The sequence below is a fragment of the Ranitomeya variabilis genome, chromosome 8 (assembly GCF_051348905.1).
Source record: "Ranitomeya variabilis isolate aRanVar5 chromosome 8, aRanVar5.hap1, whole genome shotgun sequence".
Lineage (NCBI taxonomy): Eukaryota > Metazoa > Chordata > Amphibia > Anura > Dendrobatidae > Ranitomeya > Ranitomeya variabilis.
In genome coordinates this window covers 157,203,113-158,286,963 of record NC_135239.1, presented here as the reverse complement: position 1 = coordinate 158,286,963, position 1,083,851 = coordinate 157,203,113, and the positions used below count along the sequence as shown (strand labels likewise).

Below are 1,083,851 nucleotides of genomic sequence, written 5' to 3'. Positions count from 1 at the left end.
TCATCCAATTTTAATGTGGATACCCTCAAATGAAAGCTGAAAGTCTAAACTTCAACTGCATCTGAATTGTTTTGTTTAAAATTCATTGTGGTAATGTCTATAACCAAAATTAGAAAAATTTTGTCTCTGTCCAAATATATATGGACCTAACTGTATATATATATATATATATATATATATATATATACTGTATATATACTAGATGGTGGCCCGATTCTAATGCATCGGGTGTTCTAGAATATGTATGTATGTATGTATGTCTGTATGTATATAGAACAGGTCACGTAGTATATAGCAGCCACACAGTATATAACACAGCCACATAGTATATAACACAGCCACGTAGTATATAACATAGGCCACGCAGTATATAACACAGCCCACGCAGTATATAACACGGCCCACGCAGTATATAAAATGGCCCACGCAGTATATAACATAGGGCACGCAGTATATAATACAGGCCATGCAGTATATAATACAGGACACGCAGTATTTAATACAGGCCACGCAGTATATAACATAGGCCACGCAGTATATAACAGTGGCCACGCAGTATATAACAGCCCACGTAGTATATAACACTGCCCACTTAGTATATAGCAGCCACGCAGTATATAACATAGCGCACGTAATATGTAGCACAGCCCACGCAGTATTTAACACAGCCCACGTAGTATATAACACTGCCCACGTAATATATAGCAGCCACGCAGTATATAACACAGCCCACGTAGTATATAGCAGTGTGGGCACCATATCCGTTAAAAAAAAATTTAAATAAAAAATAGTTATATATTCACCCTCCGGTGTCCAGCGAAGCGAGACCGCTAAGTCTTGTGGGTAATTTCGCAATGCATCTCTGGGAACGGAGGCTGGCGGCAGCCGCGCGCACATCGGTGGACGACGGAAGGTGAGAATAGCAGGTTTTTTGTTTTTTTATTATTTTTAACATTAGATTTTTTTTTTACTATTGATGCTGCATAGGCAGCATCAATAGTAAAAAGTTGGTCACACAGGGTTAATAGCGTTAACGGAGTGCGTTACACAGCGGCATAACGCGGTCCGTTAACGCTGCCATTAACCCTGTGTGAGCGCTGACTGGAGGGGAGTATGGAGCGGGCGCCGGGCACTGACTGGACGGAAGTAGGGAGGGACTAATTCTCGGCCGGACTGTGCCCGTCACTGATTGGTCGCGGCCTAGTGGCCGTGACCAGTCAGTGACGCGGGATTTCCGTGACAAATAGATGGAAGTGCCCCTTAGACAATTATATACTGTATATATATATATATATATATATATATATATATATATATATATATATATATATATATATATATATATATATATATATATATATACACTCACCGGCCACTTTATTAGGTACACCATGCTAGTAACGGATTGGACTCCCTTTTGCCTTCAGAACTGCCTCAATTCTTTGTGGCATAGATTCAACAAGGTGCTGGAAGCATTCCTCAGAGATTTTGGTCCATATTGACATGATGGCATCACACAGTTGCCGCAGATTTGTCGGCTGCACATCCCAAAGATGCTCCATACAAGGCAGGATGGATCCATGCTTTCATGTTGTTTACGCCAAATTCTGACCCTACAATCCGAATGTCGCAGCAGAAATCGAGACTCATCAGACCAAGCAACGTTTTTCCAATCTTCTACTGTCCAATTTCGATGAGCTTGTACAAATTGTAGCCTCAGTTTCCTGTTCTTAGCTGAAAGGAGTGGTACCCGGTGTGGTCTTCTGCTGCTGTAGCCCATCTGCCTCAAAGTTCGACGCACTGTGCGTTCAGAGATGCTCTTAGGCCTACCTTGGTTGTAACGGGTGGCGATTTGAGTCACTGTTGCCTTTCTATCAGCTCGAACCAGTCTGCCCTGGTTGCCCGGCTTGTCATTGTTTATAACTTGGCCTTCATCACACCCTTTAGGTGGTTTTACCGGGCTGCCCACACATACATTGGGTTTCTCATACCTTTTGTATTGCGCTGTCCTGCCTCCAGGTAATTCACAAAAACTTTTGTATTGGGGATCTTAATGCCATTTTACATTATTAGCACCCGCGCTTGGGAATGCCATAACCTTATGGAGTGTGTGCCATATATATGGTGTTGCCCTTATACAGGGTGGGCGGACATATATTGCTGGAGCTCTCCCTGCTCTTCTCGCTTCATTACTGTTTATTCACTATGTCACATTTTCATTATAGGTGTTCACTCTGCACTCGTGTCCCTAGTGCCACAGTCAGACACCCTGCAGCACTGCCCTCACAGTATCCTTCTGGGCATCAGCTCAATTTGTGTTGAATCTCAGCATCTAGGGTATACAACTGCTTGTTTTCCTTATCCACGATCACAGCTTCTTATAGCCTAGCCTAGGAATTCTACGACTCACGGATCACCAGTCTGGATTATCCCTGACCGTCACGGTTGTCACTGGTTATTTATTATTTATTTTTTGTTCATCATGTACTGATCTTGTTTGTATATCCATTATAATTTGACCTGTTCTCTTCTTGTGTATAAATTTGTCAACTAATTGTATATCAGATGCCATTTACAACTTTGTAATTGTTGTTTGCATATTTTTTCAGCTTTATGAGAGATGTTTCTGATGAAGGTCTTATGACCGAAAACATTTAGACACTCTCGAACTGGTCGCACAAATAAACAAAACTCTTACGTTTTTTGCAAATGAATCTCTGAGTGCCAAGTGCTTTATTGTCTATATACGGGTTGGATACCCTACTTGTGCACCACCCAGGAACCTTGAGTGCCGTGAACTCTTGACATATCTGGATACTTCCTTACACGGGCACCCTGGACGATGTCTAATGAGACTTTTTCCTTCAATGCAACGGAAGTGGCGGAAATTCTTTCTAAAGTTACTGCCCCTAGTGATTTTCTTCAGATTCCCACCCAGGAACTCAAGAATCGAGATCTGGAACGTGAGTCCAGAAGAGCTATTAATTTGGAGCTCCATATCATTACATTGGCTGAATACCTTCGGGTCCAACGGATCCCGAGAGGCCTACGGGTTTCTTTACAACCTACATTTTTTAGGGAAGACAAGGACTATTGCACAAAATTTGAACATATCTTAAACAAATGTTCGGCAGATCTGATGACGTTAACCCTCTCCTACCTGCAGAAAAATCTAGACACAGTGAATGCCCAGATAAATGCAATCGAAAACCAATTATCCAGTACCCTACCTCAGGAGGAGTTTCAAGAACTCAAATCAAAGAATCAAGACATGCTGCGAACACACAGGTCGGAACTGGAGAAAAAGAAAAGATCAAAATTTCTGAGGGATACAGAAGACTATTTACAAAACCGCGTATATCAGTGGCGAGATACTCGGCATTTCACCAGACGACACAGCTCCCTCAGCTCTTCTGGTTCCACCGAGAGCAGACCCGGCACCTCAAATACTTCTACCTCCCATTCTTTTTTAGGACACGGCCGCAGCCGCCAGAAAGGAAGACGAGGCGGGGGGGCCAATGTCGCAGGGGAGTCCAGAAGCCAGATGTCAACACGCTCTCAGGTAAGGACCTCCCACTGGTGATTAATATCTCCTCCAAGAACCTGGATCCACATCAACTATCCCTACTTCAAAAGGGCCTATCTTTTTGCCCTATGTACAAATTCAACTCTTTTGAATTGAACATGGACCTACAGAGATTTTTCCGGAATCTCCGGCTACGGGTCCATTTTTCTGATAAACCACCTACATTGGCTTCATCATCCCAGGGAAGTACCCCTCTCCTTGAACTCCGGGGGCTGGGACTACGGACTTCCAGCTCCTTTATGCCTCCACGTGATAATCCACCAGTGGAGACTTTTGTTTCCTTAGTAGAAAAAGACATTCATGTGTTTACTCGGGGGGTTGAACAAGGGCATTTTCACTGTCATACCAATCTGTCACAGTCCGAGAAATTGTCTCTGGACCAATTATCAGCAGATAATTCACTTGTAATTAAACCAGCAGATAAGGGGGGTGCCACCGTGATTATGGATAAATCTGACTACCTGGAGGAAGTATTTAGGCAACTAAATGATACTTCAGTATATAAAAAAATAGCACAGAATCCATTAAACCAACTAGTCCAAAAAATTAAACCTATTGTAGAGTACCATCTCCAGGCGGGTACAATTGACACTAAAATAAGGGACTTCCTCATCAAGACAGACCCTATCACGCCCATATTCTATATTTTGCCGAAAATCCACAAGAGATTGGTAAAACCCCCAGGACGACCAATTGTGGCACTAACGGACTCCGTATTATCACCTCTGGCCATTGTATTGGAAAAAATCATAACCCCATTGGTCAAAACCACTCGATCTTTCCTACTCGACACTAACGATTTCATCAAAGTCATCAGGTCCCTGGGCCCCCTCTCCCCCACCTGTCTATTGATCACGTGGGATGTTAATAGCCTTTATACATCTATCATCCATGAAAAAGGTTTGGCAGCCACAGATAGACTCTTGAGCGAGGCTGGGGTAGACATGAAAATTCGACATCTCTGTGCTGACCTTCTGGAATTGGTACTTAAAGAGAACTACTTTATGTTCCAAGATTCCTTCTACATCCAGCAACAAGGCACAGCAATGGGCTCTAACGTAGCGCCCCCATATGCTGTTGCATATATGGCAGCCTTTGAGAACGATTTTGTCTATGGTCATCCCCTGTTCTTAGCTCATTGCACCATTTGGCGGAGGTATATTGATGATATTTTTTGCATCTGGGATGGGCCCGTGGAGTCACTTGTAGCCTTTGATAATCACCTTAACAACATCTGGCCCGAACTCAAATTTTCTATACAGCATGATACAAACAAAATCAGTTTCTTGGACACCTTGATTTTTCGAGAGAGGGGGGGGGACGCTCGGCATAGACCTATTCACCAAGCCCACAGATAGGAATGGCCTGTTACATTTCAGCAGTTGTCACCCCCCATCCATAAAAAACTCTATTCCTAAATCACAGTTCCAGAGGGTTGACAGGATTGTCTCCGATAGGGATACTAAACAAGCAAGATTAACTGAAATGGAAAATAAATTTTCGGCCAGGGGTTATCCACAGGGGGTCCTCACAAAGGCCAAACTTGACATGACATCCAGGAAATCTACTGAGGGGGGTAAAAGAATTCCCTTTGTCACCACCTTTCATCCGTTCTCAGGTCTGGTACAATCCACCATCAGGAGGCACTGGGGCATACTTATGAAAAGCTACCCACATATCCCTGAATTTAAGGTACCTTTCATGCCCTGCTTTAGACGGGCCAGAAACCTTAAAGATAGATTAGTCAAAGCAGATGTGGGTTCAGGCACGATGCTTTCAAGACAGTCCTTTTTGCAGACCCAAAGACGAGGCACTTTTCCCTGCCTCAACTGCCTCCAGTGCAGTAATGTACAAAAGGGCCCCTCAGTATTTCATCCTCACACAGGCAGAGCCATACCAATCAAAGGCTTTTACACATGTGAGTCTTCATTTGTAGTGTACTTGATCAAATGCCCATGTGGTCTGGCCTATGTGGGAGAGACCACTCAAACAGTCCGGGACAGGGTGTCCCAGCACAAGTCCACCATTCGTTGTAAAAAAAACCACCTTCCCCTCCCGTCCCATTTTCTTGAGAAGAATCACAATATCTCTCAACTTAGGTTTCAGGTCTTAGAACAAATAGACCCCCTAAGGAGAGGCCAGAATCGCACTAAAATACTCAAAAGGAGGGAGGCCTTCTGGATTTTCACACTTCAGACCCTGGAACCCAAGGGGTTAAATAGAGACTATGATAGCTCAGCCTTTCTACAATAATGTTATCCTTGTCTATTGGAGCTCCTAGATATTTTATTGTTTTATTGCTGTTGTCGTTTTGCATTAGTGTTCAAGCATGTAACCTAACACTATTTTCTTTTACTGTCTTTTAGAATCGTTAAAATATGTCACGCACTGGGCACTGGTGACACCACGTATGGTAGAGTATACATGTGTTGTGTTTCTTTTTCCTTTTTTATCCAAGGGTCACCACACACACACACACATACTGTGTAATCACCCTCTTAATGCCTAATTTATTGCTTCAGTCTTAACTATAGAATACCCCTTTAAATCTTATACCATCAGCGATACTGCCAGCATTATAGATTATTCTACTTTTCAGCGCTCCCCCATGATTACACAGCGCTTATTTACTACACTTCGTTTCCCTGATTCATTCCACGCAGGTGCAGGGCCCCCAATACAGCGCTCTGTCCCTGCTTGCGGCAGTTCCTCACTCTGCGCAGGCGCGGCCCTGATTACCGCGATCAGATGTTCTATGACAGGGCGGGTCACATGACCCACTCTCAGGGCGCTCTTATACCCGGAAGTACCGCTGACACACAGCGGCTTCTGGCTACACCGGCCCCTCAGTACCTCGGCTCCCCGGACCCGGATTATTCGGTAAATATACAGAATTCATTTACTGGTAGCTCTCCCCGCTCTGCACGATCTTTAGGGATATTTATCCCACTGTGCATTTATCTTATCTTTTTAGCGCCATCTCCTGCAGCGGCCTTTTTGCCCTCCCAAGAGCGCTCTACCTCCCTCACAACCTTCAGAACCTCCGAGGTAATTATGAGATTTATGTATATCACTACTCAGAGAACACTTTCTCTGGTTGCCCTGGTTGCCCGGCTTGTCATTGTTTATAACTTGGCCTTCATCACACCCTTTAGGTGGTTTTACCGGGCTGCCACACATACATTGGGTTTCTCATACCTTTTGTATTGCGCTGTCCTGCCTCCAGGTAATTCACAAAAACTTTTGTATTGGGGATCTTAATGCCATTTTACATTATTAGCACCCGCGCTTGGGAATGCCATAACCTTATGGAGTGTGTGCCATATATATGGTGTTGCCCTTATACAGGGTGGGCGGACATATATTGCTGGAGCTCTCCCTGCTCTTCTCGCTTCATTACTGTTTATTCACTATGTCACATTTTCATTATAGGTGTTCACTCTGCACTCGTGTCCCTAGTGCCACAGTCAGACACCCTGCAGCACTGCCCTCACAGTATCCTTCTGGGCATCAGCTCAATTTGTGTTGAATCTCAGCATCTAGGGTATACAACTGCTTGTTTTCCTTATCCACGATCACAGCTTCTTATAGCCTAGCCTAGGAATTCTACGACTCACGGATCACCAGTCTGGATTATCCCTGACCGTCACGGTTGTCACTGGTTATTTATTATTTATTTTTTGTTCATCATGTACTGATCTTGTTTGTATATCCATTATAATTTGACCTGTTCTCTTCTTGTGTATAAATTTGTCAACTAATTGTATATCAGATGCCATTTACAACTTTGTAATTGTTGTTTGCATATTTTTTCAGCTTTATGAGAGATGTTTCTGATGAAGGTCTTATGACCGAAAACGTTTAGACACTCTCGAACTGGTCGCACAAATAAACAAAACTCTTACGTTTTTTGCAAATGAATCTCTGAGTGCCAAGTGCTTTATTGTCTATATACGGGTTGGATACCCTACTTGTGCACCACCCAGGAACCTTGAGTGCCGTGAACTCTTGACATATCTGATCAGAGGCGTAGCTAGGGTTTTGGTTTCGTTTTGGGAAGGGGCCAAACTGCTGAGTGGGCCCCTTACAACTGGGTGACGCACCCTAATAGCCTCAGCAGATGACCGCGCTGTTGCTGAAAATCTCTATACAAAGACCAACATTGATATTACCGCCATATGGTCAGTGGTTGATACCAGTCCTATAGAACATATAAGTGATTACAGTACAGCAGGGGTGGGGTACCGCAGGCCCCCAGGCCATCTACGTCCCTTGATGACCTTTTATCAGGCCCCTGAGCAGATTCTCAGGGACCACATTCTTTGGCAAGGAGCTGTATTTTGATTGCCACAGGCTCAATTTCTTCTTGCTCTGTTAGCACACACACGCAGTGTTCACTACAGAAAACTGAAGGGCATGCAATGAAAGATTACGTCCTGACACCAGTGCCAGAGTCAGGATGCACTTTGTGGGTGGAGTTTGTACGGCCCCCGAAGGATGTTATAAATATCCAAATGGCCCTTGGTAGAAAAACAGATTTCCCACCCCTGCTATAGAGTCTACCTATGGAGGATGCATTATACTATAGAATCTGCCTATGGGGAAGTGCATTAGACTATAGAGTCTGCCTATGGGGGGGCGTTATTAAATGTAAAATGGGCACTTATTGTTATAGGGGAACTCAGGTTACTGTGACTGTGAAAGGTGCACACACAGGGCATTATTACAGTCATATGAAAAAGTTTGGGCACCCCTATTAATCTTAAGCTTAATGTTTTATAAAAATTGTTTTTTTTTGCAACAGCTATTTCAGTTTCATATATCTAATAACTGTTGGACACAGTAATGTTTCTGCCTTGAAATGAGGTTTATTGTACTAACAGAAAATGTGCAATCTGCATTCAAACAAAATTTGACAGGTGCATAAGTATGGGCACCCTTATCATTTTCTTGTTTTAAATATTCCTACCTACTTTTTACTGACTTACTAAAGCACTTTTTTTGGTTTTGTAACCTCATTGAGAAGAAGAATGGTGAGATCAGTCAAGGACAATCCTCAGACCATCTCCAGAGAGCTGCAGCATCAACTTGCTGCAGATGGTGTCACTGTGCATCGGTCAACTATACAACGCACTGTGTTTTTATGCCGCCATGCATAACTCCTTTTTGTATTACCAAACAACTCAATCTTGGTTTCATCAGTCCACAGGACCTTCTTCCAAAAAGAAATGGGCTTCTCCAAATGTGCTTTTGCATACCTCAGCCGACTCTGTTTGTGGCGTGCTTGCAGAAACGGCTTCTTTTGCATCACTCTCCCATACAGCTTCTTCTTGTGCAAAGTGCGTTGTATAGTTGACCGATGCACAGTGACACCATCTGCAGCAAGTTGATGCTGCAGATCTCTGGAGGTGGTCTGAGGATTGTCCTTGACTGATCTCACCATTCTTCTTCTCTGCCTTTCTGATGTTTTTCTTGGCCTGCCACTTCTGGCCTTAACAAGAACTGTACCTGTGTTCTTCCATTTCCTTACTATGTTAATCACAGTGGAAATTGACAGGTTAAATCTCTGAGACAGCTTTTTGTATCCTTCCCCTGAACAACTATGTTGAATAATCTTTGTTTTCAGATCATTTGACAGTTGTTTTGAGGAGCCCATGATGCCACTCTTCGGAGGAGATTCAAACAGGAGAACAACTTGCAATTGGCCACTTTAAGTAGCTTTTCTCATGATTGCATACACCTAGCTATGAAGTTCAAAGCTCAATGAGGTTACAAAACCAAAAAAAGTGCTTTAGTAAGTCAGTAAAAAGTAGGTAGGAGTATTTAAAACAAGAAAATTATAAGGGTGCCCATACTTATGCACCTGTCAAATTTTGTTTGAATGCAGATTGCACATTTTCTGTTCGTACAATAAATCTAATTTCAAGGCAGAAACATTACTGTGTCCAACAGTTATTAGATATATGAAACTGAAATAGCTGTTGCAAAAATAATTTTTTTTATAAAACATTAAGCTTAAGATTAATAGGGGTGCCCAAACTTTTTCATGACTGTATTTTCTAGGGGTCAAAATGTGGGCACTGTTTTCTAGGGCACTTGCACACAGCATTACTATATTCTAGTGGTTTGTTTCACCAGCCAAAGGCACACAGTACCACACAGTAGGTGCAGTAACAGGGACACATATGGCAGCAGTATTGGGGTATCAGCAAGATAAGGAGTTTGAGCAGGTTGGGAAGGAATAGATGGGGATGGTGCTGAAAATATGAGACTTGAAATGTGTCTTTGTTGTAATCTCTGCATCCGAGTCCTGGGTGGAAGAAGTCGTCATGTCGGTCTGGGCCAGATGGAAAGGACGGGAAAAGTGAGCGATTCTATCAGAAAGATCATCAGCTGTAAGTTACCATCTATAACTTTACTGCAGGGGTGGGGAATCTTTTTTCTACATCTACCAATGGATATTTATACCATCCTTCGGGGGCCGTACAAACTCCGCCTATAAAGTGCATCCTGACTCTGGCACTGGTTTCAGGACGTAATCGCTCATTGCATGCCCTTCAGTGTTCAGTAGTTTAGTCTGCGTGCTAACAGAGCAAGAAGAAATTAATGAGCTGGTGGCAACAAAAATACAGCTCCCTGCCCAAGAATGCGGTCCCTGAGAATCTGCCCAGGGGCCTGATAAAAGTTCATCAAAGTTATGGCCCTGGGGCCTGAGGTTTCCCACCCCTGCCCTAAATAAATGTTTATATTGTCATTTGGAGGGTGACATACTCCCTTTAAATATCATCCTTCTTGGCAGCACATTGTCCTGTGAACGCATACTGCCAAGAACAGTGCTGTTCTATGTACACAGGACAATCATGTAAAGATTGTCCTGTGCACATGTAAGTGCGGTCACAGACTGCCTAAACAGGTTATTAAATGACTGACAATCTGCTTGATATACAGTAGCAGATCAGTGGTCATTTAAAACTGCACTTAGCTAATGTAATGTAGCCATTTTTAGATCTAGGTACCTCACAGGTCCTGGAGTCATGATGACTTGTGCCATCTACAGCTCATCTCTGCAGACTTCCATCTTCTCCACTCTTTCGCAGTACATCTCCACTCTTTCGCAGTACATCGCCACACGATGCCTTGAAAAATAACAGTGTTGTTATAATGCTTCTGAATAAAAAGAACCAGCCATGTTGTGCCCTGAATAAGCATAACTCTGTGAACCCAAATAAATTAATTGCTCCTCGCTGTGATCCCTGCACAAAAAATGGCCTCACACTGTCCCTCTGATGGTACATGGCATCCACACTGTTCTTTCATATAAAATACTTCCACTATACTGCCCCATTATATACTACGACTACCACACCATCTCCCCTTATACACTATGGGCACCACACCGTCCCCCTTATATATTATGAGAACCGCGCCGTCCCCCCTTATGAATTATGCCCATTACACTCACCCCACTTATGAACTACGATCTCCACACTGTCCCCACCAAATGCTGCCCCCCTTTCTATAGTAATCTGATGCTGCCCTTCTTCCATAGTAATCCCACCCCACGCTACACCCTTTTCAATAGTGGTCCCACCCTTCGCTGCTCCCTTTTTACTAGTAATCCCACCCAACTCTACTCCTTTTCCATAGTAATCCCACCCTACGCTGCCCCTTTTCCACAGTCATCCCACCCCAGGCTGCCCTCTCTCCATAGTGATACCAACCCACGCGGCTCCCTGTTCTATAGTGGTCTCTCTCCATGCTGCCCCTTCTCCACAATTCCCCTTTGTCCACAATGAACGCACCCACACTGAACCCCTTTCCATGGTGATCCCATCCCATGCTGCCCCTTTTCCATATTCTTCCCACCCCACACTGCCCCTTTTTCTAGTGATCCCACCCCATGCTGCCCATTTTCTATAGTGATGACACGCTGCCCTTTTCCATAGTCATCCCACATTGCCCCCTTTTCCATAGATATCCCACCCTATGCAGTCCCCTTTTTCATAGACATCCCAACCCATACAGCCCCCTTTTTAATATACAGTGGGTACGGAAAGACCCCTTTACATTTTTCACTATGTTTCATTGCAGCCATTTGGTAAATTCAAAACAGTTCATTTTTTCACATTAATGTATACGCTGCACTCCATCTTGACTGAAAAAAAATATAGAAATTTTTGCAAATTTAATAAAAAGAAAAACTGAAATATAACATGGTCATAAGTATTCAGACCCTTTGCTCAGACACTCATATTTAAATCACATACTGTCCATTTCCTTGTGATCCTCCTTGAGATGGTTCTACTCCTTCATTGGAGTCCAACTGTGTTTAATTAAATAGATAGGACTTGATTTGGAGGCACACACCTGTCTATATAAGACCTCACAGCTCAAAGTGCATGTCAGACCAAATGAGAATCATGAGGTCAAAGGAACTGGCCAACGAGCTCAGAGATAGAATTGTGGCAAGGCACAGATCTGGCCAAGGGTACAACATAATTTCTGCAGTACTCAAGGTTTCTAAGAGCACAGTGGCCTCCATAATCCTTAAATGGAAGACGTTTGGGACCACCAGAAGTCTTCCTAGACCTGGCCGTCCAGCCATACTGAGCAGTGGTGGGAGAAGAGCCTTGGTGAGAGAGGTAAAGAAGAACCCCAAGATCACTGTGGCTGAGCTCCAGAGATGCAATAGGGAGATGGGAGAAAGTCCCAAAGTCAACTATCACTGCAGCCCTCCACCAGTCAAGCCTTTATGGCAGAGTGGCCAGACAGAAGCCTCTCCTCAGTGCAAGACATATGAAAGCCCGCATAGAGTTTGCTAAAAAACACATGAAGGACTCCCAGACTTTGAGGAATAAGATTCTCTGGTCTGATGAGATGAAGATAGACCTTTTTGGTGATAATTGTAAGCGGTATGTGTAGAGAAAACCAGGCACTGCTCATCACCTGCCCAATACAATCCCAACAATGAAACATGGTGGTGGCAGCATCATGCTATTGGGGTGTTTTTCAGCTGCAGAGACAGGACAACTGATTGCCATTGAAGGAAACATGAATGCGACAAAGAACAGATATCCTGGATGAAAACCTCTTCCACAGTGCTCTGCACCTTAGACTTGGCTGAAGGTTCACCTTCCAACAAGACAATAACCCTAAGCACACAGCTAAAATAACAAAGGAGTGGCTTCAGGACAACACTGTGACCATTCTTGACTGGCCCAGCCAGAGCCCTGACCTAAACCCAATTGAGCATCTCTGGAGAGACCTGAAAATGGCTGTACACCAACGTTCACCATCCAACCTGATGGAACTGGAGAGGATCTGCAAGGAAGATGGCAGAGGATCCCCAAATCCAGGTGTGAAAAACTTGTTGCATCATTCCCAAGAAGACTCATGGCTGTACTAGCTCAAAAAGGTGCTTCTACTCAATACTAAGAAAAGGGTCTGAATACTTATGATCATGTGATATTTCAGTTTTTCTTTTTCAATAAATTTGCAAAAGTTACTACATTTCTGTTTTTTTTAGTCAAGATGGGGAGCAGAATGTACATTAATGAGAAAAAAAAGTGAACTTTTTTGAATTTAACAAATGGCAGCAATGAAACGGAGTGAAAAGTTTAAAGGGGTCTGAATACTTTCCATACCCACTGTACATCTCACTCCATGCGGCTCCCTTGTTTATAGACATTCCATCCCATGCAAACCCCTTTTTTATATAATATCCCACCCCATACGGCCCTCTTTTTGATATAGCCAACCACATGTGGACCCCGTTTTCATAGACCACCCCACCCAGCCTTTTTCACAGATATCCCACCCCATTCTGACCATTTTCATAGATTCCCACCCCATGCTGCAGCCTTTTTCAAAGACATTTTTTAAATCCTGAGGCTGCCCCCATGACCCATTGCCCAAAGGCTCTGGACCTCCGATGCCTAGTGGCAAATTCAGGCCTGACTATTAAGGCACTTTAACACTGCACTGTCGCTTTATAGTCATCATCACTATCACATACTGTATCTGTAGAATGCTCGCAGGTGTGTAGGATGTAGTGACACACAGGAGGCAGAACAAAGGTTAACAGGTTCTTTATGTATAGGAACAGTAATGGTACAAGCAGGGGGTAAGGAATGTGATTGGAGGATAGGGGGAAAGTCAAATGCACTAGAATATAACAGGTTATCTTATCAGTCTCTGTGCGCTGGAGGAAGGTGGCTGGAAGATCCCACGGCGTCGCCTCAGGCGGCGCGAGATGTCTCCGATCCGGTCCCGCAGATGAGCGATGCACTTTCTCCTGGCGATGACAAATCCTCCGGGTTCTTCGGCATGTGATCTCCTGATCCGTGCACACAGTGAGGCAGAGGTTATGGTCGGCGGCACAGAAGAAAAAGCAGAAAGCTCAGTAGGCAAGGCAGCAGGAGCACACAGTCCAGCAGACACAGCCACAGGCCGGTCCTAAGCAGGCACTGCAAAAATGGAACTAAGCGGTGCCTCCGTGGTGGTGAGCAGAGCAAAGGTCAGCACTACCCGGTGTAGTAGTAGGTAGTAGGGTAGGATGTGTCAGCAGTCTGGCTAGCTTGAGGTATAGACACAGCTAGCGGGCGTGGATCCATGAAGAGGGAGTTAACCGTCTCACTACTCAAAAGCTCGTTCCCCACCAAGTGTCCCGTCTTCCCACTCAAACTGCTATTTATGTCGGACTCGTCTCCACTAGTCAGGTGTCCTGTACTGCTCCAGTCAGCAATCTCTTCCTCCTGGACCACTGGTGACTGACCCGACGGGCCGGAAGCACGAGCACCGCTGACCCCGTCACGTGATCAGGGGTCATTGGTGCGTTGCCGTCACAACCAGTGGTCTCCTCAAGACCTCTATGGTTGTGGATGGCAGATTGCTATGAGTGTCACCCCGTGGTCGGCGCTCATAGCAATGCTGTAATTCAGCTTCACACAGGTGATCTGTGCATCATCTCTATGTAGCAGAGGCGATCGAGTAGTGGATGCTTCTAGCCTCCCATGGAGACTATTGAAGCATGCCAACATAAAAAAAAAAGTGTTTAAAAATATAAAAAAATATAAAAGTTCAAATCACCCCCCTTTTGCCCCAATCAAAATAAAAAAATAAAAAAATCAAACCTACACCTAGTATCGCCGCGTTCAGAATCGCCCGATCTATCAATAAAAACAAAGATTAACCTTATCACTAAAGGGCGTAGCGAGAAAAAATTTCAAAACGCCAAAATTACGTTTTTTTGGTCACCCTGGCATTGCATTAAAATGCAATAACGGGCGATCAAAGAACGTATCTGCACCAAAATGGTATCATTAAAAACGTCAGCTCGGCCCGCAAAAGCCCACAGCCAACCCCAGATCACAAAAATGGAGACGCTACGGGTATCGGAAAATTGCGCAATTTTTTTTTTTTTAAGCAAACTCTGGATTTTTTTCCCACCATTTAGATAAAAGAGAACCGAGACATGTTTGGTGTCTATGAACTCGTAATGACCTGGAGAATCACTGTGGCAGGTCAGATTAAGCATTTAGTGAACCTAGCACAAACGACAAACAAAAAACAAGTGTGGGATTGCACTTTTTTTGCAATTTCATCGCACAATTAATTTTTTTCCAGTTTTCTGTTACACGACATAGTAAAACCAATGGTGTCGTTCAAAAGTACACAAAACAAGCCCTCACATGGCCATATTGACGGAAAAATAAAAAAGTTATGGCTCTGGGAAGAAGGGGAGCGAAAAACGAAAAAAGCTCCGAGGGTTAACAATGCATCATTATTGTTATACACTATTATAGCCCTTTTTTATTGCAATCATTTTGGCGCTATTTGTCTTCAGGATTGCAGTTTGTAGTCGTGCTGATATCTAGCAGTACTATGATATATTTCTGCAATACTGTCATGATGTAGATGGCTTGCCCCTAGCAGCATGTTATTTGCCGCTTTGACATAGTCATTTTCCTCAGATACTAATGGAAGTAGCGCCTCATTTATACTGTTATGCAGTCATATGGCCACACAAGTCTTCACTTCAATAATACATCACTTCTGTCTGCATTATTTGGCTGCTTAGGTGCCTATGCTGGGTGCGCGCATGCGCCTTCCATTCCATACTCCTGACCTCGGAAGTTCTGTTGTTGCTGACACACACCGTCACCCAGGCGACACCTCAAGCGTGCGTTCCACCAGCCGAAAACCGGAAGTCACATGACTTCATGAGGGCGGAGTTGGGTCAGACACCCAGCGCAACACAATACCCTTTTACACGCATGTCTCGCCTGTACCATGTGATCGTATTGTCCGCTTCTTATTGGCCACCTCTTAGTAGTTAGTAGACAAGCATCCCCTTGCTGGAAGAAGCGGGGCAAACTGCACAGCGGGGTAGGAGGGACTCGGAGCAGCCATAGAGGTTTGCCCCAGGATAGGCTGTGCATGTAGGTATTTATGGTCTTCCAATGATAATATGCTGGGATGTGTGACTGCTCAGTAATAGCACCTCAGTAATTGTGCGATGCCGAGCGCTTCACATGGCTATCAGCACGTATATGGCCGGCACAGCACAGCCTGGGCTATAGTGGATGTGGCCAGCTGGGCCCCTCAGTGTGCGCCTCCTTTAGCTTTATTTATGGATTTTGTGCATTTTATTTAATGAACTGTGATCTCTTAAATAGGTTTTGAATATTCCCTTTGTGTGCCTGACATCTAATTACTTAGATTTAATATACTGTAACTCAAAGTGATACAATAACAATCTAAAAAAAAAAAAAAAAAAAAAAATATATATATATATATATATATATATATATATATATATACACACTAGATGGTGGCCCGATTCTAACACATCGGGTATTCTAGAATATGCATGTCCACGTAGTATATTGCCCAGTGACGTAGTATACAGCACAGAGCCACGTAGTATATTGCCCAGCCACGTATGTCACAGGTTAAAAAATAAACATATACTCACCTTCCGAGGGGCCCCTTGTAGTTCTGTCGCCTGTGTGCGGTGCAGGCGGCAGCTTCCAGTCCCAGGGTGTGATGACGTCGCGGTCACATGACCGTGACGTCATAGCAGGTCCTTGTCGCATACCATCCTTAGCACCGGAACCTGCCGCTTGCATGGAGCGGTCACCGGAGCGTCGCGAGGAGCGGGAAAGGCGGCGGAAGGTGAGTATATAATGATTTTTTTATTATTTTTAACATTAGATGTTTTTACTATTGAGGCTGCATAGGCAGCATCAATAGTAAAAACTTGGTCACACAGGGTTAATAGCGGCGGTAACGGAGTGAGTTACCCGCGGCATAACGCGGTCTGTTACTGCTGGCATTAAGCGTGTGTGAGCCGTGACTGCGGGGATTATGGAGCTGGCGCCGGGCACTGACTACAGGGGAGTAGGTAGGGACTAATCGGACTGTGGCCGTCGCTGATTGGTCGCGGCAGCCATGACAGGCAGCTGGCAAGACCAATCAGCGACTTGGATGCCATGACAGACAGAGGCCGCGACCAATGAATATCCGTGACAGAAAGACAGAAGTGACCCTTAGACAATTATATATATATATATGTATATTTATTTTTTTTCTTTTGTGGCAATGATTATTAATAATAATAATCTTTATATAGCGCTAACATTCCGCAGCGCTTTACAGTTTAACAGTTTCAAACACAACAGTCATAGGTAACAACGTTAATAAAATAGTTAAAGCACAATAAGACGACCCTGCTCGTGAGAGCTTACAATCTACAGTGAGGTGGGGGAGATACAAAGTACAGGAGCGAATGGGGGACTCTCTCCCTCTCCCTGATAGGCCGCTCTGAAGAAATGTGTTTTGAGGGAGCGCTTAGAACTATGCAAGTTGTGGATGGTCTTAATTTCTTGGGGTAGAGCAATCCAGAGGATTGGCGCAGCATGGGAGAAGTCTTGGAGTCGGGAGTTGGAGGTACGGATTAGTGCAGAGGTTAGTCAGTCATTTGCAGAGGTCGGTTAGGCCGATAGACAGAAATGAGGGAGGAGATGTAACGGGGTGCCGCACTGTGGAGAGCTTTGTGGGTGAGAACAAGTACTTTGAATTGGATTCCATAATGAATGGGCAGCCAGTGTAACGACTGTCGAAGAGCAGACATGTCTGAATACTGTGGTATGGCGACTGGTCATGTAATTAATGGGCGGTATGTATCGCAGAGGTGGGTGGCCCTGTGATGAAAGCCTGGGCGTGTTTTGGTCAGCAGATCTACTGCTGAGGGATTTGTTTTACATTGTTAAGGCTTCCGGGTGATTGGAGAGATGGGTGGGTCCAGTCACTTACAAACCCACCCAAAGGGATGTGTCTGAATACCCAAGATGAAGCCTGTTTGTGATTTTGTGTTTGGGGACCTGTGGTGATGTCACGATCACCTGACTAGCCTTGTGATAGGTACCTGGGTGTGGTTACACCTATGTAATGGAGGTGTGTTTGGCACATGGGAGTGAGTGCTGGCTAGTCTGAGCCAGAGCAAGGAGGTCTGTGAGATACCTCCTTAGTGGACGGTCTGATAACTGTGAGCGATACTGACCGGGGTCAGTGAGAGACGTCTGTGGATAAGAGGCATCCGGGGACCTGTGAGATGGTCGCCAACAGGTAACGGACTGTAATCCGTGTTATGCTGACCGGGGTCAGAGAAGGACTGTGGTTCCACTGTAAAGCCCAATGTGTACAGATGGTGTTCAGGCTGTTGCATACTACAAAGTTCCTGAGGGTGCGGTTTATGCAAATCGAAATAAACCAAATAGACTGTTTTTGTAAGAAAATTGTGCCTGTGTACGTTTATCTCTTTGCCAAGCGAGTGTTCCCCAAGACACGCAGTAAGCGCTATCTTACAATACTGATTAGCTAGATGAACAACCCTGGTTGCTGCATTAAGGATGGACTGGAGAGGTGAAGTTTAGCGAGGGGGAGGCCAACTAATAGAGTATTGCAGTAGTCCAGGCGGGAGTGGATCAGGGCGACAGTGAGGGTTTTTGTTTTGTTTCCATGGTGAGAAAAGGGCGGATTCTAGAGATGTTCTTTGGGATTTCTAGAAACGCCATCCACCCCTATGTCCACAGACTCCCCCCGCGGAGACGGACATGCGGCACGTCTTTCAGGACCTCAGCATGTCTATTTCTCTTGCAGAGACGTGAACCTCCGCAACAGAAATTACATCCATACAATGCACTGAATGCAGTAAATCCGCACGGTTCAGTGATCACATGCGGAATTACCTGTGTTCAATAGACGGCAGCGCTTTGGACACAGCGAACATGTGCTGTGTCCAGAGCGCTGCTCGTTCTGGCTCGTGGGCACATAGCCTAAAGCTAGCACTGGTACTATATATAAAGTGATCCACATGTTGGTGTGGTGGTCACCCTGATGTGCGTTTCAGCAGCAGCCTTCTTCCATGTTTGGTGTCATGTCAGTGAGACTTCTCCTTAGAACTGTCTCCACAACGAGAATGATAATTACTGGTCATGTGGTGCATAGAATAATCCCAGCAGGTGATGTGATGGTCCTGGTCATGGGTAGAGCCACATGAGCAGGACTCAGCTGTATGACCTGAGGCCCTGCCTGCCCAAGGTACATCGGTCGTCTGCACAATCCAGCATCGTTAGAAGATGAGCATATATTGGGGGGGGGGGGGGGGAGTATAATAACGTTTTTTGTGATTTTGTTTTGAGGCATATTGCATTTATAAGAATTAACTTGTGGCTGTTGTATGAGTGATGTTAAAATGAAAAAATTGCGTAGATGAAATCTGAAAAACATGAGGTCCAGCACATGTTTCTGCGGCAAAAGCCCTAGGGGAAAAAAGGGATCCTGTGTCACATAACATGCACTATTAAATAATAATAATACTATTTTTTATTTATATAGCGCCAACATATTCCGCAGCACTTTACAATTAAGCGGGGACAAGTACAAACAATACATTCAGTACGAGTTAAGACAATTTAAACAGTGACATTAGGAGTGAGGTCCCTGCTCGCAAGCTTACAATCTACAAGGAAATGGGGGGACACAATAGGTGAAAAGTGCTTGTTATTTCAGGTCTGGCAATTATAATACATAGGGATTTTCATACAAAGCTGCATGATCCGGTCATCAGCCCGTGTGTTTAAGTGCAATAGTCAAGTATCAAGTGCAGTTATCATGTGCATGGAGGGTGTGGAGACAGATGAATAGTAGGGTGCAGATTCAGAGTAATATTTGGAAGGAGGGAACAGGGCAAAGTTAGTTTACTGAGTAGTTGGTGTGGTAGGCTTGTTTGAAGAGATGGGTTTTTAGAGTGCGCTTGAATAGGTCGGGGCTAGGTATCAGTCTGATCGTCTGGGGAAGTGCATTCCAGAGAGCTGGCGCAGCACGAGAGAAGTCTTGGAGACGGAGGTGTGAGGTTCGGATTACAGGGGATGTTAGTCTTAGGTCATTTGTAGAATGGAGGGCACGTGTAGGGCGATAGACAGAGATGAGAGAGGAGATATAAGGCGGTGCAGAACTGTGGAGAGCTTTGTGGGTGAGAGAGATGAGTTTATACTGGACCCTGTAGCGAATGGGTAGCCAGTGTAATGACTGGCACAAGATGGAGGCATCGGTGAAGCGGCTGGACAGAAATGTGACTCTGGCTGCAGCATTCAAGATGGATTGGAGAGGAGAAAGTTTGGTAAGAGGGAGACCGATTAGAAGAGAGTTGCAGTAGTCCAGACGAGAATGAATAAGAGCGACAGTAAGAGTCTTAGCAGTTTCAACAGTGAGAAAAGGTCGGATTCTGGAGATGTTTTTAAGATGCAGGTGACAAGAGCGAGTGAGTGATCGGATATAGGGAGTAAAGGAAAGTTCGGAGTCGAATATGACCCCAAGACGGCGGGCATGCTGCTTGGGAGTTATGGTTGAACCCTCCAGGGTAATTTTGATGTTGGGTAGAGTGAGGTTAGTAGAAGGGAGAAACACAAGAAGTTCCATTTTGGAGATATTTAGTTTCAGGTAGAGGGAGGACATGATGTTAGAGACAGCAGACAGACAATCCTTGGTATTTTGAATTAAGGTAGGGGTGATGTCGGGGGAAGAAGTGTATAATTGGGTGTCGTCAGCATAGAGATGGTACTGGAATCCAAATCTGCTGATTGTTTGTCCAATAGGGGCCGTGTAAAGAGAGAAGAGGAGGGGGCCTAGGACTGAGCCCTGCAGAACCCCGATAGTAAGGGGGAGAGGAAGAGGAGCCAGCAAAAGATACAGTGAAGGACGGTCAGAGAGGTAGGAGGAGAACCAGGAGAGGGCTGTGTCCTTGAGGCCTATGGAGCGGAGCATAGTGAGAAGGAACTGGTGATCCACAGTGTCGAATGCGGCAGATAGATCCAGGAGATCATATAACATCTGTTCAGAAGGGAACCTGTCAGCAGGATTGTGCACCATAACCTACAGACAGTGTCAGGTTGGTGCAGTTATACTGATTACAATGATGCCTGGTGATGAAATCTGTCTTGTGGTTGTTCAATCTTTTTTCTTTTTTTTTTCTCTTCGCCACGACAGCACCCACTTAAGAGAGGGGATCCGCCCCTAGGAACAGGAAACCCTATGGAGAGATAAAAGGGGCGGTCCCCCTCGCTCCCACAGTTGGTTTCCTGTTCCTACGGGAAGCGCTTGGAGAGAAGAGGATACCCAGCCTGGATGCCGCTTGCGCAGTTTACCTTTATGGGACGGCAAGGGCTCCAGAAGCTGTAAGCAGCGTCGGGGGTCCTATGGCAGCTTCCCCCCTCTGCTGGCAGGTACCGTGAGGCCAGGTCCGGGGAGTCGCCTGGCTCACGAAGATCCACCCAGTGGACCTGCGGGGACCGAATCGCTGGGGTAAGGAGATCCTGCGGCGCCATCTCCGATGGTGCGCAGGCAGCGTGGGTCCGGTGTACTGTCCCCCGGAAGCATTATCGCAACTTCCAGGGTGAGTTAGGAGGAGGACGGCGCCTGCGCTAACGCTGGTGGGTGCGCAGGCGCATACAGCATGGCCGCGACCCGGATGTAGCGGTCACTTCCGGGTGCGGCAGGAAGAAGATGGCGGCCCCCAATAGAAAAGGATGCCGACACTGATCCTCCGGCGTCCATCATGGCATCTCCCCAGGACCCGGCGATGGCTTCATCCGAAGTCACCGCTATTACGCCTGGTAGCCGGACAAGCAGCAGTCGCAGATCTTCTTCTTCTAAAAGCACCAGAGATAAAAAATCAGGCCGATCGGCTCCTCCATCTGTACCTCCGTCTCCTCCTCATCAGCCGGTATTGTAACAACAACTTCACTGGGTGAGTGTGTGTGTGTGTACCCTCTTGGGCTGATTATACTCCCCCCTCTTTGTCTATATTCCTTAGGCAAAAAGAACAGGGAAAACCAAACACAAGCAATGTGCTTTATGTTCTCAGCCGCTCCCGGATAGTTATTTAAAGAAGCTGTGCCAGTCTTGCATCGAATCCACCTTACGTGAGGAATCTTCAGTAAGGTCGGAAGATATAAGGAGTATGATTAGAGAAGAATTACGGGCCTTCCGAAGCTCGGAAAAAATTCCTGAGGGTAGGAAAAAATATAATTCCCCCAGGTCTGAGCAGTCTTCTGATATTGAAGATAAGGATTCGGATGGTTCCCCAAGGATCATTTCCTCAGATGATGAGCGGGATACATGCTTTCCCACAGACAGTATTGATAATTTAGTCAAGTCAGTTTGTAACACCATGGGCATTGAGGATACGAAAATCCCTAAAACACCACAGGATGTGATGTTTGCTGGCCTGTCAGAAAGGAAAAAACCTTCTTTTCCTGTAATTCCAGCGATAAAAAATTTAGTAAAAAAAGGAGTGGGAAAGCCAGGGGCAAAGAGGATTGCCGTCTTTGTCAAAAAGACGCTATTACTTTAATGACGAAGATTTCTCCATATGGTCAAAAGCCCCGAAGGTAGATGCAGCAGTGGCATCCACTTCTAGGAAATCTTTACTACCCGTTGAAGATTCCGGTTCCTTGCAAGACCCGCTGGACCGGAAAGCTGATTCCCTCTTAAAAAGAGCATGGGAATCCTGTACAGGAGCTTTCAGGCCAGCTATATCGGCAACATACACTGCCAGGTCCATGTTAGTCTGGTTAAATGATTTAGAAGAAGGATTAAAAAGTGGCCTTTCCCGGGATAAACTGATCTCTTCCATGCCGTTAATCAGAGGAGCTACAGCCTTTTAAGCGGATTCCTCAGCTGATTCTATACGGTTAGCAGGCAAATCGGCAGGTCTGACTAACGCGGCTCGTCGAGCCTTATGGCTAAAGGGGTGGAAAGGAGATCCCCAAACGAAGTCTAAATTATGTGGTCTTCCATGCCAGGGTGAGTACCTATTTGGTACTAAGTTAGATGAAATACTAACTAAAGCGGGTGAGAGGAAGAAGGGGTTCCCCAATAATACTTATCTCCCATCCTATAGGAGAGCGTTCCGAAAGCCCGTGTTTAATAGAAGAAAGGACTATAAAAACCAAGACCGCTGGGCTAATAAAGACTTTAAACAGAAAGGAGCTTTTTTTCGGAAAACGTCCATTCAAACCTGAGGATAAACCCCGTTAGGACAGATCTACCCGTTGGTGGTAGGTTGTCTTTCTTCTATTCACAATGGCTGACAATGACTTCCAATCCGTGGGCAACTAGCCTTATATCTACGGGTCTAAAATTAAAATTTGTTTAAATCAATAAAAAAATTTGAAATAAAATTAAAATTTGCCCGAGTCCCTCCGGACTCATTTTTATTGACTTCCTTAAGGTCCCAATCACAACAAGAGGCCTTAGAACAGGAAATAATAAATCTCCTGTCCAAAGGGGTTCTAGTGGAAGTCCCTTTTCATCAAAAAGGAAGAGGTTTTTATTCCCCTTTATTTTTGATTCCGAAACCAGACGGATCATTCAGAACAATAATTAACCTGAAAAGACTAAACGTCTTCTTAGAGAACCAAACTTTTAAAATGGAGTCTATACGATCAACTATAAAGCTTCTGTTTCCCCATTGATTTATGGCAGTACTTGACCTTAAAGATGCGTATTACCATCTACCAATCTTCATCGAACATCAGCAATATCTACGGGTGGCAGTTATGATGGAAGGTCAAATAAGGCATTTTCAATATACAGCAATGCCCTTTGGACTGTCGATAGCTCCTAGAGTCTTCACAAAATTAATGTCAGAAGTAATGTCATTTTTGAGATTAAAAGACACACTTGTAATACCATATTTAGATGACCTTTTGATAGTGGGTAACTCCCTTTCCCAATGCCATCAACGTTTACTTGATACAATTTCGTCCCTGCAGGAATTGGGGTGGTTAGTAAACTGGGAAAAATCCAAATTGTCCCCCACAACTCGACAAACATTCCTAGGGCTTATTCTAGATTCTATAAATCAAAGGTGCTTTCTTCCCGACTCTAAACAATTAGCAATTATAAACAAGGTACAATCGGTGATTAATAACCCCTAATAACCCCCTAATTTCCCTAAGAGAAGGTATGTCCCTTCTTGGTTCTTTCACATCATGTATTCCGGCTGTCCCATGGGCTCAATTCCATAGTAGAAAATTACAGTATACAATTCTACAAGAAGAAGAGAGATTACAGGGCCAATTAGATAGTCGGTTATCCTTACCAACAGACGTGTTAAAATCTCTTACCTGGTGGTTAGATCAGAGTCATTTTACCAGTGGGGTTCCCTGGGTGGTTAAACCTTCTAAAACAATCTTCACCGATGCCAGTCCTAGTGGTTGGGGAGCACACTTAGGAGATCAAATAGTTCAAGGTCTGTGGTCTCTTAGAGAATCGAACGATTCTTCTAATAAAAAAGAACTGAAGGCTATCTATCATGCCCTATGTAAATTTCTTCCACAGCTACACCGAACGCATACAAGAATCTTTTCAGACAACATGACAGCGGTGGCATACATAAACCACCAAGGGGGAACAAGATCAGAAGCTCTGTCTATAGCCGGCGACATTCTAACCATAGCAGAGGAGCACCTCCTATCCTTATCAGCACTGCATGTGAGAGGAGTCGACAATCCAAAAGCGGATTTCCTCAGCCGCCACACTCTCCGCCAAGGAGAGTGGGTTCTCAACCGTCGTATCTTTTTAATGATAGTCAAAAAATGGGGCACTCCCGAGATAGACCTTTTTGCGACGAGGCACAACAGACAAGTCAAAAAGTTCACTTCATTGTTCCGATCCAACAATCCAGATATCTTCGATGCTCTGCAAGTCCCATGGACATTCCAGAAAGCATATGCCTTCCCTCCGTTAATTCTTCTTCCAACTGTGATCAGAAAGATAAGGGAGGACAGAGCAAACGTGATCTTAATAGCTCCGTTTTGGCCCAAGAGGCCATGGTTTTCCTGGCTGAGAGCCATGTCAATCTCAGACCCGTGGATCCTTCCGGAGGATCAGGATCTTCTCTTCCAGGGCCCCTTCAACCACCCTCATGTGAAGGGTCTACGGTTGACAGCCTGGAATTTGAGAGGCAGCTGCTAAGGATGAGAGGGTTTTCTAACAAAGTAATTGACACTCTGCTACTAAGTAGGAAAAAATCCACCACATCTATTTATGTAAGAGTGTGGAAAAAATTTCTAAACCGCTACCCGACAGCCCTATCAAACGAAATTCATATTCCTATGATTCTAGAATTTCTTCAAAAAGGGCGCGATTTGGGTCTGGCAGTCAGTACCTTAAAAGTACACATTTCTGCGCTTGGTGCTTTATATGCTCACGATATTGCAGGTAACAAGTGGGTAGCCAGGTTTATCGCAGCTTGCCAAAGGTCAGAGACAGTTCAAATTCCCCATGTACCACCTTGGGATGTTAATTTAGTCCTCGAAGCTCTGACAGACCACCCCTTTGAGCCACTACATTCAGCTCACATAAAACACGTCTCCATCAAGACAGCTCTTCTTGTCGCGTTGGTATCGGCTAGAAGAGTAAGTGACATACAGGCATTATCGATAGATCCACCGTTTATGTCTATATTTCCAGATAGAATTGTCCTAAAAACGGACCCTTCCTACTTACCCAAAGTATGCACTAAATTTCATAGATCACAAGAAATTTTCCTTCCCTCCTTCTATGATAACCCTACGAATCAGGAAGAACAAAAATACCACACATTAGATGTGACGAGAGCCATATTAGCCTATTTAGATAGAACTAGCGCCTGGAGGAAGAGCAGGGCTCTTTGTTTCCTTCCAGGGTCATAGAAAAGGAGATGGAATCACGAAGGGTACTTTATCTCGGTGGATTCGGGATGCAATATGTCTGGCCTATTCATCCAAAGGGGAGAACCCGCCTGAGACCGTAAAAGCACATTCCACTCGGGCGATAGCATCATCCTGGGCCGATCGAGCGGAAGTTCCAATAGAACTAATATGTAAGGCCGCAACCTGGGCTTCTCCTACTACCTTCTATAATCACTATAGATTGGATTTATCTACTTCATCTGACCTGTCCTTTGGTAGATCAGTTCTTAACACTGTGATCCCTCCCAAATGACTATCTCTGAAAGTCTCTCAAGTGGGTGCTGTCGTGGCGAAGAGAAAACACCGGATTACTCACCGGTAATGCTCTTTTATAGAGCCACGACAGCACCCCTTTACTTCCCACCCTAATAAGTTATTTTTATATAGGAGCACGATTAAGGGTGTTTTGGTTCTTGTAGTTAGCCATACTTAAGTTAACTAATGATAAATGATGAAATCAAATTGCCTACTAAAACTGGTGGGCGGTTCCTCGCAATCTCTGTAACCCAACTGTGGGAGCGAGGGGGACCGCCCCTTTTATCTCTCCATAGGGTTTCCTGTTCCTAGGGGCGGATCCCCTCTCAAGTGGGTGCTGTCGTGGCTCTATAAAAGAGCATTACCGGTGAGTAATCCGGTGTTTTTTTTTTTTTTATATAACTCAAATAGGTTTTTATTAAGAAGAACATCAACATCCCATCAACAACCCCCAACATTACAAACTCAAAACCCCGTTTTGACAGCTCACACTCTTCCATTAACATGACCTGTACAAGTATATAGATTTGTATTATACATTATCACCTACTGTAGCAGTGTAGACCAGGATCCCTACAGATAATTACCCCAGAGACTGTTACCCCACCTATCCACCTCCTAACCCGTTTCCAGCCAAGGCACCAACAGTTTGTCATACATCCCCAGTTTCCCCCTTTTCCAGAGTAATAACATGCTTCACATAGTTGAGGTATTCTCTTGAAGGTAGATCCTCCTTTATCCAGTTCCTTGCTATTACCTTTCGAGTTATATTTAGTAATCTAGCAATTGCCACATTCAGGTTGTTATCCACTATTATTATTATTATTATTATTATTATTTATTTAGCACCATTAATTCCATGGTACTGTACCTGAGAAAGGGGTTACATACAGCGTTAAAGATATCGTTTACAGTAAACAAGTTTACAATGACAGACTGGTACGGAGGGGAGAGGACCCTGTCCTTGCGGACTTACATTCTGTTGGATAGTGGGGAAGAGACAGAAGGTAGGGGGCGGCTCTGTCGATGGCGAGGCGGCGGCTCTGGCGATGGCGAGGCGGCAGAATGGTTATTGCAGGCTGTAGGCTTTCCTGAAGAGATAGGTTCCGTCTGAAGGATCTGAGGGTGGTGGATAATCGGACGTGTTGAGGCATGGAATTCCAGAGGATGGGGGATATTCGGGAAAAATCTTGGAGGCGGTTGTGTGAGGAACGAATAAGTGTGGAGGAGAGTAGGGGTCTTGGGAGGATTGGAGATTACGTGAGGGAAGATATTGGGAGATTAGTTCAGAGATATAGGGAGGGGACAGGTTGTGGATGGCTTTGTAGATCAGTGTTAGTAGTTTGAACTGGATTCGTTGGGGAATTGGGAGCCAGTGGAGGGATTTGCAGAGGGGAGAAGCAGGGGAGTAACGAGGAGAGAGGTGGATTAGCCGGGCAGCAGAGTTGAGGACAGACTGGAGCGGTGAAAGAGAGTTGCAGTAGTCGAGGTGGGAGATGATGAGGGCATGCACAAGAGTTTTGGTAGATTGTGGGCTGAGGAAGGAACGGATTCTGGCAATGTTTTTGAGTTGGAGGCGACAGGAGGTGGCAAGAGTTTAGACGTGCGGTTTGAAGGACAGGGCAGAGTCGAGAGTTACCCCGAGGCAGCGGATTTCAGGTGCGGGAGAGAGCGTGATGCCGTTTACCATAATAGACAGATCAGGTAGGGGGGATACGGGAGATGGGGAAAGATGATGAGTTCGGTTTTGTCTACATTGAGTTTTAGGAAGCGAGAGGTGAAGAAGGTGGATATGGCTGACAGACACTTCGGGATTCTGGACAGCAGAGAGGTGACATCTGGGCCAGAGAGGTAGATCTGAGTGTCGTCCGCATACAGGTGGTACTGGAAGCCATGGGACTTTATGAGTTGTCCTAGGCCAAGGGTATAGATGGAAAAAAAGTAGGGGCCCTAGGACAGAGCCTTGAGGGACTCCAACAGAGAGAGGATGGGATGAGGAGGTGGTGAGGGAGTGGGAAACGCTAAATGTGCGGTCAGAAAGGTTTGAGGCAATCCAGGACAGGGCAAGGTCTTTGATGCCAAGGGAAGAAAGAATCTGTAGCAGTAGGCAGTGATCGACTGTGTCGAAAGCAGAGGACAGGTCAAGAAGGAGGAGGATGGAGAACTGTCTGTTAGCTTTGTTTGTGAGTAAGTCATTAGTAATTTTTGTCAGGGCCGTTTCGGTGGAGTGGTGGGGGCGGAAGCCAGATTGGAAGTTGTCAAGGAGAGAGTTAGATGAGAGGTGGGAGGAAATTTGAGCATGGACATGCTGCTCAAGGAGTTTTGAAGCAAACTAGCAGTGATATGGGGCAGTAGCTGGGCATAGCAGTTGGGTCAAGGTTAGTTTTTTTGAGGATGGGTGTGATGGTGGCATGTTTGAAGGCAGAGGGTAAGGTACCAGAAGATAGCGATAGGTTGAAGAGATGGGTTAGGGCTGGAATGAGCATGTTAGTGAGGTTGGGGAGCAGGTGGGAGGGGATGGGGTCAAGTGCACAGGTGGTGAGGTGTGATTTGGAAAAGAGGCGAGTAAGCTCTCCTTCAGTGATGTTGGAGAGGGAGGTTATTAGGGAAGGGCAGAGGTCTGGTATATGGAGTGGTTTGGGGTGGTGGAACAGTTAGGGTTTGCCTTGTTTGGTTGATCTTGTTTTTGAAGTAGATGGCAAAGTCCTTGGAGGTGGCAGTGGTGGGCGGAGGAGGGAGTTAAATGTGCTGAACAGTTGTTTTGGGTTGTAGGATAGTGAAGATACAAGGTTAGTGAAATAGGTCTGTTTAGCAGAGGTGAGGGCTAATTTGAAGTCAAATGTAGCTTGTGTGTAAGCAGTGAAGTCATCTGGCAGGCGTGTTTTCTTCCAATGCCGCTCCGCAACCCTGGATGCTTGTCGAAGTTTTTTTTTTGTGAGAAGGTTATGCCAAGGTTGCCTATTGGTTCGTCGCACTGTGCCATGCATGAGAGGGGCGACTGAGTCTATGGCTGATGTGAGAGTGGCGTTATAGAACGCGGTGGCGCTGTCCGTGTCATGGAGTGAAGATATGGAGGACAGGGGTATAAGAGTCTGTGAATGTCTAGATGTGCGAGGTTTCTGCGTGGATGTGGTAATGGCTGGACATGGGCCGGGGGGGCAGGTGAGGAGGACAGGGATGAGAAGGTGAGTAGATGGTGGTCAGATAGGGGGAAGGGAGAGGTTGTGAGATTAGATAAGGAATAGAGGTGGGTGAAGATGAGGTCTAGCGTATGTCCATCTGTGTGGGTGGCTGTGGAGGACCACTGAGTGAGTCCAAAGGATGAAGTAAGGGCCAGTAGCTTGGAGGCTGGTGGGTGTCAGTAGGGATATTAAAGTCTCCAGGTGGAGAATTGGTCGATGAAGGCAGTGGCTGAGCCTGGTGGTCGGTATATGACAGCCATTTGGAGATTGGAGGGAGCATAGATACGGACAGAGTGAACCTCGAAAGAAGGGAGGATAAGGGAGGGTGGGGTTTGGATAGGGTTGAAAAAGCAGTTTTTAGAAAGGATACCCACTCCTCCACCATGTCTGTTGCCAGAGTGAGGAGTGTGGGTAAATTGGAGGCCACCGTAACTCGTAACAACGTAGTGCAGCAGGGGAGGCCGTGTCAGGGTGGGTCAGCCAGGTCTCAGTGAGGGTATGTGCACACGCTGCGGATTTTGCTGCGGATCCGCAGCGGTTTCCCATGAGTTTACAGTACAATTTAAACCTATGGGAAACCAAATCCGCAGTGCACATGCTGCGGAAAAAAAATGCGCGGAAACGCAGCGGTTTATTTTCCCAGCATGTTAATTCTTTGTGTGGATTCCGCTGCGGGTTTGCACCTGCTCCAATAGAAATCTGCAGGTGAAAACCCGCAAAAGAAGCCGCGATAAATCCACAGTAAAAACCGCAGTGATTTTTCACTGCGGATTTTGCAAATCCGCTGCGGAAAATTCTGCAATGGAATCCGCAGCGTGTGCACATGGCCTTAGCGCCAGGAAGGAAAGGTTGTGGGAAGTAAAGAGATCGTGGATCATGTGGAGATTGTTGCATATAGAGCGGGCATTCCAAAGTGCCCCAGAGAGAGGAAGCAGGGGGGTGGGGGTCATTGGCACAGATTTTAAGTGTGAGGTGTTGCGATAGTTTCTCATAGTGTGAGAAGGATAGGGTGAGGATTAGTGATGAATGAGGCGGGGGGGAGGGGGGGGAAACAGGGTTGGGGGATGTCGCCAGCAGTGAAAATAAGCAGAGAAAGAGAAGCAGGTGGGTGAAGGAGAGTGATTGGCTTATATTATATTTTGGTATTAGAGGTCTGAGGTTAAAGAGCAGGTCTGCAGATGAAGCGAGGTGGGGGGATAAGAGAGGGGAGATAGTTATGTGGTTTGAGGGTGCGAGGGTATGGGGTTAGTGGAGGAGAGTGAGGATTAGTGGAGCAAACACGGTGCGGGAAATGTGAGCATGGTTAAAGAGCCAGGGAGAAAAAGAAAGGCAAGTAAATTTAGAAGGCAGTGATTAGTCTTACCGTCAGGTCAATTTCTGGTATATTTCAGATGATACACTTAAAATATGTCACTTGGAATTATGTCACAATTCTGACTAAAGTCAAATCTGACCCGCTCCATGCAACTTATACCATTCGAATGACCAAGAAATGAAGCCAGGTGAGAGAGGGAGGGGAGGAAGGAGGTGGAGAACAGTCCACAACAGGGGACAATTAGCAGATTGCAGTTAATACAACATTTGACTACCAAAGATGGAGACAGAGGCAGGATAAGATCAAAAGATGGGGCTAGGTGTGAGGAGCACAGACATGTTAATATGCAGTCAGAAAAATTTTCAGAATGATACAGGAATTAGTCAGGGAAAAAGAAGCAGCGTACCACTTAGAACAGAGGGAGAGAAGTACCGTATTTTTCGGACTATAAGACGCACCAGACCATAAGGCGCACCCCAAATTTGGGGTGAAAATTGCAGAAAAAAAGATTTATTATTTAGTTCGCATCTCGGCTTCAGGAAAATGGCCGCCGGGATCCCCATCTGCGCACGCGCGGCATCCCGCGGCCATTTTCCTGAAGCCCCGGGCAGCAGAGCGCTCCATCTGCGCACGCGCAGCCTCAGGAAGATGGCCGCCACCACCGATAACAGGATTCACCCGACTCTGCTGCATTACCGGGCTGCTGTATCACCTCACCGGGGAAAGGGACCCCGCTCACTGCGCCTCCTCATCCCCACACCTCTGCCGCCGCACCTCTGCCGCCACAGTAAGCCTGCATTGCGACTATTAGACGCACCCCCCATTTTACCCCCTTTTTTTGGGGGGAAAAAGTGCGTCTTGTAGTCCAAAAAATAAGGTATGTGGGATTCAGGGGTGCAGTGGCTATTCCAGAGTAGGAGATAGTTCAGACGTACCTCTTAGAACCACCTTTATCGCCTCTATATATCCCAGCAAGCAAACCACCGGTTCCCTTGGGACCACACATCTATAAGCCCCCTCCACACGGCTCAGGGCCACCAACCAAAAAACAGCCAATCTTGGACACTTCCACATCGTGAAATAATCCAGCATTTTCATTCTTACACCTAGGGCATTCAGAGTTAGATCGCAGTACGGCCTTATACAAAACATCCAGAGACTTATATACTTGTATATGTAAAATATAAAGCTGAGACAGCCCATACGGTTCATTCAATGACAATTTTGGTATCCACTCCAGCACAGATTCCCGCGTTTCATCCTGCAAGTGACCAGCTCTCATTCCCACTTAGCCCTCGCATTGATCGGAAATCCCAGTAAACGAGAATGTAATAGGCAGGGGCGTAACAACTGCGGTCGCAGGAGTCACAGCTGCGACCGGGCCCGGAGTGCTTAGGGGCCCGCCCAGTCCAGCAGAAAAGTAGCCGGGAAACTCCGCAGACAAGTCATGCACCCTGCTGGCCACGCCCACAACAGCCTGCTTCCCCAGACTTCCAGCGGTGTGAGGCGAGTGGGCGTGTCCCTGAAGAACATGTGACCTTGATCGCTGTGATAGGTTCTATTATTTATTTATAGTAAATAAACCCCCCCCCCCTTTATCACCCCCATAGGTAGGGAACATAAAAAAATTAAGAAAATATATTTATTTTTATTTTTCCACTAGGGCTGCACTTAGGGCTAGGGTTGCACTTAGGGCTAGGGTTGCACTTAGGGCTAGGGTTGCACTTAGGGCTAGCATTAGGCTATGTGCACACAGTGCGGATTTGGCTGGGGATCCGCAGCGGATTGGTCGCTGTGGATTCGTAGCAGTTTTCCATCATGTTTACAGTACCACGTAAACCTATGGAAAACCAAATCCGCAGTGCCCATGGTGCGGAAAATACCACGCAGAAACGCTGCGTTGTATTTTCCGCAGCATGTCAATTCTTTGTGCGGATTCCACAGCGTTTTACACCTGCTCCATAATAGGAATCCGCACAAAAAACACTGTAAATCCGCAGGTTAAGCGCAGTTCGTTTTACCTGCGGATTTTTCAAAATCGGTGCGGAAAAATCCGCATACAAATCCGCAACGTGGGCACATAGCCTTAGGGTTGGAATTAGAGTTAGGGTTAGGCATGTGGTTAGGGTTGGGATTAGGGTTAGGGGTGTGTTGTGGTTAGGGTTGGGATTAGGGGTGTGTTGGGGTTAGGGTTGGAATTGGGGTTAAGATTAGGGTTAGGCTTGTGGTTAGGGGTGTGTTGGGGTTAGGGTTGTGATTAGGGTCATGGTTAGAGTTTGGATTAGGGTTAGGGGTGTGTTGGTTAGTGTTGGAGTTAGAATTGAGGGGTTTCCACTGTTTAGGCACATCAGGGGGTCCACCATTGATTCCAGCCAATCTTGCATTGAAAAAGTCAAATGGTGCTCTCTCCCTTCTGCGCCCCGACGTGTGCCCAAACAGTGGTTTACCCCCACATATGGGGTACCAGCATACTCAGGACAAACTGAACAACAACTTTCGGGGTCCAGTTTCTCCTTTTACCCATGGGAAAATAAAAAATTGTTGCTAAAAGATCATTTTTGTGACTAAAAATGTAAATGTTCATTTTTTCCTTCCATGTTGCTTCTGCTGCTGTGAAACACCTGAAGGGTTAATAAACTTCTTAAATGTGGTTTTGAGCACCTTGAGGGGTGCAGTTTTTAGAATGGTGTCACTTTTGGGTATTTTCAGCCATATAGACCCCTCAAACTGACTTCAAATGTGAGGTGGTCCCTAAAAAAAAAAAAAAAGTTTTGTAAATTTTGTTGTAAAAATGAGAAATCATTGGTCAAATTTTAACCCTTATAACTTCCTAGCTAAAAAAAATGTTGTTTCCAAAATTGTGCTTATGTAAAGTAGACATGTGGGAAATGTTGTCTATTAACTATTTTGTGTCACGTAACTCTCTGGTTTAACAGAATAAAAATAAATTTGAAAATTGCGAAATTTTCGCCAAATTTCCGTTTTTTTCACAAATGAGAAAATTATCGACCTAAATTTACCACTAACATGAAGCCCAATATGTCACGAAAAAACAATCTCAGAATCGCTAGGATCCGTTGAAGCGTTCCTGAGTTATTACCTCATAAAGGGACACTGGTCAGAATTGCAAAAAACGGCCAGGTCATTAAGGCCAAAATAGGCTGGGTCATGAAGGGGTTAATGATACCATTTTGGTGCAGATCCGCTCTTTTGATCGCCCGTTATTGCATTTTAATGCAATGTTGCGGCGACCAAAAAAACGTAATTTTGGCGTTTTGATTTTTTTCTCGCTATGCCATTTAGCGAACAGGTTAATCATTTGTTTTTATTGATAGATCGGGCGATTCTGAACGCGGCGATACCAAATATGTGTTTTTTTTTAATTATTATTTTATTTTGATTGGGGCGAAAGGGGGGTGAACTTTTATATAATTTTTAAACACACTTTTTTTTTTTTTTTTTTTTTTTAAATTTTGGCATGCTTCCATAGCCACCTCTATAGGAGGCTAGAAGCATGCACTACACGATCGCCTCTGCCACATAGAGGTGAAGCACAGATCACCTCTATGTAGCAGAAATGCAGGGTTGCTTTGAACGCCGACCACAGGGTGGCGCTCAAAGCAATTGGCCGTCAACAACCATAGAGGTCTCAAGGAGACCTCTGGTTGTTATGGCAATGCACCGATGACCTCCGATCATGTGACGGGGTCAGCGGTGCGAGCACTTCTGGCCGGGAGCGCTAGTTAAATGCCACTGTCAGCGTTTGACGGCGGCATTTAACCCCTTCATGACCTTGGGATTTTTCCGTGTTCGTTTTTTGCTCCCCCTCCTTCCCAGAGCCATAACTTTTTTATTTTTCCGTTAATATGGCCATGAGAGGGCTTATTTTTTGTGGGACGAGTTGTACTTTTGAACGACATCATTGGTTTTACCATGTCGTGTACTAGAAATTGGGAAAAAAATTCCAAGTGCGGTGAAATTGCAAAAAAAGTGCAATCCCACACTTGTTTTTTGCTTGGCTTTTTTGCTAGGTTCACTAAATGCTAAAACTGACCTGCCATTATGATTCTCCAGGTCAGTACGAGTTCATAGACACCTAACATGTCTAGGTTATTTTTTATCTAAGTGGTGAAAAAAAATTTCCAAACTTTCTGATACCCGTAGCGGCTCCATTTTTCATGATCTGGGGTCAGTTGAGGGCTTATTTTCTGCGTGCCGAGCTGGCGTTTTTAACCATACCATTTTGGTGCAAATACGTTCTTTTGATCGCTCGTTATTGCATTTTAATGCAATGTCGTGGTGACCAAAAAAACAATTCTGGCGTTTCAATTTTTTTTTTCTCGCTACGCCGTGTAGCGATCAGGTTAATCCTTTTTTTTTTTTTTTTTTTTTTTTTATTGGGCGATTCTGAACGCGGCAATACCAAATATTTGTAGGTTTGATTTTTTTTTTTTTTTTTAAATTTATTTTGAATGGGTGAAAGGGGGGTGATTTAAACTTTTTTTTTTTTTTTTCACTTTTGCCATGCTTCAATAGCCTCCATGGGAGGCTAGAAGCTGGCACAACGCTGTCGGCTCTGCTACATAGTGGCGATCATCAGATCGCTGCTATGCAGCAGAAATGCAGGTGTGCAGTGAGCGCCGACCACAGGGTGGCGCTCACAGCTACCGGGGATCAGTAACCATAGAGGTCTCAAGGACCTCTATGGTTACACTGCAGAAGCTTCGCTGACCCCTAATCATGTGACGGGGGTCAGCGATGCGCTCATTTCCGGCCGGAAGCGCCGGTTAAGCCGCGGTCTGCGTTTGACAGCGGCATTTAACTAGTTAATAGTGGCGGGTGAATCGCGATTTCACCTGCCGCTATTGCAGGCACATGTCAGCTGTTTAAAACAGCTGACATGTCCCGGCTTTGATGCGGGCTCACCGCCGGAGCCCACCTCAAAGCAGGGGGATCTGCCAGCTGACGTACTATTCAGTCAGCTGGCAGAAAGGGGGTTAAACAAAATTGATCTATTCCAGTTTATCACCAACCCCGATTAAAGATCCAAATCTCTCAGTAAGCCGAATGGCATTTCCCAAAGAAGTATGTCGATCACCCAAGAACAGCAGTATATTAGCGCTATATGCAGACATCTTTTCTTCTGTTGACCCATACTTGAACACAGACACTTTGGCAGACTGTCGAATTTTGGCGGCCAACGGTTCCACAGCCAAATCAAACAAAGAGAGGAGAGTGGGCATCCCTGTCTCGTCCCTCTATGTAACTTTATAGTGTGAGAGAGCTCTCTATTCACCCTAATTCTAGCCAATGGTTGCGCATACAGAAGTTGAAACCACAACATAAATTGTGGACCAAAGCCTAAACAGTGTAAGACCTGCCACAAATATCCCCATTCTACACGGTCAAATGCCTTGTGGGCATCTAAGGATGCGATAACTCTCTGACCACAGTTGTCGGGCCGCAGCTCAATTCATAAAAAAGCCTTCTCAAATTAACTGCCGTAGATCTGTCGGGCATAAAGCCAGACTGGACTGATCTGGATGTATCAGCTTGGTTATAACACCCGTCAGCTGGGTCGCTAACACCTTGGCCAGAAGCTTGACATCCGTTGTGAGCAAAGAAATTGGGCGGTATGACCCAGACTGCCGCAGATCTTTATCCTCCTTCGGAATTTCCACTATTATGGCTTCTCTCATGGAAGCTGGCGAAGTCCCTCTACTCTTGGCCTCCTCCAAAACCACTCTTAATCTAGGCACTAACACTTCATCCATACCTTTTATAAATTCCACCTGGTCTACTCCTGGCGCCTTCCCCCTTGCCATTGCCCCTAATGCCTGACACAACTCCTCATCCGTAATAGGGAAAGTTTGGAGGCAATCATCCTCACCATCATCAATCTCCATCATCATCATCCATCCATCCATCCATCGCAGCCCAAGTCCCTGTAAGAATGTCAGTGTCTTCCACCGATGCACCCACCCGAGAGGAGTATAAATCTGCATAAAGACTTTTAAAATCTCTGAAGTCTCCGACACCTTTGTGCCATTTCCTGAAACCAATGAATGCACAAACGAGGGACTCCTCTGGGCAGAAGCCACCAGCGACAGCATGTGATCCACCGTTTCCCCCTCCTGGTAATAAGCCAATCTCTGAAATTCCCTCTTCCTCTCCACCCTTTCCAAAAGAATTTTATCCATATTTTTCTGAGCTTCTTTTAACCGTTTCCCAGCCTTAGGGGTACCAATTATAGCCATCTCATCTTCCGCTGCTCTCAGCTTTTCCACCGCTGCTTTCTCTGCCTGTTTTACCCACCGCTTACATCTGCTGATATCCCTAAACAGCAAACCTCTCAAATACGCCTTCATAGCCTCCCATATAGTGGATATATCTGCACTCCCATCATTAAAATAAAAAAAAATCCTTTATCTCCCGCTGTATGTTCTCTAGATCCACACTATGCAACCAGTTAGGGTGAATTTTCCACTCTCCCCTGCACATGGCTTGTGTTCCCGTCAGTCGTAACTCTACTTCAGTCGGACTGTGATCTGAAAATGCCCGTGGCAGGTACCTCACGTCCCCTACCATTGTGTCTTAACATTCCATTACCAAGAGCCATATCTATTTTAGATAGGGTATCATAAGCTGATGAGTAGCAAGAATACCCCCTCTCCCCAACATGTATTCTCCATAGATCAATCATGCCAATTTCCCGAACATATGTACCAAACGCAGTATTGTGACCTTTGGACCTATTCTGAATGTTTTTATTCCTGTCACAGAAATCATCAGCTATATTATTAAGGTCCCCAATAATTAAAAGCAGTATCGAGCCCCACGTCCAACCAACTCCAACACTTCACTAATTTTCTTGCTGGAATTGGGAGGTGGAATGTACGTAGCCACTAAACACAGCAACACCCCAAACACTTTACATTTCACCATCACATATTGACCATCCGCATCAACATACACCTCCACCTCATAGCGCACACCCGCGGAGACCAGTACTGATACTCCCCTCGAGTATGTAGAAAAAGTAGAATGATATATGCTTTTTGTATCCAGCGCCTACATAAAGCATCAACCTTCTCACGTACCAAGTGTGTCTCAAGCAGGCATATTATTGAGGCCCTTTGATCTCTAGCATACTGTAAAAGCGCTGCCCGTCTGGTCTTATCTGCTAGGCCTCTTACGTTCCAACTCAAAATTTTAATATGGTCCCCCATCATACCACTCCTCATTCTTCAGAGTATCATCTCTCCCTAATACGAGCTGTCTAATCCCAGCCCTGTCCCCCACAACTAAAGCTTCTTCCTCTCATCGAGTACGGGGCTCCTCTGCCCATTGCAAACACTCTCCCTTAGTTTACCTTCCCCTCCTGCCTCCCTCTACCATTAAAACCACAACTGTTTACACTTGCCTAAAACGTTCCAGAACATGCAACAAGGTAAAGAAATTACAATACACATTCCCAGTACACCATTTGAAGCCCTCCTCCCTCCATATTTATTGCTGCACCGTCTGGCCAAGCAAACAAAATGGCCAAACTCAACACTTCCAAAGTTGAAACCGGCACAAGCATTAAACAGGTATATAATATACACAATTCTGCTCTTCCAGAAATAAACAAATATCACGTATCCAGATCTCCGCGGAATTTGTCTCCTTTAGCTTGTATTTTCTTAGCATTAATGTCAATCCACTGGGTAGCGTCCTCTGGTGTCAGGAAAAAAAAAATGGATTCTTTGAAAAGCCACCACCCTTAGCCTTGCAGGAAACAACTTAGAATATTGCACCACCATCTCCCTCACCAGTAAACTTCATTCTCTGTTTCTCAACCGCGGCTGAATAATCCGGGTAAATGGCAATCCTCTGTCCGCCAACCGTTAGATCCGCCATTTCTCTGGCCATCCTGAGAACAATGTCAATGTGTGTATAGAGTACATTATTTTGGCCAGCATAGTACGGGGGTTAGCTCCAGGGGCAGGGGGCTGCGGTGGGACACTATGAGCTCTTTCAACAGCAAAAACTTGTCAGTGCCTTGACCCCAATTTTCTCCCTCAGCCAGCTTTCAATAAACTTAGTAGGATTTCTCCCCTCAGTGTTTTTTTTTTTTTTTTTTTTTTTTTTTTTTTCTTTTTTCAGGCAGACCCACTATATGGAGATTGTTTCTTCTGGATCTAGTTTCCAGATCCTCATTTTTTTGCAGCCAGTTCTGATATCACTTGAGCAAACTTTTTCTCCGCCTTTTTCAACTTTACTACATGCTCACCCTCTCCTCCACTACACCCATGCGTTTGTCCCCCTTCTGTAGGGCAGCATTTATGCGTACCATTTCCCCTTTAACCTCCTGCACCTGGAGGGTTAAGGCATTTAGGGATTGCTTACATGAGGAAACAAGTGTAAAGCGTCCCTCAGGGTTGGCTCTCCTCCCGGTATCACTTCTTCTAGAGCCCCTGTTACCACAGCCATGCTGCCTCGCCCTGCCCCCTTCTGTACCTCGCCTCCTCCACCACCTGCGCAGGCTTATAGCAATAATAGCAGGAGCGCTCTCCTATGCGTCCGCTCACATGGCCAGCCAGGACATGCCCCCATGGTTGTTTAATCTTTATTGAGTTAAAGGGGTTGTCCACTACTTTCAATTAACCCCCCCAATGTATCCCCTGGGGCCCCTAATGAATTTTGTAAATACTTTATGTTGCCGATACTGCCTGTGAGCGGCGCTTTGCCGGCGGCTGAGTCCGGGTCACGTGACCCAAGCTGCAGCTGCCGCTAATTTCCGCCGACGTCACGTCAATTTCCAGAGTCTGGAAATTGACGTGATGTCATCAGCAGGCGTGACCCAGCCTCCACAGACAGCGGTCACTCATCAAGAGTGGGCGGGGCTGTGCTGGGATCTGCGGGCGGTCTGCTGGCTGTGCTGGGATGTGCGGCCGGTGCCGGGATCTACGTGGGGGGGGGGTCTGTGCGGTGGGTCTGCGGGTGGCGCTGGGACCTGCTGGTGGTACTGGGGTGTGCGGGGGGAGGTCTATGGAGCTGCGCTGTGGGGTCATTGGTGTGTATCTCTGTGTGCAGGCGTCGTCCGATGGGACTAAAAGTCCCATCGGGCTATGTCTGCTACAGTGACAGTGAGTGACACATTAGCCAATGATGTCTGCTACAGTGACAGTGAGTGACTTTTTAGCCAATGATGGGACAGTAGTAGTCCCATCATCCGGCTAATGTGTTGAATGTAAAAAAAACAACACATAAACAGTACATACATACAACATACATTCACACATACAGCGTGCACCACGCGAAATAGAGTACATACCATCACCTTGTCACCTTGATCCCCCGAAGCCAGTGTCACCTGTAAAAAAATTTTTAAAAAAATAAAATTGTAAACAAACGCTATACTCCCTGATCCGCAGAAATCCAATTAAAACGAGTGTCCCATGATGATCTCCCGTGGAGAGCAGCAGCATCAGCTGATGCGACTGCTCTCCAGGAATACAATGAAGGAAGATATCCTTCCACACTGTATTCGTCACAATGTATTCCTCCGCCCCTATGTATTCCTCCGCCCCTGTGAGAAAATAGTCCCTACTCTCACTTGTGGCACTGCTGTGTGGGAAAATTCTCAAAATCTGCATCTCCTGGCAGAAAACGCAGCTGTGTTTTTGCACGGTTTTGATGCGTTTTTGGTGCGGGTTTGAAGTTTTTGGTGCTGTTTTTGCACGGTTTTGATTCAGGATTAGGTGCAGTTTTGATGCGTTTTTGGTGCGTTTTTTGCAATGTTTTGATGCAGTTTTTGGAGCGGTTTTTGCACGTTTTTTTAATGCGTTTTTGTATGCGTTTTTGAAAGCTAAATAAAGTATTCTTGAACAAAAAAAAGATTTGATGTCATTATTGTCCAACCTCTTTTACATTTGTCCAACCCACACTCCATTACACACACAGATAGATGATAGATGAGATAGATAGATCTACATATAGATAGATCTATAGGTGCATACATCTATCTATTCATATATCTATCTATAGATATATCTGCATAGATATATCTATTGATAGATGTATGGATAGTGTAGGGTGTGTGTCCACTTTCCAGATTACATCCGGATTAGCTGCAGATTGGATGCTGCGTACTTGTAGTCCCATCGGATGATGCCTACACACACACACACACACACACACACACACACACACACACACACACACACACACACACACACACACACACACACACACACTCACGCACACACCCTGACAGTGCCGCACATATCCGAACAGCCCGCAGACCCCGCCCCTGCACGCACACAGTCACCGCCCACACACTTCCCACCTCCCGAACTGCAGCGTTTCTCGGACCCACATCCGCATCTAACCTGCAGATCTTTTTTACATCTGCGGTATTGCTGCGGATGTGCCCGACTCAATGAAAGTCTAAGGGTGCAGAAACGCTGCAGTTCCGCACAAAATAAGTGATATGCTGCGGGAAAAAAAGCTGCGTTTCGGTGCGGCTTTTTTCGCAGCATGTGTGCACAAGTGTGCGGCTCCCATAGACTTACATTGGTTGTGCACTACACTGCGGATTTGATGCAATTCCGTGCGGCAAAAAACCCTGCGGATCTGCAATCAAATCCCCAACGTGTGCACGCAGCCTTAGCATTTAGGGAACCTAGCAAAAAAGCCAAGCAAAAACAAGTGTGGGATTGCACTTATTTTGGGACTTCATCGTACAAATTTTTTTCACATTTTCTGTTACACGACGTGGTAAAACCAATGGTGTCGTTCAAAAGTAGAACTTGTCCCGCAAAAGATAAGCCCTCACATGGCCATATTGACGGAAAAATTATGGCTCTGGAAAGAAGGGGAGCGATAAACGAAAAACCAAAAAAGCTCCAGGGGTGAAGGGGTTTAGAAACGTGGATATGGACATATCTATGGAAATAGTGATATAGATATATCTCTGTATGTATCTATCTGTGCATCCCATATCCATCCATCTGTGTGTAATGGAGTGTGGGTTGGACAAATGTAAAAGAGGAGGTTGGACAGAAATGACATCACAAATCTTTTTGAAGATAGAGGAGGGAGGGGTTTGGGTGTGTTTTGGAGTGGGTGTGCTAGGTTCAGGCTTAGAGGCCAGTGCAATGCATCATGGAACTTGTAGTATTAGAGCACAATAAGTCAGAAGAAAGGAAGTTGTCGATTAACCCCATGAGAGCTGGATCCAGCACTAAAGATGTGCTGCTACAGCATGATAAAAGGTAATATTGCTAAAATAAACACAGTGGATGTTTTCAGTGGCCCATAATAGCAAAATTTATGAAGAAAAAAAGGTATAGTAGTGGACAACTTCTTTAATGATATTCTCGTGCTCCGGGGTAGCCTGTGGGGGTCTTCATATGGTGCTCTGCTTATGTATTCATCTGTATGGCTTCTGTCAGGTCACTGATCCCTCACTGACCTGCCCCCTAGTTTACACAATGAATATTATATACATGTTGAGGGGAGGGAGAACCCTTCTGCAGGCACCTGCGCTGCAACTTGATCGCATATGTACTGTTTATAATTAATTTCTTAGCTGTTTGTTCTGTTGATATTCATAAAAAAAAAAAGTTTGAAAATGGCGCAGTAGCAGCTATCGGTGAGAGCTGCTATTGTGCAGGTGGCACCATCCTGGAGGAGGATTTTTTTTTTTTTTTCACTCTAGCAAGATGGCGCCACCGCAGCTATCAGATCACTGGCTGCTACTGCGCAGGCACAGCCGTCGCTAATTTCAATCTTTTTTTTTTTTTTCCGGAATATTAAGAGAACAGCAAAGAAATTTAATTATAAACACAGTACATATATGATCATGCTGCAGTGCAGGAGCCACCGCCGGCACAGCCTGCAGAAGGAGTTTTCCCACCCCTAAGATATATAATCATCATGTAACCTAGGGGGCAGTGACCTGTCAGAAGCCATACTCATGAAAACCTAATCAGAGCGCCACATAAAGACCCCCCCCCCCCCCCCAAAAAAAAAATAAAATAAATAAAAATAAAAGGCCGCCCTGGAGCATGAGCATATCATTAACTCAAAACTGAAAATGAAGATTAAACAGCAACCACAAGATGGATTTATCAACATTTATGTCTGGATTGAACCCTAATGACTCCCAACATTAGGCTCACTTATACTTACCATCCGAGGGAAATTGCCTTCTTAGACATTGTTACAAGTCCAGGATAATGGTTTGATCTATGCAGATGTATTTAGAAAGAAAACTGCAGCAAACGCTTTGCTTCATGCCTCATCGGCACATCTTAATGCAACCATCAAGACAGTACCTATTGGACAGTTTCTTTGCATGAGGCGAATTTGTACAGCTAATGAATTATTTGAGACAGGCAATGGACCTCGGGGAGTGGGTGGGTGATTTTTGGAACGTGGGTACAGCAGGAGAAGTATCAGGAAGGGTTACCTTAGAGCAAGAGAAACAAAAAAACAGTGATGATAGAGTTCGATTTATATCGACCTACAATCATCGCTGGGATCTGATGAGGAAAATCCTCTGTAAGCATTGGTCAATACTAAGAACTGAACCTACGCTTGCAAAATATATGACCGAATTTTCCCCTCATGACAGCACGTAGGAGTAGAAATCTAAAGCACATTCTGGTTGACAGCCACTATGTCGCAAAACCTTCGAATCCATTTAGAGCTGGAAAACCAAAAGTGAGATGTTACCCCTGTGGTGACTGCCTGGGCTGTAAGAATCTTGTACATGCCACATCGTTCACGTCTGCTGATGGCAATAAAGAATTCAAAATTCTGGAATATATAACCTGTAATACCACACATGTTGTCTACGATGCAAAGTGTACATGCAACCTTTATATATGTAGGTTTGACAACTCACGAATTACGTGTAAGAACTAGAGAACATGTACAGGACATTTTGGCCGCAAAAGATGTGGATGATGTGAGCAGTTTAAAAACCATACCAAAACACTTCAGGAGACACCACAAGTGTAATCCCAATGATCTAAAGATTTGTGGCATTGATAGGATCAGGGTGGTGGGGATAGTCAGCAATTGTAGGTACAACGTGATTGCAGATGGCTTAAGGTACCTTCACACGAAGCGACGCTGCAGCGATAGCGACAACGATGTCGATCGCTGCAGCGTCGCTGTTTGGTCGCTGGAGAGCTGTCACACAGACCGCTCTCCAGCGATCAACTATGCCGAGGTCCCCTGGTAACCAGGGTAAACATCGGGTAACTAAGCGCAGGGCCGCGCTTAGTAACCCGATGTTTACCCTGGTTACCAGCGTAAAATCTAAAAAAAACAAACAGCACATACTTACATTCACGTCCCCCTGCGTCCACTTCCTGACTGACTGAGCGCCGTACAGTGAGAGCAGAGCGGTGACGTCACCGCTGTGCTGCTTTCACTTTCACTTTGCGGCGCTGAGTCAGAGGAGGAAGCAGACTGCAGGGGACGCAATGTGAGTATGTGCTGTTTGTTTTTTTTTACATTTTACGCTAGTAACCAGGGTAAACATCGGGTAACTAAGCGCGGCCCTGCGCTTAGTAACCCGATGTTTACCCTGGTTACCAGTGTAAAATATCGCTGGTATCGTTGCTTTTGCTTTCAAACACAACGATACACGGCGATCGGACGACCAAATAAAGTTCTGGACTTTATTCAGCGACCAGCGACATCACAGCAGGATCCTGATCGCTGCTGCGTGTCAAACGAAACGATATCGCTAGCGAGGACGCTGCAACGTCACGGATTGCTAGCGATATCGTTATAATGTCGTTTCGTGTGAAGGTACCTTTAGTTTTGGAGGTCGGGTGAAAGGGTTAACTGAAATTTCACCCAACCCACAGAAACAGGGGGACTTGTACTTGATTCCGGGGGGGTTGCTTTGCCCCCCCGTGGCTACGATTGCTCTGGTGACCACTTTGTCACCGCCCCCCCCCAGATCTGATTGGAGCTAGCGTCCATGTGACGCTATCTCTCCATTCAGATGTTGAGGGGCAGAGTAAACCATGGCTGCCTCGCTGTCCAGCTTCATGCCGTCTGTGGGAGCTGAACAGCGAGGTTCCTGCGTGCTGCCCTGCCACCTACTCACCGCGATCACCACAATCATCGCCGCCGCCAGGTACTCCCCTCTGCTGCCCTCCGCTCCCTTCCCCCTGCTCCTGTGATCACCCCCCGTTGCTGCATCTCCTCAGCCGCCCCTGCGCCTGACAGCCCCCTCCTACCCCCGCTGATCTCCCCTCCCGCCCCAGATTTCCCGTTAGGGTTGGGCTAAAGTGGGTTGGCCCTAAAGTGGGTGGGGTTAGGGGTAGGACTGGGATTAGGGGTGTGTTGGAGTTAGAATTGGGGGGGTTTCCACTGTTAGGCACATCAGGGGCTCTGCTGTTAGGGTTGGTGGAATGCACCGAGTAAATAAGTTAAATAGGTGCGTTCGCAACCCGGGGTCCACCGTGCAGGAGAGAAACCTGCTGCTAGCAAATGGCGGTATAAGCTAACTCTGTTACTTCACAGAATCGCGAAGATATGAAAACGCTGTGCCCTGTTAACCTCACAGAAGATCACATCTACCTAATTGAGCAAGAGTGGTCATGCAGTCAGCCTCGCACACGAACAACTCCTCTCCGGTGGAGCCAGAATTCTAGTGGCTATACGCCAGCCCTGAATCCACACACACAACTCCTCACCAGAGGTGCCGGTATTCTAGGGGCTTATTTCAGCCAACCCTGACCACATGCATACATGACCACAAGATGGCAAAGCTCATAACCAGGGTTGATACTAGCGCATGGCCGTGTGGCCATGCAAACCTTTTATAGCTGCAGCAGACAAGGACCTTACTAGTGGTCCAATAGGAGCTGCTACAGGACCTGAGCGTGTGACACCCCCCCCCCCCCGACCTCCAATGAGGTTCTCCCGTGGGCATGCTCAGTGTGTGCAAAGCAGGACTTAGTCCCAGAAAAGCCTGCTCGCCGCTGACCTGTGCTGGCTACAAAAGCAGAGCCTGGAAAGGCAGCAGTAACCATTTGCACAGTATCAGGCTGAGCGAGACGCCGGGACCGACGTCTCCGCTGAGCAGGTTCCACTGCGGCTGGTGCAGAATGGGAGGCCGCAGTGGAGATGGTTCGAGATTCCCCCTGTGCAGAGGCAGGAACTCGACACCCTACACTGCAAACATAACATGACAGCCGCAGACCATTCCATCAGTCTGCATTTCAAAACGTCACTACTTCCTTTCTGAGCCCCGACGTGTGCCCAAACAGTGGTTCCCCCCCCCCCCCCACATATGGGGTACCATCGTACTCAGGACAAACTGGCCAACAACTTTTGGGGTCCAATTTCTCCTGTTACCCTTGTGAAAAGAGAAAATTGCGGGCTAACATGTCATTTTTAGGAAAAAAAAATGATTTTTTTATTTTCACGGCTCTGCGTTATAAACTTTTGTGAAGCACTTGGGGGTTCAAAGTGCTCGCCACACATCTGGATTAGTTCCTTGGGAGGTCTAGTTTCCAAAATGGGGTCACTTGTGGGGGAGCTCCAATGTTTAGGCACACAGGGGCTCTCCAAATGCAACGCGACATGGTGTCCGCTAACGATTGGAGCTAATTTTCCAACCAAAAAGTCAAATGGCGTGCCTTCCCTTCCAAGCCCTGCCGTGTGCCCAAACAGTGGTTTACCCCAACATGTGAGGTATCGGTGCACTCAGGAGAAATTGCCCAACACATTTTAGGATCCACTTTATCCTGTTGCCCATGTGAAAATGAAAAAAAAGTTGAGGCTAAAAAGTTAAATGTTCATTTTTTTATTTTTTATTTTTTTTTCCTTCCATGTTGGTTCTGCTGCTGTGAAACACCTGATTGAATGTGGTTTTGAGCACCTTGAGGGGTGCAGTTTTTAGAATGGTGTCACTTTTGGGTATTTTCAGCCATATAGACCCCTCAAACTGACTTCAAATCTGATGTGGTCCCTTAAAAAAAAAAAAAAAAAAGTTTTGTAAATTTTGTTGTAAAAATGAGAAAATCGCTGGTCAACTTTTTAACCCTTAACTTCCTAGCAAAAAAAAAAAAAGTTTCCAAAATTGTTGATGTAAAGTAGACATGTGGGAAATGTTATTTATTAACTATTTTGTATCACATAACTCTCTGGTTTAAAGGGAACCTGTCACCTGAATTTGGCGGGTCCTTTTTTGGGTCATGGGCAGTGTTTTTGGGTCTTTTATTAACCCCTTTCTTTCCCGCTGGTCGCACGCTGGTATCGAAATTGACTTGACGTTGATTCGCTTTCCTCCCTAGTTAACGCGTGCGCATGCGCACTAATGGTTTTCGGCTTTGCCCGCAGTTGGGCAAAGCATACTGCGCAAGGCAAGATTGCTTTGCGCACGCGTTAACTAGGGAGGAAAGCGAATCAACGTCAAGTCAATTTCGATACCAGCGTGCGACCAGCGGGAAAGAAAGGGGTTAATAAAAGACCCAAAAACACCGCCCATGGGACCCAAAAAAGGACCCGCCAAATTCAGGTAACAGGTTCCCTTTAACAGAATAAAAATTCAAAATGTGAAAATTGGAAATTTGGCGAAAAGTTTGAAAATGTCGCAATTTTTTTCACAAATAACGCAAAAATTATCGACCTAAATTTACCACTAACATGAAGCTTAATATCTCACGAAAAAACAATCTCAGAATCACTAGTATCCGTTGAAGCGTTCTGAATTATTACCTCATAAAGGGACACTGGTCAGAACTGCAAAAAATGGCCAGGTCATTAAGGTCAAAATAGGCTGGGTCATGAAGGGGTTACATTTGGTCACTCTGGATACATTATTTTTATTTATCTATGCCTTTTTGTTGTATTTTAGTTTTTAATGGTCTTAATGACTTTGGCATGGATGTCCTTTATCCCATTTTTAATCTATCTGCTATACATTCAACTACATTGAATGAATATGAGATGGGCCTTCATGAAAAAGCTTTACTAACCCTATATGGACTGAGAATCGCTCAACTGACCGGCTGGCAATAGTGGCCTCTCTCCCATTTTTCTACATGGTTTTTGTATTTTTCTGTTTATTCTAATGCATTTATAATATGTATATTAATGACTATATATGTGTGTGTTACTTTAAGCACTTTACACTTATTACTTCTATGTATTGTAGATTCTTTTTTTATATGTAAATTTATATACTTATTATATTGTGTAATAAGTTTCATATCTATTATACAATCCTCTATGTTTTTACATATGTTTGCACTTCGGCACTTTATTTTAGGATTAATTATGCGAGAGTTGGACTGTTCATCTTTTTATTATAGGTGTAGCTATTAGCTTTTGTCTGTTTCTTCTAGGGTTCTTATTTTGGTATTGGCAAAGGTTTAGATCTAGATCTTCCTATTGTCCCCGCGATAGTTACCAGCTATTGTTTCCATGGTGATATTAAGTGACCTGTGCATGTCTGTGATGTAATGAGAATCGCCGGCGCCCAGGATGTGATGCTTGCGGGTCAGGGATGTCACGGGGGATTTGCCCCTACCCGTGGTGTCACATGGTACGCCAGAAGCAACGCAGAGGGCTATTCCTGCCTCAGTAACAAGCACAATTGCTAGCCAGCTGGTTTTCCCACTCTGAAGAGTTCATTTTAGTTCAGGTCGCCAGGGAGCGCAGCTTCAGTGATGTCACCGCTATTCACCGAAGCTCCGTTCCCAGCATTTCATTCATTCACCAGTAGTTTACAACCGGGAGCGGTCGCATTAGCAGTTCTCCCAGTTGTAAACTGTAAATTCCCCTAGATAAGGATTACAGCGTGGGACTGACTGTATGTCGGACAGGTATGGTATGTTGTTTATTTATTATTTTGACTTTTTTTTTTTTTCCAAGAGATCGAGGGATTCGCTTGGAATGGCAGAGTAATAAAGATGGGAAAAAAATGTGTATATTATTTTATTTCATTAAAATACTTTTTTTCTGACTGTGTGGTGTTTGATTAACCCTTTAACTACTCTAGGATTAGTAATGGAGGTGTCTTACTAACACCTCCATTACTAAGCTGGCTTAATGTCACCTTACAATAGGAAGGTGACATTAGCCCCTCAATACCCCACTTGTCAATGCTTCAGGGCAAGTGGGAAGAACCGGGCAAAGCTCCAGAACTGGCGCATCTATTATATGCGCCTTTACTGGGCAGCTGCGGGCTGCTTTTTTAAGGGAGGGGGGGGTCATATTCATGGCCCCTTACCAGCTTGAGAATAGCAGAACACACCTGTGCATTTTGCTGGGTTGTTGTAAAATATAGGGGGACCCCACGTTTTTTTTTTTTCTTTCATTCATTGTCCCATGCTCGCGCTGCTCGGCGGCGCAGCAGGGGACAATTGATGATAGCCAGGTTCAGCACCACAAGCAGGGGAATAGTGGCTCACAGTAGCGCTGCTTCCCGTGCAGCCATCCGTGCGCACGGAGGACTGTACACTGTTCTCAGTGTGCAGGCCGTGTGTCCAGACAAAAACGGACATGTCTGCGTGTTTTGCACACGATCCATCAAAACGCGCTGACATTTGCATAGACCCATTCATTTGAATGGGCCTACGTGTGTCGTGTCTCCAGTACGTGAGAAAACTGTCACTACATGTACCGGAGGAACTGACGTATGAGTGTCCCTCCTATTGGGCCAGTCTAGACATTTTGTCTTAGTGGTGTTCCCAATTATATGGTTGCTGTACTATGTTTTCTGCTTTAGTATTATTGTTTTTGATAAACTCTATGGCATGTGCATGTAGCCTAATCACCGCACATGATGCTTCTCGATTTCTGAAGTGACTAAAGATGATTTTATGTCAAGCAAAGTTTGGAAGCAAAGTTTTTTGCTGTTTTGCACTGGCCCACAATCAAGTCAAGCTTTCACCTATGCAAAGGAAGATGCTACCAATGGGCTTTCTCCATAAGCCTCAAGTGTTATTTCATGAAGAAACTGCTGCTCGCATGCAATGCTGTTTAAATGCTTCTTTATATATCTTTAACCATGTCCAGAATTGTAAGCATGTAGTACAAGAATATAATTGACATGATGCATGCCCATAAAGATTATCATTTCCACTCCTATCACGAGTTCACAAGCTAGCAGAGGTGCTGAAGTGGAGTATAAGCATCCACAACTATTGCAGCAAAAATCCCAAATGCTTTCCATATCTTTTTACATAGTCCTCTGGTACTCCATAAATTCTCTTCCACTGTTCAGACAACTTCTCCTGATCCTAACCTGGAATATGAGATCAACCAACTTCTGTACTGTAAAAAGATTTGTGGTAACAAACAGTCGATTTCATACAGCGATGCTGGGTCCCCAAAAAGATTCTCCAGTCTTCCTAAGCATTCATCTCAATCAATAGTTCTACGGTTTCCATGTGTTGGATACAAAAATGGAAAAAGTTGAATAAAGTGTCACGGGACACCACTCCGCTGCCACCAATTGTCAGGACAATTACGCAATCGACTGACGAGTGATGGACGAGGCCACGACTGCTTCCTCCTACTAGACCGATTATTGGGGATCTTGTGAGCATATGGTATACAACTGATTCCAACCCATGGAATATATTCAGTCATTGCTGAAAGTATTGATACCCTTGAAATTGTTCCAGAAAATTTGGTATTTTCTCCCAGAAAACTTTTCAATTGCACATGTTTATTTCCCTTTGTGTGTATTGGAACAACGACGCAATAAAAAAAATAAAATAACAAAAAACAGTGGAGAGGGGGGAAGCAAATTGGGCCAGCCAAACATGTTGGCACCTTTCTAGTTGATGAGCGAATATACTCGTTGTTCGAGATTGCTCGGGTGACTTCCGAGTATATTTTTTTAGTGCTCGGAGATTTAGTTTTCATCGCCGCAGCTGAATGATTCACATCTGTTAGCCAGCATAAGTACATGTGGGGGTTGCCTGGTTACATGTGGGGATTCCCTAGCAATCAAGCTGGCTAAGAGATGTAAATCATTCAGCTGCAGCGATGAAAACTAAATCTCCGAGCACTAAAAAATACTCGGAGGTCACCCGAGCGTGCTCGAGAAATCTCGAACAACGAGTATATTGGCTCATCACTACACCTTTCCAAAATTGTGGGTTAACAAATTTAACGTATGTAATGGTCGTTCAAACTCACCTGTAGCAGGTCCATATGTGGGCAATATGAAAATTGCACTTGAAACCAGATAGTGGCGCTCGTGATTCGTGGACCCACTGTGTGACAGGGGAGGTTGGTGCTGTTATATACTGTGACAGGGGAGAGTCTGGAGCGGCTATATACTGGGGAACAGGGGAGGCTGGAGCTGCCATATACTGGGGAACAGGGGAGGCTGGTGCTGCTATATACTGGGGAGGCTGGAGCTGCTATATTACTGGGGAACAGGGGAGGCTGGTGCTGCTATATACTGGGGAGGCTGGAGCTGTTTTATACTGAGAAACGGGAGGCTGGCAGTGGCAGGCTGGGCCGGGTGGCAGGGATGCATTTTCCCCCTGGGCCGGTCCCCAGGCAGCTGTTCAGGGCTGCCGGAGGATCGGCACTGTACTTTTGATTGCGGATGCCAAAACTTAATTTGCAGCCTGGCTGGCAGACTCCTTCCTGATCTTGCATGATGCATCCACATGTATTCGCCTCTTTGAGATGCGAATACATTTGAATGCATGATATCTGGCAGAGCAGAGCATCACTGTTGTTCCCGTGCCGTGGCCTAGCGTGCAGCAGAGTGATGAGGTCATCATGCTGCGACCTCATCACTCGGAGCGGGGCAGAAGAGGCGGGGACGCAGCGGCTGGCGTGAAGAATGGTGAGCAGGGCTCCGATGAGGAGCAGAAGCTGAGCTGCTCAAGATTAGAGATCTGTCATTTGCTGTGTATAGGGAATGGGCCATGGTGTTAGTAATCCACAAGGGCAACCACATGGCATTGTGTGTGTGTCTATGAGTGTGTGTGTGTGTGTGTGTGTAAGGGCTCATACTAACATGCGAGAAACTCGGACAAGTCTCAGCCCTAAGAGTGTATGTGTATGAGAGTGTGTGGGTACGTTCCCACGTTCAGTACCCACTGCATGTTGAATGCTACGTACACCCACTGCATCCAGATATTACAGCATAGTGGATGGGATTTCATGAAATCCCATCTCCACTATGCATGCAATGACGCCTCCGGCTTTCCTGCGGAGACACATGTGCGGCTCGTCTTTTACGGACTGCAGCATGTCTATTTATTTTGTGAAGACGCTTTGTCTCCCCAAGATAAATGTCACCCGTACAATATATTGGACTCAGTGATTCCGCACAGTTCAATCAACACATGAGGAATCACCTACGTTCAAAAGCCGGCAGCGCTTTAGACGGAGCAGACATGTGACCGTCATGCATTCATGAAGGGATCACCATAAAAAATATCAAAATTTATTAGACTATATGTAAACCACACAAAAATATTAAAAACATTTAAAAAACACACAAAAATACAAAATCATGCCCTGTGAGGACAGGGGCTGCGGATCACTGGCCAACACCCAAAAAGTTTAGCCCCAATGGGCTTGGTATATCTCATAAGTAGGTGAGGTTCCTGTATGGTCCACAGTCTGCTGATGAAGGTAACAGCAACTCCCAGTATCTCCTTACCATAGTTAAGGACATACTGGAAGGTACATGTTCATGTCATACAAGTGTATCATGGGGCTGATCTAACACTGAAATTGACCACCATAATAAGCGTGGTGCTGCATTCATCTACTGATGGTGGTTCTGACCCTGCATTCATCTACTGATGGTGGTTCTGACCCTGCATTCATCTACTGATGGTGGTTCTGACCCTGCATTCATCTACTGATGGTGGTTCTGACCCTGCATTCATCTACAGTACTGATGGTGGTTCTGACCCTGCATTCATCTACTGATGGTGGTTGTATCGCTGCATTCATCTACTGATGGTGGTTCTGACCCTGTATTCATCTACAGTACTGGTGGTGGTTCTGTCCCTGCATCACATAACTGCCCGATCCCAGCACCAGAGAATCCTCACAGCGCACAGTGCACATGATGTGAGGATTCACATATAGTGACTTTAGACTTGAAGCTTAAGATCGGACAACCTTTTTAACGATGGGCCGCTACTCATGGGCCACTGCTGTGCTTGCCCCCAAGGCTAAAATTTGCCAGCCAGCGCCTGGAGACTGGGGCTATGCAGGCTGGCGATTTGGGGGTGGCTGACACTTTAGAATAGGGATTGGGGGGCATATTCCTATAGATGACTTTGAAAAGCTGAAGGTGTTAAAAAAACGCTCAAAAGACTGAACCTGTGTACAGCAAGTGCAGGCGTTCATTCTTTTAGTGTTTGTTTAGCGCTTTTTAAAGCGTTTTACAGAGTGCATCTGCCTTAAATAGATGTTGTGTGCACAGACTCAGTGTGTGACGTAAGTAAGGGGCACAACCACGAAAAGTGCCTAGGGCAGCATGAAGGCCAAATACGGCCCTGCTAATGACATCAAAACCCTATATAAGGTGTGCTTAATTATTAGGCAACTTCCTTTCCTTTGGCAAAAATGGGTCAGAAGAGAGATTTGACAGGCTCTGAAAAGTCCAAAATTGTGAGATGTCTTGCAGAGGGATGCAGCAGTCTTGAAATTGCCAAACTTTTGAAGCGTGATCACCGAACAATCAAGCGTTTCATGGCAAATAGCCAACAGGGTCGCAAGAAGCGTGTTGGGCAAAAAAGGCGCAAAATAACTGCCCATGAATTGAGGAAAATCAAGCGTAACATGGCCAAGGTAAGGAAGGCTGAAAAACGACCAGCTTTGAACAATAAACATAAGATAAAACGTCAAGACTGGACCAAGAAATATCTTAAGCCTGACTTTTCAAAGGTTTTATGGACGGATGAAATGAATGACTCTTGATGGGCCAGATGGATGGGCCAGAGGCTGGATCAGTAAAGGGCAGAGAGCTCCACTCCGACTCAGACGCCAGCAAGGTGGAGATGGGGTACTGGTATGGGCTGGTATCATCAAAGATGAACTTGTGGGACCTTTTTGGGTTGAGGATGGAGTGAAGCTCAACTCCCAGACCTACTGCCAGTTTCTGGAAGACAACGTCTTCAAGCAGTGGTACAGGAAGAAGTCGGTATCGTTCAAGAACAGCATGATTTTCATGCAGGACAATGCTCCATCAGATGCCTCCAACTACTCAACAGCGTGGCTGGCCAGTAAAGGTCTCAAGGAAGAAAAAAATAATGACATGGCCCCCTTGTTCACCTGATCTGAGCCCCATAGAGAACCTGTGGTCCCTCATAAAATGTGAGATCTACAGGGAGGGAAAACAGTCCACCTCTCGGAACAGTGTCAGGGAGGCTGTGGTGGCTGCTGCACCCAATATTGATCGTAAACAGATCAAGCCACTGACAGAATCTATGAATGGAAGGCTGCTGAGTGTCATCATAAAGAAAGGTGGCTATATTGGTCACTATTTTTGGGGGGTTTGTTTTTGCATGTCAGAAATGTTTATTTCTAAATTATGTGCAGTGATATTGGTTTACCTGGTGAAAAATAACAAGTGAGATGGGAATATATTTGTTTTTTATTAAGTTGCCTAATAATTCTGCACAGTAATAGTTACCTGCACAAACGGATATCCTCCTAAGATGGTAATTGATATTTGAGTCTTTTGGGTTGATTGACAGCATAGTTGTTGATCAATAATAAAAATAATCCTCTAAAATACAACTTGCCTAATAATTCTGCACACAGTGTGTGTGTGTGTGTGCATATGTATATGTGTGTGTGGAAAAAAAATAAAATTAAAATAAATATATATATATATATATATATATATATTATGTATATAAACGATATCTAAAAGGAAATTGCTAAACCTGATGTTGCAGGAATGGCTCTTTATGGAGAGAAGCACTTCAGTTTAGAAAATGGACACCCTCACAGCGAAATACATCTTCCAGAATGAGCCACAGACCCAAACTTAATTCTTATTAGGTCAAGGTTATGCCCAAAACTCTCCTTGGTGAACTCATATGGAGACTGATTGTGGAATGTGCTAGATCTTTCAGAATTTTTAGTTTTATCCCTTTTACAGGATATAGTCAACCCCTCCCCCTGGAGATCCCAGGTAGTAGATTCTGTTGCCATGGTTCTGATTTGTGATTTTTACCTTTCTATAGAACTGAAACGTGGCCTGGATAGCCTCATACATCAGCCTGTTATTAAGTTGGAGAGTTTAGAATGGCCTTGTGGTGATGTGAATGTGTTATGTTCGTTCCTTCTCTACAATGCCAAAAATATATCTCCCATAAATATCAGATCAATGCAAATCCCCCTAATATTTATCACTGACCACTTCTGCAAGTGTCTCAAAGATTATTTGATCAGAGAAGGATCTATCCCTGGGAAGGGTACTTTTCTGTCTCTGCCTAAACTAATCTTAGCTGTTTTCTTCCCAGCATATCTCCCTGCTGTAATTGCCTGATCACTGCAGGATGTCCCTACTTCAATGGAGGGGGAATGTCAGATCTCGCTCACTTAATCTGTTCTCATTGATATGTCTTGACTCTGGAGATGTATGTGTGGGGTAGTGTTTTGTTTTTTTGTTCCTCTCCCCTGACAAAGTACAATGGGTCCTAAAAGTCCTATGGATTTCCTAGTACTCCCTGGAGGCTGACCCTTGTGTACCCTGTAAGTCCCTATCATAGACCAGATACAAGAACTTATACCCCAGACTATTTAATAGAAATATAGTGCATCAAGCCATAATCCATATTGACTAATGGTCAGATGACCCTATAAGTAACCATTTAGAATATATGGACACAACCTATGTCCCAATGTGTTAGAGCCTGCATTCTATCGAGTGCTTTTCTCAAATGCAAGATAAACATGCACAGTGTTCACAAAGCTGCTAATCAGTGATGTGTATGGAGTTATACAGGGCTTACCAGTCAGCAAACTGATAGATATGCAGCTGATAAAATAGGTTTTAATCTAATCTGCATCACCCAATAATAAATTAAGTGACTTGTCACTGAAATCGGGGTCTACCGTTACATTATGCTCCTCTCAGATGGGGTACTTATTGATGTATTACCTTTAATTCATGAATACAGGCTCCTTTTTTAGATGTTTAGTATCAGTACAGAGAACACAGAAAATACAAACACATAATATAGTGGGAAAACATGGACAGGAATGTACAGTACATCCTGCAATTTCAATGTCTCCCAGAAGATGGCAGTATATAAACACAGAACTAATGTTTGTTAGCTGTTAAAAAGGAAACAATATAGCAAATAAAATAAAGCCAATGTCAGAAGGCACTAGTCCACTCCGAGTGTAGGGTCCCAAAATTCCTTCTAGGAAAGGCTGCTCTGCAAAATCACGGGGATACGTCTGATATTGATCCCAAGTATCGCGTCATACTTGGCAATAAAGTCTGACCATGAAAAGCTAATGTGACCGCAGTCAGCTGCTATCTGTGTGCTGTCGGTTTCTGCAGGAACATTTTTTTTTTTTGTGTTGTCATGCTGATTAAGGGAAAATGTAAATACCTGTCTATTTTTCAAACTTTTTATCTTGCAAATGACCACAAAGGACTGCTTAAAACATTCCTCCCCATCTCAGTTCTTGGTGTGTGTTTTTTTTTTTTTTTTTTTTTCATATTATATAAACACACTACCCCCAGAAGACCTTTTTTTGGATGACTTTTTACAAGTCAGTTAACTATTTTTATTGCTGATCTTCCCTGTGGCTGGGACTGGCTGGTGTATTAGCCCCAGTTACAGGGAAAATTCGCCTACTGCCTGCATTGCTGAGCTTACTGGGTCTGCGTCACCTCTGGCGCCATTCCAATGATGTCTGTGCTGGGTCTTCCAAACTTACATGACTTATGCTAGGTGAGCACTGAAGCCAAGCAGCGGCCATTAGTGGACGGCTTTGCTCACACTTCTTTTCACAAATCTCTGCTGTCTGAAGGAATTGTAGGAGCTGGGGCCATTACCAGTCACTGATGGGAGACCCGGCGAAGACATCTGTGGAACGGCGTTGATGTGAGTGGTTTTTATTTTACACAGGAGTATATAGTATTTAAGAAGGGGGTTTTCTTAGTGGACCACTCCCTTTCATTATTTGGTTGCAATTATTGCATCTAAAGATGACCCCTTTAATATAACTGAAGAAAAGTCTTTGACCGTAAAGCTAAGGTTAGTGGACCATATAGTCTACATGATCTTTGATTGGGCAACAAAGGCGGTTTTTCATTTAGACAGTCCTGGTAAAGTCCACAGTTGCTTCATTTATCAAAGCTGCCAACTTCTCCTGTGGAAAATGGAAGCTGAGCTCCGAGTCTTGGCACGTGGCAGTTTTGATAAATTGGGTCCAGTTAAATCTGCCCACAGAGACTAGCCGAGAATCTACAGTTCATTTAGGACTTCACAAAATCCCAAGATAAATCCATATAAACTACAGCTACTAGATGTTTAATAAGACCAGATAGTTATAACTCCCCAACAAAAAGGAGTTGGCCGAAACTGTAGTAGCAAGGCTGAAAGCTCTACTATGTAGTAAGCAGTGTTGCTGGACACATTGTCCGATCAGAGCTGGGTAATGTGGATCGGGGTTTCTCTATGGTTGTGATTGGCTACTGCACAATTGTTCCCTGAAAACGGTGAGAGATATTAATTTTACTGCAGCAATAGTAAACTGATTTCAGTCCTCTCAAAAATGCCAGAAGAAGTAGGTGAGCCACTCAGAATATAGGTCTGCCTACCTCTACACCAGGGGGTGGGCAGATAATGTCCCCTAGGGGCCACATGAGACACGGCAGAACAAAACATCCGAAAATGTATTTCTGCTCATCTCTTGTTCTTTATTAATTGTCACTTAATATTGAGCAGAATGAAGTCTGACTCTGCTACTGCCAATACGTGTTGTGATGGGGCTTATTGTAACCTGTATTCTTACCTGTAGCAGAGAATGCAAACCATGTCATTGTCTCCTCATCAATAGATCCCGCACACGGTAGGATGTCCCCACAGAGCCCCTCAAACAGTATATCCATTCACACAGTATGTCGCCACACACCCTGACATAGGAAAATGTCCTGACAAAGCCCCCTACAGTTTAATGTTCACATAAGGCCCCCCGATACACAGAATGATGTCTCCAGAAAGGCCCCCTTACAAAGTACAATATCTCCAAACAGTCCCCCCATGCAGTATAATGCCCCCATGCACTGTATTATATCCCCCCAGCCTCGCTGCACAGTATTCTGTCCCCCACAGTTTCCCCACATTGTTCAATCAATTAAAAAGAAAAGCAAATACAGCTTCTCCACTCCTCGCCATATACTGAGCCTCAGGCCCAGCTGGTGTGATGTATTGGCATCTTCATGCCTACTGGGCTCTGACACACAGGCTCAGAGGAAGCTGAAGTCTCTGTTCCTTCATTTTCACCGGTATCTGTATCCGGAGTATGAAACTGAGATACCGGTGGGAAGGAGGATGGCGCGTAGTACGGGACGCCACTGTATCCAGCCCTTTGGCTGTCACGGGCCCTGCTCTACACTAATCTATTGAGTTGGAGAGATGCCCCAGTCAGATGTCCGCTTTGAGACATACATGTTCTATACATGGTTTTACAGATGGGACACCCACTCTTTTATAGCACATACAGCTCTTCACATGTCCCCTTTTTTTTTCTTTTTTTTTTTGTCAAGTCCACAAAAAAAACTTTTATCTGCTACATGGATCAAATCTCCCATACATGTTGACTGATCTGTGAAAATCAAAGCTGGCACATCAGTTCCTTTGCTGTCTGTTTAACATGGTAATGCGTAGTGAGGAGAAGCCTCACAATTCTCTCCTCTGAGAATCACTGCTGAAACTTTGACATTCGGCCCATTTTTACATGACTGAAATCGCTGACATCTGGGGCTTGTCCAGGATAACCAACAGCTCTGTCCCGGCAATCCAAGTCAGACGAGCACAATCTGCATTGTTCCACTGAGCTCCTGGGCCCAGGGCTATATTGTGGGCACTAGGGAGGGTCTGCACTAATGGCAAATCTCCTCATAAACTGCAGCCAAGAAGAACACCATTTCTCCAGACTAGCGAAAAATACCAAAGTGATGGCTAGAAGTGTCTTTTTAATTGTTGTGAAGTGACATTACCAGTTGTTGTTATTGCATACACTTTTAAGCAGGAGTGAAACCCGTGGCTCTAAGCCCCAATAATACCCTCTTTGGCAAAAAAAAATGCTTGTCGCATATGGTATCTCAACTTGATATAGATCTGAGATTTGACTTTATTTCTTCCTTCAGCCGTTCCTTGATGCATTTACTTGTATGTTTAGGGTCATTGTCTTGTTGCAAGGTGGATTTTCTAATAAGCTTTAATCTCTTGACAGATGGTCTTGCGTTATCCTCAAGCACCCTCTTGTACAACGGAGCATCCAACGTGGCTTCAGTGATGGTGAGCTGCTCATACTCTATGCATGCCCTGAATCCAAACAAGTTGCCATTTTCCCCCCAAAAGTGTGATTACTTCAGTCAAATGAGGTGTTTTTTTGTTGTTGTTTTTTTGCATATTGAAAAAAAAAATTCAGTTTATATATGAATACCATTTTTATAGATTTTTGTTTACACTTTTGTTTTGCATCCACTGCAGGCCAGTGTCCTCTATACATAACCAAGCTCCAGCCTCGAATGAAGCCTATGCTGCACCACACTATAGTGTAGCTGTCCTTGCACTTAAATTTGGGAGGAAATGATGGTCTTCCTGCCCCCCCCATGCTAACATTTGTTTTACACTTACCAGTAATATTTTGACTGGATACTTGCTCTTCATCTGCGATTTGCCTGCACTGTAGTTGCTGGAACTTTCTGTCCCTCACATTGCAGCATGCATTTTGTCTCATTTTCCAATGTCCAAGTGGGCAACTAAGGCTACTTTCACACTAGCGTCGGGCTCGGCCCGTCGCAGTGCGTCGGGCCGACGTTCCCGACGCTAGCGTTGTCTCCGCCGTACAACGGGGGCAGCGGATGCATTTTTCCAGCGCATCCGCTGCCCCATTGTGAGGTGCGGGGAGGTGGGGGCGGAGTTCCGGCCGCGCATGTGCGGTCGGAAAAAGCGGACCATCGTGAGCAAAAAACTTTACATGTAGCGTTTTTTGCTCCCGACGGTCCGCCACAACACGGCGCATCCGTCGCACGACGGGTGCGACGTGTGGCAATCCGTCACAATGCGTCGCTTAATGTTAATCAATGGTGAAAAAACGCATCCTGCAAACACTTTTGCAGGATGCGTTTTTTCGGCAAAACGACGCATTGTGACGGAATGCAGTTAACGCTAGTGTGAAAGTAGCCTAAAGTGTCGCATGGAGACAATTTTTGTAGGTTGCGACATGATATGTGCGGTGCTGGCTTCTGAGGAGCACATGGTGCTAAGCAATCAACCAGAAGGTACCATGGCAAGTATTTATAAGTGAGCTGGAATAATGCAAAGCTATCAATTATAAAGGCTTAGCTCTGGGCTACTGTACATATAAAAAGGTGCAAAAAATGGTTTCCAGTACATAACCTATGTTCCTCGTAATATACATTTTACAGCTGGTCTTCACCCTGGTTGTGCTAAAATGTATGTATGTGTGTGTATATATATAAAATACACGTGTGTGTGTGTGTGTGTGTGTGTGTGTGTGTGTGTGTGTGTGTGTGTGTGTGTGTAAAAAAAAAATAATAAATAAATATATATATATATATATATATATATATATATATATATATATATATATATACATATATACATATATACATATATACATACATACATACATACATACATACATACATACATACATACGCGCACACACTCACATAAATATACACACACACACTCACATATATACACACACACACTCACATATATACACACACACACTCACATATATACACACATTTTATATATATATATATATATATATATATATATATATATATATATATATATATATATATATATATATATATATATATATATATATAATGTTTTCCTGCAGCTTCTATAGCTTAGTATACATATTTATTTTTTAATTTTATTTATTTTTTAGAATGTGATCAAATCCTCGGTCCCGGCAGGAATGCCACATATGAGCGACTTTGAAACGTCCAAACTGATCAGCAGTGGAAGTTTTGGGTGAGATTTCTGTTAACACGATCCACATTTCTCAGAGTCCCTTATGACATTGCTTTTACCTCTGTGCTCTGCCATTCAGTGTTATCATGGGTAAATGGGTTTCTAGTGACAGCCTGACTTCTAGAATTAAACGTTGGTACATAACCTCATATAGACTTGTATAGATGAACTGTTAGTAAGGATTTATCTTATACCATGGATTCTCTCTCTCCAGCGCCATCTACTTAGTTCGCCATAAAGACTCGCAACAGATCTTTGCTATGAAGAAAATAGCTAAGCTGAACCTGGATACTTCACAGATGGTGGAACGGGCCTATCTGGAGAGGGACATCTTAATATTTGCAGAATGTCCCTTTGTGGTCTCCATGTTCTGCTCCTTTCCAACTAAATCTCATCTGTGTATGGTCATGGAGTATGTAGGAGGTAGGACACGTACATTGTAGATCAGCTCATGTCTGCTGACATCTTATTACCTCTTATCATTAAGACTTGTCCACATGAATGGTTACATCCCCCATAACGTATAGTAAATGATCTATTACCAAGATGCCCGGAAAGTCATTGATCTGTGTGATCTCCTCTGTAGGTCCACACTGAGCATGTGGATATCTCCATCTGTAGACAAGATGTGGCATCACTTAGTTACACGGACGACATTTCCCCATGACTTCAGACTAATGTGCACTACATATATCTGTATATCTTCTCTCCTGCCCCAAAGTCTCCGCTCACTTCTCATTATACATCATGGTGATCTGTATAAACCCCTCACCAGTCATATTTCCCTTCTTTTGTAGGTGGAGATTGTGGGACCCTTCTAAGCACCAGGGGTCCTTTATCTGTTCCCTTGGCCCGTTTGTTCTTTGCAGAAGCGGTGGTTGCTCTAGAATATCTGCATAGTTACGGTGTGGTGCACAGAGACCTGAGGCCGAAGAAGTAAGCGCCCCCTGTAGTTTAAAAACAGGGGAATGTTATGATTTATTTTCACACAGCTGGTGAGGCTAAACCATCTTCTCTCACAGCCTCCTGATAACCTCTGCTGGACACATTAAAGTCACCAATTTTGGGCTTTCAAAAATTGGTATTATGATGCCAAAAACCAACACCTACAAGGAAAAACCAGAGGACATCTGCAGAGAGTTCCAGGATAGTGAGGTCAGCGTTATTTAAAAACTCGCCTTGATCTTTACAAATCTCATCACAGTATTGTCTCCTCTATGTTCTTCATTTATAGAGATCTTTTCCATTGATTTGATCTTCTTTCATTGCGAGAACTTGTCAGAACTATGGTTTCACCAATCTCATAGTTGTTCGTTTTTGTTTTTTTCTGTTGATTTGCAGGTCTGTGGCACCCTGCATTATATAGCCCCAGAGGTCATCCTGAAGAAAGGCTATGGAAGACCTGTTGACTGGTGGTCAATGGGGATAATTCTACATGAATTCCTTGTGGGATGTGTACCTTTTGATGAGGATACCCTAAATAATCTTCATAAAAATGTTATTGGTAAGTAGAATAATTTGATCATTGTTTTCACTGGTTACAATGGTTGCATTCTTTTGCTTTATATTACAGTTCATTAAAGGTTTTATTTTCTACACAACAGGAGACATAATTTGGGACGGTTATCGCACTCCTCCCCCAGATGCTCAGGACCTAATCACTATGCTGCTGAGAACAAATCCTATACATAGGCTTGGGACGGGTAACAGATTCTAGTATTAATATTTACTTCTGACACCAAAGACATATCACTAATGTTCATAAGGCACTTCTCTATCAGCTCGTCCTTTTCTTCTTCTCCATACTATGATTTTGTCTTATCTCATTCATACTAATGAAGTTATATATATAAAATAAGATATGGATCAGTCTCTGACAATATCCACTTCATCACTTTTTTTTGTATTTCTTTTTGCAGGAGGAGCATTCGAGATCAAGGATCATCCGTTCCTGAGTGACTTAGATTTTGACAACCTTCTTAGTCAGAAGCCGGAGTACATTCCTCCACCTGTGTCAGACGTGGACACCAGCTTATTTATCAGTGAGTTGAATGAGATGTCATTTAGACTAAGCCACTGTCTTTTGTCTCCTTTAATATGTCAATATCGGTTTACATTAATATTAGTGATAAATGGTGACTGTTATACTGACAACCTCTAATAATAATTAATTACCGATGTCTTCTAAATCACTCGGATATACTCAACCATCTGGTCTCAGAGGATGAGGAGGGCACAAGTGAGGACAGTGAGAGCCTTGACTTCCTAAATTTTTCATCCTCTTCTGAAAGGCATGCTAAAGTAAGTATGTAATAAAAAAAAAATCCAAAATATGTAAAAAAAAAAACAAAGAAAAAAACCTCATAACTTATTGTCTGCATTTAGCTCTGTGCCACTGCTGCCAGGATCAAAAATGAGGATCACAAGTCTCCTCCAGACTGTACTCCAGCATCCACCCCAAACCTCTCAGAAATGTGAGTAGATTATGGGATCTTTTCTGGGAGCTCCAGGCTGATATTTGTGCATAATATCAAATGCAGCATCCACTGCCCCATGTTTAGTGGTCATTGTGTTTTTGGCTTTAGAAACCACCGGTGATGGTGGCCCATTATTGTGGCCGGTCATTACATTTTAGTGCTGCCCACAGTGTAGGAGACATTGTAGTATTGCATGCCAGATATTCTTGGTAGTTTTCAGCTCTGCTCTATAAATGGTAGTATTAAGATGTTCTTCTAGTTAGACAACCCCTTCTGTACTGCATTTACTTGTGATTTACATGTTTTTCTACCTCCAAACAGGCAGAAAGAATCTGTTCCTGTATCTAATAGAGACAGTGCTACTAGCAGCTTGCCGTCCTCGTCCCCATTGTCAGGTATGTACAGGTCTCAAATCTTTCCACATGGGTTTTCTGCAATGGGTCTCTTATGTTATCGATGTGTCATGGATGCCAATTATGTTGACCATGGGCCCATACTGTATCCCTATTTTCATTATCCATTTTATGGCAAAGCTGATATATAAGAATATATTGTTACTGAGATGTGTTTTTTTTAATTTTTTTATGATCAGAATTTTCAGCTCAGGAAGAAAAAAAATCTGTAATCTGAGTGAGAGCCGGAAAATGACAAGGTAAATGTGAGAATCGGATCCATGTTGTGTGATGCCAGTCAGTGAGAATACTTCTTATGGAGCAGATGTCATCCATCAGTGATGGGATTGTCACATGTATGATAACTGACAATGATCCTGACCTCTGTATGATGAGATTCCTCTGCCGTCCAGCCACAGTGACCGCACAGTGGTATCATGTCATATGGAGCCCCTGCTCATTATATTTACTTCCTCTCATAGGTTCAAACTTATCCTGCCAGAGTGGATTATCCAGGGCTGCTCCTGTATTTGCAGGTTCCCCCTAGAATCATCTAAAAGAGAAACCTCCATCTAGCGCCCTGAAGTATAGCAGATCCGCCATCACTGCTGGAGCTGTATGGAAGGACCTTCGCCATCTTCCTGGGGCTTCTGTTACATCTGTACGTGGACATGTTTAACACTTGTCATCAGGCTACGTAGTAGTCATACTGCTTGCCTGATTTGACTTCTGCTGATCACCTGGTATATGACCCTCATCCTTCTATCCTATTCTATTTTTTTATTTTTTTTTATTTATACAAAAAATTTTACATTATCATTATTTGACATTTGCAAGCCGTCACTTACAGCATTGAAATAAAGTATCCTATTAACTTCTGGATATGGCATGGACCCTCTTTTATTAGCACATGAACCAAACTACATAGCCCAATAAAATTAAAATACACAATACGTGTTTTTGTTTTTATTTTTTATTTTGTCAAAAAAGTCGACCACTTGAGTCAGACAGTGTGAGATGCAGGAGCTGCCTGCCATACAGCAATCAGCAGGCAGCGATTCAGGGGCTCTGACTTGCCATAGTAGCAATGTCAGTCTTCAAAGAATCTACCAAAGATCCTCATTCCTGTGCCTACCGGCTACGCCACCCCCTGGATGACGTTACCATTATCTTATCCTTAGGCTAGTCACCAAATCTCGGCCTATTCACCACCATTATGTAATAACAGCTTTTTCTAATTTAATAGAAGTCCACCATAACTTGCCAGCCATTTCCACCTGACTCCCCAACTGCAATATCACAGATATGACAGCAATATGACAATGTGATTCAATATAACTCTCCTTTCAGTCTGAATTTTAATTTACCTTTATCATCACTAGGGTTGAGCGAAACGGATCGTTCATTTTCAAAAGTCGCCGACTTTTGGCAAAGTCGGGTTTCGTGAAACCCGACCCGACTCCAGCGTGGGATCGGCCACGTGGTCGGCGATCTTGGCGCCAAAGTCGCGTTTTGTATGACGCCTTCCCCGCCATTTTTTCAGCCAATTAAAGGAGTGTGGGCAGCGTGATGACATAGGTTCCGGTCTGGTTTTTGCGGCGTCATAGAGCCATATTACCGTTTGGGCTGCAGTGATTTCCGCAGTCAAACACAACATATGCTTTGCACGGAGGAGAGAGAGAGAGAGAGAAGAAAAAAAATATATATATATAAATATAATCCACATTGACTTGTATTGGGTTTCGTGTTCCGGTCCGGAACCCGACTTTACAGTAGAATCGGCCGATTTCACGCGATCCGACTTTCGAGAAGGTCGGGTTTCACAAAACCCAACTCGATCCTAAAAAAGCAAAAGTCGCTCAACCCTAATCATCACCCATGACAGCATCACAAGAGAGGGGACAAAAAACCTTCAGACTATAAAGGCGGCACCTCTCACTCACATCAGTTGGTATCCTGTCCTTGATGTAACCTGGTCAGGCTTACCTGTGTTCTTGGAAGAAAGGATGAAGACAGAGGTTTCCTTCCAAGACCTAGCTAAGGCTTGAAGGTAGGGTATCCAGGGCAGTCACTTGCAGACGCCTGACGATCCCAGAGCCCTCCATCACCAGTCAGGGCATGTCACTTGCCTTGCGTCCGCATAGACGTGAAAGCCCCCATGGTCCCATCGTGGCACCTCCAGGAATCCTGCAGCGGCAGAGAAGGGAACCCTGCGCAATTAAGCATAGCCGAAACTGGGAGTACCGTGCTCCTGGATGTCGGAGGACAGGAGGTGGCCGTGACGACGAGGTGACGCGACCGGGGGTGCGAAAGATGACTTGGTCAAGAACTCACCCAGTGATGCGCCGGGGGGCGAATGCACCGGAAATGCACACCGGAGGGTGTGTGGATGATGTGGGGAGCTGCTCCTTGCCAAAAGGGCGTGTGGTGTTGACAACGCCAGGAGGCATGTCTGGAACTGATGCAGGAGCCACTTGATCCAGAAACGCTGGGGAGCACCAGGACCAGTATAAAGGTAAACTGGCACCTCTAGTCAGGTGCTTCCTACCTCACCTGTCCTCATAGTAATATGGAGACCGATTTGAAGCAGCAGCCACAGTGGGAAGTCCCAGGAGCGAGTGGAGCATCATCCCCGTGTCAGTGGAGGGGGCAGCCAGACCACGGAGAGACGGGGGTCTACAATAGACAGCAGATCTAGTCAGCGAAACTCCAGCAAAGTGGACTGTCACATACCTTCTTCTCAGCACGTGACTGGGGGTTGCACCTGCAAGGGTTAGTATCATCTCTCACTCAGTCCAGTGTTCACCCTCTGTCATATGCTGCAATGGGAGCATAAATCACACCCCGACACAGACCACGCACCCCGTTTCATACACGCTGCCACTACTCACCGAATACACAGGTGATCAGTCCTGGAAATATTACTACTATATGCCAATCACCAGGATCACACACTAAGGCCATGGATTCTTTTAGAGCCTACAAGGTTCAGGCTTATTAAAGTTTTAAGCTTTAATAGAAAAGGGTACAGTGCTTACAATAAAAGGATATAAAAATGGGAATAAAAAGTGACACACAAATATGCAAAACAGTTATAAAAATAAAGGGAGAACACTTACAGAAATATCTAAACTTTGCAGTTCGCCATTCTGCTCCCTGAGGGGGGAGATGAATATGGAATGGCTCACATCAGCTTGGCTGCCCCTCAATCTGTGAATGTCTTTCTATGTGTAAAGGCCTAATTTATGAAGTTAACCCTGGGGTCAGATTTCTAGACCAGCCTCTCAGGTTAATATTCTAATCCTTGGTTTGTGACTGGATCCTGGCTATTTTACCAATGAATACATTATTTTTCTCTGAACATTCTTCGTGTAATCTTTCTATCTCAGAGTAAATATACAGTGTCAGGCCGGAGTCACACTAGAGTCTTAGGGTACCGTCACACAGTGGCATTTTCATCGCTACGACGGCACGATTTGTGACGTAGCAGCGTCGTATAATTATCGCTCCAGCGTCGTAGACTGCGGTCACACGGTACAATACACAGCGCTGGAGCGATAATTTCATGACGTATTTGCGATGTAGAAGCCGTTGGTTACTGTGCGCACATCGTATACAACCTGTGTCACACGATGCAATCATGCCGCCACAGCGGGACACTAGACGACGAAAGAAAGTTTCAAACGATCTGCTACGACGTACGATTCTCAGCGGGGATCCGGATCGCAGTAGCGTGTCAGACACAACGATATCGTAAATGCATCGCTGGAACGTCACAAATCGTGCCGTCGTAGCGATGAAAATGCCACTGTGTGACGGTACCCTTACGAACGTATGAGAGGCGTACAGTAAAATCACAGTGACAGGTTAGAATAGAACAGATAGCATAAATGTCTACACATAGTATACATATGTGTGTGTGTGTGTGTGTGTGTGTATATATATATATATATGTGTGTATATATATATATATATATATATATATATATATATATATAATGTACATTGAGATATATAATACAATTCAGCGCTAGATAGCAGAAAAGCCCGTAATTCAATTGCCGGCTTTTGCTATCTCCTTCCCAAACCCGACAGGATATGAGTCATGGTTTACATATAGTAAGCCATTTCATATCCCCTTTTTTTTGTACATATTCCTCACTACTAATGTTAGAAGTGTATGTGTGCAAAACTTTGTGGCTCTAGCTGTTAAAATAAAGGGTTAAATCACGGAAAAAATTGGCGTGGGCTCCCGCGCAATTTTCTTCGCCAGAGTGGGAAAGCCAGTGACTGAGGGCAGATATTAATAGCCTAGAGAGGGATCATGGACATTGCCCCCCCCCCCCCCCTGGCTAAAAACACCTGTAAGATGCGCCTATTCTGGCACTTAGCCTCTCCTCCCACTCCCCTGTAGTGGTGAGATATGGGGTAATAAAGGGTTAATGTCACCTTGCTGTTGTAAGGTGATATTAAGCCTGGTTAATAATGGAGAGGTGTCAATAAGCCCCCTATTCATTATTAACCCCTTCATGACCCAGCCTATTTTGGCCTTAATGACCTTGCCGTTTTTTGCAATTCTGACCAGTGTCCCTTTATGAGGTAATAACTCAGGTACGCTTCAACGGATCCTAGCGATTCTGAGATTGTTTTTTCGTGACATATTGGGCTACATGTTAGTGGTAAATTTAGGTCAATAATTTCTGAGTTTATTTGTGAAAAAAACAGAAATTTGGCAAAAATTTTGAAAATTTCGCAATTTTCACATTTTGAATTTTTATTCTGTTAAACCAGAGAGTTATGTGACACAAAATAGTTAATAAATAACATTTCCCACATGTCTACTTTACATCAGCACCATTTTGGAAACAAATTTTTTTTTTGCTAGGAAGTTATAAGGGTTAAAATTTGACCAGCGATTTCTCATTTTTACAACAAAATTTACAAAACCATTTTTTTTAGGGACCACCTCACATTTGAAGTCAGTTTGAGGGTTCTATATGGCTGAAAATACCCAAAAGTGACACCATTCTAAAAACTGCACCCCTCAAGGTGCGCAAAACCACATTCAAGAAGTTTATTAACCCTTCAGGTGTTTAACAGCAGCAGAAGCAACATGGAAGAAAAAATGAACATTTAACTTTTTTGTCACAAAAATGATCTTTTAGCGAAGATTTTTTTATTTTCCCAAGGGTAAAAGGAGAAACTGGACCACGAACGTTGTTGTCCAATTTGTCCTGAGTACGCTGATACCTCATATGTGGGGGTAAACCACTGTTTGGGCGCACGGCAGGGCTCGGAAGGGAAGGAGCGCCATTTGACTTTTTCAATGAAAAATTGGCTCCAATCTTTAGCGGACACCATGTCGCGTTTGGAGAGCCCCCGTGTGCCTAAACATTGGAGCTCCCCCACAAGTGACCCCATTTTGGAAACTAGACCCCCCAAGGAACTTATCTAGAAGAATAGTGAGCACTTTAAACCCCCAGGTGCTTCACAAATTGATCCGTAAAAATGAAACGAAACAGTACTTTTTTTTTTCACAAAAAAATTATTTTAGCCTCAATTTTTTCATTTTCACATGGGCAACAGGATAAAATGGATCCTAAAATTTGTTGGACAATTTCTCCTGAGTACACCGATACCTCACATGTGGGGGTAAACCACTGTTTGGGCACATGGTAAGGCTCGGAAGGGAAGGAGCGCCATTTGACTTTTTGAATGAAAAATTATCTCCATCGCTAGCAGACACCATGTCACGTTTGGAGAGCCCCTGTGTGCCTAAACATTGGAGCTCCCCCACAAGTGACCCCATTTTGGAAACTAGACCCCCCAAGGAACTTATCTAGAAGCATAGTGAGCACTTTAAACTCTCAGGTGCTTCACAAATTGATCCGTAAAAATGAAAAAGTACTTTTTATTCACACAAAATTTCTTTTAGCCTCAATTTTTTCATTTTCACATGGGCAACAGGATAAAATGGATCCTAAAATTTGTTGGGCAATTTCTCCTGAGTACGCCGATACCTCATATGTGGGGGTAAACCACTGTTTGGGTGCACGGCAAGGCTCGGAAGGGGAGGCGTGCCATTTGACTTTTTGAATGGAAAATTAGCTCCAATCGTTAGCGGACACCATGTCGCGTTTGGAGAGCCCCTGTGTGCCTAAACATTGGAGCTCCCCTACAAGTGACCCCATTTTGGAAACTAGACCCCCCAAGGAACTTATCTAGATGCATAGTGAGCACTTATAACCCCCAGGTGCTTCACAGAAGTTTATAACGCAGAGCCGTCAAAATAAAAAATAATTTTTCTTTCCTCAAAAATGATTTTTAGCCCAGAATTTTTTATTTTCCCAAGGGTAATAGGAGAAATTGGACCCCAAATGTTGTTGTCCAGTTTGTCCTGAGTACAATGATACCCCATATGTGGGGGTAAACCACTGTTTGGACGCACCGCAGGGCTCGGAAGGGAAGGCACACCATTTGGCTTTTTGAATGGAAAATTAGCTCCAATCATTAGCGGACACCATGTCGCGTTTGGAGAGCCCCTGTGTGCCTAAACATTGGAGCTCCCGCACAAGTGACCCCATTTTGGAAACTAGACCTCCCAAGGAACTAATCTAGATGTGTGGTGAGCACTTTGAACCCCCAAGTGCTTCACAGAAGTTTATAACGCAGAGCCATGAAAATAAAAAATAATTTTTCTTTTCTCAAAAATGATATTTTAGCCCACAATTTTTTATTTTCCCAAGGGTAACAGTAGAAATTGGACCCCAAAAGTTGTTGTCCAGTTTCTCCTGAGTACGCTGATACCCCATATGTGGGGGTAAACCACTGTTTTGGCACATGTCGGGGTTTGGAAGGGAAGTAGTGACGTTTTGAAATGCAGACTTTGATGGAATGCTCTGCGGGCGTCAGGTTGCGTTTGCAGAGCCCCTGATGTGCCTAAACAGTAGGAACTCCCCAAAAGTGACTCCATTTTGGAAACTAGACCCCCAAGGGAACTTATCTAGATGTGTGGTGAGCACTTTGAACCCCCAAGTGCTTCACAGAAGTTTATAACGCAGAGCCGTGAAAATAATAAATGTGTTTCCTTTCCTCAAAAATATTTTTTTAGCCCAGAATTTTTTATTTTTGCAAGGGTAACAGGAGAAATTTGACCTCAACAGTTGTTGTCCAGTTTCTCCTGAGTACGCTGATACCCCATATGTGGGGATAAACCACTGTTTGGGCACATACCGGGGCTCGGAAGGGAAGTAGTGACGTTTTGGAATGCCGACTTTGATGGAATGGTCTGCGGGCATCATGTTACGTTTGCAGAGCCCCTGATATGCCTAAACAGTAGAAACCCCCCACAAGTGACCCCATTTTGGAAACTAGACCCCCCAAGGAACGTATCTAGATGTGTGGTGAGCACGTTCAACCCCCAAGAGCTTCACAGAAGTTTACAACGCAGAGCCGTGAAAATAAAAAATCATTTTTCTTAATTGTTCTTTCCTCAAAAATTGTTTTAGCAAGTAATTTTTTATTTTTGCAAGGGTAACAGGAGAAATTGGACCGCAACAGTTGTTGCCCAGTTTGTCCTGAGTACGCTGGTACCCCAAATGTGGGGGTACACCACTGTTTGGGCGCACGTCGGGGCTTGGAAGGGAGGGAGCACCATTTGACTTTTTGAACGCAAGATTGGCTGGAATCAATGGTGGCGCCATGTTGCGTTTGGAGACCCCTGATGTGCCTAAACAGTGGAAACCCCTCAATTCTAACTTCAACACTAACCCCAACACACCCCTAATCCTAATCCCAACTGTAGCCATAACCCTAATCACAACCCTAACCCCAACACACCCCTAACCACAACCCTAACCCCAACACACCCGTAACTCTAATTCCAACCCTAATCCTAACCCTAATCCCAACCCTAACCCTAATCCCAACCCTAACCACAACTGTAACCCCAACACACCCCTAACCCTCTCCGTAACCCTAACCACAAGCCTAATCTTAACCCTATTTCCAACCCTAGCCCTAATTCCAACCCTAACTCTAATTCCAACCCTAACCCTAAGGCTATGTTCACACGGTGCGGTTTTTGCTGCGGATCCGCAGCGGATTTGCAGCTCAGCTGCGGATCCGCAGACGTTTTCCATGCAGGGTACAGTACAATGTTACCCTATGGAAAACAAAATCCGCTGTGCCGACGATCCTTTTTTCCGCTCGAAAATCCGCGCTGATTTTCTGCGGAAAAAAAGAAGTAGCATGTCAATTCTTTCTGCGGATTCCGCTGCCGGTTTCCACCTGCCCCAATAGGAAAGTGCAGTTGGAAACCCGCAGTGGAATCCGCAGTAGAAACAGGACAAAAAACCGCAGTGGAAAACCACCGCGGATTTGCACTGCGGGTTCTCCAAATCAGGACCTGAAAAATCCGCAGGCAAAAAAGGATCGTGTGAACAAGCCCTAAGGCTATGTGCCCACGTTGCGGATTCGTGTGAGATTTTTCCACATGATTTTTGAAAAATCTGCAGGTAAAAGGCACTGCGTTTTACCTGCGGATTTACAGCAGATTTCCAGTGTTTTTTTGTGCGGATTTCACCTGCGGATTCCTATTGAGGAACAGGTGTAAAACGCTGCGGAATCCGCACAAAGAATTGACATGCTGCGGAAAATACAATGCAGCGTTTCTGCACGGAATTTTCCGCACCATGGGCACAGCGGATTTGGTTTTCCATTGGTGTACATGGTACTGTAAACCTGATGGAAAACTGCTACGAATCCGCTGCGGATCCGCAGCCAATCCGCTGCGGATCCGCGGCCAATCCGCTGCGGATCCGCGGTGGATCCGCGGCCAATCCGCTGCGGATCCGCGGCCAAATCCGCACTGTGTGCACATGCCATAACCCTAACCCTACCCCTAACCCTACCCGTAACCCTAACCCTACCCCTAACTCTAACTCTAACCCTAGTTCTAACCCTAACCCTAGTGGAAAAAGAAAAAATATATATTTTCTTTATTTTATTATTGTCCCTACCTATGGGGGTGATAAAGGGGGGGGGTTATTTATAATTTTTTTATTTTGATCGCTGTGATAGAACCTACCACAGCGATCAAAATGTACTTTGTAATGAATCTGCCGGCCGGCAGATTCGGCGGGCGCAGTGCGCATGCGCCCACCATTTTGGAAGACGGCGGCGCCCAGGGAGAAGACGGACCGACTTTGGGAGGCTTGGTAAGTATGAGGGGGAGGTGGGGGGGTGGATCGGAGGACGGGGGGAGCGGACAGGAGCACGGGGGAGCGGACAGGGGGACGGAGGGGGGTACCGGACAGAACGGAGGACTGGGGAGGAGATCGGGGGCGGTGGGGGGGGCAGAACATGATTTCCAGCCATGGCAGATGCTATTGCAGCATCGGCCATGGCTGGATTGCAATATTTCACCATTTTCATAGGTGAAATATTGCAAATTGCTCTGATTGGCTGTTGCACTTTCAACAGCCAATCAGAGCGATCGTAGCCACGTGGGGGCAAAGCCACCCCCCCTGGGCTGAAGTACAACTCCCCCTCTCCCTACAGATCGGGTGAAATAGGAGTTAACCCTTTCACCCGATCTGCAGGGACGCGATCATTCCATGACGCCACATAGCCGTCATGGGTCGGATTGGCACCGACTTTCATGACGCCTACGTGGCGTCAAAGGTCGGGAAGGGGTTAATCCAATATTAATAAAGGGTTAAAAAACCACACATTTGGAAAAAGTATTTTAATAAAATAAATACACATGGTGTTGTAAAATCTTTATTATACGCACAATCCAATTGAAGACCCTTGTCAACTGAAACAAAGTTAAAATAAAAAAACAACAATATCCCATACCTTTCCGGCAACCAGTCATGTCCCACGCTGTAAATCCATCTGAAGGGGTTAAATAATTTTACAAGCAGGAGCCTGCTAATGCAGCTGTTGCCCCTGCCTGTAAAAACGGGAATGAATGGAAAGCAGGGGACCGTAGCTACCTAGACTTGCGGTGCTGCGCCCCCTGCTGGTATAAACTCATATGAGCTCTAGCGTGGGAATTTTTCTGAATATTTTCTCACGCTAGAGTTCATATGAGGTGATGCCAGCAGGGGGCGCAGCCCCGCAAGTCTAGGTAGCTACATTCCCCTGCATTCCATTTCCCAGTTTTTACAGGCAGGGGCAACAGCTGCATTAGCAGGCTCCTGCTTGTAAAATTATTTAACCCCTTCTGATGGATTTACAGCATGGAACATGACTGTAATGCCGGAGAGGTATGGGATATTGTTGATTTTTTTATTTTAACTTTGTTTCAGGTGACAAGGGTCTTCAATTGGATTGTGCGTATAATAAAGATTTTACAACACCATGTGTATTTATTTTATTAAAATACTTTTTCCAAATGTGTGGTTTTTTAACCCTTTATTAATATTGGATTAATAATGGAGAGGTGTCTTAATGACACCTCTCCATTATTAACCAGGCTTAATGTCACCTTACAACAGCAAGGTGACATTAACCCTTTATTACCCCATATCCCACCGCTACAGGGGAGTGGGAAGAGTGGCTAATACAGATGTGCCTTTTCTGGGGTGGCTGGGGGCAGATGTTTTTAGCCTTTAATATCCATGGTCCCTCTCTAGGCTATTAATATCTGCCCTCAGTCATTGGCTTTCCCACTCTGGTGGAGAAAATTGCGTGGGAGCCCACGCCAATTTTTTCTGTGATTTAACCCTTTATTTTAACAGCTACAGCCATAAAATTTTGCACACACACTTCTAACACTAGTAGTGAGGAATATGTAAAAAAAAAGTGATATGAAATGGTTTACTGCATGTAAACCATGTCTCATATCCTGTCGGGTTTGGGAAGGAGATAGCAAAAGCCTGCTAACTAGCGCTGTATTAAATAGATATACATAGACTAGATGGTAGCCCGATTCTAACGCATCGGGTATTCTAGAATATGTATGTAGTTTATTTATGAAGATTTTAGAATAATACATTGAATACACAGGATTCAACCGGCCGTGACCAATTAGCGAAGCGTGGTTAATTCGCGGCCGGACAGCGCCTGTCGCTGATTGTTCGTGCTGGCCACGTAGTATATAACTGCCCACGTAGTAAATAGCACAGCCACGTAGTATATAGCACAGCCCACGGAGTGTATAGCACAGCCACGTAGTATATAACAGCCCATGTAGTAAATAGCACAGCCTGCGGAGTATATAGCACAGCCATGTAGTATATAACAGCCCATGCACGTAGTATATAACAGCCCACGTAGTGTATAAGACAGGCCACGTAGTATATAACAGCCCACATAGTGTATAACTCAGCCCACGTAGTATATTGCACAGCCCACGTAGTATATAGCAATGTGGGCATCAAATCCCTATAACTATTTTTTTTAATTATTTTTAACATTAGATCTTTTTACTATTGATGCTGCATAGGCAGCATCAATAGTAAAAAGTTGGTCACACAGGGTTAATAGCAGCGTTAACGGAGTGCGATATAACGCGGTCCGTTAACGCTGCCATTAACCCTGTGTGAGCGCTGACTGGAGGGGAGTAAGGAGCGGCCATTTTGCCTCCGGACTGTGCCCGTCGCTGATTGGTCGTGGCTGTTTTGCCGTGACCAATCAGCGACTTGGGATTTCCATGACAGACAGAAGGACAGACAGAAAGACGGAAGTGACCCTTAGACAATTATATAGTAGATACTAGATGGTGGCCCGATTTTAACGCATCGGGTATTCTAGAATATGTATGTAGTTTATTTATGAAGTTTTTAGTGTAATGCAATTTATACACAGGATTCTGCCGGCCGGGCGCTACCAATTAGCGAAGCGTGTTTCAAATTCCGCGCCAATTCGGACGGACTGCGCCTGTCGCTGATTGTTCGCAGGCCGGCCAGGCGTGACCAATCAGTGAAGCCAGGGCCGGCTCCAGGTTTTTGAGGGCCCCGAGCGAAAGAGTCTCAGTGGGCCCCCCTCTTTAACACATACCACGATTCATGATGCACAGATACAGCAGAGAAATATAACACAGCCCACGTAGCATATAGCACAGGCCACGTAGTATATAACAGCCCACGTAGCATATAACACAGCCCACGTAGCATATAGCACAGGCCACGTAGTATACAACACAGCCCACGTAGTACATAGCACAGCCCGCGTAGTATATAACACTGCCCACGTAGCATATAACACAGCCACGTAGTATATTGCCCAGCCATGTATATTGCACAGCTACGTAGTGTATGGCACAGCCCACGTAGTATATAACAGCCACGTAGTATATTGCCCAGCCACGTAATATATTGCACAGCCCACGTAGTATATAGCACAGAGACGCAGTATATAACACAGCCCACGTAGTATATAGCACAGCGATGTAGTATATAGCACAGCCTACGTAGTATATAACACTGCCCACATAGTATATAACACGGCCCACATAATATATAGCAATGTGGGCACCATATCCCTGTAAAAAAAAAAAAAAAAGAATTACAATAAAAAATAGTTATATACTCCCCTTCCGTCGGCCCCCGGATCCAGGCGAGGCGTTTAGCAATGCTCCGGTCCCAAGAATGCATTGCGGTCTCGCGAGATGATGACGTAGTGGTCTTGCCAGACCGCTATGTCATCATCTCGCGAGACCGCAATGCGTGGCCCGGAGCGTCGCGAAGAGCGGGAAAGGCGCCAGAAGGTGAGTATATAATGATTTTTTATTTTTTTTAAATTATTTTTAACATTAGATCTTTTTACTATTGATGCTGCATAGGCAGCATCAATAGTAAAAAGTTGGTCACACAGGGTTAATAGCAGCGTTAACGCACTGCGTTACACCGTGGCATAACGCGGTGTAACGCAGCCATTAACCCTGTGTGAGAGCTGACTGGAGGGGGCACTGAAAGAGTAGGAAGGGGCGAATTCGCGGCCGCGACCAATCAGTGACGCGGGATTGCCGTGACAAACAGACGGAAATGACCCTTAGACGATTATATAGATATATATATCATGTTTTCACAAATATTTGAGCCCATGGATCCATTCTATGTCCATTTTGCAAGCCGGCGAGAAAATCTCGCCATACGGATGACACACGGATAATTTTTGGAGAGAAAATCGCATCCTCACATTGAATACGGATCAATGTTCAGGAGCTTTTCTGTCTATTACGGCCATAAAAAAACGGACCGTATTTCCCTACGCTAAGTGTGACGCCGGCCTCAGGCTGCAATTTGGCGTCTTCCCATCAAAGGTACTAGGAGGTGTGAAGTGTTTCCAATTCTGTATGTGTTCTCAGGACATTCCCCCTGGGGGTGACTGGAGACCAGGAGACGGCCTGCTCAGGATAACATAGGTCATGACCTTTGTGAGAGCTGCAGTCTAGAACAGATGCAAGTTACTGCTGGTCATACAGCCATACATATACATATTCCACTACATGGGAGAATATGCTGCCTCCAGGGATGATATCCCGGCTGAGAGATGTCCTTCCTTTTAAACTAGTACCATTCGATTGCATCAAGGTGGTAAGTGAGCTTTGTGAAAGTAATTGGGTTTCCTCTTGTCATTTATTGCCAGGGAAAGAAGTGTCTAAGGCCGGTTTCACACATCCTGATATTTTCGGTACCAGAGATGTCCGTGTGTGTGTAATATTTGCACATGTGTGCCACATCAGTATCACACGTATCGGTGCCTGGGAAACAGCGGTACTGTTAGTGCTGTTCTCTGGCGCTGGGTGCTAAAGACGTCTCTCCTCCATTCTCCCCTGATCGGTGTGAGCAAGGGAGACTGTTGAGAGTACTATTCAACTGATATCAGCGAGAGCAGGCGGCGGCTGATGGGACTACTCCCATCAGCCTACATCTGCTGCCGCTAATAAGTGAGAGCAGGTGGCGGCTGATGGGACTATTCATCAGCCGCCGCCTGTGCTATAAATAAGAAAAAACTGAGTGTGTTCCCATGTATTTTTGATAGCCAGACATAACTGACGTATATGGGCTGCAACCCTCCACTGTCAGCTTCTTCAAGAGAGGTTGTCAAGAATAGAGGGTTGTTGGGTTTTTTTTTATTTAAAAAAAAAAGTGGGGTCCCCCATCCATTTTTTTTTTTAAACAACCCGCCTTGCTAAAGCAGAGAGCAGTGGGCTGGTATTCTCAGGCTGGTACTGGGCTATGGTTATTGCCCCAGCCTAAAAATAGCCATCCTGAAAAGGTACATCTATTAGGCCGGCCTCACACTAGCGAGTCTTACGGACGTATGAGCGCATAAACTACGTCCGTAAAATACGCATTACACACGGCCCAATGATTCTCTATGGCCCAGCTCCTATCTGCCGTATATTACGCATCCGTAATATACGGTCTTGTACGGCCGTAGAAAATCGCAGCATGCTGCGTTTGTCACCGTATTGCGCAAAAAAATCGCCAATGAAAGTCTATGGGGGCGAGAAAAATACGTATTCCACACGGACCAGCAGTGTGACTTGCGAGAAATGCGCAGCGGTGTTAGTGAAAAGCCGGTAATTCAATTGCCAGCTTTTCATTTCTCCTTCCCAAACCCGACATGATATGAGACATGGTTTACATACAGTAAACCATCTCATATCCCCTTTTTTTTTTGCATATTCCCCACTACTAATGTTAGTAGTGTGTATGTGCAAAATTTGGGCGCTGTAGCTGCTAAAATAAAGGGTTAAATGGCGGAAAAAATTGGTGTGGGCTCCCGCGCAATTTTCTCCGCCAGAGTGGTAAAGCCAGTGACTGAGCACAGATATAAATAGCCTAGAGAGGGTCCATGGTTATTGGCCCCCCCTGGCTACAAACATCTGCCCCCAGCCACCCCAGAAAAGGCACATCTGGAAGATGCGCCTATTCTGGCACTTGACCTCTCTCTTCCCATTCCCGTGTAGCGGTGGGATATGGGGTAATGAAGGGTTAATGTCACCTTGCTATTGTAAGGTGACATTAAGCCAGGTTAATAATGGAGAGGCGTCAATTATGACACCTATCCATTATTAATCCAATTGTATGAAAGGGTTAAAAAAACACATATTATTAAAAAGTATTTTAATGAAATAAACACACAGGTTGTTTTAATATTTTATTGCTCTCTCAATCCACCTGAAGACCCTCGCTCTGAAAAATAATAAACCAACAATATACATACCTTCAGATGATCTGTCACATCCCACGAAGTAAATCCATCTGAAGGGGTTAAATCATTTTACAGCCAGGAGCTGTGCTAAAGCACTCGCTCGTGCCTGTAAACCCCCGGGTCCTGAAAGGAAAGCAGGATGATCTGTACTTACATTGAGTTGCGGTGATGCGCCCTCTGCTGGATGTCCTCATATGAACTCGAGCGTAGGAACTTTTCCAAGGCTCCAATTTCTCCTGAATGCGCCGATACCTCATATGTGGGGGTAAACCACTGTTTGGGCACACTGCAGAGCTTGTTTGACTTTTTCAATGTAGAATTGGCTGGAATTGAGATCGGACGCCATGTCGCGTATGGAGAGCCCCTGATGTGCCTAAACAGTGGAAACCCCCCACAAGTGACACCATTTTGGAAACTGGACCCCTTAAGGAACTTATCTAGATGTGTGATGAGCACTTTAAACCCCCAGGTGCTTCACAGAAGTTTATAACGTAGAGCCGTGAAAATAAAAAATTGCATTTTTTCTACTAAAATGATATTTTTGCCCCCAAATTTTTATTTTCACAAGGGTAACAGGAGAAATTAGACCACAACAGTTGTTGTGCAATTTGTCCTGAGTATGTCGATACCCCATATGTGGGGGTAAACCACTGTTTGGGCGCACCGCAGAGCTTGGAAGAGAAGGAGTGCCATTTGACTTTTTCATTGTAGAATTGGCTGGAATTGAGATCGGACACCATGTTGCGTTTGGAGAGCCCCTGATGTGCCTAAACAGTGGAAACCCCCGACAAGTGACACCATTTTGGAAACTAGACCCATTAAGGAACTTATCTAGATGTGTGGTGAGCACTTTGAGCCCCCAAGTGCTTCACAGAAATTTATAAAGTAGAGCCGTGAAAATAAAAAAATCCTTATTTTTCCCTCAAAAATTATTTTTTAGCCTGCAATTTTTTATTTTCTCAAGGGTAACAGGAGACATTGGACCCCAAAACTTGTTGACCAGTTTGTCCTGAGTATGCTGATACCCCATATGTGGGGGGGCACTGTTTGGGCACACATCGGGGCTCGGAAGGGAAGGAACGCCGCTTGGAATGCAGACTTTGAAGGGATGGTCTGCGGTCGTCATGTAGCATTTGCAGAGCTCCTGATGTACCTAAACAGTAGAAACCCCCCACAAGTGACCCCATTTTGGAAACTAGACCCCCCCAAAGAGCTTATCTAGATGTGTGGTGAGCACTATGAACCCCCAACTGCTTCACAGAAGTTTATAATGTAGAACCAGGAAAATAAAAAAAATCATATTTTTTCCACAAAAATGATCTTTCACCCCCAAATTTGTACTTTCACAAAGGTAACAGGAGAAATTGGACCCCAAAAGTTGTTGTCCAATTTGTCCTGAGTACACTGATACCCCATGTGTGGGGGGGACACTGTTTTGGCACACGGCAGAGCTCGGAAGGGAAGGAGCGCCATTTTGGAATGCAGACTTTGATAGAATGGTCTGCGGGCGTTATGTTGCGTTTGCAGAGCCCCTGATGTACCTAAACAGTAGAAACCCCCCACAAGTCACCCCATTTTGGAAACTAGACCCCCCAAGGAACTTATCTAGATGAGAGGTGAGAACTTTGAATGCCCAAGTGCTTCACAGAAGTTTATAATGCAGAATCGTGAGAATAAAAAATATTTTTATTTCCACAAAAAATATTTTTTAGCCCCCAAGTTTTTATTTTCATTTTCACAAGGGTAACAGGAGAAATTGGACCCCAAAAGTTGTCCAATTTAGCCCTGGTACACTGATGCCCCATATGTGGGGGTAAACCACTGTTTGGGCGCACGGCAGAGCTCAGAAGGGAGGGAGCACCATTTGACTTTTTGAGTGCAAAATTGGCTGTCGCGTTTGGAGACCCCCTGGTGTACCTAAACAGTGGAAACCCCCAATTCTAACTCCAACCCTAACCCCAACACACCCATAACCCTAATCCCAACCCGATCCATAATCCTAATCACAACCCTAACGATAATCACAACCCTAACCCCAAAACAACCCTAATCCCAACCCCAATCAAAACCCTGAATCAAACACACCCTGTTGTGAATTCCGTTCTCGGGCTCCCTCCTGTGGTCATGAATGGTACTTTGGTGAGTTCTGTCCTTGGGCACCCTCTGGTGGCTTTGAGTGGAACTGCTGATCTTTGAGGTTGGCTTTCTCAGCTGCCCTCGTTTATTGCTGCTTCTGGCTTCCCTATTTAACTCTGCCCAGGTCGTTAGTTCATGCCAGCTGTCAATGTCTCAGTACTGGTTCTGATCTCTCTTGGATTTCTCAGATGACCTGTCTACTCCAGCAGAAGCTAAGTCCTTGCTAGTCATTTGCTGTTCATTGGTTTTTGAATATATTTTTCAGTACATGCTATGTTTCAGTCTAGCCTGCTATTATGATATTTCCTTGCTAGCTGGAAGCCCTGGGGGTGCAGAGCTGCACCTCCACACCGTGAGTCGGTGTGGAGGTCCTTTTGCACACTCTGCGTGGTTTTTGTAGTTTTTAATACTGACCGCATAGTTCCCTTTCCTATCCTCTGTCTATCTAGTTAAGATTCGGCCTCCTTTGCTAAAATCTGTTTCATTCCTGTGTTTGTCACTTCCCTCTTAACTCACAGTTAATATTTGTGGGGGGCTACCTTTACTTTGGGGAATTTCTCTGAGGCAAGGTAGGCTGCTATTTCTATCTTTAGGGGTAGTTAGCTCTTAGGCTGTGAAGAGGCGTCTAGGGAGAGTTAGGTACGCTCCACGGCTATTTCTAGTGTGTGTGATAGGATTAGGGATTGCGGTCAGTAGAGTTACCACCTCCTCAGAGCTTGTCCCAGGTTTTCTGTTTTAACCATCAGGTCACTTCGGGTGCTCCTAACCACCAGGTCCATAACAGTACAGCTGGCCCGTAAAGTGTTAATGCATCTCAATAGAGGGATAAGAGAAGTTGTGAGTCAATTTTTTTTTCTTTGCAGCTTGTTTTGTCTTTCTTTTCCCCTTAACCTCTGGGTGGTTCAGGACTCAGGTGTAGATATGGATATTCAAGGTTTGTCCTCTTGTGTGGATCAACTCACTGCTAGGGTACAGAGTATTCAAGATTATGTAGTTCAGAATCCGATGTTAGAGCCTAGAATTCCAATTCCTGATTTGTTTTCTGGGGATAGATCTAAATTTTTGAATTTCAAAAATAATTGCAGACTGTTTCTTGCTCTGAAACCCCGCTCCTCTGGTGATCCCATTCAGCAAGTAAAGATTATTATTTCTTTGTTGCGTGGTGACCCGCAAGACTGGGCATTCTCCCTTGAGCCAGGAAATCCTGCATTGCTTAATGTGGATGCATTTTTTCTAGCGCTTGGATTGCTTTATGATGAACCTAATTCTGTGGATCAGGCAGAAAAGATCTTGCTGACTCTATGTCAGGGTCAGGATGAGGCAGAAGTATATTGCCAGAAGTTTAGAAAGTGGTCTGTGCTTACTCAATGGAATGAGTGTGCCCTGGCAGCAATTTTCAGAAAGGGTCTTTCTGAAGCCCTTAAGGATGTTATGGTGGGGTTCCCCACGCCTGCTGGTCTGAATGAGTCAATGTCTTTGGCCATTCAGATTGATCGGCGTTTGCGCGAGCGCAAAGTTGTGCACCATTTGGCGGTGTCCTCTGAGCGGAGGCCTGAGCCTATGCAATGTGATAGGACTTTGACCAGAGCTGAACGGCAAGAACACAGACGTCAGAATGGGCTGTGTATTTACTGTGGTGACTCCTCTCATGCTATCTCTGATTGCCCTAAGCGCACTAAGAGGTTCGCTAGGCCTGTCACCATTAGTACTTTGCAGCCTAAATTTCTCTTATCTGTTACTCTGATTTGTTCACTGTCGTCCTACTCTGTTATGGCATTTGTGGATTCGGGCGCTGCCCTGAACTTGATGGACTTGGAGTTTGCCAGGCGCTGCGGTTTTTCCTTGGAGCCTTTGCAGAGTCCTATTCCCTTAAGGGGAATTGATGCTACGCCATTGGCCAAGAATAAACCTCAGTACTGGACTCAGCTGACCATGTACATGGCTCCCGCACATCAGGAAAATATTCGCTTTTTGGTGTTGCATAATTTGCATGATGTTGTCGTGTTGGGTTTGCCATGGTTACAGGTTCATAATCCAGTACTGGATTGGAAATCAATGTCAGTGTCTAGTTGGGGTTGCCAAGGGATACATGGTGATGTTCCTTTGATGTCAATTTCTTCTTCCACTCCTTCTGAAGTCCCTGAGTTTTTGTCGGATTACCAGGATGTATTTGATGAGCCCAAGTCCAGTGCCCTACCTCCTCATAGGGACTGTGATTGCGCTATTAATTTGATTCCTGGTAGTAAGTTCCCTAAGGGCCGACTGTTCAATTTATCTGTGCCAGAACATGCCGCTATGCGGAGTTATGTAAAGGAGTCCTTGGAGAAAGGGCATATTCGCCCGTCTTCGTCGCCGTTGGGAGCAGGGTTCTTTTTTGTGGCCAAGAAGGATGGCTCTCTGAGACCCTGTATAGATTATCGCCTTCTTAATAAAATCACGGTCAAATTTCAGTACCCTTTGCCTCTGTTGTCTGATTTGTTTGCTCGGATTAAGGGGGCTAGTTGGTTTACCAAGATTGACCTTCGAGGGGCGTATAATCTTGTGCGTATTAAACAGGGCGATGAATGGAAAACAGCATTTAATACGCCCGAGGGCCATTTTGAGTACCTGGTGATGCCATTCGGGCTTTCTAATGCTCCATCTGTGTTTCAGTCCTTTATGCACGACATCTTCCGGAGGTATCTGGATAGGTTCATGATCGTATATTTGGATGATATTTTGGTCTTTTCGGATGATTGGGAGTCTCATGTAAGGCAGGTCAGGATGGTGTTCCAGGTCCTTCGTGCTAATGCATTGTTTGTGAAGGGCTCTAAATGCCTCTTTGGAGTTCAGAAGGTTTCCTTTTTGGGCTTCATTTTTTCCCCTTCTACTATCGAGATGGATCCTGTTAAAGTTCAGGCCATTTATGATTGGCCTCAACCTACATCTGTGAAGAGTCTTCAGAAGTTCCTGGGCTTTGCTAATTTTTACCGTCGCTTCATCGCTAATTTTTCTAGTGTGGTTAAGCCTTTGACTGATTTGACGAAGAAAGGCACTGATGTGGTGAATTGGTCCCCTGCGGCCGTTGAGGCCTTTCAGGAGCTTAAACGTCGTTTTACTTCGGCCCCTGTGTTGCGTCAGCCAGATGTTTTGCTCCCTTTTCAGGTCGAGGTTGATGCTTCTGAAATTGGGGCAGGGGCTGTTTTGTCTCAGAGAAGTTCTGATGGCTCCTTGAGGAAGCCGTGTGCTTTCTTTTCTAGAAAGTTTTCGCCTGCCGAGCGTAATTATGATGTCGGCAATCGGGAGTTGTTGGCTATGAAGTGGGCATTTGAGGAGTGGCGACATTGGCTTGAGGGAGCCAAACATCGCGTGGTGGTCCTGACTGATCATAAGAATCTGACTTACCTCGAGTCCGCCAAGCGGTTGAACCCTAGACAGGCTCGATGGTCACTGTTTTTCTCCCGTTTCGATTTTGTGGTCTCATACCTTCCGGGATCTAAGAATGTGAAGGCTGATGCCCTTTCTAGGAGTTTTTTGCCTGATTCTCCGGGAGTTCCTGAGCCGGCTGGTATTCTTAAAGAGGGGGTGATTCTGTCTGCCATCTCCCCTGATTTGCGGCGGGTGCTGCAGGAGTTTCAGGCTGATAGACCTGACCGCTGCCCAGTGGAGAAACTGTTTGTCCCTGATAGATGGACTAGTAGGGTTATTTCTGAGGTTCATTGTTCGGTGTTGGCTGGTCATCCTGGGATTTTTGGTACCAGAGATTTGGTTGCCAGGTCCTTTTGGTGGCCTTCCTTGTCACGGGATGTGCGTTCTTTTGTGCAGTCCTGTGGGACTTGTGCTCGGGCCAAACCTTGCTGTTCTCGTGCCAGTGGGTTGCTTTTGCCTTTGCCTGTCCCGAAGAGGCCCTGGACACATATTTCCATGGATTTTATTTCTGATCTTCCTGTCTCTCAAAGGATGTCTGTCATCTGGGTGGTTTGTGATCGGTTTTCTAAGATGGTCCATTTGGTACCCTTGCCTAAATTGCCTTCCTCCTCTGATTTGGTTCTATTATTTTTTCAGCATGTGGTTCGTTTGCATCGCATTCCGGAGAACATTGTGTCGGACAGAGGTTCCCAGTTTGTTTCTAGGTTTTGGCGGTCCTTTTGTGCTAAGATGGGCATTGATTTGTCTTTTTCTTCAGCGTTCCATCCTCAGACAAATGGCCAAACCGAACGAACCAATCAGACCTTGTAAACCTATCTGAGATGCTTTGTTTCTGCTGATCAGGATGATTGGGTGACCTTCTTGGCATTGGCCGAGTTCGCCCTTAATAATCGGGCTAGTTCTGCTACTTTGGTTTCACCTTTTTTTTGTAATTCTGGTTTTCATCCTCGTTTTTCTTCAGGGCAGGTTGAGCCTTCTGACTGTCCTGGTGTGGATTCTGTGGTGGACAGGTTGCAACAAATTTGGACTCACGTGGTGGACAATTTGACGTTGTCTCAGGAGAAGGCGCAACGTTTTGCTAACCGCCGTCGCTGTGTTGGTCCCCGACTTCGTGTTGGGGATTTGGTTTGGTTGTCTTCTCGTTATGTTCCTATGAAGGTTTCTTCTCCTAAGTTCAAGCCTCGTTTCATTGGTCCTTATAAGATTTCCGAAATTATCAATCCTGTGTCGTTTCGTTTGGCCCTTCCAGCTTCTTTTGCCATCCATAATGTGTTCCATAGGTCGTTGTTGCGGAGATATGTGGCGCCTATGGTTCCTTCCGTTGATCCTCCTGCTCCGGTGTTGGTTGAGGGGGAGTTGGAGTATGTGGTGGAGAAGATTTTAGATTCTCGTATTTCGAGACGGAAGCTTCAGTACCTGGTTAAGTGGAAGGGCTATGGTCAGGAGGATAATTCCTGGGTTGTTGCCTCCGATGTCCATGCCGCCGATTTGGTTCGTGCCTTTCATTTGGCTTGTCCTGATCGGCCTGGGGGCTCTGGTGAGGGTTCGGTGACCCCTCCTCAATGGAGGGGTACTGTTGTGAATTCCGTTCTCGGGCTCCCTCCTGTGGTCGTGAATGGTACTTTGGTGAGTTCTGTCCTTGGGCACCCTCTGGTGGCTTTGAGTAGAACTGCTGATCTTTGAGGTTGGCTTTCTCAGCTGCCCTCGTTTATTGCTGCTTCTGGCTTCCCTATTTAACTCTGCCCAGGTCGTTAGTTCATGCCAGCTGTCAATGTCTCAGTACTGGTTCTGATCTCTCTTGGATTTCTCAGATGACCTGTCTACTCCAGCAGAAGCTAAGTCCTTGCTAGTCATTTGCTGTTCATTGGTTTTTGAATATATTTTTCAGTACATGCTATGTTTCAGTCCAGCCTGCTATTATGATATTTCCTTGCTAGCTGGAAGCCCTGGGGGTGCAGAGCTGCACCTCCACACCGTGAGTCGGTGTGGAGGTCCTTTTGCACACTCTGCGTGGTTTTTGTCGTTTTTAATACTGACCGCATAGTTCCCTTTCCTATCCTCTGTCTATCTAGTTAAGATTCGGCCTCCTTTGCTAAAATCTGTTTCATTCCTGTGTTTGTCACTTCCCTCTTAACTCACAGTTAATATTTGTGGGGGGCTACCTTTACTTTGGGGAATTTCTCTGAGGCAAGGTAGGCTGCTATTTCTATCTTTAGGGGTAGTTAGCTCTTAGGCTGTGAAGAGGAGTCTAGGGAGAGTTAGGTACGCTCCACGGCTTTTTCTAGTGTGTGTGATAGGATTAGGGATTGCGGTCAGTAGAGTTACCACCTTCTCAGAGCTTGTCCCAGGTTTTCTGTTTTAACCATCAGGTCACTTCGGGTGCTCCTAACCACCAGGTCCATAACAACACCCTAATCCTACTCTCAACCCTAACCTCAAACCTAACCCTAATCCCAATCCCAAACGTAACCCTAATGCCAACCCTAATACCAACCCTAATCCAAACCCTAACTTTAGCTGCAACCCTAGCCCTAACTTTAGCCCCAACCCTAATTTTAGCCCCAACCCTAACCCTAACTTTAGCCCCAACCCTGACCCTAACTTTAGCCCAACTCCTCTAGCTGCCGGCCGGCAGATCATGGCGGGCGCACTTCGCATGCGCCCGCCATTTTCTTACCGGATGAAGAAGCTAACAGCCAGGAGGGGACGCAGGAGGACCCAGGGACACCGGTAAGTATAACAGGGTCCCTGAATCCCCCTATTTCTCTGTCCTCTGATGTGCGATCACATCAGAGGACAGAGAATGACACATCGCTTTTTTTTTGCGGCCGCCGGTAAAGTTAATTACTGGCGATTGCAAAACAGGGGTCGGTAAAAAACTACCCCGATCATGTTCTTTGGGGTCTCGGCTACCCCCGGCAGGCGAGACCCCAAAGATGTTCCGGGTGCCGGGCGGCGGACTGCGCATGCACCCGCCATTTTTTGGCTGGAACAAGATGGTGGTGCCCATCGGGAGCCACGAGGAGCACCGGGGGAGACAAGTGAGTATCGGAGGGCGATCGGGGACCCCATTTCTCTGTCCTCTGATGTGCGATCACATTGGAGAACAGAGAAATTAAATGGGAAATCGCGTTTTTGGTTTTTTTTGCCTCCGCCGGTAAACAGTTAATTACCGGTGATCGCAACCCTGGGGTCGGTAAAAAAAAACCCGAATCATGTTCTCTGGGGTCTCGGCTACCCCCGGCAATCGAGAACCCAGAGAAAATCCGACTCTGGGGGGCGTTATTCACTTTTTTCGCTTTGGTTTAAGTACCCTTAACTGCCGCTGTTAAAAGGCGTATCTGCGGTTGTTAAGGGGTTAAGAATGACAGTGTGTTTTGTTTTCAAATAAAGGACTTTATTCTGGCTTTGTCTTTATTTACAATACAACTATAGGATTAGTAATGGATAGGTGTCTAGACACCTCTCCATTACTAACCCATGGGCTTTATGTCACCAGACAATACAAAGGTAACATCAACCCCACAAATATGAACCCCACTTGCCACCACTACAGGGCAAATGGGAAGAACCGGGCAAAGTGCCAGAATTGGCGTATCTAATAAATGTGCCTCTTCTGGGTGGCTGCGGGCTGCTATTTTTAGGCTGGGGAGTCAAGATCCTCGGCCCTTACCAGACTGAGAATATCAGCCCCCAGCTGTGTGCTGTTAAAAAAAAACGGACATGTCAGCATATTTTTCCCACGAATACACTGTCTGTGGAAACACATGTGCACAGACCCATTCACTAAATGGGTCTATGTGTGTAAGTGTCTCTGGTTCAGAATCAAAAAAAATGCTGTGCTAATGGTGCGGAAAAATCCAATGGAGAGGGGACATGGGGCCAAGGACCAGGTTCATGGGGGATCAAAGACCAGGGATATGGAGATCGAGGACCAGGGGGCCAAGAACCAGGGACATGGGGCTGGGTACCAGGGACCAAGAACCAGCGACATGGGGCTAGGGACCAGATACATGGGGGCCAAGGACAATCCTCCCACTTTTTTAACAGTGTTTCATCTTCCAATGGAAAAGAGGAAAATACCTGTATCCGCAGGCCTCGAGGGATCAAATTCCATTGCAAATATTGTTCCAATGAATTTTAGTTCCACTAGGATTTAGTCCTTTTAAATAATGAATCTTTCAGAAGTATTTTGTCCTCCTGGCCGCTGGCATTACTTTCATTGGTCCCATTAAGTCCAGCGTCTTTAAACATGGTAGATAATTGTGACAACCAATTCGTATCACAGTTTTTATAATCCATATTACTGGTCTTTTCCAAAAAAAATAAAGCAAACTCCTATATAGAAAAGAAATTCCAGAAATAATACTCTCAAAAATACATAGTCAATGAACACAACCAAAATATATAACCCTCAAAAAATATTCATCAGACCAAATTAAATAATAAATAATATTTTATTTAAACAACTAATTCATACAACGTAATAAATAGTAGTGCATACTAATGTGGATGATAATAAGTTGGTGCAAAAAAACAATATAATTTGTACAATATATCAATAAAAACTAAGTGCCTAGGAAAAGTAACCACAATACCAACCGGTATCAGGACGCCACTGCCCCGCACACACCACTCCAACGCACCTTTCGCTTACCGCTTCGTCAGGGAGTGATGTGAGCAGGGTACAGAGGCATTATGTAGCAAGAACGCAGCTGCAAATTATCTAAATCAGGAGACGCCATAAGTATATGGCGCTGCGATTGCCCACGCTGCCGCCATCACTGAGATCGGGACTCGGAAGTGCGGCCATATACTAATGGCGTCTCCTGATTTAGATAATTTGCAGCTGCGTTCTTGCTGTATAATGCCTCTGTACCCTGCTCACATCACTCCCTGACTAAGGCCGCCGTCACACTAGCGAGTTTTACAGACGTAAGAGCGCATAAAATACGTCCGTAAAACACACCTAACAAACGGCCCAATTCTTTCCAATGGGTCAGGTCCTATCAGTCGTATATAACGCATCCGTATTATACGGCTTTCCATGGCTGTACAAAATCGCAGCATGCTGCGTTTGTCAGTGTATTGCGCAAAAAATACGCCAATGCAAGTCTATGGGGGAGCGTAAAATACTGAATGCATACGGACCATGCGTGTGACTTGCGAGAAATACGCTACTCACTGGCAGATGTCCTGAAATGTCCAAAGGCCTCAATCAGGCAGGTGAGACATGTTAATTAGCTCAAAAAGCCAGACAGTGAACCCGGAAGTCTGCTGCACGCCTCCACGGAGTGAGATTCACCATGTCTCACATTATCAATGTGGACATGCTTATAATTTTGGTCCAAGAAAGGCCTGTAATTTGGGACCAAAGAGATCCAAACTACGCCAACAGGGCCCAAAAAGAGGCAGCATGGAGGAGTGTGTGTGGGTCCCTGTTCCCACATTATGAGCAGCAGCCACGTGAGGCACAGAGACAAATAAGTAAGTACACTCATGTTTGTAATGTAATTTTCTTGTGAAACAGCAGTACCTTACTACTTTGAATTTATAAACATGAATTTATTAATTAATACAGAACTTAATTGAAAGCACACCAGCACGTACATGGTGCTGTACGTGATAAACGGATTACAATAATGGTTTTAACATTTGACCCTTAACAATGTTTTTCAAAAATTTATCTTTCGGGGATAGAGGGTAGCGGACTCTGTCCTTGTGGCCTTACATTAAAATTGTCTTATTTGAACAAAGTTCCTAATAAATGTATTCGTATGCTACACTAAAATCTCTGTAGGCAATTACACCTTGTGTGACCACTGTGCCTAATGGGCTAATCAATTTATTTAATGTTTTTTTTTTCCAGTGGGTGATGTTACAACAAGATGGGGGAGCATCCGCGATCAGTATAGGAGGGAGAGGCAGCAGCGTGAGAGGAGTGGGGCAGGCGCACCTCCGAAAAAAAAAATATATATCTATTTTGATAGATTAACTTTCTTGAACCCCAGCATGGACCTCAGGCCGTAAGTACAAACCTCACAACACATTTTCTACCTTTTTTTTTTTTTTTTTTAAACTTTCATAAAAAACAATTTTGTACTCAAAATCTTTTTAAATTACAGAACACAGTCTAACCTCACTGATGGGGAGACAGGGTCAGATTCGGAGTTGGTCATAGACACAGTTGGGGAAGGAGAAGAGGTGGCTGGACCATCTTCTGATCCCTCAGGCTCAATCCCTCCAGGATCCTCCTCATCTGCCCAGCCAGCTACAGAAGCACCAGCCCAAGAAGAAGAGGCACCACCGTCTACATCAGCAGCAGCAGCACCACCTAGCCAGGATGAGCATGCAAACAGCAGCAGCCCTACTGTTGCCCTGGAGCGCTCACCACAGGCTGCATTGTTTTCACAGCGTGCTCGCCGCAGGAGAGAGCTACTCCAAAGTAGGAGAAATGTCGATGCTGGGGTGTTGAACTACCTGGCAAGGGTTCGTGAGGATGATGGTGAGGAGGGCTTTACAAGGAGCCTGGCACGGTATTTAAGGCCCATAGAGCGTGAGTTGAGGCTTCGTGTGAGAGGGTGCTTTCAGATCCTTATTGATGCATGCACCCCCCCAAATAACCCATACCAGCTTATGGAGATGATTGAACAGTGGCAGATGTCACCACAAAATATCCTGCGGCCTCAAAGATTGCAACAGGTGCATGCTCAACAGGGATCTGAAGCACCCCCTCCACGTGAGCCGACACCTCAACCACAACCCACCATGGCAAATTCAGTACCATATGGCCGGATATCATCAACCATCCCAATATGGCCACTTGTCCACACCCAGTGCTGGAGGCTGGTCCCAACCTGGGTTTGGACAACATGGCCATTTTGGTTTGGGGTATGATTCCAGGCCATATGTTCGTGAACATCAGGGGTTGCCTCAAAATCCATTTGCAAATTTGCCAACTGCCCATCATCGTACCAGGCCCAATGTTCCTCCAGCCAATACCACATCCTCACAGGGTGAAGGACAATTGGGCCTACAAAGGCCACCTGATGAGGACCCTGACCTACCCACATCTCCACCACCTACCTATCAAGATTTGTGATTTTTTTCTTTTTTTTTTTTTTAGTTTTTAAAATTTTGTTTATAAATTTTGCTTATTTTTTTGGTTAGGTTCTTGTAAAGCACTTTGTTATGCTGATCTTGTTTGTAGCTTATATTGCCAATTCAAAATTTTGCTCTAAAAGAGTTTTTCAAAAAAAGGAGATTATAAAAAAGTAACATCCAAAAAAATAAAAAATAAAAACTACGCTTTAAAAAACAAAATTATGGATGTCGAACAATCATTATTACATCACACACACATGCTAGGCTCATAACCATATGTAAATTTATTAAATACAACAGACAGATTTTTTGTACTTAAAAAAAAAACATTTATAATTAATCAAAATTACACATGCAAAATTGCATATTCTTGCCAGGGAGTCCCACCTTGAGGAGTCAAAAAATAATTGGTGAATACATCACGAACTTTTAGCCCAGAAAGGGGACGCCGCGGAGGAGGGACATATGGGGTAGGCCTAACCACATTGTTCATCAGGTGATCACCAATATTAGCTGAGGAACAATCATGTATGCGGGTAAAATTGTGCAAAATAACACAGGCTTTGATTACTTCATTGATTGTAGCCTCACTGAGCTGAATGGCAGACTGGAGAACACGCCATTTGGCAACAAGAATCCCAAAGGCGCACTCCACCAGTCTCCGCGCCCTGGAAAGTCTCAGATTAAAGACCCTCCGCCGGTGGTCCAGGTTGCGCCTGGGATAAGGCCTCATGACGTGCCTCGTCAGTTGGAAAGCCTCATCTCCAACCAAAACAAAAGGCACTGCTTACGCATTGGAGCCTGGGAGTTGTTGTGGTGGTGGGATGTGTAACTGGTTGTCAGGTAGCCGACGACCCATTATGGACGAATTGAAGACCCTAGAGTCTCCAGTTCGCCCATAGGCCCCAATGTCTACAATTACAAACCTGTAGTTACTGTCAGCAACAGCTAACAGAACTACAGAGAAAAACTGCTTATAATTGTAGAATTGGGAAACCAGAGTTCGGCGGCTTACGCACCCTGATATGTTTCCCATCCACAGCTCCAATGCAGTTAGGGAAGTCACAAGTGTTCTGGAATCCACTGGCGATTTTGAGCCAATCATCCTGTTTGGGCTCAGGCATAACAAGTTCATGAAGTTTCGCCCATATTTGAAAACAGGTTGAACGAACAATGCCAGAAATTGTGGACCGCCCAAGCAGAAACTCAAGGTGTAGTCCCGCATAGGACAAGCCTGTGGACAGGAAGCTGAAAGACAAAATAAAGATCATATTAGTTTTTTAAAATGAGGACAAAGAAAACATGAAGCACAAGTGCATAGTATATTTACATTGACATTATTTACAATCTAAAATTTTCCATTTCCCTTGGTTACTTTACTTGAACATTAAGCACAGTTTTGTTGATGTGCTTGTGCCATAATGTCCACCTATACTTTCAAAAACATGCTAGAACACAACACATAAAAAAAAATATCATCAACATACAGTATGTGAGAATGTATAATACATACCGTAAGGTTAGGAGAAGACTATCCTCAGCAGATATGGCTTTTCGCATCCTTGTGTCCTGATACGTGATACCTGGACGTATGATCTCCAACAACATGTCAAAAGTCCTGATGGTCATGCGACTATACAGATAGAACTTGTCAGGATGTGACCTCAAAGCTGTATAGAGCCTCTGAAAATGTCCTTTACTCAGGCGTTGGGTCAATAGAGGGTGCACCCACAATCTTCGTCTCCTCCTTCGCGGATCAACATTCACCGGATATGGCTGACCAAAGCAACGCGACAACAGCCAGTGAAACAACACCCGCTGAGTTGTGCTTAAAGACACATGGTCAGACATGTTTGGAAGGTAAAACCAACACAGCCAAAATAAGCTCCACAAATAAATGGGCAGATGGGAGGGTTCCACCTGTTGTAGAGGGCTTAAATAGTGTTGTTAATGATGATTTAAATGGTTTGCAGGCCTGAAAACCGTTAAATGTCCATTTTGTCATGGTGCGTAAAAAAAAAAAAACGCCATACGGATCACATACGGATTACACACGCAGCAGTACATGCGCAAAATACGCGACCACACCTAGGCAACGCATTAACTACGGAACTAGATTTCCGGGACATTTTGGCGTATTACGCACGTATTACGGCCGTAAAAAACGGACCGTATTGTCTTACGCCTAGTGTGACGGCGGCCTAAGCGGAAAGCGAAACGTGCATTAGAGTGGTGTGTGCGGGGCAGTGGCGTCCTGATACTGGTTGGTATTGTGGTTACTTTTCCTAGGCACTTAGTTTTTATTGATATATTGTACAAATTATATTGTTTTGTTGCACCAACTTATCATCCACATAAGTATGCACTATTATTTATTACGTTGTATGTATTAGTTGGTTTTATATTAGCACTTTATTGATTATGGTTATTAACCCCTTAGTGACAGAGCCAATTTGGTACTTAATGACCGAGCCAATTTTTACAATTCTGACCACTGTCACTTTATGAGGTTATAACTCTGGAACGCTTTAACGGATCCTGCTGATTCTGAGATTGTTTTTTCGTGACATGTTGTACTTCATGCTAGTGGTAACATTTCTTCGATATTACTTGCAATTATTTATGAAAAAAATGAAAATATGGTGAAAATTTTTAAAATTTTGCAATTTTCAAATTTTGTATTTTTATGCCCTTAAATCAGAGAGATATGTCACACAAAATAGTTAATAAATAACATTTCCGACATGTCTACTTTACATCAGCACAATTTTGGAAACAAAATTTTTTTTTGTTAGGGAGTTATAAGGGTTAAAATTTGACCAGCAATTTCTCATTTTTACAACACCATTTTTTTTTAGGGACCACATCACATTTGAAGTCATTTTGAGAAGTCTATATGATAGAAAATAACCAAGTGTGACACCATTCTAAAAACTGCACCCCTCAAGGTACTTAAAACCACATTCAAGAAGTTTATTAACCCTTTACGTGCTTCACAGGAACTCAAACAATGTGGAAGGAAAAAATGAACATTTAACTTTTTTTGCAAACACTTTAATTCAGAACCATATTTTTTTATTTTCACAAGTGTAAAAACAGGAATTTAACCATACATTTTGTTGTGCAATTTCTCCTGAATACGCTGATATCCCATATGTGGGGGTAAACCACTGTTTGGGCGCACCGCAGAGCTTGGAAGAGAAGGAGCGCCGTTTGACTTTTTCAATGCAGAATTGGCTGGAATTGAGATCGGATGCCATGTCACGTTTGGAGAGCCCCTGATGTGCCTAAACAGTGGAAACGCTCCACAAGTGACACCATTTTGGAAACTAGACCCCTTAAGGAACTTAACTAGATGTGTGGTGAGCACTTTGAGCCCCCAAGTGCTTCATAGAAGTTTATAACGTAGAGCAGTGAAAATAAAAAATCGCATTTGTTTACACAAAAATGATATTTTCGCCCACAAATTCTTATTTTCACAAGGGTAACAGGAGAAATTAGACCACAAAAGTTGTTGTGCAATTTCTCCTGAGTACGTTGATACCCCATATGTGGGGGTAAACCACTGTTTGAGCTCACTGCAGAGCTTGGAAGAGAAGGAGCGCCGTTTTACTTTTTCAATGTAGAATTAGCTGGAATTGAGATCGGATGCCATGTCGCGTTTGGAGAGCCACTGATGTGCCTAAACAGTTTAAACCCCCCACAAATGACACCATTTTGGAAACTAGACCCCTTAAGGAACTTATCTAGATGTGTGGTGAGCACTTTAAACCCCCAGGTGCTTCCCGGAAGTTTATAACGTAGAGCCGTGAAAATAAAAAAGTCGCATTTTTTCTACAAAAATGATCTTTTTGCCCCAAAATTTTTATTTTCACAAGGGTAACAGGAGAAATTAGACAACAAATGTTGTTGTGCAACCTCTCCTGAGTACGTCGATACCCCATATGTGGGGGTAAACCACTGTTTGGGCGCACTGCAGAGCTTGGAAGAAAAGGAGTGCCGTTTTACTTTTTCAATGTAGAATTGGCTGGAATTGAGATCGGATGCCATGTCGCGTTTGGAGAGCCCCTGATGTGCCTAAACAGTGGAAACCCCCCACAAATGACACCATTTTGGAAACTAGACCCCTTAAGGAACTTATCTAGATGTGTGGTGAGCACTTTAAACCCCCAGGTGCTTCCCGGAAGTTTATAACGTAGAGCCGTGAAAATAAAAAATCCTTTTTTTTCACTCAAAAATGATTTTTTAGCCTGCAATTTTTTATTTTATCAAGGGTAACAGGAGACATTGGACCACAAAATCTGTTGACCAGTTTGTCCTGAGTACGCTGATACCCCATATGTGGGGGGAGGGCACTGTTTGGGCACCCATCAGGGCTCGGAAGGGAAGGAGCGCCGCTTGGAATGCAGACTTTGATGGGATGGTCTGCAGGTGTCATGTTACATTTGCAGAGATCCTGATGTACCTAAACAGTAGAAACCCCCCACAAGTGACTCCATTTTGGAAACTAGACCCCCCAAAGAGCTTATCTAGATGTGTGGTGAGCACTAGGAACCCCCAACTGCTTCACAGAAGTTTATAATGTAGAGCCATGAAAATAAAAAAAATCATATTTTTTCCACAAAAATGATCTTTTCACCCCCAAATTTTTACTTTCACAAGGGTAACAGGAGAAATTGGACCCCAAAATTTATTGTGCAATTTATGCTGAGTAGACTGATACCCCAATGTGGGGGATAAACCACTGTTTGGGCGCATGGCAGAGCTTGGAAGGGAAGGAGCGCCGTTTTGGAATGCAGACTTTGATAGAATGGTCTGCAGGCGTTATGTTGCGTTTGCAGAGCCCCCGATGTACCTAAACAGTAGAAACCCCGCACAAGTGACCTCATTTTGGAAACTAGACCCCCCAAGGAACTTATCTAGATGTGTTGTGAGAACTTTGAATGCCCAAGTGCTTCACAGAAGTTTATAATGCAGAGTCGTGAAAACAAAAAAAAATATTTTTTTCACAAAAAAGATTTTTTTAGCCCCCCAATTTTTATTTTCACAAAGGTAACAAGAGAAATTGGACCCCAAAAGTTGTTGTCCAATTTGTCCTGAGTACACTGATACCCCATGTGTGGGGGGGACCACTGTTTAGGTGCATGGCTGAGCTCGGAAGGGAAGGAGTGCCATTTTGGAATGCAGACTTTGATAGAATGGTCTGCGGGCGTTATGTTGCATTTGCAGAGCCCCAGATATACCTAAACAGTAGAGACCCCCCAGAAGTGACCCCATTTTGGAAACTAGACCCCCCAAGGAACTTATCTAGATGTGTGGTGAGAACTTTGAATGCCCAAGTGCTTCACAGAAGTTTATAATGCAGAGTCGTGAAAATAAAAAATATATTTTTTTTTCCACAAAAAAAGATTTTTTAGCCCCCAAGTTTTTATTTTCACAAGGGTATCAGGAGAAATTGGACCCCAAAAGTTGTCCAATTTATCCCGAGTACGCTGATGCCCCATATGTGGGGGTAAACCACTGTTTGGGCGCACGGCAGAGCTCAGAAGGTAGGGATCACCATTTTACTTTTTGAGCACAAAATTGGCTGTGGCGTTTAGAGACCCCCTGATGTACCTAAACAGTGGAAACCCCCCAATTCTAACTCCAACCCTAACCCCAACACACCCCTAACCCTAATCCCAACCCGATCCATAATCCTAATCACAACCCTAACCCCCAAAACACCCCTAACCCTAATCCCAAAGCTAACCATAACCCTAATCAAAACCCTAAACCCAACACCCCCCTAATCCTAATCTCAACCCTAACCTCAAAACCTAACCCTAATCCCAATACACCCCTATCCTTAATCCCAACCCTAGCCTTAACCCTAATCCCAAACCTAAACCTAATCCCAAATGTAACCCTAATGCCAACCCTAATCCAAATCCTAATCCCAACTCTAACTTTAGCCCCAACCCTAACTTTAGCCCTAAACCTAGCCCCAACCCTAACCCTAACTTTAGCCCCAACCCTAGCCCTAACCCTAATCCTAGCTCTAACCCAAGCCCTAACCCTAAGGCTATGTGCACATGTTGCAGATTTTGCTGCGGATCCGCAGCTGTGGGTCCGCAGCAGTTTCCCATGAGTTTACAGTACAATGTAAACCTATGGGAAACATAAAACGCTGTGCCCATGCTGCGGAAAAAACCACACGGAAACGCAGCGGTTTACATTCCGCAGCATGTCAATTCTTTCTGCTGATTCCGCAGCGGTTTTACACCTGCTCCATAATAGAAAACCGCAGGTGTAAAACCGCAGTGGAATCCGCACAAAAACCGCGGTATATCCGCGATAAATCTGCAGGAAAAACGCGTTTTGGTCCTGCGGATTTATCAAATCCGCTGCGGAAAAATCCGCAGAGAACCATTCTATGTGTGCACATATCCTAACCCTACCCCTCCCCCTCCCATTTGGAAAATAGAAATTCATACATTTTTTTTATTTTATTATTTTTTTCTTACTAAGGGGGTGATAAAGGGGGGGTTATTTACTATTTTTTTTATTTTGATCACTGTGATAGGATCTCACAGTGACCAAAATAAAAAAAGAGGAATTTTCTTCTGCCGGCCGGCAGATCATGGCGGGCGCACTGCGCATGCGCCCACCATTTTCTTACCGGAGCAAGAAGCCGGCGGCCAGCAGAAGAAGCAGGAGGGCCCAGGGACACCGGTAAGTATAACAGGGTCCCCGAATCCCCCTATTTCTCTGTCCTCTGATGTGCGATCACATCAGAGGACAGAGAATGACATCGCTTTTTTTTTTTTGCGGTCGCCGGTAAACAGTTAATTACCGGCGATCGCAAAACAGGGGTCGGTAAAAACCGACCCCGATCATGTTCTTTGGGGTCTCGGCTACCCCCGGCAGCCGAGACCCCAAAGAACATCCGGGTGCCGGGCGCACTGCGCATGCGCCCGCCATTATTTCCCCGGAAAAAGATGGCGGCGCCCATCGGGAGCCACGAGGAGCACCGGGGGAGGTAGGTGAGTATTGGGGGGCTATCGGGGACCACATTTCTCTGTCCTCCGATGTGCGATCACATCGGAGGACAGAGAAATTAAATGGCAAATCGCGTGTTTTTTTTTTTGTTGCGACCGCCGGTAAACGGTTAATTACCGGCGATCGCAACTCGGGGGTCGGTAAAATACCCCCGAATCATGTTCTCTGGGGTCTCGGCTACCCCCGGCAACCGAGACCCCAGAGAAAATCCGACTCTGGGGGGCGCTAGTCACTTTTTCCACAGCGCCGTTAATTAAGTTTAAGTACCCTTAGCGGCCGCCGTTAAAAGGCGTATCGGCGGTCGTTAAGGGGTTAAATAAATTGGGTTAAAATGCTTATTTATGTAAATCACATATTATAATTTGCTTACATATATATTATACACATATATTAGGTCTATGGATTACCATTAATTTTATTTTTGTGCCAGTTTCAGTATGCCCTGTGCACACATAGTTCTTAATTGATTTACTGACCCCCACACTTCGCTTATATTTTTTAATTATTTAAAAAAATATTTTTAGTATTTTTAGTATTATCAATATCACTAAAAATTCCATCTTTGTATTATTATGGTGATATACAGTATTTGTGATTATGTTTAAATAAAATATTATTTATTTTATCTGGTGACTATTTTTTGAGGGTTATATATTTTGGTTGTGTTCATTGACTATGTATTTTTGAGAGTATTATTTCTGGAATTTCTTTTCTAGGAGTTTGTTTTTTCCCAGCAGTTTGTGTCCTGCACGGTAGACTAACACCGAGAGCTTGTGACTGTTACTTCAGACGTTCAGTCAGAAGCTGGGGAACAAAATGGCGGAGCAGTGTCGGGAAGGGCTGAAGACGGCGGCTGGGGAGTATAAGGCTATGTGCACACGTTTCGGATTTTTTGCGTTTTTTTTGCGGTTTTCCCCTGCAAAAATGCTTACATGAAGCATCCCATCAATTTTAATACATTCTGCAATTTCTGTGCCCATGTTACGTTTTTTTTTCCCGCAAAAAAAAAATGCATTGTGAAAAAAACAGCATGTTCATTAAAACGCGAGCGGATTTCCTGCGAAAGTAGTCTGGATTTGCTCAGGAAAATTCTGCAAACTTTCCTGAACGTGTGCACATAGCCTAAGGCTACTTTCACACTAGTCCGTCAGTACGGGCCGTCGCAAACCATCGGCCCGACGGACGGTGTGTTAATGTAGCACGAGGGCAGCGGATGCAGTCTTACGACGCATCCGCTGCCCCATTGTAATGTCTGGGGAAGAGGGGGCGGAGTTTCATTTGCACATGCGCGGTCGGAAATGGCGGACACGACGCACAAAAAAAGTTACATGGAACGTTTTTTTGTGCCGACGGTCCGCCACAATACATCCGTTGCACGACGGATGCGACGTGTGGCAATCCGTCGCTAATGCAAGTGTATGGAGAAAAAACGCATCCTGCGCGCAACTTTGCAGGATGCGTTTTTTCTCCAAAACAACGCATTGCGACGGAGGCCAAACGACGCTAGTGTGAAAGTAGCCTAAGACTAGGAGCAGAGACTGGTCAGAAAGGACAGACACAAGGGAAATAGTAATAATAATAATAATTTTATTTATATAGCGCCAACATATTCCACAGCGCTTTACAACTTATAGAGGGGATTTGTACAGACAATAGACATTACAGCATAACGGAAATCACAGTTCAAAACAGATACCAGGAGGAGTGAGGGCCCTGCTCGCAAGCTTACAAACTATGAGGAAAAGGGGAGACACGAGAGGTGGCCCCATAGTCTTCTCCCCAGAAATCAAACAGGGGAACCATGGCGGCGCTGCCTTCCTAATAACAATGAGCCTCAGAGAGATTTTTTTTATTGCAATGAAAACACTTCCCATCGCCAAAATCTACAAAAAAACAAATCTCAAAGAGCATCCGAGAATAGCCATAATAGAGAGCCATAATAGAGAGCCATAATAGAGAGCTTGTGGTGAAGATGAGATCACCCAGCACAACATGACACTGAGCGGAGACACAAAAGGGCGGGAGAGAAACCACAAAGAGACCGCACAGAGGCGGGAGGAGCCGGGGCCGCACTCCATGACAGGAAGACGCGCCTCTCCGGCAGCAGCCGCGGAATGTGCACACAGCGCACACTGTTCACCCTCCGTCCTCGGCTACAGACACACGCCGTCTGCTAATACCGGCGGCAGACAGCCAAGCACAAGGCCAGCCTTTTCCTGCAGAGGCCGCGTCTTCACTCTGCCCTTTCCCTGCCCGTTTAAACCCACCAATAAGGAGGGCGCTGCGGTGTTGAGTGACAGGCGGGCCGGCCATCCAGCGGGCTGCGGGAGGGGATCGCGGACAGCTGCATCCTCGGATGACAGCAGTGTGTGTTTGTGTCGCTGTCACCTGCGCGCACACGGGCAGCACCGCGGCTCCTGCTTTGTACACTTCTGTCTCCCTTTGTTCTGTGCGGCCGGTGAGTGGAGGAGCCTCTGTGCTCCTGACTAGTCACTTGTCCTGTGGCGCTGCCCACTTCTGGCGTTTCTTTGTGATGTTGTGACTGACTCGCTCACATTGTGCGTGTGTCATGGTCCTCACATGTCTCTAATACCATTTTTTCCCCTGCAGATCGCTGTCCACCGTAGTGAACAAAGTGACCAGGAACTTGCTGCATATTGACGGGGCGAGCTGGGCGTCTGGAAGACTGTTGGGGCGAGATCCTGGGCTGCGGTCGTTGTGGGACAGGACCAGGTACGGGCTTGTGGGGTGACTTATTGGCACAGTGCCGTCATACAGCCACCCCGGACCGGCTGATGTGTCCGCTCTCAGGCCGTGTTCACACGCGCACGTTTCAGTCTGTATACGGTACACAATGTCCGCTCCGGCAGCGGGTCTCCCGGCTCACCCTTATAACCACGTGTCTCTCTGAGGCTGCCGTCACACTAGCAGTATTTGGTCAGTATTTCACATCAGTATTTATAAGCCAAAACCAGGAGTGGGTGATAAATACAGAAGTGGTGATGTGTTTCTATTATACTTTTCCTCTATTTGTTCCACTCCTGGTTTTGGCTGACAAATTCTGAGGTAAAATACTGACCAAATACTGCTAGTGTGACGACAGCCTGAGGCTGTAAGATGGAGTCTCGAGGCCGGCGGCCATTGCTGTCCGTCTACAGACCGTAAGATACGCTTGTGTGAACCCGGCCATAACCGCAGACCTGTCTGCAGAACCCCTCGTCCATTATGTCCTGCCGCGGCTGACGATGGGCCGCATGGGTGGGCCAGAACCTCCACAGCTGCTCATTGTTCCTTCCCCACAGTTTTATAGAGGGAAGTTATGGGTCTGAAAACCAGCCCCGTATTTGAGCTCCACTTTTTTTTTTTTTTAGGCTGTGTTCACATGCTGCTTTTTTTTTTTTTTGCTGTGGTTTTCTGAAGTTGCAGCAAAAATGTATGTTTTATTACTGCAGTGTTCATATTGGTGGAAATAACACAATGTGGGGACGCAGCGTCTAACTGAAAGAGGTACCGGTGTCACAGTTGTGGGATATTATTTGCGTGCACTGTTTTTGGCACAATGTTTATCCCGTCACTGCCTACTTCAGATGTTGTAATTCCTACTTCACAACAATATCCGCAGCCACAAATACCGCTGCATATGTCACTGCAGCACAGATGCGACATGGGAACATGCCCTTCTGGTCCAGTTAGAAGAGGCGTTCCCACTATCGGCCTCATCATCTACAAGGTATGGGAAAAAAAATCATCTGTATTGGCAGCAGATTGTCCTGTGTGCACAGAAGTTGTGCTGCCAATCACGTGAAATTCTACGCTTACAGAATGATCATTTTCTTGATCGTTCTGTGTGTAGAGTGTGTGCTGGCCTCTGTAAAGACTGGATCATCTCGTATAAAATAGCTATGAACTGGCAGCTCAAATGCGATCACCTCTATACTGTGTGTATGACCGCCACACGTGTGATTGTAAGCAGATCTTTCTCAATTTAGCTGTCTCTGCCAATGGTCTGCAGTAGTGACGAGTGAGTTTGCTCGTTACTCGAGTTTTCCGAGCATGCTCAAGTCTCAACCAAGTGTTGCCGGTGCTCGGATGCGATGCTCAGATCCATGCCCTGCATGTTGTGTGGCTTAAAGAAAGATGAAGGGATTTCCTGCCACACACGGTTAAACGGTCCTCGACCTGTCGGCTGCCTTTCACACAGTGGACCATTCCTTATTATTACAGACCCTCTCATCCCTTGGCATCACAGACTTGGCCCTATTCTGGATCTCATCATACCTGGATCTCATCATACCTAACAGACCGGACATTTCGCGTCTCCCACTCACACACCACCTCCTCACCTCGCCCCCTATCTGTCGGAGTCTCACAAGGTTCAGTCCTTGGGCCCCTGCTCTTCTCCATTTACACCTTTGGCCTGGGACAGCTCATAGAATCTCACGGTTTTCAGTATCACCTGTATGCTGATGACATACAGATCTACATCTCTGGACCAGATATCACCTCCCTGCTAACCAGAATCCCTCAATGTTTGTCCACTATTTCGTCCTTCTTCTCCGCTAGATTTCTGAAACTTAACATGGACAAAACAAAATTCATCATCTTTCCCCCATCTCACGCGACCCCCCCAACGAACCTATCCATTACAGTGCATGGCTGCCAACTCTCCCCAGTCCCACAAGCTCGCTGCCTCGCGGTAATCCTTGACGCTGATCTCTCCTTCAAACCACATATCCAAGCCCTTTCCACTTCCTGCCGACTTCAACTCAAAAATATTTCACAAATCCGTACATTCCTCAACCAAGAATCTGCAAAAACCCTAGTCCATGCCCTCATCATCTCTCGCCTTGACTACTGCAACCTCCTGCTCTGTGGCCTCCCCTCTAACACTCTCGCACCCCTCCAATCTATTCTACACTCTGCTGCCCGACTAATCCACCTGTCCCCCCGCTATTCCCCGGCCTCTCCCCTCTGTCAATCCCTTCACTGGCTCCCCATTGCCCAGAGACTCCAGTACAAAACCCTAACCATGACATACAAAGCCATCCACAACCTGTCTCCTCCATACATCTGTGACGTGACCTCGTCTCCCGGTACTTACCTACACGCAACCTCCGATCCTCACAAGATCTCCTTCTCTACTCCCCTCTTATCTCCTCTTCCCACAATCGTATACAAGATTTCTCTCGCATATCACCCCTACCCTGGAACCCTCTACCACAACACATCAGACTCTCGCCTACCATCGAAACCTTCAAAAAGAGCCTGAAGACCCACCTCTTCCGACAAGCCTACAACCTGCAGTAACCACCGATCCACCAAACCACTGCACGACCAGCTCTATCCTCACCTACTGTATTCTCACCCATCCCTTGTAGATTCTGAGCCTTCGCGGGCAGGGTCCTCTCTCCTACTGTACCAGTTATGACTTGTATTGTCTAAGAATATTGTACTTGTTTTTATTATGCATACCCCTCCTCACATGTAAAGTGCCATGGAATAAATGGCTCTATAACAATAAATAATAATAATAATAAACTGTAGCCATATTTATTGGCTGTATTACAGCCACGAAACATGCGGGGCAGGGATCAGAGCATCGGCAATACTCGGGTGAGACTCGAGCATGCTTGGAAAACTCGAGTAACGAGCACACTCGCTCATCACTAGTCTGCAGATAAATATCCCATGTGTATGGCCGGCTTTAAGCTGTGTTCATGGGTCATTGTACAGTCTGAGGGAAAAGCGGACAGCACTAGGACGTGTCGTGTGAATGCAGCCTTAATCTCAGAGAGCAACAAACCACAAAAAGATAGGTGCAACAAATGTCCAAAAATAGACACAATCTTTATTAAATATATGCATAACAAAACAAGGAATACAAGAGCAGTGGGTTAAAATTCGCAGATATCATGTATAAAACGCATGGGGCATGACTACAGACCCACACAAAGGACATCTCCGAAACGCGCGTTGGGGTGGGTTTGGAGCAGACACTCTCCCCTCATCAGCAGCTGGTAAGATACCCTCTGTATTTGGTTTATTCTTATTTATTGGCATACTTCTTTTGCCGGTACGAGCTCCTATGTGAGATATGTGATATATGTAGTACGCTCTGAGATTTCTAAATATGGAGCATATAATTATCAGTGAGCTCTGTGATCTCCCATATGGAACATGTATAAATTAGGGAGTACCTGGTAATTTTCATTGAGTTTTTGCCAGTCTGCTGATTTGTGTGGGTCTGTAGTCATGCCCCATGCGTTTTATACATGATATCTGCTAATTTTAACCCACTGCTCTTGTATTCCTTGTTTTGTTATGCATATATTTAATAAAGATTGTGTCTATTTTTGGACATTTGTTGCACCTATCTTTTTGTGGTTTGTTGCTTTGGCTATTTTAGGTGTGTCCTGTGACATTCCGTATACAGGCGTTAGTTACCCCTCACATACATTACATTTGGACATTATGTATAGAGGGGACATTGGACTTTGCCTGGTTTGTATTCCGTGTCTTCACTTAATCTCAGAGAGCTCTGGACACACAGCATTAATTCATGTAAAAAATTTCAGTGTATTCTGTGATTTTTGCCCTAGAGAATAATATAAACATTGGCTGGCTTTTAGTAATGCAGAAGTAAGTCACAGTTTGGTAATGATTTGCTTACAGAGATAATGCCTGTTTTTGATCCACAATGATGGCCATGTTGCAACAGTAACAACAAAAAAGGTGACCACATTGATTACCTTTTTACGTAACTTTATCATAGAAGAAACTGATAAAATGACAATTTGTTGTCAGTTTCGTGCATATTTACATAACTTTCTTGTAAAACAATAATATCAGGAAATGCGTATGTAAAAAAACCAAGCACATTTGTTTTGCTGCCCATTTTGTGTTGGTGATGAGTTGATTGTTTGTCACGTGTATGTGTATACAAAAACCCATTCACAGGACAGAGAACACTGTCCTCACAGGCCGCAGTTACATAAATGTACTGCAGATATGTCCTTTTTGCACATTATGTTCATATATACCTGTCTTTTATTTGTTGCATAATAAACTTTTTTTCTATTTTATTTTTTTTTTTTCTTTACTAGTCAGTCCCAAAGTTTGTTACATATCTGGTAGTTATCACCAATGTTGTGCTGTTGCCCTGTCCTGAATAGGCTCATCGTGAAGCAGTGGGATGGCTCTAACGTTATTTTTTTAATAAAAATTGTTAACTAAATCCCCTATGTTATTTTAATGCACTATGGCTACAAGTGCTTCTCACTAAATTAGAATATCATCAAAAAGTTTGTTTCTTTCAGTTCTTCAATACAATAAGTCAAACTTATAGATTACATAGAGTCATTACAAAGTGATCTATTTCAAGTGTTAATGTTGATGATTATGGCTTACAGAAAATGAAAACCTAAAAGTCATTATCTCAGTAAATTAGAATACTTTATCACACCAGCTTGAAAATTGATACTAAAATCCAAAATATTGGTCTGCTGAAATGTACGTTCAGTAAATGCACTCAATACTTGGTCGGGGCTCCTTTTGCATCAATTACTGCATCAATGTGGCGTGTCATGGAGGTGATCAGCTTGTGGCGCTGTTGAGGTGTTATGGAAGCCCAGGTTCTTTGATAGCAGCCTTCAGCATTGTTGGGTCTGGTGTCTCATCTTCCTCTTGACAATACTCCATAGATTCTCTATGGGGTTAAGGTCAGGCAAGTTTGCTTGCCAATCAAGCACAGTGATATTGTTGTTTTTTTAAACCAGGTATTGGTACTTTTGGCAGTGTGGACAGGTGCCAAGTCCTGCTGGAGAATGAAATTTCCATCTCCAAAATGCTTGTCGGCAGTGGGAAGCATGAAGTGCTCTAAAATTGCCTGGTAGACGGCTGTGCTGACTTTGGTCTTGCTAAAAGACAGTGGACCTACACCAGCAGATGACATGGCTCCCCAAACCATCACTGATTGTGGAAACTTCAGACTAGACCTCAAGGAGCTTGGATTGTGTGGCCTCTCCACTCTGCCTCCAGACTCTGGAACCTTGATTTCCATCTGAAAGCAACACCTTGGACCGCTGAGCAACAGTCCAGTTATTTTTCTGTGGCCCAGGTAAGACGCTTCTGGCATTGTCTATTGGTCATGAGTGGCTTGACGCTAGGAATGCATCACTTGTAGCCCATGTCCTGGATATGTCTGTGTGTGGTGGCTCTTGAAGCAATGACTCCAGTAGCAGTCCGCTCCTTGTGAATCTCCCACAAATGTTTGAATGGCCTTTTCTTAACAGTCCTTTCAAGACTGCGGTTATCCCGGTTGCTTGTGCACCTTTTTCTACCACACTTTTTCCTTCCACTCAACTGAACATTAATATGCTTGGATACAGCACTCTGTGAACAGCCAGCTTCTTTAGCAATGACCTTGTGTGGCTTACCCTCATGTAGTGTGTCAATGACTGCCTTCTGGACATCTGTCAAGGCAGCAGTCTTCCTATGATTGTGAAGCCCACTCAGACTAAGGGACCTTTTTAAATGCTTAGGAACACTTTGCAGGCATTTTTTGTTAATCTAATTTACTGAGATAATGACTTTTGGGTTTTCATTGGCTGTAAGCCATAATCATAAACACAAACAAATAAACACTTGAAATAGATCACTCTGTAATGACTCCATTTCACTTTTTGTATTGAAGAGCTGAAATAAATTACGGTAACTTTTTGATGGTATTCTAATTTACTGAGAAGCACTTGTATTTATCTACTTACTGCAGGGTATTTGCTCAATTTGTTTTTTTTATCGTAGGTTTTCTTTTACCTATTTAAGGAAAAGGTGTATAACAAAAATCTGATTGGGATTTGTGCATTGAGTAGTCTGGGACTCACTAGTAATTATTGGATAATTTATGTTTTCATAATTACAGCCTTACCCTTTAAATGTTTTTATAGTTGTCTAACTTTATGCAGCAAGTTACAAAACGCTCTTTGGTGCAGACTAGAAAGGTGAATTGATGGATTTATTAGGTTTCTTTGTTTTCCGGATCTAGGATATAATGACCCTCCCAAACGGCAGCCAAAACAAACTGTTGCAAGCGTGAAGAAAAGTAACCCGTTTGTTGCCAATACATAGATCGCTGATGAGATATACCGTATTTTTCTGACCATAAGACACACTTTTTTTCCTCACGGTCACTAGTCTGGTTCTCGCAAACAGCTGATTAGCTGTTTGCGAGAACGCTGTAGTGTAGGTGATCGCTGGAGAGTTATCTCCGGCGATCATCTACCGGCTCTGCTACATCTAGATGTTAGGCATCCAGATGTAGCAGAGCCGGATTCGTCTACACTGTGTGCACGTACACCATACAACATACACCATGCGACATGCTGCAACATGCGATGACATGCGGCAAGCTGTGACAACATGCGACAGCATGCAACATGCGATAACATGCAACATGCAGCAGCATGCGACAACATGCGACAGCATGCAACATGCGATAACATGCAACATGCAGCAGCATGCGACAGCATGCGACATGCAACATACCACATGCACCATACAACATACAACACATACATACTGTACATACAGACATACAATACATTAAACATAGATTACATACTCACCATCACTTGTCACTTTGATCCCCGAAGCCAGTGTCACCTGTAAAAAATATTAAAATAATAAACAAACACTATACTCCCTGATTCGCAGAAATCCAATTAAAACGAGTGTCCCACGACGATCTCCCGTGGAGAGCAGGAGCATCAGCTGATGCGACCGCTCCCCAGGGGCCCCCGGAATACAATGAAGGAAGGTATCCTTCCGCACTGTATTCCTCCGCCACTGTAAAAAATAGTCCCTAGTCTCACTTGTGGCACTGCTGTGTGAGAAAGTTCCCACGCAGCAATGCCATAAAGTGAGACCCTGAACTGAGGTAACCTCAGTGATACACTGCAGTAGCCATTGTCTCCTGTCAGTGTCACTGGAGGGCCTATAGAGCAGTGACATCACCAGATGTCACTGTTCTATAGGGGAGATCGTCGTGGGACACTCGTTATTAATTGGACTACGGCGGACAGATAGTATACGGTTTATTATTTTTAATTTTTTGCAGGTGATCGAGTATGGTTAAATTAAGAATAATATAATACTTTTTTTCTGGCTGTGTCTTTATTTTGTTTTTTTAACTCTTTCACTACTCTAGGATTAATAATGGATAGGTGTCTTATTGACACCTCTCCATTATTAACCAGGCTTAATGTCACGTTACAATAGCAAGGTGACATTAACCCTTTATTACCCCATATCCCACCGCTACACGGGAGTGGGAAGAGAGGGACTAAGTGCCGGAATTGGCGCATCTTACAGATGCGCCATTTCTGGGGTGGCTGGAGGCTGGTATTTGTAGCCGGGGGGGGGGGGGGCAATATCCATGGGCCCTCTCTAGGCTATGAATATCAGCCCGCAGCTGTCTGCGTAGCCTTTCTGGCTATAAAATATAGGGGGACCCGACATCTTTTTTTGGGGGGAGGGGGGTCCCCCTATCTTTATAGCCAGTAAAGGCTATGCAGACAGCTGTGGGCTGATATTCATAGCCTAGAGAGGGACCATGGGTATTACCCCCTTCCCAGGCTACAAATTTTGGCCCCGGCCGTCGGCTTTCCCCCTCTGGCGCAGGTTTTTTTCCCCCATTTTTTTATAGCTATATATCTAGCTATCTATAGATATATCTATCGATAGATATATTTATAGATAGATAATAGATACGATAGATCTATCTATTATCTATTTATCTATCCCATATCTATCTATCTAGCTATTATCTATCTATCTGTTATCTATCATCTATCTCTGTGTGTGTAAACATTATTCTTTGAGTATGTAAATGAAGAGGTTGGACAAGAAATGACATCACCCCTTTTTTTGGTATATCTTTATTGAGCTTACAAAAACACACACATCCGCATGAAAAAATGTGTCAAAAACGCAGATTTTACCTGCGTCAAATCCTGATGCAATCCTGAACGTGGACACCTACCCTTATGGTCAGAATGTAGCACGTGGGGAGGGGGCAGCAGCGAGTGGGATCGCACTGTCATCCCACTTGCAGGAGGCAGAAAAATGTCCCAGCTGCCCAGAATCCAGAGCTGGGGAAACCACATGGCCCTCATGATTAAAGTGCAGTGAATATTCATTAGCCGCTTCCCCGCCCACCTATCGGGGAGCAGCAAATGAATACTCCTTCACTGAAACACACATGGTTTCCCCAGTGCTGGATTCCTGAAGCAGCTGGGGAGATCTGTGTGTGGAGTGGAGGAGGCAGCAGCAGGGGCCAGAGGGGACAAGATCGCTGCATACCTTCCTGCCTGTGCTGGATGCTGAGGCATAAGGACCTGTGTGATGTCATGAAGAGGGCTGGCTGGAGCATCACATGGCAGCACAGAGCCCTCCCTCTTCTGATGTCATCACAGGTCCTTCAGACTCCAGACTAGAATCTGCTGGCTTCCTCTTATGACCTGTGCTGTGGAAAGGCAACAAGAGGGAGGGCTCTGTGCGGTCATGGGATGCTCCAGCTTTTCACCTCACCACAGTGGCTGGCTGCCACAATTAAAAGGTTAGTCTTTACAACACACAATAAAGCATTCTGCCACTCCCGTGGTGAACTATAACTCCCAGCACGTCATAGGATCTGCAGGACAGGCTGGGAGTTATAGTTCTCCTATGGGATTTTAAAGCTGCACTTCAGTGTTATTTTTCAGTGCTGGAGTGGTGCTTTAAATATAAGCCCTGTGCCCCCATTCTTATTCTCACCCTCCAGCATCTTCATATAGTACTTTACAGACACCACACTGGTCCCGCAGCTCCATCTTCTACCCGCAGCTTCTAACATAATAACATACTATTCTATATAACAACACCACATATAATAGTACGTTATTAAATTTTACCACTTTTTTTTTTTTTTGCTTTAAATATTTTTTTCCCTATTTTCCACCTCTAAAACCTGTGTGCATCTTATAGTCCGAAAAATACGGTAGATATAAGAAAACTTCTGTTTTGCCAGCATCACTAATATTCCCGTCAAATATAATGGCATTTATGACCGGGGCAGCTGATGTGCACATGGCTTCAATTCTATTTTGCAGTGTACACCGCTTAATCAAGACTGGCACACAAAACGCAGGTCTTGATAAAGAAGCAAGCCTACACTGGAGTAAGATGCACCAAATTAATTAATAATCGCAGGTCTCTTAATGAATTTAGTGCATCTTCCAGCTGCTGTGCACGACCGCAAGAAATGTACTCCAGTCAAAGATTGGAGTACATTGCAGCTGTAATCTACTCCACTTTTGTTGCATAAATTATGATGAATTTGTCAGCAGTGTCAGGCCATGTTCCCTCCTGGTTAAACTTCTCTTGCGTTTGGACATCTTGGCTCAGCTGTCTGGGACTAATATGAAAATGTCAAAAGTTGCAAAATTTTGGCACAACAACTGAAACAGCTTTATGCCAGAACCCAAACTAAAACTGATGAATCGAGGTCTAAATGTTTTCATACTGGGTGGTGTATATAATTAGTTTTTCTTATATTTACATAAATAAACAGAGAAGAAAGGTACTTTGTGTGCAGGATCATAAGGCTAATCCTATTCCCTGACTTGTGCTAGGTAATTCTGTCACCTGTATTGATTGCGCTGTTCCCTATTGTTTCTTTGATCACTCTCTCGGTGTTCACCCTTCTAAACTGAAGTGCTTTAAAATTCTCCTTTTTTTTAGTTTAAAAAAACAAAACAAAAAAAACAAATAAAAAAACTGCTGTCAAACTTAGAACTACATGCTCATCCTCTCAAATCCTTATACTAGTGGACCATTGATACTTTTTAAGGCCACGTTTTCACCTTCAGTATTTGGTCAGTATTTTAGCTGATTGTTGACGTTTTATGCCATTTTTGCCAAACTCTGACAAAGTGGACAGAGCTTGGGCAGGACGAGCTGTGGAGTCCATCCCCGCACATGTCAAATTCATGACGAGCTGTGACGTTCCTTATGCTACAAATCTTATTCCAGTCTATAACTGGAGGAAGATTTGTGGAGAGGCGCATGCCATAGTTCACGCCTCGCCTGATTCATTAAGAGACGTGCACCTCTTAGGCCATGTTCAGTATTTGGTCAGTATTTCACATCAGTATCTGTAAGCCAAAACCAGGAGTGGGTGATAAATACAGAAGTGGTGCATATGTTTGTATTATACTTTTCTTCTGATTGCTCCACTCCTGGTTTTGCCTTACAAATGCTGATGTAAAATACTGACCAAATACTGAATGTGGGAACATGGCCTAATGCAAAGTTTATTCCCCACGCTAACAATTACTATTGTCCAACGTTCGCCAACTGTGAGTACATTCCCAACATTGTTGCTTCAGAGCTATGGCTGTTCCTCCTCCCCCACGGATATCCCAGTCATTTATTTAGGAGTTGCATTGATAGTGTTTTTATGGTGTTTTTATCTTACCTTTATATTAATTACATTACTGGTCTGCATGTAGAGAAGTGGAAACCAGATGGTATAAAAGTTATTTTTTAGCTGCTATATATTTGAAGAAAAAGCTTAATGACACATAAGTAGGGTCCTGAGATTGTGCTACTCTACAGTTATTAATACTCTGGGGTTGATTAATTCAGGTTTGGTGTCAGAAACCCCAAGTGATCAACTGATACTTACCTTAGCCGCTCCCAAGGAAAATGTAGTGTTTTGACACTAAATAGGTGTTTCACTACTATGACACTGATTAGTATCTTTGGAATGGGTCATCAGTCTCAGATTAGCGGGAGTCGGACACTTGGCATCCCCACCGATCAGCTGTTCTGAGCTTTGGCGGCAGCCATGTGTAAACTGGCTGCCGCCAAAGGTAACTGCACTTGGCCTACAGTTTGTCCTGCGCTGGCTGAAAATCTAAAACCTGTATGGATCAGAAGCTGTTGTACCCGGCAGCGGCAACAAGAGAGTTGACACAGCTGTAATGCTAATGCCCCATCTGTACACTGTTTACATCCGGCTAGAGTTGACAACAGCTGATCAGTGGGGTGCTGGGTGTCATGCCACCAGTGATCTAATGTTGACGCGTTATAAAGATATGTGGTCAATATCATAGTGATGAAACTCTAAATTGATTGGCTGTGGTAATACATGGATTTACCAGGTCCGTCAAAGCAAGAGCCACTCTTTGTGAGCAGTTCAACAGTCAGGTTCTTGGGGTACATTCACACTGCGCTTGGCACCCGTTCGTTGGCTTACATCCAAACCTCCTGCAAAACGGGATTCAGGCATAAGCCCTGACAGGGCCATAAATAATAATTTTATTTGTGTAGCTCCAATATGTTCCATAGCACTTTTTATAATTCAGCAGGGACATATACAGACAATAAAGGCAATACAAAGTAACACATGGCTCAACAGTTACAGGAGGAGTGAGGGTCCTACTCGCTAGCCTACAATCTGTAATAGCCATAGACTATTATGGTGCCGGCAGAGTGAATGTGCGCCCTGTCCTGCATCATTTTCGGGCATATGCGCCTATTGCAGGTGAACACATAGACATAGTAAACTGCGTCTCTGTGTCCATCTCCAGTAGGCATACATGCCCGAAAATGATGCACGACAGAGCACATGCTCACTCTGTCGGCACCATAATAGTCTATGACCCCGTCGGATGTAAGCCCCGACAGGACCAATGAACGAGTGCCTAAACGCAGTGCGTAAGAACTCTTAGAAGGAAGTGACATTCCATTGTATGTTGTCTTAGAGCTTTAATGACATTTGGTAATGATGCGGGTTAGTGAGACACTATTACACAAAGACCATACGCTGTGTGCACTATTATTAGGCAAGTATTTTCACCATATCACAATTTTTATACATATTTTCCAACCCCAAGCTGTATAAACTTTAATGTTTATTGGATGAAGCAGATCAGTTGATGTGTATTTATGTATTGAAGTAGGGTGAGGCCTAAGAATACAACACCCTTTATCACGATGTGCAGAATTATTAGGCAGCTTGTTGTCCTTAGGCAAAATGGGACAAAAAAAGAGATTTAACTGGCTCTGAAAAGTAGTAAATTGTTATAAGTCTTACAGAGGGATGCAGCACTCTTGAAATTGCTGAGACATTTCAGTGTGATCACAGATCCATCAAATGTTTTGTGCAAATAGTCAACAGGGTCTCAAAAAATGTGTTGAGAAAAAAAAGATACGCATTAACTGCCAAAGATTTGAGAAGCATCAAAGTGAAGCGACCAGACAGCCATTATCCTCCAGTGCTGTCATATTCCAGAACTGCACAGAACTACAACCTCCTACCTGGAGAGACCAGAAGTACGCAAGATGACCAGTGCTCAGACACATGGCCGAGGTAAGGAAGGCTGAATCCCGACCACCACTGAGCAAGATACAGAAGGGCAGACATCAGGACTGGGCCAGGAAATATCTGAAGACAGATTGTTCAGAGGTTTTATTGACTGATGAGATGAGTGACTATTGATGTACCAGACACATGGGTGGATCAGTTATGGGTACAGCCCTCCAATCCCACTCAGATACCAGCCAGTTGGAGGTGGAGCGCTGCTTTGGGCTGGTATTATCAAAGTTGAGCCAGTTGGAACTGTTCAGGTTGAAGATGGACTTGAAATCAACTCTCAAACCTATTGCCAGTTTTTAGAGGACATGTTCTTCAACCAGTGATGCAGGAAAAAGTCTGTAACTTTCAAGAACCATAATTTTTATGTAGGACTACACTCCATCTCATGCCTCGAAGTCTCCACTGCTCGGATGCCAGTAAAAGCTTTAAAGATGGAAAATGTTGATATGGCCCCTTGCTCACCTGATCTAAACCCTATTGAGAACTTGTGAGTCCTTCTTAACCAGAAGATTTATGGTGAATGAAAAACGGTACACTCCCTCTGAACAATGCCTGGGAGGATGTGGTGGTTGTTGTACAAAAAGTTGATCATCAACAGATTATGAAACTGACAGACTCCATGGTTGGAAGGGTTATGGCTGTTATTGAGCAGGGCAGCTATATTAGTCACTAATTTTTTTTTCATTTTTTTTCTTTCTGTATTTTTGTACCTTTTTGATTATTATTCTCACTTTAATAGATGAAAATAAGCAATTTAGAAGGGAACCTTTTTACATTTTTTTTATTTAGTTGCATAATAATTCTGTGCACACAGATATTCTCTTATGAAAGACAAAACCTCACTTTTACTTTCCTAAATTTTCAGATATTCAGATATTAGTCTTTTGGATTGACCAACAACACTGTAGTTGTTCAATAATAAAATTAATCATCAAATACTAATTGCCTAATTGTGCACACTGCATATAAAGCAGTCATTTTCAGGTTTTCTCGTCAGATTAGTACTTAAAGATGGATGCAGTGGTGGAAACATTAGTAAAATTAGTACTTATGTATTAACACACTGGCATGAAAAGCTGGCTTCATACTTTGTAAGCTTCCTCTGAGCAGAGCTCATCACACCTCACAACACAAGGAACTGTGTGTCAATAAGATGTAATTATTTGCTCCACTGACTGCTCTCTGTACTTCTATACTGCCAGGTGAACATGTCAAGACGCAGCAAACGCCTCGGTGCCATTGATCTGGAGGATGATCGGATCAGCACCAGCAGCTTGGAGAGTCAGCACTTGTACAGAGACAGCCCTGTCAGGTCAGTATGTACGTCAGTCGGAAGCACCTTGCTGACAGTGTGTGATGTAGGCTCATGGTAAGTTTCTCTATACTTTACAGAACAACTCCAGGAAATGTGTTGGTTTTTTTTTTGTCCCCAGAACAACAGATTCTATATTTTATGCACATGTTGGGAATATTGAAAATGTCCAGCCTCATAAAGGAAACTTATCATCCAGTCTGTACACGGTTTACATCCGACTGCTGACAGAGGTTATACCTGATCGCTGGGGGTGCCAGGTGTCCTCCCCACACAGATCTGATGATGATAATAATGATAGTTCATCAATATCGATGTAGTGGAAAACCCAATTATATGGGTACTGGCACCAGGTTCTTGCCACATAATCTGAGAGTGTCATAATGTAAAGGCAGATTTAGGAAACCACTATAATCTCCTTTAAATAACAAATCTAAAGCAGATTTTCTTAGAACTTTTTTGTGCTTTTCGTCTGTTATTCCTTCTAGACATTTGTGACTAAAGTGTTTCATCATTTGGGTGTGCGTCCCTATATACTCTGGCTCTGTCCAATCAGTGCCACCATTACCAGACTGCAGGAACACACCCCTTTGATAAAAGAATAGTAACACCCAATTGTCAATGTATTCTTAAATTTCATGGAGAACTAACCGCACTAAACAGAGTCGTAAAAAACAAAAAACAAAAGAGTTGCTCCTGAATTGTAGCTTAATGGAGAATTTAAGTTCCGAACTGACCGTCCCCTATATACTCTTACGAGTCTGTACAACAGTGCACAAAAATAATACGAGCACAACATAGATTTGAAGCTTTGTTCAGTATCACGTGCCCTTGCCCACAGTGTATAGTGAGTGTTTTGCTGTCTTTTGCCGTGTATGAGTAACATGGTACTAATAGACTTGGTATCTACATAGCTGACTGCTTTTAGCCAGTGAGTCAGTCTGTAAGTGAGAAGCACCAAGCTGATATTGTCACATCCTGTGGTGTGCGGAGGGGAAACAGAAATGATACAGGAAGCCATACCTTCTGTTACTGACAGCTCCTTGCTGAAGTGTGCAAAATGTCTCAATGTCTCTTACCGTTCAGCTGGTGCAAATGTATCACGTAAAAGTGTATAAATATTTGGTAATTTAGACCCATTCGGCCCATGCAGTAGTATCTGGACACCAGCTCTAGCTCACATACAATCACTTTGTTACTACAAATATTGATATTTTTTGTGTCACCTGGATAGACAACCGATCAGCTTCAGAATAAAGATGTTGGTGACCTAAGGAGATTACATGTAAAGCGCTGGTGCTTAAATAATAAAATAAAATGAATATATGTAATCTATACAACCAAACCAAATATTATCACTTGATAATGTATCCTGGTAATAAAATGTAATTTATTTCAGTTATGAATGACTGACAATAGTACAAACGTATGTATTGCAGAGAATGGGCGGAATACTGCAGCCTTCTTGCACTAGCTGTCTCATAATTTATAGATGACACCTCAGGTTATGTTCTTCGTACAGCTGTAGAAGTGTTATGTACACACTTACAGATTGCCGAGAAATCGCAATAAGATCTCTCACACTTTGCACACATTGGTTTTAGAGATACGCGTGCATGGACTACGTATGCTGCTATGATATACATATTCAGAGAAGGTATTTTTTGATATGTTAGAAAGGTGAATTAGAAATGAAAGTCTAACCATGCCTGAGTTTTCTGCAAGACTTTTTTAAAGCGTTGTAAACTAAGTTCTCTTACTGCAACCTACCTTTCCCACAATGCCTCTGTCTTGGTAGAGGACATGAAGCCTCATAAGATAGTGCATGATCAGTGACATAAAACTGCTGTCCCCTCATGTACAGTGCAGAGTCTCGGTGCATTCTATGTGATGCAGTTTCAGACTGTTTCCTCTGCCTTTTGCTTGTGATAGGAACCTTCCTGTCAGCTGTTGGGTCCTATTCACAGTGCATTTGCTTTGTGCGTTTGACTGTGCAGCGGGTTCAAAACGGAGTTCAAATGGACTTTGTTCTTTTACACATCTGAAAAGGCGTGAACTGTCATTTACAAAAAAACAAACAACACATAAACAAAGTTAATGCAGTATGAACAGCTACAGTCAAAGCCATGCGAAGCTATATGTCATAGTAATAGATGGAGCTTCTGCACACACCACTTATAGATGTGGACAGGCAGTGTGAGTCAGGAACATTTTGTAGCTGAAGGTAATCATTTTATGAAGTCACTTACTGTAAAACGTCTGTCTTGTATAAAGCAAAATGATATCTTCAGCTGCATGTGGACATAGAGAGCCGTAATAAGGGCAGATCTAGGGGGAGAGGTGATGTTGGAGAGTGACCTCCTTTCTACACAGTATTTCATGTACTGGACTGGTAATCAGACTGGAGATGACATGACACAGCAGCTCATTATTATTATTATTTAGGTAGGGGTGAGGCGGCGGCGGCTCTGGCGGTGGTGAGGCAGCGGCTTGGTTATTATAGGCTGTAGGCTTTCCTGAAGAGATGGGTTTTCAGGTTCCGTCTGAAGGATCCGAGGGTGGTGGATAATCGGACATGTTGAGGCATGGAATTCCAGAGGATGGGGGATATTCGGGAGAAATCTTGGAGGCGATTGTGTGAGGAACGAATAAGTGTGGAGGAGAGTAGGAGGTCTTGAGATGAACGAAGATTACGTGAAGGAAGATATTGGGAGATTAGTTCAGAGATATAGGGAGGGGATAGGTTGTGGATGGCTTTGTAGATCAGTGTTAGTAGTTTGAACTGGATTCGTTGGGGGATTGGGAGCCAGTGGTGGGATTTGCAGAGGGGAGAAGCAGGGGAGTAGCGAGGAGAGAGGTGGATTAGGCGGGCAGCAGAGTTGAGGACAGACTGGAGTGGTGCAAGAGAGTTAGCGGGGAGGCCACAGAGGAGGGTGTTGCAGTAATCGAGGTGGGAGATGATGAGAGCATGTACAAGAGTTTTGGTAGATTGTGGGCTGAGGAAGGGACGGATTCTGGCAATATTTTTGAGTTGGAGGCGACAGGAGGTGGCAAGAGCTTGGACGTGAGGTTTGAAGGACAGGGCAGAGTCAAGAGTTAACCCGAGGCAACGGATTTCAGGAGCGGGAGAGAGCGTGATGCCATTTACCATAATAGATAGATTGGGTAGGTGGGATACGTGAGGTGGGGGAAAGATGATGAGTTCGGTTTTGTCTACATTGAGTTTTAGGAAGCGAGAGGTGAAGAAGGAGGATATGGCTGACAGACACTTCGGATTCTGGACAGCAGGGAGGTGACATCTGGGCCAGAGAGATAGATCTGAGTGTCGTCTGCATACAGGTGGTACTGGAAGCCATGGGACTTTATGAGTTGTCCTAGGCCAAGGGTATAGATGGAAAAAAGTAGGGGTCCTAGGACAGAGCCTTGAGGGACTCCAACAGAGAGAGGGCGGGATGAGGAGGTAGTGTGGGAGTGGGAAACGCTAAATGTGCGGTTGGATAGGTATGAGGCAATCCAGGACAGGGCGAGGTCTTTGATGCCAAGGGAAGAAAGAATCTGTAGCAGTAGGCAGTGATCGACTGTGTCGAAAGCAGAGGACAGGTCAAGAAGGAGGAGGATGGAGAACTGTCTGTTAGCTTTGGCTGTGACTAGGTCATTAGTAATTTTTGTCAGGGCAGTTTCGGTGGAGTGGTGGGGGCGGAAGCCAGATTGGAGGTTGTCAAGGAGAGAGTTAGATGAGAGGTGGGAGGAAAGTTGACCATGGACATGCTGCTCAAGGAGTTTTGAAGCAAACGGGAGCAGCGATATGGGGCGATAGCTGGGCATAGCAGTTGGGTCAAGGTTAGTTTTTTTGAGGATAGGTGTGATGGTGGCATGTTTGAAGGCAGAGGGGAAGGTACCAGAGGAGAGCGATAGGTTGAAGAGATGGGTTAGGGCTGGAATAAGCGTGTTAGTGAGGTTGGGGAGCAGGTGGGAAGGCATGGGGTCAAGTGCACAGGTGGTGAGGTGTGATTTGGAAAAAAGGGCGAGTAAGCTCTCCTTCAGTGATGTTGGAGAGGGAGGTATTAGGGAAGGGCAGAGGTCTGGTGTATGGAGTGGTTGGGGTGGTGGACAAGTAAAGGTTTGCCTTGTTTGGTCGATCTTGTTTTTGAAGTAGGTGGCAAAGTCCTCGGAAGAGATGAAGGGAGTTGGAGGTGGCAGTGGTGGGCGGAGGAGAGAGTTAAATGTGCAGAACAGTTGTTTTGGGTTGTAGGATAGTGAAGATACAAGGTTAGTGAAATAGGTCTGTTTAGCAGAGGTGAGGGCAGATTTGAAGTCAAATGTAGCTTGTTTGAAGGCAGTGAAGTCGTCTGGCAGGCGTGTTTTCTTCCATCGCCGCTCCGCAACCCTGGATGCTTGTCGAAGTTTTTTTGTGACATTGTTATGCCAAGGTTGCCTATTGGTTTGTCGCACTGTGCCATGCATGAGAGGGGCGACTGAGTCTATGGCTGATGTGAGGGTCGAGTTATAGAAAGCGGTGGCGCTGTCCGTGTCGTGCAGTGAAGATATGGAGGACAGGGGTAGGAGAGAGTCTGAGAGTCTGTGAGTGTCTACAGGTCCTTCTCAAAAAATTAGCATATAGTGTTAAATTTCATTATTTACCATAATGTAATGATTACAATTAAACTTTCATATATTATAGATTCATTATCCACCAACTGAAATTTGTCAGGTCTTTTATTGTTTTAATACTGATGATTTTGGCCTACAACTCCTGATAACCCAAAAAACCTGTCTCAATAAATTAGCATATTTCAACCGTCCAATCAAATAAAAGTGTTTTTTAATAACAAACAAAAAAACCATCAAATAATAATGTTCAGTTATGCACTCAATACTTGGTCGGGAATCCTTTGGCAGAAATGACTGCTTCAATGCGGCGTGGCATGGAGGCAATCAGCCTGTGACACTGCTGAGATGTTATGGAGGCCCAGGATGCTTCAATAGCGGCCTTAAGCTCATCCAGAGTGTTGGGTCTTGCGTCTCTCAACTTTCTCTTCACAATATCCCACAGATTCTCTATGGGGTTCAGGTCAGGAGAGTTGGCAGGCCAATTGAGCACAGTAATACCATGGTCAGTAAACCATTTACCAGTGGTTTTGGCACTGTGACCAGGTGCCAGGAAGCATGAAGTGCTCCAAAATCTCCTGATAGCTAGCTGCATTGACCCTGCCCTTGATGAAACACAGTGGACCAACACCAGCAGCTGACATGGCACCCCACACCATCACTGACTGGGTACTTGACACTGGACTTCAGGCATTTTGGCATTTCCTTCTCCCCAGTCTTCCTCCAGACTCTGGCACCTTGATTTCCGAATGACATGCAAAATTTGCTTTCATCAGAAAAAAGTACTTGGGACCACTTAGCAACAGTCCAGTGCTGCTTCTCTGTAGCCCAGGTCAGGCGCTTCTGCCGCTGTTTATGGTTCAAAAGTGGCTTTACCTGGGGAATGCGGCACCTGTAGCCCATTTCCTGCACACGCCTGTGCACGGTGGCTCTGGATGTTTCCACACCAGACTCAGTCCCCTGCTTCCTCAGGTTCCCCAAGGTCTGGAAATCGGTCCTTCTCCACAATCTTCCTCAGGGTCCGGTCACCTCTTCTCGTTGTACAGCGTTTTCTGCCACATTGTTTCCTTCCAACAGACTTACCATTGAGGTGCCTTGATACAGCACTCTGGGAACAGCCTATTTGTTGAGAAATTTCTTTCTGGGTCTTACCCTCTTGCTTGAGGGTTTCAATGATGGCCTTCTTGACATCTGTCAGGTCGCTAGTCTTACCCATGATGGGGGTTTTGAGTAATGAACCAGGCAGGGAGTTTTTAAAAGCCTCAGGTATCTTTTGCATGTGTTTAGAGTTAATTAGTTGATTCAGAAGATTAGGGTAATAGGTCGTTTAGAGAACCTTTTCTTGATATGCTAATTTATTGAGACAGGTTTTTTGGGTTATCAGGAGTTGTAGGCCAAAATCATCAGTATTAAAACAATAAAAGACCTGACAAATTTCAGTTGGTGGATAATGAATCTATAATATATGAAAGTTTAATTGTAATCATTACATTATGGTAAATAATGAAATTTAACACTATATGCTAATTTTTTGAGAAGGACCTGTATATGTCCGAGGATGTGGTAATGGCTGGACATGGGGGGCAGGTGAGGAGGACAAGGATGAGAAGGTGAGTAGATGGTGGTCAGATAGGGGGAAGGGAGAGGTTGTGAGGTTAGATAAGGAACAGAGGCGGGTGAAGATGAGGTCTAGTGTATGTCCGTCTGTGTGGGTGGCTGTGGAGGACCACTGGGTGAGTCCAAAGGATGAAGTAAGGGCCAGTAGTTTGGAGGCTGCTGGCTGGTGGGTGTCAGTAGGGATATTAAAGTCGCCCATGATGATGGTGGGGATGTTGGCAGAGAGAAAGTGAAGGAGCCAGGTGGAGAATTGGTCGATGAAGGCAGTGGCTGAGCCCGGTGGTCGGTATATGACAGCCATTTGGAGATTGGAGGGAGCGTAGATACGGACAGAGTGAACCTCGAAAGAAGGGAGGATAAGGGAGGGTGGGGGTTGGATAGGGTTGAAGGAGCAGTTTTTAGAAAGAAGGATACCCACTCCTCCACCATGTCTGTTGCCAGAGCGAGGAGTATGGGTAAATTGGAGGCCACCGTAACTCGGTGCTGCAGGCGAGGCCGTGTCAGGGGGCGTCAGCCAGGTCTCAGTGAGGGCCAGGAAGAAAAGGTTGTGAGAAGTGAAGAGATCATGGACCATGTGGAGCTTGTTGCAGACAGAGCGGGCATTCCAAAGTGCCCCAAAGAGGGGAAGCAGGGTGGTGGGGGTCAGTGGCACAGGTTTTAAGTGTGAGCGGTTGCGGTGGTTTCTCATAGTGTGAGAAGGATAGGGTAAGGGGCAGTAATGTATGAGGCGGGGGGCAGGATTGGGGGATGTGTCACCAGCAGTGAGAATAAGCGGAGAAAGGGAAACAGGTGGGTGAATGAAAGTGAGGATTAGTGGAGCAAATATGGTGGGGAAAATGTAAGCATGGTTAAAAAGCAGGGGAGGAAAAGAAAGGCAAGTAAATTTAGAAGATAGTGATTAGTCTTACCGTCTGGCCGATTTCTGGACTATTTCTGATGACACTTTAAATATGTCACTTCAAATGATGTCACATCTGAGCAAGGCCATATCTGACCAGTACCATGCAACTTATACCATTTGAAGAGTCCATGAAATGAAGCCAGGTAAGAGAGGAAGAGGGAGGAGAAAGGAGGTGGGGGATAGTTCACAGCAGGGAGCAATTCACAGATTGCAGTTAATAGTACATTTGATTAGCATCAAGGTTGGTGAAGGATAGGATAAAGGCCCCGTCATACATAGCGAGATCGCTAGCGAGATCGCTGCTGAGTCACAAGTTTTGTGACGCAACAGCGACCTCAGTAGCGATCTCGCTATGTGTGACACGTACCAGCGACCAGGCCCCTGCTGCGAGATCGCTGGTCGTGTCAGAATGGCCTGGACCTTTTTTTGGTCGTTGAGGTCCCGCTGACATCGCTGAATCGGTGTGTGTGACACCGATCCAGCGATGTCTTCACTGGTAACCAGGGTAAACATCGGGTTACTAAGCGCAGGGCCGCGCTTAGTAACCCGATGTTTACCCTGGTTACCAGCGTAAATGTAAAAAAAAACAAACAGTACATACTCACCATCTGATGTCCGTCAGGTCCCTTGCCGTCCGCTTCCTGCTCTGACTGAGTGCCGCCGTACAGTGAGAGCACAGCACAGCAGTGACGTTACCGCTGCGCTCTGCTCTCACTGTACGGCGGCACTCAGTCAGAGCAGGAAGCGGACGGCAAGGGACCTGACGGACATCAGATGGTGAGTATGTACTGTTTGTTTTTTTTTGTAACCAGGGTAAACATCGGGTTACTAAGCGCGGCCCTGCGCTTAGTAACCCGATGTTTACCCTGGTTACCTGGGTGCTGCAGGGGGACTTCGGCATCGTTGAAGACAGTTTCAACGATGCCGAAGTCGTTCCCCTGATTGTTGGTCGCTGGAGAGAGCTGTCTGTGTGACAGCTCCCCAGCGACCACACAACGACTTACCAACGATCACGGCCAGGTCGTATCGCTGGTCGTGATCGTTGGTAAATCGCTATGTGTGACGGGGCCTTAAGATGGGTGGATAGAGCTAGGTGTGAGGAACATGTGCATATCAATATGCATTCAGCAAGCTTGAAGTATGAAACATGGAATTAAAGTCAGGGGAAAAAGCAGCAACATACCAGCAGTTAGAAGAGGGATAGATGCACAAGGGATTCAGAGGGTGCAGTGGCTAGTTCAGATTGATAAGCTCATAATGATAGGGTGCAAACTGTGTGGCTATGAAACAAATAACACTGCTAGAATATCTGTAGTTGTTTTTGCCCATGAAATGCTTACCAATGTGCACGTAGTCATTATCACATACTAGCATGGTGTTTGAAGTGTATGATCATCTCTTGTTACAGGAGTACTAGAAGGAAAGTGACCACTGTTCGACAAGCTCCCACCTCCCATCAGACCATAGAGCACAGGTACTACAGTGAAACGTCAAGCTATGGCGGCCAAAGCAGAAGCGGCTTGTCTGCAGCTCTAGAAGACACAGGCTATGGAGGAACCGCATGGGGTAAGACAAATGGAGAATCTATTGTTACTATGAAATCAAGTGGGAGGCGCTGGACGTCATCCGTTATGTCTCTCCACATATACTCCAAGGTGCTAATGGACATAAAGGGAAGCTGTCAAGAGTCTTGTGCTGCTCGAACCTTGGGCAGCCTGAATCGGACACTGGCTGGGTTATTGCAACCGTGTTTTATTCTGGAACATTGCGGCAGTTCATAGAGAAGATGCCTTGCAAAGCTGGCAAAGAAGTATGCGTCTTTGACTAGTATGAGGCAGGACTCTCAGTTATGGGTAGTGGCGCTGCAGCGTTTTTCAGAGTAAAATCTACATAACTGCAGTAACGCAGCCAGTGTCTGACTCGTGGATCAGGCAGCATGAATGTGCAGATGGGTTCTTTTTATATGGCCAGAAGTGTGTCCTTCAGTAAACATTTTGCAATTATACGATGGAACATCGCAGCACCAAATGTATAGAAAAACTGTCTGCACTTCTATTTACAGTATGACATTTATTGTAAAGCAAGTGTGAAATCCACAGCTAGACAAAGAGCAGAAGTAAGGCCATGTAAGATGGAACATAAATGCCCTCTCCACTGTAGTCTGCACCTAATGCACAAAAGACCACGGCTCTCCTTGGTTGCAATGAAGGCATTTTTTATTGATCTGTCAGCATGTCATCTTCAAGGGTACCACACATTACAAAATGGACAACGTTTCTGTCCTCCCAGATCTTGTTCAGCCTTTCTGCTGAGCACCCACCATACAATGCTCCTAACAGGCACTGATCAAGGCCTGGGAGGACCAAACATTAGCCATCTTGTAAATGATGGTACCCCTGAACATGACATGCTGATGGATCAATAACATATTCTCCACTGGAGCTCAGCAGTGGTATTTTGTGCATTGTTGTCTGGGTGCATCCTACTACTCACCACCATCATGCACCCTGAGTGCCAGTTATAACTTTACTTCTGTTGTCTGCAACTGTTTCTCCATTGCATGACCTGGGCAGATTTGTGTCTAGACCACCGGGAGTGTTATCATTAGCCCCTCATTAACCTTACTGATTGTAACCTCTGGAATGCAAAGTATTAATCTCAAAACCACGATAGGACAAATATTCTATCAATAAACAACTTGGAGCACTGTCAATCGACCATGGGTCTCAAACTCAGCCGGGTAAATGGGCTGAACATAGAAACAAATTTGAGTATGAAAAGCCGTGTATTTTTTGCAGGAGAAGATTACGTTTTTCAGTGACACCATTGTTTTTCTATATGGCTTTTTGATCATTTTTATTTTTTAATGGTGTTTAGCATATGGGTTATGATGCAAGATTTCTGTTTTACTTCAGTTTTTACAGCATTGTAGGTGGCCAATATTTTTTTTTCTTTTTTTTTAATTTTTCTTTTTCCCTTGTCCCCAAGGTAATATTGTTTTACAATTAGCCACTTATAGTAATTCTGCCCCCTCCCCCTCCATTCTGTAATATGGTCCCCATCCTGGTCACGATACTGTAATAACATTCTCTATCAAGTAATAATGTCCCCTGTCCTGTAATAATAGTTCTTATATTATTGCCCTGTCCTGGTTACCTTCTTGTAGTAAGGTCCTCATCTCACTCTCTCACACACACACACACACACACACACACACACACACACACACACACACACACACACACACACACACACACACACACACACACCCACACCCTGGAGGCTATTGTCTCAGGACCCGAGGGCTGCACAGTGGAGCCTCAGGGGCCACATGCGGTCTCTGTGTTTGAGACCAGTGCTCTGGACTCATGATAATTCAAAGTAAAAAAAAAATAGAAGCTCACATGGCACTATGGTCAGTCCTATTTAGATTCATGGGTCATCTCTAGCAGGCATGATATTGATCCATGTCACTTGTATACATATCGGAAGGTGCTTCCACAACAGATAAAGTTATTCAAACAGTTAATGAAGAAAAAAGAATTGGGCGCCACTCGCTATATACAATACCTTCTACGTTGTGTTGTGAGAAGTGACGCATAGTGACCATTAACATGCAGTGCATCTTGTAAAACTCTCCTTCCATGATTTTACCGTTTTTATGCATTTATAAAAATAAGAATGACTGTAGTATTGTATATGATGGGTGCTGCCCGTTTCTTTCTTTGAAAGAAGTTTGAATAACTTCATGTATTGTGATAAATCCCTATGTTGATAAGTCACCTTACGTAAGTGTATAGTTTATGTATTTAAACCACTGGGATCGGGTACATCAGCCACTCTCTCTTTGGTACACACAGAGCTGAAGAATCCATTTAGTATTTCTGCCTTCATTAATTCTCAGATACCAACTTCACATTTTATCTCTGTTTTGTCAACGAGTCCTTGACAAAGCTGAGGCGAAACACACTTCAGGGTGGGAGGGTTTCCTTCCCATGATAGGTTACTATCTAATGTCATCACACTACTTCATTCTAATATGGCAAGTGTGGTGATTGGTGGTGGTCTTCTAGTTCACGGGAACATCCAATCATCCTAACTTGATTATTAATTTGGTGTGCTATTAATTAGTTACTCTGATGTATTAATTGTACTCCTCTGCATATCCACTTTTTTTATACTGATGATATTCATACTATTTGCATATTTATTTATGCATGAGCTCGTTCGTTGATTCATTCATTAGTCCTTGTTATTAGGCCACGTTCACCCACTTCGTATTTGGTCAGTATTTTACCTCAGTATGTGTTAAGGTACCTTCACATGAAACGACTTTACAACGAGAACGACAACGATCCGTGACGTTGCAGCGTCCTGGATAGCGATATCGTTGTGTTTGACACGCAGCAGCGATCAGGATCCTGCTGTGATATCGCTGGTCGTTGATTAAAGTTCAGAACTTTATTTGGTCGTCAGATCGGCGTGTATCGTCGTGTTTGACAGCAAAAGCAACGATGCCAGCGATGTTAAACATGGAGCTAACGACCTGTGAGAACGATAAGTGCGTGCGCTGTGTTTGACATCTCTACAGCGATGTAAACAGCGACGCTGCAGCGATCGGATCGTTGTCGTTCTCGTTGTAAAGTCGTTTCGTGTGAAGGTACCTTAAGCCAAAACCAGCAGTGGGTGATAAATACAGAAGTGGTGACGTGTTTCTATTAGACTTTTCCTCTGATTGTTCCACTATTGGTTTTGGTTTACAAATACTGAGGTAAAATACTGACCAAATACTGAGCGTGTGAATGTGGTCTTAAAGAATGTAACAGCTTAAACATATACCATGGGACCTTAAGGGTAAGTGCCCATGATCAGGAATAGCAGAATTATGGACGCAGCTCACCTGCGCTGCATCCAAACTGCTGCGTCCTACATTAAAACGTGATTATAACACCGCGAAAATATGCCATGTCCAAAGCACTGCTATATCCTGATCGTGGGGATGTGGCCTAAATATGGTCATTAATATTTGTTGCTAATGAAATATTGTGTACACATGCTATGAGATGTGAGTACCCTCATATCTGACTTTTTTTTTATTTTTTTTATTTATTTCTTTGCTATATTTTTGTTATCAAATAAATCTTTCTGCTTTTATAGATACACTAGATGGCAGCCCGATTCTAAAGAATCGGGAGTCTAGAATCCATATGTACTTTATTTATTCAAATGTAAGAATAATACAATTAATAAATAATAGTAAGAAAGAACAAAAAATGGCTGCACTCACCAGCTCTTGACAATTCTTGACAGTACGGCACATTTCTGATTGGTCGCTCGCGGCAGGCGGCAACCAATCAGAAAAGTGCAGCGCACCACGAAGGCATATATCTTTGTCCACCCTGAGCGGGTGTAGGACACTGGTGACGTCACTTATCTCCGGACATTATCTCCGGACAAAGCCACGGAAGTTGGCACAAATTGCCGGAAGTAGTATTCTAGGCAATTATATATTAGATTTTAATGTTATCAGTGTTTACCTTTGAACGTTTATATTGTATTGTCCTGTCACCAGCCATGTGTACGATTATCGGCCGAAAGCCTCTCTGGAACCAATAATCACCCCATGTAAAGGTATCTTTATAAGTTAAAGATTCAGAATACTATGACTTTTATCATATCCTGAACAGTCAAGTTTTTTATGAACCGTTAAGGTTTTCTGGTTGAAGTAAAAAAAACTCTGAGTGTTTACAGTTTGAAACCATAAAATGTTGAAAAATTATGTCATTCTTGAGTATATCACTCAATGGTGCTCATAAACGTGTCAAATTTGATCTATAATATACTTTAATATACGTTACTTTAATCTTTAATATACTTAAGAACAGGGCCCCAGACATCACACAGGGGGTCTGAAACACCGCACAGTGGTCCAAAATATCACTGTGCTCTGCCTGGGGCCCCATATGCTGCCTGGGGCCCCTGTGCTCTGCCTGGGGCCCCATATGCTGCCTGGGGCCCCTGTGCTCTGCCTGGGGCCCCATGTTCTGCCTGGGGCCCCATGTTCTGCCTGGGGCCCCTGTGCTCTGCCTGGGGCCACTGTGCTCTGCCTGGGGCCCCATGTTCTGCCTGGGGCCACTGTGCTCTGCCTGGGGCCCCATAAGCTGCCTGGGGCCCCTGTGCTCTGCCTGGGACCACTGTGCTCTGCCTGGGGCCCCATATGCTGCCTGGGGCCACTGTGCTCTGCCTGGGTCCCCATATGCTGCCTGGGGCCCCTGTGCTCTGCCTGGGGCCCCATATGCTGCCTGGGGCCCCTGTGCTCTGCCTGGGGCCCCATATGCTGCCTGGGGCCCCTGTGCTCTGCCTGGGGCCCCTGTGCTCTGCCTGGGGCCCCATGTTCTGCCTGGGGCCCCTGTGCTCTGCCTGGGGCCCCATATGCTGCCTGGGGCCCCTGTGCTCTGCCTGGGGCCCCTGTGCTCTGCCTGGGGCCCCATGTTCTGCCTGGGGCCCCTGTGCTCTGCCTGGGGCCACTGTGCTCTGCCTGGGGCTCCATATGCTGCCTGGGGCCCCTGTGCTCTGCCTGGGGCCCCATATGCTGCCTGGGGCCCCTGTGCTCTGCCTGGGGCCACTGTGCTCTGCCTGGGGCCCCATAGGCTGCCTGGGGCCACTGTGCTCTGCCTGGGGCCCCATATGCTGCCTGGGGCCCCTGTGCTCTGCCTGGGTGTAGGACACTGGTGACGTCACTTAGCTCCGGACATTAGCTCCGGACATTATCTCCGGACATTAGCTCCGGACATTATCTCCGGACATTAGCTCCGGACAAAGCCACGGAAGTTGGCACAAATTGCAGGAAGTAGTATTCTAGGCAATTATATATTAGATAAGAAAGTTTGCTTGTTTTGTTTATTTATTCAGCATTGGCTCTCTGCTTTGTAATTGGTATAGTTCGTATTCTAGGTTGAAAGTACAATATATACAACCATATAACATCATGTTATAGGCATGATGTTGCCGACTGCTTCCTCTGTTTGTTTGTTGTTTTTTTGCTATGGATAGAATCAGTCATTAAGATATGTAACAAGATTTATTGTGTAACTTCATTATATAAAACTTGTGTAATGCAGTCCTTGTGATTATGCATTCCTTTATTAGTATATGTGCAATTCAATATAAAGTGATTAGTACTTTGCAGTAAAAAAAATTGTACTTCACTTTACCTAGCTATCATTCCATCTGCTTCAAAGTCTTCCTTTTAGACTGTGTCTGTCCGTCCGTCCGTCTACAACAAGCATACTTCCTGCACAGAGCCTTCTCTGTACTGCTTGACTTCATTAAAGGGGTATTTTTTCAATGCTTTAGTTAGACAGCACAGGTATGCAGTTGACTTGTTTTTTCTATCTGCTGTCCGTTTTGCTGCTGTGAGATATTTTATCTTGCATAGTATACAGCTTATTTCCAAGAAGCTCTGTCATTAGAGTAGCTCAATGCCTGGCCCAGTGTGGGTAGTAGGAGAGGAGTTGCCTCCTAACATACCAGTCAGCTTGCTCCAGTCCATTGATTTTTATACAGCAGTTAGCAGTTCACCTCCCTTCCCCTCCCTCTTTGCTCTCTTATCAGTTCTGCATAATCACAATCCTCGGGCACCCAGCATTGGCAATTTCCAGAGCAGTTTACAGCGCTCATTTTCTTGAGCCACTTGCTTGCTCAAATGCACTATCGCAATAGGTAAGTACAATGTAGACTCAGAACAAATACTGACAGACTGACTGTTCATGTGCTGTAGTAAGATACTACGATCAGAACTGTCACTCAAGGAGGAGTGCCCCCCAGCAACCAGGAAGTGAAGAAACTGCAGAGCTCAGAGTTGCTCAAGAGACAGCTTGAGAATACCCCTTTAAAGACTGCTCTGACTGAAAATAACACTCCTTGCTTTGTAAGCCAGACTTTTAGGTAAAACCAATGCTGAACCATTGGGTTCAGCTTCTTCCCAGCCTGATATTTTTGCTTAAAAGAGGTTGAGTGCAGATTTTCTTTCAAAATCTAGACACTCTGTGACTGCAGACTTCTGAATCCTTACAATATGCATGTTCTTAGGATTGTCTAACGCCAGCAGAAAGAGCGGGTAACCAAGTGGCTGCAAGTATGTGAGTTGTATACTCGCGGCCACTTTTCGACTAGACGTACATGGCCTCACTCAATGCAAGTGAATAAAGCGTGGCTACACACGACTAGTCAGCACATGACCGCATGTATGTAAATGGCTTACTTGAGGTCACTTGACTACCTGCTGTCACCGCTGACACTTGAATATTGTTGGCTTGCGGTGCACACTCTGTAAGGATTCAGAAGTCTACATAGAGTAACTGTAGATAGTCATCCCAAACCTGGACAATGCCTTTAACCAGTACTACAACGTTAATGATGAATCTGTCTTGCAGGAGAAAGTGATTTGGTACGTAAAAGACTGGGAACCGATACTTCGTATAACAGCAACAACAAGAATGGCTTCTCTGAAATGCAGACGACGTATGACAAATCTACCTCATCTTCTGGATATTCCTCAGAGGAGGACTACACCAGTGAGGACCTCTTTTTTTCCTCCATTTTATTCCTGCACTGAGATGTACATACAGAGAACCTAACCTTTCCAATGACCTGATTTCTTTAGTAAATACATGTATTCCCCATGAAATAACATTTCTGAAGGATCTCTGGATTATATAATTGTAGAATAGTTTACCTCAGACGTGGCAGAGTGGTGTCCCCACACCCGACTCACGTTTCGCCCCTGGTTTCTCCCGGATTGCACTCAGTCCAGTGTTATACTATGGGGCAGTGCTGATCCGAGATTATTTTCTCATGCTGATTTGGCATAAGAGAACAATTGCAGCATTCTGCTAGTGCATCCGATAATCTGATCACGTGCACCCATACAAGTCTATTGATGCTTGTGAGACATCGGACTGCACTCAGCTGTCATCCCAGTGCAGCCCAATGTACGCGCACAGACACCATGGAGAAGATGGAGAAATTAAGTTCTCCGTCTTCTCCGCACCTCATGCGAGAGAATCTGATCAAAGTAAGAAGACACTTGGATCAAACTCTGGCAGAGTTTGATCCGAGTGACATTGGCATAATCATCCCGAACCTCTTGTATGAGACAATATACGTCCGTGTGAGCGAGCCCTAAAAGTTCTCCTTTATCCCTTTGTACAAGAGCTATCTTTTAAACTTAAAGGGAACCTGTCACCCCGTTTTTTGAAGATGAGCTAAAAATAGCGTTAAATAGGGGCAGAGCTGGGCGTTACATTAGTGTCTTTGTGTGCCTTTATAACCTACCTATGCTGCCGAAATACCTTTGTAAAGTCGCCGTTTTCTGCTGTCACTCACGCTGGTCTGGTCATATGGGTGTGGTGACAGCGCTGTTTCTCCCCCAGAATCCTGCTCATCATTACGTTGGTGGCGTAGTGGTGTGCGCATGTCCAAAGCGAAGATCCACTGCCCAGGAGATTCAAAACAGCGCGGTCTTCGCTATTCGCCGTTTACCGGTGGGCGCGGCCATCTTTCCTGTGTGCGCAGATGGAGCGCTCTGCTGCCCGGGGCTTCAGGAAAATGGCCGCGGGATTCCGCGCGTGCGCAGATGGAGATCGCGGCGGCCATTTTCCTGAAGCCCCGGGCAGCAGAGCGCTCCATCTGCGCACGCGCGGCCCCAGGAAAGATGGCCGCGCCCACCGGTAACCTGCGAATAGCGAAGACCGCGCTGTTTTGAATCTCCTGGGCAGTGGATCTTCGCTTTGGACATGCGCACACCACTACGCCACCAACGTAATGATGAGCAGGATTCTGGGGGAGAAACAGCGCTGTCACCACCCATATGACCAGACCAGCGTGAGTGACAGCAGAAAACGGCGACTTTACAAAGGTATTTCGGCAGCATAGGTGGGTTATAAAGGCACACAAAGACACTAATGTAACGCCCAGCTCTGCCCCTATTTAACGGTATTTTTAGCTCATCTTCAAAAAACGGGGTGACAGGTGCCCTTTAAAAACAGGGTTGTGGAGTCGGTGTGCGGCATGGAAAGAGAGGAGTCGGAGGTTTGGCTTACCAACTCCACAGCCCTGGCATGGCTGTGGAGAAGGAGTCAGAGTTGGAGTCGGAGCCCATTTTGGTGGAGTCGGTGTCATGGAAATTGAGGCGTCTGAGTTGGTGGTTTGGCTTACCGACTCCACAGCGCTGCTTAAGAACACCCCTTTAACTGTTCCAATCTAACCTAGCCCTGTTTTTTTTCACTTTGAGACCTGGCCTGCATTTTATTAACTTAGGAAATAAAGCCGTGTTAAGTCATTAGCATCTGCACTTTTTCAAAACCAGCAGTGTCTGAGGTGTGAATGGGGTGTGAAATTACAAGGCCGAGGCTCCCCTGTCTGTAACATGGCAGATGAGCAACTTCCTGTTGGTGAACTAGAAATTACAGGACTGCAGCACAAATGGCTGAGCTTTGTGGGGAAAAGCTCCAGATGAGGATCTAAGAACACAATGAAGTTTTTATTTTTCCCTTGAGGTATGCCAAGCTAATAGTGATGTCATGTTCCTAGGATGCAGCGCTAAAGGTACCTTCACATTAAGCGACGCTGCAGCGATAGCGACAACGATGCCGATCGCTGCAGCGTCGCTGTTTGATCGCTGGAGAGCTGTCACACAGACCGCTCTCCAGCGACCAACGATGCCGAGGTCCCCGGGTAACCAGGGTAAACATCGGGTTACTAAGCGCAGGGCCGCGCTTAGTAACCCGATGTTTACCCTGGTTACCAGCGTAAAATGTAAAAAAAACAAACAGTACATACTTACATTCGCGTCCCCCGGCGTCCGCTTCCTTCACTGACTGAGCGCCGGCGCTAACAGCAGAGCGGTGACGTCACCGCTGTGCTGTACTTTCACTTTCACTTTACAGCGCTCAGTCAGTGCAGGAAGTGGACGCCGGGGGACGCGAAGGTGAGTATGTACTGTTTTTTTTTTTTACATTTTACACTGGTAACCAGGGTAAACATCGGGTTACTAAGAGCGGCCCTGCGCTTAGTAACACGATGTTTACCCTGGTTACCAGTGTAAAACATCGCTGGTATCGTTGCTTTTGGTGTCAAACACGACGATACACGGCGGTCTGACGACCAAATAAAGTTCTGAACTTTAATCAACGACCAGCGATATCACAGCAGGATCCTGATCGCTGCTGCGTGTCAAACACAACAATATCGCTATCCAGGACGCTGCAACTTCACGGATCGCTAGCGATATCAATTAGTGTGAAGGTACCTTAAGCCAGCACTGCGGACCCTTTATTTTCTGTTCGGTGGGATATGAGAGGACAGGTCTTAAAAATTATTATGCAGTGCATCCTCGGTGTAACCACTAGGGCCAAAATTATTATATATTAATAATACAAAAATAATTATTTTTATTATTCTAGTTACAGTATTTAAAATCGTAGTTCAGCTTGTCATGATCCGTTTCTAGCAGAGGTATAGCAGTGACAATCTTTTCTCTTCCTCTAGGTCATTCTCATCCCCACAAAGGTCATACAGCCTTCTCTCACTGGAGAAAATGGATGCAGCAGCTGTTTTCCTATCCAGGTGGAGAAACTTTTATGTACAGTGATATTAAAGGGGTTTAACACTACTACAATATTAGGATCAGTCACTAATAGCAAATCGGTGGTCTGACACCCAACACCCCTTTTGATCAAATAAATAGGAGTTGATCTGCAGCACCTGGGAGCGGCCACTACCTGGTATACAAAGCTTTGGTGTTCCTCTCTGTACAGCGTTTAGATCTGGACGCTACTGCAGCTGGTAACGGGTGATCCTGGCTGTAGGACACCCGTCGATTTATTATTTATTACCAATCCAAAGTCATAGTGGACAACCCGTATAATGGCTTGTTACTGCAGCTGTCCATAAATAACATGAATGGGCTATTCAATGCCTACTAAATAAAGTTTCAAATGTCCCTAACGTTATATTCTCCTGCTCAGGTGGAGAGGCATAAGGATCATGATGGGCGTACAGTTGCAAAAACAATGTTACAATACCCACCGAGTTTCTTACATGGCTACTTTTCTATATAATCTGAGCTGTGCCCAAGATTCTTCAGGTGTTTCTTGGTTTACTTAGGAACTGTAGCACCCAGATTGCGCCCTGATCTTCTCTATTCCTGATCTCCGCTCCAGCAAAGAAGAATACGATAGAGACACTATACAGACAGGCTTAGATGGCAACTAACATTCTAATTAAAAGTGTATTAAAATAAACTGTTAAAACTGTTGCAGCTGCAATGGAACAAGAATCTTTTTAGCCAAGGGAATAATTGAAGGTTCATCACATTAGCAAAGGCTTTCTGTTTTGACCTTGCCTCTTTTTCAGCTTTACGTCAAAGTGCTTGGTACACTGACCATACACCAATAAAGTCTAACTGGCAGTAATCTGAGAGCCACATAATGTAGGGACAGAGAACCTGATTCCAGTAATGTATCACTTACTGGACTGCTTTGTGCAGTTTTGATACAATCCATTTTTTTTCTCTGCTGCAGATCTAGCAGTGCTATGAATACTGAGCTCTGTATAACCCCGCCCACACCACTGGCAGTTTCCTGTGTACACTGTGGTGTGGGTGTGGTTACACAGATTAGCTGGACTGGACTGCATGTGAGGCCTAGTCCAACAGTGATAATTTCCTGCTGATAAAATACTGATTGTATTGAAACTGCAACACACAGTCTGAGTGGCACATCCCTGAAATCAGGGTATCTCCTCCATCATGCTTATTTCACATTAAATAGCAAAAACATGTTGACAGATTCCCTTTGACAAGTGATGGCTTTTCCTTCATGTGCCTTAATAGATATGAGTACAGATAGCTGCAAGCTTTGATTATAAGCATCCAAAAGAGGTTAGGTCTTAGATGATGTTAAATATTTTGCATAAAAAAACTATTTTTAATGGTTTACTTTTGCAGGCCGTGTGTTTGGGCTTTTGTACTGGTGGATTGGTACTACGTGGTATCGTCTTACAACCTCTGCTTCCTTGCTGGATGTCTTTATCTTAACCAGGTTAGGCAAGCAAAATACATTCAAAGTTGGCAGATAATATTTGCATTTTCAGAAAATTAATGTACTTTTTATTTTTCTCTAACAAATGTGTTGAAGAAGGCTAATCTAAATTACAGGCTGTATTAAATATTCCCCCAGTAAAATGGTTGCCATGATTCACCCATGGTAGTAACAAAGAAATGTATGGTACATAATTTTTGTAACCTTAATATGTTGCACTATAATGTTTTCTCTTCATCACGGGTCTACTTGCCCCTAACCATGCTGTGGGAATTTATTTTTTTTTTTAATTCTGTACATGATTTTGGGTGCAGCTATCTTGCCTAAACTGTCAGAGATCTGCTTTACAGCAACAACATAGACCAAATCCAATAGCCAGCCATAGTCTGGAGATGACTTATTCATGTCCATAAAAGACACTTGGCTTGTGGGCATCTCAGTAACATGTGACGAGGTCGTTATGTCGGGTGGAGGTGGATTTGAGCTGTGACCCTTTACCTATAGTGATTGGTGTGATTATTATTTATTTTTTAGAGCAACATTGATATCATGATGTGTACATGTAAAAAGGGGTTTACATACAAAACAAACAAAGTAAAATGAACAAACTAGTGATGGCAGACTGGTGCGGAAAGAGAGGGTCCTGCCCTTGTGGGCTTACAGTCTACAGGATAATGGGGAAGGAGACAGTAGATGAGGGGCTTGCAGCATCTCCGGTGGTGGTGAGGTGGCTGCGGGGTCATTGCCGGCTGTGGTGAGGTGGCTGCGGGGTCATTGCCGGCTGTGGTGAGGTGGAAACGGGGTCATTGCAGGCTGTGGTGAGGTGGAAGCGGGGTCATTGCAGGCTGTGGTGAGGTGGAAGCAGGGTCATTGCAGGCTGTGGTGAGGTGGAAGCAGGGTCATTGCAGGCTGTGGTGAGGTGGAAACGGGGTCATTGCAGGCTGTGGTGAGGTGGTAGCAGGGTCATTGCAGGCTGTGGTGAGGTGGCAGCGGGGTCATTTCAGGCTGTGGTGAGGTGGCCACGTGCTTATTGAAGGCTGTAAGCTTTCCTGAAGAGATGGGTTTTCAGGTTCCGTTTGAACGTTTTGAAAGTAGTGTATAATCGGACATGTTGAGACACAAAATTCCAGAGGATGGGAGATACCATGGAGAAGTCTTGAAGGCAATGGGGTGAGGAACATATGAGTGTGAAGGAGAGAAGAAGGTCCTGTGAAGACCAGAGATTGCATGTGGGGAGATGTCGGAAGATTAGTTTGGAGATATATGGAGGAGACAGATTATGGACGGCTTTGTAGCTCATTGTTAATAGTTTGAACAGGATTCGTTGGGAAATTGGAAGCCAGTGAAGGGGTTTGTAGAGGGGAGAAGAGGAGGCGTAGCGATGATAGAGGTGGATTAATTGGGCATCCTGTGTACTTCTAAAGTGGAGCTGAAAAAAAACGTAGTTTAAAGGAATATATCTTTATTGTATCCTAAGAAATTGTAGTACCAAAAAAAAAAAGCAAATATAGTGTAGCAAACCTACGCAATTCAACATTACACCTTACTCCTGGTCTCCACTAATTAAATGGTTACTCAGGGGAGATAAAAAATTATTCTAATGGCCATGCCTTCATAAACAATAAAGTTAACATGAACAGTTCTGGTTTCCACCCTCAAAGTACCTGTAATTCAGTGTGACGCTAGAGCTGCTCCTCACTTCTCCCCCTCCCTTCTGGGACATTATATAAGGGGGTATAGCCTGCTACCGGGTGCTACTAGCAGCCAGCCCCCTGATGTCTCCTTCAGTGTTTAAAGAGCTTGTCATGTTGACACTGAAAAATATATGGACACGTGGGACATGTACAACTTAGGCCCCTTTCACACATCAATTTTTTGCCATCAGTCGCAATCCATCGAATTTTGGAAAAAAAAAACGGATCCGTCAACTGATGCCGCCGGATTCGTTTTTTTCTCATGGACTTGTATTAGCGACGGATGGCCTCACGTTTCATCCGTCGTTTGCCAGATCCGTCGAAAATTTTTTGCCCGGCAGCCGGAGACAACGGACAAAGTAACGTTTTTTGTGTACGTCGAAAAAACGGATGGTGACGGATTCGTCGCCGTCCGTCGTTTGCTAGAATGGAAGCCTATGGCGCCGGATCCGTCAAATGACGGAATCCGGCGACGGATTCCGTTTTTTTTAACTGAGCATGCTCCGATCTAATTAGCCAGATTCGCTAGTCTGATCAGTCCAAAAAACGGATTTGTCGCTTCAGTTTTTCTCAATGTGAGACGGATCCGTCGAGCCAACGGATTGTGACTGACGGCAAAAATACTGATGTGTGAAAGGGGCCTTACCTGGTCACCCCTTCATGCTGACTGTTGTTAAGTTTTCTCCGTTCTGAAGCCATGTTCTCTGATTCAGAAAATACTTGTCTGCCACTGTCTTAGATGCTGGATGAAACAAGAAGGGCACCAGGTAGGTTGGTTTCAACTGGAGGATTTCACTGGAAGTTACATTACAGCAACCTATTTAGTTTACACAGTAGGTCAATTTTTTTCCGAGGATATGTCCTTTAAAGGTAACCTCTCACATCATTGTTAGCTATTAAACTGCCCCCGTGTGTTATTAGTAATGTGATGTGCTTTACTAACCTGTTTTAGTCAGAGAAAAGCTCCCAGTATTATGTTTAAAAAAAACACTTTTATATCATTAGGGGATTCCCTCACAGGCCTTTTCTTTCAGTCATAGGGGTGTCAATTTTATCTTTTTACTCATGGATCAGTCAGTGTGTTTTTGAAATTAAGTACACCCACAGGATTGCAATTGTCGTGACTGGCCCAAAGTCACGGCAACCACGTATCAAATCCTGCTCGTGCACACTGCCCATCCGCTCCCCGGGCATGCGCACTGACTCTAGGTGTACATCCCCAGCTTCATACCAGATGTGCGCATGCTCCGGAGCGCAGAGTGGAGGGTACACAGCGGCGTGCATAGCGTGCGCACCTCTAACGCAAGCGCGCATCTGATATAAAGCTGGGGATGTACGCCAGAGTCAGTGCGCATGCCCGGGGAGCGGATGGGCAGTGCGCACACGTGGGATTTGATACATGCTTGCCGTGACATCGGGCCAGTCATGACAAGCAATCGCAATATTGTGGGCGTGCATAATTTCAAAACCACACTGACAGATCCATGACTGAAAAGATAGTCACCTCCTCTATGTCTGAAAGAAAAGGTCTGTGAGGGAGCCCCCTAATGATATGAAGCGTTTTTTAAACCTAATGCTGAGATCTTTTCTTTGACCATAAGATGTTGTGATGCACATTGCATCCCTAACAACGCACGGGGGCAGTATAATAGGTAAAAACCAGGTGACAGGTTCCCTTTAACCCCTTTCTGACATTAGATGTACTATCCCGTCGAGGTGATATGGGCCCGTATGACCACCGATGGGATAGTACGTCTAACGCAATCAGCCGCGCTCACGGGGGGAGCGTGGCCGGGTGTCAGCTGACTATCGCAGCTGACATCCGGCACTATGTGCCAGGAGCGGTCACGGACCGCACCTGGCACATTAACCCCCGGCACACTGCGATTAAAGATGATCGCAGCGTTCCTGCGGCAAAGGGAAGCATCGCGCAGGGAGGGGGCTCCCTGCGTGCTTCCCTGAGACCCTCGGAGCAACGCGATCTGATCGCGTTGCTCCAAGAGTCTCCTCCTCCCTGCAGGCCCGGATCCAAAATGGCCGCGCGGGGGCCTTTCGGGTCCTGCAGGGAGGTGGCTTTCAAGCACCTGCTCAGAGCAGGCGCCGGGAAGCCTCCCTGCAGTGCCTGTCAGATCGCTGATCTGATACAGTGCACTGCAAAGTGTCAGATCAGCGACTTTACTGTGATGTCCCCCCCCCCCTTCCCGGGGCAATATTAAAAAAATATATATATATTTACAAGTGTAAAAAAAAAAAACCATAATAAAATTCCTAAATAAAGAGAAAAAAAAAATATTGATCCAATAAATACATTTCGTTATCTAAATAACAAAAAACAATAATAAAAGTACACGTATTTAGTATCGCCGTGTCCGTAACGACCCGACCTATAAAACTGTCCCACTAGTTAACCCCTTCAGTGAACACCGTAAAAAAAAGAAGCAAAAAACGACACTTTATTATCATACCGCCAAACAAAAAGTGGAATAACACGCGATCAAAAAGACGGATCTAAATAACATGGTACCGCTGAAAACGTCATCTTGTCCCACAAAAAACGAGCCGCCATACAGCATCAACGAAAAAATCAAAAAGTTATAGTCCTCAGAATAAAGCGATGCAAAAATAAAAACTATTTCATATAAAAAATAATTATCGTGTAAAAGCACCAAAACATAAAAAATTGCATAAATGAGGTATCGCTGTAATCGTACTGACCCGAAGAATAAAACTGCTTTATCAATTTTACCAAACGTGGAACGCCCCAAAAGAAATTCATGAATAGCTGGTTTTTGTTCATTCTACCTCACAAAAATCGGAATAAAAAGCGATCAAAAAAATGTCACGTGCCTGAAAATGGTACCAATAAAAACGTCAACTCGTCCCGCAAAAAACAAGACCTCACATGACTCTGTGGGCCAAAATATGGAAAAATTATAGCTCTCAAAATGTGGAGACGCAAAAACTAGTTTTTGCAATAAAAAGTGTCTTTTAGTGTGTGACGGCTGTTAATCCTAAAAATCCACTAAAAAACCCGCTATAAAAGTAAATTAAACCCCCCTTCATCACCCCCTTAGTTAGGGAAAAATAATAAAATTTTTAAAAATATATTTATTTCCATTTTCCCATTAGGGTTAGGGTTGGGGCTAAAGTTAGGGTTAGAGTTGGTGTTAGGGTTGGGGCTAAAGTTAGGGTTTGGATTACATTTACGGTTGGGGTTAGGGTTATGGTTGGGGTTAGGGTTGTGTTTGAATTAGGGTTTCAGTTAGAATTGGGGGGTTTCCACTGTTTAGGCACATCAGGGGCTCTCCAAACGCGACATGGCGTCTGATCTCAATTCCAGCCAATTCTGCATTGAAAAAGTAAAACCGTGCTCCTTCCCTTCCGAGCTCTCCCGTGAGCCCAAACAGGGGTTTACCCCAACATATGGGGTATCAGCGTACTCGGGACGAATTGTACAATATCTTTTGGGGTCAAATTTCTCCGGTTACCCTTGGGAAAATACAAAACTGGGGCCTAAAAAATAATTTGTGTGGAAAAAAAAATGTTTTTATATTTTCACGGCTCTGCGTTATAAACTGTAGTGAAACACTTGGGGGTTCAAAGTTCTCACAACACATCTAGATAAGTTCCTTGGGGGATCTAGTTTCCAATATGGGGTCATTTGTGGGGGGTTCCTACTGTTTAGGTACATCAGGGGCTCTGCAAACGCAATGTGATGCCTGCAGACCATTCTATCTAAGTCTGCATTCCAAACAGAGCTCCTTCCCTTCCGAGCGCTGCCACGTGCCCAAACAGTGGTTTACCCCCACATATGGGGTATCAGCTTACTCAGGTTAAATTGCACAACAGCTTTTGGGGTCCAGTTTCTTCTGTTACCCTTGAGAAAATAAAAAATTTGGGGCGAAAAGATCATTTTTGTGAAAAAATATTATTTTTTTATTTTTACGGCTCTGCATTATAAACTTCTGTGAAGCACTTGGTGGGTCAAAGTGCTCACCACACATCTAGATAGGTTCCTTAGGGGGTCTGGTTTCCAAAATGGTGTCACTTGTGGGGGGTTTCAATGTTTAGGCACATCAGGGGCTCTCCAAACGCAACATGGCGTCCTATCTCAATTCCAGTCAATTTTGCATTGAAAAGTCAAACGGCGCTCCTTCCCTTCCGAGCTCTGCCATGCACCCAAACAGTGGTTTACCCCCACATATGGTCTATCAGCGTACTCGAGACAAATTTTACAACAACTTTTGGGGTCCAATTTCTCCTGTTACCCTTGGTAAAATAAAACAAATTGGAGCTGAAGTAAATTGTTTGTGAAAAAAAAGTTAAACGTTCATTTTTTTTTTTTTTTAAACATTCCAAAAATTCCTGTGAAACACCTGAAGGGTTAATAAACTTCTTGAATGTGGTTTTGAGCACCTTGAGATGTGCAGTTTTTAGAAAATACTCAAGTGTGACACCATTCTATCATATAGACCCCTCAAAATGACTTCAAATGTGATGTGGTCCCTAAAAAAAAATGGTGTTGTAAAAATGAGAAATTGCTGGTCAACTTTTAACCCTTATAACTCCCTAACAAAAAAAAAATGTTGGTTCCAAAATTGTGCTGATGTAAAGTAGACATGTGGGAAATGTTACCTATTAAGTATTTTGTGTGACGTATCTCTGTGATTTAAGGGCATAAAAATTCAAAGTTGGAAAAATGCGAAATTTTCAAAATTTTTGCCAAATTTCCATTTTTTTTCACAAATAAACGCAGGTAAGATCAAAGAAATTTTACTACTATCATGAAGTAGGATGTCACGAGAAAACAAGGGGTTAAGCTAAGTGTTCTGTTATCTATACTATATATATATATATATATATATATATATATTACTAATATCTGTTAGTATGCGGGTCAGCAGCGATTTCTGCCTGTACAATCATCATCACTTATTTAGCTGCTGTCACTCTTTAATCACATCCATTTGCTCCTAGTTTATGCTATCACTGATGAGACCGCTCATATTTTCAGTATTTACGATACTGTAGCTTTTAGTACAAAGCATATGAATTAGATGTCCGGTAAATGTTTTTCAGGCATTACAGTATTTTGAAGAAAGCGTTGCAGATTCTTTTGCTCCTACTATTATTGGCATTAATAGCAACAGGTAAGTAATGTGGGCACATTTTCTATTTTTCTTTTGTGAGTATTTTTAAAGTGCCATAAAAAACTAACTATAAAAAAATAGGAAAAACAAACTACACCACATAAAAATTAAAAGGGGACAGATAGTGAATATATTGATAAGTAATGCTTACAGGATATTTCTAGTTGGTACCTCTACATAAACAGTATTCATCACATAATAATTTACGGCATCCATATTAGAGATCTACTATTTGTTTATATATGTGTATATATAATACTAGATGGTGGCCCGATTCTAACGCATCGGGTATTCTAGAATATCTATCTATGTATGTATGTATATAGCAGGCACATAGTATATAGCACAGGCCATGTAGTATATAGCAGACAAATACGTGGCCTGTGCTATATACTATGTGGCTGCTATATAGATACCTACATATTGTAGAATACCCGATACGTTAATACAGGCCACGCAGTATATAACTGTGGCAACGCAGTATATAACACAGCCCGCGTACTATATAACACAGCTCACGCAGTATATAGCACCCACTTAGTATATAACACAGGCCACGTAGTATATAACACAGGCCAAACAGTATATAACACAGCATACGTAGTATATAACACTGGCCACGTAATATATAGCACAGCCCACGCAGTATATAACACAGCCCACGCAGTATATAACACTGGCCAGGTAGTATATAGCTGCCACGCAGTATATAACACAGCCCACGTAGTATTTAGCAGTGTGGGCACCATATCCCTGTTAAAAAAAAAATGTAAAATAAAAAAGTTATATACTCACCCACCGGGATCCAGCGAAGCTGTGCCGAGATGCGCGCGGCTGCCGCCATCTTCCGTTCCCAGGATGCATTGCGAAATTACCCAGATGACTTAGCGGTCTCGCGAGATCGCTAAGTCTTCTGGGTAATTTCGCAATGCATCTCTGGGAACGGAAGATGGCGGAGGCCGCGCGCTTACTACGGAAGGTGAGAATAGCAGGTTTTTTTTATTATTTTTAACATTACATATTTTTACTACTAATGCTGCATAGGCAGCATCAATAGTAAAAAGTTGGGGACACACAGGGTTAATGCCAGCATTAACGGAGTGCGTTACACGCAGCATAACGCGCTCCGTTAATGCTGGCATTAACCCTGTGTGAGCGCTGACTGGGGGGCACTCGGGAGTATGGAGTGGGTGCCGGGCATTGACTGGAGGGGAGTAGGGAGGGACTAATCAGACTATGCCCGTCGCTGATTGGTTGCGGCAGCCAGGACAGGCAGCTGGCGAGACCGATCAGCGACGTGGGATTTTCGGGACAGACAGACAGGCGGAAGTACCCCTTAGACAATTATATAGTAGATATATAAACGTGTTTAATTCCTTCCACTGCATGTTATTCACTAACTACATTTGCTTCTTATATTAGGGCTATGGTATTTCTTTCCATTTGGACTCAAGAACTTGGTAATTTTTCCAAAGGCATCTTTTTCTGAGACCGAAAAGACCGCAAAAGATCATTTTCTAAAGAAAGTCGACCCAGGTCCGCAAAACCTACCTCTGTTGTTCCAGGTCTGTGACATAACCGTGCACTGTATATTATTTTCTAGCATCCCAAGAAAGACTGCTTCTCTTCTTAATGCTCCTGTATTTATTTTCTTTTTCAGAACGTTTTAAAGGTTGATCAGTAGGATCAGCCGCCCCTAAGCCATCTATATGGGCATGTAGGTCATAGGAAACTGAATAACATGATACTCTGATGTCTGTGATACGATGTCTTATTCTGGAGATATCCATGTTTTTCTGATATATAAATGAGCTGTTAAGATCTGTGGGCCGGATATAGATCTGCACTGGGTAACTGCCTCCAGAGATTATTTTAAAGCGCCACTCCAGTGTTTTTTTTTTTTTTTTGTGTGTGTGTGTGTGTGTGATGGAGTGGTGCTTCTAAGGTCCCTGCACCCGATCTTATATTGTCACCAGCTGCCGTCTTCACATTTTTATCGGCGCCTCTCTGGTCCCGTGTTGTCATCTTATGGCAGCAACTTCTAACTGACCGGAAGTCAGAAGTTATGTCACAAGCTCTCAATGTAAGTCTATAAGAGCCAGAATGAGGATCTCCTAGACGAACAGTGAAAAGTGACCTCCGATTCAGCCAGCAAACACCTGGAGCAATCCGGCAGGTCACAAACTGCTGAGAATGACGGAACTGGCAGAGATAGGTGAAGATGGCAGCGGCTAAGTATAAGACCAGAGGCAGAGGACCTAAATTAGAAGCACCACTCCAGCGGTAGAATAAAAAAAATATGCTGGAGTGGTTCTTTAAGTAAAAAGGAGAGTTACCAGTGTGATGGCCGCTCTCTGCTCCCCTGATCCCCCTGCAGAGCTGTGTGTGATTATACCGGACAGATCTGCAGGTTCCTCTCGGCTTCCAGCTCACAGGCAGAGAGGGCTGTAATATTGTTACAATACAGCAGAGCTCAAGAGCTGCAAAAAGGGCAGCACGGTGGCTCAGTGGATAGCACTGCAGCCTTACAGCGCTGGGGTCCTGGGTTTGAATCCCACCAAGGACAACATCTGCAAGGAGTTTGTATGTTCTTCCCGTGTTTGCGTGAGTTTCCTCCGGGTTCTCCGGTTTCCTCCCACATTCCAAAGATATACTGATTGGGAATTTAGATTGTGAGCCCCATCGGGACAGCGATGATATGTGTGCAAACTGTAAAGCGCTGCGGAATATGTTAGCGCTATATGAAAATAAAGATTATTATTATTTATTATTGTTTGTAAGAAGACAAGGTTGATTTCTCCTGTTCCGTGTTAGTTACATGTCTCACACTGGTAACTCCCCTTCATGTAATCTAATCACTGGATGCAGATTCTTGTGCAGATCTACATCCAGCCCATAGATCTTAACAGCTCATTTATATAAAAGAAAAGCATGGATTTTTCAGGAATAAGACATCAGATCACAGATATGAAGATATCATTTTATTAATCTTTTTATGACCTACATGTCCAAATAGATGGCTTTGGGGGGTTTGATTCTACTGACAGATTACTGTACTTTTAAAGGTTCTATTATGCAAATTGTCTCTTCAGAGAGGAAGAGGACTAGAACTCTAGTGCCACCTATTGGAAGGTAGCAATCCTACAAGTCACTGTTGACCCTTTAACGAGCCTTGTCACTTGACTTAGGATAATAGCCAAACCAGAATCTCAATTTGCAGACACTGTGTTTCGGGGTACTGCCCCTTATCCGTGCAAAGCGGAGATCTGGTTTGGCTGTGTGAGAGGCGTCAGACCGTTATCCAAGAAGTATCGTTTCTCCTTGCGGATATCGACATGCTAAGCATGCTGAGATGAGGAGACTTAGAGCCACAATGCTCCTCTGGGTAATATGCTAATTATGCAAATTGACTCTTCAGAGAGGAAGAGATCTAGAGCTTGACTTGTGGTAGGATTGCTACCTTCCAATAGGTGGCACTAGAGTTCTAGCTCTCTTCCTCTCTGAAGAGACAATTTGCATAATTAGCATATTACCCAGAGGAGCATTGCGGCCTTAAGTCTCCTCATCTCGGCATGCTTAGCATGTCGATCTCCGCAAGGAGAAATGATACTTCTTGTTCAAAGGCTCTCATACACATTAGACTAAAGTCTGCTAATACCTACGTGATTGGTCAACAGTCAAATGTGCATGGGGTTCTGGTGACTTTTCCGTTCTCACCTTTGAAAACATATGAAAGATCAGACTGTTCATGTGCATGGGGAAATCTGCTCTCGTGGGACAGGTATTATTTGTGTATGACCAGCTAAATGCTAGGACACATGTCATCTTTGTCGAAGATGAGAATATTGCTGCAGTACAGAACAGCAACATTATAGTGCATGTGCTGCAAAGAATCTGTGTCTCTAGACTCTAGTCTATAGTGTATACAGTACTATTTTCCCAAAAACATTTTTCTCATCTCACAAGACTGAATTCGATCCTGTGCTTGCCAGTAAATGTGTTGGCCTGTAGGTGTTTTCCAATACTTTTGTATTGATGTCCTGACGACAGGAGAGGTCATTGGAGGTCTGACACTTGGCACCCCCACCAACCAGCTGTTTCTGCATCTGATGGCAGCCAGATGGAAATAGTATATGAAGTGGAATATCACCGCTTTGTCACGTGGTTTCGTTGCTGCCCAGTAATGCGCATCTGCTATTTTTTTTTTTTCAACAGGAGTTGATTCGCAGCAGCCACTAAACAATGTATTCTGCTGCGGTGTTCGGCTCTGTACACTATCAGCGTCCTCTGTAGCAGCTGAGTGTGGGGTGATGGATGTCTGATTGTGAAGCGGAAGGAAATAGACCTAGAATACTTTTATTTCTGCCAATTCACACTCTGCACCTTTTAGACATGTTTTCATCATGTGCGCCTATTGGAAAGTGGGTGGAGATGGGAGGTGCGGTGGTGTAAATCACGATCCCATGGGCCAAATTTGTTGTAACTTTTTGGACAAAAGTAACATGCGCTCAGAAGCAAAAGCACATGAAAAGAACTTAAACATTTTGAAAACATAGCAGAAAAAAAGGTAGGCGTCTTTTACTAACACAAGTAACAAAACGAATGCTCTACAGAATGCATCAGGCCTACATGGTAAAGGCGATGGCACCACTGGTGCAAAACACTGGTGAAACCACCTGCATCCTGCAGTGCATTGGTTTTGTGACCTGTGTTGGTAGTTCGGCCTTTTTTCTGTAATTTTTTTTGGAACATGCACTCAGACTAAACAATCTAAGGCTGCACCAGATTTATCAGCATGCATCAGACACTGAAAATCTTTAGCATTTTTAGACTATCTAGTCTGTTTTGCACTGTCTAAAAATTACACCACTTTTAGTAAAACAGGCCCCGCTCTTATGGCAGAGTGAGATCTTCCTGATGCGCATGTCTCCTTGCTCCTACTAAGGCTCTAAAACATTAACCCTTAAAGGAAGCAGCCATTTTTCTTTTTAGTTTGTGCTTTCATTTTTTTATCTCCTTTAATCCAAAAGCTATATCTTTTATTTAATTTTTTTTTATTTGGGGGAGGGGTGTCTGTTTTTAGTGTTCACCGTGCAGTAAAATTGGCCTAACAACCTTATTCTACAGGTCAGTATGATTATGACAATACTGAATTTATACAGGTGTTTGTTGTTTTTTTTAATATACAGTGTATTGACTTTTCCTTATTGCATTTTTTGGGGGAAATCGGTGGCCAAAAAAAGTTGTTTTGGTTATTTTCTTCACGTTGTTTACGGTATGGGCTAATTAATTGTTTAACTTAATGGATACAGCAATGGACCAAGTATTATTTATATTTACAATTTATGTATTTAGTTTTGAATTGGGACAGGGGGTTATTGAAACTTTTATATTAGTCCCTCGAAGCAGCCAAAGGCAGGGCGTCATAGGAGCACAGGCCAATTGCAAGCATTTACGGTAAATGCCACTGTCCCATATTATCAGTGACCTGTGAATAATTAAGCAGCAGGGTTTGACTCTAGCTTCACTTGCTTGTGTTGGAGGCAGGTGCCTGTTATATGTTACATGTCATTAAGGGTGTTAAATGTTATTCTTAGTTCTTTTATTCTAACAAAGCATAATTTGAATAGGAATGTTTAATGTGTGTGTTTTTTTTTTTTTTGTTTGTTTTTGTTATTGTTGTTTTAAAGAATGAAATAGTATCTCGCATGGAATCTCTAGAAAAGAGGTTTCAGGGTCTAGAAAATGAGCAAAAATTTCTGAAGCACAGTGAAACAAGTCCAAAAGCAGTGGGTGGCCTAAGTCGTGATGAGGTTGTCCAGGTCTTCAGAGACCTGTCTACCTCTAAAGAGGCTGCTTTGACAGAAGACATCTTGCAAGAAAGTGCAGCCAGAACAAGGGTAAGGCATACAATCGGGACTTATGTTGGTCGATACACAGCCGCAGCAGGATGCCGTAATCTGAATGTATTTCTTACTCTGTATGCCCTAGATTGAGTTGACAGCAATAAAACAAGAGCAACAGCACAGTCATCAGGACATCCAGCAGAAAATAAACCACATGTCCCAGGTAAGGAATTCTCCATATTAGAGTGACGTCCTCGTGTAGTGAAATCCCTTGAAATCTAATGGTGCACAAATCCTACTAAAATATATAGCAAGAATCGTGTAACCCTGGATGAATCGGAAGGAGATCAGACCTTGAAAGCTGAAGTTTGATGGTCCATCCTGAGGATAAGCCAGCAGCTTTCAAGTCCCAATACACCCATTTGCTTTAGGATATGTGTACGATGGCTTCTATAGAAAATACTCATCATGTTACACGTGATAAATGTATTTGAGGCGTAAAATATATATGATTTGGATTGTTTTATAAAATAATTAATAGATAATACATAATCCTGGAGGTTTGTGAATTAATATGTAAATATGAATGGCTTGCTATTTTTTCTTTTCCATAGGATATAGAAGGACAGATTTTGCAGCTTAGAACAGAAGTCAAAAAGTAAGTTTGCAATAAGACGGTCCTACTCCTAAAGGGTACTCCACTAATAACAAGTTATCACCTGTCTGCTGAATAGATAACTGCTAGATCTGTAAGGGTCTGACCGCTGAGGCCATCACTGATCGCCAGAGTGGGCTTCCCTGACCCCCATTTGAATGGAGTGATGGTCACACGTGTGCTGCCACTCCATTCCTTCTCCACGGGCCCGGTGGAGATGCCGAATGCTTCTTTCAGCTGTCTGCACTGGTCCCATAGGCTTTGCGTGGATCGGTAGCATCTAGTTTTCTTTTTCAGACATCATTTATAATTTTGTCTGGAATTCAGACTGGTATTAAATAGCACTCCGGGGTCTTTTGTCTTTGTAGTTCTCCTCAGGCTACGAGAGAAATCTTTGCCCATGATTTTGGAAAGCTGGAAACAAAGCTTTTGAGTCTCCAGCAAGAATTGGAAAATGTGAAGAAAACTCAAGCTGAACTTTCCCTGCAAATGGACACTGTCCCGGGACAAATAAGAGGAGTGAAGGATGAAGTGAGTTTCCTTATGATTTGATCTGGTGTCTGTATGAAAGGGTCATCAGTACATTACGATATCAAAATAAGTCCCTAGCCGTCTGGCCACTGACCAGACCTCCCATCCCGCGCCCTAGCCGTCCAGGCTCATAGCCGATTGACCAGCACCTGGAAACGAGACACTTATAATATCCTGATGGTGACTTCCACAGACCAGGAGTGGACACAGAGATAGGGGGCCTCTGTGCCAGAAGAATACATGGGCCCTTTAGGCTATGTGCACACGTAGGAAATGTGGTGCAGAATTTTCTGCACTAAATCTGCATCTCCTGGCAGAATCCGCAGCTGCGTTTTTGATGCGTTTTTTGCGTGGTTTTTATGCAGTTTTTACCACTGCGGATTTCTATTAATGGAGGGGTGCAGAAACGATGCAGAAACGCACAAAAGAAGTGACATGCACTTCTTTGAAATCTGCAGCGTTTCTGCGCGGATTTTTCTGCACCATGTGCACAGCTTTTTTATTTTTACATTGATTTACATTGTACTGTAAATCACAGTGCAGTTCTGCAGCAGAAAAAAACGCTGCAGAACTGCACTAAATCTGCATCGTGTGCACACAGCCTTACAGTGGCTCTTCAGAATGATCAATTTCACTTTGGGGTAGTAGTGGCCCTCTTACTCTTGGGCCTGTGTCTACCTCTGCCACAGATTGGGTACAGCTTGTCATAGACTGGAAACTTAATAGAACTTATTAAATACATGTGTTTGAGGCTAAAAACCATTTTTTGCTATTTGGTTTCATTAAAATGTTTGCACCGTTCGGCTTTGACAAGCTGTTGTTTTCCCACATTCAACTTTAAAGTGGTCTGTGATTATAAATTAGCTGGAAGCAGTTAAAAAAGGACAGATATTAATTGTAAACTCTCTCAATGGATTGTCAAAAAGAGCTCACTGATGGATATTTGGTTAACTCATTCTGCAGCCTGCAGTAGACGTGCAGTACACAGGCTACGGAAAGAAAAGTGTGAAACATTTTTAGTAAAACCTGAAAAATACCCAGCTGAAATCATAGATCCGTGCAGTGTGAGCCTTTCCCTGCCTCCTTGTTTTATGCCAAATCCATGTCAGAGTAAGGTCTCTTTTACCCTTCGCCACGACAGCACCCCACATGAGAGGGATCCGCCCCATAGGAACAGGAAACCTACAGAATAAAAGGAGGCGGTCCCCTCTCCTCCTCAGTTTAGGTTTCCTGTTCCTACAGGGACCCGGCTTACCTACAGATGAAGAGGATCCCTGGGCCATGCACCCGCCTGCGTCGGTATCTATGGGAACGGCAGGGGCTGCGGTTCCAGAAGCAGCGGCGGGGGAGCCCCTGCTTGCAGCCTCCCCCCTCGTCTGGCCATACATCCACGGTCCGGGTCCGGTCACCGTGGGTCCGCCCGGCACCGTGAGGACGCGCGCGCTGCTGCGGCCGGCTTAATATCCCCAGCCGCCGCATGGTGAGTGAGAGCGGCGCGTCTAACCCGGAAGTCGCTGGAGCACTTCCGGGTTGGTCCGGGGAGGCAGGAGAATGGGCGGCAGTTTTAAAAATGCAGCGCTAGCGTCGGGCCGGTGTGTGTAAGATGGCTTCACCGGCCGACGATGCGCACTTGCCCGCGGTGCAACAGCGTTCTCCTAGCAAGGAGAGGAGCGCTAGGAGCAGCACAAAAAGTGGTGATCGACCTCCAGGGAAGGGTTCTACCACCAAACGAAATCCGCCTCCAGAACCGGTACCTGTCAGCTTCACTGGGTGAGTTTTTGAAAGAGTCTCTACCTATATGCTGATATATGTTCCTCCTGTATCCTTCCTCTAGACTAAGAAAAGGACACACAAGTCCAAGCACAAGGAATGTGCTTTATGTACACAGCCCCTCCCGGATGATTATGTCAAAAAACTGTGTTCGGAATGTATCGTGCAAACCTTACGACAGGAAAACATAATGACTCCGTCAGATGTCCGAGCTATAATCCGGGAAGAAATGCAGGGGTTGGCACAGGCTAGTACCACCAGTACCCGTCAGCCTAGTAGGTCCAAATCTCCGGTCAGCTCACAGTCAGAGGACGTATGTATATCCTCAGGCGAAGCGGAATCCCAGCCGAGCTCATCCGAGGCTGAAGGGGGACTTTGTCTTCCCAACAGCAGTGTGGACAATTTGATAAAATCCGTCAGAAGCACGATGGGGTGCTCAGACGAGAAAGAAAGTAAAACGGCTCAGGACATCATGTTCGCGGGGTTAGGACAGAAAAAACGTAGGTCCTTCCCCGTCATAAAAACTATTAAAGAAATAGTAAAAAAAGAGTGGGATAAGCAAAATAGAGGTTTTCTACCATCATCCTCTAAAAGACGCTATCCCTTCAGTGACGAGGAACTAAATATCTGGTCAAAGGTGCCGAAGGTGGATGCCGCTGTAGCCTCCACAACCAAACAGTCGGTCTTACCGGTGGAAGATTCAGGAGTCCTGACAGACCCGCTGGATCGTAAAGCGGAGGCTTTACTAAAAAGGTCGTGGGAAGCCAACACGGGGGCGTTCAGACCCGCCATATCTAGCACCTGCACTGCGAGGTCACTGCTAGTATGGATGGAGCAACTGGAGGAACAGATTAGAGGTAGAACTTCGAGAGAGTCAATCCTGCCGAAATTCCCTCTAATCAAAGAAGCAGTAGCATTCCTGGCTGATGCCTCTGTGGACTCGCTACGCCTAGCAGCCAGGTCAGCCGGCCTAGTGAACACAGCCCGGCGAGCACTCTGGCTAAAGAACTGGAAAGGGGACGCACAGGCCAAAGCAAAACTTTGTGCGATCCCCTGCCAGGGTGAGTTTCTTTTCGGAAAAGCACTGGATGAGCTCCTAAGTAAAGCAGGTGAAAGGAAAAAAGGCTTCCCTAACCAGTATCTTCCATCCTACAGGAGAGCCTTCAAAAGACGTCCCTTTACCAGGAACAAGCCGTTCGAACAAAGGGAGCGATGGGAGTCGAAGGACCCGAAGCAAAAAGGTGCCTTTTTTAGCGGGTCCCATAACCCGAAACGTAAATACCGCTAACCAGGAGGTAGGCGGCAGATTGAAATTCTTCTTCCCCAGATGGGAACAAATTACATCCAGCCAGTGGATTCTGGACATTGTACAATACGGCCTAAAATTGGAATTTGATCGAATCCCTTGGGATTCCTTTATAGTAACATCTCCAAAAGGTCAAGACCAACAAAGGGCTCTGGAATCAGAGATCCTATCTCTTCTGTCTAAAAAAGTCCTGATAGAAGTTCCCCGAGATCAAGAAGGGAAGGGGTTCTATTCCCCTTTATTCTTGATCAATAAGCCTGATGGTTCATTTAGAACCATCATAAACCTCAAGAGGTTAAATGCCTTCCTGCGTAATCATACCTTCAAAATGGAATCTATTAGTTCAACCATAAAACTCTTGTTTCCTAGGTGTGTCATGGCCGGAATAGACTTAAAGGATGCTTATTATCATCTTCCCATACATCCGGAACATCAAAAGTATCTAAGGGTAGCAGTCATCCTGGGAGGACAGGTTCGTCACTTTCAGTATGTTGCAATGCCATTTGGGCTTTCTATGGCTCCCCGCATCTTCACTAAAGTGATATTAGAAGTAATGGCTCATCTACGTCAACAAGATACCTTGATAATACCCTACCTAGATGACTTTCTAGTGGTGGGAAATTCCATGCTTCAGTGTAAAACTCGTCTATCTAATACGATCTCGTCCCTACAGGAGTTAGGTTGGATCATCAACTTCGAAAAATCCCGGCTGAATCCAGAAACCGTCCAGACATTTCTAGGAATCCAGCTAGACTCCGTAAGTCAGAGATGCTTCCTCCCCCAGGCAAAGAAACTGATTATACAATCAAGGGTATCAGACGCAATACGCAACCCCTACATGACACTAAGGAAGAGCATGTCCTTACTGGGGTCATTATCATCATGTATCCCTGCTGTACCATGGGCACAATTTCATACTCGTCAATTACAGTATGAGGTATTGTCGGCTCAGGATAAAGACGGACATCTAGAAAGCAAAATAACTCTTTCCAAAGATGTCTTAGAATCGCTATCCTGGTGGCTAGACATGGACCACCTCTCAGAGGGTGTGCCATGGATAATAGACCCGTCTAAAATAATTACCACTGACGCCAGCCCTATTGGGTGGGGAGCACATATGAAAAACAGTCTGGCCCAAGATACTTGGGACCAGGCAGAATTGTCATGTTCCTCCAATTGGAAGGAGTTAAAAGCGGTAGAGTATGCCTTAAATCACTTTCTTCCGCAGATTCAAGGAGCAGATGTAAGAATTTACTCGGACAATTCCACCACAGTGGCATATGTGAACCGTCAGGGTGGTACAAGATCAGGAAGTCTAATGACCATAGCTGCAGACATCTTTCAGCTGGCAGAGACTCATCTAACATCCCTAACAGCCCTGCATATCAGAGGTGTAGAAAACATCAGGGCAGACTATCTCAGTCGAAACGAGCTACGTCAAGGGGAATGGACCTTAAACAGATCCATATTCAGTATGATAACAGAGTCATGGGGGATACCACAAATCGACCTATTTGCCACAAGAGACAACCGGCAAGTAAAAAGGTTCGCTTCCCTGAACGTCATGGATCACCCAGATATGTTGGACTCTCTCCACCATCCTTGGAGATTCCAGCTGGCATATGCCTTTCCTCCAATGTCTCTGATTCCTCTAGTGATCAGAAAAATCAGGAGGGAACAAGCAAGAGTGATCCTCATTGCACCATTCTGGCCGAAAAGACCATGGTTCTCTTGTCTCCAGACCATGTGCCTATGCGATCCATGGATCCTCCCATCAGACAAGGAACTGCTGTTCCAAGGCCCCTTTTTCCACCCGCAAGTGAAAGGTCTTCACTTGACGGCGTGGAATTTGAGAGGCAACTACTAAGATCAAGAGGGTTCTCAGCAGAACTAGTTAACACCCTCTTATTGAGCAGAAAAAGATCTACCACCCTAATATATAGTAGGGTATGGAATAAATTTTTAGACTTTCACACGGTACCGTTCACTAAGCAAGTTCCAATCACACCTATTTTAGAGTTCTTGCAGAAAGGCCGAGAGTTAGGATTATCTGTAAATACCTTGAGAGTTCAGGTCTCGGCATTAGGAGCCCTATATGGATGCAATATAGCAGCTAATAGGTGGATCTCCAGATTCATAAAATCTTGTGAACGTAGTAAACCGGTCCATATTCCCCGTCTACCTCCGTGGGATTTAAATCTAGTGCTAGAGGCCTTAACCAGCTCCCCATTTGAGCCATTAGATTCAATACCTTTAAAAGTCCTGACATATAAAGTAGCCCTCTTGGTAGCCCTAACCTCAGCTAGACGGGTTAGCGACATCCAGGCCCTATCAGTAGACCCACCCTTCTTACTGATATTCCAGGATCGGATAGTCCTAAAACCAGACCCCTCATACCTCCCTAAGGTAGCGTCCACCTACCACAGGTCCCAAGAGATATTTCTCCCTTCCTTTTTTGATTCACCTGTAACTCCAGAACAGCATAAATTCCACACCTTAGATGTCAGAAGAGCCATCCTGACCTATATAGAAAGGTGTCACACATGGAGGGAGAGTAGGGCTCTGTTTATCTCCTTTCAGGGCCACAAGAAAGGACATGGGGTCACGAGAGCTACCATATCTCGGTGGATCAGAGATGCTATCTGCTTGGCCTATACATCGAAAGGCGAGATTCCTCCAGTGGGTATTAAAGCGCACTCAACACGAGCCATGGCTTCCTCCTGGGCGGAACAAGCGGATGTCCCGATCCATCTAATATGTAAGGCCGCAACTTGGTCTACACCTTCTACCTTTTACAACCATTATAGACTTGATCTATCTGCATCTTCGGATCTGACCTTTGGTAGAGCTGTTCTAAATACAGTAATCCCACCCAAATAATGAATCTCTGAAAATCTCTCATGTGGGGTGCTGTCGTGGCGAAGGGTAAAAAGCCGGATTACTCACCGGTAATGCTCTTTTAATGAGTCCACGACAGCACCCATTTACTACCCTCCCTAAGTTATGCACAGCTCTTCCTTTTAAATTCACAAATAATGGTTGTATAGAGTTTAAGATATTTTGCTGAATAAGAATTAATACTAAAGCTTTTGCGGTTCCCTTTTTGTACTCTGTAAACTAAACTGAGGAGGAGAGGGGACCGCCTCCTTTTATTCTGTAGGTTTCCTGTTCCTATGGGGCGGATCCCTCTCATGTGGGGTGCTGTCGTGGACTCATTAAAAGAGCATTACCGGTGAGTAATCCGGCTTTTTTCTGCTGGACACAATTCTGCCTCCAGTTTCCTGTAGTGCTACTAAGCAATATGGATGCCAGGATGCCTGTTTTCCACCCTTACGAGAGGACCCGACTGGTGAACTGTTCTCAGAATTGTGTCCTATGTTTGTCAGGTTCAGTCGCTTTTCCCAACTTGGCTCCAAAGAAGCATAGAAAAGGAGAATGAAGGGTCGGCATCTCTTTCTGATCTTTTCCTGCGTCGTGATGAATTGGAGAAGTATTTGGTGGACTTGGAGAGGAAGATCCTCTCAGGAATCACTGCAGACAGAAATCTGTGGGCGTCTCAGGCACATGTGAACATAGACCGAGAACTGCAGGAAAGTGGACTGTCTGGAGTGTCCCGGGAGGTATGTGATCACTTTCTTTGTATTTTTTCCAGGATCTGTGTTCTTAGGTGTTTTCAAATAACATTCTGGTTTTCTTTGTAAGATATATAAAAGTGGATTGTGAAAGTATTCACCCCCGTGGCATTTTCCGTGTTTTGCTACCTCACAAGCTCAAATTTCAGTATTTTTTTTGTTTGAGGGTTTACACCCGTTCATGTAAAGAACATGCCTACAACTTTGAACATTTAGTTTTCTTTTTCTGTGTGAAGAAAAAAACAAATAGGTCAAAATAACTGAAAACTTTAGTGTTCATAACTATTCACTACCCTAAAGTCAGAGCTTTGTAGAGTCTCCTTTTGCTGCAATTACAGCTGCAAGTCATTTTGGATAAGTCTCTGAGATTTCCACATCTTGCCATTGAGATTTTTGCCCACTCCTTAAGGCAAAACTGCTCCAGATCCTTCAAATTAGATGGTTTCCTCTGGTGAACAGCAATCTTCAAGTCTGTCCACAGATTATCAGTTGGATGAAATGGGGTTGTCCACTACTAGGGCAACCCCTTCTTGAACTAAATGTTTGTCCCTGATAAAATAATAAAGCCTATACTCTCCTCCTGTACCTCATCACAGCCCTGGGACCGTGAGTGCCGGCATCACTGGAACGGAGCCGGCACGGGAGAGGAGTATGATGCTGCCACCACCATGTTTCACTGTGGGGATGGTGTTCTTGTGGTGATGAGCTGTGTTGGTTTGGCACCAGACATGGCTTTTACTTTAGTGGCTAAAAAGTTCAATCTTGCTCTCTTCTGACCACAGCACCGTCCTCCATGCATTTGAGGAGTCTCCCACATGTCTTTTGGCAAACTCAAAGTGAGCCTTACAATTTTTGTATGTAAGTAAAAACGTTTTTCTGCCCACTCTTCCATAAAGGCCATCTCTATGGAGTGTTAGGCGTATTGTGGACAGATACTCCAATCTCTTCTTCTGAACTCTTTAGCTCCTTCAGGGTTATCTTTGGCCTTTGTGCTTCCTCTCTGATTAATGTCCTCCTTGCTCGGGCTGAGAGTTTTGGTGGACAGCCCTCTCTTGGCAGGCTTGTTGTGGTATCATGTTCTTTCCATTTAATAATGGATTTGATGGTGCTCTGGGGCATTGGAGATTGGGATATATATATATTTTTTTATAACCCAACCCTGACATGTATTTCTCAACAACTGTGTCCCTGACTTGTTTGGAGATCTCCTTGATCTTCATGGTGTTTGGTTAGTGGTACCTCCTGTTAATGGTGTTGCAGCCTCTGTGGCTTTTCAGACAAGATAAAGTGTATATACTGACAGCCGTGTGACACTTAGATTGCACACAGGTGGACTTCCTTTCACTAAGCATGGGACTTATGACGGTAATAGCTTGCACCAGAATCTTTTAGGGACCTCATAGCAAAAGGGGTGAATACATATGCACATGCCAATTTTTTGTTATTTGATCATTAGTCACTATTTGAGCCCATCAATTTAATTTTTGCCTGTGTTTTTCTGACTTCACTTCACCAACGTGAACTATTTAGTGTTGATGCATTACACACAAGTCGGATTACAAAAATACTTAACCACAGGTTATAATGTAACAAAATAGGTAAAAAGGCCAAAGGGGTGAATACGTTTTCAAGACACTGTGTACGTGTAATATAATATGCGTGTAGATCTGATAAACACGTGTAGGCCTGTATACACCGTTACACTAATTTATTAATTATTTTGCTAATTACAAAATTAAATGACTTTTCCTAATAGATTTCACTAAAGCGATCTGTTGGCTCCATGCTGATGGATGTAAGGGCAACATACTGCAGCTCATTGTCCATACTTCTAGTGGCTGGGTACACATTTATATCCTGCAGCCAATGCTGTCCCAATTAGTGATGATGGAGAGTGCTCGTTACTCACTCAAGCATCTGTGTGCTCGGGATGCTCGTTACTTTGTGACTATTTTTTGCATGCTCAAGCTGGAGCTCGAGGTCTCGCATGTTTGGCGCTTTTTATACAGCCAATAAACATGCAAAGCTTGCCTGATGGTCACTGTAATGCTGTAGCCATCTTAGTTGTGACATTACTGGGATTGGCTGGCCGCATAGCGTCATCAGGTCTATAGAAGACACGTGACTCCATGCTCTGTAACTCGGAAACAGGGAGAGGTACTGGTGAATTAGGGAGAGAATTTTGGCTGCATACAGGCAGAGATTACACAACAGTTACATTTCTTTCAACTGCAACAACAGCAGAGGTCACAGTTCCTTGGACAACCAAGGAGTGGAGACTAAGGAGACCCACACCAGATGCATCAGAGGCAGGGGAACACTATAAAAGGTCTGGGACAGTTCTGTTAGACCCTCCCATCACCCAGGCCCTGAGGCGCGGGGTACTCTGACAAGGAGGGAAAGTTTTGGAAGATGCTGAAGGAGTACCATGCCAAGCGCACCAGCGTCCTCCATGGTTCCACACTGCTTTACAACTATTAGGTATCCAAGCTAGACATGTGGCATGAACTGACTCTCTATGCCTTGGAGGTCCTGGCCTGCTTTGCTGCTAGCGTTTTGTCAGCGTGGGTTTATAGTGCCACCATGGGTATTATAACCAATAAGCACATATACCTGTTGGCTAACAATGTAGATAGACCAAGGCTATTGTAAAGTTCACAATGGAAAAAAAACCCTTTTATAAAATCTAACTTTTAATGGAAAATTAAAAAAAAACAAAAAACAAAGGAGGGTGAGAAAAGTGCTAGTAAATACATAGGAGGGAGTTGGAGGGGGGAATTTATATGACCTCACGCTCCTAAACAAGACTAATTACTAGGATCAGCACCCCCAAAACTATAAAATACAGGATTCGTGCTATAGATGATCCCACAATTACCCCAAAGGGGATAGTACCTTTTTGGGGGAAAGAAAAATAGGGGGACTGTCTCCCTCAAAAACACCCCATTGACTTCTAGCATGAATAGACTGGTATGTGCATCATAGTTAAGAAAATAACTTGATGATGATTATTATTATTATTTGTATTATTATTTATTTATATAGCACCATTAATTCCATGGTGCTGTACATGAGAACGTACAGAGTTATAGATATCGTTAACACTAAACAAATTTACAATGACAGACTGGTACAGAGGGGAGAGGACCCTGTCCTTGCGGACTTGCATTCTATGGGATAATGGGGAAGGTGGTGAGGGGGCAGCTCGGGTGGTGGTGAGGGGGCAGCTCTGGTGGTGGTGAGGCGGCAACTCGGGTGGTGGTGAGGCGGCAGCTCGGGTGGTGGTGAGGCGGCAGCTCGGGTGGTGGGTGACAATGGCAGTGGCTCTAGTGGTGGTGAGGTGGCAGCTCTGGTGGTGGTGAGGCGGCAGCTCGGGTGGTGGGTGACATGGCAGTGGCTCTAGTGGTGGTGAGGTGGCAGCTCTGGTGGTGGTGAGGCGGCAGCTCGGGTGGTTGGTGAGGCGGCAGAATGGTTATTGCAGGCTGTAGGCTTTCCTGAAGAGATGGGTTTTCAGGTTCCATCTGAAGGAATAATCGGATGTGTTGAGGCGTGGCATTCCAGAGGATGGGGGATATTCGGGAGAAATCTTGGAGGCGGTTGTGTGAGGAACGAGTAAGTGTGGAGGAGAGTAGGAGGTCTTGGGAGGATCGAATATTATGTGAGGGAAGATATTGGGAGATTAGTTCAGAGATATTACTATACTATGCAACACTTTTGCATTTCATTCTTTTGTTTGACTATATCTTTTTGTATGCATGGGACTGTCTCTTATTGCGTGGGCTCTCTACATAATAGCTTACTTTATCCATTTTTTTGTATGTACACCTCACCGGTCACTATATCTGAGGTGGCATTAGAAGCTATCCCTTCCTTTGCATTTCATGCACTATATACTGATACATATGGATTTAACTGTATATATACATCTTTTCTCTATAAGTCTTCTGGTAAGGCCTGATAGGGACCTTAAGGAGAGTTGACACACAAGCGGGGCCCCATCTCTCAACATCTTAGGATGCCAACCTCCGCAAGTAGGAAGATCTTCATCAGGTTATAGGTTAGGGGTTTCTATCACCCCTCCTCACACAGTACCTTTGTGTGTGTGCTGCACCTATTTTGTTTGTGTGACACAGGTCTGTTTTTATTCCAATATTTTTTGTACAGTAGTGTACATTACCCCTCGGCTGTTACCTTTCAGCTTTGGAGCGTTTGCAAATTATTTCTATTTTTGCACATTCCTCATCTTTACTTTTGGCCCTCAGTTGAGGTGTTTTTTTTTGAGGGAGAACGTCCCCTCTTGTTCTTTCCCCAAAAAAGGTACTATCCCCTTTGGGGTAATTGAAGGATTGTCTATAGCGCTGAATCCTGAGTTTTATAGTTTTGGGGGCGCTGATCCTAGTAATTAGTCTTGTTTAGGAGCGTGAGGTCATATAATTTCCCCTTCCAACTCCCTCCTATTTATTTACTAGCACTTTATCACTTTTCTCACCCTCTTTTTTTTTTTTTTTTTTTTAAATTTTTCATTAAAAGTTTTATATTTTATATGAGGGTTTTTACGTATACTTGTCAGCTGAAAATGCTGACTCTTATAAAAAATGGACAAGGGCTGGATTGGGCCCGACTTCTGTACACCACCGGATGACATCAGCGGAACATAAACTCAAACTCAAATCCAGTGTTTTTTTGTTTTGCCTTTTTTTTTTCTGGTCTATTCCCATGCACCCTTTCCCACCCAAACATGGGTATTTGCTTCAGGATTTCGTATATTTTTTTTATGTCGTCCTCTACCTCTATATCAACAGAGGGATCATGCTACCCTCGCTTTAAATTTACGTCAGTGAGTAAACAACTTTAATAATCTTCATAGCAAGGAAAAAAAGGGGAGAAAGCTATATATATCTCAAAAAAATAAAGGGAACACTAAAATCCCACATTCCAGATATCACTGAATGAAATATTCGAGTTGTAAATCTTTATTCATTATATAGTGGAATGTGTTGAAAACAATAAAACCTAAAAATTATCAATGTCAATCACAACTAATATCCCACGGAGGTCTGGAGTTGGAATGATGCTCAAAATCAAAGTGGAAAATGAAGTTACAGGCTGATCCGAATTCAGTGGAAATGCCTCAAGACAAGGAAATGATGTTCAGTTGTGTGTGTGTTGCCTCCATGTGCCTGTATGACCTCCCTCCAACGCCTGGGTATGCTCCTGATGAGGCGGCGGATGGTCTGCTGAGGGATCTCCTTCCAGACCTGGACTAAAGCATCTGCCAACTCCTGGACAGTCTGTGGTACAACGTGATGTTGGTGGATGGTGCGAAACATGATGTCCCAGATGTGTTCAATCTGTTTCGGGTCTGGGGAATGGGCGGGCCAGTCCATAGCTTCAATGCCTTCATCTTGCAGGAACTGCTGACACACTTCAGCCACATGAGGTCTGCCATTGTCCTGCATTAGGAGGAACCCAGGGCCAACTGCACCAGCATATGGTCTCGCAAAAGGGGTCTGAGGATCTCATCTCGGCACCTACTGGCAGTCAGGCTACCTCTGGCGAGCACATGGAGGGCTGTGCAACCCTCCAAAGAAATGCCACCCCACACCATTATGGACCCACTGCCAAACCGGTCATGCTGAAGGATGTTGCAGGCAGGAAATCGCTCTTCACGGCATCTCCAGACTCTCACCTCTGTCACATGTGCTCAGTGTGAACCTGCTTTCATCTGTGAAGAGCACAGGGCGCCAGTGGCGAATTTGCCAATCTTGGTCTTTTGTGTCAAATGCCAAGTGTCCTGCAGGGTGTTGGGCTGTGAGCACAACCCCCATCGGTGGACGTCGGGCACTCAGACCATCCTCATGGAGTCGGTTTCTAACCATTTGTGCAGACACATGCACATTTGTGGCCTGCTGGAGGTCATTTTTGCAGGGCTCTGGCAGTGCTCCTCCTGTTCCTCCTTGCACAAAGGCTGAGGTAGTGGTCCTGCTGCTGGGTTGTTGCCCTCCTACGGCCCCCTCCACGTCTCCTGGTGTACTGGCCTGTCTCCTGGTAGTGCCTCCAGCCTCTGGACACTACGCTGACAGACAGCACGGCTTCTTGCCACAGCTCGCATTGATGTGCCATCCTGGATGAGCTGCACTACATGAGCCACTTTTGTGGGTTGTAGAGTCCGTCTCATGCTACCACGAGTGTGAAAGCACAACCAACATTCAAAAGTGAGTTAAACATCAGCTAGAAAGCATTGGTACTGAGATGTGGTCTGTGGTCCCCACCTGCAGATCCACTCCTTTATTGAGTGTGTCTTGATAATTGCCAATAATTTCCATCTGTTGTCTATTCCATTTGCACAACAGCGCGTGAAATTGATTGTTAAACAGTGTTGCTTCCTAATTGGACAGTTTGATTTCACAGAAGTCTGATTTACTTGGAGTTATATTCTGTTGTTTAAGTATTCCCTTTATTTTTTTGAGCAGTGTAGATTGCAGACCGTAATTGGTTTACTACTCATAGATGCTTCTAGAACTACATATCTCCTCCCCCACCACCGATCGAAAGATTCATTGGTCACTTGCAATGGGCGATTTGAAGATAGCAGAATAACCACACCTCCTTTCTTTACATCATTAAAAGCCAAGAAAGATGTAGGGTAGGAATTAAGAGCGAACTTAAATGTGCCAGTTTTATTGTAGTGAGTCTACTGTAAAAAGACTATATCGGCCTTTTGGGATTTTAATTCCTGAAGGGTGAGCCTCCTCTTTCTAGGGGAATTGAGGCCCCTAACATTAAGTGACACTATATAAGTCATGTTGATGAAATGTGTTACTCCCTTTACTCACTGGTGCAGAGGACCCCAGGCTTGTCTCCCTTCTGAAACTCCTGGGTCGGAAATGGCTCCCATCATCTCCTGTCCAGAAAGCCGTGCCAGAGTAGAGGTAAAGGGAGGGAACTAAAGGAAAAGGGGAAGACATGGACATAATGAAAAAAGAGAAAAAAAAGTACAAACCATAATGAATTATGAACCATAATTCCCAGGAAAAATTTCCTGGTTTGGGGTTATTCCAGTTGAACAAGCTGATAACACTGGGAGTATAGAACACGTAACCCCAAAAACCTTAGCAAGGGGGTGGAGCCCGAAATCTAGCCTGCTCTAAGGTGGGAGGAAACTTTGGGGATAGAAAAAAACCAGGGCCCCTCCAGGGAAATAACGCTCATACATTGCGGATATGTCCACAAATGACTGAGCCAATTTTTACAATTCTGACCACTTTGAGGTTATAACTCTGGAACTCTTTAACGGATCCCGCTGATTCTGAGATTGTTTTTTCGTGACATGTTGTACTCCATGCTAGTGGTAACATTTCTTCAATATTACTTGTGATTATTTATGAAAAAAACGGAAATATGGTGATAATTTTTAAAATTTAGCAATTTTCAAACTTTGAATTTTTATGCCCTTAAATCAGACATATGTCACACAAAATAGTTAGTTAATAACATTTCCCACATGTCTACTTTACATCGGCACAATTTTGGAAACAACATTTTTTTTTTTAGGAAGTTATAAGGGTTAAAAGTTGACCAGCAGTTTCTCATTTTTACAACAAAATTTACAAAACCATTTTTTTAGGGACCATCTCTCATTTAAAGGGAACCTGTCACCCCCAAAATCGAAGATGAGCTAAGCCCACCAGCATCAGGGGCTTATCTACAGCATTCTGTAATGCTGTAGATAAGCCCCCGATGTATCCTGAAAGATGAGAAAGAGGTTATAATTATACTCACCCAGGGGCGGTTCCGCTGCGGTACGGTCCGATGGGCGTCGCGGTACGGTCCGGGGCCTTCCATCTTCTTACAATGACAATGACGTCCTCTTCTTGTCTTCGCTGCGGCCCAGACGCAGGCGTACTTTGTCTGCCCTGTTGAGGGCAGAGTAAAGTACTGCAGTGCGCAGGCGCCAGAAAAGGTCAGCGTGAAGACAAGAAGAGGACGTCATCCTTTGAAGATAGAAGGCCCCGGACCGCGATGCCCACCGCAGCGGGACCGCCCCTGGGTGATTATAATCTAACCTCTTTTTCTCATCTTTCAGGATACATCGGGGCGGGGCTTATCTACAGCATTACAGAATGCTGTAGATAAGCCTCTGATGCTGGTGGGCTTAGCTCATCTTCGATTTTGGGGGTGACAGGTTCCCTTTAAAGTCACTTTGGAGGGGTGTACATGACAGAAAATACCCTAACTTGACACCATTCTAAAAACTACACCCCTCAGGGTGCTCAAAACCACATTCAGGAAGTTTATTAACCCTTTACGTGCTTCACAGGAACTGAAACAATGTGAAAGGAAAAAATGAACATTTTACTTTTTTTGCAAACATTTTACTTCAGAACCAATTTTTTTTATTTTCACAAGTGTAAAAACAGAAAAAGAACCACAAAATTTGTTGTGCAATTTGTGACACCATTTTGGAAACTAGACCCTCTAAGGAACTTGTCTAGATGTGTGGGTGAGCACTTTGAACCCCCAAGTGCTTCACAGAAGTTTATAACGTAGAACCGTGAAAATAACAAAATCTTATTTTTTACGCCAAAATGATATTGTCGCCCACAAATTCTTATTTTTACAATTGTAACAGGAGAAATTAGACCACGAAAGTTGTTGTGCGATTTGTCCTGAGTACGCCGATACCCCATATGTGGGGGTAAACCACTGCTTGGGCGCACAGCAGAGCTTGGAAGAGAAGGAGTTCCGTTTGACTTTTTCAATGCAGAATTGGCTGGAATTGAGATCGGACGCCATGTCGCGTTTGGAGAGCCCCTGATGTGCCTAAACAGTGGAAACCCCCCACAAGTGACCCCATTTTGGAAACTAGACCCATTAAGGAACTTATCTAGATGTGTGGTGAGCACTTTGAACCCATAAGTGCATCACAGAAATTTATAACACAGAGCCGTGAAAATAAAAAATCCTTTTTTTTCCTCAAAAATTATTTTTTAGCCCGCAATTTTTTATTTCTTTATCGCCTCTCATTGGGGGACACAGGAACCATGGGTGTATGCTGCTGCCACTAGGAGGCTGACACTATGCAAATAAAAAGTTAGCTCCTCCTCTGCAGTGTACACCCCACCGACTGGCATTGAACTCTTCAGTTTAGCTTAGTGTCAGTAGGAGGTGGACACGGGTCTTTCATTAGACCCTTATCTACCTCAATGTGCGTCGTTTTCTTGCAGGTTTCCTCGGAGGGATACAGGGTGAACAGTCACACCTGTATTCCCACAAGCGGACTATGAGTACGGTGTGTACTGCCACCCCGTATCCTCATTGATCCCTCACCAGGACCAAGATCCTGGCACACCAGCGTGCTCAGAAGTCCGGTCCTGGCTCCGTCCCCCACCCACTCGCCCACCAGAGCCTGTCGGTTGGAGGAGACGAGGACGTCCATCAGCCCTGGACGTTTCACCCCTTTTTTTAAGGTTAGTACGGCGTGGGATGTTTTTAGGTGAGTATGTCCCCTATCCCATCTCAGATCCTTGTTAGGGGGGGGGATTCTTGTTAAGGGTTCCCAGACGGTGACCCTCTCTTACCCGGTCATCGCCTGTATCCTTGCGGCGCGGTCTATATTTTATCGGTGAGGTGGCCGATTTAACATCCTGGAGTTCCAGCATTTTTCCCTATTCTGCGGTTTTTTTTTTTTTGTTTTTTTTTTCCCTGGGCACAGTCCTCAGCGCAGCAGCCCTGCAGTCTATAGCGCTGCTTATCGCTGCAGCGCATTGCTCCGGCGCCGCAGGAGGTGGACTGCGGCGCCCTTCAGTGGCGCAGCCTAGCAGGCTGCGGCGCCTGTGCCGCCAGCCTCCCGTCGCGGCGCATCGCTCTGGCGCTCTATACCGGCGCCGCGGCTCGTTTCCCGGCCGCCGGTTCCTAATTTAGGCCCCGGCTTCGGCCGGGGCCTACTTCCGGTCTTCGGATCTGTCACTTCCGCTTCTGCGGGCGGGCTTTTTCCCGCCCGACATACTAGGACCTGCCCACCGGCGCCTCTGCGTCTAGCTCCGCCCCCTTCCTCGTGGGACACTCGTCTGGTGTTAGCATTGCTTCACACCACAGCAGCAGCCCTTGCAGTGCCTCCCGCAGCGCGCCACGCTCCTTCGCCCGCATCTTCTGTGAGCTCAGCACAGGGGATTTCTCCACCAAGGACAAGTGGGACATCTTCCAGGACCGGGTCCGTGAGTAGCTGCACTGCAGTCTGACACCCCCCTCTGCCCACTGTCCCCTAACCAACTGGCATCTTCAGGGTCCCTCAAAATGTCTTCCTCTAAAGGGGGCCGCTCTCGCCCCCCTACTTCTTCTTCATCTACTGCCTTAGTCACGTACTTTGCATGTTCGTCCTGTAACAGCAAACTTCCCTCAGGTCAGTCCTCCCCGTTGTGTCAGTCCTGCAGCAACCCGATTGTTCCCACCGCCCAGGATCCCCCGGCTGTTCCGCCCGAGAGTGATCCCCCCATCCCAGGCTGGGCCTCCACTCTGTCTCAATCGGTGGCCGATTTAACTCGGGTGTCTCAAACCCTGGTGTCCGCGCTGGATCGGTTTCCCCTGCAGACCCCTGCAGTGGCCAGCGGGTCGCAGGAACCGCCGCCCGAGCCCTCCTTGATTAGCCACAAAAGGTCCAGACAGGAACGTCGGTCTGAGTCCTCTTCGCGTTCCATCTCGCCGCACGGCCCTCCCCCGCGGTTGGTGTCGCACCGTTCCTCCTCCCCTGAGTCAGGCGAGGCTTTATCTGATGCGCCCTCAGACGAATTTTCGGAGCTGGATCCTAGGCAAATCGCCACCATGAGTGAGTCGGTCCAGAACCTCATTCGGGCTATAAACCAAACCTGTGGCATCAAGGATCCCTCTACGGAACCCGCAGATCAGGCGGTTTCGTTTAGACGGGCCAAACCACCTTCAAAATTTTTTGCTCCTCATCCTGAATTCGAGGAAATCCTGGCCAGAGAGAGAGAGAATCCGACCAGACGTTTTCAGAGGGGAAAACGTCTGGGGGTGTTATATCCTTTTTCACCAGATCTTACCGCCAATTGGACGGTCTCTCCCTCGGTGGATCCCCCTGTTTCCAGGCTGTCCGCCAACACGGTGCTTCCACTGTCCGGCGGAGCGTCTCTGAAGGATTCTAACGACAGAGTTATAGAATCTTTTGCGAAATCTGTCTTTGAAGCGGCTTCAGCAGCGCTATGCCCAGCCTTTGCTTCCACTTGGGCTTCAAAATCCATCTCAATATGGGCCAAGGATCTACGGCGAGGTATCCTGGACGGGGCTCCTCCCGCGCAATTAGCGGAACTTGCCAACCAGATTTCCCACGCTGGTGAATACCTGGTTTCCGCCTCCCTGGATGTCGCCTCTTGTGCTGCTCAGGCTTCCAGCAATGCCGTTGCCATCCGCCGGACCGTTTGGCTCAAGGCCTGGCAGGCGGACTTGTCCTCCAAAAAGTCCCTCACTAGTCTGCCCTTCCAGGGCTCTCGTCTCTTTGGTTCCCAGCTGGACCAGATCATTAAGGATGCCACTGGGGGCACAAGTTCCCTTCTCCCCCAGGCTAAACCTCGTCGCCCTCCTCCTAGACGGCAGTTTCGCTCGTTTCGGCCTTTTCGTCGCTTCGCTGCATCAAACTCCCTTTCCCAGCAGCAACAGAGGCCACAGGCACGTCAAGAGAAGAAGGCGGTGTCCTTCAGGCCCACTCCGTCCTGGCGTCCTCGCTATTCCCAGGGTAGATCGTCCAGGCCCAGGACTGGAAGATCCACTTCCGCATGACTCTCGGCAAGACTCCAGCCCAACTCCCAGGTTGGGGGGCCGTCTTCTCCGTTTCAGGGACGTCTGGATTTCCGCAGTAGAGGATGCATGGGTCAGGGAAGTTGTATCCTCGGGATACAAGATAGAGTTCGCCTCCCGACCCAGGGATCGTTTCTTCCAATCTCGTCCTCCAAAAGATCCAGCTTTGGTTCCGGGCTTCTTCGCAGCCATCGCTTCTCTGCTAAAATCCGGGGTGATTGTTCCCGTTCCAGAAAGGGAACGGTACACGGGTTTCTACTCGAACCTCTTTGTGGTACCGAAAAAAGACGGCAAGGTTCGTCCCATTCTGGACCTCAAATTGCTGAACAGGAGGGTTCGCCTGAAACACTTCAGGATGGAATCCCTTCGTTCAGTAATTGCTTCCATGGAGGCTCAGGAATTTCTATGCTCTATAGATATCCAGGACGCCTACCTACATGTTCCAATATTTCCCGGTCATCACCGTTTCCTGCGCTTTGCAGTGCAACAAGATCATTTTCAGTTCGTCGCCCTGCCGTTCGGTCTCGCAACCGCGCCAAGGGTGTTCACGAAAATCATGGCGGCGCTGATGGCCGTTTTGAGAGTCAGAGGCTTGGTCCTGTTTCCATACCTCGACGACATCCTCATCAAGGCTCCGTCCTTTGCTCAGGCCCACGAAAGCTTGTCCATTGTTCTCGACGCCTTATCCCGTTTCGGATGGCTGGTCAACCGGAAGAAGTCCTGCCTTATTCCTTCTCAGCGCATCATCTTTTTGGGCATGCTTTTCGACACTCGTCAGTCCAGAGTCTTCCTTCCCAAGGAGAAGAGATCCACCCTTTGTCGGGACATACTCTTGCTCCAGGGACCTCGGCCTCCCTCACTCCGATCGGCCATGAAGGTTCTGGGGAGGATGGTAGCTACCTTGGAAGCGATTCCCTTCGCCCAATTCCATTCTCGACCCCTTCAGCAAGCCATTCTGTCTCAGTGGGACAGATCGGTCTTCTCCCTGGATCGGCCGATCAGACTCTCCTTTCGGGTCAAGCGGTCTCTCAACTGGTGGCTGACGTCTCCTCTCATCTCCCAGGGCAGGTCCTTCCTTCCGGTTCACTGGCAGGTGGTGACAACGGATGCCAGCCTGATCGGCTGGGGTGCGGTTTTTCGCCACCTGACGGTTCAGGGCCGTTGGTCGCCGCAGGAGTCTGCGCTGCCGATCAACGTCCTCGAAATTCGGGCCATCTTTCTGTCCCTCCGCCATTGGGAAAGGATCCTCAGGGGCCTTCCAGTCCGGATCCAGACGGACAACGCCACGGCTGTGGCATATGTCAACCATCAGGGGGGGACTCGGAGCTCCTTGGCCCTTGCCGAGGTATCCAAGATCCTCCTTTGGGCAGAGGCAACGGTTCCGGTGATATCCGCGGTGCATATCCCCGGCGTAGAAAACTGGGCCGCCGACTTCCTCAGCCGCGAGGGTCTCGCGGCAGGGGAATGGTCCCTGCATCCGGAGGTCTTCCATCAGATTTGCCTTCGATGGGGAACTCCGGATGTGGATCTCACGGCGTCTCGAATCAACAGGAAGGTTCCGCAATTCGTCTCCAGGTCACGCGATCCTCTCGCAGTGGGCGTCGATGCCCTGGCCATTCCTTGGTCACAGTTCAAGCTGCCCTACCTGTTCCCACCCCTTCCATTACTTCCCAAACTGTTGAAGAAGATCAAAGCGGAAGGGGTGCCGGTCATCCTGATCGCCCCGGATTGGCCCAGGAGAGCTTGGTTCGCGGAGCTCGTCAACCTTCTCGCGGACGCTCCCTGGCACCTTCCAGACAGGCCCGATCTGCTGTCCCAGGGTCCGATCTGCCACCCGAATTCTCGGTCGCTCAGTTTAACGGCGTGGCTGTTGAGACCGCGGTTCTAAGAGCGTCCGGCCTTTCAGACCGTGTGATTCACACCATGATTCAGGCTCGGAAGCCTTCGTCTTCCAGGATCTACTACCGCACCTGGAAGGCCTACTTCCGTTGGTGCGAGTCCAACCGCGTGCCGCCTATGGTTTTTTCCCTGCCTTCTCTTTTGGCCTTCCTTCAGGCAGGACTGGATTCGGGCCTGGCTCTTAGTTCCCTGAAGGGTCAGGTCTCTGCGCTTTCCATCCTCTTTCAGAAGACCTTGGCCTCTCGGCCACAGGTTAAGACCTTCTTTCAGGGGGTAGCCCACGCGGTCCCGCCGTTCAGGGCCCCTGTGGAGGCTTGGGACTTAAACCTGGTACTGGACGTTTTGAAGGTTTCTCCCTTTGAACCTCTTAGGGAGATTCCTCTATCAGTTTTATCTTGGAAGGTGGCCTTTCTTGTGGCCATCACGTCCATTCGCCGCGTTTCCGAGCTGGCGGCACTGTCTTGCCGCCCTCCGTTTTTGGTCATTCACCAGGACAAGGTGGTCTTTCGACCTCCACCTTCTTTTCTTCCTAAGGTGGTTTCCACCTTCCACCTCAACGAGGACATCGTTCTACCTTCCTTTTGTCCAGCTCCGACTCATCCTCTGGAGCGATCGTTGAACAAGCTAGACCTAGTCAGGGCAGTGAGGATTTATCTGGATAGAACATCCTCTTTCCGGAAGACGGATTCTTTTTTCGTCATTCCTAATGGCACGCGCAGAGGCCAGCCGGCTTCTAAAGCGACTATTGCTCGCTGGATCAGAACGGCAATTTTGGAGGCTTACCGGGTCAAGAACAGAGTGCCCCCTCCTGGGATTAAGGCTCACTCTACCCGGGCAGTCGGCGCCTCCTGGGCGGTGCACCACAGGGCTTCCGCCCTACAGCTTTGCAAAGCGGCAACTTGGTCTTCCATCCACACGTTCGCCAAATTTTACAAGGTCCATACCTACGCATCGGCGGACGCCAGCCTAGGCAGAAGGATCCTGCAGGCGGCAGTGGTGAGTCCTCTGACCTGATGGAAGTCTGTTCTCCCGCCCTTGGGACTGCTTTGGGACGTCCCATGGTTCCTGTGTCCCCCAATGAGAGGCGATAAAGAAAACAGGATTTTTGGTTGCTTACCGTAAAATCTGTTTCTTGAAGCCTCCATTGGGGGACACAGCACCCTCCCAATGTTTTCTGTTATCTGTTCTATGACTGTTCTCACGTTACAGTTCTCAAGTTTGTGGTTATGGTTTTTCAACCTTGTTTCTTATCTCCTACTGCTTTCTCACTAACTGAAGAGTTCAATGCCAGTCGGTGGGGTGTACACTGCAGAGGAGGAGCTAACTTTTTATTTGCATAGTGTCAGCCTCCTAGTGGCAGCAGCATACACCCATGGTTCCTGTGTCCCCCAATGGAGGCTTCAAGAAACAGATTTTACGGTAAGCAACCAAAAATCCTGTTTTTCTCAAGGGTAACAGGAGAACTTGGACCCCAAAATTTGTTGTCCAGATTGTCCTGAGTACGCTGATACCCCATATGTGGGGGGGGGGGGGGGGAACCACTGTTTGGGCACACATCGGGGATCGGAAGGGAAGTAGTGACGTTTTAAAATGCAGACTTTGATGAAATGGTCTGCGGGCGTCATGTTGCATTTGCAGAGCTCCTGATGTACCTAAACAGTAGAAACCCCCCACAAGTGACCCCATTTTGGAAACTAGACCCCCCAAAGAGCTTATCTAGATGTGTGGTGAGCACTAATAATCCCCAACTGCTTCACAGAAGTTAATAATGTAGAGCCATGAAAATAAAAAATAATTTTTTCCACAAAAATGATTTTTCACCCCCAAATTTTTACTTTCACAAGGGTAACAGGAGAAATTGGACCTCAAAATTTGTTGTGCAATTTGTCCTGAGTACGCTGATATCCTATATGTGGGGGTAAACCACTGTTTGGGCGCATAGCAGAGCTCGGAAGGGAAGGAGCGCCATTTGACTTTCCAATGCAAAATTGACTGGAATTGAGATGGGACGCCATGTCGCGTTTGGAGAGCCCCTGATGTGCCTAAGCATTGAAACCCCCCACAAGTGACACCATTTTGGAAAGTAGACCCCCTAAGGAACTTATCTAGATGTGTGGTGAGCACTTTGAACCCCCAAGTGCTTCATAGAAATTTATAATGCAGAGTCGTGAAAATAAAAAATATTTTTTTTCCCACAAAAATGATTATTTTTAGCCCCCAATTTTTTATTTTCCCAAGGGTAACAGGAGAAATTGGACCCCAAAAGCTGTTGTCCAAATTTTCCTGAGTACGCTGATACCCCGTGTGTTGGGGGGGGGACCACTGTTTGGGAACACATCGGGGCTCGGAAGGGAAGTAGTGACGTTTTAAAATGCAGACTTTGATGGAATGGTCTGCGGCTGTGATGTTGCATTTCCAGAGCCCCTGATGTACCTAAACAGTAGAAACCCCCCCACAAGTGACCCCATTTTGGAAACTAGACCACCCAAGGAACTTATCTAGATATGTGGTGAGAATTTTGAACGCCCAAGTGCTTCACAGAAGTTAGACGCAGAGCTGTGAAAATAAAAAAAATCATTTTTTCCCACAAAAATGATTTTTTAGCCCCCATTTTTTTTTTATTTTTGCAAGGGTAACAGGAGAAATTGGAGCCCAAAAGTTGTTGTCCAATTAGTCCTGAGTACGTTGAAGCCCCATATGTGGGGATAAACCACTGTTTGGGCGCACGGCAGAGCTCAGAAGGGAGGGAGCACCATTTGACTTTTTGAGCGCAAAATTGCCTGTCGCGTTTGGAGACCCCCTGATGTACCTAAACAGTGGAAACCCCCCAATTCTAACTCCAACCCTAATCCCAACCCGATCCTTAATCCTAATTACAACCATAACCCTAATCACAACCCTAACCCCAAAACACCCCTAACCCTAATTCCAACCCTAACCATAACCCTAATCAAAACCCTAAGCCCAACACACTCCTAATCTCAACCCTAACCTCAAACCTAACCCTAATCCCAATACGCCCCTAATCCCAACCCTAGCCCTAATGCCAACCCTTACCCTAATGCCAACCTTCGCCCTAATCCAAACCCTAATCCCAAACCTAACCCTAATCTCAACTTTAGCCCCAACCCTAACTTTAGCCCTAGCCCCAACCCTAACCCTAACTTTAGCCCCAACCCTATCCCAAACTTTAGCCCTAACCCTAGCCCCAACCCTAACCCTAACTTTAGACCAACTCAGTTTAGCCCATCTGTAACCCTAATTGGAAAACGGAAATACATACATTTTTTTTATTATTATTATTTTTTCCTAACAAAGGGGGGGGGGGGGTTTATTTACTATTTTTTTTATTTTGATCACTGTGATAGGATCTATCACAGTGACCAGGATCTATCACAGTGACCAAAATTAAACAGGAAGAAGAATCTTCCTTTGCCGGCCAGAGGACCACGGTGGGTGGCCAGGAAGGGACGCAGGAGGACCCAGGGACACCGGTATGTATGACACTGTCCCCGATCCCCTATTTCTCTGTCTTCTGATGTGCGATCACATCAGAGGACAGAGAATGACAGACACATCGCTTTTTTTTTGCGGTCGCTGGTAAAAGCCTGATTACCGGCGATCGCAAAACAGGGGTTGGTAAAAACCAACCCCAATCATGTTCTTTAGGGTCTCGCCTACCCCCAGCAGCCGAGACCCCAAAGATCTGCCGGAAGAAGATGGCGGCGCCCATAGGGAACCACGAGGAGCACCGGGGGACACGGGTAAGTATCGGGGGGTGATCGGGGACCCCTTTTCTCTGTCCTCTGATGTGTGATCACATCAGAGGACAGAGAAATTAAATGGCAAATCGCGTGGTTTTTTTTTCCGGTAGCCGGTAAACGGTTAATTACTGGCGATCGCAACCTAGGGGTGGTAAAAACCGACCCGAATCATGTTCTCTCGGGTCTCGGCTACCCCTGGCAACTGAGACCCCAGAGAAAATCCTTTACGCTTTTTCCACAGCGCCGTTAATTAACGGCGCTGTGGTTTAAGTACCCTTAACTACTGCCGTTAAAAGGTGTATCGGCGGTCATCAAGGGGTTAAGCAGCATTGTAAGTAACATTATAAAAGTGTGCCTGCACCGGCCAGTACTTATGGCGAGTAATAGATGGGCACAGTAACCACCTACCCACAAGATAGAAGATACAAAACATAGGTATAAAAGAATGTTTAAAGAATGTTTCAACAAGGATTAGTAGAGGACAGTCCCCTTGTATCATCTTTATCACTCGGCTTTCTCCGATCTCTTCCACAGGGGTGTCCCAGTCCTCAATCTTGGGAAACTTTAGCCCCAGGGCATCACAGAAAGCTAGTAAATCCTCGAGATTGAAATGTTGCAGAATTCCTTCCCGGCGAGCTGTTGGGGGAAAGGGGAAACCCCATCTATACGGGATACGGAGATCTTTCAGAATGTTTTAATAGGGGTGTGAGGGATCATCTTTTCTGCAAAGTGAGGCGAGACAGATCTGGAAACAACTGGACTGCTGTTCCCGAGTACAGTATCTCTTTCTGTGACTTGGCCATTGTCATGATCTTTTATTTGATTTCAGAATTGTGAAGACAACAGATAATGTCACGTTTGTATGGTGGCGATCCTTTAGGTTGTAGAGCATGGTGGGCTCTGTAAAATTTAATATGCGTGGAAGGTGGGTCACTGAGGACGGAATTAAAGATCTCTTGGAGAATTAATTTAGGATTTTCCTGGTCCTTTGCTTAAAATTTGTTAAAAAGTATTTATGTTGTCTGCATTAACATATTTTAGAGGCCTACCTCTAACATTCTTTGATATATATGTATACCCCCCATGGGTAAATGGTTTTCAGCTCATGCACTTATTGCATGCGCATTACCAGTCTAGGATTCCCACTCCTTAATAATGGGGGGAAAATGGGTTTTGTGAGGCCCTTCACTATGTCTCTTCAAAGGGGAATTGGAGTGCCTCCTTCTAATTTTTGGCATCCCTTGCACTCTCACAGTGGCACTTTGGTCGCTACGACGGCACGATCCGTGACGTTCCAGCGATATACATACTATCTCGCTGTGTCTGATGCGCTACTGCGATCAGGAACCCCGCTGAGAATCGTACGTCGTAGCAGATCGTTTGAAACTTTATTTCGTCGCTGGATCACCCGCTGGCATCGCTGGATCGGTGTGTGTGACACCGATCCAGCGATGTGTTCGCTTGTAACCAGGGTAAACATCGGGTTACTAAGCGCAGGGCCGCGCTTCGTAACCCGATGTTTACCCTGGTTACCATTGTAAATGTAAAAAAAAAAAAAACACTACATACTCACCTTCTGATGTCTGTCACGTCCCTCGCCGTCAGCTTCCCGCACTGACTGTGAGCGCCGGCCGTAAAGTAAAAGCAGAGCACAGCGGTGACGTCACCGCTGTGCTGTGCTTTACGGCCGGCACTGACACAGTCAGTGCGGGAAGCTGACGGCGAGGGACGTGACAGTCACCGGAATGTGAGTATGTAGTGTTTTTGTTTTTTTTACATTTACAATGGTAACCAGGGTAAACATCGGGTTACTAAGCGCGGCCCTGCGCTTAGTAACCCGATGTTTACCCTGGTTACCTGGGGACTTCGGCATCGTTGGTCGCTGGAGAGCTGTCTGTGTGACAGCTCTCCAGCGACCACACAACGACTTACCAACGATCACGGCCAGGTCGTATCGCTGGTCGTGATCGTTGGTAAATCGTTTAGTGTAACGGTACCCTTAGTGCTTACCCTTTGCGAGTGTAGGAGACTCACTCTTTAGTAATGGGAAACATACTTTTCTGAGGCTCCAACTTCTAGTTGAGGGAATATTTCTGGAAACCCAAAGAGCCGATGGTTTCTATTAGTAATATATGATATGAGGCAGGAAAAGAACCCCAAAACATCTTTGAACCTCCACCATATTTGACTGTGTTCTTTTAAGTGTATCCCTCATTACATTTAAAATAAACAGTAGAATTATGCGCTTTACCATAAAGCTCTATCTTGGTCTCATCTGTGCACAAGATGCCTGCTGGCCCTTTAAAAATAGTGAGAGCTGCCTGCTGGCCCTCCAAGTATCAAACTGTACAGTATTAATATGAAAAAGAAAATTTGCCCACCTCAGATGGATAAATTATACTGCAGTAGCAGTATACGGCTATGCAAAGCTCTCTAAAACCTTTGAGTGGCCCTCTACAAATAGTGAGGTCCGGGCCTCCTGATGGCCCTGAAATTTTTTTTTTTTTGTGACTTTTGAGTCCTTCCTTCATAAATTAAACAGGATGCGTCTGATCATGTCTCAAGACACCACATGGCCAGAGAAGGTAGTAAAATGTTAATATTATGATTTGCTTGGTTCGAGTAACAACTACCTGAACATTTTAGTACTCACTCATCACTAGTCTCTATGACTCAATGTGTCAGATGTAGTCTCTTAGTGATTCAAGTAGCCAAATGGAAGAACATTTTTTCTGCTGTTTAGGTTACTAGGAGTGTAGACCTGTAGCTGTAATATGCTCTTACACAGGGCAGTGTATTAAGGCAACACATCTGCTTTAAAAAATCCTATCATTTTTTTTAGTTATAGAGTCTTGCACAACTTCCGTACTTAGCTAGTTGTGCTGCTGCTTGTGCCCTAGATATAATGGTACCCTGCTCATGGCTGCTATCTGCTCTCCCCTGTCACAGCTGTCCAGGATTAGAGATAGTGCCCAAGTCTCTAGGAAAGTTGAGAAACTAAAGAGATCACCCACCTGAAACAGCTCCCAGTACCAAACAAAAGTTACAAAACAGTAAAAAAACAGAAAAACATACAAATATTGAGAACCGCGCAACCGATCCACAGGGCACAAAACTTTCCTGATTTGATAAAATTTCAAAAATAGTCAGGAGGGTAAAGCTTATTTTGAAAAACCTATTCACATGGCTGTATAATCGATCCATGCTGGTCACACAGTGACCCCCTGAGTGGTTGTGTCTTTATAATGCAGAATATATGGTCTTCATGTCTCGCTATATAGGGTTATGACGCTATTATAAACTTCTCCTTCTGAAATCAACACACGTTCCCAGAATATTGAACACTTTGTAGGAACTACATTATATAAATTGTCCTTTATTTTTCTTTTTGTAGGAGGTGTATGAAATTGTTAACCGTGCCCTGCAGAGATACAGCGAGGACCGGATAGGGCTTGTAGATTATGCCCTGGAGTCCTCAGGTTGGTTCTTCTTTCCTCAGTTTACTCATAAATGTAATGCTACATTGTGATGAGTTTCTAATTACATTTATGTGTTTAGGTGCCAGTGTCTTAAACACAAGATGTTCTGAAACGTATGAGACAAAGACCGCTTTAATCAGCCTGTTTGGGGTCCCCCTTTGGTACCAGTCCCAGTCACCTCGTGTAATACTTCAGGTAGAAGTTCCAGTCTTATGAATGTATCATGTTTCACACAAATGTCTCTGCTATAATTTAGCTACATCCCCTCTGTAATGCTGTGACCACTTTGTTAGAAAATCATTGGTGAAGCTATAAAAGCAAAAAAACTCACAAAATCCTCCCACAGCTACATGTTGTGACTGTTATATGCCAGATTTTTGGCATTTAGTGTTTGGCAAATATCTCTCTAATTTTTTTTCACACACTGTCAAACATCTAGTATTTTCTTATTTCAGCCGGATTCAAACCCTGGAAACTGCTGGGCATTTAGGGGCTCTCAGGGCTACGCCATTATCCGTCTCTCCAGTCGTATCAAGCCTACATCCGTCACACTGGATCATATTCCTCGATCCTTGTCACCAAAGTCCACAATTGCAAGCGCACCTAAGGAATTCTCTGTTTATGTAAGTAAGGTCCTAACTGCTATTACTATGTTGCTATGTAACATTGGTTCTGGCTACTATTGGGCATATACAGTGGGGGAAATAAGTATTTGATCCCTTGCTGATTTTGTAAGTTTGCCCACTGACAAAGACATGAACAGTCTGTAATTTTAATGATAGGTTAATTTTAACATTGAGAGATAGAATATCAAAAATAAAATACAGAAAATCACATTGTATAAATTATATACATTTATTTGCATTTTGCAGTGAGAAATAAGTATTTGATTACCTACCAACCATTAAGAGTTCTGGCTCCTACAGACCAAGTTAGAGTCCCAGTGTTTCCCAATCTCCAGTCCTCACGGACCCCAACAGGTCATGTTTTCAGGATTTCCTTAGTATTGCACATGTGAGGGAAGTATCAGGAGTTCTCTCACTTGTGAAGCACTATGGAAATCCTGAAAACATGACCTGTTGGGGTCCGTGAGGACTGGAGTTTGGGAAATACTGAGTTAGACGTTCCTAATCAACTTGTTACCTGCATTAAAGACAGCTGTCTTACATACTAAAAGAAAGAACCTGGCACTCAACTTAATGCTTGTGAGATTTTAATCGTAGTAGCCAAAACGTTTCGGTCCTATATCTGGACCTTCATCAGTTACGTACTATGATGAAAAAAGTAAATGACTGTAGTGTCATATAAGGCACAGCATGGTCTGCGTCTGTTATTTGCGCAGATAGGTTTAGGCACACAGAATGGACTTATTCACGCTGATAGGTGCTGTGCTTGTGTCCAGACACGGTATCCCCGCTTGTCCCGCGGGGGCATCCGTCCACCATAGTAAGCCATGTAAAAATGTATACAACATGCTATACTTAATTTTTGTGATGGCCCTTTGTATATGAAAGCACTATCCCCAGGCTTCCCTATACGGTTAACTAAACATTATGGAAGCTCAATCCAGACAAATGTTGGGACAAAAATATTCTCTTTGGCTTCTTCCTGATGAATTAAGGTCTGCGATTAATTATGAAGAAAACTTTTTTTTTTCTTAATAGAGCACTTAATTTGTTTGTTTTCATGTCTTGTGTGTGTGTGTGTGTGTTTTTATACAATATCACTATGGGGTTAGTCATGGGGGTGTCTTATAGATGCCTTTTTCTGGGGCGGCTGAGAGCTGATGTTTTTAGCCTGCGGTGTGGTGTAGGGGGGGGGGGGAGGGGGCAATATCCATGGCCCCTTCCTAGGCTATTAACATACAATGTGTGTATATAATATATGCCTGTTTGGTAGACAATCCCTGCATGTGTTGCGGTTGTTGAACAGCAGTGAGACATGTAGCCGCGGGGACTCGAACATATTATGTGAGAACGCCGAAGACACTCGGAGTGAGCATGCTCATGTGCTAATTAATGTGTGTATGTATATTTTTTATATATATGTGTGTTATACATATTTATTTATTTCTTTAACAGAAGCATAGATTAAATAGTGATGATTAGCAAGAGGCCTTAGCTGTTTTCTGCACTTCTCTCTGTATTGTTTTCTGCTGGATTTCTCTGCCATGCCAAAACAGAATACTAAATTTTTCTTTCTACATTGTGTTCCAAATTATTATGCAAATAATATTTCCTCATATTTTCTCTAAATTACCTATCTGAATTGCAGTCATTGTTATTTTCCAGTCATCTACTATTCTAGTATAATTGCAATGTTTTGGAACAAACTGCCTATGAAAACAGTATCTTTGAAAAAAAAAAAAAACACTCAAAATGCATGTTCCAAATTATTATGCACAGCAGAGATTTCAACCGTTTTTTATTATTTTGAACAAAAAAATGGTCAATTGTGAAGTTATAAGCATTATCAGCTTATTACAAAATGAAATCAGTTTTCAAGTGAAAACTTTATTCTAGGTGATGTTACATTTGCACATAGGACCCCTTGTTCGAAAGAAGCTTCTGAACTCTCTCTCGTCCATTGAATTTGTCAGTTTTTGGATGGTTTCTGCTTCAATTGCTTTGCATGTGGACAGAATACCCTCCCAGAGCTGTTGCTTAGATGTGAACTGCCTCCCGCCATCATAGACACTCCTTTTGATGATGCTCCAGAGGTTCTCAATGGGGTTGAGGTCAGGGGAAGATGGTGGCCACACCATAAGTTTGTCCTCTTTTATGCCCATAGCAGCCAGAGATGCAGATGTGTTTTTTGCAGCATGAGATGGTGCATTATCATGCATGAAAATGATCTTGCTGCAGAAAGCACGGTTCTTCCTCTTGAACCATGGCAGGAAGTGTTTTTAGAAACTCCACATAGATTATGGAGTTCATCTTTACCCCTTCAGGGATCATAAAGAAGCCGACAATCTCTCTCCCCATGATTCCAGCCCAAAACATTACTCCACCTCCTCCTTGTTGGCGCCTTAGCCGTGTTTTCATGGGGTGTCCATCAACCAGCCATTCTCCACTCCATCCATCTGGACCATCAAGTGTTGCACGGCACTCATCGATGAACAAAACAGTTTGGAAGTCAGTCTTCATGTATCGTTGGCCCACTGGAGCCGTTTCTGCTTGTGTGCAGTGGACAGAGGTGGTCGACAGGATGGCTTACGCACAGCTGCAAACCTCTGAAGGACCCTGCATCTTGTTGTTCTGGGGACGTTGGAGGCACCAGCAGCTTCAAAAACTTGTCTGCTGCTATGACAAGGCATTTTTGCAGCTGCTCTTTTAACGCAATTGCCTGTTGGAAAGAGTCCTCAATTTTTCCTTGTCAGCACGCACACGTGTGTGCTGGGAATCAGCTACATACTTCTTGATTGTGCGAAGATCACGATGAAGTGTCTTGGCAATGTTGATTGTAGTCATGCCTTGACCTAATTACTCCACAATTTGTTGCTTCTCAGCAGCCGACACATCCTTTTGCTTTCCCATTTTGGCAAAAAATGTAGGCTGCTTAATAATGTGGAACAGCCTTCTTAAGTAGTCTTGCCTTTATTTGGACACACCGGCCAAACTAATTTGCACAGGTATCTGCAATTGCTTTCAGTGATATAAAGAGCCCTGACACACATCACCATCAATCAGTTTAAATGACAAACAAAAAAATTCTAACCTTATCACTCCTAAACTTTGTGCATAATAATTTTGAACACAGTGTAGCTGTAACTTTCTGATATTACTCTGGTTTATTCATACATGGTAAATTACATTTTTTTTATTGACCACTACTGGGCTTTGTTGTGGATTTTGGTTCTGAAATGTGCCAGACATTCACCCTGTCTGAACAACTTCTCCTACGATCATTGTCATATACAAGGTCAAGATATGAATATTAAGGAGTGCTATTTTACAATGTGATTAGGAACGCGCACTCCTAGCCATTTATGTAGTATATATGATTCCTTTGGGGTTATTAACCGCTTTGGTTGCATATACCTGTTCGTCCTCGCTTGTGATGATTTCTTATTTTATCAATGAATGGTTGGAATTCTAAGAATTTAACTAATAAAAATGCTACAGGGTTTGGAAGAAGAGACACAGAAAGAAGGGTTACTCCTCGGCAACTTCACGTACAATCAGAATGGAAACCCAATACAGACTTTTCCTTTGAAGGTAATCCTTTTGTTTCTTAGCTATTTTCAATGTCCTCTTAAGATGCTTCTATAAAATATCAAGGGCTAAATGATGTGTCATCTTATTGTGATGTCACCATAATGGCACCATAATTATGGGCTATAGTGAGAGTAGTAATCCGAAGCCACCGCCAGACACTGCTGGTGTCTAATATAAACATAACTTTTAATGTGCTAATTAAGAAGAGCACTAAAACACACAACTAGACACATAAAACATACAACAAACCCCAATATATAGGGTCAGGTATTTAACCCCTTAACTCCCAAGGATGGTTTGCACGTTAATGACCGGGCCAATTTTTACAATTCTGACCACTGTCCCTTTGAGGTTATAACTCTGGAACGCTTCAACGGATCCTGGTGATTCTGACAATGTTTTCTCTTGACATATTGTGCTTCATGATAGTGGTAAAATTTCTTTGATATTACCTGCGTTTATTTGTGGAAAAAAAACGGAAATTTGGCAAAAATTTTGAAAATTTCGCAATTTTCCAACTTTGAATTTTTTATGCCCTTAAATCACAGAGATATGTCACACAAAATACTTAATAAGTAACAATTCCCATATGTCCACTTTAAATCAGCACAATTTTGGAACCAACATTTTTTTGGTTGTTAGGGAGTTGTAAGGGTTAAAAGTTGACCAGCAATTTCTCATTTTTATAACACCATTTTTTTTTAGGGACCACATCACATTTGAAGTCACTTTGAGGGGTCTATATGATAGAAAATACCCAAGTGTGACACCATTCTAAAAACTGCACCCCTCAAGGTGCTCAAAACCACATTCAAGAAGTTTATTAACCCTTCAGGTGTTTCACAGGAATTTTTGGAATGTTTTAAAAAAAATGTCTTTAGAAATACCCTGGTTCATGCCTCCCTGGTTGTTATGCTAAAATAAGGAACTTTCTGGTTTTCAGTCTTTGGCTAAGAAACCAATTTGCTGATATTTTGATGCCTAATAAGGCAGTCCCTCCACCAGTTTGACTTTCTATAGTGATTTGAATCTAACTTCTACAGTGGGCTTCTGCTGAACCACACAAAGCACTATGTGCAGGAATTATGCAGGATAAATCAAAGAATGATTCCAATGAGCAGTAACAAGGAATTAAATGGAATATGTCAGCAGAGTTTTGCTATCTCATCTGAGAGCAGCACGATGTAGGCAAAGAGACCTTGAATCCAACGATGTATCACTTAGATTACTGGGTGGAGCCGTTCTGACACAGAGTTGTAAGATTTAGCAGTGCAGCAGAGTTGAGAAAGCTAACCCCACCCACACCACAGCTAACCCCACCCACACCACAGCTAACCCCGCCCACACCAGGCTCTGTGTATCTTTGACCCTGAGCTACTTATCACAGAAGGAGTCACACTTGCAGCATGCAGCCAGCTAGTCACAGCAATGTTACTCACAATGTGATTTAAAGCTTCAATGTAAGTAAACAACAGCACACAGCCGGACATGTGACACATGGTTGCGTTCAGTGTTTTAACCCTTACCTCATGCTGTGCTCAGTATACATAGCAAAAGTCTGCTGACGGAGTCACTTTAAGTTAGTTATTGAAGATTTATTTAAATGTTATAAGTTCTCACTGATCCATATGATAATTTTCTAATCACTGAGTGTTGACCCACAGGGACCACCACCAATCATGAGAGTAGGGTTTGACCGGAGCCATGGCCATTCATTCTCTGAGATTGGCTAGATACTGTGGTGCATTACTTGGCTTTTTCCGCCAGTCAAATAGCAAAGCATGGAGCAGTTTTGCGCATTTCTGGCCAACAGTGTATTCAACCAGGACGTTTTCTGAAGGTCCTCGCCCATCATGCAGAGTAACCTTTCATACCCCAATGTTTTGCACTTTTCAGCTGCCTCTCATAGGTGTCTAATGTCATCTCTTCTTTTACATTAAAAGGTGGAAAACATCTCGGCCTTTGATTTGGTAGAACTCAGAATCCAAAGCAATTGGGGCCATCCGGAGTACACCTGTATATACCGTTTCCGGGTGCATGGTGAGGCTGAACCATAGCGGACCACTGTACGTAATCTCAGGCTGAGGCTTCTGGAGAAGGGTCCTGAGCAGTATCATAAAGCGTTCTCTCCTGCCAGACTTGGTGGTTGCAGTATTATGTATTATCGCTTTACAGCAAATAATCTGCTCAACAACAATTATGACGACATTCTGCAAAAGGATCTACCCCAAAGGGATAATTTGCTGACTTTTCTGCTATACATATGAAGTGTATTGGTAATGTTGGCACACACAGGAGAAATGGCAATATACTTATCCCACCCGTGTCCATCCGCTAATAATGTCGTCATATACAGTACATTTAGGCTAGTTCCATAAATCTCATGTTTCTGAGCACAATTGCCGTTATTGCTCTTTGATTCATAACATTATGGTAATGATCATTAAATTAATGATGTCATCCATGTATAATGGTGCATGGGAATCCGCGCTGGGAAATTCTCCTATTGATTAGTAAGACCAATAAAACTAATCTTCCATGTTCATTCTGACTGTAAATAACCCAAATATACCATTAACCCAGTAGAGAAACAAAGGATATTGTGATCATTCTCTTGTGTGTCCGTCACATAAATAAGGATCAGCTGGAAGCTAAATTTATACTCATCTGTATAGAATTGTCCTTTTTGCACTTATCTGCCTTGATTTATGCACTGTGGATGCCATCTACCTGCTTGTCTTTTTGAAAGGCAGTATTTAAAGGGAATATGTCACCGGGTTTTTGCTTTCAGTCTAAGGACAGAGTAAAATAGTGGCAGAAACCCTGATGGTCCAGTGATGTGTCACTTACTGGCCTTCTTGCTGTGGTTTTGATAAATCAGTTTCATCTGCTGCAGATTTGCTAGTTCTTTCAATGGTGAGCTCTGTATAACCCCACAAAAGTTTGATTGACAGTTTTCTGTCTTCTCTGTTTATAGAGTTCTGCCGATCGGGGGTGGGGATGGCCAGAGCTCATGAATAGCAGAACTGGAGCTGCAGGAATAAAACTGCACCAAGATGCCCAGTAGGTGACAAACACTGGAATCAGGGTCTCTGCCCATAAGTTATGCTCTTCTTGGGGCAGCAAAAAACAGTGACAGACTCCCTTTAGTTATTTTACCATTTTGATTGAACATTTAATCATTTTTTTAACAGACTGTTGGTACAGGATGCCCTGTAGTCATTGATTGTTATTTTACTGAGATCTTTTCACTGATCTCACTAGCAGTAATTAAAGGAAAATGCATTGCTTTGGTCTAAAAGGGGTTGTCCAGACTGAAAATAACAACTTTGTTTAAATGTATTTGAAATTATGTCTGAACACTGCATATATACTTTTATTTTGCTTTTATTATGGGCTTGTTTTGAGATTAAATGGGACACTTGCCTCCCTTCCTTTGTGTTGGCTCATGACATGTGACATGATTGAAGCTGGATGGTTGGCAGCCAGCCCCCTTCACTAGCCACGTGCCAACACCGAGGGGTTGGAGCTGCTGCTGTGTTGGCACAAACCCGGATGGCCAGACAGATGGTCAGCGGTAATATCGGGTCACTGGGGCTTTGATGATACAGGTATATTAGTAAAGTCGACATATTTATACTTCGAGCACATTTAATGATATATATTTTTCCAGGTGGACAACCCCTTTAAGTGCTCTATGGAGGCTGCACCAATGTCATTTTTACATATCTGTTCATTTTGACTGTATTTTCAGAGCTAATCAGCATTTTACAATGTTAAAAATGCCTAATACCTCTAAGTATTACGTACTCAGGACTGCATTTCCTGATGAACTGTTCCGTCCTCCAGCTTTTCCAATAGGTCCTGTAATAAGGACTGTTCTCTCTATGATGCGTTTTTATAAACGGGCTATTAGGGCATCCAACACCCTACTCCTTGCACTTGTGTGGTAATTGTCATGCTAGTATTATGTTGACGGATGTATACATTTTGTCAGTGAGTATTCAATTATTGTATTTAAGTACATGCTTCTATATTAATTTATCTGCGATTGCACTGGCTTTATGTAGCGGTGGAAAGCCCTGGCTTCTCCTAGAATGTAGATGGCACATTTATAATGGACTTTTCTTTCATTGTTTGAGTTATTTCAAACTTTTGCCTTGTTCCATATCTTCATACGGGGCCTGATGCACTCGTCTGGCCGGACATATTGCATTGTGTGACGTTTGATTATTCCTGGATCTACTCATATTGACACCGATCAATAGAAATCTACTTAATGTCAATTTGAAAATAAATCTCTACTTGGTTGTCTACATCCATTCTGTTAAAGACAACCTGCGGGAATACGGTTCCCCATGTAAAGACACTGGTTACTAGCGCGGCTGACGGAGGAGGACTGTGTCATAACTCGATTTTCTGCATCACCGCTCTGCAATTTGTCATACTTCTCATGAATAGGCGGAGATCCATGTACTCAGGAGAGATCTATTAGTTACTCCATCCTTTGCCTTCAGTTGACCATTTTTGTGCATTAATTCTATAGGAAGAAATCGGTCAGTGGTGGGAACCAATACATCTCATGAGTGCAAATTTGAGCCTCTGAATGGGTTAGCATTGCAATTTCATCACCCTGCTTTTTAAAACAAAAGTTTAAAGTGGATGATATCATATTAAGAATGGTACTACTGGTACCAATCCTAACAATGGCTGCCCCAGGACCGCACATATTATAATGTAACATATACATACCAAATAATAAAAAAAAGTACAGAAACCCTGTGTAGTAGAGTGATTTGCACACTCGTACGTGAAAAAAATGTATATATATTTTTTTTTTTACTTAGGAGTTTCCGACTTAGTCTAAATCTGAAAAAAATATTCTTATACAAAAGATTTCAAAAACTGCCCCATGTAATTGTTGTGGAAGGCCAACAAAATCCTTGTAATGTATCTAGCGGTTGAGCTGCTCCTTGGAGCATCCCTGAAGCATGTCGCTACTTTCCGCACCACTGCGTCCATTTTCATCATGTACGTGTGGTGGTCTCGTAAGTGCGAATCCATAGACCAGTTCCAGTCACAGCTACTGCGATCATAACTTGGATCCCAGCTGCTTAACCCCTTGGATGCTGCAGCCAGAAGTGACTATAGAATATGAAGTGTTTGACAGAGGGAGAGGACTGCTTCTGTCATCCTGTTGGTGCTGCACAATCACACAGTGAAAGTTGGTCTTGTGGAAGGCCCCCAGATCTGCCATCAGTATCTGCCGATTGGGCCATGTCAGGACAAAAACCTCACTTAGGCTTTATTCACACAACCGTGTTGCAGATGGATGGCCTCCGTATACTGTCTGAAATGTGGGCTTTATCATTAGAATGAGCCATTTTGGTCCACAATTTGGACCAAACTCTGATGTCTCCTGTTTTTTGGGAGAGTATTTGCTGATCATTAATTGAAAAAAAAAAAAAAATACATTAGTAAACCCACAAAGATTATAACTGATGGCACACATGTGAAGAGGGCCTTGTATGGATTTGGTTTATCATGGTGACATATCGCTTCATGTACGATATCTTCTTATCATTTAAAGATTTCTCTTCTCTGTGCTGTTTGGCCACAATAAAACAAGAACATATATACTCTCCTCCCCTGCCGACACCATTCCAACTTGGTTGTCACTCGCGGTCCCAGGGCTCACGTGCGGTTATGACACGAGCCTGGCACCCAATCAGCGCTGGTGTCACTGTCCCCGCTTGTGGACAAATTAAACATGAAGAGGAAGTTGGAGATCAGCTGTGGCAATTCTTGCATGTGTTGTGGCTGTCAAACAGCCGCGAGCCATGCAGCCGCGGGGACTCAAACTTTTTTGACCACACTGAAGTCACTCGGTTAGCACCCGAGCATGATCAGATAACACCTTATCCGAACACATTCGCTACTAGGCATCTATTCTGACAGTGGCCATAAATACAGTGTGTGCCTAGGCTAACCACTTACATGCCATAGTTGCTATTAATTGCACAGTATAAGCGGACATGGCATTATTGAAATCGACCGTCCCTCCTTCCTGGATATACAGTGCCTTGCGAAAGTATTCGGCCTCTTGGAACTTTTCAACCTTTTCCCACATATGCTTCAAACATAAAGATACCAAATGTACATTTTTGGTGAAGAATCAACAACAAGTGGAACACAATTTGTGAAGTTGAACGAAATTTATTGGTTATTTAAAATTTTTGTGGAAATTCAAAAACTGAAAAGTGGGGCGTGCAATATTATTCAGCCCCTTTACTTTCAGTGCAGCAAACTCACTCCAGAAGTTCATTGTGGATCTCTGAATGATCCAATGTTGTCCTAAATGCCTAATGATGATAAATATAATCCACCTGTGTGTAATCAAGTCTCCGTATAAATGCACCTGCTCTGTGATAGTCTCAAGGTTCTGTTTGAAGCACAGAGAGCATCATGAAGACCAAGGAACACAACAGGCAGGTCCTTGATACTGTTGTGGAGAAGTTTGAAGACGGATTTGGATACAAAATGATTTCCAAAACTTTAAACATCCCAAGGAGCACTGTGCAAGCGATCATATTGAAATGGAAGGTGTATCATACCACTGCAAATCTACCAAGATCCGGCCGTCCCTCTAAACTTTCATCTCAAACAAGGAGAAGACTGATCAGAGATGCAGCCAAGAGGCCCATGATCACTTTGGATGAACTGCAGAGATCTACAGCTGAGGTGGGACAGTCTGTCCATAGGACAACAATCAGTCGTACACTGCACAAATCTGGCCTTCATGGAGGAGTGGCAAGAAGAAAGCCATTTCTCAAAGATATCCATAAAAAGTGTCGTTTAAAGTTTGCAACAAGCCACCTGGGAGACACACCAAACATGTGTGCTCTGGTCAGATGAAACCAAAATCGAGTTTTTTGGCAACAATGCCAAACAATATGCTTGGCGTAAAGGCAACACGGCTCATCATCCTGAACACACCATCCCCATTGTCAAACGTGGTGGCAGCATCATGGTTTGGGCCTGATTTTTTTCAACAGGGACAGGAAGATGGTTAAAATTGATGGGAAGATGGATGGAGCCAAATACAGGACCATTCTTGAAGAAAACCTGTTGGAGTCTGCAAAAGACCTGAGACTGTGACGGAGATTTGTCTTCCAACAAGACAATGATCCCAAACATAAAGCAAAATCTACAATGGAATGGTTCACAAATAAAGGTATCCAGGTGTTAGAATGGCCAACTCAAAGTCCAGACCTCAATCCAATCGAGAATCTGTGGAAACAGCTGAAAACTGCTGTTCACAAACGATCTCCATCAAACCTCACTGAGCTCGAGCGGTTTGCCAAGGAAGAATGGGCAAGAATTTCAGTCTCTCGGTGTACAAAACTGATGAGACATCCCCCAAGCGACTTGCAGCTGTAATCGCAGCAAAAGGTGGCGCAACAAAGTATTACGTTAAAGGGGCCGAATATTATTGCACGCCCCATTTTTCAGTTTTTTTAATTTCCATAAAAATTTAAAATAACCAATAAATTTCGTTCAACTGCACAATTGTGTTCCGCTTGTTGATTTTTCACCAGAAATTTACATTGTATCTTTGTTTGAAGCATGATTTGTGGGAAAAGGTTGAAAAGTTCCAGGGGGCCGAATACTTTCGCAAGGCACTGTATCATTTTTATTCAATCATTTGACTTGGGGAACACAGTACTTTTTTTTGTTTGTTTGTTTCTTTAGATTACCAAAACCATTGGTAGAGAGAAATGACTATTAAATAATAGTAGAAACTTGGTTGAAGGTTAGTTTCTTACCATTTGCTTTGTTGACTTAAACAGCTAAGTGTGGTTACTTTGAACGCAGTTTTCTCGCTGTGACTTAATCGTCTAGTGGAAGACACGGCTTTCTGAGTAACTGGGACTACACTTTTCTAATCTTGGTGACTCTTTCTCACTTATAAGCCCAGAGTAGTGGTTTATTCATGGACATTGTGCTGCATAATGTTATTCTGACATGAGTGAAGGACAAATTGGGTTGTAATTGTAGTTCACATGGAAAATATTCCCTAAGTGAAAGGGTTGGATATATGTATATTTTTATGTACAACCGTGATACTCTTATTCGTGGACAGATATGGGAGCGATCTGGGATAAAAAAAAAAACACTTTAAATCCTGAATAACCCCTTTGAATTACAATTATTTACCCTCTGTAAAGAATGTATTACTGTAATACTCATTGTGTGCCAGTCTGTTCCTGTTAAAATTCTACGTCTTACATTGTTTCTTTCTGAGGCTTGTGCATTGTTATGTAATTTATAAATAAATTGTCCGGTTTGGTAACATGGTGTCATTGTATTTTTGTACAATATTATTGTATAATGTTTTTATATAAAAGAAAAATATTTCGGCATAGAGGCACTGGACAATAGATGGGAATGGAGCTGGTGATTCCATGCATGGAGGTCTAAACCTTAGGATCCTGTGGTCCACAGTGGCATTCTGTGTAGTCTCTGGATGTTACAAAGAAAAAGGGTTATTTGGGACTTTAGTTAATTTTTCCTATGGGACTAAGAACTTAATGGTTGTTAGTTGCCAGCTACCCACCTGTTCTACCCAGAGACTCTCAGGCAACTTTCCCCTCCTTCAATTCCACACGTCAACAGAGCAATGGCTTCTCTTGTTGCCTGTGCGTCGCTGACGGCATCATGCCGATTGAGAGCTCTGCAGTTGAGCAGCGGAGTGCCAACTGTCTGTTAAATCGGCAGAAATATCCCATCAACAGAGTGGCAAAGGAGAAGCTACTGTGCCAATGTGATGTCACCTGAAGCAGTAGAATCGCCGGCAGAGCAGCCGGTCATCGCTCTGAGCTGGTAGAGATCGTTGGCAGCTACCTGCCTGTAAGTTCTTAGGTTACTTTTTTGTATCGGGCAAGTCCTGGACAGACCCTTTCTGGCTATGTGCACACGTTGCGAATTGGTGTGTGGATTTTTCCGCACTGTTCTTGCAAAATCCGCAGGTAAACCGCACTGCGGATTACCCACGTTTTTTGTGCGGATTCCACCTGCTGGTTCCTAGGAGCAGGTGTAAACCGCTGTAGAATCCGCACAAAGAATTGACATGCTGCGGAAAAAACACCGCTGCGTTTCCGCGCGTTTTTTTTTTCAGCAGCATGTGCACTGCGGATTTTGTTTTCCATACGTTTACATGGTACTGTACAAAGCATGGAAAACAGATGCCGATCCACAGCAAAATCCGCAACGTGTGCACATAGCCTAAAAGAGAGCAATTTCCAATCATTAAATGTGGGTTGCATTTATATTTCGGTGTATTAAATTGCTAATCATACTGTATGTAATCACATAGTTTTCTAGGCTGAAAAAAAGACACCGATTCATCAAGTCCAACCTTTCTCCACCAGTTAAACACTCTTGATAATGTAGATTATGCCATTTATTGCAAGAAAATCATCCAGCCCCTTTTATAAATGCTGTTCTAGTATTTGCCATTACTACCTGTGTGGTCTTGTATATCAGTGTCTGAGAACCCTGTTTCGCTTCTGGAATTGCATTTCCTCCAAACATAATGCGTGCCCCCTGGTTCTTAGTATGGTCTTTGGAATGAATAAGTAATTTGCCGGTCCTTTGTATTGAAATCCTAAGATTGTCAATTTAGGTTCAATACTGTACAGACCTATAGTTTCTGGGCTGTTTTAGACCCCTTATTTAATGTTGGTGCCACATTTTCTGCCTGCGCACTGAATGGAGATACTGAAGAGACAACACAGGAGGCAGAACAAGCTCAGCCGACTGATGTCTTCATGGTGGTGAGTCAGTGTAATCTGCAAGTTACTAAACTGTCAAGTAGGCGGCATAAGGGGACATTGCTGTATTGAGGCAAGAGTTGAAGAATGTGAACGAGAACTACTACCTGTGGAAGGCCACCACGATGTAAGTGACATAGATTATGCCATGCTGCCATTAACAAGTGAAAGCTAGCACACAAAATGTTGCTGCATTACTATCAAACTGAATTTTAAAAATAGACTGTCAAAGTAATCTGATAAGTGTTCCTGAAAAAAATGAAGAGACAAATGCAAACACATTCTTCGAAGAAGGACTAGTGGAGATGTCTGGCAGGGATAATCTGACTCCACTCTTTGTGGAGTAAAGTGATCACAGGGTTAGGGTACTGTCACACTAAACGATTTACCAACGATCACGACCAGCGATACGACCTGGCCGTGATCGTTGGTAAGTGGTTGTGTGGTCGCTGGGGAGCTGTCACACAGTCAGCTCTCCAGCGACCAACGATGCCGAAGGCCCCGGGTAACCAGGGTAAACATCGGGTTACTAAGCGCAGGGCCGCGCTTAGTAACCCGATGTTTACCGTGGTTACCAGCGTAAAAGTAAAAAAAAAACAAACAGTACATACTCACATTCCGGTGCCTGTCCCCCTGCATTCTGCTTCTCTCCACTGTGTCTGCGCCAGCCGGAAAGCACAGCGGTGACGTCACCGCTGTGCTCGCTTTCCGGCTGGCCGGCGCTCACAGTGCAGAGAAGCAGAACGCCGGGGGACAGACACCGGAATGTAAGTATGTACTGTTTGGTTTTTTTTTACTTTTACGCTGGTAACCACGGTAAACATCGGGTTACTAAGCGCGGCCCTGCGCTTAGTAACCCGATGTTTACCCTGGTTACAAGCGAACGCATCGCTGAATCGCTGTCACACACAACGATCCAGCGATGACAGCGGGAGATCCAGCGACAAAAGAAAGTTCCAAACGATCTGCTACGACGTACGATTCTCAGCAGGATCCCTGATCGCTGCTGCGTGTCAGACACTGCGATATCGTATGGATATCCCTGGAACGTCACGAATCGTACCGTCGTAGCGACAAAAGTGCCACTGTGAGACAGTACCCTTACTTTAGGACCAGGAGTCCCTGGTAGACCACCAAGACCTGTGCTTATTAAGATCGAGACAAAGTATTAAGAATGACTAGAGTGCCAGGAGGTCTCTATCAATAGATAACATGTTGACCTTTTTCCTAGACTACTCAGAGGTGCAATTCTGGGATAGAAATCAGTGATGGAGAGCAATGAATAAACAATACTCTATCAATACAGTTAAGCTAAGAGTGGTGGCGCAAGGAAGCCAGGCTTTTATTTTTTTGCTTTGCTTTTTTAAACACCAAAGAAGGCACCGAGATGGCTAGACACAGGCGAGGGATGGAGATTGACCTTTCCAAATTTATATGATGAGGACAGGATTTTTGGACTGTCACTATTATTTTGTTTGAAAAGGACTGATAATAGCACAAGTTGAGGATCTAATGGCTAACAAAAGGCTGATACGATGGGAGCAGGGATCCTGAATGAGGAGCTCTGGTCATCAAACAACATTCTGGTGTAAATTGTGGATTTTACAATTCTGCTTCTAGTCAGGAATACCCCCACACTGCTGAAAACAGGATTTTTAGTTGCTTACTGTAAAATCTGTTTCTCAGAGCCTTCAATGGGGGACACAGGAACCATGGGTGGCTCCACTAGAGGCTGCTGCCACTAGGAGGCTGACACTATGTACAAAAAAAGTTTGCTCCTCCGCACTGTACACCCCACCGACTGGCACTAGGTTAATCAGTTAGTGAGAAAGCAGTAGAGGAAGCAACATGATAAAGAATAAACACAATCAAAACATTAACAGTAGAACACAGAAAATACAGCTGATAAACATGGGAGGGTGCTGTGTCCCCCAATGAAGGCTGCGAGAAACAGATTTTACGGTAAGAAACCAAAAATCCTGTTTTCGCTATCGCTTCATTGGGGGACACAGGAACCATGGGATGTCCCAAAGCAGTCCCTGGGGAGGGAACAGCTGAAGCTTCGTTCAGGTCGAAGAACTCACCACTGCTGCCTGCAAGATCCTTCTGCCTTGGCTGGCGCCCGCCAAGGCATAAGTATGGACCTTATAATATTTTGCAAATGTGTGGATGGAAGACCAAGTTGTCCCTTTGCAAAGTTGTAGGGTGGATGCCCTATGGTGCACCGCCCAGGAGACACCCACTGCCTGGGTAGAGTAAGCCTTTACCCCAGGGAGAGGCACTCTATTCTTGACCCGGTAAGCCTCCAAAATTGCTGTTTTGATCCAGCGAGCAATCAGCCTTGGAGGCCAGCAGGTCTCTTCGTGCACCATATAGAATGACAAAAAGGGATCCCATTTTCCTAAAGAGGGCGGCCCTAGCCAGATAGACCCTCACTGCCCTGACCAGGTCTAGCCTGTTCACTGAACGCTCCAGAGGAGGAGCAGGACAAAAAGAAGGGAGGACATTATCCACATTTAGGAGAAAGGCAGACACCATCTTGGGAAGGAAGGAGGCGGTCGTAAAACCATCTTTTTACCCTTCGCCACGACAGCACCCCACATGAGAGAGAGGGATCCACCCATAGGAACAGGAAACCTACAGAATAAAAGGAGGCAGTCCCCTCTCCTCAGTTTAGGTTTCCTGTTCCTATAGGAATCCCTGCTTACCTACAGATGAAGAGGATTCCTGGGCCATGCACCCACCTGCGTCGGTTCTGTGGGAACGGCAGGGGCTGCGATTCCAGAAGCAGCGGCGGGGGAGCCCCTGCTTGCAGCCTCCCCCTCGTCTGTCAGCCATCCATGGTCTGGTCACTGCTGGTCCGCCCGGCTCCATGAGGGCGCGCGCACTGCAGCTGCCGGCTTAATATCTCCGGCCGCCATATGGTGAGAGAGCGGCGCGTCTAACCCGGAAGTCGCCGGAGCACTTCTGGGTTAGGTGCGGGGAGGCAGGAGATTCTTGGCGCCAGATTTAAAAGCGGCGCCGACGTCGGACCGGTGTGTGTGAGTATGGCTTCACCGGCCGACCAAGCGCACCTGCCTGCAGCAGAGCAGAGTTCTCCCAGTAAAGAGAGAAGCGCTAGGAGCAGCACTAAGAGTGGTGGTCGGCCTCCAGAGAAGCGATCTACCACCAAACAGAAGGATCACTTGCCAAAAAATCCGCCTCCAGAACCGGTACCTGTCAGCTTCACTGGGTGAGTTTTTAAAAAAAGTGTCTTCCTCTATGCTGATATATGTTCCTCCTGTATCCCCTTCCTCTAGACTAAAAAAAGGACACACAAGTCGAAGCACAAGGAATGTGCCTTATGTATGCAGCCCCTTCCGGATTCTTATACCAAAAGGTTGTGCTCAGAATGTATCATGCTAACCTTATGGCAGGAGAATATAATGACTCCATCTGATGTTAGAGCCATAATCCGGGAAGAGATGCAGGGTTTGGCGCATACAAGTATCACCAGTACCCGCCAACCAAGCAGGTCCCGATCTCCAGCAAGCTCAGAATCAGAGGATGTACATAGATCCTCGGACGAATCTGGATCCCAGCCGAGTTCATCCGAGAATGAAGGGGGGCTTTGTCTACCTAACAGCAGTGTAGCAAAACCAAAAAAACCTTGTATCTTCACAGATCATAGATAAAACCAAATCTTTATTTCTCACTTTAAAACATTAGACAAACCATCAACATGCAAACAACCGTGCTAGGCTGAAAAATGTCCCTCACACTGTTAATCCTAGATTGCCCTACCTTGCAGCGGAGGTTGGCACCCTACACATATATATACGAGATAGGCGCCCCCGCTCAAGGGTGGCTATCCCTATAACTCCTGTATGTCAACTATAGATAAAGTGACGCATTTAAACCACCATTCTGACATGACAGGAAAAAAATGAAAAAATGTTTGCCAGTCAATATCTTATTCCATTAGCGGCAATCATAGGACAGTGTGAAAAGGGTGAATAACACAATGACATAAAGTGCAAAAAGTGCTGGATACACACTAGGTACCTCTCTAACTGCTCCCTGCTGATCTGCCTCCTGCCTGTCAGTGGGGGTTGGCGCCCTACTGTTAAGCGGATATGGTGCCCCCACTCAACGTCGGCTTACCCTGAAAGCAAGCCCTACAGAATGAACTGATCCCTAAAGACAGGTATCACATCAAATGGCCCCAGACATTATGGCCAAACAGCTTAGAATTCAGGCAGGCTTATATGGGTAGAGTACCATGCCATCTGTCTATCTGAGCCTCCTGATGAACCATATTTGGTGAAACGCGTAGAGGCGTTCGTCTATGAATACATCAGAAATGATAAGTACCCCGTTGATATAACTGATATATACATATCGCAGAATGGGATTACAGTTGTGTATCAGTACTGTACCCATATAAGCCTGCCTGAATTCTAAGCTGTTTGACCATAATGTCTGGGGCCATTTGATGTGATACCAGTCTTTAGGGATCAGTTCATTCTGTAGGGCTTGCTTTCAGGGTAAGCCGACGTTGAGTGGGGGTGCCATATCCACTGAACAGTAGGGCGCCAACCCCCACTGACAGGCAGGAGGCAGATCAGCAGGGAGCAGTTATAGAGAGGTACCTAGTGTGTATCAAGCACTTTTTGCACTTTATGTCATTGTGTTATTCACCCTTTTCACACTGTCCTATGATTGCAGCTAATGGAATAAGATATTGACTGGCAAACATTTTTTCATTTTTTTCCTGTCATGTCAGAATGGTGGTTTAAATGCGTCACTTTATCTATAGTTGACATACAGGAGTTATAGGGATAGCCACCCTTGAGCGGGGGCGCCTATCTCGTGTATATATATGTGTAGGGTGCCAACCTCCGCTGCAAGGTAGGGCAATCTAGGATTAACAGTGTGAGGGACATTTTTCAGCCTAGCACGGTTGTTTGCATGTTGATGGTTTGTCTAATGTTTTAAAGTGAGAAATAAAGATTTGGTTTTATCTATGATCTGTGAAGATACAAGGTTTTTTTGGTTTTGCTTAGTGTTTTGAACCTTGGTTTAGTATTCTATTTGTTTTTTTCCTAACAGCAGTATAGACAACTTAGTAAAATCTGTCAGGAGCACAATGGGGTGCCCAGACGAGAAAGGGAAAAAAATCGGCTCAAGACATCATGTTTGCGGGGTTAGGACAGAAAAAACGTAGATCCTTTCCCGTCATATCCACTATTAAGGACTTAATTAAAAAAGAATGGGATAAGCAGAATACAAGAGGTTTCCTACCATCATCCTCTAAGAGACGCTATCCCTTCAGCGATGAGGAACTAAATTCCTGGTCAAAGGTGCCAAAGGTTGATGCCGCAGTCGCTTCCACGTCTAAACAATCTGTCTTACCGGTTGAGGATTCAGGGGTCCTAACAGACCCGTTAGACCGTAAAGCAGAAGCCTTACTAATAAGATCGTGGGAAGCTAACACGGGCATTCAGGCCAGCTATATCTAGTACCTGCACCGCAAGGTCACTTCTAGTGTGGATGGAACAGCTGGAGGAACAAATTAGAGGTAGAACTTCGAAAGAATTAATCTTGCCAAAAATCCCTCTAACTAAAGAAGCGATAGCATTCCTGGCAGATGCCTCTGTGGATTCGCTACGCCTAGCAGCCAGATCAGCCGGCCTAGTGAACACAGCCCGGCGAGCACTCTGGTTAAAAAACTGGAAAGGGGACGCACAGGCAAAAGCAAAACTTTGTGCAATCCCTTGCCAGGGTGAGTTCCTTTTTGGGAAAACATTGGATGAACTCCTAAATAAAGCGGGAGAGAGAAAGAAAGGCTTCCCTAATCAATCTCTTCCATCTTACAGGAGAGCCTTCAGAAGACGCCCCTTTACCAGAAACAAACCGTTTGAGACTCAAAGGGAACGCTGGGAGACAAAGGATCCAAAACAAAAAGGTGCTCTGTTTAGCGGATCCTATAATACGCTTCGTAACAAGTACCGCTGACCATGAAGTGGGCGGCAGATTAAAATTTTTCTTTCCTAAATGGAAACAAATAACATCTAGCCAATGGATTCTGGACATTATACAATACGGTTTAAAATTGGGAGTTTGATCGAATCCCTTGGGATTCTTTTGTAGTAACATCACCAAAAGGACGGGAACAACAAAGGGCTCTGGAATCAAAGATCCTATCTCTTCTATCTAAAAGAGTCTTGAAGAAGGGAGAGGGTTCTATTCCCCTTTATTCTTGATCAATAAACCAGATGGTTCATTCAGAACCATCATAAATTTCAAAAAATTAAATTCTTTTTTGCGTAATCATACTTTTAAAATGGAATCCATTAGTTCTACCATCAAACTTTTGTTCCCTAGATGTGTCATGGCCGGGATAGACCTAAAAGATGCCTACTATCATCTTCCCATACATGCCGAACACCAGCAGTACCTAAGGGTAGCAGTCATCCTGGCGGGATAGGTTCGTCACTTTCAATACGTAGCAAATGCCCTTTGGGCTTTCTATGGCTCCCCTCATCTTCACAAAAGTGATATTAGAAGTGATGGCTCATCTACGCCAACGGGACACTTTGATAATACCCTACCTAGATGATTTTCTAGTAGTAGGAAATTCTATACCTCAATGTAAGATTTGATTATCTAATACGATCTCGTCCCTACAGGAGTTAGGTTGGATCGTCAACTTCGAAAAGTCCAGGCTGAATCCAGAAACCGTTCTAGGAATCCAGCTAGACTCCGTAAGTCAGAAATACTTCCTCCCACAGTCAAAAAGAGTGACTATACAATCAAAAGTGTCACAGGCAATGGAAAACCCACACATGACACTAAGGAAAGCTATGTCCTTATTAGGATCATTATCCTCATGTATTCCAGCTGTGCCGCGGGCTCAATTTCATACCCGTCAATTACAGTATGAAGTATTATCGGTTCAGGGAAAAGGACATCTGGAAAGTAAACTAACTCTTTCCAGGGATGTCATAGAATCCCTATCCTGGTGGCTAAATATGGAACACCTTTCAAAGGGTGTACCATGGATAATAGACCCTTCTAAGATAATTACCACCGATGCCAGCCCTATGGGGTGGGGTGCCCATATGGAGGATAGTCTGGCCCAAGATATTTGGGATCAGACAGTGTTAACATGGTCTTCTAATTGGAAAGAATTAAGAGGGGTGGAATATGCCTTAAATCATTTTCTTCCACAGATTCAAGGAGCACATGTAAGGGTTTTTTCGGACCATTCCACCACAGTGGCATATGTGAACCGTCAAGGTGGTACACGGTCAGGAAGTCTGATGACCATAGCAGCAGACATCTTCCAGCTAGCAGAGACTCATCTCGCATCCCTAACAGCCCTACACATCAGAGGTGTAGAAAACATCAAAGCAGACTACCTCACCCGAAACACGTTACGCCAAGGAGAATGGACCTTAAACAGAACCATATTCAGAATGATAACAAGAACATGGGGTATACCACAAATAGATGTTTGCCACGAGAGACAACAGACAAGTAAAAAGGTTCGCTTCCCTGAACTTCATGGATCGTCCAGACATGTTGGACTCTCTTCACCACCCTTGGAAGTTCAAATTGGCATATGCCTTTCCTCCAATGTCTCTGATTCCACTAGTGATCAGAAAAATCAGGAGGGAACGAGCAAGAGTAATCCTCATTGCACCCTTTTGGCCAAGGAGACCATGGTTCTCTTGTCTCCAGACCATGTGTCTATGCGACCCATGGATTCTTCCATCAAACAAGGAACTGCTGTTCCAGGGCCCCTTTTTCCACCCGCAAGTGAAAGGTCTTCACTTGACGGCGTGGAATTTGAGAGGCAACTATTAAGTTCAAGGGAGTTTTCAGTGGAACTAGTAAACACCCTTTTACTAAGTAGAAAAAGATCTACCACCCTAATATATAGTAGGGTATGGAATAAATTCTTAAACTTTTATACAGTACTGTTCACTAGGTAAGTTCCAGTGACACCTATTCTAGAATTCTTACAAAAGGGCCGAGAATTAGGGTTATCAGTAAACACCTTAAGAGTTCATGTCTCAGCATTAGGAGCCCTATATGGATGCAATATAGCAGCTAATAGGAGGATCTCCAGATTTATAAAGGCTTGTGAACGTAGTAACCCGGTCCATATTCCACGTCTTCCTCCGTGGGATTTAAATCTAGTACTGGAGGCCTTAACTGGCTCCCCATTTGAGCCACTAGATTCCATACCTCTAAATGTCCTAACATATAAAGTAGCCGTATTGGTAGCTCTAACCTCAGCCAGAAGGGTTAGCGACATCCAGGCCCTATCAGTAGACCCACCTTTCTTACTAATATTTCAAGATCGGGTAGTCCTAAAACCAGACCCCTCATACCTCCCTAAGGTGGCATCCGCCTACCACAGGTCACAGGAAATATTTCTCCCTTCCTTTTTTGATTCCCCTGTAACTCCAGAACAACATAAGTTCCACACCTTAGATGTCAGAAGAGCCATCCTGACCTATATAGAAAGATCTCAGACATGGAGGCAGAGAAGGGCTCTGTTTGTCTCCTTTCAGGGCCACAAGAAAGGACATGGGGTCACAAAAGCTACCATATCTCTGTGGATCAGAGAAGCTATCTGCTTGGCCTATACATCAAAAGGCGAGATTCCTCCAGTGGGTATAAAAGCACATTCAACACGAGCCATGGCTTCCTCCTGGGCGGAACAAGCAGATGTACCAATCCATTTAATATGTAAGGCCGCAACTTGGTCAACACCTTCTACTTTTTACAACCATTATAGACTTGATCTATCTACATCTTCTGACCTGACATTTGGTAGAGCTGTTCTTAGTACAGTAATCCCACCCAGATAATGACTCTCTGAAAATCTCTCATGTGGGGTGCTGTCGTGGCGAAGGGTAAAAAGCCGGATTACTTACCGGTAATGCTCTTTTAATGAGTCCACGACAGCACCCATTTACTACCCTCCCTAATTATGCACAAATTCCTTCTTTTTAAGCTCGCAAATAATGGTTGTATAGAGTTAAGACATTTGTAATTGCTGATTGAGTTAATACTAAAACTTTTGCGGTTCCCTTTATACTCTGAAAACTAAACTGAGGAGGAGAGGGGACCGCCTCCTTTTATTCTGTAGGTTTCCCGTTCCTATGGGCGGATCCTTCTCTCTCTCATGTGGGGTGCTGTCGTGGATTCATTAAAAGAGCATTACCGGTAAGTAATCCGGCTTATCCTGGTGAAGAACCAAGAAAGGAGGGTGACAGGAAAGGGCCGCCAACTGCAAAATGCACCTAATGGAGGTGATGGCCACCAGTAACGCTACCTTCCAATACAGAAAGGACAGGGAAACCTCTTGGAGCAGTTCAAAGGGAGAATTCCTCAGGGCCTCCAGAACTAGATTTAGGTGGCAGGGGGTCCACAGGAGCCGCATGCGCAACCCCCTGAAGAAAAGTTCTGACTCGAGAACGGGAGGATAGATTCTTCTGGAAAAGAATGGAAAGTGCTGACACCTGGCCCTTTAGCAAACCAAGGGCAAGACCAGTGTCAAATCCCATCTGGAGAAATGCCAAAACGGAAGGGAGAGAAAAGGACATAGGCGGGATGTGATTAGACTGACACCAGATGAAATAGGCTTTCCAGGTCCGATAATAGACCCTTTGATGACGACGGCTTCCTAGCCTGGATCATGGTCAGAATCACCTGATATGAAAAAACGAACGCTCTCAGCACCACGGTTTCAACAGCCACGCTGTTAAATTGAGCGACCGAGAATTCTGGTGGCAGATCGGTCCTTGGAACAGAAGATCTGGTCTCTCTGGGAGCCTCCAGGGGGCGTCTGTGAGAAGATTGACGGTCTGTGAACCAAGACCTTCTGGTCTGATTGAAATATGCCACCACTGTGGCGTTGTCAGTCTGAACTCGGATTGGCAGACCTCTGAGGATCCTTTCACAGTGACAGAAGAATGGCCCTGATCTCGAGAATGTTGATCGGCAGAGAGGATTCCTGTGCCGACCAACTTCCCTGGACCATCAGATGGTGAACTACAGAACCCCAGCCGAGAAGGCTGGTGTCCATCATTACAACCTGCCAGTGAACGCGAAGGAAGGACCGGCCCTGGAGGATGACAGCCACCAATTGATAGACCATTTGACTCGGGAAGCAAGTCGAGTCGGACGATCCAGGGACAGAACAGACCTGTCCCACTGCGAAAGTATGGCCAGATGAAGTGGTCTGGAATGGAATTGCGCAAAAGGGATCGGTTCCGATGCTGCCACCATCCTCCTGAGGACCTTCATTGCTGAGTGGAGGGAAGGAAGCCGAGGGCCTTGAAGAAGGCGAATTCCCTGCTGGAGGATTGCTTTCTTTGGGAAGAAAAACCCTTGTCTGACGGGTGTTGAACTGCATGCCCAAGAAAATGAGGCGCTGAGCAGGAACAAGGCAGGACCTTTTCTTGTTGACTAGCCACCCAAAACGAAACAGGGTGTTGAGGACGAAGGACATGCTCATCTGGGCCTGAGAAAAGGACGGAGCCTTGATGAGGATGTCGCCAAGGTAAGGGATGAGCACTAGGCCTCTGATCCTCAAAATGGCCATCAATGCTGCCATTTTTGTGAAAACCCTGGGAGCGGTTGCGAGTCCAAACAGCAGGGCGACAAACTGGAAATGGTCCTGCTGTACCACAAAACACAGGAATCTCTGTTGTCCGGGGAAAATCGGAACATGGAGATAGGCGTCTTGAATGTCTATGGAGCACAGGAATTCCTGCGCCTTCATGGAAGCAATCACTGAACGAAGGGACTCCATCCTGAAATGTCGCAGGCAGACCCATTTGTTCAGTAACTTTAGATCCAGGATAGGCCGAACCGCGCCGTCTTTCATCGGCACCACAAACAGGTTTGAATAGAAACCTGTGAAGCGTTCTCCTTCTGGGACAGGGGCGATTACCCCCGAACTGAGAAGAGAGGCGATGGATGCAAAGAAACCTGGAACCAAAAGAAGGATCTCTTGGAGAACGGGATTCGAAGAATCGGTCTCGGGGCCGTGAAGAGAACTCTATTTTGTATCCTGAGGATACAACCTCCCTGACCCATTAGCCCTCCACCGAGGCGAGTCAAACGTCCCTGAAAAAAAGAGATGACCGCCCAGCTTGGGAGATACGCTGGGATCTTGACACAAGTTATGCCGAGGAAGATCTGCCAGGTCTAGGCCCGGTGGATCTACCATGGGTGTTATGGGAACGCCAGGAAGGGGTGGGTTTGAAGGAAGCCTTTTTCCTAACCTGGCCAGCCTGTGGCATCTGCTGGTGGGAAACGTCCTCCGTTGCCACGAAAGGGCCGAAACTGCTGCTTCAGAGGAGGCCGGCGAGGTTTGGACTGGGGAAGGAGGGAACTCGTGCCTTCGGTGGCCTCCTTAATAATTTGGTCCAACATGGAGCCAAACAGACGGGACCCCTGGAATGGCAGGCTGGTAAGGGACTTCTTTGATGACAAGTCCACCTGCCAGGCCTTAAACCAAATAGTTTGTCGCATGGCCACAATATTGCTGGACGCCTGAGCTGCGCAAGATGTGGCATCCAGGGAGGCAGATACCATGTACTTCCCTGCATGAGAGATCTTGACACTAAGCTAAAACCAATTAACCTAGTCCCAGTCGGTGGGGTGTACACTGCGGAGGAGCTAACTTTTTTTGTGCATAGTGGCAGCAGCATACACCCATGGTTCCTGTGCTCTCCAATGAAGCTATAGAGAAAGGTTTACACTTGGATTTGGTTGGAAAGTGGTGGGGTGAGGGTTAGGTGTTTCATGTTGTAATAGAAGCTATATTCCACCACCTAAGGCCGGTGACACACTAGCGAGTTTTACGGACGTATGAGCGCAGAAAATACGTCCAGAAAATACGCATTGCACATGGCCCAATGATTCTCTATGGGGCAGCTCCTATCTGCCGTATATTACGCATCCGTAATATAGGGCATGTTACGGGCGTAGAAAATCGCAGCATGCTGCGTTTGTCAGCGTATTGCGCAAAAAATACGCCAATGAAAGTCTATGGGGTCGAGAAAATTACGGATTACACACGGACCATGCGTGTGACTTGCGAGAAATACGCACCGGTGTTCTATAGAAAAGCCGGCAATTCAGTGCGGTGTACAGTAAAATCACACTGACAGAATAGAATATGTAGAATGAATGTGTACACATAGAATAGGTATAATATATATTTAATTCAGCGCAAGATAGCATAAAAGCCGGTAATTCAATTGCCGGCTTTTGCGCTCTCCTTCACAAACCCGACAGGATATGAGACATGGTTTACATACAGTAAACCATCTCATATCCCTTTTTTATTACATATTCCTCTTTACTAATGTAACAAGTGTCTGTGTGTAAAATTTTGAAGCTCTAGTTATTAAATTAAAGGGTTAAATCCCACAAAAAAATGGCATGGGCTCCCGCGCAATTTTCTCCGCCAGAGTGGGAAAGCCAGTGACCATTTTTGGTGCTGGTGCTGTGTGGCGGCCATTGTTGCTGTGGCTTTGTGCTGGTGGGGCGGCGCGGTCTGGAGTCATGGGGGCTCAGTCTCGCAGCATGGGTGCTGTGGGGCAACAGGCCGTCCGCCCTGCTGGTGCATGGCCGCTGCGGCGGTGGTCGCCGCACGGCTCCGCTCCGTTAGGACCCACTACGAGGTTTGCCGTGAAGGGGCAGTGGGCTTCATACAGTCTGATCAGAATGTTAAACTGAAAACCTCATGTTCAGTATTTAAATTTTTGCCTAGTGGCTTTAGATCAACGTATGATTTTGGGATGTGCGGTTCATGCTCTTTTTTTTCTTTTTGCACCTAGTATATATATATATATTAGTGGTGTTCAAAAGTCCTGCATAGGATAAATTGATTTTTCAAGTTTTAAATGTTTTCTGTCGAATATCTTCGATGCTAATATGACATATTATATATGGTTTTGTTCAGAGTACAATTTTGCATTCTCTCCCTGTAATATTTTTAGCTTTTGAAGCAGTTTTGCCTGAAATTATTGCAACAATATGGGAATTGAAAGCACAACTAAATATTGTACAGCTTCAGATCCAAAATTAGCCAATCATAGATGAGGTTCTTGTGACCAATCATAACCTGGATATGGCAGTCAATCAACATTGCATCACATCTGCTGCTTTGTTTGTTTGTTTTAGCTGTTGGTCTATCTAGTGAATCATACTCTAGAGTTTTATGATGGGAGCCTTCAGATTTTTGTCAGCGGAGGATTGTGGGCATTGAAATATTTAAAATGGAGGAAGGAGGAGTGGGAAAAAGTTCTATTTAGTGATGAAAGCACTTTTTGCATTTTAGGAAATGATGGCAAGTCTTATGTGAGAAGGTTCCCACATGAAGAGTACAAGCCAGAGTGTTTGAGCTTCTCTGTGAAACATCCGATGAAAGCAATGGTCTGGGACTGTATGGCAGCCAATGGTGTTGGAAGGCTTCATATTGTGGAGGGTATGGTTAATGCAAAAAAAAATACATAGACATCCTTAATAAGAAAATGCTGCCTTCTGCTCAACACCTGTTTTCAGGGGATTATACCTTCTAGGATGATAATGCTCCTTGTCACAGAGCTAAGACAGTAACGGAATGGAAAAAAAAGAACAAGGTGGCTACTATTGACTGGCCAGCTCAGTCTCCGGACCTCAATCCAATTGAAAATTTGTGGCACAAGGTATCATTAGTGATATCTAGAAAACAGCCAAGGACCAAGAGTGAGTTGATTGAGGCTCTGATACAGGCCTGGAACCACATCATCACTCGTGAACATCTGCAGAAGCTTGTTCACTCAATGCCACAGAGATGATGCAAGCTGGTGCTCAAGAGCAAAGGCTGGCCAATAAAGTATTAGGAGCTAAAGATGCACTCAAAAGGCCCTTTTCAGGACTCAGACTTAAATTTTACTTTTTAAGATGTATTATTTTTTATTTAATTCAGTGTGAACTTGCATTGGACGTTAATGAACTTGGAACCTGTTCACCATTCAACACACTGTAATGGTGTAGGTATGGTTATGCTGTAAAAAAATTATCAAAAATGCGCATACCATAACAATTTATACACTTGGGACATTCAAAAATGAGTATGGCCTACAATGAGGGATTACAAAAACATTTATGTTCCACCAGTTTCACTGTAGAGATGCAGAAGCATGAAACATAGTTTTCTTCACGCCTATGCAGGACTTTTGAACACCATTGTATATATATATTATATATATATATATATATATATATATATATATATATATATATATATATATATATAATATTTTTGAACACCACTATATATATATATATATATATATATATATATATATATATATATATATATATATATATATATATATATATATATATATATATATATATATATATATATATATATTATATGTGATATGTGTCTCACTGATTATAGACTGTATCTATGTTTTTAGGAATATTTTAGCCGATGGATCCATGATTTGTCCATTTTGCAATCCTGCGCAAAAAAAAAAAAAATCGCCATACGGATGACACACGGATACATTTGTCCGTAAAAATCGCATCCTCGCATTGAATACGGAACAGTGTTTTGGGAAAATTACTGCGTATTACGGCCATAAAATACAGACCGTATTGTCTTACGCCTAGTGTGACGCCGGTCTAAGGCTGTAGAGACCACAAACACAGGAGCAAGACATGACCAAGGAAAATGAGTATATCTGCTATGGGAAGCTTAATAAATGTGGTGCCATGGAAAGTCTGGGGTAGGAGGAAGGCTACTAACCCTTAACTTTTTAAATACTCAAAAATAGGTGGTCTCCAGCTATAGTTGGATTACAAAAAAAAAAACCCACGTGTTGTTACAGAGTCAGGATATAATGTGGATATGATGCATTTCGTACATCTTACTCTGGGGAAGAAGCCATGACATAAATACAAGGAAGGGAGATGTCAGCATTCATTGATAAAATGTGCCATGTTAATGTATTGGTGTATGTGTCCTCCAGCAGACACTGAAATAAGTATTAGACCATTTTTCTATGTTACCAGATATACCTTTACTAAGGGATTTCAATAATGATATTAACACATATTTCCTAAGGAGGGGAGTGGAAGAGAACATAAGATCGCTAAACTTGGAATGTTTTTTATGCAACGTGTCCTGTCAGGCCTTTCCGGTGACCACAAGTATGTGATTTGCATGCCAATTAGACATGCGCAGCCTCACTCAATACAAGTGCATTGAGCGAGGCCAGACACTTCTTGTCGTAATGTTGCCAAAAGTATGCATGTTGCGTACTTGTGGTCACATGACCACTCGCTCCTGACTGCACACATGGTGAGGATACCCAAGGCTGTAGTCACACAGTGTGACTGCAAACTAGAACCCAACCCCTTTAATCCCAACTGAAAGAGAGGAACTAAACATATTATGGCAAGCAGCATGTAAAATGGTGAATGAGAGCGGTCGGGGTAGAGGGCATTCTAGTAGATAGTGCAAGCAAAAAAAAAACTTTAAAATTTCAACAAAACCACAAAATCTTGACATTCAACCAGATTGCAGCTTTGGATTTTACCAGAGCAGTGTGAGAAGTGAAAGGTGAGCTTTGATTGGTTGTTATGGGCAGGTAAGCCAGTTTTGCCATTAGTCGTTTCTTGACTATGTCCTCCATTGTGTGCACTTTTAACAAGTGAATCATAACGCGGATTTTACATGTAATGTTTTTCTTTTTGCCAGCACTGGAAGTATATAAATATGAAGAGAAGCTACTCCATCTTCGTTGTGTGAAGTAAGAATTGTAGTGATATCTTAAAAAAAAAAAAAAAAAAAAAAAAGTCCTTATTGACATCAGATATCAAGGTAAAAGTATTTGCTACGTGATCATCTAAGGTGGCATCATACATAGTGCGTACTGATCAAGTAGGATTCATGCCTGAAAAATCAACAGCAGTAACTGAGCCGATTTGTTCTCACCACTCAGGCAGTAGCAGTAACTGTGCCGATTCTTACTGTCCACTCAGGCAGTAGTAACTGTGCTGATTCTTACTGACCACTGAGGCAGTAGTAACTGTGCCGATTCTTACTGACCACTGAGGCAGTAGTAACTGTGCAGATTCTTACTGACCACTCAGGCAATAACTGTGCCGATTCTTACTGACCACTCAGGCAGTAGTAGGAACTGTGCCGATTCTTACTGACCACTCAGCCAGTAGCCGTATGTGCTGATTCTTACTGTCCACTCAGGCAGTAGTAGTAACTGTAAGACAAAAGAGCACAATGAGGTCAAAAATACTCTGTTGTAAAAAAATCACAGTAATGAGCAAGTGCTAGTCAAAAAATGGAAAAAAACGGTATTTAGTTGATACTTTTTTTTGCAAAAAAATGTATACTAAGCTGCTCCACCAATCGTCAAGGTATACCCATAATAGAGTAGTCCTAACTAATGTATATAATCCCTATCTGATGTATTTAAAAACCTGATCATCTGTATAGTACCTGTATAAGCAGGGTTCAGAGAGGGAATATCCACGTGGACCTGCTAGATGGAACAGCTTTAGTGCAAATGACCCACAAAGGAGTGGTGGACTCCCCAGTCTTGTAGAAACAAGAGAACAATTATAGAACCAGAAACACATGGGCTACTTGCACATTGAACAAGTCTGTAGGAACATGTTCACACCACCAAGAAACTTGAAGACACAAAAGAGCACAATGAGGTCAAAAATACTGTTGTAAAAAAAATCAGTTATGAGCAAGTGCTAGTCAAAAAATGGAAAAAAACGGTATTTAGTTGATAAGTTTTTTTGCAAAAAAATGTATACTAAGCTGCTTCACCAATCGTCAAGGTATACCCATAATAGAGCAGTCCTAACTAATGTATATAATCCCTGTATTTAAAAACCTGATCATCTGTATAGTACCTGTATAAGCAGGGTTCATAGAGGGAATATCCATGTGGACCTGCTAGATGGAACAGCTTTAGTGCAAATGACCCTCAAAGGAGTGGTGGACTCCCCAGTCTTGTAGAAACAAGAGAACAATTATAGAACCAGAAACACATGGGCTACTTGCACATTGAACAAGTCTGTAGGAACATGTTCCTTTGTGTCTTCCAAGTTTCTTGGTGGTGTGAACATGTTCCTACAGACTTGTTTAATGTGCAAGTAGCCCATGTGTTTCTAGTAGTAGTAACTGCCGATTCTTACTGACCACTCAAGCAGTAGTAGTAACTGTGCCGATTCTTACTGACCACTCAGGCAGTAGCAGTAACTGTGCCGATTCTTACTGACCACTCAGGCAGTAGCAGTAACTGTGCCGATTCTTACTGTCCACTCAGGCAGTAGTAGTAACTGTGCCGATTCTTACTGACCACTCAGGCAGTAGCCGTAACTTTGAGCCAATTCTTATTGACCACTCAGGCAGTAACTGTGCCGATTCTTACTGACCACTCAGGCAGTAGCAGTAACTGTGCCGATTCTTACTGTCCACTCAGGCAGTAGCCGTAACTTTGAGCCAATTCTTATTGACCACTCAGGCAGTAACTGTGCCGATTCTTACTGACCACTCAGGCAGTAGCAGTAACTGTGCCGATTCTTACTGTCCACTCAGGCAGTAGTAGTAACTGTGCCGATTCTTACTGACCACTCAGGCAGTAGTAGTAACTGTGCCGATTCTTACTGACCACTCAGGCAGTAGCCGTAACTTTGAGCCAATTCTTACTGACCACTCAGGCAGTAACTGTGCCGATTCTTACTGACCACTCAGGCAGTAGCAGTAACTGTGCCGATTTTTACTGACCACTCAGGTAGTAACAGTAACTGTGAGCCGATTCTTACTGACCACTCAGGCAGTAACTACCAATTCTTACTGACCACTCAGGCAGTAGTAGGAACTGTGCCGAATCTTACTGACCACTCAGGCAATAGCAGTAACTGTGCCGATTCTTACTGTCCACTCAGGCAGTAGCAGTAACTTTGAGCCGATTCTTACTGACCACTCAGGCAGTAGCGGTAACTGTGCCAATTATTACTGTCCACTCAGGCAGTTGTAGTAACTGTGCCGATTCTTACTGACCACTCAGGCAGTAGCAGTAACTTTAAGCCGATTCTTACTGACCACTCAGGCAGTAGCAGTAACTGTGCCAATTCTTACTGTCCACTCACAGTAGTAGTAACTCTGCCGATTCTTACTGACCACTCAGGCAGTAGCAGTAAGCTCCACACTAGAGCTTTATTGTCTCTAGATGCTGCTAAGGCATTCGATAGTGGAGTTATCTGTGGAATGTTGTGGAGAAGTTTGATTTTGGTCCAAACTTTATCCGGTGGGACAAGTTGCTATATTTAGCTCATACTGCAAAGATTTATGCATACAGGTTAACATCAGAAAGCGTTACATTGGTTATGGGAAAGTATCAGGGGTGTCTGCTTTCCCCCCATTGCCCTAGAATTCCTAGAATTAAACTAGAATAACTTAAGATACATTCGCTATGCACTAGTGTTGAGCATTCCGATACTGAAATATCGGGTATCGACCGATATTCGCGGTATCGGAGTTCCGATACTTTTAGAATATCGAATACCAGATTTGGAAGTTCCCATAATGCAATGAGCCAGTTTGATTTTATTTAGCCAATGAGGATCCTAAGAAGTGTGGGCACATCCTGTTAGGCATGTTAACTAATGGCATGGCTGTGATTGGCTGCTGAAATGATGTCATGATGCACTATGAAAGCCGCCGCCGCCATTTTGGGTTCACTCTGCTGTGAATTCAGTTAGGGACAAGACGCTGTTCTGAGGGACAGTTTGAGCTAGCGATTTGCTTTATTGTGCTTTACCCGGGCTACTTTATCAACCGCTGTGTGAGAAGCTTTCTTTTGCCTTGCAGCGCTGTTCACGGCTGTCTGCAAGGTCTGTGTGAGTGCAGCTCACGCTGTAGTGTGTTCTGCAGCCACCTCCGGTTGTAGTCCGCTCAGCTTGCATCACTGCCTCATACATTGTCCTTTTTTGCATTAGTGCTACTCATTTTTCCTGATTTCTCCTATAAGGCTACTTTCACACTAGCGTCGTTTTGAATACGTCGCAACGCGTCGTTTAGGAGAAAAAACGCATCCTGCAAAGTTGTCTGCAGGATGCGTTTTTTCCCCATAGACTAACATTAGCGACGCATTGCGACATGTAACTTTTTTTGCGCTTCGTGTCGGCCATTTTCGACCGCGCATGCGTGGTCGAAACTCCGCCCCCTCCTCCCCGGACCTTACAATGGGGCAGCAGAAGCGTCGTAAGACTGCTTCCGCTGCCCACGTCGGGCATTATTTTCACAACACGCGTCGGACTGACGCATAGCGACGGCCCCGTGCCGACGCTAGTGTGAAAGCAGCCTTAGTGTGGTTCCATCCATATCCAGCTAGATTGCTTGAAAACACTATATAGGAGTAGATAGAGGAGCCTTTCTGCAGCCTTGCAGCGCTAGTGCAGTTCTCCGCACTGTTCACGGCTGTCTGCGAGGTCTCTGTGTGAGTGCAGCTCACGCTGTAGTGTGTTCTGCAGCCACCTCCGGTTGTAGTCCGCTCAGCGTGCGTCATGGCCTCATACATTGTCATTTTTTGCATTAATGCTGCTCATTTTTCCTGATTTCTCCTATTAGTGTGGTTCCATCCATATCAAGCTAGATTGCTTGCAAAAAACTCTATAGGAGTAGATAGAGGAGCCTTTCTGCAGCCTTGTACCCTGCAGCCCCAGCCAGATTAGTATTAGCCTATTTTTTGGAGCCTCATCTATTGCATTGTAGGTTACCTTCCTACATTGTAATAGCTACAAAAAGTTTGTGATACTATCGGTTTTACATCTTTGGGCACATCCAGTATCTTTTTGTGAAAAAAAAAAATTAATAAAGTTCACCAAATACTCCACTTTACAGTTGTATAGGCCACATTAGGTCATATTAAAGTCTAGTCCACACTTAATAAAATTAGTGTTTCTTATACCTGTTAGCAGCTGTTCAGGAATAAGTACACTAAGCTCTTAGTACTTTTCTGCCTATCTTTATCAGTCTACCAAGATGAAGAAGGCAGGGAGTAAGGCACATGGTCGTGGAGTTTCTGCAGGGAGGACGTGGGGATTCTGTGCCTGCTGCGGGCACCAGTGACTCAGCATCCCCCAGTTTTACCAGGGAAGTCCTTTATGCGCAGCTTTGTAGGAGCTCGCCATACCCCACTGCTGCGGGAGGAACAAATTGAAGCAGTTGTCGGATGGATGGCAGCTAACGCATCGACTTTAATTAGTTCCAGATCCTCTCAGGTCCAGAGCACTGAAGAGTATCCATCTGTCTCTTCACCACCTGCCAAATTGCCCAGGCAGTCAGAGAGCCCTGGACAGGAGCCATCTCTACTTCTGTTCTCTGAATCTCTTGGCTTGGAATGAGGGGGCCAGCCAAGCAGCATTCTAGAATTTGAATAGGTAGTATGCAGTGATGCACAACAGCTTTGTCTCTCTGAATCTGAAGAGGCGGGTGGGCTAGTGCCTATGGTCAGCACACCTCAGTACGCATACGATGATGAGACTCAGGTGCCACTTTCTGGTGTGTACTGTGCTGTCGAGACTACCCAGGAGCAGTTGTTTGAAGAGGGTAGTGTAGATGATGAGGTCCTTGACCCATCATGGCGTGAGGTACAGGAATGTGGTGGGAGCAGCTCTGAGGAAGAGATTCCCCTGAACGGCCCAAAAAGGAGGGAGGGGGCAGAGTTGGTTGCCTGTAGCCTCCACTTCGGCACCCATTAGGAGCATGCATCTTCCAAAACCCAAAACGGGCGATCCCAAGACTTGCAGTGCCTGGTCCTTTTTTAACAGTTGCAGATGACATTTGCTTTGTCAAATGCAAGCTCTGTAATCAGAAAGTGAAAAGAGGGAAAACATGTGCGGACCAAGTACATGGTGGAGTTACAAAGACACACTGAAGACCTAGGCCACCTACCACCTCTTCAGCTTGTGTTGTAGCCTCTTCCTCCAGCTCACACACAGCTGGTTCGGCGTCCTCACAGGATCGCCATGGAAGAACCTGTGGCACTGTTGTACAGAGACACAGTGTCTTTCCACCCACAGCACCACATTCCCTGTGATCCTCACACTCCCAGGCCAGTCTACAGCCATCAGTAGCACAGGCATGGGAGAAAAGGCGCCCATACTCGGCAAACCACCCCCGAGCACAGGCTCTGAATGCTGGCATTGCAAAACTACTGTCCCTTGAAATGCTCTCATTCAGGCTGGTGGAGGCTGACACCTTCCGTAACTTCATGGCATTGGCAGTCCGACAATACGTGCCCAGCCGCTTTTATTTCAGCAGGCAACCCATCCCTGCCCTGCAAAAGCATGTGGAGGGAAAAATTAAACATGCGCTACTAAATGCCGTCAGTAACCCAAAAAACGGGGCAAACCGTGTACGAGCTCAGCCATACAAAAACTACAGGAACCCAAAAGAAAACGGACAATAGAGCTAATAAAATACACAAGAAATTTATTAGAAGGTATTCTAAAAATATATATACTGTTACAAAACAATAATTGTTACATTTTAAGTCTTTATTGCGTCTTAAAATGTAACTATTACCTTGTTATTATTGTTTTGTAACAGTATATATATTTTTAGAATATCTTCTAATAAATTTCTTGTGTATTTTATTAGCTCTATTGTCCGTTCTTCTAAATGCCGGCAGTAGCAAGGTCCACCTGACCACCAATGAATGGACCAGTAACCATGGACAGGGACGATACCTTTCCCTCACTGCCCATTGGGTAAATGTTGTAGAGCCGGGTACAGATCTTGAGTTGCGCTGTACGTGTTCTGCCAACTCCAAGGATTGCACAAATTCAGTCTGTACACATTGACTCCTCATACTCCAGTTCCTCAGAATCAGCGCTGCAGGAACTGTCACAGTCTGCCTCCACATGGACCCGTGAACGTTTACCTGTTACGACTGATATGAGCACAGCCGTGGCCAAACGTCAACAGGCCTTATTGAAATTTATTTCTTTAGGGAATCGAAGCTACACAGCGCAGGAGCTCTGGAATGCCATCAAGCAGCAGAGCGATGTGTGGTTTGTGTCAGGGAAGCTCCAGCCAGGCATGGTAGTGTGTGACAATGGCCGAAATCTGGTGGCAGCTCTGGGCCTAGGCAACCTCACTCACATCCCATGTCTGGCACATGTGCTCAACTTGGTCGTGCAGAGTTTTTTGAGCGACTATCCGGATCTTGATGCACTGCTGCACAAGGTCCGCCTAGAGTGTGCTGACTTGCGGCGTTCCAGCATGGCAAGATCGCGTTGCACCTCTGCAGCGCCGATTCTGCTTTCCGGAACATCGCATCATATGTGACCTACCCACCAGGTGGAATTCAACGTTACATATGTTGGGCAGTTGTGTGAGCAGCAGGCAGCAGTAAGGGCTTGTTCACACGATCCTTTTTTCGCTGCGGATTTTTCAGGTCCTGATTTGTGAAAACCGCAGTGCAAAACCTGCGGTGGTTTTCACTGCGGTTTTCAGTCCTTTTTCTACTGCGGATTCCACTGCGGGTTTCCAGCTGCATTTTCCTATTGGTATATAACCAAAAATCCAATCGTGGACTAGCCACCTCAGAAAACAATTGTTTATACAAAAACACCACACCAATTGTAGGTGAATAAGAGGCATAGGCAAATGCATAAAATTTACATATATACTTTATTTAAACATATATAAAACAAGACTAGGAGACTCATAAAATACCAATGGCAGACGGAGCAAGAAAATTGTATTAGCACTGTTGCAGAAAACCTGTACCATATTACTGCTGGTCGCAATACATATTCAAAAACTGCATTATGACTCATACAAGGGTCTATGAAAGCAGAATATATTGCTAGGCAGAAACTTCTTCACCATACATATATATATGTATATATATATACATATATAGGACACCAATAGGAGGATCGCCTTATTTATTGCCTGCATTTAAATACTATGTGTATGGCAAGATATGATTGAGGCATGAATTGCATTTCAGTATGGTGAAGAAGTTTCTGCCTAGCAATATATTCTGCTTTCATAGACCCTTGTATGAGTCATAATGCAGTTTTTGAATATGTATTGCGACCAGCAGTAATATGGTACAGGTTTTCTGCAACAGTGCCAATACAATTTTCTTGCTCCGTCTGCCATTGGTATTTTATGAGTCTCCTAGTCTTGTTTTATATATGTTTAAATAAAGTATATATGTAAATTTTATGCATTTGCCTATGCCTCTTATTCACCTACAATTGGTGTGGTGTTTTTGTATAAACAATTATTTTCCTATTGGTGCAGGTGGAAACCCGCTGCGGAATCCGCAGAAAGAATTGACATGGTACTTATTTTTTCCGCTGAAAATCCGCGCTGATTTTCACGCCGAAAAAAGGATAGTGGGCACAGCGGATTTCGTTTTCCATAGGGTAACATTGTACTGTACCCTGCATGGAAAACGTCTGCGGATCCGCAGCGAAAAAAGGATCGTGTGAACATAGCCTAATGGAGTACCAGCTGCATCAGGCACAAACAAGTCGCACTGCGCGCCGTTCACACTTCACCACCGAGTGGGCATCTATGAAGGACATCTGCCACGTTTTGCGTGCCTTCGATGACTCCACGCGGATGGCGAGTGCAGATGATGCACTAGTCAGCATGACTATCCCCCTTATCTGCCTGCTTGAAAAAACACTCCAAGCACTAAGGGAGGAGGTTTTGGAAGAGGTGGAGGATGAGGAGTCACAAATGCCATCTGTTTCTGGACAGTCTGCGCAATGTGGTTCCTCACAAAGGCCTAGGCAGGGGACACTTTGTGAGGAGGATGAGGAGTCAATGGAGGAGGAAGACATCTGTCCAGAGGAGGGAGGTACACAATGTTCTAGTCAGTATGTAGAGCGAGGGTGGGGTGATGCAGAGCAGGCAGAGATGACGCCTCAAGCAGGGGACAGCATTTCTTGACCATTTGGCAGTCTGCAGCACATGGTTGATTTTATGCTGCAGTGCCTGAGAAACGACCGCCGCATCGCCCACATTCTCAACACGGCTGATTATTATTGGGTGTCCACCCTCCTAGATCCTCGCTACCGGGGCAACTTACAAAGCCTCATAACACTGTTGAACCGGGAGCGTAAAATGCGGGAGTACCAAGACACACTGGTGCATTCCATCATGTTCTCCATTCCACCCGAGAGCAGTGTTGTTAGTGCTTTACAAAGCAGCTCAGTGCGTTGAGGCAGTGGAGGAAGCTCTGCACAAAGAGGGAGCAGAAGCAGCGTCTCAGCACAAGGCAAGACCAGTATGGCCCAAATGTGGCAAAATTTTGTGTCCCCGCCACAAAAGTCTGCACCATCACAGACTGCTCCAGACAGCAAGAAGCAACGTTTCCGTCAGATGGTGAGACTACATGTCTTGCCCTCTCAGTGTTCTCCCAGATGGCTCTTCCCCCTTCAAGTTTTGGGTCTCTAAGCTGGATACATGGCCAGAGCTTAGCAAGTATGCATTGGAGGTGCTGGCTTGCCCTGCTGCTAATGTATTATCGGAACGCATCTTTAGTGCCGCAGGTGGTGTACTAACAGACCGTTGCATGCGACTATCCTCCGATGACGGGCTTACTTTTCTGAAAATGAACAAGGCCTGGATCTCGCAGGAATTTGGCAGTCCTCTTCCAGATTAAATAATTCGTTGCCAACAGTATCCAGGTCTCCTGTTGTGTTCATGCTTCTACCACCTGAACTGTAATCCCTGGGCCCCAACACCGCCAGTTGCTGCTCTGAAGTGCCGTCTGCACAGTCAACACATGGTCCAGTGTTATTGGGGTTCAGTAACGTCAGCTGATCCCCTGCTGTGTGTCCGGTAATTTCTCCTGCTCTGTCCACATTCATACTACTACTGATTTGCTCCAATTAGGCCTCTGGCTACACTCTGTTTCTAGTATTTACCCTGGGCTCCAACACCGCCAGCTGTTTCCCAGCAGAGTCTTTGGCACGGGTACTCCCTCCTGCCCAGCCTGGTTCTAGCACGCCAGCTGTTTCCGGATAGTGTCGTCACTTTGCCTCCAATACATTGTCCGGTCGGGTTAGCCGACTCTATGTTGCCTGCAGTTTAGGTGCTTCCTATGTGGGCTGCGGGATCTGGCAATGAAGGCTGGTTCCATAGTGCCAATAGGACAAACACCCTCTGTAGGACTGTGGGTTTCGGTAACTCCGGCCGGCTCGCGGCCTTGCAACTTTTTTTTTCATGTGTACCTTCTGCTGCCTATCTGAGTTCCAGTACCATTAGCTGGTTTTTTGGAAGTCAATCTTGAATATGTCCCCCTGGGTTCCAGGAACATCAGCTGGTTCCAGGCAGTGCCTTTGGCTTAGGTGCCTCTTTCTCGGTATCCGAGTTCCACCAACGTCTGCTGTCCTTGGTAGTGCTTTCTGGCACAGTTACCTCCTGCTTAGTAACCGGGTTCCAGTACCATCAGCTGGTCCTCGGTAGTTCCATTGGCTCTTGTACCTTCTGCTACCCATCCAGGTTCCAGTACCATCAGCTGGTTCTCAGCAGTTCCTCAGCCTTCTTGTACCTTCTGCTACATTTCCAAGTTCAAGTTTTTTAAATGGTTTTTGGTAATCACTCTGGATCTCGAAGACGACGACTCCGAAGACCACCCCAAAGAAGACAAGAACAAGAGGACAAAGAACAAGAAGACAACCACCAAGATACAGAAGAACAAGAGACAGAAGACCAAGAAGCAGAAGAACAAGAAGTTGCAGAACAAAAAGCAGAAGAACATTAAGCATAAGGCTAAAAATCAGAGCAAAAGATATTATCTAAATTATAAGCAGAAGAAGACTAAGCATTGTATGGGGTGAGTCCGTTCCTCCTCGTGGTGCCCCATGGAAAATACCTGCTGCTGCAGGCCAAATTCTGTTGTAAATCTTTTCTGACAGGCAGAACGGAAGGTGTAATCTTCAAACTTTTATAGATAACAACTAACAGGAATGCCTGTCACAAAAAAAGAATATGATGAAGAAGAAGATGAAGTAGAATATGAAGAATAATAGTTGAGTAAGAAGAATATGAAGAACGTTAAAAAAAAAAAAAAAAAAAAAGAATAGGAAGAAGGTGAAGAAGATGATGAATAAGGTGAAGAAGTTGATGAATAAGGTGAAGAAGTTGATGAAAAAGATGCTGATGCTGAAGGGGAAAGTGTGGGAGAAGTAAAAAAGAAGGTGAAGAGCATGGAAGTAGTGAAACATAAATATCTGACAAAATATAAAAAAGCTTAACACAGTCAATATCTTTGTAACTCCGAACATCTTAAAAAAAAAAAAAAATAATAATTCCTGCTATTCCATTTCATTGAGCTAAACCTCTATGCCTTTAATGTCTCCTCCACCTCCCCCAATACATTCTTCTTAGTGGTTTTCCTTCATGTAGAATTAACCTACAAGGAAAGAAAGGGTTTATTTTCATTCCGATATTTGTGTCCCATTGACTTGCATTGGTTTCCGGTATCGGAATCGGCGATATCCGTTATTTTTTGGGTATCGATCCGATATTTCCCGATATTGGAAGGTATCGCTCAACACTACTATGCACAAATCCTCTGAAACAGATATAGTTATAGAATCATTATGCACAGTAAGTGGGGCTTAGCTTCATCTAAATCTGGGACTTTCCAACTGTTGACAAACTACAACTCCTAGCATGCCACTAAGTCAGTTGTCTGCTAGGATCTGCTTAGTTATTTTACAACCCATCCTGACAAATCTACTTTTATTTTATCCAGTAGGCAATAGTCATTATAAATACAGCGCTGTACTCTATTACAGATATAACCTTTTTACCTACTCCACACGATTTTCCATGACAAAAAAAAAGCAAAAAGTCGTCATTTGAGACATTTTTATTTACAAAAAAACAAATGGTATCAATCATGGATTTGGTGTGGGAACAAAGCTGCACTCTCAAAGCAACAAGGAGACTGCACTGGCAATAGGATTGCTACAATGTGTCATTTGTGAGCAGAGGAAAAACAAAAAACTTGACAGGAAGAAAAAAAGAAATCTTGCAAGGAAGCCCTTCACTAGTACGGATGTAACCACTCTAGTGAGAAGAACCTACCTTAAATAAAAAAAAAAAAAAAAAATAGGGTGGGGGCTCTGGAAACCCATCATCACCTGAGATTTTGGTGAATGCAGCATCTCTATGGGAGTATCGCTCCGTAAAAATAACGTGACCAAGCTAAATAGTGGGCAGCTTGGTATAGCAGGGAGATGGGTGAAAAATGGGCAAAATGTACATAATGAACTATGAAAATAGACACAGATAAATAACAGCTGAAGGAGGGGAACATATGTGCTCATATTCAGGATTGGGTACCTACCTGGAGAAAAAAAAAAAAATTAACAGGAAAAAAAAAGTTTTTTGTACAAAACCAACAAATTACTGAATGTCTCACAGATGGGAACAGATACATGGAGGTAAAGAGATGTTTTAACACGAAGCAGAAAACCAACTACCCTTATCCATGGCCATTTCCCCCCATCATAGGCCTCCATACACAAAAAAAACTGGAAAATCGTGGTCCTAAAATCATGTGAACGGTATGGAAATTGAAGGAGGTATGAGATTAAAGGTTTTTCCTCAAATTCGATTTCTTGCCGTTGACAAAACAAATCTGAACATATTCAGTTTAAAAAATAAAAGTATCTCGCAAAACAGAACTAGAATAAAAAAAAAATAAGTGAAGCAATGAACGAATCATTTTCGAGCAGGGGGCGGAGGAGGTGGGGGAGGGGGTGGGTACTGATAAGTAGCTGCTTGATTCATATAGTTCAATAACGGAGTACTGGGCGGGGCGAACTGCTGGGACATCAGCGGCTGTGGTGTTTGGCCATATGCTGCCGCACCATAGCTGCCAACTGCCCCTGCTGTAAACGCGCCCTGCCCGTAGCCGTACTGGCTGGGCTGAAAGTTGGAACTCTGGCCTCCGTAACCATAAGTCAGACGACCCTGGTCTCTTCCAGTTCCATTGCTTGTCATTCCATCACGATTATTTCGGCCGTCGCGTCTGCCACCATCTTTGCCACGCATTCTCCGGTCACATTCGTCTTGGTACATCATGTTTGGGTTATTGTTGGTTTGAATACTACGGTACCTAGATCGGCCTCCTAAAAACAACAAGGCAGTTAGAATATTTAATTTCTTTGCTTTTAAAAGTGAAAGGAATTTGTCACTAGGTTTTTGCTACTCATCTGAGAGCAGCACATTGTCAGGGCACAGACCCCCGACTCCAGTCATATATCGCTTACTGGACTTTCTGCTTTTATTTTAATCAAATCTGTTTTAAGTGTTGCAGATCTAGCAGTGCTCTGAACGCTGAGCTCTGTATAACCCCGCCATCACCACTGACTGGCAGCTTTCTACCCATATACTGTGCACACAAACCTGCCAATCAGTGGAGGACAGGGTCACACAGAGCTCATGAATATGGAGGACTACTACTAGTCCTCTAGTGATAAATCTTCTGATAAAACAGTGATTTTATCAGAACTACATTATGCAGTCCAGTAAGTGACATCGCTGGAATCAAGGTCCCTGCCTCTACATTATGCTGCTCTCCGATTAGGTGGCAGATTCCCTTTGAAGGGAATCTGGCACCAGGTTTTTGTTACAGAGCACCATAATGTAGGAGCAAAGACCCCAATTACAACAATGTATCACTTACTGGACTGTTTTTTGCTGTTTCAAGACAATCAGTGTTTGATCAGCAGGGAATCAGTACAGGAGAACTTCCCTCGTGAACCCTAGACAAACCATACCCCAGCGCTGGTTAGCAGCTCTCCTCACTATACAATGTACACAGAAAGCTGTGGTGTGGTCGCGGTTATACACAGCTCAACAACCAGGCTTTGCTAGAACCGAAGCAGAGACAACTGATTATCATGACTGCTGCACCCAGTATACTAAGTGATACATCAAGGGAATCGGGGGGCTGCAACCAGATTACATAGCAAAAACCTGTGGACAGAATACTTTTAGCCTTTTTCAATCATTATGCATTACAAGAGCTCTGTAGAACGGGTCTACTTTATCAGTACAAGAAAGGCTCACCTCCTCCACCACCACCACGTCCATGATCCACCAGCTGCATGAGTTTAGGATTGATAGTCTGATTAGCTTCCTGCAGCACCTTGACCAGCTCACGAGCTTGTTTAAGGTTTCCCGGGGTGAAGAAAGTGTACGCTGTGCCTTTATTTGTGCTGCGGGCCGTGCGTCCAATACGGTGCACATAATCCTCGGAGCTATTTGGGTAATCATAGTTAATGACGAACTTGACATCTTCCACGTCTGTTCAGCGATTAGGACAATTGATGTGTTGAGGAAAGTAATACAATTGAGGAAAGGAACAAGAAAAAAAAATACAAAATTAGGGAATTTAGGCAAGAACTTAAAAAAAAAACAAAAAAAACCCCCACACATACAATAAAGGGGGCAAAATAAAAAGATGTAGGGAAAGGGGAAAATAAATTACCAACAAATCAACAATCGGATCCCTCCACTACAACTATTCTAAGAAATGCTATGAATTTTAGGACTAGCCCCTTCTGATCAAACACCTACATGTCTAATGAGTAAACCTTATGATCGGTACTATGATTTTGACAAACGTCTACTTTAATAACAAGGGATGCTAACTATTTTCTAATAGAAAGCCATATACATTTACAAACATTAAATGTGTGAATCCACACCTGCAGAATTAAGGTTTATGCAAAGTGTTAAAATACATAATCCCGTGTATGACCAATCTTCTACACCTTTCATTAACGTCTATGCTCACACTAAATCCCTTTGAGAAATAAATAATTTAAATGCACACATTTTCACAATCATTTGGTTCCTTATTATGAAGCTGAAGTCGAGCTACTCCATGGGATTCATCCTCGGGTGAGCTTATGTCCGGACCGATGCACACTCCCTCAGTGAGGTGGGGAACCAGCTGTTGCTAATCCCATCCGTTTGGCATTTAGCGGTCCTACCGCCTTCATCCATGGACACAGGGCCACCGAAGCAGGGAGCATGCATCAATGGTCCAGGCGCAGCAAGAGGTCCCAACGCGTGCTCTGGCTTGGCTAGATGCTTCTGTGGGAGAACCACTAGCTCCAGCTCCAACTCCAGCGAGCCTGTTAATATGCGAAGAGAGAACCCATCCTCCACCACTCATCTGCTGTGAGAACCCATCCGCCACCACCACTCATCAGCTGTGGACAGTTAACACACACCTGTGAAGTGGGAGCTCCACAGTGTAGTGCGCCCACCCCACTACAGGAGAAATAACATGGTGGCCTTGTATAGGTCTGTTTCTTATTACAGGAAGATTATTTATGAATGCTGCAGGCCATTTTAGCTTTATGGAGAAATGATGTTAAAAAAAAAAAAAAAAAAAAAAAAAAAAAAAAGTGGTTAGCTTGCAGAAATTTTGGGCTTCTTCAGGGTGGGAAGATGTAAGTAGGGAAAAAGTTGATCTAAGTGGCATTATTTTCTTTTAAGGCCACCAAGATAATAGACAACGAAACATACCTTGCAGCATTCTAGCTCATTTTAAAGATAGAGAGGAGGGCTAATACATTTGGAAATGGAGGAAGTCACAGGAGTCTGTAGAAAAAAAAAAACAGCAGAAGGGGCTATTCTTCTGCTCGAAAGCCAAGTGACTTCCCAAGTCTTCCTTGGCTTGGAACTTTCCCACAGTTGCTCAGCAGATAGCATAGTGGGAAGCACCAGGTGATCTCCCTTCTAGAAAGGTGGTCCTTCTATTGAATATGGCATCATACCAGCAGCCATAAGGAAAAGGGGGTGTACACCCATCTCAGCTGTCAGGGTGGAAAGCACACATTTTTGCACCCCGATGTAGAGTGGGAAAGTTAGGGGGGTGGAGATGCAGACCCAAAAACTGCCTCTTCAGTACAAGACCTTTGCGAGGGAAGAGTGTAAGAAGCCAGTGCCCTTTTAGCGGGGCAGCTTCCAGTGTTCATCTCCCCTCTATTTTCGACAGGCAGCTGGCCCTGTACTGAGAGTGATCTGCAGCCTCTGTCAAAAACAAACAAAAAAAAGATAAGATTTAATATTACAAAACTACTTTAAAAAGTTATATTTATACCTTATATATAAAATCCCTACAGTGAGCAGAATGATTTCATTACCAATAATAAAACTTACCTGTCACCTAAGGCAAAATGTCAAGCACAGCAGCTAGCCATGCATCGAGGTATCAAATAGTAATAAAAAGAAGGCAACATAACTAATAGTGAAGGCCCTAGGGTTCCTACACAGTACCTCTGGTACATCACATTATCACACACTAGTGAACCACCTTTCCATTGGGGAGAAGGAGACCAAGAAGTTTTCGGAACATGATCATGTTTTGTCATTTAGCCAATGGTGAACTTCCGCCAGGAGCAAACTCTCCAATCCTCAGTAATACATATAGAACATGCTAAAATCAGGCTCATCCTTCCATCAAGTAGGAAAATAATGGAATAAAACTAAAGAGTAGGAAGTCTGTAAGTAACAAGAAACAGACTCATTTAGGTTTTGATTTTCTGTTAAGAGTATGGATGGGGCACTGACCAGGAAGGAAAGAAAAAAAAAATTATGGGAAGATAATATACTTCCCGCATTGTAGAAAAAGGCTAAGAAATCAATAAAACTAATATTCAAGTATAATTAATAGGCGATCCTAATTGCTCCCTAAAGATAATGGAAATGATGAAGACTGATATTATGTCAGTTTTTATTATGTGGCTATAAAGGAAGCTTCATCTTGTCTATAGCTTTATCTGTTGGGAACGTATCGGCTGCATTCACCCTGTAATGTTACAAACCTAGACCTCGCGAGGCCACATCTGTAGCGATCAGAATCGGTGCTTTGCCACTGCGAAATTCTGTAAATGTAAGAAGCAAACAGTCACAAGTGTTTCTACCTTAGTAATTCCATTCGTTTGCTTCATAGATGCACAGCTAAGCAATTTTCTAAATAGTCTTCGTTAATTTTTGGCAGTCATAAAAAAATAAATAAATAAAAAAAAAATCCATTCAAAGCTTATGTCTCTGCTCTCCTTCCCTCTCCCATCACAAGTCCTGATATTTCCAGTAATGGAACAACCAGTACAGTTGCTATCCGTGTGCCATCTGGGTGCACCGTCCCTGCACACTACTGGAATAGAAACGAGATGTTTAGACCTTAGATATGGGGAAGATGTATCTCCAGGAAATCTAACGCTCATCAGAGCCGCCAAGTATTGCTGCGAGTCCCAGCGAGGCTGATGAGCGTTGTAGTCTCTACCTGGCGCCTTTGACCAGCAGGAACTTTACTGCTATTTACACTCGCTGGAGCCAGATTTGGGGAACAGACTATGACAGAGCTTTGTGGGAACATTTTTACAAATAAATTGGCGAACGAGGGACTGACTCGTGTTTCTTTCTGTCTTTATGTTTTTCATGTCTTTATGTTTTTCAGGTCTCCATTTCTGGACTACATCGGATTCGTTGGATTACGGCTGACCTGCATGGGATTTTTTTTTTTTTTTATAAATTGTTGAACAAGGAATAGTTTGAGGAAGTCTTTATTTGAATAAAGTGTTTTTTAATTTTTTGATTACTGGGTTAGTAACAGGGGTGTCTGATAAGACACCTCTCCATTACTTACCACAGGGTTTGATGGCGGCTGTTATTTTTGACAAATCACAGCTGTCTTGAAGTCCAACTACCATTACCTCAATTGCCACCGCACCAGGGCAAGCGGGAAGAGCTGGACAAAGTGTCAGAATTGGCTCATCTAAAAATATCAGCCCACCAGCTGTAGGATGGATATTATTAGGCTGGGAAAGGCCCCATAACCATGGACCTTCCCAGCCTGATAAATCCACAGCTCTCTTTTTTACCTTTGTTGGTTATTTATAAAAAACAAATCGACGTAAATTCAGTACTTGTACAGTAAACTACACGCACAACACTAATTATATATCTCACAGATATCTTTCCATCTATAACCATATGCACCTATTATCTTTGTACATCTTTAAAAGGGGTATCCGACACTTTACAAAAAATGTACCTGAGCACAAACAGGCAGGCAATTGCATCTTACCCGTCTGTTGTGCAAAAGGCACCATTCTTTCTTTAGAGAGAAGTCACAGACGCTCCTGCCGGGGATTCAGAAGCCTTCACATTTACAGAAAGGAGGCTTCTTTTCTGCTCTGCTAGCAAGGCAGGAATTCTGGCGTCATTCTGACCAACAGCCGGATCCCGCTGCCTAACTGGGGGAGCAGGCTGTCAGTCAGAATGACGCCAGAAGGCCCGCCCTGCCGGCAGAGGCAGCTGGATCCCAGGCAGGAGCCTATAACACTGGGAGAGACACTCCCTCAAGAGAAAAATCTGAAGCTTGGATCAAACTTCAAAGTACGTATCAAGGGCCTGCAAATGAACGAAGGACTAAAAATTGCAGACTGAAACTTAGTGCAATTTTAATTACTAAAAGATAACCACTGATATGTAAAAAGCATTTAACTCTATATTGGTTGAAATATAGGGGATTTGACGCTTTTTATATTTATCCATAAACACATTTAAATACAGTATTTTAGACCCATTTGGATTAAAAAAAAAAAAAAAAAAGTACTGAAGACCCCGATTAAAAAGAATCAAGTTTTGCCACTGAAACTTGCCTAATTCTGATCACCTCCAGCCACTACAAAGAATTTCTTATTCAATCGTCCTTCTATAATTTATTAGAATTCTACTGAAAAGTCAGAAATAACCATGTTTTGGGCTAGTTTGGTGTCTAACAGTATAATGGTGCGTATGACTCCTTGACTACTATTTGTCAGAATTGCTTTAAGAAAATAGGTTACTTTGTGATGGTTAACTTACCATTCAAGACCCAGTCTCGTTCCTGTTGACTCTTGTCCCCATGAATACACATAGCGGGCCACCTATAAAGTATATGCAAGAAGTGAAACACTTTATGGGCAAAGCGGAACAATAAACCAAACAGTAGAAGAATGTTTTGTGGCTTACCCATCACGCCTCATTCTGCGGGTGAGTTCATCACAGCGACGTTTGGTTTCTACAAATATAATAGTTTTGTTTTCTTTTTCTGCCATGATTTCTTCCATCAGTTGAATAAGTCTGCAAAAAAATGCATAAACAACAACAGGTCCTCAAAACATAAAAAATATTAAAGAGTAAAAAAAAAAAAAAAACACACTGCACACTTACTTGTGATCCTTCTCATTCTCCATGCAAACATCAACGATCTGGAGGATATTATGATTGGCCGAGAGCTCCAAATTTCCTACATTGATCTGCACATAATCTCTCAAGAAGTCCTCAGCTAGTTGTCGCACCTCTTTTGGCCACGTGGCGCTCCACATTAGCGTTTGCCTGTCGGGCTAGTCAAAATAAACAGTTTCAGGATTTTGGGGCAAATCATCTACAAAAGCCAATAATAGAGTCTAATAAAGGAGGTAGAAATGTAAAATTATAAGGAAAAACAAAAACATAATATATACATATAAGTACCCTGATCTGGTCCACGATCTTGCGTATCTGTGGCTCAAAACCCATGTCAAGCATTCTGTCGGCTTCATCCAGCACAAGGTAGGTACACCGCCGCAAATTCGTTTTCCCAGCCTCCAGAAAGTCAATGAGTCTACCTGGGGTGGCAATGCAAATCTCCACACCTTGACATAAGACAAAAATGCAATTAGTTCAAGTATTGCAATAACCTCTCAGGTATAAGTAGTGGAAAATTAAAGTTACCGGAAAAGTTGTAAAATACTAAAACCACTAAAAATTGGTGTTAATCTTAATGCGACCATTATCTGAAATACAGGACACAGCCCAGAGTGGCAGTGCAGGAACGATGGCTGTCTCCAGGTTGCTTTAAAAGTGAATTTGTCATGAGACTCCTGATGCCCAAATGCTGGGTAGCATTAATCTGAGCCCGACTACATAATAGCAGCCTTGTATTTCTTGGGCTGGTGTCACACTGCTGTATTTCTCGTGCGATAATCGCATCGCACGGACTGGCCGGCACCTCTCCTGACCCGAGCATGACGGATTACTATGCAGCTGTCAAGCTCAGGTAAGGAGAGCCGTCAGCCAGTATAAGTTTTACGATGCGATTTTTGCAGGAGAAATACGGCAGTGTGACTCCAGCCTTACTCTGAGACACTGCAGTGTTTCAGAATAAACAGATTAAACAGCCATCCAGCGACTATAGGGAGCCATGAATAGTCCGACGACGTCCCCGGCAGGCTTCTCCCCAAACAGCTCCAGTTGCTTGGTAGGCCTCTCCTTACATAGACACATCGGAGACACCCGTCATTCGACCGTGGTGAGGAGAAGCCGGCCAGGGACCATATTAGACTAGTCAGGTTTCTCCCTATTGTCACCGGACAAATTTTCAAAGTAAAACATACATCACACAGCCAGGCTAATTTATGTTGCCAGTGGTTCAAGCAGCATGAATCTAATGAAAGGTTCCCTTTAATACCATTTTCCTACTACACTTTTATTATTACCTCTCTCAAGATCACGTATCTGTGGACCCTTAGGAGCGCCACCATAAATGCAGGTACTCTTCAGCCGAGATGATTTTCCATATTCATCTGCTACTTGCTGTACTTGCTGAGCCAATTCTCTGGTTGGTGCAAGGACCAAACACTGCAACACACAACGCATAGACAATGCTTAAAATAGATTTAACATTTTTTTATTAACATTTACAAATATCGTAAAGGAGCTTTTTACGTACGATTGGCCCATCCCCTCGCTCCAGATAAGGCTGATGGTTGATGTGCACCATGGCTGGCAGCAGATACTTTAGAAAAAGAAAATCAAAATAAAGAGTTAAGAAATCAGACTATAAAAGCCAGATAGATATTGGTATTTTCTCCGAATTACATAACCGCATAACTTTCCCTAAAACAGACACCCCCATTTTACTTTATTTTTTAAAGTTATTTTTAATAATAATTTTTTATTTATATAGCGCCAACACATTCCGCAACCCTTTACAATTAAGCGGGAACATGTACAGACAATAAATTCAATACAAGTTAAGAGAATTTAAACAGTGACATTAGGAGTGAGGTCCCTGCTCGCAAGCTTACAATCTACAAGGAAATGGGGGGACACAATAGGTGAAAAGTGCTTGTTATTTCAGGTCTGGCAATTATAATAAATAGGGATTTTCATATAAAGCTGCATGGTCCGGTCATCAGCCCGTGTGTTTAAGTGCAATAGTCAAGTATCAAGTGCAGTTATCGCGTGCATGGAGGGTGTGGCGACAGATGAATAGTAAGGTGCAGATTCAGAATAATATTTGGAAGGAGGGAACAGGGTAAAGTTAGTTTACTGAGTAGTTGATGTGGTAGGCTTGTTTGAAGAGATGGGTTTTTTAATGAAAATGTCAGAACATTTCTACTCTGAGTGCAAGCATGTCTTTAGAGGGATTGATGTTTTTTCAGTTGAAATATTTAGAAGGTAAAATAAATACCGCAAGTGTTTTTCCAGATCCAGTCTGGGCAATTCCCACCATGTCTCGACCACTCAATGCAAGCGGAAACCCCTGGCACTGGATAGGGGTGGGTTCCTTAAATCGCTGATCCACAAGAACATCAATAACATACTCTGCAGAATGAGAAAATAAACCAACATGAAACACTGGTAAGGCTACGTTCACATTTGCGGTCAGCGCCGCAGCGTCGGGCGCCGCAGCGTCGCCGCATGCGTCATGCGCCCCTATATTTAACATGGGGGCGCATGGACATGCGTTGTGCTGCGTTTTGCGCCGCATGGCCGCAAGCGTTGGACGCAAGAAACGCTTCAAGTTGCATTTTTTTTGCGTCCAACTTTCGGCCAAAAAGGACGCATGCGGCGCAAAACGCAGCGTTTTAGCGTGCGTTTTGCCGCGTTTTTGTTTGCGTTGTGCGCTGCGGCGCCGACGCTGCGGCGCACAACGCAAATGTGAACGTAGCCTAATACATCTTGTAAGCAGTAGTCTCATTGCCAAAGTGGTAGCAGAACTAGGGATTAGCGATGAGCGAATATACTCGTTACTCGAGATTTCCCGAGCACGCTTGGGTGTCCTCCGAGTATTTTTTAGTGTTTGGAGATTTAGTTTTCCTCAACTCAGCTGAATGGTTTACATCTGCTAGCCAGCTTGATTACATGTGGGGATTCCCTAGCAACCAGGCAACCCCCACATGTACTTGTGCTGGCTAAGGCTAGTTTCACATTTGCGTTTGTAGGAGCTGCGGACTTCCTCCGTGAAGCCCCGCCCTCGGCCGCACCTCTGCCGCTAGCTCCGCCTACTTCTGCATGCGGCCTGCCCGGATGTTTCAGCATGCGTCGTTTTGACGATGCGGGAAAAAAAAAAATGGTACAAGCTGCGTTCTACGCTGGTCGCCGCATAGTCAAAACGACGCATGCGGAAGCATCCGCATACAGCGGCACGACCTGCGTACCTAATGTTAAAGATAGGTATGCCGGCCACATGCAGAAGTAGGCGGAGCTAGCGGCGGAGGTGCGGCCGAGGCTTCACGGAGGAAGTCCGCAGCTCCTACAAACGCAAATGTGAAACCGGCCTAACAGATGTAAATCATTCAGCTGCGGCGATGAAAACTAAATCCCGAGCACTAAAAAAAGGAGATTTTTGTTTACTTACCGTAAAATCTTTTTCTCCGAGCCACTCATTGGGGGACACAGGACCATGGGTGTTATGCTGCTGCCACTAGGAGGACACTAAGTAGACAGAAAGATTAACTCCTCCTCTGCAGTATACACCCCTTCACTGGATACAATTTCAACCAGTTCGGTAGTAAAGCAGTAGGAGCATGAACAAAGACAACTATGTCAAAACCAAAGAAGTAACAACAAGCCAAAACAGGCTAACAGGGTGGGTGCTGTGTCCCCCAATGAGTGGCTCGGAGAAAAAGATTTTACGGTAAGTAAACAAAAATCTCCTTTTCTCCTACGCCTCATTGGGGGACACAGGACCATGGGACGTACAAAAGCAGTCCCTGGGTGGGGAACAATATGCTAATACCCCATGTACCACTGGCTTACGGCTTAAGGAACTGCCGCTTGCAGAATGCGCCTGCCAAGGGCGGCGTCCGCAGAAGAGATAGAATGAATGTGGTAATGCTTGGTAAAAGTGTGCAAACTGGACCACATCGCAGCCTTGCAGACCTGCTGTGCTGACGCCTGGTGCCGAATGGCCCACGAGGCGCCTACCGACCGAGTAGAATGAGCCTTGATCCCAGCTGGGATAGGAACACCTTTGACACGATAGGATTCTTGAATGGCTGACCGAATCCATTTTGCCAGAGTGGCTTTTGAAGCAGGAGAACCCTTCCTGGGCCCCTCTGGAAGTACGAACAGGACGTCTGACGTGCGGAAGGGAGCCGTCCTTGAGACGTACCGACGAAGAGCCCTCACCACATCAAGGGTGTGTAGAGCCTTTTCGATGCGATGGACCGGTGCCGGGCAGAACAATTTCCTCATTGAGGTGGAAAGAGGAGACGACCTTGGGCAAAAAAGTGGGAGAGGTCCTCAATACCGCCTTGTCCGGATGAAAAATTAGAAAGGGAGGGCGGCAGGAGAGCGCAGCCAACTCCGAGACCCTTCTGATGGACGTGACGGCTACTAGGAAGACTACCTTCCAAGAAAGGAAGGTCAAGGAAACGTCCTGTAGCGGTTCGAAGGGAGTCTCCTGAAGAGCTCCGAGCACTAAGTTGAGATCCCACGGATCCAAGGGTGACCTGTAGGGAGGCGCCACACGGGAAACTCCCTGGAAGAAAGTTTTCACCGGCAACCTATTGGCAATCTTCCGCTGGAAAAAGACTGACAATGCCGAAACCTGACCCTTTAGGGAGCGAAGGGCAAGTCCCGACTCTAGTCCGGACTGAAGAAACTCCAGTATGGAAGGAATAGAAAATACTAGAGGAGATCGTCCCTGTGCATCGCACCATGAGAAAAAAAATTCGCCAGGTACGGTGGTAACTACGCATGGAAACAGGTTTCCTAGCTCTGATCATGGTGGAGGACACCCTGGGAGAGAAACCCGCTTGGCCTAGAATCCAGGACTCAACGGCCAGGCCGTCAAAGACAGGGCCCTTGAGTTCTGGTGGTAAATCGGGCCCTGTGAAAGAAGATCCGCGCGATCTGGAAGACGCCAGGGGACGTCGGCTACCAGCTGAACCAGTTCGTCGTACCACGCCCGACGCGGCCAGTCTGGCGCGACGAGAATCACTGGTACCCCCTCTGCCCTGATCTTTTTGATGACCCTCGGTAGTAGGGGAAGAGGAGGAAAAATGTACGGGAGGCGGAATTGGCGCCAAGGCAGGACCAGGGCGTCTACTCCGAGGGCCCGTGGGTCGAGGGACCGAGTAAGGAACTGAGGAACCTTGTTGTTCATCCTGGAAGCCATGAGATCCACATCCGGGGTCCCCCAGCGATGGCAAATCTGCTGGAAGACCTCCGGGTGGAGGGACCATTCTCCGGAGGCGATGCCCTGGCGGCTGAGGAAGTCCGCCGCCCAATTTTCCACACCTGGAATGTGGATCGCCGAGATGGGCGAATGGTTCGACTCCGCCCAATGGAGGATGTGAGACACTTCGAGCATGGCCGTCCTGCTGCGAGTTCCGCCCTGACGGTTGATGTATGCCACGGCCGTGGCGTTGTCGGACTGGATTCTGACTGGATGACCTGCCAGAAGTCGGTGAAAGTGGAACAATGCTAGCCTGATAGCTCGAATCTCGAGGATATTGATGGCAAGGCGAGACTCTTGAATGGACCACCGCCCCGGGCTGTGTGATGGTTGAAGACCGCTCCCCAGCCTATGAGACTGGCATCGGTGGTCACCACCAGCCACCGTACTGGGAGAAAAGACCTTCCCTGGGTTAGGGAGGACTTCAGCGTCCACCACCTGAGGGTCTTCCTGACCCGAGGGGACAGGATGAATCGGCGGTCGAGGGAGGACGGGTTGCCGTCCCAAGCCGACAGTAGCGCATGCTGCAGGGGACGGAGGTGAAACTGCGCAAATGGGACCGCCTCCATGGCCGCTACCATCTGCCCGAGAACTCGCATGCTGGCGCGAATGGAGTGGGATACTGGACGAGAAAGACGCTGGGCTCCCTGCTGCAAGGCCAAAGCCTTGTCTTGAGGGAGTATGACCAGACCGCGGGAAGTGTCCAGTATCATCCCCAGGAAGGAGATTTGTTGAGACGGAATTGGAAAAGATTTTTCGAAGTTTATCTTCCATCCCAGGCGAGAAAGAGTATCCACCGTGAGAACGACGGACTCTTCGCACGCTGGGTAGGAAGGACCCTTTATCAGCAGGTCGTCCAAGTACGGAATTACCACCACTCCCCTGGAATGAAGAATTGCCATGGCAGCCGCCATGACCTTCGTGAAAACTCTGGGAGCGGTGGCGAGACCGAAGGGCAAGGCCACAAATTGGAAGTGTTCCCCGCAAAAGGCGAAGCGAAGGAACTGCTGATGCGGAGGGAAGATAGGTATGTGCAGGTAGGCATCCTTGATGTCTATGGATGCCAGGAATTCTCCCTTTTCCATAGACGCGACCACAGAACGGAGGGATTCCATCCTGAAGTGTCAGATTTTTATGAATCTGTTTAGTAGCTTCAGGTCTAGGATCGGACGTAGTGGTCCGTCCTTCTTTGGGACCACGAACAGATTCGAATAGAAACCCTTGAATCTTTGTTCTAGGGGGACCGGAATGATGACTCCGTCCTTTTGTAGTGCCCGTATTGCCTGGAGAAACGCTGTGGCCTTTGACATTTGAGGGCAAGACTGGAAGAAGCGTGTAGGGGGGGGGGGGGAGGAAAATTCTATTTTGTATCCGGTGGACACCAGTTCTCTGACCCACTCGTCGGAAAAGACTGAGAGCCAGGCTTGACGGAACAAGAGTAGACGTCCGCCTACTTTGTTGGAGTCCACCGGATGATGCAAGGAGTCATTGGGCGGAGGATCCATGGGATGCGGATCCCTTAGACCCGGGAGGTTTAGGCCTGGGTCTCCAGTTACGATTAGGTCTGTAAGAGACCTGGGCGCCTCGGCCACCGCGCGAACCTCGTCCTGATGCGGGGGTAGAGGATGTAGAAGACCAGTTGGTATTGGACCGAAAAGGCCGAAATGGAGGTTGCTGCTGGTACCGAAAGGACCGGGTAGACTTTTGCTGGGGGAGAAATTTACTTTTCCCTCCGGTAGCATCCGAGATCATTTGGTCCAATTTTTCTCCAAATAACCGACCGGCCTGGTAAGGCAGGGCTGTTAAACGAGAACGTTTAGAAGCCGAATCTGCTCGCCAATCCCTGAGCCACAGGGCTCTCCTGATGGAAATTGCATTGGCGGCTACCTGTGAAGCGCAATTAGCTGCGTCCATAGAGGCGTTGACTATGAAGTCTCCGGCCTGCGCTATCTGGTTAACCAGGATGCTGGCTTCTGGAGGTAAACTACTGGCTTGGATGTTAGAGGAAAGAGTCTCGGTCCAAGAGACCATAGCCTTAGCCACCCAAGAGGCGGCGAAGGATGGGAAGAGAGACGCTCCTGTGGCCTCGAAGGCGGAACGAGCCAGATAATCAATCTGGCGATCGGAGGGATTCTTAACGGAGGAACCGTCCGAAAGAGACAGGATGGTCTTGGACGCGAGGTGTGACACCGCAGGGTCCACCGAGGGAGACTGCAGCCAGTCCTTGACTAATTCCCGAGAAAAAGGGTATTTGGCCTCGATGGACTTTTGTCCCAAGAAGCGTTTATCTGGGCGATCCCTATGTTTTTGTACAATCTCCTTAAAGTGAGGGTGAGTGACAAAAACATTTTTAACACGTTTAGTTTTCTTGAAAGACACCACATGTTTGGGTTCCGAAGCAGAGTCCTCAGTCACCTTCAGGGTCTGGTTTACCGCCTCAATGAGAGAGTCGAGAGACTCTTGGGAGGAGGGAGGGTCCTGAACGTAGGAAATGTCGGACTCATATTCAGAGTCATCCGAGTATGGGGAAGGGGACCTGGAAGCAGAGCTTGCAGGTACTGAAGGGCCCGCTAGCTCATGGTCAGGGGATGAAACGTGAACACGTTTTCTAGAGCCCCGGGTAGAAAGTGACCGGGTACGCCCCCTGCTGGTAGAAGAATCCATACCGTCGTCTGTATCCTCAACGGTCCGACCTGGAGGGGGGCCCCGGAGGGAGTCAATTGCCCTGGCTAGGGAAGCCACAGATCGTGACAGAGAGGTTGCCCACTCAGGGGGGCTAGGCTCTACCGGGTCGACGGCTGCGGCATCGGCGACGGTACCGGCGTCGGCAAGGGGCGGCTGCACAGAGGGCGAGACGCAATCTGCACACAAAGGAGTAGTGTGGGCTCGGGGCAGGGCCGCATTGCAAGTGGCACATACAGTGAAAAACACTGTGTGCTTCTTGTTACCCTTTTTTGTCTCCTTGGATTGAGACATAGTGCCTTAGGGACAGAGCGGGCAGTATACGCAGAGAAAGGGTTAAGCTTTTGAAACAGCTTACCCACGGTCCTGTCTGTGTCCCCAGAGAGAGATATGGCGGTTCTTTGAGCGTGGGCTCCGTGCAGGCAGAGAGGAAATATGGCCCCCGAGATTTGGAGGGCGCTTCTCGTCCCAGACGAGAAGCGCCGATGCAGGGGGCGGAGCTACGGCCGTGGGAGGAAATTTTCCCACTGTGGCCTACTCCGGCTGAAGAAGCCGGGGACTAAATTTTTGGGGGCCTGCCGACGATGTGCGGCGGCGGCCGCGACGGAGCGCCGCCGAGCACCACCGACCCCCAGTCGGCGGTGCCTCTCCCTGGGGACCCGGACCGCATCGCTGCCGCCAAGGGGGAGCAGGGGGGATTCCCCTGGAGGTACTTACAGCCGCCATTGTCCCGGTTCTCACAGGTCTGCGGGCGCTTCTGTGAGGATGTGAATTCAATCCATGCACCCTGGATGGGGATGGAGAGGCCCCTGATGCATCACGCTGCTGTAGCAGAGGGGGGCTGCGGCACAACATCCCCTCCGGACTGCATTCTTCTCCAGATTACATTGCTGTAATGCAGAGTCCTGGAGGGGGTTGGGGGAAATCGGGACCAAAAAGGAACCGTTGCCCTGGCGCAAATCCTTTTGTGCGCCATACGTCGCAGGAGGGACGGGGAGGTATACTCGCCGTGCTCGCCTGTTGTTGGTTCGGGGGAGAGCGGACCCTATGAAAAAAAGGACCCGTCGCCCCCTTCACTCCGTTAAATAAAAAATTAAGAATTTACATAAAATTAAAAAATCAAGAATAAAGTTGGGGTCTGGAAAAAAAGACCCAAGTGCCTCCTAAGACACTAAGCAAGAACTGGTTGAAATTGTATCCAGTGAAGGGGTGTATACTGCAGAGGAGGAGTTAATCTTTCTGTCTACTTAGTGTCCTCCTAGTGGCAGCAGCATAACACCCATGGTCCTGTGTCCCCCAATGAGGCGTAGGAGAAGTACTCGACACCCGAGAGTGCTCGAGAAATCTCGAGTAACGAGTATATTCGCTCATCACTACTAGGGATACATCATCATACAACTCCTTAAAGGGAATCTGTCACCCCGGGACGCTTTTAAGCTATTACTATGGGCATACAGGTAATAGAATGGTTAAACCAGTCTTACCTGTATGCTTCATAGCGGTGGTCAAGATGTTGAGAAATTAAATGTTTTATGTTAATCATGTGTTCCAGGCTCCGGGGCGTTCAGTGCTGGAGGAAACCCCTGTCTCCTCTCTTCATTATAAGAACACCCCACTCCCATGCACATCATACTGACCAATGACGTGCAGTTGCGGCACTGTAATCCCGCACATACGCTGTGCATTCTCATGGTCATGTGTGCCTCATTCGTCCTTCTGAGGGCAGTGTCTTTATCCTGCTTCTGCGCAGGCAGAGACTCGCTGGCGCATGCGAAGAAGCATGATGAAGACCCTGCCCTCAGAAGGACGGATGAGGCTCCCATAACCCTGAAAGTGCACAGCGCTTGCGCGGGATTGCAGTGCTGCAACTCCACATCACCGGTCATCTCGGGGCGACAGACTCCCTTTAAAGTGCAGAAAAACAAAAAAGGAAAAGACTAAGTAGAACAACTTACGAGGAAAATTAGCCTGTTGGAAATCATAGACAGGTTTGGGGCAGTTTACCCCTCTGACTGTAATCTCTTTCTTTCTGCGTAGTTCTTCAACTTCATGCTGTATAATAACAGAAAATAACAGTAACTGTACGGCATTATACAAATATGCATCTATTAAAGAAAACTTCCTAAAATTTGATTTGACACTGACACCCTTTGCATAACATACTTGGCCTGACCTTACTTTCTCTTCTTTAGCTGTGCCCCAGCACTGACTGACAGCCGGGTCTAAGGCTGAGCTGCTGTCAGTCAGTCCTGGGCACGGTTTCAGCTGTCACTCTCTATACACAGAGTGGTGACTGAACAAGCGCCAGTGTGGCCCCCACGACTGAGACGCCCGAACGCTGCTGGGAGGAATAAAGTTAATTTCCTCCTGGCAGCGGGGCTCTCACTATTATCCTGCAGATTAACCTCACATCTGCAGGTTAATAGCATTTTTTCATGTGACGAGTTCCCTTTAAAGGTTTGGGACCTACTAAGATGGCCGTTGTGATGTGGCTTTAGGCTTACACATTCAAAATCAAAAGATTTATGAGGAACCTTGCTAAATTTTGCCTATCGCACATGGATGTGTATTTGGATGTGCGATTCTTGCCTTTTTTCTAGTCATGTTCAGTACTGCTGTATAATGTACTTCGTTGTTAGAGATGGGGAAATAAAAACAAGAACTGTGGGCTCACTTTGGAAATACCAGAGCAGCTAGTCTAGATCCACTATTCAGTGGTGTCAAATTAGAGCTTTTAGAGGAGGAAAAAACAAAAAAAGTTACCCAACATGCCAGGTGCGATTTAAATACCGTACATACATTGTAGGCTAAAAAGCCCATGCAACCGTACGATACCAATGACTACTGAGCGGTGTTACACACTAGTGCTAGACAGCTGGCTTTACATACCCTACTAGCTCATCTATAAGACTCTTCCTAACCTATGACATATCGCTTTCTGTTGTGCCCGCTGGACCATCACTTCTTGGTAGCCGTCACCTTCAGAGCAGTGTAAAACCAATGAAATAAAAACTATAAAGGACTCGGATGTCACAAGCTGCAGAGATCAGGATTTTCTTACCATTGCCATGTGAAGTACTTCAGGATGCTCAGTGTAAAAGTTCTTCTCAAACTTTGGAAGCTCATTCAAATCCCAGCGCTTCTTGCGAAGGCGTTCTCCTGGGTTACCAAATTTTGGAAAGCGAGAGCCACCGGCACTACATTAGTGGACAAAGAGACCATAAAAGTCATGAAGGGGACTGTCAAATATTGCTAATAAGTTTAGTGAGCCATCTTACATGAAATGTCCAACAGGGATACCTATGACCAAGATTGAGCTTGGTGTCAAGCATGTGCCCCCTGGGGCAGACCACCTGGGCTCAGATCAGCAGTATATAATTAGGGTGGGTTGGGCAAATACTGGGGTGCCAGGAACAGGATGCGGGAGGATGAGAAGACTGCTGGGCTGTCACATGGAGATCCAGCAGCCCTGTCTGAGCCGCCTCTATTGCATTTCCCCCATGAAGCCGAGCCGTCAGACTTTAGCAAATGCTCCTTCCATGGCGAGTTTTTATTTTCCTACAGCGATTTTGAACGGTTTTCTTGAAACATTTTTTGCATGCTTCTTATTGGACAATGCCTAGTTTGTAGCGCGTTCCATCATGAGACACTTTAATGTAGTGACATGCACTTATGGTCTCCAACAAGACTTTTTTTTTTCAAAACCTGAAGAAAAATGCTCAAAAATCTGAACATATGAGCAAATTGTTTTACAATAGAAATGGATATGAAGAGTCTTAGCGTTTTTTGGCGGCCCTGTGTGCACACACCTTACAGGGAATCTGTCAGTAGATTTTGGATATTTAATCTGAGATCAGCATAATATAGGGCAGAGAGCCCGATTCCTGGGATGAGTCATTTATCAGGCTTTATTCCGTAGTTTAAACAGTGTTTTATTAATAGGAGATCTTTACTGCAGGAGTTGCTGTCATGTGCAGGGCAGTCCAGCTAGTCTGTGGAACCCCACCACTGATTGGCAGCTTGCGGACATTGTACACAGGAAGCTTCCAATCAGATGTGTGGGCGGGGTTACACAGAGCAGAAGACTACATCAGACAAAAAGAAGTAGGTATTCTATCAAAAGTGCACCAAGCAGCAGCAAGTGACATCACTGGAACAAGGGTTTCTTGCCTTACATCATACTGCAATCAGATCACACTGCAAAATCCTTCTGACAGATTCCCTTTAATTCTACAGCAAACTTTTAAAAACATTTTCTGGTTACAATTTTTGCCCTTCATCAGCTGCTACAAGAACAAATGAGAAGACAAAAGAAAACTTTAACAGAGAACCAGTCAACAGGATTTGGCCTATAAACATAATAAAATAAAGACATGGCTATAATGGCGCAATAATGCCGATTAATATGATACGCCAAAATCTATATCTGCACATTCTCCACCTCCGGCGCCATTTTAAGTCCTGCACACAGGACTCCCGATTACCACTGCAGGCGACGCCCACGCAATGATGGAGGCACAGAATTTTAAAAAGGAGGCAGGTCACTGAATAATTAGTGACCTGTACAAGAAGCAGAGGGGGATGGAGCGGAGAACAAGACGACGACCCTGCCCCCATGTCTTACCCCGAATCACACAGAAGACTGTCATCTTCTGAAAACTTCATAAGGTGAATATTCAGCAGCCACTGAGTGGATGCCTTCACATCAGTATCATATTCATCAGAATCACAGCACCATTATAGCCATGTCTTTAGCTTATGGGGATAAATCCTGCTGATTATCAAAAAACCCTTCTGCTTTACCTACCCTGCCCAAGTTCATGGTACTGCAGTACAGTACAGTGGCACAGCTCTGTACACCGTGTAGTGGCCGGGAATGGTACTGCAGGCACCAGCACGGCTCTGTACACTGTGTAGAGGGTGGGAATAGTGCTGCAGTCACCAGTAGTGGCACAGCTCTGTACACCGTGTAGTGGCCGAGAACAGTACTGCAGGCACCAGCAGTGGCACAGCTCTGCACAACTTGTAGTGGCCGGGAACAGTACTGCAGGCACCAGCAGTGGCACAGCTCTGTACACCGTGTAGTGGCCGGGAACAGTACTGCAGGCACTAGCAGTGGCACAGCTCTGTACACAGTGTAGTGGCCAAGAACGGTACTGCAGGCACCAGCAGTGGCACAGCTCTGTACACCGTGTAGTGGCCGGGAATGGTACTGCAGGCACCAGCACGGCTCTGTACACTGTGTAGAGGGTGGGAATAGTGCTGCAGTCACCAGTAGTGGCACAGCTCTGTACACCGTGTAGTGGCCGAGAACAGTACTGCAGGCACCAGCAGTGGCACAGCTCTGTACACCGTGTAGTGGCCGAGAACAGTACTGCAGGCACCAGCAGTGGCACAGCTCTGTACACCATGTAGTGGCCGGGAATGGTACTGCAGGCACCAGCAGTGGCACAGCTCTGTACACCGTGTAGTGGCCGGGAATGGTACTGCAGGCACCAGCAGTGGCACAGCTCTGTACACCGTGTAGTGGCCGGGAATGGCACTGCTATACCCTGTAGTCACATCGCGAGTGGTCGGTCATGGATTCACATACAAGCAATTTGTATAACCGTGGTCATGTGACCAAAGGCACACAACAGATGAGGTCATGACTACAAACTCATTGCAAACACAGGGAATCACAGCTCAGCAGACTTCTCTTTTCAGTGGGAAAAGCCCTTTAATTCCAAAAGAGTGGCACATATCAGGAGATTTTCCGCACAGCCATCACATCTATATGGCTATGTGCACACGTTGCAGATTTGACTGTGGAATTTTCTGTGCAGATTCTGCATTTCTTGGTAGAAAACGCAGGTCAGAATCTGCGCCTTTTTTTGGTCTGTGCACACGTTGCAGATTTTTGTGCAGACTTCTTCCTTTTTTTTACCCCTGTAGATTTCTATTATGGAATGGGTGCAGAAACGCAGCAGATCTGCAAAAAGAATTGACATGGTCCTTTTTTGAATCTGCTGCGTTTTCCGTGCAGATTTTTCCGCACCGTTAGCACAGCATGTTTTTTGCCATTGATTTACATTGTACTGTAAATCACTTGCAGATGTGCAGCGTTTTTGTGCGGAAAAAAAAGCTGCAGATCTGCAACGTGTGCACATACCCTATATATTTACGGCAGTCATTGTGATTGTCCCTCATCAGGCCACGTTCACGCAACGCGGAAAATGTCACTTGTGTACGATTTGGTTGTGGATTTCAACCTGCTCCATTACGAAGCATGGAATGGGGTGAAATCCGCAGCGAAATCGCACTGCAGACAGGAGAGCGCTCCTCGCGCACAACACAATGCCGCAGCAGTGCGCATCGCCCCGAAAATGGCTGCGGATGTGCAGTGCGGACCCTGAGGTGTGAACTTGGCCGAAGGGAGGCTCCGCACACTGCCGGCCAGCACTTCTCCCCATGGCGGGAATGTGGCAGAAAACAGACACCATCTGTCCACCATTACTGCTACTCAATCACGGAGAACACGATCCTCACCCGCCCCGGTCACGATCCATAAAGCTTCCCCTCATTCTGCCGTCGCCGTAAAACGATGAAACTGTCGGAAACAGCCTGTAGCCGTATGTCACACAAATTGCAGAGCAAAGGAGGATGATTATCCTTTTCTTCTCAGGCTAAACTGCGGGAACTGAGGACGTGGACCGTTAACAGCTGTCCTCTGCAAGCGCGCCAGCATAAAATGGCCGCCGTCGTCTTCCCTTTCCACTGTCGTTAACGCGAAATGGAGCTACGCTATTTACGTAGCGTAATTTACACGGTGGATTAGTAAGAGCACCCGGCGGAATCCGTAGACAAGTTCTGGAATACGAGACAACCTCCAACGTCACGTCTTTCGTAACTATTGCTTTTGAAGTAGGCGTTTCCTATTGTCAATGACGCAGGAGTAGACGCGCCTCCTATTGTGCCTGCTGAGAGACGGCAGCGCCTCCTGCCAAGACTACAGGGTACTGCAGCGCCCCCTGCCGAGCTTGCCGAAGAATGCGGCGCCATATGCCGAGCCTGCAGGTTAATACAGCGCCCCTTGCCGAGCCTGCCAGGGAATGCAGAGCTCCCAACAGAACCTGCCAGGGACGGCAGCAACCCCCTACATGGCGATTTTTATCTTCAATTCCTCATGACGCTCAATAAATGATATATCTGTATGGCTACGTTCACATTAGCATTTAAATCCGCAGCGTTTAAAATGCATCCGCAAGTGGTGGAAAAAACGCATGTAATCGCGTACAAACGCAGAGTTTTTTAGACGCATGCGATAGCGCATGCGGTTAAAAAAAAACGCCGCGTTTGTACGCGTTTATATGCATTTTTTCCTGCGTTTGCGTTTTAAATGCGCATGATGTCAAATTTCACAAAAGAAAAATCTAGACAACCAGACACCGCCAATGGGACTACAGAGGGCGTGTATTATGGGATTTCTTTATATAGACCCCTGAATGGCTGGAATCTTCAGATTTTGCTCCTGTATCCTGTGTCATGATGGATCTTCGCATGGAGAGCTTTTATTTCAACCTGGATTTAAGCATCAAGCTGTTTCTTGCCCTGTGCTTTTGCTTGGGAGCAAGACAGAAATCGCCAAAGATGGAGAAGGAGACAACGTAGGCGTTTTTGGAGACACCCCATCAGGGCCGGACTGGCCATCGGGCAGTTCTGGCAAATGCCAGAAGGGCCGGTGGCAGTAGTGGGCCGCTCGAGTGTGCCGCTGTCGGCACACTCCCCACGCTGTCGCGGCACACTCCCGGCCCCGCATTCAACTATACCGGCGTCATAGACGCCGGTACAGTTGAATGCAATGTTGGAGGAGAGAGCGTCTGCTGACGCTTCCTCTCCCATCATTCCCCGCTCTGCCTGCCGCTGACACTGCGGGTGCGCGATGACGTCATATCATCGCGCACCTGCTGTGTGACCGGGCGGGCAGACTGCAGCTGCTGAGAGTGAGACCAGAGCCAGAGCAGCGCGGGGCAGGAGGAAAGGTGAGTAGAGTGTTTGTTTGTTTTTTTATCAATGAGTGATGACTGGATTGTGGAGCTATTGGGGGGGGGCTGTGCTGCATTCCATTCTATGGGCCTGTGCTGCATTATATTCTATGGGCCTGTGCTGCATTATATTCTATGGGGCTGTGCTGCATTCCATTCTATGGGCCTGTGCTGCATTATATTCTATGGGCCTGTGCTGCATTATATTCTATGGGGCTGTGCTGCATTCCATTCTATGGGCCTGTGCTGCATTATATTCTATGGGCCTGTGCTGCATTGTTTTCTATGGGCCTGTGCTGCATTCCATTCTATGGGCCTGTGCTGCATTGTATTCTATGGGGCTGGCTGCATTCCATTCTATGGGCCTCTGCTGCATTATATTCTATGGGGCTGGCTGCATTCCATTCTATGGGCCTCTGCTGCATTATATTCTATGGGCCTGTGCTGCATTATATTCTATGGGGCTGTGCTGCATTCCATTCTATGGGCCTGTGCTGCATTATATTCTATGGGCCTGTGCTGCATTGTTTTCTATGGGCCTGTGCTGCATTCCATTCTATGGGCCTCTGCTGCATTATATTCTATGGGGCTGGCTGCATTCCATTCTATGGGCCTCTGCTGCATTATATTCTATGGGGCTGGCTGCATTCCATTCTATAGGCCTCTGCTGCATTATATTCTATGGGCCTGTGCTGCATTATATTCTATGGGGCTGTGCTGCATTCCATTCTATGGGCCTGTGCTGCATTATATTCTATGGGCCTGTGCTGCATTGTTTTCTATGGGCCTGTGCTGCATTCCATTCTATGGGCCTCTGCTGCATTATATTCTATGGGGCTGGCTGCATTCCATTCTATGGGCCTCTGCTGCATTATATTCTATGGGGCTGGCTGCATTCCATTCTATGGGCCTCTGCTGCATTATATTCTATGGGGCTGGCTGCATTCCATTCTATGGGCCTCTGCTGCATTATATTCTATGGGGCTGGCTGCATTCCATTCTATGGGCCTCTGCTGCATTATATTCTATGGGGCTGGCTGCATTCCATTCTATGGGCCTGTGCTGCATTATATTCTATGGGCCTGTGCTGCATCCCATTCTATGGGCCTGTGCTGCATTATATTGTATGGGCCTGTGCTGCATTGTATTCTATGGGCCTGTGCTGCATTCCATTCTATGGGCCTCTGCTGCATTATATTCTATGGGGCTGGGTGCATTATATTCTATGGGGCTGTGCTGCATTATATTCTATGGGGCTGTGCTGCATTATATTCTATGGGGCTGTGCTGCATTCCATTCTATGGGCCTGTGCTGCATTATATTCTATGGGCCTGTGCTGCATTATATTCTATGGGCCTGTGCTGCATTATATTCTATGGGCCTGTGCTGCATTATTGTTATGATCCCAGTGGCTTAGGATCACAAATCTAACCAGCTAAGTCAGAGAAAATAGGACAAGCTCTGGGGATGTGGTAACTGGACTGACCGCAAAACCTGATCCTAACCAAACACACTAAAGGTAGCCGTGGAACGTTTCCTGAAATCCTAGACGTCTCTTCACGGCCTGAGAAACTGACTACCCCTAGAGATAAAGTAAGACCTCACTTGCCTCAGAGAAATAACCCCAAAGATATAGAACAGCCCCCCACAAATAATAACGGTGAGTTAAGAGGAAACGACAAACGCAGAGATGAAACAGGTTAAGCAAATGAGGCCCGCTAACACTAGATAGCAGAAAATAGCAAGGGATCTGTGCGGTCAGTAAAAAACCCTATACAAAAATATCCACGCAGAGAATGCGAGAACCCCCACACCAACCAACGATGTGGGGGGAGCAACTCAGCACCCCAGAGCTACCAGCAAGCAGAGAAATCACATATTAGCAAGCTGGACAAAACTCATAATATTCTAGGAAACATATTGAACATAGATGAGCAAGAATAAGCAAACAGAACTTAGCTTCTCATGGAGAGACTGATTACGGATGTAGACAGGAGCAATCAGAATAGCACTGAATACAATGACAGCAGGCATAGACTGAGAGTCCAAGTGAGCTTAAATAGAAAACCAGCCCACAGATAACAAGACAGCTGATGCCAGTCACAAACCTACAGAAAGACAGCACTCACACAGTACCACTTGTGACCACAAGAGGGAGCCCAGAAATAGAGTTCACAACAGTACCCCCCCCCCCTTAAGGAGGGGTCACCGAACCCTCATCAAGACCCCCAGGGCGATCAGGATGAGCCGCATGGAAGGCACGAACCAAATCGGCCGCATGAACATCAGAGGCGACAACCCAGGAATTATCCTCCTGACCATAGCCCTTCCACTTAACTAAATACTGAAGCCTCCGTCTGGAAATACGAGAATCCAAGATCTTCTCCACCACGTACTCAAATTCGCCCTCAACCAGCACCGGAGCAGGAGGCTCAACAGAAGGAACCACAGGCACCACATACCTCCGCAACAAAGACCTATGGAACACATTATGAATGGCAAACGATGCTGGGAGGTCCAAACGAAAAGACACCGGGTTAAGGATTTCCAAAATCTTATAAGGACCGTTGAAGCGAGGCTTGAATTTAGGAGAGGAAACCTTCATAGGAACATACCGAGAAGACAGCCATACCAAATCCCCAACACGAAGTCGGGGACCAACACCGCGACGGCGGTTGGCAAAGCGCTGAGCCTTCTCCTGTGACAACTTCAAATTGTCCACCACATGGTTCCAAATCTGCTGCAACCTATCCACCACAGAATCCACCCCCGGACAGTCAGAAGGCTCAACCTGACCCGAGGAAAAACGAGGATGAAAACCAGAATTGCAGAAAAAAGGCGAAACCAAAGTAGCAGAACTAGCCCGATTATTAAGGGCAAACTCGGCCAATGGCAAAAAAGTCACCCAATCATCCTGATCAGCAGAAACAAAACATCTTAAATAAGTTTCCAAGGTCTGATTAGTTCGCTCGGTTTGGCCATTCGTCTGAGGATGGAAGGCCGACGAAAAAGACAAATCAATGCCCATCTTAGCACAAAAAATCCACCAAAATCTGGACACAAACTGGGATCCTCTGTCAGACACAATATTTTCAGGGATGCCGTGCAAGCGAACCACATTCTGAAAAAATAAAGGAACCAAATCTGAGGAGGAAGGCAACTTAGGCAAGGGCACCAAATGGACCATTTTGGAAAAGCGATCACACACCACCCAGATGACAGACATTCTCTGAGATACTGGAAGATCTGAAATAAAATCCATGGAAATGTGCGTCCAAGGCCTCTTCGGGACAGGCAAAGGCAAAAGCAAACCGCTGGCACGAGAACAGCAAGGCTTAGCCCGAGCACAAATCCCACAGGACTGCACAAAGGAACGCACATCCCGCGACAAGGAAGGCCACCAGAAGGACCTAGCCACCAAATCTCTGGTACCAAAAATCCCAGGATGACCTGCCAACACCGAAGGATGAACCTCGGAAATAACTCTGCTGGTCCATCTATCTGGGACAAACAGTCTCTCTGGTGGGCAACGGTCAGGTCTCTCAGCCTGAAATTTCTGCAGCACTCGTCGCAAATCTGGGGAAATGGCAGACAAAATCACTCCCTCTTTGAGGATACCAGCCGGCTCTGAAATTCCCAGAGAGTCAGGCACAAAACTCCTAGAAAGGGCATCAGCCTTCACGTTCTTCGAACCAGGCAAGTACGAGACCACGAAATCGAAACGGGAGAAAAACAACGACCAACGAGCCTGTCTAGGATTCATACGCTTGGCAGACTCAAGATAAATCAGATTTTTGTGATCAGTCAAGACTACCACACGATGCCTAGCTCCCTCGAGCCAATGTCGCCACTCCTCAAATGCCCACTTCATAGCCAACAATTCCCGATTACCAACATCATAATTCCGCTCGGCAGGCGAAAACTTTCTTGAAAAGAAGGCACAAGGCTTCATCACAGAGCCATCAGAGCTTCTCTGCTACAAAACAGCCCCTGCTCCAATCTCAGAAGCATCCACCTCGACCTGGAAAGGAAGAGAGATATCAGGCTGACATAATACTGGAGCTGAAGAAAACCGGCGCTTCAGCTCCCGAAAGGCTTCCACTGCCGCAGGAGACCAATTAGTCACATCAGAACCTTTCTTGGTCAAATCCGTCAAGGGCTTAACCACGCCAGAAAAATTAGCGATGAAGCGACGGTAAAAATTTGCAAAACCCAAGAACTTCTGAAGACTCTTAACAGACGTGGGGTGAGTCCAGTCATGAATAGCCTGGACCTTGATTGGGTCCATCTCAATAGTAGAAGGAGAAAAAATAAAACCCAAAAAGGAAACCTTCTGTACTCCGAAGAGACATTTTGAGCCCTTCACAAATAAGGCATTAGCACGCAGGACCTGAAATACCATCCTGACCTGCTTCACATGGGACTCCCAGTCCTCAGAAAAGACCAAAATGTCATCCAGATACACAATCATAAATTTATCCAGATATTCTCGGAAGATGTCATGCATGAAGGATTGGAACACAGAAGGAGCATTAGAGAGTCCAAAAGGCATCACCAAGTACTCAAAATGGCCCTCGGGCGTATTAAATGCTGTTTTCCATTCATCCCCCTGCTTAATACGCACAAGGTTATACGCACCACGAAGATCTATCTTGGTGAACCAACTGGACCCCTTAATCCGAGCAAACAGATCAGATAATAATGGCAAAGGATACTGAAATTTGACCGTGATTTTATTTAGAAGACGATAATCTATACAAGGTCTCAGAGAACCATCCTTCTTGGCCACAAAAAAGAATCCTGCACCAAGAGGGGAGGAGGACGGGCGAATATGTCCCTTCTCTAAAGACTCCTTTATATAACTCCGCATTGAGGCATGTTCTGGTATAGACAAATTAAAAAGTCGTCCCTTAGGGAACTTACTACCAGGAATCAAATTTATAGCACAATCACAATCCCTGTGAGGAGGCAGGGCACCGGATCTGGGCTCATCAAATACATCCTGGTAGTCCGACAAAAACTCAGGGACCTCAGAAGGAGTGGAAGAAGCAATTGACACCAAAGGAGCATCGCCATGAATCCCCTGGCAACCCCAACTTGACACAGACATAGCTTTCCAATCCAGAACTGGATTATGGGCCTGCAGCCATGGCAGACCCAAAACGACAACATCATGCAGATTATGCAGCACAAGAAAGCGAATCACCTCCTGATGCACAGGAGTCATGCACATGGTCACTTAAAGTCTAATACTGAGGCTTATTCTCAGCCAATGGTGTAGCATCAATACCCCTCAGTGGAATAGGGAATTCCAAAGGCTCCAGGACAAAACCACAGCGCCTGGCAAACGACAAATCCATCAGGTTCAGGGCAGCACCTGAATCCACAAAAGCCATAACCGAGTAGGATGACAAAGAACAAATTAAAGTAACAGACAAAATGAATTTAGGCTGTATAGTACCAACAGTGACAGATTTAGCGATCTTTTTTATGCGCTTAGAGCATGCTGAGATAACATGAGTTGAATCACCACAGTAAAAGCACAACCCATTTTGACGTCTATGATTTTGCCGCTCGATTCTGGTCTGAATTCGGTCACATTGCATAGACTCAGGTCTCTGTTCAGAAAACACCGCCAGATGGTGCGCAGATTTGCGCTCCCGCAAACGCCGATCAATCTGAATGGCCAAAGCCATTGAGTCATTCAGACTTGCAGGCGTGAGGAACCCCACCATAACATTCTTAATGGCTTCCGAAAGACCTTCTCTGAAATTTGCAGCCAGGGCACATTCATTCCATTGAGTAAGCACCGACCATTTCCGAAATTTTTGACAATACACCTCAGCTTCATCCTGGCCCTGAGAGAGAGCCAGCAAGGCCTTTTCTGCCTGGTTCTCAAGATTAGGTTCCTCATAAAGCAATCCAAGCGCCAGAAAAAACGCATCCACATTCAGCAATGCAGGATCTCCCGGCGCCAGGGAGAAGGCCCAATCTTGAGGGTCGCCACGTAACAGGGAGATAACAATTCTAACTTGCTGAGCGGAATCACCAGAGGAACGAGGTCTCAAAGAAAGAAATAATTTATAATTATTCTTAAAATTCAGAAACCGAGATCTATCTCCAGAAAACAACTCAGGAATAGGTACTTTTGGCTCAGACATAGGACTGTGAACAACAAAATCCTGAATGCTTTGCACCCTTGTAGCAAGATGATCCACACTAGAAGTCAGACTCTGAATATACATGTCTGCAGCTGAACTCAAAGCCACCCAGAGATTAAGGGGATGAGAGAAGCTGGACAGACTGCAGCAAAGGGAGAGGAAAAAAAAAAAAATTGTACTCAGGGCTTCTCTTATCCCACTTCTGCGATGCATTAAACACTTTTCTGGCCTGCTGTACTGTTATGATCCCAGTGGCTTAGGATCACAAATCTAACCAGCTAAGTCAGAGAAAATAGGACAAGCTCTGGGGATGTGGTAACTGGACTGACCGCAAAACCTGATCCTAACCAAACACACTAAAGGTAGCCGTGGAACGTTTCCTGAAATCCTAGACGTCTCTTCACGGCCTGAGAAACTGACTACCCCTAGAGATAAAGTAAGACCTCACTTGCCTCAGAGAAATAACCCCAAAGATATAGAACAGCCCCCCACAAATAATAACGGTGAGTTAAGAGGAAACGACAAATGCAGAGATGAAACAGGTTAAGCAAATGAGGCCCGCTAACACTAGATAGCAGAAAATAGCAAGGGATCTGTGCGGTCAGTAAAAAACCCTATACAAAAATATCCACGCAGAGAATTCGAGAACCCCCACACCAACCAACGATGTGGGGGGAGCAACTCAGCACCCCAGAGCTACCAGCAAGCAGAGAAATCACATATTAGCAAGCTGGACAAAACTCATAATATTCTAGGAAACATATTGAACATAGATGAGCAAGAATAAGCAAACAGAACTTAGCTTCTCATGGAGAGACTGATTACGGATGTAGACAGGAGCAATCAGAATAGCACTGAATACAACGACAGCAGGCATAGACTGAGAGTCCAAGTGAGCTTAAATAGAAAACCAGCCCACAGATAACGAGACAGCTGATGCCAGTCACAAACCTGCAGAAAGACAGCACTCACACAGTACCACTTGTGACCACAAGAGGGAGCCCAGAAATAGTTCACAACACATTATATTCTATGGGCCTGTGCTGCATTATATTCTATGGGGCTGTGCTGCATTCCATTCTATGGGCCTGTGCTGCATTATATTGTATGGGGGCTGTGCTGCATTACATTCTATGGGGCTGTGCTGCATTACATTCTATGGGGCTGTGCTGCATTATATTGTATGGGGGCTGTGCTGCATTACATTCTATGGGGCTGTGCTGCATTATATTGTATGGTGGCTGGCTGCATTACATTCTATGGTGGCTGGCTGCATTACATTCTATGGTGGCTGGCTGCATTACATTCTATGGGGGCTGTGCTGCATTACATTCTATGGGGGCTGTGCTGCATTACATTCTATGGGGGCTGGCTGTATTACATTCTATGGGGTCTGGCTGTATTACATTCTATGGGGCTGTGCTGCATTACATTCTATGGGGGCTGTGCTGCATTACATTCTATGGGGGCTGTGCAGCATTACATTCTATGGGGCTGTGCTGTATTATAGTCTATGGGGGCTGGCTGTATTACATTCTATGGGGGCTGTGCTGTATTACATTCTATGGGGGCTGTGCAGCATTACATTCTATGGGGCTGTGCTGTATTATAGTCTATAGGGGCTGGCTGTATTACAGTCTATGGGGGCTGGCTGCATTACATTCTATGGGGGCTGTGCTGCATTACATTCTATGGGGGCTGTGCTGCATTACATTCTATGGGGGCTGGCTGTATTACATTCTATGGGGGCTGGCTGTATTACATTCTATGGGGCTGTGCTGCATTACATTCTATGGGGGCTGTGCTGCATTACATTCTATGGGGGCTGTGCTGCATTACATTCTATGGGGGCTGTGCTGCATTACATTCTATGGGGGCTGGCTGTATTACATTCTATGGGGGCTGGCTGTATTACATTCTATGGGGCTGTGCTGCATTACATTCTATGGGGGCTGTGCTGCATTACATTCTATGGGGGCTGTGCAGCATTACATTCTATGGGGCTGTGCTGTATTATAGTCTATGGGGGCTGGCTGTATTACATTCTATGGGGGCTGTGCAGCATTACATTCTATGGGGCTGTGCTGTATTATAGTCTATGGGGGCTGGCTGTATTACATTCTATGGGGGCTGGCTGCATTACATTCTATGGGAGCTGAGCTGTAATGCTGGATACAGCTGTAATTATATGTTATATAGTCGTGTTACACTCCCCTCACTTCTTGTACCCTACAAGTGTACAAAGATATTATACAGTCACCATGTGACAAGTGGGCCTGTGTGACTTCAAATGCCAGGGCTGAATTTTAGTCCCAGTCCGGCCCTGCACTCCATTATCGAACTACGTGAGAGCCATGGAGCCTATCACACGCTCTATGCTGAGCTTAATGCCAACCCAGAGAAATTCCAGGAATACACACGAATGTCGCAAGACTCGTTCCGGGATTTGCTTTCTCGTGTCCAAGGAGCCATACGGCGACCGGACACCCAGCTCCATAGAGCGCCGGACACCCAGCTCCATAGAGCGATTCCACCGGAGGAACGTCTGCTGGTTACATTACGGTACGTTCCAAATCTAAACCAATGACAGTCCAAATTTTGTATTTTCTGACATGTATTTTTTGGGTATTTTCCTTTCTTTAGTGTAACCACACCATTAATAGAATAGATTGCAATTTTTGTTGGGTTTGTTTTTCTTACAGATTTCTGGCAACTAGGGAGAGTTTATCATCCCTCCACTTTCAATACCGGCTTGGAATATCCACCCTGTCCGGAATAGTTGTGGACACCTGCCGGGCTTTGAGGAATGTACTCCGGGATGAGTTTATACCCCTACCCACCGTCGACATGTGGCTTGAAATTGCGGAAAAATTCTGGAGTGTGTGTGATTTCCCCAACTGTTTAGGCTATGTTCACACGCTGCGGTTTTTGCTGCGGATCCGCAGCGGATTTGCAGTTGCGGATCCGCAGCCGTTTTCCATGCAGGGTACAGTACAATGTTACCCTATGGAAAACAAAAACCGCTGTGCCCACTTTGCATTTTTCCGCTTGAAAATCAGCGCGGATTTTCTGTGGAAAAAAAGAAGTAGCATGTCAATTCTTTCTGCGGATTCCGCAGCGGTTTTTCACCTGCACCAATAGGAAAGTGCAGTTGGAAACCCGCAGTGGAATCCGCAGTAGAAACCGCACAAAAAACCGCAGTGAAAACCACCGCGGTTTTGCACTGCGGTTTTTCCAAATCCGCAGCTCAAAAATCCGCAGCAAAAAAAGGATAGTGTGAACAAACCCTTAGGAGTAGTGGATGGAAAGCACATCCGCATTATCAAACCTGCCAGAACAGGATCCGAGTACTTTAACTATAAAAAATATTTTTCTGTTGTGCTCATGGCAATAGCCGATGCGAACTGTCGCTTCATCGCCGTGGACATAGGAGCTTTTGGCCGTGGCAACAATTCCCAGACTTTCAAGAACTCGGATATGGGCCGACGTGTGTATGGCAAAAATTTCAATTTTCCCCCGCCACAACCTCTCCCCAACACTCAAGGTCCTCCGATGCCATTTGTTATGGTTGGGGATGAGGCCTTTCAGATGTGTGAAAACCTACTGAAGCCCTATTCCAGTCGGGACTTGAACCACACTAGAAGGATCTTTAACTACAGACTGACCAGGGCCCGAAGAACTGTAGAGTGTACCTTTGGCATTCTGGTCGCTAAATGGCGCATTCTTGCATCAGCCATTAATCTAAAAGTGGGAACAGTCGACGAGGTGGTCAAAGCCTGTGTGGTTCTGCACAATTATATAATGGCTAAGGAGCAACCCAACATTGAACTGGATGAACCAGTTGCACACCCACTGCCCGATTTCCAGCATCACCCGCTGCGGTCAACTGCAGCAGTTGGTCACATGCGGGACCAATTTGCTGCCTTTTTTGATTCAGATATTGGATGTGTGTCATGGCAGGACAATCTTGTGTAAATGTCCTGTTGTAATTAGATCTGTACCAGTAATTTTCTACAATGATAATAATATTTCTCATTAATAAACTTTAGTTTTGGTTGTGTTAACCGTGTCTCCTATGTTTTTCCTCTACAAACCAAGGCTGTCCTAAACTTCCAATATTTGATCTGTATTTAATATCAGTATTTGTAATCCAAAACCAGGAGTGGGTGATAAAGGCAGAGGTGATAGTTATTATATTAATATCAGAATTTACTTCTAATTGTTCCACTCCTTGATTTGGCTTACAAATACTGATATAAAACACTTGCCACATACTGCTAGTGTTATGGCAGCCATTGCGTCCTGATTCTGTTCTGCTGTATCCATTGGACACAGACTGAAGAGACAATGACTGTAGAGATCTATACTCATCAAGACAGGTGTCAGAAATAATGAATTCATGATGCACATATAACAGCCTCATGAATTCACTATTTCTGACACCTGTGCAGGTGAGCATAGGTATGCCGTGTATGACCACCATCGTCCCTTCACTTTGTGTGGAATAGATTACGTACACAGAAGAGAAAATGGTGGTTATACAAGGCATTTCTCTACTCACCAGGTCAGGTGTCCTAACTAATGAGTTTTTTGACACCTGGCCTGTTGAGTATAGTTCTGCATTGTATTTCCGCCATTTTCTCTTCAGACTGCAACCCTAGTCACAGACTAAGCAGAAAAAAGAGATTATAAAGATAATACATCTAATATTTTTGGGCCCACCTCATATCTCTATACTATAGACACACAAAGCTGCAGTCTTTTATTTGCTAACTAGTGGAGATATGATGTGGCAAAAAAATAAAGTGTGTGGCGAAGTTTATTATTTGGCGCACGGTGTGTGTTGCCGGCGGCGAAAGACACAATAAACCAAACATAATTGGGGCAATAAAAATTTTATTTATTTTTTAACAACAATAATATTTATTTAACTGCGCCGGCTTGGGGTAGAGTGATGTAAACGGGGGGGGGGGGGTGAAGAACTGAGGCCTGGCTAACCGTGGACGACGCAGAGGTGGCAGGAGAAGGGGCGATGAAACTAGTAGGGTCTGGAAGTTCGGGGATGGGGCTTGACACATGAGAGGCTTGAAACGCACTGGAAGGGTGAGACAAACCTGACATTACAGACACATTGGGAGGTGAAGGGGGAGGAATGCTAAGAGTCCTCTGGTTTGTTTTTTTGTAATTTTTTTTTGGTTTGCCTGGTTGTGGGAGGTCTTGGTGGGCTCATATGGCATGGCATGGTGGTGGCTGACCTGTCAGGGTCCGGCTGCACTGTGTCAGAGTCCATAGTGCTCGTAGAGCGTGCAGCCATGCCAGAGTCCATAGTGCTCGTAGAGCGTGCAGCCATGCCAAAGTCCATAGTGCTCATAGAGCGTGCAGCCATGCCAAAGTCCATAGTGCTCGTAGAGCGTGCAGCCATGCCAAAGTCCATAGTGCTCGTAGAGCGTGCAGCCATGCCAGAGTCCATAGTGCTCGAGCGTGCAGCCATGCCAGAGTCCATAGTGCTCTTAGATTGTGCAGCCATGTCAGAGTCCATAGCGCTTGTAGAGCGTGCAGCTATGCCAGGTCCTGCTGCATCGTGGTGGTGGCAGTACGGAAGGCCATGTCAGGGTCCTGCTGCATCGTGGTGGTGGCGGTACGGAAGGCCATGCCAGGGTCCTGCTGCATCGTGGTGTCAGTGGAGGAGGTCCAAGCAGGAGCAGCGGTTGTCATGGTGGTGGCGGTGGGATGTCCAACTGCACTTGGCATGGTGGTGGTGCTGTAGTGGTGTCCGGCTGTGGAAGGAATTGAGGTGGCCGTGCAGTGGTATGCAGCAGAGGTCGGCATTGAGGTCAATTGTGACAGTGAAGGCACAGCTGGATATGCCGACACTGTCTGCTGGAAATACTGACTCTGCTGCATAGCCTGCATGTAAGCAGCGTTGCAGGCCTGCATGACACTCAGCTGGAGATCAGGAGTAAGGTGTTCCGACATGCCCTGCTCAATTTGGTTAAAAAAATGATGTGCTGGCCTCTGGAGGTCGGCTTTCACTTGGTCAAGGCTTTTGGTGACCTCCTGGATACGTGCATTCAAGAGGCTATGGGAAACATCCATTCGGTCACCCAAAGCCTTGATTGCTTCGTGTAAAACCGAGCTCAAGTGCAAAAACTCGGGCATGAGTGACCTGTCCGAAGCCCTCTGCCGCTGCCGGGAGGAGCCCCCCAAGAAAAGGGGCAGTGGAAGAGGACTGCGAAAAGGGAAGACCTGATGGACCAGCTCCCTGGTCTCCAGTTAGTGTGGAAGGCCCACTTGCTGCTGCGCTGCTGGATGGCTGGGACGGGTCCGTGGCTGTCGGATGAAGGACCGCTCCAGAACCTGGGCCAACAGTAGTGCTGTATGTGCTGTGAAAAAAGGAAAAAGACAAATAATACCAAAAATTAACCAGACGCAAAATCCTGTGGAATATAAAAATACAGATTATGGCAATACAATACAACCAAATGCAAGGGGAAAATACTTACGTTCTCTGGGCCAGGACTGGTCTTAAAAATACACTACTACCTGAATACGGAGTAGAAAGACGAAACAGCAAAATATTATATTAAAATAATTGTAATTTTATTGAGACAATAATTAAAAACACGTAAAAAGTTATATGAACCACACAAAACAGAGCACACAAATACGGACTCCTGAAAAGTCAATGTATATATACCAAACCAGGTATGTATAGGAAATTAGTACCTTGGAAAAACATACTTCTGGACTGCTAAATATAATTAGCTGTATTGCCGATAATATATATGATACTATGTGTACATGCCACCATGGCACACTGTGTACATTAGGTACTTGCATAGAATATCCAGCATTCCATAATTATTTACTAATTAAATTACATATATATACAAATTGCACTAGTACACTTTAGATCTTTATATTTATTTATTGGCACTTTATGTAGCAATTTTTGCACATTTTTGTATATATTTGTATTAGATATTTAGTACTGGCACTTTATGTAGCAGTTTTTTGCACATATAATTTAGTATCATATATATTATCGGCAATACAGCTAATTATATTTAGCAGTCCAGAAGTATGTTTTTCCAAGGTACTAATTTCCTATACATACCTGGTTTGGTATATATACATTGACTTTTCAGGAGTCCGTATTTGTGTGCTCTGTTTTGTGTGGTTCATATAACTTTTTACGTGTTTTTAATTATTGTCTCAATAAAATTACAATTATTTTAATATAATATTTTGCTGTTTCGTCTTTCTACTCCGTATTCAGGTAGTAGTGTGTATTTATTACAGTTTTTGACGTGTTGCAAAGAAAATTTTTCTTCTAAGACTGTGTTTAATATATCTGGTCTTAAAAATGCCAGAACGCGATGGTATTTGTATTTTCGGATGCTTGCTCCTGAACCACTGGGAACACGGCTCTCTTGACGCAGGTCCTTGTTGAAGCGGTCCTTCATCAAACGCCAACGTGTTTTCACTTTGGACACTGTTAAAAAAAAAAATGGTCAGAAAAAGTACTTTTGGCCGTGCTTACACAACTGTGTGTGATGAGAGAAACTCCTGAGAGTTTCTTTCATCACACACAGTCGAGTGAGCACGGCCAAGGTCTCTGCTGCTTCACACTGCAGTGCAATACTTACCAAATGCATTTCGGACCCGTGTCGGGGCGCTGTCCCAGCCATCCCACATCTCTTTGGCCACCTCATTCCATAAGCGCTGGATCGTGACGTTGTTTGAGTGCAGTGGATCCCGGGTGTCCCACAACGGGACTCGCTCCTGGACCAGGGAGATGAGGAGGTCATTCTCAATTAGATCATCGTCCTGTTGTGAAACCTAAAAATTAAATAAAGTCATTACAGTTTGCTCAATTAACATAAGGTAAAGAAAGAAAAAAGATGCTGAGAAATGGCATGAATAGGAAAGTCAACATACAAAAGGATTCCAGAAGAAACAAGTAAAGAAATACGAATGGAAAGAAAGGAAGATTCAAGAATATTACACTGAGGATACACAGTCAGCCTTGTATACGTACCCGCTGCCGTCTTTCCACTGGACCTTGACTCCGCTGCTCCTGCCCTGTCTCTGCCGCAGTAGAAGAATAGCTCTATCAAAAAGAAAAATTCAAATTGTCACATGTGTAGATGTGACAGTGAATACTTACCAATCTGACGAGGCAAATACTCACCTCACTGACATGCTCGACTTCACACGGCCCAGGAAGAAACTCCTCATGGGAAGAATCCGAAGAAGAAGACATTCTGATACATGTAGAAAGAAAAAAATGGCAGAAATTAGGACATGTAGAGACAGAAAATAGAAAATAAAGGCATTGGCTAGGATATACTCACATTGTTCTGAGGCTTGTTTTCTCCAAGGTGCTGAGGTCTGTCTGCTCTGCTTGGCTGTCTGCTGGGTAATGACCTGCAAATGTCCACTACCTCCCTTTATCACCTTGTATGTTGGGGGGGATAAATAGTGTCTAGACATGTTTTTCTCCGGTGTAACGCATGCGTTCTCAAACGCAAGCAAACGCAGGTGCTTGTGAACGCATGCGTTTACATAGACAGCAATGCTTTTTTATGGTGCATTTCTTGCGCAATCGACCGCATGCGTTTCCAGGAGGCAAATTGACGCCTCTACATGTTGCATTTCCACGCCAAGCCGCAAACGACGAAACGACGCATGCGTCGTCAAACGCGGCAAAACGCAAAAAATCTAAAACGTCCCTAATGATAAATATAGGAATACAAAACACATGCGGATATATGCGGTACAAACGCTGCGGACACAACCGCAAATGTGAAACCAACCTATAAGGTGTGTCAGCTTCTGTCCTTGTGTTTTTACCGTAAAACACCATTCGCCAATCTTGAAAATGAGTGAGAAGCATTTAATAAGTAGGGGTAAAAGGTGAAACAGAGGGAGAATGACACGCCCACCAGGCCAATGGGGATACTCAGAGCGGGTCTGGTACTTAAAGGGGATGTCAAGGTGGCTACGACCCTGTCTGTGGCCCTGGGCAGTAAAGTAAAAGGGGAAAGGTCTTTAAAGGGTCGAAGAAAGTTTGTATCTGTGACGCCACCTGTGGTTCTCGGTCAGAGGGGACCGAGCTGCTTATAGGGGTCCTCTGGGGTGATGTTACTGCAGCATAGATGGTGACTAGTGATGAGCGAATATACTCATTACTCATTAGATTTCTCGAGCATGCTCGGGTGTCCTCCGAGTATTTTTTAGTGCTCGGAGTTTTAGTTTTTAACTTGCCACAGCTGAATGATTTGCATCTGATAGGCCGGTTTCACATTAGCGTTTTGAGGAGCTGCGGAGGGCTGCGGACTTCCTCCGTGAAGCCCCGCCCTCGGCCGCACCTATCTTTAACATTAGGTCGTGCGGCTGTATGCATCGTTTTGATGATGTGGCGACCAGCGTAGGACGCAGCTGGTTGCAATTTCTTTTTTTCTTCGCATCGTCAAAACAACGCATGCGGAAGCATCAGCATACAGTCGCACGACCTGCGTACCTAATGTTAAAGATAGGTACGCAGGCTGCATTCAGAAGTAGGCGGAGCTAGTGGCGGAGGTTCGGCTGAGGGCGGGGCTTCACGGAGGAAGACCACAGCCCTCCGCAGCTCCTCAAAATGCTAGTGTGAAACTAGCCTTAGCCAGCATAAGTATATGTGGGGATTCTCTAGCAACCAGGCAACCCACATATGCAACCCCCATATGCAGGGCCGGTTTTAGGCAAAGTGGGGCCCTAGACATAGTTTAAAATGGGGCCCCAAATGCTAACATATTGCACATCACAGAGAAGCATTTCGGTTGTATTTACATGCGCTGATCTCAGGCCGCTAAACGAGTGTGATCGACAATACTGAAGTCGTTGGACGCTTGTTTCCCGGCCTCTTTCCACCGTCTGAGAAAGAATGAAGGGGACAGAACGATCACTAATAGATCACTAACAGGTCACCATACAGTATCATGTTATCAGCAGTACATCTACAGTTTACACCGGCGATGTCCTGCTGACAACAATGATTTTTATTCTGGCATAAACAATCCAATCACCCAATGAATATGCAGCATTTTGCTTGTTTAGTATAATACACCCCATACTACTCCATTATAATGTGCACCACAGTCCTCCATATCGTAAAATGCACACCCCATAGTCCTCCATATAATATAATGTGCCCCATAGTCCTCCATATAGTATAATACACTCCTGATAGTCCTCCATATAGTATTATACACTTCCCATAGTTCTCCATATAGTATAATACACTCCTCATAGTCCTCCATATAGTAAAATATACTCCTCAGTCCTCCATATAGCATAATATACTCCTCACAGTGCTCCATATAGTATAATGCACCGCCATAGTCATCCATGTAGTACAATTCACTTCCCATAGTATAATGCACCCCATAGTTCTTCATATAGTATAATGTATTCCCCATAGTCCTCGATACAGTATAATTCAGCCCACATATAGTATAATGCAGCCACCACCCCACAGAGTATAATGTAACCCCCCACAGAGTATAATGTAACCCCCCCACAGAGTATAATGTAACCCCCCCACAGAGTATAATGCAACCTCCCCATAGAATATAATGCATTCCCCCATATAGTATAATGTAGCCCCCTCATAGAGTATGGTGCAATCACCCCTCATAGAATATAAATATAATGCAGCCCCCCATAGAATATAATGTAGCCCCGAACAGAATATAATACAGCTCACCTCCCCATAGAATATAATGTAGCCCCATCAAAGAGTATGATGCAATCATCCCTCATAAAATCTAATAAAGCCCCCCACAGAATATAATGCAGCCCCCCATAGTATATAACACAGCCTCCCCATAGAATATAATTTACCCCCATAGTATATAGCAGAGCCCACATAGTAGTATATAGCACAGCCCACATAGTAGTATATAGCACAGCCCACACAGTAGTATATAGCACAGCCCACACAGTAGTATACAGCACAAACCACACAGTAGTATACAGCACAAACCACACAGTAGTATACAGCACTGCCCACACAGTAGTTTACAGCACTGCCCACACAGTAGTATACAGCACTGCCCACACAGTAGTATACAGCACTGCCCACACAGTAGTATACAGCACTGCCCACACAGTAGTATACAGCACTGCCCACACAGTAGTATACAGCACTACCCACACAGTAGTATACAGCACTGCCCACACAGTAGCATACAGCACTGCCCACAAAGTAGTATACAGCACTGCCCACACAGAAGTATACAGCACAGCCCACAAGTAGTATCCAGCACTGCCCACACAGTAGTATACAGCACAGCCCACACAGTAGTATACAGCACTGCCCACACAGTAGTATACAGCACTGCCCACACAGTAGTATACAGCACTACCCACACAGTAGTATACAGCACTGCCCACACAGTAGCATACAGCACTGCCCACAAAGTAGTATACAGCACTGCCCACACAGAAGTATACAGCACAGCCCACACAGTAGTATCCAGCACTGCCCACACAGTAGTATACAGCACAGCCCACACTGTAGTATACAGCACTGCCAACACTGTAGTATACAGCACTGCCAACACAGTAGTATACAGCACTGTCCACACAGTAGTATACAGCACAGCCCACACAGTAGTATACAGCACAGCCCACACAGTAGTATACAGCACTGCCCACAAAGTAGTATACAGCACAGCCCACACAGTAGTATACAGCACTGACCACACAGTAGTATACAGCAAAGCCCACACAGTAGTATACAGCACTGCCGACACAGTAGTATACAGCACTGCCCACACAGTAGTATACAGCATAGCCCACACAGTAGTATACAGCACTGCCCACAAAGTAGTATACAGCACAGCCCACATCCCCCCTTCCCTCCCCTCCTCTCTCCTCCCGAGAATTGCCACACAGTCCAGTAAAAAAAAAAACAACACAAGCTCCTCACCTCTCCTCGAGCCCGCGCTGCTCCCTGCTCCTGTGTCAGTGGCTGCAGCCACACTGCCTGGCACACAGTGAGTGCGTAATTACGCGCACCCGCTGTGTCAGAGGCAGAGCGGGGAATAATGGGAGAGGGAGCATCAGGTGATGCTCTCTCCTCCATCATTGCTTTGAACGGTATAGTTCAATGCGGCGGGGAAGTCAGCGCTGGTGGCAGGCGGGCCCCCCGCCTCACAGGGGCCCCATAGCGGCTGCATGACTTGCCGCTAGCTGGGGACCCCTGGGGGAGCGGGGGCCCCAGACAGCTGCCTGGTCTGCCTGCCCCTAATGCCGGCCCTGCCCATATGTACTTATGCTGGCTATCAGATGTAAATCATTCAGCTGCGGCAAGAAAAACTAAAACTCCGAGCACTAAAAAATACTCGGAGGACACCCGAGCATGCTCGAGAAATCTTGAGTAATGAGTATATTCGCTCATCACTAATGGTGACGCTTTCCACAGGTGAAGTGGGGTCCCCAGGGCTCCCAGTGTAGTGGGCAAGGATGGTGGGTTGCCGGTATATAAACGGAGGACACAGAGTTGTAGTCTTTACCTGGTTTACTGATGGTAGCAGGCCACAGTCCAGGGTACCGGCAACAGGTGTAGATGGAAGAATGTAGAATGTAAGCCAGCAAGGGGAGGGTCCTCTTCCCTCTGTACCAGTCTGTCATTGTTAGTTTAGTTTACTGTAAGTGATATTTGTCTTTTGATGTAACCCCTTCTCATGTACAGCACCATGGAATTAATGGTGCTATATAAATAAATAAATAATAATAATAATAATGGAGTCCAGGCAGCCTGAAGACAGGTGGAAACCCCTTTGACAAGTCAGGTTGGGAGCCTTCCACTATGCGCTGGTTTCTGGTCCCTTGCTACCTGTGGTTATCTGACAAGGTACACTTCTCGCCTGTCCTGGGACAGTACCTTGTTATGGTTCTCAATGGCAAGAGAACATAGCCCAGCAAACATAAGTACTAGCTCTTGGAAGGATGGAAACTAAACTGACCATGAACTAAACCTGCCGCACAACTAACAGTAGCCGGGTAGCGTTGCCTACGTTTTTTATCCCTAGACGCCCAGCGCCGGCCGGAGGACTAACTAATCCTGGCAGAGGAAAATATAGTCCTGGCTCACCTCTAGAGAAATTTCCCCGATAGGCAGACAGAGGCCCCCACATATATTGGCGGTGATTTTAGATGAAATGACAAACGTAGTATGAAAATAGGTTTAGCAAAATTGAGGTCCGCTTACCAGATAGCAGGAAGACAGAAAGGACACTTTCATGGTCAGCTGAAAACCCTATCAAAATACCATCCTGAAATTACTTTAAGACTCTAGTATTAACTCATAACATCAGAGTGGCAATTTCAGATCACAAGAGCTTTCCAGACACAGAAACGAAACTACAGCTGTGAACTGGAACAAAATGCAAAAACAAACGAGGACATAAGTCCAACTTAGCTGGGAGTTGTCTAGCAGCAGGAACATGCACAGAAAGGCTTCTGATTACAATGTTGACCAGCAAGGAAGTGACAGAGGAGAAAGGTTAAATAGCGACTCCCACATCCTGATGGAAACAGGTGAACAGAGGGGATGATGCACACCAGTTCAATTCCACCAGTGGCCACCGGGGGAGCCCAAAATCCAATTTCACAACAGTACCCCCCCCCTCAAGGAGGGGGCACCGAACCCTCACCAGAACCACCAGGGCGATCAGGATGAGCCCTATGAAAGGCACGGACCAGATCGGAGGCATGAACATCAGAGGCAGTCACCCAAGAATTATCCTCCTGACCGTATCCCTTCCATTTGACCAGATACTGGAGTTTCCGTCTGGAAACACGGGAGTCCAAGATTTTTTCCACAACGTACTCCAACTCGCCCTCAACCAACACCGGAGCAGGAGGCTCAACGGAAGGCACAACCGGCACCTCATACCTGCGCAACAATGACCGATGAAAAACATTATGAATAGAAAAAGATGCAGGGAGGTCCAAACGGAAGGACACAGGGTTAAGAATCTCCAATATCTTGTACGGGCCGATGAACCGAGGCTTAAACTTAGGAGAAGAAACCCTCATAGGGACAAAACGAGAAGACAACCACACCAAGTCCCCAACACAAAGCCGAGGACCAACCCGACGCCGGCGGTTGGCAAAAAGCTGAGTCTTCTCCTGGGACAACTTCAAATTGTCCACTACCTGCCTCCAAATCTGATGCAACCTCTCCACCACAGCATCCACTCCAGGACAATCCGAAGATTCCACCTGACCAGAAGAAAATCGAGGATGAAACCCCGAATTACAGAAAAAAGGAGACACCAAGGTGGCAGAGCTGGCCCGATTATTGAGGGCAAACTCCGCTAAAGGCAAAAAAGCAACCCAATCATCCTGATCTGCAGACACAAAACACCTCAAATATGTCTCCAAGGTCTGATTCGTCCGCTCGGTCTGGCCATTAGTCTGAGGATGGAAAGCAGACGAGAAAGACAAATCTATGCCCATCCTAGCACAGAATGCTCGCCAAAATCTAGACACGAATTGGGTTCCTCTGTCAGAAACGATATTCTCCGGAATACCATGCAAACGGACCACATTTTGAAAAAACAGAGGAACCAACTCGGAAGAAGAAGGCAACTTAGGCAGGGGAACCAAATGGACCATCTTAGAGAAACGGTCACACACCACCCAGATGACAGACATCTTCTGAGAAACAGGAAGATCCGAAATAAAATCCATCGAGATGTGCGTCCAGGGCCTCTTCGGGATCGGCAAGGGCAACAACAATCCACTAGCCCGAGAACAACAAGGCTTGGCCCGAGCACAAACGTCACAAGACTGCACAAAGCCTCGCACATCTCGAGACAGGGAAGGCCACCAGAAAGACCTTGCCACCAAATCCCTGGTACCAAAGATTCCAGGATGACCTGTCAACGCAGAAGAATGAACCTCAGAAATGACTTTACTGGTCCAATCATCAGGAACAAACAGTCTACCAGGTGGGCAACGATCAGGTCTATCCGCCTGAAACTCCTGCAAGGCCCGCCGCAGGTCTGGAGAAACGGCAGACAATATCACTCCATCCTTAAGGATACCTGTAGGTTCAGAGTTACCAGGGGAGTCAGGCTCAAAACTCCTAGAAAGGGCATCCGCCTTAACATTCTTAGAACCCGGCAGGTAGGACACCACAAAATTAAACCGAGAGAAAAACAACGACCAGCGCGCCTGTCTAGGATTCAGGCGTCTGGCGGACTCAAGATAAATTAGATTTTTGTGGTCAGTCAATACCACCACCTGATGTCTAGCCCCCTCAAGCCAATGACGCCACTCCTCAAAAGCCCACTTCATGGCCAAAAGCTCCCGATTCCCAACATCATAATTCCGCTCGGCGGGCGAAAATTTACGCGAGAAAAAGGCGCAAGGTCTCATCACGGAACAATCGGAACTTCTCTGCGACAAAACCGCCCCAGCTCCGATTTCAGAAGCGTCGACCTCAACCTGAAAAGGAAGAGCAACATCAGGCTGACGCAACACAGGGGCGGAAGAAAAGCGGCGCTTAAGCTCCCGAAAGGCCTCCACAGCAGCAGGGGACCAATCAGCAACATCAGCACCCTTCTTAGTCAAATCAGTCAATGGCTTAACAACATCAGAAAAACCAGCAATAAATCGACGATAAAAGTTAGCAAAGCCCAAAAATTTCTGAAGACTCTTAAGAGAAGAGGGTTGCGTCCAATCACAAACAGCCTGAACCTTGACAGGATCCATCTCGATGGAAGAGGGGGAAAAAATATATCCCAAGAAGGAAATCTTTTGAACCCCAAAAACGCACTTAGAACCCTTCACACACAAGGAATTAGACCGCAAAACCTGAAAAACCCTCCTGACCTGCTGGACATGAGAGTCCCAGTCATCCGAAAAAATCAAAATATCATCCAGATACACAATCATAAATTTATCCAAATAATCACGGAAAATGTCATGCATAAAGGACTGAAAGACTGAAGGGGCATTTGAAAGACCAAAAGGCATCACCAAATACTCAAAGTGGCCCTCGGGCGTATTAAATGCGGTCTTCCACTCATCCCCCTGCTTAATTCGCACCAAATTATACGCCCCACGGAGATCTATCTTAGAGAACCACTTGGCCCCCTTTATGCGAGCAAACAAATCAGTCAGCAGTGGTAACGGATATTGATATTTAACCGTGATTTTATTCAAAAGCCGATAATCAATACACGGCGTCAAAGAGCCATCTTTCTTAGCCACAAAGAAAAAACCGGCTCCTAAGGGAGATGACGAAGGACGAATATGTCCCTTTTCCAAGGACTCCTTTATATATTCTCGCATAGCAGCATGTTCAGGCACAGACAGATTAAATAAACGACCCTTAGGGTATTTACTACCCGGAATCAAATCTATGGCACAATCGCACTCCCGGTGCGGAGGTAATGAACCAAGCTTAGGTTCTTCAAAAACGTCACGATATTCAGTCAAGAATTCAGGAATCTCAGAGGGAATAGATGATGAAATGGAAACCACAGGTACGTCCCCATGTGTCCCCTTACATCCCCAGCTTAACACAGACATAGCTTTCCAGTCAAGGACTGGGTTATGAGATTGCAGCCATGGCAATCCAAGCACCAACACATCATGTAGGTTATACAGCACAAGAAAGCGAATAATCTCCTGATGATCCGGATTAATCCGCATAGTTACTTGTGTCCAGTATTGTGGTTTATTACTAGCCAATGGGGTGGAGTCAATCCCCTTCAGGGGTATAGGAGTTTCAAGAGGCTCCAAATCATACCCACAGCGTTTGGCAAAGGACCAATCCATAAGACTTAAAGCGGCGCCAGAGTCGACATAGGCATCCGCGGTAATAGATGATAAAGAACAAATCAGGGTCACAGATAGAATAAACTTAGACTGTAAAGTGCCAATTGAAACAGACTTATCAAGCTTCTTAGTACGCTTAGAGCATGCTGATATAACATGAGTTGAATCACCGCAATAGAAGCACAACCCATTTTTTCGTCTTAAATTCTGCCGTTCACTTCTGGACAGAATTCTATCACATTGCATATTCTCTGGCGTCTTCTCAGTAGACACCGCCAAATGGTGCACAGGTTTGCGCTCCCGCAGACGCCTATCGATCTGGATAGCCATTGTCATGGACTCATTCAGACCCGCAGGCACAGGGAACCCCACCATAACATCCTTAATGGCATCAGAGAGACCCTCTCTGAAATTCGCCGCCAGGGCGCACTCATTCCACTGAGTAAGCACAGCCCATTTACGGAATTTCTGGCAGTATATTTCAGCTTCGTCTTGCCCCTGAGATAGGGACATCAAGGCCTTTTCCGCCTGAAGCTCTAACTGAGGTTCCTCAAAGAGCAACCCCAAGGCCAGAAAAAACGCATCCACATTGAGCAACGCAGGATCCCCTGGAGCCAATGCAAAAGCCCAATCCTGAGGGTCGCCCCGGAGCAAGGAAATCACAATCCTGACCTGCTGAGCAGGATCTCCAGCAGAGCGAGATTTCAGGGACAAAAACAACTTGCAATTATTTTTGAAATTTTGAAAGCAAGATCTATTCCCCGAGAAAAAATCAGGCAAAGGAATTCTAGGTTCAGATATAGGAACATGAACAACAAAATCTTGTAAATTTTGAACTTTCGTGGTGAGATTATTCAAACCTGCAGCTAAACTCTGAATATCCATTTTACACAGGTGAACACAGAGCCATTCCAGGATTAGAAGGAGAGAGAGAGAGAGAAAGGCTGCAATATAGGCAGACTTGCAAGAGATTCAATTACAAGCACACTCAGAACTGAAGGGAAGGAAAAAAAAAAAAAAAAAATCTTCAGCAGACTTCTCTTTTCTCTCCTTTCTCTGTCAATTAATTTAACCCTTTTTGGCCGGTCAAACTGTTATGGTTCTCAATGGCAAGAGAACATAGCCCAGCAAACATAAGTACTAGCTCTTGGAAGGATGGAAACTAAACTGACCATGAACTAAACCTGCCGCACAACTAACAGTAGCCGGGTAGCGTTGCCTACGTTTTTTATCCCTAGACGCCCAGCGCCGGCCGGAGGACTAACTAATCCTGGCAGAGGAAAATATAGTCCTGGCTCACCTCTAGAGAAATTTCCCCGATAGGCAGACAGAGGCCCCCACATATATTGGCGGTCATTTTAGATGAAATGACAAACGTAGTATGAAAATAGGTTTAGCAAAATTGAGGTCCGCTTACCAGATAGCAGGAAGACAGAAAGGACACTTTCATGGTCAGCTGAAAACCCTATCAAAATACCATCCTGAAATTACTTTAAGACTCTAGTATTAACTCATAACATCAGAGTGGCAATTTCAGATCACAAGAGCTTTCCAGACACAGAAACGAAACTACAGCTGTGAACTGGAACAAAATGCAAAAACAAACGAGGACATAAGTCCAACTTAGCTGGGAGTTGTCTAGCAGCAGGAACATGCACAGAAAGGCTTCTGATTACAATGTTGACCGGCAAGGAAGTGACAGAGGAGAAAGGTTAAATAGCGACTCCCACATCCTGATGGAAACAGGTGAACAGAGGGGATGATGCACACCAGTTCAATTCCACCAGTGGCCACCGGGGGAGCCCAAAATCCAATTTCACAACAGTACCTGTATGATAGCTTGAGCCGGTTCTCTGGGGTCTCTCTATACGGTGTCTCCGGGCTCTGGAATGCTGCTGTACCCCAGGTTTAAAGTAGGCAGATCACTTTAAGCTCTCTCTGCCCTCCAGTTCTGCTGTGGAACTTGCAGTTGTCCACAACCTCGGGCTCCCGGTGCCCAGTTCTTGCGCTTTAGCTTTGAGAGGCCTAATCGTAGCCCCCCTCAAGCTCTTCTGTTCTTCTCTGCTCCTTCACTGTCTCTTGTCTCACATAGACTAACTCCTCCTCCAGACCAGGATGTAAATTGAGGGAAGCTCCCCTAAAACGGGGTTTAGAGCTCCCCCTTCTGGCCTGAAGTCAGAATGTGGTGTTGTGCGTACAGCTTACCTGTCAAAGGGATCCCTTCTGTCTCTAGGCATGGCATTACCCTCCCTGAGAGGGAGGCAGCACCGCTGTGGTACCCGAACTCCTGGGGTGCCACATTTCCCCCCCCCCCACTTAATCCAGTACTCCCGGAGTGGGAAAAGAAAACATAAACAGGTTAGGAATTGTGTAAAACATTTTGAAAAACATTTAAACAGGGTTTAAACAGGTGTAAACTTTTTCTTCCCTTACGGGAGGCACTTTCAGCTTTAAACGTTGCAAACATATTTACAAAAGTGTGACTGGTCTTACACCAGGTTGTCCTTGTTCATAAACACTACTGATGCGAGGGACCCATCATAAACCCCCAACATAGGCCTTGGGCGGGCTACAAGGCGTATATCCAGAACGGTGTTCAGCCACGCCAGACGGTTTTTTGCTTCAGGTCTGCAGACAAGCAAGGCCCTACCCACGTTGGCAATGTGGGTAGAACCAGGGTGCACCTTGAGGGTGCCAACTATTTACAGTAACAGTTTTTGGGCAATTCACCGACCATTACCCTATTGTCCATTTTAAACCTGAAATAAGCATAAGCAAACATTTTTACAACGAGTAACAGCAATTATTGACAGTTTACTAGTCCCTGTAATGGGCTGGGATTTGACTTCTGGTACTACGAGTTGACCTACGCAGTTCAAGTACTTATGATGACCTAGCCTGCTCTAACATGTCTGCTGCTGTGGTTGTGAACCCACTAGTGTCTGCGCTACTTGTAGGACTGCAATGTATTGGTAAACTGGGTAAACGTCTGCGATTTCTTAGACTCAGCATTAGTGTTGAGCATTCCGATACTGCAAATATCGGGTATCGGCCGATATTCGCTGTATCGGAATTTCCGATACCGAGTTCCGATACTTTTGCGATATCGGATACCGGAATCGGAAATTCCCATAGTGCAATGATGCAGTATAATGGAGTGTGGGCGGTGCGTGGGCGGAGACTGCGTGTGTGTGCGGGCGGGGTCTGTGCGTGACCGTGTGGGGTCTGTGCAGGCCTGCCGGGGGTCTATACGGGCCTCTTGGGGGTCTGTGCGTGCCTGCCGGGGGTCTGTGCGGGCTGCCGGGGGTCTGTGCGGGCTGCCGGGGGTCTGTGCGTGCCTGCGGGGGGGCTGTGCGGGCTGCCGGGGGTCTGTGCGGGCTGCCGGGGATCTGTGCGGGCTGCCAGGGGTCTGTGCAGGCTGATGGGGGTCTGTGCGGGCCTGCCAGGGGTCTGTAGGGGCCGGCCGGGGGTCTGTGCGGCCTGCCGGGGGTCTGCGCGGGCCTGCCGGGGATCTGTGCGGGCCTGCCGGCGCTCTGTGCGGTCTACCAGGGGTCTGTGCGGGCGTGCCGGGGGTCTGTGCAGGCTGCCGGAGGTCTGTGCGGGCCTGCCGGGGGCCTGTGTGGGCCTGCCGGGGGTCTGTGCGAGCTGCCGGGGGTCTGTGCGGGCCTGTCGGGGGTCTGTGCAGCCTGCCGGGGGTCTGTGCGGCCTGCCGGGGCTCTGTGCGGGCTGCCGGGGGTCTATGCAGGCTGCCGGCTGACTACAAGTCCCATCGGACGATGCCTGCTACAGTGACAGTGATTGACACATTAGCCAATGATGGGACAGTAGTAGTCCCATCATCCGGCTAATGTGTTGAATGTAAAAAAAAAAAAAAAATACTACATACACACTACATATATGCTACATACTGTACATACTACATACATACTATATACATACTACATGCATACATACTACATGCTACATACATACATAATACATACATAATACATACAACAAACTACATACATACTACATACATACATACTACATACATACTACACACATACTACATACATACGTTATTTTCCGCCGGATCCATTTTTTTCAGCCGGATCCGTTTTTTTTCTGCCGAATTCGTTTTTTTTCTGCCGGATCCGTTTTTTTCAAAACTCGCCGGATTGTGTCTGACGGCAAAAACCTGATGTGTGAAAGCAGCCAGATATATGGATAGATACATCTATGTATCTATAGATATATCTTTCTATAAATATATCTATTTCTGCTGCCCTAGGCACTTTTAGTGCTGCCTCCCCCTTTGGTGATTATGACACTATCGGCAGTGACTTTGGCAAGAATCGCTGATGTGAAAGTCGCGTTTTGCAGCAGATCCGGCAGTTTTTCTGCATGTGCCGCGTAACGGATCACTTACGGCAACACTGTGTTCGGCCTCATTCATTCCCTATGGAATTTGCGGCATTTGCCGTGATCTGGCAAATGCGGTACCATACCTCCCAACTTTTGAAGAAGGGAAGGAGGTATAAAGTTTGCGGCGCGCATAGTGCGCTGTGGCAAATTTTAGGCCATGCCTCTGACCACACCCATTTCACAACTAGTCACACCCATATCCACGTCCCAACCACAGCCATTTAGCACTGGTGATTACACTGTTTTATATACAATAATTATAAACAAAAAAAATGTGGCCACACAGTGCTCCATACTGTATAATGGCCACACATGATGCTCAATACTGTATAACGGCCACCACACATGATGCTCCCTACTCTATAGTGGCCACACACAGTTCTCCATACTGTATAATGGCCACACATGATGCTCAATACTGTATAATGGCCACACATGATGCTCCATAGTGTATAATGGCCACACATGATGCCCCATAATGTATAATGGCCACACAGTGCTCCATACTGTATAATGGCCACACAGTGCTCCATACTGTATAATGGCCACACATAGTGCTCCATACTGTATAACGGCCACACACAGTTCTCCATACTGTATAATGATGCCACATGATGCTCAATATTGTATAATGGCCACACATGATGCTCCATACTGTATAACGGCCACACATGACGCTCAATACTGTATAATGGCCACACATGATGCTCCATACTGCATAATGGTCACACATGATGCTCCATACTGTATAATGGCCACACATGATGCTCCATACTGTATAACGGCCACACATGATGCTCCATACTGTATAACGGCCACTGTCAGGTAAACATTTTTTACCTTTTGTGCATTACTGCCCTTTTCCAACATGGCGTCTTTGGTCTCATGTGCACTTGTCTTCCTGCTATAAAACTCCACCCCAGCCTTCAGTCTGTGCTAGATTATTCTGCTTTGCATCCAGCTCCTGATTATTCCCTGGCCTTGCACCTGCACCTGCTCCTGTGCACCTGTGTTGGAGATCCTGCCACTCTGCTCTGAGTTCCTGCTGCATACACCAGTTCCAGTAATCCTCCTTCATCTGCTGCTCGTGTTACTTCCATCTGCATTTGCTGGACATGTAAGCTGTTTCTGCTCTGCAAAACCTGAGACTATTAACCAGGCCTCCCTGGTTGAGCTAAGATATGATTTGAACTGCCTAATAGCATATCTATCTGTGTCTGGAATAGTCAAGGATCTATTCTTGTCAAGTTTCCTCAAGAATAACTGTGCTTCATAGACTTTCTGTTTGTTTTCATCTACCTCTGAAGTTTCCTATTGACTGCTAAGCTGCGTTTATTATTTGCACCAAGTGTTGTGGACTTGAGTTCCTCTCTGCACCTGTTTGAATCACCGTGTGATAATATATACTTTACCACTTATAAAACTGTGTCCTGTTGTCTTGTTCCACGCAAAGAGTCTCCTGAATTATCCCCTATAATTATTACAGGATAATCTAGCCATAAAAAAAAAAAGGAGACTGTTGGAACAATGACTGCAGAGAGCAGATTAGAGCAGGTGTTTTCCATAATTTAGATCACTGCAGAAAGATGTGGAAGGTCTGCAAAAGAAGTTTGGAAGCTTTGAACACAATCAACAAGTGTTTGGACAAACTTTGCAGGACTTAAGCAATCGCATGGCAGCCCAGGAAAACAAACTTGCTGGCATAGAGTCCCAGTATGGACGGGCTTTTCAGGACATAAGCACGCAAATAGCTGCACAAGTGAATTTACCCTCTGGGCAACCGCCACCAGCTAGCCCACCTAAGTTGCCCCCATTCAGATTTAATGGTGATCGCGACAAATTTCGTGGCTTTGTGAATCAATGTATGCTATATTTTGATGTGCATGCTGACCGTTTTCCTGCTGATAGATCCAAAGTATTGTGTGTAATAATGCTACTGACCTCACGAGCGCTCGCCTGGGCGAATCCGATGACTGAGTCTCGTGACCCACGGTTAAATGACTTGGATGATTTCTTGGCCGCTATGGCATTAATGTTTGATGACCCTAATCGCCGTGCAACCTCTGAATCTGCTTTGTTGTCTTTACGCCAGGCTAAACGTTTTGTTATTGAGTATGCCACTGAATTCAGGAGATTGGCGGTAGATACCAATTGGGACAGTTATGCACAATTGCCTATTTTTAAAAGGGGTCTGTCTAGTATTATAAAAGATGAACTAGCTCGCTCGGAGTCACCACAAGAACTAGAGACATTTATACAGCATTGTGTGCGCATAGACATTCGCCTTACTGAGCGTAGGCAGGAGAAATTTGCTGCATATAACCGTATTTCTAACTTTTCCCTTCCTTCCAAAGAGCCTGCAGGTAAAACATCTCGGGAAGTGGAGGAGGTGCCCATGCAAATTGATTCCGTTCAGAGACGCGAGATCAATGAGCGCCGGGAGCATCGCCTTCGTGAAAGTCTATGTTTCTACTGCGGCCAGTCTGACCACTTCTTGATCAATTGTCCTAAGTGTCCTAGACGGCCTAACAAGGTGCTAGCAGCAATAGGGGAGTATGACAACTGTGATGATGAATCTGACATCTCTGAATGTAGCCTGCCTTTAAACACTGTATTCCATTCACTTTCTATGACTTCACCCCCCAAGGAGCTGAAGGAAAAGAACTCTCACTGTTCTCTCCCTATTAAGATCCTGTGTTCAGGACAGTGGATTTCCAGTTCAGCTATGATTGACTCTGGTGCAGGTGGCAATTTCATGGATATCGCATTTGCCAAGGAACATGGTATTAAAATTCAGCAAAGAGCCTCTCCAATTACCATGGAAACAGTGGATGGGTCACCTTTAATCTCTGGGCCTGTGGATCAGGAGACCGTACCCCTTGAAATTTTGTTGGAGCCTAATCATCAGGAGCAACTTTCTTTCTTGCTAATTTCTTCTCCTCATTTTCCTGTGATTTTAGGCTTGGCTGCGTTCTCAGAACCCAATTATCAACTGGGAGACAAAGGAGATTATCTTTCCAAAAAGGAGCAACTCAGCGTTAACAGAAGCTGTCCCTGAGTCCACGGCTACGAAACCACATGTACAGGTATTTTCTTTACCTCCAGTATATAAAGAGTTCTCTGACCTCTGTGACAAGAAGAATGCAGATCAGCTTCCTCCACACAGGCATTATGACTGTTCCATTGAGTTGCTTCCTGGGGCAGATATTCCTTTTGGTCACGTATACCCTTTGGCGGCACCTGAGCTTCAAGCCTTAAAGGAGTATATTGATGAAAATCTGGCCAAAGGCTTCATACGTCCTTCTTCCTCACCAGCAGGGGCACCCATTTTTTTGTAAAGAAGAAGGGTGGGACCCTGAGACCCTGTGTTGACTATCGGGAACTCAGTAAGGTAACCGTACGAAACCGTTACCCTTTGCCTCTGATTCCCGAATTACTGGAAAGAGTCCGCCATGCTAAGGTGTTCTCTAAGCTGGATCTTCGTGGGGCTTATAATTTGGTGCGTATTCGTCCAGGGGATGAGTGGAAGACAGCATTCAGATGCCGGTATGGACACTTTGAATCTCTTGTGATGCCCTTCGGGCTTTGTAACGCCCCTGCAGCATTTCAACACCTTATTAATGACATCTTCAGAGATTTGTTGGACCAGTTTGTGGTGATCTATTTGGACGATATACTAATCTTTTCTGACTCTCTACAGGAACATGAAGAACATGTCAAAACTGTTTTAAGACGTCTGAAAGAGAACCAACTGTATATCAAGCCAGAGAAATGCGAGTTCCATCGTTCTGAGATGCAGTTCTTGGGTTATATCATCTCTCCCCAGGGGCTGAACATGGAATCTGGTAAGATTCAGGCTATCCTTGACTGGCCGGCACCCAAGAACGTTAAGGAGGTCCAACGTTTTATTGGTTTTGCAAATTTCTACAGACGCTTCATTCGAAATTTTTCTGATATTGTCCGTCCCATTACTTCCTTGACAAAAAAGGAAAAGCCCTTTAAGTGGTCATCACAGGCTCAAGAAGCTTTTGATCGGCTGAAGATCTGTTTCACATCAGCACCGCTGTTGATACACCCAGATCCAACACATCCTTTCATTGTGGAGGTGGACACTTCTGATAATGCTTTGGGGGCTATTCTCTCCCAAAAAACTGGAGAGAAGGGTCTGCTACATCCTTGTGCTTTCTTTTCCCGTAGACTAACCTCAGCAGAGAAGAATTACGACGTGGGAGACAAGGAATTGCTGGCTATTATTGCGGCTTTCAAAGAATGGAGGCATCATCTGCAAGGAGCTGCACAACAGATCATAGTGCTAACTGACCATCGCAATCTAGACTAGTTCCTTAGATTCGCTAGATGTCTTTCTCCTCGTCAGGCTCGTTGGAACTTATTCTTAAATCAATTTAACTTTGTTATCTCGTACCGTCCAGGTTCTCGTAATGGGAAGGCTGATGCTTTATCCCGAATCCATGCTGTGGATTCCGTACCTGGAGCCCCGTCCAAGACCATTCTATCTGATGCCAATTTCATCGGAGTTATCCACGATCAGAACTTGTGGAAGGAGTGCAGGGAGGCCTATGAAGGTGATGTATTTCTGGCCAACCCACCTGTGGATATTAATCTTGTCTTTAAGAGTGGCATGTGGTTCAGAGATCGACGTATCTACGTCCCGGAGGTCGTCCGTCTGCAGATCCTCAAGTTGGTACATGACTCCAAGTTGGCTGGTCACAGGGAGGTACAGAAGACACAAGAGTTCCTGAGACGATTCTTCTGGTGGCCAACTTGCCTGAAGGATACCAAGGACTAATGTTCTCTCTTGCGAGGTATGTGCCCGTTACAAGACTCCTCATGTGGCACCTACGGGTCTTCTACAACCATTACCTGTTCCATCCCGCCCTTGGGGGTCTATATCAATGGACTTTATTGTGGAGCTGCCTACATTGGGGGGCATGAATACAATCATGGTGGTAGTTGATCGCCTGACTAAAGCTGCTCATTTTGTTCCGTGCACTGGCCTCCCCTCAGCTAAAGATACAGTGAACTTGGTTATACAGAATGTCTTTTGGTTGCATGGGGTGCTGGATGAGATCATCTCTGACCGTGGAGTACAGTTCACTTCAAGATTCTGGAAGGGGTTTTGCTCTGCACTCAATATTAATGTCTGTCTCTCTTCTGCTTACCATCCCCAGACAAATGGTCAGACTGAGCGTACCAACCAGACGCTGGAACAATGTCTAAGATGCTATGTACTGACATCTCCAGGATGATTGGTTGGAGTTGTTGCCGTTAGCCGAATTTTCATATTATAATTCTCAGAGCGCCTCCACTAAATTTACACCTTTCTTTGCCAATCTGGGTTATCATCCATGTATTTTACCTAGGCCTCCAATTAATTCTCCGGTCCCAGCAGTGGAGGAAAGGCTGACTGCGATGAGACAAAATCTGGAGGTTCTGAAGGAATCCCTGACCACGGCTCAAGAATGTTATAAGAGATCGGCTGATAGATTCCGTAAACCTGCAACCATTTTCAAGGTAGGAGATTCCGTGTGGTTAGCAACTAAGAATCTGAAGTTAAACGTTCCTTCACAAAAACTTGGACAGAAATTCATTGGCCCTTTCAAGATCAACGGTATTGTGAGCTCTGTGGCCTGCCGGCTGAAGCTACCTAGGACAATGAAGGTACACCCAGTTTTTCATGTATCTTTACTAAAGCCTGTATCTCCTAATACCTTCCAGGGACATGTTGTGCCACCTCCGCAGCCTGTGTTGATTGATGGGCAAGAACAATTTGTGCTGGAGGAAATTATTGATTCCAGGATTCGCAGGAATCGGCTCCAATATCTGATAAGATGGCAGGGATATCCCCCTGAGGAAGACTCTTGGGAACCTGTGGAAAACATCAATGCCCAACAGAAGATTTCTCGTTTTCATCAGAGATTCCCTGAGAAACCAGGTCCAGGATCGTCTTGAGGCCGCTTCTAAGGAGGGAGTAATGTCAGGACTCTGAACATTTTTTACCTTTTGTGCATTACTGCCCTTTTCTAACATGGCGTCTTTGATCTCATGTGCACTTGTCTTCCTGCTATAAAACTCCACCCCAGCCTTCAGTCTGTGCTAGACTATTCTGCTTTGCATCCAGCTCCTGATTACTCCCTGGCCTTGCACCTGCACCTGTGAACCTGTGTTGGAGATCCTGCCACTCTGCTCTGAGTTCCTGCTGCATACACCAGTGTTCAGTAATCCTCCTTCATCTGCTGCTCGTGTTACTTCCATCTGCATTTGTTGGACATATAAGCTGTTTGCTGCTCTGCAAAACCTGAGACTATTAACCAGGCCTCCCTGGTTGAGCTAAGATATGATTTGAACTGCCTTATAGCATATCTATCTGTGTCTGGACTAAGTCAAGGATCTATTCGTGTCAAGTTTTCCTCAAGAATAACTGTGCTTCATAGACTTTCTGTTTGTTTGCATCTACCTCTGAAGTTTCCTATTGACTGCTAAGCTGCGTTTATTATTTGCACCAAGTGTTGTGGACTTGAGTTTCTCTCTGCACCTGTTTGAATCACCGTGTGATAATATAAACTTTACCACTTATAAAACTGTATCCTGTTGTCTTGTTCCATGCAAAGAGTCTCCTGAATTATCCCCTATAATTAGTACAGCCACACATGATGCTCAATATTGTATAATGGCCACACATGATGCTCAATACTGTATAATGACCCCCCTCCTGTATGCATGGCTCATCTCCGTCCCATATGCATGGCTCATATTCCCCCCGTGTATACATGGCTCATATTCCCCCTGTATGCATGGCTCATATTCCCCCCTGTATGTATGGCTCATATTCCCCCTGTATGCATGGCTCATATTCCCCCCCTGTATGCATGGCTCATATTCCCCCCTGTATGCATGGCTCATATTCCCCCTCCTGTATGCATGGCTCATCTTCTACCCTGTATGCATGGCTCATATTCCCCCCTGTATGCATGGCTCATATTCCCCCCCACCGTATGCATGGCTCATATTCCCCCCCCCCCACCGTATGCATGGCTCATATCCCCCCCCCCTGTATGCATGGCTCATATTCCCCCCCTGTATGCATGGCTCATATTCCCCCCTGTATGCATGGCTCATATTCCCCCCCTGAATGCATGGCTCATATTCCCCCCCTGTATGCATGGCTCAAATTCCCCCCCCTGTATGCATGTCTCAAATTCCCCCCCCTGTATGCATGGCTCATATTCCCCACCCTGTATGCATGGCTCATATTCCCCCCTGTATGCATGGCTCATATTCCCCCCCCCCCCCCCCGTAAGCATGGCTCATATCCCCCCTGTATGTGGAGCGCCCCCAGACGCAGGGCTGTGGGGTACTCGGTACCGGGCCTCTCTGTCTCAGTTCTGGGGTTGTCACGGTGGCTAGACCCGGTCCGTGACCCTGCTAAGGGGCGTCCAATGAAAGGTGTAGTAATGGTGCGTGGTGCAGGTCGCGGTGAATAACGAGGACACAGGGTTGCAGTCTCTTTACCTCTTTACTGGAAGCTTCAGGATCAGCAATCCAGAATACTGTTAACAGGGCTGGCTGAGACCGGCCGGTCCAAAGGCACATCCAGAGTCCCCTTTACAGGTGGAAATCAGTGTCTACCTTCTAGCGCCTGTGTGTTGTAGTACTTCCCTGCTGAGCACCACGGGATAGTCCTCACAACTGTCGTGTATATTTCTGTTCTTTCTCTCTCTCTCCGTCCCCCAGATGATATGGCTAGGATGCACCCGTATGACGGGGTAGGCCTGGAGCTATTTTATAGGGACCCTAGGGACGCCCCTCTCCCACAGTTTGCCTCCGTTGTCTTCGTTAGGTGTAATGGTGAGACAGCCAACCTATGGTTAACTGCCCGTCCGTAGTTTAAAGTAATGAGTGGAGTCTCTTACTTTCTCGGCGTTCCGGCCTCCGGCTACGCGCCTCAGAAGGATGTTGCTGATCTTGAGGCACGACTCCTTCTGGTATTATCTCCTTTTTGCTGTATTTCCGTTCCTCACTTCCCCACAATAAACCTCGCTTCTTGTCCTTCCTTAGGAGTCTGCCGCTGTAAGGCACAGGCACAACTCTGTAACGATCTGTCCCCTTTCTAGGACTCTGCCAGGATCCCACCCCTGACAGGTCCTCTCTCTAGCTCTTCCCAGCTACTTTCTTCCTAACTTCCTGTCCAACCCCCAGTTTTACCAGAGCGTGAGGAGTGGCCTACTAGATAGAACCACTCCCCCTGGTGGCCGGAGTGTGAAGTGTAGTGTGTGTGGGATACCTGGTCAGGTGAATTCCTTTAGTGCCATCAGACATAACATCACTCCCCTTAGTGAAAAAAACAACAAGAAAAAGATCATGCCCATATGTAAAGGAACACCTCCAAACAATTATAAATATCAAAAATATATACTTTTTATTGACAATGAACCTCAAGGACTGCATATACATGCATGCAAAGAACGATGACACAAAACACTTAAAAACATTTAAAATAGCAAAAAATGCAGAAACAACAACATGCCTATGCTGAAATGATTATCAAATCCTATAATAGGGAAAATGACACTCCACAGAAAAAATGCTTCTCTCAATGAGAATGATCAGAAAGATCTATCCACACAGAAAAAATGCAAGAGTAAATAACCACTCAATAGTGTGGTATCAATGTTGCAATACCATAGCCACCAACATAAGGTGCATAATTCATGTGCAAAACAGCTGCAGTAATGTACACATCATGGTCATAAGATGCAGAGAGAAAGCCCTGAAAAACATGTGCCAAAGATGGAGTCTGAGATATAACTAAAAAAATGATAATTAGCAAATGAACACATGTGGCCTGCGAGGGGAAGGGAGAGGGAGAGCTACATAATACAAAAGCCCAAAAAAGGAAACCTCAATCCCATAAAAAACCCCCATCATACCAATAGTCCAAAGCTATGACCATGGACAAAAAGTCTGTGTGAAATGGAGAAGCAACCTGTGGGTGGAGCCTACCCACAGGTTGCTTCTCCATTTCACACAGACTTTTTGTCCATGGTCATAGCTTTGGACTATTGGTATGATGGGGTTTTTTTATGGGATTGAGGTTTCCTTTTTTGGGCTTTTGTATTATGTAGCTCTCCCTCTCCCGTCCCCTCGCAGGCCACATGTGTTCATTTGCTAATTATCATTTTTTGAGTTATATCTCAGACTCCATCTTTGGCACATGTTTTTCAGGGCTTTCTCTCTGCATCTTATGACCATGATGTGTACATTACTGCAGCTGTTTTGCACATGAATTATGCACCTTATGTTGGTGGCTATGGTATTGCAACATTGATACCACACTATTGAGTGGTTGTTTACTCTTGCATTTTTTCTGTGTGGATAGATCTTTCTGATCATTCTCATTGAGAGAAGCATTTTTTCTGTGGAGTGTCATTTTCCCTATTATAGGATTTGATAATCATTTCAGCATAGGCATGTTGTTGTTTCTGCATTTTTTGCTATTTTAAATGTTTTTAAGTGTTTTGTGTCATCGTTCTTTGCATGCATGTATATGCAGTCCTTGAGGTTCATTGTCAATAAAAAGTATATATTTTTGATATTTATAATTGTTTGGAGGTGTTCCTTTACATATGGGCATGATCTTTTTCTTGTTTTTTTCATGTTTTGTTACAAGCCCATAGTGAACCTTCCTCTTTCTGACATATTTTGTGGTGCCCTCCATCCATCCGTTATCACTCCCCTTAGTGGCAGAGCGACATTACTGCAACGACCAGGACTCTGGGGCGCTGCATATGCATGGCTCATATTCCCCCCCTGTATGCATGGCTCATATTCCCCCCCTGTATGCATGGCTCATATTCCCCCCCTGTATGCATGGCTCATATTCCCCCCCCCTGTATGCATGGCTCATATTCCCCCTCCTGTATGCATGGCTCATATTCCCCCCTGTATGCATGGCTCATATTCCCCCTCCTGTATGCATGGCTCATATTCCCCCTCCTGTATGCATGGCTCATATTCCCCCCCCCTGTATGCATGGCTCATATTCCCCCCCCCTGTATGCATGGCTCATATTCCCCTTCCCGTATGCATGGGTCATATTCCCCCCCCCCCCGTATTCATGGCTCACATTTCCCCCCCCCTGTATGCATGGCTCATATTCCCCCCCTGTATGCATGGCTCATATTCCCCCTGTATGCATGGCTCATATTCCCCCCTGTATGCATGGCTCATATTCCCCCTCCTGTATACATGGCTCATATTCCCCCCTGTATGCATGGCTAATATCCCCCCCCGTATGCATGGCTCATATTCCCCCCCCCCGTATGCATGGCTCATATTCCCCCCCCCCCCCGTATGCATGGCTTATACTCCCCCCTATATGCATGGCTCATATTCCCCACTGTATGCATGGCTCATATTCCCCCTCCTGTATGCATGGCTCATATTACCCCCCCCCCGTATGCATGGCCAATATTCCCCCCTGTATGCATGGCTCATATTCCCCCCTGTATGCATGGCTAATATTCCCCCCCTGTATGCATGGCTCATATTCCCCACTGTATGCATGTGTAATAATTATAGGGGATAATTCAGGAGACTCTTTGCGTGGAACAAGACAACAGGACACAGTTTTATAAGTGGTAAAGTTTATATTATCACACGGTGATTCAAGCAGGTGCAGAGAGAAACTCAAGTCCACAACACTTGGTGCAAATAATAAACGCAGCTTAGCAGTCAATAGGAAACTTCAGAGGTAGATGCAAACAAACAGAAAGTCTATGAAGCACAGTTATTCTTGAGGAAACTTAACACGAATAGATCCTTGACTAGTCCAGACACAGATAGATATGCTATTAGGCAGTTCAAATCATATCTTAGCTCAACCTGGGAGGCCTGGTTAATAGTCTCAGGTTTTGCAGAGCAGAAACAGCTTACATGTCCAGCAAATGCAGATGAAAGTAACACAAGCAGCAGATGAAGGATTACTGAACACTGGTGTATGCAGCAGGAACTCAGAGCAGAGTGGCAGGATCTCCAACACAGGTTCACAGGAGCAGGTACAGGTGCAAGGCCAGGGAGTAATCAGGAGCTGGATGCAATGCAGAATAATCTAGCACAGACTGAAGGCTGGGGTGGAGTTTTATAGCAGGAAGACAAGTGCACATGAGAACAAAGACGCCATGTTGGAAGAAGGCAGTAATGCACAAAAGGTAAAAAATGTTCAGAGTCCTGACATTACTCCCTCCTTAGAAGCGGCCTCAGGACGATCCTGGACCTGGTTTCTCAGGGAATCTCTGATGAAAACGAGAAATCTTCTGTTGGGCATTGATGTTTTCCACAGGTTCCCAAGAGTCTTCCTCAGGGTGATATCCCTGCCATCTTATCAGATATTGGAGCCGATTCCTGCGAATCCTGGAATCAATAATTTCCTCCACCACAAATTGTTCTTGCCCATCAATCACCACAGGCTGCGGAGGTGGCACAACACGTCCCTGGAAGGTATTAGGAGATACAGGCTTTAGTAAAGATACATGAAAAACTGGGTGTACCTTCATTGTCCTAGGTAGCTTCAGCCGGCAGGCCACAGAGCTCACAATACCATTGATCTTGAAAGGGCCAATGAATTTCTGTCCAAGTTTTTGTGAAGGAACATTTAACTTCAGATTCTTAGTTGCTAACCACACGGAATCTCCTACCTTGAACATGGGTGCAGGTTTACGGAATCTATCAGCCGATCTCTTATAACGTTCTTGAGCCGTGGTCAGGGATTCCTTCAGAACCTCCAGATTTTGTCTCATCGCAGTCAGCCTTTCCTCCACTGCTGAGACCGGAGAATTAATTGGAGACCTAGGTAAAATACACGGATGATAACCCAGATTGGCAAAGAAAGGTGTAAATTTAGTGGAGGCGCTCTGAGAATTATAATATGAAAATTCGGCTAACGGCAACAACTCCAACCAATCATCCTGGAGATGGCTGATATAGCATCTTAGATATTGTTCCAGCGTCTGGTTGGTACGCTCAGTCTGACCATTTGTCTGGGGATGGTAAGCAGAAGAGAGACAGACATTAATATTGAGTGCAGAGCAAAACCCCTTCCAGAATCTTGAAGTGAACTGTACTCCACGGTCAGAGATGATCTCATCCGGCACCCCATGCAATTGAAAGATATTCTGTATAACCAAGTTCACTATATCTTTAGCAGAGGGGAGGCCGGTGCACGGAACAAAATGAGCAGCTTTAGTCAGGCGATCAACTACCACCATGATTGTATTCATGCCCCCCAATGTAGGCAGCTCCACAATAAAGTCCATTGATATAGACCCCCAAGGGCGGGATGGAACAGGTAATGGTTGTAGAAGACCCGTAGGTGCCACATGAGGAGTCTTGTAACGGGCACATACCTCGCAAGAGAGAACATAGTCCTTGGTATCCTTCAGGCAAGTTGGCCACCAGAAGAATCGTCTCAGGAACTCTTGTGTCTTCTGTACCCCCCTGTGACCAGCCAACTTGGAGTCATGTACCAACTTGAGGATCTGCAGACGGATGACCTCTGGGACGTAGATACGTCGATCTCTGAACCACATGCCACCCTTAAAGACAAGATTAATATCCACAGGTGGGTTGGCCAGAAATACATCACCTTCATAGGCCTCCCTGCACTCCTTCCACAAGTCCCGATCATGGATAACTCCGATGAAATTGGCATCAGATAGAATGGTCTTGGACAGGGCTCCAGGTACGGAATCCGCAGCATGGATTCGGGATAAAGCATCAGCCTTCCCATTACGAGAACCTGGACGGTACGAGATAACAAAGTTAAATTGATTTAAAAACAAGTTCCAACGAGCCTGACGAGGAGAAAGACATCTAGCGGATCTAAGGAACTCTAGATTGCGATGGTCAGTTAGCACTATGATCTGTTGTGCAGCTCCTTGCAGATGATGCCTCCATTCTTTGAAAGCCGCAATAATAGCCAGCAATTCCTTGTCTCCCACATCGTAATTCTTCTCTGCTGAGGTTAGTCTATGGGAAAATAAACCACAAGGATGTAGCAGACCCTTCTCTCCAGTTCTTTGGGAGAGAATAGCTCCCAAAGCATTATCAGAAGCATCCACCTCCACAATGAAAAGGATGTGTTGGATCTGGGTGTATCAACAGCGGTGCTGATGTGAAACAGATCTTCAGCCGATCAAAAGCTTCTTGAGCCTGTGATGACCACTTAAAGGGCTTTTCCTTCTTTGTCAAGGAAGTAATGGGATGGACAATATCAGAAAAATTTCGAATGAAGCGTCTGTAGAAATTTGCAAAAGCAATAAAACTTTGGACCTCCTTAATGTTCTTGGGTGCCGGCCAGTCAAGGATAGCCTGAATCTTACCAGATTTCATGTTCAGCCCCTGGGGAGAGATGATATAACCCAAGAACTGTATCTCAGAACGATGGAACTCGCATTTCTCTGGCTTGATATACAGTTGGTTCTCTTTCAGATGTCTTAAAACAGTTTTGACATTTTCTTCATGTTCCTGTAGAGAGTCAGAAAAGATTAGTATATCGTCCAAATAGATCACCACAAACTGGTCCAACAAATCTCTGAAGATGTCATTAACAAGGTGTTGAAATGCTGCAGGGGCGTTACAAAGCCTGAAGGGCATCACAAGAGATTCAAAGTGTCCATACCGGCATCTGAATGCTGTCTTCCACTCATCCCCTGGACGAATACGCACCAAATTATAAGCCCCACGAAGATCCAGCTTAGAGAACACCTTAGCATGGCGGACTCTTTCCAGTAATTCAGGAATCAGAGGCAAAGGGTAACGGTTTCGTACGGTTACCTTATTGAGTTCCCGATAGTCAACACAGGGTCTCAGGGTCCCATCCTTCTTCTTTACAAAAAAAATGGGTGCCCCTGCTGGTGAGGAAGAAGGTCGTATGAAGCCTTTGGCTAGATTTTCATCAATATACTCCTTTAAGGCTTGAAGCTCAGGTGCCGCCAAAGGGTATACGTGACCAAACGGAATATCTGCCCCAGGAAGCAACTCAATGGAACAGTCATAATGCCTGTGTGGAGGAAGTTGATCTGCATTCTTCTTGTCACAGAGGTCAGAGAACTCTTCATATGCTGGAGGTAAAGAAGATACCTGTACATCTGCTTCCGTAGCCGTGGACTCAGGGACAGCTTCTGTTAACACTGAGTTGCTCCTTGTTGGAAAGATAATCTCCTTTGTCTCCTAGTTGATAATTGGGTTCTGAGAACGCAACCAAGGAATGCCTAAAATCACAGGAAAATGAGGAGAAGAAATTAGCAAGAAAGAAAGTTGCTCCTGATGATTAGGCTCCAACAAAATTTTAAGGGGTACGGTCTCCTGATCCACAGGCCCAGAAATTAAAGGTGACCCATCCACTGTTTCCATGGTAATTGGAGAGGCTCTTTGCTGAATTTTACTACCATGTTCCTTGGCAAATGCGATATCAATGAAATTGCCACCTGCACCAGAGTCAATCATAGCTGAACTGGAAATCCACTTTCCTGAACACAGGATCTTAATAGGGTGAGAACAGTGAGAGTTCTTTTCCTTCAGCTCCTTGGGGGGTGAAGTCATAGAAAGTGAATGGAATACAGCGTTTAAAGGCAGGCTACATTCAGAGATGTCAGATTCATCATCACAGTTGTCATACTCCCCTATTGCCGCTAGCACCTCGTTAGGCCGTCTAGGACACTTAGGACAATTGATCAAGAAGTGGTCAGACTGGCCGCAGTAGAAACATAGACTTTCACGAAGGCGATGCTCCCGGCGCTCATTGATCTCGCGTCTTTGAATGGAATCAATTTGCATGGGCACCTCCTCCACTTCCCGAGATGTTTTACCTGCAGGCTCTTTGGAAGGAAGGGAAAAGTTATAAATACGGTTATATGCAGCAAATTTCTCCTGCCTACGCTCAGTAAGGTGAATGTCTATGCGCACACAATGCTGTATAAAATGTCTCTAGTTCTTGTGGTGACTCTGAGCGAGCTAGTTCATCTTTTATAATACTAGACAGACCCCTTTTACAAATAGGCAATTGTGCATAACTGTCCCAATTGGTATCTACCGCCAATCTCCTGAATTCAGTGGCATACTCAATAACAGAACGTTTAGCCTGGCGTAAAGACAACAAAGCAGATTCAGCGGTTGCACGGCGATTAGGTTCATCAAACATTAATGCCATAGCGGCCAAGAAATCATCCAAGTCATTTAACCGTGGGTCACGAGACTCAATCATCGGATTCGCCCAGGCGAGCGCTCGTGAGGTCAGTAGCATTATTACACACAATACTTTGGATCTATCAGTAGGAAAACGGTTAGCATGCACATCAAAATATAGCATACATTGATTCACAAAGCCACAAAATTTGTCGCGATCACCATTAAATCTGAATGGGGCAACTTAGGTGGGCTAGCTGGTGGCGGTTGCCCAGAGGGTAAAGTCACTTGTGCAGCTATTTGCGTGCTTATGTCCTGAAAAGCCCGTCCATACTGGGACTCTATGTCAGCAAGTTTGTTTTCCTGGGCTGCCATGCGATTGCTTAAGTCCTGCAAAGTTTGTCCAAACACTTGTTGATTGTGTTCAAAGCTTCCAAACTTCTTTTGCAGACCTTCCACATCTTTCTGCAGTGATCTAATTATGGAAAAACACCTGCTCTAATCTGCTCTCTGCAGTCATTGTTCCAGCAGTCTCCTTTTTTTTATGGCTAGATTTGTTGTGGATTCTGTTTTTGGGCTCCCTCTGGTGGTTACAACTGGTACTGGGTGACTTTGGGGGGTTGCGGTCTCTGGTTTCCACCTGTCCATCAGAGGCTGGGTGTTTCCTATTTAACCTGGCTTTCCTGTCATTCCCTTGCCGGCTATCAATGTACTCAGATGTGCTCAGTTTGGTTCTGACTACCTGCTTCCAGATCTCTCAGGATAAGCTAAGTTATGCTTTTCAGTTGTTTTGTTTTTTGTCCAGCTTGCTAAATATTACTCTATGCTAGTTGGAAGCTCTAGTGGGCTGAGGTGCTCCCCATGTGCCATGAGTTGGCACATGGGTGCTTGTAATCTCAGGATGGTTTTTGATTAGGGTTTTTTGCTGACCACTCAGACCCCTTTTGTATCCTTCTGCTTTATAGTTATAGCGGGCCTCGTTTTGCTAACTCTATTTTCATATCTATGTGCGTGCCTTCCTCTCATTTTCACCGTCAATACATGTGGGGGGCAACTATACCTTTGGGGTTTATTTCTCTGGAGGCAAGCTAGGTCTTAATTTTCTCTGCAGTGCTAGTTAGCTCTTAGGCTGGCGCGAGGCATCTAGAATCAACGTAGGCACGCTCCCTGGCTATTTCTAGTTGTGTTTGTCAGGAGTAGGGCAGCGGTCAGCCCAGGTTCCATCACCCTAGAGCTCGTCCGTTATTTGAGTTATTTTTGCTTGTCCGTGCGATCCCCTAGCCATTGGGATCCATAACATAGATTATCCTGTAATAATTATAGGGGATAATTCAGGAGACTCTTTGCGTGGAACAAGACAACAGGACACAGTTTTATAAGTGGTAAAGTTTATATTATCAGACGGTGATTCAAGCAGGTGCAGAGAGAAACTCAAGTCCACAACACTTGGTGCAAATAATAAACGCAGCTTAGCAGTCAATAGGAAACTTCAGAGGTAGATGCAAACCAACAGAAAGTCTATGAAGCACAGTTATTCTTGAGGAAACTTGACACGAATAGATCCTTGACTAGTCCAGACACAGATAGATATGCTATTAGGCAGTTCAAATCATATCTTAGCTCAACCTGGGAGGCCTGGTTAATAGTCTCAGGTTTTGCAGAGCAGAAACAGCTTACATGTCCAGCAAATGCAGATGGAAGTAACACGAGCAGCAGATGAAGGAGGATTACTGGAACTGGTGTATGCAGCAGAAACTCAGAGCAGAGTAGCAGCATCTCCAACACAGGTTCACAGGAGCAGGTGCAGGTGCAAGGCCAAGGAGTAATCAGGAGCTGGATGCAAAGCAGAATAATCTAGCACAGACTGAAGGCTGGGGTGGAGTTTTATAGCAGGAAGACAAGTGCACATGAGACCAAAGACGCCATGTTGGAAAAGGGCAGTAATGCACAAAAGGCAAAAAATGTTCAGAGTCCTGACAGCATGGCTCATATTCCCCTCCTGTATGCATGGCTCATATTCCACCCCCCCTCCTGTATGCATGGCTCATATTCCCCCTCCTGTATACATGGCTCATATTCCCCCTTTATGCATCGCTCATATTCCCCCCCTGTATGCATGGCTCATATTCCCCCCCTGTATGCATGGCTCATATTCCCCCCCTGTATGCATGGCTCATATTCCCCCTCCTGTATACATGGCTCATATTCCCCCCTGTATGCATGGCTCATATTCCCCCCCTGTATGCATGGCTCATATTCCCCCCCTGTATGCATGGCTCATATTCCCCCCCGTATGCATGGCTCATATTCCCCCCCTGTATCCATGGCTCATATTCCCCCCCTGTATCCATGGCTCATATTCCCCCCCCCCCCCGTATGCATGGCTCATATTCCCCCCTGTATGCATGGCTCATATCCCCCCCCCTGTATGCATGGCTCATGTTCCCCCCCCTGTATGCCTGGCTCATATCCCCCCCCCCCCCCCGGAAGCATGGCTCATATTCCCCCCTGTATGCATGGCTCATATTCCCCCCCTGTATGCATGGCTCATATTTCCCCCCTGTATGCATGGCTCATATTTCGCCCCTATATGCATGGCTCATATTCCCCCCCCCCCCCCTGTATGCAAGGCTCATATTCCCCCTCCTGTATGCATGGCTCATATTCCCCCCTGTATGCATGGCTCATATCCCCCCCCTGTGTGCATGGCTCATATTCCCCCCCCCCCTGTATGCATGGCTCATATTTCCCCCGTATGCATGGCTCAAATTCCCCCCCCCCCCGTAAGCATGGCTTATATTCCCCCCTGTATGCATGGCTCATATTCCCCCCCCCGTATGCATGGCTCATATTCCCCCTCCTGTATGCATGGCTCATATTCCCCCCCCTGTATGCATGGCTCATATTCCCCCCCCCTGTATGCATGGCTCATATTTCCTTCTCCCTGTATGCATGGCTCATATTTCCCCCTGTATGCATGTCTCATATTCCCCCCCCCCGTATGCATGGCTCATATTCCCCCTCCTGTATACATGGCTCATATTTCCCCCTGTATGCATGTCTCATATTCCCCCCCCCCGTATGCATGGCTCATATTCCCCCCCTGTATCCATGGCTCATATTCCCCCCCTGTATCCATGGCTCATATTCCCCCCCCCGTATGCATGGATCATATTCCCCCCCTGTATGCATGGCTCATATTCCCCCCTGTGTGCATGGCTCATATTCCCCCCCCTGTATGCATGGCTCATGTTCCCCCCCCCTGTATGCATGGCTCATAACCCCCCCCCCCGAAAGCATGGCTCATATTCCCCCCTGTATGCATGGCTCATATTCCCCCCGTATGCATGGCTCATATTTCCCCCCTGTATGCATGGCTCATATTTCCCCCCTGTATGCATGGCTCATATTCCCCCCCTCCTGTATGCAAGGCTCATATTCCCCCTCCTGTATGCATGGCTCATATTCCCCCTCCTGTATGCATGGCTCATATTCCCCCCCCCTGTATGCATGGCTCATATTCCCCCCCCTGTATGCATGGCTCATATTTCCCCCTCCCTGTATGCATGGCTCATATTTCTGTTGTGAGTTTGGATTCTGGGCTCCCCCGGTGGCCGCTTGTGGAATTGGACTTGTCATCCTCTTTCCTGTTTCACCTGGTTCCATCAGTAGTGGGTGTCGCTATTTAAGCTCATTTCTCTGGTGGTTTCTTGCCGGTCAACAATGTTATCTGATGCCTCTCAGTGCTTGTTCCTGCTTCTAGACAACTACTAGATAAGTTGGACTTTTGTCCATGTTTTGTTTTGCCTATTTGTTCCAGTTCACAGCTGAAGTTTTGTTACTGTGTCTGGAAAGCTCTCGTTGATCAGGGATTGCTACTCTGGCGTTATGAGTTAATGCCAGAGTTTAAGGTAATCTCTGGATGGTGTTTTGTTAGTGTTTTTCTGCTGACCATGAAAGTATACTATCTGTCTTCTGCTATCTAGTAAGCGGACCTCAAATTTGCTAAGACTATTTTCCTGCTGCGTTTGTTGTTTCATCTGAACTCACCGTCATTATATGTGGGGGGCTACTGTCTTCTTTGGAATATTTCTCTAGAGGTGAGCCAGGTCTTATATTTCCCTCTGCTAGCTATTTAGGTCTTAGGCCAGAGCTGGGCATCTAGCGATAAATAGGAAATGCTACCTGGCTATTTCTAGTTGCGCGGCAGGCTTAGTTCATGGTCAGTATAGTTCCATCTTCCGAGAGCTTGTCCCTCTATAGGCTTGCTATGATCTCTGCCTGCAGAGATCATGACAGTTTGACCGGCCCGTAAAGTGTTTAAGACCCAGGTTGAGAAAGGAGAGTTATAAGAAGTCTGCTGGAATTTTTTTTTTTTTTTTTTTTTCCTCCAGTCTGCCTTGCTGCAGTCTTTTTTCTCTCTCTCCTCCTAATCTCTGTATGCTCTGTGTGCACCTGACAATAATGGATCTCCAGAGTGTAACTGCGGGTTTGAATAATCTCATCACGAAAGTACAAAATTTACAAAATTTTGTGGTACATGCTCCGGTATCTGAGCCGAGAATTCCTTTGCCGGAGTTCTTCACAGGGAATAGAGCTAGCTTCCAGAATTTCCGAAATAATTGTAAGCTTTATTTGTCCCTGAAGTCTCGTTCAGCTGGAGACCCTGCTCAGCAGGTTAGGATTGTGATTTCCTTGCTCAGGGGTGACCCTCAAGATTGGGCCTTCTCATTGCCAGCAGGGGATCCTGCGTTACGCGATGTGGATGCGTTTTTTCTGGCCTTGGGCTTGCTTTATGAGGAACCTCATTTGGAACTTCAGGCAGAAAAAACTTTGATGGCACTATCTCAGGGGCAAGACGAAGCTGAAGTTTTCTGCCAAAAATTCCGTAAATGGTCTGTGCTTACTCAGTGGAATGAGTGCGCCTTGGCGGCAACTTTCAGAGAAGGTCTCTCTGATGCCGTTAAGGATGTTATGGTGGGGTTCCCTTTGCCTGCAGGTCTGAATGAGTCCATGACAATGGCTATTCAGATTGATAGGCGTCTGCGGGAGCGCAAACCGGTGCACCATCTGGCGGTGTCTATGGAAAAGACGCCAGAAAGTATGCAGTGTGATAGAATTCTGTCCAGGAGCGAGCGACAGAATTTTAGACGGAAGAATGGATTGTGTTTCTATTGTGGGGATTCTACTCATGTTATATCAGCATGCTCTAGGCGTACAAAGAAGCTTGATAAGTCTGTTTCCATTGGCACCATTCAGTCTAAGTTTATTTTGTCTGTAACCCTGATTTGCTCTTTGTCATCCATTGCCACGGACGCCTATGTTGACTCTGGCGCCGCTCTGAGTCTTATGGATTGGTCCTTTGCCAATCGTTGTGGTTTTGATTTAGAGCCTTTGGAGACTCTTATTCCTCTGAAGGGGATTGACTCCACCCCATTGGCTAATAATAAACCACAATACTGGACACAAGTAACCATGCGTATCAATCCGGATCACCAGGAGATTATTCGTTTCCTGGTGCTGTATAATTTACATGACGATTTGGTACTGGGATTGCCATGGTTGCAGTCTCACAACCCAGTCTTGGACTGGAGAGCAATGTCTGTGTTGAGCTGGGGATGTAAGGGTATTCATGGGGACGTACCTTTGGTTTCTATTTCGTCGTCCATTCCCTCTGAAGTCCCTGAGTTCCTCTCTGATTATCAAGACGTCTTTGACGAACCCAAGCTTGGGTCGTTACCTCCGCACCGTGAGTGCGATTGTGCCATAGATTTGATACCGGGTTGTAAATATCCAAAGGGTCGTTTGTTTAATTTGTCTGTGCCGGAACATGCTGCTATGCGGGAATATATAAAGGAGTCTTTGGAAAAGGGACATATTCGTCCATCTTCTTCTCCCTTGGGAGCTGGGTTTTTCTTTGTCTCAAAGAAGGACGGCTCTTTGAGACCATGTATTGATTATCGGCTTCTGAATAAGATCACTGTTAAGTATCAATACCCATTGCCATTGCTTACTGATTTGTTTGCTCGTATAGAGGGTGCTAAGTGGTTCTCTAAAATTGATCTTCGTGGGGCGTATAATTTGGTGCGGATCAGGCAGGGGGATGAGTGGAAGACCGCATTTAATACGCCCGAGGGCCACTTTGAGTATTTGGTCATGCCTTTTGGTCTTTCTAATGCCCCTTCAGTTTTCCAGTCTTTTATGCATGATATTTTCCGCGATTTTCTGGATAAATTTATGATAATATATCTGGATGATATTCTGATTTTTTCTGATGACTGGGACTCTCATGTCCAGCAGGTCAGGAGAGTTTTTCAGGTTCTGCGGTCTAATTCTTTATGTGTGAAGGGGTCTAAGTGCGTTTTTGGGGTCCAGAAAATTTCCTTTTTGGGGTATATTTTTTCTCCCTCTTCCATTGAGATGGATCCCGTCAAGGTGCAAGCTATTTGTGACTGGACTCAGCCCTCCTCTCTTAAGGGTCTTCAGAGATTTTTGGGCTTTGCCAACTTTTACCGCCGATTTATTGCTGGTTTTTCGGATGTCGTTAAACCACTGACTGATTTGACCAGACAAGGCGCTGATGTTGCTAATTGGTCCCCTCATGCTGTAGAGGCCTTTCAGGAGCTTAAGCGCCGTTTTGCCTCTGCCCCTGTGTTGCGTCAGCCTGATGTGAATCTGCCTTTTCAGGTTGAGGTTGACGCTTCGGAGATCGGAGCTGGGGCAGTGTTGTCGCAGAAAGGTTCCGACTGCTCCGTCATTAGGCCTTGTGCCTTCTTTTCTCGCAAATTTTCGCCCGCAGAGCGGAATTATGATGTTGGGAATCGGGAGCTTTTGGCCATGAAGTGGGCGTTTGAGGAGTGGCGCCATTGGCTCGAGGGGGCTAGGCATCAGGTGGTGGTATTGACTGACCACAAAAATTTGATTTATCTTGAGACTGCCAGACGCCTGAATCCTAGACAGGCGCGCTGGTCTTTATTTTTTTCTCGCTTTAATTTTGTGGTGTCATACCTACCGGGTTCTAAGAATGTTAAGGCAGATGCCCTTTCTAGGAGTTTTGACCCGGACTCTCCTGGTAATTCTGAACCCACAGGTATCCTTAGGGAGGGAGTAATTTTGTCGGCCGTTTCTCCTGATCTGCGGCGGTCCTTGCAAGAGTTTCAGGCGGATAGACCGGATCGTTGTCCGCCTGATAGACTGTTTGTTCCGGATGATTGGACCAGCAGAGTCATCTCTGAGGTACATTCTTCTGCATTGGCAGGTCATCCCGGAATTTTTGGTACCAGGGATTTGGTGGCAAGATCCTTCTGGTGGCCTTTCCTGTCACGAGATGTGCGAGTCTTTGTGCAGTCATGTGACGTTTGTGCTCGGGCCAAGTCTTGTAGTTCTCGGGCTAGCGGACTGCTGTTGCCCTTGCCTATTCCTAAGAGGCCTTGGACACACATCTCGATGGATTTTATTTCAGATCTGCCTGTTTCCCAGAAGATGTCTGTCATCTGGGTGGTCTGTGACCGTTTCTCTAAAATGGTCCATTTGGTTCCTCTGCCCAAGTTGCCTTCTTCTTCTGAGTTGGTTCCTCTGTTTTTTCAGAATGTTGTCCGATTGCACGGTATTCCTGAGAATATTGTTTCTGACAGAGGTACCCAATTTGTGTCTAGATTTTGGCGGGCATTCTGTGCTAGGATGGGCATAGATTTGTCTTTTTCATCTGCTTTTCACCCTCAGACTAATGGCCAGACCGAGCGGACTAATCAGACCCTTGAGACATATCTGAGGTGTTTTGTCTCTGCTGACCAGGATGATTGGGTTGCTTTTTTGCCATTGGCAGAGTTCGCCCTCAATAATCGGGCCAGTTCTTCCACCTTGGTGTCCCCGTTTTTCTGTAATTCGGGGTTTCACCCTCGATTTTCCTCCGGTCAGGTGGAATCCTCGGATTGTCCTGGAGTGGATGCGGTGGTGGAGAGATTGCATCACATCTGGGGGCAGGTTATGGACAATTTGAAGTTGTCCCAGGAGAAGACTCAGCGTTTTGCCAACCGTCATCGTCGTGTTGGTTCTCAGCTTTGTGTTGGAGATTTAGTGTGGTTGTCTTCTCGTTTTGTCCCTATGAGGGTCTCTTCTCCTAAGTTTAAACCTCGGTTCATCGGCCCTTATAGAATATTGGAGATTCTTAATCCTGTTTCTTTCCGTTTGGACCTCCCTGCGTCCTTTTCCATTCATAACGTTTTTCATCGGTCGTTATTGCGCAGGTATGAGGTACCTGTTGTACCTTCAGTTGAGCCTCCTGCTCCGGTGTTGGTTGAGGGTGAGTTGGAGTACGTTGTGGAGAAAATTTTGGACTCTCGTGTTTCCAGACGGAAACTCCAGTATCTGGTCAACTGGAAGGGTTACGGCCAGGAGGATAATTCTTGGGTCAATGCATCTGATGTTCATGCTTCTGATCTTGTTCGTGCCTTCCATAGGGCTCATCCTGGTCGCCCTGGTGGATCTGGTGAGGGTTCGGTGCCCCCTCCTTGAGGGGGGGGTACTGTTGTGAGTTTGGATTCTGGGCTCCCCCGGTGGCCGCTTGTGGAATTGGACTTGTCATCCTCTTTCCTGTTTCACCTGGTTCCATCAGTAGTGGGTGTCGCTATTTAAGCTCATTTCTCTGGTGGTTTCTTGCCGGTCAACAATGTTATCTGATGCCTCTCAGTGCTTGTTCCTGCTTCTAGACAACTACTAGATAAGTTGGACTTTTGTCCATGTTTTGTTTTGCCTATTTGTTCCAGTTCACAGCTGAAGTTTTGTTACTGTGTCTGGAAAGCTCTCGTTGATCAGGGATTGCTACTCTGGCGTTATGAGTTAATGCCAGAGTTTAAGGTAATCTCTGGATGGTGTTTTGTTAGTGTTTTTCTGCTGACCATGAAAGTATACTATCTGTCTTCTGCTATCTAGTAAGCGGACCTCAAATTTGCTAAGACTATTTTCCTGCTGCGTTTGTTGTTTCATCTGAACTCACCGTCATTATATGTGGGGGGCTACTGTCTTCTTTGGAATATTTCTCTAGAGGTGAGCCAGGTCTTATATTTCCCTCTGCTAGCTATTTAGGTCTTAGGCCAGAGCTGGGCATCTAGCGATAAATAGGAAATGCTACCTGGCTATTTCTAGTTGCGCGGCAGGCTTAGTTCATGGTCAGTATAGTTCCATCTTCCGAGAGCTTGTCCCTCTATAGGCTTGCTATGATCTCTGCCTGCAGAGATCATGACATATTTCCCCCTGTATGCATGTCTCATATTCCCCCCCCCCCGTATGCATGGCTCATATTCCCCCTCCTGTATGCATGGCTCAAATTCCCCCCTGTATGCATGGCTCATATTCCCCCCTGTATGCATGGCTTATATTCCCTCCCCTGTATGCATGGCTCATATTACCCCCCTGTATGCATGGCTCATATTCCCCCCTGTATGCATGGCTTATATTCCCTCCCCTGTATGCATGGCTCATATTACCCCCCTGTATGCATGGCTCATATTCCCCCTCCTGTATGCATGGCTCATATTCCCCCCCTGTATGCATGGCTCATATCCCCCCCCCTGTATGAATGGCTCATATTCCCCCCCTGTATGCATGGCTCATATTCCTCTCCTGTATACATGGCTCATATTCCCCCCCTGTATGCATGGCTCATATTCCTCTCCTGTATACATGGCTCATATTCCCCCCCTGTATGCATGGCTCATACCCCCCCCCCTGTTTCCATGGCTCATATTCCCCCTCCTGCATGCATGGCTCATATTCCCCCCTGTATGCATGGCTAAAATTCCCCCCCCCCCGTAGGAATGGCTCATATTCCCCCCACTGTATGCATGGCTCGTATTCCCCTCCTGTATGCATGGCTCATATTCCACCCCCCCCTCCTGTATGCATGGCTCATATTCTCCCCCTGTATGCATGGCTCGTATTCCCCCCCTGTATGCATGGCTCATCTCTCCACCCCCCCGCTCCCATCTTGCATGGCGCGGCTTACCGTCCTCCTTCATCCCCCGTCCCCTGTCTCCCCGTCCCTCATACTCACCTGTCCCACACCACGCGGCCGCGCCGACATCCCTCTGGCTTTGTCCCGACTCCCGGCGCAGCACCTTCTTCCTGCGTGAGCAGTCATGTGATACCGCTCATTAAGGTCATGAATATGCGCATATTCATGACCTTGATGAGCGGTACCATGTGACCGCTCATTCAGGACGAGCTGCAGACGCCGAGACCAGGCATCGCTGGAGCAGGGTGAGTATTGTCTTCAAGGAGGGTGGGTGGGAGACGGGCGGGAGGCCGAGGGGGCATGGGGGGCGCGGAGGCGCAGGGGGCGGGGAGGCGGGGGGCCGGTCTGTCGAGAGGTGACACAAGACTTATGAAAAAAAAAAAAAAACCTTGCTCAGGTGCCACCCCCTGCATTGTCCCGCCCTAGGCACATGCCCTCAAGTGCCTAGTGGCAAATACGGCCCTGTCCATAGATATATAATAGAAAGGCCGATGTTTCTAAGGCTACTTTCACACTTGCGTTTTTAGCAATCCGTCGCAATCTGTCGTTTTGGAAAAAAAACGGATCCTGCAAATGTGCTCGCAGGATGCGTTTTTTACCCATAGACTTGTATTAGCAACGGATCGCGATGGATGGCCACACGTCGCGTCTGTCGTGCAATGGATCCGTCGTGTTTTGGCGGACCGTCGGCACGAAAAAAACGTTCAAGTGAACTTTTTTTGTCCATCGCGTCCGCCATTTTCTACCGCGCATGCGCGGACGAAACTCCGCCCCATCCTCCCCGGGCTTCAGAATGGGCAGCGGATGCGTTAAAAAACTGATTCCACTGCCCACATCGGGGCACAAATTTCACAACATGCGTCTGTACGTCGGCCCGACGCATAGCGACGGACCCGTACCGACGCAAGTGTGAAAGAGGCCTTAATGAGGTTTACCCCGGGGGTACCCTTAACATTGGAGTACCTCCTGAGGGACGGCCGTCTCGCTGGAGGTACGAGAGCTTTACCTTGCCGTCCCACCAGAGGGACAAAAAGGGGGCGTTCCGCTATTTCAGAGCGCGCCAAAGTCGTATTCGGCTCGCTCGCGCCATGCTTGAGCGCGCCAAATTTTTCTACGAGCACAAAACAATTTTTTCGGACGCTTGGCGACCTCCAAGTTCAAAAACGCATGGAATACAGCCACCGCGTAAAGGGTTTGGGGGCTGGATTGCACCATTTTGGAAAGTGCCAAAATTATATTTGGTTAGCTCGCACCTTAAGTGAGCGCGCCAATGTTCTTTCGGACCCATAGCGACCTCCAAATTCGAAAGCGCGCTATATACAGCCCCCGTTGAACGTTCTCAATTGATTTGCTTCGCGAAAATCACGTCACATTTTTCTTTACGACGCGCATGTCACAAATTTGAAGCGCTTTTTCCAGGGCCTGACTGCCTTCTATTTCGAAACCGACCGGGTTGCAGCCTCTTTACACACTCGGGAGATGATCTGCGTCGCAAAAAACACGACAAAATGTTTCATTTTCGTTCACCGGAGCTAGCATTCTGAGGTATTATTCACTATGCCACACCATGCATACTCAAAAATGGCCACCGGATGGTGGTGGTGATCTACTACAATAATTTTAACTGAATTAAAATAATTTACACTTGCACAATGAAAAAAAATCTACCAGGTGGCGACGTTTACAGTACGGTTCGGGTAAGAAAGCCTATATGCCCCGGGTTTCTAAGGCTACGTTCACATTTGCGTTGTGCGCCGCAGCGTCGGCGCCGCAACGCACAACGCAAACAAAAATGCAGCAAAACGCATGCACAACGCTGCGTTTTGCGCCGCATGCGTCCTTTTTTTCATTGATTTTGGACGCAGCAAAAATGCAACTTGCTGCGTCCTCTGCGCCCGGACGCGGGCGCCGCAGGGACGCATGCGGCGCAAAACGCAAGTGCGACGCATGTCCATGCGCCCCCATGTTAAATATAGGGGCGCATGACGCATGCGGTGACGCTGCGGCGCCCGACGCTGCGGCGCCGACCGCAAATGTGAACGTAGCCTTACACAGACCAGACCCTGTCATTTTCATTGAAGGGGGAGCTCATGGTCCCGGCCTTGTTTCTCCAGAACCACAAGTCACAGCGACGCGCTTTTGGTGTCTTTTTAAAGGGCAGACCCTGGGCTTTCTTCCCCGTAAAGAACTTTTGCGCAGGACTTACGACCGCAGAGCGGTGACCCCCGGAGTTTCGGCACTTTTTTTCTCATAGACATGCATTGGAAGTGTTTTGATGGGGGGATCCCTGTTTGGGGCCAATATCTCTGGAATCCCAAGTCTCAGCCGGTCGAGGGGGTCTTAACATTTGTGGGAGAGTCTGTGCTCCCAACACCTGAAATATCTAGTGCATATGTCAGTCAACCACGGAGATATAAGCATTTATCTCCCTATGAGGAATCCCATTCATTTGGGACTTTGAAATATTTTTTTCACTTGCAGAGTCCGGTCCGGGTAACAAAGCCTATATGCCCCGGGTTTCTTACACAGACCAGACCCTGTCATTTTCATTGAAGGGGGAGCTCACGGTCACGGCCTCGTTTCTCCAAACCACAAGTCCCAGCAAAGCGCTTTTGGTGTCTTTTTAAAGGGCAGACCCTGGGATTTCTTTCTTCCCCAGAAAGAACTTTTGCGCAGGACCAACGACCGTGGAGCGGTGACCCCCAGTATCCTCGTAGACATGCATTGGAAATCGATCGTATCTCCGTGGCGGTGGCACACAGCCACAAGATCTTTCAGATGGTGAGAGCACAGAGTCTCCCCAACATTTTACGACCCCCCTCTTTTCCCTGGCACATAGTTATCAGAGAATAGCATTCATTGTGCCTGAAATGAAAGAGAAATGCTGCATTGAATGGAGAACGACAAACACTATGCAGAAAACAAGCACGCCGTTGTTTTTCTGGTGAAATTCTCCATACGATTGACATATCACACGCTTGGAGAAAAAAAATTTTTATACCCCCCCCCAGTTCCCTGTCAAAATGGCCGACATTTTCATATTTTTGCTAGATAGCTCCGCAGCCTAAGCGCACAGCTACTAGCCATTGTAGGGGTTGAAAGCCAAGGAAATTCCCCAGATTTTAAGACCCGTTTCGCCCGGCTACGACTTGGAATTTCGGCATGTTTTTCTCATAGCCATTAGATATCGATCGTATCTCCGTGGCGGTGGCACGCAGCCACAAGATCTTTCAGAGGGTGAGAGCACAGAGTCTCCCCAACATTTTACGACCCCCCTCTTTTCCCTGGTACTTAGTTAGCAGAGAATAGTGTTCATTTTGCCTGAAATGAAAGCGAACAGCCCACAGCTACCCAGCAGAAGGTACCAGGCAAACAAACTTGGCAGGAATATTGTCCAGGAGGCCACCTACACACAGAGACATCACTTGTCCCCCTGCTGCCCAGGGAATTTGAATTCAGGGGGTCAGAGCATGGCTGTCCATGGATAAAAATGGTCCTGGTGGTGCAGGCTGGAGGGGGCACAAATGCCCACCAGAGCACCCCACACAGCCCCAAGAACTGTTCCCTCACCTCAGTCTGGTAATTAACTTTCAAATGACACCCCAATGGCCCCTCTGGACTTAGCAGAAGTCCCACCAGAGGCCCCAATGTCTGATTTGGACAGCAGATTTGAAAAGACATTTTGAGGCCTTGGGTCGGTTTTGAGGTTCTGAAACCCCACAACTACCCAGCAGAACGTACCAGGCAAACAAACTTGGCAGGGATATTATCCAGGATGCCACCTACACACAGAGACATCACTTGTCCCCCTGCTGCCCAGGGAATTTGAATTCAGGGGGTTAGAGCTGGCTGTCCATTGATGAAAAGGATCCTGGTGGTGCAAACTTGAGGGGGCACAAATGCCCAACAGAGCAGCACACAGCCCCAAGAACTGTTCCCTCACCTCAGTCTGGTAATTAGCTTTCAAATGACACCACAATGGCCGCTCTGGACTTACCAGAAGTCCCACCAGGGGCCTCAATATCTGATTTGGACAGCAGATTTGAAAATACATTTTCAGTCTGAGGCAGTTTTGGGGGTTCTCTAACCCCATACCTCCTCTGCAGAGTGGGTCAGGCAACCCAAACTTGGCAGGAACATCATCCAGGAGGCCACCTACACACAGCAACATCACTTGTCCCCCTGCTGCCCAGGGAATTTGAATTCAAGGGGTCAGAGCATGGCTGTCCATGGATAAAAATGGTCCTGGTGGTGCAGGCTTGAGGGGGCACAAATGCCCACCAGAGCACCCCACACAGCCCCAAGAACTGTTCCCTCACCTCACTCTGGTGATTAGCTTTCAAATGATACCCCAATGGCCCCTCTGGACTTAGCAGAAGTCCCACCAGGGGCCCCAATGTCTGATTTGGACAGCAGATTTGAAAAGACATTTTGAGGCCTTGGGTCGGTTTTGAGGTTCTGAAACCCCACAACTACCTAGCAGAATGTACTAGGCAAACAAACTTGGCAGGGATATTGTCCAGGATGCCACCTACACACAGAGACATCACTTGTCCCCCTGCTGCCCAGGGAATTTGAATTCAGGGGGTTAGAGCTGGCTGTCCATTGATGAAAAGGATCCTGGTGGTGCAGGCTTGAGGGGGCACAAATGCCCACCAGAGCACCTCACACAGCCCCAAGAACTGTTCCTTCACCTCAGTCTGGTAATTAGCTTTCAAATGACACCCCAATGGCCCCTCTGGACTTAGCAGAAGTCCCACCAGGGCCCCAATGTCTGATTTGGACAGCAGATTTGAAAAGACATTTTGAGGCCTTGGGTCGGTTTTGAGGTTCTGAAACCCCACAACTACCCAGCAGAACGTACCACGCAAACAAACTTGGCAGGGATATTGTCCAGGATGCCACCTACACACAGAGACATCACTTGTCCCCCTGCTGCCCAGGGAATTTGAATTCAGGGGGTTAGAGCTGGCTGTCCATTGATGAAAAGGATCCTGGTGGTGCAGGCTTGAGGGGGCACAAATGACCACCAGAGCACCCCACACAGCCCCAAGAACTGTTCCCTCACCTCAGTCTGGTAATTAGCTTTCAAATGACACCCCAATGGCCCCTCTGGACTTAGCAGAAGTCCCACCAGGGGCCTCAATGTCTGATTTGGACAGCAGATTTGAAAAGACATTTTCAGTCTGGGGCAGTTTTGGGGGTTCTCTAACCCCATACCTCCTCTGCAGAGTGGGTCAGGCAACCCAAACTTGGCAGGAACATCATCCAGGAGGCCACCTACACTCAGAAAAAATACATACAAGATACGGCCTTCCCAAAACCCTGTCTGATGACAAATGCACACTTAGCAGGATGCAGCAGGCCTCCACTGATAAAGGCTAGGAGCGGCACATGTGCAAACTACTTGATAAAAACAACCACCCCCACCCTCCAAACATTGCAGGGGTTGGCTGCCTAGTAAAAAAAATGCACATTGATATAACTCACATAGGACGCCAGTCACACTGATAAGTGTGGTGCACAGTGTCTGGTATGCAACCTATTAGTGACGCCCCTTGTATTAACAGGCGGGCTGCCCAGCACTATAATATGCAGCACACAGTGACAGACACCCCAGAAAAACCTAAACCTTTTTTCTGAGTTTTTTCTATGTTAGCTGGCCACCTACACTCAGCAACATCACTTATCCCCCTGCTGCCCAGGGAATTTGAATTCAGGGGTCAGAGCATGGCTGTCCATGGATAAAAATGGTCCTGGTGGTGCAGGCTTGAGGGGGCACAAATGCCCACCAGAGCACCCCACACAGCCCCAAGAACTGTTCCCTCACCTCAGTCTGGTAATTAGCTTTCAAATGACACCCCAATGGCCCCTCTGGACTTAGCAGAAGTCCCACCAGGGCCCCAATGTCTGATTTGGACAGCAGATTTGAAAAGACATTTTGAGGCCTTGGGTCGGTTTTGAGGTTCTGAAACCCCACAACTACCCAGCAGAATGTACCAGGCAAACAAACTTGGCAGGGATATTGTCCAGGATGCCACCTACACACAGAGAGATCACTTGTCCCCCTGCTGCCCACAGAATTTGAATTCAGGGGGTTAGAGCTGGCTGTCCATTGATGAAAAGGATCCTGGTGGTGCAGGCTTGAGGGGGCACAAATGCCCACCAGAGCACCTCACACAGCCCCAAGAACTGTTCCTTCACCTCAGTCTGGTAATTAGCTTTCAAATGACACCCCAATGGCCCCTCTGGACTTAGCAGAAGTCCCACCAGGGCCCCAATGTCTGATTTGGACAGCAGATTTGAAAATACATTTTGAGGCCTTGGGTCGGTTTTGAGGTTCTGAAACCCCACAACTACCCAGCAGAACGTACCACGCAAACAAACTTGGCAGGGATATTGTCCAGGATGCCACCTACACACAGAGACATCACTTGTCCCCCTGCTGCCCAGGGAATTTGAATTCAGGGGGTTAGAGCTGGCTGTCCATTGATGAAAAGGATCCTGGTGGTGCAAGCTTGAGGGGGCACAAATGCCCAACAGAGCACCCCACATAGCCCCGAGAACTGTTCCCTCACCTCAGTCTGGTAATTAGCTTTCAAATGACACCCCAATGGCCCCTCTAGACTTAGCAGAAGTCCCACCAGGGGCCCCAATGTCTGATTTGGACAGCAGATTTGAAAATACATTTTGAGGCACTGGTACTGATTTTGATTAGTATTAACATAATTTTGTAATTTTGATTGACATGAATGTAGTAGTAATTATGATCATCGTTACTATGCAAATGTGATTGACATTAATTTGATGTATTCAATAACTGATGTTTGTTATTCTGGAGATATGATATATTTCAGTGTATAAGTCCAGACATATATGATATATATGAAACACATATTTTATTTAGTAGTTAGTTATAACCTAGATTAGAAATATCTGTTTGCTACCGTGCAAAATTTCAAAGGTCGTTCTGGGCACAGTAAGTTGGATGAACATACAGTACATACAATATCTTTGTTTTATTCATTTAATGAAGGGGTCGAGAAATAAGCCACCAGAACTGTGAATCTATCACGGACCTAGTTATCTGGGACCAAATTAATCTATCTTGGACTGTTGCTTTGGACTGAGTTTACCTCTGCCAGGACTTTGGTATGATTTTCAATTTCACTTTCCCACAGTGCAGGCTGTGTCTGTGCATATGTTGCCAATGTCCAGTTGAGTGCTGCGACCGCGCCCAGATGCTGCTAAACCGAAACCAGGGTGAATACTCATAAATGCCAGCTGATGACATGCGAGGGGAGAACTAACTCTAGGAGCTTTTGCATGAATCCGAATGGTGTATAAGGTGAGACCCTGACCAGCTGCAGCAATAGAAGATGAAGATACTCTTATGTTTAGCCATGGACACCTGCACTCCCCTCACCCATTGCTTTGAAGAAACGAGGGGTTAATATCATAAAGAGCAGGGGCAGATTACTTTTATGAGTCTGTTCTTTTGCTATCCAGGGTAAGTAGTGAAGTCATCTTGGCCCTTAGGCAAGATGATGAGGGCATAATAATCCCCTTGCTTTCCCTGCACCAGAGACCAACTTAGATTTGTGGTCTAAGAAGATCCAAAGAAAAGAAGATTACTACAAAGACATTTGCTATTCCAGTACCTTATGTCCAATGCTTTTTGTGTTTGGTCCAATGTTTTTGTACCAAAGTGGCTTTCTATTGGTAGCAAATAAATAAATTAATATATAGGGAACAATGTAGTCAATGATAAAATGGTTTATGAAGAATTTGCATAGTTTAGTGGTAAGATACTTTATTAAAGTGCCCACTGCCCCTCTTAGCTGCTCACCCCTGCTCCTCCAAAACCAGCTTCTCCACCATGACAGAAGATCAGCTCTCCACCCTCCTGTCAAGATCACACCTCACCACCTGCACGCTCGACCCGCTCCCATCCCACCTCATCCCTAACCTTTCCACGGTCTTCATCCCAACCCTAACACACCTCTTCAACCTCTCACTCACAACAGGTGTCTTCCCCTCATCCTTCAAACATGCCAAGATCACACCCATCCTCAAAAAGCCCTCCCTCGACCCATCCTCTGTCTAGCTATCGCCCGATATCTCTTCTTCCTTATGCCTCCAAATTGCTGGAGCAACACATCCATCTTGAACTGTCCTCTCACCTCTCCTCCTGCTCCCTCTTTGATCGATTACAATCTGGCTTCCGTTCCCATCACTCAACTGAAACTGCCCTAACTAAAGTCACCAATGACCTACTAACTGCCAGGAACAAGCGACACTACTCTGTCCTCCTTCTCCTGGACCTGTCTTCTGCCTTTGACACTGTGGACCACTCCCTTCTGCTACAAATCCTCTCATCTCTTGGCATCACAGACTTGGCCCTTTCCTGGATCTCATCATATCTGACAGATCGGACATTCAGTGTCTCCCTCCGCCACACCACGTCCTCACCTCGCCCCTTGTCAGTCGGTGTTCCTCAAGGCTCTGTTCTAGGACCCCTCCTCTTGTCCATCTACACCTTCGGTCTGGGACAGCTCATAGAATCCCACGGTATGCAGTACCATCTCTATGCTGATGACATGCAGATCTACCTATCCGGACCTGACCTCACCTCCTTACTTACCAAAATCCCGCACTGTCTGTCTGCTATTTCAGCCTTCTTTTCTGCTCGCTTTCTACAACTGAACATGGACAAAACAGAATTCATCATCTTTCCCCCCTCTCACTCTACCCCTCCACCAGACCTATCCATCAATGTCAATGGCTGCTCACTTTCCCCAGTCCCACACGCCCGGTGCCTCAGGGTGATCCTCGACTCTGCCCTCTCTTTCAAGCCACATATCCAAGCCCTTGCCTCCTCCTGCCGCCTCAAACTCAAAAACATTTCCCGTATCCGCGCATTCCTTGACCGTGACACCACAAAAACACTAGTGCATGCCCTTATCATCTCCCGCCTCGACTACTACAACCTCCTACTCTCTGGACTCCCCTCTAGCACTCTGGCACCACTCCAATCCATCCTACACTCTGCTGCTCGACTAATCTACCTGTCTCCCCGCTATTCCCCAGCCTCTCCCCTATGCCAAGCCCTTCACTGGCTTCCTATCGCCCAGAGACTCCAGTTCAAAACCCTCACAATGACCTACAAAGCCATCCACAACCTATCTCCTCCATACATCTGTGACATGATCTCCCGGTACCTACCAACACGCAACCTCCGATCCTCTCAAGACCTCCTTCTCTACTCCCCTTATATCTCTTCTTCCCACAACCGCATCCAAGACTTCTCCCGTGCTTCCCCCATACTCTGGAACTCTCTACCCCAGCACATCAGACTCTCGCCTACCATAGAAACTTTCAAAAAGAACCTGAAGACTCACCTCTTCCGACAAGCCTACAGCCTGCAGTGATCCTGAACCTACTGAACCGCCGCACAACCAGCTCTGCCCTCTCCTAGTGTATCATCACCCATCCCCTGCAGACTGTGAGCCCTCGCGGGCAGGGTCCTCCCTCCTTATGTACCCGTGTGCCTTGTTTGTGCTCATGTTTAATGTATTTGTCTATATTTGCCCCGTATTTCACATGTAAAGCGCCATGGAATAAATGGCGCTATAAAAATGAATAATAATAATAAAAATAATAATAAAGTGGTTGAAACCAGGGGTGGAATGATGAGTAAGTTAATTTCAAATGGTTTCAACACTCCAATTAATTAATACTAATTATTGATATGTTGATATGGTTTCAATCAGTTATAATATATATATATATCTTTACTTTCATGGAGTTTGCATAAGGTCATTGAAGTTTAAATGTCCAACCAGATGACCCACCTAGCAGAAGGTCATTTGTTGTTTACTAAATGACCAGTTAGTTTTTATTAGTAAATGCACTTGTTGTCAGTAACTGACCGGTTTAAGGAGGTTTCTTCCTGACATTCCAATGACTATCAAAGTTTTTTTACTGAGATACATTGGACAGTATAAGATATAAAAGTGGACTGAACTTCTAGAGACAGACAGATGCAACAGAGATGAGGGACAGACACACACATGGAAGAGAGATGGGAAATACAGAGACAGCCTGGTGACTTCTACCATAATAATGTAATGCATGATTAATGTTACTTTATTGATTATGTGTTATTTGAGTGACTGTTTATTTATCTTTTATTAAGTAAATTCATTTTTGCTTACTCAATTTTCGTGTAAGCATTTATTATTCATCACAATCCTTGAACCCGTAACAAAAAAAGGCGCACACCAACAACAGAAACGGGGCTGTACTGAAGGCCACAGACCAACACACATGGACTGGAGTCCACACATGAATGTTGACACATGGGTTGGAGGCCACACACCAACACACACAGGCTGGGCTGGAGGTCACACACCCAGGGGCTGAAGGCCAAACACCAACAAACAGGTGCTAGGCTGAAGACCACACACACACCAACCAGGGCTGAAGTCCTCACACCAACACACAGGGGCTGGATGCCACACACCAACACACAGGGGTTAGAGGCCACACAGCAACACACAGGGGATGGGCTGGAGGCCACACACAAAGAAAGGAGCTGAAGTCCACACTGAAAAAGGAGGCAATACACCAACACACAGGACCTGGGCTGGAGGTCACACACCAACGCACAGGGGCTGAAGGCCACACAGCAAGAAAAAAAGGGACCATACACCAACATACAGGACCGGGCTGGAGGCCCCATAACAACACTCAGTGAGTGGAGGTCACACAACAATACACAGGAAACGAACTGGAGGCCACACACACAAACACACATGAACAGGAGGCCCAACACACAGGGCCTGGACTGGAAGCCACATACCAAAACATAGGGGCTGGAAGCCACACACCCAAACACAGGGGCTGGAGGCCACAAACCAACATAAAGGTGCTGGTCTGGAGGCCACAAACCAATACACAGGGTCTGGGCTGGAGGCCATACACATACACAGGGGCTGGAGGCCAGTCACAACCGCAAAAAACACAGGGGTTGAGCTGGAGGCCACACAGCAACCAACACACAGGGGCTGGAGTCCACACACCACAGGGGCTGGAGTCCACACACCACAGAGGTAATAGGGGTCACATACCAACACATATGGACAGGAGGCCCACTACACAGGGTCTGGGCTGGAAGCCACATACCAAGACACTGGGTCTGGTGGCCACAAACCAACATACAGGGGCTGGAGGCCACAAAAACAGCGACTGATCTGGAGGCCACACAGCTATGCACAGGCGATTGAGAGCACACACCAACAAACTGGGCCTGTAGGCCACATAATGGGTGCTGGAGGCCACACACCAACACCCTGGTGCTGGAGGCCACACAGCAACACCCTGGTGCTGGAGGTCACACACAACACCCTGGTGCTGAAGGCCACACACCAACACAGGGGCTGGAGGCCACACACCAACACACAAGAGCTGGAGGCCACACGCCAATACACAAGGGCTGGAGGCCACACACCAACACATAGGGACTGGGCTGGAGGCCACACACCAATTCACATGGGCTGGAGGTCACACACTAGCACTCAGGGCCTGGGGCTGGAAACCACACACCAACACACATGGACTGGCGGACCTGGAGGCAACACAGCATCACAAAAAGGCCGGGATGGAGGCCACACACCAACGCACAGGGGCTGGAAGCCAAACATCTTCACACAAGGGCTGGACTGAAGGCAACACACCTATTGGAAGCCATACACCAACACACAGGGCTTGGTGGCCACATACCAACACAAAGTGGCAAAGCTGGAGGCCACACTCCAACACACAGGGACTTGAGGCTACACATCAACACAGGGGCTCGGCTGGAGGTCACATACCAACACACAGAGCCTGGACAGGAAACCATATGCCAAAACATAGGGGCTGGAGCCCACACACCTAAACACAGAGGCTGGAGGCCACAAACCAAAACACAGGGTCTGGGCTGGAGGCCATACACACACATGGGCTGGAGGCCGGTCATAACCGCACAAAACACAGGGGTTGAGCTGGAGGCCACACAGCAACCAACACACAGAGGTTGGGCTAAAGGCCACACACCAACACACAGAGGCTGGAAGCCACACACCACCACACAGGAGCTAGAGACCACACACCAACATGGGCAGAAGGCCCAACACACAGGGCCTAGGCTGGAAGCCACATACCAACACATATGCGCAGTAGGCCACAAACCAACACACACAGGTGTTGGTCTGGAGGCCACACACCAACACACAGAGTCTGGGCCGGAGGCCATACACTCATAGAGCCTAGAGGCCAGTCACACCCGTAAAAAATACAGGGGTTGAGCTGGATACCACACAGAACCAACACTCAGGTGCTAGAGGCCACACACCAACAAACAGGTGCTGGAGGTCACACACCAACAAACACACAGGACCTGGCTGAAGGCCACACACCAACACAGCCTGGGCAGGAAGCAACATACCAAAACATCCCTGGGGCTGGAGGCCACAAACCAACACACAGGTGCTGGACTGGAGGCCACAAACCAAACACACAGGTGCTGGTCTGGAGGCCACACACCAATACACAGGGTCTGGGCTGGAGGCCATACACACACAGGAGCTGGAGGCCAGTCACACCCGCAAAAAACACAGCGGTTGAGCTGGAGGCCACACAGCAGCCAACACACAATAGCTGGAGTCAACACACAAACACACATGGGGAGGCAAAATACACAGGGCCTGGGCTGGAAACACTCACAAAAATGAACTTGTGTATTTGAAAACAACTTATATGTTCATGTTTTATCTGTTTCAGGTTTCGAAAACTGTCAAGCAATTAAAGTGACATGTCCATGCTTCTGGCGTTTTCTGCACAGAAGCCTATTATACAGCACAAATCAATAGGAATGTAAAAAAGGTGCCTGGACATTTTTGAAGCATATTGCCCTTGTTTTTGCTTAAAAAAAACATTAGTGGTTTCTTCATTATTCCATGAAGTAAAAAAAAAAAAAACAGCTGGAAAATGACAGTAAAAAAAATCACAAAAACCATGTAAAAACACTCCAAAAAATACTGGTTGCCAGAACTGTTAGAAAAAACGCACAGGAAACTACTGATAAAACTACATACAAGACACTTGATGAAAAAAGACCAGAGTTCCCTGAAGTGTCTTTTGCTTGAAAAACTTGGATTATTTATTTCTTTGAAGATGAACAGCAATCAAGCACAAAATAACAATTTCTCAATTGTTTAATTCTTGAATATCACCACTGTTTAGAGGACATAAAAGTCATCTGTACAGGCAGACCCACACATTAATGTACAAGAGATAACAAAAGAGGCGTCACTCATGATCACTTTTCTTATTTATTAATCCTTAATGCTTAAAAAGCAGTAAACAGCAAGTACTGATATTTTAAACCTTTTGTGTTAAGAAAAAGAGATTGTACTTTTGCTAAGAGCCATCTTGGTTTTTATCTTTTCTTGAAAGAGCAATTTGATGCTGAGCACCATCTTCTGCATATATAAGAAACCTGTGTTATCCTACATTGACATTGTTTAGCTGTAAGTTAGTGCCTCCAGAATACTTCTATGGACAACATATAATTATATGAATATGCATAAATAGACACATAAAATAATTACTTTAAATGACAAATAGTGATGAGGGAGCGTTCTCGGATAAGGTCCTATCCGAGCATGCTTGATTGCTAACAGAGCATCTTTGGCGTGCTCTAATACTATGTTCCAGTTGCCGTGGTAGACATGCAGCCACAGCGACTGGAACATAGTATTAGAGGATGCCGAAGATGCTCTTTTAGCAATCGAGCATGCTTGGATAGCACCTTATCCGAGAACGCTCGCTTATCACTAATGACAAATATTTTTTGCAAATTAAACCATAGAACCAATTAATAAAAATGATAAAACAAGTCTGCAGTAGATATAAAAGCAAATGACTAGAAACTGCAAGTAGATATTAAACCTTTTTTAAATAGTTTGTATAGATCAAGTATCACTCCTTTGCATCATTAATACCACCAGCGGTGATTGCAAATGTGGCTTCATTTTCTGGCATCTCAGGGCTGTCAACAAAAAAATGTAAATAATTATTATGGATTTTTTCTAATTTTTCATTTTAGGATTTAATATACTTTTCAAAATAAAAGGGGTTTTCTGTTAATATTTTTTATCCAATAGGCTCCCATGAGTTAAAAATAATAATGAGGTTCACTCACTGGCCCCTGCTCTAGTACTGACTCTCAGAGGCTGCTACCAGTGATTGTTTACAGACTGTGGCGGTGAAATGACTACAACGCACGTGAGTGCTATAGCCAATCACAGGGCTCAGTGGCTTATGCTGGCTATACAAGTTAAACATTATTTTTAAGTGAGAACATGATCAATTTCCTTGGTAGGTCGTATACTTCCTCCCTTCAATATTGGGGCCAAGGTAAGAAGCACACATATCTATCTATATAATCGTCTAAGGTCAACTTCCGTCTGTTTGTCTGTCTGTTTTTCTGTCACGGAAATCCCGCATCGCTGATTGGTCGTGGCCAGCTGGGCGCAACCAATCAGCGACAGACACAGTCCAGCCGTGAATTGGCCCCTCCCTACTCCCCTCCAGTCTGCGCCCACATAGCGTTTTAGCAGTCCGTTAAGCGGACTGCATTACACCGCGGCATAACATGGTGTAACGCTGCTATTAACCCTGAAAGTGTGACCAACTTTTTACTATTGATGCTGCATATGCAGCATCAATAGTAAAAACATATAATGTTAAAAATAATAAAACAAAAAAAAACCCCTTATATTCTCACCTTCCGGCATCCGCGCCAGCCTTTCCCGCTCCTCGCGACGCTCCGGTCCCAAGAATGCATTGCGGCAATGACCCCAGATGACGTAGCGGTCTCACGAGACCGCTACATCATCACGGGTTATTGCCGCAAGGCATTACTGGGAACGGAGCATCGTGAGCAGCATAGCTAAAGGCCAAAGGCCTGGGCTGGATCCGGGGGCCGCCGGAAGGTGAGCATATAAACTAATTTTTATTTTAATTCTTTTTCACAGGTATATGGTGCCCACATTGCTATATACTACGAGGGCTGTGTTATATACTACGTGGGCTGTGTTACATACTGCGTGGGCTGTGTTATATACTGCGTGGGCTGTGTTATATACTGTGTGGCCTGTGTTATATACTACGTGGGCTGTGTTATATACTACATGGGCTGTGTTATATACTTCATGGCTTGTGCTATATACTATGTGGCTGTGTTATATACTACGTGGGCTGTGTTATATACTGCGTGGCCTGTGCTATATATTACGTGGGCTATGTTATATACTGCGTGGCCTGTGCTATATACTAAGTGGGCTGTGCTATATACTATGTGGCTCTGCAATATACTACATGGGCTGTGCTCTATACTATGTGGGCTGTGCTATATACTAAATGGCTGTGCTATATACTACATGGGCTGTGTTATATGCTACGTGGGCTGTCAGATTCTTTCGCCCGGGGCCCTCAAAAACCTGAAGCTGGCCCTGGCTTCACTGATTGGTCGCGGCCGGCCACGAACAATCAGCGACAGACGCAGTCTGGCCTCGTATTCGCATGGGATTTAAACCACGCTTCGCTAATTGGTCGTGCCCGGCCGGACGAATCCTGGCTATGGACAACTTCATACTGCCACATTATCATCTCTCCTGATGAACCCAACTCTGGGGGAAACGCGTCGAGAGCTGTGTTTTTGACCTAATGGGGAGTCACTCTACTAGGACCCACAACTACGCAGATCTGACAGATGAGTAAAATACTATATGATGTGGATTTCTTTATTGTAAGGGCTAACCTTGTGTCTTTTGGCCGGGTGCCTGTGGTTGGGGGATGTAGTGACGGAGTATTTATATGCTAAATTGTGGCATCTATCATATATTGTTTATATACATGTTTTATTGTAACAGTACCATGGTGAATGACTTTATCTTTGGTGTTAAATTGAAGTAATTACGATGCTGTAGAATACCTAGGTTTCCCTGTATTTACGTGCATAGTACCTATGTCCCTGTACTTACATCACATTGGGGGTGGGCTTTTTTTCTTATTTGTCATGGCACATAACATGTCAATACAAGTTATTACAAGCCGCCTGGCCTTCTATTTCTGACTGTCACCTTATAGGGTGGAGATAGGAGATTAGGGACAGTCTTCGTACGAGCGGGGGCGCCATTCTCGAATTTCTTAGGGTGCCAACCTCCGCATCTAGGTAGGCACATATCTATATAGGTTCTGTGTAATATCTAGGAAATTCTCACCTATATCTGCACATCTATATAACTAAGTGCATGTCAACATTGATATATCACTGGTACTGTTACATGAGGGTGGGTTTACCTCTATTTATTTACTGAGGCTTGCTTTTTACTCGGTTAGTTTTATCGTACTGAGGTTTGCTGTTATATAGACTTATCTGGGAGTATATTTCCCGCTTTGATTTGTGACCTATCTACTACTAAGGCTATTATTCTATTTTGGTATTTTTTGGTATTTAATAAAGTATACATTTTTATGGGGTTTTTTTTCGACTCTAGAGAAGTACTAAAAACTTTCTCCAGAAAAACATGGCAAGAAGGTTTTTCGTGGCTCTGTTGTGATGTAATTTCACTTTACACGAGCATACCACATGATGTTGCCATGAGAGCCTTAGAGTTTCATCTGAATAATTATAATCTTTATTCACAGGATCTGATACAGTATATATTGCAAGTTACATTTTTCTTACTTAAGCATAATGTTTTTTCATTTAATAAGACAATTTACAGACAAAGGACTGAAGTTCCATCGCTTGCAAACCTGACTATGGCTTTTTGGGAATCTGTGTACATTTATTCTGTTGATAACCCATTTCTTGATTATTTGTTCTGGTATGGCAGATACATCGACGACACCCTCATTATTTGGGGGGGCGATCTGTCTGCCATACCGGAATTCATGGAATATGTTAATGGTAATGATTTTGGAATTAGGTTTACGTACAGGCACAACAAAAAGTGTATATCGTTTCTTGATCTGGAATTGGAGGGTGAGTGCGGTAAATCTATTCACAGTAAAACGCATATTAAACCCATGAGTGGAAATATGGTTCTACACGCCAAGAGTAGTCACCCCTCCCACACAATTAAATCCATACCGGTGGGAGAATTCACCAGACTCAAGAGAAACTGCAGCAAAGCAATAGATAAAGAGAGTTTGACAATTTGGAAATACGACTTGATAAGCGCAGATATCCTAAATGGTGTTTAAAAAGAGCCCGAAATATGGTAGATAAAAAAGATAGAGAGAATTTATTAAAATCTAATCTTAAATATAAAAAAAGTAGGGCAGTTAAACAAAATAAACCGTATGTCTGCCTTCAGTATAGTTCCCATTTTAATGAGATTAAATCCATTATCCAGAAGTGGATACCAATTTTAGAACAGGATGACATTTTGTCAAATATACTAAATGATGGCATAAATATAGTAGCCAGAAGAGCTCCAACCATAGGGGACTTAATTTCTCCAAGTCAATATACATCTAAATCTAGATCCAATACATGGTTGGAATGCAAAGGCTTCTATAAATGCGGCACTATCGCAGGTAGCACATGTGCATCAAGCCAATTAGGCAATACATTTACTAATTATGACAATTTTAACCCCTTCCCGACATGTGACGGTATAGTACGTCACATGTCGGGACCCCCGCTTTGATGTGCGCTCCGGCGGTGAGCGCACATCAAAGTCGCGACATGTCAGCTGTTTTTTACAGCTGACATGTGCGCGCAATAGCGGCAGGTGAAATCGCGATCACCCGCCGCTATTAACTAGTTAAATGCCGCTGTCAAGCGCAGACAGCGGCATTTAACTACCGCATCCGGCCGTGCGGCCGGATATGAGCGCATCGCCGACCCCCGTCACATGATCGGGGGTCGGCGATGTGTCAGGAAGGTAACCATAGAGGTCCTTGAGACCTCTATGGTTACTGATTGCCGGTGGCTGTGAGCGCCCCCCTGTGGTCGGCGCTCACAGCACACCTGCAAATCTGCTGTGTAGCAGCGATCTTATGATCACTGCTGCATAGCAGAGCCGATCGGGCTGTGCCTGCTTCTAGCCTCCCATGGAGGCTATTGAAGCATGGCAAAAGTAAAAAAAAAAAGTTTTTAAAAATGTGAAAAAAATAAAAAAAATATAAAAGTTTAAATCACCCCCCTTTCGCCCCAATCAAAATAAATCAATAAAAAAAAAAACCAACCTACACATATTTGGTATCGCCGCGTTCAGAATCGCCCGATCTATCAATAAAAAAAAAGCATTAACCTGATCGCTAAATGGCGTAATGAGAAAAAAATTCGAAACGCCAGATTTACGTTTTTTTGGTCGCCACGACATTGCATTAAAATGCAATAACGGGCGATCAAAAGAACGTATCTACACCAAAATGCTATCATTAAAAACGCCAGCTCGGCACGCAAAAAATAAGCCCTCACCTGACCCCAGATCACGAAAAATGGAGACGCTACGAGTATCGGAAAATGGCGCAATTTTGTTTTGTTTTGTTTTTTGCAAAGTTTGGAATTTTTTTTCACCACTTAGGTGAAAAATAACCTAGTCATGTTAGGTGTCTATAAACTCGTAGTGACCTGGAGAATCATAATGGCAGGTCAGTTTTAGCATTTAGTGAACCTAGCAAAATAGGCAAGCAAAAAACAAGTGTGGGATTGCACTTTTTTTGCAATTTCACTGCACTTGGAATTTTTTTCCCGTTTTCTAGTACACGACATGCTAAAACCAATGATGTCGTTCAAAAGTACAACTCGTCCCGCAAAAAATAAGCCCTCACATGGCCAAATTGACGGAAAAATAAAAAAGTTATGGCTCTGGGAAGGAGGGGAGCGAAAAACGAAAATGGAAAAACGGAAAAAGCTCCGGGGGTGAAGGGGTTAAAGCTATAAAATTAGAGACTTCATTAATTGCCACTCTAAAAACATGGTATATAAGATCAATTGTACACAGTGTAAAGTTTCATATGTGCTATGTACCACCAGAAAGCTCAAAACGAGAATCTCTGAACACATAAAAGACACGTAATTTCTATGGTGGTAATAGAAATGTATCTATGGTTGCCAAACATTTTGCTACCTGCCACGGAGGAAACATTGCAGCGATGTCTATTCAGGGCATAGAACTGGTTAAATGCTCAAATCGTGGTGGGGATATCAAAAGACGCCTTCTAACCAGGGAGGCGTATTGGATATACACTTTACAAACAAGATCACCGTTAGGTTTAAATAAGAAAAACAAAATATTATATCATTATTGTTAAATGGTTTTTATTCATCAATACTTAGTTTTATTGTTAGATGGTTATATAGTAGGATCTGCGACTTTTCAGTCATGTGATTGTGAAACTCACAGTGAGTGGTTCCTTAGTACTATGAATACTGGCAATGTTCATATGCTGTTAGACATGATTAAGATCGCATAGATCGAAACGCGTTGTCTATCCTCATGACTGCATCCACCTTTGGGCAAGGATTTTAATCACGCTATATTTATATGCACCAATAAAGAATTTCAAAATTTTAAGGAGCTGGAGTACACATCTTTTCCTCATCTTCCATGGACTGGGGATTGGCTTCTACACAAAACAGTGGAAGAAGCAGTGGTGTCACCTGCAGACAGTGCTCCTGGAGCCTGGGGTTCGGCCCACAAAGTCAGGTGCTTTGCTGCCATGTGCCTGATCATGCTGGTGGTGGTCAGCCTTGTAGGTTTGCTACCCCTGCTGATGCGGGCATGGCAGGTGCTGCAAATGGCCTGTTTGGGGTTATCGGCAGTCTTTAATAAATAACCAGACTCGGGAAGATCTAACAGTTGGAATGGCAACTTCCCTCATGCTGGTGTTATGGGGAATGGATGCACACCTCCTGTCTGTGGCCACCACACTGCTTCTTCCTGTCTGTTGGGGTGATATGCCTCCTTCTCCATGTGTGCTGCCATCGTCGCTCTGCATGTCCTCCTGCAAGGTTGGGTCTTTCACTATGTTATCCACCACCTCATCTTCCACATCTGCACCCTGCTCCTCCTCCTGACTTTCTGGCAATTGGGTCTCATCATCATCCACCTCTTGTGACACTTTCCCACCATCGCCTTCGTGTGACCATGTCTGGCCAAAGCTTTGGGCATCGCTACATGTGATCTCATCTGGCCCCACTTCAAGTTGACCGGCCGAGAGTACGGAATCTTGAAAGGGAAAACTGAACAGCTCTTCGGAGTGTCCAAGTGTGGGATCAGTTGTCTCAGGGCATGGTGGGAGGAAGGAGGATTAGGGTGAGGAATATCCAGTCCACACTCACGGCTACTTAGACTTGACCGTGTGGAAGACATGGTGGTGGTGGTGACTAAGTGACTGGAAGCATTATCCGCTATCCAACGCTATTCACACTGCTCTGGCTTCAATAGTGATGTGCTGTGATCCCCTAGAAACTGGGACAGGAAGGTCAAGTGAGAAGATGTGGGTCTTTGCTGTGGCCCACTTTCAGATTGGCAACGGCCTCTTCCTCTGCATGCACCATCAGCATCACGTCCACTTCCCTGTCCCTTGCTCCTTGCCTTGCCCATTTTAAATGGACTACTGAACTATTTCAAAAGCTCAACACAAATGTATTTATTTGGAGCAAAATTATATCTGATCAGTATGCCTTCAAAGCTACGGTTTTTCCAACACAGATACAACAGGCCTCAGCCTGACATAACAGACTGTATAATTTCTTTTGGGGGTTTTGGAGAATTGAAAAAAAAAAAAAAAAAAAAAAAAAGAGTGAAACAAGGCTAGCAGAGAGAACTATGAAACTTATGCCTGCCAAGCTACGATTTTTCCACCACAGATACAATAGGCCTCAGTCTGACATAACAGACTGTATAAAAAAATGTTGGGGTTTTTGGAGAATTTAAAAAAAAAAATAAAAAAGAGTGGAAAAAGGCTAGCAGACAGAACTATGAAACTTATGCCTGCGAAGCTACGATTTTTCTGCCACAGATACACAAAGCCTCAGCCTGACATAACAGGCTGCATAACTTTTTGGGGGGTTTTTGGAGAATTTAAAAAAAAAAAGTGCAACAAGGTTAGCAGACAGAACTATGGAACTCATGCCTGCGAAGCTATGATTTTTCAAACACAGATACACCAGGCCTCAGCCTGACATAACAGACTGTATAAAATATTTTTCTTGGGGGGTGAATTTTTGAAAAAACAAACCAAAAAAGGAGAACAAGGCTAGCACACAGAACTACGATACGAATGCCTGCGAAACAATGATTTTTTTCACCACCAATACACCAACTGTCAGACTCAGATAACAGACTGATCTAAATGTAGCCTTGATTTTTTGGGGCACAACTAAATTGTGTCAACAAGTTGGCTATGACACAACAAAAAAAAAAAAAGATTTTTTGGTGCACTCACATCTGGTGTCTGGGACAAAAAAAATGGTAGATTTGCACGTTCTTAGATTTCAATAACCTTGCTGTAGTAGGCAGCATGAACAAGCAAATAAATGTTAAAATAAGGGGGCTACGGATTGCTTTAGAATAAAAGGAGCAGATATCAGGTGAAGAAAAAAAAAAGCCACAGAAAACTGCAGCTAGATACTGTATATACAGTACTAAGGGTATGTGCACACGTTGCGGATTCTCTGCGGATCCGCAGCGCTTTTTGAGGTGCAGAAACGCTGCAGATCCGCAATTGATTTACAGTACAATGTAAATCAATGAGAAAAAAAAAATGCTGTGCACACTTTGCAGAAAATCCGCTGCGGAAACGCTGCGGTTTAAAAGAAATAGCATATCACTTCTTTTTTGTGAATCTGCAGCGTTTTTGTACCCACTCCATTATAGAAAACCGCAGGGGTAAAAACCGCAGCAAATCCGCAAGAAAACCGCAGCAAAAACGCACAAAAAAACGCTGCGGAACCGCACAAAAAACTGCAGGAACGTTTTCTGCCAGGAGAGACAGAATCCGCACCAGAAATTCCTAAGCCTAATCCGCAACGTGTCCACATACCCTAAATAAGCAGCAGCAGACAGTAATGGAGCTTTTGGAGGTATGTAGTGAGAGCTATGTACTCACATACAGTGCCTGCAGGCCTTGCACTGATGTGGATATGCGCACTTAGACTCCCCTGCCTACCTAGCGCTGCAATCTCGGGACCCCGAAATTAGCCCTAAAAAGGACTGTTGGTTTCTCAGGAGTTGTGGACTGAACAGTTGCAGCCCTACACTAACTATTAAAAGCATGATTCTGACCCTATCTCAGCAGCAGCTCTCCCTACACTCGCTAAGTGCGGAGCAGAATGCTGCGAGCAGGGCGGCGCCAGGTCTTTTATAGACCTGATGACGCTGTGCGGCCAGCCGATCACTGTAATACCACAACAAAGATGGCTGCGGAATTACAGTGCTTGGCTAACAATCCCTGCACTTTCATTGGTCCTCTAAAGAGCGCCAGAATTGCAGGGCGGAGACCCGAGCTCCCGCCGAATAATCCCCAAAATACTCGGTGCTCGCCGAGTACACTGAGCATAGTGATACTCGGGAGAGTACCGAGTAGTGGCGACCACGTTCGCTCATCACTAGCTGCAATATATTCTAATGGTACAAATTCCCTCTGCTTGCTGTCTGCTGTCTGTCATCTGCCACTTTACCATCTAGCAACATATTTTAATGTGCTTGCTAAATCATTGGTATAATTAATTTGCTGCATTGTACTTAATACTCACTGTTGCATATCCATGACCGGAATCAGTCTAGATTAGTGATGAGCGAGTGTACTCGTTGCTCGAGTTTTCCCGAGCATGCTTGGGTGGCCTCCGAGTATTTGTAACTGCTCGGAGGTTTCGTTTTTGTTGATGCAGCTGCATGATTTATGGCTGCTAGCCAGCCTGAGTACATGTGGGGTTTGCCTGGTTGCTAGGGAATCCCCACAGGTATTCAAGCTGTCTATCAGCTGTAAATCATGCAGAGGAGGCAAGGACAACTAAATCTCCAAGCAGTTACAAATACTTGGAGACAATCTGAGCAATGAGTATATTCGCTCATCACTAGTCTAGATGTTATCTGGTGGAAGGTGCTATAGCAAAGAGATGTAGCCAGGCCCAATGTCTTTGATCATCTAACCACCCCCTGGTGTGCTGGCCCCAGCTGTCAAATTATCCCAAACCAGCTCCTGCAATCCCTCTCTCCTGACCATGTATTGTGGCCTATAAAATTAGAAGCATTGTAAGGGGTGCACGCAGTGGGGGTGCATGCAGGCATCCCATAAGCAAAGCGTGCCAGAAGATAAGCATCAAGATAAAGCAGTTATTCCATGGCAGTTAGTCAGGGCAGGAGCCAGGTAACTCACACTTTACTCTCCGTTCTATCCTTGTGCTTTATTTCTAGCCTCCTGTGTTCCCTTGCCATCAAATTTACCGCACCATCCCTCCTCCATCACGACTCATACACATCAGCTCCTCTCTCCTTCCCTCTCCCATGTACAGCTCCCATGCACTCCTCATCTTCCTGAAAAACCTCAGCCCATCTTGTCCAAACACATCACACAAAAAACTTCATACAATTCCAAAAACTACTTGCTCTTTATCTGCCTACTCCTACTGATTTCAGGGGACATCTTCCCCCAACCCCTACCCTAAAGGTACCTTCACACTAAGCGACGCTGCAGCGATACAGACAACGATGCCGATCGCTGCAGCGTCGCTGTTTAGTCGCTGTGTGGTCGCTGGAGAGCTGTCACACAGACGGCTCTCCAGCGACCAACGATGCCGAAGTCCCCTGGTAACCAGGGTAAACATCGGGTTACTAAGCACAGGGCCGCGCTTAGTAACCCGATGTTTACCCTGGTTACCAGCGTTAATGTAAAAAAAAAAACACATACTCACATTCCGGTGCCCGGCGTCCGCTTCCCTGCACTCCTCCTGCATCCTGTGTCTGCACTGTGTGAGCGCCGGCAGTACAGAGCACAGCGGTGACGTCACTGCTGTGCTCTGCTTTCAGTTTATGGCCGGCGCTCACAGTCAGTGCGGGAAGCAGACGGCGAGGGACGTGTGACAGACAGCAGAAGGTGAGTATGTACTGTTTGTTTTTTTTACATTTACAATGGTAACCAGGGTAAACATCGGGTTACTAAGCTCGGCCCTGCGCTTAATAACCCGATATTTACCCTGGTTACCACTGTAAAACATAGCTGGCATCGTTGCTTTGGCTGTCAAACACGACGATACACGCCGATCTGACGACCAAATAAAGTTCTGAACTTTCAGCAACGACCAGCGATATCACAGCAGGATCCAGATCGCTGCTGCGTATCAAACACAACGATATCGCTATCCAGGACGCTGCAACGTCATGGATCGCTATCGTTATCGTTGCAAAGTCGGTTAGTGTGAAGGTACCTTAACTCACATCGAAACCTTAATAACCTTATTAATATTAGTTGAACTCCTTCATCTCTTTCTTTTAATTGTGCTCTTTGGAATCCACGGTCTGTATGTAACAAGCTTCCTTTCCTACACAATTACTTTCTGAACAACTCTCTTAATCTGTTGGCCCTCACGGAAACGTGGATTCAGAATTCAGACACTGTCTCTCCTGCTGCCATTTCCCATGGTGGCTTACAATTCCCACATTCCCCGAGACCCACAAACAGACATGGTGGTGGAGTCGGCATACTCCTGTCCCCACAATGCACTTTCCAGATCATCCCCTCAGTTCCATTACTCTCATTCCCTTCTTTTCAGGTCCACACCATCAGGCTCTTCTGTCCCCTCTCCCTCATAGTAGCGATCATATACCGCCCCTCAGGCTCACCCACCCACTTCCTGGACTGCCACACTTCATGTCCTCAGAACTACCAACCCTTATCCTGGGAGACTTCAACATCCCCATTAACAGCCACATTTCCACATCTGCATCCCAGCTTCTATCACTAACCACTTCTCTAGGCCTCTCACAGCTCTCAACCGCTGAATCATACACAGAGAGTAACACCCTTAACCTGGTCTTTGTCTGGCTCTGTTCAATCTCCTACCTAGATAACTCACCGCTTCCCCTCTCTGACCACAACATTCTCTCCTTCACACTCACAATTCCTCACCCACCACACCACACTCCTACCTACCACACATTTTGAAATCTACATGCTATTAACCCTCATACACTTTCAGACTCCCTACACTCATAATTGTCCCCAATATCCACTTTTTCCTGTCCTGATCTGTCTGTACATCACTACAACACTCTTAGAAGCACCCTTGACCAAGTACGCCCCTCACCCTCAGAACCTCCAAGCACAGAGTGAAACAGCTCTAGCTCACATCGCAAACCCAATTTCTCCAGTGATGCTCTAGGTGTGCTAAACGCTTATGGAGGAAAACTTGCACACCAGAAGACTTCATACACTTCAAATTTATGTAAAGAACCTATAACTCTGCCCTTCACCTCGCCAAACAGACCTACTTCACCACCCTGATATCCTCACTATCCAACAACCCCGAGAAACTTTTTGACATCTTTCACTCCCTCAGGCCAAAAGCACAAGCCCCTATCACAGACATTTGTGCTGATGAGCTGGCCTCCCTGTAATACTATTGTAGGAACTCGAGGATTCTGGTAGCGTGGGGCAATGAACAGACAGAGACGGGTTTCTTTAGTGCAAATAGTGTATTCGTACAACAGCAATAACACCCAAAACAATATACTGATAACCCGCAGTGACCTGCAATGAAACAAGTCCTTGAAACATATACAGCAAATCGGCAGAGTTCTTAAAGCAGAGTACTCGGCAAGGTGATCAAAAGGTGAGTGTGACAGGTGACGTGGTGCAGATCCAAAACACTGTCGGTGCAGAAAGAGTCAAATCCAGATATGTAGTAAACACAGGGAAGTCCAGAACAAGTCCACGGGTTAATCCCAGGTGTGGCATGAAAACGGGTAAGTCCAGAAACTAGTTCACAAGTTGATCTCAGTTGTGGAATAAACACGGGTAAGTCCAGAAACAAGTTCACATTAAAGTATTATATACTGGTGTTGTTTCCAAAAACTCCCAACGGGGGAGTAAATGAAGGATTAAGTAGCAAAACACAGTCCAGCAACATAGTTCAAAAACACAGTTCAGAAACAGAGTTCTTACCAGGAGGAGTGAACTGTTATGATCCGGTGACCTTGGAGCCGCAAGAGACTTTCTCAGGAGAAGGTAGAACCTGTACTGACCGCAACCCCTAAACTGTCACCGCAACTAGAAGTAGCCGTGGGGTGTACCTAACACATCCTAGACACCTCGACACAGCCGGAGGACTAAATACCCCTATAGATGGAAATGGGAATTCTATCTTGCCTCAGAGCAGAACCCCAAAGGAAAGGCAGCCCCCCACAAATATTGACTGTGAGTATTAGAGGAAAGACACACGCAGGCAGAAATCGGGATTTAGCAAAAGAGGCCACGCTAGCTAAATAGGAAAGGATAGGACAGAATACTAAGCGGTCAGTATTAAAACCCTAAAAATATCCACAGCAGATAATACAAAAATTCCACCATCTAACTAAAGACATGGAATGTATATCTGCATCTCCTGAGAATCCAACTTGACTGAAATATCCAAACACAGTCTAAGCTGGACAAGAAAAAACATTGAATAGTACTGAATTGTAAAGCACACAGCATGTGTGCTGTAGAAGCAAAACCAGACACTTAGTTTTGCTGATTTGGCAGCAGGGCTGGAGGAACCAGACAGAGATGCAAAACCTACAAGAACAATGGACAACTGGCAAGGGCTAATGAATCCTGCACACCTAAATATCCCAGTCAGAGCTGCAATCAGCAGGGACAACTGCATTACTACCAACAACCACCGGAGGGAACCCAAGAGCAGAATTCACAACAGTACCCCCCCCTTGAAGAGGGGTCACCGAACCCTCACCAGAGCCCCCAGGCCGATCAGGACGAGCCAGATGAAAGGCACGGACCAAATCAGCAGCATGGACATCTGTTGTGAACTCTATTTTTGGGCTCCCTCTAGTGGTCACAAGCGGTACTGTGTAGTGTTGTCTTTCTGCAGGTTGCAGCATCAGCTGGTTCATTATCCTTGGTTGGTTTCCTATTTAGCCCACCTGGATACTCAGTTCCTTGCCTGCTATCAATGTATTCAGTGCTCTTCAGATTCCTTGTGGCTACCTTGCTCCCAGTCTCTCCAAGACAAGCTAAGTTTTTGTTTGATCATTTTTTGATTATCAGCGTTCATTATGTTTTTAGTCCAGCTCGCTAAAATGTGATTTCCTCGCTTGCTGGTTGCTCTAGGGGACTGAGTTTCTCCCCCCACACCGTTAGTTGGTGTGGGGGTTTTGAAATCTCAGAGTGGATATTTTGTAAGGGTTTTTTACTGACCGCATAGATTCCCTTTTCTATTTTCTGCTATCTAGTATTAGTGGGCCTCATTTGCTGAATCTGCTTTCACCCCTGCGTATGTGCCTTCCTCTTACCTCACCGTTATTATTTGTTGGGGGCTTCTATATCTTTGGGGATTATTTCTCTGGAGGCAAGAGAGGTCTTTCTTTCTCTCTAGGGGTAGTTAGTTCCTCAGGCTGGCTCGAGACGTCTAGGATTTTTAGGCACGTTCACCGGCTACTTCTAGTGTGTTTGGATAGGTTCAGATTTGCGGTCAGTCCAGTTTGCCACTCCCTAGAGCTTGTCCTATGTTTGTTACTTAGCTGGAGTAATTTGTGATCCTCAACCACTAAGGATCATAACAGTATAGCAGGCCAAAAAGTGTTTAATGCATCGCAGAAGTGGGATAAAAAGAAGACCTGAGTACTTTTTTTTTTTTCCTCCCGCTTTTCCTTTGCTGCAGTCTGTTTAGCTTCTTTCATCTCCTTGAACTCTGGGTGGTTTTGAGCTCAGCTGCAGACATGAATGTTCAGACTCTGACTTCTAGTGTGGATCATCTTACTGCACGGGTGCAAAGTATTCAGGATTTTGTTATTCATAGCCCTATGTCAGAACCAAAGATACCCATTCCTGAATTGTTTTCTGGAGATAGATCTAGGTTTCTAAATTTTAAGAATAATTGTAAGTTATTTCTATCTCTGAGACCTCGTTCCTCTGGTGATTCCGCTCAGCAAGTTAAAATTGTTATCTTCTTGTTGCGTGGCGACCCTCAAGATTGGGCTTTCTCTCTGGCGCCAGGAGATCCTGCATTGCTTAATGTAGATGCATTTTTTCTGGCTCTTGGACTGCTTTATGAGGAGCCTAATCTTGAGAATCAGGCAGAAAAAGCGTTGCTGGCTATCTCTCAAGGTCAGGATGAAGCAGAGGTGTATTGTCAAAAATTTCGGAAATGGTCGGTGCTTACTCAATGGAATGAGTGTGCCCTGGCTGCAAATTTCAGAGAAGGTCTTTCTGAGGCCGTTAAGAATGTTATGGTGGGGTTTCCCACCCCTACAAGTCTGAGTGATTCTATGGCTTTAGCCATTCAGGTTGATCGGCGTTTGCGGGAGCGCAAATCTGCTCATCCTTTGGCGGTATTTTCTGGACAGAGACCTGAGCCTATGCAATGTGACCGAACTCTGACCAGAATTGAGCGACAAAGTCATAGACGTCAAAATGGGTTGTGCTTTTACTGTGGTGATTCTACTCATGTTATCTCAGCATGCTCTAAATGCTTAAAAAAAAATCGCTAAACCTGTCACCATTGGTACTATACAGCCTAAATTTATTTTGTCTGTTACTTTGATTTGTTCTTTGTCGTCCTACCCGGTTATGGCTTTTGTGGATTCGGGTGCTGCCCTGAATCCGATGGATTTGTCGTTTGCCAGGCGCTGTGGTTTTGTCCTGGAGCCTTTGGAATTTCCTATTCCTCTGAGGGGAATTGATGCTACGCCATTGGCTGAGAATAAGCCTCAGTATTGGACGCAAATGACCATGTGCATGACTCCCGTACATCAGGAGGTGATTCGCTTTCTTGTTCTGCATAATTTGCATGATGTTGTCGTTTTGGGTCTGCCATGGCTGCAAGCTCATAATCCAGTTTTAGATTGGAAAGCTATGTCTGTGTCGAGTTGGGGTTGTCAGGGAATTCATGGCGATACTCCGTTGGTGTCTATTGCTTCTTCCACTCCTTCTGAGGTCCCTGAGTTTTTGTCTGACTTCCAGGATGTATTTGATGAGCCCAGGTCCAGTGCCCTGCCCCCTCATAGGGATTGTGACTGTGCTATAAATTTAATTCCTGGTAGTAAATTCCCTAAGGGACGACTTTTTAATTTGTCTATACCAGAGCATGCCGCGATGCGGAGTTATATAAAGGAGTCTTTGGAGAAGGGACATATTCGCCCATCCTCTTCCCCTCTTGGTGCAGGATTTTTTTTTGTGGCCAAGAAGGACGGTTCTTTGAGACCTTGTATAGATTATCGTCTTCTGAATAAAATTACAGTCAAATTTCAGTATCCTTTGCCACTATTGTCTGATTTGTTTGCTCGGATTAAGGGTGCCAGTTGGTTCACCAAGATAGATCTCCGTGGTGCGTATAACCTTGTGTGCATTAAGCAGGGAGATGAATGGAAAACAGCATTTAATATGCCCGAAGGCCATTTTGAGTACTTAGTGATGCCTTTTGGACTCTCTAATGCTCCTTCTGTGTTTCAGTCCTTCATGCATGACATCTTCCGAGAATATCTGGATAAATTTATGATTGTTTATCTGGATGACATTTTGGTATTTTCTGATGATTGGGAGTCCCATGTGAAGCAGGTCAGGATGGTGTTTCAGGTCCTGCGTGCTAATGCTTTATTTGTGAAGGGCTCAAAATGCCTCTTCGGAGTACAGAAGGTCTCCTTTTTGGGTTTTATTTTTTCTCTTTCTACTGTGGAGATGGACCCAGTCAAGGTCCAGGCTATTCATGACTGGACTCAGCCCACGTCTGTTAAGAGTCTTCAGAAGTTCTTGGGTTTTGCTAATTTTTACCGTCGTTTCATCGCTAATTTTTCTAGCGTGGTTAAACCTTTGACGGATTTGACCAAGATGGGTTCTGATGTGACTAATTGGTCTCCTGCGGCCGTGGAGGCCTTTCGGGAGCTGAAGCACCGGTTTTCTTCAGCTCCAGTCTTATGTCAGCCAGATGTCTCTCTCCCCTTCCAGGTCGAGGTTGATGCTTCTGAGATTGGAGCAGGGGCTGTTTTGTCGCAGAGAAGCTCTGATTGCTCTGTGATGAAGCCATGTGCTTTCTTTTCAAGAAAGTTTTCGCCTGCCGAGCGGAATTATGATGTTGGTAATCGGGAGTTGTTGGCTATGAAGTGGGCATTTGAGGAGTGGCGACATTGGCTCGAAGGAGCTAAACATCGTGTGGTGGTCTTGACGGATCACAAAAATCTGATTTATCTTGAATCTGCCAAGTGCCTGAATCCTAGACAGGCTCGTTGGTCGTTGTTTTTCTCCCGTTTCAACTTCGTGGTCTCATACCTGCCCAGTTCGAAGAACGTGAAAGCTGATGCACTTTCTAGGAGTTTTGTGCCTGACTCTCCGGGAGTTTCTGAGCCGGCTGGTATTCTCAGAGAGGGAGTTATTTTGTCTGCCATTTCCCCAGATTTGCGACGAGTGCTGCAGAAATTTCAGGTGGATAGACCTGACCGTTGTCCACCAGAGAGACTGTTTGTCCCGGATAGATGGACCAGCAGAGTTATTTCCGAGGTTCATTCTTCGGTGTTGGCAGGTCATCCTGGGATTTTTGGTACCAGAGATTTGGTGGCTAGGTCCTTCTGGTGGCCTTCCTTGTCGCGGGATGTGCGTTCCTTTGTGCAGTCTTGTGGGATTTGTGCTCGGGCTAAGCCTTGCTGTTCTCGTGCCAGCGGTTTGCTTTTGCCTTTGCCTGTTCCGAAAAGGCCTTGGACGCACATTTCCATGGATTTTATTTCGGATCTTCCAGTATCTCAGAAAATGTCTGTCATCTGGGTGGTGTGTGATCGTTTTTCCAAGATGGTCCATTTGGTGCCCTTGCCTAAGTTGCCTTCTTCCTCCGATTTGGTTCCTCTATTTTTTCAGAATGTGGTTCGCTTGCACGGCATTCCTGAAAATATTGTGTCTGATAGAGGATCCCAGTTTGTGTCCAGGTTTTGGCGGACTTTTTGTGCTAAGATGGGCATTGATTTGTCTTTTTCGTCGGCCTTCCATCCTCAGACTAATGGCCAAACCAAGCGAACTAATCAGACGTTGGAAACTTATTTGAGATGTTTTGTTTCTGCTGATCAGGATGATTGGGTGACTTTTTTGCCTTTGGCCGAGTTTGCCCTTAATAATCGGGCTAGTTCTGCTACTTTGGTTTCGCCTTTTTTCTGCAATTCTGGTTTCCATCCTCGTTTTTCCTCGGGTCAGGTTGAGCCTTCTGACTGTCCTGGGGTGGATTCTGTGGTGGATAGGTTGCAGCAGATTTGGAACCATGTGGTGGACAATTTGAGGTTGTCACAGGAGAAGGCTCAGCGCTTTGCCAACCGCCGCCGCGGTGTGGGTCCCCGACTTCGTGTTGGGGATTTGGTGTGGCTGTCTTCTCGGTATGTTCCTATGAAGGTCTCCTCTCCTAAATTCAAGCCTCGCTTCATCGGTCCTTATAAGATCTTGGAAATCCTTAACCCGGTGTCTTTTCGTTTGGATCTCCCAGCATCGTTTGCCATTCATAATGTGTTCCATAGGTCTTTGTTGCAGAGGTATGTGGTACCTGTGGTTCCTTCTGTTGAGCCTCCTGCTCCGGTGCTGGTCGAGGGCGAATTGGAGTACGTGGTGGAGAAGATTTTGGATTCTCGTATCTCTAGACGGAGGCTGCAGTATTTGGTTAAGTGGAAGGGCTATGGTCAGGAGGATAATTCCTGGGTTGTCGCCTCTGATGTTCATGCGGCCGATTTGGTTCGTGCCTTCCACGCGGCTCATCCTGATCGCCCTGGGGGTCTTGATGAGGGTTCGGTGACCCCTCCTCAAGGGGGGGGTACTGTTGTGAACTCTATTTTTGGGCTCCCTCTAGTGGTCACAAGCGGTACTGTGTAGTGTTGTCTTTCTGCAGGTTGCAGCATCAGCTGGTTCGTTATCCTTGGTTGGTTGCCTATTTAGCCCACCTGGATACTCAGTTCCTTGCCTGCTATCAATGTATTCAGTGCTCTTCAGATTCCTTGTGGCTACCTTGCTCCCAGTCTCTCCAAGACAAGCTAAGTTTTTGTTTGATCATTTTTTGATTATCAGCGTTCATTATGTTTTTAGGCCAGCTCGCTAAAATGTGATTTCCTCGCTTGCTGGTTGCTCTAGGGGACTGAGTTTCTCCCCCCACACCGTTAGTTGGTGTGGGGGTTCTTGAAATCTCAGAGTGGATATTTTGTAAGGGTTTTTTACTGACCGCATAGATTCCCTTTTCTATTTTCTGCTATCTAGTATTAGTGCGCCTCATTTGCTGAATCTGCTTTCACCCCTGTGTATGTGCCTTCCTCTTACCTCACCGTCATTATTTGTTGGGGGCTTCTATATCTTTGGGGATTATTTCTCTGGAGGCAAGAGAGGTCTTTCTTTCTCTCTAGGGGTAGTTAGTTCCTCAGGCTGGCTCGAGACGTCTAGGATTTTTAGGCACGTTCACCGGCTACTTCTAGTGTGTTTGGATAGGTTCAGATTTGCGGTCAGTCCAGTTTGCCACTCCCTAGAGCTTGTCCTATGTTTGTTACTTAGCTGGAGTAATTTGTGATCCTCAACCACTAAGGATCATAACAGACATCAGAGGCAAAAACCCAAGAATTATCCTCCTGGCCATAACCCTTCCATTTAACAAGGTACTGAAGCCTCCGCCTCGAAAAGCGAGAATCCAAAATCTTCTCAACCACATACTCCAACTCCCCATCAACCAACACAGGGGCCGGAGGATCAACAGAGGGAACAACGGGCACCACATATTTCTGCAATAAAGATCTATGGAAGACATTATGGATAGCAAAAGAAGCCGGAAGGGCCAATCGAAAAGACACCGGATTAATAATCTCAGAAATCCTATAAGGACCAATAAAGCGAGGCTTAAACTTAGGGGAAGAAACCTTCATAGGAACATGACGGGAAGACAACCAGACCAGATCCCCAACCCGAAGCCGGGAACCAACACACCGACGACGGTTAGCAAAACGTTGAGCCTCCTCCTGAGACAATACCAAATTGTCCACCACATGAGCCCAAATCTGCTGCAACCTGTCAACCACAGAATCCACACCAGGACAGTCAGAAGGCTCAACCTGAAAAACGAGGATGAAAACCAAAATTACAAAAGAAGGGCGAAACCAAGGTAGCTGAACTAGCCCGATTATTAAGGGCAAACTCAGCCAATGGCAAGAAAGCCACCCAATCATCCTGATCAGCAGACACAAAGCATCTCAGATAAGTTTCTAAAGTCTGATTAGTTCGCTCGGTCTGGCCATTTGTCTGAGGATGAAATGAGGAAGAAAAAGACAAATCAATGCCCAGCTTAGCACAAAAGGCCCGCCAAAACCGAGAAACAAACTGGGACCCTCTGTCGGACACAATATTTTCCGGAATACCATGCAAACGAACCACATGCTGAAAAAACAACGGAACCAAATTAGAAGAGGAAGGCAATTTAGGCAAAGGCACCAAATGGACCATCTTAGAGAACCGGTCACAAACAACCCAGATGACAGACATCTTCTGGGAAACCGGAAGATCAGAAATAAAATCCATAGAAATATGCGTCCAGGGCCTCTCAGGGACCGGCAAAGGCAAAAGCAACCCACTAGCACGGGAACAACAAGGCTTGGCCCGCGCACAAGTCCCACAGGACTGCACAAAAGAACGCACATCACGTGACAAAGAAAGCCACCAAAAGGACCTACCAACCAAATCTCTGGTACCAAAAATACCAGGATGGCCAGCCAACACAGAACAATGAACCTCAGAAATCACTTTACTAGTCCATCTATCAGGAACAAACAGCTTGCCCACTGGACAGCGGTCAGGTTTTTCAGCCTGAAATTCCTGAAGAACCCGTCGTAAATCAGGGGAAATGGCAGAAAGGACCACCCCTTTTTTCAGAATGCCGACCGGTTCAAGGACCTCAGGAGAATCAGGCAAAAAACTCCTAGAGAGGGCATCAGCCTTAATATTCTTAGAACCCGGAAGATACGAGACCACAAAATCAAAACGGGAAAAAAAACAAGGACCATCGAGCCTGTCTAGGATTCAGCCGCCTGGCAGACTCGAGGTAAATCAGATTTTTATGATCGGTCAAGACCACAATACGGTGCTTAGCTCCCTCGAGCCAATGTCGCCACTCCTCAAACGCCCACTTCATAGCCAACAACTCCCGATTGCCGACATCATAATTGCGTTCAGCGGGCGAAAACTTACGGGAAAAGAAGGCACACGGTTTCATCAAGGAACCAACAGGATCCCTCTGAGACAAAACGGCCCCTGCCCCAATCTCAGAAGCATCAACCTCAACCTGAAACGGAAGAGAAACATCTGGTTGACGCAACACCGGGGCAGAAGTAAATCGGCGTTTAAGCTCCTGAAAGGCAGAGACAGCCGCAGAGGACCAATTCGTCACATCAGTGCCTTTCTTCGTCAAATCGGTCAAGGGTTTAACCACACTGGAGAAGTTAGCAATGAAACGGCGATAAAAATTAGCAAAGCCCAAAAATTTCTGAAGGCTCTTCACAGATGTGGGTTGAATCCAATCATGAATGGCCTGAACCTTAACCGGATCCATCTCTATAGATGAGGGAGAAAAAATAAAGCCCAAAAAAGAAATCTTCTGCACTCCAAAGAGACACTTAGACCCCTTCACAAACAAAGCATTATCACGAAGGATCTGAAATACCATCCTGACCTGTTTCACATGAGACTCCCAATCATCGGAAAAAATTAAAATGTCATCCAAATATACAATCATGAATTTATCAAGATAAGTCCAGAAGATATCGTGCATGAAGGACTGAAAAACAGATGGAGCATTAGAGAGCCCGAATGGCATCACAAGGTATTCAAAATGGCCTTCGGGCGTATTAAACGCAGTTTTCAATTCATCACCCTGCTTAATACGAACAAGATTATATGCCCCCCGAAGGTCAATCTTAGTAAACCAACTAGTCCCCTTAATCCTAGCAAACAAATCGGAAAGCAGAGGTAAAGGGTATTGAAACTTGACCGTGATCTTATTCAAGAGGCGATAATCAATACAGGGTCTCAAGGAGCCATCCTTCTTAGCAACAAAAAAAAATCCTGCTCCCAACGGTGAAGAAGATGGCCGAATATGTCCTTTCTCCAAAGACTCCTTAAAATAACTCCGCATGGCGGTATGTTCAGGCACAGACAGGTTGAAAAGTCAGCCCTTAGGAAACTTACAGCCTGGAATCAAGTCAATCGCACAATCACAGTCCCTATGCGGTGGAAGGGAACTGGACTTGGGCTCATCGAATACATCCTAAAAATCAGACAAAAACTCTGGAATTTCAGAAGTGGAAGAAGAGGAGATTGACATCAAAGGAACATCACTATGAACCCCCTGACATCCCCAACTAGTCACAGACATAGACTTCCAATCCAACACAGGATTATGTGCCTGCAACCACGGAAAACCCAGCACGGTAGCATCATGTAAATTATGCAACACCAGAAATCGACAATCTTCCTGATGGGCTGGCGCCATGCACATGGTCACCTGTGTCCAGAACTGGGGCTTATTTTTAGCCAAAGGTGTAGCATCAATGCCCCTTAAAGGAATAGGGTTCAGCAAAGACTGCAAGGGAAAACCACAATGCCTGGCAAACTCAAAGTCCATTAAATTCAAGGCGGCGCCTGAATCCACAAACGCCATGACAGAAAATGATGATAATGAGCAGATCAAGGATACAGATAATAAAAATGTAGGTTGTACAGTACTGATGGTAAATGAACTAGCGATCCTCTTTGTACGCCTAGGGCAGACTGAAATGACATGAGAAGCATGGCTACAATAAAAACAACACAACCTATTCTGACGTCTGAATCCCTGTTGTTCCGTTCTAGACAGAATCCTATCACACTGCATTGACTCAGGCATCTGCTCTGAGGACAACGCCACAGCGCGCACAGTTCTGCGCTCCCGCAAACGCCGATCAATCTGAATGGCCAGAGACATAGAATCACTCAGACCGAAAGGCGTGGGAAACCCCACCATAACATCTTTAATGGATTCAGAAAGACCCTTTCTGAAAATTGCCGCCAAAGCATCATCATTCCATTTAGTCAACACAGACCATTTTCTAAATTTCTGACAATACAATTCTGCCGCTTCTTGACCCTGAGACAGGACCAACAAGGTCTTCTCCGCTTGATCCACAGAATTTGGTTCATCATATAATAATCCTAAAGCCTGAAAAAAGGCGTCTTCATTAAGCAAGGCCGGATTCCCAGATTCCAGGGAAAATGCCCAATCCTGAGGATCACCACGCAGCAAGGAAATGACAATTTTAACCTGCTGAATGGAATCACCAGAGGATCGAGGTCTCAGAGCAAAAAACAGTTTACAGTTGTTTTTAAAATTCAAAAATTTGGACCTGTCCCCAAAAAACAAATCAGGAGTAGGAATATTAGGCTCTAAAACTGGAGTCTGAACAATATAATCAGAAATACCCTGTACCCTAGCAGCAAGCTGGTCTACACGAGAAGCTAATCCCTGAACATCCATGCTAGCACAAGACTCCTCAGCCACCCAGAGAAAAAGAGGGAAGAAAAGACAAAGCAGGCTACAGAAAAAAAAAGGCTCTTTCTTCCCTTCTTCTGAGATGCATTTAACTCATTGATGGCCAGTTGTACTATTGTGATCTGGTGACCTTGGAGCCGCATGAGACTTTCTCAGGAGAAGGTAGAACCTGTACTGACCGCAAACCCTAAACTGTCACCGCAACTAGAAGTAGCCGTGGGGTGAACCTAACACATCTAGAGACACCTCGACACAGCCGAAGGACTAAATACCCCTATAGATGGAAATGGGAATTCTATCTTGCCTCAGAGCAGAACCCCAAAGGATAGGCAGCCCCCCACAAATATTGACTGTGAGTATTAGAGGAAAGACACACGCAGGCAGAAATCAGGATTTAGCAAAAGAGGCCACGCTAGCTAAATAGGAAAGGATAGGACAGAATACTAAGCGGTCAGTATTAAAACCCTAAAAATATCCACAGCAGATAATACAAAAATTCCACCATCTAACTAAAGACATGGAATGTATATCTGCATCTCCTGAGAATCCAACTTGACTGAAATATCCAAACACAGTCTAAGCTGGACAAGAAAAAACATTGAATAGTACTGAATTGTAAAGCACACAGCATGTGTGCTGTAGAAACAAAACCAGACACTTATCTTTGCTGATTTGGCAGCAGGGCTGGAGGAACCAGACAGGGATGCAAAACCTACAAGAACAATGGACAACTGGCAAGGGCTAATGAATCCTGCACACCTAAATATCCCAGTCAGAGCTGCAATCAGCAGGGACACCTGCCCAGGATTGCAACCCAGGGACAACTGCATTACTACCAACAACCACCGGAGGGAACCCAAGAGCAGAATTCACAACAGTGAACCAAGGGTTAAGTTCCAAAGTCAACAGACTAAAGATAACTTAGAGAGTGTAGCTTACATGCGCAAAGAATGTCCAGAGCCACGGGTAGAATCACAGTAGAACAAGCAGCTGAGCTGAAGGGGAACGGAAGTAGAATACTCCAGCAAGGAAGCTGACACCTGAGCCGGGTTTTAAACAAACGAACAGGAAATAGGGCAGACAAAAACAGCAAACTCCATCTTAACATAGGGCAAGATCATTTACAAGGTGACTTGGAAAACCCGGAATACTGACATTTCTCCTCCCCTAGAAATGGCCTCAGGACGATCCTGGACCAGGCTTGTCTGGGTATCTACGATGAAAGTGAGCAATCTTCAGGGGAGCATTGATGTTACTTACTGGTTCCCAAGAATCGTTTTCAGGAGAGTAACCCTGCCATCTAACTAGATACTGAAGCCGGTTCCTATGAAGTCTTGAATCAATAATGTCCTGTACCACAAATTGTTCTTCGCCATCAACCAACACTGGTGGAGGAGGAGGTACGATACATGCCTGAAATGTGGTAAGAGAAACCGGTTTTGATAAAGAAACATGAAATACTGGGTGTACCTTTAGAGTTCGTGGTATCTTCAGCCGACAAGCAACAGAGCTCACAATCCCGGTGATCTTGAATGGTCCGATGAACTTCTGTCCCAATTTCTGCGAAGGAACACCCAATCTTAGATTCTTGGTGGACAACCAAACCGAGTCTCCTACCTTATACAAAGGTGCCGGTTTCCGGAATCTATCGGCCGACTTCTTGTAACGCTCCTGTGCTACGGTCAGCGAGTCTTTCAAAACTTCAAGATTACATTGCAACACCGCCACTCTGTCTTGAACTGCCGGTACCGAAAGAGCAACCGGAGACCTAGGTAAAATATTTGGATGATATCCCAGATTGGCGAAAAAAGGCGTTACCTTTGTGGAACTGCTCTGTGAGTTGTTATATGAAAATTCCGCTAACGGAAGTAGCTTCAGCCAATCATCCTGCAAATGACTGATGTAACAGCGTAGATATTGCTCCAAGGTTTGATTGGTCCGTTCGGTCTGCCCGTTGGTCTGAGGATGGTATGCAGAAGACAAGCAAACATTAATGTGGAGCGCAGAACAAAATCCTTTCCAAAACCTAGAGGTAAATTGTATTCCCCAGTCAGAAATGATCTTATCTGGTACCCCATACAGCCGGAAAACATTCTGGATAACCAGATCCACTGTCTCTGTAGCTGAGGGAAGACCGGTACAGGGAATAAAATGAACAGCCTTCGTTAAACGGTCCACTACCACCAAAATAGTATTTTTACCGCCAGAGGTGGGTAACTCCATAATAAAGTCCATCGAAATAGACCCCCAAGGGCGAGATGGTATTGGTAGCGGCTTAAGAAGGCCAGTAGGTGAAACACGAGGAACTTTGTGCCAGGCACAAATCTCACAAGAGCGGACATAGTCATTCACGTCTTTCAAGCAGGTAGGCCACCAGAAAAAAGGACTTAAAAATTCCTGCGTCTTCTGTACCTCCCGATGACCAGCCAATACGGAGTCATGGACCAATTTGAGAATTCGAAGTCTCACAGCCTCAGTGACATAAATACATCGATCTCTAAGCCATACACCATTCTGAAAGACAAGATTCACATTGTCAGGTGGGGCAGCAAGAAATACGCCACCATCATAGGCCAGCTTGATCTCCTCCCACAAGTCCTGGTCCTGAAGCACTCCTATGAAATTGGCATCAGACAAGATGGTCTTAGACGGGGTCCCAGGCACGGAGTCCATCGTGTGGATTCAGGATAATGCATCAGCTTTCCCATTATGTGAACCTGGGCGGTACGAGATAAAATCAAACTGGTTCAAGAACAAACTCCACCTAGCTTGTCGAGGAGGCATCTGGCGGACTTAAGGAATTCCAAATTACGGTGATCTGTGAGCATGAGCACTACTACTTGTTGAGTTGCTCCCTGCAAATGGTGTCTGCATTCATTAAAGGCGGAAATGATTGCCAAAAGTTCTTTATCTGCAATATTATAGTTCAGTTCAGCAGATGATAACCTGCGAGAAAAGAAGGCACACGGGTGCAGCAAACCTTTGTCTCCAGTTCGTTGTGAGAGGATTGCTCCCAGTGCACAGTCAGAAGCGTCCACCTCCACGACAAAAGGCAGTGCAGGATCCGGGTGTGTCAATATCAGAGCTGTGGTAAAACAAACCTTGAGGCGGTGAAAGGCTCCCTGGGCTTGCGAAGACCATACAAACTTCTTCCCCTTCCTAGTGAGGAGAGTGATGGGACGGACAATTTCCAAAAAATTCCAGATAAAACGTCTATAAAAGTTAGCAAAACCAATGAATCATTGTACCTCTTTAATGTTTCCTGGTTCCGGCCAATCTATGATCGCCTGGATCTTGCTGGACTCCATATTCAATCCCTGGGGAAAAATACCATAGCCTAAAAATTGAATTTTGGAGCAATGAAGTTCACACTTTTCGAGTTTGATGTACAAAGTCAGACACAGTCCAGCAACATAGTTCAAAAACACAGTTCAGAAACAGAGTTCTTACCAGGAGGAGTGAACCAAGGGTTAAGTTCCAAAGTCAACAGACTAAAGATAACTTAGAGAGTGTAGCTTACATACTCAGAGAATGTCCAGAGCCACGGGTAGAAGCACAGTAGAACAAGCAGCTGAGCTGAAGGGGAACAGAAGCAGAATACTCCAGCAAGGAAGCTGACACCTGAGCCGGGTTTTAAACAAACGAACAGGAAATAGGGCAGACAAAAACAGCAAACTCCATCTTAACAAAGGGCAAGATCATTCACAAGGTGACTTGGAAAACCTGGAATACTGACACTCCCACTTTATAGAGAAAATAGATAACAACTGTCAGGAAATCTGCTCCCAGCCAGCAAGTGCAGTGACTCCCAACCCTCCCTGCAGCTCTCCTGGCTCACTCTCCACATTCGATCCCATCACAGAAGAAGTCTCCAAGCTCCTTTCTTCTTCTCATCCGACTACATGCACTATTGACCCTCTACATTTCCCTCTCAGTGGGTGGCACCATAATAACACCCAAGCAGCAGGTACGCTTCATATGCATGTATGTTTGACTCGGATCACTCTTTCACATCCCATATACAATCTCTTTCCCGCTCTTGCTGCTTACACCTAAAGAACATCTCTAGAATCCACCCTTTTCTCACCATGGAAACAACATAAACCCTCACTGTTGCCTTGATCTACTCCAGCCTGGTCTACTGTAATGCTCTATTAATTGGCCTCCCCCTTTCTCAACTTTCCCCTCTCCAGTCCATCCTTAATGCAGCAGCCAGGGTTGTCCATCTAGCTAATCGGTATTCGGACGTGTCCGCTCTTCACCAGTTGTTATACTGGCTGCCCATTCATTATAGAAATTCAGAGTACTAGTTCTCACCCACAAAGCTCTCCACAGTGCGGCACCCCCTTACATGTCCTCCCTCATTTCTGTCTATCGGCCTTACCGACCACTGCGCTCTGCAAACAACTTTCGACTAACCTCTGCACTAATCCGTACCTCCCACTCCCGACTCCAAGACTTCTCCAGTGCTGTGGAAGACCACTCAGGAAAACAAAATATTTAGGAATCAAAAACTCAAATGTGTGCACATGTAATCCCTTAAAACTTTACTTTTATTTCTACTCAATATAAAACCCAAACCCAGTATGAAAGAGCCAAATATAGATACCATATAAAAACAAGTCACCAGATTAAACTACCTATTGTGGTCCTAGATACACCCTACTGCTCACGCCTGCCTTACTGTGGCGGTTGGCACCCTAAGAAACAATTTTTTGGCTCTCCCACTCATCGCAGGCTGTCCCTCTCTCCCCTACAATATCCCTCTCAATAAAGGTGGGAAAACAACACAGATGAGAGCAGTGGTGAAGAAAAAGACAATTCAATCAAATAGACAAACATTTAGACTTAAATAGGTACCTCCAAATAGTATAACAACGTTCACAACACAATGCATATAATGCACATATGATACCCTATACCGTCAAATGATATTCTAGTCAGGCAATAGCTGTCATAATTTTCGACCCATCATAGATATACAGTTAATTCCATAGCCAGACAACAGTTACCGGTCCACTATATGCCAAAAAAAGATTTTCTTAATCAATAAATAGGGTAACTTAGCGTGTGTCGGTGTCACCCCAATGCGTTTCCCCGTTCTCACGGTTCATCAGGAGGAAATGATGTTCATGATGCCGGATGCTCTGTAGATGTATGGCAATTCTCCAATGCTGTGCCAATCCTCTGGAATGCTCCACCCCAAGATATTAGGACCATCCACAAAGTGCATAGTTTTAGGCGCTTCCTCAAAACACATTTGTTTAGAGCGGCCTATCATGCTCCCCAATCAAAGTCATATTATGTTTGTGTGTTTGTGTGTGTAGCCCATTCACTACTTCCATCTATCTCCCACCCCCTGAAGATGGCTGGACCATCATTGTAAATACATCATTGTAAATACACACCTGTACTTTGTATCTCCCCCACCTTATTGTAGATTGTAAGCTCTCACGAGCAGAGTTGTCTTATTTTGCTTTAATTATTGTATTGTTAACATTTTTACTTATGACTGTTGTGTTTGAAACTGTTAAACTGTAAAGCGCTGCGGAATATGTTGGCACTATATAAAGATTATTATTATTATCCAGTATTGACAGGAGGAAGTATATGCCCCATCAAGACAATTTATCACCTTTTAATGAGAGATGATACAGCGAGTGGATGACATGTTAAAAAGGGTTACCAAAAACTGAATATGCATTTGTATACATCACTGAAATGAGAACGCTCACTTTTAATGTTTTAAATTAACAAAACTTAAGTTTTAGACCAGCATTATGTTAATTTATTGAAGCTGGATGTAAAATATAGCGACTCAGTAATAAACAATTTGAGACTGATTTCTAGAGGTAATAGATTATGTAATGTTAAGGTTTTAGTCCCATCCCACAAGGTGAAGACATATCAAAGCAATAAGCTATCACTTTTGTTATATTGGAAAATACCTTTCTGGGCAATACCTTAGGCATACAACTGCAAGTACTCCGTGCAATGCGATATATGTAGGCCGGTTTTAAGCAAAGTGTGGCCCTAGGCAAAAGTTTAAAATGGGGCCCAAAATGCTAACATATTGCACATCACACAGAAGTATCTTGTTGTATTTACATGTGCTAAGTCCAGGCCGCTAAACGAGCGGGATCAATAATATTGAAGTTGTTCGACGCTTATTTCCCGGCCTCTTTACACCAGCTGAGGAACAATGATGACAGAGACAGAGGACAGAACAATCACTAACAGGTCCCCATACAGTATTATGTTATCAGCAGCATATCTACAGTTTTCACTGGGAGATGTGCTGCTGAGAACAATTATTTTTGTTCTGGCATAAACAATCCAATCACTCAATGAATAGGCAGCATTTTGTTCCTTGTTTAGTGGAATACACCTCACAGTTCTCCATATAGTATAATGTTCACCACAGTCCTCCATATTGTATAATGCACACCCAATAGTCCTTCATATAATATAATGTGCCCCATAGTCCTCCATATAGTATAATACACTCTCAATAGTCCTCCATATTGTATAATACACTCTCCATAGTCCTCCATATAGTATACCGCACTCTCCATAGTCTTTCACATAGTATAATACACTCTCCATAGTCCTCCATGTAGTATAATACACTCCCCATAGTCCTCCATATAGTAAAATACACTCCCTATAGTATTCCATATAGTATAATGCACTCTCCATAGTCAATAATAAAAAGAAAAATAGCTTACCGGTCTGCGATGAAATCCCCAAACCTGCCAACGCCCAAGCACTGATCGGGGTGAGCACCCACGCCAAATGACAACAGAGGAGAAATTATCCAGCTTGAAGCGGAGGCGGCTCAAACTTTGTAAAGCTTTATTGGACAACTTAAAAAATATATAAAGTTCTTCAAAAAATCTGCATAGCAAACACCTGGTACACCAGTGAAGCTGATCAACGCGTTTCAACTAAAAAGTCTTACTCATGATCTACGTCATAGTGCATTGAGAACTATACAGAGCAGACCAAAAGTTTGGACACCCCTTCTCATTTAAAGATTTTTCTGTATTTTCATGACTATGAAAATTGTAAATTCACACTGAAGGCATCAAAACTATGAATTAGCACATGTGGAATTATATACTTAACAAAAATGTGTGAAACAACTGAAAATATGTCTTATATTCTAGGTTCTTCAAAGACAGCTTTGCACACTCTTGGCCTTCTCTTGATGAGCTTCAAGAGGTAGTCACCAGAAATAGTTTTCCCTTCACAGGTGTGCCCTGTCAGGTTTAATAAGTGGGATTTCTTGTTTTATAAATGGGGTTGAGACCATCAGTTGTGTTGTGCAGAAGTCTGGTGGATACACAGCTGATAGTCCTACTGAATAGACAGAATTTGTATTATGGCAAGAAAAAAGCAGCTAAGTAAAGAAAAGCGAGTGGCCATCATTACTTTAAGAAATGAAAGTCAGTCAGTCCGAAAAATTGGGAAAACCCAAGTGCAGTTGCAAAAACCATCAAGCGCTACAAAGAAACTGGCTCACATGAGGACCGCCCCAGGAAAGGAAGACCAAGAGTCACCTCTGCTTCTGAGGATGAGTTTATCCGAGTAACCAGCCTCAGAAATCGCAGGTTAACAGCAGCTCAGATTAGAGACCAGGTCAATGCCACACAGAGTTCTAGCAGCAGACACCTCTCTACAACAACTGTTAAGAGGAGACTTTGTGCAGAAGGCCTTCATGGTAAAATAGCTGCTAGGAAACCACTGCTAAGGACAGGCAACAAGCAGAAGAGACTTGTTTGGGCTAAAGAACACAAGGAATGGACATCAGACCAGTGGAAATCTGTGCTTTGGTCTGATGAGTCCAAAGTTGAGATATTTGGTTCCAACCACCGTGTCTTTGTGCGACACAGAAAAAGGTGAACAGATGGACTCTACATGCCTGGTTCCCACCCTGAAGCATGGAGGAGGAGGTGTGATGGTGTGGGGGTGCTTTGCTGGTGACACTGTTGGGGATTTATTCAAAATTGAAGACATACTGAACCAGCATGGCTACCACAGCATCTTGCAGTGGCATGCTATTCCATCCGGTTTGGTTTAGTTGGACCATCATTTATTTTTCAACAGGACAATGACCCCAAACACACCTCCAGGCTGTGTAAGGGCTATTTGGCCAAGACGGAGAGTGATTGGGTGCTACGCCAGATGACCTGGCCTCCACAGTCACCAGACCTGAACCCAATCGAGATGGTTTGGGATGAGCTGGACCGCAGAGTGAAGGCAAAAGGGCCAACAAGTGCTAAGCATCTCTGGGAACTCCTTCAAGATTGTTGGAAGACCATTTCCGGTGACTACCTCTTGAAGCTCATCAAGAGAATGCCAAGAGTGTGCAAAGCAGTCATCAAAGCAAAAGGTGGCTACTTTGAAGAACCTAGAATATAAGACATATTTTCAGTTGCTTTACACTTTTTTGTTAAGTATATAATTCCACATGTGTTAATTCATGGTTTTGATGCCTTCAGTGTGAATTTACAATTTTCATAGTCATGAAAATACAGAAAAATCTTTAAATGAGAAGGTGTGTCCAAACTTTTGGTCTGTACTGTATATAGTATACACGTGACATTGATTGGACAGACAATTAAAAATGCACAAAAGCATATACAAATGTAGAAAGAAGTGATTACCATTTCAAAACCATCATGGATATTAAATAAATTAAATTTGCATGATATTTTCCCTTAAGAAGTATTATTTAAACATTAATTAATATTGTTGTATTAAAGAAGTTGTCCACTACTATAACCTTTTTTTTTTTTTTCATAAATCTTGCTGTTATGTGCCACTGAAAACATCTACTGTGTTTATTTTAGCAATATTACCTTTTATCATGCTGTAGCAGCACATCTTTAGTGCTGGATTCAGCTCTCATGGGGTTAATCGACAACTTCCTTTCTCCTGAGTTATTGTGCTCAAATACTACAAGTTCCATGATGCATTGCACTGCTACTAAGCCCGAACCTACCACACCCACTCCAAAACACACCCAAACCCCTCCCTCCTCTCCCTCCTCTCCCTCATTTCTGTCCAACCTCCTCTTTTATATTTGTCCAACCCACACTCCATTACACACAGATAGAGGGATAGATAGATAGATAGATAGATAGATAGATAGATAGATAGATAGATAGATAGATAGATAGATAGATAGATAGATATATCTCTATATCTATGTCTATTTCCATAGATATGTCCATATCCATGTTTCTAAACCCCTTCACCCCTGGAGCTTTTTTGTTTTCGTTTATCGCTCCCCTTCTTTCCAGAGCCATAATTTTTCTGTCAATATGGCCATGTGAGGGCTTATCTTTTGCGGGACAAGTTCTACTTTTGAATGACATCATTGGTTTTACCATGTCGTGTAACAGAAAATGTGAAAAAAATTCAAAGTGCAATGAAATGGCAAAAAAGTGCAATCCCACACTTGTTTTTTGCTTGGCTTTTTTGCTAGGTTCACTAAATGCTAAGGCTGTGCACACGTTGCGGATCTGATTGCAGATCCGCAGCGTTTTTGCCGCACTGAATTGCATCAAATCCGCAGTGTAGTGCACAACCAATGTAAGTCTATGGGAGCCGCAGACTTGTTGTGCACATGCTGCGGAAAAAGCCGCACCAAAACCACACCAAGAACTGCATCAAAACCGCACCAAAAACTGCATGTAAACCGCACCAAAACTGCAAAACTGCAGTGCACCAGGTTTTGATGCAGTTTTTGGTGCAGTTTTGATGCTTTTTTTGGTGTGGTTTATGCGCGGTTTTAATGCCGTTTTTGGAAATAAGTAAATAAACGGAAAATGTGCATGATTTGAATGGAAACATGCATGAAAAAAACGGATTCCAAGGCCGGATTCATCATTTCACAGCTCAGTTTCATACGTTTTTTTTGCCAGATCCGTCGCTGTGCGTTTTTTCGCTGGACAGAAAAAACGTTCCTCTGTATGTGTTTTCCATCCGGCGGAAACAGCTTTTTTGACGGATCCGGCAAAAAACGGATGAAACGTGTGGCCATCAGGCGCAATCCGGGGCTAATACAACTCTATGAGAAAAAAACGGATCCTGCGGAAAAAAATGGATCAGTTTTTTTCAAAACTCGCCGGATTGTGCCTCACGGCAAAAACCTGATGTGGGAAAGCAGCCAAATATATGGATAGATATATCTATGTATCTATAGATATATCTATCTATAAATATATCTATGGATAGATATATCCATAATAATAATAATAATCTTTATTTTTATATTGCGCTAACATATTCCGCAGCGCTTTACAGTTTGCACACATTATCGTCACTGTCCCTGTTGGGACTCACAATCTAAATAGATATAATAGAAAGGCCGATGTTTCAAAGGCCTCTTTCACACTAGCGTCGTGCACTGCACGTCGCAATGCGTCGTTGTGGAGAAAAAACTCGTCCTGCAAAGTTGTCTGCAGGATGCGTTTTTTCTCCATAGACTTTTATTAGCGACGCAGCGCGACGGACCCTTACCGATGCTAGTGTGAAAGCAGCCTAAGGCTACTTTCACACTTGCGTTTTTAGCAATCCGTCTTTTTGGGAAAAAAATGGATCCTGCAAATGTGCTCGCAGGATGCGTTTTTTACCCATAGACGTGTATTAGTGAAGGATCGCGACGGATGGCCACACGTCGCGTCCTTCGTGCAACGGATGCGTCGTGTTTTGGCGGACCGTTGGCACGTCCGTCGCGTCTGCCATTTTCTACCGCGCATGCGCGGCCAAAACTCCGCCCCCTCCTCCCCGGACTTCAGAATGGGCAGCGGATGCGTTGAAAAACTTCATCCGCTGCCCACGACGTGCACAAATTTCACAACGTGCGTCGGTACGTCGTCCCGACGCATAGCGATGGACCCGTACCGACGCAAGTGTGAAACAGGCCTTAATGAGCGTTTAATAAAAAAGCGGAAAAAAACGGTGTGGGTTCCCGCACAATTTTCAGCGCCAGAGGGGGAAAGCCGACGGCCGGGGGCCAATATTTGTAGCCTGCTATGAATATCAGCCCACAGCTTTCTGCGTAGCCTTTACTGGCTATTAAAATAGGGGGACCCCCCCCAAAAAATGACGTGGGGTCCCCCTATATTTTATAGCCAGAAAGGCTACGCAGACAGCTGCGGGCTGATATTCATAGCCTAGAGAGGGGCCATGGATATTGGTCCCCCCCCGGCTACACATACCAGTCCGCAGCCGCCCCAGAAATGGCGCATCTGTAAGATGCGCCAATTCCGGCACTTAGCCCCTCCCTTCCCACTCCCGTGTAGCGGTGGGATATGGGGTAATAAGGGGTTAATGTCACCTTGCTATTGTAAGGTGACATTAAGCCGGGTTAATAACGGAGAGGCGTCAATAAGACGCCTATCCGTTATTAATCCAATACTAAAAAAGGGTTAATAAAACACGCACACATTAGGAAAAAGTATTTTAATATTCTTCATTTAACCATGCTTACCATACTTCAGCCCCTGCAAAAAACGTAAAATAATAAACCGTATACTACCTGTCCGCCGTTGTCCATTTAATAACGAGTGTCCCACGACGATCTCCCCTATAGAACAGTGACGTCGGGTGATGTCACTGCTCTATAGGAGCCTCAGTGACACACTGACAGGAGACAATGGCTCCTGCAGTGCATCACTGAGATTACTAAAGTTCACTGGTCTCACTTTATGGCAAAAAGCTGCGTGGGAACTTTCTCATACAGCAATGCCATAAAGTGAGACTAGGGACTATTTTCTCACAGGGGCGTAGGAATACATTGTGGGGAATACATTGTGGAAGGATACCTTCCTCCCCTCATTGTGTTCCTGGAGCCCCTGGAGAGTGGTCGCATCAGCAGATGCTCCTGCTCTCCACAGGAGATCGTCGAGGGACACTCGTTTTAATTGGATTTCTGCGGATCAGGTAGTATATTGGTTGTTTATTATTTTAATATTTTTTACAGATGACAATGGCTTCGGGGATCAAAGTGACAAGTGATGGTGAGTATATACTCTATGTTATATGTACTGTATGTCTGTATGTATGTTGTATGTATGTACTGTATGTCTGTATGTATGTACTGTATGCGGCATGTCGCATGTCTTCGCATGCCGCATGTCGTCGCATGCTGCATGTCGCCGCATGGCGCATGTCGTCGCATGCCGTCGCATGCCGCATGCCGTCGCATGTCGTCGCATGCCGCATGTCGTCGCATGGCGCATGTCGTCGCATGCCGTCGCATGGCGCATGTCGTCGCATGCCGCATGTCGTTGCATGCCGTCGCATGCCGCATGCCGCATGTCGTCGCATGCCGCATGTCGCCGCATGGCGCATGTCGTCGCATGCCGCATGTCGTCGCATGGCGCATGTCGTCGCATGCCGTCGCATGGCGCATGTCGTCGCATGGCGCATGTCGTCGCATGCCGCATGTCGCCGCATTTCGTCACATGGTGCATGTTCTGTATGTGTTCTATATATGTTTGTACTGTATATGTTTTTTTTTTTTTTTTTTTTTTTACATTCAACACATTAGCCGGATGATGGGACTACTACTGTCCCATCATTGGCTAATGTGTCACTCACTGTCACTGTAGCAGGCAGAGCCCGATGGGACTTGTAGTCCCATCGGACATGCCTGCACACAGAGACAACGCCGCCGCTACCACCACCGCACAGCCACCTTCAGCACCAAGCAGACCCCCGCCGTCGCACCGGCCGCCGCCGCCACGGCACCGGCCGCCGCCGCGGGACCGGCCGCCGACGCCACGGCACCGGCTGCTGCCGCGGGACCGGCCGCCGCCGCGGGACCAGCCGCCGCCGCACCGGCCGCCGCCGCGGGACCAGACGCCGACGCACCGGCCGTCACCACGGCACCGGCCAGAAGACGAATGCAGTTCAGTAACAGGATAAAAGTCCAACAATCCAGCAGAGGATAACATAGTCCATATACTCTTCTTTCTCTCTGAGATGCTGTGAACACATCATCATTCCACACCGGACTCATCTGTGTCTCACCTCCCTGACATTTTAAAAGGCTCCCTCCTCATTCAAAGGTCAGGAGGGGGAAGGTCTCAGGGGCTCGTTGTTTCAACAAACTAGGCCAACATGTCATTAGCATATTAGCAAACAATACAGTACTGTGGGGGCTGATATCAGATGGCAGCAACAGCCATTCATCAATTAGCAAATAACTCCTTCTACAAGAGAACACCATGAAAATAAGTAAAATAGAAATATACACAAAAATTATACCCACCCAGCATATCACACCATCACAGAAGGAATTGCTTTGAAAATGTTTTTTTTTGCAGAAACAGAGAAAACCTGTGAGTGTCGTTCTGAAAGAGGATATCCTAAATGGAATCTAGACAAAGCACGTAAAAAAATCTTTAAAGTAGATCGTAAAAATTTATTAACAACGAAAAATGGTAGATCTATTCATAATAATCCACAGAAACATAATAATGTGGTATTTAGTACCCCTTATAGATCACAATATAGGCAGATCGTGGATATTGTTAAAAATCATTTACCGATGTTAAAACAAGATGATAAATTAAAACGAATATTAGCACAAAATGATATTAAATTTGTTGCTAAAAGAGCTCCCACTTTGGGCTCGATCTTGTCCCTCAGCCTGTTCTCTAGTTCTTCAAGGAATACTAACCGATGTGGAGCCAATCGTTGTAAAACATGTAACTATGTCTATAAAACAAATACATTCTCATATTTCCACAATCATAAGCAATTTGACATACATGATTACATTAATTGCAACACTGAAAATGTGGTGTATCTAATAGAATGTACCACATGCAAAGTTTAGTATATAGGCTGTATTACATGTCCGCTAAAAGTGCAAGTCAGACGGCATCTATCAGATGCCGTAAATTCTAAAGGTACCGTCACACTAAACGACTTTATAACGATATCGCTAGCAATCCGTGACGTTGCAGCGTCCTCGCTAGCGATATCGTTTAGTTTGACACGCAGCAGCGATCAGGATCCTGCTGTGATGTCGCTGGTCGCTGAATAAAGTCCAGAACTTTATTTGGTCGTTTGATCGCTGTGTATCGTTGTGTTTGACACCAAATGCAACGATACCAGCGATATTTTACACTGGTAACCAGGGTAAACATCGGGTAACTAAGCGCGGGGCCGCGCTTAGTAACCCGATGTTTACCCTGGTTACCAGCGTAAAATGTAAAAAAAACAAACAGCACATACTCACATTGCGTCCCCTGCAGTCTGCTTCCTCCTCTGACTCAGCGCCGCAAAGTGAAAGTGAAAGCAGCACAGCGGTGACGTCACCGCTCTGCTCTCACTGTACGGCGCTCAGTCAGTCAGGAAGTGGACGCAGGGGGACGTGAATGTAAGTATGTGCTGTTTGTTTTTTTTACATTTTACGCTGGTAACCAGGGTAAACATCGGGTTACTAAGCGCGGCCCTGCGCTTAGTTACCCGATGTTTACCCTGGTTACCAGGGGACCTCGGCATCGTTGATCGCTGGAGAGCGGTCTGTGTGACAGCTCTCCAGCGATCAAACAGCGACGCTGCAGCGATCGGCATCGTTGTCGTTATCGCTGCAGCGTCGCTTAATGTGACGGTACCTTAAAGCCCTCTCTGCTTCAGCTGTGTCAAGACATTTTTACAATGTGCACAAAGGTAATTTAACTAGTCTTAGATTCTGTGGAATAGAAAAGGTCTATAAACCTCTGAGAGGAGGTAACATACAGCAGAAACTTTTCAGTCAAGGAACATATTGGATGTTTATGCTTGACACTCGTACCCCTCACGTTCTCAATACTAGACAAGACTTAATAAAACAATATTAATGTTTAAATAATACTTAAGGGAAAATATCAGTCACATTTAATTTAATTAATATCCATGATGGTTTTGAACTGGTAATCACTTCTTTCTACTTTTATATATGCTTTTTTGCATTTTTAATTATCTGTCCAATCAATGACACGTGTATACTATATATGTTCTCAATGCACTACGAGGTAGATCATGAGTAAAACTTTTTAGTTGAAACGCGTTGATCGGCCTCACTGGTGTGCCAGGTGTTTATTATGCCGATTTTTTGAAGAACTTTATATATTTTTTAAGTTGTCCAATAAAGCTTTACAAAGTTTGAGCCGCCTCCACTTCAAGCTGGATCATTTCTCCTCTACTCTACATAGTCCTCCACATAGTATAATGCACCCTGTAACATCCCTAGGGGGATGCCTGAGCAACATACTTTCTCAGTTAGTGTCTTGCAGCTGTTGTCGTACCTGTGTCCTGTGTCTCTCGTTTCTGCCACCCAGGGGGGTTCGTACCCTGGCCTGAATCCTTGTTTCTGTGCCTTGTCCTGTACCTTACCCTGTCTGAACTAAGTCCTATACCGTTTGTATCCCTGTCTGTAGCCTTCCCTATCTCGCTGTGTGTTTCCTTGTGTTCACTCCTGTCTAGCACCAGCGGCTCTGCCCTTTTCTCCGCAACCTGCGGCTCTGCTCTTTGCTCTGCAACCTGCAGCTCTGCTCTTTGCTCTGCGTCCTGCGGCTCTGCCCTTTGCTCCGTGTCCTGCGGCTCTGCCCTTTGATCCACATCCTGCGGCTCTGCTCTTTGCTCTGTGTCCTGCAGCTCTGCTATTGGCTGCGCACCTAGCGGCTCTGCTTTGCTACGCACCTTGCGGCTCTGCTTCGCCTCCTGCTGTTCTGCTCTGCTCCGCCTCCTGCGGTTCTGCACTGCTCTGCCTCCTGCGGTTCTGCTCTGCTCCGCCTCCTGCAGTTCTGCTTTGCTCTGCTCCCACTCCATGCCCTGTCCTTCTAGTCTGCCTCTCCAGTCTGTACTGGTTCCTACCCGCTCCCTTATCCTACTCATATCTGCCTATGTTCCCGTGTCTTCTGATGCAGTTCCTGTCCCTCCTGTCTGAACTGGTTCTTAACAGTTCCAGTCCCTCCAGTATGAACTGGTGCCAATCTGTTCCCTACTCGTACCTGCCTGTGTTCCTGCCCTACCCGTTACCATTCCGATTCCTTCAGTGTGTTCCTTGCCTGCCTGCTTGCCTAGAGTACCAGCCGTGCCCATCTGCCTGCCTAGAGTGCGAGCTGTGCCCGCCTGCTAAGAGTGCCAGCCGTGCCCGCCTGCCTACCAAGAGCGCCAGCCATGCCCACCTGCCTGCCAGAGTGCCAGCTGTGCCTGCCAGAGTACCAGTCATGCTCATCCGTACTTGCTCGCACCTGTTAATAGTGTTCAGTTCCTCAGTGGGATCAGCTGCCACAGCCAGACACCACCCTGGAGTGGTACCTGGCAGCTACCTGCCGCACAAGCCTGACCTCACCATCAGAGGCCCCAGTGAACACCAAGGTAGCTGCTTAGTTACGCCCCTTCTGGGGTAGTCTGGTTTGTGGCACAGTGGGGCCACAATCTCCAAGCTCACACCACCCAGTCAGGGGACGAGTGTAACACACCCCATAGTCCTCCATATAGTATAATATGCACCACAGTCCTCCATAAAGTATAATATACTATATAGAGGGCTATTTGGAGTGTAATACAGTCCTTTTAGACCTCCATATAGTATAATACACTCCCCCTAGTCCTCCATATAGTATAATACACTCCTAATAGTCCTCCATATGGTATAATAAACTCCTAATAGTCCTCCATCTGGTATAATACACTCCTCATAGTCATCCATATAGTATAATACACTCCTCATAGTCCTCCATATAGTATAATACACTCCTCATAGTCCTCCATATATTAAAATACACTCCTCAGTCCTCCATATAGTATAATACACTCTTCAGTCCTCCATATAGTATAATGCACCCATGATAGTCCTCCATGTAGCACACTGCACTCCCCATAGTATAATGCACCCCATAGTTCCTCATACAGCATAAAGCATTCCCCATAGTCCTCGATAAAGTTTAATGCACGTTCCATATACTACATATAGTATGCACTTACCATAGTCCTATAGAGAATAATGCCGCACCCATACAGTATAATGCAGCCCCCCTCAGAGTATAATGCAGCCACAAACAACAAGAATCCCTAAAATATAACTTTTAATAGATAAAGCTAAAATCTATTTGTTCCAAATTTGAAAACATTGGTATATAAATACAAATAAATATTAACACAGGAATCCATGTGCAAGAAAAAAAAAAAAAAAAAGAGAAGGCACTCACCGATATCAGGTGTAACCACTTTATTCCATCTTCAAAACATGATTCATGGCCGGGGGAGTAGGAATGCGTGTGAGCAGGGGAGGACGACGGCCGTTTTGCGCTGTGCTTGCGCTTCCACGGGTCAGTATGTGTGAGGGCAAGGTGACGGAAGTGATATATAGGCCATAACACACTCCCCCCACCTGAACCCCTCCCACCTACCATGAAATACACCACAATTAAAAATGCACAGATTAAAAACATAACATCTCTTCCACAATATTCAGAGAGCGAAAATTAATAGAGTATTATATACATCTAATTATAACCATAAAAATGTCAATTAGCTATTCACTATAGTTCACACTTCTATCACAAATCTACAAGCTAACAACAATTTTGCTCTATATACGGATCCAGATAAATATTACAGAAATACTTACATGTCTATCCTGTCGTTAAAACCCAACGGCCCCATTGCGCTCGTGCGCATAATCCATCTCGCTTCACATCTCAGAAGTAAGTTTCCCAAATTTCCTCCTTGCACTGATAAATTAACCTTCTCAATCCCAGCAAATGTGAGTACTCCAGGATTCCCATCAGGTTTCTCCCTGACATGGGAGATCAGACGTGGGACGCCTTTTCCCAACAGAATGGACTTACAATGTTCCCGAAAACGGACATACATGGGAAATATTGTTTTCCCTATATAAAAATATTTACACGGGCAAAAAACTACATAAACAACATGGTCCGTTTTACATGTAATGAAATCATTAACCATGTGTTCTACTGATCCCATGTGCAGCACCCGCTCTATGTTATGCTGACTACAAAAAGGGCAGTGTCCACACTTGTAGTTCCCTTTTGGAACACCCACGTTAAGCCAATTTTTATTGGATTTCAGGACACGATTTCTGACTAATTTATCTCTTAGCCTCACACTATGTCTATTGGCAATCAGAGGACCTCTCGCTGTGACATCCACTAAGTCCTTATCTCGCTCTAAGATATGCCAATTTTTTCTAATCGCTAGACGTATTTGCCGGTCCATCGTACTGTACTTGAAGCAGAAGGTAAATCGCTTTCCTTTGTCAACCCTCTGGGCAGCCATCACACCTTCATTTATCCTTTCCCCTCAGTTTTCCACTCTTTTTAAAGCTGATTGTAATAATGCCTCGGGATTAGTGTTGAGCGATACCTTCCGATACTCAAAGGTATCGGTATCGGATGGTATCGGCCGATATCCAAAAAATATCGGATATCGCCGATACCGATACCCGATACCAATGCAAGTCAATGGGACACAAGTATCGGAAGGTATCCTGGATGGTTCCCAGGGTCTGAAGGAGAGGAAACTCTCCTTCAGGCCCTGGGATCCATATTCATGTAAAAAATAAAGAATTAAAATAAAAAATATGGATATACTCACCCTCGGACGAGCCCTGGACCTTACCGATGTAACCGGCAGCCTCCGTTCCTAAGAATGAGGAGTTTAGGATCTTCGATGACATCGCGGCTTGTGATTGGTCACGTGACCGCTCATGTGACGACTCACGCGACCAATCACAAGCCGCGACGTCATCGCAGGTCCTAAACTCCTCATTCTTAGGAACGGAGGCTGCCGGTTACATCAGTAAGGTCCAGGGGCCGCCGGAGGGGTGAGTATATCCATATATTTTATTTTAATTCTTTATTTTTTACATGAATATGGATCCCAGGGCCTGAAGGAGAGTCTCCTCTCCTCCAGACCCTGGGAACCATACACTGGGAACTTCCGATTCCGATTTCCGATATCACAAAAATATCGGAACTCGGTATCGGAATTCCGATACAGCAAATATCGGCCGATACCCGATACTTGCGGTATCGGAATGCTCAACACTACTCGGGATACCCTCTCTGTCTGAACCTACCTTTCATCTCTGTCACCTGTCTTAAGTACCCCTCTTCTGTATTATTAACCCTTCTCACTCTTAAAAATTGGCTATAGGGTAACGACTGCTTGACATGTGTGGAGCGCCCCCACACCGCCGCAGGGCCGAGGGGTACCCGGAGCCGGGCCTCTGAGTCTCAGTCCTGGGGTTGTCACGGTGGCTAGGCCCGGTCCGTGGCCCTGTCTGTCAGTGGGGGACGTCCGATGCAATAAGTGGGGTTAATGGTGGTGTAGCGGTGCAGGTCGCGGCAAATAACGAGGACACCAGGTTGCAGTCTCTTTACCTCTTTACTGGAGATCTCTGAGTCCTCAGTCCAGAATACGGTTCACCAGGCTGCGCAAGTCCGACCGGTCCAATGGCACCTCCAGAGTTCTCCTCACAGGTGGAAATCAGTGCCCTCCTTCTAGCGCTGTGTGTTGTAGTCCTTCCCTGCTGTGCTCACGGAAAGTACCCCACAACGGTTGTGTCTGTTTCTTAAGTTCCCTCACAACTCGATTACTTGATGTTCTTCTCGTATTCCATCCCGCCCTGTTATTCAGGTTGGAACGGCACCCGTTTGTCAGGTAGGCCTGGAGTTCTTCCGGGACCCTAGAGACGCCCCTCTCCCGCAATTGCCCCCCAAGACTTCATAGGTGATATGTGTTAGACAGCCCGCCTTAAACTGACTGCCCTGCCGCTGTTTGGAGTATGGCTTGAAGCTGTATGCTATTCCACTCCCTCGGCGTTCCGGCCACCGGTAGTGCGCCTCAGTAGGATGTTGCTCCGGTCTTACAGCATGACCCCTACTGGTATTCTCCTTTCGCTTGATCTCGTTTCTCACTCAGCACAATCTATCTCGCTTCTAGTCCTTTCTTAGGGCACCGCCGCTATGCTGAGCAGGCACGGTCCCGTTACGTTCTTTCCAATGCCAAGCCTCTGTCAGGATCCCACCCCTGACAGAGGCCCTACTGTCTCTTCCTCCACAACACCCTCTGCCACAAGGTGTTGCTTCGTTCAATCCAGTCAGCTTTCTCCTCTAACTTCCTGCCTGACCCCCAGTTTACCCACTATGGTGGGGAGTGGCCTAATGAATAGAACCCTTAGCTCCCCCCGGAGGCCCAGCTGTGAAACATATTGGTGTCTGTGATACCTGCTCAGAGGAACTCCTTCAGTGCCATCGAACGCACCATGGCTCCCCATAGTGGCGGATCCACAGTACTGCAACGACCAGGACTCTGGGGCGCTGCACTCCCCCCTGGTTAAACACAGTACTCCGGGACTGGGAAGAAAACAACAATACAGGTTAGCAAAAAGACATACAATTTTGTTGAGTGCAAAACAATAAGTATACTTGAACAGGCTTCCCTTTATGGGAGGTGAGGACACTTTTAACGTTACAAACATAATTAAATATCATAGCAACAGGCTCCAATTAACTCTCATTACCCAACCGGGTATTCTACTAAGTGCAAATTTTGTGAACAATAATTTAACATTGCCTTTAAGGATTCACACTCTAAATCCACTAAAGACCTTCCTATAATCACATTATAAGGTATTCTAACTTTTCATTCGCCTTCTTTGGAATCTGCAGGACCGCCTGTCCTATCGGCGCCAGACCTACTGCCTCTCCTTTCTGTTACAGGACCGCCCCGTTCAGCCAGGGCCTACTGCCTTTTCAACTACTATACATAGTATAGAACATAACTTTACTTTCAATTTGAGAACACTGAGCCGGCTCTACTTGGCTCCTATAAGGACTCACTCCCTAACCCCTACGGGTTCACTCTCTGTCCTTAGTAACGAACTAACTTTCTATGGGGACTCAGGGTTTACCTTCTATCCTCACCTTCGTTATTACTTCCTTTCTTTCAACTATGCAGGACTCTAATTCTTCCCCTACAGGCTCTCTGCATCTTTCCTTTTAAAGAACATTATCTAGGCTTCACATTTCAAACAGATTAAACACACATAACTTTTCTTTATGCATAACAGTTACATTTCTTCCAGAGCATCATCATATTACGGTTCTAAAACAGTATCACTTTCAAGTTTAGGTCACACATCCCCCTTAAGAGGGGATCAAGTCTTTCTGAGGTAGCTCGTCTTCTCAGCCTACCAGTCTTTGCTCAGCAAAGGTTCCAGAACGGTATCTTCGCAAAGAGTCTTTAAGTAAAACCAGTAGAAAGCGCCTTTAAGAAGGTGCAAACTATTTACACGAAAGTTTGGATCATGCACTGTTCATGATTTCTCAGTTTGTAAAACTTATGCAAAAACTGGTAGGAAAAACAAACAATAGGGATCCCGGGTCAACTAAGGGATCCCTTTAAGAGTTAACCCAGGACGGGTTTTAGCAGCAAAACAGCAAGGAAATAAACAGTTAACTATTTACAGTTTCAGGTTTCCGAGGTTTAGTTGGACGGCTTCCAGGGCTGCACCTGGCACTTAACCCTTCTTGGCCTGGGCAAAGTGAGGTCCAGGGTTACACCCAGTGCTGGACAAACGCCGTTAATCCGTCTTGCATGTACAGTTAAATCATGCGCAGCGATGGAGGTCTGCGCAGCTTGAGTATGGACATTTGCTGCAGCAGAGGTAGCGGCTGCTGCAAGATCAGTCACTGGAACGGAGTCAGCAGCTGTGGCACTAGCAGTCACTGGAGTGGTGTCGGTCGTCAGGGCAGGGTCGTCTTTCATACCTGCTTCAGATGCGGTCCCTCCGGTGCCGGTCTGCTCTGCCTCCGCTGGGGTCTGGAACGCTGGTTGCAGGGCCTGGCGCTGCGGCGTTGTCATCTCCGTTTGCAGCATCTCGCTTTCCGGCAGAGCCTTGCTTTCTGGCTTTGGAGCGCTGTAACTTCCTTCTTGCTCCGGACCAGACGAGGCTGCCGACAGACGTCTGGCGAGGCTCCCGATGATGGTCTTCTTCCACCCGGCTTCAGTGCTCAGCTGCGTCTGCAGTAGGTCAGCGTCAACTGTGGAGGTCTGGCTGCGGTGCCTCTCCGGGTAGCTGGGGGAGTCCTCGGCTCCGACCCCACGCTCCGGGCGGCTGGCCATGGCGTCCTCCATGTCGCTGACTTCTTCTTCCTGGTCCTTTTCCCGCTCTCTCCTTCGTGGGCGGTTTCGTTTTCTTTGTCTCTGCCCACCATTGAGGATCAGGAGGCGGATCTTGGCTGCTGACGGACACGTCCTCAAGGGGCTGAGATACTTAGACTGGGCGGCCATTGTCTTTCGCGCTCTTCAGCTTGTTCACGCCCACTTCCACGCCCTTCTTCTTCTCCTGCGCTCTCCTTAGCGCTGTAATGGCGGCGGTTTTGGCGCGAACTTTTAGCGGCAAGTGACAATCCACAGTCTTTGCAATAAAGTACAGTCCAAGTACAATAAATCACAGTTCCAAGGCACACATGACCTGATTCTTCAGGCTTAAGTAGATCCTGTTCGTGACGCCAAGTTGTGGAGCGCCCCCACACCGCCGCAGGGCCGAGGGGTACCCGGAGCCGGGCCTCTGAGTCTCAGTCCTGGGGTTGTCACGGTGGCTAGGCCCGGTCCGTGGCCCTGTCTGTCAGTGGGGGACGTCCGATGCAATAAGTGGGGTTAATGGTGGTGTAGCGGTGCAGGTCGCGGCAAATAACGAGGACACCAGGTTGCAGTCTCTTTACCTCTTTACTGGAGATCTCTGAGTCCTCAGTCCAGAATACGGTTCACCAGGCTGCGCAAGTCCGACCGGTCCAATGGCACCTCCAGAGTTCTCCTCACAGGTGGAAATCAGTGCCCTCCTTCTAGCGCTGTGTGTTGTAGTCCTTCCCTGCTGTGCTCACGGAAAGTACCCCACAACGGTTGTGTCTGTTTCTTAAGTTCCCTCACAACTCGATTACTTGATGTTCTTCTCGTATTCCATCCCGCCCTGTTATTCAGGTTGGAACGGCACCCGTTTGTCAGGTAGGCCTGGAGTTCTTCCGGGACCCTAGAGACGCCCCTCTCCCGCAATTGCCCCCCAAGACTTCATAGGTGATATGTGTTAGACAGCCCGCCTTAAACTGACTGCCCTGCCGCTGTTTGGAGTATGGCTTGAAGCTGTATGCTATTCCACTCCCTCGGCGTTCCGGCCACCGGTAGTGCGCCTCAGTAGGATGTTGCTCCGGTCTTACAGCATGACCCCTACTGGTATTCTCCTTTCGCTTGATCTCGTTTCTCACTCAGCACAATCTATCTCGCTTCTAGTCCTTTCTTAGGGCACTGCCGCTATGCTGAGCAGGCACGGTCCCGTTACGTTCTTTCCAATGCCAAGCCTCTGTCAGGATCCCACCCCTGACAGAGGCCCTACTGTCTCTTCCTCCACAACACCCTCTGCCACAAGGTGTTGCTTCGTTCAATCCAGTCAGCTTTCTCCTCTAACTTCCTGCCTGACCCCCAGTTTACCCACTATGGTGGGGAGTGGCCTAATGAATAGAACCCTTAGCTCCCCCCAGAGGCCCAGCTGTGAAACATATTGGTGTCTGTGATACCTGCTCAGAGGAACTCCTTCAGTGCCATCGAACGCACCATGGCTCCCCATAGTGGCGGATCCACAGTACTGCAACGACCAGGACTCTGGGGCGCTGCACATGCATGGGGTGAAAACTATCGAAGTGCATCAAAGTATTAGTTGCTACTGTTTTTCGATATAGCGATGTACAGATATTACCCTCCTGGACCTCTACTAATACATCTAGGAATTCTAATCGTTGCCCTCCAAAAACCGACGTAAATATCATATTCATTCTATTCTCCTGGTTTAGATATGCAACAAATTCATTGAAGATATCGGCGGTTCCATCCCAGACAATCACTATATCGTCGACATATCTTGGATATAATTTGATATGCTTCTAAAACCTATTTTTTTCAGAATAAACATATTTCTCCTCAAAGGGACCCAAAGACAAATTGGCGAAAGTACATGCTACCGGAGTCCCCATCGCAGTACCAACTTCCTGGACAAACCAGTTCCCCAAAAAAGTGAACGCATTATGGGTCAAAATGAAATTTAAACCCTCGCACACAAAATTAACAAAATGCTGGCTTTTTCCTGTAGTGCCCAAGATCTGTTCAATAGCCTCTACTCCCGTTTTCTGTGGAATCCTCGTGTACAAGCTCTCACCATCTATCGATGTCAAGGCGTAATTTTGTTGCCATTCAAAATTTTGTATACTTTTCAAAAAGGCACCAGTGTCTTTTAAATAAGACGGGATGTCCTTCAATAAAGGGCGCAGCAACCAATCTATATACTGGGACAAGGGCTCAGTGAGCGACCCTATCCCAGATACGATAGGTCGCCCGGGAGGGCAATCTACAGACTTGTGCACTTTGGGTATATGATACCATTGGGGTCTGGTGGGGAACTCCGGTTGCAGCCTCTCCGCCTTGTTCTGGGAAATCACACCTAGGTCAACTTATTTCCTAAGATAGGTCCTTAAATCACTTTTATATTTCTGCACTGGATCCTTCTGCAAGGGTCTATAAACTGCACTATCCGATAATTGCCTCTTGGCCTCAGAAATGTACAGGGATTTGGGGAGCCAAACGATCTTACCCCCCTTATTAGCAGATCTCACTACTGTATCTTTCCATGCACTTATCTCCTGCATCGCCTTTTTCTCTGCAGTGGTAAGGTTAATGGGAACTTTTGGATACAAAAGGGCTTCAACATCTTTAATTACCTGTGCTTCAAATAAATCAATCAAGTTACCTGGAGAAATGAGGGGCATATAACTAGACGGTACACCTCCTGTGAATGGAGCAGTGTTCTCTATTACTCCATTATCACAATCAACCTCATTACTTTCAAGCCCCATTAGTAAACAGGCATCTTCTCTCATATCGGCCAGCGCTCCTGTACCTGCCATAAAACCCAAAGGGCCAATAGAACAAGGATTTTCTCCTTCTAATATTTTATTACTGGCCGTTTTATTAAGGAATGCCTTATGAAGGTGAATTTTCCTAATGGACTTAAAAAAATCAACTTTAAATTCAGTTAGATCAAAATCTTGTGGGATATTGTACCCCAAACCCTTAGATAACAACGACAAATGGACCGGGGTCAAAATATGTTCAGTGAGATTGATGACTGTATCCTCAGGGGGGACAGTTAATATTTCCGAGTCCAGGCGACATGCTTCCTCTTGCGCTGCCGGCCTGTGGTGTTTCTTCCTTCCACCCCTCCGTGTCATATTCTCAATGGCAAGAGAACATAGCATCAGCATATATAGGAACTAGCTCTTGGAAGATGGGAACTGAGCTGACCATGAACTAAACCTAACGCACAACTAGCAGTGGCTGGGTAGCATGCCTACGTTGATTCTAGATGCCCAGCACCAGCCGGAGGACTAAATAATGCTAGCAGAGGAAAATATTAGTCCTAGCTCACCTCTAGAGAAATACCCCGAAAGGAGACAGAGGCCCCCCACATGTATTGGCGGTGAATTAAGATGAAATAACAAACGTAGTATGAAAATAGGTTTAGCAAATTTGAGGTCCACTTACTACATAGCAGAAGACAGAAAGGACACTTTCATGGTCAGCTGAAAACCCTATCAAAACACCATCCAGGAATTACTTTAAAACTCTGGCATTAACTCATAACACCAGAGTGGCAATTCCTGTTCACAAGAGCTTTCCAGACACAGTAACGAAACTACAGCTGTGAACTGGAACAAAAATGCAAAAACAAACATGGACAAGAGTCCAACTTATCTAGTAGTTGTCTAGGAGCAGGAACAAGCACAGAGAGGCTTCTGATAACATTGTTGACCGGCAAGCAACTAACAGAGCAGCAAGGTTATATAGCGACTCCCACATCTTGATGGGAACAGGTGAACAGAGAAGATGAAAACACCAGATCAATTCCACCAGTAGCCACCGGGGGAGCCCAGAATCCAAATTCACAACAGTACCCCCCCCTCAAGGAGGGGGCACCGAACCCTCACCAGAACCACCAGGGCGATCAGGATGGGCCCTATGAAAGGCACGAACCAGATCAGAGGCATGAACATCAGATGCATTCACCCAAGAATTATCCTCCTGGCCGTATCCCTTCCACTTGACCAGATACTGGAGTCTCCGTCTGGAAACACGAGAGTCTAAGATTTTCTCCACAACGTACTCCAACTCACCCTCAACCAACACCGGAGCAGGAGGCTCAACGGAAGGCACAACCGGTACCTCATACCTGCGCAATAATGACCGATGAAAAACGTTATGAATAGAGAAGGATGCAGGGAGGTCCAAACGGAAGGAAACAGGGTTAAGAATCTCCAATATCTTATACGGGCCGATGAACCGAGGCTTAAACTTAGGAGAAGAGACCCTCATAGGGACAAAACGAGAAGACAACCACACCAAATCCCCAACACAAAGCCGAGGACCAACACGACGGTGGCGGTTGGCAAAAAGCTGATTCTTCTCCTGGGACAACCTCAAATTGTCCACCACCTGCCCCCAGATCTGATGCAATCTCTCCACCACAGCATCCACTCCAGGACAATCCGAAGATTCCACCTGACCAGAGGAAAATCGAGGATGAAACCCCGAATTACAGAAAAACGGGGACACCAAAGTGGCAGAGCTGGCCCGATTATTGAGAGCGAACTCTGCCAATGGCAAAAAAGCAACCCAATCATCCTGGTCAGCAGACACAAAACACCTCAGATATGTCTCCAGGGTCTGATTAGTCCGCTCGGTCTGGCCATTCGTCTGAGGATGGAAAGCGGACGAAAAAGATAAATCTATGCCCATCCTAGCACAGAATGCCCGCCAAAATCTAGACACGAATTGGGTCCCTCTGTCAGAAATGATATTCTCAGGAATACCATGCAAACGAACAACATTTTGAAAAAACAGAGGAACCAACTCGGAAGAAGAAGGCAACTTGGGCAGAGGAACCAAATGGACCATCTTAGAGAAACGGTCACACACCACCCAGATGACAGACATCTTCTGAGAAACAGGCAGATCTGAAATAAAATCCATCGAGATGTGCGTCCAAGGCCTCTTAGGAATGGGCAAGGGCAATAATAATCCACTAGCCCGAGAGCAACAAGGCTTGGCCCGAGCACAAACGTCACAAGACTGCACAAAGCCTCGCACATCTCGTGACAGGGAAGGCCACCAGAAGGACCTTGCCACCAAATCCCTGGTACCAAAAATGCCAGGATGACCTGCCAACGCAGAAGAATGAACCTCAGAGATGACTCTACTGGTCCAATCATCAGGAACAAACAGTTTATCAGGTGGGCAACGATCCGGTCTATCCGCCTGAAACTCCTGCAAGGCCCGCCGCAGGTCTGGAGAAACGGCTGACAATACCACTCCATCCTTAAGGATACCTGTGGGCTCAGAGTTACCAGGCGAGTCAGGCTCAAAACTCCTAGAAAGGGCATCCGCCTTAACATTCTTAGAACCCGGTAGGTATGACACCACAAAATTAAACCGAGAGAAAAATAATGACCAGCGCGCCTGTCTAGGATTCAGGCGCCTGGCGGTCTCAAGATAAATCAAGTTTTTGTGGTCAGTCAATACCACCACCTGATGTCTGGCCCCCTCAAGCCAATGGCGCCACTCCTCAAAAGCCCACTTCATGGCCAAAAGCTCCCGATTCCCAACATCATAATTCCGCTCAGCGGGCGAAAATTTACGGGAAAAGAAGGCACAAGGCCTCATCACGGAGCAGTCAGAACTTTTCTGCGACAACACTGCCCCAGCTCCGATCTCAGAAGCGTCGACCTCAACCTGAAAAGGTAGAGCAACATCAGGCTGACGCAACACAGGGGCAGAGGAAAAACGGCGCTTAAGCTCCCGAAAGGCCTCCACAGCGTCAGGGGACCAATCAGCAACATCAGCACCCTTCTTAGTCAAATCGGTCAATGGCTTAGCAATATCCGAAAAACCAGCAATAAATCGACGATAAAAGTTAGCAAAGCCCAAAAATTTCTGAAGACTCTTAAGAGAAGAGGGCTGCGTCCAATCACAAATAGCTTGAACCTTGACAGGATCCATTTCAATGGAAGAGGGAGAAAAAATATATCCCAAAAAGGAAATCCTCTGTACCCCAAAAACACACTTAGAACCCTTCACACACAAAGAATTAGACCGCAAAACCTGGAAAACCCTCCTGACTTGCTGGACATGAGAGTCCCAGTCATCCGAAAAAATCAGAATATCATCCAGATACACAATCATAAATTTATCCAAATAATCGCGAAAAATATCATGCATAAAGGACTGGAAAACTGACGGAGCATTTGAAAGACCAAAAGGCATCACTAAATACTCAAAGTGGCCCTCGGGCGTATTAAATGCGGTTTTCCACTCATCCCCCTGCCTGATTCGCACCAAATTATACGCCCCACGAAGGTCAATCTTAGAGAACCACTTGGCCCCCTTTATGCGAGCAAACAAATCAGTCAGCAACGGCAATGGGTATTGATATTTTACAGTGATTTTATTCAAAAGCCGATAATCGATACATGGTCTCAAAGAGCCGTCTTTTTTTGACACAAAGAAAAAACCGGCTCCTAAGGGAGATGACGATGGACGAATATGTCCCTTTTCCAAGGACTCCTTTATATATTCTCGCATAGCAGCATGTTCAGGCACAGACAGATTAAATAAACGACCCTTTGGGTATTTACTACCCGGGATTAAATCTATGGCACAATCGCACTCTCGGTGCGGAGGTAATGAACCAAGCTTGGATTCTTCAAAGACGTCACGATAGTCAGACAGGAACTCAGGAATTTCAGAGGGAATAGATGATGAAATGGAAACCACAGGTACATCCCCATGAGCCCCCTTACATCCCCAGCTCAACACAGACATAGCTCTCCAGTCGAGGACTGGGTTGTGAGATTGCAGCCAAGGCAATCCTAGCACCAAATCATCATGTAGATTATACAGCACCAGAAAGCGAATAATCTCCTGGTGATCCGGATTAATACGCATAGTTACTTGTGTCCAGTATTGTGGTTTATTATTAGCCAATGGGGTGGAGTCAATCCCCTTCAGAGGAATAAGAGTCTCCAAAGGCTCTAAATCATACCCACAGCGTTTGGCAAAGGACCAATCCATAAGACTCAAAGCGGCGCCAGAGTCGACATACGCGTCTGTGGTAATAGATGACAAAGAGCAAATCAAGGTCACAGATAGAATAAACTTAGACGGTAAGGTGCAAATGGAAACAGATTTATCAGGCTTTTTAGTGCGCTTAGAGCATGCTGATATAACATGAGTAGAATCACCACAATAGAAACACAACCCATTTTTCCGTCTAAAATTCTGCCGCTCGCTTCGGGACAGAATTCTATCACACTGCATACTCTCTGGCGACTTCTCAGTGGACACCGCCAGATGGTGCACTGGTTTGCGCTCCCGCAAACGCCTATCGATCTGAATAGCCATTGTCATGGACTCATTCAGACCCGCAGGCACAGGGAACCCCACCATAACATCCTTAATGGCATCAGAGAGACCCTCTCTGAAAGTCGCCGCCAGGGCGCACTCATTCCACTGAGTAAGCACAGACCATTTACGGAATCTTTGACAGTAAATTTCCGCTTCATCTTGCCCCTGAGATAGGGACATCAAAGTTTTTTCTGCCTGAAGCTCCAAATGAGGTTCGTCATAAAGCAACCCCAAGGCCAGAAAAAACGCATCCACATTGAGCAACGCAGGATCCCCTGGTGTCAATGAAAAAGCCCAGTCTTGAGGGTCGCCCCGGAGCAAGGAAATCACAATCCTGACCTGCTGTACAGGGTCTCCGGCAGAGCGAAATTTCAGGGACAAAAATAATTTGCAATTATTTCGAAAATTCTGAAACCCAGATCTATTCCCCGAGAAAAATTCCGGCCAAGGAATTCTCGGCTCAGATACAGGTGCATGACAAACAAAGTCTTGCAAATTTTGTACCTTCGTGGCGAGATTATTCAAACCTGCAGTTACACTCTGAAGATCCATTACAAACAGGTGGACACAGAGCCATTCAAGGGTTAAGAGGAGGTAAGAAGCAGCTAGACAGCAATTAAGGGCTAGGCAGCAAAACTCTGAGGGGAAAAAAAAAAAAAAAAAAATTCCCTTAAACACTTCTTTTTCTCCTGCTTCAGCCCAAACAATTAACACTTTGTGGGCCGGTCAAACTGTCATATTCTCAATGGCAAGAGAACATAGCATCAGCATATATAGGAACTAGCTCTTGGAAGATGGGAACTGAGCTGACCATGAACTAAACCTAACGCACAACTAGCAGTGGCCGGGTAGCATGCCTACGTTGATTCTAGATGCCCAGCACCAGCCGGAGGACTAAATAATGCTAGCAGAGGAAAATATTAGTCCTAGCTCACCTCTAGAGAAATACCCCGAAAGGAGACAGAGGCCCCCCACATGTATTGGCGGTGAATTAAGATGAAATAACAAACGTAGTATGAAAATAGGTTTAGCAAATTTGAGGTCCACTTACTACATAGCAGAAGACAGAAAGGACACTTTCATGGTCAGCTGAAAACCCTATCAAAACACCATCCAGGAATTACTTTAAAACTCTGGCATTAACTCATAACACCAGAGTGGCAATTCCTGTTCACAAGAGCTTTCCAGACACAGTAACGAAACTACAGCTGTGAACTGGAACAAAAATGCAAAAACAAACATGGACAAGAGTCCAACTTATCTAGTAGTTGTCTAGGAGCAGGAACAAGCACAGAGAGGCTTCTGATAACATTGTTGACCGGCAAGCAACTAACAGAGCAGCAAGGTTATATAGCGACTCCCACATCTTGATGGGAACAGGTGAACAGAGAAGATGAAAACACCAGATCAATTCCACCAGTAGCCACCGGGGGAGCCCAGAATCCAAATTCACAACACCTCCGGATCTTTCTCCTAAAGGGAATGCTGTTTTGGAACGGTGAATAGCTAATTGACATTTTTATGGTTATAATTAGATATATATAATACTCTATTAATTTTCGCTTTCTGAATATTGTGGAAGAGATGTAATGTTTTTAATCTGTGCATTTTTAATTGTGGTGTATTTCATGGTAGGTGGGAGGGGTTCAGGTGGGGGGAGTGTGTTATGGCCGGTATATCACTTCCGTCACCTTGCCCTCACACATACTGACCCGTGGAAGCGCAAGCACAGTGTGAAACGGCCGTCGTCCTCCCCTGCTCACACGCATTCCTACTTCCCCGGCTATGAATCATGTTTTGAAGATGGAATAAAGTGGTTACACATGAGATCGGTGAGTGCCTTCTCTTTTTTTCTTGCACATGGATTGAAAATATGGATATTTTTTCAGAAGAGCACCAGCGATGAGATTTAGTGGCTGCCTTATATATGTGGTTCACATAACACCCCGATCGTAATCTCAAAAGAACTTGTCAAGCTACCGGACAGTGCCGTCCTGGCTTTTTTTCTTTTTCTAAACATTACACATTGGTGTAGGACAGAGCACGTCTGAAGTGAGATAGACGGGCGTGTGTATGTTTTTCATCTGATTAAACCAAACATGGAACAGATGGATCTGACAGCCACGCAATCCAAATCAGGCTTACAAGCCGGCCAGGAGGATGTTGATAATTATTTTAAGGCATGTGAGCAGGTGGATGAAGTACACTCTTTAAGCAAAATATTTAGAATTGAGAGTCTTTAGCGGTTGATACCTTTTAATGGCTAACTGAAAAGATGGTAACAAATTGCAAGCTTTCGAGACTACATACGTCTCTTCATCAGGCAAAGACTAAAACAAATTCTGAGGAATCACATATTTATGCACAACATAGAATAGAAAAAAAAAAAAAAGGGAGAGGGGAAAAAACCATGGATAAGCCAGGAGACATGAAGCAGAATTACCATGGGTGATAAACAGTTACGTTCATAAATATTGGGCCAATTCTTAGATAAGGATTGTTTTATTGTCTGTGGCAATACATTTCTGTCTCCCAAATCATAACATTATGGACATGAAATTACTTGTATTAAAGGGTAACTTCAAATCGCAGAAAGACAGGAGAATCTGGGAATATAAACTGATGACGACCTTTGACACTCTAAATGCAGGAATGAATGTGTCACACGGATTTATGTCTTTTTACATCAACTAACTACAACTAAGGAACTTGCCCATCAGACCATGTGGGGTCATCACAACAGAGACCCTAATCACAGGACAATAAAACAATCCTTATCTAAGAATTGGCCCAATATTTATGGACGTAACTGTTTATCACCCATGGTAATTCTGCTTCATGTCACCTGGCTTATCCATGGTTTTTTTCCCCTCTCCCTTTTTTTTTTTTCTATACTATGTTGCGCATAAATATGTGATTCTTCAGAATTTGTTTTAGTCTTTGCCTGATGAAGAGACGTATGTAGTCTCGAAAGCTTGCAATTTGTTACCATCTTTTCAGTTAGCCATTAAAAGGTATCAACTACTGAGGACTCTCAATTCTAAATATTTTTCTATCTACTGGCTAACATGGTACCAAGATATATTTCTTTCCTGTACTCTTTAAGCACAAAGTCATTGGAGTACAAATTAACCAACTTGGCAGAAAGGGAAATAAGGCTTTTCTGGACAAATAAATCATTGAAGTCTTATGGCGATAGTGGAAGAGTCCCACGAGGACTTAGAGTTTGGAAACAAATATCGCAACATAATGATGATATTCCATTCCGAAAGGAATGGGAGAGTATTATGCTCAAATGTTCACAAGATCTACTACAACTTGTCTTAAAGACGAATTTGCGTAATTATGATTTGCTTGATATAGATTTGAAAAAAAAAACGCAAGAAGAACTCAAGTCAAGATTGACAGAAAATCAGTGGGTTACCTTCAATAAAAAACTGGATAGTAAATTAATACCCATTCAAGCGAACATTAAACAAAGAAAAAGAGACAAATTCATACGTGATAAGACGGATTTTGAAACAGGGCAAGTTTTTTCTTGGAACAAAAGAAACGCTCTATATGAAGATACAGGAGTAGGAAAGAGTACCTCCAAATGGAGAAGGAAGAAATGGAATAAGAAGAAAAATAAAAGCTACAGAAAAGACTATTTGACCACCGAATCGGACTCCAGTCTAAGTGAAGGGCTGGCCACTTCGGTGAGCTCTATGGAACAATTACCAGCTGAGACCGCAGACAGTTCCGAAATGGCATTCCCTTTAAGAGAAAGATCCGGAGGGGTGGAAGGAAGAAACACCACAGGCCGGCAGCGCAAGAGGAAGCATGTCGCCTGGACTCGGAAATATTAACTGTCCCCCCTGAGGATACAGTCATCAATCTCACTGAACATATTTTGACCCCGGTCCATTTGTCGTTGTTATCTAAGGGTTTGGGGTACAATATCCCACAAGATTTTGATCTAACTGAATTTAAAGTTGATTTTTTTAAGTCCATTAGGAAAATTCACCTTCATAAGGCATTCCTTAATAAAACGGCCAGTAATAAAATATTAGAAGGAGAAAATCCTTGTTCTATTGGCCCTTTGGGTTTTATGGCAGGTACAGGAGCGCTGGCCGATATGAGAGAAGATGCCTGTTTACTAATGGGGCTTGAAAGTAATGAGGTTGATTGTGGTAATGGAGTAATAGAGAACACTGCTCCATTCACAGGAGGTGTACCGTCTAGTTATATGCCCCCCATTTCTCCAGGTAACTTGATTGATTTATTTGAAGCGCAGGTAATTAAAGATGTTGAAGCCCTTTTGTATCCAAAAGTTCCCATTAACCTTACCACTGCAGAGAAAAAGGCGATGCAGGAGATAAGTGCATGGAAAGATACAGTAGTGAGATCTGCTAATAAGGGGGGTAAGATAATTTGGCTCCCCAAATCCCTGTACATTTCTGAGGCCAAGAGGCAATTATCGGATAGTGCAGTTTATAGACCCTTGCAGAAGGATCCAGTGCAGAAATATAAAAGTGATTTAAGGACCTATCTTAGGAAATACGTTGACCTAGGTGTGATTTCCCAGAACAAGGCGGAGAGGCTGCTACCAGAGTTCCCCACCAGACCCCAATGGTATCACATACCCAAAGTGCACAAGTCTGTAGATTGCCCTCCCGGGCGACCTATCGTATCTGGGATAGGGTCGCTCACTGAGCCCTTGTCCCAGTATATAGATTGGTTGCTGCGCCCTTTATTGAAGGACATCCCGTCTTATTTAAAATACACTGGTGCCTTTTTGAAAAGTATACAACATTTTGAATGGCAACAAAATTACGCCTTGACATCGATAGATGGCGAGAGCTTGTACACGAGGATTCCACAGAAAACGGGAGTAGAGGCTATTGAACAGATCTTGGGCACTACAGGAAAAAGCCAGCATTTTGTTAATTTTGTGTGCGAGGGTTTAAATTTCATTTTGACCCATAATGCGTTCACTTTTTTGGGGAACTGGTTTGTCCAGGAAGTTGGTACTGCGATGGGGACTCCGGTAGCATGTACTTTCGCCAATTTGTCTTTGGGTCTCTTTGAGGAGAAATATGTTTATTCTGAAAAAAATAGGTTTTAGAAGCATATCAAATTATATCCAAGATACGTCGACGATATAGTGATTGTCTGGGATGGAACCGCCGCTTTCTTAAATGAATTTGTTGCATATCTAAACCAGGAGAATAGAATGAATATGATATTTACGTCGGTTTTTGGAGGGCAACGATTAGAATTCCTAGATGTATTAGTAGAGGTCCAGGAGGGTAATATCTGTACATCGCTATATCGAAAAACAGTAGCAACTAATACTTTGATGCACTTCGATAGTTTTCACCCCATGCATGTCAAGCAGTCGTTACCCTATAGCCAATTTTTAAGAGTGAGAAGGGTTAATAATACAGAAGAGGGGTACTTAAGACAGGTGACAGAGATGAAAGGTAGATTCAGACAGAGAGGGTATCCCGAGGCATTATTACAATCAGCTTTAAAGAGTGAAAAACAGAGGTGAAAGGATAAATGAAGGTGTGATGACTGCCCAGAGGGATGACAAAGGAAAGCGATTTACCTTCTGCTTCAAGTACAGTACGATGGACCGGCAAATACGCCTAGCGATTAGAAAAAATTGGCATATCTTAGAGCGAGATAAGGACTTAGCGGATGTCACAGCGAGAGGTCCTCTGATTGCCAATAGACATAGTGTGAGGCTAAGAGATAAATTAGTCAGAAATCGTGTCCTGAAATCCAATAAAAATTGGCTTAACGTGGGTATTCCAAAAGGGAATTACAAGTGTGGATACTGCCCTTTTTGTAGTCAGCATAACATAGAGCGGGTGCTGCACATGGGATCAGTAGAACACATGGTTAATGATTTAATTACATGTAAAACGGACCATGTTGTTTATGTCGTTTTTTGCCCGTGTAAATATTTTTATATAGGGAAAACAATATGTCCCATGTATGTCCGTTTTCGGGAACATTGTAAGTCCATTCTGTTGGGAAAAGGCATCCCACGTCTGATCTCCCATGTCAAGGAGAAACATGATGGGAATCCTGGAGTACTCACATTTGCTGGGATTGAGAAGGTTAATTTACCAGTGCAAGGAGGAAATTTGGGAAACTTACTTCTGAGATGTGAAGCGAGATGGATTATGCGCACGAGCGCAATGGGGCCGTTGGGCTTCAACCCCTTTACCCCCAAGGGTGGTTTGCACGTTAATGACCAGGCCAATTTTTACAATTCTGACCGCTGACCCTTTATGAGGTTATAACTCTGGAACGCTTCAACGTATCTTGGCGATTCTGACATTGTTTTCTCGTGACATATTGTACTTCATGATAGTGGTAAAATTTCTTCGATATAACTTGCATTTATTTGTGAAAAAACGGAAATTTGGCAAAAATTTTGAAAATTTCACAATTTTCCAACTTTGAATTTTTATGCCCTTAAATCACAGAGATATGTCACACAAAATACTTAATAGGTAACATTTCCCACATGTCTACTTTACATCAGCACAATTTAGGAACCAACATTTTTTTTTGTTAGGGAGTTATAAGGGTTAAAAGTTGACCAGCAATTTCTCATTTTTACAACACCATTTTTTTTAGGGACCACATCTAATTTGAAGTCATTTTGAGGGGTCTATATGATAGAAAATACCCAAGTGTGACACGATTCTAAAAACTGCACCCCTCAAGGTGCTCAAAACCACATTCAGGAAGTTTATTAACCCTTCAGGTGTTTCACAGGAATTTTTGGAATGTTTAAATAAAAATTAACATTTAACTTTTTTTTACACAAAATTTATTTCAGCTCCAATTTGTTTTATTTTACCAAGGGTAACAGCAGAAAAGTTGTTGTACAATTTGTGCTGAGTACGCTGATACCCCATATGTGGGGGTAAACCACTGTTTGGGCACATGGCAGAGCTCGGAAGGGAAGGAGCGCCATTTGACTTTTCAATACAAAATTGACTGGAACTAAGATGGGACGCCATGTTGCGTTTGGAGAGCCCCTGATGTGCCTAAACATTGAAACCCCCCACAAGTGACACCATTTTGGAAAGTATACCCCTTAAGGAACTTATCTAGATGTGTGGTGAGCACTTTGACCCAACAAGTGCTTCACAGAAGTTTATAATGCAGAGCCGTAAAAATAAAAAATCATATTTTTTCACAAAAATGATCTTTTCACCCCCAATTTTTTATTTTCCCAAGGGTAAGAGAAGAAATTGGACCCCAAAAATTGTTGTGCAATTTGTCCTGAGTACGCTGAAACCCAATATGTGGGGGGGAACCACTGTTTGGGCGCATGGCAGAGCTCGGGAGGGAAGGAGCGCCATTTGGAATGCAGACTTAGATGGATTGGTTTGCAGGCGTCACGTTGCATTTGCAGAGCCCCTGATGTACCCAAACAGGAGTTAAAGACTGTTTGGGCGCATGGCAGAGCTCGGAAGGGAAGGAGCGCCGTTTGACTTTTCAATGCAAAATTGACTGGAATTGAGATGGGCCACCATGTCGCGTTTGGAGAGCCCCTGATGTGCCTAAACATTAAACTCCCCCACAAGTGACACCATTTTGGAAAGTAGACCCCCTAAGGAACTTATCTAGATGTGTTTTGAGAGCTTTGATCCCCCAAGTGTTTCACTACAGTTTATAACGCAGAGCCGTGAAAATAAAAATTTTTTTTTCCACAAAAATTATTTTTTAGCCCCCAGTTTTGTATTTTTCCAAGGGTAACAGGAGAAATTGGACCCCAAAAGTTGTTGTGCAATTTGTCCTGAGTATGCTGATACCGCAGATGTGGGGGGGAACCACTGTTTGGGTGCATGGCAGAGCTCGGAAGGGAAGAAGCGCCATTTGGAATGCAGACTTAGATGGATTGGTCTGCAGGCATCACGTTGCATTTGCAGAGCCCCTGATGTACCCAAACAGTAGAAACCCCCCACAAGTGACCCCATATGGGAAACTAGACCTCCCAAGGAACTTATCTAGATGTGTTGTGAGAACTTTGAACCCCCAAGTGTTTCACTACAGTTTACAACGCAGAGCCGTGAAAATAAAAAATCCTTTTTTTCCCACAAAAATGATTTTTAGCCCCCCAAATTTATATTTTCCCAAGGGTAACAAGAGAACTTGGACCCCAAAAGTTGTTGTCCAATGTGTCCCGGGTACGCTGATGCCCCATATATTGGGGTAAACCCCTGTTTGGGCACACGGGAAAGCTCGGAAGGGAAGGAGCACTGTTTTACTTTTTCAATGCAGAATTGGCTGGAATTGAGATCGGACGCCATGTCACGTTTGGAGAGCCCCTGATGTGCCTAAACAGTGGAAACTCCCCAATTCTACCTGAAACCCTTATCCAAACACACCCCTAACCCTAATCCCAATGGTAACCCTAACCACACCCCTAACCCTGACACACCCCTAACTCTAATTCCAACCCTAAACCCAACCGTAAATGTAATCCAAACCCTAACCCTAACTTTAGCCCCAACCCTAACTTTAGCTCCAACCCTAGCCCAAACCCGAACCCTAGCCCTAACCCTAGCCCTAACCCTAGCCCTAACCCTAACCCTAGCCCTAACCCTAGCCCTAACCCTAGCCCTGGCCCTAACCCTAACCCTAGCCCTAACCCTAGCCCTAACCCTTGCCCTAACCCTAATGGGAAAATGGAAATAAATACATATTTTTAATTGTATTATTTTTCCCTAACTAAGGGGGTGATGAAGGGGGGTTTGATTTACTTTTATAGCATTTTTTACAGCGGATTTTTATGATTGGCAGCTGTCACACACTAAAAGACGCTTTTTATAGCAAAAAAGATTTTGCGTCTCCACATTTTGAGACCTATAATTTTTCCATATTTTGTCCACAGAGTCATGTGAGGTCTTGTTTTTTGCGGGACGAGTTGACGTTTTTATTGGTAACATTTTCGGACATGTGACAGTTTTTGATCGCTTTTTATTCCGATTTTTGTGAGGCACAATGACAAAAAAACAGCTATTCATGAATTTCTTTTGGGGGAGGCGTTTATACCGTTCCACGTTTGGTAGAATTGATAAAGCAGTTTTATTCTTCGGGTCAGTACGATTACAGCGATACCTCATTTATATCTTTTTTTATGTTTTGGCACTTTTATACGATAAAAACTATTTTATAGAATAAATAATTATTTTGGCATCGCTTTATTCTGAGGACTATAACTTTTTTATTTTTTCTTTGATGATGCTGCTTCGCGGCTTGTTTTTTGCGGGACAAGATGACGTTTTCAGCGGTACCATGTTTATTTACATCGGTCTTTTTGATCGCGTGTTATTCCACTTTTTGTTCGGCGGTATGATAATAAAGCGTTGTTTTTGCCTCGTTTTTTTTTCCTACAGTGTTCACTGAAGGGGTTAACCAGTGGGACAGTTTTATAGGTTGGGTCGTTACGGACGCGGCGATACTAAATATGTGTACTTTTATTGTTTTGTTTTTTTATTTAGATAAAGAAATGTATTTATGGGAATAATTTTTTTTTTCTTTATTTAGGAATTTTTTTATTTTTTTTTACACATGTGGAATTTTTTTTTTTTTACATTTTTACTTTGTCACGGGGGGGGGGGGGACATCACAGATCGCTGATCTGACAGTTTGCACAGCACTCTGTCAGATCTGCAATCTGACTTACAGTGCTGCAGGCTTACCAAGCTCCTGCTCTGAGTAGGCATTCGGTAAGCCACCTCCCTCCCTGCAGGACCCAGATGCCGCGGCCATTTTGGATCCGGGGACTGCAAGGAGAGGAGGTAAGAGACCCTCGGAGCAACGCGATCACATCGCGTTGCTCCGGGGATCTCAGGGAAGCACGCAGGGAGCCCCCTCCCTGCGCGATGCTTCCCTGTACCGCCGGCACACCGCGATCATGTTTAATCGCGGTGTGCCGGGGGTTAATGTGCCGGGGGCGGTCCGTGACCGCTCCTGGCACATAGTGCCGGATGTCAGCTGCGATAGTCAGCTGACACCCGGCCGCGATCGGCCGCGCTCCCCCCGTGAGCGCGGCCGATCGCGCTGGACGTACTATCCCGTCGGTGGTCATACGGGCCCACCCCACCTCGATAGGATAGTACGTCCAAGGTCAGAAAGGGGTAAACAACAGGATAGACATGTCATTGTTTCTGTAATATTTGTCTGGATCCGTATATAGAGCAAAATTGTTGTTAGCTTGTAGATTTGTGATAGAAGTGTGAACTATGGTGAATAGCTAATTGACATTTTTATGGTTATAATTAGATATATATAATACTCTATTAATTTTCGCTTTCTGAATATTGTGGAAGAGATGTAATGTTTTTAATCTGTGCATTTTTAATTGTGGTGTATTTCATGGTAGGTGGGAGGGGTTCAGGTGGGGGGAGTGTGTTATGGCCGGTATATCACTTCCGTCACCTTGCCCTCACACATACTGACCCATTGAAGCACAAGCACAGCGCGAAACGGCCGTCGTCCTCCCCTGCTCACACGCATTCCTACTCCCCCGGCCATGAATCATGTTTTGAAGATGGAATAAAGTGGTTACACATGAGATCGGTGAGTGCCTTCTCTTTTTTTCTTGCACATGGATTGAAAATATGGATATTTTTTCAGAAGAGCACCAGCGATGAGCTTTAGTGGCTGCCTTATATATGTGGTTCACATAACACCCCGATTGTAATCTCAAAAGAACTTGTCAAGCTACCGGACAGTGCCGTCCTGGCTTTTTTTCTTTTTCTAATCATTAACACAGGAATGTACACGATGAGGACTAACAGACCCTGTCAGGTGCCCTAATACTGGTCCCTACCTGACAGCAGAGGTTGACACCCTAAGTTTCAGTGGTAGGCGCCCCCGCTCCACGACGGCTGGCCCTGATAGCCCTATGCCAACCCTGCGATCCCTAAAAAAAGTCACAGTGTATTCAATACCCCAAAATGAACAAAATATAAAAAATCAAAAAAAGGAAGAAAAAAATACAGAAAAAATAAAAAAAACTAAACACAGCAAAAACCCCACAAAATTTGTTATTTGCCCCAAAGATCACCCCTAATAGGGAATAGTGAAAAAATATAATAACTCATTGGGTAGAAACACAGTACCAATGTCTCGTTTATCCAAAATATACAATAGCAAAGGGCCACTCCAACTGATTCACATAATATTCAAATCAGCCCTGTGGTTACATATATCCTAGGTTCCAACTGGTCAAATAACCCCTTGGTATATGGATACTCCTAATGGAGCTGTGACCCCAAAAGGTAGAAACAATAATAGCAAAATATCCCACAAAAAGGGCCCCAGAGCATAGTGTCAAACACAGCCGTATAAATAACGCCCCATTGTAGTAACTCAATCTCATGAAATGAACAGGGCATCCTTTTACCATCTGGCACGGTCCACATCCCCTGATGAACCCCCGGGACTCCTGCAGGGGGGAAACGCGTCGGGCATAATTAGGGAGGACATTCACGTTGGAGACCCTTTGAGCTACATGGCTGAACAGATACCCACAGCGCCTGAGTTGTATCACCGGGACACAGATGAGTAGAAGCGCTGTTCATATCATGAGATTGAGTTATTACAATGTAGCGTTATTTATACGGCTGTGTTTGACACTATGCTCTGGGGCCCTTTTTGTGGGATGTTTTGCTATTATTGTTTCTACCTCTTGGGGTCACCGCTCCATTAGGAATATCCATATTACCAAGGGGTTATTTGACCAGTTGAAACGTTGGATATATGTAACCACAGGGCTGATTTGAATATTATGTGAATCAGTTGCAGTGGCCCTTTGTTATTGTATATTTTGGATAAACGAGACATTGGTACTGTGTTTCTACCCAATGAGTTATTATATTTTTTCACTATTCCCTATTAGGGGTGATCTTTGGGGTAAATAACAAATTTTGTGTTTTCTTGCTGTGTTTATTTTTTTTTATTTTTTTCTGTATTTTTTTCTTCATTTTTTATATTTTGTTCATTTTTGGGTATTGAATACACTGTGACGTTTTTTTAGGGATCGCAGGGTTGGCATAGGGCTATCACAGGGCCAGCCATCGTGGAGCGGGGGCGCCTACCGCTGAAACTTAGGGTGCCAACCTCCGCTGTCAGGTAGGGACCAGTATTAGGGCACCTGACAGGGTCTGTTAGTCCTCATCGTGTACATTCCTGTTAATATTTATTTGTATTTATATACCAATGTTTTCAAATTTGGAACAAATAGATTTTAGCTTTATCTATTAAAAGTTATATTTTAGGGATTCTTGTTGTTTTTGGTTTTTTGCTTTGGTCTAGGATCCTAATTAGAATTTGTTTTGGCGGTCTAGTATAATGCAGCCACCCCATAAAGTATAATGCAGCCTCCCCAAAGAGCATAATGCAGCCACCCCATAGAGTATAATGCAGACCCTTGTAGAGCACAATGCGGTCACCCCATAGAGTATAATACAGCCACTCAACAGAATATAATGTTGCCCCCTCATAGAGTATAATGCAGCCCCCAAAGAATATAATGTTGTCCCCATAGAGTATAATGAAGCCCCCCACAGAATATAATGTAACCCCCATAGAATATAAGGCAGCCCCCTCATATAGTATAATGCAGCTCCCCACAGAATATAAAGTAGCCCCCTCATACAGTAAAATGCAGCCCCCCATAGTATAATGTAGTCCCCTCACAGTATAATGCAGCCCCCTCATAAAATATAACGTAGCCCTATCATAGAGTATAATGCAAACCCCTCATATAGTATAATGTGGCCCCTCATAGAATATAATGCATCCCCCCAGAAAATATATTGTAGCCTCCTCAGAGTAAAATGCGGCACCCCACATAAAATATAGTACAGACCCTCCATAGAATATAATGGAGCCACCCCCACCATAGAATATAATCCAGCCCCACAGTCCTACAGTATTATGGCAACCAGTACTCACTTACTGATATATAAAAAAGACAAAAACCACAATACTCACCTCTCCTCATCGTTCACTCGGTGATCCAAGCTCTGCTCCAGTCTCAACAGCTGCACTGCCCGTCACACAGCATGGTGCATAATGAAGTAACGGCATCGCGCAACCGTTGTGTCAGAGGCAGAGGGGAATGATGGGGGAAAGAGCGTCAGCTGACGCTCTCTCCTCCATTATTGCTTTCATCTATAACGGGCCCAATAGCGGCCACATGGTGTGTCGCACACCACTGGCTGGGGGCACCTGGGGGAGCGGGGGCCCTAGGCAGCTGCCTAGTCCACCTGCCACTAACGCTGACCCTGCATATTTGCTCTATATGTTGAAAGATATTCTCATCTTGAGGGGGACGGAACATGCCATTTTTTTCTGACAAAGTTGTACAGAATATCATAAAATCTGCTAAAAGTTACTAGTTTCAGATTAGTTAAAAGAGACTGTCTCCTTAAGACATTGTTGTCTAAAAGGTTGCCAAACACCAGTGGTATCCAATTGTCCAAAGAATCTGACAGAGAATATGGTTCCCATATGTAATCAGATGTGTGTCTTTCTTGTAATCAGATGTGAGAGGATGATTAGGCTAAGTTACCACAGTGTGTATGTGTTGTGTTAATTTCACACACAAAAATGCACTGCATTCATATAAACCTCATGCCCACTGTTGTGATACATAACGCTATAGAAATGAACCTGTAGTGTGTTCTTGAAATCGGTAGCATGTTCATTTCAGTTGCAGTAAATATGTTTTAACTTCCGATTTTCCCTGTAAAGTTGAATGAGATGTGGAAAATCCACAGATAAAAATTGTATATTTGTTTTTAGTGCATTTCTCACACAAACACAATAACACATTTAATCCTTACATGAAAAACATAGAACTCGTACTAGAAAGCTTGACTTCTAAATGAGCACTTGGACACAAGGGAACGTAGATGTAAAAAAAAAATGCCATGTGGACATCTTTGACATCACCTGTCATAAATTTTAGCAATACGCAGCTCGCCTCTTCCTTTTCTTAAGCTGATTCTTGTTGTTGAAGCATGTGCAAGTATATGGCCTCCAATAGGTTTTTTGGGATCTGCTTGAAAACTAGAGCAAAACAAGTTTTTTACTAAATATGAGAAAACATTTTATATGTTAAATCATTGCTACTATTATTTCCATTCAAAACATGATCATGGTCTTTACAGTATATTGTTGTATAATATTTCACAGGATGTCATGCACATATTGTACATAGCTTGAAGGGGGCAGATTAGACACAGAAGACTCCTAATAATCTAAAAAGAATAAAGAGCCAGAACTGAAAATCTAGTGACATCTTTTCCAACAGAGTCATTGGAACATGTATCAAGTATGCAGTTCATGTAAAAGGCGCAGCCCGTAATGTAGAGTATGCACCCCATACATTTGCAGATAGTGATGACTGTCTGAAGGAATATATACAATGGGGAGAATTTATGAAGCACTTTTTCCCAAATTTTTGCTCCAAAAAATTGCAACTTTATGACGTTTTATAATGCTCTCACCACTATTCAAAATTTGGTGTGCTTATGTATGGACATGCTTCCCACGTTTCCCCTTGAAGAGACAACTTTCAATGTTGAAATGTGTTATGTGGTGTAATGTGAGATGTCATATAATAATCGTTAATGATATGTAGTCTGAATTGTAGTGTGCGTTAGATTTCTTTAGTTTCACTATAGGAACAGTTAGCGTTGTTTGGGACTAGCCCAGAATAGAACGGGCTATCTGAGAAGACAGTGGGGAACTTTCTGATAGATAATTAGATAGGGCCTGGAGTGCATAGTGAGTAGACCTGAAGGTCCAGGGTGAACAGCACCACATTCTGGGGTGACCCTAAATGAGTGGAGAATGAAGAGATGAGATGGCGAGATCCGAATGACAAGAGTCTAGGAGACAGAGTGGCCTTCCAGACACAGGTCCTTGCAGAGGAAGCCTAGCCATGAAACCCTAAGCTTATAACGCTTTAAGGTAAATGACCTAAGCAGGACTGAGTACGTACAACTAGTGAAGGGTCCCAAGCGGGAGTTTCAGGGTGCCAGTAGTGGAAAGAGGATTCCGAACCTCAGAACAAGTATATGACACTTGTTGATCAGGACTGTAGTGCTAAAGCTGAGTTGTGGTGAAGGAGGGAGAAACAGTGGACATAGAGATCCCTGGAGTAAACTACTGAGGAAGGAAACTGTGTGGAAAATGATACAAGTTGCAAAGGAAATGTTCATAAGACTGTGTACCCGCTATCACTTGTGTGTAATCCTCATCAAGTTGCCATTCAGTAAAAAGCATATTTTTTAATGTGGTCTCCCTCATTGAACTGTGAAACATCTGATCCTGCCAAACCAGCAACACCAGTCACATGCAGCCTGCACGAGCATAATGCCTGCACAGGAGGAGACCACACATGCCACCAGGACCTCCGCTTTCATGCAACATACCAAGGTATGACAGACACTAGCCCACAGCTACCGCCCCGTGCCACATTAAAGTTATCTATGCAAATGAGAGTTTAGCCAAATGTAATAACTGTGATCTTCTAAAAAGTTTAAAAAAAAGAATTGGCAAATACACTACAGTAACGGGGTGACATAAAAAGAGGAGTGACATTTGTAGAGAAAAGTTTTATTATCTGAAACGGAACCTGTCAGCAGGATTGTGCAGAGCAACCTACAGACAGTGCACCGCTGGCGCCATTTTTCTGGAGAAGAAAAGAATTGTCTCCACCAAAATGGTGCTGGTGGCAGCGGCGCAGTAGCATCCTTCCGATCACCAGTAGATGCTACTGCGCAGGTGCAGCCAACGCCATTTTGAGATATTTTTTAATGCATATTATACACGTGATCATGCCAAAGCCACCACCGCCTGCCTGCTGAATGTGATTTTTTTTTGTTCAATACATATAATATTCAGTATGTAAAATAGGGGGCAGGTCACTGAGGGATCACTGACCTGTCATAAGCCATACAGATGAATATGTAAGCAGAGCATCACATAAAGACCCCCCACAGGCCGCCCCGAAGCACAAGATTCTCTAACTGAAAACTACAAATAAAGATTTAACAACCACAAAATGGATTTCATCAACCACAGTATCATTTTAATCAGTATAGCGGCGCCGAATTGACACTGTCTGTGGGTTACTCAGCACATTACTGCGGACAAGTTTCCTTTAAGATGTTCCACGTTTATCATAGTATAACACTGAAAAATTTTGTACAAATGCAGCCATAAGCAAGACTAACTTTTAAAAAAAAACCTATGCTAAATACCCCCCAAAAACGTTTACATACTAGCACAGTTTATTGTGCTGAAATACACTATATGGACAAAAATATTGGAACACATCTCTTAACCCCTTCACCCCGAAGCCTGTTTTCACCTAAGTGACAGGGCCAATTTTTACAATTCTGACCACTGTTACTTTATGAGGTCATAACTCTGAAACGCTTCAACGGATCCTGGTGATTCTGACACTGTTTTCTCGTGACATATTGTACTTCATGATAGTGGTAAAACTTCTTCGATATGACTTGCATTTATTTGTGAAAAAAAAATTTTTTTCAAAAATTATGAAAATTTAGCAATTTTCAAACTTTTAGTTTTTATGCCCTTAAATTAGAGAGTTATATCACATAATATAGTTAATAAACAACATTTCCCACATGTCTGCTTTACATCAGCACAATTTTGGAAACATAATTTTTTTTTGTTAGGGAGTTATAAGGGTTAAAAGTTGACCAGCGATTTCTCATTTTTGCAACAAAATTTGCAAAACCATTTTTTTTAGGGACCACCTCACACTTGAAGTGACTTTGAGGGGTCTATATGACAGAAAATGCCCAAAAGTGACACCATTCTAAAAACTGCACCCCTCAAGGTACTCAAAACCACATTCAAAAAGTTTATTAACCCTTTAGGTGCTTCACAGGAATTTTTGGAATGTTTTTAAAAAATTGAACATTTAACTTTTTTTTTACAAAATGTTTACTTCAGATCCAATTTGTTTTATCTTACCAAGGGTAACAGGAGAAATTGGACCACGAAAGTCGTTGTACAATTTGTCCTGAGTACGCCGATACCCCACATGTTGGGGTAAACCAATGTTTGGGCACATGGCAGAGCTCGGAAGGGAAGGAGCGTCATTTGACTTTTCAATGCAAGATTTGCTGGAATTGAGATCGGAACCCATGTCGCGATTGGAGAGCCCCTGACGTGCCTAAACAGTGGAAACCCCCACAAGTGACACCATTTTGGAAAGTAGACCCCCTAAGGAACTTATCTAGATGTGTGGTGAGCACTTTTAACCTCCAAGTGCTTCACAGAAGTTTATAATGTAGAGCCATAAAAAAATTTCATATTAATTTTCACAAAAAATGATCTTTTCGCCCCAAATTTTTTATTTTCCCAAGGGTAACAGGATAAATTGGACCCCAAGAGTTGTTGTGCAATTTGTCCTGAGTACGCCGATACCCCACATGTTGGGGTAAACCAATGTTTGGGCACATGGCAGAGCTCGGAAGGGAAGGAGCGCCATTTGACTTTTCAATGCAAAATTGGCTGGAATTGAGATCGGAACCCATGTCGCATTTGGAGATCCCCTGACGTGCCTAAACAGTAGAAACCCCCCACAAGTGACCCCATTTTGGAAAGAAGACCCCCTAAGGAACTTATCTAGATATGTGGTGAGCACTTTTAACCCCCAGTTGTTTCACTAAAGTTTAGAATGTAGCGCCGTGAAAATTAAAAAATAATTTTTTCTTTCCACAAAATGATGTTTTAGCCCGCAATTTTTTTTTTCCCAAGGGTAACAGGAAAATTGGACCACAAAAGTTATTGTCCAATTTGTCCTGAGTACGCAGATACCCCATACATGGGGGGAAACCACTGTTTGGGCGCACGGCAGAGCTCGGAAGGGAAGGAGCGCCGTTTCAAATGCAGATTTAGATGGATTGGTCTGCAGGCGTCATGTTGCATTTGCAGAGTCCCTGATGTACCTAAACAGTAGAACCCCCCCACAAATGACCCCATATTGGAAACTAGACCCCCCAAGGAACTTATCTAGATGTGTTGTGAGAACTTTGAACCAACAAGTGTTTCACTACAGTTTATAACGCGGAGCCGTGAAAATAAAAAATATTTTTTTTTCCACGAAAATGATATTTTAGCCCCCACATTTTTATTTTCCTAAAGGTAACAGGAGAAATTGGACCCCAAAAGTTGTTGTCCAACTTGTCCTGAGAACGCTGATACCCCATATGTTGGGGGGGACCACTGTTTGGGCGCACAGAAGAACTCGGAATGGAAGGAGCACTGTTTTAGTTTTTCAAAGCAGAATTGGCTGGAATTGAGATCGGACGCCATGTTGCGTTTGGATAGCCCCTGATGTGCCTAAACAGTGGAAACCCCCAATTCTAACTGAAATTCTAACCCCAACCTTAACCCCAGCCCTAACCCTAGCCTTAACCCCAACCCTAACCCTAACCCTAGCCCTAACCCTAGCCCTAAATCTAGCCCTAACCGTAGCCCTAACCCTAACCCTAATGGTAAAATGGAAATACATACATTTTTTAAAATTTTATTATTTTTCCCTAACTAAGGGGGTGATGAAGGGGGTTTGATTTACTTTTAGCGGTTTTTTTTTTGGAGGATTTTTATGGTTGGCAGCCATCACACACTAAAAGACGCTTTTTATTACAAAAAATAGTTTTTGCATCACCACATTTTGAGAGCTATAATTTATCCATATTTTGGCCCACAGAGTCATGTGAGATCTTGTTTTTTGCGGGACGAGTTGACGTTTTTATTGGTACCATTTTCGGGCACTTGACATTTTTTGATCGCTTTTATTCCGATTTTTGGGAGGCAGAATGAACGAAAACCAGCAATTCCTGAAATTCTTTTAGGGGGGGCGTTTATACCGTTCCACGTGTGGTAAAATTGATAAAGCAGCTTTATTCTTCAGGTCAGTACGATTACAGCGATACCTCATTTATGTAATTTTTTTATGTTTTGGCGCTTTTACACAATAAAAACTATTTTATATAAAAAAATAATTGTTTTTGCATCGCTTTATTCTGAGAGCTATAACTTTTTTATTTTTCTGTTGATGATGCTGTATGGCGGCTTTTTTTTGCGGGACAAGATGATGTTTTCAACGGTACCATGGTTATTTATATCCGTCTTTTTGATTGCGTGTTATTCCACTTTTTGTTCGCCTGTATGATAAAGTGTTGTTTTTTGCCTTGTTTTTTTTTTTTTGCGGTGTTCACTGAAGGGGTTAACTAGTGGGATAGTTTTATAGAGCGGGTCGTTACGGACGCGGCGATACCAAATATGTGTACTTTTATTGTTTTTTTTTTATTTACAAAAATAAATGGAATTACTGGGAAATGTTTTTTTTTTCTTTATTTGGGGATTTTGTTATTTTATTTTTTATACATTGTATTTTTTTTTTTTTTACTTTTTACCATTGTCCCAGGGTGGGACATCACTGTTTTAGATCAGATCGTTGATCTGACAGTGTGCATAGCACTGTCAGATCAACGATCTGACAGGCACGTCACAGAGGCTTGCCGGCGCCTGCTCTCAGCAGCTCTCAGCAGGCGCCGGCAAGCCAGGTCAGTAAATGACCCGGAAGGAGTCCCGCGGCCATCTTGGATCCGGGGACTCCTTCCAGGTCACCGGAGCAGCGCGATCTCATCGCGTTGCTCCGGTGGGAGAGTGCAGGGAGCCCCCGTCCCTGCGCGATCCCCCTCTATGCCGCTGTCACTATTGACAGCGGCATCAGAGGGGTTAAATGCCCGCGATCGGCGATAGCGCCGATCGTGGGCATTGCTGCGGGGTGTCAGCTGTCATATACAGCTGACACCCGCACCCGATCACCGCGGCGCTCAGCGTGAGACCGCGGTGATCGGGGCGCCGTACTAGTACTGCTGCTGGCACAAATGCAGTGCCGGCAGCGCAGTACTAGTACGGCGCGTGGCGCGAAGGGGTTAAATAATGGGTTTAGGGTTTTCATTCAGGCCTATTGTCAGGTGTCTTTGTGACTCTTTCAAACATCAGCGCTTTCTCTTGTTTGTAAAGTGATTTGAATAAAATCAGTGTTTTGGATCCAATTTTCACCAGTGTTCTAGTACATTCACGTGAGAGTATTTTCAGTCTGAGTGCTGTCCATGTTAAAGTGGACAGCGCATGGATAGCACTAGGCCAAATGTTATGCAACTGGAGTAGGAGAAATCAGACGCTGCGGCCTTATGGCTCATCTCTGTCGCTGTAAACCCCTGACAACTAGACATGAGCATATCTCACAAGATCTGAATGTGCAGCAAATTTATTCTGCATTAAATGAATGTCTCTTATTATGCTTTAGGGTCTGGAAAGACCCCCAGGGCATAGTAAACATAAGATGTAAATGTTGCACATTGTAACCTTAAAACGTGCGTGTGCAGAGATGTGCCGGGCTTAATTCAGGCCGAAAGTCTCGGCCAAGAATGTGGGTCCTAAGGTCGCAGCATACATCGTGAACTTACAACATGCTAAGGACATGCATGCGCAGTATCAAACCAGGACTAGTCAAAACCAGAAATCTTAGCGTGAAGATGACTGGAGTTTCAGCATACATCAGTGGTAAGAAGAGTCACCAAGGATCATACGGGAAAAGCAAGCAATAGAGATTCACTATTAGGAGTACATGTCCCCCTTCTGTCTTACTTTGCGACAGGTAAGACGGGAGGTAAGTGAAACTAGTTGGTGGATGCGGCACAGTAATGGAGAACTGGACACCTGTTTTATAGATAACTTGAGAGAATGTATGAATGAGATTGTTAGAATCTGTTTAGTTTGTGACTATCTGCCATTTTCTTGTGGTGTTCTGGCTGCTTGTCTTTTCCCTCTGGTGCTGGGTTTGTGTTGGGTCAGGTGACTGTATCACTCTTTATTAACCAGCACCTGCCTTCCTGTCCTTGCTGGACAACAGTGTTATTCAGCTTTAGTTCTGGCTTGGTGCTTTGCTTTCTGTGTGTATAAATTGTGCAGTACTGAGACATCTGGTTCTGCTAGTCTTAGTTTCTGTTTTCAGTTGGTATCTGCAGCCTTCTCTGTGTTTTCTATAAGGAGGTGACCCGTTTTTGTACCCAGTCCTTAGATCTTTTAGGGAACCCCTTCCCCCTATCTATAGTTCTTCGCTTGAGATAAACCTAGGACTGTCGGTGGGTCTATTCGCAAGGAATGGGTCGCCCACTCCATCGTAGGGTATCAGCCTAGTCATAGTGCAGGGTCAGTTTTCACCCTTCTACCCTAGTCCTGTGTTGCAGTTCCGTAACAGTTTGTCCAGCCCCACATATAAAAAAAAAATCCTCTCCCGGATTCCTTCAATTTGAGCAGCGTCCAAGAACTTGCTCAACGCTTGCAAGAGTTAACTTTGGAAGTAGCCAACCTGCAACAGCACGTGAGTAATTACCCTGGAGCACGCTCTGAAGAACCAAAGGTAGGATTAGCTGAGTTTTTTTCAGGTAAACAGTAGGAATTTTTTACGTTTAAAAATGCATGTTTACTATATTTTCAGCTTAGACCTGGATCCTCAGGGAGTGAATTACAGTGTGTGGGGATTATTATGTCTTTATTGCGAAGTGAACCCCAAATCTGGGCATTTTCATTTCATCCTGATGATCCTTGTTTGACATCAGTGGAAGCATTTTTTTTACTGCTATGGGGTTGTTATATGATGATCCTGATCGGGGCACATCAGCTGAGGAAGAGCTCAGACAGCTTAAACAGGGTTCTGTTGATGCTGAGAGGTATTGCACCCAGTTCAGACAATGGTCCGCAGAGGTCAGGTGGAATGACCCAGCGCTTAAGAGTCAGTTTTTAGCAGGTTTGAGTGAAAGAGTTAAAGATTTGCTCATTGCATATCCTGCACCTGATACTTTGGAAACTGCTATGCAGTTACCTATCCATGTGGATAGAAAATTGAGAGACAGGCAGAATGAAGAGAAAGCTCTTATAATGCTGGACCCAGTCTCTCAGGATAGCTCCATTGACAGCGGGGAACCGATGCAACTTGGGGCGATGTCCTCTCGTTCCCAGGAGAGGGAGAGGAGGTTCTCACTGGGGCTATGCTTGTATTGTGGTAAGGCTGACCATTTTATTAAGCAATGCGAGGTTCGCATAAGGAAAGAAAAAAAAAAGGTCAATCAGAGTATCCCTCCCGTTCGCATTGCATTTTTACGGTCCGCAGGAGTCGATTTTTCTGGTAGTTCTACCTGTCGTGGTCATTCGATTGATTTTCAAGTGATGGTGGACTGTGGTTCTGCACTTAATTTGATTGATCAACAATTTCTAGACAAATATAAGATTGATTCCGTACCTTTAACATGCCCTTTTCCTGTAGTGGCGATTGACAACACGCCTCTAGAGCATGGGTGCGTTTCTCAAAAGGTCACCAGGTTTCCACTCACTGTGAATATGGAACACCAGGAATCTTTAGATTTTTTTGTACTTGATAAATTGCCTTTTCCAGTTGTTCTGGGGTTACCCTGGGTAAAGATGCACAATCCTAGACTGGACTGGTCTTCAAGTACGATAAGATCCTGGGGTCAGGAGTGTTATGGGAAATGTTGTGATGTACACATTGCTGCAGTGGTGACAAGTGAGCTACCTAAAGCCATTCAGGAATTCTGGAAAGTATTTTTAGAGGTGGAGTCACAAGCTCTACCACTTCATAGAGATTACGATTGCGCTACTGAATTCGTCCCAGGTGCTACTCTACCTAAGAGTTGTTTATTTAATCTGACGATTCCCGAGAGGGAGGCCTTAAAGGAATACCTGCAGACTAGTCTAGCTGCAGGTCATATAAGACCCTCTAAATCCCCTGTGGCTGTGGGATTCTTTATTGTCAAAAAAAAATATGGGGGTCTTAGGCCGTGTCTGGATTTCAGGGAAATTAATAAGATCACTGTGCGCAATCCTTACCCTTTGCCGCTAATTCCGGATTTGTTTAACCAATTAGAAGGAGCCAAATGGTTCTCTAAGATCGATCTCCGTGGGCCATATAACTTGCTGCGGTTAAAAGAAGGCGATGAATGGAAGGCAGCCTTTAATACCCCAGAAGGTCATTTTGAGTGTCTAGTAATGCCTTTTGGCCTTAGAAATGCTCCGGCGTTCTTTCAAAATTTCATTAACGACATTCTGAGGCCGTTGATCGGTAGGGGTGTTATTGTTTATTTGGATGATATTTTGATCTACTCGCCCGATCTGGAGTCGCATTGGCAGAGAGTTCGCGAGGTTCTGCAGATTCTGAGAGAAAACACACTTTGCTAAACTGGAGGAATGCGAGTTTGCGGTACAGAAAATTTGTTTTTTGGGGGTACTTTATATCCAGTGATGGTTTTGAGATGGCCCGGTGAAGGTTCAGGTGGTATTGGAGTGGCCTAGACCTGAATGCTTGAAGTCGATTCAGAGATTCTTGAGGTTTGCTAATTATTATAGAAAATTCATAAAGAATTTTTCTGTTATCGCAAAACCTCTTACTGATCTGACTAAGAAGGGTTCCAATACTGTCCAATGGTCCCCTGAGGCTGTCAAGGCTTTTGAGCATCTCAAGGAGAGGTTTAGCTCTGCTCCTGTTTTGATCCAGACAGATGAGACTAAGCCCTTTCTGGCAGAGGTGGATGCCTCATCAGTCCATCGGTTCCATTTCTCTGTCACATATATCCCTGGGAGAAAGAATGTTAAAGCTGATGCTTTGTCTCGTAGTTTCTCCTCAGCAGTTAATACTGAAAAGGAGGAATCTATTCTGCAGAGAGGGGTGGTGGTGGCAGCAGTAGGTTCTGAGTTGGAAAATAGCATTCTTAAGCCCAGGATGCGGCACCAACTAACACTCCGTATGGGAAATTATTTGTACCTAAAGCCCTGAGGAGAGTTTTGTTTAATGTCACGAGTCTCGTTTGGCAGGTCATCCATGCATTGCCGAAACAAGAAAGTCGATTGGTCGGAGTTTCTGGTGGCCGGGGTGGCTAAGAGAAATTGTCAAGTGGGTGCGTCAGTGTACCGGGTGCGCTAGGTCTAAGACTTCCCATGCTCCGGCGACAGGGTTGCTTTGTCGTTGGAGGTTCCTGGTTCTCCATGGACGCATCTTGTAATTGATTTTATCACCGACCTGCCAGTCTCTGAGGGTTTTTCTGTCATCTGAGTTGTTGTGGACCGCTTTAGTAAGATGTGTCATCTGGTCCCATTCAATAAATTACCGTGCGCTAAGACACTTGCCAGGGCATTTGTGAAAGAGATTGCCAGACTCCATGGTGTTCCCACAGTTTGTTGCTTGCTTTTGGCGTGCTTTTTGTGACAGACTTAAGGTTCATTTGTCATTTTCGTCAGGTTATCATCCGGAGTCGAATGGACAGACTGAGAGGAAGAACCAGGACATTGAGCAGTTTTTGAGATGTTTTGTAGCGGACAATCAGGAGATGTGGTCGGAATATCTATCATTAGCTGGGTTTGCTCTCAATAATCATACATCTTCTTCGGCTTGGTTTTCTTCTTTCTTTTGTTGTACTGGGAAGCATCCATCTTTCGGTCCTTTTTCTAGGATGGGGGTGGCGGTGCCTGAGGAGGAGAGTTTTTCTGGAAATTTGGAAAAGGTTTGGACCAGTGTGCGTCATAATCTGAAACATGCTAATAGGAGGTCTAAGAAATATTTTGACAAGAGAAGGGAGGCGAAGTTTGTTCTTGGGGACATGGTTTGGTTGTCCTCTAGGAATCTGCGTTTGAAGATCCCTTCTAAAAAGTTGGGGCCTAAGTTTGTAGGACCCTTCAAAGTGGTTCAGATTGTCAACTCTGCAGTGGTGAGATTAGACATTCCTTCGTCCTGGAAAATTAATTCAGTTTTTCATGTATCTTTGCTGAAGAAAGTTGACACCCCAGATAAGGTGGCTATGCCGTCTGCTCCTCCAATTCATGAGGACTGCGAGTTTGAGATTTCATGCATTCTTGATTCCAGATGGCACAGAGGAGGGTTACAGTATCTTGTGTCCTGGAAGGGTTCCGGTCCTTTCGGACAATTCCTGGGTGAAATCTGTGGACGTCTCAGCCTCAAGGTTAATTAAGGCTTTTCACAGGAGATTCCCAAATAAGGCCCGGCCTAGAGGATCTGGTGGATCCTCGTTAAAGGGGAGGTACTGTTAGAATCTAGTTTGTGACTATCCGCCATTTTCTTGCGGTGTTCTGGCTGCTGGTCTTTTCCCTCTGGTGCTGGGTTTGTCTTGGGTCAGGTGATTGTATCACTCTTTATTAACCAGCACCTGCCTCCCAGTCCTTGCTGGACTACAGCGTTAATCAGCTTTAGTTCTGGCTTGGTGCTTTGCTTTGTTTTCTGTGTGTATAATTTGTGCAGTACTGGGACATCTGGTTCTGCTAGTCTTAGTTTCTGTTTTCAGTTGGCATCTGCAGCCTTCTCTGTGTTTTCTATAAGGAGGTGACCCGTTTTTGTACCCAGTCCTTAGATCTTTTAGGGAACCCCTTCCCCCTATCTATAGGTCTTCGCTTGAGATAAACCTAGGACTGTCGGTGGGTCTATTCGCAAGGAATGGGTCGCCCACTCCATCGTAAGGTATCAGCCTAGTCATAGTGCAGGGTCAGTTTTCCCCCTTTTAACCTAGTCCTGTGTTGCATACATCATACATGTCCCATCAACTCAGAATAATAAGACTGAAGATAAGTCCTGAATTACGTGCATTGCATTAGTTTTCAATCTATAAACGCAATACCAAGCAAGCATGGCCACTAGACTGTGCAGCAGAAACTTTTTCTATGGAGTGACTGTCAGGAATCACAGGGGAGATATTTTTATCATCCCCACCGCTGACACCAATATGTCATGAACCGGGATCGTTTGGTCAGCCCCGGTTCTTAACTGAAGGGGGATTTATCTATATTCCACTTCCCAGTTCCGGTTTGGAACTTGCAGCTCTCTGGCAGCCCCCTTAACCCCAGGTCAGACAGGGTACTGCACCTAGGATAATCAGTCGCCAGAAAGGCTGCCTTACTATGTCCTGGCTAATGGGCACACTGCAGCGAGGAGCAATATAACTACTCCCACTCAGGCAGGAACAATAATTATCAATGCCGTCCGTCGCTACCAGTTTTCCCAACGGCTCAGGACATTTTCTGCTGCCACCAGCTCCTATTCCTGAATTGGTAATGGGTCAGGAGCCAACCCAACTAGTAGCATAATTTACTTCAGAGGACATGACAGTACACAATAGAGCAAAGAGAAACGAAGCTAGTAATTTTATATATTTTACTCCAAAAGGTAGGCAGTGTTTACAAAAGGGTAAAAAGATATTATAAAAGAAGACAAGTATGTACAGACAATTATAAAAATAACAGGGATTAAAGGTGAAAATCAACTTACAGTTCTTCAATATCATTCAATGGTACGCTATGTCGTGGTGGGAGGAGGCGACCTTCTTAAAATCATCAGGTCAGATTGCACAGCCTGTCGTAGCTGAATCCCCCGGCAAAAGACCCCCCCTTGTCTGGGCCTCTGAGTTTTATACCTTTGCCCAAAACTAAGGGTCTCACCCCCTGGATGACCTCATGGGGTGGGCAGAACTATGGAATGCACTCCCCTTTTCACAAGGACTGAAACCTTATTAATTCCATAACTCGGGGTGGAAGTCTCTTCGAGCGACGGAGGGACCATCATCATTCTGGTTTTGAAATTTGTTTTCTATTAAATCTAAACATGGTGTGGAAGTATGACCTGGTTAAGCAGAAATCCATTTCTGTGATTGTGCTGGTTCTGGACCCTAGAAAACTCACTGGCTGGTAGTTCTACCGAGGCACATGCCAAAGATGTATTTGTCCCACTTCTATCATTACTCGGTGCTAAGATATTTAAGTTTGCAAGGAAAAAGAAACCGTGGTTTTTCCATGTGCTTCTACTTTGTACTTTCAGTTTAGGGCCATAAACTAATCAGTGAAGGCTGCTGGCACACTGGTCTCACATTACAGCTGTATAGCAGGGGAGAGGGAGGGGGAGTGAAATCGCACACAGGCACATGCAGGCAGAGGAAACTGCAGCTCTGTATGTGTAATTTAAATAATAAGAAATTCTTCATATTTCCTAACAGTGACAAATTATCGTTTTCTATTGGACAGTCTGCTTGATGAATCTGGGCTTGGCAAACGTCTGGAGAATGTTACACACCTGCCTGCATTGTATGAACTGGAAAGTTTGATGGAGAAGGGGTAATTTTATGAGGTTGCTTTTCTGGGTAGACCTAGACCCTTTAACACTTCTGCATACCAAGACATTTTAAAGGGAATCTGTCACCACTTTTTTGTGATATCATGTAAAAATATCATTCAATTTATTTTCACCTATACATTATACCAGTACTTTTGATACCCCTCGACTCCCCATCTGTGATCCATAAATACCGTTTATATTCCTCCGGCGGTGTATGTAAGGGTGCTTTCACAGTAGTGTCGTACGACGCACGTCACAATGCGTCGTTTTGGAGAAAAAACGCATCCTGCAAAGTTGCCTGCAGGATGCGTTTTTCTCCATAGGGTTGCATTAGCGATGCATTGCGATGCATTGCCACACGTCGCATCCGTCGTGCGACGGATGCATCGTGTTTTGACGGACCGTCGGCACAAAAAAACGTTACATGTAACTTTTTTTGTACGTCGTGTCCGCCATTTCCAACTGTGCATGCTCGGCCGGAACTCCGCCCCCTCCTCCCCGGACATCACAATGGGGCAGCGGATGCGTTGAAAAACTGCATCCGCTGCCCCGTTGTGCTTTTTTTTCACAGTATGCATCGGTACGTCGGCACGACGCATTGCGTCGTACGACAATAGTGTGAAAGTAGCCTAAATCTGCACGGTTCAGTCCGATGGGCGGGACTTAATGTCCATCTCCACCCCCCCCATCGGTTTGCTGTACGTATTATTTTCTGTGAATATCACAGCTCGAGTAGAGTTACCACGTGTGCGCATTCAAATGTCCTCTTGCGCATGCGCAGTATGCTTTGCCCTACTGTGGGCAAAGCATAAAATCAGTATTGCGCATATGTTTGCATACTCCATTATGTTCTAGGGCCCCAAAGTAATGCAATGCAATTGTGTCAAAAACTGAAAGAAATGGATGTCACTCACCGGTTAAAAAAACCTTCTCTATTCCAATACTTTAAAACATCGGCGTCAGGAGGATGGGAGCAGGAGTGGAATGGACAGTGTGACCAGTAGAAGCGCCACTGCAGCGTGAAACAGCTGTCGTCCATTCCACTCCTGCTCCCATACTCCTGACGCCGATGTTTTAACCCCTTTACCCCCCAAGGGTGGTTTGCACGTTAATGACCAGGCCAATTTTTACAATTCTGACCACTGTCCCTTTATGAGGTTATAACTCTGGAACGCTTCAACGATTCCTGGTGATTCTGACACTGTTTTCTCGAGACATATTGTACTTCATGGTAGTGGTAAAATTTCTTTGATATTACCTGCATTTATTTGTGAAAAAAAAAGAAATTTGGCAAAAATTTTGAAAATTTCACAATTTTCCAAATTTGAATTTTTATGCAATTAAATCACAGAGATATGTCACACAAAATACTTAATAAGTCACATTTCCCACATGTCTACTTTACATCAGCAGAATTTTGGAACCAACATTATTTTTTGTTAGGGAGTGTAACAAAACACTCCGGGATCGCCTTTGCTGGGGTCAAAGGTCACGTGGTTTGTGCATTGAATTCTAAGGCGACAGCAGGTTTCCAAGTTGGCTGACCTTAGGTCAGGTTTATTAAAGTGAAAGCAACAAAGTAAAAAAAAAAAAAACATAAAAATAAATCCTAGCCTGTACGGCACTAACTAAACCAACACGTTGCTATCTTAACAACTGGGGGGGCTTCTCCCACCCAGCTAACAACACATAGTCCTTGAGCACAGCTCTCACTCACGATTGTCTCACACAGACAGGCAATCTGTGTGCCCCAGGCTGACGACGGAAACCTCCAGCTGGTCATCCTTTATTCCTGCACTTATTAACCCCTCGGTATCCTGAAGATACTGAGCGGCCTAATTCACATAGGACAAGTACCTGGGCGAGATATATCTGCGAACACAAATTAAGAAACAAAAAGCCAGCTCACCAGGCAGCCCCAGCAGGTGCACGGAACTTCCACGTTGATGTGCGTGGTGTTGAACAGACAAAAGAAAAAAAGATTCGTTCCAGCTCCAAATAGTAAAATTCCAATTCTTTATTGATCCATATTAAAAACATGGGCTGAATAACTCTCCATGGCACGGTAGGACATGAGCGTTTCGATCTTTGCAGATCTTTGTCAAAGCAAAATATGGATCAATAAAGAATTGGAATTTTACTATTTGGAGCTGGAACAAATCTTTTTTTCTTTTGAGATATATCTGCCCCCGACTACCAGACCGACATGACTCTTACAGGAGTTATAAGGGTTAATAGTTGACCAGCAATTTCTCATTTTTACAACACCATTTTTTTTTAGGGACCACATCTCATTTGAAGTCATTTTGAGGGGTCTATATAATAGAAAATAACAAGTGTGACACCATTCTAAAAACTGCACCCCTCAAGGTGCTCAAAACCACATTCAAGAAGTTTATTAACCCTTCAGGTGTTTCACAGTAATTTTTGGAATGTTTAAATAAAAATGAACATTTAACTTTTTTTCACAAAAAAATTACTTCAGCTCCAATTTGTTTTATTTTACCAAGGATAACAGGAGAAAATTGACCCCAAAAGTTGTTGTACAACTTGTCCTGAGTACGCCGATATCCCATATGTGGGGGTAAACCACTGTTTGGGCGCATAGCAGAGCTCGGAAGCGAAGGAGCGCCATTTGACTTTTCAATGCAAAATTGACAGGAATTGAGATGGGACGCCATGTTGCGTTTGGAGAGCCCCTGATGTGCCTAAACATTGAAACCCCCCACAAGTGACACCATTTTGGAAAGTAGACCCCCTAAGGAACTTATATAGATGTGTGGTGAGCACTTTGACCCATTAAGTGATTCACAGAAGTTTATAATGCAGAGCCGTAAAAATAAAAAATCATATTTTTTCACAAAAATGATCTTTTCGCCCCCAATTTTTAATTTTACCAAGGGTAAGAGAAGAAATTTGACCCCAAAAGTTGTTGTACAATTTGTCCTGAGTACGCTGATACCCCATATGTGGGGGTAAACCACTGTTTGGGCGCATGGGAGAGCTCGGAAGGGAAGGAGCGCCGTTTGACTTTTCAATGCAAAGAACAAGAATTGAGATGGGACGCCATGTTGCGTTTGGAGAGCCACTGATGTGCCTAAACATTGAAACCCCCAACAAGTGACACCATTTTGGAAAGTAGACCCCCTAAGGAACTCATCTACATGTGTTGTGAGAGCTTTGAACCCCCAAGTGTTTCACTACAGTTTATAACGCAGAGCCGTGAAAATAGAAATTATTTTTTAGCCCCCAGTTTTGTATTTTTCCAAGGGTAACAGTTGAAATTGGACCCCAAAAGTTGTTGTCCAATTTGTCCTGAGTACGCTGATACCCCATATGTGGGGGGGGGGACCACCGTTTGAGCGCATGGCAAAGCTCGGAAGGGAAGGAGCGTCATTTGGAATGCAGACTTAAATGGATTGGTCTGCAGGCGTCACATTGCGCTTGCAGAGCAACCCTAACCCTTGCCCTAACCCTAACCCTAGCCCTAACCCAAACCCTAACCCTAGCCCTAATGGGAAAATGGAAATAAATACATTTTTGTAATTTTTTAATTTTTCGCTAACTAAGGGGGTGATGAAGGGGGGTTTGATTTACTTTTATTGCGGGTTTTTAGTGGATTTTTATGATTGGCAGCCGTCACACTGAAAGACGCTTTTTATTGCAAAAATATTTTTTGCATTACCACATTTTGAGAGCTATAATTTTTCCATATTTTGGTCCACAGAGTCATGTGAGGTCTTGTTTTTTGCGGGACGAGTTGACGTTTTTATTGGTAACATTTTCGGGCACATTACATTTTTTGATCACTTTTTATTCCGATTTTTGTGAGGCAGAATGACCAAAAACCAGCTATTCATGAATTTCTTTTGGGGTAGGCGTTTATACCGTTCCGCGTTTGGTAAAATGGATAAAGCAGTTTTATTCTTCGGGACAGTACGATTACAGCAATACCTCATTTATATCATTTTTTTATGTTTTGGTGCTTTTATACGATAAAAACTATTTTATAGAAAAAATAATTATTTTGCATCGCTTTATTCTGAGGACTATAACTTTTTTCTGTTTTCTTTGATGACGCTGTATGGCGGCTCTTTTTTTGCGGGACAAGATGACGTTTTCAGCGGTACCATGGTTATTTATATCTGTCTTTTTGATCGTGTGTTATTCCACTTTTTGCGGTATGTGTTATGATCTGGTGGCCTAAGAGCAGCATGGGACGTACTCTGGAGAAGGTGGTACCTGTACTGACCGCAGACCCTGAACCTAACACCGCAACTAGAAGTAGCCGTGGAATGTACCTAGCGCTCCCTAGACATCTCGACACAGCCGGAGGACTAATTACCCCTAGAGATAGAAAACTATCTTGCCTCAGAGAAAATCCCCAAAGAACAGGCAGCCCCCCACAAATATGGACTGTGAGAGGAGAGGGAAAAAACATACACAGACTGAAATGAGAATTTAGCAAAGGAGGCCACTTCTAGCTAAATAGAAAGGACAGGACAGAGTACTATGCGGTCAGTATTAAAACACTAGAAAATATCCACCACAGAAAATACAAAAACTCCAGAGCTAACTAAAGACATGGAGGGTATATCTGCATCTCCAGAGATACCAGCTTGGCTAAACAAATCCTTATACAGACCAAGCTGGACAAGACAAAATATGGAAAATAACTGAACAATAAGACCACAGCATGTGGACAGCAAAATCAAGGCCAGAACTTATCTTTGTTGAAAAGAACTGCAAAGCAGAAGAGACCAGGCAGGGATGTGAATCCTCCAGGAACAATGGACAACTGGCACTGACTAAAGGGTGAAGCAAGACTAAATAGCCCTGTCCAAATTGAAAAAAGTGAAAACACCTGATAAATGCTGTGATTCAGAGACAGCAGCGCTACCACTTACAACCACCGGAGGGAGCCCAAGAGCAGAATTCACAACAGGTATGATAATAAAGCGTCGTTTTTTGGCTCGTTTTTTTTTTTTTTTTACGGTGTTCACTGAAGGGGTTAACTAGTGGGACAGTTTTATAGGTCGGGTCGTTACGGACGCGGCAAAACTAAATATGTGTACTTTTATTGTTTTTTTTTTTTATTTAGATAAAGAAATGTATTTATAGGAATAATATATATATATTTTTTATTATTATTTTGGGGAATTTTTTGGCTGTGAAGCCACCTCCCTGCAGGACCCGGATGCCGCGGCCATCTTGGATCTGGGCCTACTGCAGGGAGGAGGAGGTAAGAGACCCTCGCAGCAACGCGATCACATCGCGTTGCTCCGGGGGTCTCCGGGAAGCCCGCAGGGAGCCCCCTCCCTGCGCGATGCTTCCCTATACCGCCGGAACACTGCGATCATGTTTGATCGCAGTGTGCCGGGGGTTAATATGCTGGGGGCGGTCCGTGACCGCTCCTGGCACATAGTGCCGGATGTCAGCTGCGATAGTCAGCTGACACCCGGCCGCGATTGGCCGCGCTCCCCCCCGTGAGCGCGGCTGATCGTGCTGGACGTACTATTCCGTCCTTGGGAAGTAAGGCCCACCCCACATGGACGGAATAGTACGTCCAATGGCAGAAAGGGGTTAAAGTATTGGAATAAAGAAGTTTTTTTTAACCGGTGAGTGCCATCTATTTCTTTCAATTTTTGTATCTATTGTGGCTATTTTCTTTGGAGTGGCACCCTGGCTCACGGAGCACATAATGCTGTTTATACGCTTGCAGCATCAGCTCATGCAATTACCTGTGCACTGAGTGGGCTTTCCCGCTGTGCGGATTAACACTCTATTGGAGCAATGCAATTGTGTGTTCCCTCACGCCGGAAACCTATCAAAAGCCCTGCACGTTACACAGGAAGAATCGGAAAGTCCTCAGAGATTCGCTTTCCGATTCTTCCGGTGTAATGTGCAGGGCTTTTGACAGGTTTCCGGCGTTAGGGCACACACAATTGCATTGCATTACTTCCGGGCCATAGAACGTAATGGAGTATGTCGGCGCATGCGCAATACTGATTTTATGCTTTGCCCTACTATGAGAGGACATTTGAATGCGCACACGCAGTAACTCTACGCGAACACAGGAATTACCCCCCAAAAAATGCGTAGAGTAAGCCACGAGGTGGGGAGAGACGGACAATAAGCCCCGCCCATCGGACCGGACCTAGCAGATTTACATACACCGCGGGAGGAATATAAATGGTATTTATGGATCATAGATGGGGAGTCAAGAGATATCAAAAGTACTGGTATAATTCATAGGTGACACTGAATATTTTTATATGATATCACAAAAAAGTGGTGACAGATTCCCTTTAAACAATTGTAAGCTTCCAACTTTGAGTGAAAACTTTAGGTTTAGCCCTGTAGTTTTCTCAAATATATTTGTCTATGTAGTGTATCACAAATATCTGGTTCTTTTCATGTTACATGTAATGACACAGATTATGGCCGGCGTCACACTCAGCGTATGCCAGTGTGACGCCGGCCTATATCTGATATTTGGGGACTAGTTGTATTGCTCCAAAAAATTGTCTACTTTGTTGCAAGTGCTTTTTTTAACTTTTTCCAATTTTATGCTGCTTTTTCCACTTTTTACGTGTGGATGGAGAAGTTTTTAAAAAGTTGAAATTCAAACTAGACACAAGTGTTACATTTAAAGATGTGCCAAGTTTATCAAATATTGTAAAGCACCTCGATAAATTTGGTGCGAATAAAGGCTAAACAGCCACACGTAAAGATTATTTTTGTCAAACTGCCTTTTTGACATATCTGAAATCCATGAACAAGACAGCTGTAAAGGTGTTGTCTAGTCATATCATATTAACCGACTTATCGGTAGGTCATCAATATGATAGATTGGGCGGCTGATACCTGGCGGCCCCACCGATACATTATATGCTCTTCCGGTTGCCAGATGTAAGGACATGGAATAAAGCAACAAAGTGAAGCTCCAATCAATGTGTAGCAGTGGATTCTGGGTCTTGTGAATTGGACCACCTCTGCAGCACCCAACAGGGGCCTCTTAATCTTGTTGAATATGAGCTGTCCAGCAGCATTATTACATGTGTTTACTTCATGTGGCCACTAAAGCAAATAACAGCTGATAGGTGGGAATGCCATGTGATATGATATTCAGTAGGAAAGCAGGAAGACAATAGCACAAAATAGGTTCTTACCCGGATAGAGGATGGGATAACAGTAAGTGTAGCGATGTGGTTCCACAACGTTGCGAGGTGTGCACAACGCCATAAAAAGTTCAGAAAACTGTCTGCTGCAGATCCCAGAAAGCATACACAATATTGGTTTCCAAAAATGATGAAGAAAGGAATCCAGAAGCGATGAGTAGAGAATGCAGCTTTTAATTATCAACGTATTTCAAAGTTCACAGACTCCTTCATCAGTGGAAACCAGATTGCCTCCTGGATTTCTTTGTTCATAATTTTTGGAAACCAATATTGCTATCTTCGGCAGTGCAGAAAAGATCCATCTTCCATTTGATCCTTCTCTCTGAATGGGATATGATGTGACTGGAAAATTTGTTATTTGTACAATGCAAACTTGAATTGTAACTTACGTCATTGTTGCTCCCGGATCAGCAGTCATTTGATTTGTAATAAATACAGCAACATTGTACTCTAAAGAAATAAACGGCACAATTAGAAATGTTGTTGGATTGTAGTTTCAGATTGAATTTGTTCTCATGTGTACATAACAAAATAAATGCATGGAAGCTGTAAAGCAGTGCTTTAAGGCAGGTAGAATCGCTTTGAGGCCGAGGTCACACGAGATATGATTCTCTCATGCGAGAGAATGAGCTTGATTATTCTAATGACACTTAGCTCAAACTCTGTCAGTTTGAGCTGAGTGTCATCTTAATGTGATCTGATTCTCTCACATGCAAGAATCGGAGCACAGGTGAGAAAAAAGGTTGAGAATGTAATTTCTCCATTGTCTGTGTCCGTGGATGTCAGACTGCACTCGGATGGCATCTTAGTGCAGTCTAAAGTTTTATCTGCACCCAAAGACTTAAATGGGTGCGCTTGATCCGAATTCTGGAGACACTGGCAGCATGCACTGCCCCATAATAGAATATTGGTCCGAGTGATAAAACATCAAGTAATACTCAGCCGTGTTATACGCTCATGTGAGTGAACCCTTAGGCCTACTTTAAAAGAGGAAATTAAGAATCGTCTGATTTTCATCCATATTGTCATCCATATGCCCTTTCTGTGTCCGTTTGTTACATTTGTGTGGCATCCGTGCTTGTACATCTGTGTTTGCACATCAACAGTTTAAAATGTACATGATCAAATACAGTCTCCTATGTTAATAACACAGGTCACCAAAAAAAAATTTTTTTTCTGGTGTCCAAAATATTTTAATGAATTTGGGGTATTTTTGGGGTGCTGATTCTGAATATGCTATCAGTTTTGCCAGATTGGCTCAAGTTTTTGAGATTTTTGGTATCTTATTTATAGCACTTGTTGGTAAATGCGACGCATCATCTCATTAATTTCTTTGGATTAGTACTTGAACTGAGCAGTTCTCAATATAGTTTTGTGTTAATTAGTGTTCTAAAAGTTTGTTCATAGCTTGATTTTTGCACTAACTTTATGTTGTTGTCTGTTTTCCAGTGAAAAGCATGAACTCATCAAGAAGAAGTTGTCTTAACGATCCAGACTCATTCTGTTACTTTTGTGGTGAATACACACTGCCAAAACATAGAAGAAACATAACAGACTTCGTAAAAAAAGTGTATTTTGCCTATTTTGGGGTTATGCTTGGGGACCAAGACAAGTTTTGGGCACCACACATAGTGTGCAAAGCATGTATCGAATTATTACGAAAATGGAGCAAAGGACAAAGAAAAAGCTTCAAATTTGGTGTTCCAATGGTGTGGAGAGAGCCAAAAAATCATCATGATGACTGTTATTTCTGTGCAGTGCAAGTGCAAGAATTCAATAAGCATAAGAAACGAAAATGGGAGTAACATGGAATCTGCAAGAAGGCCTGTCCCTCATTGTGAAGATGTGCCTGTACCTGTGTTTACCATAAATAACAGTCATCATGATGATTTTTTGGCTCTCTCCACACCATTGGAACACCAAATTTGAAGCTTTTTCTTTGTCCTTTGCTCCATTTTCGTAATAATTCGATACATGCTTTGCACACTATGTGTGGTGCCCAAAACTTGTCTTGGTCCCCAAGCATAACCCCAAAATAGGCAAAATACACTTTTTTTACGAAGTCTGTTATGATTCTTCTATGTTTTGGCAGTGTGTATACACCACAAATGTAACAGAATGAGTCTGGATCGTTAAGACAACTTCTTCTTGATGAGTTCATGCTTTTCACTGGAAAACAGACAACAACATAAAGTTAGTGCAAAAATCAAGCTATGAACAAACTTTTAGAACACTAATTAACACAAAACTATATTGAGAACTGCTCAGTTCAAGTACTAATCCAAAGAAATTAATGAGATGATGCGTCGCATTTACCAACAAGTGCTATAAATAAGATACCAAAAATCTCAAAAACTTGAGCCAATCTGGCAAAACTGATGACATATTCAGAATCAGCACCCCAAAAATACCCTAAATTCGATTAAATATCTTTGGCACCAAAAATGCTGTTGACCAGTGTAATGTATGCAAAAAATTCAAATGCAATATGTATGATCCATATTGGATTCGATTTTTTTGTGCATCCATGGGCGTGAATAGGAGAGTCTAATCTCATAGGAAAGAAATTAGTGCCTGCTGCAATTTTTGTTCACACGCATACTCGGCTCGTATGAAAAAAATGCCATCTGAAGAGCCCTAATGAATAATTTTAGCTTGGATAGCGCAAGTCTATATGATATTTTTGTCTGTATGAGACCTTAAAGGGACTCTGTCAGCACAGAATGACTGTTCAAACTATGTCCAGCCGCTCGATGCATCATGGCAGGCCAATCGTTTAAATATACCTTCCAACCTTCTGGTTTTCCCTTTATCTTTTCTTTGACAGTTCTGCCTTCATAGAGTAACAGAAAGGCGGGGATAAATGGAAACCAAGCTTATCGGTGTTCGTGAAGGGGTCATAGCACAAAACTGAAGTAAAAATGTTGATATATCAGCCCCACAAAAATTGTAATAAACTCCAAGCACTGATTAGGAAAGAATGGGCTGTATATCCAGCATTCCAGAAGTCTTGAAAGGTAAGAAAACAATATAGATATTGAGTATATAAACTTGATGTATTTGTCAATAAAATTTAAAAAAACTTATGAAATGCTGAAATGCAATATCAGTAACTATAGAAACACTGGGCTAAAAGATATGAAAACATCCAAGCAGCAAGTTGTGAAAGCCAAAATTTTGTGTAAGTTTCAAAATTGTAAGTGTATACTTTATTAGAACCTGTCATCAGGATTTTATAAATTAAAAGGAAACTGTCACCCCCCCCCCCAGGCGTTTGCAACTAAAAGAGCCACCTTGTGCTGCACTAATGCTGTATTCTGACAAGGTGGTTCTTTTAGTTCCGGTCCCTGGCACTGCTGCAATAATCAGTTTTGAAGTTTGTCCCTCATACCTGTGAAATCGCCAGGGAGGCATGTCTTTCCCGACTAATCCAAACACCTCCCAGCCGTCAATCATGGCCTCCGGGCGCCGCCTCCTCTCCTTCGTTAGCGTCCCCGGCGCCTGCGCTGTAGGTTTTTTTCCGGGCAAGCGCAGTTGCGCTGCCCTTCCACCTTACAGCGCAGGCGCCGGGGACGCTAACGAAGGAGAGGAGGCGGCGCCCGGCGCGCAGAGGCCATGATTGATGGCTGGGAGGCGTTTGGATTAGTCGGGAAAGACATGCCTACCTGGCGATTTCACAGGTATGAGGGACAAATTTCAAAACCGATTATTGCAGCAGTGCCAGGGACCCGATCTAAAAGAGCCACCTTGTCAGAATGCAGCATTAGTGCAGCACAAGGTGGCTCTTTTAGTTACAAATGTCTGGGGGGGTGACAGGTTCCCTTTACGGGAATGTATATAAAGGATCTTTAATGCTAATTAAATTCTTACCTTTCTTGTACAAATCAATTTTGCTGTCTTAAGGTACCTTCACACGAAACGACTTTGTAACGATATCGCTAGCGATCTGTGACGTTGCAGCGTCCTGGCTAGCGATATCGTTTAGTTTGACACGCAGCAGCGATCAGGATCCTGCTGTGATGTCGCTGGTCGCTGAATAAAGTTCAGAACTTTATTTGGTCGTCCGATCGCCGTGTATCGTTGTGTTTGACAGCAAAAGCAACGATACCAGCGATATTTTACACTGGTAACCAGGGTAAACATCGGGTTACTAAGCGAAGGGCCGCGCTTAGTAACCCGATGTTTACCCTGGTTACCAGCGTAAAATGTAAAAAAAACAAACAGTACATACTTACATGCGTCCCCCGCCGTCCGCTTCCCACACTGACTGAGTGCCGCAAAGTGAAAGTGAAAGCACAGCACAGCGGTGACGTCACCGCTGTGCCCTGCTACTGCCGGCGCTCACACAGTGCAGGAAGCGGACGCCGGGGGACGCATGTAAGTATGTACTGTTTGTTTTTTTTACATTTTACGCTGGTAACCAGGGTAAACATCGGGTTACTAAGCGCGGCCTTGCGCTTAGCAACCCGATGTTTACCCTGGTTACCCGGGGACCTCGGCATCGTTGCTCGCTGGAGAGCGGTCTGTGTGACAGCTCTCCAGCGACCACACAGCGACGCTGCAGCGATTGGCATCGTTGTCGCTATCGCTGCAGCGTCGCTTCGTGTGAAGGTACCTTTAGATAAAGTCACAATTGAAATTGTATGCTAATGAGCTGGAAGTGCAATGAGTGTGCACTGCACCTACAGCTCTCCCGCCTTGTCTCACTATTCCTTGCCGACTTCCAGTGGAGACAGGAAGTCTCAAGGTCTTACATGTTTCAGTGACCTGTCATTCACAGACAGGAGGCACGCATCATGGAAAAGGAGGACAAGAAGGAAAGCTGTTAAGGCTACGTTCACATTTGCGTTGCGTCGGGCGCAGCCGCGGCGACGCATGCGTCATGCGCCCCTATATTTAACATGGGGGGTGCATGGTTATGCGTTGTGTTGCGTTTTGTGATGCATGCGTTTTTTGGCGCAAGCGTCAGGGCGCAGAGGACGCAGCAAGTTGCATTTTTTGTGCGTCAAAAAACATGCCAAAAAAGGACGCATGCGTCACAAAACAATGCATTTTGCATGCGTTTTGCATGCGTTGTGCGTTGCGTCACCGATGCGTCGCCGACGCAAAGCCCAACAACGCAAATGTGAACGTAGCCTAAGTGCAGGGCTTACCCACTGTATTTGCAACTCATCAGCAAACAATTTCAACTATGCATTTCTCTAAAAGAGCAAAGTGAATAAGGATTTAAATAGCATGAAAGCACCTTTTACACATTGCATACATGCCATTAGTTTCGGATATAAAATTCTGATGACAGGTTCTCTTTAAGGTACATCAAGTGTAGAAGTAATACCATGTGTATGAGGATTTGCTTATAAGTCCTGTATACTAAAGCACACAACATATGGAAAGGTGCTTGTAGAAGTGATTGCTGTCTTTTAAAATAACAAAATAATATAATGTTAATAATTTAGGAAACTCTCACCTTCTGAAATCTTCTGAAGCCTAGACAACATCTGAGCTAGTTTCTGCTGTCTTTCAGCCAACTCTCCACGCCCACTAAAATCCACTCGGAATAGAGCCATTATAGAATCAATAATCTAAGATCAAGATCAGAAATTGATCATAGCCTGAACATTTTTAACATAGTTTCCATAGCCTTTTCAAAAACTAGTGGTTAAATATTCACAATATAGTATTTCACTTCTACAGTCTGAGAAGTGTCAAATCAAATGATGCACGATGGTAAACAATGGCAATGCATGGTCTCATTCATATATAGTGACAACAGGGAAATGCTGAAACACAGACGTGGATATAGAAATTGCTTCTATATCTAAATCCGCATGTGATCGCTGAACCGTGCAGATTTACCGCATTCAATATATTCTATTAATGAAATTTCTTTTACAGAGACTAGTGATTCTGCAAGAGAAATTGACATGCTGAGGTCTGGAGTCGCCGCATGTCCATCTTCATGGGTGATCCGCAGATGACTATGGACGCAGGGCCGTATTTGCCACTAGGCACTTGAGGGCACGTGCCTAGGGCGGCGGGATGCAGGGGGGCGCACTTGAGCTAGGTTTTTCTTTTTTCTTTTTATAAAACTCCGGGGTCAAGTGCCCGCCCCCCCCTCCTCCCTCCCTCCTTCCCGCCCCCTCCCTGAAGACATAATACTCACCTTCCTCCAGCGGTGGCTGCAACTGCGTCTCAGCGCCGGCAGCGAGTCCTGTCTTCAGCGGTCACATGGTACCGCTCATTAAGGTGATGAATATGCGCATAAATGTCGCATATGAGTGAAGTATCCATGTGACGACTACTGGAACCTGCAGAGCTGAATCCTGACATTGCAGCTTCTGAATTCTCACAGCGCATGCACTGCACACTTTTAGGATTCTCCCTTGCTGGTGGACGGTCATGTCAGCACAAGTCCTGTGACACCGAGCTTCTCTTCCCGCTTCCCTCAGTTTTTCACTGAACATTGAGAGCATTAGGGAGAGGAGCTCGTGGGCACATGACTGAGTGTGCAAATCGCATATGTCCTTGGCGGAGGGGGGCACCAAAATGAATTCTTGCCCCTGGTGCCAGAAACCCTAGATACACCTCTGCTGGTATGCTACTGCGAGCGACGATTACCGGGTCTGGTGGAGGGAGGTCTGTGCACAGCGCAGCACAGGCAGTGAGGCAGGGACTGAGGGTGTGCACAGAGAGAATGGAGACCCGGAGACTGCCCGTCCCAGTCTACGCCGTAGCCTGGAGCCCTCATTATATGTCAATGGAATATGTCAGTTAATAAATTGTTTTTCTAAAGCTTTATAGTGTAGTTTTAGGTCAGGGAGGGATGGATAGGGATGAGCTAGCAAGGTGGAGGGACAGGTAGTGATGGCTACTTGCGGACATGTGCGGCAATTGCGGTTTTGCACTTACGGTGATACAAAAAACACTGCTAGCAGTGTTTTTTTCCATTGCTGCAAGTACCGCATTTGCCGGATCGCGGCAAAACCACAAGTGCCGCACATGTCTGCAAGTCCCATAGGGAATGAATGAGGCCGAGCGCAGTGTTCCCGTAAGTGATCCATTACGCCGCAGATGCGGAAAAACTGCCGGATCTGCGGCAAAAGCGACTTTCACATCAGCGATTTTTGCCAAAGTCACTGCCGATAGTGTCATACTCACCAATGGGGGAGGCAGCACTAAAAGTGCCTAGGGCAGCAGAAACTCTAAATACGGCCCTGTATGGACGCATAATGGACATGGAATTTCTAGTAATCCCATCGACTATGCGGTCACAGCTGGCTGCTGCGGGTTTGATCATGGGTACGTACCCTAATAGTCTGACATGGTTGAAAATTCAATTGCATTTTTTGCATTATGAGAATTAATTCTGCTGAAGGATTCGGTTAAAGGGAACCTGTCAGCAGGATTGTGCAGAGTAATCTACAGACAGTGTCTGGTCGGCGCCATTATACTGATTACAATGAAACCTGGGTGATAAAATCCATTTTGTTGTTGTTGTTTAATCTTTATTTTCAGTTTTGAGTTAATGATATGCCCGTAAAAAAATATTATCTTAATCAAAATGGCGCCCGCGCCTGTGCAGCAGCATCTATCGCATTTCTGGTAGAGAATTTTTTTGTTTCAAACAAAACTAAATGTCTAAATAAAACGAAAACAGGCATGTTATCAACCGTATTATGCTATAGAGCATGTGCCGCTGCCTGCCTGACGAATGTGATTTTTTTTTCCAAACCATATTGTATGCAGCATTTAAAATAGGGGGTAGGTCACTGAGGGATCACTGACCTGTTATAAGCCATACAGATGAATATGTAAGCAGAGCAACACAAAGCCCCACCCGCATCTAAGGGGTTAAACAGATATGGACGGTGCCAACTCTGATCATGGTTAATGCAACAAGTTGTCGGCTATAGTGTACAGCTGACAGCTGCTGGATTGTCACCTGTATGGGGATGCTATTCTCTTATATCTCAGGTCAGTAAAAAACATATTGGTGGTCATTAAGGCGTTAAACAACAACCTCAAAGAAGCTTACAACCTGTAATGACCAAACGGCCACCTCAACACCATCGGAGCTACTGTAACCCCCGACCTACTGTCTCCTTTCCCACAATCCTAAAAAGTACAGGGGATGTGACAGGGGAATAGCCAAAACATGGGAAAACACAGGGAGACCAGGCACCAACAGGTACATATAGTATAAATCTAGTAATATTACTCCATAGTGTGTAAGGTGATAGTATATGTAACAAGACCCAAGATATAGGCACACACCTCGGAGCAAACACACGAACAACAGAGGGGCTGTAAACCACCTCTGAGCCCACAACCAGGAGGGTATCAGAGTTTAAAATAAATCATTAATAGTGGTTACCTGTATGTGCCTGGAGCCCTGTGAAGCCCACCGTCCCCTACGTGCGTTTCGGCGCTCAAGCCTTCTTCCGGGGGAGTGGCTTGCAAGTGAAAGGAACTATCTTAAAAAGGCAGGCTAGCCAATCAGAGAGTAAGCTAATATACTGCTATTAGGCGGCGCATGGAGCGCCGATGTCACCAAGGAGTCAGCGTCATCGAGGGCGTCACCAGGCAGAGCGGACCGAGAAAGAAGAAGCCCTGCCCACGTGAGGACGTCAGCGGGGATACTGATCCCGGACGAAGCCCAGCCCAGAGAGACACCATCGGCGGCACCGATCAGCCGGGGGTCAGCCTACATGCGCGCAAGCAGATGGAAATACATCTAAAGTGGGTACCATAGCGATGAAATAAAGTGACAGTGTGTAAAAAAGGATAACAATCCTATTAATCAATTAAAACAATAAAGTGCAAATTTTATAAATATAATAAAAAGTGCAATGTGATATATCATACATGGGCACATACACTGCCAATTATACAATAGAAAACACAGAATAAATTTTAACATATGTAATACTAAAACTGAATATTATAGACGTGGAAAGTGATATATCCAAAGGAAGCACAAGTCTTCAAGTTCAGTGAAAAATGCCATGTCCAAAACGATTTGTCCCAAAACGGGCCCACTTGAGGTAAAAACGAGGACCAGCCTGATATAGCGTAAGCCTAGAGTATATATATAACATAAAACATACAATGAGTTAAAAATAACAAAAAGATAGGCAGAAAACATAACATTTGGAAGAACACAGAAACATGTAAAAAAACACGGGCTAAGGTGACATTTATAAAAAAGGGGCAAAACTTAAAATCTCATTAAGGCCATGGGGATGTACAGTGCGCAGTTTCCAAATCCAGAAAGCCTCCCTCTGTGCCAGTAGGCGGCCCAAATTACCCCCACGAGCGTTCGAAACAATGCGGTCAATGCCTTTAACCTTGAAGCCCGAAGGGTCACAGGTATGAAAGGCTTTGAAATGGCATGGAATAGTTTTAAGGGATTCCACATTATCCTCCTTTGCAGCCGCTAAGATGTCTCTGATTTGCTCACGTGTTCGAACTTTAAGGGTTCTTGTTGTAAGACCAACATATGCTTTGTTGCAAGGACATGAAGCATAGTACACTACCATACTGGTAGAGCACGTAATGGTTTGTGTGATGGTGAAATTGCGACCATCTGAGGAGGAAAAGTCCCTAGCATGAATGATATTGGGGCACGCCACACAATTGCCACAAGGTTTGCACCCCCACGGCACAATATGGGGTGGCCGACCAGAGCAAAACAAGGGAGGAGTCTGAGGTGAAAAATAGCTTCTTACCAGGTGGTCACCTAGATTACGTGATCGCCTAGCTGTAAGGGTACCGTCACACAGTACCATTTTCATCGCTACGACGGCACGATCCGTGACGTTGCAGCGTCGTACGATTATCGCTCCAGCGTCGTAGACTGCGGTCACACTTTGCAATCACGGCGCTGGAGCGATGCCGAAGTCCCCGGGTAACCAGGGTAAACATCGGGTTACTAAGCGCAGGGCCGCGCTTAGTAACCCGATGTTTACCCTGGTTACCAGCGTAAACGTAAAAAAAACAAACAGTACATACTTACATTCCGGTGTCTGTCTCCCGGCGTCTCAGCTTCTCTGCACTGTGTAAGCACAGCGGCCGGAAAGCAGAGCGGTGACGTCAGATGTCACCGCTGTGCTCGCTTTCCGGCTGGCCGGCGCTCACAGTGCAGAGAAGCTGAGACGCCGGAGGACAGACACCGGAATGTAAGTATGTACTGTTTGTTTTTTTTACGTTTACGCTGGTAACCACGGTAAACATCGGGTTACTAAGCGTGGCCCTGCGCTTAGTTACCCGATGTTTACCCTGGTTACAAGCGAACACATCGCTGGATCGCTGTCACACACAACGATCCAGCGATGTCAGCGGGTGATCAAGCGACGAAAGAAAGTTCCATACGATCTGCTACGACGTACGATTCTCAGCAGGGACCCTGATCGCTGCTGCGTGTCAGACACTGCGATATCGTAACGATATCGCTAGAACGTCACGAATCGTACCGTCGTAGCGATCAAAATGGCACTGTGTCACGGTACCCTAACTGAAGGAAGATCAGGTAAATATTGCCTCAGTACAGGGTCAGCAAGGAGTATTTGCCAATATTTGACCAACACATCCTTACACACTATGGAGTAATATTACTAGATTTATACTATATGTACCTGTTGGTGCCTGGTCTCCCTGTGTTTTCCCACGTTTTGGCTATTCCCCTGTCACATCCCCTGTACTTTTTATGTAATTTATTGTAATAAAATTCTGCACTTTTACATTCTTGGTTTCTATTGGTGCGTTATCTTTAGTTGGAGTACTATCAATTATTGCACTGAACCTTATCTGTACTTTGGTTCCACATCTATACTCTATGTGTGTATGTTGATTTTGGCCTTGTTTGTAGGCTTGATTATCTTACTGTGTATCTTTCACAGATTTTTCGAGGCCCAAATGGATTATATAATCAGGGATGCTGCCTGGCAAGTACAAGTTGCGCAGGTTTTTGACAGTGGTTCTGCCAGCACGGCAATAGGTGACAATGAGGATATTAATACTCTACAAACTCAAATCAAAAGGCTATTACATAAGCGTACCAAATTATGGTGGAACAGGGCCTTTTTGGAAAATTACCTGAAGAAAAACTTAATTCCACGTGGATTACGTATCCAGGTTTTTCCCTCATTTCCAGTAACTGATGAATTGTTTATGACTAAATGGGAGGAGATATGTACCAAGGCCTCATTTCAGTTTATGGAACTACTTATTGAGCTGAATAAGAAATCGGTTGTAACCTTGGAAACTGAAATTGATAGCCTATTTCTTGAGTTTAAGAAAGTGGCATCTATAGATATGATTACAGCTTTTAATAGCAGTTTGGATAAAACTTCGGTTGATTGGGAAACTCAAATTAAAACCAGTCAGGGAAAAAAACTTTTTCGTGACAGTACAGACTTCCAACGGAAAACTGCCTACAGGTGGAAAAGACCAGTACCGACTAATAGGAGCCAAAGATCTCCTTCTGTTTCCTCTGTGTCCTCATCTGGTGAGACTTGAGATACTTCTCATCGATCCACGCAGACCCGTTTTGGCACTTCAGGTAAAAGGAAGTGGGATCAAAAGTCCAAAGCTAACAAACGTGGCCAACCTCTCTCTCATCAAAGAGATACGCCTAAGGTAATTAACCTATCTGAGCATACTTTGAGTACTGATGCTTTCGATGTATCGGTGCTTTCTAAAGGCCTTACTTTTTCTCCTAGTATGTGGTTTGATCCGTTTGTGGCCCTTAAGGACCTTCACATGTTTGCCCGGTCCCTGATTTTCAAAAAATGGCACCACAGCGAGGAGATTAAGCAGGCCTTTCCCCTACCTGATGAACAACTCGCATTGCAGATATTTGAAGAACTTGCAATTGAGCACTCTAATCCCACCTTGGGTAGGTTACCACCATCACTCCGCCCTAGGTCCACTAAGTTCCCGCCCTTGTCACTATGTCCTAATGTAGAGATTTTTGTCAAATTGGTCTACCATAAATTTGATGGGATTCCTGTATCGACACGTCATAATAACCTGACTAGGGCTGAATCCCTGGGGCTTAGGAGGCTGAAGAGTCTCAAGGATGTTGTAATTAAACCAGCTGACAAGGGCGGGAACATTGTGATTTGGCCTTCTAAAATGTACCTTATTGAGGCATATCGTCAACTGAGGGATTCTTCCTGTTATAAGAAATTAACATTTAACCCTCTTGTCTCCTATAAGGATGAATTGTTAAAAATCATGCAAAGAGCGGTTACAGATGGTGTCATAACCCCAACAGGTACGGGATGTGCTGATCGTCAAAAATCCATGCATTGCAACACTGTACCTTCTTCCTAAGGTTCACAAGAGTGTACACAATCCTCCAGGTAGGCCAATAGTCTCTGGGGTGAGTGGGCTTACGGAGGGCATCGGCAAATATATTAATTCGTTCCTCAAGCCCCTGGTGGAGACTATTCCCTCATTTTTGAGGGATACTTCAGATTTTCTCAAAAAGATTGACTCCGTCCACATTGATGAAGATATGATCTTGGTCACGTGTGACGTTGAGTCTCTATACACTAGTATTCGCCACCAGGATGGCTTGAGGGCGGTATCTTATTTTCTGTCCATGACTAGCTTCTCCTCCAGTGACAATGAGTTTCTTCTTCTTCTTCTACAATTTTTGTTGACACACAATTTTTTTCTTTTCAATGGGTCCTTCTACCTGCAGCTCCAGGGGACTGCGATGGGCGCGGCCTTTGCGCCCGCTTACGCAAATCTCTTCCTGGGGCTGTGGGAGAGGGACCTATTCTCGTCGGATCGGGGTACATCAATGGAGCGGGTCATTTTTTGGGCCCGCTACATTGATGACATATTCCTGATCTGGCGGGGGTCTTCAGTTGATTTACAAAATTTTGTTGCAGATTTAAACAGGAATGATTTAAATATACGGTTAACATTTAAATTTGATTTGAATATGATTGATTTTTTAGATGTCACTGTGAGGAGAGGTTTGGACGGAGTTTTGGTTGCCAATGCCTTCCGTAAGGACACGGCAGTCAATTCTGTCTTACATGCGTCCTCTTTCCACCCTCCCCATGTGATTAATTCTGTTCCAACTGGCCAATTCCTTAGAATTAGAAGGATCTGCTCATCAGATGAGGACTTTGAGGCTCAGGCCAAGGATATGTCCAATCGGTTTCTGAACAGAGGCTATAGCAAAAGGTGCCTTAAAAGAGCATATAATCGGGCAAGAAACACTCGAAGACATCAGCTTCTCTAATCAACAACGAAAGCTAAGAACAATTCTCAGGTAAGATTGATTACCCAGTACCACTCTCAATGGAATAAGATGCAGGATGTGTTGGTCAAATATTGGCCAATACTTCTTGCTGACCCTGTACTGAGGCAATATTTACCTGATCGGCCTTCAGTTACAGCTAGGCGATCACGTAATCTAGGTGACCACCTGGTAAGAAGCAATTTTTCACCTCAGACTCCTCCTCCCTTGTTTTCCTCTGGTCGGCCACCCCATATTGTGCCTTGGGGGTGCAAACCTTATGGCAATTGTGTGGCGTGCCCCAATATCATTCATGCTAGGGACTTTTCCTCCTCAGATGGTCGCAATTTCACCATCACACAAACCATTACGTGTTCTACCAGTATGGTAGTGTACTATGCTTCATGTCCTTGCAACAAAGCATATGTTGGTCTTACAACAAGAACCCTTAAAGTTCGAACACGTGAGCACGTCAGAGACATCTTAGCGGCTGCAAAGGAGGATAATGTGGAATCCCTTAAAACTATTCCATGCCATTTCAAAGCCTTTCATACCTGTGACCCTTCGGGCTTCAAGGTTAAAGGCATTGACCGCATTGTTTCGAACGCTCGTGGGGGTAATTTGGGCCGCCTACTGGCACAGAGGGAGGCTTTCTGGATTTGGAAACTGCGCACTGTACATCCCCATGGCCTTAATGAGATTTTAAGTTTTGCCCCTTTTTTATAAATGTCACCTTAGCCCGTGTTTTTTTACATGTTTCTGTGTTCTTCCAAATGTTATGTTTTCTGCCTATCTTTTTGTTATTTTTAACTCATTGTATGTTTTATGTTATATATATATACTCTAGGCTTACGCTATATCAGGATGGTCCTCGTTTTTACCTCAAGTGGGCCCGTTTTGGGACAAATCGTTTTGGACATGGCATTTTTCACTGAACTTGAAGACTTGTGCTTCCTTTGGATATATCACTTTATATAATATTCAGTTTTAGTATTACATATGTTAAAATTTATTCTGTGTTTTCTATTGTCAAAATTGGCAGTGTATGTGCCCATATATGATATATCACATTGCACTTTATATTATATTTATAATATTTGCACTTTATTGTTTTAATTGATTAATAGGATTGTTATCCTTTTTTACACACTGTCACTTTATTTCATCGCTATGGTACCCACTTTAGATGTATTTCCATCTGCTTGCGCGCATGTAGGCTGACCCCCGGCTGATCGGCACCGCCGACGGTGTCTTTCTGGGCTGGGCTTCGTCCGGGATCAGTATCCCCGCTGACGTCCTCACGTGGGCGGGGCTTCTTCTTTCTCGGTCCGCCCTGCCTGGTGACGCCCTCGGTGACGCTGACTCCTTGGTGACATCGGCGCTCCATGCGCCGCCTAATAGCAGTATATTAGCTTACTCTCTGATTGGCTAGCCTGCCTTTTTAAGATAGTTCCTTTCACTTGGAAGCCACTCCACCAGAAGAAGGCTTGAGCGCCAAAACGAGCGTAGGGGACGGTGGGCTTCACAGGGCTCCAGGCACATACAGGTAACCACTATTAATGATTTATTTTAAACTCTGATACCCTCCTGGTTGTGGGCTCAGAGGTGGTTTACAGCCCCTCTGTTGTTCGTGTGTTTGCTCCGAGGTGTGTGCCTATATCTTGGGTCTTGTTACATATACTATCACCTTACACACTATGGAGTAATATTACTAGATTTATACTATATGTACCTGTTGGTGCCTGGTCTCCCTGTGTTTTCCCACGTTTTGGCTATTCCCCTGTCACATCCCCTGTACTTTTTATGTAATTTATTGTAATAAAATTCTGCACTTTTACATTCTTGGTTTCTATTGGTGCGTTGTTTTTAGTTGGAGTACTATCAATTATTGCACTGAACCATATCTGTACTTTGGTTCCACATCTATACTCTATGTGTGTATGTGGATTTTGGCCTTGTTTGTAGGCTTTCCCACAATCCTGTAGAATGTAACCCCGCAAGGGTGGGATCCTCTTCCCTCTGTATCAGTCTGTCATTGTTAGTTTTGTTTACTGTGATATTTGTATTTTGATGTAACCCCCTCTAGTGTACAGCACAATGGAATTAATGGTGCTATATAAATAAATAATAATAATAATAATAAATAATAATAATTACCAAAAGATGGATTTCATCACCAAGGTATCATTTTAATCAGTATAACGGCGCCAACCTGACACTGTCTGAAGTTTACTGAGCACAAGCCTACTGACAGATTCACTTTAAATTCTGTCTTTTACTTTTTTAGTGTATATTTTACCATTTTAAGTAAACTTTATGTTTGGTAAGTGACATATACTATCCTGTCCCCTCTCCTGTGCTGCTTCTCACTGTCAGATGCCGCTTCTCTGGCCCTGAAGCAACACTGACAATGGTTTTATAGACTCTCTCTGCAGCATGAGCATTATGAAAGGTCCTGCCAACTGGCCTAATAAAGGGTTTCCCTACTGGATTAATCCTTGGAGTGTCGAGTACTCTCTCTGCCTAAGGCCGGTTTCACACGTCAGTGGCTCCGGTACGTGTGGTGACAGTTTTCTCACGTACCGGAGACATTGACTCACGTAGACACATTAAAATCAATGTGTCTCTGCTCATGTCAACGTGTTTTCACGGACCGTGTGTCCGTTTGAAAAACACGGAGACATGTCAGTGTTCGTGGGAGCGCACGGATCACACGGACCCATTAAAGTCAATGGGTCCGTGTAAAACACGTACCGCATACGGATGCTGTCTGTGTGCAGTCCGTGTGCCATGCAGGAGACAGCGCTACAGTAAGCACTGTCCCCCCAGCTTGTGGTGCTGAAGCCGCCATTCATTTCTTCTCTCCAGCAGCGTTCGGTGGAGAGAAGGAATGAAAAATCATTGTTTTTTAATTTTTTTTGTGGTTGAAATAAAGTTCCCGGTAACCAACCCCCTCCCACCCCCTGTGTGCCCGCCCGCTGGAAATAAAATACTCACCCAGCTCCCTCGATGCTTCCTCTCAGCGCCGCAGCTTGTCCTGTATGAGCGGTCACGTGGTGCCGCTCATTACAGTGATGAATATGCGGCTCCAGCTCCCATAGGGGTGGAGCCGCATATTCATCACTGTAATGAGCGGCACCATGTGACCGCTCAGACAGGACAAACTGCGGCGCTGAGAGGAAGCATCGAGGGAGCTGGGTGAGTATTTTATTTCCAGCGGGCGGGCGCACAGGGGGTGGGAGGGGGGAGGTTACCCGGAACTTTATTTCAACCGCAAAAAAAATAAAAAAACATTGATTTTTCATTCCTTCTCTCCAGCGAACGCTGCTGGAGAGAAGGGATGAATGGCGGCTTCAGCACCCAAAGCAGGGGACAGCGCTTACTGTAGCGCTGTCTCCTGCACGGTCCGTGTGGTACCCAGTCGGCACACGGGCGGCACACGGCTGCCGCATGTGTACCACACTGATGTGCCACGTGAGCTCACGGACACACGGACACGGATAACTCCGGTACCGATTTTTCCGGTACCGGAATTATCTGGACGTGTGAGACTGGCCTAACATTACTGCCTGAAACCCTTGGACTTGAGCCAGGCTACCCTTTCTAGGTTTTCGGCATTGATTTTGTCCCTGATTATTTCTTTCTGGTTCTAACTAGCTTGTAAACAATTTTCCTCCAACTCACTCCACCAGCAGCTACTCCATTGACGCAAGTTCTGTCCATACACACCTATCCTAAGTTCATTGATTTCCTGAAAGGAGGGAGCTGTCACTGAACATATATGGCCAGATTGATAGGGCAATATGGACTAAAATGTGTAGGGCTGTGTTAGCATTACAATAATTCATTAAATGATTTTTTAACTAATATACCTTAGGCTATGTTCACAAGTTGCATTTTTGCTGCGTTTTCTTTGCAGCTTTTTCTTTAATGTAAATTAACAACTGCTTTTTACAGTACCAGCAAAAGCTATGAGATTTCAGAAATCTCATGCACATGATTGTTTTTTTCCTGACTGAATTGTAAAACTGCTGCTTTTTAAAAAATCTGCACCATATCAACTATTTCTGCATTTTTTTTCGTCCATAGAAAGCACTGAGACAGCAAAAATGCTGCTTCAGTTTTGGTGAAAAAAATGCAGGTAAAGCATGTGATGTGCGTGAGAAAACCTAAGCAGACAGGTTTTTTTTGGGTGTGCTGACATCAGTTGTTAGTTATTTCTGCAATTTTCACTTTTTTCTTGAACCATTTTTTTTACAATTTATTTTAGCATTAAAAGGATTTAACCCTTAAAAAAAATCACATTTGCCCAAAAATGCATCAAACTGAAAACTCTGCCAGAAAACTCATTTGGCAAGAGTCACATTTCATGAATCTGTCTAAAACATCTAGATAAGCAAAGTTGTTGATGATATATAAAAAAAAATGTGAAAAAGGAAGACATAAAATAATGGTGCAAAAAGTAGAGAGAAAAGGCGCATATACTTAAGCCAATAAAAAAGCTGAAAATTAGGCCGGAAAAATGGATAATTAACAATGATGAATAGGGGCCTAAGTGCATGCCTCTTGGACTAGTCCGGCTAATTATAATACCTGGTGCACAATAATAAAAAGCTGATTTTCTGACTATGCTAAGAACTTGCCTACACATCGGGATTGCTAAAAATCAGTGTGAAGTGACAAATGAAGCTCTGTAAGCAGTAAAGAGGTAAATCTTGCTGCCATGTTCACTTGAAACGGAATCTGTCAACAAATTTTTCTTCCCCATTTAAAAGCAGCATGATGTAGGTGCAGAGACCCTGATTCTAGCGATGCATCACTTATTAGGCTGTGTGGTACAGTTTTGCTAAAATCGGTTTTATCTGCTGCAGATCCAGCAGGTTTCCAAATGCTGAGCTCTGTATAACCAGCTCCCACCACTGATTGGCAGCAGTCTGTGTATTCTGTGCATAGGCCGAAAGCTACCAATCAGTGGTAGGGTGCGGTTATACGGAGCTCATGAATATCGTGGACTAGATCGTGGACTACATGGCAGCAGGTTTACTAATCCTCTAGTAATAATCTCTTACTGATAGCACAGTGATTTTCTCAAAACTACAGCAAGAAGCCATGTAAGGGACACATCTCTGGGATTAGGGTCTTTGTCTTTACTGTATATTCTGCTGCTCTTAGGTTTGGTGGCAAAAACCTGGTGATAGATTCTCTTTAAATTCAATGAAAATTAATTCTTTCAACCAAAACGATCATTCCTGAGGAAAAAACGTAAGAATGAACTATTGTTTTAACCAACCAATCACAGAGTGTCATAGTTTGAATTTTTTGCTTAATTTATTAGGCTGAAAGCTGGAAGAAAGATCGTTTGTTCAATGCAAGATCAATCATTCATGAAAGATCTTTTGTTGGAAGAATATTCTCAGAAAGGTTTTTTGTTCTGTGCCCACTGTCACTAAACATATATGGCCAAGTTGAATGGGCCTTATGGACTAAGATGTACATGGCATTGTCAGTATTATAATAGTTTGTTAAACAATTCAACCAACAGCATACTTCAATCTCTGCATGAGTGCCTTAGGGTTCACACATACCACCGTATTTTCATCCGAGTGTGATCCAACATAATATCAGGTCGTACTCGGACCAATGTTAGTCTATGGGGCTGCACACAGGTACTATTTTTTCCTCGGTCTGAGGTTGATCCGATATTTGGATTGCACTTGGCCATGCAAGTCAATGAGTGCATGGAAATCACCAGACTACACTGAAATGACATCTGATTCAGATACAGTCCAGTTTCCGAGCACTGACACAATGGAGAAGATGGAGACATTTTGTTCTCCACCTTCTCCTCACATTGTGCTCCGATTCTCTCTTGACACTATGCTGACTCTCCGATCAAACTTTGATCAGAGTTTGATGTGTCATTTGCACAATTGGCCTGATTCTCCTGGATGAAAGAATCTACGGCCGTCTGACCCTAGCCTTGAAGAAATACTCAACATTACAGAATTATAAAGCCTCACAGCTTCAGACAGTAAAAATGATATTCAAACCCCACTCTGGGATTTCAGTTCAGAGTAGAAGAGACCCAACTTTTTGGCTCTGAGGTAACTGCTTCAGAGTTTGTCACTTTCTAAAAGGTTTAATCCTCTTGAACCCTGTTGATCTACCACCTGACATGTTTGCAGCAACATCATTTATCTAATTTTATACATTCCCTACCTCAAAGAAAGCCACAACATCAAAAATTAGTTTAGTCAAAAAAGGCTAAAAAATGCTATTGCAATGTGTGAATAAGGGGTTCCTAGTGTTAATCATTAAGCTATGTGCAACCTTGATAAATCAATGTATGCTATTTTACTGAAGCTGTAGCTAGCTAAGTAGTAGTTAGAAATCTATCATTAGCACTACAAAATGTCTCAGTATAACATGTGGTCATAAAAATGACTTATTAGTGAATTTTTAAACAATTAATGGACACAGACTTGTATATAATTTTCCTCCATGTATCAGTCACCTTTCGACTGTGTGGCAACCTCTTTTTGGAACCCTACTAGATAGATTAGATAATCTTTTTAATTACCAAAAGCTTAAAAATACCAGCTTCTTCATGAAATTTAGCAGCCACATAATCCATAAGCTCCATCTGATGTTCACCTGTGAAAAAACAATGATTTCAGAAAATACAGAAAACATATCAGTTGTTGCTTAACTTAATGTTTTTTTTTCGCCATCATAGTGAACATACAGTTAGGTTAAAAAATATTTGGCCAGAGACATAAGTTTTGGCATTTTAGTTGTTTACAAAACATTTTCAAGATACAGTTATATAACCAATATGGGCTTAAAGTGCAGGCCCTCAGCTTTAATTTTGGCATTTCAATCTTTTTTCTTGTTACGCTATTGACCGAACAGATTAATTTATTTTATATTTTGATAGATAAAACATTTACAAATGCAGCAATACTAAATACCATATGTGTATTTTTTATTTTGCTTATTTTTTATGGGGTAAAAGGAGGGTGCTTTTAACTTTTGTGTTTTATTTGTTCAATATAAAAAAATATAAAAAACATTTTTTTTACTTTTTACTAAATTTAATAGTCCCCTTAGGGGACTTGAAGCTGCAATTGTCTGATCGCTTGTACTATACACAACAATACATCAGCTAGAATTTCTGTCTCCTATGAATACCAGATAGATGCTGGCTTTTACAGGAGTATCGTCATGACAGGCACGGGAGTCATCACATCAGCAGTCTCCCCTGCTGTCATGGAAAGCGATTGGTGGCCCGTGATTACGTCACGGTGCCCCGATGCTGGTGCCTGTTAACCTGCTAAATGTCTCTAACAACGGCATTTAGCAGACGCTTTTTTAGGCCTGTCCCACACGTCCAGATAATTCCAGTACCGGAAAAATCGGTACCGGAGTTATCCGTGTCCGTGTGTCCGTGTGCTCACGTGGCACATCAGTGTGGCACACGTGCGGCAGCCTTGTGCCGCCCGTGTGCAGACTGGGTACCACACGGACCGTGCAGGAGACAGCGCTTGAGATAAGCGCTGTCCCCTGCATCTGGTGCTGAAGCCGCCATTCATTTCTTCTCTCCAGCAGCGTTCGCTGGAGAGAAGATATGAAAAATCATTTTTTTTTTGTGTTTAAAATAAAGATCCCTGTCACCACCCCCCTCCCACCCCCTGTGCGCCCGCCCGCTGGAAATAAAATACTCACCCGGCTCCCTCGCTGCTTCCTCTCAGCGCCGCTGCTTCTTCCTGTATGAGCGGTCACGTGGTACCGCTCATTACAGTGATGAATATGCTGCTCCACCCCTATGGGTAACACCTGACGTACCGGAGCCACTGACGTGTGAAACCGGCCTTCTGAATGAAAATAGGATTTTTTTTGTACACTCGTGAACTTAGCCCAATAACTACACTGCTTAAAGGGAACCTGTCACCCCCCCCAGGGCCTATTAAGGTAAAAGAGCCACCTTCTGCAGCAATAAGGCTGCATTCTGTGAAGGTGGCTCTTATGTTTTTGCTCCCTAATAACACTGAAATATTCACTTTTATAAATTGCACGTCATACCTGTATTGAGTCCGGGGGGTATGTTTTTCCCCCTGACTCAACTGCTTCCCAGCCATCAATCATCCCCTCAGTGCTCCGGGTGCCACCTCCTCTGTTTCCTAATGTCACCGGCGCCTGCACTGTGCTCTCATTTTTTGGGCATGCGCCGTTCGCCCTGCCCTGGAACTCACATCAGCTGATGTACTGATATCGCACCTGCGAGCAGCGGAGGCCAGAGATCCCTCCCTGCAGTGTGCTATGATTTATTCACACTGCAGGGCTGGGAATCTGGCGCATGCGCAGTTAGTCTCTGCGGCTGTCCCCATCTCCCTCCGCCTCTTTCCTCCAGCGTTATGAGACTCGTCTGCAGCATCAGAGTGATCACAAGCTGCAGATGAGTCGTATAACGATGTAAGTATAGAAGCTTTGAAAATGTCTGTCTGTCTCTCACTGCATTCTGTACTCTGTACTTATGTTTTTTTTCTGTTGTCTAGACTGTTTGTTGCTGCCATCCTGGTGCTGCTGTCTTGGTCCCAGTGCTACTGTCTTGGTCCCAGTGCTTCCGTCTATATGTAAGTATAGTAGATGTGAAAATGTCTTTCTGTCATTGCACTCTGTACTCCGTACTCCGTACATATTTTTTTTCCATTCCTTGTAGATTAGGTGCTGTTGTCTTGGTCCCAGTACCGCCGTCTTGGTCCCAGTACCACTGTTTTGGTCCCAGTGCCTACGTCTTGGTCACAGTGCCTCTGTCTTGGTCCCAGTGCTGCCGTCTTGGTTCTTGTGCTGCCGACTATATGTAAGTTTAGAAGAGGTGAAAATATATTTCTGTCTTTGCACTCTGTACGCCGTACAGATTTTTTTCCATTCCTTGTAGATTAGGTGCTGCTGTCTTGGTCCCAGTACCGCCATCTTGGTCCCAGTACTGCCCTCTTGGTTTCAGTACAGTCATCTTGGTCCCAGTGCCACCATCTTGGTTCTTGTGCTGCCGTCTTTATGTAGGTATAGAAGATGTGAAAATGTCTTTCTGTCTTTGCACTCTGTACTCCGTACAGATTTTTTTTTCCTTTCCTTGTAGATTAGGTGCAGCTGTCTTGGTGCTGATGCTGCTCTCTTGGTCCCAGTGCTGCTCTATTGGTCCCGGTGCTGCTGTCCTGGTGCTGTTCTTCAGTCCGTCCTGGCGCTGTGCTGCGGTTCCTGTTGTCTGGTGCCTGTCTGCTGTGTGCTTGGACTACTGCCTGTAATGTAAGTATTGTTGTCCAAATTTTTAGGGTTTTTTTCTACATTGTTTTGCTTTTACCAAGTTACATTTCTTTTCTCTCTAGTGTATCACGTGACTGCTGCCTGCTCTTACAACATGTCTTCCACTGAAGGTTCCGAAAGTGGCCATGACACCGATTATGTAATCACATTTGATTTACTGTCAATACTAGACATGTGTTAAATCATGTATTTTCTTTACAGGTACCTGACACTGCAGAAGAGCAGGAGCAGTCAAGTGGAAATGATTCTTCCCAGGGTCGTCAGCCTCAAGTTGCTGAGGAGGAAAGACGGGGTTTAAGTATCCTTTATCAGAGTTTAAATTGAATATGTTGTCATTTTTCCTAACAAATTATTTTTTTGTATTTCATCTATAGGTTCCACAACGTGACATAGATAATGACCTACCGATTTAAGCTGTGCAAGAGCGAGCAGCGTTGTGGGACCCCCGTGATCTGAATCACTCCGACTCAGTCTTGATCCGACGACTCTGGGAAGAAGTGGCCAGATCGCTGATGGATGATTGGGACCATGCAACGCCAAAAGTCAGAAAGGATTTTGGTAAGTATTGCTATTTTGGCCGTCTCTGTTTTTCTTTAGACTTTGCTGTCTTTTAACAAATTTATTTTTCTTCCCCCTTCACAGAGAAGAGAGTAAAAGTTTGTTGGCGTTCGATGAAGGATCGCTTCAATAAGGACATGATAGAGGAGATTCGGGTTCGAAGTGGTGCAGCTCGAAAAATCAGAAAACACAAGTATCATAAAGAGCTTTATTTTCTGAAGCCAGCGCTTGATCAGCGAAAGTGAGTATCTTCTGTGTTGTCTTTCACTATTATTTAATTTTTTATTTTTTGTAATAATCTTTTTTATTTAATTTCCACACAAAACCTGGAGCAGCACTGTAGAACCTGGATCATCCTCTGTTGGAACGGCCCTTCATTGACCAGCCAACGAGCCGGCACCATCCCAATCATCCACCAGTGATGCAGCAGCCAGGCAGGCTTCACAGGCTGGGGAACAGGAAGTCGGTCCTTCTGGTTTCCCCTCTCCCAGCCACTACTTCCTCTCTGTCACTACTTTACTTGGGTCTGCTCGACAGCGGCAGAGGGCTTGGGAGAGGTCAGTCATGCCCGAGTTTATTCACTTAAGCTCAGTCTTCCAGGCTGGGATGAAGGCGGTTGTGGATAGGATGGAGAGGGTTCACTCATGTGAACACACTGTTCCAGGAAGTCCACAAACGCCTTGACCTCCTGGAATGCAACCTTAACAGACCGGCGCAACATTATTTTTCCACTATAGAACGGGGCGTGATGGAAAAGTTAGTCCTGATCTCCAGCTGTTTGTGATGAAGGCCTGTCAGGATGCTTATACCGAGGCCATGCAGCGGTCCCGATATCAGCAGGAGGCACAAAGTTCTTTCCCTGCAGGGCAACAAGCTGCAGGACAGCAGCTGTGGCAGAATCCGCCTGCACCGACTCGCCAAGGGACTTATCTACCACCACCACCGCTTAACATTACACTTCCAAGAATCCCAAGCTTCACCATGCAGCCGAGTCCAGAAGACCAGCAATCCACATCCACCACCACGCAGCCTACTGCAGCAGCCCAGCCATCCTGTTCCACCATCAAGCCGAGCGCAGCAGCCCACACTTCTCCTACACCAATGCAGCACCAGGGAAAAAAGCAAAAACCAAGTCCCAAAGGAGAAAAACAGGGAAAACAATATTACATGCACCCTCTCAACCCTTACCTCCTAATGTGTCTGTTTTCTAGTCTGTCCACACCTTATTGTGTTTTCTTTATCTCTTTATTTAACCGTGTGTATTGTTGAGTGAAGTATGAATGGGTGTAACAGTTAAGGTGTTTATTATACAAGTTAGATTCAAGGTGTTAATAATAGAGTCAGAAAACATTATAGGTACATAACATTACAGGTACATAACATTACAAGTACATAACATTAAAAGTACATAACAATACCGGTACATTTTATTTACAGGTTAAACCATTTCATCTTGCCATGACATAAGTCAACTATCAGAAACAAAATAGGCTACAAATGTATCCCTCATTTGGGCAACTTCGACTGTAGTCATCAGAGGGCGATGCTGGTAATCCTGCAATGTGGTATTAACAGTTTCCTCAAGTTCAAAGTGGGGTTGCTCTTTTGACAGGATGTAGTTATGCAGAACAACACATGCTTTCACAACCTCGTCAATTGTCTCTATTTTTAGATTTATGGCTGTGCCCAAAATGCGCCATTTAGATGCCAGCAAACGGAAGGCACACTCCACAGTTCTTCATGCCCTTGTCAGTCGGTAGTTGAAAATCCTTTTGTGTGACTCAAGTCCCAACTTGAGTATGGTTTTAAGATGTTGTCAGACATCTGTAAGGCCTCATCACCAACAATAACAAATGGCATTGGCAGTCCTTCGGTGTTAGGAAGAGGTTGTGGCGGGGGGAAACTAAAATTCCTATACAATCGTTGTCCCATGTCAGAGTTTTTGAAAGTCTGTGAATCATTTCCTCGTACAAATGAGCCAATGTCAACGGCGACAAAATCGACATTCAGCATCGGCAATTGCCATCAGAACAATGGAAAAGTATTTTTTATAATTGAAGTACTCAGATCCACTTCCGGCAGGTTTCAGAATCCTAATATGTTTGCCGTCCTCAGCCCCCACACAGTTAGGAAAATTACACACTTCATTGAATTTTGCTGCATTTTTCATCCAGAGTTCAGCTGTGGGTTCGGGGAGGAAGCCGGCATGCAGAACGTCATACAATGTATGGCAGAAAGAGTGGACAGTCAAATTCGAAACTGAAAATGTAGAGATTTAAGGTCTCTCCGGTAGCCAGGAATCTGCAGAACAGACAAAGGAACAAATAAATGAGTACATGGCTTTTCTAACAATAATAGTAACGACAGGTGTTTGTTGTTCAAAATTATGTACCTTATGGTCACCAACAGATGTTCCTCAGCAGAAATTGCAATACGAAGTTGGGTGTCCTGCCTGCTGATGTATCCTCAGACACGTTGCAGCAAATCATCGAAGCTGTGTTGCGATATCCTGGTGTAGTCCAAAAACTTTGCCGGGTTTTCATGACGCTCTGTGTACCATAAGTGGTAGGCTCCACGGCTCTGTCGGAGGTCAACAATGGCCAAAAACAATGGCTCTGTCGGAGGGCAAAAGCGACGACAACGTCTTCTCCGTCTTTCTCTTCTCCTTTCCTCGTCATAAGCCACAGCGAAAGCAAAAGACAATTTCAAAGATAAATCCAGATTCATATTAAAGCTCTCCACGCTCTCCATCTTGCAGTTGCATTCAGCATCCAAAGGAGTGAATATCTGCTGTGCTGTGTCTCTATATATAGAAAACCCATAAGCTACGCCCATTGGGAAATACCGTACGCATGCGCATTAACAACGCAAACGCATGCAAAACGCATACAAACGCATGCAATCACAGCTTTTTTTACATCATGCGTAAGAGCATGCAGATAAAAGAACGCTGCGTACACATGCGTTTGCATGCGTTTGCGCCTGCAGACGATACGCTGCGGACACATACGCAAATGTGAACTTAGCATTGGTCACATCTAAACAAATATATACATAATAATCAAAAGTTAATTAGCCATGAAGTAGAGACTTACAGACAAATGTCTAGTAAATAAGAATTATTCTTAATGCAATGACTCCTATTGTCATGGTATACATGTGCCACCTAGTGGTTAAGACGTCAATGAAAATCACACACATGCAGTATAATGGAATCAGTGCAAGAAAAAAACAGGACATTATCCATGATGGTGGGAACCATGTAGCTGTATAAGGCATCTAGTGCATAATAAATGTTATAACTTATGTAAGCAGGGCTATGAGGGAAACCTGTTGTGAATTCTGCTCTTGGCCTCCCTCCGGTGGTTGTTGGTGGTAGTGCAGTTGTCTTGGGGTTGTAATCCTGGGCAGGTGTTTCTGCTGATTTCAGCTCTATTAGGTATTTAGGTGTGCAGGATCCATGAGTCCTCGCCAGTTGTCCATTGTACTTGGAGGGATTGCATCTCTCTCTGGCTCCTCATGCCCTGCTGCCAATTCAGCTAAGATAAGTGTCTGTTTTTTTGTCTCTGTGCACACATGCAGTGTGCTTTGCAATTCAGTGCAATTCATTGTGTTTTTGTCCAGCTTAGACTTTGCTTGGATTTTTCAGTCATGCTGGATTCTCAGGAGATGCAGATATACGTTCTATGTCTTTAGTTAGATGTAGTATATTTGTATTATCTGCTGTGGATATTTTTAGGATTTTAATACTGACCGCTTAGAATTCTGTCCTATCCTTTTCTGTTTAGCTAGAAGTGCCTCTTTTGCTAAATCCTGTTTTTCTGCCTGCGTGTGTTTTTCCTCTTATACTCACAGTCAATATTTGTGGGGGGCTGCCTATCCTCTGGGGTTCTGCTCTGAGGCAAGATAGAATTCCCATTTCCATCTATAGGAGTATTTAGTCCTCCAGCTGTGTCGAGGTGTCTAGGACGTGTTAGGTACATCCCACGGCTACTTCTAGTTGCGGTGTTAGTTTAGGGTTTGCGGTCAGTACAGGTACCACCTACTCCTGAGAAAGTCTCTCATGCGGCTCCAAGGTCACCGGATCATAACAGTACAACTGGCCAACAATGAGTTAAATGCATCTCAGAACAAGGGAAGAAAGAGCCATTTTTTTTTCTGTAGCCTGCTTTGTCTTTTCTTCCCTCTTTTCCTCTGGGTGACTGAGGAGTCTTGTGCTAGCATGGATGTTCAGGGATTAGTTTCTCGTATAGACCAGCTTGCTGCTAGGGTACATGGTATTTCTGATTATATTGTTCAGACTCCGCTTTTAGAGCCTAGGATTCCTACTCCTGATTTGTTTTTTGGGGACAGGTCCAAATTTTTGAGTTTTAAAAACAATTGTAAACTGTTTTTTGCTCTGAAGCCTCGTTCCTCTGGTGATCCCATTCAGCAGGTTAAAATTGTCATCTCCCAGCTGCGTGGCGACCCTCAGGATTGGGTATTTTCCCTGGAATCTGGGAATCCGGCTTTGCATAATGTAGATGCCTTTTTTCAGGCTCTAGGATTATTATATGATGAACCAAATTCTGTGGATCAAGCGGAGAAGACCTTGTTGGCCCTGTCTCAGGGTCAAGAAGCGGCAGAATTGTATTGTCAGAAATTTAGAAAATGGTCTGTGCTGACTAAATGGAATGAGGATGCTTTGGCGGCAATTTTCAGAAAGGGTCTTTCTGAATCTGTTAAAGATGTTATGGTGGGGTTTCCCACGCCTGTTGGTCTGAGTGATTCTATGTCTCTGGCCATTCAGATTGATCGGCGCTTGCGGGAGCGCAGAACTGTGCGCACTGTGGCGTTGTCCTCAGAGCAGATGCCTGAGCCTATGCAGTGTGATAGGATTCTGTCTAGAACGGAACAACAAGGATTCAGACGTCAGAATAGGTTGTGTTTTTATTGTGGCGATGCTTCTCATGTCATTTCAGTCTGCCCAAAGCGTACAAAGAGAATCGCTAGTTCTGTTACCATCGGAACTGTACAACCTAAATTTCTGTTATCTGTGACCTTGATCTGCTCATCGTCGTCATTTTCTGTCATGGCGTTTGTGGACTCGGGCGCCGCTTTTAATTTAATGGACTTTGAATTTGCCAGGCGTTGTGGTTTCCCCTTGCAGTCTTTGCAGAACCCTATTCCTTTAAGGGGCATTAATGCTACACCTTTGGCTAAAAATAAACCCCAGTTTTGGACACAGGTGACCATGTGCATGGCGCCAGCCCATCAGGAAGATTGTCGTTTTCTGGTGTTGCATAATTTGCATGATGCTATTGTGCTGGGTTTTCCATGGTTGCAGATACATAATCCTGTGTTGGATTGGAAGTCTATGTCTGTGACTAGTTGGGGTTGTCAGGGGGTTCATAATGACGTTCCTGTGATGTCAATCTCCTCTTCCTCCTCTTCTGAAGTTCCAGAGTTTTTGTCTGATTTTCAGGATGTATTCGATGAGCCCAAGTCCAGTTCCCTTCCACCGCATAGGGACTGTAATTGTGCTATTGACTTGATTCCAGGCTGTAAGTTTCCTAAGGGCCGACTTTTCAACCTGTCTGTGCCGGAACATACCGCCATGCGGAGTTATGTTAAGTAGTCTTTGGAGAAAGGGCATATTCGGCCATCTTCTTCACCGTTGGGAGCGGGTTTTTTTTGTTGTTGCTAAGGATGGCTCCTTGAGACCCTGTATTGATTATCGCCTCTTGAATAAGATCACGGTCAAGTTTCAATACCCTTTACCTTTGCTTTCCGATTTGTTTGCCAGGATTAAGGGGGCTAGTTGGTTTACTAAAATTGACCTTCGGGGGGCATATAATCTTGTTCGTATTATGCAGGGTGACGAATGGAAAACTGCGTTTAATACGCCCGAAGGCCATTTTGAATACCTTGTGATGCCATTCGGGCTCTCTAATGCTCCATCTGTTTTTCAGTCCTTCATGCATGATATCTTCCGGAATTATCTTGATAAATTCATGCTTGTATATTTGGATGACATCTTAATTTTTTCCGATGATTGGGAGTCTCATGTGAAACAGGTCAGGATGGTATTTCAGATCCTTCGTGATAATGCTTTGTTTGTGAAGGGGTCTAAGTGTCTCTTTGGAGTGCAGAAGGTGTCTTTTTTGGGCTTCATTTTTTCTCCCTCATCAATAGATATGGATCCGGTTAAGGTTCAGGCCATTCATGATTGGATTCAGCCCACATCTGTGAAGAGCCTTCAGAAATTTTTGGGCTTTGCTAATTTTTATTGCCGTTTCATTGCTAACTTCTCCAGTGTGGTTAAACCCCTGACCGATTTGACGAAGAAAGGCGCTGATGTAACGAATTGGTCCCCTGTGGCTGTCTCTGCCTTTCAGGAGCTTAAACGCCGATTTACTTCTGCCCCGGTGTTGCGTCAGCCAGATGTTTCTCTTCCGTTTCAGGTTGAGGTTGACGCTTCTGAGATTGGGGCAGGGGCCGTTTTGTCTCAGAGGAATTCTGATGGTTCCTTGATGAAACCGTGTGCCTTCTTTTCCCGTAAGTATTCGCCTGCTGAACGCAATTATGATGTCAGCAATCGGGAGTTGTTGGCTATGAAGTGGGCGTTTGAGGAGTGGCGACATTGGCTTGAGGGAGCCAAGCACCGTATTGTGGTCTTGACCGATCATAAAAATCTGATTTACCTCGAATCTGCCAAACGGCTGAATCCTAGACAGGCTCGATGGTCCGTTTTTCTCCCGTTTTGATTTCGTGGTCTCGTATCTTCCGGGTTCTAAGAATGTTAAGGCTGATGCCCTCTCTAGGAGTTTTTTGCCTGATTCTCCTGAGATATTGGAGCCGGTCAGCATTCTGAAGGAAGGGGTGGTCCTTTCTGCCATTTCCCCTGATTTGCGACGGGTTCTGCAGGAATTTCAGGCTGACAAACCTGACCGCTGTCCAGTGGGGAAACTGTTTGTTCCTGATAGATGGACTAGTAGAGTGATTTCTGAGGTTCATTGTTCTGTGTTGGCTGGCCATCCTGGTATTTTTGGTACCAGAGATTTGGTTGGTAGGTCCTTTTGGTGGCCTTCTTTGTCGCGTGATGTGCGTTCTTTTGTGCAGTCCTGTGGGACTTGTGCACGGGCCAAGCCTTGTTGTTCCCGTGCTAGTGGGTTGCTTTTGCCTTTGCCGGTCCCTGAGAGGCCCTGGACGCATATTTCTATGGATTTTATTTCAGATCTTCCGGTTTCCCAGAGGATGTCGGTCATCTGGGTGGTTTGTGACCGGTTTTCTAAGATGGTTCATTTGGTGCCTTTGCCTAAATTGCCTTCCTCTTCTGATTTGGTTCCGTTGTTTTTTCAGCATGTGGTTCGTTTGCACGGTATTCCGGAGAATATTGTGTCCGACAGAGGTTCCCAGTTTGTTTCTAGGTTTTGGCGGGCCTTTTGTGCTAGGCTGGGCATTGATTTGTCTATTTCTTCCGCATTTCATTTTCAGACAAATGGCCAGACCGAGCGAACTAATCAGACTTTGGAAACTTATTTGAGATGCTTTGTGTCTGCTGATCAGGATGATTGGGTGGCTTTCTTGCCATTGGCCGAGTTTGCCCTTAATAATCGGGCTAGTTCGGCTACCTTGGTTTCTCCCTTCTTTTGTAATTTTGGTTTTCATCCTCGTTTTTCTTCGGGGCAAGTTGAACCTTCTGATTGTCCTGGTGTGGATTCTGTGGTTGACAGGTTGCAGCAGATTTGGGCTCATGTGGTGGACAATTTGGTGTTGTCTCAGGAGGAGGCTCAGCGTTTTGCTAACCGTCGTCGGTGTGTTGGTTCCCGGCTTCAGGTTGGGGATTTGGTCTGGTTGTCTTCCCGTCATGTTCCTATGAAGGTTTCTTCCCCTAAGTTTAAGCCTCGGTTTATTGGTCCTTATAGGATTTCTGAGATTATCAATCCTGTGTCCTTTCGTTTGGCCCTTCCGGCCTCTTTTGCCATCCATAATGAATTCCATAGATCTTTATTACGGAAATATGTGGTGCCCGTTGTTCCCTCGGTTGATCCTCCTGCTCCTGTGTTGGTTGATGGGGAGTTGGAGTATGTGGTTGAGAAGATTTTGGATTCTCGCTTTTCGAGGCGGAGGCTTCAGTACCTTGTCAAATGGAAGGGTTATGGCCAGGAGGATAATTCTTGGGTTTTTGCCTCTGATGTCCATGCTGCTGATTTGGTCCGTGCCTTTCATCTGGCTCGTCCTGATCGGCCTGGGGGCTCTGGTGAGGGTTCGGTGACCCCTCTTCAAGGGGGGGTACTGTTGTGAATTCTGCTCTTGGGCTCCCTCCGGTGGTTGTTGGTGGTAGTGCAGTTGTCTTGGGGTTGTAATCCTGGGCAGGTGTTTCTGCTGATTTCAGCTCTATTAGGTATTTAGGTGTGCAGGATCCATGAGTCCTCACCAGTTGTCCATTGTACTTGGAGGGATTGCATCTCTCTCTGGCTCCTCATGCCCTGCTGCCAATTCAGCTAAGATAAGTGTCTGTTTTTTTGTCTCTGTGCACACATGCAGTGTGCTTTGCAATTCAGTGCAATTCATTGTGTTTTTGTCCAGCTTAGACTTTGTTTGGATCTTTCAGTCATGCTGGATTCTCAGGAGATGCAGATATACTTTCTATGTCTTTAGTTAGATGTAGTATATTTGTATTATCTGCTGTGGATATTTTTAGGATTTTAATACTGACCGCTTAGAATTCTGTCCTATCCTTTTCTGTTTAGCTAGAAGTGCCTCTTTTGCTAAATCCTGTTTTTCTGCCTGCGTGTGTTTTTCCTCTTATACTCACAGTCAATATTTGTGGGGGGCTGCCTATCCTCTGGGGTTCTGCTCTGAGGCAAGATAGAATTCCCATTTCCATCTATAGGGGTATTTAGTCCTCCGGCTGTGTCGAGGTGTCTAGGACGTGTTAGGTACATCCCACGGCTACTTCTAGTTGCGGTGTTAGTTTAGGGTTTGTGGTCAGTACAGGTACCACCTACTCCTGAGAAAGTCTCTCATGCGGCTCCAAGGTCACCGGATCATAACACAAACCCTAGCGGCTCTATGAAGCAAGCCAAAGTGGCTAAAGAAAGAAGGATTAAGGTGCTTTATTGATCTCAGTACAGAAGGAATGGTAGCTTCCCCAATGCAGTCCGTCACCGACACTGCACATACGGCCTCACCATGTGTTTCCAGGAATCCAGTCCACTCCAGGACATTCCAACACACAGGCCATCCAGGACCTCACACTCTTGACTATTCAGGTCCATACACTCTGAACATGTGACCTAAACCCTGGTCACATTATGTACCTGTAAACACTCCCATAGATAGGTGTGTGTGGTTAGTCAGTCCCAGCCAGCTCTCCAACTAACCCTGCAAGCCTCCCTTTAAAGCTACACAAATACTTGTGGGACTACAGGTCCCAGAACAACAATACTGGCTTACAGCTCAGACTCCCTCTGCGACACATACCGACCATTTACAATCATGCCGGACCCTGTTTCACAAGCCCAGTTACGCCTCAATGCATATCCTGAGGAGCCCACACAGTGCCCCCTGGCTGCATCATGGGTCACTGCATCACATTTATGACCTAGGGATCAAATGATAGCCCTATAAACATGTATAATTAATTGACCAACCCTTAATAATTGAGTATAAAGTGCTCAGTGCTGTAATATCATAGCATTAAAGTCAGTCAACACCTAAGGACCTGATACAGAACATAAAAGACCCAAACATGCAGACCCACAGTGGTAATGTGTCATCAAATACCCCTTGATGTACGATTCGTATCATGCTTCATCAGAAGGGGTTAACTGGATGATTGGGAGGCTGATGTTAAATACCCCTCTTGTCCTATCATGTCCACAAACTTGATTAAGCACATGTGTGCGATGCCTGTGTTTTATGACCTAGAATCCGGAAGTTCCAGGTGCAGCGTTCAGTGACGTGAGAACTTGATCCTCAAAGACGCGTCATATGGACATGTGTTATAGCGTCACAACAGGGACACGTTGCTGTGGAAAGATTGTATTTAAGATATTGTTCTGTATCATTCAATAAAGGTATTAATTATGTATTCAAGTCATTTGAGGGTATTTTTCTTTTGTTTTGGATTGCTGTATATTTGACCTGCCTTATTTTCATGGCCAGTTAGGCTCCCTCAAGGAATTCATCTAAGGGTGTACTGAGCATTTTAAACCTACAGGTGATTCACAAAACTTTATAATATTTAGGTGTTAGAACAAAAACATTTTTTTTTTTCACTTAAATACCTTTTTAGCACCAAAGTTATAATTTACACTAAGAGAATGGGAGAAATTGGACCCCACAATTTGTTGTGCGATTTCTCCCAAATGTGGCAGTACCCCATATGTGGTTGTACACTACTGTTTGAGCCCACGGCAGGAATTGGATGAGAAGGAGCGCTGCTTGACTTTTAGAATGCAGATTTTGTTTGAACAGATCGTGGGCTCCATTAGCCGAGTACCTGAGGCGCCAGAACAATAGAACCGTCCCCAAGTGACGTCATATTGGAAACTTCACTGCCTAAGGAATTCATTTAGGGATGAAGTGAATATTTTGAACCCATAGGTGCTTCACAAAATTTCAAAACATAGAAATGTAGAAATATGACATTTTAGTAGTAAAAATTAGATTTTTGCATTTGCTGAAAATTTGTCAGGTACACAAGGGTTAATAGGTGATACTGGACCCCATATCTTATTGAGCAATTTCTTCCGAATGCTGTGTTGCACCACATGTCGTCAGAAATTACTGCTAGGCCACACGTCAGGGCTGAGAAGGAAGGAGCGCTATTTGGCTTTTGGAGCACAGACTTTGCTAGAATAGTTTAGGGGCGGCATTTTCAGAGCCCCAAAGTCTCCACAACCACAGAATAACCCCAAGGTGACCCCATTTTAGAAATTGCACCTCCCAGTGAATTCATCTATGGCTGTAGTGACTATTTTATAACTTCCACGCCTGTTTTTTTTCTTGAGAATTGTAAATATGCCAGTTTAGTGATTATGCATTGTGCCCCCATACAGTCAAGTGTCCCCATATATTGTAGGGCCCCCATAGACTGTGCCCAGCTTGTGCTTCTGGTGACACACTCTATAAATTTTTAAGTGCGCTCTCCCTGCTACAATAGCTAGGTACCTACTTTACCAAGACAAGACAGGTCTAGTTTTTTTTCTAACCTTATTTTTTCCCTTTTTACTATTCTTAAAATGTTGTAGCCTTTTCAATTCACATTTTGTGCACCGTTAAATCAACTGTGGTATAATTAACAAGAGACATTGAAAAAGTAAAACTCAAACACACGTAGAGTATCTTGTCTAAAATTATGAAACCAGATGGCTTCACTACACCATGCTACTACCTGTGATTTAACCCCTTAGTGACGGAGACAATTTTGACCTTAATGACCAGGCAAAATCTTTTAAATCTGACCTTTGTCACTTTATGTTTTAATAACTCTGGAAAGCTTCAACTTATTCCACTGATTCTGAGATTTCTTTTTTTACGATATATTGTACTTCATGATAGTGGTAACTATTGTTCGATGTGACTTGCGTTTATTTGTGAAAATATCAGAAATTTGGAGCAAATTTGTCAATTTTCAAGATTTTAATTCTTATGCCCTTAACCCCTTTACCCTTGAATGTGGTTTGCACGTTAATGACCAGGCCAATTTTTACAATTCTGACCACTGTCATTTTGTGAGGTAATAACTCTGGAACGCTCCAAAGGATCCCACTGATTCTGAGACTGTTTATTCGTGACATATTGTACTTCATGATAGTGGCAACATTTCTTCGGTATGATTTGTGTTTATTAGTAAAAAAAAAATAGAAATTTGGTGAAAATGTCGCAATTTTCCAACTCTGAATTTTCATGACCTTAATTCACAGAGTTATGTCACACAAAATAGTTAATAAATAACATTTCCCACATGTCTACTTTACATCAGCACAATTTTGGAACCAAATTTTTTTTGTTAGGAAGTTATAAGGGTTTAAAAGTTGACCAGCGATTTTTCATTCTAACAACAAAATTTACAAAACTATTTTTTTAGTGACCACATCACATTTGCATTGACTTTGCACTCTCCCTGCTACAATAATGCAAAACATGTGGCTGCTTACTGTGATTTAGGCACTTTGGGGCTCAGTATGGGGGCAGTTGGATTTGGGAGCACAGAATTCACTGTATTTTATTTGAAGGGGCAGGAACCATGTCTCTTTTTCAGAGCCTGTTGTACCAGTAATGTGGGAAACCCCTATATTTCCAGGGACCGATGATGCAGCTGAGTTGGGGTTGGTTTTGTGAAGGATAAATTAGGGGTTTTATTGGTAACTTTTTGGAGTTCATAATATTTTTCCATCGCTTCCAGAATAAGGCTGGGATCACATTCTTGTGTTCTACACGGAGCACTTATGACGGGATTTCCATGTAAATTCCACAAAAATGCGATTCAGACGAAACCCCCAAAGGAACCACCCACCATAATGAGGCAGATGGAAACACTTTGGAGACCATTTGGCGTCTGCTCCGGTGGTATCCATCTTTTTAGGTGTGTACAGATTTGTGGTTACCCACACTTGTGCACTAAAAATATGACTAAAATGATGGGACACCGCTGGAACAAATACCAGTTCAAAGTGACTCCATCTGCCTCATAAGTGAGTGGTTCCATTGGGGGTTTTCTCTGAATCGCGGTTTTGGGAAATTTACAGAGATCTTGATCAGTGGAGAGCCTTATTCTAATTTTTAGGAGGTAGAATGAACAAATAGACAGCAGTACAAGAATAGCTCTTATTTTTATTTTTCGGGTCGGTGCGATTACAGCGATACCAGGTATATCTAATTTTTCTTTCAGGTTTTACTGCTATCACGCAGTTAAAATTATTTTTTTTAATAAAAAAGAAGTTTTTTTTTTGTCGCCATATTCTGAGAGCTGTAACTTTTTTATATTTTGTCAAACAGAGTTGTATGAGGGCTTATTTTTTGAGGGACGAGTTGCAGATTTTTTTTTTAACCATTTTGTGTCATCTAATAATTTTTGATCGCTTTTTATTTCTGATTTTTCAAATACAGAATTAAAAAAAAACAGCAATGCAGTTATTTGTTTTTATTTTTCATGTTTTGCACCGTTCACCGCGCAGTAAAATGATAACACCAATTTGTTTGTCGGGTCAGTATGATTACATTGATATCAGATTTAGATATTTTTTTTTATGCATTGCTTTTTACAAACTAAAAACAATATTTTACAAGAATGAATTTGTTTTTGCATCGCCATATTCTGAGAGCTGTAACTTCATTACTTTTTGCCAAATGCGGAAGGGAAGGGCGCTTTAATTTCTACAATTTTTTTTACACAGGACTTTTTGATTGCTATTTATTCAATTTTTTGTGAGTCAGTATGATGAAAAAGCGACATTTTTGGCATGTTTTTATTTTTTCTTAAGGTCTTCACCATATGGAATAAATAACGTGCCAGTTTTATAGAGCAGGTCGTTCTGGACATGGCAATACTAATTATGTGTACTTATTTTGTTTATTTTTGTTCTAAGGCTGCCGTAACACTAGCAGTATTTGGTCAGTATTTTACATCAGTATTTGTAAGCCAAAACCAGGAGTGGAACAATTAGAAGAAAAGTATAATAGAAACATATGCACCACTTCTGCATTTATCACCCACTCCTGATTTTGGCTTACAAATACTGATGTAAAATACTGAACAAATACTACTAGTGTGACGGCAGCCTAACACAGAGGCTGCCGTCACACTAGCAGTATTTGGTCAGTATTTTACATCAGTATTTGTAAGCCAAAACCAGGAGTGGAACAAATAGAGGAAAAGTATAAGGCTAGGTTCACATTGCGTTAGTGGGTGATCGCTAACGGACAGCGTTGCACGGCGAAAATGTCGCAATTAACGCCGTGCAACGGGTCCGTTAGCGCACCCATTGACAGCAATGTTGTTTCAGCCTGAAGCGCATCGCTAGCGCGTGCCTTTTTCGGCTCGCGCTAGCGATGTGCTGTTCTTTTGTGGCGCGCCTTGGACGCTGCTTGCCCGAGGTCCGTTCCCCGCTCTCCGCTCCCCGCTCTTGTAGCGCGACCCCTACAAATACATTGCGTTAGCGCAATCCGCTAGCGCTAAACAGATTGCCCTAACGCAATGTGAACCTAGCCTAATAGAAACACATGCACCACTTCTGCATTTATCACCCACTCCTGGTTTTGGCTTACAAATACTAATGTAAAATAATGACCAAATACTGCTAGTGTGACGGCAGCCAAACACTGTATTTTGTGTGGCAAAACAGCTTTTAGTGATTTGTGTGCGCTTTTTTGTGCTTTTTTCACGTTTTTACATATTTTATTTTACTTTGTTTTACTTTTTCACTAAGTCCTACTGTGGGAAATATATAACATTTTATTTTGATATCTGCACAAGACTGTCAATGTCTCACTGACATCCACTGCCACCGTCCTCTTTAGTCATCACATGACCTCAGGGTACAAAGGTAACCATCGGCACCTGCAATTCTCATAGTGTGGGTCCGATGGGTACTAAGGGGGTTTTGCAACCCCCTTGTAACCAATTAAACACAGCTGTTGTGATAGCGATATTTAAGGGGTTAATCGGACCCGATCGGCTGCAAAACCATCCGGGGCCAATACCGCAGGGCGTCAGGCTTTTGGGATTCTTACTCCCATAATCCGACACCTGCTGACGCTAATAACAATGACAGCAGGAGCAGATGATCGGGGTATTCCACAGCCGCCACCTGCGATCTAACTAAACAAATGAATGAAAAACCGAACGTGGTTTCCCCCTATTTCCTTGAACCAACCAGGCAGAACTCACAGCTGGGGGCTGCAACCCACAGCTGTCAGCTTCAGCAAAGTTGGTTATCAAAAATAGAGGGGTCCCCACGCCGTTTTTTAATTATTTAAATAAATAAATAAAAAGGTCGTGAGGTTCCCCCCCATTTTTGACAACCAGCCTTGCTAAAGCTCATAGCTGGGGGCTGGTATTCTCAGGCTGGTAAGGGGCCATGGATTTTGGCCCACCCCAGCCTAAAAACAGCAGCCCGCAGCTGCCCAGAAAAGGCAGCATACATTCTTCCATATTTCGGATAAGACAAGCCCATTCAAGTCTGTGGGTGCACCCGAAAAAATCGGATAGAATAGCTCAACTGTATTGTATCTGATTTTTACGGGTAGATACCATTATTATTATTATGAGTTTTTGGTCTTTTAAATTTGATTCACTGATGATGCATAAAATTAAATGCTATACTGATGACTATACAGATAAAAAATTGTACGTTCCCTTCAGGATGAAAATCGGATTTTTTTTTATACGTTCGTGCGAATTTAGCTTCAAGCTGTATTTTTGTTACATAGATAGGTATGGTGCAAACTCGTATATTGCTTTTAAACATGTTTTGTCTCTTACTTGTATAAGCTCGGGCATATAACACATTGTCGAGCATTGCATCATGATCCACACCAAATCGATCAGCTATATCTCGAAGACGATCGGGGCGGCTACAAACATTATTAAGGAATAATTGTTTCTAAAAAAAAAAAAAAAATTGTGACAGCAAATGAAATAGTATGATAAGAATATCTATAAAATATAACGCTGGGAGCGTCACTCTGTCCGAAGCCTTTATAGACTGCGCAAGCGCAAGCGCCGGCGCAGTCTGGACCCCACAGAGTGACGCTCCCAGGAGGAGATCGCGGTATGCGTAAGCAGTGAACGCACACCGCGATCTCCAACGGAGAAGCAGGGACGAGCCAGGAGGGTGAGTATGTGATATTTACCTCTCCCCGTTCCAGTGATGCGCGCTGCTCCATCCTCCGCCTGCGACTGTTCAGTAAGAGGGCGGCGCGCATTAACGCGTCATCGCGCCCTCTGAACTGAACGGTTCAGAGGGCGCGATGACGTGCTTAATGCGCGCCGCCCTCTGACTGAACAGGCAGAGGACCCGGAAGATGGAGCGGCGCGTAGCAGTGGAACGTTGGACAGGTAAATATAGCAAGTGCCAGGGGCCTGAGCTAGCGGCGACTCCGGCACCTGACCCCCCCAGCGCGCCGGTGTCCCCGCCTGCTCAGGCCGCCAGCACTCGGCGCCCAGCACAGCCACGCACAGCCGCCCACACTCATCAGAGCCACGCACAGCCGCCCACACTCACCAGAGCCACGCACAGCCGCCCAAACTCATCAGAGCCACGCACAGCTGCCCACACTCACCAGAGCCACTCACAGCCGCCCACACTCACCAGAGCCACGCACAGCCGTCCACACTCATCAGAGCCACGCACAGCCGCCCACACTCACCAGAGCCACGCACAGCCGCCCACACTCATCAAAGCCACGCACAGCCGCCCACACTCACCAGAGCCACGCACAGCCGCCCACACTCACCAGAGCCACGCACAGCCGTCCACACTCATCAGAGCCACGCACAGCCGCCCACACTCACCAGAGCCACGCACAGCCGCCCACACTCACCAGAGCCACGCACAGCCGCCCACACTCATCAGAGCCACGCACAGCCGCCCACACTCATCAGAGCCACGCACAGCCGCCCACACTCACCAGAGCCACGCACAGCCACCCGTACTCACCACCGCCACGCACAGCCGCCCGTACTCACCACCGCCACGCACAGCCGCCCACACTCACCACCGCCACGCACAGCCGCCTGCACTCAGCACAGCCGCCCGCACTCAGCACAGCCGCCCACACTTAGCACAGCGGCCCGCACTCAGCACCGCCACGTGCAGCCGCCCGCACTCAGCACAGCCACGCGCAGCCGCCCGCACTATGCACAGCCGCCCGCACTCTGCACAGCCGCCCGCACTCTGCACAGCCGCCCGCACTCTGCACAGCCGCCCGCACTCTGCGCGCAGGATGGGAGCAGCACATGATAGGATGGGGGCGCAGGATGGAACAGCACATGACAGGATGGGGACACAGGATGGAGCACCACATGACAGGATGGGGGCGCAGGATGGGAGCACATGACAGGATGGGGACGCAGGATGGGAGCACATGACAGGATGGGGATGCAGGATGGAGCAGCACATGACAGGATGGGGGCGCAGGATGGAGCAGCACATGACAGGATGGGAGAGCAAGATGGGAGCAGCACATACCAGGATGGAGACCATATACCAATATAAATGCTCGCCACCCGGGCGTAGAACGGGTTCAATAGCTAGTAACATATATCATGACAATTGTTTAAATACTGTAATGCTTACACAGTCTATAACATGCAAGGAATCATAACGATACTAAAATTAATTTAGAACTGGGAATTTGCAGAAGACGCAAATAATATGTTTGTTTTTTTTCTTAAACCAGTATGGGGATTTCCCTATCTATATACCTACAAATCAGAACATCTCACTATTCAAAATCCCCCATAAGGACATGGAAAGAATTGAGGCAACAACCAAAATAAACATATAGTATAAAATTTTATAATTTATTTCAAATACAAAAATTAAAATAACAAAGGGAATATCACAAACACACACCTGAGGGTAGTACATTGACCAGGATTAGGGTGTAGGCAGGCATATGCAATATTAACCAGTATTCCTGCACCTGACTGCCTTAATATCTACCAACAACTCAAAATGGAAACTGTTCTATGTCAGGATCCTAGTTGTAAAGTGGCAGTGCTTTGTGCTAAGTAGGTACATATACAAGCAAAAGCCTGTTCAATAATACTATAACATACTACTTACACATGGTCATAAACCTAATCTCAAAAATGGAAACCGCTCTATGTCAGGATCCTATTTGTAAAGTGACAGTGCTTTGTGCAAAGTAGGTACATATACAAGCATGAGCCTGTTCAGTAATGCTATAACATGCTACTTACATATGGTCTTTGAACCTGGTGTGTACCGCCTCAAGTACACCGACATATCAAATGTATGTGGGCTTGGGTAATTTTATAAAAAAAATTTCACTTGGCATAGCACTTTATTTATTATTTTTTCTTTTTTTCTTTTTTATTATTTTTATTTTTGTAGGGGGATATTCATTTATTGTATTTTGTTTGCATAAATTATCGGCACTGACAATTTTATATTATTTATTATGCATTATTGTATTTTGCACATATGTACAAATGTATTTGAATTTATGGAACATATACGGTACTTGGATTCTGTTTATTGTTATATATGTATCTATTTATTTGTTTATATATTTAATTTTATTATTATGGATTGTAAGATACACTTATATTGATATAATGATTTGTTCATTATTATATTTATTATACATGATGACACCTTATATTTTTACAAGGGTACACATTTAATTATATTAGGCACTATGCATATATGTGTACATTACTAATTTTAGTCTGTTTTGATTGAATATAGCCCCCTTATGTAAGCCCCTCTGTTCCTGTTGCAAGCACACCGCACTTTGAATTGGTTTTCATGATTCTTTACACGGCTTTTTTTTGCTTTTCTCGGCGCCCGGTTGGCGCATGCACAGGTCAGGTACTTCCTCATGACTTTCTGCTTTGCTCACCATGGTTACGCGTAGCGTTCCACGCTTGCGTTCCAGATGCGACGAGCAGGAAGTCTTTTTGTTACAAGGGAGGAAGTCCAGGGACCGGCGCATGCGCAGTACATCACCGGTGATGCGGACATTGCAGACAGCTGTGTGTGTTAGTATATATAGTTCGCAGCGTTACTGATAACACACATGCCCCCTGTTGAGGAAGCTATTATGGCGAAACGGCTCTGTCGGGGTACTTGAGGCGGTACACACCAGGTTCAAAGACCATATGTAAGTAGCATGTTATAGCATTACTGAACAGGCTCATGCTTGTATATGTCCTTATGGGGGATTTTGAATAGTGCTATTTGGTTGGAGGTATTGCCTCATAGTTTGGATTTTTGATATGCATAAAATCAGAACATCTGTAATGCCTTTTTAAAGTAGTGTCCTGATCCACTTACAGGATAAATTCTAAGTAAAACTAATATTGTGCAATGTCTAGTGTAGAATGTGAGAAATTACAGGGTGTGAAACAGGGATTATGTAATGATACCGATTTCTCTCTCTCTATTTGCATTTTTTGTGTCATTTACTATCCTCTTAGATCCTGCACTAGACCTAAAACAGTATATCCATCTTTTCAGTCGGGTTCACTGAATTACATTTTGCATAGGACCTGATGGGTTTGAATCCTTGTTTAATACACCAACCCCAGGCATCAATGTATATACTCTGACTGGAATATTCCTTTAGGCTATGTGCACATGTTGCTGATTTTGCTGAGGATCCGCAGCGGATTTGACGTTGCAGATCTGCAGCGGTTTTCCATGCGTTGTAGAGTACCATGTACCGTATTTTTCTGACCATAAGATGCACTTTTTTTCCTCCACATTTGGGAGGAAAGTGTGGGTGCGTCTTATGGTAGGGATGTAGCATGTGGGGAGGGGGGCAGCAGCGAGTGGGATCGCACTGTTATCCCACTTCAGGAGGCAGAAAAATGTCCTGCTGCCCCGAATCAGCGCTGGGGAAACCAAGTGGTCCTGATGATTAAGTGCAGTGAATATTCATTAGCTGCTTCCCCGCCCACCTATCAGCTGAGCAGTGAGCTGGGAGCAGCAAATGAATACTGCACTTAAGCAGGGACACACATGGTTTCCTCAGCGCTGGATTCCTGCAGCAGCTGGGGAGATCTGTGTGTCCGGGTGAGGAGGAGGCAGCAGCAGCAGGGGAGAGGAGATCGCTGCATTCCTGCCTGGGCTGGATGCTGAGTGCTGTGCACAAGGACCTGTGTGATGTCAGAAGTGGGCGGGCTGGAGCATCACATGGCAGCTCAGATCCCTCCCTCTTCTTGACATCATCACAGGTCCTTCAGACTCCCCACTAGAATCTGCAGGCTTCCTCTTATAACCTGTGCTGTGGAGAGGCAACAAGAGGGAGGGCTCTGTGTGTGCAGTCATGGAATGCATTAACCTCACCACAGTGGCTGGCTGGCTGCCACAATTAAGAGGTTAGTCTTTACAAAACACAATAAAGCACTCTGCCACTCCTTTGGTGAACTATAACTCCCAGCATGTCATAGGATCTGCAGGACATGCTGGGAGTTATAGTTCTCCCATGGGATTTTAAAGCAGCACTCCAGTGTTATTTTGCAGTGCTGGAGTGGTGCTTTTAATATAAGCCCTGTGGCCCCATTCTTATGCTAACCCTCCAGCATCTTCATATAGTACTTCACAGACACCACACTGGTCCCGCAGCTTCCAACATAATAACATACTATTATATATAATAACACCACATATAATAGTATGTTATTTATGTTATTAAATATTTTACCACTTTTTTTGCTTCAAATATTTTTTTCCCTATTTTCCACCTCTAAAACCTGGGTGCGCCTTATAGTCCGGTGCGTCTTATAGTCTGAAAAATACGGTAAACACATGGAAAACAAAATACGCAGTGCACATGGTGCAGAAAAACCGCACAGAAACGCAGCAGTGTTTTTTCCGCAGCATGTCAATTCTTTGTGCGGCAAGCCTCCTTATCTTGACAAGCCAGCTGGTATGTCACTCTCCATAAGGAGAAACGTTACCCCTTAGACCCCAGTCCACAGCCTCTCACCTAGCCAAATCAGTTCTCATGCTTCACACTGACGAGGGCCAACAGCCCGAAACACCGTGTCTGCGAATTGAGATACTGATTTGGCTTTTATCCTAAGTCATATTGCACGACTCGTTAAAGGGTTGATTGTGACTTGTAGGATCGCTACTTCCAACAGGTGGCGTTATAGAGTTAAGTCCTCTTTTTCCCAGAAGAGGCAATTTGCATAGTTATTAACATAATAAGCTGTATATGATTTTGTAAATGTTATTAACTAATGTATAAAAACAGATGGCATATGGATGTAAAAAACAGAACATATAGATGGCATTCGGATGACAAATTGTCCTTTTTTTCTGGATAGACAATTTTTTTATATCCTCGTGTGAAGTTAGCCTAACACTTACCTAACTGGCCTAACACAGACCGCAGCATGCTGCGATTTTTTTTCTTAGCTCGGCATCACACTACCATAGAATATGGGCGAGTGCTATGCGACATTGCTCTGACATTTCCTTCTCCGTGGGTGGCACCATAATAACACCCTGGCAGCAGGCACGCTGTCTGGGTGTTATGTTTGACTCCGATCTCTCCTTCACCTCCCACATACAATCTCTTGCCCGCTCGTGCCGCTTACACCTAAAGAACATCTCTAGAATCCGCCCTTTTCTCACCATGGAGGCAACAAAAACTCTCACTGTCGCCCTAATCCACTCCCGCCTGGACTACTGCAATGCTCTACTAATTGGCCTCCCCCTCACGTGACTTTCCCCTCTCCAGTCTATCCTTAATGCGGCAGCTAGGGTCGTCCATCTGGCTAATTGTTACTCGGACGTGTCCGCTCTTCGCCAGACACTGGCTGCCCATTCATTACAGGATACAATTCAAAGTACTTGTTCTCACCCACAAAGCTCTCCACAGTGCGGCACCCCCTTACATCTCCTCCCTCATTTCTGTCTATCGGGCTAGCCGACCACTGCGCTCTGCAAACGACTTTCGACTAACCTCTGCACTAATCCGTACCTCCCACTCCCGACTCCAAGACTTCTCCCGTGCTGCGCCAATCCTCTGGAATGCTCTACCCCAAGATATTAGGACCATCCACAACTTGCATAGTTTTAGGAGCTCGCTCAAAACACATTTGTTCAGAGTGGCCTATCATGTTCCCTAATCAAAGTCATTTTATGTTTGTGTGTGTGTAGCCCATTCACTATCTCCATCTACCCCCCACCCCCTGAAGATGGCTGGACCATCATTGTAAATACATCATTGTAAATACACACCTGTACTTTGTATCTCCCCCACCTCATTGCAGACTGTAAGCTCTCACGAGCAGGGTCGTCTTATTTTGTCTTATTTTGCTTTATTACTGTATTGTTAACGTTGTTACCTATGACTGTTGTGTTTGAAACTGTTAAACTGTAAAGCGCTGCGGAATATGTTGGCGCTATATAAATAAAGATTATTATTATGCGAGAAAACATCACATAGCACTCGATCAAACGTTAATCTATTGGGCAGCTCACATCAAGGCTTATTTTCTGTGGCGTATTTGGCTTGCGTGTAAAATCGCAGCATGCTGCGATTGTCACCGAGACTCGGCTGAGACTCACCAATGCAAGCCTATGGGTGCGAGAAAAAAAAAATCACACAGGATTTGGAGAAGCAGAGGGAAAGCCAATGGCTGTGGGCCAATGTTTATAGCCTGGGAAGGGGGTAATACCCATGGAGCTTCCCAGGCTATTAATACCAGTTCACAACTGGATACTTAGCCTTTGCTGGCTATTAAAATACGGCACCCTAAAAAAAATTACGTGAGGTGGCCCTATAATTACTAACTAGCAAAGGCTACGCAGACAGCTGCAGGCTGATATTAATAGCCTAGGAAGGAGCCATCAATACTGGCCCCCAGGCTAAAAACAACAGCTCTCAGCCACCCCAGAAAAGGCGCATCTCTAAAATGCGCCAATTCTGGCACTTTGGCCGGGGTCAGACTAGCGTATGGCATCTGATGCGAGAGCATCAGATGCGATATGATAATGACCATCAGCTCCTACTCTGCTGCGAGCTTGTGCCGAGTGTCATACGTCTATGCTCCGAGCCTCTCGCTCAGAGAGGATCGGAGAATAGCTGTGGAGGAGGCGGAGAAATTAATTTCCGGGGTCAGCGTATATCGCACATCACTCGGATGATATCCGATGTTTTATCACATAGCACTCGTCAGTATTCATCGCTAGTGTGACCTCGGCCTTAGCCTTGCTCTTCCCACTTGCCTTGTAGCAGTGACAAGTGGGGTGATAGTTGGGAGGGATGATGTCCCTTTATATTGTCAGGTGACATCAAGCTCCAAGGTTAGCAATGCATAATTTTCAAAATATGCAAAAGATTATATATGTAACAATAAAATTAATATACAGCTAAAAAGGATTCAATGTGTTTTCAGTGTCCACAAATATGACCTTCCCTCCAGAGTATCCATTGTGTCCGGACAGCTGGGCAGTCACTAGGAGAATCAATATAAAACATTAGCATATCACTAAAGTGAAGGAAGTTATATTGAAAGTTCTATTACACATAGGCTTCATAGGAGTACAAACACGGTGATGACGGGGGCTGTTAGCCACTTTAAGATGCTAAACATGAACGTGCCCTCAGATTGGACTTTTTACATGGGTTTTAACTTGGTGTTTTTGTGTGCGTTCATACCTCTAATAGTCTACAAATGAAATTGCTATCTGTGAAAAACACTGATAGTACTCATCCATGAAAAACGGATGTCTGAATGAGGATGTCTTTGGCAATTAGGTTTTTACAGGTGAAACTCATTCTTATGGACAATGAGTGACAGAAAGTCCCTTTTTCCTGTGAATCCACATATCATTATTGACTGCAGCATTCAGGTGTCTAAATAGCCAAGATCAGAGTTATTGCAGCCAGGGCTGTGGAGTCGGTAAGCCAAAACTCCGACTCCTCAATTTCCATGGCACCAACTCTACGACTCCTACTCCCTCATACATGTCTCATGCTTAAGTTTAAGTGATAAATTTACTGTATAAAAATGGTAACAAGGCTTTTAGTCATTATTATGATACAATAATCAAGCCATTTAGATAGAACATAAAATATATTTATTGGAATACAACATATTTACAATTTAATATACACTATGCATTAAGTGGAAAAAAACAGTTTTCCACAAAAAAGTACTGAATAACAGTTGTGCAGTCTATGAATTTGTTCTGAGAAATAGTATCGCCTCCATCAGATCCTCCTTTTTAGATGACCTCAAATCTGACCAAATTATTTTAAGGCTAGCGAACAACCTCTCTACACTAACTTGGTAACCACATGGGCAACATCTCTAAATTTCAGGGTATAAAGGAATTACCTTGTGCACAGTCAGTTTTGATGAACGATTGAACTCTCCTACTTCTTAGAGAGTGAAAAATGTTGCTGAAATACAATCTGTTTTCTATGGGAGTGGAATCTTTTTCCCTGCGGCAACGCTTTGCCTGCTCCATGTCGTCCAAATACTTATTGAAATCAAACTTCTCATCAGATGAGGATGAAGAAATGGCAGCAGCAGCACTGGCAGGACCTGAGTCCTCTTGCTCCTGGCCGTCCTGTTACCTACTCATACTAACTGCTACCTCAATCAGATCTTCTTTTCCTTTAGTAAGCTGTTAATCATCCAGCAACACACAATGACTCAGGTCCACATAAACAGCTGCCAGAAGAATTGTATTTTCTAATAGAAGTGTCTCTCTCCGTTTCATTGAAGCAGTAATGCCATCTACAATTAAACCTACTCTTTGTGAAAGGCAAAACAACAAGTTCTTCTTCCACTCATTTATAAAAATGCCAGGAGTTAAATCCTCCGCTTGTAACTTTTTGGTCACTGTAAATGGGTGATGAAGCAATTCCTTCAATTCAGCCACCTGTGTCCATTGACCTTCATGTAGGGTTACTTGAGGGTTAGCCATATCTACAAGGAAGGATTTCAGCTCAAGCAATCACTCAATCACTAAAAAGGAGCAGTCCCACCGAGTGGCTTGATCCACAATTGCCCCTTTTCCAGCATGTCTCTTCAAGATGGAATCAATTTTAGGGGTTCTGGCAGCAATAGCCAATTTCCTCACTTTGCTAATCAGAGTTCCAGCATGTCCCTCTTGCAGACTATCTCTTGTTGCCAGCTGCAGCGTGTGCACAACACAGCGCATCTGATGAATAGGAAAGAGGTGTGAAGCAGCTTCAACAAGATCATCTAATTGTAAATAATCATTGTGTTGTTCTTCTGTAGTAATATATCTTTGCTCCTCCGTTATGGGAACAGGACTGGGGTCTTCCAGCTCCAACATTCTGAATGTGAAATGTTCTTCTAGCTGCTGTTCACCTTCATTATTCTCATTCATCAGTTTAATTGCACTTATCATGTTTGAAGCATTATCAGTTACAATAGTAAGAACCTGTTCTTTTGTGAGTTCATAATCTTGCAGAAGTTTTTCCAATAAGGTCTGGAGAAACTGGATGCTGTGATGAGATTTAGTATCTTTTACTGCCAGCGTCTTAGTAACAATTTTTTTGTTGTTACAAACATATCAAACATTAATAGCAAAATAGTTCACTCTGAGACATGTACAGGCATCCATTTTGAGAAACACAAAGCGTCTCATGACAGTCGTTTTAAGATCTTGCTTTTGGTTAAGGGCTTCTTCAATCACTAATTTTCTAATACTTTCTCTTTCCAGAGAAACACCAAGTTTGCGGGCCATTTCTCCATTAATAGCTGTAAAAGCTGGTCGTGCAAATAATGATAATGGTACACTGTCCTTCACTGCTACAGTAACTTTGTCACTTACAAAATATCTTGTAACTGATGTCTGAGACGCTCTTTCCTCCTCCTTTGCCTGGCAGGAAGTGCTGGTCTCGGGTTTCTTGGTGGTGCTGTGATCTTTTTAAATCACAGCTTTGTAAACTTCTGGGTGGCAGCGTTGTAAATGTCTTTTTAGATTGGAATCTCTTGAAGGCGCATTTATCACTGCCTGAGTATGCACTGATTTTGGCATCACAGCATTTGTTTTCATCTGGGTCACACTGACATACAAAATGTTTTTATTTTGAGTCACTATGAAATGCTCAAATACAGCTGACTTCATAAGATGTTTCTAAGAAATTTTGTAATTATGTAAATTAGTTCTCAAAATAATTTTGTCCTGTAAAAAAATAAGGTATATTGTAATTCTTGAAGAAAAAATGAAAAAAATCAGGCTCCAGGAATTAAAATAGCAAAAGATTTATTTAAACATTTTAAAATTAGACACGTGCTTGTAGATGACCAGGAAAATATTAAGGAACAGCCATGAACCACTGAACGCGTTTCGAAAAACCTCTGTGGTCTTAGTCCTAGGAGGAGCACTTGTCTAATTTTAAAATGTTTAAATAAATCTTTTGCTATTTTAATCCCTGGAGCTGGATTTTTCCATTTTTTCTTCAAGTCTTCAGCGTCTTGGCAGTGACACTATTTCTCGGATCTCTTCGTGACCACATTGATCTGATTCACATATGGGTGAGCTGAAATGTTTTTCTTTATACATATTGTAATTCATGCAAGAATAGGGAATCATGCATAATTTAAGATAGAAATAAAACAATCTTTGCATAAATCAATAATACAGACGATAAGTATAAAGTTTGTAAAATATGTTGTTAGGTAGCTTTACTCTGAACTTTCAATGTCAGGCTTGTCTCAGGGTACAGCTCACTAAATGCTTCACATCATATTTCTTCACAGTCTATGAAGATGAGAGGAGGAAGGGAGCAGGTTTGTGCTGAATCATATTCCAGAACACACACACACAAATATATATTTCTTCATCGATCCTGTTAGTGTATTTCTGAATTTGAGATGTTAGAAAACAGTTTTGCCCCTTATATTCTATGTATAGTGTATATATAAAAACAAACTAAAATAACAAGCATACAGAGACAACATATACTGGACTATTGATTTTTGCACAGTTTAATGAAAGTTTAGATATGCTTTAAGAAGTACTTACTTCTTACTTTCCTGCTCACTTCAGAAGTTCTGAGATGAATGCAGGCATTCCTTCCCTGTGTGTTTGTTATTTTTTCCCCTTATATTTAGAGGAGGAGCTTCACTACTTATCATGAACATAAACTGCAGCACAGATTCATCTCAGCTAATAGACTAGACCTTAGATCAGGAATAGGATAGACATTTATAGGACATTTCATAACTTTCCCAAATTCTTATGAAAAAAATAGTCCCCACAAACTGCATTGCATTGAACTACTGTACCCAATTTATTATATATTTTAGAAGTCGGTCTATTTTATAGCGACTCCACCAAAATGGGCTCCGACTCAACAGCCCTGATTGCAGCAGGTCTTAGATTACATATTACAGACAACATCCAATACTGTTGACTTGGACAAAACTCCCTGAGCTATCGCTGCTCTGTAAATGCATGGTAATGTGTGTTAGGCCTCATTCAGATGTCCATGTTGCAGATACAGCTCTGACAAAAATCAAGAGACCACTGCAAAATGTTAAGTTTGTCTGATTTTTCTCTTTTTAGGTATATTTTTGAGTGAAATGTAAATTGTCCTTTTAGTCTATAAACTTCTGACAACATGTTTTTTGAAATTCCAAGCAATAAATTTAGCAATTTTTATTCTGAAAAGGAGAAATGATCAAAAAAAATTTAAAAAAACAACAGTGCTTTCAGAACTCAAATAATGCAAAGAAAACAAGTTCATAATCATTTATAAACCACAATACTAAAGTTTTATCTCAGGAAGAGTTCAGAAATCAATATTTTGTGGAATGACCATGATTTTTAATCACAGCTTTCATGCATCTTGGCATGTTTTCCACCAGTCTTTCACACTGCTTCTGGCGCAAAAATGTATGCAGTTCATCTTTGTTTGATGGCTTGTGACTGACTATCTATCCATCATCCTCTTGCTTACATTCCAGAGGTTTTCAATGGGGTTCAGGTCTGGAGATTGGGCTGCCAATGACAGGGTTTTTATGTGGTGGTCTCTTAATTTTTGCCATAGCTGTATGTGTTGTATCCATTTTTTTTCACGGATATAACGTACTCATTATAGATAGGTATGCCCTCCTAAAGAAACTGTGTTAATTGTGGCTTTTATACATCAGTTATATTGTTTAATATAGATTTACATACCTTTTGAGTACATAGAAGATGCAAATACGTTTCCCGGCAGGCAAAGAGTTAGGTCCTGTGTGGGCGCACGTTGCTGTCCTCCGAACCAGTGGACGTTGTGCTGCAAATGTGTAGCTGGACGGAGGAAGACTGGGCGTGTGTAACCCAGGGGCAGTGCGATAGGCGGGATGAAAACAACCGCTGTGTGCAGAGCCAGAGACGTCCCGGCCGGTGGTGTCCCTGGTTACACGAAGAAAGAAAAAGATGGCCGCTCGGCTCAGTCACTCCTGACGTCACTGGAATACGGAGTCTGCTTTGGACCAGAAAAACCAACGTGTTTCGAAGTGTCACGCACTTCTTCGTCAGGGTTACGGCCCCCTACTGGTAGCTCCCTTTATATAGTGTGACTAGTCAAACCTCCCACCTGCCGTCCTTAAACCTACGTGTACCAAAGCTACCCGTTTGTCCTGCATGTTGGAGAAAGGCTACTTTGATGTACTTACTCAATTGGATTAAGTTCCCAAATTAGCAAATTTAAAAAATATAAAAATATAAAAAATATATACCTTTATATTATATTCAAAAATAAAAACTCTGACAAAGCTAAAATTAAATTTTAAAACCGCATTAAAATCCTATTGTCTTGGATTTCATCTACAAATGGATCCTTGTCATAATGCAACCATTCACCAAAAGAAGGGAGAGGATTGGGAGGTTTGTGTATGTGTATGTTAGATCAATTATGCATATGATTTCTTTATGGTTTGTTAGACCTTCAAGGGCACCATTATAACAGTGCTGATAGTTTGTACCCCCCCCCCCCCCCAGCACTATTTTATTCATTTATTCCACCAATTGTGCTGCCGGTCTAAGTATTGGCAAGGATCCTATTATCATTAGTCCCAACTTCCTATGTCCCAAAGTGTCAGTTGTCTGCGTCAGGGCGCACTGCGGCACGTTTCAATGTACCACAGCGCGAAGTGTTTTTTTCTTTTAAAAAGCATACAATTCTAATTCAGAATTAAGCTATCTAAAATAAAAATCCATTCAGATTCTCTTCTGGACTTTTTTTTTAATAAAATCCCCCCCTCTCCAGCTTTGATGTACCAACTGGATTCCACAAAAATGGACACCTTTAAGTGATTGTCCATGCTTCTCTTTAAAATGGCGGGAGAGAGGGTGTCCCGTGAAACCTTTCAGAATGTTCTTACAATGTTCTTTCATGAGTTCACCGAGTTGTCGTTTTGTGCGACCCACATAGAGTTTACTGCATGGGCATCGTATTCTGTAGATGACCCCCTTGGAAAAACAAGATATACGGTCCTTGATAGTAAATTCCTTGGTCCCATTCGAATCTAAAAATGCCAACTGCTTAGTTTTCTTAAAAGTAGTATGCATGCAAGCAAAACAAGCCCCACAAGGTAGGAAACCAGTTTTCGATTTATCTACTGTTCCTAAATTGTCCACTGCTCTTGTATGGGTCATCTTAGTTGTGGGGGCTATAAGGTGACCCAGCGATTGCGTTTTTCTATATACGAACCTGGGATTAATGGGAAGAAGTTCCCCTACTACTTTGTAATTTTTTAAAAATGGCCAGTGTTTACATATGATGTTAACAAATTTTTTGTGTCCTGCGTTGAACTGTGTGACAAATGGTAGCTTTGAGATTTGTTCTTGTTGATTGCCAGGCCCACCAATATCCTTCTTGTTATTACTTTCATTTTTATTCCTGTTGTTACTAGTGTTATTCACCAGAGATTCCCTTGGTAGGAGGGCTATGTCTCTCTGTGCCTTTTCCAATAATGGTCTAGAGTACCCTATATCAATAAACTGTTGTGTTAGATGGTTGGCTTCTCTATTATAATCTGCCATATTGGAGCAATTGCGTCTACCCCTCGTGAACTGACTCTTTGGTATATTGGTTAACCATATCGGAAGGTGACAGCTGGAGACGTGAATGAAGCTATTAGAATCCACTTCCTTTCGATGGCACTTGGTGTATAACTGGTTGTGTTCCACATAGATGTTTAAATCTAGGAAGTTGACGTCAGTGGTGCTAGAATTTGGGGTAAACTCTAGACCATACTGGTTGTTGTTGAGGCCAGAAAAGAAGATGTTTAAATCAGTTTGTGAACCTTCCCATATAAATAAAATGTCATCTATGAAACGACGCCACGTGACTAGGCCCGGATATAGCTGTCCTGTGGGTTGAATGTGGGATTCCTCCCATTTGGCAACATATAGATTCGCGTAACTTGGTGCGAATCGCGTCGCCACTGCGTTCCCCCATGTTTGCAGATAATATTGGTCCTCATACAGAAAATAGTTATGCTGTAATATGAATTTAATACAGTCCAAAATATACTGAATTTGTGCTGGAGTATATGTGCCTAAGACATTAAGGAAATGGCCCACTGCTTGGCATCCTTTTTCCTGATTGATGACTGTATATAGTGACTTAATATCTAATGTTCCTAATATATACCCATCCTTCCACTTGAATCCCTCCAGGATCTCTAATGTGTGGCCTGTATGTTTTAGGTATGATGGAATTAATTTCATGCATTTCTGCAAGTGTTCATCCATGTATCGGGATAAATTAGCTGTTAGGTTATTAATCCCTGATACAATGGGTCTGCCACCAGGGCAAACCTTGTCTTTATGTAGTTTTGGAATATGGTACAAAAATTGCTTTACAGGGATTTTTGTTGAAGATATAGCAAAACTCTTTTTTGTTCAAAATACCTAAAGATTTACCTTTTTGGGCTAGAATGTTTAATTTACTAATATAGTGGGATCATGGTTTAGTTTTTTATACGTAGTCTGGTCTCCCAAAAGTCTCAAGGACTCTTGGTGGTACATAGATTGGTTAAGGACCACAATACCCCCACCTTTGTCAGCTGGTCTAATGACTATATTGTGATTAGTCTGTAGGTCCTTAATAGTCTTTCTTTCCTGGGGGTTCAAATTGTGTGGTGCATACTTTCAGTTCTTTGTATTGTATTTCCTTATATCTCTAGATACCAGCATGTCAAAAGAGTGAAAGGCACTTGAATATTCCTGAATCGTATTAAGCATACAGTACAGACCAAAAGTTTGGACACACCTTCTCATTTAAAGATTTTTCTGTATTTTCATGACTATGAAAATTGTACATTCACACTGAAGGCATCAAAACTATGAATTAACGCATGTGGAATTATATACTTAACAAAAAAGTATGAAACAACTGAAATTATGTCTTATATTCTAGGTTCTTCAAAGTAGCCACCTTTTGCTTTGATGACTGCTTTGCACACTCTTGGCATTCTCTTGATGAACTTCAAGAGGTAGTCACTGGGAATGGTCTTCCAACAATCTTGAAGGAGTTTCCAGAGATGCTTAGCACTTGTTTGCCCTTTTGCCTTCACTCTGCGGTCCAGCTCACCCCAAACCATCTCGATTGGGTTCAGGTCTGGTGACTGTGGAGGCCAAGTCATCTGGTGTAGCACTCCATCACTCTCCTTCTTGGTCAAATAGCCCTTACACAGCCTGGAGGTGTGTTTGGGATCATTGTCCTGTTGAAAAATAAACGATGGTCCAACTAAACGCAAACCGGATGGAATAGCATGCCGCTGCAAGATGCTGTGGTAGCCATGTTGGTTCCGAATGCCTTCAATTTTGATTAAATCCGCAACAGTGTCACCAGCAAAGCCCCCCCTCACCATCACACCTCCTCCTCCATGTGTCACGGTTGGAACCAGGCATGTAGAATATATCCATTCACCTTTTCTGCGTCGCACAAAGACACGGTGGTTGGAACCAAAGATCTCAAATTTGGACTCATCAGACCAAAGCACAGATTTTCACTGGTCTAATGTCCATTCCTTGTGTTCTTTAGCCCAAACAAGTCTCTTCTGCTTGTTGCCTGTCCTTAGCAGTGGTTTCCTAGCAGCTATTTTACCATGAAGGCCTACTGCACAAAGTCTCCTCTTAACAGTTGTTGTAGAGATGTGTCTGCTACTAGAACTCTGTGTGGCATTGACCTGGTCTCTAATCTGAGCTGCGGTTAACCAGCGATTTCTGTGGCTGGTGACTTGGATAAACTTATCCTCAGAAACAGAGGTGACTCTTGGTCTTCCTTTCCTGAGGCGGTCCTCATGTGAGCCAGTTTCTTTGTAGCGCTTGATGGTTTTTGCCACTGCACTTGGGGACAATTTCAAAGTTTGCCCAATTTTTCTGACTGACTGACCTTCATTTCTTAAAGTAATGATGGCCACTCGTTCTTCTTTACTTAGCTGTTTTTTTCTTGCCATAATACAAATTCTAACAGTCTACTCAGTAGGACTGTGTATCCACCTGACTTCTGCACAACACAACTGATGGTCCCAACCCTGTTATGATCTGGTGGCCTAGGAGCAGCATGAGACGTACTCTGGAGAAGGTGGTACCTGCACTGACCGCAGACCCTGAACTTAACACCGCAACTAGAAGTAGCCGTGGAATGTACCTAACACTCCCTAGACATCTCGACACAGCCGGAGGACTAAATACCCCTAGAGATAGAAAAGGGAAAACTATCTTGCCTCAGAGAAAATCCCCAAAGGATAGACAGCCCTCCACAAATATTGACTGTGAGAGGAGAGGGAAATAACATACGCAGACGGAAATCAGGATTTAGCAAAGGAGGCCGCTTCTAGCTAAATAGAAAGGATAGGACAGAGTACTATGCGGTCAGTATTAAAACACTAGAAAATATCCACCACAGAAAATACAAAATCTCCACATCTAACTAAAGATATGGAGGGTATTGTTATGAACCTGGTGGTTAGGTGCACCTGGAATGACCTGATGGTTAAACTAAAAAACAGGACAAGCTATGGGAAGTGGGAACTCTGCTGACCGCAATCCTAATCCTATAACACACACACTAGAAATAGCTGTGGAGCGTACCTAACTCTCCCTAGACGCCTCTTCACAGCCTAAGAGCTAACTACCCCTAAAGATAGGAAAATAAGCCTTTCCTTGCCTCAGAGAAAATTCCCCAAAGGTAAAGGAAGCCCCCCACATATATTAACTGTGAGTTAAGAGGAAAGTCACAAACACAGGGATGAAACAGGTTTCAGCAAAGGAGGTCAGACTTACTAAATAGACTGAGGATAGGAAAGGGATCTATGCGGTCAGCACAAAAATCTACAAAAAGCCAAGCAGAGTGTGCAAAAAGACCCCCGCACCGACTCACGGTGCGGAGGTGCCACTCTGCAACCCAGAGCTTCCAGCTAGCAAGGTAATATCATGTTAGCAAGCTGGACTAGAACTTAGCAAGTACTAAGAAATATATATTCAGTACACAATGAACAACAAATGAACTAGCAGGGACTTAGCTTCTGCTGGAGTAGACAGGTCATCAGAAAGATCCGAGAGAGATCTGAACCAGTGCTAATACATTGACAGCTGGCATGGAGTAACGATCTGAGTGGAGTTAAATAGAGAAACCAGCCTAGCCGCAAACGAAGGCAGCTGAGGAAGGAACCTCAGAACCAGCAGTTCCACTCACAGCCACCAGAGGGAGTCCACGGACAGAACTCGCTGAAGTACCATTCATGACCACAGGAGGGAGTTCGAGAACGGAATTCACAACAGTACCCCCCCCCCTTGAGGAGGGGTCACCGAACCCTCACCAGAGCCCCGGGCCGATCAGGACGAGCCAAATGAAAGGCACAAACCAACTCGGCCGCATGGACATCGGAGGCAAAAACCCAGGAATTATCCTCCTGACCATAGCCCTTCCATTTGACCAGGTACTGAAGTTTCCGTCTCGAAATACGAGAATCCAAAATCTTCTCCACCACATACTCCAACTCCCCCTCGACCAACACCGGAGCAGGAGGGTCAACAGAGGGAACCATAGGCACCACATATCTCCGCAACAACGACCTATGGAACACATTATGGATGGCAAAAGAAGCTGGATGGGCCAAACGAAACGACACAGGATTGAGAATTTCAGAAATCTTATAAGGACCAATGAAACGAGGCTTAAACTTAGGAGAAGAAACCTTCATAGGGACATGACGAGACGACAACCAAACCAAAACCCCAACAAGAAGTCGGGGACCAACACAGCGACGGCGGTTGGCGAAACGTTGAGCCTTCTCCTGGGACAATGTCAAATTGTCCACTACATGAGACCAAATTTGCTGTAACCTGTCCACCACAGAATCCACACCAGGACAGTCCGAAGGCTCAACCTGCCCTGAAGAAAAACGAGGATGAAAACCAGAATTACAAAAAAAAGGCGAAACCAAAGTAGTCGAACTGGCCCGATTATTAAGGGCGAACTCAGCCAATGGCAAGAAGGTCACCCAATCATCCTGATCAGCAGAAACAAAGCATCTCAGATAGGTCTCCAAAGTCTGATTAGTTCGTTCGGTTTGGCCATTTGTCTGAGGATAGAAAGCGGAAGAGAAAGACAAATCAATGCCCATCTTAGCACAAAAGGACCGCCAAAACCTTGAAACAAACTGGGAACCTCTGTCCGACACGATGTTCTCCGGAATGCCATGCAAACGAACCACATGCTGGAAAAATAGTGGAACCAAATCAGAGGAGGAAGGCAATTTAGGCAAGGGTACCAAATGGACCATCTTAGAGAAGCGATCACAAACCACCCAGATGACCGACATCCTTTGAGAGACAGGGAGATCTGAAATAAAATCCATGGAAACATGTGTCCAAGGCCTTTTCGGGACTGGCAAGGGCAAAAGTAACCCACTGGCACGAGAACAGCAGGGCTTGGCCCGAGCACAAGTCCCACAGGACTGCACAAAAGAACGCACATTCCGTGACAAGGAAGGCCACCAAAAGGACCTAGCCACCAAATCTCTGGTACCAAAAATCCCAGGATGACCAGCCAACACCGAACAATGAATCTCAGAGATAACTCTACTAGTCCATCTATCAGGGACAAACAGTTTCTCTGCTGGACAACGGTCAGGTCTATCAGCCTGAAACTCCTGCAGCACCCGCCGCAAATCAGGTGAGATGGCAGACAGAATTACCCCCTCTTTGAGAATACCAGCCGGCTCAGGAACTCCCGGGGAATCAGGCACAAAACTCCTTGAAAGGGCATCGGCCTTTACATTCTTAGAACCCGGAAGGTATGAAACCACAAAATTGAAACGGGAGAAAAACAGCGACCATTGAGCCTGTCTAGGATTCAACCGCTTAGCAGACTCGAGATAAGTCAGATTCTTGTGATCCGTTAAGACCACTACGCGATGCTTGGCTCCCTCAAGCCAATGTCGCCACTCCTCGAACGCCCACTTCATAGCCAACAACTCCCGATTGCCAACATCATAATTACACTCAGCAGGCGAAAACTTTCTAGAAAAGAAAGCACATGGCTTCATCACAGAGCCATCAGAACATCTTTGAGACAAAACAGCACCTGCTCCAATCTCAGAAGCATCAACCTCGACCTGAAAAGAGAGCGAAACATCTGGCTGACACAACACAGGGGCCGAAGAGAAACGACGTTTCAACTCCTGAAAAGCCTCAACGGCCGCAGAGGACCAATTCACCACATCAGCACCTTTCTTGGTGAAATCAGTCAACGGTTTAACAACACTAGAAAAATTAGCGATGAAGCGACGGTAAAAATTAGCAAAGCCCAGAAATTTCTGAAGGCTCTTCACAGATGTAGGCTGAGTCCAATCATAAATGGCCTGAACTTTAACAGGATCCATCTCGATAGTAGAAGGGGAAAAAATTAAGCCCAAAAAGGAAACCTTCTGAACTCCGAAGAGACATTTAGACCCCTTCACAAACAAAGAATTAGCACGAAGGACCTGGAACACCATTCTGACCTGCTTCACATGAGATTCCCAATCATCCGAAAAGACCAAAATATCATCCAGGACACAACTGACCTATTGAATAAACTATCAGCAATTGGTCCTCTACCAGAAGGAACCATCCTGGTCACCATGGATGTGGAATCTTTGTACTCCAATATCCCACATCAGGATGGATTAAATGCCTGCAAATTCTTCCTGGAAAACACAGGGACTGATGCAAATTCTGTGGTGAAACTTATAAAATGTATCCTCACCCACAATTACTTTGAGTTTGACAAGAAGATCTATCTACAGGAGACTGGCACAGCAATGGGAAGTAAAATGGCCCCACAGTATGCAAATCTGTTCATGGCCAAGCTTGAAAGCGACTTTTTGTCCTCATGTCCCATCAGGCCTCTGGCGTACTACCGCTACATTGATGACATTTTAATCATCTGGACGGAGTCTGAGCCACAGCTAAAGTCGTTCCATGAACAGTTTAATCAATTTCATCCTACCATCAACTTGACACTCAACTACTCCTGCACTGAAATTAACTTTTTGGACACCATCATTAAGCTGCAGAACAATAAAATAGAGACATCCCTGTATCAGAAGCCAATCGACCGTCCAACATACCTTAAATGGGACAGTTTCCATCCAAAACACATAAAAAACTCCATTGTCTACAGCCAAGCCATCAGATACAATCGTATATGTTCCAACCCAATGGATAGAGATGAACACCTGGGTCGCCTCAGAAAGACCTTTTTGAATCAGGGCTACCATCCAAGAACAATTGAAAATCAGATTACAAGAGCCACCAGAATATCAAGGAATCACCTGCTACATTACAAAACTAAAGAAGAAAATAACCGGGTGCCTCTAGTGGTCACCTACAATCCAAATCTGGAGGCGCTAAGGGGAGCTGCACGGAAACTACAACCTTTACTGCAAAAAGATGCCCGCTTACAATCCATTTTTTCAGACCCCCCACTACTGTGTTTTAGGCAGCCCCCAAATCTAAGAAGCATCATTGTCAGAAGCTCCCTGTCCTCTCCAACAGCTGCAGGTACCTTTCCCTGCAATCAGAAAAAATGTAAAACCTGTCCATTTATAATGACCACGGACAAGATAAAGATCCCCAATTCACACCAGGACTACAAGATACCAGGTACATTCAGCTGCATCACTTCTAATGTGGTGTACCTAATTATTTGTACTAAATGTCCAACTGGGGGTCTGTATGTGGGGGAGACAGGGCAGAAACTGAGAACAAGGATGAACTCTCATCGCCATACAATAAAAGAAAAAAGAATGGATATACCTGTGGCAATACATTTCTGTCTCCCAAATCATAGCATTATGGACATGAAATTACTTGTATTGAAAAGTAACTTCAAAACTCAGAGAGACAGAAGAGTCTGGGAGTATAAACTGATGACGACCTTTGACACTCTAAATGCAGGAATGAATGTGTCACACGGATTTATGTCTTTTTACATCAACTAATGAACTTGCCCCTCAGACCATGTGGGGTCATCACAACAGAACGAGACCCTAATCACAGGACAATAAAACAATCCTTATCTAAGAATTGGCCCAATATTTATGGACGTAACTGTTTATCACCCATGGTAATTCTGCTTCATGTCACCTAGCTTATCCATGGTTTTTTTTCCCCTCTTTTTTTTTTTTTTTTTTTTTTCTCTATACTATGTTGTGCATAAATATGTGATTCTTCAGAATTTGTTTTAGTCTTTGCCTGATGAAGAGACGTATGTAGTCTCGAAAGCTTGCAATTTGTTACCATCTTTTCAGTTAGCCATTAAAAGGTATCAACCACTGAGGACTCTCAATTCTAAATATTTTTCTATCTACTGGCTAACACGGTACCAAGATATATTTCTTTCCTGTATCAAAATGGAGGATACCAGAATGTACCGCATCTTTATGGAACTAAAACCACTTCTGAAGAAACGTGCACAAATGGACAGCGACATTTTTTTCCTATCTACATGCAAAAAGGAGAATCTAATTCCCAAAGGACTCTGGATTACAAACCCAATCCTTCATACCTACAACACCCATTATGCACAGAACCTGTGTCACAGGACGTCTGAGAGATTAAGGAATCATCTTTTGCATGTCTGCTACAGCATAAAGAGTAAAGTCCAAGGGCAGTTTGAAACCCTGAGGAAAACACTAACAGCAGACACAGAGCAAAAATTACAACAATACTACAACAAACTACGGACCCATCTAATTCATAACAAGGAAAAGAAACTGCACAGATTGCGCCTCAATTCAGGCCTCTATGCAAACAGATACAAAACAAAGCCTAAACCTGACAACTTGGACAACCACTCCATTCCAGGCACAAATAACTGTGTCATTAATCTCTCAGATTATAAACCCAACAAAGTGGAGCTGTCCGTGCTTTCCAGAGGACTCTCATTTTGTCCTACTAAGGCCCTGGATAAAACTGAACTCTGCAGTGATATGGAACATTTTTTCAGGAGACTGCGTCTGAGGGAATATTTCAATGATACAGAAGATTCAGAAAACACTCAGACTGAAGGAAAAGGGATTCTAACAACCAAAAAGAGGTCAGACTGGACACCTCCACCGGGACGCAACCCTCATTTGGATAACTATATAGACTCCTTCAGACATTTGATAAAATCCACCATCATAGATACTAACAGGACACAAGCATTCAACATCAGTGCCCAGGAGAGAAAGGCCATACAGTCTCTGAAAACCAACAAAGAAATCATCATCAAACCTGCTGACAAGGGAGGTGCAGTAGTCATGATGAACACATCAGACTACATGAAGGAAGCAAACAGACAACTTATGGACACACGCTACTACAAAACATTGGAGTCGGATCCTACACAGGACTATTACAAGGAACTAAACAAGTTAGTATCTTGTCTGCCTGACGTATCCATAAGAGCCAATGACCTGATACCAGAAAGTCCAAGAACAGGGACATTCTACATGCTTCCCAAAATCCACAAATCTGGAAACCCAGGAAGACCAATTATTTCATGTGTGGGCACCCTTACTGAACAGGTATCTGGATGGGTAGAGGGTAGTTGCGGAGCGCCCCCACACCGCCGCAGGGCCGAGGGGTACCCGGAGCCGGGCCTCTAGGTCTCAGTCCTGGGGTTGTCACGGTGGCTAGACCCGGTCCGTGGCCCTGTCTGTCAGTGGGGGACGTCCGGTGCAATGAGTGGTGTTGTAACGGTGCAGTTGAGGGGTGCAGGTCGCAGTAAATAACGAGGACACCAGGTTGCAGTCTCTTTACCTCTTTACTGGAGATCTCTGAGTCCTCAGTCCAGAATACGGTTCACCAGGCTGCGCAAGTCCGGCCGGTCCAATGGCACTTCCAGAGTTCTCTTCACAGGTGGAAATCGGTGCCTTCCTTCTTAGCGCTATGTGTTGTAGTCCTCCCCTGCTGTGCTTACGGAAAGTACCCCACAACTGTTGTGTCTGTTTCTTAAGTTCCCTCACAACTCGATTAAATGATGTTCTTCTAATCGTCCGTCCCTCCCTGATGTTACGGTTAGAACGGCACCCGTTTGTCAGGTAGGCCTGGAGTTCTTCCGGGACCCTAGAGACGCCCCTCTCCCGCAATTGCCTCCCAAGACTTCATAGGTGATATGTGTTAGACAGCCCGCCTTAAACTGACTGTCCTGCCGCTGTTTGGAGTATTGCTTGAAGCTGAATGTTATTCTACTCCCTCGGCGTTCCGGCCACCGGTAGTGCGCCTCAGTAGGGTGTTGCTTCGGTCTTACAGCACGACCCCTACTGGAATTCTCCTATTGCTTGATCTCGTTTCTCACTCAGCACAATCTATCTCGCTTCTAGTCCTTTCTTAGGGCACCGCCGCTATTCTGAGCAGGCACGGTCCCGTTACGTTCTTTCCAATGCCAAGCCTCTGCCAGGATCCCACCCCTGGCAGAGACCCTACTGTCTCTTCCTCCACAACACCCTCTGCCACTGAGTGTTGCTTCGTCCAATCCAGTCAGCTTTCTGATCTAACTTCCTGCCTGACCCCCGGTTTACCCACTATGGTGGGGAGTGGCCTAATGAATAGCACCCTTAGCTCCCCCCGGAGGCCCTGCGGTGAAATGTATTGGTGTCTGTGATACCTGATCAGATGAACTCCTTCAGTGCCATCGAACGCACCATGGCTCCCCATAGTGGCGGAGCCACAGTACTGCAACGACCAGGACTCTGGGGCGCTGCACTCCCCCCTGGTTAAACACAGTACTCCGGGACTGGGAAGAAAACAACAATACAAGTTAGCAAAAAGACATACAATTTTGTTGAGTGCAAAACAATAAGTATACTTGAACAGGCTTCCCTTTATGGGAGGTGAGGACACTTTAACGTTACAAACATAATTAAATATCATAGCAACATGCTATAATTAGCTTTTCTTACCCAACCGGGTATTCTACTAAGTGCAAACATTATTAACCAATAATTTAACTTTGCCTTTAAGGATATACACTCTTAATCCGCTAAAGACCTTCCTATAATCACATTATAAGGTATTTTAACTTTTCATTCTCCTACTTCGAACCTGCAGGACCGCCTGTCCCTATGGCACCAGACCTACTGCCTCTCCTTTCTTTTACAGGACCGCCCCGTTCAGCCAGGGCCTACTGCCTTTCTCTACTATACATGGTATAGACATAACATTCCTTTCAATTAGAGAACATGGAGCCGGCTCTACTTGGCTCCTATTAGGACTCACTCACTAACCCCTACGGGTCCACTTTCTGTCCTTAGTAACACATTTCTAACTTTCTATGGGGACTCAGGGTTTACCTTCTATCCTCACCTTCATTATTACTTTCTTACTTTCACTTAAGCAGAACTCTAAATCTACCCCTACGGGCTTTCTGCATCTTTCTTTTTCAAAGAACATTATCTAGGTTTCACATCTTAAACAAATTGAACACACATAACTTTCCTATATGCAAAGCAGTTACATTTCTTCCAGAGCATCATCATCAGCATTTCTTCACATTTAACTAGTTAAAACACATACAACTTTTCTCATTCCAACATTACCATGGCATTACTGTTCTTAAAACAGTATCTCTCGTAAGTACGCTGTTGGACATCCCCTTAAAAGAGGATCAAGTCTTTCTGAGGTAGCTCGTCTTCTCAGCCTACCAGTCTTTGTTCAGCAAAGGTTCCAGAACAGTATCTTCGCAAAGAGTCTTTAAATAAAACCAGTAGGAAGCGCCTTTAATAAGGTGCAAACTATTTACAAGAAAGTTTGTATCACGCACAGTCCATGATTACAGCAGTTCTTTCAACTTTTGTGCAGACTTGGAAAAGATAAACAAAACAACAGGGATCCCGGGTCAACAGAGGGATCCATAAAGAGTTAACCCTGGACGGGTTTAGCAACAACAATCAGGAACAGTAACTATTTACATTTTCATGTTTCCGAGGCTTAGTTGGACGGCTTCCAGGGCTGCACCTGGCACTTAACCCTTCCTGGCCTGGGAAAAGTGAGGTCCAGGGCTACACCCAGTGCTGGACACACGCCGTTAATCCGTCTTTCATGTATGGTTAAATCATGCGCAGCGATGGAGGTCTGCGCAGCTTGAGTATGGGCATTTGCGGCAGCAAAGGTAGCGGCTGCTGCAAGATCAGTCACTGGAACGGAGTCAGCAGCTGTGGCACTAGCAGTCACCGGAGTGGTGTCGGTCGTCAGGGCAGGGTGGCTCTTCCTACCTGCTTCAGATGCGGTTCCTCCGGTGCCGGTCTGCTCCGTCTCCGCTGGGGTCTGGAACGCTGGCTGCGGGGCCTTGTGCTGCGACGCTGTCATCTCTGCTTGCAGCACCTCGCTTTCCAGCTTCGGAGCGCTGGGACTTCTTTCCTGCTCCGGACCAGATGAGGCTGCCGACAGATGTCTGGTGAGGCTCCTGATGATGGCCTTCTTCCACCCGGCCTCAGTGCTCAGCTGCGTCCGCCGGGGTCGATCGCTGAGCTCGTCCACTCCGGCCTGCAGGAATTCAGCATCAGCGGTGGAGGCCTGGTTGCGGTGCCCCTCCGGGTGGCTGGGGGAGTCCTCTGCTCCGACCCCATGCTCCGGCTCCGGGCGGCTCGCCATGGCATCCTCCATGTCGCTCACTCCTTCTTCCTGGTCCTTTTCCCGCTCTCTCCTTCGTGGGCGGTTTCGTTTTCTCTGTCTCTGCCCACCATTGAGGATCAGGAGGCGGATCTCGGCTGCTGACGGACACGTCCTCAAGGGGCCGAGATATTTAGACTGGGCGGCCATTGTCTTTTGCGCTCTTCAGCTTGTTCACACCCACTTCCACGCCCTTCTTCTTCTCCTGCGCTCTCCTCAGCGCTGTAATGGCGGCGGTTTTGGCGCGAACTTTTGGCGGTAAATGGCGCAGCACAGTCTTTGCAATAAATCACAGTCCAAGCACAATAAATCACAGTTCCAAGGCACACATGACCTGATTCTTCAGGCTTAAGTAGATCCTGTTCGTGACGCCAAGTTGCGGAGCGCCCCCACACTGCCGCAGGGCCGAGGGGTACCCGGAGCCGGGCCTCTAGGTCTCAGTCCTGGGGTTGTCACGGTGGCTAGACCCGGTCCGTGGCCCTGTCTGTCAGTGGGGGACGTCCGGTGCAATGAGTGGTGTTGTAACGGTGCAGTTGTGGGGTGCAGGTCGCGGTAAATAACGAGGACACCAGGTTGCAGTCTCTTTACCTCTTTACTGGAGATCTCTGAGTCCTCAGTCCAGAATACGGTTCACCAGGCTGCGCAAGTCCGGCCGGTCCAATGGCACTTCCAGAGTTCTCTTCACAGGTGGAAATCGGTGCCTTCCTTCTTAGCGCTATGTGTTGTAGTCCTCCCCTGCTGTGCTTACGGAAAGTACCCCACAACTGTTGTGTCTGTTTCTTAAGTTCCCTCACAACTCGATTAAATGATGTTCTTCTAATCGTCCGTCCCTCCCTGATGTTACGGTTAGAACGGCACCCGTTTGTCGGGTAGGCCTGGAGTTCTTCCGGGACCCTAGAGACGCCCCTCTCCCGCAATTGCCTCCCAAGACTTCATAGGTGATATGTGTTAGACAGCCCGCCTTAAACTGACTGTCCTGCCGCTGTTTGGAGTATTGCTTGAAGCTGAATGTTATTCTACTCCCTCGGCGTTCCGGCCACCGGTAGTGCGCCTCAGTAGGGTGTTGCTTCGGTCTTACAGCACGACCCCTACTGGAATTCTCCTATTGCTTGATCTCGTTTCTCACTCAGCACAATCTATCTCGCTTCTAGTCCTTTCTTAGGGCACCGCCGCTATTCTGAGCAGGCACGGTCCCGTTACGTTCTTTCCAATGCCAAGCCTCTGCCAGGATCCCACCCCTGGCAGAGACCCTACTGTCTCTTCCTCCACAACACCCTCTGCCACTGAGTGTTGCTTCGTCCAATCCAGTCAGCTTTCTGATCTAACTTCCTGCCTGACCCCCGGTTTACCCACTATGGTGGGGAGTGGCCTAATGAATAGCACCCTTAGCTCCCCCCGGAGGCCCTGCGGTGAAATGTATTGGTGTCTGTGATACCTGATCAGATGAACTCCTTCAGTGCCATCGAACGCACCATGGCTCCCCATAGTGGCGGAGCCACAGTACTGCAACGACCAGGACTCTGGGGCGCTGCATATTCTTAAACCCCTAGTAAAAGATACACCCAGCTACATTCAGGACACAACTGACCTATTGAATAAACTATCAGCAATTGGTCCTCTACCAGAAGGAACCATCCTGGTCACCATGGATGTGGAATCTTTGTACTCCAATATCCCACATCAGGATGGATTAAATGCCTGCAAATTCTTCCTGGAAAACACAGGGACTGATGCAAATTCTGTGGTGAAACTTATAAAATTTATCCTCACCCACAATTACTTTGAGTTTGACAAGAAGATCTATCTACAGGAGACTGGCACAGCAATGGGAAGTAAAATGGCCCCACAGTATGCAAATCTGTTCATGGCCAAGCTTGAAAGCGACTTTTTGTCCTCATGTCCCATCAGGCCTCTGGCGTACTACCGCTACATTGATGACATTTTAATCATCTGGACGGAGTCTGAGCCACAGCTAAAGTCGTTCCATGAACAGTTTAATCAATTTCATCCTACCATCAACTTGACACTCAACTACTCCTGCACTGAAATTAACTTTTTGGACACCATCATTAAGCTGCAGAACAATAAAATAGAGACATCCCTGTATCAGAAGCCAATCGACCGTCCAACATACCTTAAATGGGACAGTTTCCATCCAAAACACATAAAAAACTCCATTGTCTACAGCCAAGCCATCAGATACAATCGTATATGTTCCAACCCAATGGATAGAGATGAACACCTGGGTCGCCTCAGAAAGACCTTTTTGAATCAGGGCTACCATCCAAGAACAATTGAAAATCAGATTACAAGAGCCACCAGAATATCAAGGAATCACCTGCTACATTACAAAACTAAAGAAGAAAATAACCGGGTGCCTCTAGTGGTCACCTACAATCCAAATCTGGAGGCGCTAAGGGGAGCTGCACGGAAACTACAACCTTTACTGCAAAAAGATGCCCGCTTACAATCCATTTTTTCAGACCCCCCACTACTGTGTTTTAGGCAGCCCCCAAATCTAAGAAGCATCATTGTCAGAAGCTCCCTGTCCTCTCCAACAGCTGCAGGTACCTTTCCCTGCAATCAGAAAAAATGTAAAACCTGTCCATTTATAATGACCACGGACAAGATAAAGATCCCCAATTCACACCAGGACTACAAGATACCAGGTACATTCAGCTGCATCACTTCTAATGTGGTGTACCTAATTATTTGTACTAAATGTCCAACTGGGGGTCTGTATGTGGGGGAGACAGGGCAGAAACTGAGAACAAGGATGAACTCTCATCGCCATACAATAAAAGAAAAAAGAATGGATATACCTGTGGCAATACATTTCTGTCTCCCAAATCATAGCATTATGGACATGAAATTACTTGTATTGAAAAGTAACTTCAAAACTCAGAGAGACAGAAGAGTCTGGGAGTATAAACTGATGACGACCTTTGACACTCTAAATGCAGGAATGAATGTGTCACACGGATTTATGTCTTTTTAAATCAACTAATGAACTTGCCCCTCAGACCATGTGGGGTCATCACAACAGAACGAGACCCTAATCACAGGACAATAAAACAATCCTTATCTAAGAATTGGCCCAATATTTATGGACGTAACTGTTTATCACCCATGGTAATTCTGCTTCATGTCACCTAGCTTATCCATGGTTTTTTTTCCCCTCTTTTTTTTTTTTTTTTTTTTTTCTCTATACTATGTTGTGCATAAATATGTGATTCTTCAGAATTTGTTTTAGTCTTTGCCTGATGAAGAGACGTATGTAGTCTCGAAAGCTTGCAATTTGTTACCATCTTTTCAGTTAGCCATTAAAAGGTATCAACCACTGAGGACTCTCAATTCTAAATATTTTTCTATCTACTGGCTAACACGGTACCAAGATATATTTCTTTCCTGTATCCAAATATACAATAATTAATCTATCCAAATACTTTCGGAAGATGTCATGCATAAAGGACTGAAACACAGATGGAGCATTAGAAAGCCCGAATGGCATCACCAGGTACTCAAAATGGCCCTCGGGCGTATTAAATGCTGTTTTCCATTCATCGCCCTGTTTAATACGCACAAGATTATACGCCCCTCGAAGATCTATCTTGGTGAACCAACTAGCCCCCTTAATCCGAGCAAACAAATCAGACAGTAGAGGCAAAGGGTACTGAAATTTGACCGTGATTTTATTGAGAAGGCGGTAATCAATACAAGGTCTCAGAGAACCATCCTTCTTGGCCACAAAAAAGAACCCTGCTCCCAACGGTGACGACGACGGGCGAATATGCCCTTTCTCCAAGGACTCCTTTATATAACTCCGCATAGCGGCGTGTTCCGGCACAGATAAATTGAAAAGCTGTCCCTTAGGAAATTCACTACCAGGAATCAAATTAATAGCACAATCACAATCCCTATGAGGAGGTAGGGCACTGGATTTGGGCTCATCAAATACATCTCGGTAATCCGACAAAAACTCAGGGACTTCAGAAGGAGTAGAAGGAGAAATTGACAACAACGGAACGTCACCATGTACCCCTTGACAACCCCAACTGGACACAGACATCGATTTCCAATCCAATACTGGATTATGGACCTGTAGCCATGGCAAACCCAACACGACCACATCATGCAAATTACGCAACACCAAAAAGCGAATATCTTCCTGATGTGCAGGAGCCATGCACATGGTCAACTGAGTCCAGTACTGAGGTTTATTCTTGGCCAAAGGCGTAGCATCAATTCCCCTTAATGGAATAGGATACTGCAAGGGCTCCAAGAAAAAACCACAGCGCCTGGCAAACTCCAAGTCCATCAAATTCAGGGCAGCGCCTGAGTCCACAAATGCCATAACAGAGTAGGAAGACAAAGAGCAAATCAGAGTAACGGACAAAAGAAATTTAGGCTGTACAGTACCAATGGTGACAGACCTAGCGAACCGCTTAGTGCGCTTAGGACAATCAGAGATAGCATGAGTGGAGTCACCACAGTAAAAACACAGCCCATTCTGACGTCTGTGTTCTTGCCGTTCAGCTCTGGTCAAAGTCCTATCACATTGCATAGGCTCAGGCCTCTGCTCAGAGGATACCGCCAAATGGCGCACAACTTTGCGTTCACGCAAGCGCCGATCGATCTGAATGGCCAAGGACATTGATTCATTCAGACCAGCAGGCGTGGGAAACCCTACCATAACATCCTTAAGGGCTTCAGAAAGACCTTTTCTGAAAATTGCTGCAAGGGCACACTCATTCCATTGAGTAAGCACAGACCACTTTCTAAACTTCTGGCAATATACCTCCGCTTCATCCTGACCCTGACACAAAGCCAGCAAGATTTTCTCAGCCTGATCCACAGAGTTAGGTTCGTCATAAAGCAATCCAAGCGCCAGAAAAAACGCATCTATATTAAGCAATGCAGGATCTCCTGGCGCAAGGGAGAATGCCCAGTCTTGAGGGTCGCCACGTAACAAAGAAATAACGATTTTTACTTGCTGAATGGGGTCACCAGAGGAGCGGGGTTTCAAAGCAAGAAACAGTCTACAATTATTTTTGAAATTCAGAAATTTAGATCTATCCCCAGAAAACAAATCAGGAATTGGAATTCTAGGCTCTAACATAGGATTCTGAACTACATAATCTTGAATGTTTTGTACCCTTGCAGTGAGTTGATCAACACAAGAGGACAGACCTTGAATGTCCATATCTACAGCTGAGTCCTGAACCACCCAGAAGTCAAAGGGAAAAGAAAGACAAAACACACTGCAAAGAAAAAAAAATGGTTTCAGAACTTCTCTTATCCCTCTATTGAGATGCATTAACACTTTATCAGCCAGCTGTACTGTTATGAACCTGGTGGTTAGGTGCACCTGGAATGACCTGATGGTTAAACTAAAAAACAGGACAAGCTCTGGGAAGTGGGAACTCTGCTGACCGCAATCCTAATCCTATAACACACACACTAGAAATAGCTGTGGAGCGTACCTAACTCTCCCTAGATGCCTCTTCACAGCCTAAGAGCTAACTACCCCTAAAGATAGGAAAATAAGCCTTTCCTTGCCTTAGAGAAAATTCCCCAAAGGTAAAGGAAGCCCCCCACATATATTAACTGTGAGTTAAGAGGAAAGTCACAAACACAGGGATGAAACAGGTTTCAGCAAAGGAGGCCAGACTTACTAAATAGACTGAGGATAGGAAAGGGTTCTATGCGGTCAGCACAAAAATCTACAAAAAGCCACGCAGAGTGTGCAAAAAGACCCCCGCACCGACTCACGGTGCGGAGGTGCCACTCTGCAACCCAGAGCTTCCAGCTAGCAAGGCAATATCATGTTAGCAAGCTGGACTAGAACTTAGCAAGTACAAAGAAATATATATTCAGTACACAATGAACAACAAATGAACTAGCAGGGACTTAGCTTCTGCTGGAGTAGACAGGTCATCAGAAAGATCCGAGAGAGATCTGAACCAGTGCTAATACATTGACAGCTGGCATGGAGTAACGATCTGAGTGGAGTTAAATAGAGAAACCAGCCTAGCCACAAACGAAGGCAACTGAGGAAGGAACCTCAGAACCAGCAGTTCCACTCACAGCCACCAGAGGGAGTCCACGGACAGAACTCGCCGAAGTACCATTCATGACCACAGGAGGGAGTTCGAGAACGGAATTCACAACAGGGTATATCTGCATCTCCAGAGATACCAGCTTGGCTGAACAAATCCTTATACAGACCAAGCTGGACAAGACAAAACATGAAACAGAACTGAACAATAAGGCCCACAGCATGTGGACTGCAAAAAACAAGGCCAGAACTTATCTTTGTTGAAATAAACAGCAAAGCAGGAGAGACCAGGCAGAGATGTGAATCCTCCAGGAACAATGGACAACTGGCACTGACTAAAGGGTCAAGCAAGACTAAATAGCCCAGTCAGAATTGCAATAAGTGGACACACCTGATGAATGCTGCGATCCAAAGACAGCAGCACTACCACTTATAACCACCGGAGGGAGCCCAAGAGCAGAATACACAAAAGTACCCCCCCTTGAGGAGGGGTCACCGAACCCTCACCACAGCCCCCAGGCCAATCAGGACGAGCCAAATGAAAGGCACGAACCAAATCGTCAGCATGAACATCGGAGGCAACAACCCAAGAATTATCCTCCTGGCCATAACCCTTCCATTTGACAAGATACTGAAGCTTCCACCTCGAAAAACGGGAATCCAAAATCTTCTCAACCACATACTCCAACTCCCCATCAATCAACACCGGGGCAGGAGGATCAACAGAGGGAACAACGGGCACCACATATTTCCGCAACAAAGATCTATGAAAAACATTATGGATGGAAAAAGAGGCTGGAAGGGCCAAACGAAAAGACACTGGATTGATAATCTCCGAAATCCTATAAGGACCAATAAACCGAGGCTTGAACTTAGGGGAAGAAACCTTCATAGGAACATGACGGGAAGACAACCAGACCAAATCCCCAACCCGAAGCCGGGAACCCACACACCGACGACGGTTAGCAAAACGCTGAGCCTCCTCCTGAGACAATACCAAATTGTCCACAACATGAGCCCAAATTTGCTGCAACCTGTCAACCACAGAGTCCACCCCAGGACAATCAGAAGGCTCAACCTGCCCTGAAGAAAAACGAGGATGAAAACCAGAATTACAAAAGAAAGGTGAAACCAAGGTAGCAGAACTAGCCCGATTATTAAGGGCAAACTCGGCCAATGGCAAGAAAGCCACCCAATCATCCTGATCAGCAGACACAAAGCATCTCAAATAAGTTTCCAAAGTCTGGTTAGTTCGCTCGGTCTGGCCATTTGTCTGAGGATGAAATGCGGAAGAAAAAGACAAATCAATGCCCAGCCTAGCACAAAAGGCCCGCCAAAACCTAGAAACAAACTGGGAACCTCTATCGGACACAATATTCTCCGGAATGCCATGCAAACGAACCACATGCTGAAAAAAAAACGGAACCAAATCAGAAGAGGAAGGCAATTTAGGCAAAGGTACCAAATGAATCATCTTAGAAAACCGGTCACAAACCACCCAGATAACCGACATCCTCTGGGAAACTGGAAGATCTGAAATAAAATCCATAGAAAAATGCGTCCAAGGCCTCTCAGGGACCGGCAAAGGCAAAAAGCAACCCACTAGCGCGGGAGCAGCAAGGCTTGGCACGCGCACAAGTCCCACAGGACTGCACAAAAGAACACACATCCCGTGACAAAGAAGGCCACCAAAAGGACCTACCAACCAAATCTCTGGTACCAAAAATCCCAGGATGGCCAGCCAACACAGAACAATGAACCTCAGAAATCACTTTACTAGTCCATCTGTCAGGAACAAACAGTTTCCCCACTGGACAACGGTCAGGTTTATCAGCCTGAAACTCCTGAAGAACCCATCGCAAATCAGGGGAGATGGCAGAAAGAATCACCCCTTCCTTCAGAATGCCGACCGGCTCAAGAACCCCAGGGGAATCAGGCAAAAAGCTCCTAGAGAGGGCATCAGCCTTAACATTCTTAGAACCCGGAAGATACGAGACCACAAAATTAAAACGGGAGAATAACAGGGACCAACGGGCCTGTCTAGGATTCAGCCGTTTGGCAGCCTCGAGGTAAATCAGATTCTTATGATCGGTCAAGAAGACCACAATACGGTGCTTGGCCCCCTCAAGCCAATGTCGCCACTCCTCAAATGCCCACTTCATAGCCAACAACTCACGATTGCCGACATCATAATTGCGTTCCGCAGGCGAAAACTTTCGAGAAAAGAAGGCACACGGTTTCATCAAGGAACCATCAGAATTCCTCTGAGACAAAACGGCCCCTGCCCCAATCTCAGAAGCGTCAACCTCAACCTGAAAAGGAAGAGAAACATCCGGCTGACGCAACACAGGGGCAGAAGTAAATCGGCGTTTAAGCTCCTGAAAGGCAGCAACAGCCGCAGAGGACCAATTCGTTACATCAGCGCCTTTCTTCGTCAAATCGGTCAGGGGTTTAACCACACTGGAGAAGTTGGCAATGAAACGGCGATAAAAATTAGCAAAGCCCGAAAATTTCTGAAGGCTCTTCACGGATGTGGGCTGGATCCAATCATGAATGGCCGGAACCTTAGCCGGATCCATTTCTGTTGTGAATTTGGATTCTGGGCTCCCCCGGTGGCTACTGGTGGAATTGAACTGGTGTCTTCATCTTCTCTGTTCACCTGTTCCCATCAAGATGTGGGAGTCGCTATATAACCTTGCTGCTCTGTTAGTTGCTTGCCGGTCAACAATGTTATCAGAAGCCTCTCTGTGCTTGTTCCTGCTCCTAGACAACTACTAGATAAGTTGGACTCTTGTCCATGTTTGTTTTTGCATTTTTTGTTCCAGTTCACAGCTGTAGTTTCGTTACTGTGTCTGGAAAGCTCTTGTGAACAGGAATTGCCACTCTGGTGTTATGAGTTAATGCCAGAGTTTTAAAGTAATTTCTGGATGGTGTTTTGATAGGGTTTTCAGCTGACCATGAAAGTGTCCTTTCTGTCTTCTGCTATGTAGTAAGTGGACCTCAAATTTGCTAAACCTATTTTCATACTACGTTTGTTATTTCATCTTAATTCACCGCCAATACATGTCGGGGGCCTCTGTCTCCTTTCGGGGTATTTCTCTAGAGGTGAGCTAGGACTAATATTTTCCTCTGCTAGCATTATTTAGTCCTCCGGCTGGTGCTGGGCATCTAGAATCAACGTAGGCATGCTACCCGGCCACTGCTAGTTGTGCGTTAGGTTTAGTTCATGGTCAGCTCAGTTTCCATCTTCCAAGAGCTAGTTCCTATATATGCTGATGCTATGATCTCTTGCCATTGAGATCATGACAGTTTGACCGGCCCACTAAAGGGTTAAAATCCTTGGCTGAGAAAGGAGAGAAATAAGTAGTCTGCTGAAATTTTTTTTTTTTTTTTTTCTCTCTCCTTCTTTGAATGGCTCTGTGTCCACCTGTTTGTAATGGATCTTCAGAGTGTAACTGCAGGTTTGAATAATCTCGCCACGAAGGTACAAAATTTGCAAGATTTTGTTTGTCATGCACCTGTATCTGAGCCGAGAATTCCTTTGCCGGAATTTTTCTCGGGGAATAGATCTGGGTTTCAGAATTTTCGAAATAATTGCAAATTATTTTTGTCCCTGAAATCTCGCTCTGCCGGAGACCCTGCACAGCAGGTCAGGATTGTGATTTCCTTGCTCCGGGGCGACCCTCAAGACTGGGCTTTTTCATTGACACCAGGGGATCCTGCGTTGTTCAATGTGGATGCGTTTTTTCTGGCCTTGGGGTTGCTTTATGACGAACCTCATTTGGAGCTTCAGGCAGAAAAAACTTTGATGTCCCTATCTCAGGGGCAAGATGAAGCAGAAATTTACTGCCAAAGATTCCGTAAATGGTCTGTGCTTACTCAGTGGAATGAGTGCGCCCTGGCGGCGACTTTCAGAGAGGGTCTCTCTGATGCCATTAAGGATGTTATGGTGGGGTTCCCTGTGCCTGCGGGTCTGAATGAGTCCATGACAATGGCTATTCAGATCGATAGGCGTTTGCGGGAGCGCAAACCAGTGCACCATCTGGCGGTGTCCACTGAGAAATCGCCAGAGAGTATGCAGTGTGATAGAATTCTGTCCCGAAGCGAGCGGCAGAATTTTAGACGGAAAAATGGGTTGTGTTTCTATTGTGGTGATTCTACTCATGTTATATCAGCATGCTCTAAGCGCACTAAAAAGCTTGGTAAATCTGTTTCCATTTGCACCTTACCGTCTAAGTTTATTCTATCTGTGACCCTGATTTGCTCTTTGTCATCTATTACCACGGACGCCTATGTCGACTCTGGCGCCGCTTTGAGTCTTATGGATTGGTCCTTTGCCAAACGCTGTGGGTATGATTTAGAGCCTTTGGAGACTCCTATTCCTCTGAAGGGGATTGACTCCACCCCATTGGCTAATAATAAACCACAATACTGGACACAAGTAACTATGCGTATTAATCCGGATCACCAGGAGATTATTCGCTTTCTGGTGCTGTATAATCTACATGATGATTTGGTGCTAGGATTGCCTTGGCTGCAATCTCACAACCCAGTCCTCGACTGGAGAGCTATGTCTGTGTTGAGCTGGGGATGTAAGGGGGCTCATGGGGATGTACCTGTGGTTTCCATTTCATCATCTATTCCCTCTGAAATTCCTGAGTTCCTGTCTGACTATCGTGACGTCTTTGAAGAATCCAAGCTTGGTTCGTTACCTCCGCACCGAGAGTGCGATTGTGCCATAGATTTAATCCCGGGTAGTAAATACCCAAAGGGTCGTTTATTTAATCTGTCTGTGCCTGAACATGCTGCTATGCGAGAATATATAAAGGAGTCCTTGGAAAAGGGACATATTCGTCCATCGTCATCTCCCTTAGGAGCCGGTTTTTTCTTTGTGTCAAAAAAAGACGGCTCTTTGAGACCATGTATTGATTATCGGCTTTTGAATAAAATCACTGTTAAATATCAATACCCATTGCCGTTGCTGACTGATTTGTTTGCTCGCATAAAGGGGGCCAAGTGGTTCTCTAAGATTGACCTTCGTGGGGCGTATAATTTGGTGCGAATCAGGCAGGGGGATGAGTGGAAAACCGCATTTAATACGCCCGAGGGCCACTTTGAGTATTTAGTGATGCCTTTTGGTCTTTCTAATGCTCCGTCAGTTTTCCAGTCCTTTATGCATGATATTTTTCGCGATTATTTGGATAAATTTATGATTGTGTATCTGGATGATATTCTGATTTTTTCGGATGACTGGGACTCTCATGTCCAGCAAGTCAGGAGGGTTTTTCAGGTTTTGCGGTCTAATTCTTTGTGTGTGAAGGGTTCTAAGTGTGTTTTTGGAGTACAGAGGATTTCCTTTTTGGGATATATTTTTTCCCCCTCTTCAATTGAAATGGATCCTGTCAAGGTTCAAGCTATTTGTGATTGGACGCAGCCCTCTTCTCTTAAGAGTCTTCAGAAATTTTTGGGCTTTGCTAACTTTTATCGTCGATTTATTGCTGGTTTTTCGGATATTGCTAAGCCATTGACCGATTTGACTAAGAAGGGTGCTGATGTTGCTGATTGGTCCCCTGATGCTGTGGAGGCCTTTCGGGAGCTTAAGCGCCGTTTTTCCTCTGCCCCTGTGTTGCGTCAGCCTGATGTTGCTCTACCTTTTCAGGTTGAGGTCGACGCTTCTGAGATCGGAGCTGGGGCAGTGTTGTCGCAGAAAAGTTCTGACTGCTCCGTGATGAGGCCTTGTGCCTTCTTTTCCCGTAAATTTTCGCCCGCTGAGCGGAATTATGATGTTGGGAATCGGGAGCTTTTGGCCATGAAGTGGGCTTTTGAGGAGTGGCGCCATTGGCTTGAGGGGGCCAGACATCAGGTGGTGGTATTGACTGACCACAAAAATTTGATTTATCTTGAGACCGCCAGGCGCCTGAATCCTAGACAGGCGCGCTGGTCATTATTTTTCTCTCGGTTTAATTTTGTGGTGTCATACCTACCGGGTTCTAAGAATGTTAAGGCGTATGCCCTTTCTAGGAGTTTTGAGCCTGACTCGCCTGGTAACTCTGAGCCCACAGGTATCCTTAAGGATGGAGTGGTATTGTCAGCCGTTTCTCCAGACCTGCGGCGGGCCTTGCAGGAGTTTCAGGCGGATAGACCTGATCGTTGCCCACCTGATAAACTGTTTGTTCCTGATGATTGGACCAGTAGAGTCATCTCTGAGGTTCATTCTTCTGCGTTGGCAGGTCATCCTGGCATTTTTGGTACCAGGGATTTGGTGGCAAGGTCCTTCTGGTGGCCTTCCCTGTCACGAGATGTGCGAGGCTTTGTGCAGTCTTGTGACGTTTGTGCTCGGGCCAAGCCTTGTTGTTCTCGGGCTAGTGGATTGTTGTTGCCCTTGCCTATTCCTAAGAGGCCTTGGACGCACATCTCGATGGATTTTATTTCAGATCTGCCTGTTTCTCAGAAGATGTCTGTCATCTGGGTGGTGTGTGACCGTTTCTCTAAGATGGTCCATTTGGTTCCTCTGCCCAAGTTGCCTTCTTCTTCCGAGTTGGTTCCTCTGTTTTTTCAAAATGTTGTTCGTTTGCATGGTATTCCTGAGAATATCGTTTCTGACAGAGGGACCCAATTCGTGTCTAGATTTTGGCGGGCATTCTGTGCTAGGATGGGCATAGATTTATCTTTTTCGTCCGCTTTCCATCCTCAGACGAATGGCCAGACCGAGCGGATTAATCAGACCCTGGAGACATATCTGAGGTGTTTTGTGTCTGCTGACCAGGATGATTGGGTTGCTTTTTTGCCATTGGCGGAGTTCGCTCTCAATAATCGGGCCAGCTCTGCCACTTTGGTGTCCCCGTTTTTCTGTAATTCGGGGTTTCATCCTCGATTTTCCTCTGGTCAGGTGGAATCTTCGGATTGTCCTGGAGTGGATGCTGTGGTGGAGAGATTGCATCAGATCTGGGGGCAGGTAGTGGACAATTTGAGGTTGTCCCAGGAGAAGACTCAGCTTTTTGCCAACCGCCACCGTCGTGTTGGTCCTCGGCTTTGTGTTGGGGATTTGGTGTGGTTGTCTTCTCGTTTTGTCCCTATGAGGGTCTCTTCTCCTAAGTTTAAACCTCGGTTCATCGGCCCGTATAAGAGATTGGAGATTCTTAACCCTGTTTCCTTCCGTTTGGACCTCCCTGCATCCTTTTCTATTCATAACGTTTTTCATCGGTCTTTATTGCGCAGGTATGAGGTACCGGTTGTGCCTTCCGTTGAGCCTCCTGCTCCGGTGTTGGTTGAGGGTGAGTTGGAGTACGTTGTGGAGAAAATCTTAGACTCTCGTGTTTCTAGACGGAGACTCCAGTATCTGGTCAAGTGGAAGGGATACGGCCAGGAGGATAATTCTTGGGTGAATGCATCTGATGTTCATGCCTCTGATCTGGTTCGTGCCTTTCATAGGGCCCATCCTGATCGCCCTGGTGGTTCTGGTGAGGGTTCGGTGCCCCCTCCTTGAGGGGGGGGTACTGTTGTGAATTTGGATTCTGGGCTCCCCCGGTGGCTACTGGTGGAATTGAACTGGTGTCTTCATCTTCTCTGTTCACCTGTTCCCATCAAGATGTGGGAGTCGCTATATAACCTTGCTGCTCTGTTAGTTGCTTGCCGGTCAACAATGTTATCAGAAGCCTCTCTGTGCTTGTTCCTGCTCCTAGACAACTACTAGATAAGTTGGACTCTTGTCCATGTTTGTTTTTGCATTTTTTGTTCCAGTTCACAGCTGTAGTTTCGTTACTGTGTCTGGAAAGCTCTTGTGAACAGGAATTGCCACTCTGGTGTTATGACTATGAGTTAATGCCAGAGTTTTAAAGTAATTTCTGGATGGTGTTTTGATAGGGTTTTCAGCTGACCATGAAAGTGTCCTTTCTGTCTTCTGCTATGTAGTAAGTGGACCTCAAATTTGCTAAACCTATTTTCATACTACGTTTGTTATTTCATCTTAATTCACCGCCAATACATGTGGGGGGCCTCTGTCTCCTTTCGGGGTATTTCTCTAGAGGTGAGCTAGGACTAATATTTTCCTCTGCTAGCATTATTTAGTCCTCCGGCTGGTGCTGGGCATCTAGAATCAACGTAGGCATGCTACCCGGCCACTGCTAGTTGTGCGTTAGGTTTAGTTCATGGTCAGCTCAGTTTCCATCTTCCAAGAGCTAGTTCCTATATATGCTGATGCTATGATCTCTTGCCATTGAGATCATGACACATTTCTATAGATGAGGGAGAAAAAATGAAGCCCAAAAAAGAAACCTTCTATACTCCAAAGAGGCACTTAGACCCCTTCACAAACAAGGCATTATCACGAAGGATCTGAAATACCATCCTGACTTGTTTCACATGAGACTCCCAATCATCGGAAAAAATCAAAATATCATCCAAATATACAATCATGAATTTATCAAGATAATTCCGAAATATATCATGCATGAAGGACTGAAACACAGAAGGAGCATTAGAGAGTCCGAATGGCATCACCAGGTATTCAAAATGGCCTTCGGGCATATTAAACGCAGTTTTCCATTTGTCACCCTGCTTAATACGAACAAGATTATATGCTCCTCGAAGGTCAATCTTAGTAAACCAACTAGCCCCCTTAATCCTAGCAAACAAATCAGAAAGCAAAGGCAAAGGGTATTGGAATTTGACCGTGATCTTATTCAAGAGGCAATAATCAATACAGTGTTGTGAAATTGGATTCTGGGCTCCCCCGGTGGCCACTTGTGGAATTTAACTTGTGTGCATCATCCCCTCTGTTCACCTGCTCCTATCAGGATGTGGGAGTCGCTATATAACCTTGCTCCTCTGTCAGTTTCATGCCGGTCAACAATGTAATCAGAAGCCTTTCTGTGCATGTTCCTGCTACTAGACAACTCCCAGCTAAGTTGGACTTTTGTCCTTGTGTGTTTTTGCATTTTGTTCCTGTTCACAGCTGCTGTTTCGTTACTGTGTCTGGAAAGCTCTTGTGAGCGGAAATTGCCACTCTGGTGTTATGAGTTAATGCTAGAGTCTTAAAGTAATTTCTGGATGGTGTTTTGATAGGGTTTTCTGCTGACCATGAAAGTGCCCTTTCTGTCTTCATGCTATCTAGTAAGCGGACCTCGATTTTGCTAAACCTATTTTCATACTACGTTTGTCATTTCATCTAAAATCACCGCCAATATATGTGGGGGCCTCTGTCTGCCTTTTGGGAAAATTTCTCTAGAGGTGAGCCAGGACTGTCTTTTCCTCTGCTAGGATTAGGTAGTTCTCCGGCTGGCGCTGGGCATCTAGGGATAAAAAAACGTAGGCATGCTACCCGGCCACTTCTAGTTGTGCGGCAGGTTTAGTTCATGGTCAGTATAGTTTCCATCTTCCAAGAGCTAGTTCTCATGTATGCTGGGCTATGTTCTCTCGCCATTGAGAATCATGACAGTTTGACCGGCCCAAAAAAGGGTTAAATTACTGGCTGAGAAAGGAGAGAAAAAAGAAGTCTGCTACAATTTTTTTTTTTTTTTTCCCTCTAGTTCTGAGTGTGCTCTTAATTGAATCACTTGCTAGTCTGCCTATGCTGCAGCCTTCCTCTCTTCCTCTCCTTCTAATCCTTGAATGGCTCTGTGTTCACCTGTTTCAAATGGATCTTCAGAGTGTAGCTACAGGTTTGAATAATCTCGCCACAAAGGTACAAAATTTGCAAGATTTTGTTGTTCATGCACCTATGTCTGAGCCTAGAATTCCTTTGCCTGAATTCTTCTCGGGGAATAGATCTCACTTTCAAAATTTTAAAAATAATTGCAAATTGTTTTTGTCCCTGAAGTCTCGCTCTGCCGGAGACCCTGCACAGCAGGTCAGGATTGTAATTTCCTTGCTCCGGGGCGACCCTCAAGACTGGGCTTTTGCATTGGCACCAGGGGATCCTGCGTTGCTCAATGTGGATGCGTTTTTTCTGGCCTTGGGGTTGCTTTATGAGGAACCTCATTTAGAGCTTCAGGCGGAAAAGGCCTTGATGTCCTTGTCTCAGGGGCAAGATGAAGCTGAAATATACTGCCAAAAATTCCGCAAATGGTCTGTGCTTACTCAGTGGAATGAGTGCGCCCTGGCGGAGATTTTCAGAGAAGGTCTCTCTGATGCCATTAAGGATGTTATGGTGGGGTTCCCTGTGCCTGCGAGTCTGAATGAGTCCATGACGATGGCTATTCAGATCGATAGGCGTCTGCGGGAGCGCAAACCTGTGCACCATTTGGCGGTGTCTACTGAGAAAACGCCAGAAAATATGCAATGTGATAGAATTCTGTCCAGAAGCGAGCGGCAGAATTTTAGACGAAAAAATGGGTTGTGCTTCTATTGTGGTGATTCAACTCATGTTATATCAGCATGCTTTAAGCGTACTAAGAAGCCTGACAAGTCTGTTTCAATTAGCACTTTACAGTCTAAGTTTATTCTATCTGTGACCCTGATTTGTTCTTTGTCATCTATTACCGCGGACGCCTATGTCGACTCTGGCGCTGCTTTGAGTCTTATGGATTGGTCCTTTGCCAAACGCTGTGGGTATGATTTGGAGCCATTGGAGGCTCCGATACCTCTGAAAGGGATTGACTCCACCCCATTGGCTAGTAATAAACCACAATACTGGACACAAGTGACTATGCGTGTTAATCCGGATCACCAGGAGGTTATTCGCTTTCTGGTGCTGTATAATCTACATGATGTTTTGGTGCTGGGATTGCCATGGCTGCAATCTCATAACCCAGTCCTCGACTGGAGAGCTATGTCTGTGTTAAGCTGGGGATGTAAAGGAACTCATGGGGACGTACCTTTGGTTTCCATTTCATCATCTATTCCCTCTGAGATTCCTGAATTCTTGTCTGACTTTCGTGACGTTTTTGAAGAACCCAAGGTTGGTTCACTACCTCCGCACCGGGAGTGCGATTGTGCCATAGACTTGATCCCGGGTAGTAAATACCCTAAGGGTCGTTTATTTAATCTGTCTGTGCCTGAACACGCTGCTATGCGAGAATATATAAAGGAGTCCTTGGAAAAGGGACATATTCGTCCTTCGTCATCTCCCTTAGGAGCCGGTTTTTTCTTTGTGTCTAAGAAAGACGGCTCTTTGAGGCCGTGTATTGATTATCGACTTTTGAATAAAATCACTGTTAAATATCAATATCCGTTACCACTGCTTACTGATTTGTTTGCTCGTATAAAGGGGGCCAAGTGGTTCTCTAAGATTGATCTCCGTGGGGCGTATAATTTGGTGCGAATCAAGCAGGGGGATGAGTGGAAAACCGCATTTAATACGCCCGAGGGCCATTTTGAGTATTTGGTGATGCCTTTTGGTCTTTCAAATGCCCCTTCAGTCTTCCAGTCCTTTATGCATGACATTTTCCGCGATTATTTGGATAAATTTATGATTGTGTATCTGGATGATATTCTGATTTTTTCGGATGACTGGGACTCTCATGTCCAGCAGGTCAGGAGGGTTTTTCAGGTTTTGCGGTCTAATTCCTTGTGTGTGAAGGGTTCTAAGTGTGTTTTTGGGGTTCAGAAGATTTCCTTCTTGGGATACATTTTTTCCCCCTCTTCCATCGAGATGGATCCTGTCAAGGTTCAGGCTATTGGTGATTGGACGCAACCCTCTTCTCTTAAGAGTCTTCAGAAATTTTTGGGCTTTGCTAACTTTTATCGTCGATTTATTGCTGGTTTTTCTGATGTTGTAAAACCATTGACTGATTTGACTAAGAAGGGTGCTGATGTTGCTGATTGGTCCCCTGATGCTGTGGAGGCCTTTCGGGAGCTCAAGCGCCGCTTTTCTTCCGCCCCAGTGTTGCGTCAGCCTGATGTTGCTCTTCCTTTTCAGGTTGAGGTCGACGCTTCTGAAATCGGAGCTGGGGCGGTGTTGTCGCAGAGAAGTTCCGACTGCTCCGTGATGAGACCTTGTGCTTTTTTTTCCCGTAAATTTTCGCCCGCTGAGCGGAATTATGATATTGGGAATCGGGAGCTTTTGGCCATGAAGTGGGCTTTTGAGGAGTGGCGTCACTGGCTTGAGGGGGCCAGACATCAGGTGGTGGTATTGACTGACCACAAAAATTTAATTTACCTTGAGTCTGCCAGGCGCCTGAATCCTAGACAAGCGCGCTGGTCGTTGTTTTTCTCTCGGTTTAATTTTGTGGTGTCTTACCTACCGGGTTCTAAGAATGTTAAGGCGGATGCCCTTTCTAGGAGTTTTGAGCCTGACTCCCCTGGTAATTCTGAGCCCACAGGTATCCTTAAAGATGGAGTGATATTGTCTGCCGTTTCTCCAGACCTGCGGCGGGCCTTGCAGGAGTTTCAGGCGGATAGACCTGATCGTTGCCCACCTGGTAGACTGTTTGTTCCTGATGATTGGACCAGTAGAGTCATCTCTGAGGTTCATTCTTCTGCGTTGGCAGGTCATCCTGGAATCTTTGGTACCAGGGATTTGGTGGCAAGGTCCTTCTGGTGGCCTTCCCTGTCACGAGATGTGCGAGGCTTTGTGCAGTCTTGTGACGTTTGTGCTCGGGCCAAGCCTTGTTGTTCTCGGGCTAGTGGATTGTTGTTACCCTTGCCTATCCCGAAGAGGCCTTGGACGCACATCTCGATGGATTTTATTTCGGATCTGCCTGTTTCTCAGAAGATGTCTGTCATCTGGGTGGTGTGTGACCGTTTCTCTAAGATGGTCCATCTGGTTCCCTTGCCTAAGTTGCCTTCTTCTTCCGAGTTGGTTCCTCTGTTTTTTCAAAATGTTGTTCGTTTGCATGGTATTCCGGAGAATATCGTTTCTGACAGAGGGACCCAATTCGTGTCTAGATTTTGGCGGGCATTCTGTGCTAGGATGGGCATAGATTTGTCTTTTTCGTCTGCTTTCCATCCTCAGACTAATGGCCAGACCGAGCGGACTAATCAGACCTTGGAGACATATTTGAGGTGTTTTGTGTCTGCGGATCAGGATGATTGGGTTGCTTTTTTGCCTTTGGCGGAGTTCGCCCTCAATAATCGGGCCAGCTCTGCCACCTTGGTGTCCCCGTTTTTCTGTAATTCGGGGTTTCATCCTCGATTTTCCTCCGGTCAAGTGGAATCTTCGGATTGTCCTGGAGTGGATGCTGTGGTGGAGAGGTTGCATCAGATTTGGGGGCAGGTGGTGGACAATTTGAAGTTGTCCCAGGAGAAGACTCAGCTTTTTGCCAACCGCCGTCGTCGTGTTGGTCCTCGGCTTTGTGTTGGGGACTTGGTGTGGTTGTCTTCTCGTTTTGTCCCTATGAGGGTTTCTTCTCCTAAGTTTAAGCCTCGGTTCATCGGCCCGTACAAGATATTGGAGATTCTTAACCCTGTGTCCTTCCGTTTGGACCTCCCTGCATCCTTTTCGATTCATAATGTTTTTCATCGGTCATTGTTGCGCAGGTATGAGGTACCAGCTGTGCCTTCCGTTGAGCCTCCTGCTCCGGTGTTGGTTGAGGGTGAGTTGGAGTACGTTGTGGAAAAGATCTTGGACTCTCGTGTTTCCAGACGGAAACTCCAGTATCTGGTCAAATGGAAGGGATACGGTCAGGAGGATAATTCTTGGGTCACTGCCTCTGATGTTCATGCCTCCGATCTTGTCCGTGCCTTTCATAGGGCTCATCCTGATCGCCCTGGTGGTTCTGGTGAGGGTTCGGTGCCCCCTCCTTGAGGGGGGGGTACTGTTGTGAAATTGGATTCTGGGCTCCCCCTGTGGCCACTTGTGGAATTTAACTTGTGTGCATCATCCCCTCGGTTCACCTGCTCCTATCAGGATGTGGGAGTCGCTATATAACCTTGCTCCTCTGTCAGTTTCATGCCGGTCAACAATGTAATCAGTAGCCTTTCTGTGCATGTTCCTGCTACTAGACAACTCCCAGCTAAGTTGGACTTTTGTCCTTGTGTGTTTTTGCATTTTGTTCCTGTTCACAGCTGCTGTTTCGTTACTGTGTCTGGAAAGCTCTTGTGAACGGAAATTGCCACTCTGGTGTTATGAGTTAATGCTAGAGTCTTAAAGTAATTTCTGGATGGTGTTTTGATAGGGTTTTCTGCTGACCATGAAAGTGCCCTTTCTGTCTTCATGCTATCTAGTAAGCGGACCTCGATTTTGCTAAACCTATTTTCATACTACGTTTGTCATTTCATCTAAAATCACCGCCAATATATGTGGGGGCCTCTGTCTGCCTTTTGGGAAAATTTCTCTAGAGGTGAGCCAGGACTGTCTTTTCCTCTGCTAGGATTAGGTAGTTCTCCGGCTGGCGCTGGGCATCTAGGGATAAAAAAACGTAGGCATGCTACCCGGCCACTTCTAGTTGTGCGGCAGGTTTAGTTCATGGTCAGTATAGTTTCCATCTTCCAAGAGCTAGTTCTCATGTATGCTGGGCTATGTTCTCTCGCCATTGAGAATCATGACAATACAGGGTCTCAAAGAGCCATCCTTCTTGGCAACAAAAAAAAAACCTGCTACCAATGGTGAAGAAGATGGCCGAATATGCCCCTTCTCCAAAGACTCCTTAACATAACTCTGCATGGCGGCATGTTCTGGCACAGACAGGTTGAAAAGTCGGCCCTTAGGGAACTTACAGCCTGGAATCAAGTCAATAGCACAATCACAGTCCCTATGCGGTGGAAGGGAACTGGATTTGGGCTCATCGAATACATCCTGGAAATCTGACAAAAACTCAGGAATTTCAGAAGAGGGGGAGGAGGAAATTGACATCAAAGGAACGTCACCATGAACCCCCTGACAACCCCAACTAGTCACAGACATAGATTTCCAATCCAACACCGGATTATGCACCTGTAACCATGGGAAACCCAGCACAATAGCATCATGCAAATTATGCAAAACCAGAAAACGACAATCTTCCTGGTGAGCTGGCGCCATGCACATGGTCAGCTGTGTCCAAAACTGAGGTTTATTTTTAGCCAACGGTGTAGCATCAATGCCCCTCAAAGGAATAGGACTCTGTAAAGGCTGCAAGGGGAAACCACAACGTCTGGCAAATTCTAAGTCCATTAAGTTTAAAGCGGCGCCTGAATCCACAAATGCCATGACAGAAAATGACGATAATGAGCAGATCAGGGTCACAGATAACAGAAATTTAGGTTGTACAGTACTGATGGTAACGGAACTAGCGATTCTCTTGATACGCTTAGGGCAATCAGAAATAACATGAGCAGAATCGCTGCAGTAAAAACACAACCTATTCTGACGTCTGAACCCTTGTCGTTCAGCTCTAGACATAATCCTATCACACTGCATAGGCTCAGGGCTCCGCTCGGAAGACAACGCCATAGTGTGCACAACTCTGTGCTCGCGCAAGCGCCGATCAATCTGAATGGCCAGAGACATAGAATCACTCAGACCAGCAGGCGTGGGGAACCCCACCATAACATCTTTAACGGATTCAGAAAGACTCTTTCTGAAAATTGCTGCCAAGGCATCCTCATTCCATTTAGTCAGCACAGACCATTTTCTAAATTTCTGGCAATACGATTCTGCCGCTTCGTGACCCTGACACAGGGCCAACAAGGTCTTCTCAGCATGATCCACTGAATTAGGTTCATCATACAATAACCCAAGCGCCTGGAAAAAGGTGTCTACATTAAGCAAAGCCGGATTCCCAGGTTCCAGGGCAAATGCCCAATCCTGGGGGTCACCACGCAGCAGAGATATGACAATTTTAACCTGCTGGATGGGATCACCAGAGGAACGGGGTTTCAGAGCAAAAAACAGTTTACAGTTATTTTTAAAGCTCAAAAATTTGGACCTGTCCCCAAAAAACAAATCAGGAGTTGGAATTCTAGGCTCTAAAACCGGAGTCTGAACGATATAATCGGAAATACCCTGTACTCTAGCAGCAAGTTGATCCACACGAGAAGCCAATCCCTGAACATCCATGCCAGCGCCAAACTCCTGAGCCACCCAGAGGTAAAGAGGGAAAAAAAACCACAACAGACTACAGAAAAAAAATGGCTCAGCACTTTCCTTCCCTTCTTCTGAGATGCGATTAACTCATTGTTGGCCAGTTGTACTGTTATGATCTGGTGGCCTAGGAGCAGCATGAGATGTACTCTGGAGAAGGTGGTACCTGCACTGACCGCAGACCCTGAACTTAACACCGCAACTAGAAGTAGCCGTGGAATGTACCTAACATTCCCTAGACATCTCGACACAGCCGGAGGACTAAATACCCCTAGAGATAGAAAAGGGAAAACTATCTTGCCTCAGAGAAAATCCCCAAAGGATAGACAGCCCCCACAAATATTGACTGTGAGAGGAGAGGGAAATAACATACACAGACAGAAATCAGGATTTAGCAAAGGAGGCCGCTTCTAGCTAAATAGAAAGGATAGGACAGAGTACTATGCGGTCAGTATTAAAACACTAGAAAATATCCACCACAGAAAATACAAAATCTCCACATCTAACTAAAGATATGGAGGGTATATCTGCATCTCCAGAGATACCAGCTTGGCTGAACAAATCCTTATACAGACCAAGCTGGACAAGACAAAACATGAAACAGAACTGAACAATAAGGCCCATAGCATGCAGACTGCAAAAAACAAGGCCAGAACTTATCTTTGTTGAAATAAACAGCAAAGCAGGAGAGACCAGGCAGAGATGTGAATCCTCCAGGAACAATTGACAACTGGCACTGACTAAAGGGTCAAGCAAGACTAAATAGCCCAGCCAGAATTGCAATAAGTGGACACACCTGATGAATGCTGCGATCCAAAGACAGCAGCACTACCACTTATAACCACCGGAGGGAGCCCAAGAGCAGAATTCACAACACAACCCCATTTAAAATCCCACGTAATAAACCTGACAGGGCACACCTGTGAATTGAAAACCATTCCCGGTGACTACCTCTTGAAGCTCATCAAGAGAATGCCAAGAGTGTGCAAAGCAGTCATCAAAGCAAAAGGTGGCTACTTTGAAGAACCTAAAATATAAGACTTAATAGCCTTTCTTTCCTGGGGGTTCGAATTGTGTGGTGCATATTTTCGGTTCTTTATATTGTATTTCCTTATATCTCTAGATACCAGCATGTCAAAAGAGTGAAAGGCACTTGAATATTCCTGAATCGGATTAAACATAGATGGATTGGCCAGAGAAGTATGTACAAACCAAGATGTGTTGTATAACACATCTGGGTTTGTAAATACTTCTCTGGCCAATCCATCTACAGTACAGACCAAAAGTTTGGACACACCTTCTCATTTAAAGATTTTTCTGTATTTTCATGACTATGAAAATTGTACATTCACACTGAAGGCATCAACACTATGAATTAACACATGTGGAATTATATACTTAACAAAAAAAGTGTGAAACAACTGAAATTATGTCTTATTGTAAGGATTCCGGACTTCCCTTGTTCCTGTTCGCCCTGATCCAAGATGGAGTCTTGGATCTCACCCTGTCATGGAACTTCCTGTCTGTCCTGATTATTTAAGTCTGAGTCATGTGGTGTTCTGTGCCTGAGTATTTTGTTCTGCTGTCTCCTGAGCTTCTGCCTGTGTTCTGGAGAACTCCCTGCTTCAGCTGCTCACTACTCGGCGGTGTGCCTCACCTCTTTGAGCTGCATCTCTCCTCTGGAACTGCTGTGACTGGCAGCACACCTGTGGAAGGATTTCCCTTGTTTGCTAAACTTTTCCCAGTGTTGTGCCTCTTTGCACAACCACACCAGGTGAGCAAGATTCTAGTGTTGCTTTTCTCACCAAAAGAGTTTTGCACTCATCTACTATGCTTAGATAGCGCTTCTCCCTCTTTTTCCCTTCATCCTCTTTCACCAGGACTTCATGCTCAATGCACCACCTGCATATTATTGAACAAACAAGTGCTGTGCGCACATATGATCAAGTTTTGCTGGACTTCCTCGTTTAAATACTGTGTGCATTTCTACTTCACTTCTGCTGGAGTCCCAAGTTTAAGTACTGTGTGCATTTCCACTGATAACCTACTGGACTTCCTTGTCAAGTGTCTTGTTTACCCCATATCCTTGCTGGACTGGTTCATATTAGCGGTCGCATCCCGCTATTCACTGTGCTGTGATTACCATATTGTGCTGAGCACCTAGTTACAATTGCAGGAATATCTATGTTAGTTCTGTTTGCATTTCTGTTTTGTTTAAATACATCTTTTACTGCAGCTTTGCTCTCAGACTGGTTTTATCCCACGCTATCAGATTCCTTAGTACCTATATATTGTTACAGGATACTCAGGCCATTTAGGAATCTGAAACACATGGGCCACTTGCACATTGAACAAGTCTGTAGGAACCTGTTCACACCACCAGAAAACTTGAAGACACAAAAGAGCACACTGAGGTCAAAAATACTCTGTTGTAAAAAAAAAAAAAAAATCACAGTAATCAGCAAGTGCTAGTCAAAAGATGTAAAGAAAACAGGGTATTTAGTTGATACGTTTTTTTGCAAAAAAATGTATACTAAGCTGCTCCACCAAATCGTCAAGGTATACCCTTATAGAGCAGTCCTAACTAATGTATAAAATCCCTATCTGATGTATTTAAAACCTGATCATCTGTATAGTACCTGTATAAGCAGGGTTCAGAGAAGGACTATCCATGTGGACATGCAGGATGGAACAGCTTAAATGCAAATGACCCACAGAGGAGTGGTGGACTCCCCAGTCTTGTAGAAACAAGAGAACAATTATAGAACCAGAAACACATGGGCCACTTGCACATTGAACAAGTCTGTAGGAACCTGTTCACACCACCAGAAAACTTGAAGACACAAAAGAGCACACTGAGGTAAAAAATACTCTGTTGTAAAAAAAAAAAAAAAAAAAATCACAGTAATCAGCAAGTGCTAGTCAAAAGATGTAAAGAAAACAGGGTATTTAGTTGATACGTTTTTTTGCAAAAAAATGTATACTAAGCTGCTCCACCAAATCGTCAAGGTATACCCTTATAGAGCAGTCCTAACTAATGTATAAAATCCCTATCTGATGTATTTAAAACCTGATCATCTGTATAGTACCTGTATAAGCAGGGTTCAGAGAAGGACTATCCATGTGGACATGCAGGATGCATGTTTTTTTTTTGCAAATAAACGTATCAACTAAATACCCTGTTTTCTTTACATCTTTTGACTAGCACTTGCTGATTACTGTGATTTTTTTTTTTTTTTTTTAACAACAGAGTATTTTTGACCTCAGTGTGCTCTTTTGTGTCTTCATTTAGGAATCTGCGGGGATAATGTCGGCTGAGACAAAGTTGGATCAGTTGTTTTCTATGATTAACTCCTTACAATGGGACGTAGATGCTCTGCAAAACAAGGTGGCTCACTGGGAGACCCATTTTGGGCAGGCGCTGCAGGATTTAGGTAATCAAGTAACAGCACGGGCGCCTCCACCTCAGGGACAGTTACTGCCAACTAGTCCTCCCAAGTTACCGCCGTTTAGATTTAATGGTGAACGCTACAAATTTCGTGGGTTTATAAATCAATGCATTTTGTATTTTGATGTACATGCTGCCCACTTTCACACAGATCGATCCAAGGTTTTGTGTATAATTGTTGTGACGCCCGGGAGACCGAGGTACCCAGCACCAGATCAATGAGGTCCGTCTCTTGAGGGGGATGTCACTAGTGGCTTGACCCGGTGCTGTGGCCTCAGGCGATGCACAGTATAAGGGATATCATGAAAGAACAGACACTTACTTGATCAGCAGCAGGTCCTCTCAGCTGTGATGACCCCGATCCTGGATTGATGGCTATTGTCCAAATGAAAGACTGAGGCGCTGAAACGTTTAACCAGTTTACTTCAACAAAAAGGGATTTGTGACCAACACTGTCACCGGAGTCTGTATAAGAACTCTGAAATTACTTTGACCCTGTTAGGATTTCCACCTCTTATTATGCGCAGTTTCTGTATGGCCCTGCTGCTGTGTGTGAACTGGCTGCCGGCCCAATCTGTCTCTTCTATGCTCTGGTTCGACGGACAACCCGAGTCCTTTTTGTCGGCTTACCCCCTCTGGGAGTACCGCTAAACTCTGTGTCTGTTGCTGCGTCTTACCCTGGTGAAGCTGATATCACCTCACGTCCTTCCGGTTGCTGTATTATATATAATGAATATAGCCACGGATCCGGTATCCGTCTCTGCGCCTATTATGGGTAGTGATTATTGCTACCCGGTTCTCACAATGTCCTTTTTCTCTACTTCTCTTTTCCTACTATGGGTATTACGGGCCTATAATCCGTCATAGGGCTGTTAGGAGTTCAGTTATACGACCTCTCACTTTCAGCTCCTCAGCCCAACTGCCAGTCCTTTTCTCAGACCAGAATAGATCAAGGGGAGTCTCTGGAGCTCTCCCTTCTGGTCGGAGATGGTAGTGCAGTCTTGCTATTTTAATATTTGTATTTGGTGTCAATAACTATTTTTGTGGCAAATACCCCTAGGGGCGCCACATTTTGTTACTTACTTCCCGAGCTCTCGCGTGGGCGAATCCACTAATTGAGACTCGTGACCCTCGCTTAAAGAATCTGGATGATTTTCTTGCTGCAATGTCTATGATGTTTGATGATCCAAATCGTCGCACTACAGCTGAAACTGCATTGTTGTCTTTACGTCAGGGTAAGCGTTCCGTTGTTGAATACGCCACTGAATTTAGGCGGTTGGCAGTGGATACGGTTTGGGACTGTTATGCTCAATTACCCATTTTTAAGAAGGGACTTTCTAGTGTGATTAAGGATGAATTAGCCCATGCAGATTCTCCTCAAGAGTTAGAGGCGTTCATACAACATTGTGTGCGCATTGACATACGTGTCACTGAACGTAAACAGGAGAAAGTTGCAGCCTTTAACCGTGTTTCTAACTCTCCCCTTCCCTCCAAAGAACTTGCAGGCAAAGCATTTTGGGAAGCAGAACTAGTCCCTATGCAAGTAGATGCTTTACAGCGCTGTGAGAGTAACGAGCGCAGGGAGCATCGCTTTCGTGAGAATTTATGTTTTTATTGCGGTCAGTCTGACCATTTCCTTATAAACTGCCCTAAGCGGCCTCGCAAGATACTAGGTGCTGTAGGGGAACATGAGAATCAGGATGATGAATCTGTCATTTCTGAGTCCAGCTTTTCTGTGAATGCTGTGTTTCATTCGCTAGCAATGACTGCAGCTCCCAAGACCCATAAGAATAAGGATACACATTGTTCCCTTCCCATTAAGATATTGTTTTTGGGCCAATGGATCTCATGTGCAGCTATGGTGGATTCTGGAGCAGGGGGTAACTTTATGGACATCACATTTGCCAAGGAGCATGGCATACAGTGTCAACAGCGAGCTACTCCAGTAACCATGGAAACAGTAGATGGTTCCCCCTTAGCCTCTGGACCGGTGGATCAGGAGACGGTACCCTTGGAGATTTACATAGAGCCTAATCATCGGGAGGTGCTTTCTTTTATGCTAATTTCTTCGCCACATTTTCCTTTGATTTTAGGAAGTCCCTGGCTTCAGGCACAGAACCCAATCATCAACTGGGAAACCAAGGAGTTCACCTTCCCACCAAAGGATACACCAGTATCAGGTCAGATAAATTCTCGGGATGCAGAATGCATCACTGGAGTACCTATTTTACCACCCATTTACAGTGAATTTTCTGATATCTGTGATAAAAGGTTGGCAGATCAGCTTCCTCCTCATAGATCCTATGACTGTCCTAATGAGCTTCTTCCAGGGGCGGCTATTCCATTTAAAAATGTTTACCCACTAGCAGCTCCGGAGCTGCAGGCTTTGAAAGAATACATTGATGAAAATTTGGCTAAGGGTTTCATCCGCCCCTCTTTAACACCAGCAGGAGCACCCATCTTTTTCGTAAAGAAAAAGGATGGAACCCTGAGACCGTGCATTGGCTATCGGGAGCTCAACAAGGTAACCATTCGTAACCGATACCCTTTACCATTAATTCCCGAGTAGCTGGAAAGAGTACGACACGCCAACATTTTTTCTAAGTTGGACCTCCGAGGAGCGTATAACTTAGTTCGGATCCGTTCTGGGGATGAATGGAAGACAGTATTTAGATGTCGTTATGGGCACTTTGAGTACCTTGTGATGCCTTTTGGTCTCTGCAACGCTCCGGCCACCTTTCAACACTTGGCTAATGACATTTTTAGAGATTTGCTAGATCAGTTTGTCGTAATCTATCTGGACGATATTTTGATTTTCTCCGATTCTTTGCAGGAGCATCAAGAACATGTTAAGACCGTTTTAAGACGCCTGAAAGAGAATCATCTCTACATCAAGCCGAAGAAGTGTGAGTTCCACCGCACTGAGATTACATTTTTAGGCTATGTCATCTCGCCACAGGGGCTTAACATGGAGGCAAGTAAGATTCAGGCTATTCTTGATTGGCCTGCACCTAAGAATGTCAAGGAGGTACAACGCTTTATCGGGTTTGCTAATTTTTATAGAAGATTTATCCGAAATTTCTCTGAGATTGTCCGACCTATTACACAACTAACCAAGAAAAAGGAGACTTTCTTGTGGTCTACACTGGTTCAGGAGGCCTTTGACTGTCTTAAGTCTCGTTTTACATCTGCACCGCTGTTGATTCATCCTAACCCAGCACATCCTTTCATAGTGGAGGTGGATGCTTCGGATTGTACATTGGGGGCCACACTCTCGCAAAGAACAGGGGAGAAAGGTCTGTTACATCCATGTGCTTTTTTCTCCCGTAAACTTTCTGCTGCAGAGAAGAACTATGATGTGGGAGATAAGGAGCTCCTAGCCATCATTGCTGCATTTAAAGAATGGAGACACCATCTGCAGGGGGCAGCACAACAAGTTATTGTGCTCACGGATCATCGTAACCTAGAATTTTTGAGGTCTGCTAGATGTCTTTCTCCTTGTCATGCTCATTGGAGTTTGTTTTTGAACCAATTTAATTTTGTCATTTCATACCGCCCAGGTTCACGTAATGGGAAAGCGAATGCTTTGTTCCGAATCCATGCCACAGATTCCATACCTGGGACCCCGTCCAAGACAATTTTGTCCGATGCCAATTTTGTCGGTGTCATCCAAAATAAGGACTTATGGAAGACTATTAAGGAGGCCTATGACGCTGATCTATTCCTTGCCAACCCTACTGATGATGTGAATCTAGTTCTTAGGAACGGTATGTGGGTTTGAGATCAATGTTTATATGTTCCGGAGGTTGTAAGGCTGCAGGTTCTCAAGTTTGTCCATGATTCTAAGTTGGCTGGTCATTGGGGGGTACAGAAGACACAAGAGTTCCTAAGTCGTTTCTTCTGGTGGCCTACCTGTCTGAAGGACGTGAAGAGCTGTTCTTTCTTGTGAGGTATGTGCATGCTTTAAGACCCCTCGTGTAACACCTACGGGTTTGCTGCAACCACTACCAGTCCCCTCTCACCCTTGGGGGTCTATTTCTATGGATTTTATAGTGGAATTACCTACCTCTGGTGGAAAGAACACCATTCTAGTGGTGGTGGATCGTCTCACTAAAGCTGCTCACTTCATCCCTTGCACTGGTCTTCCCTCGGCTAAGGAGACGATTGAGCTGGTCATTCAGAATGTTTTCCGTCTGCATGGAGTTCCGGATGAGATTATTTCTGATCGGGGAGTGCAGTTTACCTCCAGATTCGGGAAGGGATTTTGTTCTGCACTTGGTATCAATGTCTGTCTGTCCTCAGCATATCATCCTCAGACCAATGGGCAAACGGAGCGGACTAATCAGATGCTGGAGCAGTATCTTCGGTGTTATATCAACCACTCGCAGGACGACTGGCTGGAGTTGCTTCCTCTAGTAGAATTCTCTTATAACAACTCGCAGAATGCATCCACTAAGGTAACACCCTTCTTTGCCAATCTGGGATTTCATCCTAGTATTCTCCCCAGATCCCCGGTTGAGTCTCCAGTGCCCGCAGTAGATGAGAGGTTGGCAAGGATGAGACAAGATCTGGAAACTCTGAAAGAATCACTATCTACCGCACAGGAAAGATACAAGAAATCTGCCGATAGGTTCCAGAGACCTGCACCTATGTTTAAGCTAGGAGACTCTGTGTGGTTATCCACTTAGAATTTAAAATTGAATGTGCCTTCACAGAAGCTGGGACAAAAATTAATCGGTCCTTTCAAGATCTCTGGGATCATAAGCTCCGTCGCCTGTCGTTTGAAGTTGCCAAGGACCTTGAAGGTACATCCTGTGTTTCATGTCTCCCTGTTAAAACCAGTGTCTCCAAATACTTTTCAGGGTCGTGTTACACCTCTTCCTCAGCCTGTGTTAGTGGACGGACAAGAACAGTTTATTGTGGAGAAGATTCTGGACTCTAGGATTTGCAGGAATCAACTGCAGTATCTCATCAAATGGCAAGGATATCCGCCTGAGGAGAACTCTTGGGAGCCAGTGGGCAATATCTGCTCCCAAAAAATTGCTCTGTTCCATCAGAAATATCCTGACAAACCTGGTCCTGGATCGTCCTGAGGCCGCTTGAGAGGTGGGAGTAATGTAAGGATTCCGGACGTCCCTTGTTCCTGTTCGCCCTGATCCAAGATGAAGTCTTGGATCTCACCCTGTCATGGAACTTCCTGTCTGTCCTGATTATTTAAGTCTGAGTCATGTGGTGTTCTGTGCCTGAGTATTTTGCTTTGCTGGCTCCTGAGCTTCTGCCTGTGTTCTGGAGAACTCCCTGCTTCAGCTGCTCACTACTCGGCGGTGTGCCTCGCCTCTTTGAGCTGCATCTCTCCTCTGGAACTGTGCTGTGTTGTGCCTCTTTGCACAACCACACCAGGTGAGCAAGATTCTAGTGTTGCTTTTCTCACCAAAAGAGTTTTGCACTCATCTACTACGCTTAGATAGCGCTTCTCCTTCTTTTTCCCTTCATCATCTTTCACCAGGACTTCATGCTCAATGCACCACCTGCATATTATTGAACAAACAAGTGCTGTGCGCACATATGATCAAGTTTTGCTGGACTTCCTCGTTTAAATACTGTGTGCATTTCTACTTCACTTCTGCTGGAGACCCAAGTTTAAGTACTGTGTGCATTTCCACTGATAACCTACTGGACTTCCTTGTCAAGTGTCTTGTTTGCCCCATATCCTTGCTGGACTGGTTCATATTAGCGGTCGCGTCCCGCTATTCACTGTGCTGTGATTACCATATTGTGCTGAGCACCTCGTTACAATTGCAGGAATATCTGTGTTAGTTCTGTTTGCTTTCCTGTTTACCATATTGTGCTGAGCACGTCGTTACAATTGCAAGAATATCTATGTTAGTTCTGTTTGCATTTCTGTTTAAATACATCTTTTACTGCAGCTTTGCTCTCAGACTGGTTTTATCCCACGCTATCAGATTCCTTAGTACCTATATATTGTTACACTTATATTCTAGGTTCTTTAAAGTAGCCACCTTTTGCTTTGATGACTGCTTTGCACACTCTTGGCATTCTCTTGATGAGCTTCAAGAGGTGGTCACCGGGAATGGTTTTCATTTCACAGATGTGCCCTGTCAGGTTTATTAAGTGGGATTTCTTGCCTTATAAATGGGGTTGGGACCATCAGTTGTGTTGTGCAGAAGTCTGGTGGATACACAGCTGATTGTCCTACTGGGTAGACTGTTAGCTGTTTTTTTCTTGCCATAAGACAAATTCTAAGTAAAGAAAAACGAGTGGCCATCATTACTTTAAGAAATGAAGATTAGTCAGTCAGAAAAATTGGGCAAACTTTGAAAGTGTCCCGAAGTGCAGTGGCAAAAACCATCAAACGCTACAAAGAAACTGGCTCACATGAGGACCGCCTCAGGAAAGGAAGACCAAGAGTCACCTCTGTTTCTGAGGATAAGTTTATCCAAGTCACCAGCCACAGAAATCGCTGGTTAACCGCAGCTCAGATTAGAGACCAGGTCAATGCCACACAGAGTTCTAGCAGCAGACACATCTCTACAACAACTGTTAAGAGGAGACTTTGTGCAGCAGGCCTTCATGGTAAAATAGATGCTAGGAAACCACTGCTAAGGACAGGCAACAAGCAGAAGAGACTTGTTTGGACTAAAAGAACACAAGGAATGGACATTAGACCAGTGGAAATCTGTGCTTTGGTATGATGAGTCCAAATTTGAGATCTTTGGTTTCAACCACCGTGTGTTTTTGCGACGCAGAAAAGGTGAACGGATATACTTTACATGCCTGGTTCCAACCGTGAAGCATGGAGGAGGAGGTGTGATGGTGAGGGGGGGCTTTGCTGGTGACACTGTTGCGGATTTAATCAAAATTGAAGGCATTCGGAACCAACATGGCTACCACAGCATCTTGCAGCGGCATGCTATTCCATCCGGTTTGCGTTTAGATGGACCATCATTTATTTTTCAACAGGACAATGACCCCAAACACACCTCCAGGCTGTGTAAGGGCTATTTGACCAAGAAGGAGAGTGATGGAGTGCTACGCCAGATGACCTGGCCTCCAATCGAGATGGTTTGGGGTGAGCTGGACCGCAGAGTGAATGCAAAAGGGCCAACAAGTGCTAAGCATCTCTGGGAACTCCTTCAAGATTGTTGGAAGACCATTCCCAGTGACTTCCTCTTGAAGTTCATCAAGAGAATGCCAAGAGTGTGCAAAGCAGTCATCAAAGCAAAAGGTGGCTACTTTGAAGAACCTAGAATATAAGACATAATTTCAGTTGTTTCATACTTTTTTGTTAAGTATATAATTCCACATGCGTTAATTCATAGTTTTGATGCCTTCAGTGTGAATGTACAATTTTCATAGTCATGAAAATACAGAATAATCTTTAAATGAGAAGGTGTGTCCAAACTTTTGGTCTGTACTGTATGCTTAAAACGATTCAGGAATATTCAAGTGCCTTTCACTCTTTTGACATGCTGGTATCTAGAGATATAAGGAAATACAATACAAAGAACTGAAAGTATGCACCACACAATTTGAACCCCCAGGAAAGAAAGACTATTAAGGACCTACAGACTAATCACAATATAGTCATTAGACCAGCTGACAAAGGTGGGGGTACTGTGGTCCTTAATCAATCTATGTACCACCAAGAGTCTTTGCGACTTTTGGGAGACCTGATTACGTATAAAAAAACTAAACCATGATCCCACTACTCACTATATTAGTAAATTAAATATTCTAGCCCAAAAAGGTAAATCTTTAGGTATTTTGAACAAAAAAGAGTTTTGCTATATCTTCAACAAAAATCCCTGTAAAGCAATTTTTGTACCATATTCGAAAACTACATAAAGACAAGGTTTGCCCTGGTGGCAGACCCATTGTATCAGGGATTAATAACCTAACAGCTAATTTATCCCGATACATGGATGAACACTTGCAGAAATGCATGAAATTAATTCCAGCATACCTAAAACATACAGGCCACACATTAGAGATCCTGGAGGGAATCAAGTGGAAAGATGGGTATATATTAGGAACATTAGATATTAAGTCACTATATACAGTCATCAATCAAGAAAAAAGATGGCAAGCAGTGGGCCATTTCCTTAGTGTCTTAGGCACATATACTCCAGCACAAATTCAGTATATTTTGGACTGTATTAAATTCATATTACAGCATAACTATTTTCTATATGAGGGCCAATATTATCTGCAAACATGGGGGACCGCAATGGGGATGCGATTCGCACCAAGTTACGCGAATCTATATGTTGCCAAATGGGAGGAATCCCACATTCAATAATAATAATAATCTTTATTTTTTATATAGCGCTAACATATTCCACAGCACTTTACAGACATTATCATCTCTGTCCCTGATGGGGCTCACAATCTAAATTCCCTATCATTATGTCTTTGGAATGTGGGAGGAAACCGGAGCGCCCGGAGGAAACCCACGCAAACACGGGGAGAACATACAAACTCTTTGCAGATGTTGTCCTTGGTGGGGTTTGAACCCAGGACTCCAGCGCTGCAAGGCTGTAGTGCTATCCATTGAGCCACTGTGCAACCCACAGGACAGCTATATCCGGGCCTAGTCATGTGGCGTTGTTTCATAGACGACATTTTATTTATATGGTGAGGCTCACAAACTGATTTAAACATCTTCATTTCTGGCCTCAACAACAACCAGTACGGTCTAGAGTTTACCCCAAATACTAGCACCACTGACGTCAACTTCTTGGATTTAAACATCTATGTGGAACACAACCAGTTATACACCAAGTGCCATCGGAAGGAAGTGGATTCTAATAGCTTCATTCACATCTCCAGCTGTCACCTTCCGATATGGTTAACCAATATACCAAAGAGTCAGTTCACGAGGGGTAGACGCAATTGCTCCAATATGGCAGATTATAATAGAGAAGCCAACCATCTAACACAACAGTTTATTGATAAAGGGTACTCAAGTCCATTATTGGAAAAAGCACAGAGAGACATAGCCTTCCTACCAAGGGAATCTCTGGTAAATAACACTAGTAAAACAGGAATAAAAATGAAAGTAGTAACAAAAAGGATATTGGTGGGCCTGGCAATCCACAAGAACAAATCTCAAAGCTACCATTTGTCACACAGTTCAACGCAGGACACAAAAAATTTGTTAACATCATATGTAAACACTGGCCAATTTTAAAAAATTACAAAGTAGTAGGGAAACTTCTTCCCATTAATCCCAGGTTCGTATATAGAAAAACGCAATCGCTGGGTCACCTTATAGCCCCCACAACTAAGATGACCCATACAAGAGCAGTGGACAATTTAGGAACAGTAGATAAATCGAAAACTGGTTTCCTACCTTGTGGGGCTTGTTTTGCTTGCATGCACACTACTTTTAAGAAAACTAAGCAGTTGGCATTTTTAAATTCAAATGGGACCAAGGAATTTACTATCAAGGACCGTATATCTTGTTATTCCAAGAGGGTCATCTACATAATACGATGCCCATGCAGTAAACTCTTTGTGGGTCGCACATAAAACGACAACTCAGTGAACGCATGAAAGGACATTGTAAGAACATTCTGAAAGGTTTCACGGGACACCCCCTCTCCCACCATTTTAAAGAGAAGCATGGACAATCACTTAAAGGTGTCCATTTTTGTGGAATCCAGTTGGTACATCAAAGCTGGAGAGGGGGGATTGTTGTGAATTTGGATTCTGGGCTCCCCCGGTGGCTACTGGTGGAATTGAACTGGTGTCTTCATCTTCTCTGTTCACCTGTTCCCATCAAGATGTGGGAGTCGCTATATAACCTTGCTGCTCTGTTAGTTGCTTGCCGGTCAACAATGTTATCAGAAGCCTCTCTGTGCTTGTTCCTGCTCCTAGACAACTACTAGATAAGTTGGACTCTTGTCCATGTTTGTTTTTGCATTTTTGTTCCAGTTCACAGCTGTAGTTTCGTTACTGTGTCTGGAAAGCTCTTGTGAACAGGAATTGCCACTCTGGTGTTATGAGTTAATGCCAGAGTTTTAAAGTAATTTCTGGATGGTGTTTTTGATAGGGTTTTCAGCTGACCATGAAAGTGTCCTTTCTGTCTTCTGCTATGTAGTAAGTGGACCTCAAATTTGCTAAACCTATTTTCATACTACGTTTGTTATTTCATCTCAACTCACCGCCAATACATGTGGGAGGCCTCTGTCTCCTTTCGGGGTATTTCTCTAGAGGTGAGCTAGGACTAATATTTTCCTCTGCTAGCTTTATTTAGTCCTCCGGCTGGTGCTGGGCATCTAGAATCAACGTAGGCATGCTACCCGGCCACTGCTAGTTGTGCGTTAGGTTTAGTTCATGGTCAGCTCAGTTCCCATCTTCCAAGAGCTAGTTCCTATATATGCTTATGCTATGTTCTCTTGCCATTGAGATCATGACAGTTTGACCGGACATCAAAGTGTTAATTGTTTGGGCTGAAGCAGGAGAAAAAGAAGTGTTGAAGGGAAAATTTTTTTTTTTTTTTTCCCCTCAGAGTTTTGCTGCCTAGCCCTTAATTGCTGTCTAGCTGCTTCTTACCTCCTCTTAACCCTTGAATGGCTCTGTGTCCACCTGTTTGTAATGGATCTTCAGAGTGTAACTGCAGGTTTGAATAATCTCGCCACGAAGGTACAAGATTTGCAAGATTTTGTTTGTCATGCACCTGTATCTGAGCCGAGAATTCCTTTGCCGGAATTTTTCTCGGGGAATAGATCCGGGTTTCAGAATTTTCGAAATAATTGCAAATTATTTTTGTCTCTGAAATTTCGCTCTGCCGGAGACCCTGCACAGCAGGTCAGGATTGTGATTTCCTTGCTCCGGGGCGACCCTCAAGACTGGGCTTTTTCATTGACACCAGGGGATCCTGCGTTGCTCAATGTGGATGCGTTTTTTCTGGCCTTGGGGTTGCTTTATGACGAACCTCATTTGGAGCTTCAGGCAGAAAAAACTTTGATGTCCCTATCTCAGGGGCAAGATGAAGCGGAAATTTACTGCCAAAGATTCCGTAAATGGTCTGTGCTTACTCAGTGGAATGAGTGCGCCCTGGCGGCGACTTTCAGAGAGGGTCTCTCTGATGCCATTAAGGATGTTATGGTGGGGTTCCCTGTGCCTGCGGGTCTGAATGAGTCCATGACAATGGCTATTCAGATCGATAGGCGTTTGCGGGAGCGCAAACCAGTGCACCATCTGGCGGTGTCCACTGAGAAGTCGCCAGAGAGTATGCAGTGTGATAGAATTCTGTCCCGAAGCGAGCGGCAGAATTTTAGACGGAAAAATGGGTTGTGTTTCTATTGTGGTGATTCTACTCATGTTATATCAGCATGCTCTAAGCGCACTAAAAAGCTTGGTAAATCTGTTTCCATTTGCACCTTACCGTCTAAATTTATTCTATCTGTGACCCTGATTTGCTCTTTGTCATCTATTACCACGGACGCCTATGTCGACTCTGGCGCCGCTTTGAGTCTTATGGATTGGTCCTTTGCCAAACGCTGTGGGTATGATTTAGAGCCTTTGGAGACTCCTATTCCTCTGAAGGGGATTGACTCCACCCCATTGGCTAATAATAATCCACAATACTGGACACAAGTAACTATGCGTATTAATCCGGATCACCAGGAGATTATTCGCTTTCTGGTGCTGTATAATCTACATGATGATTTGGTGCTAGGATTGCCTTGGCTGCAATCTCACAACCCAGTCCTCGACTGGAGAGCTATGTCTGTGTTGAGCTGGGGATGTAAGGGGGCTCATGGGGATGTACCTGTGGTTTCCATTTCATCATCCATTCCCTCTGAAATTCCTGAGTTCCTGTCTGACTATCGTGACGTCTTTGAAGAATCCAAGCTTGGTTCGTTACCTCCGCACCGAGAGTGCGATTGTGCCATAGATTTAATCCCGGGTAGTAAATACCCAAAGGGTCGTTTATTTAATCTGTCTGTGCCTGAACATGCTGCTATGCGAGAATATATAAAGGAGTCCTTGGAAAAGGGACATATTCGTCCATCGTCATCTCCCTTAGGAGCCGGTTTTTTCTTTGTGTCAAAAAAAGACGGCTCTTTGAGACCATGTATTGATTATCGGCTTTTGAATAAAATCACTGTTAAATATCAATACCCATTGCCGTTGCTGACTGATTTGTTTGCTCGCATAAAGGGGGCCAAGTGGTTCTCTAAGATTGACCTTCGTGGGGCGTATAATTTGGTGCGAATCAGGCAGGGGGATGAGTGGAAAACCGCATTTAATACGCCCGAGGGCCACTTTGAGTATTTAGTGATGCCTTTTGGTCTTTCTAATGCTCCGTCAGTTTTCCAGTCCTTTATGCATGATATTTTTCGCGATTATTTGGATAAATTTATGATTGTGTATCTGGATGATATTCTGATTTTTTCGGATGACTGGGACTCTCATGTCCAGCAAGTCAGGAGGGTTTTTCAGGTTTTGCGGTCTAATTCTTTGTGTGTGAAGGGTTCTAAGTGTGTTTTTGGGGTACAGAGGATTTCCTTTTTGGGATATATTTTTTTCCCCCTCTTCCATTGAAATGGATCCTGTCAAGGTTCAAGCTATTTGTGATTGGACGCAGCCCTCTTCTCTTAAGAGTCTTCAGAAATTTTTGGGCTTTGCTAACTTTTATCGTCGATTTATTGCTGGTTTTTCGGATATTGCTAAGCCATTGACCGATTTGACTAAGAAGGGTGCTGATGTTGCTGATTGGTCCCCTGATGCTGTGGAGGCCTTTCGGGAGCTTAAGCGCCGTTTTTCCTCTGCCCCTGTGTTGCGTCAGCCTGATGTTGCTCTACCTTTTCAGGTTGAGGTCGACGCTTCTGAGATCGGAGCTGGGGCAGTGTTGTCGCAGAAAAGTTCTGACTGCTCCGTGATGAGGCCTTGTGCCTTCTTTTCCCGTAAATTTTCGCCCGCTGAGCGGAATTATGATGTTGGGAATCGGGAGCTTTTGGCCATGAAGTGGGCTTTTGAGGAGTGGCGCCATTGGCTTGAGGGGGCCAGACATCAGGTGGTGGTATTGACTGACCACAAAAATTTGATTTATCTTGAGACCGCCAGGCGCCTGAATCCTAGACAGGCGCGCTGGTCATTATTTTTCTCTCGGTTTAATTTTGTGGTGTCATACCTACCGGGTTCTAAGAATGTTAAGGCGGATGCCCTTTCTAGGAGTTTTGAGCCTGACTCGCCTGGTAACTCTGAGCCCACAGGTATCCTTAAGGATGGAGTGGTATTGTCAGCCGTTTCTCCAGACCTGCGGCGGGCCTTGCAGGAGTTTCAGGCGGATAGACCTGATCGTTGCCCACCTGATAAACTGTTTGTTCCTGATGATTGGACCAGTAGAGTCATCTCTGAGGTTCATTCTTCTGCGTTGGCAGGTCATCCTGGCATTTTTGGTACCAGGGATTTGGTGGCAAGGTCCTTCTGGTGGCCTTCCCTGTCACGAGATGTGCGAGGCTTTGTGCAGTCTTGTGACGTTTGTGCTCGGGCCATGCCTTGTTGTTCTCGGGCTAGTGGATTATTGTTGCCCTTGCCTATTCCTAAGAGGCCTTGGACGCACATCTCGATGGATTTTATTTCAGATCTGCCCGTTTCTCAGAGGATGTCTGTCATCTGGGTGGTGTGTGACCGTTTTTCTAAGATGGTCCATTTGGTTCCTCTGCCCAAGTTACCTTCTTCTTCCGAGTTGGTTCCTCTGTTTTTTCAAAATGTTGTTCGTTTGCATGGTATTCCTGAGAATATCGTTTCTGACAGAGGGACCCAATTCGTGTCTAGATTTTGGCGGGCATTCTGTGCTAGGATGGGCATAGATTTATCTTTTTCGTCCGCTTTCCATCCTCAGACGAATGGCCAGACCGAGCGGATTAATCAGACCCTGGAGACATATCTGAGGTGTTTTGTGTCTGCTGACCAGGATGATTGGGTTGCTTTTTTGCCATTGGCGGAGTTCGCTCTCAATAATCGGGCCAGCTCTGCCACTTTGGTGTCCCCGTTTTTCTGTAATTCGGGGTTTCATCCTCGATTTTCCTCTGGTCAGGTGGAATCTTCGGATTGTCCTGGAGTGGATGCTGTGGTGGAGAGATTGCATCAGATCTGGGGGCAGGTGGTGGACAATTTGAGGTTGTCCCAGGAGAAGACTCAGCTTTTTGCCAACCGCCACCGTCGTGTTGGTCCTCGGCTTTCTGTTGGGGATTTGGTGTGGTTGTCTTCTCGTTTTGTCCCTATGAGGGTCTCTTCTCCTAAGTTTAAGCCTCGGTTTATCGGCCCGTATAAGATATTGGAGATTCTTAACCCTGTTTCCTTCCGTTTGGACCTCCCTGCATCCTTTTCTATTCATAACGTTTTTCATCGGTCATTATTGCGCAGGTATGAGGTACCGGTTGTGCCTTCCGTTGAGCCTCCTGCTCCGGTGTTGGTTGAGGGTGAGTTGGAGTACGTTGTGGAGAAAATCTTGGACTCTCGTGTTTCCAGACGGAGACTCCAGTATCTGGTCAAGTGGAAGGGATACGGCCAGGAGGATAATTCTTGGGTGAATGCATCTGATGTTCATGCCTCCGATCTGGTTCGTGCCTTTCATAGGGCCCATCCTGATCGCCCTGGTGGTTCTGGTGAGGGTTCGGTGCCCCCTCCTTGAGGGGGGGGTACTGTTGTGAATTTGGATTCTGGGCTCCCCCGGTGGCTACTGGTGGAATTGAACTGGTGTCTTCATCTTCTCTGTTCACCTGTTCCCATCAAGATGTGGGAGTCGCTATATAACCTTGCTGCTCTGTTAGTTGCTTGCCGGTCAACAATGTTATCAGAAGCCTCTCTGTGCTTGTTCCTGCTCCTAGACAACTACTAGATAAGTTGGACTCTTGTCCATGTTTGTTTTTGCATTTTTGTTCCAGTTCACAGCTGTAGTTTCGTTACTGTGTCTGGAAAGCTCTTGTGAACAGGAATTGCCACTCTGGTGTTATGAGTTAATGCCAGAGTTTTAAAGTAATTTCTGGATGGTGTTTTTGATAGGGTTTTCAGCTGACCATGAAAGTGTCCTTTCTGTCTTCTGCTATGTAGTAAGTGGACCTCAAATTTGCTAAACCTATTTTCATACTACGTTTGTTATTTCATCTCAACTCACCGCCAATACATGTGGGGGGCCTCTGTCTCCTTTCGGGGTATTTCTCTAGAGGTGAGCTAGGACTAATATTTTCCTCTGCTAGCTTTATTTAGTCCTCCGGCTGGTGCTGGGCATCTAGAATCAACGTAGGCATGCTACCCGGCCACTGCTAGTTGTGCGTTAGGTTTAGTTCATGGTCAGCTCAGTTCCCATCTTCCAAGAGCTAGTTCCTATATATGCTTATGCTATGTTCTCTTGCCATTGAGATCATGACAGGGGATTTTATTAAAAAAAGTCCAGAAGAGAATCTGAATGGATTTTTATTTTAGATAGCTTAGTCCCCAAAGGACTTAATTCTGAATTAGAATTGTATGCTTTTTAAAAGAAAAAAACACTATCTGGGACAGTGCGCGCTGTGGTACACTGAAACGTGCCGCAATGCGCCCTGACGCAGACAACTGACACTTTGGGACATAGGAAGTTGGGACTAATGATAATAGGATCTGTTGTGAAATTGGATTCTGGGCTCCCCCTGTGGCCACTTGTGGAATTTAACTTGTGTGCATCATCCCCTCGGTTCACCTGCTCCTATCAGGATGTGGGAGTCGCTATATAACCTTGCTCCTCTGTCAGTTTCATGCCGGTCAACAATGTAATCAGTAGCCTTTCTGTGCATGTTCCTGCTACTAGACAACTCCCAGCTAAGTTGGACTTTTGTCCTTGTGTGTTTTTGCATTTTGTTCCTGTTCACAGCTGCTGTTTCGTTACTGTGTCTGGAAAGCTCTTGTGAGCGGAAATTGCCACTCTGGTGTTATGAGTTAATGCTAGAGTCTTAAAGTAATTTCTGGATGGTGTTTTGATAGGGTTTTCTGCTGACCATGAAAGTGCCCTTTCTGTCTTCATGCTATCTAGTAAGCGGACCTCGATTTTGCTAAACCTATTTTCATACTACGTTTGTCATTTCATCTTAAATCACTGCCAATATATGTGGGGGCCTCTGTCTGCCTTTTGGGAAAATTTCTCTAGAGGTGATCCAGGACTGTCTTTTCCTCTGCTAGGATTAGGTAGTTCTCCGGCTGGCGCTGGGCATCTAGGGAAAAAAAAAAACGTAGGCATGCTACCCGGCCACTTCTAGTTGTGCGGCAGGTTTAGTTCATGGTCAGTATAGTTTCCATCTTCCAAGAGCTAGTTCTCATATATGCTGGGCTATGTTCTCTCGCCATTGAGAATCATGACAGTTTGACCGGCCCAAAAAAGGGTTAAATTACTGGCTGAGAAAGGAGAGAAAAAAGAAGTCTGCTACAATTTTTTTTTTTTTTTTTTTTTTCCCCTCTAGTTCTGAGTGTGCTCTTTATTGAATCACTTGCTAGTCTGCCTATACTGCAGCCTTCCTTTCTTCCTCTCCTTCTAATCCTTGAATGGCTCTGTGTTCACCTGTTTCAAATGGATCTTCAGAGTGTAGCTACAGGTTTGAATAATCTCGCCACAAAGGTACAAAATTTGCAAGATTTTGTTGTTCATGCACCTATGTCTGAGCCTAGAATTCCTTTGCCTGAATTCTTCTCGGGGAATAGATCTCACTTTCAAAATTTTAAAAATAATTGCAAATTGTTTTTGTCCCTGAAGTCTCGCTCTGCCGGAGACCCTGCACAGCAGGTCAGGATTGTAATTTCCTTGCTCCGGGGCGACCCTCAAGACTGGGCTTTTGCATTGGCACCAGGGGATCCTGCGTTGCTCAATGTGGATGCGTTTTTTCTGGCCTTGGGGTTGCTTTATGAGGAACCTCATTTAGAGCTTCAGGCGGAAAAGGCCTTGATGTCCTTGTCTCAGGGGCAAGATGAAGCTGAAATATACTGCCAAAAATTCCGCAAATGGTCTGTGCTTACTCAGTGGAATGAGTGCGCCCTGGCGGCGATTTTCAGAGAAGGTCTCTCTGATGCCATTAAGGATGTTATGGTGGGGTTCCCTGTGCCTGCGAGTCTGAATGAGTCCATGACGATGGCTATTCAGATCGATAGGCGTCTGCGGGAGCGCAAACCTGTGCACCATTTGGCGGTGTCTACTGAGAAAACGCCAGAAAATATGCAATGTGATAGAATTCTGTCCAGAAGCGAGCGGCAGAATTTTAGACGAAAAAATGGGTTGTGCTTCTATTGTGGTGATTCAACTCATGTTATATCAGCATGCTTTAAGCGTACTAAGAAGCCTGACAAGTCTGTTTCAATTAGCACTTTACAGTCTAAGTTTATTCTATCTGTGACCCTGATTTGTTCTTTGTCATCTATTACCGCGGACGCCTATGTCGACTCTGGCGCTGCTTTGAGTCTTATGGATTGGTCCTTTGCCAAACGCTGTGGGTATGATTTGGAGCCATTGGAGGCTCCGATACCTCTGAAAGGGATTGACTCCACCCCATTGGCTAGTAATAAACCACAATACTGGACACAAGTGACTATGCGTGTTAATCCGGATCACCAGGAGGTTATTCGCTTTCTGGTGCTGTATAATCTACATGATGTTTTGGTGCTGGGATTGCCATGGCTGCAATCTCATAACCCAGTCCTCGACTGGAGAGCTATGTCTGTGTTAAGCTGGGGATGTAAAGGAACTCATGGGGACGTACCTTTGGTTTCCATTTCATCATCTATTCCCTCTGAGATTCCTGAATTCTTGTCTGACTTTCGTGACGTTTTTGAAGAACCCAAGGTTGGTTCACTACCTCCGCACCGGGAGTGCGATTGTGCCATAGACTTGATCCCGGGTAGTAAATACCCTAAGGGTCGTTTATTTAATCTGTCTGTGCCTGAACACGCTGCTATGCGAGAATATATAAAGGAGTCCTTGGAAAAGGGACATATTCGTCCTTCGTCATCTCCCTTAGGAGCCGGTTTTTTCTTTGTGTCTAAGAAAGACGGCTCTTTGAGGCCGTGTATTGATTATCGACTTTTGAATAAAATCACTGTTAAATATCAATATCCGTTACCACTGCTTACTGATTTGTTTGCTCGTATAAAGGGGGCCAAGTGGTTCTCTAAGATTGATCTCCGTGGGGCGTATAATTTGGTGCGAATCAAGCAGGGGGATGAGTGGAAAACCGCATTTAATACGCCCGAGGGCCATTTTGAGTATTTGGTGATGCCTTTTGGTCTTTCAAATGCCCCTTCAGTCTTCCAGTCCTTTATGCATGACATTTTCCGCGATTATTTGGATAAATTTATGATTGTGTATCTGGATGATATTCTGATTTTTTCGGATGACTGGGACTCTCATGTCCAGCAGGTCAGGAGGGTTTTTCAGGTTTTGCGGTCTAATTCCTTGTGTGTGAAGGGTTCTAAGTGTGTTTTTGGGGTTCAGAAGATTTCCTTCTTGGGATACATTTTTTCCCCCTCTTCCATCGAGATGGATCCTGTCAAGGTTCAGGCTATTGGTGATTGGACGCAACCCTCTTCTCTTAAGAGTCTTCAGAAATTTTTGGGCTTTGCTAACTTTTATCGTCGATTTATTGCTGGTTTTTCTGATGTTGTAAAACCATTGACTGATTTGACTAAGAAGGGTGCTGATGTTGCTGATTGGTCCCCTGATGCTGTGGAGGCCTTTCGGGAGCTCAAGCGCCGCTTTTCTTCCGCCCCAGTGTTGCGTCAGCCTGATGTTGCTCTTCCTTTTCAGGTTGAGGTCGACGCTTCTGAAATCGGAGCTGGGGCGGTGTTGTCGCAGAGAAGTTCCGACTGCTCCGTGATGAGACCTTGTGCTTTTTTTTCCCGTAAATTTTCGCCCGCCGAGCGGAATTATGATATTGGGAATCGGGAGCTTTTGGCCATGAAGTGGGCTTTTGAGGAGTGGCGTCACTGGCTTGAGGGGGCCAGACATCAGGTGGTGGTATTGACTGACCACAAAAATTTAATTTACCTTGAGTCTGCCAGGCGCCTGAATCCTAGACAAGCGCGCTGGTCGTTGTTTTTCTCTCGGTTTAATTTTGTGGTGTCTTACCTACCGGGTTCTAAGAATGTTAAGGCGGATGCCCTTTCTAGGAGTTTTGAGCCTGACTCCCCTGGTAATTCTGAGCCCACAGGTATCCTTAAAGATGGAGTGATATTGTCTGCCGTTTCTCCAGACCTGCGGCGGGCCTTGCAGGAGTTTCAGGCGGATAGACCTGATCGTTGCCCACCTGGTAGACTGTTTGTTCCTGATGATTGGACCAGTAGAGTCATCTCTGAGGTTCATTCTTCTGCGTTGGCAGGTCATCCTGGAATCTTTGGTACCAGGGATTTGGTGGCAAGGTCCTTCTGGTGGCCTTCCCTGTCACGAGATGTGCGAGGCTTTGTGCAGTCTTGTGACGTTTGTGCTCGGGCCAAGCCTTGTTGTTCTCGGGCTAGTGGATTGTTGTTACCCTTGCCTATCCCGAAGAGGCCTTGGACGCACATCTCGATGGATTTTATTTCGGATCTGCCTGTTTCTCAGAAGATGTCTGTCATCTGGGTGGTGTGTGACCGTTTCTCTAAGATGGTCCATCTGGTTCCCTTGCCTAAGTTGCCTTCTTCTTCCGAGTTGGTTCCTCTGTTTTTTCAAAATGTTGTTCGTTTGCATGGTATTCCGGAGAATATCGTTTCTGACAGAGGGACCCAATTCGTGTCTAGATTTTGGCGGGCATTCTGTGCTAGGATGGGCATAGATTTGTCTTTTTCGTCTGCTTTCCATCCTCAGACTAATGGCCAGACCGAGCGGACTAATCAGACCTTGGAGACATATTTGAGGTGTTTTGTGTCTGCGGATCAGGATGATTGGGTTGCTTTTTTGCCTTTGGCGGAGTTCGCCCTCAATAATCGGGCCAGCTCTGCCACCTTGGTGTCCCCGTTTTTCTGTAATTCGGGGTTTCATCCTCGATTTTCCTCCGGTCAAGTGGAATCTTCGGATTGTCCTGGAGTGGATGCTGTGGTGGAGAGGTTGCATCAGATTTGGGGGCAGGTGGTGGACAATTTGAAGTTGTCCCAGGAGAAGACTCAGCTTTTTGCCAACCGCCGTCGTCGTGTTGGTCCTCGGCTTTGTGTTGGGGACTTGGTGTGGTTGTCTTCTCGTTTTGTCCCTATGAGGGTTTCTTCTCCTAAGTTTAAGCCTCGGTTCATCGGCCCGTACAAGATATTGGAGATTCTTAACCCTGTGTCCTTCCGTTTGGACCTCCCTGCATCCTTTTCGATTCATAATGTTTTTCATCGGTCATTGTTGCGCAGGTATGAGGTACCAGCTGTGCCTTCCGTTGAGCCTCCTGCTCCGGTGTTGGTTGAGGGTGAGTTGGAGTACGTTGTGGAAAAGATCTTGGACTCTCGTGTTTCCAGACGGAAACTCCAGTATCTGGTCAAATGGAAGGGATACGGTCAGGAGGATAATTCTTGGGTCACTGCCTCTGATGTTCATGCCTCCGATCTTGTCCGTGCCTTTCATAGGGCTCATCCTGATCGCCCTGGTGGTTCTGGTGAGGGTTCGGTGCCCCCTCCTTGAGGGGGGGGTACTGTTGTGAAATTGGATTCTGGGCTCCCCCTGTGGCCACTTGTGGAATTTAACTTGTGTGCATCATCCCCTCGGTTCACCTGCTCCTATCAGGATGTGGGAGTCGCTATATAACCTTGCTCCTCTGTCAGTTTCATGCCGGTCAACAATGTAATCAGTAGCCTTTCTGTGCATGTTCCTGCTACTAGACAACTCCCAGCTAAGTTGGACTTTTGTCCTTGTGTGTTTTTGCATTTTGTTCCTGTTCACAGCTGCTGTTTCGTTACTGTGTCTGGAAAGCTCTTGTGAGCGGAAATTGCCACTCTGGTGTTATGAGTTAATGCTAGAGTCTTAAAGTAATTTCTGGATGGTGTTTTGATAGGGTTTTCTGCTGACCATGAAAGTGCCCTTTCTGTCTTCATGCTATCTAGTAAGCGGACCTCGATTTTGCTAAACCTATTTTCATACTACGTTTGTCATTTCATCTTAAATCACCGCCAATATATGTGGGGGCCTCTGTCTGCCTTTTGGGAAAATTTCTCTAGAGGTGAGCCAGGACTGTCTTTTCCTCTGCTAGGATTAGGTAGTTCTCCGGCTGGCGCTGGGCATCTAGGGAAAAAAAAAAACGTAGGCATGCTACCCGGCCACTTCTAGTTGTGCGGCAGGTTTAGTTCATGGTCAGTATAGTTTCCATCTTCCAAGAGCTAGTTCTCATATATGCTGGGCTATGTTCTCTCGCCATTGAGAATCATGACAAGGATCCTTGCCAATACTTAGACCGGCAGCACAATTGGTGGAATAAATGAATAAAATAGTGCTGGGGGGTTACAAACTATCGGCACTGTTATAATGGTGCCCTTGAAGGTCTAACAAACCATAAAGAAATCATAGGCATAATTGATCTAACATACACATACACAAACCTCCCAATCCTCTCACTTCTTTTGGTGAATGGTTGCATTATGACAAGGATCCATTTGTAGATGAAATCCAAGACAATAGGATTTTAATGTGGTTATACTTTAAATTTTAATTTTAGCTTTGTCAGAGTTTTTATTTTTGAATATAATATAATAAAGGTATATATTTTATATTTTTTAAGTTTGCTAATTTGGGAACTTAATCCAACTGAGTACGTACATCAAAGTAGCCTTTCTCCGACATGCAGAACAAACAGGTAGCTTTGGTACACGTAGGTTTAAGGACGGCAGGCGGGAGGTTTGACTAGTCACACTATATAAAGGGAGCTACCAGTAGGGGGCTGTAACCCTGACGAAGAAGTGCGTGACACTTCGAAACACATTTTTGTTTTTGGTCCAAAGCAGACTCCGTAGTCCAGTGACGTCACGAATGACTGAGCCGCAGCGGCCATCTTTTTCTTTCCTCGTGTAACCAGGGACGCCACCGGCCGGGATGTCTCTGGCTCTGCACGCAGCGGTAGTTTTCGTCCAGCCTATCGCACTGCCCCTGGGTGACACACGCCCAGCCTTCCTCCGTCCAGCTACACATTTGCAGCACAATGTCCACTGGTTCGGAGGACAGCAAAGTGCGCCCACACAGGACCTAAGTCTTTGCCTGCCGGGAAACGTATTTGAAACTTCTATGTACTCAAAAGGTATGTAAATCTATATTAAACAATAGAACTGATGTATAAAAGCCACAACTAATACAGTTTCTTAAGGAGGGCATACCTATGTATGACGGAACTCTGAACAACTAATTAGATCCATTGGTCTTCCTATGAGTTAGTTAACCATATTGGGCAACGGTGCTTATTCTAAATTGCATTTGGAAACGTGTGCATAGATGGTTATCTGCCAATAACCATTTCTTTTAGCATGGTATTTTTTATGCATTGGGTATTATTCACTTCTATATATCTGGCAGAGGTTGGCACAGTCCCTGTCTAAATACCAGCAGCTTTTCTTTGTTCCCTTTAGAACATATAGCGCCAGCGTGATTTTTATTATACGAGTACTCATTATAACCTATGGTGCTATTCATATGTTCATGTTTTTCCACAGACCATGTGTCCATGCAAAACACCTGGAGACATGTCCATTTTCTTTCCGGCAACACACATGAAAAGGGACAATATAAGTCTCTAGGTCCACAAAAAACATGTACAATCTAAGTACTGTCTATTTTCCTAAGTATATGAGAAGCTTTTTAATCTATTTCTTTCCATATCCATCTGTGTGAACACTGATGACACACTGATGGTAAAAACGGACACATGATTAACACATTGATGGTAAAAATGGACACATGGATGATAAGATGAAGGGAAAAACGGACACATGGACCATACAATGGTGACACAATGATGCAAATCACTGATGACAACAGTACCATTTTTTCACCTACGTGTTTAAATACAGACATCTGAATGAGGCCTAAGTGTTCTAGATGTCTAGCAGTACATTTATGGCACAGGGAGGGAATAGTAAACATAGTAAACAGAGGGCTAGTAATATAATACTTTTAAAGTATGAATCTCTGCAAGTGGAGAAGAAACGCGTTGGGAGGCGCTACTTTTTAACATACTTGGTGGGGGGCGTCCAGTATAGGGCTCATCTGGGCCTGTCCTTGTAAGGACAGGAGTCAATGCTGGGGCACGACAGGGGATTAGACAACGGTTCCCCATCCCTTTACACATTGCTCCATTACGTTTTATTGCTGGACCCTCCCGGAGACCCGCATTCATCTATGTGGCACTCCAATCTGCAATTGGTGAGATCCAACCAGTTTTTTATCTGCACAGTTTTCGTCGTGAGCACCTTTGGTTATTGGGTATTGTTTGTTTGTTCAAATTTTAACTATCATTAGTAAAAGTTATGTTTTATATATAGGGGCTATACTCTTCCAGCTGATTACTACTGTTCTCCCCAAGAGTTGTGTAGACAGCCTGGTTGGTCCAGGCTGGAGCTGTACTTAAATTTTTGTACAGGATTTGTACAGAAAGCAGGTGTGCGGTGTTTATGTTTGAATAGATCAGTCTTTATAATATATAAATATATTCTGAGAGAAATGTAATGCAAAGAAACCTAAAAACCTACCACAAAGTGTATGAGACAGCTGAGTCTTCCCAGTTCGGAATTCTAAATATTAGGGAGAGAAAATATAACAATTGTATGTCTAAATATGAGTATATAATTTATTACAATAAACATTTTTTTGTTCTGTAAGTTTAAAGATGGCTAGACAAATTTTTGGGTGACAAAATAATAATTCACTGCAAGGCCAGACACATCAGCTAGATGGGGAGAGTAATGAGGACTCCATAAACATAGGGTGATGAGTTTGATTTACAAGTGCTTCTCACAAAAGTAGAATATCATCCAAAAGTTAAATTATATTAGTTCTTAACCCCTTCACCCCCAAGGGTGGTTTGCACGTTAATGACCGGGCCAATTTTTACAATTCTGACCACTGTCCCTTTATGAGGTTATAACTCTGGAACGCTTCAACGGATCTTGGCGATTCTGACATTGTTTTCTCGTGACATATTGTACTTCATGATAGTGGTAAAATTTCTTTGATATTACCTGCGTTTATTTGCAAAAAAAATGGAAATTTGGCGAAAATTTTGAAAATTTTGCAATTTTCCAACTTTTAATTTTTATGCCCTTAAATCACAGAGATATGTCACACAAAATACTTAATAAGTAACATTTCCCACATAACCACAAAAGAAAAAATGGTGTACCAGTCCTAAAGTAGAACAAAATCAATTTTATTTGAACTATAAAACATGAGACAAATCAAACAGTGACAGTAATGGGTTAAAAACGGCGTATAGGCCGTAGCTGTAACACAAGAGGAATACCACGGCACCCATCATAGAAAACATAAAGGTTCAGGCTCATATGGAGACCATCCACAAGCTAACAGTATATATATACTCCATAATCCAACTGTGGGAACGCAGGTGAACGGAACGATATAAGAGCCAGAACATACCGATGTAAGTAGAAAATAAATATGCGGCAGGTACCGTGATGTCCCCCTCCTCCCTAGGGTGCCGTGGTATTCCTCTTGTGTTGCAGCTACGGCCTATGCGCCGTTTTTAACCCATTACTGTCACTGTTTGATTTGTCTCATGTTTTATAGTTCAAATAAAATTGATTTTGTTCTACTTTAGGACTGGTACACCATTTTTTCTTTTGTGGTTATGTTATTTGGTGTGTCCTGCACACTTGTTTCCATTTAGGCTTCCCTGCATGGTACCATGTTGGTTCTATTGTTTGGGAGCCTTATATGCTTTCTACAATTTCAAACATTTCCCACATGTCTACTTTACATCAGCACAATTTTGGAACCAAAATTTTTTTTTGTTAGGGAGTTATAAGGGTTAAAAGTTGACCAGCAATTTCTCATTTTTACAACACCATTTTTTTTTAGGGACCACATCTCATTTGAAGTCATTTTGAGGGGTCTATATGATAGAAAATACCCAAGTGTGACACCATTCTAAAAACTGCACCCCTCAAGGTGCTCAGAACCACATTCAAGAAGTTTATTAACCCTTCAGGTGTTTCACAGGAATTTTTGGAATGTTTAAATAAAAATGAACATTTAACTTTTTTTCACAAAAAATTTACTTCAGCTCCAATTTGTTTTATTTTACCAAGGGTAACAGGAGAAAATGGACCCCAAAAGTTGTTGTACAATTTGTCCTGAGTACGCCGATACCCCATATGTGGGGGTAAACCACTGTTTGTGCGCATGACCGAGCTCGGAAGCGAAGGAGCGCCATTTGACTTTTCAATGCAAAATTGACTGGAATTGAGATGGGACGCCATGTTGCGTTTGGGGAGCCCCTGATGTGCCTAAACATTGAAACCCCCCACAAGTGACACCATTTTGGAAAGTAGACCCCCTAAGGAACTTATCTAGAGGTGTGGTGAGCACTTTGACCCACCAAGGGCTTCACAGAAGTTTATAATGCAGAGCCGTAAAAATAAAACTAAAATTTTTTCCCACAAAAATTATTTTTCAGCCCCCAGTTTTGTATTTTCCCGAGGGTAACAGGAGAAATTGGACCCCAAAAGTTGTTGTCCAATTTGTCCTGAGTGCGCTGATACCCCATGTGTGGGGGGAACCACCGTTTGGATGCATGGGAGGGCTCGGAAGGGAAGGAGCGCCATTTGGAATGCAGACTTAGATGGAATGGTCTGCAGGCGTCACATTGCGTTTGCAGAGCCCCTAATGTACCTAAACAGTAGAAGCCCCGCACAAGTGACCCCATTTTGGAAACTAGACCCCCCAAGGAACTTATCTAGATGTGTTGTAAGAACTTTGAACCCCCAAGTGTTTCACTACAGTTTATAACGCAGAGCCGTGAAAATAAAAAATATTTTTTTTTCCCACAAAAATTATTTTTTAGCCCCCAGTTTTGTATTTTCCCAGGGGTAACAGGAGAAATTGGACCCCAAAGGTTGTTGTCCTATTTGTCCCGAGTACGCTGCATATGTTGGGGTAAACCCCTGTTTGGGCACACGGGAAAGCTCGGAAGGGAAGGAGCACTGTTTTACTTTTTCAACGCAGAATTGGCTGGAATTGAGATCGGACGCCATGTCACGTTTGGAGAGCCCCTGATGTGCCGAAACAGTGGAAACCCCCCAATTATAACTGAAACCCTAATCCAAACACACCCCTAACCCTAATCCCAACAGTAACCCTAACCACACCTCTAACCCTGACACACCCCTAACCCTAATCCCAACCCTATTCCCAACCGTAAATGTAATCTAAACCCTAACCGTAACTTTAGCCCCAACCCTAACCCTAACTTTAGCCCCAACCCTAACTGTAGCCTTAACCCTAGCTCCAACCCTAGCCCTAATGGGAAAATGGAAATAAATACATTTTTTTTTTCCCTAACTAAGGGGGTGATGAAGGGGGGGTTTGATTTACTTTTATAGCGAGTTTTTTAGCGGATTTTTATGATTGGCAGCCGTCACACACTGAAAGACGCTTTTCATTGCAAAAAATATTTTTTGCGTTACCACATTTTGAGAGCTATAAATTTTCCATATTTTGGTCCACAGAGTCATGTGAGGTCTTGTTTTTTGCGGGACGAGTTGACGTTTTTATTGGTAACATTTTCGGACATGTGACAGTTTTTGATCGCTTTTTATTCCGATTTTTGTGAGGCAGAATGACCAAAAACCAGCTATTCATGAATTTCTTTTGGGGGAGGCGTTTATACCGTTCCACGTTTGGTAAAATTGATAAAGCAGTTTTATTCTTCGGGTCAGTACGATTACAGTGATACCTCATTTATATTATTTTTTTATGTTTTGGCGCTTTTATATGATAAAAACTATTTTATGGAAAAAATAATTATTTTTGCATCGCTTTATTCTCAGGACTATAACTTTTTTATTTTTTTGCTGATCATGCTGTATAGCGGCTCGTTATTTGCGGGACAAGATGACGCTTTCAGCGGTACCATGGTTATTTATATCTGTCTTTTTGATCGCGTGTTATTCCACTTTTTGTTCGGCGGTATGATAATAAAGCGTTGTTTTTTGCCTCGTTTTTTTTTTTTTTTTCTTACGGTGTTTACTGAAGGGGTTAACTAGTGGGCCAGTTTTATAGGTCGGGTCGTTACGGACGCGGCGATACTAAATACGTGTACTTTTATTGTTTTTTTTATTTTATTTAGATAAAGAAATGTATTTATGGGAATAATATTTTTTTTTTTTCCATTATTTTGGAATATTTTTATTTTTTTTTTTTTACACATTTGGAAATTTTTTTTTTTACTTTGCCCCAGGGGGGGACAATACAGATCGGTGATCTGCCAGTTTGCATAGCACTCTGACAGATCACCGATCTGAGAGAAGTGCAGGCTGCTTCACAGTGCCTGCTCTGAGCAGGCTTCTGTGAAGCCACCTCCCTCCCTGCAGGACCCGGATCCGCGGCCATCTTGGATCCGGGTCTGGAGCAGGCAGGGAGGGAGGTAAGACCCTCGCAGCAACGCGATCACATCGCGTTGCTGCGGGGGGCTCAGGGAAGCCCGCAGGGAGCCCCCTCCCTGCGCGATGCTTCCCTGCACCGCCGGCACATCGCGATCATGTTTGATCGCGGTGTGCCGGGGGTTAATGTGCCGGGAGCGGTCCGTGACCGCTCCTGGCACATAGTGCCGGATGTCAGCTGCGATAGGCAGCTGACACCCGGCCGCGATCGGCCGCGCTCCCCCCGTGAGCGCCGCCGATCGCGCTGGACGTACTATCCCGTCCGTGGTCATGGGGGCCCACCCCACCTCGACGGGATAGTACGTCCGATGTCAGGAAGGGGTTAAACATAAAAAGTGAAACTCATATATAGAGTCATTACAAACAGAGTGATCAATTTCAAGTGTTTATTTCTATTAATGTTGATGATTATGGCTTACAGCCAATGAAAACCCAAAAGTCATTACTTCAGTAAATTAGAATACTTTATAACACCAGCTTGAAAAATGATTTAAAATCTGAAATGTATGATCAGTAATTGCATTCAATACTTGGTCGGGGCTCCTTTTGCATCAATTACTGCATTAATGCGGCGTGACATGGAGGTGATCGGCCTGTGGCACTGCTGAGGTGTTATGGAAGCCCAGGGTGCTTTGATAACAGCCTTCAGCGCATCTGCATTGTTGGATCTGGTGTCTCTCATCTTTTATGGGGCTACGGTCAGGTGAGTTAGCTGGCCAATCAAGCACAGTGATACTGTTGTTTTTAAACCAGGTATTGGTACTTTTGGCAGTGTGGACAGGTGCAAAGTCCTGCTGGAGAATAAAACTTTCATCTCCAAAAAGCTTGCTGGCAGAGGGAAACATGAAGTGCTCGTAAAATTTCCTGGTAAACGGCTGCGCTGACTTCATAAAAAACAGTGGACCTACACCAGCAGATGACATGGCTCCCCAAACCATCACTGTGGAAACTTCACACTAGACCTCAAGCAGCTTGGATTGTGGCCTCTTCACTCTTCTTCCAGACTCTGGGACCTTGATTTCCCAATGAAATGGTGCTAAATTTACTTTAATCTGAAAACAACACATTGGACCACTGAGCAATAGTCCAGTTATTTTTCTCCTTGGCCTAGGTAAGACGCTTCTGGCGTTGTCTATTGGTCATGAGTGGCTTGACACAAGGAATGCGACACTTGTAGCCCATATCCTGGATATGTCTGTGTGGTGGCTCTTGAGAAGCAATGACTCCAGCAGCAGTCCACTCCTTGTAAATCTCCCCTAAATTTTAGAATGGCCTTTTCTTAACAATCCTTTCAAGGCTGCGGTTATCCCGGTTGCTTGTGCACCTTTTTTCTGCAACACTTTTTCCTTCCACTCAACTTTCCATTAAAATGATTAGATACAGCATTCAGTGAGCAGCCAGCTTCTTTAGCAATTACCTTTTATGGATTTCCCTCCTTGTGGAGTGTGTCAATGACTGCCTTATGGACATCTGTTAAGTCAGCAGTCTTCCCCATGATTGTGGAGCCTACTGAAATAAACTAAGGGACTTTTTTAAACACTGAAGAAGCCTTTGCAGGTAGTTTTTGTTAATTATTTTAGTTTACTGAGAATATGACTTTTGGGGTTTAATTGGGTGTAAGCCATAATCATCAACATTAACAGAAATAAACACTTGAAAAGATCATTCTGTTTGTAATGAATCTATATAATGTATGAGTTTCACGTTTTGTATTAAAGAACTTAAATAAATTAAATTTTTGATGATATTCTAATTTCTTGAGAAGCACTTGTATATCTTACTTTTTTAACCAATCCCATCCAGCGAAAATCACCAAATTAGCTTTTGTCCCCGAAGTAACATTGATTTTATGAATTTGTGTAGAAAATATACTGTATTACTTAATTTAAACAATTATCTTTTTTACATAATGGCTCATAAGCCACTAGTCATCTACACTCACTGGCCACTTTATTAGGTACACCTGTCCAACTTCTTGTTAACACTTAATTTCTAATCAGCCAATCACATGGCGGCAACTCAGTGCATTTAGGCATGTAGACATGGTCAAGACAATCTCCTGCAGTTCAAACCGAGCATCAGTATGGGGAAGAAAGGTGATTTGAGTGCCTTTGAACGTGGCATGGTTGTTGGTGCCAGAAGGGCTGGTCTGAGTATTTCAGAAACTGCTGATCTACTGGGATTTTCACGCACAACCATCTCTAGGGTTTACAGAGAATGGTCCGAAAAAGAAAAAAAATCCAGTGAGCGGCAGTTCTGTGGGCGGAAATGCCTTGTTGATGCCAGAGGTCAGAGGAGAATGGGCAGACTGGTTCGAGCTGATAGAAAGGCAACAGTGACTCAAATCGCCACCCGTTACAACCAAGGTAGGCCTAAGAGCATCTCTGAACGCACAGTGCGTCGAACTTTGAGGCAGATGGGCTACAGCAGCAGTAGACCACACCGGGTACCACTCCTTTCAGCTAAGAACAGGAAACTGAGGCTACAATTTGCACAAGCTCATCGAAATTGGACAGTAGAAGATTGGAAAAACGTTGCTTGGTCTGATGAGTCTCGATTTCTGCTGCGACATTCGGATGGTAGGGTCAGAATTTGGCGTAAACAACATGAAATCTTTGGGATGTGGTGGAACGGGAGATTCGCATCAGGGATGTGCAGCCGACAAATCTGCGGCAACTGTGTGATGCCATCATGTCAATATGGACCAAAATCTCTGAGGAATGCTTCCAGCACCTTGTTGAATCTATGCCATGAAGAATTGAGGCAGTTCTGAAGGCAAAAGGGGTCCAACCCGTTACTAGCATGGTGTACCTAATAAAGTGGCCAGTGAGTGTATGTCCGGTAAGTCTAAGTGGATAAAAAAGGAGAACAAGTTTGTCATTTTTTTTAGAGCTTGTTGTATAGGAAAGAATGGACAGAGAAACTGATCCAATAATGATGAAAAAGTTCTGGCCAAAATCCATCTAAAATGTTACCATGCTTCCAACAACAGGTGACTAGTGGGAATTTCCACCCTTATAACACATTACTTGGAGTCTCTCCTTTGATATAGTGTACCATGCTGTCAGGAGGATATATACTAAGACAGGCAATTTACTCACCTGTTTTAAGCCAGAGTAAAATGCATCAAATGTATCCAACTCTCTGGCTTGTATTATAGTAAACTTGTTGTGCTGTCAGGCCCCAGCCCTACAACTAAACTAAACCACTTTTCAGCCATAGACTTAAATTATGAAACAGAGTTAAAAAACATGCAAATATGGACTCAATTTTTTACTTTTTTCATCCGTAGCTGAATTTTGAACAGGAAACAATAGCAAATTAGACATCTCTACTGTTTCCAACTCACAGACAAATACCGGTACGTACAAAAAAAAATTCAGAGTCTAGAGTTGTAAGTTTTAAACTCTTTTTAAGAATTGAAGTCATATACTGTAGCCCCATCAGAAGTTTGTCCAAATCACATCTATTTAACACCCAATCCATTGAAGCCAATATCCTCTGTGTGAAAAATAAAACAATAAAGTAACATCATCCTCACCTGTCCCCGACATGACGATAATAATGCATTAGTCCATAGATGCGTCTATCTCTGCTACATATAAATGGCAGACTAAATTGTTGCATGCTGCGACAATACAGCTTGCCTTTCAGCAGAGACACTGAGCTGTGCGCGCTTACGCAGATCAGTGAATCGGGGTGACGTGATAAGGTTCAGCGGAATTCATATCCAATGAACCCCTTTCGCCTCACTGATGTCACCGCGAGCATGAGAAAGTTCTCATGCTCGTGGTGCTGTCTGGAAGGTCATCAGAGTTCAGAGTCAATGAACTCCTTTCATCTCAATGACATCAGTGAGAGCGCTGTTAGAACTTTTCCCAGGGCACTCGCGCTGATGTAATTGAGGTGAATAAAGCCATTTTTTTCAGAAAATAATTTATTTAGTAATAAATTACATGTACGGTAGGCTATGCACGCAAAGCACTGATTATAGATCTCAATCACATAGTTCTATCTATCTCGAAATATATATGTATAAATGCAGCTCTGGCAAAAATTAAGAGACCACTGCAAAATGTTCAGTTTGTCTGATTTTTCTCTTTATAGGTATTCGTTGGAATTACCTGCGGATGTATTTTAATGCACACCTGAAACACACTGCTTCTTTGTGTAGCATCATGGGAAAGTCTCAAGAAATCAGCCAAGATATCAGGAAGAAAATTGTGGACTTCCCTAAGTCTGGCTCATCCTTGGGTACAATTTCAAGATACCTGAAGGTGCCTCTTTCATCTGTACAAACAATTATACACAAGTACAAACAAGATGGGAATGTCTAGCCATCAAACCGCTCAGGAAGGAGACAGGTTCTGTGTCCCAGAGATGAACGTGTTTTGGTCCGACATGTACATATCAACCCAAGGACAAATGCAAAAGACCTTGTGAAGATGATGGCAAAAGCTGGTAAGATTGTGTCAATATCCACAGTGAAACGAGCACTTTATCAACATGGGCTGAAAGGCCACTCTGCCAGGAAGAAGCCAATACTCCAAAAGAAACATAAAAAGCCAGAACTTAAAGGGAATCTGTCACCTACTTTTTTGTATGTAAGCTTCGGCCACCACCATCAGGGGTTTATGTACGACATTCTGCAATGCTGTAGATAAGCCCCAGAGGTAACCTGAAAGATGAGAAAAACAATCTAGATTATACTCACCTGGGGGCGCGTTCCGGTGAGGTCCGGTCCGACGGGCGTCGTGGTCCGGGTTCGGTGCCTCCCATCTTCATGCGATGACGTCCTCTTCCTTGCTTTCCTTCGCGGCTCCTGCGCAGGCATGCTTTATCTGCCCTGCTGCAATGCGCAGGTGCCAGGAATGGTCCAAGAAGCCCAGCACCTGCGCAATGTAGTGCTCGCATGAAGATGGGAGGCGCCGGACCTGGAAAGAGACGCCCATCGGACCGGACCGCACTGGCCGCCCCCCAGGTGAGTATAATATAACTTATTTTTCTTATCTTTCAGGTTACATTGGGGCTTATCTACAGCATTACAGAATGCTGTAGATAAGCCCCTGATGGCGGTGGCCGAAGCTTATATACGAAAAAGTAGGTGACAGATTCCCTTTAATTTTTGGAGATATGTCCTGTGGTCTGATGAAGCTAAAATTGAACTTTTTGGGCTAATGACCATCGTTGCATTTGGAGGAAAAAGGGAGAAGCTTGAAAGCCTAGGAACATAATCCCAACTGTGAAACATGGGGGTGGCAGCATCATGTTGTGGGATTGTTTTGCTGCAGGAAGGAACTGGTGCACTTCACAAAATAAAGAGCATCAAGACAAAAGAAGATTATGTGGCACTACAGCAGTAACATCTCAAGACATCAGCCAGGAAGTTAAAGCTTGGGCGGAAATGGGTCTTCCAAATGGACAATGCCCTGAACCATACTGCCAAAATCGTAACAAAGTAGCTTAATGATAACAAAGTCAATGTTTTGGAGTGGCCATCACAAAGCCCTGATCTCAATCCTATTGAAAATTTATGGGCAAAGCTGAAAAGGGAGGCGCGAGCTAACTAACCTACAAACCTGGATCAGTTCACCAGTTTTGTCAGGAGGAGTGGGTCCAAGTTCTGACCAACTATTGTGAGAAGCTTGTGGAAGGATATCTCAAACGTTTGACCCAAGTCATTCAGTTTAAGGGCAATGGTACCAAATACTAATGAAATGTATGTAAACTTTTGACTTTTCAGTAAGTAATAAAAATGCCTTAAAACATTCTCTCTCTCTTGTTATTCTAGCATTTGGCAAATATTAATAATTATGGTAATCCTATTTGACCTAAAACGGGAAAGGTTTATTCTGATTACATGTCAGATATTGAGAAAAACATTCATATGTGTCTTTTTATATAGCGTATCTAAAATTCTGGTTTCAACTGTATGTGTAAATAACAGAGACTTGCTCTACGTAAAAGCTAATGTTGAAATCGCATTGCAATCAGATCGCATTCGCATGTCAATCGGATGTCATTCGGATGCTAGATGATAAAAATTGCATTGTACTTGCATGAAAATCGCATGACACTTGTATTACACTCATCCCAATTTTCTGGACCAATATCAGACCATTTTTTGCTATGGTGATGGGTATGAGCCCTAACAGTGGTTGTTTCATTAGTATTTTGTATCTGTGCTACCTCAGCCTTTATCATGGGGGCCTGCTGCATCCTGCAGTGCATTGACATTGCGACCTAGTGTTGGTAAATATAGCGGTGATGTTTTGTGAATTTTATAGTCAATGGTTCTGTCAGGGGTTTAATCTGAGTCACGTATTGCAGAGATTTAGACAGAAGCTCTGATATAGGGCAGCACGGTGGCTCAGTGGTTAGCACTGCAGCCTTGCAGAGCTGAAGTTCTGGGTTCAAATCCCACCAAGGACAACATCTGCAAGGAGTTTGTTTGTTCTGCCCTTGTTTGCGTGGGTTTCCTCCCACATTCCAAAGACATACTGATAGGGAAATTAGATTGTGAGCCCCGTCGGGGATAGCGATGATAATGTGTGCAAACTGTAAAGCGCTGCGTAATATGTTAGCGCTATTTAAAAATAAAGATTATTATTATATGACTGCTCAGTATAGATCACAGGATATTGTGAACCAAGTTTTAAAAGTGATTAAAAATGTTATTTACCCCAAAACGGTACCAATAAAAATTTACCCCACAAAATAATGCCACAAAGAATAGAGGTACAGAGAGATACATAAAGTGCATGTATACTAATGCCAGAAGCCTCGCCAACAAAATTGACGAATTAGAATTAATGTTGTTGGAGCATATTTATGACATGGTGGGGATATCTGAAACATGGCTAGATGAGAGCCATGACTGGGCTGTTAACTTACAGGGCTATAGTCTGTTCAGAAATGACCGTACAGATAAGCGAGGGGGAGGTGTGTTTCTATATGTAAAATCATCCTTAAAACTCATCCTGCGTGATAATATAGGTGAATCTAACAAAAATGTAGAGTCCCTGTGGGTGGAGATAAGGGGAGGGGGAAAAAATAATAAATTACTGATAGGGGTTAGTTATAAGTCTCCAAAAATAATGGAAGCAACGGAGAATATCCTCGTAAAGCAAATAGATGAAGCTGCGACTCAAGGAGAAGTAATTATTATGGGGGACTTCAACTACACAACTGGTTCCGTACCCAACATGAAGGGGGCACTGCTAGACCTAGTATTAACCAACAGGCCAGACCGCATATCAAATATAAGGGTTGGGGGTCACTTGGGTAATAGTGATCGCAAAATAATAAGTTTTCATGTATCCTTTAATAAGATGTGTAGTAGAGGGGTTACAAGAACACTAAACTTCAGGAAGGCAAATTTCCAACGGCTGAGAGGTGATCTTGGGGCAATTAACTGGGACGATATCCTGAGACATAAAAATACACAAAGAAAATGGGAGACGTTTATTAGCATCCTGGATAGGACCTGTGCACAGTATATACGTATGGGAATAAACATACTAGAAATAGGAGGAAACCAATATGGCTAAATAGAGCTGTAAGGGGTGCAATAAGTGAAAAAAAAAAGCATTTAGAGAATTAAAGGAAGTAGGTAGTGATGAGGCATTAAATAAATATAGAAAATTAAATAAATTCTGTAAAAAGAGAATCAAGGAAGAAAAAATTGAGACAGAGACTCATTGCCAGAGAGAGTAAAAATAACCCCAAATTATTCTTTAACTACATAAATAGTAAGAAACTAAAAAATGATAGTGCTGGCCCCCTTAACCCCTTTACCCCCAAGGGTGGTTTGCGCGTTAATAATCGGGCCAATTTGACCACTGTCCCTTTATGAGGTTACAACTTTGGAACGCTTCAACGGATCCTGATGATTTTGACATCGTTTTCTCATGACATATCGTACTTCACGATAGTGGTACAATTTCTTTGATATTACCTGCGTTTATTTGTCAAAAAAATGGAAATGTGGCAAAAATGTAGAAAATTTAGCAATTTTCCAACTTTGAATTTTTATGCCCTTAGATCACAGACATGTCACACAAAATACTTAATAAGTAACATTTCCCACATGTCTACTTTACATCAGCACAATTTTGAAACCAAAAATTTTTTGTTACAGAGTTATAAGGGTTAAAATTTGACCAGCAATTCTCATTTTTACAACACCATTTTTTAGGGACCACATCACATTTGAAGTCACTTTGAGGGGTCTATATGATAGAAAGTACCCGAGTGTGACACCATCCTAAAAACTGCACCCCTCAAGGTGCTCAAAACCACATTCAAGAAGTTTATTAACCCTTCAGGTGTTTCACAGGAATGTTTGGAATGTTTAAAAACAATTGAACATTTAACTTTTTTTCACAAAAAATTTATTCAGCTCCAATTTGTTTTATTTTTACCAAGAGTAACAGGAGAAATTGGACCCCAAAAGTTGTTGTACAATTTGTTCAGAGTATGCTGATACTCCATATGTGGGGGTAAACCACTGTTTGGGCACATGGCAGAGCTCAGAAGGGAAGGAGCACCATTTGACTTTTCAATGCAAAATTAACTGGAATTGAGATGGGACACCATGTCGCGTTTCGAGAGCCCCTGATGTGCCTAAACATTGAAACTCCCCACAAGTGACACCATTTTAGAAAGTAGACCCCTTAAGGAACTTATCTAGATGTGTGGTGAGCACTTTGACCCACCAAGTGCTTCACAGAAGTTTATAACGTAGAGCCGTAAAAATAAAAAATCATATTTTTTCACAAAAATGATATTTTCACCCCCAATTTTTTATTTTCCCAAGGATAACAGAAGAAATTGGACCCCAAAAATTGTTGTGCAATTTGTCCCGAGTACGCTGATACCCCATATGTGGGGGTAAACCACTGTTTGGGTGCATGGCAGAGCTCGGAAGGGAAGGAGCGCCATTTGACTTTCCAATGCAAAATTGACTGGAATTGAGATGGGACGCCATGTTGCGTTTGGAGAGCCCCTGATGTGCCTAAACATTGAAACCCCCCACAAGTGACACCATTTTGGAAAGTAGACCCCCTAAGGAACTTATCTAGATGTGTGGTGAGCACTTTGAACCCCCAAGTGTTTCATTACTGTTTATAATGCAGAGCCGTGAAAATAAAAATTCTTTATTTTTTAGCCCCCAGCTTTGTATTTTACCAAGGGTAACAGTAGAAATTGGACCCCAAAAGTTGTTGTCCAAGTACGTTGATACCCCATATGTGGGAGAAAAGTACTGTTTGGGCGCATGGCAGAGCTTGGAAGGGAAGGAGCGCCATTTGGAATGCAGACTTAGATGGAATGGTATGCAGGCGTCACATTGCATTTGCAGAGCCCCTGATGTACCTAAACAGTAGAAACCCCCCACAAGTGACCCCATATTGGAAACTAGACCCCCAAGGAACTTATCTAGATGTGTCGTGAGAACTTTGAACCCAAAGTGTTTCACTGCAGTTTATTATTTTTTTTAGCCCCCCCAAATTTTTATTTTCCCAAAGGTAACCAGAGAAATTGGACCCCAAAAGTTGTTGCCCAATTTGTTCTGAGTACACTGATACCCCATATGTTGGGGTAAACCCGTGTAACAACTCTGCTGGCATCACGGCATGGCCTCTCATTTCTCACACACCATCTTACCCACTGCTCCGGGTCATGTTGTGGTCCCTGTCTGCTGCTGGCTCCATGCTCTGTGTCTCTTGCTTTCTGCCTACTCTCTGCATACTTCTTGGCTGTGTGCATAGGGGGGGGGGGGGCCAGAACTCTCTGGTTCTTATAGAATCAGGGCGCACCTGTCTAATGTGTTCCTGACCAATTACCAAGAGGCCTCCAGTATTTAGGGCAGCTCCACCCTGTGAACTAGGGCTATGCAATGTCTAAACTCAGATAGTGTCTAGCTTCTGAGCTGCCAGGCCTTGCTCTGTTACTCCTTCTCTAGAGCCTCTTCTCCTTGCCTTGCCTTGATCTTGTTTGTCTGCCCTCCAGGAGGCTGTATATCCTGGTCTCAGTGTCTGTGTCCTTGCTTTGCCTTGTTTTGGTCTGTCCACCCTCCAGGAGGCAGAATATCTTGGTCCCTGTGTCTTTGTTCTAGTGCCTTGTCTCGCTCCATTACCTTGTCTGAACTTTGTCCTATCTCTGTCTCCTTGTCTGTGGCTTATTTCCCTGCTGTGTCTTTCCTTGTGTCCTCTCTGTTAGCTTATGCTCCGCACTCTTGCGGCTCTTGTGACTTTGACTGTGCTCCGCTCTCCTGCAGCTTTACCTCTGCTCTGCACTCCTGCGGTTCTGCTCCGTTCTACTCTGCTCCGCTCCTGTTGCTGCAGGAATCTCTTGCTGCAGCTCCTCTCCGCATTCCTTGCGGTTCCGCTCTACTTAGCTTCTGCTGCTGCAGAAATCTCTTGCTGCATCTCCTCTCCGCATTTCTTGCGGTTCCGCTCTGCTTAGCTTCTGTTGCTGCTCTATCTCTTGCTGCTCTACCGCTCCTATCTGCAGCCTTGCGGTTCTCTTCCTGTGTGAACAGGTCCCAACCTGTTCCTTCATACTCCTTTCCTCCCGTCTTGTTTCCGTACCTGTATCTCCTGTGTGAACAGGTCCCAACCTGTTCCTTCATACTTGATTTCTTCCTGCTTGTTTCCATACCTGCACCTCTTGTGTGAACAGGTCCCAACCTGTTACTTCATACTTCACACCAACCTGCCCTGTGTCTCAGCTGTGCCCTGCCATGCCCCAACCCTAACTTTAGCCCCAACCCTAACCCTTACTTTAGCCCCAACCCTAACCCTAACGGTAGCCCCAACCCTAACCGTAGCCCCAACCCTAACCCTAATGTTAGCCCCAACCCTAACTTTAGCCCCAACCCTAACTGTAGCCCCAACCCTAACCCTAACTGTAGCCTCAAACCCAACCCTAACTGTAGACCCAACCCTAACTGTAGACCCAACCCTAACTGTAGACCCAACCCTAACTGTAGACCCAACCCTAACTGTAGCCCCAACCCTAACTGTAGCCCTAACCCTAACTTTAGCCCCAACCCTAACCCTAACTTTAGCCCCAACTCTAGCCCTAACCCTAGCCCTAACCCTAATGGGAAAATGGAAATAAATACATTTTTAAAATGTTATTATTTTTCCCTAACTAAGAGGGTGATGAAGGGGGTTTGATTTACTTTTATAGCGAGTTTTTTAGCGGATTTTTTTGATTGGCAGCTGTCACACATTAAAAGATGCTTTTTATTGCAAAAAAATTTTTGCGTCTCCACATTTTGAGAGCTAAAATTTATCCATATTTTGGTCCACAGAGTCATGTAAGGTCTTGTTTTTTGCGGGACGAGTTGACGTTTTTACTGGTAACATTTTCGGGCATGTGAAATTTTTTGATCGCTTTTTATACCGATTTTTGTGAGGCAGAATAAACAAAAACCAGCAATTCCTGAATTTCTTTTGTGGGGGGGGCATTTATACCGTTCCACGTTTGGTAAAATAGATAAAGCAGTTTTATTCTTCGCATCAGTACGATTACAGCAATACCTCATTTATATCATTTTTTATGTTTTGGAGCTTTTATACGATAAAAGCTATTTTATATAAAAAAATAATTATTTTTGCATCGCTTTATTCTGAGGACTATAACTTTATTATTTTTTTGTTGATGACGCTGTACGGCGGCTCGTATTTTGCGAGACAAGATGACGTTTTCAGTGGTACCATGGTTATTTATATCCGTCTTTTTGATCACGTGTTATTCCACTTTATGCTTGGCAGTATGATCATTAAGAGTTGTTTTTTTAATCGTTTTTTTTTTTTACGGTGTTCACTGAAGGGGTTAACTAGTGGGACAGTTTTATAGGTCGGGTCGTTACGGACATGGCGATACTAAATATGTGTACTTTTATTGTTTTTTTTGTTTTTTTTTATTTAGACAAAGAAATTTATTTATTTGAACAATTTTTTTTTCTTACATGTGTAAATATTTTTTTTTTTACTTTGTAACATTGGCCCAGGGGGGACATCATGTTACAGTGACAGATTGCTGATCTGACACTTTCCAGTGCACTGTGTCAGATCAGCGATCACATAGGCACTGAAGGAAGCTTGCCAGCGCCTGCTCTGAGCAGGCGCTTGCAAGCCACCTCCCTGCAGGATCCGGAAAGCCCCCCGCAGCTATTTTTGATCCGGGCCTGCAGGGAGGAGGAGGTAGGAGACCCTCGGAGCAATGCAATGACATCGCGTTGCTCCGACGGTCTCAGGGAAGTACGCAGGGAGCACCCTCCCTGTGCTATGCTTCCCTATGCCGCCGGAACGCTGCGATCATCTTTGATCACAGTGTGCCGGGGGTTCATGTGCCAATAGCGGTCCGTGACCGCTCCTGGCCCATAGTGCCAGATGTCAGCTGTAATAATCAGCTGACACCCAGCGGCGATCGGCCGAGCTCCCCCCGTGAGCGCGGCCGATCGCCTATGACTTACTATTCCATCCATGGGAAGTAGGGCCCACCCTACATGGACAGAATAGTACGTCTAATGACAGAAAGGGGTTGAAAATAATCTGGGTGAAATGGTGGATGAGGATGAGGAAAAAGCCAATATGCTAAATGACAATTTTTTCAACAGTATTTACACAAGAATATCCCATGGCAGACAATATGATCAGTGATAACAAAAATTCCCCATTAAATGTCACCTGCTTAACCCAGCAGGAAGTACGGCGGCATCTAAAAATCACTAAAATTGACAAATCTCCGGGCCCCGAAGGGATACACCCCCCAGTACTGCAGGAATTAAGTACAGTCATTGATAGACCATTATTTTTAATCTTTAAAGACTCCATAATAACAGGGTCTGTACCACAGGACTGGCGTATAGCAAATGTGGTGCCAATATTCAAAAAGTGGACAAAAACTGAACTTGGAAATTATAGACCAGTAAGCTTAACCTCTACTGTGGGTAAAATCCTGGAGGGCATTCTTAGGGATGCTATGCTGGAGTATCTGAAGAGGAATAACCTCATGATCCAATATCAGCATGGGTTTATTAGGGACCGTTCCTGTCAGACTAATCTGATCAATATCTATGAAGAGGTAAGTTCCGGACTGGACCAAGGGAACACAGTGGACGTAGTGTATATGGACTTTTCAAAAGCTTTTTATACGGTGCCACACAAAAGATTGATACATAAAATGAGAATAATGGGGATAGGGGAAAACGTGTAAGTGGGTTAAGAGCTGGCTCAGGGATAGGAAACAAAGGGTGGTTATTAATAGAACACACTCGGACTGGGTCGCGGTTAGCAGTGGGGTACCACAGGGGTCAGTATTGGGCCCTCTTCTTTTTAACATATTTATTAATGACCTTGTGGGGGGGCATACAGAGCAGAATTTCAATATTTGCAGATGACACTAAACTCTGCAGGGTTATCAATACAGAGGAGGACAATTTTATATTACAGGATGATTTATGTAAACTAGAAGCTTGGGCTGATAAATGGCAAATGAGCTTTAATGGGGATAAATGTAAGGTCATGCACTTGGGTAGAAGCAATAAGGTGTATAACTATGTGCTTAATTTTAAAACACTAGGCAAAACCGTCAATGAAAAAGACCTGGGTGTATGGGTGGATGACAAACTCACATTTAGTGGCCAGTGTCAGGCAGCTGCTACAAAGGCAAATAAAATAATGGGATGCATTAAAAGAGACATAGATGCTCATGAGGAGAACATAATTTTACCTCTATACAAGTCACTATTTCGACCACATTTAGAATACTATGTACAGTTCTGGTCTCCGGTGTATAAGAAACACATAGCTGAACTAGAGCAGGTGCAGAGAAGAACGACCAAGGTTATTAGAGGACTGGGGGGTCTGCAATACCAAGATAGGTTATTACACTTGGGGCTATCTAGTTTGGAAAAACGAAGGCTAAGGGGTGATCTTATTTTAATGTATAAATATATGAGGGGACAGTACAAAGACATTTCTGATTATCTTTTTAATCCAAGACCTGAGACAGGGACAAGGGGGCATCCTCTACGTCTGGAGGAAAGTAGCTTTAAGCATAATAACAGACGTGGATTCTTTACTGTAAGAGCAGTGAAACTATGGAACTCTCTGCTGTATGACGTTGTAATGAGTGATTCATTACTAAAATTTAAGAGGGGACTGGATGCCTTTCTTGAAAAGTATAATGTTACAGGTTATATATACTAGATTTCTTGATAGGGCGTTGATCCAGGGAACTAGTCTGATTGCCGTATGTGGAGTCGGGAAAGTATTTTTTTCCCCAATGTGGAGCTTACTCTTTGCCACATGTTTTTTTTTTGCCTTCCTCTGGATCAACATGCTAGGGCATGTTAGGTTAGGCTATGGGTTGAACTAGATGGACAAAGTCTTCCTTCAACCTTAACCCCTTTCTGACATATGACGTACTATCCAGTCGAAGGAGGGTGCTCCCTGCGTGCTTCCCTGAGACCCTCGGAGCAACACGATGTGATCGCGTTGCTCCGAGGGTCTCCTACCTCCTCCTCCCTGCAGGCCCCGGATCCAAAATGGCCATGGGGCTCCTTCTGGGTCCTGCAGGGAGGCGGCTTGCAAGCGCCTGCTCAGAGCAGGCGCCAGCAAGCCTCCCTGCAGTGCTGTCAGATCGATGATCTGACACAGTGCACTGCAAAGTGTCAGATCAGCAATCTGACAATATATTGTCATGTCCCTCCCTGGGGCAATGTTCTAAAGTAAAAAAAAAAATATTAACAAGTGTTATTAACAAGAGGGATATAAAAAAACATGGTACCACTGAAAACGTCATCTTGTCCCGCAAAAAAACGAGCTGCCATATAGCGTCATCAGCGAAAAAATAAAAAAGATATAGTCCTAGAGATGCAAAAATTATTATTTTTTTATATAAAATAATTTTTTTCATATAAAAGTGCCAAAACATAAAAAAATGATATAAATGAGGTATCGCTGTAATCGTACTGACCCGAAAAATAAAACTGCCTTATCAATTTTACCAAATGTGGAATAGTATAAATGCCACCCCCCAAAAGAAATTCATGAAAAAATAAAAAAGATATAGTCCTCCGAATAAAGAGATGCAAAAATAATTATTTTTTATATAAAAGAATTTTTTTCGTATAAAAGTGCCAAAACATAAAAAAAATATAAATGAGGTATCGCTGTAATCGTACTGACCCGAAAAATAAAACTGCCTTATCAATTTTACCAAATGTGGAACAGTATAAATGCCACCCCCCAAAAGAAATTCATGAATTGCTGGTTTTTGGTCATTCTGCCTCACAAAAATCGGAATAAAAAGCGATCAAAAAATGTCACATGCACGAAAAACACACTATAAATAGTAAATCAAACCCACATTCATCACCCCCTTAGTAGAAGAAAAATAATTTAATAAAAAAAATGTATTTATTTCCATTTTCCCATTAGGGTTAGGGTTAAGGTTGGGGTTAAAGTTAGGGTTAGGGTTGGGGCTAACGTTAGGGTTAGGACTAAAGTTAGGGTTAGGGTTGGGGCTAAAGTTAGGGATGGGGTTTGGATTACATTTACGGTTGGGATTAGGGTTAGGGGTGTGTCAGGGTTAGGGGGTGTGGTTAGGGCTATGGTTGGGATTAAGGTTAGGGGTGTGTTAGAGTTAGGGGTGTGGTTAGGGTTGTGATTAGGGTTAGGAGTGTGTTGGGGTTAGGGTTATGGTTGGGATTAGGGTTAGTGGTGTGTTTGGGTTAGGATTTCCGTTAGAATTGGGGATTTTCCACAGTTGTGGGGGGTTTCAATGTTTAGGCACATCAGGGGCTCTCCAAACGCGACATGGCATCCGATCTCAATTCCAGTCAATTTTGCATTGTAAAGTCAAATGGCGCTCCTTCCCTTCCAAGCTCTGCCATGCGCCCAAACAGTGGTTTACCCCCACATATGGGGGATCAGCGTACTCAGGACAAATTGCACAACAACTTTTGGGGTCCAACTTCTTCTGTTACCCTTGGGAAAATAAAAAATTGGGGTCGAAAAGATCATTTTTGTGAAAAAATATGATTTTTTTATTTTTACGGCTCTACATTATAAACTTCTGTGAAGCACTTGGTGGGTCAAAGTGCTCACCACACATATAGATAAGTTCCTTAGGGGGTCTACGTTCCAAGATGGTGTCACTTGTGGGGGGTTTCAATGTTTAGGCACATCAGGGACTCTCCAAACGCGACATGGCGTCCTATCTCAATTCCAGTCAATTTTGCATTGAAAAGTCAAATGGCGCTCCTTCCATTCCGAGCTCTGCCATGGTGGTTTACCCCCACATATGGGGTATCTGCATACTCAGGACAAATTGTACAACAACTTTTGGGGTCCAATTTCTCCTGTTACTCTTGGTAAAATAAAACAAATTGGAGCTGAAGTAAATTTTTTGTGAAGAAAAGTTAAATATTCATTTTTTGTTAAACATTCCAAAAATTCCTGTGAAATACCTGAAGGGTTAATAAACTTCTTGAATGTGGTTTTGAGCACCTTAAGGGGTGCAGTTTTTAGGATGGTGTCACACTTGGGTATTTTCTATCATATAGACACTCAAAGTGACTTCAAAAGTGATGTGGTCCCTAAATAAATGGTGTTGTAAAAATGAGAATTGCTGGTCAAATTTTAACCCTTATAACTCCCTAACAAAAAAAAATGTTGGTTCTAAAATTGTGCTGATGTAAAGTAGACATGTGGGAAATGTTACTTTTTAAAGGGCCACTGTCACCCCCTCCAGCCGTTATAAACGAAAAGAGCCACCTTGTGCAGCAGTAATGCTGCAGTCTAACAAGGTGGCTCTTTTAGTTTTTGATTCATTTATTACCTCAATAAAGCGTTTTATAAATTGGCCACAAATACCAGATATTGTATCTGGAGGCGGTCCGAATCGTCCTCTATGAATCTCCCAACTGCCGTCACTCTTCTCTTCAGGGGCGATGGTCGCCGCCCCCTTCGCGCTGTTGCTTCTTAAATCCGGCGCCTGCGCTGTGCGTGCCTGCCTGGGGCAGGCGCAGTCTTCATTGTCAGTCACAGCTCAGACGCAGGGTGCCTGACTGCGCCTGTGCGGGCAGTGCGGCCACCCTGTTCCTGAATCCCCGCCCCGCACTGTGTTATTCATTATGCACAGTGCGGGGCTGGGGTTCCTGGGCATGCGCACTGCGCTTGTCAGACGCTCCCCCGGTCCCCCGCCTTCCAGCATTGCCGGAATATACAGGTTTCATTGCCGACGTTTTGAACAGCCGCAAAGAACAACGCTGGAAGGCGGGGGAGCGTCTGACAAGCGCAGTGCGCATGCCCAGGAACCCCAGCCCCGCACTGTGCATAATGAATAACACAGTGCGGGGCGGGGATTCAGGAACAGGGTGGCCGCACTGCCCGCACAGGCGGTCAGGCACCCTGCGTCTGAGCTGTGACTGACAATGAAGACTGCGCCTGCCCCAGGCAGGCACGCACAGCGCAGGCGCCGGATTTAAGAAGCAACAGCGCGAAGGGGGCGGCGACCATCGCCCCTGAAGAGAAGAGTGACGGCAGTTGGGAGATTCATAGAGGACGATTCGGACCGCCTCCAGATACAATATCTGGTATTTGTGGCCAATTTTTAAAACGCTTTATTGAGGTAATAAATGAATCAAAAACTAAAAGAGCCACCTTGTTAGACTGCAGCATTACTGCTGCACAAGGTGGCTCTTTTAGTTTATAACGGCTGGAGGGGGGTGACAGTGGCCCTTTAAGTATTTTGTGTGACATATCTCTGTGATTTAAGGGCATTTTTTTCATAAATAAACGCAGGTAATATCAAAGAAATGTTGCCACTATCATGAACATAGTTATTATTAAGGTTGAAGGAAGACTTTAAGTCCATCTAGTTCAACCCATAGCCTAACATGCCCTAACATGTTGATCCAGGGGAAGGCAAAAAAAACCCATGTGGTAAGAGTAAGCTCCACCATGGGGAAAAAAATTCCTTCCCGACCCCACATACGGCAATCAGACTAGTTCCCTGGATCAACGCCCTATCAAAGAATCTAATATATATACCCTGTAACATTACACTTTTCCAGGAAGGTATCCAGTCCCCTCTTAAATTTAAGTAATGACTCACTCATTACAACATCATACGGCAGAGAGTTCCATAGTCTCACTGCTCTTACAGTAAAGAATCCGCGTCTGTTATTATGCTTAAACCTTTTTTCCTCCAGACGTAGAGGATGCCCCCTTGTCCCTGTCACCGGTCTATGATTAAAAAGATCATCAGAAAGGTCTTTGTACTGTCCCCTCATATATTTATACATTAACATAAGATCACCCCTTAGCCTTCGTTTTTCCAAACTAAATAGCCCAAAGTGTAATAACCTGTCTTGGTTTTGCAGACCCCCCAGTCCTCTAATAACCTTGGTCGCTCTTTTCTGCACCCGCTCCAGTTCAACTACGTCTTTCTTATACACCGGAGACCAGAACTGTGGACAGTATTCTAAGTGTGGTCGAACTAGTGACTTGTATAGAGGTAAAATTATGTTCTCCTCATGAGCATCTATTCTTCTTTTAATGCATCCCATTATTTTATTTGCCTTTGTAGCAGCTGCCTGACACTGGCCACTGAATATGAGTTTATCATCCACCCATACACCCAGGTCTTTTTCATTGACGGTTTTGCCCAGAGTTTTAGAATTAAGCACATAGTTATACATCTTATTCCTTCTACCCAATTGCATGACCTTATATTTATCCCCATTAAAGCTCATTTGCCATTTATCAGCCCAAGCTTATAGTTTACATAAATCATCCTGTAATATAAAATTGTCCTCCTCTGTATTGATTACCCTGCAGAGTTTAGTGTCATCTGCAAATATTGAAATTCTACTCTGAATTCCCCCTACAAGGTCATTAATAAATATGTTAAAAAGAAGAGGGCCCAATACTGACCCCTGTGGTACCCCACTGCTAACCGCGACCTAGTCCAAATGTGCTCCATTAATAACCACCCTTTGTTTCCTATCCCTGAGCCAGCTCTCAATCCACTTACACATATTTTCCCCTATCCCCATTATTCTAATTTTTTGTAACAACCTTTAGTGTGGAACCGTATCAAAAGCTTTTGAAAAGTCCATATACACTACATCCACTGGGCTCCCTTGGTCCAGTCCGGAACTTACCTCTTCATAGAAGCTGATCAAATTAGTCTGACATGAACGGTCCCTAGTAAACCCGTGCTGATACTGGGTCATGAGGTTATTCCTCTTCAGATACTCCAGTATAGCATCCCTTAGAATGCCCTCCAGGATTTTACCCACAGTAGAGGTTAAACTTACTGGCCTATAATTTCCAAGTTCAGTTTTTGTCCCCTTTTTGAATATTGGCACCACATTTGCTATACGCCAGTCCTGTGGTACAGACCCTGTTATTATGGACTCTTTAAAGATTAAAAATAATGGTCTATCAATGACTGTACTTAATTCCTGCAGTACTCGGGGGTGTATCCCATCCGGGCCCGGAGATTTGTCAATTTTTGTGATTTTTAGACGCCGCCGTACTTCCTGCTGGGTTAAGCAGGTAACCTTTATTTGGGAATTTTTATCACTAGTCATATTGGCTGCCATGGGATTTTCTTTTGTAAATACTGATGAAAAAAAGTCATTTAGCATATTGGCTTTTTCCTCATCCTCATCCACCATTTCACCCAGACTATTTTTAAGGGGGCCAACACTATCATTTTTTAGTTTCTTACTATTTATGTTGTTAAAGAATATTTTGGGATTATTTTTGCTCTCTCTGGCAATGAGTCTCTCTGTCTCAATCTTTGCTGCCTTGATTTGCTTTTTACAGAATTTATTTAATTTTCTGTATTTATTTAATGCCTCCTCACTACCTACTTCCTTTAATTCTCTAAATGCTTTCTTTTTGTCCCTTATTGCGCCCCTTACAGCTCTATTTAGCCATATTGGTTTCCTCCTATTTCTAGTATGTTTATTCCCATACGGTATATACTGTGCACAGGTCCTATCCATGATGCTAATAAACGTCTCCCATTTTCTTTGTGTATTTTTATGCCTCAGGATATCGTCCCAGTTAATTGCACCAAGATCCTCTCTCATCCGTTGGAAATTTGCCCTCCTGAAGTTTAGTGTCCTTGTCACCCCTCTACTACACATCTTATTAAAGGAGACATGAAAACTTATTATTTTGTGATCACTATTCCCCAAGTGACCCCCAACCCTTATATTTGATATGCGGTCTGGCCTGTTGGTTAATATTAGGTCTAGCAGTGCCCCCCTCCTTGTTGGGCCCTGAACCAGTTGTGAAAGGTAATTGTCTCTCATAGTTGTCAAAAACCGATTACCTTTTACTGGAACTGCAGGTTTCTGTTCCCCAATCTATTTCAGGGTAGTTGAAGTCCCCCATAATAATTACTTCTCCTTGAGTCGCAGCTTCATCTATTTGCTTTACGAGGATATTCTCCATTGCTTCCATTATTTTTGGAGATTTATAACAAACCCCTATCAGTAATTTATTATTTTTTCCCCCTCCCCTTATCTCCACCCACAGGGACTCTACATTTTCATTAGATTCACCTATATTATCACGCAGGATGGGTTTTAAGGTTGATTTTACATACAGACACTCCCCACCCCCTCGCTTATCTGTACGGTCATTTCTGAAAAGGCTATAACCCTGCAAGTTAACAGCCCAGTCATGGCTCTCATCCAGCCATGTTTCAGATATCCCCACCATGTCATAATTATGCTCCAACAACATTAATTCTAATTCGTCCATTTTGTTGGCGAGGCTTCTGGCATTAGTATACATGCACTTGATGTTCCTCTCTGTACCTCTATTCTTTCTTAAATTACTAACTGTTCTAACCCCACCCCCCATGCCACCGCCTGTTATGATCCTAGTGGTAGAGGATCTCTGGTATTCCGGCTAAGTCTACAAAAACATAGGAACTGCTCTAGGGAGGTGGAAACTGGGCTAACCGCATAACTGATCCTAACACACAACTAGAAGTAGCCGGTGAACGTGCCTACGTTGTTTCTAGATGTCTCCAGCCAGCCAGAGAACTGACTACTAGGGTTGAGCGACTTTCATTTTTTTAAGATCCAGTAGGGTTTTGGGAAACCCGATTTTGTCCAGAGTCGAGTCGAGTGCAGTCGGCCGATTATCGCTAAAAGTCGGGGATCGACCGAAACACGAAACCCAATGCAAGTCAATGGGGAAGCATAGTCGGCAGTGAGTGGAGGCCAGGAAAACACCTACAGTGCCCATTTTAATGCCAAAAACATCCATTCTTGTTTCTGAAGCTTGCCAATCTTAATTAACTGTATAATAATAGTTGGGCATAGGGAATTGGGGGAAAGTTGTGGGGGGAGTAGGGCTGGCTCAAGTTTTTCGTGGGCCCAGGAAATGCGGACTACGTCACGGCGGTGTTGCAGGGAAAGGTAAGTATTTAAAAGTTGCAAGTGCTGTGATCCTGAGCAAGCAGGGGGGGGGCCCACTCGTTCGCATTGCCACTGGCACAGGGCCCCTCAAAGTACGGCGGTGTGTTTGCATGGCGGGGGCGCCTCCCACCAGCAGCGACACTTTTGCGTACTCTGAGGGGCCCTGTGCCAGTGACGTCGCCAACGAGTATGCCCCCCCACCTGATGAAGGAACCTGCACTTTCATCTGCACCTTCCTCTTTGTCCCTGTGTAAGGTGGTATAACATGCGGGAAGGGGAACCTTACTTTCAGCAGGGACAGATTCTGGCTGTGTAGAGTACAAGGGGAATGTAGTGGTCTAGGTCAATGTACCAGCAGACTCATTTAGCAGTGGCTGGGCAATGGGCAGGATGAGGAGGAAACAGATATAGGGCCAAAGAATAAAGTAGGCTACATGCAGTTCAAAATTGGTAACAGGACTAAACAGGCGGCATTGCTTTGTTCAGTGGAGTAGCAAACCCAAGAGCAGCAGACACTGTTTCAAGGGCCTAACCACACTAGTAGGCCAAATGCAGTTTAATATCTGATAGTATAGGGCGAAAGCCAGAATGTGGAAGCTCAGCTTTGTTCAGTTGAGGACAACACCAGGGAGGGGCAGACACCTTTAGTAGGCCGGAAAAGCCTATTGCATTTTTTAAAATGGTAATTTGGAGCAGAAGGTTGAAGCTCAGCTTTATTTAGTTGAGGGCAACACCAGGCAGGGGCACACAGACAGACACCTTTAGTAGGCCGGAAAAGCCTATTGCATTTTTCAAAATGGTAATTTGGAGCAGAAGGTTGAAGCTCAGCTTTATTTAGTTGAGGGCAACACCAGGGAGGGGCAGAAGCCGTTAGTAGGCCCTAACCACCATTTTTTTTTTAAAACCACTTAATGAGAGCCGGAAGGTTGAAGCTCAGCTTTATTTAGTTGAGGACAACACCAGGGAGGGGCAGAAGCCGTTAGTAGGCCCTAACCACCATTTTTTTTTTTTAAAACCACTTAATGAGAGCCGGAAGGTTGAAGCTCAGCTTTATTTAGTTGAGGACAACACCAGGGAGGGGCAGAAGCCGTTAGTAGGCCCTAACCACCATTTTTTTTTTTAAAACCACATAATGAGAGCCGGAAGGTTGAAGCTCAGCTTTATTTAGTTGAGGACAACACCAGGGAGGGGCAGAAGCCGTTAGTAGGCCCTAACCACCATTTTTTTTTTTAAAACCACATAATGAGAGCCGGAAGGTTGAAGCTCAGCTTTATTTAGTTGAGGACAACACCAGGGAGGGGCACACAGACAGACACCTTTTGTAGGCCTGAAAAGCCTATTGCATTTTTCAAAATGGTAATTTGGAGCAGAAGGTTGAAGCTCAGCTTTATTTAGTTGAGGGCAACACCAGGGAGGGGCAGAAGCCGTTAGTAGGCCCTAACCACCATTTTTTTTTTTAAAACCACATAATGAGAGCCGGAAGGTTGAAGCTCAGCTTTATTTAGTTGAGGACAACACCAGGGAGGGGCAGAAGCCGTTAGTAGGCCCTAACCACCATTTTTTTTTTTAAAACCACATAATGAGAGCCGGAAGGTTGAAGCTCAGCTTTATTTAGTTGAGGACAACACCAGGGAGGGGCAGAAGCCGTTAGTAGGCCCTAACCACCATTTTTTTTTTTAAAACCACATAATGAGAGCCGGAAGGTTGAAGCTCAGCTTTATTTAGTTGAGGACAACACCAGGGAGGGGCACACAGACAGACACCTTTAGTAGGCCTGAAAAGCCTATTGCATTTTTCAAAATGGTAATTTGGAGCAGAAGGTTGAAGCTCAGCTTTATTTAGTTGAGGGCAACACCAGGGAGGGGCAGAAGCCGTTAGTAGGCCCTAACCACCATTTTTTTTTTTTAAAACCACTTAATGAGAGCCGGAAGGTTGAAGCTCAGCTTTATTTAGTTGAGGACAACACCAGGCAGGGGCACACAGACAGACACCTTTAGTAGGCCTGAAAAGCCTATTGCATTTTTCAAAATGGTAATTTGGAGCAGAAGGTTGAAGCTCAGCTTTATTTAGTTGAGGGCAACACCAGGGAGGGGCAGAAGCCGTTAGTAGGCCCTAACCACCATTTTTTTTTTTAAAACCACATAATGAGAGCCGGAAGGTTGAAGCTCAGCTTTATTTAGTTGAGGACAACACCAGGGAGGGGCAGAAGCCGTTAGTAGGCCCTAACCACCATTTTTTTTTTTAAAACCACATAATGAGAGCCGGAAGGTTGAAGCTCAGCTTTATTTAGTTGAGGACAACACCAGGGAGGGGCACACAGACAGACACCTTTAGTAGGCCTGAAAAGCCTATTGCATTTTTCAAAATGGTAATTTGGAGCAGAAGGTTGAAGCTCAGCTTTATTTAGTTGAGGGCAACACCAGGGAGGGGCAGAAGCCGTTAGTAGGCCCTAACCACCATTTTTTTTTTTAAAACCACATAATGAGAGCCGGAAGGTTGAAGCTCAGCTTTATTTAGTTGAGGACAACACCAGGGAGGGGCACACAGACAGACACCTTTAGTAGGCCTGAAAAGCCTATTGCATTTTTCAAAATGGTAATTTGGAGCAGAAGGTTGAAGCTCAGCTTTATTTAGTTGAGGGCAACACCAGGGAGGGGCAGAAGCCGTTAGTAGGCCCTAACCACCATTTTTTTTTTTAAAACCACATAATGAGAGCCGGAAGGTTGAAGCTCAGCTTTATTTAGTTGAGGACAACACCAGGGAGGGGCAGAAGCCGTTAGTAGGCCCTAACCACCATTTTTTTTTTTTAAAACCACATAATGAGAGCCGGAAGGTTGAAGCTCAGCTTTATTTAGTTGAGGACAACACCAGGGAGGGGCACACAGACAGACACCTTTAGTAGGCCGGAAAAGCCTATTGCATTTTTCAAAATGGTAATTTGGAGCAGAAGGTTGAAGCTCAGCTTTATTTAGTTGAGGGCAACACCAGGGAGGGGCAGAAGCCGTTAGTAGGCCCTAACCACCATTTTTTTTTTTTAAAACCACTTAATGAGAGCCGGAAGGTTGAAGCTCAGCTTTATTTAGTTGAGGACAACACCAGGCAGGGGCACACAGACAGACACCTTTAGTAGGCCTGAAAAGCCTATTGCATTTTTCAAAATGGTAATTTGGAGCAGAAGGTTGAAGCTCAGCTTTATTTAGTTGAGGGCAACACCAGGGAGGGGCAGAAGCCGTTAGTAGGCCCTAACCAAAGTTGAAGGCCAAATGCAGTTTAATTTCTGATACTATAGGCCGAAAGCCAGAAGGTGGAAGTTCCGATTTAGACAGTGGAGGACAATTTGAATTAGGGACTGCAGACAGACTTAGTAGGCTGTCCCCTGTGGACCATGCATCCACCACATTAACCCATTGCGCCGTAATGGACACGTAATCTTCCGTGGCCATGCCTACAGGTCCATGCGTCTGTTGTCAGGTGCACCTTTGTACTCACAGATTGCCAGAGTGCATGGACAATGCGGTCTTCTACATGCTGGTGGAGGGTTGGGATGGCTTTTCTCGCAAAAGAAGTGTCGACTGGTTAGCTTGTAGCGTGGTACAGCGTAGTCCATCATGGCCTTATTAATAGTAAATAAAATATATAACTAGGCTCTATGAACTTTTAAATAGGTTCCAGGGGTACATGGGCAGCATTGGTGTGGTCAGTGGAGGAGTATTGCAAGTAGGGGCTGCAGACAGGCTATCAAAGGCCTAAAATAACAAACAGTAGGCAGTCATGGCAGTTTTACATCGGTTACATGGATACACAGGCAGGCACTCCAGGCAGCATTGTGGTCAGTGGAGGAGTATTGCAAGTAGGGGCCGCAGACAGGCTATCAAAGGCCTAAAATAACAAACAATAGGCTCATGGCAGTTTTACAGCGGTTACATGGATACACGGGCAGGCAGCTTGGTGGTCAGTGGAGGAGTATTTAAAGTAGGGACCGCAGACAGGCTATCAAAGGCCTAAAATAACAAACAATAGGCTCATGGCAGTTTTACAGCGGTTACATGGATACACGGGCAGGCAGCTTGGTGGTCAGTGGAGGAGTATTTAAAGTAGGGACCGCAGACAGGCTTCAAAGGCCTAACATAAGAAAATGGGCTGGCTGTAGGCACTTTATAATTGGTTCCAGGGGTACACGGGCAGCAGTGGTCTGGTCAGTGGAGGAGTATTTAAAGTAGGGACCGCAGACAGGCTTCAAAGGCCTAACATAAGAAAATGGGCTGGCTGTAGGCACTTTATAATTGGTTCCAGGGGTACACGGGCAGCAGTGGTCTGGTCAGTGGAGGAGTATTTAAAGTAGGGACCGCAGACAGGCTATCAAAGGCCTAACATAACAAACAATAGGCTCATGGCAGTTTCACAGCGGTTACATGGATACACGGGCAGGCAGCTTGGTGGTCAGTGGAGGAGTATTTAAAGTAGGGACCGCAGACAGGCTTCAAAGGCCTAACATAAGAAAATGGGCTGGCTGTAGGCACTTTATAATTGGTTCCAGGGGTACACGGGCAGCAGTGGTCTGGTCAGTGGAGGAGTATTTAAAGTAGGGACCGCAGACAGGCTATCAAAGGCCTAACATAACAAACAATAGGCTCATGGCAGTTTCACAGCGGTTACATGGATACACGGGCAGGCAGCTTGGTGGTGGTGAGTGGAGGAGTATTTAAAGTAGGGACCGCAGACAGGCTTCAAAGGCCTAACATAAGAAAATGGGCTGGCTGTAGGCACTTTATAATTGGTTCCAGGGGTACACGGGCAGCAGTGGTCTGGTCAGTGGAGGAGTATTTAAAGTAGGGACCGCAGACAGGCTATCAAAGGCCTAACATAACAAACAATAGGCTCATGGCAGTTTCACAGCGGTTACATGGATACACGGGCAGGCAGCTTGGTGGTGGTGAGTGGAGGAGTATTTAAAGTAGGGACCGCAGACAGGCTTCAAAGGCCTAACATAAGAAAATGGGCTGGCTGTAGGCACTTTATAATTGGTTCCAGGGGTACACGGGCAGCAGTGGTCTGGTCAGTGGAGGAGTATTTAAAGTAGGGACCGCAGACAGGCTTCAAAGGCCTAACATAAGAAAATGGGCTGGCTGTAGGCACTTTATAATTGGTTCCAGGGGTACACGGGCAGCAGTGGTCTGGTCAGTGGAGGAGTATTTAAAGTAGGGACCGCAGACAGGCTATCAAAGGCCTAACATAACAAACAATAGGCTCATGGCAGTTTCACAGCGGTTACATGGATACACGGGCAGGCAGCTTGGTGGTGGTGAGTGGAGGAGTATTTAAAGTAGGGACCGCAGACAGGCTTCAAAGGCCTAACATAAGAAAATGGGCTGGCTGTAGGCACTTTATAATTGGTTCCAGGGGTACACGGGCAGCAGTGGTCTGGTCAGTGGAGGAGTATTTAAAGTAGGGACCGCAGACAGGCTTCAAAGGCCTAACATAAGAAAATGGGCTGGCTGTAGGCACTTTATAATTGGTTCCAGGGGTACACGGGCAGCAGTGGTCTGGTCAGTGGAGGAGTATTTAAAGTAGGGACCGCAGACAGGCTATCAAAGGCCTAACATAACAAACAATAGGCTCATGGCAGTTTCACAGCGGTTACATGGATACACGGGCAGGCAGCTTGGTGGTCAGTGGAGGAGTATTTAAAGTAGGGACCGCAGACAGGCTATCAAAGGCCTAAAATAACAAACAATAGGCTCATGGCAGTTTTACAGCGGTTACATGGATACACGGGCAGGCAGCTTGGTGGTCAGTGGAGGAGTATTGCAAGTAGGGGCCGCAGACAGGCTATCAAAGGCCTAAAATAACAAACAATAGGCTCATGGCAGTTTTACAGCGGTTACATGGATACACAGGCAGCTTGGTGGTGAGTGGAGGAGTAGTGCAAGGAGTGTCTGTCCCAGTACTCCCAAAATATAAATAGATGTTAATGTCTCGCAAAACAACCAAAACAAAAAAAAAAGGTGGCATACTTAGGTACAGGGGTGGGCTCATCTACTGAGTTTCTGACATAGTAATTTGGCAGTAACTATTTAATGGTGCCAATATAGGACACAGACACAGACTACTTTAAGTTGCATCATAGATGTCTACAAATTTGTATTGTCAGTGCCAGACATTGAATGATGTCAGCGAATAGACTAAAGATTGGTGGAGCTGTGCGACATAATTTTGCACGTGGTAGAGCACATTTTGAGCTGGGGTAGGGGGGAACTCTCTTGAGGCCGGCGGGACCGCCCCAGGGCCCCTCATGTTACAACGGTGTGTCTGACGTTGGGTGCGCACCACCACCGCCAGAGACACTACATTGTACTATGAGGGACCCAGTAGCAATGCCGTCAACCAAAAGCGAGCACACCCACCTCTTCAGACAAACAGCAGTCTCACGGGTGCTTGCGCCAAGTCGCGATACCACGGCCCCGTGTGGGGAGTTTTGCCATTTAGGGAGGTGTAAACATGTCGTATGCTGTACAATCAGCTGCAGCAAATTAGACATTAGAAAAGTAATTCACAGGCAAGAGCTTTTCATAGGAAAGCTAGGTGTCGGCCGGGCAAGGTGGGGCAAAAGATTTCGAAATCCAGTTGTGGTTCATTTTAATGAATGTTAGATCGTCAACATTTTGGGTAGCCAGACGAGTCCTTTTTTCGGTTAATATTGAACCTGCAGCACTGAATACTCTTTCTGATAGGACACTTGCTGCCGGGCAAGCAAGCTCCTGCAATGCATATTCTGCCAATTCTGGCCAGGTGTCTAATTTGGAGGCCCAGTAATCAAATGGGAATGACGGTTGAGGGAGAACATCGATAAGGGATGAAAAATAGTTAGTAACCATACTGGACAAATGTTGTCTCCTGTCACTTTCAATTGATGCAGCAGTACCTGTCCTGTCTGCGGTCATAGCAAAATCACTCCACAACCTGGTCAGAAAACCCCTCTGTCCAACGCCACTTCTGATGTGTGCACCCCTAACACTCCTAGTCTGCTGCCCCCTGGAGCTCGTGTGAGAACGATCACGTGCGCTGTGTGCTGGGAATGCCTGAAGCAAACGGTCAACAAGAGTTGATTGTTTGGTTGCTAATATTAGTTCCAAGTTCTCATGTGGCATAATATTTTGCAATTTGCCTTTATAGCGTGGATCAAGGAGGCAGGCCAACCAGTAATCGTCATCGTTCATCATTTTCGTAATGCGTGTGTCCCTTTTTACGATACGTAAGGCATAATCCGCCATGTGGGCCAAAGTTCCAGTTGTCAAATCTCCGGTTGTGATTGGTTGAGGGGCAGTTGCAGGCAAATCTACGTCACTTGTGTCCCTCAAAAAACCAGAACCCGGCCGTGACACGCAACCAAATTCCTGTGCCCCCGGGAAAGGTTCGGCCTTAAAAATATACTCATCCCCATCATCCTCCTCGTCCTCCACCTCCTCTTCGCCCGCTACCTCGTCCTGTACACTGCCCTGACCAGACAATGGCTGACTGTCATCAAGGCTTTCCTCTTCCTCTGGTGCAGACGCCTGCTCCTTTATGTGCGTCAAACTTTGCATCAGCAGATGCATTAGGGGGATGCTCATGCTTATTACGGCGTTGTCTGCACTAACCAGCCGTGTGCATTCCTCAAAGCACTGAAGGACTTGACACATGTCTTGTATCTTAGACCACTGCACACCTGACAACTCCATGTCTGCCATCCTACTGCCTGCCCGTGTATCCTCCCACAAATAAATAACAGCACGCCTCTGTTCGCACAGTCTCTGAAGCATGTGCAGTGTTGAGTTCCACCTTGTTGCAACGTCTATGATTAGGCGATGCTGGGGAAGGTTCAAAGACCGCTGATAGGTCTGCATACGGCTGGCGTGTACAGGCGAACGTCGGATATGTGAGCAAAGTGCACGCACTTTGAGGAGCAGGTCGGAGAACCCAGGATAAGTTTTCAATAAGCACTGCACCACCAGGTTTAAGGTGTGAGCCAGGCAAGGAATGTGTTTCAGTTGGGAAAGGGAGATGGCAGCCATGAAATTCCTTCCGTTATCACTCACTACCTTGCCTGCCTCAAGATCTACTGTGCCCAGCCACGACTGCGTTTCTTGTTGCAAGAACTCGGACAGAACTTCCGCGGTGTGTCTATTGTCGCCCAAGCACTTCATAGCCAATACAGCCTGCTGACGCTTGGCAGTAGCTGGCCCATAATGGGACAACTGGTGTGCAACAGTGTCATCTGCCGATGGAGTGGTTGGCAGACTGCGTTCTGTGGAAGAGCTGTAGCTTCTGCAGGAGGACGAGGAGGAGGAGGAGGAGGGGGTGCGAACGCCTACAGCCAACTGTTTCCTAGACCGTGGGCTAGGCACAACTGTCCCTAAATTGATGTCGCCTGTGGACCCTGCATCCACCACATTCACCCAGTGTGCCGTGATGGACACATAACGTCCCTGGCCATGCCTACTGGTCCATGCATCTGTAGTCAGGTGCACCTTTGTACTCACAGATTGCCTGAGTGCATGGACGATGCGCTGTTTAACATGCTGGTGCAGGGCTGGGATGGCTTTTCTGGAAAAAAAGTGTCGACTGGGTAGCTCGTATCGTGGTTCAGCGTACTCCATCAGGGCTTTGAAAGCTTCGCTTTCAACTAACCGGTAGGGCATCATCTCTAACGAGATTAGTCTAGCTATGTGGGCGTTAAAACCCTGTGTACGCGGATGCGAGGATAAGTACTTCCTTTTTCTAACCAGAGTCTCATGTAGGGTGAGCTGGACTGGAGAGCTGGAGATCGTGGAACTTTCGGGTGTGCCGGTGTACATGGCAGACTGAGAGACGGTTGGAGACGGTATTGTTTCCGCCGGTGCCCTAGATGCAATATTTCCTCCTACAAAACTGGTGATTCCCTGACCCTGACTGCTTTTGGCTGGCAAAGAAACCTGCACAGATACTGCCGGTGGTGCGGAAAATGGTGGCCTTACAGTGACGGAAGGGATGTTGCGTTGCTGACTAGCTTCATTGGCCGAGGGTGCTACAACCTTGAGGGACGTTTGGTAGTTAGTCCAGGCTTGAAAATGCATGGTGGTTAAGTGTCTATGCATGCAACTAGTATTTAGACTTTTCAGATTCTGACCTCTGCTTAAGCTAGTTGAACATTTTTGACAGATGACTTTGCGCTGATCAGTTGGATGTTGTTTAAAAAAATGCCAGACTGCACTCTTCCTAGACTCGGATCCCTTTTCAGGGATTGCAGACTGAGCTTTAACCGGATGGCAACGCTGTGCTCCAACAGGTTTTGGCTTTGACACGCGTTTTGGTCCAGATACGGGCCCGGCAGATGGAACCTGTTGCGATGTTGATGCCTGCTGCGGCCCCTCCTCCACCTCCGCTTCTGAACTACTGCCGCCTGCACCCTGTTCCCCCAATGGCTGCCAATCGGGGTCAATAACTGGGTCATCTATTACCTCCTCTTCGAGCTCGTGTGCAACTTCGTCTGTGTCACTGTGTCGGTCGGTGGTATAGCGTTCGTGGCGGGGCAACATAGTCTCATCAGGGTCTGATTGTGGATCTGTACCCTGAGAGGGCAATGTGGTGGTCTGAGTCAAAGGAGCAGCATAGTACTCTGGCTGTGGCTGTGCATCAGTGCACTCCATGTCAGAATATACTTGTAATGGGCATGGCCTGTTAAATGTTTCACTTTCTAAGCCAGGGACGGTATGTGTAAAGAGCTCCATGGAGTGACCCGTTGTGTCGCCTGCTGCATCCTTCTCTCTTGTTGTAGTTTTTGCTGAGGAGGACAAGGAAGCGACTTGTCCCTGACCGTGAACATCCACAAGCGACGCGCTGCTTTTACATTTACCAGTTTCGGAAGAGGAGGCAAAAGAGCTAGAGGCTGAGTCTGCAATGTAAGCCAAAACTTGCTGTTGCTGCTCCGCCTTTAAAAGCGGTTTTCCTACTCCCAGAAAAGAGAGCGTTCGAGGCCTTGTGTAGCCTGACGACGAAACTGGCTCCACAGCTCCAGACTTAGGTGGAATATTTTTATCCCCACGACCACCTGATGCTCCACTACCACTACCATCATTACCAGCTGACAATGAACGCCCACGACGACCTCTTGCACCAGACTTCCTCATTGTTTTAAAATCTTAACCAAAGTAACTTTATTTGTTGCTGTCAAACAACTTACACGGTGAGCTATAACTTCAGTATGATTTCAATATCCCTTAACAGGTTGGTGAGACCACAAGGAAAATCAGGCACAATGTTACACACTCTGTTTTCTGTGGCACAAAATCACAGAGATGACACACACGCAGGACTGTCACTCAAGCACTAATGTCAATATTAATCTCCCACCTAATTTATTTATTTTTTTTTCTCAGGGAGACTTTAGAAACCAAATAATATTAAAAAAAAAAAAAAAAAAAGGCTTTCTATGGCCCACAATTAGAGAGAGAGAGGTGGCACAACCAGGAGTCAAGACTGGCGCACAAGCTGAAAGGGCAATATTACTCTCCCACTGTTTTTTATGTTTTTTTTGTTTTTTTCAGGGAGACTTTAGAAACCAAATAATATTAAAAAAACCAAAAAAAAAAAAGGCTTTCTATGGCCCACTGAATGAGAGGGAGAGAGGTGGCACACCCAGGAGTCAAGACTGGCACACAAGCTGAAAGGGCAATATTACTCTCCCACTGTTTTTTTAGGTTTTTTTTTTTTTTTCAGGGAGACTTTAGAAACCAAATAATATTAAAAAAAAAAAAAAAAAAAAAAAATAGGCTTGCTATAGCCCACTGAATGAGAGATAGCACACACAGCAGTGGCACACAAGCCCTGACTGAGGCCAATATTTTTCTCCCACTGATTGATGTAGTGTTTTTGTGTTGAGGTAGAATTTAGAACACAAATCACGGAAAAAATAAATAGGCTTTCTATGGCCCACTGAATGAAAGGGAGAGAGGTGGCACACCCAGGAGTCAAGACTGGCACACAAGCTGAAAGGGCAATATTATTCTCCCACTGTTTTTTTAGTTTTTGTTTTTTTTTTTCAGGGAGAATTAGAAACCAAATAATATTAAAAAAAAAAAATAAATAGGCTTTCTATGGCCCACTGAATGAGAGGGAGAGAGGTGGCACACCCAGGAGTCAAGACTGGCACACAAGCTGAAAGGGCAATATTACTCTCCCACTGTTTTTTTAGGTTTTTTTTTTTTTTCAGGGAGACTTTAGAAACCAAATAATATTAAAAAAAAAAAAAAAAAAAAAAAATAGGCTTGCTATAGCCCACTGAATGAGAGATAGCACACACAGCAGTGGCACACAAGCCCTGACTGAGGCCAATATTTTTCTCCCACTGATTGATGTAGTGTTTTTGTGTTGAGGTAGAATTTAGAACACAAATCACGGAAAAAATAAATAGGCTTTCTATGGCCCACTGAATGAAAGGGAGAGAGGTGGCACACCCAGGAGTCAAGACTGGCACACAAGCTGAAAGGGCAATATTACTCTCCCACTGTTTTTTTATGTATTTTTTGTTTTTTCAGGGAGACTTTAGAAACCCAATAATATTTAAAAAAAAAAATAAATAGGCTTTCTATGGCCCACTGAATGAGAGGGAGAGAGGTGGCACACCCAGGAGTCAAGACTGGCACACAAGCTGAAAGGGCAATATTATTCTCCCACTGTTTTTTTAGGTTTTTTTTTTTTTTTTCAGGGAGAATTAGAAACCAAATAATATTAAAAAAAAAAAAATAAATAGGCTTTCTATGGCCCACTGAATGAGAGGGAGAGAGGTGGCACACCCAGGAGTCAAGACTGGCACACAAGCTGAAAGGGCAATATTACTCTCCCACTGTTTTTTTAGGTTTTTTTTTTTTTTCAGGGAGACTTTAGAAACCAAATAATATTAAAAAAAAAAAAAAAAAAAAAAAAAATAGGCTTGCTATAGCCCACTGAATGAGAGATAGCACACACAGCAGTGGCACACAAGCCCTGACTGAGGCCAATATTTTTCTCCCACTGATTGATGTAGTGTTTTTGTGTTGAGGTAGAATTTAGAACACAAATCACGGAAAAAATAAATAGGCTTTCTATGGCCCACTGAATGAAAGGGAGAGAGGTGGCACACCCAGGAGTCAAGACTGGCACACAAGCTGAAAGGGCAATATTACTCTCCCACTGTTTTTTTATGTATTTTTTGTTTTTTCAGGGAGACTTTAGAAACCCAATAATATTTAAAAAAAAAAATAAATAGGCTTTCTATGGCCCACTGAATGAGAGGGAGAGAGGTGGCACACCCAGGAGTCAAGACTGGCACACAAGCTGAAAGGGCAATATTACTCTCCCACTGTTTTTTTAGGTTTTTTTTTTTTTTCAGGGAGACTTTAGAAACCAAATAATATTAAAAAAAAAAAAAAAAAATAGGCTTGCTATAGCCCACTGAATGAGAGATAGCACACACAGCAGTGGCACACAAGCCCTGACTGAGGCCAATATTTTTCTCCCACTGATTGATGTAGTGTTTTTGTGTTGAGGTAGATTTTAGAACACAAATCACGGAAAAAATAAATAGGCTTTCTATGGCCCACTCAGTGAGAGATGGCACACACAGGGATGGCACTGTAGCAGAAATGCCAATCTTAATCTCCCACAAAAAAAAAACAAAAAAAAAAAAAAAACTGTCCTACAATTACTATCTCCCTGCAGTAATGTAAGCCAGGTATGGCAGGCAGCAATAGGAGTGGACTGATGCACAAATTAAATAAAAAGTGTGGACAAACAAAAAAGATAGCTGTGCAGAAAGGAAGGAACAAGAGGATATGTGCTTTGAAAAAAGCAGTTGGTTTCCACAGTGGCGTACACACAGCAATACAGCTATCACGGAGCCTTCTAGGGCAGCCCAATGAGCTACAGCGCTGAGGGGAAAAAAAAAAAAAAATAGCTTCCACAGTCCCTGCACACCGAAGGTGGTGTTGGACAGTGGAAATCGCTGCAGCACAAGCGGTTTGGTGGTTAGTGGACCCTGCCTAACGCTCTCCCTGCTTCTGACGAAGCGGCAGCAACCTGTCCCTAAGCTCAGATCAGCAGCAGTAAGATGGCGGTCGGCGGGAACGCCCCTTTATAGCCCCTGTGACGCCGCAGACAGCAAGCCAATCACTGCAATGCCCTTCTCTAAGATGGTGGGGACCAGGATCTATGTCATCACGCTGCCCACACTCTGCGTTCACCTTCATTGGCTGAGAAATGGCGCTTTTCGCGTCATTGAAACGCGACTTTGGCGCGAAAGTCGCGTACCGCATGGCCGACAAGCACAGGGGTCGGATCGGGTTTCATGAGACGCCGACTTAGCCAAAAGTCGGCGACTTTTGAAAATGATCGACCCGTTTCGCTCAACCCTACTGACTACCCCTAGAGGGAAAATAAGACCTCACTTGCCTCCAGAGAAATTAACCCCAAAGATATAGAAAGCCCCCAACAAATAATAACGGTGAGGCAAGAGGAAAACACAAACGTAGAGATGAACTAGATTCAGCAAAGTGAGGCCCACTAATCTAGATAGGCAGAAAATAGAAAGTGAACTATGCGGTCAGCAGAAAACCCTGCAAAAACATCCACGCTGAATATTCAAGAACCCCCGCACCGACTGACGGTGTGAGGGGAGAATATCAGCACCCTAGAGCTTCCAGCGAGCTAGAAAATCACATTTTGAGCAAGCTGGACAAAAAACACTGATAATGCAAATGATCCAAAGTATGCAAACAGGACTTAGCTTTTCTTGCATGAGACAGATGGCAAGGAATCAGGAGGAGACCAAATTGGACTGAATACATCGATACCAGGCAAGAGACTGAGCCCGAAGGAGGACTAAATAGGGAACACCCACAGCTTAATGAAACAGCTGAAGCCCAGGCCTGCAGAAGACATGACTCATACAATACCATTAGTGACCACAAGAGGGAGCCCAGAAACACAGTTCACAACAGTACCCCCCCCTTGAGGAGGGGTCACCGAACCCTCACCAAGACCCCCAGGGCGATCAGGATGAGCAGCGTGAAAGGCATGAACCAAATCAGCCGCATGAACATCACAGGCGACAACCCAGGAATTATCCTCCTGACCATAGCCCTTCCACTTAACCAAATACTGAAGTCTACGTCAAGAGATAAGAGAATCCAAGATCTTCTCCACTACGTACTCCAACTCGCCCTCAACCAAAACCGGGGCAGGAGGCTCAACAGCAGGAACCACAGGCACCACGTACCGCCGCAACAAGGACCTATGGAACACATTATGAATAGCAAATGACGCTGGAAGGTCCAAACGAAAAGACACCGGGTTAAGGATTTCCAAAATCTTATAAGGACCGATAAAGCGAGGCTTGAACTTAGGAGAGGAGACCTTCAAAGGAACATGCCGAGAAGACAACCAAACCAAATCCCCAACACGAAGTCGGGGACCCACACCGCGGCGGCGGTTGGCAAAACGCTGAGCCTTCTCCTGTGACAATTTCAAATTGTCCACCACATGGTTCTAAATCCGCTGCAACCTATCCACCACAGAATCAACCCCAGGACAGTCAGAAGGTTCAACCTGACCCGAGGAAAAACGAGGATGAAAACCAAAATTGCAGAAAAAGGGCGAAACCAAAGTGGCAGAACTAGCCCTATTATTAAGGGCAAACTCGGCCAGTGGCAAAAAGGTCACCCAATCATCCTGATCAGCAGAAACAAAACATCTTAAATAAGTTTCCAACGTCTGATTAGTTCGCTCGGTTTGGCCATTAGTCTGAGGATGAAAAGCCGATGAGAACGACAAGTCAATGCCCATCTTAGCACAAAAGGATCGCCAGAATCTGGACACAAACTGGGATCCTCTGTCAGACACAATATTCTCAGGGATGCCGTGCAAATGAACCACATTCTGAAAGAACAAAGGAACCAAATCGGAGGAGGAAGGCAACTTAGGTAAGGGCACCAAATGGACCATTTTAGAAAAACGATCACACACCACCCAGATGACAGACATCTTCTGAGATACTGGAAGATCCGAAATGAAATCCATGGAAATGTGCGTCCAAGGCCTCTTCGGGATAGGCAAGGGCAAAAGCAACCCGCTGGCACGAGAACAGCAAGGCTTAGCCCGAGCACAAATCTCACAGGACTGCACAAAGGAACGCACATCCCACGACAAGGAAGGCCACCAAAAGGACCTAGCCACCAAATCTCTGGTACCAAAAATCCCAGGATGCCCCGCCAACACCGAAGAATGAACCTCGGAAATAACTCTGCTGGTCCATCTATCAGGGACAAACAGTCTCTCTGGTGGGCAACGATCAGGTCTATCAGCCTGAAATTTCTGCAGCACTCGTCGCAAATCTGGGGAAATGGCAGACAAAATCACTCCCTCTCTGAGAATACCAGCCGGTTTTGAGACTCCCGGAGAGTCAGGCACAAAACTCCTAGAAAGCGCATCAGCCTTCACGTTCTTCGAACCAGGCAGGTATGAGACCACAAAGTCAAAACGGGAGAAAAACAACGACCAACGAGCCTGTCTAGGATTCAGACGCTTGGCAGACTCGAGATAAATCAGATTTTTATGATCAGTCAAGACCACCACACGATGCTTAGCTCCCTCGAGCCAATGTCGCCACTCCTCAAATGCCCACTTCATAGCCAACAACTCCCGATTACCAACATCATAGTTCCGCTCAGCAGGCGAAAATTTTCTGGAAAAGAAAGCACATGGCTTCATCACAGAGCCATCAGAGCTTCTCTGCGACAAAACGGCCCCCGCACCAATCTCAGAAGCATCAACTTCAACCTGGAAGGGAAGAGAGACATCCGGCTGGCACAAGACTGGCGCTGAAGTAAACCGGTGCTTCAGCTCCCGAAAGGCCTCCACGGCCGCAGGAGACCAATTAGCAACATCAGAACCTTTCTTGGTCATATCCGTCAAAGGTTTAACTACGCTAGAAAAATTAGCGATAAAACGACGGTAAAAGTTAGCAAAGCCCAAGAACTTCTGAAGGCTCTTAACAGACGTGGGCTGAGTCCAGTCATGAATGGCACGGACCTTGACTGGGTCCATCTCCACAGTAGAAGGGGAAAAAATAAAACCCAAAAAAGAAACCTTCTGTACTCCAAAGAGACATTTTGAGCCCTTCACAAACAAAGCATTATCACGCAGAACCTGAAACACCATCCTGACCTGGTTCACATGGGACTCCCAATCATCAGAAAAAACCAAAATATCATCCAGATAAACAATCATAAATGTATCCAGATATTTCCGGAAGATATCATGCATGAAGGACTGAAACACAGAAGGAGCATTAGAGAGTCCAAAAGGCATCACCAAGTACTCAAAATGACCCTCGGGCGTATTAAATGCTGTTTTCCATTCATCTCCCTGCTTAATGCGCACAAGGTTATACGCACCACGAAGATCTATCTTGGTGAACCAACTGGCACCCTTAATCCGAGCAAACAAATCAGACAACAATGGCAAAGGATACTGAAATTTGACCGTGATCTTATTCAGAAGACGATAATCTATACAAGGTCTCAAAGACCCGTCCTGCTTGGCCACAAAAAAGAATCCTGCACTAAGAGGAGAAGAGGATGGGCGAATATGTCCCTTCTCCAAAGACTCCTTTATATAACTCCGCATCACGGCATGCTCTGGTACAGATAAATTAAAGAGTCGACCCTTAGGAAATTTACTACCAGGAATCAAATTTATAGCACAATCACAGTCCCTATGAGGAGGAAGGGCACTGGACCTGGGCTCACTAAATACATCCGGGTAATCTGACAAAAACTCAGGGGTCTCAGAAGGAGTGGAAGAAGCAATAGACACCAACGGAGTATCGCCATGAATCCCCCAACAACCCCAACTTGACACAGTCATAGCTTTCCAATCCAAAACTGGATTATGGGTCTGTAGCCATGGCAGACCCAAAACGACAACATCATGCAAATTATTCAGAACAAGGAAGCGAATCACCTCCTAATGTACAGGAGTCATGCACATGGTCACCTGCGTCCAATACTGAGGTTTATTCTCCGCCAATGGCGTAGCATCAATTCCTCTAAGAGGAATAGGAAATTCCAACGGCTCCAGGACAAAACCACAGCGCCTGGCAAACGACAAATCCATCAGACTCAGAGCAGCACCAGAATCCACAAAAGCCATGACTGAGTAAGAAGATAATGAACAAATTAAGGTCACAGACAAAATAAATTTAGGCTGTAAAGTACTAATGGCGACAGGATTAACAACTCTTTTCAAGCGCTTAGAGCATGCTGAGATAACATGCGTTGAATCACCACAGTAAAAACACAACCCATTTTGACGTCTATGACTTCGCCGTTCGGCTCTGGTCAGAATTTTGTCACATTGCATAAGGTCAGGTGTCTGTTCAGACAGCACCGCCAAAGGATTAGCAGATTTGCGCTCCCGCAAACGCCGATCAATTTGAATGGCCAGAGCCATTGAATCATTCAGACTTGTAGGGATAGGAAACCCCACCATCACATTCTTAATGGCTTCAGAAAGACCATTTCTGAAATTTGCAGCCAGGGCACACTCATTCCATTGAGTAAGCACGGACCATTTCCGAAATTTTTGACAATACACCTCAGCTTCGTCCTGACCTTGAGAGATAGCTAGCAACGCCTTTTCGGCCTGATTTTCAAGATTAAGCTCCTCATAAAGCAAACCAAGCGCCAGAAAAAACGCATCAACATTCACCAATGCAGGATCTCCTGGCGCCAGAGAGAAGGCCCAATCTTGAGGGTCGCCACGCAAGAAGGAGATAACAATTTTAACTTGCTGAGTGGAATCCCCAGAGGAACAAGGTCTCAGAGACAGAAACAATTTACAATTATTCCTAAAATTCAGGAACTTAGATCTATCTCCAAAAAACAGCTCAGGGATAGGTATTTTTGGTTCAGACATAGGACTATGAGTGACAAAATCCTGAATGCTTTGCACCCTTGCAGCAAGCTGATTCACACTAGAAGTCAGAGTCTGAAAATTCATGTCTGCAGCAGAGCTCAAAGCCACTCAGAGAATAAGGGGATGAAAGAAGCTAGACAGACTGCAGCAAAAAAAAAAAAAAAAACACTCAGAACTTCTTTTTAATCCCGCTTCTGCAATGCATTAAACATTTCCTTTATGGCCTGGTATACTGTTATGATCCTAGTGGTAGAGGATCTCTGGTATTCCGGCTAAGTCTACAAAAACATAGGAACTGCTCTAGGGAGGTGGAAACTGGGCTAACCGCATAACTGATCCTAACACACAACTAGAAGTAACCGGTGAACGTGCCTACGTTGTTTCTAGACGTCTCGAGCCAGCCGGAGAACTGACTACCCCTAGAGGGAAAATAAGACCTCACTTGCCTCCAGAGAAATTAACCCCAAAGATATAGAAAGCCCCCAACAAATAATAACGGTGAGGCAAGAGGAAAACGCGAGAAATTGTGTAACAAATTGACTTTTGATCTGTATGTTGGCTTTTGGATTTAAGTGTTGATTTTTGGTTGGTCAAGAAAACAGACTTTTGTTTGTGTGAGCCTGGACTGAATATTGACTTATTGTAGTGATAAGCGAATGTGCTCGCCAAAACTCGTTACTCGCCCGAGTATCACTATGCTCGGTGTACTCGGCGAGCACCGAGCATTTCCAGGATTATTCGGCGGTAACTGGTGTCTCCACCCAGCATTTTTGGTTGACTTTACAGACCCAATCACGATGCAGGGATTGTCTGCCAGGCCATGAAACGCCGCAGCCATCTTTGCTGTGGTCGTGCAGTGATTGGCTTGGCCGCACAGCATCATCCCGAATATAAGAGACCTGGCGCCGGATTCAGCAAGAGTAGGGAGAGCTGCTGCCGAGATAGGGTCAGAATCGTGGTTTTTAGAGCTAGTGTACATCTGCAACTCTTAAATCCACAACTTCTGAGAAACCAACAGTCCTTTTTTGGGCCAATCCGTGGGTCCTGATATTGCAGCCCATGGTAGGCAGGGCACAGCATATCCACATCAGTGCAAGGCCTGCAGGCACTGTATGTGCGTCCATTGCTCCCACTGCATCCCTCCCAAAGCTCCATGCTGCAGCTTCGTTGCTATATACCTATTTGCATTTTTTTTCCCAAAACATCTTCCATCCCCCCAAAAAATATACAGTGTGTTCTGTCAGACTGAGGCCTGTTTAAAAATCTTAGTTTGTCAGGCATACGTAGCATAGTTATGTGTGCTAGCCTTGTGCCACTTTTTTTATCGGTGTTTTAAATTCACCAAAAAAGGGCTCATATATCTGCGTGCTCCAAGTTTTTGCATTTTAGGCCGTTTTGCCACTGGTTTTGCTGTCTGTTACTCTAATTATATACAGCACTATTTAGCATAAAAAAAATATAAAAAGGCCACATATTTGCCAGTGTGGTATTTCCGTGACAGCCCTCATATATCTGCGTGCTCCAAGTTTGGTCATTGTAGGCCGGAGGACCACTTTTTTTTGCTGTCTGTTGCTCTAATTATATACAGCACTATTTACCATAAAAAAAATATAAAAAGGCCACATATTTGCCAGTGTGGTATTTCCGTGAGAGCCCTCATATATCTGCGTGCTCCAAGTTTGGGCATTGTAGGCCGTTTTGCCACTGTTTTTGCTGTCTGTTACTCTAATTATATACAGCACTATTTGGCATTTCTAAAAAAAACAGGCCACATATTTGCCAGTGTGGTATTTTCGTGACAGCCATCATATATCTGTGTTCTCCAAGTTTGGTCATTGTAGGCCGGAGTACCACTTTTTTTGCTGTCTGTTACTCTAATTATATACAGCACTACTGTTAGGGGTCGAGTTCCCGCCTCTGCACAGGGGGAAGCTCGGGCCATCTCCGCTGCGGTCTCCCATTCTTCTCCTGCCGCAGTGGAGCCTGCTCAGCGGAGACGTCGGTCCCAGCGTCTCACTCAGTCTGACTCTGTGCAAAGGGTTACTGCTGCTTTTCCAGCTTCTGCCATTGAAGCCAGTGCTGGGCAGCGGCGAGCAGACGCTTTTGGGACTAAGTCCTGCTTTTCTCCTTCTGAGCATGCCCAGGGTAAGATCTCTCATTGGAGATCGAGGGTCACATGCTTGGATACTGCAGCAAAGCCCATTGGTTCTCCAGGAAGGTCCTGTAGCATAAAAAATATAAAAAGGCCACATATTTGCCAGTGTGGTAATTCCGTGACAGCCCTCACATATCTGCGTGCTCCAAGTTTGGGCATTGTAGGCCGGTGTACCCCTTTTTTTGCTGTCTGTCACTCTACTTACATACAGCACTATTTTGCATAAATTAACTTCACAAAAAAAAACCAAAAATTGGATACAGTTTGTTATGTCAGGCTGAGGCCTGCCTGGTGTTTGGGTTTGAAAAATCGTAGGTTTGCAGGCATACTGATCAGATATTATTTCGCTACTAATAAATATATTTGTCTTGAGCATTTGAAATAGTGCAGTAGTCCACTTAAAATGGGCAAGGCAAGGGGCAAGGGATGGGGAAGTGGACGTGATGATGATGGTGCATGCAGAGGATGAGGCTGTGGCCAAGGTATAAGTGGGCAACAACAAAGACCCACATTTTCTCGCTCCACCTTCCTGTCCCAGTTTCTAGGGGACCGCAGCACACCACTATTGAAGCCAGAGCAGTGTGAAATGGTTGTTGGTTGGATAAAGGATAATGCTTCCAGTCACTTAGCCGTCACCACCACCACCATGTCTTCCACACGGTCAAGTCTGAGTAGCCATGAGTGTGGCCCGGATATTCCTCACCCTGATCCTCCTTCCTCCCACCATGCCGAGTGCCCTGAGACAACTGATCCCACACTTGGACACTCTGAAGAGCTGTTCAGTTTTCCATTTCAAGATTCAGAACTATCGGCCGGTCAACTTGAAGTGGGGACAGATGATATCGCATGTAGAGATTCCCAAAGCTTTAACCAGCCCCGGTCATGCAAAGGTGAGGGTGGGAAAATGTCAGAAGAGGTGGACGATGATGAGACACAATTGCCAGAAAGTCAGGAGGAGGAGCAGGGTGCGGATGTGGAAGACGAGGTGGTGGATGACTATGTGACTGACCCAACCTAGCAGGAGGACATGCAGAGCGTGGGCAGCAGCACACATGGGGAAGGAAGCATATCACCCCAACAGGCAGGAAGAAGCAGTGTGGTGGCCACAGACAGAAGGCGTGCATCGGTTCCCAGTAACACCAACATGAGGGAAGTTGCCATTCCAACTGTTTGATCTTCCCAAGTCTGATTATTTTTTAAAGACTCTGCCGATAACCCAAAACAGGCCATTTGCAGCACTTGACATGCCCTCATCAGCAAGAGTAGCAAAACAGCCAGCCAGACCATCACCAGCATGATCAGGCATATGGCAGCAAAGCACCCAACTTTGTGGGCCGAACCCCAGGCTCCAGGACCACTGCCTGCAGGTCACACCACTACTTCTTCCACTGTTTTGCGTAGAAGCCAATCGCCAGTACACTGTGCATGTGAAGATGCCTCTAGCCCTGCACCTGTTGTGGCCCACAGTCAAGCACCACCATCATCAAGCCCGTCCACGTCCTTGTCTCAGTACAGCCTTCAATTGTCTATAACCCAGTCTTTGGAACGCAAGCGGAAATACCCAGCCAACGCCCCACAGGCTACAGTCCTAAATTCTAATATTTATCTTCTGCTTGCGCTAGAAATGCTGCCTTTTAGGCTCGTTGAGATGGAAGCTTTCCGCAACCTGATGGCGGCGGCCGTCCCAAGGTACTCGGTACCCAGTCGCCACTATTTCTCCCGGTGTACCGTACCGGCATTACACCAGCATGTGTCCCACAACATTACCTGTGCCCTCAACAATGCTGTTACAGGGAAAGTCCACCTAACCATGGACACATGGACAAGTGCTTGTGGGCAGGGATGGTACAGCTCACTGACGGGACACTGGGTTAACATAGTGGAAGCCGGGACCCAGTCGGACCTTGGGATGGTACACATCCTTCCCAAGCCGAGGATTGCTGGCCCTACGTCAATCAGGGTTGCCCCCACAGTCTACAGCTCCTTCACCTCCTCCTCCTCTTCAGCCTCCATATCTGAAATCAACACATCAGTCAGAAGCTGGAAGCACTGCAGCACTGCCTCAGCCAAGCGGCAACAGGCTGTGCTGAAGCTAATCTGCATAGGTGACAAACAGCACAATGCAGAAGAGTTGTGGACAGTGCTGAAAGAGAAGTCAGATGTTTGGATGACACCGCTGAACCTACAGCCAGGCATGGTTGTGTGTGACAATGGTCGTAACCTGGTGGCGGCTCTGAGGCAAAGTGAGCTCACACACGTACCTTGCTTGGCCCATGTGCTTAACCTCATGGTTTAACGTTTTCTGAAAAGCTACCCGGAGCTGCCGAATCTGCTAGTGAAAGTACGCTGTCTGTCCATTTTAGATAGTCAGCTACAGCTTCAGCCGCCCTTGCCGTGCTTCAGCAGCGTTTGCAGCTTCCAGCTTACCGGCTGGTGTGTGATGTCCCCACGCGCTGGAACTCTACGTTGCATATGTTGGAAAGGATTTGTGAGCAGAAGAGGGCAATTGTTCACTACCAACATCAACAAGGCCGTCAATATTCAGTTCTGACTCCACACATAAGACCTCAGGAGTGGACATGGATGTCCTACATATGTACCATCCTCCAAAACTTTGAGGACTGCACCAAAATGGTGAGCGGCGATGACGCCATAATTAGCATCACCATCCCTCTTCTCAGCATTCTGAAAACCTCTCTGCTCACAAAGAGGATACATTGCAGGCAGAGCACGAGGACATGGAGCAAGGAACTATACAGGGGGATTACACTCAGCCCAGCCTCATGTCTTCTCAAGGTGGATTGGTAGTCAATGAGGAGAAGGAAGAACAGGAGCTATTTTCATGCGCTATAGACGATACTACAAACACAGCTGTCTGTTCAGAGGGAATGGCCTGAGGACAGGGAGGAGGAGGATGAGGATGAGGAAGACAGCATGGTCAGGCGTCCTGTTGGTGAGGACACTGAAGTCTTTCCTGTTAGCAGTCTGGCACGCATGGCTGACTTTATGTTGCGCTGCATTTCACATGACCCTAGCATTATAAAAAAATGTAGGTGACACGCATTACTGGTTGGTGACACTTTTAGAGCCACGCTACAAGATGAACTTTCAATCTCTTCTACCAGAGGCAGAGAGGTGTACTAAAATGCTGCAGTACCAGAGGGCCCTTGTAGCGGAATTACTTAGAAAATTGCCATGTGAGAACGCCGGCAGCAGATGTCAGAGTTTGTTGTACAACTAAGCAGTCCAAGCGAGAGAGACAGAAGTACAATCCAGCTCAGGCAGGGGAACAATGGCAAAGTTCTGGGACAGTTTTCTCAGACCCTCCCATCGTGCTGGCACAGAGGCAAGGGGTGCTATAACAAGAAGAGCAATGTTTGGGAAGATAGTGAAGGAATACCTTGCAGATTGTACAAACGTCCTCCGTGATTCCTCTGTGCCTTTTAATTATTGAGTATTCAAGCTGGACATGTGGCATGAACAGGCTCTTTATGCCTTTGAGGTCCTGGCCTGCCCTGCTGCTAGCATTCTTTTAGAGCGGGTTTTTAGTGCCGTTGGTGGAATTATAACAGATAAGCGCATCCGCCTGTCAACTAAAAATGCTGACAGGCTGACTGTTATAAAAATGAACAAGGGCTGGATTGGGAAATACTTCTGTACACCACCAAGTGAAAATAGGAAAACATAACCTCAAATACATTCTCTCTTTTCTGGAGGTGTATCCTCTTGCACCTCTTTACAACCACACATGGGTATACGCTTCCAGATTTGGTCTGTTTGCTGTTATCCTCCTCCTTATCCTCATCATCCAGAACCACTAGATGACCAGGGTGAACGTGCTCTGTACTGTTATAGGCCGATACATTTTGGGCAAGGGGGCTGTGATGGCACCATTTTAATTTGTAAAAAAAGGACCCCATATTGGGGAATTGGGCATGACATTACATTGGGCCTACTTCTTAATTCTGTCTCCTGCAATGTGTCCTTTAACTGCCACTAGATCACCAGGGTGAACATGCTCTGTACGGTGCATTTTGGGCAAGGGGGCTGTGATGACACTATTTTATTTCGTAAAAAAAGGAACCCACATTGGGGAATTGGGCATGAATTGGAAATTGGGCACACACCACATGGCCAGCTAGGGTTGTTAAATGTTACAATGACATTTCCCAGTGAACTCATTTGTAGTGGTTGAAAGCAATATTAAAGTTGAAAAACGCTTCAAAAACGCTGCATCTGAACAAAGCCTAAGCGGGGGAGGACATTTTCTTTCTGGGGTTAATAATTTGGCCTTACAGGCAACTCAGTAACCTGCAAAGGATGTATTTTAACATATTTCCCAGCAAAATCTGTTTTGGTTTCGTTTTAGTGTGTTTTTGGTGGCACCGGGAAAAATGGCATGAATCTCGGAAAAAATTGTTTAACCCCTTAAGCCCCGAGGGTGGTTTGCACGTTAATGACCAGGCCAATTTTTACAATTCTGACCACTGTCCCTTTATGAGGTTATAACTCTGGAACGCTTCAACGGATCTTGGCGATTCTGACATTGTTTTCTCGTGACATATTGTACTTCATGTTAGTGGTAAAATTTGTTCGATATAACTTGCGTTTATTTGTGAAAAAAACGAATATTTGGCGAAAATTTGGAAAATTTCGCAATTTTCCAACTTTGAATTTTTATGCCCTTAAATCACAGACATATGTCACACAAAATACTTAATAAATAACATTTTCCACATGTCTACTTTACATCAGCACAATTTTGGAACCAAAATTTTTTTTTGTGACGGAGTTATAAGGGTTAAAAGTTGACCAGCAATTTCTCATTTTTACAACACCATTTTTTTTTAGGGACCACATCTCATTTGAAGTCATTTTGACGGGTCTATATGATAGAAAATACCCAAGTGTGACACCATTCTAAAAACTGCACCCCTCAAGGTACTCAAAACCACTTTCAAGAAGTTTATTAACCCTTCAGGTGTTTCACAGGAATTTTTGGAATGTTTAAATAAAAATGAACATTTAACTTTTTTTCACACAAAATTTATTTCAGCTCCAATTTGTTTTATTTTACCAAGGGTAACAGGAGAAAATAGACCCCAAAAGTTGTTGTACAATTTGTCCTGAGTACGCTGATACCCCATATGTGGGGGTAAACCACAGTTTGGGCGCATGGCAGAGCTTGGAAGCAAAGGAGCGCCATTTGACTTTTCAATGCAAAATTGACTGGAATTGAGATGGGACGCCATGTTGCATTTGGAGAGCCCCTGATGTGCCTAAACATTGAAACCCCTAACAAGTGACACCATTTTGGAAAGTAGACCCCCTAAGGAACTTATCTAGATGTGTGGTGAGCACTTTGACGCAACAAGTGCTTTACAGAAGTTTATAATGCAAAGCCGTAAAAATAAAAAATCATATTTTTTCACAAAAATGATCTTTTCACCCCCAATTTTTTATTTTCCCAAGGGTGAGAGAAGAAATTGGACCCCAAAAATTGTTGTGCAATTTGTCCTGAGTACGCTGATACCCCATATGTGGGTGTAAACCATTGTTTGGGCGCAGGGCAGAGCTCGGAAGGGAAGGAGCGCCATTTGACTTTTCAATGCAAAATTGACTGGAATTGAGATGGGACGCCATGTTGCATTTAGAGAGCCCTTGATGTGCCTAAACATTGAAACCCCTAACAAGTGACACCATTTTGGAAAGTAGACCCCCTAAGGAACTTATCTAGATGTGTGGTGAGCACTTTGACCCAACAAGTGCTTTACAGAAGTTTATAATGCAGAGCCGTAAAAATAAAAAATCATATTTTTTCACAAAAATGATCTTTTCACCCCCAATTTTTTATTTTCCCAAGGGTAAGAGAAGAAATTGGACCCCAAAAATTGTTGTGCAATTTGTCCTGAGTACACTGATACCCCATATGTGGGTGTAAACCATTGTTTGGGCGCAGGGCAGAGCTCAGAAGGGAAGGAGCGCCATTTGACTTTTCAATGCAAAATTGACTGGAATTGAGATGGGACGCCATGTTGCGTTTGGAGAGCCCCTAATGTGCCTAAACATTGAAACCCCCCACGAGTGACACCATTTTGGAAAGTAGACCCCTTAAGGAACTTATCTAGATGTGTGTTGAGCACTTTGACCCAACAAGTGCTTCACAGAAGTTTATAATGCAGAGCCGTAAAAATAAAAAATCATATTTTTTCACAAAAATGATCTTTTCACCCCCATTTTTTTATTTCCCCAAGGGTAAGAGAAGAAATTAGACCACAAAAGTTGTTGTACAATTTGTCCTGAGTACGCTGATACCCAATATGTGGGTGTAAACCATTGTTTGGGTGCATAGCAGAGCTCAGAAGGGAAGAAGCGCTATTTTACTTTTCAATGCAAAATTGACTGGAATTAAGATGGGATGCCATGTTGCGTTTGGAGAGCCCCTGATGTGCCTAAACATTAAACCCCCCCACAAGTGACACCATTTTGGAAAGTAGACCCCCTAAGGAACTTATCTAGATGTGTTTTGAGAGCTTTGAACCCCCAAGTGTTTCACTACAGTTTATAACGCAGAGCCGTGAAAATAAAAATATTTTTTTTTTTCACAAAAATGATTTTTTAGCCACCAAGTTTTGTATTTTCACAAGGGTATCAGGATAAATTGGACCCCAAAAGTTGTTGTCCAATTTGTCTGGAGTACGCTGATACCCCATTTGTGGGGGGGGACCACTGTTTGGGCGCATGACAGAGCTCGGAAGTGAAGGAGCGCCATTTGGAATGCAGACTTAAATGGATTGGTCTGCAGGCGTCACGTTGCATTTGCAGAGCCCCTGATGTACCCAAACAGTACAAACCCCCCACAAGTGACCCCATATTGGAAACTAGACCCCCCAAGGAACTTATCTAGATGTGTTGTGAGAACTTTGAACCCCCAAGTGTTTCACTACAGTTTATAACGCAGAGCCGTGAAAATAATATTTTTTTTTTTTCACAAAAATGAAATTTAGCCCCCAGTTTTGTATTTTCACAAGGGTATCAGGATAAATTGGACCCTAAAAGTTGTTGTCCAATTTGTCCTGAGTACACTGATACCCCCTATGTGGGGGGGAACCACTGTTTGGGCGCATGACAGAGCTCGGAAGGGAAGGAGCGCCATTTGGAATGCAGACTTAAATGGATTGGTCTGCAGGCATCACGTTGCATTTGCAGAGCCCCTGATGTACCCAAACAGTACAAACCCCCCACAAGTGACCCCATATTGGAAACTAGACCCCCCAAGGAACTTATCTAGATGTGTTGTGAGAACTTTGAACCCCCAAGTGTTTCACTACAGTTTATAACGCAGAGCCGTGAAAATATTATTTATTTATTTTTTCACAAAAATGAAATTTAGCCCCCAGTTTTGTATTTTCACAAGGGTATCAGGATAAATTGGACCCTAAAAGTTGTTGTCCAATTTGTCCTGAGTACGCTGATACCCCCTATGTGGGGGGGAACCACTGTTTGGGCGCATGACAGAGCTCGGAAGGGAAGGAGCGCCATTTGGAATGCAGACTTAAATGGATTGGTCTGCAGGCGTCACGTTGCATTTGCAGAGCCCCTGATGTACCCAAACAGTACAAACCCCCCACAAGTGACCCCATATTGGAAAGTAGACCTCCCAAGGAACTTATCTAGATGTGTTGTGAGAACTTTGAACCCCCAAGTGTTTCACTACAGTTTACAACGCAGAGCCGTGAAAATAAAACATATTTTTTTTCCCACAAAAATGATTTTTAGCCCCCCAAATTTTTATTTTCCCAAGGATAACAAGAGAACTTGGACCCCAGAAGTTGTTGTTCAATTTGTCCCTAGTACGCTGATACCCCATATGTTGGGGTAAACCCCTTTTTGGACGCACGGGAGAGCTCGGAAGGGAAGGAGCACTGTTTTACTTTTTCAACGCAGAATTGGCTGGAATTGAGATTGGACGCCATGTCGCGTTTGGAGAGCCCCTGATGTGCCTGAACAGTGGAAGCTCCCCAATTCTACCTGAAACCCTACCCCTAACCTCACCCCTAACCGTTTACTGAACATTTTCTGACAGTCATAAGTGCCACGTATATAAGAGCCACGTATTTAAGAGCCACGTATTTAAGTGCCACGTATTTCAGTGCCACGTATTTCAGTGCCACGTATTTCAGTGCCACGATATTTCAGTGCCACGTATTTCAGTGCCACGTATTTCAGTGCCACGTATTTCAGGCACTGAAAAATACGTGGCACGTAAATACTTCAGTGCCACGATATTTCAGTGCCACGATATTTCAGTGCCACGAATTTCAGTGCCACGAATTTCAGTGCCACGTATTTCAGGCACTGAAAAATACGTGGCACGTAAATACGTGGCACGTAAATACGTGGCACGTAAATACGTGGCACTGAAATACGTGGCACTGAAATACGTGGCACTGAAATACGTGGCACTGAAATACGTGGCACTGAAATACGTGGCACTGAAATACGTGGCACTGAAATACGTGGCACTTAAATACGTGGCACTTATATACGTGGCCACTGAAATATCGTGGCACTTATATACGTATATACGTATATAAACGTATATTTCAGTGCCACGTATTTCAGTGCCACGTATTTCAGGTTAGGGGTAGGGTTAGGGGTAGGGTTAGGGTTTTTTGTTTTTTTCTTGTTTTCTTGTGTTTTTCTATAAAAACGCATGCGTTTTACCGCGTTTACATGCATTTTTTCACACATGCGGTTTTTTTAAAAAACGCATGCAGATAAAAACGCAAGTGTGAAACCAGACTAAAAGACGCTTTTTATAGCAAAAAAGTTTTTGCGTCTCCACATTTTGAGACCTATAATTTTTCCACATTTTGGTCCACAGAGTCATGTGAGGTCTTGTTTTTTGCGGGACGAGTTGACGTTTTTATTGGTAACATTTTCGGACACGTGATTTTTGTGAGGCAGAAAGACCAAAAACCAGCTATTCATGAATTTCTTTTGGGGGAGGCGTTTATACCGTTCCGCGTTTGGTAAAATTGATAAAGCAGTTTTATTCTTCGGGTCAGTACGATTACAGCGATACCTCATTTATATCATTTTTTTATGTTTTGACGCTTTTATACGATAAAAACTATTTTATAGAAAAAATAATTATTTTGGCATCGCTTTATTCTGAGGACTATAACTTTTTAATTTTTTTGCTGATGATGCTGTATGGCGGCTCGTTTTTTGCGGGACAAGATGACGTTTTCAGTGGTACCATGGTTATTTATATCCGTCTTTTTGATCGCGTGTTATTCCACTTTTTGTTCGGCGGTATGGTAATAAAGCGTTGTTTTTTGCCTCGTTTTTTTTTTTTTTTTTCTTACGGTGTTTACTGAAGGGGTTAACTAGTGGGCCAGTTTTATAGGTTGGGTCGTTACGGACGCGGCGATACTAAATATGTGTACTTTTATTGTTTTTGTTTGTTTTTTTTAGATAAAGAAATGTATTTATGGGAATAATATTTTTTTTTTTATTATTATTTATTTAGGAATTTTTTTTTTTTTTTTTTTACACATGTGGAAATTTTTTTTTTTACTTTTTTACTTTGTCCCAGGGGGGGACATCACAGATCGCAGATCTGATAGTGTGCACAGCACTCTATCAGATCCGCGATCATACTTTCATCGGAGCAGGCTGCAGCTTTCATCTGCAGCCTGCTCCGACCCGGAAGTGCTCCCTGCAGGACCCGGATACAGCCCCTCGGCCATTTTGGATCCGGGGCCTGCAGGGAGAAGACGTTCGGTACGAGGTGAGTACATCACCTTGTACCGATCGTCTCAGGGAAGCCCGCAGGGAGCCCCCTCCCTGCGCGATGCTTCCCTGTACCGCCGGTACACCGCGATCATGTTTGATCGCGGTGTGCCGGGGGTTAATGTGCCGGGGGCGGTCCGTGACCGCTCCTGGCACATAGTGCCGGATGTCAGCTGCGATATGCAGCCGACACCCGGCCGCGATCGGCCGCGCTCCCCCCGTGAGCGCGGCCGATCGCGTATGACGTACTATCCCGTCACCGGGAATTAAGGCCCACCCCACCTCGACGGGATAGTACGTCATACGGGCTTAAGGGGTTAAAGCTGTAAACTAGGAGTCAGGAATGCTTCCAGGGGCAATCCCCATGATGTTCCTGTGTCATTTGAGCAGTGTTTCCATCATTTTCAGACGTTTTTAGACCTTAAAAGGACCCCCGGGTGGATCGCTGTAAAAATACTCGGGTTTCCCATAGACTTACATTGAGCTCGTTGTTCTGGCAGAGTACCCAAGTATTCCAATCTGCTGGACCCGAGCAACAAGCAGACAGCTGGGCCAGCGGACGAGAGCACCCACTGACCCCCGCTTCTCCACAGTGACCATAAACCATTCAAGCAAAATCTGCACTGCAAAATGGCACACCTTCCCTTCTGAGCCCTTCTGTGTGCCTAAACAGTAGTTTCAGATCATATATGGAGAATTGACGTACTCAAGAGAAAATTAGTTAAAATTTGGGATTCAATTCTTCTCTATTGACCAATGTGAAAAAGAAAAATTTGTGGCTAGAGAAGAATTTTAGTGGGGAAAAAAACACAATGTTATAATATTTTGTGAAGTTCCTGTTGCGTCAAAATGCTCAATAAATCCCTACATGAATTCCTTTAGGGATAAAGAATCCAAAATGGGGTAAGTTGTGGAGGGATTTCTGATGTTTGGGCACCTCAGAGGTTTTGCAATTTCAACTTATAAATTATATGGTCCATGCTATCCTAATTTTCCTTGTGAAAATTTAAAATTTAGGGCTAAAACTTCATTTTAGCCCTAAATTTGGAATTTTTCATTTTCAAGGTCCAATGATATAAAATTCCTTGAATTGCCTGTAGGTTCAAAGTGCTCACAACACCACTAGATAAATTCCTTGAATGGATTAGTTTCCAAAATTGGGTATCTTGTGGGAGTTTTTGCTGTTAGGGCACCACATGAGCCCTTCCAATGCCACATGGCATGGTAACACTCTTTTTCAGCCAAATTTGTGCTCCAAAAGTCAAAAAGTGATCCTTCTCTTCCAAATCCTGCCATGTACCTAAACAGTAGTTTCTGGACACATGTGCGGTATTGCTGCCCTCAAAAGAAATTGTGCAACAAATTTTGTGGGGGTCATTTTCTCCTTTTACTCTTCTTACAAAGAACAATTTGGGGGCAAAAGCAACATTTTAGTGGGAAAAAAAGTGAATTTTCATTTTCACAGTCCAATGTTATAAAATTCTGTGAAACACATGTGGGTTCAAGATGTTTGTCACACCCATAGATTAATTCCTTGAGTGGGTCTTGTATCCAGAATGCTCTCACATGATGGCGGTTTTTGCTGGTTTGGCACCTTATCACCACGTAGATTAATTCCTTGAGTGGGTGTAGTATCTATAATGCTCTCACTTGATGGAGTTTCTGCTGTTTGGCACCTTGACGGCTCTCCAAATCTGGCAAATTGTGGGGTCCATTTACCCCTGTTAATCTTGTGAAAATTAAAAATTTGGGGTTAAATAAACATTTTAGTAAACAAAAATAAATGTTTAAAGTTTTTCCTTTCACCTTGTATTCTTTTATGTGAAGCACCCAAAGGTTTATTACATTTTATTAACACCTTTTTTTAATATTTTGAGTGGTGCAGTTTTTATAGCAGGGTCTTCTTAGGGGTTTCTGAAGTATAGGCCATTTAAAAGTGAAATGTCCCTATGAAAACAAGTTTTGTCAATTTCATTTAAGTGACAGAGCCAAATTTTTGGAATCTGACCAGTGGCACTTTATGTGGTAATAACTCTGCAAAGCTTCAACAAATTCCAGTGATTTTGAGATTGTTTTTTCATGACACATTATACTTTATGATACTGGTAAATTTAGGTCAATATGTTTTGTGTTTATTTATAAAAAATATCAAAAATTTGAGAAAAATGTTAAAAAATTTGCAATTTTCTAAATTTGAATGATTATCCCTTTAATCCAGATGGTCATACCACAGCAAACCATTAATAAATAACATTTCCCACATGTCTGCTTTACATCAGGACCATTTGTAAAATGTTATTTTATTTTGTTACCATTTTCGGAGGTTTAAAAATGTAGAAGCCATTTTTCAAGGAAATTTATTAAATTTATTTTTTTAGTGACTTATCCATGTTTGAAGTGACTTTAGGGGTCTCATTTATTGGGAAACCCCCAAACGTGATACCATTTTAAAAACAGTACCCCCTGACATATTGAAAACTGCAGTCAGGTAGTTTATTAACCCTTCAGGTGCTTTACAGGAATTAATGCAAAGTGGTACGACAGAAATGAAAATGTGTATTTTTACCACCTAAATGTGAACAGGTTACAACAGCTGTCAGACTCCAATGCCGCTATTTGGTCATGAATTGCCATGGAAAACATCAGGACCACACAATCAAGATCTGAGGGCACCAATTTGGATAAAGAGGAAGCCCCTACACTCTGTTAACCATTTATAATGATGTAGTCACTAATGACAGCAGCATCTAAGGGGTTAAACAGATTTGGATGGTGTAAACACTGATCATGGCTGATACAGCAAGTTGTCAGCTATTGTGTACAGCCGACAGCTGCTGGATTGTCACCTGTATGTGGATGCTATTCTCTTATATCTCAGGTCAGTTAAAAGACGTATTGGCTGTCATTAAGGGGTTAAAAAATGAAAAATTGCTACTAAAAAGGGAACCTGCCATTAGACTCAAATGGCCTGAACCACAGGCAGCAAATAAGAGCCTAGCTGTGCAATATGTTTTACGCTGAAAAGAAAACTGCCTTTCATGACTGCTAGTGTATTTACTCTGTGGCACTATATTATGTTATTTAGACTCATAGGGCAAGTGCAGACGACAATAGATTTTCTCATTCAAGAGGAACGGACCGATTGTACTCTGATCGGAGTTTAATTAGAGTGTTATCACAGTGTGCTTCAATTCTCTTGGATGAGAAGATTGATCAAAAAACGTCCCCACCTTCTCCATCGAATCACTCTGTGGAAATTTTACTGGACTCAGATGTCATCCGAGTGCAGTCTGATGTTCTCCACAGACTGATTGACTTGCTCGGCCGACTGCGATCCAAATATCAGATTATACTTGGGCATGCAGCAATTTTTTTTCTCGGACCGGCGCTCCAAGCAAAAGTCTGACATCTACATGACCGCATAGACTAACTTTGATCTGAATGCAATCTTATTTTTGTTGGATCACACTTGGACCGAAAATACGCTCATCTGCACATGCCTGTACTGTACCTTGTCAGACAATGAGGCGAGGCTTCTCTAAATTGGGGCATGGCTTCATCAAAATGTAACATGGCCTAACATGCAACACTTTATGCCAAAATTATGCTGCAATGTAAGCCAGCTAATCAGTGGTGTAAACTTAGACTAGACAGTCTGAAAATCTACCAGATATATCAAACAGCATGAATCACTGTGATATGATAAATGGGGCACAATAGTGCACTTTCTACTAACTGAACGGTATTGATAAATATTAATCAGTTTTATTTAGTAAAATTGAGTAGTTATTTGTTTATTGGAAAAAAGAAAATGATTACCTCCAAATGTCTCGGTTATTGCCATGCTTTCGATACCACCTCCTAATAGCTTACTGCAAGGAAACATACAGATTAATAATGACTGTACTCAAAACTGTGTAACATGAAACTTAAAGAAAAAAGATTTTAAAAAAAGTTAACTTTGAGTCTAGCCATGGCAGTTACAGGTCTTTACTTGGAACTGCAATAAAGCACAGCCCCAACAAAACAGGGGCTGCACAGTGGCTTGTGCAGTTGCAGGTCAGGTGTCAAATAGAGCAATGCAGCACCATAAGAAAACTCAGCAATGATTTTTTTTCACTGTTTATGACTTCTCAAACTTGCTTTTTATGTCCAGATATTTGTTGAGAGTTGATATTAAATTAGGAAAACGTTTACAAACACAGTATTTTTACGGCATTTTAGTGTCAGTGGTGTCATATCAATATGCTGCATTCTTAAGATATGAAGCATTTGTCAAAAAAAAATTTCAATACAACCTAGACATCTATTGAAACACTGGTACAAAATTTCATAATTAAGTTACACCACTTAAACGTCTTGTTAAAACACCATATAACCCTCCTTCATACACTAATTTAAAAGCATTTTGATGTCCTTGTAAAAAAACAAAAAATGCTGTTAAATCCAAATGTTGTTATACCAATTTTGATGACATTTTTTATTTTTTTAACATTCTGTACAGAATTTTTTACTTGGGTTTTTATGTACTTTAGAAAAGCATGTAGCAAAAATAGGATTATGGGTACTGACCATAAAATATATTTTCTCGTAACCTTCATTGGGGAATGCAGAAACCATAGGTGCTGTCTGCTGTCAACAGGAGACTGACACTAAGAACACAAAAGTCAGCTCCTTCTCCGCAGGTCACATCTGCATACTGGCACCAAGGTAACACCAGGTAGTGAATAGAAGTGGGTGAAGCCAATGAACACAAGAATACATTGGCAAAAAAACAACAACAGAACTTCTAGAAGAAAAAAGTACACATAAACAAGCCCAACATGGCAACCATGGTGGAAGATGTGTCCCTCAATGAAAGCTATGATAAAGAGATTTTACAGTGAGTACCAGAATCCTGTATTATTGGGTGCTTCTTTGGGAGGGGCAAAGGAACCATGAATTGTTCTAAAACAGTCCTATTAGATGGGAAAGTAGCACCTTCCTGCCAAGTCTTGTAGTCCACAGAGGTGAGTACTCTGTAGCACACTAAAGCTCATGTCTCAACCTTGAAGAGGTGCAGTGGACATGCCAAGGAAGCACTCAATGTGCCAGTGAAGTGGGCCATGCCCTGAACGGGGAGCTCTGGCATTCGCTCAATGAAGTTACAAAATAACATAATGCCCCCAGTGAGAAATAGTTGCCTTAGAGACAGAAAGATCTCTATGAAAACCTCTGCAATGATAAATGGAACATATAAACTCCTAAAGGGGCCCAAGATGTACAAATAGAGACAAAACGCTACGACCAGGTCCAAGTTGTGGAGGGATATTTCTGTAGGATGAGATGGAGAAATATACAAAGAAGACAGCACTATCTCCTCATTGAGGTGAAAAGAGGAAATCACTTTGGGCAGAAATATAAGTTTAACCTGGAATAAACACGTCAAGGATCCTCAGATGTGTGTCTGCCTCCTATGTGACAGTAAGAAAAAGGGATAACGTTTCTCCTTGTGGAGAGTGACATGCCAAGCCTGGCAGGCCAATGTGATGAGACTTTTAAGCCTTGCAATGCTCCTATGGGAAATTAAATATGCAAAGAGGAAGCAGACTAAAACTCTAGCTCCACCTATTGAAAGTAGTAATTCTAAAAGTCAACATCGACCCATTAATGAGCCTTGCCATGTGACTTAAGACAAAAGACAAACCAGAATCTCGATTTGCAGACACTGTGTTTTGGAGTGCCGCCCCTCATCAGTGCAAGGTGTAAGATCTGGTTTGGCCAGATGAGAGGCTTCTGACCGGGATCCAAGGAGTAACGATTATCCTTGTGGAGAGCAAAATGCCAAGTCTGGCATGCCAATGTGGGGAGACTTTTTAGCCTTGCAATGCTCCTCTGGGAAAGTAAATAAGCAAATTGCCTTTAGCCAAACCAGATCAATTTGCAGACACTGTGTTTTGGGGTGCTTTCCCCTTGAATCCCGGTCAGATGCCTCTCACCTAGCTAAAACAGATGTCACTTTACACTGACGAGGGATAGCACCCCAAAACACAGTGTCTGCAAATTGAAATTCTGGTTTGGGTTTTATACAGTGCCTTGCGAAAGTATTCGGCCCCCTGTAACTTTTCAACCTTTTCCCACATATCATGCTTCATGCATAAAGATACCAAATGTACATTTTTGGTGAAGAATCAACAACAAGTGGAACACAATTGTGAAGTTGAATGAAATTTATTGGTTATTTTACATTTTTGGGGAAATTCAAAAACTGAAAAGTGGGGCGTGCAATATTGTTCGGCCCCTTTAACTTAATACTTTTTGCTGCAATTACAGCTGCAAGTCGCTTCAGGTATGTCTCTATCAGTTTTGTACATCGAGAGACTGAAATTCTTGCCCATTCTTCCTTGGCAAACAGCTCGAGCTCAGTGAGGTTTGATGGAGATCGTTTGTGAACAACAGTTTTCAGCTCTTTCCACAGATTCTCAATTGGACTGAGGTCTGGACTTTGACTTGGCCATTCTAACACCTGGATATGTTTATTTGTGAACCATTCTATTGTAGATTTTGCTTTATGTTTGGGATCGTTGTCTTGTTGGAAGACAAATCTCCGTTCTAGTCTCAGGTCTTTTGCAGACTCCAACAGGTTTTCTTCAAGAATGGTCCTGGATTTGGCTCCATCCATCTTCCCATCAATTTTAGCCATCTTCCCTGTCCCTGCTAAAGAAAAGCAGGCCCAAACCATGATGCTGCCACCACCATGTTTGACAGTGGGGATGGTGTGTTCAGCGTGATGAGCTGTGTTGCCTATACGCCAAACATATCGCTTGGCATTGTTGCCAAAAAGTTCAATTTTGGTTTCATCTGACAAGATCACTTTCTTCCACATGTTTGATGTGTCTCCCAGGTGGCTTGTTGCAAACTTTAAACAACACTTTTTATGGATATCTTTGACAAATGGCTTTCTTCTTGCCACTCTTCCATAAAGGCCAGATTTGTGCAGCGTACGACTGATTGTTGTCCTATGGACAGACTGTCCCACCTCAGCTGTAGATCTCTGCAGTTCATCCAGAGTGATCATGGGCCTCTTGGCTGCATCTCTGATCAGTCTTCTCCTTGTTTGAGATGAAAGTTTAGAGGGACGGCCAGGTCTTGGTAGATTTGCAGTGGTATGATGCTCTTTCCATTTCAATATGATCGCTTGCACAGTGCTCCTTGGGATAGAATCAGATAAAGAAATTGCGTATGAAGAACAATTAATATAATAGTCTTTATTGAAAAAAGAGGAAAACAGGGGATCTAGTCCCTCTATAAAACATACAGCACATTTAAAATTGGTAGCCACAAGTGTGTCCCAATGATGAGCCAAAAGGATATCGGTGGCACCACTACTGAGTGAATATTATAACAGAGAAGTATAATAAGACCAATACGCCATGTTACTAGCACTGTAAGATGGTACTAAGTAACAATACAGGCACATAATCAAAACAATCGTGTCAGCCATTATATGAAATCACTATGGCGTGTGCCTGTAGCAACTGCACAGAACTATGTATAAAGAGTTAACAGTAACATGAAAAAAGGTTGCACATTCAAAAATGGAAATGCTTAGTACTTTACCAACACTCAGAAGATGGTGCCACGGCCCCTACGTGTGTTTCGGCAGCGTGCCTTTGTCAGGGGGACGAAGGCACGCTGCCGAAACGTGCATAGGGGCCGTGGCACCATCTTCTGAGTGTTGGTAAAGTACTAAGCATTTCCATTTTTGAATGTGCAACCTTTTTTCATGTTACTGTTAACTCTTTATACATAGTTCTGTGCAGTTGCTACAGGCACACGCCATAGTGATTTCATATAATGGCTGACACGATTGTTTTGATTATGTGCCTGTATTGTTACTTAGTACCATCTTACAGTGCTAGTAACATGGCGTATTGGTCTTATTATACTTCTCTGTTATAATATTCACTCAGTAGTGGTGCCACCGATATCCTTTTGGCTCATCATTGGGACACACTTGTGGCTACCAATTTTAAATGTGCTGTATGTTTTATAGAGGGACTAGATCCCCTGTTGTTTTTCTCTTTTTTCAATAAAGACTATTATATTAATTGTTCTTCATACGCAATTTCTTTATCTGATTCTATCTATATAGCGTTGAACATTTATTTATTTCCAGTTATTTTGGACGCCGCATGTTTCCCATTGGTGGTTGTTAACTCTAATGTAGATGCGTCCTTCATTGCTGGGGGTAACTATTTGATTTCTCCTTGGGATGTTTAACATTTTGGGAATCATTTTGTATCCAAATCCGGCTTTAAACTTCTCCACAACAGTATCACGAACCTGCCTGTTGTGTTCCTTGGTCTTCATGATGCTCTTTGTGCTTCAAACAGAACCCTGAGACAATCACAGAGCAGGTGCATTTATACGGAGACTTGATTACACACAGGTGGATTATATTTATCATCATTAGGCATTTAGGACAACATTGGATCATTCAGAGATCCACAATGAACTTCTGGAGTGAGTTTACTGCCCTGAAAGTCAAGGGGCTGAATAATATTGCACGCCCCACGCCCCACTTTTCAGTTTTTGAATTTCCACAAAAATATAAAATAACCAATACATTTGTTCAACTTCACAATTGTGTTCCACTTGTTGTTGATTCTTCCCAAAAATTTATATTTGGTATCTTTATGTTTGAAGCATGATATGTGGGAAAAGGTTGAAAAGTTCCAACGGGCCGAATACTTTCGCAAGGCACTGTAATAATAATCCTTTTTTTTATATAGCGCTAACATATTCCGCAGCGCTTTACAGTTTGCACACATCTAGAATTTATCCCAAGTCATGCGCCAAGGCTCGTTAAAGGGTCAATACTGACTTTTAGGATTGCTGCTTCCAATAATTGGCACTAGAGTTCTAGTCATCTTCCTCTCTGAAGAGGCAATTTGCATATTTAATTTCCCAGAGAAGCATTGCAAGGCTTAAAAGTCTCCTTACATTGGCATGCTAGGCTTGGCATATAATGCTCCACAAGGAGAAACGTTACCCCTTGGATCACAGCCATAAGCCTCCTATCCAAACCAGATCTCATAGTTTGCACTGATGAGGAGTGGCACCCCATAACACAGTGTCTGTAATTAAAGATTCTGGTTTGGCTTTTTTCCTAAGTCATGTGGCAAGGTTCATTAAAGGGTCATCATTGACTTTTTAGGTGGCACTAGAGTTCTAGTTCTCTTCCTCTCTTAAGAGACAAATTGCATAAGTAAGAGAATGGTCACATTTCCCACTGTGGTTGTCCTGTTGGTCATGTATATGTTTTATTATCTAAGTTCTGTTTGTTTTTTTCTGTTTTTCCTTATGTTCATTTGCTTCTCCTCCTGCTATTTCACTACCTCTGTTAGCTTGGTTCTAGTACGTGGATGTATCCTGCGGAGGACGAGACAACTTTTGCTTTCTCAGGGTATGTGTCCACGTGCCGTTTTACATCCGCTGCGTGGAGCCGCAGCGTTCAATCCGCAGCGTCCAGATGTTACAGCATAGTGGAGGGGATTTTATGAAATCCCGTCTCCACTATGCTTGGTAACACGCACCCGGCGGCCCTGCGATTACGCACATGCGGTGCGTCTTTTTAGATCGCAGCATGTCCGTGTACCTCGCGGCGACGCTGCGCCGCCGCAAGGTAAATCACAGGGCCCTATGTGTGGGGTGCGATGATGCCGGATGTGTGCAATGAACACATCCGGCATCATCGCGTCTCCAGAAGGGGGCGGAGCTTTGGGCGGAGCAAGTTTGCTGCTCCTTCCAAACTGCTGGCCATCCTGAAGGTGGACAAACACGTACCCTTAGTGTCAGCCTCCTGGTGATAGCAGACAACACTTGATATCTTTGTCCCCAAATGAAGCACCCATGAAATGTATTAATCAAAATGTCATACTCAAAGCTTGCTGCATTTTGAAATCGATTCACAAACCCCCAAAAAAGTTTCAAATACGGTACATTTTTATATTTCAATCGATATTAAAGTAACATCTGGCCACATAGTCTATGGTTAAAATAAAGAAAAATAACAAAACTACAGTAAAAAATATATTACAGTAGAAAAACAATATTTATATGCATTGGTTAATTTTTTTTCTCAATTTTTAAATCATATTAACAAGTTACTTGACTGAAAACCCTCCTACGGTTTGTAATTTTAGCATTAAATAAAAAAAAGCTCAAAAAGCAGTTAAGTCTCTTATTCATTACTCCAGTTCCTGGCTTCCAGTAGATATATGAAACACCATCTTCCTCTTCAAGCTATATTCAAATGCAGTAAGAAAACCAGGCTCCTAAGAAATATATAGAAATAATATTATGGCATGTGTTTGGTTGCATGGCATCTTATTTCTGAAATTAAATAAACATTTTATTGAAGTGCAGTCACATTCAATCACGTATTGCGTTGCCTGAAATCCAATGCACATCTGCACCAAAAACCACAGCCAAATCTGGATGTAACACATCCACATATATGAACTTATTATTATCTGTATTATCCATCTGTTATTTTGCAATTGACTGATATAATCCTTAAACCCTTCGCGACAGGGGGCGATTCTCCGTTTTTTTCATGTAAACTCTGTCCTTCCCCTTTTACATGAGCCAAGGCTTTTTTATTTTTTTCTCAACATAAAAAAATGAAATTCTGTCAATTTTTTCTTTTGTTTTAATGGTGACTACTGCGTAGGTGCGGCCAGCATTTTGAGACAGAATTTTTTTTTTCTGAAGAAATTTAGAACAGCAAATAAAATAATTAAATGCATATTACGGTATACTGTACATGCGATCATGCTGCAGCACAGGAGCCGCCGCCTGCCTGTTGAAGGTGATTTTGTTTTTTCAATACATATAACATTTAGGCTTCCGTCACACTAGCGAGTTTTACGGACGTATGAGCGCCGAAAATACGTCCGTAAAAAACGCATTACACACGGCCCAATTATTCTCTATGGGGCTGCTCCTATCAGCCGTATATTACGCATCCGTAATATACGGTCTTGTACGGCCGTAGAAAATCGCAGCATGCTGCGTTTGTCACCGTATTGTGCAAAAAAAACGCCAATAAAAGTCTATGGGGACGAGAAAAATACAGATTCCACACGGACCAGCAGTGTGACTTGCGAGAAATACGCAGCGGTGTTAGTGAAAAGCCGGTAATTCAATTGCCGGCTTTTCATTTCTCCTTCACAAACCCAACAGGATATGAGACATGGTTTACATACAGTAAACCATCTCATATCCCCTTTTTTTTTTTTGCATATTCCACACTACTAATGTTAGTAGTGTGTATGTGCAAAATTTGGGCGCTGTGGCTGCTAAAATAAAGGGTTAAATGGCGGAAAAAATTGGCCTGGGCTCCCGTGCAATTCTCTCCGCCAGAGTGGTAAAGCCAGTGACTGAGGGCAGATATTAATAGCCTAGAGAGGGTCCATGGTTATTGGCCCCCCTGGCTACAAACATCTGCCCCCAGCCACACCAGAAAAGGCACATCTGGAAGATGCGCCTATTCTGGCACTTGGCCACTCTCTTCCCACTCCCGTGTAGCGGTGGGATATGGGGTAATGAAGGGTTAATGTCACCTTGCTATTGTAAGGTGACATTAAGCCAGATTAATAATGTCAATTATGACACCTATCCATTATTAATCCAATTGTCTGAAAGGGTTAAAAAACACACACACACATTATTAAAAATTATTTTAATGAAATAAACACACAGGTTGTTTTAGTATTTTATTGCTCTCTCAATCCACCTGAAGACCCTTGCTTGGCAAAATAATAAACCAGCAATATACATACCTTCTGATGAACTGTCAGGTCCCACAAAGTAAATCCATCTTAAGGGGTTAAATCATTTTACAGGCAGGAGCTGTGCTAAAGCACTCGCTGGTGCCTGTAATCCCCGGGTGCTGAAAGGAAAGCTGGGTGATCTGTACTTACATTGAGTCGCGGTGAGGCGCCCTCTGGTGGATGTTCTCATGAACTGCAGCCTTGGAAAAGTTCCCACGCTCGAGTTCATATGAGTTCATCCACCAGAGGGCGCCTCACCGTGACTCAATGTAAGTACAGATCACCCAGCTTTCCTTTCAGCACCCGGGGATTACAGGCACGAGCGAGTGCTTTAGCACAGCTCCTGCCTGTAAAATGATTTAACCCCTTCAGATGGATTTACTTCGTGGGACCTGACAGTTCATCAGAAGGTATGTATATTGCTGGTTTATTATTTTGCCAAGCGAGGTTCTTCAGGTGGATTGAGAGAGCAATAAAATACTAAAACAACCTGTGTGTTTATTTCCTTAAAATAATTTTTAATAATGTGTGTGTGTGTTTTTTAACCCTTTCAGACAATTGGATTAATAATGGATAGGTGTCATAATTGACGCCTCTCCATTATTAATTTGGCTTAATGTCACCTTACAATAGCAAGGTGACATTAACCCTTCATTACCCCATATCCCACCGCTACACGGGAGTGGGAAGAGAGGCCAAGTGCCAGAATAGGCGCATCTTCCAGATGTGCCTTTTCTGGTGTGGCTGGGGGCAGATGTTTGTAGCCAGGGGGGGCCAATAACCATGGACCCTCTCTAGGCTATTAATATCTGCCCTCAGTCACTGGCTTTACCACTCTGGCGGAGAAAATTGCGCGGGAGCCCACGCCAATTTTTTCCGCCATTTAACCCTTTATTTTAGCAGCTACAGCGCCCAAATTTAGCACATACACACTACTAACATTAGTAGTGTGGAATATGCAAAAAAAAAAGGGATATGAGATGGTTTACTGTATGTAAACCATGTCTCATATCATGTCGGGTTTGGGAAGGAGAAATTAAAAGCCGGCAATTGAATTACCGGCTTTTCACATATATCGCGCTGAATTAAATATAAATACAGAATATATATATATGTGTCTCAATTATATATATATATATATATATATATATATATATACTGTATATATGTTTTAATGGACATTTGAGCACATAAATCCATTAGATGTCGGTTTTGCAAGCCTGCGAGAAAATATCGCAGTACGGATGCCATACGGATTACATACGGAGGATGCCATGCGCAAAATACGCTGACGCACCCTGCCTACGGATGACATACGGACCACTATTTTGGGAACATTTCTCCGTATTACGGCCGTAAAAAACGGACCGTATTGTCTTACGCTGAGTGTGACGCCGGCCTTAGTATGTAAAATAGGGTGCAGGTAAGTAAGGGATCAGTGACCAGTCTGAAGCCATCAGTATGAATACCTAATCAGAGCACCACATAAATACCCCCCACAGGCCGCCCTGGAGCACGAGAATATAATTAACTAGAAACTAACTAACTAAACTAAATAAAGATTAAACAATAGCCACAAGACGAATTTCATCACCCAGATGTCAATGTAATCAGTATAACGGTGCCAAACTGACACTGTCTGTAGGTTACTGTGCACAATACTGCTGACAGGTTACCTTTAATTACTTTTTTAGCATGCCAAAGTAATGTTTTATTGATAACATTTCGGTATTGATTGCAATTTTGCGGAAAAGTGCAGTGACCAAAAACATCAATTTTGTTTGTTTGGGGATTTTTTTTGCTTTACTGCATATCTACTATATAATCGTCTAAGGGGCACTTCTGTCTGTTTGTCTGTCACAGAAATCCCGCGTCGCTGAATGGTCGCGGCTGGCAGGCCGCGACCAATCAGCGACGGGCACAGTCCGGCTGTGAATTTGCCCCTTCCTACTCTCCGTCAGCGCCCCCTCCATACTCCCCTCCAGTCAGTGTTATATAAAACGTGGACAATTTTATATACTACGTAGGCTGTTATATACTGCGTGGATGCTATATATTACGCGGGCTGTGTTATATACTACGTGCGCAGTGTTATATACTATGTGGCAGTCTTATATACTACGTGGGCTGTTTTATATACTACATGGCAGTATTATATACTATGTGGGCTGTGTTATATACTAGGTGGCAGTGTTATATACTAGGTGGCAGTGTTATATACTAGGTGGCAGTGTTATATACTAGGTGGCAGTGTTATATACTACGTGGCCAGTGTTATATACTACGTGGGCTGTGTTATATACTACGTGTGCAGTGTTATATACTACGTGCGCAGTGTTATTTACTACGTGCGCAGTGTTATATACTATGTGCACAGTGTTATATACTACGTGGGCTGTGTTATATACTACGTGCGCAGTGTTATATACTACGTGCGCAGTGTTATATACTATGTGGGCAGTGTTATATACTACATGCGCAGTGTTATATACTATGTACACAGTGTTATATACTACGTGGGCTGTGTTATATACTACGTGGGCTGTGTTATATACTATGTGGCAGTGTTATATACTACGTGGCAGTGTTATATACTACGTGGCAGTGTTATATACTACGTGGCAGTTATATACTACGTGGCAGTGTTATATACTACGCGGGCTGTGTTATATGCTATGTGGCAGTGTTATATACTACGTTGGCTGTGTCATGTGCGCAGTGTTATATACTACGTGGGCTGTGCTATATACTACGTGGCCAGTGTTATATACTACGTGGGCTGTGTTATATACTACGTGCGCAGTGTTATATACTATGTGGGCAGTGTTATATACTACGTGCGCAGTGTTATATACTACGTGGGCTGTGTTATATACTATGTGGCAGTGTTATATACTATGTGGCAGTGTTATATACTAGGTGGCAGTGTTATATACTACGTGGCAGTGTTATATACTACGTGGCAGTGTTATATACTACGTGGGCTGTGTTACATACTATGTGGCTCCTATATACTACATGGCTGTGCTATATACTACGTGGCTGTCTGTGTTACACGGCTTCTGCTATATGCTATGTGGCTGCTATATATATATATATATATATATATATACACATACATACATACATATTCTAGAATACCTGATGTGTTAAAATCGGGCCACCATCTAGTGGCTTAAATACACTGTGTTCCAAATTATTATGCAAATAATATTTCCTCATATTTTCTCTAAATTACCTGTCTGAATTGCAGTCATTGTTATTTTCCAGTCATCTACTATTCTAGTATAATTGCAATGTTTTGGAACAAACTGCCTATGAAACCAGTATCTTTAAAAAAAAAATAAACACTCAAAATGCATGTTCCAAATTATTATGCACAGCAGAGTTTTCAACCTTTTTTTTTTATTTTGAACAAAAAAATGGTCAGTTGTGAAGTTATAAGCATTATCAGCTTATTACAAAATGAAATCAAACAGTTTTCAAGTGAAAACTTTATTCTAGGTGATGTTACATTTGCACATAGGACCCCTTGTTATAAAGAAGCTTCTGAACTCTCTCGTCCATTGAATTTGTCAGTTTTTGGATGGTTTCTGCTTCAATTGTTTTGCATGTGGACAGAATACCCTCCCAGAGCTGTTGCTTAGATGTGAACTGCCTCCCGCCATCAGAGACACTCCTTTTGATGATGCTCCAGAGGTTCTCAATGGGGTTGAAGTCAGGGGAAGATGGTGGCCACACCATAAGTTTGTCCTCTTTTATGCCCATAGCAGCCAGAGATGCAGATGTGTTTTCTGCAGCATGAGACGGTGCATTATCATGCATGAAAATGATCTTGCTGCGGAAAGCACGGTTCTTCCTCTTGAACCATGGCAGGAAGTGTTGTTTTAGAAACTCCACATAGATTATGGAGTTCATCTTTACCCCTTCAGGGATCATAAAGGGGCCGACAATCTCTCTCCCCATGATTCCAACCCAAAACATTACTCCACCTCCTCCTTGTTGGCGCCTTAGCCATGTTTTCATGGAGTGTCCATCAACCAGCCATCCTCCACTCCATCTATCTGGACCATCGAGCGTTGCACGGCATTCATCGGTGAACAAAACAGTTTGGAAGTCAGTCTTCATGTATCGTTTGGCCCACTGGAGCCGTTTCTGCTTGTGTGCAGTGGAAAGAGGTGGTCAACAGGATGGCTTACGCACAGCTGCAAACCTCTGAAGGACCCTGCATCTTGTTGTTCTGGGGACGTTGGAGGCACCAGCAGCTTCAAAAACTTGTCTGCTGCTATGACAAGGCATTTTTGCAGCTGCTCTTTTAACCTTACGCAATTGCCTGTTGGAAAGAGTCCTCAATTTTTCCTTATCAGCACGCACACGTGTGAGCTGGGAATCAGCTACATACTTCTTGATTGTGCGATGATCACAATGAAGTGTCTTGGCAATGTTGATTGTAGTCATGCCTTGACCTAATTACTCCACAATTTGTTGCTTCTCAGCAGCCGACACATCCTTTTGCTTTCCCATTTTGGCAAAAAATGTAGGCTGCTTAATAATGTGGAACAGCCTTCTTAAGTAGACTTGCCTTTATTTGGACACACCTGCCAAACTAATTTGCACAGGTATCTGCAATTGCTTTCAGTGATATAAAGAGCCCTGACACACATCACCATCAATCAGTTTAAATGACAAACCAAAAAATTCTAACCTTATCACTCCTAAACTCTTTGTGCATAATAATTTGGAACACAGTGTAATTATCCATATTTTGTTACAACGGGCTTTTAATGATAAGGTGATAAGCAGTGAACTCCTGTCAAAGATATTGAGATAATCCCGTTTAATAGGGTTGGCCACTTTATTTTATTAAACATATTAGAAACATAATTTTATGAAACCTACTAAAACATAGATATGTGCTCTCCTTCTGGACTTGTTAATGCACTTTTCTCACAGACTGCACAGTTCTGTTATACAGTCAACAACTGCAACTAACAGCAGTGGCCAGCGCTAATGCCGATTGTTGCTGTTTAACCACTTAAAATGTTGCTGTCAATTTCTGAACTAGTGGTCATTTGTATAAGAAAGTTTTTAAAAATCGAAAATAAAACAAAATAAAAAATATATATACAAATTTCAATTACTCCCTCCCCTACCTTTCCAATTTAAAAATAGAGAAATTATCTCATACAGCTCCATCAATTAGAAAATAAGAAAGTTATGGTTCTCGGAAAAAGCAACACAAACCAAATTTTATTCACGCTTTTTTAACCACTAAAACATACAAAATGCTACACAAGTACCAAACACTGAACATCAACAAACAAAATCCCCCAAAACACTCACAGTACAGTTTGTTATTATAAAAAGGGTTTTACTCAATGTCCCTGGGTCTACCGTCACGGCTCCTTGTGTCTGTTATTGGCTAAATCGTTGATGTTAAGTTGACAGGCATTCAGTGAGATCAGCAGCTCTGAGCGATGCGTTACATCCAGGGGTGAACCTAGCCACACTGCTGCCTGAGGCGAACTTCAAAACGGCGCCCCCCCCAAACACATATACAGTACAGCCCACCTATAGGGCTCCCATCTTATATACAGTCCCCCCATACATTACATGAGTGATAACTATTGTACATTCTAAAATAGGTCATAAATCAGACAGTATAGTCCTCCATACAGTATTCTGGGCACCACATAGTCCTCCATACAGAATATTAAGCCCCATATATTGCTCCATACAGAATAATGAGCCCCATGTATTGCTCCATACAGAATAATGAGCCCCATATATTGCTCCATACAGTATAATGAGCCCCATATATTGCTCCATACAGTATTATGGGCACCACGTAGCGCTCCATACAGAATAACATGCCCCATATATTGCTCCTTACAGTATAATGAGCCCCATATATTGCTCCATACATTATTATGGGCACCACGTCGCGCTCAATACAGAATAACATGCCCCATATATTGCTCCATACAGTATAATGAGCCCCATATATTGCTCCATACAGTATTATGGGCACCACATAGTTCTCCATACAGTATTGTGGGCACCGCACAGTGCTCCATACAGAATAACATGCCCCTTATATTGCTCCACACAGTATTTTGGGTACCATATAGTGCTCCATACAGTATAATGAGCCCCATATATTACTCCATACAGAATAATGAGCCCCATATATTGCTCCATACAGAATAATAACAAGCCACATACATTGCTCCATACAGTATTATGGGCACCACATAGCGCTGTAGACAGAATAACATGCCCCATATATTGCTCCATACAGAATAATGATTCCCATATATTACTCCATGAAGTATAATGTGCCCCATATAATACTCCATACAGTATAATGAGCCCTATACCTGTATATATATCATCACCAGCCCCAGCCCACGGAACCCAGCACCACCTGTATATGTCATCCCCAGCCCACTGAGCCTAGCACCACCTGTATATATCATCACCAGCCCCAGCCCACTGAGCCTAGCACCACCTGTATATACATTAGCCCAGCCACAGCCAGCCCCCGACCCCTGTATATACATCAGCCCAAGCCCCCAGCACCTGTATATACATCAGACCAGCCAGCCCCTGTATATACATCAGCCCAGCCACAGCCAGCCCCTGTATATACATCAGCCCAGCCAGCCCCCAACCCCTGTATATACATACATCAGCCCAGCCACAGCCAGCTCCCAGTCCCTGTAGTGAATGCCTCAGGAGCGCACGGGTACTAGGAGCTCCTCCGGATGCCTGAGACCTGATCCTGATACATTCAGAGGCGGGCTGCAGCCATGGATGGGAGACAGGGAGAGCAGAGCACTCTCTCTCTGCCCATAAAGAATGTCCTGATGTTCAACATCAGGTGTTCTTAACCCCTCTGTGCAGAGCACACGGGCCACTGACTCACTGATGCGCGCACCTGTAAAGCCACCGTGCCTGAAGATTTAAAGGGCAGGCGGCAGGAAAACCAGGTGGCCAGGCCTCATCATGATAGGTGCGCGGCGCGTCCCTGCTTCTAGGGGGGGGCAGCTTCCTGTTGTGAATTCTGCTTTTGGGCTCCCTCCGGTGGTTGTAGGTGGTAATGCAGTTGCCCCTGAGTTGCAGTCCTGGTCAGGTGTATCTGCTGATTGCAGTTCTGACTGGGGTATTTAGGCGTGCAGGATTCATTAGTCCTTGCCAGTTGTCCATGGTTGTTGGGAGGTTTTGGTCCTGGTTTGGTTCCTTCTGCCTTCTGCCAAATCAGCAAAGATAAGTGTCTGGTTTTGTATCTGTGGCACACATGCTGTGTGCTTAATAATTCTGTGCTATTCAGTGTTTTTTGTCCAGCTTAGATTGTGTCAGTATTTTCTCAGTCTTGTTGGATTCTCTGGAGTGGCAGATATACATTCCATGTCTTTAGTTAGATTGTGGAACTTTTTGTATTATCTGCTGTGGATATTTTTTGAAGGGTTTTAATACTGACCGCTTAGTATTCTGTCCTATCTTTCCCTATTTAGCTAGAGTGGCCTCTTTTGCTGAATCCTTGAATCCTGTTTTCTGCCTGCGTGTGTCTTTCCTCTCCTACTCACAGTCAATATTCGTGGGGGGCTGCCTATCCTTTGGGGTTCTGCTCTGAGGCAAGGTAGTATTCCTATTTCTATCTATAGGGGTATTTAGTCCTCCGGCTGTGTCGAGGTGTCTAGGGTTTGTTAGGCACACCCCACAGCTACTTCTAGTTGCGGTGTTAGTTCAGGTTTTGCAGTCAGTACAGTTTCCACCTACTCCAGAGAAAGTTCATGCGGCTCCAAAGTCACCGGATCATAACAGTACAACTGGCCCACTATGAGTTAAATGCATCTCAGAAGAAGGGAAGAAAGGTGTTGAGTCATTTTTTTTTCTGCAGTTTGCTTTGCCTTTTCTTCCCTCTTTTTCTCTGGGTGGCTAAGGAGTCTTGTGTTAGCATGGATGTTCAGGAATTAGCTTCTCGTGTAGACCAGCTTGCTGCTAGGGTACAGGGAATTTCTGATTATATTGTTCAGACTCCTGTTTTAGAGCCGAAGATTCCTACTCCTGATTTGTTTTTTGGTGACAGGTCCAAATTTTTGAGTTTTAAAAACAACTGTAAACTGTTTTTTGCTTTGAGACCTCGATCCTCTGGGGATTCTATTCAGCAGGTTAAAATCGTCATTTCCCTGCTGCGTGGTGATCCACAGGATTGGGCATTTTCCCTGGAATCTGGGAATCCGGCTTTGCTTAATGTAGATTCCTTTTTTCAGGCTTTGGGACTATTATATGATGAACCTAATTCTGTGGATCAAGCGGAGAAGACCTTGTTGACCCTATCTCAGGGTCAAGAGGTGGCAGAATTGTATTGTCAGAAATTTAGAAAATGGTCTGTGTTGACTAAATGGAATGATCATGCTTTGGCTGCAATTTTTAGAAAGGGTCTTTCTGAATCCGTTAAAGATGTTATGGTGGGGTTTCCCACGCCTGTCGGTCTGAGTGATTCTATGTCTTTGGCCATTCAGATTGATCGGCGCTTGCGGGAGCGCAGAACTGTGCGCGCTGTGGCATTGTCCTCAGAGCAGAGTCCTGAGCCAATGCAGTGTGATCGGATTCTTTCTAGGACAGAACGACAAGGACTCAGACATCAGAATAGGTTGTGTTATTATTGTGGCGACGCTTCTCATGTAATTTTTAGTCTGTCCTAAACGGACAAAGAGGATCGCTAGTTCATTTACCATCAGTACTGTACAACCTAAATTTCTGTTATCGGTGTCCTTGATCTGCTCATTGTCATCATTTTCTGTCTTGGCGTTTGTGGATTCAGGTGCCGCTTTGAACTTAATGGACCTTGAGTTTGCCAGGCGTTGTGGTTTCCCCTTGCAGCCCTTGCAGAACCTTATTCCTTTAAGGGGCATTGATGCTACACCTTTGGCTAAAAATAAGCCCCAGTTTTGGACACAGGTGACCATGCGCATGGCGCCAGCCCATCAGGAAGATTGTCGATTTCTGGTATTGCATAATTTACATGATGCTATCGTGTTGGGTTTTCCGTGGTTGCAGGTACATAATCCTGTGTTGGATTGGAAGTCTATGTCTGTGACTAGTTGGGGTTGTCAGGGGGTTCATAATGATGTCCCTTTAATATCCATCTCCTCTTCTTCCTCTTCCGAAATTCCAGAGTTTTTGCCTGATTTTCAGGATGTATTCTCTGAGCCCAAGTCCAGTTCTCTTCCACCGCACAGGGATTGTGATTGTGCTATTGATTTGATTCCAGGCTGTAAGTTTCCTAAGGGCCGACTCTTCAACCTGTCTGTGCCTAAACATACCGCTATGCGGAGTTATGTTAAGGAGTCTTTGGAGAAAGGGCATATTCGGCCATCTTCTTCACGATGGGAGCAGGATTTTTTTTGTTGCTAAGAAAGATGGCTCCTTGAGACCCTGTATTGATTATCGCCTCTTGAATAAGATCACGGTCAAGTTTCAATACCCTTTACCTTTGCTTTCCGATTTGTTTGCTAGGATTAAGGGGGCTAGTTGGTTTACGAAGATTGACCTTCGGGGGGCGTATAATCTTGTTCGTATTAAGCAGGGTGATGAATGGAAAATTGCGTTCAATATGCCCGAAGGCCATTTTGAATACCTTGTGATGCCGTTCGGGCTCACTAATGCTCTATCTGTTTTTCAATCTTTCATGCATGATATCTTCCGGACTTATATTGATAAATTCTTGATTGTATATTTGGACGATATTTTGATTTTTTCTGATGATTGGGAGTCTCATGTGGAACAGGTCAGGATGGTATTTCAGATCCTTCGTGACAATGCTTTGTTTGTGAAGGGGTCTAAGTGTCTCCTTGGGGTGCAGAAGGTTTCTTTTTTGGGTTTTATTTTTTCTCCTTCATCTATTGAGATGGATCCGGTTAAGGTTCAGGCCATTCATGATTGGATTCAACCCACGTCCGTAAAGAGCCTTCAGAAATTTTTGGGTTTTGCAAATTTTTATCGCCGTTTCATTGCTAACTTTTCCAGCGTGGTTAAACCCTTGACCGATTTGACGAAAAAAGGCGCTGATGTGGCGAATTGGTCCTCTGCGGCTGATTCTGCCTTTCAGGAGCTTAAATGTCGATTTACTTCTGCTCCGGTATTGCGCCAACCGGATGTTTCCCTTCCGTTTCAGGTTGAGATTGACACCTCTGAGATTGGCGCAGGGGCCGTTTTGTCCCAGAGGGATCATGTTGGTTCCTTGACGAAACCGTGTGCATTCTTTTCCCGAAAATTTTCGCCTGCTGAACGCAATTATGATGTTGGCAATCGTGAGTTGTTGGCTATGAAGTGGGCATTTGAGTAGTGGCGACATTGGCTTGAGGGAGCTAAGCACCGTATTGTGGTCTTGACCGATCATAAGAATTTGATTTACCTCGAGTCTGGCAAGCGGCTGAATCCTAGACAGGCTCGATGGTTTGTGTTTTTTTCCCGTTTTGATTTTGTGGTCTCGTATCTTCCGGGTTCCAAGAATATTAAGGCTGATGGAGTTTTTTGCCTGATTCTCCTGAGGTCCTTGAACCGGTCGGCATTTTGAAAGAAGGGGTGGTTCTTTCTGCTATTTCCCCTGATTTACGACGGGTTCTTCAGGAATTTCAGGCTGACAGACCTGATCGTTGTCCAGTGGGGAAACTGTTTGTTCCTGACAGATGGACTAGTAGAGTGATTTCTGAGGTTCATTGTTCTGTGTTGGCTTGTCATCCTGGTATTTTTGGTACCAGAGACTTGGTTGGTAGGTCCTTTTGGTGGCCTTCTTTATCACGTGATGTGCGTTCTTTTGTGCAGTCCTGTGGGACTTGTGCGCGGGCCAAGCCTTGTTGTTCCCGTGCTAGTGGGTTGCTTTTGCCATTGCCGGTCCTTGAGAGGCCCTGGACGCATATTTCTATGGATTTTATTTCTGATCTTCCGGTTTCCCAGAGGATGTCGGTTATCTGGGTTGTTTGTGACCGGTTTTCTAAGATGGTTCATTTGGTGCCTTTGCCTAAATTGCCTTCCTCTTCAGATTTAGTTTCGTTGTTTTTTCAGCATGTGGTTCGTTTGCATGGTATTCCGGAGAATATTGTGTCTGACAGAGGTTCCCAGTTTGTTTCTAGGTTTTGGCGGGCCTTTTGTGCTAGGCTGAGCATTGATTTATCTTTTTCCTCTGCATTTCATCCTCAGACAAATGGCCAAACCGAGCGAACTAATCAGACCTTGGAGACTTATTTGAGATGCTTTGTTTCTGCTGATCAGGATGATTGGGTGGCCTTTTTGCCATTGGCCGAGGTTGCCCTTAATAATCGGGCTAGTTCGGCTACTTTGGTTTCGCCTTTTTTTTGTAATTTTGGATTTCATCCTCGTTTTTCTTCTGGGCAGGTTGAGCCTTCTGACTGTCCTGGTGTGGATTCGGTGGTTGACAGGTTGCAGCAGATTTGGGCTCATGTGGTGGACAATTTGGTGTTGTCTCAGGAGGAGGCTCAACGTTTTGCTAACCGTCGTCGATGTGTTGGTTCCCGGCTTCAGGTTGGGGATCCGGTCTGGTTGTCTGCCCGTCATGTTCCTATGAAGGTTTCTTCTCCTAAGTTTAAGCCTCGGTTTATTGGTCCTTATAGGATTTCTGGGATTATTAATCCGGTGTCTTTTCGATTGGCGCTTCCGGCCTCTTTTGCTATCCATAATGTCTTCCATAGATCTTTATTGCAGAAATATGTGGTACCCGTTGTTCCCTCGGTTGATCCTCCGGCCCCTGTGTTGGTTGATGGGGAGTTGGAGCATGTGGTTGAGAAGATTTTGGATTCTCGTTTTTCGAGGCGGAGACTTCAGTATCTTGTCAAATGGAAGGGTTATGGCCAGGAGGATAATTCTTGGGTTTTTGTCTCTGATGTCCATGCTGCTGATTTGGTTCATGCTTTTCATCTGGCTCGTCCTGATCGGCCTGGGGGCTCTGGTGAGGGTTCGGTGACCCCTCCTTAAGGGGGAAGTACTGTTGTGAATTCTGCTTTTGGGCTTCCTCCGGTGGTTGTAGGTGGTAATGCAGTTGCCCCTGAGTTGCAGTCCTGGTCAGGTGTATCTGCTGATTGCAGTTCTGACTGGGGTATTTAGGCGTGCAGGATTCATTAGTCCTTGCCAGTTGTCCATGGTTGTTGGGAGGTTTTGGTCCTGGTTTGGTTCCTTCTGCCTTCTGCCAAATCAGCAAAGATAAGTGTCTGGTTTTGTTTCTGTGGCACACATGCTGTGTGCTTAATAATTCTGTGCTATTCAGTGTTTTTTGTCCAGCTTAGATTGTGTCAGTATTTTCTCAGTCTTGATGGATTCTCTGGAGTGGCAGATATACATTTCATGTCTTTAGTTAGATTGTGGAACTTTTTGTATTATCTGCTGTGGATATTTTTGGAAGGGTTTTAATACTGACCGCTTAGTATTCTGTCCTATCTTTCCCTATTTAGCTAGAGTGGCCTCTTTTGCTGAATCCTGTTTTCTGCCTGCGTGTGTCTTTCCTCTCCTACTCACAGTCAATATTAGTGGGGGGCTGCCTATCCTTTGGGGTTCTGCTCTGAGGCAAGGTAGTATTCCTATTTCTATCTATAGGGCTATTTAGTCCTCTGGCTGTGTCGAGGTGTCTAGGGTTTGTTAGGCACACTGTTGTGAATTCCGTTCTTGAACTCCCTCCTGTGGTCATGAATGATACTTCGGCGAGTTCTGTCCATGGACTCCATCTGGTGGCTGTGAGTGGAACTGCTGGTTCTGAGGTTGCTTCCTCAGCTGCCCTCGTTTGCGGCTGGGTTGGCTTCTCTATTTAACTCCACTCAGATCGTTACTCCATGCCAGCTGTCAATGTATTAGCACTGGTTCAGATCTCTCTCGGATCTTTCTGATGACCTGTCTACTCCAGCAGAAGCTAAGTCCCTGCGAGTTCATTTGTTGTTCATTGTGTACTGAATATATTTCTTAGTACTTGCTAAGTTTTAGTCCAGCTTGCTAACATGATATTGCCTTGCTAGCTGGAAGCTCTGGGTTGCAGAGTGGCACCTCCGCACCGTGAGTCGGTGCGGGGGTCTTTTTGCACACTCTGCGTGGCTTTTTGTAGTTTTTTGTGCTGACCACATAGATCCCTTTCCTATCCTTAGTCTATCTAGTAAGTCTGGCCTCCTTTGCTGAAACCTGTTTCATCCCTGTGTTTGTGACTTTCCTCTTAACTCACAGTTAATATATGTGGGGGTCTGCTTTTACCTTTGGGGAATTTTCTCTGAGGCAAGGTAAGGCTTATTTTCCTATCTTTAGGGGTAGTTAGCTCTTAGGCTGTGAAGAGGCGTCTAGGGAGAGTTAGGTACGCTCCACAGCTATTTCTAGTGTGTGTGTTATAGGATTAGGATTTGCGGTCAGCAGAGTTCCCACTTCCCAGAGCTCGTCCTGTCTTCTAGTTTAACCATCAGGTCATTCCAGGTGCACCTAACCACCAGGTCCATAACAGCACACCCCACGGCTACTTCTAGTTGCGGTGTTAGTTCAGGTTTTGCGGTCAGTACAGTTTCCACCTACTCCAGAGAAAGTTCATGCGGCTCCAAAGTCACCGGATAATAACAGCTTCCCCCCCTTGCCCCACCCCGCCCATGTTCCAAGCAGCTTTAGATGTGAATGGAGGAGAAAACCTCCTGAAATGTCCAAGTTCTGCCTCCACCCAGACTGCTGCTCTCTGTGCAAAATGGCGCAATGTTGAACTAACGTCCAAACTGCGCCGTTCTTTCTTGATGACTGGTCCCAGCGGCTCCGCCACCCACCTTGTACCCTTCACAGAAGACATTTTCTCTGCTGGTGTGACGTCACCGCTGTGATCTGCTCTTACTTTCCGGCCGGCAGTCAGTCAGAGCGGGAAGCAGACGGCAAGGGACCTGAAGGACACCGGAATGTGAGTATGTACGTTTTTTTTTTTTTTTTTACTTTTACGCTGGTAACCACGGTAAACATCGGGTTACTAAGCGCGGCCCTGTCGATGTTTACCCTGGTTACAAGCGAACGCATCGCTGGATCGCTGTCACACACAATGATCCAGCGATGACAGCGGGAGATCTAGCGACGAAATAAAGTTCCAAACGATCTGCTACGACGTACGATTCTCAGCGGGGTCCCTGATTGCAGTAGTGTGTCAGACACTGCGATATCGTATGGATATCGCTGGAACGTCACGGATCGTACCGTCGTAGCGATCAAAGTGCCACTGTGTGACAGTACCCTTACTCTTCTGCTCTGTGAGTGTCGGCCAGCACCGTTAGAGTATGTGCACACGTCCGGATTTCTTGCAGAAATTTCCTGAAGAAAACCGGAAATTTTCTGCAAGAAATCCGCATTTTTTTTTTGCGTTTTTTTTAGCATTTTGCAAGCGTAATTAGCTTGCAGAATGCTAAAGTTTTCCAAGCGATCTGTAGCATCGCTTGGAAAACTGACTGACAGGTTGGTCACACTTGTCAAACATACTGTTTGACAAGTGTGACCAACTTTTTACTATAGATGCTGCTTATGCAGCATCTATAGTAAAAGATAGAATGTTTAAAAATAATTAAAAAAAAATAAAAAATGGTTATACTCACCCTCTGCAGCCTCCGTTCCTATAGATGCCGGTGTGGTTCAGGACCTTCGGTGACGTCAACGGCTTGTGATTGGTCGCGAGCGGTCACATGAGCGGTCACGCGACCAATCACAAGACAGTGACGTCATCGCAGGTCCTGAACCACACCATCTATAGGAACAGAAGCGGCAGCATGCGGCGGTGAGAGGCGGGAACACTCCGGGGACATCGAAGGTGAGTATATGACTATTTTTTATTTTAATTCTTTTTTTTTGACCAATTATATGGTGCCCAGTCCGTGGAGGAGAGTCTCCTCTCCTCCACCCTGGGTACCAACCGCACATAATCTGCTTACTTCCCGCATGGTGTGCACAGCCCCGTGCGGGAAGTAAGCAGATCAATGCACTCCTAGGTGTGCGGAATCCCCGCAATTCCGCATTTTTAATGAACATGTTGCTTTTTTTTCCGCGATGCGATTTTTTCGCGGAAAAAATCGCAACATTTGCACAAAAAATGCGGAATACACTGTAAATAATAGGAGGCATAGGTTAGCGTTTTTTTCGCGTTTTTATAGCGAAAAAACGCGAAAAAAACGCAAAAAATCCTGAACGTGCGCACATGGCCTAACAGTCATCTTCCGATCAGGACAAACTCTGTTCAGGGATGACATTACCTAGGTTGTGGGTTGTGAGCAGGGGCACGCGAACTGCACTAGTGACACTCTGTTAGGGCTAGCGGAACACACCTAATGAATATATAGATTTTATTATGACAGATGCGTTCGCAGCCCGGGGTCCACCGTGCAGGAGAACCTGCTGCTAACAAATAGCGGAACTATATGGCGGTGTTAGCTAACTCTGCTACTTCACAGAGCAGCCGTGAACTCAAACCACTGCACCCTGTTAAGACTCCACAGAGGCACAGGCTAACTGCCTAAACAAGAGCAGTCAGTGGTCATGCATGCACACGAAACTCCTCGCCGGAGGTGCCAGCATTCTAAGGGCTTATTTCGGCCAGATCCCTGAATACCCAAGCATACAAACTCCTCGCCGGAGGTGCCAGCATTCTAGGGGCTTATTTCAGCCGGGTCCCTGACCACACTCATACAAGACCACACTGGCGCAAAGTACATAAATAAAGAGCAATACTAGCGCATGGCCGTGCGGAGGAAAAGCCGCAGCAACTCTCTGTACAGAGTCAGACTGAGCGAGAAGCTGGGACCAACGTCTCCGCTGAGCAGACTCCACTGCGGCAGGAGAAGAATGGCAGACTGCAGCGGAGATGGCCCGAGATTCTCCCTGTGCAGAGACGGGAACTCGACCCCTAACACACTCAGGGATTATGGAGAGTCGGCACCACGTATTCTGACTGCCGCTCTGTTGCCCCCTGGCTTTCAGTGATGACTGCCGCCTGAAGCAAAGGGCTCAACTTGCTTCATGATAGCAGCGCCCCTGGTTACATCTAAATGGGCAGAGCCTCTGAGCTCAGAAATTGGTTGCAGATCGATCGATGTGATGTCAGCACTGTTGCCAATAACAGACACAGGGAACAGCGGTGAAAATCAGCACTGGACCCAATGGAAGTGAGTAAAGCCAGGGGAAGACATACCGTATTTTTCAGACTATAAGATGCACCGGACCATAAGATGCACCCCAAATTTTCAGAAGGAAAATAGGGAAAAATAAATAATGTGTGAAATGGGGGTCCGTCTTAGGGCTCATACTCATTTGCGAGAAAAACGGACGAGTGCAATCCGAGAAAAAAATCAGATTGCACGCTGACCAATGTTATTCAATTGGTTACATCTCATCTGCGACTTTTTTCTCAACTGAAATTGGACTGAGAAAAAATCGCAGCATGCTGCGATTTGCTGCGTATCTCGGACCAGACTGCTTCAGAGACTAGTGCTGACGTCTCTAATGTTGCGCTCCCTCACAGTCTGACCTGCGCTGAACTCTGGAGCGTGGGAAAATGCCAGTTGATTTTTTCACGCTCCAGAGGTCATCCCAGTTCACCACGGCTGCGAGCTGCAGCTTCAGTGAATAGTGGTGCAGTCACTGACGCTGCACTGTCTCAAAGCCTGACCTGCGACAGATGTACATATATATATATATATATATATATATATATAATATACTGCTCAAAAAAATAAAGGGAACACTTAAACAACTCCAAGTAAATCAAACTTCTGTGAAATCAAACTGTCCATTTAGGAAGCAACACTGTTTGACGATCAATTTCACACGCTGTTGTGCAAATGGAATAGACAACAGATGGAAATTATTGGCAATTATCAAGACACACTCAATAAAGGAGTGGTTCTGCAGGTGGGGACCACAGACCACATCTCAGTACCAATGCTTTCCGGCTGATGTTTTGGTCACCTTTGAATGTTGGTTGTGCTTTCATACTCGTGGTAGCATGATACGGACTCTACAACCCACAGAAGTGGCTCAGGTAGTGCAGCTCATCCAGGATGGCACATCAATGTGAACTGTGGCAAGAAGGTTTGCTGTGTCTGTCAGCATAGTGTCCAGAGGTTGGAGGTGCTACCAGGAGACAGGCCAATACACCAGGATACGTTGAGGGGGCCGTAGGAGGGCAACAACCCAGCAGCAGGACCACTACCTCAGCCTTCGTGCAAGGAGGAACAAGAGGAGCACTGCCAGAGCCCCGCAAAATGACCTCCAGCACCCCGCAAATGTGCATGTGTCTGCACAAGCGGTTAGAAACCGACTCCATGAGGATGGTCTGAGTGCCCGACGTCCACAAATGGGGGTTGTACTCACAGACCAACATTGTGCAGGATGCTTGGCACTTGCCACAGAACACCAAGTTTGGCAAATTTGCCATTGGAACCCTGAGCTCCTCACAGATTAAAGCAGGTTCACGCTGAGCACAAGTGACAGACGTGACAGAGTCTGGAGATGCCGTGGAGAGAAATCTGCCTGCAACATCCTTCAGCATGACTAGTTTGGCAATGGGTCAGTAATGGAGTGGGGTGGCATTTCTTTGGAGGGCCGCACAGCCCTACATGTGCTCGCCAGAGGCAGCCTGACTGCCATTAGGTACCGAGATGAGATCCTCAGACCCCTTGTGAGACCATATGCTGGTGCGGTTGGCCCTGGGTTCCTCCTAATGCAGGACAATGCCAGACCTCATGTGGCTGGAGTGTGTCAGCAGTTCTTGCAAGATGAAGGCATTGAAGCTATGGAGTGGCCCACCCATTCCCCAGACCTGAATCCAATTGAACACATCTGGGACATCATGTCTTGCACCATCCACCAACGTCACGTTGCACCACAGACTGCCCAGGAGTTGGCGGATGCTTTAGTCCAGGTCTGGGAGGAGATCTCTCAGGAGACCATCCACCGCCTCATCAGGAGCATGCCCAGGTGTTGTAGGGAGGTTATACCGGCACGCGGAGGCCACACACACTACTGAGTATCATTTGCTTGTCTTGAGGCATTTCCACTGAAGTTGGATCAGCCTGTAACTTCATTTTCCACTTTGATTTTGACATCATTCCAACTCCAGACCTCAGTGGAATATTAGTTGTGATTTACATTGATCATTTTTAGGTGTTATTGCTCTCAACACATTCCAGTATGTAATGAAAAAAGATTTACAACTGGAATATTTCATTCAGTGATATCTAGGATGTGGGATTTTAGTGTTCCCTTTATTTTTTGAGCAGTGTACATATATATAGATATATGTATATATATATATATATATATATATATATATATATATATATATATATATATATATATATATACATATATATATATACATACACTCACACACACAAGTTTGGTATCACCATAATCACATTGAATGGGAAAATCAGACTGCCAGGTCATATTTACAGCACAATGAATGCCGTAAAAACAACAACAACAACAAATAACAATTACGGAACAGTTGGGGTTTTTTGCATATTTTTTTCCATTTTCCAGTAAATTACATTTTAAATGAATGGTGTAACTCAAAACCTACAACTCATTCCAAGAAAAAAAACAGTCCATCATACAGCTTTTTGAACAGAAAAAAAATTAAATTTTATGGTCCTCGGTAGTGGGGGAGAAAAGATGACATGACAAAATCTAAAAATCGCCCGGTGAGGTAGGGCTTCAAAATATGTCCAATGTGGCCTTTGAAAATGAACTCAGCACATAAAAACAAGTATATTAATTGAAAACACATATTGTAAAATAAAGTGCAGACTTTTGGCCATTTTTTTAATGGAACAACTCACTATTAATTTGTTTGCTGCTTCCTTTATCTTGTCTACTTTAGCTTCGGAAAGCCCTTTAATGTTACACATGAACTTTTTTGTTGTCATCTGAATCCCTTTTACTGTACATATTCCTACGGTTTTGAGCTTCTTAATATCTGCAACATTCTGTGGGAAAATGAAAAAAAAAACATAAACGAATGGAAGAAGTATTTTAACATTTTCTCAATAAGAAAAAAATATAACATACAACATTTAAACATTGTCCTATTGGCTCCTTGTCATAATCTCATAAAGACTCATGCATAAGTCCATGCAACACAGTCCGTACATGGACCACAATGCACAGACTGGCTGCTGTCCCCTGTAAAAGAATTAAAATAATAAACCATCATATCCCTCACCTATCCGACGTGAAGATAGTCTTCCGATGCCCATGTCCCCTGTAAAAGAGTAAAAAAATAAACCACCATATTCCTCACCTCTCCGACGAGAAGATAATCGATTTGACCCTTATTGAGACTATCTCTCCTACATCTAGTTGGCAGGCTGAACGCTGGCATAATGCAAGCATACAGTCTGCCAGCCGAGACACTGAGCTGCCCTTGCTAGCACAGCTCAATGCCTCGCGGTGAATTGGCGCTTTTTTGGAGTAGTTGAGAGCTGATGTTTTTAGTCTGGGAGGGCGCCAATATCCATGACCCCTTCCTAGCCTATTAATATAAGCACGCAGCTGTCTGCCTAGCCTTTGCTGGTTATTAATTATAGGGGGACACTACATCATTTTTTGAGGGGGTCTCCATTTTAATAACCAGTAAAGGCTAAGCATACAGCTTTGAGCTGATATTAATAGCCTGGGAAGCTCCATGTATATTACCCCCTTCCCAGGTTAAAAACATCAGCCCCCAGCTGTCCGTTTTCCCTTTACTAATTAATAAAATTTCAGGGGATCCCACGCCACTTTTTTCTGAATTTTTTCATTACTAAAAGACATGTACAGTAAGCTACATACACAAAGCACTGATTATATACCTCACTCACATATACAGTTGGGCTCAAAAGTATACATACCCCCGAAGAATTTTTGCTTTCTTGGCCTTTTTTCAGAGAATATGAATAACACCAAAACTTTTTCTCCACTCATGTTTAGTGGTTGGGAGAAGCCATTTATTGTCAAACTACTGTGTTTTCTCTTTTTAAATCATAATGGCAACCCAAAACATCCAAATAACCCTGATCAAAAGTTCACATACCCTGGTGATTTTGGCCTGATAACATGCGCAGAAGTTGAGACAAATGGGTTTAAATGGCTACTAAAGGTAACATCCTCCCTTGTGACCTGTTTGCTTGTAATCAGTGTGTGTATAAAAGCTGAGTGAGTTCATGGGATCCAGACAGACTCTTGCATCTTTCATCCAGCCACTGATGTTTCTGGATTGTGAGTCTAGGGGAAAGCAAAAGAATGGTCAACAGATCTACGGGAAAAGGTAGTCAAACTGTATAAACAGGAAAGGGATACAAAAAGATATCCAAGGAATTGATAATGCCAGTCAGCAGCGTTCAAACTCTGATAGGGACTCTGTAAAAACAGTCAGGTAGACCAACAAAAATGTCATCCACAACTGCCAGGAAAATTGTTTGGGATGCAAAGAAAAACCCGCAAATAACATCAGCTGAAATACAGGACTCTGAAAACTACCAGTGTGGCTGTTTCAAGATGCACAATAAGGCGGCACTTGAAAGAAAATGGGCTACATGGTCGAGTCGCCAGAAGAAAGACACTACTGTGCAAATGCCACAAAGTATCTAGCCTACAATACGCAAAACAGAACAGAGACAAGCCTCAAAACTTCTGGAACAAGGTAATTTGGAATGATTAGACCAAAATTGAACTTTTTGGCCTCAATCATAAACGTTACATTTGGCGAGAGGTCAACAAGGCCTAAGATGAAAGGATCACCATTCCTACTGTAAAGCACGGAGGTGAATCACTGATGTTTTGGGGATATGGGAACTAAAAGACACAGGAAACTTGGTCAAAGTTGAAGGAAAGATGAATGCAGCACATTATCAAATAAAATACTGGAGGCAAATTTGCATTCATCAGCTTGGAAGCTGCGCATGGGACATACTTGGGTGCTCCAACATGACAACAATCCAAAACACAAGGCCAAGTCAACCTGTCATTGGCTACAGCAGGACAAAGTGAAGGTTCTTGAGTGGCCATCTCAGTCTCCTGACCTCAATATCATTGAGCCACTCTGGGGAGATCTCAAGCACGCAGTTCATGCTAGACAGCCCAGGATTTTACGGGAACTGGAGGCTTTTTGCCAAGAAGAGTGGGCAGCTTTACTATCTGAGAAAATAAAGAACCTCGTCCACATCTACCACAATAAGACTTCAAGCTGTTATTGATGTTAGAGGGGGCAATACACGGTATTAAGAAACGGGGTAAGTTAACTTTTGATCAGGGTCATTTGGATATTTTGGGTTGTCATTATGATTTAAAAAGAGAAAACAGTAGTTTGACAATAAATGGCTTCACCCAACCACTAACCATGAGTTGAGCACAACTGTATAGAAGTATTTTAAAGAATATTTCCTTTGAAAACAATGTTTAAATGACATAGAGTAATTCTCTATGTAAAAGCTAATGTTAAAATCGAATTGCATACGAATTGCATATGCATGTCATTCGGATGCTAAGTAATAAAAATCTCATTGTACTGCTGCATGACATTTATCCGACTTATCAGGAACAACATTGGATTGATTTTTTTTAACAGTGATAGGTATGAGCTCTCAAAGAAAATAATGGAAACACGTGCACCACTTACAAATTTTTCACCCACTCCTGGTTTTGACTTGCAAATACTGAGATAAGAAACTCACCAAATACTCAACATGTGCACCTGGCCTAAGAGAGTTGGACGTGATTAAATAAAGTGCAGGTTTGGGGTGAAGTTAAAGGGCTGCACCCAGTGGCTTGGGGGCATGGACAGCCTTGTTTTAAAGAAAAAAAAGGGGGACCAACAGACTTTCAGTTATATTCCCAGCATATATATAATATATATCATAGAATAACCATGATTTTTAATCACGGCTTTCATGCATCTTGGCATGCTTTTCACCTGTTTTTTACACTGCTTCTGGGGCAAATATTTAAGCAGTTCTTCTTTGTTTGATGGCTTGTGACTATCCATCATCCTCTTGATTACATTCCAGAGGTTTTCAATGGGGTTCAGGTCTGGAGATTGGGCTGTCCATGACAGGGTTTTGATGTGGTGGTCTCTTAATTTTTACCAGACCTGTATATTGTGGAAGGTCGGCTCACTTATTGCATCATAAACCCCAAATGGTAACAGAAAAATAGCGGAAACTCAAAAAAGCAGAGGGCACCATCTACTATAATAGATTATTGGGATTTACCTGGAACATGTCACAGCAGTAACAGAAAACCCAAAAGAAAAAGAAGATATGCTATATAGCCGGGACCACCAAAATGTATACGATAATAAAGTTTAATAAACACCACAAACACCAAAATATTATATTATTTTAAAATCATTTAAAAAACGACAACAGTAATATACATCCCAACAGTATGGACTAGCCACCGGACAAAAACTAGATACACCCAATTAAATAATTCAAGGTATAACATAAAAAATACTGACAATAATCATATATCAGAACTGGATCATGCATTGAAGAAACAAGGGGGTGCTAAATTGCCCAACCCCCTAGGGGAAATTACAAAATTCTAAGCCAAAACTCACAATAAGAATAAATGCAGGAATGAGTGATCAGCTGCAGAGAACATAAAGTGCCAAGTGCAGTGGATGAAACGGGAGCAGGAATGGCCAAAACCCGCTCACATATCCATGTGAGCAAAATAGGACACAAAGTTTTGCAGCTTCACAGAATGAAAAAGATTGACTAAAGCCTTAAGTCAGGCTGAAGAATGGTTTACCCCAAGGAATAAATCTACTATATAATTGTCTAAGGGTCACTTCCGTCTGTCTGTCTATCTATCTGTCACGGATATTCATTGGTCGCGGCCTCTGTCTGTCATGGAAATCCAAGTCGCTGATTGGTCGCGGCAAAATGCCCACGACCATTGCCACGACCAATCAGCGATGGGCACAGTCTGGCGGCAACATGGCCACTCCTTCCTCCCCGCAGTCAGTGCCCGCTCCTTCCTCCCCGCAGTCAGCGCTCACACAGGGTTAATGCCAGCGTTAACGGACCGCGGTGTAACGCACTCCATTAACGCAGCTATTAACCCTGTGTCACCAACTTTTTACTATTGATGCGGCCTATGCAGCATCAATAGTAAAAAGATCTGTTACAAATAATAATAATAAAAAAAAGGTTATTCTCACCCTCCGACGTGGCGCGGTGTCCTCAGCAGTGCAAGCGGCAGGTTCTGGTGCCAAGGATGCTATGCGAGAAGGACCTGCCATGACATCACGGTCATGTGACCGCGACGTCATCACAGGTCCTGCGCGCCTGCGCGAGCAAGACCTGTCATGACGTCACGGTCATGTGACCGCGACGTCATCACAGGTCCTGCGCGCCTGCGAGAGAAGGACCTGCCATGATGACACGGTCATGTGACTGTGACGTCATCACAGGTCCTGCGCTCATACCAACCCTGGGACCGGAAGCTGCCGCGTGCACCGTACACAGGCGCCAGGACTTCAACGGCACTTCGGAAGCTGAGTATATGCTTATTTTATACTACGTGACTGGGCAATATACGGTACTACGTGGGCTGTGCAATATACTACGTGACTGGGCAATATACTACGTGGCTGGGCAATATACTACGTGACTGGGCAATATACTACGTGACTGGGCAATATACTACGTGGCTGGGCAATAAACTACGTGGCTGGGCAATATACTACGTGGCTGGGCAATATACTACATGGGCTGTGCAATATACTACGTGACTGGGCAATATACTACGTGGATGGGCAATATACTACGTGACTGGACAATATACTACGTGGCTGGGCAATATACTACGTGGGCTGTGCAATATACTACGTGACTGGGCAATATACTACGTGGCTGGGCAATATACTATGTGACTGGGCAATATACTACGTGACTGGGCAATATACTACGTGACTGGGCAATAAACTACGTGGCTGGGCAATATACTACGTGGGCTGGGCAATATACTACGTGGACATACATATTCTAGAATACCAGATGCGTTAGAATCGGGCCACCATCTAGTACCTAATAAATACCTAATGAGAATGACCAGTAAGGATAAGGGTCCAAAGTCCGGGGGCACTAAAGCCCAACGCGTATCGCCACCTGTAGTGGCTTCATCAGGAGCAGATGTAGTGTGATGAATAAACAAACACACGTACATAGTATACCCAAGCAGCATGAGTCAAATGTTTTTAAAATAATATAATATTTCGGTGTTTGTGGTGTTCAACCCCTTCATGACCTTGGGATTTTCCATTTTTCCGTGTTCGTTTTTCACTCCCCTCCTTCCCAGAGCCATAACTTTTTTATTTTTCCGTCAATATGGCCATGTGAGGGCTTATTTTTGGCGGGACGAGTTGTTCTTTTGAACGACATCATTGGTTTTACCATGTCGTGTACTAGAAAACAGGAAAAAAATTCCAAGTGCGGTGAAATTGCAAAAAAAGTGCAGTCCCACACTTGTTTTTTGTTTGGCTTTTTTGCTAGGTTCACTAAATGCTAAAACTGAGCTGCCATTATGATTCTCCAGGTCATTACGAGTTCATAGACCTCTAACATGACTAGGTCATTTTTTTATCTAAGTGGTGAAAAAAAATTCCAAACTTTGCTTAAAAAAAAAAATAATAATTGTGCCATTTTCCGATACTCGTAGCGTCTCCATTTTTCATGATCTGGGGTCGGTTGAGGGCTTATTTTTTGCGTGCCGAGCTGGCATTTTTAATGATACCATTTCGGTGCAGATACGTTCTCTTTATCGCCTGTTATTGCATTTTAATTCAATGTCACGGCGACCAAAAAAAACTGCCGTTTCAAATTTTTTTCTCGCTACGCCGTTTAGCGATCAGGTTAATGCTTTTCTTTTATTGATAGATCGGGCGATTCTGAACTCGGCGATACCAAATATGTGTAGGTTTGATTTTTTTTTAATTGATTTATTTTGATTGGGGCGAAAGGGGGGTGATTCAAACTTTTATATTTTTTTTATTTTTTTCACATTTCTTTTTTTTACTTTTGCCATCCTTCAATAGCCTCCATGGGAGGCTAGAAGCTGGCACAACGCGATCGGCTCTGCTACATAGCAGTGATCTGATGTTCGCTGCTATGTAGCAGAAAAGCAGGTGTGCTGTGAGCGCCGTCCAGCTACCGTGGATCAGTAACCATAGAGGTCTCAAGGACCTCTATGGTTACAATGTAGAAGCATCTCCGACCTCCGATCATGTGACGGGGGTCGGTCATGCGCTCATTTCCGGCCGCCCGGCCGGAAGCGCCGGTTAAATGCCGCTGTCGGCGTTTAAGAGCGGCATTTAACTAGTTAATAGGGACGGGTGAATCGCGATTTTACCCGCCGCTATTGCGGGCACATGTCAGCTGTTCAAAACAGCTGACATGTCCCGGCTTTGATGCGGGCACACCGCCGGAGCCCGCATCAAAGCGGGGCTTCTGACCTCAGACGTACTATCCCGTCCGAGGTCAGAAAGGGGTTAATAAACTATATTATTGTATACATTTTGGTGGTCCCGGCTATATAACAGAAAAATAGCCTTTCTAGCTCAAAAGAAAGTAAATAGTTCATACAAAGTCCTGCCTTGTACTTCTGGAACAACAAATATAGCAGATCTAACAGGAGAGTCAGCCGGGAGGCTTCCTTGCCTCTAGTGATGAGTCGTTCGCGCACGATCCAGTACAAAGAGCTGGCTCCCTGCTATGAACGATGGGAGCCGGCACTCCAGTGAGAGCCACTAAATTCTCTGAATGGCTCTCACTGGGTGTAAAATCCCGATGTTCGTCAGACGTAGCTCCGCCCACCCAAACAAAACTCCATCCACTCATCAATTTAATTGGTTACTAGCAAGTGGGCTGAGTTTCTGACGTAGGTGGGGGGATATTCGGATGCATTACGTCAGCATAAATATGTGTTCACATATTGTGAACACATGTTTAATAGGGATCCATTTAGGATCCAAAAAGAGCCGTCTTTTTTTGGTGCGCAGAGCCTTGTGCCGGATCACCAAAAAGAGCCATACTGCCCATCACTACGTGCCTCCACACAACACAGACAGAAAAAAAACCTGGACATTTATTTCCCCAGTTACACCCTTAAGGTGGAGATATGGTGAGTAGGCATCCCGTCTATCTTTTACCTACTCACCTAAAAACCCGCCCATAACATGGCCGCTTACCTCCTTCAGCACATAGCATGCTAAAAAGAAACCTATGGGTTTCTAGATCATGGAGGAAAGCAAACTCCGTGACACATATCTCCCCTCACACACAGTGCCAGTGACCTTGTCACAATATATATTGTATGTATATATATATATAGTACTGTATATATACTGTATTTTGTGACAGGGTATGTATATACAGTGGGGCAAAAAAGTATTTAGTCAGTCAGCAATAGTGCAAGTTCCACCACTTAAAAAGATGAGAGGCGTCTGTAATTTACATCATAGTTAGACCTCAACTATGGGAGACAAACTGAGAAAAAAAAATCCAGAAAATCACATTGTCTGTTTTTTTATCATTTTATTTGCATATTATGGTGTAAAATAAGTATTTGGTCAGAAACAAACAATCAAGATTTCTGGCTCTCACAGACCTGTAACTTCTTCTTTAAGAGTCTCCTCTTTCCTCCACTCATTACCTGTAGTAATGGCACCTGTTTAAACTTGTTATCAGTATAAAAAGACACCTGTGCACACCCTCAAACAGTCTGACTCCAAACTCCCCTATGGTGAAGACCAAAGAGCTGTCAAAGGACACCAGAAACAAAATTGTAGCCCTGCACCAGGCTGGGAAGACTGAATCTGCAATAGCCAACCAGCTTGGAGTGAAGAAATCAACAGTGGGAGCAATAATTAGAAAATGGAAGACATTCAAGACCACTGATAATCTCCCTCGATCTGGGGCTCCACGCAAAATCCCACCCCGTGGGGTCAGAATGATCACAAGAACGGTGAGCAAAAATCCCAGAACCACGCGGGGGGACCTAGTGAATGAACTGCAGAGAGCTGGGACCAATGTAACAAGGCCTACCATAAGTAACACACTACGCCACCATGGACTCAGATCCTGCAGTGCCAGACGTGTCCCACTGCTTAAGCCAGTACATGTCCGGGCCCGTCTGAAGTTTGCTAGAGAGCATTTGGATGATCCAGAGGAGTTTTGGGAGAATGTCCTATGGTCTGATGAAACCAAACTGGAACTGTTTGGTAGAAACACAACTTGTCGTGTTTGGAGGAAAAAGAATATTGAGTTGCATCCATCAAACACCATACCTACTGTAAAGCATGGTGGTGGAAACATCATGCTTTGGGGCTGTTTCTCTGCAAAGGGGCCAGGACGACTGATCCGGGTACATGAAAGAATGAATGGGGCCATGTATCGTGAGATTTTGAGTGCAAACCTCCTTCCATCAGCAAGGGCATTGAAGATGAAACGTGGCTGGGTCTTTCAACATGACAATGATCCAAAGCACACCGCCAGGGCAACGAAGGAGTGGCTTCGTAAGAAGCATTTCAAGGTCCTGGAGTGGCCTAGCCAGTCTCCAGATCTCAACCCTATAGAAAACCTTTGGAGGGAGTTGAAAGTCCGTGTTGCCAAGTGAAAAGCCAAAAACATCACTGCTCTAGAGGAGATCTGCATGGAGGAATGGGCCAACATACCAACAACAGTGTGTGGCAACCTTGTGAAGACTTACAGAAAAGTTTGACCTCTGTCATTGCCAACAAAGGATATATTACAAAGTATTGAGATGAAATTTTGTTTCTGACCAAATACTTATTTTCCACCATAATATGCAAATAAAATGATAAAAAAACAGACAATGTGATTTTCTGGATTTTTTTTTCTCAGTTTGTCTCCCATAGTTGAGGTCTACCTATGATGTAAATTACAGACGCCTCTCATCTTTTTAAGTGGTGGAACTTGCACTATTGCTGAATGACTAAATACTTTTTTGCCCCACTGTATATATATATATATATATATATATATATATATATATATATATATATATATATATATATATGTGTATAATTTGTGACAGGGTAACTGGCACTGTGTCAGAGTGTGGCGGGGGTTTCTTTTCCCTTCTATACCCGATTTGGTTTTGTTTTCAAGGTCCGCTGGCTAGCAGCAATTGTCTTGCAGTTGGCTAAGAGGAACGGAATAAAAGTAAGGCCAGGAACATACGGTTGAATTGAAATTAGAAAATAATCGCAAATCTGCACTGTCCTATAACATTGGGACGAGTGCTATGTGATAAAACATCAGATAGCACTAGGCGATGTTATACGGCAGTGTGAGTGAGACCTAAAAAGTAAAGTGGGCATGGATGGAGACTTATGGCATGCAGTGTTTTACACTCCTTACAATCTATATCTTGATGATTTTTATAGTTCATACATGCAAACAAAACATATTTAAATCACTATACATAGGAAAAAGTAAATGTATATATTGTTCTTTGTTAGTACAAATCCGTAAAAAACTTTTATGAAAATAGATGGGTTCTGTCATGAACCGGGGGTGTTTGGTTGCCCCAGTTCTTTCCTCAGGGATTTATTTATATCCCACTTCCTAGTTCCGGTTTGAAACTTGCAGCTCTCTGGCGCCCCCCTTACCCTCAGGACAGTTAGGGAACTGCACCTAGGATAATTAGTCGCCAGAAAGGCTGCCTTGCTATGTACTGGCTATTGGGCACACTGCAGCGAGGGCGATATAACTAATCCCGCTCAGGCAGGAATTATAATTATGAAACACCATCCGTCGCTGCCAGTTTTGCCCAACCAGCTCAGAGCGCTTTGGCGCCACCAGCTGCTATTACTATGATTAATAGCGGGTTAGGAGCCAACCCAATCAGTAGCGTAATTTACTTCAGAGGATGTTGGGGGTACGTTTTAGAGCAAGGAAAATGAAGCTAGTAAATATTATAACTTTTACTCCAAAAAGAAACAAAAGTCTAAAAGGATATTACCAAAATGAGACAATTATAGTAAGTACAGAACGACTACAAAATAAAAGGGATTAAAGATTAAAATAAACTTACATTTGTCTTATGTCATTTCATCGTAAGCCATGTGGCAGGGAGGAGCATACATCCCAATGCATCAAGCACAGTATCTGCTAGGTGACTTCCCAGGCCAAGAGAGACAGAGGGAGAGAGCGGGATCTAGTCCCACCTCTGTGTCTTATACCTGTGCTCAAACTTAAGGCATTCCCACTGTGCTGACCTCACTGGGTGGTTGGTGAACTCGCCTTTCTGAACAGTTATGAAATACTCTATTACCCATATCTCTTAGGGTGAACCTCGGAGAAGAAAGATAAAATTATCATCATCATTATCATTATGCTCAGCATGACATGGGGGTTCATTTAAGTATAACCACAAAGTGGATACATGACCTGCTTATGGAGCAATCCAAACCGTGGATTTCGTTGGGTTTGGATTCTAGAGATTTCACTGGGTTATAGATCTATCAGTGGACATTCGGAGTATGTACCTTTTATATCTCTATCACTAATTGGGGCGAAGTTATGCCCTACTATTAAGTTTTTAAATGAACAAAAGAGCACGTTTCCACAATTGACTTCAGCCAGCTTAGGGCCATAAACTACTCAGTGAGGGGCTGCTAGCACACTAGTATCACATTGCACAGAGTGTGTAGTGAGAAGGAGCTGGGAGGGGGGTCAAAAGCTGACAGCGTGTGTCTATAAAGCCATGGAAAGTTCTAGAAGTACGGTATACTCAGAATATGGCATATTTACATTATCATGACAGATTCACATAGTAAAATAGCCCGAAGTGTTTCCAGCAACTGTATCACCCAAAGGCCTCATTCGAAAATCTTTTATTTATTTATTTATTTTTTTAACTACAAGAAACACTGTCTCTCTCATCAATACCCGGCACTGCCGCCAGGACCAGAGTGTGCGGCTGAATGTATTTCTATGTAGCTGCACACTCAGGTCCCGAGTGCTGGTGGTAGTTCTGGGTATTGATGCAAGTTTTTCGCATCATACTCCCAAGTGGGGGGCCGATGTTTATAGCCTGGCAAGGGGGAAATACCCATGGAGCTTCCCAGGCTACTAATATCAGCTCACAGCTGTATACTTAGCCTTTACTGGCTATTAGGGTATGTGCACACGCTGCGGATTCTGCTGCGGATTTTTCCGCAGCGGATTTGCAAAATCCGCAGTACAAAACCACTGCGGTTTTCACTGCGGATTTTCACGCGGTTTCTTCTGCGGATTCCTCTGCGGGTTTTCAACTGCACTTTCCTATTGGTGCTGGTTGAAAACCGCTGCGGAATCCGCAGAAAGAATTGACATGCTGCGGAAAATAATCCGCTGCGTTTCCGCGCGGAATTTTCCGCAGCATGTGCACAGCGTTTTTTTTTCCCCATAAGTTTACATGGTACTGTAAACTTTGGGAAAACTGCTGCGGATCCGCAGCGTCGGATCCGCAGCCGAATCCGCAGCGTGTGCACATACCCTTAAAATGGGGGGACCCTAAAAAAAAATGACGTCGGGTACCTCCTGTAATTAATAACCAGCAAAGGCTATGCAGACACCTGCGGGCCACTGCTGCCGGCACTCGGGACCGGAGCGTGCGGTTGAATGTGTTTCTATGCAGCTGAACACTCCGGTCCGAGTGCCGGCGGGAGTGCTGGGTATTTATGAGAGAGATTCGTGCGAGTTTCTCACATTGCATATGCAAGTGTGTCCCCGGCCAGACATGGATTACGGCGTAGGACAGAACGACCGACAGGTATGGTACTTTTTTTTTTCTTTGGTTTATTACAGGAGAATGAGGGCTTAGGTGAAATTAGGCGAGGTTGTCAGTATGGTTTAATTACGATTATTAAAGGAGTCTGTGTCTTTCAATTAAAGGACTTTATTCTGGGTGTCTGTTTTTATATACAATGTGACTATGAGGTTAGTCTTATAGACTCCTCTCCATTATTAATCTGGGGGCTTGATGTCACCTGACAATACAAAGGTGACATCAGCCCCTCCAACTATCACCCCACTTGCCTGTGGGAAGAGCCGGGCAAAGCACCAGAAATGGCGCATCTAATAGATGTCCCTTTTCTGGGTGGCTGTGGGCTGCTATTTTTAGGCTGGGGGGCACCAATATCCATGGCCACTTGCCAGCCTAACAACACAAGCCCCCAGCTGTCTGCTTTAGCAAGGCTGGTTGTCAAAAATAGGGGGGACACACACTGTTTTTTTTTTATTATTTATTTAAATACTTTAAAAAACAGAGCGGGGACCCCTCTATTTTTGATAACCAGCCTTGCGGAAGATGACAGCTGTGGGTTGCAGCCCCCAGCTGTAAGTTTTGCCTGGCTTGTTATCAAAAATAGGAGAAAACCCATGCAGTTTATTTATTTTTTTAATTATTTATTCCCATCATCTGCTCCTGCTCTCACTGTTATTAGTGCCAGCAAGTGTCGGATGATGGGAGCTGTAGTCCCATCAGCTGACACTGGTGACTGGAGGTAAACTGTATATCTCCGATCACAGCTGAGGGCTCACGCTGTCTTTTGACATTTTGGGAACCGCAGCTCTCTGACCGGCGGGCATGGTTTCACCGCTGATCAGAAGCAGTGTTTGCCATGTTGTCATGCATATGACAGCGTGACAAACACAGTATTGTCGGGCCACCCATTCAAGTGAATGGGGTCAGCGTCCGCTCTGCTAGATGACAGGCTGTATGAATGCATCATGCAGCCCGCTATATAGATGTAGTGGAGCCGAGTGTGAGGTCAAATCCTGCTGTCCTTGACTTTTCCACAGCAAATATGCAGCAAAAAAAGTGAACCTGCGTATTTGCAGCATTTTTTCACCATCCATTCGAGTCAATGGGTGAAAAACACTGCAAAAAAGCTGCAACAAAAACGCTGAAAGAAGTGACATGCTCTATGTAAAAAAAAAAAGCTGCAAAGCACAAAATCCTGATGACAAAAAAAAAAAAATATGTGCATGAGATTTCTGAAATCTCATAGGCTTTGCTGTTACTGTGAAAAGCATCTGAAAATTAGCATAAAAAAGCAGTAAAAAACACAGCAAAAACGCCCAGTATGAATATACCCAGGGCCGGACTGGCCATCGGGCACTTCTGGCAAATGTCAGTCGTGGGCCGCTCGATCCGCCTCCCCCCGCCGCCGCCGACTCACCCCCCTACCGTCGCATTCAACTATACCGGCGTCTATGGCGCCAGTACAGTTGAATGCAATGATGGAGGAGAGAGCGTCTACAGACGCTCCCTCTCCCATCATTCCCGCTCTGCCTCTGACACTGCGGGTGCGCGATGACGTCATATCTGCTGTATCCCGGGCAGACTGCAGCCACTGAGACAGGAGCAGGAAGCAACACGGGGCACAAGGAAAGGTGAGGAGAGTGGGTTTTTTTTTTTTTTTTTTTTACTGGACTGTGGGGACATTCTCGGGGGGGGGGGGGGGAGGAGGAGAGATGCGGGCTGTGCTGTATATACCACTGTGCGGGCTGTGCTGTATATACCACTGTGCGGGCTGTGCTGTATATACCACTGTGCGGGCTGTGCTGGATATACCACTGTGCGGGCTGTGCTGGATATACCACTGTGCGGGCTGTGCTGGATATACCACTGTGTGGGCTGTGCTGGATATACCACTGTGCTGGATATACCACTGTGTGGGCTGTGCTGGATATACCACTGTGTGGGCTGTGCTGGATATACCACTGTGTGGGCTGTGCTGGATATACCACTGTGCTGTATATACCACTGTGCGGGCTGTGCTGTATATACCACTGTGCGGGCTGTGCTGTATATACCACTGTGCAGGCTGTGCTGGATATACCACTGTGCGGGCTGTGCTGGATATACCACTGTGCGGGATGTGCTGGATATACCACTGTGCGGGCTGTGCTGGATATACTACTGTGCGGGCTGTGCTGTATATACCACTGTGCGGGCTGTGCTGTATATACCACTGTGCGGGCTGTGCTGTATATACTACTGTGCGGGCTGTGCTGTATACTGCTGTGTGGGCTGTGTTATCTACTATGCGGGCTGTGCTATATACTATGCGGGCTTTGCTATATACTATGGGGAGTATATTATCTTCTATGGGGAGGCCATGTTATGTACTATGTGGCTGTGGTATATACTATTGTGGGGGTATATTATATTCTATGGGGGAGGTTGGGTTATATACTATGGGGGAGGTTGTGTTATATACTATGGGGGCTGCATTATATTCTATGGGGGGCTACATTATATATTATGGGGAGGTGGGCTGTATTATATTCTATGGGGTTACATTATACTCTGTGGGGTGGCTGCATTATACTCTGTGGGGTGGCTGCATTATACTCTGTGGGGTGGCTGCATTATACTGTGGGGTGGCTGCATTATACTGTGGGGTTGCCGCATTATACTCTGTAGGGTGGTGGCTACATTATACTATATGTGGGCTGCATTATACTGTATCGAGGACTATGGAGAATACGTTATACTATATGAAGAACTATGGGGTGCATTATACTATGGGAAGTGAATTGTACTACATGGATGACTATGGCGGTGCATTATACTATATGGAGCACTATGAGGAGTGTATTATGCTATATGGAGGACTATGAGGAGTGTATTATACTATGTGGAGGACTGAGCAGTGTATTTTAATATATGGAGGACTATAGGGAGTGTATTATACTATATGGAGGACTGTGGTCCACATTATAATATATGGAGGACTATGGGGTGTATTTTACTAAACAAGTAAAATGCTGCATATTCAGATTGTTTTTGCCAGAACAAAAATCATTGTTCTCAGCAGAACATCGCCGCTGTAAACTGTAGACGTGCTGCTGATAACATGATACTGTATGGGGATCGGTTAGTGAACTGTTAGTGATCGTTCTGTCCCATCATTCTTTCTCAGATGGTGGAAAGAGGCCGGGAAACAAGTGTTGAACAACTTCAGTATTGTCGATCAAACTCATTTAGCGGCCTGAACTCAGCGCTTGTAAATACAACCGAAATGCTTTTGTGTGATGTGCAATATGTTAGCATTTTGGGCCCCATTTTAAACTTTGCCTAGACGTAGGGCTCCACTTTGCCTAAAACCGGCCCTGCCTACAAGTGTACAAAGATATTACAAAGTCACCATGTGACAAGTGGGCCTGTGTAACTTCAAATGCCAGGGCTGAATTTTAGTCCCAGTCCGGCCCTGAATATACCCTAACCGCATTTTCTCTCATCCAAGAGAATCGGTCCAATTATGCTTATCAAACACTGATCAGAGTTTAAACAGAGTATGATCAGAGTGTTTTCTGATTTTCTCGGATGTGGAGAAGATGGAAAAAAATTGCGGATGAGACCATGCATACCAGGATAGAGATGAGGGGACCATATACACGATAGGGATGAGGGATCCATACATACAAGGATAGGGATGAGAGGGGGCCATGCATACCAGGATAGGGAAGAGGGGGCCATGCATACCAGGATAGGGATGAGGGGACCATGCAAACCAGGATAGGGATGAGGGATCCATGCATACCATGGGCCCTCTCATTGTACTTAGATAACATCCGAAACTTTTTTTTTCTCACCACCTCTGAGAAAAACTGATGACACTCTGATCAAAGTATGATCAGAATAAAGGCTTGCTCCCACGTACGATAAAGGCTATGTGCACACGCTGCGGATTACTCTGCAGATTTTTCCAGACTCATTTTAGTAAATCCGCAGGTAATCCGCAGTGCGGATTTTCTGCGGAATTACCGCTTTTTTGCATTTTTTGTGCGGATTTCACATGTGGTTTTACACCTGCGGATTCCTATTATGGAGCAGGTGTAAACAGCTGCGTAATCCGCACAAAGAATTGACATGCTGCGGAATAAACAACGCTACGTTTCCGCGCGTTTTTTTCCGCAGCGTGTGCACTACTGATTTTGTTTTCCATAGGTTTACATGGTACTGTAAACGCAAGGAAAACTGCTGCGAATCTGCAGCGGCCAATCCGCTGCGGATCCGCAGCCAAATCCGCAGTGTGTGCACATACCCTAAATCGGATGAAAGAAATCTGATAAAAAATTGGATTGCATTTGTACCAATTTAATCCTATGCTTCTGTTCTCAATAGCGTTTTTTTTTGCTGCTCCAATTGGATCACGATCGTACCGAGAAAAAAAACACAGCATGTTGGATTGCATGTGATTCCCGCCGATGCCAGCAGCAGAGGAGATGGAGAATTTATTTTCTCTGTCTTCTCCGCAGCTGTGCTGCAATCCTTTCATGCAAGAGGATTGGAAAAGCACAGACACTTGGGTCCCGCTCACAGCAGCAGTGTCTGTAGCATATTGCATTGGATGTGATTCTCTAGTGTGCCTCCAGCCTAATTGGACTATTTTTCTTGGAGGAGAGCAAATGGTCTTGTGCACCTTCCTATGAAGGCAATCTATTGAGAAGCATTAACCCCTTAAGCCCCAAGGGTGGTTTGCACGTTAATGACCGGGCCAATTTTTACAATTCTGACCACTGTCCCTTTATGAGGTTATAACTATGGAACGCTTCAACGGATCCTGATGATTCTGACACTGTTTTCTCATGACATATTGTACTTCATGATAGTGGTAAAATTTCTTCGATAAGATTTGCGTTTATTTGTGAAAAAAATGAAACTTTTGCAAAAATTTTGAAAATTTTGCAATTTTCCAAATTTGAATTTTTATGCCCTTAAATAACAGAGATCTGTCACACAAAATACTTAATAAGTAACATTTCCCACATGTCTACTTTACATCAGCACAATTTTGGAACCAAATTTTTTTTTGTTAGGGAGTTATAAGGGTTAAAAGTTGACCAGCAATTTCTCATTTTTACACCACCATTTTTTTTTAGGGACCACATCTCATTTGAATTAATTTTGAGGGGTCTATGTGATAGAAAATACCCAAATGTGACACCATTCTAAAAACTGCACCCCTCAAGGTGCTCAAAACCACATTCAAGAAGTTTATTTACCCTTCAGGTGTTTCACAGGAATTTTTGGAATGTTTAAATAAAAATGAACATTTAATTTTTTTTACACAAAATTTACTTTAGCTCCAATTTGATTTATTTTACCAAGCGTAACAGGAGAAAATGGACCCCAAAAGTTGTTGTACAATTTGTCCTGAGTAAGCCGATACCCCATATGTGGGGGTAAACCACTGTTTGGGCGCATGGCAGAGCTCGGAAGGGAAGGAGCGCCATTTGACTTTTCAATGCAAAATTGACTGGAATTGAGATGAGAAGCCATGTTGCGTTTGGAGAGCCCCTGATGTGCCTAAACATTGAAACCCCCCACAAGTGACACCATTTTGGGAAGTAGACCCCCTAAGGAACTTATCTAGATATGTGGTGAGCACTTTGACCCACCAAGTGCTTCACAGAAGTTTATAATGCAGAGCCGTAAAAATAAAAAATCATATTTTTTCACCAAAATGATCTTTTCGCCCCCAATTTTTTATTTTCCCAAGGGTAAGAGAAGAAACTGGACACCAAAAGTTGTTGTGCAATTTGTCCTGAGTACGCTGATACCCCATATGTGGGGGTAAACCACTGTTTGGGCGCATGGCAGAGCTCGGAAGGGAAGGAGCGCCGTTTGACTTTACAATGCAAAATTGACTGGAATTGAGATGGGACGCCATGTTGCGTTTGGAGAGCCACTGATGTGCCTAAACATTGAAACCCCCCACAAGTGACACCATTTTGGAAAGTACACCCCCTAAGGAACTTATCTAGATGTGTTGTGAGAGCTTTGAACCAGTAGTGTTTCACTACAATTTATAACGCAGAGCCGTGAAAATAAAAAAAATATTTCCCACTTTTTCCCACAAAAATTATTTTTTACCCCCCAGTTTTGTATTTTCCCAAGGGCAACAGGAGAAATTGGACCCCAAAAGTTGTTGTCCAATTTGTCCTGAGTACGCTGATACCCCATATGTGGGGGGAACCACCGTGTGGGCACATGGCAGAGCTGGGAAGGGAAGGAGCGCCATTTGGAATGCAGACTTGTGACCCCATAATTGGAAACTAGACCCCCCCCAAGGAACTTATCTAGATGTGTTGTGAGAACTTTGAACCCCCAAGTGTTTCACTACAGTTTATAACGCAGAGCCGTGAAAATAAAAAAAATTTCCCACAAAAAATGGTTTTTTAGCCCCCCAAATTTTTATTATTTTTTTTTAGCCCCCAGTTTTGTATTTTCCCAAGGGCAACAGGAGAAATTGGACCCCAAAAGTTGTCCAATTTGTCCTGAGTATGCTGATACCCCATATGTTGGGGGTAAACCCCTGTTTGGGCGCACAGGAGAGCTCGGAAGGGAAGGAGCACTGTTTTACTTTTTCAACGCAGAATTGGCTGGAATTGAGATCGGACGCCATGTCACATTTGGAGAGCCCCTGATGTGCCTAAACAGTGGAAACCCCCAAATCTAACTGAAACCCTAACCCTAGCCCCAACCCTAACCCTAGCCCCAACCCTAGCCCTACCCCTAACCCTAGCCCTAGCCCTAATCCTAACCCTAGCCCTAATCCTAACCCTAGACCTAGCCCTAACCCTAATGGGAAAATAGAAATAAATACATTTTTTTAATTTTATTATTTTTCCCTAACTAAGGGGGTGATGAAGGGGGGTTTGATTTACTTTTATAGTGGGTTTTTTAGCGGATTCTTATGATTGACAGCTGTCACACACTAAAAGACGCTTTTTATTTAAAAAAATATTTTTTGCGTTACCACATTTTGAGAGCTATAATTTTTCCATATTTTGGTCCACAGAGTCATGTGAGGTCTTCTTTTTTGCGGGACGAGTTGACGTTTTTATTGGTAACATTTTCGGGCACGTGACATTTTTTGATCGCTTTTTATTCCGATTTTTGTGAGGCAGAATGACCAAAAACCAGCTATTCATGAATTTCTTTTTTTGGGGGGGGGGTGTTTATACGTTTGGTAAAATTGACAAATCAGTTTTATTGTTCGGGTTAGTACGATTACAGCGATACCTCATTTATATAATTTTTTAATGTTTTGGCGCTTTTATACGATAAAAACAATTTTTTAGAAAAAATAATTATTTTTGCATCGCTTTATTCTGAGGACTATAACTTTTTTATTTTTCCGCTGATGATGCTGTATGGAAGCTCGTTTTTTGCGGGACAAGATGACGTTTTCAGTGGTACCATGGTTATTTATATCCGTCTTTTTGATCGTGTGTTATTCCACTTTTTGTTCGGTGGTATGATAATAAAGCGTTGTTTTTTGCCTCGGTTTTTTTTTTGTTTTTTTTACCGCGTTCACTGAAGGGGTTAACTAGCAGGACAGTTTTATAGGTTGGTGGGGTTGTTACGGACACGGCGATACTAAATATGTGTACTTTTACTGTTTTTTTATTATTTAGATAAAGAAATGTATTTATGGGAACAATATTTTTTTTTTCTTTATGTAGGATTTTTTATTTTTTTTACACATGTGAATATATATTTTTTTACTTTACAACATTTCCTCAGGTAGGGGTATCATGTTATAGGGTCAGATCGCTGATCTGACACTTTGCATAGCACTGTGTCAGATCAGCGATCTGACATGCAGGGCTGCAGGCTTACCAGCGCTTGCTCTGAGCAGGCGCTGGTAAACCACCTCCCTGCAAGACCCGGATGCAGCCCCGCGACCATTTTGGATCCGGGGCCTGCAGGGAGAAGAAGGTAGGAGACCCTCGGAGCAACGCGATCACATCGCGAAATACTTCCGGGACAAAGTGCGCCGGCGCATGCGCACTAATGCTTTTCGGCTTTGCCCGTAGTTGGGCAAAGCATACTGCGCGTGCGCAAGGCAAGATTGCCTTGCGCAGGCGTGTTCTACGAAGGAAAGCGAATAAACTTCAAGACGATATTGCGGCCAGCGTGCGGCCAGTGGGAAAGGAAGGGGTGAATAAAACACCGCCCATCGGACCGAAAAAAGGGCCCGCCAAATTCAGGTGACAGGTTCCCTTTAAGGCCGGAGTCAGACTAACGTGCGGCATCCGATGCGAGAGCGATATGCTAATGACCCTCGACTCTTACTCTGCTGTGAGCAGGAGCCGAGTGTCATGCGTCTATGCTTCGAGCCTCTCGCTCAGAGAGGATAGGAGCACGAGAAATGAATTTCTCCATCTCCTCCATTGCCGGGGTCAGCATATGTCACACATCACTCGAATGATATCCGAGTGATGTGCGTTGTCTCACTCGCACCCATAGGCTTATATGGGTGCGAGTGAGCTGAGACTTGGCCGAGTATCGGTGACAATCGCAGCATGCTGCTATTTCACTCGCACGTTGAAAACGGCTGAGAAAAAAAACGCTGATGTGAACTGCTCTGGTCCGACTGGTATGCAATGTTTTATCGCATAGCACTCGTCCGTATTCATCACTAGTGTGACCCCGGCCTAATATAAAGACCGGGAGATAAAAGGTCTCCATGAGACTTGCCTCTTTAACTTACAATGTTACAATCACTGTCAATTATTTTCTTGAAAATTGTACCCCGATGTAAGTACTGATATATGATATTGTTTATTTTCTTGAATTGTCGGCTAAATGGAGTACTGAATGTTGCCTTTGTTGAATTTTATTTTAGGCCATATTAATAAATCTTTATTATGACCACAGGATGCCAACCTTTGTTTAATGATTGATTTTACTTCCAAACAGTTAATATTGTCTAAGGCTACTTTCACATTAGCGTCGTGCACTGCACGTCGCAATGCGACGTTGCAGCGCACCGACGCATACTGTGCAAGCGCTGCACAACGGGGGCAGCGGATGCTGTTTTTCAACGCATCCGCTGCCCCATTGTGAGGTGCGGGGAGGAGGGGGCGGAGTTCCGGCCGCGCATGCGCGGTCGGAAATGCTGGACACGACGCACCAAAAAACGTTACAAGCAACGTTTTTTGGTGGCGACGGTCCGACGCAACCGTCGCAAGACGGTTGCGACATGTGGCAATGTGTCACACTGCGTCGCTAATGCAAGTCAATGGAGAAAAAAACGCATCCTGCAAGCACTTTTGCAGGATGCGTTTTTTCTCCAAAATGACGCATAGCAACGTGCAGTGCACGACGCTAGTGTGAAAGTAGCCTAAGCATATTCGCTTTGCTCAATTGAGTTCTACATATGGAATGGATTTAATTGTGTAAACTGAATGACAGCTGGTAGCAGCAAGTGTGGTATGTACCTGAGATGCTTTTACTAAACAGGGATGTGTGAACACAGCTTTTGGCACATCTTCGTCCAACAATAGCGCTACATGCCCACGATCAGGAATAGTAGTGTTTTGGACGCATCAAAAACGCTGCATTCTAATTTACCGGGCTTGTGGTTAGGTACATGCACATTTACCACACGTAGTGACATTCTAGTGCTGAAAATACGCAGCGGAGACTAGCGTCTCCCCTACAGAAATTGACGTGCTGCGGCTTGTAAACCCGAACCACAGGTGAATTTATGTAGTGTTAAATAGAAGCACAGTGGGCATGGGATTTCTAGAAATCCCATCCACTGTGCTTGTAATGTAGAACACGTTTTGGAAGCAATGAAAATACACTGTGTCCAAAATGCTGCTATTCCTGATCGTGGGCATGTAGCCTAAATCTAAAAATTCCACTTTGAAATTTGGTTGAAAAAAAAGTAAAACATAAATTAAATTCATTAGTGTTCAGACATTGAATAAGGTTTTGTATAGCCACAATATATATTTCGAATGTTAATGGATCTAGCCGGGACTCTATAAAACCTGGACAAGGATTATCTTTGATGATCGGTCACACAAACTGGCCCAGGTTTTTTAAATTGATACACCTGATTACAGGAATGGACTGCATATCTTGGAGAAAACTCTGAGGCAGCTAGCACACGGTGGGACTTTAAAAGCATATGCAGAAAAGAGCATGGTTCCTCGTTGCTTACGGCTGAAAAAAATGCCTACTTTTATTTTCTCTGATAACTTCATGGAAGAATGGGACAATATCTTAACCCAGTGTTAACTCCAGTTAATGGATTTAATCATTCAACATGAATTTGAGAAACTCTGAAATCAAACATTGAGGATCTTGAAACCGCTATTACTAACCTCACTATCCATCTTTGCTGCTGCTGCTAATAAATCATAAGCATCGTCTCCAAACTGGAAGCCAACCTCCTCTTTCAAGAAAACAAAACTAAATCCATTTTGAAGACACACTATCGATTACCAAAATAACAAGGTATATGATTAGAAGCGTTCTAAATTTATTTTTACTGAAGTCTAAATTGAATAACGATTTCCAGCTCTGTCCTTTTTCATCTAGAAAGCAAGACTGGGAAGTCACAGTATCCGCTGCAGATCCTTCTGATCTCATTAATTTCTGTAGCAAGGATGATGCACAGTCTGAACACAGTTTTATACAAGTCAGAAGACCAAAAAAACATAACCAGAGAAGAGGCGACAAAGAAAAACATCAGATTTTACCCAAGACTTGAGAAGAAAAGACACAGATAAGTCTGAATGATATGTTGGATAGTTTTATAATATTAATCACCTCTGTTTTCTCAGTGGAGCAGATTGAGGTCATGTCCAAGAGACTCAATTTTGTTCCTTTCAATGACTGCGAACTGTACAGCACAATTTTGGAATTAAAACGCTTGTATACCAATACTGACAGTACAGACTTTTTTTTTTTTTTTTTTAATTTTGAATTGCCTCACACTTGATATGGAAGTCTGTGCTTTTAGTAGTGAATTCAGGGGGTTAACTTTTGATGAACAAAATGCAAAGCTGTCTTAATTCAGACAGAGAACGTTCTGTCTGTTTTAGTGGAGGCTGACCACAAAGCTGTTTTTTTTTTTTTTTTTATGTGGAAATGGCAGATGCAATGTCTGCACAATGGCAGCTAAAACTAAAAAGGTCACTACTACACATGATGTGAATCACAACATGAAGAATTTCATAAATTGTTATACGCAACATGTTATTTATTGCATACAATGTGTGGTTTGCAACATGAATTACAGTGGCTGCGCGAAAGACAAAAAATATATTGCTGCTAAAAAAGATTGTGTTGAACAACATGTCAGTGGCTAAGACGTCTGTTGGTGTCAGATTTATTGGATTCTTGAACCAGATATTAAACAGCCAAATGGCATGACTTTTACACCTGATTAAGCGATCACTTACTAACGTTTGTGAACCCCACCATGTTACACACTCCAATTAGAGTCCATTATGTGTTCAGTTTTATTTGGTTAATCTTTTAAAAAGCAGTGTCTTGTATCTTCAACTTTAGATTATGACTAAAGGACAATAGTCAAAAATACCTCAGTGTATTTTACAATGTGAACCCATGTGTATTCATATGTCTTAATGGCTTTGTTGTAATAAAGATGTACATTTTGGAAGTGCTGTTACAACTTTTTTCCTATATACAGTTAAAAGCTCGCGGTCTGCAATGTAGTTGGCACCTGTTCACTTTAGACCATTCTGCCATTAGAAAAAAAAAAAAAACAAGGGTAGTTTCCAGCACAATCAACTGGATTATTGAATAGGGGTTACAACAAAACCAGTGTTTTTAAACGTGCATTTAGAGAAACCATCAATGCACGTCGCAGAAAGCTACTCGGCAATGGTTTAGGCTATGTGCACACGTTGCAGATTAGGCATCTCTTGGCAGAAAACGCAGGTACAGATTTGACGCTTATTTTTTGCAGATTTACTACAGATTTTTTTGTGTTTTTTACCCTTGCGGATTTCTATAATGGAATGGGTACAAAAACGCTGCAGATCCGCAAAAAAGAAGTGACATGCTACTTTTAATCTGCAGCGTTTCCGCACCATTAGCACAGCTATTTTTGTTTTTGTTTTTTTACCATTGATTTACATTGTACTGTAAATCACTTGCGTTTCTGAACGGCAAAAAACGCTGCAGATCCGCAGGAAATCCGCAACGTGTGCGCATACCCTTAGAAAAGACACTGTCACTGACTGGAATGGTAATGCCGCCAGAAGACACAGAAGTGATTAAAGCTACTTAGCAAAAAAAAAATTTTTATTGAGAAAATACATAAAATGTATGTAAAAAGATGGGGTAGGGACAAAAAAAACTCCAAAAAAAGGGGGAGCACACAGTAAAGACTGGGAATGAAAAAGGTCACCAGGTCACATATAGTTAGATATTACATGGGGTTGGGGAGGCACCACTGTCATGGCTTTATTTCCTGCTGCTGATAGCCCTAGATGATGCATATTTCCTCCTTTGAATAGATTCAGTTTGGAGCGCCCCCAGACGCAGGGCCGCGGGGTACTCGGTACCGGGCTTCTCTGTCTCAGTTCTGGGGTTGTCACGGTGGCTAGACCCGGTCCGTGACCCTGCTAAGGGGCGTCCAATGAAAGGCGTAGTAATGGTGCGTGGTGCAGGTCGCGGTGAAGAACGAGGACACAGGGTTGCAGTCTCTTTACCTCTTTACTGAAGGCTTCAAGGTCCTCAATGCAGAGTACGATTAACAGGGCTTTCTGAGACCGGCCGGTCTGATGGCACCTCCAGAGTTCCCTTTGCAGGTGGAAATCTGTGCCTACCTTCTAGCGCCTGTGTGTTGTAGTACTTCCCTGCTGAGCACCACGGGATAGTCCTCACAACTGTTGTCTGTTTCTGATGTTCGTTCCCACAGCCTATGTCTGTTCTGATGTTCTTCTCCGTCCCCCAGATGATATGGATAGGACGCACCAGTATGACGGGTAGGCCTGGAGTTCTTCCGGGACACTAGTGACGCCCCTCTCCCACAATTGCCCCCTATGTCTGCTTAGGTGATTTAGGTGAGACAGCCAACCTATAATTAACTGTCCTGCCGTTGGTTTGAAGTAATGCTTGGAGCCCACTTCCTCGGCGTTCCGGCTACGCGCCTCAGTAGGATGTTGCCTCGATCTTACAGCACGACTCCTACTGGTGTTATCTCCTTGTTGCTTTGATCTCGTATCTCACTCTTCGCAATAAACCTCGCTTCTTGTCCTTTCTTGAGATACCGCCGCGATGTAGTGCAGGCGCGGTTCCTTAACGTTCTTTCCTGTTCGCTAGGCCTCTGTCAGGATCCCACCCCTGACAGGGACCCCCTTGAATCTTCCCCTGCAACACCCTCTGCCACAGGATGTTGCCTGGTTCCAACCCAGTCAGCTTCTGTTCTAACTTTCTATCTAACCCCCAGTTTTACCAGACTGTGAGGAGTGGCCTAATACATAGCGCCCTTTGCTCCCCCTCGAGGCCAGACTATGAAGTGTATTGGTGTCTGTGATACCTGGTCAGATGAACTCCTTCAGTGCCATCAGACGTAACATCACTCCCCTTAGTGGCGGAGCATCAGTACTGCAACGACCAGGACTCTGGGGCGCTGCACATTTATTTTACTTTGGTCCTAGTAGCACTTTAGTTGCGAAGCATTCTTAATATATACTTACCTTGTAATGTCTCCACATCCTGTTCCATCCAGATGTGTCCAAATCCCAGAATTCCAAGCGGCTGAAATTCACTGACCTCCATATTGGGACACCCAAGTGATGGGTCATATGCGAAAGGAAGGACAGCATCCAATCCAGGTGAAAGTATTCAATGAAATCCTTTATTCGCCACGGTGCAACGTTTCGACCCAGATGGGTCTTTATCAAGCATAAAACAACGTGGTAATGGTGGACTTTTATAGGGAGTGGATTAACATGAACCAATCCCCACAAAGAGCCCACCTACATCATAAATATCACAAAAAACAGATACAATAATACATATACAGATAGCACATCTAATATACATAGCAGATGTCAAAACAGAATCAAAAAATTCATTATATAAATGGCAGTATGGTACCTAAAAACACCCATTATAGCCTCATTGTAGATCCGTCCAATGTGCCCATAATAACCATAAACCAATGATGGGGTGCGTTATATCCAGTGTATCCACATCCTACCTATCAGATCTAGTCTGGTATCACATTCAGACACATGCATGGAGTCCACCAATCCCCATCTCACACCAATCACCTATAACATCCAGAATGCAGTGCTCACCACAACCTCCAATCACACTGCAAGAGTGTGTCATGTTTACTAACAAGCCCCACTGGCCAATCGATGGGCCTTACATACCAGCGCCATGTGTGTCTCCTCCAATGGAACCACCGGCCTCTAGAGCTGTAAACAGAGCCTCACACCAGCGTGCACAACCTCCAATCACACCGCAAGAGTGTGTCATGTTTACTAACAAGCCCCACTAGCCAATCAATGGGCCATACATACCAGCGCCATGTGTGTCTCCTCCAATAGATCCACCGGCCTCCAGAATTGTAAACAGAGCCTCACACCAGCGTGCAGGCGTGCGGGCGCACATAGCTCCACCCCCAGCAGCACCATCGCTGATGATGCTACATAGTGAGGGAGACAACGCCCGCCCACCGCCGCACAGCCACGCATGTGCTCGGGACACCTGTCTCACCGCAGCTGCGCATGCGCTCAGAATACCTGTCTCACCGCAGCTCGAGCGCCGAATCATCCATCTATAAGGAGTCCTAGCGCTATAAAGAAAAACGCCACACTACCATGGAGAACACCCCCTGACTAATCTATCCAACTACTTCTATAGTATGAAGACCATAAATGGCAGTGGACCATATATGATAGTGGAGTGTTAGAGCATATACTATAATAGGGCTGGTGGATACATAAACATAATCAAACATATATTAGATCACAATTTCGCAATTAGGCCAGTGAGCAAGATGATATATAAACTAGACAAAGTCCATAAGGTAACATTCAATCCATAAAGGTCATCAGCCTCTGCATCTTCTGCCAATGTGGCCATATATGTATATAAACCTAAAAACATACAAAAGATATATAATAAATAAAACCCATAAAAGCAATCCTATAACTTGATAAGGTCACAGGACAATATCACGGCTTACTTAACACAGCCAATTAAAGTGCACAAATTTGGAGATTATATTCAATATTTAGTCCTCCAGGCTGCAGCGAGCCCAGCCTGGAGATTCATCTCAATTCTTTTTGCTTTAACAACGTAATGCGGTCACCACCTCTCCTCAGTGGTGGCACCCCATCGATCACCCTAAACCTCAATTGGCTCACAGTGTGCCTATTGTCACAAAAATGCTTAGGGACCGGTAGTTCTAACATCTTGTTCCTAATAGTGCTCTTATGCTTCCCTATTCGTATCTTGACCTCTTTTGTTGTCTCGCCAACATAGACAAGCCCACAAGGGCACACTATCATATAAATGACGAAACTAGACATACAAGTATATCTGCCTTTGATAAAGATCTCTTTCCCCGTATGGGGGTGATGAAAAACATCCCCTTTAATCATGTTACTGCAACAGGCACAACCGAGACAGGGGAAATTCCCCTGTCTCGGAGGGGCCAAGGTACTCTGTACAAGAGTCCTACCAGGGCCTATATCCGAATGCACAAGCCTATCTTTGAAATTGCGTCCTCGTTTATATGAAAAAACTGGAGTACGTGAAAATTCAGCTATATTTGGAAGACCCTTCTGCAATATATGCCAATGTCTCCTCAGAATACCGCCAATCTGGTTACTGGCAGTATTGAATGTAGAAACAAAGGGTATTCGTTTATCCACACTCTTAGTTCTCTTATTTCTGAATTCCTGTCGTGTCCCACTTTTAACTTTATTTTTATAGACCCTCACATCACTAGCTGGATAACCCCTTTCAATGAACTTACTACACATGTCATCAAGTCTGGGTTCAAGAAGAGAGTCATCCGACACTATTCTTCTCACCCTTACCATTTGACTCCACGGTAAGGATTCCACCATTTTTCTAGGGTGATGGCTATTAAAACACAATAGACTGTTCCTATCGGTCTCCTTAACGTATAAATCCGTCTTCAAAGTTGACCCCTCTTTGTACACCATCGTATCCAAGAATTGGACCCGCTCCGAGGAATATGTCAGCGTAAAGTCCAATTCAGGGAAAATACCATTGAGTTCCCCCTGAAATTCGAGCAACTCTGTCACACTGCCATCCCAGACCACAAAGATGTCGTCGATGTAGCGCCACCAGGCCCGGACACGGGGCCAATGTGTGGAACTGTACACGTGCCGGTCCTCAAGCACCGCCATGTAGATGTTAGCATAAGTGGGTGCAACGTTGGACCCCATGGCGGTACCACGTCGCTGCAGGTAGTACTCATCCCCAAAGAGGAAATAATTCCTCCTGAGGATGAACTCCAGCAGCGAGAGGACCAGCCGTGCACAGTCACGCCCCATGCCCGAGCCCGATAGCGCCACACCGACGGCATCAAGGCCCCTATCATGTCCAATGGAAGTGTATAACGAAACGACATCAAAAGATGCCAATATGGTATCAGAGGTCACAGATACTTGTTCGATCTTATCCAAAAAATCACTTGTGTCCTGTATATAAGACCTAGCCGAGACAGCAAATTCACGTAGGACCCTGTCCAAGAAAATAGCCACCCTGTTAAAGATGGAGCCCCTCCCGGACACTATCGGGCGCCCCGGTGGATTAAAGTAATCCTTGTGGATCTTGGGTAATACATATATTACGGGCCTAACAGGACATTCGACCACAAGGAATTCTGAAAGTTTCAAGTCAATGAGGCCCTCACAGAGGGCATCACCGACTAGAGACCGCAACTCATCCTGAAAACGGGCTGTGGGATCACTAGACAGCCTACAATAGACCTCATCATCATTAAGCTGTCGCATAATCTCCGCCTTATATTTAACGCTATCCATCACTACCACCGCCCCTCCTTTGTCGGCGGCCTTGATAGTGATGGAGGCGTTATTAGAAAGGTCATCAACCGCTTTTTTCTCCTCAGGCGTCAAATTAAATTGGTCACGATTACTGAACTTCTTTTTGAGATTACCAAAGTCCCTCTCAACTAGCTGGATATATGCTTCTACAAAATGATCGTTTACAGGTGGTTGGAACTTGCTCTTATTATACAGGCCTACCCCTTGCAGAGTAAAACCCGTCCCAGAACCAGCACCTTCAATTACCCTATTTTTATCAGAAAAAAATGAAGCAAGACGACACCTTCTAAAAAAAGAAAAAAGGTCAATTTCCAAATCAAACCAATTAGGTACATTCGTTGGACAGAACGACAGTCCTTTCTCCAACACTCTCAATTCCAGTTCAGTCAATACTATAGAGGAGATATTTACCACCAATGTCTTTTCGGTTAATTGTTGGTTACCCGCTTGTCCTCTGGGTTCCTCAACTTCATCGTGGTGTTGCGCGTCTGCCTCTGGTTCTGAGGTGGTCTTTTTCCTTTTGTGCTTCCTACCTCCTCTCCGACTCCTTCTCTTGGGATAGCACTTTCGGCAGGACCTCTCCCTAAAAAATGTAACGATGTTGACGTGCCAGCATTTGTGTCGTCAGCCGAGTCTGACTCACCCGTAGTGAAGCCGAATTGTTGATTCCTTTCCATTGTACGCTTCTTCCTACGGGTCTGAAAGAAATTTCTATTTCTTTTATTTTTAAAGGAAGATGGTTGCTGACCCGCCTGCCAGGAAAAGACCCGACCATTTTTATAATCCTCTGTATCTCGGAACCATTTGGTCCTTTTTGTACCTTCAATGTCCTTCCGAAATTTCAATAAACATTCCTCTAATCCAGTTTTACAAGAACTCAGTTCCTGAGCCGTCAATTGCATAGTCAATTGCTGTTCTAGGTCACCAATATTTTTCTGAATGGTTATAGCCTCCAATTGTAGATATTCAATATTAAGAAGCATTAAATCAAAACAAAACTTGTTGGTTATAGATTCGAATTTTGTGCAAAACTGCACATTATCGGCCATCAGGGTCGGGCGCAGATGGGGTCGCAACCCACGTGGTATCCTCCGGGCTTTATAATATTCTATCAACGTTGTAGCATGCAGTTCAAATGAGATTAATCTCCTCTTTTCATTTTCATATTTCCTCCTCAACATCTCGGTTGATGGAGTGCTCAAAAATGCAGCATTAGTCTGTGTGCCTGAGATTATCCTTAAGGCATCATCATCCGTATAGGAAAAAGTAGTGGCAACATCCAGTTCACCCATTGCTGGATTTAATGTGGTTTCAACCATCATATATCCGGTGCAAGTCAATCAAGGTCCAAATACAGTCTTAGAAATGTAGCAGCTGACCGACAGCACAACAGATAGACGGATGCACGTCCTAGTTCCACTGGACCCCCATGGAGCATAAACATACCATATGCGAAAGGAAGGACAGCATCCAATCCAGGTGAAAGTATTCAATGAAATCCTTTATTCGCCACGGTGCAACGTTTCGACCCAGATGGGTCTTTATCAAGCATAAAACAATGTGGTAATGGTGGACTTTTATAGGGAGTGGATTAACATGAACCAATCCCCACAAAGAGCCCACCTACATCATAAATATCACAAAAAACAGATACAATAATACATATACAGATAGCACATCTAATATACATAGCAGATGTCAAAACAGAATCAAAAAATTCATTATATAAATGGCAGTATGGTACCTAAAAACACCCATTATAGCCTCATTGTAGATCCGTCCAATGTGCCCATAATAACCATAAACCAATGATGGGGTGCGTTATATCCAGTGTATCCACATCCTACCTATCAGATCTAGTCTGGTATCACATTCAGACACATGCATGGAGTCCACCAATCCCCATCTCACACCAATCACCTATAACATCCAGAATGCAGTGCTCACCACAACCTCCAATCACACCGCAAGAGTGTGTCATGTTTACTAACAAGCCCCACTGGCCAATCGATGGGCCTTACATACCAGCGCCATGTGTGTCTCCTCCAATGGAACCACCGGCCTCTAGAGCTGTAAACAGAGCCTCACACCAGCGTGCACAACCTCCAATCACACCGCAAGAGTGTGTCATGTTTACTAACAAGCCCCACTAGCCAATCAATGGGCCATACATACCAGCGCCATGTGTGTCTCCTCCAATAGATCCACCGGCCTCCAGAATTGTAAACAGAGCCTCACACCAGCGTGCAGGCGTGCGGGCGCACATAGCTCCACCCCCAGCAGCACCATCGCTGATGATGCTACATAGTGAGGGAGACAACGCCCGCCCACCGCCGCACAGCCACGCATGTGCTCGGGACACCTGTCTCACCGCAGCTGCGCATGCGCTCAGAATACCTGTCTCACCGCAGCTCGAGCGCCGAATCATCCATCTATAAGGAGTCCTAGCGCTATAAAGAAAAACGCCACACTACCATGGAGAACACCCCCTGACTAATCTATCCAACTACTTCTATAGTATGAAGACCATAAATGGCAGTGGACCATATATGATAGTGGAGTGTTAGAGCATATACTATAATAGGGCTGGTGGATACATAAACATAATCAAACACATATTAGATCACAATTTCGCAATTAGGCCAGTGAGCAAGATGATATATAAACTAGACAAAGTCCATAAGGTAACATTCAATCCATAAAGGTCATCAGCCTCTGCATCTTCTGCCAATGTGGCCATATATGTATATAAACCTAAAAACATACAAAAGATATATAATAAATAAAACCCATAAAAGCAATCCTATAACTTGATAGATTAGTCAGGGGGTGTTCTCCATGGTAGTGTGGCGTTTTTCTTTATAGCGCTAGGACTCCTTATAGATGGATGATTCGGCGCTCGAGCTGCGGTGAGACAGGTATTCTGAGCGCATGCGCAGCTGCGGTGAGACAGGTGTCCCGAGCACATGCGTGGCTGTGCGGCGGTGGGCGGGCGTTGTCTCCCTCACTATGTAGCATCATCAGCGATGGTGCTGCTGGGGGTGGAGCTATGTGCGCCCGCACGCCTGCACGCTGGTGTGAGGCTCTGTTTACAATTCTGGAGGCCGGTGGATCTATTGGAGGAGACACACATGGCGCTGGTATGTATGGCCCATTGATTGGCTAGTGGGGCTTGTTAGTAAACATGACACACTCTTGCGGTGTGATTGGAGGTTGTGCACGCTGGTGTGAGGCTCTGTTTACAGCTCTAGAGGCCGGTGGTTCCATTGGAGGAGACACACATGGCGCTGGTATGTAAGGCCCATCGATTGGCCAGTGGGGCTTGTTAGTAAACATGACACACTCTTGCGGTGTGATTGGAGGTTGTGGTGAGCACTGCATTCTGGATGTTATAGGTGATTGGTGTGAGATGGGGATTGGTGGACTCCATGCATGTGTCTGAATGTGATACCAGACTAGATCTGATAGGTAGGATGTGGATACACTGGATATAACGCACCCCATCATTGGTTTATGGTTATTATGGGCACATTGGACGGATCTACAATGAGGCTATAATGGGTGTTTTTAGGTACCATACTGCCATTTATATAATGAATTTTTTGATTCTGTTTTGACATCTGCTATGTATATTAGATGTGCTATCTGTATATGTATTATTGTATCTGTTTTTTGTGATATTTATGATGTAGGTGGGCTCTTTGTGGGGATTGGTTCATGTTAATCCACTCCCTATAAAAGTCCACCATTACCACATTGTTTTATGCTTGATAAAGACCCATCTGGGTCGAAACGTTGCACCGTGGCGAATAAAGGATTTCATTGAATACTTTCACCTGGATTGGATGCTGTCCTTCCTTTCGCATATGGTATGTTTATGCTCCATGGGGGTCCAGTGGAACTAGGACGTGCATCCGTCTATCTGTTGTGCTGTCGGTCAGCTGCTACATTTCTAAGACTGTATTTGGACCTTGATTGACTTGCACCGGATATATGATGGTTGAAACCACATTAAATCCAGCAATGGGTGAACTGGATGTTGCCACTACTTTTTCCTATACGGATGATGATGCCTTAAGGATAATCTCAGGCACACAGACTAATGCTGCATTTTTGAGCACTCCATCAACCGAGATGTTGAGGAGGAAATATGAAAATGAAAAGAGGAGATTAATCTCATTTGAACTGCATGCTACAACGTTGATAGAATATTATAAAGCCCGGAGGATACCACGTGGGTTGCGACCCCATCTGCGCCCGACCCTGATGGCCGATAATGTGCAGTTTTGCACAAAATTCGAATCTATAACCAACAAGTTTTGTTTTGATTTAATGCTTCTTAATATTGAATATCTACAATTGGAGGCTATAACCATTCAGAAAAATATTGGTGACCTAGAACAGCAATTGACTATGCAATTGACGGCTCAGGAACTGAGTTCTTGTAAAACTGGATTAGAGGAATGTTTATTGAAATTTCGGAAGGACATTGAAGGTACAAAAAGGACCAAATGGTTCCGAGATACAGAGGATTATAAAAATGGTCGGGTCTTTTCCTGGCAGGCGGGTCAGCAACCATCTTCCTTTAAAAATAAAAGAAATAGAAATTTCTTTCAGACCCGTAGGAAGAAGCGTACAATGGAAAGGAATCAACAATTCGGCTTCACTACGGGTGAGTCAGACTCGGCTGACGACACAAATGCTGGCACGTCAACATCGTTACATTTTTTAGGGAGAGGTCCTGCCGAAAGTGCTATCCCAAGAGAAGGAGTCGGAGAGGAGGTAGGAAGCACAAAAGGAAAAAGACCACCTCAGAACCAGAGGCAGACGCGCAACACCACGATGAAGTTGAGGAACCCAGAGGACAAGCGGGTAACCAACAATTAACCGAAAAGACATTGGTGGTAAATATCTCCTCTATAGTATTGACTGAACTGGAATTGAGAGTGTTGGAGAAAGGACTGTCGTTCTGTCCAACGAATGTACCTAATTGGTTTGATTTGGAAATTGACCTTTTTTCTTTTTTTAGAAGGTGTCGTCTTGCTTCATTTTTTTCTGATAAAAATAGGGTAATTGAAGGTGCTGGTGGTTCTGGGACGGGTTTTACTCTGCAAGGGGTAGGCCTGTATAATAAGAGCAAGTTCCAACCACCTGTAAACGATCATTTTGTAGAAGCATATATCCAGCTAGTTGAGAGGGACTTTGGTAATCTCAAAAAGAAGTTCAGTAATCGTGACCAATTTAATTTGACGCCTGAGGAGAAAAAAGCGGTTGATGACCTTTCTAATAACGCCTCCATCACTATCAAGGCCGCCGACAAAGGAGGGGCGGTGGTAGTGATGGATAGCGTTAAATATAAGGCGGAGATTATGCGACAGCTTAATGATGATGAGGTCTATTGTAGGCTGTCTAGTGATCCCACAGCCCGTTTTCAGGATGAGTTGCGGTCTCTAGTCGGTGATGCCCTCTGTGAGGGCCTCATTGACTTGAAACTTTCAGAATTCCTTGTGGTCGAATGTCCTGTTAGGCCCGTAATATATGTATTACCCAAGATCCACAAGGATTACTTTAATCCACCGGGGCGCCCGATAGTGTCCGGGAGGGGCTCCATCTTTAACAGGGTGGCTATTTTCTTGGACAGGGTCCTACGTGAATTTGCTGTCTCGGCTAGGTCTTATATACAGGACACAAGTGATTTTTTGGATAAGATCGAACAAGTATCTGTGACCTCTGATACCATATTGGCATCTTTTGATGTCGTTTCGTTATACACTTCCATTGGACATGATAGGGGCCTTGATGCCGTCGGTGTGGCGCTATCGGGCTCGGGCATGGGGCGTGACTGTGCACGGCTGGTCCTCTCGCTGCTGGAGTTCATCCTCAGGAGGAATTATTTCCTCTTTGGGGATGAGTACTACCTGCAGCGACGTGGTACCGCCATGGGGTCCAACGTTGCACCCACTTATGCTAACATCTACATGGCGGTGCTTGAGGACCGGCACGTGTACAGTTCCACACATTGGCCCCGTGTCCGGGCCTGGTGGCGCTACATCGACGACATCTTTGTGGTCTGGGATGGCAGTGTGACAGAGTTGCTCGAATTTCAGGGGGAACTCAATGGTATTTTCCCTGAATTGGACTTTACGCTGACATATTCCTCGGAGCGGGTCCAATTCTTGGATACGATGGTGTACAAAGAGGGGTCAACTTTGAAGACGGATTTATACGTTAAGGAGACCGATAGGAACAGTCTATTGTGTTTTAATAGCCATCACCCTAGAAAAATGGTGGAATCCTTACCGTGGAGTCAAATGGTAAGGGTGAGAAGAATAGTGTCGGATGACTCTCTTCTTGAACCCAGACTTGATGACATGTGTAGTAAGTTCATTGAAAGGGGTTATCCAGCTAGTGATGTGAGGGTCTATAAAAATAAAGTTAAAAGTGGGACACGACAGGAATTCAGAAATAAGAGAACTAAGAGTGTGGATAAACGAATACCCTTTGTTTCTACATTCAATACTGCCAGTAACCAGATTGGCGGTATTCTGAGGAGACATTGGCATATATTGCAGAAGGGTCTTCCAAATATAGCTGAATTTTCACGTACTCCAGTTTTTTCATATAAACGAGGACGCAATTTCAAAGATAGGCTTGTGCATTCGGATATAGGCCCTGGTAGGACTCTTGTACAGAGTACCTTGGCCCCTCCGAGACAGGGGAATTTCCCCTGTCTCGGTTGTGCCTGTTGCAGTAACATGATTAAAGGGGATGTTTTTCATCACCCCCATACGGGGAAAGAGATCTTTATCAAAGGCAGATATACTTGTATGTCTAGTTTCGTCATTTATATGATAGTGTGCCCTTGTGGGCTTGTCTATGTTGGCGAGACAACAAAAGAGGTCAAGATACGAATAGGGAAGCATAAGAGCACTATTAGGAACAAGATGTTAGAACTACCGGTCCCTAAGCATTTTTGTGACAATAGGCACACTGTGAGCCAATTGAGGTTTAGGGTGATCGATGGGGTGCCACCACTGAGGAGAGGTGGTGACCGCATTACGTTGTTAAAGCAAAAAGAATTGAGATGGATCTCCAGGCTGGGCTCGTTGCAGCCTGGAGGACTAAATATTGAATATAATCTCCAAATTTGTGCACTTTAATTGGCTGTGTTAAGTAAGCCGTGATATTGTCCTGTGACCTTATCAAGTTATAGGATTGCTTTTATGGGTTTTATTTATTATATATCTTTTGTATGTTTTTAGGTTTATATACATATATGGCCACATTGGCAGAAGATGCAGAGGCTGATGACCTTTATGGATTGAATGTTACCTTATGGACTTTGTCTAGTTTATATATCATCTTGCTCACTGGCCTAATTGCGAAATTGTGATCTAATATATGTTTGATTATGTTTATGTATCCACCAGCCCTATTATAGTATATGCTCTAACACTCCACTATCATATATGGTCCACTGCCATTTATGGTCTTCATACTATAGAAGTAGTTGGATAGATTAGTCAGGGGGTGTTCTCCATGGTAGTGTGGCGTTTTTCTTTATAGCGCTAGGACTCCTTATAGATGGATGATTCGGCGCTCGAGCTGCGGTGAGACAGGTATTCTGAGCGCATGCGCAGCTGCGGTGAGACAGGTGTCCCGAGCACATGCGTGGCTGTGCGGCGGTGGGCGGGCGTTGTCTCCCTCACTATGTAGCATCATCAGCGATGGTGCTGCTGGGGGTGGAGCTATGTGCGCCCGCACGCCTGCACGCTGGTGTGAGGCTCTGTTTACAATTCTGGAGGCCGGTGGATCTATTGGAGGAGACACACATGGCGCTGGTATGTATGGCCCATTGATTGGCTAGTGGGGCTTGTTAGTAAACATGACACACTCTTGCGGTGTGATTGGAGGTTGTGCACGCTGGTGTGAGGCTCTGTTTACAGCTCTAGAGGCCGGTGGTTCCATTGGAGGAGACACACATGGCGCTGGTATGTAAGGCCCATCGATTGGCCAGTGGGGCTTGTTAGTAAACATGACACACTCTTGCGGTGTGATTGGAGGTTGTGGTGAGCACTGCATTCTGGATGTTATAGGTGATTGGTGTGAGATGGGGATTGGTGGACTCCATGCATGTGTCTGAATGTGATACCAGACTAGATCTGATAGGTAGGATGTGGATACACTGGATATAACGCACCCCATCATTGGTTTATGGTTATTATGGGCACATTGGACGGATCTACAATGAGGCTATAATGGGTGTTTTTAGGTACCATACTGCCATTTATATAATGAATTTTTTGATTCTGTTTTGACATCTGCTATGTATATTAGATGTGCTATCTGTATATGTATTATTGTATCTGTTTTTTGTGATATTTATGATGTAGGTGGGCTCTTTGTGGGGATTGGTTCATGTTAATCCACTCCCTATAAAAGTCCACCATTACCACATTGTTTTATGCTTGATAAAGACCCATCTGGGTCGAAACGTTGCACCGTGGCGAATAAAGGATTTCATTGAATACTTTCACCTGGATTGGATGCTGTCCTTCCTTTCGCATATGGTATGTTTATGCTCCATGGGGGTCCAGTGGAACTAGGACGTGCATCCGTCTATCTGTTGTGCTGTCGGTCAGCTGCTACATTTCTAACCCACGTGATGGGTGTCTCAAATGGAAACAGCTGCATGGTACCACCAGTGGAACACCGTACACTCACTCACTCTACGCCGTACGCAGCCTCTTGAGCGGTACCACCAGCAGAACACAGTGGTGAACACGCTGCCACGGGATCAGCCAAATGATTCACTGACCACCACCGTCTTTGTACAGGAGGAGCGCATGCGCAGTTTTAATGTGACCACTGCTATCTGTCTGCACAAAGATGGCGGTGGTCTGATTTACGGCGCCTGCGCAGTTAATCATTCGGCTAATCCCGGCGGCAGATGCACGACGTGTCTACAGACAGAGGAAGCCGGTCACATTAAAGGGGCTTTCCCACAAACGAAAGTTAATCTTAAAAATTGTCTGTGTCTGACCGCATACCACATCTCCTGGGAAGGGGTGGATGAAGCAAAAGACAATACTGACATTACAGCAGGGGGTCACAGAGGAATTCTGTTGTCAGGTAAAATATTTTACTGACTGTTTTAAACCATATTTTACCTCACAAAATGTATCCTCTGCAATCTCCTGCTGTAATGTCAGTATTGTCTTTTGCTTCCTTCTCTGCCCAGGAGCTGTGGTATGTTCTGTACACGGTCAGACACAGACAATTTTTAAAATGAACTTTCGTTAAAAAGCAATTATCAACGCCAACATGGCTCCTCCTAAAAAGTATGACCATGAAAGGAAAGCGACAAAGGCACAACGTCAAAGAAAACAAGGGCAAATGAGTCTTTAGAAGGGCAACAGCATCACTGGGACAAAAACAATGCATATAAGAGTAGGAGTCAAGCACATGAGTACCCTGATGCAAAAGTCATTAGATTATCACAAGATGCCATGAGGCAACCACAGCGCCGCAAACAGAAATCTGCAGTCTTAACAGCAATACCATGCTGGAGCCAGCACACAACACCGGAGCACATGGGGTACACAGGTCAAAGTAGAGATGACATGAGGAGAAGGCAGCAGATAGGGGAGAGAGAAAGAGCACAGGGGGCAGACAGCTCAAACGGGACAGCACAGGGACAGCAGACAAGGGGGATGGCACATGGGGTAGACAGGTCAAAGAAGAGAGCACAGATGGGAGAAGTTAGCACATGGGGAAAGAGAGAGGATAGGTTGGTGAGCACATGGGGGAGAGATTCTCAACGCTGAAAAGCTTGCCGCTATCGTGACATTACCACCCTCCCAATGTGACAGCATCGGGCCTCCATCTAGCATAAGTGTGTGTATATATATATATATATATATATATATATATATATATATATATATATATATATATATATATATATATATATATATATATATATACAGTACAGACCAAAAGTTTGGACACACCTTCTCGTTTAAAGATTTTTCTATATTTTCTTGACTATGAAAATTGTACATTCACACTGAAGGCATCAAAACTATGAATTAACTCATGTGGAATTATATACTTAAGAAAAGAGTGTGAAACAACTGAAAATATGTCTTATATTCTAGGTTCTTCAAAGTAGCCACCTTTTGCTTTGATGACTGCTTTGCACACTCTTGGCATTCTCTTGATGAGCTTCAAGAGGTAGTCACTGGGAATGGTTTTCAATTCACAGGTGTGCCCTGTCAGGATTAATAATTGGGATTGTTTGCCTTAGGCCGGGGACACACTTAACGTATAAAAAAACGGTCCGTTTTTCACGGCCGAGAATCGCACAAATGTTTCAAAAACAGTGATCCGTGTGCAGTGCGAGGATGCGATTTCCTCGCATCAAATGATCCGTGTGACATCCGTGTGACATCCGTATGGTATCCGTATGCCGAGATTTTCTCGCAAGCTTGCAAAACTGACATCTAATGGATCTATGTGCTCAAATGTTCGGGAAAACATATATACAGTATGTATGTATATATATATATATATATATATTCTGTATTTATATTTCATTCAGCGCGATATCTGTGAAAAGCCGGTAATTCAATTGCCGGCTTTGCATTTCTCCTGCACAAACCCGACAGGATATGAGACATGGTTTACACACAGTAAACCATCTCATATCCCCCTTTTTTTTGCATATTCCACACTACTAATGTTAGTAGTGTGTATGAGCAAAATTTCAGCACTGTAGCTGCTAAAATAAAGGGTTAAATGGCGGAAAAAATTGGCGTGGGCTCCCGCGCAATTTTCTCCGCCAGAATGGTAAAGCCAGTGACTGAGGGCAGATATTAATAGCCAGGAGAGGGTCCATGGTTATTGCCCCCCCCGTGGCTAAAAACATCTGCTCCCAGCCACCCCAGAAAAGGCACCTCTGGAAGATGCGCCTATTCTGGCACTTGGCCACTCTCTTCCCACTCCCTGTAGCGGTGGGCTATGGGGTAATGAAGGGTTAATGCCACCTTGCTATTGGAAGGTGACATTAAGCCAGATTAATAATGGAGAGGCGTCAATTATGACACCTATCCATTATTAATCCAATTGTTTGAAAGGGTTAAAAAACACACACACACATGATTAAAAAGTATTTTAATTAAATAAACACAGCGGTTGTTTTAATATTTTATTGCTCTCTCATTCCATTTTCAGACCCTCGCTTGGCAAAACAATAAACACACAAGATACATACCCTCTCTGATGAACTGTCACGTCCCACGAAGTAATCCATCTGAAGGGGTTAACTAATATTACAGGCAAAGCTGCGATAAACCACTCGCTCGTGCCTGTAATCCCCGGGTGCTGAAAGGAAAGCTGGATCTGTACTTACATTGAGTCGCGGTGATGCGCCCCTGCTGGATGTTCTCATGAACTGCAGCCTGGGAACTTTTTCCCACGCTCCAGGTCATATGAGGACATCCACCAGGGGGCGCATCACCGCGACTGAAGGAAATGTAGGTCAATGACCTATAGTTACCTTCAGTCGCGGTGATGCGCCCCCTGGTGGATGTCCTCATATGACCTGGAGCATGGGAAAAAGTTCCCAGGCTGCAGTTCATGAGAACATCCAGCAGGGGCGCATCGCCGCGACTGAATGTAAGTATAGATCACTGCTTTCCTTTCAGCACCCGGGGTGTCATGGTTCCCAATGGCAAGGGAACGTCAGAGAACATAAATAACAGAACAGCTCTTGGGTGATGGAATCTCGAGCTGACCGTGAGCTAAACCTACCACACAACTAACAGTGGCCGGGTGGCGTACCTACGTTTTATCCCTAGACGCCTAGCGCCAGCCGGAGGACTAACTAACCCTAATAGAGGAAAAGACAGACCTGGCTTACCTCTAGGGAAATTCCCCCAAAAAGGAGACAGAAGCCCCCCACATATATTGACGGTGAGTTCAGAGGAAAAGACATACGCAGTATGAAGGTAGGTTCAGCAAAGCGAGGTCCGCTTACTAGATAGCAAGAAGATACAATAGGGAACTTCACGGTCAGCTGAAAACCCTATTAAAATACCATCCCGAAATTACTTTAAGACTCATGTGTCAACTCATGACACCGGAGTGGCAATTTCGGCCCACAAGAGCTTCCAGCTACAGAAAAATAACATAACTGTGAACTGGAACAAAAATGCAAAACAAACTTAGGACAAGAGTCCAACTTAGCTGATAGTAGTCTAGAAGCAGGAACATGCAACAGAAAGGCTCTGGTTACATTGATGGCCGGCACTAGAATAACTGAGCAGCAAGGCTAAATAGGATACACCCATATCCTGATGGAAACAGGTGAACAGAGAAAGTGAAGCACACAAGTCCAGTACCACCAGTGACCACCGGAGGAGCCCAAAAACCAAACTCACAACAGTACCCCCCCTCAAGGAGGGGGCACCGAACCCTCACAAGAACCACCAGGGCGATCAGGACGAGCCCTATGAAAGGCACGGACCAAATCAGAGGCATGAACATCAGAGGCTGTCACCCAAGAATTATCCTCTTGACCGTAGCCCTTCCACTTGACCAGATACTGAAGTTTCCGTCTGGAAACACGGGAGTCCAAGATCTTCTCCACAACGTACTCCAATTCACCCTCAACCAACACCGGAGCGGGAGGCTCAACGGAAGGCACAACCGGTACCTCATACCTGCGCAATAATGACCGATGGAAGACATTATGGATAGAAAAAGATGCTGGGAGGTCCAATCGAAAGGACACGGGGTTAGGAATCTCCAAAATCTTATACGGGCCGATGAACCGAGGCTTAAACTTAGGAGAAGAAACCCTCATAGGGACAAAACGAGAAGACAACCACACCAAGTCCCCAACACGAAGACGAGGACCAACACGACGACGGCGGTTAGCAAAATGCCGAGTCTTCTCCTGGGACAACTCCAAATTGTCCACCACCTGTCCCCAAATCCGATGCAACCTATCCACCACAGTATCCACTCCAGGACAATCCGAAGACTCCACCTGACCGGAAGAAAAACGAGGATGAAACCCCGAATTGCAAAAGAAAGGAGAAACCAAAGTGGCAGAACTAGCCCGATTATTGAGGGCAAACTCCGCCAACGGCAAAAAGGCAACCCAGTCATCCTGATCCGCAGACACAAAACACCTCAAATAAGTCTCCAAGGTCTGATTAGTTCGCTCAGTCTGGCCATTAGTCTGAGGATGGAACGCAGATGAAAAAGACAAATCAATGCCCATCCTAGCACAGAACGCCCGCCAAAATCTAGACACGAACTGGGTCCCCCTGTCAGAAACGATATTCTCCGGAATACCATGCAAGCGAACCACATTTTGAAAAAACAGAGGAACCAACTCGGATGAGGAAGGCAACTTAGGCAAGGGCACCAAATGAACCATCTTTGAAAAACGGTCACACACCACCCAGATGACAGACATTTTCTGAGAAACAGGGAGATCAGAAATAAAATCCATAGAGATGTGAGTCCAAGGCCTCTTCGGAATAGGCAAAGATAACAACAATCCGCTAGCCCGAGAACAACAAGGTTTGGCCCGAGCACAAACATCACAAGACTGCACAAAAACTCGTACATCTCGAGACAGGGAAGGCCACCAGAAGGACCTAGCCACCAAATCCCTGGTACCAAAGATCCCGGGATGACCTGCCAACACAGAAGAATGAACCTCCGAGATGACTCTACTGGTCCAATCATCAGGAACAAACAGTCTACCAGGCGGGCAACGATCAGGTCTATCCGCCTGAAACTCCTGCAAAGCCCGTCGCAGGTCTGGGGAAACAGCAGATAATATCACCCCATCCTTAAGGATACCTGTAGGTTCAGAATCACCAGGGGAATCAGGCTCAAAACTCCTAGAAAGGGCATCCGCCTTCACATTTTTAGAACCTGGTAAGTATGAGACCACAAAATTAAACCGAGAGAAAAACAACGACCAGCGCGCCTGTCTAGGATTCAGGCGCCTGGCAGACTCAAGATAAATCAAATTCTTGTGATCGGTCAATACCACCACCTGATGTCTAGCCCCCTCAAGCCAATGACGCCACTCCTCAAAAGCCCACTTCATAGCCAAAAGCTCCCGATTACCAATATCATAATTTCGCTCGGTGGGCGAAAATTTTCGAGAAAAGAACGCACAAGGTCTCATCACGGAGCAGTCGGAACTTTTCTGCGACAAGACCGCCCCAGCTCCGATCTCGGAAGCATCGACCTCAACCTGAAAAGGAAGAGTAACATCAGGCTGACGCAACACAGGGGCGGAAGAAAAGCGGCGCTTAAGCTCCCGAAAGGCCTCCACAGCAGCAGGGGACCAATCGGCAACATCAGCACCCTTTTTGGTCAAATCAGTCAAAGGTTTAGGGAGAAATGGGGATTTCCAGCACATCCATCCAGTTTGAGTAAAATAATCAAAATTTATTTAGAACATTTTAAAAAACAACATTAAAAAGAAAGAGAGAGGAACTCTCTTTGCCTGACGCGTTTCTGGCGCACCACGGCGCCCTTAGTCATAGGAGCTAATATGACATGAATACACAGGTTTATATATGACAAGGAACCAATCACAGACATAGCAATTAAATTTCATTGGAAAAAGCTGCAGCTAAATTCACATAACAAAACTTTACCTTATTTATCAAATGTCTTAGAAATACACTAACATCTGTTCTAAATTACCAAAAAATTCATTAGTTGTTCAATATATGTAAAAAAAATCATTTTTGTAATTCATACCATGTGGATATTTGGTGTCTAAAGTTAGAATCCAAAAGGCTTCCCGCAGAGCTAATCGCTTCCTCCAATCTCTACCTCTAGGTGACTGACTAACCCTTTCAATGCCAAAAGAGGAAAAATCTGACAGATCTCCCTGGTGCACAGAGATAAAACTTTACCTTATTTATCAAATGTCTTAGAAATACACTAATATCTGTTCTAAATTACCAAAAAATTCATTAGTTGTTCAATATAAGTAAAAAAGATCATTTTTGTAATTCATACCATGTGGATATTTGGTGTCTAAAGTTAGAATCCAAAAGGCTTCCCGCAGAGCTAATTGCTTCCTCCAATCTCCAAATCTAGGTGACTGACTAACCCTTTCAATGCCAAAAAAGGAAAAATCTGACAGATCTCCCTGGTGCACGGAGATAAAACTTTACCTTATTTATCAAATATCTTAGAAATACACTAATATCTATTTTAAATTACCAAAAATTTCATTAGTTGTTCAATATATGTAAAAAAGATCATTTTTGTAATTCATACCATGTGGATATTTGGTGTCTAAAGTTAGAATCCAAAAGGCTTCCCGCAGAGCCAATTGCTTCCTCCAATCTCCACCTCTAGGTGACTGACTAACCCTTTCAATGCCAAAAAAGGAAAAATCTGACAGATCTCCCTGGTGCACGGAGATAAAATGTTTGGTGGCCCCAGAATAACCTGGATTTCTATTCCTTACATTGGCTATATGTTCAGAAATTCTCTTTTTGATTTTCCTAGTGGTATAACCTATATAACAAATATTACAGGCTTTGCATTTTATACAGTATATAACATGATCAGAATCACAGTTGATAAATGATTTTATATTATAAGTAACATTGTGATTTGAAGAAAAAGAAGTTCTCTTATTGTCTGCAAATTGGCAGACATTACATCTATTGCCAGAACATTTAAAGAAACCCTTCACTGATAGCCATGATGTGGGAGTTTTTTTCGGGTGCACCATACTGGGAGATAAAATATTCCCCAGTGTGCAACCTCTTTTGGCCACTACCCTGCAACCATTTTGGAGAATTGTGCACAAAGAACTATCTTGATTGACTACAGGAAGATATTTAAGAATAATCTGTCTGATTTTGTTGTATTGACTGCTGTACGCAGTGGAAAATGTAATGTGCGCTTCAGAAGCAGCATTTACTTTTTTGTTTTCAGAATGTAACAAATTGGTACGTGGAATTTTGGAAACCTGTCTGAATGCATGTTTTATATTAGATTGTTTGTACCCTCTGTCCAGCAGTCTATCAGAAATAATGCGACTTTCTTTATGAAACTTTTCATCGCTAGAGCAGATTCTTCTCGCTCTAGTAAGTTCCCCCCTAGGAATGGCGTGAATGGTGTGGCGAGGGTGTGAGCTCGAGGACATCAGGATCGTGTTACCAGAGTTGTCTTTTCTATAGAGTGAGGTGTTAACCCTTTGTGTTGTATTACTGCCTGTAAGGAGAACATCCAAAAATGAGACTTCATCTGAAGGAATGCCACTGGTGAAGCGTAGATTACACTGATTGTCATTGAGATAGGACATAAAATCAGGAAATTTTGTCACCTCCCCCTGCCAAATTAACAAAATATCATCCACAAATCTCCCATACCAATTAAGGCATGGGAGAAATGGATTATCATCCGTAAATATATAAATTTCTTCCCACCATGCCATAAATAAAATTGCTAAAGATGGAGAGAACTTAGACCCCATAGGAGCACCCATGGTTTGAATATAGTAGTTATTTTGGAAGATGAAAAAATTGTGTTTTAGTAGATAATGTAAGGACGCAAGAATAAACCATTTCAATGAATCTGAGTAACTGCTATACTTATTTAGATGATATTCAATTGCTGTCATAGCCAAAGAGTGGGGAATACACGAATATAAATTTGTGACATCACAAGTCACAAAAGAATAATTGTGACACCACTGGAAGGTGTCAAAAACCTTCAAAACTGATGAGGTGTCTTTGAGATACCCTGGAATCCTTGGGATTAAAGGCTGAAGATATTCATCAATCAAATGACTGAGATTCTCATTTAGGGAACCCATCCCAGAGATTATAGGTCGTAAGGGTGGAGGGAAAACATTTTTATGTGTTTTTGGGAGCCCATGAAAAATTGGAATAATTGGATGTTCCGGAAGCAGCCATTTATAAATTTTGTTATCAATGACCCCCAATCTCTGTGCATTATTCAGTATATCAGTCATATCATATTTGAAAGACAATGTGGGGTCAGATTTTATAGAAGTGTATGTGCTGGTATCCTGTATAATAGATGTTATCAATTTACAGTATAATGCAGTATCTATAACTACTATGCAACCTCCTTTGTCTGACTGGCGAATTGTCAGATCATAATTGTGTTGTAAATCTCTCACAGCCTGGGATTGAATTTTACTCAAGTTACTTCGATGGTTAGTATTTCGTGTTTCAGCATGTAGTTTTTTCAAATCCTGTTCTACTAAGGTCTGAAACAAGTCTAGAGCAGGGACTCTTGATTGGAGGGGATAATATGCAGGATTAGATGAAAGCACCTGCACATCTTTGTCCTGTATTTTTTCTTCATCAAAATTTTCCTCTTGGAGGGAGGTTAAAGTAAGTAGCATGCATTGTTCCATAAATGAAAGAGACGCATTATTTTCTTTAGTGCAATATGATTTTTTGCTGCTAGGATTGAAGTCATTTAGATTTTCTGAAAAAAAATGTCTTTTAATCGTAAGAAGACGAGTAAATTTGTTGACATCTTTGATAGTCTCAAATAAATTGAAGTTACCAGATGGAACAAAGTTCAGACCTTTGGCCAATACCTCAATTTGTGTAGAAGATAAAATGGTCGGAGTCAAAACTATGACACTGTTCAGATGCTGGTTCAATACTGATGTCTGCGTTTTCTTTCCCTCCTGGGATATCTTCTCCATTCGTCTCTTGCGGGCTCTCCTGCCCCCCCTCCTCCTCCGGCGTTTTTTGACATAGCAGTGTTGTGAGCATGTCTGGCATCCGCACTGGAGAAGGACACATCTGTTTCACACTCCGATGGATTATACTCCGATGAAGAGAAAGACACAGATTTTCTACGTGCATATTCACATTGATGCCACTGAGGTTGGTTTCTAAGTATAGGCTTGGGTGTGTGATCAATCCGTTTTTTCCATGAGTACACTTTATCATTTTTGTAGTCAAAAGAGTCTCTATTAAATTTAGATTTTTTCATTTTGATAATGGAATCCTCCATTATCTTCAAGTGATCAGTCATTTTTTTAGAAAGCATATCAAAATCAGGCTGGTCAGTATATTTAGAAAGTTCTTTGTTAGTATTGTCAATGTCCATCTTGAGTTGGTGAAGTTTTATTTCTTCATATGATATAATCAAACTCATAAGCTTTAGCGAACATTGTGAAAGAATCATATTCCACTCAGAAAGAAACTTGTCAGAAAAAATATAAGTGGGAGATTTCTTCATACGCAAACCCCTGGGAATCATTTCTTTTTCAACATATTTTTTGAGAGTATTATGGTCCCACCAGGTGCGTATTTCTTGCTGAGAAAACTTCTCCAGCTTCGAATAGAGATCTTTCAGTTCACTAGGTGGTGCAGAGATACCATCTGTATTATCAAACACTGAAGCTAATTTAGCCATGCGGGAGTCCATGATTATATAGGAAACTGCACAGTGTGTATGAATACAAACCACACTTGTGAGCTAGTTGCTGCTTTTCCCAAACATTAGAAATTTTGCAACGGAATAAATAATAGTATTGTATAATATCATCCGTATAATCAGACAAATATATAAAAAAACTCACTTGAGCTTTTTGAAAGAAAACTTCGGCGGAGCTCCAAATCACTGCATAAACAATTCAGAAAAAGGAGGAGGGGGGAAGAGGAAGGGTTGAAGCTTGACACGCCGAGACATGCATCTAAGAACCGTTGCAAATAAATGTAACTGATGGGTGCCGTACCTGCCGGTGATTAACAGCTGCTGTAGACGAAGGGAGAAATGGGGATTTCCAGCACATCCATCCAGTTTGAGTAAAATAATCAAAATTTATTTAGAACATTTTAAAAAACAACATTAAAAAGAAAGAGAGAGGAACTCTCTTTGCCTGACGCGTTTCTGGCGCACCACGGCGCCCTTAGTCATAGGAGCTAATATGACATGAATACACAGGTTTATATATGACAAGGAACCAATCACAGACATAGCAATTAAATTTCATTGGAAAAAGCTGCAGCTAAATTCACATAACAAAACTTTACCTTATTTATCAAATGTCTTAGAAATACACTAACATCTGTTCTAAATTACCAAAAAATTCATTAGTTGTTCAATATATGTAAAAAAAATCATTTTTGTAATTCATACCATGTGGATATTTGGTGTCTAAAGTTAGAATCCAAAAGGCTTCCCGCAGAGCTAATCGCTTCCTCCAATCTCTACCTCTAGGTGACTGACTAACCCTTTCTCTGCGGGAAGCCTTTTGGATTCTAACTTTAGACACCAAATATCCACATGGTATGAATTACAAAAATGATTTTTTTTACATATATTGAACAACTAATGAATTTTTTGGTAATTTAGAACAGATGTTAGTGTATTTCTAAGACATTTGATAAATAAGGTAAAGTTTTGTTATGTGAATTTAGCTGCAGCTTTTTCCAATGAAATTTAATTGCTATGTCTGTGATTGGTTCCTTGTCATATATAAACCTGTGTATTCATGTCATATTAGCTCCTATGACTAAGGGCGCCGTGGTGCGCCAGAAACGCGTCAGGCAAAGAGAGTTCCTCTCTCTTTCTTTTTAATGTTGTTTTTTAAAATGTTCTAAATAAATTTTGATTATTTTACTCAAACTGGATGGATGTGCTGGAAATCCCCATTTCTCCCTTCGTCTACAGCAGCTGTTAATCACCGGCAGGTACGGCACCCATCAGTTACATTTATTTGCAACGGTTCTTAGATGCATGTCTCGGCGTGTCAAGCTTCAACCCTTCCTCTTCCCCCCTCCTCCTTTTTCTGAATTGTTTATGCAGTCAAAGGTTTAGCAACATCAGAAAAACCAGTTATAAATCGACGATAAAAATTAGCAAAGCCCAAAAATTTCTGAAGGCTCTTAAGAGAAGAAGGTTGCGTCCAATCACAAATAGCCCGAACCTTGACAGGATCCATCTCAATGGAAGAGGGGGAAAAAATGTACCCCAAAAAAGAAATCTTTTGAACCCCAAAAATACACTTAGAACCCTTCACACACAAGGAATTAGCCCGCAAAACCTGAAAAACCCTCCTGACCTGTTGGACATGAGAATCCCAGTCATCCGAAAAAATCAAAATATCATCCAGATACACGATCATAAATTTATCCAAATATTCACGGAAAATGTCATGCATAAAGGACTGAAAGACTGAAGGGGCATTTGAAAGACCAAAAGGCATTACTAAATACTCAAAATGGCCCTCGGGCGTATTAAATGCGGTTTTCCACTCATCCCCCTGCTTAATTCGCACCAAATTATACGCCCCACGGAGATCAATCTTAGAGAACCACTTAGCCTCTTTTATTCGAGCAAACAAATCAGTCAGCAGTGGCAGAGGATACTGATATTTGACTGTAATTTTATTCAAGAGTCGATAATCAATACACGGCCTCAAAGAGCCATCTTTTTTAGATACAAAGAAAAAACCGGCTCCTAAGGGAGATGAAGAAGGACGAATATGTCCCTTTTCCAGGGACTCCTTAATATATACTCGCATAGCAGCATGTTCAGGTACAGATAGATTAAATAAACGACCCTTTGGAAATTTACTGCCCGGAATCAGATCTATGGTACAATCGCAATCTCTGTGAGGAGGTAGTGAACCAAGCTTAGGCTCCTCAAAAACATCACGATAATCAGATAAAAATTCCGGAATCTCAGAGGGAATAGATGACGAAATGGAAACCAAAGGTACGTCCCCATGAGCCCCCTGACATCCCCAGCTTAACACAGACATTGCTTTCCAGTCAAGGACTGGGTTATGAGATTGTAACCATGGTAATCCGAGCACCAAAACGTCATGTAGATTGTACAACACAAGGAAGCGAATCATCTCCTGATGGTCTGGATTCATACGCATAGTCACTTGTGTCCAGTATTGTGGTTTATTACTAGCCAATGGTGTAGAGTCAATACCCTTCAGAGGTATAGGAACTTCCAGAGGCTCTAGATCAAACCCACAGCGCCTGGCAAAGGACCAATCCATTAGACTCAAAGCGGCGCCAGAGTCGACATAGGCATCCGCGGTAATTGACGATAATGAACAAATCAAGGTCACAGACAGAATAAACTTAGACTGTAAAGTGCCAATTGAAATAGACTTATCAACCTTTTTTGTACGTTTAGAGCATGCTGATATAACATGAGTTGAATCACCACAATAGAAGCACAACCCATTTTTTCGCCTAAAATTCTGCCGTTCGCTTCTGGACAGAATTCTATCACATTGCATATTTTCTGGAGCCTTCTCAGAAGACACCGCCAAATGGTGCACAGGTTTGCGCTCCCGCAAACGCCGATCAATCTGAATAGCCATTGTCATGGACTCATTCAGACCTGTAGGTGCAGGGAACCCCACCATAACATCTTTAATGGCATCAGAGAGACCCTCTCTGAAATTCGCCGCCAGGGCGCACTCATTCCACTGAGTAAGCACAGACCATTTACGAAATTTTTGGCAGTATATTTCAGCTTCATCTTGCCCTTGAGATAGGGCCATCAAGGCTTTTTCAGCCTGAATCTCTGTTAGGTTCCTCATAAAGCAACCCCAAAGCCAGAAAAAACGCATCCACATTGAGCAACGCAGGATCCCCGGGTGCCAATGCAAATGCCCAGTCTTGAGGGACACCCCGCAGCAAGGAAATTACTATCCTAACCTGCTGTGCGGGATCTCCAGCGGAGCGAGATCTCAGGGAAAGAAATAATTTACAATTATTTTTGAAATTCAGGAAACGAGATCTATCCCCGGAGAAAAATTCTGGTATAGGAATTCTAGGTTCAGATATAGGAGCATGAATAACAAAATCCTGTAAATTTTGAACCTTCGTAGCAAGATTATTCAAACCTGTAGCCAAACTCTGAGGATCCATTTTAATCAGGTGAGATCAGAGCCATTCAAGGATTAGAAGGAGAGAGAGAGACAAAGGCTGCAATTAGAGCAGAAATGCAACTAAGTCAACTATAGAGCAAGCTCAGAGGAGAAAAAAAAAAAAAATCTGCAGACTTCTTTTTCTCTCCTTTCTTCTGCCAACGGTTTTAACACTGGGCCGGCCATACTGTCATGGTTCCCAATGGCAAGGGAACGTCAGAGAACATAAATAACAGAACAGCTCTTGGGTGATGGAATCTCGAGCTGACCGTGAGCTAAACCTACCACACAACTAACAGTGGCCGGGTGGCGTACCTACGTTTTATCCCTAGACGCCTAGCGCCAGCCGGAGGACTAACTAACCCTAATAGAGGAAAAGACAGACCTGGCTTACCTCTAGGGAAATTCCCCCAAAAAGGAGACAGAAGCCCCCCACATATATTGACGGTGAGTTCAGAGGAAAAGACATACGCAGTATGAAGGTAGGTTCAGCAAAGCGAGGTCCGCTTACTAGATAGCAAGAAGATACAATAGGGAACTTCACGGTCAGCTGAAAACCCTATTAAAATACCATCCCGAAATTACTTTAAAGGTACCGTCACACTAGGCGATATCGCCAGCAATCCGTGACGTTGCAGCGACCTGGATGGCGATATCGCTGTATTTGACACGCAGCAGCGATCTGGATCCCGCTGTGAAATTGCTGGTCGCTGCTAGAAGGTCTGCACATTATTTGGTCGCTAGGTCGCCGTGTATCGCCGTGTTTGACAGCAAAAGCGACGATACCAGCGATATTTTACACTGGTAACCAGGGTAAACATCGGGTTACTAAGCGCAGGGCCGCGCTTAGTTACCCGATGTTTACCCTGGTTACCAGCGTAAAAGTTAAAAAAACAAACAGTACATACTCACCTGCGCGTCCCCCAGCCTCTGCTTCCTGACACTAAAGCGCCGGCCCTAAACTGAAAGTGAAAGCAACAGCGGTGACGTCACCGCTCTGCTGTTAGGGCCGGAGCTCAGTCAGCGTCAGGATGCAGAGGCTGGGGGACGCGCAGGTGAGCATGTACTGTTTGTTTTTTTAACTTTTACGCTGGTAACCAGGGTAAACATCGGGTTACTAAGCGCGGCCCTGCGCTTAGCAACCCGATGTTTACCCTGGTTACCCGGGGACCTCGGCATCGCTGGTCGCTGGAGAGCGGTCTGTGTGACAGCTCTCCAGCGACCACACAGCGACGCTGCAGCGATCGGCATTGCTGTCGCTATCGCTGCAGCGTCGCTTAGTGTGACGGTACCTTTAGACTCATGTGTCAACTCATGACACCGGAGTGGCAATTTCGGCCCACAAGAGCTTCCAGCTACAGAAAAATAACATAACTGTGAACTGGAACAAAAATGCAAAACAAACTTAGGACAAGAGTCCAACTTAGCTGATAGTAGTCTAGAAGCAGGAACATGCAACAGAAAGGCTCTGGTTACATTGATGGCCGGCACTAGAATAACTGAGCAGCAAGGCTAAATAGGATACACCCATATCCTGATGGAAACAGGTGAACAGAGAAAGTGAAGCACACAAGTCCAGTACCACCAGTGACCACCGGGGGAGCCAAAAAACCAAACTCACAACACCGGGGATTACAGGCACGAGCGAGTGGTTTATCGCAGCTCTGCCTGTAATATTAGTTAACCCCTTCAGATGGATTACTTCGTGGGACGTGACAGTTCATCAGAGAGGGTATGTATCTTGTGTGTTTATTGTTTTGCCAAGCGAGGGTCTGAAAATGGAATGAGAGAGCAATAAAATATTAAAACAACCGCTGTGTTTATTTCATTAAAATACTTTTTAATCATGTGTGTGTGTGTTTTTTAACCCTTTCAAACAATTGGATTAATAATGGATAGGTGTCATAATTGACGCCTCTCCATTATTAATCTGGCTTAATGTCACCTTCCAATAGCAAGGTGGCATTAACCCTTCATTACCCCATAGCCCACCGCTACAGGGAGTGGGAAGAGAGTGGCCAAGTGCCAGAATAGGCGCATCTTCCAGAGGTGCCTTTTCTGGGGTGGCTGGGAGCAGATGTTTTTAGCCACGGGGGGGCCAATAACCATGGACCCTCTCCTGGATATTAATATCTGCCCTCAGTCACTGGCTTTACCATTCTGGCGGAGAAAATTGCGCGGGAGCCCACGCCAATTTTTTCCGCCATTTAACCCTTTATTTTAGCAGCTACAGTGCTGAAATTTTGCACATACACACTACTAACATTAGTAGTGTGGAATATGCAAAAAAAAGGGGGATATGAGATGGTTTACTGTATGTAAACCATGTCCCATATCCTGTCGGGTTTGTGAAGGAGAAATGCAAAGCCGGCAATTGAATTACCGGCTTTTCTATAGAACACCGCTGCGTATTTCTCGCAATGCACACGCATGGTCCGTGTGTAATCCGATTTTTTCTCGCACCCATAGACTTTCATTGGCGAGTCTCGGCCGAGATACGCTGACAATCGCAGCCTGCTGCGAGTTCCCTCGGATCCGAAATACGGTGGAGAAAATATCGGATGATGGGAGCTGCACCATAGATTAACATTGGGCCGAGTGCTATGCGATTTTTTTATTGCATAGCACTCGTCCGTATTACGGTCTAGTGTGACCCCGGCCTTATAAATGGGGTTGGGACCATCAGTTGTGTTGTGCAGAAGTCTGGTGGATACACAGCTGATAGTCCTACTGAATAGACTGTTAGAATTTGTATTATGGCAAGAAAAAAGCAGCTAAGTAAAGAAAAATGAGTGGCCATCATTACTTTAAGAAATGAAGGTCAGTCAGTCCGAAAAATTGACCAGCATATGGTCTCACAAGGGGTCTGAGGATCTCATCTCGGTACCTAATAGAAGTCAGGCTACCTCTGGCGAGCACATGGAGGGCTGTGCGGCCCTCCAAAGAAATGCCACCCCACACAATTACTGACCCATTGCTAAACCGGTCATGCTGAACAATGTTGCAGGCAGCAGATCGCTCTCCACAACATCTCCAGACTCTGTCACCTGTCACATGTGCTCAGTGTGAACCTGCTTTTATCTGTGAAGAGCACAGGGCACCAGTGGCGAATTTGCCAATCCTGGTGTTCTGTGGCAAATGCCAAGCATCCTGCACAGTGTTGGGCTGTGAGCACAACCCCCATCTGTGGACGTCGGGCACTCAGACCATCCTCATGAAGTTGGTTTCTAACAGTTTTTGCAGACACATGCACATTTGTGGCCTGCTGGAGGTCATATTGCAGGGCTCTGGCAGTGCTCCTCCTGTTCCTCCTTGGACAATGGCGGAGGTAGCGGTCCTGCTGCTGGGTTGTTGCACTCCTACGGCCCCCTCAACGTCTCCTGGTGTACTGGCCTGTCTCCTGGTAGCGCCTCCAGCCTCTGGACACTACGCTGACACACAGCAAACCTTCTTGCCACAGTTCACATTGATGTGCCATCATGGATGAGCTGCACTACCTGAGCCACTTGTGTGGGTTGTAGAGTCCGTCTCATGCTACCACGAGTGTGAAAGCACAACCAACATTCAAAAGTGACCAAAACATCAGCCAGAAAGCATTGGTACTGAGATGTGGTCTGTGGTCCCCACCTGCAGAACCACTCCTTTATTGAGGGTGTCTTGATAATTGCCAATAATTTCCATCTGTTGTCTATTCCATTTGCACAACAGCATGTGAAATTGATTGTCACACAGTGTTGCTTCCTAAGGCCTCTTTCACATTTCCGTCGGTACGGGGCCGTCGCAAACCGTCGGCCCGACGTACCAACGGATGTTGTGCAAATAGTGCACAACGTGGGCAGCGGATGCAGTTTTCCGACGCATCCGCTGCCCATAATGAAGTCCGGGGAGGAGGGGGCGGAGTTCCGGCTGCGCATGCGTGGTTGGAAATGGCGGATCCGACAGACAAAAAAACGTTCCCTTGAACTTTTTTTGTCACGACGGACCGCAAAATCACGACGCATCCGTTGCAATCCGTCGTCAATTAAAGTCAATGGCAAAAAGCGCATCCTGCGGGCACATTTGCAGGATCCGTTTTTTTTGCCAAAGCGACGGATGGCAAAAAAACGGAACTGTGAAAGAGGCCTAAGTGGACAGTTTGATTTCACAGAAGTTTGATTTACTTGGTGTTATATTTTGTTGTTTAACCCCTTTCTGACCTCGGACGGGATAGTACGTCTGAGGTCAGATCCCTTACTATGATGTGGGCTCCAGAGCTGAGCCGCGACATGTCAGCTGTTTTGAACAGCTGACATGTGCGCACAATAGCGGCGAGTAGAATCGCGATCCACCCGCCGCTATTAACTAGTTAAATGCCGCTGTCAAACGCTGATAGCGGCATTTAACTAACGCTTCCGGCCGCGCGGCCGGAGGTGCGCGCATCGCCGACTCCGTCACTTGATCGGGGGTCAGCCATGCGTCGGCAAAGTAACCAGAGGTCTCCTTGAGACCTCTATGGTTACTGATGCTGGCTTGCTGTGAGCGCCACCCTGTGGTCGGCACTCATAGCAAGCCTGTAATTCAGCTACATAGGAGCGATCCGATGATCGCTGCTATGCAGCAGAGCCGATCAGGCTATGCCAGCTTCTAGAGGCTATTGAAGAATGGCAAAAGTAAAAAAAAAAAAAAAATGTTTAAAAAAAAAAAATGTTTTAAAAAAAAATAAATAAAAAAGAATATGAAAGTTTTTAAATCACCCCCTTTCGCCCCATTCAAAATAAAACTATAAAAATAAAATCAAACATACACATATTTGGTATCGCTGCGTTCAGAATCGCCCGATCTATCAATAAAAACAAGGATTAACCTGATTGCTAAACGGCGTAGCGATAAAAAAAATTCGAAATGCCAAAATTACGCTTTTTTTGGTCGCTGCGACATTGCATTAAAATGCAACGGGCGATCAAAAGAACGTATCTGCACCAAAATGGTATTACTAAAAACGCCAGCTTGGCACGCAAAAAATAAGCCCTCACCCGACCCGAGATCACGAAAAATGGATACGCTACGGGTATTGGAAAATGGCGCAATTTTTTTTTTTTTCACACAAAGTTTGGATTTTTTTTTCACCACTTAGATAAAAAGTAACCTAGACATGTTTGGTGTCTATGAACTCATAATGACCTGGAGAATCATAATGGCAGGTCAGTTTTAGCATTTAGTGAACCTAGCAAAAAAGCCAAACAAAAAACACGCATGGGATTGCACTTTTTTTTGCAATTTCACCACACTTGGAATTTTTTTCCCATTTTCCAGTACACAACATGGTAAAACCAATGATGTCGTTCAAAAATACAACTCGTCCTGCAAAAATAAGCCGTCACATGGCCATAGTGACGGAAAAATAAAAAAGTTATGGCTCTGGTAAGGAGTGGAGCGAAAAAAGAACACGGAAAAACTGAAAATCCCAAGGTCATGAATGGGTTACGTGTTCCCTTTATTTTTTTTAGCAGTGTATATAATACATTATACACACACTTCTATTAGTAAACAGTAACTTTAACTTTACTGTCTGGGAATCATATGTTATATTTTATTTATTTATTCTTCTTTGCCTTTGCCTATCTGTTTAGGAGCTTAGTATCAATAGCAATTTGGTCCATATGAAAAACCTATGTTTTTGTAAAATATATGTAATATCTAACTATATGTGACCCAGTGACGACCTACATTCCCAGTCTTTACCGTGTGCCCAATCCTCCCCCCTCCCCCCCTTTTTTAGGAGATTTTTTTGTCCCTACCCAGTCTTTTTAATGTTTTTGTTGTTTTTTTTTTTACATTTTATGTATTATCTCAACAAAGATTATTCTTACTAATTAGCTTGAATCACTTCTGTGTCTTCTGGCGGCATTACCACTCCCGTCAGTGACAGTATCTTTTCTAAATTGTATTTGAAGTGTTGAGTATTCTTGTCTCTGGACATATGTGATCTATTCGGCAATAAAGTAGCCCATGTAGACGCCTCTTATGCTTCTGTATGTGTTATCTTCTTGACATCATTTAGCTTGCAATACAACAAAATGAAAACTATTATTTCAAAATATCTCTCTGTAATAAATCAGGATGAATAATTGCGATCTATTTTCGAAGATGGTTGACTTTGTGTGGCCAAGATGTGTTGTACTCTGGGCAATTTACTATCGCCCATTTTAATTCGCCAACCCAAAGTTACTAGTACATTGCTATCCACCAAAGGGTTTTATAGGTGTGGTGGGAATAGAGTATGTATGATCTCTTCCCACCGCAGTACTACACACGCTATTAAATCTTTTATCAACTGTGAGTCAAATCATGAGGTCTATTGTACAGAGTACCCAACATGTAATATGTACTATATTGGCTACACTACATGGAAACTCGTTAAAAAAAGAATAGCTGAACCTCTTCCTAATATAAATAGCAACAATCAGGGCTATTCAGAAGCAGTTAAACATTTGCTGCCATGCACAACAGTGATTTCCAAAGAAGAAGAAAAAATAAATTTTGGATAATGGAGAAAGTTGCTTGTCCTTGTCCTGTCAAGGGTGGAAATTGGCAGAAACAACTGGCATTAAGGGAAACATATTGGATCTTCACATTAGACACACCAGACACCCCAATGGAATGAAGAATAAGTAATCATTATAATATCTATCATATCGCACAATATATACTATTTAGTATGGATTTGGGGTTCTTTTTAATCCTTCCCTAAACATAGAAAATAGAAAGTCCTTTTTTTTTTTTTTTAATTCTTTGCTGAAGGGATACTGAGATAGAGCAATCCAATCATAGGTAGTAATAAAGAAACATTGCAAGGCTGGTTTTACACATCCTGATATTTTCCAGTACCCGAAAAACCGGTAGAAGAGATGTCCCCATGTGTGGCACACGTGTAGCAACAGTGGAAGAAGCGCTAAAGTAAGCACTGTTCTCCGGCGGCGGGTGCTGAAGAACGGCTCTCATCATTCTCCCCTGTTTTGCCGGCAATCAGCGTGAGCAGAGGAGAATGATGAGTTATATTAACCCCTTTCTGACCTCGGACGGGATAGTAAGTCCGAGGTCAGATCCCCCTCTTTGATGCAGGGCTCCGGCGGTGAGCCCGCATCAAAGCCGGGACATGTCAGCTGTTTTGAACAGCTGACATATGCCCGCAATAGCGGCGGGTGAAATCGCGATTCAACCGCCGCTATTAACTAGTTAAATACCACTGTCAAACGCAGACAGCGGCATTTAACCGGCGCTTCCGGCCGGAAATGAGCGCATCGCCGACCCCCGACACATGATCGGGGGTCGGCGATGCTTCTGTATCGTAACCATAGAGGTCTTTGAGACCTCTATGGTTACTGATCGCCGATAGCTGTGAGCGCCACCCTGTGGTCAGCGCTCACACCACACCTGCATTTCTGCTGCATAGCAGCGATCTAATGATCGCTGCTATGTAGCAGAGCCGATCGCGTTGTGCCAGCTTCTAGCCTCCCATGGAGGCTATTGAAGCATGGCAAAAGTTATAAAAAAAAAAGTAAAAAAAAATGTGAAAAAAATAAAAAAAAAATTTAAAAGTTGAAATCGCCCCATTCAAAATAAATCAATAAAAAAAAAAATCAAACCTACACATATTTGGTATCGCCGCGTTCAGAATCGCCCGATCTATCAATAAAAAAAAAAAGATTAACCTGATCGCTAAACGGCGTAGCGAGAAAAAAATTAGAAACGCCAGAATTACGTTTTTTTGGTCACCGCGACATTGCATTAAAATGCAATAACGGGCGATCAAAAGAACGTATCTGCACCGAAATAATATCATTAAAAACGCCAGCTCGGCACGCAAAAAAATAAGCCCTCACCTGACCCCAGATCATGAAAAATGGAGACGCTACGGGTATCGGAAAATGGCGCAAATTTTTTTTTTTTGTTTTTTTTTTAGCAAAGTTTGGAAATTTTTTTCACCACTTAGATAAAAAATAACCTAGACATGTTAGGTGTCTATGAACTCGTACTGACCTGAAGAATCATAACGGCAGGTCGGTTTTAGCATTTAGTGAACCTAGCAAAAAATCCAAGCAAAAATAAGTGTGGGATTGCACTTTTTTTGCAATTTCTCCGCACTTGGAATTTTTTTCACGTTTTCTAGTACACGACATGCTAAAACCAATGATGTCGTTCAAAAGTACAACTTGTTTCGCAAAAAATAAGCCCTCACATGGCCATATTGACGGAAAAATAACAAAGTTATGGCTCTGGGAAGGAGGGGAGCGAAAAACGAACACGGAAAATCCCAAGGTCATGAAGTGGTTAAAGTCAGAACAATGACAGTGGTTCTCAGCCTGGACGGTCGCATCTGTCATTTTTATTCGGACTCCCATGACAGCACCACGAGAGAGGGGATCCGCCCCTTTAGGAACAGGAAACCCACAGACACAAAAGGGCGGCACCTCTCCCACGCATCAGTTGGTTTCCTGTTCCTAATGGGACGGGATCCTGCAGAACTTACAAAAGGATCCCAGGCCGGCCGGCCGACTCAGGTAGCGAGGGGGTCTCCTACCTCGGCCGGTGCGGAGTTCCTGGAAGATGTCACGATGGCCCTGGCAGGGCTGCATGTCAGTGGCATTCCAGCAGGGAGCGGTCGCCGGTGGTGTCCTGTCTCCAAGCCAGCGCTAGGTGAGTATGTTCCCTGGGTCTCCTCCTTCTGGGATGGCTGGGGTCTCTGTATGCGGCGGCGCTTGGGGGCGCCACCCGGGGTGCTGCGGCTCTGTCCGGCGTCCCTCGCCGCTCTGTGCGCTGATGGGGAAGCGCTGGGAGCCCGGGTGACGTCGGGGGAGGAGTTGGCAGTCACTTCCGGGTTGCCGGGGTCCTGCGCATGCGCAGTGTATCCAAGATGGCGGCGCCCACCGGTATAGCGTCGCTGGCGTTCTGAGCCCCAGAGACAACCGCCTACACCTGGGGGAGGCCGGAATCAATCAGGGGAGCGCTAGGCACAGCTGCTGACCGGAGGAGGGATTATAAAAAGAACTCCGGATCGTGGTCCCTTGCTTCTGGCCTCATATTGTGTGGAGATGGAGGACGAGCACGTGCAGTTGCAGTTGCTGGAAGAGGTATCCCAGAAGCCCAAAGGGAAGGATCGCGACAAAAGGAGTAGTGAGTCTGGCCACAAAAGCTCCTCCAGGCAGGGGTCTGGAGCATCAGCCAGAGAAAATCCCCCTCGTATTCCGGTACTTTTCTTGGGCAGCCGCTGGTAAGTGATCTTCGTGAAAGTTCACCCAGTGACATGATCCCCCTCATATGTTCTATTATAGGGGAAGAAATGTGCCGGGAAGGCGAAACACAGGGAATGTGGCATCTGCGGGGTTCCCCTACCTGATTCGTGCCCTAAAAAATTATGTGGGCCCTGTATCCAGCAGACGGTGAGGTCTCAGGAAAGGGGAGGGGGTGAGAGCATTATATCTACAGGGATTAGATTGCTTTACTTACCCCCTCAGGTAGCGGAGGAATCCCTTACTATGACCACCAGCTTGAAAGAGATGATCAGAATGGAGGTCAGACAATCCTTAAAGGGTCTTTCCCAAGGAGGAAGTTCTAAATCTAAAGCTCCATTACACTCCGATTCTTCAGTAGAGGAGGATAAGGAGGAAGTTTTCTCCGGCTCAGCTGCATCGTCCTCTTCCTCGGATGAGGACACCGCCCGCTTCCGTCTACCCCTTGAACGAGTGGATAAGCTGGTTAAAGCGGTTAGAGGAACGATGGGCATAGCAGAATCGAGACCCCAACTTTCCAAGGAGGAAATCATGTTTAGTGGGTTGGAGCAGAAAAAACGTAGGATTTTTCCGCTCAATGAGAAAATCCAGGATCTCATCAAAAGGGAGTGGAAAAAACCCGATAGAAAGGGTTCCCTACCTCCAGCGCAGAAGCGCAGATATCCATTCGATGATCCAGCAGTCACCAATTGGGAAAAAGCCCCTAAGTTGGATGCGGCAATTGCCAAGGTGGCAAAACGGGCCTCTCTCCCCTTTGAGGACATGGGGACCCTTAAAGACCCCCTTGATAGAAAAGCAGACACCTTTCTAAAGAGTACCTGGGAGATGGCAGCCGGTTCCCTAAGGCCTGCGGTGGCTTCAACCTGTACAGCCAGATCAATGATGGTCTGGCTGGATCAATTAGAGACCCAGTTGAAAGAAGGTGCATCTAGGGATTCTATTCTGACTGCCTTACCAATAATTCAAGAAGCAGCTGCTTTCTTATCAGATGCATCCATTGACTCCGTTAAAATGGCTGCTAGAGCAGCAGGTCTCTCAAACGCAGCCAGGAGGGCTCTATGGCTGAAATGTTGGCCAGGTGATATACAAACAAGATCTAAACTTTGTGCCATTCCATGTGAAGGGGAGTATCTATTCGGGCCCACCTTGGATGAACTCCTAGAGAAAGCGGGGGATGACAAAAAGAAATTCCCCAATCTGCTTGGGTCCTATCGTCGTCCCTTTAATAAAAGAAGGTTTGGTCGCGGAGGAAAGCGTACCTTTTCACCTTCAAGGGATCGGTCTAGATGGGAAGACAGACGTAGACGAGGTACGGGATATATGTTCCGTCGTTCCTCAAAGGAAAGAAAGAAAGAAGATAAATGACTAGGAACCCCGGTGGGGGGTAGACTATTACATTTCTGTTCGGAATGGTCAAAGATCACGAATAGTTTCTGGGTACAAGATACTATTTCTCGGGGTCTTACACTTGAGTTCTGCCATACCCCACGGGATAAATTTATGTTGACTCCCTTGCGTTCTAATCCCCTAGAACAATCTGCTCTAGAAGAAGAGGTCCGGTCTCTTTGCTCTAAGAATGTACTCACACAGGTTCCAGAGTCTGATAGAGGGAAAGGATTTTATTCTCCCTTGTTTCTTATACAGAAACCTGATAAGACGTATAGAACCATCATAAATCTCAGGCATCTTAATAGCTATCTGGTTAAGCATACTTTTAAGATGGAGTCTATCAGCTCAACAATAAAAATACTGTTCAAAAACTGCTTTATGGTGGTAGTCGATTTAAAGGATGCCTATTACCATGTACCTATTCATGTGGATTTTCAGCAGTACTTGAGAGTAGCAGTATTAATGGGAGGAGTGATTAATCATTTTCAGTACAGAGCTCTTCCTTTCGGTATAACATCAGCTCCTAGAGTATTCACAAAAATAGTGGCGGAAGTGATGGCTCACTTGCGGGAATCTAATATTCTTATTGTCCCATACCTCGACGATTTCCTCATAGTAGGGAACTCGGTAGAACACTGTTAGTCCCAACTAGAACTAACTAGGGTTAAGCTGGAACGCCTGGGCTGGATAATTAATTTTGAAAAATATCGATTACAGCCTCAAAAAATTCAGAAGTTCCTAGGTTTATTATTAGATTCAACTTCACAACAGTGTTATCTTCTGGAAAACAAATTAGACCAGATTCAACATCAGGTATTGAAAGCAATTAATACACCCTCTATGACCCTTCGGCAAGCTATGTCCCTACTGGGGTCCCTCACATCCTGCATTCCAGCGGTAAGGTGGGCACATTTTCACGCTAGATCCCTCCAGAAAGAAGTTTTGATTAAGGACAGGATCTTGAGGGGTGTATTGGAGGAAAAGATAACTTTAGAACCAGCGACTCTTGAATCCCTAAATTGGTGGCTGGATAGGGATAATTTGTCGGCAGGCGTTCCCTGGATGATAGAAGTATCCCGGGTTATAACTACGGATGCCAGCTCCTCGGGGTGGGGGGCTCACATGAATGACATTGTAGTTCAAGGCCAATGGGAACCATACTCAACATCTTCATCCAATCAGAGAGAATTATTGGCAATCGAATTGTCAGTTAAAAAACTCCTCATGTATCTGCAGGGCCACCACGTCAGGATCCTCTCGGACAACCGGGTGGCAGTCTCCTATATAAATCATCAAGGGGGTACACGCTCCGAGACTCTGATGCAGATCACAAATCGTCTCCTCCGGATGGCAGAAGAGAATTTTCTATCTTTGACTGCTCTACACATCACAGGAAAAGACAATATAAAAGCGGACTTTCTCAGCCGCAATGTTCTAAAACAAGGAGAATGGTCTCTAAATGGAAACATCTTCAAGCAGATTGTCCGCTTATGGGGTCGACCAGTGGTGGACCTATTTGCCACGGAAGAAAACAAGAAAGTAAAAAACTTTTGTTCCCTAAATCCCAGGGAAAATCCACTGGCAGTGGATGCATTCCTCATAAAATGGGATTTTTCTCTGGCCTACGCCTTCCCACCATTGAACCTATTACCTCTAGTGGTGAGGAAAATCAGAGAAGATCGTGCGAGACTCATTCTGATTGCTCCCTTCTGGCCCAGGAGAACTTGGTTTTCATGGCTCAGGAGAATGTCAGTGGGCGATCCCTGGGTGCTTCCAGACATCCCAAATTTACTCTCCCAGGGGCCGATACTCCATCCACAAGTGAAGGGACTTCATTTGACGGCTTGGAGTTTGAGCGGTCATTGTTAGAAAATAAAGGCTTCTCTCCTAAATTAGTTGATACCCTTTTAAAAAGTAGAAAGCCAATAACAACAAGAATCTACTCCAGAACCTGGAGAAAGTTCCTAACTTCCTCAGAATTTAACATTAATGATGGGGTACCAATACGTCAAATATTGGAATTTCTGCAAAGGGGGTTAGAGTTAAAACTCTCCACAAGCACATTAAGAGTACAAGTTTCAGCACTTGGGGCCCTGTTCTCATGTAATATTGCGGGCAACTACTGGGTGTCAAGATTTATTAAGGCGGTCGGTAGAATTAGACCGTTATATAGAAACAAAATGGTACCATGGGATTTAAATCTTGTCCTTTCTTCTTTGACAAAGCCCCCTTTTGAGCCGTTGAATGAAGCCTCAGTCAGGATGTTGTCTCTCAAAACAGCTTTCCTAATAGCTATAACATCAGCTCGCAGAATAGGAGACATCCAGGCGCTCTCTAGACTTCCCCCGTATACAGAATTTCTCCAGGATAGAGTTATCCTTAGACCGGACCCAGCCTACTTACCAAAGGTAGTATCCCAGTTTCACAGATCGCAGGAGATAGTTTTACCTTCATTTATCCCTAATCCTTCTTACCCTAAAGAAAGTGAGCTCCATACCTTAGTTGTCAGGAGATGCCTTCTTCAATATATCTCGGTCACTAATGATTGGAAGAAGGATAATGCACTATTCCTGTCCTTCCAAGGTCCAAGGAAAGGGGCTAGAGCATCAAAATACATACTAGCTAAATGGATTAGGGAGGCTATCTCTCTTGCTTACACGACAGGTGGGGGTCCAGCTCCGCAGAATCTGAGGGCACATTCCACCCGAGCCATGGCGTCATCCTGGGCAGAGAGGTCTGGAGTGTCGGTCGACCAGATATGTAAGGCGGCCACATGGTCATCCCCTTCCACCTTTTTTAAACACTATAGGTTGGACTTGGGGTTCTCCTCAGATCTCACCTTCGGGTTAAGGGTGCTGCAGGCTGTGGTCCCTCCCTAAAATGGCTTACATCTCTGTAAATCTCTCTGTAAATCTCTCGTGGTGCTGTCATGGGAGTCCGAATAAAGCATTAAGCTACTTACGGGTAGCAGCGTTTTTCGGAGGCCCATGACAGCACCCTTAGTTCCCTCCCTTTTCACATGGGGGTTGCACATCCTGGGTTTATAAAGAACTAAATAATTTAAAGAAGAAAGGGTTCTTCTCACGTGTGTTGTCTCAATTGTTACTTTATTAAAATCATTGTGTTTGACTGTATGTAATATTGTATTTGCTTGTCATTAACTGCGGTAGTCCTCTCAGGCTCTGTAATCCAACTGATGCGTGGGAGAGGTGCCGCCCTTTTGTGTCTGTGGGTTTCCTGTTCCTAAAGGGGCGGATCCCCTCTCTCGTGGTGCTGTCATGGGCCTCCGAAAAACGCAGCTACCCGTAAGTAGCTTAATGCTTTTCTATTACAGGACTTTATTCTGGCTGTGTCTTTATTTACCATATAACTATAGGATTAGTATTGGAGAGGTGTCTTATAGGCACCTCTCTATTACTAAGCCGTGGGCTTGATGTCAGCTGAGAATACCAGTCCCCAGCTGTGAGTTTTTTTTCAAGGCTGGTTGTCAAAAGTGGGGGGGGACCTCACGCCGTTTTTTTGTAATTATTTAAATAACTAAAAAAACAGCGTGGGGACCGCTCTATTTTTGATAACCAATCTTGCTGAAGCTGACAGCTGAGGATTGCAGTTATCAGCTGTAAGTTTTGCCTGGCTGGTTAACCCCTTAACCCCCGAAGATTTTTTCAGTTTTACGTTTTCGTTTTTTGCTCCCCTTTTTCTCAGAGCCATAAGGCTTTTTTATTTTTCCATCAATATGGCCATGTGTGGGCTTGCTTGTTTTTTGCGAGACAAGTTGTACTTTTGAACAACACCATTGGTTTTACCATGCCGTGTACTAGAAAATGGGAAAAAAATTCCAAGTGAAGTGAAATTGCAAAAAAAAGTGCAATCCCACACTAGTTTTTTTGTTTGGCTTTTTTATTAGGTTCACTAAATGTTAAAACTGACCTGCCATTATGATTCTCCAGGTCATTAAGAGTTCTTAGACTCCAAACATGTCAAAGTTCTTTTTTTATCTAAGTGGTGAAAAAAAAAATTCAAACTTTGCTTTAAAAAAAAAATAAAAAAAATGTGCCCTTTTCCAATACCCGTAGGCATCTCCATTTTTCACGATCTCGGGTTGGGTGAGGGCTCTTTTATTGCACACCGAGCTGACATTTTTATTGATACCATTTTGGTTCAGATACGATCTTTTGATCCCCGTTATTGGATTTTAATGCAATGTTGCGGCGGCCAAAAAATGTAATTATGGCGTTTTGACTTTTTTTTTTCTCGCTACGCCGTTTAGCGTTCAGGTTAATCCTTTTTTCTAATTGATAGATCAGGCGATTCTGAACGTGGCGATAAGAAATATGTGTCTGTTTTTGATTTTTTTTTTTTCATTGTTTTATTTTGAATGAGCCGAAAGGGGAGTGATTTAAACTTTTAGATATTTTTTATTTTTTTAATATTTTTAAAAACCTTTTTTTTTTTTTCTTCTTTTGGCATGCTTCAAAGTCTCCAAAGGAGACTAGAAGCTGCCACAACCCGATCGGCTCTGCTACATAGAGGCGATGATCAGATCGCCTCTATGTAGCAGAATTACTCACCTGCTATGAGTGTCGACCACTGGGTGACGCTAACAGCAAGCCGGCACTGACAACCATAGAGGTCTCCAGTAGACCTCTGGTTGTCATGCCAACACACCGGTGACCCGCGATCACGTGATGGGGATCACTGGTGTGTGTATTTCCAGCGTGACTGCCGGAAGCGCTTGTTAAATGCCGCTGTCAGGGTTTGACAGCGGCATTTAACTGGTTAATAGCCACAGGTGGATCGCGATTCCACCCGCGGCTATTGCGGGCATGTCAGCTGTTCAAAAAAGCTGACATGTCCTGAGAAAGATGTGGGCTCACCGCCGGAGTCCGACATCAGCGTACTATTACACCTGATGTCAGAGAGGGGTTAAAGAAAATAGGGGGGAACCCACACTGGGTTTTTCATTCATTTATTTAGTTATATATCGCAGGCGGCGGGTGAGGAATACCCAGATCATTCGCTCATGCGGTCACTATTATTAGCGGCAGCAGGTGTCGGATGATGGGAGTAATAGTCGTAATAGTCAGAAAAAGCCCCCAATCTGCTGTCATCGTTCTGACTTTAATATAACTCTCATCATTCTCTTCTGCTCGTGCTGATCGCCGGCAGAGCAGGAGAGAATGATGAGAGCCGTCTCCAGCACCCGCCGCCGGGAACAGCGCTTACTGTTGCACTTCTTTCCCAGTTGCCATCCGTGTGGTACTGATGCGGCACACTGTTGCCACAAGTGTGCCGCAAGTATTACACACACGGACACTGATATCTCTGATACTGTTTTTTCCGGTACTAGAAATAAACAGACGTGTGAAAGAGGCCTAACTGCTCAAATGCCTACTTGAATTTCACCTTAGACTGTCTAACATCTATTTTGCCTAATCTGGGTGATGCAGTAAAAAAAGGTCAAAGTTTGTTTACACAAAAACCATATGCAGTCTTTTTTTTTTTTTTTTACCACTTCACAATCACACTATCTGACCTCACCCTTTTAGAATATTAGTTTGTGAACACTAGAAATATACACACAAGTTATTGTATTTACATGTGGATTTGTTGCAGAAATGTCTGCAAAAGTGAGAATTCCTTTAAATAATAGGTTTGAAATGACAAACATATTAAATAGCTAATACTTACGATACCATGCTTCTGTAACATATCAATATCTTGAAAAAAAGATTCCTAAATGAAAAGTATGATAAAGATAACATTGTTATAAATTTGCTTCTTCTATTATACACATTATTTTACTGCATCATTATGATGCCAATTTGAAAATGAAAATAAGATTAAATTGACATACTGTATCTCTAAATAACAATATTTGCAACAGATAAGAAAACTTAAAACATGGGGTTTTTTTATACACTGATGCCTTATTCACATATATTTGGGCTCAAAAGTTAGACTATTCACTAGTTTTAGCATGTTAAATTGGCCACATCATAGACTAGTGGCTACAGAGCTGAATAAAATGTTTTTGTTTTTTCATCTCCATTACAGAGCTATCGGCTCTTAAAGTTTAGGATATTATTTATGATACCTGTGCATTACCAGAGATTTGTCTCTGTGGGTATGTACTTTTTCCCCTGTAGATATTTACCAATCATAAAACAGCAAGCAACACAGAATAGGGGGGAAAAAAGCACTTCCCACAGTAGCTTTCGCGAGTCAGACATGTAATTACAGTCTATTTTCACTGTTCTCCTTGTAAAGCTGTGAGTAATTACGATTTTAGGGGAGTTAAGCAGAGATGAATGAGATGAATGTGAATCCTAACACTTCTTCAGCTTTCCTAGATCTCCCGAGATCTTGGTGCTGGGATCTCCATCTGAGCATCCTACGGCGGCCATTTTCCCGGAGTCCACCGCCCAGGAAACCATGGAACTTAAGGGGGCTCTGGCCTTTCACAAAATGTCGGCAGAGACAGCAGCAGCGATGGACACCCCCGCAGCACCGCCGGTCACCCAGCAGCGCCAGAAACAAGCAGCAGCACCAGACACCCGAAGCAGCACGCCGCACAGCACATCGGAACACCTCCCTCATGCCAGCCTGCGACCTGCAGCATCACTGCATTCCTGCCTTCTCCAGCACCGACCCTGGGACCCTGCTTCACCGTAGCCACCACCCCCGGTAAGCAATAAGACTCATGGATTATAAGAAGCACCACCATTTTATTAAAAAAAATCCTATTTTTCTCCTCAAAATTTGGGGTGCGTCTTATAATCCGAAAAATATGGTATATCCCAGATTGTCAAATGGATGGTGGTTTATTCTACGCGTTTCAAAGTACAAAAGACTTCTTAAAGGGAATCTGTCACCTCAAATTGACGGGCTATGTAAATGCCCTGTGTCCGGTCAGATGGGCGGTGTTTCGTCTTCTTTCCTCCACCCCATCCTTCCCCGCTGTCTACAATATTTTTGGGAATTTGAGTAGGTGTCCTCCATAGTTCGCGTGTGCGCAATGCAATCTTGCCTCGCGCACGCGCAGTATGCTTTGCCCAACTGCTGTCAAAGCAGAAAAGCATTACTGCGCATGCGCTGACACACTATGTCACGGAACACAGCAAAATACTTCCGGGACATAGTGCGCCGGCGCATGCGCAGTAATGCTTTTCGGCTTTGCCCGCAGTTGGGCAAAGCATACTGCGCGTGCGCGAGGCAAGATTGCATTGTGCACGCGCGAACTATGGAGGACACCTACTCAAATTCCCAAAAATATTGCGGACAGCGGGGAAGGATGGGGTGGAGGAAAGAAGACGAAACACCACCCATCTGACCGGACACAGGGCATTTACACAGCCCGTCAATTTGAGGTGACAGATTCCCTTTAATCAGGAAAAAGACCACACGATACTTGACATGGGCTTAAAACAGGTGAATATTTGTTGACTAACCCCCCCTATTTTAAATTAAAAAAGGAAATTGTATCCTGATGGAATGCATAGGTGAAAGAGGGATTTATATACGTTGCCATTAATGTATGCAACGAAAATGGGTATTGCAGACACATTGCCCCTCCCAGTAAAGGAGGAGGTCATCAATGTATCTGCCGTAACAAAATATGTCCTGAAGAAACAGATTAGCAACATTGTACAAGTAATTGATCTCCTAATAGAACATTACCAGCTTGGCAAGAGAGGGCAAGTATTTGACACCCATAGAGACTCCCTTATATTGAAGAAAATAATCCTGGGAATACTTGGAAAAATTGAGACATGAGAAATTAAACGACATGCATAAAGTTATTGCTTAGGTCTGCTGTATAATTGCTATGTTTCTCTAGATGGTACTGTACTGTACTGCTTGCAATGCGATGTCGCATGGAATGCAAGTGTACAGTGATGTCATGTCACAACTCAGCCAAGTGTATTCCAGAGCCCATGAAAGGTTAGAAAGTTGATTGAGTACATCCCGTGAGTCTATCGCACAACACTCTGCCCAGTGTTATTCTATGGGGCAGCTCGGATCTGCGATTATTTTCTCATACCGATTAGGCATAAGAGAATAATCGCTGCATGCTGCGATTTGTAGCAAGACTCCGCTAACTCAAACCCATACAAGTCTATGGGTGTGAGTACAACATCGGACTGCACTCTGATGTCACCCCAGTGCAATCCGATATACGCCAAGACAGGTAATGGAGGAGATGGAGAAATTACATTCTCCATACCTGTGCTACGATCCTCTCATGCCAGACAATAGCAGCACAGTAGCATGACACTCGGCTCCTGCTTGCAGCCGAGCTGGAGCCGAGGGTCATTAGCATATCGCATCTGATGCTCTCTCATCGGATGCCATACGCTGGTGTGATAGTGTTTTTCATGTGACAGGTTGCCATTAACATGTTAAAACAAGTGAAAGATTCTCTTTAGGCTGGGGCCACAAAGTGAATTTTGCCACGACACCTGTAACATGACCAATGTTGGCTAGGTATTACTGCTTCATCGCAGCGTAATACAAGTGAATAGGGTCTCATTGTGAAATTGAAGGTACTGCAACAACCAAGTCTCTAGAAGTCCAACAGCATCATTTTTTGTGACTTGCTTGTCTCAGTACCCTTGAGATAGCAATGCGACCCTATTTACTTGTATTGAGCAGTATTGTAGCAGTTACACTTGGCAAACTTATGTCACAAGATAGTTGTTGCAGCCATTTTAGTACAACTGGAACAATGCTTTCTAGATTTTTTTTTCTTTGCCTAGAAAAAATGCCTTTATAAATTGCACTTAATTGCTAATCTTTGTATTTATTTTCAAAACCCAGAAAGAATCATGACCTGCATAATTATAAAGGGAATACTTGTAAATATAGAACCCTCTAATAAAACATATATTCACAACAGCATACGGTACTTCACTTTATCACGTTAAAATACAAATAAATGATTTGTCTCTACCCTGTGGGCTCATAAATGGAGAAAGCAGCACATTTCTGAGAACTTATGGTGCAAAGTTTATATTCACTTGTACTATTAATTTATGCAAATTTTGTTGAAACAAAAGTGAAATTTTAAAATAATTACTTCATCGTCATGAAGTCCTATTTCTTCATCCAATACTTGATCCTCCATTGTTTTCATAGTGGCAATAAAAAAAACAAATGGACCTGTACAGTAAAAAAAAAATAATGGAAGGATATGTTAAATAGCATTCAGAATTCTGGTAACAAGACGCATTCCAAATTTTGAACATTTCACAAGTTTTAGAACACTAGTATTGTTTTCTTTCGCAAACTGTATCCCTACATTACTAACTCAATGTAGTACAGTGTCACAAAGTAAATTAGACAATGTATAGTACATCGTATGGACACTGTATTAGTGATGATTCTAGTTACCATTACAGGGGGTTTCCACTTTAAAAAAATAAATAAATAAATAAATAAAGAGGAATCCATCATGATGTTATGGTAAATATTTATACTTTGCTTTATTATTTTGGACAATTAAATACACCTATATATCTTTGCTAATTCTGTATTTTAGTATTAGCTTTTATAAGTGTTATTCATAAAAGCAGTAACACAGGTTGTTCTCTCTGATACAGAGGTGTCTGTGTGTTAAACAATCCTTTGTCTCTGAAAGTAGAGTAATCTTAAGGTACCTTCACACTGAACAACTTAACAACGATAACGATAGCGATCCGTGACGTTGCAGCGTCCTGGATAAGCGATATCGTTGTGTTTGACACACCGCAGCGATCCGGATCCTGCTGTGACATCGTTGGTCGGAGCTAGAAGGCCAGCACCTTATTTCGTCGCTGGATCACCCGCTGACATCGCTGAGTCGGCGTGTGTGACGCCGATTCAACGATGTCTTCACTGGTAACCAGGGTAAACATCGGGTTACTAAGCGCAGGGCCGCGCTTAGTAACCCGATATTTACCCTGGTTACCATTGTAAATGTAAAAAAAACCAAACACTACATACTTACATTCCGGTGTCTGTCGCGTCCCCCGGCGTCCGCTTCCCTGCACTGTGTCAGCGCCGGCCGGCCGTAAAGCAGAGCACAGCGGTGACATCACCGCTCTGCTTTACGGCCGGCACTTACACAGTGCAGGGTAGCGGACGCCGGGGAACGCGACAGACACCGGAATGTAAGTATGTAGTGTTTGGTTTTTTTTTACATTTACACTGGTAACCAGGGTAAACATCGGGAACTAAGCGCGGCCCTGCGCTTAGTAACCCGATGTTTACCCTGGTTACCCAGTGACTTCGGCATCGTTGGTCGCTGGAGAGCTGTCTGTGTGACAGCTCTCCAGCGACCACACAACGACGAAACAGCGACGCTGCAGCGATCGGCATCGTTGTCTATATCGCTGCAGCGTTGCTAAATGTGACGGTACCTTTAGTAGAACCGGTTACAATTTTGTTTTTCCCAACTTAAATATCTTCTCTCTTAGTAATGTAATGTAAGAAGCCATTCCCACTTTCTTATCTCTGTAGTTGTAATAAAGACTTGTGACTGGGGATCTGAGATCCAGACAAGAATTGTACACGGACAGACACTGTCTGTGTGTATTTTCTTGCCTCCGATGCATCGTATTTTATTTAATTTTTAAATCAATAATGGCAGATCTGGAGATAGTTTATATCTCAACCGAAATTAGCTCTCTTTGGAAGGGGCTTCCACAACATTACATGGTGATGAAAACCGGGATGGTTAACTGGACCTCTCTATGACCCAACTACACGGACCTTTCCACAAATCGCTGAAAATAAAAACCTGCGGTGAGTAGCCATTTGTGTTACAAAGTTTCAGTGCTTTCTGGTGGTCCAAAACGGGTACATAGTGGTCCTACAAGACTATTCTTATCAAACCTCTGCCATTGTTTGGATTTTGTGTGTATCATTGAACTTCTAGAGTTATAAGATAATTTGTTGTGTATTATATGCTTCAGTGTGTCTTTAGATGAATAAATAACAATTGATGAATGGAATTGGATGACGTGACCAGTACAATATTTCAGGAGTCGAAGGATTGTTATATGTTGTGGGAAGGTGGAACGCCTTAATGGTACTTTAAAATAAAAAATCCAGAAGGGCATTGATGAAACGCACTGGTTCTGAGTAGATTACTTGCCATTGCATTCAGTGAGGACTGCCCTGAGGGGTAGAGAGAAGCTGTCCCTGTATAAAATACTGTTTGGTAGTGTCCCTAAGACAGGGTTGTATTTCCCGCAGCAGCTGCAGGCCTCCTACAGTTCCCTCACTGAATATGTCTTGGGAGTTGCACAAACATCTGTTACTCAGAACTGTGTTCTTTCCTCCATCCCAGACCCCAACTGCATAAGTAGCACAAACACCTTGGTACTAGGAGACTGGGTTGTGGTCAAAAGACATATGAGTCCACTGCAACCTAGATACAGTGAGCCATTCCAAGCATTACTGACCACTACCACTTATGTCAAGCTCCAAGATGATGATGTCCCGGTCCCACTGGACAAAGCTGATGACAATTGCATCAATTGCTCTAACTCTCAATGTGGTACTAAAGGAGGACTAGGAAAGGTGTGAGAGCACGTCTATAATTTGTGATGATAGATATTTTCAGGAAATAACCATGGATATTTGGACAATATTGAATTATGCTTTACAGATTCTGCCCAAACTTGTGATCAACTTGACCCATTTGATTATCCTTGTGAGTCTGACATGCCAATGGAATGAGGTTGGTTTTCAAAACAATCAAACTTGGTGTGCCAACAGGGCCGGCCCGAACATATAGGCAAACTAGGCAGCCGCCTAGGGCGCCGACCCTAATGGGGCGTCAGAGAAAAAATAGAAAAAATTCTAAAAAATCTTTTCAAAAGGCAAAAGGTGTATGGAGCGGAGCTGATTGTGTATGAGGTGTATGGAGCGGAGCCGTGTGTGTATGAGGTGTACGGAGCAGAGTCGTGTGTGTATGAGGTGTATGGAGCGGAGCTAAATGTGTACGAGGTGTACAGAGCGGAGCCGCGTGTGTACGAGGTGTATGGAGCGGAGCACGTGTGTATGGAGCGCAGCCTCGTGTGTAGGAGTAGCTATGTGTGGCCATTATACGGTACGAAGTATCATGTGCGGCCAATATACAGTATGGAGCATCATGTGTGGTCATTATACTGTGTGGAGCATCATGTGTGGCCATTATACAGTATGGAGCATCATGTGTGGCCATTATACAGTATGGAGCATCATGTGTGGCCATTATACAGTATGGAGCACTGTGTGGCCATTATACAGTATGGAGCATCATTTGTGGCCATTATACAGTATGGAGCATCGCCGCAAACTTTGTCCCTCTTTCCCATCTTCAAAAGTTGGAAGGTATGTTAAAAGTAGTAGGGGCGCAACAAAATAGTTTCGCCTAGGGCGCCGTAATCTCTCGGGCCGGCCCTGTGTGCCAAACCTCCGATGCAAGGACATTTATACATTGTCTTGGGAGACCCACTGACATCGTACTCTGCATAATGCCTAAGGATTTATACCTAGTATGTTGTCACCAGGGTTCACCGAGTAGCACCAATTAGAACATAACTTTTAATATAATAACATAAAAAATATCCAATATCAAATTTTTTATTTTTTTTTTACCCCTTATGATCTGGGTCTGTAAAGAAGCAGGTAAAACAACAGAAGGGAGGAAAAGATCACCTTATTAAATCACTATGTGGTCACCAGGACTATAAATGGCTTCTCCTGGGTGCAGAAGGAACCTTAGCACGCCTTTATGCCTGCTACCTTCATAGTTCTGTAAGGTGACCTAGATATAAATGCTGTCCCCAAACATTCCTTATATAAACGAGCTGCAGACAATGATAAGAGAAAAACTATTCTCACTCTAAGGACGGGGTCACACTAGCTTAGAATACAGAGGAGTGCTATGCGAGAAAACATCGCATAGCACTCGGACCAGTGTTAGGGTACTGTCACACAGTCACACTTTGATCGCTACGACGGTACGATTCATGACGTTCCAGCGATATCCATACGATATCGCAGTGTCTGACACGCAGCAGCGATCAGGGATCCTGCTGAGAATCGTACGTCGTAGCAGATCGTATGGAACGTTCTTTCGTCGCTTGATCACCCGCTGACATCGCTGGATCGTTGTGTGTGACAGCGATCCAGCGATGTGTTCGCTTGTAACCAGGGTAAACATCGGGTAACTAAGCGCAGGGCCGCGCTTAGTAACCCGATGTTTACCGTGGTTACCAGCGTAAAAGTAAAAAAAACAAACAGTACATACTTACATTCCGGTGTCTGTCCTCCGGCGTCTCAGCTTCTCTGCACTGTGAGCGCCGGCCAGCCAGAAAGCGAGCACAGCGGTGACGTCTGACGTCACCGCTCTGCTTTCCGGCCGCTGTGCTTACACAGTGCAGAGAAGCTGAGACGCCGGGGGACAGACACCGGAATGTAAGTATGTACTGTTTGTTTGTTTTTTACGTTTACGCTGGTAACCAGGGTAAACATCGGGTTACTAAGCGCGGCCCTGCGCTTAGTAACCCGATGTTTACCCTGGTTACCCGGGGACTTCGGCATCGCTCCAGCGCCGTGATTGCAACGTGTGACCGCAGTCTACGACACTGGAGCGATAATCATACGATCGCTGCGACGTCACGGATCGTGCCGTCGTAGCGATCAAAATGGCACTGTGTGACGGTACCCTTAATCTATGGGACAGCTCACATCACCGTATTTGTTCTGCGGCGTATCCTACGTGCGTGTAAAATCGCAGAATGCTGAGAATTGCCAATGCAAGCCTATGGATGCGAGAGAAAAATCACACAGCACTCGCACCATGCAAGTGCTGTCCGATATTTACGCACCAGTGTGCTTTGAAAAGCAGCAAATCATTAGCCGCATACAGTAAAATCTCACTGACATGTTAGAGTAGATAGAAGATATATATATACACATAGAATACCTAGATATATAGAGGTCAGTGACATAATAAATATATATTATATATTGCATAGACAGAAGAAAAGCAGGTAATTCATCTGCCGTGTTCTGTAAAATTACTGCAGGAGCCGACAAGATAGTAGAGAAGGATTGCATACAGTAAATACAAATAGAATAGGTAGATATCTTGATGTCTGTGACAAATACTATTAGCACACTGTGTGTGCAAATTACTGAACATGTTCGGTATTTAATAAAAGATTATTTTTCAGAAAAAAATTACATTGGCTCCCGCACAATTTTTGTAACCAGCAGAGGGAAAGGAGACTGCTGGGGGCAGATGTTTACAGCCTGGGAAGGGGGTAATACCCATGGAGCTTCCCAGGCTATTAATATCATCTCACAGCTGTATAAGTAGCCTTTACTGCTATTAAAATGGGGGACCCTAAAAAAAGATGACGTAGGGTCACCCTATAATTAATAACCAACAAAGGCTATGCAGACAGCTGCGGGCTGATATTAATAGCCTGGGAACGGGCAATGGATTCTACCCCCCAGGCTAAAAACATCAGCTCTCAGCCATCCCAGAAAAGCCGCATCTCTAAGATGCGCCTATTCTGGAACTTAGCCTCGCTTTTCAAACTTGCACTGTAGTGGTAGCAAGTGGGGGGTGATAGTTGTGGGGCTGATGTCACCTTTGTATTGTCAGGTGACATAAAGCCCAGAGGTTAGTAATGGGGAGGCGTCAATAAGACGCCCCCATTACTAACTCCAGTCACATTGTAAGGAAACACAGACAAAATTTCCCACAGCGCTCGTGCCGACTTCGACAGGTCCTGCGAGTTCACGGCCAGGGAACTCACTTCACCTATGTGAACGGCACCCCTAGTAGGAGAACTTTCTCGCGCTCGCGGTGCCCTCAGACAGGGAACAGCAGTTCACAGAGACACTGAGCACACGGAGCTCAGAGTGTCTGCTGGATGACAGGCTGCATGGTCGCATCATGCAGCCTGCCACCTAGACGTAGCAGAGCTAGACACATGGTGGGACAAATGGATTAAAAGCATCTCTGCGGAAAGGTGAGGAATACTGTTTTGGTTTTTTTTGCCACTTTTACAGATGATGAGGGCATCGGGGAAATGGGCGAGGTCATTAAGTATGGTTTAATTAAGAATATTAAAAGGAGTCTGTGTCATTCTTTCATTAAAGGACGTTTTTCTGGGTGTCTGTGTTTTTTTACAATGTGACTATGGGATTAGTAATGGGGGCATCTTATTGACACCTGTCCACTACTAACCTCTGGGCTTGATGTCACCTGACAATACAAAGATGACATCAACCCCACAACTATCACCCCACTTGCTACCGCTACAGGGCAAGTGGGAAGAGCAAGGCTAAGTGCCAGAATTGGCGCATCTTAGAGATGCGCCTTTTTTGGGCCAGCTGAGAGCTGATGTTTTTAGCCTGGGGGGGAGTGCAGTATCCATGGCCCTTTTCTAGGCTATTAATACCAGCCTGCAGCTGTCTGCATAGCCTTTGCTGGTTATTAATTATAAGGGGACCCTACGTCTTTTTTTTTTTTTTTTTATGGTCCTCCATTTTAATAGCCAGTAAAGGCTAATTATACAGCTGTGAGCTGATATTAATAGCATGGGAAGCTCCATGGGTATTACCCCCTTCCCAGGCTATAAACATATGCCCCCAGCTGTCGGCTTTCCCTCTGCTGGTTATGAAAATTGCGTGGGAGCCCACGCCATTTTTTTCAAAAAATAATCTTTTATTAATTAAATACATGTCCAGTAATTTGCACACACTGTAGTAATTGTATTTGTCACAGACCTCTAGATATCTACTATTCTATTTGTATTTACAGTATGTAATCCATATCTTCTATCCTGTCGGCTCCTGCACTGATTCTACAGAACGCGGCAGGTGAATTACCAGCTTCGCTTCTATCTATGTAATAAAAAAAATATATAAAAATGTGTCACTGACATCTATATATCTATGTATTCTATGTGTATATATCTATTCTATTCTAACCTGTGATTTTACTGTACGGGCACATGGATTGACGTGTGCGTGTGTGTGTGTTTTGATGAATAGTTCCTTTGAAAACGATGTGTAAATGACATAGAGAATTGCTGTATGTAAAAGCTCAAGTTAAAATCGCATTGCAATTGGATTGGATAGCAATCGCACTGCACTCGGATGTAAATCGGATGCTAGGTGTAAAAAATCGGATTGTACTCGCATGACACTTGCATTACACTCGCGCGACTCTCTGCAGGGAGACTCGGACTGATTTTTCATACGTTTAGTGTGACTCCAGTCTATGTAACGGTCTTTACTTGCCTGGAAGCAATGACATCTCAGTGGTCACTTAAAGGGAACCTGTCAGCAGATTTTCCGCTATAACATGCAGCCACTGCCTTTCAGGGCTTATCTACAGAATTTTATAATGCTACAGATAAGCCCATGGTCCGACCTACAAGTGAAGAAAAATAAGTTATATTATACTCACCCGGGGGGGCGGTCCTGTGTGGTCCGGTCTGATGGGTGTCGCAGGTCCAGGTCCGGTGCCTCCCATCTTCTTGCGACACCGCCCTCCTACTTCTTCATCGATCCCCGGCATCGGTGCTCCTGTGCAGGCGTACTTCTCTGCCCTGTTGAGAGGAGAGTACTGCAGTGCGCAGGCGCTGGGCCTCTCTGACCTTTCCCAGCGCCTGCGCACTGCAGTACTTTACTCTGCCCTCAACAGGGCATAAAAATACGCCTGCGCAGGAGCGCTGATGCCGGGGGGCAATGAAGAAGCAGGAGGGAGGCGTCGCAAGAAGATGAGGTGCCAAACCCGGACCTGCAACACCCATTGGACCGGACCACCCTACAGGTGAGTATACTATAGCTTATTTTTCTTCACTTGCAGGTCGGACCGTTGGTCTTATCTACAGCATTATAGAATGCTGTAGATAAGCCCTCAAAGGCAGCGGCCGCATCTTATAGCGGCAAAATCTGACAGGTTCCCTTTAAATCAGCAGGCAATCAGTAGCCGAAGCAGATGACTAATGGTCCCATCATCTTTTCTTATGATCCTGTACAGACCGTTGGAGCTGCAGTCAGCTGGAAACAATGCTACTAGGATTAGTTCTGTAGAAGATTCCCTGTTCCACTCCTATTAATCCATGCTTTACCTAGGTAGTCACTGCACCTAATTCAGTAGCAAAGGATGTATTTCCAAGGCACTGAATATTTTTATTATTGCATAATCTTAAAAAAATTACATTAGCATTGTTTGGCCATGGTTGAAATATTGCCAGTATCTGTCATTTTCTTTATTACATCATCTTAAAAAACATCTGTTGATTTGTAAACCTATCCACTGCTAGTCCAATCTGCAGGTTCTTGGTGGCTTCTCACCACCCACTCCTCTACACATATAAGGAGAGACTGGTTAGCATAAAGGAGAAGGGCAGTATGAAGCCGCCGGGACTTACCTTTTGGCCTAGTCGTCCTAGTTTCATTGTGGCCACTGTTTTAAAACTTGTTTCTTTGAAACCTCTCGGTATTTCAGAATAAAACATATATACCTGCAGTTAAGGACATCAATAGTGATGAGCGAGTAAACTCGTTGCTCGGGTTTTCCCAAGCACACTCGGGTAACCTCCGAGTATTTGTTAGTGTTCGGAGATTTCGTTTTCATCGCCGCAGCTGAATGATTTATAGCTAGCTAGCCAGCCTGAGTACATGTGGAGGTTGCCTGGTTGCTAGGGAATCCCCACAAGTAATCAAGCTGTCTAGTAGCTGTAAATCATTCAGCTGCGTTGATGAAAACGAAATCTCCGTGCACTTACAAATACTCGGAGACCACCCGAGCGTGCTCGGGAATGCCCGAGCAACGAGTATACTCGCTCATCACTAGACACCATCTCTGATTTGCGCTGCCATTTGTTTTCCTGCAGTGGTTCCAGGTAGAGGACACTGTGATATACCTTACTATGGGACCAGCAGATTTTAAGATATATTTGGTTTTAACACCCGTTTCCCTAAAATTCCAAGCTAAAAAGGCTACTTCTAAGAATGCTGCATTATTCCTCCTGTGATCATTTTGCCAGATAGACACAGTACAGGACTCGCCTTGCAGCCAGCAGTCACTGTACAGTTAGAACCCCAACTAATGAAAACAACTGCTAATTAGTGAAGAACTCAGCACAGACATGGCCGCTCCTCCCAACGTTTGTATGGGAGTGGTGTGTTTGATCCCAGGGCCGATTTTTGTAATTTAACCATTTTAGACTTGTGGTGCTCCAACAATAATGAGAGCAACAAAATCGTCGCTTCTTTTACAAATTGCAGTTCCATCCACAGATCCTTACAAGACTGTGCAGTTGAAGAGGACCCCAAAATACAGTGTTGGGCAATTACCCCATCACAGTGCCAAATTATAACTGATCAGGAGGCTACTTCCCTTTGGCATCCCTCATTATAACTCAGTGGGGTCCATTGTGGAACACTTAACATCTGTCATGCACTGGGTCCAAAACCGATATTAACCCCTTCACGACCTTGGGATTTTCCAGGTTTTTTTTTCTATTTGTCATTTTTTTTCTCTTCTTCTTCCCAGAGCCATAACTATTTTTATTTTTCCATCAATATGGACATGTAAGGGCTTTTTATTTTTGCGGGAAGAGTTTTACTTTTGAACTACACCATTGATTTTACCATATAGTCTACTGGGGATCATATAAAGGATTGGTGCATAAAAGACCATATGAGAGAAATAAATATTAAAAATGTATAAATTGTATTTAAACAATAATTATTAAAATAATAATCAAAAGTTAAAAAACACAGACTGAACCAAAAGACCTGACACAAAATGAACCACGGGCAAATAATCACATGCACATGATAGTATCGTTCCCCTACGCACGTTTCGGCGCTTGCCTTCTTCTTGACGCCCCCCTGTAAGAAAACAAACGCCGAAACGCACGTAGAAGAACGCAGGACACATCCACACTCTGGTTAATGAATACTACTACCTCCACCTTTACCTCTTTCTTCTGCACATGTACTTTACTGCAGACCTAACTATGGCTATATAGCCAGCACTCATCTGGCGTCCTCAGCCTAACAGCAACCTATAAATTCCTTATTGCATTTTGCACTTTACTGCAAATTATAATTGCTGTTTAAGGTTTGAATAGAACATGTCTTCTACCGTCTTATAAATAGACTAGCTGAAGAGCCCGGCATTGCCTGGGCATAGTAAATATCTGTGGTTAGTTATAGCACCTCACTTCTCTTATTTTCCCATCACGCCTCTCATTTTCCCCATCACATCTTTCATTTTCCCCCTCACATCTCTCATTTTCTCCCTTACTCCTCTTACTTTCCCCCTCACTCCTCTCATTCCCCCCTAACACTTGTCATTTCGACCTCACATCTGTCATTTTCCGATCACTTCACTATTTTCCCTCACTCCTCTCATTTTGCACTCACACCTTTTCATTTTCACCTCACACCTCTCATTTTCACCTCAGTATATACATGTTTGTCATCTCCCTTATATATAGTATACACCTGTATGTCATCTCCTGTATATAGTATATACCTGTATGTCATCTCCCCTGTATATAGTATATACCTGCTGTGTGTCATCTCCCCTGTATATATATACCTGTATGTCATCTCCTCCTATATATAGTATATACCTGTATGTAATATCCTCCTGTATATAGTATATACCTGTGTGTCATCTCACCTATATATAGTATATATCTGTGTGTCATCTCCTCCTGTATATAGTATATACCTGTATGTCATCTCCTCCTATACATAGCATATACCTGTATGTCATCTCCTCCTGTATATACTATATACCTGTAGGTAATCTGCTCCTGTATATAGTATATACCTGTGTGTCATCTCCTCCTGTATATAGTATATACCTGTATGTCATCTCCTCCTGTATGTAGTATGTACCTGTATGTCATCTCCTCCTCTATATAGTATATACCTGTGTCATCTCTCCTGTATATAGTATATATCTGTGTGTCATCTCCTCCTGTATATAGTATATACCTGTATGTCATCTCCCCTGTATATAGTATATACCTGCTGTGTGTCATCTCCCCTGTATATATATATACCTGTATGTCATCTCCTCCTATATATAGTATATACCTGTATGTAATATCCTCCTGTATATAGTATATACCTGTATGTCATCTCCTCCTGTATGTAGTATGTACCTGTATGTCATCTCCTCCTCTATATAGTATATACCTGTGTCATCTCTCCTGTATATAGTATATATCTGTGTGTCATCTCCTCCTGTATATAGTATATACCTGTATGTCATCTCCCCTGTATATAGTATATACCTGCTGTGTGTCATCTCCCCTGTATATATATACCTGTATGTCATCTCCTCCTATATATAGTATATACCTGTATGTAATATCCTCCTGTATATAGTATATACCTGTATGTCATCTCCTCCTGTATGTAGTATGTACCTGTATGTCATCTCCTCCTCTATATAGTATATACCTGTGTCATCTCTCCTGTATATAGTATATATCTGTGTGTCAACTCGTCCTGTATATAGTATATATCTGTGTGTCATCTCCTCCTGTATATAGTATATACCTGTATGTCATCTCCCCTGTATATAGTATATACCTGCTGTGTCATCTCACCTATATATAGTATATATCTGTGTGTCATCTCCTCCTGTATATAGTATATACCTGTATGTCATCTCCTCCTATACATAGCATATACCTGTATGTCATCTCCTCCTGTATATACTATATACCTGTAGGTAATCTGCTCCTGTATATAGTATATACCTGTGTGTCATCTCCTCCTGTATATAGTATATATCTGTATGTCATCTCCTCCTGTATTAGACCTCGTTCACACGTTATTTGGTCAGTATTTTTACCTCAGTATTTGTAAGCTAAATTGGCAGCCTGATAAATCCCCAGCCAACAGTAAGCCCACCCCCTGGCAGTATATATTAGCTCACACACACACATAATAGACTGGTCATGTGACTGACAGCTGCCGGATTCCTATATGGTACATTTGTTGCTCTTGTAGTTTGTCTGCTTATTAATCAGATTTTTATTTTTGAAGGATAATACCAGACTTGTGTGTGTTTTAGGGCGAGTTTCGTGTGTCAAGTTGCGTGTGGCGACATGCATGTAGCGACTTTTGTGAGATGAGTTTTGTGTGGTGACATGCGTGTAGCAACTTTTTGTGTGTCGAGTTGCATGTGACAGGTTAGTGTAGCAAGTTGTGTGCAGCAAGTTTTGCGCATGGCGAGTTTTGTGCGTGGCGAGTTTTATGTGTGGTGCCTTTTGAGTATGTGCAAGTTTTGTGTGAGGCAACTTTTGCATGTGTTGCAACTTTTGTGCATGTGGCAATTTTTCCGCGTGTGCGAGTTTTGCGTGTGGCGAGTTTTCCATGAGGTGAGTTTTGCACGTGTGGCGAGTTTTGCATGTGGAGAGTTTTGCGCGTGGCGAGTTTTGAGCGGCGACTTTTGTGTTTCGACTTTTATGTGGCGAGGTTGGTGTATGTGTGGTGAAATGTGCGCTGAGGGTGGTATATGTGTTCGAGCACGTGGTAGTGTGTGGCGCATTTTGTGTGTGTGTTCATATCCCCGTGGTGGTGTGGTGATTATCCCATGTCGGGGCCCCACCTTAGCAACTGTACGTTATATACTCTTTGGCGCCATCGCTCTCATTCTTTAAGTCCCCCTTGTTCACATCTGGCAGCCATTTGCCTCCAACACTTTTCCTTTCATTTTTTTGTCCCCATTATGTATAGGGGCAAAATTGTTTGGTGAATTGGAAAGCGCGGGGTTAAAATTTCACCTCACAACATAGCCTATGACGCTCTCGGGGTCCAGACGTGTGACTGTGCAAAATTTTGTGGCTGTAGCTGCGACGGTTCAGATGACAATCCCAGACATACACACATACACACATTCAGCTTTATATATTAGATTGGTATATTGCATATTACTTTTCTCAGGGTACTTACACCCCTAACTCCCTATTTGTCTGCTAAAAATACTATCATGTGCATGTGCTTATTTGCCCGTGCTTCAATTTGACCGTGGTTCAGTCTGGTTTTTTTTTTTAACTTTTGATTATTTTATTGTTGAAATAAAATATATACATTTTTTAATATATATATTTCTATCATATGGTCTTTTGTGCACCAATCCTATATAATCCGCATATCAATATGTGCATGACCTATGGTTCTATATCCTTGTGATGTCTCACAATTTGTTCAATATCTGCCACTTCATATAGTCTACTGGAAAACAAAGAATCCAAGTGCAGTGCAATTCCACAATTGTCTTTTTGGGTTTTTATTTACCATGTTCACTAAATATTAAAACTGACCAGCCATTAGGATTTTCCAGGTCATTACGAGTTCGTAGATGCCAAAAAATGTATAAGTTCTTTGTATTTTTAAAGGGGTTGTGCTACCATAAAGAATACCTTTAACGGAGCAGAAAAGGTGGAAATAAATGGTTTTGTAATTTACAGTTATTAAAAATGATGCTCCATTCAAAAAATAAGCTTTAATCTGCTGAAGTTTTCCCCCTGACGTTATTCTGTCAGCAAGCTTTAGGTTATGTGCATATGCATATTTTGTTTTCTATGCGTTGTACAGTACCATCTAAACGTATGGTAAACAAAATCCGGCACTGCACATGCTGCGGAAAAAAAACAGCGGAAACGCAGCGGTGTTTTTTCCGCAGCATGTCAATTCTTTGTGAGGATTCCGCAGCGTTTTACACCTGATCCATAATAGGAATCCACAGGTGTACAACCGCTGGTGAAAACAGCACAAAAAAGTGGCAATTCAGTGATAAATCCGCGGTAATCTGCAGGTAAAACGCAGGGCGTTTTACCTGTGGATTTTTAGGAATCCGCAGCAGATCCTGCAACATATGCACATAAACCACACAAGAGACTGCCTAATAACCGTCACCTCAAAGAAGCAATCACATCTGTATTAAGTCCAATGATCTTTTATTGAAAAATGTAACAAAAAAAAACATTTAAAATGGCCACATATTCAAAATCTCACCATATTATAACCCCAAGGAGGGTAAACAACCGGCATATATTAAATAAACAATCAACGGAGGTTGATAAAGTAAGAATAGCTCTATATTTAAATATATCTATATTAGATTAAAATATATAAAAATCCCAATCAATGATACAGGTGCTAAATAGCCGATCCCGCTAGCACAGATCCCCGATCTGCGCTAGCGAGGAACGGACCGTGAACGCTGCAAGCAGCGCTCGCGGGCCGTCACTCAAATGACGGCACATCGCTAGCGCACGCCCAATGTGGGTGTGCGCTAGCGATGCGTTCACCATTACAGGCAATGGCGGTGTTAACGAACTACGTTACACTGCGTTATGCCGCGGTGTAACGTAGTCCGTTAAACGCGGTCACATAACGCAATGTGACCCTAGCCTTAGTGACGTGCTCATGCTAAATGCAGCTGTCAGAGATTGACAGGGGCATTTAACATGTTAACAGCCGCTGGTGGAACACAATTCCACACGTGGGCTGTTAGGAGCACATGACAGCCCATTGGATCAGCTGGAAAAGATGTGGGTTCATTGCATCAAAGGGGGATACATGAGCTACCTATAGGTTGTGAAAGGGTTAAACCACCACTCCAGCGTTGTCTTGTATTTCAGAGCTGGAGTGGTGTCACTAATGTAAGTTCCCTGCACCTAGTTTTATACTTGTTAGCCACCGCCTTCACCTTTTATTGCTGCTGTTCCTCATGGCCTCAGGTAGTTTGTGACCTGAAGCTGGAGAGCCTGAGGTCACTTTTCAATGCAAGTCTATGACTGTCTTGTTCTGGCGCTCGCAGACCTACATTGTGAGCCAGTGATCGTTACCTCAACCTTCCAGTCAGAAGCTGCGGTCACAAGATGGCGGTGCGGAACGAGAGCGGCGCCAGGACGAGCTGAAGACAGCGGCAGGTGGGTATAATAATATGAGCGTAGAACTTATATTCACCTCACCATGCAAGTGCTGCAATAAAAAGACTGCTGGAGTGGGGCCTTAACTCCCATTACTGGACAGAACCGATGTGAACTCAGCCACGTGTCACCACAGCGCCCCAGCGCCTCTACCAGCACTGACCCCCATGTAGCCGGAGTCAGTGACCGACCACCATGGCTGACACAATATACACGCACTGCCTGCTTCACAATACACATTCCTATGGCTTCTACTTGTCATTTATGTTCTACTTGTCCTATAGAAAAACGAAAAAATATGCACACACAAAATGTGCACACACGCGAGCGTGTGATTTCTAATACTACCTCACGTTCTTCTCACCTGAGCTATGGTAACGTATTAGACTAATGTGACTGCTCGGTAGTAACAGGAGCACTGGGGCTGTCCTGTGCAATCTCTCACGGACTGGTACTCCTATGAGAAGCAGCTGTGGGACCCGGGGCAGAGGAACACTTTATCTTGCTCCTCAGTTTTCCCGCGCTTTTTCCAGTCACTGTACCAGCCGTGACGTCACGTCGCCCAAGCGAGAACACAAAGCTGCCGTCTATCGGGGATGCAGTGCAGGAAGGCAGCGCCACCCCACACTGTCTGCGCCTGCGCCGTGTTGTCACAGAGATTATATACAGGCGCGGGCTGTGGCGTATTGGTGAAAGAGAAGCTTTGCATGTAGACAGAGCGGACCAGCGGCACCGGCCGCCTCTACGGCTCACAGTGCACCAAATTGGATATATTTCTCAGCCGAAGAAAACGGAACAGATAGGCGCAATGGCGCTGTCCTTGTGCACCAGATAGCACTGGGAGAAAACAGACTGATGCTGTAATGGGCAGAGCAGAGTCCGCACCTGACCAACGACTGACAGGCTGCACAGTGGCTGCCGTCACTCGGGAGCAGGCTGCACAGTGGCTGCCGTCACTCGGGAGGAGGCTGCACAGTGGCTGCCGTCACTCGGGAGCAGGCTGCACAGTGGCTGCCGTCACTCGGGAGGAGGCTGCACAGTGGCTGCCAATCACTCGGGAGGAGGCTGCACAGTGGCTGCCGTCACTCGGGAGGAGGCTGCACAGTGGCTGCCAATCACTCGGGAGGAGGCTGCACAGTGGCTGCCGTCACTCGGGAGCAGGCTGCACAGTGGCTGCCGTCACTCGGGAGGAGGCTGCACAGTGGCTGCCAATCACTCGGGAGGAGGCTGCACAGTGGCTGCCATCACTCGGGAGGAGGTTGCAAAGTGGCTGCCATCACTCGGGAGGAGACTGACAGGCTGCACAGTGGCTGCCATCACGTGAGGAGACTACACAGTGGCTGCCATCGCTCGGGAGGAGGCTGCACAGTGGCTGCCATCACTCGGGAGGTGGCTGCCATCACTCGAGAGGAGACGGCACAGTGGCTGCCATTGCTCGGGAGGAGGCTGCACAGTGGCTGCCGTCACTCGGGAGGAGGCTGCACAGTGGCTGCCGTCACTCGGGAGGAGGCTGCACAGTGGCTGCCGTCACTCGGGAGGAGGCTGCACAGTGGCTGCCGTCACTCGGGAGGAGGCTGCACAGTGGCTGCCGTCACTCGGGAGGAGGCTGCACAGTGGCTGCCGTCACTCGGGAGGAGGCTGCACAGTGGCTGCCGTCACTCGGGAGGAGGCTGCACAGTGGCTGCCATCACTCGGGAGGAGGCTGCACAGTGGCTGCCGTCACTCGGGAGGAGGCTGCACAGTGGCTGCCGTCACTCGGGAGGAGGCTGCACAGTGGCTGCCGTCACTCGGGAGGAGGCTGCACAGTGGCTGCCGTCACTCGGGAGGAGGCTGCACAGTGGCTGCCGTCACTCGGGAGGAGGCTGCACAGTGGCTGCCGTCACTCGGGAGGAGGCTGCACAGTGGCTGCCGTCACTCGGGAGGAGGCTGCACAGTGGCTGCCGTCACTCGGGAGGAGGCTGCACAGTGGCTGCCGTCACTCGGGAGGAGGCCGCACAGTGGCTGCCGTCACTCGGGAGGAGGCCGCACAGTGGCTGCCGTCACTCGGGAGGAGGCCGCACAGTGGCTGCCGTCACTCGGGAGGAGACCGCACAGTGGCTGCCGTCACTCGGGAGGAGGTCGCACAGTGGCTGCCATCACTCGGGAGGAGGTCGCATAGTGGCTGCCATCACTCGGGAGGAGGTTGCCCAGTGGCTGCCATCACTCGGGAGGAGGCTGCATAGTGTCTGCCAGGGCCGGACTGGCAATTCCGGCAAATGTCAGAAGGGCCTGTCTGGGCTGCCTTGTCTGCTACGTTGTTTACAGAATCAGTGTTCTCAAGACACCCATACTGTTAAGAGTTGTGACGGAGCACAAATTCGCTGACTCCGTCACTTCAGCAGGCCACGGGTATCAATAGAAATATTGGTCTTGTAGTAAATCTTGCCTTCCTCCTTCCAGGGTAATATATCCCATCTGGGGCTTGGGAAGGGGACAGCATGGGCCTGTGTGATTTCAAATGCTAGAGCTGAATTTCAGCCTCTGTCCGTACCTGGTGGCTGCCATCACTTGGGAGGAGACTGACAGGCTGCACAGTGGCTGCCATCACTCGTGAGGAGACTATACAATGGCTGCCATCACTTGAGAGGAGACGGCACAGTGGCTGCCATCGCTCGGGAGGAGGCTGCACAGTGGCTGCCATCACTCGGGAAAAGGCTGCACAGTGGCTGCCATCACTCGGGAAGAGGCTGCACAGTGGCTGCCATCACTCGGGAGGAGGCTGCACATTGGCTGCCATCACTTGGGAGGAGGCTACACAGTGGCTGCCATCACTCGGGAGGAGACAGTTCAGTGGCTGCCATCACTCGGGAGGAGGCTGCACAGTGGCTGCCATCACTCGGGAGGAGGCTGCACAGTGGCTGCCATCACTCGGGAGGAGGCTGCACAGTGGCTGCCATCACTCGGGAGGAGGCTGCACAGTGGCTGCCATCACTCGGGAGGAGGCTGCACAGTGGCTGCCATCACTCGGGAGGAGGTTGCACAGTGGCTGCCATCACTCAGGAGGAGACGGTTCAGTGGCTGCCATCACTTGGGAGGAGGCTGCACAGTGGCTGCCATCACTCAGGAGGAGGTTGCACAGTGGCTGCAATCACTCAGGAGGAGTCGGTTCAGTGGCTGCCATCACTCGGGAGGAGGCTGCACAGTGGCTGCCATCACTCGAGAGGAGACTGCACAGTGGCTGCCATCACTCGGGAGGAGGTCGCACAGTGGCTGCTGTTGTGAATTAGACTTTTTGGCTCCCTCTTGTGGTCACTAGTGGTATGACTCTGGGATTGTCTTTTTTCTGTTTGGCACTCACCTGGGTCGTTAGTCCAGGGGTGTCGCTATATTAACTTCCTGGATCCTTAGTCCAGTGCCTGGCATCGTTGTAATCAGATCCTTCTGTTGCTCCTGTCTGCTGGTCCTGGCTCTTGCAAAATTAAGCTAAGTCTTGCTTCTTTGTTTTTTTTAGTTACTTGCTTGCTACTATTTTTGTCCAGCTTGTACTAAATGTGATTTCCGACCTTGCTGGAAGCTCTAGGGGGCTGGTGTTCTCCCCCCGGCCGTTAGACGGTTCGGGGGTTCTTGAATATCCAGCGTGGATATTTTAATAGGGTTTTTGCTGACCATATGTCATCATATGCCATTGGGGTCATATCAGTATGCCAGGCCAACATTGAATGTTTAATGCATTGCAGAAGTGGGATATAAGAAAGGAAATTCTGAATTTTTTTTTTTTTTCCTCTCTTCCTCCCCTTTACCTCTGAGTGGCTTGAGCTTGCTGCAGACATGAATGTCCAGACCTTGATTACAAGTGTGGACCAGCTTGCTGCTCGTGTGCAAAGCATACAAGATTTTGTTACCAGTAGTCCAATGTCTGAACCTAAAATACCTATTCCTGAACTGTTTTCTGGAGACCGATTTAAGTTTAGGAATTTCAGGGATAATTGTAAATTGTTTCTATCTCTGAGACCCCGTTCATCTGGAGACTCAGTTCAGCAAGTTAAAATTGTTATCTCTTTTTTACGGGGCGACCCTCAGGATTGGGCTTTCTCGCTAGCGCCAGGAGATCCGGCATTGGCAAATATTGATGCGTTTTTTCTGGCGCTCGGATTGCTTTACGAGGAACCCAATCTTGAGGTTCAGGCAGAAAAAGCCTTGCTGGCTATTTCTCAGGGCCAGGATGAAGCTGAAGTGTATTGCCAAAAATTTCGGAAATGGTCCGTGCTTACTCAGTGGAATGAGTGTGCTCTGGCCGCAAACTTCAGAAATGGCCTTTCTGAAGCCATTAAGAATGTGATGGTGGGTTTCTCCATTCCTACAAGTCTGAATGATTCCATGGCGCTGGCTATTCAAATTGACCGGCGTTTGCGGGAGCGCAAAACCGCTAATCCTCTAGTGGTGTTGTCTAAACAAACACCTGATTTGATGCAATGTGATAGAATTCAGACCAGAAATGAGCGGAAAAATCATAGACGTCAGAATGGGATGTGTTTTTACTGTGGTGATTCTACACATGTTATATCAGCATGCTCTAAACGCCTAACAAGGGTTGTTAGTCCTGTCGCCATTGGTAATTTGCAACCTAAATTTATTTTGTCTGTGACTTTAATTTGCTCATTGTCCTCTTACCCTGTTATGGCGTTTGTGGATTCAGGTGCTGCCCTGAGTCTTATGGATCTGTCATTTGTCAAGCGCTGTGGTTTTGTTCTTGAGCCGTTGGTTAATCCTATCCCTCTGAGGGGTATTGATGCTACGCCATTGGCGGAAAATAAACCGCAGTTTTGGACACAGGTAACCATGTGCATGACTCCTGAACATCGGGAGGTGATTCGTTTTCTTGTTCTGCATAAAATGCATGATTTGGTCGTTTTGGGTTTGCCATGGTTACAGACTCATAATCCAGTCTTGGATTGGAAGGCAATGTCTGTGTCAAGTTGGGGCTGTCAGGGTATTCATGGTGATTCCCCGCCGGTGTCTATTGCTTCCTCTACTCCTTCGGAAGTTCCTGAGTATTTGTCTGATTATCAGGATGTGTTCAGCGAGTCCAGGTCCAGTGTTCTGCCTCCTCATAGGGACTGTGACTGTGCCATAGATTTGATTCCAGGTAGCAAATTTCCTAAGGGAAGACTATTTAATCTGTCTGTACCTGAGCATACCGCAATGCGTTCGTATATCAAGGAATCTCTGGAGAAGGGGCATATCCGTCCTTCCTCTTCCCCTCTTGGTGCGGGATTCTTTTTTATGGCCAAGAAGGACGGATCTTTGAGACCTTGTATTGACTATCGGCTTTTGAATAAAATCACTGTTAAATTTCAGTATCCTTTGCTTTTGTTGTCAGACTTGTTTGCCCGAATTAAAGGTGCCAAGTGGTTCACCAAGATAGATCTTCGTGGTGCGTACAACCTTGTGCGCATTAAGCGAGGAGATGAATGGAAAACCGCGTTTAATACGCCCGAAGGTCATTTTGAGTACTTGGTGATGCCTTTTGGGCTCTCTAATGCTCCTTCAGTGTTTCAGTCCTTTATGCATGATATTTTCCGGAAGTATCTGGATAAATTTATGATCGTTTATCTGGATGATATTCTGGTTTTTTCTGATGACTGGGACTCGCATGTAGAGCAGGTCAGGATGGTGTTTCAGGTTTTGCGTGAGAATGCTTTATTTGTTAAGGGCTCAAAGTGTCTCTTTGGAGTACAGAAGGTTCCCTTTTTGGGGTTTATTTTTTCCCCTTCTGCGGTGGAGATGGACCCAGTCAAGGTCCGTGCTATTCATGATTGGACTCAACCCACGTCAGTTAAGAGTCTTCAGAAGTTCTTGGGTTTTGCTAACTTCTACCTTTGTTTTATTGCTAATTTTTCTAGCATTGCTAAACCTTTGACGGATATGACCAAGAAAGGTTCTGATGTTGCTAACTGGGCTCCTGCAGCCGTGGAGGCTTTCCAGGAGTTGAAGCGCCGGTTTACTTCGGCGCCTGTTTTGTGCCAGCCTGATGTCTCACTTCCCTTTCAGGTTGAAGTGGATGCTTCTGAGATTGGGGCAGGGGCCGTTTTGTCGCAGAGAGGCCCTGGTTGCTCTGTGATGAGACCTTGTGCCTTTTTCTCGAGGAAGTTTTCGCCTGCTGAGCGGAATTATGATGTTGGCAATCGGGAGTTGTTGGCCATGAAGTGGGCATTTGAGGAGTGGCGTCATTGGCTCGAGGGTGCTAAGCATCGTGTGGTGGTCTTGACTGATCACAAAAATTTGATGTATCTCGAGTCTGCTAAACGCCTGAATCCTAGACAGGCCCGCTGGTCATTGTTTTTCTCCCGTTTTGACTTTGTGGTCTCGTATTTACCAGGTTCAAAGAATGTGAAGGCTGATGCTCTTTCAAGGAGCTTTGTGCCTGACTCTCCGGGAGTCGCAGAACCAGTTGGTATTCTTAAAGAGGGAGTTATCTTGTCAGCCATTTCTCCGGATTTGCGACGTGTGTTGCAGAGATTTCAGGCTGGTAGACCTGACTCTTGTCCACCTGACAGACTGTTTGTTCCTGATAAGTGGACCAGCAGAGTCATTTCCGAGGTTCATTCCTCGGTGTTGGCAGGGCATCCGGGAATTTTTGGCACCAGAGATCTGGTGGCTAGGTCCTTTTGGTGGCCTTCCTTGTCACGGGATGTGCGGTCGTTTGTGCAGTCCTGTGGGACTTGTGCTCGAGCTAAGCCTTGCTGTTCGCGTGCCAGCGGGTTGCTCTTGCCCTTGCCTGTCCCGAAGAGGCCTTGGACACACATTTCCATGGATTTCATTTCAGATCTCCCGGTGTCTCAGGGCATGTCTGTCATCTGGGTGGTATGTGATCGCTTTTCTAAGATGGTCCATTTGGTACCTTTGCCTAAGCTGCCTACCTCTTCCGATCTGGTTCCTGTGTTCTTTCAGAATGTGGTTCGTTTACATGGCATTCCTGAGAATATTGTGTCTGACAGAGGATCCCAGTTTGTTTCCAGGTTCTGGCGATCCTTTTGTGCTAGGATGGGCATTGAGTTGTCGTTTTCGTCTGCCTTTCATCCTCAGACTAATGGACAAACGGAGCGAACTAATCAGACTCTGGAGGCTTATTTGAGGTGTTTTGTTTCTGCGGATCAGGATGATTGGGTGACCTTCTTGCCGTTGGCTGTTTGCCCTTAATAATCGGGCTAGTTCCGCTACATTGGTTTCGCCATTTTTCTGCAACTCTGGTTTCCATCTTCGTTTTTCCTCGGGACATGTGGAGCCTTCTGACTGTCCTGGGGTAGATTCTGTGGTGGATAGGTTGCAGCAGATCTGGAATCATGTGGTGGACAACTTAAAGTTGTCACAAGAGAAGGCTCAGTGTTTTGCCAACCGCCGCCGCGGTGTGGGTCCCCGACTTCGTGTTGGGGATTTGGTATGGCTGTCTTCTCGATTTGTTCCTATGAAGGTCTCCTCTCCTAAATTTAAGCCTCGCTTCATCGGTCCTTACAAGATATTGGAAATCCTTAATCCTGTGTCCTTTCGCTTGGATCTTCCTGTGTCGTTTGCCATTCACAACGTGTTCCATAGGTCTTTGTTGCGGCGGTACGTTGTACCTGTGGTTCCTTCTGTTGAGCCTCCTGCTCCGGTGTTGGTTGAGGGCGAGTTGGAGTACGTGGTGGAGAAGATCTTGGATTCTCGTCTCTCCAGGCGGAGGCTTCAGTATCTGGTCAAGTGGAAGGGCTATGGTCAGGAGGATAATTCCTGGGTGGTTGCCTCTGATGTGCATGCGGCCGATTTAGTTCGTGCCTTTCACGCTGCTCATCCTGATCGCCCTGGTGGTCTTGGTGAGGGTTCGGTGACCCCTCCTTAAGGGGGGGGTACTGTTGTGAATTAGACTTTTTGGCTCCCTCTTGTGGTCACTAGTGGTATGACTCTGGGATTGTCTTTTTTCTGTTTGGCACTCACCTGGGTCGTTAGTCCAGGGGTGTCGCTATATTAACTTCCTGGATCCTTAGTCCAGTGCCTGGCATCGTTGTAATCAGATCCTTCTGTTGCTCCTGTCTGCTGGTCCTGGCTCTTGCAAAATTAAGCTGTCTTGCTTCTTTGTTTTTTTTAGTTACTTGCTTGCTACTATTTTTGTCCAGCTTGTACTAAATGTGATTTCCGACCTTACTGGAAGCTCTAGGGGGCTGGTGTTCTCCCCCCGGCCGTTAGACGGTTCGGGGGTTCTTGAATATCCAGCGTGGATATTTTAATAGGGTTTTTGCTGACCATATAAGTCATCTTACTTATTCTGCTATTAGCTAGTGGGCCTCTCTTTGCTAAATACCTAGCTCATTCTTATGTTTGTCTTTTCCTCTTACCTCACCGTTATTATTTGTTGGGGGCTTGTATCCAACTTTTGGGGTCTTTTCTCTGGAGGCAAGAAAGGTCTTTCTTTTCCCTTCTAGGGTTAGTTAGTTCTCCGGCTGGCGCGAGACGTCTAGAACCAACGTAGGTACGTTCCCCGGCTACTTCTATTTGTGGTGCTAGGATTAGATATATGGTCAGCCCAGTTACCACTGCCCTATGAGCTGGTTTTTTGTGTTTGCAGACTTGGTATTGATTCCTGAGACCCTCTGCCATTGGGGTCATAACAGGCTGCCATCACTCGGGAGGAGGTCGCACAGTGGCTGCCATCACTCGGTAGGAGGTTGCCCAGTGGCTGCCATCACTCGGGAGGACTGGCAATTCCGGCAAATGTCAGAAGGGCCTGTGGGCTGCCTTGTCTGCTACTTTGTTTACAGAATCAGTGTTCTCAAGACACCCACACTGTTAAGGAGTTGTGACGGAGCACAAATTCGCTGGCACAGTGGCTGCCATCACTCGGGAGGAGGCTGCACAGTGGCTGCCATCACTCGGGAGGAGGCTGCACAGTGGCTGCCATCACTCGTGGGGAGGCTGCACAGTGGCTGCCATCACTCGGGAGGAGACTACACAGTGGCTGCCATTACTCAAGAGGAGACAGCACAGTGGCTGCCATCACTCGTGAGGAGGCTGCACAGTGGCTGCCATCACTCGGGAGGAGACTGCACAGTGGCTGCCATCACTCGAGAGGAAAAAACAGCCGCACTCAAAATTTGGATTTTCAAATGCATATCATGAGCAGAAGTTTATTAGGGGTCACCACAGTAAAACATAAAGGTATCGAGGTAACGTTTCGACCCTAAGACGGGTCTTTTTCAAACCTCGCTTGAGAGAAGATAATACGAAAAGGGAGAAGAACCACAGTACGAAGCAGCCACGTACATGCTCCAAAGGAGAGCGAGGTTTGAAAAAGACCCGTCTTAGGGTCGAAACGTTATCTCGATACCTTTATGTTTTACTGTGGTGACCCCTAATAAAATTTGGATTTTCAAAAGCAAATCATGAGAAGACTTTTGAGTGCGGCTGTTTTTTCCCTGAATTTATTCCAAGTTCAGCCTGCACCTGGCTCTTTCCTTTTTTGTGTGCGCGCCATTACTTTACAAATCACTCAAGAGGATAAGGCACAGTGGCTGCCATCACTCGGGAGGAGGCTGCATTGTGGCTGCCATCACTCGGGAGGAGACTGACAGGCTGCACAGTGGCTGCCATCATGAGGAGGCTACACAGTGGCTGCCATCACTCGAGAGGAGACAGCACAGTGGCTGTGGTTCCTACCTGCTCCCTTATCCTACTCATTCCTGCCTGTGTTCCCATGTCTTCTGAAGCAGTTCCTGTCCCTCCAGTCTGAACTGGTTCTTATCTGTTCCCTACTCGTACCAGCCTATGTTCCTGTCTTACTCAAACCAGTTCCAGTCCCGCTAGCTGTGCCAGCCCTGAGTGCCTGCCTAGAGTGCCAGCCGTGCCCGCCTGCCTGCCGAGAGTGCCTGCCATCTGTTCCCGCCTCCCTGCCAGAGTGCCAGCCGTGCCTGCCAGAGTACCAGATGTGCCCGTCCCTACTAGCTCGCACCTGTCACTAGTGTTTCGTCACTCAGTGGGATCAGCTGTCCCAGCCAGACACCGCACTGGAGTGGTACCTGGCAGCTACCTGCCGCACAAGCCTGACCTCACCATCAAAGGCTCCAGTGAAGACCAAAGTAGCTACTTAGTCATGCCCCTTCCAGGGTAGTCTGGTTTGTTGCACAGTGGAGCCACAATCCCACACTCGCGCCACCCATTCTGGGCATGAGCTTAGGACAGGTGTTGTGATCTGGTGGCCTAGGAGCAGCATGAGACGTACTCTGGAGAAGGTGGTACCTGTACTGACCGCAGACCCTGAACTTAACACCGCAACTAGAAGTAGCCGTGGAATGTACCTAACACTCCCTAGACATCTCGACACAGCCGGAGGACTAAATACCCCTAGAGATAGAAAAGGGAAAACTATCTTGCCTCAGAGAAAATCCCCAAAGGATAGACAGCCCCCCACAAATATTGACTGTGAGAGGAGAGGGAAATAACATACGCAGACTGAAATCAGGATTTAGCAAAGGAGGCCGCTTCTAGCTAAATAGAAAGGATAGGACAAAGTACTATGCGGTCAGTATTAAAGCACTAAAAAATATCCACCACAGAAAATACAAAATCTCCACATCTAACTAAAGATATGGAGGGTATATCTGCATCTCCAGAGATACCGGCTTGGCTGAACAAATCCTTATACAGACCAAGCTGGACAAGACAAACATGAAAAAGAACTGAACAATAAGGCCCACAGCATGTGGACTGCAAAAAACAAGGCCAGAACTTAGCTTTGTTGAAATGAACAGCAGAGCAGGAGAGACCAAGCAGGGATGTGAATCCTCCAGGAACAATGGACAACTGGCACTGACTAAAAGGTCAAGCAAGACTAAGTAGCCCAGTCAGAATTGCAATAAGTGGACACACCTGATGAATGCTGCGATCCAAAGACAGCAGCACTACCACTTATAACCACCGGAGGGAGCCCAAGAGCAGAATTCACAACAGTACCCCCCCTTGAGGAGGGGTCACCGAACCCTCACCAGAGCCCCCAGGCCGATCAGGACGAGCCAAATGAAAGGGACAGCATAGAGGGTGGCAGGACTTTTTGTCCCTCCTTTTTAGCACATAGGCACTTTATCTCCATGCACAAGCGAGTCCCCTGAAGAATCAGCTTGGATGAAACTCGTCGGGATGGACTATATAGGGAGAGTGCAGGGCATGTGTATATAGGGGTAGCTGTGGACTGCCCTTGTAAGGGCAGGAGCTCTGGGGATAGTTTACTGATAGCCCCATAGGGACTGACATAGGGACTGTCGTCTCTTCCCTTCCGGATTTTCCCCTGACTAGAGGTTATCCGACGCTCCTCTGCCTACACCTAGGAACGGGTGAGATTGTTCCTTTTTTTACTATATGTATATAGCCACCAGTGGCACTGGTTATATCATATGCGTCTGCTGCTGGTAATCTATTGTTTTTACATGTAACTAGGTACAGTGGGGCAAAAAAGTATTTAGTCAGTCAGCAATAGTGCAAGTTCCACCACTTAAAAAGATGAGAGGCGTCTGTAATTTACATCATAGGTAGACCTCAACTATGGGAGACAAACTGAGAAAAAAAAATCCAGAAAATCACATTGTCTGTTTTTTTTTATCATTTTATTTGCATATTATGGTGGAAAATAAGTATTTGGTCAGAAACAAACAATCAAGATTTCTGGCTCTCACAGACCTGTAACTTCTTCTTTAAGAGTCTCCTCTTTCCTCCACTCATTACCTGTAGTAATGGCACCTGTTTAAACTTGTTATCAGTATAAAAAGACACCTGTTCACACCCTCAAACAGTCTGACTCCAAACTCCACTATGGTGAAGACCAAAGAGCTGTCAAAGGACACCAGAAACAAAATTGTAGCCCTGCACCAGGCTGGGAAGACTGAATCTGCAATAGCCAACCAGCTTGGAGTGAAGAAATCAACAGTGGGAGCAATAATTAGAAAATGGAAGACATTCAAGACCACTGATAATCTCCCTCGATCTGGGGCTCCACGCAAAATCCCACCCCGTGGGGTCAGAATGATCACAAGAACGGTGATCAAAAATCCCAGAACCACGCAGGGGGACCTAGTGAATGAACTGCAGAGAGCTGGGACCAATGTAACAAGGCCTACCATAAGTAACACACTACGCCACCATGGACTCAGATCCTGCAGTGCCAGACGTGTCCCACTGCTTAAGCCAGTACATGTCCGGGCCCGTCTGAAGTTTGCTAGAGAGCATTTGGATGATCCAGAGGAGTTTTGGGAGAATGTCCTATGGTCTGATGAAACCAAACTGGAACTGTTTGGTAGAAACACAACTTGTCGTCTTTGGAGGAAAAAGAATACTGAGTTGCATCCATCAAACACCATACCTACTGTAAAGCATGGTGGTGGAAACAACATGCTTTGGGGCTGTTTCTCTGCAAAGGGGCCAGGATGACTGATCCGGGTACATGAAAGAATGAATGGGGCCATGTATCGTGAGATTTTGAGTGCAAACCTCCTTCCATCAGCAAGGGCATTGAAGATGAAACGTGGCTGGGTCTTTCAACATGACAATGATCCAAAGCACACTGCCGGGGCAACGAAGGAGTGGCTTCGTAAGAAGCATTTCAAGGTCCTGGAATGACCTAGCCAGGCTCCAGATCTCAACCCTATAGAAAACCTTTGGAGGGAGTTGAAAATCCGTGTTGCCAAGCGAAAAGCCAAAAACATCACTGCTCTAGAGGAGATCTGCATGGAGGAATGGGCCAACATACCAACAACAGTGTGTGGCAACCTTGTGAAGACTTACAGAAAACGTTTGACCTCTGTCATTGCCAACAAAGGATATATTACAAAGTATTGAGATGAAATTTTGTTTCTGACCAAATACTTATTTTCCACCATAATATGCAAATAAAATGATAAAAAAACGGACAATGTGATTTTCTGGATTTTTTTGTCTCAGTTTGTCTCCCATAGTTGAGGTCTACCTATGATGTAAATTACAGACGCCTCTCATCTTTTTAAGTGGTGGAACTTGCACTATTGCTGACTGACTAAATACTTTTTTGCCCCACTGTATATGATGATGCTGAGTGTTATTTATGCATCCTGACTTCAGCTCTCTTACAGGATATATCCTGGTGTTATTTTGATTTCTCTAGAAATACGCTTATAGATGAAATCATATAATCCTGTCAGGGGATAATTGGTCTTTATGGTTACTATACCATTTGTCAAAGACTTTTGTCCCATTTTTATACACTTGGGTGTTTGGTTTTGTTTTTGTGTGGCTTTAGATAATAAAAGTTACGTTTTATTCTTTCCACTTTCACTTTGTTATATATAAATTTATAGTGGTCTTGTCTATGTGACTTACAGTCAGTATATAGATTGTTGCTTTTTTCTATAGAAATATGCGTTCAAGGCCTCTCAGGGACTGGCAAAAGCAACCCACTAGCGCGGGAGCAGCAAGGCTTGGCCCGCGCACAAGTCCCACAGGACTGCACAAAAGAACGCACATCCCGTGACAAAGAAGGCCACCAAAAGGACCTACCAACCAAATCTCTGGTACCAAAAATCCCAGGATGGCCAGCCAACACAGAACAATGAACATCAGAAATCACTTTACTAGTCCATCTGTCAGGAACAAACAGTTTCCCCACCGGACAACGGTCAGGTTTATCAGCCTGAAACTCCTGAAGAACCCGTCGCAAATCAGGGGAGATGGCAGAAAGAATCACCCCTTCCTTCAGAATGCCGACCGGCTCAAGGACCCCAGGGGAATCAGGCAAAAAGCTCCTAGAGAGGGCATCAGCCTTAACATTCTTAGAACCCGGAAGATACGAGACCACAAAATTAAAACGGGAGAAAAACAGGGACCATCGGGCCTGTCTAGGATTCAGCCGTTTGGCAGACTCGAGGTAAATCAGATTTTTATGATTGGTCAAGACCACAATACGGTGCTTGGCCCCCTCAAGCCAATGTCGCCACTCCTCAAATGCCCACTTCATAGCCAACAACTCACGATTGCCGACATAATTTCGTTCCGCAGGCGAAAACTTTAGAGAAAAGAAGGCACACTGTTTCATCAAGGAACCATCAGAATTCCTCTGAGACAAAATGGCCCCTGCCCCAATCTCAGAAGCGTCAACCTCAACCTGAAAAGGAAGAGAAACATCCGGCTGACGCAACACAGGGGCAGAAGTAAATCGATGTTTAAGCTCCTGAAAGGCAGCAACAGCCGCAGAGGACCAATTCGTCACATCAGCGCCTTTCTTCGTCAAATCGGTCAGGGGTTTAACCACACTGGAGAAGTTGGCAATGAAACGGCGATAAAAATTAGCAAAGCCCAAAAATTTCTGAAGACTCTTCACGGATGTGGGCTGGATCCAATCATGAATGGCCTGAACCTTAACCGGATCCATTTCTATAGATGAGGGAGAAAAAATGAAGCCCAAAAAAAGAAACCTTCTGTACTCCAAAGAGGCACTTAGACCCCTTCACGAACAAGGCATTATCACGAAGGATCTGAAATACCATCCTGACCTGTTTCACATGAGACTCCCAATCATCTGAAAAAATCAAAATATCATCCAAATATACAATCATGAATTTATCAAGATAATTCCGAAATATATCATGCATGAAGGACTGAAACACAGATGGAGCATTAGAGAGTCCGAATGGCATCACAAGGTATTCAAAATGGCCTTCGGGCGTATTAAACGCAGTTTTCCATCCGTCACCCTGCTTAATACGAACAAGATTATATGCCCCTCGAAGGTCAATCTTAGTAAACCAACTAGCCCCCTTAATCCTAGCAAACAAATCAGAAAGCAAAGGGTATTGGAATTTGACCGTGATCTTATTCAAGAGGCGATAATCAATACAGGGTCTCAAGGAGCCATCCTTCTTGGCAACAAAAAAAAAACCTGCTCCCAATGGTGAAGAAGATGGCCGAATATGCCCCTTCTCCAAGGACTCCTTAACATAACTCCGCATGGCGGCATGTTCTGGCACAGACAGGTTGAAAAGTCGGCCCTTAGGGAACTTACAGCCTGGAATCAAGTCAATAGCACAATCACAGTCCCTATGCGGTGGAAGGGAACTGGATTTGGGCTCATCGAATACATCCTGGAAATCTGACAAAAACTCAGGAATTTCAGAAGAGGGGGAGGAGGAAATTGACATCAAAGGAACGTCACCATGAACCCCCTGACAACCCCAACTAGTCACAGACATAGATTTCCAATCCAACACCGGATTATGCACCTGTAACCATGGGAAACCCAGCACAATAGCATCATGCAAATTATGCAAAACCAGAAAACGACAATCTTCCTGGTGAGCTGGCGCCATGCACATGGTCAGCTGTGTCCAAAACTGAGGTTTATTTTTAGCCAACGGTGTAGCATCAATGCCCCTCAAAGGAATAGGACTCTGTAAAGGCTGCAAGGGAAAACCACAACGTCTGGCGAATTCTAAGTCCATTAAGTTTAAAGCGGCGCCTGAATCCACAAATGCCATGACAGAAAATTACGATAATGAGCAGATCAGGGTCACAGATAACAGAAATTTAGGTTGTACAGTACTGATGGTAACGGAACAAGCGATTCTCTTGGTACGCTTAGGGCAATCAGAAATAACATGAGCAGAATCGCCGCAGTAAAAACACAACCTATTCTGACGTCTGAATCCTTGTCGTTCAGCTCTAGACACAATCCTATCACACTGCATAGGCTCAGGACTCCGCTCGGAAGACAACGCCATAGTGTGCACAACTCTGCGCTCGCGCAAGCGCCGATCAATCTGAATGGCCAGAGACATAGAAACACTCAGACCAGCAGGCGTGGGGAACCCCACGATAACATCTTTAACGGATTCAGAAAGACCCTTTCTGAAAATTGCCGCCAAGGCATCCTCATTCCATTTAGTCAGCACAGACCATTTTCTAAATTTCTGGCAATACGATTCTGCTGCTTCTTGACCCTGACACAGGGCCAACAAGGTCTTCTCAGCATGATCCACTGAATTAGGTTCATCATACAATAACCCAAGCGCCTGGAAAAAGGTGTCTACATTACACAAAGCCGGATTCCCAGGTTCCAGGGCAAATGCCCAATCCTGGGGGTCACCACGCAGCAGAGATATGACAATTTTAACCTGCTGGATGGGATCACCAGAGGAACGGGGTTTCAGAGCAAAAAACAGTTTACAGTTATTTTTAAAGCTCAAAAATTTGGACCTGTCCCCAAAAAACAAATCAGGAGTTGGAATTCTAGGCTCTAAAACCGGAGTCTGAACGATATAATCGGAAATACCCTGTACTCAAGCAGCAAGTTGATCTACACGAGAAGCCAATCCCTGAACATCCATGCCAGTGCCAAACTCCTGAGCCACCCAGAGGTAAAGGGGGGAAAAAAACCCACAACAAACTACAGAAAAAAAAATGGCTCAGCACTTTCCTTCCCTTCTTCTGAGATGCGATTAACTCATTGTTGGCCAGTTGTACTGTTGTGATCTGGTGGCCTAGGAGCAGCATGAGACGTACTCTGGAGAAGGTGGTACCTGTACTGACCGCAGACCCTGAACTTAACACCGCAACTAGAAGTAGCCGTGGAATGTACCTAACACTCCCTAGACATCTCGACACAGCCGGAGGACTAAATACCCCTAGAGATAGAAAAGGGAAAACTATCTTGCCTCAGAGAAAATCCCCAAAGGATAGGCAGCCCCCCACAAATATTGACTGTGAGAGGAGAGGGAAATAACATACGCAGACTGAAATCAGGATTTAGCAAAGGAGGCCGCTTCTAGCTAAATAGAAAGGATAGGACAGAGTACTATGCGGTCAGTATTAAAGCACTAAAAAATATCCACCACAGAAAATACAAAATCTCCACATCTAACTAAAGATATGGAGGGTATATCTGCATCTCCAGAGATACCGGCTTGGCTGAACAAATCCTTATACAGACCAAGCTGGACAAGACAAACATGAAAAAGAACTGAACAATAAGGCCCACAGCATGTGGACTGCAAAAAACAAGGCCAGAACTTAGCTTTGTTGAAATGAACAGCAGAGCAGGAGAGACCAAGCAGGGATGTGAATCCTCCAGGAACAATGGACAACTGGCACTGACTAAAGGGTCAAGCTAGACTAAATAGCCCAGTCAGAATTGCAGTAAGTGGACACACCTGATGAATGCTGCGATCCAAAGACAGCAGCACTACCACTTATAACCACCGGAGGGAGCCCAAGAGCAGAATTCACAACACACAGCCTATTTAAGCCTGTGATAAATGGCCTATGGCTGTATCAAAAGGAAAATACCTTATCTTGCTGTGATGATTCGGGGCAGTGACGCGGTGTACGACAAGCGGTGGACACCGCGTCACTGCCCCCACTCATCTCAGCAAGATAAGGTATTTTCCTTTTGATACAGCCATAGGCCATTCATCACAGGCTTATATAGCCTTCATGGATAACGGTGTCTATACCACATACCTACTCTCTATTTGCAGTTGGTTCACTGAGGAAGGTTTGATTAACTGAAACGTTTGTATGTATAATTTTTTATTACAACACGTGGATCATATTAAAATACAACTTATACAATTTCCTGTATGCCAAGTTTATTCTACCAGGAGGGTCATATGTCACATGCAAATCTCCAGTCCGATGATGCACTTCATACAGGCAGTTTTCTGGGATCAGAATATTAATATCATAAGCCATTAATTCCTTATTGGAGAAGGTTCAGCTCTTGTCATCTTCCCGATCAGCTTGAAGGGGCCACAATGATCTGCTCTTCTTATAAATACAGTGGCAACCAAAAGCAATGCTTTTTTTTTTTTAAAGTGTGATTACTTCTGTCTGGTTGTTGTGATGCCATTTTCCTGGTGATTTTAGTAAACCGGAAGCAAATGGTTGTCAGCTGTAAGAATGAAAATTGTGTTTGACGTTATTTTATCCCTTTATGTGTTAGTTTTCAATATTTGCTGGGCCAATTGTTTTGCATATTTTGCCATGGCACAATAATATTGGGGCAAGCATACTTTATACTGCAATAATTGTGAATGACCAGTACATCATCACGGAAGTAAAATATGCATAAGGGACCAATACGGACCAGCTGCCAAACAGTAGCAAATATAAAAAGACGAGGAACAAATAGCCATGAAGGTCCAATAAAAGATTATTTTATTTTAGTATACAATATTAAAAACATCAGACAGAAATAGGAAATATGGCACAAGAGAAGAGGGGCACACATGCGAAACCGGCCAAGTAAACCGGACCAGAACAGAAACCCATAAACCGATCACACACAGGGTTATACAATATTCGGGTAATTGCCCATGCTAGCTAGAGGCAGTGCACTTAATAAGAGCATGGGACCATCATAGGCAACATTACCACAATAATAACATATCAGCGTTGTTACATACCTAACACCCGTAGGACCGGCAAGTAGGAAGCGTGCCTGGATCCGACCCTGACGCGCGTTTCGGAGCAAGCTGCTCCTTCATCAGGGGGTAAGTATACCGACCATATAGTGTGCTTTATATACCGCAAAGGCGGAAGTGTGTAAAATAACAGACCGCCGCACCTGAACGCCAGACAGCACGAGCCGCATCCAACATGGCCGCCAGCACCAGAAACACGTGGGGCCCCACCTGATCACATGCCGGATGGAAAGCAGGAATGCTCCCACCGCCGAGCGCACAGGCGCATGCGCACACAGCTAGCCAGCAGTGACACTGCCATATTGCAATGGGGCAGAAATGGAAAAACATGAAAAATTACAAGAATAATAACACAATAAAATACACAAATGCCAGCATGAAAAAATCACCAATGTATGACTCCGATATAAATATTCATCACAGGGTAATAGGACTATATTATGGCAATATCTACAAAAATGCAATATAAACACTCCATACAAATACCAAAATTAGACATTAAATGTTGCACATGTGGAATAACAAAAACCCATGGTACATAATACCACTAATTGAACAAGCATAGCATATACATGGAAACAGCAGCATTACAATCACCACATAACAGTGCAAAAAAGGCCGATGGAGGATATTGACACGTAGAGATATTTGCTAGAAGAATTCTCTCACATCCATCAATACTCCAGTGTTCAAGATATCCGAGTACTACATAATATAAATAAAAAAACAGTAAACACACAGAAAACACACAAAATAAAATAAATAATAAAAACCAGGCCGTGGATCACGATACCCACATGATACGCAGCAAGGAGTGGATCACAAAAATGGGGCGAATGAAATGTTCTCATTCAACCCATACGGGTGAATGGTACGTAAGGTCCATATCCACCTTGTCTCCAATTGGGCAAGGCGTTTGGACAAAGCACCGCCCCTAATGTTAATATTAAGGAGATCTATACCCCTTACCCTCAGCAGTGCTGCATCACAAGAGTGGAAGTCCCTAAAATGCCTGGGCAATGTTTTAAGGGTAGTAACATCCGTGCATTCGGCCGCTGCCAAAATACCCAGAACATGTTCCCTCACTCTAACTTTAAACTGTCTTGTGGTCAAACCTGTTGTGAATTCTGCTCTTGGGCTCCCTCCGGTGGTTGTAAGTGGTAGCGCTGCTGTCTCTGAGTCGCAGCATTTGTCAGGTGTGTTCACTTTTTGCAATTCTGACTGGGCTATTCAGGGCTGCCACTAGAAATTTCGGGGCCCCATACTGGCAACATTTTCGGGGCCCCCTTGAGACTCCGCCCAGGCTCCACCCCAGCCCTGCCTCCACGCTCCACCCCTCGAACTGTCCACAGTCCCACCGCTCTCTCTTGGAAAAACTCCACTTCTCACCAATCACACATTGAGGGTACGTGTCCACCTTCAGGATGGCCGGCGGTTGCTGCGTCGGAGCGGCAAACCCGCTCGGCGCTAAGCCCCGCCCCCTACTGTGACGCGATGATGCCGGATGTGTTCATTGCACACATCCGGGATCATCGCACCCCACACATAGGGCCCTGTGTTATAGCTTGCGGCGGCGCAGCTGCCGCAAGGAACACGGACATGCTGCGATCTTAAAAGAAGCGCCGTATGTCCGGAGTCGCAGGGCCGCCGGGTGCGTGTTACCACACATAGTGGAGACGGGATTTCATAAAATCCCCTTCACTATGCTGGAACATCTGGACGCTGCGTGTTTGACGCTGTGGCCCCACGCACCGTCAAACACGCAGCGTTTACTTAACGTGGACACATACCCTAACAGTTCCCATCACCAGATCACACATATAGCCGGCAGCTTTTGTTTTGGCCAAAAGATTTTGTAAGCCGCCACCATAACACGGTAGACTCTTTTGGTGAGGCCCTACTCTGCTGTAACCTATTAAATATTTGTTAAAATATGCAAAACAATTTAGGTATATTTTTATTTATTTTTCAATTTTTAAAATGACCAATAATATCACATAAAAAACAAATACCGCTACACCATGACCAGATGACATATTACCACCACAGTGATCGAATAATATCACATACAAAGAACAAATACCGCTACACCATGACCAGACCGCATATTACCACCACAGTGATCGAATAATATCACATACAAAGAACAAATACCGCTACACCATGACCAGATGACATATTACCACCACAGTGATCGAATAATATCACATACAAGGGACAAATACCGCAACACCATGTCCAGACCACATATTACCACCACATAGTGACTGAATACTACAATTCTGATCAGTAATAAAAAAAAGCACCACACTATCACCATAAGGCCGGAGACACACTGGTGCGAGATATGGCCGAGTCTCGCTGGTTAAAAGCAAGCTGTGGCACCGGCACTCCGGAGCGGAGCGTGCAGCTCCATGTATTGCTATGCAGCTGCACGCTCCGCTCCGGAGTGCAGGTGCCACAGCTTGCTTTTAACCAGCGAGACTCGGCCGTATCTCGCACCAGTGTGACCCCGGCCTAAGTGCCATTATACACAGGAGAGCTGTACTTAGTATGCAGTGTCTGTGTACAGATAATACAGTGATCACTAGTGAAATTATACACAGGAGCTCTGTATATAGTATACAGTGTATAGTGTCAGTGTACAGGTAACACTGACTTACCAGTGACGTCTCTAGGTGAAGTCCTTCATCTTTCATCCAGCACAGACCGCCATCATGTCTTCCAGCCAGGACTCGTCTCTGCAGGAAATAACAGAGTTATCTCGAGCTCCGCTTGTAGAACACATTACTTAATTTTTCCCAACTTCTACATTACACCGCATAAAGAAAAAGAGGCGACATAGTGTCACTCTACACAGTAACAGGACCGCCCCCTCATTTAAAACAGTGTCCTCAAAAAATAAATACATCACTGCAGTAATAATATCCCTTAATTAGTCCCTATGGTAATAATATTCGCCATCCTGGCCCCGTGTATCTCATTCCTGGCGTCAGCCATATGTTCTCCCATCCTGCCCTCATGAGTATCCTTTCTGCACCATATGATCTCCCCATCCTGCCCCATCTGTCTCCATCATATCCATCCTGCCCCATGATCCTGCACGATCTGTCTCCAATTCTGCCCCCAGTGTCTCCAATCATGCCCCATCTGTCTCCAGTTATGCCCCCATGTCTTTCATCATACCCCATATCTCCATTCTGCCCGTGTCCAGCATCATTCATAGCCCCTGTGTCCAGCATCATTCATAGCCCCTGTGTCCAGCATCATTCATAGCCCCTGTGTCCAGCATCATTCATAGCCCCTGTGTCCAGCATCATTCAGCCCCTGTGTCCAGCATCATTCATAGCCCCTGTGTCCAGCATCATTCATAGCCCCCGTGTCCAGCATCATTCATAGCCCCCGTGTCCAGCATCATTCATAGCCCCCGTGTCCAGCATCATTCATAGCCCCCGTGTCCAGCATCATTCATAGCCCCCGTGTCCAGCATCTCTGCCCCCGTGTCCAGCGTCTCTGCCCCCGTGTCCAGCATCTCTGCCCCCGTGTCCAGCAGGGACACAAGGATACGGACGCAAGGATACTTTATATGTGTACCACCTCCACCTGTGCCTTGTTGGAATGTGCAGCAAACAAACCCCCCCCCCTCATTGAATCCATGCAGGCAGCAAACCAACACCCCCCCCCCCCGGGCCCTGTTTGAATCCATGCAGGCAGGCAGCAAACAAACCTCCCCACCCCCAGGCCCTGTTTGAATCCGACCCCCCCGTGCAGGCAGGCAGCAAATAAACCCCCCCAAACAGGGGTGGGGGGGGGGTTATTTGCTGCCTGCCTCAGCCTGCACCACGGGTCGGATTCAAACAGGGCCCGGGGGTGAGGGCCCGGGGGTGTTTATTTGCTGCCTGCCTGCACGGGGGGTCTGATTCAAACAGGGCCCGGGGGTGGGGGCCCGGGGGGGTTATTTGCTGCCTGCCTGCACGGGGGGTCTGATTCAAACAGGGCCCGGGGGTGGGGGCCCGGGGGGGTTTATTTGCTGCTTGCCTGCATGGGGGGTCTGATTCAAACAGGGCCTGGGGGTGAGGGCCCGGGGGTGGGGGCTCGGGGGGGTTTATTTGCTGCCTGCCTGCACGGGGAGTCTGATTCAAACAGGGCTCGGGGTGGGGGCCCCCGGGCCCTGTTTGAATCAGACCCCCGTGCAGGCAGGCAGCAAATAAACCCCCCCCCGGGCCCCCACCCCCGGGCCCTCACCCCCGGGCCCTGTTTGCATCCGGAGTCCGGACGGACGGTACTAACCCTGCTCGCCCGCTGCCGGCTCCACTCGTCTGGTCCGGTCTGCAGGGCAGCTCCAGCATCCTGCATGTCCTCGGTCCTCTCATCGTGCGGTGGTCCCCTGCTGCCGCCGGCCTGCCTCTTCTGCTCCGCCGTCTGCTCCACCGCCGTCCGCAGCAGGCACGTGGCACACCGCACGCTGCTCTGCTCCGGAATGAGGAAGTGGAGCAGGGCAGCGTGTGACGTCACACGCCCATGATGCACCGGGCCCCTTAAAGCTACAGCGCTCATTTAGCCTGCATTTACACACGCCAGACGCGGAGACGCCAGCCCACAGGTAGTTAATCGGCTCAATGGCAGCGCAGCAGCTGCAGCAGCATGAATAAAATGTCAGAGGGGGCCCGAGCAGAGCGCGGACCGGGTTGTCAGCGTGCTCGGGCGGCGGGCCCCCCTTTTTGCTCCTCATCTCCGGGCCCCATACAGCAGTGATGCCTGTCATGCCCTGATGGCGGCCCTGGGGCTATTTAGTCTTGCTTGACCCTTTAGTCAGTGCCAGTTGTCCATTGTTCCTGGAGGATTCACATCCTTTCCTGGTCTCTCCTGCTTTGCTGTTCATTTCAACAAAGATAAGTTCTGGCCTTGATTTTTGCAGTCCACATGCTGTGGCCTTATTGTTCAGTTCTTTTCCATGTTTTTGTCTTGTCCAGCTTGGTCTGTATAAGGATTTGTTTAGCCAAGCAGGTATCTCTGGAGATGCAGATATACCCTCCATATCTTTAGTTAGCTGTGGAGATTTTGTATTTTCTGTGGTGGATATTTTTTAGTGCTTTAATACTGACCGCATAGTACTCTGTCCTATCCTTTCTATTTAGCTAGAAGTGGCCTCCTTTGCTAAATTCTGATTTCAGTCTGTGTATGTTTTTCCCTCTCCTCTCACAGTCAATATTTGTGGGGGGCTGTCTATCCTTTGGGGATTTTCTCTGAGGCAAGATAGTTTTCCCTTTTCTATCTCTAGGGGTAATTAGTCCTCCGGCTGTGTCGAGATGTCTAGGGAGTGTTAGGTACATTCCACGGCTACTTCTAGTTGCGGTGTTAAGTTCAGGGTCTGCGGTCAGTACAGGTACCACCTTCTCCAGAGTACTTCTCATGCTGCTCTTAGGCCACCAGATCATAACACAAACTAACATAAATAAGCCCACAAGGACAGGTGGCGTAATATATCACGTACCTAGAGGTACATGATATATATTTTTTAATGATGTAATTCTTAGTGCCATCAGAGTTAGAGAAGGAGGAGCACCGCTCAATGTTCGGGCAGGCAATACATTTGCCACAGGGGGTACATCCACTCCGTGCGGCAGCACTGCTGAGGAATGTAGTTACTGGCTGGCTGAGGAATGTAGTTACTGGCTGACCAACGTAGTGACTGTGAGTAAGCTGATCCCTAAGGTTTCTAGCCCTCCGGAACGTAAGTGACGGACCGGCCGGAAGAAACTTATTTAGAATTGGGTCAGCTTGTAGAATTGGCCAAGCTCTCTTCATAGCTGCCCGCATACAAATATGTTGGGGATGGAGAGAAGTAATAAATCTTATCTGATTATTCGTCGTGGGTCTTGTCTTGGCCCTCCCATAGAGAAAGGCATCCCCGTCAGAATATTTTGCACGATGGTACGCTTTTTTTAAAATACGCCCACTATATCCCCTTGAGAGGAAGCGTAGTCTTAACTCTTTGGCACGGGCTTCAAAATCTTCTTCGCTGGAACACATACGTCTAAGGCGTAAAAATTGACCGACCGGGATAGCCCTAATCATATGGGAAGGATGACATGATGAGGAATGCAGGAGGGTATTGGTAGCCGTAGGCTTCCTAAAAATGTCCGTTTGAAGCATACCCCCCGCATCCTTACAGATCGTGACATCCAGGAAGTCAATCTTCCTCAAATCCCAGACAGGGGTGAGGCGTATATTCAGCTCATTGTTGTTCAAAGTGGAGATGAATTGCGCAAGGACGATGGAGGTGCCCTGCCAGACAAAGAAGATATCGTCGATATAGCGTGCCCATAAAAGAACACGCTCAATCGACCCCTGTTTGTCGGACAGGAATAGGTCCCTCTCCCACAGACCCAGGAACAGATTCGCATAGGAGGGCACAAAGGCCGCCCCCATGGCTGTCCCCTGGATCTGCAGGTAAAAGGAACCCTTAAACACAAAAAAGTTGTGTGTGAGAATGAACTCAAGTAGCTCCAGGATGAGATCCCTCAGCGGTAAAGCAAGAGTAGAAGAATCAAGGAAAAACCGAACCGCTTTAATACCGCCCTGATGTCTAATGTTAGTGTAGAGGGATTCAACATCCACGGAAGCTAAAAGAGTATCACTCTCAAAGCACAGTCCATCGATCCTGCGCAAGAAATCCCCGGTATCCTTGAGAAAGGACGGCAGGGAGGACACAAGTGGCTGCAAATAATAGTCAATCCATCCGTTGACACGTTCAAGAAAATTCCCCCTCCCAGACACGATAGGTCGACCGGGTGGCACCAATGAGTCCTTGTGTATTTTCGGTAGAAGGTAAAGGGTAGGAATGGTGGGCTCCTTTACCAGAAGTGCCGAGGCCAGATCTTTGGTGACAACATCATTGTCTAAGGCCCTCTTAATGATGGATTCTAATTTAGAGACAAATGCAGAGAGGGGATTATAGGTTAATTTCCTATAACACGTGGTGTTATTGAGTTGTTTAAACGCTTCCCTCTCATACATCTGTTTTGGCCAGACAACGATGTTGCCACCTTTGTCGGCCGGCTTAAGCACTATATCCGGCAGTTCTTGGAGGAACCTCAACTGTATCCTCTCCTCCTTTGTTAAATTATCCGTACCACGAAATTTAGGGATACTTAGAAACTCATTGGATACCACCCAGACGAACAAATCGATGCTGGGACAGGACGAAAAAGGGGGAAACCTGGTGGAACGCAGACGGATGGATGGTTGAATCTTACCTCCTGCATTAGTATGCTCCTCGGACAATTCCTCCAAGACTCTTACTGCCTCTTGTTCCTCCTCTGTTGGAAAAAGTTTGTAAAATTCATCGTTATAGTAATACCTTTTGAACAACAATGACCTGGCGAAAATATGCAAATCCTTAATAGCCCCAAAGGTATCAAACCCTGGTGTGGGAGAGAAAGAAAGACCCCTACCCAAAAGCGATAAATCAGATGCAGTGAGTTTATGATCACTAAGATTTATTACCTTATTATCACGCCTATTTGTAGAGGATCCACCAAGTGGTGCTCTTTTATACGGATGGTAGGCGTGATCCCTTAATCTGTGGGAGTCTCCATATGAAGAAATTGAAACTGAGGAGGTATCTGATTGTCCACTAGTTGATGTAATAGAATTATTCGATGAAGCCCTATGGAGATCCGAATTAGTTTTCTTCCTCCAAAGATATACTTTCTTGTTCTGATAGTCTTTGAGGTCTCTGTTCAATTTTGATGTATGACTATCCTGTATTCTTTTGACACATTGATCCATAGTTTTGTCTAATTCGGATTCAAATTGCATCAACTTCTCCCCTGAACATCCCTTTTTCATCTCTATTTGGGCACTATCAATCATTTTGTCAAGTTCTGCAATATCAGTAGAATTCATATTAATTAGTAGTTGCAGAAGAGTCATAGAGCATATATTGCATGCTTCCTCCCATTTGCCAATAAACGGTTCATCATCAACTACAAATGTTGGTACAGCTCTCACTCGTAATCCACGTGGAATCATATTGGAAGCAACATATTTTTCCAATAGAGACCGATTCCACCATCGACGTGACCTTTTCAGCAGATACGTTTTCATCTGCATACATTGTTGGTCCCAAGTATGATCAACACCTTGCTGCGCATCAACTCCCCCTGCACCAAAAACCTGATCCAGCTGGTTGAGCCAGACTTTCTCTCTCGCTCTCGCTATTTTGCTATGGGTAGTCGAATGTTGCCTAAAGTTTAGTTTTTTATTTGTGTGTTTTTCGGTTAAAACATCGCAAAGACAAATTTATCACCAGATGTCAGGAACATTATTATTCTGAGAGGGAAGTCAAAAAAGCCAAAAAAAAAAAGGTAGCTATGGAATTCAAGTGATCTCAGAGTCAAATGTCACTTATAATAAAGAAAGAAAAAGGTTATGGAACAGATGACAAACCTAGAAGTGGATGAGCATGGAAAACTTCCTCCAAAGTTGATCACATTATTAAGAAAAAGTGTCTGATGTCCATAAAAGTACTGTAAAGATATTGCACGAAATGAACAAAAAATATGGGGTCAAGGAAGTCGCCAAACTGTGGCGCGTCGGTCAAGAGCAATAGGGTTGAATGCACCAGCTCCAGTCAAATAGTCTTTTATTAAGATTGGTGTAAGCAATGCCAGTCTTGACCATCATTCCCGGGGTAGGCAATGGCGAATCCTCGCAGCGCCCAGTGTGTGTGCTTGAAGGATTCACAAGTCTGCGGACACAGAGTGATTGCAGTCTTTTTCTTTTAGACCAGACAACTTATTTAGGGTCTGTGGACACGTTGCGGATTTGACGCTGCGGATTCGCAGCAGTTTTCGATGCGTTGTACAGTACCATGTAAACCTATGGAAAACTAAATCCGCAGTGCACATCCTGTGGAAAATACTGCGCAGACATGCTGCGGTTTATTTTCCGCAGCATGTCAATTCTTTGTGTGGATTCCGCAGCGTTTTAAACCTGTTCCATAATTGGAAACCGCGGGTGTCAAGACGCATGTGAAATCTGCACAAAAACTGCAGTAAATCCGCAGGGCGTTATACCTGCGGATTTTTCAGAATCTGCGCGGAAAAATCCGCACACAAATCCGCAGCGTGTGCACATACCCTTATTGTATTGAGAATTTAGTTGGAATGTGCAAATTGCATACTTTTGGTCACATGACTTCCCACTCGCACTGTGCACTGCGAGCATCACAACCTGGCTTCTCTGAAGATTTCCATGGAGCCAGGCGGCCAACGGGTCCCAACCCTGGCTTTCTCCAGCCGTATCCATGGTTCACTATAATCAGTGGAGCAGATCTGTATTCTTCCAACTGGAGCTGAAAAGCCCTAGGTTGTATCCTGTAGAATGATAGATCCGTGTCCCTAGTGATGGTGCCATGATGAATTGGCTGCGGTCCTCTCTCTGGTCCGTTGGGTGTTAGGATGTCTTGGCAGACCCTGTCTGACTCTCTTTACAGAGGTATATAACCTATTTTTAATTTTCCCAGTGTCCTTCAGCCTTACAGATGACCAAGTCGCCTTGTTTGATTATGTAACCTATTTGCATAGATCTTCCTCGTCTGTTTTAAAAATCAACAAACTATCTGGGCTAGACGATGTATAATTAGCATATCAGTAGACCTCCCTATTCATCAAGGATAAGAGCACACTATGTTATATCAAATATCAGCTTACAAATTAATATTACAGGCTTACAAAAACAAAAGTCTGTTTTGTTGACCCACCAGAAATCAACACAGTGGGTACGGAAAATATTCAGTCCCCTTTAAATTTTCACTCTTTGTTTCATTGCAGCCGTTTGATAAATTGAAAAAAGTTCATTTCTTTTCTCATTAATGTACACTCTGCACCCCAATTTGAGTGAAAAATACAGAACCTTAATTTTTTTTTTTTTTTTTTTTTAAAGACAGAGGTCCATCAAGTTCAAACTTTCCCCACCAATTATACATTATGACACTAAATTAACTATAAGCCATAATGTTATATGTACTGAGGAAATCATCCAGTCCTGTTTTAAAAGCTGTTATAGTATCTGCTATTACTACCTCTTGTGTTCGGCATTCCACAGTCTGACTGCTCTAACTGTAAAGAACCCTTTCCCGTTTAGCTGCTGGATTCGCCTTTCTTCCACTGGTAATGAGTGCCCCTGGTCCTTAGTATGGTCTTTGGATGGAATAAGTCATGTGCCAGTGTTTTGTACTGACCACACATTTATACATGTAAATGAGATCCCTTCTGAGGCGTCTTTTTTTTTTTAAGCCTAACAAGCTCAACTTTTCCAACCTTTCATCATATAAGAGGCCTTCCATCCCTTGTAATAATCTAGTTTCTGCCTTTGAACGGACTCTAACTTCAGAATATCATTTTTAAAATGTGGAGCCCAAAATTGGATCCCATATTCTAGATGTGGCCTAACCAGCGATTTATACCTTGGGATCATGGTATTTTATCTCTTTTTATACACCCTAAAATCTTGTCTGCTTGACATTGAGTACTGTTGCTGAGCTGACTTGTAACCAGATCCATGTTTTGAACACTACTGTTTAAAGGGCCACTGTCACCCCCTCCAGCCGTTATAAACTAAAAGAGCCACTTTGTGCAGCAATAATGCTGCATTCTAACAAGGTGGCTCTTTTAGTTTTTGGTGCATGTATTCCCAAAATAAAGCGTTTTATAACTTCTCCATGTGAAAACAGCGCGGAGGGGGCGGCGCCCGGCGCCCCTGAAGATTTGAGTGACGGCAGTGTGGCGTTTCAAGCAGGGGGGTGAGGACCTGCCTCCCTGGCGAAAGACAGGTATTTTGGAGAAGTTATAAAAGGCTTTATTTTGGGAATACATGCACCAAAAACTAAAAGAGCCACCTTGTTAGAATGCAGCATTACTGCTGCACAAGGTGGCTCTTTTAGTTTATAACGGCTGGAGGGGGTGACAGTGGCCCTTTAATCCCTTCATGCCACAGCCCATTTTTGTTTTTGCATTTCTGTTTTTTGCTCACCTGCTTCCCAGAGCCATAGCTTATTTATTTTTCTGTCAATATGCCATGTGAGGGCTTGTTTTTTGCAGGACGAGTTGTACTCTTAAAGGACACCATTGGTTTAACCATGTACCATGTATGATGGTTTACTGGAAAACAGGAACAAAATCCAAGTGTGGTGAAATTACAAAAAAAGTGCAATTCCACAACTGTTTTTTGGGTTTTTATTTTACCATGTTCACCAAGTGCTAAAACTGACATGTCATTATGATTCTTCGGGTCATTATGAGTTTATAGATGCCAAACATGTCTTGGTTCTTTTTTATTTAAGTGGTGAAAAAAAAATCCAAAGTTTATAAAAATTAAAAAAAATTGTGTAATTTTTTAAGACCCGTATCATCTCCCATTTTTCAGGATCTAAGGCTGGGTGAGGGCTTATTTTTTGTGTGCCGGGCTGATATTTTTATTTATATAATTTTGTTGTAGATACGATCTTTTGATCTCCCGTTACTGCATTTTAATGCCATGTTGCAGCAACCAAATAAACTTAACTCTGGCGTTTTGACTTTTTTTTTTTTCTCTACGCCGTTTACGGATTGGATTAATTATTTTACATCTTGATAGATCAGGCGATTCTGAACCCGGCGATACCAAATATGTGTTTTTTTATTTTATTTTGAATGGGGGGGGGGTGATTTGAACTTTTATATATATATTTTTTCCTTTTAATATTTTTAAAAACACCAGCAGATGACATGGCTGTCCAGACTATTACTGATTGTGGAAACTTCACTCTAGACCCCAAGCAGTTTGGATTGTGTTCTTCGTCACTCTTCCTCCAGACTCTCAGACCTTGATTTCCAAATGAAATGCAAAGTGTACTTTCATCTGAAAACACCTTGGACCACTGAGCAATAGTCCAGTTCTTTTTCTCCTTGGCCCAGGTAAGACGCTTCTGACATTGTCTATTGGTCATGAGTGGCTTGACACAAGGAATGCGACACTTGTAGCCCATGTCCTGGATACGTCTGTGTGTGGTGGCTCTTGAAGCAATGACTCCCAGCAGCAGTCCACTCCTTGTGAATATGCCCCAAATGTTTGAATGGACTTTTTTTAACTCCTTTGAAGGCTGCAGTTATCCCGGTTGCTTGTGCACCTTTTTCTACCACACTTTTGCATTCCACTCAACTTTCCATTAATATGCTTAGATACAGCACTCTGTGAACAGCCAGCTTCTTTAGCAACAACCTTTTGTGGCTTATCTTCCTTGTGGAGTGTGTCAATGACTGCCTTCTGGACATCTGTCAAGTTAGCAGTCTTCTCCATGATTGTGGAGCCTACTGAAACAGACTAAGGGACCTTTTTAAACGCTTAGGAAGCCTTTGCAGGTGTTTTTTGATAATTATTCTAATTTACTGAGATAATGACTTTTGGGTTTTCATTGGCTGTAAGCCATAATCATCAACATTAACAGAAATAAACACTAGAAATAGATCACTCTGTAATGACTATATAATATGAGTTTCACTTTTTGTATTGAAGAACTGAAATAAACTAAGTTTTTGATGATATTCTAATTTAGTGAGAAGCACCTGTATATAACATTGCTCTATTACTTTGAAAACTAGCTTTAAATTACATAGAGAATTAAAGTATGTAAAAGCTGATGTTAAAAGTGCATTGCATACAAATTAAATACGCATGTCATACAGATATTAGGTGAGGAAAATAAATCACACACTCACATAGCACTCTCATAACATAAGTTGAACCATACGGATTCCACTCGTCTAACTTTTCAGAAGCAACATCGGAGCTATATTTTATACGCTAATGTGAGCGAGCCCTAATAGTGATGTCAGTGGCGTATCCAGGGGGGGCAGCCGGGGCATTTGCCCCGGGCGCAGCCGACAGGGGGGTGCCAGCGGGCCGCCTGATGATGCGGCGGTCCAAGGAGGCTCCTCGTCGGCGGCATTCTGCCGCCCCCTCACTGCGATTATAGTCCCGTTCTCTGAGCCGGCTGTCAAATTGACAGCCGGCTCAGAGAAAGTGCTGCGCATGGAATCCCAAGTGTCAGCAGCGTAACTACCGTGGTCGCAGGTGGGACTGCACTTGTCCCGAAGCAGAGCCCCTCCACCGCAGAGAGCCGCACACCACAACTATGGCTGCTGCTGCTCTGTGCGCACAGGACCTAGGATGAGGTCACAGGAGGGGAGGAGTCAGAGTCACATGATCGGGACGGGAGGACCTCTGTGTAGTGCAGGACTCTGCTGGTTTTCATGGTGCTGGACGAGGGTAAGGTTTTGTGTGGGGTCAGGAGTGGTTTGTGTGGATGTAGCAGAGCCGTGTGTGTATGAGGTGTACAGAGCGGAGCCGTGTGTGCAAGGTGTATGGAGCGGAGCCGTGTGTGTACGGAGCAGAGCCGTGTGTGTACGAGGTGTACAGAGCGGAGCCGTGTGTGCAAGGTGTATGGAGCGGAGCTGGCTGTGTACGAGGTGTACAGAGCGGAGCCGTGTGTGCAAGGTGTATGGAGCGGAGCTGGGTGTGTACGAGGTGTTCGGAGCGGAGCCGTGTGTGCAAGGTGTATGGAGCGGAGCTGGGTGTGCGGAGCGGAAGCCGTGTGTGCAAGGTGTATGGAGCGGAGCTGGCTGTGTACGAGGTGTACAGAGCGGAGCCGTATGTGCAAGGTGTATGGAGCGGAGCTGGGTGTGTACGAGGTGTGCGGAGCGGAAGCCGTGTGTGCAAGGTGTATGGAGCGGAGCTGGGTGTGTACGAGGTGTACAGAGCGGAGCCGTGTGTGCAAGGTGTATGGAGCGGAGCTGGGTGTGTACGAGGTGTGCGGTGCGGAAGCCGTGTGTGCAAGGTGTATGGAGCGGAGCTGGGTATGTACGAGGTGTACGGAGCGGAGCCGTGTGTGCAAGGTGTACGGAGCTCAGCCGCGTGTGTAGGAGTAACTAGGTGTGGCCATTATACTGTACGCAATATGTGTGTGTGTGTTTGTGCGTGCATGCGTAGCACTGCGGGTGAATGTGCAGAGAGGTAAATGGTTTTGTGTGAGTGTGTACGGGGAGGAGAGGCGAGGGCAATGATGGGGCTGACGGGGAGAGTGCAATAATTGGGATGGAGGGAGAGGAGGAAATGATGGATGTGGTGGAATAGGCAATGATGGGGGGAGGAAATGATGGAGGTGGTGGAATGGGCAATGATGGTGGTGGGGGAGAATGCAATGATGGTGGGGAGGAGGAAATCATGGAGGTGGTGGAAAGGGCAATAATGAGGGGGGGAAGAAATTATGGACGTGGTAGAATGGACAAGGATCATGGTGGTGAAAAGCACACTAATGATATTGGAGGGGGAGAAAATGATGGAGGTGGTAGAATGGGCAAGTATGGTGATGGCGGCGGAAAGAACAATGATGATCGTGGTGGAAAGGGCAATGATGGGGATGGTGGGGGAAGAGAAAATGATGGATATGGTGGAAAAGACAAAGGAGGAAATGATTGAGGTGGTGGAATGGGAAATTATGGGGTGGTGGGGGAGAAAGCAATGATAGTGGTGGTGGAGAAGGCAAAGATGGAGGTGGTGAAGAGAGCAAAGATGGGGTGGGGTAGAGGAAAATAATAGGCATATATGAGGAAACAGTACAGGAGAATGGGGGGCATGTATGGGCAATGGGGGGCATGTATGAGGAAACAGTACAGGGGGATGGGTGCAGACAGTATGGGGAGCGAATGGGGGAATGTATGCGGGCACAGTATGAGTAGCGATGTGAAAAATGCATGTTTACAAAGTACGGGGAGTGAGGGTGATGGGATGTGTGCAGACACAATGGGGAGTCAGGTGAGCAGGCAGTATAGAAAGTGAGGGGGTAAATATATGAGGAGACAGTATGGTGAACAGGAGGGATGTGAGAGGAGACAGTATGAGGAGGGAGGGGAATAGTGTGAGGAGACAGTATGGGGGGAGAAAAGTGATTGGGCATAGAAAAGAACCTGAGTAGTGGGGGCGTAGCATGGAGGGACAGTGTAAGGGCACAGCCTGGAGGGGACAGTATACCAAGGAGGGGGAGTGTGATGAGAGAGTACAGTATAAATACTGGGCCCTATAGGGGGGACACAGTGTGAGAGGACAGTGTGAAGAGGGGTCCGGTATGGAAAGGAGAGGTCAGTGTGAAGAGCATGTACCATAAGAGGGACAGTGTGGGGGTCATATTTTATGCAGACAATATAGCGAGGGGCAATTTTTTATTCAGGAGCATTATAATGACACTTGTATCTTTAAAGGGAACCTGTCACCCCGTTTTTTCCATATGAGATAAAAATACCGTTAAATAGGGCCTGAGCTGTCATTACAATAGTGTATTTTGTGGACCCTGATTCCCCACCTGTGCTGCCGAAATACGTTACCAAAGTCGCCGTTTTCGCCTGTCAATCAGGCTGGTCTAGTCGGATGGGCTTGGTGACATCGCTGTTCCTTCCCCCAGATCTTGCTTATTTTTCCGTTGGTGGCGTAGTGGTTTGCGCATGCCCAAGGCCCGAATCCACTTCATAGGTGTGGAAAAAGAGCGCAATCTACTCTATTCCCCTGGTGATCGGTGGGGGCGGCCATCTTCCTGTGGCCGCGCGTGCGCAGATGGAGCGCTCTGCTGCCCGGGGCTTCAGGAAAATGGCCGCGGGATGCCGCGCGTGCGCAGATGGAGATCGCGGCGGCCATTTTCCTGAAGCCGAGATGCAAACTCTGCTTCAGGAAAATGGCTTCTCTTCCTGCTTCTCTCAGTTTTTCACTGAATATTGAGAGCATTAAGGAGAGCGGCTCGTGGGTACATGACTAAGTGTGCAAATCGCATATGTCCTGGGGGGGGGGCCGCCAAAATGAATTCTTGCCCCGGGTGCCAGAAACCCTAGATACGCCTCCGAGTGATGTCCTATCTGAGATGGGGTAATTACCCTCATTTTTGCCATTTTTAATCTCCTTTCCCCTAAATTCTCATACTTATTTTCTTTCTTACCACAGTAAATCCCTTTAATATTGGAGACAACTAACAAATACCCCAAGCATACTGTTGATTTTGCTGGTAGCAGCCATAATCAGAAGGCCATTTTGCTATGTACTGAAAGTTAGCAGGACAATAAAATAGTAATTTATACAGTAATATATGTTTTATTTTTATGAACAAAAAAAAACACATTAATAAGCAAGTGTGTAATGAGTTATCTGAAATTGCAAACAATGTTGCATAAATCCATGAATACAGACATTAGGGATGATAGCTTATCACTTCATTTGCCATCCCTTGTATACATTTTGTGTAAATGTTATGTATTGAGAGAGGTGATGGCTGCTTCATGATTGTTCACAATAATCTGCAATGTGACAGTACCAATAAGCAACAAAAACTGTGTGCAAGATAAATCATTTAGGCTCTGATTCAGACATGTTGGAATTGCTGCTGATTTGCAGTGCAGATTCCGCTGAAATATACAGTACAATACAAATTAATGGATTTCCAAAAATTCATCTACTTGTAGCAAAAAATCTGCATGAAAATGAGAGCTTGTTGCAAGTTTTAAGATCCTCAGAATGTGCAATTTTTAGCACAGTAAATCTGCAGAAGAATTGGCAAAGTAAATCTACTGTGAAAAAGCAAATCAGCAAAGTGTTGATATTTGCTTGCATGCCATACAAGGATATGGTGATACCAGTCTGAGCACTGGAGCTGAGTCTACTACAGCAATGATGTTTAACGAACTTCACAACTTCTACCAAATGTTTTAGGCTTTGTTCACAAGTTGCGGCTATGAAGTGGAAAAAAAATGCACCTTGGTCTCAGTGTGTAAACGCTGCCTTAAAGGGAACCCATCAGCATATTGTTGCTGCTCGAACTATAGGCAGCTTGAATCATTGACGGTCTCTGTTATTACAGCTTTGCATATTTCACTCTGAAAAACTTTGACATTCAGAAAAAATATACTTTAAAATGCGGTCTGGGAACGATGTGACAAGTATGGCAAGTCCAAGAAGCAGGTGTCCGGCTGCTTCTCTCAGGTTTAGCTGATTGGTCTCTCATTTTAGGTGTGATCCTGGCAGAATGAATTGGTTGACAGGTTCACTTTAAGGCTATGTTCACACCTTCAGTATTTGGTCAGTATTTCAAAACCATATTTGCAAGCCAAAAATGCAGAAGTGGTGACATGTTTCTTTTGTACTTTTCCTCTGATTGCTACTCTCCTAGTTTTGGCTTACAAATACTGAAGTAAAATACTGAACACCTACTGATAGTGTGAACGTAGCATAAGGTAATCTGTCAGCAGGATTTCACCCCCTAAAACTATTTGAATGTACATGTAGCTCTTGCAAACACAAGTTCGGCCATACTTTTACTAAAGGTACCTTCACACGAAACGACGCTACAGCGATAGCGACAACGATGCCGATCGCTGCAGCGTCGCTGTTTGATCGCTGGAGAGCTGTCACACAGACCGCTCTCCAGCGACCAACGATGCCGAGGTCCCCGGGTAACCAGGGAAAACATCGGGTTGCTAAGCGCAGGGCCGCGCTTAGTAACCCGATGTTTACCCTGGTTACCAGCGTAAAATGTAAAAAAAACCAAACAGTACATACTTACATTCGCGTCCCCCGGCGTCCGCTTCCTGCACTGACTGACTGACTGAGCGCCGGTCCTAACAGCAGAGCGGTGACGTCACCGCTGTGCTGTGCTTTCACTTTCACTTTGCGGCGCTCAGTCAGTGTGGGAAGCAGACGGCGGGGGATGCGAATGTATGTATGTACTGTTTGTTTTTTTTACATTTTACACTGGTAACCAGGGTAAACATCGGGTTACTAAGCGCGGCCCCGCACGTAGTAACCTGATGTTTACCCTGGTTACCAGTGTAAAATATCGCTGGTATCGTTGCTTTTGCTGTCAAACACAACGATACACGGCGATCGGACGACCAAATAAAGTTCTGAACTTTGTTCAACGACCAGCGATATCACAGCAGGATCCTGATCGCTGCTGCCTGTCAAACTAAACGATATCGCTAGCCAGGATGCTGCAACGTCACGGATCGCTAGCGATATCGTTACAAAGTCGTTTCGTGTGAAGGTACCTTTAAGGTACCTTCACACGAAGCGACGCTGCAGCGATAGCGACAACGATGCCGATCGCTGCAGCGTCGCTGTTTGATCGCTGGAGAGCTGTCACACAGACCGCTCTCCAGCGACCAACGATGCCGAGGCCCCCGGGTAACCAGGGTAAACATCGGGTTGCTAAGCGCAGGGCCGCGCTTAGTAACCCGATGTTTACCCTGGTTACCAGCGTAAAAGTAAAAAAAACAAACAGTACATACTCACCTGCGCGTCCCCCAGCCTCTGCTTCCTGACACTGACTGAGCTCCAGCCCTAACAGCACAGCGGTGACGTCACCGCTGTGCTTTCACTTTCACTTTAGGGCCGGCGCTCAGTCAGTGTCAGGAAGCAGAGGCTGGGGGACGTGCAGGTGAGCATGTACTGTTTGTTTTTTTTACTTTTACGCTGGTAACCAGGGTAAACATCGGGTTACTAAGCGCGGCCCTGCGCTTGGTAACCCGATGTTTACCCTGGTTACCAGTGTAAAACATCGCTGGTATCGTTGCTTTTGCTTTCAAACACAACGATACACAGCGATCGGACGACCAAATAAAGTTCTGGACTTTATTCAGCGACCAGCGACATCACAGCAGGATCCTGATCGCTGCTGCGTGTCAAACGAAACGATATCGCTAGCGAGGACGCTGCAACGTCACGGATCGCTAGCGATGTCGTTTCGTGTGAAGGTACCTTTAGTCTATTCCTTCATTAACAGGAAATTTGCATTTTAATAGATATGCAAATTAGGCTGAAGTGCTTTCAGCATTTGGAAGCTCTTCCCATGCCTCTGCTCCTGCCATATCTAATCCCTGCCCAGCATTGCCCTCCTCTGCTTGACTTAGGCCCCTTTCACGCATCAGTTTTTTGCCGTTAGTCACAATCCGTTGGCTCGACGGATCCGTCGCAGATTGTGAAAAAGTGATGCGACGGATTCATTTTTTCATTGGATCCGACTAGCGGATCTGGCTAATTGGTTCCTAAATAAATCTGAGCATGCTCAGTTTAAAAAAAACGGAATCCGTCTCTGGATTCCGTCATTTGATGGTTCCGGTGCCCATAGGCTTCCATTCGAGCAAACAACGGACGGCGACGGATCAGTTGCTATCCGATTTTTCGACGTACACAAAAAAGTTACTTTGTCCATTGTCTCCGGCCGCTGGACAAACAATTTTCGACGGATCCGGCGAATGACAGATGAAACGTGAGGCCATCCGTCGCTAATACAAGTCTATGAGAAAAAAACGGATCCGGCAGCATCAGTCGCCTGACTCGTTTTTTTTTTTTAAATTCGACGGATTGCGACTGATGGCAAAGAACTGATGTGTGAAAGGGGCTTAACAGTGCTTTGATGTGTGACTTCAAGCAAAAGAACGGTCAGTCAAGGTTGAGGAAGCAGCGGCGATGGAGGGGAATAGACTTGGAGTAACTGAGGTTCAGGAAGAGCTTCCATGATACACGGAAAGGACTTCAGTCTCATTTGCATATTTAATCAAATGCTGACTGCTCATTAACGGAGGAACAGACTGGCCATGTAAAGGCATTGCTGAACTTGTATTTTCAAAAGCTACATGCGCATCTAAATGTTTTAATTTTTATTTCATAAATGAATAGCACACATGAAAATAAGCAACTTTGTAATATATCTTATCAGAGAAATCTGCTTTCTCTGCCACAATTGATCAGTCATTCTCAAAATTCTCAATTGTGAGGTAAAATCTGTATTCATTGAAGACAAACTGGTACATTACTGAGATGGAAGATACTGATGAGATTCTATACAGATAGGATGAGGGAAGAGCTAAAGGCAGAGTTCCTCCCGCCTCCTATCCCACCTATCTAGATAGGATTGTATCAATAGCAGCTGCCATCTCCTATGTAATAGGAGGGAGGAGCTAAAGGCAGAGTTCCTCGTCGCTTCTCTCTCCCACCTAGATAGAATCCCATCAGCATCAGCAGCCGCCATCTTCCATCAGTAGCAGCCGCCATCTTCTACCTCAGTAATGTAGCAGTCTGTCTACACTGAATAGTCTGATGCACTGCTATGTAAAGCATAAACAATTGGATGATTCAAGTCTCCTAAGGGGACTATTAACCCCTTTCCGACTTTGGACGTACTCAATATGTTATAGTCAGCTGGTACTTACATACTAGGGGATGTAAGGAGTTAAGAAAACTAAAAATGTATGTCACTACTTATACATACAAGATTATTACCTCATATACAATATTTCTGTCCAGCTATCCTGATTCCTGACAGCAACAGTTGGTCTACAGCAGTGAGAGAATTCAGCAGCAGAGGAGAGACACTGAAACAAAGTTGTCTATTAACTAGATGGCGGGAGCTTGAGTTTATTCTATGAATCCACTCGGTCTCATGAGTTCTTTCACTAATGGCTGGACTAAAACTATGAAAAAAAAATTATACAGCCATTGTAAAATACATATACCAGCCTCATCACATATAAAATATTTTTTTTTAAAGCAGCTTTTGTTTGTGAAATCTGGTGACAGAAAATCTTTAGGTTCCCAACGTGGACTTGTCTTAAGGACGTTTTTTTTTTTTTTTTATAAACTGGCTAACAAATGATATGTGATAAAATAATAAAATACCCATCACTTACATATGTAAATCTTTTGTGCTCCATCACTTCAGTTGCACTGGTCCCCTCCAGTCCAGCACCTATGTCATGTCTATCGCTTATGTGACTGCTGCAGTCAATCACTGACCTCAGTGAATACTCAGAGCCTATGTCATAACTCCTCATGGATCACATTCCAATACCCCAATGAAATTGTTCTATACTATACACATGAAGTGGTTTGATTTTAAAGTTTTATATGATTTGGATACATTTATATTGTTGATATCGTATACCCAACACACTAAACATAGATTGGGACTGACATATGGAAGATACAGCGCCAGTTCCACTGAGACTGCATATAGAGGAACTGTGACTGGTATTGAGGTAATTGGACGTATTTATTATCTCACTTTTTCACTCATTAATGGGTACACCAAATACAGCACTAGTCCTAGTGCGACAGCTGATTGATGGACTGTGACTGGCGTTGAGATAACTTGACTTACTGCATATCTTGCCTTTTGACTGACTAACGAGTGCATTAATTGATCTGTTTTTACAGTGTCAAGTTTTTTCTCGTTTGTTCTTTGATGAGACCTTTTAAATTTATTAATGATAAGTTACATTTTAGGTGATACTTGCTGGCTCCCATTGTTCACAATATTCTGACATATTTTTTTTGATATTCAAGTTTCCCACGCACCCATAGACCTGTATAGGTAAGTGCGATGTGATCATCGGATGCACTCACGCATGCTGCAATTTTTTTTCTCATGCTGAATCGGCATGAGAAAATATCAGCTCTACACTGCCCCGTAGTATAACACTGGTCCAAGTGCAATCCGATAAAACATCTCACAGCACTCAGCCGTGTCATACGACAGTGTGAGCGAGCCCTTGTTGGAGAAATATTGCGGTAACAGCAGCATTATGGAACAAATGGAAATATCATTGTTTGTGGAAACTCCATATGACCTGAGATAAAGTCGTTATCATAAGCATAAATTACTGTGAGTCCTAACATATGTCATCCTTTCCCTTGAAATGGCCTCTTTATATGATCAAAAATCTGTGTCCAACCATAGGTTTAATGGTTTAAAAAAAAAAAAAAAAAAAAAATATATATATATATATATATATATATATATATACACACAAAAATGAATAAACTACTAACTATAAAACTAAACAATTACATTAAAGTGGACATGAACCTTTTTGTGAAGGGTTTGGTATGTGCTTCTGAGCCTTGGTCCCGTGCACTAGGACGCTCACGCCCGTTTCTGAGCCTCGGTCCTGTGTACTAGGACGCACACGCCTGCTTGTGAGTCCGCTTTCTGTTTTTCCAGGTAATATTGAACCAGGGGACTATGTCCATGCAGGTTGAACGCCATGTGTACAACATTTGTTGTATGGGAAGCAGAATGAGACTGCAAGTAATAAAGAAAGTGGTTAGAGAAATTTTGAAAACACAAATACTTTTTAAGGCCAGTTTCACACGTCAGTGCCTCCGGTACGTGTAGTGACAGTTTTCTCAAGTACCCTAGACACTGACACATGTAGACCCATTCAAATGAATGGGTCTATGCAGAGGTCAGCGTGTTTTAACGGACCAAACAGCCCACACACGTCCACACGGAGAACAGTGTACACTGTCCTCCTTGCGCACAGATGGCCACGGGGGAAGCAGCGCTACTGTAAGCCGCTGTCCCCTGTGTGTGGTGCTGAAGCTGGCTCTCATCCATTGTCCCCTGCTCTGCCGGCAGCAGCGCGAGCAGGGGACCATGAATGAATGAAACGTCACCAAAGCTCCGCTCCCTGCATTTCATTTATTTCCCAGTTGTTTACAACCATGAGGGGCCGCATTAGCAGCGCTCTCAGTTGTAAACTGTAAATGCCCCAGATATGGATTACTGCATGGGACTTGACTGTACGGCGGACAGGTATGGGTATATTGTTGGTTTTTTATTTTGACTTTTTTTCCTGGAGATCAAGGGCTTCGCTTGCAATGGCAGAAGAATAAAGATGGAAAAACTGTGTGTATTGTTTTATTTCATTAAAATACTTTTTTCTTACTGGGTGTGTGTGTGTTTTATTAACCCTTTAACAACTGTGAGCTTAGTAATGGATAGGTGTCTTATTGACACCTCTCCATTACTAAGCCGGCTTAATGTTACCTTACCATAGAAAGGTGACATTAACCCCTCATTACCCCATATGCCAATGCTACAGGGCAGTGGGAAGAAGCGGGCAAAGCTCCAGAATTGGCGCATCTAATAGATGCGCCATTTCTGGGCAGCTGCGGGCTGCTGTTTTTAGGCTGGGTGGGGCCATATCCATGGCCCCTTACCAGCCTGAGAATAGCAGCCAGCACCTGTGAGTTTTGCCGGGTTGGTTGTAAAATATAGGGGGGACCCCACGTCGGGTTTTCTTTCATTCATTCTCCCTGGCTTGCGCTGATCGCCAGCCAAGCAGAGGAGAACGGATGACAGTCGCCTTCAGCACCACAAGTAGGGGACATTGCTTACTGCAGGGCTGCTTCCCAGCAGCCGTCCGTGTGGTCCTGATGCGGCACACGGCTGCCGCACGTGTGCCACACGGATGTATCACACAGACATGGATATCTCCTGTACTGTGTTTAATGGTACCGGAAATATCAGAACGTGTGAAACCAGCCTAAGTCTGTAGATAGTTATAACTTACTTGAAGAACCTCTAAGGAGTTGTTCCCGTGAAAATAAGTTATCACCGATCCACCTATGTGTTCAGTGGATGTCTGACCACTCGGAAACCGCACTGATCAATTAGTAGAAAGCAATATTTTTATCCCTGACCGGGAACTTTTATCTGCCGTTATATTTATTCTCAATTAGGCTGCCAGGAAGCCCCAAAGGCAAATAATAGAGAACAAGCTGAGCACGTGCCCTGCCGTATCATTAGGGGAGAACAGCCTCATTCTGCCAATCATTGAAGGGGTCTCAGTGGTTGGACTCCCACCGATCAATAGATCATAGGTGAAAGTCATGAAAAATAATGTAACTTTTTACCATAATTATGTAGAAATCGCTATAAGAGCATGAGTGTGCAGTAAAAAAATCCATTTTCAGAGCAAGTTGTACACAATCAAAAGTAGACAAATTGACTAACAAATGCAAATCAGTCGGGTCTGATCTCATGGAAGAGTTACTGTACCACAAAATGCTGAAAAGGTTAAAGGTGGGCACAGCCTCACTCAACACAAATATACTGGGCGAGTCCCCAGGAATGGAAGTCATGATGTCCCATCCTTCAGTCACCTGACAACTGTACCAAGGTAAATGATTGGCTGTAGAGGGCAATGGGATCAGCATGTCCTGCCTCGGCCCATCCATGGACCATGCTTTTTATCACCCAGCTTCCGACTAATTGCCTGGAGTCTTGCTGACCAATGTTATTAGGAGCGGGCAGATGGAATAATACATTGCTACTTTTACCTCTTTAGTTTGAGTTCTTCCTTTCTCTTTCTTCAGCTTTGCTACTTTTTTTGCTTTGGAATCTACATTGTTTAAAAAAAAAAAAATTAAAATCAAAATGGACTAAAACTCTATATTACATTTTAATGAAACATTCTCCTTCTGTAGTTGATACAGAAAAAAAATGCATTTTCACAAAATAAGTTTTGTCATTTCCTTAACTGTGTTTGACTGGATGAGCAATTTCCAGTTTTAAGGCTCGTTCACACAACCATATTTGTGAAAAAAAGAGCGCACTCGGATCAATGTTATTCAATGGGGCAGTGCAGAGGAGCAATTTTTTTTTCCCATTGACCAAACCAGTGTGTGAAAAAAAAAAAGTGTGAAAAAAAAAAATCACAGCAAGCACTAGTTTCTTCCATAAAACAAATGAGACTCGCCAATTCAATTGATTGGGTGCGTAAAAAAAAAATCGGATGCCATACAGAGCCACAATAGTATCAATTATTTACATTGCAATTCTATTACGTAGGAAACAGCTGCTTTGTTTTTGACACTTACTGGTATTTGGCTTTGACAAAGCTTCGTATGTGGAGTACATTCGCTTTCTGCAGCGGAAACGCACTAAAAACGATTATGCATTTTTTTTACCTGTGGATTTTCACCATCTACAGTAATGTAATTCCATGGGGAAAATCTGTACATAAATGTCAGCGTACCCGCCAGAGAAATTGGCGTTGCTAATTTCAAACACGCACAGGTCAGTTTGCGCTATGTAAAAAAAAACAGCACAGAGGACATGATATTTCTATAAGTCCCTTCCACATTGCTGGAACATTTTTTGCCCTGTAAAAGTACACAGCATGAAAAACTTAGTTGGGTAATTTAACCTGAAAGTCTGATAAATTGACTCTTGCTTGCAGCAAAGCACAGTATTATATGCCCCCTTCACATGTCCGTGTATGCAGAACGTGTGGCATCCGTTATTTCAGATGCCAGATATACCCAACTATAATCTATGGGGCTATTCACATGTCTGTGTTTTTACATGGACCGTGTGTCCATGCAAACCACAAGGAGATGTCTGTTTTTATACCAGCAGCACAGATGACAAGGACCAATACAAGTCAATGGGTCTGTGATGGCATTCATATGTCGTATGTGTTTAACATTGCAAAGTATAAGAGAAGCTTTGGAATTGATTTTTCTTAAGCCATACCAGAAAAACAGATGGTACACTGATGGCACACTGGTCCAAAGCACTGATGGCACGGGTACTGTTTTTTCCGGTACCGGTATTATATGGATGTGTGAAGGGGCCTTATAATGTAAAATAGTAAAATCCAGAACCAAGACTAAGCTCAATTAACAGATTTGGCAAGGCTCCTTGTTAAAAATCAACATTCTAGTAACATATTGCAAGCTAAAGTTCATTTTGACATTGCTTGCTGAAGTTTATTTTTTTAACCCCTTAACGACCGCCGATACGCCTTTAAACGGTGGTAGTTAAGGTACTTATTCCTCAGCGCTGTTAGCTGAGAAATAAGGGTATAGCGCCCCCATCATCAGAAAATCTCCAGAGTCTCAGCTACTGGGGGTAGCTGAGACCCCGGAGAACATGATCAGGGCCGGTGTTTATGGTCCCCTGTCACATGATCACCGTTATTCACCGAATAACGGCGATCACATAAAAAAAGTCACATTTAGAATTAATTTCTCTCTTCTCTGATAAGAGCTAACATATCAGAGAAGCGAGAAATAGGGTCCCCCAAGTTCCTTCGGTAGTTCCGCCATCCCCAGGTCCCTCCTGCTCCATCCCCCGGCCGTCCGCATCATCTACCTTGGAAAAAATGGTGGGGCATGCGCAGTGTGTCGGCCGAGATCTGCCAGCAGGTACCCAGCAACAATAGGGAATTTTTCCTATTGGTTCTTTTTAATCACTGTAATAGACCCTCTCACAGTGATCAAAAGAAAAAAAACAGTAAATCAAACCCCTCTTTTTAAAGGGAACCTGTCACCCCCAAAATCGAAGGTGAGCTAAGCCCACCAGCATCAGGGGCTTATCTACAGCATTCTGGAATGCTGTAGATAAGCCCCCAATGTATTCTGAAAGATGTGAAAAAGAGGTTAGATTATTCTCACCCAGGGGCGGTCCCGGTCCGGTTCTGGTCCGATGGGCGTCGCGGTCCGGGGCCTCCCATCTTCTTACGATGACTTCTAACCTCTTTTTCTCATCTTTCAGGATACATCGGGGGCTTATCCTACAGCATTACAGAATGCTGTAGATAATCCCCTGATGCTGGTGGGCTTACAGTAGCTCACCTTCTATTTTGGGGGTGACAGTTTCCCTTTAATCCACTTATGTAAAAATGATAAAATAAAAAAAAGTGCTCCTCACTGCCATGAGCCCAAACAGTAGATTTCCCCCACAAATGGTTATTGGCATACTCAGGAGAAATTGCACAACACATTTGTGGTACACTTTCTCTTTTTATCATTGTGAAAATAAAAAAGTTTGGGTCTAAAGTAAATTTTTTCTGAAAAGAGTTAAATGTTCATTTTTTCCTTCCACATTGCTTCTGTTCTCGTGAAACTTAATAAACTTCTTGAATGTGGTTTTGAGCACCTTGAGGGGTGCAGTTTTTAGAATGGTGTCACTTTTGGATATTTTTTATCGTGTAGACCCCTCAAAGTCACTCCAAATGTGAGGTGGTCTCTAAAAAAAACAGTTTTGTGAAATTTGTTGGACAAATGAGAAATCGCTGGTCAACTTTTAACCTTTATAATTTTCTGACAAAAAAAATGATGTTTCTAAAATTGTACTGATGTAAAGTAGACATGTGGGAAATGTTATTTATTAAAGGGAACCTATCACCCCGTTTTTTTCAGTATGAGATAAAAATACTGTTAAATATGGCCTGAGCTGTGCATTACAATAGTGTAGTTTGTGGACCCCGATTCCCCACCTATGCTGCCGAAATACGTTACCAAAGTAGTCATTTTCGCCTGTCAATCAGGCTGGTCAGGTCGGATGGGCGTGGCTTCTTCCCCCAGATATTGCGTAGTTTTCCGTTGGTGGCGTAGTGGTGTGCGCATGTCCAACGTCCCCAATCCTGCACGGGGGGGTGAAAATAGCAGCGATGTCCGTTATTCCATTGGTGGTCGGTGGGCGCGGCCATCTTCCTTTGGCCGCGCGTGCGCAGAAGCGGCGCTCTGCTGGCCGCGGCTTCAGGAAAATGGCCGCCGCGATCTCCATCTGCGCACGCGCGGCATCCCGCGGCCATTTTCCTGAAGCCGCGGCCAGCAGAGCGCCGCTTCTGCGCACGCGCGGCCAAAGGAAGATGGCCGCGCCCACCGACCACCAATGGAATAACGGACATCGCTGCTATTTTCACCCCCCCGTGCAGGATTGGGGACCTTGGACATGCGCACACCACTACGCCACCAACGGAAAACTACGCAATATCTGGGGGAAGAAGCCACGCCCATCCGACCTGACCAGCCTGATTGACAGGCGAAAATGACTACTTTGGTAACGTATTTCGGCAGCATAGGTGGGGAATCGGGGTCCACAAACTACACTATTGTAATGCACAGCTCAGGCCCTATTTAACAGTATTTTTATCTCATACCGAAAAAAACGGGGTGATAGGTTCCCTTTAACTATTTTGTGTGACATGACACTCTGATTTAAGGGCACAAAAAATAAAAATTAGACAATTGCATAACTTTTGAAATTTTTTGACAAATTTCCGTTATTTTCATAAAAACCCACAAGTCATATAGAAGAAATTTTACCACTATCATGAAGTACAATATGTCACAAAAAACATTCACCGAATCAGTGGGATCCGTTAAAGCGTTCCAGAATTATAACCACATCAAGTGACAGTCATCAGAATTGTAAAATTTGGCCTGGTCATTAAGGTTAGAATTGGCTCTGTCACTAAGGGGTTAACTTACAGTTTAGTTACAAATCCCTTTCCATGACTGTCCAGTAATCTAGCATGATATATGATCTGATAACTATTGCATTTCACTGGTGCTGCATCAAAGGAGTTCTACTGTGTTATGATTAATTGTTACCTGGCAAAAATTGCAAATGTTCATTTGAAAGAGAGATAGTTGTCTTCTCCTTGTGTAACGAAGTCTGGTTCGCTGCTGACGAATTCTAAAGAATAAAAGATGAGCAAAAAAATTATCCAAATAAAATATAAAATTACTAAATAACTTGATGCAGATGGTATAAATATAAGGGCCGATTTAGGAAAGCTTTTACGTCAGTTGTGCAAAATTGCTGGCGTTTTCACACCAGTTTGACTCTGTTTTCATGCAGATAACTGAGGAGAATAAGGGATGGAGCGTGGCCATGTCCCCCTGTCAAATTCATCAAATCTGCTGGTGTTTAGAAAGCTAGAAAAGCTACTTCAGTCCTTGATTTCTGACCAGTCATCTGACACTCAGAGGAGGTGCCAGGCAGTGGCGTAACTTGAAACTCATGGGCCCTGATGCGAAAGCTCCAACGGGGCCCCCAAATATTTTAAATGTTTAATAGCAATAGTCTTTTTCTATCGGCCAAAGAGACTTTAAGGGCCCCCTAAGCTCCAGGGCCCGGGTGCGATTGCAACCCCTGCACCTGTTGTAGTTACACCCCTGGTGCCAGGTTCATTATGTGGCATGCACCTTTTAATTAATTCCGTGCCTTCTACTCCAGCATTATTGGCACAGCCTGAGCATGCCATACACCATTTATTTATTTATTTATTTGCCCCTAAATGTTCAGATTGTAAATATTCCATGTTATGTTATGTTAAAATTGCACCTATAATTTGTTTTTGTTTTTTTTTCTTCATAAAAATATTAACACTCTTGGGGTTTTTGGGTTTACTGTTGTGAATTCTGCTCTTGGGCTCCCTCCGGTGGTTGTTGGTGGTAGTGCAGTTGTCTTGGGGTTGTAATCCAGGGCAGGTGTTTCTGCTGATTGCAGCTCTATTAGGTATTTAGGTGTGCAGGATCCATGAGTCCTTGCCAGTTGTCCATTGTTTTTGGAGGGATTGCATCTCCCTCTGGCTCCTCATGCCCTGCTGCCAAATTCAGCTAAGATAAGTGTCTGGTTTTTTGTCTCTGTGCACACATGCAGTGTGCTTTGCAATTCAGTGCAATTCATTGTGTTTTTGTCCAGCTTAGACTTTGTTTAGATTTTTTAGTCATGCTGGATTCTCAGGAGATGCAGATATACTTTCTATGTCTTTAGTTAGATGTAGAATATTTGTATTATCTGCTGTGGATATTTTTAGGATTTTAATACTGACCGCTTAGAATTCTGTCCTATCCTTTTCTATTTAGCTAGAAGTGCCTCTTTTGCTAAATCCTGTTTTTCTGCCTGCGTGTGTCTTTCCTCTTATACTCAGTCAATATTTGTGGGGGGCTGCCTATCCTTTGGGGTTCTGCTCTGAGGCAAGATAGAATTCCCATTTCCATCTATAGGGGTATTTAGTCCTCCGGCTGTGTCGAGGTGTCTAGGACGTGTTAGGTACATCCCACGGCTACTTCTAGTTGCGGTGTTAGTTTAGGGTTTGCGGTCAGTACAGGTACCACCTACTCCTGAGAAAGTCTCTCATGCGGCTCCAAGGTCACCGGATTACAACAGTTTACACACTGCTCAAAAAATAAAGGGAACACTTAAGCAACAGAATATAACTCCAAGTAAATCAAACTTCTGTGAAATAAAACTGTCCACTTAGGAAGCAACACTGTTTGACAATCAATGTCACATGCTGTTGTGCAAGTAGAATAGAAAACAGATGGAAATTATTGGCAATTATCAAGACACAATAAAGGAGTGGTTCTGCAGGTGGGGACCACAGATCACATCTCAGAACTAATGCTTTCTGGCTGATGTTTTCGTCACTTTTGAATGTTGGTTGTGCTTTTACACTCGTGGTGGCATGAGACTGACTCTACAACCCACACAAGTGGCTCAGGAAGTGCAGCTCATCCAGGATGGCACATCAATGCGAGCTGTGGCAAGAAGGTTTGCTATGTCTGTCAGCGTAGTGTCCAGAGGCTGGAGGCGCTACCAGGAGACAGGCCAGTACACCAGGAGACGTGGAGGGGGCCGTAGGAGGGAAACAACCCAGCAGCAGGACCGCTACCTCAGCCTTTGTGCAAGGAGGAACACGAGGAGCACTGCCAGAGCCCTGCAAAACTACATCCAGCAGGCCACTAATGTGCATGTGTCTGCACAAACGGTTAGAAACCGACTCCATGAGGATGGTCTGAGTGCCCGACGTCCACAGATGGGGGTTGTGCTCACAGCCCACCACCATGCAGGATGTTTGGCATTTGCCACAGAACACCAGGATTGGCAAATTCGCCATTGGCGCCCTGTGCTCTTCACAGATGAAAGCGGGTTCACACTGAGCACATGTGACAGACGTGACAAAGTCTGGAGACGCCATGGAAAGTGATTTGCTGCCTGCAACATCCTTCAGCATGATCGGTTTGGCAGTGGGTCAGTAGTGGTGTGAGGTGGAATTTCTTTGGAGGGCCGCGCTGCCCTCCATGTACTCGCCAGAGGTAGCCTGACTGCCATTAGGTACCGAGATGAGATCCTCGGACCCCTTGTGAGACCATATGCTGGTGCGGTTAGCCCTGTGTTCCTACTAATGCAGGACAATGCCAGACCGCATGTGGCTGGAGTGTTTCAGCAATGCCTGCAAGATGAAGGCATTGAAGCTATGGACTGGCCCGCCCATTCCCCAGACCTAAATCCGATTGAACACATCTGGGACATCATGTCTCGCACCATCCACCAACGTCACGTTGCACCACAGACTGTCCAGGAGTTGGCAGACGCTTTAGTCCAGGTCTGGGATGAGATCCCTCAGGAGACCATCCGCCGCCTCATCAGGAGCATGCCCAGGTGTTGTAGGGAGGTCATACAGGCACGTGGAGGCTACACACACTACTGAGCATCATTTCCTTGTCTTGAGGCATTTCCACTTAAGTTGGATCAGCCTGTAACTTCATTTTCCACTTTGATTTTGAGAATCATTATAACTCCAGACCTCCGTGGGATATTAGTTGTGATTTACGTTGATAATTTTTAGGTTTTATTGTTCTCAACACATTCCACTATGTAATGAATAAAGATTTACAACTGGAATATTTCATTCAGTGCTATCTAGGATGCGGGATATTGGTGTTCCCTTTATTTTTTTGAGCAGTGTATATAAAAACTGGGGTAGAACCTTTGTTTTTATATTGCTCCAAATTCTTTGTTTGCTGGCATACAGATGAGAAATTCTGGCTACTGGCAGTTGCACTAAAAAAAAACAGAACTACCCATGCTCTTTAAATTCAACTTTAGCTAGTAAAAACTATAATGCCCCTTTTTATTCACAAAATGAAAAAAACAATTGCAAGTATTTCTGCCACAAATCTCCTTTCCATACAGTATATTCTCAGGAGTAGCACAAAGTAACAAAGAGTAAGGACTTATTCAGACGTCAGTTTTTTTTATGAGGAGAAAAACATACCAAGTTTCATCAGTGTTTTTATTCAGTATAATCCAATTTTTATCAGAGTTTGGTCAGAGTTTCATCAATTTTTTTTCAGATGAGAAAAAAATGTTTCTCCAGCTTCCCCTATGAACCGATCTGTGAAAAACAGATCACACAAGGAAGTTGTTCCATAGCTGTCCAAATTATTTTCATGGACCGATAGACCTACATTGGCAATTTTGATTTGACACTGAGATCAATATCAGACACGTTTCCAAGACTTTGCATGGACCACTTGGTCGGACAAAATAAAATCAGATTTGTGAAGAGCACGATAGACCATCATAGGAATGAGATTTGTCCAGGAAAAACACAGATAGTAATCATACGTGAAAAATGGACGTCAGAATGAGCCCTAACATGAAGAGAATATATAGATGAGTTACCATGAATTATTATATATGCAAATTGCCTCTTCTGAGAAAAAGAGGACTTAAACTCTACAGCGCCACCTATTGGAAGTAGCGATCCTACAAGTCACAATCAACCCTTTAACGAGTCGTGCAATATGACTTAGGATAAAAGCCAAATCAGTATCTCAATTCGCAGACACGGTGTTTCGGGCTGTTGGCCCTCGTCAGTGCGAAGTATGAGAACTGATTTGGCTAGGTGAGAGGCTCTGGACATGGGGTCTAAGGGGTATCGTTTCTCCTTATGGAGAGTGACATACCATCTCTGGCTTGTCAAGGTAAGGAGGCTTATTTGCCATACAATGCTCCTCTGGGAATTTAAATATGCAAATTGCCTCTTCTGAGAAAAAGAGGACTTAAACTCTACAGCGCCACCTATTGGAAGTAGCGATCCTACAAGTCCCAATCAACCCTTTAATGAGTCGTGCAATATGACTTAGGATAAAAGCCAAATCAGTATCTCAATTCGCAGACACGGTGTTTCGGGCTGTTGGCCCTCGTCAGTGCGAAGCATGAGAACTGATTTGGCTAGGTGAGAGGCTCTGGACATGGGGTCTAAGGTGAATTATTAGTGTGTTATGCAGTAAGAAACGTGACTTTATATCTAACTTTTTTCTTTCAACAAACCTTTCTAGATGGTTTAAGTACAGAACACTTTCTGGATCTAAAACCTAAAGTGGATGAAATTCCATTGAGCTCTTCTGCATTTGGTAAACTAAACCAAAGGACATCTGAATCTGTAAATGTGGGGAAAAAAACATAAAAGATGTTATAAAATGGTTAAAAAACAAAACTATTTTATGGGATGCATTTCGAATTGCAATCAGTTTTGACAACATTTTATAGAGCGTTTACAAGAGCAGGTTTAGTGTTGTCTTTTTGCCACAAATAGGGCAGAACTGAAGCCATAATAAAGTTGTGCAAAAAAAAAGTGGCAAAACCTGCTTGGACGAATATAGTTTAAAGGAAAATTTACAAAAATGGAATCTCATTTTGCCTAAGGCAAGGTACAATTTGTGTTGACCAGTGTTTCTCAACTCCAGTCCTCAAGGCCTCCCAACAGGTGATGATTTGTAGAAAATCCTATAGAGAGAACTGGTGGGAATTCCTGATGTCTTGCTAATAATTTCATCCTCTGTGCAATACTAAAGAAATCCTGAAAACATGACCTGTTGTGGGCCTTGAGAATCACTGTTCTAGACCATGCCAAGAACCCAATAAGACAAAAACCAAGCACATAGTTGGCATGCTTGGATAGATAGAACAGTGTTTTATGAGGCCATTATCACCAATGGTTTGTGCAACAAATTATTCCATGAAATCACAATCCTGATTTCTTTAAAAAGAACAAACTAAAAATTAAACACTCTGAAAAACAGTAAAGTCATATCATAATTACAACAAAAGTCAACATAACCACAAGCTAAAGAATAGAAATATATATTACTAAATAGGGACCAAATAAAATATTAATTCCATCTTCATAGGCTACGTTCACATTTGCGGTCAGCGCCGCAGCGTCGGGCGCCGCAGCGTCGCCGCATGCGTCATGCGCCCTGGGGGCGCATGGACATGCGTTGTGCTGCGTTTTGCGCCGCATGGCCGCAAGCGTTGGACGCAAGAAACGCATCAAGTTGCATTTTTTTTGCATCCAACTTTCGGCCAAAAAGGACGCATGCGGCGCAAAACGCAGCGTTTTAGCGTGCGTTTTGCCGTGTTTGTTTGCGTTGTGCGCTGCGGCGCCGACGCTGCGGCGCACAACGCAAATGTGAACGTAGCCATAGTTGGTTATTGTCGGATAGTACAAGCAATTTGCAATTTACTGTTTATTAAAATTTGCAACCAATCTCAAGATTTTAACATTTCTCTTTTGTTTACAACTGGTCACCTATGATACAGACCACCGCTCCTATCTAGCTTGTAAGCACTGCGGTGAAGGTGGTCGGGATTATGAGATAGCAGTGCACTAAAGCAATCACAGTCAGATTTACTGTAAAGCAGTGCTTTCAAGCTCAATGGAAATGAGCTTGTAAGCACTACGTTTGGCCACCACTTTCCTTTTAGGAAATCAGCTGTAAAAAATTAAAGTGTGTTAATATTTTATGGACAGCTGAAAATTTTAATAAACAGCAAATTGCCAATAAGCTTGTTTATACAGGCACGACCCGCAACAATACCCAACCATGAAGATGGGAAAGCCCTTTAAACTATTGGTTTGAAAACATTTTTAGCTCTTATACAAAAATTAGCACTGTCCACAAAGCAGCCTCACTTTCCAATAATAAAGCTCACCTTTCTTTTGCTTAACTTTCATATTTGTTGTGTTATCTTTTGGCTCCAAATTTAAATAGTCCCAGGGGTTATGGACTCCAGATATCGGACAAATTCCTTTAAATCAGTATTAAAGACACATATACATCATAAAAGTAATATCTTTTGAGAATTATAAACATACATTTAAAGACTGTCAACAGCACTCAAACGTCCAACGTGGCAATACTTTGACATTAAGACAGGGACCAGCTTTTATGAAAAACTCTCAGATCAGCACAGACTCATCGATTTAACATTGGTACAAGCGCAAAGCGATTTTTTTTTAATCACATTGCACTCGGCGTATTTATACACAGATGTGAGCAAACCGTCATAGACACATATGGGGTTGCAGGCTTCGGTCGGGAGACCTGCTGCCGGATTTGACATTTGCAGTCTATATACGGACTGCGAAATATGCTCATGTGAAGTCAGGGTACTGGTAGTTTTTATTCTTAGAAATAACTGTTTCCCCCATGATATCTGTGAGAACATTTTATCTACAGTGGCAAGTAAAGGTTTGGGCACCCCTGGTCACAATTATTGTTATTGTGAACAAGCAAGTTGATGTCAAAAAGGGCTAAAGTTACAGATGACACATTTCCTTTGTATTTTAGGCAAAAAAAAAATATATATGTTGTCACATTTTACATCTTAAAAATTACAAAATGGAAAATGGGCAGATGCAAAAGTTGGGGTACCCTGCATGGTTTGTACATAGTAGCACCCCATTTTGAAAGTATCACAGCTTGTAGACGCTTTTGTAGCCAGCCAAGAGGCTTTCAATTCTTGTTTTAGGTATTTTCATCCATTCTTCTTGGAAAATTCTTCCAGGTCTGTGAGATTCCTGGGTGGTCTTGCGTGTACTGCTATTTTGAGGTCTAGACACAGAAATTCAATGATGTTCAGCTTCAGCTTGCGTGTTTTTAGGTAGTCTCCTTATCATTTTTATGTATGATGTTATGTTTGCATCAAGAATTTGTTGAAATTTCATTGAATTCATTCTTCCCTCAATCCGTGAAATGTTCCCTGTGTCATTGGCTGCAAAAACCCCAAATCATGATTGACCCACCCCCATGATTAATGGTTGGTGAGATGTTCTTTTCCTGACATTCTGTCCTTTTTTGTACACACATACCTTTGATCATTGTGGCCAGATGCCAAAGACTTCTATTTTAACCTCATCGGTCCACAGGGCTTGTTTGCAAAATGCACCAGACTTGTGTAGATTTTTTTTGCAAACTTCTGATGCTGAATTTTATGGGGAGTACGCAGGAGAGGTTTTCTTCTGATGACTCTTTCATGAAGGCAATATTTGTCCATGTGTCTCTGAACAGTAGAACAATGTACCACAACTCCAGAGTTGGCTACATCTTTCTGACATTCTTTTACAGTCAAGAGGGGGTCCGATTTGCCTTTTTAACAATCCTACAAGAAGCTCTCACTCAGATCAGGACCTTCCATCAAATGACCGCAAGGACCTAAGGTCACATGACTCCCAGCGTGTACCACGGTCCTTCCAGGCATTGCACAGATAATTTCCCTTCAGCAGGGAACACTGAAGCCCTGCCTGGCTACCACAGCGGATCACCTTGCCACCATTCACACCTGTCAGCCATCTACCCCTTGGACGCACAATCATTTTCACACGCCCACTGAGGTTATGCAGGGGTGCATAACCTCCTAAGGTTAGTGGCTACACAGCTTCACCCACAGTCTATTGCTCCACTGGTCCTGCTCATGCGCATCCCTATCTTTTCTTTTGCATAGTCATTAACTTTAGGCTTTTTAGGGTTCATTTTATCTTCAGCTTGTTGAACTGTTCCCAATAACAGTAATTTTGACCAGGGGTGCCTGAACATTTACATGCCACTGTATAACGCATCCTTTCACTCCCTCCGAAGTTAAGTAAAATGATATGGTAAATGAGACAGATATTAGTCATGGTGCTCACAACACGGTACAAAGGTAGCACAATGTTGTCTTTATAAAAAGTCTACAAATCTTTTAAAAATCCTTCATTATACAGATGACTTCACATTCAATGTCACAATATAAATACAGTAAATAGATTGATCATTTTCAGTGCACATCTTATTTTATTTTTTTTTTAGTTGATGGATACATATAAAGTAAACTGCAAACCCGACATTTCTTACCTCCAAACCATTGCCACAATAGATTACAGAGCTCAGTTTTGAAATCATATGATTGGAATTGGTGCATCGATTGGGGAAAAGAAAAGCAAAAACTGCTGTATACGGCCTGGCTCAGAACAGATGGGAAAACCTGTTTGGAATGGAAGAATATGTTTAGGCCACGTTCACACGTTCAGTATTTGGTCAGTATTTTACATCAGTATGTGTAAACCAAAACCAGGAGAGGAACAATCAGAGGAAAAGTATAATAGAAACACGTCACCACTTCTGTATTTATCACCCACTCCTGGTTTTGTCTTACACATACTGAGGTCAAATACTGACCAAATACTGAACGTGTGAGCGTGGTCTTAAAATTGAACTTGCAGCAAAACGTCTGCCTCCTGTTCCTCTCAGGTATCCATAGTTACGACCACTAGCATCTAGCTAAGTGTCACTATATCAATGGTGGTAACCATGGATACCTAAGGTCTTGCAATGCCTGCACGTGAGGAGGAAAGACATAGCGAATCACAAAAACTATACTACATTTTTAATCGAAGGTATTTGCTAATATTATTATTATTACACCTACTACATATTGGGATTGGATCTTGGAGATGGGAATACCTCATTAACCCCTTTCCGACATCGGGCATATAATTACGGCAATGTCAGACTCCCTCCCTTTGATGTGGGCTCCGGCGGTGAGCCCACATCTTTCCGGGTGCATGTCAGCTGTTTTGAACAGCTGACATGTGCCCGGTACAGTTGCATGTGGAATTGCGATCTACCCGTGGCTATTAACCTGTTAAATGCCGCTGTCAAAAGCTGACAGCAGCATTTAACATGCGCTTCCGACAATCATGCCGGAAATCCGCCCACCAGTGACCCCCGTCATGTGATCGTGGGTCACCGGTGGGTTGGCATGACAACTAGAGGTCTCCTGGAGACCTCTATGGTTGTCACTGCTGACTTCCTATGAGCGCCACCCGGTGGTCGGCGCTCATAGCAAGCGAGCAATTCTACTACATACAGGTGATCTGATCATCGCCTGTATGTAGCAGAGCTGATCGAGTTATGGCAGCTTCTGAGCCTCCCATGGAGACTATTGAAGCATGTCAAAAATAAAAAAAATTAAGTTTTTAAAAAAAATAAAAAAAATAAAAAAGTTCAGATCACTCTCCTTTCGCCCTATTCAAAATAAAACAATTAAAAAAAATGAAACATACACATATTTGGTATCGCCATGTTGAGAATCGCCCGATCTATCAACAAAAAAAGGACTAACCTGATCGCTAAACGACGTAGCAAGAAAAAAGTCAAAACGTCATAATTACATTTTTGGGCCTAACCTTGGACTTGGGTAATAGAGGTATCTCAAATAGTTACCACAGATGCCAGTCCCACGGGGTGGGGAGCTCACCTGGGCAACAATGTCACTCAGGGAATCTGGAGGGGTCAGGAATACAAAGCTTCCTCAAACCAAAAAGAACTCTGGGCGGTGGGCCGCGCTCTATTATCTTTCCTTCACAAACTACAGGGGCATCATGTCAGGGTGTTTTCGGACAATCAGGTAGTGGTCGCCTACCTGAATCACCAGGGGGGGACCAGATCTCACACCCTTATGAAGGCCGCTTCCGAAATATTCAGTTTAGTGGAGAACAACTTCCTATCCCTTTCCTCACTACACATAAGAGGAGTAGAAAATCAGAAAGCAGACTTCTTAAACCGTACCCATTTAAGGCAGGGGGAATGGACTCTAAATCAAAGCGTCTTCGATCAGATCACAAAGCTTTGGGGGGTCCCTGTAATAGACCTTTTCACCGATGTAAAAAACAGGAAGGTAAAAGAATTTTGTTCCCTAGACCCCAGGGGGGGCCCTCGGGCACTGGATGCATTCACGATTCCCTGGACTCAGGGTCTTGCATATGCTTTTCCCCCTCCTATACTTAGTCTGGCAGTTCAGCGGAAAATCAGACAGGACAGGGCGAGAATCATCCTAATAGGCCCCTTTTGGCCGAAAAGGACCTGGTTTTCCTGGCTGAGGATGCTATCGGTCACCGATCCCTGGGTCCTTCCGGATCTTCCGGACCTCCTATCACAGGGACCGGTGCTCCATCCTCAGTCAGAGAATCTCCACTTCACAGCGTGGAACTTGAGAGGTCACTACTAAAAAGATGGGGCTTTTTGGATAAATTAGTTTCCACACTATTAAAAAGTAAGAAAACGGTAACCACCAAAATATACGGCAAAACCTGGAAAAAGTTTCTGTCCACCTCTGGGGTGAAATTACAAGATGGGGTCCAAATTCCTAAGGTGTTAGAATTTCTACAAAAAGGTTTAGACCTGGGCCTCTCAGTAAGCACCCTGGAAGTGCAAATAGCGGCCTTGGGGGCATTATACAGTGAAAACATAGCTGCTAATCCATGGGTAACACGGTTTCTCAAAGCTGCTATAAGATCAAAACCCATAAACATAAAAAGACTACCAACTTGGTACTTAAACCTAGTCTTGTCAGCTCTAACAGAACCCCCGTTCGAGCCTATAGATTAATTATCCCTTAAAACTTTATCACTTAAAACGGCCCTTCTAACAGCCTTAACATCTGCCCGTAGAATAAGTGATCTCCAGGCCCTATCCGCAAAACCTCCCTTTACACAAATCCTGGATGATAGGCAGGGTCTGTTCTCAGGATAACCCTATCTACCAAAGGTTGCGTCCAAATTTCATAGGTCCCAGGAGATAATCCTTCCTTCCTTCTGCCCAAATCCAAAAAATAAAGAAGAGGAAAAATTCCACACACTAGATGTGAGGAGGTGTCTAGCTCAATACTTAGAATCTACCCAGCGGAATAGGAAGGAAGGGTCTCTCTTTGTCTGTTTCCAGGGACCCAGGAAAGGACTCAAAGCCTCCAAGGGCACTATAGCACGCTGGATAACAGATGCGATAGCCCTGGCGTACTCGTCCACAGGAAACACAGTTCCCGAGGGGCTGAAAGCGCACTCTACAAGAGCTATGGCAACCTCCTGGGCCGAAAGGTCGGAGGTATCAATAGACCAAATCTGTAAGGCGGCCACCTGGTCATCACCTTCAACCTTTTTTAGACACTACCGTTTAGACCTAGCCTCTTCATCTGATTTAACCTTCGGAAGAAGTGTCCTGCAGGCTGCGGTCCCTCCCTAAGCAATAATCTCTGCAATTCTCTCTGGTACTGCTGTCATGGGCGACTGAGAAAAGCATAGTTACTTACCGATAACGGTATTTCTCAGAGCCCATGACAGCACCTGCTTATTCCCCCCCTCATCACGTGTACGGTGAGCACTTTTATTTAAATGAAGTGTGTTTTTCTAATATAGACACGGTGTATACCTGATAAGTAATATATTAAAAGTGTATATTTTTCTTGTTGTCACTAACCTGGAGGACCTCCGATGCTCTGTAAACCAAACTGATGCAGGGGAGAGGTACCGCCCTTTTATCCTATAGGTTTCCTGTCCCTGAAGGGCGGATCCCCTCTCTCTGGTAGTGCTTCATGGGCTCTGAGAAATACCGTTATCGGTAAGTAACTATGCTTATTTGATGTATATTGCTAGACTTATATTTGATTTAACCCCTTCGTGACATGCGCCGTACTAGTACTGCGCTGCCGGCACTGCATTTGTGCCAGCCGCAGTACTAGTACGGCGCACCGATCACCGCGGTCTCGCGCTGAGCGCCGCGGTGATCAGGTGCGGGTGTCAGCTGTATATGACAGCTGACACCCCGCAGCAATGCCCACGATCGGCGCTAGCGCCGATCGCCGGCATTTAACACCTCTGATGCCACTGTCAGTAGTGACAGCGGCATAGAGGGGGATCGCGCCGGGACGGGGGCTCCCTGCGCTCTCCCACCAGAGCAACGCGATGAGATCGCGTTGTTCCGGTGATCCGGAAGGAGTCCCCGGATCCAAGATGGCCGCGGGACTTCTTCCGGGTCATGAAATGACCTGGCTAGCTGGCGCCTGCTGAGAGTTGCTGAGAGCAGGCGCCGGAAAGCCTCCTGAACTTGCCTGTCAGATCGCTGATCTGACAGAGTGCTATGCACACTGTCAGATCAACGATCTGATCTAATACAGTGATGTCCCACCCTGGGACAATGGTAGAAAGTAAAAAAAAAAATAGAATGTATAAAAAAAAATAAAAAATTCCCCAAATAAAGAAAAAAAAACCATTTCCCAGTAAATCCATTTATTTATGTAAATTAAAAAAACAATAGAAGTACACATATTTGGTATCGCCGCGTCCGTAACGACCCGCTCTATAAAACTATCCCAGTAGTTAACCCCTTCAGTGAACACCGCAAAAAAAAAAGGCAAAAAAACAATGCTTTATTATCATACAGGCGAACAAAAAGTGGAATAACACGCGATCAAAAAGACGGATATAAATAACCATGGTACCGCTGAAAACGTCATCTTGTCCCGCAAAAAAAAAGCCACCACACAGCATCATCAGCAGAAAATTTAAAAAGTTATAGCTCTCAGAATAAAGCGATGCAAAAACAATTATTTTTTTTATATAAAATAGTTTTTATTGTGTAAAAGCGCCAAAACATAAAAAAATTACATAAATGAGGTATCGCTGTAATCATACTGACCTGAAGAATAAAGCTGCTTTATCAATTTTAGCACACGTGGAACGGTATAGACGCCCCCCCTAAAAGAATTTCAGGAATTGCTGTTTTTTGTTCATTCCGCCTCCCAAAAATCGGAATAAAAAGCGATCAAAAAATGTCATGTGCCCGAAAATTGTACCAGTAAAAACGTCAACTCGTCCCGCAAAAAACAAGATCTCACATGACTCTGTGGGCCAAAATATGGATAAATTATAGCTCTCAAAATGTGGTGATGCAAAAACTATTTTTTGCAATAAAAAGCTTCTTTTAGTGTGTGATGGCTGCCAACCATAAAAATCCACCAAAAAACGCTATAAAAGTAAATCAAAACCCCCTTCATCACCCCCTTAGTTAGGGAAAAATAATACAATTTTAAAAAATGTATTTATTTCCATTTTCCCATTAGGGTTAGGGCTAGGGTTAGGACTAGGGTTAGGGCTAGGGCTGGGGTTAGGGTTGGGGTTAGGGTTTCAGTTAGAATTGGGGAGTTTCCACGGTTTAGGCACATCAGGGGCTCTCCAAATGCGACATGGCGTCCGATCTCAATTCCAGCCAATTCTGCTTTGAAAAACTAAAACAGTGCTCCTTCCCTTCCGAGTTCTCCTGTGCGCCCAAACAGTGGTTCCCCCAACATATGGGGTATCAGCGTTCTCAGGACAAGTTGGACAACAACTTTTGGGGTCCAATTTGTCCTGTTACCCTTGGGAAAATAAAAACGTGGGGGCTAAAATATCATTTTCGTGGAAAAAAAAAATTATTTTCACGGCTCTGCGTTATAAACTGTAGTGAAACACTTGTTGGTTCAAAGTTCTCACAACACATCTAGATAAGTTCCTTGGGGGGTCTAGTTTCCAATATGGGTCACTTGTGGGGATTTTCTACTGTTTAGGTACATCAGGGGCTCTGCAAATGCAACATGACACCTGCAGACCAATCCATCTAAGTCTGCATTTCAAACGGCGCTCCCTTCCGAGCTCAGCCGTGCGCCCAAACAGTGGTTCCCCCCCATGTATGGGGTATCAGCGTACTCAGGACAAATTGGACAATAACTTTTGTGGTCCAATTTCTCCTGTTACCCTTGGGAAAAAAAATTGCGGGCTAAAACATCATTTTGTGGAAAGAAAAAATGATTTTTTAATTTTCACAGCGCTACATTCTAAACTTTAGTGAACCAATTGGGGGTTAAAAGTGCTCACCACACATCTAGATAAGTTCCTTAGGGGGTCTTCTTTCCAAAATGGGGTCACTTGTGGGGGGTTTCCACTGTTTAGGCACGTCAGGGGCTCTCCAAACGCGACATGGGTTCCGATCTCAATTGCAGCCAATTTTGCTTTGAAAAGTCAAACGGCGCTCCTTCCCTTCCGAGCTCTGCCATGCGCTCAAACAGTGGTTTATCCCCATATATGAAGTATCAGCGTACTCAGGACAAATTGCACAACAACTTTTGGGGTCCAATTTATCCTGTTACCCTTGGGAAAATAAAAAGTTTGGGGCAAAAAGATCATTTTTTGTGAAAATTAATATGAAAATGTTTTTATGGCTCTACATTATAAACTTCTGTGAAGCACTTTGTGAAGCACTTGGAGGTTCAAAGTGCTCACCACACATCTAGATTAGTTCCTTAGAGGGTCTACTTTCCAAAATGGTGTCACTTGTGGGGGTTTTCACTGTTTAGGCAAGTCAGGGGCTCTCCAATCGCGACATGGGTTCCGATCTCAATTCCAGCAAATCTTGCATTGAAAAGTCAAATGGCGCTCCTTCCCTTCCGAGCTCTGCCATGTGCCCAATCAATGGTTTACCCCAACATGTGGGGTATCGGCGTACTCAGGACAAATTGTACAATGAATTTTGTGGTCCAATTTCTCCTGTTACCCTTGGTAAAATAAAACAAATTGGATCTGAAGTAAAAATTTTGTGAAAAAGAAAAGTTAAATGTTAATTTTTTTTTAAACATTCCAAAAATTCCTGTGAAGCACCTGAAGGGTTAATAAACTTTTTGAATGTGGTTTTGAGTACCTTGAGGGGTGCAGTTTTTAGAATGGTGTCACTTTGGGGCATTTTCTGTCATATAGACCCCTCAAAGTCACTTCAAGTGTGAGGTGGTCCGTAAAAAAAATGGTTTTGCAAATTTTGTTGCAAAAATGAGAAATCACTGGTCAACTTTTAACCCTTATAACTCCCTAACAAAAAAAATTATGTTTCCAAAATTGTGCTGATGTAAAGCAGACATGTGGGAAATGTTGTTTATTAACTATATTATGTGATATAACTCTCTAATTTAAGGGCATAAAAACTAAAAGTTTGAAAATTGCTAAATTTTCATAATTTGACAACTTTGTTTTTTTCACAAATAAATGCAAGTCATATCGAAGAAGTTTTACCATTATCATGAAGTACAATATGTCACGAGAAAATAATGTCAGAATCACCAGGATCCGTTGAAGCGTTTCAGAGTTATGATCTCATAAAGTGACAGTGGTCAGAATTGTAAAAATTGGCCCTGTCACTTAGGTGAAAACAGGCTTCGGGGTGAAGGGGTTAAAGAGTAACTGTTGTTTTCATTTTTATTTCATAAATCAATAGTAGACATGAAAATAAGCAACTTTGTAATATATCTTATCAGAGAAATCCGCTACTTTCTCCTCCTGGACTGATCATTAATTTTCAAAATTCTCATTCACTGGTAAAATGTATATTCAGAGAAGACAGATTATTACATTACTGAGATAGGAGACAGTTACTACTGACAAGATTCTGTTATAGAAAAGAGGAGATAGACAGAGATCCTCCCCTCCTTCCACATAGATGACCGTTGGTTTTTATAACATTCTATCTCAGTAATGTAATAATCTGGCTTCACTGAATACAGAATTTACCTGGGAACTGACAACTTTGAGAATGAAAGATCATTACAGGAGGAGAAAGAAGCAAATCTCTCTGATAAGTTATATTACAAAGTTGCTTATTTTCATGTGTACTATTGATTTATGAAATACAAATTAAAATGAAAGTTACACTTTAAAGGGAATCTGTCACCTCATTTTTCACATATAAGTTGTGGCCACTGCCATTAGGGGCTTATCTATAGCATTCTATAATGCTGTAGATAAGTGCAGCACCCCAGAGTCCTGGTTGTTGCAGTGCTGTGGCTCCGCCACTACGGGGAGCTATGGTGCGTCTGATTGCACTAGGGAGTTTCTCTGATCAGGTACACTCACACCACACTTCACACTCCGGCCACCAGGGGGGGTGGTCCTATCTAGTAGGCCACTCCTCACAACTCTGGTAAAACTGGGGGTTGGACAGGAAGACAGGGAGAAGTAGCTGGGAAGAGCTAGTGAGAGGACCTGTCAGGGATGGGATCCTGGCAGACTCCTCAGAGCAGAACTAACCAGTAAACAACGGGAATACAGAAAAGGAGAAATACCAGAAGGGGTCTTGCTGTTAGACCGAGGCAACATCCTTCTGAGGCGCAAACAGTCGGTGGCCGGAACGCCGAGCAAGTAAGAGACTTTAAGTACATTGCAAACCACGGCAGGGCAGCTAACGACAGGTTGGCTGTCTCACTTAACACCTAAGCAGACAACGGAGGCAGCTGTGGGAGAGGGGCGACTCTAGGGTCCCGGAAGAACTCCAGGCCTACCCCGTCATACGGGTGCGTCCTACCATATCAACTGGAGGACGGAGAAGGAACAGTAGAGACAGAAAGAAACAGTTGTGAGGACTATCCCGGGAGCTCAGCAGGGAAGAACTACAACACACAGCGCTAGAAGGTAGATACTGATTCCCACCTGTAAAGAGAGCTCCTGATGTGTCGTTGGACCGGCCGGTCTCTGAAAACCCAGTTAACAGCGCTCTGGACTGAGGTCTCCCACATCTTCAGTAAAGAGGTAAAGAGACTGCAACCTGGTGTCCTCGTTATTTACCGCGACCTGCACCGTTAACAGTACCTATTTATAACGGACGTCCCCCACTGACAGACAGGGCCACGGACCGGGTCTAGCCACCGTGACAACCCCAGGACTGAGATCCCAGAGGCCCGGCTCCGGGTACCCCTCGGCCCTGCGGCGGTGAGGGGGCGCTCCGCAATCTTGGCGTCACGAACAGGATCTACTTAAGCCTGAAGAATCACGTCATGTGTGCCTTGGAACTGTGATTTATTGTGCTTGAACTGTAGCTTTATTGAGAGACTGTGTGCTACTGCTTGCCGCGGAAAGTTACCGCCAAAATTCGCCATTGCCGCGCGCGGAGGGAGGAGCCTTAGCTACGTGGGCGGGATCGGCCAAAAGAAGCGCGGAACGGAAAGCGCGGTGAGACGCCAATCCCGGAAGAGGAACTCCGACCTCCAGCAGGTTAGTGGGAGGAAGGGACGGCCATGTCCGAGTCGGGAGAAGAGGAGGTGGCGGTCGCAGCCGCGGACGCAGGGGCAGCTCCGGTCCCCGCAGCGGGCGAAGCCGCGGCCCTAATACCGCCACTGTCTGCCGCAGAGCCCGCTGCCCCCATCAGCCAGTCGGACACCGCCGCTAACGCAAAAGCCATAATGCCCTTCTCTATGCCGTACCTGCCCGGAGCGGCCTGGCTCCCACGATACTCTGGGGAGTCGCATACATTCACTGACTTTAAAGAAGGGCTCTGCAGCCTGCTCGAGTTCTATCCCCTAACCGAGCCTCAGAAAGTCCATATGATAACCGGTCAACTCTTTGGGGCGGCTCTGAGAGAAGTGAAATCCTGGCCCGCTGAGGATAAAGGAACTGCACAACAGATTTTTGCCAAGCTTAAAGCCACCTTTGATACTCGCACTGCCACAGAGATTAAACTGACTTTCTATGGATGCAAACAGAGGTCGCAGGATAGCTTACGGGACTATGCCCTTAATCTCCAGGAAGCGATGCGGGCCATTAAGCAGAGTGACCCCGGCAGCATGCAGGATGAGGATAAAACCCTGAAGGAGCGGTTCATCGAGGGGCTCCTGTGCAGTCACCAGCGGGGCCAATTGCACTTCCTGGCCATGCAAAATCCAGACTTGACTTTTGCGCAGTTTAAAGATAAAGCTATCCAGGCATTGCAGGAGCGGCAGCCCAGCCGCGCAGTGCCACCCAGGCGCCCCGCTCTCACCTACCACCAGGAGGTGGCATCGGATACCCCAGTTGCCGCGGAGGCCGACGCCCAGAGCTTCGAGGACGACTCCCCTGCAGGACTCCGTCTCCAGATGCAAGAGCTAACCAAGAGCGTTGCTGCCCTGGCCCGGACGGTGCAGTCCCTACAGGAGGCCCCCAAAGAGAAGATCCAGTTGGCTTCCAGCCCGGAGGATGTCCCTTGGATGCGACGGAGGAGGACTCCGCCGACCAGGAGCCGGCCCGACGATCGCTTCCACCAGGATGGACGACCCATCTGCCGCCGCTGTCATCAGGTGGGCCATCTTGCAAGGTACTGTCCTTTAAACGAGCAACCCCTGGGGCAAAGGGCCAACCCCCAGGAGTAGGACGGTCAGGCCCGCAGCATTGGAGAACCAAGTATATTGGAGGACGACCAGTTCTCCCTGTAGTGATTGATGGAATCCCCTTGAATGCTTTGCTGGACACCGGTTCTCAGGTGACGACTATACCTTACGTGCTCTACAAACGGTATTGGGAGGACGCTGATATTACTCGTGGCCCTGACGATGATTTCACCATAATCGCCAGTAATGGTCAGCCGTTGCCACAAGTGGGGTATAAGGAGGTCACCATCAAAGTGGGGCGGGTGGAATTGAAAGCCCAAGGGATTGTGATTGTAGATATTGATCGTCGAGAATGTAATCCCATGATGACTCTTGGTACTAATGTTATAGAAAATTGTCTTGCAGAAGTGATTGTTTTGTTGCAACAGGTGGCAGAAAACGCTGGCCACAGTGAGCAACGTGCCCTGCAGAAGGAAATCAGAGCTCTGATGCAGAGACAGCAGGTAGAGCTGACTGGTGGTGAGATTGGTCGTGTCACTGTAAGTGATTCAAACCCCATCGCGATACCTCCCAAGAGTGAAATGTTAATATGGTGTCGAGCAGCCATAGGCCTCAGGGGTAAGGACTACCAGGCCTTGGTGGAACCTGTATATTCAGACAATAGGCCTACTGTTCTGACAGCCCGGGGGGTGGTTGACGTCCGACAGGGGAGAGTGCCCGTACGTGTCCTCAATTGTGGGGAGGAAGAGGTCCACCTAACCAAGTATACCACGCTCGCCAAATTGTTCACTGTCAATAATAGTGTAATACAGACACCTGAACCCTTGGTCCCGTCAAACGTGGCGGAGAACAAAGGTTCTGCAGAGCACTCGAAAGACTGGTGTCGGGAACTGCATGTGGGCACTGACTCCACCCAGTCTCATCAGATACAGGGGGCTTACAGGGTGGTACACGAGTACGAGCAGGTATTCAGCAAACACCCCTCAGATTTTGGGCAGGTGAAAGGGATCCAACATCACATCCCCACGGGAGATCATCGACCCATAAAAGAGAGATATCGCCCTGTACCCCCAGCTCATTACCAGTGTGCCAAGGACATGTTGCGGGAAATGAAGGAGGCTGGGGTGGTGAGAGACAGCTGTAGCCCCTGGGCAGCTCCGTTAGTCCTCGTTAAAAAGAAAGATGGTACAATGAGGATGTGTGTTGATTACAGGCAGTTGAATCGCATTACACATAAGGACGCATACCCACTGCCCAGGATAGAGGAATCTCTGGCTGCTTTAAAATCTGCTAACTACTTCTCTACCTTAGATCTCACCAGTGGGTACTGGCAGGTTCCTGTAGCGGAGGCAGACAAGGAGAAGACGGCCTTCACGACACCAATGGGTCTCTGCGAGTTCAACTACATGCCCTTCGGACTGTGCAATGCTCCAGGAACGTTCCAGAGGATGATGGAGTGCTGCCTAGGACACATGAACTTTGAAACTGTGCTGCTGTATTTGGATGATGTCATTGTCTTCTCTAAGACCTACGAAGACCATCTGAAGCACCTGGCCGAGGTGTTCGAAGCCCTGTCCAAATTCGGCTTAAAGGTGAAACCGTCCAAGTGTCATCTGCTCAAACCTAAAGTGCAGTACCTGGGCCATGTGGTGAGCGATGAAGGAGTGGCCCCAGACCCCGACAAGGTCACAGTGATCAAGGACTGGCCAAAGCCTAGTGACCTCCACGAAGTCCGGCAGTTCCTCGGGTTGGTAGGTTACTATCGGAGATTCATTAAGGATTTCACCAAGAAGGCCGCACCCTTGCAAAATCTGCTGGTGGGCCAACCAAAGAAGACCAAGGGGAGGAAAACCCCCTTTGATTGGAACGAAGAGCTGGAGGAATCCTTCACCTGTTTGAAGTCGGCACTGACGGGAGAAGAGATACTGGCTTACCCCGAATACGATCAACCGTTTGTGCTGTACACAGATGCCAGTAATGTGGGATTAGGAGCCGTGCTGTCCCAGGTTCAGAACGGCAAAGAAAGGGTGATCGCTTACGCCAGCAGGAAACTCCGTCCCACGGAAAGGAACCCTGACAACTATAGTTCCTTTAAGCTGGAATTCCTGGCCCTCGTCTGGCCAGTGACAGAGAGGTTTAAGCACTACCTGGCCTCCGCGAAATTCACCGTCTTCACGGACAACAATCCGCTAACGCATCTGGGTACTGCCAAACTCGGGGCTTTGGAACAGCGGTGGATGGCCCGGCTGTCCAACTATGATTTCACCATCAAATATCGGGCAGGACACCAGAATGCCAATGCCGATGCTCTGTCCCGAATGCCCAATCTACCAGAAGTGGGAGAAGACCTGGAGGCACTTGAAGAGGTGGAGCTGCCTGCCTTCCATCGCCCCAAAGCCACTCAGAACTCTCACCATGTGAAGAACAGGCACAAGAACCAACCGGATGCCACGCTGAATCCCCTGCCCCACCACGGATGGGCAGAAACCCAGGATAGTGACCCCGCGGTCCGTCAGGTGAAGGAACTCTTGACGCAGGCTGGGTTGCACCCTGGCCCAGATGATCCACAAGAAACTCAACAGCTGTGGAAGGGGAGAAGCAAACTGTTTATCCATGATGGCAAGTTGTGCAGGAGGAGCATCGACCCACGTACTCATGAATTGGTGTGGCAGATAGTGGTGCCAAGGCGAGATGCGCCCATGGTTCTGGGAGCCTACCATGATGGAGCCGGACACTTCGGATGGAGGAAGCTGGAGAAGCTGCTCCGAGGGAGGTTCTATTGGATTGGCATGAAGAGAACCATTGAGAAGTGGTGTCGAGAGTGTGGTCCGTGTAGTCTGCGAAGGAAGGACCGTGACAGTCAACGGGCTCCCCTGCGGCCTATCATCACCAAACGGCCGCTCGAACTGGTCGCGCTGGATCATGTGAAGCTGACGCCTAGCCGGTCGGGCTATATCTACGCCCTTACCATCGTGGACCACTACTCCAGGTTTTTGGTGGTTGTGCCTGTCAAGGATCTAACAGCTAGGACTGCCGCCAGGGCCTTCCAGCAGCACTTTTGTAGACCCCATGGCTACCCAGAGAAAGTACTGACCGATCAGGGGCCTGCATTCGAAGCGGAAGTGTTCCAAGAATTCTGCCAGTTGTACGGGTGTAAGAAGATCAGAACTACACCGTACCACCCCCAAACCAACGGGATGTGCGAGAAGATGAACCAGGTAGTAATCGATTTATTGAAGACCTTGCCTGTGGAGGAACGGAACCTGTGGCCGACAAAGTTGCCTGACTTGGTGGATATGTACAACCACATCCCAGTAAGTTCCACCAACTGTACTCCAGCGTACCTGATGCGAGGAAGGTCTAGTCGGTTACCCGTTGATCTGGACATGGGGGTCCTAGTACCCGAAGATACCTCGCCGGAGGCAGATTGGGATACAGAAAGGCAGCGAAGATACCGCGAAGTACAGGAGTGTGTGGAGAGAAGTCTCGCCCAGGCTAGGCAGAAACAAGAAAGGGACTACAATCAACACGCTCCTGCGATTCCCCTGTCACCTGGTGAGCAAGTGCTTAAACGAAAGAGGAGGTTACACAAGCTTGATGACCAATGGGAAGCGGAACCGTATACAATCTTGCCATCCGACTTCGACAACACTAAGGTCTGTCTCATCAGCAAGGACAGAGGGGAGACCTCGACAGCGGTATCCAGGGATCACCTTAAGGTCTGCCCCGATAAGTTGAAAGAGAGGGGCACGGCCCCAGAAATCTCCCCGCCGGTGGAAAAGGAGAAGATGTTCCATACTGTCCTTGGTGACTTTCCCCAGTCCTGGACTCAGATAAATCAGGCCATCGCGGTACCTGTTCTAACGTTTCCACAGCCGGACCCACCAGAAACAATGGTGGTACCAGATCATCCAGTCCCGCAACCTCAACAAGCCTTGCCTGAAGAAGCCATGCCAACCGTTGAACCGGCAAATCCTCCCTCTGCTGTCAGTGAGCCTGCCGTACCCACTGTTGATAGCAGCAGCTCTGAGAGCCCCAACCTGCCAGTGCTACCCAGACTCACTAGAAGTGTAGTTAGAAAACAGCGCACTACACCAGCGGTAGCAAGCATAGCGGGCCCTGTTAGACCAATAGCAACCCCTGCGCTGCGAAGGTCCACACGCAGCACTCAAAATCAAACTCCCCTCCGCTACAAAACTTGGAGGTATTGATAGGGCTGCTATGTAATTGAAAATGTTTGTATGCATATCCTTTTGTTACAGGTTTTTAAATGGACACTAGAGTAATGGACGGTGAATTGCTCAAAAACTTCCACAAGGGGGGCCCCTTTGTTTACCCGGGGTCCCCGCTGTTTCAACCACTGAACTGAGAGTCATAAACTGTGCATGACCAAACTTTCGCAACGTTCAAGAATCCTCACCTCCCGTAAAGGGAAGCTCTGTTATGTTCAATTGTTATGCTATTTCAAAAATTTGTGTGTTTTCTGTTAACATGTATTATTGTTCTTGTTTTCCCAGTCCCGGAGTACTGGATTTAACCGGGGGGGAGTGCAGCACCCCAGAGTCCTGGTTGTTGCAGTGCTGTGGCTCCGCCACTACGGGGAGCTATGGTGCGTCTGATTGCACTAGGGAGTTTCTCTGATCAGGTACACTCACACCACACTTCACACTCCGGCCACCAGGGGGGGTGGTCCTATCTAGTAGGCCACTCCTCACAACTCTGGTAAAACTGGGGGTTGGACAGGAAGACAGGGAGAAGTAGCTGGGAAGAGCTAGTGAGAGGACCTGTCAGGGATGGGATCCTGGCAGACTCCTCAGAGCAGAACTAACCAGTAAACAACGGGAATACAGAAAAGGAGAAATACCAGAAGGGGTCTTGCTGTTAGACCGAGGCAACATCCTTCTGAGGCGCAAACAGTCGGTGGCCGGAACGCCGAGCAAGTAAGAGACTTTAAGTACATTGCAAACCACGGCAGGGCAGCTAACGACAGGTTGGCTGTCTCACTTAACACCTAAGCAGACAACGGAGGCAGCTGTGGGAGAGGGGCGACTCTAGGGTCCCGGAAGAACTCCAGGCCTACCCCGTCATACGGGTGCGTCCTACCATATCAACTGGAGGACGGAGAAGGAACAGTAGAGACAGAAAGAAACAGTTGTGAGGACTATCCCGGGAGCTCAGCAGGGAAGAACTACAACACACAGCGCTAGAAGGTAGATACTGATTCCCACCTGTAAAGAGAGCTCCTGATGTGTCGTTGGACCGGCCGGTCTCTGAAAACCCAGTTAACAGCGCTCTGGACTGAGGTCTCCCACATCTTCAGTAAAGAGGTAAAGAGACTGCAACCTGGTGTCCTCGTTATTTACCGCGACCTGCACCGTTAACAGTACCTATTTATAACGGACGTCCCCCACTGACAGACAGGGCCACGGACCGGGTCTAGCCACCGTGACAACCCCAGGACTGAGATCCCAGAGGCCCGGCTCCGGGTACCCCTCGGCCCTGCGGCGGTGTGGGGGCGCTCCGCATAAGCCCCCGATGTAACATTAAAGATAAGAAGAACAAGTTAGATTTTGCTCACCCAGGTGCGGTCTGGGTCCGATGGGCGTCGCAGGTCCAGATCAGGCGCCTCCCATCTTCATACGATGACGTCCTCTTCCTTGCTTCTGTCGCGGCTCCTGCACAGGCGTAATTCTCTGCCCTGTTGAGGGCAGAGCAAAGTACTGCAGTGCGCATGCACCGGGAAAGGTCAGAGAGGCCCAGCGCCTGCGCACTGCAGTACTTTATGCTGCTCTCAACAGGGAAAATCAGTACGCCTGCGCAGGAGCCGCAACAGAAGCAAGGAAGAGGACGACATCGTATGAAGATTGGAGGCGCCGGACCCAGACCCACGACGCCCATCGGCCCAGGACCGCCCCTGGGTGAGTATAATCTAACTTGTTTTTCTTATCTTTCAGGTTACATTGGTGGCTTATATACAGAATTACAGAATGATGTAAATAAGCCCCTAATGGCGGTGACCGCAGCTTATATGGGAAAAATGAGGTGACAGATTTCCTTTAAGTCATCATTAGGCTAGTGATATACTGTAGTGTTAGTCAATGATTTATTGTCACACACTTACGTTAAGGAAAGCATCCCCATGATAGGAACATTGACACAAAGTAAGCAACTGGATGTAGTTCTCCGCAACCCGGTCAAACAGCTTGCTTTGGCATTCTGCATCAGGCTACAAAAAAATTGTAATCACATAATACGAGCTAATCATGCATTTTTTTTTTACTTTTTTTTCACAACACTTAAAAGAGTTGTCCAGTACTTTTTTTTTTTACTAATGGCCTACCCGTAGACCTCGTTCACACGTTCAGTATTCGGTCAGTATTTTACCTCAGTATTTGTAAGCCAAAACCAGGAGAGGAACAATCAGAGGAAAAGTATAATAGAAACATGTAGTGCCCCCACTGCCGCAGGGCCGAGGGGTACCCGGTACCGGGCCTCTGAGTCTCTGTTCTGGGGTTGTCACGGTGGCTAGACCCGGTCCGTGACCCTGCTGAGGGGCGTACAATGATAGGTGTGCGTGATGGTGATGATGTTGTGGTGGTGCGGTGCAGGTTGCAGTAAATAACGAGGACACCAGATTGCAGTCTCTTTACCTCTTTACTGAAGGCTTCAGGATCCTCAATCCGGAATACGGTTAACCGGGCTGCGCAAGCCTGGCCGGTCCGATGGCACCTCCAGAGCTCCCTTTGCAGGTGGAAATCTGTGCCTACCTTCTAGCGCTTGTGTGTTGTAGTCCTTCCCTGCTAAGCACCACGGGATAGTCCTCACAACTGTTGTGTCTGTTTCTCGTGTTCCCTCACAACTCGATTCTGATGTTCTTCCACGTCCCCCAGATCTTATGGTTAGGACGCACCCGTATGACGGGGAGGCTTGGAGCTCTTCCGGGACTCTAGCGTCGCCCCACTCCTGTTGTTACCCCCCCTGTGTCTTCCTAGGTGAATTGGGTGAGACAGCCCGCCTATAACTGACTGTCCTGCCGTAGGTTTGAAGTTTGGCCTGGAGCTCTATACTTCCTCGGCGTTCCGGCCACCGGTTACGCGCCTCAGTAGGATGTTGCCTCGTCTTACACCACGACTCCTACTGGTATTCTCCTTGTTGCGTTGATCTCGTTTCTCACTCAGCACAATATACCTCGCTTCTTGTCCTTTCTTGGGGTACCGCCGCTATATCGTGCAGGCGCGGTCCCGTAACGTTCTCTCTGGTCGCTAGGCCTCTGTCAGGATCCCACCCCTGACAGGGACCCCTCTGAATCTTCCCCTACAACACCCTCTGCCACAAGGTGTTGCTTGGTTCCAACCCAGTCAGCTTTCTGAACTAACTTCCTGCCTAACCCCCAGTTTTACCAGATTGTGAGGAGTGGCCTAATACATAGAACCCTTAGCTCCCCCTGGAGGCCAGACTGTGAAGTGTATTGGTGTCTGTGATACCTGGTCAGATGAACTCCTTCAGTGCCATCAGACGTACCATAGCCCCCCCCTTAGCGGCGGAGCATCAGTACTGCAACGACCAGGACTCTGGGGCGCTGCAAACACGTCACCACTTTTGTATTTATCACCCACTCCTGGTTTTGGCTTACAGATACTGAGGTAAAAAACTGACCTAATACTGATAGTGTGAACGTGGTCTTAGGAGAGATCAGTGGTTCCCTAACTCCAGTCCTAACAAACTCCAACAAATCATGTTTTCAGGATTTCCTTAGTATTTCATAGGTGATGGAATTATTATTGAGGAATTAGACAATGCCACAGATTCTGTCAGCTGTGCATTACTAGCATTACTAGGGATATCCTGAAAACATGATGTGTTGGAAGCGGCGAGGACTGGGATTTGGGAAACACTTGGATACATCATCAATATCTGATTTGTTGGGGTGCGACAGCAGGCACAAACCCCGACCAGCTGCTCTCAGTGCCAACATAGACTGGATTTAGGACTGCAACTACACAGCTGCACTAACTGTATTGTGGCCACAGTAGGGCACTGCAGATACCCCCTGATCCAACGAATGGGTGTGGATGTGCAGAAAATACATGTACGGTATGTAAGAAAACACTAAAATAGGAAAAATCATATGTATAGTGGCAGATTCACGCTACTTCTATTATTTATAACTTATTTGTTTTGTAAAATGTATATCTGATTTCAAACCTTACTATGTATCTATGCAGAAAAATCCACCAATAGCAGTCCAGAAGGATCTTCTGGAAGAGAGGAGTACTAAGAATTCGATGCAGTTCCCTGGTGGAGCAAATCTGGTGGTAGGAAGGCAAAGAACATGCTTAAAATTCATTTTTAGTTTCTCCAAACAATTAACAGATTAGCCTAGGTTCACACTGTGCTCGGAATTCCTTTTTGTCTTCTGTATTACAGAAACAGAAAATTTATAATGAATGTGGATAAAATCTGCGCTGCTGCGACAAATGATGGATCCAGATATAGTTATAAGATGTTCGGGTGGTTTATTCAACGCGTTTCGAAGCTCATGGCTTCTTCTTCAGGAAGTTTCCACAGAAAGATATATTAGAACAGAAACAGAAAATTGGAACTCATGATGGAAATGGATTTGTCACATGACACAACAATGCTAAATGGACCCTACTGACTATAATGGGTTCTATGCTGCTTCAGTTGTGGTGTCTGACACCTCTGGCGGCAGCTTGTGTCCCCTTTAAACAAAAGGGTTGGCCATTGAAATTCCAAGGATTCTTCTCTCCCCTACACTTGAGATGGTTGGCCAGTCTTGTTGGGTATGGTACGGCAGTGTCCAGGAAAGTCTGATAGTATGGCAGTATTGAATATAATATCATATGCAGACGTACCTTTTCCCCAGTATTCTTATGGGCTGACACCACTTTTTCAATAATGGTATATGGTGATATATCGTGTGGCAAAGGCAAAGGGTCACAATATGAAAATCCTGGAAACTGGTATAATTCAACTAGTCTTTGTTTCATTTCCTAATAAACATATTAAAGATTTTTATTAGTGAATTCTTTTCTAAACTTGGTATTTCATGAATTACTGTTTCAGTAGCGCTCCACATACAATTAAAAGGGTTGTCCCATAAACATAATTTATCACTTATCCACAGAGAGAAGTACTGTAGTGCGCATGCGCCGGCGCTCTTTAGTGCATGCTACTATACTTTGCTCTGCCCTCGGCAGGGCAGAGCGAGGTACGTCTGCGCAGGAGCGCGATGGAGAACACTGTGGATGACATAGGATGCATCATCCACATGAAGAAAGAAGGAATACAGGGATCGCAAGCAGAGAGGGGGCACCAGAACAAGATCAGAGGCACCCATCGGACCAGACCATGCCGTAGGCGAGTATAATAAAAGCAATTAATTTTGCCTTGCAGAATGGATTGGGGACATATAAACTAGATTCTAGAATGCTGTATTTAATGGGAACATGTCACCAGAAATAACGCTGTATGGGGTGAATCTGCAGGTTAACAGCGTCATGATGCTGCCCAGCGCCTGCAGGTAGCTGAATGCAGAGGGGAGAAAATGATCTTTATTCTCCCTGCCAGCATTCGGCATTCAGTCATATGGGCTGTAGCGGCGCCAGTTCAGTCACACTCTTAGTAGACAGCGTCCGCTGTAACCTTGCCCCTAGCCCTGACTGACAGCCAGCTGCAATGTAGAGCCAGTGTCAATCATGGCTGGGGGAATGGTTACCGCGGCCGCTCTGCATGCTCAGAGCGGTGACTTAACCAGCCCCGCCACAGACCATATGACTGAATGGGCTGTGGTGCGGGGTGGGTAGAATAAAAATCGTTTTTTCCCCCCTGCATTCGGCTATGTGCAGGTGTTGGGCAGCATAATAATGCTGTTAATTCGCAGACTAATCACATATCTGCAGGTTAACATTATTTCTGTTAACAGGTTCCCTTTAAGGGTGTACAAATGCTGGCCCTACTTTATATGGGAAAACCAGGTGATAGATTCCCTTTAAAGGAGCACTCCGATGATTTTACTTATTTTGCTGTCTATTAGCACATAGTAATGGGTATGCAGAGCGTGTATTGCAATACTCACCGACCGCTGTCTTCTGCTGTTTCCAGCTGATGTGCTCCAGCATCACGTGACCACATCTATGGCTTGTTGAATCACACAGTGTCTGCTGAGTGGAGCAGAGGTCACCTTTCGTAGAGGACCTGTCAGCACAATTTTGCATGTTAAAGTAAAGGCATGGCCATAATGGCGCTGTTATGCAAATTAAATAGATACCTTTAGTGAATAGGGGACAAGACCCTACCCACAGTCCTGCCCCTATGTACCTAATGCGCATTACACCAAAACTTAAAAGGCTGAATAAAGAACAACCACCATGTGGATTTCTTCACTAAAGGTATCTATTTAATCTGTATAACAGCACCACTATGGCCAAGCCTGTAACATGCAAAATCGTGCTGACAGGTTCTCTTTAAATGTTATCAATGTAAATGTATGAGATTCAGAACAAGTCAACCTAGACTTTCTGAGTCTCAAAGACTTGCATAGAGAAAGTAACTGCCACTCCACACAGAAGGCACTATGTGATCTGGGACTTTCCAAATTCAGTCACATGACACCGGAGTTCCATTGAAAATGGCTGAGGATGGCAACCGATTAGTATTGCAATATATTCTCTACATTCACATTACTATCGACTAATAGATGAGAAAGTAAAAATAAAATTACAGCCATACTCCTGTTAAGAATTATTCCCGTGCATTAACATTACTATGTGCGTTTTTTGTCATGAATATGTACATATTATTATGTATGGCAATATATACATATTTTGGTAGAATGGCTTACTTGGCTGAAAGCAGAGGTAGAAACGGGAACACTGTCTCTTTAAGAAAGTCATTGGTTTATTAGGTGCAGCATAAACCAAGCTAGAAAAAGTAAACACATCCCCCTGAGCAAAACAGCAAAACAAATTACAACAAAACACAGTCCTTCTGCTAGTGGGGATCAGCCTGCTCTGGGCTAGCAAGGCATAAAACACAAAACACTTTTCTGGAGTGTTCCTCACCAGACACTGAACCCCTACTGCCTCTGGAGGCCAGCTATTTAAGCCCCAGACCACACCCTGGGGTGGAGATAAGGTGGACAACCTCCCACACACTCAACGGGTTGTCCACTAAAAACCCAGTCCTTTATTTAAATTGGCTGCTAACTCCTTGCAACACTTAGTGTGCTGGAGGAAAAACTTCTGGGTTTTCAGATCACTGAAGCCATGAGCCTCAGCAAACCATATCTCCTCACCAGCACCTTGCCAGTGACTTTGTCACAATATGAAAATGAGGTGCAGAGCTTGCAGTTTTTGACTTGCGAACTGGTGCTTTAAGGGACCTGACAGTTTTTTTTACATGTAAAAGTTGGGGTCCCTGTCACAGATTTGGGCCCCTGTTACAGACTTTGCATTCTGACCCAGAAAGGTCACGTGATACCTATAGTGATTAAGTCTGAGATAATAACTCATAAATAGTTGTACTCTAAGCTATGTACACAGAGCTTTATCTTTCTGGTGGCAGAGCCACAGAGTCAGACTCGGACTGGCCCACAGGGGAACAGGGGAATCCTCTGGTGGGCCCCTGTGCAGACACGGGCCCCCAACCCCAATATATGGGTAGTACATGGCATAATTCACATGATTTACTCTTTACAGAAACAAGTAGCATCTCATCATTCATTAACCAAATTGGCCAGTTTATTACTATATAGAGATATAGGTAAATTTGTGAACAAGCGTAGTGTAATATTTCTATGCAGGTGAAAAGTGGGCCCCCAAAGTCATTGTTGCTGGTGGGCCCTTGGTAGCCCAGTCCGACACTGCACAGACTCCTTCTAGGCGAAACCACTTCAGGAAAACAGAAGTGGTCTTGTTTTTTGCGGTGGCTTGGCCGCTGGCATCTTTTCTCTTCATATTGCACTTTAGCGGCGAGGGGTTTCCTGGTGGAAGCCGCCAGAAGGCTACACTTTACTTCTTTTAACTGCTTCAGAGTTTCAGAACCCCAAAGTGGTTAAAAGAAGTAACCAAAGACTGAACATGTGCACAGCAATTCCATCTTTACACTGCTTTGCACGTTTGTTTGTTTTTTGAGGTGCTTTTTCATGTGGATTCTAAGCAGAATCCACATGAAAAAGACATTGCGTGCACATAACCAAATGCATCGTGGACGTTTTTATGGCTTTTTCTTACTTTCTTGGTACTTTCTTGTGGTTTTGGATATTTTGCATAGTCTGTTTTTGTCATAGATATCTGGTATCTGCGTGGGAATTTCTCCATCTCTTCCTCATTACATTCTGTCAATCACATGAATACAAAGGAAATTATTAGAGAAATGCATCACTATACTACAAAACAGTAGCCTTATTCTTAGCCACTAAGCGCGGAAAAAACAACAACGCTGGACTGGTGCTTTTCGTGTTCTTGAATGAAATAAAACGCTATGGCAGGAGATGTAGGAGGACCACGCTGCTGAGACACAGACAAACAATCTAAACTGTAGTTTTCCAAAATGTATGTCAGTAAGCCAAAATCCTTCTGGGAAAGCTTCTTGTGGACAGATAAGACCAAGGATATAGCTTTATAGAAAACAATATCAATCTGTTGTTTAGCGAAAATAGAATGAGGCCTGTAAAGAAAAGAACATGGTACCTACAATCAAATACGATGACAGTTCAAAGACATTTTGGGGTTGCTTTGCTGCCTCTGGCATTGGGTGCCTTGACTGCAAGGCATCATGAAAACTGAAGATTACAAAAGGATTTTGGGTCATAATGAAGTGCCCAATGTCAGAAAGCTAGAATTGCGTCCTAGGTCATGGGTCTTCCAGCAGGACAATGACGCCAAACATACTTCCAGAAACAACCAGAAATGGATGGAAACAAAGTGCTGGAAAGTTCTAAAGTGGCCAGCGACGAGTCCGGATCTAAATCCCATTGAACACCTGTGGACACCCTTCAAATATGAGCGACTTGAGGCAATTTTCAAAAGAAGAGTGGTCCAAAATTCCAGTTGAGGTGTAAGAAGCTTGCTGATGGTTAGAGGAAGCAATTGATTGCAGTTATTTATTCCAAAGAGTGTGCAACCAAATATTAAGTTGAGGGTGCCAACAATTTTTTCTGACCCATTTTTGGGGTTTAGTGTGAAATTTTTGTCCGATCTGCCCTCTTTCCTCTGTTTTTGTTGCGATATTCCAATATACACAGAGGAATAAACATGTGTCTACCAAAACAAAAATTGCAATAATTTTCCGGAACAATTTCTAGGGTGCCAACACTTCTTCCTGTGACTGTGTGTGGGCATATATGTACATATATGTATATATATATAATATATGTGCATGTGCGTGTGTATATATATATATATATATATATATATATATATATATATATATATATATATATATACACACACACTCACCGGCCACTTTATTAGGTACACCATGCTAGTAACGGGTTGGACCCCCTTTTGCCTTCAGAACTGCCTCAATTCTTCGTGGCATAGATTCAACAAGGTGCTGGAAGCATTCCTCAGAGATTTTGGTCCATATTGACATGATGGCATCACACAGTTGCCGCAGATTTGTCGGCTGCACATCCCAAAGATGCTCCATACAAGGCAGGATGGATCCATGCTTTCATGTTGTTTACGCCAAATTCTGACCCTACCATCCGAATGTCGCAGCAGAAATCGAGACTCATCAGACCAAGCAACGTTTTTCCAATCTTCTACTGTCCAATTTCGATGAGCTTGTACAAATTGTAGCCTCAGTTTCCTGTTCTTAGCTGAAAGGAGTGGTACCCGGTGTGGTCTTCTGCTGCTGTAGCCCATCTGCCTCAAAGTTCGACGCACTGTGCGTTCAGAGATGCTCTTAGGCCTACCTTGGTTGTAACGGGTGGCGATTTGAGTCACTGTTGCCTTTCTATCAGCTCGAACCAGTCTGCCCATTCTCCTCTGACCTCTGGCATCAACAAGGCATTTCCGCCCACAGAACTGCCGTTCACTGGATTTTTTTTCTTTTTCGGACCATTCTCTGTAAACCCTAGAGATGGTTGTGCGTGAAAATCCCAGTAGATCAGCAGTTTCTGAAATACTCAGACCAGCCCTTCTGGCACCAACAACCATGCCACGTTCAAAGGCACTCAAATCACCTTTCTTCCCCATACTGATGCTCGGTTTGAACTGCAGGAGATTGTCTTGACCATGTATGTCTACATGCCTAAATGCACTGAGTTGCCGCCATGTGATTGGCTGATTAGAAATTAAGTGTTAACAAGAAGTTGGACAGGTGTACCTAATAAAGTGGCCAGTGAGTGTGTATATATATATATATATATATATATATATATATATATATGATATGTCTAGTGTGTAATGTGGTCACAGGTTGACCCATGGATCTGCAGCAGCTGTTAAGTATAAACTACAAGCGATTAAAATACCTACACCAGGTGAGAACCTTCTGATACCTCTCCCTGGATGTTTATGTAGATAAAACCCTATTTTGTGCTATCTCTTTCTCCTTAGTATATTTATCCTTCCTGAGCGGTATGATGGCTGATCATTCCCATCTTGTTTGTACTTGTGTATAATTGTTTGTGCAGATGAACGAGGCACCTTCAGGTATCCTGAAATTGTACCCAAGGATGAGCCAGACTAGTGGGAGTCCGCAATTCTCTTTCTGATACCTTGGCTGATTTCTTTAGACTTTACCATGATGGTACACAAAGAAGCCGTGTGTTTTCAGGTGTGCATTAAAATACATATCTCTAAGGCTGGTTTCACACTAGTGTTTGGCAGGGCTGCGGATGGCAGCCTTTTTCCTCCGTTAAATCCCGCCCACTGCCACACCTCTTCTTTCAGCTCCACCCATGTCTGCATGCATCCTGCGTACCCTATCTTTAACATTGGGTACGCAGGCCATGCGGATGCCTCCGCATGCGTCGAACGCAGCATGTTGTTGAGGTCGGCGCAGCGTCAAAACGACGCATGCGGAGGCATCTGCATACATCCGCATGGCTTGCATACCCAATGTTCAAGATAGGGTACGTAGGACGTGTAACACCCCAGGTAACCGGTTGTTACAGTGATGTCGCCTTCCTTTCAGGGATGGTAATGTCACGCTTGGAGGCAAGGGGGATTCTTTCTACCAGGTAAGGCACTCACATTCAACACATCTGAATCTAGGCCAGGAGGGGGAGCTCAGGACCCGGATTCAGGGGGGCTTCCTTAGACTTTATGCATCCTGGTCTGGAGGAGGAGTCAGGCAGTCTGAGAGAGGAGAGGAGTAGGACATCTGGAACAGACGGAGGGGCCGAGCAGCCATGAAGGAGCTGCAACCCCTGGTAAGAGTGATAACTTGAAGGAGTTGAATAGTAAAGGAGCTTAGAGAGAAGAAGCACAGAGGAGGAAGAGGCTCAGGAGGGGAACAGCGGAAGGACACCCTAGTAGCCAGAGTGCAGAAACCAGGTATCGGGAGCCCGACGTCATGTTTGTTCTCCAGGATGCGCGACAGAACTGGAGGGCATAGGACTGTATGTCAATTGCCCGCAACAAGTCTGACGTGAAGCAGTAACCTGAGAGCCCGGGTCATGATAGAGACCCTATAAACAGGATCGCACTGCCTATCGTACAGACATCTGTCTTAGGACAGGAGAGAGGGGACTTTGCAACCAAGCTTCAAGTGGCAAGGACCTCACCAACTAAAGTAGCACAAGTAGGAAAGGCTTACGGACCTCACCTGAGAGAGGGATCTCCTATTGTCTCCAAGCCGGCTGGACCACAGCTACCCTGCACTTGGTACCCTGGACTGAGGACCGCTATCATCAGTAAACCAGGTAAAGACTGCAAACCTGTGTCCTCGTTCTTTACTATGCCATCCATCACACCATCGGTGCCCTACACCCGGGAAGCCCTGGGGACCCCGCTTCACCTGTGGGAAGTGTCACATCTTGCTGCATACCATCACCCCAGAGGACCCCTTTAAGCAGTGTTGGTTCCTACTGACCGAATACCACAGGTGGCGTCACAAACTTTATTCATAAAAGCTATAAAAGACTTTTCCTTTAATTGGGCGCCCAGGGCCATGGACCGGGTCGCAGCCACTGTGACATCCCCTTTAAGACCGGACCCGGTACACAGTACCCCTCGGCCCAGGCGGGCGTTCCAGACGCATGAAGACGTAGGCGGAGCTGAAGGAAGAGGTGCGGCAGTGGGCGGGGCTTAGCGGAGGAAGAAGGCTGCCATCCACAGCCCTGCCAAATGCTAGTGTGAAACTAGCCTAACTCAGATGTTGCCAAAAGCTTCTAAGCACATGACATCATCATATGGACAGTCCAGAATTGTTTAAAGGCACCGTAATCTTAGTGTATGTCAACTTTTGACTTTGCACTAAGTAATAAAAATGCCTTATAACATTCTCTTTCTCTCTCTCTCTCTCATTATTCTGGCATTTGGCAAATATTAATAATTATGATAATCCTAATTGACCTAAACGGGAAAGGTTTATTCTGATTTCATGTCAGATATTGAGAAAAACATGCATATGAGTCTTTTTATATAGTGTATATAAACTTCTGGTTTCAACTGTATAATGTGTATATTAGTATAAAATATAATTATATGATATCATTATATAATATTTTAATTAGTAGAGTGTGAACTAATATCAGAAAACAAAATTTGCAACAACTAGTGAATGCCACTAAGTTCAATGTGGATGAGCTCTTCCACAATGCACACAGAGTACCTTTATTCTTTTTCCTTTGTTCCATAGGATTAAACCACCGTGTAAAACGTCCAGCATTGGATAATCTCCCATATATCTCTGGAGATTCAATCACCTGGATTAATACAATGATGGGAAATATAAATTAAGTTGTCATGTTTGACACATTACTGATCATTAAATGACTGTAAGGGCTTTATAGTAAAGGTTATGGCAGCTTCTAGTCTCCCATGGAGACTATTGAAGCATGCCAAAAGTAAAAAAAAAAAAAAGTTTTTAAAAATATTTAAAAAATAAAAAAATATATAAAAGTTCAAATCACCCCCCTTTCGCCTGATAAAAAAAAAAACCCAATATAATAAAAATCAAACATACACATATTTGGTATCACCGCGTTCAGAATTTCCCTATCCATCAATATAAGAAATGAATTAACCGGATCGCCAAATGCAATAATGGGAGATCAAAAAATCCTATCTGCACCAAAATGGTATCAATAAAAATTTCAGCGCGGCACGCAATAAAAAAGCCCTCATCAAACCCGAGATCACAAAAAATGGAGACGCTACGGGTCTCGGAAAATGACGCTTTTTTTTTTTTTTTTAAACAAGATTTGGGGCTTTTTTTTCACCATTTAAATAAAATAAAAAATAGACATATTTGGTGTCTATGACCTCATAATGACCTGGAGAATCATAATGGCAGGTAAGTTTTAGCATTTGGTGAACATGGTAAAAAAAAAAAAAAAAAACAGTTGTGGAATTGCACTTTTCTTTTGCAATTTCACCGCACTTGGAATTTTTTTCCTGTTTTTGAGTATCCAATATAGTAAAACCAATGATGATGTTCAAAAGTACAACTTCTCCCGCAAAAAACAAGCCCTCGCATGGCCATATTCACAGAAAAGTAAAAAAGTTATGGCTCTGGGAAGAAGGGGAGCAAAAAACAGAAACGCAAAAACAAAAAAGGGCTCCGTCATGAAGGGGCTAAATACATATTCAAATAAAAATAAGAAACACATTATACTCACCTAACGCCCAATCCCTGATGCCCTCGTCTCCTATAAAAAAAAAAGCAAAATAAAAAAATACGCTCACCTTAATGCAAAATCCACGATGCCGATGTCTCCTATAAAAAAATCAAAAATAATAATCCACCATATACTCACCTGTCTGCCGTAGTCCACGTAATCCAGATTGTCCCACGGCAATCTCAAGTGTAGAACAGTCACATCGGATGTGACTGCTCTAACCGTCTGTCAGCGATACACTGAAAGGAGCGTCATTGCTCCCACATAGCAGAGCGCTGAGCTGCCATAAGAAAGCTCGCCGGAGCTGATCAGCTGATGGACTCCGGTGAACTCTCTCAATGCAGCTCAGTGCTATACATTGCAGGAGCGATTACCTCCTGCGTCAGTGTATAGCGAGCTGACTTTGAGAGCAGTCACATCAGTGACTGCTCTAAAGGTCATCAAGATCGTCGTGGGACATTATGGATAATTATCTTCTCGGCGGACAGGTGAGGAATATTGTGGTTTATTATTTTATTGTTGTTACAGGAGACGTTGGCTTCAGTGTATTAGGCAATCGGTGAGTGTGGGTTAATTTAGATTCAATATAGGAGTTGTCATTATTTCAATTAAAGGACTTTATTCTGGGTGTGTGTGTTTTTTTATAATATCACTATGGGGTTAGTAATGGGGGTGTCTAATAGATGCCTCTCCATTACTAACCTGTGGGCTTGATGTCACCTGACAATACAAAGGTGACATCAACCCCCCAACCATTACCCCACTTGCCACCGCTATAGGGCAAGTGGGAAGAGTGAGGCTAAGCACCGGATTTGGCGCATCTTTTAGATGCGCCTTTTCTAGGGCAGCTGAGAGCTGATGTTTTTAATCAGGGAGGGGGCCAATATCCATGGCCCCTTCCTAGGTTATTAATATCAGCCTGCAGCTGTCTGCCTAGTCTTTGCTAGTTCAATTTTATAGGGCAACTGTGAGGCAGTGAAGGGGATCATATGCAAGGGTAGATATGTATCCCCAGGATGTGGACAGAGGCCTATTAGACCCACTGGAGTGCCTTGTATTCACAGCAGGATGCCTGTGAGTCACATGGCAAAGTAAAAGTAAATGTGGACCTGGTCAAGCTATTTGGCCAAGGCAACATTCAGGAAAACCCAGTAAGGGCTTTTATTTTTGAAGTGGACAACAGGATGGTAGTGGGGCAATCCACTTCCTCCAAGCCAGGTCTTACAAGTGGCCCATGGCCACAGCTTCCAGATAAACCCCTGCAGTATATGGTTTGGGTGGGTCAGTGTGGAGTTTGCAGCAAGCAGAGCAGATGACTCTGCAAAAGCTCAGCCTGTGTGAGGGAACACAGAGCCAAGCAGAGCGAACTCCTGGCACCCCGCAGCATGATACGGTGAGCAGTCGCCCTCGGCAACTGGACGCACTTATGGACTGTCTTGTTTCCCGGCTGCGATCCAGAGGATACAGTGTGCTGTGCGCTGTGTGAGTTTGAACATTAAACACGTTTGCTGTGAAGTTTCCCTGTGATCACTGTCTGTCACACTGCACCAACCTCGCTGCACTACAGAAACCGTATGTCAATTTTTTTACTGGGGCTCCCCTGTAAACTAGCCAGTAAAGGCTAAGCAAACAGCTGTGAGCTGATACTAATAGCCTGGGAACCTTTATAGCTATTGGCTCCTTCCCAGAATATTAACAAAAGCCCTCAGCCGTACGCTTTCCCTCTGCTGGTTATGAAAATTACGCAGGAGCCCACGCCTTTTTTTTCCATTTTTGGTAAACAATTAACAGTTGCTGTTTGGTTGCAGGCTATGTAGATTAATTATGTTAACACTCCTACATAGGCTGGTTACAGTGTGCATGTGGGTGTTTACTTACTGATTAAGTAATGAGGGTGTCTCGGTGACACCTTTTCATTACTAAGCCTAGGTGTCAATAACAGCTGCTGACACCAAGCCTTAATTCCATTACCATTGGCTATTACCTTGATGCTACTGCATCAGAAAGAAAAAAAAAGTGTTGAACCAAGAAATTACAAAATAAGAACACCAGCGCACTACTGATTATAAATCCTAGGTCTCAAAGGGTGCAGAAGAGTGGTAACATGATATGGCAAAACAGAAAGAAAAAAGAACCACTCTGAAAAACTGCACACCACAATATATACTTGAACATATAAAAAGGCAAACTTTTATTGATGTACCAATAAAAACATTTAAAACCAGTGAAATACAAAAATCCCCATAGTAATCCCTAAAAGTAACAGTAGCAAGAATAGGGGCACGTATCCTAACAATACACAAGTGATATATCACATATAATAAAGAGTCAATATAATAATAAGAAGACAGGATACAATGCACAGTTGCCCTATGTAGTATAGCCTCTTAAATTATCCACAAACCTCCAGGGTGAGGAGAAGAAATATTGCCCATGGAAGTCAGGGTAGAAAGAAAGCCCTGTCCAGAGAGGCTGGGTGACCAATATGATAAAGTACAGTCGGTACCTGTATGTCAGCAAAACGATCTGACCACTTGTGTGGAGCAGTGACATAAAGCCCAAATGCAGATAAAATATATGCGGATGCGCTAAGTATCCCAGATGCGCTCAGTATCCTACATGTGGGGCTATAGTTACCGTATACCCATAGTATGTATAGAGGTCCCAGGTCCAGCCATGGAGATGGTATAAGGCACATGGAACAATACCGCCAGAAGGGCAGAATAACAAGAGGCAGGGATGAGTATGGGGAAAGGACCCCACGCGTATCGCCGTTACAAGGACGGCTTCGTCAGGGGAAGAGCACTGAACAAGCAATCAATAAGAGTTTAAATACCTTATGGTCAGATCTGAAAATGAGCGAGACACGCCGGGAACCGGAACCGGAAGTGACGCACTGACAGGGCGGAAGAATGTGCATAGGCAGACGTCTCTGCCAGTACTCACAATGCGCATGCGCCCGAATCCTCCAGCGCAGCGCATCGTGTATGGGATGCCGGGCAAACAGAGCCCATGACAATAACTAAGAGAAACTCTCCCACAGACACAGAAATATATATATATAGGACAAACGCCATACATAGGACAAGGTGGCACCAATCACCCACATACACACACATGAGGGTATAGATGGAAGTACAATAGACCAACGATTGGAGGGACCAATAATAGAGTGAATCCTGTAAATTAAAAAGCTATTTGAACAACCCAATTAGATAAGACACACTGGTATAACTGCATGATGTATTTGTTTATTGAAAACAATTAATTAGGGGACAAACTCAAGAATTGTGTGCAAAAGAAACTAGTGAAAATGGTAGTCTAACAAAAGAATGGCCCACGGTATCAAAAATAGACCCAGAATAATCAGACCAGGCCTATACTGGACCATAGACATATGAAATATGATAACGGAAAATAAAGTGAGGAAATATAAGTCCCAATACTAAAATCCAAAATAAGGCCAAAAAGCTGAAACATACAGGTACCACCCTATCAACTGTGGCTATAGATGGTAATCAAGGCCATAAAAAGATCTTGATACAAAAGATATTTTATAAGGGTGATGTGAACCATGCCAAGAATGAAATCAAACAGTATGATACTTATCCGAGGACCTGAGGCGATGAAAGATTGCCCAATTACAGTATAGCTGTTATGGGATGCCAACTACATACGTTAAACCAAGCCAAAACAAAAATAGGCTTGTAATTTTTATGGGAAGAATATAAAATCCTTGTGACACGTGTGGACCCGCAATTCGCCGAGTGGAGTAGTATATATCTCATTACTGATTTATCTCCCAGGTTCTATAAAACGTGCCAAGATCTCTGTGTCCCACTCATGGGGAAAGCGTTTAACAGTATATCACAGACATGTCCGTTCCCGTTCCACTCTACACAAGCTCTCATTACCGTGATACCTAAGGAAGGCAAGGACCATTCAATATGTTCTAATTTTCATCTGATCTCTTTAATTAATGTAGATATTAAATTGTATTCTAAAATGATAGCACTTAGACTTAACCCATATATATCCGCATCTAATACATAGAGAACAGGTGGAGTTTGTCCTGGGAAGTGAGGCAAGGGGCAATACTATCAAGACAGTGTCCTTGATTTTGAGGGCCTGTACTGGGGATATTCCTTTATGTCTGTTACCAGTAGATGCCGAGAAGGCTTTTGATAGGGTCCACTGGGGATTCATGGAAGCTACATTGGAGGCTATAGGTATGCGACAGAGAATGAGGAACTGGATTATGGCTTTATATCATGATCCATCTGCCAAAGTGCGAATAAATGGGTAGCTGTCAGCGCCATTCTCAATAAAAAACGGGACGCGACAGGGTTGTCCGCTCTCTCCATACCTATATATCCTGGTATCCATACCTATATATCCTGGTAATGGAGACATTGGCTAATGCTCTTAGGCAAAATCAGTCTATTAAAGGGATTCAAGTGGGTCGCACAGAACATAAGCTAGCTCTATTTGCAGATGACCTTTTGTTATATGTCTCCTCCCCTAGAACTTGCTTACCATGTATACTAAAGGAATTTGAAACATTTGGGGGGCTGAGTAATTTTAAGGTCAACTTGCAGATATCGGAATTACTTAATATAAATCTACCGGAAAGTGAGGTAGAGCAGCTTAGATCCAGTTTCTCCTTTCGCTGGAATAAGCATTCCATTAAAGGGAACCTGTCACCACGTTTTTGGAAGATGGGATAAAAATAGCGTTAAATAGGGGCAGAGGTGGGCGTTACATTAGTGTGTTTGTTATGCGTTTATTACCCACCTAAGTTGCCGAAATACCTTTGCAAAGTCTCCGTTTTCGCCTGTCAATCAGGCTGGTCTGGTCAAAAGGGCGTTGTCTTCCCCCAGATTTTGCGTAGTTTTCCGTTGGTGGCGTAGTGGTGTGCGCATGCCCAAGGTCCCGAATCCTCTGCCAGGGGATTTAAAAGAGCGCGCTGTTCGTTATTTCATTGGTGATCGGTGGGCGCGGCCATCTTCCTTTGGCCGCGCGTGCGCAGAAGCGGCGCTCTGCTGGCCGCGGCTTCAGGAAAATGGCCGCCGCGATATCCATCTGCGCACGCGCGGCATCCCGCGGCCATTTTCCTGAAGCCGCGGCCAGCAGACCGCCGCTTCTGCGCACGCGTGGCCAAAGGAAGATGGCCGCGCCCACCGATCACCAATGAAATAACGAACAGCGCGCTCTTTTAAATCCCCTGGCAGAGGATTCGGGACCTTGGGCATGCGCACACCACTACGCCACCAATGGAAAACTACGCAAAATCTGGGGGAAGACAAGACGCCCTTTTGACCAGACCAGCCTGATTGACAGGCGAAAACGGAGACTTTGCAAAGGTATTTCGGCAACTTAGGTGGGTAATAAACGCATAACAAACACACTAATGTAACGCCCACCTCTGCCCCTATTTAACGCTATTTTTATCCCATCTTCCAAAAACGTGGTGACAGGTTCCCTTTAAATATTTAGGTGTTCATATCCCGGCAGATCCTCAGAAATTATTTGAGCATAATTTTCTTCCGCTTCGGGGTTTGATAAAGAAGGAGATGAGGGCTTGGCATTGCTTACCACTGTCATGGTTTGGGAGAATTAACGCCCTTAAGATGGATATTCTACCTAAAATACTATACCTCTTCCAGACTATACCAGTGGGACGTGGAGGGATCCTTCTTCCTGGGTTTATGCAAAATAATGAGAAAATTTGTTTGGCGTAATGGGCGCTCACACATTAGTCACACTCAGTTAATCCAGCGTAAAGAAAACGGAGGTGCAGGTTTACCTGATCTACGCGCATATCACGCAGCGACCATTGGAAATTGTGTTCTAGGCTTGTTTCATAATAGGACATCTAAACTTTGGGTGGACATTGAACAGGAATTATCCTCTGGCTTATGTTTGGGAGTATTTTGGCTTCCATATGGTGTTAATTTGGGGAGGGTGGATATTTCCACCACATTGTACACTATTGTGCGGACTTGGAGGCGTTTCATGAAGCGTTTCCGACTGGCAAACATACTGGGACCGTTAACCCCCTTGGTTGGTAATCCTGGACCCCCCCCTGCACTACAACATTCAGCTTCTATAGTATCCCCTGTGACTCAGGGATCTGTTCCACATATTAGAGATGTGACCAGCCAGACGGGTATCCTATCACTGGGAGAAATTTTTTTTGAGAAAGGAGGCAGATGCCGGGGCATTGGTTACAATATTTACAACTTCAGAGTTACATCAGGTCTCTGGCCTTGGGGGGCTCGTACCGCATGTCCACCTCTTTTAAGCAACTTTGTTTTCTGTCGCAGGGTCCGACACATGCTGTTTCCTTGATATACGGTTTGATAATGTCCAGGGGGATGGGAGATAGGCCTCTCAGATGTACGATACAATGGCAAAAAGAATTGAACAGGGAGATTCCACCTGAACTGTGGATCAAGGCCTTTACATCTGCACATAGGTTGTCGCTGTCTTGCAGAATCCAGGAGCTGAATTACAAAATATTGACACAATGGTATAGAACACCCGCTAGGTTACATAGAATTAGTCCGACAGTTCCGGACGTCTGTTGGAGATGTAATGGGGCAGTGGGATCCATGCTGCATATATGGTGGAGCTGTTGTGGTATCAGACCCCTCTGGATTGAAATATTTGCGCTATATAATCACATTACTAATGAGCAGGTGGAGGTGACTCCAGAGATAGCTCTATTATCGATATTCCCGGGCTCTGTGTCCAAAAATAAGAAAAATATATTACCATGTTTCATGAATGCAATGCGCCAAATCATTCCCAGACTCTGGAGATCCCCGGTTGCTCTGAAGCGGATTGACTGGGTGGAGGCATTGGATGTCCTGTGCAGGATGGAGGAGATGAGGGCTTTTGATGACAGGTCGGGTGTCAGTTGGAATGCGGTGTGGCATCCGTGGAATCAATTTAAAGAGGCTCAACATGTACAACTCTAGATAACTCAAGGTACATTGCCCCGTCCTTTATAGTGGAACATTTGTCAGGTCTTAGGTTACTAACATGTTAGGGCATGTTAGGCTATGGGTTGAACTAGATGGACTTAAAGTCTTCCTTCAACCTTAATAACTATGTAACTGAAGTCCTATTACTATACCTGTACTGATCTCCGATCTTATCTTATCCTTTCTTTTCTTTTTTTTTTTTCTTCTTCTTAATGTTCTCTTTTACTCTTTACCCTCTTTTTCTTGCCCATTCGCCCATTTCACCTCTTCTCATGCTAATCATTTACAACATATATATTGTTGTAGGATCAACTTTGGTGGTGGCGGTATTGCTGATGAGGAGGAGGAGGGTTGAATGTTTTTTCTCTTTTTGTCTTTATTAATGTAAATGGTTACATTTATAATGTTTGTCCATATTACTTGTTTCTTTGCTCAATAAAAATATATTGAACAATAAAGCTAAATCTAATTCTTATTGAATCTAAATTAAACCATACTCACCGATTGCCTAATCTACTAAAGCCGTCTCCTGTAACATAAATAAAATAATAACAATATTCCTCACCTTTCTGCAGAGAAGATACCGTATTTTCCGGCGTACAAGACGACTTTTTAACCCCTGAAAATCTTCTTAAAAGTCGGGGGTCGTCTTGTACGCCGGGAATCGCCTTGTACGCCGGGTGTATATGGTGGGTGGGGGGGCGGGAGTGGTCCTGATGACGACGAGGGGGCGTCTCACAGGAAAGTGAGTATCCCCCATTACCTTATCATAGCGCTGCAGCGTGGGGTCTCTGTGCTGGGAGCGGCGGCTGCTGTGCTGTGGTGCGGCGGCTCCTCTTCTGCAGTGTGGGGCCTCTGGTGCTGTGGGGCGGTGGCGGCGGCGTATCTTCATGCAGTCGGGGCTCCTCCGGCATCTCAAAGCCTGGAAGCCCCGCCGGCAACTCCATCGGTGTAATGCGGTGGCCTCCGGGAAAATGGCCGCTGCTTAGATTCAGATCTCGTGTCCCGAGATTTCGGGACGAGATCTGAATCTGAGCATGCGCAGCCCCCAGCGGCCATTTTCCCGGAGGCCACCACATCGCACCTATTGAGCTGCCTCTGGGAAAATGGCCGCTGCTCAGATTCAGATCTCGTCTCCCGAGATCTCGGGACGAGATCTGAATCTGAGCAGCGGCCATTTTCCCGGAGGCCACCGCATTGTACCGATGGAGTTGCCGGCGGGGCCTCCAGGCTTTAATGAGATGCCGGAGGAGCCCCGACTGCATAAAGATACGCCGCCGCTGCCACCCCACAGCACAGAGGCCCCACACTGCAGAAGAGGAGCCGCCGCACCACAGCACAGCAGCCGCCGCTCCCAGCACAGAGACCCCACGCTGCAGCGCTATGATAAGGTAATGGGGGATACTCACTTTCCTGTGAGACGCCCCCTCGTCGTCATCAGGATCACTCCCCCCCCCCCCCAAAAGGGCACATATTCACCGGCCCTATAAGACGACATACGGTGTATAAGAAGACCCCCAACTTTTAAGAAGATTTTATTTTTTAACTGGTAAAGTTGGGGGGTCTTCTTATACGCCCAGTCGTCTTATACGCCGGAAAATACGGTACTTGATTTGTCCTGAGACGCGTCTAGCTCTGCTACATCTAGATGGCAGGCTGCATGGTTGCATGATGCACCCATACAGACTGTTATTCAGCAGAGACACTGAGCAGTGTCTGCTACCGTTGCCCAGTGTCTCGCGGTGAACTCCTATAACCTGTTTGACTTCACCGCGAGTGTGAGAAAGTTCTCACACTCGCCATGCCATCAGGAAGTTCCTGGCAGTTCACAGTTCCTTCACCTAACTGACGACAGCGCGATCGCTGTGGAAAAATATCTAACGGCACTTGCGCTAACTCCAGCTAGGTGAAGTTGGTTCATTGGCTGTGAGCTCCCAGTACTAAATTGTATTTTTCACTGACATCTGTATAACTATCTATTCTATGTGTATATACTGTATGTCATCTATCCAAAAGAGACCACTGCACAGTTTTATAAAAATCAGCTTCTCTACATTTCTGACAGCCATTCTATTCCAGTGTCAGTTGAACTCCAACCAGAGTACACCTCATTTTACTTAATATGCTTCTGATTAGGTGATCACCTGAACCAAATCTTATTTAACGAAGGAAAGTATAAAAAAACACTGCTGTGGTGTTCAGAATCCTCTTGTAATAGGACAAGCTGGATGGCAAAACAAATGCTAGTAATATCCCAAAAGTAATAGGAATTAAAAAATAACTTTTAACCATGCCAAAGGAGTTGAAAAGAAAAGTCTTGAGTGAGGGAAAAAAAGGGCTCAAATCTGGCTTTACTAGCAGAGGGACACAAAGAGCATCATGTTGTCTCCATCCTTAAAATTTCTAAGACGGCAGTCCATTACAACAAGGTCAGGAAGCAGATATTGGGGACAACAACGCTACAGAGCCGCAGAGGGCAAAAACGAATCTCCACTGACCAGGATGACCGTCATCTTATTCGAATGTCACTCAGCAACCGCAGGATGACATCAAGTGACCTACAAAAGGAATGGCAAATGGCAGCTGGGGTGAAGTGCATGGCAAGAACAGTTCTTAACAGGCTCCTAGAGGCAGGACTCAAGTCATGTAAAGCTAGAAAAAAGCCTGTCATCAATGAGAAGCAAAGGAGAGCCAGGCTAAAATTTACCAAAGACCATAAAGATTGGACCATAGAGGACTGGAGTAAGGTAATCTTCTCTGATGAGTCTAATTTTCAGCTTTGCTTAACACCTGGTCATCTAATGGTTAGATGGAGACCTGGAGAGGCGTACAAGCCACAGTGTCTTGCACCCACTGTGAAATTTGGTGGAGGATCGGTGATGATCTGGGTATGTTTCAGCAAGGCTGGAATTGGGCAGGTTAATCTTTGCGAAGGACGTATGAATCAAGCTGCATACAAAGTTATTCTGGAAAAACAGTTGATTCCTTCTGCTCAGGCAATGTTCCCAAACACTGGACTGTTTTTTTTCCAGCAGGACAATGCCCCATGCCACACAGCTAAGTCAATCAAGGTGTGGATGAAGGACCACCACATCAAATCCCTGTCATGGCCAGCCCAATCTCCAGACCTGAACCCCATTGAAAACCTCTGGAATGTAATCAATAGGAAGATGGATAGTCCCATGCCATAAAACAAAGAACTGCTTAAATTTTTGTACCAGGAGTAGCAGAAGGTCACCCAAAAGCAGGGTGAAGGACTGGTGGAAAGCATGCCAAGGCGCATGAAAACTGTGATTAAAAATCATGGATATTCCACAAAATATTGATTTCTGAACTTTTCCTGAGTTAAAACATTTAGTATTGTTGTTTCTAAATGATTATGAATTTGTTTTTTTGCATTATTTGGGGTCTGCAAGCAATGCATTTGTGGTACCCCATTAGTTCAGGTACTACAGTGGTATTGCCTTCCTCTCGGGTAGGGTAATGCCATGCATGGAGACAGGAGGAATCCCTTTGGCAGGTAACCTTACATGCAACACATTCTGACTCCAGGCCAGAAGGGGGAGCTCTACACCCGACTTGAATGGAGCTGCTCTCTCTGGTCGGGAGGAGGAGTCAATTGCTAGGCAGTTTCTAGTCAGTGACAGTTGACAGTTGGTAGCAGGCAGTGAAGGAGGACAGAATTACATAGTAGCTAGAGAAAGGCTGCGACTGGGCCTCTCTAAGCTGAGCACAGAAACCTAGCACCAGGAGCCCGAGGTCATGAGGAACTAAAGGTCCCACGGCAGAGCCGGAGGGCAGGAAACTAAAAGGGACTTGCCCACATAATACCTGAGGTACAGCAGCAGAGTCCGGAGTCACCTTGGACAGAGACCCCAAAGAGATGGCTCAAGTTGCCTACCGTGCTGGTACTGTCCATGGACAGAGGAAGAAAGAGGACCTTGTTAGAGAGCTACAGGCAGCAAGGAACCACAGACCAGCGCATAGTGGAAGGCTCCCAAACTGACCTGTCAAGGGGATTTCCATCTGTCTTTGGGCTGCCTGGACTCCATCTTTACCTGTTGCCGGTACCCTGGACTGAGGCAGCTAAACACCAGTAAACCAGGTAAAGACTGCAACCCTGTGTCCTCCATTTATTTGCCGGCATTCAACATCCCTGCCAAGCGCATCGGGAGCCCTGGGGACACCGCTTCACCTGTGGGAAGCAACACCATCTTTGCTGCAACACCATCGCCCTCAGAGGACCCCTTGAAGCAGCGTCGGTCACCTCTGACCGAGAACCACAGGTGGCGTCACAAACTTTTATTATTTCCACAACCCCTTTAAAGACCATCCCTTTTACTTCGGCACCCAGGGCCACAGACCGGGTTGCTGCCACCGTGACCACCACCTGACGGGCAACTCACATTTTTGTTATTCTGACCATTTCTCATTTTCAGAAAATAAATACAAAATGTATTGCTTGGAACTTAGGAGAGATGTTGTCAGTAGTTTATAGAATAAAAGAACAATTTACATTTTACTCAAATATATACTGTAGGGATTGGCTCGGGTGAGCAGAGGTAGGGCCGCAGTAATGAGGCAACACACAGGCTTACAGTCCAAACTTCAGTGGTTTATTGGCACTTTAAACAGTCCATGACAGAAAGTAAGAGAAAAAAAACAAACATACTCCAGCTTGGAGAACCACTGGTCTCAGACTCACCCTTACACGGGACGGGTTTAACTAAGCGGCTGCCAAGTCAGCGGCTTCCGCCAGGTGCCATTTCCAGGGTTGCTAACAGTCATGTCACCGTCCTTTGCGGCATATGTGGCAGAGAAAAACAGTTCAGGCTCATTCCAGCCCAGCTCCAAACCCAGAATAACATGTGCCAAACAAAAGAAACTCCATTACATAGTCTATAGCCACACCCACAGGTGAGGTACCCATCACATGGGCTGATCACGTGATCGTGACATTACTGCAGGTCCTCAACCTTAGGAAAATAACAGGCCAAAACTTATCCTGCTGGGAGAAATATATCTTCCGTCCAGCACTACACTTTTTACTGCACCACAATACCTATAAAGAGAAAAATAAGACTAACTGAAAATTTTGCAGTGGTCTCTTAATTTTTGTCAGAGCTGTATATACCAGGATATGGGAAATATACCAGAATGGGGCCAGGATGAAGGACATATATACCAGGTGTGTGTGTGTGTGGGGGGGGTCATATTTATATACAGCTGTGCGTTTTGGCTTCCTTGGCCCTTTTTCAGGGAATATCAATGATAACGTCATGCTGCGGCAGTGCAGTATAATGCAACCTCCACCAGAGGGAGCTTGAGAGGGAAGTGAGACTGCGTACACAGAGAAGCACCACAGAGCAGCAGCATAGGCGCCACCAAGTGGCGAGAGAGTGGTCAAACAAGCCGAGTAAAAAAACAACAATAGGCAGAAGTACTAAAGTGATAAGCAATACACGTGGTCAGAAGCAAGCCAGGAGGTTCAGCAATAGTCAAAAGCGAATAAGGCAAAATCAGACTACAAGCCAAGTCAGAAGCCAGAGAATCAAAACCAAAACACAGGGAAAACGCTGGGAAAAGGGCAGACAGAGGGAGTCAACAGACACGGGGCAAGTCAGGGATCACAGCAGGACAAACCTAGAGCTGCCAGAGTCAGGTTCACACGCCGAAGGCAGAACTATAGCTGACACCGCCAGCAGGATGCATGGGCGCTAAATAGCAAACCTGAACCCAGAACAAGGCAGAGCAAAGTTAACCCCTGACATGATTCGCCCGGAAAAAGGGCAGATAGTATCATGACAGTTAATACCAAAACCTTTTCTCCACTCATGGTTAGTGGTTGGGTAAAGCCGTTTATTGTCGAACTGACTCTGATCAAAAGTTCACATACCCTAGTGCTTTTGGTCTGATAACATGTACAGAAGTTGACACAAATGGGTTTGAATGGCTACTAAAGGTAACATCCTCACCTGTGACCTGTTTGCTTGTAATCAGTGTGTGTGCATAAAAATTGAGTGAGTTTCTGGGATCCAGACAGACTCTTGCATCTTTCATCCAGCCATTTACGTTTCTGAATTGTGAGTCATGGGAAAAGCAAAAGACTTGTCAACGGATCTACAGGAAAAGGTAGTTGAAATGTATAAAACAGGAAAGAGATACAAAAAGATATCCAAGGAATAGATAACGCCAGTCAACAGCGTTCAAACTGTGATTAATAGTGATGAGTGAATATACTCGTTTCTCGAGATTTCCCGAGCATGCTCGGTGTTGTGAATTCTGTTCTTGGGCTCCCTCCGGTGGTTATAAGTGGTAGCGCTGCTGTCTGCCCTTCACAGCAGTTATCAGGTGTGTCCACTCTGGACTGGGCTATTTAGTCTGGCCTCACCCTTTAGTCAGTGCCAGTTGTCCATTGTTTCTGGAGGATTCACATCCCTTCATGGTTTCTCCTGCTTCCTGGTCTTTTCACCAAGATAAATTCTGCTTGTTTTGCAGCCCACATTTTGTGGGCCTTATTGTTCAGTGCATTTCATGTTTTTTCTTGTCCAGCTTAATCTGTGTAAGGATTTATGCAGTCAAGCTGGAATCTCTGGAGAGGCAGATATACCCTCCATGTCTTTAGTTAGATGTGGAGTTTTTTGTATTTTCTGTGGTGGATATTTCCTAGTATTTTAATACTGACCTCATAGTTCTCTGTCCTATCTTTCCTATTTAGCTAGATTGGCCTCCTTTGCTAAATCCTGTTTTCAGCCTGTGTATGTTTTTTCCTCTCCTCTCACAGTCAATATTTGTGGGGGGCTGCCTATCCTTTGGGAATTTTCTCTGAGGCGAGATAGTTTTCCCTTTTCTATCTATAGGGTTAATTAGTCCTCCAGCTGTGTCGAGGTGTCTAGGATCAGTAGGTACATCCCACGGCTACTTCTAGTTGCGGTGTTAAGTTCAGGGTCCGCGGTCAGTACAGATACCACCTTCTCCAGAGTACGTCCAATGCTACTCCTAGGCCACCAGATCATAACAGTACAACTGGCCAACAATGAGTTAACCGCATCTCAGAAAAAGGGAAAGAAAATGCTGAGCCATTTTTTTTTCTGTACTCTGTTGTGTTTTTTTTCCCTCTTTACCTCTGGGTGGTTCAGGAGTTTGGCGCTGACATGGATGTTCAGGGACTTGCTTCTAGTGTGGATCAACTTGCTGCTAGAATACAGGGTATTTCTGATTATATCGTTCAGACTCCGGTTTTAGAGCCTAGAATTCCAATTCCTGATTTGTTTTTTGGGGACAGGTCTAAATTTCTGAGCTTTAAAAATAACTGTAAACTGTTTTTTGCTCTGAAGCCCCGTTCCTCTGGTGATCCCATCCAGCAGGTTAAAATTGTCATATCTCTGTTGCGTGGCGACCCCCAGGATTGGGCATTTGCCCTGGAACCTGGGAATCCGGCGTTGCTTAATGTAGACACCTTTTTTCAGGCGCCTGGGTTATTGTATGATGAACCTAACTCTGTAGAGCATGCTGAGAAAACCTTGTTGGCCCTGTGTCAGGGTCAAGAAGCGGCAGAATCATATTGCCAGAAATTTAGAAAATGGTCTGTGTTGACTAAATGGAATGAGGATGCTTTGGCGGCAATTTTCAGAAAGGGTCTTTCTGAATCCATTAAAGATGTTATGGTGGGGTTCCCCACGCCTGCTGGTTTGAGTGATTCCTTGTCTCTGGCCATTCAAATTGATCGGCGCTTGCGTGAGCGCAGAGTTGTGCACACTATGGCGTTGTCTTCCGAGCGAAGTCCTGAGCCTATGCAATGTGATAGGATTGTGTCTAGAGCTGAACGACAAGGATTCAGACGTCAGAATAGGTTGTGTTTTTACTGCGGCGATTCTGCTCATGTTATTTCTGATTGCCCTAAGCGTGTCAAGAGAATCGCTAGTTCTGTTACCATCAGTACTGTGCAACCTAAATTTCTGTTATCTGTGACCCTGATCTGCTCATTATCGTCATTTTCTGTCGTGGCATTTGTGGATTCAGGCGCCGCTCTAAATTTAATGGACTTAGAATTTGCCAGACGTTGTGGGTTTCCCTTACAGCCTTTGCAGAGTCCTATCCCTTTGAGGGGCATTGATGCTACACCATTGGCTAAAAATAAACCTCAGTTTTGGACACAGTTAACCATGTGCATGGCGCCAGCCCATCAGGAAGATTGTCGTTTTCTGGTGTTGCATAATCTGCATGATGCTATTGTGCTGGGGTTTCCATGGTTACAAGTGCATAATCCGGTGTTGGATTGGAAATCTATGTCTGTGACTAGTTGGGGTTGTCAGGGGGTTCATGATGACGTTTCTTTGATGTCAATTTCCTCCTCCCCCTCTTCTGAAGTTCCTGAGTTTTTGTCAGATTTCCAGGATGTTTTTGATGAGCCCAAGTCCAGTTCCCTTCCGCCGCATAGGGACTGTGATTGTGCTATTGACTTGATTCCAGGCTATAAGTTCCCTAAGGGCCGACTTTTCAACCTGTCTGTGCCAGAACATGCCGCCATGCGGAGTTATGTTAAGGAGTCTTTGGAGAAGGGGCATATTCGGCCATCTTGTTCTCCATTGGGAGCAGGTTTCTTTTTTGTTGCCAAGAAGGATGGCTCCTTGAGACCCTGTATTATCGCCTCTTGAATAAGATCACGGTCAAATTCCAATACCCTTTGCCTTTGCTTTCTGATTTGTTTGCCAGGATTAAGGGTGCTAGTTGGTTTACTAAGATTGACCTTCGAGGGGCATATAATCTTGTTCGTATTAAGCAGGGCGACGAATGGAAAACTGCGTTCAATATGCCTGAGGGCCATTTTGAATATCTTGTGATGCCATTCGGACTCTCTAATGCTCCATCTGTGTTTCAGTCCTTCATGCATGATATACTTCGGAATTATCTTGATAAATTCATGATTGTATATTTGGATGATATTTTGATTTTTTCGGATGATTGGGAGTCTCATGTGAAACAAGTCAGGATGGTATTTCAGATCCTTCGTGATAATGCCTTGTTTGTGAAAGGGGTCTAAGTGCCTCTTTGGAGTACAGAAGGTTTCTTTTTTGGGCTTCATTTTTTTCTCCCTCATCTATAGAAATGGATCCGGTTAAGGTTCAGGCCATTCATGATTGGATCCAGCCCACATCCGTGAAGAGCCTTCAGAAATTTTTGGGCTTTGCTAATTTTTATCGCCGTTTCATTGCCAACTTCTCTAGTGTGGTTAAACCCCTGACCGATTTGACGAAGAAAGGCGCTGATGTGACGAATTGGTCCTCTGCGGCCGTTTCTGCCTTTCAGGAGCTTAAACGCCGATTTACTTCTGCCCCTGTGTTGCGTCAGCCGGATGTTTCTCTTCCTTTTCAGGTTGAGATTGATGCTTCGGAGATTGGGGCAGGGGCCGTTTTGTCACAGAGGAATTCTGATGGTTCCTTGATGAAGCCATGTGCCTTCTTTTCCCGAAAGTTTTCGCCTGGGGAACGCAATTATGATGTCGGCAATCGGGAGTTGTTGGCTATGAAGTGGGCATTTGAGGAGTGGCGACATTGGCTTGAGGGGGCTAAGCACCGTATTGTGGTCTTGACCGATCATAAGAATCTGATTTACCTCGAGTCTGCCAAATGGCTGAATCCTAGACAGGCCCGATGGTCCCTGTTTTTCTCCCGTTTTGATTTTGTTGTCTCGTATCTTCCGGGTTCTAAGAATGTTAAGGCTGATGCCCTCTCTAGGAGTTTTTTGCCTGATTCCCCTGGGGTCCTTGAGCTGGTCGGCATTCTGGAGGGGGTGATTCTTTCTGCCATCTCCCCTGATTTATGACGGGTTCTTCAGGAATTTCAGGCTGATAAACCTGACCGCTGTCCAGTGGGGAAACTGTTTGTTCCTGATAGATGGACTAGCAAAGTGATTTCTGAGGTTCACTGTTCTGTGTTGGCTGGCCATCCTGGGATTTTTGGTACCAGAGATTTGGTTGGTAGGTCATTTTGGTGGCCTTCTTTGTCACGGGATGTGCGTTCCTTTGTGCAGTCCTGTGGGACTTGTGCGCGGGCCAAACCTTGCTGCTCACGCACCAGTGGGTTGCTTTTACCTTTGCCGGTCCCTGAGAGGCCTTGGACGCATATTTCTATGGATTTTATTTCGGATCTTCCGGTTTCCCAGAGGATGTCTGTTATCTGGGTGGTTTGTGACCGGTTTTCTAAGATGGTTCATTTGGTACCTTTGCCTAAATTGCCTTCCTCTTCTGAGTTGGTTCCGTTGTTTTTTCAGCATGTGCTTCGTTTGCATGGCATTCCGGAGAATATTGTGTCCGATAGAGGTTCCCAGTTTGTTTCCAGGTTTTGGCGGGCCTTTTGTGCTAGGCTGGGCATTGATTTGTCTTTTTCTTCCGCATTTCATCCTCAGACAAATGGCCAAACCGAGCGAACTAACCAGACTTTGGAAACTTATTTGAGATGCTTTGTGTCTGCCGATCAGGATGATTGGGTGGCTTTCTTGCCATTGGCCGAGTTTGCCCTTAATAATCGGGCTAGTTCTGTTACCTCGGTTTCACCTTTTTTTTGTAATTCTGGGTTTCATCCTCGTTTTTCTTCGGGGCAGGTTGAGCCTTCTGATTGTCCTGGGGTGGACTCTGTGGTTGACAGGTTGCAGCAAATTTGGGCTCATGTTGTGGACAATTTGGTCTTGTCTCAGGAGGAGGCTCAGCGTTTTGCTAACCGTCGGCGGCGTGTGGGTTCCCGGCTTCGGGTTGGGGATTTGGTCTGGTTGTCTTCCTGTTGTGATTCGGTTATTTGGCTCCCCCAGTGGTCGCTTGTGGTACTGGTGTCTTGTGAGCTTTTCACCTGTTTCTATCAGGATGTGGGAGTTTCCTATTTAGCCTTGTTCCTCAGTCATTCCAATGCCGGCCATCAATGTAACCAGAGTCTTTCTGTTGCATGTACCTGCTCCCAGTCTGCTGACCAGCTAAGTTGGACATTTCTGTCCTTAGTCTATTTTTGTATGTTTTGTCCAGTTTGCAGTTATGTGATTCTCTGCAGCTGGAAGCTCTTGTGGGCTGAAATTGCCACTCCGGTGCCATGAGTTGGCACATGAGTTTAAGGTAATTTCAGGATGGTTTTTGATAGGGTTTTTTAGCTGACTGCGAAGTCCACTATTGTATCCATCTGCTATCTAGTTAGTGGGCCTCGCTGTGCTAAATCTGTTTTCATACTACGTTTGTCTTTTCTCCTTAACTCACCGTTATTATATGTGGGGGGCTACTATCTCCTGTGGGGAATTATCCTCTGGAGGCAAGCCAGGACTGTGTTTCATCTATTAGGGGTAGTTAGTCCTCCGGCTGGTGCGAGACGTCTAGCGAAAACGTAGGCACGTTCCCTGGCTACTATTAGTTGTGTGTATAGGTTTAGCATCGCGGTCAGCTCTAGTTTCCATCACCCGAGAGCTTGTCCGTTTTTCTATGTTTCTGATGTTCCCCTGCCATTGGGAACCATAACAGTATGGCCGGCCTACATGTTTAATCTATGGGCTGAAGCAGGAGAGAAAAAGGAACTGTGTGGAATTTTTTTTTTTTTTTTTTCTCTGAAGTTGCACTCCAGCTCTAATTGCAGTCTCCTGCTTTCCTCTCCTCTTAACCCCTGAATGGCTGAGATTTTATCTGTTGAAATATGGATCTCCAGAGTCTGGCTACAAATTTGAATAATCTTGCTGCTAAAGTTCAGAATATACAAGATTTTGTTATACATACTCCTCGGTCTGAACCTAAAATTCCTTTACCAGAGTTTTTCTCCGGAGATCGATCTTGTTTTCTGAATTTTAAATACAATTATAAATTGTTTCTTTCTCTGAGATCTCACTCTGCTGGAGATCCTGCACAGCAGGTTAAAATAGTGATTTCATTATTGCGGGGTGACCCTCAAAATTGGGCATTTTCATTGGCGCCAGGGGATCCTGCGTTGCTCAATGTGGATGCGTTTTTTCTGGCCTTAGGGTTGCTTTATGAGGAACCTAATTTAGAGATACAGGCTGAAAAGGCCTTGATAGCCCTCTCTCAGGGGCAAGATGAAGCCGAAATATATTGCCAAAAATTTCGAAAATGGTCTGTGCTTACTCAGTGGAATGAGTGCGCTCTAGCGGCAAATTTCAGAGAAGGTCTCTCTGATGCCGTAAAAGACGTCATGGTGGGGTTTCCTACGCCTACGGGTCTGAATGAGTCCATGACAATGGCTATTCAGATTGATCGGCGTTTACGGGAACGCAAACCTGTGCACCATTTGGCGGTGTCTTCTGAGAGGGTACCAGAGAGTATGCAATGTGATAGTTTTCTGTCCAGAAGCGAACGACAGAATTATAGGCGCAAAAATAAGTTGTGCTTTTATTGTGGGAATTCAACTCATGTTATATCAGCATGCTCAAAACGAACAAACAAAGTTGCTAAATCCTCTGCTATTGGCACTTTGCAGTCCAAGTTTATTTTGTCTGTGACTTTAATTTGTTCGTTATCTTCTATTGTCGCGGATGCTTATGTGGATTCTGGTGCCGCTTTGAGTCTTATTGATTGGTCCTTTGCCAGACGCTGTGGGTTTGATCTAGAGCCTCTGGAAGTCCCTATACCTTTAAAGGGTATTGATTCTACACCATTGGCTAGTAATAAACCACAATACTGGACACAAGTGACTATGCGTATGACTCCAGACCATCAGGAGGTGATTCGCTTCCTTGTGTTGTTTAATCTACATGATGTATTAGTGCTGGGATTGCCATGGTTGCAAACCCATAACCCAGTCCTTGACTGGAAAACAATGTCTGTACTAAGCTGGGGATGTCAGGGAAATCATGGGGGCGCACCTTTGGTTTCCATTGCTTCATCTATTCCCTCTGAGATCCCGGCTTTTTTGTCTGATTATTGTGATGTTTTTGAGGAGTCTACTCTTAATTCTCTTCCCCCTCACAGAGATTGTGATTGCGCCATAGATTTGATTCCTGGCAGTAAATTTCCTAAGGGTCGTTTATTCAATCTGTCTGTACCTGAACATGCTGCTATGCGAGAGTATATTAGGGAGTCCTTGGAAAAGGACATATTCGTCCTTCTTCGTCTCCTTTAGGAGCAGGGTTCTTTTTTGTAGCCAAAAGAGATGGTTCTTTGAGACCTTGTATTGATTATAGACTCTTAAATAAGATCACAGTCAAATATCAGTATCCTTTGCCTTTGCTGACAGATTTATTTGCTCGCATTAAGGGAGCTAAGTGGTTCTCTAAGATTGATCTTCGCGGTGCGTATAATTTGGTGCGAATTAAGCAGGGGGATGAGTGGAAAACCGCATTTAATACGCCCGAGGGCCATTTTGAGTATTTGGTAATGCCTTTTGGTTTGTCAAATGCCCCTTCTGTCTTTCAGTCTTTTATGCACAATATTTTCCGTGAATATCTGGATAAATTCATGGTTGTGTATCTGGATGATGTTTTGATTTTTTCGGATGACTGGGAGTCTCATGTTCAACAGGTTAGGAAGGTTTTTCAGGTTTTGCAGACCAATTCTCTGTTTGTAAAGGGTGCAAAGTGTGTTTTTGGGGTTCAGAAGATTTCTTTTCTGGGGTACATTTTTTCCCCTTCTTCTATTGAGATGGATCCTGTTAAGGTTCGGGCAATTTGTGATTGGACGCAGCCGACATCTCTTAAGAGCCTTCAGAAATTTTTGGGCTTTGCTAATTTTTATCGTCGATTCATAACTGTTTTTTCTAGCGTGGTCAAGCCTTTGACTGATTTGACTAAAAAAGGTGCTGATGTTGCCGATTGGTCTACTGCTGCTCTGGAGGCCTTTCGAGAGCTTAAGCGCCGCTTTTCTTCTGCCCCTGTGTTGCGCCAGCCTGATGTTTCACTTCCTTTTCAGGTGGAAGTTGATGCTTCCGAGATTGGAGCGGGGGCGGTTTTGTCACAGAAAAGTTCAGATGGTTCAGTGATGAGACCTTGTGCGTTCTTTTCTCGAAAATTTTCGCCCGCCGAGCGAAACTATGATGTTGGTAATCGGGAGCTTTTGGCGATGAAATGGGCATTCGAGGAGTGGCGTCATTGGCTTGAGGGTGCTAGACATCAGGTGGTGGTCTTGACTGATCACAAGAATTTGATTTATCTTGAGTCGGCCAGACGTCTGAATCCTAGACAGGCGCGCTGGTCGTTGTTTTTCTCTCGGTTTAATTTTGTGGTCTCGTATCTGCCAGGTTCTAAAAATGTGAAGGCTGATGCCCTTTCTAGGAGTTTGAACCTGATTTCCCTGGTGATTCCAAACCTACGGGTATCCTTAAGGATGGGGTGATATTGTCTGCTGTCTCCCCTGACCTGCGACGTGCTTTACAAGAGTTTCAGGCGGATCGGCCTGATCGTTGTCCGCCTGGTAGATTGTTTGTGCCGGATGAGTGGACCAGTAGAGTCATCTCGGAGGTTAATTCTTCTGCGTTGGCAGGTCATCCGGGAATTTTTGGTACCAGGGATTTGGTGGCTAGGTCCTTCTGGTGGCCTTCCCTGTCTCGGGACGTGCGTACTTTTGTGCAGTCTTGTGATGTTTGTGCTCGGGCCAAGCCTTGTTGTTCTCGGGCTAGTGGATTGTTGTTGTCCTTGCCTATTCCTAAGAGGCCTTGGACGCACATCTCTATGGATTTTATTTCGGATCTCCCGGTTTCTCAGAAAATGTCCGTCATTTGGGTGGTGTGTGACCGTTTTTCTAAGATGGTTCATTTGGTACCCTTGCCCAAATTGCCGTCTTCATCGGAGTTGGTTCCTTTATTTTTTCAGAATGTGGTCCGTCTACATGGTATCCCGGAAAACATCGTTTCTGATAGGGGATCCCAATTTGTGTCTAGATTCTGGTGGGCATTTTGTGCCAGGATGGGCATTGATTTGTCTTTTTCGTCTGCATTTCATCCTCAGACGAATGGCCAGACGGAGCGTACTAATCAGACCTTGGAGACTTATTTGAGGTGTTTTGTGTCTGCTGATCAGGATGACTGGGTCACCTTTTTGCCGTTGGCAGAGTTTGCCCTTAATAATCGGGCCAGTTCTGCCACTTTGGTTTCCCCTTTCTTTTGCAATGCGGGGTTCCATCCTCGTTTTTCATCTGGTCAGGTGGAATCTTCGGATTGTCCTGGAGTGGATACTATGGTGGACAGGTTGCATCGTATTTGGGGTCAGGTGGTGGACAATTTAAAGTTGTCCCAGGAGAGGACTCAGCATTTTGCTAATCGCCATCGTCGTGTTGGTCCTCGTCTTTGTGTTGGGGACTTGGTGTGGTTGTCTTCCCGTTTTGTCCCTATGAGGGTCTCTTCTCCTAAGTTTAAGCCTCGGTTCATCGGTCCTTATAGGATTTTGGAAATTCTTAACCCTGTGTCTTTTCGTTTGGACCTCCCAGCATCCTTTGCTATCCATAATGTTTTCCATCGGTCGTTATTGCGGAGGTATGAGGTGCCAGTTGTGCCTTCTGTTGAGCCTCCTGCTCCTGTGCTGGTTGAGGGTGAATTGGAGTACGTGGTGGAGAAAATCTTGGACTCCCGTGTTTCCAGACGGAGACTTCAATATCTGGTTAAGTGGAAGGGCTACGGTCAGGAGGATAATTCTTGGGTTTCAGCTTCAGATGTTCATGCTTCTGATTTGGTCCGTGCCTTTCATAGGGCTCATCCAGATCGCCCTGGTGGTTCTTGTGAGGGTTCGGTGCCCCCTCCTTAAGGGGGGGGGTACTGTTGTGATTCGGTTATTTGGCTCCCCCAGTGGTCGCTTGTGGTACTGGTGTCTTGTGAGCTTTTCACCTGTTTCTATCAGGATGTGGGAGTTTCCTATTTAGCCTTGTTCCTCAGTCATTCCAATGCCGGCCATCAATGTAACCAGAGTCTTTCTGTTGCATGTACCTGCTCCCAGTCTGCTGACCAGCTAAGTTGGACATTTCTGTCCTTAGTCTATTTTTGTATGTTTTGTCCAGTTTGCAGTTATGTGATTCTCTGCAGCTGGAAGCTCTTGTGGGCTGAAATTGCCACTCCGGTGCCATGAGTTGGCACATGAGTTTAAGGTAATTTCAGGATGGTTTTTGATAGGGTTTTTTAGCTGACTGCGAAGTCCACTATTGTATCCATCTGCTATCTAGTTAGTGGGCCTCGCTGTGCTAAATCTGTTTTCATACTACGTTTGTCTTTTCTCCTTAACTCACCGTTATTATATGTGGGGGGCTACTATCTCCTGTGGGGAATTATCCTCTGGAGGCAAGCCAGGACTGTGTTTCATCTATTAGGGGTAGTTAGTCCTCCGGCTGGTGCGAGACGTCTAGCGAAAACGTAGGCACGTTCCCTGGCTACTATTAGTTGTGTGTATAGGTTTAGCATCGCGGTCAGCTCTAGTTTCCATCACCCGAGAGCTTGTCCGTTTTTCTATGTTTCTGATGTTCCCCTGCCATTGGGAACCATAACATCTTCCCGTCATGTTCCTATGAAGGTTTCTTCCCCTAAGTTCAAGCCTCGGTTTATTGGTCCTTATAGTATTTCTGAGATTATCAATCCAGTGTCTTTTCGTTTGGCCCTTCCAGCCTCTTTTTCCATCCACAATGTTTTTCATAGATCTTTGTTGCGGAAATATGTGGTTCCCGTCGTTCCCTCTGTTGATCCTCCTGCCCCGGTGTTGATTGATGGGGAGTTGGAGTATGTTGTTGAGAAGATCTTGGATTATCGTTTTTCAAGGCGGAGGCTTCAGTATCTTGTCAAGTGGAAGGGTTATGGCCAGGAGGATAATTCTTGGGTTGTTGCCTCTGATGTTCATGCTGATGATTTGGTTCGTGTCTTCCATTTGGCTCGTCCTGATCGGCCTGGGGGCTCTGGTGAGGGTTCGGTGACCCCTCCTCAAGGGGGGGGGGTACTGTTGTGAATTCTGTTCTTGGGCTCCCTCTGGTGGTTATAAGTGGTAGCGCTGCTGTCTGTCCTTCACAGCAGTTATCAGGTGTGTCCACTCTGGACTGGGCTATTTAGTCTGGCCTCACCCTTTAGTCAGTGCCAGTTGTCCATTGTTTCTGGAGGATTCACATCCCTTCATGGTTTCTGCTGCTTCCTGGTCTTTTCACCAAGATAAGTTCTGCTTGTTTTGCAGCCCACATTTTGTGGGCCTCATTGTTCAGTGCATTTCATGTTTTTTCTTGTCCAGCTTAATCTGTGTAAGGATTTATGCAGTCAAGCTGGAATCTCTGGAGAGGCAGATATACCCTCCATGTCTTTAGTTAGATGTGGAGTTTTTTGTATTTTCTGTGGTGGATATTTCCTAGTATTTTAATACTGACCGCATAGTTCTCTGTCCTATCTTTCCTATTTAGCTAGATTGGCCTCCTTTGCTAAATCCTGTTTTCAGACTGTGTATGTTTTTTCCTCTCCTCTCACAGTCAATATTTGTGGGGGGCTGCCTATCCTTTGGGAATTATCTCTGAGGCGAGATAGTTTTCCCTTTTCTATCTATAGGGTTAATTAGTCCTCCGGCTGTGTCGAGGTGTCTAGGATCAGTAGGTACATCCCACGGCTACTTCTAGTTGCGGTGTTAAGTTCAGGGTCCGCGGTCAGTACAGATACCACCTTCTCCAGAGTACGTCCAATGCTACTCCTAGGCCACCAGATCATAACAGTTCGGGTGTCCTCCGATTATATTTTAGTGCTGGGAAATTTAGTTTTTATTGCCACAGCTGAATGATTTACATCTGTGAGCCAGCATAAGTACATGTGGGGGTTGCCTGGAATCCCCACATGTACTTATGCTGGCTAACAGATGTAAATCATTCAGCTGCGGCAATGAAAACTAAATTTCCGAGCTCTAAAAAATACTCGGAGGACACCCGAGCGTGCTCGGGAAATCTCCAGTAACGAGTATATTCGCTCATCACTAGTGATTAACAAATGGAAAATCAGGTCTCTGTAAAAACAAAACCATGGTCAGGTAGACCAATAAAAATGTCATCCAAAAATGTCAGGAAAATTGTTCGTGATGCAAAGAAAAGCCCACAAATAACATCAGCCGAAATCCTGGACTCTCTGAAAATTAGCAGTGTGGTTGTTTCAAGATGAATAATAAGGAGGCACTTGAAGGAAAAATGGGCTGCATGGTTGAGTCGCCAGAAGAAAGCTATTACTGTGCAAATTCCACAAAATATTTCACCTACAATACGCAAAATAGCACAGAGACAAGCCTCAAAACTTCTGGAACAGGATAATTTGGAGTGATGAGACCAAAATTGAACTTTTTGGCCACAACCATAAACCACATTTGGAGAGAGGTCAACAAGGCCTATGATGAAAGGAACACCATTCATACTGTAAAGTACAGAGGTGGATCGCTGATGTTTTGGGGATGTGTGAGCTACAAAGGCACGTGAAACTTGGTCAAAGTTGAAGGAAAGATGAATGCAGCATGTTATCAGCAAATACTGGAGGCAAATTTACACTCATCAGCCCGAAAGCTGCGCATGGGACATACTTGGACGTTCCAACATGACAATGATCCAATACACAAGCTAAAGTTGACCTGTCTTTGGCTACAGCAGAACAAAGTGAAGGTTCTGGAGTGGCCATCTCAGTCTCCTGACCTCAATATCATGGAGCCACTCTGGGGAGATCTCAAGCACGCAGTTCATGCTAGACAGCCCGGGAATTTACAGGATTTAGAGGCTATTTGCCTAGAAGCGTGGGAAGCTTTAAAATCTGAGAAAATAGAGAACCTCATCCATAACAACCACAAAAGACTTCAAGCTGTCATTGATATTAGAGGGGGCAACACACTTTAAGAAATGGGGTATGTGAACTTTTAATCAGGGTCATTTGGATGCTTTGGGTTGTCATTATGATTTAAAAAAAGAAAACACAATAGTTTGACAATAAATGGCTTCACCCAACCACTAACCATGAGTGGAGAGAATGTTTTAGTGCTATCATTCATATTCTCTGAAAAAAGGCCAAGAAAGCAAAATTTCTGCTGAGGTATGTAAACTTTTGAGCACAACTGTGTATATATGTGTATATACTGTATGTATGTGTATACATATATAATATATATGTGTGTGTGCATGCATATATACATATGTGTATATATGTGTGTGTGTATGTGTGTGTATATATGTATATATAGGTTCTTCTCACAAAATTAGAATACCATGAAAAAGTTAATTTATTTCAGCTCTTCAATACAAAAAGTGAAACTCCATATATTATATAGAGTCATTACAAACCGAGTCATTTATTTCAAGTGTTTATTTCTGTTAATGTTGATGATTATGGCTTACAGCCAATGAAAACACAAGTCATTATCTCAGTAAATTAGAAATAACAAAAACACCTGTAAAGACTTCCTAAGCATTTAAAGAGGTCCCTTAGTCTGTTTCAGTAGGCTCCACAATCATAGGGAAGACTGCTGACTTGAGAGATGTGCAAAAGGCAGTCATTGACACATTCCACAGGGAGGGTAAGCCACAAAAGGTCATTGCTAGAGAAGCTGGTTGTTCGCAGAGTGCTGTATCCAAGCATATTAATGGAAAGTTGAGTGGAAGGAAAATGTGTGGTAGAATAGGTGCACAAGCAATCGGGATAAGCCTTGAAAGGATCATTAAGAAAAGGCCCTTCAAAAATTTGGGGGAGATTCACAAGGAGTTGCTGTAGTTTTCCTTGTTCTCATTGGAATGTGCACATTGTATAATCAAACTGAAAGCAGGGTGTCTTCAGACTCCAGAACATAATAAACATATGTGAAAAATAAGTATACTCACCTTACAGCTTACCGCTCCAGCTCCTCGGCGCATTTTCTGTTGCCATGAGCGCTGAATCCCAGGCCTCTTCTCGCTAGGTTGGGACTTCCAGCTGTGATGACAGTTCTATGCCAGTGAGTGTAAGGTTATGTCATTATGTCATGTCATTCACCGTGGTAACAACAAAAGACTAACTGGCACATCCAAACTAGTGTGAATAGGTGCATACCAGGAGGAGCTACCTCCATATACAATATACAAAAAAGGGTTGCCCTCTATCATGCTAAAGCATGTCAGTGTGAAATATATGAAATATGAATAGCAATACGGCTTTTGAATATTAGGAAAAAAAAGAATGAGACACTTTGCACACAATTTGGCCAAATAATATCTGCCCATCAACCAACGTCAAGACTGATGGGTCCCTAACCAGTGTGAATATCTCTCTTAGTCTGAGGTCTGAATTCCTAGGTGAATGTGGACACCTCTCTCAGAAAAGCCTGCATTTATGGGTAGATAGGAACCTGAAGTAAATAAAATCACCACATGGTGAAGGGCGGAGTGCTCAGTCAGTAAGCTAATATAGAAACAACAAAAGACTGACTGGCACATCCAAACTAGTGTGAATAGGTGCATACCAGGTATCAAGAACCCTGCTGCAGACTTACAACAGGAGTCTGTGCACGAGATATAGAAGGACAGGGGGGTACTGTGATGAGCTTACCTGTCGAAGCGCAGGACCTGAAACACTTGACCACTGGGGGAGGGGCTGGAGGCAGAGCCAGATTCAGAGTAGCGGCGGTGACCGGCGAAACTGGAGAGTAGTCTGAACGTGCCGAAGTCAAGCCAGGAGGTTGATTAAGTACCAAAGGATGAGACGCTGAGAGTGGTCAGGACATAGCAAAAGGTCAGGTAGCCAGAGATAGCTGTGCAGTACAAACGAGGCAGACAGGAGATTAGTAAGGGTAACAAGCAGAAGGTCAAAGCCAGAAACAAACAGCACGCACGGAATCACAAAGCAATGCACATGACGAGAAAACAAACCGGATCATACACGAGAAGGCAAATGGACTACACAGAATGCAAGCACACCAGGGGGTCAGACACACAGCCAGAACAGATGTATCACTGACAAGGATCCCCAGATGAAGGCGGGTAATTATAGCCCTCCCCTAACCAAAAGGAGGCCATACAAAATTAACCCTGACAGGACAGGGAAGGAACCCTGTCCACAACCATGACACCAGGAGTGGCTACCTCCATATACACTATACAATATCCATAAAATTATTAGATCTTTTAAAGTATCCTTATCACAATTCCATTTTTGGATTTGTGGCATCTCTGGTTCCACTCAGTTTAAAACTTTTTTCCTTTTGGGCCATCGGGGGTTAATTTCAGTTTTTTCCCCCCTGGCTATCTGTTACTGCAGTGCTGCTGGGTCAGCTGATGCAGGCCACCATCCTTCTAGGGTATGTGCACACGCTGCGGATTTTGCTGCGGAACCGCAGCGTTTCCGCAGCTGCGGGTCCGCAGCGGTTTCCCATGAGTTTACAGTACAATGTAAACATATGGGAAACTAAATCCGCAGTGCACATGCTGCGGAAAAAAACGTGCGGAAACGCAGCGGTTTACATTCCGCAGCATGTCAATTCTTTGTGCGGATTCCGCTGCGGGTTTACACCTGCTCCAATAGAAATCTGCAGGTGAAAAGCCGCAGAGGAAACCGCACTAGAAACCGAGATAAACCTGCAGTAAAAACTGCAGCGGTTTTGCACTGCGGATTTATCAAATCTGCTGCGTAAAATTCCGCAATGGAATCCGCAGCGTGTGCACAAGCCCTAAAAGATCACCTGTTGCATCAGCTGACTGTTGGTGATACAGTTTCTTTCTGGAGACCAGCCTAGCAGGAGCAGCTATCTGGTGTCAGCCACGTCTGGTGACTGGGGTCCAGTTGCTGTTGTAATCTGCAGTGTGGAGGTTAGCAGCGGGTGTTCATAAGCTAAGTGTGGTGTTTTTTTTTACCTTGTCCCTTTGATGTTTGTCACTTCCCACTGTGTTATCTGCAGAGGTGGAGCTAGTGCTCCTTGCCGGCCAGTGCACTAGCCAGGGCAGTAATAGGTGACTACTAGGGACGAGGTATCCTAGGATCCTAGGGGGAAGATCCCCCATAGGGCGTTAAGTGAGTGCAGGGACAGGCTCAGGTTTGAGCTCAGGTGGTGACCATCCCCCATTCCCTACGGGAAGGGCCTTCCTCTCACCTTTTCCATTCCTTTGTTTGTAAGCTGTGCCATCCGTTGACCAACCACCCGTTGGGTAGGGTCACACCGTGACAATACTAAAGTGTAGTCATGAAAACACTTAATTGTTATGATAAAATTGGCCTTTAAAAGTAAAAGGAATCCTGTGGATATTAACCACGTTGCTGAATAAGATTCCAATCCAGACGTAATAAATGAAGGATGGTGGTTTAGTCTATGCATTTTGAAGTATTTAGTTACTACTTCATCAGGAAATTATCACATATAATCTGTGTATATTCTGTAAAAGTCCATTGGTTAAGACACTATTTGCGCTGATTTTTCCTACAGCTTCTTCATTGGAAATTGGCTTTTATGAAGACCGCCCGAGGAAAGGAAGACCAACAATTATCTCTGCTGCAGAGGATAAGTTCATCAGAGTTCCCAGCCCAGAAACGACAAATTGAAGGCACTTCAGATAACTTCCTTCATAAATGATGCACAGACAACAAGTAGCAGACACATCTCTACATCACCTGTCCAAAGGAGACTGCCAGAAGCAGACCATTATGGACAAATTGCTGCAAAGAATCTATTACTGAGGACTGCAAGTAAAAAGTCACTTGTTAGTGCCAAGCAAAACAATAACTGGATGCTAGATCATTAAAAATCTTTTATGTGGTCTGATGAGTCTAAATTTGAGATTTTTAATACCAATCATCATATTTTTGTGAAATGCAGAAAAGTTTACTCTATGGTTTCTACATGTGTGGTGAACCTAAACACTGTTGGTGATTTATTCCAAATTCAAGCTACACTTACTAGGTATCATGACTCAGCTGTTGGGTGACCCGGGACCAGGGTCTCCTTCCCTGTCCCTAACACTAGGGGGCACCCTAGCTCTCCCTATTCCCCGGGATACTCCTGAAAGTGAAGATGCCGGGGACGCCACCCTTGCCTTATCTCCTGAGTTAGCCCTCCATCTGTTTTCTTCCCACACCCAGAGAAGAGGGGCGCTACTGTGCAGCGCAATACACCAACCCGACAAACAAGGCTAAACAAACAAGGGTAAACTGAAAACACCAGGCATACAAATATTCACACACATATAACAGAGGAATGCACCAGGGGAATAGAGGATGGGGAAAAAAAGAAAGCCTCACAAGTCCTCAACTGGCAGCTTCATTAAATAGTACACGCAAAACTCCAGTGTCAAAGTCTACAGTGAAGAGGCGACTCCGGGATGCTGGCCTTCAGGGCAGAGTGGCAAAGAAAAAGCCATATCTGAGACTGGCTAATAAAAGGAAAAGATTAATATGGGCAAAAGAACACAGACATTGGAAAGAGGAAGATTGGAAAAAAGTGTTATGGACAGACGAATCCAAGTTTGAGGTGTTTGGATCACACAGAAGAACATTTGTGAGCCGCCGAACAACTAAAAAGATGCTGGAAGAGTGCCTAACACCACCTGTAAAGCATGGTGGAGGTAATGTGATGGTCTGGTGTTGCTTTGCTGCTGGTAAAGTGGGAGATTTGTACAAGGTAAAAGGGGTTTTGAATAAGGAAGGCTATCACTCCATGTTGCAACGCCATGCCATACCCTGTGGACAGCGCTTGATTGGAGCCAATTTCATCCCACAACAGGACAATGACCCAATGCACACATCCAAATTATGCAAGAACTATTTAGGGAAGAAGCAGGCAGCTGGTATTCTATCTGTAGTGGAGTGGCCAGCGCAGTCACCAGATCTCAAACCCATTGAGCTGTTATGGGAGCAGCTTGACCGTATGGTGCAAAAAGTGCCCATCAAGCCAAACCAACTTGTGGGAGGAGCTTCTGGAAGCATGGGGTGAAATTTCTCCAGATTACCTCAGCAAATTAACTGCTAGAATGCCAAAGGTCTGCAATGCTGTAATTGCTGCAAAGGGAGCATTCTTTGACGAAAGCAAAGTTTGAAGGAGAAAATTATTATTTCAAATGAAAATCTTTTTTTCGAACCTTGTTAATGTCTGGACTTGATTTTTAATTCATTTGGCAACTCGTATGATTAATAAAAGTATGAGTTTTCATGGAAAACACAAAATTGTATGGGTGACCCTAAACTTTTGAACGGTAGTGTATGTTCATGTTGTTTGATGATTTATGAAGTTTAGTTTTTAAAAACTATTAAAAACATATGATTTAAATATCTAGGGAAAATTTTTTTTTTTATTTTACCTATAATTTAATACAGAGATGTACTGGAACACATAGATGTATAATATGATTGTAGAAAAGACAAATACTACATAGATTGGCAGACAAAATCCTCTTAGCAGCCTGTGGCTCACTACTAAAGGCCCCGTCACACATAGCGATTTACCAACGATCACGACCAGCGATACGACCTGGCCGTGATCGTTGGTAAGTCGTTGTGTGGTCGCTGGGGAGCTGTCACACAGACAGCTCTCTCCAGCGACCAACGATCAGGGGAACGACTTCGGCATGGTTGAAACTGTCTTCAACGATGCCGAAGTCCCCCTGCAGCACCCGGGTAACCAGGGTAAACATCGGGTTACTAAGTGCAGGGCCGCGCTTAGTAACCCGATGTTTACCCTGGTTACCAAAAAAAACAAACAGTACATACTCACCATCTGATGTCCGTCAGGTCCCTTGCCGTCTGCTTCCTGCTCTGACTGAGTGCCGCCGTACAGTGAGAGCAGAGCGCAGCGGTGACGTCACTGCTGTGCTGTGCTCTCACTGTACGGCGGCACTCAGTCAGAGCAGGAAGCAGACGGCAAGGGACCTGACGGACATCAGATGGTGAGTATGTACTGTTTTTTTTTTTTTTTTTACTTTTACGCTGGTAACCAGGGTAAACATCGGGTTACTAAGCGCGGCCCTGCGCTTAGTAACCCGATGTTTACCCTGGTTACCAGTGAAGACATCGCTGGATCGGTGTCACACACACCGATTCAGCGATGTCAGCGGGACCTCAACGACCAAAAAAAGGTCCAGGCCATTCCGACACGACCAGCGATCTCGCAGCAGGGGCCGGGTCGCTGGTACGTGTCACACATAGCGAGATCGCTACTGAGGTCGCTGTTGCGTCACAAAACTTGTGACTCAGCGATCTCGCTAGTGATCTCGCTATGTGTGATGGGGCCTTTAGCTCTCTGCCAGTTGTGCTAGAGATTGTGAGTTTAAATCCCAGGAAAGACTACACTTCAAGAGCAAATAGTTAAATAACCATATAGAGAAATACTGCACAGCCAAATGCCATGAGATACATGCAATGAGATTGGGACTCCTTCCCTGACAGGCTGACGAATAGAAAACTTTGAACATATTTTTGTAATTTTTCAGACCAGTAAGTGTGTGTCTGGGTCTCTTCTATGGATTATGTACTACACTCCTTACACTCACTCAGTCAGGAGCTGTGAGCGCCTATCCCCCTGAACAATCCCCTTCTCAGTAGTCTTCTGAACAATTGGTGGAGTGGCCAGCAGCCACTGATCTGGAGGCAATTAAAGTGCCTGAAAAGATACATACAGCTCTGGAAAAAATTAAGAGACCACTGTAAAATGTTCAGTTTGTCTGATTTTTCTCTTTATAGGTATATTTTTAAAGGGATCTGCACAAAAACCACAAAGTCTGTAATGGGTTAGTGGCTGAGAGCACAGCAGTACCGCTCTCCCACTAATATTAACCACACCTACAAGGCTGGTTGGGAAACTCCAAAGAGCATATAGAACAAACAACCGGAGTATAAGAATCCCAAAACACATGTTCATAAAGCATATAAATCTCTTTATTTTTAACAATGAATAACAAAAAATCCTAGACATAAAAATGCTACAATAGCATATGTAAATCAGGAGAATACAAATAAGAACCCATAGGTATGTCAATGGCACAGAGGGGGTCCAAAACGTCCAAGGGAATGTGCATCAGTATAACAAATTTTAACCCAGGAGCACAAAGGAGAAAGCCTAACCAGGCTGTAAAGTGTAGAATTATATCAATAATGCATCTCCATAATATGCTCTGCTAGGATAGTACAAAGTGTCATAACTCACCCATTTAGGAGGTATAAAGGACTCCCCCCGTGTCACCGACAGGCCCTCTGACGCGCGTTTCGCGTTCAGCTTTCTCAAAGAGGGTTAACAATTGACTGCTCGCTGTAGCTTAAATATAGAGCACACCGGAAATGCAAGCGGCGTATCGGCGCACGCGCACTGGGGACCAGGCATCAGCCCCTTCTTTGGCCGTCACAAATGCTATCTTTAACAGGCGCAGCTGTTAAAGATAGCCGTCGGGAGGTATTTAGCCACCAGCGCGCGTGCGCACAGCCGCAGTACATACTGCCGGAGACTTCACAGGCCGCCATATTATCGGGGATAACCCGATCACATATAAAGTGCATATAGTGCAATAAGGTGCGGCTTAAAAAACCGCGTATATAATAATGAACAAAAGGCGTACATATTAATTAAGACATAAATATAAGAAAAATAATAAGTGTATACAAAAGTGCAACATAAATATATGAATAATATAGCAACACTGAAAAATATATAGTAAATAATATAATATAAAAATTCAGTGCTGATATTGAAAGGGATTCATTTTGACCCTCTACGTGCACCAAGTGAGTGTGAGAGTCCAGGCGGCCAGAAGATGCGGTCTCAAAACCAGACAGACTGCGGCGTTAGGATTAATATTACCAAACTGTAAAAGAAAAAAGGAAAGAACAGACAAAAATTAAAAACAAAATAAAATCAGAGTAGGAGGCTGACTCAATGTAGGGAAGAGAGCTGGAAGACCAATATTGGAGCTAAATCATATCACCCATGGTGTTATAAAACACCCATAAATAAGCTGTACTCAGAAAGGACGAAGGAGTGGCGGAAGTAGAAAACCTAATATCTAAAGGAACGGGGAGAAACTTAATTTTTCGTTTAGTCCCTTAGGGGCCATGGTATCAAGGGTGACAATCCACCTACACTCACATTGTGCTAAAAGTTTGTTTAGATTGCCACCCCTGATGCCCCCATGGACTCTGTCTATCCCCCTCACCTTTAGGCCACTGGGATCTGATCCGTGGCATGCCCGAAAATGACGTGGTATGGTCTTTAATGTAGAAACGTCTATAATTTCCTTTGCGGCAATAATATCGCGGACATGTTCTCGTGTTCGCACCTTCAGCTCTCTAGATGTCAATCCAATATACACGAGAGAGCAAGGACAGGTCGCATAGTATACCACATGTGTGGTGCTACATGAGATATATTCTCGAATTTTGTATTCTCTGTTACCATCAGATGATTTAAAACTCTTGCTCCTCAGTATGTTGGGACATGCAACACATGAGCCGCAAGGGAAACAGCCAACCCTGGGAGTAGATCCCGTAAGAAAGGAAGGTTTTTGTTTTGCCACGTAGTGGCTAGCAACCAGACTATCCTTCAAATTTTTGCCTCTACGTTGCACCATGCGTGGAAACGAAGGTAAATGGGCTGCTAAAGTATCGTCCGTCCTCAGGATTGGCCAATGTTTATTGAGGATGCCGCGGATCCGATCCCAGCGGCAGTTGGATGTGGAAATGAACCTAATCTCTGATCCACCCGCCCGGGTATTTTTGGCGGGTTGGACCAGAAGGTCCTCTCTCTTAGTACCCTTAGCCCTGCCATAACCTGCCCTAATGCACCGGCGACTATACCCCCTGGCCTTAAATCTTTCAGCAAGGATCACGGACTGCCCCTCAAAACGGGCCTCTGTAGAGCAGACACGCCTGTTTCTCAAGAACTGGCCAACTGGGATGGCTTTAATGGTAGAATAACTATGTGCCGAGGAAGCATGTAGTAAAGAATTAACTGATGTTTCTTTGCGGTAAAGATCCGTCTCAATAGATCCATCCTCGGCAACACATAAGTTAATATCCAGAAAATTAATACTAGACTTATCCCAGGTGTACGTGAATTTCAAATTAAAAGAATTTTTGTTGAGGGACTGCATGAATTTGGATAGGTTGGTCTCGTCACCGTTCCAAATCATAAGAACATCATCAATGTAACGAAACCAGCCTACCACTTGGTCCACGGCATGTGCCCCGTCTCCCTGGAAAATGGTCCTTTCCCAGAACCCCAAAAATAGGTTTGCGTAAGACGGGGCACACGCCGCGCCCATGGCAGTCCCCTGTAGTTGTAGAAAGAATTTGTCTTTAAAAACAAAAAAATTATGTGTTAAAATAAACTCTAACAAATCCAAAATAAAATCTGAAAAGTGTCCATCCCAGTTGGCTGTCTCGAGAAAGAAGCGTGCCGCTCTCAGACCATCACTATGTTTAATTGAAGTATATAGTGATTCTATATCTATGGTCACTAGTAGCATGCCCGTCTCAAGGAACAGGCCGTTGATCCTAGTGAGTACATCAGTAGTGTCTCTGACATAGGAGGGCAGCGTTTCAACGAGTGGTTTGAGATAGTAATCAATAAATTTGCACACATTTTCACACAACCCTCCCATGCCAGAGACAATTGGACGGCCAGGAGGGTTAGTAGCATCCTTGTGCACTTTGGGCAAGAGGTAAAAAGTGGCAACCTTGGGGAATTTTGGTAAAAGACCATCAAGGACCTTCCTTGGGACAATACCAGATTCATCTGCGTTAGACAATATTAGTTCCAATTCCCTTGAGAATGTATGCATGGGATTTTCCGAGAGGATCTGATAGGTGGATTTATTTTTTAACTGGCGAAACGCCTCTTTCTCATATTTGTCAGCCGGCCAGATAACCACATTCCCTCCCTTGTCCGATGGTTTAATTACTACTGCATCCAATAATTGGAGTTCTCTTATCGCTTTTCTCTGCAGAGGTGTAAGATTATCATTACATGAATATTTTGGTATTTTCTTTAGGTCCTCAGTCACTAATCTACAAAAAATCTCAACTTGAGGACAAAGAGACAAGGGAGGGAATGTTTGAGATCTAGACACAACCGACAAAGGAAAATTACCTAAAGGTTCGGGTTCCTGTTCCCTCAGTAGATCCTCTAATGCTTCCAGGGCTTCCTGTTCCATATCAATGGATGGACTTTGTTTCGTATCCTTTTGGCCATGCAATTTCTTCAATATCAATTTTCGACAAAAAAGGTGTGTATCCTTCAATGCTGTGAAGAAATTAAAGTTATTGCATGGTACAAAATTTAAGCCCAACCTCAAAACTTCCAATTGTGTTTCGGAAAGAGAATGAGATGACAAGTTAATTACCTCTAGGCTGGATTTTTTAGCCTTTTGGTCATATATCGTGGGAGGTGTAAATTTTTGTTTTTTCGTCTGATACCCTTTGGCGGCCCTATCTGGCTGGATTTTTCTGACTGCACCTTTATTAGTAGATCTTGATTGATCAGATGTAACACTTGATTCATCTGCCGAAGTTAATGATGACATGGAGCCAGACCTCGATTGGGGTGCGGAGCGTATTTTTTTGAAATTATTATTCCTCCACCGGTATACCTTATTTTCTTGGTAATCAGAACTATCCCTTTGCAGTTTCTTTGTTTTGACTGCACTTTCTTACGGGATCTACTCCCAGGGTTGGCTGTTTCCCTTGCGGCTCATGTGTTGCATGTCCCAACATACTGAGGAGCAAGAGTTTTAAATCATCTGATGGTAACAGAGAATACAAAATTCGAGAATATATCTCATGTAGCACCACACATGTGGTATACTATGTGACCTGTCCTTGCTCTCTCGTGTATATTGGATTGACATCTAGAGAGCTGAAGGTGCGAACACGAGAACATGTCCGCGATATTATTGCCGCAAAGGAAATTATAGACGTTTCTACATTAAAGACCATACCACGTCATTTTCGGGCATGCCATGGATCAGATCCCAGTGGCCTAAAGGTGAGGGGGATAGACAGAGTCCATGGGGGCATCAGGGGTGGCAATCTAAACAAACTTTTAGCACAATGTGAGTGTAGGTGGATTGTCACCCTTGATACCATGGCCCCTAAGGGACTAAACGAAAAATTAAGTTTCTCCCCGTTCCTTTAGATATTAGGTTTTCTACTTCCGCCACTCCTTCGTCCTTTCTGAGTACAGCTTATTTATGGGTGTTTTATAACACCATGGGTGATATGATTTAGCTCCAATATTGGTCTTCCAGCTCTCTTCCCTACATTGAGTCAGCCTCCTACTCTGATTTTATTTTGTTTTTAATTTTTGTCTGTTCTTTCCTTTTTTCTTTTACAGTTTGGTAATATTAATCCTAACGCCGCAGTCTGTCTGGTTTTGAGACCGCATCTTCTGGCCGCCTGGACTCTCACACTCACTTGGTGCACGTAGAGGGTCAAAATGAATCCCTTTCAATATCAGCACTGAATTTTTATATTATATTATTTACTATATATTTTTCAGTGTTGCTATATTATTCATATATTTATGTTGCACTTTTGCACTTTTGTATACACTTATTATTTTTCTTATATTTATGTCTTAATTAATATGTACGCCTTTTGTTCATTATTATATACGCGGTTTTTTAAGCCGCACCTTATTGCACTATATGCACTTTATATGTGATCGGGTTATCCCCGATAATATGGCGGCCTGTGAAGTCTCCGGCAGTATGTACTGCGGCTGTGCGCACGCGCGCTGGTGGCTAAATACCTCCCGACGGCTATCTTTAACAGCTGCGCCTGTGTAAAAACCTGACGTCACATGGCGGGATTCCGCCTTACACAGGCGCATTTGTGACGGCCAAAGAAGGGGCTGATGCCTGGTCCCCAGTGCGCGTGCGCCGATACGCCGCTTGCATTTCCGGTGTGCTCTATATTTAAGCTACAGCGAGCAGTCAATTGTTAACCCTCTTTGAGAAAGCTGAACGCGAAACGCGCGTCAGAGGGCCTGTCGGTGACACGGGGGGAGTCCTTTATACCTCCTAAATGGGTGAGTTATGACACTTTGTACTATCCTAGCAGAGCATATTATGGAGATGCATTATTGATATAATTCTACACTTTACAGCCTGGTTAGGCTTTCTCCTTTGTGCTCCTGGGTTAAAATTTGTTATACTGATGCACATTCCCTTGGACGTTTTGGACCCCCTCTGTGCCATTGACATACCTATGGGTTCTTATTTGTATTCTCCTGATTTACATATGCTATTGTAGCATTTTTATGTCTAGGATTTTTTGTTATTCATTGTTAAAAATAAAGAGATTTATATGCTTTATGAACATGTGTTTTGGTATTCTTATACTCCGGTTGTTTGTTCTATATATTTTTAAAGGGAACCTGTCACCCTCAAAATCGAAGGTGAGCTAAGCCCACCAGCATCAGGGGCTCATCTACCGCATTCTGTAATACTATAGATAAGCCCCCGATGTAACCTAAAAGATGAGAAAAAGAGGTTAGATTATACTTACCCAGGGGCGGTCCCGGTACGATGGGCGTCGCGGTCCGGTCCGGGGCCTCCCATCTTCTTACGATGACGTCCTCTTCTTGTCTTCACGCTGCGGCTCCGGCGCAGGCTTACTTTGACTGCCCTGTTGAGGGGAGAGCAAAGTACTGCAGTGACCAGGCGCTGGGAAAGCTCAGAGAGGCCCGGCGCCTGCGCACTGCAGTACTTTACTCTGCCCTCAACAGGGCAGACAAAGTACGCCTGCGCCGGAGCCGCAGCGTGAAGACAAGAAGAGGACGTCATCATATAAAGATGGGAGGCCCCAGACCGCAATGCCAATCGGACCAGACCGCAGCGGGACCACCCCTGGGTGAGTATAATCTAACCTGTTTTTCTTATCTTTTAAGATATTTCGGGGCTTACCTACAGCATTACAGAATGCTGTAGATAAGCCCCTGATGCTGGCGGGCTTAGCTCACCTTCAATTTTGGGGGTGACAGGTTCCCTTTAAGTAAAATGTAAATTGTTATTTTAGTCTATAAACTTCTGACAACATGTCTCCAAATTTCTAGGCAATAAATTTTGAATTTTTTTTGTGACAAAGAAAAATGGTGAAAATTAAAAAAAAAACAGTGCTTTCTGACCTCATATAATGCAAAGAAAACAATTTCATAATCATTTAGAAACAACAATACTAATGTTTTAACTCACGAAGAGTTCAGAAATCAATATTTTGTGGAATAACCATGATTTTTAATCACAGCTTTCATGCATCTTGGCATGCTTTCCACCAGTCTTTCACACTGCTTCTGTCACAAAAAAATAAGTAATTCTTCTTTGTTTGATGGCTTGTGACTATGCATCTTTCTCTTGATTACATTCCAGAGGTTTTCAATGGGGTTCAGGTCTGGAGATCGGGCTGCCCATGACAGGGTTTTGATGTGGTGGTCTCTTAATTTTTGCCAGAGCTGTATATTACCCTGGTAGCTTCTTCTCGGGAGTGACTTGTCACTGCCTGAGTGCACATATAGGGAGAGACCTGTCACTCCAGAGCAGTAAGCAGGAAGATGCCGGGAACCGACTCGTCACCTGAACGATTCAGTCCCCGACACCTTGTTAGAGTATGTTTTTCTCTGAAATGCTGAGATCATTCAATCATTGTCTGATACATACTACCTGTGGATTGGGCAGCATGTGTCTGCTGTCAGGTTCCCTTTAAACTTAAAAAAACAAACAAAAAAAAAAACAGTTTGAACCTGTTTATCGGACTGCTATTGGGGAATTAAAAATTAATATTTTTCCACCTAGTAAGGCAAAATTAGTTACAATTAGCAAAGGTGGTTAGACTAAAAAAAAATTATTTCTGTCGATACAGCACGGTTCATGCAGCAGTCAGGCTACTGGAATGGCGCATAATCTGAAGACACCTCTCAGGATGTGCCGTGGCAGTAACCTGACTGCTGTAGCCAATCACAGGTCTCAAAGTGACCAAAAGATCCAGTGCTGACACAGACCATTGCAGCCACCAGCGCTTGATATATTGGGGTGACAGTCACAGGTATGGCTGATTTTGTTGTTTTTAGCAAGTTTATTTTACCTGTAAAGTTTTTTTTTTTTTTCAAACTCAGCATACTTTCAGATTCTCTTCACTGTGGGGCACACAAAATTGTTATAAAAGAATAAAGGAGAACATACTTAACCTTACCAGATCATCAGTGCTAAAATTGTTTAAGTGCTGGTCCAGATGTGCCATCTTTTGGCTTACTGATTCCACACAGCCAACAAGGAAGGCTGACAAGTACATTAAAGATAACAATTAATTTGTATTGTGGAATGTTTTATGCAACTATTTTTACTACATAAGCAAGAACAAAGTGAAACAAATCACTAACCAATGCACTTTAGTTATATGAATATGCACTGTTAAAGGGAACCTGTCACCCCCAAAATCGATGGTGAGGTAAGCTCACCGTCATCAGGGGCTTATTTACAGCATTCTGTAATGCATTCTGCAATGCTGTAGCTAAGCCCCCGATGTTACCTGAAAGAGGAGAAAAAGAGGTTAGATTATACTCACCCAGGGGCGGTCCCGCTGCGGTCCGGTCTGATGGGTGTCTCAGGTCCGCTCCGGCGCCTCCTATCTTCATTCCATGACGTCCTCTTCTGGTCTTCACGCCGCGGCTCCGGAACAGGCGTACTTTGTCTGCTACGTTGAGGGCAGAGTGAAGTACTGCAGTGCGCAGGCGCTGGGCCTCTCTGACCTTTCCGGCGCCTGCGCACTGCAGTACTTTGCTCTGCCCTCAACAGGGCAGACAAAGTACGCCTGCGCCGGAGCCGCGGCGTGAAGACCAGAAGAGGACGTCATGGAATGAAGATGGGAGGCCCTGGACCGGACCTGAGACGCCCCTGGGTGAGTATAATCTAATGTCTTTTTCTCCTCTTTCAGGTAACATCGGCGACTTATCTACAGCATTACAGAATGCTGTAGATAAGCCCCTGATGACGGTGAGCTTACCTCACCATCGATTTTGGGGGTGACAGGTTCCCTTTTAACATCATTCCTACTCAAAGAAGATGAATAGACACAATAATATTCAGAAAAAAATACATAGCTTTATTAGATAAAGAAGAATAAAATACATATAATGTAAAAAAAACAATGAAAAGAACATGAGGGGATGAAAAAGTACTATAAAGGGAAATCACAGGAAAACAAATACTGTAGAGTGTAGGTATAACCAATAGATAGCATTAAACTTCCACAATATAGCCATGTGGCCAGAAAAGAAATAGTAATAAAGTCCATAAAACCATATTTACATAGTCATTCCCAGTGGATGCAAATATACACTGCGTGCAGAATTATTAGGCAAGTTGTCTTTTGGATCACATGATACTTTTTATACATTGAAACCCGGGAGAACTAAGAATCCAAAATAGGCCAAAGGTAAATAATCAAATGTAATTTTATTAGGACATTACAAGAATACAAAGTTACCATGAAGTAGTCGATAAAAAACAAAGTGAGTGATCCATGGATACAAACAGTGATCCGGAATCAGGGACTAGTGATAACTAGGACATTACTTGACATGCCAAAAGCGAACGCACATTACCAAATATGCAGTCAATATGTCGCCAATCAGTGAGGCTGTATTAGGTAAGTGGCGATTTAATTAATAAGTTGCACAGTTGCTGCCACTAATATCGCCGCATGTCCGTACAAATCCAATATGTCATGTAAAGATGGGATTAAAGTTAGTTACCCATGAGTGTAACAGGTCCCGTCCAGATCCCGGTCAGCTACCCCAGGGGTACACTGTTACACTCATGGGTAACTAACTTTAATCTTACCTAATACAGCCTCACTGATTGGCGACATATTGACTGCATATTTGGTAATGTGTGTTCGCTTTTGGCATGTCAAGTAATGTCCTAGTTACCACTAGTCCCTGATTCTGGATCACTGTTTGTATCCATGGATCACTCACTTTGCTTTTTATCGACTACTTCATGGTCCTAATAAAATTACATTTGATTATTTACCTTTGGCCTATTTTGGATTCTTAGTTCTCCCGGGTTTCAATATTGCTACTAGAGTCGCCAATAATATGTTTTTTAGATTTATTTATAACTGATGTTTGTTTTATATATATACTTTTTATACATGTTGTCCTACTCCAAGCTGTTCAGGCTTGAGAGCCAACTACCAATTAAGTAAATCAGGTGATGTGCATCTCTGTAATGAGGAGGGGTGTTGTCTAATGACATCAAAACCCTATATAAGGTGTACTTAAGTATTAGGCAACTTTCTTTCCTTTGGCAAAATGGGTTAGAAGAAAGATTTGATTTGCTCTGAAAAGTCCAAAATTGTGAGATGTCTTGCAGAGGGATGCAGCAGTCTTGAAATTGCCAAACTTTTGAAGCGTGATCACCGAACAATCAAGCGATTCATGGCAAATAGCCAACAGGGTCGCAAGAAGCGTGTTGAGCAAAAAAAGGCACAAAATAACTGCCCAAGAATTGAGAAAAATCAAGCGTGAAGCTGCCAAGATGCCATTTGCCACCAGTTTTGCTATATTTCAGAGCTGCAACGTTACTGCAGTAACAAAAAGCACAAGGTGTGCGATACTCAGGGACATGGCCAAGGTAAGGAAGGCTGAAAAACGACCACCTTTGAACAAGAAACATAAGATAAAACATCAAGACTGGGCCAAGAAATATCTTAAAGGGAACCTATCACCCCGTTTTTTAAAGATTAGATAAAAATAGTGTGAAATAGGGGCAGAGCTGGGCTTTACATTACTGCCTTTTCGGTGCCTTTACACCCCCGTTAGGCTGCCGAAATACCTTTGTGAAGTGGCCGTTTTGTCCTGTCACTCAAGTTGGTCAGGTCGGATGGGCGTGGTCACAGCGCTGTTTCTCCCCCAGATCAGGCTCATCATTACGTTGGTGGCGTAGTGGTGTGCGCATGTCCAAGGTCCCGAATCCTGCACAGGGGAGTGAAAATAGCAGCGATGTCCGTTATTTCATTGGTGGTCGGTGGGCGCGGCCATCTTGCTTTGGCCGCGCGTGCGCAGAAGTGGCGCTCTGCTGGCCGCGGCTTCAGGAAAATGGCCGCGGGCATCCGCGCGTGCGCAGATGGCTATCGCGGCGGCCATTTTCGTGAAGCCGAGATGCGAACTCTGCTTCACGAAAATGGCCGCCGCGATAGCCATCTGCGCACGCGCGGATGCCCGCGGCCATTTTCCTGAAGCCGCGGCCAGCAGAGCGCCGCTTCTGCGCACGCGCGGCCAAAGCAAGATGGCCGCGCCCACAGACCACCAATGGAATAACGGATATCGCTGCTATTTTCACACCCCTGTGCAGGATTCGGGACCTTGGACATGCGCACACCACTACGCCACCAACGTAATGATGAGCCTGATCTGGGGGAAAAACGGCGCTGTGACCACGCCCATCCGACCTGACCAACTTGAGTGACAGGACAAAACGGCCACTTCACAAAGGTATTTCGGCAGCCTAACGGGGGTGTAAAGGCACCGAAAAGGCAGTAATGTAAAGCCCAGCTCTGCCCCTATTTCACACTATTTTTATCTAATTTTTAAAAAACGGGGTGATAGGTTCCCTTTAAGACTGATTTTTCAAAGGTTTTATGGACTGATGAAATGAGAGTGACTCTTGATGGGCCAGATGGATGGCCAGAGGCTGGATCAGTAAAGGGCAGAGAGCTCCACTCCGACTCAGATGCCAGCAAGGTAGAGGTGGGGTACTGGTATGGGCTGGTATTATTATTATTATTATTATTATTATTATTATTATTTATTGTTATAGCGCCATTTATTCCATGGCGCTTTACAAGTGAGGAGGGGTATACATAATAACAAGTACAATAATCTTGAACAATACAAGTCATAACTGGTACAGTAGGAGAGAGGACCCTGCCCGCGAAGGCTCACAATCTACAAGGGATGGGTGAGAATACAGTAGGTGAGGGTAGAGCTGGTCATGCAGCGGTTTGGTCGATCGGTGGTTACTGCAGGTTGTAGGCTTGTCGGAAGAGGTGGGTCTTCAGATTCTTTTTGAAGGTTTCGATGGTGGGCGAGAGTCTGATGTGTTGTGGTAGAGGGTTCCAGAGTAGGGGTGATACGCGAGAGAAATCTTGTATGCGATTGTGGGAAGAGGAGATAAGAGGGGAGTAGAGAAGGAGATCTTGTGAGGATCGGAGGTTGCGTGTAGGAAAGTACCGGGAGATGAGGTCGCAGATGTAAGGAGGAGACAGGTTGTGGATGGCTTTGTACGTCATGGTTAGGGTTTTGTACTGGAGTCTCTGGGCAATGGGGAGCCAGTGAAGGGATTGACAGAGGGGAGAGGCCGGAGAATAGCGGGGGGACAGGTGGATTAGTCGGGCAGCAGAGTTTAGAATAGATTGGAGGGGTGCGAGAGTGTTTGAGGGGAGGCCACAGAGCAGAAGGTTGCAGTAGTCAAGGCGAGAGATGATGAGGGCATGGACTAGGGTTTTTGCAGATTCTTGGTTGAGGAATGAACGGATTCGTGCAATATTTTTGAGTTGAAGTCGGCAGGAAGTGGAAAGGGCTTGGATATGTGGTTTGAAGGAGAGATCAGCGTCAAGGATTACCCCGAGGCAGCGAGCTTGTGGGACTGGGGAGAGTGGGCAGCCATTTACTGTAATGGATAGGTTCGTTGGGGGGGTCACGTGAGATGGGGGAAAGATGATGAATTCTGTTTTGTCCATGTTAAGTTTCAGAAATCTAGCGGAGAAGAAGGATGAAATAGTGGACAGACATTGAGGGATTCTGGTTAGTAGGGAGGTGATATCTGGTCCAGAGATGTAGATCTGTGTGTCATCAGCATAGAGGTGATACTGAAAGCCATGAGATTCTATGAGCTGTCCCAGGCCAAAGGTGTAAATGGAGAAGAGCAGGGGCCCAAGGACTGAACCTTGTGGGACTCCGACAGATAGGGGGCGAGGTGAGGAGGTGGTGTGTGAGTGGGAGACGCTGAATGTCCGGTCTGTTAGGTATGATGAGATCCAGGATAGGGCCAAGTCTGTGATGCCAAGGGATGAGAGGGTCTGTAATAATAGGGAATGGTCCACTGTGTCAAAGGCAGCCGACAGGTCGAGGAGGAGGAGGACAGAGTAGTGTCGCTTGCTCTTGGCGGTTAAGAGGTCATTGGTGACCTTAGTTAGGGCAGTTTCAGTGGAATGGTGTGACCGGAAGCCAGATTGTAAGCGGTCAAAGAGGGAGCAAGAAGAGAGATGGGAGGACAGTTCAAGGTAGACGTGTTGTTCCAGTAGTTTTGAGGCATAGGGGAGAAGTGATATAGGGCGATAGCTAGATACAGAGGATGGGTCAAGAGAGGGCTTTTTGAGGATAGGTGTGATGGAGGCATGTTTAAAGCTTGAGGGGAAAACACCAGTTGTTAGTGATAGGTTGAAGAGATGGGTTAGGGTTGGGATGAAGATTGTGGTGAGGTTTGGGATGAGGTGGGATGGGAGCGGGTCAAGTGCACAGGTGGTGAGATGCGATCTTGAGAGTAGAGTGGCGAGTTGATCTTCTGTAATGGTGGAGTAGTTGGTTTTGGAGGTGGAGGGTAGGGAAGTTGGGAGGAAGGGCTCTGGGGCTTGTTGACCAAAACTGTCTCTGATGTTATCAATCTTCTGCTTGAAGAATGAGGCAAAGTCTTCAGCAGAGATAAGTGGGGAGAGAGGAGGTGCTGGGGGACGGAGGAGAGAATTGAAGGTGTTGAATAACTGTTTAGGGTTGTGAGACAGGGAGGATATGAGAGATGAGAAGTAGGTTTGTTTAGCTGTGGCGAGTGCGGTCTTGAAAGTAGTGAGGGACTGTTTGAATGCGATTAAGTGGTCGTTGGAGTGGGATCTTTTCCATCTGCGCTCAGCAGCCCTGGAAGCTCGCCTCAGTTCCTTGGTCAGGCTGGTGTGCCAGGGCTGTCTGTTGATTTTGCGAGCTTTGGTATGTGTAAGTGGGGCAGCAGATTCCAAAGCTACAGCTATTGTGGTGTTATATAGAGCGGCAGCGTCATCCGCATTGTGTATGGAACTTATGTCAGTGAGAGGTAGGAGGGATTCAGAGAATGAATGTAGGTCAAGATGTTTAAGATTTCTGCGAGGGTGTGAAAGTTTGTGGGGTGGGGACTCTAGACATGGAGTGGAGAGAGATGAGAATGTGAGAAGGTTGTGGTCAGAGAGAGGAAGAGGTGAGTTAGAGAGGTTAGATAGGGAGCAGAGGCGGGTGAAGATTAGGTCCAGTGTGTGACCATCTTTGTGAGTGGCTGCAGAAGACCATTGAGTGAGGCCGAAGGAGGAAGAGAGAGATAGAAGTTTAGTGGCAGCTGAGAGGGAAGTGTCAATGGAGATGTTAAAATCGCCCATGATGATAGTGGGGATGTCTGCAGAAAGGAAATGAAGTAGCCAGGTGGTGAAGTGGTCAAAGAAGATGGTGGCTGGCCCTGGGGGGCGGTAAATGACAGCCAGTTGGAGGTTGTAGGGGGAGTAGATGCGCACAGAGTGCACCTCAAAGGAAGGGAGGGTAACAGAGGGTGGCAGTGGGATTGGGGTGAAGGAGCAGTTATCTGACAGGAGAAAACCAACTCCTCCGCCATGCTTGCTGCTGGGGCGGGGTGTGTGAGAAAGGTGGAAGCCATCGTAAGAGAGTGCAGCAGGAGAGGCTGTGTCAGAAGGTGTGAGCCAGGTTTCGGTGATGGCGAGGAAGGAAAGTTTGGTAGTAACAAAGAGATCATGGATGTAGGAAAGCTTGTTACAGACAGAGCGAGCGTTCCACAGAGCTCCTGTTAGTGGGACTGTGGAAGCGGGGGCTGGGCGAATGGGTATAAGGTTAGAGAGGTTACGGAAGTTTGTGATGGAGCGTGGATGGGAGGTAGAAATGACTGTGGGAATGTGGTGAGGAGGACCAGGATTTGGAGAGATATCACCAGCAGTGAGAAGGAGCAGGGATAGTGTTAGCAGGTGGGAGCAGGAGAGGGCATGAGGGGGCTGCCTGTGTTTGGAGACAGAGGATTGTATGTTAAGGAACAGTTCTGAGGAGGAGGTGAGATGGATGGGGAGGATTGAAGAGGAGATGAACAGTTCCTTTCTTGGTGTGGGGATTGGGGGAGGTTGCAGAAAGTGAAAGATTATAGGGGTAAAAGTGACAACAAACAGAAACATTGTTTGCAGTGACAGGCCAGTTACCTTCAGTTCCCTTCAGGCTCAATTCAGGTTTTAATTCTAATGTAATCCACACTTTTAGAACACACTTCTAGAAATCACACTGCAGACTGAAGTCTAGCAGACTTGTGCTATGCAATATATGGAAAACTAAGTGCGTTCAGGTGTGGAGCAGAGAGGAGTGGTCTCTGCTCATCTTGGTCAGAGAATTAAGGGTGGACCAGATGCATACAATCAGGCCTAAGTAAACAATGTCATAAATAACACAGGGCAAGCGGGGGTTAGCTGAAAGGCATACCATATGAAAGCAAAGAGCAGAGGGAAGTCTGTGTGCTGGTATCATCAAAGATGAACTTGTGGGACCTTTTTGGGTTAAGGATGGAGTAAAGCTCAACTCCCAGACCTACTGCCAGTTTCTGGAAGACAACTTCTTCAAGCAGTGGTACAGGAAGAAGTCGGTATCGTTCAAGAAAAACATGATTTTCATGCAGGACAATGCTCCATCACATGCCTCCAACTACTCCACAGCGTGGCTGGCCAGTAAAGGTCTCAAAGAAGAAAAAATAATGACATGGCCCCCTTGTTCACCTGATCTGAACCCCATAGAGAACCTGTGGTCCCTCATAAAATGTGAGATCTACAAAGAGGGAAAACAGTCCACCTCTCGGAACAGTGTCTGGGGGGCTCTGGTGGCTGCTGCACCCAATATTGATCATAAACAGATCAAGCAACTGACAGAATCTATGGATGGAAGGATGTCGAGTGTCATCATAAAGAAAGGCGGCTATATTGGTCACTAATTTTTTTTAGTTTTGTTTTTGCATGTCAGAAATGTCTATTTCTAAATTTTGTGCAGTTATAGTGGTTTACCTGGTGAAAATAAACAAGTGAGATGGGATTATATTTGGTTTTTATTAAGTTGCCTAATAATTCTGCACAGTAATAGTTACCTGCACAAACAGATATCCTCCTAAGATAGCCAAATTAAAAAAAAACCCACTCCAACTTCCAAAAATATTAAGCTTTGATATTTATGAGTCTTTTGGGTTGATTGAGTTGTTGATCAATAATAAAAATAATCCTCTAAAATACAACTTGCCTAATAATTCTGCACGCAGTGTAAAAGATCATGTACACACATCATAGAAAAAATGAAATAATGTGGAAAAGTTCGATTACCAATTACAAGTAACCAGGGACTCCAACGTACGTTTCATCAGGTGGCTTTCTCAAGCAGTATATATTGAGTGTAGATAGAACGAAAGACTTATTATGGAGTGTCAAGATGGCAAACTGAAACATGCGACTGCAACTTAACACAAAGGAAACAAAGGTAATGACCACTAAGAACAATTTGGATACATTTATGATGGACGGCGACATACAGATGATCACTCAAGATGCAGCAACGACATTGGAAGGCAAGCAAAGAATAGCTATGGGCAAATCAACAATGAAGTCACTGGACAAGGTCTTCGAATCGAGGAACATTTCACTCGCAATGAAGACATGGCTCGAACATAGATTGATATTTTCTGTAGTAACATACGGATGCAAAACCTGGACAATAAAGAAACAAGACAAAAGAAGAATTGACTCCTTCAAATGTGGTGATGGGAGAAGGATGTTATCAATACCATGGATGGCAAGAAAAACAAACTAATCAATGTTGGAACAAATCAAGCTAGACATGTTACTTGAATCAAGGATCACCATGCTATGGTGTTATGCAGGTGGTTGTTGAACCACTGTGCCACAGTCCGGGTACAGCCTTGCTGGGCATAACTAAGCAGACAGACCCCGGAGCCAAAGCAGCTGACCCCAAAGGGGCAGGGAAGCAGGACTGGTCAGGTGCTGGATAGCAGGAGAGATGCAGCTGGTAGACAAATTCTGGATCAGGCACGAGCAGGATAGGTACAGGAATACAGGACAGACTCAGGTACACGATCACCTATGCAGGTTTAGACTGGACAGGTGAGGATAGTGGTATAGGTGCGAACAAGGCGGATCAGGCTCAGGACTGGGTAGTAGGAGGTTAGACTCAGGAACAACTTGCAAAGAGGACGGGCAGGATCAAATGCAGACAGGACGGACAGGATCAGGGAGCACAGGTACAGGGACCTTACAACTAGGTAGGAGGATACACACTGATAACTAAAGTTGCTAAGCCACCTTACAATAGAGGAGGGTGCCTTAAATATCAGGCGTCTCCCAGCTATTGGCTGGGGACATTTTCAGAAGAGTGTGCTGCCCTTTTAAGAGGCAGGGAGCGTGCGCGCACCCCAAGTATACTCCTGGGAGCCTTGCATGCTGTGTGCTCGTCTTGGGAGGAAACAGGTGCTGCAGAAGCATGGACGAGTAAGTGAACATGCCGGAATCCTTGCTGAAAGGAAGAAAGGGACTCATGCAGGGATGCTGGAACTGGTCTAATAGTACCCCCTTATACCAAGATGTTTGCTGCCCCATAGGTCACAATTCGACTGAGTGAAATTCAATTTTTAATCGATTTGCATTTGTCTGATTACATCGCAAGGGTGAGCGATACCTTACGCATATGGTTGTGAATCCACTGTGCTACTGTACGGGGAGAGCCTGGAGGCGCAGAAGTAAGCGACCACCTGGTTCTTCACTAGAGCTCCTGATCGTCTGGTTAGACTTGAACCCAGGTGGATGCCAGATGCTACACCAGGACAGACCCCAGAACAGAGGCAGCTGACCACCTGGATAGCAGGAGGGAAGCGGCTGGTAGACAGATGCTGGATCAGGCATGAGCAGGATAAGTGCAGGAACAGTGGACGGACTCGGTACAGGATCACAGTCAGACTGGACAGGTAAGGACAAGGCGGATCAGGCTCAGGACTAGGTACCGGCAGGACGGAACAGGCAGGCAGACAGGAAGGACAGGAGGAGGGAGAGAGAGAATTTTAATAAGAAAAAAAACAAACCGCAATGCTAACATTTTTGGGAGAATTGTTTTACAGCCTACATTGTGTGTTAAAAATGACCCTGTAATATGATTCTCCTCATCAGTATGATTACAGTGATACCAAACTTGTGCATTTTTTTTCACTAGTTTAGTGGTGAAAAAAGAATCAAATTTGTAAAAAAAAAAAAAAGTTGATTATGTCGTCATTTTCTGAGACCTGTAACGTTTTCATTTTTAGGTCGATGAAGCTGTGTGACGGTTTATTTTTTGTGAGACGAGACAATGTGTTTATTTATACAATTATGGGATAGATATCACATATTGATAACTTTTTAAAGCATTTTTTTGGCATTGTAGCGACCAAAAAAAGGCAATTGTGGCTTTTTTTGCTTTTTTTCTGTTTACGGTGTTTACCAATCGGGTAAATAAATTTTATAATTTAGTAGGTTGGACTTTTTTGGATGTGAAAATACCACATAAATGTATTTTTTATTTTTTTTAACATATTTAGTTTTATTGAGAGAAAATGGGTGTGATTTGAACTTTTTAATTTGTTTTCATATTTTCTATAACTTGTGCCATATACAGCAATACCACAATAATGCAGCATATATTAAGAATCATGGTCTCCATTAGAACCTAGCCACAGGCCGAGTTTCAGTGGAGCCTTGTGATGGTAAGCACGGAGGTATTCAATCCATATCACTCATCGGCACCCTGTGATTGTGTCACGGGGGTACTGATGGGAGCATAGAATGATGTGTCCCCATCTCGGCGCACTGTTAATGCTGCTAACAGACTGACAGCCGCGGCCGTTAGAGGCAGATCATGGCTGTGGCACACAGCCATTATTTGCCCGATATGGGACAGACTCAACCGTGAGCCCGCTTCATACACCTGCACTCGGCTTGTGCTGTACATGTACACCGCGTGTCAGTAAGAGGTTAATATTTTTGCAGGGGAAATAAAGCACTGTATGATTCCCATGTAAACCAATGAGAAATCTGGACCTTAAGTTTATTCAATCAAATTTGGTTTCTGTTTAAAATTATGGAACAAATAGGTTCCTTGGTCCTCAAAGGGTTACTGTCTCCCACATGTGAGGATTTTCATCAGCGTTTCCTCAGTAATAGTATGGTAAATTCAAGAGTGGAACCTACTGTTCATGTTTCAAAGCAATTCTGGGCTTTGGTTTACAAATGCTGTGCGAAATTCTGCTAAAAAGAATGGTGTGTGAATACGGCTTAATCAGCAGGCCTGGGTGTCCTCGAGGGCTTGTCGTAGCCAGTCTTTATTCTGACTTTTAGATGAAGTTCCTAAATTTGAAGATAATCCCAGCAAAACTGTTGCAGAAAAATACCACAGCTGTGTGAACACAGGCTCTGAAACTTTCTGAAAATAAAAGTTTCCCCAGACTAGTCATCTCTCTCCGTATATCACTCCCCTGGGGGCGTGATAACATGATTTGCAAGAGCCGACGTCATCTCCAGCTCGCTGCATATCTCCATCACGTGCGCGGCTTTTCTCGTCCATGACATTGCACCTTTCCTACTTCAGAGGCGCACTCGGCATATGACCTAAAGTGAAGAAGACGGCTTCCAAAGTGAGTAAGAGGTTACTGGGAGGGATAAATTGCATGCTCATGTTATAGTTTGGGTCATCATTTACACCGTGATACCACAGCACTATATATATATAGCTTGAGAAAGGTCCACATCCTGGACTCAAACGTCGCACATGGGCCAATAAACCACTTTTATGTTTTCTATTGGAGTGCTGCCTTCATTTTTCTGGACAATAGCATGAGGTTTGGTATATACCTGGAAGGATTTTTTGCACCCTTTGTTTTCTTTTGGTGCTGCTTTTTGTTTTCTCTCTCTCTCTCTCTCTCTCTCTCTCTCTCTCTCTCTCTCTCTCTCTCTCTCTCTATATATAGCTTAGTTATATTTTATTACTCCTGCCCCCAAAAAAATTTGTGTTGCCACATTCTAAAAGCCATATATCTTAATATATACTTACCTTGTAATGTCTTCACATCCTGTTCCGTCCAGATGTGTCCGGATCCCAGAATTCCAAGTGGCGGAAGTTCACCGACCTCCATATTGGGACACCCAAGTGATGGGTGTCTCAATATGGAAATTGCTGGTGGTACCAGCCTCTTGCGCGGTACCACCAGCGGAACACCGTCGCACCACACACACACTGTATACACCAAACGCACCCCCCCCACACACACACTGTATACGCCGTACCCAGCCTTTTGCATGGTACCACCAGTGCGGAACACCGTCGGAAATGCGCTGCCGCCGGGATCAGCCGAATGATTCACTTACCGCCACCATCTTTGTACAGGAGGAGCGCATGCGGTTTTTAATGTGATCGCCGCTATGTGTCTGCACAAAGATGGTGGCGGTCTGATAACAGAGCACAGACGGGAGAAGTCAACACATGGGGAAAGAGAGAGTGGATAGGTGGGTGAGCACATGGTTGAGAGAGATTCTCAACGCTGCAAAGCCTGCCCCCATCGTGATATTACCGCCCACCTAATGTAAGAGCATCGCGCCTCCATCTAGTCTCTTATATTTTTGATGATGAGTGATGATGATGACTTCTTATGTGAGGACAAACTGCTATAATGTTTGGGCTGGAGACTTTATGTTTGATTTTTATTAAAAAAAATTCAAGGTGATGTGAGCAAAAATAGCTGGTTAAGTGACAAACTTCTTTTAGAGATCTACTCTTATACTACCTCTGGCAAAAATTATGGTATCACCGGCCTTGGAGAATGTTCATTCAGTTGTTTCATTTTGTAGAAAAAAAGCAGATCACAGACATGGCACAAAACTAAAGTAATTTCAAATGGCAATTTTCTGGCTTTAAGAAACACTAAAAGAAATCAAGAACAACAAATGTGGTAGTCAGTAATGGTTACTTTTTTTAACCAAGCATAGGGGAAAAATTATGGAGTCCCTCAATTCTGAGGAAAAAATTATGGAATCACCCTGTAAATTTTCAGAACCAAAACTAACACCTATGTCAAATTAGATCTGCTCGTTAGTCTGCATCTAAAAAGGAGTGATCACACCTTGGAGAGCTGTTGCACCAAGTGGACTGACATGAATCATGGCTCCAACACAAGAGATGTCAATTGAAACAAAGGAGAGGATTATCAAACTCTTAAAAGAGGGTAAATCATCACGCAATGTTGCAAAAGATGTTGGTTGTTCACAGTCAGCTGTGTTATGACCCCAATGGCAGAGGGTCTCAGGAAATAATACCAAGTCTGCAAACACCAAAAAAAACAGCTCATAGGGCAGTGGTAACTGGGCTGACCATATATCTAATCCTAGCACCACAAATAGAAGCAGCCGGGGAACGTGCCTACGTTGGTTCTAGACGTCTCGCGCCAGCCGGAGAACTAACTAACCCTAGAAGGGAAAAGAAAGACCTTTCTTGCCTCCAGAGAAAAGACCCCAAAAGTTGGATACAAGCCCCCAACAAATAATAACGGTGAGGTAAGAGGAAAAGACAAACATAAGCATGAGCTAGGTATTTAGCAAAGAGAGGCCCACTAGCTAATAGCAGAATATAGTAAGATGACTTATATGGTCAGCAAAAACCCTATTAAAATATCCACGCTGGATATTCAAGAACCCCCGAACCGACTAACGGCCGGGGGGAGAACACCAGCCCCCTAGAGCTTCCAGCAAGGTCAGAAATCACATTTAGTACAAGCTGGACAAAAATAGGAGCAAAGCAAATAACTCAAAAAACAAAGAAGCAAGACTTAGCTTAATATTGCAAGAGCCAGGACCAGCAGACAGGAGCAACAGAAGGATCTGATTACAATGATGCCAGGCACTGGACTAAGGATCCAGGAAGTTAATATAGCGACACCCCTGGACTAACGACCCAGGTGAGTTCCAAACTGAAGAAAGACAATCCCAGAGTCATACCACTAGTGACCACAAGAGGGAGCCAAAAGGTCAATTCACAACAGTACCCCCCCCTTAAGGAGGGGTCACCGAACCCTCACCAAGACCACCAGGGCGATCAGGATGAGCAGCGTGAAAGGCACGAACTAAATCGGCCGCATGCACATCAGAGGCAACCACCCAGGAATTATCCTCCTGACCATAGCCCTTCCACTTGACCAGATACTGAAGCCTCCGCCTGGAGAGACGAGAATCCAAGATCTTCTCCACCACGTACTCCAACTCGCCCTCAACCAACACCGGAGCAGGAGGCTCAACAGAAGGAACCACAGGTACAACGTACCGCCGCAACAAAGACCTATGGAACACGTTGTGAATGGCAAACGACACCGGAAGATCCAAGCGAAAGGACACAGGATTAAGAATTTCCAATATCTTGTAAGGACCGATGAAGCGAGGCTTAAATTTAGGAGAGGAGACCTTCATAGGAACAAATCGAGAAGACAGCCATACCAAATCCCCAACACGAAGTCGGGGACCCACACCGCGGCGGCGGTTGGCAAAACGCTGAGCCTTCTCTTGTGACAACTTTAAGTTGTCCACCACATGATTCCAGATCTGCTGCAACCTATCCACCACAGAATCTACCCCAGGACAGTCAGAAGGCTCCACATGTCCCGAGGAAAAACGAGGATGGAAACCAGAGTTGCAGAAAAATGGCGAAACCAATGTAGCGGAACTAGCCCGATTATTAAGGGCAAACTCAGCCAATGGCAAGAAGGTCACCCAATCATCCTGATCCGCAGAAACAAAACACCTCAAATAAGCCTCCAGAGTCTGATTAGTTCGCTCCGTTTGTCCATTAGTCTGAGGATGAAAGGCAGACGAAAACGACAACTCAATGCCCATCCTAGCACAAAAGGATCGCCAGAACCTGGAAACAAACTGGGATCCTCTGTCAGACACAATATTCTCAGGAATGCCGTGTAAACGAACCACATACTGAAAGAACACAGGAACCAGATCGGAAGAGGAAGGCAGCTTAGGCAAAGGTACCAAATGGACCACCTTAGAAAAGCGATCACATACCACCCAGATGACAGACATGCCCTGAGACACCGGGAGATCTGAAATGAAATCCATGGAAATGTGTGTCCAAGGCCTCTTCGGGACAGGCAAGGGCAAGAGCAACCCGCTGGCACGCGAACAGCAAGGCTTAGCTCGAGCACAAGTCCCACAGGACTGCACAAACGACCGCACATCCCGTGACAAGGAAGGCCACCAAAAGGACCTAGCCACCAGATCTCTGGTGCCAAAAATTCCCGGATGCCCTGCCAACACCGAGGAATGAACCTCGGAAATGACTCTGCTGGTCCACTTATCAGGAACAAACAGTCTGTCAGGTGGACAAGAGTCAGGTCTACCAGCCTGAAATCTCTGCAACACACGTCGCAAATCTGGAGAAATGGCTGACAAGATAACTCCCTCTTTAAGAATACCAACAGGTTCTGCGACTCCCGGAGAGTCAGGCACAAAGCTCCTTGAAAGAGCATCAGCCTTCACATTCTTTGAACCTGGTAAATACGAGACCACAAAGTCAAAACGGGAGAAAAATAATGACCAGCGGGCCTGTCTAGGATTCAGGCGTTTAGCAGACTCGAGATACATCAAATTTTTGTGATCAGTCAAGACCACCACACGATGCTTAGCACCCTCGAGTCAATGACGCCACTCCTCAAATGCCCACTTCATGGCCAACAACTCCCGATTGCCAACATCATAATTCCGCTCAGCAGGCGAAAACTTCCTCGAGAAAAAGGCACAAGGTCTCATCACAGAGCAACCAGGGCCTCTCTGCGACAAAACGGCCCCTGCCCCAATCTCAGAAGCATCCACTTCAACCTGAAAGGGAAGTGAGACATCAGGCTGGCACAAAACAGGCGCCGAAGTAAACCGGCGCTTCAACTCCTGGAAAGCCTCCACGGCTGCAGGAGCCCAGTTAGCAACATCAGAACCTTTCTTGGTCATATCCGTCAAAGGTTTAGCAATGCTAGAAAAATTAGCAATAAAACGACGGTAGAAGTTAGCAAAACCCAAGAACTTCTGAAGACTCTTAACTGACGTGGGTTGAGTCCAATCATGAATAGCACGGACCTTGACTGGGTCCATCTCCACTGCAGAAGGGGAAAAAATAAACCCCAAAAAGGGAACCTTCTGTACTCCAAAGAGACATTTTGAGCCCTTGACAAATAAAGCATTCTCACGCAAAACCTGAAACACCATCCTGACCTGCTCTATATGCGAGTCCCAGTCATCAGAAAAAAACAGAATATCATCCAGATAAACGATCATAAATTTATCCAGATACTTCCGGAAAATATCATGCATAAAGGACTGAAACACTGAAGGAGCATTAGAGAGCCCAAAAGGCATCACCAAGTACTCAAAATGACCTTCGGGCGTATTAAACGCGGTTTTCCATTCATCTCCTCGCTTAATGCGCACAAGGTTGTACGCACCACGAAGATCTATCTTGGTGAACCACTTGGCACCTTTAATTCGGGCAAACAAGTCCGACAACAGAGGCAAAGGATACTGAAATTTAACAGTGATTTTATTCAAAAGCCGATAGTCAATACAAGGTCTCAAAGATCCGTCCTTCTTGGCCACAAAAAAGAATCCCGCACCAAGAGGGGAAGAGGAAGGACGGATATGCCCCTTCTCCAGAGATTCCTTGATATACGAACGCATTGCGGTATGCTCAGGTACAGACAGATTAAATAGTCTTCCCTTAGGAAATTTGCTACCTGGGATCAAATCTATGGCACAGTCACAGTCCCTATGAGGAGGCAGAACACTGGACCTGGCCTCGCTGAACACATCCTGATAATCAGACAAATACTCAGGAACTTCCGAAGGAGTAGAGGAAGCAATAGACACCGGCGGGGAATCACCATGAATACCCTGACAGCCCCAACTTGACACAGACATTGCCTTCCAATCCAAAACTGGATTATGAGTCTGTAACCATGGCAACCCCAAAACGACCAAATCATGCATTTTATGCAGAACAAGAAAACGAATCACCTCCCGATGTTCAGGAGTCATGCACATGGTTACCTGTGTCCAAAACTGCGGTTTATTTTCCGCCAATGGCGTAGCATCAATCCCCCTCAGAGGGATAGGATTAACCAACGGCTCAAGAACAAAACCACAGCGCTTGGCAAATGACAGATCCATAAGACTCAGGGCAGCACCTGAATCCACAAACGCCATAACAGGGTAAGAGGACAATGAGCAAATTAAAGTTACAGACAAAATAAATTTAGGTTGCAAATTACCAATGGCGACAGGACTAACAACCCTTGTTAGGCGTTTAGAGCATGCTGATATAACATGTGTAGAATCACCACAGTAAAAACACAACCCATTCTGACGTCTATGATTTTTCCGCTCATTTCTGGTCTGAATTCTATCACATTGCATCAAATCAGGTGTTTGTTTAGACAACACCACCAGAGGATTAGCTGTTTTGCGCTCCCGCAAACGCCAGTCAATTTGAATAGCCAGCGCCATGGAATCATTCAGACTTGTAGGAATGGGGAAACCCACCATCACATTCTTAATGGCTTCAGAAAGGCCATTTCTGAAGTTTGCGGCCAGAGCACACTCATTCCACTGAGTAAGCACGGACCATTTCCGAAATTTTTGGCAATACACTTCAGCTTCATCCTGGCCCTGAGAAATAGCCAGCAAGGCTTTTTCTGCCTGAACCTCAAGATTGGGTTCCTCGTAAAGCAATCCGAGCGCCAGAAAAAACGCATCAATATTCGCCAATGCCGGATCTCCTGGCGCTAGCGAGAAAGCCCAGTCCTGAGGGTCGCCCTGTAAAAAAGAGATAACAATTTTAACTTGCTGAGCTGAGTCTCCAGACGAACGGGGTCTCAGAGATAGAAACAATTTACAATTATCCCTGAAATTCCTAAACTTAAATCGGTCTCCAGAAAACAGTTCAGGAATAGGTATTTTAGGTTCAGACATAGGACTACTGGTAACAAAATCTTGTATGCCTTGCACACGAGCAGCAAGCTGGTCCACACTTGTAATCAAGGTCTGGATATTCATGTCTGCAGCAAGCTCAAGCCACTCAGAGGTAAAGGGGAGGAAGAGAGGAAAAAAAAACAAAAAACTCAGAATTTCCTTTCTTATTATCCCACTTTTGCAATGCATTAAACATTCAATGTTGGGCTGGCATACTGTTATGACCCCAATGGCAGAGGGTCTCAGGAAATAATACCAAGTCTGCAAACACCAAAAAACCAGCTCATAGGGCAGTGGTAACTGGGCTGACCATATATCTAATCCTAGCACCACAAATAGAAGCAGCCGGGGAACGTGCCTACGTTGGTTCTAGACGTCTCGCGCCAGCCGGAGAACTAACTAACCCTAGAAGGGAAAAGAAAGACTTTTCTTGCCTCCAGAGAAAAGACCCCAAAAGTTGGATACAAGCCCCCAACAAATAATAACGGTGAGGTAAGAGGAAAAGACAAACATAAGCATGAGCTAGGTATTTAGCAAAGAGAGGCCCACTAGCTAATAGCAGACTATAGTAAGATGACTTATATGGTCAGCAAAAACCCTATTAAAATATCCACGCTGGATATTCAAGAACCCCCGAACCGACTAACGGCCGGGGGGAGAACACCAGCCCCCTAGAGCTTCCAGCAAGGTCAGAAATCACATTTAGTACAAGCTGGACAAAAATAGGAGCAAAGCAAATAACTAAAAAAACAAAGAAGCAAGACTTAGCTTAATATTGCAAGAGCCAGGACCAGCAGACAGGAGCAACAGAAGGATCTGATTACAACGATGCCAGGCACTGGACTAAGGATCCAGGAAGTTAATATAGCGACACCCCTGGACTAACGACCCAGGTGAGTTCCAAACTGAAGAAAGACAATCCCAGAGTCATACCACTAGTGACCACAAGAGGGAGCCAAAAGGTCAATTCACAACACAGCTGTATCTAAAATCTGGACCAAATATAAATAACATGGGAAGGTTGTTAAAGGCAAACATACTGGTAGACCAAGGAAGACATCAAAGCATCAAGACCGGAAACTTAAAGCAATATGTCTCCAAAACAGGAAATGCACAACAAAACAAACGAGGAAAGAATGGGTGGAAACTGGAGTCAACATCTGTGATCGAACTGTAATAAACCGCCTAAAGGAAATGGGATTTACATACTGAAAAGCTAAACGAAAGCCATTATTAACACCTAAACAGAAAAAAACAAGGTTACAATGGGGTAAGGAAAAGCAATCGTGGACTGTGGATGACTGGATGAAAGTCATATTCAATGATGAATCACGAATCTGCATTGGGCAAGGTGATGATGCTGGAACTTTTGTTTGGTGCCGTTCCAATGAGATTTATAAAGATGACTGACTGAAGAGAACATGCAAATTTCCACAGTCACTAATGATATGGGGCTGCATGTCAGGTAAAGGCACTGGGGAGATGGCTGTCATTATATCTTCAATAAGTGCACAAGTTTATATTGATATTTTGGACAGTTTTCTTATCCCATCAATTGAAAGGATGTTTGTGGATGATGAAATTATTTTTCAAGATGATAATGCATCCTGCCATAGAGCAAAAACTGTGATAATATTCCTTGAAAAAAGACACATAAGGTCAATGTCATGGCCTGCAAATAGTCCGGATCGCAATCCAATTGAAAATCTTTGGTGGAAGCTGAAGAAAATGGTCCATGACAAGGCTCCAACCTGCAAAGCTGATCTGGCAACAGCAATCAGAGAAAGTTGGAGCCAGATTGATGAAGAGTACTGTTTACACTCATTAAGTCCATGCCTCAGAGACTGCAAGCTGTTATAAAAGCCAGAGGTGGTGCAACAAAATACTAGTGACATTTTGGAGTGTTTTTTTGTTTGTTTGTTTTTCATGATTCCATAATTTTTTCCTCAGAATTGAGTGACTACATAATTTTTCCCCTATGGTTGGTTAGAAAAAGTAACCATTACTGACTACCACATTTTTTTGTTCTTGATTTCTTTTAGTGTTTCTTAAAGCCAGAAAATTGCCATTTGAAATTACTTTAGTTTTGTGCCATGTCTGTAATCTGCTTTTTTTTCTACAAAATTAAACAACTGAATGAACATCCTCCAAGGCCGGTGATTCCATAATTTTTGCTATTGTAGATTAGGGGTTGTAGATCAGGTCATTACAGATGTGGCAATGCCACATATATATTTATTTCCCCCCAAAATAAAGGACTTTAAGAGGAAAGAGTTATTTTTTTAATTATTTTTCTAAACTTATATAGGGACAATAAGATTAAGACTATGTGCACACGTTGCGGATTAGGCTTAGGAATTTCTGGTGCGGATTCTGCCTCTCCTGGCAGAAAACGCACCTGCGGTTTTTTGTGCGGTTCTGCAGCTTTTTTTGTGCATTTTTGCTGCGGTTTTCTTGCAGATTTGCTTCGGTTTTTACCCCTGCGGTTTTCTATAATGGAGTGGGTACAAAAACGCTGCAGATTCACAAAAAAGAAGTGACATGCTACTTCTTTTAAACCGTAGCGTTTCCACAGCAGATTTTCCACAAAGTGTGCACAGCATTTTTTTTTTCTCATTGATTTACATTGTACTGTAAATCAATTGCGGATCTGCAGCGTTTCTGCACCTCAAAAAACGCTGCGGATCCGCTGCAAATCCGCAACGTGTGCACATACCCTAACACATAATCTCTCTTCTGTCTGCGCAGGCTGTCGGCTCCAAAACTGGCCCCCTTGTCCTCAATCAGGCTGAATGGAGTCAGAAAGTTCTTAGCAGAATCAGATAGTACTCACCCTCCTCAGGTCCAGTGCCTTCTCTCTGCCATTGCTTCAGTTTCGGTGTTTTGGTTGCAATGGTGACGTCATGTCAATAGCTCACATCACCGCTGCAGCTCATCTTTCAGCTAATTCAGGCGTCATGAGCTGCTGAGCTCAGTGAGCCAAAACACTAAGCCCAGATCAGTGGCACTGGACTTGGTGAGGGTGAGAACTATCTCACTATATTTTACCTGAGTTTTTACAATTTAAAATGTTGCTATAGTAACAATTCTCGAAGGATACAAGTTGAAGATTCGCACACGGCTTTTCGTGCAGTTTCCCTTCTTCTCTCCAGCTCCAAAGGATGTTCTGTCAAGTCTTCCACATAAAGAGCCATAGGGGAATTCAGACGATTGATTAAGTCCATCGTTAAACTAAGAACAGAGAACTAACAGTTAAATGGGATCTATTGAATACACTAAATGTATTGTAAGAATGGCTGCAGAATCATTTTTAAAGTTTTCTTGCATTATATTAATATGAGATGCTAATACCAGGATTGCAGAGTCATTCATTCAATTCCTGTTAGGCCACGTTCTCATATTCAGTATTTGGTCAGTATTTTACATCAGTATTTGTAAGCCAAAACTAGGAGTGGGTGATAAAGACAGAAGTGGTGACGTGTTTCTATTATACTTTTCCTCTGATAGTTCCATTCCTGAATTTGGCTTACAAATATTGGTGGAAAATACTGACCAAATACTGATGTGTGAACGTGGCCTTGTGGTTTAGGCAACATGAATCGAGTGTCAGGTTCCCTTTAATAATGTCTATAGATTGAATTGTGACGGATCAACCTTAAAGGGAACCTGTCACCCCAAAAATCATATATTCGATAAGCCCATCGGCATCAGGGGCTTATCTACAGCATTCTGTAATGCTGTAGATAAGCCCCCGATGTACCCTGAAAGATGAGAAAAAGAGGTTATATTATACTCACCCAGGGGCGGTCCCGCTGCTAGTCCGGTCCGATGGGCGTCGTGGTCCAGTCCAGGCACCTCCCATCTTCTTACGATGACGTCCTCTTCTTGTCTTCACGCTGCGGCTCCAGCACAGGCGTACTTTGTCTGTCCTGTTGAGGGCAGAGCAAAGTACTGCAGGCGCTGGGCCTCTCTGACCTTTCCTGGCGCCTGCGCACTGCAGTACTTTGCTCTGCCCTCAACAGGGTAGACAGAATATGCCTGCACAAGAGCCGCAGCTTGAAGACAAGAAGAGGACGTCATCGTATGAAGATGGGAGGCCCCGGACCGGACCGTGACGCCCATCGGAGTGGGACCGCCCCTGGGTGAGTATAATCTAACCTCTTTTTCTCATCTTTCAGGGTACATCGGGGGCTTATCTACAGCATTCCAGAATGCTATAGATAAGCCCCTGAAGCCGGTGGGCTTAGCTCATCTTTGATTTTGGGGGTGACAGGTTCCCTTTAACCCCTTCACCCCCAAGGGTGGTTTGCACGTTAATGACCAGGCCAATTTTTACAATTCTGACCACTGTCCCTTTATGAGGTTATAACTCTGGAACGCTTCAACGGATCTTGGCGATTCTGACATTGTTTTCTCGTGACATATTGTACTTCATGATAGTGGTAAAATTTCTTCGATATAACTTGCGTTTATTTGTGAAAAAAAACGGATATTTGGCGAAAATTTTGAAAATTTCGCAATTTTCCAACTTTGAATTTTTATGCCCTTAAATCACAGACATTTGTCACGCAAAATACTTAATGTAACATTTCCCACATGTCTACTTTACATCAGCACAATTTTGGAACCAAATTTTTTTTTTGTTAGGGAGTTATAAGGGTTAAAAGTTTACCAGAAATTTCTCATTTTTACAACACCATTTTTTTTTAGGGACCACATCTCATTTGAAGTCATTTTGAGGGGTCTATATGACAGAAAATACCCAAGTGTGACACCATTCTAAAAACTGCACCCCTCAAGGTGCTCAAAACCACATTCAAGAAATTTATTAACCCTTCAAGTGTTTCACAGGAATTTTTGGAATGTTTAAATAAAAATGAACATTTAACTTTTTTTCACACAAAATTTATTTCAGCTCCAATTTGTTTTATTTTACCAAGGGTAACAGGAGAAAATGGACCCCAAAAGTTGTTGTACAATTTGTCCTGAGTACGACGATACCCCATATGTGGGGGTAAACCACTGTTTGGGCGCATAGCAGAGCTCGGAAGGGAGGGAGCGCTATTTTACTTTTCAATGCAAAATTGACTGGAATTGACATGGGACGCCATGTTGCGTTTGGAGAGCCCCTGATGTGCCTAAACATTGAAACCCCCCACAAGTGACACCATTTTGGAAAGTAGACCCCCTAATGAACTTATACAGATGTGTGGTGAGCACTTTGACCCAACAAGTGCTTCACAGAAGTTTATAATGCAGAGCCGTAAAAATAAAAAATCATATTTTTTCACAAAAATGATCTTTTCGCCCCCATTTTTTTTATTTTCCCAAGGGTAAGAGAAGAAATTAGACCACAAAAGTTGTTGTGCAATTTGTCCTGAGTACGACGATACCCCATATGTGGGTGTAAACCATTGTTTGGGCGCAGGGCAGAGCTCGGAAGGGAAGGAGCGCCATTTGACTTTTCAATCCAAAATTGACTGGAATTGAGATGGGACGCCATGTTGCGTTTGGAGAGCCCCTGATGTGCCTAAACATTGAAACCCCCCACAAGTGACACCATTTTGGAAAGTAGGCCTTTTAAGGAACTTATCTAGATGTGTGTTGAGCACTTTGACCCAACAAGTGCTTCACAGAAGTTTATAATGCAGAGCCGTAAAAATATAAAATCATATTTTTTCACAAAAATGATCTTTCGCTCCCATTTTTTTATTTTCCCAAGGGTAAGAAAAGAAATTAGACCACAAAAGTTGTTGTGCAATTTGTCCTGAGTACGACGATACCCCATATGTGGGGGTAAACCACTGTTTGGGCGCATAGCAGAGCTCGGAAGGGAGGGAGCGCTATTTTACTTTTCAATGCAAAATTGACTGGAATTAAGATGGGACGCCATGTTGCGTTTGGAGAGCCCCTGATGTGCCTAAACATTAAAACCCCCCACAAGTGACACCATTTTGGAAAGTAGACCCCCTAAGGAACTTATCTAGATGTGATTTGAGAGCTTTGAACCACCAAGTGTTTCACTACAGTTTATAACGCAGAGCCGTGAAAATAAAAATTCCTCTTTTTTTTCACAGAAATGATTTTTTAGCCCCCAGCTTTGTATTTTTACAAGGGTAACATAATAAATTGGACCCCAAAAGTTGTTGTCCAATTTGTCCTGAGTACGCTGATACCCCATATGTGGGGGGGGAACCACTGTTTGGGCGCATGACAGAGCTCGGAAGGGAAGGAGCGCCATTTGGAATGCAGACTTAAATGGATTGGTCTGCAGGCGTCACGTTGCATTTGCAGAGCCCCTGATGTACCCAAACAGTAGAAACCCCCCACAAGTGACCCCAAATTTAAAACTAGACCTCCCAAGGAACTTATCTAGATGTGTTGTGAGAACTTTGAACCCCCAAGTGTTTCACTACAGTTTATAACGCAGAGCCGTGAAAATAAAAATTCCTCTTTTTTTTCACATAAATGAATTTTTAGCCCCCACCTTTGTATTTTTACAAGGGTAACATAATAAATTGGACCCGAAAAGTTGTTCTCCAATTTGTCCTGAGTACGCTGATACCCCATATGTGAGTGGGAACCACTGTTTGGGCGCATGACAGAGCTCGGAAGGGAAGGAGCGCCATTTGGAATGCAGACTTAAATGGATTGGTCTGCAGGCGTCACATTGCATTTGCAGAGCCCCTGATGTACCCAAACAGTAGAAACCCCCCACAAGTGACCCCAAATTGGAAACTAGACCTCCCAAGGAACTTATCTAGATGTGTTGTGAGAACGTTGAACCCCCAAGTGTTTCACTACAGTTTATAATGCAGAGCCGTGAAAATAAAAATTATTTTTTTTTTCACAAAAATGATTTTTTAGCCCCCAGTTTTGTATTTTCACAAGGGTAACAGGATAAATTGGACCCCAAAAGATGTTGTCCAATTTGTCCTGAGTACGCCGATACTCCATATGTTGGGGTAAACCCCTGTTTGGGTACACGGGAGAGCTCTGAAGGGAAGGAGCACTGTTTTACTTTTTCAACGCAGAATTGTCTGGAATTGAGATCGGATGCCATGTCCCATTTGGAGAGCCCGTGATGTGCCTAAACAGTGGAAACCCCCCAATTATAACTGAAACCCTAATCCAAACACACCCCTTACCCTAATCCCAATGGTAACCCTAACCACACCCCTAACCCTGACACACCCCTAACCCTAATCCCAACCCTATTCCCAACCGTAAATGTAATCCAAACCCTAACCCTAACTTTAGCCCCAACCCTAACTGTAGCCTTAACCCTAGCCCTAACCCTAGCCCTAGCCCTAACCCTAGCAATAACCCTAACCCTAGCCCTAACCCTAGCAATAACCCTAGCAATAACCCTAGCCCTAACCCTAGCAATAACCCTAGCCCTAACCTTAACCCTAGCCCTAACCCTAACCCTAATGGGAAAATGGAAATAAATACATTTTTTTTATTTTTTTATTTTTCCCTAACTAAGGGGGTGATGAAGGGGGGTTTGATTTACTTTTATAGCGGGTTATTTAGCGGATTTTTATGATTGGCAGTCGTCACACACTGAAAGACGCTTTTTATTGCAAAAAATATTTTTTGCGTTACTACATTTTGAGAGCTATAATTTTTCCATATTTGAGTCCACAGAGTCATGTCAGGTCTTGTTTTTTGCGGGACGAGTTGACGTTTTTATTGGTAACATTTTCGGGCACATGACATTTTTTGATCGCTTTTTATTCCGATTTTTGTGAGGCAGAATGACCAAAAACCAGCTATTCATGAATTTCTTTTGGGGGAGGCGTTTATACCGTTCCGCGTTTGGTAAAATTGATAAAGCAGTTTTATTCTTCGGGTCAGTACGATTACAGCGATACCTCATTTATATCATTTTTTTATGTTTTGGCGCTTTTATACGATAAAAGCTATTTTATAGAAAAAATAATTATTTTGGTATCGCTTTATTCTCAGGACTATAACTTTTTTATTTTTTTGCTGATGATGCTGTATGGCGGCTTGTTTTTTGTGGGACAAGATGACGTTTTCAGCAGTACCATGGTTATTTATATCTGTCTTTTTGATCGCGTGTTATTCCACTTTTTGTTCGGCGGTATGATAATAAAGCGTCGTTTTTTGCCTCGTTTTTTTTTTTCTCACGGTGTTTACTGAAGGGGTTAACTAGTGGGGCAGTTTTATAGCTTGGGTCGTTAAAGACGCTGCGATACTAAATATGTGTACTTTTATTGTTTGTTTTTTTTTTAATTTAGATAAAGAAATGTATTTATGGGAATAATATCTTTTTTTTTTTTCTTTATTTAGGAATTTATTTTTTATTTATTTTTTTACACATGTGTAAAAAATTTTGTCCCGGGGGGGGGACATTACAGATCGGTGATCTGACAGTGTGCACAGCACTCTGTCAGATCGGCGATCTGCTGTGCAGGGCTGCAGGCTTACCAAGCGCCTGCTCTGAGCAGGCACTCGGTAAGCCACCTCCCTCCCTGCAGGACCCGGATGCCGCGGCCATCTTGGATCCGGGACCTGCGGCGAGGAGGGAGGTAGGAGACCCTCGGAGCAACGCGATCACATCGCGTTGCTCCGGGGGTCTCAGGGAAGCCCGCAGGGAGCCCCCTCCCTGCGCGATGCTTCCCTATACCGCCAGTACACCGCGATCATGTTTGATCGCGGTGTGCCGGGGGTTAATGTGCCGGGGGCGGTCCGTGACCGCTCCTGGCACATAGTGCCGGATGTCAGCTGCGATATGCAGCTGACACCCGGCCGCGCTCTCCCCGTGAGCGCGGCCGATCGCGTATGACGGTACTATCCCGTCGGTGGTCATACGGGCCCACCCCACCTCGACGGGATAGTACGTCAGATGTCAGAAAGGGGTTAAGGGTAAGTTCACATAAGGCGTTTTTGCTGCGTTTTTTTATGCTGCATTTCTTATGTTAATTTTTAGCTGCTTTTACAGTACCAGCAAAGCCTATGAGATTTCAGAAATCTCATGCACACACATTGGTTTTTTGTATGATCAGTATTTTGTGCTTCGCTGCGTTTTTTGGACATAGAGCATGTCACTTCTTTCAGCGTTTTCCACCCATTGGCTTGAATGGTGAAAAAACGCTGCAAATAGGTTGACTTTTCTTGCAGCGTATTTGCTGCAGAACAGTCAAAGATAGCCGGATGTGACATCACACTCGGCTCTGCTACCTCTAGATGGCAGGCTGCATGGTGCGTCCATACACCCTGTCATCCAGTAGAGTGGACCGGAACTCCATTCACTTGAATGGGGAGCCCGACATTATAGTGTTTGACACGCTGTCATATGCATGACAGCGCGGCAAACACCGCTTCTGATCGGTGGTGAAATCATCCCTGCCAGAGAGCCGCGGTTCCCACACTGTCAGAAGACAGCGGGAGTGTTCAGCTGTGATCTGAGTTATAAACTCACCTCCGGTCACTGGTGTCAGCTGATGGGACTACTGATCCCATCACCTGACACCTACAGCCGCTAATTGCAGAGACAGCAGGAGTGGCAGATTGGAGTATTCATCTGCCGCTCCTGTGCGCTAAATAAATAATAAAAAAAACGGCATGGGTTCACACCTATTTTTGATAACCAGCCAGACAAAACTCACAGCTGGGGGCTGCAACCCCCTGCTGTCACCTTCAGTAAAGGTACCTTCACACGAAGCGACGCTGCAGCGATAGCGACAACGATGCCGATCGCTGCAGCGTCGCTGTTTGATCGCTGGGGAGCTGTCACACAGACCGCTCTCCAGCGACCAACGATGCCGAGGCCCCCGGGTAACCAGGGTAAACATCGGGTTGCTAAGCGCAGGGCCGCGCTTAGTAACCCGATGTTTACCCTGGTTACCAGCGTAAAAGTAAAAAAAACAAACAGTACATACTCACCTGCGTGTCCCCAGCGTCTGCTTCCTGACACTGACTGAGCTCCGGCCCTAACAGCACAGCGGTGACGTCACCGCTGTGCTTTCACTTTCAGTTTAGGGCCGGCGCTCAGTCAGTGTCAGGAAGCAGAGGCTGGGGGACGCGCAGGTGAGTATGTACTGTTTGTTTTTTTTACTTTTACGCTGGTAACCAGGGTAAACATCGGGTTACTAAGCGCGGCCCTGCGCTTGGTAACCCGATGTTTACCCTGGTTACCAGTGTAAAACATCGCTGGTATCGTTGCTTTTGCTTTCAAACACAACGATACACAGCGATCGGACGACCAAATAAAGTTCTGGACTTTATTCAGCGACCAGCGACATCACAGCAGGATCCTGATCGCTGCTGCGTGTCAAACGAAACGATATCGCTAGCGAGGACGCTGCAACGTCACGGATCGCTAGCGATGTCGTTTCGTGTGAAGGTACCTTAAGGCTAGTTATCAAGAATAGAGGGGTCCTAAAGCTTTTTTTTTTAAATAATTTTAAAAAACAGCGTTGGGGTCCCCCCCCCCATTTTTGACAACCAGCCTTGCTAAAGCTCACAGCATGGATATGGCCCCCCAGCCTAAACATAGCAGCCCGCAGCTGCCCAGAAAAGGGCATCTATTAGATGCGCCAATTCTGGCGCTTTGCCCGGCTCTTCCCACTTGCCTTGTAGCGGCGGCAAGTGGGGTAATGAGGGGTTAATGTCAACTTCCTATTGTAAGGTGACATTAAGCTGGCTTAGTAATGGAGATGTGTCAATAAAGGTACCTTCACACTAAGCGACTTTGCAGCGAGAACGACGTCGATCCGTGACGTTGCAGCGTCCTGGATAGCGATCTCGTTGTGTTTGACACGCAGCAGCGATCTGGATCCCGCTGTGATATCGCTGGTCGGAGCTAGAAGTCCAGAACTTTATTTTGTCGCTGATCACCCGCTGTCCATCGCTGGATCGGCGTGTGTGACGCCGATCCAGCGATGTGTTCACTTGTAACCAGGGTAAATATCGGGTTACTAAGCGCAGGGCCGCGCTGAGTAACCCGATATTTACCCTGGTTACCATTGTAAAAGTAAAAAAAACCAAAACACTGAGCAGCAGCGCGTAACCCTGTGGACGCCGGGGGACGTGACAGACATCAGAATGTGAGTATGTAGTGGTTTTTTTTACTTTTACAATGGTAACCAGGGTAAATATCGGGTTACTAAGCGCGGCCCTGCACTTAGTAACCCGATGTTTACCCTGGTTACCCGGGTGCTGCAGGGGGACTTCGGCATCGTTGAAGACAGTTTCAACGATGCCGAAGTTGTTCCCCTGATCGTTGGTCGCTGGAGAGAGCTGTCTGTGTGACAGCTCCCCAGCGACCACACAACGACTTACCAACGATCACGGCCAGGTCGTATCGCTGGTCGTGATCGTTGGTAAGTCGCTTAGTGTAACGGTACCTTAAGACACCTTTCCATTACTAATCCTATAGCAGTTAAAGGGTTAAATAAACACACACACAGTAAGAAAAAAAAGTCTTTAAATGAAATAAAACATCACACGGTTTTCTATCTTTATTAGTCTGCCATTCCAAGAGAAGCCCTCGATCTCCTGAAATAAAAATAATAAACCAACACAAATACTCCCTGTTCCGATGCAGTCCAATATAAGAAGTGTCTCACGCAGTACCTGGGGGAGATAAAGCTTACGACCAGGAGTGCTGCTAATGCGGCCGCTCCCGGCTGTAAACTACTGGGGAATGAGGAGATGCTTCCGGCGCTTGCTTCAGTGATCGGGGGTGACGTCCCTGAGCCTGCGCTCCCTTACAGCCTGACCTGAGGTAACCTCTGGACTGTGGGAAAATGCCAGTGAAGAGGTTACCGCAGGTAATGTATCTATTCTATCAATCTACAGGAAGTTTTTTTTTCTCTGTGTGCACTCAACTTTGGGCTTGTTTCCATTTGCGAGAAACACGACCGTGTCTCGCATGTGGAAACCAAGCTCTGGCGCCGGCACTCCAGAGCGGAGCGTGCGGCCGCATAGGAACATATGGAGCTGCACAGCTCCGCTCCCAAGTGCCGGCACCAGAGCTTGGTTTCTACATGCGAGACACGGACGTGTTTCTCGCAAATGGAAACAAGCCCTTATTGGCATGTACAAAGAGAAAAAAAACGCATGAAAAAAACCACACCAAAAACCCAATGAAAAACGCACCTCAACCTGCGTTTTGGACTCGGCTTCTTTCCTGCCAAGAACATCATGTTTTGCTGCAGAAAAAAAGCAGCAAAAATGCCCTGTGTGAAGTTACCCTTACAGTGCAAATAAAGTTTTGTTGCTATTTAATAAAAAATGATATAATTTAGTTTTTGCATTAATTCCGCACACATTCAGATTGCTGTCATTCTACTGAAACCTTCATTGTTTATTTCCATGGATAAAAATCATGGGCAGGTCATATTGATGCTCTCACAGCTTCATTACATGACAGGACTGTTACGAGAGCTATAGGAGTGACCTGTCAATCACCTGCAGCAGCACTGGGGGAAGCCAGCCAGGAACGGAGCCGGACTAGTCTCATCAATTCCTGTACTCCACGGACAGATCTTCACAGGATATTTTAGGCTCCAGCCTCTCAGACAGAATTATTCCTGGGTGCCCGAATATGTTTCAAGCTGCCTGTACTTTGGGCAGTATAAATTCCCTTTTAAAAACCTACAGGAATTTATGCAAAAAGTATGTTTGAACAATGTACAACTTTTCATAAGTGTCTATTGCTGACATCTATTCAGGACAGTGCTCCTTCCGCTGACACCCATGCCAGCTAAGGAGCAAGTCTCCACTCTCAGCATATTGTGCTCCTTCACTGCTAAGTCTAATTTTAATAGTAGCTACATTTTGTATATTGGAATACCCCTATAAGCCCTGTAATTTGTGAGGCCTATCCCATAAGTACTTGCTTAGAATGAGATCCTCATCCTTGTAATTTAGGGGTGAGGTTACCACCATGCACTCTTTGTCATGTTCCTTAAACCTTTCCTGAATTTTTTTTTATACTGTGTGAGAGCAGGATTTATATGTATCTATCCTGTTGTGGATAGTCTACATATATTCTCTCCTGCTTTCCTAGATGGAATTTAAGCCAGTGTGTGTGTATGAGATAACAGAGGTCCCTTAGGAATGTCTTTGTCTAAGGCTAGGGTCACATTGCGTTAGGGCAATCCGTTAAGCGCATAGCGCTAGCGGATTGCGCTAACGCAATGCTTCTCTAGGGTCCGCGTTCGGCTTCCCCGCTAGCGCAGATCCCCGATCTGCACTAGCGAGGAACGGACCTCGGGCGCTCCGCGGACGCTGCAAGCAGCGTCCGAGGTCCGTCACTCAAATGACGGCACATCGCTAGCGCGCGCCCAATGTGGGCGGGCGGTAGCGACGCGTTCACCATTACAGGCTATGGCGGCGTTAACGGACTACGTTAACACCGCGGTGTAACGTAGTCCGTTAAACGCGGTCACATAACGCAATGTGACCCTAGCCTAAGGGACTTAGACAAAAACATAGGAAAGTTGGAGAAAGGAAACCTAAGGAGAGGAAACACACCTAAACTATTCAGCTGGGAGTAAACAGTATTACCTTTAGCCAATGAGATGTATGTATGCCAATGCCAGCACATATTTAGAGATAAGATGAGCCAAATATATTGTTACAATGTATGAATACTAATAACTTATATGAAAAAGTTTGGGCACCCCTATTAATCTTAAGCTTAATGTTTTATAAAAATTGTTTTTTTTGCAACAGCTATTTCAGTTTCATATATCTAATAACTGTTGGACACAGTAATGTTTCTGCCTTGAAATGAGGTTTATTGTACTAACAGAAAATGTGCAATCTGCATTCAAACAAAATTTGACAGGTGCATAAGTATGGGCACCCTTATCATTTTCTTGTTTTAAGTACTCCTACCTACTTTTTACTGACTTACTAAAGCACTTTTTTGGGTTTTGTAACCTCATTGAGCTTTGAACTTCATAGCTAGGTGTATGCAATCATGAGAAAAGCTACTTAAAGTGGCCACTTGCAAGTTGTTCTCCTGTTTGAATCTCCTCTGAAGAGTGGCATCATGGGCTCCTCAAAACAACTGTCAAATGATCTGAAAACAAAGATTATTCAACATAGTTGTTCAGGGGAAGGATACAAAAAGCTGTCTCAGAGATTTAACCTGTCAATTTCCACTGTGAGGAACATAGTAAGGAAATGGAAGAACATAGGTACAGTTCTTGTTAAGGCCAGAAGTGGCAGGCCAAGAAAAACATCAGAAAGGCAGAGAAGAAGAATGGTGAGATCAGTCAAGGACAATCCTCAGACCACCTCCAGAGAGCTGCAGCATCAACTTGCTGCAGATGGTGTCACTTGTGCATCGGTCAACTATACAACGCACTTTGCACAAGGAGAAGCTGTATGGGAGAGTGATGCGAAAGAAGCCGTTTCTGCAAGCACGCCACAAACAGAGTCGGCTGAGGTATGCAAAAGCACATTTGGAGAAGCCAATTTCTTTTTGGAAGAAGGTCCTGTGGACTGATGAAACCAAGATTGAGTTGTTTGGTCATACAAAAAGGCGTTATGCATGGTGGCAAAAAAACACAGAATTCCAAGAAAAACACTTGCTACCCACAGTAGAATTTGGTGGAGGTTCCATCATGCTTTGGGGCTGTGTGACCAATGCCGGCACCGGGAATCTTGTTAAAGTTGAGGGACGCATGGATTCCTCTCAGTATCAGCAGATTCTTGACAATAATGTTCATGAATCAGTGACAAAGTTGAAGTTACGCAGGGGATGGATCTTTCAGCAAGACAATGATCCAAAACACCACTCCAAATCTACTCAGGCATTCATGCAGAGGAACAATTACACTGTTCTGGAATGGCCATCCCAGTCCCCAGACCTGAATATCATTGAACATCTGTGGGATCATTTGAAGAGGGCTGTCCATGCTCGGCGACCATCAAACTTAACTGAACTGGAATTGTTTTGTAAAGAGGAATGGTCAAAAATACCTTCATCCAGGATCCAGGAACTCATTAAAAGCTACAGGAAGCGACTAGAGGCTGTTATTTTTGCAAAAGGAGGATCTACTAAATATTAATGTCACTTTTCTGGTGAGGTGCCCATACTTATGCACCTGTCAAATTTTGTTTGAATGCAGATTGCACATTTTCTGGTAGTACAATAAACCTAATTTCAAGGCAGAAACATTACTGTGTCCAACAGTTATTAGATATATGAAACTGAAATAGCTGTTGCAAAAAAAAACAATTTTTATAAAAGATTAAGCTTAAGATTAATAGGGGTGCCCAAACTTTTTCATATAACTGTATAAAGACTGCCTGAATGCTGTAATAAAAAGAGATCTGCTTTGATGCTCAATTTATCAGCGTAGCTCTTCTGTGCACACATATGAATTTTACATTTTAACTTGGAACGAGCACAAAGTCTCAGAAGGTCCCACATTATGTGGCGACTACAACCGCATGACGAGGTTATTATCCAGATAAAAGAGACCATTATTATAAGGGAATACTGTTGACATGAAGAGGTCTACTTCTGCAACAATATTTAGGTAGGTGATTCATGTCAAAGCAATATCCACATGCAATGAAATTTAGTCCAATCCAAGAAACCAAGATTTCCTAGCAAAAACAGAGGATCACGCTGCTGCCAAAAGTACTCTCAATGTGGATCCTGGTACCATCTCTTCCCCCAGGTATGTAACGCACGCAGACCTAGCTGCCAACACGATGTAAAAGAAATGGAATTCATCAGATCTGGCCGTGTTCTTCCAATTCTCCATAGTCTACAGGGCAGCATGGTGGCTCAGCCTTGCAGCGCTGGAGTCCTGGGTTCAAATCCCACCAAGAACAACTTCTGCAAGGAGTTTGTATGTTCTCCCCGTGTTTGCGTGGGTTTTCTCCGGGTACTCCGGTTTCCTCCCACATTCAGATTGTGAGCCCCATCAGGGACAGCGGTGATAATGTGTGCAAAAAAAACCCTGTAAAGTGCAGCAGAATATGTTGGCGCTATATAAATAAAGAGATTATTATTATTTTTATTTTTTTTATCAAATAATTTTTATTAACACAAATGGCACACAGTAACACAGTCTGACACAGTTTCCAGACAGGTACAATGAATACAAAACCTATTAATATATTTTCATTTTTCGAAAAAAGGACCCTTAGTCCATAACCAACCCCCCTCTCCCCTCCCCTCCCTCCCCCCAATCCCCTACCCATTATCCAATACAACCAAATGACAACATCACCTCTTGAAAATTGATACCAAGCTTTTACAAAAGCACAACAGTTTAAGACTGCCGTCACACTATCAGTATTTGGTCAGTATTTTACATCACTATTTGTAAGCCAAAACCAGGAGTGGGTGATAAATGCAGAAGTGGCGATATGTTTCTAATATACTTTTCCTCTAATTGTTCCACTCCTGGTTTTGACTTGCGCATACTGATGTAAAATACTGACCAAATACTGATAGTGTGACGGCAGCCTAAGTAGAAGTCCCTCCAGAAGCAACTAAACGACCCCCATTCTACTCTGTAAGAACTCAGCAAACACCACGCCTGGGTAATCCATCCATCCGCCCCACACATTTTCAAATTTTGTATTCTGACCTCTCTTGATGTAGATATTCCTTTCCATAAGGACAATAAAATTAATTTTGTTAATAAATTCCTTTTACCTGGTGGTCTTTCATCCAATCACTGCATCGCAATAAGCTTCCTTGCAGCATACAACAATCTTGCAATAGTCAACCTTCAACATTCATCCGTAGCAATATCATCCATACAACCCAGAAGGGAAGTCAGCAGGTTACCCACCACATTTACTCCTGTCACCTCCTGGATCAAACTGAGCACCATTACCCAAAAGGGCTGGAGGCGAGCACACGACCACATCATATGTAGCAAATCTGCATCCTCCTCACCGCACCTTGGGCATTTTGAGTCACCTCTCAGTCCTGCCTTCATCATCCATACCGGGTCCTGTACACCCTATAAACCAGATAGAACTGCGACACCCTCTTAGCCTCACTCAGGAAAGCCCTGGGGATGTATTGAAGTATAGACTCCCACTGGGACTCCAACAAGGGACCCACGTCCGCCACCCATTTTTCCTTTATCCTTAACGGATGTTAATTTGCAGTCATTCTTGAGATACTATCACTTTTCTTTTGTTAGCAGCTTGTTATCTCGTAGACCGACCACCACTGGTGTCTTGCTTGTAAGCACTGCGCCGAAGCTGATAACAGTGTGCTCTAGCGATCTTGGCCAGCTTCAATATATTGCTTACAATTTCACTAGAAAAAAGCTTGTAAGCACTGCGCTTGTTCTGCTGTCTAGCAGTGGTGATCTGTCTACCAAAGCAATGAGCGGTAAGACAAAACGAAAGTGTTACTATCTCAAGAACAGCTGAAAATGATAATAAGCACAATTGCTTGTTTTGAGAAGCATTATCCAACAATACCCATTTGAAGATGGGAATGACCCTGATCGAATCAGAAAAACTGGCCTTTGCTTTCCATGTAAATAAATGAGCTTTGCACCCTCACGACCTTGTTGCTAAATTAATTACAGGATGTCCTTCTTTGATGACCCTCACACTTTGGTCATTATTTCAAAGTTGCTCAGACCCTGAGGCTGGGTTTAGACTAAAGGTACCTTCACACGAAGCGACGCTGCAGCGATAGCGACAACGATGTCGATCGCTGCAGCGTCGCTGTTTGGTCGCTGGAGAGCTGTCACACAGACCGCTCTCCAGCGATCAACTATGCCGAGGTCCCCTGGTAACCAGGGTAAACATCGGGTAACTAAGCGCAGGGCCGCGCTTAGTAACCCGATGTTTACCCTGGTTACCAGCGTAAAATCTAAAAAAAACAAACAGCACATACTTACATTCACGTCCCCCTGCGTCCACTTCCTGACTGACTGAGCGCCGTACAGTGAGAGCAGAGCGGTGACGTCACCGCTGTGCTGCTTTCACTTTCACTTTGCGGCGCTGAGTCAGAGGAGGAAGCAGACTGCAGGGGACGCAATGTGAGTATGTGCTGTTTGTTTTTTTTACATTTTACGCTAGTAACCAGGGTAAACATCGGGTAACTAAGCGCGGCCCTGCGCTTAGTAACCCGATGTTTACCCTGGTTACCAGTGTAAAATATCGCTGGTATCGTTGCTTTTGCTTTCAAACACAACGATACACAGCGATCGGACGACCAAATAAAGTTCTGGACTTTATTCAGCGACCAGCGACATCACAGCAGGATCCTGATCGCTGCTGCGTGTCAAACGAAACGATATCGCTAGCGAGGACGCTGCAACGTCACGGATTGCTAGCGATATCGTTATAATGTCGTTTCGTGTGAAGGTACCTTTAGGGTGCGGTCAGATGGCCATATGAATTGGACCACAATGCTTGGACAGGTCGGCGGCTCTCCTGACCTGAGCGTGACAGCATGTATTTCTATGCCGATTAGTCTGAGCATTGTGATGCGATCATCGTCCGTGTTATAGAGTCGTCTGACTGCGCCTAACAGTTGTCATATAAGGGAAACAGTTTGATGATGGATGAGTGAGAACTGATGGCAATTGTGATTTCTAATTATTGTTCTAAAGGGCTCATTTGGTCATCCATGCAAATCAGTCCAATCTTGGACAGCAATGAATGGACTGGCCGTGAGTCTCCCAACTGGAGCACAACAGCTTCAAGTATTTCTGTGAGGCTATTGATGATGAAACCTGTATGGAAAATTTTAGAAGATACTCAAAAGGTTTCACACGTTTGCCAGTTTTGATCAAATCAGAGAGTTGATTGATCGGAGGCAAGAGCACACAGCCAGTGTCTGTTAGTGTACTGTCTTGTCTGACTCTCAGATGCCCAGTCACAAGTTTTTAGTACAACCACAAAGATAGGGAGACGTGGGACTGGCTTATTACATTATATTACCTAAGACAGCAGATATTTAAGTTGAACAAAATTGTAAATTATGGATTCTGTCTATAAATAATAAAGCAAAGTATAAATATTTACCATAACACTATCATGCTTGGGTCAGGAGACCCGCACTGCGGTCTGTGATCGGACGATTTGCATGGATGTCTGCATGAGCCTTTAATTCCTTCAAGACCTAGCCCTTTTTCGGTTTTGCGTTTTTGTGTTTCGCTCCCCTCCTTCCCAAAGCCATAACTTTTTTATTTTTCCGTTAATATAGCCATGGAAGGGCTTGTTTCTTGTGGGACAAGTTGTACTTTTGAACGGCATCATTGGTTTTAGCATGTCGTGTACTAGAAACCGGGAAAAAAATTCCAAGTGCGATGAAATTGCAAAAAAAGTGCAATCCCACACTTGTTTTTTTTTTTTTTTTTTTTGCTAGGTTCACTAAATGCTAAAACTGAGCTGTTATTTTGATTCTCCAGGTCATTACGAGTTCATAGACTCCAAACCTGTCTAGGTTATGCTTTATCTAAGTGGTAGAAAAAAATTCCAAACTTTGCTAAAAAAAATTAAAAAAATTGTGCAAATTTCCGATAATTGTAGCGTCTCCATTTTTCGTGATCTGGGGTCAGGTGAGGGCTTATTTTTTGCGCGCCGAGCTGATGTTTTTAATGATACCATTTTGGTGCAGATATGTTCTTTTGATCGCCCGTTATTTTATTTTAATGCAATGTCGCGGCGACCAAAAAATGCGTAATTCTGGTGTTTCAATTTTTTTTCTCTCTACGCTGGATCGGGAGATTTTGAACCCGGCGATACCAAATATATGTAGGTTTTTTTTTTTAAACTCTTTTTATTGAAAGATTCCTCAAAATAACATAACAGGCATGTGACATTTCAGTGAAGAAACAGAGTAATCCGTCAAATCATCATCCACAATATCAATGATAGAATCATACTTTCAATAACAAAGCAAACAAATAAAATAAGTAAAATAGAACATTAAACATAACGTATTCTCAGCAGCATTGCACCATCAACCAAGATGTTCTGTATCAAGGTTCTAAGTATGTAACAGTTCAGGTTATAATAAGCAAATATTCCTGAGTCCACATAGAGCATCACATTCATGCACTGGAAAAGAGAAACCTTAGGGACTATGTCTCGCGGTTGAGGTAATCACAGCACCAGGGGCTAGGTGCGTCAGGGGTGAATCGCACCACCTTTCCCAAATTCTATTAAATTTCTGGGGACAGCCTCTGTTCCTGTATAATGTTCTCATATGGGATTATATCATTTACTAATTTTTTCCACTGATTGATTGAAGGAGACTTTCCCCCCATCCACCTCAGTGCTATCGCTTTCCTAGCCATAAACAGAGTCTCCCTGAGAAATATTCTATCATAATGAGTCCACATTTCTTCATCCACAACACCCAACACACACAGCTCTGGACTACATTCAACAGGTATCCCGAGAATCCTTTCCAGTGTAAAAATTACATCCTTCCAATATCTTCTTATAAGTCTACAATCCCAAATGAGATGCCAAAAATCTGCTCCCACATCTATGACATTCATCATTTACTCTTCTACCGAATCTATGTAGCCTACTCAGGGTTAAATAGGATTGGTGGAATATATAAAATTGAATGAATTTATTATTTGCTGCTGGAGACACCATCGTATGCGCTTCCAGTGCTTCATTCCACTGGTCATCAGTGATAGAGGGGATAAGGTGTCTCCATTTAACCTCCACAGCCAACTGGGTAGAAGCAATCTTGGAATTTAACAAAAAGGTATACAGGGAGGAAATCACACCTGTAGGTCCCTGAGTTGGCAATATTCCTATTAGTGGATATCTAGATATTCGCATTCTCGGAAGCGGGAATTGGTACATTATAGCATGTCTCAGCTGTAGATATCTATAAAAATCCCTATGAGGGATTCAAAATTTGATATGAAATTGTTCAAATGACAATAAAATTTGATTTTCAAAAATCTGATTGAGCGCTGGTATTGTCACGCGGGTGCTAGGTAGACTACAGCTGATTACCCGGGCCCCTGCGATATCCCTCAGACTAGGGAAAACCCTGTCTGTCCCTCTCCCAGAATTTACACTGATGGTGTGCTTGTCTGGGCCGCCAGGCCTGATCCTGACTCCTGTTTCAGTCCTATGCTGAAACCTACACCCGCCTCCCAGTGATTAGACCACACACCAACCCCTACAGAAAGCACAGACAGGGAAAAACTAAAAACGCACCACACCGCAGACACACAGGAAAACAGTATAATGTGCACAGGGCAAAACAAATACAAATATAGGAAGGAGAGATATGACAAATGATAATACACCACCAGATACGATATTTCTTCTCCTAGACCACCACTCCAGACCAAGATCACCAGGCACAAGACACAAGCTATAATCGGCGACGCCCAAAGTCCAGAATGACTATTTAAAGGCCACGGGCGTGACCCAGCCTCCAACCCGATTACCAGCTAGATTAACCCCGGAATATCTGGATAAAATCTAGCCGGCGCCACTGAGCGTATAGTGGACGAATGTGGAATTACCGCTGTCTGTCGGACGCCCTAGTGTGAATAGCGTCCGACATGACAGTACCCCGCCTTCTACGAGGGACCCCAGGGCCCTCACGACTTATAGGACCCGGCTTGTCCGGATGGCGGCGATGAAACATACTGACCAGCCGGTCCGCATGTATGTCCGAAGCTGGTACCCAAGACCTCTCCTCCGGCCCATAACCACGCCAGTGTACCAGGTACTGTAATGTGCGGCGCACAATATGAGAGTCAACCACTTTGGAGACTTCAAACTCCAAATTGCCATCCACCAAGACTGGAGGTGACATCGGCGCCGCGTCCACGGAACCCACCACCTTCTTTAAAAGAGATCTGTGAAACACGTTATGTATTTTATATACCGTAGGAAGCTCCAATCGGTAGGCTACCGGGTTAATGATGGCGGCGACCCTAAATGGACCAATAAACCTTGGACCCAATTTCAGGGATGGTACTTTGAGTTTTATGTTTTTTGTGGACAACCACACCCAATCACCCACACTCAGGTCCGGACCTGGCACACGTCTACTGTCAGCCACTCGTTTGTACCTTGCACCCACACTCAGCAAGCGCTGTTTCACTCTCCTCCAAACGGCTGACAGTTGTGCTCCTAGCTGGTCCTCCTCCGGAACGCCAGCAGAGCCACCCTGACGCAGAGTACAAAATTGAGGATAGTACCTGTAAACACAAAAGAACGGGGACTCCCCAGACGATTCCTGGCGGTGATTATTAATAGCAAACTCAGCCAAAGGAAGGAACGTCGACCACTCCTCCTGGTTGTCAGAAACAAAGCAGTGTAAGTACTGCTCCAAATTCTGGTTCATACGCTCGGTCTGACCATTTGACTGAGGATGAAACGCCGAAGAATGCGACAACTTGATCCCCAGCCGTGAGCAAAATGCTTTCCAAAACTTTGCCACAAGCTGAGTACCCCTATCCGACACTATGTCAGACGGGACCCCGTGAAGTCTGACCACCTCCTGCACAAAAACCTGAGCCAGAGTCTTCGCGTTAGGCAACGAAGGCAAGGACACAAAGTGCGACATCTTTGAGAACCGATCAACAACCACCAAGATGACTATGTTCCCAGCTGAGGGCAGGTCTGTAATAAAATCCATTGAGATCTCCGTCCATGGCCTACTGGGAACCCCTAGAGGATGTAATGAGCCAGCAGGACGGGAGCGGGACGTCTTAGCCCTAGCACACGTGGTACATGCTGATACGTATGAGACCACATCCTGTCAGATTATGGGCCACCAAAACCGACGCGACACCAACTCCAAGGTACCCCTAACCCCTGGATGGCCAGCCAGAACAGTATCATGATGCTCACCCAACACCTTTAGGCGAAGATGGAGCGGTACAAATGATTTGTTAATGGGAAGGTCTGGTGGTACTTCCTCCTGAGCCTCGGAAATCTCAGCCTAAACCTCTGTCGTGAGAGCCGAGACCACTACACCCTTTTGGAGGATGGGTACTGGATCTTCCCGAGGTTCTCCCCCTGGAAAACACCTAGATAAAGCATCTGCCTTAGTGTTCTTAGACAAAGCAGAATTGTGGAAACATATAAGGTCACCACCATAGTGATTTACCCAACGTATGGTCAATTCATATTCATTAGATACGGGACCAAGGTATTAGGACCGTAATGGACCGACTGCAATATAATACACAAACATAACCAGAGAAAAAAAGCAGCAAATAGTCCAAATATATAAATATACAAAAACTTTATTAGTAATAGAACCAGATAAAAATGACGAAAGGAAACAATCCCCGTGCCACCCTCAGCATGCACCAAATATGGGCAGGTGCTAACAAATACAGAGGTCCACATATTAATCACAGTTTGCAACAGGCTTGATTTATATAACATCAAAAACAATACAAGGAAATACCTAAAAAAACCTGACATAGTAATAAAAGTACATACATACCAATAAGTTGTAGATGTGAAAATTGTGGACCGGCACCTCACCCCTGTCCCCCCCTTAGTGTTCTTAGACCCCGGTCGGTACGTAACAAAAAAAGTTGAAACGCGTGAAAAACAATGCCCAGCGAGCCTGCCTGGGGGACAGACGCTTGGCTGACTCTAAATAAAGCAGATTTTTATGGTCGGTGATAACTGTAACCTGGTGGACCGACCCCTCCAAGAAGTGTCGCCATTCCTCAAAAGCCAACTTGATAGCCAACAACTCCCTGTTGCCGATATCGTAGTTCAGTTTGGCGGGCGACAGCTTCTTGGAAAAGTAGGCACATGGACGCAACTCGCCCAAGGATGAGCCTTGTGACAGCACCGCCCCCACTCCAACCTCAGACGCATCAACTTTCACGGTAAACGGTTTTGATACTTCTGATTGCACCAGAATGGGGGCCGAAGCAAAACTGTTCTTCAGAAATTCGAATGCGCGCACAGCAGCCTCAGGCCAGGCGGAGAAATTGGTACCCTTTCTCGGCATGTCAGTAAGCGGTTTAGCAATGGTAGAAAAATCTTTGATACATTTTCTATAATAATTAGAAATTCCAAGGAACCGCTGGAGTGCTTTTAGGTTATCAGGCCGTTCCCAATGCAGCACCGCTTGCACCTTAGCGGCGTCCATTTTAAACCCTGAAGCAGACACAATATAACCCAAGAAAGGCAACTCTTGGACCGAAAAAACACATTTCTCCAGTTTTGCATACAGCTTATTCTCTCTGAGTAGCTGTAACACCTGCCTAACATGCTCTAAATGAGTATCACGGTCGCATGAATAAATGAGAATGTCATCTAGGTACACAATAACGAATTTCCCCAGTACACGCGAGAACACATCATTTATGAAATGTTGAAATACAGCAGGCGCGTTTGTCAACCCAAATGGCATCACCAAATTTTCAAAATGACCCTCAGGAGTATTAAAAGCCGTCTTCCACTCATCACCTTGACGGACTCTTATGAGGTTGTACGCCCCCCTGAGGTCAAGCTTGGAAAACCACAGCACCCATCACCTGGTTGAACAAATCAGGTATCAGTGGCATAGGGTATGGATCACGAACCGTAATCTGGTTTAACTCCCTGAAATCCAGACACGGGCGTAGTCCGCCATCTTTCTTCTTAACGAAGAAGAACCCCGCTGCCACCGGCGAGGATGAAGGCCTGATGTGCCCTTTGCTCAAACTCTCAGCAATGACCCCTGACGAAGCCACAGTTTAGTGGCGACACGCGTTGGGTGCCTCTGTCCGCACCTCTTTTTCCCACAGGGTACACATGCCCTATTGACCTGGCCTGACCCTGCTTTACACTGGCACCTTAGGGACATGACGGTCATTGGTTGATCTCTATTTCGGGCGGTTGGTTTCATGCAAGGTGGACATGGGTCAGTATATTTACCTTTGTATTAGTCTTTACTAACCAGCATTTCTGCCCTTCACGGCCTACATGGGCATTTACCTGTCCTGCATGTTATCACGTCTTTTGTGGCATTGACGGTATTTTTTCCTTACGGTGCTTAATAAGATTATCTTATGGGACTGGCCAGGTTGTAATTATATGTTTTGCGCCATTTTGGTGTTATTGAATTATTTACATGTGAATTATACCCTGTTGTGGGAGGTGCGGTCTTTTGCCTTATTACAGGCTCTGTGTAAATATGGGGGTATTGCATATCCCTTTGTTGTTTTAAATGTTTTTAGTGTGTTTTGTTTCCTGCATATATGTTTAATAAAGCTGTGTTATTTATTCATTCATGTAAGTGGTGACTCCCGTTTATAAGGCCTACCTTTTTCTTTCAGTACACATGTGGCACTTTTTCAGGCCTTGGTTAGAGTCCCAGTGACCGTGGTTGTAACAACTCTGCTGGCATCACGGCATGGCCTCGCATTTCTCACACTATCTTACCCACTGCTCCAGGTCATGATGTGGTTTCTGTTTCTTGCCAGCTCCATGTTCTGTGTCTCTGCTCTCTGCATGCTTCATAGTTCTGTGTATAGAGGGGCGGCGCCTGAACTCTCTGGTTCTTATAGGAATCAGGTGCATCTGTCCAATCTGTTCCTGACCAATTGCCAGGAGACCTCCAGTATTTAGTTCAGCTCCACCCAGTGGTCTGGGCCTGTGCAATGTGTTAGCTCAGTTAGTGTCTTGCTTCTGAGTTTGCCTGGCCTTGCTCTGAGTTACTCCCTCTCTGGAGGATTCTCTGTGTTATTTCCTTGGTCTTGTTGTCCGCCCACCAGGAGGCAGAATATCCTGGTCCCAGTGTCTTTGTCCTTGTGTCTTGTTCCATTGCCTTGTCTGTACTTAGTCTTACCTCGGTCTTCTAGTCTTTGGCTTCCTTCCCTGTTGTCTTTCCTTGTATTCTCAGTCTGCTTTCACTCTGCACTCTTGCAGCTCTGCCTGCTCTGAACCTTTGTTACTTTACCTCTGCTCCTCACTTCTGCGTTTCTGCTCCTTTCTACTCAGCTTATCTTCTGCTGTTGCAGTTATCCCTTGCTGCAGCTTCTCTCCACATTCTTTGTGGCTCAGCTCTGCTGCAGAGACCCCTCCCGCAGCACCTCTCCGCTCCTTGCGGTTCTACCTGGCTCCGCTCCTTGCGGTTCTACCTGGCTCCGCTCCTTGCGGTTCTACCTGGCTCCGCTCCTTGCGGTTCTACCTGGCTCCGCTCTTTGCGGTTCTACTTCTCCTGCACTTGGCTCCGCCGCCAGCTCTTGGCTCCGCCTCCTGCCTGTCTGCACTTGGCTCCGCCTCCAGCTCTTGGCTCCGCCTCCTGCCTGTCTGCACTTGGCTCCGCCTCCAGCTCTTGGCTCCGCCTCCTGCAGTTTTGCACTTGGCTCCGCCTCCAGCTCTTGGCTCCGCCTCCTGCGGTTTTGCACTTGGCTCCGCCTCCTGCTCTTGGCTCCGCCTCCTGCATTTCTGTTCTTGGCTCTAGCTCCTGTGCTTTCGCTCTATATCCGCTCTTGCGGTCTTTATCTACTTATTCCTAGGTCCTCGTGTCTGAACAGGTTCTTACCCGTTCTACATACCTGCCTGCAGACCGGTCCCTACCGGTTCTTCCAGTGTACCAGTCTTGTCCACCAGTCTTGCCAGAGAGCCAGCCGTGCCCGCCTGCCTATCAGAGAGCCAGCCGTGCCCGCCTGCCTGACAGTGTTCCTGTTGTACCCGTCTGCCTGCCTATGTGCCAGCCGTGCCCGCTTGCTTGTCTATGTTCCGTTCCCCGGTGGGATCAGCAGCCACAACCAGACTCCACCCTGGAGTGGTACCTGGTAGCTTCCTATTGCACAAGTCTGACCTCACCATCAGAGGCTCCAGCGAACACCTAGGAAGCTACTTAGTTACGCCCCTTCCAGGGAGGTTTGGTCTGTGGTCCAGTGGGGCCACTCCCCCGCACGCCCGCGCCAACCAGTCTGGGCGCGAGCATGACAGTGGTGCCCCCATTTTTCTATGTTTCAAACTCTCAGCAATGTAATCTTTTAAAGCTTGCCTCTCAGGACCAGAGATGTTAAACATCCTAGCTTTCGGCAATTTGGCCCCTGGTTTAAACCTAATAGTACAGTCATAGGGACGATGTGGTGGCAATTCTGAGCAACCCTTCTCAGAGAACACATCTGCGAAATCCAGCAGTGACTCAGGAATGCTAGGAGTCACAGCGAACACACATGTGGCCAGGCAATTCTCCTGGCAGAATCCGCTCCAGTGAATTATGTCCCGAGTCTTCCAGTCAATCACCGGATTGTGTACAGACAACCATGGAAAACCCAGAACCATTTGTGCAGGAAGATTACTGAGCACCCTACATGTAACCTGCTCAGAATGTATGACCCCAATGTGGAGTTTAACCTCAGCCACAAACTCAGTAATCTCCCCCTGTGGGAGTGGAGTAGCATTGATGGTGACCACCCGGATAGGATGAGGCAGTTTTTCTACCGTGAACCTGGCCGTGTGCGCAAACTCCTCATCAATGAGATTAGTGGCCAACCCACTATCCACAAAAACAGTGATTGGCAGCTCTCTGCCAGCGACCATAACTCTGGCAGGAAGCATACATTGAGAGACCACCATGGAGGATATGCATAAGCTCAGATTGGCCTCCTCCACACCCTCTGAGCTTAGTAGTTTTCCGCCGTTGCGCTTTTCTTAGAAAACAGAGGACAAGCATTAACATAATGCCCTTTTTTACCACAGCAAAAACAGGCTCCCTGCTTCCTGAATGAGGGGGCTCGATGATGTGACACCCCTGCGATTTGCATAGGCTCCATGGGCTCACCTGCAGCAACCTCACGTGCACCTACGCCCTCCCCCATAAGCGGCGTCTCTTGCACCCCCTGACGCAAACGGCGATCAATGCGGACAACAAGACTCATGGCAGACTCTAGAGAAGCAGGAGTTTCATACATCAGGAGGGCTTGTTTAACCCTTCCCGAAACCCCATGTACAAACTGACTCCGCAGCGCCGGGTCATTCCATTGTGTGTCCACCGCCCAGCGGCGAAATTCAGAACAGTAATCCTCCGCCATTCGCTCCCCCTGGCGGAGAGCGCGTATTTTAAATTCTGCTAGAGCTAATCTGTCAGGATCATCATATATGAGTCCAAGAGCAGAAAAAAAAATCTCCACTGAGTTAAATGCAGCTGAATCAGATGGTAATGAAAATGCTCATGCTTGGGGGTCTCCGTTCAGTAATGACAATACCAGGCCCACACGCTGAGCCTCATTACCTGAGGAAACCGGGCGCATACGAAAATATAATTTGCAAGCTTCACGAACAACAACAAATTTACTGCGTTCCCCAGCAAACCTCCCAGGTAAAGGAATCTTCGGCTCTGCAACTCTACCTGCATTTTCAGCTTGCACATTAGATACTACAAGACACTGTTGCTGAACTGCCCCCTTCAACTCAGTGACCTGTAAGGACAGCACCTCCAACTGGCGGGTTATGGAAGTCATGGGATCCATGGCATCCAAAATTTATTTTGGCCGATTATAATGTCACGCGGGTGCTGGGTAGACTACAGCTGATTACCCGGGCCCCTGCGATATCCCTCAGACTAGGGATAACCCTGTCTGTCCCTCTACCAGAATTTACACTGATGGTGTGTGTTATGATCCTGGTGGCAAGGATCGCAAACTGACCTGCTAAGTAACAGAAATCCTTAGGACAAGCTCTGGGGATGTGGGAGCTATACTGACCGCAACCCTGATTCTATCAATACACACTATAGGCAGCCGTGGAGCATTACCTAAAATCCTAGACGCCTCGTCACAGCCTGAGAAACTAGCTACCCCTAGAGAGAAAGCAAGCCTCACTTGCCTCAGAGAAATCACCCCAAAGTTTTAGACAGCCCCCCACAAATAATAACGGTGAGTTAAGGGGAAAACACAAACGTAGAAATGAAAACAGGTTTTTAGCAAATGAGGCCCGCTAACACTAAATAGTAAGAAGACAGCAAGGGATCTGTGCGGTCAGTATAAAATGCTATAAAAAATAATCCACGCAGAAATTACAAGAACCCCCACACCGACTCACGATGTGAGGGGCGCAACTCTGCACCCCAGAACTTCCAGCAAGCGAAAATATTACATATAAGCAAGCTGGACAGAACTCATCATATACAGAGAAACATTTTCAAGGAAATAATGAGCAAACATAAACTAGCAAGACTTAGCTTCTCTGGAGGAGACAGGTAACAAGGAAAGTCCAGAGAGAACAGAACTAGTACTGAATACAACGACAGCAGGCAAAAAGTGAAGGTCCAGGTGGAGTTAAATAGAGGCCAGACTAGCAGAAACGAGGCAGCTGGATTCCAGCTACAGACCCGCAGTAAGCACTAAAAGCCACCAGAGGGAGCCCAAGAACAGAACTCACACAATACCACTCATGACCACAAGAGGGAGCCCGGGAACGGAATTCACAACAGGTGTGCTTGTCTGGGCCGCCAGGCCTGACCCTGACTCCTGTTTCAGTCCTATGCTGAAACCTGCACCCGCCTCCCAGTGATAAGACCACACACCAACCCCTACAGAAAGCACAGACAGGGAAAACTAAAAACGCACCACGCCGCAGACACACAGGAAAACACTATAATGTGGACAGGGCAAAACAAATACAAATATAGGAAGGAGAAATATGACAAAGGATAATACACCACCAGATACGATATTTCTTCTCCTAGACCACCACTCCAGACCGAGATCACCAGGCACAAGACACAAGCTATAATCGACGACGCCCAAAGTCCAGAATGATTATTTAAAGGCCACGGGCGTGACCCAGCCTCCAACCCGAATACCAGCTAGATTAACCCAGGAATATCTGGATAAAGTCTAGCCGGCGCCCCTGAGCGTATAGTGGACGAATGTGGAATTACCGCTGTCTGTCGGACGCCCTAGTGTGAATAGCGTCCGACATGACAGGTATATTATATTGTTTCCAGAAACCTGGGTCTTGTAAGTTTTGGAGATGCGAAAATTCAGGATTATCCCATATCCAAGTCTCCCCGACCTGATCAGAAAATTTCAAAATACGCTTACTTTCCCGCCAAACCTGCATTGCTAAACTATGTGCAAATAATAAGGCTGCCGTCACACTATCAGTATTTGGTCAGTATTTTGCATCAGTATTTGTAAGCCAAAACCAGGAGTGGAACAAATAGAGGAAAAGTATAATAGAAACACATCACCACTTCTGCATTTATCACCCACTCCTGGTTTTGGCTTACAAATACTGATGTAAAATACTGACCAAATACTGCTAGTGTGACGGCAGCCTTAGCCCCAAGGTGGTCTGTATGAACCTTCCAATATTACCCATAGTGTGTATCCCCCCAGAAAAAGAAAAAGATGAGCCTCTGTGTTATTGCGTTTATCATGGACTAACCAATATATTAAGCATCGTAGTTGGCCAGCTAGATAATACAGAAACAGGTCAGGCACCGCATATCCACCCTCTCTTTTGGGCCTTTGAAAGGAACCAATATTTACGCCTAGAGGAGCCCTATATAAACGGTGCCATTTAAAAAAAAAAACCCTTTGGGACTTTAATTGATGTATGTTCCAACATACATAAACACTTTGGGAGGATTATCATTTTAATTAGTCCAATATAGGGGGAGTCGAGACTATATCACCAACTTTTTTTTATCATATCCTCGAGGGGGTATATATTGTCTCCAAGATCTTTAATTGGATTTTGGTTAATTACAATGCCCAAATATTTACATTTTTTTACTACTTTTAAACCAAATAACACGGGTACTGTTATATTATCCACTATCGACATAACTACCGATTTGCCCCAATTAATTTTAAGACCTGACAATTCTCCAAAGCAATTAATAAGGTCAATCACTCTAGGAAGGGACTGTCCAATCTTATCCAGGAAGAGCACCAGGTCATCAGCATATAATCCTACCTTATCCACCCTAGAATTTATGTCTATTCCCTCCACCAAATGATCTTGTCTAATTTTAAGTGCAATTAGTTCAATCGCCAGTGCAAAGAGCATTAGGGATAGTGGGCAGCCCTGACTGGTCCCCCTGTTCAGACTGAAATATTCCGATAGCACGCCATTTATCAGTATATTAGCTCTCGGCATGCGATATAACAATTCAATCCATTTGCAAAATTTAACAGAGAAACCAAATTTCAGAAGCATCCGTTGCAAGAATTTCCACTCCAATTAATCAAAGGCCTTTGCAGTATGTAAAGAGGCTATTGCCCAAGGTCTTTAATATTTATGGCCTATCTGCATCAGAACCTGCACTCTTCTAATATTAGAGGAGGTAGATCTTCCTGGCATAAAACCAGTTTGGTCCTCATGTATTATGAACAGTATTACTGCCTTCAGTCTATTAGCAATAAGTTTCGTAAGTATTTTATAGTCAGTATTGAGCAAGGATATGGGACGGTGAGAACCACACTCCTCAGCAGGCTTGTCAGGCTTCGGAATCACTACAATAGTGGCATCATAAAAGGATTGGGGGAGCGAATGTCCCACAAGTGCTTCAGAAACGGTCTGCAACAGAACTGGCCCTAATTGGTCTAAATATCTTTTATATAGCTCTGTGGGCATACCGTCAGGTACGGGAGCTTTTCCATTAGAAAGGGACATGGTTGCTTCCCGGATTTTCTCCAAAGTGAAATCCCTATCCAAGAATGCTTGATCCTCACAAGAAAGTTTAGGAAATTCAATCTTGTCTAAATACTCATCAGTTTCTTCTACAGTATGGTTTAATTGAGAATTATACAATTCTCTAAAGTGCTCTTCAAATCTATTTGCAATTTTGTCAGATTTGAGCAATGGGGTTACCTCCCTCGTGTTAATGGACAAAATGGATGGGGACATGGATGGGGACATTTGATTTTGTTGGACTATATATGCCAGAAATTTACTGGATTGGTTCCCTAGTTCAAAATAAATTTGTTTGGTAAAAAAGAGTTTCCTCTGGGCTTTTTCAGATGGATTTACATTGTAGGACATGACTGTACGGCGGACAGGTATGGGATATTGTTGCTTTTTTATTTTCTTTTTTTTTTTACAGGAGAACGAGGGTCTTCAGTTGGATTGAGCGTACAATAAAGATAATAAAACCCCATGTGTTTATTTATTTCATTAAAATACTTTATTCATAATGTGTGTGTATTTTTAACCCTTTATTACTATTGGCTTAATAATGGATAGGTGTCTTATTGAAATCTCTCCATTATTAACCAGGCTTAATGTCACCTTACAATAGCAAGGTGACATTAACCCCTTATTACCCCATATCCCACCGCTACATGGGAGTGGGAAGAGAGTGGCCAAGTGCCAGAATAGGCGCATCTTCCAGATGTGCCTTTTCTGGGGTGGCTGGGGGCAGATGTTTTCAGCCAGGGGGGCCAATAACCATGGTCCCTCTCTAGCCTATTAATATCTGCCCTCAGTCACTGGCTTTCCCAGTCTGGCAGAGAAAAGTGCGGGGGAGCCCACGCCAGTTTTTCCGTGATATAACCCTTTATTTTAAAAACTAGAGCGCCAAAATTTTGCACACACAAACTACTAACATTATTAGTGAGGAATATGTAAAACTATAACGGATATGAAATGGTTTATTGTATGTAAACCAGGTCTCATATCCTGTCGGGTTTGGTAAGGAGTTAGCAAAAGCCGGTAATTGAATTACCGTCTTTTATGCTATCTAGCGCTGTATTAAATATAAATATATATATATGTGTGTGTGTGTGTGTGTCAATGACATATACATTTTATATACATATATATATATATATATATATATATATATATATATATATATATATATATATATATATACACTAGATGGTGGCCCGATTCTAACGCATCGGGTATTCTAGAGTATGCATGTTCACGTAGTATATTGCCCAGCCACGTAGTATATATCCCAGTGACGTAGTAGTATATTGCTCAGCGACGTAGTATATTGCCCAGTAACGTAGTATATTGCCCAGTTACGTAGTATATTGCCCAGCCAAGTAGTATATTGCCCAGCCACGTAGTATATTGCCCAGTCACGTAGTATATTGCCGACAGACCGCTGCAGCTTAGATACACCAAGCCGTTGCACAACTCTTGGGGTAAACAGTAGATATCAGCTAGAAGAGTATAGCCCAAATATAATTAAAACATAACCTTTACTAATAGTATTAAAAATGGACAAACAATACACAACCAAATAATAAAGTGCTCACGCCGAAAACTGTGCTCAAGGATAAAAAACTGGTTTGATCTCACCAATTATGGACGAGGGATACCCACGTAGATATTAGGGTCCCAGGGAGGGTCCAGTAGTTGTAGGGTAGTGAAGAAGGGGACGGGGACCTGTTTCTAATCCCCTGTCGTGCCCCAGCAATAACTCCCGTCCTTACAAGGACAGGCCCAAATAAGTCCTACTATGGACACCCCCCACCATGTATAATGTAGTCAACGCCTCCCTACGCGTTTCTTCACCGATAACGGAGATTCATCAGGGGACTTTTCAATGGCCAAAAGGCCTGGACGTAAAATCACAAGTCCATAAATAAAGTCCACTCAGATGTCCAAAAATAGAGGGTATCAGCAGTGGCTGTATCCCATCCTAGAGATAGGTAATCCCATGTGGCAATCGGCCACAGTAAGTGAGTCAACCGGCAGTGGCATCCGCTATCTCCTTATAAGCATACCAAATACAAGGCCCCTCCCCGCCGTGGGGATCTAAAATAATTAGTAACCACCCCTATCCGGCTGAAAGTCCTGGTGCTTACCGGACCATTCCACGCTCCGACGATGGAACGCACGCCATCTCCCCTGTGCCACATGGCTGCCAGCCGCTTCCACAGAGCGCATCGTACAACCGGAAGTGCCGACGCCATATTGGATACCTCACTTCCGGTACGCCGATATTGCTATGCGCTCCAAGTATGGAACGCAAACGGCTACAGGCACCCAGGCGCATAGTGATGACGGACGGGTACAGTCAAATAAGCTTTATTACGTGCGTTTGCACTACCTGTCCGTAGGGAACTAGGCAGTATCCTATGTATATATATATAATTAGGCGCGCTCCTATTTAGAAGTGCCATTCAGCCTATTACACCCCATAAATACACTGGTCACAACAAATGGTAAAGGCTAATAAAGCAAAACATTTATAGAAGTTAAAAGTACTATATACATGTGGCTGGAAATGTCCATGCCAACTAATATGCTGTAGATGTACAGTGCTAAGTGCCAGGAAGTGTCCAGACACAAAAATAGAAAGAGCATCTCAAATGGTACTTATATGCATAGTACAGGAGGGGAAAAAAACAGACGAGGCAGATAATATCCGGAGGGAAGAGGTAAGATGAGGGAAAGGCCATGTATGTGCGGAAAGCTGCTACAATCAGTACCAGCAATAATGCCACATATATCTCGGGTTATAAAATTTGTCCAAAATAGCAAAAAGTACCCCTCACTCCTGGAAATTCCTTCGGTGTCACATAAGAACTCCCTACCCACCGATCCCAGGAATACTGTAAAGAGGGGGACAATGGGGCAGAGTAGTGACCCTACACCAAAGAATTGCAAATGTTTTGTTTATTACAGCTGTTTCTAAGGACAAGAAGTCCAGACACTAATTGACGGACAGGCATATAAGCATTCTCAGTATAAATCCATAGGATGAGATTAAGAAAGAGGGGAGGGAAGTAGTCACGTAGTATATTGCCCAACCACGTAGTATATTGCCCAGCCAAGTAGTATATTGCCCAGCCACGTAGTATATTGCCCAGCCACGTAGTATATTGCCCAGCCACGTAGTATATTGCCCAGCCACGTAGTATATTGCCCAGTAATGTAGTATATTGGCCAGTGACATAAAATAAAAAATAAACATATACTCACCTTAGTCCTGGCTCCTGTGTACGGTGCACGCGGCAGCTTCCGGTCCCAAGGCTGGTATGACTATCAGCGCAGGACCTGTTATGACGTCGCGGTCACATCACCGTGACATCATGGCAGGTCCTTCTTGCGCAGGCGCGCAGGACATGTGATGAAGTCGCGGTCACATGACCGTGACGTAATGGCAGGTCCTTCTCCCATAGCATCCTGCCAGCGGACAGGACGCGACGTCGGAGGGTGAGAATAACGTTTTGTTTTTTTTTTAATTATTATTATTTGTAACATTAGATCGTTTTACTATTGATGCAGCATACGCAGCATCAGCAGTAAAAACACAGGGTTAATAGCTGCGTAACCGGAGTGCGTTACACCGCACTCTGGTAATGCTGGCATTAACCCTGTGTGAGGGCTGACTGGATGACTGGAGGGGAGTATGGAGCGGGCACTGACTGCGGGGAGGAAAGAGGGGCCATATTGCCGCCGGACTGTGCCCGTCGCTGATTGGTCGTGGCAATGGTCGTGGGCATTTTGCCACGACCAATCAGCGACTTGGATTCCATGACAGACAGAGGCCGCGACCAATGAATATCCGTGACAGACAGAAGGACAGACAGACGGAAGTGAGCCTTAGACAATTATATAGTAGGATACCTATTCTATGTATAGACATTTATTTCATCTATTCTATTCTAACCTGTCAGTGTGACTTTACTGTACACCGCACTGAATTACCGACTTTTCTATAGGACACTGGTGCGTATTTCTCGCAAGGCAGACATGTGGTCCGTGTGTAACTTGTATTTTTCTCGCCCCCATAGACTTTCATTGGCAGATTGTTTGCACAATACGCTGACAATCGCAGCATGCTGCGACTTTCTCAGCCCGTTAAATACAGAAGAGAAATATACGGGTGATGGAAGCTGCCCCATAGAGAAACATTGGTCGGAGTGCAATGCGCTGTTTTTGCGCCTCTCCCTCGTCCGAATTTCTCTCTAGTGTGACGCCGACCTTATGATTGATAGCTGACAATCTCGCAGGGTGCGAGGACTGGATATAAAGGATCAGGGGAAACAAGACCTGGGTTAGGTGCTTCACCCTGCCCGGAGCACCGAACTCTTCATGTGCATGTCTATAAAATCATGAATTTCCCTGTAATAAAGCTGCAGAACGCAAATAGAAACAGATCAATGCATTTTTCTTTCAGTTAACTACATGAGCATATAAAGGATTACAGCGGTGCTAAACTTCCAGGCAGATTCCTTTATTACATAGAAAACCACTGATCACCCCATGACACGGATGTGGGCAGTAATCAGCCTTCACATTCCCGGCACACACCAATATATGGCCGCGCCGTCACATTCCCAGCATACTCCGATATATGGCCATGCCCTCACACCCGCACACACCGATATATGGCCATGCCCTCACACCGGCACAAACCGATATATGGCCATGCCCTCTCATTGGCACACACTGATATATGGCCATGCCCTCACACCGGCACACACGGATATATGGCCGTGCCCTCACACCCGCACACACCGATATATGGCCATGCCCTCTCACCGGCACACACCGATATATGGCCATGCCCTCACACCGGCACACCGATATATGGCCATGCCCTGACACCGGCACACACTGATATATGGCCATGCCCTCACACCCGCACACACCGATATATGGCCATGCCCTCACATCCGCACACACCGATATATGGCCGTGCCCTCTCACCGGCACACACCGATATATGGCCGTGCCCTCACATCCGCACACACCGATATATGGCCGTGCCCTCTCACCGGCACACACCGATATATGGCCGTGCCCTCACATCCGCACACACTGATATATGGCCTTGCCCTCACACCGGCACACACCGATATATGGCCATGACCTGACACCGGCACACACTGATATATGGCCGTGCCCTCTCACCCGCACACACCGATATATGGCCGTGCCCTCACATCCGCACACACCGATATATGGCCGTGCCCTCACACCCGCACACACCGATATATGGCCGTGCCCTCACACCGGCACACACCGATATATGGCCATGCCCTCACACCCGCACACACCGATATATGGCCGTGCCCTCACATTCCCGGAACACACCGATATATGGCCGTGCCCTCACACCGGCACACACCGATATATGGCCGTGCCCTCACACCCGCACACACCGATATATGGCCGTGCCCTCACACCGGCACACACCGATATATGGCCGTGCCCTCACACCGGCACACACCGATATATGGCCATGCCCTGACACCGGCACACACTGATATATGGCCGTGCCCTCACCCTGGCACACACCGATATATGGCCATGCCCTCTCACTGGCACACAGCAATATATGGCCATGCCCTCTCACCGGCACACCCCGATATATGGCCATGCCCTCTCACCGGCACACACTGATATATGGCCGTGCCCTCTGACCGGCACACACTGATATATGGCCGTGCCCTCACCCCGGCACACACCGATATATGGCCATGCCCTCTCACAGGCACACACCGATATATGGCCATGCCCTGACACCGGCACACACTGATATATGGCCGTGCCCTCACACCCGCACACACCGATATATGGCCGTGCCCTCACACCCCTATATATTGCCGTGCCCTCACACCCCGATATATGGCCGTGCCCTCTCACCGGCACACCCCGATATATGGCCATGCCCTCTCACCGGCACACACCGATATATGGCCATGCCCTCTCACCGGCACACACCAATATATGGCCATGCCCTCTCACCGGCACACACCGATATATGGCCGTGCCCTCACACCGGCACACACCGATATATGGCCGTGCCCTCACACCCCGATATATGGCCTTGCCCTCACACCCGCACACACCGATATATGGCCGTGCCGTCTCACCGGCACACACCGATATATGGCCATGCCCTGACACCGGCACACACTGATATATGGCCATGCCCTCTCACCGGCACACAACGATATATGGCCGTGCCCTCACACACCGATATATGGCCATGCCCTCACACACCGATATATGGCCGTGCCCTCTCACTGGCACACACCGATATATGGCCATGCCCTCTCACCGGCACACCCCGATATATGGCCATGCCCTCTCACCGGCACACACCGATATATGGCCATGCCCTCTCACCGGCACACACCGATATATGGCCGTGCTCTCACACCGGCACACACCGATATATGGCCGTGCCGTCTCACCGGCACACCCCGATATATGGCCATGCCCTCTCACCGGCGCACACCGATATATGGCCATGCCCTCACACCGGCACACACCGATATATGGCCGTGCCGTCTCACCGGCACACACCGATATATGGCCGTGCCCTCACACACCGATATATGGCCGTGCTGTCTCACCGGCACACACCGATATATGGCCATGCCCTGACACCGGCACACACTGATATATGGCCATGCCCTCTCACCGGCACACAACGATATATGGCCGTGCCCTCACACACCGATATATGGCCGTGCCCTCACACACCGATATATGGCCGTGCCCTCTCACTGGCACACACCGATATATGGCCATGCCCTCTCACCGGCACACCCCGATATATGGCCATGCCCTCTCACCGGCACACACCGATATATGGCCATGCCCTCTCACCGGCACACCCCGATATATGGCCATGCCCTCTCACCGGCACACACCGATATATGGCCATGCCCTCTCACCGGCACACACCGATATATGGCCATGCCCTCTCACCGGCACACACCGATATATGGCCGTGCCGTCTCACCGGCACACCCCGATATATGGCCATGCCCTCTCACCGGCACACACCGATATATGGCCATGCCCTCTCACCGGCACACACCGATATATGGCCGTGCCCTCACACCGGCACACACCGATATATGGCCATGCCCTCTCACCGGCACACACCGATATATGGCCGTGCCCTCACACCGGCACACACCGATATATGGCCGTGCCCTCACACCCGCACACACCGATATATGGCCGTGCCCTCACACCCCGATATATTGCCGTGCCCTCACACCCCGATATATGGCCGTGTCCTCTCACCGGCACACCCCAATATATGGCCATGCCCTCTCACCGGCACACACCGATATATGGCCATGCCCTCTCACCGGCACACACCGATATATGGCCGTGCCCTCACACCGGCACACACCGATATATGGCCGTGCCGTCTCACCGGCACACACCGATATATGGCCGTGCCCTCACACCCCGATATATGGCCGTGCCCTCACACCCGCACACACCGATATATGGCCATGCCCTCTCACCGGCACACACCGATATATGGCCATGCCCTCTCACCGGCACACACCGATATATGGCCATGCCCTCTCACCGGCACACACCGATATATGGCCATGCCCTCTCACCGGCACACACCGATATATGGCCGTGCCCTCACACCGGCACACACCGATATATGGCCGTGCCCTCACACCCCGATATATGGCCGTGCCCTCACACCCGCACACACCGATATATGGCCGTGCCGTCTCACCGGCACACACCGATATATGGCCATGCCCTGACACCGGCACACACTGATATATGGCCATGCCCTCTCACCGGCACACAACGATATATGGCCGTGCCCTCACACACCGATATATGGCCATGCCCTCACACACCGATATATGGCCGTGCCCTCTCACTGGCACACACCGATATATGGCCATGCCCTCTCACCGGCACACCCCGATATATGGCCATGCCTTCTCACCGGCACACACCGATATATGGCCATGCCCTCTCACCGGCACACACCGATATATGGCCGTGCCCTCACACCGGCACACACCGATATATGGCCGTGCCGTCTCACCGGCACACCCCGATATATGGCCATGCCCTCTCACCGGCACACACCGATATATGGCCATGCCCTCTCACCGGCACACACCGATATATGGCCGTGCCCTCACACCGGCACACACCGATATATGGCCATGCCCTCTCACCGGCACACACCGATATATGGCCGTGCCCTCACACCGGCACACACCGATATATGGCCATGCCGTCTCACCGGCACACACCGATATATGGCCGTGCCCTCACACACCGATATATGGCCGTGCCGTCTCACCGGCACACACCGATATATGGCCATGCCCTGACACCGGCACACACTGATATATGGCCATGCCCTCTCACCGGCACACAACGATATATGGCCGTGCCCTCACACACCGATATATGGCCGTGCCCTCTCACTGGCACACACTGATATATGGCCATGCCCTCTCACCGGAACACCCCGATATATGGCCATGCCCTCTCACCGGCACACACCGATATATGGCCATGCCCTCTCACCGGCACACCCCGATATATGGCCATGCCCTCTCACCGGCACACACCGATATATGGCCATGCCCTCTCACCGGCACACAACGATATATGGCCGTGCCCTCACACACCGATATATATGGCCGTGCCCTCACACACCGATATATGGCCGTGCCCTCTCACTGGCACACACCGATATATGGCCATGCCCTCTCACCGGCACACCCCGATATATGGCCATGCCCTCTCACCGGCACACACCGATATATGGCCATGCCCTCTCACCGGCACACCCCGATATATGGCCATGCCCTCTCACCGGCACACACCGATATATGGCCATGCCCTCTCACCGGCACACACCGATATATGGCCATGCCCTCTCACCGGCACACACCGATATATGGCCGTGCCGTCTCACCGGCACACCCCGATATATGGCCATGCCCTCTCACCGGCACACACCGATATATGGCCATGCCCTCTCACCGGCACACACCGATATATGGCCGTGCCCTCACACCGGCACACACCGATATATGGCCATGCCCTCTCACCGGCACACACCGATATATGGCCGTGCCCTCACACCGGCACACACCGATATATGGCCGTGCCGTCTCACCGGCACACACCGATATATGGCCGTGCCCTCACACCCGCACACACCAATATATGGCCGTGCCCTCACACCCCGATATATTGCCGTGCCCTCACACCCCGATATATGGCCGTGCCCTCTCACCGGCACACCCCAATATATGGCCATGCCCTCTCACCGGCACACACCGATATATGGCCGTGCCCTCTCACTGGCACACACCGATATATGGCCATGCCCTCTCACCGGCACACCCCGATATATGGCCATGCCTTCTCACCGGCACACACCGATATATGGCCATGCCCTCTCACCGGCACACACCGTTATATGGCCGTGCCCTCACACCGGCACACACCGTTATATGGCCGTGCCGTCTCACCGGCACACCCCGATATATGGCCATGCCCTCTCACCGGCACACACCGATATATGGCCATGCCCTCTCACCGGCACACACCGATATATGGCCGTGCCCTCACACCGGCACACACCGATATATGGCCATGCCCTCTCACCGGCACACACCGATATATGGCCGTGCCCTCACACCGGCACACACCGATATATGGCCGTGCCGTCTCACCGGCACACACCGATATATGGCCGTGCCCTCACACACCGATATATGGCCGTGCCGTCTCACCGGCACACACCGATATATGGCCATGCCCTGACACCGGCACACACTGATATATGGCCATGCCCTCTCACCGGCACACAACGATATATGGCCGTGCCCTCACACACCGATATATGGCCGTGCCCTCACACACCGATATATGGCCGTGCCCTCTCACTGGCACACACCGATATATGGCCATGCCCTCTCACCGGCACACCCCGATATATGGCCATGCCCTCTCACCGGCACACACCGATATATGGCCATGCCCTCTCACCGGCACACCCCGATATATGGCCATGCCCTCTCACCGGCACACACCGATATATGGCCATGCCCTCTCACCGGCACACAACGATATATGGCCGTGCCCTCACACACCGATATATGGCCGTGCCCTCACACACCGATATATGGCCGTGCCCTCTCACTGGCACACACCGATATATGGCCATGCCCTCTCACCGGCACACCCCGATATATGGCCATGCCCTCTCACCGGCACACACCGATATATGGCCATGCCCTCTCACCGGCACACCCCGATATATGGCCATGCCCTCTCACCGGCACACACCGATATATGGCCATGCCCTCTCACCGGCACACACCGATATATGGCCATGCCCTCTCACCGGCACACACCGATATATGGCCGTGCCGTCTCACCGGCACACCCCGATATATGGCCATGCCCTCTCACCGGCACACACCGATATATGGCCATGCCCTCTCACCGGCACACACCGATATATGGCCGTGCCCTCACACCGGCACACACCGATATATGGCCATGCCCTCTCACCAGCACACACCGATATATGGCCGTGCCCTCACACCGGCACACACCGATATATGGCCGTGCCGTCTCACCGGCACACACCGATATATGGCCGTGCCTTCACACCCGCACACACCAATATATGGCCGTGCCCTCACACCCCGATATATTGCCGTGCCCTCACACCCCGATATATGGCCGTGCCCTCTCACCGGCACACCCCAATATATGGCCATGCCCTCTCACCGGCACACACCGATATATGGCCGTGCCCTCACACCGGCACACACCGATATATGGCCATGCCGTCTCACCGGCACACACCGATATATGGCCGTGCCCTCACACCCCGATATATGGCCATGCCCTCACACCGGCACACACCGATATATGGCCATGCCGTCTCACCGGCACACACCGATATATGGCCGTGCCCTCACACCCCGATATATGGCCATGCCCTCACACCCGCACACACCGATATATGGCCATGCCCTCTCACCGGCACACACCGATATATGGCCGTGCCCTCACACCCCGATATATGGCCGTGCCCTGACACCCGCACACACCGATATATGGCCGTGCCGTCTCACCGGCACACACCGATATATGGCCGTGCCCTCACACCCGCACACACCGATATATGGCCGTGCCGTCTCACCGGCACACACCGATATATGGCCGTGCCCTCACACCCGCACACACCGATATATGGCCATGCCCTCTCACCGGCACACACCGATATATGGCCGTGCCCTCACACCGGCACACACCGATATATGGCCATGCCCTCTCACCGGCACACACCGATATATGGCCGTGCCCTCTCACCGGCACACACCGATATATGGCCGTGCCCTCACACCGGCACACACCGATATATGGCCGTGCCCTCACACTGGCACACACCGATATATGGCCGTGCCCTCACACACCGATATATGGCCGTGCCCTCACACACCGATATATGGCCGTGCCCTCACACCCCGATATATGGCCGTGCCCTCACACACCGATATATGGCCTTGCCCTCACACCCCGATATATGGCCGTGCCCTCACACCCCGATATATGGCCGTGCCCTCACACCCCGATATATGGCCGTGCCCTCAGGACTTATCCCGTCTCATGTTCAGACATCGCTGCCTTACCTATAGCCGGGTGTCCACCCTCTACTTCCGGCGTCCTTGGTTACCAGGGCAACCAAGCGGACTGTACCATGATAAACACGACGAGTATTGCTCAGCCTTATACCTCACATTAGTTCTCATAATGTACACGTACAATGTAAGTCTGTCCTAGCCGTCCGCTCATCTCCTCGGTAATATATTGTGTATCCTCCACTTTCTATGAAATGGTACAGTCCGTACAGCGACTCAGTTAAACCCAGTAAACGTTGTTATAGCAACGAACGCTTGGGGTTAAACCATTCGTTCAAGGAGGGGGGTAAGCTTTTATATATATGATATATATCTATCGTTGTATTTCAATTTTAAGCACAAGAGCAATCATTGTACAGATTTAGTAATTGAATAACTGGTTTATAAGTAACAGAATGCCACATTGTTCAGTGCTTCTATTACTATCGCCCCCTCCTAGCTACAGTGGTTGGGTCTAGTGGTTTGCGCGCATGCGCGATACGGTTTGTTGGTAAATCTCGTTATACAGTACGGTGCTAACGGCCGGAGCGGCAGAGGAGCGGGAGGCAGGTAATGAGCGGGTGCTGTGCGTGTAGGAGAGTAGTCAGCGCTGTGTAGTCCGTCTTGTCATTGCTGTGCTGTGCATTGTGGAGAGCCAGGTGTGTCTTGGTGTAGAAAGTTGTACAAAGATGATTACAAGTAAGAAAAGAGAGAAATATTTTAGAACTGCAGTAAGGCCTGGTTCACACGTCTGTTTATCAGACACCTATCGCAGCTTGTAGTTTATGGCGCTGTTCACATGTTGAGACTTCTTTTCTGTGGACTTTGTGTCTGCAAAAAAAAAGAAATCCAGATGTTTTCCTTTTTTGATCGGCGTCACAGGGTCAATATTACCCAGAAAGTCTCTGGGCCGCTGTGTTGTTCACACTGGTCTTGATGAGGAGTGCTGGGTCAGACGGGTGACGTGCCCCCTTGTGAGCCCCTCGCCACCAATCGCACTCCAGTACCTGATCGAACACGATCGCCTCCCCCCCCCCAGCTTTGTCTATTTTGTGGGAGCAACTGGTGCCCAAAGTTGCAAGATTTTGGTGCAACTCGGGGTTGTGCCTTAAAAGGGAACCTGTCACCCCCAAAATCGACGAAGAGCTAAGCCCACCGGCATCAGGGGCTTATCTACAGGATTCTGTAATGCTGTAGATAAGCCCCCGATGTATCCTGAAAGATGAGAAAAAGAGGTTATATTATACTCACCCAGGGGCGGTCCCGCTGCGGTCCGGTCCGGGGCCTCCCATCTTCTTACGATGACGTCCACTTTTCTTCACACTCCGGTGCAGGCGTACTTTGTCCTCCCTGTTGAGGGCAGAGCAAAATACTGCAGTGCGCAGGCGGCGGGAAAGGTCAGAGAGGCCCAGCGCTTGCGTACTGCAGTACTATGCTCTGCCCTCAACAGGACAGACAAAGTACACCAGAGCCGCAGCGTGAAGAAAAGTGGACGTCATCGTAAGAAGATGGGAGGCCCCGGACCAGACCGCAGCGGGACCGCCCCTGGGTGAGTATGATCTTAGGCTACTTTCACACTAGCGTCGGGAAAGACCCGTCGCTGTGCGTCGGGCCGACGTTCCCGACGCTAGCGTGGTCTCCGTCGCACAACGGGGGCAGCGGATGCATTTTTCCCACGCATCCGCTGCCCCATTGTGAGGTGCGGGGAAGTGCGGGGAGGTGGGGGCGGAGTTCCGGCCGCACATGCGCGGTCGGAAAAAGCGGACCGTCGGGAGCAAAAAACGTTACATGTAACATTTTTTTCTCCCGACGGTCCGCTACCACACGCCCAAGCGTCGCCAAACGGACGCGACGTTTGGCAATGCGTCGCAAATGCGTCGCTAATGTTAGTCTATGACGAAAAAACGTATCCAGCAAGAACTTTTGCTGGATGCGTATTTTCGGCAAAACGACGCATTTGCGACGTATTGCAGTTAACGCTAGTGTGAAAGTACCCTAACCTGTTTTTCTCATCTTTCAGGATACATCGGGGGCTTATCTACAGCATTCCAGAATGCATTACAGAATGCTGTCGATAAACCCCTGATGCTGGTGGGCTTAGCTCACCTTCGATTTTAGGGGTGACGGGTTCCCTTTAATTATGCGGTGTGAAAGCTGTGCTGCATTGGGCCTGTCTGCTGCCCATAAGTAACATTGGGGGGCTAATGGACACGACTGTAAAAATCGGACAAGTTCTAGCCGTTCTTTTGACAGGTGGCACTCATATTATTCTATGGGGCCTTGATGATTAATACGCACAAGGCAAAAATAAACGCAGATTTCTGAAATGTCATTAATTTTGCTGGAGTTGTAAAACAGCGAGGGGTTTTATACACCAAAAAATGCAAATGCTCAACTTGTGCACAAGTCCTAATGGGTAGGAGAAGCCTTGTAATTTTTTTTTTTTTTTAACAGTGAAAATCTGATGGTGAAAACCAGCAGTGGTAGAAGTCGTATCCACAACACTGAAGAACATTAGCCAGTGTTCTTACATGCAAGTAAATCAGAGGTGTGAGTTAGGGTATGGCTCCACGGTCCGGAGGGGCGGCGGTATCGCCGCAGCGGCGAAGCCGCTCGGCGCTAAGCCCCGCCCCCTTTCTGGGACGCGATCATGCCGGATGTGTTAACTCTTCACATCCGGGATGATCGCTCTCTCCCATAGCGCCCTGTGATATGCCTTGCGGGGACGCTGCGTCCCCGCAAGGTGTACGGACATGCTGCGATCTGAAAAGACGCGCAGCATGTCCGGAGTCGCAGGGCCGCCGCGTGCGGGTTTCCACGCCGAGTGGAGACGGGATTTCATACAATCCCCTCCACTATGCTGGAACATCTGGACGCTGCTTTTTTGACGCTGCAGCTCTGCGCAGCGTCAAACAAGCAGCGTTTCCTGACCGTGGAAACATACCCTAAGGCTGTAGGTCATGTTCACATCATGATTAGGCATCTGCCGGAATGTAGATGTTATTTAAAGCCCTGTTGATTGCAGGGGGCTCTACATGTTTAGAGGGTCTTTTTACATCAGCACATACAATAAGGATGAACTAGCAGCGACAGACTGGCATAGAGGCAGCGGGCACCGTGCCTTCACTGGCTTAGGCCGGGTGCCCATGATCCAGAACTAGCAGAGCATGTTCGCTGTGTCCAAATCACTGCCTTCCTGAATCCTCATGTGTTCACTGAACCGTGCAGATTTACAGCATTCAATACATGTCTGTTGCTGTAATTTCTCTTGCAAAGATACTAGTCTCCACAAGAGAAACTTGACATGCTGCAGTCTGGATCCACGGGCATCTGTGGGCGCATAGTGGACATGGAGTTTCTTGAAATCCTATCCACTATGCTGTAACATCTGGACGCTGCATGTTTGACTCTCCATAAATAGGCAGTGCAAACCCACAGCAACTTCGGATCGTGTGCACATACCCTTACGGTACAGGAGAGGGGACCATGCCTAATGCTATACATTCCTATAGGGACACGAGAGATGATGATTTGTTGATCTCGGTGGAGGTCCAACTCTTTGGACAGTCCCATAGAGAATGAATGTAACATGGAAAGGTGATAGAGAACAAGGCACTGGATGTGAATAATAAACTGCGGCTAGATACAGGTGCTTCTCACAAAATTAGAATATCATCAAAAAGTTAATTTATTTCAGTTCTTCAATACAAAAAGTGAAACTCATATATAGAGTCATTACAGAGTGGTCTATTTCTAGTGTTTATTTCTATTAATGTTGATTATGGCTTACAATCAGTGAAAAACCAAAAGTCATTATCTCAGTAAAGTAGAATAATTAACATAAAAAACCTTAAGGTCCCTTAAGGTACCTTTACACTAAGCGACGCTCCAGCGATATAGACAACGATCCGACCTAAACTAGATCGCTGCAGCGTCGCTGTTAGGTCGCTGTAGAGACGTCAAACACAGCAACTCCAGAACGATGCAGGAGCGATCCTGTGACGTAACGGCGACTCACTTATCGTTCACGCTCCATGTAAAAACATTGCTGACATCGTTGCTTTTGCTGTCAAACATGACGATACACGCTGATCTAGCGACCAAATAAAGTTCCAGACTTCTAGCTCCGACCAGCGATATCACAGCAGGATCCTGATCGCTGCTCCGTGTCAAACTCAACGAGATCGCTATCCAGGATGCTGCAACGTCACGGATCGTTGTCATTCTCGTTGGAAAGTTGTTTAGTGTGAAGGTACCTTAAGTCTGTTTCAGTAGCTCCACAACGATGGGGAAGACTGCTGACTTGATAGATGTCCAGAAGGCAGTCATTGACAAACTCCACAGAGAGAGTAAGCCACAAAAGGTCATTGATAAAGAAGCTGGCTGTTCAGAGTGCTGTATCCAAGCATATTAATGGAAGATTGAGTGGAAGGAAAAAGTGTGGTAGAAAAAGGAGCACAAGCAACCGGAATAACTGCAGCCTTGAAAGGATTGTTAAGAAAAGGCCATTCAGAAATTTGGGGGAGATTCACAAGTTGTGGACTGCTGCTGGAGTCATTGCTTCAAGAGCCACCACACACAGACATATCCAGGACAAGGGCTACAAGTGTCGCATTCCTGGTGTCAAGCCACTCATGACCAATAGACAATGCCAGAAGCGTCTTACCTGGGCCAAGGAGAAAAATAACTGGACTGTTGCTCAGTCGTCCAAGGTGTTGATTTCAGATGAAAGTAAATTTTGCATTTCATTTGGAAATCAAGGTCCCAGAGTCCGGAGGAAGAGTGAAGAGGCCATAATCCAACTGCTTGAGGTCTAGTGTGAAGTTTCCACAATCAGTGATGGTTTGGGGAGCCATGTCATCTGCTGGGGTAGGTCAACTGTGTTTTATCAAGATCAAAGTCAGCACAGCCGTCTATCAGGAAATTTCAGAGCACTTCATGCTTCCCTCTGCTGACAAGCTTATTGGAGATGGAATTGTCATTCTCCAGCAGGACTTGGCACCTGTCCACACTGCCACAAGTACCAATACCTGGTTTACAAACAACAGTATCACTGTGCTTGATTGGCCAGCTAACTCGCCTGACCTTAACCCCATAGAGAATTTATAGAGTATTGTCAAGAGGAAGATGAGAGACAGCAGACCCAACAATGCAGACGAGCTGAAGGCTGCTATAAAAGCAACTTGGGCTTCCATAACACCTCAGCAGCGCCACAGGCTGATCGCATCCGTGCCACGACGCATTGATGCAGTAATTGATGCAAAAGGAGCCCCGACCAAGTACTGAGTGCATTTACTGAACATACGTTTCAGTAGGCCAACATTTCGGATTTTAAAATCATTTTCAAGCTGATGTTATAACTTATTCTAATTTACTGAGATAATCACTTTTGGGTTTTCATTGGCTGTAAGCCATAATCATCAACATTAACAGAAATAAACACTTGAAATAGATCACTCTGTTTGTAATGACTCTATATAATATCAGATTCACTTTTTGTATTGAAGAAATGAAATAAATGAACTTTTTGACATTATTGTAATTTTGTGAGAAGCACTTGAAGGTCAGAAGTATATAACAGGTGGGGACAAATTGGACAGTCACTTTGTAATTTAGTAAATAGAACTATCCATATCCCATTAACCCATTCCCGACCTGTGACGCCACGTGGGCGTCATGAAAGTCGGTGCCAATCCGACCTGTGACGCCTATGTGGCGTCATGGAGGGATCGCGTCCCTGCAGATCGGGTGAAAGGGTTAACTCCAATTTCACCCGATCTGCAGGGACAGGGGGAGTGGTACTTTAGCCCAGGGGGGGTGGCTTTGCCCCCACGTGGCTACGATCGCTCTGATTGGCTGTTGAAAGTGCAACAGCCAATCAGAGCAATTTGTAATATTTCACCTATGAAAAGTGGTGAAATATTACAATCCAGCCATGGCCGATGCTGCAATATCATCGGCCATGGCTGGAAACCCTGATCTGCCCCGCCACCGCCACCGATCTGCCCAGTCCTCCGTCCTGTGCTCCGCTCCCCTCCGTCCTCCTGTCCGCTCCCCCCATCCTCCTGTCCGCTCCCCCTGTGCTCTGATCCCCCCCCCTGTGCTCTGATCCCCCCCCCTGTGCTCTGATTCCCCCCCCTGTGCTCTGATTCCCCCCCCTGTGCTCTGATTCCCCCCCCCTGTGCTCTGATTCCCCCCCCCCTGTGCTCTGATTCCCCCCCCTGTGCTCTGATTCCCCCCCCTGTGCTCTGATTCCCCCCCCTGTGCTCTGATTCCCCCCCCTGTGCTCTGATTCCCCCCCCTGTGCTCTGATTCCCCCCCCTGTGCTCTGATTCCCCCCCCTGTGCTCTGATTCCCCCCCTGTGCTCTGATTCCCCCCCCTGTGCTCTGATTCCCCCCCCTGTGCTCTGATTCCCCCCCCTGTGCTCTGATTCCCCCCCCTGTGCTCTGATTCCCCCCCCCTGTGCTCTGATTCCCCCCCCTGTGCTCTGATTCCCCCCCCTGTGCTCTGATTCCCCCCCCTGTGCTCTGATTCCCCCCCCTGTGCTCTGATTCCCCCCCCTGTGCTCTGATTCCCCCCCCTGTGCTCTGATTCCCCCCCCTGTGCTCTGATTCCCCCCCCTGTGCTCTGATTCCCCCCCCTGTGCTCTGATTCCCCCCCCTGTGCTCTGATTCCCCCCCCTGTGCTCTGATTCCCCCCCCTGTGCTCTGATTCCCCCCCCTGTGCTCTGATTCCCCCCCCTGTGCTCTGATTCCCCCCCCTGTGCTCTGATTCCCCCCCCTGTGCTCTGATTCCCCCCCCTGTGCTCTGATTCCCCCCCCTGTGCTCTGATTCCCCCCCCTGTGCTCTGATTCCCCCCCCTGTGCTCTGATTCCCCCCCCTGTGCTCTGATTCCCCCCCCTGTGCTCTGATTCCCCCCCCTGTGCTCTGATTCCCCCCCCTGTGCTCTGATTCCCCCCCCTGTGCTCTGATTCCCCCCCCTGTGCTCTGATTCCCCCCCCTGTGCTCTGATTCCCCCCCCTGTGCTCTGATTCCCCCCCCCCTGTGCTCTGATTCCCCCCCCCCTGTGCTCTGATTCCCCCCCCCTGTGCTCTGATTTCCCCCCCCCCTGTGCTCTGATTTCCCCCCCCCCCTGTGCTCCGATTCCCCCCCCCCCCCCTGTGCTCCGATTCCCCCCCCCCTCAGTGCTCCGATTCCCCCCCCCCTCATACTTACCGAGCCTCCCGGTGTCCGTCCGTCTGTTCCATGGGCGCCGCCATCTTCCAAAATGGCGGGCGCATGCGCAGTGCGCCCGCCGAATCTGCCGGCCGGCAGATTCGTTCCATGTACATTTTGATCACTGTGATAAAACCTATCACAGTGATCAAAATAAAAAAAAATAGTAAATGAACCCCCCCCCCCCCCCCCTTTATCACCCCCATAGGTAGGGACAATAATAAAATGAAGAAAATATATTTACTTTTATTTTTCCACTAGGGTTAGGGTTTGAACTAGGGTTAGGGTAAGGCTATGTGCACACGTATTCTGGTCCTCTGCGGAGTTTTCCGCAGCGGATTTGATAAATCTGCAGTGCAAAACCGCTGCGGATTTATTGCGGATTTACCGCAGTTTTTCTGTGGATTTCACTGCGGTTTTACAACTGCGGTTTTCTATAGGAGCAGCTGTATAACTGCTGCGGAATCCGCAGAAAGAAGTGACATGCTGCGGAATGTAAACCGCTGTGTTTCCGCACAGTTTTTTCTGCAGCATGTGCACAGCGTTTTTTATTTCCCATAGGAGTACATTGAACTGTAAACTCATGGGAAACTGCTGACTACCCGCAGCTGCGTTAACGCTGCGGATCCACAGCATTTTCCGCAGCATGTGCACATACCCTTAGAATTAGTGAGTAAACAAAATGCCAAGGCGCACCACAGCCATATATGCAAAGTACATAAACTATACCATATACAATATGGGGTGCAAATGAGTGATAAATAAACTGTAGAAACCAAAAGAAAAAAAGCATCACTCAAAATATGCACACCACATATATAGAGAATAAAGACATAATGCTAAATTATATGAAAACATAAAGATTTTTATTGACACACCACATTAAAACAATTAAAAACAACAACAAAAAAGCCCCGTCCATAAGTCAATCAATGTTCAGTACAAAACAATTGTGCATAATGCAATACATAATATGACCTGAAACGTCACATGCCTGTCCATTAACCCAAAATGAGTAAGGGCTATATATGGCCAGCTAGAGAAGCAGAACCTGGCAAAATATATATATATATATATATATATACCCTAATACCCTATACCACCATAGGTATGTCACAATGAGCATAGGACAACAAAATGATGCCTAGATTTATTGCAAATCCTATTTGGCTCATGGGACAAATATGTAAACCAACCTAACTAATCTGTACCAGAGGTCCCAGAATGACCATATAATGACCAAATGAAACCCAGTAACGCCGAGAAACCCCAGAAAGTGCTGAGGTCGGTTTACCTAGTACAAAAGAGGTTGTCACAAGAAGGGTCCGTGGGCAAGCAGGTAGAAAGGACAAGGGCCAGTGCAGCCCCACGCGTATCACCCTCACTGATGGGGCTTCATCAGGGGAGATGATCATCATGTTTTGTACTGAACATTGATTGACTGTTATGGACGGGGCTTTTTTGTTGTTGTTTTTAATTATGTTTTAATGTGGTGTGTCAATAAAAATCTTTGTGTTTTCATATCATTTAGCATTATGTCTTTATTCTTTATATGTGTGGTGTGCATACTTTGAGTGATGCTTTTTTCTTTTGGTTCATACCCTTAGAATTAGGCTATGTGCACACGGTGCGGATTTGGCTGCGGATCCGCCGCGGATTGGCCGCTGCGGATTCGTAGCAGTTTTCCATCAGGTTTACAGTACCATGTAAACCTATGGAAAACCAAATTCGCTTTGCCCATGGTGGGAAAAATACTGCGCGGAAACGCTGCGTTGTATTTTCTGCAGCATGTCAATTCTTTGTGCGGATTCCGCAGCATTTTACACCTGTTCCTCAATAGGAATCCGCAGGTGAAATCCACACAAAAAAAGCTTGAAATCCGCAGGTAAAACGCAGTGCCTTGTACCTGCGGATTTTTAAAAAATGCTGCGGAAAAATCTCACACGAATCCGCAACGTGGCCTTAGGGTTAGGGTTGGAATTAGAGTTAGGGTTGGATTTAGGGCTAGGGTTTGAAATAGGGTTAAGATTATGCTTGTGGTTAGGGTTAGGGTTAGGGGTGTGTTGTGGTTAGGGGGGTGTTGGGGTTAGGGCTATGGCTAGAGTTGGGTTTAGGGTTAGGGGTGTGTTTGGGTTAGTGTTGGAGTTAGAATTGAGGGGTTTCCACTGTTTAGGCACATCAGGGGTCTCCAAACGCAACATGGCGCCACCATTGATTCCAGCCAATCTTGCGTTCAAAAAGTAAAATGGTGCTCCCTCCCTTCCGAGCCCCGACGTGCGCCCAAACAGTGGTTTACCCCCACATATGGGGTACCAACATACTCAGGACAAACTGGGCAACAATTATTGGGGTCCAATTTCTCCTGTTACCCTTGCGAAAATAAAAAATTGCTTGCTAAAACATCATTTCTCTAGTCACCTTCCACGACGGCATATGGAGGTTGTCTCTTTGCCCTGATGGGGAACAGGAAACACAAGAGAGGTTAAAAGCACCTCCCACCTCCCATTCACCAGTGTCTTTCCTGTTCCCCATGGGACAGGGAGAGGTTCCATATGCTGTAGTGGCCGGTGACTACAGTCATTTCACAGGTCTTACCTGTATTTCAGCCGGGCAGCTGGGGTCGCCTTGTGCCTCTCCGTGGGCTGCTCCCGTCGTCCTGCTTGCCAGGTACCTCGGGACCCTTCCCGGCCTTCCTGCGCCCCCGTGAGGGTAAAGCAGGCCGGGATCCCCAGCCGGGATCCTCTCCGTAGCTTCCCGGCTTCCTCCCTCCATGCTGCTTGGTCGGCGTTCCGGAAGTGACGTCGGCGGTCGCGCGCGCGTCACTTCCGGTTTTCATATCACCCTGAAGCCGGCTCTTCCGGGTTTCACCGGCGGCGGTGTCGGCACAATGGCGTCCCACACGTGGATCCCGGAGGAGGAGGAGGGGAAATTCTACCGCTAGAGGCAGGTGCTAGGAGAGTACTCCATAAAAGCCTGCTGAACCACCACTGAGGTAAGACTATAATCTCTTCAGTATGGATGGTTCTTTGTGTCCTGCACCTGCAGAGCCCAGCACTGCCCCTGCTACTGTGAGTATGCAGGGTCTGGATCCGGGAGGTAGTTTTTTATCTTAGGGGTAGCTCCTCATTCTTCTCTCCCCCTCTGTTTCAGGGAGAAAAGTCTGCCCCTAGAGCTGCTATTAGGAAGAAGTGTCCGGTCTGTTCTGCAAAGCTCCCTCCTACCTGGGATAAAAAACTCTGCCAGCCATGCACGGACAGGATAGTTAAAGCAGAGCAACCATCTCTGCTAGATGAGATACGCTCTCTCGTTAAACAGGAGGTACAATCTTCCTTAGCAGCCTTCACTCCTCCACCCCCACCTCCGCCACCACATTCCCCAGCTAAGAAGAGGAAGATTCAGGTCGTAGAATCGGATCCGGATTCTGACCACTCTTTTTCTTCATCTGCTGGCTGGGAAGATCCAGCATCCCCTAGGGCTGAGGTCAGGAAATACCTCTTCTCCTCGGATTATATTGAGGACCTGGTGTCTGCTGTTCGTAACACCATGGGGCTCGAAGAGGAACCTGTACCACAATCCATACAGGATCATATGTTTGGTGGGCTTAAATCGGAGAAAAAGGCAGGGTTCCCCGTTCATGCAAATGTGATTAATATGATTGAGCAAGAGTGGGATCTCCCTGAGAAACGTCTTAAGGCCCCGTCTCACATAGCGAGATCGCTAGCGAGATCGCTGCTGAGTCACAAGTTTTGTGACGCAACAGCGACCTCCATAGCGATCTCGCTATGTGTGACACGTACCAGCGATCAGGCCCCTGCTGCGAGATCGCTGGTCGTGTCGGAATGGCCTGGACCTTTTTTTGGTCGTTGAGGCCCCGCTGACATCGCTGAATCGGTGTGTGTGACACCGATCCAGCGATGTCTTCACTGGTAACCAGGGTAAACATCGGGTTACTAAGCGCAGGGCCGCGCTTAGTAACCCGATGTTTACCCTGGTTACCAGCGTAAATGTAAAAAAAAACAAACAGTACATACTCGCCTTTCGGTGTCCAGGTCCCTTGCCGTCTGCTTCCTGCTCTGACTGAGTGCCGCCGTACAGTGAGAAGTGAGAGCGCAGCGGTGACGTCACTGCTGTGATCTGCTCTCACTGTACGGCCGGATCTCAGTCAGAGCAGGAAGCAGACGCCAAGGGACCTGGACACCGAAAGGCGAGTATGTACTGTTTGTTTTTTTTGGTAACCAGGGTAAACATCGGGTTACTAAGCGCGGCCCTGCACTTAGTAACCCGATGTTTACCCTGGTTACCCGGGTGCTGCAGGGGGACTTCGGCATCGTTGAAGACAGTTTCAACGATGCCGAAGTCGTTCCCCTGATCGTTGGTCGCTGGGGAGAGCGGTCTGTGTGACAGCTCCCCAGCGACCACACAGCGACTTACCAACGATCACGGCCAGGTCATATCGCTGGTCGTGATCGTTGGTAAATCGCTTAGTGAGACGGGGCCTTTAATATATCTTCCGAGATGAAACATAGATTTCCTCTAGAAGGCGACCTTGTTAAACTTGACATTCCCAAGGTGGATGTGCAGGTGGCCAGAGTTGCCAAAAGAACAGCACTCCCCTTTGAGGATGCGTCGCAGTTAAGGTACCGTCACACTAGGCGATATCGCCAGCGATCCGTGACGTTGCAGCGACCTGGATAGCGATATCGCTGTATTTGACACGCAGCAGCGATCTGGATCCCGCTGTGAAATTGCTGGTCGCTGCTAGAAGGTCTGCACTTTATTTGGTCGCTAGGTCGCCGTGTATCGCCGTGTTTGACAGCAAAAGCAAGGATACCAGCGATATTTTACACTGGTAACCAGGGTAAACATCGGGTTACTAAGCGCAGGGCCGCGCTTAGTAACCCGATGTTTACCCTGGTTACCAGCGTAAAAGTTAAAAAAACAAACAGCACATACTCACCAGCGCGTCCCCCAGCCTCTGCTTCCTGACACTGACTGAGCGCCGGCCCTAAACTGAAAGTGAAAGCACAGCGGTGACATCACCGCTGTGCTGTTAGGGCCGGAGCTCAGTCAGTGTCAGGAAGCAGAGGCTGGGGGATGCGCTGGTGAGTATGTACTGTTTGTTTTTTTAACTTTTACGCTGGTAACCAGGGTAAACATCGGGTTACTAAGCGCGGCCCTGCGCTTAGCAACCCGATGCTTACCCTGGTTACCCGGGGACCTCGGCATCGTTGGTCGCTGGAGAGCGGTCTGTGTGACAGCTCTCCAGCGACCAAACAGCGACGCTGCAGCGATCGGCATCGCTGTCGCTATCGCTGCAGCGTCGCTTAATGTGACGGTACCTTTAAAAGACCCTATGGATAGGAAGATTGAGAGTCTCCTGAAGAAATCCTGGGAGTCGTCCTCTTCTGTTCTCAAGGCTAATATTGCCTCTACTTGTGTTGCAAGAACCCTTTCCTGCTGGCTGGAGAAATTAGAATCGCACATTTCTCAGGGTACCTCCAGAAGTGAGATGTTGGATTCCCTCCCTATCTTACATAAGGCTACTGGGTTTCTGGCGGATGCCTCTCTAGAATCCGTTAGAATTGCTGCCAGATCTTTGGTGCTCTCTAACTCTGCCAGAAGAGCCCTCTGGCTTAAATTATGGAGTGGTGACGTCACATCTAAGGCCAAGTTATGTGCCATCCCTTTTAAGGGAGACTATGTGTTTGGTCCAGCTTTAGACGACATTTTGGATAAAGCGACCGACAAGAAAAAAGCGCTCCCGGAGCAAAAACAACCAAGAAAACGGTTTTTCCGTGCCCCACTGTCTCAACCCTCCCAGCCGAGGGGTAAAGGCAAGACCGGCAGGTGGAGCTATGCTAAAGGCAGAGGGAAAAATATCTTCGTCCCGCAACAACAGCAGCAGCAGCAACAGTCATTTCAGCAAGATAAACAATGACTCCGACCCGGTGGGGGGAAGACTCTCAAATTATGTGGATCAGTGGCAAAACATCACCAGCTCCCACTGGGTCCTCAATGTTATCAAGGAGGGCCTATTGATAGAGTTAACTTCTCCCCCCCCTCAGGGTCTAAAGATTACCACCTCCTCAATGAGGAATCACAAACTACTAACATTGGGTCTCAGAGACCTTTTAAGATCAAATGTGATCTCCCCAGTTCCACAATCAGAATGGGGTCAGGGACATTACTCCCGCTTATTCATGGTACCAAAACCATCAGGGGAAGTACGTATCATCATAAATCTAAAAGGTCTGAATCAACATGTAAAATATCGAAGATTCAAGATGGAGTCTGTAAAATCAGCCATTCCCTTAATACATCAGCACGCCTTTATGGCGACAATCGACCTGAAAGATGCGTATTTTCATATCCCTATTCACCCGAGACATATAAAATATCTCAGGTTTGCGATTCAGGGGAATCATCAGGTGGAGCACTATCAGTTCAGAGTCCTCCCCTTCGGCATCTCATCAGCTCCGAGAGTGTTCTCCAAAGTGATGGCGGAAGCCGTGTCATTCATTCGGAGACAAGGGGTTTGTATAGTGCCTTATCTGGACGATCTGCTGATAGTAGCTCCCACCAAAGTGACCCTGGTATCTCACGTATCAACCACATTAGAGATATTGAAGTCTCTGGGTTGGATACCGAACATAAAGAAATCCCAGCTTCAACCCTCAAGAACCAGAAGGTTTTTAGGAGTAATTCTGGACTCGGAAAAACAAATGTCCTTCCTTCCAGAAGACCACAGACTACCATTGGTAGTAAAGGTCAAGAAATACAAGGAGACGAGATCTCCCACGCTCCGGGAAGGAATGTCACTCTTAGGCTCCATGACAGCATGTACACAGTCGGTGGCTTGGGCTCAAGCCCACTCAAGAATTCTCCAAACTCATTTGCTAAGCAATTGGGATGGTCGTCCTGGCTCTTTAAACAAGAGGTTTCACACTCCAGGTCGAGTAAAAGCATCACTAACGTGGTGGATGAAGTCCGAAAATCTTCGCAGGGGTGTGAGTTGGATTCAATTCCCGTTAACCACGATCAAGACAGATGCCAGCAAGAGAGGCTGGGGAGCCATGATAAATCATGTTCCTTATCAGGGTCTTTGGGACCCGTCAACCAGAGAGAGATCGTCAAACTTCCGAGAACTCAAGGCTGTGGAAGAAGCTCTCCTTACAACAAATCATCAACTCTCTGGACAACATGTCCAGATATACTCGGACAACATGACCACGGTGGCTCACATCAGGCATCAGGGCAGTACAAGATTCACCAGTCTGAAAAATATCTCTGCACGAATCTTTGCCTGGGCCGAGAAACACCTACTGTCTCTGACGGCAACTCACCTAAAAGGTACTGCCAATTTTCAGGCAGATTATTTGAGCCGACAGGATATTCACCCAGGCGAATGGAGTCTGGATCGGCAAACTTTCAACTTACTGGTAAACAGATGGGGTCTCCCGGAGGTCGACCTCTTTGCTTCTCACCAGAACGCGAAAGTAGAAATATTTTTTTCCCTGGATACAAGAGGAAATCCCAGAGCAATAGATGCCTTGGTTCAAGATTGGCAATTTCATCTGGCATATGCTTTTCCACCCATACCGATCCTGGCAAAAGTGCTACGGAAGATTCGGATAGAAAAGACTCCAACTATTTTGATCGCTCCATTTTGGCCCAAGAGAAGTTGGTTCAACATGATTATTCAACTTCAGGTGGACGGACCGTTAATGTTGCCATCGAAGGCCAATCTCCTTTCCCAGGGCCCAGTGCTTCACTCGGATCCTCAGAGGTGGAATTTAGCGGCGTGGTTTCTGAAGCCAATGTGCTGAGAGCAAAAGGGCTATCTAACCCGGTTATAGCTACTCTTCAAAAATCCAGAAAACCGGTAACAAATGCTATTTATAATAAAATCTGGAAAAAATTTTCATCTTTTTGTCTGCCTAACCCTCCAGACCCTCTTAAGCCAGATATATCTAAGATATTGGACTTTTTACAAAGAGGCCTAGAAATTGGTCTGAGACCCAGTACTCTGAAGGTCCAGGTCTCGGCACTTAGTTCCATCTTTGACCAAGATCTAGCAGGGCATCGCTGGATTAAAAGGTTCATGACCTCAGCAAACAGAATGAACCCTAGGAAACAAGTTATAGTTCCTCCATGGGACCTTAATATTGTGCTTCAAGGCCTTACAGGTCCACCGTTCGAACCTTTGTCTACCTGTTCCCCACAGAATCTCGCCTACAAGACTATTTTCTTGGTAGCTATAACTTCAGCTAGAAGAGTGGGTGAATTACAGGCCTTATCAATAAGAGAACCTTATCTACTGGTTAGAGAGGACTCAATAGTTCTCCGTCTTGATCCTTCTTTCCTCCCAAAAGTGGTCTCTGAATTTCATCGTTCTCAAGAGATAGTGTTACCAACTTTTTGTAGTAATCCTGCAAACTCTGAGGAAAGAAAATTTAATACTCTTGATGTTAGACGTATCCTGCTACATTATTTAGATCAAACCAGTGCTCTTAGAGTCGATCACAACCTTTTTGTCCACTCTTCAGGACAAAATAAGGGGAAGAAAGTAGCCAAGAGTACCATCGCTTCTTGGATTAAAAAAGCCATAACAGAAGCTTACCTGGCTCAAAATAAACTACCTCCAGTAGGAATCAAGGCCCATTCAACTAGATCTACGTCGGTCTCCTGGGCAGAGAGAGCAGGTGCGACTCCAGAGCAGATCTGCAGGGCAGCTACGTGGTCGTCTCTCCATACCTTCTCCAAACATTATAGGTTGGATGTATTATCCAACAGAGATTTAGTCTTCGGCCGCAAAGTTCTTCAGGCCGTTGTCCCTCCCTAGTGCCAATTAGTTGGTATTCCTCCATATGCCGTCGTGGAAGGTGACTAGAGAAAATAGAATTATTCTTACCGTTAATTCGGTTTCTAGGAACCTTCCACGACGGCACTAATTTCCCACCCTCTATATTTCCTGGATTAATTCTGGGACTCAGAAGGTAACCGGTGCTATGGTTTCAGTTATAAGTCACTGGTGAATGGGAGGTGGGAGGTGCTTTTAACCTCTCTTGTGTTTCCTGTTCCCCATCAGGGCAAAGAGACAACCTCCATATGCCGTCGTGGAAGGTTCCTAGAAACCGAATTAACGGTAAGAATAATTCTATTTTTTGAGGAAAGAAAAATCGTTTTTTATTTTCACGGCTCTGCGTTGTAAACTTCTGTGAAGCACTTGGGGGTTCAAAGTACTCACCACACATCTAGATAAGTTCCCTTGGGGGTCTAGTTTCCAAAATGGGGTCACTTGTGGGGGGTTTCTACTGTTTAGGCACATCAGGGGCTCTGCAAATACAATGTGACGCCCGCAGACCATTCCATCAAAGTCTGCATTTCAAAACGTCACTACTTCCCTTCCGAGCCCCGACGTGTGCCCAAACAGTGGTTTACCCCCACATATGGGGTACCAGCGTACTCAGGACAAACTGGGCAACAACTATTGGGGTCCAATTGCTCCTATTACCCTTGTGAAAATAAAAAATTGCTTGCTAAAACATCATTTTTGAGGAAAGAAAAATGTTTTTTTATTTTCACGGCTCTGCGTTATAAACTTCTGTGAAGCACTTGGGGGTTTAAAGTGGCCACCGCACATCTAGATTAGTTCCACGGGAGGTCTAGTTTCCAAAATGGGGTCACATGTGGGGGAGCTCCATTGTTTAGGCACACAGGGGCTCTCCAAACGCGATATGGTGTCCGCTAACGATTGGAGCTAATTCTTCATTCAAAAGTCAAATGGCGCTCCTTCCCTTCCGAGCCCTGCCGTGTGCACAAACAGTGGTTTACCCCCACATGTGAGGTATCGGTGTACTCAGGAGAAATTGCCCAACACATTTTAGGATGCATTTTATCCTTTTGCCCATGTGGAAATGAACAAATTGAGGCTAAAAGAAATTTTTTGTGAAAAAAAAAAAAAAAAAAAGTACTTTTTCATTTTTACGGATCAATTTGTGAAGCACCTGGGGGTTCAAAGTGCTCACTATGCATCTAGATAAGTTCCTTGGGGGGTCTAGTTTCCAAAATGGGGTCACTTGTGGGGGAGCTCCAATGTTTAGTCACACAGGGGCTCTCAAAACGCGACATGGTGTCCGCTAAAGATTGGAGCCAATTTTTCATTGAAAAAGTCAAATGGCACTCCTTCCCTTCCGAGCCCTGTCGTGCGCCCAAACAGTGGTTCCCCCCCCCCCAGATATGGGGTATCGGCGTACTCAGGACAAATTGTACAATAACTTTTGGGGTCCAGTTTCTCTTTTTACCCTTTGGAAAATAAAAAAATTGTTGCTAAAAGATCATTTTTGTGACTAAAAAGTTAAATGTTCATTTTTTCCTTCCATGTTGCTTCTGCTGCTGTGAAGCACCTGAAGGGTTAATAAACTTCTTGAATGTGGTTTTGAGCACCTTGAGGGGTGCAGTTTTTAGAATGGTGTCACTTTGGGGTATTTTCAGCCATATAGAACCCTCAAACTGACTTCAAATGTGGGGTGGTCCCTAAAAAAAATGGTTTTGTAAATTTTGTTGTAAAAATGAGAAATCGCTGGTCAAATTTTAACCCTTATAACTTCCTAGCAAAAAAAATGTTGTTTCTAAAATTGTGCTGATGTAAAGTAGACATGTGGGAAATGTTATTTATTAACCATTTTGTGTCACATAACTCTCTCGTTTAACAGAATAAAAATTCAAAATTTGAAAATTGCGAAATTTTCAAAATTTTTGCCGAATTTCCATTTTTTTCACAAATAAACGCAAAAATTATCAACCTAAATTTACCACTAACGTGAAGCCCAATATGTCACAAAAAAACAGTCTCAGAACCGCTAGGATCCGTTGAAGCGTTCCTGAGTTATTACCTCCATAAAGGGACACTGGTCAGAATTGCAAAAAACGGCCAGGTCATTAAGGTCAAAATAGGCTGGGTCATGAAGGGGTTAAGTTATTAAATAGGGATAAGTCTTCAGTTGCTGCTCTATTTGACCTCAGACTTGTTAATCTGCGCACTGTGAGGATTCTCCAGTGCAAACGCTGAGAACGAGAAGTCATGTGAACGCAAGTATGCAATTCGCATAGTTCCGTCACATTCCAACTAGTCGTGTCCTGCCTCGCTCAATACACATACATTGAGTTAGGCCACACACGTCTTGTTGGTGTGTGACCACATATGTGCAAATCACATGCTTTGCGTTAAAGTGCCTGCAATAGAGTCCTCACTGCACGCTTTGAGGATTCACAAGTCTGCCGTCACAGAGTGAGTGCAGACATATACCCTAAGGCTGGACAACCCCTTTAAATTGAAGCAATGCCAATGACTGGAACCCCCCTCGGTAAGCTGACATTGCACTTTACTTGCAGTAGCTACTTTTGAAGACGTAGCCAACCAGAGCCAATAGAAAGGTTATAGCATGGCCTCCATGTGCTCTAAAACATATGGAAAGAGTTTAATTGAAGAGTGACTGTGCCTTGACCCCTGTTTACTCCAAGATCCCTTCAGTATGTTCACACATGGCATTTTTGCAGCGTTATTTTTTTTTCCTGCAAGAATAACATTGTATTTTCACTTGCATTTTTCCCATTCATTGGAATAGGTGACGAATACTGCAAAACAATGAGAGTTGACATGTTGCTGATTTAAAAAAAAAAAAAAAAAAAAAAAAATGCGAAGAAAAAAAAAACAGGCATGTACCCGATATTTTTGAAATCGCATTGGCTTTGCTGGTACTTTTTTTTGCCGCCGAAAAAAAGCTTAAAAAATGCCACATGTGAGCATGTCCGAAGTGATAAAGCTTGGTAGGCCATTGCTCTATGCTTTTATTACCTGTCACGGTGTGCTGCCGTCCTGCTTGTTGGGCGATCGGAGGGACGAGCACCATGACATTAGTGTAAGCTGAGGAAAATGATGGCATTAATCAGTGCTGGCTTTGTTTCTATAGTAGGAGAGTACACCCTGCTGGCATAGCTGCTCCGATCTGGACTCCACTTGGAAAATAGGCAAGATGCCGCTATTTGGAAACACCTTTAGTCCGAAGAAAACGCCGCCTAGAAAATCGGCATCGCTTTCCAACTTACACGCAGTATGTGTTCTATTTCTCCTCCTTTCTTCTTTGTATGGAGATGTTGTTATTTAGTGCATGTGCTGAATTAAATAGGTGGTCGTGTAGGCCTAAATGGAGTCACCGTAGGATTACTGCACCATCAGACGCTGTGTCTTTTCCTCTTTCTGGCCACTTACTGAAAACACCGGCTTTTACTCATATTTTGGTTCAGTCTCTCATTTAAACCTGTTTACTTGCCAATTTCAGACTCAACCCAAGATGAGTGATGTAGCCAGCAGCCCTGTTATATTTCTAGCCGTGAGCTTAAAAGTGCGATCATTGAATGGTGATATATGCTGAACACCCACATACCTATTTTTGATGGGTTATACAGGAGTATACGGAAGATTAGGTGCAGTTTCATTTTAATAATGATATAAGATGATCCTCAAAATTAAGACCCGGCCTTTGTTTTGTTTTTTGTTAAAGGGAATCTGTCACCAGGTTTTTGCCACCTCATCTGAGAGCAGCATAATGTGAGACATAGACCCTGATTCCAGCTATGTGTCACTTAATGTGCTGCTTGCTGTACTTTTGGTAAAATCAGTTTTATCACCAGGAGATTATCGCAACAGGACTAGTAAATCTGCTGCCATGTAGTCCTCCATATTAATGAGCTCTGTGTTACGGCGCCCCCAACACTGGCAGTTTTCTGCCTATGCTCGGTGTAAACAGAAACCTGCCAATCAGTGGTGGGGGCGGGGTTATAGAGAGCTCAGCATTTAGAGAACCGCTAGATCTGCAGCAGAGAAAATAGCATTTGCACCAAGACTACAGCAAGCAGCCCAGTAAGTGACACATCGCTGGAATCTTGGCCTCTGCCCTTACATTATGCTGCTCTCAGATGGGGTAGCAGAAACCTGGTGAGAGACTCCCTTTAAGCTTGTAATCAGATTAGCCTTTTAGCTGCGCTCACATAATACACTGGGAGTATTAGTTCCTACATCAGATTACTCTACAGCACAGAGCACATAAGAAGCTCATACTTTGTGCAGACAAGCAGAAATGTGGGGAAATGTAAGCTCTAACATGAGAACTGTGAAGGCAGCTCTGAAATTCTAGTTTGCAATGCAGGATTGGAACAAGATAAATCATACCATGTATTTACAAAGCTAATTTACGCAGTCTTGAATTTACCATCTGGTTGTTATAGTAAGCTGTTCCTGCCATATGGCATATATCTCAGGTGCTCTTGGAAGGTCTCTAATATGCTTGCATGGCGCAGGTGAGCTTGTACTACCTGCAGCAGGAGCCACCTATATATATAAAACCTAAAGCTTGTCCTGCAAAAAAAAAAAAAAAAAATAGCCTTGCACACCTGTCAACATTAAAAAAAACGTTTTGGGCCTCAAATTATGACGATGCTAAACAACTTTTCTTTAAAAGTTAAATGTAAACTATACAAATTTAAAGGGAACTGGTCACATTGGAAAATTGTTTTTACTTGCAGATGTAGGGTTAATTTGCATGCAGATAAATAGTGTTATATTGCTGTCCGGGCCGCTACACTGAAAGTGCAGATAACAGGAGAAAATAAAGTTAATTCCTCCTGGGAGCTGCCGGCTCTCAGTCATAGGGGCAATGCACGGCAAGACTACAGTCACCACTCACAATACTGTGAGTGGTGTATGGACATACTGTGAGCGGTGTATGGACATACTGTGAGCGGTGTATGGACATACTGTGAGCGGTGTATGGACATACTGTGAGCGGTGTATGGACATACTGTGAGCGGTGTATGGACATACTGTGAGCGGTGTATGGACATACTGTGAGCGGTGTATGGCCATACTGTGAGCGGTGTATGGCCATACTGTGAGCGGTGTATGGACATACTGTGAGCGGTGTATGGACATACTGTGAGCGGTGTATGGACATACTGTGAGCGGTGTATGGCCATACTGTGAGCGGTGTATGGCCATACTGTGAGCGGTGTATGGCCATACTGTGAGCGGTGTATGGACATACTGTGAGCGGTGTATGGCCATACTGTGAGCGGTGTATGGACATACTGTGAGCGGTGTATGGACATACTGTGAGCGGTGTATGTACATACTGTGAGCGGTGTATGGCCATACTGTGAGTGGTGTATGTACATACTGTGAGTGGTGTATGTACATACTGTGAGTGGTGTATGTACATACTGTGAGCGGTGTATGTACATACTGTGAGCGGTGTATGGACATACTGTGAGCGGTGTATGGCCATACTGTGAGCGGTGTATGGCCATACTGTGAGCGGTGTATGGACATACTGTGAGCGGTGTATGGACATACCGTGAGCGGTGTATGGACATACTGTGAGCGGTGTATGGCCATACTGTGAGCGGTGTATGTACATACTGTGAGCGGTGTATGGACATACTGTGAGCGGTGTATGTACATACTGTGAGCGGTGTATGGCCATACTGTGAGTGGTGTATGTACATACTGTGAGTGGTGTATGTACATACTGTGAGGGGTGTATGGACATACTGTGAGCGGTGTATGGACATACTGTGAGCGGTGTATGTACATACTGTGAGCGGTGTATGTACATACTGTGAGCGGTGTATGTACATACTGTGAGCGGTGTATGTACATACTGTGAGCGGTGTATGTATGGACATACTGTGAGCGGTGTATGTATGGACATACTGTGAGCGGTGTATGTATGGACATACTGTGAGCGGTGTATGTATGGACATACTGTGAGCGGTGTATGTATGGACATACTGTGAGCGGTGTATGTACATACTGTGAGTGGTGTATCTGTGAGCGGTGTATGGACATACTGTGAGTGGTGTATGTACATACTGTGAGCGGTGTATGGCCATACTGTGAGCGGTGTGTGGCCATACTGTGAGTGGTGTATGGACATACTGTGAGCGGTGTATGGACATACTGTGAGCGGTGTATGGACATACTGTGAGCGGTGTATGGACATACTGTGAGCGGTGTATGGCCATACTGTGAGCGGTGTATGTATGGACATACTGTGAGCGGTGTATGTATGGACATACTGTGAGCGGTGTATGTACATACTGTGAGTGGTGTATCTGTGAGCGGTGTATGGACATACTGTGAGTGGTGTATGGCCATACTGTGAGTGGTGTATGGACATACTGTGAGCGGTGTATGTACATACTGTGAGTGGTGTATGGACATACTGTGAGTGGTGTATGGACATACTGTGAGCGGTGTATGGACATACTGTGAGCGGTGTATGTATGGACATACTGTGAGCGGTGTATGGACATACTGTGAGTGGTGTATGTACATACTGTGAGCGGTGTATGGACATACTGTGAGTGGTGTATGGACATACTGTGAGCGGTGTATGGACATACTGTGAGCGGTGTATGGCCATACTGTGAGCGGTGTATGGCCATACTGTGAGCGGTGTATGGCCATACCGTGAGCGGTGTATGGCCATACCGTGAGCGGTGTATGGACATACCGTGAGCGGTGTATGGACATACCGTGAGCGGTGTATGGACATACCGTGAGCGGTGTATGGACATACCGTGAGCGGTGTATGGACATACCGTGAGCGGTGTATGGACATACCGTGAGCGGTGTATGGACATACCGTGAGCGGTGTATGGACATACCGTGAGCGGTGTATGGAAATACGCCTCGGCACTTTGACAGCTGATTATCAGATATGGCAAAACCACATGTAACCTACCTGAATAGTCAACAGTCATGAATCACAATGAAGGTAAAAACACATCTGAATATATCAGGAGAGTCAATGTGGTGAACTACACTTCCCAGAAATATATGTCACAAAATTGGATAGAAACACAGTGGAACAAAGTCCTACCAGGCTGAAAAAGGCAAGAACAATCCCAATGAGGACAGAGAGAATCTTTGCTATGGATATCACCCCGGCAGATATCTGCTAAACCAAAAAACCATATATAATCAAATAAAGATAGGAAGAGAATATTTGCTATGGGTGAAAAGCACTGGTGCCAACATGGTAGACCACACTTCCCAAGACTATGTATCACAGAGATAAATATAGACTGTGGAACAACGTCCTACCAAACTGATGTAAGGCCTCTTTCACACTTCCGTCTTTGAGCTTCCGTCGAAATACGTTGTTTTTTGAGAAAACAGGATCCTGCATTTTCTCATAGACTTGTATTAGCGACGTATCGCCACACGTTTCGTCCGTCGTGCGCTGGATCCTGCGCAATTTGACGGCCCGTCGTTTAGCAAAAACGTTCAAAGGAACGTTTTTTGTCTGGAGTGGAAAAACGTGCCAGGACGCCTCCTGCGTCATACGTTGTTCCACAGAATGGGAGCCTATGGACGCAGGATCCTGCGTGACGGATCCTGTTTTTACATTTGAGCATGCCTGGAAGCATTTTCCAACCCGGGGAAAAAAAAAAAATCTTTCTCGTCCCCGGAATCCTTCCTTCTACACTATAAAAATTCAGTTGGCGCATCCGCCGAAATACTGGAAACGTTGCGTACATTGTCAGGACGGTACTTCATAGGGGGCCGTGATTTTTGCTTTATACAGCAATACTCTAGTATCGTTGTATATAGCACAAGCGATCGGATGATCGCAGGTTCAGGTCGCCAAAGGGGACTAATGAATTCAGTGAGAAGTGACAAAAAGTTATTTAAAAATATTGCAAAAAAAAAAATCAAACTTCTAATCATCTCCTTTTCCCCCTTTAAAAATAAAGGAGAGAAATGTGTTGTTACATCCATAAAATTCTATCAAAAAATAAAAGTAACCTTATCCATCAACATCTTAATGAGAAAACATTTTCTGCTGCCTTAACTGCAAAAATGCAAGAAGAGGTGACCATAACATTGTGTCTACCCCCAAAAAATAAGCCCTCACACAGCCCCATTGACCGAAAGATGACAACATTACGGGGTCTCAGAAAATGGTGACATAAGTGATACTGTATAATGCATACTGTAAATTGAAAAAAAAAATTGTGGATTTTTTTTTTTTTTTTGCAATTTCAATGCATTGAAATGTGTTTTTACAATTTTTCAAGTGATTCACATGATAAAATGAATGGAGTCATTTAACAGTGCAACTCGTCCACCCAAAACACAAGCCTTCATATGGCTATGGGAGCAGAAAAATAAGTTATGGCTCTTAGAAGAAGGGGAAAAAAACAAAAACGGAGAATAGGCGTGTCAGGAAGGGATTAATTACACCTTGTATTGCTCTGTGCACTAGATGCACTCTATTGTTTATTCAATTTTTACTTAGTAGATTTCCCATCTCATCCCTTTTTTTTTTTTTTCTCTTCTAGCTGGACCGGTCAACAAAGGAGGTGGAGCTTGGTTTGGATTACGGGGCCCCCAGTATCAGTATTGCAGGGCAAAGTCTGAAGTTTGAAAATGGCCAGTGGATTACAGGTAAATGTGCTGTTGCAGTGCAGGCAATGCTTTGTCTCATATTTGTACAAACCATGAGAAGTGAACCTCGAACTCTTGAGGAATTCACTTATTAACCTTGGTAATCTCCCCTCCATTCTTTACCTGTAGCTCATGTGTCTTCATTCCTGATGTCCTAGTGGCAAGTGATGCTCTCGTGGGAGGACAATACACCTTATTAAACCCTTCACTTGTCTGCTGGTGTTAAGAAATGTTACATTGAATGATAATTAGAGAAGCAAATACCCAAATGTCAGAGTACATAAGTAGCCAAAGGCTGTAATCCTAGAGGGTAATAACTGTAACGCTCCCCATAGGACACTGAAATAATGAATATGACCAAAAGAGAAAATTGTACCAGGGAAAAGTAACACAAATAAATTAAGAATCTTAATAAACTTTATTAGGTACAACATTTAAAAACCATTAAATACAGGTAGTTCCAGCGAAACAGGCAAGGAATAAAACCCTGACCCGTGACGAAGCAACAGTGAAACGTGCATTGGGTGTTTGGTGGGTGAGCTTCCTTTGTCAAACTATTTACATATATATATTACTTATGATATTTGCTGTGGGTCCTTATTTATTGACTGTTTCCTGTATAAACACTTATTGATGTATTTATGTTTTGTGAGATAGCGCTACCTGAGTGTGTTGGGAGACACTCGCTTGGCAACAGGATAAAAGCACTCGGGCACGGTTTCTCACAAACAGTCTATTCCGTTTCTTTTAGACTCATAAACCGCGTCACATACAGTTCATTATATACATTAACGGAACATATTAACCACCGACAGTCTGTTCCAGTGGCAGATACTTCTCTGCCCGTAACCCCCTTTTATCTGGAGTTACCTTACAGGAGCTCCTGCTCCACACACTGACTCCTGTCAGTCCTGGTTCCCAGGGAAGCTGCCTCACTGGGGTCACCGTCCTTGTGACCAGGGCACTTCAGATAGTCCAGACTAACAGACGGAACTGTAGCTTCCCCAACACAGTGGCCATCACAGGCTCTGCAGATACGGCCTCTCTGTGCGCTATTCAGGAAGTCCAGTCCCAGGCACTTCCAACACAGGCCCTCAGTCCATGGCCTCACCATGTGCTTCCAGGAATCCAGTCCACTCCAGGATATTCCCACACAGACTATCCTGGACTTTACACACTGACCATTCCGGACCATACACTCTGAACATGTGACCCAAACCCTGGTCACATTATGTACCTGTAACCACCCCCTTAGGTGGGAGGTGTGTATGGTTAGCCAGTCCGGCCCAGCTGTCCGACTAACCCTGCAGGCCTCCATTTTAACTATACAAATACTTGTGGGACTACAGGTCCCTGAACAATACTACAGGCTTACAGCGCAGACTCCCTCTGTGACAAATACCGGCCATCTACAATCATGCTGGACACTGTTTCATTATCATACAGCGCCCCCTGGCTGTAACATAGCCTCACAGTTTGTAATTGAATACTTATTCATATATACTATTGGATTGGATCAGTCATAAAATATATATATATATACTTAAATAAGTTATTTTTACCAAATGCTCCATAACAGATATACGTGCAGTGCTGATCCAGTGTAATGCATGATCAGCTGCAGGAACTGGACTGACTTGCACAGTTGGGCTCCTGTTAAATCTTCAGAGATCATTGAGAACACCGATACCCAGACCATAGCTAGGGGTTCAGCTCAGGAGGGGGGGGGGCACAAAACATATGAATGGGCCTCAAACCAAGTAACCATGATTACAACTACGGTGGTGCAGCCTAATAGTGTGTATACGGAAACATCAGCCGATGACTATCCTGTTACTAAAAATAAATCGCTATACAAAGACCAACACTGATATTACCGCCATATGGTGACCATATAGTGGTAGATACCAGCTCTGCAGACCATATAGGAGATTACAGTACAGATATATATATATACATACATATACACACCGTATTTTCTGGCGTAAAAGATGACTTTTTAACCCCTAAAAATTGTCCCAAAAGTCGGGGGTCGTCTTATACGCCGGGTACGGGTGCACAGAGCGATCCTGGATGGTTCCCAGGGTCTGAAGGAGAGGAAACTATCCTTCAGGCCCTGGGATCCATATTCATGTAAAAAATAAAGAATAAAAATAAAAAATATGGATATACTCACCCCTCCGACGGACCCTGGCCCTCAGCGGTGCAAGCGTCTGCCTCCGTTCCTAAGAATGCAGTGAGTGATGGACCTTCGATGACGTCGCATGATGGTCACATGAGTGGTCACGTATAGAGTATAGTGACTTATAGCTGACTTTCATTTTGATGGAGTTGTTCACTTTTCCCTTCTCTTCCATCTGGCCCAGACCGACATCACAACTTCTCCAGCCAGGACTCATCTACAGAGATAGATGGGCACCAGCCACATCTATCCCCACCCTGCACAAACTCCTCATTCTGCTGATACCCCAATACTGAGCCGCTACCATATTTGTCCCTATTACTGCACCTGCTGTGTGGTACAATAGTGGCTCCTCTTACTGCCCCATATAATAATGCCCACTACTGTGCCCCTTACAATGTACAATGCCCTCTAGATTGTAAAATAGCCCCTAGAAAATATTAATTTAAGTGCCCTAGAAAAGTGTTCACGTTTTGCCTCAATAATGTAATAATGCCCCATGTGCACCTTTGATGGTCGCAGTATTCTGAGTGCCCCTATAACAATAATGCTTAAGTCCCCACTTAACATGTAAAGAGTTTTTCAACTACTAATTTAACCCCTTTCTGCCAGCTGACGGAATAGTACGTCAGCTGGCAGATCCCCCGCTTTGAGGTGGGCTCCGGCGGTGAACCCACCTCAAAGCTGTGACATGTCAGCTGTTTTGTACAGCTGACATGTGCGCGCAATGAGCGCGAGCGGAGTCGCGATCCGCCCGCGCCCATTAACTAGTTAAATGCCGCCGTCAAGTGCTGACAGCGGCATTTAACTAGCGCTCCCGGCTGGAAGTGCTCGCACCGCTGACCCCCGTCACATGATCGGGGGTCAGCGGTGCATTGCCATAACAACCAGAGGCCTCCTTGAGACCTCTATGGTTGTTGATGGCCGATTGCTTTGAGCGCCACCCTGTGGTCGGCGTTCAAAGTACACCACCATTTCTACTACATAGAGGTGATCTGTGCTTCACCTCTATGTAGCAGAGCCGATCGTGTAGTGCATGCTTCTAGCCTCCTATGGAGGCTATTGAAGCATGCCAAAATTTAAAAAAAAGTGTTTAAAAATATAAAAGTTCAAATCACCCCCCTTTCGCCCCAATCAAAATAAAACAATATGGGGGCGTGGCTATGTAAGCTAGCAGAGAGGACGCACCTTCTGGAAGCTCCCGATATCCTGGTCATAATCCTGCCATTAATCCCCCTGATTTATACTTTGCACTGGCTGGAACGGTGCCTTTGGACCTCGGGAGACCGGTGACCCCCCTGGACGGTGATTTCGGAGTCCCAGGACGCCGGTAACAGCGGCGGCCTGAGTGAGCGGCAAAGTCCCTGAGCTGCGGCGGCCATCTTGGAGCGCGGCTCCGGCGGGAAGGACACAGCGCCGGCGGCGGCCGAAGCCGGGTGCGTTCCCCTGAGACGGAGCAGACATTTACATACAGCGGGGACGCTGTGGAACACCGAGGAGGAAACAGGTGCCGGGTCTGGGGCGGCGGGCGGTCCCTGGAGAGGCTGCAGCTAATATCACAGCGCGCACTCCAGCAGCAAGGAGAGCGGCGCTATATAGTACAGCCGCGGTGCAGTTCAGGAAGTGAGCCATAAGCCTGCAATCACAGAGGGGTGGTGCGGTGTGTGCCCTGGAAGATTGGGCCCTGCACCCCCTTATCAGATATACTCCTGTTGGCGCCATAACTCTGGAGGGATTATCCCCCCTCCCTACTGTTTTGCCTGTGGGGGCTGTGGGCTGCTCTGGGACTCGGTGCCTGGATAAATTCTTAGCTGCTGCTCCTACACGTACTTAGCAATTCCCTGCCTATCTAACTGCCGCCCTGAGGTATATCCTGGTGTCTGACCCTGCTCTGATATTGGAGAATAGACTATCATAACCATAAGTTTGATCCTTTTGTGGAGACCCTCTATTAACCGCCATGCAACATTCTAAAGGAGGGGGGGGGCTGCTGACAAGTTAAAGAAATATGCCAGAGAAGATGCCCCTGATAATGTACCTACCCTCAGAAATAACCCCTCGCAGAATCAGCGCAAAAGTCGCCCTTCTGACAGTAATGAGGAGGGGGAACAAGGCGAACTAACTCTTAAGCAAGCATCTGAGCAACTGATGCAAGCTATATCCCTCACCAGGTCCTCTCTCACTGAGAAAATAGAAGACGTACATACTGAAGTGGGTCGCTTGCGCCATGATATGCAGGCTATGAGAGGGCGTATCTCAGAGGTTGAAACAAGAGTGTCTCAGATAGAGGACACCATTACCCCAATGGAGGCTAAGCTCTCAAAGGCCGCCGGCTCTGTCAATGCCTGGAAGCAAAAGGCAGATGACCTGGAAAATAGATTGCGCCGTAATAACATTCGAATTATTGGCCTACCAGAACACTCGGAGGGTCAGCGACCTGAGCAATTTCTAGAGGATTGGCTTAAAACCTCCCTGGGAGATGGATTCTCCTCAACATTTTCCGTGGAGAGGGCCCATCGGGTCCCAACGAGACCTCTACCTCCTGGAACTCCACCTCGGCCCTTCTTGGCGCGTCTCCTCAATTGTAGAGACAGAGATGCGATTCTCCGCTTGGCAAGGCAGAAGAGCCCTATTAAATTCAATAACGCTACTATTTCAATCTTCCCGGATTTTTCCATGGAACTTCAAAAGCAACGAGTCCGATTTGTGGAAGTTAAAAAACAGCTCAGGGATAAGAACATCATCTACTCCATGCTTTACCCAGCTCGACTCCGCATTGTCCATGAGGGCTCCTCCTTGTTCTTTACTGACCCAGCGGAGGCAACCGAATGGTTGCGGTCATACAGGGGGTCTAATGTGCCGGACTCCTAAGTTGTTCTCCTCACCCAATGGCAACACAAATTGGAGCCTTCCGTATTGGTGCTGAGTTTATCAACAATACCGGACGCTGGTTCCAGTGAGGGTATCCCCTTTTCTATCTGACTGTAGGAGTGTAAGATTATACTCCTCCACTGTTCAAATTTTGTTTTGTTTGGGTTTTTACACTAGTTTTGACTGTTTGATATGTTTGCTAGTCGCCAATGATAATTTTATGCTCTGCGTGATGTTCCTGATCCCTGCCCAGGTTGCAATGTATGTTACTCCCTCTTTTTTTTAAGCGTGGATATGGGGTCTGAGATTGTATATATGACGTGGAATATACGGGGTATTAAGACCCCCCGTAAGAAAATCAAGGTATTTTCTCAGATTAAAAGGTATCATCCCCATATTGTAGCACTCGTGGAGACACATTTGACCAGAGACACAGTTAAATGTACACAAAAGCCGTGGGTGCAATGGTCCCTTCACGCATTCCATACTAGTTATTCCAGAGGGGTCTCTCTGTTGATACATAGGAATGTTAGGTGGGAGGCTAGGGAGGCACGACGTGATCCCGAAGGTCGCTTTGTTTTTGTACATGCCTTTATTAATACGCGAGAATATGTGATACTATGTGTTTATAATCCACCCCCGGCTAATATATCGGTTCTCCGCATGGCACTGGGTTTCTCCCTAAATTATCCTAATGCTAGCGTTATTTGTATGGGAGATTTTAACTTAGTCATGGATAATTTTAAAGACAGACTGAAACTAGACAGAGGGACACCTGGGGGACCTCCTCCTCAATCCCCCTCTCAATTGGCGCTATTTATGGGCAGTAGCGGATGGTTGGATCTATGGAGGACACGCCACCCTGAGACAAAAGAATATACCTGTCATTCATCAACTAGACAGTCTCTATCTCGCATAGATTACATATTTGGATCTAGTGACCTGGCATTATGGGTGGATAGTATCGAACATGGTAATAGGGGAATATCAGATCACAGTCCAGTCATTCTCAAATTTAAATATGGTCAGCCAAACAACCATATACCTTGGAAATTGAATCCCTTCTGGTTGAAATTGATTGATTCTAGTGATAGAACGGTTGATCAGTTGAACTGTTTTGTCTCTACCCACCCAGACCCCTCGAATCTTAATCTGTTTTGGGATACTCTAAAAGCATATTTAAGGGGATGTTTGTCCTCCACAATTTCCTACATAAAAAGGGTGACGGCAGGGGAGGATGATGAGATGGAACGGCGACTGAGGGATTCGGAGGCCGCCTATGTGGCTAGTCAGACCAGTGGTAACAGGGTGGAATGGCTTACCTCCCAAAGATTATACACCCAACATATAGACACTAAATCGAAGCGCAAATTATTTTTTACCCGTCAATCCTATTTTGAATTGGGGAACCAGGCCAGTACACTCCTAGCCTTTATAGTACGCCAGCATAATACCTCCAATACAGTGCTACAGATTCGTGCACTTGATGGTTCGTTGGTATCCTCTACTGAAGAGATTCTCCGATGTTTTTGTAATTATTATAAGTCATTATACGAATCTGGTGGTAGTTTTGGTGTCCCTGAGTGTATGGACTATTTATCGGACATAACGTTCCCCTCACTGAATCCAACCCAGCAGGCTTTTATGGAGGCCGAGTTTACTCTGGAGGAGGTGGAACATGCTATAGTGGACATGGCTACCGGGAAGGCCCCTGGACCTGACGGGTTTCCCGCTGAGTTCTATAAAAAATATCGGAGCCATCTGGCACCACTTTTACTAAAGGTACTCCGGGGTATATGGGAGGGAGAGTTTATGCCTGAAACATTTTACGATGCAAATATTATTGTACTTAAGAAGGAGGGAAAGGACCCCCTGGAGTCTGGGTCATATCGCCCCATATCATTGGTGAACGTAGATTATAAAATCTTCACTAAAATCTTGGCCACCAGACTAAATACGATCATACTAGATCTTATACACCCAGATCAAACAGGCTTTATGCCCGGGAAAAGTACCTCCATCAATATTAGACGGGTCCAATCAGTGATTCAATATAGCTCTTTAGAACTGGATAATAACTGGGCACTGGCGTCACTAGATACAGCCAAAGCATTCGACTCTCTTGAGTGGCCTTTCCTCTCTGCATGCCTACGGAAGTACGGTTTTGGGGACAAATTTATTAGAGGGATAGATACACTATATAGGAATCCTAGGGCACGGGTAATTGTGAATAATTCTATCTCTGATTCTTTTACCTTGCACAGGGGAACCCGTCAGGGATGTCCTTTATCACCGGCTCTCTTTGCCCTCGCGATAGAAGCTTTAGCAATACGCATAAGGTCCTCTACGGATATTAAGGGAATTAATATTGCAGATCGTGTAGATACCATCGGTCTTTATGCCGATGACATGATCATATTTATGGATAAAGTAGAAGAAACCCTACCGCAGGTAATAACGACCATCGACAAATTTAGTAAATTCTCCGGTCTCTATATAAATTGGGACAAATCTGCCCTAATGCCCCTGTCTCATGCTCCGATACCATGTCTCGAAAATCTCTCGTCACTACCTGTAGTCTCCAGTTTCAAATATTTGGGTATTCATATGTCCCAATATAGTCGGCTAGACCTACAACTTAACATTCACCCACTATTAGACCTGGTCAAATCTAAATTTATAACCTGGAGCAAGCTTCCCCTCTCTGTTGCAGGCCGCATCAATTTAATTAAAATGATATTGCTCCCCAAACTTAATTATTGTCTCCAACACAGTGCTATGCCAATACCCAAGTCCTTCTTCGCAAATTTAAATTCCCTGACTACATCCTTTATATGGGGGAAGACCAGACCCAAACTTAAACTATCTACTCTACAGAGACCAAAAAGGGGGGGGTGGGGCGGCTTTGCCAGACTTTTATCGGTACTATCTTGCCGGACAGGCTAAGGCATTGAGCAAATGGATGCCTAATAACTCTTTACCTAATTCAGAGAGTCATTTACTCCACTCTGCCCGGATTGATTGTCCATTGGGATTTTTGGAAACAGACAGAGTCAATGCTCCCCGTTTGCTGCCTTTACTTCGACTGGCGAGATTGATATGGAGACAAATCAAAAAAATTATTAAATTTGCAGATGTAATAGCTGAAATGCCACTATGGCATAATAGTTATCTTCCAGAATTACTGGATCACCCATCTACTGAGTTCTGGATCTCATACGGTGTTCTTTCGGTGGGCAATGTATATGACCAAGGGGTTTTTGTATCCTTCGATCAGTTACAGGACACCTACAATATCCCAAGATCTCAATTTTTCTGTTACTTACAGCTAAGGTCAGCTTTTCAATCATATATGCGAAATATAGGTGCGGGTCGAACGATCTCGTCTCTACCTCTGATAGGCATTCTCAAATCACAGGGTCCTCAGGGACTCATTTCCTCTTTATATACATATTTGTTATCCGTGGGTGATGGGTCTATTATTGACTCCCTTAAAAGGAAGTGGGAGGGACTTCTTCCCGATACATTGGGAGAGGAATGGGGAGATATTCTAGAGTCTCCAACTAAAGTTTCTCCTTCAGTTAATAACAAGATGACCCAGCTGTATATTATATATCAGACCTATTTGACCCCAACGCGACTCTTTAAAATGGGTCACCTCCATTCGTCAGATTGCTTGCGATGCCATGCACAAGATGCAGATTTTATCCATATGATTTGGAGGTGCCCGGTAATTTCTCATTATTGGAAAGAGGTCACAACACTATTAACATCTTTATTGTCAGTCCCTGTGCCACTTGAGCCATTGACCTGCTTGTTCGGAGTGTGGGATGCAGAAGCCTGGAATCACTATACTGGGATCTTTCTTCGAGAGACGCTCTTCTTGGCACGGAAGGTGCTGGCGTTAAGGTGGATGGGTGGTTCCTCCCCGTCTCTCAGAGTTTGGATTGACTTGGTGAACTCGGTCATCCCATATGAGAGAACACTATACCAAAATAGGGGATGCCCAGGTAAATTCGAAAAAATCTGGGGTAGGTGGAACTCCTCTCATCATACTCTGTAGTCTGCGCTGATTAAATACTTGCATGGGAGAATGGGCTTGTGGTTTTGGGACATCGCTTGTGGAGTAGGATTCAAATCTGTTTTTCCTTTTGGCGACTTACTGTTTACGGTTAAAGTTGTATAGTAGATATTTTATAGGTGCTAATGATTTAGCATGCACAGTTTATTACCCCTGTAAGTTCTGGATATGATGATATTCTGTATTTATTGTATTCGGTGGTATAATTAATGATGATAAATGCTAATGTATGCATTATTTGTTTATTCTGGAATCAATAAACGAATTTAAAAAAAAAATAAAATAAAACAATATAAAAAAAATAAAACCTACACATATTTGGTATTGCCACGTTCAGAATCGGCCGATCTATCAATAAAAACAAAGGATTAACCTGATCGCTAAATGGCATAGCGAGAAAAAAAATCAAAACGCCAAAATTACGTTTTTTTGGTCGCCGCGACATTGCATTAAAATGTAATAACGGGCGATCAAAAAAACGTATCTGCACCAAAATGGTATCAATAAAAACGCCAGCTTGGCACGCAAAAAATAAGCCCTCACTCGACCCCAGATCACGAAAATGAGACGCTACGGGTATCGGAAAATCGCGCAATTTTTTTTTTTTTTTTTTAGCAAAGTTTGGAATTTTTTTTCACCATTTAGATAAAAAATAACCTAGACATGTTAGGTGTCTATCAACTCGTAGTGACCTGGAGAATCATAATGGCAGGTCAGTTTTAGCATTTAGTGAACCTAGCAAAAAAGCCAAACAAAAAACAAGTATGAGATTGCACTTTTTTTGCAATTTCATCACACTTGGAATTTTTTTCCTGTTTTCTGTTACACGGCATGGTAAAACCAATGGTATCGTTCAAAAGTACATCTCGTCCCGCAAAAAATAAGCCCTCACATGGCCATATTGACGGAAAAATAAAAAAGTTATGGCTCTGGGAAGGAGGGGAGCAAAAACCGAAAACTGAAAAAGCTCCGGGGGTGAAGGGGTTAACCACTTTTCATTTGTCCTAACTCTTCCTTACTAACACTTTAATACAATAGTCCAGAAAATGAAGTGGCGCATGGCACTCACCGTCCTTTATTGGAAAATCATATAAAAGAGCAGGACGACATATCGCGGAGACGCACTGGACGACGGCCATTTCGTGCAGCAAAATGCGCTTCTACGGGTACCGTAGAAGAACATTTTGCTGCGCGAAACGGCAGACATTTAAGGACGGTGAGTGCCATGCGCCACTTCATTTTCTGGACTATTGGCTCTCATACATTGTTTCACAGCGGGGCACCCAAGTTCCTCGAGTCGGTACCTTAGTGTAGTCCAGGAGCCGTGCAGCTGTCCCAATCCAATCCACGTTCCTTGTTTGTGTTAACACATTAATACACTTTTAATACCTGCCCTGCTCCTGTAAGTTCATCTCTCTGTGGGTCATGTATTCTGCTGTTTTGATTCTGGCTCTGCTACTTCAGATCTGGAGACTAGAATAGGACAAACAGAGCAGGGCACATCACTGGTGGGGATGGGGCTACGTCTTGGTGAGTGCCAGCAGTCTGAGCATGCATGCTCAGATCAGACGTCACTCTCCTCTCTGCTTGAATATGGCATTTCAAAGCATCAGCAGACTGTCAGCACCACGCATGACAAAGCTCGCAAGTGACGTCCCTTCAACTGACAAGCCCACTGCTTCCCCTGTGCGGAGCGGCATGGGCCCACTGCTTCCCCTGTGCGGAGCGGCATGGGCCCACTGCTTCCCCTGTGCGGAGCGGCATGGGCCCACTGCTTCCCCTGTGCGGAGCGGCATGGGCCCACTGCTTCCCCTGTGCGGAGCGGCATGGGCCCACTGCTTCCCCTGTGCGGAGCGGCATGGGCCCACTGCTTCCCCTGTGCGGAGCGGCATGGGCCCACTGCTTCCCCTGTGCGGAGCGGCATGGGCCCACTGCTTCCCCTGTGCGGAGCGGCATGGGCCCACTGCTTCCCCTGTGCGGAGCGGCATGGGCCCACTGCTTCCCCTGTGCGGAGCGGCATGGGCCCACTGCTTCCCCTGTGCGGAGCGGCATGGGCCCACTGCTTCCCCTGTGCGGAGCGGCATGGGCCCACTGCTTCCCCTGTGCGGAGCGGCATGGGCCCACTGCTTCCCCTGTGCGGAGCGGCATGTCCTCACTCTGTAGTCCCCACATTAGCTCCCATACCACGCTGGGACTCTGACCTTCCTGTCCGAGAGCGGTATTGCAGAGAGTTAACTTTCCATTGACACAGACAAGTTAAAGAAGTCATGGCTTGTCAAAGGATGGGGGAATAAACACACCAAAGGAAAAATAGCCCACTCCTTAAAGGGTTAATTTAACTCTGCAGTTAGGAATCATGACATTATTTTACTTAATATAATTCTATAATAGATAATTTTGTCAAGTAATGGTTATTAGCATGGTCAAATTCAACCAGTTTCTGCGTCTTCTTACATGTGGCTGCCATTCTAGTTTGTTTGGTTCAACAATTCATCAGCCAAAGCTCTGAGCACTATGGCCGGTTAGAGGAATTGGGAATGGGTTTGGAGAATTGCTGATCAGTGGCCGTCTACGGTGTCATCTTGAGAGTTTTTGTCCAGTAGTGGAATGTAGACATTGGCTTGCTTGTGCGTAACGGGGAAAAGTGCTGTATACCGTAAGATTCTAGCGGTGTGAATAGGACATGCATTTATTCAGTTTGTTTTCTGTTGTATGCGATATAACAATACATCTGATAGAATCAGGGGGCATCGGATCACAGAAGGAAGTCCAACGTCTTCGCAAGAGGAATCTACATTTGGAGGAGGAGAATAATTTGCTTCGTCTGAAAGTAGAGCTGCTTTTGGATATGGTAAGTAATGGTGACATTACATCTGTGGCACCTGCATAAGTGCCCATGCAATTCTTTAACTGGTTTTCACAAAAAAAACCCCCTTAATCACCTATCTATAGGATAGATAACCTGAGCCTCGCACTCCACCAAACCCCCTCATCAGGACCAGCGTGAAGATCGCGGGGCCTGATGAATCATTGCCAAGGGTTATTAGAAAATGAATAACTCTTTTCTGTAATCACAAAGTGATGGTTTATAGCTGGGATATGTCATCACCTTCTGACAGTGGGAGCCGGACCGTAGAGACGTCACTGTTCCTGATTCTGAAGGGGCCACAGAGCAAGTCCATCATTGCCCACCTTCAGTGTTATATACTGTTCCTATCCACGGACTGCAGAGACACGTGGGAATCGGAGAAGCAAAATAATACAACGAGGGCTTGCACACCCAACATTAAATGGGGGATTGTGACTGGTATTCCTGATGATTGTATGAAAACATACCATCCTGGGTGCTTTCTATCAATCTACAACTGATTATACAGTGTAGACCTCCATTTGTATGACTTGTAAGTCTAATATTGACATGCCCCCTTACATAGAGGAAGCACTGTGCTCAAGGCTTCCTTTCCCTGCCTAGAAGAGTAACGTTAGTTGGTACACTTTTATGTTACCTTTTGTAAAGCTGTATTTTCTAATTTCTCCATTCTAAAAAACCTTGACAACAGTGTTGCGTCCTCTTCATGGTACATCAGTAATACATATGTATTGCATTTCTGATTGGAAAGTGCTCAGGTAGTACGGGAGATCTGGCAGAGGGAAGTGACCCTTTCAGCAGCGGCACTCCGCTATTAGAGAGCGAGTGGTCTCCGTGGCCTGTAATCCTGTAGTAGAGGAAATGGTTGCATAAGTGGATGATCAGTGCAATGGGTGACTTTATCACTCGCCCTCTGCTAGTATGGAGTAGCCTGATCTATGGCTGTCAGCCAGTTCATGAATCACTACTATAATAGTAGTCTGGGGCAATGGTTGAGCCTGTACATGTGAAGGCTGTAATATGCAATATGTTTTATCTTTCTCAATAGCTCTCCGAGGCTACAGCAGAATCCCATCTAAAGGATAAGGAACTGGAGGAAATGAAGAGCTTGAGTGGACGGAGGAAATGAATGAAATATACGGAAAGGGAACCCAAATGACCCCGGATCAGCCCATGATGGAGTAATTTCATTGTACAGAATATTGCTCCTCTCCTAATCCCCCACTGCTCCAGGCGTCTTACATCTTATTGGGACCATTCTCCCCGTTCACTTCAGCAGGGCTTTAGCTTCATTCCACAAAGTTCACTTATTTATTTGTAAATATAAACGTGCAATGTTAGATTGGTAAAATGTCATTTCTACTAGCGATCTCTCCCCGAGTAGCCAAATTACCAGGCAAACCTCTTGAGTTTTAGGGGTTTTGTTATTTGAATATGACATTTGTGCATATCGCCTGCTGATGCTGCATTTTTAATATTTGTGTTATTTCTATATAAATTTTGAATACAATAATACTTTCAGTATCTTTTTTGTTGTCTTTTACATTGTTTATTTTAAAATTGTAGGTGTAAACCCCAAATGCATTCTAATGAATCTTGGTGGTCTCACACATTGTGTTTGCAGAATTGTAGACACAGCACAGTTCAGTACAATTTAGGCTGAGGCTACACTGACCTGCATCGCGTGACAAAATCCGCTGTTGTGACTCGAACGAGATTAGAGCTGTGAATAAGGGCTCATTCAGACATGTGCTATCAGATTTGTAATCGGACAGGACACTGACACATTATACAATAGGGCTGTTCAGATGATTTTTCTTAATCGGAACTGTCCATAAGGAAAAATAAATAAATTTGCAGAATTCACTACTACTATCTAAGGCTGCCGTCACACGATCAGTATTTGGTCAGTATTTTACATCAGTATTTGTAAGCCAAAACCAGGAGTGGAACAAATAGAGGAAAAGTATAATAGAAACATATGCACCACTTCTGTATTTATCACCCACTCCTGGTTTTGGCTTACACATACTGAGGTCAAATACTGACCAAATACTGATCGTGTGACGGCAGCCTAAGTCTCAGATGAGACTCTCACATTCAACTCTATTGGTGTGTAAAGAAAAATCTGATCCCAAACAGAACATCCGAGTGGCATCTTGATTTTTACAGCTACATCTCTATTATAGATCTAGGAACCTGGATGTGATCATATACATTTATTAATGTATGGGAACGGATCTGACACGGATTTCAGATGGACGTAAAAAACAGAGACGTGGATATAAATCGGCCACGTTTTCTGGATGAAATTCGCATAATTTTCATGCGCTCATTTGCAGGGGCCCTAAAACAGACAAGACATATGCAGCTTGTATTGAAGGGTTTGGCAAACCAGTGACAGAAAATATGTTTTTTGGAAACCATTACAACTCTGTAGGTTGTGACACAATAAAATAATAATAAAAAAAAAAGTCATGCAACACATGTTATCTTGTAGCCTTCGCTTTAGGCTATGTACCCACGTTGCGGATTCGTGTGAGGATTTTTCCGCACCGCTTTTGCAAAATCCGCAGGTAAAATGCACTGAGTTTTACCTGCGGATTCCACCTGCGGTTTTATACCTGCGGATTCCTATAATGAAATAGGTGTAAACCGCTGCAGAATCCTCACAAAGAATTGACATGCTGCAGAAAATACAACACAGCGTTTCCACGCAGTATTTTCCGCACCATGGGCACAGCGGATTTGGGTTTCCATAGGTTTACATGGTACTGTACACCGCATGGAAAACAGCTGAGAATCCGCAACGTGTGCGCATAGCCTTAGTGCGCACTCAGATGAGTGTATTATACAGACGTTTGCTATCCTTGTAAGCGCGGACCGTACATGGAGAGCGCATGGAAAATAAAAAGGTAAGGATCTGAAGTCACATTCATTGTTATCGGTTCGTTATCCTCAAAAATAACAACACAGGTACCAAAGAAGGAGATGTGTGAAATCTGCCTACGTCCACACAATCTTCAGAATTCATCAGATCAGCAATATTGACTGTCTCCGTGTGCAGCTCTCTATTCACGTCCGCATAGCGGATCCACTAGCCTAGCTCATAAATCGAACCAGGGTACAGGATGCCCATGACCTTGCAATTTCTTGAAAGTCGCTTTTCTTATTTTTGTCTTGTAGTCACTGATTTTATTTTATTTTTTATTTTTTTGTGCTAAATTTTTCAAATTGGTGAACGCCTGTCATGAATCTGGTGCTGCATTAAAAAATACTTTTATCATCTTTAGCCAGTTTTTACAACTTTTCAGCACAAGTTGCAAACATTTAAAAAAGTTGAAAACTTTTTTTTTTTTTTTTTTTAACAAAACTTGCTCCAGGCAGAGACTGGTCTTGATATGCACCCCAAAAAAATGCAATATTGGTAAAAGTTGTATTTAATGAATCTGAATAATCAAATTTTCAATCCATTCATGAATTTTTTGCGAAGTGAAAAAATTACTTTTTTTTTTTTCCTTTAACTGGCTTTGTGAAACGTGCAACTTTTCCTGCTACTATCGCAAAAATGCATCAAAATAACTGGTCTACAGAAAATCGCGAGGGAAGTACTGGAGGAGAATTATGACATGTTCCTACTGCATTTCATGAATTTATCTAAGGCTAGGTGCAGACGACCATGTATTCACTCATCTGAGAGGAGAGAATTGGGTTGATTATGCAAACCAAACTAATCAGTGTTTGATCACAGTGTGATCTTATTTTCTTGGATGAGAAGATGGACAAAAAAATTATCCATCTCCATTTTGTCAGTCTGTGGAAATTGGACTACACTCGGATGGCAGAGTGCAGTCCCATGTTTCCCACAAAGTCACTGACTTGCGTGGCTGAGTACAATCCAAATATCAGATCCATCTCTGACATGCTGTGATTTTATTTTTTCTTCCTCGGAATGACTGAGAAAAAAATCTGATGTGCACGGCCCCATAGAATAACGTTGTTCTGAGTGCGAACTGAAGTTTTGATGAATCACGCTTGGACCAAAAATTTGGCAAAGTGAACAAGTCCTAGTTGAGTGGGAGTCACACCAAAAAAATGGTGGAAATGCACTGATGAAATCGGACCCACAGAGAATAATCCGTAAATAATAAAGCCACTAAAGAGAAGCAAATTACTACTGAAAACTGTATAGAAAATGGATCTGACACAGACAGCTCTTCATCATTCCTGCTTCTCCAAACAGCAGTTGGATTGAAAACATCTTCCTAGGGCCACGTGCACACGTTCAATATTCCATTAGTATTTTACCTCCGTATCTGTAAGCCAAAACCAGGAGTGGGTGATAAATCCAGAAGTGGTGACGTGTTTCTATTAGACTTTTCCTCTGATTGTTCCTCTCCTGGTTCTGGCTTCAAATACTGAGGTAGAATACTGACCGATTACTGAACAAGTGAATGTGACCTTAATGCCAGCTGATTCCTAAGTGACTTAGGCTGGCGTCACACTAGCGAGTTTTACGGACGTATGAGCGCAGAAAATACGTCCAGAAAATACGCATTGCACACGGCCCAGTGATTCTCTATGGGGCAGCTCCTATCTGCCGTATATTACGGGCGTAGAAAATCACAGCATGCTGCGTTTGTCAGCGTATTGCGCAAAAAATCCGCCAATGAAAGTCTATGGGGATGAGAAAATTACGGATTACACCCGGACCATGCGTGTGACTTGCGACAAATACGCAGCGGTGTTCTCTAGAAAACCCGGCAATTCAGTGCCGTGTACAGTAAAATCACACTGACAGAATAGAATAGGTAGAATAAATGTGTGTGTATATATATATATATATATATATATATATATATATATATATAATATACCTATTCTAATACAGCGCTAGATAGCAGAAAAGCCGGTAATTAAATTGCTTTTGCTCTCCTTTACAAACCCGACAGGATATGAGACATGGTTTACATACAGTAAACCATCTCATATTCCTGACTACTAATGTAACAAGTGTCTCTGTGTAAAATTTGGTGTCTCTAGCTATTAAATTAAAGGGTTAAATCCCATAAAAAATTGGCGTGGGCTCCCGCGCAATTTTCTCCGCCAGAGTGGTAAAGCCAGTGACTGAGGGCCGATATTAATAGCCTAGGGAGGTACCATGGTTATTGGCCCCCCCCCTGGCTAAAAACATCTGCCCCCAGCCACCCCAGAAAAGGCACATCTGGAAGATGCGCTTATTCTGGCACTTGGCCACTCTCTTCCCACTCCCGTGTAGCGGTGGCATATGGGGTAATGAAGGGTTAATGTCACCTTGCTTATTGTAAGGTGACATTAAGCCAGGTTAATAATGGAGAGGCGTCAATTATGACACCTATCCATTATTAATCCAATAGTACGAAATGGTTAATAAAACACACACATTATTAAAAAGTATTTTAGTGAAATAAAGACACAGGGTGTTGTAATATTTTATTATACTGGTAATCCACCTGAAGACCCTTGACACCTGAAATAAAGTTAAACAAAACAAACAACAATATTCCATCAGGGCTGTGGAGTCGGTAAGCCACAGTTGCGACTCCGACTCCTGGATTTTATCAGGTTCCGACTCCTTCATAAATGGCCAATTCGTAACAATAAATTTACTGTTGTAAAATATTAACATCGTGCTTATTCAGTTTCTCACCATCATATAAGTAATCAGACCACTTAGAGCAAAAACTATATTTATTAGAATACAATTAGAATATAGCAAATAACTTTTATAAACTTTTATAAACTCTTGTAAGTAAATATGCAATAAACACTTATGCTGTTAATAAGAAATCTATAAATTTGTCCTCAGAAAAAGTATTGCCTCTGTCAGATCCTCCTTCATGGATGCCCTCAAATCTGATCTAATTATTTTGAGAGCAGAGAACAACCTCTCTACACTAACTTGGGTTGGTGGCAAAGCAGTAACCGCTCGGGCAACATCTCTGACAATGTCAGGATACAGAGGAATCGCTTGTTGCACTGTTATTTTTGATGAACGATCAAATTTCTCAATTTCTTTTAGTGCAAAAATTCTGCTGAAATGTACTGGCTGTGTTCTTTGATGGGGATGACTCTTCTTCTATGCGGGAACGCTTTGCACGGTCCTTGTGATCCAAATATTTTTCTAAATTAAATTCTTCATCAGTTGATGAGGGTGAAGATGTGGCAGGACGACCAAATTCTTCTTGTTCCTCCTGACTGTTCTGCAACCCTTTCATCCTTACTGCTATTTCAAACAGAGCTTCTTTTCCTTTAGTTAGCTGTTGATCATCTAGAAGAATCCGATGCACTGGGTCTACATAAACAGCTGCCAAAAGAATGTTATTTTGCAATAGTAGCTCCTCTCTCCGTTTCATTGATGTAGCAATGCCACTTGCAATTAACCCTCCTCTTTGGGACAGGCGAAACATCAGGTTCTTCCACTCCTTTAAGAAAATACCTGGAGTTAAGTCCTCTGCTTGTAATTTTTTAGTCACTGTAAATGGGTGCTCTAGCAATTTTTCCAGCTCAGTCACCTGATTCCACTGACTTTCATTTAGCCTCAGTTGAGGGTTAGCCATGTCTACAAGAAAGGTTTTCAGTTCAACCAAGCGCTGAATCATTAAGTAAGTACTGCCCCATTGTGTGGCTTGATCAATAATTGCCCCTTTTCCAGCACGTCTCTTCAAAATTGAGTCAACTTTAGGGGTTCTGGCAACAGTAGCAAATTTTCTCACCTTGCCAATCAGTGCAGCAGCATGTCCTTCTTGCAGACTGTCTCTTATAGCCAGCTGTAGCGTATGCACAACACAGCGCATGTGATGAATGAAAGAACGTATTGATAGTTTCAACAAGATCATCTAAACTATCATGTTGCTGTTCATCTGGCGCAACTTCAGTTTGCTCCTCAGTTACAATACTGTGTTCCTCTATTTCAAACATTTCTGTGTCTGTGGACCCAGAATGTTCTTCTAGCTGCTGGTCACCATTATTACTCTCATTCATTAGCTTAATAGTACTTATCATATTTGAAGCATTGTCAGTTATGACAGAAAGAACTTGCTCTTTTTTAAGTTCATAGTCTTGCAGAACCTTTTCCACCAAGACCTGAAGAAACTCACTGGTGTGATGAGCTTTGGTGTCTTTTACTGCCAATGTCTTGGTAACTATTTCATTTTTGTCACAAAGAAATCGGACATTGGTGGCAAAATAGTTCACTCTGTGATGTGTGCAGGCATCCATTTTAAGAAACAGAAAGCGTCCCTTGAGAGTTTTTTTAAGTTCTTCCTTTTGTTCAAAAGCTTCTTCAATTACTAATTTTCTAATACTCTCTCTCTCCAGAGAAACACCAAGTTTGCGGGCCATTTCCCCATTCAGACACATAAAAGCTGGTCATGAAAATAATGAAATAGGCACACTATCCTTTACAACAAGCTCTATGATCTGTTTTTTAAATGTATCTACTGTCATTGTCACAGTAACTTTGTCACTGACAAAATATCTTGCTACTGATGGCTGCAAAGTTCTCTGCTCCTTTGTTTGGCTGGAAGAGCTGGGCACTGGTTCATTGGTTTGGATGCAGTCTTTCTCATCCACTGCTTTCAGTACTTCTGGATGAAAGCGCTGTAAATGTCTCTTTAGATTAGAAGCTCTGGTAGGAGCATTTTTATCTTTGCCTGAATATGCACTTATCTTGGCTTCACAGCATTTGTTTTCGTCTGGATCATTTGTCATACACTGACAGACATAATGTTCTCTATCTTGAGTGATGGTGAAATGTTCAAATACAGCTGATTTAATGTGACGCTTCTTTGACATTCTCAGGTTTTTAATTATCCATTCACAATCCAAATGACAATTTTTTTTCCTAAAAACAATTGTACAAAATTATTGCCAGGTCGTACAACTGATATAGTGGTCAGTAATACTGTTATTCCTCATGTACTCACAGTTAACTGATGCAAAGTTTGTTAGTTTGTTGAAAGGATAATACTTCTTACAGTCTTCCTCTTCTGAGTAGCAGCTGTGAGATGCTTGGAAGACGCACACCTAGTAAACATCTAGTCTAGAGGAGGATCTTTACTACTAAGAATTTGCAACACATTTTCACTTTCAGTTTCATACATTGTAAGTAGGGAGGTTGGGGCACCATGAGGTTAACCAAGTATAAGATTAGATAAGGGCAGTGGAGAACAGTGACACACAAGAAATGTCTCTATCTCCAGCAGAACTGCTTATCACTGTTGTTCATAGTTTGATAGAACATATATATTTGAGTAACATTTATAAAATTCATATGAAAGTTCAATTACGAAATATTAATACCGTATTTTCCGGCGTATAAGACGACTGGGCGTATAAGACTACCCCCCAACTTTACCAGTTAAAAAATAAAATCTTCTTAAAAGTTGGGGGTCTTCTTATACACCGTATGTCGTCTTATAGGGCCGGTGAATATGTGCCTTTTGGGGGGGGGGGGAGTGATCCTGATGAGGACGAGGGGGCGTCTCACAGGAAAGTGAGTATCCCCCATTACCTTATCATAGCGCTGCAGCGTGGGGTCTCTGTGCTGGGAGCGGCGGCTGCTGTGCTGTGGCGGCTCCTCTTCTGCAGTGTGGGGTCTCTGGTGCTGTGGGGCAGTGGCGGCGGCGTATCTTCATGCAGTCGGGGCTCCTCCGGCATCTCAGCCTGGAAGCCCCGCCGGCAACTCCATCGGTACAATGCGGTCAGGTGGCCTCCGGGAAAATGGCCGCTGCTCAGATTCAGATCTCGTCCCGAGATCTCGGGAGACGAGATCTGAATCTGAGCAGCGGCCATTTTCCCGGAGGCAGCTCAATAGGTGCGATGCGGTGGCCCGGCCGCTGGGGGCTGTGCATGCTCAGATTCAGATCTCGTCCCGAAATCTCGGGACACGAGATCTGAATCTAAGCAGCGGCCATTTTCCCGGAGGCCAGCGCATTACACCGATGGAGTTGCCGGCGGGGCTTCTAGGCTTTGAGATGCCGGAGGAGCCCCGACTGCATGAAGATACGCCACCGCCGCCACCGCCCCACAGCACCAGAGGCCCCACACTGCAGAAGAGGAGCCGCCACAGCACAGCACAGCAGCCGCCGCTCCCAGCACAGAGACCCCACGCTGCAGCGCTATGATAAGGTAATGGGGGATACTCACTTTCCTGTGAGACGCCCCCTCGTCGTCATCAGGATCACTCCCCCCCCCCCACCCACCATATACACCCGGCGTACAAGGCGATTCCCGGCGTACAAGACGACCCCCGACTTTTAAGAAGATTTTCAGGGGTTAAAAAGTCGTCTTGTACGCCGGAAAATACGGTACATTTTTTTTTTAAAGCTGGAGTCGGTACATTTCTACCGACTCCGACTCCAACCAAAATGAACTCCGACTCCACAGCCCTGTATTCCATACCTTCCGTCGTTCAGTCTTGTCCCACGCTGTAAATCCATCTGCAGGGGTTAAATCATTTTACACCCAGGAGCTCTGCTAATGCAGCTGTGCTCCTGTCTGTAAAACTTTGCGAATAAATGGAATGCAGGGGAATGTACTGTTGTTACCTCGAGTCGCGGTGATGCGCCCTCTGCTGGATGAACTCATGAACTCGAGCCTGGGAACTTTTCTGAAAAGTTCCCACGCTCGAGTTCATATGAGTTCAGCCAGGGTCTGCCATAAGTCCATAACAAGGGGGTCCCACGACGAACCTCGACAAGTAATGTGACCGCTCAACACAGCCACTGAAACACAATGAGAGCAGAGTGAGAACCAGCGGCATTGATGAGCGATTACATCATTAACCCCTTCATGACCTTGGGATTTTTCGTTTTTCCGTGTTCGTTTTTCACTCCCCTCCTTCCCAGAGCCATAACTTTTTTTATTTTTCCGTCAATATGGCCATGTGAGGGCTTATTTTTTGTGGGACGAGTTGTACTTTTGAACGACACCATTGGTTTTACCATGTCGGGTACTAGAAAACGGGAAAAAAATTTCCAAGTGCGGTGAAATTGCAAAAAAAAAGTGCAGTCCCACACTTGTTTTTTGTTTGGCTTTTTTGCTAGGTTCACTAAATGCTAAAACTGACCTGCCATTATGATTCTCCAGGTCAGTACGAGTTCATAGACACCTAACATGACTAGGTTATTTTTTATCTAAGTGGTGAAAAAAAATTCCAAACTTTGCTAAAAAAAAAAATAAAATAAATAAAAATTGCGCTATTTTCCAATACCCATAGCGTATCCAATTTTCATGATCTGGGTTCTGTTGAGGGCTTATTTTTTGCGTGCCGAGCTGGCGTTTTTAATGATACCATTTCGGTGCCGATAAGTTCTTTTGATCGCCCGTTATTGCATTTTAATGCAATGTCGCGGTGACCAAAAAAACGTAATTCTGGCGTTTCTAATTTTTTTTCTCGCTACGCTGTTTAGCGATCAGGTTAATGCTGTTTTTTATTGATAGATTGGGCAATTCTGAACGCGGCGATACCAAATATGTGTAGGTTTGATTTTTTTTTAATTGATTTATTTTGAATGGGGCGAAAGGGGGGTGATTTAAACTTTTTATATTTTTTTTATTTTTTTCACATTTTTTTTTACTTTTGCCATGCTTCAATAGCATAGGCAATAGCATTCAATAGGAGGCTAGGAGCTGGCACAACGCGATCGGCTCTGCTACTTAGCAGCGATCATCAGATCGCTGCTATGCAGCAGAAATACAGGTGTGCTATGAGCGCCGACCACAGGGTGGCGCTCACAGCTACCGGAGATCAGTAACCATAGAGGTCTCAAGGACCTCTATGGTTACTCTGCAGAAGCATCGCTGACCCCGATCATGTGACAAGGGTCGGCGATGCGCTCATTTCCGGCCGGAAGCGGTAGTTAAATGCCGCTGTCTGCGTTTGACAGCGGCATTTAACTAGTTAATAGGCGCGGGCAGATCGCGATTCTGCCCGCGCCTATTACGGGCACATGTCAGCTGTTCAAAACAGCTGACATGTCCCGGCTTTGATGCGGGCTCACTGCCGGAGCCCGCATCAAAGCGGGGGTTCTGACCTCGGACGTACTAGGTCACAACCGGTGGTTTTCGTGGTACCCTCTGTGTGATCACCAGCTGTGAACTGCTGTAACCTTACTGACATCACCGCTCGCAGCATGAGAACGTTCGCACATGTGCGGCATGCATTTCCTCTGTGCAGCGAGGAAAAAAAAAGGATGTCTGCGGGTTTTTCACACGAGCACACAGTCCGAGTGAAAAACCTGACGTGTGCACTACCATTGAATACAATGGGTGTGAGTATTTCTGTATTTGCGATCCTTAAAAAATGAACCGCATAAAGACCAAAAAAAACAGATGTGTGAAGGGGCCTAAAATTGTAAAGTGCTGCTGACTATGTCGGCGTCATAGAGATAAAAATGATAACGTGAACGTGGCTTAAGGCTGTGTGCTCACGATGCGTTTTTGACCCTGCATATTTTTGCTGCATCCAAGGCGCTGCTGCGTCTTACAGTTCCAGCACAGTGGATGATGGGATTTCTAGAGATCTCCTCCCCTCTGCACTTCTTATTTACTCAGAGTAACCTGACCTGTGGGGCGGGAGCCAAATCCACAACGGGTCAATTTCTCTTGTGGGTATAATATGCAAATTGCCTCTTCAGAAAAAAAGAGGACTTAAACTCTATAGCGCCACCTGTTGGAAGTGTGAATTGAGATACTGATTTGGCGTTTATCCTAAGTCATATTGCACGACTCGTTAAAGGGTTAATTGTGACTTGTAGGATCGCTACTTCCAACAGGTGGCGCTATAGAGTTAAGTCCTCTTTTTCTCTGAAGAGGCAATTTGCATATTACATTTCCCAGAGGAGCATTGCACGGCGAATAAGCCTCCTTACCTTGACAAGCCAGAGCTGGTATGTCACTCTCCTTAAGGAGAAACGTTGCCCCTCAGACTCTTGTGGGTATACAGAGTTTTCTGTGTGGATTTTCCCCATAGACTTGTATTATTGTGGAAAATCTGCAGGTACATGCGTTTTTAGTGCCTTTGTACAGCGAAAATGCAAGTAATCCGCACATGATTGTATGGCCGGGGTCACACTTGCGAGTGTGATGCGAGAAACACACATCAATACCCGGCGCTGCTGCCGGCACTCAGGAACGGAGGGTGCGGCTGCATAGAAATACATACAGCTGAACGCTCTGGTCCCGAGTGCCGGCGGCGTTGCAGGGTATTGATGTAAAAGACTCGGGCGAGTTTCTCGCATCACACTCCCAAGTGTGACCCCGGCCTACCAGTAACACTTTGCCAAAGTCAAATACCAAGAAGTATCAAAAACAAAGCAGCTTTATTTAAAACATCGCATTACAAGAGACAAAAAAATCACATGTGAAAAAGTGCAATAAGCAGTGAAGAAATTATGCAGAAAATCTGCAACATCAAAACCTGACCAAATACTCAGTGTGTGAACGTGGCTGAAAAGAAGGTAGAACGATTCAGAGAAAGCTGGAGGTCGGCGGTCAGATGTGGAGCCAGTCACCCAGTCCCTGATCACCAGCACATCACCTCTGGTAACCTGGTGTAAGCACTGTATAGTGGGAGCGCAGTGCCGCTCTCTACATTTCTTCGTGTGATTGTGGCCCGGAATGGATTATAATCACTGATGTTATGAATGCAAGGAGTTTGTATGTTCTCGCCGTGTTTGTGTGGGTTTCCTCCGGGTTCTCCGGTTTCCTCCCACATTCCAAAGACATACTGATAGGGAATTTAGATTGTGAGCCCCATCAGGGACAGCGATGATAATGTGTGCAAACTGTAAAGTGCTGTGGAATATGTTAGCGCTTCATAAAAATAAAGATTATTATTAAAGTCTGAACTATTTCTAGTTATCAGACCGTCTTATAACCACGTGCTCTAGGCACTGCCCTTCCTCCAGCTCCTGACCGCCTCCCCCATACATTGCACTAATTCACTTTTCCAGCTTATTTATTGTCCGGCATGCAGATCCTGAGCTCGCCACTAGGTGGCAGCCGCTATTTTACTGCTCACGCCGGTACTCTCTATAGTGTTGTGCCGGTTTTTGTTTCCGGTGACGTAGTTCCGGTGGTGTGACCCCTGAGTGTTCCCGCACGTTGAGAAGACATGTCCTCCCCGTCTGAGCTGCCCCTGGAAACCGCGCTCATCGGAGCTAGGAACCCGGACACCGAGGAGGAGGAAGAGGATGACGAGGAGGTGATTATTAGGCGGGTGCGGCAGACCGCGGTGTGAGCCATTCTGACAGTGCGGTCTGTTACTGGCGGCCACCCTGACAGTGCGGTCTGTTACTGGCGGCCACCCTGATCGCTGCCATGTTATAGGGCCCATATACCGGAGTGGGCAGGTGGCTCCAGCACCTGTTGGCCATAGTCCTCCTCCACTGGCTGCAGAGACCTGGATATGGCAGTGACTCCTCAGTGATCACATGGTTAGTGCAGGACTCCGGCCTCAGAGGGTGACTTCTCTCATACGTCTTATAGAGGCCGAGCTCGCGGCGTGTGCCGGAGGCCGAGCTCGCGGCGTGTGCCGGAGGCCGAGCTCGCGGCGTGTGCCGGAGGCCGAGCTCGCGGCGTGTGCCGGAGGCCGAGCTCGCGGCGTGTGCCGGAGGCCGAGCTCGCGGCGTGTGCCGGAGGCCGAGCTCGCGGCGTGTGCCGGAGGCCGAGCTCGCGGCGTGTGCCGGAGGCCGAGCTCGCGGCGTGTGCCGGAGGCCGAGCTCGCGGCGTGTGCCGGAGGCCGAGCTCGCGGCGTGTGCCGGAGGCCGAGCTCGCGGCGTGTGCCGGAGGCCGAGCTCGCGGCGTGTGCCGGAGGCCGAGCTCGCGGCGTGTGCCGGAGGCCGAGCTCGCGGCGTGTGCCGGAGGCCGAGCTCGCGGCGTGTGCCGGAGGCCGAGCTCGCGGCGTGTGCCGGAGGCCGAGCTCGCGGCGTGTGCCGGAGGCCGAGCTCGCGGCGTGTGCCGGAGGCCGAGCTCGCGGCGTGTGCCGGAGGCCGAGCTCGCGGCGTGTGCCGGAGGCCGAGCTCGCGGCGTGTGCCGGAGGCCGAGCTCGCGGCGTGTGCCGGAGGCCGAGCTCGCGGCGTGTGCCGGAGGCCGAGCTCGCGGCGTGTGCCGGAGGCCGAGCTCGCGGCGTGTGCCGGAGGCCGAGCTCGCGGCGTGTGCCGGAGGCCGAGCTCGCGGCGTGTGCCGGAGGCCGAGCTCGCGGCGTGTGCCGGAGGCCGAGCTCGCGGCGTGTGCCGGAGGCCGAGCTCGCGGCGTGTGCCGGAGGCCGAGCTCGCGGCGTGTGCCGGAGGCCGAGCTCGCGGCGTGTGCCGGAGGCCGAGCTCGCGGCGTGTGCCGGAGGCCGAGCTCGCGGCGTGTGCCGGAGGCCGAGCTCGCGGCGTGTGCCGGAGGCCGAGCTCGCGGCGTGTGCCGGAGGCCGAGCTCGCGGCGTGTGCCGGAGGCCGAGCTCGCGGCGTGTGCCGGAGGCCGAGCTCGCGGCGTGTGCCGGAGGCCGAGCTCGCGGCGTGTGCCGGAGGCCGAGCTCGCGGCGTGTGCCGGAGGCCGAGCTCGCGGCGTGTGCCGGAGGCCGAGCTCGCGGCGTGTGCCGGAGGCCGAGCTCGCGGCGTGTGCCGGAGGCCGAGCTCGCGGCGTGTGCCGGAGGCCGAGCTCGCGGCGTGTGCCGGAGGCCGAGCTCGCGGCGTGTGCCGGAGGCCGAGCTCGCGGCGTGTGCCGGAGGCCGAGCTCGCGGCGTGTGCCGGAGGCCGAGCTCGCGGCGTGTGCCGGAGGCCGAGCTCGCGGCGTGTGCCGGAGGCCGAGCTCGCGGCGTGTGCCGGAGGCCGAGCTCGCGGCGTGTGCCGGAGGCCGAGCTCGCGGCGTGTGCCGGAGGCCGAGCTCGCGGCGTGTGCCGGAGGCCGAGCTCGCGGCGTGTGCCGGAGGCCGAGCTCGCGGCGTGTGCCGGAGGCCGAGCTCGCGGCGTGTGCCGGAGGCCGAGCTCGCGGCGTGTGCCGGAGGCCGAGCTCGCGGCGTGTGCCGGAGGCCGAGCTCGCGGCGTGTGCCGGAGGCCGAGCTCGCGGCGTGTGCCGGAGGCCGAGCTCGCGGCGTGTGCCGGAGGCCGAGCTCGCGGCGTGTGCCGGAGGCCGAGCTCGCGGCGTGTGCCGGAGGCCGAGCTCGCGGCGTGTGCCGGAGGCCGAGCTCGCGGCGTGTGCCGGAGGCCGAGCTCGCGGCGTGTGCCGGAGGCCGAGCTCGCGGCGTGTGCCGGAGGCCGAGCTCGCGGCGTGTGCCGGAGGCCGAGCTCGCGGCGTGTGCCGGAGGCCGAGCTCGCGGCGTGTGCCGGAGGCCGAGCTCGCGGCGTGTGCCGCTGTTCACACATCCGGGTATGTTTACAGCCAAAACAGGGAGAGGTGTCCAATTCACGGATCAAACTTACCAGTGGGGGTGTGAAATGTATCGCACACCTAATTAGCGCCACAAAAATCAGCAATATTATGTAAAATAAATTACCACCAGTGCGGAGGTCACGGCAAAAATATAGGATTGGAAATGGTGAATTAATAAGTATAGATCAGGTATATAATTGTACCCAGCAGGTGACAGTATGCGGATGAGAAATAGTGAAATAATTCATGAATAAATAACATGAGAACATGTGACCCCCCGGGCTGCGATATAACAGAAAGCAAAGGCCGGCCCACCGCTTCAGCCCCGATGTGGTGTCATGGTTAGAGTTCTTGCAGGGGCTGTCATTCCTCTCATTCCTCATGCTTGGCCCCGTTATAATAAAAACACTTCTACTCACGTTCGTTGCCAGCACTGTCGGCTCTCGTGTTCCCGGGGCTCACATGAGGTTATGGCACACGAGCCCTGCATCTAATTGGCGCTGGCTTCTCGCACTTTCAGACATATCGAACATCAAGACAAACTCTGTGCAGCCGCAGCCATGATTTCCTGTTGATGTTGGATTTGTCTGAAGGCAGGGGAGGACAGCGCTGATTGGGTGCAGAGCTCGTGTAACGTCACAACCTCGCGTGAGCCCTGGGGACGCGAGTGCCGACTTCGCTAGGACAGTGCCAACACGGGAGGGCGCATAGAGGTCTTTATTTTAACAAGACCAAACATGAGGAAGGAGAAGGGGTTGGCTCTGCAGTGGACAATCCCTTTAAGAAGTTATGAAAAAATCATTCAGCACCCAGATGCCATTCATGTGTCCACCTTTTCTCATTAATAAATATATTGCTTTTCTGATCAAATAGTGAAAAGTGTGTGTGTGTATGTATATATGTATGTGTATATATATATATATATATATATATATATATATATATATATTTATTTATTTATTTATTTTGATAAAACTGATGTTAAAAAAATGATAAACTGACCAAACAGGTGGACATCTGTTAAAAACTGGTCAGTTTTTCTACGTACGAGAAAAATCACTGATGTCTGAATGAGCTATAAATTAAATACTGTGTAATTTGAGCAGAATTCCCCCTTCAAAGAGGCTGTTTTTAAAGAAGAATTTTTTTTTCTTAAATGCACAGATTAAATAAATAAAATACCGCTGCCATCGGTCTGTACTACCTGACTATAACGATGATGTCCAGCCACAAGAACAGCATGACTGTAGTCGGGCAGTGTCAGAATGGGAGCTGCATGCAATCAGTGAGTTGAGCATTGCTGGGGCGGGGGGCGGTTTATAGCAACCTGAGCAATTTCTTAAAAAATATATATACTATAAACCCTATTTCTTAAGACTTGATGGTATTTTCAGGCCACCATGTGCTGTGGACATAGTGGGCCATGATTGTGTCTGTTAGGGTATGTGCACACGTCAGGATTTCTTCAGGAATTTTTGAGGTTTTTTTTTTTGTGGATTTCCCCAATAAAAACACTATAATACCACATAAAACCCATACATTATGCATCCTATCATTTAGACTGCATTCTGCATTTTTTGTGCAAATGTTGCTTTTTTTTCCGCAAAAAAACCGCATTCCGGAAAAAGAAGCAACATGTTCATTATTTTTGCGATTGTATAAATCCGCATTTGTTTGTTAAACCGTTTGAAAGACAAATACTAAAACTATACTGTGATTGCTGCAGGCCAGATTGGTTTCAACTGGTTTGATGAATTTATTAATTAGCTCCATATCTATAATGTTGGGCTGGATTTCAGAAAATAGTCTGTTTCACTGATTTGTGTGTCTTTATCTAGCTGGACGAGACGCTATCAGAAAGGATATGGGGCCTGACAGAGATGTTTCCAGGCAGTCTACGAAGTGCTGCAGGAGTGACGTTTGACTTCTCCGTTTGTGCTGCCAAAAATTTTTATAGGTCAGTAATTAATTCACCTGGATTCTGATTTAATAAGGCACATTGCTCAAAAAAGAGAAAAATAGTTATAGATGAACTGATTGTCTTTTTATTTTGTATATGAACCCATATACATCTCTGGTGGCAAAAAATCAAGAGACCACTGCAAAATGTTCAGTTTGTCTGATTTTTCTCTTTATAGGTATATTTTTGAGTAAAATGTAATTTGTTCTTTTTAATAAACTTCTGATAACATGTCTCCAAAGTTCCAAGCAAGAAATTTTGATTTTTTTTTCCTGAAAAGGAGAAATGGTAAAAATAAAAAAATAAACAGTGCTTTCAGACCTCAAATAATGCAAAGGAAACAAGTTCATAATCATTTATAAACAGCAATACTAATGTTTTAACTCAGGAAGAGTTGAGAAATCAGTATTTTGTGGAATAACCATGATTTTTAATCACAGCTTTCATGCGTCTTGGCATGCTTTCCACCAGTCTTTCACACTGCTCCTGGCGCAAAAATGTAAGCAGTTCTTTGTTTGATGGCTTGTGACTATCCATCATCCTCTTGATTACCGTATATACTCAAGTATAAGCAGAGACCCCTAATTTTGCCACAAAAAAACTGGGAAAACTTAATGACTCGAGTATAAGCCTAGGGTGTAAAATGCAGCAGCTACTGGTAAATTTCAAAAATAAAAATAGATACCAATAAAATAACATTAATTGAGACATCAGTAGATTAAATGTTTTTTAATATCCATATTGAATCAGGAGCCCCATATAATGCTCCATACAGTTCATGATGGGCCCCATAAGATGCGCCATAGAATATTATGCCCCATATAATGCTGCACAAACGTTGATGGCCCCATAAGATGCTCCATAGAATAGTATGCCCCGTATGCTGCTGCGATTTAAAAAAAAAACAAAAAAACATACCCACCTCTCGTTGCTGGGAGCCAGGTGCTGGTGTCGCCGCTGGCTCAGGTACCCGACAATTGCGATTTTCAGCTGTCCCTGTCCCACTGCCGCACTCCGCTGTGTCTTCCGGGTCTCTGCAGTGACTGTTCAGGCAGAGGGCACGCACTAACCACGTCAGCACGCCCTCTGACCTGAACGTCACAGCCAGAGGACACAAAAGACACAGCGTGGCGGTGGAACGGGGACAGGTGAATATTGCATGGCTCACCCTCCCCGTCATACTCACCCTCCTGGCGCGGTCCCTGCTTCTCCGATGGTCTCCGGCACGCGCTGGCTAATTGTTCCTGTGTTCAGCGGTCGCATGGTACCACTCATTAAAGTAATGAATATGCGCTCCACACCTATGGGAGTGAAGTCGCATCCATATTCATTACTTTAATGAGCGGTACCACTTGACCGCTGAACACAGGAAGAGCTGCAGGCGCCGGAGACCATCGGAGAAGCAGGGATGGGCAGAGACCGCATCAGGAGCAGGTGAGTATGATGTGACAGCTGCCGCTCCCCCTCCCCCCGTCGACCCCCTGGGACAATAACTCGAGTATAAGCCGAGGGGGGCACTTTTAGCCTAAATAATAGGCTGAAAATTTTGGCTTATACTTGAGTATATACGGTACATTCCAGAGGTTTTCAATGGGGTTCTGGTCTGGGGATTGGGCTGCCCATGACAGGGTTTTGATATGGTGGTCTCTTAATTTTTGCCAGAGCTGTATGTCAGTTAATAGGACCTGTCAAAAAAAAAAAAGAGAAAATTGTTAAATACCTTGTAAAAACCCCTGAGCTTTCCCGATTCTGCAGCTTTTTCTCAGTTGTGTGCTGTGTTGCTTCATTGCAGAGATTTGCACATTTGTTGCTCTTGTAGTACAGTATGTGACATCTCTGCTTTGCAGTCCTACTGGTTTCTTCAGTCTTCTCCGGGTTGTACGCTTTTACTTCTCCCTCCCTGTGTGATAAACTGCTAGATCAGCTGTGATTGGCATCGTGTGAGGGGGAGAGGTGAAGGCACACTTCGTTAGAGAAGAGTTAAAGCGAACCTGTCACCAGGTTTGGCCGATATAATATAAGGCCACCACCTTTCAGGGCTTATCTACAGCATTCTATAATGCTGCATATAAGCCCCCAACCCGACCTGGAAGATAAGAAAAATAAGTTTAATTATACTCACAGGCGGTCCTGTACGGTCCAGTCTGATTGGTGTCGCAGGTCCGGCGCCTTCCATCTTCTTATCACCGCCCTCCTGTTGCTTCATCGCTCCCCAGCATCACGCTCCTGCACAGGCGTACTTCTCTGCACTGTTGAGGGCAGGGTAAAGTACTGCAGTGCGCAGGCGTCGGGCCTCTGACCTCTCCTCGTTGCCTGCTCACTGCAGTACTTTACTCTTCCCTCAACAGTGCAGATAAGTACGCCTGTGCAGGAGCGTGATGCTGGGGAGCCTGTGAAGCAACAGGAGGGTGGCATCACAAGAAGATGGGAGGCGCCGGACCAGGACCTGCAACATCCATCGGACCGGACCGCATTATCTAGAATGCTGTAGATAGTCCCTGAAAGGCAGTGGCCATATCTTATAGCCTGCTGACAGGTTCCCTTTAAATATGAGGACATGGAACTGAACGGAAAACCGTGACCAAATCAGGGGAGTTTAGGGATTTTTACAATGTATATATCCCAAGTGATAGGTCCTGTTTAAAGATCTGCTCACAAGCGAGTGCCTGGTATAGAAGTATCCATTATTGTGTGGGAACGCTCTGGTAAACTGAATAGTAAACTTCATCCTTGGTGATCAAGATGCAAATGGTTTTTAACACAAGATTTTTTACTTAGGACCTTTTAAAGGCGACCGATGCTGAGGCATTTGTCAAAGACATCAGTTTTATGTTTATAACCCGGTCTATAAGTTAAATGAATGCCATGATGTGATTAAAGGGGATGTCGAGTCATCTGATTAACTGTTAATTGATATAACAGCTGATCTGCAGTACCCGGCATCAGCAACTAAACAATAAACCGTTGTGCTGTTTCGCCTTCTCTGTGTTTCCATCCTGCTGCCATCAGAGGTGATACCAGCTAATAAGTGGCTCTAGATTATGGACTCCACTGATGTGATAATGATGATTTGTCTGAAGGATCAGTCATGAATGTTTTATATCTGGATAACCCCTTTAATGGAGCTTTAGGTTGAAGAACATTGTAATTACAGTTCACTTGTACTGCTTATTTGCTTAGTGATTCCTGTGTGCTCTTCACAGCTTTTCACGCTCTGCATTATGGATAGGAACCACCTCATTCATGATTTTAGTATTACCAGTAGTGTTTGAGACAGAAAAATTGCAGATGGAACAGCAGCAGCAGCTACAACAGAGACAGGTAATGTATATAAAAAGACACACCGATAATGTCACATTTAACTGCAAGAATTGTTATTCTTGCTCGCACAATCCTCTGCACAGTGGTATGATTTTGTGTGCATTTATAACACTTGAGTCGGGAGTATGGCAACACTACTACTAGACACTTGCTCTTTTTATCGTTTTCTTGTTCTGAGACCAAGGTGTGTGGGTAAGGGCCTTTGAAAAAATATCAGTTGTGATACACGTAAAAAATATTACTATCCCTCATTCACTCAAAGGAAAGAAGAACATGCCCCCACCATAGCGTAGAACAGGATTGTCAGTGTGTGAGATGTAACGACACCGCTCTAATCTTAGGCTAGTTTCACACTAGCGTTTTGAAGAGCTGCGGAGGGCTGCGGACTTCCATGAAGCCTTGCCCTCGGCCGCTGCTAGCTGCGCCTACTTCTGCATGCGGCCTGCGTACCTTTCTTTAGCATTAGGTACGCAGGTCGTGCGGCTGTATGCGGATGCTTCCGCATGCGTCGTTTTGACGATGCGAAGAAAAAAAAAATTGCTACAAGCTGCGTCCCACGCTGGTCGCCACATCGTCAAAACGACGCATGCGGAAGCATCCGCATACAGCCGCACGACCTGCGTACCTAATGCTAAAGATAGGTACGCAGGCTGCATGCAGAAGTAGGTGGAGCTAGCGGCTGAGGGCGGGGCTTCACAGAGGAAGTCCGCAGCTCCTCAAAACGCTAATGTGAAACCGGCCTAAAGGTACCTTCACACTAAGCGACTTTACAACGATAACGATAGCGATCCGTGACGTTGCAGCGTCCTGGATAGCGATATCGTTGTGTTTGACACGCAGCAGCGATCTGGATCCTGCTGTGATATCGCTGGTCGTTGCTGAAAGTTCAGAACTTTATTTGGTCGTCAGATCGGCGTGTATCGTCGTGTTTGACAGCCAAAGCAACGATGCCAGCGATGTTTTACAGTGGTAACCAGGGTAAATATCGGGTTACTAAGCGCAGGGCCGCGCTTAGTAACCCGATGTTTACCCTGGTTACCATTGTAAATGTAAAAAAACAAACAGTACATACTCACCCTCTGATGTCTGTCACACGTCCCTCGCCGTCTCCTTCCCGCACTGACTGAGCGCCGGCCGTACAGAGCACAGCGGTGACGTCACTGCTGTGCTCTGCTTTCACTTTACAGCCGGCGCTCAGTCAATGCGGGAAGGAGACGGCAAGGGACGTGTGACAGACATCAGAAGGTGAGTATGTACTGTTTGTTTTTTTTACATTTACGCTGGTAACCAGGGTAAACATCGTGTTACTAAGCGCGGCCCTGCGCTTAGTAACCCGATGTTTATTCTGGTTACCAGGGGACTTCGGCATCGTTGGTCGCTGGAGAGCTGTCTGTGTGACAGCTCTCCATCGACCACACAGCGACTAAACAGCGACGCTGCAGCGATCGGCATCGTTGTCTGTATCGCTGCAGCGTCGCTTAGTGTGAAGGTACCTTAAGTCTAACCTCCTGCGTGAGTCTGTGTGGGGTGAGGAGCAGTGCAGATGAGTTTAGCTGTGTCACATCACAAACACTTCTATCTGGTCTCCTGATTACTGAGTGTGTCACCATCAACCTTATGTATGTTGTGTGCAAGCAATTTGTATGATGTCAAGTGGGTGTTATCAGAGACTTCACTGAGTTTGCGTGCTTTTTCTCGTGTCATGTTGACCAATCATAAGCAGGCATCAATATCAATAGACAGCAGAAAAAGACACACACACACACACACACACACACACACACACACACACACACACACACACACACACACACACACACACACACACACACACACACACACACTAGCTCAGAGCAGGTTTCTGACTGTGTGAGATGTAATTTTACAGCTTTAATCTCCTGGTCTAACCTCCTGCATGATTAGAAATTGCTGGGAGTAATGCACAGATGACTTCTCAGATAAGGTCCTAGCAGTCAGTGTGGAGAAAGGGGCAGCACAGCTGAGTTTAGCTGTTTCACGTTACAAATACTTCTATCAGCTCAAGTCTTCTATGATGCAAGTCCCCCACACTGCCTGTCCAGATATGAAATCTTAGTTGTCACTATCACACTTAAGTCTGTTTTTCTCACAGATACTTGAAATTAAGGAGAGCAGCCTGCTCTGCTCATGTAATCACTAGTGATGAGCGAATATACTCATTAATCAAGATTTCTCGAGCATACTCGGGTGTCCTCCGAGTATTTTTTAGTGCTCGGAGTTTGTTTTTAGCGCCGCAGCTGATTTATTTACATCTGTTAGCCAGCATAGGTACATGTGGGGGTTGCCTGGTTGCTAGGGAATCCCCACATGTACTTATGCTGGCTAACAGATGTAAATCATTAAGCTGCGGCGCTAAAAACGAAATCTCCGAGAACTAAAAAAAATACTCGGAGGACCCCCGAGCATGCTCGAGAAATCTCGAGTAATGAGTATATTCGCTCATCACTAGTAATCACCTTATCTGAAAGGTGTTGGACATCCCTGTTCTTCTCCCGGCACTTAGTATGTTTTGTGTTCCGTCCCCTTGGTTACCGATCGTCTATAATATATAGTAAAATATAAATGTACTGTTTTGCTTGTCACTGACTTAAATGTTTGTTTTTTTTCCCTCTTAGATTCTACTAGGACCATCAACAGGGATGTCTGGTTCTCTCCCTCCAATCCCTGGAAAAGTATAATTTCCACAACATTTAGGCATTTTGAGATTTACCCCCCCCATATTTTGATGACCATGAGAACAAGAAATTAGAAGACTGATCTCTCCTCAGCCGGCTGCCTCTTTTGGTCCTCTGAATGCCCTGTCTTCATCAAGCCAGAGTGCTGTCATCTGAGAAAATAGAAATTTGCAGTTCTTGGTCATGCTGGTTACTGATAAATGACGAGGGTACCTTTGGTAGCATGACATATGGTATTTTTTTTTCTGATGCACTCCTATGTAGTCATTCCTTTATACAACATTTTGTCATGAAAGGTTGTATATAGATTTTATGCAGGTGCCTTTCACTTCTTTAAGGTGTAAATATTTTAGTGTTTGCCCCACAAAAAATAACTTCATAAAATGTAAATGTTTGCTTAATTTTTTTTTTTTTTTTTTTAAATTATGGAGAAAAAAAAAAATTCCTTGCAAATAGGTGACTGGCTGTGCAGTATTCAAACAGCGATTGTACAATTTACTTGTACTCAGTGCCTGGGAGAGAAATTCCCTGTAGTTTGTTCTCTGCAAATGCTGAATAGACCTGCTGTATAATGCCAGTACCCCACTGGAGGGGGCATCGATATTTCACAGGGGAGAAGGTTATAGCCATCCCTGTATAACTTCACAAACATCCTCATTCTGCAGGACATTTACCTGAAGAGACGATTGTGTTGGAACGGTTTTCATGCTTTTGTGTGTTCTATTTTATTTTTGAAACTATTAAACCTGGAAGGACGGATAATTCTCATTTGTTTTATTGCTGTTGTAGGCCCTTAATATATCTACTTGGAGTCTCATTCAGATTGAAGCAATGTACTCGTAATCAAAACATTTTATATTGAACAAACGTTACATTTTACAAAATGGCTGATTATGATTTTTTAATGTATAATCCCAAGAAAGAGTACCATTTTGCATCATTTATTGTTTGACAAGAATAAAATGCTCAATCGTTCCCTCCCAACCTTGCCTCTCGCCTATCTCAACTCAAATTTTAATATTATATTGGGTACAATATCTAGACAACAATGTAAACATGAGAACCATACATTAAGGTGTTTCATATATGAAATATTAGGTTGCTTTTAGGGGAGAGGCAAGTTAAATACATCTCGTTCCAATACTTAAGACACTAGCGCCGGGCAGTTCTAGAGTAACCGATGCGTTAGAAGGAAATTAAGTTAGTCTGACATGACTTGGTTACAAACCCATGCTGACTGGTTAATCACTTCATTTTTATCCAGGTGCTTACACACATCTACTATACAATTGTCTAAGGGTCACTTCCGTCTTTCTGTCTGTCACGGATATTCATTGGTCGCGGCTTCTGTCTGTCATGGAATCCAAGTCGCTGATTGGTCTCGGCAGCTGCCTGTCATGGCTGCCGCGACTAATCAGCGATGGGCACAGTCTGATTAGTCCCTCCCCTACTCCCCTTCCCCTCCAGTCACCGCTCACAGGGTTAATGGCAGCGGTAACGGGCTGAGGTGTTACGCACTCCATTACCGCTGCTATTAACCCTGTGTCCCCAACTATTTACTATTGACGCTGCCTATGCAGAATCAATAGTAAAAATGTCATGTTAAAAAAAACCAAAAAAACCTGCTATACTCACCATCTGCTGCCTTACGCGCTCCTCGCGACGCTACGGTGACCGCTCCATGCAAGCGGCAGGTTCCGGTCCCAATGATGGTACGCCAGAAGGACCTTCCATGACGTCACGGTCATGTGACCGCGACGTGATCACTGGCCCTGCGAGTAAGGACCTTCCATGATGTCACGGTCATGTGACCGCGACGTCATCACAGGCCCTGCGCGAGAAGGATCTGCCATGACGTCACTGTCATGTGACCATGACGTCACTGTCATGTGACCGTGACGTCATCACACCCTGAGACCGGAAGCTGCCGCCTGCGGTCGTCACGGTCATGTGACCGCGACGTCATCACACCCTGGGACCGGAAGCTGACACCTGCACCGCGCACAGGACCAGGACTTCAACGGGCCTTCGGAGGGTGAGTATATGTTTATTTTTTATTTTAACTCTGTATATTACGTGGCTCTGTGCTGTATACTACATATGTGGCTGTGCAATATACTACGTGGACATGCATATTCTAGAATACCCGATACGTTAGAATCGGGCCACCATCTAGTGTTGTTTAATAATTTGTTAAAAGATCTTTCCTGGTATAGAAGTCAGACTCGCCAGTCTATAGTTCTCTGGGTCCATCTTTTTCCCCTTTTTGAAGATAGGAACAACATTTGCTCTTCTCCAGTCTTCTGGGACTTCTGTTCTCCAAGAATTTGTAAAGATTATGGAGTGGTTCAAAAATTTCTTCTATCTCCTTCAGTACTCATATGTACTGTATGAGAATCGGTACAGATGCAAAACACTCCCTGGCTGGACTAGACCATTGGGAAAAGGCTGTCCCTTTCTTGGTCATATCAGTCAGAGGTTTGGCCAATGCCAAAAAGTTTTTGATGAACTTACGGCAGTAGTTGGCGAAACCCAAAAACTCTTTTTAACACCTTCACATCCTCAGTACCATCCCAATCTAGTACCTCCTGGAATTTCACTGGATTAATGCAAAAACCAGTGGACGATAACACATCCTAGAAAAGGAAAAGGGATCTACTCCACCAAGAACATATTTCTCTGGTTTGACAAATAATTTGTCTCTGGTTATCTGTACGACTTGCATGAAGTGTACCTGATTTGACTCAAGGTCAGGTGAATAAATTTATAGGCCATCAAGACAGATTACAAAAAATTACCTACCATGTGACTAAAGATGTCATTAAACTGCTGAAAGATGGCAGAAGCATGCGTCAACCCAAATGGAATCACAAGGTTCTCAGTGTTCCTCAGGCGTATTGAAAGCTGGTTTCCACTCATCCCCCCCCCTCTTTAATACAAATAAGATTATATATCTCCCTCAGATCCCGTTTAGAAAACCATTTTGCTCCTACAATCTGATTAAAGAGGTTCAGGAGGAGAGGGTGTGTATACGGATCCCAGACCGTGATCTGATTGGTAAAGGTTCATATCAGACCATCCTCAAACTTTCTGCGATATAGTCCTTCATGGCCTGCCTTTCTGGACGAGACATTATATAGTCTGCTCTTTGGCAGCTTGGTCCCAGGGACAAGATTTACGGCGCAGTCATAAGGACGATAGGGAGGAAGTTCTTAGCACTCATGTTATGAGAACACATCCCCAAAGTCAGACAGGTATTTAGGCACTAAGTGGGTATCCACTCTTGAAAGCCAGGTGCCCAAGCAGTGTCCTTGACAATACTCACTCCACTTTACCACCTCCTGAATCTGCCACAGGGTTGTGCAGAGTGAGCCAAGGAAGTCCAAGAACCACAGGAGAGGGCAGAATCCCTAGGACATAAGTCAATACCTTCTGAGTGCATGACCCCTAAAAGTAGATGCAAGACCTGGACAGCTTGAGTAAACTACCACTGTCTCAAGGGTGTGGAGTCGATGGCGATTATGGATATAGGTCTGGACCTGAACGAACTTAGCGTTGATCAAGTTAAACCCCGCCCCACTGTCCAGAAAGTCAGAAAAACCACCTTATTTTTGCCCAGATGGATTTCAGCACGTAGAAGATATGTACAACCGGGTTGCTAACCTCCCCACAACCCAGGCTCCATAGTTTTCTGGAGGCTGTTTAAAGTGAGATAGGGAAGGACACATGCCCACAAAATGATCCTTTCTATCACAGTAAAAACATACTTGTCGGGTGTCCTGGCACCAGGGCCTGCTTCCCTGTCCCTAATGCTAGGGGCGTCCTAGCTCGCCCTGCTCCCCAGATTACTTCTGATGGGGAAGATGCTGGGGCCACATGCCTTGCCTTAGCTTTTGAATCAGCCTTCAGTGTGTACCCTTTCCTACCCAAGTAAGAGGGGAGTAGTACACCAGCCAGACTAACAAAGTAATATGAACAGGGGTAACGAAAAATACCCAACATACAAATATACTCACATACTGTATGTAACAGGAATGCACCGGGGAGACGAGGATGGAGTTAAACCAATGTAGAAGAAAGGGAATTATCACACACTCAAAACCTAGCCAGTGTCACAGATAAATCCACCAAACGCCTTTCTCCAATAATAACCACTAACAGCCTCCAGTCATGTAACAAAAGCTACCTCTGACATTGATTGCTAGCCAGGACCCTTATTACATGTATATAGGAGATGGGAATGGCTAACAGTGCACAGCTGAGAGCCTTAACACTCCAGGCGCTCTCAACAGAGCAGATTAACCCTTGCACTGCCAAAAGAAATTTAATAAGACAACGTGCTTCTAATCAGTGCAGGAGTAGGAAAAATCAGATGCTGTCTTCTTCTGGCTCCTCTCTGTCGCATTAAACATGTGACAATACCATTCTGCGAGGGGGAGAGGATTCAGACGTGAGCCCCGATGGGATCAATGAACTTGTGATAACACACAATGTGAAAGAACCATAAGGCCTTATTCAGACTTATTATTTCTCGACTCACATGTGAATAAGGCGGACCAAGTTCCATCAGTGTTTTGGATCAGGTTTTTATATGGTTGGTTAGTGTGTCAGTATGGTTTCTGTAATTGCTAGGCATGAAATTGAATAGTTCAACTGCTAGCAAGCACCTACCACAAACATACATCATATAAGAGAAGTTATGGGATAGACCACGAGAAAATATGAAAAATATAAATTTGTTTGACATATGCAAATAGACAAAACAAAACAGGGATTGCACAGCGGAAGCTGCAGCAGACCAAGCGGAAGGATACAGTACAATGTACGTAAGTGCAAGGTAAATATGTATAGATTTGTAAACTATTAAGCCACTAAAATGCTACAAAAGAGTCATAAGCGAGTCACTAAAACCATTAGCTTAAAAAAGTAGAATGAAATAGCAATTTAGAAACTACATGACCTTAAAATGTATAACATATAGTAAATACACATTGACCAGGCTGAAACCAGAAATCAATATGTAGGGGCTATCAATAAGATAGCAATGTGGTAAATATAGCAAGAATAATAAATGCTCGGCTGCATAAAAAAACAATATATCTGTCTCTCCTGCTGCTGAAGTGACCGGTTTTGTTTTTAAATATGTGAGAAGTCATACATTATCTTGTTACAGCATCATAAACTATTGTAATAGTAGAGAATGACTCAATACAACATATTTTACAAAAGGCAAAACATATCCATGAAGATAATGTAAAAAAGATATTACATTATTTTTGTTACTATAAAATAGTCATCTCTGTGGGCAGAACATAATGTGTAATACTGACAGAATAATTGAAAAGAGTGGGGAAAGAAAGGAGAAAAACTCCAACCAGGCTACATAAAGTTTGTGTTAGATTTACCAGATAAATCTTGAATCAGTAAACAATACAGGTCAGCTTTTACAAAGAATTACAATACATCAGTTTATCAACTCATTAATCAGTCAAGCATCCAATTTCAAGGCAGAAAAACAAGAGATGAAATTGCTAACATTAGATGGATAACAGAAAATGCTAAAGAATACAAAAAGGAAATCTATTTTTGCTTCATTGACTACAGCAAAGCCTTTGACGGTGTAGATCTCCAGAAAGTTTGGAAAACCATGAATAAGGGTGTGCCGAATCATCTGATCAGCTTCATTAGAAACCTTCACATCGACCAAGAAGCAACAAACCGAAAGGAACACGGCGTGGTTCAAAGTAGAGCGGGGCGTCAGGCACGCTTGCATCTGGTCACCATTGCTCTTCAATTTACAGTATATGCAGAAGCTATTTTGAGGAAGCTTGGACTTGCCAAAAACAAAGGACTCAAAACTGCTGGATGAATAATCAACAATTTTAAATACGCAGACGATCCAACAAGTGTTGATTGAATTAATGACTTATGGAGTGTCAAGATGGAAAGCTCAAACATGGGACTGCTATTCAAGACAAAGACGACAGATATTGACTGCTGCCGGGTACAACCGGATCTCATCCGAGATAAACAGTGACGAACTGGAAGTTTTAAAGGATTTCAACCTACTCGGATCGATGATCACAAGGTACAGTGATGGCAGAGGAAGTCTAAGAGGATAGCGATTAGCAAATCAACAATGAAGCCACTGGACAAGGACTTCAAATCAAGAAACCCTTCACTGGCGACAAAGACACGGCTCGGACATAGTCTGGTCTTTTCTGTGGTCACATACAGAAATGTGGTGGTGGGGAAGGATGTTATCAATACCATGAATGGCAAAAAGAACAAAATACAGTTTGGAACAAGTCAAGCCAGATACAGTGCCTTGCGAAAGTATTCGGCTCCCTGGAACTTTTCAACCTTTTCCCACATATCATGCTTCAAACAGATACCAAATGTAAATCTTGGTGAAGAATCAACAAGTGGAACACACTTGTGAAGTTGAACAAAATGTATTGGCTATTTTAAATTATTTTGGAAAATCAAAAACTGAAAAGTGGGGCGTGCAATATTATTTGGCCCCTATACTTTCAGTGCAACAAACTCACTCCAGAAGTTCATTGTGGATCTCTGAATGATCCAATGTTGTCCTAAATGCCTAATGATAATAAATATAATCCACCTGTGTGTAATCAAGTCTCCGTATAAATGCACCTGCTCTGTGAAAGTCTCAGGGTTCTGTTTGAAGCACAGAGAGCATCATGAAGACCAAGCAACAAAACAGGCAGGTCTGTGATACTGTTGTAGAGCAGTTTTAAGCCGGATTTGGATACAAAACGATTTCCAAAACTTTAAACATCCCAAGGAGCACTGTGCAAGCGATCATATTGAAATGGTTGGAGTATCATAACAATGCAAAACTACCAGGACCCGGCCGTTCCTCTAAACTTTCATCTCAAACAAGGAGAAGACTGATCAGAGATGCAGCCAAGAGGCCCATGAACACTATGGATGAACTGCAGAGATCTACAGCTAAGGTGGGACAGTCTGTCCATAGGACAACAATCAGTTGTACACTGCACAAATCTGGCCTTTATGGAAGAGTGGCAAGAAGAAAGTCATTTCTCAAAGATATCCATAGAAAGTGTTGCTTAAAGTTTGCAACAAGCCACCTGGGAGACACACCAAACATGTAGAAGAAGGTGCTCTGGTCAGATGAAACCAAAATCGAACTTTTTGGCAACAATGCCAAACGATATATTTGGCGTATAGGCAACACAGCTCATCACCCTGAACACACCATCCCCACTGTCAAACATGGTGGTGGCAGCATCATGGTTTGGGCCTGCTTTTATTCAGCAGGGACAGAGAAGATGGTTAAAATTGATGGGAAGATGGAAGGAGCCAAATACAGGACCATTCTTGAAGAAAACCTGTTGGAGTCTGCAAAAGACTTCAGACTGGGATGGAGATTTGTCTTCCAACAAGACAATGATCCCAAACAAAGCAAAATCTACAATTGAATGGTTCACAAATAAACATATCCAGATGTTAGAATGGCCAAATCAAAGTCCAGACCTCAATCCAATCGAGAATCTGTGGAGAGAGCTGAAAACTGCTGTTCACAAACTATCTCCATCAAACCTCACTGAGCTCGAGCTGTTTGCCAAGGAAGAATGGGCAAGAATTTCAGTCTCTCGAATGTACAAAACTGACAGACATACCGCAAGCGACTTGCAGCTGTCATCGCAGCAAAAGGTGGCGCAAGAAAGTATTAAGTTAAAGGGGCCGAATAGTATTGCATGCCATACTTTTCAGTTTTTGAATTTCCACAAAAATTTAAAATAACTAATATATTTCATTCAACTTCACAATTGTGTTCCTCTTGTACTTGATTCTTCACCAAAAATTTACATTTGGTATCTTTGTTTGAAGCATGATATGTGGGAAAAGTTCCAGGGAGCCGAATACTTTCGCCTGGCACTGTATGTCACTCAAAGCAAGGATCACCAAGCTACGACTTTCCTACTTTGGACACATCATACAAAGAAAGCAATCACTGGAGAAGGCCATCATGGTCGGAAGAAGAGAAGAAATAAGGAGAAGAAGAAAAGACCAGTAACCTGATGGCTTGTCATTATCAAGATAGCGGCGGCGAAGACCCTGGTGGAACGATTTAGACTTGCACAAGAATGAACTTCCTACAGATCGTGCATCCATCAATTTGCCATGGCTTGATATCGAGCTGAAGGCAGATTGTATGTATGTATGTATGTATGTATGTATGTATGTATGTATATGTATATATATATATATATATATATATATATATATATATATATAATATATATACACAATCAGTAAAATACCAAGAAGTGTGTTGAAATTTGGTAATTAAAGTAAACCTGTCACGTCTGATACTATTATCCTGCAGACATAGGGTTAAAGTTCAGATTAATTGTGTTAATGTCGGTTCCCGGCTGATGCACAAAGTGCGGCACCTGGGAGAAAAAGCTTTTTTTCCTCCCAGGAGCTGCCGCCTTTCAGTCATACAGGCATGCATGGAGTGCTTCAGTCACTGCGAGCACTGGCTGTAAGCACGCCCTGCCACTGACTGACAGCCGGCTCTACACGAATGCATTATGTCAGAATGACTGAAAGCCGATGACACCCTGGAGAAATACATTTCATTGTCTACTGAATGCTGCACTTTCTGTACAGAGGCCAGTCACCTTCATAATGTTATTACCCTGCAGGTCAACCCTATATCTGAAGGTTAAAAGCTTTATCTGACCTGAGAAGTTCCTTTTAATAATTTTTTTTTTGTAGAAGGTGAGTAGTAATAAAATATTTCCCTTTTTTCCCCTCAACGACCGCCGATACGACTTTTAACGGCGGTAGTTAAGGGTATTGTGGAAAAAGTGAACAGCGCCCCCTAGAGTTGGATTTTCTCCAGGGTCTCGGCTGCCAGGGGTAGCTGAGACCCCAGAGAACATGATTCTGGTCGGTTTTTACCAATCCCTGGGTTGCAATCGCCGGTATTAACCGTATACCAGTGATCGCAAAAAAAAGTCTGCTGTGCCATTTAATTTCTGTCATCCGATGTGATCGCACATCAGAGGACAGAGAAATAGGGTCCCCGATCGCCCCCCGGTGCTCCTCAGCCCCCCTGCTTCCCCCCATGGGTGCTGCCACCTTCTTCAGGTAAGAAAATGGCAGGCGCATGCGCAGTGCGCCCGAGATCTGCCAGCCGCCACCCGGGAACAATAGGAAGATTTTTCCTATTGGTTCATTTTGGGCACTGTGATAGACCCCATCACAGTGATCAACATAAAAAAAAATAGTAAATAACCCCCCCCCCCCCCCTTTTTCACACCCTTAGTTAGGAAAAAATAAAATAAAGAAAATTTATTTATTTCCATTTTCCAATTAGGGTTAGAGTTGGGCTAAAGTTAGAATTCGAGTTGGGATTACGGTTAACATTAGGTTTGGATTAGGGTTGGGATTAGGTTTGGGATTGGGATTAGAGTTAGAGGTGTATTGGGATTAGGGTTGTGATTAGGGTTGGAATTAGAATTAGGAGTGTGTTGGGGTTAGGGTTGTGATTAGGGTTATGGTTGGGATTGGGATTAGGGGTGTGGGGGTTAGGGTTGTGATTAGGGTTATCGTTGGGATTGGGGGTGTGTTGGGGTTACGGTTGGAGTTAGAATTGGGAGGTTTCCACTGTTTAGGTACATCAAAACGCGACATGGCACCACCACTGATTCCAGCCATTTTTGCATTCAAAAAGTCAAATGGTGCTCCCTCCCTTCTGAGCTCTGCCGTGCGCCCAAACAGTGGTTTACCCTCACATATGGGGTATCGGCGTATTCAGGAGAAATTGCACAACAAATTTTGTGGTTTTTATTTTACACTTGTGAAAAAAAAAAAAATTGGTTCTGAAGTAAAATCTTCGTAAAAAAAGTTAAACGTTAAGTTTTTCCTTCCACGTTGCTTCAGTTCCTGTGAAGCACTTAAAGAGTTAAGAAACTTCTTGAATGTGGTTTTGGGCACCTTGAGGGGTGTAGTTTTTAGAATGATGAAAATAATAATACACTGGCGCTGCACTTGACAAGACCAAAGGGGAACTGTAATATAACAGGTAACGGGAAAAAGGGAACCAGAAAAATATATAAATGTTAAGATGAGCAGCTGGTGAGGTAACGGGGTCTGTGCTGCCCCCCGTCTGAAAGTGAACGCTGCTGGAGAGAAGGGATGAATGGCGGCTTCAGCACCACGCTGGGGGGGGACAGCGCTTACTGTAGCGCTGTCTCCTGCACGGCACACGGACAGCATCCGTGTGCGGTACGTGTTTTACACGGACCCATTGACTTTAATGGGTCCGTGTGATCCGTGCGCTCCCACGAACACTGACATGTCTCCGTGTGCAGAGACACATTGATTTTAATGTGTCTACGTGAGTCAGTGTCTCCGGTACGTGAGAAAACTGTCACCACACGTACTGGAGCCACTGACGTGTGAAACAGGCCTAAGGAACCCAGTTTGGAAACTAAACCTCAAGGAGTTGATCAAAGGGTGTGGTGAGCATAATGAACCTACAGGTGCTTCACAGGATTTTATAAGATTTTGCAGTTGAATGACAAAAAAACTGGCACTTTTTTTGTCATTTGTATGTTAGCTTACTGACTGAGCACTCCGCCCTTCAACATGTGATGATTTTAATTATAGCAGGTTCCTACTTACCCATAAATGCAGGCATTGCTGACAGAGGTATCCACATTCACCCAGGAATTCAGACATCAGCCTAAGGGCTCTTTTCCATTTGCGAGAAACACGTCCATGTCTCGCATGTGAAAACCAAGCTCTGGCGCCGGCACTCCAGAGCGGAGCGTGCGGCCGCATAGCATCACATGGAGCTGCACGCTCCGCTCCAAAGTGCCGGCGCCAGAGCTTGGTTTTCACATGCGAGACAGACGTGTTTATCGCAAATGGAGAAGAGCCCTAAGAGAGGTGTTCACACACGTAGGTTCCCATCAGTTTTTGAGACCACCTTGACGTTGGTTGATGGGCAGATATAATTTGGCCAAATTTTATGCTAAGCGTCGCAAATTTTTTTCCTAGTATTCAAAAGTCGTATTGCTATATATATATATATATATATATACACACACACACACTGGGGCAAAAAAGTATTTAGTCAGTCAGCAATAGTGCAAGTTCTCCACTTAAAAAGATGAGAGGCGTCTGTAATTTACATCATAGGTAGACCTCAACTATGGGAGACAAACTGAGAAAAAAAAATCCAGAAAATCACATTGTCTGTTTTTTTATCATTTTATTTGCATATTATGGTGGAAAATAAGTATTTGGTTAGAAACAAACAATCAAGATTTCTGGCTCTCACAGACCTGTAACTTCTTCTTTAAGAGTCTCCTCTTTCCTCCACTCATTACCTGTAGTAATGGCACCTGTTTAAACTTGTTATCAGTATAAAAAGACACCTGTTCACACCCTCAAACAGTCTGACTCCAAACTCCACTATGGTGAAGACCAAAGAGCTGTCAAAGGACACCAGAAACAAAATTGTAGCCCTGCACCAGGCTGGGAAGACTGAATCTGCAATAGCCAACCAGCTTGGAGTGAAGAAATCAACAGTGGGAGCAGTAATTAGAAAATGGAAGACATTCAAGACCACTGATAATCTCGCTCGATCTGGGGCTCCACGCAAAATCCCACCCCGTGGGGTCAGAATGATCACAAGAACGGTGAGCAAAAATCCCAGAACCACGCGGGGGGACCTAGTGAATGAACTGCAGAGAGCTGGGACCAATGTAACAAGGCCTACCATAAGTAACACACTACGCCACCATGGACTCAGATCCTGCAGTGCCAGACGTGTCCCACTGCTTAAGCCAGTACATGTCCGGGCCCGTCTGAAGTTTGCTAGAGAGCATTTGGATGATCCAGAGGAGTTTTGGGAGAATGTCCTATGGTCTGATGAAACCAAACTGGAACTGTTTGGAGGAAAAAGAATACTGAGTTGCATCCATCAAACACCATACCTACTGTAAAGCATGGTGGTGGAAACATCATGCTTTGGGGCTGTTTCTCTGCAAAGGGGCCAGGACGACTGATCCGGGTACATGAAAGAATGAATGGGGCCATGTATCGTGAGATTTTGAGTGCAAACCTCCTTCCATCAGCAAGGGCATTGAAGTTGAAACGTGGCTGGGTCTTTCAACATGACAATGATCCAAAGCACACCGCCAGGGCAACGAAGGAGTGGCTTCGTAAGAAGCATTTCAAGGTCCTGGAGTGGCCTAGCCAGTCTCCAGATCTCAACCCTATAGAAAACCTTTGGAGGGAGTTGACAGTCCGTGTTGCCAAGCGAAAAGCCAAAAACATCACTGCTCTAGAGGAGATCTGCATGGAGGAATGGGCCAACATACCAACAACAGTGTGTGGCAACCTTGCGAAGACTTACAGAAAACGTTTGACCTCTGTCATTGCCAACAAAGGATATATTACAAAGTATTGAGATGAAATTTTGTTTCTGACCAAATACTTATTTTCCACCATAATATGCAAATAAAATGATAAAAAAACAGAAAATGTGATTTTCCGGATTTTTTTTTCTCAGTTTGTCTCCCATAGTTGAGGTCTACCTATGATGTAAATTACAGACGCCTCTCATCTTTTTAAGTGGTGGAACTTGCACTATTGCTGACTGACTAAATACTTTTTTGCGTGTGTGTGTGTGTGTGTGTGTGTGTGTGTGTGTGTGTGTGTGTGTGTGTGTGTGTGTGTGTGTATATATATATATATATATACACACACACACACACACACATACATACATTATATATACATACATTATATATATATATATATATATATATATATATATATATATATATATATATATATATATATATATATATATATATATATATATATATATATATATATATATATATATATACTAAGGGGTACTTCCGTCTTTCTGTCGGCAACTTCCGTCACGGAAATCCCACGTCGCTGATTGGTCTCGCCAGCTGCCTATCATTGCGAAATTACCCAGAAGACTTAGCGGTCTCGTAAGACCGCTAAGTTATCTGGGTAATTTCGCAATGCATCCTGGGAACGGAAGATGGCGGCAGCCGCGTGCGCATCACCAGAGCTTTGCTGGATCCCGGCGGGTGAGTATGTAACTATTTTTTATTTTAATTATTTTTTTTTAACATGGATATGGTGCCCACACTGCTAAATACTACGTGGACTGTGTTATATACCGCGTGGCTGCTATATACTACATGGACAGTGTTATATACTGCGTGGGCTGTTATATACTGCGTGGGCTGTGCTATATACTACATGAGCAGTGTTATATACTGCGTGGGCTGTGCTATATACTACATGGGCAGTGTTATATACTGCGTGGGCTGTGCTATATACTACGTGCCCTGTGTTATATACTGCGTGGCCTGTGTTATATACTGTGTGGCTGCTATATACTGCATGGGCTGTGTTATATATAGTACGTGGGCTGTTTTATATACTGTTTGGGCTGTGTTATATACTGCGTGGCCACTGTTATATATTGCGTGGCCTGTATGAACGCATCGGGTATTCTACAGTATGAACGCATCGGGTATTCTACAATATGTATGTATGTATGTATGTATGTAGCAGCCACATAGTATATAGCACAGGCCACGTAGTATTTGTCTTCTATATACTACATGGCTGCTATATAATACATGGCCTGTGCTATATACTATGTGGCTGCTATATACATACATACATACATATTCTAGAATACCCGATGCGTTAGAATCGGGCCACCATCTAGTATTTCATATATTTCACATTGATATGCCTTAGCGTGATAGAATGCAACCTTTTTTTGAAAATTAAGCAGTGAGTGAAAAATTTGGTTTTTCGGCCAATAAATTAATTACTTTGACATCAAATGTATAATTCTCACAAGGGTAATAGGAGAAAATGGAGCCCAAAATTTGTTATACAGTTTCTCCTGAAAGCAGGGATACCCCAAAAGTGGCTGAATATCACTGTTCGAGAATACGACAGGGCTCAGATGGGAGAAGCACCATTTGACAGTTTGAAGGGTTGTAAATAGAGAAGAAGGATTAAAAAGAAGAAAAAAAAGCAAACAAAAACCACCACACTGAGGTTATGTTCTTACTTTATTTTATATTTGGATAACAAAATACATTTTCTCTGTAAACAAATAGCACAGAAAATAGCATAAAAAAGTTCAACAATTTATATTTTCTGTTTCTGCGCTCCATTTTCAGACTTTATTGAAAAGAAAAAAAAATGTTTTGTTTAGTGAAGTTCAACTTTTCCAGTCTAGACCATATGTGCTATAAGCTGTAAACCATTTATCATGAAGACCTAGTCTTCATGGAAACATTTTGATTTGTGAATATTATGGTTTGCAATCATGGTAGATATGCATTATTGCTACGTATGTACTAGAGGGAGCATCCATACTGCATGTGTATGTTGTTGGATTTTTTGGGGTGGGAAACCACGTGTAACAACCTATACATGTGCAATTTATTATGCTTCATATATTAGTGACAATAACACGCCTTTTTACTGTAATTGCAAAATGTAATAAATTGCACTGTAGAAATGGCTATGGAGCCCAGGCCTAAGCCAGTTAGAGGATTTTTTGGGGTTGTACAGATAAATTGGGCCGTACTCTATAACACACCAGTTCCTGCAATGATAAAACATAACCAGCAAAACATAGCAAGATACCTGGCAGCCTATAGTACACAGCCGCTGCTGATGTTTCTTACAACCCGAGCTGGAAGAGAAATTAAACATAAAAGAACAAATCCAATGTACAGTGGAGAAAATAAGTATTTGATACCCTGCGATTTTGCAAGTTTTCCCACCTACAAAGAATGGAGAAATCTGTAATTTTTATTATAGATACACTTCACCTGTGGGAGACAAAATCTAAAAATAAAATCCAGAAAATCACATTGTATGATTTTTAAATAATTAATTTGCATTTTATTGCATGAAATAAGTATTTGATCACCTACCAACCAGCAAGTATTCTGACTCTCACAGGCCTGTTAGGTTCCCTTTAAAGAAAAACTATCATCTCAAATTAGCGGGATATTAAAATGTTTTTACCGGTCAGATGAGCGGCGTATCCTCGTCATTTCTCCACCCCGTCCGGCCCTGTTTTCCGCAATATTTTAGTGAATAAGAGTATGTGTGCGCCATAGTTGGCGCGTGCGCTGTGCAGTCTTCAGTGGCGCACGCGCAGTATGCTTTGCCCTACTGCAGGCAAAGCCGAAAAGCATTACTGCGCATGCGCCCACGCACTATGTCTCGGAAGTATTTAGCTGTGTTCCGGGACATAGTACGCGGGCGCAGGCGGACTGCATGGCGCACGCGCCAACTATGGCGCACGCATACTCTTATTCACTAAAATATTGCGGAAAACAGGGACGGACGGGGTGGAGAAATGACGAGGATACACCGCCCATCTGACCGATAAACTCATTTTAATATCCCGCCAATTTGAGGTGACAGGTTCCCTTTAAGAAGCTCTCCTACTTTGCACTCATTACCTGCATTAATTGCACTGGTTTGAACTCGTTACCTGTATAAAAGACTGCTGTCCACACACACTCGATCAATCACACTCCAACCTCTCCACCATGGCCAAGACAAAAGAGCTGTATAAGGACACCAGGGACAAAATTATGGACCTGCACAAGGCTGGGATGGGCTACAGGCCAATAGGCAAGCAGCTTGATGAGAAGGCAAGAACTGTTGGCACAATCATTAGAAAATTTAAGAAACACAATAGGACTGTCAATCTTCCTTGGTCTAGGGCTCCATGCACGATCTCGCCTCGTTAAGGATCATTCTGAGAAAGGTCAGGAGCCAACCCAGAACTCCACGGGAAGACCTGGTCAGTGACCTGAAGCGAGCTGGGACCACAGTCTCAAACATTACTCTTAGTAACACACTACCCCATCATCTATTAAAATCCTGCAGGGCACGCACGGTCCCCCCTGTTCACGCCAGCCCATGTCCAGGCCTGTTTGAAGTTCACCAATGACCATCTGGATGATCCAGAGGAAGCATGGGAGAAGGTCATGTGGTCACATGAGACCAAAATTCTACTTTTTGGTATCCACTCCACTCGCCGTGTTTGGAGGAAGAAGGATGAGTACAACCTAAAGAACACCGTCCAAACCGTGAAGCATGGTAGTGGAAACATCATACTTTGGGGGTGCTTGTTTTGCAAAAAGGTCAGGGTGACTGCACTGTATTGAAGGGATGATGGATGAGGTCACGTAAAGTGAGATTTTGGCCAACAACCTTCACTCTGTAAGAGCATTGAAGATGGGTCATTACTTGGTCTTCCAGCATGACAATGACCAGAAACACACAACCAGAGCAACTAAGAAGCATTTTAAGGTCCTAGCATGGCCTATAGCCAGTCTCCAGACCTGAAACCAATAGAAAATCTTTGAAGGGAGCAGAAAAATCAATGTTACCCAGAAACAGCCCCGAAACCTGAAAGATCTGGAGAAGATCTGTATGGAGGAGTGGGCCAAAATTCCTGCTAACTGTGTGCAAACTTGGTCAAGAACTACAGGAAACGTCTGACCTCTGTAATTGTAAACAAAAGTTTCAGTGCCAAATATTAAGTTCTGCTTTTCTATTTTTAGCAAATACTTATTTCATGCAAATTAAATGTTTATAAATCATACAATGTGATTTTCTGGTTTTATTTTTAGATTCTGGCTCTCACAGTTGAAGTGCACCTACAATGAAAATTACAGACCTCTCCATTCTTTGTAGGTGGGAAAACTTGCAAAATCAGCTATATGTCAAATTTACTTATTTTCCCCACTGTATAGCCGAAACAAAAAACTAAAAAAAACAACTATTACAATAGTAATTGTTAGCTTAATGCTATCCCCAATTTAAATCATTGGTGATAAAGAGCTTGCAGCTGAAGGCTGCTCTGTAACCTCTGCCTGTACTTCAACATCAAATCAAAGTAGTCCAAATACATTTCCACAACATTTCTGCTCAAAGCCCATCCCTTGGTTTTATTAATAGCAGCACTGAAAGACGTTTTTCTAAATCATGTGTGCTAGCAACATCTTATCAATTAAGCTAACCAATAACAATATCAAATTATCAGATTTTGCAAGAACTGGTGTGTAGCAAGACAATGGAAAATAATATACTTAAACTGATGATTTAAAAGGACCTTTTCCCAGACAAACAAAAAACCTGGCCACTTTTTAATGTAATGCCCCCTTCTCCCCTGAGTATGCCGGGTTTCGATTTTCTAAAATCTGCTAAACAGTTCCAGAGATATGAGCCTTTTTAAAAATCTACTAAGGAGGCGTGGCTCGTCCGCATCTCTAGGGGTGTGGCTCACCCAATTCTCTAGGGGGCGTGGCTTTAGGCTGCTCTCCATAATTACCCTGTGAGCCACGCCCCATTGAAAAGACAATAAAAAGTGGCAATAAAGTGCACATCTCTGGAACTCCATGCCGGATTTAAAAAAAACCCAAAACCGACTTACTCAGGGGAGCAGCAGGAATTAAATCAAATAAAAATACTAGCCACTTTTCACCCGGTGACAGGTCACCTTTAACAGGTGGAAACCAATTACAACACGACACCTTAGTGTTGACGGCATTTCCTCGCAACAAAAAGTGATGTTCATATGGCATCAGTCATTAACACAGATTAAGACCCCGCCTAATCACCTTCCCTAGGCTTTGTAGACTTTTGTTTGTCTGTTACTGCCCCAATGAATCAGAAAAGCAATGTTACAAATATTGTTGGTTAAAAAAGATCATACTGATATAGCTCCTCTGCAAACTAATATGCCTCTATGGATTTAGGCAGTGAACCAATAAGTTCTGTTACTGGTCACTGCAGTTACTGGTTGCTACACTCCCTCTACCTGCCAACTACAGACCGTGGAGGAGTCAGACAGAAGGACGGCAGGAGCAGACCAACAACTGGGTTTGCAAGGTATAACCAAAGAGATGACATTTTGCAAAGAAGCTGCATACACAAAGCATTGTTATATTAGGAGTGTTGTCCAAAAACTTATCTAATCACAGGATAGGTGAGCAAGGTCTGATCACTGGGGCACCGCCGCTACAGTCAACCCCCATGCTTCTTAACTGCTGGACCACCACAAGAGGAATCTGAATAGGGCTACAATGGGCATTCTCGACAGCGGTTCCAATGAAAGTCTATAGGACCGACAAACAGCTGAGTACGGAGATCAGGTTTTCTATCAGCCCCAAGTGGTCAAATGAAGCATCAGGGTAGGATCACACGACAGTCTTCTCTATATCTCAGCAAAATGGTCCGATTACTCTGATCAGAGTGGCATCAATTTTTCCGCAAAAGTAGAGAGGAGGGTGGTGGGTGGAGGGGTGGGGATTCTCTCTCTCTCCATTCGGTTAGTCTATGAACAAAACAAAAACACATACAAGCACTGATTTTTTTCAAGGTCCCATAGACTTGCATCACCGATTTTGATCAGATACTTGGATCAAAAATCAGACACGTCTATTTTTTTCTCGCAACGAGTGGTCCTTCAAAGAAATTAGAGACGTGCACATCCAGATAAAATATAAGTATGAAAACCAAGGATAGCGCTAGTCAGAGAAAATAGGATGTGTGCATGAGCCCTCAGGGTGCATTTACTCAATGAGCTGGGACTCAGCGATCAGACATTTTTCACCTGTACTGTAGAACATTGTGGGACAGACCCTGTAGGACAATTTACAAAATCCATCTATTCTCAATTTTTACATCAACTGGAAAAAGCTATAGTATGGCCACTCATGTGTACATAGTCTAAGTGAAGACAGCTTAGATTACCAACAAAATACTGGCTCCAATGCTGCATTCACATATCTGCGTGTCATGGTCTGAGTAATAATGTATGGACTGTCTGCCGTGGATCTCCTGACCCAAACTTGACCACCTCATTTATACCTGTCAGTTTTGGGTCAGTATACCCGCAGCCAGTCGGTGCATTAAGGTCTGCACACACACCGCACACGCGGATGTGCGAATGTAGGCTAAAGATTAGTTGCTTTCTTGTAACAGCACTCACTTTGGTCAAAATCTCATTTTGCGGACAAAAATCCAGCTGTTCCTTGGGCCAAGGCGTGGATAGGTAACACTTAGGTCGGATTTACCTACATATGAAATAATACACAGATATGTCAGATAATTAGGTCTCTGAAATAGGCAGCTTACCACATCACAAGTGATGAGGACTGGCAAGTCATGGTGCAAGCAGAAGCAAGAAGGGTTTTTCTTGGTGCAGCAACTGTACAAAGACAGACAGGAGACCACCATGTTCCACATTTCCTCCTCTTATACGCCCCACACTGCAATGCTGGCACTGATTGGCAAGCAGCTACTGTGGAGCAGGTAATCGGTGTAAACAGACCTGTAAACAGACTTACTTTTTATCCTCCGTCACCGCATCTCGTTCTAGAAGGATTTCCATAAACATGTTCAAGTATCTGAAACAGGCCATATTTTGGCTGCACATGTAAACTCCCCTGATTGCACCATTATTTCTGTCCCGACAAGTGGGCAACGTCTGCATATATGGGACTGTGCTATTTACACTCACCAAGTCATGTCCGGATTTTCAGAATTCTTAAAAAAAGAGCACTTAATAGTTGAGAACAACAGCTTAGGCATTTAGATATCGTGCATACAATAGTTTGGCTCAGTTTCTTTATAAATGTCATATAAGATGTTACATAGATTGAAAAATATATCATGTTTACCAGTGGGCCAGTTGATAACATTTGATAGCACACAGTTGCCCTGTAAATCGTACAGCATAAATCCACAATGTTAAAAAAAAAAAAAAATTATGAAGATTGCACTGAATAGCTTCCATTAAACTGGTGTGCATGGGCTTATTCTTCGTCTCACGTACAGACTTATGCCACATGGTTTCCATTGCACTCTCTTAAGAAAATACTGAAAATGAACCAGCCTCTTCCTGCATCAAAGTGAATGTAACCTTTGGGTTACTGCTGGATATTGCAGTCAGATACAAAAAGGAAAATGCCCAAAGGCTCCACTTCATCTGATTTTTTTCTTTTGCTTGGAGGAGACCGAATTCCACCATTAACAGAGATTGTCAACAACAGGTAATAAAACTGTAGTGAATGAGAAATAATAATAATAAAAAAAGTCAAAAGGATGTTTATAGGTCAGTCCGCCAACGCTGATGAACTTCAACCTCCTCTGGCACTACCAAGAGCAGCTCGCAGTTTTTGCCCCTTAGTTGCTGATGTAAAAAATTTCTGCCAAGAGAAAATCAGTAGATTAGCAAAAAAATAAATGTTCTGTTACTTCACAGTAGTTTAATGCAAAATAGAAAACATTAATTTGTGAGCTTCTGGACATGACTGGGTCGAAGCAACGGAGCACATTCATAAACCACACAGATGTGACATCACACTGGGCCAAATTCTGCTGAACTGTGTTAGTTATAATCAGGCGCCGCTCTGCAGCAGAGATCACAGCACTATGAGAGGATGAGTGCTGCTGTTCATTTTTGCAATGAGAGAGAGTTTACTTCTGCTGTTCCACGTTAGCTCTGGTTGTCTGTTGAACACCTGCAGTTTTTTAAAAGAAGGTCACAGTGATGGAGAAGGACAAACACCGGATTCAGGTCAGAAATAAGATGATTTTACTATCACCTGCTGCACCACCTCTCATCCTTCACCCCTCACCAGATAAAAAAACAAAAAAAAACCCAGATGCCTACAAGACCAGAAAAAGTGTAACTTGTCACCCTCCTCCTCCCTGCATCTCCAACACAAGGGACTCGCCTCAGGAAAGATAGCGTGCAGGTGAGTTGGGTACCACCTAGAGAATAATTTATACCCGACCTCATGAAAAAAGTATAGCAGAGCGAGGATTTCTGCGTTAAGGTGAAAATACGATTCCACTGATCTTTCGTTAGAGATGAACCCAAACCTCCTTCCCATTGTTTTTTAAACTCTTTTAAGGTTGGGCTGGGGGTTCGATAAGCAAGGATTATGAGAAGGATTAAGTGTGTCTTAATGGTCCCATATCCGAGAACGCAATCTTAAAAGGTTCCTTGACATTACTGTAAAAAGGTCTAGGTGGAAGTGAGTGGAAAAAGTGGGAAACCTTACCAACTCTCCAGGTACCCAGAGGAGACAGGGAAGAGAGGCTGAGAAGGCATTCCTTTGAAGGCCAGATATGTACATCCTCAAAGTGAGACACGTTGCAGCAACCCCCATTTAGCCAAGCACGAAAAACTGTCCTCTAACCCCAGGGAAAAAAAAGTGGATTACCCAAAATAGGGGACATAGAGGAAGAAGATAGCAGTAAGATAAAAATGGACAGTGGGATGAGCACAGCAAGCAACACTGGCCCCAATCGTAAGATAAGACTTTAGAGTTTTAACCAAAAAGAAGTCAAACCAACCCAGGCTGTCTCTCCCATTCCTACATCAATCCAGAATTGTAGAGTGGCAAGACGTTATATAATAGGATCTGAAATCAGGCAACGATATGCCTACTGAGGATGTAAAAATTTTTATTAGGTTTCTGCTGAATCGGGGAGGTTTACACACCATATGAACTTGGTTTCAACTGAAGCAAGACTCCTGAAAAAGGATGAAGGAACTTCAATCGGAAGGGCTTGAATGACTTACAGAATCCTTAGAAGGATGTTCATCTTAAAGACTGCGCTTCTACCAAACCATGTAAAAGCATTCCTCATCTATCTTGAGCAGTCTTCCTATACCAATTGAAATAGTTTAGGGAAATTAAGAAAGTCAAACTTATGTCTCTAGGTAACAATATGCCTAAAAATTTTATAGCTGACTTAGCCCATTTAAAGCTGAAAGCAGCTTTAAGAGGCAGTAAAACGGAGGAAAAAGTTTTAAGGTTCAGTCTCAAATTTGGAGAAATTAATTTTAAAATTAGACAGGCCATTGTGTGTATGGAATTCTGCCATCAAGTTTGGGAGTGATGTGGCCGATTATTAATGAAGAAAAGCAGATCATCTGCATAGGCCGCGATCTAATACGAGGAGCCGCGAATACATAGGCCTATAATTTTCATGTTACACCAGATCCTTCTGAGGAACGACTAATGCGAGTATGAAAATTAAATGAGGTAGTGGGCATCCCTGATGTGTACCATTGCGAATAGCAAATTCCCGAGAAATGACTCCCATTTTCCTTTACCCGGGCAGTTGGCTTTGTGTACAGAGCAGAAAATCATCTAAGCAACTTTGACTTCAGCCCTATACTACAGAGTGTCTCATTCAAGAAGGTCCGGTTTACCCTGTCAAATGCCTTTTCCACATCAGTAGATAGAAGCATAAGAGGTTGTGAAGTCCCTTTGACTATGAATGAGGTGCAATGCCTTAGTTGTTTTGTCGCTAGCCTCTTTACCTCTCATGAAACCACCTCATCTGGGTGAATAGTATCCATTAAAAATGGAGAATCTGGCAGCAAGCTTTTTTGGTAAATAAAATATCAAAATTGATGATTGAGATGCGCTTATAACTTGCACATGGAGATGGGTCTTTTCCTTCCTTATAAATGACTGATATAGGAGCTTGTAAGGAATCCCCGGGAAAGGGGAATCGCCGCATCTTCAATTGAAGCTGGAAATTAGATGAGGAGAAAGATACTCCAAGACCGGTTTAGGCTATGCGCACATGTTGCGGATTTACTGCGGATCCGCAGCGTTTTTTTCCGTACAGAAACGCTGCAGATCCACAAGTAATTTACAGTACAATGTAAATCAAAGGAAAAAAAAAATTGCTGTGCTAATGGTCCGGAAAATTCCGCACAGAAAACGCTGCGGATCAAAAGAAAAAGCATGTCATTTAATTGTGTGGATCTGCAGCGTTTTTGTACCCATTCCATTATAGAAATCCGCAGGGGTAAAAAAAGCATGAAATCTGCAAAAAATCCGCATAAAAAACGCATCAAATCTGCACCTGCGTTTTCTGCCAAGAGATGCAGAATCCACACAAAAAATTCCAGAGGCAAATCCGCAACGTGTGCACATAGCCTTATAGTAGGGCAAGGAGAGCCCATCCCGGCAAGGGGCCTTCACATATTTGGACTCCTATGACTGTTCGTAACTCCTGTTCAGTAAATGGCAGCTCAAAGAAATCGGTGCCGGTGTCAGATAAAGTTGGTAACTCGGACTCTTATGTACATTTGAATGCGAGACTTGAGGTCCGCATTTTGCGTTACCAGATTATTTGAATCCACAGAGTTACAGGGAGTAACAGAAGCTTTTATCGGCAATGTGGGAATGAAAATGTTTGCGCTGTCACAACTGATACATGTAGAGGAAACATAAGTGTTGGATTTCTGTACCCAAAGGGCTCTAGCTAATGACTTGCCGCTGTTATTTATTATTGCCTAAGGGGTACTTCCGTCTGTAACTTCGGTAACGGAAATCCTGGGTCGCTGATTGGTCACGGCCAGCCGGCCGCGACCAATCAGAGAGATTGGAGCGGGAGTTAAACACCGCTTCACTTTTTACTATTGTTGCTGCCTATGCAGCATCAATAGTAAAAACATAGAATGTTAAAAGTAATATAATAAAAAAACATTATATTCTCACCTTCCGAAGTCCGCAGCAGCCTTTCCCGCTCCTCTCGCTCCGGTCCAAACAATGCATTGCAGCAATGACTCGAGATCACATAGCAGTCTCGCGAGATGATGACATAGCGGTCTCGTGAGACCGCTAAATTATCATGGGTTATTGCCGAAAGGCATTACTGGGAACGGAGCGTCGCGAGGAGCATCGGTAAAGGCCTCGGCTGGATCTGGTGGCCGACGGAAGGTGAGTATATAACTATTTTTTATTTTAATTGTTTTTTTTAACAGGGATATGGTGCCCACATTGCTATATACTACGTGGCCTGTGTTATATACTGCGTGGCCTGTGCTATATACTATGTGCCTGTGCAATATAGTATGTGGCTGTTATATACTGCGTGGGCTGTGCAATATACTACGTGGGCTGTGCAATATACTACGTGGGCTGTGCAATATACTACGTGGGCTGTGCTATATACTACGTGGGCTGTGCTATATACTACGTGGGCTGTGCTATATATGGTGTGGTCTGTTATACAGTTAAGTCCATATATATTTGGACAGAGACAACATTTTTCTAATTTTGGTTATAGACATTACCACAATGAATTTTAAACAAAACAATTCAGATGCAGTTGAAGTTCAGACTTTCAGCTTTCATTTGAGGGTATCCACATTAAAATTGGATGAAGGGTTTAGGAGTTTCAGCTCCTTAATATGTGCCTCCCTGTTTTTAAAGGGACCAAAAGTAATTGGACAATTGACTCCAAGGCTATTTCATGGACAGGTGTGGGCAATCCTTTTGTTATGTCATTCTCAATTAAGCAGATAAAAGGCCTGGAGTTTGAGGTGTGGTGTTTGCATTTGGAAGGTTTTGCTGTGAAGTAAACATGTGGTCAAAAGGAGCTCTCCATGCAGGTGAAACAAGCCATCCTTAAGCTGCGAAAACAGAAAAAACCCATCCGAGAAATTGCTACAATATTAGGAGTGGCAAAATCTACAGTTTGGTACATCCTGAGAAAGAAAGAAAGCAATGGTGAAATCATCAATGCAAAAAGACCTGGGCGCCCATGGAAGACAACAGTGGTGGATGATCGCAGAATAATCTCCATGGTGAAGAGAAACCCCTTCACAACAGCCAACCAAGTGAACAACACTCTCCAGGAGGTCGGCGTATCAATATCCAAATCTACCATAAAGAGAAGACTGCATGAAAGTAAATACAGAGGGTTCACTGCACGGTGCAAGCCACTCATAAGCATCAAGAATAACAAGGCTAGACTGGACTTTGCTAAAAAACATCTAAGAAAGCCAGCACAGTTCTGGAAGAACATTCTTTGGACAGATGAAACCAAGATTAACCTCTATCAGAATGATGGAAAGAGAAAAGTATGGCGAAGGCGTGGTACAGCTCATGACCCAAAGCATACCACATCATCTGTAAACACGGCGGAGGCAGTGTGATGGCTTGGGCATGCATGGCTGCCAGTGGCACTGGGTCACTAGTGTTTATTGATGATGTGACAGAGGACAGAAGCAGCCAAAAGAATTCTGAGGTATTCAGAGCCTCCATACTGTGTGCTCAGATCCAGCCAAATGCAGCAAAACTGATTGGTCGTCGTTTCATACTACAGATGGACAATGACCCAAAACATAAAGCCAAAGCAACCCAGGAGTTTACTAAAGCAAAGAAGTGGAATATTCTTGAATGGCCAAGTCAGTCACCTGATCTCAACCCAATTGAGCACGCATTTCACTTGTTAAAGACTAAACTTCAGACAGAAAGGCCACAAACAAACAGCAACTGAAAACCACCGCAGTGAAGGCCTGGCAGAGCACCAAAAAGGAGGAAACACAGCGTCTGGTGATGTCCATGAGTTCAAGACTTCAGGCAGTCATTGCCAACAAAGGGTTTTCAACCAAGTACTAGAAATGAACATTTTATTTAAAATTGTTTAATCTGTCCAATTACTTTTGGTCCCTTTAAAAACAGGGTGGCACATGTTAAGGAGCTGAAACTCCTAAACCCTTCATCCAATTTTAGTGAGGATACCTCAAATGAAAGCTGAAAGTCTGAACTTCAACTGCATCTGAATTGTTTTGTTTAAAATTCATTGTGGTAATGTCTATAACCAAAATTAGAAAAATTTTGTCTCTGTCCAAACATATATGGACTTAACTGTATACTGCGTGGGCTGTGCAATATACTATGTGGCTATGCTATATACTACGTGGCTGTGCATTCTAGAATACCCGATGCGTTAGAATCGGGCCACCATCTAGTGTTCATAATAATTACGAGTACATTTAGAGAGCACAGCTTTTGCCTTATATAAGATTAGAAATCAGAGTGACTTGCGTCTAACCAGCAGTGACTCAACTGCTGGGGAACGATTATGTGGCATTTCCACAAGTCGCCAATCTCCCCCAGCGGACAAGCAATCTCCTGCGCAGGTTCTCATTTTATATAGGCCCCATGCTTAATAAGAATCCCTTTGACCACACTCTTGTGCCTCCCACACAATACAATGGTCTGTTTCCTCAATAGAGTTAACAGCAAAGTATGTGTCGAGAGACTTCTGTAGGTCCGACTTCACGATAGTGTCATCGGAAAGAGACACGTTCAAGCGCCGTTGGCTGGTACAGGTTTTTCACGTACGTGTTTTATACGGACGTGTGAAGGAGGCCCGATTATGGGAGAAGTCCGTGAGACATTATATGTCTCACACTGGTAACACCTAATTTAATGTAAAATAATCTCTGGAGGCAGATTCTCGGGGAGATCAGTGTCTGGCCCATAGATCTTATTAGCTCATTTACATTTTTACATATAAAAAGAAAACCCATGGATTTCTCTGGAATAAGACATCAGACTGCACATATCAAGTTAGAATTTTATTCAGGTTTTTATAGACTGTCTAGGAGGGTTAGGTTAATTCTACCGAGATTCCCATTAATGACTCAATTTCATCTTATTAAAAATGTACTTGGGTTACTCATACCTGACTATAATTCTGCAAAATCCAAGACTTTCTGCAAACATATTTCAAAGAATTGCTGCCATTTTGAAGGCAGAGGGCTGTCACACTAAATATTGACTTAAGGTTTTCTTTTTAATTTTTCATTCATTTTGCGTTCTGTTAATTGATAAAAATAAACCATCAACACGATTTTATAAAGCATTCTTACTTTGCAGAATTTTTTCCCACACCTGCCTAAAACCTTTGCAAAAAACAGTATATCTACATTCCTCCACATTGAAATTGCAACACTAAGAAGGGAGAGTTGTGGAACTATGGAAGTCACAGGTTGGATGATAGGCAGGTTAATTATATGCAAATGATGAAAAAATATTCGAAACATATTGATTTATTCAGTATCAAGTATGAATGCCACACACACTGGCATCTTCATCTGTCCTCGGTACTGCTCCGATTCGGCTTCTGCAGGTTGTGACCTAAAGGATTGCTCATATGTTTTCTAGGTGGTCTGGAAGTCATAACTCAAGGCAAGTATGAGAGCCAGAAGGCGGCTCTCAAACTTACATTGGGGCGTGTGACTGTTACCTCTGACTTTCAGTCAGTCAGAAGTTGTGGTCACAAGATGGCGGATCTGGACCAGAACGGCACGGATAACAGTTTCTGGTAAATATATATTACTAGGGTCAGAAAAATTACATTAGTTGCACCACTCCAGTGGTGAAATTAAAAAAAATTGCTTAAGTGGCGCTTTAATTGTTGACTGAGTAAAGTTTTGCCACGTTGAATGCACTTGCATAAATCATCAAGATTCGATGCTGGCAGCTCCCTATGCATTTGGTGACCAATGACATCACAGATGTGCACAATAGAAGACATGTCCAGAGACGCTGTAGGCTATGGTAGCACCTTTAGCCCACACAGGCTGCTCACAACACGAGCAACATACCGTCTGGCGTTGTATGAAATAACGGCTCCTGGGACACTTTGGAGAAATGGCGGCACCAATGGTCCCACAGCCAAACCAATGTAATGCAGAGTTATTGTACCTGGAGTGAAGACTAGAGGGGTTTGGCTACCGTACATTATGCCATCTGTCATACCAGTAACAGTCCCAGAATTATTGTTTCACCATTAAAAACACGCCAAGGCGTCTAAGGCATCTCAGTGCACTCCAAAGACATACTGATAGGGAAATTAGATTGTGGGCCCCAGTGGGGACAGTGATGATAATGTCTTTAAAGCGCTGTGGAATTAATGGCGCTACATAAGTGAGTAACATAAATAAAAGGTATTTCTGCATGTGACACTTGATACTGAGTAAATCAAAACACTTTGAAAAATGTTGTTTCCATTTTCAATCGTTTGCATATCATTAACATTAGAAATGAGCGAATCATTTTGAATGGAGTTCTACAAATAAATCGGCATGCGTCAAAATTTGGACTTTTGGTAATTCGCTTCTACAATGTCTAGCAAAATGGTGGCCGTGAGATGACATTTTTTTCTGAACCATATTGGGCCATCAAAATAAGTTAAAAAAAAAATTCTTATACTCGCTCACCTTACCACTCACCTCTAAAGACCCTCTACTACTCAACGCTATCCGTCTGGTCCTCGCCACATCTTCTGATCCCCGTTGCTCACAATGGAATCCTCGAGATCACGAACGCAGAGTTGACTTACTGCTCGCTTGTGCAGAACCCTTCCGAATGCCATTCGACAGTGCAAGAGGCCCAAGGATTCCATCACAAGTGACAGGGAATAAGAAGATGAACCAGACGGGTGGCTGTGATAAGATTGTTCTTACTTTTTTTATATGTGATTATTTTGTTCTAAGGTCTAGAGAGACCCTGGAATATAATAAGGGACGTTAAGTTCGCAGGGAATAACTTCTCCACAAATCGAATTTCCAGGGAAAAATTGGATAAACAGGAAAGTCTGAATTTTGCCTGATCAGCTCATCTGCAATTAACATGTTTATCCATCAAGTGATTTCCATAATTTCACGACTTTTTCTTCTTGGTGTTCCGATTTCAATGTTGAGAAATGTATAAACAGGCCCCAGATTCATCAAGATTGCCATTGTTCATGCTGATACCCTCTTAATTAATCAGGAGCGTTGGCCAAGTGGTGTGCACCTCTGTATGCTCCACACCACAAATCTTACTCCGTTTGGGGACTGGAGTAAGTTTTGGAGCTTGTCATGAATTTGACAAGCAGGGGCAGCAATCTCCCCCATCCTTTCACCAGTACACCCACTTTGTTGGAGAAGGGCAAAAATGACTTGAGAATGCATATACAAGGCAGCCAAACGCAGTTCAGGATGACGCAGGCAGTCCGTGCATCACGGCCCATGTTTGGACTGCGAACTGTGGATGTGTGAAACCAACAAAAGGGAACCATTGCTGAAGTACTCATTTATATCAGCAGCAATTCATTTTTTTGTTTATTTAGGACATTGATGAAGCTAATGATTTTCTAAAAAAAAAAAAAAATAAATAATCATATTTTTGCTGATGGAAAGCAATGTTGCTCACGGCAAATGCACATGACATGACAATGCGGAACATCCTTTATACCCTGCATAGTGTTACGTTGACACTGTTTGTAAAATGGTGGGGAAACACTTTAACCTAGACATCCCTACCAAATTTCGGTTTACAAGCAGGAGTTTTGGGAGGGAGATTATCAAGTAGTGCCGTGCTCTGGAAATGATGAATTCATTCAAAGCAATATTACTCAAATATAGTTTGGTAGTTTTAAACTAACTATTTTCAATCATTGATTTGTAAAAACGAATGACACAGGGATGTCAAAAACATATTAATAGCATGCAAATGAAAACAGATGATTTCTCATATGCTCGTGTGAACTTAGCCTTAATATCGAATATCTGTCTATCAAGACTTCTGATGAACCGGCTGGGGATGCCGCGACGAGGTAGACAACTGAGACCGGCTCTGATGAGTACCACACCCTTATCTGTGTATTTTGGTTGGGATATATCTGGCTATGTTTAATTTATTAGTTTATTTCTGGCTTGTATATCAGGGTCAGCTAGGGCCTCTGAGGGACAGCCATCGGTGAGAGGGGGTGCCATCATCGTTCCCTATGGTGCCAATCTCCTCAACTACGCAGTATCAGCTTGCTATAGGTACAGATTAGGGAAATGTTTCAGCAGTATCATTAAATATGTGGTCAGTGTATATGTCCATAGCAATCCATTGAGCTGCGTGGATTTGTTAATTTTAAGCGTGAGATATAGATAGATAGATTATATATAGATTAATTTTAAGAGTGAGACATACTCACCTGCTCCTGGCGAGGTCCCTGCATCTCCAGTCTCCGGTGCTGACAGCTTCTTTCAGCGTGAGCAGTCACATGGTACCGCTCATTACAGTAATGAATATGGACCCGACTCCACTCCCATAGGGGTGGAGCCACATATTCATTACTGTAATGAGCGGTAACGGTGACCACTCAAAGCTGGAAGAAGCTGTCAGTGCCCGGAGACCGGAGATGCAGGGACCGCGCCAGGAGCAGGTGAGTATAATGGGGAGGGGGAGCACTGCGTGATATTCACCTCTCCTCGTTCCGGCGCCACTCCGTCTTCCGCGTCCTCTGCAGTGACGCTCAGGTCAGAGGGCGCAATGACGTGGTTAGTCCACGCCCTCTGCCTGAATGTTAGTGCAGAGGACACGGAAGACACAGCGATGCCGGATCGAGGACAGGTGAATATTGCAAGTGCCGGGGGCCTGAGCAACTAGAGGAGAGTATGTGATTTTTTTTTTAATCGCAGCAACAGCATATGGGGCAAATGTCTCTATGGAGCATCTTATGGGGCCATAATCAACATTTGTGCAGCATTATATGGGGCAAATATCTCTCTGGAGCATTATATGGGGCAAATATCTCTCTGGAGCATCTTATGGGACCATATGGATATTCAAAAACACTTAACCTAGTGATATCTCAATTAATTTTACTTTTATTTGTATCTATTTTTATTTTTGAAATTTACCAGTAGCTGCTGAATTTTCCACCCTAGGCTTATACTTGATTCATTAAGTTTTCCAAGTTTTTTGTGGCAAAATTAGGGGGGTCGGCTTATACTCGAGTATATACAATATATTGTCTTTTAGGATGTGATAACAATCCCTTGTATGTTAGTGTTGAGAGCATTTCTTTGTTATTAATTGGTTTTAAGTTTGGTACATTATTGTGTAAAGATTTGTTATTTCTATGGATAGGAGTGCTCATCATTACTGTAATGCCCCTTCCTCTTTTTTTGTTGCATCAGCACTGGACCAGGGACTAATGTGCAAAATGGTTTTTGCGCTTTCGTGGTTTCTTTACCCCTTCCCCTAAGAGCCATCACTTTTTTTTCTCTGTGACAACAGTCATATGAGTGCTTGTTTATTTTGCAGGACAAGTTGCACTTGTAAACTACAGCATTAATTTTATCATGTGACAAGCTGGAAAGTGGGGAAAAGATAGTGGCAAAATTGCAAAGAAAAAAAAAGAAAAGTAAAAATTACCTAGACATAGGATTCTCCAGGCCAGTATAATTATGGCAACACAAAATGTGTTTAGTTTAGTTCTTGCTTCTTTATTTAACCCCTTCACAACATATGATATATATTTACGCCATATGTCATGTCTCAGACACTGATGTACTCTTTCCCGGCATATGACTAACAGCCGCACTGGCAGGGCATCATTCTATGTGTCCATCACGTGATGGCAGGGTGCCGATAGGTAGACAAAGACAGCCAGGAGTCTGCTGAACAACTCCGTACTTGTCATGACGATTCTCCTGTGAACAGCCAGCCTGTAATTGGCACTCATTGTGATTTTCACTATGCATAGCCGTGCGGATGGTGCACTGCTGTGTATAGCACAAGCAATCGGACGATTTCAGCTTCATGTTTCCAACGGAGACTATTAACTACAGTAATTGGTTAAAAAAAAAAAAAGAAAAAAAAAAAGCAAGTTCAAATCATCCTCAGCCCTATTATAATAAATAAAAAACAACAAGTGGTATAACGAGAAGAAAAAAAAAAAATCTAAACACCAGGATTACATAATTTGGGGGGGGGGCAGCTTCAACATTGCAATAAAAGGCGATTAAAATACTATCTCAAAATGGCATCACTAAACGCCAGCTCGGGGAGTGTAGAATAAGCCACCATACGGCACTATATCCCTAAAGTTTAAAGCAACATGAAAAACGAATAAACAAAGATCTGTAAATGAAACATTGTAAACTAAAAACGGGTTAAGTGGTTGAAAAATCTCGGAAATATGTATTTAGAAAAAAAAAAAAAAAAGTTTGCTTATGTCGCCAATTTTCAAGACCCATATTTTCAATTTTTGGTTGGTGGAGCAGTGTGGGGGCTAATTTTTTGCATGCAAAGCGGTTTTTATGGATACCATTTTGGGATAGACATGATGTTTAGATTGCTTCTTATTATGGTTGTGACAGGGATGCTCATAGACCGTTAAAATAGCGTGCACTGGGTAGCATGCTAAAAATGCTGGTGTCAGCGATTGACAGGGGCAACCAACAGGCTAGAAGCTGCGGGCGGAAGCTGTGAGAGGGAGATGATGGCTGATTTATTCAGTAAAGATGCGGGCTCATCTCCTGAGCCTGCGTTAAAGGTAGGGAACAAAAATATTACGTATATTACGTAGTTAGAAAAGTCAAAGTAAAGTTTTTGGTGTACAATTTCTGTAGTAAAAATAATTTCATACAAATTTGGTGCAGAAGTTTAGGTTGTCAACATTTTAGCAAGATCCCAGAGACATGGGGTTATAGGAAATTATCTGAATATTTTTATGTGCAGTGGAATGCACATTAAGTTTTAAACTTTATGTGCAGTCCCTGTAGAATGTAAGCCCACAATGGCAGGGTCTTCTGCCCTCTGTATCAGTCTGCTATTGTTAGTTTGCTTACTGTAAGTGATATCTGAAATTTCTTCGTAACCCCTTCTCATGTACAGCACCATGGAATCAATTGTGATTATATCTATCTATCTATATATATTAAAAATATGCAGCAATTTAATCTGAGAAACGTATTTTGTATTTTTTTTTTTTGGAGCTCAGTGGTCAAACATCATAATGTCTAACCTTCCCAAAAATTCAACTAACTGCAGAGGGCTACTCTTAGTAAGCACCTGTGCACAACTGATTTCTGTGTGGAGGTGACAGTCAGTCTTTTGATATTTGTATACACAGGCCCTCTGACTGACACACAACCCATCAGCCTGTGGTAGTTTTAATCACAGCAGGATCCTATCTACTCAAATAAATGTAGGCCATCAGCCCAGGAGAGGAAACACATTAGGTTAGGTCCAAACAAAATCGCCTTGTCGTTGGCTGCTGGGTATACATGAATTAGCCAATTATGTGCTACGTAGTGATGAGCGGGGTTTTCCGAGCATGCTCGGGTGGTCTCCTGAGTATCTTAGACATGCTCGGAGATTATGCTTGAGTCATGGCAGCTGCATGATTGGTGGCTGCTAGACACAGAGTACACTTGCTCATCACTAGTGCCAAGTATTCTAATGTTTCTATAATTTATAGAGAAGTAATGCAATTCAAATATTTCAGGTTTGCATGCTGTAGCGCTACACAGTGCTACTTTATTACTTCCCAAACGTTCAGTAATCATGGCTGGCAGATAATTAAGAGCATGCTGTTAGAGCCTTAAAATTTCAGGATTACATATTAAGTAAAAATAAGAACATGAACTTTAGGTATTAACATTTTCTAGTAAAATCAAAATTGAAAAATATTTTGAATTGAATATTGTGCGATGGTCTGCTAGCCATGTAATGAACACTCAAATCTGAGCACATGGCAAACTTCCAAGGGAAAGAAGGGAATACAGGCTGTGCAGAGGGCTTTAGGGTACAAGAAAAGGGATTCATAGAAAATTACAAAAATCATTTGATGTGTGATAAGTTTAGAAACATCCTTTATGCAAAGTCCTGGCTTGTCGGGGCATGTGTCACACTAATAGGGGGACAAAAAAAAAAAAAGATATTCTATGGGAGATCTGGCACCGTTTTGGGCCTGTTACCTCCTTTTTTGGGGGGCATACTTTTGTGAAATTGGCCCTGTGACTATACTTGTGGCCTTGCTTCCTGAAGTGTTGTGCTCCCTCACTTCCTTGATAATCACCTTTTGATACTCCAGGAAAGCGTGTGCTGAACCACACATACACATTGTACAATGCGGTCAGCATGACGTACGCGGCCAGCTTCTTACACCAAATTCTGCCCTTCTATATGGTGCCGAATGGCTGTGGCATCTGATCGGACAGATCCATCCTGCCTATATACTACTGTAAACCTGAATTCACTGGGTCTTGTGGACTTCCATACTGGTACCTTACAATGGGATGGGAGTAGTACAATGGCCGTGTATTGTGGTCAAGATCAGGATGGCTTCATACCTGACAATATTTGGTTACTGCCTGATGCCCTACTCTCACCCCTGGCAAGCCTTTGCTTTAGCAGTGACCAAGGGAGGCCTTATTTGTTCTTCTATATGGTTCCACATGCCACCATACTTCTGAAAGTCAAGCACTGGAGTAATGGGATGCATTACTTGTCCACACAGAAATGGCAGCCAAGCCATGGTTCTTCGGTGGATGCACTAACGCCTACACAATTATTCCCACTTACACCCAGGAACGGGGACATTCCTGGTGTCCTTTCCTTCATCGATGCAGAATCTATAGGCCCCCCTTGTTGTACTCTCACATAGCTTGTATAATTTCATGCCAAAACGTGCCCTCTTACTGGGCAAACACTGGCAGAAACAAAGACCCCTCCTCAGAGTGAACCAAGAACTTGATTATGCAAATATTTTGCTCAGAAATGTATGCCACAGTAAATATGGCACTGGAATGGTATATGGAGATTTATAGGGGCATTTATGGGAAAAACCACTGAGCTGGGGAAGTGGACAACCTCTGATAGGCACCACCTGCTGCTCAGAACCACACTGTGCACACCAATCCAGTTTTACCTCTCACTAGAGCTCGCGCAATGGGTTTTCAGAAGTAGAGAACTGTAGATGTTTTTGGTATAGCACAAATGAGGTCCCCTGAAAATTCGATTTAGAGGCTGCCCACTCCAACTTTCCAGGAAAAAGATAGACATGCATATTTTGTTACTTCTATCTGCAAGTAAAGAGAATGCACTACTAGGTTTCACCTGGAAATTGCGCATGACATTCTTGTGATCCACAGGATCACAGGCCAAAGTACTTTACGGACATTATCCAGAACATTCCAGCCACAGATTATCTTCCTCTAAGGCTAGGTTTCCATTGTAGAAAAATGGTGGTTTTTCCGCTGCGTATTCGCATGCCGAAAACCTGCTGTTTCATAGCGCCAGCGAAGAGCAGGAGATTAAGAAATCTCACACACATGCTGCAAGATATATCTGCTGCTTACATTGACCCAAGCTCCGGATTTAGATGAGAATGTAACTTTTTGCACTGCAAATAGTGAAATGTCTGTCTCTCCGCTGCGCCATCTCATTGCGAGGTTGTCTGCAGTGGAAATGCTACATGGGACCGTAGGCCAATAATCATCCTTGCTGAAAAATAAAAACCTGCTCAGATTCTGCTGGGAAGCCATGGTTTGCACAGATGACTAATTATCCAGCTTACCTTAGGTCATCGTCATTGCCAATCCTCACAGGCCTCTTTAATTTGGAATCTAGGTTGAAATAAGTGCCACCGACCTCACGCACACATATCCAATGCTGCCTCTTAAGGGGCAGCTTCAGGGGTCCCCAAGAGAGACTGGATGGAAGATTCATAATGAATCCAGTAACATTAGAGAGTGAAATCAAGCCAACATCCCTACGGAGAGAATGAGAAACAATATTAGGAAAGAAAAAAAAACAACAACAAAAAACACAACCCATAACATATATTTGATACTCCGTGTACAGCACCATGGATTCAATGGTGCTATATAAATAAATAATAATACTCCGACATCCGGAAGGAGATGCAGAAATTTTATTAGCTAAATTCTTCTGTTCAGCATACTTAGGCGTGTCCTGATCCGACTCACATTGGTAAATTCCATCATAAACACACAATGACTCAGAAAATGAAATCATAGATACACGGGATACAGGAAAATAAGGAAAATCCCTTATAATATCGACAGCAGTGCTTTAGGAAATTAAGACCATGTCCGATTTATCTTACATCAGTCTGAAGGCCTACATACAGCTGGTGAAATAAGTTTTGGACTGGTCACCAATTTTCAAAGTAAATATATTTCTAAAGGTGCTGTTGACATGAAATTCTCACCAGATGTCATTAACAACCCATCCAATCCACACAGGCAAAGAAAGCAAACCATAGATGTTCATAAATAAAGTTATGTGTTGTCATAGATGTAATAGTAAAATCTATAAAAGCCATCTCATAGTTTATCATACATTAAATGGAGCAAAATTTAGCACTATATTAACCTCCATGACCTCTGCAGCGCGGAGCCTCCCCCTGCTGCCAACAGGTAATTAAAGTTGGTTATTTGCTGGATCGCAGACCAGGCATGGCAGACAGGGAAATTAAAGAGACTATGGATTTATGGCTGGGGGAGACAACTTATCAACCATGGTCTTACTGTGACCAGAATGGCACGCAAACTGCTCGAGTACAGACTCCAGCATGAATATTGTGGTTTATATGAATAGCATAGACATGACAGATATGAGAGACATATTTCAGGTTGGCGCTGTAACACTCATTAAAATGATACCTGGGTGATGAAATCCGCCTTGTGCTTGTTTAATCTTTATTTGTAGTTTTCAGTTAATGAGATTCTCGCTCTTCGGGGCGTCTCTATGTGGTGCTCTGCTTAGGTATTCATACTGATGGCTTATGGCAGGTTACTGATCCCTCACTTAGCTGCCCCCTATTTTATATACTGAATATATGGTTTAAAAAAAAAATTTACACTCAGCCGCCACTGTAGCATGACGGCATCTATAATATCCATTTAATTATTTTATTTTGGGATATAAATAATAAAAAAAAACAAACAAGCAAAAAAACACCTTAAAATGGTGCCAGCCACACATGCACAGTAGCATCTATCGGGTCGACAAAAGATGCTACTGTTCAGGACCGGCCAGCACAATTGTAATCAGTATAACAGAGCCAACCTGACACTGTGGGTTGACATGCAGTGCCTTTTGACCTCTAAACATGGTGTGTATTATGGCATCCATAAAGTTCAAGTTTGGTCTCATCTGATCAGACTATATTCTCACAGTATATCACAGGCTTGTCTAAATGTTGTTGAACAAACTTTAAGGCTATGTGCGGATTAGGCTCAGGAATTTTTTGTGCGGATTCTGCATCTCTTGGCAGAAAACGCAGGTGCGGATTTGTCACGTTTTTTGTGCAGATTTTTGTGCGTTTTTTACCCCTGCGGATTTCTATAATGGAATGGGTACAAAAATGCTGCAGATCTGCAAAAAAGAAGTGACATGCTACTTCTTTTAATCAGAAGTGTTTAAGCACAGAGTTTTCCGCACCATTAGCACAGCGGGTTTTTTTTCTCATTGATTTACATTGTACTGTAAATTACTTGCGGATCCGCAGCGTTTCTGCAAGGTAAAAAATGCTGCGGATCCGCAGGAAATCCGCAGCGTGTGAACATAGCCCAAAAGCAGTTTAAACTTGAACATGCTTGTTATTCAGCACTTGCGTGGTGAGCGTGCATACAGGCCATGGAGGTCGAGTGCATTACGTCTTGTTTCCTTTAAAACAATTGAGAGCAAAGATTGCAAATTAGGTTTATTAGCAAAATTTACAATGGGGGGTTAACCAATTTTGTTTTTAGCTCTATAGCAATTAAGAAAGCCTGAAATTACATTTTTGTATAATATTTACACAAAAAAAGTTGTAAATGTGCCTTACAGCTTATAATAAGAAGGGTAAGAAATCTAAATGTATAATAGTAGTGGTTGGGCTACTTAAAAGCGAAAAAAACAAAACCCTACGTAAGCAGTTTAACAAGGTAAAGCTATTCATGGGCACACAAAACCCTAGAAAAAACATTTACCCTTGCGAGCTGTACTTTGCTAAACCTATAACCCCTTCACAACATGCGCCATACATGTACGGGAGATCAAAAGATCGTATCTGCACCAAAATGTTATCATTAAAAATGTAAATGTCAAAAATAAGCCCTCACTTCACTTAAATTAAAAAGAACCTAGACATGTTTGGTGGCTATGAACTCAATGACCTGGAGAATCATAATGGCAGGTCAGTTTTATCATTTGATGAACATGGTAAAGAAAAAAAAATCCAAAAAAACAGTTGTGGAATTGAATTTTTTTTTTGCAATTTCACCGCACGTGGAATTTTTTTCCTGTTTTTGAGTACATGATATGGTAAAACCAATGGTGTTGTTCAAAAGCCCCCACATGGCCATATTGAAACAAACGCAAAAGCAAAAAAGGGCTCCATCTTGAAGGGGTTAAAAAAAAATTATATATATATATATATATATATATATATATATATATATATATATATATATATGTATATATATATACACATATATACACACACACATATACATACACACACACGCTCTCATACTGCGCCTCCATCTTGTCATGTGCTGCTCCCATCCTGCGCCCCCATCCATATGCCCTCATTCTGTCACGTGCTGCTCCCATCCATATGGCCCGTATGCTGCTCCATAAAGGTTGATGGCCCCATAAGATGCTCCATAGCATAATATGCCCCGTATGCTGCTCCATAAAGGTTGATGGCCCCATAAGATGCTCCATAGCATAATATGCCCCGTATGCTGCTCCATAAAGGTTGATGGCCCCATAAGATGCTCCATAGCATAATATGCCCCGTATGCTGCTGCGATTAAAAAAAAATTACATACTCAACTCTCGTCGATGGGCGCCGAGTGCTAGGGGCCTGAGCAGGTGGGGACACCGGCGCGTTATGGGGGTCAGGTGCTGAAGTCGCTGCTGGCTCAGGCCCCTGGCACTTGCGATATTCACCTGTCCCCGATCCACCGCTGAGCGCTGCTCTGTCTTCCGGGTCCTCTGGCTGTGACTGTACAGTCAGATGGCGTGCACTAACCACATCATCGCGCCCTCTGACATGAACGTCAGAGCCAGATGACGAGGAAGACAAGAGCGGCGCGCAGCGATGGAACGGGGACAGGTGAATATCGCATACTCATCCTCCTGGCACATCCCTGCTTCTCCGACGGACATAGCGGTATGCGTTCAGTGCTTACGCATACCGCGATCTCCTGGGCTGCGTCACTCTGTGGGGTCCAGACTGCGCAGGCGCTTGCGCAGTCTGTAAAGGCTTCGGACAGAGTGACGCTCCCAGAGTTATGTGTATAATATATATATTTATAATTTTGTCAATTGTGGAGCACCATATACAAAAGTATATATAGAAAAAAATCCAAGGAAGTGACATCATGATCATTAAGAAAGAAGCCATGCAAGAAAATACATTTAAAACAAATAAAAAACAAACAAGAAAACAATATCATACATGAGCAGGAGTGAATAAATAAATCTTTTATACATAAAGAAATATGCAACAATTTATCATAACACAATATTTTCGATGGAGATAGATATATCTATCTCAAACTATTATTGATTAGTCAATACCTCTCTAGCGAATATCAATTTCCATGACTCAATAAATCTATTAATATTCTACCATGAACCTCACTACTAATTATTCTACTAATGCTATTATTTTCAATTTTTAGTTTTTTTCCCTAATCATGATGTCACTTCCTTGGATTTTTTCTATATATACTTTGATTGTATATGGTTCTCCACAACTGACAAAAGCCTTGGATGGGCTGAAACGTCTTGCGTGGATTATGTGGAAGACGATTAAGTGAATTAACCATCAACAGGTGAGAGTGCCAGGGTTTCTTCCTGCTTCATTTCTATTTCCGCATATGCCCCATCAGAAGAATGGAGTGCCGATGACCCATGTACTTTAATTGACAAACACTGACGGTCTCTAACCCGTGGCTCCTACAGGACAGGAAGCCATGATGTCCCGTTACTCAGAACTACGATTGGCTGTAGCAGTCAGGTGACTAGAGCAGGACATCATCCGTGGCACATCACAGATCGGATGATCAGGTGACATCACTTCCTCTCCTGGCGGCGGCCACAGCTATAGCAATGGGGTTAGAGCTAGTGAAGATAGCCCATCTTAAAACAGTATAGCCTTCCATTAAGATTAAAAAAAAATATTTTTTTTCTTGGGAAATAGGTCAACCTAGTTTACATAAACTGTAACAGAAAAATACACATATAGCGGCTATGAAAATGCACATGCTTTCTCCAATATTCCAGCGTTGGGGACCCCTTGGTACGCCCCCAGTCGTCTACTTTGCTCCAGTGAAGCCTTATGGTAGTGACAATTTACTATTGTGGCTAATCAATGACTACAGGAGGATCTGCCAGCAGGATATCCGACCCCTTCATATAGGCCTGAGTGTAAAGCCCCTTTACACGCTTATTATGGTCACACCTTACTAGTAGTAGCTCATTGGGATATTCCTGAGAAATCCATCCTTGCAGTTTTCAATAAGTGCAGCAGGACGGGCACTTCGAGGTCTGCTGTGCTCGCTCCCATTATAGGAGAAAACTTAATTGTGGGAAGATCTCTTCAATCTTAGTGCTCGATAACTGTAAGTCTCATGTCGTTGAATGTGACAGTTTCTGCCAGTTATGAACATAACCTTACCATGTCCTAAAATCATTGTTCCAGCGACTAGGTCATTCACTCCGATACCTGCTAGCGGGGGGGTCACGATACTTTATAGAGGGGTCCTAGTGTACAAAACAAGTGCTAGTTATACAGGATTACACCGTTACCTTCTCTTATCCCACCAAACGGCTTCATAACCCTTTGTCTGCAATGCTGCCATAATAACATTAACGTCATAGTTTCCATTTCCCAACATGTTTTTCTTATGTGGAGTCACCAATGTATTGGGGGACAATCTGCAAGGAATCACAAACATAACAAAAGAGATTTAATGGAAATAATACAAGCATTGTGCAAAAGTAAAAATCCATTAAAACAAATCAATAAATAAAATCAATAAGCCAGATAGGGAAAATGTGAAAAAAACCAGCCACAGTGAAATGCAACAATACAGCACGGAGGCACATCACAGCTCTGTATGACTGGCACCAAGACTTTAGGAGGGCTGAATACACTTTAAGGCCTCCGCCACATGTCCGTGGTTCCAGTATGTGTGGTAACCATTGTTTTCATGGATACACCACATGGCCATTATGATCTATGGGGATATGCACATGTCCGCGTTTTTTACATGAACTGTGTGTCTGTGCACACAAGGAGACATGTCCGTTTTTTTCCAGCAGTGAGGATGACAAGGGCCAAAATAAGTCTATAGGTCTGTGAAAACTGGGTACAGCACACAGATGACATCAGTCTGATCTGTGCGCTGTCCATGTTTAACACTGTATAGGACAAACTTTCTCTTCGCCGGGGTTTGGAAGAAACTTTACATGTATTTTCATTTTCTTTCTTCCAGGAATGAAGACAAATTCCCCTACTTCTAAGAAATGAAAACAGACCTGAAACTTTTTCACTTTTCCATCGATGAAGCGGTGTGAGGAAGGTTTATGTATTGTTTTACGTTACATTTACAGTATTTTTGGTGACATGTGACAGCATTTGCATTGCCCTTATGATTGCCTTATAAAGGTTGTTGCAGCAGAGGTTGTTTTTTGTTTCTCTTTTTTTAGAATCTGCAAATAAGCTGGATGATAATAGCTATCCCAAACCCCCCAACATGCACCAGTTGCCAGATTCAATATATTCCATGTACCTCCTGCTCTTTAAAAACTAAAATTAGGAGACCTTTCTGATAATGGCAAACGGCCCACCATTTCCTCTCATTCTGCATATGCAAGACACTTTGTACAACATAAAAGTAAATCTGTCAGTAGGATAAACCCTCACAAGCCACCTATTTGGGCATGTAGGTCATAGGAAGCTGAATAAAAGGATATCTTGATATCTGTGATCTGATGTTTTATTACAAGAATAACGTGGATGTCTCTGGATGTATATGAGCTGTTAAGATCTATGGGCTGGATATAGATCTGCATGAGAATCTGCCTCCAGAGACTATTTTGTATGAAAGGAGGCATTTACCAATGTGAGACATGTAATGACTGACAGACTGATCTCCATGCCTCACTCTGGTTACACTATATAGGTATAACAAAAGCACAGCAGCACTGAGAATGCCAAGGCATATAGTGTCAATGGAAATAACTTCCAACCGTATTGTCCCTCAGCAAGATGTACTTACAAGAAAGCAAAGGTTCTTAGCGCATAAATTGGCTAATTCATGTGTGCCCATCAACCACAGCAAGGTGACACTTCTCTGATCGGTCCTATCATAACCCTTCTTTATCCTACTGTATATGCCATTTTTGGGCTAAAAAGCCTACAATAATGGACAAACATGTCTCTCTTGGGCTGCAAGCCTACAATTTGAATGGGCAAGTAGAATTGGTTGAGAACACGTGCAGGTCAATGAATTGGCCAATTTATGTGTTAAGAACCTTCGCTTTTTTTGTAAGTCCATCTTGCTGAGGGATAATACAGTTGGAAGTTATTTCAGTCTTGGCATTCATAGAGTGCTGCTGTGCTTTTTTATACATAACTTGCAGTCACTACAGCTTGCACCTATTCACACTGAGGAGGTTTCGGTCAGTTTTTTTTGGTATAGCTGATCTGGAGGGGGTGACTCCCTCTGCTCTGACACTGCACTCCTCCCATTGACCTGCAGGTGTTCTCAACCAATTCCACTTGCCCATTCGACTTGTAGGCTTGCAGCCCAGGAGAGACATGTTTTTCACATCCATATAGATGGCTTAGGAGGGGTGATCCTATGATACTACTGACAGATTCCCTTTAAAGTACAATTCACTGAAAGAGTAGACGAGCCAGCTGGAAGTGGCCAATACTGCACAACATTAAACAGCGTACTTTTGGATAGTCATGCTAAATACATGTACCCAAATGATCTGAACACACAACACAATCTTATCCTACAACATTACAGCACTTTTTTTTTTTTTTAATCTTTCTGCTCTTTATGAATTTTCCAAATGTTTAACCACCTACAGGTGTTGTTATTGAATCAATGGTTACCACGTGACTTCCTCCCAAAAGTTTTTGAACCACTGTTTCAGAATCACTTTTTATACTAGAACTAAGGGCCAGTTGTCCCATCTGTGGATCTCCTTTCACATAGGGTCTTAATATGCAGAAATAAACTAAATGTTATCAATGTTTGGACACTGGTTTCTCTTTCCTCAAAGTTCATCAACTCTGCTGAAGTGGGGCCAGAGCCTGTGTCACAAAGTGACAGCAGACTTTCATGCAAAACTTAGACAACCCCTTTAAATTGCACCAATTATTGTGGTAAAAAAAAAATAAATTAAGTAAGCCAACCAAAAGGTGGTAGAAGCAAAGAAAGTAATGCGTGCACTAACGGTGAGAGAACATGCCCAGATAAGGTGTTATCTGAGCATGCTCATGTGCTAGCAGTGTCTTCAGCGTGCTTGAATAATATGTTCGAGTTCCCGCGGATGTTCAACATAATAAAGTTGTCCCAATATTCCTGACAATGAAGATCTATATTTCACAGATACTTCCTTAACTTCTCACCTCTGGAATATTTCCTGAAGGGCTTCCCGAGTAAATGCTCCAGCATCCTGGAAGACATTATTCAAGGCATGAAGGGCGCAGAGCTCCCGGCGCTGCTTTTCGTGGTAGATGTGTGCTGGCAGAGGCTCCTGAAACTCACTTCCAGATTTCGCCTTATCCCCTTTCCATGGTACACAGCTCATGGTTGGAAATCAAAGTTGGGGCCAAGCCACAGCAATGATGAGGAGATCCAAGAAAAGCCCTTTAGAGCGAGTGTGCACAGCAGGTCCTAGTATGGCTCATGTGATTTATACCCCATGTTCTTTCATACACGTAACAAGAAAAACATAAAACAACAGCGCTGTGTTCCTTTATGAAAATGGTCCAGAGCAATATTCCTTGTGAAGTTGGAGAATAAGATGAAAACGGGTTCTTAAACCTTTCATTAAGACAGGAATCTCTCTCCACATCTCTCTTTTTCCTCCATGCCACCGTGCTCTTTGGGCTGGCACAATCCCCTCTTACTATTTACATGGGTTTGATAACCTGATCAAAGAAAAGGAAATGGTTAATTTGATATAAAAAGGCTTTGTTCACACAGCAGGGTTTTTTTTGCTGCATTTTTTCTACAGAAAAGCTGTATTTTACAGAACCAGCAACAACTTATGAGATTTTAGTATGTCCATGCTGACTTTGTCCTTGCTTTAGGCTATATTCACATGCATTGTTTTTGCGGCATTCTTTTCTGCTGCCAAAACCTATTCTCTTTTCAGTAAAAACGCCATGAACAAAACGCAGGATTTGCTGTGTTTTTTTTCTGCCGATTACACGTGATGTCTATAGTACATGTTTAATAAATGTCGCTTTAGTCACCAGAACAGCAGCAAAAAAAAAAAACAGCAGCAAAAAAACAGCAAAGCTTGCGTGATGGTGTCTATGGATGCAAAAAAACTTGCAAAAAAAACACTGAAATAATGGACATGCTGCAGATTTAAAAAAAAAAAAAAAAAAGCTATGCGTGCTCAAATTCGTAGGAGAAAAAAAAAATGAAGTGTGCACATGAGAATTCTGAAATCCCATAGCTTTTACAGGTACTGTAAAGTGCAGCTTCTTTTCTGCAGAAAAACAAAACATAGCGTTTACATAGCAATGTACCCCCTGACGAAGGAACAGTGTGTCCGAAACGCGCGTCGGGGTGCACCATATCTAATTGGCAGTCAGTATAACAATTCCCGTACATTAAGAAGTAAGTGACTCTGGATACCTTCCACCTATAAGCACCTTAAAGTTGCATCTTTTTTTGCACTTGCATTTTTTTGCACTGAATGCACTTGCATTTTTTTTTGCACTGAATGCACTTGCATTGCCCTTCCTTTACTTTATTCAATGCACATTGTATGCACTTTTTATATATATATATATATATATATATATATATATATATATATATATAGCAGGTTTTTGTTTTGCCCTTAGCACTATTTGCTGATAACCAACAATGGGTGTTTTTTTTAGATGTGTATGTATATGTATATATATATATATATATATATATATATATATATATATATATATATATATATATATATAGTCCTTACGGGTACAATACATATGATGCCTGCGATTTGATATGTGCACAAAATATATTAAATACCTTAAATTATTTGGTTTTTATTAATTCTGTATTTTTATGGTTTGATAATCGCCACTAAATAAATATCTATATATTCATATTCTCTGTTGTGATCGTTTTTGGCCTTACTATGTTATGAGCACGATTCTTTTTACATAGCAATGCATTAGAATGGGACTTGGCACAATCTATGCACATGCTGAAGAAAACCATTTATGCAGCAGTCGGACTTCCGATAGTCACGTACTTGTTCCATCAGTGTTTGGCTGTGGACATGTCAAGTTTTTTGCAGACCAAATGTGAATTGTCAGATTTTGATCACACTCGTGGATCAAAGTCAATTGTACAAGTCTGTGGTTGTTGAAAATTACGGGCAGCACACATTGGGTAGGAGAGGCTTCAAAGGTTGTTTCTTTTTTTTGTTTTGTTTTTTAAAGGGAACCTGTCACCAGAAAAAACATAACACTATTAACCTGCAGATATGTGGTCAAGCTGCATTTTCATGGCGTTATTAACCTGCCTGGTGCCAGCACTTAGCCGAACGCTTCGGGAAGAAAATTATCTTTACTGCCCCCAGCAGGGTTGCGCTTCAGTCGCTGGGGCGGCGTCGGTTCAGTCGTCGCTCTGAGTATAGAGCAGCGGCTAGCGCCCCGGGCCATGCCTGACACTGGCTGTATATTGGGACCGGTTGTCAGTCAGGGGCAGCACCGCCCTCATGACTGAAACCGGACGGCTGCCGCACGGGGATAAAGTTAATTTTCTTCCGGCAGCGTTCTGCTATGTCTGGGCAGGTTGGTAACGTTATTAACCTGCAAACTGCCCCATTTTTTTGCAGGTTAATAATGTATTTTCTGGTGACAAGTTCCCTTTTTAAATCGGGGAAAAATAAATATAAAATATTTAAAAAATAAATAAAATCAAAATATATCACTGAACATGGATTTAAGAACTGACACATGGACCAAACTCTGATGAACAACAGTCCGTGTTTTTATGCGCAAGAAAAACCACCACAGACGTCTGATTAACAGACGGCCTTAATTAGACGGAGGCGGAGGAGGAGGAGGTCTTCAGATCTCTGCTGTATTAACAAAGGTGGAATTTGACATTTCTCCTCTGACCGTCATTCTTAGGTCTGTTCGCCGCCATCTCCATATCATCGTGTAAATGGTGATCATGAATAACAAAATCACAATATGGGAACTTTCTCATCAGAGCAAAATATCTTCACACTAAAATGCCAAGGTCATTAGAATGGCCCTTATCACTGTACGGAAATCCAGACAAATCAGCAGTGGGATCGCAGTTTTTGTACGACTTTACATGTCCTGACTGAAAGGTAGGAAAAATGTCAGGGAATGGGTCCAAAACTGATATCAGGAACAAATAGTGAAGTCTGTCCACCAATAGTGAAAGCCGCCAGTGAGAAAGGGGGTCCGACCACTGTAGATAGCAGTCAGATGAACGGACATTGTTCCAATCCCCCCACATGCAAGGAGGCTCGGCCAAAGTTTTATGCATTTTTTATGTTGCTGCTAGCTACCAGTTCTCTCCAGAGGGAAAAAAATGGTGCTGCAATTCAATAAGCCCAATTTTCTCTTCCTTCCCAACCTACAGATTGGCAGATTAAGGTGGCTTTAATGGGTATGTCTGGGCATATGATAAGTACAATCCTGGAGATAGGACAAAAGTATCGGATCGGTGGGCATGTGGCACCCGGCACATCACCAATCAGCTGACATCAGCGCCCAGAAAAGAGGAGCTGTCCTGCAGTACCAAGCAGTGGCCGCTACACAATGAATGGTGCGGGACTGTGCAGCTCCACTCTGCTTACATCCAGCCGATCGTGGGGTAGCAGGTGTCAGACCCCACTGATCCGACACTGACCTATACTAAGGATCGGTAATCAGCAGCACACGCCCAAACAACCCCATTTACTTAAAAGGGGTGTCCACAACTCAGGCAACCCCATCTCTCTTAATCAGCAGGTTTCCCCCAGCAAAATAATAACACTCAGGCCACAGTCAAATATTCAGCATTTTACCTCAGTATGTGTAAGCCAAAACCCAGAGTGGGTGATAAATACAGAAGTGGTGACATGTTTCTATAATACTTTTCCTCTAATTGTTCCTCTCCTGGTTTTGGTTTACAAATACTGAGGTAAAATACTGAATGTGTCTTTATAACTCACCATTCTAGTGGCACCAGTGCTCGCTTTCCCAGGGATTGTGTGACATTATGTGATGCGATCCCTGCAGCCAATCAGCATTAGCTTTCCCGGGGATTGCGTGACTTTATGTGATGCGATCCCTGAAGCCAATCAGCATTGACTTTCACGGGGATTGTGTGACATTATGTGATGCGATCCCTGCAGCCAATCAGCATTAGCTTTCCCGGGGATTGCGTGACTTTATGTGATGCAATCCCTGCAGCCAATCAGCGCTCGCTTTCCCAGGGATTGCGTGACATTATGTGATGCGATCCCTGCAGCCAATCAGCATTAGCTTTCCCGGGGATTGCGTGACATTATGTGATGCGATCCCTGAAGCCAATCAGCATTGACTTTCCCGGGGATTGCGTGACTTTATGTGATGCAATCCCTGCAGCCAATCAGCGCTCGCTTTCCCAGGGATTGCGTGACATTATGTGATGCGATCCCTGCAGCCAATCAGCATTAGCTTTCCCGGGGATTGCGTGACATTATGTGATGCGATCCCTGAAGCCAATCAGCATTGACTTTCACGGGGATTGTGTGACATTATGTGATGCGATCCCTGCAGCCAATCAGGGTTGGCTTTCCTGGGGATTGCGTGACATTATGTGATGCGATCCCTGCAGCCAATCAGCGTTGGCTTTCCCGGGGATTGCGTGACATTATGTGATGCGATCCCTGCAGCCAATCAGGGCGGGCTTTCCTGCCGGAGATTGCGTGACATTATGTGATGCGATCCCTGCAGCCAATCAGCGTTGGGTTTCCTGGGGATTGCGTGATATTATGTGATGCGATCCCTGCAGCCAATCAGCGTTGGCTTTCCCGGGGATTGCGTGACATTATGTGATGCGATCCCTGCAGCCAATCAGCGTTGGCTTTCCCAGGGATTGCGTGACATTATGTGATGCGATCCCTGCAGCCAATCAGCGCTGGCTTTCCCGGGGATTGCGTGACATTATGTGATGCGATCCCTGCAGCCAATCAGCGTTGGCTTTCCCGGGGATTGCGTGACATTATGTGATGCGATCCCTGCAGCCAATCAGCGCTGGCTTTCCAGGGGATTGTGTGACATTATATGATGAGATCCCTGTAGCCAATCAGCGCTGGCTTTCCAGGGGATTGCGTGACATTATGTGATGCGATCCCTGCAGCCAATCAGCGTTGGCTTTCCCGGGGATTGCGTGACATTATGTGATGCGATCCCTGCAGCCAATCAGCGTTGGCTTTCCCAGGGATTGCGTGACATTATGTGATGCGATCCCTGCAGCCAATCAGCGTTGGGTTTCCTGGGGATTGCGTGATATTATGTGATGCGATCCCTGCAGCCAATCAGCGTTGGCTTTCCCGGGGATTGCGTGACATTATGTGATGCGATCCCTGCAGCCAATCAGCGTTGGCTTTCCCAGGGATTGCGTGACATTATGTGATGCGATCCCTGCAGCCAATCAGCGCTGGCTTTCCCGGGGATTGCGTGACATTATGTGATGCGATCCCTGCAGCCAATCAGCGTTGGCTTTCCCGGGGATTGCGTGACATTATGTGATGCGATCCCTGCAGCCAATCAGCGCTGGCTTTCCAGGGGATTGTGTGACATTATATGATGAGATCCCTGTAGCCAATCAGCGCTGGCTTTCCCGGGGATTGCGTGACATTATGTGATGCGATCCCTGCAGCCAATCAGCGTTGGCTTTCCCGGGGATTGCGTGACATTATGTGATGCGATCCCTGCAGCCAATCAGCGCTGGCTTTCCAGGGGATTGTGTGACATTATATGATGAGATCCCTGTAGCCAATCAGCGCTGGCTTTCCAGGGGATTGCGTGACATTATGTGATGCAATCCCTGCAGCCAATCAGCGCAGGCTTTCTCGGGCGATTGCGTGACAATGTGATGCGATCCCTGCAGCCAATCAGCGCTGGCTTTACTCTCCCGCCTTCAGACAAATCAGACATCAAGAGGAAGTGAGAGCTCCGGCTGTCGCTCACTCCAGCACAGGGGGAGAGTGTAAGTGTTATAATACTGGGGTTCTGATTGAGAAGGGGTTGTCCAAGTAGTCTACAACCCCTTTAAAGTTTTTTTTGGGGGGGTCTTTACATTATAATAACTGCTGATCTAACCAAGGAAACATCTCCACTGACCTTACAAGTCCTTCTGTAGCTCATCCTGGGTACAGGGTTTCCCTTACAAATTACAAGAAATGACATGAATGGCTATAAATTCAGGGGTGGACATATAATTGGTGCAACCTGTATAGGCGTACAGGGGCCCAAATGGAAAGGGGAGGCCATGGGGGACTGTTTCCTGTACTGCACTGTAGAATATGCCAGTGCTACATCACACAAAGCAATGGCTTCACATAGAGAGAAGCAGTCAGGAGGGGGAGGCTCCATGTCTTGGTGCACACACTTGTGAAGCCAGGACGATACGAGCCCTGCCTGAGGAGAGGGTTGTCAGGAGAGGGTTGTCAGGAGAGGGTTGTCAGGAGAGGCTTGTCAGGAGAGGCTTGTCAGGAGAGGCTTGTCAGGAGAGGCTTGTCAGGAGAGGCTTGTCAGGAGAGGCTTGTCAGGAGAGGCTTGTCAGGAGAGGTCATCTGTGAGCTACAAGGGGAAGTTGTCAGGAAAGAGGAAGCATGGGCCACAACACAAAGTTGTCAGCACAGAGGGCTCCGTCTGCCGGTACAGTTCCCGGAGGAGGCCTTGGCTGCTGAGGCCCCGGAGCTGCGCTGACCCCACGCCATGGAGCCACAGACAGCGCTGACCTAGCCGGGTGCTCGGCCTGTTACACATGACCATGTAATGAAGTCCCTCAGGTTACACTGACCCGCTCCAGATGATCCCCCGCGCAGAGACTTCCTCACCGGAACCTTGATCTCCACTAACCGCTCAAGTTCACATCCTTCCCCGCTCCCAACCGAATGGAGAGCCGTTCCCGTGCAGCTCGCCAGCCGTGTGACGTCACTGGTCCTAGCATTTCACCAGTACCAGCCCCATGGCATTGGTTCCGCACGCTGATTGGTGCTCTGATGACGTCACGAGGGTTTCACGCCTCGCTTTCGATTTGCAACCTAATTGGCTGAGCAATTCCCTGTGGGCGGTCCCGGACTGAGAAACGGTTATTACTTGTAACTTCCGCCTTCGTGAGCTCAATAGTCTGTGACTCTGTGTCTCCGGCGCTCAGAGAGAGTAGACCGTGCGCATGTGTTGTGTGGATGGCGGCACTGACTGGCACTGTCCTGTGTGAGGCGATGGGCCCGGGGCGCCCTGTGTGAGGAGATGGGCCGGGGCGCCCTGTGTGAGGAGATGGGCCGGGGCGCCCTGTGTGAGGAGATGGCCCGGGGGCGCCCTGTGTGAGGAGATGGGCCGCGGCGCCCTTAGTGAGGAGATGGGCCGGGGCGCCCTTAGTGAGGAGATGGGCCCGGGGCGCCCTGTGTGAGGAGATGGGCCGGGGGCGCCCTGTGTGAGGAGATGGGCCGGGGGCGCCCTGTGTGAGGAGATGGGCCCGGGGCGCCCTGTGTGAGGAGATGGGCCGGGGGCGCCCTGTGTGAGGAGATGGGCCGGGGGCGCCCAGTGTGAGGAGATGGGCCGGGGCGCCCTTAGTGAGGAGATGGGCCGGGGCGCCCTTAGTGAGGAGATGGGCCGGGGCGCCCTTAGTGAGGAGATGGGCCCGGGGCGCCCTTAGTGAGGAGATGGGCCCGGGGCGCCCTGTGTGAGGAGATGGGCCCGGGGCGCCCTGTGTGAGGAGATGGGCCGGGGCGCCCTGTGTGAGGCGATGGGCCGGGGCGCCCTGTGTGAGGAGATGGGCCGGGGCGCCCTGTGTGAGGAGATGGGCCGGGGCGCCCTTAGTGAGGAGATGGGCCGGGGCGCCCTTAGTGAGGAGATGGGCCCGGGGCGCCCTTAGTGAGGAGATGGGCCCGGGGCGCCCTGTGTGAGGAGATGGGCCCGGGGCGCCCTGTGTGAGGAGATGGGCCCGGGGCGCCCTGTGTGAGGAGATGGGCCCGGGGCGCCCTGTGTGAGGAGATGGGCCCGGGGCGCCCTGTGTGAGGAGATGGGCCCGGGGCGCCCTGTGTGAGGAGATGGGCCCGGGGCGCCCTGTGTGAGGAGATGGGCCCGGGGCGCCCTGTGTGAGGAGATGGGCCCGGGGCGCCCTGTGCTCCTGGGTATCGGACGCTACGATTTACACTTGATGGTTTTATTTTTGCAACATCTAAATGTAACAGGAATGAGAGTTGTAGCATTCACCTTTCCTGTCCGCTTTTTACTGCAGTGCAGACCTGTATTGCACAAGGTGTTAGGGTATGTGCACACGTAGAATGATCCTCTACGGATTTTTCCGCAGCAGATTTGATAAATCCGCAGGGCAAAAACTGCGCGTTTTTCCTGTGGATTTAGTGCGGATTTACCGCAGTTTTTGTGCGGATTCCACTGCGGTTGTCTATTATGGAGCAGGTGTAAAACCGCTGCGAAATCCGCACAAAGAATTGACCTGCTGCGGAATGTAAACCGCTGCGTTTCCGCGTGTTTTTTTTTTTTTGCAGCATGTGCACTGCGGATTGCGTTTCCCATAGGTTTACATGGTACTGTAAACTCATGGGAAACTGTTGCAGACCCGCAGCTGCGGATACGCAGGAAAATCCGCAGCGTGTGCACATAGCCTTACTGGGCGGCTTTAGAACTTACCATAAATGGTAAAAAGCTATTTGTAAAAGAAAGAAACTTGGTAATTCGCTCATTATTTAAAATGTACTCATTGCAAATATTAATTGATACTTTTATGCTGAATAATAAAGTACACACACTTTCTAATTCTATTGTTTACTGCGCATTGCCTAGGTTACCGACCACCTCTGCAGTCTATCAGTAGTGGCCAGTCTTCTGCAAAGAGCATATTGCTTGCAAGCTCTTTTCTACAGAGAGGATCCAGCCATCTCCCATGCTCTGCTCGCAGCATCGCAATGCAAACAATTCAGGGCAAGGTTCAATGATGCTGTGGTCCGAACTGTCAATCAATTAGGAGCACACCACCCCCAGGAAGCTGGGAGGCAGGGGAGCAGCTGGGCAAACTCCTTTAACATTAAACACAACTTTGCTTCTGTAAAGCCATATGTACTGGGCGAGATAAAAATTGTAACAAACATTACAACAAAGGGTAATGTGGGAATTCCACACAGAAAAATCCACACCATAGTGGCCCACTACAACAGTGAATGAGGTTTTCACACATTTATTTCACTGAGAACCAGTCACCAGGTTTTCCCATTATGAACTAAAGCCACCATCCTTAAAGGGAACCTGTCAGCAGGATTGTGCTCAGTAACCTACACACAGGGTCAGGTTGGGGCCGTTATACTGATTACAATGATATCTGGGTGATGAAATCCGTCTTATGGTCGTTTTTTAATCTTTATTTTCAGTTTTGAGTTAGTGATATGCCTGTGCTCCGGGGCGGCCTGTGGGGGTCTTCATGTGGTGCTCTGATTAGGTATTCATAATGCAGACTGCTGACAGGCCACTGACCCCTCACTGACCTGCCCCCTAGTTAACGTAATGAATATCAGTACATACTGAAGAAGAAAAAACCTTTTGCAGGCAGACACCGACTGGCACCTGCTCTGCAGCATAATCACGTTTAGTGTCCTAGCAATAACTGTTCTTGATGTTGTTGAGCAAGAACAAAAAAAAATCAATTTGAAAATGGCGTCTGCCATGCCTGCGCGCTAGCAGCTATCTGTGTGTATAGAGATCCGACGACTGCTACTGCACAGGCACGGGTGGCGCCATCTTGGAGGAAGACATTTTTTTTTCTCCAGAAAGATGTTGCAACGGGGCCTGCACAATAGCAGCTATCGGATCTCTATACACACCGGTAGCTGCTACTGCGGAGTGATTGCTAGGCAGGGCCGGTTTTAGGCAAAGTGGGGCCCCTAGGCAAAAGTTTAAAATGTGGCCCCAAATGCTGACATTTTGCACATCACACAGAAGCATTTCTGTTGTATTTACATGCGCTGTGTTCAGGCCGCTAAACGAGTGTGATCGACAATGTTGAAGTCGTTCACTTGTTTCCAGGCCTCTTTACACCAACTGAGAAAGAATGATGGGAACAGAACAATCACTATTAGATCAATCTGTCCTCATACAGTATCATGTTAATCTGTGTAATTTTTTCAAATAAACGACTTTATGCTGGCCGTGTCTTTAACATTACAACCAGGGCCGGCTGTGCATCTGGCAAATGCCAGAAGGGCCTGTCTGGTTGTGGGCTGCCTTGTCTGCTACGTTGTTAACAGAATCAGTGTTCTCAAGATACCCATACTGTTAAGAGTTGTGACGGAGCACAAAGTCGCTGACTCCGTCACTTACCCCAGCAGGCCACGGGTATCATTAGAAATATTGGTCTTGTAGTAAATCTTGCTTTTACCCTTCGCCATGACAGCACCCACTGGAGAGATAGGGATCCGCCCCAAGGAACAGGAAACCTACAGAGACATAAAAGGGGGCGGTCCCCCTCTCCTCCTCAGTTTAGGTTTCCTGTTCCCAGGGGACAGGATCTCTGAAGTCTACAGAAGATCTTACCTGGGCTAGGAGCATCCGCCTGTGCGGTCTCTGCGGGAACGGCAGGGGATGCAGTCCAGATGCAGCGTCGGGGGAGATTCCGTTAGACGGCTCCCCCCTCGTCTGGCCGGCATGTGGGATGGCTGAGTCCGGGGGAGACGACGCCGATTCCACGGAACAACGCTGCAGAGGTGCGGCCTTGAGAGGCTCCAGACGCGGACCACAGGTAAAGGGTCCGGGATCTGCGGCACAGCTGCAGCGGCAGCCGGTACACCGCTCCATAGCGCAGGCCGGGATAATGGCGGCCGCACATGCGCAGGAGCGGTGTAAGAATCCCCAGAGTGACCCGGAGGTAGAGGACACTTCCGGGTCACTCACACAGCGGTGGGGAAAAGCGCGGTTTCGCGCATGCGCAGTGCACTGCAGAAAAAAAAAAAAAAAAAAAAAAGTTACTGACCGGATCTGGCCTATAAAAGAGGGGAAGTTGCAAACGCACAGGCGATGCAACATGTCGTCCCCAGGCAAGACTGTGGACCCAGCAGGTGAGCCAGCCAGCAGAAAGTCCTCAGATGCCAGCCACAGGAGTGAGACCAAGGATTCAAGATCCAGAAAGTCGCAGCCTCCTATTTCGGTACCGTACAGCTTCACTGGGTGAGTGTGATTTCCCCTCTGCCTATAAAGCTGACACCCTTTTCCACAAATGTCTTCTTCTCCCAGGCCAAAAGGAGACAGAAATCTAAGCACAAGCAATGTGCGTTATGTGACGAGCCTCTCCCAGATTCCCACCCCAAAAAACTCTGCAATCAGTGTATGGCGGAAACAATGCAGAGTCCATCTATGTCGGTCACAGATATACGGGCCATAATTAGAGAGGAACTACAGGCCATCTCACAAGCCAGTACCCCCCCTAAAAGATCCGGGAAAGAAAAGGCTGTATCTAGCTCTGAGTCCGAGGAGGAAGGCGTTATCCACTCAGACTCCTCGCAGGCGTCATCCTCTTCCTCAACACATTCCGACATTGAGGGTCGAGCTTGTTTTCCCCTTGATGGGGTGGACAACCTAGTAAAGTCCATCAGGAATACTATAGGTTGTGAGGATACAAAAGACGACCAAACTGCACAAGACATCATGTTTGCAGGGTTGGCGGAGAGGAAGAGAAGAGCATTCCCAGTAATTCCTGCGGTTAAGGCTCTGATAAAGAGGGAGTGGGAGAAACAGGACCAGAGAGGTTTCCTCCCGTCAGCCTCCAAAAGGAAGTACCCCTTTAATGATGAGGAGTTAATTTCATGGACTAAAATCCCTAAGGTGGACGCTGCAGTCGCCTCCACCTCAAAACAGTCAGCCCTACCAGTCGAGGATGCGGGCCTACTTTCTGATCCTTTAGATCGGAAGGCAGAATCGTCACTGAAACGATCATGGGAGGCTTCCACGGGCATATTTAAGCCATCAATTGCCAGCACGTGCACAGCTAGATCCATGCTTGTGTGGATTGATCAGCTGGATCAACAAATCGAACAGGGGGTCTCCAGACAAAAATTGCGGGATGCGATACCACTAATTAGAGGTGCAGCAGCATTCATGGCCGATGCTTCAGCTGACTCCCTTCGCCTCGCAGCAAGGTCAGCCGGTCTAATTAATAATGCCAGACGTGCGTTATGGATGAAGAGCTGGAAGGGGGATACGCAGTCAAAGGCTAAGATCTGCGCTATTCCGTGTGAGGGTGAGTTTTTGTTTGGGAAAGCATTAGACGAGATCCTCAAAAAAGCAAAAGAGAGGAAAAAAGCCTTCCCTGACCCCTCAATTCCTTTCTATAGGAAGACCTTTAGGAAGAGGCCGTTCGGGAAAAGAACACAAAATGAAAGACCGTCACGATGGGCCACAAGAGAGGGAAAACAGGGTGGCACTATGTTCAAAGGCCCCCCCTTCCGTAGAGACAACAAATTCTGAAACACCAGACACCCCAGTAGGGGGCAGGTTAAAATTTTTCTTTCCCCAATGGCGAAAAATCACGTCAAGTTCCTGGGTGCTAAATATTATTAAGGAAGGAATGAAAATAGAATTCCTCCAAATTCCCCATGATTCCTTTATTTTAACAGCCCTTTCCTCACCAGTGCAACAGAAGGCCCTTGAACTGGAAATTAGAAGTCTTATAGTTAAAAATGTTTTAGTTCGGGTGCCAAAGGGACAAGAGGGTAAAGGGTTCTACTCTCCGTTATTTTTAATCCCTAAACCCGATGGTTCTTTTCGAACAATTATAAATCTTAAAAAACTCAATACGTTTATTAAAAATTATACGTTTAAAATGGAGTCTATTAGATCGGCCATTAAGCTCCTTTTTCCAAATTGTAGAATGGGCGGCATTGATTTAAAAGATGCCTACTACCATCTCCCTATCCATAGTAGATATCAAAAATACTTAAGAGTGGCAGTAACTCTTGAGGGGGAGATTCATCATTTCCAGTATACAGCCATGCCCTTCGGTCTCTCCACGGCACCCAGGATCTTCACGAAGGTAATGTTAGAAGTAATGGCCTACCTTCGCCAGAGAGACACATTAATCATTCCCTACTTAGATGATTTTTTAGTTGTAGGGAATTCGTCCCTTCAGTGTGCGGAACGATTAGCTGACACTGTCTCGTCCTTAGAAAGCCTGGGCTGGATCGTCAACTATAAAAAATCCAGACTCCTCCCACTTTCTCTTCAAACATTTTTGGGATTTAATCTAGATTCCATAAAGCAAAAATGTCTACTTCCCCAAGAAAAAATATCTCTTATAGAGGGTAAAGTTATGGCGGCCATTCACAAACCTCAAATGTCCCTGAGAGCAGGAATGTCCTTGCTAGGATCCCTCTCCTCCTGTACTCCAGCCGTTCAGTGGGCACAACTTCATACCCGAACATTACAACATCAGATACTTCGGGAACAGAGGAAATTTCTGGGGCACCTTGAATCAAAAATAACTTTATCCGAGAAAGTCTTATCCTCCTTAGAATGGTGGCTAAATAAAGACAACCTAGCGGGGGGTGTCCCTTGGGTAATATCACCATCCCACACGATAACTACGGACGCTAGTCCCCACGGGTGGGGCGCACACATGGGAGATAGATTCTGCCAGGGAACCTGGGATAAGAATGAGGATTTATATTCATCAAACCTAAAAGAATTGAATGCGGTAAACTATGCACTGCGTCAATTTCTCCCACAGCTACGAGGAAGCCACGTCCGAATCTGTTCAGACAACACTACGACAGTGGCGTATTTAAACAAACAAGGCGGCACAAGATCAGACGCTCTAATGTCTTCCGCAAACAGTACCTTAATCCTGGCCGAAAAGCATCTGTTGTCCCTCTCGGCAGTCCACATCAAAGGAGAGGACAATCAACAAGCGGACTTCCTAAGTCGACACACTCTTCATCAAGGAGAATGGTGTCTCAATCCTCACATTTTCCACAAGATAACATTGTTATGGGGCAAACCCCAAATAGACCTGTTCGCTACAAAACAAAACAAACAAGTCCACAAATTCGCATCTCGGTCCCGTGCAGATCACCCGGACATTCTAGATGCTCTTCAAACACCCTGGCAATTCAAGCTGGCGTATGCTTTCCCTCCGATAATTCTGCTTCCACAAGTAATACGGAAAATCAGGGAAGAGCAGGCCAGGATAATACTAATAGCGCCATTCTGGCCCAAGAGACCATGGTTCTCGTGCCTGCGGTCGATGTCGGTGACGGATCCTTGGGTCCTTCCCTCAATCCCAAACCTTCTCTCCCAGGGACCTTTCTTCCACCCTCAGGTGGACAGCCTCCACCTGACGGCCTGGAATTTGAAAGGCAGATATTAAATTCCAGGGGGTTTTCAAAAGGCCTAATTGATACACTCCTGCTTAGCAGGAAACCATCTACAACAAAAATTTACACCAAAGTATGGAAGAAGTTTCTTCAGTTCCATACTAGTTCAAACCCCTCTGAAGTCCCAATAAAATCTATACTAGAATTTCTACAGAAAGGGAAAGAGTTAGGTCTGTCAGTTAACACACTAAAGGTCCAGGTGTCCGCTCTGGGTGCCCTCTATGGCCATAATATTGCTGGTAATAAATGGGTATCCCGCTTCATCACGGCCTGTGAACGAGTTACTCCTGTCCACATACCTAGAGTAGCTCCGTGGGATCTAAATCTAGTCTTAGACTCTCTAACAGAATCTCCGTTTGAGCCTATAGACACAGCATCGTTAAAACACTTGTCGTTAAAAACAGCCTTCTTAGTAGCCTTAACATCGGCTAGAAGAGTCAGCGACATTCAGGCCTTGTCGATAGATCAACCTTACCTTCTCACATTTCATGACAGACTAATCTTAAAACCGGACCCCCTATACCTTCCTAAGGTAGCAGGGAAGTTCCACAGGTCACAGGAGATACATCTTCCTACTTTCTTTAAAGACCCCTCTACTCCTGAAGAACAAAAATTCCATACTTTAGACGTCAGGAGAGTAGTTTTGCAATATATTGAGAAAACTAGTAGTTGGAGACAGAGTAGGGCTCTGTTCATATCCTTCCAGGGCAAAAAGAAAGGATATGGAGTCACAAGAGCAACATTATCCAGGTGGATAAGAGACGCTATCCGGTTGGCCTATTCCATGAAAAATGAAGAACCTCCGGAGGGCATCAAAGCACATTCCACCAGAGCCATGGCTTCTTCCTGGGCCGAAAAAGGGAACGTGCCAATCGAAGATATATGTAAGGCTGCAACTTGGTTGGCTCCTTCCACTTTCTATAATCACTACAGGCTTGACCTGTCTTCTGACTCTGACCTACACTTTGGCAGGACTATCCTCAGCACGGTGGTCCCCCCCTAGGTGTTGGTCTCTGGAAATCTCTCCAGTGGGTGCTGTCATGGCGAAGGGTAAATAGCCGGATTACTTACGGTAATGCTCTTTTAATGAGTCCATGACAGCACCCAGTCACATCCCTCCCTAATAAAAGCCAATGTAATTACTTCTATGAAGTTTATATTCTGATGATACATTGTGATGATTGACTAACACTGGCGGTCCTCCGGGTACTCTGAAATTAAACTGAGGAGGAGAGGGGGACCGCCCCCTTTTATGTCTCTGTAGGTTTCCTGTTCCTTGGGGCGGATCCCTATCTCTCCAGTGGGTGCTGTCATGGACTCATTAAAAGAGCATTACCGTAAGTAATCCGGCTATTCTTCAATCCAGGGTAATATTAGTAATATATCCCCATCTGATGCTCGGGGGCGGGGATGGCATGGGCCTGTGTGATTTTAAATGCCAGGGCTGAATTTCAGTCCCAGTCCGTACCTGATTACAACTATAGATTAGTAATGGATAGGTTCTTATAGACACCTCCCCATTACTAAGCCGTGGGTTTGATGTCACCTGAAAGGTGACATCAACCCCACAAATATTACCCCACTTGCCACCGCTACAGGGCAAGTGGGAAGAGCTGAGCAAAGCACCAGAAAAGGCGCATCTAATAGATGGCCTCAGCTTCTACTGTGCAGGGACAAGATTTGTGGAGATCTGTGATGGATGATGAAGGACAAGTCATCCACATCAATCAAGCCAGGAGAATGGCAGCTGCAGGGAGTGAGCAAGTGCTGAAAATAGAAAAAAGACGCCCATCGGACCACGCCATATGTCAGAAGTATAAAGTATTTTGGGGCATTTGCAGGTTTAGTTGGGGGCTTAGATACAGGTCGATGGACTGCGGTAATAGTGTAGTTAAGGGTGGTGGCTTTAGATTAAATTGGGAAAACCCTTTTGCCCGCTATGAGTATGGACCATCCGTGGGTCTCCTGACCTGAACACAACAGGCTCTTAAAGGGCCACTGTCACCCCCCCCCCAGCCGTTATAAACTAAAAGAGCCACCTTGTGCAGCAGTAATGCTGCAGTCTAACAAGGTGGCTCTTTTAGTTTTTGATTCATTTATTAGCTCAATAAAGCGTTTTATAAATTGGCCACAAAGACCAGATATTGTACCGGGAGGCGGTCCGAAGCGTCCTGTATGAATCCCCCAACTGCTGTCACTCTTCTCTTCAGGGCCGATGGTACCCGCCCCCTTCGCGTTGTTGCTTCTTAAATCCGGCGCCTGCGCTGTGCGTGCCTGCCTGGGGCCTGCGCAGTCTTCATTATCAGTAGCAGCTCAGATGCAGGGTGCCTGACTGCGCCTGTGCGGGCAGTGCGGCCGCCCTGTTACTGAATCCCCGCCCCGCACTGTGTTATTCATTATGCACAGTGCGGGGCTGGCATTCCTGGGCATGCGCACTGCGCTTTTCAGACGCTCCCCCGGTCCCCCGCCTTCCAGCATTGCCGGAATATACAGGTTTCATTGCCGACGTTTGGAACAGCCACAAAGAACAACGCTGGAAGGCGGGGGACCGGGGGAGCGTCTGAAAAGCGCAGTGCGCATGCCCAGGAACCCCAGCCCCGCACTGTGCATAATGAATAACAGTGCGGGGCGGGGATTCAGCAACAGGGTGGCCGCACTGCCCGCACAGGCGCAGTCAGGCACCCTGCGTCTGAGCTGTGACTGACAATGAAGACTGCGCAGGCCCCAGGCAGGCACGCACAGCGCAGGCGCCGGATTTAAGAAGCAACAACGCGAAGGGGGCGGGTACCATCGGCCCTGAAGAGAAGAGTGACAGCAGTTGGGGGATTCATACAGGACGCTTCGGACCGCCTCCCGGTACAATATCTGGTCTTTGTGGCCAATTTATAAAACGCTTTATTGAGCTAATAAATGAATCAAAAACTAAAAGAGCCACCTTGTTAGACTGCAGCATTACTGCTGCACAAGGTGGCTCTTTTAGTTTATAACGGCTGGGGGGGGGGGTGACAGTGGCCCTTTAAACATATATTAGGCTGTCAAGGAACCACGGGTGGTTCACAGACCATGAAACAATGATGTTTGATTTTGGCCTAAGTGTATGTGTACACGACGTCCTATAGATGGAGGTGTAGATTCTTCAGGAAAACGATGGTGGTTTTTTCCTGAAGTACCTTTTGTGACGTCTACTTGGACGTCCTTTCTGGTAGTTTTGTCGCCGCCATCTTTCTCTCTACATATAAAATAGTGATGTTCCAAACTCACCAGAAAAATGGACAGGGCATTTCTTGTAGCCGCTTCATGGCTTTCGATGCCTGAAGCAGTTAAACGATGGACCATATGTGCAGCAAGTCGTTTTCACATTGCTGGGAACATGTTCATTCTTTTTGGTGTTTTTTAGTGCTTTTTCATAAAAGCCTGAAAAAGAAAACGTGCATAAACCCTATGGCTGTGTTCCCACCACAAGTTTTTAACACTGAATATTTTTCCTGTGTCAAATACACAGCATGTAACAAGTCCAGCAAACTGCATGGGATTTATAGAGATCTCATGCCCAATGCGCTTTGTTTTTTATGCAGCATAAATTGATGTGCAGTGCCTTTTCGAAATTCACAACATGTCGGTTTCTCTTGTGGGTACGATGCTGAGTTTAAGGTGCAGATATTCTCCATAGAATTACATTAGAGGTGGAAAATCAACAGGGAAAAAAATACATGTGGGTTTTTAGTGTATTTCTGCAGTGGGCTAAAAATGCATGTAATCTCCACATGACTGTCAATAAAGTTTCGTCAAAGCCAAATTCCAGGATGTATCAAAAACAAACCAACTTTATTTAAACACAATAAAAAAACACGAGTAGCTTAATTTACATAATAGGTGTAGAAAATCTGCAACATTAGAAACTCCCTAAATACTCACTGTGGGACATAGGCCGGCGTCACACTAGTGAGTTTTACGGACGTATGAGCGCAGAAAATACGTCCAGAAAATACGCATTACACACGGCCCAATGATTCTCTATGGGGCTGCTCCTATCTGCCGTATATTACGCATCCGTAATATACAGCATGTTACGGGCGTAGAAAATCACAGCATGCTGCGTTTGTCAGCGTATTGCGCAAAAAAAATACGCAAATGAAAGTCTATGGGGGCGAGAAAATTACAGATTACACACGGACCATGCGTGTGACTTGCGAGAAATATGCACCGGTGTTCTATAGAAAAGCCGGCAATTCAGTGCGGTGTACAGTAAAACCACACTGACAGAATAGGTAGAATAAATTTGTACACATAGAATAGGTATATATATTATATATATATATATATATATATATATATATATACACACACACATATATATATATATATATATATATTTAAATTTAATTCAGCGCTAGATAGCAGAAAAGCCGGTAATTCAATTGCCGGCTTTTGCTATCTCCTTCACAAACCCGACAGGATATGAGACATGGTTTACATACAGTAACCCATCTCATATCCCTTCTTTTATTACATATTCCTCTTTACTAATGTAACAAGTGTCTGTGTGTAAAATTTGGGGTCTCTAGCTATTAAATTAATGGGTTAAATCCCGGAAAAAATTGGCGTGGGCTCCCGCGCAATTTTCTCCGCCAGAGTGGGAAAGCCAGTGACTGAGGGCAGATATTAATAGCCTTGTCCAACGCTGTAAATTCACCAAGTTTTACAGCCAGGAACACAGCTGCATTAGCAGAGCTCCTGGGTGTAAAATGATTTAACCCCTTCAGATGGATTTACAGCGTGGGACAAGACTGAACGGACGAAAGGTATGGAATATTGTTGTTTGTTTTGTTTAACTTTATTTCAGGTGACAAGGGTCTTCAGGTGGATTAAGCGTATAATAAAATATTAAAACACCATGTGTCTTTATTTCATTAAAATACTTTTTAATAATGTGTGTGTGTTTTATTAACAATTTAGTACTATTGTATTAATATTGGATAGGTGTCATAATTGACGCCTCTCCATTATTAACCAGGCTTAATGTCACCTTCCAATAGCAAGGTGACATTAACCCTTCATTACCCCATATCCCACCGCTACACGGGAGTGGGAAGAGAGAGGCTAAGTGCCAGAATAGGCGCATCTTCCAGAGGTGCCTTTTCTGGGGTGGCTGGGGGCAGATGTTTTTAGCCAGGGGGGGCCAATAACCATGGTCCCTCTCTAGGTTTTTTATATCTGCCCTCAGTCACTGGCTTTCCCACTCTGGCGGAGAAAATTGCGCGGGAGCCCACGCCAATTTTTTCCGGGATTTAACCCTTTAATAGCTAGAGACCCCACATTTTACACAGAGACACTTGTTACATTAGTAAAGAGGAATATGTAATAAAAGAAGGGATATGAGATGGTTTACTGTATGCAAACCATGTCTCATATCCTGTCGGGTTTGTGAAGGAGAGAGCAAAAGCCGGCAATTGAATTACCGGCTTTTCTGCTATTTAGCGCTATATGAAATATAAATATATAGACTGTATATATGTTTTTTAGAATATTTGAGCCGATGGATCCATGATATGTCCATTTTGCAAGCCTGCGAGAAAAAAACGCTGTACGGAAGCCATACGGATGACACACGGATTTGTAAGTAAAAATCACATCCTCGCATTGAATACGGAACAGTGTTTTGGGACAATTACTGCGTATTACGGCTGTAAAAAAAGGACTGTATTGTCTTACGCCTAGTGTGATGCCAGCCATAGCCTAAGGCCACGTTCACACACAGTATTTAGTCAGTATTTTTCACAGATGACGAGGCACCAGAAGGTAAGCGATACGCCAGGTACCGCTGACCTGGACCGCAGACCCGTGAATGGAACGACTCATCTCCGATGAGGACCATTGTGGCTTCTGGAGGAAGCTGCCTCCTCCCATTTGGCTGTAGGTGTTTTAAATGAGCAAACAAGATGGCCGCTTCCTCTAACATTATGTGCAGAGTAAATCAAAGAGAGAGGCAAGTGTCATATCAGATAGTGAAGGTTTTATTCATGTCACAATGGGGGATGGGAAAAATATTTCCAATATTCAAGTGTTGACCCCAAAGCATGCTGAAGGAAGATGTGCCAAATTTATGAGACAGCGTCAGGAGAGCTGACGACCAGTCCAAGGACTGTGATGTGATCCTTGCAAGCGTAACATGGCCGCCTGTCTGAGCCCTAAGGTCGGGGTCATACTTGCGAGTGCAATGCGAGAAACTTGCGCATCAATACCCGACACTGCCGACCGGAGCGTACGGCTGCATGTATTTCCCATTTTTTTCAGGACATTGTACGGTATAGGAGCTCCCGTTACTGAGCCAGCATTCGCTCACAGCTGCACACACACTGCTGCTGCATGCTACAAGCTCACTGTTATTACTGAGCCGGCAGTCGCCCGCAGCGTCACACACACTGCCGTACACTACAAGCTCACTATTATTACTGAGCTGGCAGTCCCCCGCAGCACCGCACACACTGCCGTACACTACAAGCTCACTATTATTACTGAGCCGGCAGTCCCCGCAGCACCGCACACACTGCCGTACACTACAAGCTCACTATTATTACTGAGCCGGCAGTCCCCGCAGCACCGCACACACTGCCGTACACTACAAGCTCACTATTATTACTGAGCCGGCAGTCCCCGCAGCACCGCACACACTGCCGTACACTACAAGCTCACTATTATTACTGAGCCTGCAGTCGCCCGCAGCTCCGCACACACTGCCGTACACTACAAGCTCACTATTATTACTGAGCCCGCAGCTCCGCACACACTGCCGCACACTACAAAGCTCACTCTTACTGAGCTGGCAGTCTCCCGCAGCACCGGACACTACAAGCTCACTATTATTACTAAGCCAGCAGTCCCCACAGCACCGCACACACTGCCGCACACTACAAGCTCACTATTATTACTGAACTGGCAGTCTTCCGCAGCACTGCAGCACACTACAAGCTCACTATTATTACTGAGCCAGCAGTCTCCCGCAGCACCGCACACACTGCCGCACACTACAAGCTCACTATTATTACTGAGCCGGCAGTCCCCGCAGCACCGCACACACTGCTGTACACTACAAGCTCACTATTATTACTGAGCCGGCAGTCTCCCGCAGCACCACCCACACTGCCGTATACTACAAGCTCACTATTATTACTGAGCCGGCAGTCCTCGCAGCACCGCACACACTGCCGCACACTACAAGCTCACTATTATTACTGAGCCGGCAGTCCCCGCAGCACCGCACACACTGCTGTACACTACAAGCTCACTATTATTACTGAGCCGGCAGTCTCCCGCAGCACCACCCACACTGCCGTATACTACAAGCTCACTATTATTACTGAGCCGGCAGTCCCCGCAGCTCCGCACACACACTGCCGTATACTACAAGCTCACTATTATTACTGTAGAAAGTATGAAAAGCTAGCACTCAATCAATGAAGTTCACGGTGCCAGTGAACGGGATATTGAATCCCACACGTCATCAAATTCAAAAAATCACTGCACTCGTATGGTTTTCAAATGCATAATTCCAAAAGTTTATTAGATTTGTATCAGAGGAAAAAGGTACTTGGCGAATTGACGTTTCGGCCAACCCGTAGCCTTGTTCACAAAATCGCTGTAACAAGTAGAAGATAAAACAATGTCACTCACAGGTAAGTATATACATATTTACAATTGTACACAAAAGAAAGAAATCCATATCGCGGAAATTGCCGATAGTTGGACAGATTCTGTAAAGATTAACGACTAACAATTGTCTATTTCAAAGAACAAGGTATAACATGAATTACTAAATAATTGAGAGAAGGAGTTGAGGGAAGGAATTCATGTTGGATCTTGAGCGAACAATTATGGAGGAAGAATATACCCTGTTAGAACTGTGTTGCATACAAAGAAAGGACCCTTTACGTTTGGTGAGTCAAATAAAACGATGAAGAAGCATAACCTGAAAAGAACAATATAGCATAAGGAGGCAGCAGAAGCCCTAGGTCCATGACAGAAGGGGGGCCTGCATCCGACACATATGTATATAGTATAAAGTATAGTGTTGACAGTAATTCCCTCTTTGGAGCACGGTTACTTCAATCACCACCCCAAATAGAGTAATACATCATAGAGATACTAACCTAGCAAGAGTGCTAGTGAATATAAGCCCATGCACAAAAACCGTATCAGCGGCTGGACCGAGACCTGTGGCTGCAATATATACATATAAGAAAAATGAGGCCCAATGGTGTGGACTGGTTGAAATGTGGGGTATACGGAGCTATTGGAATACCTGTCCTGAGGATGCAGTCAATATTAGGTGTCAGCCTGTATCCGTTCTGTATATTTTGCAGTGTCCCAGAGGTAATACGAGGGTATAGTGCTATGTGCGAGGAAAAAGAAGGGGGGAGTTATAAATGGAACCATGTCTCATATGGGAAATGGTACGATGGATACGTTATAGTACCTATTCAAGGTATTATTAAGTACCTGTGTCACTAATTAATGCAGGGGACCACCAAAGATCTGGCCACTGGTTGTGAAGGTGTCTCCTCTGTATACTGGGAAATGCTGCCTTTAGATACAGGATTAATGCAACTGTGTAAAAAGGATTGATGATATAAGCTAAATAGTTCATAAGGATGATGGTATACTTATCAGATCATTGTGCTGTATTCTCACGTCCTGGTCCTGTGTGCAGGTAAGGGGCAAGGGTTGGTGGCGTAGTGGAGGAGGCCGACACAGTCCTGTGTCACGGCGGTAAGGCAGCTCGGCGTGCTAAATGACGCCCGGCGTTTTATCCGTGTCCCCAGCCGGTCCTAAGACCGGAAGTGCAAGGGGACGCCGGCGCCTGCGCACAAGAGTTCCCTTCCTGTGTGTGGGCAGGCAAAGCGGCGCCTGCGCACACCACACCTGGCAGAGCGCTGGTTCACAGCACCTGCGTCTGTTTACAGCGCCGGCGCCTGCGCTCTAGAGTTCCCTTCCTGTGTGTGGGCAGGCAAAGAAAAAAAAAAAATTTTAGAAAAAGAAAAAATGAAAAAAATGAAGAACTCATGTGGGAAAATATGGCTCCCCCTCCCTCTTCACTTTAAAGAAGCTAACCACAATGTAGCACAATTAAGGTTTCAAGTTCTAGAGCGGGTTCCCCGACCTAGGCGAGGAGGGAATCACATAAAATTACTAAAGCAGCGAGAAACCTTTTGGATTTCCACGCTCGACACCCTACATCCACGGGGCTTGAACCGCGATATGGACTGGGTAATTTAAATTTTCTCCTATATAGGTCAACTGACCACTTGCACAACCGTCCTCAATGACAAATGCGTTGTGGCTGGTAAGATACATACCCTAATAGTCCTTTTATAAGTTTCCTTACATGAGTTCTTCATTTTTTTCATTTTTTCTTTTTTTCTTTTTATAAAATTTTTTTTCCAAAATAATTTTTTTCTTTGTAAAAAGTTTTATTTTGTTCCTTTAATTTTTGCATTTAATTTTTCGTTTTTCATTTTGTTGCCAGTTTATTGCATAGTAATTTTCATCCTCAAGTACAAAAAGTTTTGTTTCATTTCATTATTTTTCATTATTTTTTTATTTTTAATTTTTATTCATTATTTTTCATTCCATTAGTCCATTTCATTTCCTTTATTTCATTTCTTTTCTTTTACTTTTTCCTTATTTTCTTTATTAAGGTTTGGACTCCTACCATTACATATGTTATTACATTGTATCTCATGTGATCTGTTGTATATATATTACTGTGATGTGTTCACTCGTGCAGCTTTGGGCCCTCTAAGATTAGCATCGCTCTGCACTCCCATATAAGGTCCATTTGTATTTAGCATACTCTTCCTAGACACCATTCTTAAACAATTGGGGGCATACTGGGAGTCTTTTAAACAACAGGCGCTGATGTTCCCTTATAATGCACAGCATGCTAGCACAGACCAGTGGGGCCACACGGTGCCAAGCATCCACATTCACACACGAACAGTCCACACACTATTCTGTGAACAGGCGCCGTCCTGATCACATACACAGCACAGTCAGCTGACAGACGCAGGCGCTGTAAATCAGCGCCCCGCCAGGTGTGGTGTGCGCAGGCGCCGCTTTGCCTGCCCACACACAGGAAGGGAACTCTTGTGCGCAGGCGCCGGCGTCCCCTTGCACTTCCGGTCTTAGGACCGGCTGGGGAAACGGATAAAACGCCGGGCGTCATTTAGCACGCCGAGCTGCCTTACCGCCGTGACACAGGACTGTGTCGGCCTCCTCCACTACGCCACCAACCCTTGCCCCTTACCTGCACACAGGACCAGGACGTGAGAATACAGCACAATGATCTGATAAGTATACCATCATCCTTATGAACTATTTAGCTTATATCATCAATCCTTTTTACACAGGTGCATTAATCCTGTATCTAAAGGCAGCATTTCCCAGTATACAGAGGAGACACCTTTACAACCAGTGGCCAGATCTTTGGTGGTCCCCTGCATTAATTAGTGACACAGGTACTTAATAATACCTTGAATAGGTACTATAACGTATCCATCGTACCATTTCCCATATGAGACATGGTTCCATTTATAACTCCCCCCTTCTTTTTCCTCGCACATAGCACTATACCCTCGTATTACCTCTGGGACACTGCAAAATATACAGAACGGATACAGGCTGACACCTAATATTGACTGCATCCTCAGGACAGGTATTCCAATAGCTCCGTATACCCCACATTTCAACCAGACCACACCATTGGGCCTCATTTTTCTTATATGTATATATTGCAGCCACAGGTCTCGGTCCAGCCGCTGATACGGTTTTTGTGCATGGGCTTATATTCACTAGCACTCTTGCTAGGTTAGTACCTCTATGATGTATTACTCTATTTGGGGTGGTGATTGAAGTAACCGTGCTCCAAAGAGGGAATTACTGTCAACACTATACTTTATACTATATACATATGTGTCGGATGCAGGCCCCCCTTCTGTCATGGACCTAGGGCTTCTGCTGCTTCCTTATGCTATATTGTTCTTTTCAGGTTATGCTTCTTCATCGTTTTATTTGACTCACCAAACGTAAAGGGTCCTTTCTTTGTATGCAACACAGTTCTAACAGGGTATATTCTTCCTCCATAATTGTTCGCTCAAGATCCAACATGAATTCCTTCCCTCAACTCCTTCTCTCAATTATTTAGTAATTCATGTTATACCTTGTTCATTGAAATAGACAATTGTTAGTCGTTAATCTTTACAGAATCTGTCCAACTATCGGCAATTTCCGCGATATGGATTTCTTTCTTTTGTGTACAATTGTAAATATGTATATACTTACCTGTGAGTGACATGGTTTTATCTTCTACTTGTTGCAGCGATTTTGTGAACAAGGCTACGGGTTGGCCGAAACGTCAATTCGCCAAGTACCTTTTTCCTCTGATACAAATCTAATAAACTTTTGGAATTATGCATTTGAAAACCATACGAGTGCAGTGATTTTTTGAATTTGATCACTATTATTACTGAGCCGGCAGTCCCCGCAGCACCGCACACACTGCCGTACACTACAAGCTCACTATTATTACTGAGCCGGCAGTCCTCACAGCACCGCACACACTGCCGTACACTACAAGCTCACTATTATTACTGAGCCGGCAGTCCCCGCAGCACCGCACACACTGCCGTACACTACAAGCTCACCGTTATTACTGAGCCGGCAGTCCCCGCAGCACCGCACACACTGCCGTACACTACAAGCTCACTATTATTACTGAGCCGGCAGTCCTCACAGCACCGCACACACTGCCGTACACTACAAGCTCACTATTATTACTGAGCCGGCAGTCCCCGCAGCACCGCACACACTGCCGTACACTACAAGCTCACCGTTATTACTGAGCCGGCAGTCCCCGCAGCACCGCACACACTGCCGTACACTACAAGCTCACTATTATTACTGAGCCGGCAGTCCCCGCAGCACCGCACACACTGCCGTACACTACAAGCTCACTATTATTACTGAGCCGGCAGTCCCCGCAGCACCGCACACACTGCCGTACACTACAGGCTCACTATTATTACTGAGCCGGCAGTCCCCGCAGCACCGCACACACACTGCCGTACACTACAAGCTCACTATTATTACTGAGCCGGCAGTCCTCACAGCTCCGCACACACTGCCGTACACTACAAGCTCACTATTATTACTGAGCCGGCAGTCCCCGCAGCACCGCACACACTGCCGTACACTACAGGCTCACTATTATTACTGAGCCGGCAGTCCCCGCAGCACCGCACACACACTGCCGTACACTACAAGCTCACTATTATTACTGAGCCGGCAGTCCCCGCAGCACCGCACACACTGCCGTACACTACAAGCTCACTATTATTACTGAGCCGGCAGTCCCCGCAGCACCGCACACACTGCCGTACACTACAGGCTCACTATTATTACTGAGCCGGCAGTCCCCGCAGCACCGCACACACTGCCGTACACTACAAGCTCACTATTATTACTGAGCCGGCAGTCCCCGCAGCACCGCACACACTGCCGTACACTACAGGCTCACTATTATTACTGAGCCGGCAGTCCCCGCAGCACCGCACACACTGCCGTACACTACAAGCTCACTATTATTACTGAGCCGGCAGTCCCCGCAGCACCGCACACACTGCCGTACACTACAGGCTCACTATTATTACTGAGCCGGCAGTCCCCGCAGCACCGCACACACTGCCGTACACTACAAGCCAGGGCCGGACTGGCCATAGGGCACTTCTGGCAAATGCCAGAAGGGCCGGTGCCAGTGGTGGGCCGCTCAATCCGCCGCCCCCGCCGTCGCATTCAACTATACCGGCGTATAGACGCCGGTACAGTTGAATGCAATGATGGAGGAGAGAGCGTCTACAGACGCTCCTCTCCCATCATTCCCCGCTCTGCCTCTGACACTGCGGGTGCGCGATGATGTCATATCATCGCGCACCTGCTGTGTCCCGGGCAGACTGCAGCTGCTGAGACAGGAGCAGGAACCAGGAAGCAACGCTGGGCACCAGGAGAGGTGAGGAGAGGTTTTTTTTTTCTGGACTGTGGGGCCATTCTCGGAGGAGGTGAGGGGAGGAAGAGAAGAGATGTGGGCTGTATATAGTTCTCTGTGGGCTGTGCTCTGTGCTGTATACTGCTGTGGGCTGTATATAGTTCTCTGTGGGCTGTGCTCTGTGCTGTATACTGCTGTGGGCTGTATATAGTTCTCTGTGGGCTGTGCTCTGTGCTGTATACTACTGTGGGCTGTATATAGTTCTCTGTGGGCTGTGCTCTGCTGTATATAGTTCTCTGTGGGCTGTATATAGTACTCTATGGGCTGTGCTCTGTGCTGTATACTACTGTGGGCTGTATATAGTACTCTGTGGGCTGTGCTCTGTGCTGTATACTGCTGTGGGCTGTATATAGTTCTCTGTGGGCTGTGCTCTGTGCTGTATACTACTGTGGGCTGTATATAGTTCTCTGTGGGCTGTGCTCTGTGCTGTATACTGCTGTGGGCTGTATATAGTTCTCTGTGGGCTGTGCTCTGTGCTGTATACTGCTGTGGGCTGTATATAGTTCTCTGTGGGCTGTGCTCTGTGCTGTATACTGCTGTGGGCTGTATATAGTTCTCTGTGGGCTGTGCTCTGTGCTGTATACTGCTGTGGGCTGTATATAGCTCTCTGGGCTGTGCTCTGCTGTATACTGCTGTGGGCTGTATATAGTTCTCTGTGGGCTGTGCTCTGTGCTGTATACTGCTGTGGGCTGTATATAGTTCTCTGTGGGCTGTGCTCTGTGCTGTATACTGCTGTGGGCTGTATATAGTTCTCTGTGGGCTGTGCTCTGCTGTATACTGCTGTGGGCTGTATATAGCTCTCTGTGGGCTGTGCTCTGTGCTGTATACTACTGTGGGCTGTATATAGTACTCTATGGGCTGTGCTCTGTGCTGTATACTGCTGTGGGCTGTATATAGTTCTCTGTGGGCTGTGCTCTGTGCTGTATACTACCGTGGGCTGTGTGCTATATATAGTACTCTGTGGGCTGTGCTCTGTGCTGTATACTACTGTGGGCTGTATATAGTTCTCTGTGGGCTGTGCTCTGTGCTGTATACTGCTGTGGGCTGTATATAGTTCTCTGTGGGCTGTGCTCTGCTGTATACTACTGTGGGCTGTATATAGTTCTCTGTGGGCTGTGCTCTGTGCTGTATACTGCTGTGGGCTGTATATAGTACTCTGTGGGCTGTGCTCTGTGCTGTATACTGCTGTGGGCTATATATAGTACTCTGTGGGCTGTGCTCTGTGCTGTATACTGCTGTGGGCTGTATATAGTTCTCTGTGGGCTGTGCTCTGTGCTGTATACTGCTGTGGGCTGTATATAGTTCTCTGTGGGCTGTGCTCTGTGCTGTATACTACTGTGGGCTGTATATAGCTCTCTGTGGGCTGTGCTCTGTGCTGTATACTACTGTGGGCTGTATATAGTTCTCTGTGGGCTGTGCTCTGTGCTGTATACTACTGTGGGCTGTATATAGTTCTCTATGGGCTGTGCTCTGTGCTGTATACTGCTGTGGGCTGTATATAGTTCTCTGTGGGCTGTGCTCTGTGCTGTATACTACTGTGGGCTGTATATAGTTCTCTGTGGGCTGTGCTCTGTGCTGTATACTGCTGTGTGCTCTGTGCTATATATAGTACTCTGTGGGCTGTGCTCTGTGCTGTATACTACTGTGGGCTGTATATAGCTCTCTGTGGGCTGTGCTCTGTGCTGTATACTGCTGTGTGCTCTGTGCTATATATAGTACTCTGTGGGCTGTGCTCTGTGCTGTATACTACTGTGGGCTGTATATAGCTCTCTGTGGGCTGTGCTCTGTGCTGTATACTGCTGTGTGCTCTGTGCTATATATAGTACTCTGTGGGCTGTGCTCTGTGCTGTATACTACTGTGCTATATATAGTACTCTGTGGGCTGTGCTCTGTGCTGTATACTACTGTGTGCTATATATAGTTCTCTGGGCTGTGCTCTGTGCTGTATACTACTGTGTGCTCTGTGCTATATATAGTACTCTGTGGGCTGTGCTCTGTGCTGTATACTACTGTGTGCTATATATAGTTTTCTGGGCTGTGCTCTGTGCTGTATACTACTGTGGGCTGTATATAGTACTCTGTGGGCTGTGCTCTGTGCTGTATACTACTGTGGGCTGTATATAGTACTCTGTGGGCTGTGCTCTGTGCTGTATACTACTGTGGGCTGTATATAGTTCTCTGTGGGCTGTGCTCTGTGCTGTATACTACTGTGGGCTGTATATAGTACTCTGTGGGCTGTGCTCTGTGCTGTATACTACTGTGGGCTGTATATAGTACTCTGTGGGCTGTGCTCTGTGCTGTATACTGCTGTGGGCTGTATATAGTTCTCTGTGGGCTGTGCTCTGTGCTGTATACTGCTGTGGGCTGTATATAGCTCTCTGTGGGCTGTGCTCTGTGCTGTATACTACTGTGGGCTGTATATAGCTCTCTGGGCTGTGCTCTGTGCTGTATACTACTGTGTGCTCTGTGCTATATATAGTACTCTGTGGGCTGTGCTCTGTGCTGTATACTACTGTGTGCTATATATAGTTCTCTGGGCTGTGCTCTGTGCTGTATACTACTGTGGGCTGTATATAGTACTCTATGGGCTGTGCTCTGTGCTGTATACTACTGTGGGCTGTATATAGTACTCTGTGGGCTGTGCTCTGTGCTGTATACTACTGTGGGCTGTATATAGTACTCTGTGGGCTGTGCTCTGTGCTGTATGCTACTGTGGGCTGTATATAGTTCTCTGTGGGCTGTGCTCTGTGCTGTATACTACTGTGGGCTGTATATAGTTCTCTGTGGGCTGTGCTCTGTGCTGTATACTACTGTGTGCTGTATATAGTACTCTGTGGGCTGTACTGTATATAGTACTCTGGGCTGTGCTGTATATAGTACTCTGGGCTGTGCTGTATATAGTACTCTGTGGGCTGTGCTGTATATAGTACTCTGTGGGCTGTGCTGTATATAGTACTCTCTGGGCTGTGCTGTATATAGTACTCTCTGGGCTGTGCTGTATATAGTACTCTGTGGGCTGTGCTGTATATAGTACTCTGTGGGCTGTGCTGTATATAGTACTCTCTGGGCTGTGCTGTATATAGTACTCTCTGGGCTGTGCTGTATATAGTACTCTCTGGGCTGTGCTGTATATAGTACTCTGGGCTGTGCTGTATATAGTACTCTGGGCTGTGCTGTATATAGTACTCTGGGCTGTGCTGTATATAGTACTCTGTGGGCTGTGCTTTATATAGTTCTCTGTGGGCTGTGCTGTATATAGTTCTCTGTGGGCTGTGCTGTATATAGTACTCTGTGGGCTGTGCTTTATATAGTTCTCTGTTGGCTGTGCTGTATATAGTTCTCTGTGGGCTGTGCTGTATATATTACTCTGTGGGCTGTGCTTTATATAGTTCTCTGTGGGCTGTGCTGTATATAGTTCTGTGTGGGCTGTGCTGTATATAGTTCTCTGTGGGCTGTGCTGTATATATTACTTTGTGGGCTGTGCTGTATATATTACTTTGTGGGCTGTGCTGTATATATTACTCTGTGGGCTGTGCTGTATACTACTGTGTGGACTGTGCTGTATACTTCTACGTGGGCTGTGCTGTATACTACTGTGTGGTCTGTGCTGTATACTACTGTGTGGTCTGTGCTGAATACTGCTGTGTGGGCTGTGTTATCTACTACGCGAGCTGTGCTATAGTATGCAGGCTGTGCTGTATACTATGCGGTTTGTGCTATATAATATGCGGGCTTTGCTATATACTATGGGGAGTATATTATATTCTATGGGGGAGGCCATGTTATGTACTATGTGGCTGTGTTATATACTATTGTGGGGGTATATTATATTCTATGGGGGAGGCTGCGTTATATACTATGGGGGGCTGCATTATATTCTATGGGGGGCTACATTATATATTATGGGGAGGTGGGCTGTATTATATTCTATGGGGGTTACATACTCTGGGGTGGCTGCATTATACTCTGTGGGGTGGCTGCATTATACTCTGGGGTGGCTGCATTATACTCTGGGGTGGCTGCAATATACTCTGGGGTGGCTGCATTATACTCTGGGGTGGCTGCATTATACTATATGTGGGCTGCATTATACTGTATCGAGGACTATGGGGAAAACGTTATACTATATGAAGAACTATGGGGTGCATTATACTATGGGAAGTGAATTGTACTACATGGATGACTGTGGCGGTGCATTATACTATATGGAGCACTATGAGGATTGTATTATGCTATATGGAGGACTATGAGGATTGTATTATGCTATATGGAGGACTATGAGAAGTGTATTATACTATGTGGAGGACTGAGCAGTGTATTTTAATATATGGAGGACTATAGGGAGTGTATTATACTATATGGAGGACTATGGAGCACATTATAATATATGGAGGACTATGGGGTGTATTTTACTAAACAAGTAAAATGCTGCATATTCGGATTGTTTTTGCTGGAACAAAAAGCCTTGTTGTCAGCAGCACATTGCCAGTGTAAACTGTAGATGTGCTGCTGAAAACATGATACTGTATGGTGATCTGTTAGTGATCTATTAGTGATCGTTCTGTCTCATCATTATTCCTCAGCTGGTGGAAAGAGGCCGGGAAACAAGCGTTGAACAACTTCAGTATTGTCGATCAAACTCATTTAGCGGCCTGAGATCAGCGCACCTAAATACAACAGAAAGGCTTCTGTGTGATGTGCAATATGTTAGCATTTGGGGACCCATTTTAAACTTTGCCTAGGGCCCCACTTTGCCTAAAACCGGCCCTGCCTACAAGTGTACAAAGATATTATACAGTCACCATGTGACAAGTGGGCCTGTGTAACTTCAAATGCCAGGGCTGAATTTTAGTCCCAGTCCGGCCCTGCTACAAGCTCACTATTATTACTGAGCCGGCAGTCCTCACAGCTCCGCACACACTGCCGTACACTACAAGCTCACTATTATTACTGAGCCGGCAGTCCCCGCAGCACCGCACACACTGCCGTACACTACAGGCTCACTATTATCACTGAGCCGGCAGTCCCCGCAGCACCGCACACACTGCCGTACACTACAGGCTCACTATTATCACTGAGCCGGCAGTCCCCGCAGCACCGCACACACTGCCGTACACTACAGGCTCACTATTATTACTGAGCCGGCAGTCCCCGCAGCACCGCACACACTGCCGTACACTACAGGCTCACTATTATTACTGAGCCGGCAGTCCCCGCAGCACCGCACACACTGCCGTACACTACAAGCTCACTATTATTACTGAGCCGGCAGTCCTCACAGCTCCGCACACACTGCCGTACACTACAGGCTCACTATTATTACTGAGCCGGCAGTCCCCGCAGCTCCGCACACACTGCCGGACACTACAAGCTCAGGCTGAGAGGCTGAGCCGCGTGAAGTTATTTCCTCCGCCCACAAGGGGGCGGGTCCCGTAACTTTCCTGAACTGTTGGCAGGGGCGTGTCTCTAATGTCAGTTTTCTTGGTCTCACATAGCAACAGCCAATCAAGGATTGAGAGTAAGAACACAGAGGCGGGGCGCACGCACGTCCATGGTAATGAGCTCCAGGAAGGTAAGCAGAGTTTCCAAGATGGCGTCTCCATCAGCAGCGCAGCCGGAGCCGAGTGTGTGCGAGTCTCCGGTCCCAGCTTCAATGTTCTCGCCTGAACCTGACGCGGAGGATTCGGATTGCAGTTACGACGGAGAGCCGCTGAGGAACGGAGAGTCTGACCTGGACCTGACCAGTAAAGTAAGCGCTGGAATGGACGAGGCTTGTGTATGACAGCTGGGCCCCCTGTAAGTGCACGGACAAGTGGACGTGTCACTTACCAGAGGGCGGGAATGTGAGGCCTCCGGTACCGGCCGTTAGTTCTGTGTTCTGCTGGTAGAATCATTCAGTGCTGTGATTAGACAGACTGTTACACAGACAGAACCTGTGTCCTATACAAGTGCATGGCCCTAAAGGTGCGGGCTGCACCACTGAGGGGCTCACCGCATCGCTAGTGTCACTGAGGGGCTCACCGCATCGCTAGTGTCACTGAGGGGCTCACCGCATCGCTAGTGTCACTGAGGGGCTCACCGCATCGCTAGTGTCACTGAGGGGCTCACCGCATCGCTAGTGTCACTGAGGGGCTCACCGCATCGCTAGTGTCACTGAGGGGCTCACCGCATCGCTAGTGTCACTGAGGGGCTCACCGCATCGCTAGTGTCACTGAGGGGCTCACCGCATCGCTAGTGTCACTGAGGGGCTCACCGCATCGCTAGTGTCACTGAGGGGCTCACCGCATCGCTAGTGTCACTGAGGGGCTCACCGCATCGCTAGTGTCACTGAGGGGCTCACCGCATCGCTAGTGTCACTGAGGGGCTCACCGACCGCATCGCTAGTGTCACTGAGGGGCTCACCGCATCGCTAGTGTCACTGAGGGGCTCACCGCATCGCTAGTGTCACTGAGGGGCTCCACACGTCGCTAGTGTCACTGAGGGGCTCACGGCATCACTAGTGTCACTGAGGGGCTCCACACGTCGCTAGTGTCACTGAGGGGCTCACCGTGTCGCTAGTGTCACTGAGGGGCTCACCGCATCACTAGTGTCACTGAGGGGCTCACCGCATCACTAGTGTCACTGAGGGGCTCCACACGTCGCTAGTGTCACTGAGGGGCTCACGGCATCACTAGTGTCACTGAGGGGCTCCACACGTCGCTAGTGTCACTGAGGGGCTCACCGTGTCGCTAGTGTCACTGAGGGGCTCACCGCATCACTAGTGTCACTGAGGGGCTCCACGCGTCGCTAGTGTCACTGAGGGGCTCACCGCATCGCTAGTGTCACTGAGGGGCTCACCGCATCGCTAGTGTCACTGAGGGGCTCACCGCATCGCTAGTGTCACTGAGGGGCTCACCGACCGCATCACTAGTGTCACTGAGGGGCTCCACACGTCGCTAGTGTCACTGAGGGGCTCACCGTGTCGCTAGTGTCACTGAGGGGCTCACCGCATCACTAGTGTCACTGAGGGGCTCACCGCATCGCTAGTGTCACTGAGGGGCTCACCGACCGCATCACTAGTGTCACTGAGGGGCTCACCGACCGCATCACTAGTGTCACTGAGGGGCTCACCGCATCACTAGTGTCACTGAGGGGCTCCACACGTCGCTAGTGTCACTGAGGGGCTCACCGCATCACTAGTGTCACTGAGGGGCTCCACACGTCGCTAGTGTCACTGAGGGGCTCACCGTGTCGCTAGTGTCACTGAGGGGCTCACCGCATCACTAGTGTCACTGAGGGGCTCCACGCGTCGCTAGTGTCACTGAGGGGCTCACCGCATCGCTAGTGTCACTGAGGGGATCACCGTGTCACTGAGGGGCTCCACACGTCGCTAGTGTCACTGAGGGGCTCCACACGTCGCTAGTGTCACTGAGGGGCTCACCGTGTCGCTAGTGTCACTGAGGGGCTCACCGTGTCGCTAGTGTCACTGAGGGGCTCACCGTGTCGCTAGTGTCACTGAGGGGCTCACCGTGTCGCTAGTGTCACTGAGGGGCTCACCGTGTCGCTAGTGTCACTGAGGGGCTCACCGTGTCGCTAGTGTCACTGAGGGGCTCACCGTGTCGCTAGTGTCACTGAGGGGCTCACCGTGTCGCTAGTGTCACTGAGGGGCTCACCGTGTCGCTAGTGTCACTGAGGGGCTCACCGTGTCGCTAGTGTCACTGAGGGGCTCACCGTGTCGCTAGTGTCACTGAGGGGCTCACCGTGTCGCTAGTGTCACTGAGGGGCTCACCGTGTCGCTAGTGTCACTGAGGGGCTCACCGTGTCGCTAGTGTCACTGAGGGGCTCACCGTGTCGCTAGTGTCACTGAGGGGCTCACCGTGTCGCTAGTGTCACTGAGGGGCTCACCGTGTCGCTAGTGTCACTGAGGGGCTCACCGTGTCACTGAGGGGCTCACCGTGTCGCAAGTGTCACTGAGGGGCTCCACGCGTCGCAAGTGTCACTGAGGGGCTCCACGCGTCGCAAGTGTCACTGAGGGGCTCCACGCGTCGCAAGTGTCACTGAGGGGCTCCACGCGTCGCAAGTGTCACTGAGGGGCTCCACGCGTCGCAAGTGTCACTCCTGGCTGCATAGCTCATTAGTATTGATCCTGGCTGCACTAGTGAGGGTGATTTACCATTACAATAACCCCAGTTTTCTCATTGCCCTGTTTGTGTTAATGCCATGATTATTTTTATACATAACCATTAGCCGTACCCAGAGATGATGTATGTGACACAGAAGTGTCTGGATGGAGCGTACAGTCCGGGGGGTGTGTGTGTGTGTGTGTGTGTGTGTGTGTGTGTGTGTGTGTGTGCCGGTTGCGCACAGTCCGGGGGTGTGTGTGTGTGTCGGTTGCGCACAGTCTGGGGGTGGTGTGCCGGTTGCGTGCAGTCTGGCGGGGGGTGGGGGGTTGTCGGTTGCGTACAGTCCGGGGGCTGTGTGTGTGTCTGTTGCTTACAGTCCGGGGTGTGTGTGTGTGACGGTTGTGTACAGTCTGGTGTGGGGTACCGATTGCGCACAGTCGGGGTGTGTGACGGCTGCGTAAAGTTCGGGGTGTGTGTGTGCCGGTTGCGTACAGTAAGTGTACGTTAGGTTTGTCGCCCGTTGTCTGTAGTTGTGACACTAGTTCCTGTAGTGGCCATATAATGAGCTGACGGTCACGATGCCGCTGCTGGATGCTATGAATGGGCTGCAGACACAGAACCTGCTCTCTTATTTGCATGGCGGTGGTTTCTCCTGAGCTGGGCTCATTTCCATTACCTCGCTCTGTTCGTCTATTATACATGACGGCTTTACTCTGTTTTCTGTTCATGACAGGACAATCTGGTATCGTTTACGGGAGATAATAAGCTGATGAAACGTACGGGCAACAGAATGAGAATTGTGGGTGGGGATGTGTCACATTCCTCTTTATAAAACTTTCGTCTATTTATAACCTGAATGTCATAAATGAAGCAACAGGCTGAAACTTTTACTGCCACTCTTTACATTCCCTGTTACCTCATTTGTGTTTTATTCAGTTTTCAAAATTAATCCTTGCCTATCTGAGACCATTTTGATATATGGGCTTTCTTTCTTTGTATTTCTTCCTTTGAGCCAAAACTTTTTTTTTTTTTATACATCGGCACAGCCATATGATGGCTTGTTTTGCTTTTGTTTTTTTTTTATAAGATCTCACATTTTGAATGTTGTCATTCACTTACAAATTATTAATAAATTATGTTTATTTATTCTGTACAGACAATACAAAGTTACACGTCCACGCCACAGCCCTGTGGTAAACGGAGTCAGTGTCCGTTTTGGTGGAGTGAGTGTAAAATGGACCTACTCCCAAAATGTATAATTGGGTGCAGTAGCACAATGCAGGATGTGCTGTAAATGTTTCCATAATAATTTGGGAAAGTTATGAAATGTCCTATAACTGTTTGTTTTGTTCCTGATCTAAGGATCTCGGCTTTTAGTTGAGATGAATCTGTGCTACAGTTTATGTATATGCTCCGTAGTGAACAGTGCGGTGGATGGAATCAGAAGTCCGGGAAACTGTGAGTTGGTGGTTTGGCTTATCGACTCCACAGCACTGGTTCAACAGTTGCAGGAGAAGTGAGGACCCTGCTCGCAAGCTTGCAATCTATAAAGAAATAGGAGGTACACAATAGGTAGAACGTGCTTGTCATGTACAGTACAGAGCAAAAGTTTGGACACACCTTCTCATTTAAAGATTTTTCTGTATTTTCATGACTATGAAAATTGTAAATTCACACTGAAGGCATCAAAACTATGAATTAACACATGTGGAATTACATACATAATTTCAGTTGCTTCACACTTTTTTGTTATGTCTTATATTCTAGGTTCTTCAAAGTAGCCACCTTTTGCTTTGATGACTGCTTTGCACACTCTTGGGAATCTCTTGATGAGCTTCAAGAGGGAGTCACCGGAAATGGTTTTCATTTCACAGGTGTGCCCTGTCAGGTTTAATAAGTGGGATTTCTTGCCTTATAAATGGGGTTGGGACCATCAGTTGTGTTGAGCATAAGTCTGGTGGATACACAGCTGATAGTCCTACTGAATAAACTGTTAGCTGCTTTTTTCTTGCCATAATACATATTCTAAGTAAGAAAAACGAGTGGCCATCATTACTTTAAAAAATGAAGGTCAGTCAGTCTGAAAAATTGGGAAAACTTTGAAAGTGTCCCCAAGTGCAGTGGCAAAAACCATCAAGCGCTACAAAGAAACTGGCTCACATGAGGACCGCCCCAGGAATGGAAGACCAAGAGTCACCTCTGCTTCTGAGGATAAGTTTATACGAGTCACCAGCCTCAGAAATCGCAGGTTAACAGCAGCTCAGATTAGAGACCAGGTTAATGCCACACAGAGCTCTAGCAGCAGACACATCTCTACAACAACTGTAAAGAGGAGACTTTGTGCAGCAGGCCTTCATGGTAAAATAGCTGCTAGAAAACCACTGCTAAGGACAGGCAACAAGCAGAAGAGACTTGTTTGGGCTAAAGAACACAAGGAATGGACATTAGATGAATGGAAAGCTGTGCTTTGGTCTGATGAGTCCAAATTTGAGATCTTTGGTTCCAACCTCCGTGTCTTTGTGCGACGCAGAAAAGGTGAACGGATGGACTCTACATGCCTGGTTCCCACCGTGAAGCATGGAGGAGGAGGAGGTGTGATGGTGTGGAGGGGTGCTTTGCTGGTGACACTTTTGCGGATTTATTAAAAATTGAAGGCATACTGAACCAGCATCTTGCAGTGGCATGATATTCCATCCAGTTTGCGTATAGGCTACGTTCACATTTGCGTTGTGCGCCGCAGCGTCGGCGCCGCAGCGCACAACGCAAACAAAAACGCAGCAAAACGCATGCACAACGCTGCGTTTTGCGCCGCATGCGTCGTTTTTTCCATTGAATTTGGACGCAGCAAAAATGCAACTTGCTGCGTCCTCTGCGCCCCGACGCGGGCGCCGCAGCGACGCATGCGGCGCAAAACGCAAGTGCGCCGCATGTCCATGCGCCCCCATGTTAAATATAGGGGCGCATGACGCATGCGGCGCCGCTGCGGCGCCCGACGCTGCGGCGGGGACCGCAAATGTGAACGTAGCCTTAGTTGGACCATCCATTTATTTTTCAACAGGACAATGACCCCAAACACACCTCCAGGCTGTGTAAGGGCTATTTGACCATGAAGGAGAGTGATGGGGTGCTACGCCAGATGACTTGGCCTCCACAGTCACCAGACCTGAACCCAATTGAGATGGTTTGTGGTGAGCTGGACCGCAGAGTGAAGGCAAAAGGGCCAACAAGTGCTAAGCATCTCTGGGAACTCCTTCAAGATTGTTGGAAGACCATTCCCGGTGACTACCTCTTAAAGCTCGTCAAGAGAATGCCAAGAGTGTGCAAAGCAGTCATCAAAGCAAAAGGTGGCTACTTTGAAGAACCTAGAATATGACCTATTTTCAGTTTTTACACTTTTTTGTTAAGTATATAATTCCACATGTGTTAATACATAGTTTTGATGCCTTCATTGTGAATTTACAATTTTCATAGTCATGAAAATACAGAAAAAAATCTTTAAATGAGAAGGTGTGTCCAAACTTTTGGTCTGTACTGTATGGTCCAGCCATCATTATAAGAGTAAGTTCACACAGGGCGTTTTTGCTGTTTTTTTTTTTTTTTTTTTTTTTTTTTTGCAGCAAAACCTGATCTTCTTGGCAGGAAAGAAGCTGCGTCAAAAACACAGGTTTAGGTGCGTTTTTTTATTGCGTTTTTGGTGCGTTTTTTGGTGTGTTTTTTTTTCTTTGTCCATGCTAATGTCCTTGGATTTTCAGCAGCAAAAACGCAGCAAATAATGATACCTGCGTTTTTGCAGTGTTTTTCAACACCCATTCAAGTCAATGGGTGAAAAACGCTGAAAAGTGACATGCCCTGTCCAAAAAATGCAGTAAAAAGCACAAAATACTAATCACACAAAAAACCAATGTGTGTGCATGAGATTTCTGAAATCTCATAGGCTTTGCTGGTACTGTAAAAAGCAGCTGAAAATTAGCATAAAAAAAAGCAAAAAAAAAAACGCAGGAAAAACGCCTTATGTGAACTTACCCTAATAGGGCAATTCAAATAAGCTGCGTGATCCGGTCATCAGACAGGATCTGAGTACAGTTACCAAGTGCTATTTGGCGCCTGGAGGATGTGGAGAGAGAGGAGTATGAGGGACCAGATTCCGAGGAAACGTAAGAAATGGTGAACATGGGAGAGTTGGGATAGGCTGGTTACACACTTGCGATTGGTTGGTCTGCGTATGGCTGCGCACATCCTCTGTTAAGCTCCCCCTACGCTCCCTTGCGGGCGTGTCAAAAGTATGCATCTGCATACATCCGCATGTCCTGCGTACCCAATGTTAAAGATAGGTATGCAGGACGCATGCAGAAGTAGGCGGGGCTTAAAGGAGGACGTACGCAGCCCTCCGCAAAGCCCCCGAACGCGAATGTGAACTTAGCCTTAAGGAGGTTGTTCCCCGTGGGAAGTATGTATCCAGAGTAAATAATTGTAGCTGCCTCCTCTGATCAATGGGTTTTGACTATTTCAATCCTATGTTTGGCTAGCAGGTGTGCTCCCAACCAAGACTGCATCATTGCAATCTCCATAGTGAAACATCCACAGTTGAATGGTTTGTGCTGAAGAGCTTAGTGACTCATTGTGGTGATGGCGTCTCTCCAAGCAAATGTGTGTGCTTAGAGCTGGCCGATTCAACATTTCATTACCACAACTTGGCACTAAACTGGTAGCAACAGTAGCTCTGCCATGGAGCAGTAGACTAATGAAGAGAACCAATTGCTTCATAAGGCTGGGGTCAGAGGAGTGTATGAAAAATCAGTGAAAGTCACATTTACCTCTTTTTTTTTTTGTGCTAAGGACTTCTCATACATCTTTGCAGGGTGACAATCTCAGTAGCCAGGGACTCGGTTTAAATATCCCAGAATTGCTGCTGTAGTGCGCCAGATTACAGGGGTCAGAGTTTGGGCTGCAGATGTTTGTCATTTCATTTTTTTTTTTTTTTTTTTTTCCTCTTGCCGAATCGGCATACGAGAAAAAATGCAGCTCTGCAGTGCCCCATAGTATTGGGTTGTGCGTTATGCAATAAATCTTCATAGCACTCGGCTGTGTTACATGCTCATGTGAGTGCAGCATCAATAGTAAAAGATAGAATGTTTAAAAAAAATTAAAAAAATGCTTATACTCACCTGCAGACAGCTGATCTCCTCAGCGGCGTCCGTTCCTATAGCTGGTGTGTGTGTGCAGGACCTTCCATGACGTCGCGGTCACATGACCGGTCTCGCGACCATTCACAGGACCGCGACGTCATCGCAGGTCCTTCACCGCACACCAGCTATAGGAACCGAAGCGGCAGCATGCACCTGAGAGGCGGGAAGACATCGAAGGTGAGTATATGACTATTTTTTATTTTAATTCTTTTTTTTTTGACCAATTATATGGTGCCCAGTCCATGGAGGAGAGTCTCCTCTCCTCCACCCTGGGTACCAATCGCACATAATCTGCTTACTTCCCGCATGGTGTGCACAGCCCTGTGCGGAAAATATACAGATCAATGCACTCCTAGGTGTACGGAATCCCCGCAATTCCGCATTTTTAATGAACATGTTGCTTTTTTTTTTTCCGCGATGCGATTTTTTTTGCGGGAAAAAAATGCAACATTTGCACAAGAAATGCGGAATACACTGTAAATAATAGGAGGCATATGTTAGCGTTTTTTTCGCGTTTTTATAGCGAAAAAAACGCGAAAAATACTGAACGTGTGCACATGGCCAAAGACCCTGGGTAATTCTAAAAATAGCTTACATACCTTGGGTATAAAAAGACTCAGAGATCACATCCTGGGAGACTGAAGTAATACAGAGCTACCAGCCAGACATTCTGCAAACCACCCAACAGACAAGAGAAAGGACTGCAGCCAATTCATCATGGCACCATCACGAGGGACACTGATCTAGGATTCTATAGGATACAACCTAGGAATTTAAGGCTCCGGTTGGAAGGACACAGATCTGATCCAGTGACCATCTCTGCACCATGGATCTGTTTGGAGAAAGCCAGGGTTGGGTCCCGCTGGTCGACTGGTTCCATGGAGATGGTCAGATAAGCAAGGTGGTGACTCGTGTCAACTGGCTTTGGACCTTGTATGGACTCTATGGACAGTTCTTGGTCATCTCCCTATGCTTGTCGTTACCCCTTCTCTGTGCGTTCATCCACAGATGGAGTAGCGACCCTGGGAGCTCTGACATCGTGTCATACTGGAAATACATGGAGACGCAGTGATCTTTTATATGCGACCATGTGACCCTGGGAGCTCTGACATCGTGTCATACTGGAAATACGTGGAGACGCAGTGATATTTTATATGCGCCCATGTAACTAAACAATTCCAGTCATGGTGGGATTGTTCTGCTTGCTATTGTGTGTTGTGGTTCAATAAAGTATTGCCACACTGTTTTACCTTAACCCTGTGTTGTCTGTGTAGTGTATTGCCCACGGGGAGATAGAGCGGTCGTTCAGTGGTATGAGCCGTGGTCCATGCAGTCTTGCTAAAGACAGCCAGGCCAGCGGACGAGAGCATCCACTGACCCCGTTTGTCCACAGATGTGTTGGGGGGGGTGGGATTATGTGTGGTGATGGGGTGGGGGGTGGGATTGTGTGGGGGGGGCGGGATTATGTGTCGTAATGTGGTGGGGGGGTGGGATTATGTGTCGTAATGTGGTGGGGGGCGGGATTATGTGTCGTAATGTGGTAGGGGGCGGGATTATCTGTGGTAATGTGGGGGGCGGGATTATGTGTGGTAATGTGGGGGGCAGGATTATGTGTGGTGATGTGGTGGGGGGCAGGATTATGTGTGGTGATGTGGGGGCGGGGCTACTGTGCAGGGGGCGGGATTAGCGAGTAATCACGATTTTATATATATATAATTATTCAAAAAAGTGAGAGCAGCACAAAAAAGAAAAACAAAAATCAGGGTGCAGGGCCCCTCAGGCATGTACCAAACCTTGTCATAGAAGTCCAAAAATCAGAGGCAGCACACCATTCTGGATAAAGTTATGAAGGTATTCAAATTTAATAGCCCATAATGGCAACGTTTCGGCCCGTGGAGAGCCTTTCTCAAGCCGCTTGAGAAAGGCTTTCCACGGGCCGAAACGTTGCCATTATGGGCTATTAAATTTGAATACCTTCATAACTTTATCCAGAATGGTGTGCTGCCTCTGATTTTTGGACTTATATATATTTCTTTAGGGAAAATAAGAGTGGGATCCCCCATGTCCTTTGAAAATTTGGCAATAAAATCACAGCATTTTTCATGAAAAAAATTGCTTGGGATCACCTGATGTTTTATTAACCAGCAGAGGGAAAGTGGACAGCTGGGGCAGATGTTTATTGCTTGGAAAGGGGGTATTACCTATGGTGCTTCCCAGGCTATTAATATCAGCTCTATACGTAGGGTCTCCCTATAATTAATACCCAGCAAAGGCTAGGCAGACAGCTGTGGGCTGATATTAATCTAACCTAAATTAATTAATGAATCTACATTAAACCATACTCCCACATACTCCAATCTCCCCTGTAACAGAATTAAAATGATAAACAACCATATTTCTCACCTGCCTGCTGATAAGACAATGATCCATTTGTCTTGTGCTGCGTCTAGCTCTGCTACATCTAGATAGCAGGCTGCATTGTTGCATGATGCTTGCTCAGCTCAGTGCCTCGTAGTGGACTCCCAACCTCGCTGACGTCACTGTGAGTGTGAGAAAGTTCACATGCTCGTGGTGCTGTCAGAAATGTCCTGCAAGTTCACAGCCAATGAACTCTGTTCAACTCACTGTCAGCGCGAGTGCCGTGGGAAAAGTTACAACTGCGTTGACATGAGTGGGTTGAACTGAGTTCATTTGCTCTAAATTTCCAGGACCTTATTCACTCTTGCGGTGAGGTGAAAGGAGTTCACGCGAGGCACTGAGCTAAGCAGACACGTACAACTCGGTGTGTCTGCTTGATGGCAGGCTGTATAGTCGCATTATGCAACAATGCAGCCTGCCATCTAGATATAAGACAATAAACATGGAAGAGCGCAGCATGAGAAGCACCAGGTGGTTTGATTGGGATGTTGCAATGGAAGGTGGGGGGATTAGCTTCTCACCTGGAAGGGTTGTGCACCCCTGCACCACTCTGGTAGCGGACCTCTCCGTGCAATCCTGCTCTGTTGCTCTGAGACTGCTCCTGTGCTTCCTGGTCTGGTTATGTGGGCCCAAGATCCAGTCACGCGATGCAACTTCACAGGATGTGACTTCACTTCAGGTCCTGTTGCCTGGAGATGAGCTCTATGGCCCCAAACTGCTCCAGCCACAATCCCTCAAGGGGAATGTAAACCTTTTTTTTTTGGAAAAAATGTCAATTTAAGGAGCGCTATGGCTATAGAGCACACTGCAATAGATTAGTGGTAAACAAACCTTTTATTGAACCACTACGTGTTTCAGCAGCAGACTGCTACCTTCTTCAGATGGATTTTTTATTGCAGTGTGCCATCTAGATATGGCAGAGCTAGGCACGTCTCGGGATAACTGGATTATTATCTTCTAAGCAGATAGGTGAGGAATATAGTTGTTTATTTTAATTCTGTTACATGGACATTGGCTTCAGTGGACTGGACGATGACGTATGGTTTAATTTAGATTAATTAAAGGAGTCTGTCATTTTTTCAGTTAAAGGACTTTATTCTGGGTGTGTGGGTTTTATACATTATGACACTAGGGTGAGTAATGGGGATGTCTCATCGACACCTCTCCAATACTAACCTCTGGGCTTGTCACCTTCCCCGGCTATAAACATCTGCCCCCAGCAGTCCGCCTTTCCATCTGCTGACTAATAAAATGTTGGATCCCATGCCGTTGTTTTTTTTTTTGTTTGTTTGTTTTTTTTCTCAATCCAATTTTTTTAGCTGAGAAAAAAACTCGCAGAAGAGCAGGGATTCGTAGCTTGACATTGGTCCCAGTGCAATCCGATTTTTTTTTTTTTTTTTTTTCTTCCCTTTGCAGAGGAGTATGATCCCTAAGGGTACTGTCACACAGTGGCACTTTGGTCACTACGACGGTACGCACCGTGACGTTCCAGCGATAATCCATACGATATCGCTGTGTCTGACACGCAGCAGCGATCAGGGACCCTGCTGAGAATCGTACGTCGTAGCAGATCGTTTGGAACTTTCTTTCGTCGCTGGATCTCCCGCTGTCATCGTTGGATCGGTGTGTGTGACACCGATCCAACGATGCGTTCGCTTGTAACCAGGGTAAACATCGGGTTACTAAGCGCAGGGCCGCGCTTAGTAACCCGATGTTTACCCTGGTTACCATCGTAGAAGTAAAAAAAAACAAACCGTACATACTCACATTCCGGTGTCCGTCAGGTCCCTTGCCGTCTGCTTCCCGCTCTGACTGACTGCCGGCCGGAATGTAAGAGCAGAGCACAGCGGTGACGTCACCGCTGTGATCTGCTTTCACTTTACGGCGGCACTCAGTCAGAGCGGGAAGCAGACGGCAAGGGACCTGACGGACACCGGTATGTGAGTATGTACGGTTTTGTTTTTTTTACTTTTACGATGGTAACCAGGGTAAACATCGGGTTACTATGCGCGGCCCTGCGCTTAGTAACCCGATGTTTACCCTGGTTACCCGGGGCCTTCGGCATCGTTGGTCGCTGGAGAGCGGTCTGTGTGACAGCTCTCCAGCGACCACACAACGACTTTCCAACGATCACGGCCAGGTCGTATCGCTGGTCGTGATCGTTGGAAAGTTGCAGAGTGTGACAGTACCCTAAGTCTGGGTTCATATGAGTGTATGCAAAAAACATTTCTGCTTTTGTACAGAAAAGCATAACTTTGTTTTTATCTGTATTGAATTCGGTATGTCCGTTTTTCATATCTGTATTGCCTAGTCATGTCTTTTTTTTTTTTTTTTTATGTCCGTGTACCTTGTGTCTGTACGGCACACAGTTTTTACATAACCAAATTAATAAATCATCACATTCAGTTTCTGTTGTTAATTGTAATGATCCTTGAAAAATGCATGATGTATGGATGGTAACTCGTATGTGCTCTTCTTTTTTTTTGCTCATCTTTTAATGGGTGAGTCTGATCCAGAATATAGATCAAAGTAATGCAAGTTGCAATAAATAGTTTTTTACGTTTGTGAACTAGCACTTTGATTAATTTTCATAAATGTTTGTAAATTTAAATCCACCCCCGTCACCGCCAACAGTCCTTTATTAGTGTGGGGGTTGCCAAAACTGCTGTTTTATGATCATTTCACTAAATTGAATAAAAATTGTCTCATGAGCGCCAAGATGATGCCCATAAAAACTTCAGCTCATCACACCCAAAACAAGCCCTCCTACAGCTACATCAATGAGAAAATAAAAAGGCTACAGCTCTTGCCTTATGGCAACACAGAAAAATATTTTTTCTAAAAATAGAAAAAATTGTGTACATACATAGAGTTGCTTCTCGCAAAATTAGAATATCATCAAAAAGTTAATTTATTTCAGCTCTTCAATACAAAAAGTGAATCTCATATTATATAGTCATTACAAACAGGGTGATCTATTTCAAGTATTTATTTCTGTTAATGTTGATGATTATGGCTTACAGCAAATGAAAACCCAAAAGTCATTATCTCAGTAAATTAGAATACTTTATAACACCAGCTTGAAAAATTATTTTGAAATCTGAAATGTTGGCCTACTGAAATGTATGTTCAGTAAATGCACTCAATACTTGGTCAGGGCTCATTTTACATCAATTACTGCATCAATGTGGCGTGGCATGGATGCGATCAGCCTGTGGCACTGCTGAGGTGTTATGGAAGCCCAGGTTGCTTTAATAACAGCCTTCAGCTTGTCTGGTGTCTCTCATCTTCCTCTTGACAATACCCCATAGATATATGGGGTTAAGGTCAGGCGAGTTTCTTAGCCAATCAAGCACAGTGATACTGTTGTTTGTAAACCAGGTATTGGTACTTCTGGCAGTGTAGACAGGTGCCAAGTCCTGCTGGAGAATGAAATTTCCATCTCCAAAATGCTTGTCTGCAGTGGGAAGCATGAAGTGCTCTAAAATTTCTTGGTAGACGGCTGCGCTGACTTTGCTCTTGCTAAAACACAGTGGACCTACACTAGATGACATGGCTCCCCAAACCATCACTGATTGCGGAAACTTCACACTAGACCTCAAGCAGCTTGGATTGTGGCTTCTCCACTCTTCCTCCAGACTCTGGGACCTTGATTTCCAAATGAAATGCAAAATTTGGATTGTGGCTTCTCCACTCTTCCTCCAGACTCTGGGACCTTGATTTCCAAATGAAATGCAAAATTTACTTTCATCTGAAATCAACAACTTGGACGACTGAGCAACAATCCAGTTCTTTTTTTTTTTTTTTTTTTTTTTTCCTTGGCGCAGGTAAGACACTTCTGGCTTTGTCTATTGGTCATGAGTGGCTTGACACAAGGAATGCAACACATGTAGCCCATGTCCTGGATATGTCTGTGTGTGGTGGCTCTTGAAGCAATGACTCCAGCAGCAGTCCACTACTTGTGAATCTCCCCAAAAGTGTTGAATGGTCTTTTCTTAAAAATCCTTTCAAGGCTGCGGTTATCCCGGTTGCTTGTGCACCTTTTTCTACCACACTTTTTCCTTGATTGGATACCGCACTCTGTGAACAGCCAGCTTCTTTAGCAATGACCTTTTGTGGCTTACCCTCCTTGTGGACATCTGTCAAGTCAGCAGTCTTCCCCATGATTGTGGAGCCTACTGAAACAGACTAAGGGACCTTTTTAAACTCTTAGGAAGCCTTTACAGGTGTTTGTTTTGTTTTTTTTTAATTATTCTACTTTACTGAGAGGTTTTCATTGGCTGTAAGCCATAATCATCAGCATTATCAGAAATAAACACTTGAAATAGATCTGGTCTCAGTCTACCACCCTACCCGTGCCCTCCGCTCTGCTAATGACCTCAGGTTAGCATCCTCAATAATCAGAACCTCCCACTCCCGTCTCCAAGACTTCACACGTGCTGCGCCGATTCTTTGGAATGCACTACCCAGGTTAATACGATTAATCCCCAATCCCAACAGTTTTAAGTGTGCCCTAAAAACTCATTTGTTCAGACTGGCCTACCGCCTCAATGCATTAACCTAACTATCCCTGTGTGACCTATTAAAAAAAAAAAAAAAAAAAACAGGTTCCTCGCATCATGTTCTCATACACTTTATGCAGTTAATAGCCCTCTGTGTCTGTACTGCTACATACTTAGGCTGTTAACTGGTTCATGCAGCTTTACATGAACACCCGAGCCTTACACTATGGCTGGTCCAAATAACTAAAGCAGTTGTTACCATCCACCTCTCGTGTCTCCCCTCTTCCTCATAGGATGTAAGCTTGCGAGCAGGGCCCTCATTCCTCCTGGTATCTGTTTTGAACTGTGATTTCCGTTATGCTGTAATGTCTATTGTCTGTACAAGTCCCCTCTATAAGTTGTAAAGCGCTGCGGAATATGTTGGCGCTGTATAAATAAAAATTATTATTATATTACTTGAAATAGATCACTCTGTAATGACGCTAAATAATGAGATTCACTTTTTGTATTGAAGAACTGAAATTAACTTTTTGATGATAATCTAATTTAGTGAGAAGCGCGTGTGTGTAATAAAAAAAAATAAAAAATAAAAAAAAAAATATATATATATATATAAATAATATATACTACAACTTCCGTAAAGACCCAAACTATAAAGAGAACATGCTACGGTATTTATCCCATCCAATGTACAGTTCAAATAAGCAATATCAGAGTTGCTGCTTTTGTCACTTATTTCAAAAGATTGAATACATAGTAGTCAAAAATTCACATATACCTCCAAATGGTACCAAGGAAAACTGCAACTTGTCTTTGAAAAACTAATCCCTCTAAGGCTGTGTGCACACAATGTCATGAACATGCTGAAGGAGCCCCCAACATTCTTCTTGCTACGCAAAGCTGCTTCAGGAAAATTCCTGCCATCTTTTTCTTTAAACACATTTGCTGACAGTTTTATCACTTTTTTTTTTAAGTTCTAAACTACAGGGTGGGCCATTTATATGGATACACCTGGGTTGCCCATTTATAAAGTTGCATCCAAAATGTCTGACTTCAAAATGGCCGCCATGGTCACCACCCAACTTGAAAGTTTTCTCCCACCCATATACTAATATGCCATACACAGGAAGTTGATATCACCAACCATTCCCATTTTATTTAGGTGTATCCATATAAATGGCCCACCCTGTATAACATGGAAGCTGCCGCTAGGGTGAACATGATTCTTTTAACCTCTTCACGTTTTCCGAACACTGAAACCCTTAAAACGAATGCGTGCACAGCAATGTCACCTTGGTCTGCCTGATTCAGAGTAGTCACGTGCACATATCCTTATAGCTCCATCCAGCAAACTATAAAAACTTTACATCTCCCAGAATCTGACACCCAAATGTTTTTGTTTTTTTTATTTTGGTTCAAAGTGTTTTTAATTTACAGATACAGTAAAACTTAAAATGATATAAATTTGGTGGCTCTTTAATTGTACTGAGCCGCATAATAAATGGCCCTCATACTACACAGCCAACATTCAAAACCTAAATCCTGATTTGGAAAATAATTGCAAATTTTGCCATACGCTGCACATTAATTTCTTGAGGAAATTTTAGAATCAGAATGGTGAGTACATCCCAAAGGAGGTATATTTTCCAAAATGGGTTCAATTTTTTTTTTTTTTTTTTTTTTTTTTTCAACTGTACTCATTTTTCAAGGGAACTGTAAATTCATCTAAGGCTGGTTTCACATTTGCGTTTGTTGCCGCAGCGTTTGTACCGCATATAAACGCATGCGTCGTGTTTTCCTATAGTTAGCATTAAAAACGCATGCGGTTTTTTTTTTCGCGTTTTGCCGCGTTTGACGCATGCGTCGTCTCTTCGTTTGCGGCTTGGCACAGAAATGCAACATGTAGTAATTTCTAGAGGCGTTTATTTGCCGCCAGGAAACGCATGCGGTCGATTGCGCCAGGATTGCTGCAAAAAAACGTATTGCTGTCTATGTAAACGCATGCGTTTTTTTGCATATGCGTTTGGTTGCGTTTTTGAACGCATGCGTTTCAATTGAGAAAAACATGTCTAGACACTGATAAGCCACCCCCCACCATCAAGGTGATAAAAGGGAGGGTGTGGACAGTTGCAGGTCACTTCTCACCAGACTCTGAAGCAGACGGGACACAGACAGGCTACATCTTGGAGGAAAACAAGACCCTGAACAATGTGAGTATATGCTAGCCAATGCCTTCATTTTCTATTTTCTGTCTCTACATGTCCTAATTTCTGCCATTTCTTTCTTTCTACATGCATCAGAATGTCTTCTTCGGATTCTTCATCTGGTGAGGTGTTTCGGCCAGGACAGTCGGAAGTGGAGCAGGTCATTGAGGTGAGTACTTGCCTCGTCAGATTGGTAAGTATTCACTGTCACATCGACACATGTGACAATTTTTTTTTTCTGTTTTTTAGAGCTCTTCTACTGCGGCAGAGACAGGGCAGGAGCAGCAGAGTCAAGGTCCGGTGGAAAGACGACAGCGGGTACGTATACAAGGCTGACTGTCCTCAGTGTATTATTCTTGAATCTTCCTTTCTTTCCATTCGTATTTCTTAACTTTTTTCTTCTGGAATCCTTTTGTATGTTGACTTTCCTATTCATGCCATTTCTCAGCATCTTTTTTCTTTCTTTTCCTTATGTAAATTGAGCAAACTTTAATGACTTTAATTTTTAGGTTTCACAACGGGAGGATGACCTAATTGAGAATGACCTCCTTATCACCCTGGTCCAGGAGCGAGTCCCGTTGTGGGACACCCAGGATCCACTGCACTCGAACAATGTCACGATCCAGCGGTTATGGAATGAGGTGGCCCAAGCGATGTGGGATGGCTGGGACAACACCCCGACACGGGTCCGAGCTGCATTTGGTAAGTATTGCACTGCAGTGTGAAGTAGCAGAGACCTTCAACTGTGTGTGATGAAAGAAACTCTCAGGAGTTTCTCTCATCACACACAGTTGTGTGAGCATGTCCAAAAGTACTTTTTCTGACCACAATTTTTTTTTTAACAGTAGCCAAAGTCAAAACACGTTGGTGTTCGATGAAGGACCGCTTCAACAAGGACCTGCGTCAAGAGAGCCGTGTTCCCAGTGGTTCAGGAGCAAGGATCAGAAGATACAAATACCATCGAGTTCTGGCATTTTTAAGACCGGTCCTTGCCCAGAGAAAGTAAGTATTTATCACGTGCATTAGGTTGTATTGTATTGCCATAATCTGTATTTTTTAATTCCACAGAATATTGCGTCTGGTAATTTTTTTTTTATATTATCTTTTTCCTTTTTTCACAGCACATACAGCACGACTGTCGGCCCAGGTTCTGGAGCGGTTCTTCATCTGACAGCCATGGACCCGTCCCAGCCATCCACCAGCGCAGCAGCAAGTGGGCCTTCCACACTAACTGGAGACCAGGGAGCTGGTCCATCAGGTCTTACCCTTTCCCAGTCCTCTTCCACTGCCCCCTTTTTTTTGGGGCTCATCCCGGCAGCGGCAGAGGGCTTCGGACAGGTCACTCATGCCCGAGTTTTTGCACTTGAGCTCGGTTTTACACGAAGCAATCAAGGCTTTGGGTGACCGAATGGATGCTTCGCATAACCTCTTAAATGCACGTATCCAGAAGGTCAGCAAAAGCCTTGATCAAGTGAAAGCCGACCTCCAGAGGCCAGCACATCATTTTTTTTATCAAATTGAGCAGGGCATGTCGGAACACCTTACTCCTGATCTCCAGCTGAGTGTCATGCAGGCCTGCAATGCTGCTTACGTGCAGGCTATGCAGCAGAGTCAGTATTTTCAGCAAACAGTGGGGGCATATCCACCTGTGCCTTCACTGTCACGCTTGATGTCCACCTCTGCTGCATCCCACTGCACGGCCACCTCAATTCCTTCCACAGCCGGACACCACTACAGTACCACAACCATGCCGAGTGCAGTTGGACATCCCACCGCCACCACCATGACATCCGCTGCTCCTGCTTGGACCTCCTTCACTTCCTCCACGATGCAGCAGGACCCTGGAATGGCCTTCTGTACCGCCTCCTCCACGATGCAGCAGGACCCTGGCATGGCCTTCCCCTCTACGAGCGCTATGGACTGTGGCATGGCTGCACCCTCTACGAGCGCTATGGACTGTGGCATGGCTGCACCCTCTACGAGCGCTATGGACTGTGGCGTGGCTGCACCCTCTACGAGCGCTAGGGACTCTGGCGTGGCTGCACCCTCTACGAGCGCTAGGGACTCTGGCGTGGCTGCACCCTCTACGAGCGGTATGGACTCTGGCACAGTGCAGCCGGACCCTGACAGGTCACCCGCCACCACGTCACGCCATATGAGCCCACCAAGACCTCCCACAACCAGGCAAGCCAAAAAAAAAAGGACCAAAACCTAAACAACCGAGGACTCTTAGCATTCCTCCCCCTTCACCTCCCAATGTGTCTGTAATGTCAGGTTTGTCTCACCCTTCCAGTGCGTCTGAAGCCTCTCGTGTCAAGCCCCGTCCCCGAACTTCCAGACCCGTCTAGTTTCATTGCCCCTTCTCCTGCCACCTCTGCGTCGTCCACGGTTAGCCAGGCCTTAGTACTTCACACCCCACGTTTACATCACTCTACCCCAAGCCGGCGCAGTAAAAAATAATTTTTTTTCAGTTGTTAACAAAATAAAAAAAGTTTGATTTGCCACAATTATGTTTGGTTTGTGTCTTCTGCCGCCGGCAACACACCGTGCGCCATGAAACTTCGCCACACACTATTTTTTTGGGCCACATCATATCTCCACTAGTTAAAAATAAAAAGACTGCAGCTTTATGTGTCTTTAGTATACAGATATGAGGTGGCCCAAAAAATATTACATGTATCTCCATAATCTCTTTTGGTCTGTGCTTAGTGTGCCACTCTGAAGAGAAAATAGTGGAAATACAGTGCAGACCTCTACTAAACAGGTCAGGTGTCAAAAACTCTTTATTTCTGACACCTGACCTGTGGATTAGAGAAATACCTTGTATGACCACCATTTTCTCTTCTTATATTACACACAACTTGAGGGACAATGGTGGTCACACACTACATATCTATGCTCACCTGCACAGGTGTCAGAAATAGTGAATTCATGAGCCTGTATATGTTTATCATGAATTCATTATTTCTGACACCTGACTTGATGAGTATAGATTGTGACAGTGATTGTCTCTTCATCTTGTGTCCAATGGATACAGGAGAAGAGAATCATGACGCAATGACGTCAACAAGCTTACCAATAAAGCAACATGGCTGCCACTACTAGCAGTATGTGGCCAGTGTTGTATATCAGTATTTGTAAGCCAAAACAAGGAGTGGAAGCATTAGAGTTAAATTATGATATTAACATAATAACTAGCACTTCTGCTTTTATCACCCACTCCTGGTTTTGGATTATAAAAACTGATATTACATACAGATCAAATATTGGAAGTTTAGGACACCCTGGGTTTGGAGAGGAAAAAGATAGGAGACATGGTCAACTCAACCAAAACTAAAGTTTATTAATAAGAAATATTATAAAGTTTATTAATGAGAAATATTATTATCATTGTAGAAAATAACTGGTACAGATAGAATTACAACAGGACATTTACACTACATTGTCCTGCCATGACACACGTCCAATATCTGAATCAAAAAAGGCTGCAAATTGGTCCCGCGTTTGACCAACTGCTGCTGTTGACTGCAACGGGTGATGCTGGAAATCGGGCAGTGGGTGTGCAACTGGTTCATCAAGTTCAATGTGGGGTTGCTCCTTAACCATTATATAATTATGCAGAACCACACAGGCTTTGACCACCTTGTCGACTGTTTCCACTTTTAGATTTATGGCTGATGCATTTAGCGACCAGAATGCCAAAGGTACACTCTACAGTTCTTCGGGCCCTGGTCAGTCTGTAGTTAAAGATCCTTCTAGTGTGGTTCAAATCCCGACTGGAATAGGGCTTCAGTAGGTTTTCACACATCTGAAAGGCCTCATCCCCAACCATAACAATTGGCATCGGTGGTCCTTGAGTGTTGGGAAGAGGTTGTGGTGGGGGAAAATTGAAATTTTTGCCATACACACGGTGGCCCATATCCGAGTTCTTGAAAGTCTGGGAATCGTTGCCACGGCCAAAAGCTCCAATGTCCACGGCGATGAAGCGACAGTTCGCATCGGCTATTGCCATGAGCACAACAGAAAAATATTTTTTGTAGTTGAAATACTCCGATCCTGTTCTGGCAGGTTTGATCATGCGGATGTGCTTTCCATCCACCGCTCCTAAACAGTTGGGGAAATCACACACACACTCCAGAATTTCTCTGCAATTTCTAGCCACATGTCCAAGGTGGGTAGGGGTATAAACTCTTCCCGGAGTACATTCCACAAAGCCCGGCAGGTGTCCTCAACTATTCCGGACAGGGTGGATATTCCAAGCCGGTATTGGAAGTGGAGGGATGATAAACTGTCTCTGGTGGCCAGAAATCTGTGAGAAAAACAAACACAAAAACCATTACAATCTATTCTTTTTATGGTGTGATTATGCTCAAGAAAGAAAGGAAAATACCCAAAAAATACATGTCAGAAAACACTAAATTTGGACTGTCATTGGTTTAGATTTTGAACGTACCTTAATGTAACCAGCAGACGTTCCTCGGGTGGAATCACTTTACGGACGGAGCTGGGTGTCCTGTCTCCGTATGGCTCCTTGGACACGAGACAACAAATCCAGGAATGAGTCTTGCGACATTCGTGTGTATTCCTGGAATTTCTCCGGGTTGGCATTAAGCTCGGCATACAGCGTGTGATAGGCTCCACGGCTCTCACGTAGTTCGATAATGGGGTGCCTCCAAAATCGCCTACGTTGTCTCCTTCTCCATCTTTGGCGATTTCTGTCTTGCTCCCAAGCGAAAGCACAGGCAAGAAACAGCTTGAAGCTGAAATCCAGGTTGAAATAAAAGCTCTCCATGCGAAGATCCATCATGACACAGGATACAGTAGCAAACTGTAAAAATTTCAGTAGCCCTAGGGTCTATATATAGAGATTCCATAACACATGCCCACTGTAGTCCCATTGGCGGTGTCTGGTTATCTTTATTTTTCTCTTGTGAAATTTCTCATCATGCGCACCAAAAACGCAAAAGTAGAAGTAAACGCGTACAAACGCGGCATTTTTTTTAACGCATGTGTCAACGCATGCGTCAAAAAACGCCGCGTTTGTACGCGTTTACATGCGTTTTTTCCACCACTTGCGGATGCGTTTTAAACGCTGCGGATTTAGATGCAAATGTGAAACTAGCCTTAAATGGTCATGTTATTGTAATGGTTGTAATGGAACCCATGTGGTTTTAAAAAGTTTTACGTTTGATTCACCAGTCTACAGAATATTATCGCATGGGGTTCCATACAATGGATTTGACAAATGTGAGACGTTCTTGCATCCCTTTTGTTTGTTTTTTTTATTTATTTTTTTTTTTTTTTGGTCCGCATTAGTTTGAGTCTCGCAAGTCCCCCATGGATATTGTGTACATTGTCCTGAACAGCGAGGCCTGCACTTCCTTAGATGATGGTGTGTTTTCCTGGATGAGTTGGTGTTTTGGTAGGCTGGCGATTCCTGGGAAGCATCACTGCGCTTCTGAGCCTTCTCCATTTGTAAATAATGGTTCTAGCTGTGGTTTGCAGGAGTCCTGCAGCCTCAGCAGTAGCTTTGTGACCCTTCCTAGACTCGTACAGAAACCAGTAATTGTAGTGTTTAGAAACCTTAGAATGTAGCATCATCTGCTGTTTTTTTTCACAACTTGCATCTTCATATGCTGGAAAGGTCTTGTTTAACCCCTTATCTGCTGATAGGAAGGCCTCTTTCTACAGTTGGGGAAAGCTGTAATATGTTTATCGCCGTGTTGAAAGGAACACCAACGCTTTGTCAAGCCCTCTCAACCACCACCATGTACAGTTGTGCTCAAAAGTTTACATACACCCAGCAGAATTTTTGCTTTCTTGGGTCTTTGAACGATAACACCAAAACGTTTTCTCCACTCATGGTTAGTGGTTGAGTAAAGCCATTTATTGTCAAACTACTGTGTTTTCTCTCTTTAAATCATAATGACAACCCAAAACCATCCAAATGACCCTGATCAAAAGTTCATATACCCTGGTGATTTTGGCCTGATAACATGCACAGAAGTTGACACAAATGGGTTTGCATGGTTACTAAAGGTAACATCCTCAACTGTGACCTGTTTGCTTGTAATCAGTGTGTGTGTGTGTGTGTGTGTGTGTGTGTGTGTATAAAAGCTGAGGGAGTTTCTGGGATCCAGACAGACTCTTGCATCTTTCATCCAGCCACTGACATTTCTGGATTGTGAGTCATGGGGAAAGCAAAGGAATTGTCAACGGATCTACGGGAAAATGTATTTGAACTGTATAAAACGGGAAAGGAATACAAAAAGATATCCAAGGAATTGATAATGCCAGTCAGCAGCGTTCAAACTGTGATTAGCAAATGGAAAATCAGGGGCTCTATAAAAACCAAACCACGGTCAGGTAGACCAACAAAAATGTTGTCTACGACTGCCAGGAAAATTTGTTCGGGATGCAAAGAAAAACCCACAAATAACATCAGCTGAAATACAGGACTCTCTGAAAACTAGCGGTGTGGCTGTTTCAAGATGCACATTAAGAGGCACTTGAAGAAAAATGGGCTGCATTGTCGAGTCGCCAGAAGAAAACCATCACTGCGCAAATGCCACGAAGTATCTCACCTATAATACGCAAAACAGCACAGAGACAAGCCCCAAAACTTCTAGAACAATGTAATTTGGAGTGATGAGACCAAAAGTGAACTTTTTGGCCACAACCATAAACTTACATTCAACATGGCCTATGATGAAAGGAACACCATTCCTACTGTAAAGCAGAGGTGGATCGCTGATATTTTGGGGATGTGTGAGCTACAAAGGCACAGGAAACTTGGTCACAGTTGAAGGAAAGATGAATGTAGCACGTTATCAGTAAATACTGGAGGCAAATTTGCACTCCTCCTCCCGGAAGCTGTGCGTGGGACGTACTTAGACGTTCCAACATGACAATGATGCAAAACACAAGGCCAAGTTCACCTGTCATTGGCTACAGCAGAACAAAGTGAAGGTTCTGGAGTGGCCATCTGTCTCCTGACCTCAATATCATTGAGCCATTCTGTGGAGATCTCAAGCGCGCAGTTCATGCTAGACAGCGTGGGAATTTACAGGAACTGGAGGCTTTTGCCAAGAAGAGTGAACAGCTTTACCATATGATAAAATAAAGAACCTCATCCACAAATACCACAAAAGACTTCAAGCTGTTATTGATGTTAGAGGGGGCAATTCACGGTATTAAGAAACGGGGTATGTAAACTTTTCAGTAGTTTGACAATAAATGGCTTCACCTAAATACTAACCATGAGTGGAGAAAATGTTATGGTGTTATCAGTCATATTCTCTGAAAAAAGGCAAATAAAACAAAATTCTGCCAGGGTATGTAAACTTTTGAGCACAACTGTATTTATTGTTACTATTCTACCCTTACAAACATGCCCATTTTGACATTTTCATAAGATGAAAATCAATGTTATAACTGCAGTGACGATATGCTAATTAGTGGGTGCGTTGTGTTCCCCTGGACTAATTGTCCTACTAGTCATGTTATTACGCCCTTGTTGGCTTGACTGATGTGATTTCCCAGAGTGGTATCATCACTGGCTCTTTGCAAATCTCTGCCTCCCTGGCAATGTGCAGTAAGGCGGGTGTACACTCCACTTGACCAGCACACTGCGCATGCCCAGGTAGGCAGCGGTGACATAGGGCACAGCCAGCCGCGATATTTGCAGTACCCGTGGTAAAGTGCCTACATCAGTGCTGCCTCCCTGGGCATGCACATTGCATCGATGAAGCCAGGGGATGCTTGACTAGTAAGATTTTGGTCACCCCATAAATATTTACAGCAGCTGTGTTGTGTGTAGGTTTGGGGTTGGTTTTTTTTATACTAAAGGGATCCAGATCCATAGTTACATGAAAAGAAAAATGTCTGCAGCCAAACTTTTGTGATTATTGCAGCTTATACCTCCTCCAAATGTCCCCATGTTACCAGTCTGCAATTTCTGCACAGGCTGCGGAGTTGATATTGACTTTTACGATTACTACCGGAGAGGGTATTTGTATATTAAAATTTCCAGAGGAGCCGTGCGTAACCTGTAAATATTACGTTGAGTTGAGATACTCACTTTAAAGGCTAAGGCTACTTTCACACTAGCGTTAACTGCATTCCGTCACAATGCGTCGTTTTGCCGAAAAAACGCATCCTGCAAAAGTGTTTGCAGGATGCGTTTTTTCGCCATTGATTAACATTAAGCGACGCATTGTGACGGATTGCCACACGTCGCACCCGTCGTGCGACGGATGCGTCGTGCAGTGGCGGACCGTCGGGAGCAAAAAACGCTACATGTAACGTTTTTTGCTCACGACGGTCCGCTTTTTCCGACCGCGCATGCGCGGCCGGAACTCCGCCCCCACCTCCCCGCGCTTCCCCGCACCTCACAATGGGGCAGCGGATGCGCTGGAAAAATGCATCCGCTGCCCCCGTTGTGCGGCGGAGACAACGCTAGCGTCGGGAACGTCGGCCCGACGCACAGCGACGGGCCGAGCCCGACGCTAGTGTGAAAGAAGCCTTAGATTCCTTTTTGCAGGATCGGTCAGTAGGATCAATCCTCTTAAGATAGATATATATATATATATATATATATATATATATATATATATATATATATATATATATATATATATATATATATATATATATATAGAGGTATGCAGGTCATGGGCAGCTAAAATGATAGCTTGATATCTGTGATGTGGTGTTTTATCCTAGAGAGATCCACATTTTTCTTATACAGTTTTGGGTAAACGTGTTGGCACCCTTGAAATTGTTCCAGAAAATTATAGCATTTGCACATGTTTCTCAGTCCCCCATGACAGCACCACCAGAGAGAGGGGATCCGCCCTTCAGGGACAGGAAACCTACAGGATAAAAGGGCGGTACCTCTCCCCTGCATCAGTTTCGTTTCCTGTCCCTGACGGGGAACCTGCTAGGATGGTACCTGAAGAGTTCCGAAGCTTTCAACGAAGGATCTGGAGCCGGCCAGTCCGAGTCCTGACAGCGAGGATGCCCCTGTCACGGCTGGTGAGGTGTCCGAAGCCGCCGCTGCTGGGACCGAGGGGTTTGGGGCGAGGGGGAGCGCAGCCGCCACTCCGGTTAGGAGATGGGGGCTACCACGATTGCACGCACGAGGAGTTCCAAGATGGCGCCGACACCGGAAATTGTAATAGACTTCCGGTTCGGGGTGGGCGCATGCACATTGAATACAGAGGGTGTACCAAGATGGCCGCCGCCCCGGATCTATATGCTGAATTTCCGGGTCATTTGACATGCGCAGAGAGAGAAAAAAAGAGGAAATCATGCTTCCCTTTGCGACGCAGCCACAGGGGAAGGGGCTAATAGGCACAACATTTAAAAAGCGGTGGATCGAGAAGCTCCTTGCTGCATGCCGCCCCAAGGGTACACCATATAAGACAGCGACCAGCAGCTACAACCACTGCCGCAGCAACAGCCGCGCCACCATCAACGGGCTAAGCCAGATGTACAGAAAAAACGGGCTAAACCAGATGTACAGAAAAAACAAGCTCCTGACGCCTCTCGGAGTTCTAGGTCCAGCAGTCATTCCACACAGCGCAGCAAAAGCTCCAGCGTGGTTGAACAGCTACCAACTACGGACCCTACTCTACAGGAGCCTACCCCTCCTTCAGAACCGGTACCTGTGGTTGCGTCAGATTGGTAAGTGATCTTCGTGAAAGTTCACTTTTGTAATGGGGTTCCCTCTTCTCCTTTTATCTTGGGCAAGGAAAAGAACGGGGAAAACAAAACACAGAACCTGCCCCTTGTGCGAAAAAGCTTCCCACAAACCTGGGATAAGAAGCGGTGTGACTCTTGTATAGGACGAGTCCTCTGTGAGGAAACCCCAAATTTTGCCTCAGTTACGATACGTAAGTAAGTCAGAGGTAGAAACTGCGTTTAACTCTCTTAAAGGAGGAGGGAAAGTTAAAAGGAAGTAACTTATTGCTTTCCCTCATTCTGATTCTTCCAGCTCCGAGAGTAGGGACTCAGACACACAGGACTCCTCTCTTTCCTCCTCGGATAATGAGAGTGGAGGTAGTCATTGCTTCCCCCTAGATGAAGTTGATGCACTTGTTAAGGCAGTAAGGTCGACTATGGGGGTGTTGGACCCCTGTCCTGACAAAACGGTACAAGATATAATGTTTGGAGGACTAGGCCAAAAAAGCGTAAAGTTTTCCCCTTTAATGAGAACATCCAAGCATTAATTAAAGACTGGGAAAAACCAGAGAGGAAGAACTCATCGGTCCCCTCTATTAAAAGAAAATATCCCTTTTGAAGAGGAGGCTTCCACTTCATGGGATAAAGCCCCCAAACTCGACGTTGCGGTGGCGAAAGCATCTAAAAAATATGCACTACCCTCTGAAAGATCCTCTTGATAAAAGAGCAGATACCTTCCTTAAAGGGGCTTGGGAGTCGGCAGGAGGATGTTTAAGACCAGCCGTAGCAGCTGCTTGCACATCACGATCCCTAATGATTTGGGTTGACAGTTTAGAAAAACAGCTGAGGGATGGGGTGCCTTGGAATAAAGTGTTAGAGTCTATCCCTATGATAAGAGGAGCAGCAGCTTTTTTAGCAGATTCATCGGCCGACTCAAACTGTCATCTAAATCTGCAGCCCTTTCGAATGCGGCCCGAAGGACATTATGGCTAAAGAGTTGGCCAGGTGACCTAACAACTAAACAAAAGCTTTGTTCAATCCCATGCGAGGGCAAGTTCCTTTTCGGAGAGACTTTGGATGATATCTTGCAAACAGCAGGTGACAAGAAGAAAAGGGTTCCCTAATCTGGCCACACCATTCACTAGACGGCCCTTTCGGAATAGAAAATTCTTTAGGAAAAGACAACCGAGGGAGCAGAACGGATGGGATGATGGGAAGAGACAAGGGGTTCCTCTTTGGTAATACCTCACGCTATAGGAACCCCCCCCCCCCCCCCCCCCAAATGACAACTCCCCCAGGGTGGGAGGGAGGTTATCTCAGTTCCTCCCGTCCTGGGAGAAAATTGCAACCAGCCCTTGGATACTAAACTTAAGATTGGGGCTTCGAATAGACTTCCTATCCCTACCTCCCCAAAACTACGTGGCGACACCGCTGAGGTCCTCTCCTCAACAACAAGAAGCCCTAGAACTGGAAATTATAAAACTAATAGACAAAGCTGTCATTCAGGAAGTTCCCCCCCCTCTGGAGAGAGGGAAGGGATTTTACTCCCCATTATTTCTGGTTCCCAAGCCGGACGGGTCCTTCCGGACTATAATAAACTTACGGAAGTTAAATACTTATGTAAGGAACCAGAGATTCAAAATGGAGTCAAAGTCAACTATCAAAAACCTGTTTCCAAACTGTTTTATGATAGTACTGGATCTCAGCGACGTGTATTATCGTGTTCCCATTCACAAGAACTCTCAAAAATTCCTCAGACTAGCAGTGGTCATGAAAGGAGAAATAAGGGAATACCAATACAGAGCTCTTCCTTTTGGCATATCAATTGCACCCCACATTTTTACCAAACTGATAGCGGAGATGATGGCCTATCTGAGAGAGGAAAAACATTTTAATAGTCCCTTACTTGGACGACTTTCTGATTGTGAGCAACTCTGCTTAGCTCTGCCGTCAACAATGCAACAGAGTGATAGATACTCTAAAAAAAACTTAGGCTGGCTTGTAAACCTTCAAAAATCAAAACTAGAACCACCCAGGGTTCAGGAATTCTTGGGTCTCACCTTGGACTCTGTTTCTCAAGAACGTCATCTCCCAGTCAAGAAAAGACAAAAGATATAATAAATCTAGTATCAGAAGCTTGTTTAAACCCTTCCATGACTCTGAGAAAGGTGATGTCATTACTGCGGTTCCTCTCTGCTTCCCAGCCAGCAGTTCAGTGGGCACAACTCCACACGAGACTTCTCCAGTGGGACATTTATAAGAAACCAGGTTACACTAAGGGGACGTTTAGAAAGTCACACGACTCTAAGTTGAAATACTAATCATTCCCTAACTTGGTGGATGAATCCCAACAACCTGTCAAAAGGGATTCCCTGGGTGATAGAGGTATCTCAGATAGTCACCACAGATGCAAGTCCCACAGGGTGGGGAGCTCACCTGGACAACAGGGTCACTCGGGCTATGGACAGATCCGGAACACGGGGCTTCCTCAAACCAAAAAGAACTGTGGGCAGTGAGTCGTGCAATACTTTTTTTCCTAAACAAATTACAAGGACATCATGTCCGAGTATTTTCAGACAACAGAGTAGTGGTAGCCTACATAAACCACCAAGGGGGCACCAGGTCTCAAACACTAATGAAAACCATCTCCGAAATTTTCAGCCTAGCAGAGAACAACCTCTTATCCCTTTCTGCCCTACATCTAAAAGGTGTAGAGAACCAGAAAGCTGACTTCCTGAGCCGTACCCAATTAAAACAAGGAGAATGGTCTCTAAATCCGTACATCTTCAACAAAATTACAGATCTGTGGGGAATCCCTTTAATAGACCTCTTTGCCAATATGCACAACAGAAAAGTGAAAACATTTTGTTCCTTAGACCCCAGGGGGAACCCTCAAGCTATAGATGCATTCACGATTCCTTGGACACAGAGTCTTGCGTATGCTTTTCCTCCAACTATCCTCATTCCAGCAGTCCTGCGAAAAGTCAGGAAGGACAGGTCCAGGCTCATCCTAATAGCCCTCTTCTGGCCCAAGAGGGCATGGTTCTCCTGGCTGAGGATACTATCCGTCACCGATCCCTGGGTTCTTCCGGATCTTTCAGACGTCCTATCACAGGGACCGGTGTTCCACCCTCAGTCAGAGAATCTCCACCTGACAGCGTGGAATTTGAGAGGTCACTATTGAAGGAAAGAGGGTTTTTTGACAAGTTAGTTTCTACACTATTGAAAAGTAGGAAGCCCGTGACCACAAAAATCTATGGTAAAACCTGTAAAAAAAATTTTTTTATCCACCTCTGGGGTAAGATTGCAAGATGGAGTCCCAGTTGCTGAAATATTAGAATTTCTACAAAAAGGTTGAGATCTAGGCCTTTCAGTAAGTACTTTAAAAGTACAGATAGCAACCCTAGAAGCGTTATACTGTGAAAACATAGCGTCCAACCCTTGGATAATACAGTTTGTCAGAGCAGCCACAAGGTCTAGACCAGTAACTATACATAGATTTCCAGCCTGGGATTTGAATCTAGTCTTGTCAGCGTTAACAGAATCCCCGTTTGAGCCTATAGAATCAATACCCCTTAAAATTCTATCACTTTAGACTGCCCTCGTGATAGCCCTAACATCGGCCCGCAGAATAAGTGATGTCCAAGCCCTGTCTGCAAACCCTCCCTTTACACAAATCCTGGATTATAAGGTTGTACTAAAAACAGACCCTGCCTATCTACCAAAAGTAGCGTCCACATTCCATAGGTCTCAGGAAATAATCCTTCCTTACTTCTGTCCATACCCTAGGAATAAGAAAGAAGAAAAGTTCCACACATTAGATGTCAGAAGGTGTCTAGTTCAGTATATAAATTCCACCCAGCAGCATAGGAAGGAAGGGTCTCTTTTTATCTGCTTCCAGGGTCCCAGGAGAGGACTCGGAGCCTCTAAAGGCACTATAGCACGTTGGATAACAGACGCGATAGCCTTGGCGTACTCATCCACCGGGAACGCCGTTGCAGAGGGTCTGAAGGCCCCACTCTACAAGGGCTATGGCGACCTCCTGGGCCGAAAGGTCGGAGGTACAATTAGATCAAATCTGTAAGGCAGCCACCTGGTCATCACCTTCAACCTTTTTTAGACACTACCGCTTAGACCTAGCCTCTTCATCTGACTTAACCTTCGGAAGAAGTGTCCTGCAAGCTGCAAGCCCTCCCTAAGCAACAATCCCTGCAATTCTCTCTGGTGGTGCTGTCATGGGGAACTGAGAAAGCGTAGTTACTTACCGATAACGGTATTTGTCAGAGCCCATGACAGCACCTGCTTATTCCCCCCTCATCACGTGTGCGGTGAGCACATTCCTATGTATGAAGTGTGTTTTTTCTCTAATAGACACGGTGTTCACTTGTTAAGCAATATGATAAAGTTGTATATTTTCTTGTTATAACTAACCTGGAGGACCTCCGATGCTCTGTTAACAAAACTGATGCAGGGGAGCGGTGCCGCCCTTTTATCCTGTAGGTTTCATGTCCCTGAAGGGCTGATCCCCTCTCTAGTAGTGCTGTCATGGGCTCTGAGAAATACCGCTATCGGTAAGTAACTACGCTTTCCTTTTGTGTGTATTGGAATTAACAAAAAAACAGAGGGGGGAAGGCAAATTTGATATAATTTCAGGCAGAACCCCCAAAATGTGCCAGACAAAATTGTTGGGTAACAAATAGTTTCTGTAGTGTAGGTGTGGAGCCTCGTTCTAACTCTTTAAAAAAAAAAAAGTGTTGCTGAACTTTGTGATAGACCTGATAAGTGCTGTTCCAGTCGCCTTTTCCTGCAGCTGGAATAGACTGACGTGGGCAGTGCTCACCTGTTTATAGTGAATGGAAAACCGTGGGAACAAGGAGTAATAAAGAAGCTGGTGTTACTGCTGTCAGTTACCTGGACAAATACTACAGATGTTTACTCTCCATCTACAGGGGTGTTATTAGCGTGGAGCAGTGGAGCACATAGAAGGAAGTGTTGGTCTTGCAGTTTGCTAAAGGCTTATTTCATGACTGAATGTTTATTTGCGTCAGGCTAGGATGATCATGTAAATCACAAGTGTCTTGTCTATCCTTAGGCTTCTTTCACACTTCAGTTGTTTGGCGTCAGTTAGCTCCGACATCGTGATGTGACTTGATCCGTCAAAATTGTTTAGAAAACGGTTCTAACGGATCCGTTTTTTTGACGGATCAGTTACACTGATGCGTCAAAAAAACAGATCCGTTAGAACCGTTGCGACCGTTTTTCCATCCGTTGTAACCGTTTTTTGACGGCTCCGTTTTTAAAAAAAGGAGGATCTCAATGTGATTGGCTACTGGAAAACTATATATACTGTGTATTTACATCACATCTTTGAAAGGTTGTAGAGAAAGTGGCAAAGATGGAAGGGGGGGGTGCTGGCGAATATTGTGAAGATATGTGCGGATTTCACTTTTGAGGCTAATCGGTTGGCAGTCATCGTTCGAGACAAGGAGGAAGAAAGACTGCACATCCTGCGGCAGCGGCGGAAGAGAAGGCTGTGGATCCATCCTATCACAACCCAACGCATGACCCGTGGCGTTTATTCCACACTGTACATTGAATTGAGGGAAAATCCTCAAAAATTCTTCAGCTATGTGCGAATGAAAGCGGAAAATTTTTAAATTTTGTTGGGGCATGTGGAAGAATCAATACGGAGACGAGACACCCAGATGCGCTTCTCCATATCACCAGTGGAGCGTCTGATGGTGACTATTCGGTAAGTTATTTATTTATTTTTTTTAATAATTCTCATTCATCAGACTTATAACTGTAATGTTGTTTTTTGAAGTTTTTGTTATTGTCTTTTCCTTTTGTTAACAGATTCCTTGCAACTGGAGAATCGTTTTCATCCCTACATTTCCATTACAGGCTTGTGATATCCACAATCTCACGGATCATCAGAGAGACCTGCCGGGCATTGTCGGATTGCTTACAAGCGGAATACATTCCAGAGCCATCACAGGAGAGGTGGCTGGAGATTGCCCACAATTTTGAACAAATATGCCAGTTCCCAAATTGCGTCGGAGCAGTCGATGGGAAACCTATAAGGATTGTCAAACCTTCTGGCTCTGGATCAGAATTTTACAACTACAAAAAGTACTTCTCAATTGTATTGATGGCCATAGCCGACGCACACTGTAAGTTCATCGCTGTGGATATCGGTGCGTATGGACGCGCAAATGACTCCCAGATTTTTAAAACTTCACCAATGGGGCGTCGTTTGTATGGAGAGACATTTGACTTTCCACCGCCTAGACCTCTCCCTGGAACCACCGGTCCACCATTACCATTTGTGTGCGTTGGAGATGATGCCTTCCAGCTTTCACCACACTTGCTTAAACCCTATGGAAGTAGTGGACTGACCCAGAGGAAGAAAATTTTTAATTATCGCTTAACCAGAGCACGAAGCGTTGTGGAATGTGCCTTTGGCATCCTAACTGCTAAATGGAGAATCCTACTAACTGCAATTAAACTGCAGACTGAAACTGTTGATGATGTGGTGAAGGCTTGCGTGGTACTTCACAATTTTGTATTATCCAAATAACATGTTTCCCTGGAGGATAATGTGTCAGAAACCACCTTGCGGGATTACCACAACACAAGTTTTCGCAGTCCAGTAGCAGTCTCCAGAATGCGGGACAATTTTGCAGACTTCTTCATGTCTCCTCATGGATCAGTTGATTGGCAATACGAAATGGTGTAAAAAAAAAAAAATTTTTCCACACTTGTAAATATACCATGTTTTTGTTTTGTTACAAAACCTTTGGACTTTAACCTCGCAGTATTGTATGTTTTGAACCGGTACCCCTTTACACATTTTCTACTATCACTTTTACCATAACCTTAATGGTTTTTATACAGTTTAAAAAAAAAAAAAAAAAAAAAAAAAAAGACAATAAAATTGTTTTTAAACCAAAAATTATTTATAAGTTTACAGGTTCTCATAATTTGGGGTGGAGATAGTAGTAGCGGAGGGGCTGACAGGGCGGACCACGTCGATAGTGGGGGACAGGACATCACGGGGAGGAACAGAAGTGGAATGGGTGGTGAAAACATGAGGTTGGGCAGGGAGTTGAGGTACAGATGTGGTCTGTGGGAGGTATGGTGAAGGTGTTGGTGGGAATGGGAACGGTGAAGTTAAAGGAGAAGAATGGAAAGGGGAAGGTAGGTACTGGGAAATACTGAGGGGGAAGGAAGGAATGTCGAAGGAGTAGAAGGAGGATGGACAGGAGGATAGACGGCGGCTTGAGAGGGGAAAGGTGCTGAAACATGAAGGGTAGGTGGAGGGGCTTGGGACATCGCCTGCGCTAGAGCAGTGTGGCAGCCTTGCATCACATGCATCTGCAGGTCAGGAGTTAGATTTTCCATGTGCCTGAGGACCTACAGAAAAAAACAATGTCTTGGTGACTGGTTTGCATCTGAATGCATCCTATCCAGACGACTGCTGAGTTCAAGTATGCTTTTGTTAAGCATATTGTACCCAGCAGATGTTTGCTCACCCAAAAGCTTGATGGTATTCTGGAAGGCTGCATTCAGATGCAAAAACACAGGCGCATAGCTCCTTTCCTGACCTCTCTGGCACTGCCATCCTGTCCCCAAAGGTGGTCTAGATGTTGCAGCAGTGTCAGAGGGGTGGGGTAAAGGGAACTCTATCTCATCACCTGCAGCTTCAAGTGACGAAGTCCGCCCTGCTGCTCCAGCGCTGGTGGATGGGGCCAAGGGATCACACAAAAGGGAAGGTACAGATACAGAGGGGTCGACGTGGTCCCCGGTGGCAGACTCCTGAGAGATCGCTCCAGAGGGGTGCAACTCTGATGCAGGCTCCCGAGTGCTGCAGACAGTGCTGTTAAAGAAGAAGAAAGAAAAAAAATTAGTATCTTGATATTACAATTTCCCTAGCTGCCCAAAAAAATTGAAGGTTACACATTTTAACAGTTTGACTGAAAACATGTGGTGTTGAATATTTACCTTCTGCTCAGCAGCGTCGACCGGAGGAACGACAGGTCTCTGGCATATTTATACCTGCTCCTGCGTCCTCTAGATCCACTCGGGGCCTGCATCTCCTTGTTAAACTCCCTCTTGAAGCGATCCCTGAGTGACCGCCACCGCACGATAACCCTGTTACCTGGAAAGATAAAGCAAAAATTGGTTATTATACAACACATTAAATCATGCTAACATAAGTTAATGAAGTGTGAATACTTACGCGCTAGATCCTGGGCCTCAGCGTCGAGTTCCTCCCAGTTCTCCAGAACAGCACTGCACACTTCCTCCCATAGCCGTCGGGTGATGAACTGGTCAGCATGGCGGCGGTCCGACATGTTCCACAGCGGCTCCCGATATAGAACCTCTTGGATGAGGGTGTCAACATCTATCCCCTCCTCTTCCTCAGCCTGTTCGGGAGCACGCTAACAAAAAAAAAAATTCTAAAGGGAAAGATTATACCACATGAATTTTACAGTTTACTAAACACCAAACCAAAAAGGAACTTACTCTTCGGTGACCGCCGCGATTTGCATTCCGACGACTATGGGAGGTGCTTTGAGGAACTCAAGGTCGAGCCCCGGATTGTGAAGACTTCTAAAAAATAAAAAATAAATAAATAATGTGCTTGGATGGAGGCATATGTACTGTGTGTGCTGTGCTGAATGTTTGTGTTGGGTGTAGTGTGTTGTATGTGAGGATCTGTCTGCAAAACTTACACTATGCGCTCCCGCTCCTTGCATTTCTAAACCCTGCCCGTCTCCTCCTGGAAGCCCCTCTGCTTCAGCTTCCTGTGGAAACAGAATAAATACATATAGGGTTCAAAAACATATGTTACCAGAGATGTACCGAAAAAAATTTATGAAGAAAAAAAATCACCTCAGGTGGCTGACGATGTGAGGGGGGGCTCTCAGAAGAAAACATTATGGTCCTGTTTTCCAGCGTCTGTCTTGGGTCCTTGCTGCGTTTGTCTTGGGTCCCGTTTGTCTTGGGTCCTTAAGAATCTGCAAGTATAAAGAGAGTTCTAAGCTACTATACAAAAGGATAGATACAGCTTTCGGGACTTTATACTTACATCTGTTTTCCAAACTTGGGGGGCCTGGCTGCGTCTCTTGGGTCCTTGCTGCGTTTGTCTTGGGTCCCTTGCTTGGTCCCTCTAAGAATCTTCCAATTTAAACACAGTTTTAATTAGAATGATTAAGTATTGGTATGCCAACATACATTTTGATTCCCCCAAAAAAAATTATTACACAAAAAAAAAAATTGTGTTAACTGTTACCTTCAAACTTGATATGCTTGATGCGCAAGCTGCAAAACCCTCCACCTCCTGCTTCCCCCAAAAATTCCTTGAAAGCAACACCAAAACTACTTCAAACTTGATATGCGCCATGCGAATGTTGGTAAACCTACCCCACCCCCTCCTCCAGACACAGTTTCAACCTTATAAAAAATGTCCCTCATTCAAAGTTAAAATACCAATACCCAAAAATGTTAATTATGGTTACCCTACAGTTACTATTTTCTAAAACCAGATAACGTTTTCTAGACCAAAGGTTTGCATTCTGCATTTGTATATAGAACCTCAAACACCTTTATTTAATGTAGACCCAGTTTTAAATTTATCTTGAAATCATACTACGGACAGTTTTGTGGAATTTTTATTAAAAAATTTTTTATTTTTTTTTGTTGGAAAGTAGAAGCTACACTGCTCTTTATTTTAAATACCAGAACAGTATGTTAATGTATGAAAAATAACAAAAATGCAGGACACACACATCACACGGCATTTATACACACACCACACACATGTCACAGCACAGCCATTCAAAATACCAGCACAGTATGAAAAATAAAAACATGCAAGGCGGACACACACACGCACGCACGCACGCAGAACTCATGCTGGATGGCAGTACTCACATGGCAGTCTCTGGCAGGGTTTTGCTGGCTGCTGGCAGGGTCTGTCTGTCTTGCTGGCTGGCACTTTGTTCTCTCTTGATGGCACATTGAGGAATGAGGCCCACCTGTCCTGTTTATATAGTTTTTGGGGTTGTCTGGGCAAAGTATCTACTTTTTGGAGTATGCTCAATTGAAAAAAACGGATTGGGGCGACGGATCCGCCAAATTGGGGCGACGGATCTGTCGCGAACCGTCAATTAATAAGTTGTAGAATGTCAGGTGCACCACTATCACACAAATATCCAGAATATGTTAGTAAATACTAATAAGGGTGCTACAAAATGCATAGAAGTGTATAACTCTGAAAAGAACCTGAAAAAGCCTATGCATAAATATGTGCACACCTTTTATATGAAAAAATACAAACTTTATTACAGCAAAAATACACCAACCAATTTAAAATCATTTAAAAAACATACAGAACACACCCTTCCCCATGAAGAGACACATGACCCAAATAAGGTCCAATATTATACTATTGGTTAGTAATCAACAGACATATAACAGTAACAGAGGCAAGAGTTGGGCGTCCCCAAAAAAACCAGTCAGATATACTTGCATTAAATGAAGGATATGCTGTTAACAAGCAGTATAAAACTGCACAATGAAGGTGAAAACGAAAGTAACGCAGGACCTCATGGGATCCGGAGCAAGGGAGTCTAATGTGTATCAAAACACAAGTGTATAAGAGACCCCCAGAGATCCTAATGCTGCCTAATGCAATAATCTGGTAACAGCTGAGCGTACCCGCAGCAGGAAAAAGCCTCTGAGCCTGTGCCAATAGGGATTAAAGTGCCAAGAGCCACCAGAGTATCAGGAGGCCGTGGAGCCAGGGGAAGGGGGTGGGAAAGGTCCCACGCGTATCGCTGCCGCTGTGCAGCCTCTGTTACTGTTATATGTCTGTTGATTACTAACCAATAGTATAATATTGGACCTTATTTGGGTCATGTGTCTCTTCATGGGGAAGGGTGTGTTCTGTATGTTTTTTAAATGATTTTAAATTGGTTGGTGTATTTTTGCTGTAATAAAGTTTGTATTTTTTCATATAAAAGGTGTGCACATATTTATGCATAGGCTTTTTCAGGTTCTTTTCAGCGAACCGTCAATTAGGCGCAGACAAAAAAACGTTACAATGGCCGTCAATGTCTAGACAACGTCTGCCAAATTTCGACGGATCCGTCGCATGGCAGATGGAACGGACGACCATCCGCCACAATCCGTCGCTAATGTATGTCTATGGGAAAATAGCGGATCCGCCCCCAAAAAATGGCAGATCCGCTATTTGAGGAAAATGGCGGTTTCAGACTGACGCCAAAAGACTGAAGTGTGAAAGAGGCCTTAGTAGACTCAAACAAGTGTATGATGAAAAGTAATTGAACATGCATATCGCAGTTACGTATATTTGCTGTACATTTTATCTGTATAGTTGGATGACGGGGCCCATTGTCACGCTATCACACATGGCACAGTGTATTCACATGATGCTTCCCTATTTGTTACACAGCCCTCCAATGTTTGTTTATTTGTACTATAGACATTTTAAAAAGTTGTTCAGTACTTGGATAACTTCTTCTCATACCCCACGCTTGGCCCCCATAAAATAATAAAGCGTATCCTCCCCTCCAGTGCTGGCGCCGTTCTGCGGTGCCTGCACTCGGTCTCCGTGGGCTCTTGTGCTGTTGACAACGGACCCTGGCGCGCAATCAGCACTGGTGTCATTGTCCTCGCCTCCTGTTAAATTGAGCATGAAGAGGAAGTGAAGAGGAAATCCATGCTGCAGCTGATCTCTCATGTTCAGTTTGTCTGAAGGTGGAGACAGTGACGCTGGCGTAACAACCACACAAACCCCAGGGTGAGCAAGTGCCGACACCGCGGGAACGGCGCAAGTACGGGAGGAGAGTATCAGCTGTTTTTTATTTTATGGGGGCCAAACATTTTGATCAAGAAGGGGTTATCCTAGTAAAGGACAACCCCTTTAAAGCACAAGTTTAGTTGTGTTTTTTTTTCTTTTAAATTCAGCACTGGCGTAGTGCCACTAAAATGATTTCCCTTGACCGTAGCACTATACTTACCGTTACCAGCCCCCACTTTTAGCTGTTCCCTCCATCACTATCTTGTGACCACAACTTCTGAGTGGCTGGAAGTCAGAGGAAATGGTCAGAAATTCTCAATGTAAGTCTACAAGCGACTCTGTCTCTCATAGACTTGCATTGAGTTGTGACTTCTGGATCGCCCAACAAATGTTGGCGCTATCTGGCAGGTCACAAGCTGCAGAAGACAACCAGAGCGTCACCGATAACCGAAGATGATGGCAGCTGGTAAGTATATTACTAGGGGCAGGGAACTTGAAATTAATAGCACCACTCTCGCAGTAAAAAGAAAAGATAAAAAAAAAAAAAGCTTTAAGGCTATGTGCACATGTTCAGGATTTTTCACGTTTTTTCGGCCGTTTTCCGTGGGGGAAAAAAAGCTAAAAAAACGCATACATTAGGCATCCCATAATTTTTAATGCATTCCGCAATTTTTGTGCACATGCTGCGTTTTTTTCCATGAAAAAAAGCACATTGGGATAAAAAGGCCGCATATTGAACAGGGGCAGACATAGTACGCCTGCGCCAGAGCCGCAGCGTGAAGACAAGAAGAGGACGTCATCGTAAGAAGATAGGAGGCCCCGGACCACGACGCCCATCGGACCGGACCGCAGTGGGACCGCCCCTGGGTGAGTATAATCTAACCTCTTCTTCTCATCTTTCAGGATACTTCGGGGGCTTATCTACAGCATTACAGAATGCTATAGATAAGCCCCTGATGCCGGTGGGCTTAGCTCACCTTCGATGGAGGCCCAACACTTGGCGCCCGCATTTGACAAATGCAGATGACAAATGTTTCTGTGAATGTTGGAGCTACACAGCGCAACTCTTTTCCATGTGTAGCAGCCGCTGCAAGGTACTCATTGCAGCTTTTTTTTTTTTTTTTTGTAGGAGCAGTTGAGCAGCGGCCACTACAAATGTATCAATACGCTCCTTGCAGCTTTGTATAAAATATTTATATGCAGTGGCCACTAAATGTAAGCAAACAGTTGATCGATTTGCTGCTCACAAGTTCCATCTTCTGTAACTTTCTTTAACCACTTTGAATTTTGAAAAACCGTGAAGCTGCTAAAAGAGTGGACCTGACGTTTCTGAAAAGCGGACTCAAAAAACAACAAGACACTCTTGAGGAAAGTGATGTTTCCTTGAAGTACATTCTTTATAAAATGATGCTGGTGTGGCTGCAACTGAATCTCATGCCCATGCTGCATAATCCACAGCCTAAATTGACAGGAGCTGCAGGTTTGAGATCCACATCATTCACGTTTATACTGCGGACGTCTGTGTAATAAGTTTCACCCTATGCTATATGCACACAGTGAAATGTGCTTCCCTGTGTCTTTTTTTTGCAATGACACCTGCAGCAGTAAAGGTCGGCATGGGAACATAGCCTAAGTCACTATTACAGACTTGCAAACTGATATACTATTTAACATACAGTGTAAAGGTACCGTCACATTAAGCGACGCTGCAGCGATAGCGACAACGATGCCGATCGCTGCAGCGTCGCTGTTTGATCGCTGGAGAGCTGTCACACAGACCGCTCTCCAGCGACCAACGATGCCGAGGTCCCCGGGTAACCAGGGTAAACATCGGGTTGCGAAGCGCAGGGCCGCGCTTAGTAACCCGATGTTTACCCTGGTTACCAGCGTAAAAGTAAAAAAAACAAACAGTACATGCTCACCTGCGCGTCCCCCAGCGTCTGCTTCCTGACACTGACTGAGCTCCGGCCCTAACAGCACAGCGGTGACGTCACCGCTGTGCTTTCACTTTCACTTTAGGGCCGGATCTCAGTCAGAGCAGGAAGCAGACGCTGGGGGACGTGCAGGTGAGCATGTACTGTTTGTTTTTTTTACTTTTACGCTGGTAACCAGGGTAAACATCGGGTTACTAAGCGCGGCCCTGCGCTTAGTAACCCGATGTTTACCCTGGTTACCAGTGTAAAACATCGCTGGTATCGTTGCTTTTGGTGTCAAACACAACGATACACGGCGATCGGACGACCAAATAAAGTTCTGGACTTTATTCAGCGACCAGCGACATCACAGCAGGATCCTGATCGCTGCTGCGTGTCAAACTAAACGATATCGCTAGCGAGGACGCTGCAACGTCACGGATCGCTAGCGATATCGTTTAGTGTGACGGTACCTTTAGAGTGTATTCACACAACATCTTTTCCTGGTATTTTGTGAGCAGATCTGCTTTTGAAAACGTTGGGAAGAAGGCAAAAAAAAAAATCAATCATCCTATTCATTTCTATGAAAAACTGCATTCTGTTCGTATGGCCCGGCTTTTGAATATCTCTTAAATTCTTCAGGTTTTCAAAAATGCCTGGTAGGAGTAAACAGTGGATGTCGCTCTACAAAAACTCTTAAAAACCTCTGAAACTGCTTCAGGAAATGAAAAGGCTCCCCATTGCGATGGGCACACGGCTTCATAGATGGCGTAACAGCCGCGAGTTTTCTCAGGCAGAACCGCTTCCTTCTGCCGCTGGCGTCTAATAACGTATACTGTGAAGTTTATAGAGCATGTCACTTCTTTTAACCACTTTTTTTTAAATCATGAAACTGTTAATAAGTAACAGAGGATGGAACATGTTTTTACTAGTGATGAGCGAATATACTCGTTACACGAGATTTCCTGAGCACGCTCTGATGTCCTCCGAGTATTTTTTAGTGCTCGGAGATTTAGTTTTCATCGCCGCAGCTGAATGATTTACATCTGTTAGCCAGCGTAAGTACATGTGGGGGTTGCCTGGTTGCTAGGGAATCCCCACATGTACATATGCTGGCTAGCAGATGTAAATCATTCAGCTGCGGCGCTAATAACTAAAACTCCGAGCATTAAAAAAAATACTCGGAGGACCCCCGAGCATGCTCGAGAAATCTCGAGTAACGAGTATATTCGCTCATCACTAGTTTTTACACACCTGAGCTTTATCGTCATTGTATGGGGCTGAATCCACTTCATACATAGAAAAAAGTCTTGTGCACACATACCCAAAGAGTGTGTTTCCTGAAGAAGTCTTCATTAGAAACTTAATGTGAAGATACCAGAAATGGTCTTTGCACTCTGTCTGTTCCATGTGGGTCTGCTCGGGAACCCACCTGAAACATATTAGTGGTTGTTCAGCCCAAAATGACACGTTTGCAGTCATGTTACACGATATGTGATGATTCTCTGGTGTCGGCGCCAGGAACGGCGCTCATGTGACCTCAAGCATGCGATATGCAGACCCCCGGATATAATCCAACCAGACTTGTTCATGGCCTCACTCTTTCTTTGAGTGATGCTGCTCCCATGTAGCGGGATTGTGGCCATATATCTGCATATTGCATACTCGCAGTCACATGACTGCCATTCCTGGCGCTGACACCGGAGAATCCTCAGTCAGACCTGACAACCCCTAAAGAAATGGTAGAGAATGACCACATGCACTACAATGTAAACACGACTGGCTGTGATGTTGTTTCCCTTTCATGCTCATGAAGTCGCATAAGGAAGTGACTATTCTTCTTGCGGCTTCACATTGTCCGCTGTTTGGTGTTTTTATATTGGCAATTTAAAAAAAAAAAAAAAAAAACAACAACCTGTCAGTCACCAAAGATGCACTTGAGGAAACACAGCTCCCGCTTGTATGTACATGGGGGCAGTTGTATACTTTTTATTGTGTTTAATACCCACAATCACACAAACTATCATCATGAAGCTTCGGTGCACAGGGGCCGGACTGTACACAGGGTCTTCTCCTCCCCAGCCCTCTGCTGCCTCCAGTCTAGGAAGGATATCTGTAGCAACTGCCATCTATCTCCGTAATGGAACAGTCTGTCTTCAATGAATACACATTTCACCTCAGAATCCAGAATTTGGATAATTTTTAGCAGAGAAAGCAGATGATTTCTCTAAGATTACAAAGTTGTTTATTTTCTTGTTTACTATTGATTCATGAAACAAAAATGAAAACCATTGTTACACTTCAAGGCCGCATACACATTAGATGTCTGCGGGATACTGGGGATGACTGCCGTCTCTCCCAACTCCTCCATATACAGGAACGCTTGTCTCGGCCGAGTGTTCCTATGTGATCTCTGAGCAGTGAGCCACTGCCGGACTCTTCTGGAGGCTTATCTCCTGGAGAATGAAAGGACCAGTGGATGAAAGGCTAATACCTTCGCTCCAGTCGAGAGAGACCCCCTCATACACATATTGGGCCAAACTTTTTTCTGATATATAGTGGGTCTTAAAGTCTACACACATGAGATCATCGTTCTGCTTAGGCTTACCTAAGGGATAATTGGGTCTAGTAAGACAGTAACGCTTATTGGTGATTCTACCGGAGGCTTAGAAATTTGTTTTTCCATAAGTTGAGTGGCAGCAGGTGTGACACATCGGTGTGACGTTTCTTGTGTGACGCTCATGTCCTGAGGCTTGGCGTTCCTTTCGCTCATTGTAACTATTGTTGTTTTCAGCATGTGTTGGTGAGCCCAACTGCAGAGCAGTATGACAGTCTACTACATCAACTGCGAGATCGAATGGATGAGGGAAGGGGCGAGACCATACATGTCATCGGACAAGGGTCTGGTAAGTGTCTATATGTTGCAGAATATTTATTTATTTATTTTTTCGCTTTCTTTAGTATAGCAGATGACGTGCTACCTTTAAAAGAGTTTTTCATGAATAGTGTCCTTTTTTTTTATTTGAAGGCGGTAAAGTGCAATAAGGCTGTGTGCACACGTAGCAGATTGTTCGCTTTTTTTTCCGCTATAAAACCGCGGAAAAAAACGCTCACATTAAGCATCCTATTTAATAGAATGCAATCCGCATTTTTTGTGCACATGCTGCGTTGTTTTCCTGAGCGGAATCGCATTCCAGAAAAAAATGCAGCATGTTCATTAAATTTGCGGAATCCCGGGGATTCCGCACACCTAGGAATGCATTGATCTGCTTACTTCCAGCATGGGGCTATGTCCACCATGCGGGAAGTAAGCAGATCATGTGCAGTTGGTACCCAGGGTGGAGGAGAGGAGACTTTCCTCCACGGACTTGGCACCATATAATTGTTAAAAAAAAAAAAAAAAAGAATTAAAATAGAAAATAGTGATATACTCACTCACCTTCTGATGGCCCCGGAGTCTTCCCGCCTCTCAGCGGTGCACGCTACCGCTTCCGTTCCCAGGGATGCTTTGTGTGAAGGACCTGCGATGACGTCGCGGTCACGTGACAGTGACGTCATCGCAGGTCCTGCACACAAAGCATCTTTAGGAACGGAAGCCGCTGAGGAGATAGGCTGCCTTCGGAAGGTGAGAATAACCATTTTTTTTATTATTTTTAACATTCTATCTTTTACTATTGATGCTGCATAGGCAGCAGCAATAGTAAAAAGTTGGTCACACTTGTCAAACACTGTTTGACAAGTGTGACCAACCTGTCAAATCAGTTTTCCAAGCGATGCTACAGATCGCTTGGAAAACGCTAGCATTCTGCAAGCTAATTATGCTACGCAAAACGCTAGTTTTCTGCGGGAATATGCATGCCAATTCCGCATGCGATATACCCGCGGCAGGAGTTGCAGAATTTCCGCGGAAATTCTGCGACGTGTGCACTTAGCTTAAAACTGAATGAGAAGTTGCAGAACTGGTGGTTCCTTATCTTGTATTGACACGTAGCTCCAATATTGCAGTTTGTATGAGAAGTAAACCTACCGGTTCCCGCGGCTGGATTTGTGGCCACGTGCTGCGTAGCTCTATCCAGGAGTCATTACTGAGCAGTCCTTCCTCTCGTAGCTCCCTGATATTTTACTCCTATATACAAAGAACCACATGAATGAAACCATGTAAGATGTCACATCAAACACACCCCTCTTCTCACTTTTTTTTTTTTCTTTCTTTCAAACCTAGTCACAAGGACATAACTTTTACAATCTCCACAACCATACAGAGCTGGTTCTGCTGACGTCGTCTTGTTCAGTTTTGTGTTGGGAGGTGATAAGGAATTTTTTTTTGTGCACAAGATGCTATTAATGTAAATTTAATGTCTACGTGACATATTTGGACTTGTTCTCTACATGGACTTTATTAAAGCAAGTAAAAATCAACCCTTTATCCAGAAGTAGTTACAGTTTTTATCCTAAGTCATATTGCACGACTCGTTAAAGGGTTGATTGTGACTTGTAGGATTTCTACTTCCAATAGGTGGCGCTATAGAGTAAAGTCCTCTTTTTTTCAGAAGAGGCAATAATTTGCATATTACAGTAAAGATGCGATTTATAGCTGTAGCTAATATGGCTTTCCCCAGAATCGATGGTAAATAGCATAGGAAACCATAAAGCTTCACTTAACGTGTAGGGAGTAAAACTTCAAGCACCGATAAATAAAATATATGACAGACATTCACAAAGTGCACATGACTAACCAGTGCAATAGTTAAAAAATAGGAGGATCTCACCAGTTTCACTGGAGATAACTGTCAGAAAGCATCATAGGAGTAATCTAGTTCAGTCCCTATTATGTCTTATCGTGCCCAAGTGCCGGACTCCTGCCCTAACATGAACAGTACCCAAGTATGGCCCTGCAGTAGTGAACCCCGACCATTCCCTACGCGTTTCAACCTTTTCTCATAGGCCTCATCAGGGGCAATTGTAGTAGCAGGGTAAAAAAATAATAATAAAGATAGTTAAAGGTTCCTTGAGCAGTGCAGCGGTATCAGTAGCTCAGAAAAGGGCATGTCAAGCATATCGCCTAAAGAGTTCCTAGCATCTTTCCAGGGCATGTGTTCTGCCTCGGCTTTTACGGCCCCTCTATAAAAGATCAGTAAATTGTCTTTTCTAGATCTCTAAAGCTGATGGACATCTGTGTACTACAGGAAGCAGACTTCCACCAGTGCCCTCTAAAGTGGGACAACCACTATCTTGTCCCTCTTAAGAGAGGCATCCCTAAAGGGCAGTATCTGGGCCTGACCGAGGTGGAATAACATAAAATATAACTTTTAAAGATAACTACCGTAAATAAAATAAATCTATCCAACGTGCTTCAAACTGCCCAGAAAAAAAAAAGATTTATCACACTGGCGTATCTGCTACAATGCAGATTCAGGAAGAGGGGATGCGCAGACTACATCCTGCAAGCATATCATTTTGCACTAAAACAGGTTAGGGTACAACTTTTTACCTCTATCGGAGTTATAAATCGATTATGTACTCGTGATATTTATCTTATTTATAAATAAACATGCAGTGGTCTAGAAAGACGCGCCGCATGTCTGTCTCCGTAGGTAAGCCGCGGGCGCTGGTGCACACATGTGGACATGGGACTTCTTGAACCCCATACACTATAGATGCTGTGGGTTGAGCGCTGCGGTTGTATGCAGCATCCATCCCGCAGTGTTTACTGACCGTGGGAACATACAGTTCCAGGATTTATAGACCTTTCCTGCCTTCTATGCTTCTTTTACACTTGGCGTAAAGTGACCTGTGGTGTGAGTTTAAAATCCGCAGCATGTCCATGTCTCTTGCCGGTACACTGAGTTTTATGGGCAGATTCTACCCATAAACTTGCAATAGGCGTTATAAAAAAAAAAAAAAAAAATGGACATGCGTCCTCTTAGTGTGTTTCCATGTCCCTGTGCAGTGCTCGTCAGTGGGGAATCCTATGCCAAAAATGTGTGTTTGTTTTTTGTTTGTTTTTTTTAAATCTATGCATTCATTTTTTTCTAAAATGTGCGGTTAGAAAAGAGCACTTTAGGTATTGTGATAGCACATTGAAGAGGAATCAATCTTAAGCCTCATTACATTACTTTTTTTTTTTCCTTTTTTAATTTACACCAAACAGGTTAAAATGTCATCCGTTTCAGATCAGATTTTCATCAGTGATTCTCACGTGTGTCTGTACATAAAAAAAGGAAATTGCAAAGCTTCTCCTATCCATCACAATGGTAATCATTGACCCATAAATTTGTATGGGTAATTTTGAACTGTAACTCCAATCAAAAATTTCCTTGTGACTTTTTTTATTTTGTTGACACTGGATCCATAGAAATGATAAAACATGCGAATAGCACAATAACCGTTAATGGATTCATCATGGATAAAGCATGGACGTAATTCTTGGATGTCCTAAATGAGTCCATATGTGAAAATGATACTGCTGCCCTAAGCACTCCTTAATGATTTGCTAGTAAGGAGACCTTTTGTCCTTTGTTTAGATGGGACAGAATATGGTCTTGATGAAGCAGACATGGAGGCGTCTATTGCGACAGTAACTAGCATGGCAGAGCAAATTGGTGCTGACATGATTCTGCTGCGGGAGCACCAAGAGGCTGGAGGAAAAGTTAGAGACTATCTGGTGCGCAAATGTGTTGGCGATAATGACTTCTTGGAAGTAAGGTAAGACTTTTGTGTGCATGAGGCGCTATGGACGAGACACCTATCTTTTTATATCTATTTATATAATTGCCTTGAAATTGTTTCATTTCCTGTTCTGTCCAGATGTCACCATATCCCAGAATTTTAAGCGGAGGAAGTTCACCGACCGCCATATTGGGACACCCAAGTGATGGGTGTCTCAATATGGAAACTGCTGCTGGTATCAACCTATTGCGCGGTACCACCAGTGGAAAACCGTCGCAGCACACTCTCACCACGCATGCAGCCTCTTGTGCGATACCACCAGCAGAACCCAGTCGCGAACACTCCTCCGCCGGGATCAGCCAAATGATTCACTGACTGCTGCCATCTTTGTACAGGAGGAGCGCATGCGCAGTTTTAATGTGACCGCCGCTATCTGTCTGCACAAAGATGGCGGCGGTCTGATTTACTGCACCTGCGCGAATTACGCCCAGGTGCAGTGAATCATTCGGCTGATCTCAGCTGCAGATGCACGACGTGTCTACAGGCCGAGAAAGCCGGTCACATTAAAGGGGTTTTCCCATGAACGAAAGTTAATTTTAAAAATTGACTGTGTCTGACCGTGTACGGAGCACACAGGAAGCAAAAGACAATACTGACATTCCAGCAGGGGATCACAGTGGTTTCATTTTGTGAGGTAAAATATTTCACGGACTTTTTGTGAGGTAAAATATATATATAAAAAAAAAAAAAAAGTCCGTGAAATATTTTACCTCACAAAATGAAACCACTGTGATCCCCTGCTGGAATGTCAGTATTGTCTTTTGCTTCCTCCCCTGCCCAGGAGATGTGGTATGTTCGGTACACGGTCAGACACAGACAATTTTTAAAATAAACTTTTGTTCGTGGGAAAACCCCTTTAAAAATCAAATGTCAACACCAACATGGCTCCTCATAAAAAGTATGACAATGAAAGGAAAGCAGCAAAGGCACAACGTCGAAGACAACAAAGGACAAATGAGACTCTTGAAGAGCAACAGCATCGCTGGGACAAAAACCATGCATATAAGCGTAGGCGTCAAGCACATGAGTCCCCTGATGCAAAAGTCAATAGATTATCACAGGATGCCATTAGGCAACAACAGCGCCGCATGCCTGCCCCCATCGTGACATTACCGCCCTCCCGATGCGATAGCATCGGGCCTCCATCTAGTATGATATAATTGCACTAACTGCAGGTCCCCCATTACTAACCACAGTGGTGGTGGGCGATGTTCTGTCCATAGTGCAGAAGGCCACTCCTCAGTTACAGCTTTAAGCCCCCGTCACACTAAGCGAGGTCGCTAGCGAGATCGCTGCTGAGTCACAAGTTTTGTGACGCAACAGCGACTTCAGTAGCGATCTCGCTATGTTTGACACGTAGCAGCGACCAGGCCCCTGCTGTGAGATCGCTGGTCGTGTCGGAATGGCCTGGACCTTTTTTTGATCGTTGAGGTCCCGCTGACATCGCTGAATCGGTGTGTGTGACACGGATTCAGCGATGTCTTCACTGGTAACCAGGGTAAACATCGGGTTACTAAGCGCAGGGCCGCGCTTAGTAACCTGATGTTTACCCTGGTTACCATCGTAAATGTTAAAAAAAACAAACACTACGTAATCACATTCCGGTGTCTGTCAGGTCCCTTGCCGTCTGCTTCCCGCACTGACTGACTGCCGGCCGTAAAGTGAAAACACAGCACAGCGGTGACGTCACCGCTCTGCTGTTAGGGCCGGCGCTCAGTCAGTGCAGGAAGCGGACGCCGGGGGACGCGAAGGTGAGTATGTACTGTTTGTTTTTTTACATTTTACACTGGTAACCAGGGTAAAAATCGGGTTACTAAGCGCGGCCCTGTGCTTAGCAACCCGATGTTTACCCTGGTTACCCGGGGACCTCGGCATCGTTGGTCGCTGGAGAGCTGTCTGTGTGACAGCTCCCCAGCGACCACACAGCGACTAAACAGCGACGCTGCAGCGATCGGCATCGTTGTCTGTATCGCTGCAGCGTCGCTAAGTGTGACGGGGCCTTTAGATTTACAAAGCACAACCACAGTTGCAGGAAACGTTGAAATTGTTGGTGATCTTTCAGAGGTTTTAACCCCTTAACGACCGCCGATACGCCTTTTAACGGCCGCCGCTAAGGGTACTTAAACCACAGAGCCGTTAATTAACGACGCTGTGGAAAAAGTGAATAGCGACCCCCAGAGTCGGATTTTCTCTGGGGTCTCGGTTGCCGAGGGTAGCCGAGACCCCAGAGAACATGATTCGGGGGGTTTTTACCGACCCCCGAGTTGCGATCGCCGGTAATTAACCTTTTCCCGCGGTCGCAACAAAAAACAAACAAACCGCGATTTGCCATTTAATTTCTCTGTCCTCCGATGTGATCGCACATAGGAGGACAGAGAAATAGGGTCCCCGATGGCCCCCGATAGCCCCCCAATACTCACCTATCTCCCCCGGTGCTCCTCGTGGCTCCCGATGGGCGCCGCCATCTTTTTTCTGGGGGAAAAATGGCGGGCGCACGTGCAGTGCGCCCGGCACCCGGAAGATCTTTGGGGTCTCGGCTGCCGGGAGTAGCCGAGACCCCAAAGAACATGATCGGGGTCGGTTTGCACCGACCCCTGTTTTGCGATCGCCGGTAATTAACAGTTTACCGGCGACCGCAAAAAAAAAAAAAGCGATCTGTAATTCTCTGTCCTCTGATGTGATCGCACATCAGAGGACAGAGAAATAGGGGGATTCGGGGACCCTATCATACTCACCCGGTGTCCCTGGGTCCTCTTCTGTCTCCTCCTGCCGGCCGGCTTTTTCCTCATGGCGGGCGCATGCGCAGTGCGCCCGCCATCTGCTGACATCTGCCGGCCGGCAGGAGAGACGAGTTGGGGCTAAAATTGGGGTTAGGGTTAGGGCTAGGGTTAGGGTTGGGGCTAAATTTAGGGTTAGGGTTAGGGTTGGGGCTAAATTTAGGGCTAGGGTTAGGGTTAGGCTACTTTCACACTAGCGTTTTTTGGCTTCCGTCGCAATGCGTCGTTGGAGAAAAAACGCATCCTGCAAAAGTGCTTGCAGGATGCGTTTTTTCTCCATTGGCTTGCATTAGCGACGCATTGCGACGGATTGCCACACGTCGCATCCGTCGTGCGACGGATGCGTCGTGCTTTGGCGGACCGTCGGCACAAAAAAAGCTACATGTAACTTTTTTGTGCGATGTGTCCGCCATTTCCGACCGCACATGCGCGGCCGGAACTCCGCCCCCGTCTCCCCGCACCTCACAATGGGGCAGCGGATGCGTTGAAAAAACAGCGTCCGCTGCACCCGTTGTGCGGCGCTTACAACGCTAGCGTCGGAACGTCGGCCCGACACACTGCGATGGGCCGAGTACGACGCTAGTGTGAAAGTAGCCTTAGGCTTCTTTCACACTTGCGTCGGCCCAACGAACCGACGCACGTTGTGAAAATTGTGCACAACGTGGGCAGCGGATGCAGTTTTTCAACGCATCCGCTGCCCAGTCTATGTCCTGGGGAGGAGGGGGCAGAGTTACGGCCACGCATGCGCGGAAATGGCGGACGCGACGTACAAAAAAAAGGTTACATTGAACTTTTTTTGTGACGACGGGGCTAAAGTTAGGGTTAGGGTTGGGGCTAAAGTTAGGGTTGGGGCTAAAGTTAGGGTTAGAGTTGGGATTAGGGTTAGGGTTTGGATTAGGGTTGGGATTAGGTTACGTTTGGGATTAGGGTTGGGATTAGGGTTACGTTTGGGATTAGGGTTGGGGTTAGGGTTAGGGTTGGGATTAGGGTTGGGATTAGGGTTAGGGGTGTGTTGGATTTAGGGTTTTGATTAGGGTTATGGTTAGGGTTGAGATTAGGGCTGTTTTGGGGTTAGGGTTGTGATTATCGTTAGGGTTGTGATTAGGATTATGGATCGGGTTGAGATTAGGGTTAGGGGTGTGTTGGAGTTAGGGTTGGAGTTATAATTTGGAGGTTTCCACTGTTTAGGTACATCAGGGGGTCTCCAAACACGACAGCCAATTTTGCGCTAAAAAAGTCAAATGGTGCTCCCTCCCTTCTGAGCTCTGCCGTGCGCCCAAACAGTGGTTTACCCCCACATATGGGGCATCAGCGTACTCGGGATAAATTGGACAACAACTTTTGGAGTCCAATTTCTCCTGTTACCCTTGTGAAAATAAAAACTTGGGGGCTAAAAATCTTTTTTGTGGGAAAAAAAAATATTTTTTTATTTTCGCTACTCTGCATTATAAACTTCTGTGAACCACTTGAACATTCAAAGTTCTCACCACATATCTAGATAAGTTCCTTAGGGGGTCTAGTTTCCAAAATTTGGTCACTTGTGGGGGGTTTCCACTGTTTAGGTACATCAGGGGCTCTGCAAACACAACATAACACCCACAGACAATTCTATCAAAGTCTGAATTCCAAAATGGCGCTCCTTCTCTTCCGAGCTCTGCCGTGTGCCAAAACAGTGGTTTACCCCCACATATGGGTACCAGCATACTCAGGACAAATTGGAGAACAAATATTGGCATCCAATTTCTCTTGTTACCCTTGTGAAAATAAAAACTTGGGGGCTAAAAAATCTTTTTTGTGGAAAAAAAAAAATATTTTCTATTTTCACTACTCTGCATTATAAACTTCTGTGAAGCACTTGGGCATTCAAAGTTCTCACCACATATCTAGATAAGTTCCTTGGGGGGGTCTAGTTTTCAAAATGGGGTCACTTGTGGGGGGTTTCTACTGTTTAGGTAGATCAGTGGCTCTGCAAATGCAACATAACGCCCGCAGACCATTCTATCAAAGCCTGCATTTCAAAATGGCGCTCCTTCCCTTCCGAGCTCTGCCGTGCGCCCAAACAGTGGTTTACCCCCACATATTGGGTACCAGCATACTCAGGACAAATTGGACAACAACTTTTGGGGTCCAATTTCTCTTGTTACCCTTGTGAATATAAAAATTTTTGGGCTAAAAAAATCTTTTTTGTGGGAAAAAAAAATATTTTTTATTTTCACTACTCTGCATTATAAACTTCTGTGAAGCACTTGGGCATTCAAAGTTCTCACCACATATCTAGATAAGCTCCTTGGGGGGTCTATTTTCCAAAATGGGGTCACTTGTTGGGGATTTCTACTGTTTAGGTACATTAGGGGTCTGCAAACGCAACATAACGCCCGCAGACAATTCTATCAAAGTCTGCATTCCAAAATGGCGCTCCTTCCCTTCCGAGCTCTGCCGTGCGCCCAAACAGTGGTTTACCCCCACATATGGGGTACCAGCATACTCAGGACAAATTGGACAACAACTTTTGGGGTCCAATTTCTCTTGTTACCCTTGTGAAAATAAAAACTTGGGGGCTAAAAAATCTTTATTGTTAAAAAAAATATATTTTTTATTTTCACGACTCGGCATTATAAACTTCTGTGATGCACTTGGGCATTCAAAGTTCTCACTACACATCTAGATAAATTCCATGGGGGGTATAGTTTCCAAAATGGGGTCACTTTTGGGGGGTTTCTACTGTTTAGGCACATCAGGGGCTCTCCAAACGCGACATGGCGTCCGATCTCAATTCCAGTCAATTTTGCATTGAAAAGTCAAATGGCGCTCCTTTGCTTCCGAGCTCAGCCATGCGCCCAAACAGTGGTTTACCCCCACATATGGGGTGTCGGCGTACTCAAGACAAATTGTACAACAACTTCTGGGGTCCATTTTCTCCTGTTACCCTTGGTAAAATAAAAATTTGGAGGCAAAAAGATCATTTTTGTAGAAAAAATGCGATTTTTTTTTTTTTTTTTTTTTTTTTTTTTTTTTTTTCTTTTCACGGCTCTACATTATAAACTTCTGTGAAGCACCTGGGGGTTTAAAGTGCTCACCACACATCTAGATAAGTTCCTTAAGGGGTCTAGTTTCCAAAATGGTGTCATTTATGGGGGGTCTCCACTGTTTAGGCACATCAGCGGCTCTCCAAACGTGACATGGCGTCCGATCTCAATTCCAGCCAATTCTACATTGAAAAAGTAAAACGACACTCCTTCTCTTCCAAGCTCTGCGGTGCGCCCAAACAGTGGTTTATCCCCACATATGGGGTATCGACGTACTCAGGAGAAATTGCACAACAACTTTTGTGGTCTAATTTCTCCTGTTACCCTTGTAAATAAAAATTTGGGGGCAAAAAGATCATTTTTGTAGAAAAAATGCGATTTTTTTATTTTCACGGGTCTACGTTATAAACTTCTGTGAAGCACTTGGGGGTTCAAAGTGATCACCACACATCTAGATAAGTTCCTTAAGGGGTCTAGTTTCCTAGTTTGCATTGAAACAGTCAAACGGTGCTCCTTCACTTCCAAGCTCTGCGGTGCGCCCAAACAGTGGTTTACCTCCACATATGGGGTATCGGCGTACTCAGGAAAAATTGCACAACAAAATTTGTGGTTAAATTTCTGTTTTTACACTTGTGAAAATTAAAAAAAAATGGTTCTGAAGTAAAATGTTTGCAAAAAAAAGTTAAATGTTCATTTTTTTCTTCCACATTGTTTCAGTTCCTGTGAAGTACGTAAAGGGTTAATAAACTTCTTGAATGTGGTTTTGAGCAGCTTGAGGGGTGCAGTTTTTAGAATGGTGTCACACTTGGTTATTTTCTATCATATAGACCCCTCAAAATGACTTCAAAGGTGATGTGGTCCCTAAAAAAAAACATAAGGTTGTAAAAATGAGAAATTGCTGGTCAACTTTTAACCCTTATAACTCCCTAACAAAAAAAAAAAAAATTGTTTCCAAAATTGTGCTGATGTAAAGTAGACATGTGGGAAATGTTATTTATGAACTATTTTTTGTGACATATCTCTCTGATTTAAGGGCATAAAAATACAAAGTTTGAAAATTGCAAAATTTTAAAAATTTTCGCCATATTTCCATTTTTTTCATAAATAATCACAAGTAATATCGAAGAAATGTTACCACTAACTTGAAGTACAATATGTCACGAAAAAACAGTCTCAGAATCAGCGGGATCCGATAAAGCGTTCCAGAGTTATAACCTCTTAAAGTGACACTGGTCAGAATTGTAAAAATTGGCTCGGTCATTAAGTACCAAATTGGCTCTGTCACTAAGGGGTTAATGTTAAGGTGGGATCAAATAAAGTAAAGAGGCAATGTCATCAAATTTATTGCTTTGAATGGGACACACAATGTAATAGTGACAGAGCAGAAGAAAATCTTTTCTTTCTTAGGCTAACATCTTCACAAAATCCAAATGTAAGTATTTATCCCCTAATGAGTTAATTTTCTGTAAGTCAAGTGGATGCTGTTAGTTTTCACTGGGGGCTTGTACTTCTTCCCCTGTATGATGCTGACCAATCGTGGCGCTGTCATACAGCATGAAATTGACGGCTCCTCTTTATGCAAGCAACGTCTGCGGTATGAGGAAGGAATAAGGTCAATGTGAGGTGGCAGGCTTGTAGATTCGGGGACTAGGACTAGGCTTCCTGTCTGGTGGCTAAAGAGGAGGAATAAATTAGGAAGGGGGGAGAGGTCTGCAGCATAAATTAGGTTTGAAGATAAAGTGTCCAAGTGCTTCTGAGAGAACTGTGAAGTTTATTTTTTCATTTGAGGTATATTTGATACTGATCTTACTGTAAATTTATGGGTAAAATCTATGAAGATATACTGTTTATTGACATTTCTTAGATGGGAGTGACAGTCGGTGCTTATAAAGCAGAATGTACGCATCTAGCTTCTCCCTCCAAAGAATTGAAAAAACAAAAACAAACCTTTCATCTCTCGTCTCTGTAATTGGAAAGTATGTCTTCACTGTATACAGATTTTACAAATGAAAGATCAGTCCAGGAGGAGAAAAAAGATTTCTCTTAGGCTGCTTTCACACTAGCGTCGTTTGCAATACGTTGCAATGCGTCGTTCAGGAGAAAAAAACGCATCCTGCAAAGTTGTCTGCAGGATGCGTTTTTTCCCCATAGACTTACATTACCGACGCATTGCGACGTATGGCCACACCGTCATGCGACTGTTGCGTTGTGTTTTGGCGGACCGCCGGCACAAAAAAAATGTTACATGTAACCTTTTTTTGTGCGTCGAGTCTGCCATTTTCGACCGCGCATGTGCGGCCGAAACTCCGCCCCCTCCTCCCCGGACCTTGCAATGGGGCAGCGGAAGCGTCTTAAGACTACTTTTGCTGCCCACATCGGGCATTTCTTTCACAGCATGCGTCGGTACGTCGGCCCGACGCACTGCGACGGGCCCGTACCGACGCTAGTGTGAAAGCAGCCTAACATGTATATTATAAAGTTTCTTCTTTTCACATATACCATTGATATATGAAATAAAAACTAAGTTACTCTTTAAATAAGATTCTCCACAGTACTTAGTTTAACCTTGCAATTAACGTAACTATTGTAGTGAGCGACTGGTGGAGCGAGCATCTGTGCATGGAATAATCCAAATGAACCATTGTCTCTTCGTTTTTGTGGTTGGCAGGAGTTCCAAAGGGCGGACTGCCACCAATAATAGTCATGGCATGGCTTTGTACTTTTTAATATCTGAGACCATACCCTTTCTGTTCTCTAATAGGGTTGCTGTAGTCGGTAACGTGGATGCTGGAAAAAGCACACTCTTGGGAGTTTTGACTCATGGAGAACTTGACAATGGACGTGGCTTTGCCAGACAGAAGCTGTTTCGGCACAAACATGAGATTGAATCGGGTCGAACCAGCAGTGTAGGAAATGACATCTTGGGATTTGATAGCCATGGTCATGTTGTCAATAAGCCAGACAGTCATGGTGGAAGCTTGGAGTGGACCAAGATATGTGAGAAATCTTCGAAGATCATAACTTTCATTGATCTCGCTGGCCATGAGAAATACCTGAAGACAACAGTGTTTGGAATGACGGGTCATCTGCCAGACTTCTGTATGCTAATGGTGAGAATATAATATAATATCTTTTGTAAGTGCTCTGCCATCATTGTTCTAGTATTCCTGCTAGAAATTATTGAAAGAACTAGGTGTTTTGTTGAGGGGTGTGTACCTTCCCAGTGTGTGGGTGCCTTTTTTTGTACGATTGTCTGTCTGAACCGAGTGTTCTAAGAATACTGGTTTCCTGATCCACCAATGTAAGTGAGCTGGCAATCACATTACGAACCCGAAAAACCGCTCGTAATGAGTTTTAAGTTAACTTGAAAATTGGCGTTCTTAGCAGCACGTCATCCCATGTAAACCAGACGTGTGCTACCAAGAACAATGACAGTCAGCACATGGCACAATCTTATTAATGCTTGTTCTTTGCACCCGAAAATGCAGTTGGCGCCTTCACACAGGACATTAAATGGAGTCTTTTCACCCTCTGAGGGCAGCATGATGTAGAGGCAGAGACCCTGATTCTATATATGTGTGCTATCAGTGGCTGTTAACAACCACAGATTGGCAAATGTAAACCCATTCACAATCCATTCTGTGCTGCCAGTGGAACAGCAAAACACCAAGCTGTAAGAAAAGAGATGATCTAAAACTATTGTATGGGGACTACAGCAATACAGAAAATTTAGGAAAGCAGGCGGGTGCTCCTAAGGACCGCAGCTGAATAACCAACAGGACATGTGCTGCTTCTTTATATGTCAGATTACTAGACTTGGGCTCAAAAGTTCTCCGATCTGTCACCGGACAGCAGTTGTGCTTTTCTGAAATTTCAAGAGTAGAACGCAAGTTATTGTTTTTTAATTCTAACATGAAGCTTGCTACTATTAAAAGTCGTCAATATATTTTTCTTCCTTTCCTCAGGTTGGCAGTAACGCTGGCATAGTGGGTATGACAAAGGAGCACTTGGGATTGGCGCTGGCTTTGAACGTTCCAGTCTTTGTAGTGGTAACAAAGATTGACATGTGTCCGGCAAACATATTGCAAGGTAAAAATGAGGCATTCATCATATCCTATGTCGATTGATAACAGTGGAGTCTTGCTTCACAACGTCTGTTTTGATGCATTAGGCACACGTTATATTATTGTCATTATCAAGTGTAAAATGTGGCATTACCGTCCTCTGCTGGGTAATAAATGTGGCGTTGCCGACCTCTGCTGGGTAATAAATGTGGCGTTGCCGACCTCTGCTGGGTAATAAATGTGGCTTTGCCGTCCTCTGCTGGGTAATAAATGTGGCTTTGCCGTCCTCTGCTGGGTAATAAATGTGGCTTTGCCGTCCTCTGCTGGGTAATAAATGTGGCATTGCCGTCCTCTGCTGGGTAATAAATGTGGCTTTGCCGTCCTCTGCTGGGTAATAAATGTGGCTTTGCCGTCCTCTGCTGGGTAATAAATGTGACATAGCTGTCCTCTGCTGGGTAATAAATGTGACATAGCTGTCCTCTGCTGGGTAATAAATGTGGCGTTGCCGACCTCTGCTGGGTAATAAATGTGGCGTTGCCGTCCTCTGCTGGGTAATAAATGTGGCTTTGCTGTCCTCTGCTGGGTAATAAATGTGGCTTTGCCGTCCTCTGCTGGGTAATAAATGTGGCTTTGCCGTCCTCTGCTGGGTAATAAATGTGGCTTTGCCGTCCTCTGCTGGGTAATAAATGTGGCATTGCCGTCCTCTGCTGGGTAATAAATGTGGCGTTGCCGTCCTCTGCTGGGTAATAAATATGACATTGCCGTCCTCTGCTGGGTAATAAATGTGACATTGCTGTCCTCTGCTGGGTAATAAATGTGACATTGCTGTCCTCTGCTTTGTAATTAATGTGGCGTTGCCGTTCTCTGCTGGGTAATAAATGTGGCGTTGCCGTCCTCTGCTGGGTAATAAATGTGACATTGCCGTCCTCTGCTGGGTAATAAATGTGACATTGCCGTCCTCTGCTTTGTAATTAATGTGGCGTTGCCGTTCTCTGCTGGGTAATAAATGTGACATTGCTGTCCTCTGCTTTGTAACTAATGTGGCGTTGCCGTTCTCTGCTGGGTAATAAATGTGGCGTTGCCGACCTCTGCTGGGTAATAAATGTGGCGTTGCCGTCCTCTGCTGGGTAATAAATGTGGCTTTGCCGTCCTCTGCTGGGTAATAAATGTGGCTTTGCCGTCCTCTGCTGGGTAATAAATGTGGCTTTGCCGTCCTCTGCTGGGTAATAAATGTGGCTTTGCCGTCCTCTGCTGGGTAATAAATGTGGCATTGCCGTCCTCTGCTGGGTAATAAATGTGGCGTTGCCGTCCTCTGCTGGGTAATAAATATGACATTGCCGTCCTCTGCTGGGTAATAAATGTGACATTGCTGTCCTCTGCTGGGTAATAAATGTGACATTGCTGTCCTCTGCTGGGTAATAAATGTGGCTTTGCCGTCCTCTGCTTTGTAATTAATGTGGCGTTGCCGTTCTCTGCTGGGTAATAAATGTGGCGTTGCCGTCCTCTGCTGGGTAATAAATGTGGCGTTGCCGTCCTCTGCTGGGTAATAAATGTGACATTGCCGTCCTCTGCTGGGTAATAAATGTGGCGTTGCCGTCCTCTGCTGGGTAATAAATGTGGCGTTGCCGTCCTCTGCTGGGTAATAAATATGACATTGCCGTCCTCTGCTGGGTAATAAATGTGACATTGCCGTCCTCTGCTGGGTAATAAATGTGACATTGCTGTCCTCTGCTTTGTAATAAATGTGGCATTGCTGTCCTCTGCTGGGTAATAAATATGACATTGCCGTCCTCTGCTGGGTAATAAATGTGACATTGCCGTCCTCTGCTGGGTAATAAATGTGACATTGCTGTCCTCTGCTTTGTAATAAATGTGGCATTGCTGTCCTCTGCTGGGTAATATATGTGGCATTGCCGTCCTCTGCTGGGTAATAAATGTGACATTGCTGTCCTCTGCTGGGTAATAAATGTGGCGTTTCTATCCTCTGCTGGGTAATAAATGTGGCGTTGCCGTCCTCTGCTGGGTAATATATGTGGCATTGCCGTCCTCTGCTGGGTAATATATGTGGCATTGCCGTTCTCTGCTGGGTAATAAATGTGGCGTTGCCGTTCTCTGCTGGGTAATATATGTGGCATTGCCGTTCTCTGCGGGGAAACACAATCTCCAGATTATTATACAGTTATGAAGTCAGTTATGACATTGACATGAAAATATTTGCCCATTCTGAACACGGCTTAAGGCTCTGCCATGCAAATATCCTAAATTGAGTCTAATACCAAAGCGTTACGGAAATGTTCATACTACAGGGAACAAGTTGAACATTTAAAATTTTAGATTTTTATTTTCTTTCCTACAAATACGAAGAAAGTGAAATGTTTTGCTTATGTTAAAGATTATTAATACTTTTTTTTTGGGTGACTTTGTAGAAACGCTGAAGCTGCTGCAGAGGCTGCTGAAGTCTCCTGGATGTAGAAAAATCCCGGTCTTGGTTCAAAACAAGGATGATGTTATTGTCACAGCTTCCAACTTCAGCTCCGAAAGGTACAAATCTCTCGTCTCAATGGATATTTCTATTAGCTTAATATTAGGATGGGTAGATGGGATTATGACCATGTGACTGCCTCAGGCTTTGATGATCGCTGTAATCTCCGTACCATTGGATTCCTTTTAGGCCCTTTCACACTGTCTTTCACAGAAAAAGAAAAATTATCCTTGAGGGTATATTTATTGAAAAAATTCAGACGAAAAAACCCCAGTACTAAATGATTAAAATGTAACCTTTTATTATTAAATTATTAAAAGAACATCATGATAAGTGCACTGCACAAACCATCACCATAACAACAGACACAACCAATAGGAAAGGCCAGGGTGGTGCCTAGCCCTGCACTTCACTATGTGCACCCTACCTGGCAGCGGAGGTTGGCACCCTTTTACCTACGCAGATGGCCCCCCTGCTGACCGTCGGCTATCCCTACTATCCCTATTGGGCCCTTATAGGGTGGGATAGTTGATTAACATACATATGTTGTGCCGACTGTCATACTTAGAATCTGGTCCACAGGGATATAGTGGAAATGTGGGACTGTCCCTATCTTGTCCCTGCCTGTCAGCGGAGGTTGGCACCCTATTGACAAATTTTACGTGATTGGCGCCCCCGCTCCTCGACGGCTGATGCCCTACTTTATCCCTTATTAAATAGATATAAACCAAAAAATAGTAATATTAATAATAAGGTGCTTCAGTGCTTTAAAGTGCTACTAGTTGGAGGTATTCAGAGCTTCCTGCACATATATATGTGCACATACACATGTATGGGTTCTCTTAACATTCATTCATGACTCATATATGCAAGACAGAATACCAGCCTATTGGGAATATTATGCAATCGACACCAACCGGCCCCAGCCTGTATTTTACGTAAATGATCTTAATCCTTTTGTCCAGTCAAATACATATACCCACACTAGAAGCTCTAAATCACCAAATGTTTCCTTTGGAAAAGACTCCTCAAATAAATATGTCCCTCGCAACAAGCTCGACGCGTTTCCCCTCCATCAATATACGAGGTTCATCAGGAGCAAAAAGTATATGCCATAGGACTACTTAGCTTATCCATAGATGACCGGTTTCACACAGTATGATCCTCAGCACCTCAGGGCAGGTTCCCTCATGATATGGTGGAGGGGAAACGCGTCGAGCTTGTTGCGAGGGACATATTTATTTGATGAGTCTTTTCCAAAGGAAACATTTGGTGATTTAGAGCTTCTAGTGTGGGTATATGTATTTGACTGGACAAAAGGATTAAGATCATTTATGCAGAATACAGGCTGGGGCCGGTTGGTGGCCATTGTATAATATTCCCGATAGGCTGGTATTCTGTCTTGCATATATGAGTTATGAATGAATGTTAAGAGAACCCATACATGTGTATGTGCACATATATATGTGCAGGAAGCTCTGAATACCTCCAACTAGTAGCACTTTAAAGCACTGAAGCACCTTATTATTAATATTACTATTTTTGGTTTATATCTATTTAATAAGGGATAAAGTAGGGCATCAGCCGTCGAGGAGCGGGGGCGCCAATCACGTAAAATTTGTCAATAGGGTGCCAACCTCCGCTGACAGGCAGGGACAAGATAGGGACAGTCCCACATTTCCACTATATCCCTGTGGACCAGATTCTAAGTATGACAGTCGGCACAATATATGTATGTTAATCAACTATCCCACCCTATAAGGGCCCAACAGGGATAGTAGGGATAGCCGACGGTCAGCAGGGGGGCCATCTGCGTAGGTAATAGGGTGCCAACCTCCGCTGCCAGGTAGGGTGCACATAGTGAAGTGCAGGGCTAGGCACCACCCTGGCCTTTCCTATTGGTTGTGTCTGTTGTTATGGTGATGGTTTGTGTAGTGCACTTATCATGATGTTCTTTTAATAATTTAATAATAAAAGATTACATTTTAATCATTGAGTACTGGAGCCCTTTCACACTGTGTTCTGACACCTGTTTGTTGGTCCCATAGGGGCTTATGTCTGTACGCCCCCCCCATAAAACTGGATTCTGGCACATGCACCAATGGAGCCATAGACTATAATGAGTGAACGTGTGTTCTGTCATGCATAATTTTTGGGGCATGTGCGCCTACTGGAGATGGACACCCAGACGCTGTCTACTACGTCTGGGGTCTGCCTCCAGGGTTGTGTGCAGGCCTGAAAATGATGCACAACAGAGCGCACATTTGCTATGTCTGCTACATTGTAGTCTAGCACAGTATCTCTGATGCTGCTCCCAGTCTCTTTTGGTTTGCTGACTTCAACTTAAAAATGCTGCAGCCAATCGATAAGCTCTTCTGATGTAGGCGGCATAAGTTGTTAAAGGGCCACTGTCACTCCCCTCCAGCCGTTATAAACTAAAAGAGCCACCTTGTGCAGCAGTAATGCTGCATTCTAACAAGGTGGCTCTTTTAGTTTTAGGTTCAAGTATACCCCAAATAAAGCGTTTTTATACTTAGCCACAATTTCTGTCTCTAGCCAGGTAGGCGGGTCCTCACTCCCCAGCTTGACCAGCTCCTCTGCCGTCACTCCAATCTTCCTGCGCTTTCGGCGCCGCCCCCTCAGCGCTGTTATCGTTTCAAAGCCGGTGCCTGCGCTGTGTACTGGTGTCCTGCGCAGACGCAGTAAGCTCTGGCCGTCTGACATCCCAGCCAGGCTTGCACACAGAAAGCGCAGGAAGATTGGAGTGACGGCAGAGGAGCTGGCCAAGCTGGGGAGTGAGGACCCGCCTACCTGGCTAGAGACAGGAATTGTGGCTAAGTATAAAAACGCTTTATTTGGGGTATACTTGAACCTAAAACTAAAAGAGCCACCTTGTTAGAATGCAGCATTACTGCTGCACAAGGTGGCTCTTTTAGTTTATAACGGCTGGAGGGGGGTGACAGTGGCCCTTTAAGCTCTGTGATTGGCTGCAACGATGTTGATGTGATGTTACCAATGCCATCAAACAGAACCCTGGCCAGCTGGTGAGGCACTGTGCACACAGGGAAGAGTAAGTAACCACACTGCTGCCCATATACTATACCTGTGCTTTTAAAGTGAACCTGTCACCAGGTTTGGATGATAAGAGATGCAGCCATCACCTTTCAGGGCTGATATACAGCATTCTCTAATGCTGTATATCTGCCCCTAACCCGACCTGTAAGACAAGAAAACTAACTTTTATTATGCTTACCTGCGGGGCGGTCCAGTCCGAGGGGCATCGTTGGTCTTGGTCCGGTGCCTCCCATCTTCGTGCAATCCCCCATCCTCCTGCTTCCTTCGTGTGGATGACTCGTCCCTTTGTCATCCACAGTCTCCTCGGCACAGCGCTCCTGCACAGGCGTACTTCTCTGTCCTGTGGAGGGCAGACCAAAGTACTGCAATGCGCTGGCGCTGGGGCTCTTTGACCTTTTCCCGGCACCTGTGCTCTTCAGTACTTTGCTATTCCCTCCACAGCACATAGAAGTACACCTGTGCAGGAGTTCAGTGCCGAGGAGACGCGTCATCCACACGAAACAAGCAGGAGGGCGGCATCGCAAGAAGGGAAGCACCGGACCAAGACAAGCACCGCCCATCAGACCGGACCGCCACCAGGTAAGTATAATAAGTTGTTTTTTTTCTTTTGCAGGTCCGTTAGGGGGCTATATACAGCATTATAGAATGCTGTATATCAGCCCTGAAAGAAGGTGGCCGTATCTCTTCTCAGCAAAACCTGGTGACAGGTTCCCTTTAAAGGGGACAACCCCTTTTTAAAGATCTGATTTTTTTTTTTTTTTTTTTTAATTAAACTTTGTTGTTGGTGTTTGCTCATTTTAGTAACACATTAATGGCTTGCCTTTCTTTTACAGGATGTGTCCAATCTTTCAGATATCAAATGTAACTGGGGAGAATCTGGATCTGCTGAAGATGTTCCTAAATTTGCTGTCTCCACGCACTAGCTCCAGGGAGGAAGAACCTGCAGAGTTCCAGATTGATGACACTTACTCAGTACCGGTAAGGTCAAAGAATTGTCTGTTTAAAAAAAAAAAGACATCCGCCATAGTTTGGCAGCCTTGCACCAATAAATGTCAAAATGGCATACCTTGTGCAAATTGTGGAGAGGACGTTTGTCACAGAGGTTTTGAAAATGATAAACCTGTGTATTGGGTCTGGGTTCTTCAGGAGTATGGTGTTCTGCAATTTTTCTTAAATCCTCAATCTGTTTAGGGTGTAGGCACTGTGGTTTCTGGAACTACCCTAAGGGGCCTGATTAAGCTTAATGATCTGCTGCTGCTTGGACCAGACCCACTGGGGAGCTTTACATCCATTGCAGTGAAGTCAATACATCGAAAGCGTATGCCTGTTAAAGAGGTGCGAGGTGGACAGACTGCATCCTTTGCTTTGAAAAAGGTAAGTGTTCTGTGAAGAAAGAAACAGTCCAAATTGTCTAATCTATAGGCAGCCAGATAATAATGTATTTCCTCTTCAGATTAAACGCTCTTCCATCAGGAAGGGCATGGTGATGGTTTCCCCGCGCCTTAATCCTCAGGCATCCTGGGAGTTTGAAGCGGAGATCTTGGTGCTGCATCATCCGACCACAATCAGCCCGCGATACCAGGCGATGGGTAAATACATTTCTTCTATCTTTTAACTAAAATGTCAATAGGACCATATATTATGTATGTAAATCAATCATCACTATGACGGCTCTTTCATATATAATCCCTAAGACCTGTGTTGGACTTTCATTTCATTCCATTCATGTCTAAAATTACTTGAATATGAATAAGGCTATTCTTGGTAGAATATAAATTCGAGGTCACCTTTTATAAGACGTAAATGGCTGAAGAATATGTTGAGTAATACATATACTGAAGTTTTAGGCAGGTGTGCAAAAATGCTGCAAAGTATGAATGCTTTCAAAAATAGCAGTGTTGTGTTTATCATTTAACAAAATGGAAAGTGAATGAAAGAGCTAAATCAATAATTGGTGTAACCACAAATCTTCTGTCTCTTCATGAAATTCCAGACAAACCTAATGATGAGATCAGGGCGCTGTTGGGGGATTATCATCACTTTCAGGTCTTCACATTGAAGATAATAATAATAATTTTTATTTCTATAGCGCTGACATATTCCGCAGCGCTTTACATTTTAGACGGGACTTGTACAGACAATAGACATTACAGCATAACAGTAAGCACATAGATCAACAGATACCAAGAGGAATGAGGGCCCTGCTCGCAAGCTTACAATCTATGAGGAAAAGGGGAGACAATAAAGGTGGATGGTAACATTTGCTTTTGTTGTTCGGACCAGCCATAATGTAGGAAATTGGGTGTTCATGTAATGCTGCATGAACCGGTTATCAGCCAGAATATGTAAAAGTATGGTTCTTAATAACATAGGCTTTGTGCCGTTCACCTGCTGTAGAATAAGTTTGAGCAAATCTGATGCCTCCCTGACAGTATTGAATGATTAATAAGTATCTACCTGTATTTCTCAGTATTGAGGACATTCTTAATCGTGGCCAAATCCTCCAACTCTAGTGGCTGAAAAGCAGTCTCCACCATGCCTCACTGATTAATGCACCACTCTCCATCCCTTCAGCAAAAAACTTCTTTCTGTTATAGGGAAATATTTGAAAATTAGACTCCTCAATGCAGAGCACCTTGAAGCCAGTTTTCTGGATCCCGCTTCCTATGTTTTTAGATGAGTTAATTGGCCTTGATTTATATGTCAAAGGCATGGCTTTTTGGTCTCCGTTCTTTCATGAACATCATTTCTAGCCAGACTTTTTAGAACTGTAGATGGGTGTAATGGTGTCTCACTAGTTCCTGCCAGTTCTAAGCTGATGGCACTGCTACAAATTTTCCAATTTTTAAGGGAAGTAAGCGTGCTGTGTCTTTCATCTGCTGCAAGTTTTCTTGGCCGATCACTTCATCTATGGTCCTCATTGTTGCTCTTTTCTTGGTGCTTCTTCGAAAGCGCTTGAACAGCACATCTTGAAACCCCAGTCTACTTTGAAATCTTTGCCTGTGGGAGACCTTACTGATGCATTGTAACTAACCTGTGTCTTGGTGAAATGCTCAGTCTTGATGAGGTGTATGACCTGTGACATGACCCTTTCTCCACAGCCTCTCAATTGTAGCAGAGTTTAGGAATGCTAAGGAAGGGCGAAAAGCGCAAAAGGGTCTTATCCTGTTAAATCAGATAAAATAATGAAATGTTTTGCAAACCTGATAATGTTGTGATCACACAACATTTTAAGTGAGGATGTAATCCCAGCTGCAGCAGGTCCAAGGACCAAGTAGAATTAGGTGGAACGGAAAAAGTGGAGAATTCCGTGCTGCAGGTAGAAGGTAATACATCCAGGTCCAGACTAGGATAATATACAGTTTCTTTAGGTCTATGTGTTTCAAAGTACCGTACTTCTTTTTGAGGACAAAAAAAAACACTTCCGTTTTTGAAAAGCATTCTTCACAGTATTTTCTTCTATGCCTGCTGAAAACCTTTGCATGGAACTGTAGGTCCAGTGGCTGTGAATGTGGAAAACTTTTTGGTTCCAATACTATTAATTGTTTTATACTTTGGATTAGTCAATTAGATATACAAAGAAATGAATGACCTGTTCTCTTTAGTACATTGTGGAAGTATTCGCCAAACTGCTACCATCCTGAGCATGAGCCGTGACTGCCTCCGTACTGGTGATAAAGCGACTGTTCACTTCAGATTCATCAAGACCCCTGAGTACTTGCATATAGACCAAAGGCTGGTTTTCAGAGAGGGCCGAACCAAAGCTGTGGGCACCATAACTAAGGTATTTTGTTAAAAGGTTCTATTTATCCCTAAAGCACTGGAGACTAGATCTGCTAAATAATGAAATTCAGAGGCAATGTCTTTTCTGTTAATTTTATGTTTTCTCTTCTATTTTGGAAGCACTTTCTTGACAACCCAAGAATATTAATGAGCTAGAGACCATTGCCCATGAGGGATAGTGTAAGATTCGTCAGGAACGTTGCCAATAGCTGGTGTCTGGCTATGTGCATCACATTTTCAGCAGGTTGTAACAGCCAGAGGGGTTCTGTTTACTAAAGACATTATGGAGTTTTGATTCAGAGCAGGGACTTTTAATCTAGCACTAGCAAAACATTAATGCTGAGTGCTTCACATCTCTAGTAAATTAGGACATGTAGTTGTTTGAAACGCGTTTGATGTTTAATTGATCTTTATAATATAGTTGAAGCGCTGAGAATGATCGTGGCAGTGTGCTGGAGTAAAGGTTGCTTTTCTCAATATGATTGGCATGAAGGGGTGGAATAATTGTGTATCTGCAGACGCTATTAGCGGTGGCATTTTATAAAAAAAAAATATTTTTTTAAGTTAATAAATGACCACGTACAGATCTGCATGTTTAGTCACACACACTGTATTATTCACACAATTGTCAAAAATGTGTTTGTGGCTTTTTTTATTGTTCTTAATCCAACAATAGAAATGGGATATGAGAACTGTAATTGTTTTGTCATCGCTAGTTGTTACAGAGCACAAACAACTTACCGATGAACTCAAAACCACAGCAAGTAAAGATGCAGTCCACCAAAAAGAGCCCACTTGGGAAAAAAGATGAACCCAGCCCGGGAACAGCAGTAACCGATGAGGTTTCTCCGACAGCAAATGCTGCAGCCACCGCAGTAGCGGCCTCACTACAAGCACAGGTACAAGGGAAAAAAAACACTTATCAGTTCCTTGAGCAGCACTACATTTCTAAGCATGCTAGAAATTGGAAGCAATTGATCACGTTTATGAAATGATTGGGATATTTTCAGATCTACTACTCACCATTTCTTCAAAGAATGGGCAGAGTATTCTGGGAGTGCCTGGGGCTGATTTGATACCAGCAATGTTATTACATTTTGGGACCGAATTCTAGGCACAATAAATAGTTCAGACCTGCGTGTGTGTGTGTGTGTGTATGTGTATGCCTCTTAACTGATGCGGCACAATGTACTCTAGCACACTTTAAGTTTAAAGGAATGTCAGCAGGTTTTGCTATGTAATCTGAGAGCATTATAATATAGGGAAAGAAGCCTGATTCCATCTATGTATCACTTACCGGGCTGCTTAGGGTAGTTTTGCTGGAATCCCTGTTTTATCTATTGTAGGTGTAGCAGTGTTCATCAGTGGTAGGGGCGGGTTATATAGATGAGCCTGCTTGCTCTGCACATGAGATCTAGACCTGCAGTGATCTCCTGCTGATAAAACACAGTGTAATAAGTGACACACATCCCTGGAATCAGGCTCTCTTGCCCTGTATTATATCACACACACAGATGAAATGTTGATTAAATGGCACTCTTGTTCATGGAATAACAACTTTGACTGATATTTATATTGAGGAATAGATAAAGGCATCTTCCATACATCTTAGGAGGCACAAAAAATGGATTAAGATCCATCGCAAACCAACAATCTTTTTTTCTGTAATACTTTTACCATGTAAATGGTGATGGGATCCACGGATGTCACTCATGTCTGGCGAGCTGCTGGGTTTTCTTTGCTTATGTGAACTTGTTACATTATAACACTTGTATTTCCAGCCAAAGACCGGAGGAGGAGGCCGACGTCGTGGTGGACAGAGGCATAAAGTGAAGTCCCAGGGGACATGTGCCCCAGCAGGGGGTTGTTAGACATGACTGCTCAACTCCTGTGTGGTCCAACAGCCCCAATCACTGTTTAATGGAAAGAAGCTGACCCTCCCGGCTCTCCTGCGGTTCCATCTACATCAGTCCAGTAAAGCCCCATGGATTACTGTTTATCAGCGGCGATCCTAGCAGCCGTTCACAGTAGTTTCATCAGTTTTGTGTCCTGACTTGCTCTTGACTGGCTTCACGATGATCTGAAGAGCACATTATTTTCATGCTCAGCCGGATTGTAGCTGTAACTCTTATCAATTCAATGGGAATTTTAAAGAGTGGTCTTAATGTGTGTTTTTTATTTTTTAATGTCCTTTTCTTCAGAAGTTAATACGTTACCCCATGTAAAATGGGAGGAGAGAAGTCTAATGCGATCGTGTAGCGAAACCTTCCAGCTCAATCACCTACTTCAAAGTTTCTGTATCCCGACATTTCCAAGCAAGAGACTTTCAATACATTATTTAAGATAAATAGGAGTTTTAATTTAATCTTGTGCCTCTTTACTTATCCTCCAAATTGGACTGTACATTGCTCCTCAGTAAGAGTAACACAAGATGGCAGAGGTTACTTCTGAACACCCATTTCTCCACTTGTGGCATGTCGTACCATTTGCAACTTGTTATTTTTCAGACTAAACTGTAAAAACAAATACTTTTAAGTCCCAGTCAGGTAAGCTGTATTTATTTGTAATCTGTTTCTTATGTGTTATTGCAAGAAGGAGAATTGAAATACATCAGTGTTTAAAGGGGTTATCTAAGCATACCCCCCTGTCCAATCTGATACTGGTCATGGAGCGGCACTGGTGACCACAGGACAGTATGGTAGTTGGGACACCCTCCCAGCAAGTACTGTGCACTCACCCTGTCCCAAATAATAGATGATATGGGTGGGTGCTGCTGTACCGCCCCAACTGTCTTCTCTCCACACCCAGATAGGATGGGGATGTAGGGAACATTGAACATGATCTATTAATTTTCCTCACATCTAGGGGCCTAGACAGATTGGTCTAGTCATCTCAAGGGACTTGTAAAAATAGGGATTTTGCAAAACTTTCAGCCCATTTTAATATTCTAATTTTTAAACTCTTTTTTGAGTGTGAGGCATTAATTCACTGGTTGGCCACAGAAAAGATATGCATGGAAGCAGTCCTGCTGCAAAATATATGGGATCGGGCTGCCAAATCTGGTAGACCAAAAAAACGGGGGGTGGCGGGGGAGACAAGCACACATAGGGGGATATTGACAGGTACAGATGAGAAGGGAGTCATGGAGTTGCTGACCTGGAAGGGTTGTGATGGTCACCCATGGCCCATGAATATTACAGCTGCCGCAGTCCCGTCGGCAGTTGAAGGTGAATTCTTTTTTGCAGATCAATCAGTAGGAAAAGGAGACTGACGTTTCAGAGTAGACCGCGCTGCTGTATAAAGCACAAGATGGTGATATGTAGTTTTGTTTTTTAAAAAGAGATCGGTGCGAGTACGAAACGCATATTAATAGAAACTGCGAAATTGCTATTCCTCTGTGGGTCTGCTGTTTATACAGCAGCACGGTGTACTGACACATCAAATCTCACATCTGACAACCATTCCATAGGTTTGTCAGCAAACCTTTGTAGAACTGCTGCTCCAATGAAATGAATGGAGCCAAGCTGCAATACAAAGTGTGGACAGCTGTGGCGCTGTTTCCTTTATACTTCACTGATGATATAATGTGACATCGAAGAACTACTGTAGATTCTACCTTTGGAATAATCAGTTAGTCCCTAGGCTTCTGTTTTTGTTTTTTTATACCCTCAAACCCATCAGTAATATATGCCGCTCTTATGCTTTTCATTAAAGGGGTTGTATAAGTTTAGAGAAGGGGTCTTTCTTTTTTTCTTAAATAGCATTTTTTTTCCCATGGTCCTTGTCTGGTGCTTTCTGGGTTAAAAATAAATACATAATTTTATTTTTATTATTTTCAAAAAGGTTGTAATAATTGTAAAACCCACAAGTTTTATTTTTTTCCATGATCCAATTTGCCTGATACACATTTTTATTTGTCATCGTTTATTTAGAGGTTTTTGTTTTTTTGTGTTGAATCAATTCATTGTTAAACAGGGAGAAACCGTTTAATATTTCTGTATATAGCTATGTTTGCACTAGCGTTCTGTCCCTGTGGGCCGTCATGTTGATCCCAAGATTTATATTGCACTGGTTTAAAAGGAAGTTGCCCGTTCATGCCGCACATATGTGTGTTTAGCTTTGCAGTCGACGTGAATGTGGCTGAATAGCAATACCAGACAAAGCCCATGGGCACAATTGCATCTTTCTGATGAGAAAAAAAAAAATCAGATCCTTTTAACTTAATCCTGAACGGCCACTTAAATATTTGTCATGCCACTTCTAAGAAAACAAAAATAGTGCCCCTTTTATATTTATTATAGTAACATAATATTGTTTGCACCATTTGGACAAGTTGTTTTAACCTTGCAAATTTTCAATCTGTCATTATTGGTTAAAACAATTTTCTTCAGTCTTTACCAAACTCGTGTTCTTTCTTTTTAAAGATTTGTCTTCAGTGTAAATATGTTGCCACTCATTTAAACCCATGGCGAAGCAGATTAATTTATCAAAAATGGCACTTGTAATCATTAAATCTGTTTCCATATATGTTTGACTGGACATATCGTCCTTCTTCCCACTACCTGATTTAAAGGATTCGTAACTGATTTATTATCTTACAGGGTATATCCAGGTGGTTGTGTCGATTTAGAAGTTTGTCAATTCACTTAAATAGAGAGAAGCCAAGCTTGTGTAGTTAGCACTTTACCACTTGTGTGCATTTCACATGAATGCGGTCACTAAACTGCTTACTCAAACCTTCAAGACCATGAATTATCACAGGATTTATTGTGTTTCTAAGGCTGCCACACCTTCATTGCTCCGTCTCAATTGCAATTTTCATCATACCTAAAGGGGTTATCCGGGATCATTTTAATTTTATTTTTAAAGGCTACTTTCACACTTCCGTCTTTTTAGATCTGTCACAATGCGTCGTTTTGGGGAAAAAAAACGCATCCTGCAAATGTGCTCGCAGGATGCGTTTTTTCCCCCATAGACTTGCACTGGATGCGTCGGTATTTGGCGGACTGTCGTAGCGAAAAAACGTTCAAGGGAATGTTTTTTCCGTACGTCGTGTCCTGCATTTTAAACTGCGCATGCTCGGCCGTAACTCCGCCCCCTCCTCCCTAGGAGTTTACTATGGGCAGCGGACGCGTTGAAGCACTGCATCCGCTGCCCACGTTGTGCAGAAAATCACCACTGTCCGTCGGTACGTTGCGCCGACGCTTTGTGACTGCCCCGTACCGACGCAAGTGTGAAAGAAGCCTAAGTACTAACAGCCTCCTGCCTGTTGTGCTTGGCACTAATCTATGGCGGCTCAGAGTGGTTCCAAACTCTTCATGCCGGCGATTCTGCTGCTTACGGTGATGTCACGGACAGAGCAGCTGCTTCTCTTCCGCTCTATTTTATCGGTTGGGTATGACTTCTGATGTCATGCTGATTGACTGCCGGCTCACTGCTGCATAACTGCAAGAAGCCAGCAGTTAATCGGCATGTTGATGGCAGTCACGCCAGTAGAAGAAGAGCCGCTCTGTTGATGTGAAGCAGCAGAGTCACTGGTAGGAGCAGTCTGAACGGTCTAAGCCGATGCTGGGCAGAACAGGCAAGTAATTAGCAGCTACCTGCCTGTCAAAGCTTAGCCCAATAGGAAGAAATAAAATGGTCCCGCATAAGCTGTTCAAAGAGAACCTGTCACCAGATTTGGCCGATATGAAGTAAGATATATATATACCGGGTTTTACTTACCGGTAATAGGATTTTTACAGAGTCCACAACAGCACTCACTACGAGAGAGGGGATCTGCCCACTATCCGGACAGGAACCTACAGGTTAAAAAGGGGCGGTCCCCCTCGCTTATCCAGTTTGTGTTCCAGAGTACGAGGGATACCGCCAATGAATCAGTACATGATAATAATACCTTAAACAATACTAAATACCATCACCTCTATAGAGAACTCAAAGCACACCTTCGAATAGAGTGCAAGAATTAGTGATTAAACAGGGGGGGGAAATGTACGGGTGCTGTCGTGGACTCTGTAAAATCCTATTACCGGTAAATAAAAACCAGTTTTCCTATCGCCACAACAGCACCCACTACGAGTGACTTTCAAAGACTATTTATCTGGGTGGGACCACAGCACTAAGTACTGAACGCCCAAAGTGTAGTCTGGAATTGGCCGATAGATCAAGGCGATAGTGCTTATAAAAGGTGGAAGGTGATGACCATGTTGCCGCCTTACATATGTCAATGGGAACATCTGCCTTCTCCGCCCAGGATGAGGCCATAGCTCGAGTGGAGTAGGCCTTGATGCCTTCTGGTGGAGTCTCTCCTTTGGCAGAATATGCAAGGTATATCGCTTTCCTGATCCATCTAGCGATAGTACTCTTTGTGACACTCGAACCCTTCTTCCGATTCTGGAAAGAAACAAACAAAACCCTACTCTGCTTCCAGCTTTGTGTCCTATTCAAATACTCTAATACTGCTCTTTTAACATCTTGAATATGACATCTTTTATCCTCTTCTGAGACTGGATTGCCAAAAAAGGATGGTAGATATATCTCCTGACTCCTATGAAACCTAGACGCTACCTTTGGTAAGTATGCAGGATCTGGTTTCAAAACAATCTTTTCCTGAAGGATCATTAGGTAGGGAGGATCGACTGATATCGCTTGGATATCGCTAACCCTCCTAGCAGATGTTAATGCTAAGAGAAGAACCGTCTTTAAGGTTAACATTTTTATTGAAGTAGACTCTAATGGTTCAAAGGGGGGTTGTGTTAACGCATCAAGCACTAAATTTAGATCCCAAGGTGGCAATCTAGCAATATGAACTGGGTTACTACGATCAGTCGCTTCAATAAACCTAGAAATCCACCTCTTCCCTGCCACATTACTATTATATAGGGCTCCTAAGGCTGAAACCTGAACCCTAAGAGTGCTAACTGCTAAACCCAACTCCCGACCTTTCTGCAGAAATTCCAGAATGGCCGGAATTGGAACCTGATCCGTGAGGGGTTGCTGATTGAATGACAGGAATTTCTTCCAGACCCTAGAATAAATTCTTGTAGTGATCTTTCTGGCTTTTTAGCAAGGTAGATATTAAGGCTTCTGAAAACCTTCTCTGTTTTAGTAACTCCCTCTCGAGTTCCACGCCGTCAAATGAAGACTCTCCGTATTGGGATGATGAAATGGACCTTGAGAAAGGAGCTCCGGAACTACTGGTAATACTCAAGGATCGGTCACTGACATAGCCCTGAGCAGAGAAAACCAAGGTCTCTTGGGCCAGAAGGGGGCAAACGGAATTATTCTTGCCCTCTCTTCCCTGAGCTTCCTGAGAACTAGAGGAAAGCTCCAACGGACCTGAAGGGAATCTACTATGCGTGGACGGTCTGTTACCTGGAGTGACGCAAACTCCCTGACCTGTCTGTTTTCCCTCGTAGCATACAGATCATTGACTGGTAACCCCCAGAGTCTATCTGTTTGATTATTTGTCGGTGCAGAGACCATTCCCCCTGCCGAAGGAAATGTCGACTGAGCGAGTCCGCTTTTACATTGTGCTCTCCCCTTATGTGGACTGCTGACAGGGAAAGGAAGTGAATTTCGGCTAAAGTAAGTATCTGAGCTGCAATGGACCTTAGAGATTGTGACCTTGTCCCTCCTTGATGATTGAGGTAGGCCACCACTGTCGTATTGTCGGTCTGTACCCGTACATGTGAACCCTTCAGAGATGGTAGAAAGTAAAGGAGCGCATATCTGACCGCTAAGAGTTCTTTTAAATTTGAAGAGCTTTGGGATTCTAGACCTGACCATTTTCCCTGGGCCAGAACCTCCCCCATGTGGGCTCCCCAACCAAATGGACTGGCATCGGTCTTAACTACTCTGTCCGGCCTGATGCTCCATTGAACTCCTCTTGACAGATTGAGTATGTCTAGCCACCATCTTAGATCGTAAAGAGTGTCTGGTGATAGCCTGAGTCTCCCATCCAGATAACCCTGAAGCCTTCTTTCAGCTTCGAGGATCTCTGATTGCATTACTCGAGTATGAGCTTGAGCCCTAGCAGGGACATTGCGTCTCTTAGAGTTAGATCCGAATTCTTCCTCACTGTTCTGACTTTGCGCACAATCCTTTCTTTCTTGTCTTCTGGTAGAAAACATGACTGCTTCTCTGAGTCTAGAAGAATACCCAGCAAAACTTGACGCGTGGAAGGTTCTAGTTTTGACTTTTTTATATTGATCATCCAACCGAGTTCCTGCAGAGACGATATGATAGCGTTTACACGGGCCTTACATTGGCAGATTGAATTCCCAACTATTAAGAAATCATCCAAGTAGGGTACCACAAGGGTATCCCTCTCCCTGACATGGGCCATTACCTCTGCAATAATCTTAGTAAATATTCTTGGAGCCATGGACAGGCCAAAGGGCATTGCCATAAACTGAAAATGCCTAACCTGATCTTACCGCACCGCCATCCTGAGGAACTGCTGGTGATCTCTGTAAACTGGTAGATGGTAGTACGCATCTTTTAGATCCAGTACCGACATGTAACACCTGGGAAATGAAAGTTTAGTTGTCGACTTAATGGACTCCATTTTAAAAGTGTGATATTGGAGAAATTTATTCAACTTCCGTAAATTAATGATAGTCCTAAAGGACCCATCAGGCTTAGTAATCAAAAATAGGGGAGAATAAAACCCCTTCTTCTCCTGATCCCTTGGAACTTCTACAATAACTCGCTTTTTAATTCTGAATCTTTCTCCAAGGCCTGTTGCTGAATCGGAGAATCAAGAGTAGTCAAAATAAACTGATTCGGAGGTATCTTCTGGAACTCCAACTTCAACCCTGACTCAACTACCCCTAGGATCCAGCTACTAGAAGTTATCTTGGTCCATTGGTTAAGAAAGTATTTTAATCTACCCCCTACTGGGAGATCAGTTCTATCTATAGTTGCGTCTACCTCTTGATGAAGAAGAGCTTCTGAAGTATGCACCTTTTTTTCTTCTGCTCCGCTGGTTCCCAAACTTGGCTATACCCCTGGTGGTCAGATTGAAATCTTCTGAAGGGCATCCGTCTTCTGAAGGCGTTTCTAAAAGTAGGAATAAAGACCTTAGGAAATCCTTTCTTCCTGTCCTTTGCCTTCGCAAGGATATCATCCAGCACGGGGCCAAATAGGTACTCACCTCTGCATGGAATCGTACACAACTTGGCTCTAGCCTGAGCATCCCCTTTCCAGGTTCTAAGCCAAAGTGTGCGACGAGCAGCATTCGAAAGACCAGCCGATCTTGCTGCTAACTTCAAGGAGTCTACCGACGCATCCGCTAGGTAGGCTACTCCATCGCCGACGATGGAACGGAGAGCAGGTGACTATCGCGCACTGAGTTATACTCACCTGCTCCAGGCGCGGTCCCAGCATGTCTGTTCCCCCAGCGCCGGCAGCTTCTTCCTGTAGTGAGCGGTCACATGGTACCACTCATTACAGTAATGAATATGCGGCTCCACCCCTATGGGAGTGGAGTCGGGTCCATATTCATTACTGTAATAAGCAGTACCATGTGACCGTTCACTATAGGAAGAAGCTGTCGGTGCCGGGGAACCAGGGACCGCGCCAGGAGCAGGTGAGTATTATTGCACAGCTCCGCTCCCCCTCCCCTGCTGACCCATGGGTATGACTCGAGTATGAGCCGAGAGGGTTACTTTCAGCCCAAAAAAGTGGGCTGAAAATCTCAGCTTATACTCGAGTATATACGGTAGCATAAAAGCCATCCCACCATTGTCAAGCTGACTCTGATCGGGACGGTCCTACGCTGTCTAATATTAAGAACCTTAAAGGGAACCTGTCGCCCCCCCCTGACCGGGCCAATTTTTTCAATTCTGACCACTGTCCCTTTGAGGTTATAACTCTGGAACGCTTCAACGGATCCTGATCATTCTGACATTGTTTTTCTCGTGACATATTGTACTTCATGATCATGGTAAAATTTCTTTGATATTACCTGCGTTTGTGAAAAAAATTTCACAATTTTCCAACTTTGTTTTTTTTTTTTATGCCCTTAAATCACAGATATATACCACACAAAATACTTAATAAGTAACATTTCCCACATGTTTTTGTTAGGGAGTTATAAGGATTAAAAGTTGACCAGCAATTTCTCATTTTTTCAACACCATTTTTTTTTTTTTTAGAGACCACATCACATTTGAAGTCACTTTGAGGGGTCTATATGATAGAAAATACCCAAGTGTGATACCATTCTAAAAATTGCACCCCTCAAAGTGCTCAAAACCACATTCAAGAAGTTTATTAACCCTACAGGTGTTTCACAGGAATTTTTGGAATGTTTAACAAAAAATGAACATTTAACTTTTCTTCACAAAAAATGTAGTTTCGCTCCAATTTGTTTTATTTTACCAAGGGTAACAGGAGAAATTGGACCCCAAAAGTTGTTGTGCACTTTGTCCTGAGTACGCTGATACCTGATATGTGAGGGTAAACCACTGTTTGGGCGCATGGCAGAGATCGGAAGGGAAGGAGCGCCATTTGACTTATCAAACGCAATGTCACATTTGGAGAGCCCCTGATGTGCCTAAACGTTGAAACCCCCCAAAAGTGGCACCATTTTGGAAAGTAGACCACCTAAGGAACTTATCTAGATGTGTGGTGAGCACTTTGACCCACCAAGTGCTTCACAGAAGTTTATAATGTAGAGCCTTAAAATAAAAAAAAATAATATTTTTTCACAAAAATGATCTTTTTGCCCCCAATTTTTTTTATTTTCCCAAGGGTAGCAGAAGAAATTGGACCCCAAAAGTTGTTGTGCAATTTGTCCTGAGTACGCTGATACCTGATATGTGAGGGTAAACCACTGTTTGGGCGCATGGCAGAGATCGGAAGGGAAGGAGTGCCGTTTGACTTTTCAATGCAAAATTGACTGGAATTGAGATCGGATGCCACGTCGCGTTTGGAGAGGCCCTGATGTGCCTAAACAGTGGAAACCCCCCCAATTCTAATTGAAACCCTAATCCAACACACCCCTAACCCTAAGGCCTCTTTCACACTTCCGTAGGAATGTGAACATCGCAATGCGTCGTTCTGTGAAAAAAACGCATCCTGCAAAGTTGCCCGCACGATGCTTTTTTCCACATAGACTTGTATTACCGACGCATCGCGACGTATGGATACACGTTCCATACGTCGTGCACTGGATGCGTTGGTAATTGGCAGACCGTCATCGCAAAAAAGTTCAATGTAACGTTTTTTGTGCGACGGGTCCGCCATTTTCGACCGCACATGCGCGGCTGAAACTCCGCCCCCTCCTCCCCGGACTGCAGAATGGGCAGCGGATACGTCCATCCGCTGCCCACGACGTGCAGAAAATTCACAACGTCCGTCGGTACGTCAGCCCGACGCATTGGGACGGGCCCGTACCGACGGAAGTGTGAAAGAGGCCTAATCCCAACCCTAAGGCCTCTTTCACACTTCAGTTGTTTGGCGTCAGTCACCTCCGACATCGTGACGGATCCATCAAAATTGTTGGGAAAACTGTTCCGACGGATCCGTTTTTTTGACGGATCAGTTATATTGATCCGCCACAAAAACGGATCCGTCGGAACCGTCGTGTCCGTTTTTTCATCCGTTGGAACAGTTTTTTGACGGATCCGTTTTTTGGAAGGGGAGGATCTCAATGTGATTGGCTACTGGAAACTACTGGAAAACTATATATACTGTGTATTTACATCACATCTTTGAAAGGGTTTATTAGAGAAAGTGGCAGCGATGGAGCAAGTACTGGCAAACACAGCGAAGATATGTGCGGATTTTACTTTTGAGGCAAATCGGTTGGCAGTCATCGTTCGGGACAAGGAGGAGGAAAGCCTGCGGATCCTGCGGCAGCGGCGGAAGAGAAGGCTGTGGATCCATCCCATCACAGCCCAACGCATGACCCGTGGTGTTTATTCAACACTTTATATTGAACTGAGGGAAAACCCTCAGAAGTTCTTCAACTATGTGAGGATGAAGGCCGAAAATTTCGAAATTTTATTGGGTCGTGTGGAAGACTCTATACGGAGACGAGACACCCAGATGCGCTTCTCCATATCACCAGCGGAGCGTCTCATGGTGACTATTCGGTAAGTTATTTTTTATTTTTTTTTAATTATTCTCATTCATCAGACTTATAACTGTAATGATGTTTTTTGAAGTTTTTATTAATTATTGTCTTTTCCTTTTGTTAACAGATTCCTTGCAACTGGAGAGTCGTTCTCATCCCTACGTTTCCAGTTTAGGCTTGGGATATCCACCATCTCCGGGATCATCAGAGATACCTGCCGGGCATTGTGGGATTGCTTACAAGCGGAATACATTCCAGAGCCACCACAGGAGAGGTGGCTGGAGATTGCCCACAATTTTGAACAAATATGCCAATTCCCAAATTGTGTCGGGGCAGTCAATGGGAAGCATATAAGGATTGTAAAACCTTCTGGCTCTGGATCTGAATTTTACAACTACAAAAAGTACTTTTCAATTGTATTGATGGCCATAGCCGACGCACACTGCAAGTTCATCGCTGTGGATATCGGTGCGTATGGACGCGCAAATGACTCACAGATTTTTAAAAGTTCACCAATGGGGCGTCGGTTGTATGGAGAGACATTTGACTTTCCGCCCCCTAGACCTCTCCCTGGAACCACCGGTCCACCGTTACCATTTGTTTGCGTTGGAGATGATGCCTTCCAGCTTTCCCCACATTTGCTTAAACCCTTTGGAAGTAGTGGACTGACCCAGAGGAAGAAAATTTTCAATTACCGTTTAACCAGAGCACGCAGAGTAGTGGAATGTGCTTTTGGTATCCTAACTGCCAAATGGAGAGTGCTACTAACTGCCATTAAACTGCAGACTGAAACTCGATGATGTGGTGAAGGCTTGCGTGGTATTTCACAATTTTGTTTTATCAAAAGAACATGTTTCCCTAGAGGATAATGTGTCAGAAACCACCTTGCCGGACTACCACAACACAACTTTTCGCAGTCCAGTAGCAGTCTCCAGAATGCGGGACAATTTTGCAGACTACTTCATGTCTCCTGCAGGATCAGTTGACTGGCAGTATGAAATGGTGTAAAAAAAAATTTTTTCAAACTTTTAAAAATACCATTTTTTTGTTTGGTTAACCTTGCAGTATTTTGTATGTTTTGTACCGGTACCCTTTAAACATTTTGTAATGTTTACTATTGCCATAACCTTGGTGGTTTTAATACAGTTTTTTTTTTTTTTTTTTTTAAAGAGAGACAATAAAATTGTTTTTAAACCACAAAAAGTTTTATTTACATAAAGTTTTTAAAGGTTCTCATAATTTGGGGTGGAGATAGTAGCGGAGGGGCTGACAGGGCGGGCCACGTCGATAGGGGGGGACAGGACATCACGGGGAGGAACAGAAGTGGAATGGGTGGTGAAAACATGAGGTTGGGCAGGGAGTTGAGGTACAGATGTGGTTTGTGGGAGGTATGGTGAAGGTGTTGGTGGGATTGGGAACGGTGAAGTTAAAGGGGAAGAATGGAAAGGGGAAGGTAGGAACTGGGAAATACTGAGGGGGGAAGAAAGGTATGGCGAAGGAGTAGAAGGAGGATGGACGGGAGGATAGACGGCGACTTGAGAGGGGAAAGGTGTTGAAACATGAAGGGTGGGTGGAGGGGCTTGGGACATCGCCTGCACTGGAGCAGTGTGGCAGCCTTGCATCACATGCATCTGCAGGTCAGGAGTTAGATTCTCCATGTGCCTGAGGACTGACTGAAAAAAGCAGTGTCTTGGTGACTGGTTTGCATCTGACTGCATCCTATCCAGACGACTGCTGAGTTCCAATATGCTTTTGTGAAGCATATTGTAACCAGCAGACGTTTGCTCACCCAAAAGCTTGATGGCATTCTGGAAGGCTGCATTCAAATGCAAAAATTCAGGCGCATAGCTCCTTTCCTGACCTCTCTGGCGCTGCCGTCCTGACCCCAAAGGTGGTCTAGATGTTGCGGCAGTGTCAGAGGGGTGGGGTAAAGGGAACTCCATCTCATCACCTGCAGCTTCAAGTGACGAAGTCCGCCCTGCTGCTCCAGCGCTGGTGGATTGGGCCGAGGGATCACACAAAAGGGAAGGTGCAGACACAGAAGGGTCGACGTAGTCCCCGGTGGCGGACCCCTGAGGGATCGCTCCAGAGGGGTGCAACTCTGATGCAGGCTCCCGAGTGCTGCTGACAGTACTGTTAAAGAAGAAACAAAAAAATTAGTATCTTGATATTACAATTTCCCTAGCTGCCAACAAAAAAATTGAAGGTTACACATTTTAACAGTTTGACTGAAAACTTGTGGTGTTGAATATTTACCTTCTGCTCAGCAGCGTCGACCGGAGGAACGACAGGGCTCTGGAATGCTTATACCTGCTCCTGCGTCCTCTAGATCCACTCGGGGCCTGCATCTCCTTATTGAACTCCCTCTTAAAGCGATCCCTCAGTGACCGCCACCGCATGATTACCCTGTTACCTGGAAAGAGAAAGCAAAAATTGGTTACTATACAACACATTAAATCATGCTAACACACGTTAATGAACTGTTTACTTACTTACGTGCTAGATCCTGGGCCCCAGCATCGAGTTCCTCCCAGTTATCAATAACAGCATTGCACACTTCCTCCCATAGCCGTCGGGTGACGTACTGGTCAGCATGGCGGTGGTCCGACATCTTCCATAGCGGCTCCCGACTTTGGACCGCTTGGATGAGGGTGTCCACGTCTATGCCCTCCTCCTCTTCCTCATCCTGTTCGGGAGCACGCTGTGAAGCCTTTTAACAAAAAAAAAAAAAAAAGAATAAAAAGGGAAAGATTATAACACATGAATTTTACAGTTTGCTAAACACCAAACCAAAAAAGGAACTTACTCAGCGGTGACTGCCGCGCCTAGCATTCCGACGACTATGGGAGGTGCTCTGAGGAACTCTACGTCGAGCCCCGGATTGTGAAGACTAATAAAAAAAATAAATAAAAAAATAACAAAATTATGTGCTTGGATGGAGGCATATGTACCGTGTGTGTGCTGTGCTGAATGTTTGTGTTGAGTGTAGTGTGTTTTATGTGAGGATCTGTATCTGCAAAACTTACACTATGCGCTCCCGCTCCCTCATTTCTCCACCCTGCCCGTCTCCTTCATGAAGCTGCTGCTGCTGCTCCTCCTTCTTCTTCCTGTGAAAACAGAATAAATACATATAGGGTTCAAAAACATTACCAGAGATGTACCAAAAAAAATTTAGGAATAAAAAAAAAAAAAAACCTCAGGTGCCTGACGATGTGAGGGGGGGCTCTCAGATGAAGACATTCTGCCTGAGTCTGTCTTGGTCCCTAGAATCTGCAAGTATAAAGAGAGTTCTAAGCTACTATACAAAAGGATAGACGCAGCTTTTCGGGACTTTATACTTACATGTTTTCAAAACTTTGGGGGGTCTGCCTGCGTCGTCTTGGTCCCTAGAATCTGCAAGTATAAAGACAGTTCTAAGCTACTATACAGTGGCGTAACTACAAAGTTATGGGCCCCGGTGCGAACTTCCAAATGGGGCCCCCCCGCCAATATATTTTCCACCCAAATCCACATCCTGCCCCATCCATCTCCACATTCTGCCCCATCAGTCTCCGCATTCTGCCCCATCCGACTCCGCATTCTGCCCCTCTCTCCACATCTCACCAGAACAGCAGGAACCCGAAATCTGCTGCTGGTTGATAACAGAGAACACGAGCTGCACACAACCAGGACTGAGCTGCTGAGAGCTGAAGGACCTGTGGTGACCTCATCGTCATGTGATCAGGAGGCGGAGCTGATAAATGCTGAAAGCCCTATGATAGTGATGACGTCACCACAGGATCTTCAGCTCTTTCTTTCAGACAGTTTCAACCTTATAAAAAAAATTCCCTCATTCAAAGTTAAAATACCAATACCCCAAAATTATAATTATGGTTACCCTAGTTATAACCAGATAACATTTTGTATACCAAAGGTTTGCATTCTGCATTTAAGGCCCCGTCACACATAGCGATTTACCAACGATCACGACCAGCGATACGACCTGGCCGTGATCATTGGTAAGTCGCTGTGTGGTCGCTGGGGAGCTGTCACACAGACCGCTCTCCAGAGACCAACGATCAGGGGAACGACTTCGGCATCGTTGAAACTACAGGGCCGCGCTTAGTAACCCGATGTTTACCCTGGTTACCAAAAAAAACAAACAGTACATACTCACCATCTGATGTCCGTCAGGTCCCTTGCCGTCTGCTTCCTGCTCTGACTGACTGCCGCCGTACAGTGAGAGCAGAGCACAGCGGTACAGCACAGCGGTGACGTCACTTTCACTTTGCGGC

At 44.9% G+C, this 1,083,851-nt stretch overlaps 10 protein-coding genes across 20 annotated transcripts; 6 read left to right on the top strand and 4 right to left on the bottom strand.

Annotated features, from left to right (window-relative positions):
* The first annotated feature begins 15,894 nt into the window (after positions 1 to 15,894).
* LOC143788584 (microtubule-associated serine/threonine-protein kinase 3-like) lies at positions 15,895 to 64,623 on the top strand. Of its 2 annotated transcripts, none has more exons than XM_077278367.1 (14): positions 15,895 to 16,026; positions 59,086 to 59,150; positions 60,787 to 60,872; positions 61,087 to 61,295; positions 61,670 to 61,808; positions 61,895 to 62,027; positions 62,214 to 62,376; positions 62,477 to 62,575; positions 62,792 to 62,914; positions 63,094 to 63,173; positions 63,258 to 63,346; positions 63,671 to 63,744; positions 63,942 to 64,001; positions 64,278 to 64,623. In XM_077278367.1, exons 2-13 carry the CDS (start codon positions 59,148 to 59,150, stop codon positions 63,977 to 63,979), a joined length of 1,236 nt encoding a protein of 411 aa, XP_077134482.1. In that variant the 5' UTR covers positions 15,895 to 16,026; positions 59,086 to 59,147; the 3' UTR covers positions 63,980 to 64,001; positions 64,278 to 64,623. The 2 variants fall into 2 exon arrangements, with proteins under 2 accessions (XP_077134482.1, XP_077134481.1); XM_077278366.1 differs by having other exon boundaries at positions 64,224 to 64,623.
* A 36,302-nt stretch (positions 64,624 to 100,925) lies between these two features.
* Positions 100,926 to 186,772, top strand: SUN2 (Sad1 and UNC84 domain containing 2). The gene is made up of 19 exons (XM_077275946.1): positions 100,926 to 101,062; positions 101,215 to 101,337; positions 115,225 to 115,334; positions 123,869 to 124,026; positions 130,896 to 131,036; positions 134,011 to 134,088; positions 135,470 to 135,563; positions 142,337 to 142,407; positions 143,830 to 143,972; positions 148,098 to 148,307; positions 148,399 to 148,476; positions 148,868 to 148,911; positions 149,277 to 149,439; positions 155,902 to 156,135; positions 177,016 to 177,100; positions 177,180 to 177,295; positions 177,556 to 177,723; positions 181,225 to 181,317; positions 183,261 to 186,772. Exons 3-19 carry the CDS (start codon positions 115,231 to 115,233, stop codon positions 183,372 to 183,374), a joined length of 2,094 nt encoding a protein of 697 aa, XP_077132061.1. The 5' UTR covers positions 100,926 to 101,062; positions 101,215 to 101,337; positions 115,225 to 115,230; the 3' UTR covers positions 183,375 to 186,772.
* A 31,317-nt stretch (positions 186,773 to 218,089) lies between these two features.
* DDX17 (DEAD-box helicase 17) lies at positions 218,090 to 240,299 on the bottom strand. 2 transcript variants are annotated; one of them, XR_013218577.1, is made up of 14 exons: positions 239,972 to 240,210; positions 236,505 to 236,640; positions 235,399 to 235,495; positions 227,768 to 227,901; positions 227,024 to 227,089; positions 226,791 to 226,932; positions 225,787 to 225,947; positions 225,484 to 225,656; positions 225,283 to 225,393; positions 225,136 to 225,197; positions 223,089 to 223,148; positions 222,178 to 222,294; positions 220,318 to 220,554; positions 218,090 to 219,374 (listed from the first exon to the last, which is right to left on the bottom strand). XR_013218577.1 is itself a non-coding variant. In XM_077277784.1 (13 exons), exons 1-13 carry the CDS (start codon positions 240,004 to 240,006, stop codon positions 218,965 to 218,967), a joined length of 1,824 nt encoding a protein of 607 aa, XP_077133899.1. In that variant the 5' UTR covers positions 240,007 to 240,299; the 3' UTR covers positions 218,090 to 218,964. The 2 variants fall into 2 exon arrangements, 1 of the variants encoding a protein (XP_077133899.1); XM_077277784.1 differs by lacking the exon at positions 222,178 to 222,294 and having other exon boundaries at positions 239,972 to 240,299.
* Positions 240,300 to 307,928: 67,629 nt separating this feature from the next.
* DMC1 (DNA meiotic recombinase 1) lies at positions 307,929 to 681,247 on the bottom strand. 3 transcript variants are annotated; one of them, XM_077276826.1, is made up of 15 exons: positions 680,993 to 681,239; positions 665,733 to 665,815; positions 662,345 to 662,389; positions 594,986 to 595,132; positions 574,552 to 574,634; positions 568,135 to 568,187; positions 508,994 to 509,035; positions 441,129 to 441,201; positions 433,519 to 433,610; positions 414,742 to 414,815; positions 400,371 to 400,485; positions 395,293 to 395,353; positions 374,426 to 374,542; positions 374,144 to 374,216; positions 307,929 to 308,188 (listed from the first exon to the last, which is right to left on the bottom strand). In XM_077276826.1, the coding sequence occupies exons 2-14, from the start codon at positions 665,787 to 665,789 to the stop codon at positions 374,180 to 374,182; spliced, it is 996 nt and encodes a 331-aa protein (XP_077132941.1). In that variant the 5' UTR covers positions 665,790 to 665,815; positions 680,993 to 681,239; the 3' UTR covers positions 307,929 to 308,188; positions 374,144 to 374,179. The 3 variants fall into 3 exon arrangements, with proteins under 3 accessions (XP_077132941.1, XP_077132940.1, XP_077132942.1); XM_077276825.1 differs by lacking the exon at positions 374,144 to 374,216 and having other exon boundaries at positions 680,993 to 681,226; XM_077276827.1 differs by lacking the exons at positions 374,144 to 374,216; positions 374,426 to 374,542 and having other exon boundaries at positions 680,993 to 681,247.
* Positions 681,248 to 698,272: 17,025 nt separating this feature from the next.
* On the bottom strand, positions 698,273 to 865,124 carry FAM227A (family with sequence similarity 227 member A). Of its 2 annotated transcripts, XM_077278627.1 has the most exons (15): positions 864,890 to 865,068; positions 824,665 to 824,795; positions 803,658 to 803,743; positions 762,586 to 762,679; positions 758,031 to 758,134; positions 754,653 to 754,790; positions 753,987 to 754,085; positions 751,898 to 752,002; positions 735,702 to 735,831; positions 733,522 to 733,617; positions 731,857 to 731,966; positions 727,341 to 727,425; positions 723,276 to 723,337; positions 721,018 to 721,233; positions 698,273 to 699,776 (listed from the first exon to the last, which is right to left on the bottom strand). In XM_077278627.1, exons 2-14 carry the CDS (start codon positions 824,786 to 824,788, stop codon positions 721,075 to 721,077), a joined length of 1,392 nt encoding a protein of 463 aa, XP_077134742.1. In that variant the 5' UTR covers positions 824,789 to 824,795; positions 864,890 to 865,068; the 3' UTR covers positions 698,273 to 699,776; positions 721,018 to 721,074. The 2 variants fall into 2 exon arrangements, with proteins under 2 accessions (XP_077134742.1, XP_077134743.1); XM_077278628.1 differs by lacking the exon at positions 751,898 to 752,002 and having other exon boundaries at positions 865,023 to 865,124.
* Positions 865,125 to 865,333: 209 nt separating this feature from the next.
* CBY1 (chibby 1, beta catenin antagonist) lies at positions 865,334 to 903,132 on the top strand. Of its 3 annotated transcripts, none has more exons than XM_077276833.1 (5): positions 865,334 to 865,447; positions 884,066 to 884,206; positions 889,500 to 889,605; positions 901,478 to 901,590; positions 902,657 to 903,132. In XM_077276833.1, the coding sequence occupies exons 2-5, from the start codon at positions 884,129 to 884,131 to the stop codon at positions 902,735 to 902,737; spliced, it is 378 nt and encodes a 125-aa protein (XP_077132948.1). In that variant the 5' UTR covers positions 865,334 to 865,447; positions 884,066 to 884,128; the 3' UTR covers positions 902,738 to 903,132. The 3 variants fall into 3 exon arrangements, with proteins under 3 accessions (XP_077132948.1, XP_077132946.1, XP_077132947.1); XM_077276831.1 differs by having other exon boundaries at positions 865,434 to 865,576; XM_077276832.1 differs by having other exon boundaries at positions 865,435 to 865,536.
* An 11,491-nt stretch (positions 903,133 to 914,623) lies between these two features.
* Positions 914,624 to 925,766, top strand: TOMM22 (translocase of outer mitochondrial membrane 22). 3 transcript variants are annotated; one of them, XR_013218467.1, is made up of 5 exons: positions 914,663 to 914,857; positions 918,848 to 918,966; positions 922,173 to 922,290; positions 924,945 to 925,100; positions 925,148 to 925,766. XR_013218467.1 is itself a non-coding variant. In XM_077276829.1 (4 exons), the coding sequence occupies exons 1-4, from the start codon at positions 914,768 to 914,770 to the stop codon at positions 925,005 to 925,007; spliced, it is 390 nt and encodes a 129-aa protein (XP_077132944.1). In that variant the 5' UTR covers positions 914,624 to 914,767; the 3' UTR covers positions 925,008 to 925,766. The 3 variants fall into 3 exon arrangements, 2 of the variants coding, with proteins under 2 accessions (XP_077132944.1, XP_077132945.1); XM_077276829.1 differs by having other exon boundaries at positions 914,624 to 914,857; positions 924,945 to 925,766; XM_077276830.1 differs by lacking the exon at positions 914,663 to 914,857 and adding an exon at positions 918,179 to 918,294 and having other exon boundaries at positions 924,945 to 925,766.
* Positions 925,767 to 944,736: 18,970 nt separating this feature from the next.
* JOSD1 (Josephin domain containing 1) lies at positions 944,737 to 975,265 on the bottom strand. Of its 2 annotated transcripts, none has more exons than XM_077278797.1 (5): positions 975,080 to 975,265; positions 968,400 to 968,924; positions 965,558 to 965,686; positions 960,303 to 960,497; positions 944,737 to 945,331 (listed from the first exon to the last, which is right to left on the bottom strand). In XM_077278797.1, the coding sequence occupies exons 2-5, from the start codon at positions 968,579 to 968,581 to the stop codon at positions 945,232 to 945,234; spliced, it is 606 nt and encodes a 201-aa protein (XP_077134912.1). In that variant the 5' UTR covers positions 968,582 to 968,924; positions 975,080 to 975,265; the 3' UTR covers positions 944,737 to 945,231. The 2 variants fall into 2 exon arrangements, with proteins under 2 accessions (XP_077134912.1, XP_077134911.1); XM_077278796.1 differs by having other exon boundaries at positions 975,043 to 975,252.
* A 20,353-nt stretch (positions 975,266 to 995,618) lies between these two features.
* GTPBP1 (GTP binding protein 1) lies at positions 995,619 to 1,072,019 on the top strand. The gene is made up of 13 exons (XM_077278795.1): positions 995,619 to 995,681; positions 1,001,213 to 1,001,466; positions 1,044,351 to 1,044,462; positions 1,048,081 to 1,048,261; positions 1,056,850 to 1,057,198; positions 1,058,054 to 1,058,177; positions 1,060,579 to 1,060,693; positions 1,064,543 to 1,064,687; positions 1,064,901 to 1,065,083; positions 1,065,163 to 1,065,298; positions 1,067,315 to 1,067,493; positions 1,068,209 to 1,068,391; positions 1,069,274 to 1,072,019. The coding sequence occupies exons 2-13, from the start codon at positions 1,001,269 to 1,001,271 to the stop codon at positions 1,069,361 to 1,069,363; spliced, it is 1,995 nt and encodes a 664-aa protein (XP_077134910.1). The 5' UTR covers positions 995,619 to 995,681; positions 1,001,213 to 1,001,268; the 3' UTR covers positions 1,069,364 to 1,072,019.
* LOC143788163 (uncharacterized) lies at positions 1,017,121 to 1,019,994 on the top strand. The gene is made up of 5 exons (XM_077277589.1): positions 1,017,121 to 1,017,138; positions 1,018,379 to 1,018,447; positions 1,018,639 to 1,018,831; positions 1,018,975 to 1,019,131; positions 1,019,260 to 1,019,994. The coding sequence occupies exons 1-5, from the start codon at positions 1,017,121 to 1,017,123 to the stop codon at positions 1,019,531 to 1,019,533; spliced, it is 711 nt and encodes a 236-aa protein (XP_077133704.1). The 3' UTR covers positions 1,019,534 to 1,019,994.
* Positions 1,072,020 to 1,083,851: the final 11,832 nt, after the last annotated feature.

Coding starts and splice junctions, on each gene's coding strand:
- LOC143788584 (XM_077278367.1), top strand. Junction 61,809..61,894: donor AGAGACCTGAGGCCGAAGAA/GTAAGCGCCCCC, acceptor CTTCTCTCACAG/CCTCCTGATAACCTCTGCTG. Junction 62,576..62,791: donor TATACATAGGCTTGGGACGG/GTAACAGATTCT, acceptor TTCTTTTTGCAG/GAGGAGCATTCGAGATCAAG.
- SUN2 (XM_077275946.1), top strand. CDS start 115,231: ATGTCAAGACGCAGCAAACGCCTCGGTGCCATTGATCTGGAGGATGAT. Junction 148,308..148,398: donor AAAGTGCAGCCAGAACAAGG/GTAAGGCATACA, acceptor TGTATGCCCTAG/ATTGAGTTGACAGCAATAAA. Junction 177,101..177,179: donor TTATGCCCTGGAGTCCTCAG/GTTGGTTCTTCT, acceptor TTATGTGTTTAG/GTGCCAGTGTCTTAAACACA.
- DDX17 (XM_077277784.1), bottom strand. CDS start 240,006: ATGAGGGGAAGCTTTATGGATCGTGACCGGGGCGG. Junction 226,933..227,023: donor AGCGAGGGGATGGGCCAATC/GTACGTAAAAAG, acceptor TGTGTGTTGCAG/TGTTTGGTCCTTGCACCAAC. Junction 225,198..225,282: donor CGCAGAATGAGGCGTGATGG/GTAAGCCACAAA, acceptor TATACTTTATAG/GTGGCCCGCTATGTGTATTC.
- DMC1 (XM_077276825.1), bottom strand. CDS start 665,789: ATGAAAACAATGGAGGATCAAGTATTGGATGAAGAAATAGGACTTCAT. Junction 568,188..574,551: donor ACTGGAAGCCAGGAACTGGA/GTAATGAATAAG, acceptor GTTTCCTTGCAG/TAAGCTATTAGGAGGTGGTA. Junction 414,816..433,518: donor ATATGCCCGAGCTTATACAA/GTAAGAGACAAA, acceptor GTTTTTTCACAG/GTGAACATCAGATGGAGCTT.
- FAM227A (XM_077278627.1), bottom strand. CDS start 824,788: ATGGACTTAATCAATCGTCTGAATTCCCCTATGGCTCTTTATGTGGAA. Junction 754,791..758,030: donor CACAAGAAAGTACCAAGAAA/GTAAGAAAAAGC, acceptor TATGTTTATTAG/GAAATGAAACAAAGACTAGT. Junction 731,967..733,521: donor GAAAGTTAAGCAAAAGAAAG/GTGAGCTTTATT, acceptor CCACATTTACAG/ATTCAGATGTCCTTTGGTTT.
- CBY1 (XM_077276833.1), top strand. CDS start 884,129: ATGCCGCTATTTGGAAACACCTTTAGTCCGAAGAAAACGCCGCCTAGA. Junction 889,606..901,477: donor AAATGGCCAGTGGATTACAG/GTAAATGTGCTG, acceptor TACATCTGATAG/AATCAGGGGGCATCGGATCA. Junction 901,591..902,656: donor TAGAGCTGCTTTTGGATATG/GTAAGTAATGGT, acceptor CTTTCTCAATAG/CTCTCCGAGGCTACAGCAGA.
- TOMM22 (XM_077276829.1), top strand. CDS start 914,768: ATGTCCTCCCCGTCTGAGCTGCCCCTGGAAACCGCGCTCATCGGAGCT. Junction 914,858..918,847: donor AGGAAGAGGATGACGAGGAG/GTGATTATTAGG, acceptor GTCTTTATCTAG/CTGGACGAGACGCTATCAGA. Junction 918,967..922,172: donor GCTGCCAAAAATTTTTATAG/GTCAGTAATTAA, acceptor TGCTCTTCACAG/CTTTTCACGCTCTGCATTAT.
- JOSD1 (XM_077278797.1), bottom strand. CDS start 968,581: ATGAGCTGTGTACCATGGAAAGGGGATAAGGCGAAATCTGGAAGTGAG. Junction 965,687..968,399: donor CTTCAGGAAATATTCCAGAG/GTGAGAAGTTAA, acceptor GATTCCTTGCAG/ATTGTCCCCCAATACATTGG. Junction 945,332..960,302: donor GGCAATGACGATGACCTAAG/GTAAGCTGGATA, acceptor TTCTCTTGGCAG/AAATTTTTTACATCAGCAAC.
- GTPBP1 (XM_077278795.1), top strand. CDS start 1,001,269: ATGGTAATGAGCTCCAGGAAGGTAAGCAGAGTTTCCAAGATGGCGTCT. Junction 1,057,199..1,058,053: donor CAGACTTCTGTATGCTAATG/GTGAGAATATAA, acceptor TCCTTTCCTCAG/GTTGGCAGTAACGCTGGCAT. Junction 1,064,688..1,064,900: donor ATGACACTTACTCAGTACCG/GTAAGGTCAAAG, acceptor CAATCTGTTTAG/GGTGTAGGCACTGTGGTTTC.
- LOC143788163 (XM_077277589.1), top strand. Junction 1,018,832..1,018,974: donor ACGGGTCCGAGCTGCATTTG/GTAAGTATTGCA, acceptor TTTTTTTAACAG/TAGCCAAAGTCAAAACACGT. Junction 1,019,132..1,019,259: donor CCGGTCCTTGCCCAGAGAAA/GTAAGTATTTAT, acceptor CAGCACATACAG/CACGACTGTCGGCCCAGGTT.